Source organism: Pseudorca crassidens, chromosome 8 (genome assembly GCF_039906515.1).
Source record: "Pseudorca crassidens isolate mPseCra1 chromosome 8, mPseCra1.hap1, whole genome shotgun sequence".
Taxonomy (NCBI): Eukaryota; Metazoa; Chordata; class Mammalia; order Artiodactyla; family Delphinidae; genus Pseudorca; species Pseudorca crassidens.
Window position 1 is genome coordinate 86439498 of NC_090303.1, and position 1153433 is coordinate 87592930.

The 1153433-nt window shown below is 45.7% G+C and overlaps 2 protein-coding genes, 3 long non-coding RNA genes, 1 other non-coding gene and 3 pseudogenes across 8 annotated transcripts; 6 read left to right on the plus strand and 3 right to left on the minus strand.

The window, feature by feature from the left end:
• Positions 1-11886: 11886 nt before the first annotated feature.
• LOC137228646 (small ribosomal subunit protein uS2B-like) lies at positions 11887-12837 on the minus strand (annotated as a pseudogene).
• Positions 12838-26177: 13340 nt separating this feature from the next.
• On the plus strand, positions 26178-157777 carry LOC137228647 (uncharacterized). Its single transcript, XR_010945325.1, has 3 exons — positions 26178-26260; positions 84592-84687; positions 157650-157777. It is a non-coding gene; the product is annotated as an uncharacterized lncRNA (long non-coding RNA).
• Positions 157778-167377: 9600 nt separating this feature from the next.
• Positions 167378-776134, minus strand: PLXNA4 (plexin A4). 2 transcript variants are annotated; one of them, XM_067747050.1, is made up of 34 exons: positions 775919-776134; positions 775188-775365; positions 772812-772885; positions 540958-542210; positions 524260-524442; positions 326087-326218; positions 270703-270803; positions 260553-260676; positions 259678-259831; positions 258349-258448; positions 255787-255901; positions 245718-245918; positions 240524-240620; positions 239937-240127; positions 235860-236011; positions 231591-231708; positions 226307-226443; positions 224895-225059; positions 222319-222412; positions 221542-221781; positions 220738-220884; positions 219811-220045; positions 216896-217038; positions 208992-209260; positions 207156-207222; positions 206144-206290; positions 201041-201200; positions 190812-190915; positions 190186-190285; positions 188869-189059; positions 187412-187581; positions 183222-183434; positions 176528-176678; positions 167378-174357 (listed from the first exon to the last, which is right to left on the minus strand). In XM_067747050.1, the coding sequence occupies exons 3-34, from the start codon at positions 772861-772863 to the stop codon at positions 174262-174264; spliced, it is 5802 nt and encodes a 1933-aa protein (XP_067603151.1). In that variant the 5' UTR covers positions 772864-772885; positions 775188-775365; positions 775919-776134; the 3' UTR covers positions 167378-174261. The 2 variants fall into 2 exon arrangements, with proteins under 2 accessions (XP_067603151.1, XP_067603153.1); XM_067747052.1 differs by lacking the exons at positions 772812-772885; positions 775188-775365; positions 775919-776134 and adding an exon at positions 616551-617053.
• Positions 177583-187449, plus strand: LOC137229323 (uncharacterized). The gene is made up of 6 exons (XR_010945632.1): positions 177583-177743; positions 178403-178509; positions 180490-180580; positions 181646-181727; positions 183570-183726; positions 184053-187449. It is a non-coding gene; the product is annotated as an uncharacterized lncRNA (long non-coding RNA).
• On the plus strand, positions 487324-492239 carry LOC137229324 (uncharacterized). Its single transcript, XR_010945633.1, has 3 exons — positions 487324-487437; positions 487526-487616; positions 491436-492239. It is a non-coding gene; the product is annotated as an uncharacterized lncRNA (long non-coding RNA).
• Positions 776135-794474: 18340 nt separating the features above from the next.
• Positions 794475-1082618, minus strand: CHCHD3 (coiled-coil-helix-coiled-coil-helix domain containing 3). Of its 2 annotated transcripts, XM_067747053.1 has the most exons (9): positions 1082372-1082618; positions 1072879-1072966; positions 1024781-1024862; positions 981321-981438; positions 901329-901343; positions 899349-899432; positions 854053-854123; positions 814835-814970; positions 794475-795209 (listed from the first exon to the last, which is right to left on the minus strand). In XM_067747053.1, exons 1-9 carry the CDS (start codon positions 1082450-1082452, stop codon positions 795186-795188), a joined length of 699 nt encoding a protein of 232 aa, XP_067603154.1. In that variant the 5' UTR covers positions 1082453-1082618; the 3' UTR covers positions 794475-795185. The 2 variants fall into 2 exon arrangements, with proteins under 2 accessions (XP_067603154.1, XP_067603155.1); XM_067747054.1 differs by lacking the exon at positions 901329-901343.
• LOC137228650 (heterogeneous nuclear ribonucleoprotein A1-like) lies at positions 884489-885725 on the plus strand (annotated as a pseudogene).
• LOC137228651 (polyadenylate-binding protein-interacting protein 1 pseudogene) lies at positions 982543-983716 on the plus strand (annotated as a pseudogene).
• Positions 993043-993149, plus strand: LOC137229605 (U6 spliceosomal RNA). The gene has a single exon (XR_010945762.1). It is a non-coding gene; the product is annotated as a U6 spliceosomal RNA (small nuclear RNA).
• Positions 1082619-1153433: the final 70815 nt, after the last annotated feature.

The following is a 1153433-nucleotide window of genomic DNA, read 5'->3' on the forward strand; positions in this document are numbered from 1 at the left end:
TGACTCAAAATTAAGCACAGAGAAAAAACACTAAAAAAATAAACAGAGCATCAGTGACCTATGATACAATATTAAGTGGCCTTTTGTATGTTACTGGTGTCACAGAAGGAAAAGAGGAAAGGGTGAGACAGGAAAAATGTTTCAAGAGGTAATAGCCAGTTTCTAAAGTACAATAAAAAATATGAACCCATAGATCCAACAATTTCAACAAGATCAAAGTAGGAGAAATATAAAGAAAATCATACCAAGGCACATCATAATCAAATTGCTAAAAGCCAGAGATAATCAGGAAACCACAAAATCAGCCACAGGAAAAAAGGCATATTATGTATAAAGGGACAAAGATAGAAATGATAGCAGACTTCTTATCATAAACCAAGCAAACCAGAGGTAATGTAGCAACATTTTACACTTATGATAAAATAAACTCTCAACCTAGAAATCTAACCTAAAAAAATATTTTTTAACAGTGAAGGTGAAATGAAGATGTTTTCAGACCAAAAAAAGGTGAGAGAATACATTACAGCAGGATGGAATTTTTAAAAAAATTAGATTCTTCAGGGAGAAGAAATATGAAAACAGATACAAATTTAGACTATACAGGGCTTCCCTGGTGGCACAGTGGTCGAGAGTCCGCCTGCCGATGCAGGGGACACGGGTTCGTGCCCCGGTCCGGGAGGATCCCACATGCCGCGGAGCAGCTGGGTCCGTGAGCCATGGCCGCTGGGCCTGCGCGTCTGGAGCCTGTGCTCCGCAGCGGGAGAGGCAGAGGCCGCAACAGTGAGAGGCCCGCGTACCGCAAAAAAAAAAAAAAAAAAAAAAATTTAGACTATACAGAGGAATGAAGAGTTCTGCAAGTTATAAATATATGAATAGATATAAAATAAATTAGTTCTCATTTTAAAATGTGTTACATAACAATTGTTATAAGCAAAAAAAATGTAATTTATGGTTTATAGCATTAGTTGAAATAAATGTATGCCAATAGCAAAAGAGATGGGAGGGAGAAATGGAAGTATACTATTGTAAAGTTCTTCCTCCGTATGTGGGAGGCATAACGTTATTGCAAAGCAGACTGAGATAAGTTAGCAAACTCCAAAGCAACCACAAAACAAAACAAAAAACTATAGCTAGTATTGGAGATACAGTGGTGTCCTAAAAATAGGATTAGTAAAAAAAAAGACAAAAAACAAGAAAAAGAGAACAGATGGCACAAATAGAAAACAATAGGATGGTAGTTTTAAACTCAATAATATAAATAATTACATATTAACATGTAAATAGTCTAAACATTCCAAATAAATGGATTGTTCAGTTGGATTAATAAAAGCAAAACTCAACTATATGCACCTATAAGAAATCCACGTTAAATATAAAGACAAAGGTAGGTTAAAAGTAAAAGGATGGAAAAAGATGTGCTATGATAACATTGATTGAAAGAAAGCTGGAGTGGTTTTATTATCTAATATCAGACAAATCAGACTTCAGAGTAGGGAAAATTACCAGCAGTGAAGAGGAAGATTACATAATGATGAAAGAGTCAACTCACCAAGAAAACATAACAATCCTCAATGCATAGGCACCTAAAAATACGGCTTCAAAATATCTGAGGCAAAGCTGACAGAAAGGATAAATAGAAAACCCTACAATTACAGTTGGAAACCCCAGTGGTCCTTTCTCAAAAATTTATAGAACAATTAGACAAAAATTCTGTAAGGATCTAGAAGTCCTGAACACTATTAGGTCAAACTTGACCTAATTAATATTTATAAAACATTCTACCCAACAAGAGCAGAGTACATACTCTTTTCAAGTGCACATGGAATATTCACCAAGGCAGACTATGTTCTGAAACATAAAACAAGTCTCAATAAACTTAAGAGGATTAAAATTATAGCAAAGTATCTTTTCTGACCATAACAGGATTAAACTAGAAATCCACAAAAAGTATGTAAAATCCTCACATATTTGGAAATCAATAATGTGCTTTTAAGTAATCCATGGGTCAAGTAAGAAATCACAAGGAAAATTAAAAAATATTTTGAATAAGATGAAAATGAAGATGTGTGAGATACAACCAAAGGAGTGATTACAGAGAAATTTATAGCATTAACTTCTTGTATTAGAAAAGCAGATAGAGTTCATGTAAAAGGTCCCAGCTTCCATCTTAAGAAACTAGAAAAAGAAGAGCAAATTAAACCCAAAGTAAGCAGAAGGAATAATGAAGATAAGTGCAAAAATCAGTGAAACAGAAAACAGAAAAACGACATAGAAAAATCCATGAAAACAAAAGCTATTTTTTCACAAAGATGAATAAAATTCATAAACTTCTAGCCTGACAGATCAAGGAGAAAAGAGAAAAGATACAAATTACCAATAACGGGAATGAGAAATGGGGCATTACTACAGATCTTACAAACACTGAAAGGATAATAAAGAGAAAGAAACAACTGTATACCAGTCAATTTGATAACTTAGATGAAATGGACCAACTCCTGCAAAGACACAAACTACCAAAGCTCACTTAAAAGAAAAAACCTGAGTATCCCAATATTTATTAAGGAAATTTATTCACAGTTTAAGATCTTTCACAAACAAAGCAAAAAACTGTTTCAACAAAGAAAACTCCAGGCCCAGATGGTCTCACTGATTAATTCTATCAATCATTTAAAGAAAAATAATATCAAGTCTACACAAACTCTTCCAGAAAATAGAAGAGAGCACTTCCCAACACGTTTTATGAAGCATTACCTGGATACCAAAACCAAAGACGTAAGAACAGAAAACTATATTCCACATGAACGTAGACACAGTTTCCTTAACAAAATCTTAACAAATCCAAATCCTTCAACATACAAAAACTATATCATGACCACGTGAGGTTATCCCAGCAACACTAGATTGGCTTAACGTTTGAAAATCAATTGTCTAAAGAAGAAAAACTGTAGGATCATCACAATTAATGGAGAACGAATATGATATAATTATGGAAAATTTAACAAAATATGTGCAAGACCTTCACATTGAAAACTATGACACACTGCCAAAAGAAATTAAAGATTTAAATAAATGGAGATATATAACATGTTCATGGATCAGAATCCTTAAAACTTAAGAGGACAAATGCCTTGATAGAAAATAAGCAAAAGATTTAAACAGACACTTAACCAAAGAAGATAGATAAATAGCAAATGAATGCATGAAAAGATGATTAACTTTATTAGTCATTAGGGAAATGCAAATTAATACCACAGTGAGCTACCCGTATCACTAAAACTTAAGGAAATGACAACTTTAAGTTTTGATGAACATGAACCTTGCTGCTGAGAATGCAAATGGTACAGCCACGTTAGAAAGCGGTTTAGCAGTTTCTAATAAAGTTAAACATACTTTTACTCTTCCTTCCAGAAACCCCACTCCTAGTTATCTACCCAAGACAAATGAATACTATATCAACACAAAGACTTACACTCAAATCTTCATTCTTTATTCTTATTGCCCCAAGTTGGACAAAACCCAGATGTCTGTTGGCAGGTAAAAGCATAAACAAATTTTGGCAAATGAATACAATGGAATACTATTCAGCAGTGAAAAGGAATGAGCAACAACATGAAGAATCTCAGAAACATTATGCTATAGGTGAAGAAAGCCGGGCACAAAAGAATACATATTTTATCATTTCATTTCTATCACGTCTGTACAAGGCAGCACTGTGGAGACAAAGCAGATCAGTGGTTGCCAGAGAGGTAGGGGAAGGAGATTGATGACTAAGATGCACAAGGGAATTTTATGGTGACAGAAATATTCTCTATTGTGACTGTGGTGGTTACAGTCTGTGTATATTTGTCAAAACTCACTGAATTATATATGAAATTTGGTGAACTTTCTCATATATAAATTACACTTCATTAAAGCTGATAAAAAAATTAGGTGCTTACTCTGCCTGGTTTAGAAAGTTGAGGGAAGTATAGATGGACTTCCACAGATGGTCTAACCAGCTCTCAATTTCTTGCGCTATAGAATACGGGTATCTGAGGAGTGGTCCTTGTGGGTGGTAGTGAGGTAGAACATCTGGGAGGAGTGTGTATCTCTGCATGAGAAGGATGGTCAAAAACTCATCCTCAGGAATTCCCTGGTGGTCCAGTGGTTAAGATTCGGTGCTTTCACTGCCGTGGGCCCAGGTTCAATCCCTGGTCGGGGAACTAAGATCCCGTAAGTCACACAGCATGGCCAAAAAACCCCCCAAAATAAAAAAACTCATCCTCAGTGCAACTTCATGCTGGGAGGACAGCCAGTGAGTTTAAGGCAAGGAGAAATTCCATACCTTTCTTAAAATCGAGTAACAAAGGGATGGGGCTGGGGGTGGGAAGTGGGATGCACAAAGCAACTCTGCCAGCTGCATTTGAGCTGTGGGAATGCCGATCGTCGCGTCTCTCCTGCTGAAACATTCACAGGTGGTTGGGGTAGGAGGCCCCTAACATAGCCCCTCAATATGTTTTTAGACATCCGAAAAGCTAAAGGATGGCAGAAGGATTTTTAAGGCCAAATTTCAAATGCAGGGGCGCCATGATTGGAGGCTGCAGTCCCAAGACATTCTCTTGTAAAGCTCAAACCCTTTAGCTAGTATTGCGGGTTGAATTGTATGCCCCCGAATTTCATTATGTCGTTGTCCTAACCCCTAGCACCTCAGAATGTGACCTTATTTGGAAATAGGGCAGTTGCAGATGTAATTAGTTAACATGACCTCAGGCTGGAGTACAGTGAGCCCCAATCCAACATGACTGGTGTCCTTAGAAAAAGAGGAACTTTGGACACAGACATGCACACAGGGAGAATGCTATGTGATGATCGGAGTTACGCTGCTATAAGCCAAGGAACTGCTAGGGGCTAGAGAGAGGCCTGGAATAGATCCTTCTTCCCTAGTGCCTTCAGAGGGACTAGGTGCCCTGTGACACCGTGATTTCTGAATTCTCCAGAACTGTGAGACATATTTTTGTTGTTCTAAGTCTCCTAGCTTGTTGCAGCAGCTCTCAAAAACCAACAGGGCTTGGCGCTGGCTCTAGCTCCCTTTCCGCTCCTCCCCTGCAGGAACTCTTTGCCTGAAACCCTGGTACCCAGGAAGTTATCTGTGGAATAACATTTTGTTTTGTTTTCATTTTTGTTTTTGTTTCTTTTGAATAATGTTTTGCATGGTTGTTTACTGGTCAGGCTTCTTATTACAAGGAAGAGACACACAGAGAATCACGAGGATATCTGGGCGCCTGGGGAGGCTGGGAAGACCACCCATTCGGCAGCCCAGTCACCCAGGTCCTAGTTTGTCCCACAATAGGACGTGCGGAGGCTCCACACAAGACCCAGAGTGTGGCCCCTCAGGGAGCGAGCACCCTGAGCTTAAGTGATTTTTCTCCATGGTAGTTTCCAGAAGTAGAGTGTGATGTGCCAGTAGCTTTCACTCAGGGCACACTCATCTACGGGGCTCAGTAAATTAATTAATATTCATAAAGCACTCAGAGCCGGGCTGGCACACCAAGAGTGCTATGTAAGCGTTCCCTCCTGACCCGTCTTAAGGGACAGCTTTCCTTGAGTTCCAGCTTTTAGACGATTGCTTTTGGGTCACACACTGAGCCCTGGTCCAGTTCTCAAGTTTGGTGTTTCCTGTTTAATAAGCGTCCTTTACGAATGCTGGCACAAGAGAACGTCGGAAAACCCACTTGGATTCCTTTTCTTAATCAGAAGTTGTGTATGTGGCTGGCAGTAAAGCCTTGATGGGTGGATGGATGGGTGGATGGATGAGTTTGCCTTCACGTAAGAAGGGAAAGTAAAGGTGAATTGCGTGAAAGTAAAGGAGTGTGCATGTCTGGAGAGGGCAAATTTTGGAGGATGTAAGTATATGCTTGTGTGTCCTTTGGCCCCTCCTCAACTAAGGACTACAAGATAGATGGAGATTTTATAGGTTTAATATTCCCTTGCAACGCCGTGTGCTTTACATCTGGATAAAAGGAGCTGTAAATCTCCCCAGGCTTGGGCTCTGCCTTTCTGTCCTTCTCACTGAGATCTTACTTGGAAATACAGTTGAACAGTCAATGATGAATCATAGTGTCTGTGGAACAGCCCATATAAGGAACAATTTGCATTTTCATGTGAAAATTTGCTCCTCTTGGCGTTTTCAGTTTACCTTTAGAGCCACATTAATTGTTGCCATAAACTACCACTCTGTGCCCAAGTCAGTGGGAGAGGGAGACTCAAGTGGTGGGTCTGCTTGGCTTTGCAGGAGTGGGAAATGCTCCCTTCCTGTGACATGGGGCACATGAGACCAGGCTGGTCCATGGAGAGCGCCTCTTGTAGCAGCTCCCCCGGGAAAGGTTGTAGCTTCAAACCCAGCTCGAATTCTCCTCCTCCATGCCTGTGTGTCACTTGGTTAAAAATAAGCTAAACACACCAGGAAAAATGTTCTTAGCCTTCTGAGTGTTTCTTGAAGAGACCCAACTTCTCTCTGTCTGGACGTGTAGCTGCAGAAGTGTGGGGAGGTATTGAGACTTTAATTAGGAATGACCTTTGGATGAAGGTGACACTGTGGGAGGGCAGGAAAGAAACAGTGCTCTTGAAGACACTGTGGAGTCTCAGTAACACCAGTTGAACCCGTTGAATGAAGGAGTAGATGCAGTCACTACATCTTTTTTAAAAACAAAAAATTAAAAATAAAAATAAGCTAAACATAACTTGCTCCCCTCCCCCTCCCCTCAGTGCAGAGGAGATGCTCCCTTAGGTAGCTGTTTCTCCCTCTCTGTTTCAGGAATTTGTTGCTTTGGTGGCAGCAAGCCTCATGTGGCTCCTACAAATAGGGTCTTTGCTGGAGAATGATAGTCTTGGAGGAGCCCCCCTGAGGGCTGAAGGAGCCCCCAAGCCCTCAGAGGAAACCGTCCTCTGATGGCTTGCCCCAGTGGTCACAGAGCCTTCAAGAGGCACCCTGTGGCCGAGGGGGACCAGTCTGCTCTGGCAGAAGATGAAACAAGTCAAATGAAGACAGAATCAACCCCAGTCTCGCAAAGTGGGGCTCCTCCACTATAATACCCCCAGACAAGGACATTTCACAGTCTGCCGCCCTCTCCTTCCTCAGCTTCTCCTGGCCTTCACAATCCAGGAAGTTCTTAATACTCATCAGAAACCCTTTCTTTCTGCAGTGCAAATCCTTGCCCTGAAGCAGAGAGAGTCAATCTTACACTCTTCTGAGTTTGCACATCCCTGCATTTCTTTTTTTTTTTGCGGTACGTGGACCTCTCACTGCTGTGGCCTCTCCCGTTGCGGAGCACAGGCTCTGGACGCGCAGGCTCAGTGGCCATGGCTCACGGGCCTAACCCCTCCGCGGCATGTGGGATTCTCCCGGACCAGGGCACAAACCCGCGTCCCCTGCATCGGCAGGCGGACTCTCAACCACTGTGCCACCAGGGAAGCCCCCTACATTTATTAAACAGATTCTCAGAATGCTATCAAATAAGTTAATGAGGAGCCTTGTATAAGTGAGAATAATTTCTGTTTCTCTGTCCTAATTTACATTTGTCCATTTCCTGAGGTTCCATCCTATTAAACTTTAATTTGCTCCCCTCTCATCCCAAACCTTTCAGGAGTCTGATATTGGAGTTTTCTTCACACAGTCAGAATCTCTTGGGCTCTAATGGATTACACTTACGGGTAGGCAAGGTATATTTTGTCCCCGAAGTGATTTCCAGATGGGAAGACTGGTCTGAAGGAGAGGGCAAGAGTTTGGGTGATGGGAAAGCAGTGGTGATAGTTCTCTGATGTTGTTTATTTTTGTTTTGGTACTTTTTTCGTCCCATTTTGAAGCAGTTGTGGTTTGAGTGATTTTCTTCTATTACTCTCGCAGTTTCTGTACTTGTGAACTGAGGGGCAGGCGGTTAGGGGCTGGGTGTTTAATCCCACTCTCCTACTTTTATCTTTAAAATATACGAAGAAAGCATGGAAATGGGGAATGCTTTTGGTTCCTTGGAAAGGAGTCCCAGAAAAGAAATATGTTACATTGAATGAACCATATAAAATCACCATTTTTAAAGTCAAAAATGGTTGAATATTGCTGATTTCATATGGTTCAATCCAGTGCAGTCAAACTTCGTTAATTCAGACTAATGCGAGGAAGGTTGGTCTGAATTTGCTGGAGTGCCACAAAAAAGTCTGAATTATGAGATCATTTTAAAGACATGCAACCTTCCTGCACCCCAGCGCTGACAGTAACAGGAAGTAGGTCAAAAAAATACTGTCTCTACAAGTCCATGGAGGGATGTCTGGTTAATAAAGGCAATTTATAATGAGCTACAAATATGTTGGGTAAAGGGTGATTTAATCTAAGGTGTGCTCGAGAATGCTTGAGAAGTTTACTCTTTTAAGGAGCTTTAAATGGTTTCCTTCTGATTTACATACATGATTAGTTTCCTTCCTTCGAAGAGAGCAATTGGATGGCTGAAGTTTACTGTCTGAATTATTTCTTATTCCAAAATGGTGGATTCCAAATTAATGATGCTTGACTACTCTATTCCCAGCCTCAAGGTTGGACATTAGGTTAATGAAAATCAATGGAGACTAGCTCGCAAGGATCAAGGAGGAGGAAATATACTTGACAAAAACATATGCGACATGAAAAGTGAAGCTGGTTTTCTTGAATGCTTCATATACTGACTCTGAAGGCAGTTTCAGAGGCAAAGTTCCAACAGTGTTCAGAGTAATAACAGCAAACTTGAAAGGAATCAGCCGCATCCTACGGAACCGCTTCGAAGAGCAACGTAATGTGAATGGACAGATTCCAACCTTTTATGGTTTTAAAAAATGCTCTCATGTGCTCGTTCTCCTGGGATAATATTTATTCCTTTAAAAATATTCTTAAAGTTTCCTTCTAAATAATAGCAATCTCTAGTGACATTTAAGTTTATCAGCAAGTGATTTTTATCCATCTTCTGCTTCCCTGAAACTCCAAGGGTATGCATGGATAGGTGGGAAGGTGACGGAAATAGAGCCGAGGATTGGTGACCAGCAGAGACAAAGATCGATAGGTTGTTTGATCAAATTGGGATTAGGTACAATCCTAATTTTCAGGAGTGCACCAGTGGTGTATGGCAAAGTCTGTCCTCACAGAGTTCCTTCTCTGGCTTGTGTGCCCTTCCGATTCAAGGGGGATATTCTCGAGGAGAATACTTCTTTCTCAGGATGAGTTGGTGTACATCCCACCTTACTTTTTCCTGTGCTGCCCTCTTTTGCTTTGAAATGTCAAATAGGGCTCAGAGGAGGGGCAGATCAGACTAGGCTACTGGAAGGAACTGACTCAGTTTTCAGTTAACACGTCTCCACTAAAAGGGGATATGAAATAAAAACGGGGCCAGAAAAAAGATGGGTGGTTACTTAAGAAAACGAAACAGATCGGTGAGGGAATGTTTCTGTATCTTCATTGTCGTTACACAATTCTATGCCTTTGTCCAAAACGCGTAAACCTGTACACCAAAAAGAGCAGGTGGACTGGATGTAAATTAAAAGCAACTAAATAAATGTGAAACAAGACCAGTCCTTCCTTGGTAACCTGCAGAGTGGATGCCCGCGTGGTGAGGTCTTCCGGGCACCTCTTCCAGCGCTGCCACTGACCAGTACAGTGGGCCTGCCTCCGGCGCTGTGTCCCTGCCACAGGAGAAGGAGGGCCACAGTCTGGGTGTCCCTCTCGCTCTGCGTGAACTCCGTGGTGAGGAGACTCCATCACAGCGCGTGCCCAGCGGAGCGAGAGCCCCACTGCTGCTCCTTGAATGAACTTGATCTTGCGCACTGCTGTATGAAGTGCAGATGCTCTGATCTTGTCCTTGTCAGAGTCATTCAGTCAGGTGACGCTCACTGGATGTCTACCTTGTGCCGAGGACACAAAGTAGTGCTGGCACTCGGGCAGAAATAGGAGACGCAGCCCCTGGGCTCGAGCTCCTCCCTCCTTCAGTGGGGGAGGCAGCCTGTAAACAAATGATTAGAGCACATTGTAATTAATGCTAATAGAGGAGCATGCATACTGCTCCCGGGGGCACGGGGGAGGGGTGACTCGCTCAGCCTCAAGTCACCACCCTCCAGCTGCTCCAAGAGTTCCTGTGCTTTTGGGCCTGAAAAGAAAGAGGCTTTGCCCAAGAAGGCACTGATGCTTGGTCAGCTCAACGCATCATCACACACACAGACACACCTCACACACATCATTCACAATACAGCACACAGATACAAGACATCACACACAGACACAACACATACAGACACACATCACACACAGACACCTCACACTTCACAGACACACACACCACAATCATACACAAGACACACATCACACACAAACACACATCACGTACACACACACATCACACACACATCACACGTATATCACATACATCACACACATCACGTATTACACAGAGTACATCCTCCCCACACAGACACACACATCACAGATATTACACACACATGATACACACACATCACACAGACATCACAGACACGTCGCAATCATATAGAGACACTCACAGACACGCATCATACACAGCCACACACATCACACAAATATACACAGACACACACATCAGACATCACATACATCACACATATCACACACATCACGTATCACACACACAGACCACCCCCCAAAGACACACACCACAGATACTACACAGTCACACACATTACACACACAGACACATATCACACACACGTGCACACACACACCCCTGAAGACCTCCCCTTCTCCTATAGGGTGATTAATGTCAGCCCTGCCCCCTCCTCCTCGTGCACCACAAGGGAAACGGTCCAGGCACAGCTGGAGTCGGTAACGCCCCTGGTGGGTTGGGTAGTGGTTGTGAGTGAATTCCTGCATCTCACTACGATCCTGATCCTGCCTAAGTGCCTTTTCCTCACCGGCCGCAGCAGTCTAGGCTGCCCGACAGTCACCATGGCAACGGTCTTTCTTGCCATCTTCTATAGTGCAGGGGCTTCCTTGCCGGAAGGAAGGTGCTGGCCCCTGACCAGCACCTAGCCAAGCCGCAGGCTCTGTGCCCGCTTCTCTGGGTTGTTTCAGGCCTTAATTTTTGTGCCAGGTATCAACAGTGGACTGGAGCACGTGGAGCTCTGCTTGTCCAGGCCTGATCCCTCAGCTTCCTGTTCAGTTTCAGGAGCTGCTGACAGTAGCTGCTCTGACACAAGGTGACCGAAGAGGTCCTGAGTGTTCAGACTGTCGGCTGCCAAGGACAAGGTGGCCGCGCCAAAGAGATGAGCTGGGAGCTAGTGCTGGGCAAATGAGAGCACGTTGATTGCAGGGTAACCGGGACGGCAAAGAGACTGATGTGCGGAGTGAACAAAGGAGCCAGTGATGCAGGGGCGCACAGACTGAAGGAGAGAAGTATCATAGGGAACAGCCCCACTGACCAAGTATTGTACAGAAGAGGGAGCAGAAGCAGTCTGTGGGGCGTCTTCAGTATCTCTTGGGCCAAATGATGGGTAGAGAAAAGGCCACAGAAATTGCTTCTCCTTCCTCATGCTTCTGAAAAGTCTCCTAAGCCTTTCGAAGGTGAAGGCGCTGCCTTTGAGGAAGTGAGCTCCTCGTCAGTGCAGATAATCAAGCAGAGGGGCCATTGGGTGGGCATTCAAGTACGGGACGCACCTTAACTGTCTCATCCAAACCTGACTGGTCTTGCCATTGTCCTGCGAGTAGCTGTGACGCCCATGGTGCCCACTTTCTTACCTGTGAAATGAGGGGTGGGACCAGAGCATGACTCGGACCTCTGTATGTTTCACAGCCCTGTGTTCAGATCCCTTTTTTTTTTTTTTTAAGAAACTGTTTATTTTTCATCAACGTATTTCCGTTTTAAGAGTTTGTGGAAGAGCAGCTTAAGACCACTCAGTGGTTGTTCCTACCCACTCGGTGGCCTGAGCAGTGGCAGGCCGAGCACTCCAGTCTTCAGTGGGGAACTGCTGAACAGGCCCAGAGGGCACCTGCACACCTTCGGACCAGTCCGCTGCCTCGGGCTGAGGAGCAGGGAGCTCAGGAGGTGGGGCGGTCCATTCGCCCTGAAGTTCCTCCTTGGTCACAGCCTTCTCAGCTGCCGCCTGCTCTTCCTTTTCAACCTCTTCAGGATCTCTGTAGAAGTAGAGATCAGGCATGACCTCCCATGGGTGTTCACGGAAGATGGTGCCACGCATGCGCAGAACTTCCCGGGCAAGCATCCACCACGTCAGACCCACTGAATGAGCTCCCTTGTTGTTGCATGGGATGGCAATGTCCACATACCGCAGAGGAGAGTCTGTGTTCCACAGAGCAATGGTAGGCAGGTTAACGTAAGAGGCCTCTGGGAGAGGCTGGTGGTCAGCCCTGGGATCAGTAACCACCGACCAGAAGTCTTGGCTCCCAGAAGCCTGCCTGGATCTGGTTAGTGAAGATGCCAGGAGAGAAGCAGCCAGCAATAGGAGTGGCTCCAGTGGCAGCAGCAAACTTCAGCACAGCTCGCTGGCCGGTATCCCTGGAGGATACGACACTGACATCAGCTGGTTTTCAATGGCAACAATGGCACGAGCTGCCAACAGAAGCATCTCCCAGGTTCTCTTCAGATTTATGATGTAGATGCCATCACTTTTCCTTTTGTAGACGTACTGTTCCATTTGGAAGTCAAGGTTGGTGCCACCTAAGTGGGTTCCTGCTGCAAGGAATTTGAGGACATCCTCCTCCTTCATTTGCAGGACGTCAAGGGCTCCGGACATTGTGAAAGTTTCCCTTTAAGTTACGACGGGAATCCAGGACAAAGCCGTATGGACCCCTGTCAGGCGCGGAAAGCAGATCCCGTTTTTTAAACCTGATTCTGACTACATGGCACCTAATTTTATAGGTTTAAAGCACTTCCTATTGTTCTGAGCACTTTCCTGTTCATGATCTTATCATCTCTTCCCCATTGCTCTCTGAAGTACATAGAGCCGGTATGATCACAGAGGCAGGGAAGGTTCTGCCTTCTGAAGGCTACCAGTAAGTTAGCAGTAGAGCCAGTGCAGAGGCCAGGTCTTGGGTGTGCCAGCCCACCGTCCGTTCTTGCCCATGGCACGTTCACTGGGCAGATGAGCCCGTGGAGCGGGGTTATCAACAGTACCGTGAAAATAAAAGTCTGGCTGTCGGTTGCTTTCAACTTTGAGTTTGCTGCTAAACTCCGAGACACAAAGTTGCTAACTATATGTGCGTGAATACATGGGTTATGTAAAAGTGATTTGTGCCCACGGATCTGGGTGGGGTATAAGTTGAATAATAAAAGTGTCTAATAAGCCTGAACTGGTCTCCCTTAAAACTTGTCGTGGCAGTGCTGAGAAGGGAGGGGCTGGCTACTGGGTCTGCTTGGTATTGCATCCAAGCTGAAAATTCAACAGGCGTATGGAAACATCAAATAAGATCTCACTGCTCTAATTCTTTATTCCGGCCCCTGGGGAATAATGCATCCAGTGCAACAACCCATTATCCCTGTGTGCTATTGTAAGTCCCCTTTCTCTACCTTTTTAAAAATCACTGTCTCTTTCTTTTTTTTTTTTTTGTGGTACGCGGGCCTCTCACTGTTGTGGCCTCTCCCGTTGCGGAGCACAGGCTCCGGACGCGCAGGCTCAGCGGCCATGGCTCACAGGCCCAGCCGCTCCGCGGCATGTGAGATCCTCCCGGACCGGGTCACGAACCCGCGTCCCCTGCATTGGCAGGCGGACTCTCAACCACTGCGCCACCAGGGAAGCCTGTCTCTTTCTTTTAATAAATCCAACCAGAGCAGTGAACGCAAATATGAAACCGTACAGTGTATGTGTATCTGCTGGACTCGTCAGTGGGTGATGGCTTTGCGCGTGGGAAACTCTCCGCGCTGACCTAACCTCTGTCTCCAGGTGAACTGGCATAATGATGAATCTTGCAGCACCCTACTCTTTCTTTCCGGGGGCTCCGATGACCTTTCCTCTTCTTCACCAGCTCTTGGTAAAGTGGGAGGAAGGGCACAGCCCTCCGGTTCCGCTTAGGATTTGTAACCTGAAGCCTGAGGCTTGTTCACCTGTGTGATGTAGGGACAGTGACTCAAGGGTCGAAGGAAGAGAAACAGGTGATGGAAGGAGGAGACTCACCAGGCAGGCCAGCCGTCTTGCCTTTGGGAGGGGCCAGAGGTCTTTGGGAACACGTGGGACTATGGTCCAAGCTGGACTCGGGGTGGGGGGGCAGCCTCCGTGGTGGTGGTGGAGAGGCCGCACATCTGGGAGGCCACGGAGTCCCAGACACAATGTTGAGGAGCCGTGAGGTCCTGGTCCTTCCTCAGGATTTGTTGTGTCTACTCACCTTAGATGCTGGAAAAGTTGGGGCGGGTGGCAGAAGGTGAGCTGCTGGGGAGACAGAGGTGCTCTGGCTTGGTGGGACTGTCCTACTGGCCTAAGCAAAGCCCAGGAATGCTGTCTTCACTCTGCTCACTAAAGCTCTGGCTTCTTTTCCTAGTCAGAGCCATACAGGGTAATCTGGTCATCCCTGGAATCATCCTAACATTGACGAGGTCACTGCTGCAGCTCCCCTCCCAGATGGCGTTTCAGTGTCTGCTTGCCCACTTCCAGGATCCCAGCTCACCCAGGGGCCCTGGCCCGCATTGGCTAGATCCAGTATTAGAAAGTCCCTTCCTTATGTGGAGCTGAACTCCACTGCCTTTCATCCTCCACCATTGGTTCTAGGTGTTAAGCTGGAGCTACGTGACATAAATCCAGCCACCCCCATGGGCCACCTCCTCAAACGTTTAAAGACAGATGTCCCATCTCTGCTGGGTCTTCTCTTCTCACGATGTGGTTGTCAGACCCCTCACCACCTGGTCACCCTGTTCTAGGGGTGAATCAGTTAGTAGGTCTTTGCTGTGTTTGCACTGTGGAGCACAGGTGTGAACGCCAGTCTACACTGAAGGAGGCTTCTCATCTTGGCGAGCAGGTCAGACCCCCGAGAGGACCACATCTGCTTTCCAGGATAGGCTTTGGCATAGACACTCCTGCCCAGCCAGCGTTCCGCATGAAAAGGTGGAGGAGGCAAAGCCTCTGAGGGTAGAGTCCTAGAGAGTAGCACCCATGAGGACCAGACCTGGAATCGGAAGCCAGGACACTGCTCCCCTCCCCAAAGACCCAGCGTTCACATCAGCGATAGACTTCCGTCTTCCCAATCTGAGTGGCCTGGATCCTTCCCAAAATCAGTGCAGGGCTCCCGGAGGGCACAGCGTCCACTGATCTCCCCTCAAGCCACTCGTCCACTCAGGATGTTTAAAATGGCAGGCACGACTATGACCTCACCCCGGTGGCGTGAGGCTGACACATGCAGTGTCTCTAAGCCGACTGAGCTCATTGAGAGCACGGCCAGATAATGCTGGCTGCAGGAGACTCAGGTCTGTGGCTGTCATCATTGCTGTAGCTTCTTGAAGGGGTTATTGGAAACAATCTTCAGTTATACCGAATAGCTGCAAGTACAGTGCAAAAAACCTTTTTCTTCCTCAACTATTTCAGCGTATGTTGCTGACATGATGCCCGTCACCCATGAATACTTTAGTTTATATATTCTACAAGCAAGGACGTGCTCTTACGTGACATAACCAATCATCGAAGGCAGGAATCGACCTGATTCATTACTAACATTTAATCCTCAGACCCCAGTCAACCAGCTGCCCCAGTGATGGTCTTTAGAGTGAAAGGACCCAGTCTAGGGTCACACACTGCATTTCGTTGTTGTGTCTCCCTAATCTTCTTCACTCTGGAACAGATTCCCGGTCCTTTCTTAACTTTCCAGACACTGACACTTTTGAAGACTCCAGGCCAACTCTTTTGACTAATGTCCCTCACGTTGGGTTTGTCTGATGTTTCCTCATGATTAGATTCAGGCTGTGCACCTTTGGCAGGAGTTTCATAGAAGTGATGCTGTGCCCTTCTTATTGCACCTTATCAGGCATCCCATGATTCCGATTTGTCCCAGACTTGGTGATATAGACTTTGATTACTTTTGTTTAAGGTGGTGTCACCAGCCTTCTCCACGGCAAAGTTACTCTTTTCCTCTTTGTAAGTAACCATGTGTGGAGATGCTTTGAGATTAGGTGAATATCCCGTTCCTTATCAAACTTCAATTTATTCATTTATCTATATCAGGATGAACTTGTGTTTCATATTTTATTCAGTGGATTGTACCTTATTATTATTATGTCTTTTGATGCTGAAATTGTCTCAGAGTTGCCCGGTGGGAATCCCTCCAATCTAGCTTTAGTGTCCTTTTCACAAGTCCCCATCATTCTCTGAGTGCTTCCTTACTTACGGTAAAGTAAGATATTCCAAATTCGTATTGTACTTTCCCTGCCCCTGTCTGGACTCAGCCCATTTTTCAGGGAGCCCTGATTCCTTTCAGTGGAGAATGGTATTTAGAAACCAAGATCTAAGGGCTAGGTGTGCTCTTTGGTACTGGGGTGGCTCCCAGACCCTCTTGGTGGACAGAGTGGAGAAATATGTGCGTGTATATCTACGCATACAATGGCATGTGTATTTGTATGTTTATCTAACTGAATATTAAAAACCGTCAGTTCACATAGATACCCCAAATTCCAGTCTAACACCTCAGGATTCACTTTAGTTTTCATCCTTTTTGTGCCTGTAGCTTCCGTCTCTAACAGTGGGAAATCTGGCTCCTGTTGATCTTCCTTATTTGATCAATCTCCCCTTATGTAATCTTGCATTGCCACCATCACCCCTTCCTGGCACAGATGCCCTCCTCATCCCTCTTGGCCTCCCAGGCTGTCCCCCTAACCTGGTGAGGAAGACCCTCCCAATCCTCTTAGGTACCCATGCCCCTCGCCTGGCTGCCCCCTCCTGGGACTCCCTCCTTACCCTCTGGAGCTCCAGCACCCCACACCAGGCTCCCCCTGTGGCCCTCGTCCCATGCAGGAACCTCTCACAGTGTTCAGGCTCCAGACCCTGAGCTGAGCTGTCCCTTGGTTGGGTCCTCCTCTCCACACTTGTGCTCCAACACTTGGCTCTGGGCCACTGTGTCTCCCCAGTGCTGTGGCGCAGGTGCCCACTTTTCTAGGACGCCCCCGTCAGCACCCCCGCCGCCACCGCCGTTTGTTTGTGGCCTGAATAGTTCAGGAAGAAAAAGAATAGGAAGAAAGAAGAGAGGTTGCAGCTGGGATTCTTAACTGCTGTCACCAGGGGGTCCTCCCTGCTCTCTTCAAATGAAAAGCTCCGGACAGCTGCCTGGCAAATGCTGGATTTGTAAAGGCCTGTGAGCAGGGCAACCTGCACTTTGGCACATTAAGGTGAAGTGCGGTGGGGACTGAGGCGGCCTTCGGGTAATATGTAGATTATCCCATTCTGAGGCACATTAACGAAGTGCTAATTGTGCTTCTGAATGCAGTTTGGTGCCAGTTGCAGGAATAACTCTGGCACCTGCTTGGACTTTAGACTTGCAGATTAACTCAAATGGAAAGAGTAGCAAAACAGGGAATAATTTGTTCTCTGATAAGCCACTTGGAAGCCAACTCATTTCTACAGTTGGTGTCAGAAAAGTGCAGCCCAGTGATTGGAACAGGAAGCTGTGTATCTGGTGTGCGGGGTTCTGTGTTGTTTGTGCCAACTTGCTGAACAGTCCACCTCACTTTGCATCCATTCGCCTCAGTTTACCTTCCCACTATTAGGGATGAGAAGAATTTTATTTACATAGGACAAATGGGATCCAGAGAGCTCTGTTTTCTGTCCTTGTCACTTGTACTCATGTGGACAGCTCCAATAAATTTGATGAGAAGGCAGAAGGGCAGGAAACGGGTATCTTCATTTCTGGGCGATTCTCTCAGGATGTGATTCTCAAAGTGGGGTCCCTGGACCAGCAGCATTGCCGTCAGCTTGCAGCTGGTTGGAAATGCAAATCCACAGGCCGCCCCTCCCCTCACCCCAGACCTACTGAATCAGAAGCTGGGGATGGGGCCCAGCGGTCTGTGGTTTAGAAAACCTGTGGCGTGATTCTGATGCACACCAAAGTTCGCCATGCGCTGATTGCTCTAGGAAATGTGGCCCAGTTCAGTCACGCAGGGTTTACCAGCATTTACTACTAAGTTACTCAGCATGTGGTTCCTGAGGTCCTACTGTGTGCCAGTAGTGGGGCTGAATTGTGAACAAGGCAGCCATGGTTCCTGCCTTCCCGGGGCATGTTGTCTCATGACTGATGCATTGAACAAGCAAACAGGTGGGCTGCTAGAAGTGAAACCACAGGTGCTTGGTGGGAGAATCGTGGAGGGTTCCTGGTTTAGTTACACAGGGGAGTCAGGGATGGCTACTCTGAGCAAGTGACATCTACACAGCAGCCATGCTCCCTGGGAAGCCATGGAAAGTTGGCTGGAGGGAGGAACAAGGTAGGGAAGTTTGTGAACCCTCCTGTATCCGTGAAGGCAGTCAGAAGAGTGCTGGCTTGAAGCCCAAGATGCAGGAGCCGGAGTGTGGGCTGAGTCTCTCCTTCTTCCTTTCCTCGCCTTTGCTCTGATATGACTTTGGAGGAGGGACTGTGTCTCCCTGGCTCGGTGGGGGGAGGGGGGATGGGGGCGGCGGGGCGGGGGGAGCTCTGTTTATTATCCAGCCGGCGGAGATAGCATCATCATCATTTTCCAGGGGCCAGATATGTGCAATATTAAAAAAGGAATCATGTGATTTGCTGACAGTACTTAATGGGTAATTCAAGGGGCCTTATTATTCCTATACATCATGTCTGGCTTGTGACAGGCAGCAGGGTTTCTGGCACAGAGGGGAAGCTCACGTGCCTTCAGTTTGGGTTTTTCCTTCCTTCCTGAGGTGACACCCGGCATCCAAGTCCCTATTTGAATGGCTGGTCCCTGAAGTGGAGGGGGGGCGGTCTCTGAAGGTAAGGGCTGGCCCACTGCTCTGCTGGTGGTTGAATAAGGTTGATCAGCCCAAGGTCTCTGACAGAGAAAGCTGCCAGAGATGCTGTTCCCAAACCCACTGACTACTGACCATGTGGGCAGAGGACAGTGTGCTTACATTTGTACCAGAGTTGGGTCAGAGGCTCTCTTTTTGTTTTGCGATGAAGGGCACATATGCATCCCCAGCGATATTTCTCACAATGCGTGTATGTGGACGGGGGCTCCTCTCATCCGCTTGGGAGGCACTCTTGACCTCTGCTTCCCCAGCATGGTGCCTGGCAGATGAAAAGACAACCATGGGATGCCTGGATGAATGAACAGGTGGAGCAGAAGAATTGGGACTTGCCCTAAGGGTCAAGGGGCCAGGTCTTTGGAGCAGGGACAGTCTCCTCCCAAAGAGGACAGACATTAGGGCAGCTTTCGTGTGCTTGGTTGCATTATTCTGCCCCTATTATATATGGAGACCCGGTTAACAGGTTCCTGAGCTCTTGGAAGGGTGGTCTGAGTGGCGAAGTGACGTACGCCTAGCACTGTGCCCGGTGCAGTCGGGCTTTCAGAAGCTGTTGCTGAATTAATGCAATCCATCATGTTTTTCTTTGAGGTCAGGGATTATTATTTCTAACACAGTCATCTTCCCGGGACTCCCCCTGGCTGTGTGGATAGGGGGCAAGGCAAACTGCAGAGTGGGGAACCCTTGCTCACTTCCTTCTCTGCAGGGAATGTCACAGGCAGTGTTACAGGGAAAGATGGCCTAGCAGGGACAGAGGACATGAACGCTTTCTGGGCTGCCCCAGTGCTTTCCCGTCATTCCTCACTTCCATACCTTGTGCAGTTTTTGCACCTTGGAAAACAGATATTGCCTTGTCTGTTTGTCTACACCAGCACCTCTTCCCAGGATACTGCCCAGCTGACCATCCTTGAGGCCAGGGGAGCTAGAGAAATTGTGCCTTTTTAACCCCATGATTGGGAAATTCTGACCATGCCTGCCATTCCTCTTACCTCTTGGTCATCCTGAAGGAGGCTAGGAAGGCCCATTTGTATATGGAGATAAGCTGGCGTGAGATAAAAATATATCTGCACAGCATTATTCTCTCTCTCTCTTTTTCTTTACAGTGTGCCAGTATGTTACATGTATTATATTATTTCTTTTTTTTTAAACATCTTTATTGGAGTATAATTGCTTTACAATGGTGTGTTAGTTTCTGCTTTATAACAGAGTGAATCAGTTATACATATACATATATCCCCATATCTTTTCCCTCTTGCATCTTCCTCCCTCCCACCCTCCCTATCCCACCCCTCTAGGTGGTCACAAAGCACCGAGCTGATCTCCCTGTACTATGCGTCTGCTTCCCACTTGCTATCGATTTTGCATTTGGTAGTGTATATATGTCCATGCCAGTCTCTCACTTTGGAAAAAAAGTGGTCATGAAGAACCTAGGGGCAGGCTGGGAATAAAGATGCACAGCGTTATTCTTAATAGCCAGAGGTGGAAGCAACCCAAGTGTCCACTGACAGACGAATGGATGGATGAACAAAATGTGGTCTGTACATACAGTGGAATGTTAATCAGCCATAAAGGGAGGAATTCTGACAAATGCTGTAACATAGATGAACCTTGGAGATATCATGCTAAGTGACGTAAGCCAGACATGAAAGGACAAATACTGTGTGATTCCACTTATATGAGGTCCCCAGAGCAGTCAAATTCATGGAGACAAAAAGTCAAATGGTGGTTTCTGGGGGAGGGGAGAATGGGGAGTCAGTGTTGAATGGGTGCAGGGTTTCAGTTGGGGAAGACAGCAAAGATGGGGGGATGGATGGTGGTGGTGGTTGCACAGCACTGGGAATGTACAGAACGCCACTGATCTGTACCCTTAAAAATGGTTCAAATGATCAATTTAATGTTACGTGTATTTTACCACAATTTTTAAAAGGTCTGCAGAGGGGCAAGTTGGTGCTGCAGGTCGGGCCTTCTAGATGCAGATGCTGGAGTGGAGTTTGGGCTGCAAGGTGACTTTGGGGACCCACACTTCTGAAGGAAGGGGGAGGAGGTAGGTTTGGGAAGAGGAGGACGTTGGACTGAATCTGGGGTGCGGGCCCCAAACCCTGGGGCTCTGGCCTGAGGACTACTCATCAGGCAAAGGGACCTGGCCTTTGATACCCGTACTTCTTCGCTCATCCCCCTGAGGGCTCAGTGCCCTCAGCTGAAGCTGACCTCGACCACAGAAGGGGACCTGTGGCACTTTTCTGTGTCTACCACGATTGGGAAATCAGAGGCCAAAGAGTCATTTGCAGGTTGGTTAAGGCATAACTACCTTCATTTAACAGATTGCTGACACTGATACTCAGTCAGGGGAGGTGAAGTAACTTGTTCTATCAGTGGGCAGGTCTAGAACCATATGCTCCCAACTCTTGGCCCACTCCACGTCCAGCTGCCTCACTGGTCCAGTACTCAGATCCTACCTCTGTCTCGTCTCTGACCAATGGGGTGATCACACCCATTTTACCTACCTTCTAGAATTTCCAGGAAGACATAGGTACCCGAAGCGAATACACTTGAATGAGACACCGTGAATCGGGTATTGATAACACAGCAATAATAACAACTCAGACATGAATGGGTTGGTGCGCTGATTCCACTGGTGGTCACTCACTAGGCGTCTTTGTGCGAATCATGGTTTTCATATTTGTATGCCTTGTGCATTGATTCCCACACATTATTGAGCACCTACTAAGTGCACAGCACTCTGCATGACCCAGTGAAGGACACAGCGTAGTGCCAGCCCTGGAAGATGTGCCCCCCTGGAGGGGCAGGACAAGCTAAAGGACAGGGCCAGGCAGCCGTGGAGAAGTGCCCAGTGAGTGGGGTCGACACGTGTGAAGAAGATGTGGGCCAGGGCACCGGCCTCAGCACTCTGAAAACACTGCTCCCCCACGGGATGCTCGAGGGCCGTGGGATTGTCTACTGAACAAACCCTTCATGAAAAATCACAGTTTAGCCAAAAAGCCAATATCCAGCTCTCTGCCCAAAGTCTCAAAGATTTTGAAACCCTTCAACTCCACGCCAGCATTTGCATCCAGAGGGCCCGGGCTTGTTCCTGTGCGGACCCACTTCTATCTCACTCCGAGCTGGCACTGCCAGCACATGGGCCTTTCTGGTCCCCTTCAGCAGAGTAACAGAGAGCAGACTGTATTATTTCCTAGGGCTGCACACTGGGTGGCTTAAAACAATAGAAATGTATCGTCTCACAGATCCGGAGGCTAAAAGTCTAACATCAAGTGTCGTAGGGCCACACTCCCTCGGAAACCTATAGCGGAGAATCCTTCCCGGCCTCTTGTCGCTTCTGCTGGTTTGCCTGCAGTCCTTGGTGCTCCTTGCTTGCAGCTGCAGCTCTCCAGTCTCTGTCTTCGTCCTTACATCGCATCCTCCCCGTGTCTCTGTGTCTCGCCATGGCCCTTGTGACTTCTTAGAAGGACACCCCAGTCCTATGGACACCGTATCCACCATGACCTCATCTTAACTAATTACATCTGCAGTGACTCTATTTCCAAATGAGGTCACATTCTGAGATACCAGGGATTAGGACTTCAGCATATCTTTTTTTTTTTTTTTTGGAGGAAAGACACAATTCAACTCAGAGCAGAAACCCAGAAAATACATTAGGTATCTCCTGGACACATGGTAGAAAAGGGTGCGTGTGATGTTGGGTGTGTTTTCCATGAGTGTGTGTGGAGGGTTGTTTTGCCTCAAAGTTGATGGGACACCAATATGTGTAAACTTTGACAGACACGCTGGGGTACTATTTACATTTTTATTCTCAAAGCCAATTATTTAAGTAAAAGCATATGCTTTGATTCCGGCCTTAAGTGCATTTGGGGTGCTCTTTCCTAGGATGTTAAGTGTAGCAAACACTTTACTAACACTAACTCTGATCAAGGCCAAAGGCCATAATCATACCGGTTCCATCCTGGAGAACTGAGGTCCAAGCGGGAGCAGACTTAATAGGTTTCCTCCTCCTTTTAGCTGTTGTGGGTATTTGCTGACGGTTAGTTGTTAACAGCATAAGCACCTGCCTATCTCTGCATGTGATTGTGTGTGTGTGTGTGTTGGATTATTCATTCTCGTCTCTCTCCGCACATTGTCGATGTGTGAGGTGTGAAGGGCACACAGAGAAGAAGGATGGCATCTTTGGTTTGAAAACAATCTCCAAAACAATGGAATGTCAAAAACCAGGCAGAGGCCAGAGGGGATTCTGTATGTGAAAAAGGACACACCAGTGGCACTGGGTGTATTCCCTGGCTGCGTTCCTTGACTGAGCAGACCTCTTACCTGGCTGTCTCTTCTCTCTGGGAAACTCCCTCTCTTTTCCCAGGACGTGCCCTGGGTCAAGGGCACTTTCCAGAGTGGAACTTTCTACAGCTTCGTCAGGTTCTTCCCAGCCTGGTTGCTAGGCAATGATGGTGCGCACTAGAGGGGCTGCTCCTGCCTGGGTGGCTGGCTCACCATCCCATCTGCAATTTAAATTCCCTGACAGGCAGAAGCAGCCAAGCTGTTCACTTGAGATTGCAAAAAGTTAGATTGAAATACAAGGAATATCCAGTGCCTGAAGCCCTTCATAAATTTTGTCTTGATAGTAACCGGGAGAGAGACGGGGAGAGACGGGAAAGTGTTCCACTTTAGACCTGCACAGTCGATTTACATTTGATCAACGTGTCCCAGGCCTCCCTCTGCCCCCGGCCTGCTCTCCTGGCCTCCCCGGGGTTCTCCACGTCCCTTTCCACGCATCTCCCTATCCTGTCCTTCGGGTGAGTGAGCCTCTGAGCATCTCTTCTGCCTTTCCATGGATGTCTGGACAAGAAGAAGCAGGGATGTAGCCACTGGCTAGTCAACCGCACCCACAGGTCCCACTGCCACCCCGTTCCTGGGCCCTCCCTCTCCTGGAGTAACCTGCACCCCTCAAAGGCCCGCAATGACAGGTCCCTTGGCAAAGCCCAGAGCAACAGCTGTGTTGACAACAGCTGGATCCTCCAGTCTGCCTGGGCCCTGACTGGCGTCCTTGAGGGGCACCTGAGGCTGTCTCTGGCCTCAGTGGCAGGGGCTGAGGTGGCAGGGAGTTCGACAGCAGAATCTCTGTAATTTTCCAGCTCAGATTCGTGAGGTGAAGAATCAGGTGCAGGGAAGGAGCCGCGGAATCGGCTTCTCTGGAGATTGGATGCTGTGATTAGCTCCCCCTTCAATCTCTCTTCTCCTCTCCCTGCTTTCACTCTTGGGCCCTGCCCTTTCTATCTCAGGCTCGTCCAGCTCTTTCTTATTCTCTTTTCTTTCTTTTTCTCCCGGTTCATCAAAGACTGTCCTTGAGGCCTCTGGCATTCCAGCGTCTGTCAGCGGGAAGGGCGGACACAGCTGGACTCTGGGACTTAAGGGAGAAAGCTGTTTCCTCTGCAGGCCACCCTGGTCACCTCCTAGTGAGACATGAAAGTGAAAATGGTGGTCTTGAGGGAACCATACACAGTTCCTGCCCTCTGTGAGCTTTCCCCTCTTAAACTGGATTATTTATACCTAATGGAATACAAGATTAGGACCATTGTCATACAAAACTACAAGCATCTTGGGCGTTGAGGGGGTTTAAGAGTGAAATTAAACCACTTAACACCTACTAGGATAGTTATGATTAAAAAAACCTTGAAAATAACAAGGTTGGTGGGGATGTGGGGAAATTGGAAGCTTCATGCATTGCTGGTGGGAATGTAAAATGGTTCAGTCACTGGGGCAAATAGTTTGACAATGCCTTAAAAAGTTAAACAGAGAACTACCATGTGACCCAGCAATTCCACTCCTAGGTATATACCCGAGAGAATTCGAAACAGATACTTGTACATCCATGTGTGTGACACGACTGTTGACAATTGCCAAGAGGTAGAAACAACCCAATGTCCATGGACAGATGGGAGGATAAAGAAAATGTGGTATATATCCATAAAATGGAATATTATTCACTCATAAAAAGAAATAAAATTTTGACATGTGCTGCAACATGGATGGACTTTGGAAATATGCTAAATGAAACAAGTCTGACAGAAGGACAAATATTGTATAATTTCACTTATATGAGGCACCTAGAATAGACAGATTTATAGAGATAGAAAGTAGAATAGTGGTTACTTGGGATGAGGGCAGGGGGAATGGGGGGAGTCATTGTTTAATGGAAATAGAGTTTATATTGGGGATGATGACAAAGTTTTGCGTATAAATAGTGACGATAGTATAAAACATTGTGAGTGTACTTAACGCCATCGAATTGTATACTTACAAATAGTTAAAATGATAAATGTGTATGTTTTGTCATAACCAAAGGGTGAAATGAAGCAGCAAGTCTGGGGGGAAGTTCCTAGTATGATGGGGGGAAGGGGAGAAGGAGGTGACCAAGCAGAATCTCTACGCCGAGGGGCACAGGCCTTGCTGGCCCGTGGTGTCGGGAGAGGGGGGCCTAATGAGGACAGTGAGAATGCTGGGTGTGACCTGGGTCCTCGGAGAGCATTGACGACTACTGCCACCATACAGATGACAAAACCAAGGCCCAGAGATCTCCCCAGGGTCTGGAGGGAAAAGAAAAAGGGGGATGAGTGTCTGGCCATCCCATGGGGAGTAAGGTTTAGGCAAGATGACATCCCTCCCAGCCACCCTCCCCGCCCCCCAGTACTGGAAACAGTTGCAAATGTACATCGAGGGAGGCGTGGTGGGAAAGTTGGGAGGACCTACCATGAGGAGGGAGAGGCCTAGGGATAATTAAAAGGCAGCCATAGCCTTGAGGGGACATTCGTGAGGGTCTCAACAGGATTCTGTGCTGCCCATTGGTTTCCACCTCTGGCCACTTCTCAAGTCCAGTCAGGGCATCACCTCACTGCCATGCCCTCCCTGCAACTTGAGCCTTGGAGACTGGCTGCCTTGGGGTCCTCTGTCGCTCTGGATGAGAGAGCAGGGAGAGGAATAGCCTGAAACCGAGGACCAGGCACTCAGCCCAGCTCTGAGGGGCCCAGGAAGTTTTGTGGAGGGCAGGTGGTGCTCTCAGAGCACAGGTGGAGGCAGACAGGACTTCTAGCATCCGTAATGGCACCGGGGGTGGGATTATAACTGGATTCCCTCTCTCTCTTTCTTTCGTGGTGCCCCCGGAGGACGCATGCTCTCCTTGCCTTTGTCTCCTCACCCCCGTCTCTCCTCCCTCCCCACAGGAAGCCCTGGGCAGCGGTATGTGACGCAGGTGGCCATGCCTCAATGCCAGTTGTGTTCAAAGCCAGCGGCCCTGTTTTCTCAGGTAAGCCAGACGAGCTTCCCTCTACCATTTGATCTTCATGTGTCTCGTGGTTACAAATAGCTCAGCCTTCCCGGTGCTGACGGCAGCGCTGGGACATTACAGTAATGTGCACATTCAGATCAAGTGCAGGCAGAGATGCTACAGCAGCTCTTCGCCACGGAACACTCAGCCTTCAATAATAGCATTTGGGGTCCCTCTGGAACCTTCCTCCGCAGAGGCACCTGGGATACCTCTCTCCCTCTCCGCGCTGCAACCCCGGGAGCTGAGGGGGGGCAAAGATGATTCTTGTTTTTGTTGATGAGGAAATGGAAATTCAAATAAGAGAACATCGTGCAGGAAATAAGAGGGCCAGGACTGTTACCACAATGATGATGAGACAATAATAACAACAGCAATACTTCGTGTGCGCCTGCTGGGTGCTGCTTCCTGGGGAAGCAGTTTGCCTGCACTGGGGCAGGTGCTGAGGTCAGTGAAGTCCAGGATCTGTCCCGGGCACAGGGACAGAGGGAGCCCCACCTCACAGCGAGTTCTCACTAATGCTCCTGACCTCTCTGTCAGGTAAAGTCAACTCAGGGCTGGTCCCAGGACAATCCTAAACTCAGAGAAAGCTGTCCTTTCCCTCCCTGCCTCCATGCCCCTATCTTAGGGTCCTCATGCTGTCGCTGGGACCTGACCCCTGCTCTCTCTTGCCTTCCTGAGCAGAGTTCCCCTCCCCCAGTTCTAGATCCTCTGGACCTAGCTGGGAGCAGCCCCTGCTTTCCAGGAGGCTGACTGCTAAGGGGATTGTCTAGTTTTCGGCTACTGTGCTGGCCCACTAACAGCATTTTTATTTATACAACCTTGGCAATGCCTTGCCTTAAGGTGGGAACCCAGTGACATGGTTAAGGGCTAAGATGGAACCACCAGCGACATTTCAAAGTCAAGAGTTCCGGGCAGGGAAGTTGGCCCTGGCTCTGTCCACACCTTCCCACCACAACTGCCCATTTCGTGGGAAAGAAAACAGAGCAAGGTAGCATCAGCACCATTTGCTAACGCTGCTATGTATACCTAAGTGAATTTTCCAGGACACATCTCTGAGTTGGAAGGCAGCGTATTAGAAGGCCCATTTTTCAGGAGAGGAAACTGAGGCACAGAGAGAAAAGCCTTAGTCAACCATAAGTAATAAATGGTAGACATAGAACCAGATCCCAGGCTTCCTAGTCCTGTGCCCTTCTGCTGCTACACTCCGCTTTGGCCCAGGTTCAAAGCTGCCAAAATGGACATTTGTTTTTTAACTTTTAGGCTGGTGGGTGACTGAGTAGAATCTTCGCGGATGCTGTGTCTCCTCTGGGCTCCTTGTGGGGCTGTTCGCTCCATTGGCACAGCTCGGTCTTTGAATAAGTGAGAGGAGCTTCTGGAAATATCAGTACATGGAGAGGACGAAGGGGAGAGGGGCATCTGCCTTTGCCCTAAATCCCAAATAAAAGGCTTCCCTGTCCCAGAGAATTAAGGCAGCCCCCTATTTTTTCTCCTCCCCTATTCCCACATCCTCCCCATCTGAGTCCTCAGAGGATAGACTCAGCTCTGACACCCAGGGAGAGGAAGGCCTTCTGGTTCCATTTCCACTGACCCTGTTCTATAAGCCCTTCCTCTGGCAGGTCGCAGGGCAGTTGCCTGATTTTTCAATGGACAGTCTCTGAGCATGGGCTGGGGCCGTGCAATTCACTGTGCTAACAGCAGAGGGCGCCCCTGACCTTGGAGAACGAATCATACCCGCCCCTTCCTCAGCCTTCGCGTCAGCCTGGCTTCTTGGGGGCCTTGCAGAGGGCGGTGCTCTGGGGGGAGTCCCAGGCACACCTGTGTCCCCGATCTCTGCTTCCTCCCTCCGTGTGCCTCTGTCTTCTGCTCTGTCTCCAGGGAAGCAGAGGAACAATAGGCTGTGGTAGACAGAGGAGAGACAGCTGAGCTGGGCTTGTGGGGACACTATTGCCATGTGGGCACGTTATGTCGAATTAGTGTCCTCATCCGAGGCTTGCCAAGCATTGTCCTCATAGGAGCATCATCAGCACCAGCTCCAAGCGGGAGAATGGATGCGAAGGGTCTGTAAACAGAAGGGTGCTCTAGGGATGCAACCCTGGACCTACCTGAGCGAACTGGGGCAAGTCCTCGGTCCTCGTGTGCAGAGTTCCTGCATAACACGAGGGACTGAACTGGAGGGTCGTCCACCTCTCCAGCCCCTTCCAGGGCTAAAAGCTGGGATTCATGTCAGCACTTTCTCTTTTCTTTCCACGGTTATGCCGGTCGGTGCCAGCACTCTGATGGCCACGTGGCAGAGCTGGGGGTGTGTGGGGACCAACGCGGCACCTGTAAAGTTACACCAAAGGTCTGATGGCAGCAGGGCCATTGCCTCCGTGTCTCAGTGCCCCCTCCTTCCCGTTCACTGGGAAGAGAATCCCTTTGAAGTCCTTACCTCCCGGAAGGAGGTCAGACTTCTTTCCCTTACTGGGGACCTTCCCTGGTCACACTCACTCTATCCCGACGCTCTGACATGGGTGGGGCTTGAGGGGGGCGGCAAAAGAGCCCATGAAATGGTTTTTCTCCTCCAAGGGCAGAGTTGTGGAAGAGGCTGGGAAAATCCGAGCTCTGGTTTTGGCTCTCCCATTACCTCCTTGGGCACTTGGGAGAAATCGCTGCACCTCCGAGTCTCAGTTTGCTTATCCATGAAGTGAGAGTTTGGAGATGGTTTCCCCTGCCTTTCCCATTCCAGTGTCTGTGCTCTCTGGGTCCTTGTCAAGCTTGTGTAACATCTGGCTCTTTGAAGAAGGGAAGTGAAGACGGAGGAGGCTGGGAGGGAAGAGATACCATTAGGAGGAGAGCAGAGAGGCAGGGGTGGAAGGAGAAAAGGAAGGCTGTGCTGGGTTGGTTTATGCCTGCTCAGAAGCGGGCAGCTGACCTTTGAAGACTTGACCCCCCTGGGCTGAAGGTCCTGAGACTATGGGGGGTGGGGTGACGGTCCTGGTCAGCTAGGAAAACACATCTTGGTGGCCGTCTGAGTGCCATCCATCCATCTAGACAGACTCCAGCCTCTCAAGACATTCAGAAACTGAAACTAGAGCACCTACAGCTCTGGGAGCCTGTGTGTGTGTGTGTGTGTGTGTGAGATGCACAGATGCCCATGGGACAGAAATACAAGCACAATGACACTTGTATGGGCAGGTGTCCACGGTAAACATGTATTCAGCCCCCGCACACACAGGGACACACTCATGAGCTCATGTACATACACAAGCCAACGTGCCTCCTGTTAGCAAAAGATCACATTGACCCCTAAGGCAAAGAACTGTTTACTTGAAGAAGCATCTCTTAAAACATATTAATAGAATACTTAGGCAGATTTTAACTTTAAAAACCCTGGAGAAGCAGAGACGAAGGTGAAGAGAAGGCAAGGGGGCTGGGGAGTGGGTAAAGGAGGTCTAATGACAAAGCACTTAGCCTGCATGTCTGGGCTTCGGCGTAAGCACCATATTTAATGATACATTCAACCTGATTTTCCAACTCATTGAAAACACTCGCCAGCTGCTGCGGAGTGACTCCGTTTATTGTGTACATGAGCTTGCTCTAACGGGGACCCCTGGAAGGAAGTCTCCAAGGAGAGCTGCAAATGAAAACTGAGCCAGAGAACTTAGGGCTGGCTGTTTTGATTGGGAGGTGGGGAGAATGCAGAGCTGGGGCACAGCCAGGAGTGTGGGCAAGGTTGGGGGTTCCAGAAACTTCCTCGGGCACATCCTGGAGGGGAACTCTTGTAGTGGGCAGTGTGAACTTCCTTCCTCTTGTGCCGCCCCCTCGGCAGACCCATATGTACAAACACGTGAAATGACGCATGAGGTTTTCTAGCACCTCTCAGGATGGCTCCCTGAGCTGGCTTCTCTTGCAGACGCCTGAACTGTCTGGCCCTGGCATCTGTGAGAAACAGGCGTCACCTTGCAAGGCCCCGTCCCTCCTAAACATCACCTCCCCGGGTTTGTCACGGATCCCTCTCCTCTCTTCTCCCAGCCACTGCGCGCTGGGTCCTTAGTGCTGTAGGCTCCCCCACTGTCCTCTTCTCTGTCCTGTCTGCCTCTGACAAGCTCTTAGAGGGAAGAAGAGGCTTTCCCACTGGCACATGCAGGTGCATAGCCAGGTTTGAGGGCTGCTGGCTTGTTGGAAGGTGGGATGGCGCTCCTCCAAGGAACTGAGACCCTGAGCAGTGAAGTTCTGGTCAGAAAGTGGGGATGTATTTACAAGAAGGTAGAGGCAGTTCTGGGTAAGGGACCTGGTCATCCACGGGTCAATTTGATCCATTCACATTGTAGCCCGTAATCAGCCCTCGGTTTGGGAGGAAAGTTTAGCAAGGCCTCCAAATCTTGCCTTGAGACAAGTGGGACCTGAGAACCCCTACTCCACTATCAGAGACCCCTCGACCTTGGCCTTTAAAGTCCAAAGCCAGGCCCACGTCTGTGAGGGCCGGGAGCGATCCCTTCCCATGGAAATGGATCTCTCCATTTCTGGCCAGGAGATCTGGCCCTGACACGATTCTGTGGGGACCCAGTCATCAGAAGTCGTCTGTATTAACCAGATTACGTGGCTGTGGATCAGCCAGATGGAGCGGAGGAGGCCTGGCTCTCCCGCGGGGCAGCTGCTGTGCCAGGGTGTGATCTGCTGTCAGCATCTCCCGCTTCCAAGCACATCACTTTGTCTCTGGCGTGTCTCCATCAGGTGGGGGCGGGGACGGCCCGTGCTGGGGCAGGACCTTGTACGCACAGTGAGTCAGAGAAGGCTGAGCTTGGACCTCTGCATCCCTGCCCCACGGACCCCCCGGGTGACCTCCCAGCGTGCTCAATTCTGGTGGCTCTGCTGTGAGAGAATTATTATATTAACGTGTCTGTAGCGCTTGCACATTCAGTTGAAATGTTTTGAAATCTTCTAATAAACGACTTTGGAGGACAGTGTCTGTAGAATTGTGCAGATGTGACCCTCCTAACTAGACAGGGCAGCTCACAGGCCAGTTAGATGTTGACATAAAGGCCGACGTCCAGAAGAGAGACCAAAGCCTGGTCATCCCGCTGACTAGCAGCAGAATCATTTCCCATAACATATTCCTTCTAGAAAGTCCCTGCTCTCTGTGGTTCAGTATTTCCCTAGTTTTAATTTTACTTCACTACGTAACCTCAATGCTGATCTCTTTTGTGAAACACAGTCACATGTCCCCACAGCACTGTGCCCGTCTTTGAAGGGCGATTTGAGCGTCGCTGATTGTCTAGACCCTTGGTTGGGGAGGAGGCCAGCTGGACTTAGCAAGACCCTGAACACACCTGGGCCATCTGACCCTAGCGAAGCAGGCCTCCCGGGAAATCAAAAGAGATGGGGAGATTTTTCTGCCCACCTCAGGCCATAGGCTTCCGGGGCAACCACCTGCCATGTACTTGCTGAGAAGTGACTGCGCTCACGGTGTTGAGCAGTTAGTTGCAGACACTTAAAGCAGTAGGACTTGAAGTTAGATCTAAAGAAGGACTTGCAGCTAGCAGTACTGACAGAGTAAGGACTGCTCATAATCTTTACGTATGATATTTTAAAAATTTCGTTTGAAAGCTTGTAGCATAGGGGAAGGGTGGGATCGTTTTGATGTACATTTTAAACAAAGGCTTGGAGTACATGAATATCCTGTTAACATTTTTTTACCAGCCCTTCTTCTGCTTTCCAAGATCGTACCGAAGCACGATTTTTATGTGAAGTCCCCCCATACACACCCCTGCACACACACTGGGAGCCTGGTAGGCCTGGGCGTCGGTAGCGGGAGAAGCTCGGTGACCTTGGGGATTGCCGCTGGGTGCAGGGACCGCGGTTCTGTGAATCCTCACGAAGCCCCTGGTCCCTGTCAGGGCCCCTCGCTGCCACAGCCAGGCAGGTTTCCCAGCGCAAGTAAATTCTGGAGGGGATTGACCTAGTTTCCAGAGTCTAAAGGGCGACAGAGGCCCCAGTCAGAACTCCTGTAAGTGGCCGATAAACAGTGTCTGCTGGAAAAAATAAATAAGTTCTGCAAAGGAGAGCAGACGCCCTGAATCCCTCTCCTCTCAAGGAGACTGCTTTCTCCAGGAGGGGTTCCCTGAGCTTTACACCTCCCTGTAATGCCCACCATGCTGCTGGGCCGCTCTGACAGCTGGCTCCTCTCACACCCCGTGGCAGAGGGGAGACTTCAGGACAGGCCTGGCCAAGCGGAAGGGGGCGGGGGGCTGATGGCCGTGCTTGGCCCTCAGGGTTGAACTTCATTGACTGCCAGCCCTGGGAGGCATAATGTCACACAAGCACACGCACACATACATGCCTGTGACACCTAATTTACATATTAGGGAAACTGAGGCTCAGAGAGGTTCAGTAATTTGAGTTGGCACAGCTATTAAACAGGCAAAGCCAGAAGCAACACCCAGTAGCCTGAGTTGCTCAAATCAAGTTCTCTTTCTCCTGTTCTGGTGCTATTCCAGCTTTTATCACATCACAATCACTTGGGGATCTTGTTAAAATGCAGGTTCTGATTCCCTAGATCTAGGGTGGGCCCAGAGATTCTGTATTTGTAGTAAGTTCCCCGGTAATGCCATTGCTGCCCTCCATGGAACAGAGTTTACATAGAGAGAGTCTACTGCAAATACCCTGAAGAGGCCGACCCTGGGGAGCACTGCCCATGAAATGGGAGGCTGGGATCATTCTGGGAAATGGGGAGACGTAAATACCAAGACTAGCTCAGGCCGTGGCAGAGGCAGAGAGGTCAGGAGTGGGTGGAAAGGGCAGTTGTGCCGTCTGCCCTGCTCCCTCCTTGGGACACTTCTTGGTTTGATTTTTGTGCTGGCCAGGTTTCCTGGGATGGGTACAATTTGTGCTGGTCTCAGTGGATGCCTGGAGCCAGAAATGGCCAGGAGTAGAGGGGTACTACGTCTGCCAAGTTCCATCCCTGGTCCAGGATTCTAACCTGCCAGCTTTTTCATTCATCTAGTGACTCAGACCCCTGGTAGACTGAATTTTCTAAAAATGTCTGTAACAATATCCTCCATCCTACACACTGTTCTTACAGTGGGACTTTCCATCTAGAGGTGGTGGCCTCTATTCCTTACCCGTGAACCTGAGTGGACGTGTGATTACAGCTGAAGTGCAGCTGTGTGTCTCCTGAGGCTAGGCCAACACAGCGTCCACCTGGCTCCCTTGGGACACGTGCTCCTGGGACCCAGCCACCATGCTATGAGGAAGCCCAACAGCCCCATGCAGGGTTCAGGTGTACCAGGTGAGCCCAGCCAAGAGCAGGTCTGTGAGTGAACAGGTCTTCAGATGATTCCAGTGCCCAGTCATGAGTCACTGCAGTCTTTGACTCTTTCCACCTGAGGCCACAGACACCAGGGAGCAAAGAAAGCCATCCTTGCTGGGCTCTTTTTGAATTCCTGACCAACAGAATCCTTGAGCATAAGAAAATGTTTTTTGCTAATGTCAGTGCATTTATGGTTGTACGTACATAGCAATAGTAACCAGTAGCGGCCCCAAAGCAGGGCTGCCTGAGGCCGCGTGGGTGACAAGGCTCAGAAGGGATCTGGGACAGTGAGGATGGAAGTGGCTCAGCCCCTGGGTTCATGAAGCACTTTGTACTTTAAAGGTGCTTTTCCATAGTAATGTCCCATCAACAATTCCCACTTTATAGGCAGGAGAACTCTCTTTTCAGCTGATCTTCAAGCCGAAGCTCGAGGAGATTACCAACTTGCTCAAGGCCACTTGAGGCAGGGCCAGGATCACCCCCTGAAGCAGACTCCAGAAGCAGAACTCTTCCAGTAACACTGCGCTGCCCCGGTCAGCCCTTGACAAATAAAACGTCCCTGCCTGGCGCAAAGCCACGGATGGCTGGAGCCCTCCCCTCGACATGATTAGTTAGAATTTTGCGCCTTTAGTACCCATCATGGGAGAAGAAAAATCTCTCGAACACTGTTAATAAACAGAGTCAGAGGAAGGCACTGGAACAGGGCAGGTGTTATTTATCAAATGTGAGAAATAAGCTAATCAAGAAAATCAATCCCAGGGTGACTGTTTCACGGGAGGGTGAGGGTAAGTGTGGGGAATTAGCTCAGTGGTGCTCCAGGATTTGAAGGCGACTAGGCAGTGAGCGGATTTCGGGGTCTTTGAGTCTATTTGGTAGCAGCTGTTTCTCCCCCTCTTCTCTATATCTGTCATGAGGGCGCCCATGGGAGGGTGCAGGGGCCAATGCTACGTGAAGGGGAGTTTTATCCAGATCCCTCTCCCTGGCAGGAACCTGCTTGTCAAATTCCTGGCAGGATGGAATGAAAGTAGCCGCCCTCCCCTTGAGTCACAGAGAGGGGAATTCTCCGTTTTCATATTCCATCTCTGGATTTCTGGTAAAAAGAGGTGCTTTTGTGTCCCCAGAGCTCTTCTGGCTTTGACAGAGGTTTGTTTTATGTGACAGTTGTATGTCTCGTCTTGATGAGGCTCTAGTACCCAGTTATTTGATAAAACACTCACCAGGACTCTGCTGTGAGGGCATCTTGTACATGCGGCTACATCCGAAATCAGTTGACTTTAATAAAGGATGTTACCCTCAATAATGTGGGTCAGCCTTGTCCAATCAGTTGAAGGCCTTAAGAGTTAAAACGGAGGTTTTCTGGAGAAGAAATTCTGCCTCAGAACCATGTGCCTTGATCTTGGACTTCCCAGATTCTAGAAATGTGAGAAAAAAAAATTGATGTTGTTTATAAGCTTAAAAAAAGAATTGTCCCAGCATCAAATCCTGCCTGAGTTTCCAAAATTTTTCCCCCAGTACTCCCCCAAATACTTCACTGAAACCCAGAGACAGGGAAAGATAATGTGAATGTCCGGGACACCAAGTCTAGGAGTGCCTGTTGACAATATAGGGCCCATTACCAATGCTCGGACCAGCAGTGCTGTCCAGGTGCCCAGGGAACAGATGGGGATGAAGGCCTCCATGACAAAGGCCTTGTAGATGCCGAGGGACATCAGCAGGAGGACTGCTGGCCAGAAAGTGTGGTCCTGGTCATAGCGTGTTACCTTCCAGACCTGGGCAGATGTGATGATGTAATGGACCAGACCGATGTCGCTCATCATTCATACTCATCTGGATGTATTTCATACTTACCAGCCTCACCATCACATGGGCTAATTCCTTTAAAAAACATATATATATATATATAAAAAGAAATGGTCATGAAGAACCTAGGGGTAAGACACAGACCTACTAGAGAACGGACTTGAGGACACGGGGAGGGGGAAGGGTAAGCTGTGACAAAGCGAGAGAGTGGCATGATCGTATATACACTACCAAACGTAAAATAGATAGCTCGTGGGAAGCAGCCGCATAGCACAGGGAGATCAGCTCGGTGGTTTGTGACCACCTAGAGGGGTGGGATAGGGAGGGTGGGAGGGAGGGAGATGCAAGAGGGAAGAGATATGGGGACATATGTATATGTATAACTGATTCACTTTGATATAAAGCAGAAACTAACACACCATTGTAAAGCAATTATACTCCAATAAAGATGTAAAAAACTTGTAAAAAAAACAAAACAAAACAACAAAACATATATATATACACACACGTACACACATACACACATATTTATACACACCTACATGGGTATCTTCTGTTGGCTCGCTTTCTCTGGAGAACACTGCCTGATCAGATGCTATTTTGAGCACATCATGTGGTCCTGATATTTTTTATTCTCCTCGACAGCTCTTTGATCCGAGGGCTCAGCAGGTGTGATGATGATGGTGGTGGAGGTGGGTGGAAGGTGAGGCTGGTGTGCAAACACACGTGCGGTCCGGGAGGATCCACATGCCGTGGAGCGGCTGGGCCCGTGAGCCATGGCTGCTGAGCCTGCACGTCCGGAGCGTGTGTTCCACAATGGGAGAGGCCACAGTAGTGAGAGGCCCGCGTACTGCAAAAAAGAAAAAAAGAAATAAGGAAAAATTGTTCCTATCCTCCAGGGATTTGCAGCCTCAGTTAAGGAGGTCAGATATACTCACATAATGCCAACGGTTTGCTCCCCTAAAACGTAATGAGCTTCAACGTGCAGCATCTCATTGCTGAAGAATTAGCAGCCAGCCTGTGTGCAGGCCCAAGGCAATCTCCCGAGGAACAAACCTGGAGGTGCAAGGGCATTGGGAGACAAGTCCATTTTGGATGGGGTTGAGTTGGGTTAATAAGGGCCAAGTCTGGAGGGGGTGAAATTGGAGAGGGCCTCTGAGGGGGGTGCTGGCCATCCTCTGAGCTCGGGGTACACTTGTAAACTGGGGAAAAGCCCTGCCTGCATCCAGCTAAGATTGAGGTCTCAGATCCTACCCATCTGAAGGTGTCGGGGAACCTCTTTCTTAGAGCACAGTCGGGCAGCACGGTCGGGCAGCACAGTCTCGCATTAATTTGGAGCTCATTGTCAGGTAATGAATTCGATTTGGCTCGCCATATAGAAATCCCTTCTGCTCCCAGCTGAACACCAGTAACTCATCTGCATCACAAATGTTCTCTTCACTGGATGCTCAGCTCGCCCAGGCTCTCCTGCATCCCCACATTCCTTCTTGAAAGCAGCTGGAAGTCATTACACCTCCTTGTCAGAGATGCAAAGCTGAGACCCACCCAAGAAAACTGAGTTTGGGTGAGCATCTTTGAAAGGTCTAGAACAGTGGTTCTCAAAGTGTGGGCCCCTGAACGGCAGCATCAGCATCCTGGTAACTCATTAGACTTGCAAATTTTCAGGCCCTGCTTCCCAAACTAACGGAATCAGAAGCTCTGAGGTGTGGCCCAGCGGTCTGTGGAAGCTCTCCAGGTGATTCTGATACGCAGTCGGGTTTGAAAACCACTGGTCTATCTAGAACATTGACTAGGTCCTCTGGAATGTCAGTGTTAGAATTCTTCTCCATTCACTTTAACTCTCTGCAAGGCTAGCTCCACTGTCTAGGTCTCTGGATCTTTTATTTTTTAATTTATTTTTGGGTGCATTGGGTCTTTGTTGCTGCGCGCGGGCATTCTCTGGTTGTGGCGAGCGGGGGCTACTCTTTGTTGCGGTGTGTGGGCTTCTCATTGTGGTGGCTTCTCTTGTTGCAGAGCATGGGCTCTAGGCACGTGGGCTTCAGTAGTTGTGGCATGCGGGCTCAGTAGTTGTGGCATGCAGGCTTAGTAGTTGTGGCTTGTGGGCTCTAGAGTACAGGCTCAGTAGTTGTGGTGCACGGGCTTAGTTGCTCCGTGGCATGTGGGATCTTCCCGGACCAGGGATCAAACCTGTGTCCCCTGCACTGGCAGGTGGATTCTTAACCACTGCGCCACCAGGGAAGCCCTAGGTCTCTGGATCTTATCAGGGGTGTCTGAATTTATTTCTCTTCTGTTTCTGTATTAGCTAGAATTAGATTCAGTTGGGGGGATAAAGGCCAATTATAAGTGACTTAAACAACATAGAAGTTCTAATGTAAAGAAGTTGGGGGTAGGCAGTCCAAAACTGCCTGCTCTGACATGGTTAGCGTGCCACCTCATGGTCCAGGACATCTGCTCAGGACCAATCATCATATCTGCCCTAGTCAGCAGAGATAGGAGGAGAAAAGGCTATGCTCAATCCTGGAAGTTTCACGCAACACTTCTGTCTTAGATCTCATTGGCCAAAACTTAGTCACTTGGCCATACCTGCCTGCAAAGGAGGCTGGGAAATGTAGTTTTCATTCCAGATGTTCATGTGCCCGGCAAAAAATCAGGAAGTCTGTTTCAAAGGAAGGAGAGGAGCTCAGACATTGGCAGAGACAACTAGTACCAAACAATGGCACACCACAGCTTCTGAGATATATTTCTGCTTTAAAGCCTTCAAGTAAACTTCTCCAACGTTCTTTCACACTTCAGCGCCTGCTTCACAACACTTTTGTTTCAGGAAGCATTCTTCCATCACTTGGAGCGTCTCTTTCTCGATGGCCCCCATGCCTGTAGCCCACTACATTCAATTCCCACGGCCTGTTGATCCACCTAATTTCCATGTAATTGTGATCCATGGTTAGTCTTTAAAAGCCTAGAAGCAAGTGTGAGGGCGGCATCTTTGCTGGTGCAGCCAATGTGAGTATCTTAGTTCCTCCATGACCCCGACTCCTCACCTGTAAAATGAGGGGATTGTAGATGGTCCCTGCAGTGCCTCCCAGCTCTAGTGTGCCCTGGTGCTCTCTTTTTTGTTTCCTTTCTCGACATTTATGACTGTCCTTGGGGTCGGTCATAAGGCAGTGAGCCCTGACCAGCGAACTGCTCGACAAACTTGGGCAGCACTGGCGGGTTATAAATGAAGGCATGGACGGCAAAGCCAGGAAATACGGCTCAGGGCTTGATTTGGAGGATGGCTTTTGAGAAACTGGTTCTGGAAGTGAGAAATGTGATGTGTATAAAAATTAGGGGAAATCTTGTAGAGAATCCTATAAAGTTGGTGCTGATAGAGAGGTCATTTATCTGATATCACCCCTCCTTGCCCCAAGCTCCCCCCCATCTAACTCCACTTCTACCATTTTACAGGTTTAAAAACAAACAAAGAAAGACCCTGAGGTCCACAGAGAGGGGACATAATTTGTCCCAAGTCTTACAGCCAACCCATGAAATGACAGAATTGACGGTGACGTCCTGTGTGACCTGAGGGTCACTAAAAGGCCACTAGTATACACACATGCACACCACATACTCTACGAAATGAGCCCGGCTAGACGTAGTGACTTGAATGAGGCACACTTGACCTCTATAAACATCAGTTTCCTCATCTGTTAAATGGGGGTAATAACCATTTCCATGATTCTTAGGAGGATTAGACCAAAAAATTTACATAAAGTCCTTGACATCTCTGCAGGTGTGCAGTTAATTGTCTCTCCTTTCTGGACATACTTTTTTTTTTTCTTTTTCTATGTTCCCATATTTCTTAAATTGAAGTATAGTTGGTTTACAAAGTTCTGTTAGTGTCCGGTGTACAGCAAAGTGATATATATGTATACGTATATTTATATATTCTTTTTCAGATTCTTTTCCATTATAGGTTATTACAAGATATTGAATATAGTTCCCTGTGCTATCCTTGTCCTTGTTATTTATCTATTTTATATGTAGTAGTGTGTATCTGTTAATCCCAAGCTCCTAATTTATCCCTTCTCCCACCCTTTCCTCTTTGGTAACTATAAATTTACTTTCTACGTCTGTGAGTCTGTTTCTGTTTCATAAATAAGTTCATTTGTATCATATTTTAGATTCCACATGTAAGTGATATCAGGTATTTGTCTTTCTTTGTCTGACTTACTTCACTTTTGTATGATAATCTCTAGGTCTATCCGTGTTGCTGCAAATAGCATTATTTTATTCTTTTTTATAGCTGAGTAATATTCCATTATATATATATGTGTGTGTGTGTGTGTGTGTGTGTGTGTGTGTGTATATATATATACACATACATACATATATATATATATATATGCGCCACATCTTCTTCATCCATTCATCTGTTAGGTTGCTTCCATTCTTGGCTATCATACTGTGAATAGTGCTGCTATGAACATAGAGGTGCATGTATCTTTTTGAATTAGAGTTTTCTCTGGATATATGCCCAGGAGTGGGATTGCTGGATCATATGGCAACTCTATTTTTAGTTTTTTAAGGAACCTCCATACAGTTTTCCATAGTGGCTGTATCAGTTTACATTCCCACCAACAGTGTAGGAGAGGTCCCTTTTCTCCTCTCCAGCATTTGTTATTTGTAGACTTTTCATGATGGCCATTCTGACTGGTGTGAGGTGCTACCCCATTGTAGTTTTGATTTGCATTTCTCTAATAATTAGCGATGTTGAGCATCTTTCCATGTGCCTGTCGGCCATCTGTATCTGGACATACATTTTTAATTGGGTCTTAGGCATTGCAGTCCATAAGCAGACCGACCTCAGTTTACTCGAACAGCTGCGTAGCTGAGAACTCTCTCTCAGGACATCTTGTTCCAGAAACACTGAGCACCAGTCTGAGCTAAACAAGGCTGGGTCCCTGAGCTTCAGGGCTGCCCTCTGAGTAGGGAAGGGCAAAGGACCAATAATGATTGACACTTCCATGTCCTGAGTGTGGCATGGGTTTGTACGGCTTGCATCACATAATTCTGATAATGGCTCATCATCCTGTCCAGAGCACAGTTAGGGCTGGGGTTAGGGTCAGGATTCAGATGAGGGTTGGGTTGGTTATAATCATTTCACAAATGAGGTCATAGAGACCCCGTAATGTAAGCAACTTGCCCAAATCCAGCAGAGGAGATGCGAGTTGTCAACACTAGACCTGTGGGATGGACCTGTGGGATGGAGAAGTAGGAGTTTTGATCTGGGTCAGGGAGGGAGGGAGAGATGGGGGGCTGAGCTGGACGTGAGTGGTGTGAGGGGCTCCAGAGGGCCTGTGAGAGTCTGTGCCCACTTCCCGGTTTTGGTGGGGGGCCAGTCTTGGTATAAAAACTGATGGCCTTCTGTAAAGCTTGCTCTTTGAGATTAGAAAGTAATATCAATTAGAGAGAGAGAAAACTCCTTTCTTGGAGGACAGAATGCTCAGAGACCCTTTTCTGGGTATTCTTCCACAAACCTGTTACTACTCCTGGTAACCCTAAGAGATGGCGTGTTCCTCTGCAAGTCGTGAGTAAATCAAGTATCTGCCAATGAGTGCGTTGCCCTTGTTAATATCCTATAAGCTTCAGGGTAAAGTGAAAACTCTGAGGCGGGACAGGGGAGGCATCTGACCACCGCATCAGCTGGCCACTGCTCTGTTTGCATCCCTGCCCCTGCCTGTGGACGTCCTGCCTTGCTAATTCCTGCTGAGTCCCCTCAGCTGTCACCTCCCTGGGAGGAACATTCTCTTCAAGCTCTGGGGGGTGAGCTGGGTGTTTCCCCTCAGTGCCCACCCCACCGGAGCACTGACCATCGTGTTAGAACTGGCTGTTGGTGTCCCTCCTTTCTCCCCAGGGAGCCGGTGTTTCCGCGTCTGCGAGTCCCCAGTGCCCGGAGCCCAGTAGGTGCTTGTTAAGTATTTTATAATTTCAGACATGATTTATCAGTCAATGGCAAACTGGCTTCTGGGGGTGGGACATAGAAGATGTGGGAACACTCCCCCCTCCTCTGGGAATCCAGTCTCCATGGTAAGGGAGGACTAACCCAGAGAATAGGGACCGACAGTCTGTCGGGTGAATTGTGCTGCCAGGACCGTGGACTCCTGGAGGTTTCATAGACGAGGCAGATTCTTAGCAGCTGGAGCCGTTAGACAAGTAGCATCTCAGAGACTGTTTGGGTTAGGTTAGGAAGCGATGGGGGAGGTGCAGGAGGGATGGTGGCCAATGGGAAGGGCTTGTCAGAATGAGTGAACAGGAAGAGGGGAATGCGAAGGCTTAAGAGCCATGGAAGGAAATAGGGAGCCACGGAAGGTTGTCAAGCAGGGAGAGACAGAATGAAGTGGTGTTTTAGGCATGTGAGTGTGGAGGGAAGTGGTGAGCAGGAAGGTCTGAGACCTGGGAGGAGGGAAAGAGAGAGGCTGGAGGGGCTGGCTTTCCTTTGACCCTTTTCCACATTTGCTCCACGTTTAACCTTGTTCAGGTGCTTCGTAGCTTGCACACAACCCATAAGTGGGCTGTAGGAGCATCTGTCATTTGTTCGCTCATTCTTTCAAGAATTTTTCTGTTGATACCTACTATGTTCCAGTTCTGATGGTGGTGCTAGGACTACAGACCCCTGTCCCCAAGGACGTCTGTGATGAGGATAGACACCGTGTAAATACACCCGATGACCTCTTTCATCTACGCTCTATCATTTAAAGAAATTGTTTCGTTATGTACATAGCTCTAGTCATCTGTCCCCACCTTCGCCCTCTCAGGTCCCCACTCCCATCGATCTGCCAGTTTTCTCGAGGGGGCTACTTATAAACAGTACACGCTGTGCATGGGAGGTGAGGGTGCTATGTGACGTTGTGGGAAGTGGGGTGTCCTTGAAATTAGACAAGTGGAGATCCTTCTCTTGGTCTCCTGTCCCTGGCCTGGATGTCTACTCCACAGTGTGTCCCTCCACTACCCCAGGCCAGGGCTGTGTGCACACTGGGGGCCCTCAGGACAGAGACTTGGCTAAGAAGCCCCTTGAGATCTCAGCCCCCAGAGGCTTGATGCCAACCTCTGGCGGTCCCCAGAGTCCGAGTCTCCTTACCCTCTTCGTCCTTCTCCATTTTTCCTTTAGGCGTCGTGACTGAGACTAAGGAAAAGGGTTGACAGCACAGACAAAGAGGCTCAGGACTTGCTGAGCTCAGTCCCTGCACACCCACCCACCCAGCCAGCAGCTCTCCCCTGGGGTCGAGGCTCTCCAGGGAAGCCAGTGTGAAGCACACCCCTCTCCCTCCAGAGTATCTCCACTTTGTTCAAGTCAGAGCATCGGTCACTGGTCAGAAATCCTCTCTGATAGAACTCGGTGGTCAGGGCAGGGGCAGGCATGGGTACCAGGAATGACTGAGCATATCCTCTGTATAGGCTGTAGCGCGTAACATCATCTCACTCCATCATCACATGATCCAGATATCTGCACGTTATCCAGAGGAATGTTTTAAGTGGGTTAAGGTCAGGATTAAGTTTTTTATGTTAATGACATTCATGAGGTAATGGGGCTCAGAGAGGTGAAGCTGCCTTCCCCACGTTCATGCAAACCTCGGCAGTCTGGGATTGGAACCCCTCATCTCATATTCTGAGCAGCATTGCTGCCCTGCTGAGGGTACTCACATTATTGCAAAAATGCAACCTCGTGATGCCCTGCCAGCCTGGACATGTTTCCCCAGCTCTCCCAGTGTTTACCAGCTTCACCTGTGTTCCCACTGCCTCAGAGCACCCCTCTCTGCGCGTGGCCCACCTGTGTCTCGGGGGCTCGCTAACTGAAGCCCACACTGCTGATGCGCTGGACACGCTTCTATACACAGCAACGGAAAATATTGCAGAGCAAACACGGACCTTTGCAGAGCCATGAAGGAGGCTCATTTAAGTTGACATCAATTTTGCTAACCTCCTGCTGAAATATTTGCCAATCTGGCCAAGGTTCCGAGCTGCCTGGGGCCCAGGAACACCTCTTCTGTTTAACGCCGACCTTGAGTGAGATCCCATTTCTGGAGGTTGCAAGGACTATACTGCGTGGCTTCTGCTCCCTTGACTTTGGGATCCAAGCAAGGTGATCTTCCACGTGTTCCAGCTTTGCTCACTTGATTGTTCCTCTATTCTGTCTTTCAAGCTTGAATTTGCCAGCTGGGTTAAGGTCTGGCTGGGCAGAAATGCTGCCCCCCCAGGGTCCAGGCACTGGGGACCACCACGTCCCTCTTGGTCAGTGTCGTCTCTGGGCTCCCCGATGCTCTTTACAGAGTATGCTGTCTCTCCTGCTACTCATGAGCACCGCGTGCAGACAGCCAGTCCGGGGATAATTATCTTTAGTTTACAGAGGGGAAGTTGAAATTGAGTGAGGCACCCAAGGCCAACTACAGACCCTAACCCAGACCTGTGCACATGGCCGCGCTCTCTCCTCTGTGCCTCCCACAGGGCTCTCCACAGCCTCCTTGCACACGTGACCCGGCCTAGGCGCTATCTACTGACTCCTGTTAAGGAAATCGTGTAGCTCCTGATTCTGAGATCTGGTGGAGACAGGACGCTGGAGCGGACACAGGCTCTCTCAATCCATCTGCTCTGCCTGCTGCCATCCCCTGATCTCGTTTCGTTTCACACGGGCCTTCTCCAGACCACAGAGCTGCCCACGGACCAGCACACTTGCCCTCAGGGGAGCCCTGCCTGGCCACAGTGCCTGTCCCTCCACTGAGAACTTCCCCTCCCCGCTTGCCCTTATCAAATCTCACCTACCCTGTTTCTCTGAACTTTCAGAGTCTGCTGGTGACCAGATAAACGGATCTAAGAATTAGAGGTACATTATCCTGAATCCCTCTTGAGGGTATCGATGGGAGTTTGGGGGGCAGTGAACAGCCCTGGGCTCCTGTATGGTTATTTACCAGCGCAGTGTCTAACTGTTACTACCTCACACCCCGGCAACTTAATCACATCATTTCTCCTACCCTCTCTCTCCATCTCGGTTACCTCTGGCTAAAATTGGCCACTTTTGTAACTGTCACTGCTTGAAGAACATCTTTGTGATGCCCCAAGAGGATGCCTCGGCCTATGGTTGGAAAGCAGAGGGCCTGAGAACTGAGCCCACGTGTGTAGGCCTGTGGGCCGATGTCGCGATGGCGTGTAACAGCTGAGCGTAGACTGTAGATCTAGGATGTCTGGGCTTGAACCCGGGCTCTGCCACTCCGTAAATCTGCAGTCTTGGGCAGTTTCCTCACCCTCTCTGCAGCTGATGGGTTAAATGGGGAAATGCTAGTACCTGCTTCCAAGGGTAGTAGAGAGGGTGTGTGAGTTAATAATGCACGTAAAGCCCTTAGACCAGCACCAGGCATATGATAAATCCTCAAAGCCTCCTAAAAAATGTGAACTATTATAATTCTTATTATGCGGCTATCTTGCTCTTGCCATTCTCAGCCATCTTAGTAACAGTGCATAAGTATGCACAGTGCTTCTCAGTTTAAAAAGCATCCTACCTCCTTCAGCACAAGTGAAGGTTACAGGATATGCCCCAAGGTCACACAGTCGGGGAAGGGGCAGCACCTGGTTTTAAAATTGGTTCCAAGTTCTTTTTTTCTCTTTTCCATATCTTTATATTACTCAATGCCACCTCCCTATAGAATGCGTGGAAAAGCCGTGGCTGACCCAGTAACTCCTAATTACAGGGGAAAGAAAAACGCCCCTGAAGCTATCTCATTTTGAGAATAGCACGTTTGAAAAAAAAAAAAAAATTAGAAACGAAATTCGAAGCCCATCCCAGAGGCATCTGCAATTCTTTGCCAGCCACTGCAGTTCAAAGAGGGAGACTTAAGGAAGGTCTTGAGGAGAATTACTTAATTTGGAGCATTGGAAACCCAACAATTATTTGCTTAAAAATAGAATTTGCTGAAGCAACTTCCAGCTTCTTATTCTTCTCACTGCATAATAAAGTAATTAGTAATTTGTGTCACTCCGGTAATTTGTCTCCTCCTAATCACCAACAGTGACACTGCTCCCATGCTGGGGTTCCAACACACACACTCACACACAGACACACACACCTACTCACTCACTTCTCTCTGATTCCTGGAAGAAGGTGGATGTCAGCGTTTCTGTGGTTGTTTTGTTGGGATGATAAGTTCTGTGACCCCTAAAATTTATCCATTACCATATATATATAAGACAGTCTGGGTGTGGTTGTCATAAGAAGTAGAAAGAAGGTCAGAGAACTGTCAAAATACCCCCAAATATCATGAGAAGCTATACATGGGGAGCACTATATATACGTGCAACTAAATATCAGGACCTTTACCTGACAAAAGGATTTGTTTTGAAGTGTGGGTTGTATTGCTGTGTAATATGATGGGTCTTACAAAGGTTTGAAAAGTAAAAAACATTTATTAATACATTTGCTAGGTTGAAAAAAGTGAAACTATGTAAAAAACAAAGTGGACAGTCCAGGATAATCCGGAGTATAATTATAAGGAGAACTTACACGTGTCTCAATACCTCCTAGGGGCTAGATTTGTAATCAGCTATTATAAATCAAACAAATATTCAACTATTTGAAACAAAGCAATGGTAGTGGAAATTTTATCCCTAAGTTTATCTGACTGAATTTATAAGAGTCTTTAGGTGACTATGAGAAACTAGAGAGATGAAGTTCAAAGGATTGGTTCTTTTCCCTGTTTATCATGTGATAATTTATTATATTCAAATCCCTGTACTGTAACAAATAGTATGATTGCTAACATTTATTGACTGTTCACCATATACTAGGCACTGTGCTAAGAGGTTTACCTTACCTTCATTATATCCTTTAATCCTCACATCAACTTTATAAGTTAGGTATTAATATTACTTCCATTTTATAGTTGAGGAATGTGGCAAAGACTGTATTGCTTACCCACTATCCATTCTTCTCTTTTTTCCCATAATACTAAAACCCAGATTTTATGTGGGGTGGCAGTATGACATGTTAATGGCCTACATTTTCTTCTTGCCCTTGAAGTCAGGCATGGCCACGTGACTAACTTCTGGGCAATGAGATAGCAGGAGAACTGTTATATCGACCACCCAGAAGATGTGCCCAAAGTATCGTACTCCTCTGGGAGGTGCACCCCTTCTTGTCATGTCTCTTGCCTTATGCTCCCTGCAGATGTGATAGCTGACACAGTGCTGTTTCTAGTAGCAGCTGGATTGGCAGTTCAGACCCGTTCCTCTGCTGAGGATGGCTAGAAAAGGTAGACGAGGTCTATCTTTAAAAATCTGTTTAAAAGTATCAGGGAAATTACAAGTCAACGAAGAATTATTGGGCCAAGTTCTGTAACAAGAGGGAAACCCGGCGAGGTGAGCCTGGATTTTCTGGCCGGTTTTCTCCTAAGAGTGTCTGACAATTCCAGAAAATGCGGCTGAAGAGCTAAGATGACAAGCAGAACATTGAACAGCCCTAGGGAGCCAGGAGCCTGTCAAGGATGGGAAGCTCTGAGAAAGCACCATGATTTGGCTTAAGGCCATGAATGGTCCCATCCCTGGGATAAGGTGAACCAGGAATGGTCTGGAAGAGGCTGAAGCCCAGCTTTGAGTCACCTCAGTCTCTGAGTGGGTTCTAGTGATCTGGGATTGGTAGTGCTCATGTGTCCTGCCAGAAGCTAATACAAATTCTCTCTGAAGAGACACATTATCAGTATCCTCAAGTGATCTCAGTCAAACAAAGTGGGGGAAAGGTGGAGAAAATTTTGACTTCCAAAGTGGAAGAGTAAGAACCTCCAAAAATCTGCTTCTCTATGAAAGTGCCAAGAACTCTGGCAAAAAACTATTATGTATTTCAGTTATTGAGTGGGCCAGAGCCTGCAGTAGCACCCTACAGCACCTCGTAGCACCATATGGCCATCACCAATTTAAGGTCTATACTGTATCCTGAAGCACAGCACCCTTTCCTGGTAGGGTAATGTCTCCATGCTGGGCCCCAGCTGAGCATTAAGCAGACCATCTTTCTATCAGGCCCTGCAACTACTGTGAGGTGTAGTTCCTTTCTTCTCTGAGCTCAACCAGCACTTCACTGACAGGGTTGTGTTGTGCCTTGTCTCCAGATATTGGTCTGATGGCCAGAAGGGATATTGGGTGCAAATCCTGAAGGGAGCATGTGCTGTCTTAACAAGAAAGAAGTCTGTGCACCACCTTCAAACTATACTGTGTGTATCCATGGCCTTTAGGAAATGGCATTATGATGAGAAAAGCCACAGGTTTTTACACTAAAGAGGAATATATTCTATGTGGTTTACTTAGCTCCACTTTGGAGAATGGTCTAGTGAAGACATAACAACAACAACAGCAACAAAATGTCATGAAGAGGAAGAATATGGCTCAGGTATAAGAATGCTATATAGAATCCATATAGTCCAGATAGTGTTTTGAGTAGTGCTAACCTGTTTCTTCTGAATTTGGTTGAAGTTATTGTTCTTAACATATATAAAGTGTATATCCCTATTATATCTCTAAGTGCTGTCGCTTGGAAGAAAACTGGATACTCAGGAACCCAGGATGAGGAAAAGTCATATGCTCACTCCCCTGGCCCTCTGTTCAAGGCTTCAGATTGATCTAGGCAGTCCACTGCTCTCTCTGTCCTTTCCTCAGAGAGTTGAGGCCATCTAGAAGTGTGGAATAGATGGGAGACAAGACAACATGGCATTATTTTCATAATAATAATGTAATTCTACCCTAATAACTTAACCCAGGATATTTGAGATGTTTGCTCTTTCACATCTATTCCTGTGCATCTGCTTTCCTTTCTAAGGTGGGCACTGAAGAGGGAATGGGAGTGGAGGGGTAGGGACTTATACTCTGGTGGAAAGGAGCCTTCCTAGCTTTATCCTTGTCTCTAGGGGTGTGCTGAGAACATTTAAAAAATACGTAGCATTAGATCATAAATAAACATCAATAAACTGATAAAAGCATGCACTGTATAGTCCACATTCCTTTACTATAATGAAATAATCTCAGAGATCACATAAATCCTTCAAGCACTTGAAAATTTAAAAATACTAGGTAAAAGAGAAGAGTATTCAAAAATAAAAACACTATCTTAATTTGTGGAATATAGCCAAAGCTGTAATTGAAGGCAAATGCATAGCTTTAAAATGTGTTTTTAAAAATTAAACAAGAAAAAAAAATAAAAGAATTAATAATCTTAAGAAGCTAGAAAATAACAGTAAATAAAGAAATCAGTATTTAGAAATTTATTAAAAAATGAATTCATTTTAAAACAAAAATAGTTTAGACAAATCCAAATGAATTTTTAATTAATAAATCATAAAACAATTTATTGCTAATATTATCATGGCAAAAGAAAATGTAGATATAAAATACACATGTATTTTTACATTACAAAGGAAATGTGTTAACAGATACAATAATTTCAAATAATAATTAAACAAAAGAACTTTATACTAATATATTAAAAAATTTACCTGAAACTAATGACTAATTCAAGAAAAATTAGATAATCTGATTTGATTAATATTTAAGAAGTAAAAGAATTGATATCTAAACATACTTCATTTTTAGATGATTTTGCTTTTAATTTTTAAAGGAGCAAGTAATTTCTATGCCATTTAAACTGTTCTAGAGTAGAGAAAAATATTAAACCTTCCTATTTCACTTTACAAAACAAGTACAATCCTGTAACGGACTTTGAGAAATATGACATAAAGTAGAATACAAACAATTCTCATTATATATACATTCTCACTATATATACATACACACACACACACACACATATATAGACACAAAATTTCTAAATAAAAGTACTGACAAATCAATTTTAGTAGTATATAAGAAAAATAATCCATGATGATTTTATTGGGTTATTCTGTGAATACAAAAATCACTTAATATTATGAAATATGATATTAGTAAGTCTAAATAGAAAATATGCATGATCTCAGTAGATGTCTAGAAGGCACTTCAGAAAAATTCTGTATCAATTCTGAATAAATAAAATTTAGTAAACTAAAAATAGAGGATTTTTTAATGATAAATAATATTTAGATTAAATAATAGCATATATCTTATTTAAAGGAAAACATCAGCTACATTCTGGTAAAATTAGGAATAAGATAAAAATGTCTGGTCTCACTATATTAATTAATATTGTCCTGGATATCCTAACCAATGCAAAAAGATAGGAAACAGAAATTAAGTGGGCTACTGGAAAGGATGTCAAAAGTGCCACTACTTGAAGCTAATATGATATTCTACCCAGAAAACCTAAGAGAATCAATTGATAAACTACTAGAACTAATAAAAGATTAAAAAGATGGCTGAGTATGAATAAATATACAAAATAAGCACTTTCCCAATTTAATATCAATAATCAGCTTAAATACATGATTGGGAAAGTGATCCTACTTAAAACAATTACAGAAGTATAATATGCTAGGAATAATTCAACAATGAATGTTGTCAGTTTCCCCTGAGTATAGAGGAAAACCAGAGTAAGACTTCCAGACCAAAAGACAGCATATTGAAGCGAGGCCCATTCATCCCAGGTTCATTTATAGGATTAATTAATCTCCAGTGAAAACTTCAGTGGGAATTACTTTTACATCTGAAAAAAAAACCTGGAAAAATAATAGATGAAAATAGTCAATAGTATTTTTAAAGAAGAGCATTGATGGGACTATTTTTCTTTCAGAGAGTAAAACATTTTTAAATGTAGTGCGTCTAAATTAGTGTTTTCCTGGAAATTATTTTGGCCATTTATATCAAGCAGCTTTACCCCAGTAATTCTGCCTCTAGTATTTAATCCTAATACACATTTTCAGAGATGCAGATAAAGTTTTATGTATCAGAATGTTCATCATGGACGTGTTTATAATATTGTTTCTAAAATTTGCAAACATTGAAATTTGTTAAATCAATAATGACACATTTTAAAATAGATATTATACAGCCATTACAGTTATGAAGAAGATTCTTTAATAACATATGTAGCACATTGTATTTTCCAAAGATGGCTATAAAAATATCTGCCATCCTACAGGTTCTTCTGCAGTGTGACCTTGAAGCTTCCCTTTGAGGGGTGGAGACCATTTCTCCACTTCCTGGAATGTGGTTGGGCCCTGATCCACAAAATCATGAGCAAAATAAAATTATTGTTTTAAACCACCAGGTTTTCATATAGTTTGTTACACAGCAACAGAGAAGTGGGTAAATATGTAAAGGGGTTTTAGACACATTAAATGAAAACCATGTTACCAAACAATATATACTGTATAATTCAGTTAAAAAATAATGCATATGTATGCATAGAACAAAGATTAGAAGGATTTACAGGGAAATGCTAGCAGTAGTTATTTTGGATGGTAGGATTACTCTGCTTCTCATTTTCTTCTTTAGCTGCCTTATTTCTCAGATTTCTACAATGACTACATATTTTTATTTTTTATTTTTAAAAATATTTGCTTATTTACTTTTCAAATTTTTGGCTGCTTCAGGTCTTAGTTGCAGCACACGGGGTCGTCGTTGCAGCATGGGGGTCTTTCGTTACGGTGCGTGGGCTTCTCTCTAGTTGTGGCGCGTGGGCTCTCTAGTTGTGGCGCACGCGCATGAGCTCCAGAGCACGTGGGCTCTGTAGTTGCGGCACACAGGCTCTCTAGTTGTGGCTTGCGTGCTCAGTAGTTGTGGCACATGGGCTTAGTTGCCCCGCAGCATGTGGGATCTTAGTTTCCCGACCAGAGATCGAACCCGCATCCCCTACATTGGAAGGCGGATTCTTAACCACTGGACCACCAGGGAAGTCCCCCTGTTGTTTCAAAATAAGACCAAAAAGTATAAAATCATGTTTTTGAAGATATTTTGATGACAGATAGATGCTCGCAAATCTGCATTACCTGAAAAGAACAAGATACAAACACTGTCGATGAGGGTTTCCCTATTCCTTGGAACTCATGTTTCTAAGAGGGAACTTTGGCAAGAAAACACTCAGTTTTTCTTTCCAGTTTTTTTCCTCACTTGCTTCTCAGCAAAAGCGAAGGAATGGTTTTCTTAGCTGGTGAGATGATGGGCTCGGACCCCCACTGCCCCTCATCCCTCTTTTAGGGGAGTTTAAATGTACAGTGGCTGCTCCCCAGAAGGGACAGACCGGATGCTGGGAGGATGTCTGCCCCCCCAGGTGGGAAGTGCTCTGCTCCCGCTCCAGGTGTGTGCACAGGAGGTGGGGCCGGGCCTGCCTTCCAAGGTCTGCTGTGCCCCTGCTCTGGGGATCAGAGAGTTCAGAGCAGCAGATCATCCCACTAGCAGCTGACTGGTGAGGTGTCTGCCTTGAGAACCCCATTCTGAAGACTGAGGTGGGAATGGGTTGTGAACTAGAAAGCTTGTTTGGCCACAAGCCCCAGCCATGTTCTCTGAGCTTCCTCTCAGAGGAATCCTTACCTAAAGCCTGTGTTTATTCATCAGAGTGATAATTACCTTAAAAACTGGGGCCAAATGAACCAAAACTGTGGTTCATTATCTGTAAATGAACCCAATTCACTTTCCATATTTAAAAGCATATATATATATGTATCTATATACAGATACGGATTGTTTATGTTATATACCACAAGAATCATGGAGGAAAGTACATCAAAATATTAACAGTGATAGATCTCTGGATATTGGGATTGTGTCTGTTTATACTCTTTGCAGTGTACTACACAAGCATGGATTACCTTTATAATCAGGAAGGAAGTCATTATTAATATTTTAAAATGAAGTTTGATTTTCTGAGATTGCTCTAGCGTCACGTATCTAGGCTCCTTAGATAGCTACCACCTGTGCTGTCTTCCGGCCCAAAGCAGGCTCTGCTTCCCAAGCATCCTTTGGGAAGGCCAATTTTCCAAAATAAAATCCTGGGATAATCAGAAGAGGCATGTAGGTCTGGGCCTTTTGTAGTTTTAGGAAATGAAAATGCTTTACCTTCTAACTATCATGTGAGCCATTTGCATCATTTGGAGAATATTTGTGTTGACTGGTACCTCAGTCAGGAAAACAAACATAATTTAACAGAGAGAATTTAATATAAGGATTTACTTAAACAGGTGTTAGGGAACTGCAAAAGCAAAATGGGAACATTGAGGTAGCACAGAGATAATAACTGCAGGAAACAGCTGCCATCCCTAGGGCTGGGGGAACAGGGGAAGGAGTTGGAAGCTTGGAAGAAGGGACCTGCAGAGCTGGGACCTCAGGCACACAGATGATAGTAAAATGCCAATAATTAGGGAGTAATGAGTTTGGGGTATTAATTACCTTTGTTGGTTTAAAAAGTTTTTTAATTGACATATAGTTGATTTACAATATTGTGTTAGTTTCAGGCGCACAGCAGTGTGATTTGGCTACTTATATGTATTCTTTTTTCCCCAATTCTTTTCCATTATAGTTTATTACAAGATATTGAATGTAGTTCCCTGTGCTGTCCAGTAAATCCTTGTTGTTTATTTTATATCTAGTAGTGTGTATCTGTTAATCCCGAATTCCCGATTTATCCCTCCTCCGCCTTTCCCCTTTGGTAACCGTAAGTTTGTTCTCTGTGTCTGTGCATCCGTCTCTGTTTGTAAATAAGTTCATTTTTGCTATGTTTTAGATCCCGCCTATAAGTGATCTCATGTGATGTTTGTCTTTCTCTGACTTACTTCACTTGGTCTGATAATCTCTAGGTCAGTCAAAACTTCTTTGTTTTGAAATACTTACAGACTTACAAGACGCTGCAGAAGCAGTGCCCCTGTGCCCATCTCTCAGCATCCTCCAACAGCGGCACCTGTACCTCATCCAGGCTGGGTGGTAGATTAGCATGCTACAATTAATTTAATTACAGGCCTGGATCTTACCAGTTTTTACGTTTACTTGTTTTTTATGTCTTCGTGTATAATTCTGTGGCATTTAGTCACATATTTTAGATTTTTATAACCACTACTGCCACAATCTAGATACAAAAGTGTCCCATCACCACAAAGAGACTCCCCCCTGCTGCCTCTTTATTATCTTTATAGCCACACCTTCCTTCTCCTTCCCTAGTCTCTGGCAACCATTGTCTGCTCTCCTCTTTAAAGTTTAAATATAGTTTGCTTATTTGTAAGTATTATAGGTTGAATTGTGTCCCCCCGCCCCCCGCCAAATGCTATGTTGGGTCCTCACCCCTAGTATCTCAGAATGTGACCTTATTAGGAGACAGGGTCTCTACAGAGGTAATCAGGTTGAAATGAGGTCATTAGGGTGGGCCCTAAGCCAATATGACTGGGGTCCTTATAAAAAGGGGAGATTTGGAGGCAGACGTGACCCCTGGGAGGATGCCACGTGAACATGAAGGCAGAGATCCGTGTGATTCTTCTACAAGCCTAGAAATGCCAAAGACTGCCAGCAAACCACCAGGAGCTAGGAGACAGGCACGGAACATAGCATCCCTCACCAGCCCTCGAAAGGAACCACTCCTGCAGACACCTTGATCTTGGACCTTGGAACTGAGACGATAAGTTTCGGTTGTTTAAGGTACTCAGTTTGTGGTGCTCTGTTACCGCAGCCCTAACAAACTAATACAGTAGGTTTGTATAACTTCATTTGTAAGGGTAACCGTGCTTAGCATTAGTTCACAAGATTTCCTGAAGTTCTGTTAAGCAAGCTTGCTTCCACACACCATGGCAAGTAAGGGGGCACAATGAAGCTAGTTCTGGGAGCATGGAAGGAGCTGGAAATTGGAACCAGCTGCCACTTCCTGACTGGAGTAGCATTGCTGGGGTGGCCCTGACAGGGACAGGCGGCAAGCATGAAGGATCAAGTCCCTTCGTTCTCCTCCAGCCACCCAGCCTCCCTCCAGCACCCCCAGTCACCCAGCCTAATGGGATCTAGCTGGCAAAGGTGAAAGGCTGTTCTCAGAGCCCCAGCCCTCCTGTCACAAAGCACAGAAGAGAAGGGTAAGTTTGAGGCTGAGAGACCAAAGCTTAATATTGAAACACTCTGGCTTTTTTTTAGAAGACCCTTCTAGAGACCTTCTGGTCTTTTATTCAGTTCAGCTATCATTCTGGGGTTTCCTCTGGACCATGAAGCTGCTAGCCAAGGAGACAAATGTTTCTGTCTACTTGTGCTCATACTTTGTAACTTATTTTCAGAAACGTACCACTTGTGCTGTATTTTGAGAGTCTTACCGTTTTTTATTTTTATTTAACATCTTTATAGGAGTATAATTGCTTTGCAATGGTGTATTAGTTTCTGCTGTATAACAAAGTGAATCAGCTATACATATACATATATCCCTATATCCCCTCCCTCTTGCGTCTCCCTCCCACCCCTCTAGGTGGTCACAAAGCACTGAGCTGATCTCCCTGTGCTATGCGACTGCTTCCTACTAGCTATCTATTTTACATTTGGTAGTATATATAAGTCCATGCCACTCTCTCACGTCGTCCCAGCTTCCCCTTCCCCCCACCGTGTCCTCAAGTCCATTCTCTACGTCTGTGTCTTTATTCCTGTCCTACCCCTAGGTTCTTCATAAGGCTTACAATTTTTAAAAAAATGCGAGTTACAGAAAGGTGCGCTGCCTTTTGCTTGTGTCATATTTCCAAGAGTGGATTGACTGTATTCTCTCAAGAAGGTTTCTTAACATGATAATAAAAAGGACGGGAAAGTAGGATTTGGTATATGAAAATTTAACGTACCCAAAGCAACTTATCCGGAACATATATGTTCTTTAAATACAGTAAGATTCCCTTGGGATGCCTGGAAATCTACCACTTCCTTTGAAAGAAAAGGAACTTCTTAGAGAGCCTTGAGAGCCAGGAAGGACTAATTCACGCCTTTGTAGGCTGCCTCCCTGTGTGGGTTAATTCTCTCCTTGCTAAGTAGCCTGAGATGAGTGGCATTGCTCTTCCTGGAGCCCCAGGACCAGCCCAATACCTTTCCTGCAAGCTCTGAGTATAGTGCAGTCCCCCGCACGTTTCCTCTAATGATCCAAACTGCTACTGCAGCACCTGCTCTTACATCACACTCACCAGCTAGAAGGCATCCAACCTGGGTGAGGCATTTCTGCTAGAGCCCATGTCTTTCTTGCTGCACACCGACCATTTCATTACCTTCTTGGGCATTATATTTCCAGGTTGTCTTTGAAAAACAAATGAAAATCTAACCGCCCCCCCCCATTATAAATGCAATATATGGTTATTGCAGACATTTTCAGAAATACAGAAAATTACAGAAAATACAATAGAATTTGAGGTTGTGTGGCTTAAGTTTAACAGGAAAAGGAATCAAATGCATATGTTTACACAAAAGGTTGTGTGATTTTTTTTTCATGGAAATGTATATTGGGGAAGAGTAAGCAATATTTGATTTCAATAATCCTTTTTCTCCCTGCCTTGGCCCCTGGGAGAGCCAAGCACTGCCTTCATGGCTCTCTTCTGGGATTCTCCAGAGTCCTGCCGCTGAGGCGTGCCTCTCCTTTGTCCTAGTTTTTCAGTGTCGTGCTCTTTGATAATTTTGAATAGTAGTCTATTCTGAGAAGAATGATCTGGGTGGCTGTCATGCCATGACAAGACCAGTTAGAAGTGGAACGCTTTGCCAGAACAGTCATGACCAAGATCTCAGTTGAGGCTGCAAGCAATAGGTAAATTATTACATGGGTAGCAAATACCAGACATTTAGGGAAATACAATAATGCGGAGCTCATTGGAGGAAGAGACTGTGGAGCATCCTTCCCTCTCAGAGGTTCCAGTGCCAGTTTTCCACCTCTCTCACCTGGGTCCTGAACACAGCATCTGGACCGTGGTCACCTGGACCACAGCGGTGGTCCCTCACTTCCCTCCTCCCTCATCTTTCTTCCCACCTCCCCCTCCCACCAGTGGCAGCATTAGCATTTCAATTGGTTATCTCCAGCCTGGACCTACTATTCATATGCAGATCTTCTCTCCTGTCAAGGCTGGATTGAGACATCACCTTAGAGAAAACTGACTCTGCGGGAATTTCAGTGAGAGAAGGAGATGATAATTACTATGAGTTTTTTTTTTAGTGGGAGTTGTTCCTGTTCTGCTCTTCAGCAAGAAGTTGAGAGGTGATGTAATGGCAGTTAAAGCAAGGACTTTGGATTAGACTGGGTTCCAGTCTCAGTCCTGTCAGTTACTCGCTGTGTGATGTTGGCAGGTTATAACCTTCCCATGCATCAGGTTCTGCAAAACGGGGGTGAAAATACTCTTTTTGCAGTGTTTTCACTGTAAAAGAATACAAGTCGTAATACAGGTGGTACCTAATACAGTGCCCCCAACCAGTGATCACACAGTAAACAGTAAGAAGCACCTAAAATGTGATTCTGGGAAAGGAATGGATGTCAGAATCCACCCACACCCTTGGATGGGGGTGTAGAGGTGGAGCCAGGTGGCCCGGGGTGCAAGCCCAGAAGGCTGGTTGGGTTTAGAGCTGCTGAATTGTCATGTGGGCACATTTTCCTGTCTCTGCGGTGAGTGGTCCCTGCTTCAGCCTTAGACCAACCCTTCCACTTGAGGACTTGCTCTCCTCTCTCTACTGCTCAAGAGCATTTTTACAGCAATTTCCACTGTTCTCTCCTATTCATTTTATTCCTGTACTGTGCTGACCATTCCCATGAGCATTCATGTACGTTGCTATTTCTTCCATTAAAAAAAAAAAAACAAACTAAAATTCATTTTTGGCTTCACTCTCCCTTCCAGCTCCCACCCCACTTATCTTCTTTGCTTTACAACAAAACTCCTAGAAAAGTTGTCTGTGCTTACTGGTTCTGATCTTTCTCCTGCCATTCTCTCCTGAGCCTTTGCCAGACTCAGGAAACTAATCTTTACAAGACCAGCAGTGATGTCCACCTGGCCATTCTAGTGGCCGTTCCTTGGTTCTCCTCTAACTGGACCTACCAGCTGTATTTAATTCAATGGTTCACGCTCTCCTCCTTGAAGCATTTCTTCTCTTGGCTTCGAGAACACCCCCTTCTTCTGGCTCTCCTCCTTCCTCACTGGTCTCTCCCTCTCAGGCTCCTATGTTGGCTTCTCCCATCTTCCTGTCCTCTAAACCTTGGGATATCCCAGGGCGTAGAGCTCAGACTTCTTCTCTCTTTAACCTTGACACATTCTTGTGGTGACCTGGTCCGAACCCATGGACTTTAAGCACCATCTCTGGGCTGATGGCTCAACATTTTCCATCTCCAGCCCTGACTCTTCAAAACTCTTTACTTCAGCAGCCTCTTAACAGCTCTAAAGGTACCTCCAGCTTAACGGGCTAGAACGGAGCTGGTGATCTTCACCCAGAATCTTCCTGCTTCCACAGACTCTCCCATCCCAGCTAAAGGTAAACTCTGTACTTTCAGTTCCTCAGACTCAAAACCATGGAGTTACCCTTAATTATAAGGGCACTAATTCCATTCATGAGGGTTCCACTCTATGAGCTAATTACCTCTCCAAGGCCCCAGTTCCTAATACCATCATATTGGGAGTTAGAATTTCAATACTTGAATTTTGGGGGGATGCAAACATCCAGTTCTTTGCATATACATCAGTGATCCCCTTGGTTAGATCTATGGCTCATACCTCTCTACTGGGTTCCTGACCCAGGCGTACTCTGCCACTGCTTTTCTGAATCCTACTGTATCTCCACTTGCATTTCTCAAAGGCACCTCAAACTCAAGACTAAGACCAAGCTCACGATCCCCCTCCCTCTGGGAGCCCCTGCCTGATTCAGGTCTAATTTTCTGAGTTTGTATTTTAGTTTTTCCTATTTCAGTGAGTGGTACCACAATCCATTCACTTTCTTAAGTCAGAAATCTAGAAGGTTTCCTAGAAATTTCCTTCTCCTTCAATGTCTAGATTTAATCCATCACAAATCCCTATTGATTTGATTTTTAAATATCTTCCCAGTCTGTCCACTTCTCCCTACCTCTATGGCCACCCCTCCAATCCACTCCCATCCTTTCTCCCCAGACTGCCATGAAAGCCTACCGATTGGTCTCCCAGCTCTTCCGTGGCTTTGCCAAACTATTTTCCACACTGTCGTTAGAATGATCTTCTGCAAAACCGGATATGATCATGTGATTCCCAACCTCAAACCCACCTTCTACTTACAACTCTTGAACAGCTTCCTTTTCCTCCTGGGATTAAACCAAGTTCTCTCACATGGTCTACAAGGCCTGGCATGGGGGTCCCCTGATAGCTCCCAGTCACATCATGCTCCACTCCCCACTTCATTCTCTGTGCAGCCGCCACCCTGAGTCTGCTAGCATTTTGCTTCATCTTGCTGAGGATCTTTGCAGATGTTCTTCCTTCTGCCTGGACAGCTACCCTCTTCCCTTTGTCTGGTTAACCCCTAACTAATCCTTCAGATGCCGGCTGGAGCATCACTTTCCTGGGGAAGTCTACCCACACCCCAGTCCACTGCTAGCTTCTTGGTTATATTCCGAAATAGAAGTTTCTTCATAGTACTCATGTCACTTTATATTATACACCCATGGTTGTGATTTTAAAAGAAATTAATGTGTTTTCTCCATTACACTAAAAGCTCTGTGAGACTACAGACGCTGTCAGATTTTGTTCACAGTTGTATCCCCCGGGCCTAGCATAGTGTCTGACATTAAGAAGGTGTAAAGAACTATTTTTAAATGATCGACTGGACACAGATTGTAATCCATGCTCTGAAAGAAATGAACAGAATGCGAAGATAGAAAATACAGCTAATTAGGGTGGTTTTCCTGCTGGTGTAGCACCAGTGGCCACCAACCCCAACTGCAGATGAGCCTCCTGATGTTGACCTTGGTCAGGGCATTTGCAGGTGAGCCAGACCAGGAAGGTCCGACCTGTACACCGTGTGCTTTGACGAGGGCATTGATCTTACCTAACTCTGTCACTGTCATGTCATCGTCATGCGGGGTGAGGGATGAGTGGATGCAGGAGAGAGGGAGACCAGGGCCATGTTGTTGCTGTGGTGAGTGCTGGGCAGTGGCTGCTGGGACCAGTGCTTTCCAACTCAGCCTCCTCTGAAGGACAGAGCACCTCAGTGGCAGCTGAGGAACTGCCTGGGAAGAGGTTGGTCTTGATGAGAGACCCTAGACGAAGACATTTGAAGAGATTTTGGATTATGTTATAGGAACCAAGAAAGAAGTGACAACGAAGTCAAGTGTTGGGAGGCTGCCTCTGGTGTGATGAAACTTGAGGCTTCCTGGAAGGTCTATTTTAAAACCCCTTTGGGTTAAAAAGAGGGAGATTTGTGAAGTAGAGAGAACAAAATCAAGTCAGATGACTTAAATGGGGCTAAGTTAGACTGTGACTCTTCAGTATTTCTGTAATTCGTTAGACTTTAAGCAGTTTTGTTATACACAGATTTTTCTTAGAAGAGTAAAGCAGCAATTCATATGGCCAATAAGCACGTGAAAAGATGCTCGACATCACTAATCATTATGGAAATGCAAATCAAAACCATAATGAGACACCATTTCACACCCATTAGGATGGCTGCTATAAAAAACTGAGAAAATAGCGTTGACGAGGGTGTGGAGAAATCAGAGCCCTTGTGCATCACTGGTGGGAATGTAAAGTGGTGTGGCCACTATGGGAAACAGTACGGCAGCTGCTCAGAGAAAATTAAACATAGCATTATAAATATGATCAAGCAGTTCCGTTCTGGCTATATATCCCAAAGTATTGAAAGCAGAGACTTGAACAGATATTTGTACATCAGTGTTTATAGGACCATCAGTCTCAATAGCCAAAAGGTGGAAACAACCCAAATGTCTATCAGTGGATGAATAGATAAAGGAAATGTGCTATATACATAGAATGGAATTTTATTCATTCCAATATTATTATTATTAATAATATTATTATTCCAATATTATTCTGGAATATTATTAAAAGGAAGAAATTCTGATACATGCTACAACATGGATGAACCTTGAAAACATTATGCTAAGTGAAATAAACGTGACACAAAAGGACCAAGTATTGTATGATTCCACAGATATGAAGTACCTACAGTAGTCAAACTGACAGAGACAGAAAGTAGTACGGCAGTTGCCAGGAGCTGGGGGGAGGTGGGAAAATGGGAGGTATTTAATGGGTACAGAGTTTTAGTTTGGGAGAATGAAAGAGTCTGCAGATGGATAGTGAAGATGGTTGTACAGCAGTTTGTACTTAATGCCACTGTCCTGTACACTTCCAGTTGTCAAAATGGTAAAGCTTATGTATGTTTTACCACTTAGACACAGATACACACACACACACACACACTCTTGCACGCAGCAAACTGCGTGACCCTGCTGGCTGAGAGAGTGCGTTGTGTTGATAGCTCAAAATGGAGAGGATGAACTGGCCAGGGGTTAAGGCCACCGCCCCAGGTACACCTGACTAGGAAACCCTACAGCAAGTCTGTCAAGTACACAAGAAGCAGCGGGGCAGACGGGGGCACCAGGCATTTTGGTCTCGAGTCCAGAGAGGTCACAGGCTGCCTTGTCATGCCCTTCTTGCCTCAGTCAGCGATCCTGACACCAAGGAAAGGACACTGGCCTGTGGCTGCTGTCTCCTCAGGGGTCCCTCATATGACACTGCATATCTGCATGGCTGGCCCGTGTCTGATGACCGTGACTTCACTCCCTGAACTCAGAGCACTGAACAAGCAGGGAATTTCCTTGCCAGCTGCCCTGTAATGGGCCACATTGACCTGAAATGAGCCTGTGATGCTGGTGCCCGGAGATGAGAAGGGTCTCGCTAACACAGAGGGGATCCTGGGAGAACTGGGGTGCAGAGGATAGAGATGTGGAGAGGTGACTTGTGGTTCAGAAAGAAGACTGTAAGTGAGCATGAACTTATTCATTGACTCAACAGGTATTTATTGAAGGCCTGCTCCATACTCAGCCCTGTTTTAGGCACCACCAAGATGCCTGCTGTTAGGGAGCCTGCATTCTCATGGAGATAGACAGGCTACAAGTAGGTAAAAAAAACATAAATACATAACATGTCAGGTGGTAATAAGTGCTCTTCCGATGAATAAAGTACAATAAAGAGATAGGAGGTATTACTTTATGAATTAAATTAATATTGCACACAATAAATATGCATTTTATTAATATTGTACAAAATAAACAGTATGCATTAAATAAATGCATAAGTGGTTTAAGTTTATATGGTGAAAAGTACTGTCTTAGCCTGTTTGGACTACTATAACAAAATATCATCAGTTGGGTGGCTTACAAACAACAGAGACTTATTTCTCTTGGTTCTGGAGGCTAGAAGTCCAAAATCATGGCACCAGCATGGTCAGGTTCTGGTGAAGGCCCTCTTCTGGGCTGTATACTGCTGACTTCTTGCTTTGCCCTCACATGGTGGGAAGGGCAAGGGAACTCTCTGGGGTCTCTTTTATAAGGGCACTAATCCCATTCATGAGGGCTCTATCCTCATGACCTAAGCACTTCCCAAAGGCCCCACCTCCTAATACCACCACATTGGGCATGAGGATTTCAACATATGAATTTGGGGGACACACAAACATTCAGATCATAACGAGTACTATGAAGAAATTAAAGCGGGGAAGGGGGTTGATAGTGCCATTGGGGGGGGGACGTCTATTAGAAATAATGTGGACAAGAAGGACAAAATGGTGACATTTGAGCAGAAATGTAAGTGATATGGAGATCTGTGCAGGCAGCAGGAATATCAAGGAAAAGGCCATGAGGGAGGGTGGGTAATACTGTGTCTGGGAAAAGCACGATAGCCATGGAGGCTGGGTGGAAGTTGGGAGGGCGGAGAGGAGGATGGGAGATGGGACGGGCAGGCGCCATGGAGAGCAGGCTGGCTTTATTCTAATGCGATGGGAGTTTCATGTGGAAGATAAACATGATTTGACCCATGTTGGGAAAGGTGCATTCTCTCTGCTGTCTGCAAGTTCACAAAGGGAGGCAGGAATGAACGTAAGGAGGCTCTTAGAGTAACCTGGCAAGAGATGATGGGGACTTATTCTGAGATATTAATGGTGAAAGTGATGAGAATTGGTTGGAACTAGGCTTGGAGCAACTGCAAGAAAAAAAGTATAGAAGTGAGGTTAGTTAACATTTATTGAGCCCTGCCACATGCCAGTTGCCATCCCAAACCCTTTCCCTGCATGACCTCCTTTAATTCTCCCAATGAGTCTGTAGTGATGGTATTCTTATCCCCAGTTGGAGTTTGGGGAAGTGGAAGCATATGAAGGTAAGTCCTCTGGCCAAGGGTGCACAGTTTGTGATTAGTGCTGTTGTCATGGATCCCCAGGTTGTCTTGACTCTAGAACCTGTGACCTTGGCTTCTGCCTCGCACTGTAGTATCCCTGACTGGTCAGTGTGGATGGAGGTGGGCGGGAGCCACATTAGGCAGAGCAGAAGAGGCGTAGGGGCCAGAGAAGAAGGAGATGGGGATGCAGCAGGCAGCTTGAGTTGGTCTCTCCAGACCCCCAGGCTGGGGTCTGTGCACTGTGGAAAATGGAGGTGTAGACAGGAGTTCTCCCGAAGGACTCTGTGGGGTTGGGGGACTCACAGTCCTACTTGGGTCCCCCGGGGATCCAGAATGGAGCAAAGGGACATTCTCCCCACTTTCACTTCAGTCAAATCCCCATGTGGCTCTGGGACATGGGGTCCCACGTGGATGATGCTTGTGTGTCTGGATTTCCAGAAACATTTGCCTGGAGGCGTTTGATAGGTTTCTGAGCTTCTGAATAAGCTCTAGCCATTGAAATTTGAGTCATTACTGTTACTATGACCTCACAGCCAGAGTACAAAATTCTCAGTTCACATGGCCGGAGTGTTGTATTTGTAATGATAGTTTAAGACATCTAAAACCATAAGGTCAAATTCACACACAAGTGTGCCTGGAAGAAGTTCCAAAATCTTTGTCAGACCCACCTCTATCCTGCAGCATCAGAACAGCAGTTAAGGGAGGTAGATAACGTTCAAGTTTCCTTCACCATCAATAGTCAAAATTGTGGGCAAGGCTAAGACTGTCCAGTGAAAACAGGATGCCACTCATGGCTGAATATAAATACTGATGGAACATTTGGAACGATGGAAAATTAATCAGAGATAGACGACTTACTAATTAAAACAATTGGAAAGACCAAATTTAAAATTGGAAGGTTTGTTTCCTGAAATCTGGAGATGGGGCTCTGACTTGTACCTGTAACACCCCACTCCACCCCCCATGGCTTGGGATGCAGGTCAGGACAGTCAGCCAAGGGGGGCTTCCCAATGGCAAGGCCTCAGGTAGCATGAGCCCTTTCACCTCTTTTCTCCCTCTGTACCCCTTCTGTCCATCTCTTCATCCTAATGTCCCCTCTAGTGGTATGTATTTGGTGTCCTCATGCAGTCATCAGGAGCAACGTCTGTGTCAGGACAACTAGTCTCATGTTTCCCGGTAGTGCCTCAGTTTACAAATTATCCCTCCAAGATCTCCACTTCATCTCCTTCCATGGAAATATCCTATTGGTAAGGGAGAGTTGGTCGCATCTGGCTGTTACAATTATCCAAGGATACTAATTCATACTTCTGTGTGAATGACTGTGCAAAGGTGTTGGACTTCACAGGGACATTCTGCTTTTGAAAAGTGTAGCTTGTTAACCCACAGGGGTAAATATTTACGGAAAAAACTTAAAACAGGATTTTTCCCCCATCTGTCAGGTTTTATGTATTCACTCAGCAAACATTTAAAAATTCCTTCCCTGCGTCAGAAGCTGCAGTAGGTGCTGGGTTTGTAAATACTGTCTCTTTAAAGAAAATCACTGTCGGAGTAGGGCACAGATAAGTAGTCAGTGAAAGTTGATTGAATGAATAAATAAATAAGTAATGGGACAAAGTGAGAGAATGGCGTGGACATATGCACACTACCAAATGTAAAATAGATAGCTAGTGGGAAGCGGCCACATGGCACAGGGAGGTCAGCTTGGTGCTTTGTGACCACCTAGAGGGGTGGGATAGGGAGGGTGGGAGGGAGACGCAAGAGGGAGAGGATATGGGGATATATGTATACGTATAGCTGATTCACTTTGTTATACAGTAGAAACTAACACATCATTGTAAAGCAATTATACTCCAATAAAGATGTTAAAATAAATAAATAAATAAATAAATAAATAAATTGAACAGAGTGGCAAAGTCCCTACCATGGTGAATATGGATGGACGCTAGAGTTCAGTGGGGAGCGAGGACATTCCATGGTCTGATCCAGTCTCCCCTGCTCTAGCGAAAATGGCCCCCCTCTCCCAGAGCATCGGTGTTTTGCTCTCACTTAGATTATTCTCATCAACATATCCTTCCTCTTTCGCCAATGTTCCATTTCTCTCCTTTGTAGAAACCTCTTCAAAAGAATGAAATAATGCCATTTGCAGCAACATGGATAGACCTAGAGATTATCATTCTAAATGAAGTAAGTCAGAGAAAGACAAATATCATATGATATGACTTTTATGTGCAATCTTAAAAAACGATACAAATGAACTTATTTACAAACAGAAATAGACTCACAGACATAGAAAAAAAAAACTTATGGTTACCAAAAGGGAAAGGGGGTGGAAGAGGAGGGATAAATTTGGAATTTGGGATTAACAGATACACAGTATTATATATTAAAAAGATAAACAACACGGACCAACTGTATAGGACAGGAAACTATGTTCAATATCTTGTAATAACCTATAATGGAAAAGAATCTGAAAAAAGAATATATATGTGTAACTGAATCACTTTGCTGTACACCTGAAACTAACACAACACTGTAAATCAGCTGTACTTCAAAAAAAAAAAGAAAAAGAATTAAGCCACTCCTTTTTAAAAATATTTATTATTTATTTAGGCTGTGCCAGGTCTCAGTTGCAGCACACAGGCTCTTTAGTTGCTGCATGTGGGTTTCTTAGTTACGGCATGCATGTGGGATCTAGTTCCCCGACCAGGGATCAAACTCAGGCCCTCAGCATTGGGAGCATGGAATCTTACCCACTGGACCACCAGGGAAGTCCCTGAGCTGGCTCTTGACAGCTACACTCAGTGCTACCACCGCAGTCTGAGCCACTGTCCTTTGTTAAGGATAAACAACGGCAGTAGCCTGCTAAGACATGTCTATTCTCCATAGAGACGCTAAAGCCATTCTCGTAAGACAAGTCAGACTGTGTGGCTCTTCTAATCAGAATCCTGCAGGGGCTCCCTACTGCCCAAGTTAAAACCAAATGGCTAACAGACCTTCCACGATCTGTACTCCGCCCCCAGCCTGTTCCCCCTGTGTCATTCTCCCTGTTCATTAATCCCCCCACTCCTCCACCCCCCACTCCAGCACTGCTGTCTCCTTCCTATTCCTGCTCCTGCCCTGGGCTCTTTGCTCTAACTCAGAAGTTGGTACACTTTTTCTGCCAGGGGCTGTATAGTAAATATTTGAGGCTTTGAGGGTCTCTGTCGCAGCTATTTAACTCTGCGTCGCAGCCTGCAGACAGCCACAGGCAATACATAAATGAATGAGAGTCGCCGTGTTCCAATGCAGCTTTATTTATGGGCACCGAAATTTGAATTTCATGTCATTTTCATGTGTCGTGAGATATTACTCTTCTTTTGATTTTTTCCAACCATTTAAAAATGTAAGAAAGCTTCTTAGTTAGTGGGCCATCTAAAAACAAGTGGCAGGTTGGATTTGAACTAGGGGTCACAGTTGGCAGGGAATGTTCTTCCTACAGAAATCTTCTGGACCATGCCTTCCTCTCTCTAGTCTTCGGTTGAATGTCACCTTCTGCACGAGACTTGTGAAGACCTCCCCACTTAACCCTGCCCCACCCACACTCTTGTTGCCTCAATATTCTCCATCATTTTTACCCTTCTCTGATTTTTTCCTTTTTGCACATGCTTATCAACCGCTAACATATTATATAATTTACTTACTACTGTGTTCATTGTGTACTGATGTCCTGACCAACCCCCCCTGCCCCCCGCCCCTCCCCCCCACCCCTCCACCTCCCTGCCACGTCCCTGCAAGGGCGGGGCTATTTGTCTACTATGTTCATTGGCTGTATTCCAAGTGCAGAGGTCAGTGCCTGGTATGCAGTGGGCCCTCAATACATAGCCGTTGATTGAGTTTTTATGACAAGTGTCTATTTATTAGTGAATGTTTTCAGATTGGTGATTTTTGCTTCTCTATACCTCAGATAATGAATACTAGGAAAACAAGGATACCCTGAATGGACCAGAGGCAGCAGGGCAGGCTTCATAGAGGAGGCGACGTCTGAGCTGGGTCTAAAGGAGTGGAGGAGGAATTCATGGGATGGAGGAGGGCTGAGGGGAGGGCAGTCCAGGCAGAAGAAACTGTGTGTTTCTTGGACGCAGGAACGAGTATGAAGCATGAGGACTGGTATTAGTTGAGTGCAGGTGGGAGGCAGTGTTGGGAGAGAGGCTGGAAGTATCAGTAGCAGTTGGGGATGGCATGCTCTGGAAGAATATAGGTGCCGTTTACAGCCTTCTGCAGATTCAGGAGACAGACTTCTGCAAGAGTGAACCCAGACTTGCTTCTGTCATACGGTGCCAAGGGCTGTTCAGAAAAGTACTGCAGGATTATTCCTCGGGACTTTTCTCAAAACTGCCCCATCATAAAATAAGGGAGTCCTGGGGGGTCTGACCAAGCTGCTCTGGACAGCAGTGCCTCCTAGAGGCCCCTCAGTATGACACACCCCACCACGTGCTCGTCATTCCTAACACCCCGTGCAGATAACAACATGGTGAGATTCAGATCTGCGGAACCCCACCCCAAGCAACGCCAGTGCCCTCCTGAGCCCTGGAGGCCTCCAAGACCCTCCTTCCCTGCACTGCCTGGGTGGACAGCTGAGACCGGGGCACAGAGGGGCATTTACATTTCCCTCTGCCTGTTGTACTCACAGCCTTGTGGGGCCTGAGTAATAATGTGTGTAAGACGTTTCAGGGCCAGGAGGAAAAGGCACAGGCCGATAGAGGTCCTGCACAAAGCAGCCTGTGATAAGACCTTTGAAGAGGGGAGGGAGTCAGGAGGCAAGACTTACCATTTCTGGGTGGAGAAATCAGGGAAGACTTCGTGGAGGTGGTGGCATTTTGTGTTATTCTCAGTGAAAGATGGGAGGAGAAGGGGAAGGAAACTCCACAGCAGGAGTGTGTGGACTTTTGTGTACAGACAGCCTCTAGATTAGCACCAGTCTACTGCTTGCTAAGGCAAGCAGTCTACTAATTGCATAAATAACAATGGCTTCTCAGGCAGCCAGGAAAACCCAACCCTAGCAGATGTTGTCAAATGTATCTGCTTTGTCCTATAATCTTTAAATAATCTTTTCATAAAGTACCATCTGAAGTAAAGACCTAATCCATCTTCCCCCGCTAGGAGGGGAATTATCTTTCTGATGGTGTAAAATAATCCTTTTAGGGGACATGAAACCAGCTCTCAGCCTAAATCCCTCCTTATTCCTCCCCCACAGGTGCCATCATTACCGTTAAGAACTGCATTTAAGAAATAAGCAGAAAGATCGGAAGGGTTATTTTGAGCCTCAAATAGTATTAAGTTGGAACCTGAATATTCTAAAATGACAGCAGGCTTCTGACTGGCTGTGCTGGGAATCTTGCTGTTCCCCATCGGAAGGGAGCCTCCCCGTCTTGGGTGAGGAGCCGGTGGTCGTGGCCCACTCCCCAGAGGCTCGGCTCTTGGGACTGTGAGAGGTTAGGTGTGAAGAGCGATTCCAGACAGCCTGGGGAAGAGAGTATTTGAATTAAAGCATTTCCAGGTGGTGGGAATTTGAGATCATCTACTTACTAAGGCTCTTATTTAAGGGCAAGACAGCCCAGCTGGTTGAGGAGGGCACAGAGTTTACAGAGACTCTGAGCTCAAGCTCTAACTCTGCTGCTTACTAGTTGTGTGGTTTGGGGACATCACTTAATTCTTCTTTTAGAATCTGTAAAATGAGAGCAGCATTAGTAAAGCGCTTTCTTGTAATATACACGTGAGAGGAAACTATGTAAGAAGTAAATGAGAAGGCCTGGGACAGAGAATTTAAGAGCCACAGCTAAAGTCAACCTAACAGTGAGGTCTGGAGCAAAAATGAGTGCACAGGACTCCTTAAATTCCGGGGTCCTCTTCCTGTTGTACCAGGTGAGACTCCATCATGTCAGGTAACTTTATTAGGGCAGAGCTGAGACTGAGAGTTGATTCCACTCTCACTTGCATTATGTTTCCTGGTTCTAGCATGCAAACAAGGGTTCCAGCTTGTAATATACTTAGTCCATCTATTATTCTCTCTCTTTGTAATCAATACCATCTGTTCACTGAAACAAGATTAATTGAGCATATACTATGTGTCCATCAGGCACTGTGTGAAGTGGTGGGGACTCAAGCAAGAAAGGTTGCTTGTTGGGCCTTTAAGGAATACACAAACAAACCTGTACCCAGAAAGCGTAGGATGCCACGCGATGTCTTATAATAGAGGTTTGCACCAAGTGTTAAAGGATGCAAGAGGATGGAGGTCATAATTAAAGCTATTTTCATTTTTACAGGAGGAGGGGAGGGAGGAGCTGGGACAGGCTACACAGAGGAAGTCATAACTGAGGGAACCGGGAGAGCAGCAGAGAAAGCTCTCAGTAGGTGGATGCTGACAGCAGTGCGCGTGTGTGTGAGTGTGTGTGTTTGTGTGTGTGTGTGTGTGTGTTTGGGGGTGGGGGAAGGTTTGATGGGGGAGGGACATTCCAGGGGCGAGAGAGAGAGCAGGAGTGCAGACCCCTGGTGGAGCTGCTGCCCTGGTGCGTCCCTCATGGCTGGATGGGATGAGGGTCTGACAGGGAGTAGTAGGAGAGACCCTGGGCACTGGGCAGGTGCCAGAACCCCAAGGTATCTCATGGCCTCCAAGGAGTTAAGCTTTCCAGTCTTGCAGCTCCTTTGCAATCCTTCTAAACAGGGGAGTGACATTATCAGATTTTAGAAAGATAATTCTGGTGGCAGTGTGTAGCACAGATGGGAGGGGAGAAAACTGGAAACAGGGAACCCTGTTCTGCAAAGATTGTGATAATCCAGGCAACGATGATGAGGGCCTGAGTGAGGGCAGATGCATGGGAATGAGGACGAAGTGGATTAGAGAGACTCAGCCTGGTAACTGATTGGGAGTGGGGCCCGTGAGCGAGAGGGGGAGTGGAAAATACACTGAGGTTTCTGGTTTGGGTGACAGGGTGAATGCTGGTGTCGTTCATCAGGGAATAGAGGGTCATGAGGAGGTTGAAGAGGGGAAGAAAGAGAGGACAGAATTATGAACTCTTTTGAGTTTGAGGATCTCCAGGAAGAGGTGTCCAGTTGGTGGTTGAAAAAGGGTTTAAAGTTGAGGAGAGACGTTCATTTATTCATGACACAAATACTTCCTCGGTGTCTGCTGTGTGTCAGGTGACATTCCGGTGTCTGGAGATGCAGCAGTAACTTGAGGGACAAGGTCTCTGCTTTCACGGAGTGTTCATTCCAAGGAGGGAAAATAAATAATATACTAGTGATCAGATGCAAAGCAAGACAGGATAATGTGATAGAGAGAAACTGGGGGCTACGTTAGGCAGGGGTTCAGGGAAGTCATTCATTGAGAGAGTAACATTCAAACCGAGATATGAATAATGAAGAAGAGACAGCTATGTGAAAACTTCAGGGAAAAGCAATCCAGACAGAGGGAACAGTATATGCAAGGTCTTTGAGGTCAGAATAAGCTTGGCATGTTCAAGGAAGAGAAAGAGGCCCAGAATATTTGGAGTGTAGTGGGAGAGGAGGTGGAAGGGAGGACATGAGATTGGAGAAATGGTCAGAGGTTATCAGATCACGCTGTAGAATGTTATCAGTCAGATTAGCATAAACTGCATGGTGACAAATGACCCTCAAAATCTCAGTAGTATACAATAAAGAAGTTTTTCACTCATGCTCCATACCCATTGTGGATTGGCTGCACATCCTTTTCACTCCAGGACTCAGGTAGATGGGACAGCTCCTATCTGGGACATTCCTGGTCTCCTAGCAGAGGGAAGAGAGAAGGTAGAGGACCATATGATGGCCTTAAAACATCTGCATGGAAGTGGATGTGCCACTTCCATTGGCCAAAGCACATTACATGGCTAAACGTGATGCTGCTGGGGCTGGGCATGTTCAGTCCTTCCACAGAGACGAGCAGCAGATGTTGAGATCAACATTACAACCTACCACATAGGTAGGTTGCCTCATAGGAAGCCACTCGGATTTTTTTTTTAAAACAGAGGGTATTAATATTGGTTGCCAAGGTAGGTTAAAAAGTAGATCAAGAACGAAAACAGGAGATATCAGAAGCAGGGTAATCTAGAAAAGTATGTCCCAGATACTGAGCACATGGTAAAGCTCCATTAGGGTAGAGTCCTGAAAATACTATCAGGACAGGGATCTCTACAGGGGCCATGTGGGGAAATGGTTTGGCATAGCCTGGCCTCCTAGTCTCTCCACTTACAGAGCTATCAGAAACTCTTTGATGGTTTTTGGACAAGGGACCCTGGAATACTGGGATTCTTCCCAAGCCACAACATTCCTCTCTATGAGTCTCCTAAAAAAGATGTATGTGATGAAATCTGTAAGTGGAAACTAAAATAGCACCTCATTGCTAATGAGGGTGGACCCCAACCCCTGGAGAAGGGAGAAGGCTTTTGTAAGTGAGGCTGGAGGAAAAAGAAACAACTGTGGCTTGTGTTTTTTCCCCCTCCCACACAAGCTTTCATAAGAAAAAAATTCTATCCCTGGTCATGAATCTTTTTTCTTTCCTGCATGGAAGGGAGAAAGAGAAGAGGGTAAGATGGTTGGGCTTGCTCGAGAAGGGTGGGTCCCTGGTGCAGTATCCCACTTCTGCCACCAAGCTGAAGAGAAAAGAGAAAGAAGCAAGATGTCCGGGAGCTCCCAGTGCAGTGTAGATCAGATTGCCACCTTCAGCCCACCTTTAGGGCAGAGTGGCTCTACTCACAGGTAGTCCAGTCCAAACTATCAAAATGATGAGTTTAGACGCATCTTCCTCCTCTGTGGTGAGGAGGGGTGAAATGGGAGCTTCCTTTCTCTTAAGTGCCTTCTACTGCTCCCTCATCCCTCCATCCCAGGAGAGAGGATGGAGAAAGCCATACGAAGAGAACTTGACTTTTTAACTTCTCCTGCCAAAGGTCCACCTGGTGGTGCTTCCATTGTGGTTCCTCACTGCATGTTTGAAATATGCCAGAGGGACCCAGAAGTGAGGAGGGACCAACATACTAGCCAGGACAATTGACTTTGCCCACCTGGATATTTTCTTTGAACAACAAATCTTGGCTTTTATTTTATTTAATTTATTTTATTTAATTTTTAAAAATTTCTGTTGGAGTATAGTTGATGTACAATGTTGTGTTAATGTCAGGCTTTTATTTTTATGAGTATGTCACATCTCTTCAACTAAAATTATAAATGCCACAATTTTTACTTCTTTGGGAACTCCCCTGTCCCATACCACACCCCCACACACACAAGTCCAGCACAGGCCAGTCAAAAACAAGTAAAATACCGGTATGAATCAATGAGTGAGTGAACAAATGATTTCCTGGGAGGCTTAGAAACGACACTTGTGATCCATCTCTCCCACTGGCCGCAGTCTCCGTGATGAACCCTGTGTACATATGAGAATGCAGAAAGAGAGAAGGGAATTTAAGATGCTGTCAGAGAGGGAGAGTTTTCTGCTTCTCTTCCTGCCGGCTGGGCCCTGTGGCTTAAAGAATTACAATGCGTCTCTGTTTCCTCCAGGGACCAAGATGGCGCAGGCCATTACCCAGGGAGCTGGCCAGGGAGAGCCTACTTGTCAAACTGACTAGAACGCAGAGAGATAAACTCTTGGTGAGCCTTGCTCTGGCACCCTGGCGCTTTGGTGACAGAGTTATTAATTAAGACACCAGCATCAAAATTAAAGTGGGGAAGAAAAGTCAATTAGTGATTGAATAGCTATGAGGAGACATCTTTTAATAAGGTTCCCTCTAATTTGAGCTGTTCCTTGCCCCTCCTCATTGGGCGTGGTCACGCTATCTTTTTCTAAGTACTGTAGGGGTTCGAAGGACAGAGCGATCAGGAACTTACACCTCTCTCTAATTTATACTCAGGGGCGGATGCGGAGAGAGAGTCCTCTGCTGTCCACAATACGCCAGGGGCCCATAAAGCTATTTATCACCACTCTGAATTCTTTTCAACGGGATGTTCATTTCAGTTTTCAGTCACCTCTTTAGCTCCCCTTCAGCAGGCTTGGCCAGGCTCCTGAGAGAAGGTCTGAGCCGAGAGGGGGGGACACAAGACAGGTGAGGGAGGCTGGAGTTGGGCTCTCCAGGGATGCATCTGCCACCATTCCAGCCTCACAGCCTCCTTTAACTCTATTTGTTTCTACAGGGAGACGGGGAGATTATGATGTTTCGTAGGTGTTCCAAACCCTTGTCATGCTTAATAAAGGTCTGGCAGGAACGGGAGCTAGGATGGCTTAGCAGGCTCTGGTGCTGGAGATTTTGGGGAGGGAAGGTAGGTGTAGCTGTTGCTGCAGCTGCCTGTGTGACAGCAAGGAATCTGAGGACCAAGAGAGACCAGACTGAGGGTTTCTGCTTCCTGCATTTACTCAGCAGGTTTCCTGATCCTGTGGGTGGGGTGAGGACAGTGGGACTGGTAGGAGGAAGGCTAATGGCCAGAATAGGAAGCCCCAGAGCATCAGGTTATTAAGACAAGAGGGTAGCACCGGAAGAGGAAGTTCAAGGTCAAGTGACCAGAAGTGGGTCATGAATAGCAAGATGAAATGCGTGATGGGGAAGCTTTGGCCTAGGGAATTCTGCAATTCCCTGACACTGACTTGGATCAGGATTGGGCCCAGGGCTTGAAATTGGGATTTAAATTTACCATGTCTTTTTATCACAAAATAATACATATTCACTGTAGGAAAAGAAGATAAGGAAAAAGACGTTTAACCTTATCTCACTACCCAGAGACTAACCACTGCTAATATTTTCAAATACTTTCAAATCAATATATTTAATGTTTTATATTAATAACAATAGTTAGCTGTGTATCATGATTCTGTGTGATTAGGCATGAGTATTTGGGTCATTGGAAAGGCCTGTACCAGTTGTTATATTCACAAATTAAAGTTCAGTTAAAAAATTTATTTTCTAGAAATCAGAAACCATCGGGTAAAACTGAGGTCCTTTTATAATGAAGATGTAACCATGGATTTCTTGTGCAATAAAAAACCAATTTAAACTAAGAAAATGACAGCAGGACATAAATGATAACATGAGTAACTGGAGGAAAATATCTTGTTCTTGGATAAAAAGAACAATATTGCAAAAATATCAAGAAAAAAGAAAAACCACGTAAATTGAAAATACGTTTCAAGGAAAGAAAAATATAAAAATTCAGATAACCAAGATGAAAAGAAAAAAAACTCCCACAAGCCCAACACAACAATTTATCATTATGGTTTATTTCCTTCTAGTGTTTTCCCATATGTATATTTTTACAAGAACGTAAAGGATTGTAGCATAAATATGTCTTCAGCTTGTTATGTAGTCATAATAAATATAATTGTTAGTGACTTAAATATATTCTATAAAATATATTTACTGCACTTTGTTTAATTTTTACCCAATGTTGAAATTTGAAGTGCTTCAGATTACACAGTTACACAAATACTATGGTCAACATTTTTGTGCTTTTTACATTTTGTTTTGAATTATTTCTTAAGAGTAGATTTGCATAAATGAATCATTGAATTAAAACGGTTGGACTTTTTAGAATTCTTGACTATTATTGCCACAGTGGTTTCTAAAATCACTGTCCAGTTTATAGGAGTATCAGTCAAAGGTGTTATTATTAAAAATTTTCAGTGGGTATAAGGTATATGAAATGAAATGGCCATATTTTAGAGTTTGGTTGGATGAGGTTTAACAATTACATACACCTTTAAAACCACCACCCAAAATAAGATAATAGAATATTGTTGTCACCCAAGAAATTTTTTTTGCCTGTTCAAATAGATGTAAATAATAGTGCTCTTTTGTCTGGCTTTTGTTGTTGTTCAACACAACATTTTTGAGATCCATCCGTGTTTTTGTACATATCAGTGGTTCTTCATTCCTTCCTATTGCCGAGTAGTTTTCTGTTGACTGACTGTGGCAGTTTGTTTGTCCATTCTTCCGTTGATGAACATTGGAGTTGTTTAAAATTTTGGGCTATCATTCGCAGGACCAGGTGGCTTCACACGTGACTTCTACCAAACATTTAAAGAACAATCAATACCAATCCTTCTTAAATTCCTCCCCCCAAATAAAGAGGGAATACTTCCAAACTCATTTTATGAGGCCACCATTCTCCTGATACCAAAACCAGACAAAGACATCACAAAGAAGAAAACTATAGGCCAAGATCCCTGATGAACATAGCTGCAAAATCCTCAATAAAATATTAGCAAACTGAATTCAACAGCACATTAAAAAGCTAATACACCATGACCAAGTGGGATTTATCCCTGTGATGCAAGGATGGCTCAATATGTGCAAATCAATCAATGTTACACATCACATTAAAAGAATGAAGGATAGGGCTTCCCTGGTGGCGCAGTGGTTGAGAATCTGCCTGCTAATGCAGGGGACAAGGGTTCGAGCCCTGGTCTGGGAGGATCCCACATGCCGTGGAGCAACTAGGCCCGTGAGGCACAACTACTGAGCCTGCGCGTCTGCAGCCTGTGCTCCGCAACAAGAGAGGCCGCGATAGTGAGAGGCCCGCGCACCGCGATGAAGAGTGGCCCCTGCTTGCCACAACTAGAGAAAGCTCTCGCACAGAAACGAAGACCCAACACAGCAAAAATTAATTAATTAATAAACTCCTACCGAAAATAAAAAAGAATGAAGGATAAAAAATCACATGGTAATCTCTATAGATGCAGGAAAAAAAATTGACAAAATTCAACACATTTTCGTGATAAAAACTCTTGACAAATTAGATATAGAAGGAATTTACTCAACACATAAAGATCATTGTATAAAAATCCCACAGCAAACATTATATTCAATGGTGAGAAACTGAAAGCTTTTCCTTTAATATCTGGGATAAAGTAAAGATGACCACTCTTGCCACCTCTATCGAACATAGTCCTGGAAGTCCTAGCCAGAGCAATTAGGCAAGGAAAAGAAATAACAGGCATTCCAATTGGAAAGGAAGAAGTAAAATAATTTCTGTTCGCAGATGACATGATCTTATATGTAGAAAATCCTAACAATTCCCCAAAAAACTGTTAGATCTAATAAATGAATTCAGTAATGTTGCAGGTTACAAAATCAGCATACAAAAATCACTTGTGTTTCTATACACTAACAATGAAATATCCAAAAAGAAAATCAAGAAAACAGTCTCATTTATATTAGCATCAAAAAGAATAATATACTTAGGAGTAAACTTAATCTAACAACTGAAATACTTGTATGGTGAAAACTACAAAACATTGATGAAAAAAAATTTTAAAGACAAATGAGTGGAAAGACATTCCATGTCCACAGATTGGAAGAATTAATATACACAGCTTTTTGTATGTCCATCATTTTATTTTTCAGTTATTCACCCAGAGTGTTCACTGAGAATATAGAGACTGATTTTTATATATTGAGCTTATATCCTGCAACCTTAATAAATTTACTAATTATTTCTTGTAGTATCTCTGTAGATTTTTAAAGGTTTTCTACATACAAGTCATGTCATCTGTGAAAGATAGTTTTACTTTTTCCTTTACAATTTGTGTGAAATTTCTTTCTTTTTCTTATTGCATTGGTTAGGACCCAAGTACAATATTCCATAGTAGTGAAACTGGACATTGTTTTGTTCCTAATCTTATTTAAGTAGGATGTTAATTGTAGGTTTTATAAATGCTTTTCTAAAATTAGATTGAGGAAGACTTGTTATATTCCCAGCTTTAAGAAAAATCCTAGAGATTATATGTTTTTAAAAATTATGCCAGGGTATTGAATTTTAGCAAATGCTTTTTCTGCATCTATTGAGAGAATCATATAGTTTTTCTCTTATACTCTGTTAATTTGGTGAATTATATTGATTATTTTTTGATCGGTAAACAAACCTTGCATTCCTGGGACAAATCTCACTTGGTCATGGTATCTTATTCTTTTTATACATTGCTGTTGGATCTGATTTGCTAATATTCTCTTAAGGATTTTTTTTTTCTTTTGTAAAATATTTTTCAGGATTCAGTATCAGGTTCTGCTTACTTTATGAAATAAAAAAGGGAGTGTTTCGTCCTCCTCAACATTTCTAAAAGTGTGTAAGGTTGGCATTATGATTCCTTAAATGCTTGACATAATTTACTAGTGAAGCCATGTGGCAGTGGAGTTTTCTTTGGTGTGTTTTTTTTAAATCACTAATTCAATTTTTAAAATAGATTTAGAACTATTTAGATTTTCTACTTTTTCTTGTGTCAGTTTTGAAAAATAGTATTTTTTCAAGGGATTATCCCTTTCATATCAGTTGTCAAATTACTGACATTAAAGTGCTCATAATATTCCTATTTTCCTTTTAATTTTTGAAAAGATCCATAATGATAACACTTCTTTCATTCCTGATAATTTGTATCCTCTCTTTTTCCTTTCATCAGATTTGCTAGAGATTCATCAATTTTATTAATCTTGTCAAAGTGTCTAATTATGACTGTTAATTTTCTCTATTGTTTATTCATTTTCTTATTCTTTGATTTTCACTCTTATTTTCATTATTTACTTTTTTCTACTTTGTATTTATTTTGCTCTTCATCAAGCTTCTCAATATGGAAGCTTAAATTATTGGCTTTATATCTTCTTTTCAAATATAGGTATTGAAAGCTGTAAATTTCTATCTAAGCATTGCTTTAACTGCATCCCACAAATTTTGATGTTTTGTGTTTTTATTACCATTCAGTCCAAAATATGTCTAATTTCCCTTTGATATCTTCTCTGTGCATGAGTTAAAACACTTGTGTTTTTAGACTTGTGTTGTTTAACTACAAAATATTTGGAGATCTCCTAAATATCGTAGTGTTATTGATTTTAAACCTATTATTGTGGTCAAATAATATACTTTGTACGATTTCAATCCATAGAAGTATCTTGAGAGTTATTCTGAGAGTTATTTGTGGTCTATTTATGTGTTTATTTCATGTCCATTTGGAAAGAAGCTTTCAAGAAGGTGCCAGTGTTCTATAAATATCAAATTGTTTTTTAAATTTTGTGCATTATTATTAATATTTTGTGTACTCATTCTATAAATTACTGAGATGTTAAAATCCTAAACTATGACTTTGGATTTCTCTATTTCTCCCTTTAGTTCTGTCATTCTGCTTCATGTACATTAATGCTTCATTATTAGGTGTATAGACATTCATGATAGTTACGTTATTTTGTTGAATTTACCTTTTATCATTATGAAGTGGCTGTCTTTATCTTCAATAATAATCTTTGTCTCGAAGACTTTCTCTGTTATTGATATAGCCACATGGTATATGTTTTCCATCCTTTTATTTTTAACCAGTCTATGTCTTTTTGTTTAAAGTGTCTTTTATAAATGGCTGTAGTTAAGTCTTGATTTCTTATAGAGTCTGACAATCTCTGCTTTTAAATTAGAGCAGTTAGTTGACTTACATTTAATACAATTATTGATATGATTGAGTTTAGGTCTAGCATTTTGGTATTTGTTTTCTGTTTGACCCATCTGTCTGTTTTTCCTCTGTTCCCCTTTTCTGTATTCTTTTAGGTGAATTAAATATTTTAATGTATCATTTTAATATCTCCTCTGTTGACTTTTTAAATATACCTATATTTGTAATTTTTAGTGATTTATCTAGAGATTACCCTATGAATCATTTATTTATGAACATACACTTTCAAATAACAATATACTATTTCATGAACAAAGTTAAGAACTCTACAACAATATCATGGCATTTATCTCACCCCCATCCCTCTATACTCCTGTTATCATATATTTTACTGATATGTATGCTGTAAACTCTGTAATTCAATTGTTATAATTTTTGTTTTAAACAATATTAATAGTCTTTTAAAGAGTTAATAACTTTCGCATTTGGATCTTTTTTATAGTTTCCACCTCTCTGCTAATATTCTCCTTTTATTCTGTTTATTTTACAGTCACTATCTAGATATTCTAACATCTGGGCCATCTCTGGGTCTTCTTCTATTTACTCTTCCTCTCTTAACCCTATCACATTTTCTTGCTATCAGTTCTTTCCTTATGTTGGATATTGTGTGTAAAAGATCAGTAGAGACTGAAGTAAATAATATTTACCCACAGAAAAGTTTATGGTCCCTCTAATGTGAGGGTCTGAGACAATTAAAGCTGTATTTGAGCAAGTTATGGGCTTTGTTGCAGCTTCAGTTTGATCCAGTTCACCACCGGCTTCAAATATTTTGAGAAGGTATCAGGATTTCTCCCTTCATCAGGGCTGGGTCTCTGAGCACCCGTGAGACTAAAGAGGTCTGAAAGCCCTGTTGTCAGCTTTCTGAACCATGGAAGGTCTCTCTCTGCTTTGTTGCTAGCTGCCAGCTTTGGGTTTTAGGTCCTGTCCGCAGGTTTCTGCAACTTGGGAAACCAGCCCTGCTCCACGTGGTGGAGGCACGGTGTCCTTGAAGGGATTGCTCTCAGCTCTCTGTCCTGTTCCCAGTCTCCAGTAGGTCTTGCACTTGGGGAAGATCCTGCGTGCCTCAAGGGTATTCTCTCAGCTCTCCTGCTTTGTCCTTAGCCTTTGGTCTATAACTCTGCGTACTTCATGGAGAACTATATGAGAGCTTTGGCAGGTGGGTGGGTATAGACTCGCTCTGTGGCTACGGCTTTTTGGGATTCTAATCTGTCACATTAGCTCACAAACAGCCATTAAATGTTGTTACAAGTTTGGCTGATAGCTCTTCACCCAAGTTTATGGCAGATTCCTCCCCTTGCTGCCACTTTTTCATGGATCGAAGCAGCCATGGATATCTTCGATCCTAGGAAGAGCTGGTCGCTTCTGGAATTTAGTTTATTTAGGTTTCTTTACATACTGAGCTCTCTGATGGTTTTAAAAATCATGATACAAAAGAAAAACAAACAAGAAATCATGGTTTAGCTCATTCTCATTGCTAGGGCAGGCTCCACAGTCACTCGTGACTCTCTACATCCTAACCAGAAACAGAAGCCCCAGAGGTATTATTTTTAAAATTTATGCTAATTTAACAAAGGGAATGGTAACTTGTTGTTTTAATTTATATTCTCTGGGAACTGAACATCTCAAATCATTGTTTTCTAGTTACATGGCATCTTTTGTAAGTACCTTTTGCCCTTCTATCTCTGAGTCTTAATTTTTTTCTGACCAGTACGAGGTCTTAAACACCAAATATAATGCCTCCTTGCTACATTTGCTGCAATATGTTTTGGTTGATGTTTGCTTTTCTGCTTTATACTTTTTGTAGTCCAACTTACAGATCTTACTCTTTTATATTCCTTGTATTGCTTCTAAGCCTATAAAGTTACCTTTCCTCTAGAGGTTGGCAAAATATTCAGTTCTATTTTTCTGAGATTTTGATGTTAAACAAAAACACATTTAACTCTTCCACTCAATTGGAATTTATTTTAGCACATAACATAAAGTGAGGTTCTAAAATTACTGTTTCTCCAAATTGCTGGATAATTGTCCCAACAACATTTATTGGGTAATCCTTTCATCCCCTCATGGAGCTGTAATGAATCTTACATCTTTGTACATAATTGGGTCCATTTCAGTGCCATCTGTTCAATTACAGTGATCTCTCAGTCTGGTCCTGGGCAGATAGAGATGAATGTTTGAAACTGCAAAGCTACAATGTTAACTGTGGACTTGATATGTCCTCGTCAGGGACCAAGAGCCACTTTCTGTCAGAAAGCACCCGGAGACAGTTATATAACTTTCATTTGTTTACTTATTTGCTTGTTTAATTCTTAAATCCCCTCCAAGTTAAAGCTCTTTGAGGACTGTGATTGGCTTAGACAATGTTTAACTTTATCTGAGACTTATTCTCCTGGAAAACAGCAATGGAAATGGTGTACAGCAAAGAATCACCCTCACAAATATGACTTAGATGAGATTCGGGTATGACCCCCTTGTTTTCCTATGACAAGGGCAGACACAGGCCCTCCAAATCCCAGTTCTTTGTCTCATAAAGGATTAGCTGAACTGTTTGTTCCCACTGATGTACCTGGACAAAATACTTGCTGACTTGCTAACTTGTCTTGGCCAATTTATTTAGCACTCCCAACCCCCTGAACTTCGACCCATGCGCAGCCCGAACCAGCACTGGAGGCACTGGGAACTCCTTCACAGCCCTCCTGAAAATAGGCTGACTCCAGGGCTTCCCGGGTGGCACAGTGGTTGAGAGTCCGCCTGCCGATGCAGGGGACATGGGTTCGTGCCCCGGTCTGGGAAGATCCCACATGCCGCGGAGCGGCTGGACCCGTGAGCCATGGCCGCTGGGCCTGCACGTCCGGAGCCTGTGCTCGGCAACGGGAGAGGCCACAGCAGTGAGAGGCCCGTGTACCAAAAAAAAAAAAAAAAAAAAGGCTGACTCCAGAGAAAAGCCATCCCTCAACCACTGTCTGATGCAGCCCCCTGCTTTCCTACTCTGCGACGCCCAGTTCTTTACTCCTCCTATAAAAGTAAAGCCCTTTTCTGCTTGACTTAGAATCTCAAAGATGTTCAGGTCAGAACATTCTTTCTGTTATCATGGTCTCCCTTCACTTATTGCAACATTCTCTTTCACTTCATGTTATTATTTCCTACTTGAGAAGAGAGAATCTAGTTTGACTATCTCTTGACTTGAGATATCAACTCCCCACTGTAGCCCCAGTGTCTAAACAATTCCCGTAGCAGAGGAGGTGATTAATCAGGTTCAACTAATGGTTCAAGCTATTTTTTTTTAATTATAAGAATAATACATAGGGCTTCCCTGGTGGCGCAGTGGTTGAAAGTCCGCCTGATGATGCAGGGGACACAGGTTTGTGCCCCGGTCCGGGAGGATCCCACATGCCGCAGAGCGGCTGGGCCCGTGAGCCATGGCTGCTGAGCCTGCGCATCCGGAGCCTGTGCTCTGTGGCAAGAGAGGCCACAACAGTGGGAGGCCCGCGTACCGCAAAAAAAAAAAAAAAAAAGAATAATACATAATCATCAAAAGAAAAAAATCGAACTGTCAGAATGCTATGAAATAAAATATAAAATCTCCCTTCTCTTCACGTTCTATCCTTTAGAAGTTTCCGCTGTTTATATCTTTCAGGACATTTTCTGTGCTTATGTGAAAAAATATATGTATATATAATAAATGACAGTATTTATATCTAATATTCTTCAACTTTCTGGATTCAGTTAGCATTCAGTACATCAGTATATCTTGGGTGTTTTTTCCGTATCAGTGTATATGGAGTTACATCTTTCTGTCTAACAACAGCATAGTATTCCATTAGAGATGTACCATAATTTATCTATTTTGTTCCAGGTATTTGATATTACAAACAACACTGTTGTAAATACCCTTATATATGCGTAAGGAAAAATTTTAAATTTAAGAATTCAAAATTTTGGTAGATTACCAAATTGTCCTTCAAATTTACATTTCCACCAAAGAAGAATGAGAACATTTTTTTTTTTCTAAATGGGGTTATTATTGGACTTTGCCTAGATTATAGATGAAAAGTTGACTTTTGCTACTAATACAGTTTACATTTCTTTCACTGTGTGAGATTGAATATCTTTTCACATGGTTGTTGGCCTTTCTAAAATTGAGTTTTTCTTTTCTTACTGATTTTAAAGAATTCTTTTTATATCGAGTAATTTAGTTTGTCATATATCTTGCAAGTAATTCACCCATTTGTCTTTTGACATTGTAAATGCTTTTCTTGCCATAGAAAATGTTCCTATTTTTATATAGTCTATTATTATTTTCTTGTTATAGCTTCTGCATCACTTTCAATTCAACGTATACGCCTATCACAGTTTACGTAAAGCCAACATCTATGAACATTTGTTTTCCATTTTTAAATTATTTTAAACAATATTTGCAGATGCATATTTATATTCATTGTTAACTGTTTCCTTTGAGTAAATTCCTAGAAGTGTTATTTTGGAGTCAAAAGGTGTGAACATTTTAAACATTGAATAGGTGTTGCCGAATCGAGGCCACTGATTTTCACCCTCTTTTGGGTTCAGTGATCTGCCCCATCAGGAGAAATGCCTCTTTTCACCCAGAAGAGTTAGAGGCTGGAAATGAAAAGGGATGACGAGCAGGAACACAAGGGTCCAGGATAAAACCACCTTTTAAGAAGACATTCTAAGGAACTTCAGCACATGTGCAAATTCAAGTTAGCATTTTTATCACTTAGCTTTTACTCCTTCTGTCACAGTTTGCTGGAGGGGTTTGTTGGTTTCTCCTGAGCTTTGGGGGTGGGGATGGGGACTCATTAGAACTCTGCCTAATAGTTAGGTTTGCATGCAATGATGGTGACATGTATCAGCAAGCGAGAAGGGACCCCTTTCTCTCCATTTTGCTGCTGCATATGAACTCATGGTCAGTACAGTTGACATATCTCCTCATGCTGCGGAGCAACTATGCCTGTGCGCCACAGCTACTGAGCCTGCACTCTAGAGCCCACGTGTCACAACTCCTGAAGTCCGTGCACCTAGAGCCCGTGCTCTGCCACAGGAGAAGCCACCACAATAAGAAGCCTGCGTGCCGCAACAAAGAGTAGCCGCCGCTCGCCGCAACTACAGAAAGCCTGCGCGCAGCAACGAAGACCCAACGCAGCCAAAAAAGAAAACAACAACAACAAAAAAACTAGATTGGAGCAAGGGGCACGTTTTATGTACTTGTGAATAATGAATTTGGACTAAATTGGATTTCTCTCTTTTAAATGTAAATGAAAGGAGAATTTACAAATTCTGACTGTTGCTGCTAATTCTACCAAAGGTAAATTGCACACTGCCTTGCATACTTACAGACAAGTAGGAAGCTTGAATTTCTCTGTTTTCAAAACTAAAACTGGTTTTGGCGCTTTAGTTAAAATGACAAGATGGCTGATTTGCTTGATGGTTCCTTTCTATGAATTCCAAAGAATTATATATAATCTTACACCCAGGAACTTGGTTTAACGGATCAATCTTCTGCATTAATTTCGCACTTCTATTTATGCCTCTGTCATCTTCGCCACAAGACTGTGAGCTCCCTGAGAGCAGGCGCACCTTGTGATGGAGAATGTGCCCTGCTCAGGCAGGTGCTGGGGAGACCTTTGTCAAATCCCTAAGTGTAGCCACATGTGACTTCCTCTGGAAGTCTTGCAGCTGCTGGTTGTTCAAAGCAGGGAGTTCTGATATGATCTGACATTGCAGAACCTTCTCCCTAAATAAGAACATTCATGTTACAGGAACTTTCTGCAGGGTGATGTAGCAGAGGCCATGAACTTTGTGGGGACAAAATCATTCGCTCTTCATACAGTAAAACCTTGAGGTGGTGACTCCTCTGCTTAGTTCCTGTGTGCTTTGGGGCAAGTTCCTTAACTTTTCAGTGCCCTGAAAAACTCACCACGGATTTTTGTCCTTGGTTTCCCTCAAGTGCGTGGCAGGTTCTCAGTCCCACGTGGGAGCAGTAGGTGCCCCCCTACCCTAGCCCTCCTTTAGGGTTTTGCAAACTTTCTCAACAGAGACATGCCAGTCTTGCTTTTGGAGCCTGTGTGAGGTATGAACGGACTCTTGTCAAGAGAATAGGACAGGAGGCTGATAGGGGTACGGGAGGGGGATCAGGGAAAAGAAAGCCTTAAGGATGAGACAGCTGGGCATAATCAGTATTCTTGGGTCAGCTGGGAAGCGGAAGCATTCCCAGTTAGGCATAAACCATTAGGACACCGCAGGTGGGGGAGGACACGATCTTACCAAAAATGCGGCTTGCTGAGAGCCAGGTTCCGTGCTCATCCGCCTTCCTTACCATTCTCTGTGCCCTCTTTGCTGATGGTCAGAACTTCTAGCTGAAGAGCTGGTGTTTAAGATCCCCGACCTTCCTCGGCATCGAGGCATGGTCTGAGGCTCAGAGGGGAGCGGACTGGGGTTCAGGAATCTCACTTCTGGTTTTCATTCTCAGAGCTGCTCCAGAGCTCCCAAGTGATGTGGCTGACTCCCTTGGCAAGACTGGCCTCAGTTTCCCTGGGATGAGCAAGTCGGAAGGTGAAGACCCAAGGTGAGTCACCATCTGCAAAAGGTCACAGATGGCAGACTTAAAACGTGCATTGAGAGGGAGAGGAAGCCAGAAAGCACAAAATTGGAGTTGGCGCATGAGAGAAAGAGATTAAACAGAAAAAAGTAGAATTGCCAGCAGCTTTGGATTTACCCAGCTGGAGTTTTTCCACTGGGCAAGGAAAGCTTAAGTAATCCAAATTCATTTCCAGTTAAAGGCAGAGCTCAGAGAGCAATCAGACAGGTGACCACAGCTGGTACCACATTTCCCCCGGAGATAAACTACTAACGCTAAACATAAGCCGTGCATGCTGGGAGAGGGGCTGTCTGGGATCAGCCGGCCCCAGGCACAACGCAGAAGCTGGAATGTTTCAATTATTCAGCACACCTACAGTAAATGCCTGCTCTGTGCTAGGCACTGAGCTTCCAGCGTGTGCCTGAGATACGCTCCCTGCCTTAGAGTCCCTCATAGCCTATAGTGGGAGATGCACAAAGAGAGTGTTGCAGGATCACGGGATAAGTAATCTGATGACAGTATCCAAAGTCACCCTGTAAAGAAGGAAGCAGGGAAAGGTGGATGGGGGTCGGGAGTTAGGAAAGACTTCCTGCAGATTGAGTATTGAGTATTGACTGAGTATGGAATGACAAATAGGCATTATCACGCCGACAAGGAGGGGAGGGAAAGGACTTTGGAGGCAGCTGGAATAGCAGGTGTGATGATGTGGTGGCAAGAGAGAGCTTGGGTGTACTCTGAGGAAATGCCAGCAGTCCTGTAAGGCTGCAGTGTGGGGGGCACCTGGGGATGTGCCTGAAGTGAGACCCCTGGGGCAGGATGGGGCCAGGCTATGCTAAGCAGTCTGGATTATATTTTGGAAGATGACGGGGAGTGACTGGAGGGTTTTGAGCAGAGTGTTGTGATCAGATTTCTGTTTTTAGAAGACTGTTCAGACAGCGTCGTGGGGGATTATTTGGGGGGAAGACTGGAGGAAGTGAGATCGTCTGCAAGATGATAGCAGTCGTCTAGGTGAATGTACCGTGGCCTGAACTATGGCTCTGGGTGGGAGGATGGAGAAAAGGAGATGGATTTGGGAGATCCTGAGGATAGAATCCATGGACTTGGTGACTGAGTGACTGTTTCAGTGTGGCTTGTCAAAAGAGTCAGGTTTCTCATACAACTCAAAAGTAAAAAGCAAACAACCCAATCAAAAAAATGGGCAGAAGACATAAACAGACATTTCTCCAAAGAAGACATACAGATGGCCAACAGGCACATGAAAAGATGCTCAGCATCACTAATTATTAGAGAAATGCAAATCAGAACTACAATGAGGTATCACCTCATACCAGTCAAAATGGCCATTATCAAAAAAATCTACAAATAAATGCTGGAGAGGGTGTGGAGAAAAGGAAACCCTCTCGCACTGTTGGTGGGAATGTAAACTGGTACAGCCACTATGGAGAACGGTACGGAGGTTCCTTAAAAAACTAAAAATAGAACTACGATATGATCCAGCAATCCCACTCCTGGGCATATATCCAAAAAAGATGAAAGCTCTAATTTGAAAAGATACATGTACCCCCAATGTTCATAGGGACATTATTTACAATAGCCAAGACATGGAAGCAACCTAAGTGTCCATCAACAGATGAAAGGATAAAGAAGATGTGATATATATCTACCATGGAATATTACTCAGCCATGAAAAAGAATGAAATAATGCCATTTTCAGCAACATGGATAGACCTAGAGATTAGCATACTAAGGGAAGTAAGTCAGAGAAAGACAAATATTATATGATATCACTTATATGTGGAATCTAAAAAATAGTACAAATGAACTTATTTACAAAACAAACAGACTCACAGACATAGAAAACAAATTTAAGGTTACCTAAGAAAAAGCAGGGGAAGGGATAAGTTAGGAGTTTGGGGTTAACAGGTACACACTACTATATATAAAAGAAACAACAAGGATTTATTGTGTAGCACCCAGAACTATATTCAGTATCTTGTAATAAACTGTAATGGAAAAAAAGAGTCCGATTGGCAACAGGGGGTGCCATCCTGGGAGATGGGGAGGAGAGGAGGACAAGGGAGGGGCCTTAGAATGCATAGAGGGGGCAAATCGAGAGGTGCCTGAAGGACATACAAATGTCAGGCAGTTTGGAGCCTCACCCGTTTTTCTTTTGCTGTTAACTCCCACTTTCTGAAGTGGGCACCACTGGGCTCCCACCCTCCTCTGTTCTAAGCAGTAGCACCCTTACAACTGTGTTTAGAGGATGGCCGGGTGGTGGTATTTGCGGATATCAATTTCATGGTGCAAGGGGGCTCACTTCTGCCAGCCTGATCTTTGAGAACTGAGTTGAGCGTCATTTGTGGGGGAGGATCAGGGAGAGGAAGGGAGGGACAAGTGGGGAGAATCCACGGAGGACAAAATGAAGGAGCTTAATGCCGTGCTCACCAGCAGCCGGCGCTGGTCTGGTTCACGGGAAGTCATTGGAGGATGGCGGAGGAATTAATTCTGAGGCTGTATCGGGCTGGGGCAGGGAGAACAGAACTCCTCTAACACACAGGTGGCAAGCTGGAGTCTGCCTGCAAAACCCAGAACACAGATGTGTTTTGTTCGGCTCTGGAATTGTTTTTCTAAATTAGTTGCCAGCATTTAAAAATCAAGAGACTTCACATAAAATTTGGATTTCAGACTTCTCTTGGAAAAATAAAATAAGACCCGCGTACAGGTGTTCCCACCGGGCAAAAATCAGCTGGAGCTGCCTTTCAGGTGGCCGTCCTTTTCTGTGTGCACCAGCCCCACCCTCCTCTTGTCTCCCCTGAGCCCGCTTTTCTCATCGATGGGACCGACCACCTTCCCTTAGCCAAGCAGACCAGGGGCCAGGGGCCCACTCCTTTCTTAACCTTCAAGACTGTTGGCAGTACGAAATGAATGTTTTCTCTCTCCCTCTCTTCGAAAAAGACTTTGGCCTAAACTGAGTGCCTACTCTGGGAACTGTCTCCCTTCTACCATCCTGCCTGTTGCCAGGCGCATGAATATAAAATATATACTCGGCCACTCTGGGTCAGGAGCCGCCCACTGGCCTCTGGACAGTAGACTGTAAAATTGCAACTGTGACGCATGTCACGGGAGAGAAGTATGTTAGAGTTCATGGCATAGTCCAGAAGGAGAGGGCACGTGTCTCTGAGATCTACTGGATGAGAAAGTATTAATGATGAGCACGTGGGAAGAAAGGCTGTTGAGGGTGGAGGGAGCAGCAAGGTGGAGAGATGCTAGGGCGCAAAGACATGGACGGATGAGCCAGGAGGCAACTGTACGAGCCCAGGAGAAAGATGCTAGCTTGGATTAGAGAAATGGCAGGGATATGTTTGAGGGAATTTTAGGAAGGAAATAGATAGCACTGAGGGATGGATTGGTGATAAGGAGAGGGCTGTGAAGTGATGTGTCCTTAGTTTCTGGTTTGTATAACTAGACAGAGAGTGGTGGCATTCACTGAGCTATGGAGCTGCGGGAAAGCATGAGCAAGGGAAGGTCACACGTTCATCCCTTCGGAGATTGAGGTGACTTGGAGACATTGCAGAGGAGCTGACAAATAGACAGTTGGATACACAGGTCTAGAACTCAGAGAAGCTTGGACTCTAAAGAGAGCTATCTGCTACGAATCTACTGGTCTTACGGTTGGCTGCCTACTGACCACTTTGCTTTCTCAGATCTGGACAGTTTCATTGTTCATTCATTCATGAATCCAGTACATGTTTATTAGATCCCTAATGTGTATCCACTCTGATAGGTGCCAGCTACATAGTGGTAAACAAACAGATGCTATTCCTCCCCTCAAGGAACCAAGCTGTGAGCTTTGCAGAAAGTGTGGCCATGATTGGATTCCCTCATCTCTAGTTTTGTTCGCGCCTCCTCACACCATTGGGGTTATTAACGGTGGGCTGGCAGGTCTCTGTATTTCCCTTTCTCTTGGACTGTGATGAACCATTTTGAAATGATTTACTCCTGTTTTAATGCTTCACAGCTACGTTTAGACAAGAGTTTCAAAACTGCCTGCCGTTGTTACTCTGATAGTGGTCTGCATAGTATATTTGTCTCTAGACGTTGGGTCTGAAGCTCTGAATGCTCTGAGGTGGGTCCCCAGACCTTGACTACCTTCCTGCTGATTAGAGCTGATCTCCCAGTCCCCGAAGGAAGTATTTCAGATACTGTGAAACTTGGCCTTTCTCAATACTCAGAGCCAGAAGAGACTGAATTAGTCATGAGCATTGATTTGTTCCTCAGTCTCCTTCTCTAGACTTTCAGTACCTTGAGGGAAGGACCATAGTATTCAACCTTGTATCTCTGGTTTCCAGTCCAGTCCCTGGTGTACCAGAGGCAGTGAATGAATATACATGCTGAGTGAATTAATGAACATAGGGCATCTTTGGATGACTGTCTTGTTCATTTAGTAACTTTTTATTTGACTTAAACTTGTATGTTTTTGCCTCATCTCCTTAACTTAAATTTGAGTTGCTCTCAGTAAGAACTTGGTTGTTCTGTGATGTTGAACCCCAGCAGATGCTCACTACAGATGTGTTGATTGATAGCTTAGAATTAGGAAGAGCTTGGTTCTAATCACTCTCCTTCCCCTGTGATGATCTCATCAGTGGTTTTCTCAATTTTGCCCGGCTTACAAGAGCAAGTCCAAGTTACTTCTTGAATACTTACCACCTCTCAAATTTTGGATGGAAGGACTCTTAAGCAGGGCAACTTTGAAGAGCTCTTTGGCTGCCACAAACTAAATTACTTTCTCTCCATCTCTTCCCGGTGTCTTAGGAGTTGCTATTATTATTATTTCACAATGGGAAGAGGACTGAAGCTCAAGGAAGTTAGTCAACTTGCCCAGAGTTGGGATTTGAATCCAAATGGTTCTGATCCAAAACCCACGCTCTAAGTCAAAGACTGTACCATTTCTGTAAACATCAGAATCACCGGGAGCCTAGGAACATTCCTGGCCTCTGTCACAGACTGTGCTGTGAGTTAGAGTCTGTGTTTTAACAAGCAAAGCACCTAGTGGGATTCTCATGTGGTGGCACTTGGGCACTGTGCCGTCATCCCCATGGGACACAGTCACCCAGGGGCTTAGACTGTGTCTCTGACAGTATCCATCACTGCCCCTTGGGGGCCAAGGGCTATGACATTTTTCTACTCTGTGTTTCCAGAAACCTGTGAGCCTGGAACAAAGCTATGCTGGCCGGCCTCCAATAGGGGCTCTAACATGAGTCCCTCCTATAAACCAGGAGGCGGTTAAGCACTGATAAGCAAGGGCTCCAATCACCCTGCATCAGCCCAATAAAGGAGATGATCTCTTCCTCTCCGTATCACCAGCTTGGAAATACAACAAGTGAGACGCAAAGAGGGCCAGGTAAAGAGAGTACACATCCACCCCCGGCGGGGCAGTGTAGAGGGACCATTCGGCGTGCTGGTAGTGGAGCAGCCCTCCCTAGAGCTCAGGGAAGAGGGAAGGAGGAGAGCCGACTAAGACCTAGTAGAGACCCAGGGTCCTGTCCCAGAGGGAGAACACACAGGGCCTCCTGGAGGGGAAGAGCTCAGATACTAGTGCTAAGCAGAGCTGGGCTCTCCACTTATTGGCTGTATCACTCAGGCCAGCTACTTACCTGTTCTAGCCTCAGTTTCCATATCTGTAAAATGAGAACACTAATCCCTACACTGCTGTGTGGTGCACAGATGAGAGATAACCAAGGACACCTTGCCTGGCACAGTGCCAACCCTCAACGGAAGGTACCCATTAGCAGGGGTCTGAGGTTTTCAAGGGCATGTCTGGGATAGAATCAGATAGAATTCAGCTTTACCCTCATCCTGCACTAAAATTCCTCCTTGGGAAACTCAGGGTGGGGGTGGGGGGTCCTGGCACCAACACGGACTCATCAAGTGGCATAAATATTTACAGAGTCAGGCAACCTCACCAAATGTCTTCCCTGTGCTTTGGCCCTGCACCCTTCTTTTAATCGTTGCTATCTAGAGTGTTCTGCAGAGAGGGGCTCAGCATTTAGAAAGATGAGATAGAGGGATCCAGGAGCTGGGAGCTTGGAAGAAGTTTTTAGCTGATGTGAAAGGTGCAAGACTGAACATGCTTTAGAGCCTGAAATTGAGTGACTGTTGTGATTTGCTTCAGAGCCTTTGATTTGCTGTTGGCATATTTTTAGGAGACCCTGGACTATTAAAGGATGTGCAGGCTGGGCCACCTGCCAAGGAAACCCTGGCTTGGCTCCTTCTGGAGCTTGCCAAGCTTTTGCTGCCCTACGTTGTAGCCTTGAAGCCAGGGGACATTCAAAGGCCCTGGGATATCCCTGGGAAAATAATGCCAAAAGCAGTAGCAACTCATATTTAGAAAGGCACTGTGATAAATGCACTGTTTATCTTTATAGCAGTCCTGTGATTTGAGTATCCCATAATGATTAAACACAGTAACTCTGAGAAGAAGAGTGCAGATGACTGAGTCCTGACTTTGACTCACTGTGTGAAATCACCAAGTTCTTAACCTCTCTAAGCCTCAGTTGGCTCACCTGGAAAATGGGAATAAACATATCTATCTCATAGGGTGATTTTGAGATATTCCAGATAAAGCCAATAGCCAATATCTAGCATATAGTGTAACCATCAACAGATACTAGGTATTGCTGTGTCCATGCTGTAGATGCAAACACCGAGGCCTCAGGACTTGTGTGCTGAATGTCACATAGGCAGGGAGCAGAGGAGCCAGAACTCGGGCTCAAGGATGTTTGACTGTATGCTTTTGTTCTTAATCCCTGGATATCCTGCCTGAGCTGAAAAATTCCTTCAGGAAGTTTTGCTCAACTCAAATGATAGGGAGGGCTGGGGTTCTTGTCACCCTGTACTCTGTAGAGGTGAGGACCTCCAGACAGGCAGACAGAGTCTAGAGGGCCTTGGGGCAGCCATGCCGGGCCAGGAGAGCGCTGCTGCTTAGGACGCCTGCATCCTGACGGTGTTGCATCCCCTTGCCCTGGGCTTCCTGGGTCAGCCCCCCAGAGAGGCCACATCTATGGTGTACTGCCTTCCTTCTGACTCGCTCCACAGCCATCGTCTCAGGAAAGAGAGCCAGAAAGGACGGGATTTATCCCATCCGTTTATTGGAGCGCAGACTTTCCTGTTTCAGGTGGCACCAACTGCCCTGCAAGGACGCACTTCCTCTCCGTCCTCCAGCCTACCCCTCTCCTTCCGCTGTCTCCTGTCTCCCTCTCTCAGGCTCTCACTCTCGCTCACTTTGAGAATTCCTGTGAAAGATCAAATAATTAGCAGCCTGGCGTTTTCGATGCCGTATCGTATTTTGATGCAGCAGTGGATGCAACTAGATCCGTGCTCCTCAAACTATCTGCGACGAAGGAACAGGGTTTTTCTTTGATAATTTCTTGCAGAATGATATTTTAAGACAATATGTATCTTTCTAAAAAAATGTATTCTTTAGAATACATTTCTGGGAAACTGAAACAAAGATAAAAATACAAGTCCCTTTTAAATTATTAGAATAAACACATTAAATTACTCTGCCAGATTGCTATAAAGGTTTCAGATGCTCTCGATTTCTGTACTTACCTCACTATGGACCAGTGACAAAAAATGTGCAGCTTAGTCCCGATACGCACTTTGGGTAGCCCTGGTCTAGATGACCTGCAGCGGGAGTGTGGACCCCCGTCCATAGATTACAGGTCTGTCTCATAGCCGGCAGTTTCAGCAGTGGACATGGCCTGAACTTTCAATGGCTGTCATTGTCAAGTGATGGTGGCCAAGATGATGCACAGGTGTGTGTAAGAGCTACGTCCCGTCCCCTGCAGCATGCAGTCCACACTACTGCGGCAGCTTCCATGGCAGCACCACGTGGAAAGGAGGCCCCAGGCTTGAGGCTGGTTGATAGACACTGCAGAGCTCCCATAAATAATTGTCTGAAGGTTTAGGCTCTGGGAGGAGGACTGAGAGGTAGCTTCTTATCTTTGTCTCTGATTGGCACATTGGAGGGTTATTTGGGGAGGGGAGCAGAGGGAGGCCATGGAACCGCTCCACACAAGCCTGCCTCTCAGGGACCTGAGAAGCATGATAGCATATCAGATCTTCTCTCCCCTTAACCTTGTCAGCCTGCCTTCCAGCTCAGACAGTTCCAGCAGTTGACAAGAGGAAGGGAGGATGATGGGAAATTCCTGCCATTCATATCTGCCAAGACTTTGACTCAAACATGCCCAAGAACAGGTCCCTGTTCATCTGTGAATCCTGCACTCACCTTGGTGCACGAGAGGGAGAGAGGGAGAGAGAGAGAGGGAGAGGGGGAGGGGGAGGGGAGGGGGAGGGGGAGGGGGAGGGGGAGGAGGGGCTTGTGGTGATGGGTAGGTATGTCTGCCTCCTTGGAGGTCATGCAGGCATCTGCTGGTTTGCCTACCTCCTCTTTTTACCTGTTCCATCTCCAAGCCCCAGATCCACTTTGCATAGCCCATTATTTTCCTATCTGAGAAGAGTTTCTAGCTCTCAGTGGATTTATAACATAACTGATGACTGACAGGTCCTAACTCAATTAGGCAAACACAGCTTAAGACTCACTCCTAAAGTGTCCCAGGTAGGGCTATTCAGAGTTCTGTCATTGCCGTTGGGCATTCCAAAATGCCTTAAGCTCTCAGGAACAAAAGACACAGCTCCCACCCAGGGGAAGAAATCTTTTTTTTGCGCTACGTGGGCCTCTCACTGTTGTGGCCTCTCCCGTTGCGGAGCACAGGCTCCGGACGCGCAGGCTCAGCGGCCCTGGCTCACGGGCCCAGCCGGGACACGAACCCGTGTCCCCTGCATCGGAAGGCAGACTCTCAACCACTGTGCCACCAGGGAAGCCCGGAAGAAATCTTTTGTTAGTCAAGGGTAAGGGTGGGATGCAGTAATGCCCTCTTTGCGTTCCAGCCAATGCTGGGAAGGTGGGTGGGCAGCAGGGGAAGAATGACAGGGCTTTTCACACCAAGGGAATGGCTGCCACCAGCCCCACGTAGCCCTGCTCAGAATGCCTTCCCTTTTTCCATCTTTATCCCCAAATAGCATTCCTTGCCATTTTTCCCCGGAAATCAAGAAATGCCAAGGATCAGGCAGGTGGGAGTCAAAGCTCTTGCCTACGGATGGTACAGAAAGAAATACTTTGGCCTTTCAAGTTTTCAAACCTGAAAAGGTCCAGGCCATGAGTATGATGCAGTCATTCCAATTGGGGTCTCCTGGGACGTGGCAGCCAGCTCAGTCTGCAAGCTACAGTTATTCCCAAGATGGTAGACTGGAGCAGTTAAGAGCAGGGCTTTGCCATCTGACAGAATTGGGCCTTGCTGTGTTAAAATACCTCTTTTCCTGGGGGCCTTCAAGTCTTTCTCTGACAGTCCCATTCATTCATCACCAGTAGTCCTGTGGTTTTGGCAAGTCAGCAAATATCACTATCATTTTTATTTTAAGACACGGGAGAGAAGCTTTTTCTTACCCTAGGAGCATCACCCCAAATCACCCCAGTCAAAGGTTAACCCTCCAGAAAACCTCCTCAGAAAGCCATCCCAAAGTGTGCCAAGCCCCAGGAGAGCTGGAGAGTCATCGCAGGTAGCTGGGAAGCCACTGCAGTTCCACAAACACCTTTGACATGTGATGGGAAGGTGCTCTGTGGACGTGGCCATGCAGCACAGATGCTGAATGATAATGACAAAGCCCGCGGGACCGAGCGGGACTCCCCATCTGCCGTGGCTTCCAGCCTAAAAACCGAAACCTGAAGGCTACTTCTGTATCCATTCGTATTGGGGGTGTGGGGTGTTCCGCATCTCTGTGCTCTCGGAACACGTTGTTTACTTGGGGGTTAGATTTGCAGAAAGGAGTGGAGGCCAGTTGAATTGATTTCTGAGTCGCTCCAAACCCACCTTCTCTTTCCTTGGTCCAACAGAAAGGTTATGCCTGTGTTCCTCGGTTTGCTTTTTTTCCCCTTTTATCCCCTCCAGCCCTGCTCTGGCCTGACCTGGAAGGGGCCTAGCCAGGAAATGGCCATACCTACCCTGGACCTTCCCTTATGGTACTGGGGCCAAGGTGGCTCTGCCCTGGGAGATCCCGTGGTCAAGAAAAACGTGAAAACGTTATACAGTGGGGAAACGGGGGCCCCTGTGCAAGTTGGGTCAAAGGGGATAGCAAGGTCCGGTCCAGGGGAAGGGGGGGCGTGTAAAGTGAGGGGGGAGATTGCCCCTTCCTCCCTGGCCCAGTCCCTCCCCTCCTCCCCACCTGGTTTCCCAGTCCCCACCCTTCCCCCATGCTCTCTTCTTTACCTGCCTTCCTGCTGTAAGTGGACTGGGGGTAGGTGGTCAGTGGCACCCACAGCCTCAGGTGAGACCCCTCAGGATGGGCTCACAGGCTGGGGGACCAGCTGCCCTCTGGGTTAGGGAGTTTCTTAGGCTATTTCTGCCCAGGAAGGGCACGGGGCAGGGACACCTTATTGGGAATTTTGCAGGGCACCATTCTCTACCTCCATTTTCTAGAGTGTCTTTACAGATAAAAACAATTCTTGTTCATCTTTATCATCAAAAAATGAATAGCAAGCACATTCACGTTCCCAATGACACCCTCCTTCTGCCTCCTTTTTGAGGAAAAATCGGCAAATGTAGAAAAGCCCAAATAAGGAAACAAAATATCCTGCTATCCCATTACTCAGAAATAACTACGGTTAGCATTTTGATGTAAATTATTTTACTCTTTTTCCCTCTGAAAAAATAGAACTTTTAAAAATTGAAGTATAGTTGATTTACAATGTTGTGTTAGTTTCAGGTGTACAGCAAAGTGATTTAGCTATCCATATATATATATTCTTTTTCAGATTCTTTTCTATTATAAAGTTATTACAAGATACTGAATATAGTCCCCTGTGCTATACAGTGGGTCCTTGTTGTTTATCTATTTTATATACAGTAGTGTGTATCTATTAATCCCGAACTCCTAATTTATCCCTACCCCCTTCTTTAGTAGCCATAAGTTTGTCTTCTATGTCTGTGAGTCTATTTATGTTGAAAAAATATATTTTTAGCAAAAACAGATATCATACAGTAATATGACCTGCTCCTTGCACTTAACAATGCCCATAAACATTTCCCAGCGTATTAGAAAGTTTTCTACGGCATTTTTTTATGTTTGCAATCAATTTCATCATATGGTTATAGCATAATTTATTTAATAATAGCAGCTATTTATAAAATGCTTCCTATGGGCTAAGCTTTGCACGCATCATCTAATTTATTCCTCGCCACAAATCTGTGAGGTAAATACTATTACTGTCTGCCTTTTATAGAGAAGAGACAGGTTTGGAGACGATATTTTGCCCAAGGTCACACAGGGAGCTTGTAGAAGAGCTGGGGTTTGAAGCCCACTGCAGTCTCTCCAGCTCCCGAGTGGACTGGCTTCCGTGATGTGTTGCTACTTCAGCCAAGCATCGTTGCTGGCACTTAGATTGCTTCCGGCTTTTCAACGTTACAAACAGAGCTCTGAAGAGCATCTCTATAGCTGTATGTTTTGCACATGCCATTGTTGTTTGCAAGGATAAGTTTCTAGAAACGAAGCAGTGAGGTCAAAGCGAATACACATTTTTTATGGGGTGAGAAGATTTGCTTTGGGGCAGGAGCAGGCAGCCCACAGAGGCATTGTTGGGGAGGAGACGCCTGCTCTACACCTCCCCCCGCCCCCCCCCACCCTTTCCCCCTGCCCACTGGAAAGGTTACAACAATCTGGATTCCCAGCATCACTTTTATTTTTTGCGTCTTTATTGGAGTATAATTGCTTTACAATATTGTGTTAGTTTCCAGATCCCGTATAAACACCAAGAATTCTCATTTTAAATACACTTGCTACATTGTTAGGTGGAAAAAATGGTATTATTTTTATTTACAGATTTTAAATTGCTAATAAGTCCAAATAAATATTTTAAATTTGTTATTAGGTCATCTCTCTTTTTTGTTGACTGTCCTGTTTATGTCCACCATGATAGGACATGGTTGTGACCTCCAGGAACTCATAGCAGTTGTGTGTTCTTATTGCCATTCCCTACCTGGAATGGGTGGATGGGTGGATGGCTGTCTGGGTGAGCAGCACTGCCTGGTGTGTCTCCTGACAGGTCTGATTTTATTTTATTTTTAAAATTTTATTTAATTTTTAAATTTTATCGACATATAGTTGATTATAATGCTTTTTAAAATTTTTTAAATTTATTTTTTGGCTGCGTTGGGTCTTCATCGCTGCGTGTGGGCTCTCTCTAGTTGCGGCGAGAGGGGGCTACTTTTCATTGCGGTGCGCAGGCTTTTCATTGCGGTGGCTTCTGTTGTTGCGGAGCGTGGATCTAGACGTTAAGGCTTCAGTAGTTGCAGCACACGGGTTCAGTAGTTGTGGCGCACGGGCCTAGTTACTCCGCGGCATGTGGGATCCTCCCGGGCCAGGGGTCGAACCCCTGTCCCCTGCATTGGCAGACGGATTCTTAACCACTGCGCCACAAGGAAGTCCCTTGATTTACAATATTGCGTTAATTTCTGCTGTACGGTAAAGTGACTCAGTTATACATAAGTATTCTTTTTCATAGTCTTTTCCATTATGGTTTATCACAGGATATTGAAAATAGTTCCCTGTGCTATACAATAGGACCTTATTGTTTATCTATCCTATATATAATAGTTTGCATCTGCTAATCCCCAAACTCTCAATCTTCCCTCACCTCCGCCCTGCCCTTGGCAGCCACAAGTCTGTTCTCTATGTCTGTGAGTCTGTTTCTGTTTTGTAGATAAGTTCATTTGTGTCATATTTTAGATTCCACATGTAAGTGATACCATATAGTATGTGTCTTTCTCTTTCTGACTTACTTCGCTTAGTATAATAATCTCTAGGCCCATCCATGTTGTTGCAAATGGCATTATTTCGTTCTTTTTTATGACTGAGTAATATTCCATTGTATATATGTACCACATCCTCTTTATTGATTCCTGACAGGTCTATAACAAGGAAACTGATAGTGACTTTCCCCTCTGCCTTATTGACCTGGCAAGATTTCGTTAACTGAATCCCCATTTTTATTTACTCTGGAATGTAATCCTTGCTAGGTTTGGTCTGTACTACAGCTCTGGCTTAGAAATCATTCTTAGAAGTGATAGTCACAGGCGCTATCTCCATGCTAGTTCCTAGGAGTAATAATACTAGCTGTCATTTATCAAGCACCTGCCAAATGCACGTTGTTTTTGTCCTCACCACAGTCGTGCATGGAATATAGCCTTATCCTCATTTTATAGATGAGGAAAGGGCTTAGAGAGGTTAAGTGACTTGTATCGGATCACACAGCTAACAAATGGCAGGAGAAGAATGCCCTCTGTGTTTCGCTGTCCATCAAAATATAAATTAGTAAGGGGTTTAGGAATTCTGTTTTTTACTCTTCCTCATTAACAATCAGTATTCATTTCGTGACTATCAAAAAATCAAACAGTTGAAACGTAGGAAATTGTTATGGCAGCTTTTATATCGAGAAAGTATTGGAATAATACTTTCTAAAATGTCTTTCAGTTGCTTGCATCTGTGATTCAAATGTACATATTTTGAGAGCCCAAAGAAGCCCATATTGGACTCAGAACCCATCTCTGGCTGGCTGTCCATTGCTGAGCTGGCCAGCCAGATTTGCACACACCTCTTCTTTCCCTGGTGCAGGTGTCTGGGATTGTGTCACGCTGCTCCCGCCTCCTCTTTCTCGCCTGCTTATTGACTGAAGGGTGGAGTCTAGAGCCTCAACGTGGCTGGAGCAGAAGCTTCCTGAGGGGCAGGCAGTGGTGGGAACGGGAGAGCTGTAGAATGGGTGCCGCCCACCCACATGTCTGCTGGGATGACTGTACTGGCCTGCCTATCCCCGAAACAAGCCTCAGACAGAGGGACAAGCGTCACTCCCCTCAGGGAAGCCTTCTGAGCCCCCCTCCCATAGACTTTAGTTCATACCTCTGCTGGGACACCGGGCACCCTCTCCTGAAATGTTCCTGGGTTTCTCCCCACCTGACTGGGAAGCACTTGAGCTTGGGGACTGCTTTATTTATCTTTGAGCACAGCAGATACTCAGTAAATGTTTTGAATGTCTGAGTGACGGGAGTAAAATGCATTAAGACCAAGATATGCTTCTGACGTATATGTGATGGTTTGGTTGGGGAGGACAGAATGATTTCACAAGGCTCCTGGTAAGCTCTCAGATCCCGAATGGAACTAGCTGCTTTGACTTTTCCTTCCAAGTGGAAGGCAATGAAGTCTGTCCTCTGGACGGAGCTTTGTCCATCCACCCCTGCCACCACCACCATCCCCCAAACAGACACACACACTCCAGCCCAGAGCCTCCACGTCCCGTCCCCTGCTGCAGTGGTTTAGAAAGTAAGGACATATGACAAGGACCCAGGAGGCTGCGGGCTGCTCCCCCAACACCCACAAGAGGTCAGGCTTGCAGAAGACTGGGCAGAGCCTCCGTGGGTATCTGCTGGCACTGTGCCTCGCAGCCCAGGTGTGTGCCCAAGGTGGGGAGGGAGCTTGGAGCTGGTGGAGGCTGCTCTCTTACTGGAAAGGCCATGGCTAAGTGAAGAGGGGCAGAATGCAGCAGAAGATTGGTTTCTTCAATCTCACGAAGTCCCCTTCTTTCCTCTCTTACTGCTGAGGTCCACCGTATTCCCAAAGACCTCTGGTGGGACTGGTTGGTGTCAGGTCAGGTGTGACTGTCCAGAGAAGGGCCAGCAGGAGTGGGGAAAAGAGATGGGTCTTTAGAGCGGCTTATGGTGAGAGAAAATAGGGATCCTGAAAGGATTGCTTAGGGCGGGAACAAAAGGAAATTAGAAGGGGTCAGAATCATTCAGCAACTCTTTAGCAGGGATTGGGGGCGGGGCGCGGAAGCGGAGATTTCAGAGCAGGGTAGTCAAAATAGTTCTAAAGCGAGTCTGAAGGGAGAACTTGGTAACTCTCAGTTTCAGGACAGTCCCTATAGGTCCCTGAGCATCTGTGGGTCCCTGTGGTGTCAAAGTGATGCAGGGGCACCTTCGAGGACGTTTGTAAATATGTGGGGACAGCTTTTGATTTCCAGATGACTTAAAGAGTGCATCTGGGTTCCTATAAGAGCACCAGGCTTGTTAGCCCTCCTGTAATATGTAGGACAATCTCGAACAGTAAAGATTTCCCCGGCTTAGATGCCAAGGGAGTCCCGTTGAGAACACTGGATGATGTCTCAAGATGCTTCCAGTTCTAATAATCTAATACTCTATGATTTATCCTGGCTACAACGGTTGTTTTCGTCAATGAAGAAGTGGGGAAAAAATTGATCATCTTAATATATGCAGAGAAAAGGATTTAATAAAACTCAACACGCATTCATGATTAAAAAAAGATCTCAGCAAATTAGGAGTAGCCTCCTAACCTAATACTGGCATCTACTGTTTACAGCAAATATTATAATTAGTTATAAAAGATCATAGATTAAAGGAAAAAGGCAAGAATGTCCATTGTCAATCACCATCAGTGGCAACATTATGCTTAAGGTTCTAACAAATGAAATTAAACAGAAAAATGAGAGGATAAGAATTGGAAATTTAGAGATGTAATTGTTGTTTACACACTATTTGATTGTTTCTACAAAAAAACCCCAGATGTCCTATGGAAAAGTTATCAATTTTTTTTTGTGTGTGTGTTACGCGGGCCTCTCACTGCTGTGGCCTCTCCCGTTGCGGAGCACAGGCTCCGGATGTGCAGGCTCAGCGGCCATGGCTCATGGGCCCAGCCGCTCCGCGGCATGTGGGATCTTCCCGGACCGGGGCACGAACCCGCGTCCCCTGCATCGGCAGGCGGACTCTCAACCACTGCGCCACCAGGGAAGCCCACACACATAGTTTTTTAAAACTAATTATTTAAAAAATTATTATCATTAGATAATGAGAACTATGTTTCCTTGTTATGCATTACCTGCTAGGAAATACAGCTAAATTTCAGGCTCAGCAGTGATAATTAACTCATCTCAAGTGCTTGATAACCCCTATTTACGTGACTTTTGAATGTCTTTTGTTTTTTTTCATTATCTTACTTCATATAGTACCTCATTTCATAAACTGTCTCAAATGAACTTGGGAAATATTCAGAGTACAAACACTTAACTTAAAAATGTAGAGCAACTTTACTCCCTAATTTTACTATTTCTGCAGTACAGTAGTGTAATAGGAGGGCGTCACTGGTAAATCTTGAAAGTTGGGTCCTGGATGCAGTTTTTTGTAAGTGCTCTTAAATTATCTTTGTTCTGTACCTTGGAGCTTGCTTAGGTACTGGGAGTGTGTGGAGTTGGGGGTGGGGAAGCAGTGGGAGGTGGGCGGGGGCTGGCCCTGTACCGTCAGGCCCTATTATGCACTATGGTTTACCAAACAAAGCTCAGAACTAGCCGTCAGGGGGAATTAGCAGAAGCTGCTCCTGGGCCTCATTGCACTGTGGATTTGCTATATGACATTGGTTAACAGATACAACAACGTCCACGGAAAGAGGATGAGCTTTGAGTTCATATATACTTGGCTTGGAATCTGGGTACTGCTGTTACTACCTGTGTGACGGTGGGAAAGTTATCATCTCTGGGTCCTAGTTTCTTGATTTACAGCAAAGTTGACATTTCTCACAAGAAAATGGCGAGGATTAAATGAGTCCATTTGTCCTACACACAGTACCTGGCATTATTGGAGACCAGGTAAACGGTTCCTGTTTTGCCCCTCATTTTTACTACATCTACCAGGTAGCATAGTTATAAGGATGAGATATAACAAGGACATGCAAAAATTGTTTGAAGGGAAGGAAGAAAACAATTTTAAAAGGTGAAATATTGTATACGATGAAACGTTTTTATTCCCAAGGCAAACTTGTCAGCAGTTTAAGTTTATCTGTCTTATAGATGCTGCCACCTTCCTTGACCTAAGGACGGAGCAGAAATATGACCCAACTATGACGGGTCTGTCTGTCAACCTTTTGCAGAAATGTTGAACTTGCCCACCCATAGTGAGCCCAAGCTCTGGCAAATCTATACTCCATTCCAACACATCTCTCCTGGCCCTACCACCATTACTGGACCATGGTACTTGGTCATAACTAGCTGCATTTTCCTTAGTTTAGATTTCGCCTGTTGAGCCATGCATTCTTTCTGTGTGTACTCTGAAGACCATTTTACTACTGGTATGACCACCTGGCAAAAGATTTGTCAAACTGGGTATATTTTTTGCCCAGCAACTAGGAGGAGAACCAAAATAGGATCCATGCACATGTTCCAGGATCCCAGCACATTCTAAGGGCATTTCCATTGGAGGATGTTGAAATGAGGTGCATGAGAAATCTCAGTGCCCCTTCTTGTCTCATTACTGCAAATTGAGGGGAACTAACACGTTTTTATCCCTGTAGGATTATCCCCAAAAGAAAGCCATATAGTCACCCCCCGGGAAAGGTGATGCTCTCTACACAGACAATTCTCAGGTCTACCTGGCAGCATTATATTCTGGGGAGTGGTTTATAGTCAGTGCTGTACTATTATCACTCCATCCCCCCAGTAACAAAGAAATACTCTCTTCCCCCGTACATCACCACCACCACCAAGCTCCTACCAGACTTAAAATCTGACTGGTCACCAGAGCTTATGACTCTGTTCCCCTGGGACTATCTGTAGGTGATATTTACATAGAGTAGGAAGGAATTGTATTAAGGGGAAAAATGGGAAGGATGTGGAGATGGGAAGGAGTTTACAGTGTCTGTTCTCTGGCCTCGCTCCTAGTTTTAGGCTGAACCCTAGAAGGCGTGGACTAGTAAGCAAAACTAAAGGAACTCTGTCTTAGGTTGGACTAACTTGCATTGAGGGGAAAATCTCAGTGGCTTATTATAAAGGTTTATTTCTCGCCAAGTCAGGGTCGGCTGTCTGTCCCCAAGGCTGCTCCTCTCTATAAGTGACTTGGGAATCCGAGTCACTTGTGTCTACTATGCCTTTGGAACATGTAGCACCCACATCCCTGGTGAGGGAACAAAGGGCATGGGGAAATCACAGCCCCTTTTCAGTGATTTGGCCCAGAAGTTGCACATACATCATTGCCCCTTATAAACCAGAACTAGTCACGTGGCCCCAACTTGATTGCAAGAGAAGCTTGGAATGCAGTCACAGGAAAAGAAAGGGACTTGGCGAGAACCGAATATGGTCTCTGTAATGAAGTATTTCCATGAAGGATACAAACAGTGTTACATCAGGGCTCAGGTGACACGGGCAACAGGGTTGAACAGAAGGCCATTCTTGCTTTTCTGTGAACGATGCCTCTGTGAAGGCTGGAGGAGATGTAACACTTTCATGGTTTTGAAGCTGCAGCCCTGTGGGCAGAATAGCCCCTGGTCAGGAAAGTGTGGTCCTCCAGAGTAAACCAGCTGTGACAAGGGACCACTATCAAGTGGTTTGGGGTGTAGGGAGGAACAACACTAACAAAGAGAGAACCTCATAGAAGAACATGAGATCCATGTGTAGACGACAAAGTCTCCCAAATACCTGGTCTGGAATTTGTCAGCACACACAGTAAAATGGGGTATCAGTGTCAATACTATCCCAGCAGAACCCACAGGCTGGTAGAGCCTCGGGGCGTTTGGTTTATACCCCAACTGCTTCTCGGGTAAGAACATGAATCATCTACATGGCTGCATTTTTAGCGTCGAGAAACCATTTCCCATTTAGATTAAGCCCAAACAATTCAGATTCACTCTATTATGAGCTTTTAAATACATGAACTCAGAGGTCCTCAAAGTGTGATCCTAGGACCAGCGTCATCAGCATCACCTGGGGATGGGATAGAAATGCCAATTCTTAGTTCCATCCCAAGCCTAATGAGTCAAAAGTACTGGGAGTAGGACCCAGCAATCTGTGTTTTAATAAGCGTCCCTTCACTGCCCCCCCGCCCCACCGTCTGATTCTGTACAAGGTCAAGTTTGAGAACCGTTCATTAGCTCATTCAATCTTGGTAACAGTCCTTTCCTATTCCAGAATAGGAAACTGAGGCCAAAGAAATTGCAAAGTACCATACTTTGAGTTAAAATGTAATCTCAGGTTTCCTAACTCTAAATCCTGTGCTCAGATCTGGGGTTAGAATCCTTTCCCAAGCAGATATTTGAACCCCAGTATTTTAGGTCATAAGTCTGGGCTGGAAGGGATGCAGAGAAAAATCTCTTAAATTTCTCATTATAAGATGAAGAAAACGAAGCCCAGAGAGGTTAGAACAGATACTTAATGGCAGAGCCAGTTACTGGAACAGTTTCCTGAAGCCTGGGGCAATGAACTTTCCATTAGGGCATGAAGAAACCGTAATTTAATTTTGTTGGAGGCCCATGTTTCTGCTTAACTGATCTGATTAAGTGTCTGAATTGGGACAGGCCACCTGCGTTTTCTGCCTCTCTCCCCCACTCCCTTCCCCTTCTCTGGCTTTGGAGAAGTCTGTAAAACACCATGACTCAGCTGCTGCTCTAGCTGGAGGGATTGTTATGGTCTGATGACAGAGGACCCCCAAAAGTGAATTTCCAGTGTCGCACCAAGCCTCAGCAGTCGGTCCCTGGGAGCACTTGGACTCTTCCCTGACTTGCAAGGTCTCCTTGGTGTTTGGATTTCAGTTTCTAAGCCTGGAGAGGATCTGAATCGAGCTCTCCTCTCCTTGGGTTTTGGGGGCATATAACTTTGCTCTCTATATTGTAAATATTTAGTGAAAACTAGAGCCTAGGATTTGAGTCCAGAAGACTCAGATCATGTGATTCTACTCTCTCACATAATCGCTCAGTGCTTCTGTACCCTTCACTGCAGAAATGAAGAAAGCATCCCTACCTGCACACTGCTAGGAGATTTAAATGGCACAAAACCACGGGAGCGCTCAGAACAGTGCTGAGAAGTGGCGATTACCGCCTCCCTCTTGTTTTGGATTATTTTTAAAAATTCCTCATTTTTGTTGTATTTGCCAATTTAATCAGTACCCTACGGAAAAACTATCTATTTTTTGCCTCCCTTCTTGTTCGGAATTTTTTTATTGAGGTATATAACACATCCAAATGCGTGCATAAATCATAAATGCATAACTCAGTGGATTTTCACAAATTGAGGACATCCAAGTAACCCGTACTTCATTTAAGAAACAGAACATCACTAGCATCCCAGAAGCCCCTGGGTGCCTCCTTCCAGACACTACCATCTCCCCGCCCCAAAGATAACCATCTGACCTTGACTTCATAAATTAGTTTGTTTTGACATGCTTATATAAATGGATTAATATAAAACTTTTGTGTCTGGCTTTTTTTGCTCAACATTATGTTTATGAGGCCCATATACTCCTCTCTTTATATTTTAATGCTTAATTATATCCATCTTAATAGTTTGTAGCATCTTGTATGACTCACCTCTTTTTGCCCATAAAGTATTTTTACTTTAGGCTTTGGTGACCTTGACGGACTGTAGTGCTTTCCCCGTCTACCTATGCCTTTAATGAAGTCAAAACTGTGGGTCTTCACCTAGAGGGGTGGGATAGGGAGGGTGGGAGGGAGACGCAAGAGGGAGGAGATATGGGGATATATGTATGCATATAGCTGATTCACTGTTATAAAGCAGAAACTAACACACCACTGTAAAGCAGTTATACTCCAATAAAGATGTTAAAAAAATCCCCAAACAAACCTGTTGGTCTTCAGAAGATGACAGCCAGGGTACTTAGGTAACTGGACACTTGCTGAGCTCATGTCCTCAGCAGTGAGATCTCCTACACGGGGATGCTTAGCCCCGGAGAGAAGACACCTCTGCTCTCCTGTTCTGGGCTACCGCTTACTTCCAAAGGAAACGGCCCAAAGCGGGCTGCTTCAAAGATCTGCTTCTCTTCTTTGCATGACTGAGACATCTCCTCTCCAAAAGCCATGGGATAAATAATAGATAAAATCGCTGCGTTGGAATAGGACAGCTCCTGGGACCTCAGAATATTTTACTGAGGCATTAAAGGAAGTTTTCTTCCCCACCCCGCATGGAGGTGAGGAGGGGACAGAACAGACTTCTGCTCGGTGCTGTGGTGTCTGTAGAATCAGGATGAAAATGAGATCCCAGGGTTCTGGAGCTACTTTTCTGTTGTTTGGGGACATGGCCCTTTGTACCCCAGGGCATCCTGAGACATGCCTAAAAGTGCAAACGAAAAAGAGGGCTCTGTGGGGACGTAATACATTTCTATTTGCTCTATATCCTGCAGCCCAATCCCAGCCCTGCACACACCACCTCATAGACAAAAAATGAACCACAGCTTCTAAGGTTCTGGAAAACAATGGCTTAGCTGGACTGCCTTAAGGATCCCTTAATGCTCATTCCTCAGAGACTGAGTCTTGATGTCAGTAAAGTTATGCTGTTGGGTTTTTTTTTAGGATAATACGATAGTAGATGCCAGGATTTTAGAGTTTGAATGTCCTTCAGATAGCCCAGCCACTTATTGTTGCAAATGTCCCTTTCATTGCATCCTGGAAAAATGAGTTACCTATTTTTTAACTTTTTCAGTGAAGAGGATCTGACTTCTGTGGCCCCACCCTCCTTTGAGGTGGCCTGTTCTCTTGAAGAACAACGGAAGGTCCCTTGTGGAACCAAAATTTTCCTCTAGTAATTTCCACCCCTTAGCCCTAGTTCTTTCCTCTAGAGCCATCCAGATTTATTCCAATCCATATAACATATCTTTAACTATTTGAAAAATAGTTCTGATGTAACCCCCTTCAGTTACTTACTGAATTCCTGCTTCTGACAGGAATTGAATCCTCTTTTCTCAAAGTTAAACTTTCTTAGTTTTTAAAATATTTTTTATATGCAGTGGTTTTCTAACTCCACTTTTAAGTGCTTTCTGGTTTATTATTGTCATTCTTGAAATGTAACGCCTCATGTCAAAATGTATTATTCAAAGCATCAAAATAGAGGATTGTAATACTGACATAGTAGTAGTTCAACAGATCAGTGGATTTCAGTGAAAACCCAGAAACAGTCACAGATATATTTACCAGATTTTAGTGTGTGATAAGATTTCTGTCTGCATAATTTATCATAATAAATTCCAGATGGATTAAAGATTTAAATGTAAAGTGAACGTCCCAAGAGAAAATATTGATATGGTTATATAATCTAAGGGTGTAGAATGACTTTCTAAGTATAATTCTAAAGGCAGAAACCCTGAAGAAAATGACTAATAAATTTGATGACATAAATGTATTGCATATGTGGAAATATCAACAACAAATAAAGAGGCAAATGATAAAGTGAAAAACATTTTTGTAACATCCATATCAAATAAAGGATGAATATACTTACTGTAAAAAGATCTCTTAAAATTATTATTTTTTTTTTTACGGTACGCGGGCCTCTCACTGCTGTAGCCCCTCCCGTCGTGGAGCACAGGCTCCCGACGCGCAGGCCCAGCGGCCACGGCTCACGGGCCCAGCCGTTCCGCGGCACGTGGGATCTTCCCGGACCGGGGCACGAACCCGTGTCCCCTGCATTGGCAGGCGGACTCTCAACCACTGTGCCACCAGGGAAGCCCTAAAATTAATTTTTAAATAAAAGATGAATCATCTTAATAGAAAAAGCAAAGGAAATAAATAGGCGATTTAAAAAGAGATTTAATACAGCAAATATATGAAAAATGTTCAACTCTACAAGTAAAGAAAGATATTCTCATTAAAGCAAAATATTATTATTCATCAATAAAACTTTTTTAAAGACAGAGGAAAAAACACTCCATTGACTATAGTCAGTGTTAGCAGGCTGTGAGAGAAAGTGTACTGTCATATTCTGCTGCTTTGAAGGTGAATTTGTGTAATCGTTTTGAAGGACTATTGACAATATTGACAAAATGAGTCAAAAACTTCAGAAAAACGTGCACGCGATTTGATTCAGCAATTCCACTTCTCGGTAATTATCTTATGTAGATAATCAGTATTATACTTATATATGTATTTCTGTGTATATGAATATACTATGTATTTATGTGTGTGTGTGTGTGTGTGTGTGTGTGTGTGCGTGTGTGCGTGCATTCATTAAGGAATTATTCGTAACTGTGGGGAAAGAATTTTCCTTCAAAGTAGCTCCTCTACCTCACTTCCCTTGCGATTCCTTTAATACAAGACAAAGCAGGTCTTCCACTACTCGACAATAATGTCCTGAAATGCAAACAGACAGGAGAGCCCTGTGCCACATGAGGATGAGTCGGTGAGGGCTGGATGTCACAGCGGGTATCAAAACCTTCCCTGTTCTGAGGGGGAGGCCAGGAAAAGAGCAGGAGAGTTAGGCTAGAGACTTGGGAGGCAGGTGTCTTTCCATTTGGCCGGGGTTGGGCCTTTCGGACTCAGGGCACTGCACCCAAAGGTCTGCCATGTCCTGGGGACAGCTGCCCACTCCAGCTCCTTATTCTGTAACTGTGCTCCTTATTCAGCAGCTGGGGGTCCAACTTCTGGGCTTGACTCTAAGAAGTCAGTGAGGGGAGAGCTGTGGGTGGCTCGGGGCCCAGGTGGGTGGGAGAAAATGAGCTGGGCAGCACAAGTAGTACTTAAACTAGACAGTGGGACTTAGCCGGGGTTATTGCATATTGCACTGCATTTCCACGATGATTCCTCTGGGCTCTGTGCTCAGGAGAAGGAGAAAGCAGATGCAGAGACATCAGCTGTTGTATGAAAAAGAGGAACTTGAGTCCTTTTCCCTCTACGAAAGGAGACGTGAACGTGCTATGGAGAACACGAGACTTCCTGACACTAGGAAATTGAGATCTGGTAAAAACCAGAGTGGCAAGTGATGGATTTCCGCACTGCTGGAGGGAGACCAGGGACAGCCTGACAAGGGGGGCTCCCGGTCGGGAGGAGGACAGATGAGGCAACTGCCCTTCTGCTGACCTGCTGTGCTCTCTTCTCTGTGGTCTCTGTGGGGGGCTCAGAGTAGGGATGCCCTGTCCAGGGCCTGGACCCGGGGATGGCAGGAATGACTGAGCCTCGTGCGCGACCTTCACCAGCCCCCTCCTCTATGCTGGGAGTCTGTCTCTTGTTTTCAGCCGGTAGAGGTTTCTGAGGGTCAGTTGGCATTATCTGAGAGGCAGGAGGCTGTGCCGTCTCCCTGCTGAGAAAATTAGGGTGAGAACTCAGTCCTAGGGTTCACAGAAGCTTTTCCTTGATACTTAGAAAATAATTGTGTGCTACATGAGGAAAACTCAGGGACTAGGTTTTCGAGAGACCAGGTGATAAGAAGTAGAAAAAAATTGTTCTGGAGAGATTCAGCAAATCTAATTCTGAATCTTTCCTACCCATCAAGGTGTCTTTTCATCCCGTCGTACTTTCAAGCAGATGAATAAATGAAGATATTGTCTTCCTGCCTAATCTCATCCTTCACTAGAATCAAACTGCCCACAGTGTACGGAGGACTTTCTGCTCCTTTCCAGTGCGCGTTCTCGCAGGCACTGTCAAGGGATGAGAGCGGAACAGAGAACAGAAGGAGAGACTTTCTCCCATTGACCTGATTCCGTCTCTGGATTGTCTGCCTGGATCCCACGAATAATTCCAGGTCCCATTCATAGTTTCCCTTCATGGGATACCTTCACAGCCTGACCAGGCAGAGGCCCAGCCAGGGACAGGGCAGCCAGTCCACTCAGCCCTCTGGCCGAGGGGACGAGGACCTCAATTAATGTAGTGCCCAGCCTGGGCTCGGCCAATGAGGTGGCCACCCTGGAGAATTTGTACTAAGAGAAACGGAAGAACTTTCTAGTTGGCGGGTGTTCGTGTTGAAATATCATGAAAACCTAGGGGTTGAGGGAAGCATGCCGAGCCATGGGCGTATCAGCAGGTACGTAAACCTGAAGCTTTCCCAGAACTCTTCTGGAGGTCAGGCTCTGTGGCATCCAGCCCCACCGCCTCTGGTTTCACTTCCTGCCTGTCACCCCAGCTCCCTCTGCCCCAGCTGCCCTTGTGTCCTGGCTCTTCCTCAAACACCCCAGGCACATTCTCACCCAGGACCTTGGCACTTGGAGTCTTTCCTCTGGCCTTTTTTATCATGAAGTTGTCTGGTAAGAGTAACCACCCAGCAACAGGACATACGTGGACACCACCTGCCACTCCCGTACCCAGCCTGACGTCAGACAGGCATGGGTGGAAATCTCACTCTGCCAGTGACCATTTGTGTCACTTTGGACAAGCTGATTAACTTCCCCAAGCCTCAGTTTCCTCATCTGTATAAAGGGTAAAATCAATACTGTAGGATGCTTGTGATGGTCCAATCAAATACCAGACATAAAAGATCAACCCTAGATTCTGCCATATGGTAGGTTCCAGAAACATCAGTCCAGAGATGTGCCTCTCTTTATTATTGGTGTTGCCTTTGTCTATGGTTTAAAATAGCTTCCTAAAATTATTTTAAAAAACCCACATGTGCATCATAAAAACGTGAAGAGTAGGGAAGGGTATGGAGAAAATCACCCATCACCTGCAGGCCACCACTGTTCTCACCCTGGTATACTTCCTTCCATGCTATTTTTAAAGCCACCAAGCGCTCCATTCCGTGTATGTTGATCTGGTTTAAGTTCAGCCACTGGGCCTCCTGAAGCTCAGAAATAATCTAAATGTGAGTGTGAGGGACTTTATCCTCTAGGGAGGGTGAAGACGGGTGTTGATGGTTTTCTGTTGTTTGGGGCTCTGCGATTTGGGAAAAGCAAAAGCTTCCTACAAGAAGAGCGTTTTACTTTTAAAAGAAAATAGATATCACTGTGCAGAGACAGGCGACTGTGTCCCTCTGCCTCCCTTTCCATGCTCCCCCACTGGCTGCCTTCCCTTATTTCTTATCGCTGGAAAGTTCCCTGGTTGAAATTACCAACCCTGTTGCTTAGCAGTTCATCTGCTCCTGCCTGTTCCTCTCCTGTCCCCGGGAACTCGGGGCCATGTGTAGCCTCGGCCCATATCCTGACAACATCTTCCTGTCCAACCTGTGATTAGCTCGGGCACCCGCCAGGGCCACCTGGCTCAGTGTCTGCCCCTCCCTGACTTCCAGAGGCAAGAACTGGGTGTGGGAGGAAAGTGGAGATAGGTAGGGAAAAAATGATTTCTCAGACAAAGGGACTCCAGGGCCTCCGATAGACCTCTTTTCCCCGGTCCTTCCTGTGTGGTCATCACCCCTGCTTTTAATTGATCCCTGCTTGCAGGGTGCTTCAGGGAACTAAAACAGCCAAAAATGGAGCTAGGAAAAGAAGGAATCTGCCACAGGGGGAATCTAAACTACCGATTCCTACATAGCTCGTTAGCCTCCACTGAGCAGGTGGGTGAGGCTGATAACTGGGCCAGGGGTGAGCTCCCAGGGTAGGACCTCAGCACCACCTGGCTTCTTCCTGGGCTATAGGTTTTGCATTCTGCAATCCCACCCTTATCTGTGGGACACCGTACAAATCCTTATGCTGGCTAGCCACTTTACAGTTCTCTATTATTTTAATAACTTACTGTATATATAAGAAATGCTGTCCTGTATCTAGCATAGAGTTATCTGAGTTATCTTCTAATTGGGCAATTGTATGGAGGGTAGGAAGCCATCTTTCTGCAGTCAGGGTATAAAAACACCTCCTGTGACCCAAGCAAGGATGCCTCTACTGGAACTGGAAAAGCTGGTCACTGCAGAAGTTGACTTAGTTTCCCAGAGGAGCACAGAGGGCCCTCTGCATAGGGAAGACAGACACCCCAGTCCCTGCTTCCTGAAATTCAAAGCCAGGGAAACCTGTTAAAGATAGAATAGAGAGCATCCCATCAAGGCCTGGTAGAAGCGGGGAACAATGAGGGTCCAGAAAAAAAACCAAAAAACAACTTGAAGGAAGAAAGAACATGGGCTAATGAGGAAGAGCCCAGGATGGCAGAGGTGTGTGGGTTTGTGCGTAGCTGGTGGCTGCCGTCAGAATCCCTGCTGAAACCCGGCAACCTGGCACAGCACTTGTGGCCCCAGGGAGTATGCGGGGGTGTAACTAAGGTGAAAGTGGGAACTGAAGAGGGACTCCAGGCATGGGGCACCCTTGGATCATCCTCCATGAGGGCTACCACAGGAACATGAGCCAAGGAAGCATTGTGACAAAGGACCAATGGACAGCTGCCAGTCTGGGGAGGCCCCGTGCTCAAGAGCATCCTCCAGTGGCAGGGAGGACTGGGGCCATTTTGATAGGCTCAGAAGGCAGCAACTTCCTGGTGTGGATGTCAAATGGACGTTCCTGTGAGACAGTGTAAACCCACAAATGTTCTGAGGATGAAGGAACTCAAGAGAGCATCTCAGATTTTCTACTTATTTGGCGTTTGGCGTTTTACTACCTTTTAACTTAAATTCTTTTTTTTTTTTTTTTTTTGCGGTATGCGGGCCTCTCACTGTTGCGGCCTCTCCCGATGCGGAGCACAGGCTCCGGATGCGCAGGCCCAGCGGCCATGGCTCATGGCTCCCCAGCCGCTCCGCGGCACGTGGGATCCTCCCGGACCGGGGCACGAACCCGCGTCCCCTGCATCGGCAGGCGGACTCTCAACCACTGCGCCACCAGGGAAGCCCTTACTTAAATTCTTATTTGTCACACTTACTCTATAAGAAATACATGTTAACACTAGGAAATACAAATCAAAAGAAGAAAATAAAAATGGCCCATACTCTCATTGTACAGCGATCGAATAATGCTAACATTTTGGTATATTTTCTTCCAGTCTGTTTTCTATACCATGGGACAGTGCATACTATTTTCTAACCTGTATTTTGCACTTAAAAATGATGTTGATGGGCTTCCCTGGTGGCGCAGTGGTTGAGAATCTGCCTGCTAATGCAGGGGACATGGGTTCAAGCCCTGGTCTGGGAAGATCCCACATGCCGTGGAGCAACTAGGCCCGTGAGCCACAACTACTGAGCCTGCGCGTCTGGAGCCTGTGCTCCGCAGCAAGAGAGGCCGCGATAGTGAGAGGCCCGTGCACCGCGATGAAGAGTGGCCCCTGCTTGCCACAACTAGAGAAAGCCCTCGCACAGAGACGAAGACCCAACACAACCAAAAATAAATTAATAAATAAATTAAAGTACGCTTAATTTTAAAAAAAGTATTAAAAAAATGATGATGACGTTTTCCCATATCACTTAAAATTTTTTTCCATATCTTTTAAAATGGAAAAATTTTTTTCCATATCTTTTAAAATATCTTTATCACACTCTATTACATTGTTGTACCATGGTCCAGTTAACAAAGTCCCTATTGTTAGACCCTGAGGTTCTTACAAACCTCTTTTGAGCTCTGACTTTGAGTATGATTCTAAGCCTGGCTCATATAGGATAGGCACACACAGAAGGGCGAGACAGGGTTTCTGCTCTTAGTCACAATTTAACTGAGGACTTCCAGCCAGTATGATGGACTGAGGAAATATGGAAAGGTGCTCCTTCCAACCACGCATATATAAATCTGCATACAATATAACAGAATAAATTAAATTACACATAGGACTCCAAAGAAAGAGAGAGAACTTTTCCAGTGTCAGTGATGAGGGAGGAGCTCAAAGCCAGAGTGTTGGGTGAAACCTGAAGCCATGTTAGTCCAAGGGGGGTAAAGGCCCAGACATACGCCTTAAGGTTTGAATTTTTTTTTTAATTTTTATTGAAATATAGTTGATTTGCAATGTTGTGTTAGTTTCATGTGTACATCAAAGTGATTCAGTTATACATACATATATAAATATTCTTTTTTTACATTCTCTTCCATTATAGGTCATTACAAGATATTGAGTTTAGTTCTCTGTGCTATACAGTAGATCCTTGTTGGTTATCTATTTTATATATAGTAGTGTGTATATTTTAACATCCATCCAAGGATAGGAGTTAAGGCCTCAAATCTAGGTGAGTTGAGAGGCAGGGATTGAGAACTTCTGGCTTAAATGTAGAACTTCTGAGGGGAGTAGGAAAACTCAGCAGATCTGTTTGGGGGAAGTTTCAACAAAGTTTGCCATCCACCAAGGCCTTGGGTAGAAGAGAGTCAGGTACCAGTAATTGGAAACGCAAGCCCCTAATACTTGTACAAATGTATACCACATAAGTAATGCTTAGAAACTAACATAAATGCTGGTCCCAAACTAGTAAAGCCAGTGGGATGCTAACAGAGGCAAACATACAGTATTATGTAGAGAGATACCACCACCATTGGTATACAGAGGACATGAGATTCCGTAAGGAAACTAATGCCATTGATGAATGAACTCACAATAAAAATTAGAATCTGCGGAAAGCCACAAGCTATCATGAGGGACACTTGGAAGGAGCAGTAAACAGGATAATTAGCATTCCAAGATCTAGGGGAAATAGAACAATCTTACATAGACTCTAATTTAAGTATATTTAAGCTTTTTAAAAACATAAAAGGAGGAATAAAAATTATAAGAACAGGACAGAGCAATACAGAAATAGATTCTAAAAGTAGACAAAGAGTGCTTCTAGAAATAAAAACTACATCATTACAATAAAAATTTTATTAGATGTGTGAAGTCGTATATTAGACACGGCCAAAGAGAGAATTAGTGACCTGGAAGATACATTGAAACTTTGAAATGAATTTGAAATAAAAAATATGAAAGAGGGTTAACAGGTGTGTAGTCAGAATACATCTAGTCAAGTACCAGAAAGAGAGAACAGAGAATATGTGAGGGAGGTAACATTTAAAAAGACATTGGCTGAGAATTTTCCAGAATTTAAATAAACTTAAATTCTTAAATTGAAGAATATCAGGTCCCATGAATAATAAAGAAAAACAAATGCACCTCTAGATACTTCATAGATAATTACAGAAAATAAAACATAAGGAGAAAATCTTAAAAGGGTTTCAGAGATGGAAGATTACACAAAGGAATTACAATTCAACTAAAAGCAGACTTATCACCAGTAAAAATAGATAACATTAGGAAGTATATCTTCAAATCACTGTAGAGCAATAACTAGCACCCTAAAATTCAAATCCTAACTAAACCGTCATTCAAAAATGAAGGGAAAGGAGTTTTTAATACAAACAAAGCCCAAGAGAATTTATGACTCACAGATCCTGGTTGAAAAAACAACTAAAGGGTACAACTAAGTGAGATGGAAGCGAACCCGATGGAAGGAGTAGAAAGCCAGAAGCAATGGTGAGAAAAATAACAACAATAGAAAGATAAGCATTTTGGTCAATCTAAATAAGCACTGACTAGAATAACACCAGTAACAAAGAAGTAGATTAAAAACAGTGTTTTTAATTGTTTTTGGATATTGGATAAAATGTTGGATAACAGTAAGTAGCACAGAAGATGGGGGTGGGGTGGGGAGTGGGGAAATGTACTTACTGTCCTGGATGGCGATAGAGATGTTGATTACCTTTAAACATTGTTAAACTTGAGGAATTTTAAAAAAGTGGTTATTTAGGGGAACCACTAGAAGCAGAATACAATGTACAGTTTTCAAAGCAGTAGAGGCTAAAAAGGAAATAAAGCAGAATCACTCCAATAGGAGGCATGGTAGGAGAAAATAACCGTGGTAATTATTATCAGGTCTGTGAAGTGTCTGGGATTTGATTAATCCTACTTACAAGCTGATAATTTAGCCTGTTACTGTTTCATGGATGCTGTTGGGAGACATGAGACTCGGGGGTCAGAGACAAAGGACTTTATCCTCTCATTCGGCAACCACCATGAGCATCACGTGTGCTTCAGTTCCTCTTGGTCCCTAAGTCCCATGCAAGGTGACACAGAGGGACCTTGATAGATGTTGCAGGTTGGTGCGTCTGTGTTGCAGCTGAGGAACACTGTGCTTGGGGAATCCATCTCTTATCAGGCAGTGAACTTGCTCTGTGTCTTAAAGGGAGACATTAACCTCATGCTACAAGATACCCTGAGAAATGACCCAGGTAATGAGCAGTCCGAGCCTTTCTTTCTTGGCTTACCCAGCAAGACATGGAGAAGCAGGAACAAGACATAGAGTGCTTTCTCCACAGCTACCAAACTCAAAACAAGATGAAAGAAATGAATTAAAACACACCAGCAATCACAATAAACAGAAATTGATTAAATTTGCCTTTTTAATTTTTTTTTTTTTTTTTTTTTTTTGTGGTACGTGGGCCTCTCACTGTTGTGGCCTCTCCCGTTACGGAGCACAGGCTCCGGACGCGCAGGCCCAGCGGCCATGGCTCACAGGCCCAGCCACTCCGCAGCATGTGGGATCCTCCCGGACCGGGGCACGAGCCTGTGTCCCCTGCATCGGCAGGCGGACTCCCAACCACTGCACCACCAGGGAAGCCTAAATTTGCCTTTTTAAAGACAGAATTTCTAAGTTTGGGTCTAAAGAAATATGCAATTCATAAGAAACACCTAAAACATAGCTTGCTTTTTTTTGCCTTGGTCTTTGGCCATACTCTACTTTAGCAGATATCTGGCTGCCTGTATAATATGAGTGTGTATTTGTGTATGTGTGTGAGTGTGTGTGTGTTGGTGGTGATGCTGATATACTAGTGTGTGGGGGGGTTGTGGTTAATTTCTCTTCTTTTCCCCTCTTTCCTCATCTTTTGTCAAATCCATTCACACCTCTGGAAGGCAGATACAGAACATTTGAGAGCAGTAGCAAGCAAGAAAGGCATACTGTGAAATACGAACCAAAACAAAACTGATGCATTAAAATAAATAGCAAGTAAAATATATTTAAGGTAAAGAAACCCTCCACATTAATTCACAATGAAGCACCTCATTGCCTTTTGACAAAGAGAACAGTATAGCTGAGAGGAAACATAAAATGTCACATCCAGTATAAGGCAGCATGAGATGAGTGTCAGGTGAGAAGTTCAAACAGCAAGTGTTGGGAATTCAGACGAGAGGGCAATGGATCTGATGCGAAGTGATCCAGAAATGGGTTCTGGATAAAGGACACACTGCTTTAGGTAGATCCCACAGGAGGGTGGCCCATGAAGCATGAAACAAGTAAAATACTGTTTGAGACACTCAGATATGTATCTTGGACTTTATAAACAAAGGGAGAAAATCAGTACAGCATGGACCCCAGTGATTGGCAGATTAAGAGCTTGGTGTTGGGTGGCTAAGGTCAAAAATCTCGTCTCTATAAAGGCCTGTGTTTTCCTCTTCTCCCCAAATCTGTAACAAATTCCAACTCTGTAGTGACTTGTATGAATAAATGAGCCTCTGTGGCCCTGGGTGTTGTTACAGGTGGTCTGGAACAATCATAGTGCTTTTCCAGAAAAGCATGGACCACTAACAGTTGGGGAGAAGGACACTGCAGTCCAGAGAAATGACGGGTGCCTGGTCTAAGGTCAGCTAGCTCTTGACAGAGCTGGCACCTGAATCCAGACCTTCTTACTCTTTACAGACACTATACACCACACTGAGAATGCTTTGTCCAGCTTCCCCTCTTGGTCTTAGTGTGTTGGCCGTAGTCTACTTTGTACTTTGGCAGATGTCTGGCTGTCTGTGTATGAGTGTGTGTGTGTGTGTGTGTGTGTGTGTGTGTGTGTCTGGTGATAGTGATGAGATATTAGGAGGGTGCGGTTAATTTCTTTCCCTTTTTCCTCTTTCCTCACCCTTTGTCAAATCCATTCACACCTTTGCAAGGCAGATGGGGAAAGAAACTTTGGGTTCGGGGGCGTGGTGGGCTTTAAAACCTGGCTCCCTGGACACAGGGCCTGGGTGACTGATGCCCACGTGACAGTGGCTGCTGGAGAGACTCTGGTGCATCTGGGACATTGTGGACAAGTGTCCTGAGAATACCCCCTCGGAAGCTGAGACAGGGCATTACCCCATCTTGCGAGCCTAAAGTCGTCTCACTCTCCAAAGCCATGTGCTAATAAGCTGTGAACAGAGCCCCAAGAGAGACGTCTTCACGAACAACAGCAACAAAAATTGCCACCCCCTCCATCGGGGCTGCAGACCCTCCCTGCATCTCATTAGGGCCTGGAGGTGGGAGGAGAGTGGCTGGCAGCCACTGTCTCCGCCTAAGTGTCGGACTGACTGATGCCAGTGCGGGCCAGCTGAGGTGGACGGAGTGGGAGGTGCCCCAGAGCTCAGCTTCCAAAAGGCCTTTCAGATGCTGGACTTGTTTATTTGTTCCCTTGTGTGTGAGTTTTTACAAAAAGTATCAGATTCCTGAATCCTTTTGCGCAGGACACTTTTGTTTTAGTCAGATATTCCCCAACCAGCCAGTGCTTGAAGACCTCTTCCACATCTCTGAACCTTGGGGCTTTAATATGCTTTCTTGTACAGCAGAAACTAAGACAGTATTTTAAATCAACTATACTCCGATAAAAATTAAAAAGCAAAACAAAAAGAAATTGTTGTGAAGTATTAAAAAAAAAAGGTGAGCAGCGTCGTGTCTTCTGCTGACCTCAGGGCTTGGACTCGCCGTAGTTGGCCGCTGCTGACTGGAGGTTGGGGGTGCTCTTCACAGACACCCCCGCTCACTGCCACAGTGAGGACACCACTCACCTCCAGAAGGCAAGCCCCATTGTCCACGCCGGCAATTAGACCACCAAATCCTCAGCAATTCACCTCATTTTCTCCCCCACTTATTTCCTCATCCCTTCATGTTTGTACTCTCAAGTTCCCAGCCTTCCAAGAAAGCTCACCTTGGCCTGGAAGTGGGGAGTGAGACGTGACATGGCCACGGTCCCCTCTGTCCTCTCACGAAGGAGCAGCAGCCCCACCTGGCCACCGGTTTTGGAGACACTCTGCCCTCTCACCTTCTCCCAGATTTTCCCTCCCAGTTTGTTCTACCCCAGCGTTAACTAAGGCACCTTATCCTACTCTATTTGCGTCATTTCTCTTTCCAGAAAATAGGGCTGGGGGTGAAGGAGGGACTTTCACAGAGAGAGGGATGACAGCCCACAGGAAAAACAGGAGGTGGCTTCTCTCAAGGACTCTCTTTTTCCCAGCAAAGACAAGCCATGATGCCAGCATTTGCAGCTTGATTTTGGGGTCCTGCCCACCCAGGAAGCAGGGCGAGCTGGGGACCAGCAATGTTGGTATGGCAAATAGTTTATCTTGATAATGACGTTTTTGAGCTAGGTTCCTGGAAATGGCAGTGAACCTTTCAGCAGTCGTCAAGTCATAAAGTGCTTTGTTACCATTTCTTACCGAAGGTGGGGAAATTGCAAAGTTCACAAGGTTCATCCAGATGGGAGTGGGCCCCAGGGAGAGGGTGCAGCGTGGGGTTCAGCACCCTCTCCGGAAGCCCAGGCTGGAGGGAGAGCTTCCCTCTGTACGCCCAACACCTGCTTGACATGTCAGAAGGCGTTCAAGGCTATTGGTCTTCTGGAACGAAATCCTCAGGATATCTTCCCGGCACCAGAGCTGTAGGGCTCCACCTGCCTGGGGCTGGGGGAGAGAAGGAGGGCTGACTGCTCCCCGGAACCACAGCTGCCTCAGCTGGGAGGAAGATAAGGAAGGGGTGCCTCATTCTCGTTCATCCTGCTGGGCCTGCTGGTGATTCAGTGTGACAAGATGCAAGCCATCCCACATCTGTAGATGTGAAGGCAGTTCTGTGAAAACCAAACACAAGTGAATCGCCAGGTAGCTTCTTTCTCTGGGGTAAACTGAACATACTCGGAAGGAAGTGGTCAGCTTGCCTTTGGTGAGGCTCCAGAAAGCTCAGTTTGGGGTCAGGAGCAGGCTTGGCCACGTCATCGCGTTTCAGTGTTTGCTCCCAAGCATCCTTGTGGAGAGGAGCCTGTACCTTCTCTGCGTCCTCCCCCATCTCCTCTGCCAGCTCCTTTATCTCCTGGCACTTTGCCTTCTTCAGTTCTCCGTACAGAACCGGGGAAGGAGAGATGAGTAAGTGCTTCTGTTACGTGGATGCTTCTGACCCATCCATCAGAAATGGCTTCCCTGGGGAAGACTTTCCTGCTGGGTCTGCTTTCTGTCTCCTTCCATCTTTTCACCCTCAACATTCGCCCTCCCCTCCCTGGTCCCTTGCGTCAAAATGAAGTATTGTAGGGGCTTCCCTGGTGGCGCAGTGGTTAAGAATCCGCCTGTCAATGCAGGGGACAGGGGTTCGAGCCCTGGTCCGGCAAGATCCCACATGCCACAGAGCAACTAAGCTCATGCGCCACAACTACTGAGCCTGCGCTCTAGAGCCCGTGAGCCACACCTACTGAGCCCACGAGCCACAATTACTGAAGCCCGCATGCCTAGAGCCCGTGCTCCACGAGAGAAGGCACCACAATGAGAAGCCCATGCACTGCAACGAAGAGTAGCCCCCGCTCGCCGCGACTAGAGAAAGCCCGCGTGCAGCAACAAAGACCCAATGCAGCCAAAAATAAATGATAATAAACAAATATTTTTTTAAAAATGAAGTATTGTATAGATTTCTCCTTTGCTTCTGTTGGCACATCAGTTCCGTGAAGTCAGGGTGAGGATTCACGCTCTGGAGCCTGGAGGTGAGGATTCGAGTCCTGGCTCTGGTACCCACCTGGCGTGGCTTTGAATGGTCACTTCACTTCCCTGAGTCTCTGCTTCCTTGGTCATAAGTTGGGGAAATCATAGAAGCTGCCTCTCAGGGTGACTGTGGGGATCAGCTGAAATAATGCGAGTTGTTTTTGTCAGCAACATGTGGCACATGCGGTGAGCTGGGCACGCTGCTGCTCAGACCTGGATTTGCTCCAGGGTGGAACGGGCAGGCCCGGTGACAAACGGAAGAGGCAGAAGCCAGCCTTGTGTGCCACCGAAGGCCAGCCAGCCCCTGTGTCCCTTCCCTCTGCCCCCCACTTAAGCAAATAGATAAGACCATGTAGCGTCAGCCAGGGGACAGATGTCTTGGTACAGAAGAGCCGGATCTCCCAGTAGCCAGGGGCCAGGCCACACTGGGAGACACAATTGAATTTTCCCCTCTCATCTGACAGCTCAGGACTGGATGTTACTTTCCAAATGGAAGCAGTTCTGGAAGGTCATTGGGAACAGTGAATTGTGTTTATGCTGGTGTATGTTTAATTCCGTCTCATTACAGCTGCTGTTAAGGCTGCATTATAATAATTGCTTTAGTTCTGCTTTGGTATTTTTGGGCTTCTTGAATGTAGCTGTAATCTTTGTCTATATTAAAGCAAGCACATCCAAGGAGCAAGGCAGCGTTATTAAACCAGCTAAACAGATGCTGGTGGGGGGCGTGGAGCAGACAGGCAGGCAGGGAGTGGAGCCATGTCCAGGGGGCCCGGCAGCAGCAGCAGGAGGGGGTTCTGGCCTGAGGCCCAGCGTAGACTCACCCTGTGACTCTGAGCAAGCTGCAGCTACCTGTCTCAGGGCCCCCATCCATTATGTGCGTTGCAAAGTCTATCTTGGAGGTGCTTACAAGTTGTTAGGAGAAAAGCATTGCTGGCAGAGAGCCTGGTGGGAGGATGCCTGCGTGGGTCCATGGAGGAGCCTGTCTGCTGGGAAACCTCCCTTGCAACCCCCAGCAGAGGGCCGTGTGACCTCTAGGGTCAAAGAGATGGTATGCAGACAGTGCCCCAGTCCCCAGGGAACGTTTTGCTCTGGTCTTCCTTTCTTCACTCCCTGATCTGGTTTTTTTTCCTTCAGAATTTAGTTTGTTTGCACCATCTCCACGCTCGGCACAGTCCTTTACATATGATGTCTTAGCCACTTGAGGAGGCTTTCCTCGAACCCCAGATCACTGTGGCCTCTGTCATCCCTTCAAAGGGCAGTGGTGCCGTTTTGGAGGGCAGAGTACCAAGTGCCCTCCTGGACCAGGACACTCATGTAGCGCTTCCTGTATCCCACATTCTGTTCTCAGCATCCACCTGCCGTATGAATTCACGATCCTTACAACAATCCTATGAACTAAGTACGATGTCATCCCCTTTAAAGAGCAGAAGGGGGCTCTGGCCGAGAAATTTGCCCACATAACCAGTGAGTGGCAGAGCCAGAATTTGAATCCAGCCTAGGGTTGGGTTCACCTTTTTGCCCTCTCCATCTGTCTGCTTCCCCCTACCTCTGCCCCTTGCCCCCTCCTCAAGCTGGGTGGGTCGTCCAGGCTGCTAAGTGAAAAGTCGTCAGTAGTTGCTCTCGGGCTGGAGGCCACCTGCCCAGGCAGCCGTGTAGCACAGGTGTGGGTCAAGATGACTGTTAAAGCAGTTGGGGGTCTGAGCACCAACTGAACAAAATACACCTTTTAGTTCCTCACTTCTCCCCCAAGTATGCCTTTGCCTGGGAACTGTGGGCATTGCAGAGGAAGTGAGAGGAGGGAAGAACTCTTGAAGTCGTGTCCCTGCCCGCCTGCAACCCCACCTTGTGCCTGAGCCATGCCACACCTGGCTATTTCCAGAAGGATTCCTGTTTATCCTCCCATTTGTAAAGACTTTCGTAGGAAGAGGGTTTCAAAGGCTTTCCCAGGGCCTTGCCCTATTACTTCCTTATGCAAAATAGTCTTCATTGTATGCAACTGAAATATACAGCCTATTGCAGTTCAAAGTCTACAGACTCATGGAAGCTCAATGCTTAAGGGACCCCAAAGCCAATGCCCCACTGCAGGAATCCCTTCCAAACATCTCTGCCTGAGGCCATGTATAACCTCGCCTCAAATACGCAGGAACATGGGTGCCGCCTCCATCACACGGCAGCCCATTTCATTTCTTGAGCAGTTTTAATCATTAAAAAGTTCTTCCCTGGATCAAAGTCCCCCTGCTGATAACTTCTACTAATCAGTCCTAGTTTGATCTCAAAAATATCAAAAGATCTCAGTTTGTCTCTAGCACAAAGTATACTCATATAAATGCTTCCTGTTCTTCCTTTACCACATTCCAGTCCAAATTTTGGGCAACACCACATATTGCACTGAGAGTTGGAAAATATAAAGAAAATGAGACGTGGTCTTTGTGGTTGTGTAATAGTAGCAGTAACAACTGCGAAGTACCAACTTTGGACAAACTGCCTCCTTCTTCGTATGGATTTGTTTATTGGTGTGGTCAAGTGCACTCATACTTGTGTACAAGCCGTGTCCTCTTTTGAACTATAAGAAGAACTGTGAAACTGGCTTCCCACGAGGCCGACTCACTCGTGTGCCTCCCTTTCTCCCACGTCATCTTCCGGGTCACCCTGCGTTCACTGCAGTTTTAATCTTTATTCTTGGTTTTCCTTAATCAGCCCATCCAAGAACCCTCTCCAATCCTCCCATCCCTCTTTCCCACAGCAACGTGACACTTTCCCCTAAAAACTGTCCTTAATTAGTTAACAGAATTTCCCTCCATGACACAGGCTGCTCTCCCCCAGAAAAACCAGTGACAGATATGAACACCATTTGTTCTAATTAGTTCTGGTATTTCACACACCATATTTGTGAGGTTTTGGGGAGGGAGGGGAGGTAGGCAGGGAAAATGCTTCTAGTAAAAGAACAGCAGGGAGGCTTAGCTGAGGGGAGAGGTGGAGTTTGGGGTCTTCTTTTGTCATTGCCCATAAAACCTTTGTTAAATCGGTGCTACCTGGCCTGAGGACACTTCCTAGCACCGCTATTTGCCTGCGTTGGGCCTCCCAGGGATGAGACCCTTGTCTTTCCTTATTCCAGTGAATTATAAAGTTCCTAACTGAGTGATCTTTTCTCCTTTGTGACAGAAATCTATGCAAGGTGAGGGGGCCCGGCATTGAGACCTGGGAAGTCGAGACATGGTGCTGTCTCTCTGTCCTGCCCTTGGCTTGTTCTGTGATCTTGGAAAGACCATTGAATTCTCCAAGGCCGTTTTGCGGTCTAACGGCTGTGTTTTAGGGAAGGGGAGGGGGAAGAGGGAGATAAGATCATATCTTGAGCTGCTGGAATAGATGTCTCTCAAGATATGGAATATTGGCAATTACAGACTGTATAAATTAGGAGTAGCTCTTGACATAGAAAATCAATCCTCTATTCCTCTGTCCCATTTTCTGTCATCTGTTTATACCCTGCAACGTTTATGTTTATCAGTCCGAAGGGCTGAACATACACTTGGGGTATCCCAAAACTCGGCCACGGTCTCATGAGCTGCGCTAGAAGTCTGCAGCTGAGATTGGAAATCAACGCTGGGCTTTTCACACATTCGGGTGTCACAGTGCCTAACCCAAAGTGGGTGTTCCCTAAAAGTTGGTAGGACCAGATATGGGGCAGAGTTCCAAGCCTCAGCGTGGTATTATGGGAAGAGCACTGGAAGGGGAGTCAGAACCTGTGGGTTCCCTCACTACTTGGCTTTGTCACCTAAGCCAGTGCATTCACATCTCCAGGCCCATTCACTCATCTCTAAAACTGGAGAGTTGAAAAGTTCTCTAAGACTCATAGTAGTTCAAAGTCCATGATTTTATGACCAAGCCTGGAAAAAAGAAATGAGGGTATTTTAACAACCTTGTTGGTATAGGGAATGGGTAAAGCCAACAGGGTGAGCCTGAGCTTCAAGCTTGAGGGATCCCTGAGGGATTTCTCTCCCAAAGGGCTGCCTCTGTGTGATTCTCTTGGGAATAACGGGGCAGACCTGTCCTGGTCCTCAGACTGTCTTGAACCTTATGCCCCGCTATTTGGGGAGCTGGACACATGTACTGGTCCTTATTTATCCTGCCCTTGCCCCTTTGCACCTTCTCTGCTCATCTGAGCATTGCCTGCCGTATTGTGACCTCCACCTACCCCAGCTGTCTACCCAGCCATTCCAGGGAGGCAGATGCACAGCCCTCCCACAAGGCAGGAGGGTAGAGAGCTATAGAGGGTGGTACTTAAGAGCGTGGCCTGTGGGGTCAGCCCAGGTGTGAACGCCAGCTCTGCTGTCACCAGCCCTCTTCCTGCTCTCTCTCAGCCTCGGTTTCCTCATCTGGAAAGTGGTGGTGAGAATCAAATGAAAACAAAACCAGAAACTGTGTAAAGTGCTTAGCACCGTGCCTGGCCTCTGGTAAGCGCTCGATAAATAAATGTTAATTGTAGTTGTGTTGATTTGTTATTTGTGAGAAATCTTCCTGTCCCTTTTCCTCCAATCAGACACTTTCCTTGCCAACCTTCATTAGTGATGGTTTCTTTTTCCTTTTGAGCAACTAGAAAAGTGGCATTTAATCACATCCTTCCCTCTGTGAGCTCTGAATCTTCCAGAAATAGACCAAAAGTCAGATAAAGATGAAACAAATCAGCTTTACTGCTGGTAAAGCTGGATTAGGGAAAGAAAACTGGACCTAAGAACCGCTCTTCCAAATATTTCTCCCCAACCCTAGACCCGGATTTGCTCTGGGGGAGGGTTGCATGGGCAAGGGCAAAGATCCTGCAGGGGGCTCAGAGAGGCCCGAGGTGTGTGCCGTCTTTAACACGTGAACTCTGCTGGGCAGAGAGAAGCAGCTCCCGGGGGTTTGAAGCCTGCCTGTCCAGTCGTACATCACTCTTCTTTCAGAGCAGGCGGGGCTTACTCAAGGGACAGGATGGAGTGGGGTGAAAAGGGTCTTCCTGAGAGCTCAGCAAGGGTACAAGTTCCTAATTCCTGGGGTGAGGCAGAAAGACAGGGAGAGGGAGAGTACAGTTCCCCTTATAACCTACTGGTAAGAATTTCCTTGTTTCCAGACACAATGGCTTCAACTGTGCGGAGATACCAGAAACGCATATAAACTGACTCTTAGAGAAGCTTTCCAGAAGTTATTGTGAAAAATCTTACATGTCTTCCCTATCACATTCTTTAATATAGCTTTTTGTTTTGTTTTGTTTTTTTGCGGTACGCGGGCCTCTCACTGTTGTGGCCTCTCCCGTTGCGGAGCACAGACTCCGGACGTGCAGGCTCAGCGGCCATGGCTCACGGGCCCAGCCGCTCCGCGGCATGTGGGATCTTCCCGGACCGGGGCACAAACCCGTGTCCCCTGCGTCGGCAGGTGGACTCTCAACCGCTGCGCCACCAGGGAAGCCCTAATATATCTTTTTATTATAAAAGTAAGGTAGGATTATTTTAAAACTTAAAGTATGGAAGAAGTATATAACAGGTGAAGGTCCCTTGAACTCTGTGATCAAGTCCCTCACTTCTTTCCCAACAACAAGTGTTGTTAACAAGTGTTACGTTAACACTTGTTAACATTAACAAGTTAATGTTAATTAACTTGGACACAAGTTGACACAGGACATTTTGAAACAATTTATATAAGCAAGGTTTGGGGATCTAGGGATAAGCTGATTAGTCACATGCTCCTGCTTGGTCGATGTGGTATAGGAAAGCCCTTTCCAGGTGCCCTGGGCCGTGTGAGTTGGGAAGAGCATCCCTGCTTAGTTTGTGTCCTCCTATCAGGTCCCAGTGTTGGTGCCTCTCTACTTCCTTCAGTGTCAGGAATGTTTGGCTTGGGCTGGATTTCTGCATCTCCAGGGTGACCTACTCATTTCTAAAATGCAGCTGCTTCCAGGGCATCCCTGGAGACAGGCTTTAGGCTATGACAATGGCTCCATCTTACCCCAGTCAGAATTAGAGCGTCTTGTATACTGAAAAGGAGAGGTCGTGTGGTTGATCGTTGCAGGCTTCTTGGTGTCAGAATCCTTTGTTCTTGCAGCTGTCCATGTAGGTCAGGTCACGAGCCAAAATGTTATTCTCTGTTCGGCAACTTTTTATCTCTATGTGAATGGAAAAGTGTTATACCCATAAAGGTTAGAGCCTTGAGAATGGGCTATCCTGTATATAAAATCAGGCCATAGGTAACATTCTTAGCTCAAAGCAATAGAAAACAAAGCTTAAAGTTAAAGAAACAGATCTGTAACGGAGTCAGATTTGTTCTTCCCTATTATAATGTCAGCCCATGATGAAAATCTGGTAGAAGCTCCGAGACTCAAGGGTTCAATCACTGCATAGTCCCCCTCTATCCCCTCTTCATTCTGCCCTTGCCCCACCACCTGGCAAGGTTTGCAACCATCCTACTGACCTCCCCCACCCCCGCCGGTATCCCTTGTGCTGGATGTGGTCTCCCTGAGAATGGCAGCTTCGTCACCCAAGCCCCACAGTTTGGCCTTCTGTTTGGGTGTCCTGCACCTAGACTCTCTCCCCACTCCTACTTCTTCCTCTCCTCTCTGCATGTCAGGGGGCAGGCTCTACCCCTCTTGACCCCAACATTCTACCCCCCTTTGTTGGTTCCTTGCCCAGGGCTAGCTGCAGTTTCTGGGATTAGTCCTTCCTCCCCACTCAGGTCAATTTCTGAGTCATTGACCCCGGGCTGGGGAGGCCTTGATATGTCCCCATGGCCCCAAGCCCTGGACCTTGCCCTCTGCCCCTGCCTGGACACAGGGCACTGGGCTGCAGGGTGACCCTGCAGTGGACAGTCCACCCTTGCAGCCTGGATCTCTCCTGCCCTGGCTGTCATCACCCCGGGTTGCCCCACTCCCGGCAGGAGCCCCTCATGTTCTGTGCCGTCGAGGCCATGTCATTGGTGATATGTTAAGCTGTCACTGCTATTTCCCGTGAGACATCAACTGTCACTCAAATACTGAGCAGTCTCCCTAGTTTGCTATTCTATTGGGCGATTTATTTATTGTTACTAATACTCCGTCAGAAAAATATTGATGTCCCTTTAATACATGATTTTAACAGGCTTTCTCTAGGGAGTTTCTTGTATTTGGGGGCAGATTTTCTTCCTAGGGGACACAGCCCTAATTTTATCTTGAAATTGAATAAGAAAATAAGATGCATGTCAGGGGAACCTGTTTCATAGGCAACATTCTTAGGCTGCAGAGCACACCTGCACACAAGGGACAGGAATTGGGGGAAACTCGGGCAACCCGTCAGGCACTGGGTGTGTGTTTGGGGTGTCCCCATCACTCACTTCCAGCCTTGCCTACAGAGAAATCCTTGGTTGAGAAATATTTCTGCCTTTTGTTTCAAAACTTGGTTTTCTTGGTTCACATTAGACTCATTTATTTCACTTAACACTTCTATAGCACTCACCACGTGTCAGGCACTGTTCTGAACACTTGCATGTAATAATCTATTAAATTCTTAGACAGCCTAGCAAGACTGTCTTACACTATTATTCTCCCCATTTTGCAGATGGAAAAACTGAGGCAGAGAGAGGTTCATGAAATTGCTCAAAGTTACACATCTAGTAAGCCTAGCAGAACAAGCATTAAAAGTCAGGCCGCCCGGTGCCAGGGTTTGCGTGTCTGCCTGCTGTCCCAGGCTGCCTCCTAGCTACGGGGTTCCTTTTCCTCTGCTGTGGACATCTACTCTGGGGCTCAGGTCCTTGGGAGATCCTTGCCGTGTTCTCACTCCATGGGAAATTGCATGTGTCAGGACTAAACACACATCTTTGCTGCCCGACACGTGGGATTTTTTTCCTTCTGGCATCCATTTCCTTTACCTGGAAGGATGAATCGAAGAGCTGAGTCAATGCTGTGTAAATGCAAGCATCTGATTTGTCCTCAGATGAACTTGTAACAAAAGTCGCCATCATGCCAGTCCACTTGGCTGCTGCACACTGGTTCCAGTTATGGTCAAGGACCTTCACTGCCTATTCCATTCATCTTGTCCTGGATCCATCTCGTGGCTGTTTGTGGTTCCAGGATCAGGGAGCCCATCTATTCCCCTGGCATCTGTGACATTCCTGCCCTTCTCCTTCAGGCACTGGGAATTGCTTGTAGTATACCAGTCCCCACAGTTTGTGTCCTTATTTCTCAATGTGATACGAAAAGGGAAAGTGAGATGGTGGGGCAGGAGGCTGGGGTGAGAACGCTGTGCGCTCTAAGCAAATGTCCTCGCTGCTTCTGACTAAGACGTGGGGGGTTATACCTTGGGTGGTCCGAGAAGATGGCTGCTGGCGATTCTGGGTTCCCTGTGCTTGCAAAACTCGGCTGTAGAGCAGCAGCAGGGCAGGGAGGGCTGGGCTGGGAATTAGGAGAACTGTCCTGGTACCAGCCCCAGTTTCCTCCCCTGGATAACAAAGGGCTCAGGTCAGACGTTCTCTTGGCTTTTCTGGCGCTGAAGTCCAAGGGTCATACATGGCGGGGGGTCAGTGGTATAGCAAGGAGGCCAGGAAGGCACCCCATTCCTAGAATTACACTGCATGGGGCTGATCCGTTTGTTAGAGCCGGACACTGTGCTCAGAGGAAAGGGGAGAGGTACGGGAGCGCTATGGAAGTGAGAATTGGCATTTCAGGTGCCAGCTCTGGCATTCATTAACAGGGCACCTGATTAACAGCATCCGCTCAAATGACCTTCCCAGACTCCCTCCTGCCGCATTCCACTCCATTCGATACCTGGATACCTGCTCCCCAACTTTCTAGGAGCTTCTTAGTCACATTTTTCTCTAACCATGAGTGTGATACAATACCAACATCTACCCCTCCCCAGCTCCCCTCCCTGACCAGGCCACTGTCAGGCTCCCTGCCCATGATGGATTTTTCAGGCTTCACTTAGTGACATAACCGTCCCAGTAAAACATACAAATGGCCCAACCGTGGATCCTAATGTGCAGTAAACGGTTTTTCCCCTCATGTCATTTCTTATGGTAAGAAATTGGCTTTGTGCTTCTCCTGCACTCCCCCCCCCCCCATAGATAGACTCTGCTGGGGGAGGGTTGCCAACACTTCTTCCTTCACCTGCCAGGCTGTCAGCTCAGCTCTGGGCACCGCTTGCTCATAGGGGTGGCGGGATGTGCAGTTCGGCTTTGATTAACTGTCCCTTGCGACGTTAATTTCCAACAAGAGGCTCAATCAGTTGTCTGGCGGGCAAAGGAAGGTGGGGAGGTGGTGGAGGGAGACTGCGAGGCTCTGATTGGTTTCCGTCCTTTATTTATTTGCCTGCTCTGAAGGCCCCACCTTCTGCAGTAATCCCTTCTTCCTTCAGCCTTCCTCCCTGGCTGGATGAGCTCTGCCCTTTACTCGGTCTTCCTGTGTTCTCTTACACGTGAAACAGGAGACTCGATGCTCCTCTCTCTCTGCCATGTGGTAAGGCTGGAGGGGTCTCAGATCTCCGATTAAGGATATGAAGTAAACTCCAAACTGACTAGATGGAGTAATCTCCAAACCCCAGGAGAGAGGGCTCAGTGATGTTAGACTCAGTACCTTCGGACGCAAGCTCAGTTCCTGGACCCCGGCAAGGTCAGTTCACCCATGTCTCTGGACTGACTGTGCCTAGCTAATCCTTAAAACTGTGCTCCTGGTCTCCTTCCGCCCCTCGGTCCATTCCTGCTCAAGCCACTCCTTGAATGGCTTCACTTCTTCCCCTCCACTCTGAACTGGGGCATCTCCTCAGACTCCAGCCTGGGCCATCTACTTTTGTCTATAAACACTCACAGTGGACACTTCTGGAAGTACATGCAAATGATCTGGAGGAGGGTGGGCTATTTGCTGAAAAAGAGTTTGGTGATGACGCAATGTCCTGTCCTTGGCAGTGGGATTGCCCCGTCCTCAGGCAGCAGATTCCTAGCTGCCCTGCCTGTCCTCCTGCCTGCCTTCCTACCAGCTGCCTTCTGCACGCCTAGGAAAGCAGCAGACTCAGCAGGGCTGTGAGGCTACAGCAACTTGCTTCCTCCTTTTGCTGCTACTGCTGGCTTTGCCTCCATGACCAAAGAGGAAGCTGGTCCTCAACGCTGCACCGCGAATAGAGACACAAGAATGTGTCTCTGCTTATGCGTCTTCTCGTCACTGCATGAAGCTGCCCCCGTAGTGTCTTGGATTGCTGAATGCCTCTTTGGTGGCAGCTGGCTTCTCACCTCTCCACCTGGCCAGCACTGGGGCATGCCCGGCACTGAAGGATGCAGGTGCACGTGTATCCAAGCATGCATCTTGCATGCAGAGATTCATTTTGGAGCAATACCTGTGCATGTGGCTCAAAGGCATAGAATAACTATACGTAGTACCTAAGAGGTACTCTGATAGGGAGATGCTGTTTTGAAGACATAATTGTACCTAAACAAAAGGAAAGTCCTTCACAATGTTAAGAAGCTGTATAGAAATGTCGGGGCTGATGATGGTAATGTTCACTCTCCTGGGACTCTGTTACTCACGCTGTTGTCAGACCACACCCCCACGGTGAGCCTGCGAGTGAAGGAGAAAGGGCAAGAAAGCTCCGCTGGTGCTTCCTGCCGCCTTGGACACGGAGATGGGTCCATTCTGGAGCCCGTGTTTCTGGGTGAGTAAAGACAGACCAGCAAGTGCTGGGGTACCGTGGCCAGGGTGGAAGGTGCCTGGGTGCTACAAGCACTGCTCGGGAGCCCTGAGCTTTGGCCTGAGGGGAGATGGTGGCGGTTGACAAAGATCTGGAAGGATTTTCACGTGGAAAAGTAATCAGCCAGCTCCAGGTTGCTCCAGAGGGTGAAACTAGGATGGAGGAAGAATAGGATCAGATGACTGATTTCCTCCCCCAGTTTGACCCTCCCCACAGTCATACAAGTGGCTTCATTCACTCCGGCTGTCGAGAGGGAGAAGGCAGCGCCTGAGACCAGCTGTCAGCTCAGCTGAAGGATTCTTGCATTTGGAGGAAAGTTCAGCGAGAGACTGTGTGAGGGATCTTCCCTTTCAAGAGCCGTGGGTTCTAACCAGTTTTCCTCCAAAGAGGAAATCTGAACCAGGAACCATAGGCATAAGGAGATCAAATAACCTCTAGAAGCTGAGATACCCACCCCCCGAAATCCACATTGCCTTACGTCTTCATGACTTCACGGACCCCGGAAAACCTCACAGCTTCTCATGACAACAATCCAGTTGGAGATTGGGGTTCCAAAGGCAGAAATACGGGGATGAAGAGGACAGTGGCTCTTCGAAGGGCTTTCTAGGGTTCGGAAGAGTTTGGGTGACTCCCTCCTGTCACTTAGCCCCATGCGATATCCTGTCTTTTCTTGCCTCTGCAACCAAACCTGTCAGTGGCCCTGGGAGACGGGACCAAGAAGTGGGTGAGGTACACAGGGCGTGGGGGGGGGGGGTGACTAAACCCCTAATTTAGGAGACAGAAAGCACGACAGTGAAAACAAATCTATCTGGAAGCCTCCAGCAGATTTTAGACACCTTGATTAATCATAACTTGCCACACGTTATTTCCCTATAAACAAACTACAATGTTACTCATATAAACAGCTTTATCTTGACAGCTGCAAAATGTCAGGATTTAATGTCGAATGAGCAGAGATACACCATATGTTACCACTCCAGGCCTGGAACACACAAATTCATAGCATATTGCCTCATCCTGAAGAGGTGATTACAAAAGAGGGGCTAGGTTTTCGCCTTGCCATGACTGTGCATGCCATGTCCAAGTCCCCTGCCCCTTCTCCCTGGCTGAGCTGTAATGACTGAGAAGTGATACAGACGAAGGCTCTGAGGTTGCCAGCAGTGAGCTAGACGGCAACCCAGGAAGTGCAGATGTGGTTGTGTTGCTGTATTTTAAAAAATTGACTCAAATAAATACAGGTGTACCACACTGGGAAACCCATGGTTCCAGTACAATAATAAGGGGGAAGAAAAGGCAATGCATTGCTGGTATCCTGCTGAGGGGGATGGCTGCTACCTTTGCTAGAATAAAAAGCCTACAAAAGATACCAAACAATAGTCAGAAACAAGTTAAATACAAGAGGAAACACAGCTTAATGCTCATGAAAATAAAGTTTGCAAAGGGACTCTTTACCTAGGCGTCGTTTTATCCCCCAAAGAAGAAATTTTCCCAATAGACTGCTCCTAGCTAGAAAACGGCCTAGGACATATTTTCATAGAGGGGACGGTTTCTTATTTTCTTTGCTTCCTTTTCTTTCCCCTTCTGTAGCTCTTTTTCACTTTAATTTAGCGTAAATCAGGGATCGGTACGGTCAAGAGCGCCCACTGCTTCTTTTTATAAATACAGCTCTACAGGAGCACGGGCTCACCCATTCGCGGATGTATTGTCTGTCTGCTTTTATGCTGCACATCAGAGTTGAGTCCATGCAACAGACACCATATGGCCCCACAGTCTGAAAATGTTTACTCTCTGGCCCTTTACAGAAAGGGCTCCAAACTGTAGATGTGTTTATGTCACTCCCCAGTGTAAACACTTTAGGCCTGCTATCCATTAATTTTTGGCCACCCGGGAGTCAGTCCTCTTCTTTGGCTCTAGAACCCTGATTCCCCTTTAAGGAAGAGCCACCCACCTTGCCTGGTGTTGGTGGGACTGTCAATTAAGGATGAGGCATGTGGCCCCAGCTTGGTGTCAGATTCTTGCTGGACTCTGGCTTGCCAGTGGAATGGGGTCCAGTTGATTTGCCCTATTGGTAGCTCCCTGAAGCTCTGGAGTCCCAGAGCAGCCCTGGTTTTTTCAGTCCTTTTCCTAAACTACTGGTTGTGCTTCATGTAGGTGAGCAGCCTTCATACTTCCATTACATGTGTCTCCTTACTTGCGTTAAGTGAGAACTGGTTTCTGTTGCTTATGACCGAATATCCTGTAGTGATGTCAGCAGCCTCTCAGTAGCCTCTCATCATCTGTGGGTTGGGTCCAGAGGGAGACCTGGTATACAGACATCCCTTGGCTTGGTCCTGGCTGACTTTTTACCCACCCCTTCTTCTCTCTGAAGTTCCAATGCTCCGTACCCTGAGGGTATGCTGCACACTCCAGCTACTCTTTCAAAATTACTAGTTTACAGGGCTATATTCCTCCACCTTGCTATGAGCTCCTTGGAGATCAGGAAATGGTCTTGTTTGTCTATATCCCCAGAGTGTGGAAAGGTTGTTGAATGTTAGAAGAATGAACCTCTATGTTCACCACTGGTGCTGTGTTTGCCTGTTAAGTTATAATCTTGGTCTACACCAATAATTCCCCAACCCAACTCAACATCAAGTCACCTGATTTTATTCCCTGGCCCCAGTTGCTGGCCCCTAGTCGTGTCTGTTCAAGCCCTGAATTTGTACTCACTCCTGGGCTGGGGTTCTGGGTTTCTTCCCAGGCTGGTTCCTCTGCCCTCAGTCCCTGGGTTCTGTCTTCCTCATCTCAGTACAGCAGTGGCTGACAGTTCTGTACCAGGGCCTTGTAGTTCATGGCTGCCTGACACCACACGGTACAACTCCCATCCCCTGACACCCTCAAGGGAGGCATGAACCTTCCAGTTGCTTCTCGCCCTCTTGGGTTGCCTTTCCTGCCCTTCTGGGGTCTGCACCTGGATCCTGGCAATGTGTTGCTGACCTCTTGCCAGGCAGCCTCTGGCAGGATGGTGCTTTTGCCCCAGTGGTACAAGCAGCCAGGGCAGAAGTGTGTGCTAAGCACCTCCGTGAGCCTTTTTCTGGAAGGAGAGTCTTTAGTTCTTTTGCAGAGAAGGAAACAGTCCTCTGGGGAGCACACAGCTGACAAGGTTTAGCAGGACAGTTAAGCTGAAACCCCAGTGCTTCTGGTGCAGCTCCTTTCTCCTGGGCCAGATGCATGGGGCCATCTTGGAATTTGGAACTCTTAGTGCCCCAGGTCCACCTACAAGAGATAAGCATAGTGATGTTTGCAGGTTCCTTGGGGAGCGAGACAAATCCCTCTCTCTGACCCATTTCTCTCTTGCTGTCTACTTCATGGTGGGCCAGAGCTCTCTGAGTGTAAGATCCTGTCTGGATGTCAGAATCTTAAACATTAATACTAGTAATTCTCTCTCTCTAGTGTTCTTATGTCACACGGGCTCTTGGAATTTGCAAAGCATCCTAAGTCCCAATCCCGCTGCCCAGGGTCAGGAAGGGCACTTGGTTCCTCGCCAGTTGGTGGAGTCATCCAAAGAAGCAGACTGCCCCACACCCAGCCCTATAAGTCCAAACACAGGAGCCTCATTTTGCCCAAAGAAGGCCTAATTCTCAAGTCTCCTTCTGGGCTTCTGAGCTCACTTCTAAAGGTAACTGGTAGATGCTGTCTCTGTTGCCAGGAACTCCCCCAGGAACCATGAGGTCAAATACAGATGGGGTGAGTGAGGAGTGAATTCGGTGTAGAGGATGAGCAAACATCCTGAAGCGCCCGGGACAGGCCAGCATCGTCAAACAGGCTACTCAGTTGTTTTTACAAACCTTCAGAATATCCCCCAACTTCTGGAATCTGTGGCTCACAAACTGTATCTCCAAGACTGTCTTTCACACTTAGTGTGCACAAAATCTTTGCCTGACCACAGGCCATGTACTTGACTTGGAGCCTGGTCCTGGCGTCTTTTGGAACCCTGAAGGGCAGCTGGACCTCAGCCTCCTGCCCTCTCCTCCTCTGGCCCCAGTTGGCCCAGGACTAGGGCCAGCTCACCTGCCTTGGCCTTGGGAGGCTCCCGTGATGGGGTTAGAAAACGGAGCCGATGAGTTAGGTACTGTCTCCACTCCAGCTCCTGGTTCCCAGCTCCGAGCTACTGGCAGAACCTGGTCATAGCTTGCCTTTTCCATCACTGGCCTTTTTCTTCTGTTTTAAGGACTTGACTCTGGAGCTCAGAAGACATCAGACACCTAAAATAGAAATGTCTACAGGAGCAAAGAGTTAGCATCTAATCATTACCAAGTGAAGTGGTTTCCCCTTCCTGTGGGCCCAGGGCCCAGGGCTGCTATAACACATAGACCTGGATTTCAAGAGAGTAATCCCGTCATTAACATCAGCACTCAACAATGAGGTTAGCCTGGGTTTCTCCACATTTGCAGTGTGTGTGTGTGTGTGTGTGTGTGTGTGTGTGTGTGTGTGTGTGTGTGTGTGTGTGTGTGTGTGTGTGTGTGTGTGTGTGTGTGTGTGTGTGTGTGTGTGTGTGTGTGTGTGTGTGTGTGTGTGTGTGTGTGTGTGTGTGTGTGTAGAGAGAGAGAGAGAGAGAACAAAATCAGTTTCAAAACAAAATATCCCTGGACTCTTGATTAGCTGTTAGCAATTGCTAACTCTAACGTCCCCCGCTCAGAGCACACACACGACTGATTGCAGTCTAGATCAGTCCCGTGGGGGAAAAGCTAGGCTTTGGGTGATGGCTGGGACGTTTGCTTTAAAGGATTTTGTGGATTCCACAGTCCATCGGCACCATGGTTAGTGGTGCCGATGGAGGTGAGCAATCGCACGAGTAATCTGAAGCCAGTGGATAATCCCTAAATGATTACCATGTGTTCTTGAAATGTACCATTTGATCATTCTCGGGAGCTGATTTGCCTTCCTAATCAGGCTCTCTCCTTGGATTAATGTTAAAACTGACATTTCTTTCCAATGAATGATAAAATCAGCTATTAAACATTGTTGAATCCACTACATATGATGGAAAAGACCTTTAAAAAAGAAAACAGGAGGGAAAGAAAGACAAAAAGGCAAAAAAGGTGGTACGGGAGGAGCCTCAGCTTTGCTTCGGTTTGATTTTTCTGGCCACGACTAGCAGAGGAATGAAAAGCGGATTCAGACCTCAGGACCTAAGCCTATTGCACAGTTTCTGCTCAGAGGGGAAAGCTCCTTTTCTATGTATAACGTTCGAGTCTCGGACTCCAGCTTGATACAGCCTAGTTCATGGGGATGATGGTGACGTTGACTCTTACCTGTTTGCCCTGGAGCCCAGGGACTACTTTCACTCCTGGTTCTTGGTCCTATTCAGTATTTCCTGCCACCTTTTATTATTTTAATACTGAATTTGTTCAAATGGGTAATGATTGTATGGAATTCAGAAAGATACAATACAGTGATCATTCAGTCCCCCTTCCTCCGTGTTCCCCCATTTCTCTGCATGTCGCCACTGCAGTGCTTTCTGCGGACCATTCAGGAGACGGTCCCTTCTTGCTGCTCCGTAAGTCAGCTGCGCAGTTTCGGTTTCAAACAGCTCTTCTCATAGTCGCTTGAGCCCTGATATTGTTGCTTGTTTCCTTGGCATCTGAACAACAGCTTGAAGCAAATCTACTCTGTTGGGTCTTCAATGCCAGAGAAAAGTCACGTATTTCTTGTGCTTCCAGCATCCCCAGGCCCTGCTCCCCACTCCCCAGCCATCCGCTTCTCCATTCTTTCTCTCCTCCACCTTCTCCAGTTTGTGTTGAGGGACCCCAAAGGCCCTTTCCTGTTCACCTCTGGTCTCAGCGTAGCATCTGACAATTTTGTCCCCATCTTCCTACTGAAGCCCTCTTACTCCTGACCCTGACACTTACTCCTGACCCTGACTCTTCTGCCCTACTGATTCTTCTGCTGCCTCCCTGAGTGCCTCTTGCTGTCTCTGCAGAGATGTCTTCCTACCTCCACGCATGGTCCAATCATTTCTTCTTCACCTTCTGTCTCTCCCTCTCCATCCTTCACTCTCATCTCTATTATGAAGGTAACTCTCAAATCTGTACTTCTAGACCTGACCCTCTCACTGAACTTCAGATGTTATTTCCAACCCTCTGCTGGACCATCCACCACGACGTCCGCTGGTCAGCTGAAATCCACGCTTGTGTTCTTCCTCTGAAACTATCCCCTCCTTTAACCTTTAGGATTTCTCAAAATAGTTCTGTCATTCTCCCAGTCACTCTTAATTTTCCAGACACCTTCCTCATCCCCAAGACTGGTCAATTCCCCCTTCACGTTTTCTGCCATAATCATCCTTTGATTTCAATTCATACAGCTGCCATTTCATGTCCAAATTTTTCTGGCCCAGCACCTGAAGGATGTCAGTCAACTTCTAACTAATACTCCTTTAGCTCTAAGTCTTCTCCCCAATCTACTCCACATATCACCTTCAGGATAACATCCCCAAATATGATCTTATCCTGTTGTTCTCCTAAACAGAGGTTTTGTTTTGTTTTGTTTTTCTTATATAAGCTGTTATGAAGCAGACCAAATTCTGTGGATCCATACCTGTCCTTTTTTCCTGGTTTCAGTGACCAAAAGGAAATATTAGTATATGCTAATCTTGAAAACTCTGTTGCTGAAAGAGAACAATTTTTTAGCCTGACATCCACGTCAGTCTCAAATGGTCCCCAAATTACCTTTTCTAATTTATCTGCTATCTTCTTTTGGTTTTCTTTTAGAAGCATTCTGCCTAGTTTGGACTTTTCTGCCTAGTTTGTATACCAGATCCTCCAAATACCTATTATGTCACTTCAGGGAAGTTTTTAAAAACACTTCCAAGTTTTAATTTGCACACCTTTTATTAAAAATGGTAGTTACGGTTATGAATGAGTTTTTTGTAGTGTGTCTGGGTACATGTTCAAGAGACTAGGAAAAGTGTTTCTGAACAAAAACTTGACAAATATTTGTAATGAAAAGCAAATTTAAAGATTGCTATAATTGCGCTATAGAAACAATGCAAGTATTAAACAAAACATACAATCAAAAAAATGGTAGTTATGCACCTATATTATAAATTGTTCTGTGTGTCATTTAACCCATGTAATCCATGTAAAATGTTTAGTGATTGCCTGACACCTAATGGTGCCAAATAAATGTTCATTCTTGTTGTTGTTGTTATTTTCCCAAATATGGGCTCTTTGCTTAAGACAAACTGATCAAACCACTACCTCTTTTTTTTCTGAAGCAAGTATTTTTTATTTTAATATTATTGAAGTATAGTTGATTTACAGTGTTGTGTTATTTTCAGGTGAACAGCAAAGTGATTCAGATATATATATATATAATTTATTATTATATATATACACATATATATATTATATATGCTCTTTTTCAGATTCTTTTCCATTATAGATTATTACAAAATACTGAATATAGTTTCCTGTGCTATACAGTAGATACTTACTATTTATCTATTCTGTATATAGTATTGTGTATCTGTTAATCTCAAACTCATTTATCCCTTCTCCCCTTTCCCCTTTGGTAACCATGTTTGTTCTCTATGTCTGTGTGTCTGTTTCTGTTTTGTAAGTAAGTTCATTTGTATCATTTTTTTAGATTCCACTTACAAGTGATGTCATATGATATTTGTCTTTCTCTGTCTGACTTACTTCATTTAGTATGATAACCTCTAGGTCCACCCATGTTGCTGCAAATGGCAATATTTCATTATTTTTTATGGCTGAGCAATATTCCATTGTATGTATACACCACATCTAATGACGACCTCTTGACTAATGCCTTGTGCATTCCCTTTTGGCTTCGCTCAGGGTTCTTGGTCCATCTGAAAATCTTACCTATTTTTAAAAGTCCGACATGCCATTCCTTCTGTGGAACCTTTCCCTGATTCTTGCTCCATTGAAACTATTCTGTACCGTACTGTCATGGTGGGTACATGTAATTATACATGTGTCAAAGTCCATAGAATTGTACAACACAAAGAGTGAACCCTGATGTAAACCATTGACTTTAGTTAATAATAATGTATCAGTATCGGCTCATCAATTGTGACAAATGTACCACACTAATTTTAGATGTTAATAATAAGGTGGGCAAGAGGGGGTATGAAAACTCACTATACTTTTCACTCACTTTTCCTGTAATCCTAAAAAATGCTCTAAAAGTAAGGTCTATTAATTTAAAACAAATCTGACCTGTTTACGTGTGTGAGCTCCTTCAAGGTGCATTTCTTTATCTTCAGCCTAACGTTTGTCTGGCTTGAAGACACAAAGGAGACCCTTCAACACGTCATGTTGTGAATTCTTCTACCTTATGTTAATAATAAAAAAAAAAAATATTCCAGAGTCAAGAGACATTGTTGCTTAAGGAAAAACAAGCATGAGATCAGAAAGGTTTGGGTTTACATCCTGGCTCCTCTTTTAACCCAGTTATGTCACCTCGGACAAGTTATTTAACTTCTTTGAGCCTCCATAGCCTCATCTGTAAAATGGGGATAATAATATTGATCTGTTAGGTTGTCGTGAGGATTACAGTGAGAGATGTACTAAACCACCAGTTGCCATCTCATTATTCTGTGAGATAAAAGCTTTATTTCTTTATTGCCAAGTGAACTGCCAGAGGGACATGTTCTTAATGAGGTTTTATAAAAACAAACAAAAGGTGATGGCTTTTTTGACCAAAAAGTGTGATCAGAATTGGAGAGATTAGATGAGTTAGTGGTGAGGATAGACACAAAGAGCTTTTCACCCTTAGATATATGATCACCCAGAACATGAAAAAAGGTCTACAGATACTAGCTGAATCTGAGCTGCCATAGCACGATTGCGTTAATCAGTAATTAGTGTTTAGTGCAACAAAGATGTTCACTTAGGTCTTCATCTTGCAGATACAACACCTGGCACACCTGGCCTCTGAGGTCACTGTGGTGGAGGTTCAGGCCTAGAAGTGGGTTACATCACCTCTGCTCACATCTCATTGGCCAGAGCTCATTCATGTGGCCCTGGCCTTATTGCAAGGGGCCCTGGGAGACAGAGCCTCCCTGGTGTTTAGAAAGAGGAAACAGCAGTGAGCACAGAGCAAAGTCTCTGCAGAATCATCTTAACCAAAGTTTGTGGGTTCAAAACTGAAGTTTTTCAGTGCCATCCAATGCTGGGCTGGTGAAAATGAAACTAAGTGCTTTTGTTCGAAAATAAAATATCGATTATTTCAATTGATGGTTGAATGAGAAGACTGAGAGAGGATGATCGCTCAGTATTTGAAAGAGAGAAGACCAGTTTCTTCTGCGATAAATTAAAGTAGCACTTCAACGTTTTAATGATGATAAAAGAAAACCATCTCGGTCATGCAGCCAATCCCAATAGAAAATGTTCTCTTAAACTATGGATAAAACTGTCAAAAATGAAGTCCATCTCTGTCTGCAAGTAAAAGCAGAGAGTGGTGTAATTTTGCTGAAGAACCAAGGGCTGACATCACTTTGAAGTCTGGAACCAACGAGTCGCTTCTCTCATTTACAGACCTGCACATCACATCACCCACGCAGATTCACTTCGTTCCTGGGGAGAATTTCATTAAAACAACAGGACTGGGCTTCCCTGGTGGCGCAGTGGTTGAGAGTCCGCCTGCCGATGCAGGGGACACGGGTTCGTGCCCCGGCCTGGGAAGATCCCACATGCCGCGGAGCGGCTGGGCCCGTGAGCCATGGCTGCTGGGACTGCGTGTCCGGAGCCTGTGCTCCGCAACGGGAGAGGCCACAACAGTGAGAGGCCCGCATACCGCAAAAAAAAAAAAAAAAAAAAAAAAAAAAAAAAACAGGACTGACAGAGGACAGGATCAGTGTTCGTCTCCAGCCCACGTGGTCCAAAGTGAATACGTAAATCAGCAAGAACATGTTGAGGAACCAGGCGGGCTGGAATCCTTTGGTTTATTATCATTTCATTTCAATTACTCTTACTATTTGTTTGATTTAGCAAAGGTGGCCTAATTTAATTTGTAATAGTTATGATAATACTGTTTGGGTGCTAGATAACGATCTTGTAGCTCATTAGGTAATTTCCATAATAAATATCCATCGTCAAACATGCTTGATCTCAGCCCGGCTCCTGGAGGGACAGAGGTGACTGGAGCCGAGCCTCCCTGCCCCCACCCTCTGCTCACATGCAGAGTCCAGGCTCAAGGCTGGATGCACCAAACAGCCCACATGCGGTACTTGCCTCCCTCCTTGGGCACCATTTCTTCATTGCCTTCCTCTTGCTAATGGTCGAAAGCACAGCCGTAGCTCCCCTGCTTACAGGCTGTGTCCAGAGAGCTGTGGGAGACCCTTATGACCTGTGAGTGTGGTGTCTGGCTTGTTGTAAATTCTCCGTAAATATTATTATTATTTGCTCCCTCTTTCCTCTCTCATTATGTCTTAGCTTGGTAAAGGGGCTCCTGAGAGCAGTGCCAAGCCTTCCAGTGGCCATTAAAGGAAGAAGAAAGGAAGTGAAGCACCTTCCATGGGCCAGGTCTCATCTGCACATCTGTTTCTGTATTTCCCTTTATCCTCACCGGGAGCCTGAGAGGGGAGGCGTTATCTTCCTTTTACAGATGAAGCTAAAAAGGCTTAAGGAGTTTTGCTACCTTGCCCAAGGTCACAGCAGCTGGTAGGGAGTAGAGCTGGGATTAGAACCCATGACAACCTGGAGTTTCAAGTGCAGTGGTCTGGCTACTTCATTTTACTGCATCCTCTGAGGGCTGGAGGGGAAATGGACGGAACGTCCTTAGGTCCTGAGATCACAGAGGGGAGAGGCGTGCTCATAACCAGCCAGCAGGAACCCACTCCTCTCTTCCATGCTTCATGAGCCCCTTGGGGGCCTTGCCCTTGGCTGGGAGGCCCATCTTCTCCCTTGCCTGGGCCACTAAGATGGGGCTTGTGTTGCCTGCAGTGAGGGGCCGGAGCTGTGCTGACCAGAATGGAGGTCGGTAGCTGCATCCGGAGGAGGCATGCTAAGGACCCTGTCCCCCCGGCTGCATGTCCTCCCCCCGCCACCGGGCCCCTGTGGGCTGGACCCTGGGGAAGAACATAGGGTTCTGTCTTGGGGGACAGGAGGAGGGACTAAGGGGCCCTGCAGGTGAAGGTTCCAGCACAGGGATCCCTTCTTGCTCTCAATTTCCCCCCAGTCCTGGGCACAGGGTTCGAACTCCTGCTGGTGCAAGAGCCTTTCCTAAAGGACCTCGCTTCAGCCTGCTCTTCCTGCTCAGTCTGCCTCTGTGCTCGGGGGGTTTCCTCTCTGTTCATTCTCCGTTTGTGCGGAAGGGTGGAGAGTGGGACAGCGAGTTGGAGGAGTCCAGGCGGAGGCACTGGGGAGAAAAGAGAGATCTGGGCCTTTCCAGTCCTCTGTGTTTTCTTCTGAAGTCCGGCTCGGATTCTGTGGGGTTGTTAGCTGGCCACTTGGCTTTAACCCAGGTAAACCTCCACAGACTCCATCCCTGAGCCCTGTTATCTGCAGTTCAGTCGTGTGGGTGTCTTATCCCAGGGACCTTTCCTTACACAGCAGGATGGCGTGGGGAGGAGCTGCTGATGTAGGGTCAGGAGCCTGGGACTAGGGCATTAGTCACTCAATATCTGCCGCCCTTTTCCTGCCAACAGTCCCTTCCTCTGAAGGACAGGGTTTGATTAGATGATTCCTGAGGTTCCTCCATCCCCAGCATTTCTGGATTTTTGAACTTCTTCAAGATCTGCATCACATCTGCATCTATTTGATTTAAGCCTCATGACTCTCCAAGGCCATTGCCATGTTTTGGGAATCCAACCGACAGCACTTCTAAACTACACATGGGCAAATAGGTATCCTATACATTCCCATCAGCACTTTAAATTGTATTTCCTTTGAACTGACATTGTTGCTCAAGTGGGGCCACTCCGCCCACTACTGATTCAACCTTCTAATCTGTTTCTCTGTCCTTGTCACCTGGCGGAGGGCTGTCTCTCCACCTCCAGGAACTGCTGCCATCATTGGTGTATCCAGGTCTCAGCAAAGCCAGCCACTGTTAGCTAGGCCGGTGCAGCTTGATTCAATATACGTCAGGCTCCTGCGTGTGGAATTCTCTGGATTGGGCCCTGGAGTTATCACAGTGTGTGGTGCCCACCTTGAGGAGCTGACAGTCCAGTGGGGCTCGGATAGTGGCAGTGGCGGTGTGTGGGAGAGAATGGGGCAGATGCACAGGTAACTTCAAGTCTGGGTAGTCAGGGACTCTCTTTTCTACCGTTCTCACGAGTCACACTATGCAGGCTCTGGAAACAGATTTTCTGGGGACCCAGAGGATGTGCAGATGTGACCACCAGGACCCCCTGTCCAGAGGAGAACAGAGAAGCCTATTCACTGTCCTAGGGTTGGAGACATGACTCATCTGCCTTTGCCACTTGTCACCCTGAGGGAGGCTCTGCCACAAGTGTTTTACTAGGAGCAAAACCGTGCACTGTGACGTGTCTGTGGGCTGTGGGGAAAGCAACACCAAGTGTGGCGTGCAGAAGCCAGTCCCGACCCAGCCCTTGTATGCGTAACCTCCATCAAGTCCTAACCCCTTGGGTTCAGGGTCCTCGTCTGGGTGTGGATTGGTTGGAAGAGCATGTTTCTGAGATCTCCCCTAGATCTGCTGCTGTGGTTCCCCGAACTGCACAGCCAGAACCTCCTGTCTTCACAGGCCAGGGGGAAGCCCCCAGCGACCTCCTGGGAAACCCTTCACGGGAGGCTTCTCCTGGTCCTAGGGCAGCTTCCTTCCCACCTCGCAGCACACGTGTGCACTCGCTCGCCTTCCCCCAAACCGCATCCCAAGGGCCACTGTGCACTCAGGGAACTGAAGCCCCTTTTCATATTAAGTATAACATTCTCTGCCAAACCCTGTCCCACCTTTAAGATCCAATCAGTGTGATTTGGGGGATGTTCTTTTTAGGACTGGATCCCCTGTTTGCTTCGTTAGGATCACTGCCGGTGGACCTGCATGGGCACCGAGTCCCCAGCGCAGAGCTCTGTCAGGACCCTTGAGGAGCATCCTCCATAGACAGGTGGCATTGACAAGGACAAGCAAATAGACAAGTTCACTCAGACGTGGTCGCACACTGAGGAATTACAAATAAGTTCTTTTGTAGCTTTTTGTTGGGCAATTGTCTTCTCGTGAACTGTCTCAGGTAGTGAAGTGTGACTGGGGATAACAGTACCTGCTAGGACAGTAGAAACGGGTGCGTGTGTGTGTGTGGTTAGAAAGGTGCCGGTTGGTTAGGGGTTCATATGCCTGGAAGAGGGGGAAGTTTTACCTTAGTCTCCAGGCTTCTAGAAAGGCCCAAGAGAAAACATCAGCTCCCCAAGCAAACCTTCTTTGGAGCCGGCCCCTCAGCATCCCCAGCCGGGGGCCCCTTGTTTTCAGCCCTGGAGGCTCTGCCCTCCTGTGAGTGGCTCTCCGAAGACACAATCTCCCTGGAGACTTAATGGGCAATGCTTCACTGAGCACAGAAACCTGGGATATGACAGTTCTTGCTCTTTAAATTGTCAAGGAAGGCAAGGTGGTTTGAACTGCAGCTGCTGGGAGGGCAGGGAGACCCCACTCAGAGTCACCTCTGCCTCCATGACTGTTCTGGGAGCATGAAATAGGGACAGAGAGACAAACAGGTAGATGGGGCAGGGTGACCAACATGAACTTGACAGGCCGTTTGATGGTCAGGCCATGAGGGCCCGGGGAAGGGAAGCTTGGCCGCATCATCTGGGGCCAGCACTCACTGAGCCGATGCAGCAGACCCTCTGGGGGCACCGGAGGGACCAAGCCCTGCTTAGGCCATTTCCCATGACTCTGTCCCTTGAGGCACGTGGCTGTACCACCTGGCGATCCAAGCATTGCTGACTCTGGGCTCTTGCTGGTTTGGGACTCCACCTGGATAGCTGGACAGCTGGGCTGGAGCTGGGATGGTAGGAAGTCAGGAGGTACCCCTGACTTCTTATGTGGGATAAAAAGAACTGCCTGGGAGGTACCACGTGGGCACTTTTCCAGGCTGTCCCTTTGTGCGGTGAAGAGGTGGCCCAGGAGGAAGGAGAGTCCTGGACCACCTGGGGGAAGGGAAGGAGTGTGATTGGGGACAGATGGGGCCAGCGTAGAGGCAGCGTGAGACTGGGACTTGGGTGAGGAAAGGTGCAAACAGGTGGGTCAATTCTCAAGAAAGTTTTTCTGAAGGGTTTTAAATTTTGATATATATCACGGAATGCTAGGATCAGTTCCTGGCTTTGGCATTTGCTGTTGGAACTTGGAGTAGTCCCTTAGTCCCCAACTCAGATGCCCCATCTGAAAAACCTTTGGTTCATCCAGTTTGTTTCTTAGCCTGACCCTCGATAGTAAGTCCCTTGAGGGTGGTAGCCATGTGTGTTTTATTACATCCAGAGCACAGGAGGCAGGGTAATCTCATTTCTGCTCTCTCCTTCCTTTGCCTTCCTTTTAAAATATTCAGGTCCCTTCTCTTTCCCGCTCTTATGTCAGGGCGGGAGGAGGAAATGAAGCAGGCGAGGAAGTAGAAACGGGGTAAAACTGCTGCCCCTGAGTTAGATCAAGAGCATGAAGGACAAAGGGCTTTCTGGCACAGGGTATAGGGTCATTGTGTATTTGCTGAATGAGGCTTCCAAGGAGGACCACGGCTCAAAATTGGGACTTACAGGCAGGAAGACATAGAAAAAAATATCTTTCTTGCTTTCCCGCTGGCCCTTAGCTTCTAGGTAAAGTTGTGGGTGCTTCCTCAGCTGCCACCTGCTGTGGAGTTGTTTCACTCCCTGGCTGGGTGCGCAGGACTCCGAGCCTCCCCACCCCCTCCTGAGAAGCTGGGGATTTCACAGTCTGGTGCGTGCTTCCCGGACGCATGGTCCTCAAGCTTTAATGTAGACCAAACCATGACACTCCTCAATCCATCCCTGATCATCAGTCGGTCTCTAATTACGTCTTATTTGGTCCAAACCAGAAACTCTGAACCCGTGGACTCTCTCCTTCAGCAGTCTCCATGCCTGCAGCCCCATTAAGGCAGGATGTGGGTGAACATTAGACGAATTCGGAATTAGCCACGCCAGGGAGAGGGGATCTCTCCTCTACTTCCTTCTCCGTCTCCTGCCTCACTGACCATGTGGCCACACGTTTAGTCTTCTCAGGGTTAGCTCTGCACAATTCTGTGGTGAATATCCAGTCTCACCCCCCTTTGAGATACAGGCAGAGGAGGTTCAAAAGAATCCTCACTGTGCAGCCTCATTTTACATCATCGTCACCACCACCACCACCACCACCGTCATCATCATCTATTTCCCGTTTGTGCCGCCCTCGCGTTCAGTACTGGACACGCGGCAGTGCCGTGCTGGCGCTCCAGGCGGTAGTGACCGATGGAAAACCTCCATGTGCCTGGAAGCCGTGTGACTGAGGCTGATAGCCCTCTGCATCCGAGGCAGAGCATCCTGCCCTGAGAACCCGTGAGGGCTTCACACCGCCGTCTGGATGCCCCTTGCCCACTCTTTAATGCTGTCATCGAGGCGGGCTGATGAGTTCCTTCCACTTGGTGGCATCCTACCATCTCTCGCTGCAAAACGAAACAAAACAAAAATGCCCAGAGGACAGGTTGTGCTGATGAGCGCATTTCAGAATTTGGTCTCTTTACTTCCCTCTGCTTCCTATTTTGTGCTGGCGGGTGGTCTTACGCCACAGGCAATGCAGACAGCTCCTTCTTCTGGCTGTTCTCTCTCATAGAGAGCATGAGGAATACAAGACATTTCTCCCTTGTCACAAATTCTGCAGAGCCCTCACAGCTTAGCTCTGATTCCAGGACCGAGAACCCAAGATCGGATGCCTGCAATCCCTTGCGCCAAAGAGATGAAGCAAATCAGACCCAGGCTGGGTTTATAAGAGCCCAAGTGGATTGTACACCCTGATTCCCAGCCTTGGGTACCACTGCAGCCCAAGCAGTCCCGTGAAGCTTCGGGAGATCCAGGCACTAAAGTCTCATGAAACGTTTCCCGCCGATTAGTGAAGGGCTGCGGGAATCCACCACAAGGCTTGTTCAACCTGTAGAGAGTCTGTGTTTTCATGGGCCTCTCCTGTTCCGAACAGTTCTACTAAACCACCTCATTCTACACGCAGTGACCATCCGGCATGAGGACTGATGACCCACAGAACCCTGAAATGAGCAAAGTCCCCATTTTCTAGATCCATGCAAGGAAAAATGCCCAGTTTTCCCCTGCACTGAAGGGAGCTAGAGGTTAGTTTATTTTGCAATTAAAGCGGAAGGGAGTATACAGTATGTTTTCATTTATATGAAGCCCTGGAACAGACTAAGCTAATCTATGGCAGAAAAAAATTGGGACGGTTGTTGCCTTGAGGGGTAGAAGTGAGGGAACTGATGAGAAATGGGCATTAGAGAACATTCTGGGCTGAAGGCAGAGTTCTATACCTTGATATGGATTAGGGTTACAATAGGTGTATTCATTTGTCAAAACTTAGCAAATGTACACTTAAGATTTGTGCGTTTCCTTGTATGTAAATTTTACCTCAAAGTAAAAGAAATCTGTAACAGATCTTGAAATCTAGTTAATGACATCTATGCTGAAGTATTTAGGGAGAATTGCATTGCCGTCTGCAATTTACTCTGAAATGCATCAAAAATAAGAGAAATTAGAGAAGTTATTCTATAGTTGCACATGCAAAATAAGATGTTATCAGGCCTTGTGTTTAAGTCTTTAATCCATTTCGAGTGAATTTTTGTGGGTGGTGTAAGCTAGAGGCCCAGTTTCATTTTTCTGCATATGGTTATCCACGTTTTCCATCACCATTTGTTGAAGAGACTATCCTTTACCCACTGAGTCATTCTTCGTTCTCTTATGCACTGCTGGTGGGAATGCAATTTGTTTCAGCCACTATGGAAAACAGTATGGAGTTTCTTCAAAAAATTAAACATAGAACTACCATATGATCCAGCGATTCTACTTCTATGTATATACCCAAAAGAAATAAAAACAGGGTATCAAATTAGATATCTGTACTCCCATGCTCATTGCAGCATTATTTACACTATGCACGATGCGGAAACAACCAAGGTATCTGTCAGTGCATGAATGGATAATGAAGATATATTGATAGTATACACACACACACACACACACACACACACACACACACACACACAATGGAACGTTATTTAGCCATGAGGAAAGGAAATCCTGTCATTTGCAATAACATGGATAGAACTTGAGGGCACAATGCAAAGTGAGGTAAGTCAGGCAGAGAAAGACAGATAACTGTATGTATCACTTATATGTGGAATCTAAAAAAACCTGATCTCATATAAACATTGAGTAGAATGGAGGTGGGAGCTGGGGGAATTGGGGAGATGTTGTTTAAGGGTACAGACTTGCAACTAGTAGGTAAATAAGTTCTGGAGATGTAATGCATAGCATAGTGATTATAGGCAACGATATTGTATTACACACTTCGACGTTGCTAAGAGACTAGATCTTAAATATTGCAGCCACTAAAAAGAAATGATAATTACGTGATGTGATGGAGATGTTAGCTAATGCTGTGGTGGTAATCGTATTGCAATATATAAAATACTAAATAATATATTGTACACCTTAAACTTACACAAGGTTATATGTCAAATTTTATCTCAATAAAAATAGAAAAGTAGTAAAATAAAAAATAGAGTGTGTTGATGGATGAATACAGGGAGGATAGATGGACAGAAACATAATAATGCAAGTCAGGTAAAATGTTAATGGAAGAAATTAGTGGGGTATATGTATGTTCACTGTAAAATTGTCACCTTTGCATTAGGTATGACTTTTTCATTTAAAAGATGTGGGGATAAAATGGGGCAGGGCAGCTTGAGGTAAAAGAGAAGTCCTTTTGTAGTTTTCTTTTTTTCCATTTTTGTGTATCACGGCTGAAACGGTTTTTAATTCATAATTATCCCAGCTTCACTGGATCCAAAAGGGTCAGATGCCGCAATTTTATTTTAAAGCATCAAATACGAACAATAGACTGAAGACAAAACTGTGTCTTCGTCTCATTAAAGGATAAAGGTGTCCATAACCAAAATAAATCCCAAGACCCCCTGGGGCTATTCGGTACAACCTCGAAGTCAGAAAAATCAAGGAGATGACGGTGAAGCCAGCGTTGCAATTCACAGGAGAACAGAGGGTATGGAACAGGATGTACCAGGTGGCATTATGTGAGAGCACTGAACTAAGATACTTTAAAAAAAAAGAAGAAAAAGAAAAAACCCACAATGAAGCTGAGACATTCATCTTTATTCCAACTTCAATGAATTGACTTTCTTAAGAAACTGGAATCATATTTGCGCAGTAAGAGGACGTCCATGCCTGATCAGTTCAGATTCATTCCGGGCAACTGCTCTGCCCATCGGGTTGGTACCTGACCCACCTGCCCCTCCCCCGTTTCAGGGTGACTCTGGTAGCTGAGTAGGCAGGGAGAAGTTGTGCTCTGTGCTCTTTTTTCAAGTCTAGGATAGTTATTTGAGGTGTAGTTGAATTTTTCATCTTTGATTCAAAATGAGTCCTGATATACAAGCTGAGTAAATCTTGTGGACCCTCATAGCTCTGTCTTTGTATAGAACTGCATTTAAGAGGTACAGGTAGAAACCAGTGAAACGGCAAGGACCTACTGTGTAGCACAGGGAACTATATTCAATACCTTGTAATAATCTATAATGGAAAAGAATCTGAAAAAGATGTATATATTCAGGTATATGTCACTTTGCTGTACACCTGAAACTAACACACCAGTGTAAATCGACTATAGTTCAATTAAACAAAAAGGAAGAAAAAAGAAGCCGGCCAAATGGCAACTGAAAAGGAATTCCAGACCTCACCTGCATCTCTTGAAGAACGTTAAAGAAAGTACAAATCCCATACCCATTGCAACCCTTGAGAGCTCTTCGTCCTCTGTCCCATTATTCTTGTCTATCTCATGCCTCTTTGGAACCTACCCACCAGTCTCCCAAACTCTCTCTCAAGCCATGTTCCTGCAGGCTTTTCTCACTCTCTCTGGCCTTCTCCTCCTTTTCTAGTGTTTTATTTGTGTATAATGTGATCTTAATCTTCTGGGCTAAGCTCTCCTGCTTTCCCCCTGTATCTAATCTCTTTGATTCTAACCACCCAGTCTCCTGATTGCATCAAAAGACCTGAGAATCTTGTTGCAGATTTCTCCTTCCGAGTGTATGTGTGTTCACAGGAGGTGGAGGTGGGGGTAATCAGAGGCAAGTCTGGTTGATCAGAAGGCTGTGAGGAATGAGAGAGGTGGTAAATTAATATATTAATACATTCTGTCCCCGCTCTATGTGTAAATTGCCTTCCAGTACCTTGCACGTGGTAAACACTCAGTTACTGTTCCTTCTCCAAGCTCCTTTCTTTGCTTCCACTTGTTTGAAGGTGAATCTCTCTCCTAGAGTATAGTAACCTCCAGTTTCTAGAGATCCTTTTGCTCTGTGGCTTCCCTGGGACCTTACCATCCATCATAACCCTGAAGCCAGACCAGAAAGACCCCAAGCAGCCAGGGTCTTCTCCTCCTTTTCCTGAGAAACCCCAATCAAGAGCATGGAAATGGCTTTAGGAGAAAAATGTCTCTCTCCACCAGCTGTGAACTGATCAGAGTCAGAGTCAGAGTTGTTGCAAAAAGGGAAGCATTGATTTGGCTGTCACGTAGTGAGTAAGATAAAAAAGCTGCTCATTTGAGAGCTCGCCATTCTTTTGATCAGGACTGAAATCTCCTCCATGGACCTTGACTCCCAGACTCAGCGTTCAGCATCTTCTAGCTGATGAAATAGGAAAGAGGTAGGCGATAGGCAAAGTCTCCCCTTGTTTGTTCTATGAGTTGAATTGTGGGCCTTAGTCTGAGTGACAGTTTTCAATCTTTGGGGGAGAAAATGAAAGCCCCTGGCAGCTTGGAAAACATAAGACATGGAACGGGAATCATCAGAGCCCTGTGTTCATTATATTGTATTTCTTGCTCATTTGCCTCTTGGTGCCAGCCTCCAATCACCCATCTGCAACTCAGAGCCATTTTCCTTTCCTTACAGCAGAGAAGGTTCTAGCAACTGCTAGTTGCTGCAGTGAGATGGCATAGTGCTGGAGAGGCCAAGGTGGTAGAGGGCAAAAATCCTTCCGCCCACTGATCGTTCCTACATCTAGGTAACCTGAGTCTGTATAGAACGAAGCGTCCAAACCGCTTCGGTTTGTGTCGAGAAGACCATCCACACTGAGGAGATAGACTTCGATAGGTCGGCAGTGAATGCTAAAACAGACAGCAGGTGTACTTTACAAAATACAGAGGCATCGAGAACGACAGGCCAGGCTAACTCACATCAAGTCTGTGGCACAGACCAGAGGCATCACCGTTCTGGATCGGACGGGTGAGAAAAGCAAAACTGTGGGTGGGGCAGACTTGGAGTCCAGACAAAGGATTTCTTTTCCTCTAGAAATAGAAGAATTTTGAGAGAGAGGTTCACGGGGGCAGAGGGAAGTAGAAAAGGGAAATTAGGAAGGGGAAACCATAAATGGCAGTAAAATCTAATTTATATGGTAATCCACTCCAAGCTAACGTGGGCACAAGCTAGGGCTGGGACCACTGCTTTATTGGTGTACAGTGCGTGTCCTGACAGCTCCACACCTGCCCTCAAAGGATGTGCTGCCGTCCAGACGGCCACAGCTGGGCTCGGGAACACTTCTGGAGAGGGCCTGGGGAGGGCATTGGGTTTTTTGAGCAGAAAAATGTGCACGAGTGGAATAATTAGAAAGTTATGTTAAACTGCTGAGATGCATGTTGAGGGGTTGCCATGGGTCTGCCCATCCTCGTCCCATCCTTCTGCATGGGGAGGGCATGGCTACTGACGGCCCCGTCCTGCTCTGGCTTCTCTGTTTGGGTATATGAGTCAAGGACCCCTGGGTGTCAAGCAGCTCAGCACCCCATTCCCAGGTATTGAGGTGTCCTCCCTCAGAGCTTTAGAATAGCAGAGTTCATTGGCACCCCGAGTCCTGAGCCCACGATCTCACTTGCGAGTCGGTGGGCGTGGTGAGTGTGAACAAGTTTTGTTTTGTTCTTTACATCAGGGCCCTTTTATTTTTAGTGACTTGTTTCCCCACATGTCTTCCAGAGAAGCCCAGTTCCCTTTCAGGGTCCCTGTCCCTGTCCTGTGTCCCTGTGGGGACTGCAGCTCTTTTGGCCCCCCGCCCTCTGGGCTCCCAGCTACCCCAATAGGACTAGGCTCCCCTGCACCGCTGTGGCCCAGCTCATGCAGGCAGCCCCTGCCTGCCTGCCTCCGCGGCTCTCCTGGAGCTTTCCCTCTACCTCCAGGGATGTGTTGCCCTAGGAGACGGAGGAGAGGAGGGAACAGCCACCAGACGACGGTACTCGCCGAGCCTGGTGGAGCTCGGCTCTTCAATATTTATAAGCGTCAGCTCTAATGGAGGGAGAGGAGGAGACATTAGCAGCGATTTTCTTCTGTGTCTTGGGATTTTTTTTTTCCCCTGAAAATGCGGGGGAACAAGAAGAAAAAAGGAACAGCAAAAGCAGTTTATACCACTTAGCTATGGGCAAGCGAGAAGGTGAGGTACCATCAGATGGCCAAGAGGAACCGGGCGGGAGGACCTCAGATGTTCACACTAGGGCTTTGCTGCAACCCCCGCCTGCCACTGCCTCTCAGGCTACTGCAGGGGGTAGGTGATTGAGCAGAAAGGGCAAGGGGGGGCATTGTTGGGGCCAACGCAGGGAACCGGAAGCTCTGCTACCTGGCCTGCTCCCACTCTTGACCTTGGGCAAGGTCTCGGCTTCTCCCAGATGTGAGGGCCTGACTGTATATGGGTGGGCAGGGAACCAGTTCTCTGAGCTCTGGGGTGACTGCTCTTTTTCTCTGATGTGCCTCAGTGACCTTCCTCTGTGCTGTTTGCCACTCATCCACCCTCCAAGGTGCAACTCAAATCTCAGCTCCCCTCTGCCATCTGCTCCATCCACAGAGCTATGGCAAGTATACTCTTCCTGCTCATTTACCAATTAGTCATGAACTGTCTTGTAGCATTTCTTTCTGCCATCATCAAAGTGTGGTTAAGTCACCTGTTTTACTCTCTTTTATGGTCTATTTAGTTATACTGTAAGCTCTGAAGGGCAAAGGCCAGGCCTTCTATGGTCTTGGATTCTGTGCTATGACCAGAGCCGTGAACACCATCTATTTTGTGTGACGGCACAGCAGATGCTGACTCTGCCTGCGGCGTGGTCTACTCATAGGGACTCTCATTCCAGCCAGGAGGGGAGGTGGGTGCGGGCAAACTTCCTCCCCACCAGTGGAACTGACGACCACCGGAAGTAGAGTGGGAGCAAGGTGGCCTTTCGTGGCTGTCTCTGAGGTCACAGCCTTTGTTAGGAGCATGTCCAGGGCTGGCAGCACATGCAGGACCGGCCTGAATGAGCCCGTATACGTGCTCCTCTTATATCTGGTCCTGCATTCGCACACTTCCCAGGGACAAAACCCAGGGGTGCTGCCTCTCCCCACATGTTCCCCTGCTTTCACATATCCGTGATTGGAAAGGTGGCTTCGTTCTGTATCTCCCTTCCGTCTCCGCCCTGCTCTGTGCAGGCTCTCATCTTGGTCCCGGAAGGCAGGGCTAGCCTCTCAATGAAACTGTGAGGAAGGAGATTCCAGTCTATACAGTAATTATGTTTAAAAAATAAAGAAGAAGAAATTGTCAGGCAAGTCCAAGGTTTCCAGGAGCACAGTGCGAACGAGTAAGGAAGAGCCACTGAAGCAGCAGGGGACGTCCTGGCCTGAGCCGTGGACGCATGGCTTCCACGCGTCACCAGCCAAGTCCAGGTTGATCCCTGGGTACCAGCAGAGGGCTCAGAATCTGGAACCCGGCTGGAGCGCGCTGGGCAGATGGATTGCTTTATTATAGAGCGGCTCTCTCCTCCTTGCATTCCCTCTCTCTTGCCTTATTTATCTCTCTTTTCCCATGGCCCTGTCATTCTTTCCTTTGAAAAAATACCTACCCTCTGCCCCCCCCAAAACCCCCACAAAACCCCTGCTTCTGGAGCTTTGACATGTAGCTAGAGACCCTTTAGATACTCATGCTGTTGTTTACTGAGTTTAAGTCTGTGTTCCCTGCAAACATCCAACTGAATAATTGCATCACAGAGTTCGCATGGGCTGTCTCTGGGAAGGGAAGACATGGACAGAAATGGCGGCTACCCCTGGGGGAGGGAACTAATGCCCGGGGAACATGGGAAGGATGGAGGCTTTTTTGTGTCTCTTGAATTGTACAAGTCTTGTACAAATGTACAAGTCTTGCCTGTTAACAACAACGATAATTAATAACCAGTTACATCACCCCCGAAGTGTGGCATAGATCAGGGCTAAGAGGGAGATGTCGTCCCATCTTAGCAGGAAGGCTGGGCATGGGGGTCTCCTCTTGGGTCATCCCTGGCTCCATCCTGGCCCAAAGTCATCTCATTCCAGTGGGCCTACCAGACTTATATGAGGTAGTCATTTCTGCCTTAGTTGTATATTCAGAGGTTCTGTTTTCCCTTTACTGAGAGAGCCTCTGAGTGCAAGCAAGCAACATTCCATTTGTGAAAACATGAAAACCAACAGCAGTAATACAGCCACCCCAAATTATCTGAGAAGGTTTCTGTTAGAAAACAAATAATATCTTCATGACTTTGGGGATGTACAAAATTTTCTTAGTACAGAGAAATACTAATCATGGAAGAGGAGAGTAATACATTGGACAACATTAAAATAAGAACTTTTTCCATCAAAGTCATCATTTAGAGAGTGAACAGGTAACCCATGGATGAGAAGAAGATATTCACAATACAGGTGAACCTCGTTTTATTGTGCCTTGCTTTACTGTACTTTGCAGATACTGTGATTTTTACAAATTGAAGGTTTGTGGCAGCCCTGCCTCAGGCAAGTCTGTCAGCACCATTTTTTCTAACAGCGTTTGCTCACTTTGTGTCTCTGTGTCGCATTTGGGTAATTTTTGCTGTATTTGAGAATTTTTCATTATTATTATATGTGTTATGAAGATCTGTGATCATTAATGTTTGGTGTTACTCTTGCAAAAAGATTACAACTTGCTGAAGGCTCAGGTGATGGTTAGCATTTTTTAGCAATAAAGTATTTTATTTTATTTATTTATTTATTTTTTTTGTGGTACACGGGCCTCCCAATGCCGTGGCCTCTCCCATTGCGGAGCACAGGCTCTGGACGCGCAGGCTCAGCGGCCATGGCTCATGGGCCCAGCCGCTCCGTGGCATGTGGGATCTTCCCGGACCGGGGCACGAACCCGTGTCCCCTGCACCGGCAGGCGGACCCTCAACCACTGCGCCACCAGGGAAGCCCACAATAAAGTATTTTAAATTAAGGTATTTAGACCTAATCTATTGCATACTTAATAAATGACAGTATAATGTAAACATAACTTTCATATGCCCTGGGAAACCAAACATCCGTGAGACTCACTTTATTGCAGTGGTCTGGAACCAAACCCACAATATCTCCGACATGTGCCTGTACATCTGATTAAAAATCTGATTTTTTAAAAGAGGGTGAAAGAGTTAACATGTACTTTACAAAAGAGGATATCCCGATGGTCAGTGATCATACGAAAAGGTCCTCAACGTCATTATTCATCAGACGGATGCAGATTCGAACCACAATGAGACACCATCATGCACCCACCGGGTAACAGGAAAAGGGTGACAAGACCAAGTCTTGCAGAGATGGTGGAGCAACCTGAATTCTTAGACATTTCTGACAGAAGTATGAATTTGTTCAGTTGCTTTGGAAAACTTTGTGTCTACTTAAAAACCTAAACACATGCCTGCTTTAGGACCCAACAATTACCCTATTAAATATTTATCTGAATGCAATGAAATATATGTGCACAGAAAAGCTGTCCAAGACTGTTCACAGCAACTATGGAACACAATGCAGCAAAAAGAAAGAACCCAGTGATACCAGGCTGCAGCGTGGCTGAATCTCACAGGTGTTATATTGAGTGAAAGAAGTAAAAAACTAGAATATACACTGTTTGACCTCATAAAACTCATCTGTGGTGATAAAAAGTAGAATAGTAGTTACCTCAGGGGGGTGCAGGAAAGTTAGTATTTACTAGCAAGGGACATGAGGGAACCTTTGGGGGAGATGCATGTGTTCTATATCTTGATCTGGTTGGTACACGTGTAAACATTCACAGCTGTACTCTTGATATATGCATAATTTACTGTACAAAACATAGCTCAATTTTTTAAAGGGGAAGGAAGCTCAGATGAATGTCCATCCAGGCCATGCAGTGGGGTTATTCCAGGAGCAAGCAGGGAGACGGTGGTGGGGTTATTTGGTGAATCGCAGGGCAGTCAGATCTCTGAGCGACCCCAGGATTGCGCCATCAGATCCCACGCTAGAATCCAGGGCGATGGAAAACCTCTCATGGCTGCATGAGTAAGCCTCCGTTCCTGGCTTTGGGAGAGCATTTCCTGGCGTGGCAAGTCCTCTGCAGCTGCTTCCCTCACACACATTTGCTCAGGTTCAAGTGCAGACATTTCCGTGGGTTGTCAGTGTTCCCAGTGAAGCCCCACCTTCCACTCTGAGGCACCTTTCGGTACAGGCCCAAGCTGGACAGCAGGGCCAGCAGGGTTGGTCAGAGATGTGTCTGGAAGGGGCGAGACCCTGAATGGCGTTCTGGGCCAGAGCTATTCAAAGCATAGTCTATGACTGAAGCCTGTCCACAAACTGATGCTCACCCACGATGATACAGGATGGAAATTGAGAGTAAGTGTTGAGGAACTTTTATAGCTATTAGAAAGAGTCCTCTTATGACTACTGAATTTACGATTATAAAATTGGGTCTTGTCAGTTGTACTTTTGTTTTTTCTTTTCATTTTTCTCATTTGTTTTCATCGTGTTTTGTAAAAACATGGGACTGCGGTGAAATGAAAATTTTTACAGAGAGAAAGTGGTCTTTCATCTCAGGTAGCTGGAGGAGCATTTTCTTAAATGCTCAGAGGGTGTGTCCTAAAAGAACATATGGAAGAGCCTGAGCAGGGTCTCTGATAAGTCAGGGGCTGTTGCTGCCTGCACTTGGCAATTTTTAGAGACACTGAGCAAAACAGCCTAATTGTAGTTTCCATAGTTACCAGCTACCACCGAGGAGAACATGAGCAGATTTTAAAGGGAAAAGCCAGGCACAGGCGGAAGTCAGGAAGGTGGGGAGGATGCTGGGCCCCAGAGGAATCTGGGCCAGAGGGGGCGGCCACCACTTTACATAGCTGAGGCCTTCAAGTTGTTTTGATCCCAGAGGCAGATGCCCTGGGAACCTAGTGATGGCACACCGCCATTGCAGCTGCCCAGGAAGGACATGAGGCAGGCCGACAAGAGGCCTTCATCACAGCAGCAGGGTGGGTTACCCTTCAGGGGTCCCACTCTCTGGCCCTGTCCCAGTGGCAGGTCCAGAAGAGTCACCCTCTTTTGCCACCATGCAGCCCGCTGTCTATGGACCTCCCCCCAAAGCAAAGTTAGCAGTAGGGAAAGGCGGCAGGAAGGGTCCTGTATCAGCCCCACCGGCCTTCGTGCTCAAGCTTGGGTCTAGGATTTGAGGCCAGCCTCTCTTCCACTGTCATCGATTGGGGTCAGTGCTGTAGCCATCCAGCTGCCTCACGTGTTCAATCATTTGCTCATTCCTTCATTCATGCTTCACTCAACAGACATTTCTAGAGCACTTGCTCGGGGCCAGGCACTGTCCCAGATGCTGGAGATGCAGCAGAGCCCAAGCAGAGAAGGTCCCTGCCTTCACAGAGCTCATATTCTAATGGGAGAGACCGATGATGAAAGCATAAACCACAAGGTGAGGTATTGGTACATTCCGCTGGCCTCGGGGTGGTGCATTGGGCCAGGAGGGGCTGCGGCGATGGCGGAATTTACACAGTCTTTAGTATTTGAAAGGATGTGAAGGACCAAAACACAGGCGCCGAAAGAAGACTCGGCTTGGCAATGTGATTCGTGGGGTCTGTAGGGAGTGCCACATGAGCCGGGGCTCAGTAAATGCTTGTCAACTGAATCTGTGGAGCCTCAGAAATCAGTGCTTTGTAAGTCCCTCTTGGCCCACATCTGCATGACCGTGAACCCTAGAGAGGCCCTTCATACCCACTGGGTTTCAGGCAGGACTCAGGTTTCCAACAAGCTCTGGAAATTCTGCCCAAGAGCCCACCTGGGCCACCAGTCACCAGAGGGCGCTGCTGCTGCTCCTTGGCAAAGAGAAGGCCTGATGTTGTTTTAGGAAAATATTTGAATTATGTGAAATACGAAGCAGTCCCGCCTCAGAATTATAGGCTTGTAAATCATGCTGGGGAGAAAAAGGGCCAGGGGGACGGGGAGATGTGGGATGTGAGTTTATGATCTCTCCAGAAGCCCTTGATGGAATTACAGCGTCGTAACTCACTGGGGCCCACTCTTTCCTCCACCTGGGTTCAGCTCCTCCTCTGGGGCCCCCTGGGGAAGATTGATCAGGGTGCCAACGATGAGAGACTTGCTTGGTAGAGGCCTTAGGCAGGCCCCTCTAGGCTGTCTGGGGAGTGTGAGGGGAGGTGGCCATCATGACTGTTTATGCGTTGGGTGCTGGCAGCTGGCCTCAGTTTTAGCAACTCCGTGGGGCTGTATCCACGTGAGTTCCAAAGGACTGAGACTGAAGAGGCCAGCATGAGCTGCAGGACCCGTTGGAAAGGGCTCTGTGGGCTTCCATGGGGAGGCGGCCACCTTCTGCAAGGTCCCATGGACCCACACAGCAAGGACGCTGCATCTCTCTTTGGATGAGGTAGCGTGTCATGAGGATGCCCTGCCGCCTCTCCCTCGTCTGGGCCATGTCTCCAGTTGACCCTTTAACAAAATGGCCACCACCAGCCTCTTATCAGGGAACGAATACACAGCAGGGCCACAGAAGAGCTCACAGAGTGAGAGCGGACCGTGTGCTGAGGCAGCTGGCACTGACCTTCCTCCAGCTGGGGAGATATGCCCATGGGAGGAGGAGGGAGTGGCTGACAATATGCCTATCATCCCCTGCCTCTGGCTGTGGCCTCTGTCATGTCCAGGGTTTTAAAAAGGGCCATGGAAAGTGTGTTTCCAATGGAAAGTCAGTGACCCACTGTTAAAAATAGCTTTCAGAAACCCTAAAGACTCCACTAAAAAACTATTAGAAATAATGAATGAGGGCTTCCCTGGTGGCACAGTGGTTAAGAATCCGCCTGCCAATGCAGGGGACATGGGTTTGATCCCTGGTGTGGGAAGATCCCACATGCCATGGAGCAACTAAGCCCGTGCGCCACAACTACTGAGCCTGCGCTCTAGAGCCCACGAGCCACAACTACTGAGGCCTGCGTGCCTAGAGCCCATGCTCTGCAACAAGAGCAGCCACGGCAATGAGAAGAGAAGCCTGCACACCACAACGAAGAGTAGCCCCTGCTCACTGCGACTAAAGAAAGCCCTCACACAGCAATGAAGACCCCAAAATAAATAAATTTAAAAAAAAGAAATAATGAATACCGCAAAGTTGCAGGACACCAATCAATATACAAAAATCTGTTGCATTTCTGTATGCTAACAATGAGCTAACAAAAAGAGAAACTGAGAAGACAATCCCATTTACAATCACAATAAAAAGAGTTAAATACCTAGGAATAAATATAACCAAGGAGGCGAAAGACCTGTACACTGAAAACTATATGACATTGTTGAAAGAAATTGGAGAAGACACAAATAAATGGAAAGATACTCCGTGCTCATGGATTGGAAGAATTAGCATTGTCAAAATGTCCATATTACCTAAAGCAATCTACAGATCCAGTGTGATCCCTATCAAAATCTCAAGGACATTTTTCACAGAAAGAGAATAAAACATTCTAAAATGTATACAGAACCATGTAAGGCCTCAAATAGCAAAAGCAGTCCTGAGGAAAAAAGAATAAAGCTGGAGGCATCACATTGCCTGACTTCAGGCTATTTAATAAAGCCATAGTAATCAAAACAGCATGGTATTGGCAGAAAAATAGGTGCATAGATCAATGGAACAGAATTGAGAGCCCATAAATAAACCCATGCATATATGGACAATTAATTTATGACAAAGGAGCAAAGAACGTACAACAGAGAAAAATAGTCTCTTCAATAAACGGCGCTGGGAAAACTGGACAGCTGCATACAAAAAAATGAAACTAGACCACTATCTCCTATCGTACAGAAAAATTAACATAAAATGGATCAAAGACTAGAATGTAAGGCATGGAACCATAAAACTTCTAGGAAAAAACATAGGCAGTATGCTCTTTGACATTGTTCTTAGCAGTATCTTTCTAGATATGTCTCCTCAGGCAATGGAAACCAAACAAATACTGTATGTTATCACTTATATGTGGAATCTAAAAAATGATACCAATGAATGTATATGCAAAACAGAAACAGACTCACAGGTATAGAAAACAAACTAGTGGTTATCAAAGGGAAGAGGGAGTGGGAGGGGCAAATTGAGGATATGGGATTAAGAGATATAAACTACTATGTATAAAATAGAAAAGCTACAAGGATGTATTGTGTAGCACAGGGAATTTTAGCCATTATCTTGTAATAACTTTTAATAGAGTGTAAGCTGTAAAAATACTGAATCACTACGCTGTACACCTGAAACTAAGTAGTAATGTAAATCAACTACAGTTCAAAAACCCAGTAAAAAACAACAACAAAGTAAATGAACAAACCAAACCAAACAGTAACAAACAGCTACAGAAAACAGAGTAGTGGCTCCCAGAGGGGAAGGGGCAGGAGGGAGGATAACAGAAGGAAACTGAATTTTTGGTGGTGAGCACATTGTAGGGTATACAGAAGTAGAAATATAATGCTGTACACGTGAAACGTATAGAAGGTTTTAAATCAATGTTACCTCAATTAAAAAAAATAGCTACCTTTCTTGAGGTACTACATGTCAGACATCGTGTACATAATCACATCTTCTCACAGATTCTCACAATTTTCTCACAAATTATTTCCATTTCCCCGATGAGGGGAGCAAGGCATAGAGATGTAAATCAGTTTGTCTAAGCCACACACAGACAGCTAAGTACGGTGTTGAAGATTAGAACCCAGATCCCTCTGTCACTCTTGGGCATCCCACCAGGGAGCCTGCCAGCATCTCATCCCTGTGAATGTCAGTCCCTAAATCTTTCGGCTGAATTCCCATTCAATTTCTATTCCTCTCTGCCTGCTTTAGTTCACAGTTGCAGTCCAGTGCCTATCCTTTCTCATTTTCTCTGCAATGTCTTTTGCATTTACAATGCTCTGGTGATAACCCACTATTGAGAGAGAGGGAGAGAGAAGCTCTTTGTTTAGAGTTTGTGGTAATATAGCACAATCAAGAGCATAAGCTTTAGAGTCAGAGAAACCTAGGTTCCCGTTCCAGCTCCATCACCTCTATCATTTGCCATTTGTGGGACTGGAGTTGTTATTGCTTTGAGCCTCAATGTACTCATCCATAAAATGGGTGTAGTAGTGACAACTACTGCATAAGGCTGGATCCTGAGAATTGAATGAGGTAATGTATGTAAGTGATACATCAACTCACTATATAAAATCATCTCTCTGAGAAAGTTCTTTGTGGCCTGGGAGCTGGTGACCCTCTGTCACAGGGCATTAAATCAGGGTTACAGTCTTACCCTACACTTGTATTCTCTTCTTCATCTCCTCCCAGTATCTTGTCAACCCTAAGGGACCTAATTTTTTAAAACTGATGGGATGCAAAAGACTAAGGTCATTTAGAAAACCTTGTCTTCAGGATCAGTTTGGTTCATTACCTGATATCCTCTTTGGGTACCTGATCTTGCGGCCCAGTGCTTTCGAGAAAACGGCAGGCATTTATCTTATTACTGTGTGTCCAGCATTGAGTTCAGAATAAAAGAAATGTTAAGACCCGGTCTATTACTGAGTTGAGGAGACAGGACATAAAAAAGAGGTGAAATTATTAAGGAATAAAATTATCATGTACATATCAGCACTGATTCTGTTAAAGTGCTGAGTGGTGTATGAACAGGCAATTAGAGGCTGTAGCCATCCAGGATAAGATGCTAATTGTGTGGTGCAGGAAGGAAAGGCACAGGTGCCCGGGGAGGTTGAGTAGTAACCAGTCCCTCTGAGAAGTCACCTGTGAATGTGATGAGTCACAGAGCCAGTGGGCGCATCCAGCCCTCACCAACATCCAGCTTTTGGTGTCGCTTGATGTCCTTGTCTCACATAATGTCAGTCACAGCTTTCAAGGTGGAATAAAAACTTGGTTTGATGGTGAATAATGGAAAGGAGGATGGCGATGGCAGTAATGGAAAGGTGAAGAGGTAGAAGACGACTGAGGGCTCTTTCCAAGAAAAGACTTTGTGAAATGACTTTGATCTCACTTGTACAGAATTATTAAGGGCTTTAAAGGATTACATATTGCACTGCAGACCTCCCTCGTGCCCTACCTCATACCCTCTTGACCCACATTTCAACCCCAGCTGTTGCCATAGCAACCAGGTGGCATGCATGTAGCCTGACAGCATCTGTTTTCGGGACAGACCGTGCATACCCCTCGCCTCTGCCCCAGGGCACCACTGTGCCTGCCACTGGGGTCCCTGGGGGAGCCACGTAGCCATTGCTGCACACTCGCAAATGTAAAAGTCTGAAGGATTAAGCAGCCACTGGGCAGCCTTCAAGCTCTGGGGGATGGGAGCCAGTGGACACGTTCTGAGGTGCTCTGTTTCTGGAGGGCCCTTTCTAGTGGGTTACCTGCTGCCCACAGTGGAGACCAGCTTGATTAATACACCCTTGAGTTGTCTTGTCTTCACTCCCTTACCCCACTCCTGTTTCTCAGGACCACCTCCCCTGATAAAGCCCTGCTCGCAAGCCCTTGTCTCAGGTTCTGCTTTGGGGGAAAACTCAGGCATTTATCATTTTCCGTTATCCACTTCTGTACTTTATTGGGAAGCTGTATTCTACACTTGCCTGTCAGGGTTTGGGCAGAGATTCTTGCACTGACTTTACTCATTCATGTAACTGACACTCTTAGAGTGACTACTATACGCTGGGTACTGTCCCATGAGCTACTAGGTCCAGAGAGATAACATGTGGGGTTTTTGCCTCAGGCGCCTGTCACTCCATACTAAAGCCACCATCCACTAAAGCTTGTAAGATGTCAGGGCCCACTCTAGGCCCTTTGAAAGCCTTACCTCACTTGATCCTCTCAACAGCTCTGTGAGGAAGGCATTATTATTCCCATCTTTACAGGGGAGGAGACCAAGACTTGGAGACAGGAATTTGCTCCAGGTGGCAGGGCTGGACAGTGATGGGTGGGGTCTCGCCATGACTCTACACAGAGGACGCGTTCAGGCTACAAAAGGAAGATTGAGGTCACAGCTGTCTGGACAGGTGGGGTGCTCACACAGTTCCGAGTAGGGGGCATATGCCCCCTGTGTTGCCCATGGGAATTCATACAGCTGAAGGCAAATCACAGATGAAGAAGGAATGAGAGGAGTACTGAGGGGTCAGGGGCAGTGCAGGCAGGCCCATGGGGAGGGGCGCCATGAGCCAGTCCTTGTAGTTGACGCACTCCTGGTGGATGGGGCCGAGAACGCATCCCTAGTGACCTGCCAGCCTCCCTTCCCTTACCGCTCTGCTTCCTGTACCCCCCAGGCCCTGCCTTTGCATCACTAGAGTTGGACAGGCTTAACCAGGGGTGGTTGGGGAACTTGGCAGGTGGGAAAACAGCAGCCCAGGTCTGTACTCCAAAGTGGAACAGGGACAAGAAGGGCCCCGCTTCTGTTGGGGGCAAGAGTTTCTCCCCTGCCTGTATTTTAGAGGGATCGTCAGGCCCCTATTAGAATCAGGCAGCAATAGGTGCTGCTGAGAGCAGCCAGCCTGTGTGTGTGGACAGGCCTTTCTAGGCATCACGAGGAGCTGTCATTTACGGTCTCCTCGAGGTGGCTGCCGTCTGGAGTGAGGACCTGGGTAGAGAACATGGTCTGTGCCCCAGTAAGAATGAGTTCTTTGCCTTCCTGAGAAGTTGATCATTATTGGAATTTCTAGAAGACTATAGGCTGGGTTTTAAAACGACCTTGGTTGGATTCGTCCCGGGATGATCCCTATAGCCTTTCCCGATGCGAGTGCCGCGACCTCCACCTGGGGCTGAACGCTCTCCACCAGGGCAGGCAGGCTGCGAGAAGACCAGGCAGAAAACCTCCCACACAGAGTTGGCGAAAAGTGCTGTCCTCCCCAAGCCTCTTCCTTCTGATTCCTCTCTCCCAATCCTTCCCACGCCCCCCACCCAAGTTCCTTCCTTCCTTCCTCTTCTTTATGGATTTTTGCCTTCTTTTTCTGTCTTGCCCTTCTTTCCTAATCTGTCCAAAATCCAGCTCAGGAAAATTAGGAACTTCCACAGAATGATTCACATTGAGTGTAAATGGCCAATAATACCTTTAAAAAAATAAAAGAGGTCAAAAGAATAATTCTCTGTAGGTGAAAGGTGAGACTCCACACATCCAGCTGTCAACTAAGGGGCTAACTATCGGTCAGGTTGAATTTCTTGTACCTTGTAATGCACAGGATAGTCTAGGTTATGCTGCAGTAACAGACAGCCCTCACCCCTCAGGGACTTAAAGCAGCAAAGGGTTATTTTTTACCCGTACTACATAACCATCAGGGTCATCTGGTGGCTCTTCTCTGTGAGGTCGTTGTCCTTACTCTGTGGTCCAGGCTGAGGGAGGCTTGCAGGGGACCTACATCACAGGCGTTCAGATTTCATTGGCCCAAAGCAAGTGGCTTGGCCAGCTCACCTTTATTAGGTGGGAAACTGTAATGCTCATTCAGGGAGGGGAAGTGGGAATTGTTGAACAGTGATACAGTCTACCAGCTGTCCCTACGTGTGGGTCCAACCTCATACACCTGCCTTCAGCTTTAGCAGATACTCCCAGCAGCACCGCAGGCTTGGGGTCAGCATTCAAGGTGGGAGTTTTGTTAAAACAAAAGCAGGGCAGGTTTAGAGAAGGTGATGGTGTGGAAGTGACCTGCTCCTATCTCCATTCACCCTGCTCAGCCAGGAGCAGCTCTACCAATCAGGGAGAGGTTTTGATCACAACACCTGCTCGTTTCACCTGCCAGAGACAGCCACCAGCTACAACTCAAGGAATTATTTTCTTAAAGATAAAACATTCATGGCAGGGGGTGTGTGGCCAAGTATGAAAAATAATGGAGAGCATGTCAGTCAAAGCTGTGAAGCTAATCAAGGGCCCAGCTTTGTGGCTGGTCGCTTTCCCCTAGTCTTCCTGCCCTTGTCCCCTCTTTCATCTGTTCTTGATTTACTGTGATGTACTCTGTGCTGGATACTTGGTAAACTTGGGTAATGTTAGTTCAGCTGAGATATGGGCTCTACCTTCAATAATCTCACAGTCTAATGATCAAAAATATACATATTTCATAAGGTGTTAGATATTTAGTCTTTTGCAGTGATAAATAAGGAATCTGTTATGGACTGAATTACGTCCCTCCAAAATTCACATGTTGAAGCTCTAACCCTCAGTGTGACTGAAGTTGGGAGATGGGACCTTTAGGGAGGTAATTAAGGTTAAATGAGGTCATAAGAGTGGGACTCTGTAATCTGATAGGACTTGTGTCCTTATAAGAAGAGACAGCAGAGATCTTTTTCCAAACACACACACAGAAGAAAGATCATGTGAGGACACAGAAGATGGCTGTTTGCAAGCCAGGAAGAGTGGTCTCACCAGAAACCAACCCTGGCAGCTTGAATTTGGACTTCAAGCCTTCAGAACCGTGAGAAAATAAATGTCTTGTTTAAGCCACACAATCTGATCTGTTATGGCAGCCCAAGTTGACTAATACAGTATCCACTCTAAGTTTGTTACTGAGGCCCAGGCCCAATCCACTCTTTTGTTTGTATAATATCATTTTTATGACTATTAATGGTACTCCATGCATGTGTGACCCTTCATAATACCCCAGGTTTTTTGCACTTTAGTTACAGGAATCTGTCCTCCCCACAGTCTCCTGGATTTCATAGTGCAGTTAGACATGTCTGTAGTTTATGGATAAGGAAACAAAATCACAGAGAAATGATCTGCTCAAGGTCACAGTGACTGTGATAAAATATGAGATCACATAGGTAAAGGGGTCTGAGGACAGGGCAGGAACTGGGTCATGTGTGGAATCCCAATCTGAACTTCCCACCGCAGCCTGCTTCACTATTTAGGAGAAGGAAACACATCTCCTTCCTATTCATGAAGTATACTTTCTGTGTGAGTCTTAACCACCAAAACAAACAAACAAACCAACAAAAAACAACCCACAGAACCTCTGGCTGATGTCAGTCCTTTCGGTTCGTGCTAGACCTTGAGGTCACCAATTCCCAGGAGCCTTGGGTTTGGTGGTTGGGGGGCGGGCAGCAGGAGATCAGTCTGTCTTACATCTCCCCACACTCCTCTTTCCTACCTTTCTTCCTTTCTTAATTATCCTTTTTCTGTGTGTTTCTGTCTCTCCTTCCTGATCCTGCTTCCTTTCCGATTCTCTTTTCTCATGGTTTTCACTTTGAATAATAAGAACGTTGGAATTTCATGGCGACATCCAGCCCAGCCTTCTCCATCTGCTGACCTGAGGCTTAGAGAGGAAAGTATCTGCTCAAGGGCAGCCAGTGGAATGAAGAGCAGAGGACACAGTTTTCCTGGGCCCAGCCAGGGACTTACCCTGCACCGTCTGCATCACTTTCCCTTTCCCCTCCCACACCACCTCTAAGCTGTGGAACGGGCCACGATGGACGTGAGCGCGAGCAGATGAGCTGTCTTCTTCCCTTCCCCTTGCCTTTATTGCCACCCTTTCCATTTTCTTCTCCCTATTCTATTTCTACTCCAGAGACAGCACTGGGTTCAGGGTCTCCACCCTCTGTCAAAATTGAGGGAAGAGGACCCATAAAATCATTTACACTTAGGTATAGCTTGCCAAGGAGGCTTGAAGCAGGGATGGTAATCCTAGCGTTATCTCCAGAGTGTGTGACTGGAGGATTGTGTTGACAGATTCAGAGGCAGATCCGACTCTGTGCCAAAGTGATGTCCGCTAACGGCATTGACTGGGAGTAAGTTTGCTTTCCCCAGCTTTGCAGGGTTATCGCCTCCTGCGATGCCTGCTTTGTCGCTGAGGACAGAGCCTTAAGTAAAAGGATGTATCTGATGTGGCTGAGTACACATATCATGTAGCTGGAGAGAGAAGGTACTGTTTCTCTACGTCAGAGAGGCCACCACCGCCTACTTATGGCCCAGCCTCTCCCCCTCCCCCTCCTAGCCGGACACATAAAGAAAGACCCCAAATCCCAAACTGCGTTTTTATTATTTTTTAATAAACTTCATTCCATATTACAAATAGGTTTGTTGCTCTGAGCTGCAAAATAGGAGTGCCTTATATTTACACACACAGGTATACAATTAGTTACAACAAAGGTAGACGCTTGCCTTTACCAAGTTACAGCTGGGCTCCGATTCAAATAGCAGAGGTTTCCTTTTCAAAAACTTTTTTTTAAATCTTTTTTTTTTTTTTAATCTTACTCAGATACTCTTCTTTAAAATCGAAACCAGAAGACCCTCTTCCTCTAATAGATTTCATCCACATATCTTTGAGGCTCATTGTAACACTGTTGTCTAAAGATATGTTTTGCTTTGTTCTAACAAAGGGTCGGTGTTCAAGGTGGGAGCTTTCTGGAAACAGAAGTGGGGCGGGGCTGGGAGTGGGTGACCCAAGCAGGAATGACCGCCCTACCGCCTTCAGCGCCCTGTCTCTGAGACGCAAAGGCCCCTGCCCGTTCCTTAAACCACCCATTCATCCTTTCCTGTTCCTCTTCCTCTCTCTAGTGTTTGAGACTTAACTCTGGGTCATCTGACCAGGCCAGACTCCTCTCCCCCCACCCCTTGGCTCACTGAGCCATTATCTCTTGTGGTACCCTGGAGTTGTTGGTTGCTATGGTAACTTGGCAGGACCCTGCTGAAGGAGATAGGCTGGTCTCTACAAGCTAAAGTGGGGAGGAGGGCGGCTACCTCCAATTCTTCCCTCCCATCTCAGGGCCTGGGGTTCTTGTTCTTGGTCAGTGCAGCCAACTCATGACTAAGCCAGGACCTCTGGCCTCACGGATGCCAGGCCCAGGCAGGGAGTGATGGGGGGGGGGGGAAGTCATCCACCCTAAAACACAAAGTCATGGTTTCCAAATGGAAACAAGATTCTTTGAGGTAAACTAGCTTTTCTTTTTAAAGAACGGAAGGTTTAACAGGCCAAAACAAGCTGACAGGAACATCGGGGAAGGAGAACACACAGGGACACATACACCTTCTAAGTTGTCCACCTGTATTGCGTTCAGTAGTCCTGTTTGGTAAAGTGGTGTCTCCGTTTCTTAAGTGTCCTTTGCATTGCTCTTTAACCGTATCCTCTGTTTGGAGTTCTACTCTTGTAAGGGAGCCCTTCCAAAATGTGCTTGAGTTGTAAGATCAAAGATACCAACAAAAGAAGTTCTAATTCCAGATAAGGAAACTGGTGGAAGATGAGCTGCACAGACCTATTTGCCGTGGGCATCTGCCTTCTTGGGAGAGGGGTCCCTCCACAACCAATCCCTAACAGGGTCTCCCTGCTGTTTGGGGGAAGCTGTAGGATTCAGCAACACCAGGGGCGGCCCAGAGAGACGTGAAAGAGGGTAGAGTGGAGGGAAGGTGGGGCTCGCCTGATCAAGGTCACCGGGCCTTCCCCACCCTGGCCCAGCTCAGTCTCTGCTAGTACAAACAGAAATCTCTTTTTATTCATAGGGATTTTGTTTCATTCTGATTTAGAGTAGTCACCTGCCTACTCAAGGAATTTAATTGGGACTCTAATGAGTATGTATTACTTTTACAACCAAAGCATCCTTTACATTTTATAAAAGCTGGATACTCCCCCTAATAATAATTTTATTGGGGATCAAAGATTTGTAGTTTAAAAAAGCTCTCTCTTGAATGAACTTTTACTGCAGAGATTCCTTTCCGGGTGGGAGGCGGGGTCATTCAGTTTTCCAGAGGCTCCGGAGCGGAGCGTCAGCCTCTCCCGGGAGCTGCCTCTCCGGCGTCCCCTGTGGCTGTCCCTCAGCCTCCCAGTCTGTAAGATGACTCGTTTGCTATGCCTGTGGGGTCGGCGGCAGAGGCAGGAGGGGCAGGGGTAGCGCGGTGGGGCTCCAGCCAGCCAAGGGAAGCACCAGGAATGTTGGCAGCCACGGAGGCTGCTCCCCCTGGCACGGCCACGCCTGGGGATGTCCTGACCCATTTCTTTAACAACAGGGGGAGCCCCCCTGTCCTCCGGTCTCGTTTCTCCTCATCCCCTTGGAAGTCACAGATAAAGAGTTCTGTGTTCCCCCCGCCCCACCCCAGTATTTGGACTTTACATCCACGCCTGGGCTCCCTCCTTAATCTCAAACCCTTAAAATACACAAACAAAAAATAAACAACTACAGACCCCAAATAAACAGCCAACCTACGGCTTAAAGACAAAGGGAAGGGCTGAGGGATGGGAGGGGGGCTTAGTGGTCTATCCTGAGAGCTGACAGGGAAAGTGAGGGGCTGAGAGAAGGTTCTTGAGGACGTGAACTAGAAGCAAGAGGAAGGGCCAGGAAGGAGGTGGGATCTGCCCGGGGCGGGTCTGCTGGGGGCACAGTGGGGACTCTGGTACCTGGACGCTTTTCATTCATGGGATCGCCTCTCAGACGCCCGCGCTGCGGTTCTCATTGGCGGGGCCAGTTCCTGGAAGGGCCGTGGTCCAGGGCCAAAGCTTCTCTCCCTCCACGGCTCTCTGTTTTTGATTAACAGTAATTAACCGTAGCCTTCACTGCGTTCGTTAAGTATTTGACTTCGCACCCTGTGAGGCCAAAGGAAGTGCCCCTTTGTCCTAAGAGCTGAGACGGATGGGATAAGGAGCTTTCCCTTTTAGGTGAGAGCGAGGGGTTGTTTAGGGCTCTGGAAACATCAGCAGGACTTGCCTTGTGGAATGGAGGCCATTTGGGAAATCACTGCTGTGGCTCCTCTGATGGGGGCCCACCGGCCCTGGCTGGGCCAGGGAGCCCCGAGAGCGCTCGCGGGGCGAGGCAGCTTTGGAGGGCTGGATGGGGCTAGGGCGGTCCCAGGGGGCTGGACTGAGGGCGGAGCTGTCCTCCGGGGGCTGAGCAGCTCCTGAACTTAGTGGCTATGGGGTCTTGGGGCAGAGGCTACGCGTGCGTGCGGGAGGTAGGCAAGGGGGGAGGGGGCACTCGGGAGCTAGGCATGCAAAGGGGACAAGAGCACGAGGATCTGGGGTGAGGGGAGGGGGTGTGGTGCTGGGATAGTACGTCGACACTGCTCCCGGCCTGGGAGGTGAGAGCTGGGCCTGCAGGGCCAAGGTCAGAGACCTCGCTCCCGCCGCTGCTTGGGCACGGTCCAGGACAGTCTGCCTCAAACGTCGGGATTTGTTTAAACTGATTTCTGTCTTTCTAGCATCTCTGGTCTCACTCACTGGCCCACGGGCTCACGAGGGAGGCTCTAGGGCTCTGGGTGTGCACATCACGGTTGGCCTATGGGACGCTCAGGTTATCCTGGATCCCTGACTTCCAAACCACCCTGAAAGCAGGAGGCAAGAAAAACATGTTTTCCTGAGGAAGTAACCGATACAACAGCCGACTTCACTTAAAGGTACCATTTGCAGTTAACCAAGAAATGCCAGGGTTTCTCCTGCCAAGGAAGGACAGAGAATGGCAAAGCCCAGACTTGGGGGAGACTTGTGCTCCCGGGAGAGATGACCAGCCTGCAGTTAACTTTCCCAGCCTCTCTCCCCCATTCTTTTAGATTCAGGACGTCGTAAAGTTCTTCCTCCCCCTCGCCATTCCCGGCGCCATCCCATCTCACTTCAACATTCAGACTCCTTACCTCACCTAGGTCAGTTATTTCGACTGTGTGATCTCCTGGTACCATTTTGGACCCTGGTGGTTTCAAGGGGTTGAAAGAGTGAAAGAGATGGGATGAAAGGGAGGTGAGGAGACATGGCCTTTTCTCCCCTGCTCTCTGCCCACAACTCAAGGAGTCAGATAAAGGTCCCACCTTGAACAGAACTGTGACCCTGAACATTAACTGTGACACGGGGCGGGGCCTTGAAGAGACTTCCCTTCCAGAGGACCCAGTCTGCCCAAGGCCCTTCTCTGGCACATACTGACCAGCATGGGGTCTCTGGCCTGCCAGGAGGAGGTTGGGCATTCCAAGGGGGAGGTGTGGAAAGAAGATCTGGGGGGAAGAGAGGCTTTTTGACAACGCTGCCTTGTCTTTACTTTGAAACGTATCACACGTGCGCCAAGAATCCAAACGAAAGAAATGGAAAACAAACAGTAAAAGGAAAAAGAGCTCTTATGGGGAAGATGGGTTGTGACGCTGCGAAATTCGATCCTATTTCTCCATCCCCCCAGCAGGTCACAGAGACTTTGGGCAAACAGAGCGCCAGAAACAACCCACCCCACCAATTAAAACAGAACCCGCCCCAAACCCCTCCCCCAGGAGAGACGCGGAGGGCGTGGAAACTTGTCCGCCCGCCTCCCCTCTTTCTTCCTGACGTTTCTCCCGAGGTGACTGAAGTTTCTCTTACAACAAAGACATGGGGAAAAAAATTTGTACCGACAACGAAACAATAATAATAATCCGGTAAAAAAAAAGAAAAGCTTCAGCAGAACCATGATAACAGTCTTTTTCCTACTTGTTCATTTTTTTTCTCTAACTGTGCAAAACTTAAAAAATAATTCAAAACACACTCATACACACATACTTACACTCAGCTTCCATTCAGCACATCTGTGTTAAATATGTTTGTGTCTTCCTTCTCCCCAACCCCTTCACATGTGCAAAAATATTTTAGCGGCCCAGGTGCCTCCTCAGCCCTCCTCCGGCTTGCTTCCTTCCTGGCCTGCCAGGGCTTGTGGCTTCTGGGGAGGAAATCAAATGATCAAGGGTAGAAATTCCATGCTTCTTCACCTGCCACTTCATTTGCCAAAACCTTTGGTTATGCTTTTCCCCCCTGACATGCATATTTTTTCATTCTCCTCTTCCCGTCCGTTAGGTTACTTGTATTTTGCCCATCATTCGTCCTGCTCGACGCCACATCGTGCCCTGCTCTGTGTCACCACGGCCCGGCCTCCAGTCCTGTCCAGGATCCCCTTGGCCACTGACCACCCTGATTTCCTACGGAGAGGTGACCTCACCCCTCTGCACTCAGCACAGAAAACAAGTGTTGAAATGTCCCGAAGTTGCAGAATGAATGGTGAGCAAGGGCAGGAAGGAAGATGCTTCAAATCCCCCGATAGGACAAGAAAGCTTTCTGAGCTCTCTGCCTACTCCTGGGGCAGACACACACACACACACACACACACACACGTGCATGTGCACATGAGATCACACACACACACGTACTCATATCCAAAGGGGCTAGCATTCTTTAAGCACAGGGTGCTCCACAGATGTTGCTGGAAATGGTGTGGTTCCTTCCTCTTTCCACGTGGGGCCCCTGTGGAGTGGATGGCAGGGGAGGATGTCTGATGCTCGGGGAGTGAAGACGGGACTGTGGAACCTTGTCCCCAACCCCACCTGAGATGCTGCCGCTGCTTGCCTCCCAGAGTGGTGCACAAACTCCACACCAGGGCTGCCGGGCGAGTCTATGGCGGAGACTGGACCACAGACGGAGATGGTGTCTAAGGTCCCTTCAAGGTTATAGGTTTCCACGATCCTCCGTCAGACAGTCTCTCACTATAGCCCCTGCTCACCTAGGACACATGTCTGAGCACACATTCGTCTGGCTGGCTAAAATGATGTACCCGTGGATCGAAGGACAGATGGAGGAACAGACGCCAGAGCCAAGGTCAGCTGTACGTCCCTCCTCCCTTTTCCAGCCAGGTCCTTCCTCTTGATTCTTCGCTCCTTCCCAAACACGACGAACCCGGGACTGAGCTGGGCTGGCATTTTGGCTTGTCTCTGCGAGGCTGTGCTTGAGCGTGTTTCTTTCCATGATGACTGCTAAAGAGCTGAGGGAGGAGAGTGACTAAAGAGACAGCTGAGATGTTGATGAAATAATTCCCAAGGAGGTCTGAACAGTCCAGAGACAAAGTCATCTGCATCTGCAACGGCACCAGGTTCTGCAGGGAGCCAGGGGCGAGGCTGTCTGCCCCAACTTTCTACAGAGTTCTCAGGAAGGGTAGTGGGGATGGGAGCCACCGAGAGAGCTGGAGGTAGAATCTCCCAGGTGCACTCGGCATTTTACCTTGACCCCTGATGAGCGATGACCGAGGAGGATGGAGGTGTGTCCTCCAGACGGCACTCGGGGATCTGCAAGGGATCAGACCCATGACTGTGGTGGTGATTCGCTAGCACGTGGTGGCAAACGGAAAACAGCCAGTTCTGCTTCCAGGGTGGATGCAGCTCTCTCTCTTCTTCTCTCCCTCTACGTGTTACGTTCCTGCCGCTGTGAGCCAGATTGGGAGGTTGGGAGGATCTCCACAGTGGGCTGTAACTGCTCTTCTTTCTCCTGTCTGGTTTTCCACAGGCCGGGAGGAGACTGGGCAGGCAGGGCCCTATGGGCACTTGGAAAGGCTCCAAGAAGATTGGAAGGGAACCAAAAGGCCTCTGGATGCCAACCCAACAAGTGGGAGACAGCCTGCGAGGCACCCCACGACGCGTCACGCTCCCCACTCCAGCCACATGCAGGAGGTGCAGCCTTTCTTCTCACAGTTGCAGAGGGACCATGCCACTGACAGACCCCCTGGAGATGGAAACCTGGGCCAGGAGACGTCTTCCCAGTGAAGGTAATACAGAGTTCACTGCCTCGTCCGCAGGCCAGCGTTCGGCTCAAGGCGGGGCTATCAAAACGTGGAAGGTGAAGTAGCAGTACAGAAACATCCTTCATCCTCATCCATATTTGGGCCCTGCCGCTGATGCATGGGGTCAGCGGGGAAGGAGGGCCCCCTCTGACGTCTTCTGGTCACCAGGTCCCTCACGGCGGGGGGGGCATCCTGGACTAACAGGGTCGGTGGCTTGGCTCAATCATGTTGGTAGAGCAACTGCAAGAGAGGGGATCCAGGAAGGAGAGGGAGACAGAAACAGGCAGAGAGAGAGAGAGATAGCGCTGCTCGGGGGAGGCTGCTGACGGCAGTCGGAACTTGCACTTGGTAAAGATGATAATCTAGACTGAGGCACGGCTTGGTGTGTCCCTCCCTCCAGGGGGTGCCTGGAAGGACGGTTCTCAGCTGTCTAAGCTCATGAGGGTTATGACTTGTTCTAGTTTGTAGGCCAGTTTCTGCTTCCCACACTGGTCATCGTGGTCCAGAGGTCCAAGGATCTGTTGAAAAGCCAAGAACGGGGCGGTCACTAGTTTGCGTGTGTGTGTCTGTGTTCTTAGGGTACAGCAGACAGGGCGTGGTCAGAGGGTCTGGGAGGATGTGTGCAGGTGAAGCGGCCCACACGAGGTGGCAGGGGAGCCACACAGCCTGGGTGACGGTGTGGGGAGGCGCGGGGCAGCCCTCGGGCATAGGGGACAAACGTGTGGGCACCCAGGTGTCAGTGAGCGCAGGATGCCAGCACACGCACCAGCACGTCTGAACACGTGTACATTTCACTGCCCACGGAAGACAGCTGAGAGTGGGCAGACGACACCTGTGCCAGGCTGCTGCAGTTACCTAGAGGTTAGACAGCAAACAGGTCCATGCCCAGTGGAACGTATGGTGCTGTCTCGGGGTGACTATGATTTCACGATACCAAGACATTCCACCACCACCACCCCCGCACCGTGAAAAAGGAACGTCTTCCTCGTCCACAACCCAAGGCCTGAAATTCCACATTTAGCAAGTTATTTGGCTCCCCTTTGCCTGTTAAGAAACCAGTATCCCTCGGAGAGTTATGTCTTAAGCTTTACTGGTCATTGACACCCAACGGACAGTGTCTACACAGCCTTTGCTGAGATGACATGGGTGGCAGAGGACGGTGACAGAGCAATTGTGGACACATGAAGGAATATGTATTCGAAGCTGGGTCAGACTCAGGAGCTGTAGGATTGAACAAGGGCTCTACCAGTTTCTGGCCGGGTGATGTGGGGCAAAACATGTAACCTCTGAGCCCTCATTTCCTCATGTGTACAATGAGATGGGACGTGTGACTCCCTCTCGGGCTGCTCCAGGAGAGGGGATAAAGTCACGTGACACGGGAGCGCCCATCACACAATGCTGGCTCCAGCAGGGGCACGTGACAGCAGGGCTGCTCTCTACGGGTCCTGGGGTCTGAGGGAGCAGCGAGGGGAGAGGAGGCTGAAGGCTTGAAGGGAGGGTCCCAGAGCTTTGGACGTCCTGGCCCAGTTAATAAATTTTTAATTGGGGAGACCAAGCAAGCTGCCAACTTCTTAGCTGGCCGAGGACCACCAGTGACTGGCCCCAACATTTCATAAAGATGGGACGTTTTAATACTAACCGTAGACGAGTGAACTTGCAGACTAAGGGACAGGCCTTTCCAAGATGAGACAGTGGCACTCATATATTGGCCTACTGTACATTGTCCTCACTTGTCACGCAGCCACAGACAGGTGGAAACTGCCCTGGATTAGCACTGGCCCGTAGGCTGGCTTTGGGGTCCCTCCCCTAGAGGACCCACCACTGACTTTCCTTGCACTTGAGGTTCACAGCATTATACTGCTCATGGCCTGTGGACACCAGGCCCTGGGCCCTGCTGGGGCTCCTTCCTTAATCCAGAGTGCCTAGACCCTCCCTCAGGAGTGAGGCTGGGAGGAAGCAGAGAACCCGGGGCCCTGGCTTCGTCTCCTGTTACTACCTTCCACTCACAAGGCAGCTGTGCTGCTGCTCAGACATGGGGAGCCTGGATTCTGAGCCTACCTGGTCTATACCGGTATGACCAAGAAAACCATGGGCACCTCTGTGCTGGCCAGAAAGAAGGCAGTGTCTGCAGGGGCAATGACCCCAGATGAAGTTTCCTTACTAGGGAATGCAGCAACTAAAAATAGACTCCATTCTGCTCTGGTCTGTATCTATTCTGTTCTGATTCTCTCCTACCCTATCATCTTGTTTTCTATTCTATTCTATTCTATTCTATTCTATTCTATTCTATTCTATTCTATCCTATCCTATCGTATTCTTTTCTTTTCTTTTCTTTTCTTTATGACCTGCCCATGGAAGTGGGGAACTACTTGCTTAAAGATAATTAGATCAGAGAGAGAAAGGGAAAAAATCAAGGAGAGGGAACAGCAGGGAATAAAAAATAAAGAGAAAAAAACAAAAGAGATACTTGATCTATATATCTGAAAAGAACAGGGATTAATGTAGAACTGATAGACTGGTATGTTTCTAGCATCCCTGTCTTTAGAGCACAGCCCTCAAGCCCTGGGTGGTAGAGTTTCCCCAGCAGACGTGGGGGAGGGGTGTGTCTGACAGAGGCTGCTCCGGGCAGGGATTTCTGGGTCTCTGCCCCAGTCCTTCCCAGCGGGCCCCGAGCAGGGCAGGGCTCACCTCCTCGCTGTACTTGCCCACGTAGGAGAAGATCTCGGAGAGCGCGCTCATGGTGTTGAACTCGTTCATGTGCATCCGGGACTGCTCAGCCAGGTAGGCATTCATGTCCTGGTCACTGATGGCCGGCATCTTCCCGATGTCCGAGTAATACCTGCCGAGGCACGACAGTGAGGAACCGTGCGTGCGGGGCAGAGGAGAGATGGAAACTCCCAGCGCCGGGTCTGGGGCCAGCGGGTTTGGAGGGTGACCCAGACACTATCAGAGGGTGGACAGGGTGGGCACAGGAGGAAGGAGCGACTATCGCCTGCACTGGCTTTGTTCCCGGCTCCCGGAAGAGTGGTCCAGTCTGCCTTGTGTGTCCTTCTAACTCCCCCTCCCACAGACGCAAGACATCCCCTCCATGGGGCCTGAAGGCTCTTCTAGGCAGTTGCCCTGCCCTGATGCCCCCCCTCTCTGAGGTTAGCCAGGAGAAGGGTGGGGCTGGGGGCCGCTTGCGGGGAGAGGCTGGCAGAAGGCAATCAGTCACTGTCACTTGCAGCTGTGCACTCCTGTCAACTGGTTAATTAGATGCCAACATTTACATTTTTAATTTCTGAAGTTTGACATTTTATGCAGCAACCCCCAACTCTCCCACCAGAGGGGAGTTGTGTCATTTCCTAATGAGGAACTGAAGGGCCCTGGTGCCCCCCAAGACAGGTGCTTTCGGCTGTGGGCTACGGGGAAGAGACCAGGCACCTGCAAAGGCGGGGGAGCATCAGGGCCGTGGGGCAGCACGCCCGGGAGTCCTTGTGGTGTCCCAGCTCAGCCCACGGTGACTGCCCGAGCCTGGGAGCTTAGAACAGAGGAGGGTGGCGGGGACAGTCACCAGGGCGGGGACTAGGGTGAGGCAAGTGAGGCAGCTGGGGAACAAAGTTTTCGGAGAGTCACTCTCACCTGGGAAGGTGCAGGTGACAATGACAGGCCTTGGGTTCCCAGAACTCAAGCCTTGATCAGGTGAGTGGAGGGAGTATTCTCAGAGGCTCTGGTTCATTCTCACCCTGGACCTCAGCCCTGCATCTCTCCCTCTGCATCCCTTACCATGCTGACCATGAACCTCTCAGTCCTGTGCCCACCTTCACCTCTGCCCCTAGGTGCCCAGGAGTTGGGTGGCAGACGATCAGAGGTGGCACTCGTGCGCTACTCCAGCGTCATGCTCAAGGGCCTGCGTGAACGACAGGTCAGTTTGCGCCAGGGCATCCCCAGGCCGGCAAGGATTGGCAAGGGGTGGGCTGGCCGCCCTACTGGAGCCACAGCCCTGCACAGAGGCCGGCCTGCCTCCGGCTCATTTGGACTTCCTTTCTTCACAATGTTATTTCAGTGTGGGGTCCTCTCTTCCCTTGCCCTCCCTCGTCTCCAGAGCCCTTGGGCCCCTCAGCTCCTTGTCCTGTTTCATTTTGGTTCCTCTGTTCCATCCCAGAAGAGCCCACTCTCTTCCAGGCCTGAATCCCACCCCAAAACATCTTTAGGGTCCCCAGGGTTCCAGGTAATGACATCCCAGGTGCTAAAGTTCCAGGGAGAGACTCGATGCATTGCCTCTATTTCTGGAAGGCAAAAAATGCAATGTTCCCTTTGATAGCAGAGAACCAGGGCGTCAGTGGTGGCCCCAACCTCGCCACTCCTAAGGAGATTTGTGCCATCGTCCCCTCGCGACTCCATGCCTAGTGAGCAAATACATTTGTCCGGCAAAGGGTCACGTCCACAGGTCGTATGGGAGGAGGAAATAGGAACAAACGAGCCTCTCACTTCTGTGTCACGGCCAGCGGCCAGACATAGCTCTGGCAACATGGCTGGGCCCAGAGTTTCCTCCAGACAGTTTCACTCTGTCACCACCGACAGCCAGACCTACTGACCGCGAGGAAAACCCCAGGATCCCGATGGGACGTGATCATCATCAGAAGCAAAGACTCCTGCCCTTCCCGTTACCTGCTCCTGAAACCTTACAGGTAGGTGGACGGCTCTGTCAGGCTTTCTGCAAATAGCATGAGGCCTCCTACTGCGACCTTAATGGTTGTGAGGGGCCTCCGAGCCCAGGTTAGGGACCACTGTCTTCACGGGAAACAGCAGTCACCCGGCACTCTGTCCCTTCGCAATGGCCTGCCTTTACCGCACTAAAAGCCCAGTCCTTTGCTCCAAAGAGGATATACAGAAAATGAGTCTGTGTGAGAGAGAGGGAGAGGGTGTGAGGTGGGGTTGAGAGGGGAGTGTGGGAGGGCAGGGGTCTAACTCCTCACCTGCAGTCATGGGGGCAGCCGGCCTGGACGTGCTCTGCGTGATTCCCGCTCATAGTGAGGTCAGGTCTGCACGGGGCAACCCGCCCCTCCTCTGCTGCCTGTGTGCAGAGGGCGCTGGATGGGACCAGTGCACGTCGGTGCCACACACAAGCCTATGAGTGGATCGACCACACGTCCTCACCTTCAGCAAGTTCTAAATGGCTGAGCTGAGTGGCTCTGGGCAGTCTGATGTCCTAGAGGAGTGCGGGGCTTGAGGTCTGCTGACATTCGGCCCATCCTCACCCCAAGCCCTGCCTGGAGCTAAGTGGGCCCATCCCCCCTGCAGGTCTCTGCTGCCCTTGCCTCGACCTCTCCCTGCTCCTCTCCAGGGCTCTGCCCAGCCCCGCTCCCTGGCCAGCACCCCTTGAGCCTGACAGTGGCCCTGCTGCTCTGGCATCGCTGCACGGTGTGCACAGCTGCTTCCTCTCGAGCGCCTGCTGTGCTGGGGCTCTGCGCTGGGCTCTGCCGCTGAGCAGCCTTATTGATTGTGAAGAATGCAATTATGTCCCATTAATGAACTTCACACGAGGGCTCTTATCAGCTAGCTGTGCCGTGAGGAAGGGAAAGGTCAGCCTGGGCTCCTGTGCTTGAACTTGCTCCCTTGGGATGTCCTCCTGCAGGCGAGCCCTTCTCCAGAAGGGAACCAGGTGGGATGCCAGCCCCACTGTGGTCCTGATGGTGGTCCTCAGGAGCTGCAGGGCCCCAGAGAGCTGGATTCTCTGCTGTTGCCCAGTCTGCAGTGTTTTACATTCATGTGCTTCTGTGAGATGCACCCAGTGTGTGATGGTGGGCACCCCATCTCTGCCTTTAGGATGGCCCCAGTGATTGAGAAGGTGGTCTCCAATGCCCTGGACTCTTAGAGAAGAACAAAGTATCCTCATCCCTTCAAACACCTCAAGGATGAAGGTGCAGACGTGAAGGACATTTAGAGCCCAAGGCTCTGATGTACAGATACTTACTTTTCAAGCTCCTGCATAAAAGTCTTTCCCTCTGTGTTCATTCACTGACCTCCCAGGCCCAGGAGAATCAGGACGTTGCTCCCTGAGCCCCCACAGCTGACGGGGCTTGCTGAGGGCCTGTGTGTCCTCCTTGACCATGATGAGGGCCACAAGGGAAGGATCAAGTCTAATCCATCCTGAGCGTCCAGTGCGCCCACGATGGACACCATAAATGACCCATGGATGAGTGAGTAAGTTAATGAGATGTCCATACTTCACCTCCAGTATTGCTCCCGGGGTGAACTGTCACAAGTTTTATATTTGGAATGGATGGCTTCTTTAGGAGGCATTTTTAAATATTTAAGATTCTTAGCCTGTTTCGTGTGTGACACAGGTGAGAGATGGCATCCCAGCGAGTGGCATGCCCCGGTCCAATTCCCAGGGGCCCAACTGTGGCTCCATTCCATTCACTGCTATGTGGAAAACCTGTGCCTGCAGGTGAGGGAGGCTGCCGTTGCCACGGGGTTAATTCCAATTTAAAATGAGAGGCCACCACTCTAACATGAAACTGTTACTGCTGTTGACAGTGAAATAGAAATTTCTGCTGATCATGACACACCAGTCTGGTGACAGCACTGTTGAGTTCTGCTGTCTAAGATGAGGGTAGCAGTTGGTTGCTACCGCGGAACCAAGAGATTCTTCTCCCTTTTACTAGATGTGGCCGTAAGCAAAACCTCTAATACTTGGAATGGAGGCAGCAAAGACTGGGAGTCTGCAGTGAGGCCACCAACCACAAGCATTGCAAGGTATTTGGAGGCGGGAATGGGATGGAGGATGGATGAGAGGACAAGCAGAAGGATGGGAGGGATGTGGAATGGGAGGATGAGTGGGAGAATGGGAGGGGGTGGTGGGGGGATGGGTGGATGAAGAACTTCTAGGAGGTAAAGCCTGCTTAGGTATGATAGAGTGACTTGGGCTGCTCAACCAACAGTTAGTGAGGACTCCTGAAGCCGTATGCTTCCCAACCCCCTATAGAGAGGGCCACCAGAATAAACCCTGTTTCTCAGCTGTGAGGACAGCAGGCCCTCCCCCAGATGTGCGCAGGGCATGCTCTACAGCACTGAGGCAGTGAGCTTGGGCCCTGTGTGCGCTGTCTGCACGCTCACAGCAACTGAACATCGAAATCAGAAGTGGGCAAGCCCTGGCCACAAGAAAAGGGCCTTCTACCATCGTTCTTCTGAACTGGAGGCTGCCCGTGCCCTCGGCAGGCCAGGGTGGGCGAGCAGGCTGGCTGTGGGTCCTGAGCAAGCTCTGTGCTGCCGGACTTCATTTCCCAGCAGCAGACAAGCTCAGAGGCCAGCCTCCTCGGGAAGGGAGACTGGAACTGATCCACTCACCACCGAGGGAAGAAGCACTCTAGGCTTGATCTCCAGACCTAGCTGTGCTATTTCCCAACCCCTCTGTCTTTGTACCCTCATCCCAGAAGGGGAGGAGAAATGATTTGGGACCCCAAGCAAGTGAGAGATGACTTTCCTGAGAGTGCCTTTGGTTGTTAAGAAACGGGCGGGATAAGAAATGGAGACCATCAAGGCACTCCTAAAAATAACCAAATGGACTGGGGTTACTTGTGAGCTATAGCAGCTGTGTGGCACGAATCTCATTTAGCACCACGTGAAAGGGAGACCATTAGCCCTGACTAACCGGGCCATTCTGGGGAAGTATCCTCTACACAGTTGTTTCATAAATGCTCCCAGCCCTTCACATCCTGGCTTTCTCCCTCCCTGCCCGAGGTCCCACTGCAGTGACACTGCACTGGGACAGGGATAACCAGAGCCCAGCTGCTGCCTCTTTCTTCTCTCTCTTCGCTGAAGAGCCAGCTGACCACACAGGAGAGCTTGCTCCTCCTGGCGGCTCTGCTGTCAGAAGAATGAGCCACTGTCGATGCAGGGGGAGGTAAGAGCCTCTTTGGTAACTCAGACATAATCAGATACGAGGACAAAAGAGTGAGCTGTCTCTCTGACAGCCGAGGCTGGAAGTCCACCACATGTACCAGCAGGAAGGGGTGGGGGAGATATCAAAGAACAGAGGGAGGGGGAAAACAAAATGCAATTCTTCCAGCAGAACCGTGTTACTGGGGTGGTCAGGATCCCACCCCACTCTCGGTTATTCCCTCTGTAAAAAGGGAAGGCAATTTTCAACTATAAAGATGGAGACTGTCTCTCTTCCATGGGTGAAACAATATTGTTCATTTTGTCTCAGTCAAGAACAATTTCTGGTCTCTGACTCTTCAAAAAAGCACCAAATCTGAGTTTCCATCCAGGTTTCCTATCTTTAAGCTACTTAGAAGAGAGAGGGACTCTAAAATCAAGACCGCCACGTAGAGGTGTGCAGGTTGTTCACTGCACAAAGGTGCTTGGTTGAGAGGGTGAGCTAGGACTGACGGCTAGCCTGTCACTCAACAAACCAGGCATCCTGGCGTGGGGCCACATCGTCTGGTAGGAAGGGGCACCTGCCTTAATTCACACAGACACCGTATGGGTTGGCAAAAGCCCTGTCTAAAAGGATCATAAATTGTAGAAAAGAGATTTGGGAGTCAGCTGAATTTGGGGATCTGCTTTTCTCTTGGCCACTTAAGTCATCTTGGACTGATTACTCAACCATTCTGTACGTATAGTTCTTCACCTTCATGGGCACAAAATGAGGTTCTAAAGCCTGTCCTCTTATATTCCGGAGCTACTGTGATGAATAAATAGACTTTCAGCTGGTTGTTTAGCTCAGGCGCTTGGCATATGGAGCTGATACAGCCCAGACAAGCCATGAATGTTCTTTACCGTGAGTGAGCTTTGTACCAAGAGGAACCCAGCTGCACAGCGTACAGGTGGCCCTCCCGTCACAGGTGCACGGCTGAGACTGGATTAGGGTAGGGCCACTGTGGCTGGGAAGGCACCGTAAGGGCCCGGGCATCAAGAGTTCATCGTGCTGAGAGTCAGGGGACTGGGACTGTGCGAAGCTGTTCAGTGTGACAAGGACGTCCCCACAGGCCCCTGGAAGAACTGCCAGATGGACAGGGGCAGATGGGGACAGGCCTCCAGCCCGCCTGTGGCAGGATGCTATTCGGTCCCTTGGAGTCTTTCTTTTTTTCTTTTTTCGTTTTTTAGTGGGCATCAGAGCAGGGAACTCCATTTCCTTCCTGGGCCTAGAAAGAGCTGGGCCCTCCATGCAGGGGAGCAGAGCGCAGTGGCAACGTCTAGCCATGTCCCATTCTTGTTTCAGCTGACAGTACTGGGTCCGTGGGCTGTGGGTGTCACCACTGCAGGCTGGGGCTTCGTGCGGGACCAGTCTGCAAGCCCTGCCCATTGCGGAGGGGAAGGAAGGGGTCCCACCTCCACCAAGGAAGTTGCCTGCTGCGGCCCGGGGCCGACCTGGGCTCCCCGGCCCAGCACTCACCTCTCCACCCAGTTCTTGTAGCTGGGGATGTCCTTGGCGTAGAGCAGCTTGTTGGAGGGGGAGTCCTTGCCCAGCCGGTGCTCTGACGTGGAACAGGAGTCCATGAAGGTCTGGGCCACCACCGACAGGCAGGCGTCAGTGATGCTGCTCTTGTGGATGTCAAACACAAACTGGGGGTTCTTGATCATGTTGACCCAAAACCTCAGCGGCAGGCTGTGTGGGGGGAAGAGGCAGATGGTCAAGGGAGCTGGGGGGCAGGGGGCACTGTACATTGACCTAGAGAGTTCCCTGGAGAAAGAGAAAAGGCTGGGAAGCAAGGGTTCTGAGGGGCCTTCTCTATGTCATCAGTTCACTTTCCGGGGACGTGGAGATCAGCAAGCTTGAACAATCTGTTCAGAGATACGGCGTTGATGGGCACTGGAGGGCTCGACGCCCAGCCTGGACCACAGGACTCACCATCTGCCCTGAGAACACAAGGCTTTGGGGTCCGAGGCAGCCATGACAGGTACTAGAAAATGGAATTTCTGACTCTCTGTTCCACTGTCTGCCCCCTGTGCCACAGATGCAAGGCATGTCTGGTTGGCAAACCTTAAACAGCCTGGAACCTGGGCTTTGTATCTTATTCTCTGCCCTCTACTGTATGACTGGAAGAAGCCACGCCCTTCCTGCCTGGTCGTATGGGCTTATTCCTACATGGTGAGAGCCCTGGCACTGAACAGTTCCAAGTGGAGCTAACTGATTCCCACCCCTAAGCGGGCAGGCTGAACAGACCCCACTCCTGGCCTCTCACCTGCCCCGTTGTGTTCCCTCCTTCCCCTCACTTTCTTCCAGTTAGCATCTGCTGTATACCAGGAGCTATGCTAGCAACTGGGGGTCCAGTGTGAATAAGACCCATCCCCTGTCCTGCAGAAGTCTGCCTACCGCTGGGCTCGTGGTGATGTCAGACATGCAATCACGAACTTTGGGTGTTGGACCTGAAGGATGGGTGGGGTCCAGTGTGGGAGCCAGGGAGGTGTGAGCAAGTCTACCCAGAGGGGCATTATCTGGAAAGCCTTCCCAGAGAGGACGACACTTAATGGTCTCAGTGTTAGAGATGCAGATGAAAAGCTGAAGGAAGAGGAGCGGAAGGTACTGCCGAAGGGGAGTGAGCCAAAGACAAAGAGGAGATGGAACCTGCAGCGCCGTCTGCTACCGGAGCCACCTGTCTGTTGCTAGAAAGGGTCCCGAGGCATGGGGCAAAACCTGCCCACCTGCCCCTTTTGACTGTACTCTGCTGGCTCTCAGATTCCGTGGCTTCCGTCCAGCCTGCGGAGACGCAGGTCAGGAAATGGGGTGGCACCCAGCCAGGGACCACGCGTCTCCCTCCCTCTGCCTCCACACCGTCCCCTCCTGCTATGTGCCCTGATGCTCTGCTGTTGCTTGGCTGCCGTCCTCAAGGTTGGTAATAATAGTTACAATGTTTGCGTGTGTTTGGCTTGCCTCTTACAACTTAAATTCTTTTGAATTACATGATTTCAATCCAGCAAGAACAAGATTTCTATATTTGTTGTATCTCCCAGCAGCCAGCACGTACACACAACAAAGGCTAAAATACAGCAGGGCCTCATACTCAAGACTGCCAGTCAGTCAATAAGTATTTATTACGTTCCCACAAAGCGTGCAGTGCGGGCAGCAGCGAGGTCTAACAATGGTAAGATGCACTTGTTTCATCCTGGGAAATCCAGAAGAGGAAATAAAGGGACGGTACAGAAAGTTCTGACACACACTCAGGGGAAAGTCAGGGTCACTGCAGCTGCCCAGGGGAGACCATGAGAGCTGGGCTCAGAGCCCCGGATGAAGGACTCCCGGCTGCCCAGCTGATGAAATCTGCGGTCTACAGCTGCCCGTTTCCGGAAGTCCCACCTGGAAAGGGACTCTGGGAGCCCATATTTGCTGCATGGTTGTTTCTCCCCAACATTCCCCTTCCTTCAGCCAGTTGTGCTGACAGGCAAATCAAACAAACAGGGAAACCACAGCAGCTCCTGCCTAATGAAATTTTTGCATACTATTAACGTTAGCGGTGGCACTAATCTCTGGCTGATTGCAGCCACTCAGGCTAAATGAGTAGGAGGTTTATTTAAAAGAGAAAAGGCAGGGGAATGTGGAGGAAGGTAGTAGGGGAGAGGGTGAGCTAACAACTTTGGCTAGGAATAAAGAAACAATCTCTTTTCAATCAGGGACAATTAACTCTTAAGTCAGTATGCAGACTTCATAATTCCTGGACTAACTTCGTCTTGCCCAGGCGGCCACGATCAGGGTCAGGGGAGTGCATCCTCTGGTGAGAGCTGGTACTGCTGTCTACTGCCTGGGCTTTCCTTCCCTGACACTGGAGCTTGTTACGGTAACACCTGGCACTTGGAAGAGCGGGCAGGAAAGAAGGTTCTGCCCTCCCTCCAAGAACTTTATGATGGCATCTCATCGTTGGAGGTGCCCTTACCTTACCCCAGTGGGAGGTATGAGCTGAAAACAAATGGTTTAGATACCATTTCAGGGGGATGTACTTGTAAAGGGCTACAAGATCAAGGGGGGATGTTTTGGAAATACCAGCTCTCCCAGCACCTGGATAAGGTCTGGGCAGGGCACTCCTTGAATTCTGAAGGCTGCAGACATTCAACTGGGGTGGTAAGTAGGAAGACCTGGTGGCAGAGAGAAGCAGACTGGGTAGATCAGGGGCATGCCCTTGGAACAGCTCTGCAGAGTCATGCTAAGAAGATGGGCAGAACGCAATGCAGTCTTACCTAGAGGCAGGCACTGGGAGGGACAAGGCCTGCAGGCCTTTCAGAGGAGAGAACAGCCTTCACCCAGTGTACTGTGCTAGATGGGGAATCCAGAGTCTGAGAGTCTTATTTCAGAGAGAGTTGCAAGAGCTCCACGGTGCAGGATCCTCTCTCACCCAGAGCTACTGTGGGAGCAAACCCTACTCTGCAGCTCTGTGGCCCAAAGCTCTGTGCCTGCCTGATTTCCCAATTTTAGTAGCGATGCGCTATGCTTCAGGTGAAAGAGAGGAGAAGCCAGAGCATCCTACGTTAAATAACGTTTCAGTGCCACAGGCTGACTCCTGCCTAAATCTAGGTTTTGGTTTGGGGCTTGGGGCTGGTTGTCAGGGCACCTGGCTGAGCCCTGGTACCATGTCAGTCCTAGCAGTTGGTGGGTGCCGGGCAGCAGGCTCGTGCTGCTTTGCAAGAATGTTCTAGGGAAGAGCACCCCAGGACAGGGACCGTGTAAAACTACTGGGAGGAGATTCTGGAACCGAAGGGGTCAAATATAAGGCAGCTTTATCCCAGGTAGAACTCTCAAGAAGAGACCGTCTTGGCCCTGCATCTTCATCAATATTTATCGAGTCCCAGCTTTCTGCAAGGTTCCATCACAAGAGCTGAATACTGATGTCTGACCTTGCAGTCTCAGACTAAAACACAGCTGACACACAAACGAAGGGAAAGGATGATATATATGTTAAAGGAGAGAGGGGACCATGGTGAGACACCTAGAGGGTCATTTAGGACTTAGAGGATCTCCTCCTCTCAAAGACACAGTAGTTATGGGACGGTCCCTTCCCCAAAGGGAGTTTGGGAAGGGGGTTTGTGGAAAGGGAAGACCACTTCTTGAATAGAATGGAAACTCTCCTTGTTCACCTAGGTCACTCCTAGACATGCTTCAAACTCCACTTAAGAGTCGCTGTGAGATGCTGCCCCTCTACAATCCAGCTAGCTGCACACATGCATCCCCTACTGTCGCATGTGCCTCTCTGTCCGAACAGCTGCCCTCCTGTCTCTTACCCGTGACTGTCTGTCAGCCCACGGAGGGCAGAAGCCTCAGGGTCTAACATAGTGTCAGGCACAGGGGAGGGACCTGGATGTGAGAGCCACCTGGCTGCCACATCTGGCATGTTCATTTTTGCTCATTTAGTTGGTTAAATGTTTACTGACTGACTGATAGGAACGAAGGATGATTTGACTAGAGGGAAGGGAGAGGAAGTGAGCACACAAATAATCAGGGAGGAGATGAAGGCCCCAGGAGAGCGCCTGCTTAGAGTCCCTGCTGGGAAGGTGGACCCCAGCCCCTCTCCCCCTCTGCAAGGCCTGAGGCCCGCCTGAGCTCATGGACTCCAGGCTGGCCTCTCCTGATTCATCCTCTGCTCGCCCCTCACTCACCAGTTGCTCTTCCAGGTGTGGCGGACGTGCGGGTCGTGGATGCCGTGTTTGTCCGCCTGTTCATCCAGAAAGTCAAACATGTACTTGATCGCCAGGGGCAGGGCGGAGCCGCGGTGCGCCGTGCTGAAGATGGTCTCGAAGAGGTCGTCCACAAACTTCTGCAGTGTGCCCTGCGGAGGAGGGCCCAAGTTCAGACACAGCTCGCCTGCCCCGTGAGCTCTGAGGCTGGGTTTTTTTTTTTCTTTGCGGTACGCAGGTCTCTCACTGTTGTGGCCGCTCCCGTTGCGGAGCACAGGCTCCGGTCGCGCAGGCTCAGCGGCCACGGCTCACGGGCCCAGCCGCTCCGCGGCACATGGGATCTTCCCGGACCGGGGCACAAACCCGTGTCCCCTGCATCGGCAGGCGGACTCAACCACTGCGCCATCAGGGAAGCCCTGAGGCTGGGTTTTGAGATCGACTGGCCTCCCAGATGGCGGGCGGAAGGGAGGACAGCGCACAGCCACACCTGCTTGGGTGAAATCCTGCAAGTGCCTATGTGCAATCTGCACCCTCCCCCTGCCCGCCTGCATCTGTCTCGAGCAGCTTTACATTTCCCCGGCACGTAGAAAATAGATACAACACCGATAACTGGACCTAAGGAAGCCTTCCTCTGCCAACAACTCGGTTTGGTTTAACACCCTTTGATGGTGTTATTTTAGCACTTTTCACAAATGCTAATGAACAACTCAGTCAGTCAGAGCAGACAAACACAATCTGCCGGTTCTGTTTAGGCATTATTCACGCCGGCTAATGCACAGTTACTCATTTGCCTCTGCAGAGAGCAGAGCCGAGGCCAGTCTCGGGAGTGAGGGACTAACTGGGATGGGACTGCCTCACCTCAGAGAAATGCCACAGCTGGCAAGTCCCTAGCATCTCTGCTGGTGCCCCCTCCTCTCTCATCCACTCACGCACACGCTGCTGGCCAGTGCCGGTCTCTTTCCCAGCACAGAGCCTCAGAATCCTTCTCAACCCACTGCTGCTGCCAACCCCACCCATACTGGATCCGTGAACCAGGATTAGAAACGGTGCCTGGAAAGTCAGTGATGGAGCCCCAATTCCCATCACGACACCCCAGAGAAATAGTCATTCTTCCGTTAGGCGTGGCAGAAGACTATGAATACACGTGCTTAGTGTCTCTCTGTTTGAGCCAGGGCAAGAGAAGGGACGGAATCAAAACTTCTGACGGCATGCCAGCTCGGATGTATGGGTGGGGTTGGCTGCAGCACTGGGTTGAGAAGGATTCTGAGGCTCTGTGCTGGGAAAGAGACCAGCGCTGACCAGCAGCGTGTGCATGAATGGATGAGAGAGGGGGCACCAGCAGAGGTGCTAGGGATTTGCCAACTCTGGCATTTCTGTGAGGTGAGGCAGTCCCATCCCATAACCCACAGGTGCCCCGCACCCTGTCTGAAGTCCCATACCTTAGTGGCCAGCAGTCGTGTCAGATAGATTTCAGACACCATCTTGCTCCCCCGGTCACCCTCCTTCTGGTCCCCGTGCTCGTGGTTCTTCACCAGGTGCCACATCTTGACGCCACTCTCCAGGTCAGGGGTGATCATGGGTGTGCGTGAGCGGAGGCTGTCAGGGCTGCCCGTGTACCGGATCATGTTTTCTGCCAATGCAAGGACCCCACGCGGGTAAGGCCACCCAGCCTTCCGGCCCATCACTCACGACACACCTCGGCTCCAGCCAAGGCCAACTCCGATCCTTCCTGCATTTGCAGGCGCTGTCACCTTGCCTCGCTTCCGTCCATTCCCGAATCTGGGGCGCTCTCCCACCACCTCCGGAAACTCTCTGCGGCTCCTCCACCCACTCGGATTCCCCTCCCTCCTGCACCTGCATCTCCAGCCCTTGTTACTCAATTTGTAAAAATAGAAGCTTGTCCTTTTTTACGCTTTCCTTATGAGAGCTCTCAAGTCTCAGGGTGTGCTCTGTGCAGCCAGCTGAGTACCACGGAAAGAGCAGGGATCCTGTCTCCCCAGACGACAGCTGACCAGCTTAGTGATCGCCCCGTCACTGTGTACCTTCATCCGCCCCTCTCGCCTGGACCAACTCCTCCCACTTAATTGCTGAAACGTGAGGTGTGGTGAGATGAGTGTCGAGCGGGAAAAGAAGAGGCAAGCCCCACTGTGTGCAGGCACCGTTCTGTGTTGTCTTCTATATATTTTCCAGAACCATCCCGTGAAGTTGGTAGTTTTTGCAATCCCCGTTTTGCTGGTAAGAAGGCACTCCAGGCTTCCCGCCCACATCCGGCGCCCTTTTCCCCACCCCGAGGAGCAGAAACCTGGGTCTGTACCTTCCCTCCACTGCTTCATAGCGTGTGACCTTTACACGTCATCTAGCCTCTGTGCATCTGAGTTATAATTTGCTAATCTGCATAAGAGGGGGAAATAATAATTATTTAATCCACTGATTATTATGAACCTGACGTTTGATAAAGAGTTATCACGAGTGTGAAAGCATCTTAGAGACTGTACGATGCTCAGGAAGGTTAGACTTTCTTCTTGTTTTTGAGGATGAAGGTCCTGCGCCTGCATCAGAGCCCCTGCCCGGAACCAGAAGCCTCCTTTCCAGGCCAGAGTTCCTCTCTGGTGGCCAGCCTGCCTGACTCCGCCCCCCCGCCACTCCCCACCCCCGTGCCCCATCCCGGGCATCTGCTGCCTTCCAGCAGTGCTGCCAGCAATGACAACAGCTGCTCAGGGCATCCTCTCCTCCCCAGAATGATTCAGTGAACTCACCGTATTTACTTGCCGAGGTCCTGGAGACGGTGGAGTTGTTCACTGCATTGTAGGCTGTCACCTGCTTGGACACTAAAGCCACCACAGAACCATCCGGCACCTACCGGGAAAAGGCAGGTGAGGGCCTGGACACAGAAACTCTGCCACCCCAGGAAATCAGGACAAGCCAGGATGAACGTGGTCCTCAGGGGCAATCAGTGCCTCACCGAGAACCAGGGGACCAAGGAGGCTGTCAGCTTTCCTTTGACGCAGCACGACAGATCTGAATACAGAATCGTAGTCTATGTTGGGGTTCACTCTTGGAGCAACTCTGGCAAGAGCTTCTCACCAGCACCCTCTGTCTTGGTGCTTCCCTGGGGGAGCACCCAGCCTTAAACTCCGGGTACCACAGGGTCTGTGCCTAAGCCCTGTGGGAAGCATGCACCTGGCAACTATCTCCAAGGAGGTCAGGGTTTCCTGGCTGGGGGCCATGTTTTCGGGTCGCTAAGGGCACGTGCAGTGCTGGTGAAGAAGTGGATTTAGGGCTTGGTAAGAGCCTCAGGGCAGCCCTGCTATTCAAGGACTGAGACTCCCAGGGACCTGGCTGCCCAGTTCGCTAGCCCCTCTCCACTCCACGGTCACCTCACCTGGTAATGCGCCAGGGTGTTCAGTCTCTTCCAGTCGTTCTCAATCTTGGTGGTGACGTCTTCATCCTGCAGGATCATCCTCGCCCCACTTCCTTGTCGCCACTCTGTAGGGAGAGCAGTCGCATCTCAGAGAGGGCCTCAGGGCCTCCCATGGGATCCTGGATGAAGTGCACGTACACGGCACCTTCTCAGGGGTGCATCGCGGACAGACAGGTGCTAGCAGACACTCCCAGAGGAGGGGTGCGGAAGCTCTCAGCACGGGTGCGGGGGGGCCCTGAATTCCAGTTCTGGTTCTCATCCAACAAATTACGTGACAGAAGTAGGAATAACATCACCCCCGTGGCCCACCTGTTCCCAGCAGTGGCTGTAAGGCCAAGTGGCCTGAGGCAGGGGAACACAATCAGATTCACAGGTTGCATCAGAACGAAATTCTCCGGACCACCCAGTTCCAGAAACTGCCCTGGAGACATTCCGGACCACCCAGTTCCAGGAACTGACCTGGGGACTTTGAACCCGGCCCAGCCTTCCCGCCTTTCGAGGGGCGGGACTAACTGTCCCAAGACTGATGCAACCGGCAAGCAGATATTGCCACGATACCCGAAGAGACCCCCAAATAAGGAATACCCTGCGCCCTCCCAGATTCACCACACCCCTTTCCCTTCTTCCCCTATAAAATCTTGCCCAACCCTCGCCCAGGCGCGACTTCTCTGGCCCCTTTCTCTCACACCAGTGAACCTCGCCCGGGAGTGCTCCCTAATAAAGCTCACTTGAAGCTTTCGTCTGTCTCGCGGTGCCGTTTGTTAAGATCCGACCTTACAGTGGCCACATCTGCAAGAAGTCTTTGCTTATTAGCTGAATGAAAAAGGCAGGTGAAGGCACTTAAGAAAGTACTAAGCAAATGCAAGGCGGTGTCATCACCGTCACGTACTCTTTGCTTGATTGTAAGGTCTTGGAGCTAATGAGACCAAGGCTGCAAATTCGGTCACTGTGCTCCCCGTTCCTGTTCTAGGGGTGCATCCCATACCCGAAAGCTGGCAGGTGGGCCACCCTTGGCTGGGAGACTGAGTAAAAGTGTATAGCGGGACCAGCAAAACCTATTCTCATGCCCAAGAACAGCCTCGTCCCCACAAAGCTGATGGGGATAACAGCCTCTTGGTGATGGAGCCAACACCTAATTATCTGATGCCATAGGTATACGCTTACATCCCATGTTCTCCTCATGGGCCCAGACACCTATAACACGCGGGCTTGCTGACGGATCCCACATGGGAAAACAGGAGACTGGTTCTCCTCTACCAAATCCTCATCGCCACACGCGGTACAAATCACACGGAGATGGAGGCACGCACATGCCAGCCCTGAACTGTTTGCACATGGAGACCCAGGTGCATGCCAGACACAGGCCAGCTCTCGTGCACAGGCACGTACACATCTACACATGCACACACGTTCACACGCACACAGCAGAAAGGAAAAATGGCCTTTTCAATCCAAATACAACATGTGTTCCTGCCAGGAAGCCAGGAATCTGGTTTCCAGGCAGCCACTACCCCATTCAACGCCTCACAGATGCTGAAATTCTGAAACAGGCAAGAGCACCGGGTTTTGCAGCATGTGGTTGGGGGCTGGAGTGAGTTACCCGCAGTACTTGTCTAACCCCTGCCTTGGATTTTTCCTACAGCTCGCAGACACACATATTGTCCTCCCTCCCTCTGTTCCCCTCCTGTCAAGGCTGAGCTGGGGGTCCAGGACTGATTCCTTCCTGCCTTGTGCCCTTGGCATGACCAGTGCTACAGATGAAAATCAGACCCCGGAAGGGAGCTGCCTGCCCTTAGGGGGAGCAGAGACGCTCCTAACATCCAGGTCCCTGCCTCCGGCTCCCGGGCTTGTCTGCTGCCTGTTTAGAGCTTCTTGTAGCGTCGGGCTGTCCCAGGAATGGAAACACGAGGGTGCCACGCGTGTCCGCCGGAGCGGAAGAGCCTTGAGCGGTCTCTGGGGGTTGCCCATCATTTAGTGCTGTTGGTGGCACAGCTGGAACGATCATGGAGGTGAGGGCCTCGGGGCAGGTAAGGTGGTAGAGGAAAGGGGAGATGCCTCACGAGGGCAAGGGGTCAGCAGCATTCTGTTTGTTGTTGTCATGTTGTTTGTTTTTGTTTTAAATTTTATGCAGGCAGGTATGGGTGCCTGTTTTCTGAGTGGCTAGGGGAAAATAAGCAGAATGTCTCCCAGCTGGTGAGAGAGCGCATTACGTGGTACAGAGGGACTCTGGTGAAGACCAGCCGGGGCCAAGGATGTGGCAGTGGTATGTTTTGTCCCAGTCGCACAGTGGGTCCTGAAAGATAAAGCCTTGTGGGTCTCCCCGCTTCCCTGGTGAATAGTGCCGGGGCCAGTAAGTCAGAGGCTGCATGGGTGAGGGTACAGCAGGCAGGCAGTGTTCTGCATTCCCCACCTGGGGGCCAGAGGAGGAGCTGGGGCCGAGCTCTGGACACAAAGTCTACTGGGCGGACGCAAGGGAAGAGGAGTCTCCTTCACTGCAGAGGCCGTGGGGGCTTTCTGGTTTATCGGCTGCACTGGCACCCTTGCTGATGGCATTGTAGCGCCTCTCAGGGGGATCTGAACAAGCCACACAGTCTGGGGGACTCAGCAGTGACAGCTGGTGACTAATTCGGGAGCGAGAGACAGGACTTCCTTGTTCCACAACTGGCCTGAAGTTGTCCAGTGCGCAGCCTGCGCAGCCCTACTCAGCAGCCCTGACTCTGAATCATGTCCAGTAATTATGTAAGCAGATGAAGGTCAGTCTGCCATCTCTGTCCCCAGCCGAAAAGGACAGAGTGTGGCCACGCTCCCCCCAGGGCAGTCAAGGAATGATGGCTTTCCTTAGAAGTACAAAAATGCTGCTGCCAGATGTCTACCAGCAGGGCTAGCCCAGCACCTGGGACACAGTAAGTACCTGATGAGTATTTATTACCTGAATAATACATCAGTGAAAGAGTGAATAGACAAAGAAGGGAAAGAGTAAGTGAGCGAGTAACGGCGGCTTATTTTCCAAGCAGTGAAAGGCTTTTCTACCTGTGTGTTGCTGCTCCACGGTGGGCAGACTGTGAGCTACAGTGAGAGGTGAAGTGTGAGCCGCGCTGTTAGAACCTGGGACAAAGGAAGAGCTGAACTCCAGAACCTCAACTGGGCACGTCCACTGCCCGAAGTGAAAGCTCTCTGAAGTGATTATCACTCATTCTTCCGATTTTACGACTGGGAAATTAAAGAAACAGGTTGGGAAGACAGACCCGGAGGTCATCACAACTCGGAGCTCTGTGGCGCGGTGCCAACGACGCGCGTGAGCCACCCAGTGTCGGGAGCGTGGAGGAAGGGCCGTGACGGCCAGACTGGGACCTGGGCTGTGGCCATACTGGGATGCTGGCGGGTAGCTGCCTCCCCTCAAGTGCATACTCTGAGCTCCCTGGGGAGCACGGCGCCTCACCAGCTCTGACCCTTGTGGCGTGTGCATATGCAGCTGGGTGCACGGGCACACACGTGTGCGTACACACACACGCACACACAAGTATAGCATCTCACCCCAGGCTGAGGACACTTAAGGCTCTGCAGCAACAAACCTCTGCCCGCCCCGCCCCCAGTCCAGTCCAGTACATCTCTCCTCAGACCCATCAAAGGAAGCTTTAGGAGGGACTGGCCTGGAGGGATGAGGGGGGAAGGAGGCGCCCACCAGGCTGGTTAGAACTGGCCGAGTCAACCCCGCTGATCCACAAGGAACCAATTTCAGAGCCAGCTGTCTGCCCTCCCACCCCGGGCCACCATTCCTCCCCGTGGGGCGCTGAGCAGAGTCTCACCAGCCTGCACAGGGTCCTCTTGACCTCCCAAACCAGGGTCCCGAGCAGAAGGCTGGAGGAGGAGACACGACTCTACCGCCGCACACCTGTCGGCAGATGAGCCCCAAGGAGACAGACAGCCCAGACACCCTCGGCAACCTGCCGCTCCCAAGTGCGGGAGCGGCATCAGAAAAGAGCTGGGACAGAATCAGCGTCACTGCAAACGGTCGGGAAACTGACTCAGGAATGGGAGGGGGGACCACCTAAATATGGTTTATTTTAAAAAGGTATAGGGCTTCCCTGGTGGTGCAGTGGTTGAGAATCTGCCTGCTAATGCAGGGGACACGGGTTCGAGCCCTGGTCTGGGAGGAGCCCACATGCCGCGGAGCAACTAGGCCCGTGAGCCACAATTACTGAGCCTGCGCGCCTGGAGCCTGTGCTCCGCAACAAGAGAGGCCGCAATAGTGAGAGGCCCGCGCACCGCGATGAAGAGTGGCCACCGCTTGCCACAACTAGAGAAAGCCCTTGCACAGAAACAAAGACCCAACACAGAAAAAATAAATAAATTAATAAACTTCTAAAAAAATAAAAAAGGTATAATTTTATGGTGAGAGCAAGTTCTAAAATACAAAATAATCAAAGTAGGAAACGTGGTGCTTAAAAGAAGAAATTCCTAAATTGAACGGTGCTGTCTGCTTTCAAAGCCTTGGGTCGTTGTAAACTGTGAAGAGCTGTGCACCGGCTAGTTGTCGCTATTCAGGGAAGTCCGGAGAGCTAAAGGGAAAAGCAGACTGTGCTCTGCTACTCGACTTAAGAGAGGTAAGCGAGAGCTTAGTGGATGTTCTTGAATATGGAATAATGTGGAGGAGGCTCTGGTGGCGCTCCAGGGTGGTGTGCCACGCCTGTGCTGTGTCAAAGAAGAGTTCAAGAGGCAGGGGGTGGGCGGTGGGAAGGAAGAAAGGTGACCTAGGTAGGAAAGGTGACCCAGGTATTCATATGCAAGGCATCTAGGGAAAACTGCTGGCTCTGACCTCCCTCGGAAGCTCTGCCCGCAGCCCCACGCCCTGCTCCAGGCTCCAAGCACAAAGCACAGACACACTCACAATCCAATTTGTTACACTTCCACCTTCCAGGGAGAGAGGGAGGTGAAATAAAAAAGAAAAAAACCCCCATTATCTTTATCTGTCCTTCCTATCAGGTGCAGTGGAAAATGCAAACTGGGGTGACAGCTGCTGTGAACTCTTTATATTTCACTCAGAAGATAGTGTATCTTTTTATTGCATACAGGAATTACTTATTTGAAAAAATATACCCTTTCAGACAGAAGGGGTGGCGTAGTTCCGGGGCTATTGATGGGGCATTTGCTTTAAACCAGAGGAATCTCTGGAGGTCACGGCCTGTGGAGGAGCCTGCGTGGAAAGGGAATGGATGTTCTCTCCACCTCCCTGCTGTGTGACCAGGGCCCAGGCTCTGTGCCTCTCTGAGCTGCAGAGTCTTCTGTGCAGTAGAACAGAATGGCATCAGTTATTTCCTCTGGGGAGTGAAGGGAGAAAACAAAGAGTCCCTTGGCTCAGAAAGACAAGTGTCCAGCCTCCTGCTACTGTGCGAAGCAATGAGGAACTCCTAGTCACGTTGGTCCCTCTGTGCCTGGCACAGAGCTTGCCCCAGGGCAGGCTCTTATGATATGTTGGTCGAAGAGTTTGGTGGTGTAAGGGGGTACCTATACCCGATACCTGTGCGTGGAAAGGGGCATCGGGTTACCCGATACCTGTGGGTGGAAAGGGGCATCAGCTTGGTAAGAACAGCCTCACATATAGCAGAGCAGGGAGCCCCTGGCACTGGGCTTTGAAAACTCCCAAGGCCCACGTGCCCCAGCGCAGTCCCTAACTCCTGCCTGGGATATCTTTCCTTCCCTAGATTCCAACAGACTGAAAGAAAGGCAAGTTCTGTGTCCTTCACTTTGGCTCTTACAATGGTTAGTTTTATGTGTGAACTTGTCTGGGCCACAGTGCCCAGACAGGTGGTCAAAAATTATTCTGGATGTTTCCATGAGGGTATTTTTGGATGACATTAATATTTAAATGGATGGGCTTTGAGTAAAGCGAATTGCCCTCCATAATGTAGGTGGACCTCATCTAATTAGGTGAAGGCCTGGGTGGAACAAAAGATTGACCTCCCCTGAGCAAGAGGGAATTCTGCAGCAGCTGCCTTTGGAATTGAACTGCAACGTGGCTCTTCCCTGGGTCTCCAGCCTGCTGGCCTACCCTGTAGATTTTGGACATGCTAGCCTCCATGCTAGACACTGAATGTTTGTGTCACCTCCAAAATTCACATGTTGAATCCTAACCCCCAATGTGATGGCATTTGGAGGTGGGGACCTTTGGAAGGTGATCAGGTCATGAGGGTGGAGCCCTCATGAATGGGATTAGTGCCCTTATAAAAAGGACCCCAGAGAGCTCCCTTGCCCTCTTTCTGCCATGTATGGTCCCAGCAAGAGGACGGCCATCTATGAACCAGAAAGTGGGCTCTCGCCAGACACTGAGTCTGCCGACACCTCGATCTTGGACTTCTCAGCCTACAGAGCTGTGAGAAATAAATTTCTGTTGTTTATAAGCCAGCCAGTCTGTGGTGTTCTGTTACGGCAGCCCAAACAGACTCCTCCTAGTCTATTATTAAGTCCTCCATAACTGCATGAGCCAATTCCTTCAAATAAATCTTTCTCTGTGTAAACATATCCTATTGGTTCTGTTTCTCTGGAGAACCCTGGCTAATACAGTTCCCCATCTTGGCTCCTTAATGCCTGGAAAAGCAGGTGAAGGGGTAGAGGGGGTGGCGTGGGAGAGCTTCAGTCAGAGGAGCAATGAATAGAAGTGTCAGGAAGGAGGGGCTAGGCCAGGCCAGGCACCACTGATGATGAAAGGCAGGGGGAGGGGTTGGGGCTGGATTTACTTGGGGCAATTACAGAGGCAGCTTAAAATGCCTTTGCTTCTTTCTGAGCTGGCCTGGGACAGATGTCCTCACCTTTCCAGGGGCTGGGCATCAGGAGGGGGAAGGCAGTCTTTGCCCAATGCCCTCAGCTACAGGAGGAGGAGGCATGGGGGGGAAGTGAGGTGGAGGGGGGATGCTTGGCTGTCTTGCCTCTGTCAACGCATGTGGCTCAGAGTCTTCTCCGTGCCTATGTGCTATGTGTCCCTTTGGCATAGATTAATTTTTGATTATAATCACACCTTATATTTGTAAACTGCTTTCAAAGCACTTTCACCTACATGATGGGAAAAACTCGCCTTGCCTCTCTCTCTCCTTGGGGGCCATGCAACTGAGTCAAATCAAACCTTGCGGAAGAAGCATTTGGGTCTCGGAGGAGGCCCCATTTTCTTTGTTATCTGGCTTTGGCAGAAAGAAGACCAGAGTTGTGGGAGCAGCTCCAGACCCTGGACTTAATAGAAAAGAAGGAAATTCCTCAGAAGAGCACCCATCATGGGAGGCCTTTGTGAGAAGTTCAGTGTGACTCCCCTTCCCCAGAAGGATGGGGCCCTGAGACTCAAACTGCCTCCTTTCTTTGGCTTCTCCCCTTTACCCTCCATGCTGTGAGGCCTTGTGCCTCCGGGGTGGCCCCTCCATCCTGCCCAGCAGCTCCTATGATGGGAAAGGTAGGTCCTTTGTCCTCTTGGGACCTGGCGAGCACTGTGTCACTGGAGGCCCAGCCCCTGGCCTGAGCAGCCTCTAGCTTGAGAGAGTAACAGCTCTCAGGCGGGTCCTGGTTGCTGCTCAGCCCTCAGGCTTCCTTCACTCATGGTGGACAGCAGGGAGTGGATGGCAGGAGGTGGACGGCAGGAAGTGGACGGCAGAAGGTGGACAGCAGGAAGTGGATGGCAGGAAGTGGACAGCAGGAGGTGGGTGGCAGGAAGTAGACAGCAGGAAGTGGATGGCAGGAAGTGGACAGCAGGAGGTAGATGGCAGGAAGTGGACAGCAGGAGGTGGACAGCAGGAAGTGGACAGCAGGAAGTGGACGGCAGGAGGTAGATGGCAGGAAGTGGACAGCAGGAGGTAGACGGCAGGAAGTGGACAGCAGGAGGTGGATGGCAGGAAGTGGACAGCAGGAGGTAGACGGCAGGAAGTGGACAGCAGGAGGTAGACGGCAGGAAGTGGACAGCAGGAGGTGGATGGCAGGAAGTGGACAGCAGGAGGTAGGTGGCAGGAAGTGGACAGCAGGAGGTAGACGGCAGGAAGTGGACAGCAGGAAGTGGATGGCAGGAGGTGGACGGCAGGAAGTGGACGGCAGGAAGTGGACGGCAGGAAGTAGACAGCAGGAAGTGGCCGTGGCTGCTCTGGATGCTGCTGCCTTCACTCCAGATGCATCACATCCTTTCATTAATGATGCTTTGCTGGGCTAGAACCCAGCAAATGTTCTGAAGTTAAAAAGCAGCCCCTTCCCCTCCCAAGCTCTGGGTGTGTGGCTTCCAGGTGAGGAGGGCTGGTCTTGAGCAGCATCCACCAGCCATGACGTGGTCTCTCTCCCCCATGGGAGGTCACCCCATTCCCAAGCACCAGAAGCGCACAATTCTACATGCACCCGCACCCGTGAGCTCTCCAAACACCTTCGGCATAAAGATACAGGTTCTTATAACAGCTCCTCCTCTTGGCCCCGCTAGGCCAGGGCTCTCCTCCCACCCACCCATTTTGCAGATAATGACTTTGAAAAGCCAAGGGTGGACCCTGCCATGGCTCCCACAGATGAACAAAAGGCATGGTGAGTGCTACCTGGTTACCCTAGTGAATTCAACTCTCCCTGGGAGACCCATTATGCAGTAGCCCACTTAATTGTTTGGGGGTGGGAAACACAGGGGTCTTCCTTCCCAGGAACTGTTTTCTCTTGCACTGGTTCTGTAAGCGAGCCCTTGGCTCCATCAGTCTGTGGGACGTTCATGGCAGCAGAATCACCCGCATACAGACAGAAATGCCCACTCCAACTCTAGGGACCAGTGCCCGGGACACACATGGACACACTCGCCCAACACCCCCCCCCCCCAACTGCAGACTCTCACAGATGCTTCCTCTTGGTCCTAGAAACAACATACACAGAGACACCTCCAAAGTGAACGGGAGCACATGCTCAGCCCATCTCTCTCCCTGGGGCCATGGAGCTCCAGGCACAGGGCCAAACACATCCCGCCAACAGCCAGCCAGGAGGAGATGGGGGAAGGGAAGCAGTAAGAATTGAGGTGAGTGAGCAGAAATTCCTGATCTTGAGTCTTTAGGCATCAGAATTTGGGGGCAGGTGGGGCGAGGCACTGGGAGGGGATCAAATTCCCTGTGGAGTTTAGAAAATAGCACAGACGCCCATCTGTCTTGGATGGCTTAGCTGAAGCCAGCTTAGAGAGGCCAGATGGATGGATTAGGGGCCTCTGGAGGTCCTCCCACCTCTATGTTTCCACCAATCTCCAGACCCAACCACATACACACAAAAACACCTTTTCCTCCAGGCCCAGGACCAACAAACAGACACATACCGTTTCCTTACCACTATTATCTTCACAATCAGTAACAGCAGCAGCCAATACTGAGTACGTACTATGGGCCAGACAGTGCATCAGAGGCTTTTACGTGCATCATCTCCTTTCGTTCTTACAGTGAGGCAGGCACTATTATTAATCTCCATTTTATAGGCAAGGAAACTAAGGCACAGAAAGGTTAAGTAACTAGACCAAGGTCACACAGCTAGGACTTGGTGGAACCAGGACTCAAACCCAGGCATGTTTGGTGCTGATCCACAATGCCGAACTGCCTCTCCTCAGCCCCGGCCTCTCTGGAGCTTGGGGCTCCCCACTAGGATTTCCCCAGGACGATATCTTATTAAACACTCGGGCAAGCCATAACGGGATCCAAGAACAGCTGGCCCTAAGTGGCATGCCCTTGTTTATATAGGCTATGCGATCTATTCGTGGAACATTCAAATAAAATGTCATCCTACTCCCCAGTAGGCTGTCATAGCTTATTTTTCTCTATCCTTTCTCTCCATCCTCCATCACTGACCCAGATCCCTCTTGCCTTCGGTAGTCAGCAAAAATTAGACGCACAGAACAGAGGCGAAGGGAAGGGCCTGGGGGCACGACGCAGGTAGTGGCAAGACCTTGGGCCACACAGATTCAGACTAAATCCTCTTCACTGCCGATGTGACACCTCCACTCCCACCCCTCGGCTACTCAAAAGATCCCAGAGGCAGTCAGATCACCAGCAGACTGTGGTCCCCCCTCTGCTTACTGCTCACTAAGTGGCCATGAAGGTGCACCTCCTGGGCTCCTGGGGGCCGTGCACGCCTGCTCCCTGCACCCTGGCTCCACTGGTCAGTAAGAGGGGCTTCCAAGCAGTCACAGCACAGCCTCCTGGGTGGGCGGCCCTACTCACCCAGGTCCATGTCTGCAGCCTTGGGCCGGTGGGAGCAGGGCACATTCTTGAAGATGGCGTCCAGAATCTTCTCCTTGACCTGAGTAATGGTGTCGCAGTTGAGGATCTTCACTGGGACCTCAGGGCTGTTGGCATTGTCTGGGTTGACACAACTCAGGACCTGCGGGCGGTGGGGAGAGGCGGTGAGTGGGGAGGGCAGCATGGAGAGCCCGGGGAATGCCAGCCGCATCCTGGAGTCCTATCCTGACTGGCTCCGCCTCGGCAGGTTGGACTGGACAGTGGCGGGGCGACCCCAGCCAAGCCCTCTACCCTTCCCGTCCCCACAAGCAGCAGGAAAGCGGTACAGCTTCAGCATCACTGCAGGAGTAGGAGCTGCATATTTCACTCTTCACGAGAGACTCCATTAAAATCCTGATTTATCAAAGGGAACAATGTCCAAGCAGGAGGGGGCAATGAGGGGCAACGTGTCAGAGAATGGACACTACTGCATGTCCCCCTGCCACCACTCTCTCTCTCTCACTCACACACACACACACACACACACACACACACACTCACTAGGCAGCAACTCAGCAGCACACCCAGACCCTCGCCCACCTCTGAAACCCCCAGCCCCCATCCCTGTGTGTCTGTCTGTCTTTCTCATTACTCTGTCCCATACACACACCCCCACTAATGGGAATCTGGCTCCTTTCTCCAAAGATTTCATGTGCTTCGATTTTTGTGAGGGTTCTGGGCTGATCGGAGGTTGGAGAATCTGTAAGAAGCTTAGCGTGTTCTTTAAAAATAAAAAGGTGCCCTTTAGGGCTTCCCTGGTGGCACAGTGGTTGAGAGTCTGCCTGCCGATGCGGGGGACACGGGTTCGTGCCCCGGTCCGGGAAGATCCCACATGCCGCGGAGCGGCTGGGCCCGTGAGCCATGGCCGCTGACCCTGCGCGTCCGGAGCCTGTGCTCCGCAACGGGAGAGGCCACAAGAGTGAGAGGCCCGCGTATCGCAAAAAAAAAAAAAAAAAAGGTGCCCTTTAAAACACTGCAAGTTCAGGCCACCTGACAGCCCTTCCTGGCTCCGAACCTGAAACCTGGTATTAGGGGAAGAGGCCACCCTGGCTCAGGACCTCCATTTCTCTTTTTGGAATTAGTCAGATAAGCTAAGACTCTGCCTAATGCACCAAACTATATTTTTTCCTTTAAAAAGTTCTGGACCAGGGTTTCCCTGGTGGCGCAGTGGTTAAAAATCCGCCTGCCAATGCAGGGGACACGGGTTCCAGCCCTGGTCCGCGAAGATCCCACATGCTGCGGAGCAGCTAAGCCCGTGCACCACAACTACTGAGCCTGCGCTCTAGAGCCCTTGAGCCACAGCTACTGAGCCCCTGTGCCACAACTACTGAAGCCTGTGCTCCGCAACAAGAGAAGCCACCACAATGAGAAGCCTGCGCACCGCAATGAACAGCAGCCCCCGCTCGCCACGACTGAAAAGAAGGCCCACGTGCAGTGGCGAGGACCCAACACAGCCAAAAATAAATAAATAAATAAATTTATTTTAAAAAAAAAGTTCTGGGCCATTTCTAACAGTTTTGCTTCTCTTGCCGTCCTCAGCGTGGGCCCTCTCTCCGTGGTGAGATCGTGGGATCTCTGGGTGGACCAGAGTGGATCCAGGTGGGCGCTGTGGGTCACAGGTGCTGCCAGATGGCCGCGCTGAGCCGGGTTCTGCAGCCCGTCTGACCCTGCTGCCTGCGCCCTCTGTGCGCTCCCTTCTCAGAACCGTCACTGTACCGCCTCCCCCGCCAGCCATTTCCCAACCGTACATCTGGTCTGCAGATCCGGACGACAGCCTTCTGCCCATCCCCACCCGTTCCTGGTCCACGTGGCGGCAGTCAGAACCCTGGCCCCTGGACGCCTGCCTTTCATTAGCGACCAGACTGCTGTGAGCTCCCACGGGAACATGCTCATTCCATTAAGAAGAGAACCTCCTAAATCTATAAAACCGAACTGTCACCCTCAAAATGTTTTAAACCGAAAACAATGCTGGAAGGAACTCTGGACCACGTGCTCCTCCTGTGTGCCCTCTCCCAGCCATTCCGTGCCTCCTAAGAGACTTCCGGGACCCCTCCCAGCCCCCCTCCGTGGCCACGCACAGCCTAGTACTTGCTGCTGCCCTGGGGTCCTGAGCTCTGGGCCAGTGGTGGTGGTGGTGGAGCCTGGCCTCCCCCAGGCAGGGCTGTGAGACCACGAAGCGGGGGCTGCCACCTGAGCATGCCCCCCTGACATTTCTGCTTGCCCCTGGGGTTCGTGGTGGCCCCATGAGAACCACTCTGTGGCTGCTTCAGGGCATCCAGAGAAGCAGCAGTGGCCCCACGGAGGGACGGGGTTCCCTGGCCGCTGGCCAAGCCCCAGCTCCACCTGGAAGTTCCCCTCCCCAGCCCCGCGCCCAGGTCTCTTGGCTTTTTCAGAGCAACTGCCTGGGGTTTGTTCTGCTAGGTCAGTGCTTCTCAAACTTTCCTGTGAATAGAATCACTAAAGGGGTTTTGTGAAAACGCACATTCTGACTCAGGAGATCGAGGATGGGGTCTGAGACTCTGCATTCAGGCAGGATCACAGGTGAGCACCTAGCACTCTAGCAGGCTCCCAGTTTATGCCCTTGGGCACGCCCAGCAGCAGGCCCCTAGGCCATGCTAGTCCAAATTCAATCTAATTAATCACTCTACACGTACGTGGTGCATCTGACTGTCAAGTGATACTGGCTGAGCCTCTCAGCACCTGTCTCATTCTTTGTGGCTACCCTTTCCGCCCAGCACAAGGTTACCATCAGTTGGCCCAAAGTACCCTGGGCTCCTCCAGCCAGTGCTGAATTGCAGGCCACCCTGTCTTTTTCTGACCCCTTCATCTTGGAGTCTCGGGTCAGCCCTGTCTGCTGCTAACACACTTTCTTCCTGGCCCCTCCTCACCACCACCGGGCTGCTCCCCCTTCCACGTGGGGGGGTTCCTTTCACAGGCCTGAGGATGGCTATGAAACCTCCCCACAGCCATTTCTTCTCCAAGCAAGACAACTGTAATTTCCTTCCCCTTTCCTCACGGTGCCTCTTCCCCAACTCTTTCCACCTCAAATGGATGCGCGTCCCTGACCCACTCCAATTTCCTCACATTCTCTTGAAGTCATCTGCAACCAGGCTGGGTGTGCTAACAGTAGTTTGGCCTCTGGAATAAAGGATGCTGCAATTTGGGGACAGAGTGTTATTACAACCGTGTTGGATTCAATACTGGGGAGCCGCTGATGAGATGGGAAAGAGAGGGAGAGACCAGGCAGGAGACATTTCAACAGTAGTTCTAGCTCATTAAGAAATCTATTCTGGTCTCTATTTTTGGAAGGTTTTTTTTTTTTCCTTTCCCATTTATTTATTTATTTGCAGTACGCGGGCCTCTCACTGTTGTGGCCTCTCCCGTTGCGGAGCACAGGCTGTGGACGCGCAGGCTCGGCGGCCATGGCTCACGGGCCCAGCCGCTCCGCGGCATGTGGGATCTTCCCGGACCGGGGCACGAACCCGTGTCCCCTGCATCTGCAGGCAGACTCTCAACCACTGCGCCACCAGGGAAGCCCTTCCTTTCCCCTTTTAATCAGCGCCTCTAACTCTCTCCTCCGGAGCAGACCACGACTGCAAAGAAGCAGGGCCCTCACTCACCCTGCTGCCTCAAAGCCTCGTCAACTGAGCCAATCCCGGCAAATCTGCTGAGATGCCTGCTGGGATTCCCAGGGCCCTCCGAGGATGGAGTGGGACAGGTGCATCACGGTCGCATCACGCCCAGCCAGCAGGACTGGCTTTATTCAGAGTGGCAGGGATGTCTCCCCAGCTGGCCTCGGGGTCTGGGATTCATCCTCGGCTCGCGGCCCCTGCCGGGCTCTGCCATGCCTTGGCCTGTCATGTGTCTCACTTCCCAATGACTGCATTTTAAATCCCATCTATTCTCTGTCCTCTTTAACACCATTGCTGTCTCTTCCACCTCCATTCTTGGGCTCCACCCACGTACCACCCTCCACATTTATCTTTTATCTTGTTTTCTCACTCCTTTCTTCTACCTCCTCTTCTCTTTCCTGGAAAAGATCTGGTGGGAGGTCACAACTCTCTCCAAGAAAAGCCCAAGAGTGAGCTCTCCCGCCTGGAGAGACAGTGGGCACCAGCGGACAGTCATGGCGGGAAAGAGGAAGCAGAGCCCCCGTGAGGCAGCAGTGGGCTGACCTTGGGCTCACAGCTTTGTACACCAGATCCCACTCCATCTTCTGGACACCTTCAGGAGCTACATGCTGTCATTATCCCTCTTTTATTATTATCCCTGTTTTTTTTTTCAGATTAAAAAAACAAAACCCAAACTTGGAGAGATTAAGCCCCGAATCCCCCAGCTGGTCAGGAGGAGTCATAGCTCCAGTCCAGCTCTGCCCCACTCCAAACCCCGCGCTCCAAAATGCTGAGCTTTGCTGCCTCCTAGGATGCCTGTTTCTGGCAGGAAAGGGAGTGTAACCTTCACTGAGGGGGTCCCCCTGTTCCCTGGACAAACACCTGAAACCGCTAGGCCAGCCTGGCCTCCCATCCTACAGCTCGGGTCATGTAGGTGCGACCTTCAGAACCACGAGCAACCATTTCTGGCTTCCCCTCTTTCGTGCTCTACATGCTACCTGCTTGGAACTGGTCTGCGAAGTGTGGGTTCTCCACTGGGAGAACCGCTGAGAAGGAGTTCATTCCCTGGGATCAGTCAGCCAGCTGCCGGCAAGGGGTTACTGCCCCACAATCCAGTGCACCGGCCTGAAAGCACACCGGTCTCCTGCTGTTGCTCAGGTGTGTCTGAGCCACCGGTCCTCAAATCCAGGTGCCCTGGCATGTTAGGACAAGGAAGTCGGGGTGACCGGCTCAGATGGAGTGACTGGCACAGGTGGAACACCAGGCTGGCCCCGTGCAGTGGGCACCCAGAGAGGTGGCTGAGAGCAGTGGTGTTAAAGAGGCGTTAGAGAGGATGGTCATCAGCATTTCCACCATCCCTTCGGCTGGGCCGGGGCTGCGCAGGGCCAGAACCTAGCCACCAGAGCCACGGGGAGGAGCTGGGAGGCTGGCTTACCAGGGTCTTGTAGTCGATCTGCTGGCGGATGAGCTTGTCCTCGCTCAGAGAGTAGCGGGCCTCGCCCGTGATGGCGTCAATGGGCCCCTTCTCCATCTGCTGCTTGATGGCGCAGAACAGGGAGAAGAGGGGCTCGCCGGCGCACTCCTGGACACGGAGGAGAGTCATGCTGTGCGGAGCTCGGCCTCCCCCAGCCTCTGCCTCTCCGAAGGGCTGCTTTCCACTCCTCAGTTATCATTCTCTTCTCCTGCTTCCTCCCACTGCCATTCTTGAGCTCTCTTTTCATCTCCCCGGCCCCCTCTCTGCCCCTCTCCCCGCTCTCACTCCACCCTGCTTTCTCTGCAGCCCCATCAAGAGACAGAGGTCCTAGAGGGGTGGAACAGGGAGGGAGACGCAAGAGGGAGGGGATATGGGGATACATGTATACATATAGCTGATTCAATTTGTTATACAGCAGAAACTAACACACCATTGTAAAGCAATTATACTCCAGTAAAGATATATATATATAAAAAAAAAGAGAGAGAGACAGAGGTCAGTCCTCGGTGGCGTGAACTCCTTAGAAAACAAGTTAGTAATTGGAGGCCGAGCAGCTCTTCCACCCCCCAGGCATGTCCTCGGCTTATCTGCCGCCACACGCGCTCCTGTACCTGCCCAGGACCCTCGTCAGCCTCACTAAGTCTGGGGCCGGAGGGGCAGGAGGAGAGCAAGAGGAAAAAAAGGGAATGCAGGGTCTTCTCAGAAGCTCATCTCCCCTCACCTGTGAGAGAGCGGCCTGTGGGGACCGTGCCTCTCAAGCCAGGCCTGACCGTGGGTCTCTGTCTCCTGAGATGGTCAGGAGCCTGTCCCCTCCATGACAAGGGAAACTACATTTCTTGGCGGGGTTCTAGGAGCTAGGCCCCAGCATCTGTGGACTTGGGGGCCGTGGAGGAAATAGGGGGGATGCTGGTTCATTCCCAGGCTGGTGGGGAAACTGAGGTAGGCCCAGAGATCCCCCAGAATCCAATCATACCTTGAGGAACTTGTAGAGCAGGAAAGTAAACCAATTGGTCAACATCTTCTCAGCCACCGACTCAGTCCTGGCACCAGTCACAGAGGGACCCAGCAGGGCAAGACAAAGACAGAGGCAGCTGGTCAGACCTCAGGGGCTGGGAGGGCAGGGGGATCTGCACGGCTCTTGCTGCTTAAGGCTTTCAGGCCAAATCTTAAGACCCTGAGGGATACCTGAGTTCCTTGGACTCCTAGACACACCATAATGATAAGACAAGCTTTGCCTGCCAAGCGGGGAGATGACCTTCTGTGCGCAGGCTCCCGGGTGAGTTTCTGTGAGAACGTGTTAGGGCAGCCCTGTCCAATTGTCCAAGAGCACTTTCGGGGTGGATGAAATACCCCAGTAGCACTTTGTGTTGTCCAGCATGGTAGCCGCCAGCCACAGATACCTACTGAGCTCCTGAAATGCGGCGAGTGCATCTGAGGAGCTGAACTGTTTATTTTATTTACTTTAAATTAACTTAGAGTTAAATAGTCACGTGTGGCTCATAGCTACCACACTGGTGATAGCCTTAGAGAACTTCATAGGATAGGTGTGTTCCTTGGGCTAAGAAAAGAAAAGAAAATCTGGGAGATACTCATTTGGCAAGGGATAGAAAAGAAGGTGGCAGGGGAAGAGGGTCATGGAGAAAGGCCAGATAGACTAGACTGAGCCCATCGCCTAAGCTAAAGACTCCCAGAGTAGGTGGTAACATGGAGCTGGATACCCAGCTCATTCCAAGAGATGCCCAAATTGTCCTGTTTAAAAGGCTTCCATGCACTTTGGAACTTCTCCTGGGAACCTTTCTAGTGTTTTATTTGCAATGACAGGGAGTTCATTCTTGAGTCTAATTTGCATCTTTCATGCTGCTACGCAAACCCACTTATTCTTTTACTTTGGAAGTGCAAACACCACAGCAGCATTACGAGCCAAAGGACACTTCTGGTTGCTACGGCCTTCAAGTACATGAACAATTTGAATGGCAGCGTAGACAGAGGCAGAGGGTCTCGATTTCATAGAAGGCAAAGCCACGGTATATGGTTATTTCTGCACACGTGACCATGCAGATTTCAACGGTGTCGAGGATGAGGCATCCCACGGTGTTGAGAGGTGGACCCTGGACCCGGGCAGAGCCCATAGCAGGTGCCAGGAAATACTTGCTGGGTTGCATCAGGCAAGTTGCCGCGAAAGACCTTTAATTCAAACACAGGCTGGACCAGTGCTTTTCACACTTCACTACACATTCAGATCCCCTAGGTTTCTCGCTAAAATGCTGATTCTGATCTAGTAGGTGTGGGGTGGCACCTGAGATTCTGCCTTTCCAACAACCTCCCGGGTGATGCTGCTTCTCCTGTTACCAGGCAGCAGTGAGAGCTGCAGGGGCTAAAGTTTCCCAACTTGAGATGGTGAGGTGGGTTCCCAGAGAGGCCCTGAGGTGTCTGTCCTGATTCAGGCTCTGACTTAGATAAGGTGAGGGGATGGAAAGATGACCTCTGAAGAGTGCCCAAGAGAAAACCTCTGATAGAGAGGGTCAAATCAGGGGCGGGTTAGAGCAGAGGGAGGAGAGTGGAAAGTGGATTTAGGGGCAGAAGAAAAACCACGGGGTGAGCAGATGGGCTGTGGTTGAGTCAGAGGCACCAACATGATGGACAGGTTCTTCTAAGAGGGCGTGGGGTGCACCCTGGCCTCTGGCCAGGTCAGTACCTGACCTTGGGGGAGCTTGGCTGCTCCGGGGAGCCCTGCCCTGGTCTCCCTGAGGGCAGGAGGGCCAGGCCGGTGCGCTGGGCTGGGTCGGACACCCCGGGGCCGCACCCCTACCTCCTGAGCAGCAGCTTGGGATGGTTCTTGCTCTCCAGGTTCTTGTCTATGAGGTCAGCCAGCAGCTGCTTCAGCACGTCAGTGGCGTACTCCAGCTTGCTCTGCAGCACCGTCATGATGAGCGAGGCCACGTTGCCGCGGTCACGCATGGAGAAGCTGCGCTGAGACTCCAGCGTGCGAATGAAGGACAGCAGGAATGCCTTGTTGTTGATGAGCTGAGCGAAGAGCTTCAGGCCTTTCTCCACGCGCTCCTGCCGGTAGCCCGGGACCTGCGGGGGAGACCCAGGGGTGCGCGAGTCTTAATTGCCGCCCGAGAGGGGCGAGGCCCCATGGACACCCCACCGGGTGGGCCGTGCACACTGCTGACCCTCCCATCCTCCCATTCACCCACGACAGGCCACCTGGCTGATGCCACCAAGTCCTTATCTAGAGCCAGGCGCCACATGTGGTGTCTACCTAACCTCCATCACAGCCCACGAGGCAGGTCACTGTCTCTAGAGACAGAGAGAACGTCATCATTAGCGTGGCGTTGACAAGGGGACCCCACACCACTGGAGACCACCATCACAGTCCCAGGTAGGGACTCCAGGAGGTCGGGGATGCTGTGAGTGACACCCTTGCTGGGGGTTTACCAAACCTGGGCCTCTGGCTAACATAATGCTGACCTGTCTCTGGCCCTGGGGGTCCTGTTGACAGACCAGTGGGCTCAGAGTCAGGACTTCTGGGTTCCACGTGGGCTCTGACATCCCCACGCCACATAAGCTTGGACAAGTCCCTTTACTTCTCTGGGGGCCCAAGTTCATTCACCTAAAAAAGGGAAAGCTTAAGCCCAAGAGCCTCTCAGGCACTCCCTAACTCTAGCATCTGATGTTTTCCTAGGGATTCCTTTTGAGACCCTGCTCCATGCAGGGAAAGGGAGGGAAGAAGGTTTTATCTTCCTGCCTGCATCTTCTTTTCACTGGGAGGTCCGTGCAAGGGTACAAGGGTGTACCATCCACTCAGCAACATGAGCCAGCGACTGAGCTGTGCACGGAGGATGCGTCTCTGAGATGCACGAGAATAGGTACAGCGGCACCATGCGTCATGCCCCAAATGGGAAACAACCAGAGGTCCAGCAACAATAGGAGGGTTCCAGGAACTGCGGTGCATTCACCCAATGAAATGCTGCACAGCAACAGGGATGAAGGACCCACTGCTACTCACAATAACAGGGATGAATCTTGCAAACATATTGAAAGAAAAAAGCCACGCTCAAAAGAGAGCATACTGGACAATACCATTTAAATCCAGATTTAAGAAAAACAATTAACATTCATCAATGGGAAAAAAAAGGGTTTTCTGGGGGCGGCTGTGACTGGAAAGGGGCACAGGGGGACTTTTGGAGGCTGGTAATGTTCTGCTTCTCGATCTGTGAGCTGGCTTAATGGCTGTGTTCACTCGGGGAAAATGCGCTGAGCTGTGTTCTGATAATTTGTGTATTGCTCTGTCTGTATACTTCCATTAAAACAAAAAGTTCACTTAAAAAATGAAGCACGGCCTCTGCCCTGGAGGGAAGGCCCTCTGAGAACACGGAGCAGGGCATCTGGTGGGAAGTGGCATGCTGGGGGAGGTGGGGCATCCAAAGGAGGTACCATCGAAGCCTCATCTTGAGGGATGTGTCCCCCCTGGCAGGGGCAGGGAGAGTACATGCACCAGGTCCTTGGGAAGGAGTGTCCCGTATGAAGCAGTAAAGAACACAGTTTCAGAGTCCGCTGAGCTTGCATTAACTTCATCACAGTCATTTATGAGCTGCAGGACCCTTAGGAGACTCAGTTCCTTTATCAACAACATGAAGGTACTGCAGTTAATATGTATACAGACCTTACTCTATGCCGAGCACAGTTCCACACGCTTCAGAAATACTGACCCATGTAACCCACCCAACAGCCTACGAGGTAGGTGCCATTATTACCCCAGGGTCCCACAAGGATAAGGAACTTCCCCAGATCCCAAGACAGAGAAGCGTCAGACCGGGCCACGACCTGGGCAGCTGGCACCGTGTCCTGCCCTCTCTTGGGACTCCTGAGAGCACGGAACGAGATGCGTGAAAAGCCTCAGCACCATCACAGTCCAGTTACGGAAGGGCAGCAATTTCAACCGGCTTCACTCTGAAGATTTTAAACTGGGGAGGCCAACAGTCTCAAGGCCCCTTCAGTGGGGGGACCCCTGAACTCTTCAGAGAGACACTCGCATTGAACCAGCAGCTCCCACAGGTCAGGAACATGCATGTTTCCAAAACAGGTCCGTTTGCATTTCCTTTGCCGCTGTGCTGGTACACAGATGTGCTGGTACACGGAAGGCTGGTACCTCTCCAGGCAGTTCTCAGGAGAGAGCAGAGCTCACCAGAGCCAGGGTGGTACCGGCCAGGCCACCGGCGGCTCCGCCAGGCTCTCAGCACAGCCCCTCTTGGAGACCCTCTGGTTCCCCAAGGTCACCAGCCTTGGCTTGCCTCCTGCCTGGCCCCCCTAGTCCCCCACTCCACGGCGGCTCTTGAGGGAAGAGCAGGGAGACATGGTCACCTCACTGTGCCACTGCGCGGGGCCTCAATCTGCCCAGACGTCTGTCTCCTACTGCCCAGCGCCCGACTCCGAGACAGCCCCTCCCACGCAGGCGTACCCGTTTTACCTCCCCTCTCCTTCAGACCTCTCAGAAGACATTTCTCTAATTTGTCCCGATAATAAGAGACAATGCCACTTCCTGGGCTCCCGCCATGGGGAAAGGACAGTCTTGGCACACTGTACACATTGGTCCAATGAAGCCTTCTCGTGATCCTCTTTTAACAGCCTCTCAGGGAAGCTACCGTGGCTTCCCAAGGCCAGCCAGCAGGATCGCCAAACCCCAGCTTGCTTGGCTCCTGAGCGCCCGTCCATCCTGCGCATCCTTGGCCTGTCTGGCCTACCCCTGGGCCTGGGAGGTGACTGAAGGCCAGCTCTGAGTCCCCCCTGCAGCGCCCGTGCAGGGCCTCCTGGAGCTCAGGTGGCCGTCCGTCGAGGGCAGGGGAGCCAAGGGCAGGCTTGGCTTGTGGCGCCTGGAGTGGAGGAGGATGTGCTCTGGACTCCCTGGCCTGGCTGCACGCTCAGGGCAGCAAGGCTCAGGGCCCTGGGAAGGAAGGTTTAGCGAAGCTATCTGCAGGGAAAGAGCATCCCTGTAGCAGCATGGGGTTTGGAATCAGAGAGACTAACAGACTCGTACATGGAGGAAAGCCCTGTCGCCTCCGGGCTCTACTGCCTCATCTATAAAATGAGAATTTGAGTGCCTATGTCATAATGTTTCAAGAACATTAAGTAAGATGATGTATGTAAAGTGCTCGGCACACACAGAGCGCGCTTCAACAGCAGAAGTTTTACTACCTGCCTCTCCTCCATTGGCTGTTTCCACTGATCCCTCTTGCCCCAGAGTTTCCAAGGTGCCTAATGTATTGGCACAGTGTCTGGGTGTGGAAAGTAGGCATTTTCTCCCCCTTTCAGGAAGAGGGGACGGAGGGAAGTGCCTTGGTAGAGAGTATCTAGAACAGTTCCCCTGTGTAACTGGCACCCCTACTCCCTAAGCAGACGGCACCCTGAAACAAGACTTGCTTTATTCACCAGATGGTTCGATAATTTAGTTGAAGTCTGTGAGTATAAAACTGGATAGTAAATTTTCATTGTAACCCAATAGGTTAGAGTTTAGGAGGCAATGGTATAGGTGGAAAATGAGGTGTGTGGTTACTGTTTGCTCTCTGTCTTTGAAGGACCGGTGTGTGATCAGTGCCTGGGCAACCCCTCACCCAAATGCCTGGACTGCACCAGACGGCCACAGAAGAACGGCCTGGTAGCCTAACCTCCAGGGCAGCCTAGAGCCAGAGGACCCCATCTTCTTCACACCTACCATGCCCATCCCAGTGCCTGAAAAGGTACAAACCCTGCTTCAGATTAGTCAATGGCTTCCCTAGGAATGTTTCCAAACCCGGAAAACCAATAGAGAGAAACTATTCCAGTGGCAGGGAGAGGTTGGAAACACGTAAGAAAAGAACCCTCCACACAAGATCTCTGGATCTTACAAAGGAGACTGGATCTCAAACAGCCCCAAGCTAATGTGGAACAGTAAAAGTTGATTTCTGCCTGTAAGAAATTAATTAATGAGTTCAATGGAAATGAAAAAGTCTTATATTCTAGGTATATGCCACAAAAGATGGAAGCAGGAGCTCAAACAGATATTTGTACGCCCATGTTCATAGCTGCATTATCACACTAGCCAAAAGGTGGAAGCGGCCCAAGTATCCACAGACAGATGAACGGATAAATAAAATGTGGTCTCTACACACAATGGGCTTAAAAGGAAAGAAATCCTGTCACGTGGTACAACAAGGATGAACCTTGAAAACATTTTACTAAGTGAAAGAAACCAGTCACAAAGGTCCAAATACTGTATGATTCCACCTATATGAGGCACCCAGATTAGCCAAGTTCATAGACACAGAAAGTAGAATGGTGGTTGCCAGGGGCTGCAGGGGAGGGGGAGTGGGGAGTTACTGTTCAATGGGTACAGAGTTTCAGCTGGGAAAGATGAAAAAGTTCTGGAGACAGACTGTAGTGACGGACAGTAATGTGAGTGAACTGAAGGCCACTGAACTGTACACTTAAGAACAGCTGAAATGGTAAATTTTATGTTATGTATATTTTACCAGAACTTAAAAAAATCTGTGTGACCTGCTTGATTCAGAGCCCACGCCTGACGATTAACCGTCTCGTGGTCTCCAATTCAGGGAAATCGGTGAAGCTGACTGTTAACTCCATCCTGAGCAGAAGGATGGGACGAGAAAGTCTCCCCTTGTGATAAAGGCAAGGACAAGAGAGAAGCCTCAGGTTTGAGGGGAAATTCTAACGTGCCAGATGAGGAATCAGGCCACGGTAGGACGTGCTGTGACTTGTAACGGGGCCCATGGGAACAGTCGCGGGCAGAGGTGAGGTGTCCACCCAGGGAGCATCTGGGGAGTCATACAGGCTGGTCAGGTAATCATCAGAACCCAGTAGCCCCGATTCTCAGAGGCCTTCTTGGGCAGCCCTCCAAGGGCTGAGCTCATCCCACAGCCCCTGACCTATGGGCGGGGCAGGGGAGTCAGGGACTCCTGGTGGTGCAGATCTGCACGTGCCCTGATGAGTGTGTGTCCAGCCTGCGGGGTGGGCGGTGTCCCAGTGAAGTGAAGACACTGTGGGTCTCTGGACCGTACCGAACAAGGGCTCCTGAAGCTTTCTGGGCAGGGGTAGGAGTCTGCTGCGGTTCACTCTGCAGCCCCAGAAGCCTCCGGTGAGGGGCGCCTCAGATGCCTGGGAACAAGGCAGGCAGGGCCAGGGCAGCACACAGTGGAGGAGGGAGCTGGCTTCGAGCAGCGCTCTGAGGGCGCCCAGGGCTTCTGTCTTGTGAGCCCAGCTTGCTGGGCGGACTCCTGGGCTGGGCACCTTGCTGAGGATTAAGCCTAGGAGTTGGGTAGCAGCTTCTCTCAGAAAACTAGCCCTGGAGGAAAGGCCCAGGGAAGTGCGGCTGGGTGGGGATGCCACCAGCTTTCAGCAAGGAGCCTGGCACAGTTCGGAAAGGCAATGAGAGGGAGTCAGGTCTCGGGCAAAGAGGGCTGCTAGAGACAGTGAGGCAGGTCGTGCACTGCACGCGTCCAGGAGTGCTGCATATGGTCGGTGCCGTCTGGAGCGGTGCCGTGTTCAACTTGCACCCTCCCACAGCATCCTGTGGGGGATGAGCCCTGGAGCTCCCCTCCACTGCCCTGGGCAGCCCTTGCGAGTGCACTGCCCTTGGGTGTGTGCTACATCAGTGCCAAGTCAGGCCTGAGAATCTAAACATCTACGGAGATGCAAGGGCAGGTGGGAAAGCCATAAGCTAAACGGGATCAAATGAGAAACAAGACCATACGATAGGACGTGGCATGGTTTACAACATGGGCCATAGGACTGGTTGGGAAAGCAGTGTGGAGTGTGTGTGTGTCCATCAAGAAAACACCTTGTGTGGGAGAAGGCTGTCTCCCAGCCCGCTCCAAAGTATTCGGGCTGCCCTACAGGGATGCCAGCTTGGAAATGGTCTCAGAAAATCTGATTTAAAAGTTAAATGCTTATGGACATATATACACTACCAAATGTAAAACAGACAGCTAGTGGGAAGCAGCTGCATAGCACAGGGAGATCAGCTCGGTGCTTTGTGACCACCTAGAGGGGTGGGATGGGGAGGGTGGGAGGGAGATTCAAGAGGGAGGAGATATGGGGATATATGTGTACGTATAGCTGATTCACTTTGTTACACAGCAGAAACTAACACAACATTGTAAGGCAATTATACTCCAATAAAGATGTTTAAAAAAAAAAGGTTAAATGCTTAAAGCAAATCTACTTGGAATTTTGAGCTAATCAAAAAGAGAAAATAACTTTACATACTCATCCTAGTTGAATTCTTATTTTGAGGGGTGTGGGGACGTTCAAACACAACTTGCCTTCCTAGGACTGCCATTCCCACCCTAATTCAGGCAGACACACAGACATTCATTTATTCAAATCATTCAACACTTCCTGCATGCCTACTATGTGCAAGCACTCTGCTGGAAGCCAGAGTTACAAAGATAAATGAGGTATGCACAGTCTACACAAAAGTCACACGCACACGCACGCACACACACACACACACGCATGCACACACACACACACACACTCTTCATTCCACAATCAAGTTGGAGAAATGTGTGTGGGGGGCCCCAAGGGCCCTGGGGACTTGCTGCATTTCCTGCAGAGGGACACAGCCTCTACGTCCCCTTGGAGAACCCATGCAGACATTCCCAGGGGGTCAGTACCTGCTTCACTGTGCAACTCCGGAGTGGCAGGTCTGTTTCTATGTTACGGACAATATAAATATGGAATCAGTCTCATTTTCCGTGGTGTTCTGGCCAAAGCTTTTTGATCCATCCAAATAAGTCTCCAGAGCCGTAGGGCATGACACGGACACGGCCCCTCAGAAGCCACGTGCACAGGCTTGTCCTTAGGAATACAGACTCTGGAGTCTCCCTGCTGGACTCGGATCCCTGCCCCACTCCCTCCCAGTTGTGTGGCCTTAGTTTTTTCACCTGTGAAATGGGTGTACCTGCTTTGGAGGGCTCTTGGGAGGTTAAATCAATGCACATGTGTAAAGTACTGAAAACTGGCCCAGGATGTTAGTCAACAGTCAACTCAGGGTAATTATTCCTTATGATGATTATTGTGCCCTGGTTTCCTCATTTATATTTTTCGCATTTCTCTGGTATTTATAAGTCATTCCAAATCCCTTTCAGAACAAAGCATAATATGAATATACGCTTAAGCCAGACACTATGCTAGACACTAAGTGGGATAAAATGTTCACAAGATGAGGTCCCTGCTGGTACAAAGGCAGTGATGTTCTTACCACTCACATTCCCACCTTCGTCCTGAGTGCAGCCGTTATCTTTCCCACATTTATTTACTGAGCACCAACTAAGCGGTGAAATCCCTTATATCGTGGTTTCTTAAACAAGGGTCCGTGAACTTCCTACATCGTTTGCCAGATTTCCGGTTTCTGTGTCTATGGACAGTTTTTCTGAGGAGAAGGTCTTCAGCTTCCATCCAATTCTCAAGGGATTTATGACCCCCTAAGACCCAAAGCCCTACTCCCACCTCTGCTCTGAGTTCCCTTTCCTCCCGAGGGACGGGCTGGCAGCAACGGCGGGGCAAGCTGGTACCACCCCTTGGGCAAGTCTCATCCCCTCCCTGGCCTCAGCTGACCCTCCTCTGAATGAGGCGTCTGGACTTGGTCACCATTGTCTCTCTCTGCACTAACACCACAATGGGAAAGGACTTGGCCACAGAACTGCTTCTCACCTCGAGGTCCCGGAGGACAGGGTGGTCTTCAATTCCGGGGAACAACACTCGCATAGTGTAGGTTCTGTAGTCCAGGAAGGGAATCCCAGCTCCGTCCAGGTCACTGGTCAACTCGTGGATGTCCGTCTGCAGCTCGGCAAAGGCTGGCACAAAGACAAGCCCGTGAGACTGCTGGATGGGGCCCAGGAGCTACGCCGCCTCGGAACACTCAGAACCCTCTCCCAGGCCCCCAGAGACCCGCACAGTGGACCCGAGTAGCGCAGGAGTGAGGAGGAGGGGGATGTTTTACGTAGCTGAGGTGAACGATGTAGGTATGGGAGAAAGATGCAGCACAAGGAAGCTTGTCTTGGGCCAAATCCCTTCCAAAACATGAATGGGGGGCAGGCTGTCCACAGATGTGAGCTGCTGCTGGGGCCAGGAGGGCCTCCCCCTCTGAAGATGAGGGCTTTGGCTTGCAAAATATGCTGGGGGTTAGGGGTGATATCGAAGGACAGAGGGAGTGAAGGGGGCAGTTCCAGTGATGGCGAGTCTGTTTCAGATTCTGTGTTTTACAGTGGGTTTCCTTATAGGAGTTAAGAACTATTTCTTCTGAAGTCCCAGTTCTTGGCCACGCAGCTTACCGGAGCCATCAAACCAGCAAATGCAGCCAGATGAAGGCTCTCGCCCCACTGATATATCCCTTCTGGATAAATATGCAGGGTGTCTCTATGTCCTTCCTTTCTCAAGGTCATGCTACTCAATGGTGAATTATGATCTGCATATAGGTACTGCTGTCTGTGGAGACAGCCCAGGCCTCCGGCATGGTCACAAAGCTGCAAGACCACCCCCCGGCCCCCGAGAAAGTTCCACACACGGACCCACTGTTACACAGCCGTGTGATCACTCTCTGTCCTGGGTACAGCCCTCCACCCTGGGAGGTTGTCAGAGGTCATGTGCTCAGCCCTTCCTTCTCCCATTTTTTCCCTTAGCACACGCAAATGCACACGTACACACATGCATGCAAGCACACACACACAAGATGGATTAATACATGCCTGCAAAGAACAGCCAGTGGATATCGACTAAACAATACTTCTTTCTATTTACATAGACAAGAATAAGGAAAAACTACTTTGTGGGCTCAGAAGGAATTCACAAGCCCAGTGTAGCTCCAGGGCCCTCAAAAAGCCAGCCCTGCACCCAGTGGTCTCTGCTGACGACGTGACCACAACGCGGCCGCCCAGCTGCTGCCGGCAGGACCCCACCACACCCTGCGGTGCTGACCTCCTGCCTGGGGACCCTGGGTCTCCGGGCCTTGAGGATACCAGTGGTTCTGGTTTGACAACGGGGATGGCGCCGGGACCCCTGGAGAGGCTGCTGCAGACCCCTCCTGTGCTGCTCTCTTTCTGCATCTCTGCTCACACTGACGCGGGGGGACCTTGTCAAGAAAAGTGACTCCGAAGGTAGAGTAACCCTAACACATCTGAGTGGAACCTACACCAATACGTGTGAAAGGGGAGTCAGTGAGCCTTTCTGGCATGTACCGTCACCAAAATCCCTGATGAGAACTCGTGTGGGCTGAGTGAGAAACACACGTGTGTGTGTTTGTGGGAATGCGTGCATGGGCATGAGTGACCGCCTGAGTGGGCGTCAGTGTCTGTGGGCACGTGTGCACGCATGTGTGTGTGTTTATATATCCAAAGGTCGGGCCTTGGGCGGGGGCCAGGCTGGGCCTCTTCGGGGTCTGTATGTGGCTGACGGCCTGACTCACCGTCAAGGCTTTGGGAAGTCGCCTTCCCTGGACCCAGGCTGCCCTTTCAGCGTTCAAGAGCCAGCTCGGGGCACCTCTGGAAAACACTTTCAAGGCGAATCCTACGTGCCCTTTGCTCTGTCATCTCTCTTCCCACCCACGTGACACAGCCTCTCCCGAGCTAGAAGCCAAGGCCCTCCCCCGGTGTCCCCGAGTCAGGACTCCCTTTGGGACTGCTAATTCCTCCTTCTCCGGAACGTTCCAAGAGGAACCTGGCTTCACACTGCCCCCGCCGCCGCCTCCCAGTTGGGGTGCTCAGCTGGCGGGGAGGAAAAGGAGGGAGCTAGCTTTTTACAGGTCTGCAGCTTTCCTTCAAGTCACTGAGCGTCTCCGACATTCAAGGCCTCACGCCTGGCACATAAAAGAGATTCTAATCACTACACCTAATTAGAGGGAAGAGTACATTACAGAGAAAAAAATTAAGCAGCGTAAATATAATAAAAGGCAGTAATTAACAGTCCCACAAGGCGGATGCTGTGTTGACAGCTGAGGATGTGGAGAGAGGATGGAAGGGACCCGCTTCCCCATTAGAGAGCCACGGCCTCCCTGGTGGGAATGCCAGAGCCCCAGGTACAGGCTGATTACTCCGCGTATAAATCTACAAAAGAATCAGCTCAGACTCTCCCAGGGTGACTCACGAACGGTCTCCTGGGGGTGACAAGGGTCTGACTTCTACACTCCCTCCTTGGATTTAGTGCGGCTGATTTCACTTCATGGTGGTGTTGGTAATTTTTTAAAATACAAGCTGTAAAACGCTCTTGCCTCTAAGTCTCAGATCAGCCCTCCAGCCTCACCTTCCTTCTGAAAGAAGATTGCTTGAGGGCGTCACGGCAGGGCGCCTCCGGGTCCCCCCCAGAGGAGAGGGCAAAACTCACCCGGCCGGGATCCTGGGCTGGACACGGCTCTAGTGGGGTCTGAAATGATCCCGGCCTGACTTGAGGTAGAGAGTCTGGAGGCGGGAGACCCAGGCGCAGACACAGCGCCGCCCGCCGCCCACCTCCGCGGCTGTGTGAGATGCACGCGCTCGCACGCATGCGCACGCACACGCACTCGCACGCACGCACACGCACTCGCACGCACACACGCACTCGCACGCACGCGTGCCCGGCCCCCTGCCACTCCGGACCTTCCTTGCACTCCAGGGCCACGCGGGACTCCAGGTTGTCCATCTGCATCTGCAACCGCTTCAGCGTGAGGTCGCTCTCGCGGGACTTGCGTTTGTAGGCGATGAGAACGGCCACGATGAAGATGATAAGGAGGCCGCCGGCCACGGCGATGCTAACGATGGCGGGCAGGCTGAGCGGGCTATCTGGGGCAATGTACACCATCCCCGGGGAGTACTCCATGCCACCGACTCGGGCCTGGGGGGACACGCGGGGGGAGACGGAGCTGGGTGTGGGCACAGAACATCCTAGGCAAGGGTCCCAAGCCACCCGTGAGCTGGTGACCAGGGTTGCGTGAGGGAAATGGCTCCAGGGAGGAGAGTCATTGCTGGCTGTAAAAGCAGACAGGAGGGCACCTGGGGTGGAGGGAGCGGGGGTGAACAGCTCAGCGCAGGCCACCCCCACAACTGGGAAAGCCACACATTATATTATTAGGGAGTGAACTCGGTTGTCTTCATGAGGAAACAGCACTCAACTGGGATCTAAAAAAGCCTACGTGCCATCAAAGTCCGGATCCCCGAAGACTCATCCCATTGTGAGGACAGATGACAAAGGCACAGGACGTGATATTATGTCCTGCCCGGGTCAACGATGGTCCTCTCCTGGAAGGGTCTCTTGCCTCTAACAGGTGACACAGCACATCACTGAATGCTGTTTCGCATTGCCCTTACTGTAGCACCAGCCAGTATGGAAAGAATGACAATACGGAAGAAAAACGTCTGAAGTGGGACGAGGAGAAGGAACTGGGAGTGTGGGAGAGCCAGGAGGAAAGTTCCAGAAGGCCAGAATCCCCTCCCAGAAAGCCCTGGTGGCCCAGGATGGAGCTGGACCGCTCACCCCACCGCATCCTGAGTGCCTGCCCATCCAGGGTGGAGTCCCGCCAGCCTCACCATCACTTTGTGCCGGCCTATGAGGTTGGGGGACTCGCAGAGCAGCTGCACATCCGACACTGTGACGGTGCACGGCTTCTCCCCGACCAGCACGGTGTAGTTCAGCTTTACATTGCCCCCAGCCACGGGCGGGATCAGGTTCTTGCCCTGCATGGACAGGAAAGCCCAAGTTCCCACCCCAGAGTCAGGAGCACAGCTACTGGCTGGCTGACATGTCCTCCCACCTGGAGGTCCCATCCCTCTGGGGAGCTGGTGGAGAGGCCACCTTCCCTAATAAGTCCAAAAAATTCACAACACCTATACTACTATTCCCCCTTCCTCAGTGGGAAATCAGTAATCAAGGCACTCTTTTCAGCTTGTCCCAAAGGCAGCTTCAGAATCCTTCTCAACACAGAGCTGTAATCAGTCACTACCAGTTGCTTCAAATTGTCACATGAGTTAAAATTAATTTTCTATCCATGCTCCAAAGAAGCCCTATAAGGTGGTTTGCAAAGGGCTGCACGGGAGGAAGCAGTAGGAGCCTTTGACCTCCCAAGTCCTGGACTCAGGGGCCAAAGCTGGGAGTCAGATGGCCAGGGTGGATCCAGCTGCCCTGACCAGGTTTCTGTGGCCCCTAAAGAGAGTGCACCTCTCAATACAAACTCAAAGAGCACATTTACCATAGTCTGGGCTATAACACAACCTCTGCTAGCTAATGACACCTGCCACAAGATCTGGTAGAAGCCCATGACTTGCGGCCTCCTCCTGTGACTTGGAAAGCCTCCTCTTGCATACAGTGGCCTCCTTCCTCCCATCTCACGCTACCTTTAGGATGATGGGTGTGCCGGGCTTGAGCTCCAGGATTCCTGAGGGACCGAAGGCCTCAAACACAGGATTAGGGTAGTAGGTGAAGTTGGTCTTGTTGAGGATTAGCAGGGACTGGACGTTGTCCAGGATGAAGCCAAACTCCTCGGGCCTCTCCGTCAGGTCAGACTGGTGGTCGGGCCCCAGAGCGAGGGCAGGGGCCTGGCAGGTCATCTCAGTAGCGTTCAGAACCTCGCAGAGCTGGGGTGGAGCCGGAGAGGGAGGGCTATGTGGCGTGTCTCCGCACACCTGCAGCCCCAGACACCCGCCGGCTCTCCCTCGGTGCCGCCGTACGGTGTGGTGTTGACACGGGACAGTCATGGGTGGATCCCCACAGCTCCCGTGGAGTCAGGACCACACAACCTGGGCACTCAAGGACAAGCTCTGCAGCTGACACCTACCTCTGCCCTGCCCATGGCAGGCACTAGGGTATCTCTAAGCTAAGGAATGGCACTGGGGGTCAGAGGACGGAAGAATAAAGGTCTTCCATCCCTTATTAAGAATAAGAAACCCCAGAAACCCAGAAGAGATTGCTCCTGCATGCCTGTACCCCAGAGTGTAGAAATGGCCTCATGCCTGCTCCCCCATCCCGCCATCCCAGTGTCCGGGGCGTCACACGCGATGGGTCATCGGTGTCTGGGGTGAGCCTGCCTGAGCCCTCGGAGAGCCCACACCCTTTAGGGCGGCCAGGCGCCGAGTGCACAGCGCCCCCGTGAGCCCCACCAGTCCCGGACTCACATTGATGTGCTCCTTCCCTCCGTGCTTGGCGCGGATCTGGGGGTTCTGTATGAGGTCCAGGTGAGTCCCCCTCACGGCGATGGGTGTGTTCCCACTGGTGGGGAAGAAAGGAGGAGGCGTGTAAACACAGGGACAGGAATAGCAGCAGCGCCTGATGACGATGACGATGACGATGATCTATCAGGCTGCACCCCAGCACTGAAGACGATGATAACCGGCGGGCAGGGTAACATTCACGGGGACAAGATGACACGCTGACTGCATCATAATAAGGACGAGCCCTCAGCAGCCGAGGGGAAGTCAGTGATGACCAGATGTCCGCGGCTGTCCTGCACTGAGCTCGTTCGGAGCGCGGACACTGCACGGAGGCTGGGCCTGCCGCACGGCCCTCTTGGCCCCCCGAGGTCTCCTGACCTGAGCCAGCTGCTTCTCTGCAGTCTCCCAGCGTCCCTTTCCCTGCCCTCCCCAGTCTCAGGGAATTTTCTTCACCCTGGCCTTGGCCTAAGGGAAGCCTCGCTCCAGACGACCCTCCGCCAGACCCTCCGGAGCCTGAGCACAGCCTCCTCCCCCAGGACGATCTCACCACACATTTCCACCTTAGAGGCTTCAGTCGGCTGGGACGCGGGAAAGGCCAAGGCCCAGCCGCTCAGGAACCTCCTGTAAGAATGCAAATCTGAAATGCTCCGGGGCTCTCGCACCCTGGGGAGTCAGCCAAAGCACTGCTAACGCCCAGCGATTAGGAGACTCGTCTTTGGGTAGCTTTTCAATGGAAACCTGGACGCCACTGTCGTATCTTCAGGGCCACTGAGAAGCTGGCATGGGATGGAGGCTAGCTTCCTTGGGGGCTACTCAAAGGAAAGTGATGAATTATGTTATCTGCAATCAGGGGAATATCATTGAGAAGAATCTATTTAAAACAGGTAAGTGGTTATAAGCTTGTGGGTAAAGAGTCCTTGACAGCCCCATTCATCTCTACCCCTCTATCCATCTGCCCCCCTTTACACGCCATTCCTGCCCTCCCTTCCTCTCGCCCTCCACCGGTCCCCACTGAAGCACGTCCCTACCCCACGTATGCACATGCAGGAAGATTTCCTCGAAACCCAGAGAGTCTCTCGGCCCCGGCAGTGCTGGCGAATGAGCTTCTGGTGTCCAGCCAGCTCCCGATCTTCTCGGTCATCAATTCGACACACGTGTATCGAACGCCCCCATCACCCATCGCCACTCATCAGTAACCCAGGCTGCTGCGAGCAGTGTAAAGCCACGTGTTCTGCAGAGCCCCACCCCATCCCAGACTCCGTTAACTGCAGTGAAACCGCTGGAGCCCCGGCCCCTTCAGAACGCACCTCCAGCCTCCCTCTTGATGTGAGAGTGACTGGGGGCGACTGCCGAGTGCCAGGAGGGACAACACCTCTATTTCTGCGCCAGTGACACGAGGAAGAACTGAATTAAACCAGGCTGTGAACGCCTTCGGGAGCCACAGAGTTTGCCTAAGCACAGGGGGCTGTGCCAACTTCCTGGACTCGCCAGGCCCTGGGGGCAAATCCTGGACTAGCTTTTACAGGCTCTCTGCCCCTCTCTGTCTTATATGTACCTGCTTTCAGGTCACGGCTAAAGCTTACAAGGCTTGGGCCTTAGAGACTAACTGCTGAGGACAGCCAAGCTGCATCTCCCAAAGGCTGCCTTTTGGTGTTTGGGTGTAAGGCCCGGTGGCAAACTCTTTCTGTAAAGGGCCAGGCAGTAAATATTTTAGGCTCACTGGGGCCATGTGGTCTGTTGCAGTTACTCAGCTCTGCTGCGGTGGTGAGAAAGCAGTAGAGACAAAACATATTCGGATGAGCATGGCCGTGTTCCAATAAAACTTTATTTATGAAAGCAGACGGACAGCCAGATTTGGCCCCCCAGCTGGAGTTTGCTGACCCTGGTTTACAAGATTGTTCTCTGGACTGGACTCGTCATTGACCCCCCATCTCAGCTTGTGGTAACCACATCTTCATGCTCTGCCCCCTCTCCTGACCCCAGACATCCTCCAGAGCTGAAGCAGACGGTGGGGAGGGCTGAGGACGGGGGGGATGTGGGTAGAGGGGGTGAGGAGGGAGGGGAGACGAGCCAGGCACCGCACTGGGTGTCTGTACCTCACGTAATCCTCTCAGTGTCCCGTGAGGGAGCTGACTGGTGAGAAAGCCTGGATCCGGGGAGGTTAACTAATTGAAGGTCACTTGGCTGCTAAGCAGTGGAGCTGGGCTGCACCCACTCCTTCTGAGCCCAAGTCCACTGCCCCTGAGGCCCCTGATACAGCAGTTTCCCCATGCTCAACAGGGGCCTGGCCATCAGGATGCCCTCTGCAGCACCTTCTGGCCTCCTAGTGTGCCCAGCAATCCTCAAATCGGCCCCCAGGGCCGGGTCCTGCTCAGAGTGCTTTCGGTGGAAGGAGGCAGCCCCGCCAGGAAGGTCTGACCTGGGGGGTGCCCTGAACCACCACCCCCGGTTCATCAGTCCCCACAGCAGGACTGGGCCCCAGAACTCCCCTTGGCTTTGGAGGGTCGAGGAGGGAAGCCCAAGGTCAGGGCAGGCCCTACCTGATGATGCTCCACTCGGGCTCGATCCGCACGATGGTAGGATCCTCCATGTACTGGAAGAACAGGTCCTGGTGGATCTTGGCCCTGTCCACCTGCACCATCACCTTCATTTCCAGCACCTCATCTGAGGACGTGGTGTTGCACACGATGTAGGACGGAGAGCGCCTGCGGGAGCGAGATGGGGAGCTGGGCTCCTGGGTGGTGTTGGGCGGGACACTGTGGTCCTGGGTCGGGGCCCTCCCGTGCCCCTCCCTGTTCATCAGGCTCGTCAGAGGCAGTGGGGGAGCAGCGCCCCGACACAAAGCCCTGAGAACTACTGACGAAGACTCTCTCCTTGACCAGACTGTAGACGGGCTCCTCTGAGCCCCCTTTTTGACTAGGCTTCTTCCTGAGGCCCTGTCTTTGATTTGCCGACCCCCATTTTTAGCAAGAATCCTGCTAACTTAGTTTGGCAAGAACCCCCCCCCCCCCCATATCTGAGTACCCTTGATATCTGATCAAATTCCGCCTCCTTAACCCTTGATGTCTGGTCACCCTGACTGCCTTCAGCAAGAGTCCTGTTAAGTCGGTCTAGCAAGAATCCTCCTAACCTCGTTTCCTCTTAGTAATTTTCCATCCACTGCCTCCCTTGCTCTGCCCCTTGGCTATAAATCCCCAGCTGTCTGCCGTATCTGGAGTCAAGCCCAATCTCTTTCTCCATTGCGACAGTCCTGACACCTATTGCAATAGTCCTGAGCAAGCTCTTCTTTACCATTTTAACAAGTGTCAGAGCCATTTTTTTCTTGAACGCTCAGGCAAGGCCTGGTCTGGCCTGACTTCAGATCTGTCGCAGCCCTCAGCATAGCTCTCTCCCAGGAAAAGCTCTCTCTGCAGAACCTCATGCCAGCGGCGCAGGGAATGTCCCCAACCACACCTCTTCTAGTCCTGCATTAGGGGCACCTCTTGCCTCCCTCCCAACTCTCACCCCCGCCCCAGGTTCCTGGCTCATGGACGGTGTGCTCTCCTGGGACTGGACGGTGGAACCAGGGAAGGGAAAGTCGGCTGCCCCTGGAGGTTCGACCTCAGCCAGCTCTAGGCAGTCCCGGCTGGCTCTGCAGCACCTGGCCAGGAGCTAACCCAGGGGGAAGGGGCCCTAGATTCCAAACTGTGTCCCGTGGAACCCGAGGGTCCTGCACAGTGGGTGGAATGCGGGCACCAAGGCTAACCGGTGGGCAACGGCACGATGGGCCGTTCCAAGGAAGGGGTGCCTGGCAGGTCCCCGGGCTGAGCCACGGCCAAGCATGGCCAAAGCGAACGGCCACCTTCTCAGGGAGGAGCAGGCACCTCCAGAAGGTTAGCCGGAAGTCTGCTGCCTGTCAGCCCCGCCCACCCTCTGGGCTGCGAACCCTGGAGCCTGCCCTGAGGTGAGTTACCTGTGGAAGAGGCAGGGCTGCTTCCCAAACATCACCACCACGTTGCTGCCCGCGTTCAGGTTGGTGCCCGTGATGGTCACCTGTGTGCCTCCGGACATGGGCCCCCGGCTGGGCTTCAGGTCTGAGAGAGTCAGCGTCTGTGCAGGAAAGGATCTGGCCTGAGGATGCTCTTGGGTAGGCCTGAGGCAGCACCCCACTCCCGGATTCCACTTGCCTTCTGGAATCCTTAGTCATGGCGGCCTCCCAGAGAGCAGGCTCAGTTTACCCAGGCCTGTGGGGACTGGCGGGCATGTGCACCTCTACACTAATAACAGTCATAATAATATTAGCTACTACGTAGTGACCTTTTAAGTGACAGGCTTTATATTTTATGTGTATCTATAGTGAGATATACATATTTTTTTTTAAATCGCCCAATCTATTCTACAAGGTAGGCATTATTACCCATCTTAAAGACAAGATTCAGAGATGTTAAGTAAAGTTTCCAAGGTCACAGAGCAAAGAAGCGGCCTGAGAACTGACTCCAGAGCTGGAGTTCTCCACCACCTCTCCAGTCTCCAGCGAGGGTCGCTTTCAGGAAGGTAAGCTGCCCCTTCCACAGGCCTCTCCCGAGAGCTGCCCAAAGCACCCAGCGGCCAGAGCAATGAGATGTGTGAGCCCCAGGGAAACCCAGGAGGAGAAGCAAAGAAGGGTCAGTGGATTGAGTGAAGAGTCAGATTGGGGATGGGGGTGGGGATGGGGGAGGATCTGTGAGCTGAGGATTTGGAGTCTCAGTTTGTTCTTTCATTAGCATTTTAATGGAAAAAAACTTTCCTAAGTCCCAGGTGAGAAGCCTGTATCTGCATTTAAATGAAGATTTCTCTCTTCTCTTACTCCCTTAAAGAATTCTGCACCAAAAGTTGAACCCACTCAGCTCCTGGGAGCGGGCAGGCAACCTCCTCTCCGAGAGGCCTCGATCGATGGATAACACTAGGGGAGGAGAAGAGAAGCCCCAGCGAAGCCTGCAGCCCCAAGGCCTGGCACGTGTGCGCCCGGGTCCCTGCACAGGGCACACGTGTGGGGACACGCAGGGACCCACGGGAACACGGGCGGACCTCTGCGCCCGGCATCCGCTCAGCGCAGGCGCGCTCGCGGGGCCCGCCCACCTGGTCCCTGCAGATCCCAAACCTGGAAGTCCCGTGACACCCACCGAGCCAAGCGAGGAACGGCTGATGCTGGCTCTGGCTCAGCCCGAGACCCGCGCTAGGGTGGGGGATGGGACTGCTGCAAGAGCCTTCGTTCTCAGCTTTGCCTACACCGTGCTGTGTGACTCAGCACAAGTCACTTACCCTTTCTGATTTCAAAGAATCAAAAAGTGGTCCTCTCAGAGGGGCCTGACTGTTTTCTGGTTGTAACTTCCCACAGATGGTGCTTCTGCCCCACTGTCTGTCAAGGGAGAGCTTTCAGACCTGGCTCCTGCTGACCCCCCCGGAGAGGAAAGGGCAAGTGAGGGAGTTGCTTAAGGGGTAAGGGGCAACGTGGAAAGGAGAACAAGCTCCCTGGCAGCCTGGGGGTGAGGGTCCTGGAAGGGGTACAAGTGAGGAACCCTGACGGGTTTGCAGTGGCCCTCCTGTGCGGGGCTGGCTGGGTGCTGAGCTGCTCTGGGGGTGGGGAGAGGATGATATAGAAACATGTTTTAACGTTGGGAGAACCTATTAATTATTCAAGGTTCGCTTCATAACTATTTTCCAGCGGGTCTGCGTGGGAAATCAGATGCGGCGTTATTTGCCATCTCTTCCCTTGGCTCCCTCCCTGGATGGAGGCAAAGGGGCGAAAAGTGTTGCCTCTACAGAGATCTCCAGGGATAGAACTGGCAACAGCCCGAGAGTGCTGATCGGCGGTCTATGGGCCTTGGTGTCAGGGTTTTGGGTGAATAAACCCACACGTCAGAGCCTGGCCCGATTTGTGGAGGGAAACTGAGGCAGACCCAAACCTCGGCACTGGGAGGGGCTCCCCAGCACCCCCAGGCCCTGAGAGGCACCCCTGAAAAGGGGCTCGCCAGGGGCTTCCACGGGGGTCCCAAGAGTGCCACCTGCCAGCTGCCCAGCAGGGCGGGAAGGCAGTGAAGGCTCAGAGGTGTTGTGGGTGGGCGTGTGACAGAGGGGCATTCTGTCCTTCCTGCCTCCCTGGTATGACTCACGGGGGACCTCTGCCCCTCATTCCCACCCTGAACCCCTCGGAGCTCTGTTGTCGGCAGTGAGGGGGGGTTGCTCATTGACCAGGTCCTTAATGCAAACTGGGGTCTGGGAGGAGACTGGGGTCCGTGGCACCATTTCTCCCCCCGCAGCTCTTCCCAAGTGGGTGTGTATTGCCAGGATAGTGCCTCCAATAGAAAAGTGAGCACGAGTCTGAGTCCCAGGGACCCACTGGACCAATGCATTTTCGCCTTGTGGCAACAACTCGCACCTTCCCTGCTCTTCTGCTCCGATTTCCCCTCGTCCCCGTCAACCCCCCGCTCCCCACTCCCTTCTGCTCCCATCTTCTGGTGCCCCTCCACGTCACACCTTATGCCGGGAACAGCCTCCCGCTACTCGATATCCATATGGAAAACTGTATTCTGCCTTAGACAGATCCTGCCTTTCCTTCTGGCTCCTTCCATGAAACCTTCCCTTAATACCTTCCATCCAACCACATCCTGCTCCCAGGGTAGAAGCACTCAGGCAGGCAAGACCTCCCCTGAGAGCAGAAGGGGCTTTTGGTTGTCTACCACATAGATGTGTTACATGAATTAAGCCCAAGAGCAGGTATCACAGAAGAAGGAGCAGCTGAAGAAGGAGACAGAGAAGGGAAGGGAGTCAGGCCACTCGAAGGCTTGAGGAAGGATTGGATAGGCAGGGCAGAACAGACCAAGGAACCTGGACAAGTCGAGAGGCAGTGGGCACCCTGGGCTCTTCTTGAGCTGGGGGCTGACATGATGAAAATGGTATCCCCCAGTGTGGCTGGACTAGAATGGGTTCAGACCAACGGCAGGGATTTAAGGGGGCCACTGCAGTAGCAAAGGGAATGGGAAAAGTAAGACTCCAGGACATGGTGATAGAGGGATTGACATCAGGCATTAGGGGAAGCCGAGCCACAGACCACCAAGATGGTGGGCCCGGTGACAGGCCACTGACAGAAACGGGCAAGGGAGGGGGACGCGCTGTTTACGGGAGCTGACAGCTCGGGTGGGCCATGGGAGGTGATGGCAGGACATCCAGGGGGCGGTGGCCTTTGAATTAGTCACAAAGGTAAGAAGCCTGGCTGGAGACACAGCAGAGACAGCTGAGGCCCAAAGGAAACGTCAGCTTAATGAAGTAGCGGCCGTTCCTGGTAGCGTTCGCTTTGTCACCGCCAAGAGACCACAGGATAAAAACTGTTCCAGGTAACTGACTGGCCAAGGAAGTCCAGTGCTTGCTTTGGCCATGCAGCGGTGTCCTCCCTTTTACCACAGCTGCCAGGTAATTTCAGAGCCAGATTTCACGCCCAATTTTCATACGCCACGCCACACCTCTCAACTGCTTGGGGAGCGCTGTCTGTGTCTCTACCCACCTCAGTCTCTCTCTCCCTCTCGTTATCTCAACTCTGCTGGAATAACAATGTCTGTGTTTATAAATATCTATATGATATACTATATATATATATATATACACACATTTATGTAAATATATATACATTCATCACTAGTTGTCTTAAGGTATATTGGGTTTAACTTGGAAATTCCCTCAAACCCTTTCCGAAGAAGGTGGGAGTACAAATGCTAAACGCATAGGTAAAACTATACACATCCACTAAATCCATGACATGTGTGTGTTCCTCTAAGTGAGCTCCTGTGTGGGTTTAGTGACAGCCATATTTATAAGGTTGGTTAGCTTTCAAAGAGTGGAAGGAGCATTGCAGAGGTCAGGACCCAGGCAGAAAGGGGCATCTGAGGCACATCCCTCCCCGGTTCACTGCCACACCCACCCCCGCCCAGTCACATGGTGTGCAAGTCCTTCATCTCCTCTGTCCTTCTGGACTGTGGGCCTCCTGGGGCAGGGGCTGCATGGGGTCTGACTCATCACTGTCACACCTGCAAGCCAGGCCCATCAAACTATATTATAAAATGCAACCAATTGAGCAAGTATTTATCAAATAACCTAGGGAGAGGTATTGTGCAAGGTGATACGTGGTTGTCAGTTAAGGGGAGGAAGAAGAAAGAGAAGGAAGGCAGATGAAAGAAGAGGGAGGAAGGAAGGAAGGAAGGAGAAAAATGGGCTTCTATGACATATTTCCGGGCATTTGATACCCAGTCATAAAATGCATCATTTCAGGTTTCCAGCTTCCAAAAGCAGCTCAGAATCATGAGGAAATGATCTCATCACATCTGGCATTAACCCGAGAAGTTAACTGGATGGTAAAACAGTTTTGGCAATGATGCGATGTATGTAGCAGGGGATGTGCTCATGTCTCCAGCATCCCTGTCGTCACAAGGCAGGGAGGTTCCCAAGTCCCCCTGCTCACAGAAACCCTCACCAGGGCTGGTCCGGTACCCTTTTCAGGGGCCAGGGAGGGTCCAGGCTGGAGGGAGTGTGAGGGCAGGGGTGAGATCTGCAGAGAGGCCTTGGGGTGGGGAGGGAAATGTGGGGAAGGGTGTTGGGGCGAGAGGGAGTAAGATAGGGATAGGACGATGGTGAGTGAGGAAGGTGGGATGACTGGGGATAATGGGATGGAAGTGGTGGGGTGCTAGCACACAGGGAAAGGGCAGGGCACAGTAGTCATGGTGGCAATCACAGAAATCGTAAAGGCAGTGACACTAGAGGTGATAAATCTATTTTACCTAATTTTCACAGTAATACCGTGGGATAGATGCTTAGTATTATCATCCCCATTTTACAAATGGAGACACTGAGGCACAGAAAATTAAACAAGTAGCCCAAGTCTACCCAGTTAATAAGCGGCAGAGCCAGGGCTCAAATCCCAGGAGTCCCCATGCACAGCCCACACTCTCACCCACCGTGTCACGCTGACACTCGGCCAGAAGGGGACATTGGGGCCTAAGAGCCAAAGCAACTTCCCTGGAGCTGCAGCCCAGCCCAGCCCAGCCCAGCCCAGCCAGGATGTAAATCCAGCTGGTCCCGACTTCCAAGGCTGTGCTCTCAAGCGCTGCAGGACGGGACTCCCACGACTTTGGCCTGGGTTTGCCCACAGAGGTCTAGAAGGGCTCAGCAATCATGGTAAAGAGGTCTGTGGCCTGTGCCTGGCCAGGCCATTGGTGGCCGGGACTCACCATGAAGTAATAGAGCTGCGAGGACCTGGCCATGAACTCGGGCCGACACACGGCCACACAGATCTCCACGAAGCCGGCGTGCTGGCTGGGCTTGGCCTCCCCCATCTCACACACGATCCTGCAGGGTGGAGAGGACAGACTCCCATGGGTCACAGGAGGGTCACAGGCCTCCCTGCCGTGACCCCTGGGCCCTACACCTACCCAGGCCTCCTTCTCTGTAGTAAGATCTCAGGGATGGGCAAGGAAGGAGGAGGTGAGAGATACCTGATTCCTCCCTTCGGGGGCTCCTTCCCTTCGGGGGCATTCCTCCCCCCCTTCGGGGGTTCTCAGGAAATGAGGACGTGTGACCTACAGGGGTCTCCTTAGAGGCTCTCAGTAAAATGTGACTTACCCAAGGGCACACAGCCATCAGACAGGGACCTGGGAGCAGGGACCTAAGGTTTGCAGGTCCTCGCCTAGGAGCTCTTTGCTCCCAAGGCATGGACTGCCTCAGGCAGTGCTTTCTGCTCCCAGCCCCAGCCGGGGGCCTGGCAGGGGAGGGGGTTTTCATGCCGGGGGAGGGGAAAGGGTGGGGGAGAGTCATAAATTCTCCCCTTTAAAAAAATTTTTATTGTTTCACTAACAAAATTGGTTCATACCCTTTGAAAGCAAGACAGTATCAAAATGTGACAGTAAAATAAAGTGTGCCTTTCTTCACTAATCTCTCTCAAAACCTTGGTGTATAAATCCTTGCAGACCTTTCTCTAGACCTATGCAAATATATAATATATATAATCTCCATTTTATAAATGAAGAACTGAGGCATGGAAAAGTTTGGCAACTTGCCCAAATATATAGATTTGCCCATATATCCACACGTGTGTATATATATTTAGGTCTGATATTATGCACACATATAAACATAAATGTGTATATATACACGTACAATTATATACAAACGTGCATATGTAAAGAAACATATACATGATCTTAAAAATAAAAGTGAAACTTAACCACCCATTATTTTTAACCCCTGCCTTTTTACTCAACAAAACAGCATGGACTTTCCCTCAGGCCACAGTACACACAGCCTCATGGTATTTCATAAGCGGCCTGTGTCATCATTTATTTAACCAGCCTCCTACTGTTACACATTTAACTTACCCTGATTTTTCTCCTACTCCAAATAACCCCGCAAAATGAACCAGCCTACACACCTCCTTAAGCATTGCATATTTATTAAAATAGATTTCTGAGAAGGATTATTTGTGCTTTTTTTTTTTTTTGCGGTACGCGGACCTCTCACTGTTGTGGCCTCTCCCGTTTGCGGAGCACAGGCTCCGGACGCGCAGCCTCAGCGGCCATGGCTCACGGGCCCAGCTGCTCCGCGGCATGTGGGATCTTCCCGGACCGGGGCACGAACCCGTGTCCCCTGCATCGGCAGGTGGACTCTCAACCACTGCGCCACCAGGGAAGCCCTTGTACTTTTAATGTTTGATAGTAGTGGGAAATAATGGTCCAGAAGGTCTGTCCCAATTTTTACTTCCATCAATAGCAAGTGAGTGAGATTACTTCACTCTTTGTCCAACACTAGATATTATCAGTCCTTTAAAATTTTTCTAATATAATAGGAAAAAAGAGATCTCAATTTCATTTTTATTCCCCTGATTACTGGTGAGGTTGCATGTATTGTGTGTGTGTGTGTGTGTGTGTGTGTGTGTGCTTAAATCTTAGACAGCCTTCCCTGTGACTTGTCTGATGCCCTCTCTTTATTTCGCAGATGGATTATCTTTTTGTAGGAGCTTCTGAATTAGGAGAATTAACTTTTCTCCATAATAAATATTGAAATTATTTTCTCTCAGTCGATCACTTGTTTTTCAACTTGGTTTATAAAGTCTTTTGCCACTTGAAAGTTTAAAACTATCTGTGTGGTTCAATTGCTCATTCTTTTACTTTATGGCTTCCGGGTTCTGGGTGAGAGTCTAGCAAAAATCTATGCTTTTCTGTTCAGATAACATAATTAATACATGTTCAGTTTTTTTAAAAGTACATAAAAGCACTTGTCATACCTACATTCCACTCCCACCCCAACTGCATCACCCAGAAGTATCCATTGTCAACATACTGGTGTACGTGTTTCCAGTCTTGCCTTCCTTTTACAAAATTTATAAACTCTGTATTCTGCTTGGTAAGCTGTGTTCTCACTTTATATACCTTGAGTATATGCCTGGTCATGATTCTTCTACATATCACATTTAATGGTTGTGTAGTTTACTGTCCTATGTATAGACAATCATTTATTAAATTAATTCATTCCCTATTTTTAGATATACAAATTGCTTCCACATTTTCACTGTTACAAATAAGGCCAAAATAAGCATTCTTGCAAATAAATATTTGTGCATTCTGTTTATTTAGGGAAAGTTCTAGAAGTATTATTCCCAGGCTAAAGATGTTTGACCTGCATTTCCAAACTGCCTTCCAGGAAGGTCGTCCCAATTTACCCTCCCGACATGAATGTATGAATGTGCTATTTCTTATGCCTCTCATCTGCACTGGGTGGGCATTAACTTTGAAAAATTGTTCCCCATTTCATTGGTTACTACTGATGTTAAACATTTTTTTAATATGACTTTAGTTCTTTGTCTGTCCTGTGAATTGCACATTCATGCTCTCTGCTAATTTTGTGATAGCTGCCTTTTACCTATATCTTTTATCTAACCTCTTTAAATGTTAAGAAAAAGCGTACTGTAACAGGCCATAACAATACTCTCAGTTTATCACTCATATTTTTACTTCACACACAGGGTTTCTGGTGCATAAGTTTTGTCTTACGTACTCAAATCTAATCTTTTCCTTTATAATTTTTTCTTTTGCAGTTATACCTGGAACACCTTCCCTTTCTTGAAATCAAATAAATTCTCACCTGCATTTTCTTCTAACCCTTTCACGTGTTCATTTTTTACCCTTAACTCTTTAATCCATCTGGAATTTACCTTGGTGTATGATGGGAAATAAGAATCTGATATGGTACCTTTTACCAGGGGGTGAAACTGTACCACTTATTGAATGAGCTTTGCTTTCCTTGCTGATTTGAAATGTCATCTTTATCACATACTAATAGATTCTTTTTCTGGTGTTCTATCTTATTAAGTATCTTATTAAGTATCACGATATTTAATCATGTGGCTTTATAATATTTTTTACATTTTATATTTATACCTGGCTATACAAGTCCAGAGCAGGGCGTTTTAAAGTTCCCCAAATCACAATATATCCGTAGCAGCCCGCTTTGGTTTTGTTCTAGGAAGGACAAAAAGTTGAAGGAGCCACAGAAAGGTCTTTGGGTAAGTAAGTGATGATGGACCAGGATGGGTCCTACCAAGCCTGGAGCCTTCAATCATCTTATCTACTCTGAGTGTTTTGGGAAGAACCGGACGGAAATCAAGGAGGAATTGAGGATGGCAGAACTGATGGTTCCAGAATCACAAAATCTGGGTAAGACTCAACCAGCACAAGCATAAACGCACTCACCTACCTAAGTGAGACCTTGCAAAGAGTCAATAACTTATGCACACGGGGCCAAGTGGTAAGGTTTCACTCCGGGAGGGGCAGCAAAGAGGGTGGAGAATATAGATTCTATTGCGCTGGTGAATATTTATTTCATGCTTGTGTTTGCTGGGCTGGAAAATTGTATTTACTTATTTACAAGGCAATACATGACTCACAGACCTTCCCTGCCATGTAGGTTAGAGGTCAAGGTCACTCGTTGAATGGCCCTCTCCGTGGACCAGCAGACTTTGCTGGAGAAAAACAATCCAAGTCCCCACAGGCCTGAGAGTGGGTGTGAAGGTTCATTCTCAGCCTCCACAGAGGGGAGCACAGGATTAGCTTCTTCCGTAATTGGGGGAGGACAGGAGTGGGGAGTTAGGGACAGCGGAGGGAGCTAGGGCAAGGAGCTGAACTCACACGTCTGCAGATTTTGCTTTTGCTTTGTCTTGTTCCCACTCAACCTCACACCTCAAGGAGGTAATGATCACTTTCCCCTTTTCTCCCAGCCATCTCCCCTTCCCCTTTCTAGACTTCCCCCAATACGGCAGCTAGCTAGTTCGGGGGCTGGGGAGTTGTAGGAGTCCCCCACACCCTAGCACGTGAGGGACGTTCTCCTTTTCTGTCCATAAGTTCTAAGACCATCTATTGTTGGTCGGGGAAGGTAAGTCAACATCAACCGTCTATTTATATGGACTTCTCTTCCCTGCTCCTCCCATGTCTTGGACGGCCTCCACTTACTGTTCCGCAGGGATGTAGCCATCTACCAAAGGGCTGCACTCCACGCCGGCCACCTTGACATGGGAGGCGATGTCCCGGAATTCCAGGCCCAGGTTCTCCCCTCGGATGGTGACCTTGGTGCCCCCTTCCCGGGGGCCTGTCACTGGGATTATCTAGAAGGAGGAAGCACAGTAATCAGACACCAAGACAGCGCGATCCCCCACTGCTGATGGGGCAAGGGAGAGGCTGCTGGCTCTTTCCTATCTCCATCCCATTCCCTGAGTTGAGTCCAAGTCCACGAAGGCACCCAGGTCTGGGACTGTCAAGGGGCAGGAGCTTCTGGTAGAATAGTCTGTGCCTGTGTATGGTTTTAGGAGCAGGGTTCAAAGCCCCTTGTTCCTCTTCGCATTTCACAGAAGAGAGAGAACGTGATCTGCAGTGTTACTGGGTAATTCACAGAAAATCGGGATTAAAGCCTTCCAGCATATGCTCGTGTTGGTTCCACTCTCAGTGAAAATGAACAAGCCTCCTATCGACCCACACAGCCCTCCACACGATGGCATCCACCCATCTTTCAAGAGCCTTGTCGAAAGTCACTTCCCCATCACCAGATGTTCTCTCTGTTTCTCTCCACTGAGACTTCAGGACACCTTCTTTATGCTCTTTTCACAGTAACGTTTGTGTCGGATTCCCCACCCTGCCGCCCCCCCACCCCACCTCTTCAGATCCTGATTCCCTGAGAGCAGGGATGGTGGTGCCTCCTTTCCCTGTGTGAGCTTTCCAGTGATGGCACCATATTTTATTTCTTGAGTTGTAATTGTACTGAAAACCCCAACGATCCAAGCATCTTCCTGGTGTTAGAAAAGCCTTCCTCGCTGCCCCTCTGCCTTCATTGTTTGGCTTAGTTTGTCTGGGTTTAATTTAGACTTTACCCTCATACACTTGCCCAAAACGACTGGCTTTCCCTCCGAAGACATCACTGTTGATGCTAAAAACCCATGACTGGAATGTTAGGATTCAACCACCAAGGGCCTGCTTTGAGGTGGCGGCTCAAAGTTCACGTGATCTAATTATAACCTCCCACAGCAGTGACCTTAGTGGCAGAAGACATTCCATGCCAGCCTCTCCTGGCATTTCACAGACCAGAGAAGGGCCCATTTCCTGTTCCTGGTGTCTCTGAACATCAGCACCTGGATCTCGGCCAACGTCAATGGGATCACAATAGGAGAAGCCCAGGTAGGCTACCTCTTAATATTTCTAACTCTCTCCATCCCCCCAGGGTCACAAGTGGGCGGTTCCATCCTGGGGGGAGGGCGGAAGGTGGGGAAGGGAGTGACAGCTTTGCCGAGCCTTGTAGGCTATTCACCTACAAAGCTCAAGATACTTCCTGCTTCTCACATACGCAGGTGTGCACATCTGTGAGTGTGAGGGTTCATGAGTGTGTGGGTTTGCACATGCACGTTCCCACTGCAGTGGGAAAAAAAATAGGTTCTTTGGAGACACAGGCTTGTTTCTGTGTGAGGGAGATAGACAGATAGAGGGGGGGTGGGCAGCGGGAGCCCCTGTCCTTCCCAGATGCCTGCCCAACTAGTCCCCAAAGCGCCACTGGCACCTGGCAGCAGCATCTGCATATTTCAGCCCTGGCTTGTCGTCCTGAAAACGAAGTTTTATCTCTGGCCCAGTCCATGGTTCTCCAGGATCCCTGGAGGGCTGCTGCCAGTACGGAGCCAGTAAATAGCGTCCGTCGCAGGGAGGTTTGTTTAATTTGCCATCTCCTCCCTGTGATGTTTTTGGTCTCAGGCCAAGAAGAAAGCCAGTCCCACTGTTTTCACCAGACACACCATTAGCGGTCCTGAGAGGCAGCCCCCTGGGGGATGGCTTCTTGCTACGGGGCTCTGAGGGTGGGGGCCGGCAGGAAAGGAGGGGGGCCCTCGTTCAGATGTGGCGCCAGAGGCATCCACCGGCTCTACTTTTCCAGATAATTCTGTAGGTAAAATACGTAAGTATCCTTCCCCAGTTTGAGAATCACTGTTGAGATTCCTACCCATGCAGGAGACTGAAGTCGGGGCTGAATGAAGCTCTCGGCACCTGGAAAACCAGGCATGTGGAGGGTGAAGGTGCCAAAGCGGGGGCACACCTAGAGGGCCACGCCCGAGAGGCTGCTTTGCCGGAGGAAGCTGCTTACTCAGAGTCAAGCTCCTTCCTGCTTTTACACATCCCCGGTGCGCATGCACCATTTGTGAGGGAGGGTCGAGGGAATGTATGGGAGTGTTTGCCTTTGTGGTGGCGGAGGACGGCAATCCAGTAACCAAGGGACTCGGCCTTCAGGGGCCCTTGATTTACGCTTTGGTCAGAGTAAACCTGAGCATGGGTCTTTTCATGTGGGAAAGGGTGATAATAACCTTGGCCTTGGCAGGCATCATGGGTTGAACCGTGTCTCCCTAAATCCATGTGTTGAAGTCCTAAACCCCAGCACCTCAGAATTGTGACCTTCTTTGGAGAAAGGGTCTTTATAGAGGGAGTCAAGTCAAAATGGGGTCATTCAGGTGGGTCCTAATCCAATAGGACTGATGTCCTCATAAAAAGAGGAAATTTGCAGAGACACACATGGCAGGAAGTCAATATGAAGAGGCACAGGAAGAAGACAGCCACCTACAAGCCAAGGAGAGAGGCCTGGAACGGACCCTTGCCTCACAGCCATTAGAAGGAACCGACCCTGCGACACCTTGATCTCGACTTCCAGCCTCCAGAACGGAGAGACAATACATTTCTGTTGTTTACCGCCCTTCACTGCAGCAGCCCTAGGAAACCACACAGCAGGGTTGTTGTGAGGCCGGATGAAGTGAGGGATATGAGGCTATTTCACAAACTCTGAAGCACCACACAAACGTTTGGCCTGTGATTGTGCCCGCCGTTTTAAGGGTACCAGATACGGGTGTTTGTGAAAGTGCACAGAGCTGGATGCCCAGCGTCCCCTCACTACGGATGGATAGACTGAGCTTCCGTCTCATCTTCCCTTGGTCCCCCCGTGGCATTATTATCAGCAGCAGCAACCATGGCAAAGAGGCACTGAGCACCTACAATGAGCGAAGCACTGGGCCCCAGGTGCAGACGTGTCAGACACCGTCCTGTAGCGGAGACACGCACGTCTTTCCCTTATTTTATGAGCGGAGCAAGGGATTCCAGCCCGGGTGCGGGGGACCTTAGAGGGTCTTCGTGCCGGGAGTGTGGAGGTGAAGACACCAGGGCAGCGATGGGCTTAGACACGGGATTTAAAAATGATTTTAACAGTGTCAGTGATCAACGAGGAGGCGGAGGGTGATGAGACCCCCACGGGCTGGGCACGCAGCCAGGCATCGTGCATGGGTTCGCTCATGGAATCCCTGTCACTCCTGTGAGGTGGACGCTTCGACCCAGGGCACGGGTGAGCAAGCTGAGGCCTGGAGGTGGAGATGAAGTAGTCGCAGGGGACCCAACAATTACTTGGGATTAGCAAATGGAGCTGGGATTCAAACGCTGTTCTCTGTGATCCCCCGTCTGCCCCGCCCCTCACGGCTCCGCGTTCCATGGCCCGCGTTCCACGGCCCGCGTCCCTCTGTCCCCCTGAACTGTGCTCCTGGTCCGTTCCCACCACTTCACAGCTTCGGTCTGCTTCGTGTGAGTCCCGAGGCCTCTCCGCTTTGACCTGCTCCACCTCTCCGGGGCTGGGCTCCACGCCCTTGACCCCAGGCAGCCTCCACCCACAGGCTGACTGCTTAATGAGGCCGCAGCCGACGGAGCTTCATGGCCTTGCCACCAGGACTCTTGGAGACAAGGAAGGGGTGTCGAGGACCGCGAGTCCTCTCGGACGCGGCTCACACGGAGACTCCATAGGACAGTCGAACCCTCTCTGCTCTCGACCTCCCTTGATGAGGGGAGGGCCTCTGAGCCAAGCCTAAAGCTGTTACGGATTTGCAGGGAAATGAGGATGCCTGCAGCCAGCTGGGCGCCTGGTGGACACAGGGGTGACGGATTCCATGCCAGCCATGGCTCCCAGGCCCCGCCCGTGGCAGGACAGGGCTCAGCGGACCACGGCGGGCCCAGCGGACCACGGCTCACCTCTGTGATGCGGGGGTTCGTGCACTTGCTGTTGGTGCCCGACAGCTCCAGCCAGTGGCTCTCGTGGATGGGGCAGTGCTGCCGGAGGGTACACTGGCCCTGGCCCTGGCACCAGCCGCATTCGAAGTCCGGGTCCGCCTTGAGGCACAGCCCGCAGCTCTCACGCATGGCGCCGCACTTGTAGAGGTGAACTGTGGGCAAAGGGCAAGGGGGGCTTGGAGGTGGGGGCAGGGGGCTGGGAGGGGCCCGGGAGTGCAGACCAGGAGGGCAGTGCTGGCCTGGATGATGGGACATGAGGCAGCCTTGTCCCCTCCGCCCTCCGGATGCAGGGAAAGCCTGAGCAGAGGGTCGTGGCTGGGCGGTGGAGCCTCCCTCAGTCTCTGGGGGCCCCCTCCAGCCCGCGCTGCTCCCTCCACTGTACTCCCAGCAGCCGTTGCCCTGCGCCCCCTGCGCCGAGCAGTCACAGAGCAGTGACGGCGCTGGGGAGGCGCGGAGAGCGGGCTTGGCTTGGGTGGGGACGGAATGGCACTGCCCACCGATGGGAGCTGCTCCCCCCTCCCCGGCCTGCCCGGGCCCTCCTTCCGCACCTTTGTTCTGAGCTGGGTTATCAATGTTGAAGTGCCCGTTCCACACGACTGTCAGCTTCACCGGCAGGTTGTTGATCTCCATCCCTTCGTAGGAATACTGCAGCCAGGACCGGAAGGAAAGGAGAAAGCTGGGTCACAGAGATTTCTAGGGGGGGCCCAATGTTCGGCCTGGTGTCCGCAAGAGTGCACGGGGTCAAAGGCAGGCCAAGACTGTGCGTGCATGTGTGTGTAAGCACACATCAGCATGGGTGGGCAGGGTGGGGACGTGCATCTCAGGGGACCAGACCAGGGGGTCAAGAAGCTAAGGCGGGGAGATGCCAGGCCTGGGGGGACACCCATTTGGAATGTGGGTTCACAGAGCAGATTTGAGCAAGTGGCTTGGCCACCTTCTGCGGAGGCCTGTTCCTGCCAGCTGGGCTCTCCCCAGGAAGTTAGTGAGAGAGGGGCCTGCTCCCGCCCTGGCTGCCCAGGGGAACCTGCCAGTCCTCAACGCGATTTGGGAGCTTTAATTTCTAGGACACGTTCAGGGGAGGTGGGTGCTTCACCAGAGACCTGGCCAAGCCTGATCTGCAGGCAGGGAGAGTGGCTGCAGAGGGGAGGCAATGAAGGAGCTGCACTCTTCAGGGGATGAGTGGCTGAGGGTTAACAGAAGAGGACTGCGTGAGAGCTCAGAGGTGAGGTGGGAAATCCTGAGGTCACCCTAGGGCACAAACCTGGGAATCTGGGTCAAGTCCCCAAAGGCTCCAAGACAGAGCAGGGGCCCCAGTTCCACAGCTGCCCATGGTGGGGCGGCAGGGAGCTGCCTCTGGGCCCCGCTTCCCTGCCGGGCTCTCCTCTAATGTTCCACCCAGCTGGGTCCATCCCACGGGGCTGCGGTGCTAAGGCGGGGAGCGGGGGAAGTGGGAGGTACCTCTCAGGCAGCCCCCAGTATGCCCGCCCCCGTCCGCCTTCTGCAGCAGGCATTCTCTATCCCCAGGGAAGGAGGGCAGGCAGCAGGAGCTTGGAACCTGCCCTGGGCAGCTTTTCCAATCCCTACCTGATGATTTTCTCATTATTCCACTAGATTCTGCCCACCACAGGGGGTGGGATGGAGGATCAGAGCTGAGACAGGTTTTCTGCAGAGGAGGGGCTGAGGATGGGCGATATGTTGGAAGAGTTCAGTCCAGGAGACTTGGTCTGAAGTTGTGTTTGCAGAACCGTGGGGATGCTCGTGGCTGTTGTGTCAGGCCACTGATGCCCCCTCCTTCACTGAGGGGAGGGCAGCACAGAAACTCGGGAATGCACCAGCTGTGGAGGGTCTCAGGGCCTCTGCCTCTGTAGCTTATCCGTAGGGCTTCTAAAGGAGATGTTATCATCTTAACCTGGGAACCTGCCCTATATTCCTGAGTGACAGAACGTGCTCCATGATGAGCATGCTGTGACGCTGCCCTCCTACAGAAACGTAAGTAGGGTGTGTGTCCAGCCTCCTTCGGGCTCTAACCTAGCACGCCAGAAGTTTTCACTAACTCCCTGGTGATGACGCCCAAGCCAGGGAGCCACATGTGGTGCCTGTCCCACAATGGCGGTGGTTTGCCTTGTACCATCCACACGCTCGTATAATCTCCCTCGAGACTGATGACATCTGGGCCAAGGCCAGGGTTTGGGCTGAGCCACAGAATAAGCAAACCTCCCTAGCCCTGCAGAAACAACACTGGAGAATTTGTTTTGATCATCCCATAACTCAGCTGGGGACTCAGAAGCTTTTTGCCACGAAGCCCACTAGCCAACTCCCCAGAGTTTTCGCGTCTGGGTGGGTCGTTCCAAGTCGTCGTGAGTTTTCTCAAAAAAAAACCTCTTCCCCTCTCATGGTGGTCTATGGACCACCTTCATCAGAGTCATGGGGGTGGGGCTGGGGATGAGGTCTACTAAATGCAGATTCCAAGGCCCCACCCAGACCTGCCGAACTAGAACCTCTGGAGACAGGAGCATTTCCAGTTAGGTACTCTGAGTCTGGTGCTGTGAAAGTTAGAGAATCGCTGCTCCTTGCCATCTGCTAGCAGCAGGGAGACAGAGGACAGCCAAGGGGGAAGTGTGTAGGGGGGATGGGGGGAGAACCCGTTCCAGACGCCCCTTCCCATTTCCTCCTCTAGCCAAGCTCCACTGCCCCCATCCTTCCCGTCCCCTTCCTCCAAGGCCCCAGTGGGGGAAAGGTGGCAGGGGCCAGTGTCAGGCTGCTCCGACCTCTAGGAGGGATGCTGGTGGTGCCTAAATCGGCATCGAAGCCAGGCTCCTGCCTCTCAGGCCTGGGTCTGTCCAGGACCCAAAGTGGAAGCAGCAGGCAGCAACCAGGGGCGTGTTGGTCGACGATCAAGAGAACCTTCAGGCCCCTCTCAGGAAGGACCTGAGATCCCCCCGAGATCAAGGCAAGACATACTGCCCACGTATGCATGGGAGCATCTGCGTGCATGAACGTCTTTGCATGCGTACATGAATGTCTTCCCACGCGTGCTGAAGTGAGAAGAGGTCTGTGCACATCCGTAGGGTCTATGCATTCAGATGTGCGTGTGCATGTGAGCACACACGGGCACACACGTGTAGTGCCGTGTAGGGGCTCCGCAGTGACCGGCTGTGTGAATGTGGGCCGAGGATCCGAATCTCAGACTCCCCACGTGTAAAGTGGGAATTACACGCGGTGCGTACCTCACGGGATTGTTGGGAGGGTTCAAGATAACCATCCGATGCTCTGGGCACAGTGCCTGCTGCGGAGAATGAGCACCCAAATATTATCGTGTATTTGAATCTATGTGTGTGCACTTGGGGATGCTGTGCAAAAATACACCTGTGTTCCCCGTGTTTCTGTTTATGTGGAATAATAGCAGCAGCACTTATTGAGTGTTTCCGCGCCAGACACTTGGTACACGTGGAGACGGACGCACACGAGAACACTTATGTGCTCAGATGTGCGTGTGTGTGCACACATTTTCTTTCTGAAGGAAAAATAAAAAAGGCTTTAAGGATCAAATATGCTGGGCATTGCTTCCTCTTTCTCCTCATTCCTGAGATCTCAATTCTAAAATATTACAGAAATCATTAACCCCAGTATTGCCCACCAACCCCTTGACCTCCCCCCTCTAGGGAGGTCACGCTCCTTCCTGGAGATGCCCTCTCTCCCCCTTGACCTGCATCCTGCAGGGGGAGGGGCGGACTGCTGGGGACCCTGGACCACTGGCTCGCATCCTCCACCACTCCCCACCTCTGCTCCACTTAGCATTTATATAGCCCTCTATGATCAGTGGGCAGTTGATCCGCACAAAGCCCGGAGCTGGGGGAAGAGTGTTTCAGGCTCCTATGGGCCAGGAGGTTAAGTGTCTCAGTCAAGGTCTGGCTCATCGTGGCCCAGCTCTTGGACGACGTTGCTCATCACCTGGGGAAAGAGTGAACCCCAGTCTCCCTACTTTCTAGAGCAAAGAGAAGACCTCTGTACAATTTGGACGCTCTTCCCTCCAACCATTCCCTTGTCTGAGATTTTTTGCTGCCAAGTTCTATCATTCTATCACCAACGTAAGACACCAGTGTATGCTGTGTCCATCTCCAGGACCCCAGAGGCTCAGCAGACCCATTCCCAGCTGTGTTCCAGTAAAGCGGGAAGGGGGAAAATTAACCCCCTATCGGTCTCCCTGTCCTTGTTTTGCACGCAGTAAACTGGGGCACGACGAGAAACCATGGGGCCACTGCGGGTCGGTGGAAGATGGGCCTAGAGCCCTAGGGCCTCATGGCTGGCACTGTAGCCGGCCAGCTGTCCCCTGCAGCCCACTGACTCCCGTGATTGCCAGTGACTGAGGGGCGGGACTGGGCACTATTATTAGCAGCACTTGACATCTCCTGGAGCCTCTGTCTAAAGGAGGCCACGGATACCCACAGTTGCTTCTAACCCTCCTCCAACTGCTGCCTGTGAGCTGCCCTGTTCTCTGCCAACAGGCCCCCGAGGGCTACAGTGATTGGCCCGGGGCCTGTCCCCAAATAGTGGGCTGGAAGTGACCTGCCTGTCCACCCAGCCCCGTGTCACCCCATGCAGAATGCTCCTGTGTCTCTCTTTTCCTTCTCTGCTCTCCTCTGAGACCCCCCTCTGCCACCAAAAATCAAGGGTGGTGGGGCGGGCTTGATTTCTCACAGGTCGTGAGACCCTGCCACTCACGAACTGTGTGACCTTGGGCGTGTCACTGACCCTCGGGGCAAGAGTGGGTTACCCTGGAAGTCAATGGAGACTCAGGGCCAGCTTCAGGGCCCTGCACTCACCCACATGGCCCTTCCTAAGGCCTGCCTGCGTATCTCATTTGTATTGACGTATTTCATTCTTAAAGAAGGTCCCCCAAAGTATGTAACTCTCAGCCCCACAAATCCAATCCTGCCCCTACTCTGGGCCTCCGGTTTCTCCTCTGCACAGTGAAGAAGAAGGTGGGTTTCACATCGCTTGAAAATGTTACGAGTCTTTAAGTCTGTTAGTCTCTGAGCATCTGGGTGCACAGCAATAGCCCAGAAAGAGAGAATGAGGGAGAGCAGAGCCGGGGCTGGGAAGGCCACGGGGCCGGCGGGGGAGCTGGCAGGCAGGGGCGCACTGTTAGGGCACACTGTGTGGTGACCAGGGACCAGGCGAAGGCTGCTGGCCGCAGGGGGCTGCTGACCCGTTGCTGGTCCAGCATGGACCCAACCTGGATTTCTAAATACTGGGCAGGGTTTGTGCCGATCTACACAGCACAGCCCCGGGGGGCTCCTTCCTGTTCCAAGGCTCCTTTTGCAGGGGCTGGTCTGTCTCAGAAGCCTCGTGTGCTGGGAAGCAGCCTCTGTGAGGCTGTACAGGCCGAGGTGCGCCTTTGTGGGCTCACATGAGGCCCCCAGGTCAGCCCTGGTAGGAAGTCAGGACCCAGGGTTTCCAGAGCGGCTCTCAGGAAGGAGGATGGGCACGCCCTGTAAATACATCTGCCCACAAAGAGCGCTCAGCGGCCCCAAGGCGGGCCCCAAAGCCCCTTGCACCGCAGCCCCTGCTGGGTCACCACGACAGGGCCACACCTACAGGCAGACACTTGGGGGACTGGGCCGGGCTAGCAGGGTTGGAGGAAGCAGTTGTCGGGGGGAGCTGAGCGGTTCTGTGGGGGTTCGGGGCAGTCCTGACCCTAGAAGAGCGCCCGGCGGGTGGGCACACGGGGCGGGCACTCACAGAGGTGTTCTGGCACTGCACGCTGGAGCTGTTGAAGCGCAGGGCGGGCACCCTCTGCTCGCTGCCCTGGATGCTGAGGACGCACTCGTACCCGCGCTGCCCCGACTGCGGCTGGGGGAGGTTCTTGGCCTTGAGGGTGATGGGCTTGATCACCTCCACGGGCACCAGGATCTTGTCCACTCGCAGCAGCTGCGGGCAGTCCTGGGGACAGACAGTGAGGCTCAGGTCGGGCTGTGGGAAGCCCCTGGTATCACCCAGATGTTCTCAGACTCCACCCTCCCCAGGACTCCCCACGCACGGCCCTCGGCGCTGCTGCCCACCCCCGACCACCGTGGAGGAGGCAGTGAGACTGAGCCAGCCGGGTCCCGGCATCCCCACCTTGAGGCCCCGCCTCACAGAGCTCGTCCCCTGCCCTCGTCAGCTTCTTTTTCAATGCGCCCCAGACCCTCTGGTCCAGACTCCCAGCGGTCCCTCCCCTCTCAGCACCCTCCTCCCCTAGCAGACTGACCCTGCTGGCTGGGCGTCCTGTCCCACTTTGAGCTGAAGACCGCTTTGCCTCAGTTCCGGGCTGCCAAGAGCTGGGACAGAGGTGCCCAAGCGAACAGCTACACAGTGACACAAGCCCTGGGCCGAGGCTCTGGAATGTGAGTCTGGAAGGGGTGGGAGGACCTTCCATAAGGCATTTGGGAATGTTCTGCAATGAGCCCCAGAGACCTTTGAAATCCAGAAGCTTCTGACTGAGCTCCGGGGATGGCCGGCCCCCAAGAACATGCCCCTCAGAGCAGGTACACTCTGCGTCCCCTCCAGCTGCTCGTCCCCGAGCCAAGGGGGGCCTCTGAACACATTCGGGCATGGAGGAAATGGATCACTGGGCCCCTTTTCGCTGGGGCAATCAGCTCTGTTCAGGGAGGGCTGGGGGGAGAATGGGGTCAAATAAGGAGCACGGTGCTCTGCCCTGCTGGGAGGTGGGAGCTGGCGTGTGGCTGGATTCACAGGAGCTGCATGGACAGGAGTGAGGCCCCGGGCCAGGCAGGTCCCACCAGCCCCAGATTCCTCCCCCTGTGGCACTGTTTGGGGCATGCCCACCAGACAGACAGCTTCTGGGCAGGTAGACGGACAAAAGCATGGCTCACACATCCTTCATGAGGACGCTGCCCCGTGGGCTCACTGCTGACTCTCAGGGGCCCCCCTGACCTCAGCCCTCTTCCCCAGCAAAGTAAGGCAGAAAGGAGGCCAGGGGAAGGGCAGATGGGAGGGGCCCCAGGCAATCAGGCACCCGGCGGCTGTCCCCCCCCCGGGGTCTGAAAACAAACATGAGCCCCCCCGGTCACTGAAAGCTGGAGGGAGAAGAGCTCTAGGGCCGCTGAGCTTCTGACGAGCTGTGGAACCCTGAGCTCACCACGCATCAATCCCCACTTTGAGACTCAGCTACCTCATCTGTCAATTGGGTGGCATCCAAGGCCCCATTCAGCTCTAACCAGTCCTGAGTCCATGATTTGGGTGGTCTCACCTCTGTTCTTCCCGATTACCCTGTAGCCTTGCTTTAGGGAAGCACCCCAGGCCCATTAAATGAATGACCTCCTCTCCTCCAGGCTATCCACGCCTTTATCCTGAATGGCTAAACGGGGGAGCAGCAGACCCAGCAATTCCACTTCTGAGTTTGCATCCAAAAGAGCTGAAAGCAGGGTCTCGAAGAGATACTTGATGCCCATATGCTCAGGGCAGCAGTACTCACACAGCCAAAAGGTGGAAGCAACGGAGGTGCCCTCGCAGATGAACGGATAAGCGAAATGTGATACATACATGCAATGGAATACGATTCAGCCTCAAAAAGGAATTTAAACACACGCTAAGTCATGGGTGAATCTTGAAAATTCACCCATGGATTCCTCTCATAGGAGGTACCCAGGGTAGTCACATTCATAGAGACAGAAGGTAGAAGAGTGGTTTCTGGAGCACGAGAGAAGGGGGAGTTAGGGTTTAACGGGTGCAGAGTTTCAGTTGGGAAAGATGAATAGAGTTTTGGAGATGGATGGTGGCTATGGCTGTACCACAACGTGAATGTATGTACTTATTGCCACTAAACTGTACACATACAACTGGTTAAGATAGTAAATTTTATGATATGTGTATTTTGGCGCAGTTTAAAATAAATAAAACAAAGAAGAGCAGCAGGGAGGCAGGCCAGCAGGAGGGGGAGGGGACAGAGGACACGGCCTGAACCCTGCCTGTGGCCTTGAGGCTCTAGATCGTGTGGGTCTCCAGGGACCACGAGGTCCCACGTGGAGCGAGAATCTTATGGTTCCATCCCGTGTCCTTGCCTCTGCTGGCATCTCATCCCCCTGCTCCGGCAAGATGAGAACTCGGGACACGTAGAAGAAAAGAGCGATTTTGTGAAAAGGATGAAGCTCGGGCTGGAGAGGGCGATGTGTGATGTTGGGGACTCAGGAGAGAAGACGGATGACAAGTGGCGAGCTGTGAGCCAGAGGGGCCGGGCCAGTCCTGACCCCGCTCTTCCCTCCCGCCGAAGACCTGGCAGCTGTCCCTCTCCTAAAGCATGCACAGCCTGACCTTGCCTCCTGCTACAAGCTGCGTCTAGGGTTGCATTGCGAGTAAGAGCAGAAGAGCTGGGATCTCTCATCCCCAAGTCCCACAGGAAAATACGGCAGCTCAAGAAAGGTACGCTGAGGGTGTCTGAATCTGAGAGTCCTCTGAACCAACCCAAGGGTCCCTTTTACTTTGCAAAGGAGAAACCAAGCCAGGGAGAGGAAAAACATTGGTTCAGTGTCAACAGATGTGCTGGCAGCTGAAGAACTCCCACGCCAACCCACCATATTTCCTCCTCTTAATGAAAGAGGCAAGTTCCTACTGGCAGTAGGACCACCTTAGGATGGGATGGTGGGCCAGGATTTCCCAGAGAGGAGCTGGGGGCCAGGGGGCTTCGAAACCCTCCTGTGGTGAGCTGGAACCTCGCCTAGGGGCTGGACCGATTCTGGTCCAGGATGGAAGCTAAGCCTCTCTCCTTCCCCCTGTAAGATTCTCACTGGGGCTTGTTATGAGTTCTGTAGTGAGTCCTGATTGCCAGTGGCCCCTTAATGGCCTAGTTTGCATATAAAAAGGTTGGCCACTCGGAGACTAAGTTCATTAATAATAATTGGAGAGGCCCAGGGCTGGGCTGGGCCCATTTTCCTCTGGTGGCGCTGCTGACTGACCCCGGTGTCCCTCCTAATTGAAATGTAAAATGGCCATTTTCCCCTAGACAACAAGGCATAAAGGGACCATTGCCACCGTGCTGCCCCCTCCTCTCACCCCATCTCCCCAGACCCTGCCCAGCCTCATGCTGAGATCCCAGGTACAAAAGCACCTATGAGTCTGATGCTCGCAGGAAATTTCAGAGTGACTTCCACGTTTCTCCATGACTCTGAGGCCCTGTTACCCAGCACTTTGGCCGTGGTCCTCACCTTTGCGCTTTCTTAACTAGAAAGAGTGTGGTTTGGGAATCCCATACGTATAAGTGCAAGTCCATCTTCCTCCTGCTAGTTTGAGTCTTGAAAGGACTCTAAACATTGCTCGGCTTCACTACGAACGGGGATTAAAAACTCATCCTCTACAGGGTCATTTGGGGGAAGTCCATGAACTACCATGTATGACGCGTCTGGCACAGAGGGAGCAAGTGCTCAAAAAACGTTTGTTCTTTCCTCGTCCTTCCCCCTTGACTCAGGCTGCACCTGGTCCCTCAGCTACTCCCTTTTCCTACCTCGTTTCCCAAGGATCCGTCTCCCCTGCCCCCGCCTCTGTGTGCTTTTCCATAAACACCCATCAATTCTCATGGTCCAGCCTATCCACCCCTTCGAAGCTTCAGTGCCCAACAATTTCAACAGCTCTGAGTGCCCCAACACAACAGGAATGGCTAGGGAGTTCCCAGTTCTGTTCACTGCTCCTCTAATGGCAGTCCCCTCTTCTGGAAGGTTCCGCGTGCTCTGAGACAGGACCTTCACCAGCCAGCCACGTGGCCTTGGGCACATCCCCAAACCCTCTGAGTCTCCCCATCCATAAAATGAAGAGGCTGGTTTGGAATCCATGAATTTTATGGTCCCAATTCTAATATGAACCCAGTAGGTGACCTGGGGGCACATCCTCATATAACCTTTCTGAGGCTCAGTTTTCCCATCTTTAAAATGGGGGTAAACAATGCCTGCTAAACTAGCTCAAAGCGTCGTATTCAAAATATCGACCCCTGCATGCTGGAGGAGGTGGGGGTCTTTGCAGGGTACGTTGGTCTCCTGGAAGTGCCATTTACCTACCAGGAAGGAAGTATTTTAATAACTGGTATATTGTGACCTGGCATAGTCATACAGGTGGGTATGGCTCTCATAGGTAGTGCATGATACCGTTATCCTAGCTAACACAATGAACACGGTGCAAGGGGTACAAGGTTTCAACGCAGCGCATGTCCCACCATCTCCATCACCTTACACATATTTTGCCACGTGCTATCTTGTTTCATAGCACAACACATATAATCACCACCATGTCCATGAGAAAGAAATTAAGCACACCAGTTATCTCAGTTCCCACAGTGACCGTGAGCAAAACACCCTCACCATCATCTTACTGACTTTTGTCCCCAGATGATGATCTAGCCCCCTTACGGAATTCCTTAAAAACATACTGCCCTTCTCTTTTCGAGGAAGATATTTCTCTGAACAATCATTTGAAAGGGGCAGCTCTTGGAGGGTAGAAAACACCTGCATTTAGCAAGATTATTGGGAGACAAATGCATACAATAAGAACCAGATTCGCTTGGAGTCTGTTTTGCCCGTGGCTATGTTCTGCAGTCCTGAGAATGGGCTGAGGTTGGGGAGAAGGGTGGCTTGAGGTACAAGAAGATCTTTAAACGTCTTGGCTTTCAGAAAGTGGCTCCAGTGGGCTCCAGGTCCATCGTCTAGCCCTGTGCATATTTTGGTTTCCACTGAAATGCACACAGAAGTAAAGACAGCACCGCTAATTGCAGGGGGAGTATCAACATATGAGAGCAAAAAAGATGCCTTTCCATCTACCACGTCCAGCATGTCGGTGGCTGCTTGATACAGAGGTTTCATTGCATATTTAAATAATTGAACACGACATAAAGAATGCTGCCCAGCTGGGAGAGGAAAAGCTGCCTTCAGGGCTGGTGCTTCCTCGGGAGGGGGTGGTGGGCTGTGGATTTACAGTCCCTAGTGTGTTTACAAGATGAGGGCTCTAATTCTCTCAGTTGTTACCGCAAGGCTGGGGGGAGCTGGGTAGGGGCAGCACGGAGGGGCAGCTAAGGGACAAGTAAATTGCAGTTCACCCCTCCCCCCACGTCACCTCAGCCCCCATCAATTCCAAAGACAAGTTAGCACTAGCCGCAACCAACCCCCAAAATTTACACTCACCTTCTCAACCCATGGTGCCCAGTACAAAAATGCAACGCACCATATATTTTCTTTGCTGTTCCCCAAGTTTATGCCATTAACGTGATCTACGATGGGCTGGTTTATGGAGAGAGCAAAGTAATAATACAAAAAGGAAATACCCATAATCTTAAGTGGGGGAAGGGCAGATGAGATTGATGGAAAGTGCAGTTGAGTGCAGAGATGGCAACCCAGTAATGGAATACCTGCGCACAGGGGTTTGGCTTCGTTTTCTCAAAGGAGGGTGAAGGGCATGGCAAGGGTGCTTTTGTTCCCTCTGGTTGGATCCCAGAGGACGGTAAGAAGGGGAGCTGAATCGCTGACAAGGTGGGCTGGCCTGATCTCCTTCAAGTCCAGTTGGGGATAAATGCCCTTGGCCTGCCCTGTCTCTGGGCATGGGGCTCATTTCAGCAGCTGTCCCGGGGCCCGGACTTCCCCTGCTTTGCCAGCGCTTGAGTCCCAGGGAGGACTGACCTTGGGATCAGCAGATTTCCTGATACCCGTCCTGGCAACAGATTCAACTCAGCGGTATCGGGGTGGTAGGGGATTTGGGGAGAAACTTTCAAGCACAGCTTTGGAAATCAAATAGAATTCATTTTGCCTCTTCTGATCTTACAATTGTTCTCTGGAGTAAACACTCTGGTTGAACTTCAAGAAGAGAGGGGCTGCAGGAACTTCCTCTTTGAGCCTGTATTTAATGCGCCAGATGTGCCTCGGCTTCCTCGCGAAGCCCATCCCGCCTGGAGTCCAGAGAATGCAGCTTCAGCCGCAGCTCACTTTGCTTTTCAGGTTAGATGAGAAATAACAGCAAAATAATCCAGCGAGGATAAATTCTTCTCAGTGGATTGGCTTTTCCGTGGAAGTTCGCCTTTGTTCGCCAAGGATCACTGTTATGAAGTGCGTGGGCCTGATGGGGGGCTCAGGTCACCCAGCAGAGGAGCCTGGGGATTCCAAAGCCACTGGGAGACCAGTGGTCCCTCCCGCCTGGTGCAGGTGAGAGCGTGGCCCTGTTCACGGCTGCCCCGGTGAAAGTCCATTCCAGTGGGAAGCCAGGAGTCTCGGCTGATACTGGGAGAACAGGACTGAAAGGACTCTGTGGTCCCACTTCAGCCTTCCCTCGCCTTTCTCTCCCTCTTCTCTTTGGTACCCGGGATCTGGCAGCAGATCTAAAGACCCAGGGCTGTTATCACAATGTCATCATTAGTTGAAACAAAATCATTCTTTGTAACTGGAATCTAGTGCCTATAAACAACATATGTTATTGGGCGTTCTATTTCTAATAATTGTAATTACTCGAGAATACTTGCCATTAATATAATAACAACAGTGATTGACCAGTTCTCTGTTCCAGACCAATAACTTCACCTGAATGCACTCTTTGTTCAGGGGAAAAAAAAGAGGTAATTCAACATGCCTGGTGATAGTCAACAAAGCCAGTGTTGAAACTGGAAGACGCCCGGATGAAAGCCTTCCTAGGGATACAGGATGCTGCTGGGGAGTTGAAGGGCCACCTGGCAGCCTCCCTCTTGGCTAACAAAAGGCCTCTGTCTGCATCCCCACACTCAAAGGTTGAAAGCAAATGAAAACCTAGGGACTTCCAGAGAACCGCTGGGCCTGGGTCTCCCCTTCATTCCCAGGGTGAGTCTGGGTCTGGAAGTCCAGGGGAGCTCCAGGCCTGAGGCTGTGTGAGCCCCCCTATTGGGCAGAACTGGGAGACCTAGGCCACACTTGGACACTCACCCAGTAAGACCACTTCTTGGGCGGGGATTTCTCTTTGGTGCTCTCCAGATTATTTCCACTGATAATTGCAGAACTTCAGCAATCATGTGGACCAATGGTCCCATTTTACACGTCTCTAAATACAGATCTACAGATCTCTTACACACCTTTAAACCTCCCACAATGCCCCGCATATGGGAAATGTTCAAGAAGTGGGTAACGTAGGATGAGAGGTGACCTGTAACAGTGCTACAGAGTATCATGCCATGAATAAGCTCTTCCCCTGGCATGGAGAGGGGACACTTGTGCCTGGGGCTTCTACAAAGTCACCGTTCAGAGGTGTAATTTTCTTCGTTACCCCTTATTCCTGTTACCAGCTCTTCCCAGAAACAAAAATATAGACAACAAAGCAACAACATTAAAAAAAGATCATTATATTTCTGTTAGCAGCCGGGGCTTTTTTTTTTAAGCTCTGAGGACAATATGACCTTCTTCCGCTGACCTGCAATGGCTGGCCTCAGCCAACAGTCCACAAATATTTATTTACTTCTTTTCCCCTTATCTCCAGGAAGACGCTGCTACAACAACCATCACGAGGTGGTCGACTCTGGTCTCTCCTCTGTGTTATAGTCAAAATGGTCCATTATTGAGCTGGGTAGAATGCAGCCTCCAACTGTGGACCAGGAGTACAGCCTTAAGACTTCCTTCTCGGGCCTCCCTGGTGGCACAGTGGTTGAGAGTCCGCCTGCCGATACAGGGGATGCAGGTTCGTGCCCTGGTCCAGGAGGATCCCACATGCCGCGGAGCGGCTGGGCCCGTGAGCCATGGCCGCTGAGCCTGCGCGTCCGGAGCCTGTGCTCCGCAACGGGAGAGGCCACAACAGTGAGGGGCCCGCGTACCGCAAAAAAAAAAAAAAAAAAAAAAAAAGACTTCCTTCTCTTAGAATAAATAAGCATCCAAGAAAAAGAGAAGCCAAAGTTAATTCCATTCAGTGAAGCGATAAGGGAGGCACGGCGATTCCAAGATACCTGTCACTGTGATGGCTCGCCAGGCTCCCGGTAAAAGGGCTCATGTAAAATGGAAAGAGTTGGCGGTGGGGCCACAGCGGTGGGTTTGTCCTTCTTCACATCCCTCCATCCGTCACGTTCCTCCAGACTTCTTCCTCTTCTGGGGACCCTGGCACCACACCCTCTGAGGTTCTGTGAATCCCCAGTGACCTCTGCCACCACCAGGTGCACATGGGTGCTGTACCTGGCTTGCAGTCTGGGCACCTGAAGACATTATTCTTTTATGGAGATCCCTGAATTGCACTGGGAAACGTGGTGGGCTATTGTTTTATTCTTTTCTAGGTTTTTTTCCTCTTTCTGAGCAGCAGATGCCAGCTGCTTTTACATATTTAAAAGAAAGAAAGTTGGGACAAGAGGGGCAAACAGGACAGAAAAGGCAGAAATTTGAAAACCTCCTTCAAGGTCATTAAATGATTAGGGCCCTTTGAGATCCACCAGAGAGCTCGATTGTCTCTGTTTTCATTTTATTCTCGGGCCTCTCCACACAGGAAATCCCTGCCACATACACCAGCCTGGAAAGCTGGAGAGAGCCTGAGAACCTCTTTGTCCCCACTGCCATCAAGTTACTTGTAGGTTTCTGAACAACATAAGAAGAGGTGCTTCCTGGGCTCTTAGCCCCTGGTTGGGTGGGTCAACCAGCCCTTCTTCTGCATCTGACCCTGCACCCCAAGACAAAGGCCCAGGATTGAGGAGAATGGATAGCCTTCTTTTAAATTTCTTTTTTAAAAAATATTTTATTTATTGATTTGTCTGGCTGCGCCAGGTCTTAGTGGGGGCACGCGGGATCTTTCAGTTGCGCACGTGGGCTCTTAGTTGCAGCATGCATGCAGGATCTAGCTCCCCAACCAGGGACTGAGCCCAGGCCCCCTGCACTGGGGGCGTGAAGTCTCAACTGCTGGACCACCAGGGAAGTCCCGAGAATGTACAGCCTTTCATCAGGGTCTTCATGCCAAGGTGTGCCCCTTGGCTGTCAGACCCCTGTCTGTCCTATTAGCTTTAGCTCCACTTTGTCTTAGTTAAAAAAAAAAAAGAAGCAGAGAATTGACACATTAAAAATTAGATTCACATTCCTACTTAAAGCCAAGACATAACCCCTTTTCTCCCTTTTCCTATGAAGGGATAATCTAGGTCTGGGTCTCTTTTTCGGATTACAAATTCAGAGCAGCCATTCCCAGCCATAGACAGACCCCATCGCAGAGGCAGAGGGCCTGTGTCTAGAGACTTCCATAGCCTCTTCTTGTTCTGGTCTGAAACCTACAAGTGACTTGATGGGAGCAGAAAGAAAGAGGTTCTCAGGCTCTCTCCAGCTTTCCAGGCTGGTGTATCTAGCAGGGATTTCCTGTGTGGAGAGGCCCAGGAATAAAAGGAAAGCAGAGACACCTGAGGGATCTGGTGGATTTCAAAGGCTCCTAATCATTTAATTACCTTGAATGAGGTTCTCAAATTTCTGCTTTTTCTGCTCTGTCGACAGTGCTCTGAGGGACCGCTGAGCAGTCTGTACACAGTCCTGCTGTGTACTTATAATTATTTCTAGGACACACACACACACACACACACACCCCTCTCTGGGATTGTTCTGGAACTCACCTGGTGTGTAGAGGGTCCTGCTGGACGGAGTGACCTGGAATGCACCTCTGTCTGGTAACTGAACCCCCAGGACTGACCCAGAGCTCAGAGCTTTGCTTGTTTACTGCTTTCGTGAAGCGATCCCTTAAGAGTCGGGGCTGGGGAGCAAGGGGGTGGTCCTGCGGGATTTGCCTTTGTTTTCTCTTCTTAAGGGAAGAACTGCCTGCGTGTCCCTCGCTCACAGAAAGCAGCACTCACGGCTCTGGCTGCGGGACCTACCTCAGGCAGCCTCACCCGGCCTTCCTGGAAGGAGCAAGTCTTGGGGTCATGGGTGCAGACATGCCGGTATTTACACCAGTGGCAGCGGTATGGGCTCTCCACGCAGGACAGGCACCTGGGCACAGAGGAGGAAGAGGCACACATCAGAGAACCTGCATGAACCAAAAGCAGAAAGCCCAGGACTCTAGGGCCGAGCAAAACACGTTTTCATACTAGTAGAAACCACCTTCAAACACTCAGGAAGAGGAGATCTTGGAAAAATCCATCCCTTTTCTCTCCAAGTCCTCAGGAAGCCAAGAGTCTCTGGCCTCCGCCTTCACTCAGGTAGCTGACAACCCCGACCCCCCAAGAGCCTCATCAGCCACTTCCCTTTTTATAGGATGACGCCCTCCTTTGCTGAATCGGGAAACAATGAAGTCTGGAGTAGAGGGGCTCATCCAGAGAACCCATGAGAGTTAGGACTAACGGTGAAATTGACTTTCAATTCAAATTGACTCCAGCGTCTCTGCTGACAAGGACCCACATGGACACACCTTTGCAGAGGAAGGTCTTGAGGCTACCCCTTCAGTGTGATGGGCAGAGTTGGCAACCCTACGTCTACTCACCATTCCCAGGAAACACAGGCGACTTTATAAAAGCTACTTCCTGTTTAAAACCCAACATGGCTCCCTTCTTCCAAAGGGTCGAACCCAGATGCCTTGCCATGCAGGCCAAGGCCTCTGTGGTGTCTAGATCCACTGTCCCCACGTGTGTCTGGTGCTTCAGCCAAGAACAGGCCATGCTCTCCCCGTGCTGTCCTTCTACCTGGAGTAACATTTCCTCTACCTCATCACCTCCTCTTCCTTCTTTGACCAACGCAGAGTTGGTCTCATTGGGGCCCTCATCCTATTCACCCTCTTGTTTCTGTCTCTGGAACAGTATTGCTCTTGTTGTATTATATTTTACTTATTCATTGTCCTGTTCATCCGCTGGTCCACCAGGCCATGATCCTTGGTGGGTAGAGATCGTGTCTTTGCATCTTATTAATGTTTGATCCTCCTTGTTTAATGAGTAACACACTGCCGTGCATACAGGATGCTTAAAATCATCTTACGGACTGAATGGAAACTTCAAATATGATTTCATCGACCTATTCTACTTTCTTAGAGGGGCAAAAGGGGAGTGAGGGATTCGGTCACCACGTGGTAAAGACATGGCAAGCTCTGTGGGAAGAAGCAGGAAGAGAATTCCAATGTCGAAGCAATTTGGCTGGGAGGACTGGCTGCCTCTTACTTGGGGTGCCCAAGAGAGCCACAGCTCTGGACTCACAGCTGTCATAATCAGACAGAGCCCACCAGCCTAGAGTCCCAAATATCTATGGTTATGTTAACTAGCTTGTCCTATATGGAGAAGAAAACAGAACATTATATTAAAGCAAGCAAAGCTTTCTGAGATCAGATTCTATGGCTTTCAGACTGTGCTCTATGGAACCCTGGGGGTTCCGTGGAGCTTCTTTGGAGACTGTGAGATGCGTGGGGTTCCTAGACAGAGGGGTTCCAGGTCTCCTCGACCCTCAACCATCTCCTGCTTCCATCTATTTTGTATATTGGGCTTTCACACCTAATTTTGGTTGAAGAAAGGTTTCTATGGTGAAAGACAGGTTTGTACCTTCTCAATATTATCCAGGCCCATCACTTTGGAGAGGAAATCATAATATAGTAACAGTAAAATGTACAGTTGCCTAAACAGTCGGCCAGACACGACTCTAAGCGCTCTCTTTGTAATAGCTCTTCTAGCCCTCGCCGCCAGCCTGCGGGCTGAGCAGGGCTGATGAGCAGGCGGCAAGCAGCGATGTCCCAGCCGAGGGGACCGTGCCCTCGCCACGTCAGCTCTTAAATATCTGGGTGACGCCCCAGGAAGAGGACTACTATTTCCTCATTTACAGAGGATACCGGGGCACAGAAGGGTTACTTTTCCTAGCTGGTCTGACTCTAGAGCCCAAGCCTCCGTCGCCCGTGGCTTCCCCTGGGAAGTGGAGGCTTCAGTCAAACAGAGCCAGAGCTGGAGCCGGAGCCAGAGCTAGAAGCCCACCCCAGGCTGAAGCCCGCCTCTGACCGTCGCCAGCCTGAGTCCCGACCCAGCCTGCAGGGGACTGTGCAGAGCGGAGCGTTCCTTCAGGTGACTTGTTGGACCACTGCCTGGACACACGTGGGGCCTTCTCTCCCTCCCCAGACCCCTCTTCTCACCTGGGGTGCTGGTTGCTCTGTTCTCCAGGTAATAAGCAGCCCCCTCCTCAACAGATGGTGGAAAGTGAATCACGTTAGCAGACTTATGCCAGAGAAGATGTAAGGGCTAGGGACTTGGAGTTCCCCAGCCCACAGGTTATCACGCTGCCCGTTCTAGCCTCTTCCCATTAACCCTGTGGGTGCCAGAGAACGGAGTCTCTCTTCTTCTGGGGGTGAAGGAGGTCGCCTTACAGGGCCTCTAGATGGTAAGTCCTTGGGAAAGTGGTGGGATCTTCTATCTTTGGATGAACTTTGACCCCAGACACAGGGAGCTGAGTGAGGCTGGAGGGGCACTTACGAATTGTGGACGCTGCAGTTGTAGAAGACAAAGCTGGTGCTGGCAAAGGTCATGCCTGTCTCCTTCGACTTGAGCTGCAGCTGGACGACATGGTGGTCCCCTGTGGGCGGAGCCAGCCATGAGGTGGAGGTGGGGTGGGGGACGGCCACTGCCCCGTGTCAGGTCCCACTGAGAGTAATGCACCCTGGCAAAGGGGAGCCCCCTCTCCAGGGGGTGTGCTCAGCTCTAACCGGATTCGGATTCAGGACAACCCCGAGAACAGCTGCAGAGGGTGATTCTGGTCTAGTTCTCCTCCCACACTGTATTCCCGGCACCCGCCTCTCATTCGCTCACCAGGTCCTTTCCTGTCTACACGCGCACGCGCACACACACACACACACACACACACACACTCTGACGGGTATTCAAATGTGCATTCACATACATGATGTCCATGCAGCCCGCACAGAATTACAAATACACACACTGATTAGCTACCAGGAGAAACACGCAGACTCTTGGCAACGCTGCCACAAATCACGCCAGAGGTTTTACACGTGGGTGTGTGAGCGCTCACGAGCTCGTTCCCCATCTCTGCAAGGAAAGACCCTGTGCGGACACCCCCTCGTCTGGTGGGCTCCATTCGGGCAGACATCCCTGGAATCCTCAGCTGGCACCACGGAGGAGCTGGGGCCCATGTTTAATTCACAGCCCTGACCCCAGGCCCCTTGTTCTGTGCCTTCCCTGAGAGGCTCATTAATCAATCAGCTCGGAACAAATGTGACAAGCCCAAATGGGAGGGCCAACATGGAATCAGGCTGCCCAGGCAGGCCTGTCCCTCTCAGCGCTGGGCCTCTGTCCACCTCGTCCTTCTCGTGGCAGCCGGCCAGCAACAGGAAGCTCCGGGGAGGCGGGGCGGGGGTGGGAGGGGCAACGGTTCAGGGTCAGAGACCCAGCAGTGCAGGCAGGGGGTAAGGAAGCAGATGACCCCTGCACCCCATCCCTCCTCCCGTGCCCCTCCATGACGGCCCTCTCATGCTCCAGCATGACCTCTGAACTTGACCGGCACACTCTGCCACTGTGCTGGCCTTTCCCTCTCCCGCCCTCTTGGCACCGCTCCCCACCCAGGGTGAGGTTGACTCCTGGACGCTCACCTGGTTTCAATTCCAAAGGCAGCGGAGGGACACTCCATCCCCCTCTTCCTGTGACACCCCTACCAATGCACGCCGCTTCCTCTGACCCTCCCCTCCTGTGCGCTCCCTCGATCCCGCGTGTCTGTCCTGAGTTCTCATCATCCAGGCGGCGGGAGGAAGGACTTGCCACCCCACTTTGCCCCTGGGGACCACTCACCGTTCTCCGTGATGATCTGGGGCACCTCCTTGGCTGCTGGGGAGTGGCACTGGATCTGACTGCCTACCACCAGCCCGTCCATCTCTGACAGGTCCTCGAAGGTGCAGCTGACACCAGCTGACAGCTCTGGGACATTGTACGTCTCCAGGACCAGCTGTGAACAGCCAGGCAGGGGGAGAGATACATGGGAAAAAGAAGGTATGGAATAAAGGAAGAAAGAGGGAGAGCAAGAGAGATCAGAGAGAAAGAGAAGAAAGAAAAGCGTGAGGCAATATTGACAGACAGAAGAGACCCAGTTTACGACAGGAGAGGACAGAGAAGGTGGTGGGATGGTAAGAGACAGAGACAAAAGAAATAAGCATCTGAATGGATTTGGCCCCAGGAAACAGAACGTTTAGGGGATCTGTAGGTGGAGAGAGGCCCTGGGCAGGACTGAGGCCCTGAGGAACTGCCGGTCAGGCTCCCCTCCGTTATCCCCAACTTTGGAAAATGGCAACACCAACCAGCAGGTGCCCAGCAAGAACGTGGGCGCCACCGCCCCCTTTTCTCCCTCTGCACATACATCTTTCCCATCTCAAAGACAAGGATAGGGCTCCCAACACTTTCCCCCTCTTGGTCACACTTCCAGTCATTTCTGGTGTCAGTTTTCCCTGTCTTTCTACCCCTTGCGCGTAAAGCCTCTTCCCCGATAGTCCTGCAAACGTCCCCATCTTCCATCCCTGGGGACACATTCTTTAACACCCCTGCCCTGCTCTGGAGCGGCCTTGCTGGCCAGCTAGGCCCAGCCCTCCTGAGGGGTGTTGGGCTGAGGCCCTTTTGGGCGGCGGGGGGGAAGGCTCTTCCGACGTCTGTGGATCCCGGTCCCACAGCCTTACCAGGACATTGTACTGAGAGACGGAGATGTTGCTGGGATGGACGGTCAGCCGGACGCACTGCTTCATCTCAGAGGCGAACCTGCGGGGCTCTCTGGACCGCTCACAGCGCTCCTTCCGGGTGCACCTGGGAATGACAGAGCGACGGATCAGGGACTCAGGAGGAGACCGCTGGTCCAGCGAGGGGCCGGCGCGGAGGTCAGGCATTGCCAGCGGCTCCTAGGACATGTCCGAACTGAGCATGCCCAGGACTAACCTTCTAGGTTCCTTCCTCCAGCCTGGTCCTCCCCCATCAAGCCCAAACTGGAAGAAGAAGGTAATTCCAATCACTGGTTGTCACATGCGAAACCCTGGGAGTCACCCCGGAGTGCCCTCAGGGCCTCCTCATTCACAGAAAGAGCTGGAAGTCCTGTCTATTCCCCCTCCCCACTCAGCCTCAGCGCCCCCCTTCGCAAACCGAGACCGTTCTCTCCACGTATCTCCTCTTTCCGATTTCCTCGGCTTTGTGCACGCCAGCTCCTCTGTCTGCACTGCCCTCTCGCCACATTTTTCCCCATTCCAACTTCTACCTGTCCCTCTAGACATGGTTCAACTATAATGCATCTGCCGTGAGTCCCTCTTCCCACCAACCCACTCCCACCCCGGGCAACGTTAAGAGCACTTTGGTGTTTCCCACCGTCTAGAACTTCTTAGACTATATGACAATTATTAGGCTAAGCGCAGCCCTCTCCTACCAAGTGTGAACGTCTCAAAAAAAGAAACTATGCCTGACCTACTCTGGAATCCCCTGCATATCTCCTGCCCAGCAGACAGAAGGTAAACATAGGTGGGCAGGAGGGAGGGGAGGAGGGATCAGAGTTGCCGAGGGTAGAAGTTCAGAGCACGCCCTGGAGCCAGGCTGCGTTGGATCCGAATCCCAGCTCCATGGCCCAGCGTCACTGCTGTAGAAGGTTCGCTATTGCCTAGTGTCCGCGTCCTATTATTGTTCAAAGTGTGCCTTGTCATCAGTGGATCACATCCAGGTGACCTGGGATCTTACGGTCGTAACTGATGGAGGCTTGTGAAAGATGCCCGTAAAAGTCAGGGTGGTCACCCAAATGCACACATCACACATAGGGGAAGGCACTTAAGCTCTCAGCCGGGGCCACGGCTTGCCCTGCCTTCCAGTGGGAGTTGACTGCTCGGAGGTATTTGACTTTCAGGAAACAGTATTTAACCCAAGCTGGATAAGCCTGGTGAACACGGAGCTGCTCTGAGTGGCCATGATTTGGAACCTCTGGGCTACTGATTCTGCTGTGGGGTGGCAGTGAGGGAAAGCAGGGTCCTCAGAGGGACATGTTGAGGTAAGATGGGACTGCAGGGAAATCCCTCCTGAGTGCTGATCTCTTTTGGTTAAAGAGGAGAGACTCTGCCGAGAAGGGAGGATGTCAGGGGCTGTTGCAGGAGCGGAGGAAGCACCGGGCAAGGAGCTGAGTAGGGAAGGGAACAGCCAGGGATATGGAAGGGAACCTCTGTCTCAAGAAGCAGAGGGTGAGGGGTAGGGTAAAAGGTGAGGGGAGCGGGGCACCTGGATACCCTAAGCTGCTCTCGGGGTGACTCTCAAGGCACAGAGGAAACCTGCGGGGGCCTCTCCTCCCAGCCACGGGGAAGGAAGTATGCCATCCACATCACCTGGAGTTACCAAATAGAGTCCAGGTAGAAAAGAGGCAACTCCTTCTCCCTTGCAGTGGGTACAAAGGAACTTCGTTGAGGGATCTCAAGACAAGGTCTATCTGCGTGGTTTGCTGCTCCCGGAGTTCATGAGACTGCATCCTGGCCTCGGTGGGAGGGACGGCCTAACAGTGGAGGGTCTGAGAGGAGAATTTAGCTGAGAAATCACTGAAGGCGTGGACTAAAGGAAGAAAGGGGAGATATGGACAGAAAGGATAACCTTGGAGTAAAGTGGATGTGTAATGCAGAAATAAAACACAATTCTGAATAAAATAATCATGGCTACTAGTCATTGAGCTCTTATTGGGCACTGTGATAAGGGGCTTACAGTTTATGTCACTGAGCTCTCCCAGAGATGATGGGAGGTAGGTAACCATTTTAAACCCCACCTTACAGATCAGGAAACTACAGAGGGCAGTTAGTCACTTGGTCAAGGTCATCAGCTAGTCAGAGGGAGCCTGTATGAACGCAGATGGACTCTGGAGCCTCCACTCTCACCCACCGTGCTCTACCTCCCTGAAGCTTCTAGACTAAACCCATTTTCCTTGCCATCCTGATATCCCCTTCTGTGCTTAGGGCAATTTAAAAATGTCCTCTCAATCTTATTCTCTATGCTAATCGCTGTTTTTGCCTGCCACTGGAAACACTTTGAATATTACTGAGACTTGTGAATTCTCCAGGACTTGTCCAGGAATCTCATCCCAAGGGTGAAAGGTCAGATGTGAGTGTGTTTGTCTCCAAGGCACCCCCAGGCTGTTCTAGCAGACCCATGACAACAAGGGCATCTGCCTAAAAGTCTGGGAAGTTAATTTACCAGGCTAGCTCCTCTGCGAGGACTTCATTACCTCCGGCCATTAAGCTAATGTTATGGACTTTTCCAGGGTGTCTGCACTGACATCACTATTAATAGTGTTATTACTCCCATTAACAGCAGACCCAGAGAGCTGGTACAGACTTCAATTACTCACTGACTCCCCAACTTTGAAGTTCCTATTTCCAAGAGCAATCAGTAGATCTGAAAAATGTCTTTGATTAAATTATGCAGAGAGGAAAAATGAAGCTGCTTTCAGCCCAAACATCACCTGAAGTTACCAAATAGAGTCCAGAGAGAAAAGAGGCAACTCCTTCTCTCTTGCAGGAGGTACAAAGGAACTTGGTTGAGGGATCTCAAGACAAGGTCTATCTGCATGGTTTCCTGCTCCCAGAGTTCATGAGGCTGCATCTTTCCATGGCTCCTGAGAGCCCACAACTAAACAGGTATCATCTCCCGCAGATTTAGGTCTTACCAGGGAAGCCACCCGTGGCTTACAATTTTAAACATCCCATCTAACTGTGTAATCTTGGGCAAATTACTTACCCTCTTTGCTGCCTCAGTTTTCTCATCTATAAAATGGGGACAAAATAGTACCTACCTAATAGGGTTATCATGAGGGTTAAAAGATGATGCAAGTAAAGCATTTAGAACAGAGCATAGCTCATACATAATAAGTCCTCCATGAAACCTAGTATTACCCCATCCCTCCTCTGCTTTCCCATCCAACCCCCCGAAACTGCAGCTGATGTAGAAGCACAGATCTCCTCCCAGACTGGACCACAGGGCAAATCAAAGAGGAAAAGACAGCAATGGCTGCAGCACTTTTCCTCTTAATGACGGAGGGGGAGCCCCAGATGGCAGGAGGGAGCAAAGAGGAAAAAAAGAGTAGTCTGAGCTGTAGCTCTGCTTTCTTCCTAGCTGTCAAAGGGTATTGAGAACTCAGCTCTCTTCATGGAAAGTCAAGTTTAAGGTCAGTGTCAGGGGTGTTTTGACATTTCTACTATCCCTCAGGGCCCATGAGGGCGGAAGCTACAAATGTTCAAAAGCACAGACAATTGACCTTCGAAGTGACAGGAAAATGTAGGGGAAGAATGGATTCCTTCTGAGTTCTTAAAGGGTCTGTCAGGGGAATGGCCTCCTGCTCTTCTGGGACTATGATTTTCCATTAGGTCAGGCAAGAGCTAGGGAATGTGCAAAGGGTTAATTCATGACCCCTGGGTCGGGGGGCTTAGATGTTTCCTTCAAAGGGGCTCCAGGTACTTCCAAAAGCACGTCCTTGCAATCCACTGTGGGGACACCTTGGACATGGCGGAAGACCCTGCTTCATCCATTTTCCAGGCAGGACTCAAACAGTGCATGCTATATGGCTTTGAGTTTCCAGACAGTCATCCCTGCCAGCACCATTGCCACCCCCAGGAATCGCAGACCTACAGGTGGCCAGCAGGAAGCAGGCTCCAGGAACACAGCCCGGGTCCCAGAACTGGAGTCTGGCCCCCCTAGGCTCTTCATCCCTCCCCTTCTCCCTCCACTTTCTCTGCAGTTGGTCCTCCAGCTCCAGTTCAGAGGTGCTAAAAGCCCTTGGGGACAAAGATCCTGGCCCCTGGAGGGGTTATTATTCAAGTCAGTGGTTCCAATGAGATTATCTTCTCTAAAGAAGCAGCTACCACCGCCTCCCCTAAGCCTGAACTTTCACTGCTGGAGAATTCACAGCCAAGTGGAAAATTAGAAGGGAGAGGAATGGAGAAAGGAAGGGGGTGAGGGAGAGGGAAAGGAGTGGTGATTAAGTTCTCTAGAAATTAATTCCTAAATACAGTGATGGAAATATTAACTCCCAGCGCTGCTGGCTGGGCAAGCAAATTTCCATTTGGAAGTGGGGCTCTCTGTGAGTCCGGCCTGGGCAAGCCTCCAAACCGCAGTGGAGATGGGGGAAACCACCGCTGGTCCGTCTCTCCAGGCCCTCCAGGTAGTGCAGGTCTACCAGCCTCGGATATCAGAACTGGCTCCTTGCTTCTCCCTGTAGGTGATCCCCCATCCTTAACACTCCACGTTGGTCATGGCCTGTGCTTGAAGTGCAGTATTTGGGGAATCTGTGTTTAGAACATGAGGAGGTTGGAAACAAATGGGGTAGGGCTCCCTAAATGCCCTTCACAGAAAAGGTAAGAGGAACCTTATTCAAGTTGGAGATCACGGGGGCTCTCCGATCACTGTCTCTACATCTGGGAACCCTGACGAGGGAAGAGACTGGGCTTCCTAACATCGTTACCCTTGCCCTCTTCAGGAATGCCCCCAGAAATGGGCAGGTGGCATGTGTAGCCTGGAGGAAGGCAGACTGGATAGTAAAGGGAGGCCTTCTAGGTACATGGTGTGTAAGGGGTTTCTTATATGAAGGGCACGGACCAGGTGAGGCCTTTCAGTACCGTGACTCTAGGATGTGCAACCACAGATACAGAGGGCCAACTAGGGGATCTGACGTTCATGGATTTTGGTACCCGCTGTGGGTCCTGGAACCAATCCCCTGTGGATTGGTTCTGTATCTATTGAGCTGGGGCGAGAAAAATTCAAATACACTAGGATCTCGTCTGGGACCCTTTCCTCTGGACCAGAGGCTGATAAATTTTTCGCAAAGAGTCAGGGAAGGCCACAGCATGGACTGCAAAGAGTTCGCTGGGCAGAAGTGGATCTGAACAATTCCTCACGACTGTGTAGACATCCTGCAAAGAGCCCAAGGAGAGATCATTGACTTAGCGGGTGAGTATTCAGTAGCCCTTGGATACAGGTTAAAAAATTAAAATAAACATAAAACCAGGCTATGGGATATGCTACGAAGCAGCACAAAAGGACTGGCATTTTGGAATCAGTTTGGACTTGATTAAGGGGACATTTAGTGTGACTGTGGAACAAACTTCTCTCTCTGCCCTTTCCCAGGTGGCCGCTGGACAGCCACACCATGGCTGCTGAAGACTGTCTGGGAAGGAAGACTTCCCAGCGGTGGGTTTCTCCCAGCCACCCCATCACAGCCCTCCAGTCCCGGGGAGGACAGCGGCAGGACAGGGACCACGGAGGAGGTCCTGGGTCTGATCCATAGCCTCTGCTTACACAGCCACTGAAGTCAGAGCTAGTCCCCCGGGGGGCTGCCTGCACATCCCTCCCTTAATTTTCAAGGCGTTGCTGTAAGATGGCTCTTCACTGCCATTTTATGGCAGGAAACTGAGCCCAGACTGGGTCGGTCCACAGACAGGTTCTTAGTTTTAACCCATCCCTTCTGTGTAGGTAGCAGCATTTTTCCTCTCCTCTCCTCTCCTTTCCTTCTCTCCATCTTGGCAGAAACTATATAAAGTGAGTCCTGAACAGTGACCCATGCCAAGCCATCCAGGGAGGGCATCCTTCCAAGAGAAGAAATCTGCAAAGAGGAGGGGTCCCGGGGGGGAGGGAAGGACTTTATAAAAGCTGATCTTATCTTCCGCCTGTCAATGTCCTGAGTTACATGAGCCTCCCAGGAGTGACGCTGATGACCCTGCTGAAGAAAGGTAACGTCTGGGCCGATCGATGGGACTAGGTCTGTGGGGGATCCCGTTACCTGCTGCGACTGATGGGCTTCTTGGCCTGGGCACGGGAGGGGAAGAGGGAGAGGGGGCTGGGGCCCTGGGGGTTGGAGGGCTCTTTCCAGGCCCAGGACAGGTGAAAGCTGGGCTTCAGGGCTGTGGGGGCACTGCAGCCTTTCCTTTCTTTCACCAAGTCAGAATAGGCTCAGGCCCAATGGACCTGCAAACAAAGGCTCAAGGTGATGGACAAATAAACAGTTTGTTGAAGCTGTCATTACCATTAGAAGCCAGCAAGCCTGTGGGCTGGGGCCCGGGGCTGAAAGAGAGGGCAACAGGGGTGACCCTCCGTGCTACTGGGTTGGCAAGCCTGTGCTCAGGACAACTGAGGGTGAGTAACAGGAGGGAGGGTTTCAATTACATGAGCATTTCTTAAGCCCCTTCAGTCTGCAACCCACCTGTGCCCTTGCTGGTACAAACAGCCCTTTCAGCCACCTGAGCCACCTGTTGGTTGGGGCCCCATCTTGAGCTGCATGCACGCTCTCTCTCTCCTCCTGTTGCTCTGTCTCTGTTTCTGTCCTCTCTCTGTCCACACACACACACACACACACACACACACACACACACACACACACACAGAGAGCTTCTGCTGTCATTCTCTTCCCACAAAATTCCCCACCCTCTCACTTCTTACAACCATGGGAAAAGTTGGCAGAAGTGACAGAAAATGGATGTATCTTGACACCACAAGGAACCCTGTTTCTGATGCTCTTTTGCACAGTTTTCCTGGGGCAGGCTGGCTGGGCCCTGTAGCACGTAGCACAGGGCCTTGTCCGCGGCGTGGACCTGACAAGCATGCTGATTCTAGCACAGGCTGCAACCCTCACCCCATCCCTGGCCCAGAGGCCTGGTTCCCAAGAACTTGCTTCTGGGCAGAAGGTCTAATGCAGGCCCCTTGTATGCCCTGAGCCTAGCATAGTGCCTGGCACAGGGGGTGTGTGTGGGCATGGTGCTCCTCCAAAGTGATACAATCCCTGCACTTTTCACCTCCCTCCCTTCCTAGTAAACTCAGGCGCCCCAGGGGGAGCATCTGCAGGCTCTCTGGCCCCCCTCATCCTTCCCACACAGCCTCTGCCTGCCCTCCTTCCTGCTGGGCCCACATCCTCAGGCATCAGTCTCAGCCATGAAAGTCCTGTTGGCATCTGTTTCAAATGAAAAGGGGTGCAAACTGGACATATAGGAGGAGCAATGTCTGGCTTTGCCTTGAACTTAAGCAAAAAAGGAAAAGAAAGGCCCATTGGGAAGAATTAGGAAGGGGCATGAGAGTACTTTCTGGATGAAGAAATATTGTACATCTTGATGGGGGTGTGGATTACCTGGGTTTTGCATTTATCAAAACTTTCCAAACTGTACACTGAGCATCAGTTTATCTCCCTCCATATAAATTAAACATTATATCCTGACTACAAGCATCTTAGCAGATCCAGGCATCTACTCTTCTTCACCTGGCCACGTGGGCCAGGGGGTTCTCCTGGCCATTAACTCCGGGAGGGAGGGAGGGAGGGAGGGTGGACGTACAGAGTGTCACGGTGGGCGGGCAGCCCTGGCCTAGGGTGCTCGTGAGCTGAATCCTCCTGGGGGAGTTGGGCTTTACGTCAGCACAGCCCCCAGCACCAGGCCCATCCCACCACCAGGAGGCTCAAGGTCACAGAGAACCACACTTGAGCTGGCAGAGCACCTTGGAGCTGCGGTGCTGGCTCAGGTGGCTGCACAGCTGGGGAATGTGGAATTTGGACTTGGTGGCAGATGCCCAGAGTTCACGTCCATGACTCTTTTCTTTAGGCCACGCTGAGAGTAGAGAGGCTGGCTTCCCAGTGCAGGCTGACGGCTTCCTTTGTGAACCGTCCACACTTCACCTTGACCCCAGTCCACCCCTGTTTTCTGCTGCCTGACAGGAGGCAGGTGTCATGTTACTGAGGGGAAACTGAGGCCACGCAGGAAGTCATCTCTGGTACCTCCTCCTGTCATTCTTGTTTAGCTCAGCTCTGGGGAGGGGAGGTGGGTGTACCCACAGCGCCCCTGCCGCCGTCTCAGAGCCTCGGGGCCCCTGCTTTTCACAGGGCTCAGTGCTATGTGGGGCTGGCCGACATCACCAGGCAGGATCAAAGCTGACACAGAGACCGGCCTTTGGGTCCCGCAGGCATAGAGTGTCAGAGGGGGGCCAGCTTTTCTGATTGCCCTTAAATGATGCCAGGTGTGAGAGCCTCACGCCAGGAGCAGCTGAGCCATCCTTAGCCAAGCTGAAAGCCAGCTGGCCTAAGGCCCCCAAGGAAGCAATGGATCTGGAGCACAGTCCCTTTCTGAGGGCTCACTGTGTGGGACAAAGAAAACGACTTCCCCTCTGCCTCGCAAAGTATCATCCGGGCAACTCCTCTGGGTTGATCAGAGCTGACCTGGATTCTGAATGCAATCTCTTCCATCCTCTTGTATGGCGGCCAGTCTTAGGCGCCACTGCTCTCTGTTACGATACACAGCTTTGGGTACACTGCTGTACCCAGTTTCTGGTCATCTCTAAGTGACTTGCTTTTCAGGGTAGGTTGATGGGTCTCCGTTTTTTCCCATCACAGCATAACCGAGGGATTTCAAACCTTTCCTTAGTGAACTCTAGGTCTCATTATGCCTGAGACTGTCACCTAGAGAGGGGAGGGTGCCCATCCTGGGGCCTTGGAGAGGTTGTGTTAGAATTGAAGAGGGCATGTCTAACTTTCAGAGGCACTCCTGGGGTGGAGTGAGGCAGGAAATGGCTGGGAAATGCCATTGGTCACATACAGTTCAGGCTCTTAGTAAGAAAACTTAAGTCCTTCTTTTTAGTTTGTAATAGTTGTGTCCAACTCACAGCGTGTCAAGTTCCAAGTGTTAACCAGAAGCCTGGGGTTCCCGCAGCCATAGCTTGGCTGGGACCAAACTCCACAGAGTGGGTGGGGCCCAACTACTGTTGGCTTCTCCAGTCAGCAATGCCAAGGGTCTTTGGCTCCCCTAAGAAAGGCTTTCTGTTCCCCCCTCACATCTGGGGGGTTGTCTGCACCCTACTTCTACCCCTCAGTTCATTTATCAGACTACCATTTGTCTCCACTGTCTACCGTTGCCTTCTTCCCACTTCTAGAGAGTAAAACGGAGCCCGCAAGGAAGAGCCACACAGGGGGACCGGCCAACACTTGGACCAGGGTTTCAAACATTGGTCTAGTGACCCCGGGCGCAGGGTGCTCTGACAGCCAGACGAGTGTTAGGGCTGCGGAGGAGGGTTCTTAGGTGCTACACACTTGAACTTACCCCTCAAATACCAGAAGATTCTGGGGGGATACTGAAGTCTGTTAAGTGGCTGTTAAATCACTAACTGGACAGTAGACATCACACACGTGATTCAGTGGCCCATGTGAGCCTGGAGAAAAGAGTCCAGGGATTTCCCTGGTGGTCCAGTGACTAAGACTCTGTGCTCCCAATGCAGGGGCCCCGGGCTTGATCCCTGGTCAGGATCCCATGTGCCACAACTAAGACCCTCCTGTCCAGATAAATAAATACATATTAAAAAAAATTAAAAAAAAAAAGAAAGGAGTCCAATGCCTTTTTCCTGCTGCCTAGCCCTGGAATGTCAGTCTACAGTCTACAGTCAAATTGCAACCAGAAATGTCCAGAGATCTCCCTCCAGACCTCCAGTGTGTAATGATCCAGGGTGATTCCCATATCCTGACCCTTCATCATTCCCATGCTGACATTTCCATATATTTTTATGGGAAGTTGACAATTTAAAGGGAAGTCAGAACAAAAGAAGGGAGATAAGATTGACAAAAGATAAACAAAAGAAGGTAAAGATAAGATAAACAAAAGAAGGGAGATAAGATTTACAAAGGATACATTTACAAAGGATACATAGATTTACAAAGGATATATAGAAGGAAGAGTAAGAAAAGAGAGGGAGAGAAGGGAGAGGTCAAACAGTAGGAGAGTGGTGATAGAGAAGAAGACGAGGACAGAGAGAACTCCCGGGGGAGGGGGAGGGGGAGGCAGGAGGAAGCTGCCCAGCAGTACTCACGTGTTGTGGAGCACACACCAGCCACAGTGGGGATCGCCTGAGCCAAGGCACTCGCCGCAGCTCCGATACTGACCACAGGACTCCACAGGGACTCTGGTGAGCTAGGACAAGACCACACGGGAGATAGTGGTCAAGATTTTGCAGAACACCCAGTAGTTCACCAAGAAGTCATGCCATCCTATCAGGTGTATCGCCTAAAACCGTGTAGAAGCAGGAAGGGGCCTAGAGCCCCAGAACCGAAAGGGATCGTATTTGAGCAAGTGGCCCATAAGCATTGTGGGGAGACAACCAACTGTTACTTTCTTAGAAGTCCCTGGGAAGAGACTCCACAGAATTCATATCACATTGTTATCAGAGATATTTATAACATGTACATTTAAATTTTCCCACCACCCCAACCCCCAACTATCTCTACAAATGTGCCATTCATCACATATTTATCTCTTATCAATGTAATAAACTCAAATGCTGCTTCTTTCTCTGTTCTTGTTTCTCTTTTGCCTTAAAGTGTTTTGCCCCTTCCCAGAACTTCTCCTTCAGGTTTCAATCTTTTTGTGGTTCCAGAGAGTGCTGAACCCGAGTCCAAGACCCTTGTCTCTCTTGTTAACAAGGTGTAATCCACTCGCTCTGTAGGGGACACTTGCTCGCTCTCTCTTTCTCATAATGTCGGCCAACTGGCTCATAAAGTTGTTCACTCTGGTGCTTTCAAAGAGCAGCTGTTGCTATTTCTCTTCCTACCCACACTCTTTTCATGACTAGAGGCTTCCTCTCCAACCCCAAAACTTTATCTTAGCTTTCACCAGCAGCTTGTTAATGTAAAATGTTCCACATGACATTTCTGTTTAGCCCAAATGCTTCTATTTCCTGCATACTCCTAAAGATCTTTTGAATTTCTTTGTTCTCCAATGTAGCTTTTTTTTTTTTTTTTCCTTTCTCTTTCTTCCCTTTGCGGTACGCGGGCCTCTCACTGTTGCGGCCTCGCCCGTTGCGGAGCACAGGCTCCGGACGCGCAGGCTCAGCCGCTCCGCGGCATGTGGGATCCTCCCGGACCGGGGCACGAACCCGTGTCCCCTGCATCAGCAGGCGGACTCCCAACCACTGCGCCACCAGGGAGGCCCCCTCCAACGTAGCTTTGCCCTGATGTCAGTCTTTTGACATGATTTCTCAGGGCCTGAGACGTAGGAGGTACTTAATAACGCTACACAGGATCAAATGGAATTTTAATTTTCTTCCTATAGCCTTGGTCTTTCTTCTCCACTTTTGCCAGTTTCTTCTTCACAAAAGGTTTTGGGTTTTTTTTGTAATCATTCTTTTCCATTCGGGATACCTTTTTATCTCGATGGAGGACTTCTTAGCTAACCTTTCAGCTTGAGCTAAGAGAGTTTGAGCTGGTCGTCCTTTTTAATTTCTTGCCATCAGACAGTAGACACGAAGAAGCATACATCACGCTGACCTGGCCGAGCCTCTGTGCTTCACGAGCAAATGCAGAGGCCGCGTTTTCCCTGCTGCTTCCTGGTCTGCCTCCATCAAATTATGTACCACTTGGCGGAGGCTACGTGTAACTCGTGCACGGGCGAACTGGCACCAGAGTCTGCTCAATTAGTCTCGAAGCTCTCTTTTGGAATTAATTAAGAATTAATTATTATTTTCAAATCCCACATGATTCCTTTATCCTTTCCACCTTAATTTTCTTCTTCCCTTTATATATCTTTTCTGTTTTCTCAAGTGCCCATCGAGTGATCTTAATGACCACCGTGTATTTTTACTTTTTCCAAGGTACCTTTTAGCTTCCTGCTCCTGTTCCTATAACTTTGCCCTTGGCCTTGGTGGCCCTTTCTCCACATTCTCAGATGTCTTTTTGCACATTTGGAATTTTATCTTTCCTTTTATTACTGCTCATGCAATCAGCCTGGGCCATGCCTTGGCTCTGCCGACATACCACCTTCCCGTTTTTGTAACTGGTCCTGACAATCAGACTCTTGCAGATTACCCCCCACCACCACCACCATCGACTCTACACACAGTCAGGAACTGACCCTCCTCCTGTTGCCTCTTTAATTGCCTTCCCTACCCCTTAAATGGGCATAGACACACTGGTCATGTGAGCATATAAATAATGGTGCCCAAAGTAGCTGGACTCCTAGGAATTCATGAGTGGTAACGAGGTCCACAGTTACTTTCAATATTTCCAAAAGCCTAATGAAAATTGGATTGTTGCTGTCTTCTGTTGGTTTGCATACTCTGTGATGTATTTCCCATACTAAAAATAGGACATATATTATTACTTAATAAATACAGTTTGTTTAGTAGGCAAAAATCTTTCAAAACTTGATGCCTAGAGCTGAAAAAAGTAATAAAAGGGGCCAAAGATGATGAAAGTTGGTAACATAAGTACATAATAATGTTTTCATATGTTCCGGCTGCTTGTCTAGCACTCCATATTTTGCACAGGCTTAAAGAGGAAATCATGGCTTGTTCGAGCAAAAGCATTTTCTTGGTCTGAACTTAATATCCTCCCTGGTTTCTCCCAGTGACATGTTCCATAATCTGTCTCCGATGGCCGTGCCATGGGGTTCTGGGGTGCACAACACAAGAAGAGCCAGCTGCTTGCTGAACCTGATCTCCTCCAAAGCCTTTGCATTCAGATTTCCAAAAATATCTTGCAACTGGCATTTAATAATGCCAATACCTGGAACTGTAAAGTCCTTCGTCTCTCGATTTTAAACAAGAGTCATTTTCATTTGGTGGGAAACAGAGTAGGAGCCTGCAGAGCTGGGTGCAAATTCTGACTTCACCATTTACTGGCAATGAGATCCTATTGTCTCTGAGTCCCATTTTTTCTCATCTTTCAACATGGAGATAAAAATCCCCCTTAATTCACAGAGTTTCCCAAAGCACAGATGACCCAAGAGGTTTGAAACAGCCTTGTAAATGGTCAAGCACATTGCAAGTGACAGTTCACTCTTATTGTCATCTTTGTCATTAATACCCATTCCTCCTTGCATTGCCGCTTTACCTCTCCCCCTCGTCATCCCAAACTGCTCTTCCGAGGCCTCGTGAGCTTGGTCAGGAGTTTAACGCCTGGAAGAGCTTTTCTCCCTTATTACCTTGATCACATCATTTCCTCCTTGAACTGGGGTGTCTGCCCCTAAACCATTCACTGCTTCCTCTTGGCCCAGCTTCCTAGACTTATTCAGGGCTTTTACCACCTACAGTTGGTAAAACCTACTTTTCTTTGCTTTTCATCAGGGTGGATCCCTGCTGGACAGGGACATAAGTCCTGGGAAGTTATTATGCTACCCAACTTCCTTTCACCTTTTCTTACAGGCTCTTTCTATCTGTACGTTCAGTCATTTTTTATTACTCTTCTGAAATTTATCTAGGTTTTCTCCATTCTTTTCAAAGCATGGATGCTAAAACCGGGAAACCGCCAGGATTCTGACAGTCCATGTAGAAGGGTTACCATCATTTGAAAGCTGAGTGCCACCCACCCCTTCACCTTTCCAGGACTTTCCCAAAGAAAACCAGGCCCAGGGAAATTTCCAAAGTCCCACCATCAGACAGTATTCTCCAGGACGGCCATGCTCGCCCAGACTGACCCCAAATCTCCCAATGTACATCATTGCTTTGCCTCACTCCCCATCCCGTGTGTAATTCTGGAAAGCATCAGAAATTTGCCTGACACTTTAAATCACTTTTGAAAATTAGATTCAGCCCATCATTTACCTGGGTGCAATTCTTTACCCGAATGGCTCTGCTTACCGTCCACACCTTGCTGGTAAATTGCACAGGTGGCCAGATAGATTCGGAGCCACCTTAGCGCTGTGATTCTCCCTCCCCAGATACCTAGATCCTCCACCCACACCTTACACCAAGCAAAGCGGGCTCCTCTCCTGACCCTGGAACACAAACCACTCCAGATGCAGAGCCACACAATTAACTGAAACCACCCAACGCTGATTAAAGTCTTACGCTACAGTGCCAGGCGTGCTAATTAGCTGAGTGAGGGAATTCCGACCACAGGAAGAGGTGAAAAAAGAAAGTCATGGGGCGGGGGCTTCTGCCTGGAGAACAAATCAGACGGCAATGTGACCTATCTAGAGATGACTGTATCCTAGTGATGGATGGTCTCGGGGACCACAAACAAGTGAGGTCTGTCCCCTTGTGGCCACTGGACTCCAGGAGAGGTGCTGATTGACGCAGCTGCAATAGCTCCCTCACTGCTTCTGGAGACAGGAGCTCCACCACCTCTCAGGACCCCTGTGTGTACTTACACTGTGCTGGGGGAGAATGGGTGGGGGGCTTCGGGTAGGGTAGTCTTCCTGGCACGTTCTGTCGGCGTTACGCAAAAACCTATTGGGCAGTTTGGCAGATCCTCAAGAAGTTACACTTAGAATTTACCGTATGATCTGGTCATTCTACTTCTGGGTAGCTACCCCCAAAGAATGAAAAGCAGGGACTTGAACTTGTACACCAATGTTCACAGCAATATTATTCACAATAGCCCAAAGGTAGAAGCAACCCAAGTGTCCATGGACAGATGAATGGATAAATAAAATGTGGGATATACATACAATTGAATATCATTCAGCCTTAAAAAGGAGGGAAATTCTGACCCAAACTACCACATGGATGAACCTTGAAAACATTACGCTACGTGAAATAAGCCGGTCAGAGAAAGACAAATGTTGCGTGATTCCACTTATACGAGATCTCGAATGGTCAAATTCATAGAGACGGAAAGTAGAAAGGGGTTGCCAGGGGCTGAGGGAAAGGGAATGGAGAGTTGGTGTTTAATGGGTCCGGAGTTTCAGTTTGGGAAGAAGAAAAGCATTCTGGAGAAGGATGGTGGAGACGGTTGCTGTGCAATGAGAATGCACTTAATGCTACTGAACACTTAAATGTCAAGATGGTGAATTCTATGCGATGTGTATCTTACCACAGCAAAAGAAACAATAATAAAAAAACAACTATTGGGTAGACGTAAGAACACCTATTTCCTTCCCAGCAGCCTGGGTCAAGGGGGAGAAGCTTTCTGTTGGTAGACCGATAACAAATTCATGCGTATGAAATATTCTGAGAGCCCTGAGTGAAAAGATAGGCACCGTTTACTCTTTTCAATTTAATCTCAAATGGACAGAAGTGTTCGGGATGAATGTCTCTTGTCGTGTGTTGTCATGTAAGTGGATCTCTCACTCTCAGGCTCTGGACCTCCATCTCCTGATTTGGAAAAAAAATGTCACAGCCTTGTTCTACCCAGAAATGTTCCTCACCTCCCACCCCTTCCAAGAGGCACAGGGGAGGGTCTTGGAATGCACATACTTCCTGTGAGGTCAAATGCCCTTGGTTTTAGCAAATTCTCCTGTGATCGCTCAGCTTCTGCATCAGCATTTCTCATCCCTAATTATGACCAGGAGCATCTGTGTGCCCATCTCCATCCCACGTCTCTCTCCCCTTCCATTGCCTTTCTGGGAATCACAGGGGTTTGCTTTACCCTTTGGCCAGCAAGGTAAACTTCGCTAAATAATATACTGTAGTTCTGTCTGGTTTGGAACTGTGTTCAATAGAATCATCACCTCTACTCCCTCACCTATCCAGCCCCATGACCGAGACCATGAAGTTACAAAACAATGACCTGGGACAGGAAGACAGGGAGTGACTGACAACAGAGCAAAGGAGCCCATAGAGAAGTGCAGCTCATGGCCTTGGCCTTTATAAGCGTTCACTCTGATCAACAGAACCCATTCTCTGCTGGGCCTGGGGCCTGGATGTGTTAAGAAGTTTTGCAGTTGCCTTGAGTTCTGCCCTTACCGTCCAGCCTGTCTGGTTTCCCTGATATTCCGAAAGATGCTTCCCCCTAGCCATAGGGTCCCACTCTGCCTGTTGCTGTTAGCATTCCAAAGGGTACCTGCTGCTCCGCTGATTACATTCAGAAATGTCCCATAGATATAACGTCCAAGTGTCTGTGTGTATCTCTAACTTGTCAAAGCATTTGACGTTCTGGTTGAAATGTGAGTTATTACTCCATCTCTCCTTTTATAACTGTAGCTAATGCTACAGTGGATAGACTAAGCCTGATGGCGGGAGTTAATCTAAATGTCCAAAAGACTTCTAAAGTACCCAATTTCCTTCAAAATTGCCAGAAAAGAAAAGAAAAAGAGGCACGATGACGCGTTAAGAAACTCCAAGAGGCTGCCGCGGAGCTGTCAAGGCTTGCAGATGCTGTGCCTGGTACCCACCGTCCCCTGTGCTGTCCTATCCGTCTCCGGTCCCCAGACACAGGAAGTAGAGTTGGGGAAAGTCAGTCCTTGTCTAGGAAATTATTAACTCAGCAATACGTATGGATCTTAGCATCATGGTCTCAGGGAGCCTCTCAGAGCCCCTCCAGGGGCCTTTCTTTCCTTTGGTGGCCTCTGGTTGCCTCTCCAGGCTTTGTTTCTGCTGACTTGGGGCCAGGCAGGGGTTTGTAGAGCCCCGTCTCCCCACGATGACCTCTAAGCCTCTCACTGCCAGGGCTTGAACTTGTGGTGGCTGGGCACTGGCTTGGGAAGCTGTGTTTATGTCATGTCACTCCAGATGCCTGGGACACATTCTCTCATATGCTCTTTGCTCAGAGGCGGCAGGTATTTCTGAACTTGGCAGACTGGCAAGAGAGGCAGAGGTCGGAAGGCTAGTCATGGGCCATGGCAGACTGTGTCATTTCCCTAAAGTAGCCTCTAGCATCCCCATGCCCGTCCCTGCCCGGCTTTATGGTGAATGGAGAGGTGGAGTGTACTTCCCACCCCTTGACCTTGGGCTTGGCCTCAGGACTGGATCTGGTCCATGGGATGGCAGCAAGCACAGGGAAAAGGTTTGAGATGTGCCTTTGTGCTTGCCCTTGCCCTCTGTGCTTCTGCCACTGCCACGATGACAGCTTCCCCAGGTAGCTGCTTCCTCTTCAGCCAAATGAATCCACGTGGAGCAGACCTGAGCCCAACCCACAGAGACAAGATGAGCTCAGCTGGGGCAGCAGCTTGAAGCAGAACCGCCCAGCTTAGCCTGGATCAGCTGACATGCGATGGATCTGAAGGGCCATGAGAATGAGAATCAATGCTTATTATTGTATGCTACTGAGTTTTGGGGTGGTTTGTTACACAGCATTTTGGGGGCAATAGCTAACCAATACACAGTTCCTGGGCAGAAAGTGACACCCGGGTGCAAAGGTCCTGTGAAGGGGAGAGGGGAGAAGCTGAACGAGGAGGGGTAAGCGTGCTAGTTTCTATCCTGAACACCAGACAGGTCTACATAAACACTCAGGTTATATGTGCCTGGCGCCATGATGGGGAGATGATTAATAACTGCATCTAACATGACAAATGAATCTTCCCGGCATCTCCCACGCTGCCCACACTCGCTGGGACTGTAGGTTTGTAGCTCTCAGGGCGGCCCAGCCCCTGAGCAAAGTACCAGAAAAGACTCCGGACAGAGAACACGGCTCTTCAGATGTTAATAGTATCTTAGTATTAATTAAGATATATTATATCTCTGCTGACTGGAAGCAGAGATGCTCGCAGGACCCTCTGTCCTGACCTCCTGGCTGTCCCTGTGCCAGGAAGTGATTTTATCTACTTGGCAGCAATAAAACTCCTCAAGAATGATTTGCTTTGAACTTTGCAATTTCTCCTGCTTGTGCTCTGGCCAGGGGGCTAATTCAGTAGGGGCCTCACTTGAGAGCAGACTGATGTTCAGGGGCAAGGGGAGTAGCAACGGCTGGCACCGTTGTCCCCACCTGCCTCTAGGCAGGGATTCTGGGGTCAAGCTCGTGGCTACTCAGAACAGCAAGGACGACAGCCCCAGAGCACGAGGTTTGGGGAGCTGAGGTCCTGAGCTCTAATCCATTCTGGGTGTCTGGGTGACCTTGAACAAATCCTCCCCTCTTGTTTTGCCCTCACTGACTCATTTTCAGATAGGAGGCCCCAGCCTCCTCTGCCTTGGAGAATTGGTCACAAAATACTACTAATACAAATGGTCTGGGAAGCTCTTTGCAAATAAAAAGTAGCAGATGTTGCAGAGGGCTGCAATTTGCTGCTATTAATAAGTATAAATGCCTAATAGGAAGCCAGTTTGCTCTGGAAACTCAGACAGCCAAGGAGTGAGCCTGATGCTGGAATCATCAACATATGCTGCTCCTCATTAGCAAATGGCAGTAGCTGGGCCAGGAGCTCTCAGTGCGATTTCTGCAGCCTCTAGAAATCACCCCATCCTCACGCCTCCTGGTGTGGGCCGTGCCACAATGGCCCGTGTTCCATTTAGCCAGACCCCTTGCCAAGCGAGGAGCAATCCCCTTCCCTGCTGCACAGATGGAAAAGCCACAACCCAGAGAGGCTGAGTAGCTTGCCCAAGGTCACACAGCACAGGGCGGTGGCAAAGGTGGAAACTGAAATGAAGCCGGGGCTGCAGCCTGCATCGGGCCAATGCACACTCGACCCTTTGTACACAGGCCAGGGGATTGAGAACCCTCTGGTCCCTCCACTGAACCCAAGTTCCCGGGTTGAAAATTCCACAGCACTGGAGGCTGCTTACTGTAAACCAGGAAGGTTTGGCTGAGTTCAGGAGCTGAGGGGCCCCTTCAGGGGGCAAAGAGGTCCATGACTGAGTAGGAGCCCTAAAGAGAGGTTGACAGCAGGTCTCAGTAAGGCCTCCTCTTCCAGGGAGACCCCTGGCTCCTTTAAGCATGGTTGGGGAGGAAAATGGAGTTTGGAATAGCTTATCTCAGAGCCAAGTAGAAGCAGAGATTTGGGGGCAAGACAGACCTGGATTTGAATCCTGGATCTGCCACTTCCTCTGTGACTTGGACAACTTACTTCACCTCTCTGAGCCTCCTTTCCTTCATCTAAGGATGACAGTAGGCACCCTGAAGGGTTGTTTTGGGGATGCATTGAGATGACACATATGAACGTGTTAGTGCAATGCCAAGAACAACCCTGTCGTTCCAGCATCCTTCTCAGATGAAATGCCCCCATGAGGGGTGGTGCGAAGCCATCTTCATCCCACCACACTTGGTACTCATCTCAGGCACAGCAAATGAGAACTAATGAGCAAGAGAGTGAACGCTTGCATGCGTGCACGAATGAATAAATTTGGTTCCTGTCAAGCTCCTACATAGTCCAAGGACCCCATGGAGAGCACTGATTTGACAGTCTTGGCTTTCCCCCCAAATCTATCATTTCTGGATTATTGCCACAAGTCCACCTCTTAGTGTAAAGGTCAAATGGGGCTCTCACGCTCACATTCGCACAATGGGCTCAAGAAACCTTGCAAGGTGGGCCAGTCCAGTGCATTTAATAGAGGAGATTGGCAGCCACACCCACATCCTGCCCAGAAGGACCCCGCACCCAACATGCAGGTGAGGAGGTGCCCAGGATGGGATGAGTGTTTCACAGGGTTAATAGCAGAAAGGGAAACAATCTAGCTGCCAGTCCCCTCATTTCTCAGGTGAAGCTCAGCTGCTGCAGGGTTTGTTCAAGGCCACATGGCTACTGACACTACTCTTTTGATACCCAATCCCTAGATACAGGCTCCTGCCCAAGACATCCGCTTGTGACCCAGCCCTAGGGACAGGGATGAAGGAGAAGGCGGAGCCCTGGGACTCACGCCCCCCCCGGGGGGAATGTGAACCTCCCTCCCCACCCCCAAGCCCAGCAGGTGGGAAGGAGCCTTTGTCCCGGGGATCAAAGCCCTGCTCCAGGTCCAGCCATCTTTCATCAAGCTCCGCTGACCGACCATGGCCCCATCCAAGCTGGGACTGGGGACCTGCTGGTATGAGTTTCCCAAACTCAGCCTGCTCAAGGGGGGCCTTTGTTCCAGCAGCCAAGAAGCGGGTGGAGGAGGGGCTGGCATGGCGACACCTCTATCCAGGCCCGGCAGCTGAGCCAAGTAAGTTCCGAGGCATATGCCGAGACCCTCTGGCTCGCTGGCACGGCTCTTTGTGGGAAGTGGCAGGGCAGGCCTCCTCCACCCAGCACCCAACCTTCGCTCCGACTGCCTTCTGTCAAGGGCAATGCTGGCAGCATCCCCAGCAATGGTCTGACTGTTCAAACCAAAGAAGGGTTGTGGGCAAATGGCACACTGATGTGAATGAGTGCACAGGGTGTGTGCCCAGGCATGTGTGCCTGGTAATAGGGGTGGTGTGTGCACACATCTATGGGCAGAGGTGCTCTGGACCATAGGAGCAGGTTTGGAAATCAACACGGCTTTTCTTGCAGAATCCCTTTCTGGGTAGGTGGCTCCTTTGTGTAGCAAACAAACATCTTCCTTCAAAAAGGAATTCAACCCTGGGAAAAATCATGGTGTCCAAATGAATGGAAACTGACATCCCTCAGCAGGGAGCCTTCTAGGTCCCTTCTCACGCAGCCGGGTGCTGCCGGCTTAGGAAGGAGACAGAGACCACACTTGCCCCGAAGAAGCCTAAATCCTCTTCCTCCACCCTCAACCCCTGCCTCAAAGCAGCCAACTAACTCTCACAGACCTATGCGAGCTCCCCTCGTGGGGTCAGGGGTCAGCCTGCTGGTGGGCAAAGTGGAGGGGGTCCTCTGATGTCTGAGTCATCCTTGGATGTAGATCATCTTTGCCCACATGGGCAAATATGACCTTTTCATTAAGAGATGCTGCCCTGAGGGTGTTTTCCAGAGTTCTTCAAATATGAAAGCGTTTTAAAAGGTTTTCATGCTTTCTGCACTGTCGGTGGGGGTTTAGACTGGTACAACATTTTTGAGGTGTAATTTTGTAGTTATTACTAAAATCTAAAATGACCCAGGAAGTCCTCCTCTTAGAATCTTTCTTGTAGAAATACTAGCACCTGGGTACAGGTGCATGGCTGTGTTATTATCACTGTGGCTTTGTATGTGATAATGACTATTTGGAAATAACCTAAAATGTTCATCTTAAGGGGAATGGTTAAATAAATCGTGCTACATCCATACTCTGAGATAAAGTATGTCTGCATCATTGACATGGAAAGATATTCATGACCCATCTTTGAGTTTAAAAAAGCAAGTTACATAAACAACAAGGATTTACTGTATAGCACAGGAAATTATATTCGACATCTTATAATAAACTATAATGGAAAAGAATCAAAAAAGGAATATATATATACACACACACACACACACACACACACATATATGTATATATATATGTATAACCGAATCGCTTTGCTTTGCTGTACACCTGAAAGTAACACAATATTATAAATCAACTATACTTCAATTTATAAAAGCAAGTTACAGAAAAAGTATATTAAGACTCAATTTTTTTTTTTTTTTTTTTTTTTTTTTTGCTGTACGCAGGCCTCTCACTGTTGTGGCCTCTCCCGTTGTGCTCCGGACGCACAGGCTCATCGGCCATGGCTCACGGGCCCAGCCGCTCCGCGGCATGTGGGATCCTCCCGGACCGGGGCACGAACCCGTGTCCCCTGCATCGGCAGGCGGACTCTCAACCACTGCGCCACCAGGGAAGCCCCTCAATTTTTATTTTTAAAAGACAACTCTGTAGTTATGTATTTATAATATACAGATATATTCTGGGGCACAGAATAACATCTAGAGTGATAGTAAAACTGCTAACAGTGGTCAACTCTGGGGAGTCTGAATTTTTTACAGACAGGGTATAATTAAAAATTTTTTTTGACTTGGGAAATTAAAGTGATTTTCAAAAGATGCTTTAAGCTTTAGTCTTTTAAACCAAATTAATTAGTCAGCTCCAAATATATTTTAGGGTCAAAGTTTTGAGTTTTCCTTATACCCATTGATTTCTAACATTTGGGAGCTATGAAAAGGATCCACACTGATTGGTCTGTCCCTTTTGGCTGCCTCGTGGTGACCAGCACCCTGGAAGCCTATGGACCCTGAGACACAGAGGAGTTTTCTCCTTGGAAAATTAACCAGCTCATATTGAGTGTAGGGGGCATTTTTGCCTGCGGTCCCCGCATGGGGACCTGGGTCCTAGTCCTAGACCTGCCCCTAACTTGCTGTGGGCAAGAGTTCTTGCTTCTCAGGCTTTCCGTTTTCAGATATAACTTGATCTCTACCGTCCTTTCTAGCTGGAAGAGTCCATCATAGTTAAAGGCTAGAAAAGCCTCCAGGAATTTCATTCCAGGATCTTCCCCTATTTTATTCCATCTGATAACTTTGTATAATAGGGAGGTTCAGGGCTGCCCCTTCCTTAGTTCTTGTGATCTTGAAGAAGTTAGATGACGTCAACCTGAAATATACTTTGCATTACTACCAGAAAGAAAATTACCACAACTTGGGATCACCAACGACAAAGCTACCAGTGCTTATTATTATCAGTTCTATCTATTATTAATATAAACAACTGTGGGGTGAGTAAGGGGCTACAGTGCTCAGGCAAGGTGGCTGCACTGAGCCCAGCCTGACAGTACGAAAAAGCACAGGCTTTCTAACCCTGCCTTAGGTTCAAATTCTGGCTCGGCCAACTGTCAAATGTGTGACTTGGGGACAGTTACTTTACGTCTCTGAGCCTCGGTTTCCTCATGCATAATGGAAATAAACAAGGTATTCTGCTGTTAGGTGATAATTAGATCCCAGCACAGAGTAAGGGTTTCGCATGCTCGCCAGGCTTCACGTATTCCAGGCGGCAGAGCAGAGGAGGTAAGGCAGAGTCCCCCACTTGCATCGGCCAGGAGCTGACCCCGCTGGACTCTAGCCGTGGGTCAGCTTATCTCCATTAGGAGGTTCACTGTCAAGGGGTGAGTGGTGGTGTGTGGGGGTAACTCATTCAATTCACGTTGCCTGCAGCTGGGGAATCTGATCTACATCAGACTAAGACTCAGAGTAGATCTCCCCTTCTGAAATGAGAAGTGGCTGGTCAGGGCTATATTTAGATGGTGACTCAGCGAGGTCAGATATAATTGCTGGTCCGGGATCGGGGTGGAGAGGAGGAGGTGTCTGATCCTGGCCGATGTGTGCCCGTTCTCAGAGGATGTGAGTGGTTTGGCCAGAGGAAGGCCAGGAGCCTCAGCTACCCTCTGTCTCTGTTCACTCAGGTCTCTGTTACAGCAACCAACAGCCCCTAACGTCAAAACGGCATTGCCAACGACAGACAAACTCAGTAGATGGAGAACCTGGGGGAGGAATCTAGGAGTGGAGAGGCCACCGGGGGCAGGGAGGGGTCCCCGGGGAGCTGGCAGTACAGCTCTTAGGACTTGGGCTTTGCAGTCTGAGGGGTTGCCACTCGGACTCTAGCTCTACCACTTAATAGCTTGGTCAGGCACTTAACATTTTCCAGCCTCCCAAAGATTATGCAGAGTAAATAACATAATACATGTAAAACACTCCGCATAGTTCCTAGAGCATCCACACCAAATAAATGGCAGCTATCATTCCAGTGATGACAACCACGGCCGGTTCACCTTTTGGGTTTACTTCTCTTTCTGGACCAGATAACGTTCTCCTAAAGGAAAAATTCAGCTTTAAATTTAAAGTTCAACTTGAAAGGTTTCCAGGTGTGCCCCCGTGATAGCTGAACACTTCTGCCGGTGAACCTGAAACGTTTCCAGATGTGCCCCCGTGATAGCTGAACATTTCTGCCGGTGGTTACTTTATAAGCAGTGTTAGAAAAGGAGTTTGAACTTGAGAGGCACTGTGCTGGGACCTCATGATCTTTCTTATGAGGACCCCCTGTGGTCCCCAGAACTACAGCCCCCTCCCTATTAATAGGGGTTCGGTTCTACAGCCAGCCCAGAACCTTCCAATCAGTTCCTTGCCTCCTACTCTCCCCTCTCCGGCTTTTCTGACAGGCTTTCCTCTGCCTTTGAATAGCAGAGGGCAGGGAGACGAGGGAAAACCCCAGTGAATGAATTTTACTGCCCACAGCACCCAGGAAAGTGAGGTGAAGCTAGGAAGCCCTTCTAACTCTGACATGAAATGAGGTCAGGGTTCTCTGGGAACTCCGTGCATTCAGCTTCTCCCCTGACCTCTGTGCACAGGCATAATCAAAACTTGGCTGTGGGTCTGGGACAGGACATTGGGCTGGCTCCTGGCCAAACACAAGCGGCCGTGCTGTGTGCTGGCATGTGGGTACGCTGGATGGCACGGCGCGTCTGGCAGGCCTGGGTTGGGCTGCGAGGCCCAGCGTGGTGGTGCTGGCACAGACTCCAGCAGACCCTGCTGTGACAGGGACACGAGGATGCGGCCTCCAGACACGATTCAACACAGGGCGTTTGCTGAGTTTGCAAACAAACCTGCAGGACACAGGACTGACACAGCAGCAAGGAAACCGAATGTGACAGTTTAGGGCAGGTAGCATGCCATGAGCGGAATTCACTTACAAAAGCTTTTCTCCTCCATTAAGCCTGCTTGGGATGTTGCTGTGAATGTAGCCTGACCTGGACGAGAGTCTGAGGGGCGCCAGGGGCTGCCTTTGGTTGTACGACTCCTTTGCAAGCGCCCCACGTCACCATTTGCTGAGTGTGGACTGCCCTCCGGAAACCTTACAACTCAAGGGGAGAATCAGGGCATGTAGTAAGTGCTCGGGAGGAGGGGCAGGCAGGGAAGTAGGATCTAGACCAAGTGGCTCAAACCTAGCTGCACATCAGAATCAACTGTAGAGCAATCCCACTCCTGGGCATATATCCGGAGAAAACCATAATTCAAAGATACATGCACCTGTATGTTCACTGCAGCACTATTCACAATAGCCAGGACATGGAAACAACCTAAATGTCCATCGACAGAGGAATGGATACAGAAGATGTGGTCCACATATACAGTGGAATGCTACTCAGCCATAAAAAAAGAATGAAATAATACCATTTGCAGCAACACGGATGGACCTAGAGATCATCATACTAAGTGAAGTAAGTCAAACAGAGAAAGACAAATATCATATGATATCACTTATATGTAGAATCTAAAAAGATGATCCAAATGAACTTTTTTACAAAACAGACTCACAGACTTCAAAAACAGAATCAACTGTAGAGCTTTTAGAAAATGCTGACGCCCAGGCCAAGCTCAGACCAGCAAAATCAGAATTTCCAGGAGCTGAGCATCTGTACTTTCTCAAAGCACTATACTTCTCCCCCCTCATCCCCCACCAATGACCCCGATGATGGGCTGGGTTTGGGACAACTGGCTTTGGCCACAGGAGAAGAGGATCTGGGATCTAAGGATGATGTATTTCTGCCCTGGAGTCTGAGAGACGCAGAAGATCGAAGGCTCCCAGAGCACAGAGACAGGTGGAACGGGCATCACATAATACCAGACCCCTGCACTTGGCTTTGCAATTTATAAAGCAATCCCACAGGTATGACAGTGTGTGACCCCCACCATAACCTGGCAAGGTAGCCAGGTCAGGGATGACAGTCTCCATTTTACAGCTGGGGACGCAGGTTGGAAGAGGTTAAGCGACTTGCTCAAGGTCACATAGCTAGTGAGAGGCAGAGCTGGGCTCTTACGAGTCCATGACCTCCGACTGCTTCAGGGCTGGTCCAGCCTCCCTCCTGCACTGGAATCCCCTCTCTTGCAGGGGCCAAGTGGCCATAACTCCCCCGTGAGGGGCAGCAGCAGCTGCCTGAGCCAGCTCCAAACATCATGGAAGTTGACGAAGGCTGAATTGGGTTGGAAGGGCCTCGTCTGACCATCTCTTAGACTCGTTCTTTGGCCGGCTTGTTTCCATAGCAAGATTTGTGTCAACGTGCATGACTCACATCTCCAAATAAGGCTTCTATAATCTCAGGCTGGGTAAGATGAGAGACCATCTCTCTGTGTGGCACGATGTCACCCTGGCAGGAGCTGGAGGGTATGGTGTGCCTGACTTCACGAGACTTTACCAATTATGGAATTGTTTCACTGGCTGCAGACTTCAGAACTGGCTCATGTCCTAGGGCAGCTGCTCCCAGGGCTCAGCCGTGAATCCACGTCCTGTCCTGGGGCCCAGGGGTGTAGTCTGGGCGTGTGGAGCAGCCTGAGCCCGTGGATCGGCCAATACATCCAGAGAAGCTGAACTTCACGCTGCTGGCAGCATGCTAGGACCAGGTGGGCAGCCTGTTCTGACCCAGAGTCGCTCTCAGTTGCTCAGTTGTAGCCCTGGGGACCTGAGGGAACACTGTGGGCTGGTTTCCCTAGGCTATGCTCTGAGTGATCTTCCCAGCTGTGCCGAGGAATGTCTGACCCTGCAGGCTCTCTGTAGAAGGCGGGGTCTGGGAGGGTCCATCCTGGTCTTCTGTGCTGTTCAGCTGGTCCTGTCAACTCAGCTTCCTCAACAGAGGGCAGATCCAGCAAAACCATGGATACCCACAGGCATCCTTGTCAGCACGGGCTTCATCAATCCACCTCTTTGGGGTGGAGGGTGCAGCTGGAGAGGAGGGCATTTAAGGCAGAAAAGTTGATGAGAAAGCTCCCCCAGGGGGGTCCCGCGTAGTCTCCGCAAGAGCCCCGGCCCTTGAGTCCTGTTCACTTAGATTCAGCAAAGCCTGCAGGGTCTCCCACCCTCACGCTTCTCTGTCCATGGCTCCTTCAAGGAGTGAAGGGAATATGAAAACAGTACAAATCCAAGAGCACCATGTCCAAAAGAGGAAGGCTGGGGGCAGAATGAAGTTTAGGACCAGTAACACCACAGGGGGGAATGGTCAGCTCCTCCTTGCCGGCTCCTCCCACTTCAACATCACCCCGATGCCATGTGATTCTCTCTTTTTCTCCCTTTCACTTTCTCATAAATTGCCTGACAGGATCACTCACTCATCCTTCTGCATGAATGAGCTCTCCCTGGTGGCGGCTGCTGAAGCCCGGGTCCTGGGAGCAGAGTGGGGACAGGAGTGAGAGCCCAGTGTTCCCAATGCCCCCAGGACTGGGGGACTCTGCTGGACCACAGCCTCCGCCTTTGGAACCTACGTTTTCTCCTTTTTCTCTCATCTCCTCTTCCCTGTGCCCTGTGACCAGTGTCCTGGTGACTCTCATGTGCATGACTGTATGAGCTGAAGATGTGACTTCTTGGGATACTTGGCACAAGTACCCATACCCACCCAGAGCACAGCCCCAAGGAAATCCATGGGGAAAAGAGAAAGGTAGCTATAAAAGCATGGCTTGGCTGCTCAAACCTAATACAAGGACTCAAGAATCCCAGCACTGGGTGAGACCTTCAGGCCACCTAATCCTGCCTTCTATTGGATGCAAGCACATAGCCAGTTATTCAATGTATTTGCCGGTTACACCCCATTCGAGGAACGAATGATAAGAGTAGTACACATCATTAAACGTAATCAGACGTGACTCAGGAAAGAGTTTGACTCAGCATTAAACTGTGCTTATCTGTACTGGGGCCCTAATTTGTTACTCGTGTACCATGATAATTTACTCATAATTACAAAAACAAAGGACTGGAAGCATTCCTCACGTTTCTTGGTTACTCAGCCTTTTAAAGCAGCCCTGGGGGTGCCTTCAAGGTGGTGGAGGAATAAGACGTGGAGATCACCTTCCTCCCCACAAACACATCAAAACGAAATCTACATGTGGAACAACTCCTACAGAACACCTACTGAAGGCTGGCAGAGAACTTCAGACTTCCCAAAAAGACGCCCTCCGGCGACCTACACGCAGAGGCGGGGCCAAATCCAAAGCTGAACCCCAGGAGCTGTCAGAACAAAGAAGAGAAAGGGAAATCTCTCCCAGCAGCCTCAGGAGCAGCGGATTAAATCTCCACAATCAACTTGATGTACCCTGCATCTGTGGAATACCTGAATAGACAACGAATCATCCCAAAATTGAGGCGGTGGACTTTGGGAGCAACTGTAGACTTGGGGTTTGCTTTCTGCATCTAATTTGTTTCTGGTTTTATTTTTATCTTAGTTTAGTATTTAGAGCTTATTATCATTGGTAGATTTGTTTATTGATTTGGTTGTTCTCTTCCTTTTTTTTATATAGAGATATATATATATATTTTTCCTTTTTCTCTTTTCGTGAGTGTGTATGTTTATACTTCTTTGTGTGATTTTGCCTGTATAGCTTTGCTTTTGCCATTTGTCCTACGGTTCTGACTGTCCATTTTTTGATTTTTTTTTTTTTTTTTAGTATGCTTTTTAGCGCCTGTTATCCGTAGTGGGTTTGTTTTCTGGTTTGGTTGCTCACTTCTGTCTTTCTCTCTTTCTTTTTTTTTTAATTACTTTTTTATTTTTAATAATTTTTTTCTATTTTAATAACTATTTATTTATTTATTTTTCTCCCTTTGCTTCTGAGCTGGGTAGCTGACAGGGTCTTGTTGCTATGGCTGGGTGTCAGGCCTGAGCCTCTGAGGTGGGAGAGTGAGTTCAGGACATTGGTCCTCCAGAGACTTCCCGGCCCCACATAATATCAAACGGCAAAAGCTCTCCCAGAGATCTCCATCTCAATGCTAAGACTCAGATCCACTCAACGACCAGCAAGCTACAGTGCTGGACACTCTATGCCAAACAACTAGCAAGACAGGAACACAGACCCACCCATTAGCAGTGAGGCTGCTTAAAATCATACTAAGGTCACAGGCAGCCCAAAACACACCACCAGACGTGGTCCTGCCCCCCAGAAAGACAAGATCCAGCCTCATCCACCAGAACACAGGCACTAGTCCCCTCCACCAGGAAGCCTACACAACCCACTGAACCAACCTTACCCACTGGGGGCAGACACAAAAACAACGGGAACTACAAACCTGCAGCCTGCGAAAGGGAGACCCCAAACACAGTAAGTTCAGCAAAATGAGAAGACAGAGAAACACACAACAAATGAAGGAGCAAGGTAAAAACCCACCAGACCAAACAAATGAAGAGCCAATAGGCAGTCTACCTGAAAAAGAATTCAGAATAATGATAGTAAAGACGATCCAAAATCTTGGAAATAGAATGGAGAAAATAAAAGAAACGTTTAACAAGGACCCAGAAGAACTAAACAGCAAGCAAACAATGATGAACCACACGATAAATGAAATTAAAAATTCTCTAGAAGGAACCAATAGCAGAATAACTGAGGCAGAAGAATGGATAAGTGACCAGGAAGATAAAATAGTGGAGATAACTACCGCAGAGCAGAATAAAGAAAAAAGAATGAAAAGAATTGAGGACAATCTTGGAGACCTCTGGGACAACATTAAATGCAGCAACATTCGAATTATATGGGTCTCAGAAAAAGAAGAGAGAAAAAAGGGAACTGAGGAAGTATTTGAAGAGATTATAGTTGAAAACTACCCTAATATGGGGGAGGAAAGAGTCAGTCAAGTCCAGGAAGTTCAGAGAGCCCCATACAGGATAAATCCAAGGAGAAACACGCCAAGACACATATTAATGCAACTATCAAAAATTAAACGCAAAGGAAAAATATTAAAAGCAGCCAGGAAAAAGCAACAAATGACATACAAGGGAATCCCCATACGGTTAACAGCTGATCTTTCAGCAGAAACTCTGCAAGCCAGAAGGGAGTGGCAGGACCTATTTAAAGTGATGAAAGGGAAAAAGCTACAACCAAGATTACTCTACCCAGCAAGGATCTCTTTCAGATTCAATGGAGAAATTAAAATGTTTACAGATAAGCAAAACCTAAGAGAATTCAACACCACCAAACGAGCTCTACAATAAGTGCTAAAGGAACTTCTCTAGGCAGGACACACAAGAGAAGGAAAAGACTTACAATAACAAACCCAAAACAATTAAGAAAATGGTAATAGGAACATACATATCGATAACTAACTTAAATGTAAATGGATTAAATTCTCCAACCAAAAGACAAAGACTGGCTGAATGGATAGAAAAAACAAGACCCTTACGTATGCTGTCTAAAAGAGACCCACTTCAGACCTAGGGACACATACAGACTGAAAGTGAGGGGACTGAAAAAGATATTCCATGCCAACGGAAATCAAAAGAAAGCTGAGTAGCAATTCTTACATTAGACATAATAGACTTTAAAATAAAGACTATTACAAGAGACAAAGAGGGACACTACATAATGATCAAGGGATCAATCCAAGAAGATATAACAATTGTAAATATATATGCACCCAGCATAGGAGCACCTCAATACACAAGGAAAATGCTAACAGCCATAAAAGGGGAAATTGACAGTAACACAATAATAGTAGGGGATTTTAACACCCCACTTTCACCAATGGAGAGATCATCCAGAATGTAAATAAATAAGGAAACACAAGCTTTAAATGATACATTAAACAAGATGAACTTAATTGATATTTATAGGACGTTCCATCCAAAAACAGCAGATTATGCTTTCTTCTCAAGTACTCATGGAACATTCTCCAGGATAGATCATATCTTGGGTCACAAATCAAGCCTTGGTAAATTTAAGAAAATTGAAATCATATTAGATATCTTTTCTGACCACAACGCTTTGACACTAGATATCAATTACAGGAAAAAAATCTGTAAAAATACAAACACGTGGAGGCTAAACAATACACTACTAAATAACAAAGAGATCACTGTAGAAATCAAAGAGGAAATAAAAAAATACCTAGAAACAAATGACAATGAAAACAAGATGGCCCAAAACCTGTGGGATGCAGCAAAAGCAGTTCTAAAAGGGAAGTTTATAGCAATACAATCCTACCTCAAGAAACAAGAAACATCTCAAATAAACCACCCAACCTTACACCTAAAGCAAATAGAGAAAGAAGAACAAAAAAAGCCCAAAGTTAGCAGAAGGAAAGAAATAAAGATCAGATAAGAAATAAATGAAAAATACATGAAGGAAATGATAGCAAAGATCAATAAAACTAAAAGTTGGATCTTTGAGAAGATAAACAAAATTGATAAACCATTAGCCAGACTCATCAAGAAAAAAAGGGGGAAGACTCGTATCAATAAAATTAGAAATGAAAAAGGAGAAGTAACAACTGACACTGCAGATATACAAAAGATCATGAGAGATAACTACAAGCAACTATATGCCAATAAAATGGACAACCTAGAATAAATGGAGAAATTCTTAGAATAACACAACCTTCTGAGACTGATCCAGGAAGAAATAGAAAATATAAACAGACCAATCACAAGCACTGAAATTGAAACTGTGATTAAAAATCTTCCAACAAACAAAAGCCCAGGACCAGATGGCTTCACAGGTGAATTCTATCAAACATTCAGAGAAGAGCAAACACCTATCCTTCTCAAACTCTTCCAAAATATAGCAGAGGGAAGAACACTCCCAAACTCATTCTACAAGGGCACCATCACCCTGATACCAACACCAGACAAAGATGCCACAAAAAAAGAAAACTACAGGCCAGTATCACTGATGAACATAGATGCAAAACTCCTCAACAAAATACTAGCAAACAGAATCCAACAGCACATTAAAAGGATCATGTACCATGATCCACTGGGTATTATCCCAGGAATGCAAGTATTTTTCAATATGCTCAAATCAATCAATGTGATAAACCATATTAACAAATTGAAGGAGAAAACCCATATGATCATCCCAATAGATGCAGAAAAAGCATTCGACAAAATTCAACATGCATTTACGATAAAAACCCTCCAGAAAGTAGGCATAGAGGGAACTTACCTCAATATAATAAAGGCCATATATGACAAACCCACAGCCAATATCGTTCTCAATGGTGAAAAATTGAAACCATTTCCACTATGATCAAGAACAGGAGAAGGTTGCACACTCTCACCACTATTATTCAACATTGTTTTGGAAGTTTTAGCCACAGCAATCAGAGAAGAAAAAGAAATAAAAGGAATCCAAATCGGAAAAGAAGAAGTAAAACTGTCACTGAAGATGACATGATAGTACACACAGAGAATCCTAAAGATGCTACCAGAAAACTACTAGAGCTAATCAGTGAATTTGGTAAAGTAGCAGGATACAAAATTAATGCACAGAAATCTCTGGCATTCCTATACACTAATGATGAAAAATCTGACCGGGAAATTAAGGAAATACTCCCATTTACCACTGCAATAAAAAGAATAAAATACCTAGGAATAAACCTACCTAAGGAGACAAAAGATATGTATGCAGAAAACTGTAAGACACTGATGAAAGAAATTAAAGATGATACAAACAGATGGAAAAATATACCATGTTCTTGGATTGGAAGAATCAACATTGTGAAAATGACTCTACTACCCAAAGCAATCTACAGATTCAGTGCAATCCCTATCAAACTACCAATGGCATTTTTCACAGAAGTGGAACAAAAAATTTCACGATTTGTATGAAAACACAAAAGACCCTGAAGAGCCAAAGCAATCTTGAGAAAGAAAAACAGAGCTGGAGGAATCAGGCTCCCTGAATTCAGACTATACTACAAAGCTACAGTAATCAAGACAGTATGGTACTGGCACAAACACAGAAATATAGATCAATGGAACAGGATAGAAAGCCCAGAGATAAACCCACGCACATATGGTCACCTTATCTTTGATAAAGGAGGCAAGAATATACAATGGAGAAAAGACAGTCTCCTCAATAAATGGTGCTGGGACAACTGGACAGCTATATGTAAAAGAATGAAATTAGAACACTCCCTAACACCATACACAAAAATAAACTCAGAATGGATTAAAGACCTAAATGTAAGATCGGACACTATAAAAACTCTTAGAGGAAAACGTAGGCAGAACACTCCATGACACAAATCACAGCAAGATCCTTTTTGACCCACCTGCTAGAGGAATGTAAATAAAAACAAAAATAAACAAATGGGACCTAATGAAACTTAAAAGTTTTTGCATAGCAAAGGAAACCATAAACAAGACGAAAAGACAACCCTCAGAATGGGAGAAAATATTTGCAAATGAAGCAACTGACAAAGGATTAATCTCCAAAATATACAAGCAGCTCATGCAGCTCAATATCAAAAAAACAAACAACCCAATCCAAAAATGGGCAGAAGACCTAAATAGACATTTCTCCAAAGAAGATATACAGATTGCCAACAAACACATGAAAGGATGCTCAACATCACTAATCATTAGAGAAATGCAAATCAAAACTACAATGAGGTATCACCTCACACCGGTCAGAATGGCCATCATCAAAAAATGTACAAAGAATAAATGCTGGAGAGGGTGTGGAGAAAAGGGAACCCTCTTGCACTGTTGGTGGGAATGTAAATTGATACAGCCACTATGGAGAACAGTATGGAGGTTCCTTAAGAGACTAAAAATAGAACTACCATACGACCCAGCAATCCCACTACTGGGCATATACCCTGAGAGAACCATAATTCAAAAAGAGTCAGGTACTACAATTTCATTGCAGCTCTATTTACAATAGCCAGGACATGGAAGCAACCTAATTGTCCATTGACAGATGAATGGATAAAGAATATGGGCACACATATACAATGGAATATTCCTCAGCCATAAAAAGAAACGAAATTGAGTTATTTGTAGTGAGGTGGATGGACCTAGGGACTGTCATACAGAGTGAAATCAGTCAGAAAGAGAAAAACAAATACCATATGCTAACACATATATATGGAATCTAAAAAAAAAAAAAAAAAAAGGGTTCTGAAGAACCTAGGGCCAGACAGGAATAAAGATGCAGACACAGAGAATGGACTTGAGGACACAGGGAGGGAGAAGTGTAAGCTGGGACAAAGTGAGAGAGTGGCATGGACATATTTACACTACCCAATGTAAAATAGATAGCTAGTGGGAAGCAGCCGCATAGCACAGGGAGATTAGCTCGGTGCTTTGTGTCCACCTAGAGCCATGGGATAGGGAGGGTGGGAGGGAGACTCAAGAGGGAGGAGATATGGGGATGTATGTATATATATAGCTGATTTACTTTGTTGTACAGCAGAAACTAACACACCATTGTAAAGCAATTATTCTCCAATAAAGATGCTAAAAAAAAAAAAAAAAGATGAGAAATGATTGGTTCACATTCAGTTTGAAATCCAAAAGGGACTAAAAGGAAAAACTTGTATTCACAATAAACATAGCATAGGAGTGGAAAAAATAAATAAATAAAGAAGCCCCTCCTCTGTCACTAGCAGACAGATACTGAGCCCCTCCTAAGTGGAGGGTGTGGGCTGGACACCTGTGGGATGAGGTGAGTTCTCCCAAGGTCCTTCTGCCAATCTGGACTCACTGGATTCTTTGCACCTGGGTCTTGGGTCTTCACCCTACAGTGGGTGGTAGTCCAGAAGGGCAGATGAAAACCTAGACCTGCACACGGATGTTTGTAGTAGCTTTGTTTATAAGTGTCAACACTTGGAGGCAACCAAGATGTCCTTCAGTAGGTGAACAGATAAATAAGGTGGGGTAAAGTCCAGACAACGGAATATTATTCAGCGCTAAAAAGAAATGTGCTATCACACCATGAAAAGACACGGAAGAAGCTTAAATGTAATTTTCTAAGTGAAAGAAGTCAATCTGAAAAGTCTACATACTGTACGATTCCAACTGTATAGCTTCTGGAAAAGGCAAAACTACCGCGACACTAAAAAGATGAATAGTTGCCAGGATTCAGTGGGGAGGGAGGGATGAAAGGTGGAACACAGGGGATTTTTAGGGCAGTGAAAATATTCTGTAGGATACTATAATGGTGATTACATGTCATTATACATTTGTCAAAACCCATAGAACCCTAATGTAAACTCTAGACTCTGGGTGATAATGATGTGTTAATGAGGTTCGTTGATTGTAACAAACGCACCACTCTGGTGGGAGATACTGATAGTGGGGGAGGCTCTTTGCAGGGAGGGGAGAGCAGGGGCTATATGGGAACTCTCTGTACTTCTGCTTAATGTTATTGTGAACCTAAAATGGCTCTGAAAAATAAAGTCTATTTTAAAAAACATACCAAACTAGGAAAAGAGGAAATATACTATTCTATCATTTTTAAAAGAGTATGCTCATTATTCATGTATCCTCCCTTGCTCTCTTATACAGCCAAATATGAAATGCCCAAGGGGACACGGGGGCAGGGGGGCAGCAGGAGTTGTGCTGCCACCAGAGCCATCGGGAAGCTGCACTGGCTGAGGGACCTGGTACGAATACGAAGAGCCTGGGAAGGGGAAGGACTCAGAGTCCTGTGACTGATGCTCCGTGATGGGCTGAAACAGAAAACGCTTCCTAAGTGGACTCTGACAATGGACCTGGACTCACCTTCTCTCTCTCAGTGGGCTTCGCTGGACGGGGTGGTCAAGAGCAGTGTGCACAGGCAGTAGTGCTGGCAGCACGAGCCAAGTCTTCCAGAGGCGCCGGTTTGTGTGTTCCCGAATATGCAGGCACACTCACTCCACCTATATGTTAGCTTCTGCCACTCCCAGGGTCACAAATTCCCTGCTGGTGAATCACACTGGGCTGGACACACGGCAGCCTAGCGTGTGTCCACCATCCACTGCAGAGCCCTCAGCTCTTTCAATAAACAGCCCCAACGTAGCCTCTGGGCATTGGACTGTTAGATGAGGATCGAATGCGCACAGGCCCAGAGGACCCAGGCAGCTGCTGGCTGGCAAAAGCTGACCCTGAGAGGAAACAGTCCCAATTGGTACCTCTGAATACATCCTCTGGGTAACAGCAGTCCCTGCCCGAGCACGTGTGACATGGCCAGGTTTCCGTGATTCCATGACAAATACCCTCAGTTATGTGTCCTTGTGCAGTGAACAACCTACACCACAGTACACCGTGGCTCTGTGAGAGCGTGCACAAACAGCCCCAGGGAAGTGAATGTATCTCAGGGATCCAGGCGACCCAGGTGGAATCCCAGCTCTGCCTTATCTCACATCTGAGACGGGCCAAATATTTCAACCTTCCAGGCTGCTGTTTCCTCACCTGTGAAAGGAGAGGTTCCTTCCTGTTCTGACGATCTAAGACATATGGGAAATCGAGAGCACATTTCCCTTCCTTGACCTAGATTGCCCCTCTTTCCCCTCTTGAACTTGACTGGGTCCTTCCAGACCAGGCTAAAACCGAAAATCAATTTTAATTATAAAAATCCGTTTACTGTAACAATAAATCATCCTGGCGCTGGCTCGGTTGTGGGGAGAAGGTTACACCTGGAGCAGGGCTAATAAGTCACTCTCTCCCTCCGCCTCACTGCACCAGGCTGGCCCCCTGCTCCTGCTCCCATATTCATCACCGTCATTAGGCTGTGGGTTATTAATGAGGCCCTGGGCCGAGGGATGGGAGCCGAGATGCTCTGAAACACATGGTATCGGCTGTAACTTGATTTCCAGCCGACCCCTTGATAGGAGACCCTGATGGGCTTTCTCCCCCTTCCCAGTGGTGGTGGGGGGAAGATGCATAATGGGAGGTGGGACTGTCTTTTGACTTAGCTCCATATCCGGGGGTCTGAAAGAGGCAGTGGTATAGATAAACAGGGAGAGACAGTACAGCGCTGTCTATATAGCAGCTTCCTGGGGCTATGAGCCTTTTAAATTAATTAACTGATCAATTATTATTGCAGTGAGGGTTATCCCTTATGTGCTTTAAGCAGAGAAGGACCATCTGCTTCAGATGGCCATTTGGGGGCAAGGGGGAGACCCCGTCCTGACGTGAGCTCTATGACACACATGAAGAGGAAGGTAAAAGTTACTGGGTGTAAAGGGGCGGTCAAAACATCAGGGGGGTGCTGAGCCCTAGAGGTTGCTTGTCACCTGTGACCCCCGCCCCAGGCTAAGGTCAAGGGTTCAAGTCCACCCACCTCTGTGTGACACTGCAACCCGAGGCTTGGATGGAGATGGGGAGGACAGCCAACAAACCAAGGTTGGCTCTTGCAACCAGGTCCTTTCAGCAGTGGGACCCGAGCCTCGCTTCCTTCATGGAGAGGGGCTCATGGCCAGCCCCCAGTCAAGTCTGGGTCCCCGAGACCTCCGTTCACACAGGCTGCTCAAGGGCACTGGTGAAAATGGCCTGTCCAGATGGGAGGGAAGGCCGACCCTCTCCCTGGGGTATCTGGGCTTTTGTGTCCTCCCTGCTATACATCTAGACAGTAGAGATGTGAGACAGGTAGCCTGCGTGGAAGGGAAGTCGTGTGGCTGACCCATCAGCCGCAGGGTAGAGCCACGAGTGGCTTTTATGACGGGACTGCAGGACTGACCGAGGCACATGGGTCCTGGTCACCTAAATTCACTGCTATCCTGGCACAGGTTTACCAGGAAGTGGACACCTACAGCATTTTCAACTGGCCAGGCTGGCAGCCACCCAGCAGATCACAGTGAGCAGGCTGGGGCAGCTCTACCTACGACTTACCAGATCTGTGTTCTTGGGCAAGTTACTTAGTATCTTTGAGCCTTAGTTTCTTCACTATAAAATGGGGATTCTAGTCCTTGCCTTGGTTGTTATGAGAGTATTTCGCACAGTAGGTCTGGTTTGGACTATTTTACTTATCATCAGCGTCTCTTCCTGAAGATGGAAAGGAGATAACACTCAAGACCTATCAAACTGGCCATTTGCCTGCATTGATTTTTGTGGGAGGGAAAATTAAAAGGGACACCCCAAATGAGAATTTAGAATTGTTTACAGAACCACTGCAGAGGCATCGAATTTAATATTTAAAATTGGATTTGAGACTAACTGTGGCACATGTCAGCTGTGTGACTTTTGAGAAGTCATTCAACCTCTCTTGTCTGTTACATAAGATAATGATGGCAACTTCAAAGTATTGCAGGGCAGGTTCAATGAGGTATTGTGTGGAAAGGCACTTGGGAGATGGCAAGTACTAAACAGATCCATGATATCATTTCATTTGCTCCCGCTGTCCCATTAGCAAAGATAATTTAGAGTTCGCCTGTACCAAGCTTTCTAGGGAGCATAAATGATAGTAACTATTCAATTCTTGATTCAATTCTTTCACTACCTTCCATTAAGGCACCAGAAGGGAAATAATTTTTCTTTTTTTCGTCTACTCATCATCATTTCAGATATTCTGCTACACTGAGATGCAAGACTGAGAACATTATAAAAAAGTAAGAACCAAAAAGAAAGAAGAATAAAAAGCAACTAAGCTCAGACATAGATCCCCAAGCTGAAGAACTGGTTTAAGTAAATTGAAAACCCTGGTGCTTGTGGTAATTGTTACTAAGGAATCTATATCCCATCAGAACCCTCTCCCCTGGAGTTTACTCCCTCTGTCTTTCTACTGGGCACTAAAATTGCTTCTATCTTTGGGCAGATGCAGCCACAGAGCCCAGAGATCATTGTGGGGTGACTGTCTAGTGTGGGCCTTGGGTAGCAGCAGCGAACAACTTGGTCCAAACCTGACCTTGTCCTTGAATTTCCCTGACTTGGACACCACTCATTCCTTCTGCAAAAGGGCAACATATGCCCTCTCTTAGGGCTGGTTATCAGGGATGCATAAAGTAGGCAATGCTTGCTTTTGGAGCCCTTCCACTGCTCTGCTGTCTGCAAGTGGGTTGGGTTTCTAACACCACCCAAAGCTCTGGCCCTACTGGGTTCCTGATGTCCCTGAGCCACTGCCACTTGTCTTTTGGGTACCAGTTGGCTATAAGAAATACCTGGGCTGTCTCCCCTTTTGATGCCACTAGAGTAGCTAGATCCCAGAAGTAATACAACAGCAACTTTTAAACCGTGCTTAAAATAACAACAAATATATAACAAGCAATGACTGAGGGCAGCAAGAGACAGTTTGGTACAGTGGAAAGAGCCCTGGAGAGACTTGGGTTTGGTTCCCAACCACACCATTTCCTAGGTTCATAACTTTGAGTGTTGATTCTGAATTTTATATACTTAAAATAATATCCTGCTTTTCAATTAACAAGCGAGATAATTATTTGCTGGGTCTCTATCCCAGGCTAAATTCTGTGCTACAATTGGTCAGGTCAGGCAAGAAGACATCTTTTTTTTTTTTTTTTGCCGTACGCGGGCCTCTCACTGCTATGGCCTCTCCCGTTGCGGAGCACAGGCTCCAGACGCGCAGGCTCAGCGGCCATGGCTCACGGGCCTAGCCTCTCCGCGGCATGTGGGAATCTTCCGGGACTGGTGCATGAACCCGTGTCCCCTGCATCGGCAGGCGGACTCTCAACCACTGTGCCACCAGGGAAGCCCAAGGAGACATCTTAAAAGTCAAAGAGAAGCCTTTGGAACCATTATTCATTCTTAGATGGTCAGCCATCATCATGAATTGAACAATTAAGAATTGGGTGGCAATATACAGGGTGCTATGTAGGTAGGACCACATAGCAGGAAAAGAGCAATAAGCCAGGACTGGGGTCATTTTCAGTTTGAGGCGAAGAAGTGAGCCAGGATAGGGCAGATGCTATCCATGTGGTCCATGTGGTCCTCTCTGGGTAGGTATGGATCTCTGACTCCCACGTAAACATCCTGCATAGTTGCAGCAAATGCACACAGGCCCTGGCAGACAGACACGTGAGCTGGACGGTCCTCGAAGAACAGGACACAGCTGCAGGCGCTGTGCACCGTGACCTTGCCAGGCAACTCACGCGGACGTGAATGTCCTGAGCAACCAGCGAAAGGCAGGGAGCCAGAGCAGGACGGGGGCCCAAAGGGCTTGGGAGATCCATAGATCACATGCTCACACCCTTGATAGCGAACAGCAGGGTACACGGAGATGCAAAGAGGTCCTAACTATAGCACGAAAAGGGATGAAGTGAGAATAAGAAAAAAATTCATTAGAAAGAGAGGAGGTCTTCAATGGTTCAAAGTCCAGAACAACTTGACTCGGTATCAAGTTGAGTCAAGTTTGAGGCTCAGCAGACCTCAAATGCCATGATGAAGCCCTGCTTCCCGAAGTTCACTGGACTGGAACCCAAACTAAATCCAGCTCAAGGGAAAGAGTGAAAAGTGTGTGTGTGTGTGTGTGTGTGTGTGTGTGTGTGTGTGTGTGTGTGAGTGAACAGGGTGGTTAGACTTTTAAATTCCATCACAGCCAATTATCACAACTATGTCCATTTTTCCAGCCTGCCAGACAGTCAAAAACTCTGTGTGCATTTGATGTCTCCAACCTTTGAAAACATTACCCTGAAGTTGAAAGTTTCTGGCATCTTTTGATTAAAACATTGTGTTAAGTAATGACTTTAATTTTTTATTCTTTTTCGCCCCCTTTAAATGACTGATCGTTGTCTGACATTAGGGCCCCATTTGCTCTTATTAAATTAGCAAGCCTACAAAACTCTTAATGAATTGAAACTCATCAAATGTTTGGAAACAAAAGCAATCTTAAGATTCTTTTCCTTCTAATGTATCTCTGTGTGAAACATTTCACTTTCCCATACACTCACTTGGGTTCAAAGAGCAGCATATAGAGATTCTTATCCACCTGAAGCAGCAGGGAGTCAGCCGCCCAGGGAGGCACAAGAACCTGAGTGCTTGGGTGGTTCTTCCAACAGGCAATGTGCTGTCCTTCTGCCTAAGCGTTGACTTTCTGGCTGCACCAAGTGATTCCTACTTTCCTTCCGAGGAGGCCCTGGAACTTCGATGCATTTGAAAAGGCATTGCTAGGATGCAGTCTGTTGTCATCAAACAGACTTAATTCCCTTTTTAGGACAACCTGACGGGTCGGCAAAGGGGTTAAACTTGTATTTGGGCCATGCTGCCTGTTAGCTAATTGTGAGCTGATGGGATGGGGATCCTGGAACCCAGTGTCCCATCTTCTCTGGACTTTTTTTCTTTTCCGATGTCATTCTCATACAGAAGCAGACATTTACAGAGGTTCCTATTGAGATCCTCAGCTTTGTAAAGGGTGCACAGCCCTGAAACCATCACAGGGCTTGGGGTCTGGTGAACAGCATAACCAGCCAGTTAGGGAGCATCCAGGGGCAAACTCCATACTGACTCTTGCCCTACAAGTCAGAAAACATAATCGGGTGACTGGGCAACGCTGCTCAAATTTCAGTCATCGGTTTACCTTGGGAAATGGGGTTGCTAAATGAGTTTCAGGTATGCCTTTAGGAGGAGCCTGAGGAAGGTGACGGCAGGAGGGGCATAGCCCAAGGGAAACACTTTCCTCTCTGGCCACCAACTACTCTCTAGCTAGTCTTGGACCACCATGTAGTCTCAAAGCCAGTTATCCCTGGACAGGTGTGCATGGGGCAAAGAGGTAGGTCTGGCTCACCGAGGCTTTGCCCTGAGAGCTGCTGTGCTCGTGACTTACTGTGCGTCCCAGCTGCTCATGAGTCCAGACACACAACCCAAAACAGCCCTGGTGGAGGCTTTGCAGGTTGGTCTACCTGCTGTTAGGACTATTCGGTGTAGTCTGGAATCACCTGGCAGCCCTTGGGAACATAGCAAGACATTTCGTGCTGCTGTTCCATGAGCAGGTCTGCTTAACATTTAGAGCTCTGCCATTGGCTTGTTATAGGATATAGGGATCTGAGATGTCTAATCCACAGGATGAGAAAAATGGCTCCTTATAGGTACTTGGAAAACAAATATACGTTGTAGAACAAATAACACCTTAATCCAAAAGGAGGCTGCTGTAAATCTTCACCATAACTGGGCAAAGGAAACAACCCTTGGGGTTTCTGCCCATGTCTGAAAGCTGAATCCCGGTCTCCTTACTCCTGCTTACTTCTCAGTAGCATGACCCTGGTCATCAGGAGTTAACTCCATCTGACTCTAAAGCATGGACTACCACCCAGAACGGGGAGCTGGGCAAGGGAGAATCCCGCCAGGACCAGTATTGATTGGCTTGCGTGATTAGTTGGTTAATTGAATATCACTGCTTTCTAATATAATTAAAACAAGATAAATACTGGGGCTCTGTCCCATAAGCAAGTACCATTAGTGATCGTGGTGCACACCTTGATTAAAAATGCAATCGACTGGGAGGATAATTTATGAACTTGCCAACCTCTGGTGCCACTCCATGGTTTGTGGGGCCTTGAGATATGACGTGGCTGGCGTGGAACTTCCTAACCTGTCATGATTGCCTTGGTCTCTTGGTAAAGAAGATTATTACCCAAGGAAATATATGGGATGGTCTCTCCTTGCAGGTAGCACTCCTCTGTGCTTGCCATGAGTGCCTTTGTAAAGTATCAGAGAGGGATGCCTACAGCACCATGGGACCGTCATGACTATTTCCCCCTTTGCCTCACTTCCCTCAATCCCAAATGCAATACTGGCTCCCAGCCCTCTCTCCGTAATCCTTTGTTTTATCCTCATCAGGTTCATTATGAGTTTGAAAATATGGTTGGATCACTGATCTGATGATGAAATACCTATGAAAAATTACTTGAAGCAAAGCAAGTATGGCTAGTGGGAAAGGCACAGGACTTATTTACTCGGGGGCTGAGGGGACCAATCCACAGGTTGCTAAGAGAAGAAGCTAAATGGCTTGGGCTTTTGCCTCATATGCACCATGCAGGTGCCGGTGGAGTAATCCCCTCTCACTGGACATCTCAGATGGTGGGTTCCTCCAGGAGGGGGCAGGCTGCCAGACTCAGTGGAGCAAAGGTTTCAGCCCTCTTCTGTTGGATGTCACCTGCTGCTTCCTCAGCCAACTGAGGCATGTGTGTCAACTGCCAGCCTGGATGGTGCGTGCGTGGTAGAGAAGTGTCATGTCACCTTCCCTCAGTCACTTCCATTGAGGTCTCAGCTGTCCCTGCTTAGAGAGAAGGGAGAAACCCTTCACTGAGAGCTGGTGGGGGTCTCGGTGAGATGCAGTTGGTAAGTACTTGGAGTACATGCAAGGAAGGTGCTATATAAATACAAGGTGTTATTATCCTATTAACTGATGTTCTTAATTTTGGGAATGTGTCTAGATATACTGACTGGTGAGCAAACATTACAGATGGGAAGGAGGTGAAGAACTCTGTGGCTGATGCCCAGAGCAGAATGGAACACCACATCGCCTCGGCCTCAGAACTGTGTAGTGTTCTGATGAGGGGTTAGGTGTGCCTGAAAGAGCCAGTAAGATCTGAAGGTGCAGATGCAGCCCGATTGTAGAAGTAACAAAAAGCTGACCTGGTGATGTGGCTCTGACACTTCTATTTTCTGCCAAAAAAAAAAAGGATTTTTTTGGGGCAACTGTTGCCCTTTCAAAAACATGTCCCTTTAGTGGCTTTATTTTATTTTTATTTATTTTCTGAGAGAGTGGTTTCATCTTGTTGTCCTTTTCTTTTCCCTGAGATGCTGCCAGGTTTGGATGAACAGGGGACACACTGCTGGAACATCTGATATTTCTATAACTAGAGAGGAGAGAAAGGAATGAGGCAAATAGAGTGGCCTGCAGAGGGTAGCAGGAGCTGTCCTTAGCACATAATGGGAAGTCAGGGCTGAGCCCCCCACCTTTAATGGGAATCATAAAGAAATGTGCTTGACGGGGTGACAGGAATAATCTAGAACACCGGCATGCTCAGAAATCCATTCTGTTCACCCTTAGGTTTCCTAAAAGCTGAACTCATCTTCCTAAATGCTTATTTGGAGACAAAATACCACGTGTAAAGAGATATGTATATACAGAGAAATGAGGACATATTTCTACCTACAGTTTTGTTATTACCTTGCCATAAAATAAATGCTTATTAATTTCCATTCCACATATGGAGGGAGCTGCCGCATGTGAATTTCTTTCATCAGTAATTGCTGTGCCTGTGACTCCTTAAGTTATATGTACCACAGAGATGGTTTCCAAATAAGAGCCTGGAGAGAGGGACAGATTCACAGATGATAGCAAAAACGTCTAGAAATTATAGACCGACTGAGGTCAGCAAGAAACAAGTTATTCAATATATCCCCTGGGGGCTAGAGCCAGACTTCTCCCCATGGTTCCAAAATTACCTGGCAGTTTCATTAGGGTGAAAGGTAGTGCAGCTTCACAAGTGCAGAGAGTAGAGGTTGTCACTTAAAATATAGATGGACTTGTCAACCAACACTTAGAGAGGATGGCATTTTGATGGTCTGCTCCTTCCTGCTCCTCAAAGAAGCTGCTCAAATTTGTGGCATAGAGGAATGGGAGTAAGTAACTGCAGGTGTTTGACTGTATGTGTGTCTATTCCTGTATAAAAATTCAGGAAATCGGTACTGCTAAGAAACCTGATACTCAGGCAGAACCCTTTACAATGTGAGGGAGCTGTCCTCAGGTTCCGGTGCTGAAATACAGAATCACCAATTTTATCCTTTGAAGTGTCTCCACAATATGAAGGAATGCTTTTTTGCCTGGCTCTGAGTAGAGCTGCTGCTCAACCAACCATGACCAATGTAAAGCTCAAAGAGTACTTATCCCCTAGCAAGAGGATGAAGCTTTAGGGAATGTTATGGGAAAATATTCTTTGGACCTTCTCAATGCGTTAGAAATAGGCAGTGCTCACTCATATCCGGTTCCTTTTTCCTTCCTAGGCACCCCCAAAACTGAGCTTTCCAGCCTCCTTGCAATTATGTGGCCCCATGTGACTAATTCTGGCTGGTGGGGTATGAGTAGAAGTGATATGTGTAACTGTTGTGCCGAAATGCTTAAGGTGTGTAACCATCCAGCTCCCTCTTTCCTCTGCAGCAACAATGATATAACTGTGCCCGATACAGCAGAGGCAAGATGGAATCAGCCTCTATCCCTAAGCCCCCATTTGGAAAGAATCTTCTCTGGAGAGCTGCTGGGCCCCTAGTAAACTCTGAATAAAAGAGACATAAAATGTCAGGTATTAAGTCTGAAATTTTGAAGCTTATCCTATTCTACCTTTCCCATCTTAATTCATACACTTGGTTAATCATTTTGGTGTCTTACAACCAAGACCACCACAATAAACTTTATGCTGCTACCACAGACATCAAATAAATATACAGGGAAGAAAGGAAGTTTGTTCACTTGGGAAAAAAATGAAATATATTTGACAATGTCCCCACAGTGATGACTTGTATGTTGGTTTGTTTGGGAAAGCTATGGAAAAAAAAATGTTTCCAAAAGGTTGAAGTTTCTGTTTGTCATAGAAGTATATTTTTGAACTTCCTTTTAAAATGGTGAAAGAATCTATGTTGGATTTATGATGATCAGAGTTCTACAATGTATGAAGAAGCCAAGTTAATGTGACACCACTGCCATGGAGTGATGGATGTGACCATCAAGCAGAGGTCAAAGCGGATGAGAACTGAACAGAGACCATGGGATTTGGTCAAGAGGCGGTCACAGGCTACCTTTTTAAGAGAGCAGTCTCATTGGAAAAGCCAGATTGCAAAGGGTTGAGGAAAGAGTCTAAACCAAAAACTCAGAGTATTTGGTGGCAAAGGAAGGAAATGGGGCTGTAGTTAAAAAGAGAAAAGCAAAACTTGAGTTTTACTGAAGATGGAGGTGCAAGAACAAGAGGACAGGAAGAAATAGAAGATTAAAAAATGTAGACAGAAAATCCCTTGTATGTTTGAAGAGGGTAAGATTCAGAGCACAGGTGGAAGACACTCGTGCTTTCACTCTCTTTCCCAAAGAGAGGGAAAACATGAGGGTTTGAAAGGGCTTTCCTCCTGTATTTCTTATTTCTTACCTGAGTCCATGGCATCATCATACAACTAGTTTCTGAGAACTAGTTGGCTGAGAACCCTAGGAATTATCTTAAACTCCTTTATCTCCTTTAGTCTCCCATACATGCTGTTATCACCAAGGCTGTTTAACCACCTAAGCATCCTTTAAAACCTATACCTTTGTATAGCCTTAAATCAGGCCCTTAATTCTATGGAACTATCATAATCACAGCTTACCCCTTACCAGCTGGGTGACCTCAGGTAAATTACAAACCTCTCAATTTCTCATCTGTAAAATAAAAACAAAAATAACTACTTTGAAGCACCGCTGTGAAGATTAAATTAAATAAGTACCTGACATAGTAACAGCAAAAACTTCTTACTTGGTTTCACTAGTTTGGATTTCCCTTCTTTTTTTTTATTTGTTCACTATGTTGCCATCAGAATGATGTGTTTGACTTTCAAGTCTGTCACTGTATCCCCTTGGCTTAAATCATGTCAAGGAATCACTCTTGTTCATGGGGTAAAATCCAAGGGTTTTTGTTTTTGTTTTTAAGTATGTGGAGAGCTCTGTAATTCTAGATTGCACCGAACCAAAGAGATCCCAAATGATCAGAGGCAGGTTCCAGTTAGACGAGGGAAGGGGGCTTTAGCAGGAACTGGATTCCAGGAGTCCCACCTGCAGAACCTCAAGCTGCAGAAGAGGCTGTCTTCTTCCACATCCCCTGCAGGAGTATGTGACACGAGCTGACTTCCTGAACACTTGAGGATATATCTAATTAGGCCTGCCAAACCAGGCTCTATAAAAGCAGGTAAAGGAGACTAAAATAAACCCAGGAAATGGCTATCCTTAGAAAACAGAGTTTCCCTTTTATTTTCTGAAGATGTGGCTGTTATACATGGTTAAAATATTTTAATTAATGAGTGATCATTCTTATGGAGTCCAGAAGGCTGTCAAGGCACATCCTCCACTGATGGATAAATGTTCTGTAGCAGAGTTCTACATGTAAAGGCATCAGGGCCTCTGGCAGATCCCACTGAAAAGATTCCCATTGGCTACTGCAGGGTCACTCTGAAGCTTCCTCAGGGGGGAAGGGCCACCAGGGAGTGGACCTGGTCATGCTGATTATCCAGCTTTGTCTCTACCTAGAACAGCGAGGGTCTACAGAGGCAATACAAGAGAGGGGCTAAGAGTATAGACTGTTGAAGCTGAATCCTATCTTCATCCCTCATGAACTGTGTAATCTTGGGGAGGTTGCTTAACCTCTCTGTGCCTTGGTTTGCTATTCTGTAAGATGGGTCCAAACCTTGCCACAGACTGGGAAAAAATATTTACAAATCGCGTAAATGACAAAGAGTTTGTTTTCATAATACAGAAAAACTCTCAAAACTCAACGATAAGGAAAGAAACATTCTGAATTTTTTAGAAAAGGCAAAAGATTTGAACAGACACTTCACCAATGAAGATATATGCATGGCAAATGAGCAAATGAAAATATGCTTAACATCATCAGTCATTAAGAAAATGCAAATTAAAACTATGATGAGATATCCCTACCTCTGTATGTGAAGGGCAAATAAACAAAAACACCTCCCCCAAAAGACAAACCAATGAACTGCCCCAAAACAGACACTACTAAGTGTTAGTGAGGATGGGAAAAAGGAGCTGTGACTCTCATACTATGCTGGTGCAAATGCAAAATGCAGCCAGCCTGGAAAACAGTTTAGTAGTTTTTTATAAGGTGACCCAGAGATTCCACTCTTGGATATTTACCCAAGAGAAATGAAAACTTAGGCTCATATAAAAACCTGTATGAGAATGTTTATAGGAGCTTTTCCCCAAACTGGAAACAGCCCAGATATCATTTGATAGGTGAGTGGATAAAGTGAGGTACAGCTGAATCATAGAATACTACTTAGCAATAAAAAGGAGCAACAACACGAATGAATATTAAATTATTGTGTTGAGTAAAAAAATGCCAGATACAAGAGACTACTTATTACGTGATTCCATTTATATGAACTATCAGAAAAGGCAAAACTATAGTGACAGAATGAAGATGGATGATTTCAGGGGCTGGTGATGGGGGAGGGGATTGACTGCAAAGGAGCATGAAAGAATGGAAATGTCTATATCAGGACTGTAGTTGTGATTATATTATTGTTTACATTTTTTTCAATTTTAAGAACTATTTATTTTGCACTAACTTTAGATCTACAGAAAAGTCGCACAAATAGTACAAAGATTTCCCATAACCCCTTCACCTAGGTTTCCCTAGTGTTAAAAGCATGCATAACCACGTTACGCCTAAGAAAACCAGGAAATTAACATTGGTAAAATACAACTAATTAAACTCTAGGCCTGATTCTAACTTCACCCGTTCTTCTACTTAATTTCCTATTCCATTCCGGGATCTCACATTCCACGTAGTTATTTTAACTCCTTAGTCACATCTAATTTTTAACAACCTTTCCTTGTCTTCATGACTTGGACACTTTTCATGAATACTAGTCAGTTATTTTGCAGAATGTCTTTCATTTGGGGTTTGTCTGAGGTTTTTGCATATTTAGAATGAGTGTATGCATTTTTGGCAGGAAGAATATCACTTATTTTGGCAAGAATAATATCACTTATTACAGAAGTGATATTATGTCCTTCTCAGTGCATCTTCTCAAGGGGTTCATGATTTTGACATGTCTTGTTACTGATGATGTTAACCTTGATCACTTGGCTAAGGTGGCTTCTCCACTGTCAAGTTACTATTCTTCCCTTTGTAGTTAAAAAATATCTGGAAGAAATACCTTGAGACTTTGCAAATATCCTGTTTCTCTTTCAACTTTTGCCCACTAATTTTTGTATCCAATGGTGGATCTTCTCTGCAAATACAATGATTATTGCAGTGTAATTAAAATTGCTTTTCTCTTTCTTTCTACATTTATAATTTTTGACTTTGCTTTTTAATTCAAACTTTTTTTGAAATAATTTTAGGTTCATGAGACGTTGCAAAGATAGTACAGAAAGCTCCCATGTATCCGTCACCCCATGTCCCCCAATGATTACATCTTACAAAGCTATAATATCAAAACCAAGAAAATGACATTGCTGTAAAGTGTGCAGATATATAGTTCTGTCATTTTATCACACATATAGATTCATGTGACCACCACTGCAATTGGGATACAAACTATTCCATCACTACAATTTAACTGTACATTTAAAAAGGTGATTTTACGTTAATTATTCTTCGATAAAGCAGACAAAACACAAAGCCCCCCCCCCCAAAAAAAAACACACTGCCAGGATAACATTAAGCAGCATGTAACTATTAGCTATCATCACTGTTGCTCTTTTATCAGAGAGCATCTGTCTCCTGTTCTAGATGATGCTCAAGCCAAGGCCAGTCCAGGCAATCAATAAAGGACAGAAGAGGCCTCTTCTTTTTTTGGCACAACTCCCCGATTATTGCTCTACCAGACGAATTAGATCAAAATTAGTCACGGACACCTGGAGCTAGGCTAGTGCTACCCCGGCACTGTTGGAGAGTTCCAAAGATGTCTCCTACACATCGGCGTGGGGATCCATTTGCCCCTGTCTTCTCTCTCCACGGCGACTATCTTTCTCTTACTTGAATATACCAAGTGTATCCTACTTCAGCTCTTCGCACGTGCTGTTCCCTCTGTCTAGACTGTTCTCCTCATATATTCGGTGGCCAGCTCACATGTCATCTATTCAGAAAGAGCTTCCTGGGCCACCGAGCCTACACCTGCCCCCCATTGCTAGTTCCAGCTCCTCTCTATCATGTGACCTTGCTTTATTTCCATTATAGCACTTATCACTAGAAGAAATTATCTTGGTTGCTTATTTACCGACTTGTTCACTGTCTATCGCCATCCCCTCCAGAATGTAAGCTACAGAAATGCACACAGGCATCATCTGTTTTGCCTACTTCTGTACCTTTCCTATCTGCCAAGTGACTGTGGTCATACCCCCAGAAGAGTTTTCCTGCCACCTTCCTTCTCAATCTCTCTCCTTTCTACTTTTTCCTTTAACCCTCTTTATGGCCCCTCCCCATTCCAACACATATCCATTGAGATAAAAACGTACGCGAATACACTGGAGGAATCACCAACAAATCCAACCACCACTTTCTGCAGTCTCTTCTGTGATGACTCCCTCCTTCCCAACCCTGTTCCTTGGTTCTCTGCCTGCCCTTGATGAGAGCTTGCAGGAGGCACACACTGAAAGGAGGACTTTCACTAAGTTGTCTCCAAGCTGTTTATTCACGAACTGCATTTAAGGTAATACGAAAGGTTTCCCAGGAAGTCTGCAGGTTCCTCACCACCTTCACTCTTGTTCTTTGCCCCACTTCAATCTAGTTAGTTCTGTGATTATTATTTCTGTGGAACGGCATATATCTGTGCCATTAATTCTATGTTTTTCTAGGGGAGAAGGGATTGAGAGGAGGGAAAGACTGATTATTTATCAAATAAAAGACATTTCTCCTCCGTCTGGACAGCCAGGTGGATTTTTCTGAACTCATTTCTGTCCTGGAAATGGGGCAGCTGCTTCTGAAATGAGTCCTCTGTGTTGGTGTGGGCTCTGTTTTACAGCCAGTGGGTAATAGCATTTCCTGATTTATGAATTGGCATCTGGGGGAGGTGCTGAGCCCCCGGATGGATTCATCATGGGGAGAACAGCCATATAAATAATCCTGTCACATAAAATTATTGTTCTCATTTTGATGTTTTAAAAAAATTCCTTTTGTGAGGTGGTGGGATTTAGAAGATGTGAGTGAGAAGGCAGAAGAGGAATAAGTCATTTGGCCCCTTTTTTTCTATACAACAAAAAACGTACAAAACGTATTCTCTAGAAACAGGGACTTGCATAGAAGACAATTACCAAAATGGTTGAATTATTTGGGGAACTCTCGGCACTTGGCTTAAAGCCAGTGCCGCGGTCTTAGCCTGAGATGATAGGTAGGGAGTTCCACCTCATGAGTTTGGCCCGGGCTCACCGTGGGATATTTTTTAAATTGGTCAAGAGAAGGTCATTTCACGTATCGATAGGGTTCCCCCACCTTCCTCAAATCAGTGTGGGGTTTCGTCTAAATGTTCCAAATGTTCATTGAACTTCTGCATGGTACAAATCGCCACTCGGGTCCCTGGGGGCTGCGAAGATAAGCAAGCGGGAGCGTGCAGTCCAGAGGTTGTGGGTGAGAATGACTCAAAGGGGAACGCAGGCTCTGAAGCATGCGCATGATTTCCCTGGTGAGAAGTCACAGACATCCCGGACAGACGGTAGGACGGAAGCAGAGGTCCAGGGGTGAGGACAGACACCATGTGGCTGAGCATGGAGAAGATCCTTCTCCCCCATGAACCTGTAAGCTCCCTGAGGAAAGGAGCCACTCCTTTTCTTCCTTGACCTTGAGATTTAGCACGTAGTAGGTCAGGAGAAACCACACTGTTGTCTATAAAAGGCCAGACAGTTTATATTTCAGACTCTGAAGAAGCCATATGGCCTGTCTCAACTACTCAACTTTGCCGTGGTGGTAGAAGCAGCCATAGATGAGATGCCAATGAATGGGCATGACTGGGTTCCAATAAAACTTTATTTACAAAAGCGGTGGCCCATCAGGTTTGAATTGTAGTTTGCCAGTCCCTCTAGCAGGTCAATAATAAGTGCTTGTGGAATTGAGTTGGAAGGAAATGATTTAATAACATGTGTATCTCACTTTTAAAAAACATCAAATACGACCCGACAAAGTAAATGACCGCTGAACGTGTTAAAAGAGTTATTTATGTGGAAAGATTTCCATGGTACTCTTAACATATAATCTGTTATGTAAGCATATTTTAAAGAAGAGTCCCTTACGTAAACCTGGAATTTCTGAATCTTCTCCAGTAAGCAAGATGTTGCACAGACACCATCTCTTTCCATCGCACTGGGCTCAGGAGGGCAAAAAAAGTGGGACAGAAACCTCTTCTCTTCATTCTGATGGTCTAGAGAGAAAGAGTGCCAGGAATCTGGGAGTGAGAACCAAGGGGATGGGAGGCAGGATTCTTTCAATGGATGCGGCCTTGGGGAGGGAACCAGCAGAGGCTGGTGAGCTGCCTCTAACCACTGCGTCTAACCATGGGGGCTCTGTTCATGGCTCTAATTTATTTCTTTGTTTTCATGGCAGAATAAACTCCGAATTCCAGGGGTCAACTAAGCGCCTGCCACCAGCCCATGCGCGGCCAAAAAAAACCTTGGTGTCATCAGTCAATGCCAACTAGTTAATAATAACCAGCTTCCTCGCTAATGGCCCGAGGCAGGAGTCCTTGGGCAACAAAGGCTCTAGCAGAAAGACTTGCAGGCAGCTGCATGGGGAGAACAGTTTGCAAGAAGCATTTCTGCTGGCCACTTTCAAGGGCGTATCCACCCATGCTCAACTCTTTAAGAAGGTAGTAATTAGTTTTATTCCCTTCGGTGCACGTGGTGAATGCGGCAGAATCTGGCATTTGGAGAGCCACTGGAGTCTGTTCCTCTCATCTTGACTTGCTTCAAGTTTATGTCTATAACTAAGAAATATCAAGATTGCAAGGCAGTTCAGGAGTTGTGTTCAGTTCCCACAGAAAGAAAACTTTCAAGCGTCAGGGCCTGGGGCAAAAAGAGGCCACTGCAAATGAAAGCTGATCAGGACTCAGCTGGTGCTGAACCACACAGTGTCTGTTGCAAACTGCAGGTGATGAAGACGACCACTAAAATAGTAAGCTTCTAGACAGCATCGATGTCTTATGCAGCTTTGTATGTTCCCAGCATGGGGACCTACACACAGAGTTGCTTGGCCAAAGATTTCCAGACCTGTTTGTATACTGTGGTCATCTGACAGTGTTTCCCAGCTGGGGACTGGTGGCACGCAGTGATGCTGACGATGGGACACAGGTGTGCTACCATTTTGGTCCTTTTAGCCCTTGGGGCAGCTGGGAAATGCCTGGAGGAGACGTGTCCCCAGAGCCTGGTCCCCCTGCTCACGAGGGGATCTCCATCACCCTAGGGAGCTGTACAAATACATTTTCCATGTGTACCATAACAAAATAACAGGTTGGAAAGCATTGAACTGGTGCACAAATGAGAAAACGGAGACTCAGAAAGTCTAGATTCACAAGAAGCCAAGGCTTGATTCCAGTTAGCCTTACTCTGTGTCCAACGCCTACCCACCACCCCACAGCTGTCACACCAAACTGTCAGCAGAGAGCTGTTGAAGCCAAATTGTTGGAACTGAGAAATCACTTGACTAAAAACTAGTGGAGGGTCAGATGATGTCATTAGCATGGCTTGAAATGTGAGCCGGATGCTCAAAGCTGAAGTCAACTTACTGCCAGTGTATGCAAGACGTTCTCCCTAGGCCAGCGGCGCTCATTCCGACCAGGACTCCCGGCAAGACATATGTTTTACATTGCTACCCAGGGCACACGTATACAGGTACATATGGAGTTTCACAAATAGTACTTACCCTTACTATATTTGATGGACACTGTTCTATTCGATTTTCTTCTGTTCCATTAAAAAAAAAAATCTGGTCATGACCCTTTAAATTGATTTCATGACCCACTAAATTGATTTCTCGACCCACTAATGTGTCACGACCGGCAGTTTGAAAAACAGTGGCCTGACCCCAATTCCAGCTCCACCTCCCTCCCTGGAGAGGGGAACATGGAAGGTGAACATGGAGGAGAGTGAGATAAGAGATTGGGATAAATAAGGAGGATGGTGGGAAGAGTGCCAAAAATAGGATAAAGGAAAGAATGGGGACAGAGTGAGACAAAGGAGAAATGAGTGGGGATCAGAGACTTGATGAGAAAAGGCTCACTCTGGACTGATTGATTTACGTCTGTGTCACGATTCTCAAGTTCCACAGTCATTCTGGCCATTTTGATACAAGAATCTTCCTCACCAGCTTTCACGGCACAGCCGTGGTAATGCTATCTGCTTGTCTGAAGATTTTCTTATCTGTCAGCACCATCTCGCATTCCTTACTGTTGCTCCCACAGGGAATTTTCGATCTGCTGTTCAGGGATCTGGGCCCTAGAAAGATCTAGAAGGCATTGGGTAAATTACCCAGGAATAAAGAAACTGCCCACAATGACTCCACCCACACCAATGCACTGACTCACGCTGGGCTCTACAGGCTTCTGCGCTGGGTCTAAACGACAAATTCTTGAGGCAAAGGAGGTGGTTTTAAAAGGTAACAGGAAAGTGAAAATCAGAGATTGAGATTAGAGTCATTTATGAAGCAGCTGCAGTGTTACACACTCCAATGGCCAGTAGGTCTCTAAAGAGTTTTGACTGCACACCCCATAGTGAAAAGCAATTTTTGAGCATGCACACACAAGGCTCGTGTATTTGTTTACAAAGAATACCCATGTTCTATTTGTTAACAACATTGAGTTATTAAATATACACAAAATTAGGAAATTATGGGGTGACATAAAGGTAAAACACCATCTTAATTTTTATTTTCTATTATTCATGAACGGTACAAACGATATTTTACTATCATCACGAAAATTATTATGACTAATGGTGAGACTCATGTGTTAAGGAATGGCTTCATTGTTTTTGAAAATCCTTGTTTAGCACTTAGTGATATGGGCTTTTGAGGTCCAGGGTTCAATTTATTTCAATACTTTGCTTTAATGGCTGTCATAACAGGAAAAGACACCTCCCGTAGCCACAGAGATGCAAAAAGCACATTGTTGGCTATGCTGACTAAAAAAAGATTTTTTTTTTCAGTTTCCTACACCAATTATGCGAAGATTATTGTTGAAATTCAGCTAGTAGATTTCTGTCTTCTCTGATGTCAATCAGCTGTTCTTTTAACTAATCGGAAGGTGCTGAACTTTTAAATTTTTTAACAAATGGGTCAAAACTCTCAGAAACTCTTTATTTGCAAGACTTTTAGGCAAGTAGAAGATTCTGTTTCCGGGTTTTTAAAGCTTTGAGATAACGAGTTTTTAAAGTGTCACATTTCCTCATTATCAAATCGTATAAAGGTGAAAATATTTCCAAACATCCTTTTTTGCTTCCCAAATGGTGTCTCCATGCCACAAATTCTTTCTGAAAGTAGTTACTTTCTAACTCACTGTTAACACATTACCTTTATACTGAGGGGGCAGATGAAGTGTTTAATTTTTCAAAGTTATCGGCAAAGTGGCATAGTTCTGACAGCTGCTTGTCAGAACTGAAAAGGTCAGCAAATGTGGAATATTTTGGTTCTTTTAAAAGAGAAATCTTTATATTTCCATAACCAGAACATCTCTGTGTTGTACAAAAAAAAAAAAAAAAAGTTTTCATGCTCACTCCCATCTCATTGCAAAATACTGTAAAGATTCTATTTAAAGGACTGTTTTCTACAATATTGATAATATCAGTTGCACATAAATTGCAAATTCGTTGTCATATACTGAAACTGAATCAGCCAGTAAGACCACCAGTGTCTACCGCCCAGAGATGTGGCCCCTCCCATGCACCTCCATGCCTTCCTGACACATAAATGGCTGATGTATAGACCAAGGCAGGAAAACAGTACCCAGTATCCACTGTATAGTAAATATGAGTGAAGCCTAATTTCTTCTTTTAAATAGAAAAATAGATGTTCTAATCACTTCTTCCCTTGCCCCATCAGATCATTCTTAGCGCCATTTAGCATCAAAGTATGCTTTAAGACCGCTATACTAGAGAAGCACAAAAGGGCACCAAATGTTTTAGTTTGGTCTTTGCTGTTCTGAAGCAAAACGATACATAAACGAATTGCCTCCTCTAAATCACTGTGAATTTAGGAGTATTGTGTTATCAGCATTCCTCTAATTTTTGAAGACAGAGTAATAAAGATCTGAGAATGAACAATGGCTCCTACATTAAGAACCATCTGAGAAGATGCAAAGTGGTATAACCCATGAATCCCAGGTGAGAACCGTATACCTCTGAATGGCGAAGGTAGGCGAGAGGCAGAACTTTCATAATTTGAATGAAATTGGTGGCTTTCAGAGAAGAACGATGCATGGAGGATTAAGGCTGGGGGCTAAGTTCAGAGTTGAAGAGGGCTCCATGCACCTAGGATAGAAGAGAGTTGGTCCTGGGAGCACTTGTGAGCAGAGCCAGCCCGGCACGGGGTGGGAGGTGCAGTGAGCTGGAAGGAGAGAACCCTGGCCCCAAAGTCTGGCTGTGACCTTGAGGCTTGGATCAGAAGAACCCTCCTTTCCCAAACTCAGAAGAGTTAAGACCAAGAATTCAGTCTGTGCCTAGGTATGAAACAGTACAGAGGAAGAGAGACTAGGGCCAGGCCTAGAGCCAGGGAGACAAGCTCAAGAGAAGGGAGAGAAACCCGGAAAAGCTGGGAAAGGATAGAAATGAAGTCTTCCCCAGTGAAGGTTCTGCTCTGGGTGCTCCTGGGAAAGTGAATTTCATGGTCAAATGAGTCTGGGAGTCACGACCTCCTAAATTTGCCAGGGCACCTCTAGCTTGGAGCTTTGTAATACTCGATAGCACACTGACATTCTAAGAAATGCTACAGTCAAGATTATCTGCTTAACTCAGATTTTCCCAAAATATTTGACCAAAGAAAGCTTTTGCTTTTATTTTTTGATATCCTGCAAAACTTTGGCTCTGAGAATAAAATTTGGGGAACGCTGGACTAACTAACGTTTAAAGTGGCACTGAGGCAAGGGACAGGTGGGAGACCTCGTGAAAATGTCACACTTCACATATATATTGCTCGTCTCCTGAGACACCCTTGTCTTAACGAGGGCGAGCATTTACTGCCAAGTCCTGTGGACTAAAGGGGGGCCACAAGGGAGTAGGATTTCCCTTGAGGGGTCTCTCCTCCTAACCTGAGGGTACCTGCATGTGTGAGTGGTGACCCCCTTCCAAAAGCGGTATCTCAAGGAAGTGATTTGGGCACAAATGGGCCACCAGAGCAGCCTCAGTGCCCTTGGACTCGGGCTGGGAGGCAGAGCTGACTGCGGAGTGTGGCCCATGCAGGCCACCTTGGTTAGCTCTCTGCCATTTTAGGCACCCCAAAACAGGCCTGATAGGTCCTGGAGGAGACAAGAGTGAGTATATGAATGAAGGAAGTAAAAATCTTAAATAAATAAATAAAATATAGACACCCTTCCAATAGACCAGCATACTGAAAATAATAAAAATGAAAGCTAAGAGTCGTTGACCCCTGTTAAGCACCAGGCACTGCACTAAGAATTGTATGTACATTTTCTACTTTACTCACTGTAACCACCCAGGCAGTGGGCACTAGCCTATCCCCATGTTACTGTTGAGAAAACTGAAGTACCCAGAGGTTCGATAATTTGCTCAAAGTCATACAGGTAGAGAGTGGCAGAGCCAGACCAGAAACCAGGGCATGTGGTTCCAGCTCACGCTCTGAACACCCTCAAGTCACCCAGCAGGTACTGGATGGCCTCCAGCACCAGCACTGAATCCTCTTCCAGGAGGATATACCTACTTCTCCACTCCTTCACTGTTTTGCACAACTTTCTTTAAATATCCAGACAGCTTCTTCCTCAACCATCATACATTCCCTTGAAATGATCGCACTGTCTCTGAGTCAGTTTCAAATTCATGTCTCCATTGTCTACACGTGATATTTGAAAGGCACTTAAAAGACTCAGATTAGATATAATTCTGCCTATAATTAAACCTATATTGTGTTTAGCAAAGTCATGTGACATCACTAATGCCAACTAGTTGTCTTGAACAATGGCACAAATTAACACGCACCTATTTACTTTTGAAAACGTCTCATCAATATTCAAACTGAGGACACAACTTACTTAAGTATCCGGTATTTCTCTTTTTCTGCAGAACTTCAAGCACAAGTCAAATCAGTTCTCTCTGAACTTAACCACTTCCATTCAGACACCATCCCTGGAGGAAGGGGAGAGGGCTGGGATTGCGGGGGGTCAGCTTCCATCCGCAAACACCCTGTGTAAGGGAATGCGGTGCCCACAGAGTTGAGGCTTGTCTTGGGAAACACCCCAAGAGCTCCAGCCTCTAGACCAGAGTCCTCGTGATACCCATTCAAACCCGCAAGGAGAGCGTGCCCTTTGGGCTGACATCCATCTCTACCAGGGCCCCAACTGCACAAGGATGTTGCGGTTCCAGGGCAATCCCCACAGTCGGACCACTTTCTTTCCAACGTCCAGTAGGCTGGAGTTTGCGCCCACCTCACTCCTACAGAACTTCCAGAACATGTCTCGCTCTGCTTTTCTCTATTCTGCATAGTGTCTGGCTCTGTGCTGGGCATACAGTGGGCACTTAAGAAACACACATGGGGAGGGGCCTGAAAGGTGGCAGAGATGCAGCTGCTGGCCCTGTCTGCCCACACTGTGGAGTCTCCACACGTGCTGCTAAGTGGGATGCAAGTGCCGAGACAGATGCCGAATGGAGTTCAGGGTTAGAGAGCTGCCAGGCACTCCCCTAACGACCTGGCGCTTGGATTCCCTCTTTCCTCCCACTCCACCCCTCCCTGCCGACTCCTGCTCTGCCTTTACATACCAGCTCTTCTTCTCTTGTTCGGGGCACAGAACTGTTTTCCCGTCTGCCCTAGCAGTCCTGACAGGTGACAAAGCCAGAGTTATTCAGGTGCCCAGTCTGTGACGACCTCAAGTCCAGTGGGGCTGGACTCAAATTAAACTCCTTCCCCAGAGCAGAAGTAGAATTACAGAGAAACCCCCACCAAGCCCCGTGGAGGGACGCAGCTCTGTTTGATTGGGGTGGGAGACCCCAGGTCCCCCGCCCTTCAGTCTCCTGGATGCAGTGCGAACAGGTGTGAAGGGGCGTTCAGGCTTTCCTGGGGGATTCTGAAGTAGACTGAAGGTACCAGGGAATCCTGGGGAGCTGGTGGCCAGAGCTGAAATGGCCCTTAGCCACCAAACAGTGGTTTGTCTGGGTGTCCATACGCCTGGCAGCACTGTTTCCTAAGAGTATTAGTAATAATGGTAATGATAATGATGATTGTGTAACTAGGCACTTTACGTGTATTACCTTTAGTCCTAAAGATACACTAGGCACTTTACGTATATTCCCTTTAGTCCTAAAAGCCCTGAAAGCAGGTAATTATCATTTGTGTTTTCCGCGTGAAGAAACTGAAGCACAAACTCGGCTTGAGTGACTTCCTCTGGGCGGCAGAGCTGGTGAGCGCTGAGGGCCAGGGTGAAATTCCACGCTCGCGGTCTATTCATGAGCACCCTGCGGTCTCTATCCTGCACACATTTCTGCATCCCGGCCACCCCCATGATCACCTGAGAAACGCCAGGCCGCTCTCATTGTTTCTTCTCCGGGGAGGCTACTGAACCTGACCCTATTCAGATACTGGAGGCTTTCACGCCTCTGGGAGGGACCCTTGAGAGGCATGGCAGTTGGAAAAGGAGTGTGTGTGGGCAGGGTGCTTCACTGCCTACTCCCCTTATGGGGTGTCCTGGCTGTGTCTGGGGCCCTGTGTACCCCCAACGTGTTCTAGAACAGAAGGGGCTTTTGTCCCAACTCGCACTGGGCTGGAACTAAGGATGAATAAACCAAGGGCCCTCCTTCACAGTGGGGTAGTGGGGTGTTTCTGAGTTCTTACATCACCCCCAGTACCGCATTCAGCCCACTCCACCCCCAGCAATCCCTCCGATTTCTAAGGCTTGTTTCAGCAGCTGAGGATTGGGGCACAGAGCAGTCCTGCTGGGAAGACTAGGAAATGAAGAGCATCTCTCCCCCACTGAGAGCTCCTCATTGGAAGAGGGGCCTGGAGCAGACCTTGCAGTAGGAGCTGAGCTGGATTCCAACTTGGCTTCTCCGCCAACCTTCTGTGTGACTCTGGACAAGCCGTTTACCTCTCTGGGCTTCAGTTTGCTCATCCGCTTGTAGGGGAAAAGGCAGCGGGAGATAACTGGACCTGAGAAGCCTAGAGGGCTTTTCCAGCCCTAAGCTTTTATGACACTATGGAGAATTCCAGGCACCAGCACTGGAGTGTAGGACCTGAAGCAGGAAGTCCTCTCCCCTGTCCAGGTCCCTCCCAAGGAGACATTCTACCTTTACTGAGAAGGAAGGGAGAAGTGGAACTTCTTGGTCACGATGCACGGGAACCTTCAGGAACAGCTCCAGACAAACGGGAAGGCTCCTGCCTGAGTGAAACTAGGTGAAACACGGCAACAGTTTTTCTCTTTTTGAGGATGCCCGAGGTGTCTCGTGTGCTGTCCCTCACTCTCAGGCTTGCGCTTCAAGTCCCCTCTCCCAGGAGCTATCAGAAACAGCCCCGTCTGGGTGCTTGGAGCAAATGTCCAAATGGCCTTGTCACAGTGTCAGCCATCCAAATGCAAACTGGAGCGGACAGCTCGGCCCTGCAGGGCTGGGAGGAACACACATGCCGGGGGACCCAGCGTGAAGAGAGGAGAATCATTCTTATAGGAGCCATCGCCTTGGGCCGCAGGAGCTATCTCCACGACTGCACTTGTATGAGAGCGATGTCCATGGACCTCTGAGCTTGTCAGACTTCACACCGGCTAATCTCAGAACATCCCAGGAGGCAGGCAGGGGCAGGGAGCGACACAGAGGAGCAATAATGGTCCCCTCATCACACAGAGTGTCCTCAGCAGAGGCACCACCCAGATAGGGGTCTGAATCCCATGGGGTGCGAGCCTGCCTGTCTTGAACCCCAATACCACCTTTCCCTGAACTGAGCTTCCTTCTGAAACTCACAACATGGTACAAATCACACTCACAGAGCATCCTCTCCCCAGTTCCCTCTCTCCCACTGTGCAGGCTTAACCATCTCTCAATTTCACAACCGCAGGCAGAGAGCTTGAAAAGAAATACAAAGAACAGGGAAGGGGATAGGGACCCTCAACAGGCCCCTCCACTTTGATGCCCTTGCTCTCCGGGAAGCCTTCTCTGGCTGCTCCGTTTAAAATTTCAACCCTTTCACCCTGAGCGGTCTTCCCAGCGCCCACTATCCTGCTCCACGTCACTTACTACCTGCTAAGCTACTAGAGGACTTCTTCAGCAGGTTGCTATCCTGCTCCACGTCACTTACTACCTGCTAAGCTACTAGAGGACTTCTTTAGCAGGCTGCTATCCTGCTCCACGTCACTTATTACCTGCTAAGCTACTAGAGGACTTCTTCAGCAGGTTGCTATCCCGCTCCACGTCACTTACTACCTGCTAAGCTACTAGAGGACTTCTTTAGCAGGTTGCTACCCCACTCCACGTCACTTACTACCTGCTAAGCTACTAGAGGACTCATTTAGCAGGCTGATTCTTCTCGATGCTTCCTCTTGCTGAAAGTCAAGGATACTTATCTGTTTCTTCACTGTTGAATCCCCAGTGCCTGGGCTAGTGTTTGGCACACAGTAGTTGCTTAGTGAATATCTGTTTGGTGAATGAATGAATCAGGCCTGGGTGATTCGTTACAAAGCAAGATGGCCCTCACTACTTCACTGCGGGACTATGCTGGAGCCAAGGAGAGCAGCCCCTGCCTGGCCCTGCTTTCCTAGGTGGGCCCACCTCTGGACCCACCTCCTCAGCCCTTGCAGACATCTGTATCCTGGTTCACAGCTAGGACTGGAGTGCCACTGGCTCATGAGGGCGACAGGCTGTGATGTCCCCAGGCACCTGGAAGCTGACCCACTGTCAACAGGAGTCAGTAAAGCAAAGAACGCCGTGAGAGATAGCTTTGGCCCAGACACAACTGAAAGTGCACCTCAAAAGCAGAAGCATGTGCTTAAGGCCTCTGGCTCTCAGGCGGGGGAGAGGTGGTGTGCTGGATGGCAGGGATGCTGAAATTTACCGAGAAATCTGCCACTTGCTCTGGGGCCTATCAAAGAAGAGCCTCGCCTTGTGGTGGGAACAGCTGCTTCTCCCCCCTGCAGTGGGTTGCTCCAGGGCACCTGAGGACAGCCCCGGCTCTGCTACCTCATCTCCTCGTTTGTCTGCCTTGCTGACATTTCCTCTCACTTCCCTCCCATCAGTTTGGCAGGTTTTTATCACACTGGTTTCAGTGTGTATAGACATTCCCTTGGGAGTATTGCAGTTGTAGTAAATATATACCATATACATACACACAGACATGTACAAAGCAAGGAGACTGATGGAGACACACAGAGACAGACACAGGGGAAGGTGTGTGTGTGTGTGTGTGTCCATATATGCGCGCACGCGCGCGCACGCACACGCACACACACACCCTAGGGAGATACCCAGAGTCACGCAGAAGAAAAGCAAAAAGACAGAAACATAATATGGCACTGCAAGAGACAGGCAGACCCTGACAAAATGACACTGATACCTAGCAGGGCGCACTCAGCCACTCCAAGAAAAAGCGTACTACATAGAAAGGAGCACTTGCTGGACAAGAAATAGAGAGGAACTCACACATCCAAAACAACAGAAACAGTATCCCGGCTATAGAATTATTCAGCCTGCAAATAATTGTAGTGATAGCTCCCATTGCTTTTATCACTCAGGAAATTCCAAGGACTGTGGTAGCTCTGTGCCAGAAATAGGGATGAAGACTGAATACATAGTTCTTATTATAAATCACAATATCACAATTAGGTATATTATATATGACTATCACATCAGATGTATGATATTATTATTTAAGAGATAGTTAAAGTAGGCTATTTAAGTTTAACCAGCAAGTTTATATAAATGAAAACACAAAGCAAAAAATAGCTCAGAACAGAGCAAAAGTCATGGCAGTGATAAACAGATGACTGAAGCCTGGGGGAATGCTTTCTTTATCTAAAGTATAGTCTTTTAATCAGATAAGTTCAAACTTGGGAATTAAGATAAGCAATAAATCATTCATATCAGTTCTTCTCTTTTCTAATTCTGGTTGTGTGAAGACACTGGGAATTCATTCATTCATTCATTCATTCATTCACCTGTACATTCATCAAATAACTATCACAGGCCTATAAGGTGAGATTTAGGCAGACGAAGAAGACATAGAACTGTCCTCCAGCTGCTGTCAGTCTGCTAGGAGAGAAAGACGAGAAAGTCATCACAGCTCAGTCTGAGAAGAGCTACCGTAGAGGTGTAAAGCACGGGTCAGGAGCAGCTCACTGAATGTGTGACAGCAGAGCTAAGTTTTAAGGGAAAAGAAGAAATTAGATGATGAAGTGAAGCGCCTTTCAGGCAGAGCTTACATCAGGGCCGAGCACACCCTCAGCCTGCAGTCCCAGCCCGCCAAGTGTTCTGATCCATCATGGCGGAGACTCACCCACCGGCCGACAGAGGCTGGTAGGCGTTAGTCCTGAAGCCCCGGGGCCTGGTATTTCTCCAGATAGACCTGCCAGGCTGCTCTTGTCCCATCAGAACTGCAGGCTGTGGCTTCTTGATTTGCTCTCCACTGGGCCTGGATCCCTGCTGAGGAGCCTGCCTCGGCCTTGACCTGGACTCCTGTGCTCCACCCCTGATAGATCACCCAGAATCTTAATGCCACCACCTGCCAGACTCCACACACGGCCAGTTCCAGACGCTCCTGGCGCAACATCATAAGAATAGGAGCCTCCGCTTACCAAGCCCTTACGCTGTGCCAGGCTCGCATCGTGCTGACTACATGCATTATGTCACTAGATCCTTGCAACCACACCAGTGAATTTTATCATTACGTCCATGTTCCAGTTGAGGACAACGAATCTTAAAGAGGTTAGGAGCTTACCTGAGATCACACTTAGGAGCTTCCCTGAGATCACACTTAGGAGCTTCCCTGAGATCACACTTGGTAGGACCAAGGTTCGTGCTCAGATACCCTGACACCAAGGTCAGTCTGATTACCCATCTTGCTATATTACCCTCCCCACAGAGAACCTGCAACCCCAGTGGACGCCAGTGTTGGCCCAGATGTCAGGGTCTTGGGACTGGGATTCGGGTGGCAGGCCTATGAGGAGGGCCCCATAGCGGATAACGGCCCAAACTCTACCCACTCCCGCCCTCCTCTCCTTCCCAGCGTGCCCATAATCCAGAGCTCCCAGCATGCCTCACTGTCAAGCCTGAATGGGTACTGACCCCTGACCGTGCTCTTAGGGAAGTGAGACAGGTGAAATCAAGAACCTCAGAACCCCGGGACTTCCCTAGTCGTCCGGGGGTAAAGAATCCGTCTTCCAGTGCAGGGGATGGGGGTTCCATCCTTGGTCGGGGGAACTAAGATCCCACGTGCTGCAGGGCAACTAAGCCAGCGTGCCACAACTACTGAGCCCGTGCGCCTCAATGAGAGAGCCCGCGTGCTGCAAACTGCAGAGCCCAAGGACTCTGGACCCCGTGGGCCACAGCTACAGAGCCGATGCGCCCTGGAGGCTGTGCGCCACAACTAGAGAGAGAAAACCCGCACGCCACAACTAGAGAGAAGCCCGCACACCGCAAAGAAGAGCCCGTGTGCTGCAATTAAGACCTGATGCAGCCAAAAAAAAAAAAAAAAAAGAACCTCAGAATCCCAACTCAGCAATGAGAGGGGGCTCCACACAGCTTTTCGATTCTCCTCTTTGGAAGTCCTTAGATATTTTAAGTCCCAGGTTCAGAAATCCTGGCTTTCAGGTCACATAAGAAATCCTGAAACATTCAATGCCTGTGGAGGTCTTGGGTCTTCTCCAAAGACTTCATTCCACCAGCGAAAGCTGCTTCCCCCTCAGTGTCTAGGGCCTTAGAGGTAGGCAGGGAGGGGGAGCGTGGGGCTCATGGAAAAGGAGTAAGAAATGAAAGCAAAAGAGCAGCTTCATACCAGTCCGGACTCCTGGGATAAAGTGCTCCCCACTCGGCTTCACATCACGGCAGCCTCAGCGAGGGCACCACAAGGGGTCCCAGTGTGGGTGGATGGGGGGGTCCCTCGCCATGAGAAGATGTCATCGAGCTCTTGGGGAGGGTGGAGCTGCTGTGGGCTGCCAAGGCATAACGCACAGGCCCTGTGGGCGGCATAATGCAGTGTTTATCTCCCTCACTTTGCAGAGAGGGAACAGGCAGAACAACAGACTCTGTCAGCAAGGTCCTCTGGGGAGTTCAGGCCTCACTAATGAAGATGAATCAGACGGGGGAATCTGCCTTTGGCGCTCAGAGCTAATGTATACATATTCATGGGCGGGGAGGACAGCTCCCAGAATGACCCATCCTCCAGAGAGGCCACAGGGGCAGAGGCATGGCAGTGCGAAGCCGCACTTGGGGTGGGGTGTGTCTTGTGGGGTGGAACACTGCGGGCTGTGAATTAGGGCGCCCCAGGAAATACCCTGAAATGGATGGAATTCCCAAGGTGAAATTTACTCCTTTGCCCGCTGAAAAGGTATGAGTCTTGGTCTGAGCTCAGGGACCCCTGAAGAACTTAGTTCTCAGCTGAGTTCCAGAAGCAAATCCAACTCTGCTATTTCCTACTGCACATCAGCTAATACCAATCCTCACACCATATCTCTTCTGCCTGGTGTGGCCTCATGGAATCTACTGGAGGTTCCATGTTAGAGTTCCAGGTACACACGAAGCCTCGGGACACATGTTACAGCATCTCATCTCATACACATAGACCCCGTCTTCTGAATCTCCATCTGACTCTTCCATGATGTGCCCTCAACTAAGTGTTTCTGGGCGACAAATCCTTGCCCACCATAGACCTCCAGGGTCCAGGAAGGTGACCTTGGTAGGAGATTATACAGTGTGTAGGGAAATCGGGACCAAAAACTTGGGCATCTGTACCATGTTTCTTCAGGCGAGAGCAAATGTTGGCCCTGCACCTACGCACACCATCACTCTGAAGTCAGTGGATTTGCTCTTGACTCACAGATATTTTGATATGTGGGAGGTTTTATTCCCTGTTTTGGCGCACTCAGCCTCTGTCCCCAGGCAGCATAACGGAAAGGATACACACTGAGTCAAATAAATCAAATCCCCTCCCTGCAGCCGGCCTCCTGCAGGTTTCCACGGAGCCACAGGCTAGTCCTTAGCAGCAAGACAAATGTCTGACAGAGCTCAGCGTGCCTTACCTGCCTTTCCGACATGATGTAGAGCTGCTTGTGGTCCTTGGAGAAGGCCATGTCCCGGAGGACGGGGCCGGGGTCCACCACCTGCACCGTCTCGTACTGGAGGGCATTGCCCCTGGGCCCATCTACCCGGATCTGTGGAGAAGAGGAAGAGGAGAGGTGGTGTGAGTTCCGATCCTGCGTGGCCTGCGGTCCAGCTTCCGCCCGGGGCCCCTCCCACAGGCAAGGGGGAGGAGGTGCGCCCTGCCTCCCAGAGGCCAGGCCTGAAGGCTCAGGAGCGGCACATGCCCACCAGGGGCCTCGCGTTGGGAATGGCAAAGAGAAGGGACGAGGCGGAGACCAAGCCGGGCTGCGCCAAGAACCTGGTGTTCTTCTCTCTGGCTCACTATGCCTTAGGCTCGAGTCTTTGAGGCCTTGCTTGTACATCTTTGGAGAAGAGGACGGGCCTTTCTAGTTACTCAGCATATTACCTTATTGTTAACGTAATAAAAAGGTTCTCTGCAACATCAAAAGTCCTACCTGATATACTGATAGAACAGATGAGGAAGATGAGATGCATTACGTTAAACAACTGGCCTGAGCTATCAAATCTGGTGACAGAATGAGAATCCAGTTTGACCCTGGAGTCCATGCTTTTCCTACCACTCCAGTTACACGAGGGACCCTGTTCCTTGATGGCTTTCATGTTTACTTCCTGGGGGTACCACTAAAGGCAGCGGCCTCCAGCCTGCACAATTCCAGAGGCTTTTGCCAGTCATCCCCAATCCTGAAGCTGAAACACTTGCATTTGGCAAATATTTATTTTAAAAACGAAGAAATAAATGCAGTTCAAACTCTTCTTTGCAGATTTCCCACTAAGCTCAGGAAAACAACAGCAACAGCAATGAAAAGAAACAAACAAACTGGTGAAGGAATTAACAAAAGATATGTTTAGCCCTGAAAACCTAAATGCCTTGGATTCCAGTAGCCCTCCTCCTTCCGTCCCCACTCCCAAGCCACCAGCTGTCTGCCCTGGCCAGGTGCTTCCTTAATCTGAATGAAATGGGAGCTCATGCAAAACCAATTGGGATTACCACCCAAGTCTGACCACGAGGTGATGGCCTTGGCCCCCAGCCCAGCCGGGCTTCATCCCCAGCTGCGAATCACCCCTGGAGAAGCAGCACGAGAGTGATATTGCACGGCTGGCTGGTCTCCAGCCCCTTAAGGCTGCCGGCAGGAGCAAGCGCCCCTCGGGGATGCTAGCAGAATGGAGTCCCACCCGGTGCCCCGTGGTCTGATCCCCGAGGGAAATTGGATTCAGTGCCTGAGTGATCATCTGGCTCCAACTTCCCTGCTCTGTAGGGTGAGCTGATGTGCTGGATGCGGACGTCAGAAGAAACTAGGTGAACTGGGCAGGGACAGAGGGGGGGACCAGGGAGCACCAATGGGGCAAGTTTTCCCAGGCCCAAGGAGGCAGGATGGGGGTATGACCCCCACCCTTGCCCATTCTGCCAGGGCAGGAAATCAGTCATTGGAAAGGTGGTTCCTGGAAATTCCCTGGCAGTCCAGTGGTTGGGACTCAGCACTCTCACTGCCAGGGGGCTCGAGTTTGATCCCTGGTCAGGGAACTGGGATCTTGCAAGCCATGTGGCGCAGCCAAAAAAGTAATAAAAATAAAATAAAATAAAAGACCTTTAAAAAAAGAAAAGGTAGTTCTCCCCTTCACATCACCCCACCCCAATCCACTACTTGTTTCAGAAAACACAGAGGAAAGCATCCATTCACCCATCTGCTGAAAGAGTCTCACACAAGACATGAATAAAACAGTTTACGGTGGATATGCTGAATGACGGGCAATCACAAAACTTAGGTAGGCTGGACCAGCTGCTGGCTCTTGGGCCATTACATGAATAAGAACAAGAACTGCTAGCGATTGAGTGGCTGCTACGCGTCCTGCACGATTCTAGGCATTCTACGTGTATTTACCCTCTTATTTAAACCTCATAACTCCATGAAGCCTTAATATTCCACTAAGCCTTATTCCAATAAGCCTTAAAATCCCACTTACAGGTGAGGCACAGAGAGGTTTAATACCTTGTTCATGGTCACACATTTAGCGATCGGCATGGCCTCAACCCCTGCCAAGGTCCAACCAATTCCAGAGTCCACTCTTCAGTGCACTTAAATACTACACCAACAAAAGCTGAGCCAGGTCCTACTGGTTCTATAAACTGCATCTCTTCTAGGAGTGAAAGTAGTTACTGTTGAACAAGCATCACCCTGGGAGTGCTGGAGGAACCACGTCTATCTACTGCAGTCCTTTAGGGAAAGAATCATGCAAATGAATGAAAAAGATGCTGTTGTAAATTTTCAAAATAATTACCCCTTATACTTTTGTTTTATACCTTGCTGAAAATGTTATTCTTAAATAACAGCGTCTCATTTGATGGTTGTAGAATTTTTATGATGTTGACTGCCAGCATAATCATTCTCGTTTCACCAATGAAAAACTGAGATTGGCGCTGTTCTGTGTCTCTTCCAAAGTTCGGTGATAAACCAAAGACAGTCACGACTAGAACCCAGGTTTCCTGATTCCTAGCTCAGAGATTTCCAATGAGCTATTTAGATCTTCCCAGAGCCTTTGACAAGGTTCCACATGAAAAGGTGTTAAAAAATAATGAGTCTCTGGGCTTCCCTGGTGGCGCGGTGGTTGGCAGTCCACCTGCCGATGCGGGGGACGCGGGCTTGTGCCGGTCCAGGAGGATCCCACATGCCGCGGAGCGGCTGGGCCCGTGAGCCATGGCCGCTAAGCCTGTGCGTCCGGAGCCTGTGCTCCGCGGCGGGGGAGGCCATAACAGTAAGAGGCCCGTGTATCGCAAAAAAAATAAATAAATAAAAATAATGTGTCTCCATGGGATTTTAGGCAGTTTGGCCATGGAGAGAGGACCAACTTAGAGACAGAAAAAGACACATTTCTGCATGGAGAAGTGTGAACTGGGGGACTCCCCACGCACTAGTGTCATGACTGGTCTTATTTAAAACTTTTTTTTTAACATCTTTATTGGAGTATAATTGCTTTACATTGTTGTGTTAGTTGCTACTGTATAACAAAGTGAATCAGCGATACATATACAAACATCCCCATATCCCATCCCTCTTGCGTCTCCTTCCCACCCTCCCTATCCCACCCCTCTAGGTGGTCACAAAGCACCGAGCTGATCTCCCTGTGCCATGCAGCTGCTTCCCACTAGCTAGCTATTTTACGTTTGGTAGTGTATATTTGTCCATGCCATTCTCTCACTTCGTCTCAGCTTACCCTGCCCCATCCCCTGTCCTCAAGTCCATTCTCTACATCTGCGTCTTTATTCCTGTCTGGCGCCAAAGTTCATCAGAACCTTTTTTTTTGTTTTTAGATTCCATATATATGTGTTGGCATACAGTATTTGTTTTTCTCTTTCTGACTTACTTCACTCTGTATGACAGTCTCTAGACCCATTCATCATTACAAATAACTCAATTTTGTTTCTTTTCATGGCTGAGTAAGGTTCCATTGTATACGTGTGCCACACCTTCTTTATCCATTCAACTGTCAATGGACACTTAGGTTGCTTCCACGTCCTTCCATGGCTATTGTAAATAGAGCTGCAATGAACATTGTAGTACCTGACTCCTTGAATTATGGTTTTCTCAGGGTATATGCCCAGTAGTGGGATTGCTCAGTCATATGGTAGTACTATTTTTAGTTTTTTAAGGAACCTCCATACTGTTCTCCATAGTGGCTGTATCAATTTACATTCCCACCAACAGCACAAGAGGGTTCCCTTTTCTCCACACCCTCTCCAGCATTTATTCTTTGTAGATGTTTTGATGATGGCTATTCTGACTGGTGTGAGGTGATACCTCGTTGTAGTTTTGATTTGCATTTCTCTAATGATTAGTGATGTTGAGCGTGCTTTCATGTGTTTGCTGACAATCTGTATATCTTCTTTGGAGAAATGTCTATTTAGGTCTTCTGCCCATTTTTGGATTGGGTTGTTTGTTTTTTTGATATTGAGCTGCACAAGCTGCTTGTGTATTTTGGAGATTAGTTCTCTGTCAGTTGCTTCGTTTGCAAATATTTTCTCCCATTCTGAGGGTTGTCTTTTCATCTTATTTATGGTTTCCTTTGCTGTGCAAAAGCTTTTAAGTTTCATTAGGTCCCATTTGTTTGTTTTTATTTCTGTTTCTCTAGCAGGTGGGTCAAAAAGGATCTTGCTGTGATTTATGTTATAGAGTGTTCTGCCTATGTTTTCCTCTGAGAGTTTTATAGTGTCTGGCCTTACATTTAGGTCTTCAATCCATTTTGAGTTTATTTTTGTGTATGGTGTTAAGGAGTGTCCTAATTTCATTCTTTTACATGTAGCTGTCCAGTTTCCCCAGCACCACTTACTGAAGAGACTGTCTTTTCTCCATTGTATACTCTTGCCTCCTTTATCAAAGATAAGGTGACCATATGTGTGTGGGTTTATCTCTGGGCTTTCTATCCTGTTCCATTGATCTATATTTCTGTTTTTGTGCCAGTATCGTACTGTCTTGATTACTGTAGCTTTGTAGTATAGTCTGAAGTCAGGGAGTCTGATTCCTCCAGATCCGGTTTTCGTTCTCAAGATTGCTTTGGCTCTTCGGGGTCTTTTGTGTTTCCATATAAATTGTGAAATTTTTTGTTCTAGTTCTGTGAAAAATGCCATTGGTAGTTTGATAGGGATTGCATTGAATCTGTAGATTGCTTTGGGTAGTATACTCACATTTTCACAATGTTGATTCTTCCAATCCAAGAACATAGTATATCTATCCATCTGTTTATATCATCTTTCATTTCTTTCACCAGTGTCTTATAGTTTTCTGCATACATATCTTTTGTCTCCTTAGGTAGCTTTATTCCTAGGTATTTTATTCTTTTTGTTGCAATGGTAAATGGGAGTGTTTCCTTAATTTCCTTTCAGATTTTTCATCATTAGTGTATAGGAATGCAAGAGATTTCTGTGCATTAATTTTGTATCCTGCTACTTTACCAAATTCATTGATTAGCTCTAGTAGTTTTCTGGTAGCATCTTTAGGATTCTCTAAGTATAGTATCATGTCATCTGCAAACAGTGACAGTTTTACTTCTTCTTTTCCAATTTGGATTCCTTTTATTTCTTTTTCTTCTCTGATTGCTGTGGCTAAAACTTCCAAAACGATGTTGAATAATAGCGGTGAGAGTGTGCAACCTTCTCCTGTTCTTGATCATAGTGGAAATGGTTTCAGTTTTTCACCATTGAGAACAATGTTGGCTGTCGGTTTGTCATATATGGCCTTTATTATGTTGCGGTAACTTCCCTCTATGTCTACTTTCTGTAGAGTTTTTATCATAACTGGGTGTTGAATTTTGTCGAAAGCTTTCTCTGCATCTATTGAGATGATCATATGGTTTTTATCCTTCAATTTGTTAATATGATTTATCGCATTGATTTGCGTATTTTGAAAAATCCTTGCATTCCTGGAATAAACCCCACTTGATCATGGTGTATGATCCTTTTAATGTGCCGTTAGATTCTGTTTGTTAGTATTTTGTTGAGGATTTTTGCGTCTATGTTCATGAGTAATATTGGCCTGTAGTTTTCTTTTTTTGGTGACATCTTTGTCTGGTTTTGGTATCAGGGTGGTGGTGGCCTTGTAGAATGAGCTTGGGAGTGTTCTTCTCTCTGCTATATTTTGGAAGAGTTTGAGAAGGATAGGTGTTAGCTCTTCTCTAAATGTTTCATAGAATTCACCTGTGAAGCCATCTGGTCCTGGGCTTTTGTTTGTTGGCAGAGTTTTAATCACAGTTTCAATTTCAGTGCTTGTGATTGGTCTGTTTATATTTTCTATTTCTTCCTGGTTCAGTCTCAGAAGGTTGTGCTTTTCTAAGAATTTCTCCATTTCTTCCAGGTTGCCCATTTTATTGGCATGTAGTTGCTTGTAGTAATCTCTCATGACCATTTGTATACCTGCAGTGTCAGTTGTTACTTCTTTTTCATTTCTAGTTCTGTTGATTTGAGACTTCTCCGTTTTTTTCTTGATGAGTCTGGCTAATGGTTTATCAATTGTGTTTATCTTCTCAAAGAACCAGCTTTTAGTTTTATTGATCTTTGCTATCATTTCTTTTTCATTTATTTCTGACCTGATCTTTATGATTTCTTTCCTTCTGCTAACTTTGTTTTTTTTTTAATTCTTCTTTCTCTAATTGCTTTAGGTATAAGGTTAGGTTTTTTATTTGAGATGTTTCTTGTTTCTTGAGGTAGGACTGTATTGCTATAAACTTCCCTTTTAGAACTGCTTTTGCTGCATTCCATAGGTTTTGGGCTGTCATGTTTTCATTGTCATTTGTTTCTAGGTATTGTTTGATTTCTTCAGTGATCTCTTGGTTATTTAGTAGCATATGTTTATCCTCCGTGTGTTTGTATTTTTTACAGTTTTTCTCCTATAATTGATATCTAGTCTCATAGCATTGTGGTCGGAAAAGATACTTGATACGATTTCAATTTTCTTAAAATTTACCAAGTCTTGATTTGAGACCCAAGTTATGATCTATCCTGGAGAATGTTCCATGAGCACTTGAGAAGAAAGTGTATTCTGTTGTTTTTGGATGGAGTGTCCTATAAATATCAATTAAGTCCATCTTGTTTAATGTATCATTTAAAGCTTGTGTTTCCTTATTTATTTTCATTATGGTTGATCTGTCCATTGGTGAAAGTGGGGTCTTAAAGTCCTCTAGTATGACTGTGTTACTGTCGATTTTCCATTTTATGGCTGTTAGCATTTGCCTTGTGTATTGAGGTGCTCCTATGTTGGGTGCATAAATATTTACAGTTGTTATATCTTCTTCTTGGATTGATCCCTTGATCGTTATGTAGTGTCCTTCTTTGCCTCTTGTAATAGTCTTTATTTTAAAGTCTATTTTGTCTGACATGAGAATTGCTACTCCAGCTTTCTTCTGATTTCCATTTGCATGGAATATCTTTTTCCATCCCCTCACTTTCAGTCTGTATGTGTCCCTAGGTCTGAAGTGGGTCTCTTGTAGACAGGATATATACAGCTCTTGTTTTTGTATCCATTCAGCCTGTCTATGTCTTTTAGTGGGAGCATCTAATCCATCTACATTTAAGGTAGTTATCAATATGTATATCCCTATTACCATTTTCTTAATTGTTTGGGGTTTGTTATTGTAGTTCTTTTCCTTCTCTTGTGTTTCCTGCCTAGAGAAGTTCCTTTAGCATTTGTTGTAGAGCTGGTTTGGTGGTGCTGAATTCTCTTAGCTTTTGCTTATCTGTAAAGGTTTTAATTTCTCCATTGAATCTGAATGAGATCCTTGCTGGGTAGAGTAATCTTGGTTGTAGGTTTTTCCCTTTCATCACTTTAAATAGGTCCTGCCACTCCCTTCTGGTTTGCAGAGTTTCTGCTGAAAGATCAGCTGTTAAGCTTATGGGGATTCCATTGTATATTATTTGTTGCTTTTCCCTGGCTGCTTTTAAAATTTTTTCTTTGTGTTTAATTTTTTTTTTTTTTTTTGTGGTATGCAGGCCTCTCACTGTTGTGGCCTCTCCCGTTGTGGAGCACAGGCTCAGGACGGGCAGGCTCAGCAGCCATGGCTCACGGGCCCAGCTGCTCTGAGGCATGTGGGATCTTCCCGGACCTGGGCACGAACCCGTGTCCGCTGCATCGGCAGGTGGACTCTCAACCACTGCGCCACCAGGGAAGCCCTGTATTTAATTTTTGATAGTTGGATTAATATGTGTCTCGGTGTGTTTCTCCTTGGATTTATCCTGTATGGGGCTCTGTGCTTCCTGGACTTGATTGACTCTTTCCTCCCCCATATTAGGGTAGTTTTCAACTATAATCTTTTCAAATACTTCCTCAGTCCACTTTTTTCTCTCTTCTTTTTCTAGGACCCATATAATTCGAATGTTGCTGCATTTAACGTTGTCCCAGAGGTCTCTGAGATTGTCCTCAATTCTTTTCATTCTTTTTTCTTTATTCTGCTCTGCGGTAGTTATTTCCACTATTTTATCTTCCCGGTCTTTTATCCATTCTTCTGCCTCAGTTATTCTGCTATCGGTTCCTTCTAGAGAATTTTAAATTTTATTTACTGTGTTGTTTATCATTGTTTGTTTGCTCTTTAGTTCTTCTAGGTCCTTGTTAAATGTTTCTTGCATTTTGTCTATTCTATTTCCAAGACTTTGGATCACCTTTCCTATCATTATTCTGAATTCTTTTTCAGGTAGACTGCCTATTGCCTCTTCATTTGTTTGGTCTGGTGGGTTTTTACCTTTCTCCTTCATCTGCTGTGTGTTTCTCTGTCTTCTCATTTTGCTTAACCTACTGTGTTTGGGGTCTCCTTTTCGCAGGCTGCAGGTTCGTAGTTCCCATTGTTTTGGTGTCTGCCCCCAGTGGGTAAGGTTGGTTCAGTGGGTTGTGTAGGCTTCCTGGTGGAGGGGACTGGTGCCTGTGTTCTGGTGGATGAGGCTGGATCCTGTCTTTCTGGTGGGCAGGGCCACGTCTGGTGGTGTGCTTTGGGATGTTTGTGAACTTAGTATGATTTTAGGCAGCCTGTCTGCTAATGGGTGGGGTTGTGTTCCTGCCTTTTAGTTGTTTGGCATATGGTGTCCAGCACTGTAGTTTGCTGTTCGTTGAGTGGAGCTGGGTCTTAGCGTTGAGACTGAGATCTCTGGGAGAGCTCTCACCTACTGATATTACATAGGGCCGGGAGGTCTCTCGTGGTCCAGTGTCCTGAACTCGGCTCTCCCACCTCAGACGCTCAGGCCTGACACCTGCCTGGAATACCAAGACCCTGTCAGCCACACGGCCAGGTATATGGGGAGTTTCTTGCCTTTTGGGAAGTTTGAGGTCTTCTGCCAGTGTTCAGTAGGTGTTCTGTAGGAGTTGTTCCACATGTAGATGTATTTTTGATCTATTTGTGGGGAGGAAGGTGACCTCCACGTCTTATTCCTCTGCCATCTTGAAGGTCCTCCTTAATACTTTTTATAAATGGGTCTGGAGCAAGGAGCAAGGGCATTACAGCTGATCCTAAGCTCTTTGGAACAGCAAGAAGGCCAATGATGGAAATGAACTACAGAAAGACGGCACATCCTCTGTGGGGACTGAGGGTCGGGGGATGAGCTGTATTTGGGCAAATAGACCTGGGACTTCAAGTCTCATGTTGGCAGAGACCAAGCCTGTTGTATTCAGTGCTACAGCCCCAATGCCTGGCACAGTACCCAAGACACGGTTGGTGCTCAATAATTAGTTACTGACAAATGTCGGCGAGGGTCTGGAGAAAAGGGAAAGGCTCTACACTCTTGGTGGTGTGTAAATTGGTACAGCCACTAAGGAAAACAGTAGGGTGATTTCTCAAATAACTAAAACTAGAACTGCCATATGATCCAGCAATTCTGCTCCTTGGTATATACCCAAAGGAAACAAAATCAGTATCTCAAAGAGATATCTGCAGTCCCATCTCCATTACAGCATTATTCACAATAGCCAAGACATGGAAACAACCTAAATATCTATCAGTGGATGAATGGATAAAAGAATGTGATTATATGTATATAATTCAGCCTTAAAAAAGAAACAAATCCTGCTATTTTCAACAACATGTATGAATCTGGAGAACATTATGCAACGTGAATTAAGACAAACACAGAAAGACAAATACTACATGATCTCACTTATATGTGGAATCCAAAGTAGTCCAACTCCTAGAAGCAGAGAGTAGAATGGCAATTTCCAGGGGCCAGGGGGAGGGGAAAATGGGGAGATGTTGGTCAAGGGATACAAAGTTTCAGTTATTAGATGAATATGTTCTAGAGACCTAATGTACGGCAATGTGACTATGATGATACAATACTGTATACTTTAAATTTGCTAACAGGGTAGATTCTAAGTGTTCCTGTCACACACACACACACAAAAAGAATGAAAATGGTAACTGTGTGAGGTGATGGATATGTGAATTATCTTGATTGTAGTGATTATTTCACAATATATAATATATCAAAACATCAAGTTGTACACCTTAAATATATACAATTTTTATTTGTCAATTGTACCTCACTACAGATGGGAAAAGTAAGTAGTTACTACATAAATGATCAACTCCCTCTGTCTAAAACACCCCACATTCTACCAATCAGATGATGGACTCTGAGCTGATCAAGGTAAGATCAAGGTAAGAGGCAGGATCAAAAAAGAAGAGCTCAGTTGTCATCATTCACTGCTGCCAATACTCCACGGCAGCCAAAAAAGGCCGACAAAATATCAGGCAGCTTTCAAATGGGATTCCAGGGGCAAAGAGGCAAACAGAAGCCATTCTCCTGGCCAAGTTCACCTGGATACAGAAAATCACAGTCAGTTCTTCCCTGATAAGTTAGAACAATCCAGATGCCTGCGACTCGAGGACAGCCTAGGAAAGATTCCCCCAGGCCACAAAGACCAGTTGAGATGAAAGGAGACACAGTGGCCAGTGGCTGTCGTTCAACCACTATCACAGGGGCCACCCCGAGGCTTGGGAGGTGACAGCTTAGAACAAACAAGATGCATTACCGTACACGTTAAGACAAATACGATTTATTATTTTATACAGCATAGATGATACTTGTGGATCAACTAAGCGGTGAGAAATAGTGAAAATAGACATTGATTTTTTTTTTAAGGTAGAAAATATAAAGAAGCCACTAATGTGAATTTGCGTGTTTAGAAGATGTTATAGTCTGAGGCCGACGCCAAGGAGGAACCCACATCCTCACCTCGTGTGTCCCTTGACAGAGTGACAGTCCACACTCAATTCATCATCTACCGTGCATTTATGTAATGCCCAGGCTAGGCTCCGAGCCAGCCTCTGGAGAAGAACAGTGAGTCTCAGCCCTGCCCTCTGGGAGGCCATTTTCCTGATGGGTTCAGATTTCACACAAATAAAGTCAAACAGCAAATGCTATAGCAGAGACGTGTTCAAAGGCCTCTTTTCCTTCTTCCCGGGAGATCTGGCCAACTGACTGCAGTGTAACCAGGAATCAGCCCAGCCCCGAGCAAGGCTCAAGGGAGTGTGTGTATGTCACAGAATAAAAGAGCTACCTCATGGCACCAGCATCTATGAGTGTCTGACTAATAATACACATAGTGGGTAATGTCAGATTCTTTCAAACACCCCCTTCAGAGACAAAATGTCTTCAGTCAGTAGGAAGACTGATCTTAAGTAGCAACATGAGTGGCAATAACAGATTTTATAAAGATATGCTGGCAGGTGGAGGTAATTGTGAAAATATGAAAAAGGGGGTCAGAGGGGAAAACTTGGTCATCTTCATGGAGCACTGTCCTGAGGAGACAGTACAAATGTGTTCTCTGAGGGCTGAAGGGACGTCTCACCCTTCAGGCCTCACCACAGGCCCAGTGAAATGTTCTTCTAGACAGCACTGGACAGCAGAAATATACGGCCAGACAGAAATGTGGGCCACATGGGCAATTTAAAAATTTCTAGTAGTGGGCTTCCCTGGTTGCACAGTGGTTGAGAGTCTGCCTGTCGATGCAGGGGACACGGGTTCATGCCCCTGGTCCGGGAAGATCCCACATGCCGCGGAGCGGCTGCGCCCATGAGCCATGGCCGCTGAGCCTGCGTGTCCGGAGACTGTGCTCCACAAGGGGAGAGGAGAGGCCCGCGTACCGTAAAAAAAAAAAAAAAAAAAAAAAAAAATTTCTAGTAGTGGTTGGTTACATTAAAAAACAAAGAGGTAAAATTAATTTTGATAATCTGTTTTTACTAACTCAATGTGCCCCCCCAATAGTTTCAATTGAACAGGTGTACAGTATAAAAACTGTTAATGAGATAGTTTACATGTGTTTTTCCCTACTACATCTTGGAAACCTGATGTGTATTTCACACTGACAGCAAAACTCAATTTGGACCAGCCACGTTTCGGGTGCTTAATAGCCATGTGTAGCCAATGGCTACTGTACTGGACAGCACATTTCTAACTTCTAGACTATTCTCATCCCTGTGTTCCAATTCTGCACCCACCAAGTGACCCTGCTGATAATAATAAGTTGGCTTGGTGACTATCCTCCGGTGGGTGCCCTCAGTGGAGATCTTGACCGCTTCCCTCCCCTGCACAATACTCTGAGTCTCCCAGAACCTTCAATTTATAGCGTAACGAGCGTGCCCCATTGTCTTCACTTTTTTGGAGCCCACAGGCTGTAAGCTCCAGCTAGCTGGATGGTCCCCATCGGCCCAAGCAAGCTGTGTGGGCCCAGGCTGCTCTAGGCTAGCCCTCAGCAGGCTCATTTGACACACTCATGCCTACTGTTTCCTCACCCAGGCTACAGGTTCCGGGGGCACACGACTTGTGTGTCAGGAACCCCCTGCATCCTGGGTGATAGTCAAAACATTTAACAGGGCTTCCTTGGTGGCGCAGTGGTTGAGAGTCCGCCTGCTGATACAGGGGGCACGGGTTCGTGCCCCGGTCCGGGAAGATCCCACATGCCGCGGAGCGGCTGGGCCCGTGAGCCATGGCCGCTGAGCCTGCGCGTCCGGAGCCTGTTGCTCCGTAACGGGAGAGGCCACAACAGTGAGAGGCTCTAGTACTGTAAAAAAATAAAAAAATAAAAAAATAAATAAAAACATTTAACAACCGCTAGAGGGAGAGGACCAACAAATCAGAGGAGTTGCTGTGGGGTCCGGTGGTCTTAAAGGCTCCCAGCTGCACCAAGTAATACTGCTGGGGGTGAAGGCGGGACCCAGATGGGAATTATTTCAAGATTTAACAACTGGTGAGTTATTTACAACAGCCAAGACTTGGAAACAACCTAAATGTCTGTTGACGACTGAATGGATAAAGAAAATGTGACTCATATCACATAGAGTATAAGAGGTATATGCTACATCCACATACATAGACGCATACAATGGAATATTATTCAACGTTAGAAAGAGAAGGAAGGGCTTCCCTGGTGGCGCAGTGGTTGAGAGTCCGCCTGCCGATGCAGGGGACACGGGTTTGTGCCCCGGTCTGGGAAGATCCCACATGCCGCGGAGCGGCTGGGCCCGTGAGCCATGGCCGCTGAGCCTGCGCGTCCGGAGCCTGTGCTCCGCAACAGGAGAGGCCACAACAGTGAGAGGCCCGCGTACCGCAAAAAAAAAAAAAAAAAGAGAGAGAAGGAAATCCTGCCATTTGTGACAACATGGATGAACTTGGAGGACATCATGCTGAGTGAACTAAGGCAGACACAAAGACAAATACCGCGTGACCTCACTTATATGGGGGATCTGAAATAGTCATACTCATGGAAACAGAGAGTAGAATGGTGGTTGCAGGAACGGGGGAGGATGGAGTGGGGAGATGCCAACAGGTACAAAGTTTCAGTTATGAAGGATGAACAAGTTCTGGAGATCTAATGTACAGCAATGTTAACAATGTCAAAGATATTCTACTGTATACTTGAAACCTGTTAAGAGGGTAGATCTTAAATATTCTCATCACACACACACACACACACACACACACACAGGAAAGAAAATACTAACTACGTGAGACCATGGATATGTTCATTAGCTTGATTGCGGTGGCTGTCTCACAATGTAGATGTATATCACAACATCAAGTCATATGCCTCAAATATATACAATCGTTATTTGTTAATTATACCTCAACAAAAATGAGAAAAGCAACAACTGTTGAGGCCACGCTAGGACATAACAACCGAGCATCAGTCCTGCCTGGACCACGTGGGCCCCTCCATCACAGCGTGCATCCCCTCCGCACAGCTTCCCTGGAGCAGGCACGTGTGCCCGAGGGCACACACAGGCTCCTTACCTGCCCTCCCCAGCTGCTCTGTCTCCAGCCCAGGATAATCCTAGGCAGTACGGGTCCCCCTTTCCCTCCAGCCTATCCACCAGGCAGCACGGCCACCTCTCCATCCCTGGCACGGTGAGCGTCTGCGCTACCAGGCAGACTGCTATTAAAACATCAGCAGGGTGGCCTCCGCAAAGGTCAGCCATCCGGGGAGCGCCTGGCAGCTGCCTGTTTGTTTATTGGAACATTATCTGGGCTGGGCTGTTTATTTACGTCCATTGAAGGACTGAACAATAAATATCATCTCCCAGTAGCAGGCAGATGCTTGCACTAGAGCGTTCTGGCTGCCGTCTTGCTTGAAATAATCTCCCTAATGAGCAAACAGTGCTATTCATCTTTAAAGATGCAGGCCACCCCCGGCTTCCCCTTTCCTCTCTCCTTTCACATCCTCCCCAAATTCCCTGGTCAAGGTCCACACTGGCCAAATAGCTGGGTAAGGCCCAGAGGGTGGGGTCTCACCCGGCAGGGACTTGAGGGGCAGGGTGAGAGTGGATAAAACCCGGAGACCAGTGTCCCAGGACCCTCTGAATTCTCCACCTGGACCCTCACAGAGGCATGTGAACCAGGGCGTCTGCTTCTCCCCTCAGAAGCCTCAAGACATGACTTCGGCTCTCTTAGGTGTCCCAGCCTTGACCTGTCTCCCGCAGAGGCAGAAATAGAAGAGCCGTGAGGACCCGCGGTGGGAAATGAGTGACCAGGATCTCCTTCTCTGCACATACAGGGCTGTGGGGTCTCTCAGGAGGGAAAAATAACAAAGCTTTTGGTCTTGTTTATGCAGTTGATCCCCAGAGGCTCAAAGTGGTGCAACCCTCGACACTGTCACACATCTTGCCACACAGGCTGGAAAGCAGGTGATAGGAGGAATGAGCACACGGCAGAGCGCCCACATCAGGTGCATAGTAGGTCTAGCTCCTTGGTTGAATGAATGAATGACTTGAGAAGCTCACTCTGGGCCTGAGCTGCCACAGTTGGGACCTTTAGACGTACAGATACACTCACAGGTATAAACATACACATCCTCTCTCTGTCTGTGAAGATGAGGCCACGTCTCCACTCAAACTCGGCCTCTAGAACTTTCCACTTATAATTCCACAACAACGCGATAGATGGGGAGGAATCGGAAGGGTGTGGCGGGCCAGAAGGGAAACAGACCCAAGTACGAGGTGTGAGTATCTTGGCAACTTGCTGGTGGTGGGGTTACTTCTCCTTAGGGCAAGGGGCCCCTTTATAGTCTCCGTGTCCCTGCAGAAGAGGGCGGTGGCTCAGGGCTCACCACCCGGTTCTCAGGATGGTGGCTGGGATGACCTCTGAGTTCCTGCCAGACTCCCAGGGGCTGCAAGTCTATCCCCTGCCAGGGGCAGCTCCTCAGCCCCAAGCGCTCACTTGCTGTCAATATTCCTATAACCCCCAACCAAGGACATCTGAAACAAAACTTCACTCATACAGTCACTTGAATTGTCCCCAGAGCTTTCGGGTTTGTTTGGTTTTTTTTGAGTGGCATGTTGTTTTTTTTTAATTTTTAATTTTATATTAGAGTATAGTTGATTTACAATGTTGTGTTAGTTTCAGGTGTACAGCAAAGTGATTCAGTCACACATATACATAGATCCATTCTTTTTCAGATTCTTTTCCCATGTAGGTTATTACAGAATATTGATAGAGTTCCCTGTGCTGTACAGTAGTGCCCAGTGCTTTCATTTTTTAAATCACGCCTCTCCCTATCCTATGGCTATTCCAATCTCCTTCCCCTGCTCTACTTTCTCTTTTTTGCACAGCACTTGTCACCGTTTCACATACTATATAATTTATTCCTTTATTATGCTTATTATTTATCTCCATTGCTAGAATGTAAACTCCACAAAGCAGAAATCTTTTTTTTTTAACATCTCTATTGGAGTATAATTACTTTACAACGGTGTGTTAGTTTCTGCTCTATAACAAAGGGAATCAGCTATACATATGCATATATCCCCATATCTCCTCCCTCTTGCGACTCCCTCCCACTCTCCCTACCCCACCCCTCTAGGTGGTCACAATAATGAGCTGATCTCTCTGTTCTACGTGGCTGCTTCCCACCAGCTATCTATTTTGTATTTCGTAGTGTATATATGTCCATGCCACTCTCTCACTTTGTCCCAGCTTTCCATTCCCCCTCCCTGTGTCCTCAAGTCCATTCTCTACGTCTGCGTCTTTATTCCTGTCCTGCCCCTAGGTTCTTCAGAACCATTTTTTTATTGGTTTTTTTAGATTCCACGTATGTGTGTTCACATACGGTATTTGTTTTTCTCTTTCTGACTTACTTCTCTCTGTATGACAGTCTCTAAACCCATCCACCTCGCTACAAATAACTCAATTTTGTTTCTTTTTATGGCTGAGTAATATTCCATTGTATATATGGGCCACATCTTATTTATCCATTCATCTGTCGATAGACACTTACGTTGCTTCCATGTCCTGGCTATTGTAAATAGTGCTGCGATGAACATTGTGGTACATGAGTCTTTTTGAATTATGGTTTTCTCACGGTATATGCCCAGTAGTGGGATTGCTGGGTCGTATGGTAGTTCTATTTTTAGTCTCCATACTGTTCTCCATAGTGGCTGTATCAGTTTACATTCCCACCAACAGTGCAAGAGGGTTCCCTTTTCTCCACACCCTCTCCAGCATTTATTCTTTGTACATTTTTCGATGATGGCCATTCTGACCGGTGTGAGGTGATACCTCATTGTAGTTTTGATTTTCATTCTCTAATGATTAGTGATGTTGAGCATTCTTTCATGTGTTTGTTGACAATGTGTGTATCTTCTTTGGAAAAATGTCTATTTAGGTCCTCCGCCCATTTTTGGATTGGGTTGTTTGTTTTTTTGGAATTGAGCTGCATGAGCTGCTTGTATAGTTTAGAGAGTAATCCTTTGTCAGTTGCTTCATCTGCAAATATTTTCTCCCATTCTGAGAGTTGTCTTTTCATCTTATTTATGGTTTCCTTTGCTGTGCAAAAGCTTTTAAGTTTCACTAGGTCCCATTTGTTTGTTTTTATTTCCATTTCTCTAGGAGGTCGGTCAAAAAGGATCTTGCTGTGATTTATGTCATAGAGTGCTCTGCCTATGTTTTCCTCTGAGAGTTTTATACTGTCTGGCCTTACATTAAGGTCTTTAATCCATTTTGAGTCTATTTTTGTGTATGGTGTTAGTGAGTGTCCTAATTTCATTCTTTTACATGTAGCTGTCTAGTTTTCCCAGCACCACTTATTGAAGTGGCTGTCTTTTCTCCATTGTTTATTCTTGCCTCCTTTATCAAAAATAAGGTGACCATATGTGTGTGGGTTTATCTCTGGGCTTTCTATCCTGTTCCATTGATCTGTTTTTCTGTTTTTGTGCCAGTACCATACTGTCTTGATTACTGTAGCTTTGTAGTATAGTCAGAAGTCAGGGAGCCTGATTCCTCCAGATCCAGTTTTCGTTCTCAAGATTGCTTTGGCTCTTCGGGGTCTTCTGTGTTTCCATACAAATTGTGAAATTTTTTGTTCTAGTTCTGTGAAAAATGCCATTGGTAGTTTGATAGGGATTGCATTGAATCTGTAGATTGCTTTGGGTAGTATACTCATTTTCACAATGTTGATTCTTCCAATCCAAGAACATAGTATATCTATCCATCTGTTTATATCATCTTTCATTTCTTTCACCAGTGTCTTATAGTTTTCTGCATACATATCTTTTGTCTCCTTAGGTAGCTTTATTCCTAGGTATTTTATTCTTTTTGTTGCAATGGTAAATGGGAGTGTTTCCTTAATTTCTCTTTCAGATTTTTCATCATTAGTGTATAGGAATGCAAGAGATTTCTATGCATTAATTTTGTATCCTGCTACTTTACCAGATTCATTGATTAGCTTTTGTAGTTTTCTGGTAGCATCTTTAGGATTTTCTATGTATAGTATCATGTCATCTGCAAACAGTGACAGTTTTACTTCTTTTCCGATTTGGGTTCCTTTTATTTCTTTTTCTTCTCTGATTGCTGTGGCTAAAACTTCCAAATGTATGTTGAATAACAGTGGTGAGAGTGGACAACCTTGTATTGTTCCTGAGCTTAGAAGAAATGGTTTCAGTTTTTCACCTTTGAGAATGAAGTGGGCTGTGGGTTTGTCATATATGGCCTTCATTATATTGAGGTAAGTTCCCTCTATGCCTATTTTCTGAAGGGTTTTTATCATAAATGAGTGTTGAATTTTGTCAAAAGCTTTTTTTGCATCTCCTGAGAAGATCATATGGTTTTTATCCTTCAGTTTGTTAATATGATTTATCACATTGATTGATTTGTGTATACTGAAGAATCCTTGCATTCCTGGGATAAACCCAACTTGATCATGGTGTATGATCCTTTTAATGTGCTGTTGGATTCTGTTTGCTAGTATTTTGTTGAGGATTTTTGCTTCTATGTTCATCAGTGATATTGGCCTGCAGTTTTCTCTCTTTGCGACATCTTTGTCTGGTTTTGGTATCAGGGTGATGGTGACCTTGTAGAAGGAGTTTGGGAGTGTTCCTCCCTCTGCTATATTTTGGAAGAGTTTGAGAAGGATAGGTGTTAGCTCTTCTCTAAATGTTTGATAGAATTCGCCTGTGGAGCCATCTGGTCCTGGGCTTTTGTTTGTTGGCAGACTTTTAATCACAGTTTCAATTTCAGTGCTTGTGATTGGTCTGTTTATATTTTCTATTTCTTCCTAGTTCAGTCTCGGAAGGTTGTGTTTTTCTAAGAACTTGTCCATTTCTTCCAGGGTGTCCATTTTATTGGCGTAGAGTTGCTTGTAGTAATCTCTCATGATCCTTTGTATATCTGCAGTGTCAGTTGTTACTTCTCCTTTTTCATTTCTAATTCTGTTGACTTGAGACTTTTCCCTTTTTTTCTTGATGAGTCTGGCTAATGGTTTATCAATTGTGTTTATCTTCTCAAAGAACCAGCTTTTAGTTTTATTGATCTTTGCTATCATTTCTATTTCATTTACTTCTGACCTGATCTTTATGATTTCTTTCCTTCTGCTAACTTTGTTTTTTTTTGTTCTTCTTTCTCTAATTGCTTTAGTTGTTAAGGTTAGGTTGTTTATTTGAGATTTTTCTTGTTTCTTGAGGTAGGCTTGTATTGTTATAAACTTCCCTCTTAGAACTGCTTTTGCTGCATCCCATAGGTTTTGGGTTGTCGTGTTTTCATTGTCACTTGTTTCTAGGTATTTTTTGATTTCTTCAGTGATCTCTTGGTTATTTAGTAGTGTATTGTTTAGCCTCCATGAGTTTGTATTTTTTACAGATTTTTCCCTGTAATTGATATCTACTCTCATAGCGTTGTGGTCAGAAAAGATACTTGATATGATTTCAATTTTCTTAAATTTAGCAAGTCTTGATTTGTGACCCAAGATATGATCTATCCTGGAGAATGTTCCATGAGCACTTGTGAAGAAAGTGTAATATGCTGTTTTTGGATGGAATGTCCTATAAATATCAGTTAAGTCCCTCTTGTTTAATGTATCATTTAAAGCTTGTGCTTCATTTATTTTCATTATGGTTGATCTGTCCATTGGTGAAAGTGGGGTCTTAAAGTCCCCTAATATGACTGTGTTACTGTCGATTTCCCCTTTTTGGCTGTTAGCATTTGCCTTATGTATTGAGGTGCTCTTATGTTGGGTGCTTAAATATTTACAGTTGTTATATCTTCTTCTTGGATCGATTCCTTGATCATTATGTAGTGTCCTTCTTTGTCTCTTGTAATAGTCTTTATTTTAAAGTCTATTTTGTCTGATATGAGAATTGCTACTCCAGCTTTCTTTTGATTTCCATTTGCATGGAATATCTTTTTCCATCCCCTCACTTTCAGTCTGTATGTGTCCCTAGGTCTGAAGTGGGTCTCTTATAGACAGGATATATATGGGTCTTTTTTTGGTATCCATTCAGCCAGTCTATGTCTTTTAGTGGGAGCATTTAATCCATTTACATTTAAGTTAGTTATCGATATGTATGTTCCTATTACCATTTTCTTAATTGTTTGGGGTTTGTTATTGTAGTTCTTTTCCTTCTCTTGTGTTTCCTGCCTAGAGAAGTTCCTTTAGCATTTGTTGTAGAGCTGGTTTGGTGGTGCTGAATTCTCTTAGCTTTTGCTTATCTGTAAAGGTTTTAATTTCTCCATTGAATCTGAATGAGATCCTTGCTGGGTAGAGTAATCTTGGTTGTAGGTTTTTACCTTTCATCACTTTAAACATGTCCTGCCAGTCCCTTCTGGCTTGCAGAGTTTCTGCTGAAAGATCAGCTGTTAACCTTATGGGGATTCCATTGTATATTATTGGTTGTTTTTCCCTTGCTGCTTTTAATATCTTTTCTTTGTATTTATTTTTTGATCATTTGATTAATATGTGTCTTGGCATGTTTCTCCTTGGATTTATCCTGTATGGGACTCTCTGTGCTTGCTGGACTTGATTGACTATTTCCTTCCCCATATTAGGGAAGTTTTCAACTATAATCTCTTCAAATATTTTCTCAGTCCCCTTTTCTCTTTCTTCTTCTTCTGGGACCCCTATAATTTGAATGTTGTTGCATTTAATGTTGTCCCAGAGGTCTCTGAGATTGTCCTCACTTCTTTTCATTCTTTTTTCTTTATTCTGCTCTGTGGTAGTTATTTCTACTACTTTATCTTCCTGGTCACTTATCCATTCTTCTGCCTCAGTTATTCTGATATTGATTCCTTCTAGAGAATTTTAAATTTCATTTACTGTGTTGTTTATCATTGTTTGTTTGCTCTTTAGTTCTTCTAGGCCCTTGTGAAACACTTCGTGTATTTTCTCCATTCTATTTCCATGATTTTGGATCATGTTTCCTATCACATTACTCTGAATTCTTTTTCAGGTAGACTGCCTGTTTCCTCTTCATTTGTTAGGTCTGGTGGGTTTTTACCTTTCTCATTCATCTGCTGTGTGTTTCTCTGTCTTCTCATTTTGCTTAACCTACTGTGTTTGGGGTCTCCATTTTGCAGGCTGCAGGTTCATAGTTCCCATCGTTTTTGGTGTCTGCCCCCAGTGGGTAAGGTTGGTTCAGTGGGTTGTGTAGGCTTCCTGGTGGAGGGGACTGGTGCCTGTGTTCTGGTGGATGAGGCTGGACCTTGTCTTTCTGGTGGGCAGGACCGTGTCCGGTGGTGTGTTTTGGGGTGTCTGTGACCTTACTATGATTTTAGGCAGCCTGTCTGCTAATAGGTGGGGTTGTGTTCCTGCATTTTAGTTGTTTGGCATATGGTGTCCAGCACTGTAGCTTGCTGGTCATTGAGTGGAGCTGGGTCTTAGCGTTGAGATGGAGATCTCTGGGAGAACTTTTGCCATTTGATATTACGTGGAGCTGGGAGGTGTCTACTAGGCTTTCCCCCCCCCCGCCTACCACCCTGTCTCCACCAGCAAAGGGGCTTCCTAGTGTGTGGAAACTTTTCCTCCTTCACAGGTCCCCCCCAGAAGTGCAAGTCCTATCCCTGTTCTTTTGTCTGTTTTTTCTTTTATGTTTTGCCCTACCCAGGTACGTGGGGAGTTTCTTGCATTTTGGGAAGTCTGAGGTCTTCTGCCAGCGTTCAGTAGTGTTCTGTAGGAGTTGTTCCACGTGTAGATGTATTTCTGATGTATCTGTGGGGAGGAAGGTGATCTCCACGTCTTACTCCTCCACCATCTTGAAGGTCTCCCTGAGAAGAAATCTTTATCTCTTGTGTTCACTGATGTCTCCCAAACCCCTGAACCACGCCTCATAGTAGGTTCTCAATAAATACTTGTTGAATAAATGAGTGCATGGAAATGCTCAAACTACTCATCAACGTCTTCATCCATCCCCAGGATGCAGATTTCTTCCTAATCTTATGACAAAGGAACCAAACAGTTGGGGATGTTCTCACTGGAAGGTTCAGCAGCAGGAGAGGAGCTGGAACTGTCTAACCGAGACCTGAGGGGCCCACGGTGCCCATTCCACCAGCAAAGTGGACCCTGCCACACGCCGCAGCCTGGCCTCCCTGCCTTGACTCCCAGGGTTTGGAAGGTGGGCAGAGCCCCTGCTTCTGCGTTCACCCTGCTTAAGCGGCCCCAGAGTAGCATAGTGAGGGCGCTTTGTTTTGATTTCCTGATTCCAGCCAGGAGAAAGAGCTTGCAAAGAGAACTGCAAGAGTGTAAACAGTAATTAATTAGACAGGCCCTGCATGCGCATGAAATCCGCACCATGTTACCAAACACTGTCAGGACAACAGGTCCCTTTGGGTCTCTCGTTACAAGCACAAAACCGAATGATGCTGTCTAGGTAGCCATTAGGACTTCTTGCCGTGTATGGTCCAAAGCAGAGAAGTCAGGGACAATGGCCTCCATCCCTCCCCCACCTGCTTGGGTGGTGACACAAAGAACAGGATACAACTCCAGGAGAAAAATATGCTGATGAAATAAAAAGGAAAGACCGTATGGTTGATATGAAGGCAATACCAGAAAAAGGTTCAAACCAGCATATTTCAAATACAAAATATTTAAAATCGGCTTCTCTCGTGGCATCTTTCCAGTGAGTCTCATTGGAGAGAATTGCACACACAGGTTACTAGTTTGGAAACTTGGTGGGTCGGCCAGATTGTGACCCTAGAGTTGCTGGCACCCCCAAATCTTGGATGGCTTTTACCTATGTGCATCTAGCCACAAAGGAGCTCGGGCAGAATGCTCCCCCTGCTAGAAAAACAAGTACCCTTGAAGAGACAGTTATCTGTGCCTTCCACTCATTGCCACATGCTTGACACACATCTGCTCATTCTGTGTTCCAGAAGACCGGAGTCCCCTGGCCCTTGAGATGCTGTGTGCAGGCAGAGAGTGAGAGGGTAAGCCCATGGGCAGATGGTGTGAATCCCAGCTTGGCACTTGGGAACTGCGTGGCCTTAGGCAACCTACCAAGCTTTTCTGAGTTTGCTTTCCTCAGAAGAAAAACAGAACCAATAATAATACTTGGTTGTTGCTGTGGAAGTCTGATCATGTCCCAAGCGTAAAAAATACTTAGCAGAGTGAGGGGGTAATAGTCATGTTTCACTAAATGTTCAGCAAGTTTCAGTAAGCGCACTGATTGCTATGAAGCCAATTCTAGTCAATCAATCCCCGTGATCTCCACCCCTCCCCAAGGGGAGCAGCAACCTTACGTGCTATAGAAGGAGAGGCTGGAGGACATGGCCCACAGAGGCCTCCCAGATTCTGACAAGGTCATCTAAGGGCTGGAAAGAGAGAAGGAGCCCAAGGGCTCAGCTTGGAACCATCTGAGCAGACTAGAAAACGGGCATCGCCAGACAGAGGAAACCGGGCCGAAAAGGGTTTGTGCCCATGACGGAGCGCTAGGATGGACGTCCCTCCAACGTGGTCCAGAGACCGTCACACGGATGCCTGAAGCTGGAGGAACTGTCCGGAAACCCTGAGCCTGGCTCAACTTGGGCAGGATTCAGAAAGCCGGCAACTTTACAGAGAAAGATGAAAGCAGCTTCCTGCGTATGGTTTGGGCGTGCCACAGGGGGGAAGTGGGGTACCACAGCCTGGCTCACGGCGAGGAAAGACGTCTCTGAGGCCCCATCAAGGGCAGAAGTGGAGTCAGGGCTGGCGGGATGCTGAGGAGAAGCAGGGCCCATTTCCTAAAGATGAGGCAGTGGCCCTACATGGCATGGGGACAGAGTCTCAGACCCCGGATTCCTTGTGCACACTCCCCTACTGCCTCTTCCACGACTTTGAGGAGTCGCTCTTCACCCTGCCACCCGCCATACTCCCTGGGCTCGGTGTGTCCTCCTGCCAAACGTGGGGGAGGCTACGTCCTCTCTTCTGTGTCCTTACAACTGTTGCCGTCACCAATGGGTTAATGAACAGAGGTGTATCATGACTGCAAGGGGCTGATGTTCAGTCAGCATTTCTCTCCTGGAAATTGAGCCTCCTCCGGAGTGGGATCCAGCAGCTGCTCAATGCAGCTGTACTGGAACCAGGAGAAAATCCCTGTCCAGCTGGAGCGCCCAAAGAAACTGGAAGAGGAGTGAAGCCTGGAGACGGATGGACTCTCACGTGAGCTGTTACAGGAGCTTCAGGAGTCCTAACTGGTCAGGTCCTAGCTCAGAGGATGGGGGCTTCTAGCACAGAGCGTCGCCCAGAGTAAAGACTCAGTAATTATGTGCTGACTGAATGAGGAAAGTGGGCTTTGTCTAGGTTTTCTCCTGGGCTCAGAAGCAGCTGCACCTCCCCCACTCCTTCACATCCCAAACTTTACTGGTCACCACATGCCCCATTCCTCCAGTTGCTAAGTCCCAGCCTACCTCTCATCTGTGGACCAAGACCGTGGTCTCCTAGCTACTTTCTCTCCTAACCCCAGTTGCTTCCATCTTCCAACTGTCTGTCCTTTGCATATTGTCACTTTCGCCCTAGAGCGGAGCCAAACTCTGCCCCCCAGGCCTCCTCTCAGCCCCCGCACTGCAGGAACACCTCTTCATCTTCTTCCTCATCACCTAGCAACTACTAGGTCACTGACCACCCAAAGCGCTAGTAGGTGTAGCATCCCTCTCATTCCTCCACACAGCCTTGCATTTCTTGCCAGCCCTGGTGTGCTCCTGTTTCCTCGAAGAATCGAACCGGTCCTTTCTCACAATCCTGTTCACACCATTTCCCTGTTTCCTCTCTGCTTCCTTTCAATCAACCCACGTGCATCCATCCCTCTGAATCTGGTCCAGGACACTCCTCCAAAGGCTTTGTCCACAATACCTGCCCCACTCTGATCGCCTCCTATACGCACGTGTGTAGCCACTTAAGGCTGTCTTGTGCTTTGGCTCATGTGGAAGTCTATCCTTCTTTGTTCTCATGCTTTGAGTGTGTTCCTCTCAGCCGTGAGAGTGTCGACATCTTGAGGGCAGGTCTGCGGCATCGCGTTTAAGCATCGGGCTGTGCAGCCAGCCAAGCTGCCGTCCCGATTCTGCCCATTATTAGCATTTGCAACTTCAGGCAGAATTTTCAAGACCTGCTTAATATCCTCAGCTGAAATATGGGGCTCAGAACTCCGAGCTCGAGGATGCTGTCAGGATTTCATCAGGTGATTATGAGATGCTCTTACTAAAGTGCCTGGTATGTTGGAAGTAAGTAATGCATATGACTGTTAGTTGTGGCTAGTTAGTACTCAGTTGTATTTAGTGAGTTAGTATGAAGATGGAGGTGAAATAATGTGATGATGGTGATATTGTAGCGGAGCATGGCCCCCAGTCTCCAGCAGCTCTGTGAACACCAGAGTTGCTTAATAGATGTTTAGTAAATTAACAAATGAATGCGTGAGTTGCAATAACAATGGGAAAAGATCAAAAGCGTCCCAGGGTCCTCAGAGACTCTCCCAAGCTTACATCTTTTTGATGTCCTGTCTCCAAAGGACCACCAGTCCTCTTTCTAAGACCAAATGCAGCCAGCCCTATATGGTTCCCCCTCGACAGACCCTGTTCTGAGCTGTCTGCAGGAAGCCCCACGAGACTGTGGCTCAGCCCCTAGGTACTGTTCAGCAATTTCCTTGACAAATAAATAGCCCAGGGAGCCTCAGACAAGTGCGTATCACCTCAACATCTGCTCTTTCTGATGAGCTCTGCTCTGGGTTCTTTCCCTGAAGCCTCTTCAGGCTTCTGGGGCACCAGCCCTTCCCCAGGGCACCATCCAAGGACAGCTGTGTGTGTTGTATGAGCTTAAGAACAGCCTGTTTTCTTAGTGCAGAGGACCAAGGTGCCAGCTTCCTCGAGGTGGAGAACACAACTCCTCAAGAAGGACTGGCGTCCCCATCAACCGCTCACCCAATGTACCACGTGGTACCTCCCCTTGGGAAGCACGTGGGTCAGTGGCACCATCTGGCCCCTGGTTGAATGACTGAGGGTTCCTTTCAAATATCAGTGGACTTGAAAAGCCCTGAAATAGGCAGAGATTCAAATTTTGCTCACTTGGGATCTGTACCAGGATTTCAAAGAAGCCCCAACTCCTGAGCCACCTCGGAAATTTTTTGTGGGCAAAATAAGGGTCAGGAGTAGGTGTGTTAACCCAAGACTCAGGCCAGCATCACTCTCTCCAAGAATTCTCCGCACCACCTCCCGGGATAGATTCAATGCCCCGCCTTGAATTCCTTCTGGCTTGCCTGGACCATGGCCCTTGGGGCACCTCACAACCTGGGGTCATTACGCGCACCCATCTTTCCACCTGCCCAGGTGCTCCCTGAGAGCAGTGCTGTGTCTTATTCATCTTACCTAAGGTCACAAAGCCAGTGAGTGGAGCCCCAGACTGGAGTTTAAATTTTCTGGCTTCACATCTGTACTCAGTGACAACTGACATAAAAGTAGGTGGTGTTGGGTGCCACAGTGACAACGTTCATGGTTATCTAGTAACAACTTTCTGGATCTTCTTTGAAGAGTGGACTACAGTCCACTCAGTCCTGCCTCACAGATAACCGAGTACTACTTAGTTCTTCCTCTCTCTATCCCCACACGTCTCCCCCAGCAGCCACTGCCTGCATCCTACATTTTTTTTTTTTTTAACAGCAGCTACTCTGAGAAAGAAACACTTGGAACTCTTTCAAATGAGAACCCAGGAATTCATGAGGCCTGGGTGAGGCACGTGAATGGTTTGCAGTCAGAAAATCTGCTCCCAAAGACACTGTGGGCAACAGCCTTCTCCGGACTTAGAATTCTGGCTGGGAGAAGGGTGTCCCTGTGTGGGTATGACATCAGCAGACAGGGCTGGAATGCACAGATGGGAGAGCTGAGGGGCCCGGGGGCCAGGAGGGAGCTCGGCTGTGATATCACAAAGGGTCTTTTGACCACCCTTCATCCCGCGAAAACCACAGAGACCGTGCTTTAAGCCGCCCCCTCCCTCAGCGGAGGGGCCTAAAGACACTCTCCTCGAATCAGATGGGTGACCATTGATCCCAGTGAGGGAGAGTCTGGAAAAGGCAGGAGGTATCAGAACTAAAGGGCCTCGAAGGAAAAAAAAAAAAAATCAGTGCCTGTATGGGATACTCGTTCTGCCAGAAGCATGTGGAGTTAATTGTAGAGAAATGAATTTTAAAATAAGATATTGGAAAACCATCCTCTTTGTCACTGACCACAGTTATTACAATTATTTATACGACATCACTACAGCCCATGTGTTTCACAGCCATTAAACTATTGATCTTGCAGCTCTGCGGCACCAACCAAAACCCACAGCCACCATTCCCGCCCCTGTGGGAGTTGTCTGTCCCCATGCTCAGACGTGGAAGCTGACACCAAGCAGGAAGTAACCAAGAGTGGAAGAGTTGGCGGTTGGAATATTAAGAATCAATATACTGAGGGACTTCCCTGGCGGTCCAGCGGTTAAGACTTCGCCTTCCAATGCAGGGAGAGCAGGTTCGATCCCTGGTCGGGGAGCTAAGATCCCACATGCCTCGTGGCCAAAAAAAAACCAAGACATAAAACAGAAGCAATATTGCAACAAATTCAATAAAGACTTTAAAAATGGCCCACATTAAAAGAAAAAAGAATCAATAATTGATATGATATGCTAATATTGCATTAGCACAGCAATAGTAATGTGTTCCTCTCTCCATTGGGCCGGCATTTAGTCTGTCATGATGTTATTTTCCAGGCTTGCCCAAGAAATTATATAGTGTAGTGAGTGATTAAGTGCATGGCTTCTAGAGGCCGTGACCATGAGCTCCAAACCCAGCCCCGCCACGAACCAGCTATGCAACCTTTGGGAAATGAGTCAGCTTCTCCAACTCCTAGTGTCCTCTTTCATAAAATGTGAACAATAACAGTACCTATTACATTCAGCTGATGTGAAGAATTCATGAGTTAGCAGATGAAAAGCATTTAGCACACAGGCTGGAACATAACTGGAGCTAAACTCAAGTTTCCCGTTATTGTCACAGCCAGTCACAGCTCATTCACCCAGGACACGTCTCTGTGAACTCATGTGTCACAGTCACATCACGGTGAGGGAGAGAGGGCAGGCTTGGTCTCCCGTGAGTCTCGACACTGAGATTTGTAGTAAGATGAGTGACGCACATTTTTTTTTTTTTTTCCATTTTTTCTGATGGTCTTGAGGCAGGTGCTGGACCTCTTTGTGGCTGCCACCTAGATGTGAGTGGGGATGGTCCTTGGACTGCAATCTCTCCCTCTGCCTACCACGCTCCACCCCAGGAACATGCCCTCGTGGCCCCATCATTTTTCTTCAAGTCCAGAGTTAACATTAAGCTAATAAAGGTTACACAAAGTCTATTCATGTAATGCATTTGATGTATTTTGAAGATACATTAAAGGATAAAATATATGGAATGGTGGGAGTCTGGGAACATACGGAAATAATTCGCCTTTTTGTTACAGGAAGTTGTGTGTTCCTGGACCCAAATCTCTTATACCGGATGGTGTGGATGTGGAGGGACAGAAACAGAGTGATGTTCACTTTGGTCTAGCCTCCAGGCCTTGGGAATCAAGGAGATGGATGACGGTAGGACGTGATGGAGCCTGTAGATCAGTGACAGTTCCGGACTGTCACGCCTGATGACCAAGGGAATGGCAGGACCAAGGGGCAAGTTGGGAGGAAAAACTGGTGTGGGTGGGAAGTGAAGAGTGAGTGTGAGATCTGTGGCATGAAGTCACACGGGCATGGCCAATTGGCCTTGTCTGGTCGCCTTGGAAATTCAGGACGGGTGCTTGTGTCGTTGCTAAGGGTTTGCTTTTGGTTACTGCCATTCTAGAGGTGGACTGTGAAATAATCATGACACAAGACATCTCCCAGAGTCAGAAGTTCAGCCACTATGTCAGGCTGACCGGCTCGCCTTCTTTGAGGGTCACACACTTCGTGGGTTACAGAATATACCAACAGATCAGAAAGTCAGTGGTGAAAGGAAGAACACAAGTCACATTTTCCACTTTCCTTCACGTTGTCCCCAAACAACCACAAAGGGCTCCCTCAGGTGAGAAGTGGAAACACTCTCCTATTTCCCAGGCTGGCCCCTAAAACAGGCTCCATGCCTTAACCTATATAAACTTACAAATAAATAGGCAGGCATTTTGAGGAACACACGAAAGACATGCTATCCTGGCATCTTCTCCATACAGTCACCGCCATCCTTGAATTCCAACGTTGGAGGAACTTTTCTCTGGGTGAAGCATCTTTTATGATATAAAAACTGTGATGAAGGAGGGGAAGCTATCTTTGGTGGGGAGGGTGGGCGGTAAAGTGAAAGGTCCTGGCCTGGAAGGGGTCCAGGAGATGAGTCTGGTCCCATTGGCTGAGTCTCCCAATCCCTTAGGACACCATCAGCAAAGTGGCGAGTTCAGATGTCCAGGTTATACAATCATATAGGCTATATAGATATGTTTTGTTAGCTCCAATTTTTCCATGACAGGAGAGAATGGTGCCCATTGAAAGGTTAACAAGGGGACAACATAAACCTGGATGGCTCATGATGGAGAAGTGGGCAGGGGGCATCTTTGAGGAGCTAAAGAGAAATCTCATTTTGCATCACAATTTTCACAGTTTTGCTTGGGGCTGGTTCAGGAATTTCTTTCCAAAGTTTATGTCATTTTCAAAATCTGAATTTATCTATCATTACAAAGAAAAACTCAGCGTTTATCTTTCGCTCCGAGGTAAGACTGCAAACCAAGTGACGTATTCTGAGGGTTGAGCCCTTTCTCCTCACAGACCCTTTCCTCTGTCGCCTTTGGTCAGCCTCATGCCAGTGCCCACCACCAGGGGTTGCTGGCTCCCTTCTGCTCCTTGGGGACTTTCTGCTTTTGCCCCAATTAGCAGGAAGGGGAAAGAGGCAATGGTGAGAGCAGGGGAAGGGTCAGGGAGCTGAGAGCAGGGAAATCTCAGGAAAGGAGAAGGAGACTGTCCAGGTGTTACTCTTTGGGCTCCAAGAGAGGCTCTAATGACCACCCCTGCCTCTTTAGGCCCTGGGGCCTAGATCAGAAGCTCCTGCATCCTGGGTCTGTAGACTGGAGTCCACTGACTGGACTTCCGGCCGCATCCCTGGGCAGTGAGCTTTATTACCCATCCCTCAAGGTAGACCAGGGAAAAGCAGGACGGGAACATTTCTTTGTTCCTCTCCAGCCAGCAGGACTCTGCCCATGTCAGCTTGCTGTGTTGTTCTAGTAAAAGAGAGACCAGAAGAAGCCAGCGACGAAATGATGTCCACCGCTTAATTTCCTCCCGGATTTCTAAGCAGGTAATTATTTCCTCAGCCTCCAGTGGACTGCAAGCACGCTGGCGAGTTTTTATTACACACACTACATAAACAAAGGTGTCAGATGATTAAGAATAATCTTGTCCCCCACCCTCCCAAGGATTTTCTTTATCCAGCAGAAAACCATGCTCCTGCATAGCTTCCCCCCCTGACTTTCTCATCTGGCACCTAAGATGAGCAGGTCAGAGGATCTGGGAGCAAGTGGGAGCGAGGGAGGTATTTCTGTGACTGAGGCCCAGGAAACGGGACCCCTGGGCTCTCACACTGGCCCACCGTGTGCAACCTCTGGGAGTCTCCAGTTCAAGTCCGCTGTGTAACATCCTGCTCCAGAGGACTCAAAGGGAACCTTGCAAAAGAGTCAAAGGGAATCTGGCAGGTTTCCTCCCTCAAGGGTGTCTTGTCTAAAGCAACTAAGATGCCAAACAGAATTTAGAAAGCAGTTTCACATTTCATTTCTGATTTAATTCACAGCACACGTCGTAGGGGCACAGGAAACACTGGTTGATTTCATAAATGAGCTACAATTCTGATGCGATGAGAAGAGCCGTTATTTTTAGTCACACTTCATGTGTAAATAAACTGACTCGGAGAGGACACACCTAAAGTCATATATAGCTAACAAGTGGTAGCATCAGAATTTTCTACCAGGTCCTCAGCCAACGTGCCCTGCCCCCCCCCCAAACCCCTCCTGAGGGAAGCGCATGCAGATATCAGGCTGTGTGTGGCCACGGAAAGGATGGTCATGTAGAGGAGGGCTCTTCACAAGAGAGTGACGACTGGAGCAGGCTTTTAAAGGAGGAATGGGATTCCAGCGGCAGGCGCTGCGAGGAGGATCGCGTCCTGGGCCAGGCTGGCATGAGGGGTGAGGCAAATGTCAGGTGTGTGCAGTGGGAGGTGCCGGCTATGCCAGGCCACGTGACTGCAGAGGGACACAGTGGGGGGTTGGATGCAGGCACAAGAGACCCTCGAATGCCCTTCAAAGTGCCACGCTTTCATCTGTAGGGAAGGGGGGAGTGTTGTATGTTACAGGGGTGGGAACTGACATAATCTGACTTTAGAAAAATTTAGAGAATTTCCCTTGAAGATGGGCGTTTTCGGTCCTTTAACAAAGATGAGAACCTACTTATTGTCTAAAACAGCTAAGCACAAAACCCTCCTCCACCGCCATGAGGCTGCCTGCTTCGTGTTGGGAGCGGATTGTCTTGAATCATCCACATCGACCCTGTTCTCCTGTGGCCACTTCTGGCGTTTGGGTTAAGGGAACAACACATTTCTTTCCACCGAGCTCGCTAACTGGGGTTTTGGAAAACTTTGATATTCTTAATACAAACTGAATCAATCCATTTTGACTCGTGGAAGATGAGACTTAGTCACAGCATTCTAGCACTTCCCTGATGGAGAAGAGACCTCAACTCTCCCATGCCTCCTGGCCACGATTTTAAAATACAGAGTTCACTTGTCTATGAAGCAGTTACTCAACTAACGATAGCTTCGCGTTCAAACTTTGAAAAGGGATTTTGTGACCATTATTTCAGTGCATCCTACATCAGTGTGGTGAGCCAGGTTGGCAAAGTGTACACTCAGGCTCCCACCCTCCAGCAGATGAGGAATGAATACCCAGGTGTTCCAAGGTACCCAAGGTCACATCACCATTGCAGTTCGGTCAGGTCTCTTCACTCCTAGCCTGCTGCCCTCACCAAGATGCCTTGGTGTTCACTTCCTTTTAACAATCCTTTAAGTAAGGGATGGAGGGATTTTCCTGGCCACAGGGAAATCCCCTGCTTAGCCCCCCACCTCCCCAGTTCCATAAACTGAGAGTGAGATGAGTAAATAGGGTACTGTGAAACTGCCTGTTACCTTAGTTATTTAATTTTATTGTGTTGTGTTGGGTTGGGTTATATTGTGTTGTGTTAGACTGGGTTATGTTGGATTGGGTTGGTTGTATTGTGTTGGATTGTGTTGTGTTGTGTTGGATTGGGTTATATTGTGTTGTGTTGTGTTGGGTTATATTGTGTTGTGTTAGATTGGGTTATGTTGGATTAGGTTGGTTGTATTGGGCTGTGTTTTGTGGGGTTAGGTTATATTGTGTTGTGTTGTGTTAGACTGGGTTATGTTGGATTGGGTTGGTTGTACTGTGTTGTGTTGGATTGGGTTGTGTTGTACTGTGTTGTGGTGTGTTGGATTGGGTTGTGTTGAGTTGTGTTATGTCGGATTGGATTGGATTTACTTGGTCTGTGACTCAGTAGAGCAGGACCCAAAGTTTGCCCTGATGCTCAGGCTCCGTGGTAAGTGCTGTCCCTTCGCTGGCCCTTGCCAAGCCACCGTGGTTTCACAATGACCAAGTCCCAAGTCATGCACGACAGAAGCAAAGTGGGCACCACAAGTCAAAGTCAGCACTCACTGCCTGGACGCCAGCTCCAGGGGCCTCCCAGCCTGTTCCCTCCTCAGTGGCTCAGGTTGCAGTTATCCAGGCAGCTTGAGGAAGGGGGAGGGAAGGAAGCCAAGCGTAGGGGTGGAGGACGAGAGAGCCAGGCAGAGAGAAGGTGGGCAGGGGCAGAGTGTGCAGCCAGAGAGCATTCTCATTCTGGAGGAGCACGAGAATCTGTGGCTCTTGGCAACGGCTGGGATCTGTTGATTTGTTTTCCCTGAAGACCTGATGGAACCTGGTCCATGAAACTCAACCCAACTGGTTTGGACAAGGCAAGGTCAGAAGTTCATCCCTGAACACAAGTGGGCCCACAGGTGGTCAGAGGGGAGCGGAGGTAGGCAGGGCTCAGCCCTCCTCTGAGTGGCTCTGGGGATCTAGAGCCCTCCTAGCCAGACAGGGGATAGCTACTCTTTCCTGCCCTTCCGAGCACTGGAGAAGGTCAGACTCTGGCTGGGTTCTGAAGGCGGGGTACACAAAAGAGGAAACTGAGGCAGAAAAGACCTCAACACTGGCTAGCAGCCCGAGCCTCAGGGAAGGAGGAGTTATCAGCTTGTGCTCACCTGCTCTGGATCCCGGGGAGCCTGGCTGAGGGAGCGCCAGGGCTCACCGCCTCTGGGCTCACACCCTCCCTCCCTGCCCTGTCCTGCCCTTCCTGGGAGCCTTTCCCTCCCCACCCCTGCAGAGTTCACTTGATGACTCTCACTAACATCTTTACCTCCTGTGTTCTGGAAAACAGGAAGGGAGAAGGAAGAGGACGTCTTTTCAGAGCCTCTGGTTATCACTGTGCACTTTCTTTCCTTTTTCCTTCTTCTCTGCCTCCAATGTCATCCATCCCTGAACACAGAAATCGAATGCATCTGTACTTGTGACAACAGGTGAACCAATAGCTGCTGCTGTGGGCTACCCGGGGTCAGAGGGTATGTGTATGTGTGTGTGCTGTGTATGTTTTCTGAAGCTGCTCTTTAAACCAGGGTGAACGTTGTGTTGAATTCTGCACCTCCCTCCACAGCCAGTAGGTGGCAGAGCTGCAACAGGCCGGTGATTCCAGTCCTGCGGCACCCGGCCCCTCAACACTGGTCAAAACTGGTCCAACTGTGGGAGGAAAGCAGTGTCCACAGACACCCCGGGGTGGCCCACACTGAGGTCCTGGACAAGATAATTTGGGGCCGAGCTAGCTAAAAACTGTTCCGAAACCCCCTCCCCTCCCCTCTTCTCTTCCGTTCCTCTATATTTCCCCTAATTTTATCTAGAAAGGGGGGAGCCTATTAACATTTACAAAGCATCTGCAGGAATGCTTTTCAGATTTTGTGGAAATTTGTGAAAATGCAGCTTCCCTGTGCACTCGGATTCTCGCTCAGCATGGCTGAGGGGGAGCCCAGGAACCTGCATTTGGAGTAAGCACCCCTGGTGATTCCCAGGCCGCGGCCCGGGAACCCAAACTGAGCGATGGAAAACTAGGACACCCCCGGGTATCGTGACGAGGGCTTCATACTAAGGTCTGTTCTCAGGTCTCACGTAATTTTTCATCCTCTCTGCTTGTTTCTTACTCTTCAAACATACTGCCGCTGCCCTTCTCCACCATGAAGTTTAAGCTCTACATTCGTTAGGGACCACTTTTCTGTTTTCCTTATGCTAATTTCCTGGTGCTCTAAGATCACTGGACTTCTTGCTCCTTGAGACGGTTTTCTCAGGCTGCCCAGCTCTCATCCTAACCTTTCTTTCATTCTGCCTAAAGTCCTGAAAAGCCTAGCACTCTCCCCTACCTTGACTGTCGGGGAGCTCTGCTGGAATTTGCAGTACAGAGGCCACTCTCCATCCCTCTCCCCCTCTCCATCCCCCTGCCCACCTCCTCCACCCAGCCACCCAACTGGATTGCCCTGGCGCAAGGTTCCACTCCTTTGGTGTCCTCTGAGTGGGGCTCCCAGTCAAGCAACCTGAAGCTCAGACACGGATGTGCTTGGGGAACAGGGCATCTCCCCAAAGTCAGTGGACAGAAGAAACCTCACCCCCACGTGATCAGGCTGGTGCCCCTAAGGCAATGGCAAAATCAAACTCTGAAGACCCCATGGATTCGTTTGCTAGGGCTGCCATAACAAATGACCACAAACTGGTTAGCTGAAAGCAACAAACTTATGCTCTCATAGTTCTGGAGGTTAGACATCTGAGATCAAGGTGTTGGCGGGGCCAAAGGCTCTAGCGAAGAATCCTTCCTTGCTCCATCCTAGCTTCCTGTGGTTGCTGGCAAAGCTTGGCATTCCTGCGCTATGGCAGCAAAAGTCCAGGCTCTGCCTCTGACTTCACATGGCATCCTTCCCTGTGTCTCTCTATCTCTGCATCCAAATCTCCAACTCCTCTCCCTTATAAAGACACTGGGCATTGGATTTAGGGCCCACCCTAACCCAGCATGACTTGGATTACATCTAAATAACTTCATTACGTCCGCAAAGACTATTTCCAAATAAGGCCACATTCACAGGTCCTGGAAGTCAGGACTTCAGTGCTTCTTTTGGGGGGCAGACAATCAACCTACCACATCCCATAAACCAAAGGCGCTCCTTTCATGGCTTATCTTCTGATTGAAAGAGGAGAGCAGGTTTAGGGGTCCAGGGCTTGCTTCCCTGAGCATTTCACATGAATAAAGGTATTTCTTATGGTGGACACAGTAGGACAGCCCAGTTCACACACAGGCCCTTGTGACTTCCTGGATTAGAAGAGTTTAAAGCATGTCAGCTTTTGGGGTTCCCTGGTGCAGTGATTCTCAGAGTGTGGGCCCCTGACCAGCAGCATCTGGGAATTTGTTAGAAATGCAAATTCTTCTGCATCACTGAAGACCTATGGAATCAGAAACCATGAGGTTGAGGCCAGCAGTCTGCATATAACAAGCCCCCTCTCAGTGACCTTGGTGCTCAGTTGAGGTTGGGAATGATTACTCCAGCAGAAGGGGGCACACGGCATCCCCAGGGAGAGCCAGCAACTAGCTATCACATTTGTTGCCCCAAATCCCCCTTTTCTTCTGCCCTCCCATTCCTGGCAACGCCCACTCCCAGTTGCCTGCCCGGTCTCCACCCCTGAGCAGCTGGAGGATTCCAGCACATCAACTCGCTCCACACTCCTTGGTCCGCATTTCTCCCAGTGTTTCCCTCTCGCTGTCTCCCCTCCCAGGCTCTCTCACCACCCCCTCACACACATTCATGATGCCCTCAACTCCTCAACCTTGGCTTTTTCTCTTGACAAAGAGAAGAGCTCGGTAGGGGCTGGTTAAGTTAACTCTGATCACACACAAAACAAATAGTTATTTTTCTATCTGCCAAGCTGCCGAAGACAAGTGTGTCAAACCCAGGATCTGCGTGAACGTCAGATCTACAGTTACCCCAGTGTGTCTCTGTTCCAGGCAAGCTTTTTAATTTTTTTTTTTTTTTTTTTTAAATCATGGTCCAGTTCCCAGAGAGATACTGGTGACAACCTCTCAGATGTTCACTGCACTGGCTATGACAGTCTCCGTACACATTCCCCTACCTGGGGAAGGAGCAACCCCCATAAACAGCAGACGGTGGGTCACCTCTGACATCTGCTCCCCACACTGCTGATCCCCTGGTAGGGCTTGTTCAAAGCGATGCTGAACTGAAGTGTTGGTGCGCCATGTGTGTTTGCTATGTCGGCATGCGCTAGCGACAGACCTGCAGGAAGGCAGATAGACAGGCAGGAGGGAGCCCGGGGGGACGGACATGTGTTGGAGGCTGGTGAGCGTTCAAGACAAGATTTTAAAGATATTTCTGTGGGTTGGGAGTGGGGAGAAGCGGTGAGCATTTTGGCGAGAGCCAGGGTGCAAGTCCAGGGGAGACCTGTGTGTAGGTGACCGACCTCCCAGCACAGTTCTAAGTCCCTGGCGAGACTGCCCAGCAGAGCACCTGGGAGGAAGGGAAGCCAGGTGTGGGGAGGAGGGGAAGGAGGGAGGGGAGGAAGTCCCAGAGCCCCACTGCAAAAGAAGGTGGCAACAAGCAGGGACTGGTGTATTTGCATGTCTAGCCAACTGTGTTGATGTTTGGGCAAATTACCATCCAGTTTCCATGCCTTTTTTTCCCAATTGCCAAACGGGGCACAATTACAGCAGAATCATAGTGAGGAAAAAAAAAAAATCCATGCAATCAAAATGAATACGGTGAGGGAAAGGTTTTGCAAAAGGAACGTGGCAGAGAAATCTGGAAATCTTTGCATGCAGGCACTCTGGTCTGAGACAGGATTTGCATTAATTTTGAAAACTAGATGCACAGAGGCTTGAGTTCAAATTCCCTACAACGGCTGCTTTATTCATCTCCTTTCTTCTAATGGAGCATTAGAATGCAAGAGGCAGTGGTCCCAATCTTTCTATCACACAACAAGGTAGCCTGGCTGAGCATCCGGAACCACAGCTCCCCTCCCCAGCAACTGAGTCTGATGTGATTTCAACCTCTCAGGGCCGTTCCCCAGCCTCAAACACCGAACAGTCCCTGGCCAGTTCGGAGTCCATCACTCTATGACTATTGCTAATTTAGTTTAAAACACTCCTCCCTTGGGGATTCCCCTGTGGTCCAGTGGTTAGAACTCCGCTCTTTCACTGCCAAGGGTGTGAGTTCGATCCTTGGTCTTAGGGAATTAAGATCCCGAGAGCCGCAAAATTAAAAATAAAACACTCCTCCCTTCTTCTTAAGTGTATCATGTCCCATATGCATTTTTAAACTATTGTGACACTGATTTTGCTTTGGGGATTTAGGAGATCATTGGGTCCTCTTCGAAACAACCAGAGATACCCAGGAAGTAAAGGATGTTCCAAACCAGGTTTGGTTATCACTGTCAACTTCCTGTGACTTACAGATCCACTCAGACTTTAAACAGCACAGTTCATTCATCACCTCTCAGGGGTCCCTGTTAGACAATGTAAGCCAGGGGGGGCCTTAAGATCAGAAACACAAGGGTTGGGGCGGGGGGCACATTTATACTGGTGAATTCTCCTCCAGAACCGATGAAATACACTGGGTGACATAATGGAAATTCATGGAGGGAAGAGATCTATGGAAGGAGAGACTCATAACTCAGGTGGCCACTGAGCTGTGATCCCCGTGAGTTCACCTTGTCTGGCCCGTCTCCCCCCGCCCCCACCCACCAACCTGGCTGTAAATCACCTGTGTATGTACTTTGCTGAGAGCTGGTGGGTGATTCATGAAACCCAACAGACAGGTGCCCTGGTGGGAACAGGACGGTGAGGGGTGGAGGAATGCAAGGAGGAGATTCCAGGGTTCTAACACCGTGGTTTCCACGTCACCTAACCGTGTGCCTCCGCGGCACTGGCTTGAGAGCCTGAGGACCCGTCGTCTCCAACTGCTGGCTTCTCAGGCTCCCCAGCTGGGTTAAGGCGGCCAAGACTCCCGCTCCAGCAGAAGGCAGCATGTGTCTCATCCCTCTCGCCATTGTTTTCCTTCACCAGCTAAGGCTCTCATCTCTTCTCCCCTCCTTTCTACTGTCCTAACGTTTCTTCCTCTCTCATCACCCTGCCCCTGTATTAAGGAATTGCCTAGTTTACCTATGCTGGAGGGGAGGAAGAGGGGTTGAGGGTGGAAATAATTCTTAGTTCTTCTTCAGACAAAGTGATGATGGGGTGTGTTGATGTGCAGTAATTATCACCATGATACCATGAGGTCTGCTTAGGTTCCAGCTTTACAAAGTGGACTGCACTTGTCGCGTCTCAGCCAATCCTCCTAGGGGTATGAGGAGTTAGACATCAGTATCCCCAAGGCCTACAAGGAGGGCAGTAAAAGCAAAGCTTTCCACCCAGAGGCCTGACCTGGGTCCACCTGAAATCTCTCAGGACAATTCTAGGCCCCTTTGGAGCCCCTCCCTCCAAAGTAGGTCTACCAGATCCTCCCTCTAGGCAGGGCTCTGCTGGGCAGGGTCATTGGACCAGGGACTCCTCTGGGCGGTGGGTGGATGGGCCCCTACTAGGCCACTACAGCATGGGCCATCCTCAGACTCTGCCCAAAGTTCTGAACCCAGGATGGAGGACTGGTGATCTGTATAGATGCGTCACTTTCGGGAAGACTTGTTGGTTCCATTTTTTTTGCCACTTCGATATCTGCGTGGCTGCAGGAAAGACATGTCACCTTCTGTGCCTCAGCTCTGTCATGTGGAAGTGAGGGCCCCGTATCTCTGGGGTTCCTCCAAGCATAAGATGCTGTGATTCTGTAAGAGGTGCAAACTAATTCAACTGCAAATAATCACAACATACTCCTGGGGATTGAGGTGAAGCTGGGTTGTGCTGAGCCATGCAGGTATGATCAGAGACAGGCAAACGATGTGTCACGAGGGCCCTGGAGAGATTTCTGTACAGTAAGTAGGCTCCCTCTACAAAGTTAGTGGAGAGCAGAGGACAAGGACGTCAACAAAATCGGGACTCTTAAGATCCTTCTAAGAGGAAAGTGAAAGGAGTGGATGGGAAGGGAAGAGGAGGAGAAAACAGAGAAGAGAGAATGGGAGAAAAAAGAGAAAAATTTAGGGCTTCCCTGGTGGCTCAGTGGTTGAGGGTCCGCCTGCCGATGCAGGGGACACGGGTTCGTGCCCCGGTCCGGGAGGATCCCACATGCCGCGGAGCGGCTGGGCCCGTGAGCCATGGCCGCTGAGCCTGCGCGTCCGGAGCCTGTGCTCCGCAACGGGAGAGGCCACAACAGTGAGAGGCCCGCGAACTGCAAAGAGAAAAATTTAAAAGATCTGCCAGGGCTGACACTCACACGAAAATGTCCTCGCAGATTTGCATTTCCTGCTAACAATCATCTGTTTTTATTTATTCCGGCAGGGTTTGCATGTCATGTAATCACTGTTTTAGTTCATTTCCCTCCAATGATAGATTGTGATAAGTCAAGTTGGTTGTTAATAATGCTACAATCTACCTAACAAATTTTGAGCTTGTAGTACAGCTTCATTAGTATGTTTAATTTATCGTTACAATTCCTTCAGGTTAATGGTTTGAGAGTATGTTGGAGTTTAATCTGAGCAGTTATTATAAAGTGCTTGTTTCTCGTTAAAATGTAAAACTGAGATACCCAAGATTTACTTGGGATAAACTGGCCAGAATAAATCTCTTCGCACTGGGAAAGGAATGAACGTTGGCTATTAAAATTGTTCAGAAACGGAGAGCCCTTCTGATAACTTTAGAGTAATTTTGCAGATTAAACTGCCTTTCCCTGGGGCTAATGGAAGAGATGCCTGAATCCGAATTCATTCGGACAGGATGCTGCAGGGTGGCGTGGGCATCAGAAAATAGATAAAAACTGAATTTTGCCCAAAAATAAGCATCATGGATTCCTGGAAAGGTGTCTGAGGGTTGGATGATGGTGACAGGAAACAAGAGTCCAACTTCTCAGCTTTCCTTGGGTCCTCAGGAAAAAGATTAAAATCAAGAACACAAGGCCTCTGTAGAGAACAAAACAGGACGGAAGCCTTCTCTTCTCCGGCTGGAATTTCGCTGGGGTCCTCGGCCTGGAAAACCACCAAATACACTCTTTCGGCAGCTCAGGCACCTGCCCCCACCCACTTTTACTTCCAGGGCTCCTCAGAGGGGTCCATTCTTCCGGGTAGCTTTTAGCTCAGCCCAGGAGAAGGAAGAGACCCTCACTCTGCCTCCAAATTAAGCATCCAACGTCTCAGAGCAACTTCTAGGGTGCCTAAAACTACCCCTGGACCCGGCGTGTGGGCAAAGGTGCTCCAGATGTTTCATAAGATGCTTTGGGGTGTCTGGCCATCTACAGTCAGGGGTTTGTCGGTAACTGAAAGACGGCAGTGGAGTTCTTGCAATTTTACTAATCAGGGCCCCTCTGGACATGTCTCTGGCTCCTCTGGGAAGCTCAAGAAGACAAGTGTTATGAGTTGAATTATGTGCCCCCAAAGATATGTTGCAGTCCTAACCCCCAATATCTGTGGATGTGTTTTTTTGGTTTTTGTTTTTGCGGTACGCGGGCCTCTCACTGCTGTGGCCTCTCCCGTTGCGGAGCACAGGCTCCGGATGCGCAGGCCCAGTGGCCATGGCTCACGGGCCCAGCCGCTCCGCGGCATGTGGGATCTACCCGCGGAGCACGAACCCGCGTCCCCTGCATCGGCAGGCGGACTCTCAACCGCTGCGCCACCAGGGAAGCCCTGTGGATGTTGTTTTATGTGGAAATAGTGGCTGTGCAGATGTACTCAAGATAAGATGAGGTATTTAGGGTGGGCCTTGATCCAGTATTACTGGTGTCCTATGAAAGAGGAGAATGCCATGAGAAGGTGAAGGCAGTGACTGGAGTGATGCAGCTATAAGGCGAGGATGGGTGGCCACTATCAGAAGCTGGAAGAGGAAGGAAGGATTCCACCCAGAGGCTCGGGGAGAGCATGGCCCGGCCCACACCTTGGTTTTAGACTTCAAGCCTCCAGAACTATGAAACAATAACCTTTTGTTATTTCATGCTACCCAGTTTGTGGTACTTCGTTACAGCAGCCCTAGGAAATGAATACAAGAAAGCCCAGTGGGTCATCCTCAGAAGTTAAAGATGGCCACGTGAGAGGCGAGGGGAGGTACGTGGTGTGCAGAGCCCGCAGGGCCTGGAAGGCAGTGGATGCCACAGAAGCTGACTTCCTGGACACAGCAGCCCTTCCTATCACCCCTGTCCAGTCTCTCTTCTCTTCCACAGACCTTGCATTGAGTCACCTTGTGTGACGTTAACTTTGTGTGTCAACTCAACTGGGCCACAGGGTTCCCAGATATTTGGTTAAATATTCTGGGTGTTTCTGGATGAGATCACATTTGAGTTGGTGGACTGAGTAAAGCAGATGGCCCTCCCCAGTGTGGGTGGGCCTCATCCAATCGGTTGAAGGTGTGAATGGAACAAAAAGGCTGTAATAAAAAATTCCCTCTCTCTCTCTCTCCTCTCTCTCTCTCTCTGCCTCACTATCTTTGTGCTGGAATGTCAGTCTTCTCCTGCCTTTGGACTCAGACTCAGACTGAAACTTACACCATCTGCTCTTCTGGTTCTTGGGCCTTTGGACTCAGAGACTGGAGTCTCTAGCTTGCTGACTGCAGACCTTGGGCTTTCTCAGCCTCCATAGTCACATGAGCTAATTCCTTATCACCTATCGTCTATCTATCTATCTATCACCTATCTATCTATCTATCTATCACCTATCTATCATCTATCTATCACCTATCTATCATCTATCTATGTATCTACCTATCTGTCTATCTATGTATCTATCTATGTATCTATCTATCTATCATCCATCTATCTATCTATCACCTATCTATCACCTATTTGCCTGCCTGCCCATCTCTCTCTCTGTCTCCTACTGGTTCTGTTTCTCTGGAAAACCCAGACTAAGACGCTTTGGAATCAGATGCCTGAAGGCCCTTGAACAATGGGTCCCAGGCATTTCCATGACTTATGTGATCTGGGCCTCTCCCTACACGCATCCACCCCACTCTTCTCTTTGCCCATTTCACTCCCATTTCTCTAGCCTTCCTGCTGTGCTTCCAACCTCAGTCTCTGCCTCAGGACTCTTCTGCCCACTGGGATGCTTCCCCAGAGGACTTCACAGGACTGCCCCTCAATTCTTGCAGGTCTCTTACTCAAATGGCATCTCCCCTCAGAGGGGCCTTCCCTGACCCCCTAGTTCCCATGGCTCCCACACCTCTCAGTTGCCTCCATTCCCTCACCCAGCTTTGTCTCTGTAACATAACCTGAACCTACAGCTCTTGATGTATTGCTCGTTTCCCTGCTAGAATTAAGCTCCCTGAAGGCAGGAACTATGTCTGTCTCGTTCCCCACTGTTCCTCCAGCGTCTGTGCCCAGTGGGTGGCAAAGGGTACTCAGTAAGTTTTGTGGCAGGAAGGGAGTGAGGAAGGAATGAAGGAAGGAAGGAGGGAGGGAGGGGAACAGCCTTGCAAGCCCAGGCCGTGAGCCCACCATCCACCATCCAAGGATGGCCCCGGGGTCCACTCATGACCAGAGATCCTGTAGTTTGACACTCCTGAGGGAGGCTGTAGTCTAGGGGTTAGAAGTGCCAAGAGATAGGTCGGTTGTGTCAATAAAAATTACATATATATAATATATAATAAATATGATGTCGTTTTTAAGATAAGCTTTTACATGAAGGTTCAGGGAAGGTTATGATTGCTAACTATTAAATTCTATTTACCTCTCATTCCCACCTCCACCCTCAAATCCTTTGAAGTGGCTAATTCTTCTTCCAGAACAAGATCAATATATACCCTGCTCGCCTGCAAAAGGAGGCCCCTCTGAATGCATTTCAGGGGTCACCCCTGCGACTCCGCAGTCAGCCCTCACTCAGAGATAACAGCCGAGGGCTTGTGACGCTCCAGCTCGCCAGGACACAGGAGGGAGCACGGTGTGTGTGGAAGGTACCGTCTTCACTCTGTGGATTTACTCATCAAATTAGACTAAATTTAAAAGCTTTGGCAATAATGTTCATGTATAAGTTAACGAATCTGTAAAAAATGATCAGAGCCTGCAGTCTGCATATGAAGGAGGGACATGAACTCAGTTCCTGATGGCAGAGAACGTTCCAGCAAGTCCTCTGGTGACCAGACTCCTTGCCCACCTGTTTGATGGAGAGGAGGTCCCCACTCTCCCTGTTGGGCTCTGAAAACAGGGAGACCCGCCCCTGCTGGGGACACAGGTGAGCTCCCTCATCCATCTGGAAGGAAACCAGCAATGGGGGCAGAGAACACCCGGTCCCTGCGGAAGGGACGGGGCGGGGCAGGGGGGCAGATGTCTTCCCAACGAGGCGCCTGGCCCTGCTAGCGGGGATTGGGCTGCCCGTCCCCGCCTCCACGTCAAGTGAAGGGTCACTGGGGTCGGGCAGGCGCTGGCTTCTCTTCCTCCTGACAGATCCGCAATTAGAAGGAGACAGAACATTCAAAGAGAAGTGTTTGGCTCCAGGCACATCCTTGTCAGCCTGTCAAGCAGAAGCCTGTTCTCCATGAGCTATTTTGAGCCACCTTCTCAGCTGCATTTCTGATCCTCTTGGCCCATGACACCCTCCCCCCTCCATCGCCCTCCCCACTGAGTCTCCATCATGACATCACCGAGGCTCGTAGGTCTGGGGGAGGTCTGGACAAAAGGAGCATTTTGTGCAAGATGCTTGAGCACTGACAGCACTGGGGCGGCCACCTAGCCCTGCCCCACACCTCCTTCCTCTGGTCCAGTGAGCTGTGCACAGGACCACTGGGCATGGGGTCTTCACTCTGGGAGAGACTGTTACCAGAAGCTATGAGGGTCCACAGATTCCTGGCCTTGGAGAAAGTAAGGGGTGACAGTTCCTTAGAGAGCATTTCATGGGAGCCAAACCAGAAGAAGAACAAGAGACGGTGTGTTCTCTATCCAGATCTGCCCTGCAGAATTCCTGGGGACAGGAGAGCCAGGCAAACCCAGAAAGACTACACACCGTGCATGAGTCCCCAGCGCCACGCCAGCTGGAAGAACACCCCAGAAAAGAACAGCTCCTCTCCTCAGCCCTGCGGGGAAGGTGCTCTCGGGGAAGCTTTATGAGTCAGCTGGTAGGAGATGGCCACCATGTACCGAGGCATCTGCCACGCAGAGCTCACAAGCACTGGTCCCCATCATACTCCATCCATGTCACGCTCCCCCCAGCCGGCACCTCCATGGCTCGCCCAATACGGACCACATGGCCCCCATAAGGAGGCCCTCAGTGTGCACTCCTGGCACTCTCTGGGCAAGCTGGGGGTGAGAAAGTGGGCTACGCAGGTGTGGGCTGCGGGGACAAGGGAGCATGCTTACAAAGCAGAGAGAGCAGGCGTTAAAAAGTGAAGGCTGGGGCTTCCCTGGTGGCGCAGTGGTTGAGAGCCCACCTGCCGATGCAGGGGACACGGGTTCGTGCCCCGGTCCGGGAAGATCCCACATGCCACAGAGCGGCTGGGCCCGTGAGCCATGGCCGCTGAGCCTGCGCGTCCGGAGCCTGTGCTCCGCAACGGGAGAGGCCACAACAGTGAGAGGCCCGTGTGCTGCAAAAACAAAAACAAAAACAAAAAAAGTGAAGGCTGGATTCTGCGCTACAGGGTATGTCACTGGGCGTCAGCCTCAGTGCACGCTGAACCCACCGCCTGCCGTGAGGGATAAATACAGCACTTCATCCTCTGAGTCGTGCTGCTGGCAGCACCTATTGCGGGAGATGGGCGCTCTTGCTCCCGTTTTCAGTATAATAAAGCCCTTCACTGCTGCGTCCCGCTGAGAAGGAAGGCTCCTACCTCGTGGCTGTGAGTGGACAGCACAGCCTTCAGTGGGCAATGGCTTTTCATCGAGGGGATGCCCCTCCTCTGGGAGGGTCTGCGTAGAGACACACTCACATTCTCTCCTGGGCCACCGACTGCCCATTCTTCTGTGATGGCTGACTCAAGTGAGGAGAGAAGAGCATGGACCAGAACTGGATCTTCTCTGAATACCACACTGACCATCTCGAACTAGCTGTGCAAACTGACACAGGTGACGGTGATTAGAGTTACTACACGCGCTATTTCATGTCACGCTCACGACAACTCTAAGAGGTAGAGACCATTGCAGATGAGGAGAAGTTGTCTTTAATGAAGACCTAACCATGGAGGATGCCACACCTGGCCGGAGATCCTCATGGTCTTGTTTCCAGGGGAAGCTCGGTTTGGTTTCTCCAAGGCCATGGTTCTCAACGGGTGGGCCCAGGACCGGCAGCGTCAGCATCACTTGGTTTGTTCAAAATGCAGATTCTCAGGCCCACTCCGAGACCAGAATCAGGACCTCTTGAGGTGGAGCCAGCAGTGCCTGTTGTAACAAGTCCTCCAGGTGATGCTGAGGCCCACTCAGGTTTGGGACCTTCACTCAAAGGATACCTATTATCAGCCCATATAAGAAACGTCCAGGCAGAGTATAAATGCCCCTGCTCTGCCCCTCACCACAGGTGGAGTCTGTCCCTTGAAGTCAGCTCCAACCTTACCCTTCTAACACTCACCTCAAACCCACTGTGGAGTCTCCCCTGTAATCTTCGGGAAGCCACCGCCATCATTTCCTCGCCCCACGCCTGACACTGACTCTTGGTGTACTTTTAAGTCTTTATTGTGTGTGTTTTCCCTTTTACAAAAGGAAATGGTGAGCTCCTCCTGTTGCCTCCCTACAAAATTCTGCCCAAGGGAGATCAGCCCCATGCCTGCCTGTCCCCCTGCTGTTGGCCCCATGCCCCCGGGATCCAGTGACATCACACACTGCCTTGATGGAAACCAGAGAGAACTGGTCAAGCACAACCCTTAATTGTGGCAGCATTGCCTGAGAGCCCGGAGCCAGTTCCAGCTACTTTGCCTCGTTTGCATCACTGGCCTCCAGCTCCATGGGTTGTTTTTAACTAGCAGAATAATGACAATTCACAGCCCTCTGCACCAGCCATTCTCAAGGGATCGCAGGGCATGTAGATAAAAATGGGTTGGCTCCTGGCCTCTGGATGCTCTCTGGAAATTTGGGGATACTGACAGATGAGTGGGGCCCCGCCCAGGAACCAGAGTTCCCAGGTTCTAGTCCCGCTTTATTCAGTGACCTTGACCCAGTGGCTCTGAGTCCTGTGATGAAGATTTTCTGTTTACAAAATTGGGAGGATTCCATCATTCATTCAACAGATATTTTTTGACCTTACAGGAAGCCGGATGCTGTGCTGGGCACTGGGTACGAATAATGTACATGAGACCTAACTCTTCTCAGGGGTGCTTTGCATTGTGTGTTAAGGGCTACAGCTGAAATCCAGAAAGTGGGTACCCGGAGAGGCAGGCGGATGGGCCACAGAGCAGATGCCCCTGAGCTGATTCTTAAGGAATGAGGGAGTCTTCTGCTGACAGAATAAGAGGGAACAGTCTAGTGTAGAGAACAGCATGTGCAGAAACTAGAGGTGGGAAGGACCTGCGGTGTTTGGGAGACAGTGTAACTGGGCAGAGAACGTTTGGGGGGGTGGTGGAAAGAAAATGAAGCCCGGGGCAGGGAGAGGCCTCAGCAGTGCTGGCCACCTCCCATTGGGGGGCCTCTGGGACGCCAGCAGGAGTTTAATCGATTGTTTCACAGTGGCAGAGTAACCACCAGAATGAAGCTTTCATGCTTTTTCAGTAATCACCACTCAGAGTGAAATATAACCCACTTACCAATGAATGATTCAGAAGGGACAGGAATGGAGAAAGGGGAGAAAAGGCCCACAGTCCTTAAAAATAAAATGTGCCTTCTGCCCTGTGCAGTCCTGAGTCTTCCCTACAGCACAATTCAAAACGCGAAAGTGTTAAGAAGCTGGTAAGTTGGGGAGGCCCACTGGAGACCCTTTCTGTTTCAAATTGTGCCTGTGCATGGCTGTGAGGAGGTGAGTGGCCCAAACTGAGCCCCTTAGTTGAATGATACAGTGGGCTGGGGGCTTAGCTCCTACCGTGAGCTGTGGATCTGATCCGGGTCATGAGTCGACGGGGCTCACAGGGATGGGTATGACCGAGACCACACAGCACCATTAACCCTGGCAGTCACCTTGCCAATGACCCAGTGCACCTTGCCTCCCTGCCCATCACCAGTGCAGTCCAAGACACCTGTCATAGGAGTTGCAGGTGGTACTTAAGTGTATAAGAATTTTTTTTTTTTAAATAAAGGGGAAGGGCAGCCAAGGGCAGTGACAGAACAAAACTGCTCCCTTCACTGCGATTCCCCCGGTCACCTCTGACTTATGAATTGCTGTCTGGGTCTCAGGATCCATCAGTCATTTTCCAGGGTTCAAGGCTCCACGCGTGTCAAGACAGAGCAGAGATGGGGGTGTGACAGCGTGAGGAGGGGGTCAACCCTGGCAGGAGCAGTAACACCCCGGCCATGTTAATGAGAAGCTTTGTTCTGCATCACCTGGCTGTATGATAACAGCCGGAATTAATACAACCACAAATTAATAGCACACAGGAGCAATCGGGAGACAGAGATACATTCCTAATGGACTCAGCTGAGAGCTGAGGGAAGACGGATATGGGAGCCTCTCCTGGCCCCGGGCCCTGAACTGGCTGTGGGGTCACAACCCCCCTGCACACACCTCACCTTTGCCAAGGACAGCGCCTGCCTCTGCTACGAGTTCCGGGGCCTGCAGCCCCGTCCCCTGCCCTCACCCCTCCCGCTCCAAGCCGCGGGCCTGGGAAGGGGAGAAATGCACTGCTCAGCTGCTGGGGGACCTGTCCGTGTCCGGGTCTGGCGCATGTCACTCCCCAGCGGAGGTGAGAGGATTCCTTGCAATCACCTTTCCCAGGTCCTGCGGTTATGGAGAGTTGCCAGGAGAAATTTTCTATTAGGGCCAAGTGAACTGCTCACTCAGCCATTAAATCTAATAATAACAATGATAAAAGTAACCACCTCAAGTTTACAGTGTCTCTCTCATCATAATAGTGTGAGGCCATTGCTCGCAGCCTCTCCTTCCATGCCTCCCTTCAGGGGGCCCAAAGCCCCAGCCCCCCATCTCCCCAGCCCAAGCACCACTGCTGGAAGAGATGACAGCAAAACCAGGAGTTGCCCATGTGCCTCAGACAATGCACGGCAAGGGTCCCACAGGGGCGAGAGCTGGTTCCTATGAGAGAAGAAGCAGTGCCACAAGAGCCAGCAGTGACAGTCAAGGATCCCTGGGACGGTGGAAGGAACTCTTGGGCGTCGAGATCTGGGTTCTGGACTCTGCTCAGCCACAGAATTCGGGCAACCCTGGGGAAGGCACTGAACTTCAAAGGGCAGCAGGTTCATCTTCTATGTAAGCAGACATAGATGGTTCCTAATTTCCCTTCAAGCACTCACATCTTGTTAATAGTAAGTTAACTGTTAATCAAAGGAACATTCCCAAAGCCTCTGGAATCCCTGATTCATCCCTCTGCCTTCATGTACCTGCAAAGGGAGTGGAAGGAAACCGTGTGTCCAGCTCAGGTGTAGAAAAGACGTCACAGTTCTTTGCACATGACTGAGACTCTCAGGCCAGAGAATGGATGTTCTTATTGTTTAAGTTGAAACTGGCTGATGCCTTGCCTGGGACACAGTCTTTTCCTAGTCCTTTCCTGGGGCCTGGTCAGCTCTGAAAGCAGGAAGGAAAGCCAATGGGAAGGGGAAGCATCATCTACGGTAAGTGTGCCCAATTCTTACCTGAGGAGCTGGGATTTCTAAATTCCTCACTGGGAGAATTTAATCAAGGATCATTACATGAAGGGCAGTCAGATTTCTACAACCAAGTGAGAGAAATGGTGTCAACTGGTATTCAGACGGTACAGCACGGAAGAACTTGCTAGAAGTGAGGAGTGTTCATGAAACCAGGACAGGCTTTGCCAACAGAGGTTAGGCATTTCCCTTCTGAGATCTCTGCATCCTGAGTGGCTCCCACTGCTTCAGAGAGCTTGGAGGGAAATGAGAGCAGAAGGGATAGGGCTAGGCTACTATCACCCTTTTTCTTGTTTTCTCTCTCTTTTTTTAAAAAATTAATTAATTTATTTATGGCTGCGTTGGGTCTTCGTCGCTGCGTGCAGGCTTTGTCTAGTTGCGGCGAACAGGGGCTACTCTTTGTTGTGGTGCGCGGGCTTCTCATTGCGGTGGCTTCTCTTGTTGCGGAGCACGGGCTCTAGGCACGCGGGCTTCAGCAGTTGTGGCACTCGGGCTCAGTAGTTGTGGCTCACGGGCTCTAGAGCGCAGGCTCAGTAGTTGCGGTGCACAGGCTTAGTTGCTCCATGGCATGTGGGATCTTCCCGGACCAGGGCTCGAACCCGTGTCCCCTGCACTGGCAGGCAGATTCTTAACCAAGGAGCCACCAGGGAAGTCCCTCTCCAGCTTTTTCTTTAAGACTTACAATCAGAAATACATTTCAGCCCAGGACACACACACTTATAGACAACAGAAGGAAAAGTTCCATTTGTATGTGACATGCATTCCGATATTTTTCCATTTTTAACGGTAAAATGCTGGTTACGACCCACTAAATTGCTTTCATGACACATTAATGGGTACCATTCCACAATTTAAAAGTCATCAGATTTGATGATCTCAAAAGGACATGACTGGTTTCCACTTCTGGGTTCAAAAGCAGGATAGGCAGCCGTCCTCTTCATCTGCTTGTTCCTCCACAACAGCCTTCCCTGGGCATGACTGGCCGGGGGGAGTTTGTGGGGAGGGGTCTCCGGCACCGGCTTGTTAGCGGCATTCCCAGCCTGATGCTCATTAGACAACGTGTGTGTGCAGAGTGATAATGGGCTCCCCCAGCTCCTTCCCATCCTGCACCTGCCCCCAGCCCAGAGCTGCTACTCCCCTGGATGTTCAGCAAGGAGGAAGGAGAGGGAAGCTGGGGAGGCAGGAAGGTAGCACCAAGGTTACCGCAGGGTAACGCAGGCAAGGGCGATGGCCAGGGGCGCCTGTGAAGGGGAGGCTTCAGGCATCCCCCCATCCCCCCAACGCCTCACTGCTCCTGCTACTAACAGCCCCGCTGGGAGGGCAGGTGTGGCTGGAGTGGCCCCGGGCTGTCTAACTGTGCCTGGTACTCATCTGCGGAGGGCCGTGTCCACTGTGGGGATCCGCAAGGAGGTGCCTAGGCTTGGAGGGGGGTCTCCCACGCCAGGGCAGGACTGCTGAGGGGGGAGAGGCGAGGCTTGCGGGGCCCTGGGAGAAAGCACCTCTCTCCCTTGGTAAGCAGGCTCAGCTCAGGGGCCCACTTCCCAGGGGTCCGGTGGGGACTTGCTAGGGAGACACTGTCCCAGGCCTTGCCACTGTCTGTGCCTTGTCCCATAAGCCCTGACGGCAGTGCTTGGCAGGAAAACAGTTGTTGACACAGCGCAAAACTCTGCAACTTCCACCCCTCCGATCCTTCCTACGCAGAGAGAACCTAACTCCCTCTTCAGGGTCCTGGAAGACCTAAGTCTTCCCTGTTTATAAGGTGCTTTGAGCATAGCTGTGTATACGTATTTAGCTACTGTTGTGACACTAAATAAGTGCATTAAATAACTGTGATGATTTTGTAACATCTGTAACTTTCTTTTTTCACACTATGTAGCATCTATTTAACGGAATTCTTGTGGCTCAGTGTGAAATATTTCAGTGGTAGGGAATAGAAGGCATTCCTCCCTCCCTCCCTCCCTCCCTCCCTTCCTTCGTTTCCTCCCTCCCTCCCTCCCTTCCTTCCTTCCTTCCCTCCTCCCTCCCTCCCTCCCTTCCTTCCTTCCCCAAAGAACAAATTCAGTGGTTATATTTTAAAAGAGGTAGATCTTTTGCTAAGAATTGCTCTCTGGTGCTTTACGAGATTCCCGCTTCCTTTAGAAAGTGACACCTCAGGTTCTGTGGCCTGATGGCAAACAGTGAGGACATCTAGATTAAGGTATCACTCATTGTATCAGAGCCAGAATCAGGAGTGGACTTTGTGGGTTAAGCAAGAGGGAATGGGAGCCTTTAGCCCTTCTCCTTCATGTGTATAGACGTTGGGTTAGAGAAGAAACACTGTTCCAGGCATTCCTTCAACCCCTGCTCAGAGACGGCACTACCCAGTGCCTGGGACATTAGGACTGAATGGGAATAGAACAGGTGGCTCTCACTAGAGTCGAATTTTCTCATTGTAAAATAAGCCAGACTACAAAACACCTTAATAAGAAAAATGCAGTCCTGTTTGTTGTTTCTGTTGTTCTGTTTACCAGGTCTTTCTATTAACCAGAATAGCTGCCCATTTACATTGATGGGTTGATGTCTGGGATGATTTCTCTAGCACTGTAAAAATCTTGACTGATTCCAGATAATTTAAAAATATAAATATTCTCTTCAGCAAAGTTTTACTGTAAAGGAAAACTTGTTGCTTCTCTTGAATCGTTTGAACATTTCTCACACCTTGCCCCAGATCTGTGCTTCAGTGACTCATGATATTTCAAAACCTCAACCTTATTCCCAAAGCACAGTCTTCATAAATGAGAAGTTGTCTCCAGCACCCTCCACAGCGACAATGAGCTTTATCAGAAGTGAAGACTGGGGATGATTAACAATAGGAATATTTTCAGTCTGGTGGAAGAACACATACACAGTGTTCCCTTTGCTATATAATAAGGGGCTTGGTTTACTGATTGCTAAAATCGCCAAAATCTCATTATTCTCTCATGCTGTGAGTCAGGAGCTTGCGTTCTCCTGCGGAGGGTGTTCATTCCCAACTCCCGCCCTCCTCGCCCCACTGCCCCAAAGCACTTGAGTTAATTCTCCTTAAATGAGTCAGCCTTGTTGGGTGGTTTTCAAATACTTCCATTCTGGAGCTTCCTGTGCCAAAATAGAAACTTTTTTTTTTTAGCATTAAAGCTCAAGGCCACCCTATATTAAATTTTAAATTGATGAGTTCTGACATAATCCACGAAATGATGAGTTTCAACTCAGGAAACAAAGATCTCGTTGTTTGTTCTTCTTTCATCCAAACCATCAGAGAATATGAATGTGTGGCATCTCAGTGCTCCCAGAGCTCTTCTAAGGGCAGGGAAACTTCCAGAAAATAAGCTCCAAAGGAAAGAGAGGAATCAATAGAGGAATAAAACTGCTGAGGCAAGCCCCTGAATTGGTCAGTCTTTATCTGTGTGGTCTCAAGACCTTTCCCTCCCATTCTAGGAGGCAATCAGGGGCCTGCTGGTGGCATGTTCCACCCAACACATGCCACTTGGCAAGACCAATGGGAGTTGCCGGGCTCCTGACTGCTGAGAACAAAGAAGTCACTAGAAGAGAGATAAACAGCCTCCCAGCCCTGGGAAGAAGTTGCCAGACCTTGGAGGAATGATAGTGCGGCCGACATATTCTTTGTCATCTGCTTGCCCTACCATTGGTGGTGGGATCCAAGGACCCAGCAGAGAAGGATAACAAGGAAAGCCATATCCTTGTGAAAATAGCTTCTGCTCTCCAAGTTTTCTAGTCCACACCAACTCTGTTTCGGATTTAAGATTGAATTAGCTTCGTTAGTAGTATAAATAAGAATGCTAATAGCTTTGCTTCATTCAGAGTGACTGATGGCATAACTCCCAATGAGCTAATGGCTTTCACCATGTTCCACTCTAGGTCCTCAGCGTCTGATCCAGGAGGCACCTATTTTTGTCGTGGATTTTCCAGAATAATCCTTCCAAAGTTCTCAGATTGTATGTCCTGATTTGGGGGTTCAGAAGCATGTGCACTATTACCTGTGTACCCTTTATCCCTTCCCGTTTGGTAATCAGTCTGATTTCAAAACCCCAAGTGCGCTGGCTTTCTCACGCCCCCAGAGAGATTCTGGAACAGAGAGATTTCCCTGGCAAGAAGGGAGAAGAGGAAGGAACACTAAGTAAGCACCTACTATGCTCCAGGAGCTTATCTCCCAGGAACCTCAGAGGGTGGCCATTACTATCCCACTTTACAGATGAAGAAACTGAGGTCAGAGACGCAGGAGCCAATAGCTGGCAAAGCTGGGAATTGAACACAGCACCTTCAGACTGCAAAGCTCTCCTCACCAAAACGTGCTGTTTTTCAGCAAAACAGTTGCTTTCTCACTGTCCTGTGAACGTTCCTTCTGATTCCCTGACCAAAATATACACCCAGTGAGGGCAGCAGCCAAGCCTCTGCTGACCAATTAACTAACTCCTATAAGTTACGAAAGTCAAAAACCAATCAGAGCAGCCACTTTGCTTCTGCGAGGACTTGGTTTCCGACCACTGCTAGCTTCCCGCTCTGACTCCCATCACACCCAGGAAATTTGGGACGTGGCGCCAACAAAAGCTGCCTCTCTCGATACACTCTGCTGTTGTAATAACAAACCATAAAATTAACTAAATTTCACCACGGTGTAATGTGCAGCATAAAAGCGGGAGCAATGTGTCTGCAGGGCAAGGGAACATTCCACTGAAATCAGTTTCTCTTTATTGCATTGCCAACAGTTAACAATTTCTCCCCTCTAAAGGCAGGGAGAGTAGCATGAGCAAACAGAATGCACAGCTGCAAGTGTGCTGCAGCCACCTGCACACGTATGCAGCCACGGGCGATGTGGAAGGAGAAAGTGACGAGGGCCACGTGCACATGTTCACACACACACACACACACACACATGCTTTCCGTGTCCACACATGTCCCCTGGCTGTGGAAGCACATATGACTGTGCAATGAACGCCCAGATGCACATGCAGAAATACACAGCTGAAACAGTACATACACACCTGTGATGTACACATCATACTTGCTCAACGCAGGTGTACAAATGGACAGCCCTATGCAGAGGGATGAGTTTTATTCTCTTTTCGAAAGGTCACCAGTCACCACCTTGGAGAATTCCGCAATTAGCTGCACCCCAGTAGTAGCAAGTTCAGCCCATTTTCCAAGTAACAATGTTTAAAAGCCGGAATGCTCTCTTCCTGACCTATTGCTAAGAAAAGATAGCCAAGGCAGCTTCCACGGTTTCGGCAGGCTTGGCTTGATCCAAAATGACACAACCAGGGCTGTTTAGCAGAGAGCAGAAAACAATGAGCCTCGGGGATACGAGTTCTGCTTAGAACATATTTCCAGGCGGGGTAAACGTGCCTTTGCTCACTGACGGGGCTTCCCTTGCACTTTGCGGGAAAACAGAAAGCTCTGCCAGCAGCCGCTGAGTCTGCGGCTGATAGGATCTGCCTTTGATGAGTTCACAGGGTCAGGAAGTTCTCCTGACTATCTGCCCGAAGTCCTTCCTGGCGCAGTTTAAGTCCATTTCCTCTCGTGGGGAGGGAAAACGTCTGCTCATCACACAGTCTATGTATACACTGTAGAAACCTGTTATTTCTCCACCTCTCAAATGGCTAGGTCTTCTCTGAAACTCACAAACACCTTCAGCCTCCACTCGTCTTACATCCCAGCTGGGCACTGTGGCGAGGGCAAGTTCTTAAAACGTCCCATGTCTGGTCTGCAAGGACCACAGGATTGAAGGCTACTGTGTGCCTTGGGGAAAGAGCGCTGAACTGGGATTCAGGAGAGCTGGCTCCATGCCAGTTGTGCTACCAGCCCAGGAACCTTGACAGATGCAAATTCCTCCCAGCCTCTAAATGAAGCAGAGAGCCTTTAGTGGGTCAGGGAGGCCCCTTCAAACGCTGTGACCCCCAAATATTTTGAAATCCACTGGCAAAAGGCAGATGTCGATCCCCCTTTTCTGGAAAACAGCATAAAAGAAGAGAGAGAGAGAATACCTTCTGATGGTGTCAAAGCCAGCCAGCTATTAAGTCTGGATGAAATGTAACTGTTAAGAACGACTTGCTCCACGCTTTCAGGACAAATTGTCTTAAAAATGCTGCCAGTGCAGTAATTACTCAGATATCTACACAGTGATTAACATCCTCACCTCCAAATCACATGAGGATGTTCTATAGACAGTCAGATATCCTTTTAGTCTAGCTGTGGAATGTCTTATAATGTTCAACATTCAACAAATAATTCCATAGTGACCACACTGTAAATACTGGGGCGTGGGGGACATTCTGGCTCTGGGAACACAACGCTGAACAAGATCTGCTCTTAGATAAAAACTGCGGAAACTGGTGACCCCAGCTACCCACTTCCCTCATCTGGTACTCAGCTCCCATCCTCTGGACAAGAAAATAGTTCTTTTCTTCCCCAAGAAGACACATTTCTGGGCCCCAAACAGCATCCTAAAGTGCCACTTGGATGTTGGGCTGTCCACATGCCAAACGAGGGAGGAAGGATGGCTCACATCACTGTTCTCCGAATGACAGTGACCACGCATCGCTGTTTTCCATTGCCAGGCCACTTCCCGGGGCTGCAATGACTGAAGAGGAGAAATGGAAACCCAGGGATCCTTCCATGATGAGACATGGCTTCTCCCATTTAGAATGTCGAGATGCCCAGGAAAGAGCAGGACCCACACGGGCTCTGTTCTGGTGCAGGTGATTACTCAGCTAGTAAATACAGAGTGAGTGGCATCCTTGCCATGTCATAGACCAGACAAACTGAGACACAGTGAGAGAAAGTGATTAACACCTGGGATCACAGAATGTTAAAGCTGGACTAGAGGCTCGGAATCTCCTACCCACACAATACTTTGTAAGTGTAAATTCTGAGGTCAGAAATATAACTTATTCTCTACTGCCCAATCCCCAATCTGAAGCGTCCTATGTCCAAAAACCATGAACATTTATCTCATGAAATAATTTCTCAGCGTACACTTAATATCAGTTCTCAATCACGTACTCCACGGCTCAACTTTCCATGTTTTGTCCCGTGAAAAGATTTGTTTTACTAAAACCACTGAACTAGAGATTCCTTCCATTCTTCCTTTCACAAACATTTATTGTGTACATACCATATGCAAGGCATTGAAAGAAAAGGGAAAAGTGTTCCATCTTGTGAAAAGCAGCAATTATGAATGTATTTGCTCACATATAAATAAATAAACCTTAATAATATAGCTCTCCTCTCCCTCTCTCTCTCCCCCTTTCTCTCTCCCCTCCACCCCACCCCCACTTTGGATACAATAATTGGAACAGATTAGACCTGAGTTTTCCATCTTTTTAGGTTAGGACAGAACACTCAAGGGCCCCTACACTTGGTCTGGGTGCTGAATTACATTCCATGCCTGCATTCAGGACTTCTTGTGACAGGACTGTAGAAGATTAGACTTTCACTGGAAGCTTCTTTGAAAGCACTGAAAAGCGCCTCCAGTGATTCTTATCTGAAAGGACCTAGCATAGAAGCTGAACCTAATAATGAATACTTTTCACCAAAGACCCTGTAGTGTACAAGCACATCATATATGATAAACAATACGGACCAGAACTGGAAATACTCAGCTTCTCTGCCTGGCTATAGCAGCGGAATGGTGATAGAATGGAATTCCGGACCCTACAGATCCCAGGGGATTCTTTCACTCTCTAGGTCTTGTCCACAACTTCTGCTCTTAACCAACTCCACAGTGAGTCTGTAGTACAGCTAAGATTGAGAACTCAGTGGATTCCATTCAGAGCCTTTAGTGGCCTGGTTGACCTTAAAGGGTTGAGTATCCAAGGAAAGTCACACCACACACTTCCCTCACCTATCTTCACTATATTAATGAATCAAAACTGGAGAAAAATGAATTTCATGGACTGGTCTGAAGGGAAGAAAGAAGAAGGAGAGATGATGCTAAGAAGCCCATATGGAAAGAGCAGAGGGCACTGTTGCTAGGCAACCAAACTGGTCCACCAGAGAAGGGATGTAGAAGAGCCTCAGATAGTTCTGAGCATCGGCTGGTGGGACCTCCAGGTTCTTCTTCACTGTCTATCTCCCTGTCCCTGTCTCCACAACAGGTGACCTACTGATTGACTGTACTCCAAGGACAGCTCTGCTCAGTGAAGAGAGGCAGAAAAGAGGGGCATAAAGAAGCATGGGAGGGATATGCATAAAATGGATAACTAATAAGAACCTGCTGTATAAAAAAATAAATAAAATACAATTCAAAAATTAATAAAAAAAAAAAAAAGAAGCATGGGAGGAGACAGAAGAGATGGGAAGGCACACCAAAGAATCGAGAAATTGAAAGCAATAAAAGATCTCTTCCATAGCATCACCCCTTTGGTCCAGTTTTCTGCCCAGGTTCGTAACTCATTCTGCAGAATCCACGGTAGTTGCACACAGACAGCGAGATCCAGTCTTGGAGGAAGTGGTAGGACATATCAAGGAGCACGAGGATAAGTCCGTGCGAAGGACAAGACAGCAGGTGTCTGAGTGTTATGTGTAAGTTGTCTTTGGAACATATCACACATTTTCTCAGCAGTTTTGCTGCTTCGCCTGCACTTCTTATTTTCCATGTGTGTCTCTTTGAAGAAAGACAGTTCATATTGGGTAGGGACTCAACCCTAGCCAGGGCCCCTCCGCTGAGACAATGGCTGTTAAGTGTTGGTAGAACCCACATCCCTCATCAGCACCGAATTACATCTGAGGACAACTGGGCATTAACTTACCAGCACTGAACAAGTCACTGGAATGGAAAGGAAACAACAGCAACATGAAGCTCTCTCTAATCAGGCCTTGGGTCCTGCAGCCTTTAACATGCCATATATTTCGCTTAATCTGAGGCATCAAGTGTACGGTACACTGTAATTTTATATATTACTAAGAAAGGAAAAAATGCTGGCTATTAATACTAGGACAACACATTGACTGTAAGATGTACTCTGTTCGGAGATGTTAAAACATGATGGAAAATGTGTGTCTTAAAATTGTTAAAATACAGCAAAATCTAAAGCCCTTGAGATGGCATTCAAGCCCTTTGCAGAATGGTCCCAATCCGCCCAGCTTCGCATGTGCCTGGGCCAGTCCTCACACTTTGATTCATTTTCATTATGGCCCTGACGCCATCCCTCACAGCACAGTTCTGGGGGTTCCAGGGTCTCGTCCTTTTTCTGGCTTATGAGCTCCTTGAGGAAGATCAACCAACCACAGTTAACATTTACTGAGTATTTACTACGTGCCAGACAATACAAGCAGTTACTATATACATTTTATACGCAAGTGGGTGCTGTCGTTATCTAATGAGGGAGACAAGATGTAAATGGTAACACTGCCAAATTCACATAAGCTATCGACTAAATATATCACTTTGTCAAAATGGGATTCTTTGAACCCAGGTCTGGGTGACACCATTGCCCCATGGGTAATCATTTGCCTCTTAGTGGCCTGAGCCTCAGCATCATGTAGGCATGAAGGAATCCTCAGGAGATGCATGCGGCATGAATGAATGAATCCATCCGTCATGGATTTGTTCCTCTGGCATCGATGTGGCTTTGAGGAAACCAGCGAGTCTTGCTCTGCCCCTTACTATCCCTCTTCCCCATAACATCAGAAAAATCGTTCCTGCCGTTCAGGAATTTATGATTATAAATAGGACAAAGGCTTTAAGACGTTACTGAAAGCTAAAGAAAAAGGCAACTCGATGAAAATAATAACACGGATCAAGGTACGAATAACGACGCCGATAATAACAATGGAATTCACAAGCCATCGTAATATACTTAGGCAAACAAAGGTTCTGTGAATATAATGAGTTACAAACAGATTCATCTTGGCTACAAAATAAGAAGCTTCTGTGATTGTTGCTGTTATTATAAATTAAGCTGGGCTTTAAAATTTCATGCTATCGACAAGTGTGGGTTTTAATACACTTGAGAGCACAACCAAAGCAAGACTCCCGCTTCCTATTTCTCAGGTTCAGGGATTTGGGGGCACAGATGCAAGGCCAGCATTCCTGCCGGTCACCTCACAGGCCAGAGTGCCTGTGACCTCTGACTTTTGCAACTGGGCTTAAAGAGAGGGAGCCTGGCTGAGGCTGACAGGTCCAGTATGTGTTTTTCCCTGCGATGTTTACGAGAGGACTGAGGGACCCTGGTGTCTGGCAGAGGTCTCCTGGGAAAGGGGAGGAAGGACAGGATTCAAAGTTCTAGTGTTGAGGATCCGCTGAAAAGAGTAAGATTTTTTTTTAAGGCTAGAAAAAATCATACTATAAAAAGAAGAGAGGAGGCTCTGATAAAGAATAGTCGGGATGAGCTTTTGATGGAAAGTCCTCTTTCAAAATTTTTTGATTGTGGTAAAATCCACAAAACATACCATCTTCATCATTTTTTAAGTGTCCAGTTTGGTCCATTCCCATAGTTGTGCAACCATCACCTCCATCCATCCGCAGGACGCTTCATCTTGCAAAACAAACGCTGGACCCATTAAACCACTTCCCGTTCCTCCCTCCCCGTGGCCCCAGGCACCACCCTTCTCCTTTCTGTCCAGAATGTTCTTCTTCAGTGGACCATTTCACAATCACGATTGCACTGTTCTTCCTGGGAGCCTTCAGTCCTTCTGAAACTTTCGTCCTTTGAAAAGGGAAGGGTCATCCTTCCAGAGTCGCCTGGCTTAAAGAGACACTGGGAAGAGAGCAAGTGGGAAACTGGGGCTTGCCTGAGAGCCCATGGAGAAGAGGTTACGTGCAAAAGCAGGTGCCACCTCTCTGATAACAAACACTGAGCCACACAGTGGTCGCCCTCCCTCACTCCCACTGGAAACCCCCATAACCCCCAACGCCAACCTGACCGCCGTGCCTTATCAGACGCCACAAGGGCAGCTGTGAGGAATAGACCGCATGCCTTCTGGAGAAGTCACCTGAAATGAGCACGTCCCCACGGGGAAGGGGCCACAGGCGTGTCCAGACATGGCTTTTCCTCTCAGCTCTCGGGGAGGCAGCCTCGGTGTGCCCCACAGGAACGATCGCTTCCCGTGGGTGGCACGATGTGATAAAGAACTTTTGAAGTGTGCATCTTCAACAAAAAATTCAGAACTCTGAGCTCTTGGGGGTGGGGAGGTGGGGTGGGGAGACCAGTGCAATAGAGGACGATTTAGAGTCTCAGCTCCTGGAGAGCAAGGACTGTGCTGTGCCTACTTCCTGTACCAGAAATAGTCAGCACAGGCCCCGACAAGTGAGGGTCAGGGTCCAGCCCCCTGGTGCGCTCTCTCAGTGACAGACTTTAGCTTCCTCCTCCCTCTTCCCTCCTTCACGCTGTTCCGTCATCTATATGATTGGATGCAGAGTCCCAACAGCTGTTTATTGGAATGTCTTGTATTTCCACCGCTGTCCTAAAAGTATTGTCACTTTCTATATTGCAATTTACTTATGTTTCAAGGAAGGGTGGAGTTGAGAAGAATTCCCTTTTCAGTGGAACTAGGGGAGAAGAATTTCTCCAAGGCATGTAGGGATCCTGTGTCTAAACACAAAACACTACAGGAGGACCCTTCTCCTAATAAGAGAAATGAGGGGCGCCGTGGATTGGATGTACCCTCTAGGACACAGGACCTCAGCTGTCTCACTGGATCTTTGTCTATAATAAATATTTCCCCCAACAGAATAGGTACCGGCGATCGATAAATGTTGGTGAAATGAACACATGGAGATGCATACATGTATCTGAATAGATCTTAGATCTTTAAAATAACTCCTTTTGGAAATGGGTGTACGTGTGAGAGTGGGAAATCCCATGGATGAGCAGAATGTTTTAACTGGTAATCAACAAAGCAGGCATTAAAGTCCAGACTCTTAACACATTAAGACTGGTTATTCTAATTTTAGAGTTCTAAGGGCGCATACAAACATATGGCATTGGTTAACTATTCTGCTAATTTGACACCTCAAAAATCATCATTTATCTCAGCAATGAACGACTCCAAAAAGTTATTTGGACAGTGGCAAACTATAATAATTTATACATTCCTGGGTACTTGTTACGGATAATGGTAAACTGGTACTAATTTGTACATCCATGGGGGCTTGTTATACAAGCACTGAAGATGAATACTTTGCTCTTGTTTGTCTCTTGAGGGCAAGAAAGCTCAAATTTACCCAGTATGTTGAGCTCTCCTGTAGAAAGACATGTTATATCTCATCTACAATTATAACAACTACCTAGCTTGCCGCTGAATCAATGAATGCATGAGTCAACAGGAGCGTCTGTCAAAACCCCTGGGTAAGGAAATGATATAATCCATGGTTCTGAGCCACTTGAGTGCGGGTCAGTTGGTTGCTCTGGAAACTCCATAGAGTCGTGTCCTCTAAATCTTCTGGGCTCTGCCAGCCAACTCACTCCATCTGGGAACCTCCCTCCAACAGCCATGACTACATTATGCTCCTGGCAGGGCCCCAGGGCTCCAGTGTCTCACCCCAAGAGTAACTCTTCGGGCAGTGCCAGAACAGCCCCGGCCTCGCGAAAGAGCCGAGCTGGACCATAAATTGTAGAGACAAAGATAAAGACGCACATTTTCTCCGGTCTCAAAGGCCTTCAGCATAGCACGTTACCCTCCCCTCTTCCAGGCCAGCACAGGAGTTCACATGGCTTCCTCCACTTTTTCTCCTTTCCACGCTGTCCCTTTCTCCTCTTTCCCCACCTGCTGCAGGAGCCATAAGACTCCCCTAATTCCTCATCACGGAGCTGCATGTCATTCCAGAGCTGATACAGTGGGCTGTTTGTTGGGATGACCTTGAAATGACCCTTTCTCTGGGGCTGAGTCTCAACGCTGGGTTAACCTTGTTCCCACAGACAGCTGTGGGCTGTCAAAAGGCCCTCAAGTTGAAGTCAGCCGATCCTGGTCCAGACACTGCTGCTTGCTACCTGGGCGACTCTGGGCAAGTTGTCTGATCTCTCTGATCCTTAGACAATAATGCCAGCCTCACAGGATGGTGGTGAGCATCAAAGGAGATGTCTTGTAGCTTTAATTAAACGTAGCATTTCTAGCATGCCTTGAAGGTTACAAAGTATCTTCACATCTTTGGATCTCTTAGAGGGAGGCAGGTAGGTATTTTAACTCAGTTTTTTAGGAAAAAAGAAATGTTAAAAACCAGAGTCCAAAAATATTATGTGATTCAGCCAAGTCAGTAATGGAGAAGGCAGGATTAAACCCAGGTCATCGGGTTCCCCAGCCAGTGCTAATCCAACCCCCTCTCTCTGCAAAGCAAGTCTTGTGGCTAGAATTTTTGCGGTAGGCTTGTTTTCCAAATATGCCCGAAAGGTCACAGGACAACTGGGAAACCTAGACTGTTTTCCCTTTGTGGTCACTAGATGTCAACCTGGTTTATTTCCTGGACTCTCTGAAAAGGCACGCCATCCCTCACTTACAGTTTGTAAGTCAGTTTCCCTCTTCTACTGAAAGGGATTAGTTTATATTGAATATAAGACACTGGCTAGAGTCCTTTGAGATGCTTAGAGATCAGTTCTGGATAAATTACACACACACATATTTTACTAGAAATCTGGACCAATCTAAGCTCCTGGAGGAAGTGCCCTTGCAGAGGTGAAGGTAGATACTATTGATGAGCTGTCTATTCAGAGCCTTGAATGAGAAGGTAGGTATTTTTGATGGTGATATCAATAGGCAGTAAGGTCTGCTCAGTAGTAAGAAGATGACATTAAAGGAAGGGTCAGAGAAGAAAAGAAAACTGCATCCCTCTGCTGACCTTTTGCCAAAGATGATAAAATATAAATAACATGGACGTTACCCTGATTCCATTTTGTTTTTTTCTCTTTTCTCTGATCACCCCTTGGGATAATCAGCTGATACAACAAGGCAAACAGAAAACCTCCTGGGTTTGTTGCCAGCCATTGCCCTCTCCCTGGTGGAGAGAGTCAGATTAGGTAGCATCAAAGCACTCTCAGCTGAATCTCCTCCCTGCAAAGAAGGAGAAACAAGAGGGGAATGCCAGATCTTTCTTTTCTAGCCCAGAAAGGTTGCCGGGAAGAGCTTGAGGGCCGATGTGGGGTGGGAAGCTGGGATGAGTCTCCATGGCAACCACCCAGGCCCAAGGCCAGTTTCATCACCTGGAAACGAAACAAGATGCAGACAGAGGGAGTATCCATCAGGAAGTTTGGATTCTCCTAAGCATGAGCCCGTTTGTACGCGCGCGTGCGTGTGTGTGTGTGTGTGTGTGTGTGTGTGTGAGTGTTTGTGCTGGGAAAGGGGAAGGAGAACAAAAGATTCAAGAAGGGACTGGGGAAAAAAATCAATGCCAGCCCAGCAAAGAGGTATTTCTGGAGAAGAGTTTTGATGCCCAAGATGGCCAAGCAGAAAATGCTGGGTGGGTCACAGAAGCGGAGGCCATCTGAGGGCCTAGTGTTGAGCAGGTCACCCAGGGGGACAGGGGGTTTTGTGCTCCTAGGAGAGTCTGCAAACCATATCCGAGTTCCAGGAGGGAAGGCAGCTGCCTAGGGTCACACAGCGAGTGGCAGAGCCCAGACCCCACGCCAAGCTTCCAACTCTTGTGCCTGGGCCATCCTTGTTTCTTCTACTGGCTTCACCCTCTCCTTCTCCCCTTTTACAGTCTTTCCAGGCAGCATTTGACCTTCAGAGGCACTTCAATGCCACCAGTGTGTTCATCTGAACCAGATTTCCCCTGCACAGAAGCACGGACACAGGAGAGCCAGACACTATGATTTGGATGCCTTACCAGGCGTGGCTCTTCTGGGACAGACATGGGAGAAAGCATGACAGGGAAGGAGGTGGAAGCTTTATTTGCTTTGTGGTTTTTCCTTTAGTTGGTGCTGGAGGAGTGATTTCTGGGGTAGGAGGTGTCAGCTGTAAACCCGCCCTCTCTCTCCCACCTGCCTATCAGTCAGCTGGCCCTGACACTCTAACTGAGTCACCTTGCCCAGGTAGCCTCTTTGCCTCAGTTTTCACATCTTTAACACAATAACAAGACCCACGTAGGCCTAAGATGTTTCTAGCGGCCCTCCAGCCTCCCCTTGAGCGAAGCTCAGTCCGAGGACACAGCTGTAAAGAATCCGAGTACGGGAGGGAAGGGATGAAGGAATTCCCGTCATCCCTTCTCATCCAAACCTCTTCTCTTTGGCTCAGTTTCCCAACCTTTTCACATCACGACGCCTGCATTAAAGTCATATTTGTAGAAAATGAGGTAAACTGGAGGGTTGCTCACAGGGCGGGAAGATGGTCCCAGGGGTTCTGGCTACCCCAGGCCCCTCCTGATGGCTCCCGGGATTGTGGGGAGCTGTATCTAGGTGCACTGCAGCCAACAGAAGGGCAAAGAAAGCATAGCCCAAAATATGGGGGTGGAGGGGTGGAGGCGGGTAGGGGGAAGCCCGAACCTCTGGGGCCAGGGAAATTCTGGGCACTTACTGGTTTAGGATTATCTGGACCGAACTCTGCGAGACAAGGCAGGAAGGATCACCCTGATTAGCTCAGGCCAGTGGGAGTCCACCTGTGACCCCGGGGGTGGAGACAATCCTCCTTACACTTCCTGGTCACTGTACTATACGGGAGGAAGGTTGGACGACCGTGGTGGAAGCTACAACTGTGCCCACCGAGAAGACACAGTGCAGGATTCCTAATGGGAGCAGCACCCAATTCGGAGATGTTCCATCTGTGGTCCTAATGCTACACCTTCCCCAGCATGTACTTTGATCTGCTCATCCATGAAACAGAAGTCACCAGCCAAATACCCAAACTCCAAAGGTATGCCCAGGACAATAACGGCCACAGCGAGCCATCAATTAAAGGACCAAACATTTGAGCTTGTCTTGAAAGTCTGTGTGCGTGTGTGTGTTTTAAATAAAAGGGCTATTTAGCTCTTTTTCTCCCTCTCCCTTCAAAGCACCTTTCAACCCAGGAGCTGCCAAAGAAGTTATAAGCCGGGGCTATGTATAGAAACCACATCACTCACTACTGAGACAGGGCAAGCAGCAAGTCCCCCACAGTTTAGGGTAAGGAGAGAGCAGGCGGATCCAGCCCAAACTGGGGGGAGGTGGGGCGGGAGATGGGGTGAAGGGTGGGAGGGATGTGGTGGGGGAACGGAGGGGTCACCACAACGCTACCCAGTGCATATGGGGGGTTGTACAGGGAGGGCTACCAAGGGTGGGCACAGCCGGGGATTGCAACGTTTGTGTGATGGAAGGACCTGCCTCGGGGCATCTCATTCATGCTCCTGGATGCAGTTTACCATAGTTGGAGAGGCCTTCAGGGACAGGAAAAGTGATAAGTTCCCATTCCAATGTTTCATGACCCTGACAGCAAAGGAGCTCTTCCTAATAACTAAGCTACAGGCTACTTCTCACAGTTTAAATGCATTTTTTCTTCTGATGTCCTTAGTGGAGATGGGGAACAGCTGGTCACCATCCCACATAATAACCTCGCTTATATTGAAGATGGTTATTATATCACTCCTCACCTTTTGATTCTCCTTGTTAAAAAAAAAAAACTTCAATTTCTTTATCTTGGCATCAAACGCTATTTTTCTTTGTCCCAACTCAATCCGTCATCACCCCTTTTTCTCTTTTTAAAGTTATATTCTTCCTCCTGACCTTGTTGTAAAATTGGTGGAGCATGTATAAATATCATTCCTATTGTACCAGCGTGAAAATGGAGGTAGAAGTACCAGGAGTGGGGGAAGGGAAGGAAGGTGTATTGCGTGCCTACCCTTTGCGAGTTGGTTGCTTCCCCTACATTCTCTGTTAGTCCTCACGACCTGAGGAGGTATCTCAACCTCCAATTCACAGATCTGGAAACTGAGATTCAGAGAAACTGTTACCTGTTCAAGATTATCTGGTTAATAATCACCACAGCTGAGGTTTGGATTCATCACTCACAGAACAGTTGAGACCAAGAGTCCATTAAATCCGTTCAGGAAAATTCAAATCAAAACTACAATGAGGGCTTCCCTGGTGGCGCAGTGGCTGAGAGTCCGCCTGCCGATGCAGGGGACACGGGTTCATGCCCCGGTCCGGGAAGATCCCACATGCCACAGAGCGGCTGGGCCCGTGAGCCATGGCCGCTGAGCCTGCGCGTCCGGAGCCTGTGCTCCGCAACGGGAGAGACCACAACAGTGAGAGGCCCGCGTACAGCAAAAAAAAAAAAAAAAAAAAAAAAAAAAAAAACTACAATGAGATACCACTTCGCACCCGCTGGGGTGGCTGTAATAAAAGACAATAACAAGTATTGGTGAGGACGTGGAGAAATTGGAACCCTCACACATTGCTGGTGGGAAGGTAAATGATACAGCCACTGTGGAAAACAATCTGACAGTTCCTTAAATGGTTTGGGACATAGATTTACCATATTATCCCAAAATTCCAATTCTAGGTATATATCTAAGACAAGTGAAAACATATATCCTTGCAAAAACCTGTACACAAATGTTCATAGCAGTATTATTACCAAAGAGTGAAAGAACTCAAAAGTTCATCAAATGAGGAATGGATAAATAAATTGTGCTATCTTCATATAACAGAATATAATTCAGCAATAAAAAAGGATGAAGTACTGACACATGCTACAACACGGATGAACCTTGAAAACACTATGTTGCATGAAAGAAATCAGTCACAAAGGACCGCATATTGGATGATTCCACTTAGATGAAACGTCTAGAATAGGCAAATCTGTAGAGATGAAGATTAGTGGTTTTCTAAGACTGAAAGGCATGGGAGGGTGATGGCTAAGGGCTGTGGAGTTTCTTTTCAGAATAATAAAAATGTTCCAAAATTGATTGTGGTGATGGTTGCTGAACTCTGTAATTATACTAAAAGCCACTGAATTGTACTTTTTAAATGGGTGAATTGTATGGAATGTGAATTATATCTCAGTAAAGCTGTAAAAAAAAAAAGTGTACACTAAAACTCTGCCTTTTAAATGTTTGGGGATCCTTTGCTCTCCCAAGAATTGGACCACGGGTCTATAAAGCAGGTCCTTGAATCAATTTCTAGACCGTGTTCACGAGACTTGCCCATAGTTATCCATCCCATCAGCCCCAGCGGTGGGCGTGTGAGACTGGCCACAGGCTGTACTGTCCTGGGAGTGAAGACCCAGGCCTCGGAAGAGGGAGTGACGAGGCCCCTCTGGTCGCCTTGAGAAACCCCACTTCCATCTCCCTCACTGCCAGTGGAAGGTGGCGAAGCAAACAGCGAGCACCTGTCCAGGGGTGGAATGAGTCAAGTGTGTAGGATGGAGGCCCGAGTCCCCGCCAGGCGCCAGGACCGCCTTCCCTCAGGGAGCAGGGCCAGGAGCCTGCCAGCCGGAAGCTCTGAGGGGAAGGACCCCCCCGGGCTCCTGCCTCACTGTCAGTCCACGGAGCTCCAGAGGAAGAGAGAGTGGAGGCCAGGAAAGAAGGGGAGAAGGGAGCATGCAGGGACCAGCTGGAAAATAAAAGGGGGCCAGTTCCCTCTTCTTAAGCCTGTTACTAGGCTGCGAATCAAATTAAACCACAGGGCTTTCCACTTACAGAGTGCTATTTTAAGGCTTATTAGACTATATTAGGATTGGCATACATTTCCAGCGACATGATATCGGCCTTTAATTGGATTTAGGGGTGAGAAGGCTGCTTTTAGCTGGAGTAGGGCCCCCGCAAGGAGGAACCTCGTATTCTCCTCCCAGCACTGCCACTTCCCCTGCCGGCGGCCATCCGGGGGCCCGTAACCCACCCAGACCCCAGACACAGCTGTCCGCCGCCTCCTCTTCCTCCGCCCTCGGCCGCTCCCTTGATAAACTGCCCAGAGGCCACCGCAGGCCCCTTGGGTGAGTCTGCGTGCCCATCACTGAGTGGGCTCTTGGGTCTCAGAGCGGCGGGAGCCCCCTGAGGCTGGGGAGACAACAGCTGACGCTGAGACAGGGCCCCAGGGAGGGAGGCGGCCTCACCTTTCGAGACTCCAGGCAGCTGTGGACATGAAGGCTGACCTGACCTTCAGTGGGAGGTGCTGGGGTTTTCCGTGGGTGCTGAGGGACCGGGGGATTGGGGGCTGGACGCCCTGTTGGCCTCGGCCTTCGAATCTCCTCCCATCCCCTCCCCAATGGCTAGACTCTGGGAAATGACTCCCCCTGGTCAATCCTGGACCGCCCCTCTGGGCAGCGGCAGAGTCTGAACGGGGAAGAAGCGTGGGAAGGAGTCCACACACTGGATGGGGAGAGGAATGTTCACGAATATTCACTGAGCAGGTGGTGGGTCCCACCGGAATCACCTCCTTTTCTCCTCGCAAAGCGAAGAGTAGGAGTGTGAGGCAGCGAAGGGTCACGGTTAAGCCCTTGGCTTCTGGAATCAGACCTATCTCTGCCATCTGGCCGTGTGATCAACCTCTCAGAGCTGCCGTTTCCTCCTCTGTAAAAGGAGAAATGGAACCCGTTCCTTCCAATCATGATTGCTTTGAGAATTAGTTGAGGCAATGCAGGTAAATGGTGAGTAAAAGGCTTAACACCATGAGTGTCTTCTCCCCTTCCATGAGCTTTAAAAATTTTCAAATACTTCTACTAAAAGGCATCATAACGGAAACAGACCTCACCAGTCGAGTACATTACAAAATAATGTTGCGAAGAGAAATATCTTGGTACAGGGACAAGCATGTATGAAATACCACTTCCCAAAATATTGCTCAAACATGAAAAAAAAAAAACCAAATTCCTTAAGATTTTCCGCTCCTATATGTGAACATCTCCTACTCCCACTTGCCAAGATGCTTCTTGGCTTTACTTTGATGTCTTCAATCTCCACACTTGTTTTCAGCTCTTCTGCCAGAGCCATGTGCTTGTTTATTTTTACTACATTTTTATGACGTTTCTGCTATAGCAATAAGTTTTGCATTATTAGTTTTATCAAATAACAGAATGTCTGGTTGGCTGGCAGAGATGACTGGCCTGGTTTTCATGGCTCCATCCCAGAATACTTTTGGTGATTACTTTCTAAGTTGTTCTTAGATCCATTCTTAAATATGTGTTTACGCCCTTATTAACTCACGCTTAAGGGCTAATTGTTACGCTATAAACTTAGCATCAGTGTGATGCCAATTGCTGTAATCTTATTGTTGTTACTTAATCACGTTTGTGTACTCAATTCCGTGCAACGGCTGTATGTAGGAAAAGTTGCTTGTAAATGTAATATTTACAAACCAAATTTCTTTTTATATTCATTAGGAATATCCCCCCTCTGAGACATAGTATTACACCTTAAAATATCTGTTTGGCAAGTTCAATGTATATGGGATATTGAATTTCCTGAAACTGGAGGGAAACCTTATTACAAAACAAAGAGAAGCAGACAAGGATGATCTTATCTCTGCAACGTGTAGCTTCCTCTACTGTTCTTATCTGACTGAATAAGTCTACGAATGACTTGGTTCTATCTTTGAGAGGCACAGAAAGCATGTACTCCCTCCATTGATCAAGGGGGGAAACTGAGGCAGAAGCACAGGGAGTATCTTGCCCTGCCCTGCCCTGCCCTGCCGTGGGGTCCCAGATGTCCTGTTCTCTGCAGAGAAGGCCCTCTTGTCTGGCATTAACCAAGTCTGTTGGGCCTCTTGAAGGCTTTGTACCTCCTGAATGCCTGTGCTCTTTTCATGGCAGATCTGTTTCCCTTATGGAGGCCAAACTCAGGTTTTTTTTTTTCTCTTCCCCACCTCAACAAACGTCCTCATTGCTCACTGGCCCCCAGAGAGTTCCACATCCGTAAGAGAGGGGACCTCCTGCAATGTTCCCCCAAGGGAACATCAAAGGAGCAACTGTCCTGGTGGGATTGGATTAATGGCATCTGAATTATTACAGCCAGAACTGTGCATGCCTGTGAGCTGGGGGCACCGGCAGGTTGCTTGTGCGTGTCTGTGTATATGTGTGCGTGCATGAGCGTACACTGAGCATGTGCTCAACAAGAAGTTTAAATCAGGGATGAGCTGAAATTCACAAACATGAATTATCACTGTAGACTCATGGTCTTCAGAATTAAGGCAGAAAGAGTTTTTATTTGAAACCCACTAGGGCCTCAAATCTTTTTAGGGCTTGGTTATCTGGAGTAGAAGTGCTTTATATTCACATTTTTTACTGTTGTGTCATTACAGCTCTTCTTTTCTCATCAGGGAATAGAATATTCAGAGGGTGGAGGGCGGTAGGCTAGTATCTTTCATAAAAGTAACTTTTAATCAGAAAGCACTGTCATTACCCTCAGTGTTGTTTAGCACTAATATGTGTAGGTAACTGACGTAGGGACAGGCTGCTTCACGCACGGCTCCATGGGTGTGTTTGTTTGTACACATATGTGTGTGTCCCTAATGCACCCCTGCTCTGCAGATGGTTCTAATTAGTCTGGGTGAGGAAGCTCTTGGAGAGGGATTCTCCTCCTTCAAAAAGGAAGATGTTCTAGCTCCTCCCTCTGCTAGCGTCCAGCATGTACAGATGCGGCAAAGGCAGAGAATTAGAGAAACGGTCTGAAGTTCCACAAAGGCCTCCTGGGAGGCAACTTGCTGACAGCCCCAGGGAAATGTGGAGAAGATGCCCGAGCTCCTTTTCAGCACTGGTGTGGTTCTAGGGTAAATGAGTCTTTGAGTAGCTTTGAAACAATGATCGGTAAACGATCAGGCAAATGCATGCCTTCCTCTACTAGACTTATTCGGGGGGTAGTCCAAGATCCAAACACCCCCTCCTTTGGAGAAACTCTCCTTTAAGGGAGGTCTTGGTGGCAGGCAGGGCCAAGTGCCCTTAGTTTGGAAGCAGAAAGAACCAGATACCCTCTTCTCCTGCCTCTGGCAGTTAGGGCCCTGGGCTGGTCAATGGAGTCTTGCTTCCAAGACTCTGGATCTCCAGCAGGCAATGCACAAGAAGGATGGTAGAAATTGTTCAGGATGGCAGTGGTGAGTCACAGCAGGGACAGCACATCCAGCAGACTGTTCTTGCTAAAAGATGACTGTCACACTTGCAGCTGCCAGGGTGCCCAGATTCCTGTACTTCATCCAAGCCTGCTCCTCCAGCTACCCATCAATCTGGGAGGCCCTGATACCCTTCCCCATAAATTCTCTTTTTGATTAAGATAACCCGAGTCGGTCTCCATTAGTTGCAACTGAAACATCCTAACTGATAAATCTCCAAGACAGCTGACGTCAGATTTCATTAGCTGAAGGGCAAGTCCCACTGGCTATGAGCAAGAAACGTACCCAATAGCAATCTCCATTTCCATATAACATCCAGACAAATGAAACCATCAGGAGCTCAGCAGACTCCTTCCTTCATTCATTCAATTACCATTTATCTAGTACTAACCATGTGCCTGGCACTGTTCTAGGTATAAGAGATACGGTGATGAAAAAGAGAAAATCTCTGTTCTCATGTGGCTTGTATCCTGATGGCAGGGAGACAAGCAGTCATAAACATATAAATACCTCCTATGTCAGATGTTTCTAAGTGCTGTGAAAAAGAATAAGCCTGGGAATAAGCCTGGGAAAGGCGGGTAGAGAGTGCCAGAGATGGGGGTATGACTGCTTTACACAGCAGGGTAAAGCGACAGTGGGACTTGAAAGAAGGAAGGGAGTTAGTTATATGGACACATGGGGGAAAGGAATTCCAGGAGGAAGGAATTGAAGATGCAGAGACTCTGTGGCAGGGGTCTTTGGGGCGTGCTGAAGAAATAGCCAAGAGGCCAAACGTGTCTGGAGACTACTGAGCAAGGGAGTGAGTGTGGAGAGAGAGCAGGAGGCCAGCTGGTGAAGGACCTCAAGGACCACCGTAAGAACCGTGGATTTTACTCTGAGTGAGAAGGGAAACCACTGGAAGATTTTGAGTACAGGAGTGACACAAACCCACTGATGTTTTAAAAGGTCTCCTCTGGTTGCCACACTGAGAATAGACTTTGGGATGGGGGGATGAGAAGAAGCAAGGAAACCATTAAGGAAGCTATTGCCACAGTCCAGGAAAGAGAATACTGTGAGTTGGGTTAAAGTGACAGTGGTAGAGATGTGAGACATGGTTAGAGCCTGCATGTATCTGGAAGACAGATCCAGCAGGTTTTATAGCCAATTGAACACACAGTGGGAGAGAAAGAGAGGAGTCAAGGATAACTCCAAAGTATGGCCTAAGCAACAAGAGTGGAATTGCCATTAACTTACTGGAAAAGACTGGGAGTGGGGCAGGATTTTACAGAGAAATCAAGGGTTTAATGTTGGGCATGTTAAGTCTGAAATCTTTATTAGACTTCCAAGTATAGATATTGAGCAGGCATGTGGGTATTTATATGAGTGTGGAACTCAGGAGAAAGATATGGGACTGGAGATGTGATTTTATAAATCACCAATGTCTAGATGGTGTTTGAAGACAAGGAACTAAATGAGACTCCCCTAGATAGTGAGTTAGAGAAAAGAAGAGGTGCAAGGATAATGGGCCAAGACATTCTAACAAAGGGGTATGAGAAGGAGCCACAGCAAGGTAGACAGGGAGAAAGGAGGGGAGGGAGAGGGAGAGAAAGGAAAACACAGAAAAAGAGAGAGGAGCGGTGGGGGAGGGGGAGGGGAGAGGCAAGAGAGATAGACAGAGAGATAGAAAAAGAGATCCTCTACGGCCAAGAGAAAAGAGTGTTTGAGAAGGATGGGGTAAGATCTCAGAAACACAGCTAACCTTACATCTCAAGGAACTAGAAAAAGAATAAACCAAGCCCAAAGTCAGAAGAAGAAAGGAAATGACAAAGACTAAAGCAAAAAAAAAACAAAATAGAGAATAGAACAACAATAGGAAAAAATGAAACTAAGAGCTGGTTATTTGAAAAGGTCAACAAAATTGACAAATCCTTAGCTAGACTAAGAAAAAAAGAGAGAAGACTCAAATAAAATCAGAAATGAAAGGGGAGACATTACAACTGCTGCTATAGAAATAAGGATTATAAGTGACTACTTTGAACAATTACATGCCAACAAATTGGATAATCTAGAAGAAATGGATAAATTCCTAGAAACAGACAACCTACCATGACAAATTCATGAAGAAACAGAAAATCTGAACAGACCTATAACTAGTGAGGAGATTGAATAAAAAAATCAAAAACCTTCCAACAAAGAAAAGTCCAGGAACAGATAGTTTCACTGGAGATTTCTACCAAACATTTAAAGAAGAATTAATGTCACTCCTTGTCAAACTCTCCCAAATAACTGAAGAGGAGGGAACACTTCCAAACTCATGAGGCCAGTATTACACTGATACCAAAGCCAGACAAAGACATTACAAGAAAACTATAGCTCAACATTCCTGGACAAATATAGATGCAAAAATCCTCAACAAAATACTAGCAAACCAATTCAACATCACATTAAAGAGACCATACAACATGACCAAGTGGAATTTAATCCCTGGGATGCAAGGATGGTTCAACATACAAAAGTCAATCAATATGACACATCACATTAATATAATGAAGGATAAAAATCTCATGTCATCTCAATAGATGCAGAAAAAGTATTTGACAAAATTCAACATCTTATCACAATAAAAGCATTCAACAAACAAGAAATAGAAGGAAATTGCTTCAATAGGATAGGGGCCAATATATGAAAAGCCCTCAGCTAACATCATATTCAACAGTGAAAAACTGAAAGCTTTTCTGATAAGATCAGGAATGAGGCAAGGATGCCCACTCTTGCCACTTCTACTCAACATAGTACTAGAAGCCCTAGCTAGAGCAATCAGGCAAGAAAAAGAAATAAAAGGCATCCGAATTAGAAAGAATGTTAGCCAAGATGACATTATCTTATATGTAGAAAACCCTGAAGATGCCAAAAAAAAGGTTAAAATTAATAAGCAAATTCAGCAAAGCTGTAGGATACAAATCAATATACAAAAATCACTTGTATTTCTACACACTAATAACAAACAATCTGAAAAGGAATTTAAGAAAACAATCCCATTTACAATAGCATCAAAAAGAATAAAATACTTTAGAATAAATGTAACCAAGGAGGTGAAAGACTTGCATACTGAAAACCATAAAACAATGTTGAAAGAAATTACAGTAGACCCAAATAGATAGCAAGACATCCATGTTCATGGACTGGAAAATTTAATATTGCTAAATGTCCATACTACCCAAAGTGATCTACAAATTCAATGCAATCCCTATCAAAATCCAAATGGCATTTTTTGAAGAAATAGAAAAATCAATCCTAAAATTCACATGCAAACACAAGGAACCCCAAAGAGCCAATCTTAAGAAAAAAGAACAAAGCTGGAGGTATTACACTTCCTGACTTTTTTTTCTATTACAAAACAACAGTAACCAAAACAACATGTTACTAGCATATAGACAGACATACAGACCAATGGAACAAAATACAGAGCTCAGAAATAAACTCTTGCATATATGTAGATGATTAAATAATCTTTGACAATGGTGGCAAGACAATTCAGTGGGAAAAGGACAGTCTCTTCATCAAACAGTGTTGGGAACGCTGGATCTCCACAAGCAAAAGAATGAAATTGGACCCTTATCTTACACCATACACAAAAATCAACTGAAGGGACTTCCTTAGTGGCTCAGTGGTTGGGAATCCATCTGCCAACGCAGGGACATGGGTTCGATCCCTGGTCCGGGAAGATCCCACATGCCATGGAGCAAATAAGCCCGTGCACCATAACTATGGAGCCTGCGCTCTAGAGCCCACACACAACTACTGAAGCCCGCGCGCCTAGAGCCCGTGCTCTGCAACAAGAGAAGCCACTGCAATGAGAAGCCCGTGCACCGCAACGAAGAGCAGCCCCCGCTTTCCGCAACTAGAGAAAGCCCGCACGCAGCAACAAAGACCCAAGGCAGCCAAAAATAAATAAAAATAAATAAAAAATTTAAAAATAATCAGCTGAAAATGGATTAAAGACCTAAATGTTAACCTGAAATTATAAAACACTCGAAGAAAACATAAGGGAAAAACTTCATATCATTGGTCCTGGCAATGACTTCCTGATATGACACCAAAGCACAGGAAACAAAAGCAAAAATAGACAAGTAGGACTATATCAAGCTAAAAGCTTCTGTGCAGTGAAGGAAACAATAAAGTGAAAAGGCAATCTAAAGTATGACAAAAATATTTGCAAACCACATATCTGATAAGGGGTTAATATATAAGGAACTAATCCAAAATACATAAGGAACTCAGTAACCAAAAAACCCCCCAAATAACCCAATTTAAAAATGGGCAAAGGACTTGAACATACATTTCTCAAAAAAGACATACAAATGGTCAACCAGCACATGAAAAGATGCTCAACGTCACTAATCATCAGGGAAATGCAAATCAAAATCACAATGAGAAAGTCACCTCATACCTGATAGGGTGGCCATTATAAAACAAAACAGAACAAAACAAAAAAACAGAAAATAGGGAGTTCCCTGGTGGCCTAGTGGTTAGGATACTGGGATATCACTGCTGTGGTTCGGGTTTAATCTCAGGTCAGGGTAACTGAGATCCCGCAAGCTGCGTGGTGCAGCCAAAAAAGAAAAAAAACAAAACAAAAACATAAAATAACAAGTGTTGGTGATGATGTGGAGGAGAGCCCTTGTGCTGTGTTGGTTGGACTGTAAACCGGTGCAGCCACTGCTGAAAACAGTACGGAGGTCAAAAATTAAAAACAGAGCTACCCTATGAGCCTGCAATCCATCTTCTGGGGATTTATCCAAATGAATTAAAAACAATATCTTGAAGAGATATTTTCACTCCTATGTTCATTGCAGCATTATTCACAATTTAGGTAGAAACAATCTAAATGTCCATCAGTGTATGAATGGATAAAGGAAATGTGGTATATACATAGAATGGAATATTATTCAGCTGTAAAAAGGCAGGAAAACCTATCATATGCTACAACATGGGGGAACCCTGAGGACATTCTGCTCAGTGAAATAAATCAGTCACAGGACAAATGCTGCATGAGTCTGCTCATACGACATAGTCAAACTCATAAAAGCAGAAAGTAGAATGGTGGTTGCCAGAAGCAGCGGGGAGGGGGAAATGGGGAGTTGCTGTTCAGTGGGTATAGAACTGCAATTATGCAAGACGAGAAAGTTCTAGAGACCTGCTGGTAACATTGTGCTTGTAGTTAACAATGTACTATACACAAGAATTTCTTAATAGGGTAGATCTCATCTCGTGTTTCTTTACCGCGATAAAGAATTAAATTTAGAAAAAGGGGGGCAGGTATTCATCTTGTTAAGTGGTAGAATCGCAGACAGGTAAAGACTGAGAAATGACCACAACACAGCAGCAGATAACTGATGGGAGGTTTGAAGGGAGGAGGAAGGAGAGACTCGGGGACAGGAGGGCAAGAAGGGGGATATCTGACATCCCTTCATAAAGCGCTCTCACAGAATCAGGATGTCCCGTTCTCAAAAGAACTGTTTTAGAAAGTGAAAACACTTTACTAATAGTGAGTGAAGATGTTTGGAACTGGATCTTCTTAGAAGCTCTGACAGGTAGGTAACAAACTGGGGTTCCTTTTTCTTCCCGACTGCGCCTGCCAGCGGGCCTGTATTCTTGCCCCCGTGCTCCAGTGTGAACATTGGCAGCTCAGATGCAGCTGTTTGTATAAATGGTGAAGTTAGGTTTATAGCAATTTAATCAGCAGCATTAATAATGTCACCTAGGCTTAATGATACCAATTATAACCACGGCAAACATTGCCGCACAGCTTATAAACAGTGATATTAAAGATGAACTTCCTGTGTTTGGTCAATGCTGTTTTTAGAAAACAAAAGTAGAGGGGTTCATGTTTTAAATAGTCCTATATTCTCACTTCTACTCTGAACCAAGAACAACACAGAATGGCAGACTCTCGCAAGGGAGCAGCCCTGTTCTTTTCTTTATCACCCGTAGCTGTTTTGGCTGTTTGGCTAGGACAGATCTAAGTCCACTGCTGTTGGCTACCATAACGGAAGTGAGACCCAGGTGGCGGTATCATAGAACCAATCATCCAGGAACAAGGACATGGCTGGAAAATTATTCTGGCTCAGGAAATATTGGGTTCCACATCCTCAGCAAGTCCTGAGAAGTCCAGAGGCAAGCAAAGGGGATTTCTAAAGGTCAAACAGAGAACGTATCAAAGCTTTAACCCAAACAAAAAATTGGAGGCCGGATCAAATTAGGACTGTTCCTTTATGTGTGGGGCTCTCATAGGAATGATAGTAACCAACCTTCTTCTTCCTTCAAACATGTGTTAGAGAGTGAAAAATGCTCCTGGAGGGATTCACATTCAAGAACAAAGAAGACAGGGACATAGGGAAGGAGGATTCCCAAGCAGAGGTTGTGAATCCACCTGTTTCCAAGGGCTTCAACATTATAGCAACATCCCTGCTTACACAGGCGGCAGCATCCAAATGGACAGACTGGTAGCAGGGAAGGGATGTTTCTCAGCCAGAAGTCTCTTCCAGACATAAGAGCCTTGAAATTTTACTTGCGTCCAGAGACACCTCCATCTAAACCCAGCAGAACTCCCCAACATTTTTAAATGCATCCACAGGAAATGATGATCTTTGCAGAGCCCACAGGGGTAAACAGAGGAGGCGGCTGGTAAGTCAGATCTGCTCAGCCAAGGTGTGGCCCACCACACTGTGCTGAGTGCAAAGCTCTGTGCCCTGTGTTTCCCTGTCCTCCTCTGCTCCACATCCTCTCACCTTTGTGATCCTCCTCTGCAAGGGGCTTCCTTCACCTTCCTCTGGTGGTCGGGAGTGTGCGACTCAAGAAAAGCTGCTCAGAGCCAGGATTCCAGCCAAATGGGAGTCCCCCCAAGGCTACCATGTGGCATAGCTCTTAGGGACACAAATCATACGTTCTTTGTAAATGATGCCCCCAGGAGTTGTGCAATAGGTAGGCTCTGAATCCATGTCCACCTTGGGGAATCGTAAGATACCAAGACACCAAAATTCATTTGTTGTCTCTCTACCCAGTTTGCCATGATCAGCCAGAGCCTCTGACGTTTCATCTCAGGCAGGTGGGGGGCTGAGAACGTTTCCCAAGAAAGAATCAAGGGCTTCACATCTCCCTCTTCATTCAATTCGTAGAAAGCCGGCCTTCTCTTCACCTCCAACACAAACCTTTTTAGTCTAAGATCCCCAGTGACGGCGGACTCTTCGGGGGGAGTTTACTGCACTGTTTGGAAATTGCATCGTGTGTTTTTATAGATTTGTGCGTAGGCCCGGTGGTCTTCGAACTCTGCAGGCAACGCTAATAAATAAATAACAGTGCTGGGCTGAGCCCACGTTAGAGTGAAGGATTTTGTTAGGCCAAAGGTAGAGAGAGGAATTACAGGGAGACCCCTGCCAGAAAGCAGGTGGTTGGACACAGAGCAGTCCACTCAGAGGGAAGGACAACTCTATATATATTTATTCTCCGAGGCAACGCACCTCAATGGACATGAAGATTTGTGAACAAGATTCAAATTCCACTACCGCCCCTAGCTTATTTTTCAGACTGTGAAACAAAGTCTTTCTGTGGCTCCATCTATGTGGCATCAACCGTCTGGAAGGGAACTGAGAAGTTTATTTAATTATCCAGATACTTTGAAATATATGAAACCTTTTAACCCAGATGTTTGTCATCTGTAGAGAGCGTCTACGACTCAGGTTTCTCATCTGAAAACCAGGGGGGCTTCAAGCCCACTGTCTCAAAGGAATGTCCTTTATACGAAAAACTGATCCTGGAGCAATGCACCCTCATGCTTCAGGAAGAAAAAAACTCGAAGAATAGGTACTGTTGGTCTAACTGGATAGCGGCAGGGTCTCTAAATATAGCAGAAATTGGCCAAAGAATTTGGAGGAAGAGTGCTGGTGGAGAAGAAAAACGGAGTGAGGAAATGATTGTGTTTTATTAAATTTTCTGGAAGTAATCAGCTCTACAGGATCTTCAGAGACAGTGATTTCAGAGGTTCCCGGCCATTATTTATTCACAGTTAATTCCTTAACGCACAAGTTCATTCAACAAATATTAATTCGACGCTTGCTATATGACAGCAACTCTGGCAGGTGCTAGAGATAAAGGGGTGAAACACGCTTTTTTTTTCTCTCTCTTTTTTTTTTAACTTTTGCAAATGAGTTGTTACAATTGTGGCAACTTCTGTGAAGAAAACGTGAAAGGGGTACTGAAGTCTTGTTCTCATCGGTGTTGCTCCCGGGGAAGGGGCGGGGTTCTTCCAGGACAGAGCAGGTACGGGGCAACTCAAGGGGGAAGAGGCGCAGGACCAGCAAGGCAGGCCTGGGAGCAGCCGGGACCCCGCAGGCCACATACGCTGCATTTAGTTTTATCATGAATGCAATTAGAATCCACTGGAGGGTAGAGCATCGTGTAGAGGAAAAAATACCAGAATCAGAAGACTTGGGGCTCTGTACTCAGGTTGACATCTTAAAGAGCCAGGTGGCCCTGGGACGGTCATTTGACCTCCCCAGACTCCGTCCTCTCATCTGTGAAAGGACAATATGAATAGGCTCAAGACCAGAGCTGGAGGGCACCTGAGAGATTTGTTTTATTTTGTTTGGTTTTAGTCCAGCCCCCTCCTAATTCAGAAGAAAAAAAAAAAAAATCAAGGTTTCTAAAGAAACCTTGCAGTGATCAAAAGAAACAATGCATGTAAATACATTTTGTAAAACGAAGTGTAACACCTAAGGTATTATTATATTAGTTCTGATCTCTTCCACCCTGGCCACAGATTCACACATCTCAGTGTCCCTAAGTGTTAAGGCAGAGACAGAAAAATGGAGCTGTACCTGCATACGTATATGTCTATGTCTGTGTCTGTGCATCTGTATCTTTATCTCGTTATCTAGATCTAGAAAGAAAGGAGGAAAGAGAGCTGGGAGACGGCTGCCATTCCAGGACATTATTTACAGGGAGGGAGGCAATCCTGCAAACTGCCGTATCCCCTTGAGAGCAGTGACCTAATCAAAATGTATAATTATCTGCCTCATCTAAATGAAAGCATCATTTGAGAAACAGTAATGGGCTTCGGTGTGGCTTCAATTGCTATATAGTTCACAATTGCTATTGAGTTCTCATTTGCCATGGAATTCAGTTGCTGAAGGGTAATTATAATGTTTAACAAATATATTCCCTTTAGGGACCTGCTGTTAAAGACACAACATCCCTTTTCTCATTTTACCGAATTACCCAGCTTTCAGGACCATGGCTACACACCCCAGAAGCATGGGCACGTTCTCCTCCTAAGCTCACCTTTCTGCCAGTTCAGCTGCTCAGAACCGCACAGTCTGCCCCTCACCTCCAAATAGCCTTGAGAGCTCCCACTGCCCCTCAGGCCCCCCTAATGAACTCCAAAACAGCTTGGGAGAATGTGCTTTGTCAATTATTTATTCCCCCCCACCACCACCGCCCCAGGTCCCAGGCACCAACCCTTCCCCACTACACCAAGATAGACGACTATGAAGATCAGAGCAAAGGAGGGGCTTGCCCTTAAAATACAGATCAAAGATACTCAGCAACTCTGCAGACTAGGGGACTACGAGAAATACGGGCTCTGAGATTTCCTTTCTTTAGCAGGCGTACTGGGTATTTTTTACAGGCTTAGCCCTCAGAGCTCAATGAGGCGTCCCTCAACCAAACACACACACAGAGACACACAAACGCACGCGCGCGCACGCGCACACACACACACACACACACACACTCACACAGATCTGGAAGAGGAAGCCCAAACCCAGGACTGTTGCAGAGAGGCCAGTGCCTCTGTCCACACTGGAGCTTAGACTATGGCACAGAGGTCTGCTTGAAGAAGTAGCTGGTGGGTGTTGCCCTCCTCATTGGCTGATTGAATATGCACAGTCCTGGACACCCAACCTTGTCTAGCCCCTGCCCCTCTATATCAGCCTACTGAATGCATACGACTTGAAGACACGGGCCACAACTGCCATATGCACCTTTTATCCCTGGTGGCTGGCCCTGTTCTTAACCCTGCAGAGATGCTCAGTAAATTTCTGCAGAATGCTAAATGGCGCACAGAGACAGTAAAATGTATTGTATTACTGCAAGCTGCCTGCCAGCCTGTTCCAAGATGCTGGCCTTGATACGGATGGTCCTCAATGCCATCCCCTCTCCCCAAGGAGTCAGCCGTAATGAGCCCGAGGGGCAGGCTGCTGCTGCATGCTAGATGTGAACTCACAGAGCACCTTCCAGGGAAAACTGGGAGGAGCTGGGAGAGAGAGGTGTCCCAAGAGGGCACAAGGCAGAGATGGCAACCATGGGGGCCATTCACTGTGCCATCCAGTGACAGAAGCCAACATCTCCAAAGGGTCCCATGGCCCTGAGATGCCTGGTGTCAGACTCACCGCTGTGAGAACAGAAACCCACTGTGTGGCCACTGTAGGTGCCTCATGAGCTCAGAGAAAAAGATGGATTGATTGATTTGTTTATTGGGCCTTTTATTTATTTTGCCCAGAGTGATGGATGAATTCAGCAAAGAGAGAAGGAGAGAAGGGACAATCGAGTTTGCAGGATGATCTGTCAGCTGCAGAGTGGCTGAGCCAGCATCCCGTTATTAGCTTGGAAAATAACATTTCTCTCCAGGCCTCACCTAATCCTTCGTTGGGAGACTATTTTTTCCAACCCACATTAATAAAAAACCATAACAAAAAATGTGAAAGGAGGAAGGGTTAGAGTAGGAAGCCCGAGTGAGGCAAGGAATTTGTTTAACGGAATCATTTCTGTGCCCCTTAAACACTTTGATTAAAGCCATGGGACCTAAATCAAAGCCACTGAAAGGAAAATAAAAAGATGTCTGAGAACAATTCCACTTGCTGGAATTTTCCCTCCTGTATTATATTATGATGGGGGGTGGTGGTAAAAAAAAGTTCTCTTTGACCCTCCTTTGATCTTTCAAAGTAAAGAAGAACATTTGAAAAAGAAAAAGAATAGAAATTGATACCAATCTTGTTTCCTTTCTTTTCTTTACTTGCATCAATAACTCAACTAGATTTGAAGTGAGGTATGACCAGCTATTGAGCCCAGGACACCCACAAATAAAAACCAGGAGTATGTAACTAGAGGGAGTTCAAAAGGCCACTAGGTCACCAGGGACCCACTCCCAGTCACAGATCCTCTACCCTCATAAGGCCTGAGACAATTTAGAGGACTTGGTAGCTTGGTCAAGTAGACCAAGATGGGAGGGAAGCGACGAGAGGCCTTCAATTCATATTTCCATTGTGAGTGGATTTTCTGCAGATCCACCTGCAGTAAGGGGTTCCCTCCATGAGACAGGGCTGCTACACCAACCTCAGAGAGGTGGCAGAGGGCAGCAATATTCAAATAAGACAAGTCTGCAAGCACTTGACTCATTTCTAGGCCGGGAATCTGTGTAACTAGGCTCACTGCTCCCCAAAGAGGGTCATGCCCTTTCTACACCAGTCTCATGAATCTTTGAAATTTCACGAGGAAATAGTGGTAAATCAGGGGCACCTAAACTAAAAAACTGATGCCAATGCTAGAAGTGCAGAGATGGGAAGTGACCTGCACCTGGTATGTAATTCTGGCTGACTGACAGCGACTACCTGTGTTGAGAATGATTCTGAGAGGGTTTCCCTGGAGACGTACTGGTTAATAATCCACCTGCCAATGCGGGGGACACGGGTTCGAGCCCTGGTCCGGGAAGATCCCACATGCCGCGGAGCAACTAGGCCCGTGTGCCACAACTACTGAGCCTGCACTCTAGAGCCCACGAGCCACAACTACTGAGCCCATGCTCCACAACAAGAGAAGCCACCGCAATGAGAAGCCCACGCACTGCAAGAAAGAGTAGCCCCCGCTTGCTGCAACTAGAGAAAGCACACGTGCAGCAATGAAGACCCAACACAGCCCCCCACCAAAAAAAAAAAAAAAAAATATATATATATATATATATATATAAAAGAATGATTCCGAGGATATGCTTGAATTTCATCAGAAAAAGCGTAATGCTCAATTGACTGATGTCTGCTATAGGGGTAGAAGAAAGCACTAGTACCATATGTCATGTATATGCCATCCCTGGTAACTGAAAAGAGCACTGGATATGAAGTCAAAACACCATGATCTATGACCTTAGAAAAGACCAACCTCTCTGAGTCACGGGTGCTCTATCATTAGGACTAACACTAATGACAGGAAAATTGATATACCTAAATGGACTCTGCAATTTGTGAAACACGTTTATACATGTTATTCCTTTTCTAACATTGTGGTAAAATATATATATAACGTAAAATCGACCATTTTAACAAAACTTTAAGGGTACAGTTCAGTGACATTAAGTACATTCACATTGCTGTGCAATCATCACCACCATTCATCTCCAGAACTTTTTCATCTTCCCAAACTGAAATTCTACATCCATTAAACAGTAACTCCCCGTTCTCCCCTCCTCCGGTCCCTGGCAACCACCACTGCACTTTCTGCGTCTATGAATTTGACTACTCTAGGACCTTATAAAAGTGGAATCACACGGTATTTACTCTTGTAAATATTTCACTTAGCGTGTCTCCAAGGTTCATCCGTGTCATCCATGTTGTAGCATGTATAAGAATCTTCTTCTTCTTTAAGGCTGAACACTATTCCATCGTACGTATAGACCACATTTTGTTTATCCATTCATCTGTCAATGGACACTTGGGCTGTTTTCAACTTTTGGCTAGCGTGAATAATGCTGCTATAAACCTTAGTGGGCAGATATCTGTTCAAGTTCCTGCTTTAAATTCTTTTGGGTATATACCCCAGAAGAGGAATTGCTGAATCATGACAATTCTCTTTAATTTTTTGAGGAACCACTGTACTGTTACCATCTCTTAAAATTTCGATTAGTAATGCCTGTTTGGAATACTTCCTGGAGAAGTTAAAGGATCACAAAGAGATCAAGGTTGATGCAACTCAAATTGAAGTCAGCCTGGGCCTGGCCAAGAGGAGGTGATGAATTCCCATCCCTCCTCTGCTGCTTCCCAGGCTGCAGTGGCCGCCATCTTGCTCCAGCAGGGCACCAGGCCGGAGGAGCGACAGCTTGAGCCTGTCTGCTCTGCCACCTGCTGATGTGCAAGGAGCACATGGTCCCTGGGCCAGAACCAGCTCTCTAGTGGGAAAGAACATCCGCTCAGGGGCAGCAATGTTTCCCTTGGCAGGGCGATGGCTCAGATGCTGCCTCCTGGAATGCAGATCCCTCCATGGGAAGGGGGAGGGGGAGGGAACGATGGAGAAGGATGGATGGCCATGGAGGGAGGAAGCCATTAGCATTTTGGTTGTGACATATTTATGCTCAGGCTTTGTCATGTGTTTCAAATAACAGGATATTCTGATAGAGACTCAGCTTTCAAATAACAGGCTGAAAAGAAAGACTGCACTGCCCTTCTTTGTTCCACAAAGGCCTGGCAGCTGGCAAGGCCAGGGCTAGCCTGCCAGAATACGAAGCGTTAGAGTGCTTGTCCTCCCGATGATGGGGCAGTGGGCTAATGCCAGCTCACAGCCATTAAGTGGCTGAGCTCCCTGGACGCCTCCCATGCCAGGGCACCACTGGCATCTGGGAGTGGCAACTAGCCCAGGGGGCTCTTTCTCCATAAAGCTGTCTCCAAGTCACTGGACTTAAGAGGACCTGCGGGGCTTCCCTGGTGGCGCAGTGGTTGAGAGTCCGCCTGCCGAGGCAGGGGACGCGGGTTCGTGCCCCGGTCCGGGAAGATCCCACATGCTGCGGAGCGGACGGGCCCGTGAGCCATGGCCGCTGAGCCTGCGCGTCCAGAGCCTGTGCTCCGCAACGGGAGAGGCCACAACAGTGAGAGGCCCGCGTACCGCAAAAAAAAAAAAAAAAAAAAAAAGGGCCTGCGGAGGGTCATTCAGCCCATACTCCTGCCTAGAGTGGACACTAGCAAAACCATTCCAAACCAGCAGGAATTTTTCTTACTACCAAAATTCTCATTCTGTGGCCTTGCTCTGGGGATGTGGAGAATGATGGTCCCTTTTCCACACCATCAACAGTCTAACGCTGTTGGTGAGCAGGTAGGCTCTGGGACGTGACACTCAGGCTGCCCCCCCCCCCCCGGCACACATTTACTAGTCTGTGAATTTAGGGAAACTACTCCAGTTACTACATTGCTTAATCCTCACATTCTTCATCTGTAAACTGGAGATAAACAAGAACGCCTACCTTATCTCATTGGGGATACAGGGTGCCTGGCACCTAAGAGCACAATGTAAGCTATCAGGGTTACATCTCTACCAGTGGAGGCATCCTCCTTGGGGTATATGCCCAAAGCCCCTTTGACAGATGTCCACCTGGGTGGATGCCCTCCCCACAGCGCTCCCAAGAGCTGGATTTGGGCATTTGCAGGATGGCAATGGCTTCTCACCAAACTTGAAGGTCTAGGAATCAAACCAGAAGCTTCATCTCATCCAGGTTTGCACCTGGCTTGTTTAATTGCTCCATCGATAAGCTGAGAGCACTCAGTAGTGAGTTAATAAAAATGCTAACTTACGATGGCCCCTGGGTGCATAGGGGAAGGAAGGCCTCCTTCCAAGTGTTTCCATGTCCTGCCCCTTATCTTTCCAGGGGGCCCTTAGGGGGCTGATGGATTCTGGGCACACCTCTGTCTAGAGGAAGCCACCCCACTTTGAGGCTCAGTTTCCTCATCTCTGAAACAAGGGCTTGCACAAATTCATTTCTAGAATGTTTATACTTTAATGGATCCATGATTCTGGGACTGTGGCTGATGGATAGGAATATAAGGAAAGGAAAGGAAAGGAAAGGAAGAGGAAGGGATAGGAATGGTAGGGAAGGGAAGGGAAGGGAAGGGAAGGGATGGGAAGGGAAGGGAAGGGAAGGCTACTTACGTGAGGCAGAAGGTAAAGGTGGTCCCAAACCCAGGACTCCTGATACTCAGGCCACAGAGGAGAAGGAGATTCAAAGAGAGAACAGGCATCAGCAAGGAAATAATTACTCTGCCCAGTCCTCCAGACAGAAACCTGTATCCCTAAGGACATTGTGGAAGCTCAGTTCCTCTAAGAACTAAAAACTGAGCTAGCAGAGCACGCTGCAAGGAAGAAAGCTGGGTGGCCCTGCCCCCTCCTTTCACATCACTAACCACAGGACATGGGACGCTGTCACCTCCCAGTCCTCTGGGTACCTCCCCATCTCTCAAGGAGCTTGGTAACTCCTGTCGAGCAGCAGTGAGATTAGCTAAGAGGTGTAAACTTGTCTCTAATATGACTGGTTACAGGGAGCTGTGCACTGAGAAAAACTGGAAGAAATATGTAATCCGGGAGTGACCCTGGAGGCAATGGCGGGTCTGACCCCTCGACACTCGCTCACTGGGAAGATGAGAAGACATCGTTCAGTACCTGAGGAAGGAAGGGTGGGGATCAGTAATGACCCCCCATCTTCAGGCAATATCACAAATGACTCGGTCCAGATGAAGAACCCATGTGGCTGGGCCAGATGAACACATATGGAGGCAGCTTGTCCATGGAGAACAAATGTCCACGGAACAGCAGAAAGAGGGGAGGATGGAACCAGCAAAGGGCATTGGCAGGAGCTGAATGGCCACTGGGAGCCAGGAATAGACTTGAGTGCTCACAACAGACGGGCAGTACGGGTCTGCAGTAGGTAAGAAAGCTGAGAGCTGGAAGGCTGAGTAGCTGGGAAGTGGCCCCCCAGCAGTGAGCGGTAGATCTGCAATCCCCACCCGGGTCCACTGGCCAAAGCCTGCTCTTTCCACCGGCTTACTTTTCTCTTAATGCTCCAGGCTTGATGGAAGCCAGAGACCACAAAAGGGGTGCAGCAAGGAGTTTTCTGTGATAACGTAGAAAACATGCACACAGACTAAGGAGGATGGGCAAGCGGAGGATGACTTGGAAAATGGGCTGTAGAGAGGGATGATGATTGAGCCAAAGTAAATCCTGAGAGCACGATCAAAGGTGGGGCGGGGTCGCCTTGGGAGGAGGGGAGTAAAATGGGAGCATTTTGGGCTATTCTATGCTAGTTAGGCAAAAACTATTGATCAATTATTAAGATCTGAGAGAAAAGAGCAGCAAGGAGAGAACACTGTAGGGTGGAAAGAGCAGAGGGGAGGGGAGGACGGAGAGAAGAGGCTGGGGCCACACAGCCTTCGCTCCCCTGTCACTCTCCTTCCCGCCAGCAGCTCCGTGGGCCTGTCGGGCATCCAGAGGAGTGTCTGTATGAGCCCAAGTCCAACTGGTGGGATGCCCCACTGACCTGGGGACCAGAGAGGAGCCAGGGTCCTGCTCTCTCCTGTCACCCCTGCCCCTGCACCAGTTGGCATGTGGAGGGGGCCAGGACTGGGCCCTCAGCAGCTCCTGCCCGGCCATGAGGGCCCAGACACCTGTGCACAGGTGTGGCTCATCCTGCCTGGCTCAATGACACCTCACTCCGCTCTGGGCACTGTACCCAGCTGCAGACAAGGCCCGGGCTGAGGGAAGCTGACACACAGGCATCTGCTGAGGAGCCGGGCACAGCCCTAAAAGATCTTGGCCCAGGACCCCAAATGGCATGGTCTCCAGAGTGGAATTCGCAAGTCGCCAGCCTCGAGCCACATGGTGACCCCGGACTTCAAGCACTGACCTTGGGCCCTACCGCCTATCTGCAGCGGGGTCTGCTTCCACCTCACACGTACCCTGTGAATGTCTGCAGCTCACAGCACCACCCGAGGGGCAGTCCCTTCCCCAGCCCTAATTCAGATCATTCCGATTATCCACGTCGAGGACCCGGCTCTTAATCTGGGTGACCTGCTTAGATCTGCCAGGGCCTGATGAGCCTGGAGGCTCAGGGGAGCCTGGAGCCTCCCCCAGCCCTTTAACGTGAGACAAGATCCCCAGCGCCTCTGCCACTGGACCAAGACAGCCGCTTTCAATTGTCTTCCCCTCGGGCAAAATCAGCAGCAAAGACGGCGCAAAGCTGAGTGCCCTCAGCCCCTTCCTTTGATTCTCAGGCCCCAGGGGCCACCCAGGCACCAGCAACCAGCTAAGACGCAGCCACCAGACCCTTTGCTGGTATCATACGCGGTTTTCCCCCTTCTCAGAGAAACTGACAGGACATGGCTTCCAGCCCGGAGGGGGGCAGAGAGCTCCCTGAGCCCGGCGAGGACACAGAAACGGGTGGATAGCTCCTACTTCTCAGCCGTCATCCCGAGGAGCCTGCCGAGGGGGTCAGGCTAATGAGTCCACTGGCTCTGCTACTGGGAGAAGTCCTGGTGGGTGCAACATTCACCACCAAGACAGAGCACCGCCACTGGTGTCAACAGGGAAAAGCGTTCCACCGAAGCCTCAGCTGAAAAGCAGGCACTTCGTGTCTGCCCCCAACCATCACCTGGAACAACGAGCTCATCAAAGGAAGGGGATTTTTATAGACTCTCTGTTGATTCTGATGCCTAATATGTCCATTACAGGCCTCCTGAGAAGTAGGTACAAAGAGGTGACTGCAGTGTGGCCCGGAAGCTAGTTTGTGGCGTGGCTCCCTTGCAGGAGAGCCCAAGCTTTTCATACTGAAGCGACAAGGGTCAGCTTGGGTGTCCTTGCTTCCCAACCTCAACCCTGTTTGGGGAAAATCCAGACATGTTCTGCCCAAAGTGCTCTTTTGGTGGGTGGGTTCAGAGAGACCCCATATCTTTCTGTCACAGGCTGTGCCCTGGTGTGAGACTCCAGGGACAGCCAGCTGGGGGGGGGGGGTCACCCCAGTACCCACAGGCCTCCTCAGAGGCCGGAGACACCGTGGGTTCTCAGCTTGGACGCACCTCTCAAATACTGAAGGACGTCCAGCCCACGGCCTTCAGTGATGCTCCCCGGCCTTAAGTAACTTTTATAAAATCATCCATTTGTTTGAAAAAAAAAAAAGTCTGTATTTAGATAATAAAACTTGTGTTGCTCTGCCTCTCTTTGGCAGTGCCAACTGTCCTGGACTCGTGTGTGTGTGTGTGTGTGTGTGTGTTGCCCATTTCTATTCCTCTCATAACACTAATACAAGAGAACATAAATAAATGCCTGCAGGAAGCAAATTCACTCAGTGGAGCCGTGAGCAGATGCCTTCCTCGGGTTCTGATGACTCATTTTTAGAGCCTTTCTCCCTACCCGCCCCAGCCCCTGGGTGCTATGACTGAGCTAAGCCACCCCCTGCATTTAGGGAGAAGCACATTCCCAAAAGAACGTAACTGTCCAGGGAGCTGACAGCTCACTTTTGCCCTGAGGGTCCCCAGTGAGGATGCACCATGCCCGTGGCAGGTAGTGAGAGCTGCTGGCTGGTTTGCAGGGGCCCCCTAATGAGTGTCGGCTACGTGTGGACACCGGTGGGCAGAGGGAGGCGTGGGAGTGGATCAGGAGGGTGGAGAGGAAATCCCAGGGGAGGAGAACACGGGGTGGGGGAGGGCATGCCTTGGGCTTAGGATTCGGCTGCAAAGGAATGTGCCTCTGGGGTCGGGGCAGAGAGGCAGGCTGGGGTAGAGAGGGAACGGGGGGCTGGGGGACAGGGAACGATGAACCAGGTCATATGTTCCTTGGCTGCATGCTATGTCTACAGTAGGCACAAAGATGAGGGAAGGAAGGGATGCAGGGAAGACAAGAGAAGGAAAGGATGAAGTTAAGACAAGGGCCATCTGAATGGATGAGAAAAACAAATGTACTGAAACCTGCCCCAGGAGCCCCTCAGGGATGGCCCGGGACCCTCAAAGGAAAAGGGGGCCATCATCATCAGCTGCCGGTTACTAAGCTGTGGGGTCTTGAATCACTTCTTGGGACATTTCTCTCTGAAGACCTCAGCACCTCTCAGATGGGACAGCCTATTTGTGTTGGGATGGGGAGTTAGTCCTCCTTGAGGATTTCACAAAACCAAAGCACTGAGAGCTCTGAAGGCCGGAACCAAAGTGGCGGTGAGGGGAGCGGAGCAGACCCCCGGGAGGGAGCCTCAGATCGGGGTGGGGTGGGGGGGGTGAGGGATTGTCACAGAGGTCCTTGAAATGGAGGAGTCAAGAGCAGGCACCAGGACAGTGAGCCCTGATCACAGCCCATGGTTGCGGCCTCCTGATCTGCTCCCTCCAACACCCCCCCACGCCCTGACCCCTGCTCGCACAAGGTCTGGGACACACTCAGCCACTGAAGAGTGCTTGAGTCCATGTAAACAGCCTGAGGAATAACCCTGGGGAGACACGATCGGGAAGGTGAAAAGTTCAACCTGGAGCAATTCCAGCAATTCCTTGTGCATTCCGGAGCCAAAAAAGACACCATCTTTTGATTATCCGTGTCACCACTCTGTTTAATTAATGTGGATCGTTGCCGCTAGATTAACACTCATATTATTTTTGCCCCGGCCTGGTTCTTACCTCCTATCCATCAACTCACCGTGAGCCCATGTGACCAGACACAGGCAAACGCTTTGGAAAAAGCCTACATCCATGGGCCATGACGCGTGGCACCGCGTTAGGGGCTGCAGGGCCAGGAGTTGAGCAAGCACACAGTTCCTGCCAGCCAAGAGCTTAACTTTTCCAGTCCAAAAGAAGCAGAACGGAATGGCTAAGCTGGGTCAGAGATGATCACCTTGAGCGGTTCTGCCATTCTGAGCTGTATGCTTCCCCGTAACAAATGGCATTCAGCATCACCACACTGATCACACAGGTACAGTCTGTGTTTGTGTCTGCAAGCAGTTTCTTCCTCACTGAAGGGGTCTCTTGACACCTGTGCGGCTCCTTTTCCGTGAGCACGTGTAGACGCTGCTCTTCTGAAAGAGGTGAGACGGGCCCATGGCAGATCCCTCCTCCCAATGACATCAGCTCAGCCACTCCACCCCCGCCTTCAGCGGGCGTAGAAGCTCCTAAGCCTACCTCCGTGTCTTCTCTATCTTTAAATACTTCCTAGGTCGGGAGATGTTACTCATCACCTCCCAGAGCTCACAGACCAGCCTGATGAGTAGGAAAGATGGAGGCTTTTAGAATCAAACCCACAAAGGCTCAAGTCCAAGATCCTACAAGAGTCTCTGACACACAGCAGGCTCTTGATAAATATCTGATAAATGAAATTCTGGCTCTGCTACTCACCAGCGGTACATCTTGTATAAGTTCTTGAAGGCCTGTCTTTCTTATCTATAAATAGGGGAAGTTGGGAGGCTTAAAGAAAATAATCTATGTCTGTGGGCTCAGTAGAGGGCTTGGCATGGAGAGGAGGAAAGTGCTAAGGAAACTGACATTTCATAAGCGTCTACTCATACAATGCTTTGATGCAATGCCATTATAAAATACTAAACACTTACTGAGTACTTACTATTGCTGGGCACTTTTCTACTGGCTCAGCATCCATTATCCCTTTTAATCTTCCACACGCTATGCGGGTGGGTAAGTATCATCATCCCCATTTTAAACGGGCAACAGCAATTCCAAGTTTTGAAAGCAGCTGGGGCATGACGTGCCCTGACAGTGGAAGCAATGAAAAGCCTGTAGGGCAGGTGGACCAGCCCTGGCTACCCGCGAGTCCTGCTGAACTTCACTGCCAACTTCATCCCCAGACCCAGCAACCGGTGACCCAGCCATTGGCCATGCTCAGTCTTATAATGTCCTCCCCAAGGTCTGGAGGAGAAGTCTAGAGGATGGGAAAGAAAAGGCAACCATTCCTTACACACTAGGATTCTACGATTGGAGCCAGGCCACCGAGTTCTAGATGCACTCAGAGTGAGTCGCTGAGACCACGGTGGCAGTTTTGCCGTGTCTGGGTCACGGACACCTCCAGGAGCAAGAGCTCCAGAGGCACACACACCTTTCTGGCTTGTCTTATTTTTCCCTGGAAATCCTGATCACCTTATCGCTCTGAAACTCAGGAGCCTTTTGAAGTCATTGTGTTCAGACTATAAACCACGTACACACAAAACCGCTGGCCTTCACCAGGGGGAGAAAAAGGGTTTGCTGGATGGTTTGGTTACTAACTGCTGTTTGGCATTTTAGCCATGGCTTTAAATAATGAGGCACCCATGGAAATGCAGGGTCGGGGAGAGGCCACACAGCAGCAACAAACGGGAGGAATCTGGGAAAATGGGAAACTTTTCATCTGCGATAAGAAACCCTTACGGCTCTTATTAGGCTTTCGGCTCAGTCAGGGAGGTCCCCTGGCTTTAATAAAATCTCATTTTCCCCTTAAACTCTCCCATGTGGTAGGGGCCCAGAGTTTAATGGGGATATAAGAGATGATTCCAACCTGAGGCTCAGGTGGCTGGGGCCACCCTCCAGCCCAGCAGCTGGGATTGATTGCAGAGCTGCTGGTCCAGCCACATGCGAGCCGCTGCACATCAGACAATAATCACGGGCCATTTGATGCTGACCTGGGCCAAACGAAGATGGCAGCCTGGCTCCTGTGCATTCCTGCTTTGAGGAGGGAGAAGCTCATGCCGGTCTTTATTAAGAAGGGACCCAAAGAGTAAGTCGACCAGTTCCAACATGTGATTCATTAGGGGGCATCTGCATTTGAAAGGCTCCGTGGCTTTAATCTATGCCTGATTCCTTAAGGTTCCCATCAGCGCTGGGTGACTGTGTTCATTCGGACCTGTGCGTGGTGGTGAATTCATCTCTCCTGTCACGTGCAATTCCATCGGGGGGGGGGGGTGTCTCACCCTCGGTTCTGAGGGGCTGATCCATGACGCCTAATACCACCCGACAGACTCCTTCACAAGACAAGCAGGATGCCAACGGTGAAGCTGTTGGGAGATGCCAGGCCTGAGCCAGCAGAGGCTGGAGGGAGGGGAAGCGTGAGCAGCTGGTAATTAGAAGTCACCGGTGGGTATCAGAACGCATCCATCAGAAATCCGCAGAGACGAACACGCCCAGCGTCTCTGTGAGTGATGGGAGCTGCTGTTGGTTCTGGGTTTTTATTCCACTATTGCAAAAGGAGCACTGCTTGTTAAGCACTTGAACCCTAGCCCCAAGACGAACAGAAATATCATGCCTAGCAACACGGTTTCCACTCCTAGACAAATCTGTATGAAGCACTTGCACCAACAGGGAGTATATCACTTCCATCTAGCAATTTTATTATATCCATTCAAATAGGCACGCTTGCTCTTAAATCCACAAAAGTGCTCCGGCTTTCTCCAGGGAAAAAACACATGAGGTGGCAAGGCACCAAGAGTCAGTTCCGGCCATTACCTGACGAGTTAATTTCTGCCCAGAACGAACTCTCTGTCCTTTTCAAGGTATCAGAGAAACACTCCAGAAGCTAACACAACATTGTAAAGCAATTATACTCCAAAAAAAAAAAAGAGTTCACGGGAAAAGACCGACAGAGGCAGACCTGCTCCCTGCCCTCCCCATTTCCTTCCTGGACAGCACAAGCTCCCTTTAGCAAGGCCTCTGATGTCGATGCCCCCATCCTGTCTGTGTTCCTTATTCCAAAGCAGAGAGTGTAGCTGGGATTTTGAGTCCTGGTGGAGGCCTGGGTGGGGCCATGGTAGGAAAGGCGCCTGGTCAGGCAGAGACTTCTCTAGGCAGGTGCTGACTAGACTCACTCATCTAGATCCACGTCATCTTGGTCGTTGCCTTTGAGCATCCTCCAGGGACTCAAACACTCCCCAGCTCTGACCTGGCCCAGCCCTAAGAAGGATTTAGGACAACATCACCGGACTTCCCTGGTGGTGCAGTGGTTAAGAATCCACCTGCCAATGCAGGGGCCATGGGTTCGATCCCTGGTCTGGGAAGATCCCACATGCCACGGAGCAACTAAGCCCGTGCGCCACAAGTACTGAGCATGCGCTCTAGGGCCCGCGAGCCACAACTACTGAGCCCCCGTGCCACAACTACTGAAGCTCACGCGCCTAGAGCCCGTGCTCCGCAACGAGAGAAGCCACCGCAATGAGAGGCCCCTGCACCACAATGAAGAGTAGCCCCCGCTCGCCGCAACTAGAGAAAGCCCACATGCAGCAACAAAGACCCAACGCCATTAAAAATTAAAAAAAATAAATAAATTTATAGAACAACATCATTAAACTCACAGAGACATCTTCCTGAGGGTTCAGAAGTCTGGTGGTCCCCCAGGAAGTGGTGAAGTCTCTGGAGGCTCGAGAAAAATGCCATGTGGACAGGGCTCCCCAGCCCTCAACTCCATTCACCAAAAACAAATGCTGTGTGCACTCCTGTTGTGTGCACTGGGGACCACACAGGTGTCAATGCCCCTGCCTGACAGCATCTCACACAGGGCCCAGGAAGAAAAGCAGACAGACACTTGATCAAATGACCGTAACAAGGTGAGCTATGAAAACCTGGGAATATTGAGGAGCCCAGCAGCAGTCCATGAAACGGGGTGATTTGTCCTGCTCCAGGGCGACGCGGGAGGGAGGGGCAGATCAGAGAAGGCTTCAGAGAGGAGGCGACATCTGAGCTGCGAAGGAGCTCCCAGAACAGTCAAAAGGGTGGGAAAGATGCTGAAGACAGAAAAGACAAGATGTACTTAGCAGGGAGGCAGGGAAACAGAGCAAAACACAACTAGAATTGCTGGAATATACGTGTATGCAGTGGGGGGGGACCTTGCATGCAGTTTAGAAAAGAAAAAGGTTAACAGGAACCAAGGGAGGCAGGGAGCGATATTTCCTTCCAGTTCATGTGGTAGAAAGGCGTGGATAGCAGGTCTGCGGGCATGACCTCAGACAAGTGCCTGACACTTACAGAACCTCAGCCCAGGGATTGTTCAAAGTCCCTGCAAAAGCCCTTGGGGTTTACAGCCGGGGTCGGGGGGGAAAGGATCCACTGCACCACAAGGCAGAGCACAAGCAAAGGCGGACACAGGGAGGGGAGGGAGGAGGGCATCCCAGGCTCTGCGGCTGCTCTGCGCAGGGCCCTGCCGCGGAGTCCCACGCCCACCGCATCCCAACTTAGTGGCTGTTTCTCCTCATTTACACTCGACCCTGCTCTCCCAAATACCTTCCCGTACGGTACTTTTTTTGAAGGCCCTTCAAACTCCATGACTATCAACAGTGATGTTAGGCAAGGCGCTCTCAGCAAGAAGCAACCATAAGGAAACGAAATTACAGCTGTGAGATCTCCGCCCCCAGGAAGCGATTTGCTCAGCGATAACCATTTGTGAGGAGCCCGGATCAGTCTCTGTGCCGGCGTCCAGCCCCCTAACATCTCCATCCTGCGGTGGAGACAGCACCCCTCGCCTCGGATCTCCCCCACTGGTCCCCACCCGTGACTCGGGTCTGGGTTTGGGATCAGAAGACATTGTCCCTGTGGCTATCCTAGAAAGAACACAGGCTGACCGTCACCCCAGCCAGGCCCCACCTGCACCCCAGCTTCCTTGCGCCTCTGTTCCCCCAGGTCAACCTTTGGCTTTCGGGTGTGAAGCAGGGTTAATCACCTCCCTGCTTTCCGTGGGGGGAGCTGAATCCCGCCCTGAGCAATGTTTGCTTATGGAGAAACTTATCTTGCCTGCACTGCTCTCTCTTCACCAAACATGAATGCCAGCAAAAACTCCACTCCCGGCCTCATGAATTTTGTAAAAAAAACAAAACACAGGAAAGAAATTCTACACAGTATTCCCCAGATGCTCTGTATGAGACAATGAGAGAATACCTCTCTCTCTCTCCCCTGGCTAGGAGAGGCCATTTAGGAAGAGCTGGTGAATATGACATGCTTATGTTATTAAACAGCACCCAGTAGCCTTGCTTACTGGGACCCACTTGGAAAAGAGCCAGGTCCAAAAATACATAAGTTCTCTCCTCTTCTTACCGAAATCGTTTCAAAAACTTTCAGTCCTAAAGATCATTTTTTCCCAAGCTGAACGCCCTCTGCTTCCTGTTTATAGACTCTCATAGGATGGCACTTAAAGAATGCGTTTCTCTGATAAGCACAGAGCTTTTCCAGACACAGGATCGGTCCTGCCCTGCGTGGGGAGGAAAACTGAGGCACAAGATGTGACTTCTTCCCCACCTGTGGTACCCACACAGCACATGAGACAGCGGCGCCACGCATCTCACCCAAGGCCCAGCACTCCATCCTCATGGCATCCGCAGAGCCAGCCTCTGCGCTCTTTCTGCCCATCACACCCCCCCTCCTCGCCTCAGCGCTTCGCTGCTTGGAGAGACCATTTGATTTACTCATGCCCCTCACGGCCACCAGCACAGAACCAGCAGAGTACGTTCTGCTTTCTGCTTGAAAATCACTCCTCGCTTTCCAGGAGACATCTGTGAGCGGGCTGGTGGTAATGATTAGAATGCGAGAGACCCGGGCCAAGTAGATGGAAGGGCCGAGGTGACTGGCGTGCCAAAGCACTGTTTCTCCCAACACTGTCTGGGAAGACAGAAAAGAAAGGGGAAACACTCAGGCTTCAGGACTGCATGTTGGGTACTGAGAGGAGGGAGCTGAGACCCTGTGAGGGGCTCACGGGGCCTTCAGAGCAATCCACCAACTTTTGCCAACACAGCCCTGCTTGTCTGCATGGCAGGCTGGAAGGTCGGGGCAACACCCAGGTGACTCCATCCCTGGCCCCAACACCATGTGCTCCCGGTACAACCATCTATGCCATGCCTAAAGTTCTCCAATTATCTTGTTTCTGTCAGAAGCACCTAAGTTATTCTCAGGAGTCACGACAGTCTCTGCGTGTAGGCACTAATTGTCAGAGCTCAGCGTCATCTTACCTCGCAGAAGTGATTTTTCTCTTACGTGTCAGAGGTCGAACGCTCTCAAGTCAGGGGAATGGTTATTCTTCCCATGTAGGATTGGAGATGTGCTTTAGAGCCAAGAGGAGGAGTACTTAATTCGGAGTTCCAGCTTCTTACCACTTGTGGCATATGGCTGGGGTGTGGCATGTTCTGGGTGATAAGTTCTGACTTCCTGGTTAACGCAAACCCTCTCTAATATAGCGCAACCACTGGACATCAGGTGGTCTGAAGAGAAGGCATGAAGCATGCAGCGCTGTCGGGCTATCCTGACTCCCCTACACTGGCGGATTGCTGTAGACTCTGCCCATCCCCGACTACCAGCGGCCAGAGCAGTGCCCTTACAAGTTCCCCATTCCCTGAGAAACTACCAGACATTCCAAGAAGTTCCATGAATAGCAACCACGACAAACTGCAATCGTGGGCCAGTCATTTCTCTTCTCTTGGCCCCAGATCTCTCATTTGTAAAATGGGGTTTAAGGAAAGAGAGAATGAGAATGACTTAGAATATTCAAAATTCCCTCCCACCTCTGATTTTCTTGGAGCCACTGAAATTTGGAATTCCACTCAAGGGTATCAGGATATACCTCTAGGTGGATTGAGTCTCCTTTAAACCAACATGGCAGCCGACACAATTCTGAAATGGGTATCTGTCCTCTTGTTTAAAAGTTCTGACATGGCCATTAGTTCTGTTGTTAGTAACAGATGTCCATAAAATTTGGTGCAGATCTTCAAATGTAGCCTGGACAGAAACCTGGCTGAGTGGTTGTGTGTGGGCAAGGAAGGGGGTATATTGCAGGAGGAGGTATGGAAGCATCCAAAGGTGGTTAAACTAGGCAATTTTTCATCTCCCTTCTCACGCTGGGAGCCTGTGATACACAAGACAGAACTTGGACTCCACTGACGAGACCTGGCTTTTATAAAATCACTGGAGGAGGAACTTCCCTGGCGGTCCAGTGGCTAGGACTCTGCGCTCCCACTGCAGGCGGTATGGGTTCAATCCTTGGTTGGGGAACTAAGATCCCACATGTCGCTTGGTGTGGCCAAAAAACAAAAAAAATCACTGGAGGAGAGGAAGAAATGGAGGGAGCATCTCAAAGCTTTGTCAGAGAAGCATTCCTCTCTCCAAAAGCACCCATGGCTCTGTCCTCCAGCTTCCCACTGGACTTTGCGAGTACCTCCGTGGAAGCCCTGGCTCTGTATCCCTCCTCAGACCGTGGGCTACTTTTGAAAAGGGATGTACTTTACTCTTTGATGTATCCCCAGGCGACCAGCATAGTGCAAAGAACACAATTAGTGTTAATCCAATGTTGAAGGAACAAATAAAAGAATGAATGAAGAAACAATCTTGCCCAAGGTCACAAACCATCAGTGACAAAGTCAACATTAGAACCCAGGCTTCCTGAAACCTAGGGTATATAGCTCTTCATATTAACTCTGAGAATTTCCCAAGCAATGCAAGATAGCCTCCAGTAGATCGTCCTTCTTAGCCTACACACTGGATCTCAAGGCTTTGGGTTGGAGCCCAGTTTTTAAATTAATTCTTGCCTGACCTTTGCTACTTGCACACATGATCCTGGAGCCAGCCACCACTATCTCCTCTATATACGTACCCCCGAGGCAGGCTCACCACATAATATAAGGTGTTGACTTACTTATGGCTTGAGAATTGGTTGAGAGTTGCTGAAACTGGCCCCATATGGGATTCCAGGAGTAGAAGCAGCCCCTCCCCTTGGGGCTTCTGGGAACGACAGACAACTTTTTTAATGAACAAAAATGCCCAAGAAATAACCCTCTGGACAGTTGTCATCTAGTGCCCAGCTCCCCGCAGACAGCAGCCTGTGGAATTTGCAGCGACGTAGTCACGTGCACAGGGCAGCACCAGGCCCCACAGTAATGACCGGGAGGCACACTCAGCTAGCACTTCTCCCCCGAGAGCTTGTTCTTCCTCCGCTGCAACACTGCGGCCCTCTTGGCTCAACCCACCCAGTCCCTGGCAGGAACGCAGCACTTAGAAGCAAGATGGGTGGATCTGAGGACCTGCCCAGAGATGCGGAGGGAGGCGTAGAAGGAGCAGATGAGGTGATGTGGCCCTGCATCCCTTAGTCTGTTGCCTAAGCATAGAGGGTTGCGAGCCTTGAAGAATTTCATAAGCTTGACTTTCAGAAACCTGCCAACGTTCCAAGAACCCGGGAAATAGACAGCTGTCCTTTGTGGGGAGGAGATAGGACATAGGGAGATAGGACAGATTTAAAGCATCAGGAGAAGGGCCATGTGGGAGGGAACTCTGAGAGTTCTTGATTAAGTCAATAGAGACAATCCTTTAAGGCAGTGTTTTTCAAAGCTTAGCAAGCATCAGCATCACCTGGAGAGCTTCCTAAAACCCCATGACTGGTCCTCAACTCCGGAGTCCCTGACTCTGTAAATCTGAGTCTGGGATGTATATGTCTAACAAGTTCCCAGGTGATGCTAACGCTGCTGGCATGGGAGCCGCTGACACGGGGAAATGGCTTTAATTCCAACTAGCATGAACTAGGCAAGATACCGGGAAGAACTTCCCACAGTGAAGGTTTGGAATAAGGCGGGAGATCAGGTTACTGGGGACAGTGCAGAAGTCTCTTGAGCTGGATACTCATGTTTCCACAACAGATCTGGATCAGCTCTGCTTAGCTACAAGGTAATTTTACCTACCACCAGCTATATTTATATTCAGTTCCGTTACTAGATTACAGAGCATCTCCTACACTCCGAGCACGGTAACAGCACCTATTTTATGTACTGTATGTATATACAGAAAATAGTACATGAAACTGGGGGCTTGGTTGGTTTTTATCCCTGTTTTAGATGGGGCAACTGAGGCTCAGAGACTCCCGCCAAGCCTCTCAGCTGGTATGAGGCAGAAACAGGATTCAAACGCACAACTCTAGTCCCACCATGTCTCTTAGCAATGAGGTGAGGGCAGAGCTGCACCTACCAGTATTTTCCTAAACTGTATACTACGGGTCAGTGCCTTACAGGATGGTTAAAAAAAAAAAGAGCGACCCAAAATGTGATCAAGGTCAAATAAGTCTGGAGAAAGCAAATGCAGACAAAGAATGTACTGCCAGACTTCTAGGGTGTTTGAATATACTTACATATATAGTGAATCTCAGAGAGAAGGCTAGAGGGCATTTCCCCAATTTGACCAGAGAATCTTTTTTTTTTCTTTTTTTTGCGGTACGCGGGCCCCTCACTGTTGTGGCCTCTCCCGTTGCGGAGCACAGGCTCCGAACGCGCAGACTCAGCGGCCATGACTCACGGGCCCAGCTGCTCCGCGGCATGTGGGATCTTCCCGGACCGGGGCTCGAACCCATGTCCCCTGCATCGGCAGGCGGACTCTCAACCACTTGCGCCACCAGGGAAGCCCCGACCAGAGAACCTTTTATTCAAAAACAACTATTGAAATTTCAAGTGATATTACAGTTGTGTAGAACACAGTCTGGTAACATCTGGCGTCAATATTAATAAGGCAAAGAATTTACAGCACTAGCCCATATTCTACTTTGCACACACTCACATATTGGAGTAAACACGTAGACCACGCCTGGTGTGATCCAAATCAGATTAGCACAGAGAAGAACTTACCGCGATCCTGCACCTTCCACCCAGTGCACAGGCCTCTATTTGAGGACCCAGACCCAGCCAGGCGGTCACAGGCTCCAGGCGCCCCCTTGCAGCGCCTCCAGGGCAGGAGACAGAGGGGCCTGCTTGTCATTCAGATCACCTCCCCTTGCACCTCCCCAGGCTTCCTGAGAGAGAGGTTCTAACCAGAACTGTTAGTCACTGCAGCTTCTCTCAATCAATTATTCACACTTCTATCTGTTGGCTTGCTTTGAGGGAGAAAAAAGAAAAAAGTCACGGGGATTTGAAAAGCCGACGGAGAAGGGGAAAAGGACGCCGGGGTTTCTTTCCTGTGCAGGGTGTAGGGGGAGGACCCCTAGATGCACCTTCTAAGGAGCTGCCTGCATTTGTCCTCTCGGACTGAGCAAACAGGCTGGAGGTTCCTTCATTCCCTAAAGCCCCAAGAAGAGGAAGCAGGAGAGCTCAGACCATGGCCGGATTTCAGGGGTCAGAACAATGCTGTCCTCGGCTTGAGCGAGAGCCTCTCGGCGGTTGTTTGCCTGGGTGATATTTGACCAGCTGAGAAGCACAGCATAGAAGCAAAATTCATGTTGCTGCTGGTTCCCGTCTGTCACACAGCCTGCTCCCTGCTCTGGGCCTTCCCCGGGAACCCAAAGAGGGCTGTTCCAACGCACCTGGAGGAACCCAGGTGAGAACCAAACATGAGACACCTGTGTCAGGGTCTCCTAAGCCCACCACGAGCTTTTCACCCTAAGCGTGCCTAGTCAGTTTTGGCAAAATGATCAAGATTTTTAAATTGCTATGCGTGGCATTTTGCAAATGCAGATCGCTACAGCATCCGCTCATGAGTAAGAGAGAAGATGGGCATGGTCTGGAATCATTGTCATTGCCACTGAAATGATCTGCAATGATATGCCGTCCTTTGTATTCAGAGACAATGCTACTAACACGGTACAGTAAGTGCTTATTTTCCACCACACAAGTACCATATATTGTCCGAGCTACCAATATATTTGAGACAGAGTGGTATGTAGGTGTGTGTGAATGTGCATATGTGGGTGTATATTTATATATACACATATACACACACACAAATATATACACAAGCAAATGTAGTTATATGTACATAATATATAATGTAGTATATGTATATAAATGTAGTTACATTCATGAACTGTTTCATGTGTATATGTCTGAGTAGTGTTTTATCCCTAGATAAGAATGCAAGTTCTTTGGGGCAACTTTTTTCTTTTGCACTTCTGTATCATCCTTAGTTCAAAACAGGGTACATCCTTCGTAAGAAGCTCTTAATAATTTCTGGTTTATCCCAGCAGTGAGGGAAGGCTCATGCTGGTCGGTCCCTCCACTCACACGCCATCTCTCTGAGGCCCACTCACAGCATGTGTCATGAAATGGTCCAGCCACCAAGCAAACCCATTAACACACTCGGAGAAAGACCCCCTCACTGCTGAGTTAATTGGTTGGCTGGCTGAAGACCTTGGGGTTGACTACTGGTATTCTCTCTCTGTTCTCTGACCTCAGTGCTATCTAAACAATTCTCTGGGGTTCTTTCTATTTTCAAAAGTTTATTTTTTCCACTATAAAAGCAATGAATGCTCATTTAAAAAAATTAGAAAAAGGTAGCTAAATAGAAAAATAAATAAATCGCATCTAGTCCCTTTTTCCAAGTATGGCTATTATTAGCCTTTTGGTGGATTTCTTTTTTTATGCATTGTAAAAAGTTTCAACGGTATCATGCTTTTTCACTTAATGTTACTATACAAGAATTGGTTAGAATATTGGCCTTTATAAACTAAATTTTATTTTATTATTATTATTTTTTAATTAATTTATTTATTTTGGCTGCCTTGGGTCTTCGTTGCTGTGCGTGGGCTTTCTCTAGTTGCGACGAGTGGGGGCTACACTTTGTTGCGGTGCGCGGGCTTCTCATGCCGGTGGCTTCTCTTGTTGCGGAGCACGGGCTCTAGGCGTGCGGGCTTCAGTAGTTGTGGGTCATGGGCTCTAGAGCGCAGGCTCAGTAGTTGTGGCACATGGGCTTAGTTGCTCCGCGGCATGTGGGATCTTCCCGGACCAGGGCTCGAACCTGTGTCCACTGCACTGGCAGGCGGATTCTTAACCACTGCGCCACCAGGGAAGTCCCATATAAACTAAATTTTAAATGGCTGCATAATATGCCAAATTTATCTCCCTATCCCTCTGCAAATGGGTATTTAAATTAATTCCACTTCAGCTAAATAATGCTGAAATATATAACTTGGTGATTAGCATCATTTTTTGAACTTTGAATTGATTCCTATAAAAAAATTATCTCTAGTTCAAAGGACCTGAATCTTTTAAAGGTTCTTGCTAAATAGTTACAAATTGTCTTCCCAAAGTGTTGTACTAGTTAGAATTCCCAGCAGCCACGCTTCAAATGCAAACAGAGCCAGCTTCATAGCACACTCCTGGGACTCATTTCTGAAGAACTATTTACAATGCATTTCGACTCTTTCAGAGTCCTTGTTTACCTGTCCCTGTGCAGCTCAGATGGCCCATTACGGACCGCCACCCCGCCCCACCCCCGCCAGATATAGACAGTCTGGCACAGAGCGGGTAGTCCCTCCAATAAAATCTCCAGTTTGGGAACTAATTTCCAGCCCCGACTCTGGAGCAACCACCCAGACCAAGGTTCATAAGCACCCCCTGGCCCATCACCTCTCATGGGACAGAAACCTACAGACCACCTTAACAAGAACTGCACTGATGCACATCCCACAGGAATCATCTGAGGGGTCGTAGGTGCAACAGAATGAATACGGAGCATTTTCACTTGTCTTCAGATAATCAGGTCACTACATCAGTCTCGAACCTTACGCTCTGCCTTCATGCATTCTTTACCACATTTTATTTCCTAGTGAACTAGTAAAAAATATGGGAGCACATGAGGCCAAGTGTTCTCAACTCCTACCCTGCTACCTTCCTCCTCTCAGGCTTTCCTGTTGAGCATTATGGAATTGGACCAGATACTGGTCATGCAGGAGACACAGCCGCCATGCCCAGCCATCGCCCCTTGTGTTAAGGAAAGAAGGGGGGACAACACTGACTCTTCCTGGAGGGCCTTCCTGCTCAGATGCTAACAGGGCTTTAGCACATATGATCGGCCACAGTGAGCACTTCCAGCTTCCCCTTTCTTTCCTACCGCAGATGCTGCTGTGGTTCTGAGCAGTGAGTTAATTACGTGAGGTTACAATAAGGTGTCCTCTCTGTCCTGTGTACACACACACACACACACACACACACACAGTGTCCAGGTGACTCAAGCTGCAAAAGTGGACAAATGAGAATTAAATTATCCTACCCTATCAGGGAAGATATGAACCAGGTCTAAGAGACAGCTGTGCTCTGACCGCAGAGTCAATTTTGCTAAACTTCACAAGTGATAACACAATAAGAGTGGACAGGAGTGGATTTCCCTGAAATCCAGTGTCCAGGGGTGCCCACAGGGTGCCTGGGGAAGGGGAAAAAGACCAACTACCCAACGAAGCTAAGCGGGGAGACATTCTCGGAAGTCTTTTTTCCCTAGGGACTTGGGGTGGCAAGCTCTGAGCTGTGATGTCCGGCTGCGTCACACTGAGTAGATGCCGGCTCCTCTGTTTCTGTTTTCCAATATCCGAGGCAGACTATACACTAAACAGGTCCCTGCCGCTCTGAAATTTATCTCAGTTTGGCTGTAGCTAGAAAGCAGGACTTGCAGAGTAATTGTGGTTCTAGGCAATCTGGGGGGCCATCTGTGGCTGGTGGGTAGGGAAGAGGCTAGTACCAGGCATCTAATCAAGGTGAATCCTTTTAGTGTCTTAATAGACTTGGACCATGGTACACAGATGTAGCCACAAAAGACCTTCTTTTCCTTCCCATTGTCAGTAAACACCTGTACTCAAGTTCAGTTTCACGAAATGTGTCAAGAGGCCCAACAGCTATGGAACAGGGCTAACAAGGTCAGTCAGGGATCCAAATGCTGGATTGACCAAATAGCTTTGCTTTGGTTCCTTGGCCACGGACACCACCCCCAGCCCCAGACACCTGTCTCGGGAAGGTGTGCGGTGGCCTCTGTCTTAGACAGCAAGGGAGAACAACCAGGGCAGGTTGGCTCATCTCCATCCCTAGAAGAACAACTCCAAAGTCCCGCCTGATCAAGCAGCCCCTTTTACACAAAGGTGAGCACGCACACACTTAGATACATTCTCAATCACAAGTCCTCCTGCAGCCAAACTAGAACCTCGTTAACGAATTACCCCAGTTGAAAGGTAAAGCGGCTTCAGGTCATCCAGTAAATCACAGGCACAAATCAAAATCTAACCACTCAATTAAATCCGGCTTAGCTGAAATCATATCCTTTTTGAACACTGGAGTGGCTGATTTCCAAAGGATGTATGAAGATCGTTTAACACACGGTTACTCAATATCAAGCCCTTTTCTCTGTGATTTTTCCAACCTAATTAGCATTTAGTATAGATGACGAGGTGTTCTATAGAGCTTCTATCATTAAGGGAATACCTCTAGCTCAGAACAGGGGACATTTACAATCAACCTGTGAAAAGGCATTGATGGAAGGGGACCCACAGCTGCCCAGGGTTGGACCAGGCACCAAGGGCAGGGGGTAGAAGAAAGAAGGCAAGATTTGAAATGGGTCCTGCCACTCTGCATGCCCAGGGTCATCCCCACCAGCCCTGTCCAGCATGTGTGACAGCCCTCCGGGGGCCAAGAACAACAGAGACCGCCACTGCAGGGGGAAGGCTGGACTTGTTTTCATCTCTGACCACTCCCCCAGCAGTCTGGGTCCTGCCAAACTACTGTGGGTCAAACGTGGGCGGGCTCCAGCTGGCCCCATTCCTGTTGTGACTGCACTTGGTTCATTATCACCCAGCCCTCCCCCGTGGGGCACGCGAGGCAGGAAGCCTTCTCACTGGCCTGTTTTGCAGCCTGGCTTATTCCTTCTCAGCAGTGGGACAGGTGGCTGCCTCAGTGGAGTCAAATCCTGCTCAGGGACCAGGGACGGAGGGAGACGGCTGCCTAAACCCAGTGTGGATGCCTTCGAGGCTGTGCGCTCAAAGGCTCTCCATCTGGCAATCTCTCTTGTTAGCTGGCACTTCCTGGCATCAGCAGAGGCTGAACTCCCCCTGATACGTTCAACCTTTGCCTGAAATACCCAGAATGCTGCCTGGGAAAGAAACACTGCGCTGAGCTTGGAAAACAGGCGACATGAGGAAATGCCAAGGACCTGGCCGGGGATCCTCCGCAGGGATCACGTGCCACACCACCAGGGTCTGTCCTCCACGGACAGGACACCTCTGTACATGAGTTTCAGAGAATCAGAGAATCTCAGAGCCTGCAAAGCATGCCGCAAGTCACCTAGTCTCTCGCTGCTCACTCTATCCGTGGGGAAGAGCCATTTTGTAAAAGTTCCAGTCCGTTGTAGATGGACGCTTTTGTCAAATACCATAAAAACAAATTACCAGAAAAGTGAAATTTAAAAACACAAAATGCAAATTCACCAACCAGGCTCTGCGATGTTGCAGCAATGTCAAATTACTATCCAAATTTCTAAAAGCTCATTCTCGGTGTCTGTACGACGTATCTTGTTGCAGACGGTTAACAAACAATTCACAGACCACATTTTGAACAGCAGTGACCTAGACCTTGCTACTCAAATTACGGTTCAAGGACCAAGAGTATCAGCCTCACCTGGAGACTCATTAGAAACGCGGGGTATCGAGCCCCTCCCCAGACCTCTTGAATTGCAACCTGCATTTGCATAAAATCCTCAAACGATTTGTGCGCACGTTCAAGTTTGAGAAGCGCTGGGACCGACCAGACTCGCACGTTAACAGATCACAAATGTTTTCTCCTTATTCAACCCTTACAATGCCTCTGAATAAAGCAGATACTCAATGTTGAAGCGTCTCGACCATGCAGGAGAGTGGGAGGGGGATGAAACACTCAACAGTCTTCAGGCTGAAATACTTCATGGGAGCGGAGCCGCCCATCTGTGGCTGGGTAGCTCTCGATGGCTCAGGAGCCACCTAAGGAGGACGGCACGCGTTCGCCAGATCTAAAACGAGCCCAGAGTGAGCACAGAGGAGGAGAGAGGTTTGTGCATCTGCTGTCGGGAGATCTGGCACTTCACCAGGGTCAAGCAGGGAGTCCAAGGTCAGGATGTCAGAGCAGACAACCTGATTCCACCACCGACAGGGGGGCCCGCCCGACTGGAGACAGAAGCGTGTTTATTTAGATCTTGTCTGCTTAGCTGCTTGAGTGGCTGCAAGGAGTTTATCATTCTCCAGGGCTCCGTGCCCTCAGCCGGAACCGTGTTCCTAATCTGCGTGACCATTAAGGGCTCTCTGTGCCCTGCTCTGTCTGCCGCAGAGTGCCAGAGAGGCTGGCAGCCTCTGCTCCCTGTACCCCTCCTCCAGCGTGGCTATGCCTCTATCTGGGGCTGCAGACCCCTTTCCATCAATTCTCACTGAGAAGCAGCCTGGGTCCTTAATTAAAACAGCGAACCTGCACACGAGGGCGGGAGAAGCCACAGCCCTATTAGTCCAGCCCAAGGAAATCGCAAGGGATATGCACTGACTCACCGGGGACCCCATCTCTGGGCGCAGACTGGGTTTCCTTTCCTGAGTGCCACCCTACCCCTCTGTGGCCCACCTGCACTGTGACTCTCCTTCTATCTGACCCTCATAAGTTTTCTCCTCCTCCAGCAAAAATCATCAACACATGGAGCTGGGAGACCCTCGAAACCGAGGTCCCAAGTGGCTAAGTGTCTTGCCCAGAGTTACCCAGCTAGTTTGTGTTGCTGCCTAAGATAATGTAAGAAAACTGGTGATCTGTGAGTCAATCACTCATATTAATCCCAGCCCCCAGATATTCCACCACAGTGACAATTTTTGTACTCAATATTATGTCATAATAATCCACCCCAACCTTCAATTTGCGTGCAGAAAAAAATGGTATCCTTATTCACGTATCTCCTCTGGTCCTGACCATTTATTTTTCACCTACCCAACTAAAGGGTACAGCCATCCAACCCTTTGGAGAATATCTCACGAGGAGTTTCACCCAATTACTCCTCTAAGGGGCTCCCCAGAGGCCTCAGGGCCCAAGCTGGCGCCACGCTGGCTTTAAGGGCGGCCAAAGCAGGAACGGTGTGGAGCTCTGGGCTGTGGGATTTAGGACCCGCTCCAGCCAGATCACTCCCCCTTCTCTCATCCCTTCCAGTTCTGCGAGATTCTAGGGAGCATCAGCCTTATTATTACATGCTTCAAAGCCAGGTTTCTTCCTGTCAAGTCTTATAAGAGGAACCAGAGTCACAGAAGCAGTGACAAGCAGCTCGGAGCAGAGGTAATGGCTTTCCCCGAGCTCGGGCTGCAAGTGGCAGTATTTGCAGAAGGAAAGGGCAGCTGTAAATGCGGCTATCGCTAACTTTTCCCTTCGATAGAGTGCACTCCAGGACATGCCGCAGCTCAACCCCAGCGTTTTGCCCCATGCGGTCTCACCCCCTTTCTCGCCAGCAACACGCCATCCTCAGTGTCTTCTGAGAAATGCCTGTCCACACCCAGCATGTCAGCACGTGCCTGGGATTCCTCGAAAGTTGAGTTCAGCTTTTACTCCCTCACATTGGTTGGGCACTGGCAAAGCCTCGCTCTTTCTCCTTCTGTGCTTTGAATCTTGGAAAACGATGCTTATAATAAGAAGGGAGATTCTTTTCTGATGACTTAAAAGCCAGGGAAAAGAGAAGGCCTTGGAGTGGGAAGGAACGTGGAGAGTGGGGCTGAGTCGTTTGTTCCAAGAATCACTGGTCAGCCTTAGGTGACCGGTTTCCCTTTTGCCCTAGCCTTCTTCTGACCCAAGCAAGGGGATGACAGGTCTTGTTTCTGCTCCCATTCAAAACAGAGTCAGCATCCCAGAAAGGTGAGTCTGTCCGCAGCCAGGAACATGAGAGGACTCTCTCTCTCTTCCACCCCAGTCTCCTTCCTCTGGTCCTTACTGTCCAAATTACAACCGGAAGTCAGAGGCAAAGGAGCCACGGAGGTATCCCTACAGTTCATAGAGGATGCAGGGGATGGAGCATGAACAAAAGACAGGGGACAGGGACACACCACAGGACACGGGGGAACTACGTTCTTACATTTCTGTCTTCCTTTTAGACCCCAGGTTCCTTGAGGGCAGGGTCTATGTGCCCAGGGCACGATGAACACTCAGTAAATATTTATTACACTAACAAGTAGATGTATGAGGGCAGGAAGGAATGGCACCAAGGGTGGAAACAAACCGGACCAGCCCTCATACCGTACCTAAATGTGAACCTGGTTGTCATTAGGGTACAACCTCTCCCGTACATGGATGAAGCTGTTTCTCCTGGCCTTTCTTGAGACTCCTCCCAGGGAAAACACTCCCTGAGCCTCCCAGGTCTCTCGCAGAGCAGAGTTATGATACTCCAAGCTGGAAAGAGCCTCACCTGGGAAGCCGACGCGCCGGACAGGCGGCAGGTGCCCCAGAGGCCCTGGCAGCCACTGTCCGGCCTCAGCACCCTTCTGCGGGGAGGTGGGGAGCCAGGCGGCGCGTGTTGCCATGTGCCCTGCTCGGCAGTTACTGTGGCCACAGCCAGCACTCAGCCTCCTCTAGACTGTCCCACGGAGGGAGCCCTGCTGGCAGAGGCTGCGGTGATCCTGTAAACCAGGGTCGTAGGACCTCACCTACGGCAGAGGTCCAGGTGCCTCAAACCAGGGCGTGGACCCAGACGCTAGCCTCCCGCTGAGCCCGGATTGGTCAGCAGGCGAGACACAGTCATTCCCCAAACCCTACAGCCCGGGGACACGCTGCCTCTCTGCATCTGTCTGAGCACCCAGCCCAGCGGTCCGGTCCGGGGAAGGTGCTCCTGCTGGGCTGGCACGGAGCCACTTCACAAGGCCCTCTCCAGCCAGGCCCTGAGACCCATCCCTCCTGAGCCCACACGCCAGCCAAATAAAGCCATTAGAGCTCCCCGCACAGGCTGTCCCTTTACTCTCCTACTTGCCTTGGGCTGCTCCCCGCCCGTCCCCCACTTTTCATTTGGAAAGTTTCACTTACCCTTCCGGGTCTGGATCACGGCCCCCCTTCTCTCTCAGCACCCCTTTCCATCACCACTGACCCCAGAGCCTCACGCAGCGCCCCCTCCCCAGAAAAAGCTTCATTCCCCATTCCAGGCGCCCACAGCAGGTGGTGAGTCCCTCCATTGTAGCTTTGTGGTTTCTGTGCTGTACTCCCCACTAGACTGTGATCCCCTCAAGGTCAGGAAAAACATCTTTTTCATCTCATTATCAGCCCAGCACCTGAGACGGCACCTGGCACTTAGGAGTTTATTGGATGGGTTTTAGCCTCAGGGGCCCACAGGTCAGAGGTGGTGTATTTGTTTTTTTTTTTTTTTAAACATCTTTATTGGAGTATAATTGCTTTACAGTGGTGTGTTAGTTTCTGCTGTGTAACAAAGTGAATCAACTATACGTACACATATATCCCCATAACCCCTCCCTCTTGGGTCTCCCTCCCACTCTCCCTATCCCATCCCTCTAGGTGGTCACAAAGCACCGAGCCGATCTCCCTGTGCTATGCGGCTGCTTCGAGGTGGTGTATTTGCCTCTGCCCCGGATGTCAGCCCAACATGTGGAGAGCACACAGTACCACATATCAGCTGGGACAGGGCTGCTTGCTGCTGGAGGCCCCAACTAGCTCATCTCTCAGGACCGGGTCTTGTTAGCTAGACACTCACTCATCCATCCAGCTGAGAAATGTTTATTGAGCATCTGCTATGTGTGCTCAGCGCGAGGAGTTCAGAGGGGAACAAGGTACAGCCTTGATCCTCTGAGACCCTGAGACCAGGGGGAGAGACGGAAAAGGAAACAGACGTGGTAGGGGAAGCAGAGGGGCTGTCAGATCCACAGAAGAGGCACCTGGCTGCCTGTGGGAGCAGAGAGCGCCTGGAGGCAGTAGAGGCTACAGCAAGCTCAGTACGGATAAATCTGGGAGGGCGGGTGGAAGCTGAGCCATGCTGTCTTCAGCGTGCGTGAGGCAGCACAGACAGGCTCGCGTCGGAAGGAGGGCTGCGTTAGGAACCAGAGTCCCCAGCCAACGTGTGGGGAGGCCTGTTACAGATTCCAGGCACAGAGCTGTTGAGACACAGGCCACTAATTTACACCCACCCTTTTTTTTCTTTTCCTTCATGCTAACTGGCATCCCTGTCTGACCTTCCCCAGTCCCCTGACAACCTGGGTGTCTGCCTGGCTAGCCGCCATCCAGAATTTATTTTTTTCCAAGTCCTGGCTGACACCCACAACACATGGGGGCGGGGCAGGGGAGGAGGGGGACCGAGCAGTTTGTGCTTGTGCAAAGCCGATTCTTCCATTCAATCCCTGTGCCGGGATGGGGACGGCTTCCCTCTGAAGTGTTGCCCAGGCACCAGGGCTGCCTCTGTCCTAGTCCCTTGAGACACCCAGGCCGATTTCTGTGCAGATGGTACCAGCAGATGCCAGTCCCTGGGAGAACCTCTCCTCCCTAGCTAATGAGGGGAGCAGGCGAAGAGACCGGAGAAAGTGATCAGGGGTGGGAAGTGGAACAAACACTAGATTAAGAATTAGGAACCCTGGGTTCTAGTCCTAACTCTGCCACTAATGAGCTGTGTGACACTGGGCAAGTCGCTTCACCTCTCTGAGCCTCGGTGTTCCTGTTGTCTGAATCCGAGATTCTAGCCATCAGGACGGCGGCATATGCTGTTCTGAAAGAAAAGAGAACTGGGTCCTCATTCCTCCTCCACCGTTAACCTACCGTATGATGTTGGGTAAATTCCCTCATTTCTCTGTGCTCAAGACAGCCATGAGCCACATGGCATACAGCATGGGATTAAAACTGAGCTGGCATAAAGCAAGGGTCCCACTGAACCCAGGAAGAGACCATCCGGATCCGTGAAGTGCTTTTCCCCACCTTCTGCCACCGCCCCTGCCCTGGGCTTCCAGTCACAAGGAAGGAGCTGGTCCACCTGCCGCGTTTTCGGTCCTGCTCTGAACCCCCGCCCTTCCTCGCCACTTACACATCTCCCTCCACTTAGCCAGCAACCTCTGTGGCCATCTGTGGCTCAGATGTGCCGGCCCAGGGAGCTCTGGGACCAGCTCTGGGAAGTCTCACCTTCAGGGACCCGAGTTCTCACCCCGTGCAAAGAGGGTCCCGCCTTTGAGGGGCAGGCGGAGCTGGCTGCACACTCGGTAGAGGTGAAGCTGGGCCTGTCCCCAGCCCCACAACACATGGATAACAGCCACAGGGGCTTAGAAGCATCCACGAGGGCTAATGATCAGATGACCCCACTTTTCACTCACGGAAAGAGCAGAGAAACAGCAATTAGGCATTCAGGTCTGGACTTGAGGTCAGGCTGGCCACAGCAGCCCCTCCAGCCTCTTAGCAAATGCACAGGTGTGTCTGCTGCCAGAGGACTGGGCAGTGGGGTCCGTGGAGGCTAGTGGGCATGGCTGAGAACTGGGGCTGGTGGGTGGCCATCCAGGCAGAGGGGGATATGGGGTGAGGGGCAAGATGGATGGGAAGTTTCTTCAGACTCTGAGGCCCTATGAAAGGGGGGAATAAATAAAAACCTTGGAAGAGAAGACCCCAGAGAGAGTCCCGCTGATGAAGTGGGTGGGCCATGAGAAATCTGAGGAACGCAGCAGTGGGCTGGGGCACGGGGTCGTTTACACAGTACTGCAGGCGGCTAGGCATTTCCAACCTATACAGTTCATGTCTGGTTGTGCGGCCCCTGCTGTGCTCCTGGGGCAGCAGAGTGCCTTGAAATTTGGAGATCCCATAAAGGAATGGGGAGACCCAGGGGTTCCCTAGATATCCATGGAAGTTTCTGGAATAATAATGATAACCAACGTTTACGTAGCACTCACGTGCATTAACTCTAGTTTTCGCAACAGCACTGTAAGATAAGCACTATTATTTTCCACACTTTATAGATAAGGGAAGGAAGGCACAGAGAGGTTAAGTAACATGTTCAAGGGCAAACAGCTGATTAGTGCCAGAGCCAGACTTTGAATCACGGAAGTCTCCTTCCAAAGCCTGTGTTCTTAACTGCTACGCAGCACAGCCTCTCCACAGAGAAGTAGGCTGCTGCCTTCTTCAGGGCAGGGGCCTGCCTCTGTCGGGGTGAACCTGCTAGAAAGACTAGGGACTCCAGGGCTAGCCCTGGCCCACACCCGCCTGGGGCCTGGGGGAATCAACCCCAAGACCCAGCACCTGCCACTCAGACAGCTGGCCAGGGCTGGGGGCTGGGATCTCACACCACCACGTTCTCCACAGGGCTACGCAGCCATCAGTTTTTGGCTGAAACTCCCATCTGTAGCCCAGTCTTCCTGAAAATTTTACAAATACTGGAAGATAAAAGCACAGGGACCGTCATGAATGGAGTGGGTTTTTAAGAGACACTGCATCACATCCAGATCCCTCTGATGTGAGTAATTTGAATGCGGACGCGTTTCTGGATTGTTTGCTGAATTATGCATCAGCATCTTCTGGTGCCGTAAAAAAAAAACAAAAAAAAAATGAAAAAAACAAAACAACCCACCGTCACACAGCTGCTCTGAAACCTGCAGCAATGGAGACAGTTGGGTTCACAGTCTGGAAACTGAGATCCGTCTTTGATGATCGTGAACCAGCAGAACAAGAGAGAGGCCAGGAGAAGGGAGACAAGGTAGCAGGAAGAACTGGGGGGACAGGAGTGAGATAAGACGCCTTCCATCCAACACGCTCAGGAAAGCCACTCCCAGAGGGAGAGACCCAGAGGGAAGGTGGGCACACGGGAGCTTCCTGGAAGCCTGGCCACATCACAGCACTCGGAAGAGAAGGAAGACAGATGGGGGGATTTGCCCAGGGGAAGGATGAGACAGCATTACCACGGAAGTGCGCTGCCCTGCTCCAAGTAGGGGTTCCCGATGGTGGGGCCCTTCCTGCTGGGCCAAGGATGGTTACTGCTGCCATTATTAACTTCTTTTCCAAGTGTTTTCACATGTATTGCACCCTGGGATCTTTATTTAAAAACAACAAATAATGACAGCGTGCCTGACGGCACTGAGCAGAGAGATAACACACCTAAGTCACACGGTAGCTGAGTGGCTGGAGTGAAGGTGGCATCCCAGTTTCCTGACTCCCAGCCACCTTCCCTTCCATCGGCCCAGGCTTCGCATCTCATGGCGGAGGCTCCCAGCATCTCTGACACCCATCAGACCCATTGCTTAGGCTTAGGTGGCAATGCCAAGTCCTGTGCCAAGTCCTGTGCAACAGAAGGCAGAGGCACCAAATCCCTGAGCCAGGCCACCTGGTCCAGAGCTGAGCTCGGCCTCTTCTAAGGGGTGTCCTTGAGCAGGTTATTTAACCTTCTGTGCTTCAGTTTCCTCATCTGCAAAATAGGCCTGATAACGGTTCTTACACCTCATTGAATGAGACAGTACATTTGAAGCCTTTCGCTCAAGGCTAAGGAGATAGTAGGCAGTCAATACATATCACGTGATGTTTTCATTATCGTTATTTTCCTGCAAAACTCATGTGAGTTCAGAAGGCTGATCCCAAAGTTGGCCTGTGAAGACCCTGACGAGTGTCCTGCCCTCCTGAGGGGACCAGGGCAGGTTCTGTTAAGTTTCCCAAACAAGGACCCTCAAACCAGGAGGCCCCAGGGTGTGCTGGAATCTGCTCTGCTGGTCTGGCAGGACCCTGTCTTGGTCCTTTGCCTGAAACCAATGAGCACAAACCACCCTCCTGGACTGGCCCAGCTTGGGAGCTTGGGCTCCAGGGACGCAGGGGGCCCTCAGCCCAATTATAAATCAGTCTAGCAGCCCTCGTCAAGCCCATTGTCATAAATGGCTCTAAAAGCTCAGCCGTGTCCACCCTCCAGGCTCGGGGCTCCAGGATTAATGAGCATCAGCTGCAGGCAGGCCGATGGGGACAGATGCCGACCTAACGGGCAGGGTGGCCCAGCCCTAGCAGACTCCAGGTGAGCGGGGCTGATGAGCAGGTGTCATTGTCATGCTGCCCCTTTGCTGAGTGTCATTTTGAAAGGCAGGACTGTTGTCATCAAGTGGCATCTCATTACCCCACCCTGGGGTGCCATGGGAGACTCAAGTGACCATCCACAAAGAGCAGGTACTCTGAGGCCACACCCTCTGCCCCTGGGCTGTGTTGGGGACCTGGCTTTTTTTTTTTTTTCAAGGTTTCTCAACCTTGGAGCTGGAGAGAGGTTTGAGAATCCTGGCATGCCCTCCCTCCCCACACCACCTGGTTGGTGCTGCATCTAAGTGTAGAAGTCTGCTAGAAAGTTCCTCAGTCACGTCTCTGGTATAGTCAGATTTCCCAAATACATGGGCTTGGAGTTTGCCCAGAGTTCACATACATCTGTGCAGGTTTCAATGAGCACGAGCGCCCAGCATCGTGCTGACCACCCAGGAGGCACAGTCCAGCCCCTGCAGGACTTGTCTGTCACTCAGGAGCACAGGCCCTAGGGAGATGGTTCAGAAGCATAAAATATAACAACAACAACAACAGTAATGGTGATCATTTATTGAGAACCTATTATGTGCCAGGCACTGTTCTAAGCTCCTTAAATGTACTAACTTAGTAACTAAAAATGAAAGACACTGAGTAATCAATGTCGAATTACATTAAGGCAGTCAATGCAGGTGAAACAGAAATGGGAAAGATCACTTAAACTGGCTGGAGAGATGGAGAAAGGCTTCATGGAGGAGGCAGGACCAACCTGGCCCTGCTGGAGTGTGGGAGGAATGTTCCAGAAGCAGCAGCAGGCACACCTGGGCCGAGGTAGAGTGAGTCCCCTGAAGAGCGCGTGTCTGCGCTTCAGCGGGCAGAGGTTGGGGCCACGATGTGCAGTGGACTCCTGCCTCTGAAAATGTTATTAGGGTGACATTTCAAAAGCAGGGTTTTATTCCTCATGAAAGTTGTCTTCTCTTAACTGTGGCTTCACTGCTTCCTTTCCATTTCTTTCTAGAATGTGATTTTTTTTTGATTTTTTTAAGGTAAAATTTACACACAGGGAAATGTATAGGTCTTAAGTGTACACTTTGATAAGCTTTTTTAAAAAAAAATAAATGTATTTATTTATTTTTGGCTGCATTGGGTCTTCGTTGCTGTGCGTGGGCTACTCTTCGTTGTGGTGCACGGACTTCTCGTTGCAGTGGCTTCTCTTGTTGCAGAGCATGGGCTCTAGGCACACAAGCTCAGTAGTTGTGGCTTGTGGGCTTACTTGTTCCGTGGCATGTGGGATCTTCCTGGACCAGGGCTCGAACCTGTGTCCCCTGCACTGGCAGGAGGATTCTTAACCACTGTGCCACCAGGGAAGCCCCTCGATGAGCTTTTGACAAATGCATTCACTGGTGTAACTAACATCCTAATCAAGATCTGGACACTTCCATGGGGCCTGAAGAATAAGGAATTTAACATTTAAATTGTTCTGTTCCTACATCTTCTGGGCATTTGTGGATGGGAAGAACTCAAAATGATCAACTTCCTCTCATGCCCAACTCTGATCCACTCTCCCATCCCAGGAGAAAAAATAAAATTAAACCATATCTAGAGAGACAAATGCCTAGTGAGGGTTTGTGTTACTCATCTTCATGTCCCCAGAACCAAGCCTGTTACATGGCGCAGAGCAGATGTCCATTCGTGTTTCTTAAATTAGGGAAAGAACGAACACACTCAGACTAATGTTTCATGGAAATGATGAACTCCGCTTTCCCTAAGCTCCCATATGACACTGACAATCATGAAAACTTCCTGTCCCCTCTCTTGGGACTGGAGGGGAGGCCCCAGCAAAATGCAAAAGAGCATTTTCCTGTTATCCACCCCCAGCCCTGAACTCAACTGCGTTTTCCACAGCCAGGCCATCGCAGGCTTCAAATTCCAGGGTCTTGAGAAAAGCAGACTTGGGGCACAAAGAATGCCCATCTGTCCCCTAAGCTATTCAGGCGACAACGTCTGAGACAAAATGTGCTCCCACCTCAGACACCCTCACGCTTTTTCCCCAGATCCTTCCCCGTGTGGAAGAGCCAGGCCACTCCTTAATAGCTTTCAGGCAAAAGCGTAACAAGGCTTCCAGGGCAAAGAGAAGCTTCAGGAAGGACCATCCATATGCATGTGGCCCATTTACTTCCTGGCCTAATCAGCACCTGGACGGGGCCCGGAGCTGACTACTCGCCAATACGCTCACCGTCAGGGTCCCTGGGAAAGCTCCCTCTGCACAGCTTGCTGGAGACTGCGGGCTTCGAAACAGCATAAGCCAGCATTCCAATCAGATTATTTCTTACTTGAAGTATTGCACAAAAGAGAAAAAAATAATGCTGAACATTCTGTTCATGGGAGAAAAAATAGCAGCAGAAAACTGTCACATTGTTTGCTCTATTTTCAATTTCATTCCCGAGCCCTGGAAATAGCTATCCACGCGAGGAGGCCAGAGGAGGACTCTGGCAACCTGACACACGGATCCCAGCTCGGGGTCTGGGTGCAGAGGTAAAGGGTGCAGTTGGGAGGGTGGGAGCAGCCTGACGGGCCACAGAGGGTCGGGTGAGTCCGCTGAGGAGAAGAAACACCGAATCAAAAATGATGGAGAGCGTCAGCTGCTGGGCACTGTCGGATGCAGACGGGGTGTAGCTCACAGAGCCGTGGTTCTCAACCTCGGTCACACACTGAGATCATCACCTGGGAGTTTTGAAACATAATGCTATCAAAAGGTAGTTACACGCATCTACGCGTGGATAAAATTGCGTAGAACTGAGTATGTGCGCACACATAAACACACACACGAGTATACACAGCGGCCGGCAAAATCCGAATGGGGAATTCTGGTGGATGGCACCTTGTGTCGATTTCCTGCTTGTGATGTTGTACCACAGTTACCTAAAAATGTTATTGTGGGGGGAAACTGAATGGAGGGTACAAGGGACCTCTGTATAATTTCTTGCAAGTGCGTGCATATTCACAATTATTTCAAAATAGAAAGTTTTTAGAACGTGCTGCTGGGGTCTGATTTAATGAGTCTAGGGTGCAGCCTCTGCTCCAGAGTTCTCAAAGCTCTCCAGGCGATTCCGTGTGCCGCCAAGGTTGAGAACCGCTGCTCCAGAAGTGGAGATGCTGACTGGGAAGGTAAGACGAACACGTGAAATTGGGAAACCATCCACATGTGCTTCTGTACCGAAGCCTTCACGGATACCTGCTGAATAAATAAATGAACTGCTCAACAGCTGCGTAAAGTGTTACAGGCGTTCAGAGAAAGAGCGAGGTGCAGTATGAGGGAAGGCTTTGCGGAGCCGTGGGATTCAACCAGGATTTGACAGAGGTGGAGAATTCAGATGGAGGACCCGGGCAAGGGCACTGCGGGTGGGCAAGGAAAGGTTTGGAGATGGCGTGAGGGGAGGGGGAGGCAGAGGAAGAGGGGGAGGGGGATTGAATCTGGCACAGGGAGGAGTGAGGGTGGATGAAGGTGGTAATAATAAGCTGGCTCTCTCCCTGCCTTCGGACAGGTGGCTCTCTCGACCACTTGAACCAGCTTTAAGTCCTTGCAAATTGCCAAGAGCAACTGTCAGCAGAGACAATTCTCCAGAAGACACACAGCCTCTCTTGGGTAACCGCAACGTAGAGAACCTGGAGGGGCTTCGGAATGTAGTACCAATGGATGGAAACGTAAGCAGTCCTCATCGTGGCTCAAAACACCTTATCTACCTGCCCTTCAGCTGGCCTTAGATATCCCCAGCACAGAACACAGCCGAGTGCCAGAAAATACCAGAGATGGCCTGAGAGTGGCTAAAATAAACACCTCAGTGCCTACACACCAAAGCTAATGCGCTTGACACAGCAGGTCCCTGGAGTACTCACTCAGTGCCTTTTTATTCTTATTTTGCAAACAAGTCTAAATTTGATGATCTCTTTCCAAGTGCACAGAAAATTTCAAAACAAAATGAAACGGGTAACACATGAGCAATCACTGGCAACTGTGACAAGTGATAAGTGACAGACACCCCAACAGCAGAGGGGAGACAGAAATTTAGATAAAGTAACCTGAGGCGCTCATCTGACAGAGGAAGGCCACCTCAGCAAGGCTGAGGGGCTCTGTTTGTAGAGGTAAAGAAAGAGCTTTAAGATGCTCAAGCCCAAGTTCTAAAAGCCCTGTAGAGCCTCTCCTTGCTTTTTCCTTGTGCCCGTTATTCATCTGTCCAGTGTATATACAAAGGTGACTGGCTGTGCCCTGCTTGCAGGATGCCAGTTGGTGAGGGGCAGCTGGCTAGCCTTCCTGATTCTAGAGAACGCCCTCTGCCCAAAATACTAGTGCCCACCCTGAAGCTTGTTTTCTTCCCTGGAGCACCCACCGCTGCCCTCCCAGGGCACGCAGAGCAAAGGGCAGGCTGCTCTCAAACTGTTCAGTCTATTAGGTCAATTGGGCTCAACAGGAAGGCAGCAGAGGGCCAGGAGGAGCCCCTCTCACATCATGACTGGGGAACCATCCCTTTGCATGAGATGGTCTGGCTGTGAACTCCAACGCCGGCTTGGTCGGAAACACTGTGTCCTAGCTGCTTCCTTTCTTGTGCTGCACACTGCCACCCACTGACCCACCATCCGGGGACTAGTATAGACGAGCTTGTTAGCAAAACACAAACCACTTGGTTGACCCAGTGCCACCACGCCAACGTGCAGATGTGTAACCAGCACTCTCCTCCCCTCGGTGCTGATGCTGAGTATCTCCTAGGTTAGCGGCATCACCTTTGCTCTTCGTGTGAGGCAAGGCAGGCTGGGCAGTGCCCCCTTCACATCCCCATCCCAGAAAGTAGCACTCAGAGTGGAGACAGAAGAGAAGACGGGTCTTTCCTGCCAAACTGCCTTGGACTGCGAGGCCTGGACGCAAGCACATAGCCCCAGGGGTGGCAGGGAAGGGGTACGGAGGCTCCAGACGCAGGCATCCTGACGTGTAGCCACGCACTGTCCTCCTCCAGAGCCCAGCCCCCAGTCACGTGCTCTCTCAGGATGCCATGTCCTGCTTTCATCCAAAGGTGCAAGTTGAGAAAGAGAAATTAGGTGGGGACGAGAGGCTTTTAGAAGCCCCGTGCACACAGGAGTAGGCGAAAATATTAGCCTAAAACCAGGCAGCGGCTAAGGCGAGGGGGCCCAGGCACAGTCTGCAGCTCTAATTGCTGCTAAAGATCGCCAGGCAGCCTGGGTGACACCTGGAAGTCTTCCGTGGATCCTCAGGCGCAAACATAAATCATCTCCCCTCACTTGTTACTAATCTTGCTCTCCTGCTGTGTCAGCCGGATTCCCGCACTGGCCCGGGGTTAAACGGGGACTTCGGTTCCCTCCTAGGTTTTTCTCTTCTTTCTCTCCGACCTCCTCCCCCACCCTCATCCCTACCGAAAGCGATGACAGAGGAGAGCAAACTCCAAAAGATAGGTTTCTAGCTTCACTCTGCAGGCGGGGGGCGGGTGTGTGCAGAGAGAAAAGGAAGAGGGTGTTTGGGCGCCGATGGAGGGGGACAGAAGCTGAGTGACCAGGAGGGAGAAGGTGGCCACCTGGACCCACCCTGCAGACTCTCACTGGCCAGTGTCCCTTCCAAGGCAAACCCCCTCTCAGTTCCCGGGGCGGCCAAGTGAGTGTGCTTCAGAGACACTTCCTTTCCCGCGGGGCTGGCCTCAAGCAGCGCGATGGGGAGAACAGATCTCACGCCCCCGATAAGCTGGCAGAGGGGCCCGGAGTCATCCCTGTCACTCCTTGGGGCAAGGATGGCCCGGGCTCTGAGGGCGGCTGGGAGAGAAGATCTTTCACTTCTTTTGTGTCCACGGGTCCCCAAGCACCTCTGTGACGCAGTATGGGTCAGATCTCCTTGGGGAATTCACCTGGGGGCCTGACCCTAAATAGTTCCCCAGGAAGCCATGCCTTACGTAACCCTCCCGCAGGCTGACGGATGCTGCATGTGATGTCCTGCTACAGAAAACCCCAGGTAACGTCCCTGAAACCCTTCTGAAAGTTCTCCCTTGAGCCATGAGACAGGCATCCCAGTGACCTCGCCACTGAACCCCTGGGGGACGAGGTGCTGGCCCCCCAGCCTCCTGGCGCAGAGGAAGAGGCTGGATGGGAGCAGTGCGCTTGCATCCAATCCACTCCCCGTTTGCTGCAAACCCACTCTCACAGGCCTCCAAGCCAGGGAGGCACTGGGCAGGTGTCACTGGCCGGGTGACAGAACTAGGATGCTGCCTGGCCAGCGTGGCTTGTGCGCGGTTTCAGCTGAGGCCGCTTAGGCCCTGTCACGCTGCATCCGGCGTGAACCTGGCAACAGGGAGGCCACATGATATAGGGCAATGGCTACGGATGGGGCTGCAGAGCCAGTCCGCTGGGTTGGGATCCAACGAGCTGTGTGACAGCGACTTCTTTAACGTCCCTGTGCCCTGTTTCGTCTACTGTTCAAAGGGTGAGCGCCACATCATAGAGGTACAAGATTAATTGATATAATTCACGTAAAGTGCTTGGAACGGCGCCAAGCCTGGGGAGTGCCTGGTGCAGGCTATGATTACTATTCCGATCGCCACAATTGTTGTTGTTATTCATTATCATTATTATTATCCTCTCTTGTGTCTGAGACTAGAAGCTTGGAGGCATGGGATGATGGGGCTCCAGAGGCTGTGTGAGGGAGCAATGCACGTGGAGGGATGCTAGAGGCCTTCCTGTCACCCTCGCTCTCCCCCACTGGCTACCCCGGTGCTGGGCCCCTCCTTGTTGGGGTGGGAGCTCATTCTGCTCTGAGAACCTCAGAAGATAGATGTTTCTGGAGAAGGTAAGAGTAGGGCAGCTGGAGGTGCACGTGCGTGTGTGTGGGGGGGGGGGTGGTGTTACATTCCCCTCCGAGGGGTGTATGTTTCACCCCAAAGCTCTCAGAAGCCATTTGCAAAAATGTGGGCTTTCCAGCCAGGATGAGGACAGCACACAGAGGGGACAGAGTGTGAGCTTTGCTGATTGAAAACCCGGGTTTTAAACTGCCTACTACACGTTGCTTGCCCACAGCTTCATTGAGTATCAGGTTCCTTTGCAAAAGGATGGGCAGAACCAGGCTGTTTCTGCGGCTCCTTCCTGCCACATTTGACTCACCGTGAGATGCCCGGCTCACTCCTTTTTCTCTCTGACTTTACTCCTGCTTCATTCAACCTCCTTAGTCTTGAAAGCAGCCAGAGGAGCAGGGACAAAGGGAGATGGAGAGCTCCCTGCCCGCCTGAAAGGACTGGTGACAGGTGTTTGTCCTTCCGGGAGAGGAGGCAGGTCTCCAGGGTCCAGAGCCCAGGCCACAAAGCCAGGAGCCAATGGGCTGAGTGGAGGCACCCAGGCGGCACACAGCCCATCCCTAGCACGGCCCGGGTGCGATTCTGGACTCTAGCCACACATGCCCACTTGGCATGAAATATACACTATGAGGATGTACAGAGAGCCTCTGAATTCCTTATTCCTCAGATTCCCCATTCTTTAGAGCAGTTTTACCGGTTTTGATTGAGACCTACTCAGGAGATCTCACTCACATCGAAACCCAGGATCAAACAATACTTTTCTGGAAAACAAGTCTTACTCTTGCTTCCCGCAATGCACTCTGATATTTTCTAATCCCATTCCGTTTTTAAGAATATCAGTCCCAGCCCACGGAATTGACTTAATGGCCCACTAAGAGGTTGTGACCCTGGTTGGAAAGCACCGTTTGAGAGGCAGGAACGTGATTCCGCATGGCCGCAGTGTAGGCCACCAAGACCCCATTTTTTTGGAAGCACAGAATGCCTGACAAATTCAGTGACTGAAGAGCCCCAGGGCTAAACTGCAGGGTGACAAGGACTTTCCGGAGGCCTGGGCCACTTTGGAGAAGGACTTCCGTATCACCCCAATGACTAGCTCTCAGCACAGACCTCAGCTGGCTCATTCGGAAAGGACGGCACACTCCTCCTGCCATGGGACTCCACGCGCTGTCCTTGTGGGCCGTGAAGGAAGCTGCGTTAGGTAAGTCACGCGCTCTCCAAGAACTTCTTAGAAATTGCAGTTACTAAGCTACTCCACCTGAGACTTTCCCTTGTTTCTGAGACTTTCAGGAATGCAGTATCTCAGGCCCTTTCTAATTCACCCGCTGTTCACCTTTAATTCTTCTTTCTGCCTTTTGATGTTAAAGGACCCCCAGGAGCCACCTGACCACATGAGATGGGGCAAAGGACTGCTCCTCTGGCCTCTTCGATTCACAGCTGCTGCTTCCTTCTTGCCAAGATGTCACTTATTTAGGCACACTCGATTTTTTATCATACGACAAACTCATGAAACTTTCCAAAAGGCCCAGACTCCTATTTTCAGGCGAGAAGGGCGTGACGCAGAGAAGGTGGTGACCTGCCTGGAGTCACATGGATGACTGGAGTCAGGGCTAGAGTTCAGATGACCTGTCCCCCGGCCCCAGCACCCCACACAGCTCTCCACGAACGGAAGTAAGAAGGGCCAAGTCTCCGATACTCCTGGGTTTACCCTCTGCTGTATTAGCAGAGAGGGCTGAGGGCGTCTCAAGAGAACTGAAATGGAGTGGGTGATGATTTGCGGGGGAAACCCAACCTTCCAGGCCTCATTTCCCCCTTTTCTAAAGAGAAGGAAAGCACGCCCAAGTGGGATATCTGCTTCTGTAAGGACCAATCAGCTCAGCATCCTTATGTTTCATGTGAAGTTGGGGGGCTGGGCGCTCTAGCCATACCCGCGCTAACAGACCTGGGTTTGTGGATCTAGAGAGACAGATATTGACACTCTCGTTTGTTCTGAGTGGTCCCTCCCCGTCAGACCTCCCTGCGATGAGCAGGGGCTCATTATCTCAGCTGGCCTTCCCCTCCCCGAGCCTGGCTGAGGTGGCCTGACCCTTGCTGGGATACCCCACCCCCAGGACTGGGCCGTTCTCTGAACAGCAGGGCTGAGATGGACTGGCGTGGATCACAGCCGCCCTGGTGATTTCCACAGGACAGTGCATCAATCCAGTTTTCTATTGTGAGACATGTTTACGAGTCCGTTGATCCAGCTCTCTGGTTTCTTTCAGGAATGGAGATGCTTCTTGGTGGTGCACACGCACACACACACTCACACGCATGCACACAGGCACACGGACTGTTCAGGTCCTATGTTCCAGCATGTCTCCTAGGGACCAATCTACTTTAAAAAAAATTCCTGGGGCTATATCAATACCTCTCTCCTGGTCTGAGGTGCAGGCCTCTGTTTGTGGGGCAGGTCATAGCCAACTGAGCTAAGTGGGGCCAATTCTTTGCTTTCTAGGGTGGATCCAGGGCTTTGTTGAATTTTCAAAAATGCTCAATGAAACAGTTTATTCATATCACAATCCCTGGCTGTCTCACAGCCACCCTTAAACTTAGAACACTGAGATTTTTCACATCGGAAATGAGGACTGTCTACCACATTAGCAAAGACTTAATAAATTTCATAGCTTTCTAGTGAGAACATAAATTGGAACAATACTTTTAGAAAACAATTTAGTAATAGATAGCCAAACTTGAACGTGTTTATACCTCTGACCTAGAAACACCACTTCTGGGAATCTAGCCAAAGGAAATAGCCTGAAATACAGAGATTAAAAAAAAGCAAGGCAAAACCTTTATGCACAATCATTTTCATATTAGCATTATTTATCACTTGAAAATGAGAAATAACTTAAATTTTATAAACAGTAAGGGAGTGGGTAAGTAAATTATGATATATGCATGTAATAGAATATTAAGCACATGTTTAAAATTACGTTTATGAAGGGTTTACAAGTGGGGAAATTACTAGAGTTACAAGGTTTCATGTATATATCTATATATGATTTCCTTTCCAGCCCATTCAGTGAATATATATATATATATATATAGACATATATACATAAGAACCTTAATTATGGAAAATAATTGACATAAAAATGGGAAGGAAATATCAATATTAACCATGGCTATGGAGGTAGCACTCTGGGTATGTATTTCCTTTTATCTTTCTTATCCATTTCTGTATTTTCCAAAGAAAACTAAAACTTTTCATTTTAAATTCATTCTTTTTAAAACTTTGAACAGAAAAGTACGTTATAGAGGGAAAAGACCAGTCACATCTCTGCCACCACATGTGCAGGTGACCTCAGGGAAGTTACGTGACCTTTTTGCCTCCCTCCCTCCCCCACCCATCACCCCTCCCTCCAATCTCTGTAATGAGTGTGTAGGATCACATGATCTCTAGAATCCATCCTGCTCTCACATTCTGTGTCTCAAAATATCATCCCCCTGTGTTTGAGAGTGGAATCTCAAAAAGGGGCCCAAGAGGCGTAACCAGCTTACGAGTAAAATACTATAATCATCCTAACGAGCGATGGACTTGGAAGGGTCTTCTAGAAGATGCAGCTGTTCTTTTACAGTCAGCAGAGAAACATGCTGACACGATGTCCTTGGGTTTGGACATCTGGAGCCAAACACCCGAAAGAAGGGGTTTGCTGGCAGCTGTGCTGTGAAGCCAGGAATGGCGGTTGGGGGAGCTGGAGCCTCAGCCCCGAGTCTCCATCCACCAGCCCGGCTATAGCTAATCTCCTGGGCCCAGGGCAGACGGCATGATGACGCATGCTGGGACAGCAGGACAAATCTCACATCCTACAACCTCCTCTGGTGGCTCCAGCCCCCAGCATCCCCCCTTGACCAAACACCAGGGATGTTTTTGTCTGTTTTGAGCACGGGGCACCTCCTCACAGTGTGTGACTGTCTCATGTCTCTGAGTCCCAGTTCCTCAGTGGTCTTATCTGGCATCCCTTGAGGTCTGCCCCTCTCTTGATAATCCCACTTCACCTGGATGGTTCACAGGGGAGGAGAAATGAGGAGAATCCACATACTAAACTAGCCTCCTACCCTGGACAAGAGGATGAATGAATCTCTCAGGTCTCTTCCAAGGTGCAATTCCACAATTGGATAATTTCATGTGATTGTACAGTCATCCCCTGGGATTTGCAAGGGGTTGGTTCCAGGACCCCCATAGGTACCAAAATCCATGGACGCTCAAGTCCCTTATATACAATGGCATAGTACAGTGGACCTCCTGTATCCACAGGTCCACATCCACAGATACAGAGGGCCGGGAGACTGCATCTCTCCTCTGGACCTTGGCCATCTTCCTCACAGTTCAAAGAAAATAAGGACCTGCTTCTAGACCTGATACCTGACCAGTATGTACCAGGAAGGGTGGAAGATAAAATAGTGAAATATTTCCACACTGGTTGTTAAGTAGCCACTGCCTTCTGACACTCCCTGTTGCCCCAGAAGCCCAGCCTCTTCTCCTAGGATACTGCTCAAGGACCTCCCTAAGGAGGCCTGCCTGGCCCTGCAGGGGACCTCTGGGATCTTGACCCAGCAGTAAGCTTTATGCCCTTGGTGGTGAAATGTTTTGAGTCTCGCCTCTCCAGCTCCCTCTTCCTGAATTGAGTCTATTGGGTTGAGAGAAGCTAAGACTGTAAGTCCTTGAGGGGAGAGTTGTATGTGATAACCGGGATGGTTTAAAAGTAGTAAGGACAAGTTTTGGTTTGGATCGCCTAGCTGTCCCTACTGCTTGTGGGAGCTGGGGAAGGGGGCACAGTGGTAGGCAAACAGGTGAGGGAACGTGGGCTGTGTTCATCTGCCCCGCGCTCCTGCTTGCTTTGTAGGGCTCACATTTCCTCCTTACAGACAGGGTTGAAGGTCCTACTGAGTGAGGAGACACTGTAGTATCACATGGGCATCACGGTCCTCCCTCCTGGGCTCTTCAGGCAGCTACTGAGCAGTCCCTGCCTTTCCCACCTGGCACCTTGAGAAGGCAGAAGGAAGCAGAGATGCTTTTCCTGGCTCTAAGGGGAGGGGAAGCATGGAGATGCTGAGCAGGTGGCCTCAGGTCACCTCGTCTATCATACGGACAGTTGGGAACAGACCCAGCCTAGCCCTTTCCCCTCCACAGGAGGATCGTGGGATTACCACCTCCATTCCGATCGGCAGAGGAGATCTCTGGTGGGACTGCATTCTGTTCTCTATAAGTGGGAGATGTGGTTACGAGATGGAGGCCAGAGGGACTGGTTTCATGGAGGGAGGAGGGGCCAAAGTGCTGCCTTTTGATAATAAAGCCTTTGTCTTTCTGGGCTGCCCTCCCCCAGCACTCACCCCACCCCCAGGTCCTGGTGGGAAAGGCCACCATCATGTTATACTTTCACAGAATCTCCACTGGGAGATGTAGAAGATGCCAGGGACCTCTCTGAACTGCAGGTATTGCCCTTTCTGCCCGTCCGTCCATCCCCTCACTGCAGGTTAGCATCCCTCCTGGGCAGGGATGCCACTGACAGCCAAAACCTCAGATGTGAGCCCCAGGAGATAACAGCCCCGAGGCAAACCCCAGTCCTCAGCAGTGTCTTGTAGAAGAAGTTCTGGTGTCTTGGCCGTCATCCCAATTATGTTCGCCCCATGCTATGATCTGGCTGTCAAGGATGAAAGGAACTTGGGGGGGTTTAATGCAAGGAAATGTTTAGAAACAGAGAGAATGAAAGGAACAAGCTTGCGCTCATATGTTTTCACTTGAATGTATTGCGATCTGGCAGAGGAAGAGGGACGTTTAACTTCTAATTAATGAGCTGCTCCATTTGTCCAAACAGCTCTCCCTTCTCTCCCCTCCCCGCAGATGAAGGCCCTGTCACCTCGAGCGGGTGATGCTCTGCACAGGTTCTATTTCCCTGGTCTCCGTTAGGCAACTCCCACCAATCGAATCGTGTGCGGTCGTCTCCCTGCCCTGCTTGAGCCTCAGCCCTGAAATCCCTCATCAACAACTAGTTCTGATGCTTAACTGACAAGACCAGAACCTGTGAAGGGTATTTTACAGGCTTTGCCTCTTGCCACCAAATCTTTCTCAAACTGGAACTGCTTTCAAGTTACTGACACCAAAGGGCCCGGAAGGTAAGAACGGGCTGTTACTGCCATTGTTACATTCATAGGTATTTTTGGAAATTTGGGTCTTGTCAACTCATCACAAGGCTTTAGCAAGGCCCTGCTTTCAAGTTCTGTTCCAATCTAAGCAAGAGCCACGTGAGTCCAGACGTGCTGTTTAGAGTTACATGATCTTTATAAACACAGAGGAACGGAAGACACAGGCAAACAATGTGTCCATTGAAGTGTGAGCAGAAAAGGAGACCCAGAAGTTCTGGCATCCAACCCACTGCCGAGCAGCACCCCTTGTTCAAAGCACACCCCTCACCACCTCCACTTCTCAGTTGCACACCCCAGACTTCCCAGGGCCCTCTTCTCTAGATCATGTAGGTCCTTATGCTTAGAGTGTGAGGGATTCCAAATTCCTCCACCAGTCACATCCCTGAGTGTCTTGACCACCCCAGACATTTCTGAAATGGTCTAGCTCCTCCTGACCTCCCCAAATCCAATAAACAACTTCTTTTACAAAGTTCTATCCTCAGGGGGCCTCTCCCAAGCCTTCAGAGTTGCTCAGCTTTCCCCCCACCTAATACCCCCAATAGAGCTGCTCCGGCTGCTTAGAAAGCGCTTCCCTCTGCTCTGCTCATGGCTGGCTCCTTGTCATCCTGTAGATCTCAGGGTGGGTGTTTCTTCCTGTCATTCAGAGTAGAGCCCCCCACCTGATTATCCTCTATTTCAACACCCTATTTGTTTCTCTCAAAGCCCTTATTACTTATTATTTTATTGTTTGTTTTTTGTCTTGTCTCCCTCTCTAGACCTTGGCTCCAACTGTTGAATGAACAAATGAATGAATGAATTGGATGGATGGATGAAACTGCACGCCTGCCACATGCCAGGCACTCTTCCTACACTGGTGATGCAGCATTCAACGAGACAGATGCCCTCATGGAGCTTATCATCTTGCACACAGAGGCCCTGTGGGAAACTGAAATTGTGGGAGGCTTATGCAAAAACGAAGAGGCTTAGAGGCAGAAGGAAGGGAATGGCATCTCGTAAGCTGAAAGCTAAATCCAGTCTAAATATCACAGAAAATCTATTAGTGCTGCCAGCTTGGAGGGCAATTGCTTTCTAATATAATAAGATCTTCCTTGGAGGCGATTATGAGGCCCTGATAGGGATCAGGTGACATGTTGAGGTTTTGCAGATGGATTAATTTCTGTTTACATCTAGTTGCTTGTGGCATGGAGTTCTTGGTTTTCAGGGAGAAGGTGGGAGAGAGGGCCTCTGGAGAAAGCAGCCCGGACAGAATCCTTTAGGTGATATTCTAGGGAGCACATCACCTGCTGTTGGTCATAGGGTGAGCCAGAAAGAAAACCAGGGGCACTGGGGAGGGACCTCCACTTGGGAAACACTGGCCCAAATTTGGGTGGAGCTCCCCTCTCCTTCCCTCCCAAACCTCAAGGGTGCCGTTGCTGAGGTGGAGAAACTCCCTGGAACAAAACTCTGGGGTTTTAGAGGCAAAGTCACCTGACACACAAAAGAATCGCAGGGCTGAGGGGTAGGGAAAGAAGGAAGGAGGGAAACAGAGAAGGGTGTTTTTCTCTTACACAGCTCGTCTTAAACGCTGTCTCAAACATCAGTACTCTTGTTAATAGATATTCTTCTTCCCTGAGTTTCACACGGAGATAAACTGAGGCCCAGGCACAGTCAAGGACAGACCCAACCACAATAGAGCAGAGTCTGGTTCCTGGCTCACAGCACCGTGACCCAGGGCACACACGGCAAACCCCCAGATCATGACTCTGAAGAGTCCCCGGACAGGGGCTGGTTCACTTTCTCCCAGAGCAGTGAGGTTGCAGCTCACAGGCTCACCGGCCGTGCTTTCCATGTCGAGTGAATCAGGGGTCCTAGAGTGTGTGCCAAAGTCCGTCAGGTATCAAGACCTGGGCACCCCACCAGGACATCTGTGAAACAGGAGCAGTGAGCCTGGGAAGGGTCCAGGGGGCTGTTTTTCCCACCATACGGCAGAAATCAGGGCAGATGCCACCAAGAGGCAACCCTCTGCCCATGCCTCTAAGTTCTAACTTGGCCAGACTCAGCCTCAGCATAAACTCACCCTCAATGTAAACTCAAACACAATGGAAAAAAACATCTAAGCCAGTCAATGGTGGCTTATAAGTGGAGTTCCCACACGTCTCTGGTAGCCTGGAACAACCCTGGTTTACGTGAGTCGTCTAGGCAAAATATTAATAATGCCCCCTTTTACTTTAAAACTCTTTTCATTTGGACAACAAATTCTAGGGTCTTCCTACTTGTAATGCACCTGGAAACCCAAATGTTATGGAATCCCCATAGAGATGATGCTATTTTAGAGTATATACACCCACTACTGTTAAAATGCCTCATTCCCACCCCCATATTGACGAGCCACCACACAGAACTCTCGCTACCCCATACACAACATGCAACCATTAACCTGCCACGGTTGCATTATACAAACACATAAATATTACGCACACATAAGAGTATGCACCAGCCACCAGCTATGCTCTTATACTCCTAACTCACCACCTGAGTCTCCCAATCACAGCAAATGGAGCTTCCTCCCCTCCACTGTTCGGGCTTAGACACAACCACACGTATCTTAAAATTTGGGGGAGCACCAGGACAAATGCACACACTCGGATATCCATCCCAGTCAACTAAGCCTTCAGGGATTTGAAACCAAAAGGCCCTGGTTGCTATAATGGCTACAACCTTGTAAGGACATGGGTCCAAGTTCGTTAAGAAGCTCTGTGCAGATGAGCCCTGTTGCCTTTGTGATTAATAATCATAATAGACAGTCAGCTGGAGGGCTTCCCAGCTGTGCCTCCCGGGACCGGTTCTGGGATCCCCTCTCTATCCACCAGTGAGTAATGCTTTGGTTTATTGGAGACTCTCCTTTCATTTTTTATGGCTTCAATTAAGTGATGGGGAGAATCCATCATGTAACCTTCTTGCCGCACTGCTAAAGACTTCCGGAGGGGAAAATATTTATCGAACCCCAAACCATCAGAGGAGAGTCTGTGGTAAACCTAACAGGAAGCTGGGGTAGCAGGGAGGTGACCAAGGTGGTGGGAAGAGTGGAAGAGAATATCCACACAGAGGTTTCCTGCCTGGACAAGAGCCGCACTGACTAAAATATCTGCTCAGTTCACAAACATCAGGCTGCTCTCCCCTCGTCGCATCGAATCCCACACCCCCAGGAAGCCTTCCACCGAATAACCCAGTCACGTGGACTCCTGGAGCCCAACAGGTTCAAGGTGGCCACAAGGACACAGATCCTGGCGAGAGGTGGTCCTCGACGTGAGGGGCACCGGATGCTCATCCAATGGGCAGTCCCTGGCCTTATAATACCCACGGAAACATGGCACCCAGCTGAAAACTGCCCACACTCGTGAAACCCACAATCGCTGGGTTGATAAGAAGGCCAAAGGACCCATTTTCTGGTTGTAACTACAAATTCCTCCCAACGCCAACGACAAGAAATCCTCTCCCAGGTCAATTCATTAGAATCCACAACCTCCTATCCTTGGCCCAGAGATGGCCCTTTCCCTCTCCCTGACCTCTGCCCAGGCAGCCCCGTTGGTAAATGGAGCTGGCTCTTATTCTGCCCTTTAAATTATTCACACTCCAATCTTGGCCACTGGCATTAATCTTTCATTTGCTATTTAGACATCTGATTCCTGGGGCAGGACTGAGAGCTGTCACTTGGGAGATCAAGTTGGCCAGAGGGAAGGTCTGAAGGGGGTTGGGGACCTGCAGAGCGACAAGGGCCTGCCTGGAATTAATGGGTTTATCACCCTGTTCCCCATCGCCCAGAGGAGAGGAGCGAGGCACAGGAGACACATATGTGTCTGAAGGAATGAAATCCTAGGTCCACCTGCTTTCTGAGAAGTTTGAGTGTGTGTGCACATGCATGCATGTGTGAGGACAGGGTGACAGTCACTCAGCTCACATCAGGGTGGGCACTGTAGTAGGCTTGTATCTGCCCTGGTGCAGAGCACAGAGGTACCTGGGCATCTACCCAGGAGAGCTGGTAGCTGAGCAAAGAGAATGGGAATCAAATAAAAAGGACACCTATGTGAGCCCCAGGAGACAGTATGGTCTCCATATGCTAATTGGTAATAAATAAAGGTTATGCTGTCTTGGTCCCCAAGACTTCACTCTAACAGAAGAGAAAAGATGAAATATATCCCTTCTCCTCCCCCTTCTCCTCCATGCTCTACGTTCATTATCCTGGTTAATACCCACAACGATCCCAGCAGGTAGGATTATTAGTATCAATACGTTCATTTTACAGGTGAGGAAACTGACGCTTGGAAAGGTTAAGTAAGTTGCCCAAGGTCCCGCGGCTAATGAGAGGTCATACAGGGCTCAAGCTAAGGAAGTGTGACTACAGATACAGAGCTCTCAACCAGTGACTTCAGAAGAAATAAATAGATAAACACAATAACTACCAAAGAGCATTGGGAAACGAGGTTAGAGCTGTGCTGTGTGTACTAGATACATGTATCAAAATTAAATAAAATTTGAGGTCCAGGTCACACCAGCCACATTTCGAGCCCTCATCGTCAATGTGGCTTGTGGATACTGTGATGGCCAGTGCAGATATGACTACGGCCACCATGACTGGAAGTTCTACTGGACAATAGAGGGTGAGAGGGTAATTCAAGATGTTGGTGGAATGGAATGCCCTGCAGGAAAAACATCTGGAGAAAGGATTACATCGACTTGTGAGCTGGTCAGATCCAGAAAGGACAAGAAACAGGGCAACAGGAAAGAAGAGAGCAGAGGGAGTGAGACACAGATCAACAGACTTCATTCAACATCACAGAAGGAAGGGATCTCGAGGATTCACATGCCCAACCCCTTCCCATTACAAATAAGCCCAGTGACCACTCGGGAAGCCACTCCCCTGGGGCACACAGTCTATTAAGTCCAGGGCTCTTCCCATCCCACCCAGCCTGTTACCCCGGGTCCTTTCCATCGTCCTCATTCTTGATCCCTCTGGAGACATGTACACAAGAGGCGATTTTCATAACGATCTCACACTATTCTGACTCCCAACAGGTAAGTTTTGTTTTTTTGGTTTTTTTTGCGGTACGTGGGCCTCTCACTGTTGTGGCCTCTCCCATTGCGGAGCACAGGCTCCGGACGCGCAGGCTCAGCAGCCATGGCTCACGGGCCCAGCCGCTCCACGGCACGTGGGATCTTCCCGGACCGGGGCACGAACCCGTGTCCCCTGCATCGGCAGGCGGACTCTCAACCACTGCGCCACCAGGGAAGCCCCCAACAGGTCAGTTTTGTTTGGGAGCAATAACTGCCATTATCCCTATGGCTGCACCTTCCCTTCCTGTGATGACACAGGGCTGTTCAAGAATGAAAAAGTTGGGCCTTTGTAAAAGGGAAGCCATTGGAAAGATAAACGGCAAACCTGGAGCTTGGGGAGCTGCCAAGCAGGACTCTGTTCTCTGCTCTGTCCCTAGGGTGTGGGTCAGGGCGCATTGGGAGAAGTCAGTGAACACTTCTCAAGCAAACCAGTGGCTGGCGGGGTGGGTGGATGAATGGATGGACGACACCTGTGTAAAAGTCCTTTGGCCACTTTATAGGCCGGCGCCATAGCCCCCCCCACCGCACCCCACCGCTATTCATCCAAGCACGGGTCCTTCTCCACAAGCCTCAGAACGTAGAACAAATGCAACTGCAACGCCGAGCCCAATATTAAACAGTGGGTGTAATCCTACTGATGATATCAGGACAAAGAAGGGGTTTATGTCTCTGCAAAGGAATGCTGCCGGATGCCGTTTTGCCTGCACTAGGAATCCACAGACTCTCTCCAGGCTAAGTGCATGACCACTCTACGGGGACCCCTGCTTCCCTTCCGGCCTCGAAGATCATTACCTATCTCACTGTGGGAGGCCAATCCATCCTCCTGACACCTCACTTACCGACCAGGTCTGTCGGGGAGCCTCTGACAGCCAGAGATGAAGTGGCAGAAGGGGCCCCTCGCCTGAAGGCTCTTGGGCACTGTTTTCTCCACTCCTCAGAGAACCGCATTTGATCCCCTCTTCACAGGGCCTGCGCTCGGGATCAGGGCTGCCTCCTTTGTCTCTCCAGACCCACGTTCCATGGTGTTCCCTCAAACTACATATTCAGCCATTTAAATGAGTAAACTGTTTTGAAACAAAATGAGAAATCTCAGGATACAGACTCTGTCTGGTAGATAAGGAATGAGGTAATGCTTTAGCTCACAAATTCCTTGAGGGCAGAGATTTTATTTCTGTATCTTTTAAATCTGCATTCCCAACATGCAGGAAAATGCTTGGCATATAATAAACCACCAATATAATGGATGAATGAATAAATGAGAGACAGGGAGAGAGGCTGAGAGAGACCCCAGTCAGCACTGACCCTGGTCCTCTGGCTGGTACCCGGTCAGCTACTGTTCCATCCCCAGCAAGGCTAGCCTGCTCCTTGGTCGTTGTCTCTTGCTGGGTCCCCTATCTACCTCCTTCAGTTCTGTGGTGAAGCTGCTTTCTCTGTAACTGCCTGATTCTCATCCTCTAAAGTCTCTCTTCCTAGGTCATTTTGGTTTACTGGGATCAAATTCCCCTAATCCAGTGTCCCTTGTGTTTAAGACTTTTTGAGCTGATTTATGAGAGATTCTGGGCACTGAAAGGGTCTTGGTGATCATCCATCATCAAGCACCCAGCCAACTCTGCCCTCTGGTTGGCTGGTCCTCCTGGACTCCTCTGCAGCCCCGTCACCCATACAGAACCATCCTGCTGCCGTCGGTTTTCTTTTATTATTTTTATTTTACTTTATTTTACTATCTTATTTTATTTTATGATCACACCTGTTCTCAGGTCCTAAAGTGACTTGAACCTAAGAAAGGTTCTCCTCACAGTCTATCAAGGTTCGTTCATCCTGCCCCAGGGTTCTCCATCCTAGGTGTCTACCCCAGTCCCTTGGACTGCAAAGGCATATTCACCTCAAATTCTTGGAATCCTTAACTAGGAACTGCTCTTCCTTACAGGATCGTGCAATCTGTTCTCTACTATGATGTGAGGGTCAAAGCTTCCTGCTGAACATGCCCCCTTGACCTTCCCAAAGTTCCAGAACCAAGATGGACAAAACTCAGCTTAGCCCTTAACACCTGGAATAGTCTGCTTCCAACAAGGCACATTGTACCGTAATGGCTTTTCTTTTTTTTTTTTTTTTTGCAGTACGCGGGCCTCTCACTGTTGTGGCCTCTCCCGTTGCGGAGCACAGGTTCCGGACGCGCAGGCTCAGCGGCCATGGCTCACGGGCCCAGCCGCTCCGCGGCATGTGGGATCTTCCCGGACCGGGGCACGAACCCGCGTCCCCTGCATCGGCAGGCGGACTCTCAACCACTGTGCCACCAGGGAAGCCCAGAACCTCTTTTTTGAGATGCCAAGTGAGTTGCTACAAAAAGTACCACAGTCGGAGCCTGGGACTCAGATGTCAAATACGCCACTGCTTTCCTGTGACCTGGGCAAGCCATCGTCTTTCTATCCCCCAGCCTCCTTCTCTGTGAAGTTTAACAAATAAAGCCTCTAAAATCTTGCTCACAATGAGGCAATGTCTTCAAAGGGCTCTGAGCTTTTCCTAGGGAGGTCATTGTCAAATGTATACCTGTGGTTACAACAGATGCTAATACTTTGGGAACTAATTCACCCAGTTGGTCCCTGAATGCTTTGAGTCTTCACTCTATGCCACGACCCATCCAAGGGGCTGGGAAACAAGGATGAACTAGTGACCCCAGTACCCGTCGACATGCATGGCTGTGCACGTGTGTGATCCAGAGACTGTGACTTATGTAGAACAACGGGTGCCTTATCCAGACCAAACTGATCACCCACCTCAGAGAGGAGGAAGGGGAGAAAGTTAACATCTCTTGGGGATCTGTTGTGTTCTACCAGGTATTCTACACCCACAATGACAATTTAATCCTTCTCATCTACGAGCACATAGAAAGAAGCACAGTGAGGATATGCAATTAGCCCAAATTCACACATCTGGTATCTCGTAAAGCTGAGATCAGAAACAGGTTTGTCTGCCTCCAAAAGCTATGAAGTTTCCACTCTTCCAAGCAGCCATTCTAATGAGAACCAATCCTAAATGTCCATCATAAATCCATCCAGAGATGGATTCACACTGGTGCTATCTAATGGCCTGGCTCTTGTTCCCTTTCTGTCTCCTTTATGGCTCAAGCTAATTAGTGATGTGCTCAGTCCAACATCCAGTGGCCAATTTATGGGCCACTGGGTTCGCAGAGGGAAGGGAAGTAGCATTCATTGAGTGCTTTCCAAGACCCCGGCCCTGTTCCAGGAACTCCTGGCCACACATTAGCTCTCTTAATCTTCATAATAACCCTGTAAAGTGGGTAATTACCCCACTGGACAGAGGGTCAGAAAGGTTAAGTAACTCTAGACAACCCAGAAGGGGGACGGACAGACAAGGTGGTCCAGCACCGCGGGAAATCTCTGAAGGTGAGACCCTCAGGCAAACCCTCCCATAGCCGAGGGCACCAAGCCTGCCTGCCTCGTCAGCCTCGGAGACCCAGGGAAAAGGAAAGTGGGTCATTTATCATTCCTGTCCCTCCAGCCCCTTGAGGGGGCTCGGATTGGTTACACGAGGCCTGAGCTGCGCTCATCCTCTCTCGCCTCCCAAGTGGGCATGACGGAATTATCCAAGAAGGGTAAGTCAGATGGTAGAAGCTGCCCTCCAGAGGGCTGCACGTTTCCAGCACTGTACTAGATACTTTGCATCCATGATCTCAATTGTTTTTTTTTGGGTTTTTTTGCGGTACGCGGGCCTCTCACTGTTGTGGCCTCTCCCGCTGCGGAGCACAGGCTCTGGACGCGCAGGCTCAGCGGCCATGGCTCACGGGCCCAGCCACTCTGCGGCATGTGGGATCCTCCCGGACCGGGGCACGAACCCGTGTCCCCTTCATCGGCAGGCGGACTCTCAACCACTGCACCACCAGGGAATCATTTTTATAGCAGTAATACCAAGTCTTTATTTCCACTTTGCACAATTTGTGTATTATTTCATTTGATTGCTGCCAACAGACCAAAGCTTATAAAGCGATCCTCCCAAGCTCACCCAGTTGGGAAGTGTAAAGCCAGGATTCAGACCCTGCTCACCCACCCTATCCAATCTGTCCTCTGCCACAAACATACTGCAGGGGCAGCCCCACCTTCCATTTGACTGATGGGTAAAACTGAGTCCATCAGCAGAGCAGGGCAGTGGTTGCAGACTCGGGGCTGGACAGTCCCAGTCACACTTCTATCTGGCTTTCCTAGAGATGGTAATGGAGCCAAAGAGAGGAGGTGAGCTGGGAGAAAGCCTTGATAAAAGCTAATGTTGAAAAATAAAACTGAGTAATCTATTTAATTGTTCATCACTCCTCCCTTCTGCAATAGCACAGCATTTTAAACAATTCTACTCCTCCCTGAAATGATCCAGTAACAAAATATCTGATTGTGACGGGTCCCCCCTCCCGCCTTCTCGGCTGCTGGATGTTTTCTGTTTATCCCGGTTCTGTGTCTTCGTAATTGTGTTATTCACATAGCAACGCACGGGGATGGAAGGACTAGAGCCAGCAGCGCCTGCACCAAGGGGATAACGGGACGTCCCTCCAGGAGGGTGCACCGCTCTCCCCTGGACCCCCCAGGCCACGGGGAGCAACATCCATGGCGACCCCCTGGGCTGCACTGCCCCGGACCGTCTCCTGAGCACGCCCTTTAGCCAAGGAGCCAAGCGTTTGTGAGGACACCACACGCCTGGGCTCTGCCCCCTTTGGGTTCAACTTGGAATTGTTCTTGGAATAAACAGCCTACCCGCAAATGGCGCATTCTGCCAGCGTGTGGTTGCCAAGCTCTGTGCTGGGGCTGTGGCCTGGCCCGGGTGCGAGTCCTGCTCGGGGTTAGCCCTCCACGTACCCGCCCCACCCAGCCATCCTCCTTGGAAGCCACTGTGAAGGCATCTCTCAGGCCCACCTTAGGGCCCGGTGTCTTGCACCAGGTGAGTGAACCACTACGGCCCCTGCCCTTCCCTGGCCACCCTCTCCAGACGCACTGTGCCACATCCCCTTCCCAAGGGAGCCGTCCGGAACACAGAAAACCTTTCTCCCTGACTCCCCCGCCCCTTGCTGCCAAACCCATAAAAGGGCCGGCGCCGGGCCCCTGTCCTTGTAGGCTGCGCACACGCTCGGGTTGTGTTGGTCTCTTCTGTGCCTCCCCAGTGCCAAGAAAATAAAGTGGGAGAGTTCTTCTCCTCCTTCCAAAGTGCAGACCAATTCGCATTTTTTAAAATTACCATTGGAGAACTACACCTAATTAGCCACTTTAAAGGAAAGCTTTTTTAAAAAAAAAAAGTCATAAATTTCTAACTGGCCACGGCTTGGAGCCATACTTTTAAAGCTAATTGTGTGTTTCTGGTACTAACAGGGGAACTGGTAAGTTAGAAGCGGATTTTATGACCTGGGTGGGAAAGAGGAGGGACACAGATGTCTGACCCGGGCCGGGAGGGTTAATTTCTATTTATTGGAATGCGTGGGTCTCTCTTCATTCCCCCTCTCCCTCCTCCTCAACATCCCCACCTCAACTCCTGCCTTGGTCAGGGGTACCTGCCTTTCAGCTGAATGAGAGGCAGGCCAGCAGGCGGACACCCAGCCAGGCATGGATACAAGGAGGTACAAAGGGAAGAGAAAAAGGGAGAGGAGAGGGATGCTGGAAGGAACAGAAAAGACAGGAGCCACGGGCAGGTTCCAGGAGCCTGTTTCTCACTTGCGCCCTCCCATTAAACACCGCGTCGTGTGCCGGGTGGGACCCGGGCAGCACGTGAACGTGGTGACCTGCTCAGCCTGTTCCAAACTGGAGGCCGATGGGGCTTCTGCAGCCCTTTGGCTCCCTGCAGGCAAATCCTGCCCGGTGGCCCCCAACTGCCTGGCCCTGAATCTGAGAACACACTTCATAACATGCAGGCGAGAGGTTCTGAGGTGCCTCTTTCAGGGGGAAGGCAGGACAATGGGGTTCTGGTTCCTGGGGGAGGGGCAAGAAGGCCTCCCCACCAGAGGGGAGGCCATGTACAAACGGGGTTGAAGAAAGAAGGGAGGCCAAGGAGAAGAGTGACCCCCCCCCAGTGTCCCCAATTCTCCTGCAGCGCCACCCGCCAGCGCCAGCCCATCGCCAGCCTTCCGCTGTCCCGCAGTGATACCCAGGAGAGCTGCCAGCCAAGGGGGTGAGAGCGGGGCCCCCCTCGCCCGGGGCACCGCTCCTCGGGCTGGGCCGTGGGGCAGAAGCTAAGGGAAGAATGGGGCTCCCCGACCCCTGACCCCATGGTGAGGTCCACACGTGTGGCCAGTGTCATGTGTGCCTGACCCTGGGTGTGACCTCCTCACTGGTGGAGCAGAAGCAGGTGTCTGAGTTTTATTAATGGAAAAAGTGAGGCTCGGACATGAGAAACCATTTGCTCCAGTGGCAGATCCGTAGGTCTGCCTCAGTCCTTGAAACGCTATTCTTCCCTCGTGAGCACCCTTGCTTCTATATGTTAAAGGAGATCACAGAGAAATGACACCCAGCTTGGAACTGTGTTCTGCAAAGCCTACAGCATGCGTTCTCAAGGGGGCAAGAGCGTCCCCAGGAGGGTGAAAATGGAGGGCAAACAACCCTCTTGGATATCACAACCGTCTGTGGCCCTCCGAAGCGCAAATTCTCACACCTTAGTATACCTTCGCATTTGGAAGAATTTTAAATTAGTTTACTTTTTCTCCTAGTGGAGGAAGGTGATAAGGAGAAAAAGGTTGAGAAATGCTGGCCTAGGCAGGGGCCACCCAGGCTGGATCCACCGATGCCCACCCAGCCCCCCGGGGATCAACCTCAGCTGGCTGAACGAGAAACGGGGCACAGGAGCGGGCTCTGCTCGGAGACACATCAGGGAACCCTAGATGTCCCGACAAAGGCAATCCCAAGCTTTAGAGGTGCGAGCAGTCTTAGGGATTGAAGCAGTACCAGGTGGGCCAACTGTGGGAGATGCCGCAACGCTACGTGTTCTGCCAGGTCAGAGGAAAGAGCTTCCAGAACACAGAACACCCTGGGGCCTCTTCCCACCCCTTGCCCCAGACCTTAAGCCTTAAGAGAGATGGGGTAGTAGCTGGACTGGCCAGGTGGCCTGCTGGGGCAGGAATGGAGCGTGGGGCTAAGAGGATTCGGGGCCTTGAACATGGCCAGTGGAGCCTAGGTGCTCGGGGTGAAGGACCGAGGGGGAGGGAAGGACTTTGGGTTCCCAGCACTCCATGGGCACCCCTCACACACACCCTTTCCCCTCTCTCTGGCTCCAGAGGCTGGAAAAGAAGGGGGGGGAGAGAGAGAGAGAGAGAGTGTCAGCCAAAGGAAGGACACCTGTGCCTCCCCCCCACCCCACACGCACCAGTGATGGTTCCTTGGGTCCCAACCCCACCCAAAGTGACCCTGGGCTGAATCCTCCAAGCAAGTGGTACAGCTTCCGCCTGACCGGTCTCCGCCTCAGTGGGCAGCTTCGGTCTGGTGGGAAGAGCTTGGAATCAGACATACATGGCTTCAAGCATGGTGTTGACATCATGGCACCTGGAAAGTCAGGGTCCCGGGGATGGGCTCTACCTGTCTCCATCTTCTGTGCCCAATGCCTCCTCTATTACCTGTCACACATGGGTGCTTCGACCGCTTGTGACATCATTTACTCCTTCTTTTCCCAATAGGAAAAGGGGCATCGCGGTCTCCCCTCGCTCAGAGGGGCTCTGTGAACGTTAACAGACATGGCGCTGATGACCTGCCAGGGCGGGCGTCTCTTCAAGCACCAGGCAGGGCAGGCGGCTCTGCCGCATCCAGCTCATCTGCCCTTTCTAGAAACTCAGCGCTTTTACTGGAAGCAGTCTCATTCTGTTTCTGCAGGCAGGTGAGGAGAGGAATCGGGGAGGGGAGGAGGTCACGGTCGCAGACTGGGTCGCACACCTTAAGGAAGACCGGGGGGCGGAGAGATGGCCCAGATGCTCCCCCACCAATATGTGCTGTCCTCTGCCTGGTCCCACAAGGCACTGTGCCCCCGGGGAACACATTCTTAACAGCAGGTCCTGCAGGAAGCATTTATTTGGGTCCCTTTCCTGGAGTTCTGGCCCAAAGAAGGGGGCACCCCGGCTGCTCCCCCCCAGGAGACACTACCAAGAGCCCCAACTCACCCACCCGGGCCCAAATCAGCAGGAAGCCCCCCATTCTCCCTCCACAGGCCCTCGCTGGCTTTCTGGGGGTGATGGATGGCTCAAGTTGCTTTTTTTTTTTTTTTGTCAATAAAGCACAAACAATTCGAAGCCGCAAGGGAAGGGCCCTGCTCCCTGCTGACTGGCAGAATCCCCAGGGAGCCCTACCAGCATCACAGAGGCAGCCGAGAAAGGGCAAACAGCCGGTCTGTGGAGCCGGGAGCAGCAGGGAGGGTTGTCATTTGTGAATGATTAAACCAAAGCTCCCAGCCCCTCAGCGAACGCTTCTTCTTGCCATTCCCACCCCCAGACACAGGGGCCCGTGAGGGGCGGCCCTCTCTGCCCCCACCCTGGGCCCACCCCTTCAGATGAGGCCTCCAGCGCAGAGCCTGGCCCCGGCCGGCCGCCAGCTCCTTGCCTGCTTCCCCACACCATTCCGGTCTGCAATTGTTTCCAGCCAGTTTAGGAAACGGCTTCAGAGAACAATTAGAAAAGATAACGAGGATGAATTACATAATTACAGTCCGCCTAGATCTCGGATGCTTCATAAAAAGGCTACACTGAGTCCAAACAGGGATCAATGTGAGGAAAAAGATGGTGGTCCTGGTGAGCGGTGGGCGCGCAAGGACTGGGACCCTGGGCGGGGGAGCAGCCAGGGAGCTCCTGTGTCCGCCTGCTAGCCAAGCTGGGGCCCTTATGGCTCCCCAGGCTAAAGCCTCAGAAGACAAGTCTGGGAGGCTCAGAGCCACCCTCATGCAGTGCAGACAGAAAAGGGCCCGTAGACCAAAGAAGTGTAGCCACCTGTGAGGACGATGGGCCCTCAGAGAACATGCAGCCCAAACTTTTTTTTTTTTTTAACACATGTTTATGGGAGTATAATCGCTTTACAATGTTGTGTTAATTTCTGCTGTATAACAAAGTGAATCAGCTATATGCATATGTATATCCCCATATCCCCTCCCTCTTGTGTCTCCCTCCCACCCTCGCTACCCCACCCCTCTAGGTGGGCACAAAGCACGGAGCTGATCTCCTTGTGCTATGCGGCTGCTTCCCACTAGCTAGCTATTTTACATTTGGTAGTGTATATATGTCCATGCCACTCTCTCACTTTGTCCCAGCTTACCCTTCCCCCTCCCCATGTCCTCAAGTCCATTCTCTACGTCTGTGTCTTTATTCCCATCCTGCCCCTAGGTTCATCAGAACCTTTTAAGATTCCATATATATATGTGTGTTAGCGTACGGTATTTGTTTTTCTCTTTCTGACTTACTTCACTCTGTATGACAGACTCTAGGTCCATCCACCTCACTACAAATAACTCAATTTCGTTTCTTTTTACGCCTGAGTAATATTCCATTGTATATATGTGCCACATCTTCTGTATCCATTCATCTGTCGACGGGCACTTAGGTTGCTTCCGTGTCCTGGCTATTGTAAATAGTGCTGCAGCGAACATTGTGGTACATGGGTCTTTTTGAATTACGATTTTCTCAGGGTATATGCCCAGTAGTGGGATTGCTAGGTCTTATGGTAGCTCTATTTTTAGCTTTTTAAGGAACCTCCCTACTGTTCTTCATAGTGCCATGCAGCCCAAACTTATGAGGACCAAAGACCTAGAGAAGAAAAGGTCTCACCCCCAAGAACTCAAGATACCAAACCCCAATCCAAGGCTTTGTCCATCTGCAGGACCCTGAACACCTGCCTTTGATCCCCAGGCCAGCAGTTGACTGGCCCTGCAGACCGGGAAGTCCTTTATTCTTAACCAAAGAGGATGGGTATAGAAAGAACTTCATCCTCTAGCATAAGGCTCATAAACTTATCCTGTAAAGGGCCAGAGAATAAATATTTAGGCTTTGTGGGCGAAGTCATCTCTGTTGTAACTCCTCGACTCTGCCGTTACAGCACATAAGCAACCACAGACAAGATATAAACAAATGAGCAGGGCTGTGTTCCAGCAAAACTTTATTTATGGACACGGCAATTTGAATTTCATATCATTTTCACATGGCATGAAATATTATTCTTCTTTTGATATTTTTCCCCAACCATTTAAAAATGGAAGAACCATTCTTCGCTTGAGGCCTATACAAAAACAGGTGGCCGGCCAGATCGTGGACTGGAGTTTGCTGACCCCTGCTCCAAAACATTGCCAGAAAAGTTGGTATTGCTCTAATTGCTCCACACCCAGAGCCTAAACATGACTCTGTGGACTCAGCACGGCGTCTGGAAGGTCATGGTGGTCAGTCTTTGTTGGGTCACACTGACATGTTAACCACAGGAAGCCCTCAGGAAATCACCCTACTAGTCTTGGTCAAGACATCCCTGCCATCTGTGAACACCCGGTCCCCAGGAGTAAGCTGGGCAAGCGGAGGAGAGGTTTCCCTTGCCAGACAAGCAGTTCCTCCTCAGAAGAGGACCGAAGAGGGGCTGTGTTCCAATGTGCCCCTCTCTAGATAAGACAGAGAAGGTCTCCTGGCATATAAGATCTTTAAGGACCAACCTCCTGGCTTTCTGTGCAGCACATCCCAACCTAACACTGTGTCCTCCTGCCGCCTCTCCCTTTAGCATCAGAGAATATCAAGCACCTTCATTCATTCAAAGCAATTGTGTTGAATGTCCTCCACGGTACTATGCCAGGTGAAAATCGGGCACAGGATGTCAGGCACACACTGGTACCAAGTCTCCATGCAGTTAGTACCTGAAGGGCTGGGACCTATTATTCCTCTTTCATCCCCAGCACCCAGCACTGCATGGGAGAGGCTCAGAAAAAGCTGAACGAATGAGTAAATGAATGGATGCGCAAGAGGGAAATGGTGAGTGGCGTAAGACACGTCGAACCCTATGCCCGTTGAGAGGAGGGAGAATTTGTGCCCGGCTGAGGAAATCAAGAAAGGCCCAATGACAATGGAGGCAGCTGAGCTAAGCCTGACAAGATGGGTGAGATCTGGGTGTGTACAGTTGGGGTCTAGAGAGAGAGGAGAGAAGAAATTCCAGCCAGAAGGAATAACCAGCAAGGGCCTCAGGCGTGCTGGCATCTAAGAGTCCCAACAGTTCAGCCTGCTGATTCCTGCATGCAGCGAGAGGAATGACAATGAGGGTTAGGAGCCCAGAGGTGAGCTTTCTTTAGATCGCCCGAGGCCCCAGAATGGCAGGCAAAGGAGCTTAAACTTGTACAGGTGTTGAGTCTTCCAAACAGAGGTGCCTGGGTGGCAGTGAGATTAGGAAAATTAATATGGCAGCCAAGTACATAAGGACGGGAATAAACAAGGGAGACAGAAGAAGCAGGCGGGTTGCGCCACTCGTGGGAGGAGCAGAAGAGTGGCCTGGGATGACGGCGGGGGGGGGGGGGGGGGGCGGTGCTCGTAACGTGATTAGTGGTTACGAGTACACACCCCGGAGTCAGAGAAGCTGGGCTCAAGTCCAGCCCCAGCGCTGACTCACTGTAAATGGTCAGTCCTCACTGGGACCCAGCTTCCGCATCTGTAAAATGGAATAAATGTAAGAAAATGGAGCAGTCACCTCGTAGGATCGTTGTGGCGTGGAGATGAAGTTACACATGTGAAGTGCTTACATACGCTCAGTACACATTAGCTGCCTGCTACTTTTACACCAGAATGACTCCACAACGCTAGGTAAATTCATAACCCATAAACACGCTCTCTGAGGGCGGTGATATACACTACATACTCCTATGTGACCCGCGGTCAAATTGTGTCCATTGCTCAGGAGTCACATTTGGACCAGGGCAGCTTCTTTTCAGCAGAGGGGCGGGTAGCCGAGAGCGTTCTACAGTCCCCACTGCTTCTCTCTCACCCTCCAAACCCTGGACCGTGGGGCTCTCACCACACCCTCAGGAAGCTGACATACCTCCCTGGTCACCCCCCAGAGTCAGCTAGTGGCAGCCAGCAGCCAGAAAGGTACGGCCCCTCACAGGACTTGGGTCAGGAAAGTCGTGCTCGACAGAAAGCTCCCAGACCCCACCACTGGGGGAGGGAGGGAGTCTTGACCCACAGGCCACAGGCCTTTTGTCTTAGAACACAGAGGCGTCACAAAGGGATTCGAGCCAAAGCCTCTGGCTAGCAGGCGCGTCTAGGGGCTCTCTAATATGCCAGGCCTGTCTTTCGCATGCCTCAAGATTAGTGACCAGCTACTTGTTAGGCTCCGAGCTGCTGGGAAAATGACCGGCATCATGGCAGACAGAGCACAGGTGTGCACAACGCTGGCGGCCGCAGCCGGGATCTGGATGTCACCACTCCCTGCCGTGTAAACTATATAAACAAGGGCAGCCGTTAAGTGAGGGTCCATGAGGTGATACGCGTTCAGCACACACTGTAGTGCAGCACTGGGACCTCTGGCGTAAAGGCAGAGGAGTCTGGAATTCAGGGCCGAGACTGAGGATTTGCTCGGCACCCGAGATGGGGATGAGGCCTCTCCTCCCTCAGTGAACACATGCCTCAGACCAAGCCTCCCCGCACCGTACCCAACCCAGGGCCTCAGTTGTGGGTTCCACCCCACCCACTCTCAGATGGCCCCTTATCCTCCTGGGGGCTCTGTGTTTCTGCACATGGTCCAGCCTCTTCTCTGCCCTGGTCCAATTTCTGTCCACCCCCTCCCTTCCAACTAGCTGGATCTCCCATCTCTGCATCTGAAGGAAACGTAACTCTGACGGAAGACTCGCCTGCCAGCCACTCGTGAGCCGTTCCCAGAGACGCCCGGAGTCAGCCCCCTTTGCCACTCCCTTCAAATCCCATTGATGACTGACCACGTCTCCTAAGACCAGGAATGCCAGACCAAGGCAGGAGGAATGGGGATTTTTAAAAAAGAGAAGAAAAAAAACATCCTTCAGTTCCCAGGGCACCTCTCCACACAGCCCAGCTCGGCAGCATTGCCAGCCGGTTGCCACTGGCAACCAGGCAATCCTACTTTTCTGGTCCCAGATATAATCATCGTAATCAATACAGAGTATTTATCCCACTCTTTGGTTTCAAGGAACTCAAAGCTTTTCACATCTATTATTCTTTCTTCACTAACATGGGGGAGACGTGGGGAGGAAGTGTGCATGCAGGGGGAGGGGTGGGCAAGGACTAAACTGCTGCCTCTATTTAACAGATGGAAAAACTGAGGGAAGGCATAAGAAGCGGCAGGCTGTAAAGTACTGCCCATGAGCAAAGAGGATTGTCAACAGTGATTGGCAGGTGATGGTGCTTTCACGTATCTGCTGCATCTACTTCTCACACCATCCATCCCTGGGAGGCAGGCTCATTTCATCCTCTTACAGATGAGGCCGGGAAGATTAAACGATTTGTCCAAAGTCATACAGCTAGAAATGGCATTGCTGAAACTCGAATTGGGGCTTTTGAGTTCCGTGTCAGTGTTTTGGTTTTTTTTTTCCCCCATAACATCTCTGCAAAGAATTATAATACGCTCTTAAGAGTTATCATGTCTCTTCTACGTGTTGCCATCATACCACTGTAAATGCTAATCGTTCTACTTGCTCTTATGTAGGTAATTCTCTCGAGCTCTGGTTGATACCAGTACTCGATCGGCAACAGGGACAAAACGACAAGGTTAAAGTATTCGACTGGCTTGACAAATTTAGGAGCTACATTTCTCACTGAGAGAAACACTGGGGATCCAGATCCCTAGGGATTGACAACGGCCCATGCCAATGAATCAACGAAGGTTCGGCACCTGTTAGTGCAATGACGGTAACTGCCATTAACCCCAGCTGGCCGCCCACCTCACGGCCCCTCCCGACTCCAGGACACTGTCTGCCTTTGGTCTCTCCTCGCCTTGTTCCCACGTTTCCTCGGCTCCTGACGTTGTGCCCTTGTCTCCCGGTCCTCAACCCCAGCCCCCTCACTGGCACCAGACCTGGCACTTCCAGCGTCGAATTTCAATGCTCCCTTTGGCCACAGTGTGCACCCAACCCCTAGCTGCACGGTTTTCTGGCACAGTTGGGTGCCCACCTCACTTGTAGCTGGGGCCCAGCCCACATTAACCAGCCTGGTGGCTTCCCTGCCATGCCCATGCCTGCTGCCCACGGTGGGGAGGCAAAGAGGGAGGACAGGTGGGTGAACGTGCTGTAGGCACTATGCAGTGTCTCTCCCAGAAATTTAGCAAAACTCAAACTTAGACATGCAGGTTCTCCAAGACAAAGGCCAGCCTGGGGCTCTCGGTTAAGTCCTGTGGTTCCAAGTCCATCTCACGGTAAATTCCCGACAACGATGACTTCTTTACTTTGTATAAGACTTGTTCCTCTCCCAAGAGCTTGCCCTCTGCTGTCTGTTTTTAGAGTGATACCATCCTTGGATGGATGCGGTCAGGCCTAAGGACGTGACCCTCATTTTGCTGTCTGGAGACACTGAGGCACACAGGTTTGAATGATGATGTGCTGAGTCAGAATGTCACACTTTGCTCCGCTCTCACCACCCTTGGCTCCGCGAGCGTGACCCTGGGTGGGTGTAGGTGTGGAGGAGTTAGAGGATGAGCCCCCCGTGCAGGCGGAACACTTGAGCCACGCCTGAATTCTGGCCCGCGTGATAACCCAAGTCCACACTCTGGTTTTTCACCTGCAACGTGCACCCCATGCCCGCCTCCTCCTCCCAGCTTCTCTGCTCTGGGGCCACACTGCGGGGCAGGTGGAGCTAGGGTCCACCTTCCCAGCCCTCCCCACCTCTCCCCCGCCCCTCTCCACGCACAGAGGGCACATCTCAGGGCCTCAGACTCTGCTTCTGGCATCCGAATACGCCAGCTGTATCTTCAGGATCACAGCAGGAAGTACGTGGGCCCTGCCTCAGGCTTCCTGGCCACGCAGGGCCACGTCCCCATTTAGAAGGGCAGCTTTGTGGCAGAGGCTGGCTGACATCCGAGGTCCTCATCCGAGGAGGCTGTGGGCCCACAAACTCCTGCCAAACATGTAGCCATAGCCTTGCGGTAAAAACCAAGGTGGGGAGAGGAGAGAGATTCTGAAATCTGGACAACATCAAGAGCTGGTTTCCATGACAACGCTCCATCTTACCGCAGCCTGTTCTAATCAGTGCTCTTGATGGAGCCGTCAATCCCATCCGTGGTGGCCCCCACTCGGGCCGGCTCTTCCCCCGCAAGAGGACCACTAACACCCTCCCATTACCCCAAATCCTATAAGGGAAGGGAGGCTGGAGCTTACAGGGTGAGGTTTGTTGTTGGGGGAAGGAAGATGAGGGGCATCCAAGAAAGTGGAAAGTGGCAGGAAGACTTAAGAGTCACAGTCTGACAGAAGTGTGGGAGTCATCTGTGTCCGAGTATGTGCTGGGACTGCCTGTGTCGGGAATGCTTATCTGGGATCTGGTCACCCAACCCCCGGGCGCCCGCGGGACACGTGAGGGCACTGGCCAGTGTACCAGCGTGGCTGCCTGTGGGCACGTCAGCTGAGCCTGCGCACACCCCCCTCCCCCTTTCCGGTGCCCTGGGATATTCTCTTCTCTCTTCTCTCTCGTCTCTCGCAAAGCCCCGAAGTCCAGGGATAACTCCTGTGACGCAGAGGCGAGGGTTGGGTCGGTGCCCAGCAGGAAACAGGCACTGCAGCCTCCAACCCTAGCTCCATGGTGTTGGGGATGGAAACAGCAGTGGCCCCAACGTTCTCCAGAGTTACACTGCAGTGAAGTGTTTATGGCTTAGGGACTCCGCACAGACTCCAGGCTCCTCAAGTTCCCAGAAAATGACCGGTGACTTACAGGTTTCCCTCTGATCCACAGATGGGGCCTCAGAGGCAAACAGCTCGCTGAAGTCACCCACTGGGCCTGGTGCCCCAGAAAAACTGAATTCCCTTCCCTCTGCACGCTCCGAGCCGCCCTCTCCCTCCCCCGTGCCCATCTGGCATCATCACCCAAACACGCTGCAAATCAGAGGACATATGACACACTGCACTCCGTCCCGCTCTGAAGGGAGTCGGACTCGGGGGACAAGGGATCTGGTTTATATTTTAAGCAGCTAGAGGGAAAAACAGGGGACTGATGAGGTAAGGCCATGGCAATGAACACGGTGCAGCTGTCCAAGATAATTATGCCGCCTTGCCGTCCTGGAGCCGGGGGAGAGGGACACAGGGAAAGGCCTGTCCCATAGATTATGAGCAATGGGGACAAAGCCAGTCGCTCCAGGAGTGCCAGCTCTCCACCTGCACCTTAGCTGCAAGGGCTGCCACCACCACTGGAAACACAGCAGAAGGAGCCAGAGGGGTGGAAGGTCCCAGTCAAAGCAAGGCTGTCTTCCCCTAAATTTCCAATCCTAGGAGAGTCCCAGAGAAAAGTTCCCATTCCAACCTTCTCCAAGTTGCTACAAGGAGAATCGGGGCACTGAATTTTAGTTGATGGCTGACCATCCAAAGACATTGGGAGATCTGAAATCAGTACAAGGACAGAAATTAGTGAGAAGGTCACTGAACAGGAGAGAGAAGGGAGAGGCTAAAGGGTGTCTGCCACACACTAGGAATGACTGTTGAAATCCCGCGCCCCCCCCCCCGCAAGCTGGGATGGGGTCCACGCAGTGGCTCCCCAGCCGCCATACTCCACCGAAGGAGACAGGCATTTCAGGGCTGAGGACACTCGGACTCCACCACTGCAGGTGCTGTGCGGGGCCACCTGGCTTGGATTTGACTGGGCTTCCTGGCTCCAGTGCCCCAGGGACGTTCCACGTCACACAAGCATGACTTGTTCTTGACTTTGGATCTGACGTTATGGGTACCGAAGACCAAGCTTGGGGAATTCCATTCTAGGTCCCCTTCCTGGGTTCCCTGAATCCTCAGATGAGGAAGGCTACTAGCTGACTCTGTGGAGGAGAGAATCCAATCCAGGGGACCCACTAGCTAGCACTGGGTGTCTGTTTCACTCTCAAAAGAGCCTCTCCAGAAACACAACGGTCAGGACACAGAGCATCCAAAGTCAGGTCCTGAAACATCCAGGTCTTTGCCAACTGTCAGAAGGCGGCCCCCTGCCCCTCCCCTTCACGGTCCGGAGCTGAAGTTGTTAAAGGCCCTGATGAAACTGGATCTCGAGGGGCAGAAGTCTAGCAGGGAGAGATGTGGCCACAGTGCGTGTGTGTGCGAACACAGACGCACACTTTCTTACAAATGAAGCCGCAAAAATTGGTGGTGTGTGGGTGTCAGAGTTGTGACCGTGCATAGCTCAGGACCAGGAATGAGAGGAGAGCTGCACCTGATGCAAAACAAAGCTGCCGGATCTGAACCACGAGATCCTTTGCCCCCTGCGCCCTGATTGATTCTTCCAGCTCCTCCCTCTGTTGGCTCACCCAGTGCAAAGTAAGCAGAGATCTCCCTCATTTCTCCCTCCCCAGGTTGACGCAAACCACTAAGTGCCCATAACCTGAAAACACAGGAAGACCCAGAGGTAGGGACCACGATGATGAGGGTGCACACCGTCACCCAAGCAGTGTCAGCAGGCTGAGGACAGGAGGTGAAGGGCAGGGTGGGAGTGAGAAGTGGCAGGAGCCGCATTCAGCACGTGGCTGTAGTGGTAGGAGGATGGCTCCCATCTCTTTGACAAAGAGTCCGTCCTGACTCTGGCGGAAACTGGCCGTGGCTTTGAGAAGCTTGTCTTGGGTACACTCCCTGCGGGAAAGTCTCAGCATAACTTATGGATATGAAAGCACGTAAACGGGTTTGCACACAATACGCCAAAAGCACATGGTGGTAACGTGAGGTTAAAGGGTGAGACTCTGGTTGAAATGCGACCACTTGGAGCTTCAATTTCCTCATCTATGAGACGTAGATAATATTAAGTGATGGTCGGTTGCTTTTATCACATAATCCACGGATAAAGCACTGGGCACAGTGCCTGGCATGTCGTAGGCACTCAATAAACATTCATCTCTTTTATTGCTACTTTCTAGGCTTCCATTGTCAAAGGTCCAAAATGACACAGCAAAAATAAAGGGGTGTTAGATGCATAATGGTGTTATTTGCAGCACAGCTACTGTTCACGTTACCCACATGGAACGGCTCACCTCCTAACCACACAGTGAATATTAGCCTAAGATGATAATTCTAGCCAGATAATCTCAGTATTAGCCTAACACATTTAAAGGTGTCATATAGCATCATGGTAAAGCAAGGACTCTGATAGGAGACTGTGGTAGTATCCCATATTTACCACTTGCTAGCAATTGGCCTGGCTTAGCCCATTTTCCAGCACCTACTAAGAGCCCAATAGATTTTTTTTTTTTTGGTACGCGGGCCTCTCACTGTTGTGGCCTCTCCCGTTGCGGAGCACAGGCTCCGGACGTGCAGGCTCAGCGGCCATGGCTCACGGGCCCAGCCGCTCCGTGGCATGTGGGATCTTCCCGGACTGGGGCACGAGCCTGTGTCCCCTGCATCGGCAGGCGGACTCTCAACCACTGCGCCACCAGGGAAGCCCCCAATAGATGTTTTAAAAAACTATAATTTCGCATGGTTTTAAATGTGTTTTATATTGACAATTCTCTTCTTGACCTCATGGTTGTTTTTTTTTTCAATCTCCTTTATGACTGTCAGCATATCAAGACAAAAAGTTTTGTTCAAATCAACTGGTTATTGCTGGAAAATAAGTTGTTAAAAGGCTTTTACATGATGGTGTCGAAGGTTTAACAGGCCATGACTCTATGAAGCACGTGGATGTATTAATTCTTCAACCAGCATTGAGACAAACTGTCATGCCCCTTTTAAACCTTCTATCCCAGGCAGCAAGTATCAACTCACTGTTGTTACCACGTATAATGTATAACGTGCTATACTATCAGCCAGAACGTTAAACGTCCCTGGTTCATTCAGAAACCGCACTTCTTGCTTTATCTCTGGCCTGGAGGGAACTGAGAAGCAGAAAATAGTCTCTGCCAGATCCAGCTGCCCTGACACTTGCACCTCAGCTGGCAGATGCCGGGGCTTCAGACACATGGACCACAGATGCTGCAGCCCACCTCGCCCGGGCTCGGCAGTCATGGAGGCCAGCCCTGGAGAAAGAAATCATCTCTGGGAGCCTCACAAAATGCTCCAGGCTGTCTGCAGACAGGTACCCCAGAAGGGGTGACCATCTGCACTTGAGAATACATGAATAAGTGGGTATCCATATAATATGTGTATACACACACACACATATACACGTCCAAACACATACATACACATATGAACATAATACATACATATATAATACGTATACATACATATGCATAAATCCATGCATATGCATATATCAGTGCATAACTACACTTCCTATTCACCTCAGGTGACACAGTTGCCAGGGATGTTTGTGGGAGAAGGAAAGGCATTTTCTGCAGCTCAAGCAGCTTCTGGAACCAAAACATTTGCAAACCACTGGTTAAGGGGGCAAGCCCTGAACTCAGATCAGGTGATAGATGATCGACCAAAGTCCGTGGTAGTAATTCTTTCTGCTCTCTCCTCCCTTCCCTTTCCCTAAAGCCACTAGCAAATGTTTTAATACAGTTGCCTTTTTTACCTATGATCCTAGAGGCCCTGCTGGCCGGGGGATTACCAGGGTGAAAAGCATCTGGTTCCTGACCCCAGAAAATGTCCTAACATTAAGTAAACAGTACGTACTTTCTGAAGCTTTATGGGATTAGGATAACACGCTCTGGCTAGCTACTTGGAAAACCTTATTTTGTGTGTGTGTGTGTGTGTGTGTGCGCGCGTGCCCGCGCACGCATGCAGGTGTGCATGGGTCTGTGTGGGGTTGTGCATTGCTGCCATAGAACACACTTTTATTTTTACAGGAGTCAGTTAGTTTACATCCTCCCATTTCCCCACAACAAGGCCACTCTAAAAGTTTTAAGCTTCAAACTACAGGAAAATGCCAGGATCCCTATGTTTAAAAAAGGGAGCCTTGGTTTACCTTCTCCACTGCCTTCCACAGATGTAAGGTGCGCAAACAGCTGGCAGGCAGTTCGCAAGTCTTTGAGGTTCTGCCTCTCACGTGCAGCTGTCACATCACACCAGATCAACACGACACAGCAAATAACACTATGACACGCAACCGGCAACTTTTGAAAGTAAGCTCTCCCCACCCCGAGCCCCGCCTGCCTTCCCCGGCATGTGCTGCTGTCTTCAAACTAACCATCCTGAAACTACTTAAAAGAGCCTGACAGGTAATTTATTCTGTGGCAGAGGATAGCAATTTCACTGTCCAGAGGCAAGATACCCAACTGCATCAGAAAATCCATCCACTCATGGAACACAGGTTTAATATGTAACAATTCCAGGGGTGTGTGGTCATAATGCTCTCTGCTCCTTCCTCCCTGTCCCTGAAGCTCCTAGTAAATTTTATTACACAATTTCCTCTTCGAAAGGCCCTCCAGTGAACCTCCATCGAATAAATCAAATATTTCACCATGAAGGGTGATTATCAGGAACTTGTTTGTAGAAAGAGCCAACTCTGCATAGGTTAGGGCCCAGATGCTGCTAAGGGATTTTTGCCCATAAGTAGAAAGTTTTTAAAAATTGTATCTGACTCTCTTTGCTGCAACCGTGCTGGGCAGGGTTTCACTGGGGCACCTGGTAGAAAAGGGAAAGAAGAGCAAAGAAGGTTGCCTAGCAGGATGACGCTTGCTTCTAGAGGCAGAATCCAGATGCCTTACGGACCTCTTATTTTTCAAATATATTCTGACAGCTGTTTTCACATTTTATTTCCTAAAACCCATGTAAGGTAGCATGGAAGGTAAGTATCCCATTATTATTTCTATTTTATACAGTATACAGAAAAATCTAAGGCTTGGAGCAGTAAAGACTCACTCAGCCTCCTTAAACATATCCTAGGAATAGTGGACCCTGGGTTCCTTCCAACGTAAATCACAACACTGTGGCTTGTCTACAATCACATGGTGAGTTTCCATCAGGGACAGAGCTCCTGACTTGGTCCCAGACGCTCTCCCCGGCTAGCTTCTGCCCCGTGAGACTGCATCTCGCCTGAATTGCAACAAAATGCAAATTCCAGAAGTGATTTCTAAACTTGGCTGTCATTGAACTTGATAGGAGATCTTGGACAAAATGCTTCCTTTTACAGCATTTTGGAAGACTGAGCTGTAAGTGGGGCTGGGAGCTCCTCAGGCCACGGTTAATTCTTTCAGGGTCTGCAGTACCCTGCACAGTGCCTGGGCTAGACTGCATCCTCCATACCTACTCACTGAACTGAATTGAGAACAGTAGAATTTGCTTATCTCCCACTGATGTCTCCAAGCACGGGACACTGCCCGCGGATCCCAAGACTATAAAACGACAGTGTGTCCATATGCTTATTCTACTAAGCTCTACCTTTCTAGGTAGTAATGAATGGAATTACTTTTTAAGCTCTCTCTCTCTCTATATATATATAAAGATAAAGATATCCTGAATCTACCACATTTAAACAACCTATTCAGTCATATAATAATACTATTGCTAGGCCACCAGTTGGGAAAATGAAGGTCTCTCAAAGAATGATTTATTTGCCCCAGGCCCGCAAAGGTTGAATGTCAGAGGTGGGAGATCCCAAAGGTAGACCCAGCTTAATGAGGCTAGAGGTTTAACGGGGCTGTGTTTGGAAAGGGGACCTTCAGGGCAAGGAGGGCCAATCATTTTGCAAAGTAGCACGTCTCCAAAACTCTCGGTGAAAATCGCACACAAGAATGACATTCCTGGCCTCAAGTCACTACTGCGTCAGCTGAAAGGAGGCCCCAGATCTGCCGAGGCTCGGGGACCATCAGCTCATCCTGTCTGGGGAGGAGCTTCAGCCCTGAATGGTCACACTTGCCTTCGGGGCTGGCCTGGGAGACCCAGGGGCAAAAGCAAGGGCACGTCCAAGACACATCTGAAGAGGTGGAGAAAAGTTATCGGTCGGGAGCAAAGAGTTGGTGATGGAAGGAACATGTTTGGTGTCACCAGCCTGGATCTTAGGGCCACAGAGGTCCCAGATGCCAGCAGCTGGGGTGAGCCTGCAGGTTGTACGTAAGATTGCAGGTAAGTAAGCAGAGAAACAGGAAACAAAGGGGAAAAAACCTGGAAAGATTGAAACGAAGCATCCTCCCAGCACCCAACCCATATTCAGAAGTTCTAGCAGATGTCCTTCCCGCCCCCTCTCTCTTGGGAATGCCTCAAGACCTTACTTCTCCCCAGTGGGCAGCTTTCCCCACTACCTACGCTTGCTTTCTGGATTCCACCCTGCTGCTTCTCCAGAGGACTCGTCCTGCTGTTTTCCATTTTTCTTTTAGATGCTGAACTTTGTCCTCCCCAAGTTGTCACTCAGAGAAGCTCGCCCTCTGCAGACTCATTTCATGCACTTAATTAGCACTTATGAAGCACACACTGTGCCCCAGGCCCTGGGCTAAGCAGCAAGTGTGCGTGGAAGAGTGGCTAAGACAAAAAATGGTCCCAGGCTTCCTGGAGCTTACAATTTAGTATGAAAGAGGGTATTAAGCAAGGAATCAGGTTGTCCCCAAAAGCAATGCCTTCTGCCTCCTGACTTTCTGTATGGCTTCTTCTTGGAGTCCCTTTGCCTCCCCTTGCCCTGGTCTGACAGACATAAGGTTATGGGTTGTTGGGACTGGCATGGCTCTAAGAAGTCAAACCCCTACGTGAGCCCAAGGCTGGCAACACCGAGCGGGGTGGCACTAGTAGGGTCAGATGGGCTGTTTGCAAGCAGTGTTGGTTCTGACTGGCAGGGTCTATGCTGTCCCAGCTGTGCACCTGACTGCCGACCTGGGCTTCATCACACAGGAGGCCGAGGTCCCGAGGGAAGCGGGCCTCTCCACTGCATTTCACACGCCTGGCGCCCCCCGAGGCCCAGCGCCCTCAAGTTCTGTGCAGGAACCGGACGTTTTGCCCAACTGGAAGATAGTCCTTCACTGATGCTCAGAGCCTCTCCCTTCTCTGTAGCTTTCTTCCTACGGCAAAGGCAAATCCCATCAGTGGCATCATCCTTTTTTTACACCCTGTTCTCTTTGGAGGGAGTCTTCCGTCTTCTGGGCTGCTCGCAATTGCATCTTCAAGTCCCAAGACTTAGCAAAGAGGAGTCGTGCTCCCTGGAGGTAAAGTCAACCAAGGCGTTTTCTTTCCAGGACGCAGTTCTGCTGACACCCTGCATACTGTTTCTTCCCTCTGAACGATGATAAGAGAAACTGGTGGTTTCATGACCATGCTTCCAGGCCCTCTCACCCTGCACATTTCTAGAGTCAATGAGCAGCTGCCAGTGGGCCCTCGGTCTGTCTCCATGCACGTCCCGAGTCGATAGGGATCAAGGGCAGTGACGACGATGCCGCGGGTGGTCACGGCCGCGTTCCCCCTGGATTGCTCTGCACTCAGCTCTCCTTTAGATACACCCCTCTTAATTAACCTCATGTCTGTATCCTTTCTTTGTTACATGGAAGGGAAAATATGGTCACAGAAGGACTCAGCGGAGAAAACTTCCCAAGACCGGTATCTCCAGGGTTCCCCTACATTTTCTAAACTGGCCCTTCTCTCAAATTAAAACGTCTCTGGCATGGCTTCTTTTTAAAAATGTGGGCTTCCAATCCAGGAAACACGATAATAGGTCGATCCTATCAATAAGCAGAGAGGACCAGGGAACCGATCGGCTTCAGTATAGGTCAGCGTACTAAATCAGTTGCCAACGGGGCCACGCACCGCTCTGTGACCTTGGGGGTACTTTGTTCTTCCTCTCCAAACACCCCGCTTATACGCTGAGCCAGACCTAAAACATTCAGATGACCTTAAGAGCATCATCTTGCTAAATTTAAGCCTTACTATTCATTTTTTTTTTTAGCCTTACTATTCTTAATAGTCCTTTCTAGAATCTGACAGTTTTGTTTTGAAATCCTCTCCCCCATTTACTTCTCTCCTTCAAATTAGGCAACCAAACCAAACACACCCCTTCTCACCCCCTTAACCATGCCTTTTCCTCCAGTGTCGTCATCAGGAATCACCTCCCTTCTGGACACAGCGGACCACGTTCTATGCTTGGAGTATGCTGACGAGCGGTGGCAACTACAGGGCTGTAAGTTCCAGCCCCGCCCCCACCAACGGGCAGCCTGGTGCACAGCTGTGCTGAGGTGGGTGTTGGTGTGGGGTGGGAGGGACTGGGCGGTCTGAGGGTGTGCCTATCCAGGGGTGTGCAGCCCCCAGCCACATACATCGAGGACTCCGCCGACCACACCTGCAGCGCACACACGCTACATCATTTTTCTGGAAGTGCAGAAGCAGCTGACAGTGGCCATTCCCACTCCCACAGGGCGAACAGCAGCTCCACTGGGCCCTTCCAGAAGTATCTCCTTAAGCTGGGTTCCCATTAACTTCCTGATCTGGCCAGAAAAACCACCTCCCCACTGCCACCCTTACACCGGCAGCCACTCTCCCACACCTGCCACCTGTTCCTTCTTCCACATCATCTACGAAGCAGAAGAGCAGAGTTTTGTCTCAGGTAACTCCCATCCGTAGCAGCCTGATGTCTTCACAGCCTTCTCACTGGAGCTGGGTGGGCGTGCCTGGTGGGGTGTCCACTCATTCAACCCTTGTCGGTGCCACTGTGGGGTCGTGCCCACAGACCGCATGTCACAGACACACAGACGCACCCAGCTGCCTAGGGGGATGGTGCACGAGCGACTATCTCCTTGGTGCAGACCAGAAATTATTGCATTATCTTCGTCCTCTGGGTTGCAGTGACAGAATACCACAGACTGGCTGGCTTGTAGACAACAGCAATTTATTTCTCACAGCCCTGGAGGCCGAGAAGTCCAAAATCAAGGTGCCGGCAGATTCCGTGTCTGGTGAGAGCCCTCTTCCTGGTTCACAGACGGCCGTCTTCTCACTGTGTCCTCACATGGCAGAAGAGGAGAGGGAACTCTCTGGGGTCTCTTTTATAAGGACACTAATCCCATTCATGGGGGCTCCACCCTAGTGACCTAAGTACCTCCCAAAGGCCCCACCTCCTAATACCATCACACTGGGGATTAGGTTTCAACATATGAATTTAGGGGGACACCCACATTCAGTCTATAGCACACGGTCACCCCTGCACGATTATGACACTCACTTCTGAATAGATAATGGCATTTTTCACACCCACGTTTTTCACAGCCTCTCGGGCTCACATGACAGATGGTAAAATCAAGGCCATAGTTAAAGGGTAAAACTCACAAGTTCTTGATGAAGGGGATCATTAGCCCCACTCCAAAAGCTGAGCTGACGTCTCCCTGACAGGTCCAGCTCAGCTCTGCATCATGTTAGCGAGAGCTCAGATGGAGGCAGGGAGGCCAGTGGGCTGAGGCCGAGGTAGCCAGGTGTGGTCTTGGGCATAATCAGTCAGACGGACTTCCCCTCTCCCTAAGCCGTAAATGAATAACAGGACTAGGTGCTTACAGCTGTTTGTGGTTAAATGAGATACTACATGTAGCATCCTTAGACCAGAGACTGCGCTTCATGCTCAGAAGTAAAGGTGAGGTAAGAACAACCAACATCCCCTGCATTTCAGCCTCACAGCAGCCCAGACAGCTGGGCACTGTAACCGTCACTTTACACATGAGGAAGGGCAGACCCCGTGCCATTAAAATCTGCCCCACGTTGCACAGCTAGAAAAAGATTTGAAAGCAGAATTAGGGAAGAGTGGGATTTGCCAGTTCCACCAGAGGGGCCCAGGCAGGAAACCTGGTGAAGGCCTTCAAACTGCCTCCAGAAGGGAAAGGAAATTAACTTTATGCCCAGTCACTATAATATGTGTTTTAAATAAGAAAAAAATGTGTTTTAAAAACAGAAAAAAGCTGTTTCCATAAAGCAGGGATCAGCTATCCTGGTTATCTCCTTTCATCCTCACAAAACCCCTACATGGTCTGTGTTTTATAGAAATGGAGGACCAAGAAGGTGAGGTACCGGGCCCAAGGCCACACAATGAATAAGTGGCAGACTTAGGATTCCAGCCCAAGGCTAGCTGGTCTGGGCACCCTTGCCCTTGGCAGCAGGACTGCCATGGTCACAATACCTTTGAATTCCTCAGCAGGCCCCGTGCCTGGACTTTCCATCCCTCTCTTCCTGTCTCTGCCTGCCCACATCCACCATGTGCATTTTCATTAGGCATCTTTGCCCAGTGATCTGTTGATTTGTTATATTAGAATTGCAAACAAATGCTCTCATTCTGTCCTCTCGTCCCCCCTCTCCTGCCCTCCTGGCATCTGGAATTCAGCATTGATTTTTCTAGCCCCGCTCCACTGCCTGACTGACATTTCTGGTTGATTTCGCCTTAGAGACCTTCAGCTGGCTCGCCAGGTTCCCACGGGAGCCTGGATGGAACGGCACATCACCTGGAGAAGCTGACGTGAACCTCCTCTCCCCCCACCCACTTCCCTGCTCACAGGCACCAAGACTCAGCGCCGCCTGGACTCTGTTCCCATCGTTCCTAGTGGATGGGCACACACTCCTCTCAGACCCCATTAGGGATCCCATCAGGGATCTCAACGTGGAGGGGAGGCGGGGGGAAACTGTAGGAAGTGCACATCCCTGAGATGTAGGACCAGGTAAGCCTTGACCTCTTAAGTACTGATGTTTTCAACCAGACCTGGGTAATCTGACATCTTGTCGATGATGAAGGGGATTACCCTGGAGCAAAATGGATCAGAAGGTATGAGGAAGATGGGCTCAGTGAAAAGGGTGCAAAGGTGACGGGATACCATCTTGAAAACAGAGGGGGTCCTGGGCTTCCCTGGTGGCTCAGTGGTTGAGAGTCTGCCTGCCGATGCAGGGGACACGGGTTCGTGTCCCGGTCCGGGAGGATCCCACATGCCACGGAGCGGCTGGGCTCGTGAGCCATGGCCGCTGAGCCTGCACATCCGGAGCCTGTGCTCCGCAACGGGAGAGGCCACAACAGTGAGAGGCCCGCATACCGCAAAAACCAACCAACCAACCAAACACACACACACACAAAACAGAGGGGTCCTGATCCCTAACCCATCAGAAGGCTTCATGTAAGTTTTCTACAAATGGATTTAATAATCTTCAGAGGTCATCTAAGTCAGTCTTCCTTCCAGGCCACACAGCATAGCTCAGAAAGATGAGCTTCTCTCCTAAGTTTAAGAACTCCAACAGCCACAAAGACTCCCTCTCTCTCTCTCTCTCTCTCTCTCTCTCTCAACTTTCAGTTTCTATCTCTGATCATTCTGTTGGGATACTAGGTACTAAATGGAGCTACATTTTCTTTCTTGAAATTCCCATCCCCAGGGGATGCTACCCAGTGGGTACCCAACCTGGTATTTTATGGAAGCCACCACTCTGCCAATAAGATCTGGACCCAGTGCTCTGTGAAGTGGTCAGTGGTGACCAGCTCAACAGGGAGGGGACTCGCAGTGGTGCACAAGCTCAGGACAGCCGACTGTTAAATTTTAGGGATTCTGTGTTCTGGTTGTTAAACCATTGGTGGCTTGAGCTCATTATGGTGGGAACAGTTACATCACAGAAATTGGCATATGCTATAAATCAGGGCATTTTTCCCCCTGAAGAACTAGGAGTTTATTGAAGAGAGTGCCCAGTCATGTGGTCAGCTTACACAGAGGCCGAAGTCAAAGAAAGGGTGAGTAGGATGGAAGGGATGGAGGCAAGTCAAGGAATCCATACTCCCTCTTGGAAAGAACAACCTTTAATCTAACAATCATCCCTCCTTCTCATCTCCTAACCAGGTACAAGCTCATTCCCTCTGCATCGATGTTACTTCTTCCCAGGAAAACTATCACTGGTCAAGCTCTCAGACCTAAAATGGGAAAAGCGGAAGAGACAGATGAGACCCTGGATTCTATCATTTCTCAAAAGCCACGAGCTGGAGATACAAGAACCAGCAAACAGCACTTGACCAGAGACGGAATTCTAGATGCACGTTTATACGAAGCCTAGCCGTGGTTCTCTCCAGCTCTTCTTGTATAAATGTTTATTCTACCCAGCGAACTGATGAGCTCATCGAAAGCAGAGACTGTGTCTTTTATTTCTTACATGTCCTTGACGGTGCCTGGTAAGGTACTAAAGACACAACAGGTAACTCACAAATATTTGGTTTATTAACTGAATTGCTTTGAATTGAACTGAGTTCGTGACAAACCACTCACTGGCTTATTATCGGAGCCCTTTTTTCTAATGAGGTGAAAATTAGCTGCTGGCTAGACAGACAGACACTAGGTCATACATGATCTTGAACTTGGAGCTTCACTTGAGCCCATGCCTGGGGCTCCACCTCATTTCCATTTTCCCAGTTGACTGTCTTCCTTCTTCACCATTTCCTGGGCTTCTGGTCTCTTGTTAAGAGCCATTCAGTTTGAGGTTGTGGTTCTCAGTAAGCTACCACCTTGGTCCCTGATAATATTCAACTAGGTACCGGGAACATCCCCAGATAAGAGCAACCCAAAGTCCAGTCAGGCCAAGGGAACAAAGGTCCACATCCAAAGTGGTTCAGAAGCTAGAGAAGCCATTTCCCGAAAACGTCCTGCTTGATCAGTGTTTTTCCCACAGTTGATGCATTTCAGGGAAATGAGTACCCAGGGATCTGAAGGGACATATCCTGGTCTCCAAGCCCCAGCTCTGTACCCACAAAGGGTGTGGATGCACCTCGCTGGGAATCTGTCCTTCTCTGACTCCCCTGTCACACCTGAGGGCCTCCACTTCTCATGCTTCTCTGCCTTTCCCAAACTTCACCCAGAATCAGGAGCAAGGTGAACCTCGGTCCCCAGGACAAGGGGCTAAGTTGCTGATCAAGACGCTGCCTCTAAGGGGAGGCCCATCCCTCCCACCTAGTGGCTGCTGCCACCCACAGCTGCCAGTGGGTGTTCACCCTGTGGGTGCCAAGAGTGCTCTGAGAATCTTCTCAAAGGCTCTGATAAGTGCTCACTCACTCACTGTGCTCACAGATGACTTCAGAGGGTGCATAAGCCTCCAGAAGCTCGGCTGGGGGCCCCAGGCCAGTGACTGCAGGTTGAGGACACCAGGTGAAATGGCTCTCCTACTCACATCGTCCATTTCCTTCCTGGACACCAGCTCCTCTTTTTCATCTCTCAAATCCCTTGCCCCCTCCAGGAAGGAAGAGGACTGTTTCATGAGATCCCTCCAAATTACAGATGAACATGTTGACATCATAGAGGCTACGGAAGAGGCCCGGGCTCACACCGTAAGTTACTAAGAGGGATGGGACTGGGACGCAGGTCCGAGAGGCTCTCCCTGGTGCTCAAAGCAGCTACATGATGCTGTTATGTAATACAGTGTCCGTAGATCTCAGAAACAACCACATCAAAACCCGGGCCTTCTGTATACTTCTCCTTATCTAGGAGTTCCCACCAAAGGGTTTCAAAAAGGAAGGAAGTGCCCCTCCTGGGGAGCAGGTAGGTCTCCGCACAGATTAGGCGGGACAAGAGAGCAGCTCTGTCCGTCGTGGGCTGACATCTAGAGGACTGAAACCGGACACACCGCCGATGCCAGCATCAATGGGGGAGCAATAAGAGCCCATTAATTTCAGTCCTGCTCCATCAGCAACAAGTGGACACGTTCACCTCACTCCCCCTCCCCAACTCTTCCAACCACTTGGCTCCTGAGGAGGGCTGTTCCCCACCAGCAGCTGCAGGGATGGGAGTCGACTGGGGAGGCCAGAAAGGCTAGGACCCTTCCCGCCCCTCCAGAGTACTCTCGCACGTCCATGAGTAAGGACTCTGTTCCATTCTGACCTGGAGCTGCTCTGGGCAATTTGGAGGTCCAAAGAGGCCCAAGTGGGTAAATGTGTCCCTGGGCCTCTTGTTTCATGGCTCAGGACCCCAGCAGGAGCCAAATCTTAGAGGCCTCAGACAGAAGATGATTCAAGCCTGAGGACTATTCCTGGATTACACTCTCTTCTGTATCCATCCCTCCAAATAGGGATTGTACAAACTCAAAGGTCCTGGTTGCTAATTTAGGGCAGGCCCTTATTAGCAAGACCCATCCCCTTCCTTTTTTTTTTTTTTTTTTTTTTTTTGCGTTATACGGGCCTCTCACTGTTGTGGCCTCTCCCATTGCGGAGCACAGGCTCCGGACGCGCAGGCTCAGCAGCCATGGCTCACGGGCCCAGCCGCTCTGCGGCATGTGGGAACTTCCTAGACCGGGGCACAAACCCGTGTCCCCTGCATTGGCAGGCCGACTCTCAACCACGGCGCCACCAGGGAAGCCCCCACCCCCTTCCTTTTAAATGGTGATTGGCTCCTATACCTACAGGAGACCATGTACAGAAGGAAAGTGACAGGCCAGGTGGAGGAAGCCCAGACCACAGGGAATCAGGGCTGACCCTTCACAGCCAGCGCCTTGCCCACACTGGCCCGGAAGTGCTCGCCTGGTGAGCAGCGAGGAGGACAGCTGTCTCCTACCTCCGCGTCCTTCGGCTGAGGTCTGCTTGGGCTCCTTGTGTCCCCACCCTGAGGTTTCCGGGGGTTTCCACAGGGAGGGAGTTGGATGCAGTGGCAGTGCTTTCCCCGTCAGCATCACCTCCACCAACCTGAACTGACGTGCTAAACAGCTCAGGAGGTGGCTGAAGTGGAGAGTCTAAAAAGGCAGACCGTTCCGGTCCTCCGACAGGTGGGGGATCTACCGACACATGGGAGTAGACATTAAACACAAACATTAAGCCACAGAGAAGCCTACCCCCAAGCAAAAATTTTTAAAGAGGGCTCTCTTGCACTGATCTCCAGCAAGTAAAGGACGTTCCTTTTTTGGGCCCCCTTGCATTTTGTTGTTAACTGTGCCTGATGTGTCCAGCGGGGAAAGGGCAGTGGGCTGTGAGCTGTCAAGAACACATCTTTGCCCGTGGAGAGCTTTCTAGGAGGAGAAGGAGCTGAGAGCTCGATTCCTGGGCCCAATGGGATGCCAGGAAGGGAAGGCCATGCCAGGCCCACTCAGAGAGAGCAATCTTGCACCCCTCAGCTGCCTCAGTGGCCCGGAACTGACCAGGCATACCAGGCTGGGGTCCACACAGGCACGGGGGTAGAACGTGTGGGCTGTGCAAGTTTACTGCAGCAATGACCTTCCTAGAGATGACGGCCAATGAGCCTCTTTTTCTTAAATCAGTAAAATTTCTGCTTCCCTCAGGGTTAGACTGGACCTTCTTCCAAAATGAGGCTCCAGGCATCAGACACCAAAACATTACATAACATTGACTGCCCTCTTTCTTCCCCAGTAGTTCCCCCCACTGCCATTCCAAAAAAGGCACGCTGGAAGGACACACAAGTGATTCTTGGCCTTTCTCTTGGAGTCGTCATGGGTTTATTTTTGTCTCAAATCTGGTTAAGCTTTAGGAATCAGCGTAAAGGCAAGAAAATGTTTTCTTCCCCTGCTTTGACCAGGGGGAATGTTTCCAAAAGAAGTCAAAAGCAGTTATCTGTCATCATCTCCCCCAACAAAGCACCCAGGCACCATGCATTTAAGACAAAGGGAAATCAGTGTGGATCGAGAGATGGAAGAGGCACGAGCGAAAGGTAAGGCTTCTGCCTCCCATGTTAGGGTCCCACCCACCGTGACACATTCCAAGTCCTTCAGGCCTTCTCAACCCAGGGCAGCTCACCCAGGCCCATCCACAGCAAGCACGAATTAGTAAGGCTCCAGACACAAGCGGAAAATGTCATCAGATGGTCTAACGCTGGAAAAGCAATGGTGGCCATGTGGTGCTGAGGAGTCCAAAAAGATGCGGCACAGAGCAAGTTTCTGGGCTCAGATCCCTCCCAGAAACGGTCATGAAAGAGCACGCACACACTATGAGGTGTCGCGTGAGAGGCTGTGCTCCCAGCCCCCGGGAAGAGGATGTTCTGCCCTCTCCCTCCGTGCGAGGGAGGACACAATGGAAGGCAACACCCGCCATCTGCACATGAGCAACTCTATTCCAACCCAAGCTCTCTGGCCTCAGGAGGGGAAGGGTCGGGAGGATACAAGCACCAGCGCAGGGGACCAGAGGAACAAGTATCAGCTGGGAGACAGCTCCCAAGACGGTCGGAAATGAAGGCCTTAATTACATTCCTCCATTGGCTATGACCTGGGGTCACCACACACCAGCAATTATTTACTCTGGCAAAGTGATTAGGGAATTGGGGCCAGGGAATTGGTGTGCTGGGGTAGGGGCACACGGGGGTACAGAAGATGAGGAATGGCAATGGGAATGATGCTCTTTTTGCATCTGACTCCTCCTAACTGAGGTCAGCACAGGCATCACTGAGGGAGCTGTGCCCCGGGTCAGGTCTACTCTTTGGTCATGATGACGTACCTGGAGGCCCAAATACAAAAAAAGAGGAAAAAAGAGAAGAAGGCCAAAGAAACAGTTGCCCACTAACAGGTGAAAAGCCTATGTAAATCAGAGGATGGAGCAGTTTCAACGAACCTGCCCTATGCCCAGGATAAGAGCAGGAAAATCAGATCAGGCAGATAGGACGTCAGCAAAGACAGGACAGGCTGGAGGGAAAAAGGTGATACAGACCTTAACAGGGACTAATGCTGTGGGGTACTGCTCCTCTGCGTGCAGTCCCCAGACCAGCAGCGTCAGCATTTCCTGGACACTTGCTAGAAATTCAACTTCTCAGGCCCTACTCTGGGTCTACTGAATCAGAAACTGGGGCCCGGCAAGCTGTGTGTTGACCAGCCTCCCGGGTGATTCTGAATTACATTCAAGTTTAAGAACCACTCTGGGCTTCCCTGGTGGCGCAGTGGTTGAGAGTCTGCCTGCCAATGCAGGGGACACGGGTTCGTGCCCCAGTCCAGGAAGATCCCACATGCCGTGGAGCGGCTGGGCCCATGAGCCATGGCCGCTGAGCCTGCGTGTTTTTGGGTTCCATCCTTTGCCCCCAGTGAGTTTTTTCAGAGTTTGTGTTCAAACCACCCCTTGAGGCTGGACATTGCTTTCAATGAAAATATAACCACTTTACGTACAGAGATTTTTGTCTTTGACCACATCCGCAGAAATGACATTCGACTGTGGTTTTTTCAGAAGCAGCGGAATTTGGTTTGCCCCGAGCACTCAGCAGACCCTTGTCCCAGCTCCTCTGTGTGAACAGCAGGTATGTGACAAGTAGCCCACGGGGTGCAGGGTGTCTGTCATCACCACACTGTCCTGTCTGCAGCGTGGCAGTGGCATCAGTACTGAAACTGAAAGTGAAGGAAGGTGTTGAGCACCTACTGTGTGCCTGGGCATGTCACACACGGGATCCTACTTCATCCTCACACAGCCCCGTGGTGTGGATGGGAAAACAGGCACAGAGGGGCGAAGGTATTTGATCGAGGCCACACGACTACCGTCTCCTCCCAAAGTTCCTGTTCGTGCCACTACGTTGCACTGCCTTCTCCTCCTCCAAAATTATTAAAAGCATAGCCCCCCCCAAACCCTCCATTTTCTCTGCAATGAATTTGCAAGCCACAAAACCAAAAGCCGTCTCAGCTGCCACGCAAGAGAAAGAGCTCGGGTTCTGTGAAGGGCATGTCCTGGCTCTAGTCAGAGCCGCTGGGAAACGGCCCTACAGAGATCAGGCAGAGAGGACCTTGTTATGGGCTGAACGGTGTCCCCTAAAATTCGTATGTTGACGTCCTCACCACAGCACCTCAGGCTGTATTTGGAGATAAGGTCTTTAGAAGGTAATTAAATTAAAATGAGGTCATTAGGGTGGGCCTTAATCCAGTATGGCTGACATCCCTATAAGAAGAGGAAATATGGTCACAGACAGGTGCGTAGGGAAGGCCATGAGAAGACAGACAGAGATCCACCTGCCAAGGAGACAAGTCTCAGAAGGATCCAACCCTGCCGACCCCTTAACCTTGGACTTCCAGCCTCCAGAATCACGCGACAATAAACCTCTGTTGTGGAAGCCATGGAGTTTATAGTCCTGTGTTATGGCCCCCCCTTCTGTCCCCACCGTGAGCTGTCTGCCTTCCCACAGTGCCTGCCGCGGCCCTGCTGGGCCTGATGCTGGCCGGCAGAGAGGGGGCCCCGCACCCTGGCCCTGGGCGGGGGCTGGAGGCTGCAGGGGTGCCACCTCCCAACCACGGAGGGGCCACGACCGCAGGGGGACGGGGGGCTCCGAGGGGCAGCACCGCCTCCAGCCTCCGGCCTCGCCTGGGCTCCCCGTGCCTGCGCGTCCGGGACCTACTCCGGTCGTTCTGGTGTTTACCTCCTGCCCGGCAGGTGCCCGAAGAGAGAGCACGAAGCCCTGACGGCTGAGGAAGGAGACATCCAGAGATAAAGGGAGACTCACAGAGAACAGGGTCGCGTCAGGAGCCGGGAGGGGCAGCTGGCTCCCAGGATGGCGCAGAGGGAGCGGAAGGGAGGCAGGTGGCAGCTGTGCGGCAAAGCAGAGCTGGAGAGAAGGGAGAAAGGGCCAGCGCAGAGCCAAGCGTGCCGGTGTGTACACCACACACACACACACACACAGCTGAGGGGGGTGGCCGTTTGTATGGACACTTAGAGTCGCGGCAAATCCCAGCGCACTCCCGCAGACACCTGCACACCCGCACCAGTCACAGTCTGTACAGCTTTGGGGGGCACCGCAAGCTAGCTGCTGAGTGAAGGTGCGCCTCAGAGGAGCCCCCCTTTGCATTCTCCACATACTCTCTCTTTCTGGGCTTCCGGGCTGTGCATCAAGCACGCAGCTGTGGAGAGAGTTATACAGTCACAGGAGCCTGCTAGGACACTCCGCGCAGCCTGGCGGAGGGGGCGGGGGTGTGGCCCAGACAGTCCACAGCCAGTGTGCACGCAGCTGTGCAGAGAGTTATACAGTCACAGGAGCCCCTGCTAGGACACTCCGCGGAGCCTGGCGGAGGGGGCGGGGGTGTGGCCCAGACAGTCCACAGCCAGTGTGCACGCAGCTGTGCAGAGAGTTATACAGTCACAGGAGCCCCTGCTAGGACACTCCGCGGAGCCTCGCGGAGGGGACGGGGGTGTGGCCCAGACAGTCCACAGCCAGTGTGCACGCAGCTGTGGAGAGAGTTATACAGTCACAGGAGCCTGCTAGGACACTCCGCGCAGCCTGGCGGAGGGGGCGGGGGTGTGGCCCAGACAGTCCACAGCCAGTGTGGGGTGTGGTGGCGTGGCTCCCAGGAAGCGGACTAGAAGCTTCCGCCTCCGCCCCGCCTCATCATCCCCTCTCCCCATCTCAGGAGACGGAGGACGAGTGCGGGCAGCACGCGGAGCGGTCAGGAGCGCGGAGGCGAGGCCAGTCTGCAGCTTCCGGCACCACGAGAGAAGGCAGCCCCTCTCCCGCTTCTGGCCCTGGCGGCCTGAAGTAGGGCTGACCGGGTGGCAGGAGCGGGGCTGAGCCATTTGCATCTAATTATTGTAGAAGTAGTTGGTGGCCCTGGTTTGCTTCTTCTCTGTTCTCTTTTTATAGGGCCAAGAGCTCTCTCTGAACTCCTCTCTCTGCCAGCTTCCTCGGAAGAGGCTGGAGGTGCAGAGCAAAGCCAAAACAACCAGAGGGGCTAATCAACCGGGTCTGGACAGTGATGGGATTACAGTCAGTGACAAATTTTATTAGGAAGCTCTAACCGTGCCCAGATAAGTGTGTGACGGCAAGATAACAACTCAGCTGTGAGGCGGCTGGCCACTGGGGAGCCCTTAGACTGAGCTCGTGATGGGGCCAGGAAGAGAGGGGAGAAGGGCCGGGGGGAGGGCCGAGAGGAGCTGATGAATCAATCAGAGACCGAGGGCAGGACTTCCTCTCCATTCACACCCGAGGACCACCCTCAGCCCCGCTCTCCCAGGGAGCCCTGGGTGGGACTGGAGATGACCCATATGCTCCCACCAGAATAACAAACGCATCTTATTCGTCGCACACCCCGCCAATCTCCATTTACACTTAAATGGTTATATATGTTTTAAACTTCATCACTACTGTTTGGATCTCTACATTCATTCCGCCAACAATGGCCCCTGGCTCTCATGTCACATAAACAGATGGAATCTGGAGCTTTTCCACTGGTACCTGAGTGCCCCCCATTTCTTTTTTTTAACTTTCTACTTTGAAGTCATTCTAGATTTACAGAAGAGCTGTAAAGATCATGCAGAGAGTTCCTGTATATCCTTCACCTTGCTTCCCCTAACGTTAATATCTTACAGAACCACGGCACAATTCCTTAGACAAAATTGGCTAAACTATAGGCTTATATTTGGATTTCACCAGTTTTTCTACGAATGTGCATTTTCTGTTCCAGGACCCGATCCAAGATCCCACATTGCACTTCGGGTGTCTTGTATTTTGATAGTTTCCTTCCTATCCGTTTGACAGTCTTTGTTACCACTGGAGATAAATTAACAATCTGATGAAACAAATCATCATCTATCCTTTAAATACACTTCTCTGGTCCCATCCAGTGATCTTTTCCCACAACACAACAAGAATCACAGAGAGCAGCAGAACAATTCGGCAACCCTGTGAGGTAGGGTGACGATGCTTTATGAAGGTGGGGGTTATGGATGACATGGTGAAAATCAAGAGACAAGGCTGAGTCACGGCTCCCAGAAACATCCAGGCCCTTATCCCTAGAACCTGGGACTTACCTTACATAGCAGAAGAGACTTTGCAGATGTGATTAAGTTAAGGATCTTGAGATGGGGAGACTCTCCTGGGTTATGTGGGTGGGTGGGTCCTAAATGCAATACCAAGTGTCCTTATAAGAGGCTGGTGGAGGGAGCTTTGGCTACAGAGAGGAGCAGGCAATGTGAAGACAGAACAGAGATTTAAAGCTGCTACACTGCTGGCCTTGAAGGTGGAAGGAGGAGCTGTGAGCCAAGAAATGCAGCTCTAGAACCCGGAAAAGGCAAGGAGATGGAAATGGACTCTCCTTTAGAGCCTCTGGAGGGAGCACAGTCTTGCTGACACCTTGATTTCTACTCACTGAGACCCATTTTGGACTTCTGACCTCCAGAACTGCAAGAGAATAAGTCTGTGTTGTTTTAAGCACCAACTTTGCGGTAACTTGTTACAGCAGCCCTCGGAAACTAATACAGACTGTCACTTAACACAGTGGACACTCAATGTTGAACTGATATACCCAGGTCTATCTCCCTCCAAAACCACTACACTGTGCCGTCTGAAAAAGCAAAGCTACCTCCTTTCTGCCATTCTCTGGTGAGGATGTTAACCAGCCTCCCACAACTGAAAAGCCCTTTAAAAATATCTAGTCTATCTTTGGCATTTTCTACTAAAGCTGAATTCATACAGGCAATGGCCCAGCAATTTCCCTCCCAGGTACATCAGCAGAAGTGTGGATGTATGGTTTCCAGAAGACATACACAAGAGCTTTAAGAACAGCACTCTTCATAAAAGGCAAAAATGGGAAACCATTCAAATGCTCATCAATGATAAAACAGAAAAATAAATTTTAGTATAGTCCCACAAAGGAATGTTACACAAACACAAAAATGAACAAACTGCAACTGCATGCAGTGATAGGGATCAATGTCATAAACATGAAAGAGAGCAAAATGAACAGACACGAGACAGTGGGTGCCGCGTGATTCCATTTGTATAAAGTACAAAACCAGAGAAGCTAATCTGCGCTGTGAGAGGTTCAGCGGGTAGCTGCCCTCGAGAGGGTAGGGGTGGTGACCGGAATGGGGTTACGGGGTTATGGGAAATGGGGACTGTTTTGTTTCTTGATTTGGGTACATGGAGGAGTCCTGTGAGTGAAAGCTCATCGAGGCATACACTTAGGAGGTTCGCCCTTTCCTGTATGAATATGACAGTTCAGTAAAAAGTCACCCAAGAAACCCAAGTTGGGAAATGGTTCCCCCACCAAGCCCCTCCACTCCCCAGGCTGCTGCAGCAGAGAGCTGGGTTAAATGCCGAACAGGACACACAGCCAACAAGGTCTGCTTATTACCATAATTACATCTCTGCAACGTGCAAAGCCCTCATTTTCCCTTCATGTCCATATATTGTGGGGACATGGGATGCACTTACAGCCCCGAAACATGCAGCTTAGTAAGCATGAACGCATACGTCTCCGTGGGCCTGGGGGAGGCAGGTCCACTCACACGGTATAACCAAGCCAGAGCACAGCCCAGCTTCTACCTGCCTCCTGCCATCCAGCCACGAGGCTCTTGGACCCTTTGGGCTGTTCATCTGAACAAAGATAGTGACTTTGGGAGCAAATTCCCAGCCTTCTGGGACAGAATCCCGAATTTAAACATTGCATGGAAAAGCACAGGGCAAGAATTTAAGTTAAGATCTTGTTTTTAACACCAATATGACTTTTTGTTTAGGAAGAGATTCCCCACCTTCTTTTCCTATTTGAAATTCAACCTCCTTGGTTATAATCTATCATTCAAGAGACACTAGGGGCTTCCCTGGTGGCGCAGTGGTTGAGAGTCCACCTACCGATGCAGGGGACGCGGGTTCGTGCCCCAGTCCGGGAGGATCCCACATGCCACGGAGTGGCTGGGCCCGTGAGCCATGGCCGCTGAGCCTACACGCCCGGAGCCTGTGCTCCACAATGGGAGAGGCCACAACAGTGAGAGGCCCATGTACCGCAAAAAAAAAAAAAAAAAAAGAGAGAGACACTGGAAACAAACTGAAGGGCAGCAAATGTGAAGTGGACCAATCATATTTCCTTGGCAGTACGGAGAGGAAAGCCAGGGACAGAGTGAAGAGCAGTAAGTGGGCTATAGTAAATTTGATTTTGTAAGATTCTTTCAGGTGAGGCCCAAGAGGGTGTTAGTGATGCCACGGGAAGAAGATGGATGGGGGTCCAGTCCCGAGGTTTTGTGTGGCCTTATTCCCCTTGGCAATTTTCAATTCATAGTTCCACTCCCCCCAGACATTCGGGCCAATGGTCAGCGTGTTGGAAAATCTGGGCTTGTTTTACCACCAGCCCAAGCTAGCACAGAGCAGAGGGTAGACCCGTGGGAGTAGGGTGGTGGGGAGCCTGACGTGACGTGGGAGGCTCCTCCACAGTTAATATAAACTATCCCAGAACAAAGTGGGAATCATTTTTCAATTATTTGCTGGCTGCAGTTATCCGCATCACGTCTCCCTTCCAGAAGTACAGAGAATTAGAGTTGACTAAATTGCAAATATGCCTGGTTTTCAAACTCACGTTTGTACAAAGAAGTGCGCCCACACCCTGCCCCTTCTCTGCCCCCTTCCCCCTCTGAGGGTCACACACGCACGCAATACAGTCACTCTGCCAGCCTCTGAGGATACGCACGGTGGAGGGGTACCACTCTCACACAATATTTTATGTTAGTTAGCAAATATACCCAGCTTTGTGCAGGTAAACATTCTCACCTTCTGCTTCTGAAAGTCCAGGTGTGGGACTTCCAAGATGGCAGCCAATGGCAAGAATACTTATGACTATGTACAGTTCATGTACAACATAAAAAGAATTCAAATCGTGAATTGGCCAAATATTTTCAAAAATAGCTGCATGGCCACCCCGCCCTCCTGGGTCTCCATCAAGTCCACCCCTGGCATGACAGCTTTGTAGCCTTTGAGAGCTTCAGGTGTCAAAGGGCCCTGGGTGAGGTTTCACCAAGGTGGAGCCAAATGAAGTCAGGACACCTGGAGGTGGGCTGCCACCTTAGCAGTAGATTGGGGGCTTCAAAGCAAGAAGGCAGTGTTTAAACTCAAAATTGTATATATCTTGTCAAAGCTTCCCTGTGCCTGGGTTTCTCTCTTTCCTTCCTTTACTGCATAAAATGGGAAGAATGAATCCTACCCTCTGCTAATCTCACATATCACTCACTATGAGGGTGAATTTGGTTTTTCAGCGAAAAACAAACACAGAGAGAGAGAGATTGAGAAAGAGAGAGAGAGAGGTATTGGAAACCTAAACATTTCAGAACAAAGCCTACATCGCTCTCCTGTAGACCCATCATACCTGCCCACACAACCTCCCTTTGTAAGGCTGGACAAACAGAAAAAATACACAGAAAGGATATAAAATCAAAATAAAAATAAAAAACAATGACTGATAAGAAATATCTTCCTATGAGAGAGATTTGCTATGAGAGAAAAGAGAGAAAGAGAATGCTTGGGAAATTTTCTTATTTGATTTTCAGGAAGATTCAAGAGGACTTTGGTCTGAAAAAAATCAAAGTAAGTAGTATCTAGAGCAGGGGTCAGCAAACTTTTCCTTTAAAGGACCAGAGAGTAAATAGTGATGGCTTTGAGGGCCACACGGTCTCCTTGGCAACCATCCAACTTCCGCAACTACTCAAGCTGACTCCCAAAACCAGTAGACAATATGCAGGGCACAGATCTAGACTTCAGCTGTACTTTGTCCTCCACTTCTGGTCTAGAAGGGAAGAGCTCAGGTCAGGCAAGTTTAGATGCAGGGCCCAAGTTAAAACCTCACTGAAAGCAGCAGAAGGCATATTGCAAACAATCAAGTTAAAGAAGTAGAGACACACTTGAAAAGCTTTCCCGGAACCTGGATGATAGTAAGGGGAAAAAAATGAGACCTGGACAACACAACCAGGAGACCTAACATATATATGCAGACAATTATCATTACCAACTTTCCTGAGCTGAAAATTTAAGGCTGCAAGTTGAAAGAGTATATTGAAATATAAGGCAAAAGAAATCAGATCAACATGTATACACATCCTGAAACACTTCTTTGGTATCTAGAGAACATTCTATAAACCTTTAGACAAGTAAAAGGAAAAAACCTACAAAGCAATCAAAATCCAATTGGCCTTGGGCTTCTCTCCTGTGTTCATTGCTCAGAGACAATGAAGTAATTTCAACAACTTTGAGGAAAGAAAAATACTCAACCAAGTTGCCATTTACACGTAAGGTCAACAGAATGACACTCTCAGACATTCAAGGGCTTAAAAATCACATTACCAGTATTTCCTTCATGAAAAAAAAACATGTCTTAAAGGCTAATGCTGATCTACCAAAAGACCTATCAAAATTAAGAACCCATAGGTGGGGAATTTGCAGGGTGACACACCCTTGAGCAATGAATAGCTGTTCAAGTTATCTAAATACTTAGTGTAATTTCAATGATTCAATAGTGGAAATGCCAAAAACAATGTTTGAAAGGGATGAATGAATACTGAAATGATCATAATGTAAAAATATTAGTATGAGTCTCAAAACCTAGGTCATATTAGTGAAAACTGGAAAGTTGGGGGAGGGGAAGGACATAAAACCATACTGTTTAATTCTTAACTTTGATGCTTATGGGCTTTAAATACGCTTTCAAAAGCCTAAGGGTAATCGCTATTAAGTTCAAATAGGGTGAATATTTTCCAAATCACCAGAGGGAAGGAAGGCGGAGAAAATCCAATCCACAGAGCAAAAATTAACAGATAAAAAGGAAACAGGAAATAAATGCATTAAAAAGGAAGCCAGAAAGCCTAAAGATACAGAACAGAAGAGCAAAGACTGCATTACAAAATATTAGGCTGTCATTAAAAATCACGTTTGAAAGATATTTAATCACCTGGGGATATCTTCACAATGAAAAGTGGGGAAAAAGCACGATATAAAAATGTGTATGTATTATATATGTTATGTTATCTCAACTATGCGTATATTTAAGGTACATGTTTACAGAAAAAAACACACAAGAATCCACTCTTGTGTCAGTAGTCATTTTCTGAAGGTGGTAAGATTTCAGGTGATTTTTCATTTTTCTTGTTTATTCTTTTTCTACATTTTCCACAAACAATATAGACTGCTGTAATAATTTTTAAAAAGCAATGAGGACTATAAAAAGTAAGTTTTAGGGTACCATGAAATCAAACTGATTATTCTTCCCACCGCAGAGAAGGGGGGGGCCAAGAGGAGTTGGAAGATATTATCCACGTGGGTGGGTTTGAGCAATCAGCGGACACCACTGGGCTCGAATCTGGGTTTTCCATCTCCCACGGCCTTCCTGCACTCTTAGCCCTCAGGAGTTTCAGGGCACCTGAGAAAAAAATTCACCATGAAAGCTTTACTTTTCAGAGTCCTTACTATGTGTTTTGTGCCATGTGCTTTAATCCCACAGCAGCCCAGCGGGGCACACTTCACTAGCGCCCCCCCCCCTCTTTTACAGATGAGAAAACTGAGGCCAGAAAGGAGGAGAGACTCGCTTGAGGATATATGGCTGGGAAGGAAAGCTGTCAGGGTTTGAACCCTGGCAGCCAGCGGACAGCCTGTTTTTTGAATGCCCTTTCTTTCCTTTCTTCTGGAAGCTGAGCAAAACTTGTCTGACTTCATTGCCATTCTTTTCTAATCGGTTCCTTCTTCGCTTTGGCTTAGGAGGACACAACTTACATTCAGCTGGACCTCGAATACAAATGTCCCGGATTCTTGCCCCCAGACCCTGCAAGCCACACCCCATGAGAGCTTCCTGAGCAGACAGACTATCCCTCCAGTCTAGTTTCGGGGGACAAAACAGAACCAAATTCATCACAACTCCACCCACCCTCGAGTCCTTCCCGCATAAACTAACCACACCGCGGAGGCCCGGCAGCCTGGCCGATAGATGCCAGAGTCCTGAATCCGTCCCCACACAAGCTCAGCAGCAGCTACAGAAACCATGCTGGCTGTTAGCCAAATGAATAAAATCCCCTATCTTTGCCCAAAAGGCAGGGGAGGGGAGGGGAGAGCTTACCTCTGAATTGCGATGTTACTAGGACACAGTTTGCTGTAATAGTACCAATTAACATTTCTCCCCCACTCGATAGTTTCTAGTACAGGATAAAAATAGCAATACACGTGGTGTGAGATGCGGAAAATAACAATGGGGATGTGCTTGGGAAGAGCCCAGGTCCGTCTCACCTAGGAAGGAGGGGGAGGCAGGCAGGAATATGAGGGGAGATGTTGGAGGGGATTGCAGAGAACCTGCTAGAATTCCTTAATTCATCTCGCCTTTCTGCACCTTGCTCCTCTTCTGACCTGAGCCGCCAGGTGTGCCCACTGAAGGCACGTGTGGAAGAGTGAAAATGGCATTGGACTCGGAATCGGAGATGTGATGGTTGAGTCCCCACCCTGCCGCTAACAGGTATGTGTGCACCACTTAAATGTGGTAACATATGAAAGGGCTTTGCAAATTATAACACGGGACACAAATTTTAGAGGAGGTCCCTAAGTATCTGGTGGTGGTAGTGATGCAGGTGACACTTGCCAACACAACTCTTACTGCTTAACAAAATGAAAATTGCCCCGAGTTAGCCCCACCGTTCTCAACAGGGTTAAAAGAACACTAGTAGCTCAGATACTCTGTCGCACAAGCTCAGCAGACACCATTCCTGACCTGGCATGCGGGCCAGCACCTGTCTTCAAGGACGTTTCTCAGATGGAAACATCTCATCCTCAAGACAAAGGTGGCCTGGCCAACAGCCATTGTCCTCATAACCCTGAGGTATGCAGCTGAGAGAGACGATGCCCAATCACATTCAAGACATTTCTCGAGGGCTGGCTTCCCTGTAAGTCACTCAGAGCCTGATGCAGCCCCAGGGAGCCCAGGTACCATCTACTGTGAGGGTGTGACAGTGAATCAGTGGAAGTTCTCCTCCCTCTTTTCATCCCCTCGCACACATGCCTCCCCCATTCTCCGGAGGTCCACCCAGGGGACACAGGACACAGCCCAGACACCAGGACAATTTCATCATTCAGTCCAGACCACCCACAAGGCAACTGTGTAGGATGGGGGTGCCCTGTTGTACTCCGTAGGGCTTCCTGCAATCCATGAGGTATCCTAGGAGTCTTGGGGGCCAGTGGGAAGACAAAGAGGCAAGCTCTGAATGCATGTCCCCCTTCCCCTCACCTACCCTGCCAACTTCAACCTGACCTGACTTTTATATTTTATGTTTGACTTCCTTATGAGGTTTTATTCAAAGAAAAAGTTCTGGGCTTCCCTGGTGGTGCAGTGGTTGGGAGTCCGCCTGCCGATGAAGGGGACACGGGTTCGTGTCCCGGTCTGGGAGGATCCCACATGCCGTGCAGCGGCTGGGCCCGTGAGCCATGGCCGCTGAGCCTGCGCGTCCGGAGCCTGTGCTCCACAACGGGAGGGGCCCCAACAGTGAGAGGCCTGCGTACCGCAAAAAAACAAACAACAACAGAAAAAGTTCTCTAAAATGCTTCAAAACCTTTGCTCTAAAGTCTCGTAAGGAGTCTAGGAAAGAGGATCTTGGTGCTTGGACTGGAGCAAAGTCACCTAAGGGCCTCTTCCCCCACCCAAATAATGACAATGTTTTCTAAGTGAGAAAACGTAGTCCAACAGTAACACCATCCAGAATTTCCCTGGACCTGTGGCTACTGAGCCTGAGGACAAGGAATTGTCTCATTCACAGAAAAAGCCCTTCTTCCTCTCTCCTGTGCTGTGGTACCAGGACCATGGCCACCGGGGGTGTCAGCTCAGGCCAATGAGCCCAAATGAGCAAAGTGCTCTCACAGACTTGAAAGGGACATGGGCAGAAGGTTTGGGGGAAGGAAAGAAAGCAGAAGAACCAGGAGGAGAAAACTCCCTGTGGAGCTGGAGGAGAGAGGGGCTGGAAGAGCCCCCGTAAGCCCATCTGCTTCCTTAGAAATGCACATTTTTGGAAAAAGAGGAGGCTCGGGAAGCAAAGATGCCAGCTTAGAGCCAGAGAGCATCCCTTTCAAAGGGAGTAGAAAGCACACGAGCAATGACAGGCCACCGTCCCGGGTGCCCCCACGGCCGGGGGCTGGGCTTCAACTTGGGAAACATCAGGAGGTCAGCCAGTGGGAGCCACGTGGCTCCGCCTCTCTCCCTGGGACATGGAAATACTGAAGCCATCAACCAGATAGGCAGGGAGAAGTCATCCATCACTGCTTAGCTACCAAAGATCTCAGGGCAAGGAGGATGCAAGAGAGAGGGCCTGTTTCAGTCTGAGGGACAGATACGAAGCAGAGGGTACCATCTGATGTTTCTGGGAGGCTGCAGGCAGCATGGATGACCACGGTGTGCTCAGCCTGAGATCAATAAGCGTGATGGGCACGAGCATGGGCTCTGAGGAGTCTGCATTGGGATCCTGCCTCCACGGCTTTAATCGCGTTGTCTTGGGTTAGCCACTGAGCCTCTCTGGGCCTCAGTTTCCTCATGTCCTTGGCAATAACAAGCATGTCTGCTCTGTAGGGCAGTCCTGAGGACTGAATTAATGAATAGGTGCACGTTACCAGAGCAATGTCCACGCTTAGCAAGCACGCACTAAATGTTGGCCAGACGATAAATCCCCCCTGTGCTGGGTTCAGCCCCACTAACTGAGGAGCATGGGGTGCGTAACTCAGGCTCCCAGCATGGCAGCAGGATGTGAACAGCACCTGAACGGCAATCTTCTCTAGGCGCAACGCCCTCCTGTGGGGCATTCACCCCACTGCCATCTCTTCCATCTTTTCCTTTCCCCGACCCCTCCATTTCCCTCCTTCAGTAGTTTCGTAAACATTTTCTGTACTCTTTTCATAAAGTCAAACTGCCAAGCCAATTCTCAAGAAGCCTAAGAGTATGGTCCTGGATGCCGTCATCTGCTCACAAATTCTCAGTTTTCTGAGTAGGAGACTTCCGGGGAGGGCGGGGATGTCACCTGCCTGGAATGCGTTGTAGCCTCTTAGAGAAACTTGCACTGTCACCCCCGGCCTCCTGAGCTGGCCATAGTAGCCATTAGCAACTCCCTAAAGAGCCCCATCAGGTAATACCACCTACCACGTTTCACACATGGGAAAGCTGCAAGACAGCCCGAGAAGTTCCTGGTGGGGGAAGATCCTCGTGGGGAAAGGGTCGGGGTCCCACAGGCCCTGATTCTCCTGCCTGCTCGCTTGTCTCCTGATTCATAAGTAACCACACAAGAGAAGGAGCTCCCAGCCTCACTCCCTGGAGCCGTTCCCCTAGCTTTGCAGAGTGGCTGGTCTTGGGCCAAAAGAGGTGTGAGGCTCACGGCCTACAATGGGGAGGGCATGGGGCTTGCATTATTTTTCCAGAGCTGCATCAGTCACACACTTTTGTGGTCAAGGTGACCCATTAGGCAAGAGCTCAGGGTTCTGCCTGAGGCCACCAGCCAGAGTTGTTTGCTGTCCCCCTGTAGGGGGGCACGTGAAAGACCTTGGCCTCATTACTACCCTGCTTTGGCCAACCTGGCCCACCAATCCTGGGCTCGGAAAACTGGTCCACTCCCAGGCTGCTCTCATCGAGGGCTTCCTCAAAGGTCTGCTTCACTCGCTCGTTTTCTGGCTTTCAAAAGACACTGGGGAAATTAACACACACGGAGGCCAAGGTTACTGCCCAAGATCACAGAATGTCAAAGCGGTGAACCAGGGACCAGACTTCCAGTCTATTCCCGTGACGGCCCACAGGAGCATTCATAAGTGGTGGGGGCGTATATTGTTTCCGAGTCTTTCTAATATTTTAAATAAGCTCATCATCTAGGACAGTGGTGTCCAAGTGGCCAAATATGCCATCCCTGGATGACAGCGCTGCTGAGAAACACAGCTTCTTGGCAGTGGGATCCTTGCTAGCTCACTTTGGAATGCCAGCATCCCACCACGGTAGGGTTAAAATGTTCCAAATCTCTCAAACTTAATGAAACACCTGTCCCCTCTAACGCCATCAGAGGTAATTACACACGGCTCTCACATGCTCATATACACCCAGCCTCCAACTGGCTCTCTGGCTGCCTCCCTGGGTATACCTGGGTGTGCTCCCCAATCAACCCTGGCGGGACTGAGTTGGAAGAGCCCCTCCTTCTAAATTCTCTGGAAGGACTGGCACAAAACTCTGTAGTCTGGTATCAACCGGGCTTAGATAAGTTTGAAGTAATTACGACGGAGTTAGGAAAGTTTTTACTTTCAAACTGTAAAGCTTTATTTATTTATTTTAAATTTTATTGGAGTATAGTTGCTTTATAATGTTGTGTGAGTTTCTACCGTACAGCAAAGTGAATCAGCTATACCTATACATATATCCCCTCTCTTTTGGATTTCTCTCCCATTTAGGTCACCACAGAGCATCAAACTGTAAGGCTTTAAATGACTGATACACACACCCATACACAGGGTATTGTTGAAAACTTATAATTCACATTAACAAGACTCTATTTAGAAACAGTCCCCATTAATCATTTTGTAAATGAATGTTTATGCATACTCCCCACATACTCTACACAAATAATTTTTCCTAACAGTGTTATTAGTGGGCATACTCAGTCCCAGTGAACTGTGAAGGGAAAAAAAGCCTCATTTCTGGAACCCAAAGAGCAGAGGTCAGACAGGAAAGTCCTGGCCTCGTGGTGAGAAAGTAGAAGTGGCAGTCACAGGCCCACACAATGTTCCAGGGTCCCTTTCTATGCCTGCTGTCCTATTACTTCTCTCCCTCTTCCTGCAGGACTAGGTGAAGCAGAATGATAAGTAAGGCCGAGCCAAGCTTTAGAATAAATCATCAAAAATGGCAAACAGGTCCTCTTCCTCTTTTCCAGGAACACACACACACACTATATTTATGTACGTACTGTTACACACACATATGAAGAGAAAAGGAATTATATAACACATCAGCTGTTCATTTTCACAAACCCAGTTGAGATCAATCCTGCAATATAGAAGCCTGTGGTGAGAGTCCAGGGACTTCTACAGGCAGTGAGAGAAAAGGCCCACTCTCTCTGAGGCTCAGAACTCACGCCCTGGAATGCCTAGAAGCTTCCAGCATGGAGAGCTACCCGGAAATGTTAGTACCAAGTGTTATTTTCTGGAGCCTCAAACTCCCCACATGCCCCCGCCTCACCCCTACACAGAACTGGATACTTGACGGGGAAGCCAAATTGAGCTCTAAAATGCACACAGGCAAAAGGAACAAAAAAAGTCATTTATATCCATAAAGGCGGAGATAACAATGTATTATAAGGGCATGGGTTTGGGAGTCTGTGTGCCGACAAGCACCCTACCTTTCTGAATACGAGTTTCTTCATGGGTAAAATTGCAGCAAAAATCCCCACCATGCAGGGTTGCTGTGAGAGCCCTAGACGTTCACTGTAAGGTATGGGTAGCAAAGGACACAGCACACAGTAGCTGCTCACTTTTTTCTCATCTTCCAGCCTCTGTCTTCCCTCCCCAACCCTGACTGATGAAGCAGTGGTTTCCACCTTCGAAGCAGAACCAGCTTTCACCGACGATTCACCCAGTGGCTGGAAGTTAGTTCTATTTTGTACACACAAGATTGAAGACGAACTTCACTCTGTTCTAACGAATCCATTAGCCCACTCTAACTTGCTCTGCCCACCTAAAATCACCAAGGACATAAAGGCCCTTTTCTTCTCTTGTTTGATCATCTCATAATGCCAAAATCATATCTTGTTCAACAATAAACCTTAGTAGAAGCTGGCCGTGGTGCTGGGAAATTACAGGAAGGACACAAAAACAGACACACAAACATGGGCCTGGCCAATCACGGTTTCCCAACCAGTAAATAATCAAGGTCGATGGTGACTCCCCCTGGGGGCGGGGACGCTGTTCGCAGCTGTTACAACTGGCCCTGCGTGCTGACAGGTTTCGTTCCAGATCTTCCCACTGGGCTTTGGTAGCTGCTGCACATGCTGCAGGAGACAAAGGCTTCTTTACCTCGTACAGTTAAGACACAGATGAGCTTTCCAGAAGCTTCCTTTTTTTTTTTTTCTTCCAAAAGCTCTTCTGAAACCAAGGGAAAGCAAACCTACACATAATGAGACCCCAAATAAAGTCACTGAAACTGATAAGTTCACAGAGGGCCCCTCTCATTCCAATGTCCAAGAGGGAAAGCCCAAAGCTGTCTTGACCAGTGGGGCTTCCTGGGCTCAGGAACATGGAGGACTGTCCTCACCCCATCTGGCTGGGATGGGAGAAGCTGAAGTACTCTGCCTGGGAGCCATGGCAAAGTCTGATGGGATTTTCAATCTTTTTAAATACTTTCCCTATCTTCTCTTTGGATATGGGCCTCCCATTGGTCCTATCTGGTCCCAGTATGCTTCCCTAACTTTTCAACCTCACACTTCTTTCCCCAACAATCTTGCAGATGTGTTAGAGCTATCTCTACTGTGGTAGACAGAATCATAGCCCCTCCAAAGACGTCCACATCTTAATCTCCAGGATTAGAGACTATGTTACTTCTCATGGAAAAGGGGATTTGGCAGGTCTCATGAAGTTAAGGACCTGGGGAGATTATCCGGGAGTATCCACACGGACCCAATCCAATCACACGGATTCTTAAGAGTAGAGACCCTTTCCCAGCTGTGGTCAGTAGGAGATGCACTAGAGGAAAGGTCAGAGAGATGCCACATTGCTGACTTTGAACATGGAGGAAGGGGGCCGTGAGCCAAGGAATATGGGCAGCCGCTGGAAGCTGGAAAGGGTGAGGGAACTGCTTCTCCCCTAGAACTTCCAGAAAGGAGCAAAGCCCTGCTGGCATCATGATTTTAGCCCAGTGAGTGTGGGACTTCTGAGCTACAGAATTGTAAGACAATAAGTCTGTGTTGTTTCTAATACCTGGTGACGTATCTGCTGCTCCCTCCCCTACATTCCCCCAGGGCTTGATTCCTCTGAAGGTGCTGCTGAGTCCTCCCAGCAGGGAAGCTTGTGTGTCTCCTGTTACTTCTGTGGAGCTCTGGCCCAGACTCCTCGCCAGGAGAGCAGTAGTCTGTCCTCTCCTCCAATTTCAGATGGGCCTGCTTCCTTAACGGGACTCCCAAGCCTTGTTTCTAAACAATAGTCCCTGGAACCCTTCGAGTTCCAAGCTCATTTGTCAGAACGATAGATCACAGACGTGCGGGAGGGTGAGGATGCTCTGGGACCCAATTCAGCTCACGTCCCCAGAGGTGGACTTGGAAAACTTCAACCATCAGTGCTTGCGATGCAAGACAACTGTCCACACACGAGGACAAACGAGGAAGCGGCATGCCATCTCTCCTGAGTCTGGGCACACTCTCTAAGCTGGTTTTTATGCAGAATCTTTCAGCTCAGGACAAAGGTGGGGTCATACGCACAAAAGCAAATCTTTAGAACAGGGAATCCGGAAAAGCAGAGGTGAGAACTGTCAGAGGAGAAGGAAGCACCTCTCACCAGACAGAGGTGGTGGCGGGAGCCGGGGCACATGTGGGACTCGCCCGCAGCCGACTACCTCCCAAGCCTGCCAGGGGCCCTAGAACCAGGTTCTGGGCTGTCAGCAAAGACAGATTTAGCACCAATGATCTCATCTTGCAGAACACCCCCAGGGCCTCCAAGTGCTCTGGGAAACATCACTTTGACAAGCTGGAAAGTGGACGTCACTGCTGGTCCCATAACGTAGGTGGAGGGCACAAGGGTCCCTCCCTCGGCTCACCCAAGAGGAGCAGGAGCAGATGACGCCAGGGCGTGGGAGCAGAGGGCAGGCTGGGTGAGGCCTAGAGCACTGCCACCCTGCTCCACCCCAGCCTGGACAGCCCAGGTGCTGTGAGCTGGTGCTTTACGGTGAGTCCACAAATACCAGGCGCCTTGTGGTGAGCAGCGAGCAGTAAGAGACATCCTGACTGTAAGCCGGTGGCTCACATCCCTGCAAACCTCCACTCGTGCTTATACCAGGACATGCTGTGATAGGGGATTTATAAATGCAGCAGCGGCAGAAGGTGGGGGAGGGCTGGAGCTCATTCCCTCTGTTGTTTGCTGCAAATAAGACCAAAGCCCTGCAAAGGGCCAGGTGGGGCAGGGGGTGCAGGGATGACTGTCCCGTGTCCCTCGAAGTGAGCCAGCAGCAGAAGGATGAGAATCTGTCACTGAGGGCAAACCCAAATTTCTCCCTCTCTGTGGTCCCCCAGTTGGTTTCCTAGCTTATCTTAGCTGGGGACTTCCGCTGGTCCGTTCTCCTGAGGTTTTTCAGTGTGTTTCTCAGGCAGATTCTCCCTCAAGAGCAGAGAAGCCACAGTGGCTCCTCTCCAATGCTGCCCCAAAAGTCCCAGGAGGGCAGTGGTGGGCAGGCCCTTTGTCTGGGATGAGGACCCCTGGCTCCTGCTTCTGCAGCCACGGGACAGGGCTCCATGGTCCTTCCTGATGAAGGGAGGTATGAAAATTCTAAGAGAATGGTCTGGATACCTCGCAAATAGAAAGAAATACATTTCTAAATATCAAATAAACGTTGGTACTTCTAGAAGGTAGGACACACAGAAGACAGTGGTCCCTCTCACACTGCTAAAGGTGATGGATAGTGACAGAAAATAAAAGTTGTCAGATAAGAAAGGCCAGGTTTATATCCAAACCCACCAGAGGTGAGTTCCATGTCGGATTTAGTCATATTAGAGACCATCAACTCCCAGAGAAGAAGGGCTGTGAGTCTGATAAATTCCATATTGGGAAGTGCCAATGGGATGTAATGAGGGTCTGTCAGAGAAATAAATCAAAACATACTGAGAATTCGGGGTGACCACCAAAACAAAATTCCTTCTGCCAAACACAGCATAGACAACCATTGTGGCTGAAGGAAGGAAAGTTCTACAAGCAATTTAAAATGGAACTGACAGCATCTCTTCAAGTAAAGACGTCAGAAAAAGCTGCAAAGAGAAACTGTGATACAGGGCAAGAAGCCGGCGTTGGGGCTACATAGCAAGACCCAGAGGGTAGAGGCAGGGTCCGCCGCAGGAGCAAAGAATCCTTAGAGAGGGTCTGACCCAGAGCACCGCGCCAGCATCCCATCACACACACGTATGCACACACACACACATAGGCACACGTCCCTACAGCACTGGGGCGTTCGGAGAAGAAACAAAATTAGTTCAGACTGTGAACCATTTATCCTGTAGAGGAAAAATGAGATTTTTTTCCTGCTGTTCTTTTAATTAAAAGTTAGCTCATAAATCAAATACCTTGTTTCCAGGCTGCAGGAGGTGGTAGGAGGAATCCCAAGCTTTTCAGATCTGAGCATGCCCTGTGCCCCCTTCCCTCACCCACATTAGGCACCCCGCCCGTTACAGCACTTCAGTGTAGTAGCAGCCCAGGGAGGAGCCAGGGGTGGCTTCCTGAAGTTCTTCCAAAGAGATCTTGAGCGTATATGTGCACACACACACCAGACACACACACACACACACACACAATTAAATCCCACAAGGACTGGTTAGTGCATCTATTTGGAGCCTCCGAGGTTCCCCTGGAGATCTTCTACCCTCTGCTCTTCTACCACGCCTGGGTTCACATGAGTGACATCCATGGAGTTTGAAGACTCTCCTTAGAAGTTTACCAAGCACAGAAAATCATTTGATCCTCACCATCTTTTCTACTTGTTTTTTCATCCTACTGAATCAAGGAATGCTCTCCAGATGTGAAGTACTATTATCCTCAGCTCATTCATACGAGAGATGGAGGGTGCATACATTAATATGCTAGTTGCTCAAAAGGTGAAATATGTGTAGGCAAACAATTTGTCCAAAACCAGGAGTGCAGCCAGCAACAAAGTCGAGATTTCCCAGCTGTCACTTCCAACTCTTCATGTGACATGCCGGTCTGGTTTTAGCAGTTAAGAGGCATGGACAACCCCTGATACAGACCTGGGCAGATGCTTGGGCACAAAGCCTGTGGGGATGCCTGGGAGCGAACGAGGGAAGCAGTAGGGTAGCATCCAATGGCACCTTTTGCCGCTTCTTGCCTTCCTCTGGCTTAAGAGGATGGCTGCCATGACCACGGAGGGAGTTTATCACTTTTTCATTTTCAAGCTACTCCTCACCAAAGCATCTTAAAGCATTTGTGCACCCTCACTCACATGCCTTCATATTCTGGGGAGAAATGAGGACAAAGAAAGGGGACCCCTTATAAGAAAGGGAATGAAGAGAGAGTTTTGTTTTAGCTTCCCTTCTAGAATCTACCCACAATGCCATGAGCCTCTCTCTCCCTGTGTCCCCTCACCCAACCCAGCTATTTCCCTCTGATCCTGCCCTGGTCAGAGAAAGAGTCCAGACAAAAACAAAGGTCAAACAAGGAGCAAAGTTCCCCTTTCCCCTGTCCTCAGACCCAAGTCCCTCAAAAACAATCAGATTTAAAGCATGGAGATTAAATTATCACTAAGCTAATTATGGGAATCACACTTAGGCTGGGGCTGGCTGCCGGGAAGCGAGGTCAGCAGGCAAGAGGCATTAAAATTAAAGGCAGATGCATGAAGCACTTCAAAAAGCAACTGGGAGACTCATTACCCACCCATCTCCCAAACACACACACACACACACACACACACACACACACACACACACACACACACACACACACACACACACACACACGGGGGAGAATGAAACCACTCTGATATTTGAGGCGCTGTCCATCTGGGCGATAGTCACAGCATTTGATAGCTAAATAGCTCCACTCTGTCATCATCTCGAAGCCAAAGTGGGCGAGTCAGAGGTAAACTGATTAGATGGCGTGCTGCTAATTTCCCAGAGAGAACGTGAGGGAGGTGGGTGGGGCTCAGTCCAAGAGAGCAGATCCCAGGGAGGACCAGCCCCGGGCTTGAGCGCAAAGAGAAGGGTCTGGAATCTGAACTATGGCACAGAGGAAAGTACCTACAAAACAAAAACAGACTCACAGACATAGAGACTTGCGGTTGCCAGGTGGGTGGGCCGGGGGGTTAGGGAGTGGGATGGACTGGGAGTTTGGGGTTAGTCGATGCAAAGTATTACATTTAGAATCGATAAACAATAAGGTCCTACTGTGTAGTACAGGGAACTGTAGCCAATCTCCTGGGATAGACCATAATGGAAAAAAATATAAGAAAAAGAACGTATATATGTGTATAACTGAGTCACTGTGCTGTACAGCAGAAATTAGCACAACACTGTAAATCAACTGTAATTCAATAAAAATTTTTTTTTTAAAAGAGAAGGGTCTGGATCCTAAGTGTGTGCACACATCAGCATGCATGGGATTAAGTACATGTGCATGTTTATGACATGAATGTATATGCACATGTGGGAGAGGGCTCACAGTCACGCATATGTGGGTATATCTCTTACCCACCTGAAAATAGAAGGTGACGAGCTTGGAAAGGATCAGAGGGCTCCTCCTAGCATAGCTGCAGCAGGGCAACTGCTTTCTGTGATTGCCAAGGCCCTTCCAATCGCTGTCACTAGCTCAGCCAGGAAAATACATATCATTTTACCCAGTTATGGATGCTCAATGACTCCTCAGACATCATCAATGTGATGTAAATTTAAGACATGTCAGCCAAAAAACTGGCAATCTACAGAATGAGGTTGAGGGCTAAAAATCAATGTTTTTCAAACCAATCTGCAGGACGGCTTCCTCCATTCAGGATTCCAGCTCTGCACTTCTGCCTTTTCCAGAGAGGAGCAGATGGCGGGGAACCCTGACAAGGAGGTCTGTGAGCTGGTCCTGAGTCAGTAGTCAGCTTTGGAACCGGAATTCCCAGATTGGGTTTCTTGCCTGGAGGATGAATTTCAAGGGCCAGGGGTCCTGCCTATGTCCAGGGTGAATGTTTTGGAATTCACAGTCAGAAAAGCAGAATTCAGAGGGGAAGTAGGAGAATTTTGGGGGGTTAAATTAATTTGGAAGAAATGGGGAAAATTCATTTGGAAGGCTCCATTTAATTGTAGTTAAGAGAAATGATGTAACAAATTTGGATAATTTAATTATCCCAAGAGACATCTGCTGAACACAATCTAATCTTTGTATTTAAGTAGAAAAGTACCCTCACTCTGTAGGAAAACTGGATGCAGGGAAACACAAACATCCAGAGCCTAACAAATGGAACGATCTGAACAATTCTAATTTCAGTTTCAGAAGAAAAAGCAAATCACAGGAAAACAAGCTGATAGAGGATTTCATTTTTTAAAAAATCTCCAACACTATGTCTGGGCTTGATGACATAAAATCAGCCATATCCTGTATTTTTCATACCTCTTCTCCAATATTAAGTAAGAAGACACCATGTGCTCATTAACTCAAGAAACACCTAACACATTATGGATGGGCCAAGTCGATATGTCTGGATTCAGTGCGATGTTCACAATAAGAATCCTTAGAGTAGACTGTATTATTGACAAAATATTCTCTGCCCCTCCCTCCCACCTCCCTACACATATACGCACCAGGCCTCTTCCTGTGGCGAGGATACACTCTCCACACCATTCCCTTTGGCTTAGCCAATAAAATGTGAGGGACAATGACATGTGCCACTTCCAAGCAGCAGCATTAACAGCCATCTCTCTTTTCCTTCTGCCAGGAAGGAGATTGGCATGTCTTCAGCGTCTGTCCCAAATAAATGACATAGAGCATAGCTGCTGCCAAACCAGAGTGGACATGGACATGAGCTGGAAACGAGCTCATGCTGTTGCTGTAGCCACTTAAATCTGGGGGTCATTTGTTACTGCAGCATGACTTAGCCTAAGCTAGCTGATACACCTACACTTACACACACACACACACACACACACACACACGTACTATAAGACCCTTAGACCCAAGAGTCAATCTTCAAATACATTTTTTACTTAGCGTTTGTTACCTTCAGGAAAGCGCTGTGCTGGGCACCTATCCCTAACTGGAAAAGGCTTAGACACGCTGGGGGAAAGATCCAGATGTGTTAATAAATGTATTTTTTATGTGAAGAAAATGAACAAATTCCTCTCAGGAAGAAGTCTCAGATTTTGAAACCTTCTATTGCCTATGATTTCTGGGTAATCAAAATGTGACTGAATAAAAACTCAAGTTGGTAAAATAGATACATTCGGAGGCTATTAATTTTAGAAAAGGATTCTTCAGTTTAGAAAAGGATTTATTGGTTCCTTTGATGAACTCGTATCTCTTAAGCCCGTGACCTTTCCATCGGGTTAAGAAGCCCACAACCTAGTTGAGGCAATGAAGCAGTCAGTCTACCTGCATCAAGGTGGCCTTGACCCTGCCCAGCTCATGGAGGAGTCTAGCACCCCAGCTGCCACAGCGGCACTTGAGGCCAACAGCGTGCAAGTTCAGGTCCATACAGGGCCTCAGCTGATCTTGCCTGATTAAACCTCATGGGATCTAAGAAAGATGGATTCTGTGAATGAGGTTTAAAATGTTAATTTCCTCTCCCGAGCCTGGTATGTCTGGGGGAAGACCCAGAAGAGCTTTAATCATAAAGATTATATAAGACATTCTATGCATGCTCATCTAAAGCATTTAAAATATGGTTATAAGTACATACAACTTCTCAAAAGCCTGTGCACCCATCATGGAAAATATCTGTAAAGGGATCCTGTATCTGGTAGAAAAGCATGGATAAATGCTGTGCTCTTTTGGGGAAGGTAGGACGAAAGGGAAGGAGCTGAGTGAACACTGCGGGGAATGCTGGCAAGTTAGCAGAAGGACCAAGTTAAAGAATTTATCCACTCACAGATCTTTAAGAATGAACCAAACATCTCTAACCACCTTCACTGTTATCAGAAACCACCAAGCCTGTAAGATACCCATGTGATCTTAGGTATAATCCTGCCTGAAACAACACTTGGCAACTGAGATTCCCACTGGGAAGACCTGGAAAGCAGCAAGATTTGGTGTAGCTTGTGGATGCAGTGATGAGAGCGGGTCATAAGGTGGCTTCAGCATCGTTCTGGTCTCTCAAGTCCAACCATTCATTGAGGGCACTCTCAAGTTCGGCTCCCCCAGCCCCGGCACACTCTCAATCTGGTGGGAGAAGTGAGTGGTTAAGCAGAAAGACAGTCCATCTCCCTGGCGAGAGCGGAATGGGGGAGCCTCTTCCTGTATGTCTTCCCTTCCACCCTGCTTGCTTCCAAGGCCTCTGGAGCCTTGGGGGAGAGGGGGGAGGAACCTTCTGGAAGGGGACTCAAAGGAGGTCCCAGCAGAAAAACTAGGATGAGGGAGGCACTGGGGATGCCAGAGAGTGGTCCTAAGGAAGGGAGAGCCTGTGGAGGGGGGAGGACCCCTGAGCCAACACCCACTGCTCATGGATCCACTCGTTGGCCCACTTTTCCTAATGAGACTCACACGGGCACCAACAGGGCAAAGCAGGTCAACAGAGTAAACCAACTGATCACAGTGTCCCTCAAGCCACCAAATCTATAAAGAAATCACGGAGCCAGAGCTGCCTCGTGACTTACTACCCCACAGTCATCCGGGGTAATTGGTCAAGATAACATCTGAGAGTGGACCTGCCTGTGTTAAGAGTCCAATGCTGCACAGCGACAGGCAGCAAAGGTTAAGAGCTGAGAGAGTAAATGTGGGGTGAGTAGGTCCAGGACAGAGAAAAGCCAGGAGGCTCGGGTGGAGGAGACCAGCATTTAGAAAGAAAAGGAAGGTTGGAGGGGCTGGTGGAGGTAGGTGCTAAAATGACCAGGGGTCCAAGGAGATGGTATAGTTAGGTCCTCAGCTGCAGAGGACTTGCTAAGCAGTTATGGGATATGACTCAGTTTGCAGCTGTCTAGCAAATGAGAAAAGACAGGGATGTTGGCCGAGCAGCAACAGGAAAAGGAATCAAGAACCACTACACACAGTCCCACAGGCTGTTCGGAGAGAGAATTCTAGTGAGAACCCCAAAGACAAACACCCCAAATGAGTCCTGGGTGGCAGGTCAGTGGTAAGTGGAAAAGCACAGCTTGTTTCCCGGAAAACTTCGGGCCCTTCCCCAAGGCCACTGCCCGCTCTGCTGCGGGATGGGCTCCAGCATAATTGCCCCTTCGGAGGGAAGTTGTCCTTGGAGGGAGGTTGGTGATGCGAGAGCTGCTGTGTAGATGGGAACTCCACAGTCTCTCAGGTGGGAGCCTCTTCCTTAGTATTTCAATTTAGCCGGGACCCTTGTGACTCAAAATGTGAGGGGCGGGACTTCCTTGGTGGCGCAGTAGTTAAGAATCCACCTGCCAATGCAGGGGACATGGGTTTGATCCCTGGTCTGGGAAGATCCCACATGCTGCGGAGCAACTAAGCCCATGTGCCACAGCTACTGAGCCTGTGCTCTAGAGCCCGTGAGCCACAACTACTGAGCCCACGTGCCACAACTACAAAGACTGCACTCTAGAGCCCGCGAGCCACAACTACTGAAGCCCACGTGCCTAGAGCCCGTGCTCTGCAACAAGAGAAGAGTTCCCTTCTCATCGTCTTTCCTGCCAGCTCTAATTCACAGGAAAATGACCCTTTCCTAAATAGGTGATCCTTCAAAGAGATCAGTCAGGAGGCATGGATTCTCCACGCACACAGAGCTCTCATCAGTTCCCGACTTGAAACGTAAGTCTCTCTCATCCACCCTTATAAACCACCACTGTTTCCATAAGATCAGCAGAGCCCCCAGGACGGTCCCCGCGTGCTCCCAGACCTCCTGCTGAGGATGGTGCGGCGCCCTCTCTGGCCCTGTGGGAGTGGCAGGCCACTTCGCTCCTTCCTGCTCATCCTCTGGGTTCTCTACTATGTCAACCAAAACGTCTGGGAGCCAGCAGTCAGGATTCAGTGCTGGGGCCACTTTGGCTCCTGAGCAGAGCTGTGCCCCTTCCTATATCACTAAAACTCAACTTGAACTTTAAAAATATTGGTTCCGGTATCCCTGATGGTCCAGAAACAAAGCCCTCGTGTGGCAGGCAGCCTCTAAGATGACCTCAATGACCCCTGCCTCCTGGTATTCCTGCTTTGTGGACGCCCCTCCCCTGAGTGTGGGCTGGACCATGTGACTAGCTTCTAGTGAACAGGATGATGCAAAAGTGATAGGATGACACTTCTGAAATTAGCAAGAAGACTGGCTGTCATCATGCTCGCCGTCTCTTGGTTCTCTCTATGTCAGCTGCCATGTGGTGCGAGCGGCCGTCACGACGGAGAGGCCCACATGGCAAGGGACTGATGTCTCCAGTGAGGACCTGAGGCCTTGTACTGCCACGTGCTTGATCTTGGAAGAGGATCCTCTCCCAGTCCGTCCTTGAGCCTGGAGATGGTGGCTGCCCCAGCCAACACCTTGACTATAGTCTGTGCGCAACCCTGAGCCAGAGGACCTAGCTAAGCCGGGCCTGGAATCCTGCCCCACAGACCCTGTGAGGTAAGTGTTGTTTTAAGCCTCTAGGTTTCAGAGTCATCTGTGACACATCAATCCATAACCAATACATTTGTGTCCCCTGGGGACAGGATAGAAGGCATGGAGTGAATGCAGGAGACTCGAGGAGCTCTTTTAGAAGTCACTGTGAACGTCTCTATGAGAAACCAAAGCTGCCGGAAAGAGCACCAGGACACCACCAGGAAGTAAGCCCAGTGGCCACATTCACAGGAAGTCACTTGAGAACAAGTAGGAACTATAAGAAGACCCCTAATCAGAGCTTCAGCTGGTGGGCTCTGAGTCAATCTGGCTACCACTGCCTTCCCCATCTGTGGTCCTGTCCTTGCTGAGAGCTGCCACTGGTATCACCATCTGGATTCTATTCTCTTCCCATCCAGAGTCTATCAGCTATGAGCCCAACAGTGAGGGGACCATTTACAGCTGGGGGCCCACCTCCTCCTCTTGCTTTCTGCTTCCTCCCTCTTCCTCTGGTACATCATGTCTTTTATCCTTTCCCATATTTGTTGTCTTGGTTACATGGCCAGACTCCTGATATGCCGCTAGTTTTCATTTTAATGATACGTTCTTGTAAAGCACAATATTTTACTTCAGTCGCATGTGTGACTGGATGAATTCCTCCAGCGCGTCTGGCATTTGAGCATCAGCTGACTGAGTGCGCTCTATGATTTGGGGTGTTCCTGCAGCACCTTCTTCAATTTTCATGTCTGCGTTTTAATTTATGATCAGGATCATTCTACACAAATGTATATATATATATACACACGCACATATGATTCAAAAAAAATGGCACACATGTATCAATTAATCTTGAACTGGCAAAGCTCACCTAAAACCATCTCCTTAAATCATGTGCAGTAGCAATGATCGTTTGGAAAATAGGATGACAAATGTTCCCAGGGTAGCATTTTCTGGGGATCTCAAAGTGTGTCTCAAGAGGACACCAGGAGGAGAATGAGTCTAAGCCCCAGCTCTTGGCATCGAACTGCCTTGGGAGGGTCTGCAGCAGATGTGGAATTGGGAGGACACCACCCCAACCCCACTCAGGTCAGCACTGGTGACCACTTAGGATCCCTACCAGGGACCTGCAGGGACAGTGGGTGAGCCTCAGGGCCAAGTAGTGAAAAGTAGGATAGGATAAGAAAATAGTGCCAGTGAGGACACATTTACGCAAAAAGGATGGTTGAGTGAGGGCTTGACATTGTTCAAGAATATAAGATATACCCAAGAGGATACTGTCAAGCTTAGCTGGTTTCCGTATCTCCTGGGTACAACACGGACAAAAAGGCCTACGACCTAGCGGAGGAGATTGAAACGAGGTGGGAGGAGGACCGTGAGATGTGGACGGGTAGGCACAAGGTGAAGCTGGTCTGAAGGCCAGTCCCAGGATCCCCAGGCTTGAAGGACTGAGGACCCAACAGCTGTCTCTCTGTCCCTGCTCAGATGTGAAGTCAGAGGAAGGAGGGGGGCCCCCTGGAACATCTGCTGTGCTCTTCTGTCTACGACACCCTCAGCCTCAGCTGAGGCTTAACTCACTTAACTCACAGGTTAAGATCTATACAGGCTTACTACTTGCAAAACCAGGGGTGGGAAATGCAAAAACAGAACACGATGAAAATAATCAAAAAAAAAAAAAAGAAAAGAAAAAGAAGCTTTGATGGACTCCTCCCATAATGGAAATTGTTCAGCATTGATTCTTCCATATTTCTCTTCTGCTTGGGTATCTAAACACATGCAAACTGGCCAGCAGCTCTGGTTTGAGAAACTCCTAACATGTCAGAGCAAACTGACCAAACCCTACACCAGGTACACTCGGCCTCTGCTCTGATGGCAGGGCCCTGGGCAAGCTGGAGTTCCAGCTGTATCTCTATTGGATTTTGTGATGCCTCCAGCCATCTGGAGAGCCTTATGGGGCATGAATTTCTTTTTAGTTAAAGTTGATTTAAATTTCCAGGTGAATGTTAAGGAGAATTCTCAGATACACTGAGGACGTTGCAGGGCAGGGGCCACGCATCTCTGATCTGGTATTGCTCTGTGACTCAAGCATTACGGAGACACATACACACAGCACCCATTCCTGAGAACTTATGTTCAGAACGACACAGCTTCAGGTGGGTCTCCCTCCACCTCTGGCTGGTTGCCTTTCTGGACCCACAGTCAGGGCCTACAGAACATGAGCAGATCCATTTCAAACAGGCTCAGACAGAGAAAGACAAATATCATATGTATCACTTATGTGTGGAATCTTTTAAAAATAGGATACAAATGAACTTATATACAAAACAGAAATAGACCCACAGACATAGACAACTTATTATTACCAAAGGGGAAAGGCGGGGGAGGAATAAATTAAGAGTTTGAGATTAGTGTATACATACGTCTATATATAAAATAGATAACCAATAAGGAGCTACTTACTGGCATAGCACAGGGAACTACGCTCAATATTTTGTAATAATCTGTAAGGGAAAAGAATCTGAAAAAAGAAAAGATAGATATGTATAACTGAATCACTTTGCTGTACACCTGAAGCTAACACAACACTGTAAATCCACTATATTTAAATAAAATAAAATAAAACAAAACGTAAAAATAATTCAAAGAGGCTCAAGAGAAAAAAATTAGGAAGACTGAATTAATCTGCATGACAAGTCCCAAGAAGAATGACTTTGTGTCATCTACTGCTGTTGACCCTCCATGCTGACACACACCCAATTCCTATCCAGAGGGGCTGGTATGGCATGGTTTGCCCATGTGTGTGCTCACATGTGCACACACGCGCATCCTACGACAAGCCACTAGCAGGGCCAGCCAGGGTTCCGCTTAACCAACATCCATCAAGTGTTCTGCCCCTTCGTGTGAGCAGTTCAACCTAACCAAACACCCAGGAAAGACGCAATCACAAAATGAAAGGAGCAAGCACACCTCAAGTAGAAGTTTATGATGTTTTGGTTCACAATGAACATTACTCTCCCCCTAACGTCAGGCAGTAATTCACTGCTGAACAGCAGCCATAAAATATGATCACTCAGTGGTAAAAATGTAACAGAGACAGAGAAAGCAGGGTGGACTTCTGGCTGGAATATTCAAGCAAAGAGGTCTCGTCCTTCTGAGGCAACACTGACCTCGTTAGCCCAAGCCGGTTCAAAGTTTTCCAGATTTAAACGGACATCTTAAAGCAAATCAGGATGGTGTTTGCCTTAAGAGTTTTCCCTATAGTTGAAATTGCAATAGTCTGTGACTTATTCCTAACTTCCTAGGCACCTCCTGATGACTGGAGCATTTATGTGCCACATTTCTTAACAGCCCATGGAAAAGGATGCCAATGCCAGCTGCGGCACACACACATCAGAAAAAATAAGACGTCCAAATTGGTACTTTCCTCACCTCCTTTCCCCCTGCCTCATGTGATGTGTGCACTAAAGGAGTGAAATTATGGTCATCAGAGACAAGGTCGCAAACGATGGGGACCCACACCTTTCAAACAAAATGAAAAGGCAGTAATTTTGAAGGCAGCCCATGGATAGCTACAGTCTAGCTCCTGGACCCCTGAAACTCACAGTAAACTCCCTTACTCTTAGCAAACCTCCCAACCCCCTCCCACCCAGCCTTCCCACCTTGAGTCCCTTGTCATTTTGCAGAGAACTTCCGCGAGGCCCTTGATACACACGGGAGATTATTACAGGGCTCAGAGAAACCAGCTCTGTAATTACGGCGACAGTGTGATTTCCATTATTCTCGCCCCCTGGTTGCAGCAGCTCACAAAACTTCCTGCTAAGTCCTCCTGCAGTCCCAGAGCTTTTCATGGCTGGGCCTCTGCCCAAAAGGTGAATGGGGTCCTGATAACCTCTTGGAAAAGCAAGGCAGAGTTATTACAAGGAAAGGGGAGTGGTGCTCAGCGAGCAAGGGTGCTGGGAAATTCTATTGTTTAGAAAAAATAAATAAACTGGCCAGTTTCGCTTTTTATTATTTCAAACAACAGACTCGGCGGCCCGGCTTTCCTTTACCAACTCAGACTGTCCCCCTGGGCCAGCTGTGCTGAGTCTGCAGGAGGGTAGCTGAGCTTCAGCTAAACTATTAAAAAGGCTCCCGCTCAGAGCTCGTGGAGCAGAAAGTTTGGCTGCCCTGATGGCCTGGCTTTCCCCGGGAGGGCCACTGGCTCATTCCGCCCCCACGTGACCCTCTGGTCTTACCTCTCAAATGTTTATGCTTCACCAGTCCCACTATAGTTCTGGAAATTAAATGTAATGTCCCAGGTGGCTGAAACAGAACTGTTCTTATATAAGCCCTCCCACCCCCGCAAAGTAAAAGATGAGAAAGGCCAGCCCACGGTTTATAAAGTCCCAAGGCTCCCGCTCAGGGGTTGCCTGTCATTGCTGGCCTGGCTGACCTCTGGGGACACTTCAAGGCAAGGCTTTGCCCACAGCCTGCCCCATGAGGGATGTCTGTGTGCACTTGGCCTGCCCAAGCTCCCGGAGGTGTCCTCAGGCCACACTCATGGAGATGGGCTGCACTCTCACCTCCCATCAGGAGGCCGGCTTCCACAGGGGAGAGGGAGCCAGCCCCCATGAGCCTCTGTCCACTCTCTGACCAAGAGCACACATTTGCCAGTCGACCGTCTTGGGTTTACGATGCAGCCACGGCCAAGAAACATCTTCCCCCCCGTCGCCAAGAGAAAACAACTTTCTGTTCTGTTGTGTGCACTGAATTTTCAAAGTTTATTTCACTGACACCATATACCAACCTGCTCAGACAATAGCAGGGAAAAAAAAAAAAACCTACAGGGTCTACTCGGTCTGGCCAGAAAGTGAAGGATCCTCTGCACCTGGTAGGAAGTTTAGGGGGTGGGCATGTTTCAGCACATTGCAGGAAGTCACCTCTCCCTTGCACTGAGATTGGGCTCCGTAGAGACAAGAGCTAAAGCACCCCAAATTTCCTTCTTACGTATTTACCCTCAACAGGACTTATTCACCCATCAGGGCAAGCAAAGCAGGTCAAGACATTTCACTGTGTGAACTGCATGTGGGAAGGCTTTCGGTATTCAGACTTCGCTTTGCCAGCAAATCAAATTCCTTGACTCTTAGTGAAGAATGAAGTCATCTGAGCAGCTAACGGAAACGTCCCCGCGGTCCCTGCTCTACAGCCCGTGGACTTCCCTCCTCGATTTATACTGAGGCTTATCAGACACAATTTCAGCAAGCTTGGTTATCTGATTTCCTAGCTCACTGAAAGCTGGAAGCCGCAGACTGAGGGAGGAAGAAAGGCGCTGATGTGGACCAGTACTTCCTGGCAGCATCTGGAAGTGCTGAGTGACACGGTACACTAGAAGAAGAGCCGGGAAGGCTACAGCGATCAAACACAACACACCTACACCTCCCAGCATCTTCCCCGGGCGTCCGCGAACCCCGTTCAACATGTGAGTAATAATCTAAACGAGAAGATCAAGGCGGCAAGAAAACATTCAATTGTGTTTAATATATTCTTCACAGAAGGCAGACCATAAAATGTAATTCTTAAAGCTATGTGGATGATGGTTAAATTGTTTGTTAACTTGACACAGAAGGCAGCACACTACGATGAGGTGGGCAATCCCAGACACGTGGCATGTTGCCTGCATCACCCTTGCAGCGTGCCACGGCGTTTCCCCAACACATGTTTCTTCTTCCAGCTGCTATGCATGTAACTGTTCCACGCACATTCCCAACCCCCACACCCTCTGCTCCCCACCTCTCCCCATCCAGCCCCACTGCCTGTTCCACAGAGACGTACACTCTAAAGAAAAAAACAAGTGCTGAAATGGGCTGTCACACAGTAGGATGGGAGAACAGGCACAGTCCCTAGATTTGCAGAGAGCACTTCCCCTTGACCATCCAGCGAACACCCACAAATACAGCAAAGAGAAGAGCAGCCATCAAACTTCAGCCTCAGATCAGGCAGCGCCACTTTATCCATGTGAATCACACAATGTCCAGTGAATTCCAAGGGAAGCCCAATTAAAACAAGCAGGACCTCCACACGGAGTCATCAATATTTCCCAGGGAAAAGACTCAAGTATGATTATCAGCCAACAGAAAACAGGACCTACTGCCTAGAGTCTTGGAAAGGCTTTTATTCCAACAAGGAGGGCACCCTATGGGGCCAGCACCAACTCACTGAGACGAGAACCCAAGCAGAGGTGGGCGAGAAAATAGTTCTGGATAGATAGGGGCCCCCAACACGGCGGACGGGCCAAGGCCACCCAGTGCCCCTGAAGCCAGCAAGCTTCTGGAGAACGAGGAGGAAAACTCACGTCCCCAGATCACACGGTTCTACTCCCCCTAGGGCAGTTCTGTGCCCCCAAAACACCCAGGGTTTCCCCTCCCGTGACTTGGCTCTTAGCCCTAACAGCGACTCCAGCAGGTACGACACTTTCCTCTGTCGGCTTCCCTGAAGGGATTCCAGATGGAGCACCAGCCAGAAAGGCTGAAGCAGGAGGAACAGGCATATCCCTTGCCCCTGTCCATCCTCCACAACCACCCAGGCCTCATAAAGCTATTGCCTTGGGGCATGAGCCCAAGTTGGACAGAATACACCATATTTAGAATGGCCTGGCAACCTGGAGACGCGCACCTCTCAGGAGCACACCAGCCCAACGCAAGAGATGGGTCCACACACTCACCCGCTGTGAGTCCCACAACAACCCTGCACGTGAAGGACAAGAGTAGCACTGACGACCTCAACAGCAACACAGCCCTTAGCTCAAACCTGTATCATTGCCAACCAGGCCCAAGGTAGTAAAAGAATGCAAGAGAACATCCATCCTGGTGGGGACAGGCTGTCTCCACAAGAACCAAAATGACTACACCTTGTCCTACCTTCTTCAGCTTGCCACTCTTGGTGCCCACGAAGGCCAGAGAATGATTCTTGTAGACGTATGCGATGACAGAAGTCATGCGGTCCCTGTCCTCCGTGAAGACGGGGATGCCACGCACCATCTCAGACACACCCAGGGGGGCATTCATATCCAGGCCACAGAAGTTGTCATCAATGGTTAGGAGCTGAAAATGAAGGAGGAGAAAAATTAGAAGCGAGCACCAGGGCAATGGGTGGAGGTACTGAGTCAGAGAACTCTGGAGCTAGAAGAATCCTTACAGATGGATCACCTGTTATAAATCCCTCCTTTATTACATGAGAAACTCAGCTCCAGAGAAACTAGGTAACCTGTCAACAGTCATCTAAGTAGGTTGCAGGACCATGGCAAAAAGTCACAGATCCCTGGAGTCTCTTTACACCATGCGCCGTGGTCTCTCTGCCCCTCCTCCAACCCCTCCAGGCACCATCTTGGTAGTTTAGATGGCCCATCATCACCATCCCTTGGGAAAGCACTGGGCCAGCACCCATGAGCATGGGCTCCAGACAGCCTTGCTGGGGAGTGAGAGGGGCGAGGTCTTCACATCCACACACTTACTGTTGAGCAGACACACAGACGAGGACTCGAACGTGTGGAACAGAGAACTAGAAATGTTAACACATGTGCGACAACACCATGGCAGAGACACGTACAGACAATCGGTTGGGGAAAGGAGGAGTGGAAGGTTTGTGGATGAACTCAGCAGGCCGCAGGTGCCTCACTGTGTCCCATTTCAGGCTCTCTGCTTCTTTTAGAACACGGCAAAGGAGGGCAGGCAGCCTGACCTTGTCATACCTTCACTAGCATTTCCCAAAGTGTCTTCCACCGGAACCCCAGTCCCACAAGATATTCTACCATAAACGGGCTCTTTGGGCAAATAACTTTGGGAGACGTAGTGAAACGCAGTGCATTCTAACACCATGTAAGACATTCCTAATTGTTACAAGAAGGGTCTGTAAAGTCTTCTTAGGAAGAAATGTGTTTAAAGTTCTCTCAGCATTTTATTCCCTAAACCACTTTTTTGACCGGAACACCTCTTAGCATCCCTTAAAGAGACTGTTTTCCCAGGTACCCTGTGGGACACACTGACCCAACTCTTGCTTCTGACTCTGGGACAATTTCAGCAGTCAGGGAAGAAACAAGAAAAACCTCTGGCCCATTTCCCTGCCCACCCCCACCCCCCAGTGTTTTAGCTGAAATTCTCCCTGTTTTATTCCAGGCTCCCGGACCCCCATGTAAGCAGAGGGTCACAGCTAGGGAGTCCTACTGGGGAGTGTAGAAGACCTTGACAATGGCTGGGGAGGGGCCTCCAGAGCCCTCCACTGAGCAGCTTTGGGTGGGCACAGATCTCCCCGAGGTGCTAGGATCCTGCACTGGGTTTCCCCTTTTTTCTCAGAAGAACTGTGTGCTCTTAGAAGACTCATTCCATCTCCCTGGGCTTTTATTTTCCACTCTATAAAGATGAAGGAAACAACCTCTGCCTTTTGATGAGCTTCCATAAAGCCTATAGAGCTCATGCCTGTAAACATCTTAGGACTTTGCAGAGAAAGGAGTGAAATAAAATACAAGGTGTCATTTTTTAAAGGCTTCAATCCAGCCAAAGGAAGAGGCATCTGGAGAACCAGCAGGCAGGCTCTTGCCAGTGGAGCTGCGTGAAACCGGCCAACTCTGCGCTTTCCAGGGATGCGGGGGTTCCCTCAGCTCTCTCCCAGCAGTGCTGTCCATCTCAGGGAAGACAATGTGCTGAGCACCGACACCCTCCCTCTTATCGTGGTGGGAGCAGCCAGGGCAGGGAGGGAGAGAGCATGGGCGGGCTCGTGCAGGCCACGTGCAGAGCAGACGACTGCGCCACGGCTGGCACTGCCTCTGGCCTCTATTGCAGGGTCTGGCCCCATAACCCGGACCAAACGCACCCCACCCCTTCAAAAACAACTATAGGAGTCAAAGGTGGGAGGAAACTTTCAAGGTCTAGTCTGATCTTTACGGTTCTTTCCTAAAATGAGGAAATGGGGCTAGGGGGAGACAGAGTGGAGAGAGAAAGAGATGGACAGAAGAGAGGAAGGAAAAATCCAGATCAAGGGCAGACAGTGTTTTCTCCCTGCTGGACGTAACTGCCGTGACCTGCCAAGCATTCAGACGGCAGCTGAGGAATCTTCATGGCCTTGCATGTTCCTGCCTCTGGTTCAGAAGAAGTCCTCATCCTGGACTTTCTGGGCCCTAAACTGTGCTGCTGGGACTTCTGCCATTAGCAAAAGGACCTCACCCATTACAACCCATTTTCCAAGTAGGTGAGACCGAATGATTGTTTGCTCCGCACAAGGGGATACTGAGGCAGGGAGCGAGGCACAAATACACGCCTCATTGACCTGATAAGGCTCAGGCCGCTCAGCCCCCCGAAACTACATTTCTGAGTGGTCAGTTTCCAAATACCATTCTTCTTCACTGAGCAGAACACGAGATAAAAAACAACTACGTACAAAAAGAGAGTGTGCATTCAGCCAGTTGCCACATTAAATCCCTGCTTGCTCAGAGGCAGAAAGTCAGGGACTTGCAAGTCTCTGCCACTGCGGCATCTTGCATGTCAAGGGGCCAAGTAAGGAATGTTTTCATCGTTAGGAAGTGAGGACAGCTCAGCCTGGTGGCCTGGCAGCTAGGGCTCGGCTGGTTTCAGCTCATGACAGCTCCCTGCGAGGCCCCATCAGGAGGCAGGTCTCGGGTTCCTCACCTGTACCTGACAGGTACACCCCGCATTGCCTACCTCGTGGTATTGTCATCAGGCTCAGATGAGGCAAAGGGGACAACTGGGGCTCCTACCATGGGGCCGAGATTCCAGGGACGATGGCTTCTCGCCCAGCCTCATCTGTACCTCATTTTCTCCCTCTGAGCGGGGCCCCAGGTGATGAAAGCGTGATGGAGGCCTTTGACCAGGAGCAGCCCGGGTCTGCGTGGATGCTGAGGTCCCCTGGCTATGGCCTGGGGTGGGAAGGGGCTTACTCCTCGTTTCCTCAAAGCGGGGGTCATAGGGGAGGGAGTTTTAACATTGAAGTCGGGGAAAGCACAGGTCTCGCGTTCACAGGCAGCTGAGCTGCTTCCCAGCCGCACATCTTGGCACAAGCTGCTCCTGTCCTCTGGGCCTCACCTTCCTTGACGGTAAAATAGCAAGACGGGCCCATCCCGAGGCCTAGGTGAGATATCAGGTGTGAAGACACCGGCTGAACCGGAGAGCCCTTCATTAAGGTAAGGTGGGATTTCATGTTAATTTTTTTAATGGAAATCCTGCCCAGAACAGAAGTAGGATGGCGGCAGGGAGTGGCCCTTGCACACCCCCCCGGCCAGAGCCCAGCTCTCTAAGGACACCACCCGCTGAGTTTGAGCTGAAGCCACAGAGTAATAACCGCACTGGGAGCAGAGGAGAGAGGAGGGAGAGTCCCGCAGGGCCCGCAGACCTCGGGGGCTGGGGTGTAGGGAGCAGATGCCAGGCCCCTGGAAGGGAAGGCTAATGGACGAAAGCCTTCCACGGGTAAGGGTTGGTGCAGATTCCTGACCACCCTGGGCAACGGGGGAGTCTGGCCCTGGCCGAGCCCTCCCCTGGGCCCCTTAACGGCAAGATTAGAGCGGCAGCCAGAGGAGCCAGGAGCTGCTCCGCTGTAAGCAGGGGCCCACCAGGCCCACAGGCCCAGATTGCACCTCTCCCCTGCCACTCCACAAATACCCACGGATGAGCTATGGCCACTGCTACAGTGCTTACTCATTAGACAGCAGCTTCATTCTTACCAAGGAAAGAAATTAGGGTCTGCTGCATGGGAATATATGTGGTAGGCAACCCTGTGAATAGACCTCAAGGCCTTAGACAGGGCCACACCCTCTGGGGTCCCTTCTGCCCCATCGAGAAGATCCCAAATCTGCTTTCCATAAATGTCCTCATGGGGAACCTGGCTCATAAATTAAGATTGGTGATCCACTGGATTCCAGGGACCATAAGCTCAAGGATGGGACTATGTTTTACCCATGTCTGAATCCTTAGCTTGGTTCCTGGTTCACAGTAGGTTAAGACATACACGTTAAATGGATAATGGATGGATGGATGGATGGATGGATGACTAAATAAAGGCTTGAGTCCCACAGTGGCTAGCACTGTGGAACTAGAGTCAGAATGCCTAGGTTGGAATTCCAGCTCCACCATTTAATGCTGTGTGACCTTGGGCAAGGTATTTAACTTCTCTGTGCCCCAGTTTATCATGGGTAGTATAGGGATAATAATAATAGCATATACTTCCTGGTGCTGTGGCGAGGAGCAAATGACTAATACATGTAGAACAATGTCTAGCACTTGGTAAGTGCTAAGAGAGTGTTAGCTCTTATTACTGTCGGTCACATCCTTAGACAATTCAGATAACTTTTGTGAGTCTTAGCGTCTTTGGGGAAATTCATGATATCCACCTCGTAGAGGTGTGATCAAGATTAAAGGGGCTAATGTTACCAAGATGAAATAGCAAAGGTGGTACTTCCTAGAGATCTATCAGGCCAATGAGGCTGAATGAAGGAGCAGAGAAATACTCTTAAGATCCAGAAGAGTTGCGCTACTCATCAGAAATGCGAATTCTCGGGCCCCGCCCCAGATCTACTGGATCAGAAACTCTGGATGTGGGGCTCAGAGATCTGTACCTTAACCCCTTCCCAGCGCTTTAGTAAGAAGCACCCTCCTAGATCACCACAGGCGTCCCTTCCTTGCTGAGGGTGCCACAGACCGGCCCAGGAGAGAACGGCACGTGACAAGCGTAACCACTGGAGCAGGACCCACTGGATCTGGGGGGAGGAGCCCACGGCAGCCCCCCGAGCCGAGCAGTCGTGGTGGAGGTGGCGTGGGGAGCCGGAGCTGACACCCCGGATTACGATCTCACAGCTCACCGTGCTTCCCTCGCGGCAAAGGTTACCATGCAATTACGTGTCGCTACATTCAAATGACAGAGCAGTTACGGTTACTTTACCAATTACAGGGAAATTGCTCCCACTCTGCAGAGAGACTGGCACTCTGAAAAACTCTATCATCTCCACGGAAAGGGGATTTTAAATGCTGCCAGCATCCTTCCTCCGCAGTCTCCACGGGCTCCAGGGCAGAGCTGCAAAGCAGCCACCCGAGGGCCCCCGCAGTGTCTGGTGGTCTCTGTGGAGACCCTCTGAGAAGGGCTGAAGAAGGGGGCAGACCTGGGAGACAATGAGGGCACCACCCTCCGACCCTGTGCCAACCCATCCTGTAGGCCTTGGGTGATGAGGTGGGGCAGGAAACTGATTCTGAGATTACTCCTCCTCCCATCTAGCGTGGCCCCCAGCCTGGTTCCTGATGCACCCGCCGTGCCAGGTGGAGCTGTTGTAGCCCTGCCCTTCATTGCCCCACCTTTGCAGAAACCCCACATGGAGTCCTTATTATGGAAAGATCAGAACTTGGCCAGGCTCAGTGGTCCAAGAGCAGCGCTAATGAGGTAAAGGTCACCAGGTCCATCCCCCTGTGGGCCAATTAGCTCAGCTCCGGGACCCGGTCTCTTCCATAGCCACAGGCTGCCCCTCTCACCCACGGCATCCACTGTTTGCAAATATCCCAAACTGATCCAAAGGAGGCTAACCAGATGAGCCTGCAGGGATGGACAAGTGCAGCCGACTCCTCCAACAGGGGTTGCAGCCGCCGACTGCTCTGGGCCGGCAGCTGCAGCCTCTGAGCCCAGGATGGAAAATACGAAGTCAGACCTGGTCCTCCCACTGCTCATGGGCAGCTCCTGAAGAGAGAGGAGTCCTTCCATCAGGGAGCAAACAGGCTCTCCAGCCCTCCCTGAAGGCAAAAGTGGCATCCAGCCTCATGCAGAGGATCCTGAGCACCCCTGCGCCCACCCCTGAAGCTGGGAGGTCATACCATTATGGGGGGAGAAGGCATCAGAGACCTTCCGAGCTCACCCACTGTGGGGCCTTCAGTTGGGCCTTTTTCCATCAAACTTTTGGTCTCTTAGGCTACTGGAACTCCCTGCTTCCATCAGGGGAAACTGAAGCACTAAATGAAGACAACGCTACTTACTGTTCTTCATTTATTACTTCGCTTAAGAATGTTTAGAAGGACCTACTAGGTACCAAGCACCAGGTGAGAACCCAACAGTATAAAGATGAAAACATCTCCGTTTCTGTCCCTTTCTCAGTGGGGGAGACAGACCGGGTCCATGACGAGACGAGGCCGTGTATGCCCAGCTTCAGTTATGCACCTGGCGCTGTGGGGACAGAGGGCAGGGCCACAACTGCAGAGGGGAGCAGCAGGGTTTCGAGGAAGAAGTGACACTGGGGCTCAATTCTGGGTTCTCTGTCCAGGACAGTGCATGGCCAAGCTTTCACACATTGTGCTATTTCAGAGGAAAATGACTTAAGATCTTAGAATTCAACAGCCCCATTTTACAGAAGAGAAAAATTGAGGCTTAGAGAGTAAAATGACCCCTCATGACCTATCACATTCCCAGACTAGATGGAAAAACTGGCATTACATGGAGGCTTCCTCCAAGTTGCTAGAGGGTGGCCCCAAAGGAACCAATTCCAGGATCAGGGAACCTACTGTCAGGATGAGAGGCTGCTCTGGGACAGTGCCTGCTTCCTTTTCTTCTGTCCAGGATAAGCCCTCCACCCTTCTGTGATCTCTGGGAGGAACTACCTCTCCCATCCCGAGGAGGCCCTTGGCTAGTCATCAGAGTGGGATTCCTCCTTTCCTGGGCTGACCTATCCCAAAGCAAAGTGAGAGCTGAAGTTTAGAAAAGAAATACAAGCTAGGTGAAAAAGAAGGTGGAAGCCCATGAGGTGCCTGCTGACGTGGAAAAGAAAATGTCTTTAGATTCATGCTCAGCAGTCCTTAGATTCATGTCCCAAACATCTTCCCACTAATTAATTACACACACACACACACACACACACACACACACACACACACACACACACACACACACACACACACACACACACACACACACACACACACACACACACACACACACACACACACACACACACACACACCCCGGGAGCTGACCAGAGCAGACCTCCGCAGTGAATTTCACATGTGGGATTTCTTTATAAAGGGAGATATTGATCAGGTAAGTGTAGTAGCTCATGTCTACATACAGACCCCAGATGTAAATCTCTGCGGTACAGGAAGATAATGATCTCCCACTTATTGGGGCCAGATGTCAAATAGAACCGCTGACCCCAAGGTGTTCATCAACGCACCAGGGTCTGATGCCCACTGTGTATGGCTCTGTGTGCCGTCTGACGGCAGGGCAGGAGGGAAGCAGAGAGAGCCTTCAGGGAGGGAGGAACCCCGTGGGGAGGCCCTGGTTGGCTTGAGGTTACTCTCATCAGAAAGCCTGTTACTCCATAAAATAGTCCCACGTGCCTGAGTGCTCGTTTCTGTAACAGAGAAAGAGATCCCAAAACTTGGACGGTACCACCCTCTGACTGCTTCACTGTCCTGCATAAACTTTCCTCCCGCTCTTATGATTTCTAACCCTCCCCGAAGCTCTGCCCATGGCCCGTGCTGACCCCAGGTGGTTAAACTCTCTTCAAAGATGGAGAAGCCCCGACAGAGGTGAAGGTCGGCCCTACACCTCGGCTGTGAGCCCAGACGTCAGGAAATGAGCGGGAAGGAGGCCTCCTCCACTTAATCACTAATGCATTATCTCAGAACGGTTCTTTATTGTGTCTTTTTCAATGAGATTGTAGGGGGAATGAGTGTGCAGAGACAGAGAGGGGAAGCCAGCAGACCACAGCCACAGTAACCTAGTTAGACCAACATGTTATTGAAGGGGCTTCATGAAAATTGCCTCGGGGTTGGAGAAAGAACGCGACAAATCGCACCCAAGATTCCCAAGAGCCACGCGCCCTGTTTCTAAGCAACTCAAAAGGGTGGGTACCAAAATACAGGTCATCTACGTGGTCACTCACTCATCATGATAACAACCTATCCTTCTAATAGGAAACTAATGCCACTAATTTGAGCTGTTTTCCCAAGAGACGGGCATTAAGCCCAGCACCCTCTCTGCAGTCCAGAGTGTAACCAGTAGCGAGCCGTAGCCATGCACCGCTCCTAGGAGATGCTGAGCATAGCGGGCACAGGATCCCAGGGACTGAACCCCTGACCTGCTCCTCATTAGCTCAGCTGCCGAGAGCCCTGCGTTCCTCCCTCTGGTGAGGACTGAGGGCCACGACACCATGACTGGAGATACAGGCAGGCCAAGCAAAAGAAACAGGAATGAAAATTCCCTAGCCCAGTTCTGCAGGTGACCTCCGTGATGGGACTAGTCCAGAAGCCAAAGCTGGGCCCCTGGAAAAGACCAGGGAAGGCCTTGGAATGGTTCCAAGCAAAACCCACTCGGGTGCTGTCCCTTTCCTTTTGTACCTTAAGCTTCAGAGGTCCCCAGTGGCTGCCTGTCAAGGGCAAAGAAATCCCACCCAGCCCATCAATCCCACGTTCCCACTTCTCTCCCTGTCTACTGCAGACAAACTCAGCTGCCACCAGGACTGTAATTGGAGCAGGGCACACCACAATGATTAAGTCTGTGTGTTTTCTAGCGGGCACTGGGAAACAGTGGTCCCGATGGCCAGGCTGAATTATGGGGTAGGTCATTCCCTTGTTAGCAGGAATAAATTTTATTAGCCCCACTCTCGTTGCTGTGCATCTTCCCCTCTTTGCTCCTCAGGCCCGAGTGTGGGTCTGGATAATGTTGCCTGCACGCAGGATAAATCAACTGAACAAATCCCATTATATTTTGGAACGCTGACAGAGACACAGTAATGACACCGAGACTGGGAAAAGATGTGGGCTTTCTTCTCCCCCGCTGATCCCGTTTCAAACACATGGACAGCATGCGGGGCCCCATCCACCAGGAAAAAAATGTAAATTGAGAGGCCGAGTGGAGAACTCCGCGAGTTGTCTTTTTTCCTGCTCTCCACTAACTCTGTTAATGAAATGAAGCAAGCGCCGTGTGCCAACGTGTAGTCATTCCCTTCTGTCTCACAAAAACTAAGGGGCACGTGAAGGTGACAGCAGGGAGGATCTGGCTGGAGATGTATCCTCTCCTTCAAAGGCCTTAACTTAGCATTCATAACACGTGCTGGATGGCAGAGAAGGCGGATGGGGCACGCTCCAGGCCTGGGATTCTGAACATAACATCTGGGTTAGGTACAGCCCAAATCTCTCAAAAGCAGGTATTGGTGAAGAAAAAATATCAGTATGAAATCACAGCAATATTATTAAGTCTCTTTCTGTCTCATCAGGTGGTTACTGTAACCAAAGGAGACCACATTGATGATGCTATGAGATGTTTCAGTGTTCTACAAATATAAGGTGCTCTGTGACAATCATCATTTATTAATGTCTCTGCATTTCTCTTTCCCTAGGAGTCTCAGCAGACTTTATTAAAGGGATATTGTTTTATCACCTCCTTCTAGAAGGTGAAATGTATAATTTAAAGCAAAAAGGAAACCGCTCACCAGCTCAGTGATCTCTCACGAGCTGGACCTGGCTGAGACTCAGAGGCCCAAGCTCCCAGGCCAGCATCCCAGCCAAGACGCCACCCTGTGAGGATGACGGGAATTAAAGGAAAGGCCCAGAAATGAAGATCTGGATGGATAAGTCAGGCCAGTCTGTGTGCTGACTGAATGAGAGGCCTGGCTGCCAATCTGGGCTGGGCTGTCGCACACCATCTGGGGCGGGGGGGGGGGGGGCGGGGGCGGGGTGTGTGTGTGTGTGCGCGAGCGTGTGTGTACACGGGAGAGAAATCTCGCTGTGTTAGCTGCTGTGTGTAGTGAGGGAGGATAAATCACAGAAAGAGGGAGCCTCAGGGATGACTGTGCACAGAGTGTGAGTGTAAGTGAGAGAGTGAAACACAGCAGAGAGAGCGACAGACAGACAGAAATGACAGGGAACAGACACCATGAGAAAGTGATTCATATATCCAGAGCAGAGAGGATGCGTGTGCACACGTGGGTGCGTGTATAGGGGTGCACGCCTCTGTGCAGGGCTTCATGAAGTTGTTCTCTCGGTGTTAGGACACGGCATCACCGGCCTCACATCCTAAGCGCTGCTTGGTAAACCCCGCTCTGAGGTCGTGGCAGCTGTCTGTGTTAATGGTCTGCAGATGTGATTCCTGGGTCTCATCACCCTCCCTGCTGGCCCAGTGGGCTCCAGGGTGGTGTCCTGGGAGGTCACGCCCAGCCTAGGAGGCCAGCCTCAAGCCCTTCCTCTCATCAGGCCCAGCACATCACCCAGGGCTCAGCCACCATCCTGGACCCCAAAGCACCACGTGTGGCTGAGATGCAACTTTAATCGCAAATTCTGCGGGCCAAAGAGAAAGAGGTGGGTGTCCTTTCCACCTGAATACCTGGAACAGGAGCCATCTCAAGGGGAGGGGGGAACTTGAATAAAGACAGGGTCTGTGATACGGCAGCACCTCCCAACCCACCGCTAAAACACAAGTCTGGAGTGTGGGGTCAATGGGCTGTGAGGGGTGAGGGCTTGGGCTGATGTGGAAGGAGATTTGTGATGTGTGCTGTCACTGGGACTTGAGTGTGGTGTATGCGGTGCATGTTTAATGGCCGCCGTGTGTGTGTGTGTGTGTGTGTGTGTGTGTGCGCGCGCGTGTGTGCGTGGTGTGTGAAGTGAACTGGAGTTGAGGAAGGAGGGATGGGGGAGACAGGAGCAGAAGTTCCTGGTCCGAGAGAGGACTGCCGCTGAGCAGAAAGAGAAAGGCCTGCCTCGCGCCACAAACAACAGGACATACCCATCCAGTCAGAGCTGCACTTCCTGCTGACAGGAAAAGAAAACAGCCCGAGCAGATGGGCAGAAACCGGCACCCGGAGCCTGGGGTGGCTGCCTGGCCATTCCGGATACGCACTCTGGTGGAGTTTCAGGATCCCAGGCGCCAGACCGAACGGCGTGACCATCCAGGCTGGGCTGGGAGGCCAGCCCGCGTCCAGGGGGTGACCCTGTCTCCTCCCAGGGCTGCCCTGCCGGAGAGCCATGGGTATGAGTCACAGCAACAGCACACACAAACGGGGTTCTCCTTTCCCACTCCCCGACAAAAAGCTCGGTCCCGGGTGCCTCTGTGAACCCTGCGAGACTGAGCAGGGCCGGTGAGTAAACCCTGAACTCAGGCAGGCCCCTGGCCTGGCAATGGCTCTCCGTCAGGGGCTTCTGGAAATGTGAGGGGTTTCCTAGTTCCCGCAGTGACTGCGGAGCCCAGTGCCGCTGGTACTTCGTGCTGCAGGGCCCAGCAAGGCAAACGCCCTGCAATGCCAGACGGCCCCGCGCCGTGAGTCATCCCAGCCCAGGTGCCACCGCTGCGTCATGCAGAAACACCAGCGGGAAGAGCACCTGGCTGAGAATTAGGATGCAGAGAAGGCTCTAGTCCACCAACTACATGACCTTCAGTGAAATACCTGACTTTTCCGTCTCTCCACCTCCTCAACTGGACAGGATGTCTGCCTTTCCTATTACCCTGAGAGCTGCTGAGAGAAGAGGAGGCAATGAAGCCCTTTGTCAACTGTCAGGCACCACACGGACTGCCCAGGGGGACTGTGGGGCGGCTCGGAGGCCACCACCCTCTGTCCCCGCTACCGAGGCTGGACAGGGGTGAGGCGGTCACTCAGGTGACAGTCTCCGTCCCACGGACCGACATCTTCTAAGTTCCAAGTTCGAGTCTTGAGGGGGCGATTAAGCAGCTGATTTTTGCTCATCCAGGCTTCTCAGCGCTAAAGCTGATGCTGCCTGACTCCTACATCCGTTTCTCAACTGGTTCCAAACTTAGGGAAGACTTAAGTGGCGTGAGTGACAGCCACTCTCATGGCCACAGCCCTCGTTCCCGTCACACAGGCTGTAATGACCCACTTGGATGCGTCCCTCTCCTGGACTCCTAGGCTCCTGGAGACTGATGTCATGTCATGATTCTTGGCACCAACCAGGAGAGGGTACATTGCCAAGGGCCTAATGAGAGTTTCATCCATTCATTAACTCATTTGGAGGCAGAAGGGCTAGTGTCCTGTGAGGTGACCCCAAAGGCTGAAGAAAGGGTGAGGAGATATAGATAGCCATGCCCGGGGGCCTCCAGGACACCGGGCCTCTCAGCCCGCATAGAACACAAGAGCCTTGGGCCTCAACAGCACAGCCTCCAGCCCAGCAGTCCCACTGCAGGTCAGGAGTGTCGGGGCTCCCAGAAAAGGGCTGAGAGCTGTCGCCCTGGCCTGCTCAGGGCCGTGGCACACGACAAGAGCCTCAGGCTGTGAGCTCCTTGTCTCAATTGTCACTGCTCTGCAGACAGAGGGTTTGGGGACCCCGGATAGCAGCCTTCCAAGGCACCAAAGATAGAGACCATCTCAGGGTTGAGCAGCAGAAACAAAGAAATTACATCATTATTCTTATGCCCACCCTGGATGCTCACCAGCAAAAGGCCTTAGGTTGATCTACAGTCTCCCAAGTCCTAAGACACACTTGGAGGAGCCCTGGCTGATCCCTCTAGGACCCTCCTTCTGCACAGGCCCTCCTGAGGTCCTTAGAGTAATTTTCAGACGCCAGCCCATTTGTTCTTGGATACCTCTTTCCATCCAAGCTGGGAAAAAACAGAACACAAGAAAGAATGGTAGGGCTTCCCTGGTGGCGCAGTGGTTGAGAGTCCACCTGCAGGTGCAGGGAACACGGGTTCGTGCCCTGGTCCGGGAAGATCCCACATGCCGCGGAGTGGCTGGGCCCGTGAGCCATGGCTGCTGAGCCTGCGCGTCCGGAGCCTGCGCTCCGCGACGGCAGAGGCCCAGAAGGCAAAACTAGAAGTTGCTTCCATCCCCCCCTCCCCCAAGAACCAGCAAACACCTGGGCTGCTTCCCCAGCCTCTACACCCAACGCCCACTCCAGGATTTTCCTTTGCAACATGCGCTGATGTTCACAGGGACACAGTCCCAAGAGGAAGACACTCCTGGCCGGCTGGCCCTTATCTGTGATAGGGGCTCAGCCAGCCTCTCTGGTTCTCCTGGAATAAAGACAACAGGTTGCTCCCTGGGGGCCTGCAGATCGAGGCTCCAGGTTCCCAGCCCAAAGCTTCTCCCCGCAGCTGGTCACCAGGCTGTGGGCCACCACGTGGCTCCACCAACGCCCCATGCATGGCAGGCTCCGACCCCATTTTCCCTGAACACAGCCAAACACAGCTGGGACCTGGTGAGGGGGTGGAGCCTCAGGGCTCATACTACTACCTGCTCGGAGTCCTGGAGGCATGAGTTCAGGGGAAGGAATGTGAATCCCAGGAAATGAAGAGACCAGAAAGGCCTGAAGAGCACCATGGAACAAGCATTCTAGCTTAGGGAACTAGGACAACAGGAGCACAATAAAAATGAGTCACTGGGCAAAAGGTACAAAATACCGGATACAAAATAAGTCCTGGAGATGTAATGTACAGCATGGTGACATAGTTGATAGTACTGTATTGTATATTTGAAAGTTGCTAAGGGAGTAGATCTCGAAAGTTCCGATCATAAGCAAAAGAATGTGTTACTATGTATGGTGATGGATGTTAACTACAGGCTCTTCTGGTGATCATTTTGCAATATATACAAATATTGAACCATTATGCCGTACACCTGAAACTAATATAGTGTTACATGTCAATTATATCTCAGTTTTAAAACGAACCACTTTTCAAGCTCTTTGGGTTGTAACTATGACAAAACCCACAAGGGACACCCAACCCTACAAAAAACAAGTCCTAAAGTCAGCCTCCTGGGCCTCATGCTCCCCTCCCCCACTCTCCTGCAGCTGAAACGCCGCAGGACAGAGGCCACCTGAGAATCGGTTCCCCTTCCCAGGCCTCAAGGGAATCCTGGACTCAGGGGCAGAAAAGAACTCTAGAATTCATCTCACCCCTCCCTGCCTCAAGGTAAGAAGGCAAGAAGGAAAGGAAACCAACGGTCTTGTGAATGAATGAGTGCAGGAAAAGCTGGGTTTGCAAACACTGTGCCTGTGAGGGCTCCTCAACGGGGACACCCAGGAGCCTGGCCTGCGTGGTCTGAGCTGAGGCCAAAAGAACCGTAGCCGAGCCCCAGAGCAAACTAACTCGAGTGTGGGCTGAATCAAAGGAAACTGATACTGTGCATTAAAAGCTGGTGTGGCCTTTTAGACTGGCTGGGGAGACAGCCCCAGCCCTGTGCGGAGTTTCTGGCCTCCTCCTTTCTGCTCTCAGCCCTGAACTTGCCTCGAACTTGAAAAGGCTAATTAAAGCCCAAAGAAAAATCAAAAGCTTGTTATCTGGCTCCATTACTCCCAGTCCTGGCATTAGCCTGTCTTGCAAAGCTGCCTTCCCTCTGTTCTCTCCAAGGCCGCCAGGCGGATGTTAGGACCTGCAGCTCTGCAGACTCCCGTGATGAACTTTGCTTTTTGTACTGTGGCAGGGAGCAAATGCTTGCCCATGGGCAGCCAGGCTGATCTCCGCAGCTGATTTTACTCCCAAAAGCATTGCCCGAAAAGACAGGATTGGAGCAAGTTTTCTGCAGCAAAAATAGCCAATCTCTCTGGTCTCAAAAGAACTAGCTGTTTAGTAAGCACACAGCATCAACTTGCTATTTTCTAACACAGGTGTATATGTGAGTGCTTGTGAGGGTATTTCTTGTGTACGTGCACATGCATGTGTGTAGGAGTGTGTATGTATGTGCATGTGTGCAAGCGTGGTGGTGAGAGGCAAGGGGGGTGGTGGTTCTCTTCAAATGCGGTCTCTGCTCTTCACTCACAAATTCTATGACCTGGGGCAACTCATTCAAGTTGTTGGGCCTCAGAATGAAGGTAAAGACCAAGGGATCTCTGGGCACCTTCCCCATGCCAACACTCTTAGGGCATCTCCCCAGGGACCTACGTCTGAGTGTGTAATATACATACACAAAGCACAGCACCTGGCCTGTCATTCACTGCCTTCATGTGGGAGCAGTGCATGACCCCCAAGTTCATAAACTAGTCTCACAGACTCTCCTGAGTGGATCACCTACTGCCCAAACCAAAGCCTCCAAAAGATATGTCACCTGCTAGGGCTCAGCAGAATCAGGGGACTCCCCTCAATTCCCTGGCCTGGAAATGATGGTCAACGTGTTGCTTCCTTCTTTGGCGCCGGGTGCCTCTCCCATTTCCTTTGTGACACTAGGGGTCTCCTGGCTTTCCAGAACCCCCAAGAAGAAATGGCATCTTTTAGTATCAGCCCAGGTAACTGGAAAACTCATCACTAGAAAACAGCCTGAGCCTAAATGCTAGGGCACCAAAGAGAAACCTTGGGGCACAAGTGAGTTCCTTCTTTCTCCTCCCTCTCCCCTCCCCCAAATCCCACTGCCCGGAGGAATGGCCTCACCGCGTGCTGGAGGTGTGGGTGCCAGTGCCCTCTGAGGTCTGCTTGGCATGAAAAGAAACTTGCACTTCTTAAATCAATCCAAGTACATTTTCCTAATATGGAATTCCACCAAAGTTTGACTAGGAGTCAAGAATCACATCCATGCACGTGCATACCTCTACCTGATGACTGAATTATCCTTTCTTCTCCCTACATTGAGACTATAGGATAGATTTTCTCCAACTAGGTTCATAATTTTTCAACTGGACAATAAAAAAGAAAAAGGGAAAGGAAAGTGACACAGGGCATAGAAGATGCCAAGAGCTGAACCTTCCAAGTCACGTTAAGAATGGTTGAGAAAAAAACAATGAAGATGAACAGAAGTCAAGCCACAGAAAGGCAGGTGCTTTTCACATTGGGTCACAAGTGAGTTATGTTGGGAGAGGCAGGAGGCTGTGTCTCCCGTGGCACTGGTGGTTGCCCAGCAGTTCTGAGGTCCGGTCTGTCCCTCAGGGCTCACGGGCCCTGGGCAGGCCTCCTAAACCAACCCTTCATTCTCCCCGCCCCCTGGTTTCCTTCAGCCCTCTGTCACCCAGCACTGCTCCATGGCTGCTCTGGACACGTTTCTTCCATGAGACTGTGCACACAGAAGATACTTGATAAATAGTTTTCTAAGCAAGCTTAGAAAACTGTTTTCCCCTCTCTGTTCACTGGACTCTCACCCTACTTCTTCTGATCTTATTTTCCCATTACCTAAGGATACGCAAGGGGCCAGAAACGTACCTCTCCTGAAGTTCTACATCTACCCCAAGTGTAAAATGACTGCCTCCCTACTCCCAGTACTGGTTTTACTCTAAGCTCTGCCTCCACCACCTATTGTTTTTATCCTAAGCTCCCAGGAGAGCGATTTGCAGCATGGTTGGTAAGAAGGTGGGTACGCCTCTCAAGTCACCGCATACGACAGCGCAGCCTTCAAGAACGGCTGGTGCACGTGGCATCTATGGCACACAGTTCCGCCTATTCCAGCCCCTCCTCTTACAGCCAGTGAGCCAACCAGAAGAGAGGAAAGTGCCGACAGGAAATCTACATTTAGCTCCAGCTCTGACTCTTATAAGCTCAGTGCCATGGTCACAGCATGCTTGAGCTGGTGATCATCCGAGTCCAGTGAGACCCAGAGGTGGGATATACTTGTCTCATCTACAAAATGGGACAGTTGATTCACACCCCATGGAGGCCACAGCCTAGGTCTCGACACCGTGCCACCCCGGCCCACAGGCCCTCCCCGGACTCACCGCGCTGCTGCAGGGAATGTCCTTCACCTTGAGCCAGGCCAGGTCCAGCGTGCCCTCGCCCCGATAGCAGGACTGCAGCCGTTCCTTAATGCGGTCATTGATCTGCTTCAGGACGAAGATGCACAGGGCCGACTCGTCCAGGGATTTCATTTTCCGCTTCTGGCCTTTGGAGAAGACGGTGAAGAGGAGGTCGTCCTCTGGGCGAACCCCGAGGGTCCGGGCGAGCACGGCCCCAGCTTTGGACAGGTAGGCGGCCTGCAGCAGGCGGTACTCCACCCCGCCATGCTCACAGCCAATGGGGACCTCCACGTAGGAGTTGAAGGCCGTGTCCTCCTTACAAAGCCTCACGAGCTTGGACGTATAAACCTGCTCCTTTGTGGTGGAGCCAGGGGGAGACACCATCTCAGGCTGAAGCGTCAAAAAGTAGACAAAGTTGCCGCTGCTGAAGCCGTAGACGTAGTAGATATCAAAGTCGGGGATGACGGTGAAAGTGTCCGAAGGAATCTTGATCATCGAGGCCACAAACTCATCGTGGAAGACATATGCGAACATGCCATCCGCCTCTGAGTTCTTGGTCAGTTTCCGGCTGGAGATGGTGGGGAAATACTCCGGCTTCCCGTCCACAGCCGTGGCAATGAAGAGCTTGTCATCCAGGTTGTTGTAGGAGACGATCACCCCAAAGACAGAGCCACTCTCGTTGACCCCCGACAGGTAGTGCTCCTTCTTGTGAAAAGGCTCCCCCAGCTTGAAGAGGTCCTCCAGCCTGAGGAGCTTGCAGATGCCTTGGTACAGGCTCCCGCAAGCAATCAGCCTGTTCTCCTTGTAGTCTATCAGGAGCATCTTGTTGACATTGTTGGTGGTGGTCAGGGGCTCGTTGCACGTCTGGACAATGCGGGGAGGGTAGCACTTGGGGTTGTCCTCGTCCGGCCCAGTCTGGTGGGTCACCAGGACCTTCAAGTCGCTGGAGAGCTTGTAGATCCGATTGACGGCCCCCACATAAATGTGCCCTGTCCTCTCGTCCACCACCAGGTGGTTGAAGCTCTCGGCGGGCTCCCCGCGGAACGTGACAAAAGACCGCTTCTGGGGCAGCAGGGGTGGCTGCTGGGGGAGTAGAGTGGAGGAGCCCATCCCCACCATTAGGAGGTGGGAGAGCAGGCAGGTCCAATTCCAAGGCATGGCTTTCATTTCAGAGATGTGTCCTCGGGTCACAGTCACACTCAGCACAGCAGTGTCGAGGGAGGAGTACAGGCTCCCTACGGGGGGGGGGAAGGAAAGACGTGATGCTGGTTGACAAAGGCAGAGGCTTAGTTTCACCCCACAGCTTGTCTAGCTGGGCCCTCAAAGCATCCTGCATACGCTGAAACAGACCTGCAATGGGGGACGCTGGGGCCAAGGGAGCCAGTCCCCAGTGTGTGGGTATGAGTGCCCAAGCTGGGGGGCAGCAGGAGGGCACTTCAGTAATAGTACTAGTAATAATATTAGCAACAGTAACGACAATGGTAACGGTGATGATGATGATGATGCCCCCAGAATGGCTGACTTTGCATCAGCCGCTGTCCAGCACCTCCCAGAGACCCTCATTTCATCTCAACAAACCCTTCAGTGCGGGGCATCTTCCACCTGCCCCTCCAGATCTGCTCTCCACCCTTCTCCATGCCCAGGAGGCTGACCTGTAGGGACTATACCTCTGCAGGCTCCTTGCCCTGGGGCCTGGTTAGGTGCAGCCAGTGGGGAGAATCAGCCGAAGCCCAGTGGGACCGGGAGAGGCTAGGAGGAGGGGAGGGGGGCTGCAGGTCCTGTGAACCACCTCCTGCCTGCCTCCCTTTGGTCCTAGGGGAGGGAACGGGCCTCAACGTTCTCGCCCCCAAACACTGCCCTGCCTCTAAGGAGGCACGTGTCAAGACCCCCTCTATTAACCTTTGCGCAAATGACCTGATTTGTATGTACAATGCTTCCTGCTGGGACCCTGACTAGCAGCCTCGTGATATAAGTACTACTGACACTCCCACCTTCCAGCTGAGGGGAGTAATCCAGTTTGCACAGCTAAAAGCCCTAGAGACCAACTGAAACCAGGACCAGGACTGTCCAAGTCCATGGCAGACTCTCATGCCGTCCTGCTAAAACATCTCAGTTTACCCCAGCCAGGCACAGACGGGGACGTCCACCAGTGACTGTTTACGCACAGAAGACTAGTTCAAACAACCCTTTTTTGGGGGCTGTCCATTACAGCCCTGGCCCTCTGGGTCTGCACCTACTGCAGGGGAAGCTTCTCCTTTGCACCTCCCCGCTGCTGGACGGCGCATGAGGCCAAATTAACAACCCACATCCCGGATCCCTTTACTCGGAGGCAGCCACCAGGTCCTCTGGGTGCACTGCCCAGGTCTGAGCCCTGATGTCATTTTGGGTTTTTTTGTTTTGTTTTGTTTGTTTGTTTTGTTTTGTTTTCCAGTACGCGGGCCTCTCACTGTTGTGGCCTCTCCCATTGCGGAGCACAGGCTCCGGACGCGCAGGCTCAGAGGCCATGGCTCACGGGCCCAGCTGCTCCGCGGCATGTGGGATCTTCCCGGACTGGGGCACGAACCCGTGTCCCCTGCATCGGCAGGCGGACTCCCAACCACTGCGCCACCAGGGAAGCCCCATTTTGTTTTTTTTCATTTTTTTAAAGTCTTTATTGAATTTATTACAATATTGCTCTTGGTTTTTTTTATGTTTTGGTTTTTTGGCTGTGAGGCATGTGGGATCTTAGTTCCCCGACCAGGGATCAAACCCGCACCCCCCGCATCGGAAGGCAAATTCTTAACCACTGGACCACCAGGGAAGTCCCCCGACATCATTTGAATGAGGCAGGTCTTGGCCGCTGCCCAGGGTGAGGCCTCCTCTGAGAGGTTTTCATTAAAGGCAAAGAACAAATGCTTTAAGAAAAGTGGTCAAGTAAATAAATACATAAATAAATAACTCCCCGTGGAACAAAATAGCTTTCCATCCTAATGGTCTCATTCATTTCTATGCAAGATGCTTTTCTGCGTGTGTTTCCAGAGGATGGCTTCATATTTCTTCCAGTTTGGGAGAAATCTGGGCAGGAATGGCCTACATCTTATTCGGAGACATCTCAGCTCTGTGGAATTTCTCTCATTTCCCCCTCCCAAACAACTCAGAAACAAGGTGATGGAAAGAGGCAGATGGCTGAGTCAAAGAAACCTATCTGCCCCTCCCACAAGCAGAGAGAGTACAAAGTTAGATGGAAACCAAGAGAAGAAAGAAGGAAAGCAAAACAAACACTTGACATTGTCAGCTAACAATGACATTGACATTGACATTGACGTTTTCATTCCCAATGAAAACCACAAACGTTCTCAAGAAGACATCAGAGGAGGGAAACTGGCACACCCACGGACCGACAGCAGTCTTGTGAGTGGAGGGCCTTCATCTCTTCCCCGACATGGCAAACGTAGGCTTAGGGCACATTCCAAATGAGCAACACACCATGGATCCAAGGATGGCCGAGGCTGGACCAGGCCCTTGAAAAACCCAGAGTCAGGGGGGCAGACACTGCCAGAACCTAATTACTCAGACGGTGAAACGTTACATGACGGCCTTTGAGAGCTCGGGTGAAGACAGCTGACCTCTAACCCCGGGCTAGGGAGCAAGGAGAAGGCTGTGGGAGGCCTTGGAGAGGCGATGGCACTTGGGCTGAGCCGTGAACTTCGAGAGGACCCGCAGAGCTGGAAAGGAAGGGCAGGGGTCCATGGAGCCACGGCAAGGGCATTTCAACCAGGGTGCACGCCAGGAAGACTCTGTCTGGAAAGCAGGAGGAGATAGGGCTGGAGAGGGAGCCAGGACCTCGTCAGGGTGCCCCTGGGAGGTCGAGACTAAAATGCACAGTGCTGAGGGAAGAAACTTAAAGGCAAAGAGCTCAGCCCCCGCTCCCAGGGAGGAGCCTCCGCGCTCCTGTCGATTTAGCCTTTGCCTAAAGAGCTGAGTTTGGAGCTGAGGCCTGTGAGCTCCGTGGGGGTAGTGGCGGGGGGGGCTGCCTTGCCTGCTAGTGTGTCCACAGTGCTAGACCCACACCTGACATGGAGGAGAGACTCAAGAACTCTTTCCTGAGTGGCAGGAAGAGGGGCTGGAGGCGAGGAGAAGCATCAGCACCTGTGCATCACTCAGGGGACCCCGGGCCCCAAGGCAAATGCTGGCACACCCATTACCTCACTCCTCAGACAACTGTTCGCTGGGGTCAGGAGTGTCTGACCTGCTTTTCAGGTGAGGAAACTAGCTCTGCAAGAGCATATGGCTCGTAAGTGGCAGAGCTGGGGTTGAAACCCAGCTTTGTATCATTGCAAAGCCCGTCCTATTTCTAGGAAAGCACAATTCCAGAGCCCTCAGAAGTCCAGTTTAACCCATGTAAGTTCCCACACACACAGAAATCCCGGGACATCACCCGGCAATACCAGCTCTACAGGAGGACAGCAAAGCCCCTGGGGACTCCCAGGGCATAACCTCACAGGTCATGCCCATCACAACGGGCACAACTATTTCCCTCTGAAAGCATAAAGGGCTGGAAAGTGCCTGGCACAGGGCTTCTCCTGGCCTGAAGTAAGTGCTTCTTAAGTGAGAGTTGTTGGTGTTGACAAGAGTGAAAGAAGATGAAAGGATTAGGATCAAAAAATGCCCGATGGGGCTTCCCTGGTGGCGCAGTGGTTGAGAGTCCGCCTGCCGATGCAGGGGACACGGGTTCTTGCCCCGGTCTGGGAAGTTCCCACATGCCGCGGAGCGGCTGGGCCCGTGAGCCATGGCCACTGAGCCTGTGCGTCCGGAGCCTGTGCTCCACAACGGGAGAGGCCACAACAGTGAGAGGCCCGCGTACCGCAAAAAAAAAAAAAAGAAATGCCCGATGGCATCATCTCCATTAGAGTTATGAGGGGTCAGGAGGTCGGGCTGGTTCATCATGAATTGCCTGTGCAAATCTAAATATCAGAGAAGAATCTAGAAGTTTTTGAGCTGAAAGAGATGGTCCAGTTTGATGATTCCCAGTCCCTGATTTTAGTGACGAGGGAGCTGTGATCCACAGAAGTTAAAGGACTTGCAGGAGGTCGCAGAGTGAGTTCATGGTGGGGATGGGATTAAGCTCAGGTCCCTGGACTCCTAATCCCGGGCTCTTCCCATGTCTCCTGACTTTACCTGAACCCGCTTCAGCACCTGCTCCCTGGCCTTCGTCGGGAGGAGCCCACTCTTTGGGTGCCATATTCTCTGCTGCCTAACACAGCTCTCAGAACACCACTGCCAGCAACCGCACTCCAGCAGGGCTGGTCATCCTCACTCCAGACAGGCAGGTGCGCGTCAGGCCTCAGCCACCGACCCTCTGGAGGGAACTTACGGCCGTCCCTGTACTGGAACCTGCCGAGCCCCGGGAAAGTGTGCCTGCCACACCCCGCCTCACTGTACACACTCACGGACCCACAAGCCAATCAACAGCTCTCTGCTTTGCAAGAGGCGAGACGAGGAAGCCTGTAATTATAAATTTACTGAGCAGAAAGGTGCCAGGCCTCATTCTCCATCCTGTACTAGGCACTGAAAGGAGACACAGTTATGCATCTCAAACACTCGTCACCCTCATCTGGGGACGGCGAAATTACTGTGCCTGGAGGGGGGGAGCCCACAGAAAACGATGACGTGTGATAGGAATAACCAGCCTCTCATTCTACACACCACGAGAGAGACGGATTAGCAAACAAACAAGACAAATGGAAGAGAAGGGGGAGCTAGCAGGGATGTGGGATTCAGCTTGCCTCACCAGAGACCCCACCGGGCACTGCCACAATGGTGAGCCAGCTGCAGCCCTCCTACCCCAGCACGGGACCCACAGGTGAGCAGAGCTGCCTGCCCCTGCCCTCCAGGGCGGCCTGAGGCTCTCCGTCCTGGCAAAGCTGGACTTCTCCAGTGGTGTCCGTTCCATCTATCCATGTAAGTGATGACTCAACCTAGGAAACCCTCACTGAGATTCCAGATGCCATCCACCATCTCTCTCTCAGGTCATCATTCAGCTGTTTTTGTGTTTTGTTTTTTTTTTTTTAAGATTTTTTTGATGTGGACTATTTTTAAAGTCCTTATCGAATTTGTTACAATACTGCTTCTGTTTTATGTTTTGGTATTTTGGCCGCGAGGCATGTGGGATCTTAACCCGCCGACCAGGGATCGAACCCGCACACCCTGCCCTGGAAGACAAAGTCTTAACCACTGTACCGCCAGGGAAGTCCCTCATCTGGTTTTAAAACAAAAGTATCAGAGGTAGCATTCAGCCCAATTCTGACTCTTCAAGGCACGTAATGTAACCGAGTCACCCCAAGAGGGCCCGGAAGGACTCACTGAACTAGGTAGGGTGGGAAAGGGACGGCAAGACAGAACTGAAAGTCTCTGAATCAAACCCAAACCCTCTTTGAAATCAAATTTTAATTCTGAATCATCTCAGGGGACATGGGACTCATTTTTAGAAGCTGATCATCATTTTGATTAGAGAAATTGGGGCTTTGTTTTGTGTGGCAAGTGGTGAAGAGCTCAAACTAATTTTCGTGAAATAGCATCATCTTCTCAGACTCCTGAGTGGCAGAGAAGAAAGTTATTATACAGTAGTTTAAAAATAGCAATGACCTCACGAAATTACTTTAGAGTTTACAAAGTGTTTTCATATATATTATCTCATTCTGACTGTACTGTACGTGGCAATGCTGTTAGGTAGAAGAGGCATTTGTAAGTATACGGCCTCTACCGATAAGGAAACGGAGGCATGAGCAGGGACAGGTCCTGGCTGGGGTCACATCCAGTGAGAGCGTGACTTGGCAATCTGTTCGGGTCTCCCTCGGTGGCACACGGTACCTTCCCTGACCCTCTGGACAGAATCCTGTTTTCCTCAGGACGTTTGCCATGGGATAACAGAACACCCAGAAAATGTCTTCTAGGATGATGTTTCAAAAGATAAGTCATAATCCAGCATCAGTCTAGTAACCTGCGCAGGTTACAGGTACTTTTTTAATGAAATAAAATAGAAGAGAAAAATGAGAGTAGGTCACATTTAGGAAGGATGAGACTTTTGTGAGGCTTTTGTTTCAGCCACGTATGTGTATGCACGAGTGTGATGTCAGTGTACTTCTTACTGTCGGTCACTGTGATGGTGAATTTGATGTGTCCACTTGGCTGGGCCATCGTGCCCAGATATGTGGTCAAATATTATTCTGGATGTTTCTGTGAGTGTGTTTTTGGATGAGATTAACATTTAAATCAGTGGACTTTGAGTGAAGCAGACTCTCCCCTAAAATATAAGTGTGTGGCTACCAGATCAGGTGAAGACTGCATAGAACAAAAGCCTGACCTCCCCAAGGGAGAGGGAATTCTGTAGCAGAAGCCCTTGGACTTGAACTATGACATGGGATCTCCTCTGAGTCTCAAGTCTGCGGTCCTACTCTGATTTTGGACTTGGAGCCTCCATAATTGCATGACCTAATTCCTTAAAATCAATCTCTCTCTCTCTCTCTCTCTCTCAATATATATGTGTAGTTTCTGCTTCTCTGGAAAACTCTAATACAGTCATGATTTAAAAAAAAAAAAATGGGGGCTTCCCTGGTGGCGCAGTGGTTGAGAGTCCGCCTGCCGATGCAGGGGATACGGGTTTGTGCCCCGGGCTGGGAAGATCCCACAAGCCGCGGAGCGGCTGGGCCCGTGAGCCATGGCCGCTGAGCCTGCGCGTCTGGAGCCTGTGCTCCACAACAGGAGAGGCCACAACAGTGAGAGGCCCGCGCACCGCAAAAAAAAAAAATTTTTTTTTTAAAAAGGAAGACACTGTTAGAGATAGTAGACACCTGTTGTTTTTGATGTTGTTTTTGCTACCATTCATTTATCCTCTGGGAATCCACCCTTTCACCCCCTTTCAGCCCAAAAGCGTCTGGGGAAATTGACTCCACCCCTGGTTCAAGGGAGGACACATGACCTGGGCCCAAACCAATCAGCACAGAGCAAGTGCAGGTCACAGTGACTAGTTTAGGGATGGGTACCTGGTTGGATCAGAATCTCTGGGAGGCAACAGACTTTGGATGAGTGCTGAGGAAAAAGTCTTAGGTCTCCCATTGGCTGTGGCCTTGGAGAGGGGTGGGCTTAAGAACTGCGGACACCGTCTTGTAACCAGGGGAGTGGGAGTGGGGGAGGGGAGCCTGAAGAGAAGGAAGTTAAGTACGAAGAGAGCAGAGCTGAGCCAGGGCATAGAAAGTCCTGAGTCCCAGGTCCTGGTGACATCACACAGATGTCTAGATCACGTGCACTGAAGCCACCTCTCTGCTTATACTTCCTGGCTACGTGAGCCAAAAATTCCCCTTTTGCATAAGCCAGTGAGGGCTCTGGCATGTGTTAATGAAAGAATCCTGACCCATACACAGAAAAATCCAGCCTTCCAGCCAAAAGAGTAAGGTGTCTCTCACCACATCCTCCCTAATAGACTGTTCTTTCACAAGAAGAAGCATGCCAAAGAGATCTCAGTGTCCCACTGCCCCAGAGATAAACTAGAATTTTGCAAATAGTGCAGCTTTTTCCAGGTGAGTTTGGGTGTGTGTGCGTGCGTGCGCGCGTGTGCGTGTGTGTGCGTGTGTGTGCTGACTTTCATAATCCATCACGATGCTCCCCTGTCTGCTGGGCCTTTGCCTCGAGGGCTGTGCTGCCAAGTCTCCTGGGATGCTCTCCACCTGGCCATGCCTCCGTGTCCTCGGCACAGGTGGTTTCCCCTGCCCACGATGACCACCCCACTCCCTCACCTAGGGCCTCACCCTTCCAATGAAGCATGTCTGACCCTGGCCCTGGTCTAGGACAGCCCCCACTGCGTGTCAGTCCAGGAACTCGAGTTAGTCTCACATTCTACAACCACAAGCGTCTCACATTCCACAAACGCTGCTATATTTGCCCACTGATGCTCCCTGCCATCTAAAAAAATGTGAGCTTCTGGAGGTCAGAAATTACTATGTATTTTTCACCACTATTCTCTTCAGTTCCAAGCCCAGAGCTTGATATATGGTCGGTATGTTGGGAATACGTGAAGGAACGGATGGATGAATTATGAATGAATGAATGAATGAATGAAGAATGACTAAACGAGGAACGGATGACGACCTCACAGAAGAGTGGATGAGGTGGCAGCTGGGATCACCCACAGCTGAAGTACCAAGTAAACCTTGGTGCTGAGCCACTGAGCCCAAGCACACAATGCTGATTTTACCCTGCTCTAATCAGGGCTTGTAGCTACTTAAAATAGCCACTTTTGCCCATTAAAAGCATGACTTCAAAGGCAACTGGGAAACTACATCTTTCAGACACAATTTACAATGAGAACTGCCGGTCCTCCAGCTGGAATAGCATAACAGGTTGCCTTGCATCCACAAATTAGACTTGAGAACCACGGCCCTACTCAGCAGAGCACATCAGCGCAGCCTACGTTGAGGAGAAGAAGGTGGGCCTGGAAACAAAACTGCAGCAAGGAAAACAGCGCAGGAGACCCAGTTGCTGGAAGTCAGGATGCATTTGTTCATCCGGCCAATGAGTGTTGATGGATCACGTACCACGAGAGGGGTTCTCAGCTGGGTGCAAGGGCTACAGACACTCCAAAGCAGAGGACAGTAGCCCTGCCCTCCAATGGCTGAGGTCTCTTACTGGGTCCTGTAGCTTCCCCTCTGAGGTCAGCCATAGTCACTGGCAAGCTCTTCCGAGCTCCACCTCCCAACCCCTCCTGGTTTCCTAGAAACCAGGAGCCTCATTCCCCTTAGTCCCCCTGACTGGGCTGCACTAGAGGTAATTCATTTCTTACGCAGGTGAGGCCAGGGGACAGGAAGCTAGCTATCCACCAAAACTGTGTGCTTCCCCACCCATGCAGCTGCTGGTGTAAAGATGTTGATAAGAGATGGCTACCAGCTATGGCCTACGCTTCTCAGCCTCTCCGTTTCCACACAGTCTCCAGGTGTGACCGCATGATTGGTGAAGGAGTGTCATGGTGACGCTTCCATCCCAAAGCAGGTAAGAAATAGATATGTCTTCTCTACAGATCCTTTTACCAGCTGGATAAACAGAATTCTGAGGCCCTGCAAGATGGTGGAGCCTCAAGATGGAAGGACCCACCCACTAACCACAGACATCCAGGTCAGACAAGAAATAAACCAGTTCTGGGACAAGGCTCTGAAATGGTGAACTTGTGTGTCCCAGCAGTTGGCACCACCCTAACGAACACAGGCAGAAACGCAGCCAGCACGCCGCCTATCAGAGCCGGATTCTAACCCGAGGCCGGGCACAGTGGGGCTCCACTCCTGCAATGCCTCAGGCTGACCCCAGGGAAAGTCCTCTTCAGGCGTCAGTAGCTCCCTCCTTGTTCCCAAAGCCAGACCGCAAGTTGCCAAGCCCAGAGAGGTGGGAGGTGGCCATGCCGATGTCTGCAGGGGAGAAATATCTTCATGTTCCTCCGAAGGGGTCCTTCTGAAGTTTGGAACCAGGGAGGCACTGTGTGTGTGCAGCTAAGGGCAGTGAGGGGACTGGGGACACAGCCCAGGTCTCCTTTCTATTTCATCCAGGAAACGCCAGCCAGCTATTGATCCAAGCCGGCAAAATGGAGAGAGGCCTCTGCGGGCTCCCCACTCCAATGGGAAACCTACGTATTCAGAAGAGCACCCTCCGCAAGTAACCAGTATTTCTTCTTGTCTGCATTTCTCACTTGAAACTCTTGGTTTCTAGAAGTAAGAGCCATGAATTGTGACTTTCTTTCTTTTCCTGGAGGATTATATTTACACGGAACATCTGTGCCTGCCTTCTGAAGCCACGACGGGCATGCAGCCCCACGTGTGCTTCACTACCTAGTCCTGGCCTTGGCTGCCACCCTCCTCCCTGTTGAGGTCTCAGAAATGACTGCCACATTCATAAGAGGAAAAGTGCCCCAGGGTGTGGGTGTCACAGTGCCACCCATCACTACCACTAGGGGAAACATCAAGTCAAAGTAACTGTCCTCCCAAGAGGAGGCCACAGCACTGTGACTGGACAGTCTTACGTGCAGGAGCGGGGACCCAGAAGGGTCAGCCTGGCCGTAACCCAGCACAAAAGCAGAAGGTGGCCACAGCCGGGGCAGGTCCATAAGCCCAGGAGTCAATCCCTCCAGTCTGCTTTCCCTCTGCTTCTGCTCTTTGGAGCAATGAGAAATGTGACATTGGTGGTCGGAGGAAGGGCTGGAGAAGGGCATAAAGGATGGGGAAAAGGGAGCCGTGGGGAGCCGGGCACAGGCTTAGCGTCCAGCCGCCAGGCAACCAGCCTGGGCCCTGGGAAACTCAGCACCAAGCTCAGCTACTTAATCCTTACCTTCCAGTTTATTGGAGAGGGCTGGGGGGACGTGATTACCACGGACAGAGCTTTTGCAATCAGCCTGGAAGGAGCTTCTGCAGGAGGGTGAGTCAGTGAGCCACTGCCATTCAGAGATTAGGTCCACGCCGGACCCCTGAGGCCCCCATCTATGGTTTCCCCTCCCCCAGGCCTCCCTACCCTTGGCCTTGAGGGAGCCCCCCAGGGTGCAGAACCACCTTTCCCTGGCCAAGTCTGCTGTTCCCAGCAGAGACCGAGTGGGAGCCCCAGCGAGCCCAGGAAGCCCAGGAAGGAACTCTATTATTACACTGCGGCAGCCCTTTATACTCCAGGCACTGTGCTCGGGCAGGGGAGTCGCTAAGCCTCCAAGTCTGGCTGTGAGGCTTTGAAAACACAACGCTCTCAATAGCAGCCTGGGCTGGGAGGACAGAATCGTCAGCTTCCTTCCAGCGTCTCATTTAAAGAAACCAGCCAGCCAGGAACCGGGGGGCAGATGTACCAGCCGTCTTGGCGTCAGTGTGGTCACTCTCTTCCACCCTAGCCCTTGGCCCGGCCGGTGAGAAATGCCCTATCCAGGGGATTGGCTCCCAGTATCTTCTGAGGGTCCCCACTGGCCTCTGCAGGTGCAGAAATGGAGGCACATCATGGGAAGACGCTCAAGACACCCCAAAGCTGTGGCAAAGGCAGCATCTGTTGTCACTTTTGCTGCCCCAAGACCTGGGTGGACATTCGCGTCACAGAGAAGGGGCTTGGGGTCCACCGTGTGCTGGGACAGTCATCTATCCGTGCAGCCCCGTCTCAGGTGTATGGCCCAGGGTGAAGTGGATGGAAGACTTGCTTTGCTAACTGATCTTCATATGGAAAGGAGGCCCTCTGCCGCTCTCCCAGCCACCCAATCCACCACTCCCCTGGGCCTTTCCATCTTCTCTCCCTGGACTCCCAGCATGGCACCAGAAAGCAAAGCCACGTCACGTGGGCTTCAGGCTAATGAGCTCCTCTCTCTCGAGGCCCTTCTCTCCTGCCACGGTCGTGGGAAGAGTGAGGATATCCTTCGTGCACAGTGGTTAACGTGTCGGCCGCAGGCACCCATAAGAGCCTCCCCTCTCTGAATCACAGCAGCAAGGATGCTACGGGTATCAGGAAGGGTCCTGCTTGCTTGATGCCTCAGTTTCCCCATCTGTAAAATGGCATTTCTGGAAATAGGGTGATGAGTCAAGGGAGATCATTATGTTTCTTTTTGGGCTTAAATCTAGGAGGAGTGAGAGTGAAGCATTTCAGGCTTCATGGAGCACAGGCTGACGCTGGTGTGGGGAGGGTTCCACTAATGGCCTTTGCCATGAAATGGTGAGGATGACAACACCCGGGGAGGGTGTGTTCACTGCAAAACACAAGGCTGGTGCTGAAGCCTCTCTTTCCAGTCTCTTTGCATCCTCCCCTCAACTGGCTTTGTAGCGGCTGAAATCTAAGTTGTGAAGAGCCTCGGGAGAGCCCACTGCGGTCTAGTTCCACGACCTGCCCCCAGAGAACGTGGGGCATGCAGCTGTTAAGCGAGCCTCCACCACACTCCTTGGACCTGTTTTCTCTCTCTCAGCAAGGACTGCTGGAGCACGACACACTTGGTCCGCTCAGGCGTTGGCCCATTCACTGAGTCAGAGCCTGGGGAGCAAGTTAACCTTTCAAGGAGGGGCCCTCGCTGCTTCCGGCCTCTGAGGCCCCCAACACTCGACAGTTGAGTGAAGAATCAGCAGGAGGCCTCCAAGCTCTGAAGCCATCCCACCCACTGAAGGGCTTAACTGATAACCCATGATAAGGTGATCCTGCCTATTCCACCTCCTATCTTTAGCAGGAGAAGGAATTTTAAAAGGAATGGAAATTCCCTTCTTTAGATTGGTAGAAATCTCTAAGTAAACTTTTCTGACTAAAAAAGGTCAACAGGTTTGGAAAGGATGCTAGAAGCAGGTTGATAGGCGGACCCAGCTGGGAGCCCACTGCACTCAGATCCTTGCACTCAGCATCTCTCCCGGGTACCACTCTGCTCCCAAAATGCCTCCCCACCCCAGGCCATCACTGCCACCCCCAGCAGAGCAGACCTGCTTCCCACAGCCCGGCCTCCTGCCTTCCAGCCCACAGGGTCTTCCTGAGGGAAGCTGGTGATGCCACCAAATGGCAACACCATGAGGGAACAGGCTATCTGGGGCACGTCTGGGCCAAATAATCGCACTTCTGCTGTCATCTGATGTGCGGTGGGAAGGCTCTTCCTCTCCCCTGTCCCCTACTTGTCCTCTACCCCCTCCCTTTCGTTTTCAATTCCTGGGAAAATCAGGAAGTGAACAGTTGTCTCCCTTGCTGGTCTATATTCATGCAATTAGTGCTATTTAATTCCATGATGAGCCAAAGCTCAGAAAATACAAAACATATTTCAGCTGCATGCCGCGAATCTTGGCAGAAATCTTCCCTGCAGCCGGAAGCAGAACAGAGCTATATTCACTCCTTTAAAAAAAAGGTTCAGAATCGACTGCAACAAAGTTTGGGGGCCAGGCACTACTACCTGGAAATATGCAAGGAGCTAGCAGAATAGGGTATTTTATATCTTAAAGTTTGGAAATAATCTCCATCACCGTGGCAACACTGAATTTTAAAAACACTTAGTATTGATCAAGTAACACTAGTATAACGCGTCATTCCTCCTAAGGAGGTGGTTCTAGGCTCCCCATCCCCTCCTTATTCCCATGGGCTTTAAGTGTTTGGGTCCCTACCAGTGGGGACCTGTGCCACCCTGTCATCCTACCTTTCCCACTTGCTGGGCACACACCTATGAATCAAAGGACCAAGGAGACGTGTGGTTTCTGGCAATGAATCTCAATTAACTAACACATTCCAATCTCCCAACTCCTTTGCCCCTGCCCAACCCACTCCATTCTGCTGAGACCTCACTCTATTTCCGTATTTGTGCCAGCAACATACGAGCAGGGAGCAGGAAATCTTAACCCCCATCCTGCCACCATTTCTCAAGTGAGGCACAGAATGGTGAAGGCCCTCCAAGACCATTCTCCAAGGTGCCCGTCACTGTAAAGAGACCACACAGCACAGTCCTCAACAAGACAACCTCTGCCCCACATCAATGCCGGGGCCTCTCGCCAGCACTCCTGCCGGGACTAAGTCCCTCCTATAGCAACCCTATGAATTGGCCATGCCGTCCTCCTTCTCCAGGTGACAAGAATACAGAGCCGGTGCTAATGCTGGAGGGCCCGGGGCAAGGCCAGGCAGAGGAAGGAATCCTGTTGGACGCTGCTGACACCTCCTTTCAGGACCTGCTCAGAAGCTGTGTCACTGGGGGCACAAGAGTCCAAGAGATGAATCTCAGGCGTGACAGAGTGTCGAATCCATTGCGAGACCCAGGAGACGTTGAAGTAGACTCTGCAGCTCTTATGAGTCTGCTCTGCACATTACTCAGTGGACGGAAACACGCAATGCTCCACACAGAGGGGAAAACACCTGCCAACTCTGGCCACCTCAGCCTCTTACACGGCCTGAAATTCCACCACCACCACCTCTTGTTTGTGGGTTATATCTTGCCTTCCACGTGCTCCTTCATATGCAGTCAACACTCATGACTCCAAAAATATATCTATCCCCATCCAACCCATTATTATTACTGTTCAGATCGGGACACCAAGACTCAAGAGAATTTCATTAAGTTGTCCAAAGCTCTGCTCTTCATATGTCCACAACTCAGGTCTTCTGATGAACCCAACACTTTCTTGTAAACCACAAGGCCACCCATCGGAGTCATCACTGAAGATCGTATGTCAAAGCGGGATGGGGGGATAAGTCTAGAAGACCCCATGACCAATGCAGTGGTTAACTGGGAGGAAAGGAAGGCCTCCTAGCCTATTACAGTATAAAAACTAAACAATTTTGGACTGTCATCACCTCCATTTACCTTGATGTTTTGCATGTGTTGGGAGAGGACCCTTTCCTTCAGCCCAAGGAGGTGGCACAACTGGACAAGTTCTCGGTGGCCAAGGGATGACATAAGGGGCAAAGTAGCAAGCGGGGAGGGTGACCCAAGTTCATCCCTTCATTCGTTCAACAGCACGTGTTCAGCTCCTACAATATCAGGAACCCATGTTCCAAGGGTGCACAGTGACTAAGACAAAAAGATTTTGATGTCACAGAGCTTACATTTAATAGGGAGAAGACAGACAGTAAACAGGAAAAAGTTATTTTCAGATAGGGTAAGTCCTTTTAAAAAAAAAAAAAAGGATATTCATTTCATACAGAGTAACTGCGGGGACAGGGCACTCCCTAGCTGTAGTGGCCAGTAGAGGTGTCTTGAGGCTCGCAGGGAGGCTAAACAAGGAGGAAGCCAACTACGCAGCGATTTGGGGAAAGAGCATTCTAGGGCAAAGGCAGAGTGAGTGCAGAAACTCTGAGGAGGGGGCAGACTTGGCACGGAAAAGGCAGAAGGCTGAGCAGCCGGAAGACACTGGGCGAGCAGGGAAGTGTGAATAATGGGGTCTGAGGGAAAGGTGGGGGGTAGATGACAGAGGGCGTTCAAATCCAGGGGAAGGAACGGGAATTTCATTCCAAACGGTATGGGAAGCCATGAAAAGGTTTTAAGCAAGGAAGTAACACGATCAGTTTATCATTGACAAACTCAGTGTGGTTCCAGGTGGAGAATGATTTGTGGGTGGAACAGGAGACCTGCAGGAGTTCCTTGAGGGGTGATGGCGGCCTGGCTCACGTGACGCAGGTGAAAACAGGTCATCACTGCTCTAGTAGGGCTTGCTGGTGAATATGGAAATGAGAGGAACATTCATAACACCTCCTTGATTTTGGCTTGAGCACCTGGGTGGATGGTCGTGTCATTTTACTGATATGGGGGAGGCTAGGGAGGAACAGGGCAGGGGAACAAAGAAGTCAAGAGTCCAGTTTGGGACATCAAGGGCAGGGCTGTCTGCAGAGTCTGCCAGGGTTGGTACGGGAGGGAATCATGGAGGGAAGTGGCTTACAGAGAAGCTAGCTGTGTGGTCTGCAGAAAGCATCTCGTTTAAATGCTCCAAGAGGATGCTGATGGTATCCTTACTTTCTAGATGAGAAACTGATTCTCAGTACCTAACATGAAGTGAAGCTAAGATCTGAACCTAAGCCTGCAGAAAGCCCCAGAGGCATCAGGGCCCTCTGCTTGTGCCAGCCCTCGGGAGAGGCAGAGGCTGCACCAGGGGACCTTGGCTGGAAGAAGGGGACGCCAACTAAAATATTTTCCTAAGGGACCCAGCATTTTACACTTATTTTTTGCGAAAGCAAAACTATCACATCAAAGTTTCAATTTTACTAAAGGGAAATTGCAAATGCTTATGAAGTACAGGCTAGTTTGTAAACCTCATAAATGTAGAGCCAAAATTAATAATACTAAAAGAGCGGAAATGGCAAAGGATATTCAGCATCAGTTATTTAGTTCTCAGCAAGGAGCCCTCTCTTCACTCAGGTTACAAAGAGAATCTTGGGCACCCAGTTATGCAAACCAGTGAAGGTCTAAAAGTAGGCGTCTGAAAGAAATTAGACCAAAATCAAAAGAACTCAGGCTAAGGACAAGACTTTTTAATATTAACTTTTAAGAAAATTGTGGTAAAATCTATATAAGGTAAAAATTTACCATCTTAACCATTTTTCTTCTTTTTTAATTGAACTATAGTTGATTTACAATATTATGTTAGATTTAGGTGTACAGCAAAGTGATTCATTTTTTTATATATACATATATATATACATACATACATACATATGTATATTCTTTTTCATATTCTTTTCCATTATAGGTTATTACAAGATATTGAATATAGTTCCCTGTGCTGTTCAGTAAACCCTTGTTGTTTATCTATTTTACATATAGTAGTTTGTATCTGTTAATCCCAAACTCCTAATCTATCCCTACCACTTCCCTTTTGGTAACCATAAATTTGTTTTCTATGTCTGGGAGTCTGTTTCTGTTTTGTAAACAAGTTCATTTGCATCATTTTTTGGGTTCCACATATAAGTGATATAACCATTTTAACCATTTTTAAGTGTCCAGTTCAACACCACTAAGCACACATTTGTATCGTTGTACAGCCGTCACTGTCATCCATCACCAGAACTCTTCCATCATCCCAAACTGAAACACTAATTCCCCAAACCTCTCTCCCCCCAGGTCCCTGGCCACTAACACTCTACTCTCTGTCTCTATGAATTTGACTAGGGACCTCATATAGGTGGAATCATACAGTACTTGTCCTTGTGGGTCCAGCTTATCTCACTTAGCATGATGTCTCTAAGGTTCATCCATGCTGTAGAATGTAGAGTAAGACAGTATTTAATTTTGAAAAGTGGACTCCCTCCCCCACAAACTGTTCTGGATTCTGAGGAACTCCTGCTCACAGTTGCCATGGCATGGACGCTGGTGAGAAGGGGAAGAAATGTTGAAATGAGAAAAGGTGATGGACAGATGCCTATCAAAGCTTACTGAATGAAAGCACACCCCTTTCTACCACCTGCAACTTCAACCCACACAATTATAACGTCAGAGCACCGAGAAGAACATCAGTGCCTCCCAAAGCTGTGTCCGAAAAGGGTTCCTGATGAAGCAAGTTTGGGAAACACCAGTCACCCTCCTGGACAGCCAAGATGCACATTAGCTTATTATTAAAAGTCCTGGAACTTCCCTGGTGGCGCAGTGGTTAAGAATCCACCTGCCAACGAAGGGGTCACAGGTTCGAGCCCTGGTCCGGGAAGATCCCACATGCCATGGAGCAACTAAGCCTGTGCACTGCAACTACTGAGCCTGCACTCTAGAACCTGTGCGCCGCAACTACTGAGCCTGCGCTCTAGAGCCTGTGCACCGCAACTACTGAGCCTGCGTGCCACTACTACTGAAGCCCACACGTCTAGAGCCCGTGCTCCACAACAAGAGAAGCCACCTCAATAAGAAGCCTGCGCACCGCAACGAAGGGTGGCCCCCGCTCACCGCAACTAGAGAAAGCCTGCTCACAGCAACAAAGACCCAATGCAGCCAAAAATAAATAAATTAAAAAAAAATAAAAAATGGAAGTCCAGAGAATTCTTTTGATAAAGACACCTGTTGAAGGATTATTAACAAGGGTTTCTCAAACATGTTTGACTAAAGAACCCTTCCACTGCTTAACACCTATTAATATCTCTAGGAACACTGTTCCATGATACACACTTTGGGAAATGTTGGTATGCTGGCTTTCATTCCTCAAAATTCTTTTACATCTATTTTCTCACTTAGTCTTTATAAAAATTCTGTCAAGTAGATTGAGAAATTTAAGGTAATTTGCTTCACTTACTAAAACAAACAAACAAACAAACAAAAAACCCCAAAGCTATCAAGATTTATGTCTGGAAGGAGAATCTCCAGGTGAGAGAAGCATCTGCAACAAGTGGTCTAAACTTTGTCCCCCTGATGTCCTCTTTCTGCTAAAGGCCCACTCACGTAACACATTTTGTCCACCATCGCCACAGCCCCAGAACACACAGCATCCCTCCTTTTAACCTCCTGGCAGAAGACTGCCCGCCTGTTGTAACCCCCTTCTCCTGCTTCCTCTTACCATAGCTGAGAGAGGCTGCAATTTTCTCTATGATTATATGAAATCTGACGGGAAAACTGAATAAACATAGACAAAGGAAGATGCATAAAATGTGCCTCTCTGAACAAACAGGGGTTTCTGCTTCATCCACTCCTAACTCAATCCCAGGCTCAAAGGCCCCTCCACCCTCACACCCAAAGAGCGGGTTCAACTTCAAGGCACCTTGCCCGGCTGTCTCATTTCCTCACTGTCTGTAATGCAGGTGTTTCTGGTGCCCCGTGGGAGCTGCTGCTTTACTGAGGGATAATGAGCCTCCGTCCTGGTCTACGGTGTAAGGCTATGCTCACAAAGGGGTGACCATCATTGCGTCAGTCATCTGGGTAACAGGTGGCCCCCCAAACAGGTCGACAGATGACACAATTTCACAGGTGGGAGGAGGGACTCCCATCACTCTCTGGGCCTCAGTCTTTATGCCTAAACTTTAAAGGGTCTCTAGAGTCTAGCCAGGGGTCAAAAAAGGACAGTGGTCCTGGCAGCACAGCTGGTGTTAAACTGGAGCTTCATCTATCGATGAAGTGAAATAAACTATAACTTGGACATCACACTGACTTGTTATAGTAACTCTATTTATTTTCCTTTTATGACCTCCAGGCCCCAGGCAAAGTCCTACTAAAATGTCCAGCTTTGTCTCAACTGTGCTATTAGATATTAATGGGCAGTTGTAAACGCACTCTCGGACTGAGGTTCTAAGGAAGATGCATTCCGTCCTCGGGAGCCAATGTGGCCGAAGCTGCAGTTATTAGCAGGAGAAATCCCAATCTCTGGGTGAGGGTTGAGGCTGCAGGATCTCAGCGCCCCTCCTCAAGTGGAGGGTCTTCCTCCAGTGCCAAGTCTGAGCAAGGCCATCGTTCCCTGACCAAGCAAACCCTGCCATCACCTCTCAGGAGCTACTCTCCCGGACACCCACATGCCTGCCTCCCCGACTTCTAGATGCTTTGGGCAAGAATTATCATCTCCATTTAGCAGATGAGGAAACAGGTTCAGAGAGGTTAAAGGCCTTTCCCAAGGTCACAGAGATTGTTCCAGGAAAGGGGTGATCAGCAGCCACATCGAGGAAGGATAACGCAATGTGGTAAAGTGTCAAACGGGCACAGAAAAATGAATTGAAAAGAAATGAAGCAATCTCTAAGTGAACAATGAACAAGATTCAGTCTACAGTGAAAAATCAATGAGGCAAAATGCTCAGCCTGTAAAGATCGATGAAGCAACCGACCAGTGACCCGTATTCCCACCTGAATTGACACCCGACCACATCACAGTCATGTCTGTATTTGCCCAAACCAACCCCCATGCCACCTGCCAGCGTATTGCCTGGGTACCAGATTTAACCTCCACCTAGGCACCTCCCCTGCACTGATCTGAACAGCATCTTCAAACAGCCCTTGAATGGTAGCTGATGGAGTCTGCACACACAGGCTACAGAAAGAAGCCCCTGAAACAAGGAAGTAAGGTCACCTTCTGAGAGTTAATTTAGTACCAATCAAGACATCCTCACGGAAGCACCAGATATCTGCAGAAGCCACCTTACAAGGGCAAAGTGTCCCCAAATCACTACTGAAAGAGCAGGGAACCAAAGCCTACTCAGGGTGACATGGTTTCTTCCACTAGACGAGAATGTAAGTCAAGAAGGCTGTAATCTAAACAGTCTGAATAAAAAAGGCATTAGCCAACTCGGGGTGGTTGGCCTGGAGCAAAACGGCAGCAACAGCTGAGTCTTAATCTCACCCCAACCAGGGAGACAGAGAGCACGGTGGTGGCTGCCAGACATGAGTATGCGGCTCGCCCACCAGGAGGCGTGCTCAGAGGAGGGACAGCAGTTGGTCACCAGGCTTCTCCACGGCACAGATGACGTGGTTCTCAAAACCACCAGACTCTCGGTTGCAATTCCACGTTCCCCCAGTGAGCCAGCTGACACCCCCTCCGATTCTTTCTTGCTGGGATATCCCCCAACTTTATTCAGGAGGACACCCTCCATATGCAGCCCCACCTCAGAAGGGGGCCAATCACAACTGGAATAAGCCAGTGAATCCCAGCCCCAGTGGGTAATCATGATTGGATTAAGCCAATCATGGGGGTCTCCTTCCCCCTGCCAGTGGTAAGTTTTGGAACAGCCATGAGACTCAAGCCTGGCCCACTGGACCAAATGGGAAGCCTGCTGGGGACTTCATGTGGAGGAGTACCACTCTGCCTCACTTGCCCACTACCCTTCATGTCATCAACTGTTGCAGGCTCCTCCTGACCATGAGGGGAGACATTACCAACACAGCCACCACGGCTGAGCAGAGAGAAGAAGGCCCCTGGGGGATGAGGATGCTGTTGAGTGACTGAACGATCCAATCCTGGAGGCACCAACCTGTGGTCTTCTCATGTGAGATGACCATTCACTTATTCACATTATTCTTGGGTTCTGTAACAGCAGCTGAAGGCATCTCATTGACTCACCCAGTAAACCTTCAGGTTACAAAGGTGATCTCCAGATACCCTGCTACCATGAAGCCAAGAAGGGTGTCTAGGAGAGCAAGCACCATTCTTCCATTAACTAGATAGGAACAGACTCCACTACAATCAATAAATGGCGTTTTACATTCAATATCAATATCCCAGAGAATTAGAGTGAGTTAGTCCTGAGAATCTGTCCATCTCTGGATACACAGGCAAGGCAGACCCTGGTCCATGGTAACCCCACCCAGGGAGACCCCACCTGGAAGCCATTGGCTGCCTGCATGTTGGTGTCACCTTGTTTAATGGCAATTGAAGGGAATGATGGGAAACACATGCTTCCTTCCAGCCCCACCTACCTCACATCCACTCAAGTCCTTTATCCACTCGATGTATTTGTGTCCTTGTCTTTCAACAAGCTACATCTTACCTACCTCACGGTGTTTTTGAGAGTAAAATGAAATCAATATGAAAACAAAGTGATATATAAACCATGGTACTTTGGATAAGAAGGCTGTGTGGGAAATCAGCTCAACTTCCTGTATATCAGAATCACTAGGGGAGATTTTTATAAAGCACAGACACCAGGATCCCACCTCCAGAAACTATCATCCAAAAGATGTGGGATAAGGCTTCCGGGAAGATGGCGGAGGAGTAGGACGTGGAGATCGCCTTCCTCCCCACAGATACACCAGAAATACATCTACACGTGGAGCAACTCCTGCAGAACACCTACCGAACGCTCGCAGAAGACCTCAGACCTCCCTAAAGGCAAGAAACCCCCCACGTACCTGGGTAGGGCAAAAGAAAAAAGAATAAAAAGAGACAAAAGGATAGGGACGGGACCTGCACTTCTAGGAGGGAGCTGTGAAGGAGGAAAGATTTCCACACACTAGGAAGCCCCTTCGCGGGCGGAGACTGCAGGTGGCTGAGGGGGAAAGCTTCGGAGCCGCGGAGGAAAGCACAGCAACAGGGGTGCAGAGGGAAAAGCGGAGAGATTCCCGCACAGAGGATCAGGGTCGACCAGCACTCACCAGGCTGAGAGGCTTGTCTGCTCACCTGCCGGGCCGGGCGGGGCTGGGAGCTGAGGCTCGGGATTCGGTCGGAGGCAGGGAGAGGACTGGGGTTGGCGGCGTGAACACAGCCTGAACGGGGTTAGTGCACCACGGCTAGCCGGGAGGGAGTCCTGGGAAAAGTCTGGACCTGCCGAAGAGGCAGGAGACATTTTCTTCCCTCTTTGTTTCCTGGTGCGCGAGGAGACGGGATTAAGAACGCTGCTTAAAGGAGCTCCAGAAACGGGCGTGAGCCGCGGCTAACAGCGCGGACCCCACAGACGGGCATGAGACGCTAAGGCTGCTGCTGCCGCCACCAAGGAGCCTGTGTGCGAGCACAGGTCACTCTCCACACCTCCCTTCCGGGGAGCCTGTGCAGGCCGCCACTGCCAGGGTCCCGGGATCCAGGAACAGCTTCCCCGGGAAAACGCACGGCGCGCCTCAGGCGGGTGCAACGTCACGCCTGCGTCTGCCGCCGCAGGCCCGCCCCGCGCTCCGTGCCCCTCCCCCCCCCCCCCCCCCCCCGCCTGAGTGCGCCAGAGCCCCCGAATCAGCTGCTCCTTTAACCCCGTCCTGTCTGAGCGAAAAACAGACGCCCTCCAGCGACCTACACGCAGAGGCGGGGCCAAATCCAAAGCTGAGCCCCTGGGAGCTGTGAGAACAAAGAAGAGAAAGGGAAACACCTCCCAGCAGCCTCAGGAGCAGCGGATTAAAGCTCCACAATCAACTTGATATATCCTGCATCTGTGGAATACCTGAATCGACAACGAATTATCCCAAATTGAGGAAGTGGACTTGGAGAGCAAGATTTATGATTTTTTCCCCTGTTCCTCTTTTTGTGAGTGTGTATGTGTATGCTTCTGTGTGAGATTTTGACTGTATAGCTTTGCTTCCACCATTTGTCCGAGGGTTCTATCCGTCCGTTTTTGTTTTTTTTTAAATTTTTCTTAATAATTACTTTTTATTTTAATAACTTTATTTTATTTTACTTTATCTTCGTTCTTCCTTTCCTTCCTTCCCTTCTTTAGACAACGAATCATCCCAAATTGAGGAGGTGGCCTTTGAGAGCAAGATTTATGATTTTTTTTCCCCATTTCCTCTTTTTGTGAGTATGTATGCTTCTGTGTGAGATTTTGTCTGTATAGCTTTGCTTCCACCATTTGTCCTAGGGTTCCATCTGTCCATTTTTTTCTCTTAATAATTATTTTTATATTTTAATAACTTTATTATATTTTATCTTAATTTATTTTACTTTATCTTCTTTCTTTCTTTTTTCCTTCCTTCCCTCCTTCCTTCGTTCCTTCCTCCCTCCCTCCCTCCCTCCATCCCTTCCTTCTTTCTTTCTTTCTACTTCTACTAATTCTTTCTTTCTACTTTTGCTCCCTTTTATTCTGAGCCGTGTGGATGGAAGGCTCTTGGTGCTGCAGCCAGGAGTCAGTGCTGTGCCTCTGAGGTGGGAGAGCCAACTTCAGGACACTGGTCCACAAGAGACCTCCCAGCTCCACATAATATCAAATGGCGAAAATCTCCAAGAGATCTCCATCTCAACACCAGCACCCAGCTTCACTCAACGACCAGCAAGCTACAGTGCTGGACATCCTATGCCAAACAACTAGCAAGACAGGAACACAACCCCACCCATTAGCAGAGAGGCTGCCTAAAATCATAATAAGTCCAAAGACACCCCAAAACACACCACCAGACGTGAACCTGCCCACCAGAAAGACAAGATCCAGCCTCATCCACCTGAACACAGGCACTAGTCCCCTCCACCAGGAAGCCTACAGAACCCACTGAACCAACCTTAGCCACTGGGGACAGACACCAAAAACAACGGGAACTACGAACCTGCAGCCTGCAAAAAGGAGACCCCAAACACAGTAAGATAAGCAAAATGAGAAGACAAAAAAACACACAGCAGATGAAGGAGCAAGATAAAAAGCCACCAGACCTAAAAAATGGAGAGGAAATAGGCAGTCTACCTGCAAAAGAATTTAGAATAATGACAGTAAAGATGATCCAAAATCTTGGAAATAGAATAGACAAAATGCAAGAAACATTTAACAAGGACCTAGAAGAACTAAAGATGAAACAAGCAACGATGAACACCACAATAAATGAAATTAAAAATACTCTAGATGGGATCAATAGCAGAATAACTGAGGCAGAAGAACGGATAAGTGACCTGGAAGATAAAATAGTGGAAATAACTACTGCAGAGCAGAATAAAGAAAAAAGAATGAAAAGAACTGAGGACAGTCTCAGAGACCTCTGGGACAACATTAAATGCACCAACATTCGAATTATAGGGGTTCCAGAAGAAGAGAAAAAGAAAGGGACTGAGAAAATATTTGAAGAGATTATAGTTGAAAACTTCCCTAATATGGGCAATGAAATAGTTAATCAAGTCCAGGAAACACAGAGAGTCCCATACAGGATAAATCCGAGGAGAAATACGCCAAGACACATATTAATCAAACTGTCAAAAATTAAATACAAAGAAAACATATTAAAAGCAGCAAGGGAAAAACAACACACAAGGGAATCCCCATAAGGTTAACAGCTGATCTTTCAGCAGAAACTCTGCAAGCCAGAAGGGACTGGCAGGACATATTTAAACTGATGAAGGAGAAAAACCTGCAACCAAGATTACTCTACCCAGCAAGGATCTCATTCAGATTTGATGCAGAAATTAAAACCTTTAAAGACAAGCAAAAGCTGAGAGAGTTCAGCACCACCAAACCAGCTCTACAACAACTGCTAAAGGAACTTTTCTAGGCAGGAAACACAAGAGAAGGAAAAGAACTACAATAACAAACCCCAAACAATTAAGAAAATGGTAATAGGGATATACATATTGATAACTACCTTAAATGTAGATGGATTAGATGCTCCCACTAAAAGACACAGACAGGCTGAATGGATACAAAAACAAGAGCTGTATATATCCTGTCTACAAGAGACCCACTTCAGACCTAGGGACACATACAGACTGAAAGTGAGGGGATGGAAAAAGATATTCCATGCAAATGGAAATCAAAAGAAAGCTGGAGTAGCAATTCTCATGTCAGACAAAATAGACTTTAAAATAAAGACTATTACAAGAGGCAAAGAAGGACACTACATAATGATCAAGGGATCGATCCAAGAAGAAGATATAACAATTGTAAATATTTATGCACCCAACATAGGAGCACCTCAATATATAAGGCAAATACTAACAGCCATAAAAGGAAAAATCGACAGTAACACATTCATAGTAGGGGACTTTAACACCCCACTTTCACCAATGGACAGATCATCCAAAATGAAAATAAATAAGGAAACACAAGCTTTAAATGATACATTAAACAAGATGGACTTAATTGACATTTATAGGACATTCCATCCAAAAACAACAGAATACATATTTTTCTAAAGTGCTCATGGAACATTCTCCAGGAGAGATCATATCTTGGGTCACAAATCAAGCCTTGGTAAATTTAAGAAAATTGAAATAGTATCAAGTATCTTTTCTGATCACAATGCTATGAGACTAGATATCAATTACAGGAAAAGATCTGTAAAAATTACAAACACATGGAGGCTAAACAATACACTACTTAATAACGAAGTGATCACTGAAGAAATCAAAGAAGAAATCAAAAAATACCTAGAAACAAATGACAATGGAGACACGACAACCCAAAATCTATGGGATTCAGCAAAAGCAGTTCTAAGAGGGACGTTTATAGCAATACAATCCTACCTTAAGAAACAGGAAACATCTTGAATAAACCACCTAACCTTGCACCTAAAGCAATTAGAGAAAGAAGAACAAAAAAAACCCAAAGTTAGCAGAAGGAAAGAAATCATAAAAATCAGATCAGAAATAAATGGAAAAGAAATGAAGGAAACGATAGCAAAGTTCAATAAAACTAAAAGCTGGTTTTTTGAGAAGATAAATAAAATTGATAAACCATTAGCCAGACTCATCAAGAAAAAAAGGGAGAAGACTCAAATCAATAGAATTAGAAATGAAAAAGGAGAAGTAACAACTGACACTGCAGAAATACAAAAGATCATGAGAGATTACTACAGGCAACTGTATGCCAATAAAATGGACAACCTGGAAGAAATGGACAAATTCTTAGAAATGCACAACCTGCCAAGACTGAATCAGGAAGAAATAGAAAATATGAACAGGCCAATCACAAGCACTGAAATTGAAACTGTGATTAAACATCTTCCAACAAAGAAAATCCCAGGACCAGATGGCTTCACAGGCGAATTCTATGAAACATTTAGAGAACGGCTAACACCTATCCTTCTCAAACTCTTCCAAAATATAGCAGAGGGCAGAATACTCCCAAACTCATTCTACGAGGCCACCATCACCTTGATACCAAAACCAGACAAGGATGTCACAAAGAAAGAAAACTACAGGCCAATATCACTGATGAACATAGATGCAAAAATCCTCAACAAAATACTAGCAAACAGAATCCAACAGCACATTAAACGGATCATACACCATGATCAAGTGGGGTTTATTCCAGGAATGCAAGAATTCTTCAATATATGCAAATCAATCAACGTGATACACCATATTAACAAATTGAAGGAGAAAAACCATACGATCATATCAATAGATGCAGAGAAAGCTTTCGACAAAATTCAACACACATTTATGATAAAAACCCTGCAGAAAGTAGGCATAGAGGGAACTTTCCTCAACATAATAAAGGCCATATATGACAAACCTACAGCCAACATCGTCCTCAATGGTGAAAAACTGAAAGCATTTCCACTAAGATCAGGAAAAAGACAAGGTTGCCCGCTCTCACCACTCTTATTCAACATAGTTTTGGAAGTTTTAGCCACAGCAATCAGAGAAGAAAAGGAAGTAAAAGGAATCCAAATTGGAAAAGAAGAAGTAAAGCTGTCACTGTTTGCAGATGACATCATACTATACATAGAGAATCCTAAAGATGCTACCAGAAAACTACTAGAGCTAATCAATGAATTTGGTAAAGTAGTAGTATACAAAATTAATGCACAGAAATCTCTGGCATTCCTATACACTAATAATGAAAATTCTGACAGTGAAATCAAGAAAACATTCCCATTTACCAATGCAACAAAAAGAATAAAATATCTAGGAATAAACCTACCTAAGGAGACAAAAGACCTGTATGCAGAAAATTGTAAGACACTGATGAAAGAAATTAAAGATGATACAAGTAGATGGAGGGATATACCATGTTCTTGGATTGGAAGAATCAACACTGTGAAAATGACTATACTACCCAAAGCAATCTACAGATTCAATGCAATGCCTATCAAACTACCAGTGGCATTTTTCACAGAACTAGAACAAAAAATTTCACAATTTGTATGGAAACACAAAAGACCCCGAATAGCCAAAGCAATCTTGAGAACGAAAACCGGAGCTGGAGGAATCAGGCTCCCTGACTTCAGACTATACTACAAAGCTACAGTAATCAAGACAGTATGGTACTGGCACAAAAACAGAAAGATAGATCAATGGAACAGGATAGAAAGCCCAGAGATAAACCCACGCACATATGGTCACCTTATATTTGATAAAGGAACCAGGAATGTACAGTAGAGAAAAGACAGCCTCTTCAATAAGTGGTGCTGGGAAAACTGGACAGGTACATGTAAAAGTATGAGATTAGATCACTCCCTAACACCATACACAAAAATAAGCTCAAAATGGATTAAAGACCTAAATGTAAGGCCAGAAACTATCAAACTCTTAGAGGAAAACACAGGGAGGACACTCTATGACATAAATCACAGCAAGATCCTTTTTGACCCACCTCCTAGAGAAATGGAAATAAAAACAAAAATAAACAAATGGGACCCAATGAAACGTCAAAGCTTTTGCACAGCAAAGGAAACCATAAACAAGATAAAAAGACAACCCTCAGAATGGGACAAAATATTTGCAAATGAAGCAACTGACAAAGGATTAATCTCCAAAATTTATAAGCAGCTCATTCAGCTTAATAACAAACAGCCCAATCCAAAAATGGGCAGAAGACCTAAATAGACATTTCTCCAAAGAAGATATACAGACTGCCAACAAACACATGAAAGAATACTCAACATCACTAATCATTAGAGAAATGCAAATCAAAACTACAATGAGATATCATCTCACACCAGTCAGAATGGCCATCATCAAAAAATCTAGAAACAATAAATGCTGGAGAGGGTGTGGAGAAAAGGGAACCCTCTTGCACTGTTGGTGGGAATGTAAATTGATACAGCCACTGTGGAGAACAGTATGGAGGTTCCTTAAAAAACTACAAATTGAACTACCATATGACCCAGCAATCCCACTACTGGGCATATACCCTGAGAAAACCATAATTCAAAAAGAGTCATGTACCAAAATGTTCATTGCAGCTCTATTTACAATAGCCCGGAGATGGAAACAACCTAAGTGTCCATCATCAGATGAATGGATAAAGAAGATGTGGCACATATATACAAAGGAATATTACTCAGCCATAAAAAGAAACGAAATTGAGCTATTTGTAATGATGCTGATAGACCTAGAGTGTGTCATACAGAGTGAAGTAAGTCAGAAGGAGAGAGACAAATACCGTATGCTAACACATATATATGGAATTTAAGGAAAAAAAAAAAACTGTCATGAAGAACCTAGGGGTAAGACAGGAATAAAGACTGTGTCCTACTAGACCTACTAGAGAATGGACTTGAGGATATGGGGAGGGGGAAGGGTAAGGTGTGACAAAGCGAGAGAGAGGCATGGACATATATACACTACCAAACGTAAGGTAGATAGCTAGTGGGAAGCAGCCGCATAGCACAGGGAGATCAGCTCGGTGCTTTGTGACCGCCTGGTGGGGTGGGATAGGGAGGGTGGGAGGGAGGGAGACACAATAGGGAAGAGATATGGGAACATATGTATAACTGATTCACTTTGTTATAAAGCAGAAACTAACACACCATTGTAAAGCAATTATACTCCAATAAAGATGTTAAAAAAAAAAAAAAAGAAACAAAAGATGCGGGATAGACATCGGTATTTTTTAAATAGCAACAATTATTTAAAATTAATTATAAAATTATTATTAAAATATTGTTTTTTTTATAAAAGCAATAATCACTTGCTTCCTAAGTGATTATTTTAATATGCAGCCAGAATGGATGAGAACTGCTGACAGCTGATCCTGTGCAGGTGAGGAAGCAAGCCCAAGGAATGGAACGGGCCACTGGACATCACCGTCCACCACCCACAGAGCCAGAACACAAGCAGTTTGGACTCCTGAATCCCAGATTAGGTATCTTCCCATTATGCTTCAGTGTCAACAGCAGGGTATTTAGAGCACTATTATTAACAGAGAAAGCAAAGGCAGGAAGAAGGAATTATAAAGGTCATTAGGAAACTTTTGGGGGTGATAGGTATGTTTATTATTGAATATATTGTTTGTGAATATATGGTTTCACAGGTGTTTACCTATGTCAAAACTCATTACATTGTATACTTTAAATATGCAGTTTATGCTATAGCAATTATACCTCAATGAACTGAATTTTTAAACAAATAGACTAAAAAAGACAACCTACAATGTGGGAGAAAATATTTGCAATTATCATACTTCTGGTAAGTCTAGAAAATATCGAGAAGTTCGACAACTCAACAACAAAAAGACAAACCACCCAATTTAAAAAATGGACAAATGACTTGCTGAGACATGTCTCCAAAGAAGATATACAGATTACCAAGAAGCCCATGAAAAGACGTCATGAGGGAAATGCAAATCAAAACCACAATGCGTTACCACTTCACACCTACTGGGATGGCTAAAATCAAATGTAAAATAACAAGTGTTATCAATAGTGTGAAAAAACTGGAATCCTTGAATACTGTTGGTAAGAATGTAAAATGGTGTAGCTGCTGTGGAAAACGGGTGGGTCCTCAAAAAGCTAAAAATAGAATTACCATGCAATCCGGCAATTCCACTCCTAGGTATATACCCAAAAGAACTGAAAACAGGGACCCGAGCAGATATACATACACCAATGTTCATTTTAGCCAGTGTTCAAGGGCCAAAAGGTGGGAACAGCCCAAGTGAAACTTGACTCCACATCACAGGATCCCCTGGAGAAGACACGCCGAGCTTCTGATTGGGTGGGTCTGGGGCAGGGCTCAGTAACATGCATTTCTAACAAGTTCCCAGGTGACAATGCAGCTGCTGCCTGGAGACCACACTTTGAGGACCACCGATACACAGACTCTGGTTTCCCTCACCACCATCTCATGTTTCTCACTTGCTTCGGTATTATAATCCCCATCTTGCAGCTACAGAAACTCAACATCAAAGATCACACATCCTAGAACCACACAAGGAGTTACTGGCTGGACCTAGAACCTGAGTTCAGTGCTCTTTGCAGTCACCTACCACCTCCCTCAAAGTCAATAAGTGTCTGAAGGCATAAAAGATGTTTGGATTCATTCCAATAAAATGGTGTAAGGGGGATCTAGAAAATAACTGGCACTGGTATCAAAGAAATCCAGTAAGGAGACAGAAAGAGGATGGAGCAGTAATGACTAGAGTCTAGTTTGGGGGTCAAGGTAATAGGCACAAATGTGTAGATGGAGTTGGAAAGAACTGAAATACGGACCATTTTTCCTTCATTCTTATGAAATGAATTACCTCTTAACAAAATGAAAAGAAATGTTCTCTCCTTGCATTGTCCAAAGTAATATGCCTCTGGGCACAGTGAATCACCTGTCACACGTTCTATAAGAGTCACTGCTTAATGCTCTACACATCTGATTCTCTTCTTTCCTAAAAGCTTATCTGCTCTGACGATGACACTCTCCTACTCAGGAAATTTCAGTGGCTCCCTATTGACTACAGAAAGGATAGACTCAGCTTTGTATTCAAAGACCTCCTCCATCTGGCTTTCATCATTTCCACTCAAATAGAACTCCTCTTCACTGCCCATACGTGTCCTGTGCTTTCCTGCTTTCATGTCTTCATCAAGTTGTTCCCTTTGCCTGAGATTCCCCTCTCCTCCTCCCTCCTCTAGCACTACACTTAACAAATTCGACCTTGGACAAATTACTTATTCCCTTTAGGCTTCAGTTTCCTCAACCATAAAATGGGGATGAGAGTAGGACCTGCCTTCTAGGTTGTGGTGAGGAAGCAACGAAGCAGTCTGTGTAACTGGTTAGAACCATCACAAACCTCTCTTAACCTCCAAGCCAAAGGAATCTCTCGCCTTCCCTGAATTTCCAAAACAATGGGTGCAAATATCAGAACTTATCACTTTCTACTTTGCATTTGCCGCTATGTTTATCCTGTATTCACCCGGCAGCTAAATAAGCCCTATTGAGGTGAAGATATGCTTCTTATGTATAGTTCAACGCACAGGGCTCAGCACTCAGCCCAGTGCAAGTGCCCTCAGGAGTTGGAAGGACATACGATCAGTTTCATGAGACCTTAAATGGACCCTAGAATGCCCCTCCCAGTGCTCTCAGCCCCATCAGAGGTAGTCAAATCCTTGGGCAGGACATAACTTCAGGAATCAAATGGGTGCAAGGCCTCCAACATGAAAAGATTTAACTTGTCCTGTGAACCAGTCGCTGAGCTTTGGAGAAGAGTCTCCAGACACCCCTGTTCAAAGAGTTCCCCCAACTCCACAGAGGCCAGCCTCAGCCCAGTTTTCTACCCCCAAAGCATCTTCCAATAATTCAAAGATTCCCTTCCACATCAGGAGTCCCTCGTGCTTACTTAACACAAAAAACCCTTGGCTTCACAAGAAAACCATTGTTCTCTCATTTGATGCTCCTCGGCCTCTGTTCTCCCTGTGCTCTGCTAGTCTATGAAGCTGTAGTTGCCCTGCCCACCTAGGGGGGTTCAGACTCAGTGGAGTCTGCGAGCTTCCTCTGCACACAGGTGGCAGGCCCAGCAGGCTCCCTTCCCCGCCCGCTGTCAGTACCTCGCCTCTCCTCCGCTCGCTGCCTGCCTCACAGCCCTGGTAGCAACACCCCAGAGCAACCAGCTCCTTGAACAAAGCCACATCATCTTGGGACCCCAGAACTCTGATTTGGTCCCACTGCCTGCAGAACCAAACCCCTGTGGGGTTGTTCTAAAGGACAGATTGAGGGGACCTGTTTGTTTTGGCAACTCACCAAACAACAGAAGCAATGAGACTGAAGGACATTCCTTTGCTGGGGGAGGGGAAAGGTTGAGGAAAGGGAGCCTGGGAAACAAAATGGCCACTCAGTGGTGACTCCCAGGGCTGAGCTGACTCAGAAGACATGGCCGGTAAAGAGGAAGCCACAGCTTGATGTGTGTTTTGGGGGGGTGGGCGGTGTGAAAAGGAAAGGGGAGCAGGCACTCACGATGAAATGGATAACTGGGCAGCATAAACAAAGAAAGGAGGCAATACTTCCCTCTGCTTGGCTGGAACAGGGACACCTAGCGAGATCCATCAGCAAGCTTAGTCCTCCCTGACCCTAACCTAGGGCTCCTCAGCTGACCTGCCACAGGGTCACCTGTCCTACTGATTCCTCCCACCATTAGACTCACTCCTGCTGTAGGGGTCCCAGTAAGGAAGGAGCATCTCATCTTCCAGGACAGTCAGGAGTCAGAGCAAATGGGACAGATACCGGGTTGGCTGGCGTGGGAGGTCTTTTATTTTAGTGGTCTCTAAAATAAGGAGATATGGGAAGAAAATACTAGAATTTCTATTTAAATATATTTTTATCTCAAAAGAATGAAAGTTAAGGGCTCTACTAATATTCGATATATAGAACTGGCATGCCCCTGGGGTTGATATATCAACAGGCCTATGTCCTGCAGGGGACAGCAGGTGTCCTGAGGGCAGAGTAGGTCTCTCATAATGCCAAAGGACTGAGGTGGTCCCGTCACACCTTAATTTGCCAGCAGTATGTGCAAGATGCTGCCGCTTATCTGTGCTAACTAAGGGGTTTTATGATGTACTGCATTATTTCTTTTTAACCACCCAGTGTTTTTTAAAATGGGCAAGTGACTTTAAAAGATTCCTATAAGAAGAATATAGCTAGAAAATAATGCAAATAATGCAAGCGCTAGCAAGCAATAAGAGAATGAAGAGATGATCCTTCTACTCCCAGCACCAACCCTTCGTCATCCACATTATAAGCCACAGGGTCAACTAACCAGACTGGAAGTCATTCTCTTCTCAAAAAAAAAAAAAAAAAAAAAAAAAAAATCAAAATTATTAGGAAGACTATTTTGATACCTGGGTTTATATTCACCGTCATGAAGGCATCATGAATGCTAACCCTCCCCATAAGTGCTGATTTACTTTGAGATACTGCATTATGGATGGCAACGTGCGCCGAAACATGGCAGACCATAGTCCATGCCCCGCTCTGCAGAGGGGGGCCCTGGGTGGGCCAGGGCAGGGAGGGCCCGTGATCTGGCTGGTGGGCTTCAGTGGGAGAACGAGGAAGGAGTGGGGCTACACTCTCATGGATCTCAAGAGCCAGCTCTTTGTAAAGGCCTTTGGGCTGAGACCAACCAGTTGACTCACTTCTCCTCCCACCCTCTTCCTCATATCATCCGCAGAGCTGGGGCCGTGAAGGAAAAGGGAAGGGGTCCCTTCCTATTCAAGCACTTCATTCATCTCATTTACCTTAAGGGCAGCTACCCTGTGGCCCACACCCCACTGTGCCAGCGGTTCACCCAAGAGAGCCAGACAAAGTGTGATGTTGAGAATGAGGACCCAGGTCCCTTTGCTCCCTGCCTCTGCTTTATTACTTGATGGAAGCCTCTCTGAAGGCCTCACAGCCAGGAGATTTTCTCTGTGATTGAAAATCAAAGCATCTTCCCCTTCATATTAAGAGAAAATTACCGAGCCCTCGCCATATGCCCAGCACTGGGCTGTATGCTTGACCCTGTCACCTCTGGTAGGCCTCACCACAGCCCCTCGAGGTAGGTCTTACTCTTGCCCTTTGACAAGGGGAGAAACTGGGGTTCACAGAAGACAGGCAGTTTTCAGCACTGGAGCCCAGACTCCACCCCAGGCTCGGAACCTCTGCTCCCCACCTGTCCCTGCTTCTCAAGATCAGGAGTGCCAAGCCTGGAGAAAAACTTGCATCTGTCTTGTGACCTTGGACAAGTCGCTCTCTGAACCTCAGGCTCCCATGTATAGAATGGGGTCCTAATAGCACATACCACATGGGGCTTTTGTGAGGATTAAATGAGTGAATAGGTATAAATGCCTTGAAAAGTGCTGGGCACACACAGCTGTCGTATCCGTGTTCACCATTTTTACTGCCACAATTCTTGGGTTATATTGCTCTCCCAGGAAGCTCAGTCCCTCCTCTTTTCATTCCCAATGAGAAACTAATCCTTAGCATTTTATCCCACTCCTGACTCTTGCGCCAGGCCTGAGGAGCAGCTGCAGATCACAGAGGGGAAAGACCAAACCACCACTCTCCCCTCCTACCTTCACCCCTCACACACCCCCTGCCACAGCCAGGTCTTGACCAAAGGAACCAGGATGTGGACAGAGCAGAAGAAAGGAGAGGGCTTCTGGACCAGGCCTCCTTCAGCCCCTGCAGGGTCCCCACCTGGCACGGCCAGCCTTCTCCTCCGAGAAAGTCCACCCAATACAGGCTGCTGCACCGGGGCTCTAGCCACCAGGAGACTAATTAGGCAGCCAGTCCTTGGGCAAATCAGCCCAGAGGACCCAACATGAGGCAGATGCTGAAAGATGCTGGAAGGCTGCAATCCCAGAGCCTTTCCAAGGAGTGGCCTCGTCCAGCAGCTGTGGCGGCAGCACCAGGACTCATAAGCCATCCCCGAAATGAGGAGAAGCTGCCCTACGGAGATGGGGGACTTTGACGAGCCGGAGGTCCTAGTTCCAAGAAGTTAGCCAGGGAGGCAGGGGGCTGGGGGTGGAAGATACTCATGAGAGGAGTGTTTCTGAAGAAAAGCACATTTTTTGAGAATGAACTGCGGAGTTCCCACTCTGTGTCTCAGACACTGCTTCTTGCAAAGGTGAGTTACTAAGTTGACTGTACTCTCAGAGGTATCAGGCTGCTTAAAAAGATGAAAAGGAAAACAAGCAGCTACAGAGGACCAGGAAGTCTTGAAGGGACTGGGGATGTTTAAGCTGAACTTGGGGGCTGCCACTGGGAGGAGAGAGTGAGCTTTCAGGATGACTCCAAAGGGCAGAAATAGGACCTTGGGAGCAGAGGTCGTAAGGCAGAGAGAGATTTCGATCCTCTCTGAGTCCAAGGGACCAGTCCAGCAATGGACTGGCCACCCAGACATGCTCAGGCAGAAGCCAGGTGTCCATTTGGCAGGGATGTTGTGCACAGAGGCAGAAGGCTGGACGAAGTGATGCTGAAACAAGCACTTAGCAGCATCCAGCACCTGCTAAGCACTCAGCCTAGGAGAGCTTTTATAGTAATTGTGAATCCAGTGATAAGATATTATGGTTCTTTTCGGCCAAAACTAAAAAAATCAGCCTTTCTGGAAGGGATCTTAATCCTTCAAGTCCACTATTGCCCTGAATGAGACCATTTTCAGCACCCAAAGTACTACTTCAAGAAAGTTAAGACCCTTTTTAAGGATTTTCACTGAGATTCCCCAGTTTGGGACAGACGGCTTGGAAGAGAATGCCAGGGTACCCAAGGACCAAGGGGCACGTGTGGGAGGGGCAGGCACATTGGGGAAGAAAGAAACAAGGGCCCAAGGCCCTCAGAGAGTGAGGCGTCAAGTCCACAATGACAGGAAAACCTCTGGAAAGAATGATAGCTTAAAAAAAAAAAAAGAGTCTTTATCTTGATCAAGCCAGGAGCTTCTGTTGTCAATTTCATGGGGAGGTGCACGGGCAGTGGGGGCCACCACGACCCACATGTTCGGCCTGGACACCCAGCCCTGGATCATTTATCAAATCAGCAGAGGGGAAAATCCCCCAGCACAGAGCAACTCCTCTGCGGGATCCCGCCCTGACCCTGGACCTGCTTGCATTTCAATTCCTCCTAGAAAAGACATCAGACAGTCTCGTCCCCTCTCACTTCCCTTCTCCAGCTCTCCCAGTGCGATTGTCACACGGAGAAGCAGGCAATGTGTGGGAGGCTGGTGGCCACGAGGAGTGGCAGCCGGAGCCCCCTGGGACAGACAGCCCCTGCACAGCTGTGCATGGAGGACACCGCCACCACCTCTCCTCCCAGCAGCCCGGACGTATCAGCCATCCATCCAGCAGCCCCACGAGAGAGGAGAGGGGCCCTTCCGCTCACACAGGGGAGACACTCAGGCCAGTGAGGTTGTAGGACCAGCTCAGGTTCACAGGCAGGACCTGGTCTGAAGCCCGAGGCATCACCAACTCCACAAGACTTACGGAGTACGTGCTTCTGGGTAAGGTGAGTGGAATAGAAGCGTCCCTGCAGTGAGGGAAGTCTTCCCTAATTCAGACAAAGCAAGTGCCGGGTTTTTTTTTTTTTTTTTTTTTTGCGGTACGTGAGCCTCTCACTGCTGTGGCCTCTCCCGTCGCGGAGCACAGGCTCCGGACGCGCAGGCCCAGCGACCACGGCTCACGGGCCCAGCCGCTCCGCGGCATGTGGGATCTTCCCGGACCGGGGCACGAACCCGTGTCCCCTGCATTGGCAGGCGGACTCCCAACCACTGCGCCACCGGGGAAGCCCCCGGGGTTTTAACTGAGCATCGGTGTGAAGGGGTTAAGGGCATGGGCTTTACCTCAGGTAGCCCTGGGCCCCAGGTCTTACTCTGCTTCTTGCTCATTACGCGAACCTAAGCACACTTCTGAATCTGCAAACTTACTTTCTTTATCCACACAATGAAGTCGAAAATAGGATCCAACCCCACAACTATTATAAAGTGCTCAGCATAAGCTCTGGCACACAGTAAACAGTCAGCAACGATGAGTGGTGTTATAATATTATTATTGGAAGGACCCCAGATAGGGAGGGCAAGCCTGGATGCTGCTGGCAGCTGCCCCGCCAGTGTCCGCCTCTCTTCGGGTTTCCCTCGCTTTGCCACCATCATGACAGGCCACGGGGAGATGCTGCTCCCCTCCTAACACCCTGGCCTAAGGGTGGAGGAAAGAAAATCGCTTTCCTTGTTTTCTCTGTGCACAGGTTGACATTGTGAGGAGAGGAGAATAAAGATCAAATAGTCAGGACTTCCCTGGTGGCGCAGTGGTTAAGAATCTGCCTGCCAATGCAGGGGACACAGGTTCGAGCCCTGGTCAAGGAAGATCCCACATACCACGGACCAACTAACCCCGTGTGCCATACTACTGAGAGCCACAACTACTGAAGCCCACGCGCCTAGAGCCCGTGACCGCAACAAAGAGTAGCCCCCGCTCGCCGCAAGTAGAGAAAGCCCACGTGCAGCAACGAAGACCCAACGTGGCCAAAAATAAAAATTAAAAAAAAAATAAATTTATTTTAAAAATAAATAAATAAAAAGAACACTCCCTCTTTCTAATCTTTAAAAAAAAAAAAAAAAAAAAACACAACCCAAGAGTCACAGAAAACACAATAGAAATAATTAATGTTCCTGAGCACAGGTCTCAGAATCTGCAGTGACACATCCTAGAGGGCTTCCCAAGCTCCTAGCCCCTGCCTGTCTCCGCTGCCACCCCATCACCCACTTTCCCCTTCTCTCTCCTACTGCAAGGCTCAAGGACCCCATTACAGCCTTCTTAGGACCCTGCCTCTCCATCCAGGGCTCAGGGACACGGGGAGCCTCAGTATGTTGACAGTGAAGACACAACCCAAGTAAGATTCTGTCTCCTGCCCTAGGGACTGAGCCCTTCCAAGGCTGCATGGAACATACAAAATCCCTTGATGTGTGGATGGGTGTTCTGTGTGTGTAGAGGGGTAGGGGACATACTCTCCACCCGCCTTCTCAGAGCTTACAATACACTGCAAATTATTGGGAGTTATAAACTGGAAGACTTAAGTCAGTGGTTCTCAGCATGTGGTCCCCGGAGCAGTAGAACCAGCAGTTCCTCAGGCCCATCCCAGACCTACTGAATCAGAAACTCTGGTGGTAGGTCCCCAGCATCTGTGATTTTCACAAGCGCTCCAAGAGATTCTGAAGCACGCTGAGGTTTCAGAACCACTGGCCGAAGTTATAGTCTATCTAGCTGCATAATCTTGAGTCTTTGCATCTCTAAGGTGGGACTAAAGACAGTTTCATCATCTGTAAAATGGGAATACTAAGGGTACCACTTCATTGGGCTGTTGGTTACAAAGATTAGATGGGATCCTGTATGTAACATACTTAGCAAATTGCCTAGCACATTGTAAGCACCCCTAAATGTTCATTAATATTGATTTTCCTCCCAAATCTAAGAGGTGGGTTCTGCTACAATCACTCTCTGGGGTCTCAGAGAGTTTCTGAAGTGATGTGCTCAAGGTCCCTCAGCTGTCAGATATCTTAAGAGACCGTCTCCCGGGCAAGAGGCACAGGTGTCAAGGGCAGGTACGGTATGAACCACGCACGCTCTTCTTCCTCTCAGACTTGCAGAAGTTCTCAGTCTGGAGCGGCGCCCCCTCCCCAGGGGCATCCAGAAATACATAGAGGCTTTTTTGGCTGACTGAGTGCTCCCGGCTTGTAGCACCCAGAGGGACAGGGACGCAAACCCTGCATTTAGCAAGATGGTTGTCCATAACGAAGAACCGTCCTGACCAAAGGCCCGTCAGCACCTCCATCAGGAAACATCGGCTGCCCCAGGGGTTCACAGCTACACAGAGCAGGACTCAGTGTCAGAGGCTGCCTGGAGAACCCAGCGACGAAATCCCAGTCATTGCAGTGAAGGGCTGGAAGGTTCAGGGGACGTGACTCCTGCTGGAGCCCCCAGGACTCCCACCTCGGGTGTGGTGAGAGCTCGGTTTTACTCTCTGACATTTTGTTCTCACTTTGACACGCAATAATCAAAGCCTCCCACCGAACCTCCGTGAGCCTCCACCTCCAGGACCCAGGCAGACACTGTCCAGCGCTGGGGTACTGCAGATTCTCCAGAAGCTCGTACCGGAAACAGATGTTGAGTCCAGAGACTAGATGGTATGGGGGGGACTTGTCTTAAAAACTTTGTGCTGTTTACTATTTGCCGCAAAGGAAGGGAGAAGGAGGAGAGAAAGGGAGTAGAATGTCTGTAAAAACTCCTGGCTGTCAGAAATGCAAGCAGTGGATTTAATCAGTAGAATCAATCAAGGTTTATTTTAAAGGATGCCCAGTGAACAGGTGCTCAGACAGAGGGCGGGGGAGGGAAAGGGTAGCAGCAGCAGCGCGCACAAATCACTGGTTTGCCTGAAGCAGGAACAGTGTGTGACTCTCATGAAGTGGGCCGCTGCCCCTAACTTAACACCGCTTTTCCCCTACACCGCCCCCTTCCTTGAGAGGCTTCACCCAGTGCTTTCACCAGTTACCCCTCCCCCCAAGGGGCAGAGACTGATTGTACTAAAACGTTTCTTCTCCCGCAAACCATTAAGCTGTCAAGCCAGGTGGCGAGCAAATCCAGAGAGAACTAGAGCTGGAATGCTAAGAGCAAACACTGCAATTTCTCTTCCTGCTCTGGACAATTCCTGCTTCAACTTTAGTGGCCCCAGGTCACATTTTGTGATCTCTGGATGCTGACGGAAGAGACATGACTTGATGTAGAAAATAACCAGGGAGATGCTGTCTTGATAGAGATGAAGGTAACAAGTAGAAGAGTTTGGGGGCTTTTTTTCATTATTTTCCTTTTGACATCCACATAGATATCCTATCCTATAATGGCTTCTGGTTACAAACCCTCCTCCCTATACAAAGGAAAAACAACCTCTCCATAAATACCTTGCCCACGTCAGTGAAATAGCTGTGTTACACACTTGAGTACCATTTTTGAGGACACTTTAAATAGAACATCGGTCGCTGCTTTCAATTTAACATGTGAACGGCAGCCGCTGAGGCAGGCAGAGATGATAAGGTGTGGGGACAGGCTCGCAGCTTCCATTGGTGCATCTGCTCAGACTTCTAACAAATCTACAGGCACTTAAGGCATTTCCGGGACAAGCCAAATGCAAGACTCATTCAACGAGTAAATGGGCACTTGCTATGCACGTGCAAAGCTAGGTGCTAGGCACGGTGGGAGACACAAAAAGAAGAGGAGAATCCTCCCCTAGATGAGATGGGCTTTGCATAGAAATTACAGTAGTTCAAGGAAAAATGGTATAGGTAAAATGCTATCGGTTCAGAGGAGGGCTGGGTGGCCTCAGTTTTTTCTTGTGTAGAAACCCCTGGTGAGTTTTAGGAGGATTAAATGAGCTCGTGTATGATGGGCACCAAGAACAGTGCCTGGAACAGTGCCATAATGACAGCAGTCGTCAAGAAAGTAGAAGTGACATTGCTGACATTAAATAATTTTTTATAATTTTAATCTGTTGGGTGGTAAGAAAAGGAGGATTATCAGATAAAGCTTGATAAATAATAGGTAACATGTGGACAGACAAAGATGAAGGAGTAGGGAACAGTATGTAAAATAAGGTACAGGTACAAGAAAGTTGGAGACTTGCTTGGGAAATCATAAATAAAACAATGTGTCTTCAATATTTTGCACATATGTTATGACATGTCTGTATGTACATTTCTTTTTATTCATCCTGATTGGAGTTTGTAGGTCTCCTTGAATCTGTGTTTTCCCATTCTATCTCTTTCTTTGTAGAAATCCAATTAAATAGGTAAGACCTTCTCATTGTATCCACTATGTCTCTTACCCCCTTTTCTGTACTTTTTATCTTTCATTTTGGATAGTTTCTTTTTCCCCGTCCCCTACTTCATAAATTATCTCTTCAGCTGTGTCTAAGTTCTTTTAAAACCCATCCGTTGAGTTCTTAATTTCAGTTGCTGTATTTTGCAGCTCTGGAATATCTTTTTGGTTCTTGTTTCAAATCTACTATATATGCTTTATAGTTTTTAGCTTGCTGCCAGGTTTTTTAATCTTGTCTTATTTCTACTTGAAAATAGTAAGCAAGGTTATTTTAAAGCTAGCGCCTGATAATTGCAGTATCCAGAAAACCTGTAAGTCTACCGTTTCTGCTGGCTCTTGTTCATGTTTACACATTTCCTTGTGTGCTAGCTTATCTTTGATTGTATGCTGAACATTGTACTCAAAGATTTGTTTGTAGGCATAATTTGATAACTAGGATAATGTTATCTTCCTTGAGACAGTATTCTAATGCTTTGCCAGGTGACTATCTTGCAATACAGTATAACATTAATCCCATTTCCGGAACTGAGATTCTTCTCAGCTACTCAAGTGGTTCAAAGCTGGACTTCAGAACTTGCAAGAGCTGGTTTACTTATAGTCTCAACCCCAAATACTCCCACCTTGATAGGCCTTAAACTCCAGCTTTTGTCCCCTAATCCCATGAGGCTATGAAATAAAATTTTTAGACCCCCAGCTGCCTCTCTAGAAACCAGCAAAAAGTATTACCCCTGCTGGTAACTCACCTCCTGATTTCCATCTTCTTCTAAAATTTGACCCTGTAAAATTCATCACTGTGTTAGCTTTTGTATGTCTTCAAGGATACTTTTGAAAATATCTTTCCTACTTTGTAAATTTTCCTCAGTAGGTGGGTCAGTGTGCATTGCCTAGTCTGCCATTACTAGAAGCAAAGTTCCCATAAATAGTACGTGATTTGGCTAGAACATTGGATTTATGTTAGGATGGAAGTAAAAGATACAGCCAAATCATAGGCTGATTCCAAAACACGGATAACCCTGAGTGCTAGGTTTAAGAGGAAAAATACTCAATACTAAGGAGCCACTGAAGATTCTTGAGCAGAGGAGGGGGAACCTGAAAGCTATACTTGAAGAAGATAGATTGGGCACTTAAGTGCCAAACAGATCGGAGGGAATGAGACCAAAATCAGGAAAGAAAGTGAACGGGCTTTATCAAACTCGTAGAGAAGAGGTAAACATATCTGCACAGGGTTGAGGTGGTGAGACTTGGAAGAGAGGGCAGGTGGAAAGCCCGTGTGAGTGGGGCACACCGACCAGAAGCCACAGATAGGAATTAGAATATGCAGAACACATCAGATGAAAGAAATTAGGAGGAACATAGAATATGATTAGTCATTAACTGAGACTGGGGTTAAAGGAGAAGGAAGAACCAAAGATGCCACTGGGGTTTTGAACACAAGAACTCAAATATAATGGAATAGTTAAACTGGTACAGCCACTATGGAGAACAGTATGGAGGTTCCTTAAGAAAACTAAGAATAGAACTACCATATGACCCAGCAATCCTACTCCTGGGCATATACCCAGAGGAAAGCATAATTCGAAAAGATACATGCACCCCAACGTTCACAGCAGCACTATTTACAATAGCCAGGACATGGAAGCAGCCTAATTGTCCATCAACAGAGGAATGCATAAAGAAGATGTGGCATATATACAATGGAGTATTACTCGGCCATAAAAAAGAACAAAATAATGCCATTCGCAGCAACATGGCTGGACCTAGAGACTGTTATACTGAGTGAAGTAAGTCAGACACAGAAAGACAAATATCATATGATATCACTTATATGCGGAATCTAAAAAAAAAAAGGTACAAATGAACTTATTTACAAAACAGAGTCATGGATTTAGAAAACAAACTTATGGTTACCAGAGGATAAGGGGAGGAGGGATAAATTGGGAGACTGAGATTGACATATACACACTACTGTATATAAAATAGGTAACTGATAAGAACCTGCTGTATAGCACAGGGAACTCGACCCCATACTCTGTAATGGCCTATATGGGGAAAGAATCTTAAAAAAAAAAAAAAAAAAAAGAGTGGCTATATGTATATGTATAACTGATTCACTTTGCTATACACCTGAAACTAATACAACATCGTACATCAACTCTACTCCAATAAAAATTTTAAAAGAAAACAAATATAGAGGAATAGAGAATAGGGGATCTAAGCCACAACTCTCCCATCCTCCCTGTAGTCCTGAGACAGCTCCAAGAAAGATTTTTGAAGTTAGTGACGGTGGCCACCCTCCAACCCAGAAAACTCCCAGAGGAGAGAGAACTTCAGGTGAGACTACAGAACCTGCCACTGGAATACATCCACTCAGGGCAGCATGTGATCAGGCAGGGGGGACAAGCTCGTGGCAAGAGGGAGGTCAGCCCATTTTGTGATTTCAGAGATTCTCTAAGTGATGTTAGATGACAGCACAATTCTTGTTTGGAGCAAGGAGAAAGCTCTCAGGGCCCTTTGTTAACAGGAACATCGGAACACAAGCCAGGAAGTTCCATAGTAAATAAACAGCACAGAAATGGATTTAAGTGTGCAGAGGGTGAGAGGTGCAGACCTATCACTATGTGACAGGTGGTCCTCAGAGACTCCTAGGACTGTCATCATGGTTCCACTGAGTGATAAAAAGTGCCCACTAGGGTTAACTTCCCAGGTTCCCAGGTAGAGACTGAATCCAATGGAAATGTTAACCTTTAAACTATCATCATGTCTTTCTTGGCCTACATGTCTGCCACGTACTACAGATACTTTTCCTCATCTTCCCTTCCATTTATATGAATGAGTGTCAAAAAGGTAGCCATCTGTGAGGAAATAACTTCTGCTTCCACTGTGGGGATCTGGGAGATAAAATAAAAATAAAATGTTACTTCAGGAAGGGCTATATAATTTCATAAATAAGTGACCGAGCTTGGCATCCATCTAAGCTGAACTTGTGCTACAGATGGAGGAGAGCAGGACAGCCACATAGGCAAAGCTCACCACGCATACGTAACCTGTCTGTTCCTGCCTTTTTTATTAATTGTCTGCATCAAATCAATGAGACCTGCAGAAAGCAAATGTACTTTCCTCTTCCTGTCCTGGCCCAGGATTCCTTTCCCTCTTCAGATCTGGGAGTTAAGAGCATGCTGATCTCTCTCCCAATATCCTCTGGGCTCAAAAAATTCCCACTAATTCTCCCAAAAGGACCCCACCTCCTGCAATCACAACTTTGGCTCCTGTGGGCAGCTTTAACTTAACCCAGTGAAAGTCAGAATGTAGGTGTGCTAGAGTGTTGGAAAACCGATTGAGGCAGAGTGAGGCCTGAGCAAAGATGCCCCAGGGATGGATCATAAGCTCCCCGAGGTTGGGGCCGTATTTGCTGACTCGCCACTGAACCCCAGCCCCTGGCACCATACCTGGCTTATAAGGAGACGCTCAATAAATACCAGAATTGTTGAACTGAGATTGCTGGGATGAGGAAAGCAAGCCAGGCATCACTTCTCTTCAAATAATTCTTGAATATTTTGCCAACTGAGAGCAAGGCAATGGATTGACGCAATGTTTTTCTAACTCCTTCGTTACATAGTTCCAAGGAGGGTCTCCCTCCCCCTGCAAATGTGTTCTTTTTCCTCTCAAAGGTCTCATTCCATTAGAAAGCAAAAAAGCAGTTGGATTTCCAGACTCCTGAGAAAGGGAGGGTTACGTGACTTTCCTGTGTTTTTTTGCAGGAAAGGAAAGAAGGTGAGGATAAGATTAAGTTGGGATGAAGGTGCTAAGAAGTGTAACAGGACAGACTAGGCTAAGAAAAGTCAAGAGTGTGGCTGCGGTGGGGAAACGCTGGCTGAGTGGCTGACACCATCCACCACAAAGCTATCAGCACTTGTGGGTAAGGACCCAGCAGGAGGTAGCTGGGTATATTCCTGCTAACTGATGGAATAACTTTGCCTATTCAGAGCTAAGGTGGGAGACATGGGAAGGAGGCCACCAGTAATCCAGCAACCCTGGAAACTGAATAGTGTTGAGTGGCCAATCATCTCTAATAACCCCAGTCATCACTAGCTAGTCCAACGGTGGCTTTAACAACTGTCCCCAGTAGACAAGGCCCTCCAGAAGGGTTCACCTGGCTGAGCCAGAACTATGTCCAGTTTCCCTGTGATGTTCTGGCCACCATCCAAGGACCGGGGTGCCTGTTCTCTATAGCTACAACTCTAGGACTAGTACCTTGCCTACTTCCAAAGCTGATCTTTGGAATAAAAAGCAATGGTGGCACAGCAAAGAAAAGGTTTGAAGGCAGATATGTGGAAACGGATGCTTCCAGGACCACAAAAATTATAGCATCCAGGAGCGCGTAAGCATTAGAGAGCCCCATAGTACGGTTTATTCTCTCAGCTCCTCCCACCTCTGGGCCCTGAAATTCTCTCTGTTTTCATCCGTCTACCCCAGACAGAGTTTAGGATTTCCTCTGGAAGTTCCTGGCCAATGAAGGAAGCAGTGAATCTCTATGTGTTGTTCAACCCTCCATTGCTTGCTTCTGGTCCAAGCTGGACTACATTCCGGATTCACCTCTCGGATTCTTCAGAAATCACTCTCCAGCTGTCTGGGAAGCTGGGCTTCCATTTTGAACAGTTAGTGGGGAATGAGTGGCTGTTCTGTTTCTCCTAGAAGCCTCAGTGAGGCAAGTTCTGTTTACTAAGCAGAGCCACAAAGAAGGCAGCTGTCTCAAGCCCACACCTACAGGTGCAAAAACAGAACTCAGCTGTGTGACAGATGCTCCATCCCCACCCAAGACCCCTGGGATCCAGGGGAGAAAAAGGAATGAAATGCCTTTGCATCTGCTTCTAACTTTGAATAGATGGGGAGATTTGAGGCCACCTTCCTTGGTGGGATTTGCCTGGATTTCTCTGTGGTCACCACTCAGCCTCATGGGAAATTGTGCCTTGAACTCTAGGCCAATGTTTCTCCAAGTGTAGTTTCCTGCAGCAGAATCACACCCATGGAATCAGAACCTCCGAGGGTGCAGGGAACCAGAAATGTACATCATAGATCTTTAGGTGGTTCTTAAGGCACTGGCGGGGCTCCCAAACTCAAGCGACAACCTGAGCCCCAGGAAAGTGAGGCAAATAACACAAAGACTATAGTGAGCTGGGTGGAGAGCTCGCAGCTCTGCAAGCTGGAGAGTGTGTCCTCTAGGAAGCAGCCTCTAGCCACCTCCCATGGTTGCCATGTGGGAAGAGAGGCTCTGTGTTCTCAGATATGCCTGTATTTCTACAGACGCGTAAAAACTATATTTTACGTGAAATCTCTCGATCTTTAAATGTTGGCCACAGCAAAATATTCCATGCACCTAAATGGAACACAAATGTGCTTTGGCTCACGGGTTTCCGGGTAACAGCCACAGTTGAGAACCACTGGTCTAGAACCAATCTGAGAATCACTAAACTTTAGGACGTTTCTCACCCATGCCTAGAAAGACCTTCCGCTTCCTATCTTAATCGACCCTCAGATGCAGAAGGAGCTGGTGGCCATCTAGTCCGCTAGAGTGTATCCTCTGGTCCCTTCCAGGGAGGAGGAAGAAGATCCCCATTTCCAAGACCCTTCAAGGGCACGCAGTCTCACTTTCCCACCGTCAGGCCTGGGGCAGGTTCACAGCTCCCATCACAGGAGGCATACCTCCTGGCTCAGAGCACTCACTGCCTCGTTGAGGTCCTCTCTGTTCTGCCAGAGGCCATCAGATCCTTGGAAATTCACAGATTTCAGGCTCCTAGATCCCTCCCTTGAGCTCCCAGACTCTATAAGAGGAATAAAACTGACGTGATTCTGAAATATGGTCCCTCACAACACCTAAAACCTATCCTTGAGAAGCAGGAAAGGTAATAGGAACAAAATAACCCAGTGTATTTCCTAGAGTTCATCCTCCCTGCAGCGGCTCTGAGAGGCATCAGTGAAACCCTCCAGAAGCGTCTTCCTGGGAGGATCAGCTGAGAGCAATTGCTCTGGCTTTAGCGGGAGACCTGGGCACCAGGGCCCGAGCAGAACAATGAAGAGAAGCGAGGAAGGGTCAAGGTGGGACACCCACACCCGCACCCAATCTCGTGCTTTTCTTCCTCTTCCCCTCACACCTCCCCGGGGCCACAGCTGGGGAGGGTCCTTACAAGGAGGTCTGAAGACAAGAGAGAGGGAGGGAAGAGGAAACAGGACATCACACTGACATGGATTTGCTTGAGGTGGTCTTAATCTTTCATCTCCCTCTGTCAGCCCGAGTGGGTTCACCACACAACGCTGCTGGGTGTAGGAACAGAAAGAGAAAGGAATCCAACACGTAGGTCAGATTCAAATGCCCAAATGAAAGCCCAACGCCAGTGGAAGCCGTTTGTAAGCTTATCTCCAGAATTTGGTATCACTGTCACCCAAAAGGGCAAATGTTGATTCAGGGCCAGTCACTCACCTAGATCAGGAACAGAAGCAGGCAGACACTGATAACCCCTTGAGTGCTGAGCTGTCTAAGGAGACACTGGAGAGCAGGGGGGAGACAGAACCCCGTCGAAGGGAATGGCTACAGCACATCCCCCTCCAGTGCCCTGCACTCCAGGGACAGTGAGCTCACCTTGGGCCTCCTAAACTGACTGATCATCAGGTCCTTCTCGAAACCCTTTCCAGAAGGTTCTCCATCCTCACCCTCTCGCTCCCAACACGCTTGGATGCTCTGATTCAATCAGCCTGGGATTAGGCCAGGGAATCTATAATCTTTCAAAACTCCTTAGGTGAATGCTAGGATAAGCAGGGCTTGGGAACCAAGGGGTCAACCCATGAGATTCACAAAATGAAAATGTGCAGCTCAACTACCAAACCAGCCATCTGGTTCTACTATTCAAGGAAAGGGATTCCCCAACTTGCCAACTCGTTACAAGGGGCCTGAAAAATACTTTTTTTTTTTTTTTTTTTTTTGTGGTACGCGGGCCTCTCACTGTTGTGGCCTCTCCCGTTGTGGAGCACAGGCTCCGGACGCGCAGGCTCAGCGGCCATGGCTCACGGGCCCAGCCGCTCCTCGGCATGTGGGATCTTCCCAGACCAGGGCACGAACCCGTGTCCCCTGCATCGGCAGGCGGACTCTCAACCACTGCGCCACCAGGGAAGCCCCAGGCCACGTTCTTTGGCATTGCTTGCTCTGGGACAGGCATTGGTGCTGAGCACTTTACATGCATCACCTCACTTAACCCTGTAAGGAAATGATCATGACCCCATTTTACAGATGAAGACGTGGCCTCAGAGAGGCTTAAGTAACTTGCCCAAGCTAGGAAGTGGGAAGACTGAATTGTACCTATATCTGACCCCAGAGCCTTTACCTTTAAGTCTGCAAGCTGTTCCTTCCTTCATCCTTCCCACATCTACATCTCTGCTTGTTCCTAGATCTTTGAACGTCACTTAACAAACATCCCCTCCACGCCAATACAGTTCCTTCAGTCGCTTTGTCAGGGCCCTCCTGAAGGCAGGCCGTCACGGTTGCAGGCGCAGCGGGTGACAGAGGTCAAGAGGAGAGTCTGGGAGCTATATATAGGGCTCCTCCTGGGATTGCTTGATGAGCTGTTTCGGGGATTCTGACTCATGTGTCTACCCTGCAGAAGAACCAAAGGACAGGCATTCTTGAACCACAGAGGAGACAGGGAAGGGGTAAAAGCCATCAGGACCCTACAGACACCCACCAGGAGCATCAAATCAGAGGTGAAGATAACAAGAGAGTCTGTTGGTCGCCTGGATTTCTATTCTTTGGGCTGCTCTGTATCTCAGCCTATGCAGTGGCTTGCAAATGAGCCCTGGGGATGACAAGAAACTGGAGAGCGCCTCTCTCTGTAGCCACAAGTACAGATCCCAAGATCGCCATGACCAAATGAGGACAGAAAGCCGTCACTGACGCACACAGGGGCCCCAGGGAGTCTGAGCGTGAACACATCTAATGCTGTCGAACAAAACGTGAAACCGAAGAAAACACCCAGCCAAACAGAGCCCTTTGAATTGGTGGCTTCGCTCCAGAATCGTGGATGGGAAGAGCGTGAAGACAAAGCCTCGCTTTGGAAAGGCTCAGAAGAGTTTCTAGGAATGCCACGTCCCAAATCCGGTGGGGTTTACGAGGGGTTTGGAGAGCCCCGGGCGTTGAACAGCACTTCGTTGTCAGAGTAGAAAGTGGAGTTCTAGGCTCGCCTGGCCCTCGTCTTTCATCAAATTAAAGTCTAATGCAAAATTAACTCAGGGTAGAGTGTAATTCTAACTTCAAGATGACTGAGAAAGGATTTTTTGATAAGCTGATGAGCCTAGGGCCATGTCAAGGGCATGGGAGGTTCTTATTTATTTGTTTTTGTAATGTCCCATCATTTTGTATACCTTTGGGGGTTTTGCTTAACGGGGAGAGTCCAGAAGAGGGGGGACAGCCTGGAAATAGACAACATTGCCAACAGTGGGCGAGCCTGAAGGGGAACGGACGCTGGGCGGTCTGGGCTCTGTTCCCACCACCCATCCCAGAAACGCCTATTCTGACTCAGCGTTGGGCGTGCTCTCGCCAAACACCAAGACCAAGAATTCTACAGTGCTTTCCAATAAATACCCAACCTAGCTTTGTTCCAAGCTAGATATGGGGCGCAAAACCACCCATCTGTTTCTCCCTAATTTGCGTGAGTAAAATGCACCCTCCTCACTACCACACCCAGGAAAAGTGGAATCTCAGAAAACCTAATCTTCCCTTTCACAGACTATTTAGTAACTACTTACTCCCTCCGTCTCAGGCAGAGCAGAACTCTAAACTTGCATGCACATGAGAATCACCTGGGGAACTTTAAAACACGGGATGCCTGGGTCCCAGCCCCAGTGACTCTGGTACATTTGGTCCCTCCTAAGATTTGGAAACCTGGAACCACAGACTCTTAAAAAACCTTAAAAGTGAGTGACCCTGGGGGCCGATTTCCTTGATTCTGGGAGGAATTTGCCTGAACCAATACCCCCTTCGGCGTTCTGGAAAATGGTAAAGGACGTTAACTGCAGGAAGGTGTCCTGAGCAGGCACGTAAACTGCAATTTGGGTTGAGTCCCTGCTACATCTCTAACATACCCTGGTTTTCTGTTTGTTTGTTTGTTGAGCAGCATGGGGGCTGGGATTTTCTTCCTAAAATGATTTTTGAACGCTCGGCTCATTTTCGTGGCAAAGCATGTGAGTTACAGCTTAAGCGTTAGGCGGAGAAAGGAGGAGCAAGGGAAGACAGAACAGGTAGGCAGCTGAGTCCGGATCCAGGTGCAGCTTGAAGCACTGACCCAGACTCTGGGAACCAGACCGATGCTAGACAACCTTGCTCTTCTCTTGTGGCCCTGTTGGTGCTTTTAGGCCACACCCCACCCCTGTACCCAAGGGGGTGTCCCCTGAAGGGAGTGCACATTCCCTAGAATGTGAGGGTGGGTCTTCCACTGGCGCTCCGAGTACCCGATCCCACAGCATAAGGAGACCCTGCCCTTCTTTTGGCGGCGGGGGCAGGGCGGGGTGGGTGTCAGGCTGCCCGGGAATGAGGCCTGAGGCACCTCGTAAGTAAGGGGTCCACCCTTCCACTGAGAAACAGTGTAAGTTCCTCTCTGTGTTACTTTCCTGTTCCCATCATTAACCTTGACCCATCAGACAGGTTTCACTCAGAGTTCCGGCCTCATCTCTCCTCCCGGGAGGGGCTGGGGGACGGGCCTCGTCCGGGCCTGATTCACGGGGCGCACAGCAATGAGAAATCAGCTGGCATTTCCTGAGCTGCAGGAGGCAACCAGTGGACACTTAAAGGAGACCTGAGTGCAGCTGACTAGTTTCAAAAACATCATAGTTTGGGTTTTATCCAGAATGTGACTTTATTTTGTATCGAAAGGCACCGAGTTCTGCTGTGCACAATTACTTCCTCCTGCCCCCAGTGTTTCTGTCTGAGACTCACTGAGAGGAGGAAGGAGATGGGACCCCAGCAATCCACCTCGGCCCAAGGCTCAAATTCACACACTCCTGCTGGGCGGCAAGGACCACATCTTTGACCCCAGCCCCTCATCCCATCTCTCATCTGGACCTCAGTCCTCTTCCCCACTGGCCTCCAGGTCACCTGCACACCACATCACCTGCACACCACATCCTGTACGTCTCCATTCAGTGTGTCACAGGCACCTCAAACTCAGCTCATCAAGAGCCAGCCCCTTCGTTTCTTCTAAACCTACTCCTTCTCCTGCCTTTGAGGGAGGAGTGCCACCCAGGTGGTCCTCCAAGCCCCTCAGCTGCCTCATCCAATGACCATCAAGGCCTGCTCATTAACCTCTGACCCACTTCTGCCCCCCCCACCCTCCCATTGACCCTCAGCCCAGTGCCCTCATCACCTCTTCCCCAGAAGGCAGGAATAGCCCCTAACTGACTCCCCGATTCCAGATTCATCCACCTCCAGGCCACCCGCCATACCCCTAAGACGGACCTTTCTAAAAAAAATTGAATTAGGCTTCTTCCCTGTCCAACCCCTTCCATAGCTATCCACATCCTAGAGCAAGAAAGAAGTCGAAACTCCTATTTTATTTTGGCTTCCCCCTTCCCCTTTCCCCCACTTCTCCCACCTCCCTTCTCCAGGAGAATGCTAACATCCAAGTATTCATCCATGAGTTTCTCCACACTCATAGAATCAAACACACTCTCGGAGCTATATTACACATGCTTTTCTCCCTCCCTTGGAAACGCTCCAAGTCACCTGGTTTAGCTGTGATTTAATTTTGGGACGGCTGTTATTCCATGGTGTGGAGGTACCATAATTTATTCAGCCATTCTCCTATCAATGGGCATTCTCTAGCCCTTCCCCCCGCTTTTGGCACAAAGATTGATGCCATTATAAACATCCTTGTACATACGTCTTTACATATTAGTACTGTTATTTCCAAGAGGTATATTCTCAGAAGCAGGAATTGATTTTGTTTTATTAGATGTTGGCAGATCACAGTGTGCATTTTTGTAGCCTTCTTCATGGAAGTCCAGTTGACTCCCAGCACGATTAGTGCCACCTTCCTAAGTGGCCTTAACCCTTGACAGTGGTCCAGTAGGTATGCCCTCTTACTAAGGGAGGCTATCAGAGGCAGCCCGGGTGTATATGGCATGTATGACCTGGGAGTGAGACAGAGGACGCCAGAACTATATACTGAGTTGCCACGGGCTATGGAGAAAAGTAGAAGGACGAGGTCACTGGAGAAAAGCAGAAGGGAGGGCCCCCATGCCATAAAAATGGTGCCCTTGGCCAAGCCTCAGTCCTTAACATCAGGGGCATGAAAAATGAATAATGCTGAATCTTCTCAAAATTCCTCTCTTTCCAAACCAATCCATCCCATAATAACGAGCTTTCCCAGCAGCTCCCAGCATCCCATATGCATCACTCTGCTTTCCTCTCTGTAACATAAAGACACCATTTAGCCTCAGTGCAAGAAGCCCAGCACCTGCCAACCAAAGGGAAAAATGTCTCCCCAGAGGCTTCTGAAACACAGGTCAGCTCCCTTTGGGAATCTCATGAACTTCTCTTCGGCTTGCTTTCTTTTTTCCTTTTTTCAATTTCCAACTCCTTTTTGTTGTCCACCCAGTTTAGAAAAGATTTCTTAAGAAAAGTCCATCTTGATCTAAAGTACGTCACATTGCACACGCTCTCTCTTGGATGGGCAGTGTCCTGAGGCTTTCTTAGCCCTGCTTTGTTTCTGGGCTGGTCTGCTTGGCTCCTGTACATAGAGAGATGCTCTCAGTGCCAGTCCCAGTACTGCTGGGCTTGAAGACCGTAGCCCGGGTGCCTCTGGGTTCCCGTACCAGCTCGGTGACTTCCTCTTTCCTCCTCTCCTCAGCAGAAGTGCCAGGGGGAACTGAGAAGCCCTAGGGATGGTGGAGCCACAAGATGGTAGGAACCTGGGTCTCTGAATGACTGCACAGAGCAAAATCCCCCCCACGTACAAACAAATGTTGGACTGCCATGTGTAAACCCATTGATCTTTGGGGTTGTTTGTTACAGAAATCACCGACCCTGACTAATATACCATTCACGAGCAACTCAGGAACAAACAGAACAAGCCTACAATAGAAAAGCAATGTCCATCCGTTCATCACCTCGAATTACAAAACTCCTGACAGCCCTACAGGCAGAGCAGTGGGTGTGACTCACCCTTGTGCATGAGGATGTGCCAGCCATCCTCATACACAATCAGAGCCTCCTGTGAAAGACTGTGCACAGCCAGCCCCGCACCCTCACGGCCACCCTCGAGTTTCCCTACCCAAGTAGTGGAGAGAGCCTGTGATCACCTAAGGCAAGTGCAATATGATTCTAGGTGTCACCTTTCAAAGACTGTCAGCAAAAGTGATTTAAGCCCTGGAAAAACCTCCGTGTCCTTTTAACATCCAAAACTAATCCTCTTCACACCAGACATCAATGTTAAATAAACAGAAATTTCCATTAACCTGCACCTCTGTACATTTATTTTTAAAAAGCGGTGTCACTCTCCCTTAAATGAACATACTAATTAGTGTATTAATAAATAGCTGAATGGAATCAATGAGACATGTAATCAAGGTCTGACCAGGAGTTGGGCCAGGTTGAAAGGGGTTGGAGGGAGGGAGAGGGAGGGAAAGGAATCTTATTAGCAGGTTTGCTGAGGAGGGGAACGTGTAAAATCAATGTCCCACATGCAACTGAGATGCAGCCCAAGTGGCCGGTGTGCGTAAAGCTAAGTGCTTGCCCACCTCCCCGCTTTGACAAGAAAGCTCCTGGTGAGAGTTAATGGGACTAGCAAGGTGGACGTTAATTGGAGCTGGAAAAGCCATTCAGAGATCATGTCCAGATCACAGCTGGCAAAGTTACCCAGAACCTCAGGGAGGGAGATCTGACTCTTAGACCCTTATTTAAAATACTGAAAAATAACAAGCTAGAAGGGTTGATTTTGTCTCAGCAAACACTTGCTCTAAAAAAGAAGCCATGATGGGAGTTATCTTGCTCCCCTTCCAAATTCCTGGTCCATAAGGAGGAGCTAGAAGTACCTCTGCCCCTGGAGATGGGCACTGGGAGGCCAAGGGTCTGGAGGGCTCGAGACAGCCTTGGGGGTGGAATGGGGCAGACCCTGCCCCTTCGTCAGCCCTCAATTTCCTGGAGCACACCTCATAGCAGGAAGGCTCAGGAAGGTGAGAAGGGAAAATTCTTTCACAGGTATGAGGTTTCCAGCTGACGTGGTGATCTGATTACCTACAAACCCCACCCCACCTCGTTGGAGCTCCAGTTAGCACCGATACCCTAGTTGCATTCCCTCCATCTGCAGACACACGTCTTTGGGCCCCCAAACTCTGAAATAAAGAAACCCAGGTTTTCATTTCCGTGGAGGTTAATAACAGGAGTCAGACCCTTCTGTACAAAATCACTTCAGCGCCTGAAGCTCCTTCCCCAACACCGACTAAGGGATACTAGGCGAAGCGGAAATTGTGTTCAGATGAAAGAGACTCAAAAAGAAGAAATCTTGCCTTGGGTCTGGCGTGGCCCACGACAAGCCCCTCTAGAGGTGGTGACAGGAGTTGGGGGTCGGCTTGTTAGCCCCGGATGGAGTGCGTGGCCCAGGATTCCGGGGCGCCACAGGGCCCCCCCATGCCGTGAAGATGAGGAGCCCCCTGATTGTGGTTCCTGAAGAAGCCCATCCCTCTGAGCTACCTCACAGGCAGAAATCCTGCGGCTCTGAACACCTATCTCTAGCACCCACATCCACACCGGACGATCTAGAGGCAGAGGCTACATCCTGAGGTCTGTTTCTGCCAGCCCCAGGTGTGGCCCGTGACCTGCTCACCCTGAGGTCAGCACTTCCTGGAGTGACAGAGAGGAGACAGATAAAAAGGAAGTGTGGGGACATGCGGGGAGGCAGCTCGCAGCCGTTCTTAAGCTATTTTCCACATGACTACTCACGGTGTTTCGTCCCAGGAGGCTCATAACACTGCTGGAAGGATCTCCTCCCCAGACCCATCAGAAAAGCCAAAGGGTGACAGCCATCAGCTCAGGGGCAGCGCTTCCCGACAGGGCCATGAAAATGCAGAAGGAGGGGCCAGAGACAACTGTCCCCAGGCCCGATCTCAAACACAGACACCTAAAGCTGGTGGTCAGGGGCCTCTCTGTCTGGTATGAGAGGTTCTAGAAAGGTTCCCCTGTGCCAGCCAGCATCTTACCCCCTCCACTGAAATGCCTGTAATGCCGCCATTGGAACTTTGTTTCTTTGGGTCAAGCACTACATTCTCTCTTCCAACAATCCACTCCTTACCGTGGCTCCTCCGTCATCTCCCTTTCCCTGTGGCCAAGGGGACTCAGGACTAGGCAGAAGAGGGGAGTGGAGAGGGTTCACACAGCAGGGTCCCACTGGTCTATAAGGCTACTTGGTGAGAATGAGGGAAAGCATCCTCTCTGGTCAGCCCCAGCTTGGTGGGCAGATGGCATCTTGGTGGAAGAAAAAGACAAGTCTTTCCTGAGCAAGGAGATGCAACAAAGCTTGGCCAGTGGGACATGGGCAAAATGGCAGCTCTCACTCCCCCCTGAGTCATGGACACACTAGAGCCCCAGAGGCCCTGTCTGAAGAAAGAGAAGGAGAGGCAGAAAGGAAGCAGCTTCACTCGGACTGGAGTTCTTAGGGAAAAGTGCAATTACTTCCCAGTTTTGTCCAAGGATACCCTTCGGAGATATAGGGATAGACAAATAGACATATGTATATGTGTGTGTGTGTGTGTGTGTGTGTGTGTGTGTGTGCACATACAGATATATCCATATCCCATACCTATATCTGTCTCTGTATCTATATCTATATCTACATACTGACTATTTTCAAACCAAAAATACCAGGACACAAGCTCTGGCAATGGTATAGAATACCTGAAGTGAAGTCTGTTTCTAGTAAATCTGGGGCCCGTGGTCACTACTGATAGGCTAAAGAGTGGAGCATGGCTGTGACAAGGTTCCTGGGGTGACACTGTGCCAGTGGGTGCCTCCTTTCCTTCAGGGACACAGGAGAAGTGGCAGGACTTTCCGTGGTGTGTGTGCAGTAGAAGGACTGTCTCATTCAGAGCTGGCCTCTGTTCACAGAGGCCCCACATCTTTCAAATCCACCAACACACTGAAAGTTACCAGACTCCCCAAGCGTCTGTTCCCTCTCCACAGTGGCTAATCACCTTTCTCCACAGTCAACCAGTGGCTCCTTCCTCCCTCAGCTAGAGTGTTGCTGGGAATAATGCAATGTTTCAAGCTTAATAGTTCGTCAACACGCAGAGGTTCTACTGCTCTCAGAGCTGAGGGGCCGGGAGGAATTGGGTGTGCTCTGGCAACCAGGGTGTCACAGGGCAATGGATTCTGACTGGATCATTGGACACACGCAGTGAAAACCATGCAGGAAAATCCCAGAGGCCCTTACTGTCTAGTTTAAGGCTATCTTACCAGGAAATCAGGGCCTGGAACTGAAGACAACTGAGATGGGCTGTTTCCGTAAGTATCTCCCATTGGACACAGGTGAATATATCCAGGTATGTCAATTCCATGTACACTGGACCCACCTCTCTGGTCTCCAATGGACCATGTCAGCTTTATGACTTTGTAGCAGGCAGACGTTAGCAGATGCCCCATCCTGCAGTGCTTGACGTAATTATCAGGTAGGCTCCAGGCAATAATTACCCATTAACGGTTAGTCACTGCCTTGAGTTAAAGCCAAGAGTCTCCTACTTGCTCTCCCTTAAACCAAATCTAGGGGCCTGGGTGGTAAACCTGAAAAAAGAGCAACCATCGCCACCGCCTGGCAAGAAAAGCACATTATCTAAGATACCACTGAAGGTAAAACATACATAAAAACAACGTATGTTTACAGGTGTGCATTGGCAAAACGGATGGCTGAACTGAGCACAGATTGAATATATAAACATGGGTGTTAAATTTAAACTCCAGGCAAATGCTGGATCTTCCAAAAACGAAGGAATCCCTACATATGCTTTTAAATCTTTTTTTAAGAGGCCATACTTAGAAGGAGAGCCAGGATCCATGGGACCAGCCACCCGCCCCTCTGTTCTTCCCATGTGCATGCGGAACCTCAAGGCGGCAGGCACACTGGAGCCCAGTGTTAGAAACAGACGTGACTATCTATAAACCAAGAAAATTGAAGTGCTTTAACCCAGCAGAGTAGCAAGAAGCATAACTAACAAGTTTTAGGTATCTGAAGAGGAGGCAATAATTTTCAGCAACATTGTGAGCATTTAATATGTGCTGAGCAGTGTGTATTATGTCACTTGATTGTCCCAGTAATCCTGTCATGTATTACTTTACCTGTTTAATGATAAGAAACCTGAACATCAGAAAGGATAGGTAACATGCCCAATGTCACATAGCCAAGGAGCCAGGCTTTGATGACGCCTGTAACTTACTTTAAATAAAACAGTAAACAGTGTGGTATAATGTACGGAAGTTAGTTTTAATCTACGCCCAAGGATGGTTAGTCAACATCTGAAGTACTGACATGAAAAATGCATACACTCTCCAGGGCTGCTGACTTGGCTTTTGAAAGACTCACATCAGAGTCTACCCTGAGTCTTTCAACTACACTATCTTGATCAGCACCATTGGGTTTGTTAAAAAGCATAAGAGATGTTAGAAACAATTTTGCAGTGGGAAATTAAGCAGTGTCAAAGACAGACGACTGGATAGAATACTGTCCAGGCACCTCCGCCCTATGGTACAAGAATCTGGCAAGCCCAGAGCATTTGCGTCTTGGCTCAGGGCTCCCATTTTGTTTCATCTTTCAAAAGATTCTGTCCTCTGATCCCACTAGAAGGTGAGCTGAAACCTGTAACCAAAACATTGTTGCATCTGCCTCAAGTAAACCTTCCTTTAAATAAACCTCTCAGAGTCATGTTAGGGACTAAATGTTTGTGTCCTCCCAAAACTCCTATGTTGAGATCCTAATCCCCAATGTGATGGTATTAGGAGGTGGGGCCTTTACAAGGTAATTAGGTCATGAGGGTGGAGCCCTCCTGAGTAGGATTAGAAGAGAACAAGTGCCCCCCCGCCCCCCCCACCCCACCCCCCACCCCCCGCTCTTTCTCTCATACAAGGAGAAGACAGTCATCTGTACACCAGAAAGAAAATCTTCACCAAGAACTGAACCATACTGGCACCCTAATCTTGGACTTCCAGTCCCAGAACTGTGAGAAATGTCTGCTGCTTCAGCTACCCTGTCTATGGTATGGTGTTACAGCAGCCTAAACTGACCAAGACAGTCACTAAGTCAGCGTTTCCCAAACTTTCTCACTTCCTGACACACACACAGCAAATGATAATATTTGTACTACAGCCTGGAGCTAGAGAGGCTGGCTTGGGTGCTCTGCCAGCTGCACACTCCATGCATCCGCCAGCAGGGCTGAAGGAACTCGCCATCCCTGGCATACTAGCTGGGAAGAATGCAGGGTCTTCCCTGCGCTTCAAGAACAGGTGACTGCTTTTGTGTCTCCTCACCAACAAAGATGGGCACGTGTGGTGGAATCCAGTCTGATACCTGCTTTGTTGGGAGGTTGTAGGGGGAGGAGGCCTATAGCTCTCATCTATTTGTAATCGTTGGAAACTGAACCCCCAAATAATCTGTTCATTGGGAATGGCCAAGTTGGCGTAAGCCGGGTTGCAACGCCAGGTCTGTCTGCTTCCAAAGTCTTTGCTGGGTGCTCGTGGCTCCATTGTTTCTCGGGCCCAAAGAAGCTTAATCAATGGTTATTTGTCAAACCTACAAGGGGAGCTCTCCAGGGAACGCCATGCCAAAGGGTTCTGTCCTTGGTGCTCTGCAGTTTCACATTTTTATAAGTAATTTGAATGAAGACACTTATCAGATTTGCAGATGACAAACTCTAGGACTTGTGAAGGTCAAATGAGATACTACGGGAGAAGTCATGTGGTCCCTATTGGTGATAATGACACACAATTCAAAACTATCTTATCAGGCTGGAACAGGGTCCAAACTGGACTCCGAAATGAAATGGAATGTGATAACCATAACCATTTCAAAAAAATATGCCTGGATGAAGTACCAGATGGCAGAATTTGACATAAAATACGAGTGTGGGAGGCGTATACAGATCCACCGGTTATGGACCAGCAGTGGGATGGAGCTGCCCCTAGATTGTAAGGAAGCCTTTGGCAAACAACCCTGCCACCGGGGAGTCCTGACACTGGGATCTGGCGCCCCGCCTCCCAGACTCCCACCTTCTCCACACATCAGTCTCAAAGTCAGACGTGGAGTCAGACCTAACCACGCATGGCGGCAATGAGCTCTCAATCTGCCTGGCAAGGTCATTAGAAGAGAAAGAACCCATTGTGTGCCACCAAAACGGGGTTGCTTGCATCCCCCGCAAAGACGCCCAACTTGCCAGCACAGCCTAGATGTGTGGCTCAGAGAAAAGAGTGGAAGGAGAGTTGATAAGAGCCTGGAATTTAAGATCTTCTTCACACAAGATGGAAGGAATAGGGGGAAAGGGGGAACATAAAAGCAGGCAATTAACTACCAAGGGGCAATCATTTGTCCCCTGAATAAAAATCTCTTTATTTCCTTGAATTTCACTTTGATGTCATCTTTTTTCTTTTTTCACTTTTGTGAAACCTCAGAACCTTCTGGCCTAAGACCACAGGAAGGCAGCCAAGTTTAATGGGGTCTTCATTTCAGAAAGGAAGTAACAGCAGTTCCTATGTCCTCCCAGGCAATACAGTAAGTCTGTGATCAAGACTCCAACTCAGTAGATGCTTTATTCACAATCACTGAGCAATGACGATTAAATAGAAGACTACACACCAGCACACAGCCACCACTGCGTGCTGACTTTCCTGTGACGCTACTTCCCACTTCCTGTGGACTCGCAGTTGTTTCATTACGTGTGATGCCCTCTACCGTCTGACCATTCTAGCACCCCTCTTTTTAAGCTCAGGATATCAAGAAAGAAACTAAGCCACCCTATTATTGGAGGCCAACAGAACTGCAAATAGGTATGAGACAGTTGCCTGCTTTCAAGAAGCTTTCAATTAAGGGGAAATATGAGAGGTAAATGCTAAAAATACAAGTCAATAGATTGTATATTACAAATAAATTCTTGGCAGCTTGAATCTGCAGAGAGTTTCTGGCTATACGGCTGCTATCTTGACACAAAAGTTCCTGGGGCTGGCTCACGTCTGGAACGCAGACAAGGCTACGTGCAAAATTTGTTAGCTGGGAAAAACTCTTCCAGGCCTAAAGATTTTTTAAAATTTGCAAATATAAATGCCATTCTTTCAAAACAATATGTGCTGGGGAAATGTTGCTTGATATTTTTAGGAGTTGCTTTTCTCTCTCTGGCCACATGATATTCCTCAAGCTTTACACTCAAGCTCTCTGGAACACTCCAAACATGGGCATCTTCAAATTAAAGCAAGAGAACTTCTATTGCATCCCCAATCCTAGAGGCCAAGAATATACCATTTCGCCTAATAAGGGCAGCCACACATATAATTACAGGTTTTAAAAAATACTTAATTCATCTGTTTTGAAGTATTTGCCACGAAGCATTGGGTCTTGCTAGTATCGAGTCCTAAAAGAAGGAATGAGGAGGTTACAATGAACAGCAGCAACGTCCTCGTGAAATCGGGCCTGGGTTTAGCAAAGCTTGCTCTCCCCCACTGCCCCCAGCACCCAGCCCAGGGCCCAGCCACAGCCAGACCCGCTGTCCAATTCGACACTGCACACAGTTGGCAGCTCAAGTATGTGCACCTTTCTTGGATCTTCTCATCTGACCACAGAACCAGAAGCCGCTTTGACATCTGATAAGCACAGGTCAGTGGGAAGTCTCTACAGTGACACTTAGGGGGCAGCGAGGTAGAAAGGCAGGAGCAGTGGGGATTCCCTGCCTCTATCCCAGACTCAGAGGCAGCCTTGGAGAGGAATGGGCTCAGCAAGCCGCCCCCCACCCCATCTCCCAGCATGCAGAGTCAGGCGTAGAGGATGCCACCAGCACAGCCCCGGGCGACGTCAACTGGTCTATTTTGGTCCTAACCACACATCACTGTGGTTAAATTACTTCCCTTCTTAGGACCCCGGGCCCTGCCCTCTGCCCCCTACTAGGGAAACAAGTTGCCACCAGATAAACTGGGAAAACTACTGAGCTCCCTGAGACCAGCAGCACAGCTACATAAATACATTATGTACTGAGTGCAGCTGATAACATGTACAAGGGCTGGGTACAGAGGCGTGGCGCGGGAAGAGCAGAAACCCTGTCATCTCTGTACGGCTCTGAGAAGGTTAGAGCTCAAAAATACCTACCCTGGGGGATTCCCTGGTGGCGCAGTGGTTGAGAATCTGCCTGCCAATGCGGGGGACATGGGTTCATGCCCTGGTCTGGGAGGATCCCACATGCCACAGAGCAGCTGGGCCCGTGAGCCACAACTGCTGAGCCTGCGTGTCCGGAGCCTGCGCTCCGCAACGGGAGAGGCCACGACAGTGAGAGGCCCGCGCAAAATAAATAAATAAATAAATAAAAAATAAATAAAGAATACCTACCCTGCCCACTGTTCCCCCTCCACAAGAGAGACCACAGTACAAGCCATTTTGATTAGCTGCTCTGAGACACCCAGGAGCAACCCAGAGAAGAGAGTAGCCCCATTGTTTCCCTTGAAATTGAACTGCAATTTTGCAGCTGAAGAGACCCTTTGGGGCTGAACTACCAGAATCCCTCATTCGAGAGGGCCGCTGTGAGCTGCGTCCATGCCAGCTGGATACCTCGACCCGTCGGCAGACCCCCAGCCCCACGTGAGCCTGGTGACCTTCCACAGCAGCACAGCGGGGCTGGGGGTGGACTTGAAGGAGTTAGATATTTTTCTCTCCAAACTCTGCTCAAGACAAATGGCCTATTTTCTAAAGTTCCCACAGTATAAGCACAAGAGGCTACAAGTTTTGCCACCAGCCACTTCTACATCTCCTGGGCTTAACGGGGACCACCACATGACAAAAGCGTCCCTGCAGAATGCAAAGCACTGGACACTGAGATGCTGACTCATTTTTTCCCCACATATTGCAAAGAGGCGGGAAGGAACCCTGCTTGAGTAGCTACTAGGTGCTAGGCTGCTCGTATTTTAATTCAAATACTTTCACCATAAATGTGTGAAGCAAAGTGTGACTACAGCGAATGGAACCTGCGGCCCCCTGGAGACGGACCGTCCCACCGCGTCCCATCGTGGGAATCATACAGATTTTTCTTGAAGGCTCTCTGGACCAAGCAAAACCTCCCAAGTGGCCAGATCCTACCTGCAGGCCTGGATTGCACAGACTGGTCCCTACTCCAGGACACAAAATTAGACAAACGAGATGTTACATTTCTAAAGGGTGGGATCAAAATGTTAATCCCCATCTCTCAGCTCAGGGTGGAGCTCATTTCCCCAAACCACACTGTTTTGAGTGTGTCCACATTGAAAATGGGGTGAACACACCAAGAAAGGGAACAAGCTAATGCCCAGAACAGACCTGGTCATTCTCCTTTGCTGAATTCTATTCTGCCTTTATTCCGGTCTTACTCCGTAATCGTCTGTGAATGACTCAACCTTCCGGAACCATGCTTTTTCCATTGGAAAATAACAGAGATCTCCTAAGGCAAGGTGAATGTCTGGATGTTTTCAGAATAATCTCAAGCAAAATGTTCAAGATAGTATGTTTAATTCAAAACATGAAGCACTTGAAAAATGTAAAATCTATATGTGGGTTTTCTTGCTTCTTTACCAAGCTTCTGCCAGATCCCAAAAGGAGCTCCTCTGTCTACCAACGGGGCCAGAAGTAAACAGCAGAGTACAAGCACAGAGAGGCTGCTGCCAACAGCACAAGCGCCCCACACGCGCTGGCCTCACCTCCACCCACACATCATCCCACGTGCACCTCAATTCACCACGTCCAGAAAGACCACATCCCCGCCCCTCAACCCAGTCTCGGTCTAGAAATCTATAGCTCAGTGAAGGGTGTCGCCTTCCACCAGCTGCCCAAGCTGGACACCTGCAAGACATCCCCAAGTCCCCCGCCCCTCCCTCCTACCACCTTCCCCACCATATCCACCATCTGTCAGCTCTAACTCCCAGGGACCTGTCAAATCTGTCCCTTTCTCTGCTTTGCGACCACTTTGGGCAGCCCTCGTCCATGTCTCCTGGATTACCATAATAGCCTCACTTCTGATTCTTCCTCCACAATGCAAAGCTGGTCTCGTTGATTCCTCATTTGGAGATCCCCAGGCCTCGCCACTGCCTGCCGAATGAAACGCTTATCTGGACGCTTCTCCTGGTCCTGGTCCTGGCCCAGCCCCCAGGGGTGTTTGCGCCTGGTCCCACTTCCCACCTCTGCTGTGGGCGCTCACCTCTCCATGCCTTGCCTATGCCGCTTCCTCCCCCAGGCACCTCTTCCCCATGTGTTCACAAGGCCAGTCCCACTCACCCTTCAAAACACCCTTCAAACCTCCGAGTGATGGCCCCTCCTCCAGAAGAAGAACTTCGCCACATCCTGCCTTTCGTATCTGGACAGGCGCCCCTTCTTACACCTTCTCAGGAGGCCCTCTGCCTGCACAGAGCCCACGTCTTACCACCCCGTGTTTAATTATCTATAAACGTGTGCGCTGTGGCCACACCAAGCTGTGGGCTCTCCCATGGCAGGAACTGGGGCTTTCATCCCTGTACAGCCAAACTCTTGCATCGTGCCTAGCACATAGTAGGCCCTCAATAACTATTGACTAATTGATGGATCGATCAATTCATTGGCTAAATATTCCTTAGCTCACATCTACCTAACTAAACTATGTAAAATATATGTATGGAGCAAAGTGAATGGTAGATACGGAAGGAAATCAAGACCTTTTTCCTTTCCCCGCAGGCCCCCATTAACCTACTACTGCCAGGATCGGGACTCCCCCTCCTGCCCCGGCCTCTGGACTCCTGCACTCACCATTTCCTCCAACGGTTTCCTGCTATCCCATGTGCATTCTCCCTTCTGACCCTCCGCAAGCTGCTTTTATCACTTACAGCTCTTCACCAGATCAGCAAACACAGGAGCTGGTAAAGGTGCAATGGTGAGAGGCCTAAGCTGAAACATTATTCTCTCTTACTTGATTTTCTCTAACCTTGCGTGTAAATAGAACCTTCCTTCTGACGCTCACCTGGTCCTTTAATATGCATAGCTACGTTCATCCTCACCTCCTGAGCTTCAGGTCAGGAACAGCAAGGGCTTATTCTGACTTGAAAGAAAGAGAAATTGAGGCCTAGCCCAGAGAAGGAACTTGGCTGAAAGAGATTCAGCAAACCTAGGATTAGAAGCTGGGTCTCCTGATTCCCTGGCCAGCACATAATACTTCTTCAATTGCTCCGAAAATGAAAACCTCAGGATTATTTTGCAGGAGAGAAAAAAATAAGCCTCAAGAAGCTGTTGCCACATTTCTGACAAGCTCCACTCAGAGGGCACCATAACTTACATAAATGATTTCCTATTACACCGCCATTGTCACTGCAACATGACAGTGCTGCAGCCTTCTTGAAGTGTTCTCTTTGTTGTTTTTCTGTACAGATCCCCCGGAAAGAAGAATCAAATATGGTCCGATAGGAAAACAAACCACACGGCACCTGCAGACCCAGATTCCCCTTCTGCATGACTCCTCCTGAGAAGGACCAAAGAAAAGGCTCTGAATGGTCCCCCCTGGGCCTGAGCCCTCTCCCACCTGCCCTGTTCCCAGAGTTCTGCTGTGTCCCCGCAAATAGGATTCTTTTTTTTTTTTTTAATGAAAGCCAACAGTTTATGAAGAAGAAATGAAGTGGCAATTTCCCAGCATGCCTAGGAACCATACAAGCTGTCGTCAGGGCCTTCCTTTCAAAGGGTGACCGCTACACTCCACCAGAGTCAAGAGTGACAGAGCTCCAGTGCTTGACTTACAACTGCTTCATCAGAGCAAGATATTTTAAATTTAAAACTCACTGCAGTTGGGTTCAAACTCAGCCGGGACTTGATTTACTGCTAATTCATGTCTCCGATTCCTATAATTCTAAACTCAGTCGCCAAACAGTTTAATGCTGCTAGAATCACCAGTGCTATGCTTTATGAATGGGCGTCAGGGGAACTTTCTTAGTAAGTGTGTATTAGCAACTGTTATTCACTTTGGAAAAGGAACGCAGGGCTTGGGCAAAGCATGGTGAGGCGATATAATTAGGCACGTGGGTCCCCAGGTGATCCAAATCCAAGTGCTATGGGGGTGATATCCCACCCCAGCTCACACACACACACACACACACACACAGATGTGCATGCCCACACACATCATTACCTAGGCAGGAGGAACACCGGGCAGTGAAAAGCTTCCCATGGGAAATGCCTAGCTCTGCTCTCTGGATCACTACCCAACGGTAGAAACCATGAATTTACAGTCTAATTAGAAACGTTTGACCTCTCTAGGGTAGCAAAGTTTCTTCCCTGAGAGAAAATTTGTTTAAACCATCCAACATTTGGGGAGCTGTATCTTAATAACTCACGCCTTTTTTGTTAATTCAGAACATTTATCTTTGCCAGTTACACTGAAGTCTCTTATTCAGTAAGTGTAGCTGAAAAAATATATTGAGAAGGTGAATGTCATTACTCACGTATCTTGCAAACATCCATCTCGATCTATTACGTGCGACCGAAAAGTGCTATACTTGTTGGAAACGTTTCCACAAACCTGTCAGAACTGCAATCACACTCCTTAAAATGGTCCCTTTAGAAAATACACATCTGAAGGCACCAGGGTCGCCAACATCTCATAGCAATTCACAGCCATTTCTGAGATTCTCTAAAGCAAATGACAAGGACAAGAGGAAGCTGAGCTCCTCTGGAAGCTGCACCTCACCAGTCCCTATTTTAAGAGCACAGTACATTTGTTCTCCTGTTTTCTTCTCCTCCAAACTACATTCAAACCTGAAAGCTTCCAGATGAAGGCCAGCATCTCCTAAAATGCTTTCTGGGGAACACTTGTTCCAAGAAATGTCAACAGGTTTAAATACACCCACGCAAAGGGATCCCTCCACTGAAAAAAATGGTTTGCTAAAAATAATTAACCAGAATTCTCTGTAGCCAAACTTCTTTGCCTTTAATGTGCATCTTGAATCTCCAAAGGAGGACACGGCATAAAGTGTTTGCAAGATTTACTTAGCCACAAACGCCTTTTCTGGGGGGGGGGGGGCTCATCTTTGGGATCCTCTGGGAAATGCAGTTTGGTCATCCCTCCCAATCTATCGGCATCTAAACCCATAGTGAGCTTTACATGAAGAGCAAGAATTCATTTCCGTGTGCATCAGCATGAAGAGACCACGGCCCCTACCTGCCCCCCAACCACCATCACCCAGGACACTCTAGGGTGATTGATGGGTTCAGCCTGCGCTTGTCTTGGTTCATCTTAATCTTCTGAAACAGCCACAGCCTTGATGTGGTTCGAAGCCAGCCCCTGCCAGACAGCTGGTTCACTCTTTCCTAGTTCTCTCCTTTACAGACTGTTCATCTCCTCTCCTTCTCCTCCACTCATTCATTCTTTTTACTCAGCACATATTTACTGATTGCTTCCAGTAAGACAGGCCCTACGCTGGGTACCAAGGATACAAGAGAAGGAAGAAACGGTCCCTGTCGTCTAAAGGCATAAATAAATAAGTAATTTCAATGCTATTGGCATCATGGCCAGCAGCAGCTTCTTTAGCACCATTAAAAAGTATGAATTAAGTTCCTGATTACACAATAGACTGCTTCAAGCAGGGGCTGGTCCCTGACCCTCTGGGAGCAGGAAACCTTAGGCAGCCCTGCTAATGCAGACACGTCTCAAAGTCAGTGAGTGGCTGGCAACAATCACCAGTTAAGGGCAAGTGCATTTAGGGGAAGAAGACAGGGGTCAGTATCTAATGACAAAGAGAGCAGGGAAAGGGGTCACAAGCAGAGTGGGACCATCAGTCCTTTGCCCCACCTGACCCTAGAGGAGCTTCAAAGTACAAGAGTTGTTTAAAAAAAAAAAACAAAAAAAGGAGGGGTGCTGACTCCAGGCAATGACCTATGGAAAATTTTTATGCAGAAATGTCCCCTGTTGCCTTGTATTTCAACGCTTACAATAATTTTTTAAAACTGAAAGGGGGCAAAGGTCATTTGCATCTGTCCCCAGCTTCCCAGCAGCTGTGCCCCTCTGCCATCACAAACAGAAGTGTCTGAGATGTTCACATACCACCACGTGGAAGGCATGCCTTTAGTCAATGAGCCCTACAAGATAGGAAACCTGGCTGGAACGCATGCTTCACCTGGTTCCTCTGGGGTTTAAACTGGGCGATCCATAGTGTAGTTGGCTATTTTGGCCAGAGTCGTGAATGCTGGGGGCTGAAGGAGGCCTTACTGGAGCATCCTGCTGTGGTTCGCTGACTCTGTTCTGAAGAACCATATCTTCCTTATATGGAACCCATTATCACAGACCCTCAATTTACGTACCTGCCCAGATCGCTCAACCCCACCAAACATCCCACCCCACCCCCAATTCTGGGCTTCAACCCCCTGCCCTGCTCCCAGCTGGAGCGGCCCCTGGGACACCGCACCCCATTCACTCCTCTGCTCCTAAAGTTCCTGCTCCCTTTCTTCCCTCAGGGGCAAAGGTCAGGGTCCTGCAGGTGCAACACCTTCAGGCCCACTCGGGGGGAGCCCCACGGAAGCCCCAGCCCCCGGGCCTGACCCCATAGGCTCTAGTTTGACCTGGCATCACGACCCCAAGGGGCGGGGGAGTTTCTGCCTCGTGGGGTAAAAGGTGCCCAGGGAGCTGCAGCAGGAAGAACCCAGCAGGAGGATGGATGCCGGCCATACCCATCCTCCAGACTTTTCTGAGACCGTGTTCCCATCAGGCTTCTCCCGGTACGTCCTGAGCACCTGAGCGACCAGCTGTGTTTCCTCGGGAAGCTGTGGCTAGCTTGGTGATACGTCATTCTTTGTGCATTCCTTCCCTCCCTCTCCTCCCTCCTTCCTGCAGTCTTGCTGCCCTGGGATTCCACCCCTCAGCAAAGTGCTACCACATCAGCTTTTGCCTTGGGCTCTGCTTTCTAGGAAACCCAGGCCAAGACTGGGGGTGAGGGGACAGGCAAGGGTGTCAGGCCCTGGGCTCCTCCATCACTTTCACCAGAACAGTCCATCTTGCCTCTGTTCTGTGTATTAGAATTCCACGTAAAATTGAATTTGAATAGAGAATTCCACTGCATAAATATTTTTTAAATCACTCATCTTGACCAATCCCCTCATTTTATAAATGGTAATACTGAAACATAAGGTGATTTTTTTCCCAAGACCCCTTTGCTGGTAAGTGACAGAGCTGGAATCATCTACATCTGTCCCCAAAAGCTAGCTTTTCCCACAACACCAGTGCTGTTTCACCAGGGGGACATACCAGCATCATGTAGGAACCTGAGAAAATATACACCTCCTGGATCTCATTCCTGTCTGAGAACCTCTCGGCTGCCTTGGAAGGACAAGGGGCAAACACTGAATGTGGAGTTGAACTGTCTACCCACCTGGCAAAATTCTTCTTGGAACGCCAGTATCTATATAATCACCAGAACCTAGTACTTAGTGTGAAAATTCAACTGAAACTTTTATTATAGACTCCACCCCTTCACTCACAGTCGGGAGCAGGCAAATGAAAGTGCTTGTTTTAGTCCAGCATTTCTTGGGGGGTTCCCAGGGCCACTGCACAGTATATCTAATTCTTGTAGTTTTAACCAATCCACATTCTAGTGCTTAAAGGCTCTGAGAAGTCCTGCAACAAAGAACCTCTTTCTCTCTGGTTTACACTCAGGATTTCTCAAACTTCTTTTTTTTTTTTTTTTTTTTTTTTGTGGTATGAGGGCCTCTCACTGTTGTGGCCTCTCCCGTTGCGGAGCACAGGCTCCGGATGCGCAGGCTCAGCCGCCATGGCTCACGGGCCCAGCCGCTCCGCAGCATGTGGGATCTTCCCGGACCGGAGCACGAACCCGCGCCCCCCGTATCGGCAGGCGGACTCTCAACCACTGCGCCACCAGGGAAGCCCTCTCAAACTTCTCTGACCGTGAAAACTGTGTATATGTACCACCTATTCACAGAATATGCTCTGTGAAATTCTGCTCTACTGTAGGTATCACCTTCGGGCAGCAGGACTGAGATGGAGAGGAAGAAAATCCACGCTAACCTTCTCTGCAAAGTTAGCTGACGTTCCACGCAGGCTGGTTCAATCACACATCCCAGGGGCTGCCGCCCTGCCAGGCCCTCCTCTCATTGTCTATTCCCTCCACGAGAGGAGAAGCGATCGTCCAGCTCTCCTCGGCTTCCTGTCCCTCCTCTTGACCTCTGGGCCAAAGCCAAAGAATGGTTTGTTCACGCCCTGGTGCCCGACCCCACTCTACCCAGAAGGAAATCCATGAGTTGGGCTCGTAGCAGACAAGTTCAATGAGGATGTGAAGTGGGAACCCGATCCTGAGTGAAGACCAGGAAAGCCTTTGACCAGCTCCGGTTTTCCTTTCCTCTGGTTCCACTGACCTCTTCCTCCACAGCTCCTCTCCTCATGGTTCCTAATGAAAATCCTTGTCCCTGGAAGACCTTGGGAATTGATTCGGCTAGTCTGAGTTCAGCACATCGACTGCAGAGACGATATCCTCTTAGCTAGTGATCTGTTTTGTGTTGGATTGACAAAACATTCCAAAATCCAATTTGCTGTTGCGAATCCTGGTTCACGGAGAACGCGCCGTGGAGAGGGCGGGGGGTAGCCAAGCTTAGCTGGCAAAGAGAGGATGCCTGAGGTCTCGCACACACCTGTTGGCACGAGTCTGAGCAGGCCAACGGTGGCAGCCGTTCCTGCTGCTGCCCAGAGGGGTGGTGATGAAATCCGAGTGCACCCTTCCAGCCACCTCAAGTTTGGCAGAAGCTTCATTCACTTCAGCGTAGAGGAGAAGCCAAATAAATAACGTGCAGAATAAAAGGTTGTGGTCCAGAGGGAAAAACCAAACTAACTGCAGCACCTGCCGATGCTCCCTGACGTGTTCAGGCCAGAGAGGTCAGGTCAGGCAGCTCAGTAGGCCCGACGTTCAGGTGGGACAGCACCCATCCAGGCGCACGGGCTCCAGCAGGGCCTCACTGCCCATACCTCTCAGAATCGGGATGTCATTCCTAACTAAGCGCTACGCTTGCACTAAGTGTGCACAAAGACCTTCCTCACCCACAGCCCGTTTCCACCGATTTCCAGTGAATCTCTGCTCCAACACCATATGGTCCAGGCAACCAGCACAGCATGACATCCACAGACAAAGATTCCTTCCCTGCCTCTGTCTTCCAAAATCTGGAACCCTAGGGCTAATCAATGAATGAGCCAGCAATTATTGAGCACCTACTCTGAGCATCTTTCCCCAAGAACGAAGAGACTAGGTACCGCGTAGCAGCCCGGGGCATTCATTCCATCTTAGTTCCCAGACCAGCAAAATGAGAATAAACAATCCCCACCTTACAGGGTGATTTGAAGGATTAAGTGAGAGAGTGCCGTTTCTACAGCGCCAGCAAATTGGAAGTAGCCACTGGGAGAACTAGACTCCTACCAGCACAAGACTCAGAGCCTCACAGGATGAAAAGCAGAGAGCGGGACACACTCATTCACTCCTCCTCCGTTTTTTCCCAGGATGAAACAGGAGCTGACAAATGAGGTGAGAGTCACCCTCAGAAACCGAGCACTCTGCCAGAATGATCCTCGCAATTTCACAACCAACGACAGTCAAGGATAAGGCTCGGCCCCATGTGATGAAGGGGGAAGTCGAGGTTCAAAACATGAATAGATTTGCCTGGCGTCACAGAGGCGGTCCAAGGGAGAAACCAGATCTTCTAAACTTCACCCCAGCCCACTCTCCCACAAACCTCCCCAGGGTTTGCTAAGGATGCAAACTGCATAGTAACAAGGAGGGAGGTCCGTCTGCCTAGGCTGAGACCTGGCTCCACCCGCTACCAGCTGTGTGACCTTGGACAATATCCTCACCTACCCCCCACCTCCCCCCATCTCAGTTTCCTCGCCAGGAAATGGGGATAGTAACAGTGAGCGCCTCTCTGGGCTGTTACAAGGAAGACGTGGGGCCAACCTGTGCAAACCCTTAAATGATGCCTCCCCCAAGTAAGCGCTCAATAAATACTAGCCAGCGTCGTCATCATTAATTATTATTATTTTCCACTCTGTTGTTTTCACAAGGACAAATACCAACGTCCTCACCACCTCTTCCCTGGGGAGGCTGATGCCACCTGACCATAAGCACGGGGATCCTGGGGCTCACGCAGACTCACCCTGGGCCTCGGGAAGCTTTTCTTCCAAGCTGCTTCATACCAAGCAGGGAAGCAGCCTCCTCCTTCTGGAACAAGGCCTCTGTTCTGGGAATTAGGACCCCTTGCCTTTCTCCACTTTCAAGATCCATCTCTTACCACTTCGCAGCAGAGCCCCCTTCCGTCTCCCTGCTGACTCCACGTTCCTGCCACAACTAAAAGGCTCCAGTCTGGACAGTAAGGAGGGAAGAAGGAAGAGGGGGTCAAGTCCAGACCGAGGGAGGGGATCAGGTGGCGGTGCATGGTAGGGAGCAGTGGGACTCACAGCCACTAAAGAGGAAGCTAGTGTCCGCAGGGCTGCACGTGGACCCAGCCTCGATCAACAGAACCTATCGGGCAATTACCCTAATCACGTGCATCTCCCCAACAGTCGTTTGATTTATTAGTGCGCCATCTTCTTTAAATGCCGCTCTTAAATATAAATAACACTTAATCATCCAGCTGTCGTTAAATTCATGTTATATTGATTTCTTGGAGTGCCACAAATTTGAGGGCGAATGGGCCAGTGGATGTATGCACAAAGCCACGAGGTGGATTAGCAAGGGGGTGGAGGAGGGATGGGAGGAAAGGGAGGTGGGAAGGAGGAGGGGATGTCAAGGGAGAGAAATGAGCCCTGCTCAACTGCCGGAGGGTCTGAGCCAGTTTCACATTGGGCAGCGCTGGACACAAGTAAGAAGAGGAGAAGAGAGCCCAGAAGGACTGGCGCATCTGTTGCACAGACTCATCACAGCCTAGAGCGCGGGTCGGTTTTCTGTTGTCACAGCCCATTGCTGAAGCCACCGCAACAGGTCTCCGAGGTGGCATTGTCTGTGCAGTGGTTTCTCCGGGTGAGCAGGGGGGAGAAACAACTGAAAAAATGCCCCCTCGCTGGCTAGGAGGAGAGAGATCGGCAGCCGTTTCTTTGCATCAAAGCTTGGTGATAACTAGGAGTTAAGCGGGGGTGATTTCCCCACCCCCTTAGCTCTCTCTCCACTTCAGGACTGCTGCCTCCCTAGAAAGCCCCCACTTAATTCCCAGCAGCCCTCATTGTGATTAAAAGGATCCGAGGCCAGGTGTAGGCAGACTCTGCCCTGCAGATTTCCCTGTCTGCGGGGAGCAGCGGCTGCGGCAGAAGCAGCGGGCGAGGGAGAGGTGCAGAGAAGCAAAAAGGAAACAAGTTGGTGGCCTCAGATTCCTCCGGAAACGTTTGCAGAGCGCGTCGGTGGGCATCCAGAATGAAGTGCTGGGAGGACAGAGGAGAGCACGGGAGTACCAAATAGGGCAAAAAGAACGGCTCGTGGGCAACCCAGCCCGCGCTCTCACAGCAGAGGCGCCTGGAGCACAGCCCGGCAGCAGGGAGGGTCTGCTGAAAAGAAGCTTTCGCGGTTTGGGTTTTTCCAGTTTGATTCCCTTCCGAGCAGTGAGGAAGACCCCAGAGAACTTAAAAGGAAGGTCACAGAGGAGTGGTGGAGAGGGAGAGTGGCAACGTGACATGCTCCGGGGCTGGGCCAGAGAACCCGGAAAAAATGAGATGTACAGCCAGCTTTACATAGATGTTAATTAACGCCTGCTTTGTCCTAGAAACCAAACTGGTACCTAACACTAAGTTCGGAAAGTGTGGGGATTTTTTGACCCACGCTAAAAAACGTTCAGCTTATCACCGGCATAATGACTGCTGGCTTAGCGTGAATGTGATGGGTCCTGAGCCTGCAAACATCCGAGAAAGGAAAGAAGGTAGGGGAAGGAAGCAGAGAAAGGGGCAGAGGTCTACGAGGAAGACGCACAGCCATTTCAGGCCGCTCTGGACCGCACCTTTTTGCCCCTTCAAGGTCCCGTGAGGAAACGTCTACCTGGGAGCCACCCACTGTCGCTGGAGTTCCCTATTTCTGTAGAAAACCGTGTGCTGCCCCACGCGTATGTGGAATCTCCCTGGCCACTCACCCAAAGGGCATGCGAGCAAAGTGTTCCGGTTCTTCCACAGCCCGAAAGACAGAGCTGGGTCCTGTTGTCACATGTGGATGGACGAGCTGACCACATACAGCAAGGCTCTTTGAGAAGGCGTGTGCATATCTGGGTATGTGTACACACAACCACCATTCTTAAAAAGAAAATAATGTCTGTTCCCCTGACTGGGTTCTCCCCATTGTGAGAGCTTTGCTTTATTCCATCTACCCTTTTTCAATCAATCAAAGGGCAGCTCACACAGCGCACAGCGGGGAACACAATCTCCCTCCCGGGGACGTCTGGTTCTTTCCTCCCCAGCCTAGCCGAAGACCTTTTCAGGAGCTGAAAAAAGTTTGGAAATAGCAGAGATGCGGGTACGAAGAGGGCCCTTTAGTTCAGCACCCATCTTCAGGATTTACAGAATTAACCAAATCCTGTGCCCAGCACTGAGGCCCACTTGTTCAAAAGAATGTTGCCTCCTTTCTCCTCATGTTCTGGAAAACTCCCAACATATTTTTCCCACTGGTGGGTTTGTAGGACACTCTGAACACATGATCTTGTATAGAGAGCACAAGCTGATTCCATTTCTTGCCAAGCTGCCCAACAAGCTACGCCAAAAGGGACAGCTATAGAAACGCAGAACTTGGCTATATCTATATTCAACTCCAAAATAATGTTGTACCTGGGTCTCACATTCTCCTCCCTACAATTGAGCCCTGAATGAACTGGCCTTTGGCCACCCCCCCGCAAAGTGGGAACTATGAAAAACCCCTTTTGGAACCCCACCCCCTCCCACCTCCTACAGAAAAAGTTTGAAAATGAGCAGCCTGTGAAACTCCAGCCGGGGAGAAAAAGAAAGGACGAGCTTTAGGGAAATAGAACCTTGAACCACAGGCTTCTGGAGAGTGATTCTCCACGTCAAGAGCAGCCTGGCTCTGGGAGATGCTGCCAGACCCAGGAATGCCTGGCCTTCTTGTAGGGTGGACACTGCTGAGGTGGTCATGAGAGGGGGGAACCCTCCTCCCTTCCTGCACTGCACCCCCCTCCATCCCCCTTCTAGTTCTATTTCTCAGACACACCGCTCGCTCGGAAAGGCATGTGGCAGGTGTTAGGCGCGGGCACAGGGGAAGCAGCCCCACGCTTCCCTGCACAGTGCAGAGAGGCTAGGGACACCCAAGTGCGTGTAAGATTGCTGCTGTCCACAGACTGGAGACGTGAGTAGGTTAGACGTTTTACGGAGGATCCGACCCCACACACTCTCCCTAGACAAACAACACACCCAAAGCCATGCTTAAGCCCCTTCCTGCCTGAAATCCAGGCGCATTGCCGGGAAAGCAGTGCCTCGCTTCAGAAAGGCGTTTGTGCTGCCTCTTACTGGGGAAACGCAGTGTCTGTTCCATATGCACCGCCCTACAGAACTGCCGCCCCATCCGCCTCTGTGGCCTCCTCCCCGCGCGCTGGGCCACCACGCTCTCCAAAGATCTGTCTGAGTATCTGTCGGTCTGTCTCGCGTTAAAATCCCACGGTGCGCAAAGGCCACGGAGCAGAGATTACATTGGGCGGGTCTCCCAAGACCATTACTTCTCCTGTTTTTTAAACCAGCCAGGGATGCCAGCGGCTGGGAACTGAAAAAAATCGCTCCCTCAACCTAGCCAGGTGGGAGGGAGAGGCAGTAATACACAGAATCCCACCCCGAAAGTCCTGGTTAGAGAAGTCTGAGTTCGGGAGCGTCAGAGGAGAAAGAACGTGGGAAATACCTGATCCGGCCGCGCGGCACCTACGTGGGTGTCCAGGTGGGACGTGGGCAGGTGCGTGTGCATGGCGTGTGCCCGTGTGTATATGTGTGTGCGCCCGTGTGTGTGTGCGTGCGTGCAGGGGGCTGGCTCCGGGGCATTCGAGGACTCCGGACCGAGCCGGCATCTCCTCCCGCGCTGCCCTCGTCCGCCCGCCTGGCCGCCCGGCCGGCTCCTTACCTGCAAGCGCCGCTTTGCCTGCTTCAGCGGGAGCGCCGCATTGACACTGCAGATGGTGCCGGTGCCGCTGCCTCTCGCCCTCCTCTGAACGTGTGCGTGTGCGCGCGTGTGGCTGCCTCCTCCAGCCCCAGCCCCGAACCAACGAACGCGAATACTCCACCGAGGCACGGGGAACCCGGGGGGAGGCCAGGGAAACGGAGGGCGAAATCAGAGCCTACGGGGCTTGACAGCTCCTCTGGCGGCGTCCAAGGTGGGCAGAATGTCCAACAAAAAGGTCGGGAAATGCGGCTCGCTTCCAAGCACCCCTTTCCCCACCCACCCAGCCCTGGAGCCCGAGCAGTAGCGGCGGCTCTCGGGGGCTGCGGTGGCGACGCGGGGCCGCCCCCTTCGTCCCCACCCCCGCGGGCTGAATGTCCTTGATGCCAAGCGGGCACGGCGGCGTCACTCCGCGCCGCCCATGCTCGCCAGGTCGGGCCGCTGCCCGGGCGAGGCGAGTGCGCGGGGGACCCGCCGGGGAGCGCTGTTGGCGCCTCGGCGCGCCTCCCTGGGTAGCGGCGGCCGCCCCCCGGCCACACGCGGCCGGCCGCGCCGCAGCTGCCCCCGCCTCCACCCGGGGCCGGGCCGGGCCGGGCCGAGGGGCCGGAGCTGGGGGGCCGCTGGAGCCGCTGGCTGCTCCCCGGGGAGGCGCGGGGCGGCGGCGGCCGCCGGCGCTGCGGCAGCGGAGAGCGCGGCCGCGGGCCGAGCCGGGCCTCCCGGGCGCGTCCCCCGGCCCCCCGGGCGGGCTGCTTGCAAAGTTTGCAGGGGGCAGGGAGCGGGGCCGCCGCTGGCTCGGCCGCCGCCGGAGCTCCCGGGCTGCCTGCTGCCGCCGCGGCTCGCTGCTGCTGTGCATTGAAGCCCGGCCAAGCGCTGCAAAAACTCCAGCTGCCTGGCGCTCTCTGGGTCCTCCTCTCCTCCCTCCCGCCCTCCCCGCTTCCCAGCCTCCCTCCCTCCCTCGCCTCGCCCCCGCCCCTCCCCGCCGCCCGCCGCCCGCCAACCGCCGCCGCTCTCTCCCTGGCTCGTGCTGGCTGGCTTGGAGCTCGGCTGACAGCTAGACCGCCCGAGAGCTGCCGGCAGAGGGGGCAGGGGGCAGGGGACGCCTCCCCGCACCCCGCGCCCGCCGCCGCCCGCCTAGCCCCCGCTCTCCGCTCCCACGTTTGCGGACACCCGCCGGGCGACCCTGCCTGCGGCTGTGTGGGGCAGAGGGGCCCGTACGGGGGATGAGGCACACAGCCGCCTCGGAAGGTCCGGATGTGGGCGCCGACGGTCGGAGGGACCCGCAGGTGCTCAGAGCCGACACCGACACAGGCACCCATGCCGAATCAGAACCCCGCCCCAGAACCCTCACACAGGACCTGAGGACGGGGAGGCTGGGTGAGACAGCATGGGTGGCCAAGGGCGCTAGAGCTCGCTGGGTAACCTGACTCGTCTAGTCCTGTTTCTACTAAGAGGCCGACCGGCTCCTCTCTTCTCCAAAACCCTAGATCCTAGGCAGCACTGTGCCCCATCCTCCAAGAGAAACTGAAGGGATTCCCACACTTATTTAGCCCCAGACTTCCACGGATTCCTCACTCATCCCCGCAACACCACAACCCCCCAAAATGGCACCATCAACTGTGCCCACCCCATGGGCAACCACCAAGGATGACCCTCGAAAGGAGCCCATGGTTTCTGGCTTCCTCCCTCGTGGCTGTCCACTTTCCTTTTTCCCCACAGCCAGCAACTTCCTGTCCATTCCTGTCCTCCCATCAAGACACCTTAAGGGAATCTTATTAGGTGGAAATGACTGACAACAGCATACATTTCTATGCCTTCCTGTAGGGCTTCTATTTTCAGAGATCAGAGTTGTAAACCAGGGAGACTGAAACCAGCTGTGTGCTGACAGGGTATACAAGCCCCAAGGTGGACGGCACACTCGGGTCAGGCCGGGCCCACCTAGACAGGCCTTGCTGAAGCTTTGCTTTGGAGAGGTGGCTGCCTGGATGAGAAGGAGAGAGCCAAGCCAGACTGAGGATGAAACCAGACGTTGGGTTGTTTGGCGGAAGGGTATTCCAGGAGACAGAGTGGAGCCTTGAGAGCCTCTGGTCCTCTGCTGAGTATCGCAGGGCACAGAAAGAAGCAAGGAGTGATCTTATTAGCTTGCGTTAATACATTGATCCGGCTCCTCTCTTCTCAGAAACCCCAGATGCCAGACTCTAGATAAGGCATGCGATATCAGGTTAGTTTCAGAAGTCCAGAGAAACATAACGAAATAACTCGATGCTGCTGCTTCTTGGACCTCCATCCGGAGTTGAGGAAGCCCAGGGCCAAATGTTTCTCCAGGCAGGACTGAGACTAGGGACAGACAAGCCAGGCGCCCAGGAGGCACTCACACTCAGGGCTCCTTCTTGTCAGGCTGTCCTCACCCTGGTCGTGGTCCCACTTCGAGGTATCTTCTGTAAAATTGCTACACGGGACCATCTCAGGCCTTTCTCAGAGGTGACAGCCCAGACAGCCCCATGAAAAACCCTAATGGGTTACTTATGGAATACAGTTCCATAAAAGTGGGAGGGAGGGGGGGATCCTTTCAAATGTCTGTTTGCCACTCAGCTTTCAGGGCATGCCATAAAAATGCTGGAAGAGGGGGAGAGGGAGTGAGAAAAACAGCTCTGCTTCCATTCTCAGCCATCTAGCATGTATTTTTAATACAACTTGATTTTTTCACTTGTAGCTTGTGTGTGTGTGTGTGTGTGTGTGTGTGTGTGTGACTATTGCTGGTAAGACACAGGTCCATTTTCTGATGGATGGATGGGAAGTCAAAGATCTTTTTTTTTAGCGGTAGCAGATAAAATGTATTTATTATTCTTTATCTCCTGCCTAGTGTGTGGCGTCATTTATTTTCATTCAGAGAAATGAATGCCATGTGGTGCCTGGCATAGCCAAATGACAGAGAAGAAGTGAGGCGAAGAGTTGGCCCGACAGTGGGCAGGTGAGGGGCGCCAGTGGGGCTGAATGGCCAACGGTCTTTTCCTTCCTTCCCCTTCCACTTAACAACCAGGTGAAAGGTGTGCTGAATGGGGCAGTTATAATGTCTCCGTAAGGAAGAACAGAGCAGTCAAATTAGCAACAGTGTGGGACCTGATTTTTTTTAATTAATGATGGCCCCTTGGATTTGCTCTCTCAAGGCTGGGGAGATGGGAGATGGGTTGGGATGAGTAGTGCTCTAGACCGGAAGTTAGAAGACCTGGGTCCTTGAGCTGGCTCTGACATCCGCCAACTCCATAATTTGGGGGTAGATCAGACTTTCTCAGTGACACTCTATCTTCTCACCTGCCCCATTTACCCCTTGGAGATAGTGACATTCAAGGGAGACACTATCTATTCATGCGCTTGGAAACTCTAAGGTAAGTGCGATACACACGTAAGGGATCAGCATTGCTTTTCAAAGACCACGTCTTTTTTAAATAGCACCACACAGTGAGGGCTGGAAGGTCCTCTGTCATCTTGACCATTCTCGGTGGTCAGACACACTAGGAAAGGCAGCCTCCATACTGGTTCAAAGCAGGTTTCTGCAGTAGGTACAAACCCTCCTAGCTCCCACACGTCCCCCAATCCCACCGGCTGTGGAGCGGCAAAGAGAGACACGAGCTTTTCTCCTGCTGACAGTGGGTCTGTAAGTCACCCACTCCCCCCCCCCCCCCGACGCTGAGTAGGTCGTTGGCTGGCTTACGGCCACAAGAGGGAGAAGCTAAATGGCGCATTGCTTCATAAAGTCCTGTGTTCTAAGGAGGCTACTTTTGTGGCAATTTGGTGGTAGTTTATTGAGGGGTTTGAGGAGTAGAGTTTTGGCTCATCTTTCAGGCTGAATAAAAGGCCAGATTTAATAGGAGAGAGAAGAAATCCTTACGTTTTCCTTCACTTAGCCACCACTGTTTGATTAGTCTAGGAACAGAACTTCTATTTAAGTTGATTAAAAGCCAGATTTGCTCATTAAATAAATCACCAGAGCCTGGTGGTACTATAGAGAATTCCCCCCCCCCCCCCCAATAGCTGGCCCCATGGCTGGGTTTCAGACGGAGCACCCGGTGCTGGATGAAAAACGACAGGCAGTCCGCGGCTTAAAAACCTAAATTGTGGCGCCACCTGCAGGAGAGTAGAAATATCAACATTATCCCAACTCAGCAGAGACTGGGAGGAAAGAGCCTTCCTCCACGACCCTGCGCTGGAAACAGAAGGCCAGGGTTCCAGACAGCGAGAAGGGCCCAACTCCCCACTGACCCCTGATTTCCAGGTGTGTCACCAGATGTCCACCACACACTCCAGCGGGCTGCAGCCTTCTGAAAGCTGCCATTTCGTGGTACGCGCAGCTGCTCTCAAGATTCTCAGTCTATTGAAACAAACTTATTCTTTCCTGTTTCCTAAGGGGTTAAGTCAGCCTCTAACCCAAGCGTTCTATTTCCAAGACTCCAGGCCATAAAATAGTAAAAACAGGACGGAGAAACGACTGCCCTTGGAGGAGGGTGGAGGAGGAGCGTCCCTATGTCACCCCACTTCCTGATTGTACTTGACCTTGGTGGCTGGGTATTGTTAGTAGACCCAAACCATCTCAGGCTTCTCCAGCCTGTGGGTGCTAGCGAGGACACAGTGATGGTCGCATCTGAATCTCACCTCTCAGCCTTCTCCTGCTCATGCAGACTTGGCCTCCACTGATAGCCCCCTCCCTGTCTCCTCCCATGTGACAGAGACCCCCAAGGGTGGCTGTGCTGAGCGGCAAGTGTGATCATGTTATTCTTCACAGGCCTCGTCATGGAAGTCCACTGCCACAAGCCACGTGATGGAAGGACACCTCTGCATCACCTCTGCCCACCTATACCGCTGGGCAAGGCCAGCCCCGCCGCTCTGCTGTGGCTTCCCAGGCCACACCAGGGGTCTGGTGCCAAGGTTGGGGGGGGATGCTCGCTCCCTTCCCCCACTCACACACCGTGTGGATCTTGGTCATCTGGGCCCCGAAGCAGCTCCCACACCTCCCGGGGTCTAAGTCTTAATCCCCTTCCTCCCCAGACGCCTTCACCTACCACCTCTCTCCAGCATTCTTCCTTCTCCTCCAACTAATGAGCAAACTTGTCTTTTCAACTGCAGGAATCAGAAATGGGAGGATGCAAGGGGTGGGGTAGGCATGTGACCTAACTCAACTGGCCAGAAACAGCAGAGTCCCAGCTCTGGCCAACTCCATATCTGGCTACAACAAGAAAATGTAAACACTTCCGTGTGACCCTTTTTGGGGGTTCAGTCCCAGGAGGCGTGAGGTCCTATAGCACGCCTGAACTCCAAGAACCAGATGCCATTCATGGCCTCCACGTGAAGGCTCCGTCTTGCCTCTGCCCCACTCACCTGCCAAGCAGCTTAAGCTAGTCACTTGGCCTCTATGACTGGGGTACAAAGAGCACAAAGGCCTCAGTTGTTTTCCTTGTACTGAAGATGGATTTGTGCTAATGGGTTAAAAGCCTTATCTGGTAGCACACATTTCCAAGATGATTGCCAGGTTGTCTGAGTATAATCTGCTAAGAGACTGTGATAACCAGGATCCAAAATAAACCTAGTGATCCTTGCCAACCGGTATTCATGCCGTCCTGCAGTCCCCGCCCACAGAATCAGAGCTGACTCGGCCGAGACAGGGTGTGACTTCCAAGGCCAGGTCATCCAAGACGTGTCAGCTCCCAGCTTGGTCTCTTAGATCACTCGCTCTGGGGTATTCGGCCATGTGGTGAGGACCCTCAGGCAGCCTTGAGGAGAGGAACTGAGGCTTCTCACCAAGAGCTGGCACAACTTGGCATCCCACGGGGGAGCCGCCTTGGAAGTGGGTCCTCCAGGCCCAGTCAAATCTTCAGATGATTCCAGCTTTGGGTGTTTTTAACTGAGGTCCCAGACATTGTGGAGCAGAGACAAGATGTTGCTGGAGGTGACTGGTTACACAGCCAGAGATAATTTAAAATACAGTGACTTACAGAGGGAATCGTTCCCCTGACCTTGGCCTCAGTAGCCTCTAACTCTTATTCTTTGAGCCCACTTGGCTTTAGAATAAGAAGGACAGAGGGGGGCATGCTGGATGCATGATACTGACTATACTGGGCAGGAATGGGCACCAGGATGTGCCCTGCCAGGAACTCCCTACAGAGCCCCTTAGCATATCTCAATACGTGAAGTGAAAATGAGAAAACCCAGCCGGGGGCTGGAAGGCACAACACACAGAATGTAGAGTCGTGCTCACCTGAAGCGGATGTGCGCAGTTCTGGCGTGTCAGCCTCAGGAACACCCCACACGGAGGCGCAGAGCAGGGCTGGAGCTTGTTCGTTTTAACGAGCTGCCTGGCACCTGCCCTCACGGGGAGCCCGCTGGAGGTCAGACTGAGTGGACCTGATAAAGTGGTGCTGTGGTGCTGATAAAGTTCCGTCCTCCTGAACCTGACCCTCCCCACGCTGCAGGGCAGGGGGGAGGTCCCAGGACTCAAGAGAAGGCACAGCAAGAAGAGACCGGAAACAGGAGGCCACTGTTTCCCCGCTGCTCAGTGTCCTGTGAGGACTACCTTCCATCCCCCTGGCACCAGCTTCGAGAAATCTCCTCAGCCCTCAGCAGCTTCTGCAGACCCAAGCAGTGCCTAAGGGTCGTCAGGGGGGCCAAGGTACCCACAATGGGTAGAAGGAAAGTGAGGGAGGAAAGAAGCCACGAGGAAGAGTAAGAAGGGAAGAGGTGCCTGTACTGAGTCGGCGCAGAAGGAGCCACAGACCACGCCTCTGGGAGTTTCCGGGGACCATGCAGAGACCCAAGGTGACTTCTCTCCTCCTTAACATCTCCCCCCTATTCTCCTTCCTCAGGCTTGAAAGGGCTTCCTCCCAAAGCACTCCTGTCTGCAGGCTTTGCAAACGCTGGGTGTCCCTTGTGGACCCCCCATGGTCACAGCCCCAAGGCCACAGTGGTGCTTGATAGTTAAGAGCCAGGGAGATGGGTTTCCCTGGTGGCACAGTGGTAGAGAATCCGTCTGCCAAAGCAGGGGACAGGGGTTCGAGCCCTGCTCCAGGAAGACCCCACATGCCGCAGAGCAACCAAGCCTGTGTGCCACAGCTGCTGAGCCCGTGCACCACAACTACTGAAGCCCATGTGCCTAGAGCCCATGCTCCGCAACAAGAGAAGCCACCGCAATGAGAAGCCCGCGCACTGCAACAAAGAGTAGCCCCCGCTCGCCACAACTAGAGAAAGCCGGCGCGCAGCAAGGAAGACCCAGTGCAGCCATAAATAAATAAATAAACAAGATTTTAAAAAAAGCCAGAAAGACCCCACTGTGTGCATCTGTCCCCAACCCTGCATTCAGTGACACTATGCTGATAGCTGGAAACCAGCCATGGTGGAAATATTTACACCAGGGGGATCAGCATACACTGCAAACCAGGGCTCTTATCTTTGTGGAGAGCCAGTTCTTAAACCTTTCCCAACACAGCACTGGGCAGGGCTAGCGACGGGCCAAGATAAAGCAGGTGAGTGCAGACAAGGCCTGCTGATCTGCTCAGATGACTGTTCATGGGTGCCCAGCAAACGCAGCACCCACATCAGCGCAATTCAGTGTCGCTCTGGGCAGAGAGGGTTCCCTTCCGCCCATGCCCCACCCCTAGATCGTGAGAAAATGTTACTACATACCTTTTCTAGTAGTTGTTTTTCCCAAGTCCTGTGTCTAAGGAGCCTTGTCTCATATTTTTTGACACTAGAATCAAGAAAGAAAGTGATGTCCTTTCCCTGCTAGGCAAACTGAGGCAAGGGATGTTGAAGTGACACATCTCAGGTTACACAGGAATCTGAAATGTAAACCTGTGCACCGGTCAGTTACTCTCTCCACTTCAAACTTAAGATGAATACCTTGGGTTTGGCAACAATTCTATTTTCATTCCCTCAAAGCACTGCTGTTAAAATTACGTTACACCCATGCAATAGAACACAGTATAGATCTCAAGCAAATGAAGTAAATCTATGTAATCGATGCTCTGAAAAAAAATGCAGAAAGGTATTTGTGTATATGTTTGCATATTTTTGAATGTAGAGAATAGTGCATACATATCTATATAGTTTTATATATACACAGAACATTTTGGAAGGATACAAAAAACACTTACCAGCAGAAACCTCAGAGTGGGAGCCAGGGTGACATATATTTTATTGTTTCATTGTATATCTTTTGTTCTTTTTGACATTTTACCCTGTGCAAGTATTACATTCTCCATTTTTTAAAAAAGCTAGTTTAAAAGGAACAAAAAAATACTGCCGCTAAAAGCATCTTCATCATACCACTCTCTCTCCTCGAATCCAGCCAACCACTCCTCCATCCCATCTGTATCATATCCAAGCTTGCTTTTTGTTCTACTTTCCAACTATCTGCTCCATCTTGCTCCAGGCCCCACGCTTCTCTGGGCTGCCATGAAGGTACAGAGCAGCCTGTCTGCCCAGCACGATGGGGTAAACATCCCAGAGAAGTTCTCATCTCTCATTTCCTAAAGACCAGCCAGCGTTCTACTTGGCCTGAGGACTTCTGTTTGGCACTAGCTGATTAGAAGGAGATTCCAGGAATGATGCAGAACATCCTTTCCATGCTAAAGCAAGTAACTTTAGAGCAAGTCAAAGGCAGTTTTCTTCTCCACCGTGGTCAGTAAACTCATGGACACTAATACCCAGAAATGGTACAGGCTGAACATATGATGGTGCCAGGAGGCGTTTAGATATTCACAGGTAAAAAGCTCCACACTGAGTTGTTAATCTCAGCAGGAACAGTGTAGGGGCAGGTAAAGGACTAGAGACAGGCAAACCTCATTCTACTTTGGAAAGGGTGAGAATAATGTATTGATAAGTTCTGAAAACTACAAACAAATGAGCTGGGTCCAGATATTGACCACTGGCTCAGTAAAGGGCAGACATATGATTATTTAGAAAATGATATGGTGAGCACTAAGAAAAGGCCTGGCATTGCCAAGAACAAACCCTACCAGGTTGGTCTTGTTTTCTAATTCAACGAAGTGGTGATGCTTTCACATCAAGGAAGTATAAGAGAGAATATCTGAATTGCATCAAGGACTCTTTAATAAGACCCTTGTAGCGCATGGGGTTATGTGGGCTGGAAGGATTAGCTGATTGAATGGTGAGACCCCAAAGAGGGTCCTCAACGCATCAAGACAGCGTGGAGGAAGGTTTTCTTGGGATCTGTATCAGAGCTCTGTTCTCAAACTAATCCTGTTCTACAAATGTACTAATAACTTGGATAAAGATGGAAGAGACACAATCATCAAATTTGCCTATGACTGCAATGAAAAAACAATAAATATAAGTATTTACAATCCTCCCCTGGCTAAGGAGAAAGAAACCTTTGCTTAACACTGGGCGTTTTTGGTGTTAATAAGGCATTTTGATGTTGACCTGGGGGCACCATGCTGAGGAATGAAAAAGTGAGAGAAGCTGAACTGACCTACATTTGAAAATATATGGAGCTCTCCAGAAAGAAAAAGGATGTGGCCAGGGGGAAAGAATGGAGCAGCACCCTGGGGGGGAAGGGGGCATGAGGATGGGTGGCAAGAAGGTGGGAGGAAGGCTGTGAGCACGGGGACCCCGGAGGGACGTGAGCATCGGTCACAGAAAGGGGTTTTTAGGAAGCCTTTCAGAGTACATGATGTAATTCCTTCTTTTGATGCCTCCTCAAGAGACTATCAGTAGAAAACTCTGCAATTTGTCAATGCTTTGAAAAGGTTGATTTTGCATTTCTTTTGGATATATCGTCAAGTTGGGATGGATCTTAAGGCAGAATCAAGAAGACCCCGTTTTATTCAGGCTACAAGTGCATGATCAAAGCCCCTCAGCATAAAATAGACTTTCTGAATTCGAAGATAATTTTGCATGCTGAAATTATGGGGCAATTTTTAACAAAATGAAATGTAATATAGATACGACCGAGGTTCTATATGTGCGCATAGGAAACAACTCTGCAAATACAGGATCAGGGAGATGGGACCACATTTTTTTTTAAAGTATAAGCTAACGTCGACAATAAGCTCTCTATGCGACTCAACAGTGAGAGGCTGCCAAAGTCGATGGAATCACAAGCTATATTATTAGAGAATGGAGTTCCAAAGGGGACGGTGACAGCCCTGCTCTGCTTTGAGACAGTTAGACCACACCTGAATTACTGCTCCAGGCCCCACGCTTCAAGAGTGGTCAAGCCCGGGCTTCCCTGGTGGCGCAGTGGTTGAGAGTCTGCCTGCCGATGCAGGGGACATGGTTTCGTGCCCCGGTCCAGGAAGATCCCACATGCCGCGAAGCAGCTAAAAGAGTGGTCAAGCCCAAAAGGGACTTAAAATCCTATTATATTGGGAACAATCAAAGATGCTGGTGATGTCCAGCTTCAAGAAAGTAAGGATCAAGGAAACATGACAGATTCAAATATTTGGGAAGGGTTGCTGAATTAGCTCTATAACTTCAAGATATTGAAGTAGGATCAATGAATAGAATTTATCTTATGTAGAGATATTTTGGCCCAATATAAGGAATGCCTTTCTAATAGAGCTCTCTAAAGACAGAACAGATTTTCTTGGGTGGTAGTGAGTTCTCCATCACTGGATGTATTCAGACAGGAAGAAGGGGCTGCTTAGGTGAAGACTGGAGTTTGGATGAAATAACCTCTGATGTCTCTAAGGGTCTGAGGTTTTAGTTGTTTTGTGTTTATTGTTGTATCCTCCACAGTGCCACGGGCTTTGCTTTGACTCAGTAAATGTTTACTGAATTAAACTGCAATGATTTGAGGGTAACATCTAGGGAAGATAACCAAATCCAGCTCCAACCATCACCGAGGAGAGGAATCAAGGGTGAAGTCGGTCAGAGAGTGAGATGAAGGGCATGAGTAGACACACAGCTACGTTAAACCCTGCCTCTTCCTCGCTCTGCAGCTGTACACCTCATTCACCAGGTAGACCGTCTTTTGCCCGGTACAGGCCTGTATGGAACCATTTTCCATCATTCACTCACTGAACACTCATAAAATCCAGAGTTCTGAATTTTTATTTTTTTCCTTTGGCTTTCAAACTACCCCCCACTCCATTCCTTCCTCCCCAGGTCCCCAGTCTTTCTTTTTGGGCGCCCACATTGCTTTTCTCCCCCTTTCCCTTAGTTTCTTCCTACTCCAGTGGGGGATTCTTATCATTCTTCTATTCCTACCCCTTTAACCTCAGAAGCTTTCTATGGCTACCAAGGGCCTGACTACCAGCCCAGGGATCCTAGTGTCTCAGAGAAGTCACAGGTAATGGGCTCAGGGTCAGCTTGTGTCATCTGGTCGCAGGGACTGTAACCTGAGGACTGGACAGGTTTTTGTCCTACATCTGACTACACTGTGGACGTTCAACAGCCTGTAATGACTGCTCCTTCATCCTCTAGTTTGTCTTAAATGATCCGAACAATGGCATTCTCATCACCGCCCCCGACCCCCAGGGGGAAATTATTCCACTGTCGAAAGCGCCTCTCTGTAAAGGAGTGTTGTGGGCTTCTTCTGCAGGAGTTCCAAACCTTCAGTCTGTTCCCTTTGTCATTCCTAATTACGCTTCCTCCCATACTAACAGGATTATTGACACCTCATCGTTTTGTTCTGTAAATAAAACTAAAGCATCCTATCGCTTCTGCTCCAGTGATTTCATCAGCGCCTTTCGGGCCTGGTCATAATTTCCCTTCCTGATTCGTCATGCTTAATCAGGCATAAAGCTACAGTAAGAGAGACTATATCTTAAGAAAGAAAGAAGGAGTGAGTGATAATGATGGTGACAATGATAAGGATTTCGTCCAAAGACCAAAGCCAGATATCACAGGTTTTCATGAGACTGTAAAGGTTCTGTAAGATTTCATGTTGACTGTAGAGTGAAATAGGCCAAGGGGATACTCTGCAGCTCATATCATGTTTAGGATCATCCATTCAATAAACATTTATGAAGTGCCTGCCATATGTCACTGCACTACGGATCAAAGCTGCTTCAGGCATAGTCCCTACCTTAGGGGTTTTCAGGTGAATGGGAGACAACATAGTAAGCAAATCAGTGCAGCAATATGTTATCGATGCTAAGATAGAAGTATTCGCCAAGTAACAGGGGAATTAGGAAGAGAGTGTCAATTCAGAAAGCAATTCTTCTTGATTCTGATCATAACACCACATTGAAATTATAACTATTCATTTTCTTATTAATAGTGCCTCTGCTGTTATAATATTTTTAAAATAAGGCTCATCTCAGTGAGAAATAATAACAACATTAATATACGTTCTAATCAGAAGGATTTGGAGTAAGAAGCTACATTTGAGGCGTGGGCAGGGGGAGGGTAGGAATGAACAATAAGGGTCAGCAAGCAAGACGGGTTGCAAAGGATGCAGGTGAAAGAAAAAATAAGTGTATGTTCTTCAATGTCAGAATTTTAAATTATAGACATTTGATGATGGTACAATATTTACCTAGCACTTGCATAGACGTGCTGATCACCTTACCTTTTAATATCCCTGTTTCATAAATACTGAACAATTCCCCCAGGGAATAAAACCAAGGACTCACATGGGCAGGTAGTTCATATCCATTCATTTTTTTTTTTTAATGTTGAAGATCTTATTGGCTTTATTCAGTGATTTATGAATCAGACAGCACCCAATTTAACAGATAAAAAGGAGCTCCCTATACATTCTTTCTCTGATTCATTTCTTATATGAATATATTCCTAGTTCCTCCTAGGTGCCAAGTTCTAGTGCTGGGAATAAGATAGAGCCCAGGACAGTAGGTCCCTGATCTTGTACAGTGTGCACTGCGGAAGAAGGCAAGAATGAACCAGTTAAATGAATGAACAGGGTAATTTCAGGTAGTGGTTTGTTCTATGAATAATAAGAGAATATGGTGCTGTGAGGTGAGGAAAGGTTTCTCTCAGGTGGTAACCTCTGAGCTGAGGCTTGAAAGACAAGAAGCAACCAGCCAGGGGAAGACGTGGGGAGAGGAAGGAGTCAGTACAGGGGCCCTGAGGTGGAATGTAGAGGAAGAATAATCCTCACTTCCAAAGAAGGCAAGCTTTGGGAACCACGCGAGAGTCAGTGTGGGCAGAACTTTGCAAGGGAAAGAAATGGAGCAAAAGCCCTTAGAAACACACGAGCAAACAGAACAGCATACGCATCCAGCTGCTTAAAAGACATTTAATATCTCACATGAGTAGCCTGGAGTTAGGTGGTTCCTGGTCTAGTGCAGGGACCCCCTGAGGTTACCAAGGATCCAGCCTCTTTCTATTTCATCTGTGTCTCATCCTTGGCAAGTCGCATTTTTGCCCTTAGACTTAACTTAAGCCCCAAAGAAAGGCAAAGAAGCAGTGCCAGAAAGCTCTTCTGGTGTTGCTCTCCCTTCTAACAGCAAGTAGAGCATTTCAGAATGCTTCCATATACCTGACTGGCAAGAACTGGGTCACATAGCCACTCCAAGCTGCAAGGGAGGTTGTGAAATGAGTGTCTGGCAAAGAACAGGATTACTAACACTGATTTGGACTAATCGAGATCCCAAGAGTCACCCCCTGCAGATTGGATCAACGTGGAGAGCCTTGGAACAGACGAAGGAGGGAATAGCGGGTCATAGGAACGCAGGGCTATTCACTGGGGTCCCTTGTCAGGGTAAGAGGGGAGAAGGAGGGAGTATAGAGTAATGGAAAGACCCCAAGATCTGGAATCAGAAGACATGGGTTACAATCCCCGCTCTGGGAATATTACCCAAACCAATTTCAGCCAGAGTTCCTTCATCTATAAAATGGAAGTGACAACAGCACCTACCTGTCAGGCAGGCTGTGAGGAACAGAAATTGTCAGAGTGGGTTGTTAAGTACTTAGCGTGTTCCCAAGACTCTATGGGGATGCAGGGAGAAAGTATTAGAGTAATTTCCATTTCTATTTATTCTTCTCAGCCCTTAAGCATATCAATATATACTGTTATATATTATATAATAGTACATAATATATAAATATCATACTATATAAATAATATATCATAATATATGCATATAATATACATACTACACTACAATAAATGTACATATGTTGGGACCACTCAAAAAACTCACTGATAAGCCTCCAATGTTTTAAAATAAACAGTTTGGAAACACTTCTTTAAAGTACACAATGCGTATAAGGTACTTAGCACAGGACTGGGCATGTATGGAGCCTTCAGAGAAGGCTGGTGGCCAAGCTGCCTTTCAGAGGTAGTGGGATTGCGATTTTTACTGGCACGAGCAGGCATCTGTGACAGTCCCTCCCAACTCCGCTCTCAAAATGCTGCACATCATGTATTCTTCTGCCACCTCAAATCCCTCTCCCAGAAAACAGGATTACAAGCCACGCACCACGCCAGTGGCTCCCAGGAGCCATTATCGTGTAGCTTCCCCAACCCCTGGCATCTTCTCTTTGGCCAGGTGGGCACTTCTGTGAAGGGGTGAACAAAGGCAAGGAGGAGGGGAAGCCAAGCCAGCCAGGGGATGAGACCTGCCGGCAGGGGAAGGAAAAGGAAAAGGCCCCTGTGGGAGGGGACAATTAACACTCAAATGGGGTTTGCGAATATTCTGTGCAATTCCTCTCTCCCTGTGAACCCTGCCTCCCATTAGCATGGACGAATGAGAAATGCCCGTATCTCCTTTTCATCCACCCTCATCTTTCTTTGCAGGGACTCCGGGCACTTTAGGAAGAACATCTCTTTCCTGCCCTGAACATCACCTCTGCGGTGGGCATGGGTAGAGAAATAAAGTCACAAGGTCACTGAGTGGTTCAGCTAGAATACACCCAGGAGTCGTGACAGCCGATTGAAATCACTTTTCTCATTAAAAGTACAAAGATAAAGCCTCCTTTATAAATACGAGGTCCTTAAATATTATCTGTGGCCATCAGTTCTGCTGGCAGTGCAGGCATTGTTTGTTTATTTAATTTAACCTTTTCTTCCCCTCTAAGCTTCTGGGTTTGCCTTTAAAAACCCACGCTAAGCTCTCACTTAACGATTTGACCAGCTCCCCTTTAGCTCCCTTTAAACGAGCTGCCGATAAAGGAATAAACTTGCTGAAGAAATAAGCAGTAAGCCCCCTGAACACTGTAGTCCTTTATGCTGCCGCTGTCCAGGCTGAAGGCCCTCTCAAATGAATGGAGAGATAATGCTAATGGAATTACACATTGTGACTGGATCAGGGGCTGCCACGGGAAGATAAATACCAAAGCAAGGCTAAGGCATTTAATCAAAAATAAACCCCCTGCATGTCCCCTTTTTTTCCTTCAGAGTTAAAAAAACAAAAACAAAACAAAACACAAAAACCCAAGGCCTTGATTTGCCACATATAGTACTTCACTCCCTTTCTGCTATTATTCCAAATTATTTGGTTTAGGGGAGGTCCCACATACACACACATTTGGAAGCAAATTAAATTAGTAAGAGCCACCCACCCAACATGTGTTTACAGTGACGTAAATGACACCGTGGCAAACCTCTCAGAAGATAAACTGTATGTGGATTAATTCCTGGAGATGATATGGCGCTTATCTGTTTTGTTTAGGCTCAATTTTAAATAAGATAAAATTGTTGGGCCCTGTGATCTGCCTGGTGAAGCTGTTTACCACGTAACTGACATGCAACGGGGGCTGTTACGAATATAGATTAGCAAGTGGCAGCGGCTGGTGGTCGCCTCCTTCCTGCTCACCCCTGCTCCCCTCGAGTGGCATTAGTGACGCTCACAGAGCATGGGTCTGACGTCCCAGCTCGGACCTGGGTCCAAAAAACAAATAACTCCATATAATGGTAATCTGTCCTCTTTGGGGTCTCATGATGTGTCCTGATTCATTCTAAGATTAAAATGAATTTAGCGACACCTCTCTAAGGAACCCGTGACATCCAGAGCTTATTTTTGTAAGTAACAGAAGTGGATTCTGCTTCTCTTACACAAACAGGGGGCTTACAGGAAGAATATCAGGGACTCATAGGAGTGGGATGCCAGGGGCTTCTGGAGGATGACCAGGAAGAGGCCCGGAGAGGCCAGTCTACAGAAACAGGCTAGTTTGAGTGTTGCTGCGGCCTCTGCGTCATGGCATCACTTACTCAGGGGACAAGGCCCAGGAGAATGGGTCTGACGGGCTGAGTCTAAGGCGTGTGTCTATCTGGCTACCTGGAGATAGAAGGAGGGTCTGCCCTTTCAGATCGGAGAATGGGATACACATACTATCTTCCAAGGAAGTACCACACAATAGGAAACTCTCCAAGAGGGAGATCAGGTGCTCATGAAAAGAGGTGGAATGATGGGCACCCCCAAACTGGCAAGTGACTCCTTTACTAGGGCTGAGAAAAACATGCTTGGGACCCCTTGTTTAGTCTGACGTCAAGTAGGAGACAGCTTGCAGTAATGAAAAGAGCTCTTAAGGATGAATTAGAGTCCCAGACCTAGCCTTGGGTGCTAAGACAGATCTGTTTGAGCTGAGGCAAGTCCACTTCCCTCTAGCTCACTCTTATGGGTTGAATTATGCCCCTGCCAAAATACGTAAGTTAAAATCCTAACCACCCGTACCTCAGAATTGATCTTAATTGAAAATACGGTCATTGCAGGTGTAATTCATTAAAATGAGATCACACTGGAGTAGAGTGGGCCCCTAATGCATAATAATTTATACAAAGGGGAAATTTGGACACAGACACATGGGGAAAATGCCATGCTCTCCATAACTGGAGTTATGTTGCCACAAGCCAAGGAACTACTAGAAGCTAAGAGAGAAGCCTGGAATAGATCTTTCTCTAGTGCCTTCAGAGGGAGCCTGGCCCTGCCGACACCTTGATCTCAGACTTCTAGCCTCCAGAACTGTGAGACAATGAATCTCTGTTAAGCCACACAGTTTGTGGCTTAACTTTGTTACAGCAGCCCTAGGAAGCTAATGCACTCAGTTTCTGTAAGGGGAGTGGGTTGGATCTGGTTTGTGACTTTCAAACTGAGTCTTGACTTGAGTTTGAACTTCCTCAGAGTCCTAGGAGTTCTTGGCAGCATCCTTTGAAAACTAAGAGGCCAGGTGATCTCCAAACCCCCTCCAGCGCTCTCTAAATTAAAGCCCTTTTAAGTTTGGACAAAGCAGTGTTCAAATTTTTGGAAAGGATGTTCCAGGGGCATTTTTTTTCTCTAGCTGTGTGGATAAGCTAGTGCCTTAATTGGCCCCATGCCAGTCTCCATTCCACACACACCCGCCCTGCTTTATCAGCCACTGAGCCCTAGGAAAATGAGGCGACTTCATCCAGTTTGCAGATTTCTTGGTCTAGTCCAGTGACATGTCCACTCAGACACATACATCTTTGCTGGGCTTGGATCCTGGAGACTCCATCCCATTCTAGACCCTGATCCAGCCAGTCGGCAGGTTCTGTGACCTACCACTCCCTCTTCTCCCTACATCAATCCCCAGAGGCCATGTCCCACGCCTCATAGAACAATATATACCCCTTTGAGATGTATGTGATGTCTTTGTTTCTATCTTTAAACAGAGGAAGAAAGATCATGATGTCACAAATATTTGGGGGTACCAGGCACCATGCCAGACCTGATCGCACACACGTTAGAAGGCTCTACGTGACGTCATGATGCTGTGGGGACTGACCGACTATCTGTCTCCCAGGCTAGACTGAAAGCTCCATGCAAATGGGAGCCACTGTGCCACTTGGGTTTGAATCCTCAGATCCAGGTAGACAAACCGTTAAGTGCCACAGCTGAAGATCCAAAGAGCTATCTCCTTCCTGAAGCCTATGGTATTTTAAAACCTGGGAAAAAGGGGTGCATTCACAACATCCAGACTCCACGTCACAGCAGAGAGGAAGACTTGCCCAGCTCCGCTCGCCCAACCTGACTCTGCTCCTGCATCAGTAGATCTGTGACTCCTACGCAGAGGGAAATCTCCAAGAGACAAAGAAACAGAGGCTGCCGTTCTTTCTTCCTGCAAGTTTTGTCACAAAATTGTTTCATACATACATGAACAGTTTAAAAATTACTGAAGTGAACACACAGATACCCTCCACTCTCTGCCCAATGGTCATTATCCCTCAGGCACATTCGTAGGCATCGTGAAATGTCACTTCTAGATACTTAGCGTATCTCTCTTGGGAATAAAACGGTATCTTACTTAACTGCCATACCATTATCACACGTAATAAAATTAATAATAATTCCATAATATTATCAAATATCAAGTCTACATTCAATTTTTTCCATCACCCTAAGGAATGTCTTTCACAGTTTTGTTGGTTTCTAATCAGGATCCAATCAGAGTTCACACGCTGCATTTGCTTGCTGTGTCTTTTGAGCCTCCTTTAATTCAGCAGAGTCCTCTAATTCCTTTCTTTCATGACACTGACTTTTTTTTTTTTTTTTTCCCCAGTACGCGGGCCTCTCACTGTCGTGGCCTCTCCCGTTGCGGAGCACAGGCTCCGGACGTGCAGGCTCAGCGGCCATGGCTCACGGGCCCAGCCGCTCCGCGGCATGTGGGATCCTCCCAGACCGGGGCACGAACCAGTGTCCCCTGCATCAGCAGGCGGACTCTCAACCACTGCGCCACCAGGGAAGCCGACACTGACTTTTTGAGGATGCTGGGCTCAAAAATGAAATGTTTTCCGTTCTCACACTGTCTGTTTCCTCCTGGTGTTGTGTGACTTGTCCCTCTATCCCCTAGAGGCGGCCGCCATCTTGACCTACCAAAAACTCTGATTGTGAATTTAAGCTAAGATGGAAACAAGGCTGGATGGTCCTGTTCTACAGTCCCCTGATCTCTCTTTCCACCAAGGGCAGGCTCCACACCAGCATCTCCACCATGGCACTGCCACGGAATGCTCAGTCCTGCCAAGCCACTGCTCCAGGACCACTGCACAGCAGTGCTCTCCCTTCTCCACACCCTATTGCCTCGGAGGTCCCTGGACACAGCTGGAAACAAACAAGCAGTGCCACAAAAGATTACAAAGATTTAAAGGTTTCTCGGTGATTTATGTCTCTTTAATTAAGGGCTTTTAAGCTTTTTAATTAAAAAGTTACAGAAGTTGTCTTTACTTCTGAAAAAAAAAAAAAAAGTGTCCATGGTTGACTGCCTGCCTGAATCTGATGCCTAAACAGCATCAGATCCCCAGGCTGGCTCCATGCTAGACCCCTAGAGCTCATTTTCAGGGTAGGGGGAAGGAGGTCAGTGAGAAATACCATTAAGAAGAGAGGCTGTGACAACTTTCATTACTTTTTGATGATCATGCAATAATTTTCCATGATAAATCATCCTATTGCATCTGCAAATTTAGAGGCAGAATCTAAATGCCAAAAAAAAAAAAAAAAAAAGCACTGGGACCTGGTTTAAAGGGATTTACTTCGTAGTTGAGGAAGCAGAGTCAGAGTTGATGTTTTATTACTAATTGTTTGATAGGTTCTCAGGTCACACTAATTATGTGTGGTATATGATTGTGCAGAGTTTTAATCTGGGCTCCATGCAGAGTCTGGAGCCAACATAAGAATCCGCTTCTGAAGCTAGATGCAACCCTAGACTGGCAGACTGCCTGAGTCATTTGCACAGTTCTGTGGGCTCAGCTCAGGTATCAAGACACCTTCTTCTATTCCTTATACAGGATTATCACCCCTTGCCTTTGCATTCCCCTTGGATTTATTTTTAACATTCACTTTTAATTTTTCCTCCATTATTCTTTGAATTACATTATTTATGCCATGCCTGTCTCTTCCTCTGGTGTGCCATTTAGCTGCTACAATCTCACCTCCCCAGCTCCCACCCAGGTAGAAGTTACAACACCATGATTTGTATCCCCACTCTACCATGAGCAGAATTGTTCCAAAATATCTTAATCACTTTATTCCACTTTTCAAATGAAATATGTCTATCTCCTTCTACTCAACTGTAAGCCCTAATGACCAGAATTTATCATCTTTTTTCTTTTCTATTCTACTAGATCTTAGGTCAGAGAATTGAATCAACCATACTCCTAGCTCATGACACATTCATTCCTGTATGGCCTCTCTCCATTCATTCATTCATTCTTGTACTTACGTATTCCCTTAATTCCCCTTTCCCAATGCTGTTACCTTGATCATTGACTACCATTCTAGTGAAGTTAATGAAGTTCTTTTGTTTTTATGCATTCTTATAAAATTTGTATATTTTTATGTACATGGAATTTTTATTTACATAAATATGTAATGTCATAGGCTTCATGTTGTTTTCTAGAATAATATACATATATATATTCATCTGTGTGGTAGAAATTCACTGTTCTTTATAAGTTTGATGGGATGAAACTTTAAAACTATCTGAGCCTGGATTTTGAGGGGATAAGAGGTCTTTGGTTATCATTCCAATTTTTTTAATACTTATGTTCTAAGTAGGTTCTCTAATTTTTTTCTTGTACCAATTTTGGCATTTATAGCTCCTAAAAATGTATCCATTACATTATTACATCTATTCATAATTTGCTTATTATTCTAATCTCTGCTTTGTCTGTAGTTATTTGTCTTTTCATTCCACATTTTATTTATTTGTATTTTCTCTCTTTTGTCTTGATCAGTCCTTTCAGAGGTCTAACTATTGAACTAATGATGTCAAAGAATTGGCTTTTGATTTTGTTAATCTTTTCTATTTTTTTGTTCTCAATTTCTAACTTCTTCTTTTATATTTATTATTTCATTTATTCTTGTTTCTTTGGGTTAGTGGCTTACTGCTTTTTTGCTTTACATCTCCAGAGGTGAGCACATACTTAGTACACAGAAGCTTTTTATCAAATGTTTACTGAATAACTGAATGAACTGTAAATACCTTGAGATCAGATAATATGTCTTATCCATCTTCACAGTCCTGAAAGCACCTACGACATCACCTAGCACATGGGAGGCCTCAGTAAGTATTGAGAGAATATCTACTGAGGGAATTGTTAATATAAAGAAATATACTCCTCCCTAAAGGAACCTCTGGAGGTCATCTAACTGAGTTTTCTAATTTAAAAAAAGAAAAGACAACCATTAGTGACTTTAGTGATCCTCTATTCTTTTCTTCTTTAGTGATAGAACCCCTAATTTTAGCTAAGCACAGAACCATCTGGAATAAAGACCAAGTGATTACATTCTGGCCGATGGGATATAAGTGAAAATGGCGGGTACAACTTGAGGAAGTGTACTTCAAGGGAGGAGATGTATCTTTCTCTTTCCCTGTGCTTTCTGGAACATGGATACAATGGCTGCCGTTCAAGGAGCTATAATGGATCAGGAGGTGACCTTGGGAACAGAAGCCCACAAGACAGAGGAACAAGATAAAGTGTCTGGCCTCCTCATACCAGGAAGCTTCTGTGGCGGCCCCAGATGAATGCTTTTGGACTCCTTTACAAGAGAGAGAACTCCTATCTTGTTTAAGACGCTGTTTGGGGCCTTTTCTTGGGGGAGGGGGGAGGGGGAGTTCTGTCACATGTAGCTGAACGTATTAACTAATTAGAACAGAATTAGATTAGTAACTGATTCAGTGGGTACATGTCAGTCCTTTTCTAAAGCACGTCTCTCCTCACGCAACGAAGACCTCAGAAAGACGGTGATGATAAAATCCCCATTTCCCACCTGGGAAAAGCAATGGGGGAGCTGAGAATTAGACTCACCTCTCATTCTTACTCAGATCTCAATTTTCTGGTGAAATGTACTCTTCTAAACTAAATCAATTAGAAGAGGGCTGGTTCCAAAGGTCCTAATCACAGAAGAATCTAGGGTTTCTCACATGAACTCCCAATAATTTTCTGCCCTAGTGATTCCCTGGGTAAACTCCAGTTAAACCTCCATTTCTCAGACTCTGGTATGATTTTTCTCAGGCTTGACTCCCTGGCTTACTAGGTAATCAGGTTCCCAGTCCCCTTCAGGAAGGTTAAACACAACTAAATCAAAATATGAAAGCCTTGTCCCCTCTACATGGCGAATGACCTTGACTCTCAGAGTGCTGCTCTGTGTGTTTCTCCATGAGTTGTGGTTTGGGGTGCACACTCAGCATGGCTTTGCACACTCCAGAGCAAGCTTCATGGGTGACACCTACATGCTCTGTAATCTATAAAATCAAATGGCCATGTCGCCTCTGTCTCACTGCCAACTTCGTTATGTCTATATGGTCTCCTTGTGGTGACGAGGGGATTCTTGGAGGGTTCTCTCTTAAGTGGCATCATTATCAATGGCCACCGTCAACATCAGCCCTGGATCGATCCCAGAATTCTACAGAAAAGAAACAGACGGCTCTAGGTTCAGAGAAGGGGTTATAGCTCCTGGACACCATGGCCTGGGTATGTAGGGCAAAGAATCCAAAGTCTTAGCTCAACTCTGCCCTTGGGGATTGACGGGGAAGAGGGAAGTTCAAAAGACTTAGGATGGCTTCATGCTCTCAAAAGTGAGCTGGATGGAGGGCAGCCTCTGACCCACACATCTCACCAGCAAAGAGGAAAAGAAGACATATTATTTACTAAGAGTGCTCTCTATGTGCCAGGCACTGTAGCAGGTACTTTCACATACATCTCTCACTGAATCTCTTGTTCAGGTAAAAGGCAATATAGTGCAATGGTTAAGCATAATTAGTAGCTATGTGATCTTGCGTGAGTGACTAACTTCTCTGGGATTCAGGCAAAAGGGAGGTAAAGTAGTTCTTACCTCATAAGGTTGATATAATCAAGGTATTTAGAACAGTGCCCATCACATAATAAGCTCTCAATAACAGCTTCTAGGCTATTATTGTTAATCATCACCATGACACTTCGAAATGGGCTTTATTATGCCCCCTAATAAAGTTATGGAACAAAGTTACAGAATATTAGAGTCAGAGACTTAAAATAGCTTTCCCCAATTCAACTGCTAATAAGTGGAGGAACCAGGATTCAAATCCAGGTTCATCTAACTCCAACCTCCTTGCTCTTTGCCCCAGACATTTTCCAGAAAGCCGACCCTTCCCTAGCTGATTGTTCTAGACACAATTTAGCACTCCTCATGAAAAGAGTACTTACCATCTGGGTCACTGATATGGTTAGTAGTTAGGGCACTGACTGTGAGTGGACTATTGTCCTTTAAGGACGTGACCACTTGATCATAACCCTCTCTCCTCTGCCTTCATAATCAGCTGAGATATAGAGTGAAACAGGAGTTAAATAGGAATAAAAATATTGGGGGTTTTCTACTGGCAAAAGTAGAGGACACGGTTTAGACCCAAGACAAAGACAAGTTTCCTACCCTTTCTTCCCAAGCCCCAACCTTGGCGTGCACACTAGGCAGGGGGGAGGGGGCGCTGAGGAGGCAGAATAGGCAGAGGAGACATGTACCCAGCACCAGGATGGTTATCATGAAAGACAGTGGAAGAGAGTCCAAGAGAGACCAGAGACATGGGAATCAGTCTCTGATACAGATCCTGCCCCATGGGGACACGTGGACAAAAAATGTCAGACTCTCACCATCTCACCTGTCAGTGGCATCTCCCTCCACCCTTGGAGGAGTTGGTGAGAGGTAGATAGAAGCTTCTTCCTGATACTATCAGGGAGTGTTGGTACAATTCTACAAACCAAAAGAAACATGGAGAAAGTAAGAGAATCTCTCCCTTTACCGTAACCCCAAATTCCTGATACATAAGCCCATCAACCACTTAGAGTCAATCAGTCAAAACTAGAAAAAAAAAATCCCACAACTACCCAGAAAAGAGCTGTTAGCCTTGAAATAAAATTTTATTTTTTTCCTTTCTTTTTATGCCATGTTTTTATTCTTCTCATAGCCAGTTTTCTGGTTTCACTCTTCTTTCAAGTAGTTCCCACACCAATGCAATTGGTGCTTTAAATGTCTCAAAGAAACAGCACAGACCACTGGGATCTGTATTCTCTTTCTTGAAAAACCAAAATTCAAATGGACTGCAGTGAGTTAGGTGGAATTAATTCCACCCTGGGAAGAGAGAAGCCAAGCAGTTTCAGTCTCTTGGTTTATAAGGTCACCAGAATCCCTTGTCGGGAATTATTCCTCTGTAAATCACTTCTGCCCAGCTACTCTTCAGCCTTGAGTTGCAGACAATCCAGACAGTGATTGTGTCTGGTCTCTGAGCAGAAGCTTCACTGACCTCCCCTAAGAGGATTCTGGTACCAGCTTTGGCTGCAGGAAGAAGTGGGGGAGCCCAGCCCCAATACACACCAGCTCCGTGACCACCTGCGAGCCAGGATTCAACCTTGTAGGTAAACATCTTGGGTAGGGAAGTCCCTGCTGAAAGCATAGCGTCTGCTCCAGGAGAGGCCCCACACCCTAGGGCCCAGCTCCTACAGCATGTAGGAGGGCAGAGCCCACACTAGGACTTGGGAGATGGGGTAGCCAACTGGCATCAAGTTCACTAGACTCCCAGCTGCGAGGCTGGTGTCTGTACGTTTCCCTTGGGTTGGGTTTTGTATTTTTTAGACTATATGACACCACTGAGTTCATCTTTGGCTACCAACTAATTCTGGCCTTGGGCAGATCACTTACTTTTGAGCCTTAGTTTCACACAGATCTAAATTAAAACCCTGCATCCATTACATATTATTGATGACTTTGAGCAAATTACATGATCACTCCGAGCCTCAGTTTCTACACCAGTATATTGGGAGCGTTAATGCATAGTTTGCAAGGTTGTGATGAGGATTTAAAAGATAACACATATAGGGGCTTCCCTGGTGGCGCAGTGGTTGAGAATCTGCCTGCCAATGCAGGGAACACGGGTCCGAGCCCTGGTCTGGGAGGATCCCATACGCCATGGAGCAACTAGGCCTGTGAGCCACAACTACTGAGCCTGTGCGTCTGGAGTCTGCGCTCCACAACAAGAGAGGCCGCGATAATGAGAGGCCCGCGCACCGCGATGAAGAGTGCCCCACTTGCCACAACTAGAGAAAGCCCTCGTACAGAAACAAAGAGGCAACACAGCAAAAATAAATTAATTAATTAATAAAATCCTACCCCCAGCAACACAGCAAAAATAAATTAATTAATTAATAAACTCCTACCCCCCAACAACAACAACAAAAAATACTGTAAAAGATAACACACATAAAGTGCACAGGAGACTATCTGGTTGTATTAGGCTCTGTGTGGGTTACTTGCACAGCTGTGTCCGTCACTGTGCACCGCCCTCTTTGGAGAAATCCCCCTGTGTCTCCAGTCGGCACAGTCCCAGGGACGGGTGTTAGGATACCTCACTCCACTGCCACTCTGTGGTCCAGGGTGGGCACCTAACCCAAGGCAGCTCAATACAAGCCCCTCCCCCCAAATGTGGCATTGGATAGGTACTGAGACAGACAGAGGAATACAAGCACCCACGAGCTCAGGAGCTGATGGGGAGCTGGTGCTCTGCCAGGCAGCCTGGAACAGCCAGAGAAGCTCGTCTTCAAATGGAAACAGAGACGATGGACACATACACAGAGCGGAGAAAAAAGACGAAATGCAGGCAACGCTCCATTCCCAGCCTCTAGCTCATCTCTGCCCTTGGGCTCCATGAAACACACACCTCTGCAACCTCATGATAAAATTCTTTTCTTATTAAGTTAGCTTGGCTGGTTTTTGTTACCTGCAATAGAGTCTTAACAATCTGGTAAACAGTTGTTATCCAATAAGCAGTAAATACCAACTTATAGAAAATGACAGAATTGGCCAAATGATGCCACAGTTTCTCCCCCATGCTCCCACTCTCTGCCTTGAAATAATTATTTACTGGGAGCCCCACCCTATTTATATCTCTTTCTATAACAACTTTGACCCACACTTATCATTATTCAATAATCTGTCCATTTGCTAAGCTGTTTCTCCATACAAGGGCAGGGACCATGACCTGCCTCTGTGTCCGTGTGCAGATGGCCACATCTCTCATTCCTGTCCCCTGAGCATGACCTTGTTCACATCAGACTCTGCCCACTCCCACCTGCACCCTGCCTGGCCATGGCGACTTCCCGGGGCCCAGCCCGTGTGGTCCCGTACTTCCCTCCTGTCCCAGCCTTTGACGGCCCTTCCTTTGTTGACAGCAGCCCAGCCTCAGCACCCGGCGAGAAAGAGGCATTTTTCAAAGGCAAGCTTCCCCGTGCTCACGATAAAAAGAGCTAATGTGAGGTCCTCACACTGAGCAGTCCACAGGAATCATCTCATCTAACTCCCACAACAACCCATGAGATTGGCACTGTTATTATCCACATTTTAATGACAAAGAAGTTGAGGCACAGAGAGGGGGAGTAATTTATTCCAGGTCACACAGTTAGGAAGTGGCAGAGCTAAATTCAAATCTACACTGTGTCCCCAAGGTCTGTGCACTGTACCTCTTAACTGCACTAGACTAGAACTTTCAAGCTAGCCTTTGATTTTTTTTTTTTTTAATGTACTACAGATAATGTTATGTTTGAACGATGGCTGCAAGAATTCAGAGAAGGAATTCAGTGTGGGCTGATACGGTGACAGAATCATCAAAGAGGGTCTGGGGATAAGGCACTACACTTTGACCCTGGAGAATGGGTAGGGGACATGATAGATGGTGGAAAGGTCAAAGGCCCAGAGGTGTGACTGTGTATGGTGGGCTTCTTAGGAAGTAGGCAGGTGACGTTGGTAGATCTGGGTCAATTCTGGTGACACAGGAAGCCAGGCAGAGAGTTAGGATTTGGTTTGGTCATTGTTCATAAGTTGAATTGTAGCCCCCCCAAAAGATATCTCCAATTCCTAACTCCCAGCACTTGTGAATGTTTGACCTTATTTGGAAATAGGATCTTTTCAGATATACTCAAGTTAAGATGAGGTCATACTTGACTAGGGTGGGCCCTAATCCAATATGACTGGCGTCCTTATAAGAGGAGGGACATTGGAACACAGAGAGACACATAGGAAGAATGCCACGTGAAGACGGAGGCAGGGACTGGAAAGATGCAGCTGCAAAAAGCCAAGGAACACCAGGGACTGCTGGCCACCACCAGACAGTGGGAAGACGCAGGGAGGATCCTCCTCTAAAGCCTTCAGGGGCAGCATGGCCCTGCTCACACCTTCATTTCTGACTTCTGTCCTCCAGAACTGTGAGACAATAAATTTCTGTAGTTTTAAGCCACCTCATTTGTGAAGCTTTGTTATATCAGCCTATGAAATGATAGAAACATATATGTTGATCTCTAGCCCTGGTTCCTGGCACAGAGCTCTTAAAACCCTTGTCATTTCCTAACTTACAGGAATACTGGGAGCATCTTATGTTCTAATGTTTAGTTTTTTGTTCTTTGTTTTTTTGTGGTACGCGGGCCTCTCACTGTTGGGGCCCCTCCCGTTGCCGAGCACAGGCTCCGGACGCGCAGGCTCAGCGGCCATGGCTCACGGGCCCAGCCGCTCCGCGGCATGTGGGATCTTCCCAGACCGGGGCACGAACCCGTGTCCCCTGCATTGGCAGGCGGACTCTCAACCACTGCGCCACCAGGGAAGCCCCTAATGTTTAGTTTTTAACCCCACTTCCTGACACAGAGCTCCTAAATCTGTTGGAATTTCCTAGGTGATAAGAGTGTCTTTTGTTCTAATGAAGGTGGGCTCCTGGGTAGCATGAGGATGTGGGGCTGGTCACCAGAAAGACCAAATCATGATTAGAAGCTTGGAACTTTCAGCCTGACTCCCCATCCCTCAGGAAGGGGAGAGGGGCTGGAGACTGAGTTCATAACCCATGCTGCCTGCATGATGAAGCCTCCATAAGAATCCCAATGGGATGGGGTATAGAGAGCTTTCGGATTGCTGAACACGCAGAGGTGCTGGGGCAATGGCACACCCAAGGAGCGTATAGAAGCTTTGTGTCCCTTCCCCGTACCTCACCCAGCTGCTCATCTGTATCTTTTATTTTGTCCTTTATAATAAACTGGTAGGTGTGTTTCACTGAGCCCTGTGAGCCATTCTAGCAAATTACTGAAGCCCGGGAGGGGGGTCATAGGAACCCCGATTTACAGTGGGTTGGTCAGAAGTATAAGTGACAGCTGGGACTTGCGATTGGCATCTGAAGTGGGGTCACTTGTGGGACTGAGCCCTTAACTTGCAGGATCTGATGCTAACTCCCGGTAGACAGTGTCAGACCTGAACTGAATTGTGGGACACCCAGCCGGTGTCAGAGAATTGCCTGATGTGTGGAAAACCCACACATCTGGTGTCAGAAGTGAACAGTGAGAGTCAAGAAAAATGCACTGAGTTTTTCCCAGACACAGTCCTAGGAAACTAACACAGGCATCATCAGAGAAACCTCCCAGGTCCTTGAACAAGACTTGGGTAACACGAGGAAGCCATGTTTCAGGAAGATCAAGCTTAAACAGTGGAAACTGCTCCAAGGCAGAGAAAGAAAATAGACTTTGAAGTAAAATTAGACCCAGCCCAGTCCTCTCTGGACTTTCTACCTCTACCTGTAGACCAGGAATACATTCCACCCTCTCCTCCCTCTCCTCAACTCCCCACTGTCCTATTGAAGGCTCAGAGCCACTTGGCCATTCTTTCTCTATTAGCTCAGTTTCTTCACCTGTAGGATGAAGATGGCAGTGCTGCTGTGCCACCTCAGATGTCCCTTCTGTTCCCCCTGCCCCGAATACTTCTCCTCGCACTCTTTCTCCATAGCACTCACCACCCCACGGCCAAGGGTATGTTGGTTTGTTGGCTTACTGTCTATGGCTCTCCACTACAAGTTCAGCCCCTGGAGGGCAGCAATGGGTTCTGTCCACTGATACAACCCCATGGCCGGATTAGCACCCAATACGTGGCAGGGGTTCAATATGGAAACAGGGTGGTATGAAGATTAAATGAGATGATGTACATAGTGCGTCTATTCCATAGGAAAGCCTCAGTGTGTGCCAGTTCTGCTCCTTGTATGTCCCTGAACACTTCTTTCATTTCACAAAGTAATTTCATGTGTAATTCTATAACTGGGAGGACATGTGTTCTATACTTTGGATACCATGAAAGTAACGTTGAAGTGATACCACCTTATAGATCTATGTTTCAGTTTTGCTCAGTTTTCCATTTCTGTAAACTGGAAGATATCCTCAACCTTTTAGATATGTTCCTTGTAAGTTATGTATCTTTGGTGAGCAAAGGAAGTGGCCTGTGGTAAGGAGATCAAATATTACTCACATATCTAATAAGGTCCCTCCTCTCCAAGATGAACACTATCTTCCTTTCCCAGCTGGTTAGAGTGAAGCTCAGAGCCCCCCAGTTACAGCTGGGTTTGCTATAATGTAACATATGCGAAACCACCACAATGTGCAAAATTGCTCGATAAAAACCACAGGGCTTACGGAAAAAATAAGGCGAGAGGCCGAACACTCAAATACTTCATCAAGGACACATGAAAAAAAAAGGAAGAGGAATCTAATAAAAATGGTAGCACAGTTTGACAAGTGTAAAATGGTTAAGAACTCTACAAATACTACAATAATTATGATACTTTACCCCGAAAAAGTTCTGATGTCTGCTTACGGAAATGGGCACCAGAAAGCTTACAGCTTGTGAGTTATTATAACATGAAGTCAACAGAGAGTTGTAACAACAGATGTGGATGGCGTGCCTTCCAAGATGCTAAGATGCGGTGAACTGAGGTGGCCAGTAGATGTTCGGGGCATGTGTGTGCACTCCATACATTCTTATGCTGTCCAGTTCAGCTGTGTGCAGTTTTCTGGATCCGCCTAGTGTTTCTCGCAGGCTGAATGGCACACGGGTAAATGTGAAATTTGTGTCATGCTCAAACTGTTCCCTAAGACATCAACTGCGTTGGAACAAATTTGCATTTCCAAAACAAGCATCATAGCAGAACTCACTGTATATCCAAACTCCCATAGGGAGTTAACAATAGGGCCGGACACAATTTATACTAAATTCTCCTGACTTGGCAGGGACACATCTCACTTTTAGCCTGAGAAAAAAAATAGGGAGTCTCTGACACGTGGTAAAACTTTCATTAACCAGAAAGCAACAAGTGGCATGGACATATATACACTACCAAACGTAAAATAGATAGCTAGTGGGAAGCAGCTGCATAGCACAGGGAGATCAGCTAGGTGGTTTGTGACCACCTAGAGGGGTGGGATAGGGAGGGTGGGAGGGAGGGAGACGCAAGAGGGAAGAGATATGGGGATATATGTGTATGTATAGCTGATTCACTCTGTTACAAAGCAGAAACTAACACACCATCGTAAAGCAATTATACTCCAATAAAGATGTTAAACAAAAAGATAGAAAGCAACTGGAACCCTCATACATTTAGAATTATCTGTCTTCCCAATCGCAAGAAACAAACTGATGTCTGGAAGTTAGCCAAGTAAAATCCAGAATGCGTCCCAGAATGAGATTCACCCAGTCCCTGAGCCTCCCACACTCATGGTTACACGTAATAAAAATTGGCATTTCAGCGCAGGGATTCTGAATACTGATCCTGAGTGTGTTCTGAATCACGAAATCAAGAGTAAACAGTGTGCCGTGCTCAAACAGCTTAAGGAAGGAAAATGGACCGAAGTCTCTGAAAAAGAGTTTAAGAAGGCTAACCAAAACAGGATTTTTTATAATCCTCAGTTAACCAGAAAAGCTGTGCTCCAAGCATGCCAGTTCGCAGAGGTTGACCTGCGCATGCCCACAGGAGACGTGCCCTTCGAGCTTATAAGATGTATCACAGCTTAAAATGCTGGGGATATTGCTCAGGTGGTTCCAGTTGTCTAGGGTGAAGCGGCCTCTCTCCACCTTTCCCTCCTCCACCAAGCCTTCATCTCTTCCTGCTTCACCTGGGAGCTCCCCTACCCAGCCAGCAGCAGCACAGAGCGCAGCAGAGCAGCAGCTGCAAATCTATATTGAGCAGATAAGGAATCAAGGGAAAATGTTATAGATGGAGAGGTGGATAGTTCCGAAGTGTGATAACCAGGCTAGGGGGTTGGAGTTTTATCTTCCTTTCATAGAAGAGCCTTAACGGGACCCCTTGCAAGCTAAGAGAGCAGTGATCACTCTATAATGGAAATGTCCCCTGAGCCTGTGGTTTCTTCCAGCCACGAGGTTCCAATCAGGACACTTCGCTCACATGATTAATTAGGCCTCCTGCGTTTCCCAGGGAAGCTCGGAAGCATTGTGTCTGGAAAGGGGAAGGTGAGCAAAATGGCGTCATCACCATCATCATCCCACGGGGTATGACAGGCATCTGTGAGACCCCAGGCCGGGAGCTGTAATAAGCCAGTTTGGCACATGCTCTCCCCCACAGAGGTGTGCAGTACAAGGCAGAGTGAAGAGGTCATTCATTCATTCATCCATTCATTCATTCAGCAGCATTGGGCTTCTATTCCATATTAGCATGAGGGGTACAGTTGGAATGAACAGGAAAATGTCTGCACTCAAGGAACACCCAGTCGAAGGGCAAAGGAGAAAAATAAATGCAAGCATTATAAGTTAAGTGTCATAGAGAAAGTTGGCCCCAAATTCTAATTACCCAAGAAAACAATAGGGAATCATTCTCAGCCTCCCGTCACTCATCCCCCACGTCCAACTCAGCACTAAGGCCGCCAGTCTCTCTCCTCCCAGTCCCTCTGCCGCTGCCTTGGCTCTGGCCCTCCAGGCTCCTGCAATAATCCCCAAACTAGCCTCCCTGCCTCCACTCTTGCTCTCACGGTCCACCCTCCCCAGCCCAGGCAAACTCATCTTCCAAAGGCAAACCCGAAGGTGTCACTTACTCCACTGACTAAAGACCCCCCGCCCCCCGCCTTATCTCAGGCCCATGTTCAGGGTGGGATGGGGCCTCACTCAGCAGCTCACATCCAACACCCTGGGGTGGCCTGGCACTTATCACCCTGCAGGGCTCACTGCTCCCCAGGAGAGCCAGGCACAGCCACAGCCCAAAGCCTTGCTCACATGTTGTCCCTTCTGCCCCCTTGGTTACCTGACGAAAGCCCCAGCCTTCCAATGGTCTGGCTCCGTGTCCACATGAGTGTCCTCTCCTGACACCTTCCTCCTCATGCCAGGTAGGATTCATCCCACTTAGATTATAGCATTTTTAAAGTTCTATCATCATTATTTGCTTGAATACTTCTCTTCCCTCCTAGACTCTGAATTCCTTGAGGGCAGGGTCAGTCTCCCCGGTGCCAGGTCAGGGCATGTGGTTTGTGGGTGTGTCTTGGAGTGAGAGGGAATCTACTCTGGTCCAGACACACTTCTTGGTCCCCTCGGCCACTAGCCTTGTGTCCATTGTCATATATAGGTGAAGACTAGCTGGGGTCGGAGTGTGGTTGGAGGCCATCACTAACGGGCTATGACTATAGAAGGCCTACTCTGCACTGCTCATTTTACTTTCATTTACTTAATTGAATTAATAGGTATTATTCTTATTTTATAGGTGAGCAAACAACAGCCTCTCTGGGGTTAAGCTGCCCAAGGCCACACTAGCTATGGTAAGTACCAGAGCTGGGATTTGAACCCATGGCTGTCTGACTCCACAGTCTGAGTTCTTTCCATCACTCTGGGCTGCCTCCCACTCACAGTGGAAGTGAGGAACTCGCGGCTGATAGAGGGGCAGCTTGGGTAACACTGCCTCTGCATCCTGTAGCACCAACACTCTGTGAGCACTGGCTTTTATTTACCTTATATGGTGAAAAGAGAGATGCCCATTTTTTTCCCCATTTCTGCAGACTAACAGACGGGTGCTAATTTGGTAAAGTGCAAATTGTCTGGCTTCGGTTCTATCCACCATCTGCCTGCTTGAACTAGTGAAACCCGGGTGACTTGTAATTATGCCCAGTTCTCTTCACAAGGTCCTTCCATCCCTTCAGATGAGCTTATCCTTTTCCTATTTTAAGAAAGAGCTTCACATGGCAGAGCATTTATGGAACACATCCAAGTACCACAGAAGAAAGTGATATTATGAAGCCGAAGCAATCACACAAACAAAACCCTTAGATTAGATGCCAGGGGACCCGGGCCGGCCCTGCTCCTCCCAGGGAATTGCTGGGCACTTGGAGACCAGCCACTGCAACTCTCTGGGCCTCAGTTTCTCCTCCAGGACACGGGCATCTGGAGCCCTCAGGAAGAGGAAGAAGTGCTTTGCTGTTTGTGTGGCAGGCCTGCCCCTGCTGCTGCTACTTCTGGTGCTTCGGGTGGGCGTTTGGAGGGACTGTCCCAACCTTCTCATTCTCATCCTCCAGAAGCAGCTCTTCAATCCCCGCATCAAAGATTCCCCCTGCCTCGCCACCCCCGCTAAAAATAAAAGGCTGCGTTTCATCGTATTCATGCCATGGCTAGGATAGATCCAGCTGCTCGAGGCTCCACTTCCCTGCTCTCTGCAACCGCCTCTCCCAACATCCAGCCCCCACCATGTCTTAAAAACTAAAGTGGGCAGAAATGATGAGGGTCGCAAGCTAAGGGAAGCAAGTTACCCAGCCCAAAGCACACCATTTAAACCCCGGCATCATTCATTCTCCTCCGAAGCAATACTTTCCATGCATTTACCCAAGGCTGTCTTCTCCTGCCACTTTCTCCCTCCCTTTTGGATCTTTTGGGAGATAACCACCCACATGGCAAAGGGGAGGTTTTCCCCTTCAGTGTGATGATACCACCTCTTGGAAGAGCAGAGGTTTGCCACTTGAGAGGCAGGCGAGCAAGGGTACGCATGGCCCATGGGAGCGGTTCCCTGCCCGCCCCACAAGGGCACGAGGCATCTCTGTGCGTCCAGGCACCTCCCTCACCCTCACCTCCTCCTGTTGCTTCTCCCCCCGCCCCAGTCACACGGTCACCTCATCCCCCATCTTGGAGACTGCCAAATGAGCCTCTCTCCGCCAGCAGCCAAGTTCACTTTAAAAAGTCTCTTTGACAAAACGAAGAGGGAAAGTTGGCTGTTTAATTTGGTGGTTTTCTTTAGCAACACTGAAATGTCTAACATCTGAATGTGTGGTGTTTGCGAACTTAAATACGTCGCCTCTGGACCAGCCATTCCTCAAGGAACATCTGCTCTCCAGAAGATCCAAAGTGAGAAACCACAAAGTTGCATCACTTATCATCTTTCCCTAAAGAAATGAAAGGTGTTTTTCTCCCCCTCAAAGTAACATCTATTTCTCCACCCCACATCAAAACTCCAGCCTTTGGCAAGCATGTCTCAGCACTTCCAAATCCAAACTTTGGCACAGAACTGCAGACTTCAAAAGTGACAACGTAGGGCCGGCCCCATGCCCATCCCTCAGTCCCTGCTCACTAACTACTTCTGAGCATCTCATGTGAGGGATCAGAGGACAAGAAGGGCTACTGCACTGAGCCCACAGGATAACATACACTCAAATGTGGAGAACTCCTTAAACAACCCAGGGTGCCACCCTGGAGGAGGTGGTTTTTCCTGAAGGGAAAAACCTTCCTGGAGGGAGAAACAGCTTGAATAATGGCCACACCTAACTTCATGGGACACTGGGAAATAGTGCCCTTTAGCTGGGTGCATTGTGATCTTGGAAAAAATGGGCTTCTTCTGCTAAGGACAGAGGGAACACTGAATATGAGGTGGCAACTGGCAGCCTCGGCCATAGACTCAGCTGTCCCTCTCTCAAAAGAATATGTCTATCTTGCCTATATTTACATTAGAATATCTCAGCCTCAGCATTCTTGACATTTTGAGCCAGAAACTCTTTGTTATGGGAGGCGTCCTGTGTATTAAAAGATGTTGGCAGCATCCCTGTCCTCTACTCACTAGATGCCAACAGCACCACCGCCACCCTCAGCAGTCATGATAACCAAAAATGTCTCCAAAACATCACTAGATTCCCCAGGGGGACAAACTCACCCCTGGGTGAGAACCACCGAAGTATATCAAAAGGGCATTAAACTCTGTCTTCAACAAAGAGAGAAATAAGGAATATGTGCATCATTCAATGCACCTGACAAGATTAAAGATTATGTTGTTTCAAGCTTAAAAAAAAAAGGGAGGGGCATTAAAATGAGATGATAGGCATGACTTCCATACAGAAAGAGTATGAATTTGAACCCTGTTCACCTAGGGGTAACACTATGAGAAGAAATGGAATTAACCTTTATGCTTTGTTGAAAAGCTTGAGAGATTTTAAGAGTCAAGTGCACCCTATGAAGCTCACAGTGCTCTAAAGAGTAAACTCAGAACACAGAGAGGAAACCGACCTACCAGTGATTCCTCTTGCCATCCAGAGCTTGGAACTGTGGAGGTGATGTCCCTTGTCCAGAGCTTGGAACTGTGGAGGTGATGTCCCTTGTCCAGAGCTTGGAACTGTGGAGGTATTGTCCCTTGGCCTCAGGCAGCTCTCTCCTCTGACCCTGAGTCTGCCGCCACCACATTCCCTCTGCCTGGGCTCCCTCCCCATCCTGCTGCTCTGGGCACAGCTGACTCCTCTGCTTAAACGTCATTGCCTTAAACTGACCACAAATCAAAGTCAACCTGCCCTCCCCACTGCCTGGTTCCTCTTCTGAATCCCCCATATCACAGCTCATAAGTGCATTCTTGTTCACTTTTATCACTCTCCCATTAGACTGGAACTTCCATTAAGGCAGGGACCATGTCTCTTTATTCACCTGTGCTTACCAGCACCTGGCGCAGTAAAGTGCCATTAAATATGTGATGAATAAACGAGCGACTGAATGAAGATGGTAACGGAGGTGCCTTAGGGAGTGGGGGAGGGAGTGATGGGGAGAAATGGAACACAGACCAGGACCAAAGCCTCACCTGAGCTCACAATAACCGATCTGTAGCAAGAGTGATTTTCTTTCACAGACTTCGTATTTCCAGTCAGTTACAGGCATTTGTTGAGTGTGTATACCTGGAATAGACAAATAAATGAAGCATGGCCACAAGGACCTACAACAGAATATAGGAGATAAGGCACACAGACTAATGATTATAATGGAAGTTAAATGTGCCCAAAGTGTATTTTAAAATACAAAAAAGTAAAACTAAAAGAAAGAAAAAGTTCAACAGTTCTGAAGGTAAATAGCTACAGATAGAAGTATCTGTAGACATGGAGCTTCACAGGGCAGCACTGGAGGAAGGTTTTGCAGGATGGGTAGGAGCTGGGTAGTGGAAGATGGAAAAACCTTCCTGGAGGGAGAAACAACTTGAATAAAGGCAGCGAGTGAGAAAGCCCAGGCCTTTCCCGAGACTGTGATTTAGCCCAGCGCTGTCCAGCAGAAATGACATGTGAGTCACATAGGTAATATTAAATTTTCTAGTAACCATATTTAAAAAGTGAAAAGAAACAGGTGACATTAATTTTAATATTATATTTTATCTAACTCAGTATATCCAAAATATTACCGTTCTGAGATATGATCAATATGAATGATTATTGATGAGATATTTCACATTACTTTTTTCCTTAGTAAGTGTCTTTGACATTTACTGCACATCTCAATTTGGACTGGCCGCATTTCAAGTGCTCAGTAGTGATGGGTAGCCAGAGGCCACAGTATCGGACAGGTCTAGTGCACTCAGGTGGGGCAGGCTTGGGCAGACACACCCAGGGAAGATAACAGGATGTGGCAGACAGAGTGTGAAGTTCGAACGGGAATATTTAATACTAGGGTTTTCATAACGTGAGTTACCAAGATAAGCCTGAAAGTGGGAGGTAGAGAAGACTGCGGGAACATGGTCAAAGGCAGAGGTTATAAATGTGAGACCCACAGGGACAGCACCAAGGCGAGACTGGAGGTCACAGGTATGGCCCTGTGACTGTACAGGTATGCAGCCACGACTGTACATAATGACCCGTCTGCCTGGCCACACTTATGGGACAGAGGCAACTGGCCCGACTTGGCTAATAAGAAATTTCCAAGGGAATCTGAGACTAGTTAGTTCATTCTGACCTCTTGAATGGAGGAGATGTAAACACTGGGGAGATGCGGGCAGGTACCTCCCACCACAAGCTGAGCAGCAGAGAAAAGCAAGCTGCAGAGAGAAGAGAGAAGCAGATGTGCAGGGAGAGACTGAGTCAAGCGGCTATGAGAAGGGCGCCTGGGTCCCACTGGCTTTCAGGTTCTAGCTTCAAGACTCTTCTGAGACTCCCCTGAAATCCTGCCCTCAGCGTGTCCCTTACTCCCAAACTAAAATCTCTCTCTTCCTCTCCCTTCCTTCTCCTGTAGAATGCTGGTTTCTGTTCCATGCAACTAAAGCTTTAGAAGTCCTGAGAAATACTATTAGTACAGAGTTTTAGAACATGTAATGTTTTGCGGTTTTTTTTTTCCCCTCCTGACCTGGGGAGAAGGCACAGGGGGGAAGTGAAGGGGATCCACGTGGGAGGTGAAATTGCCAGGATCGACAACAGATTGAATGAGAAGTGGGTGTTGGGGAGCCGGCTGAGGGTTTGACCTTGGACGATTGGAAAATTGCTGGTGTCCTTCCCACAGGTGGGAGGGGGATGGGAGGGGAAGCAGTTATCCAAGGGGAAGTGATGCAACATTATGCACAGACACCAAGTTCTCAGCCTCCCTGCCCCTGCTGGGCATGTGGAGACATGGGACAGCCTGTGCCCCCGGCTGTGTGAGACTCAGGGGCTGGGGCTGCTCCTGTCCACCGGCAGGCTGCCAGGGATACCCTGATCTCAAAAGTCTCCTGAGGCGTCCGGATTACAGGCTTTCATCTCCTGGTCTGCTGCCAGCTTTGGCTGTAACAGATAGTCATTTCTGCTGTTTACTTTCAGATCTGTCTTCTGACGCTTTCTCTCCACACCTCTCCCACTGGCACCTGCCCCTTATTCCCTGTGCCAATCTCGCCCACCGTGGTCTTTCTTCCTTCTTTTCATGTCCCAGAGCTGGGGTACCCTATTTTAACCAGAGGAAGAAAAACTGACAGATATATAAACACGCACACGTGAGCAAACACACACACACACACAGAACACACATGCACACATGTACACACACATGCGCACACATACAAACGCACACACATACATGCATTTATTTTCTCTCTTTCGCTCTCTCTCTGTCTCCATCAGCCAGACTTATCCAGTAACACTTTCCCCCTAGAGTGAGCCTCTCAAAGATTTTCAGCCTCTCCAGGGAAAGCGATGGCAGCTAACGTGTGGAGTCCCCTGGAATTTTTTTCCCCGGCTCTCCCGACGTAGGCAGCACTCTCTACCCGACACCAATCACCACCACACACCCAGCGCGCCCACCTCAGGCACTGTGCACCCCGCTCGTCATGAATGCACACTGCCTCTCTGCAGTCCTTCTGCAAAGCACTGCGGCTGTTTTTGCATTTGCTGGCTACCGGCAAGAGAGGTGAAAAGGTATTCAATCTAATTCTACCCTGCCTCAGCCTCTGTTCTTTAAGGACCTTTTGGGTATCAATCCTAGAAGCTTCTGAAAAGATAATCATAATTGAACTGTCACAGCCAAGGAAACCGAGTCACTTTGGGGTTAAGGGCTCCAGGCCCCATTTTCCAAGAGCCTCTGGTACTCACAGCCTAAGGGTCTTTGGGTCCTATCTTCTAGTCCAGTAGTCGCCGAATGTTTTCGATTGCTCGCCCATCCATAAAGCATTTCTGAGCACCCACCTCCAGTGTACGCATCGTTATTTAGTCATAAATTATAATCACGTACCACCACATATACATCATGCACCTTATAAATAGACATACTCGTTCTAAGAGGTATAACAGACATACTCAACAAACAGACATTTAAAAAGGAGAGCATAAAGGATAAATATAACTGGAAGCTCCACTATGTTCTTCCTTCACCCAGTGGATCATCGTGTGCACCTCCTAGGGTGCACGCCCACTTTGCAGACTCCCTGTTCACCCATCAGCCTTCTCATAGTGTGATGTCTGTGGTGGGCATTGCTGCTGCTCACCAATATTTCCAGTTCCCCTTCACACACACACAGGAGGATGGCAGCCCCCCAGCCCTTGAAGGTAGGAGTGGCTATGTGACTTGTGTATCCAAAAAATGGCTCACTTCTGCTTGGGAGCATCAGGAGCTATGATTCTCCATGTCCTCCCTTCTCTTGCCCCCCAAAAGCCTGAGGCCTCATGTTGAAATGTGGTGTCATGGATGGTCATCCAGGAACCCTCAACTGGTTAAATTACAGACACTGCTGAGCCATGTTGGATTTGAGATTTGGGAGTTTGTTTGTTACTGCAGCACAACCTAACTTATCTTGACTGATACTCTCTGTAAAGAACCAGATGCCATCATGGTCCTGAGTTTCTCTCTAAGGGCTGGTGTCTCCCAACTTGCACTGCTGAGAGGGTTCTCCTTGGTAGTGACAGCCAGACATAGGGCCGTGGAGGAAGGAAGAATAGGGAACTGGACTAAGAAGGGGTCAAGACACAAGAAATGGCCCAGAGTGTGACAAGCACACCTGGAGACCAACAAGGTGCCATCTGGGCAGACTGCGCAGGAATTGAGGGGCAGTCTCCCCTCTAACCCAAAATCCCTCCCTGAACTCTGGCCTGAAGACCTCCAAGCCAGGCAGTGAAAATGACTCTGTGTTCCTGGTTTCTGCACGTCCTGTGTCTTCCTAATAAAAGGAGTTCAGTTTGGGGCCAAATACATAAATCCTCCTTGAAGTAACTCTTTCAGCTCCTAAGGCAGTGGATCTTTGTCTTTAAGAAAATTTCTGGGGAATTAAATTGGAAAAGTACTTATATCACTGAAGCTGCCTCTCCATTGGATCTAAACAGCCCATTTCCCAAATGTCTCCCAGATTGGCTGATGCAAGGACTGCTCTTGAATTACACCATGGGATCCCAAGTGGTTAAGAAGAGGAGATTAGGAATTTGGAACTCTTTCAAACCTTTAAACCTTTTAAACTTTTAAACCTGATATATGGCTTAATATATTGGTCCAGCTGTCCTAACAGAGACTAAATAACAGTAACTTACACCAGATATATTTTTTTAATTCTTTCCCACATAGTAGTCTACAGGTCTTGGGCTGGTAGGGCAACTCTGCTGCCCAACATTGTTTCCGGTTCATTTTACTTTTCTCCTCCACCACCTTCACCATTGAGCTTCCATCTCATGGTCTAAGATGGCTGTTCCAGTTACCACCACTTTTCAGACAATAGGAATACAAGGAGGAAGCCACACCCTTCATCTTAGGGGCATAAACCAGAAGTTGCACACATCACTGCTGCTCGGATCTCATGACCCGAATTTAGTCACATGGCTGAACTTAGCTGCAAGGAACCCTGGGAAAGGTAGTCTCTAGCTGGGCAGGCATCGACCAGCTAAATAGCATGCTTTCAGACGTGCTTTTATCAAAGGAAGAGGAGGAAAATGAATATTAGTGGACAACTAGCAGCCCCAGGCTTCTTGCTGTGCTATGTGGGAAGCTTTTCCTCCCACCTCTGCCCTAGCCCATGAGCTCCCATACCACCCTGCACTGCTGGCCACAGCACTCATCCCAGTGTGCTGCAGATGCCCAGGTTCTCTTCTCTGTGTCCCACTAGGCACAGCTTCATGAAAGCAGAGGCTGCATTCCTCCGGTTTACCCTCATATCCCCACATCCTGGCACTTAGTGCTCAGTAAGTATTGATCAAGTAAATAAACAGATGATCATACGATAGGACAGTAATTATTAAGCTACTACTGTTCTCTACCTTTCCCTCCCTACTGCCCTTCTAGTTCTGCCTACCTCTGCCTGCCTCCTGGTCTCTGCTTCCTCTCCTCTAGGCCCGGCTCACTCTGGCAAGACCAGTGCTTTGAGCTTTTGTGATGCTCCGTTGTGAGGAATGGAGGAGGAAGAAAAGAAGCAGAAGCCTGAGGTTGGGAGGACAGTTTTTGAGTAACTGTCTTGCATGAGCAAAGTGGCCAGGAAAGAAAAGTAGATTTAAGGAGTATCACTGCGGGCATCATGGCATTAAGAAATGCAAGGACAGGACAGAATCCATTTGGAACATTTTTAAATTTGTTAGACTGTGTTTCTATGACCCAGACACTGCCTGGTGACTAGGAAAGCTGTGGCTCAGAAGCAAATGACTCAGAACAACAGGAAAATGTCAGGGAAGTGTAAATCCCAGAAAGCCTCCTTCACAATGATTTCTGCCTGCTTTGGATCCTGAGGAAACATAAACAACTCTACAAAAGACCCAAGCGTATATCAGTGGTCTTCAAACATTTTCAGGTAGTACCAAGCCTAGAAATTATGATGCTCTCTGTATAGGCCCGTAAGATACTTATATTTTTAATTCTATTTTACAAATCAACAATTTTAGTAGGAGACAATGTGATGTACAGCCTGTGTATGAAATATAATATCACATCCAGGTATACATGTCCAAAAAGATTAGTTGCCAAATTAAACATTAAAAACCTGTTTCTGAATTTCCCCGTTAATACTCATTTGCTACTGGCTCATCCTTACTGCGATTGTCTGTGCTTGCTGGTTACATTAGCAATATCAAAAATCAAAGGGAAAGTTTACGGGAGCAAAACTGAACATGGAGAAAATTCTATGCCTTAATGTTTTCTGTAATTTAGGAGGATATCTCTAGACCATAAACTCCATAGGGGAAGTGTCAATGACTGTCTGATTTTTGTTCTGTTTCAGTTCCTAGGACAGTATCTGACATCTTCTAGAAATGAAACAAATATGTGTGACCAGCTCTTTCATCTTAACCACGGAACCTCTCACTCCAACTGGAGCTAATTTGACAACTGCTGGATAACTGCAATGCTCCTTGTCACCAGGTTTCCTTGATAAGCTCTTTTTTGTTGGGAAATGTGTTCAAGGCTCCAGGGCCACGCCACTCCTGCTGGTCCTGAAAAACTGAATGACACACTCGGTATGCACGAGGTCCTAATCCCAAGAACTCCTGTGATTTTGGAAGTGACCCCGGATAAGTGGCCTGATTCTGAGTAGGATTCGTGAGAGGATTCTTGTTCTTTTGTTTAGTTTTTGTTTCTTTGTTCAAGACCTTAAAACATTATAATAACAATGAAAAATATAATAAATGACATTGTTATTTATATTTGCGAAGTCCAATATACTTAGGTTTTTAAATTTGTTTTCTTAGTTTATGTATTCATTTCCTTATTTTTATTAATTTATTGTTAATTACGTAAGTAGTATATGAATGATGCTTTACAGTGCTTAAAATCCCACCAATAAAAACCATAATCCCCTTGATTACCACCTCAAACCCAATCCTCTCCTGCAAGGCAAAAACTTTTCCCTGGTTTGTATCCTTCCAGATCTTTTTCTATACTTTTACATATAAATGTATATGTACCTAGAGACATTGATAGTTTTATCTTGTCTTTATTTCTATAAATGGTACAATTTGTTACTTGTGCTCTGTGACTTACTTTTTTCTTTTGGAATATGTCTTAAAGCCCTTTCCGTGTCTGTCCATATAAATCTACCTTATATTTTTAACCATTCATAGTATTCCATAACACAAATATACCATAGCTTACTCACCTAGTCCCCTACTGCTGGATACTGACATGGTTTTAATCTTTTGGTTTATGTACATCGCTGGCAATCAGCATCTTATTTATGCTTCACTGTACACTTATGAGAGTCCTACTCTAGAGAAGACAGTGAGAAATCGAATTGCTGGGCCAAAGAGTATGAACACTTAAATTTTCACAAACACTGACCAATAACTCTCCGAAGTGGTTTCACCAATTTACTCTCCCACAAGTACTGTATGAGAGAACCAGCTTCTGTACAACGCTGCCATCACCAAACTTTAAAATGACTGCTGACAAGACGCGTGAAAATAATTTCCTACTGTTGTTTTATTTTGCCCTATAGTGTTTTGAATGTGGAAGGTCAACCACGTTGCTGCTGTTTAAGACAGGTTTTCCTCGCTCTGCTTTATTTCTTGCCTCCCCAGTAAAGAGAGACATAACCTCAGCAGATGGCAGTGGCAGGGACTGCTAGCTATCCACCAAATCTCTCTGTCTGGGCACACAGTTAGACTACATTTCCCAGACTGCTTTGCAGTCAGGTAGTGCCTTATTACTGGGTTTTAGCCTTGAAAACATAAGTGGAGGGATATGTACCACTTCCCAGACTGGCCTATAAAAACTTTCTACCCACTATCTTCCAGGCTCTCTTCCCCTCCACTGGCTGGATGCAAATAAGCCTGGTGAGCCTAGCAGTCTCATGTTGACAATGGCAGAACCACAGGAGGAAAGATGCCTGGGTCCTTGAATAAACTGCTTGGAGAAGAGGCAACTACCAATGCAAGCCTGTTTTGGATTTAGTGTGAACAAGAAACACATTTCTAGCATATTTGAGCATTTGGGGGTTTATCACAGCAGCCATCAGTATGCTAATACAACGTAGCAAGAACTGACTCATTAAAGCAATCGTGGGTGCTAAAAATCAGGGAACAGTTTCCTAAGCATTTGGGGCAATTTCCCAGGGCAGAACATTCCATCTTGGAAAATCTCTAAATAATTAGGAGCTATCTGAAGGCAAAAACAAACAAACAAACACCAAAAAACAAACAAAACCCCTCAAAACTCTCTGGAATATTGCGCAGTTTGGCTAGCAAAAGGATTTCATCCATTTTCTGGCTCCCACTGTAGCCTGAGAAGGACCACTTACTGGGGAAACTCTGGCTGTTGGTCAGCACTTGGCCTGGGGGGCTCTGCGCCCTTAAAATGTCCTGTCAGCTCTCAGGGTCGATCACCGCAGAGAGCCTAGACACTGCAGAATTGTTTCGTCCAAGGTCAAAGACGACTCAGAATGCCATTTGCTGTTAGAACGCTGCCCATGAGCTAGGCGCCAGGGGTGAAGCCACCCCATGATTACCAGGTTACCTGTTGAGGATCCCTGTCTGTGGAGAAGAGAAATTGCCTTAGGTAGAGTCAGACCCAGCAGTTCTCGTGAAGCACGGCAGTCCCAGCTGGATGGCCGTCCCAGTTGCTGTGCTGTGGCTATGAAAGGAAGCCTCCCCACCCCTCCAGGTGACTTATCACCCACCCAGCCCCTTTCCCATTCTATATAAGTATTTAGATTAAAGTCATCCTATCCTGGTTCCATCCCAATAATGGCAACCAGCCATCTCTGCCTCTGCTACCACTGGGAAAAGAAAGACTTGGAAAGAGGCTCACCCATGAGTCAGATGTAAAAGTTAGAAGAGATCCAGGAGCCAGGCTTCCAGCTTCTTCCACCAAAGGAGCAGTCTTCAAACAATGAAATACGCCAGGAAAAGAGGAACAAACCTGGCTGAAGGCAGCGAGGAAGGCTCAGGGTGCCCCCTGCTTGCTCTGCCCCTCCCCCGTGTGATTTCTCCCTGGGGCCCTTGGGCTCCCAGAGCATAGTTTGAAAAGCTCCTCTCTGAAGGCCCTTCCACATGGTCCACCCATCCAAAGGTCTCGTAGGAAGCAAGTCTCAGGGTGTGCAACAGCACGTCCAAAGGTGGGAGACCAGCATTTCTGGATGTGGGAATCCTAACTTTGGGCCATAAGGACATGAGGTTGGAGACTACGTAGCTTTTTGCCTGTTGTCTTCCCAGTACCTGGCTTAGCATCAGACACATAGCAGAGAATGTGTTAATATCCAGAGAATGAGAGAATAAGGAAGCTCCGTCTTTGCACTGCAATCAGCAGCCATTAAAGCATATTGGCCACATAGCAATTTACAGTTTACAAAGCACTTTCCCTTATACTGTCTCATCCAATCCTCAGAACCCACTGTGATGTAATCAAGACTGATTCCCATTCTTTCAATAAAAACTGAATTTCAGAGAAGTCAGGTGACATGCTCAAGGTCACACAGCTAGTCAAGGGCAGTTGCAGGATTAGACCCACATCTTCAGGCTCCAAGTGCCAATGCTCTTTCTACTACCTCACTGCTGAGATTCTTAGATGCTCCCACCATAATGGCAGTAACCATTGGTGGTGATGCTGGTGGAGTAGTCATTAGGATCACAGCAGTATGCAAAAGCATGTGAAGATTCCAGTCCCTGACCATAAGCAAAGCCTGCTGATTAGCTCACATGGCTGCAGCTTCTGTCTCTTTACACTGAGAAAGGCGATTCTTGCCCCACGAGCACAGATCACAGACCCCACACCAAATAGTCGTCCTAAATGTTCATACCAGGGCTCTCCAGGGGCATGAAGGACATGGGATACAGATTTGGTTGCATGACCTGGAAACCAATTCAAACTCCAAGCCCTACTTCACATGGCAAGTCGCATCTGATAGTTATTCAATCTTGGTAAAGGAAGCATGAGACTGGAAGCTGCAATTCTTATGTCCTGGTATAAGTCATGAACGTGGGCCAGATAACTGACAGGTTGCCGATCTGGTGTTTAGTGATGTAAAGATTAAACACCAGTCCCCACCAGCAAATCGTCGAGGGCTGCTCTACTGAAGCTCTCCACAGCCTGTCCACTACTCTTAGAATCACCTTCACCGTAAACCCTGAGATGTTCACCTACCTCTAAGTCACTCCACGAGCAAGCATGAGCAGTAAGCACGCATACTGAGGGGTCCGAGTAGGAGAGGAACAAACTGCCCAAGCCAGGGGACCTTCTTCTACTTCTAGGTCACTCAGTTTATTCTCCTTGTATGAAACAGGTAAAATAACTCCTTCCCAAGAATGGCCAATGCTATGAATGCATTTTAACCTGCAGAAAACTGAGGTCTGACCATAAAGCAGTGTTTTTGGCCTTTAAGATCCTTCCTTCTTTTGTTCTTCAGGTTCCTTCTCTATTGACTTTTTCCGTCTCACAAGTGAGGGCTAGGCAACTTGCAAGAACTTAAACCTCCCTGATGGGGTACAGACCAATGACTGACGCCCGGGAGAAGCGGAGGGCGCTTAATCAAGCTTCCCTGGGTTGAGGGTTATACGACCACATAATAAAAGACCTCCCCTTCTGCCTTCCCACCATCCCAGCACAAGACTAAAGCTTGAAGAAGCAGAGTTATGGTGATCAGGGGGTCCAACTCTACCTTTCCAATTTTTGTGGCCCTAAAAAAACCACCTCCCTGTCCTGCTAATGCACACAATCTGAGCTCATCTCCAACAAAACCGGCTAACTCTACAATATTTTAAATGGATTTTCTCCCCTCTCTGGACACCATCTTTTCATGCCATTCACATGGATCCTGCAGAGCATCTGTTATGTCCAAGCACCAGAGAGAACATCACAAAAGGTGGGAACAGGTTGGGAGGCAGAGTGGGGGGTGTGGAGTCCTAAACAGAGACCTGAGACCCCCTGGCTGCTCATCAATCAGTTGCATTTGGCATGTGTGTTCTTGGGGCCCAGCACTACGCTGGGTGCTGTGGGGTGTATAGAAGTTAAATAATTTGTGATGTTAGGCAGCAAAAGACTTGAACTCTCATTGAGATGGCCAGACACAAAGAGGCAATCATAGGAACAGTACACTGGATCAACAGCAAATATCTATATGTGTTGCATACTCAATACCAGGGTCTGCTCTAGGTACTGGGATATAGACAAAAATACAAAAATACCTTTGTATTAGACGGTTGACCTTCTAGTAGGAAATATAATTCAGGGTTTGATTGTGGAGGTCAGAAAATAAAAGTCATCTGTAATTAAGAGAAGAGATCTGGGTGAGCTGATGCAGAAGCTTCAAGGAGGCCTTCTCCCCCACAGGCCTCCTAATCAGCTTATCCCAAACTGAATGTATCATCTTTTCTCTTACATAAGAGGCCCTGTCTCTGTGAATCCAGTCACCATCACAATCCACCCAGCAAGAAACCTGGTGGTATACCAGATGGTCTTAATTCACTTCTCCTTCGTTTCACTCACCATAGCCAATCTATCCACATGTCACGTAGGTTTTGTCTCCTAATTACCTCTGAAATCTGTTCCCTCCTCCATATTTCCACTGCCACAACCTAGCTGAGCCTTCGTCATTGCTTATCTCCAGTAGCAACGTAAGGAGTGGACATTGTCATGCACAGTCTAGATTCTCTTTCTGTGAAGGTCTTTCAGCCCCAGCTCTGGGAAATGCTGGTGGTGCCCAGCCCACAGGAGGTGCTTCAGCTGCAGAGAGCTGTCTTATCCAAGGCTCACCTATCAGACCCCAACCCAGGACAGATCTGAAGAGCTATTCTAGCTCCAGAGCTCCCCACATGGTCAGCTGAGGCTGTTGTTGGGCCTGCATCGCAGAAGGACATTTTCCTCTGCCCATTCCCACTTCTGGCCCCTCCCTTCCACAGGTGCTGATCCCAAGGGTCCTCCTCAATAAACGCCCTGCATGCTCAGGTAATTGCACTGGCTCCTGACTACCTTCTCTGCTTCCACTTAATCCTTCACCAATCTCATCTCCGAATATCTACAAAAGTGATATTTCTTTTTTTTTTTTAACATCTTTATTGGAGTATAATTGCTTCACAATGGTGTGTTAGTTTCTTCTGTATAACAAATTAAATCAGCTACACATATACATATATCCCCACATCTCCTCCCTCTTGTGTCTCCCTCTAACCCTCCCTATCCCACCCCTCCAGGTGGTCACAAAGCACCGAGCTGATCTCCCTGTGCTATGCGGCTGCTTCCCACTAGCTATCTATTTTACGTTTGGTAGTGTATATATGTCCATACCACTCTCTTACTTCGTCCCAGCTTACCCTTCCCCCTCCCCTTGTCCTCAAGTCCATTCTCTATGTCTGTGTCTTTATTCCTGTCCTGCCCCTAGGTTCTTCAGAACCATTTTTTGATTTTTAGATGTGTTAGAATACGGTATTTGTTTTTCACTTTCTTACTTCACTCTGTATGACAGACTCTAGGTCCATCCACCTCACTACAAATAACTCAATTTCGTTTCTTTTTATGGATGAGTAATATTCCGTTGTATATATGTGCCACATCTTCTTTATCCATTCATCTGATGATGGACACTTAGGATGCTTCCATGGCATGGCTACTGTAAATAGTGCTGCAATGAACATTGTGGTACATGACTCTTTTTGAATTATGGTTTTCTCAGGGTATATGCCAGTAGTGGGATTGCTGGGTCGTATGGTAGTTCTACTTTTAGTTTTTTAAGGAATCTCCATACTGTTTTCCATAGTGGCTGTATCAATTTACATTCCCACTAACAGTGCAAGAGGGTCCCCTTTTCTCCACACCCTTTCCAGCATTTATTGTTTCTAGATTTTTTGATGATGGCCATTCTGACTGGTGTGAGGTGATACCTCATTGTAGTTTTGATTTGAATTTCTCTAATGATTAGTGACGTTGAGCATTCTTTTCATGTGTTTGTTGGCAATCTGTATATCTTCTTTGGAGAAATGTCTAGGTCTTCTGCCCATTTTTGGACTGGGTTGTTTCTTTTTCTGATATTGAGCTGCTTGTAAATTTTGGAGATTAATCCTTTGTCAGCTGCTTCATTTGCAAATATTTTCTCCCATTCTGAGGGTTGTCTTTTCATCTTGTTTATGGTTTCCTTTGCTGTGCAAAAGCTTTTAAGTTTCATTAGGTCCCATTTGTTTATTTTTGTTTTCATTTCTGTTTCTTAGAACGGCATTTTTCACAGAAGTAGAACAAAAAATTTCACAATTTGTATGGAAACACAAAAGACCCCGAATAGCCAAAGCAATCTTGAGAAAGAAAAACGGAGCTGGAGGAATCAGGCTCCCTGACTTCAGACTATACTACAAAGCTACAGTAATCAAGACAGTATGGTACTGGCACAAAAACAGAAAAACAGATCAATGGAACAGGATAGAAAGCCCAGAGATAAACCCACACTCATATGGTCACTTTATTTTTGATAAAGAAGGCAAGAATATACAATGGAGAAAAGACAGGCTCTTCAATAAGTGGTGCTGGGAAAACTGGACAGCTACATGTAAAAGAATGAAATTAGAACACTCCCTAACACCATACACAAAAATAAGCTCAAAATGGAATAAAGACCTAAATGTATGGTCAGACAGTATACAACTCTTAGAGGAAACATAGGCAGAACACTCTATGACATAAATCACAGCAAGATCCTTTTTGACCCACCTCCTAGAGAAGTGGTATTTCTGACTTTTTAAATTTAACTTTAATTTTATCAAAGCACTACAAAGTTTACAAAATCAAATGTTACTCAAGGCTTATAATGAAGAATGATATTCCCTTTCCCCACCCAGCACCATCACCTTCTGGTATTTACATTTTTTAAAAAATAATTAATTAATTAATTAAGTTTTGGCTGCATTGGGTCTTCATTGCTGGGCGCGGGCTTTCTCTAGTTGTGGAGAGCAGGTGCTACTCTTCGTTGCAGTGTGTGGGCTTCTCATTGCGGTGGCTTCTCTTGTTGCGGAGCACGGGTTCTAGGCACGTGGGCTTCAGTAGCTGTGGCACGCAGGCTCAGTAGTTGTGGCTCACAGGCTCTACAGTGCAGGCTCAGTAGTTGTGGCACACGGGCTTGGTTGCTCTGTGGCATGTAGGATCTTCCTGGACCAGAGCTCTAACCCGTGTCCCCTGCATTGGCAGGCAGGGAGGTCCCTACTTTTATACTCTAGATAACCTGCTTATGCTTCTATTTGTTGATGATTTTGACTTTTAGATATTTACTGACTTCCTACCATGGAAGATGAGGGTTTAGGTCTTTTATGCATGCACGCGTGCACGCGCACACACACACACATATTTCACGCACACACTTTTCCAGTCTTCATTCTCCCAAGATTGTTATATCACAATTTTCATTGCTTTTGTTGTTTTTACACTATAATATTATTCAAAACTGATCCATGTAGTATACTATGATTACATTTATTTTCCTGTACAGGTTTTTTGTTTTTCCTTGAATAAGTAATTGCCATGTCTTCTTGTTTGCTTAGTTTTTTATGTGTCCCTCACTAATTTCTCTCCAAACTCTCTACCAGAATATCTCTTCTGGATATCTTTAAAGATATCTGATAATCAATCCATTTAGTATTTTTCTTCTAGGAGATTTCCCTCTTGAAATTCTCCCTCCTCTTTTTCTAATATGGACTGAAACTCTGTAATCCTGTTCAATTACCCCTCATCTTTATGGAATACTTTTTCTAACAGCTTCCTGATAAAGGGTACACATGAGATAATTTTCTAAGACTTGCATTTCTAAAAATTTATTCTATCTTATATTACTCAGGGTTCTCCAGAGAAACAGAACCAATAGGATATATATACAAACACACACATACATATTTTATATATATATATATATATATATATATATATATAATGAAAGATTGACTTGCATGATTATGGCAGCTGAGAAATCCCATGATCTGCTATCTGCAAGCTGGGGCCCAAGGAAGCTGGTGGTGTAATTCCAGTCCAAACCTGAAAGCCCAAGAACCAGAAATGCTGGTGTCTGAGGGCAGGAATAGATGTATGTTCCAGCTCAAGAAAGAGAGCAAATTCACCCTTCCTTTACCTTGCCCAATGGATGGGACAATGCCCACCTGCATTGGTGATGGCAATCTTCTTTACTCAGTTTACGGATTCAAATTCTAATCTCTTCTGGAAACACCCTCACATACACACCCAGAAGCAATGCTTTACCAACTATCTAGGCACCCTTAGCTCAGTCAAGTTAACACATAAAATTAACCATCACATGTCCTCATACTAGAGGTAGTTTGGCTATGTATAGAATTCTTGTTTCAAAAACAATTTCCCTCAGAACTCTGAAGTCACCGGCCTATGGTCTTCTAACTTTTTATATTGTCAATGAGAAGACCCCACCATGTTGACTCCTGCTCTTTTATATTCTCTCCTCTCTCCCTCCCTCTCCTCTTACTCTCTGTCTCTCTCAGCTTTTAGGCTGTTTTTCTATGGCATTTTGAAAATTCATGATGTGCCTCAGTGTGTGTTAGTCAGCTCAGGTTGCCATAACAGACTGGGTGGTGTAAACAATAGAAATATATTTTCTGACAGTTCTGAAGGCTGGAAGTCCCAGATCATGGTTCTTGGTGAAACCTCACTTCCTGGCTTGCACATGGCTGCCTTCTCATTGTGTCTCCTAACATGGCCTTTCTTCTGGGTGCCTGAGGAAGCCAGGGATGGGAATGGAGGGAGGGTGGGGAGAATGTGAACTCTGTGATGGGAGGGAGTAGAAATAAATGCAAGTGTCTGATCTGTAAGTATACCTCTCATTCCTTGAAAGTGACATTTCTAAACTGCAACATTTGCCATATGATACAGCAATCCTACTCCTGGGCATATATCCAGAGGAAAGTCTAATTCAAAAAGATACATGCACTGCAATGTTCATTGCAGCACTATCTACAATAGTCAAGACGTAGAAGTAACCTAAATGTCCATCGACAAATGAATAGATAAAGAAGATGTGGTATATATATACCATGGAATACTACCCAGACATAAAGAAGAATGAAATACTGCCATTTGCATCAACATGGATGGACCTAGAGATTATCATACTAAGTGAAGTAAGTCAGGAAGAGAAAGACAAATACAATATCATATCACTTATATTTGGAATCTAAAATATGACACAAATGAACTTATTTACAAAGCAGAAACAGACTCACAGATATAGAATACAAATTTACAGTTACTCCTAATCCCAAATTAGGAGTTTGGGATTAGCAGATACAAACTACTATATATAAAATAGATAAACAACAAGGTCCTACTGTATAGCACAGGGAACTATATTCAATATCCTGTAATAGACCATAATGGAAAAGAATATGAAAAAGAGTATATGTATATTATAAATATATATATATATTATATATATATATAACTGAATCACTTTGCTGTACACCAGAAACTAACACAACATTGTAAATCAACTGTACTTCAATAAAAAATAAAGTAAAATAACCTGCAATCTTTATTTTGACTCTTCCATAAAACCCTTCAATCTCTCCCCATGACATGCAGTAAGGAATTTGAAACTTTTCAGTCAATGCATTCATAGTGGCAGAAGAGAATTAACATGTGAACTCCCAAGTTTCTGGGATGTGGTCCAAAGAAGTCAATCACTTACATGCAATTACTTTGAAATCTCATTTTATTTTTTAAATATATGCAAAATTTGCCCCTGTTCCATAATAGATCTGTTTGTTTTAATATAATAATTTTTTTTAAAGTATTGGCATTTAAATGGCTTTACTTTACTTTCCCCAGTCTTCAAGTAAAACTGATGCTTTGGGAAGACATCACATTTACCTCATGGCTTTGTGTATCCATGAGACACAGACCTCAATTTCAGAGGCCCAGCCCTTATTCTTACTGTGTCCCCAGTACCCAGCACAGTAGCACAGTATCTGGCTCTTAGAAGGTACTTGACAAGCGTTTGATGAATGAACTGAACTGAATGATCTTGAAGGAAGAGTATCATTTGGACGGGGAGAAGGGCATATGGCATATGAAGAAGACCATTTAGCTCAGCAAAATTCTAGAGGGAGAAATGAACACAGTCTAGTGTGTATGCTCTGGGTGGTACCCCAGGCTGGGAGCTTTTCCAAATGTTCTTATATCTGATATCGTGCCCTGAGGTCTCAGGGTAGCTGTGTCCCTGGATGAGCCGTGTCAGTGAGGTATCTTTACTCTGACATATAACTCCACCGAACCTCTCCCTGTCCCATGCTCTCAGCTGCTCCTCACTCACCCCTCCTCATAGCTCCTGGCAAGATTAAATCTATGCAACATGGCCGAGCCAATGCCAGAAGCTATATTCTGGGAAGCAGGGCTGGTCTTCCACTGAGGGACATGGACAGACCCTTCAACTTTTAAGCACGGCAGGGATAGTTTGCTCACTTAAGCAATCTCCTGCGAAGTCAGAAATTCTTCCCCTGCATCCCTGTCCTCTCACCACACAAAGGGCCCTGGGAGGGGTGCCACAAGGGGTCTGTAACATACTAGAATGACTAGATGTACAAGCAGCTACCTATATTCTAGGAGCAACAAGAGACATTAGAGGTCACTGAGGGGGGAAGAATTCATGCTGGAGTTAATAGAGACGTTTTCAACTCTGCAATACAGCCAAGAGTCAGGTCTGGGGGTACCAAAAAAAAGGGTGCTAAACAGCTTCTAGGAAGAGAAAGCAGCTATTTCCTCTCCTTTTGGTTCTCCTTTCTGAGTCTTTTATTTTGGTCCCATAACTTTATTTTTTTATTTTATTTTTAATAGTGTTTTGGTATTATTTTAAGTGTCATATATGCACATGGTAAAAAATCAAATAAAATGAAAAATAAAAACAGTGGAAAGTAAGATTCCTGCATTTGGTTCTCCCAAATTCCTTCTTTTTCGCCAGAGGCAGCGAGTAATACCAGTTTCTTGGGAATCCTTCCAGAGATAGTTTTTGCATGGACAAGAATATATGTATATACTTTCCCATAAAAGACAAAAGGAACTGTCAGCACACAAATCATCCTCTTCTTATCCTGTTTCCTTTCCTTTTATTTTCTAACTTAATTACCTCGGAGACTGTTCCATATCACCATACAGATATGCCTCATTACTGTTAAGTTGCAGGACTTCATACCACATCGATGTCCAATATTTTAATGAGAACTTTTGATGGACATTCGTTTCCAGTATTTTGCTACTGTAAAAAAAAAAAATGATTCAGGGCTTCCCTGGTGGCGCAGTGGTTGGGAGTCCGCTTGCCGATGCGGGGAACACGGGTTCGTGCCCCGGTCCAGGAAGACCCCACATGCCGCGAAGCGGCTGGGCCCGTGAGCCATGGCCCCTGAGCCTGCGCGTCCGGGGCCTGTGCTCCGCAACAGGGGGGGCCGCAGCGGTGAGGGGCCCGCGTACGGCAAAAAAAAAAAAAAGATTCAATAAGTGTACTTGTTCGTATATCTTTAAGCATATGTGTAAGTTTATCCATAGGATAATTTCCAAGATGTGAATTGCTGGGTGAAATGGGAAGAAAATGGTTTTGATTGATATCACCAAACTGTCTTTCAAAGAGGTTTTTCTGTTGGCCCCATAACTTTAAGTCCATGCAAATAGCTCCAGATCACCCTCTCGCCTTTTTCTCCTTTCCATCTCTTTTTCTTTTCACCCCTTCCTTTCATCAAAGCCCTAAATGGCAAAGGAGTATGAGAGAGATTGGATTAATCAGCTGGGGAAAAACGTTCCAAGTCTCCTGAGTAGAATTTCTGGAATTAAAGTCCTTGGTGGACAAGGAAATCATATCTTTAATGGAAACCTATAGAAGTAATAATAACAGAGAACATATGAATTCATTTAATCCGTACGACCTGATAAGGTAGGTACTATATGACTCCCATTTCACAGATCAGGAACTTAAAGCCCAGAGGTCACATAGCTAGTAAATGCAGGAGCCTTGTGTGAGCCTAGACTGTCTGGTTCCAGAGTTAGGTGTGTAGGGGAGAAAAAATCTCCCTCTCTCCTCTACCCAACCCAGGATCATAACTGGGTCTCTGTAACAAGACAGATGAACAAGAGAAATGCATATAAGTATATTTAATATAAATGTTACATGACATGGGAAACGTCATAGGGAAATAAAGCCCCAAAGAAGTGGTTAAGCCTCAGTGTTTTCACGCTAGGTTTGATGAAGAGAAGAAAGTCATGGGAAGATGTGATAGGATAAAGGGTGTGAGCTGAGAGTAGGAAACCGGGGGAGACTCAGCGAGGCCTGCTCATTCGGGTTCTTCTTGGCATCCCTCTGTCTTTGGAGATAAGGATGCTCCTTGTCCTACAGATATAGGGAGGGCACCTCTTACATGAGGGTTTATGACCTGCTTCGGGGGAGGACATAAAGTCCTTCCTGCACCTGTTGTTTCTCAAATTCCTTCAGCTTGAAATGTTCACTGTGCCACGGTGCCGAACTGGGGATGGAGTACCCCAAGCCCCGTCAGGCTCTTACCCACTATACTAGCTCCGAAAGGAGCGACGTAGCATCTGTCTCCTCAGCTCCCAGACTCTGGCTTTTCACGTGCCAAGAAAATTTCAAGATAATTTGGGGGAGGGTAGACCAACACAAGATTGCCAACTTCATATTTTGCCAAATAAGCACATTAAAAATAAATCCTATTATCACTATCATTTCATTTTTAAATACCATAAAATGGGAAGAACATAATCACAGGATAAAAGCAAAAATCTAAACCAAATAAAATTAGACTTATAAAAAATGCCACATCCCCCTTGCTGTCTCCATTTTTGAGGAAGACCGGGGGAAACTACCAGGGACCGCAGCGACCCTTCTACAGCACGTGGAGCCCAGGACCAGCTCACTGGGACTCCACTGCCTCAGGACCCCGAGCCGAGTGTCCAGGCCCACCTGGTGCGGGGCCTTGATGGGGGACACAGACCCTCAGCTTCAAGCCTGGGAACATTACAGGAAGGAAAGCCTGTCCCTGGTCCAGTTCAAGGCTCCCTCCATCCTACACAGACTTTCCACGCTCCCTTCAAGCCCAAGCGCCCCTGGGCCAAGAAAAGCCAGTGTGCTGGGGAGGTGGGCGAGGATATGGAGAGAGAGGAACCAAATCAAGGCAGCCAGTGTTCTGAGTGGACGGCAGGGGCAGCTAATCGTCCCAAACAGAGGAGGACAAACACGATATGCTCATGGTGGTTGAGAAACAGCGGGCCTGGATGTCCTCATCCTGTGCGTATTATTCCCTCCTCGGCTCGAGACTGCCATCAACAAGTACTCATTCTGTAACCGAGTCACTAAAGGTGAGGTTCTGGTCCTACTAATTTCACCCGGTAAGTATTTTTCACATTTTTCCAGAGGCTTCCCTGGCTCAAGCTCATCATTTCTTTGGTCACCCATGGCAACTGCCTTTCCCAGTATCCCCACCTGTCTTCCTCCAGACCAGGCTTTCCGAAATGCAAAACTGACCGCAGCATTGCCTGTCTTCATCCCTCCCTTCAATATCTTCTCATTTGCCACCAACAGAATCAAGTCGGAACTTCCGAGAATAGCACACACAGCAATTCCATCCCCACACAGCAACAGGGCCCCAACACACAGACACACTCACACAGACACACCAACTCATCCATGCCATCCTACGCCGCTTCCTAACTCATACTCAGTACTTCAGGCACACAGACTTCCCTCTAGATTGCCAGACAAGTCAGTCGAGCCTTTGTTCAGGATGTTCTAGCTGGATTGCCTAGCCAGACTGCCCCCAAATTCCTATTCGCCCTCTACGACCTCACCGACGTCTCAGCTTCTCAAGGGATCCTCCCTGGCCATCACCTCGTGCTTAGTCTGGGCCCCGTGGATGTGTGTGCATGGCTCCATCATGGGGGTCACTCTGCTTCTCAGAAATCACGTCTGCCCTTTGGGGATGGAGGTCATGTCATACCTACCTTTGCACCCTTGATGCCAACACAGTGCAGGTGCGGAACAGGAAGTTAAAATAGGCTTTTTGAACCATATATTCGTGTACATAGAACTAGATGGTCCCTGTGTCAGAAGCTGGTAAATTAGCTGGAGAGACGCCCCACCCCAGGCATGAAGCATCATAAGACAAGATAGAGTGCTGGATTCGAGACAACCAAGAGCTAGAACACATGGTGCAGTGTGTTCCCAGCACCTGGAAAGAGACGAAAACAACATGTGTTGACATTGCTAAGAAAGCATGCATGGAGGATCGAGGAAGAAGGGATGCCTAGACCATTCCTCAGGACTGGCTCTTTCTGACCCCCCTGAGCTGCACCTCGCCCCAGGATGGCCCCAAATCCTCCACCAGCTCAGGAAGCCGCAACACCAAACCACAGCAACAGCATCCGTAGCCTGCAGCACTTCCATCTGACAGCACAAGAATTTTCTGAGTGCCAGGTTATTGAACTTGAAATAGGTAAATGAAGAGTCGTTGAATGCCTGTTTCTGGCAACTTTTTTTTTTTTTTTAACATCTTTATTGGGGTATAATTGCTTTACAATGGTGTGTTATTTTCTTCTTTATAACAAAGTGAATCAGTTATACATATACATATGTTCCCATATCTCCTCCCTCTTGCGTCTCCCTCCCTCCCACCCTCCCTATCCCACCCCTCCAGGCGGTCACAAAGCACGGAGCCGATATCCCTGTGCCATGCAGCTGCTTCCCACTAGCTATCTACCTTACTACGTTTGTTAGTGTGTATATGTCCATGACTCTCTCTCGCCCTGTCACAGCTGAGAAGAATGGCATGTATTCATCTGCAGGCCGCGAGGATGGAATGCAACTCTGCCAGGAGCCTGGGGGAGGGAGAAGGGGGCTCCAAGGTTCTGTCTGGAGCAGCCTTTTCACCAGAACTCAGGGTGCAGAGCTCTGATGAGCAAAGGTCAGGGGGTGTGGGGAGGAGAAGCAGCCACCATCTCTGCGATAAGGATGGGAAATGAGGGCGGCAAACCCCTCTAGCTCAGAGCCTTAGATCTAAGGCCCAGGTTGGCTCAGCTTTGCACAAGAACTCTAAACACACTGGGCTTCAGAGCCGGAAAGCCGGGGAGCTCTTCTGAAAGGTTCCCCTGGAGCTGTAAGCCGAGAGTCTTCTGTGAGGGCAGGGGCCTGGGAACTGGGGGCCCAGGAGAAACAGGGCTGGGGCAGAGGAGAGAAGGCGCCACCTGAAGTTGGGGAGGGGAGCTGAAGTGCTGGCAGCCTGGACTCCTGGCTTCATGGGTTGGGGGAGGTCCCCCTAGAGTCTGGTGTTCTAGACGTGGAGCCTCTGGGGAATGACTTTTCCAGGAACCTGTGAGCTTTAGTGACCCTACCAAACAATCACAGAACTCTGCAGCCAGTGGTCCCACACCCTTGCTTCCAACCCACAGTCGCTGTGCAAATGTCCAAGCACGCTGGTGCACCTGGGCTCCAACGCAAGGCTATCGCAGCGCAGGAAGCAGCAGCAGCTCACCTGCCAGATTCCTGCTCTGCCTGCTGCCCTCCTGGATGACTTCAAGCCTGAAAGGGTCAGATTTCCCACAGCTGCCACCCACGTCCATCCCCCACTGCACCCCGGTGAGGTGGCCTTCTCTGAGCAGAGAACAGACTTCTCAGCCTAGTCGCATCTTGTGACTCAGTCTCTTCCTAAAATGCAACTGGCCTTGGGTGTTGAATCATTCAGGTCTCCCTTGGGGGCAGCCAAGCCAGCCCTCACCTCTGGTATTTGAAGAAGGTTACAAAAACCATAGCCAGCTGAACCCAAAGTATGGCGCTGGTGGTGAGGTGGGAAGAATTCCGCTCCGTTCAGCAGCCCCAACGCGGACTTCCACCCTCCCAGGAAGCAGTCGCCCCAAGCCTTCTTGGTACTGTCTGATGCACAAACAGTCCTTTGTGGAAATGCCCAGAATGACAGGGATGAACAAGAGAGAATACAGAGATAGATGTTCGACAAGTCCCTGCCCTAAGAGCCTTTTTTTTTTTTTTTTTTTTTTTTTTTTTTGCAGTATGCGGGCCTCTCACTGTTGTGGCCTCTCCCGTTGCGGAGCACAGGCTCCGGACGCGCAGGCTCAGCGGCCATGGCTCACGGGCCCAGCCGCTCCGCGGCATGTGGGATCTTCCCAGACCGGGGCACAAACCCGTGTCCCCTGCATCGGCAGGCGGACTCTCAACCACTGCGCCACCAGGGAAGCCCCCTAAGAGCCCTTTGATCATTCCCCTGACTCTTAGTTTCCCTGTTGTTTCCTCTCTCTTCTCTCTCTCTCCTTTCTGTCCTCTTTCTCCATCCTCTCCCTCCCTCTTTTCTCCCCTGCTCTCAGGTCAAGGCCACACTCTGTATGCACTATCCTCCCTCAGCCTGCAGGTGTGTAAAAAGGATGAATTACCTCCTGATCTCCACGTGATGGCCCCTGTCCAAGCACCCCTCACCTGCTGAGTACATAATTGAAGTGTGGGCTCTGAGGCTGCAGTTGTCACGGAGGAACTGACAAAGAGACGTGAACAGGGCCTCACACAAACCATGCCCTCCTCGGCCGCCTTGAGCACACGAGAATGCAATTTTCCACACCGTGCACAAGGGGAAGGCCACACAGAGTTCTGAGACCCTGGAAGTGCCCCTTAACTGGGAGGAGAAAATTAGCAGAGGTGCCCCCAGACGTGCTTCAGCTGCCTCTCACCCTCCACTCCTGCTTCTGCCTAAGAAGATTCTGGAAGGCCGACAAACAGAGGCCAGGCTTATCTTCCAAGTCTGTGAGAAACCCTTGGCAGAATTAGCACCGGCCTGGCCTGTACCTCAGTTTCCCTACCCCTGCTATGTTGTGATTACTCTAGCCGCAAATACCTAAGCAAGCAAATACACAGAAATAGAAAAGGACTCCCCAAAACCATGAGCGCCAGGCCTGCCCTCACTTCCCCTGCCTCTGTCTTCCCCTCTCCTATAGGCTGAGTACAGGGGCTCCCCCCACTACCCCCTACCCAGATCCCAAGCCAATCCCTGGAAGCTTACAGTGCCTCTGTCTTGTTTCTTTCACTATAGTTTCTACGTTGGTCCCTACTCCTCAATCCCAGACTGGATACGAAGCAGGGGTTCCCCTGGCCTCCTTTGGTCCTGGAGTCTGCCCAGAGCCCCCATGGCCAGCTGGGCTCCGCTGTCATCCACGGCAGTGCTGCCTGAGTGACGGGCCCCAAACTTGGTAGAGACTGCATCTCGGTTCCCCCATGTCTGGCCCTCGATCGGGGGGAGCTCTCATGCCAGGCACAGCCCTGGCCCCCTTCCTGCCTGCCCCATGGTGTCACAAGCAGATCACACTCATCATAGCAAGTCTAGGTCTGGGACAGTTGGAGATTAACTAAAACAATCTGGGTAAAAATCATACAAAAGAAGAATGATGTGAGGGAAGCATTTTGAGCTAAGAGGGAACAAGAGATGCTCTGGTGTCTGTAACTGGAATATCTCAGCCCAGGCGGACAAATGCTCATTGACATTCAGTGCACAAACAGCAGTCTGAGCCCCGCCTGCTTAACAAGCAGGTCATCTCATCTCTCCCAAGTTGCCAGGCATCCTAAGGTCCTCAGGAATCGCATCTCTGCGTCCTGTCCTTCCAGGTTCTGCTGAGAACCCCTCCCGCGTGTTCTATGGGGTTGGCCTCCCCGGCAGCAACCTTGCTGCATCCAGGTCCACATCAAAGTTCACCTCCAGGGATGGTGAGATCAGAACTGAGGGCAGCACGTGGCCCTGTCCTGGGGACCCCGGACGTTACCCTGACGTCGGTAAACCCAGAATAGAGCCTCTATGCTGAGACCCAACCTCCAATCCTGGGGGCCCAGAGCAGTCTCCCCCTTCTGAACTGGCAGTGACCGGTCTTCTGCTCCTGAGGCCTGTTGTGTCCATTTTCTATAGAAGGGTAGCCTGTGCCTCAGTTTCCATTTCCAACCCGAGGTGAAGCTCAAACCTCATGCCCCTGAGTCTTCTCCTCTCTGTTGCATTTTCCTGAAAACAAGCCTCAACTCCCCTACCTCCTCACCATCACAACTACACAGACTCTAACACCATTTACTTGTACAAGAAAACACAAGAACTCAGGTAAAGTACAATAAAATGTTGCCCTTCAGCCTCCCCTCTCAGCAGCTGCTGCCCCTCGAACCCTACACCCCAATCACCAACAGTAAAATGTTCCTAAAAATGAACATTTATTGGGACTTCCCTGGCGGTCCAGTGGTTAAGACTCCACCTTCCAATGCAGGGGGTGCGGGTTCGATCCCTGGTCGGGGAGCTAAGATCCCAGTGCAGGGGGTGCGGGTTCGATCTCTGGTCAGGGAGCTAAGATCCCACATGCCTCGGGGCCAAAAATCCAAAAACATAAAACAGAAGCACTATTGTAACAAATTCAATAAAGGCTTTAAAAAACGATCCATATCCAAACAAAAAATCTTTAAAAAAAAAAAAAAAAAAGAACATTTATCTTTTAAGGCTTTATATCTGCATTAAGTCAACACTGCCTCCAACCCCCCCCCCACCCCCTGCCCAGTTTCCCCAGCATGGGTGGGTGATGCTCCACATAACCAAAGGAGCCACTCATGGGGTCTTGCGGAACAAAAGACTAATCTTCCCGAATATTATATTAAAGTTTTCATCTTCAGCTAAAAAAAAAGTGAGAAAACTGCATGCAATTTTCCAATGACAAATTCCCTGGCTCCCACACATCAAACTGCAACAGTCTTAGGGCCAAGGGACCCAGTTTCATAGGACATTTGTGAATTTTTAGGCTGATGACCAGAGTCAGGAGGTGGAAAGGGCATTGCAGAGGAGTCCTGAGCTCCCACCCTGCCCAGCCTCTAACTAGCTTTGGGTAAGGATTTTGCTCAGTTTCCTCACCTGTGATTTGAGAGGATTTGGCTCAATTTCTAAGGCTGCCAAGCTCTGATGTTCTAGTGCTCACTGTAATTCACGATTAGCAATGACGACCCACAGGAGCTGGTCTTGACACCAGTGTCTGAAGCATGTATGGGAGACCTCTGGTCTTCTTTCCCAAAGCAGAAACATGCCCAGTTCTTAGAGAGGATCACAGAAAGTTTTCAGTGAGGCCACAAACATTCACGGGGCATTTACTGAGTGTCAGACTATGTGCCAGATGCTGGGGGTACAATGGTGATCAAAGAAAAAGATCTATCTGAATGTCACCATGGAACTAACAAGCAAAGAAGATCTTTTGATTGGCAGGAGAGACTTGCACTAAATAAATACATATCACCACGTGTTATGGACTGAGTTGTGTTCCCCAAAATTCATATGTTGAATTCTTAACCCCAAATGTTTGGAGATAGGGCCTTGGAAGAGGTAAGTATGGTTAAATGAAGTCATAAGGGTGGGGCCCTAAGCTGCAACTTTGTAAGAAGAGGAAGAGAGAGTTTTTCTTCCCTGCTCGGGCACAGAGGAAAGGCCACGTGAAGACACAGTAAGAAGGACCAGAAACTAAATTTCCTGCGACCTTGATCATAGACTTCTAGCCTCCAGAACTGTGAAAAAAGAAATCTCTTGTTGTTTAAGCCACCCAGTCTGTGGCATTTTGTTATGGCAGTCCGAGCAAACTAATACAGCATATTTCCTCAAATCCAGGATGTCACAGACTTTGTGACACTCCAATATTTCATGTACCACTAGGGGGAAAAAAAAAAATCACTGCCAATTAAATATAACCCTTTAGTATCACTTGGAACATTTAGACTTACTGGAAGACTTTTAGAATCATTCAGATAGATTTTTGTTGTTGTTGCTCTTATGCAGACAAAAAGGGAAATATAATCAAGATAAATTGTTACAATGTTCCTAAAACTTCTTATTCAGAATCCAACTCTTCTGAATCACTTTTCAACTCAGAGTTGAAAATGGCCCCATGGATGGATGACGGATGAGACAGCATTTCTTAAAAAGTGTGCTCCACTATTGTCTGCAGGGCTCTTTTAGATCATTGACACCCCTTACGCAAAACGGATGTTGGATGCTTTCGTGCTTGCCCTGTGATAGACAATACTTCCACACTCATGTCAGTAACAAAATGTAACATAGCTTCATCTACCTGTGAGAGTCTTTCTTACTTAGGTCCTTGTATTACTTTGCTAGGGCTGCCATAACAAAATACGACTTAAACAATAGAAATTTGTTTTCTCACAGTTCTGGAGGCTGGAAGTCCAAGGTCAAGCTTCTAGCAGGGCTGGTTTCTCCTGAGGCCTCTCTCTCTCCTTGGCTTGCCGATGACCATCTTCTTCCTGTGTCTTCACATGGCCTTTTCTCTATGCATGTGTGTCCGTGGTATATCCTCCTCTTCTCATGAGGCTGCTGTTCATATTGGATTAGGGCCCTACCCTTATGACCTCATTTAACCTAAGTTACCTCTTTAAAGGCCCTATTTCCAAATACAGTCACATTGGAGGGCTTCGACATATGAATTTTGGAGGGAATCAGTTCGGCCCATTACAGTCTTGTAAAGCATTTAGTTGTTACACTGCAAGAATATATTAAATTAATATTATCTTTCCAATGATAAAAAGTTGCCTTGCTAATATAAAATTGACAACCTGCTGTTCTGTTTCCTTGCCTCTCTGCATAAACTGCTTGCTTCAGTCCCAAAGCAGAGTGTGATCTTTTCGAAGATATTTTAAATATAAATTAAAGCCAAGACGTATAGTATCAATAATACATCTAACTCAACTGAAGTGAGGGCAGTATGAACAATCATGACCAAGTCTGTGCTTGCTCAGACAATGATAACAGCACCAACAGCTGCCCGGTCCACAACACTGCAAGACAGTATTAACCGTAAGGCATATTCCAATTTCAGAAATGTTAAATGTGGACAAAAGCGCATATATGTGAGACGAAGTACGGTAAAACAAATTTAATTAGGATATCCATAAAGCTCTAGTGCAGCTTGAGTTTTTAACAAATTCACTTGTATATAATATGTAAACAATTTACAAAATGCAACAGAGAAGGAACTTACTCAAGATTTCCATTAACATTTTAATGATTCATTTGTTCTCATTTCTTTCTCTAATTTTCCAGGTAATAAACCCTCTACTATAAGGAACGGCTATATCCAAATGAATATGCTGAAAGCCAACCTTTCTGTAATTAATGTAGTTAATGATGATTACATTCCCTCTCTGCTTTATCTTGAGGATTGTTTATATCACATATAGAAGTGAATTTATTAAAATTCCAACCTGTGTAAGGACTTTAGGGCCATTCTGTACAGTATCAAGTGATTGATTACACAGTGTTTTGAGGATGAGCAGAGCTGCCCTGAGAAAGTATTTCTCAAACTGACCCAAGAGGTGAATTGCATGTTGGCAGGGGAGAAGGGAGTACATATTCCAAGAAGAGCAGCATGCAGGGGCCTAGAGGCTGGAGAGAACAATCGAGAGGGTGGCTGATAGACTTGCAGTTGAGAGAGCAAACAAGGGAGGGAGTGGCAGGATGCAAGGGTGGAGATGTAGGTAGAGGTCCTGTGGGTCCCATGTCGTTAGACCATGTCTAGACACATAACCAAGTGGAAGGAGGCCATTCATTGCCTCCGTATTCGTCATGGCAAAAGGTTAGAAACAATCTCCATGTTTCATCAATTAGGGACTGGTTAAATAATTGATGGTCCACCCAAAGAAGAATTTCTAGACAGTTGCAAAAAAAAGTAGATGGAACTCTTTATCAATTGATATGCAGTGATCTCCAAGATATACTGAGTGCTAGATGCAAGACAGTGAGTATAATATAATATAAATTGTGTTTTTAAAAAAGAAAAATTAATTTACACTTGCTTATAGGTACGAGACTATTTCCGGGAGGACACACAAGAAACTAGCAAAGTTGGTTGCCTACAGATAGGGCATTAGGTGGCTAATGACAGGGATGGAATGGAGAACTATAACGGCCTGCCCTTTGGACTCTCTGAAGTCTTGAATCTTACAAATGTAGTGTCTATTAAGAAGGAGGAGGAGGGAATTCCCTGGCGGTCCAGTGGTTAGGACTCCACGTTCTCACTGCCGGGGCCCCAGGTGCGATCCCTGGTCGGGGAACTAAGGTCCCGCAAGCTGCGCGGCCACTGCCAAAAAAAAAAAAAAAAAAAAAAGATGGGGGTAGGAGGAGAGGGAAGATGATAAAGGAGAAGTAAGATGTTTTAAGTGTAAGGGCAGCTCACGTGGGTCTGCGGCTCTGGTTTTGGAAAGGCTTGGGTGAGGACAAATAATGGTGGAGGGCCTTCGTGTTCCTTCAGATTCCTTCAGGATTCTGTCTGGTATTTTTCTTCAGTCATTTCACATGGGGATTTTCCTTGAGGAAGACTATAAACTTCCAGGAACCTGGACATGCAGGTTCCGAATCTCCACAGAGCCTAACCCCGTGCTGGATACACCAAAGAGGCTCTTAATTCTAGCCACCAGATTTGCTGGTTCACCCCCTCCCCTCATAATGGCCTCTGGAGTCTCCCCAACACAAATGCGGCAGAAGCAAGCTGAGGAGCCGCTCTTCTCCTAGTTGTGCCAGACTGCCCTCAGGGTCAGAGAAGCACGCCTTTAGGAGAAGTGCTCTTTGTGGTTAAAATCACTGTCACAGGCGCCCAGAGGAGGCATCTACAAACTGAGGATTCACAATCCATCAGTGAGTTGTGAAATCAATTTAGTGGGTCCAACTAGCCTTAAAAAAAAAAAAAAAAAAGAACAATTTTTAAAAACTCAGAATGCATCACACACTAGTAAGGGTAAGTATTGCATTGTGCAAATGTTTAATTTCAAATATGTATATGCACAGTGGGTCATGCGGTGGAATGTATTTCTTACTGCAGGTTGCAGCCCAAAGCGTTTGAAAACCAGTGGTCTAGAGAAGTAAGTGAGCACAAGGACCGCGGAGTCAAGCAAAGAGTGGTTCAACCTGACCTCTACAAGTTCCAGTCCCCTGCATGCTCACCCCACTGTCTCTCATGGGTAAAACGTGGAGAGTGGCAATGCATCATGGGATTGCTGTAAGGTGCTTAGTGCAGTGGTCAACATTTAGAAATTACTATCATTTGAGAATATTACTATCGCCACCAAGAAATAGTCCCTTCATCTTGTCAAGCCTCCTGGCCCACCAGCAGACCATGGACTTGGCTGCCCTCAGAGGGCTCCTGACCAGCAACTTCTCCTCAGCTTACCCGCTCAGGCCACCCAGGCAGCAGCTGGGTCCACAGCTCCCAGCTTCTTGACCATCAGAGGAGCCAGGTGATGGGAAAGGCACATCTCAATTCAGCAGAGAACATTACTTTGCTCTAATGGGGACATTTGTTATCTTGGCCCCCTTTCGGCCTTGGTGCCAGGGAAATAGATGGTCCCCAGCCACTATAATTCCTTCCTGGGAGATTTAAAGAGGAAGACGATGAAGAGAAAGACGGCAGTTGATTTGTGGTTTGAAAGAATATATGATATGCATGTCCCCGTCCAAAATTAAGGATGATGAATCAATGTCTGAGAGTGAAAGAAAGTGCTGTATACCAGGGCCTTTGAAGAAAAGACTTTCCTTCTACTGGTTCCCAGTTTCAGCCTTTGAACAGTGCGGAGGGTTTGTTCTGAGTCCCTCCTTCTGGTGAAAATCCCAAAGCCTACTTCCTTCCTTCTCTCACACTTCCCAAACCAGCTGCCAACTCTGCGTGCCCACCCAGGGCACAGGGAAGGAGAGGGCGTTGTAGCAGCCAAGAGCCTGAGGATGTGGGGAAACCACCAGATGCTCCCTGTTGAATCAGGACCTCGCCCAATGCCTGTGGACCAGGGAGGACCCAAATGCCCTCTCAGTTATGGGTGGCTTAGCTGGCAGAGCTGAATGTGGCCCATAAGGATGTCCATAACGGTCCACACCGTGACCAGGTACCACATTATACTCACTGCCTTGTATCTAGCACTCACAGAGCTTGAAGATGACTGCACATCCATAAATAAAGAGTTCCACCTTCTTTTCTTGTAACTCTCTAGAAATTGTTTGCGTGGACCATCATTTATTTAGCCAGTCCCTTACTGATGAAACATTGCTTCCTTTGCTCCTGTTTCACATTCCCAGCCTCGGCAGGAATACTGGGGGAGGGGCGCAGAGCACAAAAAAGAGAATCCCCACGTGCCCAGGTCTCATGAGTAGAACAGACTCTGGATGGAGAGGAGCTCCTTAGCGATATCTTCACGTGACTCAGCCCTAGAGAGTCCCTAGTTCTTCCAGGGAGAAAAGCTCCAAGGGGCTGACAGAGGGGAGATGACTGTGTTCTATGAAGCTTGTCACCTTAACGGCCTGATGAGAGGTGGGTGACAGAGATAGATCAGGAGATCGTAGATTACCTACTGGATTGCCCTTATCATTAACAGCCTTAATAAGTCTATAATATACTGTACCTCGGCAGCAAGCGCCGCTGTTAGACATGGAAATCGGGCCAGCAATTAGGAAGACAGACAGCAGGTCAGATCCACACAGAACACTTCTGACTTTGGAACTCAAGGTACTGGCTCAAGTACAAAATTTAGACTTGAGTTTTTAATCAAGCTTGTGTTTCTAGATCCTCATTCCCTTTTCGGTCCCTGTTCTCTCTTCCTCAGCTCTCTGACCAAGAACTGCCGGCTCCTCCTTTCATCTTCCTTGATGGTAATACCATCCTTCACGTGCATGTCACTTTACATCTTCCCTAAGCATGTTTATGTGTATTTCTTCTTCAGAGTAACTCTGCGGAGTTGGTAGGGGCAGGTATTCTCATCCTCATCTTATGGGTAGAAGAAGTTGAGACGTAGAGTTATTAAACACAATGAAACTAGGACTAGCATCCAGGCAAGGCCGAGGACCAAATCTCAATCCTTATTTCCAACCCATTTCCAGTTCCACAATCACACACACACACACACACACACTCACACACACACTCACACACACACACACACACACTCACACACACATTTACACTGACACACATCATACACATTCACAAATATACTCACACTCTCTCACACTTAACACACTCTCACACACTATTACACACACACCATGACTGTCCTTCTGATCAGACTTTCCAACAGTATTAATTCCTAATTATTGAGGTGAGGAACTCAAAGATCCTTCTCCTTATCCCCAACTTTTCAGTGATAAAAAATATAGAACCTAGCTGTTTCTCATGGGGCCTTGGCCGAGGTCTCAGGGACTTTACTAAGAGCTGCTTCTCAGGCTTCCCTCTGTCTTCACACTCTTTTTTTTTTTTTTTTGCGGTACGCGGGCCTCTCACTGTTGTGGCCTCTCCCATTGCGGAGCACAGGCTCCAGACACGCAGGTTCAGCGGCCACGGCTCACGGGCCCAGCCGCTCTGCGGCACGTGGGATCCTCCCGGACCGGGGCACGAACCCGCGTCCCCGGCACCAGCAGGCGGACTCTCAACCACTGCACCACCAGGGAAGCCCTGTCTTCACACTCTTGACAGTAACACTGCTCAATGCTCCCAGTGATTCTTGATGAGGAGCTTCCTCCACACAATCCTTTTCCTATCTTTTGGGTGGAATAAAAACAGAAGCAAGTTTTGGGCCTCTGTGGTTCCCTGCTCCTCAATCCTGCTCAAGAAGAGGAAATACTAATCTGGCTACTCGTGGGAAAGACCCCGGTGCATGAAAATAGTCGGCCCAGGCGGTCTGCCTCCCCCAATCCCACAACCTCAGTCTAATCATGAGCAAGCATCAGACAGACCCAAACTCAGGGAGATTCTACAAACTATGTGACCAGTACTCTTCTAAAGTGTCATGGTCATGAAAAACAAGGAAGGTCTGAAAAGGTATCACAGAGCCGAGCAGCCTAAAGAGACAGGACAACCCAGCGCCATGTGGGATCCTCGCTTGGCTCCTGGAGCAGGAAAGGACAGCAGGGGAAGAACTGGTGAAATCTGAATCGAGTCTGTAATTCAGCTCATAGCCCTGTACCAATGCTCATTTCCCCGTTCTGACAAGGGTACTATGCGTATGTAAGAGGATCATGTTAGGGGAAGCTGGGCGAAGGGTATATGGGAATTCTCTGTAGTATCATGGGAAGTTTTCTGTAAATCTAAAAGTATTCCAAAATAAAACGTTTGTTAAATAAAAGGCAGGCCCTGCCTAGGTTACCACAAAGCAGAGTGTTGTATGTTCACTCAGGCTCGTACAGCTGATGGTTACATGTGACAGGAGCATGCCTAGAGCCCATGCGTCTGAGCCTCGCCTGGTGGGTAACTGCTCATGGAGGGATGGAGGGTATGTGCTTCAGTGATATACTTGCTGGTACTATTTATTGGGGGCACACATGCCAAGGCCTGAATTTTAAATAAATCAGTGCAGAGTTACAACCTTCCAAACCAATGACATGTTAAAAAAAAGTGTGTGTGTGTATATATACATATGCATATACATACATACACACACACACACACACACGCTGATGGCAGAAAAAGCTCTATTCTAATGTCTGTGCAATATGAGTTAGTCTAGCAAAACAAATTAACATGTTGGTTTTTAATATGTTGCTATTTGGCATATAACCCATTGGGGTTATGTTTTTCTGTTACAGCTATAAAAATAGTTTTTGAATAAAATTCAAACTGCTTCTGCAGAGAGAGACCTGGGTCCCCACAGAACAGTTTGAGAATCACTGAGGCGATTGTTTGATTTTATAGGTGTGTGTCCTGACAGGCTTAACCAAGGCCAACCAACAAGCTGGAATGGGAGCCCAGGTCTCCTGGTTTCCTGTCCTGGGCTCTCTGTACCACGGACAGCTCAAGGGCAGGCCCAGTGATGGAGCCCTGAGTCCACTGACAGCCTGGACCATGAGTCTGGAAGGATACAGTGGGCAGCTCTGAAGAGGGAGTGTTGGGAAGACAGTTTCCTAAGCGGGCCACCACAGTCAGCAGGAAGGTATCAGATGGTGGGGGACAGGTTGTGATGTCCCTGGTGAATGACGGCCCACCTGTGAGAGTGCGGAAGACAACTCCAGCCCTCCCCGGGGCAAGGGGCCAGAGGTGCTGACAGCTGAGCCCAGCTGCCCCACTGATGAGCCCTTGTTGAAGGACTGAGTTATCAGCTATGATATTACCTCCACAGAGAAAGGGGAAAACATGGAGGCTGGATTTTCAGGGAGCATCAGAGGCCATGGGAGGATGGCCCTGACACTGTAAGAGGATGTTCAGGGACAGGCAGACAAGGGGGAACCACACTCCAAATTCTATTAAAAGAATTGAACAATTCCTAGATAAATACTCCAATTGAGCCAAGCAAACCCTCTGTAAGAGCTAAGTATGACATAATACACGCAGGCATTCAAAGTCCATATCCATCTAAGCTTTAGCGGTTCTGTTCCTACAGCCCCAAGCCCCTCCTGGCAGACGACTCAGCAAACCTCAGAGCTTCCTGCTCTGAGCCTCCAGTCAGAGAGCCAGATCACCAGCCAGGGAATGATGCTGGATGCAGCACGTGGGCGCTGAAAGATTGCTGGGCCTGGGGGGCCCTGCTCTGGGGTCTCTGCTGCTTTTTAGCCGAGTACCTCGGTTCAGTCTTTCACAGTCCCCACATACCTGTATCCTCATCTTTTGAAGGAGGACATCACTTTCCAATTCTAAGCCAGAACGCATCACTTCCCTATAAACCTTCTAGTGGTTTCCCCTTCAATTAAAATAAAACCCAAGCTCCTGCCCCTGGCCTGCATGTCCCCAAAGGATCTGGCTGTTTCCTACCTTCTTCACCTCATTTTTATACTGCTTCCTCCCTCTATTCATCCTCCAGCCTCACAGGTCTTCTTCAAGTCCCCAGACAGCACCTCCAGGCTGTTCACTAGCTGGTCTGCGACTAGAGCATGAGCCCCCCTCCCCCAGATCTTCCCACGGCTGCTCCTTCCTGCTGTTCATACTTCCACGGAGAAGCCTTCTCTCAGTACCGTGCAGTTTTCATTTCTAGATGAACGTTATCCATGTCGAAGATTATCACGTTTACTTATTTGTATTATCTGCCTCCCCGTCTTAGAATGTCAGCCCCTTACCTGTCCTGTTCAGGGCTGTATCTCCAGTGCCTAGAACAGGGCCTGGAATACAGTAGCTGCCCAATAAATAGTTTCTGTATGGATTCTTCCCTCACCTGACATGTCTCTGCCCTTGGATTTTTCCACATCAGAGATGTTCCCTAGATGAATCTTAGAGTCTGTTTGTCAAGAAGCAGAGGCTTTGATTTAAAAAATGCTTTGCTGCGTGTATCTTAGGCAGGGTGTTTCTGCTCCATTTTCTCCCCCTAATGCGTGATAGCACAAACCACAGTCTACAACCCACCCTGAGACCACGCAGCTTCCCACCTGGGACTTTCACATCCACTGCACCTGGTTTACAAGCCAAACGCTGAGATTTTTCTTGTCCTTGGGTAAACTCTAACATTCATGTCAGATTGTTCTTCTGTCTTAGGAATTTCGGACTTAGAAGGATATTGAAAGGACAGCCCAAGGCTAAAAGAGATTCAGAATTTCCTACCTTGAACAGGGAACCTCAGCATCACAGACAGATGTTTTTGGCTTAGTCTGCTCAGTGCAGCCCTCATAAGCAGGCTTCACACACAAATTGTTGAGTTCCAAGTCCCTAGTATTTATGACCTAGGGCATGGACACTGGCACTGCCACCTTTGCTCAGATCAGTAAGAATGAGAGAAAGACATTCCTTAAGAAGAATAAAGTAGAGGGAGTTGCCTTACCAGATTTCAAGATTTATTATGCCGACCCATATCCTTGATACAGAAGTGGCATTTCAGGTCACTGGAAAAAGGATGAATGTACAATAAATGTTGTTTAGTCAAGTGACAATCCAAGGTAAGGAAAGGGAGGAGGAGGGAAAGATATGAATTCCTACTCAATCCAAAATAAAAAGCAATCCCAAGTGGATCAAAGACTTAAATATGAAAGACAAACAGTAAAACATTTAGAAGATAAAATAGGTGAGTATCTTTATAAGCTCAAGATAAGAAGGATTTCTTGAGAAACAAGAATAAAAGATTGATAAATGTCAGCAACTCTAAAGTCAAGACCGGGCTTCCCTGATGGCACAGTGGTTAAGAATCTGCCTGCCAATCTAGGGGACACGGGTTCGAGCCCTGGTCTGGGAAGATCTCACATACCATGGAGCAACTAAATCCGTGTGCCACAGCCTGCTCTCTAGAGCCCGCGAGCCACAACTACTGAGTCTGTGTGCCACAACTACCGAAGCCCGCATGCCTAGAGCCTGTGCTCTGCAACAAGAGAAGCCACTGCAATGAGAAGCCTGCGCACCGCAATGAAGAGTAGCCCCCGCTCGCCGCAACTAGAGAAAGCCCGTGCGCAGCCAAAAATAAATAAAATAAATAAATTTTTAAAAATAATAAAATAAAATCAAGACCTTCTGTTCAAAAATTTAAAAATTTTTGAGTTATCAAAAGATATCATTAAATAAGTAAGTACTATCTGGGAGAAAACATTTGAAAGATATTTAATCAGCCAAGGATTAGTGTCCAGAACACAGAAATAAGTCTTACAAGTTTATTTAGAAAAAGACAATAACCCAAAAGAGAAAGAACAAGGACATGAATGTCACTAAAGGGGAAATATGAAAAAACAAAACACATATGACAAAACAATCCACGTCATTAATGATCAGGAGAATGTAAATGAGGAGCACAATGAGAAGCCATACAATACTCACCAGATTAGCAAAAATTAAGAAACCTGAGGATAACAGGTGTTGGGGAGGATGTGGAGCAATGGGAAAGCTGTTGTGGGAAGTAAACACTAATGCAATCATTTTGGGAAACAATATGGAAACATCTTGAAAGTTAAAACTGTACCCACCATCAGCGAGTGATTCTCCTCCAGGTATACACCCTAGAGAAATTCTTGCATGTGTACAAGGTGTTTGCAACCGTAATATTATAATCAAAAGCCTGAAACAACCCAAATGTCCATTAGCAAGAAAGTGAATACATAAATTCTGGTATATTCACACAAATGGGATATTAAGTAGCAGTGAAAAATGAATGCCATACGTCTACTCATAGCCATGAGGATAATCTTAGAAACATATTGAATAAAGGGCAAGTCATAGAGGACTATAATCAATATATTTTTAAACTCAAAAGCAAACAATGAAACATATTGTTTAATAAGTCACGAAGATGAGGGGGTAAAACGATATTTTTAAAAATCCAGGGAATGGAAACATAAAATTGAAAATAGTTGTTATCTGGGACTTCCCTGGTGGTCCAGTGGTTAAGACTCCATGTTCCCAATGCAGGGGATCCCAGGTTCGATTCCTGGTCAGGGAACTAGATCCCGCATGCCACAACTAACAGCCCGCATGTCGCAACTAAAGATCCCACATGCCACAACTAAAGATCCTGCATGCCGCAACTAAAGATCCCACATGCCACAACTAAGACTCAGCACAGCCAAATAAATAAATATTAAAAAAAAAAAAGAAAATAGTGGTTATCTTTGTGGGACAGCAGGGGCCATGCACTCTTAGGGGGGAGTGCATCCATGGTATTGGTAAAACATTGGTTCTTAATTTTGCTGGTGGCTTCACCGGTGTGCGTTTCATTGCCATGCTTTATTTACTGCTTTATTACATAGACACTACACATATTTTTGTATATATTAAATATTATATAATAAAAAATTAAAATATTAAGAAAGAAGGCTAGGAAAAGCCATCTGTGGTCCGAAATCTCATAATCTCCTGTAAAATACATGTATTTGTCCTTTGGGAGCAGATTGAGACTGATTAAGGCCACATGGACTTGGGTGGCAAAATCACGGCTGCTCATTCATTCAACAGATATTAGGGAGGCTTCCCCGTGTCTGCACTGGAGACTCATCACTGGGCGAGACAAACGTGGTCCTTGCTCTTGTTCTTCTGGACTTGAAATTCTAGCAGCTGCTCAGAGGCCTGCAGAGGTGAGATGCCTCATTTTCTTCCTCACTGAGCTAATGTCTTCTGAGAAGAGGCAGTGGACAGTGAGGGGGGCCAGTCTTGAAACGGGTCTTTAACACAATCTCTTCTGGGGTCTAGAATCCGCCTCCCAGACAGTGTGTAATAAGACTTTCCTTGGCTACCAGGCTGTCCTCCAAAGTAATTAAAGCCTGTAGGCCTTTCTATACAGCCGCCTGATGTCATTTGCTTGGAATTCAGATGCTGCTGCTACTGCTGAAACGTGAATGTAAATGGCTGGGAGCTGTGTTTTTCAGAAGAGTTGGTGTGCGTCTTGTGTGCCCAGCCCTATTCCTCTCAACTACCTGGTGTCTTTAGGCAGCTCACCCCTAAACACCTGGTCTCCCTTGATGCACTGGGTCTCTCAGTCCCTGTTTGCCTGCCACTCACTGTCGGAGTCCGATGACTTAGAGCTAGTCCTACAGGAAGGGGAGGGATGGCTGAGGACTTCGCTCCACCCCAAGCCCTGCTGTCAGATATGCCCCAGATGCACTGACAGGACAGTCCCTCCTCTGTGCTGAGGAGAAAGGGTCCAGCCAACTCTCTAAGGACCATTACTTCCTCTTCAACCAGGAGTCTCCATTTTCTTCCTGAGTCTCAAGATTTCCAGGAGTAGCGCTAGAAAAGCTTACTTGTGTGTTTATCATTCTGGTCTCTGGATAAATTCCCACTCACCTAGAGAGAAAAAGAACCTGCTCTAAGCTCCACCTTTGCCTGAAAAGATGAGTTATTAATCAGACTAGGAGAAGGCTGAAGTATGGGAGTGCCCAAGAAGAGGGTGGGAGAGGATCCATGCTCTGAGGAGAGGGGCTCGAAAGGGGTGGCAAACTCAGGGAGACCCCACGACAAGGAAGCCAGGCGTGAAGGGCCTGGGGTGATCTTTCCTCTAGTGCTGTCCTAGAGGCCTTTCTGTGACCACGGAAATGTTCTGTATCTTTACCGTCCAATACGGTAGCCATGAGCCCCTTGTGTCTCTGGAGCACTTGAAATGTAGCTGCTGTGACCAAGAAACTAAGTTTCTGATTTTATTTGATTTTAATTAATTTAAATTTGAAGAGCCACATCTAGTTAGTGGCTATGTATCAATGCATTAGACAACAAGGCTCTAAAAACTAAACTAAAAAAAAATTTTTTTTTTAATTTAAGAAGATGAGGTGTCTTGGAGGGAGACCAGCACCACTGGGGGCTTCCAGCAAGTTCTGAGCCAAGTTCAGGGACTCTGTATGAGCAGAGCTTCAGCAGGCTATGATAATGGGAGTTTCTCCCTGATGCTAAGGGAAAAACCCAGATCCACCTCCAAAAAACCAATCTCCTTTTCTAGGTACCAAGAGACAGGAGGTTAAAGACAGATAAAAAGAAAGCCATCGTTGTGTTGTTTCTAATACCAACACATTGGAAATAATAGCAGATCAACTGAATAAAGACTGATGGACACATAGAATGGAATATTATACAAACATTAAAAATCATGATTTAAGATAATTTTCATAATGTAAGTGAAAAAAGCAGAACATAAAAAAGTATACACACTTCATGACTGAAATTTTATGGAGGAAAATACATTGTGTGTGTGTGTGTGTGTGTGTGTCTATATATATGCATAGAAAAAAGCTTAGAATGAAATATACTAAAATATCCAGAGGAGTCATTTTCTGGGTGGTGAAATTATTAGTATTTTTACTTCCTTTTTTATACTTTTTGTATTTTTCCAAATTTTATTTATTTTATTATTTATTTGTTTATTTATTATTTAATACCAAAAAAGCTCTTTTTCAAAGCAGCTCTAAAGAGCTTTTACTAATGTGGAAAATGCACTTTATAGATAAGCAAAAGAAAAGCAGGATATCATATAGGACATGTAGTTCTACTTAAACTATATAAACCAGGTGTACAGACCAGATTGGAATGGTTACAGCACTCTGGTGAAAATATGCACTTTTATATTATATTACTCTTCTCTGTGGCCATGTCTTCTGCAATTATATGTGTATTATTTTCTAAAATAGGGGGGAAAACTCTCAATCATCTAGATGAGGTTCCAGCCCCGAACACTGAAACAAGCATCATAGGGCCCTTCCTCCCAACCCTGGGTAGACTTGAGTGATCCTCTCTTATGTCCCCTGCAGGACACAGTGGGTAGGCTCCAGCCCAGCGACCTCAGTGGCCTCGTGGCACTCCCATGCCACAGAGGATGGCCACTCACTCACCCTCAGAGGCCAAGCCTTTCTCCTCCGTCCCCGTCCCACCCCATGATCACAGAGGTTCATTGAAGGCGATCAATAAATATGAAGAACAATTGATTTTCTTCTCCCCTCCCCCACTCTTTCTCTGAATGATCCTGTCTGCCATGCTTAACGGGAATCTCACAGGAAAGGAAGTGCTGCAGTTTCCCTACTGGGACACTGGGTTCCCTCTCCTCTCCACCCCCTCCTTCTGTACTTCCAGCGATTTCAGGATTGGCGGCAACCCTCTTTATCAGCTTCGCAGATGCTGCTGCCTCGTCTGCTTGGCTCACATGTATCCTGTGCTGGGCTCCCCCTGTCTGCTGCATCCCCCCTGCTAGGATCCCGAAGCCAGCATCCCTCCTAGAGCCAGCCAAAGCTCCGCTGCAGCTGCACTGACCTGTCCCAGGAGGGCAGGAAAGCATAGCAGCTGGCTTACCAGTCTCCACGGTGCACCCCAGAGCCTTAAGAGAGGAGAATTCTCAGATAGATTCCCATCTTCGTGAAGAATCTCCTTCCCTTCATCTCAAAACAGAGCAGTCCAGAGCTTTAAACGGACCTGAGTCTAGCGGGAACCCCACCAGAGCACTCCCCAGGAAAGACTACTTCCATACTGTAGACACAACCTTGGCATTTACACATTGAACATTCACTATTTTGACCCAGGAAGTCCATCATCCAATGTGACTTGCAATTTTATTAAGGTGTGAATTTGAATTGTTTGTGCTATATGCTTAATATGGCCAAAGTAAAACTGAAATAAAAAATTGAATATTCATTTGGGAGGGAAACTGAGGCACCAAGTGAGGAAGGTATTAGTACAACAAGCCCTTAAAGGGTCTGATTTCAGAATCATAGAGGAGTGCTCAGCATGGTTGGAACAGAGCCGACCTGGATTTATAAAAATGTCACAGTTTCTTGATATAGCAGGCTCTCTCAACAATTTGGAAAACACACACACACACACACACACACACACACACACACACACACACACACACAGAGAGAGTTTATTCATACCCTTAAACTACACTGCTTGCCCTTAAAGCTCTCCAGTCAGCATCACTGCCTTCTGTGGAATTCAAATTATTCCCATTGGATCCTAATCACCTGCTCTCAGATCACGAAAATGGGGACCCACTAGGTGAGCCTGCCTCTGGTGGACATCTAACCACTGTAGCCAGGTGGATCTCTCCTCATCCTGTTAACTCTCCTCTCTTTCTTCTTATTCCCATCCACTTCAATCTAGCCCCATACTGCCCTTCTTAACCCTTTTTTCCTAAAATTTCCTATTGTGCCCTGTGTCTGTCTGTGACACTGATGAGCACTAATTACATCTCAAGGAGGAAGGACATACGTCACATTGGGTCCAAAGCACAATGCACTTATTCCAGGAGCAAGCCCAGTCGGGGTCCGGAGGGGGAACCCCTCACATTCTGCATGAACGGTACATACCGGCTTTTGAATGGAGCGAACACTCCTTCTGTGTGTGTGCTTGGGACTAGACCCCTTAATGCTTGGCTCACCAACCAGGTAGTGGCAGGGAGGAAACTGAACAGATGGACAAGTCATGCCCAGGTGTATGGAGGAGGGTTGAGTCAAGAGTAGGGAAAGGACAGACGTGTGGGGAAGAAGCAGGAAGAGCCCAGTGAGAGTCGTTCTGTGAGACTCATTTCAGGGCACCAATCCTCTGGCTGATGGTCTTAAACCCATCACTACACAGTCGGTCCTGCGGGCAAGGTTTAAATCTGTTAAGTCACAAGGGTCTTGGTGACACCTTAAGAGAGGTCAGTGTTTTACTCAGCTACGAAAGTGTCTCCACTTCCGGGAGGCTGTTTTTGATCTAGAACAGGAAAACAGTGGGCACCCTGGGCAAGGAGAAGGGCCGAAAAGCACAATGGAAGAGAAAGGTCCAGCACTGAGGAAGGTAGCCCAGAACCCACCGTGCACCAGCCTCTTTCTCCCCAGGATCAACCTCAACCGCTTCCTCTTCCTCTTTGATTTGTTTTGATTTCTTTTTTTCCCTCCTCACCTCTCCTGCTCTGCATCTTTTCCATTTTCCATGGATTAGTCTCTACTTCAGTCATGGTGGCTACAGGTTTCCCAACTTGTCTGCCTCATCCATTCACCTGGACATGTGTCCCAAGGACTTCATTGGACCATTTTCAAATTATGCTTCTTTCATAGCCTCCATGCAGCATCTTGACTTCCTTCCTCCCTCCCTCCCTCCCTCCCTTCCTTCCTTCTTCTCCAGCATCCCTCCCTCCATTCTTCTCTCCTTCTGTATTTATTAGGCACCTGTTTATATGCTAGGCACTGGGACAATAAAGATAAATAACATGCAAACTAATAACACAGAGCTTCCCTCCCACCTTTCTCCTCTCAAACTACACTTCAAAAGCTAAGCCCACACTTTTTTAACTGAAGTATAGCTGATTTACAATACTGTGTTAGTTTTAGGTATATAGCAAAGTGATTCTGTTTTACTTACGTATAAATATTCTTTCCCATTATAGGTTAGTATGAGGTATTGAATATAGTTCCCTGTGCTATACAGTAGGTCCTTGTTGTTTATCTATTTTATATATAGTAGTTTGTATCTGCAAATCCCAAACTCCTAATTTATCCCTCCCCCGCCTTCCCCTTTGGTAACCATAAGATTGTTTTCTATGTCTGAGAGTCTGTTTCTGTTTTGTAAATAAGTTCACTTGTATCATTTTTTTAGATTCCACATATAAGTGATATCATATGATATCTGAAAATCCTTTTTTTCTCTTCACAACCTTGAAGAGAAGCACATTCATTTGTCTATAGTGCAATGATTTGCATCCCTATAGGAACGCATAGAAAACGAAGTGGTATTATTAAAGACGCCAGTGAAAGATATTTCAAAATTCAGAGAATGTGTTTCTATTTTCTATATTAATGCTTTGGTAAATCTGCCCTAGAGATTGCATTATAATAATATCTCAGTTTAAAGTAAACTGAATCCATTATTCTACTTTAACGTAATAGAGTATTCAGATATATGTGTGATTTTTTTGTTTTCTCTAACTCACAATTTGAAAAAGAGCGTTCAGGAAGGATTCCCCCCCAAAAGTTGCTATTTTTCCTAGAACTTCTATTGTCTAATAATTATTGTATTACTCAAAAGCATGAGTTACATCAAGGATGCATATTATTTTTTGAGTTGTAGCACGTTGTACAAGAAAGAGCATTAGAATCAAGTCCCGAGACCAAAGTTCAATGCCAGCATCGCTATTTACTAATCCTGTGTCTCTTTCAGTCAAAGTTCTGTCAGTTGCCAGCACAGAAATCAAATATAAATGATCTTTATATTTTTTAGAAAGAATTCATTGGAAGGACATTGGGGTATTTCATGAAACGGAAGGAAGGATTGAACAAGACACATGAAGAAAAGGCACAAGAGGGGCCCCAGGCAGACAGCACCAGGAGAGTGTGGGATTCCTTCCAATTGTGCTGCCCTTCATGGACTTAATCTCAAGAACCCCTCAGGCTCTGTTTCAAATATCTGACTTTGAAGAAAGAGACTGATAAGCTCAGCTTTAGACCAGGATTGAGAGGTAGCTGTTTCGAGGCCTAACCCAGGAGGGACCCACCAGAATAGGATAGCAAGCCAGACGTGGTCCTGCAGGCCTCCCCCTATACTACAGCCATTCCCAGAAAAAGAGGGACATCAGTAGAGCTAGGAGTCATTCCCAGAGGCCTCTGCCAGAGTCTTTGGGCAAGTGACCCAACTCCTGGGTCTCCATTCCTTCTGTAAATTCAGAAGTTGGACTCTATTACTCCTAGGATCCCTTCTGCTTCTTTATCCTGTAGTTAACGGTGGTGATTCCTAGTGCTTCTAGAAAACAGTAATGGGAAGCTTTAGACTATTTTCAATATTTCCAAAAATGGAGCAGAAATTGTTTGTTGGAGATAAGTCTGCCCAGGCCCCCTAAAAAATCATGTTTCAATTTATAACCTAGAATTATTTCAGCAAGTGGGATAGCCATAGCCATATACAGATCAGAAGCTCTGATTGGCAGTTAATTTTAATTAACATGAGACTGGGAAATGATCATCCTTTAATCAATGTAAAGCCTGACTGAGAAAATGTCTTGTGAGTGAAAAGCATCGGCACCCTTAATCTATGCTGTAAGAGGAAACAATTTATTTGTGGGAAGTTGCAATAAATTTTCTCATCCACATCTACAGATACCTACAAGAGAACTTTGGAAAATAGAGAACTTATGGCTGCCCCTGCCTTGCCCCTAGAAGAAAAGCCATTGGTGTCAACATCCAAAGTAAGGAAGACGATGAACTTAGCAGGTCTCTGAAAGAAGAACTTGATGTTTCATCTCATGAAGGTGGTCATAAATGCACTTACCCTCTTTTAAGGAACTCAGAAGGAGAACTTGAAAGCTAATGGACTTGTAACTACTTCTCGGCGTGGACATTAACAATTAAAACATGTTAAGATAACAGACAATCATAACATATTCTTATGTCTTAGATGTTTTGGATTAATGTTGGTCTAAAAAAATTACAGCTTCCTTTGAGAAACTAAACAACAGAAAAGAAGTTGATCTCTGCCTAGCACCAAATTGGATGTGGGGAGACCTGGCTTCTAGTTAGTCCTACTCTGCCTATAACTAGTTCACCTCTCCCTCTGAGCTTCAGTTTCCTCCTCTGTAGACTGAGATGTTCAATATAAGCCTCTCTGAGATTCTTTCTAGCTCCATTTTCTGTGTTATTAAAATAGCACATGCTGCTTGAGCTCCTTCTATTAATATGTATTATGTCCTTTAATCCCCAACAACATACCATTTTCATTCCAGTTTTATTAAAGAGGAAACTGACACATAGGGAGGTCAAGCTAGGGAGGAGCAGGGTCAGAGGTCTGTATCCAGAAAGACGCTCATAGCCTTACTCACGCAGACATGGGAAATTTCCCCACATCCCCTTCCTCCAATTTCTGCAACACAATCTGAGTAGACGCTTGCATGTGCAGTTCTTTTCATCTTTCCCCCGACATCACCCCTAATCACCTAAGTAATTTGTCTCTAAATTGCCTGCAATTTGTCTTCATCTCTCAAGAACCAAAGAGATGACGGCAATATGTCTTCCAGGTGCATTTTCCTTGGAGCCCCCCAAACGAGGAAGTAAACTTCTTGCGTGGAAGTCCCTAGGAAGTCCCCTACAGAAGAGTATCAGCTCTGTCTGCCCTGGAAGGTGGGAAAACACAGAACTCAAAGAGAGCCAGAGCCCTAAAGGGGATAACTGTCTAACAGCTGAAGAGGTTGGGAGACAGAACCCAGACCAAAAGGTTAAAGAAACTGGAATTTGCTCACCTAAATGTAATAATACTGATAAACATTGGAAAACAATTCTCCACGGGGCTCCCACAATTTTGCATGTCTTGCAAGCAGTGTACAGACTGTTCTTTGTCCCAGACCACCTTTGCAAGAATGTTTGCATAGCAAACAGACCTGGAAGATACAGGGTCTCAGTCCAGAACAAAGGGCCAGCATGTTTACTGCCTATTATAAAAGATTTGGGTTCCCTAGGCTCAGGGTTCCTCTCCTACAGTGGAACTCCCTGTGTGTACCAGTGTCATCTGACCATCTTCATTCCCACCCTGTGGGAATCAGGGTTCAGGGAGCCAACAAACATATGCTAACAATGTGGCTACTGCCTTTACTGTGAGTAATAAAGTCTTTCATCTCTGATCCAGGAATCTCATGTCTTCTGTCAACTTGAAACAAAAACAGGCTAACTTATTATGTTGCCAGTAGAGTAAAATCTCAGCCCCTCCACAATATTTGACATTAATATACTTGAGAACAAGTTTCAATAAAAAGAATGGTGTGTCTTCAAAGAGAGAGGTCAACAAACTTTATTTTTCCCTTCCTGAGAACCAAAGAATATTCTCTTAAATTGAAGGAAAGAGAACATGGATCCAGGCTTTTAGATTGTTAAATTTGCTAATACTTATATGGCTTGCTTAGGGCAATTTTGGACTGTCCTCTCCCAGAAGATCTTGAAGAATAGTCTAGATATCTATCCATGTGATATATGTCAGGCCAAGACACACGTGAATGCCAAGGCACAGGCAGGCACCAGCATGGCCTTCATAATGCTAGTAATGGCTTAAAAAGCAACTCTGTCCATGCACAGACTCTCAGCCTGGTTCTTCTTCCATATGAAATATCCACAACATGTGAAGCCTTCTCCAGTGAATTAGCTCAGAGTTGGTCAACCCTAGCACAAAGTCCCCATGACTCCCATTACTCAGTTAGGACCCATGACCCGGTTTTCAGGAACCAGTTCTTAAACAAGTGCATCCTCCCTGGGGCAGGCTGGGGAGGCTGCTGGTGAACTCAGAAGATTGCCAGGGTAGGGAGGTGACCTCCAGGAACCAGAAGTTTGGATGGCTCTTATAATCTTCACTTTACTCTATTTTCCTCACTTCTGTCTTCCCCAAAATGCCTCCATGGGGATGGCTTGAAGAATAATTAGATAAGGGATTGGGCAGTCCTGATGATTCATTGTTTCCCAGATGCTGCTGGATAATGAAAAGGATGATAATGAGAGCACGGAGCCCTGAGCACCATAGAAGGTCTAACATGCTCACTTCCTTGCTAAACACAGAGCTTCCAATGACCACAGCCTTATACACATCCTTTCTGATGAAGAACTCAAACATTTCATGTGAAATTTCCTACCCATGTCCACACCATTAGCACTACCTGACTTTTGAGACTTCTCTTTCAAAGCACTGTTATCTCATGTGATTCAAACGAAACCCTACTGTCATGGCAAATATTATTAAACCCATCTTACAGATGAAGAAATTGAAGGTTATAGAGGTTGAAAGTGTTGCTTGAGGTCACAAGGTGGTTCTGGGGCAGAGCTGAAACTGGAGCCCAGCTGCCTGACACTGGGTCCATGATCTTTTCTGCTCTGTCATGCAGGGAGGGGATGGAGGCAGCAGCCAGGGGTGAGATGTTGTTCTCATTTTACAGAAAGACAAGAATCTAGTGACTTGTCCAAGGTCACACATCATGGGAGTTGCAGTGGAACCGGAATTAGATACAAGGTCTCCAGAACCTGTGGTCCAGGTCTTTCCCAGTGACCACCTGGCCTTGCCAGGATAGATGGGAACTCATCTTCAAAGGGAAAGTCATCTTAGAGAAGCTGAACATGTACATCAGTGAGGGCCCCAAGTCTGGATACCAGGGATCTTCGGGGGGATATTGGGCCTTGGTCTCTTGCAGTGTAGGTTCCCACCTTTGCTATACTGTGGAGGCAAAGACATGGGCTTTGGAGTCAGACCAAATGGAGTTTCAGTCCTAGCTCTGCTATATGCTCTCTGTGAGAACTGGGACAAATGACAAGTTTCCTGGTCTTCAGCATCCTCTTCTGTAAGGCGGGAAATTAACAACGACCATCTCAAAGAGATACCATGAAGAAAGCAATCATGTACGCAGGGCGGTAAGTAAGTTGGAGCTGGTACTATCAACCGTGAGGCGAGGAGCTGGCAGACAGCAAGAGGTTCCAAGAGAAGAGGAGAGGGAAGGCAAGTACGACTGAGGACAGAGACAGAGAAGCTTTCCCTAGGAGTCCTGAGTGCCAATGCCCAGAGCATTCTATTTAGAGCAGGGAACAGGAATGCCACCTCAGCCCTTTGGCCAGCCCTTGCTCCTGACTTACCAGGCAGATCTGGCTCAGCTGGGAGGAACCAGCCATGAGTCAACCTGGTCTCTCCCCTGCCTTTGCCCGTGGGGTAGGTTTCAGATTTGCAGCACCGCCCGGCACTATCTGGTAAGCTGCAGGGCTCTGAGCCCGCTCTAGCCTCCATGACTAGAAGAAAGGTGCCTTTCTCTGTTAGCTGGAAGCAGTGGGCTGATCCCAAGAGAGGCAGAAAGATGAGCCCACTGCAGTGGACACTCTTCTCACCAGGGTCCAAGACATGAAAGCATCCAACCATGTCAAAGAAGACTAGGGGAAAGTGGTTTTACACACACAGAAAACACGGTGTTGATCCTTCTTCAAATCACTCCAGCTCCTGCATCTAATGCACCATTTCTATGCCATTAGGAGCAAAAAAGCAGCAGAAAATACGGTTTGGGGATCCTTCTGTTAGAAAAGGCTGCCTTAGAGCTGACCAGGTTTTACCATCTATCAGCAAGAGGAACACAGTCCTTAGGTTTCATCTCCTGCTGGCTGACCAGATGGAGAAGAACCCTGCAAAACACAGGGGTATCCAGATCGTCTGGACAGCCTTGAGCAACCTCCTTCTAACGCAGGCTGCTGGCACAGGAGGGTCACCTTTTGGAGGTCAGTGCCGTGAACAGCACTGTGGAAGTGGACTGCACCTTCTAGAAGAACAAAGAGGAGATTTACACTAACCCAGCACATGTGGGCCTGACCAGCCTGCACGCACATCACACAGCAGCCTCCCAAATCGACAGCGCCTCTCCTAGCTTTCCCCATCATCACTGTGTCTCAGTTGTCTCACTGGAGCCCCATCTGTCCACGTTCCCTCAGTAGCACTGTCCCGGATCACCAGCGTCCTCTACCCCACATCATTCATCAGCCGGTCCACGTCCTGCTCTCTGAGCCTTCCTCTACGAGTCTCTTCACTCACAAAAGCCAGAACTAGAGAGCACCTCAGGATTTGTTTGCTCTGATTTCCTCATATTATAGACAGAGAGGTAAAGTGACTTGTCCGTGGTTACCCAGCTAGACTGGAGAGAATCAGACCTAGAACCAAGCATGCTGGATACAAACAGTATTCTTTCCACCACAGCCCCACCTCCTCTGCGAAGCCCTCCTTCATAACACGAAAATGGGGACACTGGCTTCTGACAACCCATACTTCCACCAAAGCCATCCCCTCTGCCCTGTCCTTAAGAAAAAGTGAAGGATGGTGAATATTTGCCCATCCTACGATTCTAGAAGGAAAGCTTGAGAGAACAAGAAGCCCTCTTTAAAGTATTCAGCTCAGTGCCCAGAACTGATGGGCCATTGGAAATAGAAGCTCACCACCCACATTTTTAAAGTCTTTCTGAGAAACTGGACAGGATCTCAAGGAAGTCACTCATATGCGTAAGGGCAATAAAGTCAAGCTGAGGAGAGTTGAGTAAAGGAAAGACTTCTGGCTCTTAAGTTTCATGATTCTATGACTCTTGGATCGGGATGACTTGGCCTGGAGAACAGAGGTCAAGGGAGGTGAAATAAGACTTTCCTAACTGACCTCAAGATTATGAAGAGTTATAGACAGAGATGGCCAGGTGAAGATGAACCAAAAGGAAATAGGCTTCTCTTATATAAGGAAGATTCAGATCAGACATCCCTGAGAACTTCCAGACAGTACAAGCAGTAAGGCAGGAAGTCAAGGAAGGACACAGGGCGGGGAAATCAGTTGCCTTGACCTCAAAGGTCAAGGGCGCCAAGATGAGTTGGTCCTATGAGGACAGTGCTGATGGTAAGAAGGGGAAAGTGATGAATGTTTGAGGGTCATCATGCAGTTGACTCTACAGTCCTGCTCAGATGACCACACCGGGACCATGTCTCCCCTGAACAAGGTCCTCCAGCTCCGCCCTGAAGAGATAAAACAACCGTCAGACAGAGCATCTGCTCTTTCCAGCGTGACTTTACTGGAGGGAAGCACAGGTTTAGCGTTCTTTCCCATGATGGACTCATTAAGTCATAACTTTAACAGGGCTGAGTGGTCTATACCAATAAGATCCAGGGCCTCAGTGGAAGATTCAGGCACCTGGAGTGGCCTGTTTCCTGCACTGGCGGGGAGGGGGACTGTGTGCAGAGGAGCTGGGGAGTACAGTAGGGGGCGAGAAACAAAGGAAACTCTGGCCATAAAGTCTTCTCTTTTCCTCTTTTCTCTCCCTCTCTCCCTGCTCGGCGTCCACGCTAATGAAAATAAGCCTGCACAGCTTCTTCTGAGCCCAAGAATTCGTTCAGAGCAATCTGGAGTCAATTGAAGGAAAACGAATAAACGAGCAGATACTGCACTTTAGGGCCAGCTGCTCTGAGGCCCCAGGCAGTGATTAGAGGCCCATGGTCCTTTTTATGACCACAGCAAGAAGTCAGGTGAAATTTGGTCCAGTTAAGAGCTCTAAACGGAGGTGAGGTGGGGAGGAACAGGACAGGTAATTATACTCTGGGTTAAAACCAGCGAGGTGGCCATGCCACCCAGACCTGAGAAATAATTAAATGATTGAGTAAAAGACTAAAACAGTGAGAGGCAGTGATTGCTTTGTTAGGCCTATGGATACACAGGGATGGGAGGGAAAGCTGATTGCTACTCCTGGGAGACCTTGTCTGCTGTTGGACTCTGTTCTAACACTGATTCGTTCTCCTTAAGCAGCAGGGAAAACAAGTGTGTCACACAGACACACACACACTTCCCTGAAATGGCATTTACCCTCTGTTCCCCTTCCTCTGCCACCATAGCTGGGAAGGAGACAGTGACACTGAGGGCATCTCTGGAGTTTGATGTGTTTCCTCTAAAACCCAGACCAAGCCCACACTTTTCACTGCTTTGTAGTAGGGGCACTGAAGCTATGCAAGTGCGTACGATGTGGTTCCTCACCTCAAGAACTTCAAGTCTTATAATAGAGATGGCATGTAGACAGCATGTCGGAGGAAGGTATGGGGTGTTACACAGACAAAGAAGAGGGGCACCTAATTCAGCCGCAGGACAAGTAGGGGCTGAATTGTGTAATGGGAGTTAAGTCTTGAAAGACAAGGTCCAGGAATTAGCCCACAAAAGAACACGGCTGCACTGATTGTTCTGGGCAGAGAAAACGACACAAGCAAAAGCATGGAGGTGGGAAATTCTGTGGCTCATCTGGAGAATAACTGTTGGCCCAGGATTATTAGGGTATAAGGTACAGGGCAGATACATTCAATAGGTGAAGTCAACAGTTTCCAGACACCAGGCTAGAAAACACACACTTTATCCAATAAATAATGAGTACCACTCAAGCATTTCAAACCGGGGGGAGGGGGGAGGCAGTAAGAGGTGGGATGTAGCCAGTTTTAAATTTTTGGAGAATGGATTTGAGGGAGAAAGACCAGACGCAAAGAGACCAGTTACAAAGCTATGGCAAAATTCCCGTCTGGATGAGATGTGATGGAGATCTGACCCCAAGGAGCCGGCTCTAGGGTAGAGAGAAGGAGAAGGATTGGGGAAATCCTCAGGAGAGTAAGCTGGTGCTTGATTGGATGCAGGTCATGACAGTCACAAAAACAAGGATGGCTACCAGATTTCTGTCCTGGGTGAGACTAGGTGGGGATGACCGGGAGGAAGAAAAGACCTGGGAAAGAACATGGGTTCCATTTGGCCCCATGAAGTCCAAGGGCTTGGGGGGGTGTCCTCGTGGAGAAGTGTCCAGGAAACATTAGGTCCAAGTCCCAGTTCTCCATCACCACGTTGTTGGTCACTTAGGGGAAGGCATTTAACCTCTTTGTGCCTCAGTTTCTCTATATGTAAACCGGAATACTCACTTTCTACAACACACCTTCTGGAAATAGATTGTGAAAGCCAAATAGGAACATGTAATTCAGGCACTTTGGAAATAAAGCTGCTATATAAATATAAAGGATTTAAACAATCTCTGCACTGGGCATTCTAATGTTTCCTATGGCTACAAAATGATTTCAAACGACGAAACCATTTTGTGATAAGTCTGCTCTTTGTGACTTTTAAAATGTGTTTGAAATATATACAAGTCGACAAGTGTGATTTGCTTGCCTTTAACTCTTTTCCCCTTTGGTGCCGTCAAGGGGCAGGGCGGCACATCGTAGCGTGTGTGCACTTGAAGGGACCTCAGAGGCCACGTGGTCCACTGCCCTCATTTTACAGATGAGGACACCAGGGCCAGGGAGAGAAAGGGATCCACTAGAAGAACACAGGTGGTGAGCAGCAAAGCTAGGATCTGAGATCATCCAACCTTCACGGGCGCCCTCTGAAACCACGGCGGAGCCCTGCTCGGTGGTAACGCCACAGCCAAGGCCACCCACCTCAGCCCACTGGGCTCTTCTAACTGAAGAAAGAGCCATCGGGATCAGGGTTGCCAAGCTCTCTAAAGTTCCAGTGAGTTAGAAATAAATACAGAAAGCCCATATTAATGAGTCTCTTCATTTCAAGCCCAGAACATTTTCTAGATTTAAATAATGCAAGACTGAATATGGATGGAATGGGTGGCTGGGAGCAGCGCAGGTGGGGGATGGAGAACCGGGAATATTCAGAGCACTCCGGCCAGGGTAGGGGGAGAAAGGGAACAGGGGGAGCACAGAAGACCAGATAAAGAGGTTTCAGGTGGGAAGGGCTGGGGCTGGGTGCCAGGAAGACGAGGCTGACCTGGGAGAGGCAGAGCCCACAGCCCCCCGCGGTGTGCGCCACAGGACTGCCAGAGGGCACCTGGCAATGTAGGTGGAGGGACTCTCATTCTCTGGGGCCGGGACTCAACGTGAGGGCGTGGACCCTTCCATCCTCTCAGTGGAGCCCCACGGCACGTGGGGGTTCCCCACGAGCAAGCCATAAACCCAGCTCCCGGGAGAGGATTCTCCCGAAAGTGACTGCACGTGACACCAGTGTGGGAAGCAGCACGTACCACAAGGGCCACTTGGAGATCCACGTGCACACTTGTATTTTAGGATCTGAGAAGCCCCGCTGTAGACAGACCTGTTTAAGTTGGCTCATACAGTGTCTCGAAGCCGCCTGACCACGGAGCCCCTTCCCTACAGACCTGACCCAGCCCTGGAACTCCCCCATCCCCCATCCTCAGTGGCCTCCTTCCTGAAATGACATGACATCTGCCTTTTCTGCACTGGCTCTGAGCACTGGGGTTCCAGGGCACTTAATAAGGAGTTACATTGTTTCGACCTGTTTTGTCAAATCATACGCCACCCTGATGACTCAAAGTGAAAAGTCTGGATTTCTGGTGAGGGTTCAGATCAGAACTGAGTTTAATTCAGTGCAGCAAGTACCTCCTGAAGACTAAGCTCTCAGCACTGCGTGGACACACGGCAATTACAAGAGCAGAGCCTCTGATGGACCACAGTCTAGGGCAGCAGACCAGGCTCCAAACCCAAATCAGCAGCTTCGATGTCCGTGGGTGGTTGAAGCAGTAGGTGCAAACGTTGGGCATCCAGGGCAAGCTCTGTAGGCGCTCAGAGGACAGAGGAGACAGGAGGCCTTCTTGCGGAGGCCAGAGGTGAGGTTTACAAGGGCCAAGAAGAGAGGGGGACAGTCCAGATGTGGAGAGGAATGGTGGGGGGTAGGGAAGCTGGAGGGCTCGGTGCGGGTTCCACGTGGGGTGAGCAGACGCAGGGAGCTTGTGCACAGGCATGCGATGGTGTCCACAAGAGCCTGGACCCGCTGGCACCTGGAGGTGGTGGAGTCCCTTGGCCTCAGGGACTACAGCCCGACAAGGATACCCGTTCCTTTGGATTACGCCAAAAAGCAACTACGTGTGAATGGAGGAAGAGACCTCCCTCCTGCTCTTGGGAATCCTTGAGTCTAAGGCAGGTTCTAGAAGGAGAATTGCTCAAGTGAAATCACTCACAACACGTTTATAAGAGAAGACAGAGTGACCCAGTATCCAGGGCCATCCCCTGCAAACAGAACGGCTTCTCAAACCTGCGCCTTGAAGGCAGTCACCTCTGCTTGTTAACAAAATCACACAAGCATCAAGGCTCGGTTTCTTCCCCACAGAGCCTTCGCCCAGAGAGGATCTGGAAGTTTGTCACCGTACAGAGGGGACCAGCTGCTCCCACAGTGAAGGCATTTCAGATGCAACTTGACCGTGAGTCCGGCTGACCACGCCCCACCAACCCAGGTCACGTGATCCAACGGCTTTTCTCCATCTTCCCTCAGGGGACTGCATCTCCTGGCCCACCCCGCCGGGCTGTGTCTCATCTCCCACTTCTTACCACTGAACACTGGTTCCCTCATTAGTTGGCCTCCTCCCAATCCACAGGCCTTTATTACAGTAACTATGGAGTCAGCCTTCTGACAAGAAGGAAATGAGCAATTAGAGGCTTTTGTCTCTGCTGGGCACCCTGGCTGACGTCATCCTGCATTCCCCCGTGGACCAGCTCATGGTTAACCCCCTTCTCTCTCTGCTGCCAGTCAGGAAGTCAGAAAGCCAAGCCAGGATCACACAGATGAACAGAGTAATAGGAGGTGCAGCTCCCACGTCCAGAGAGGTCGGGGCTCAGGGCACACTTCAAGGCAGAGGAAGTGCGCCGGACAGCCCAGAATCTACAGAGAGGCCCGGAGAATCGCTGAGGTCACTGGGGTAGCTCACTACCCATCCTCTGCCAGGCCCGGCTCCACGGCCACCACCTCGCCTGGATTCTAGCACCAGGGAGTAGACTGCCGGGCTGCAGCCAGCGGCCGCTGCTGCTCTCTGCTACCCCGTTCCCACAGCACAACGCACCCGGAACCCACCCGACCCAGCGCGAGGCCTGCTTAGTGCTGAGAAGACAGACGCAAGATGGAAAACCAAATGGCTGCTGGCTGTTGCCATGGCTCCAGAATCATCACCAGATCTTAGAAGATGTCATAAATGCTATTATGGAGTCCCTACTGTGCGCTGGGCAGTGGGGACAGAACAGAACACAGGACAGACCCTGTCCCTGTCCCGGCCCCTGTCCTCAGGGAGCCTCCGGTTACCAAGGAGGACTGACAGTGGAGCAGCCAGCACAAGGGTGCTCAGTGCTCCCATGGAGAGGGTAGGGGGCCGGGAGACGCTCTAGTAGGGGCACCTACTCCAGTGTCAAGCACCAGAGACAGCTTCCTGCAGAAAGTGAGGTTTGGGTTAAAATCAGAAAGATGGGCAAAAGTTAGCTACGGAAAGTGGGTGATGGGGTTGATGTGTGTAAAGGCCCCAGACTGGGAAGGAAGATGGCCTGTTAGAGGAACTGCCAGGGCCCAGTGAGGCGAGAATGTAGCAGATGAGGCCAGAGACGAAGGCACAGAAGCTGTGCTACCCAACCTCCCTTCCCCTGCCCTGCCCACCTCAAAGGCACCCACGGAGAAGCCCCTTGTGGGGCATCCCAGGAGACTGTCATCCAGCTTCTGCTAAAACACTCCCGGTGAGGGAAGTACACTGTGGTCCACTTACGTAGAGCTGAAGTTGGTGGAAACTTCTTCCTTAAATTAAGGTTCAGTCTGCATCATGGCGGTGAATAGGAAAGAACACTGGGCTTTGAATTCAGACAGATGAGATTCACATCCTATCTTAGCCACTTGCCAGCATTATGAGCACATCCAAGTTACAGTAACCTCTCCAAGCTTTTGTTTCCTCATCTGTGAAATGGTGAAATACTGTTTACCTTATAGAGCTGTTGGGAGGATTACATGAAAGAGTGAGTGTACAGTGCCTCGCCCAGAGCTCCACAAGCATCAAACATCTTTTCTTAGCCATTGGTCTTCCCTCTCCCTCTGAAATACGTAGCAATCATTCGAGGGGATGACCCTTCATATTTTTTAAGCTTTCTTAAATCCCATCATTCCTAGTTCCTTGGACCATTCCCCACATCACACGGTGTCTAAAGCCTTTACCATTTGGTTGCCTATAGGAGGTGAAGGAAGAGGGTGTCAGAGCTAATTAGAACAGAGCTCAGGATAATTACATCCCTAAATGTCAGCTGCATGAGGGTAGGGTTTGTCTGTCTTGTTCATTGCTCTCTCCCCAGCAATGTCCAGCACACAGTAAGCACTCAATATATACTTGCTGAGTTAATGACTGAAGTCTGGGCATAAATCTTCTATCAATGCAACCTAAGGTGTTCTGCATTTCAAAAGAATCTGTGCCATTCTCTTGACTCATATCAGGCTAACAGACAATGAGAACCCCAGGACGTTCACACGTAAGCTGCTATTACATTGAGCCTCCCTCATCCTGCCCTCCTTTAGTTCATTTTTGAACTAAAGGCAGGACTTTGATTTATCCCTCCTACTTTTTATCTTGTTAGGTTCAGTCCATTGTTCTGGCCTGCCCAGACTCTTTTTTAATCTCCTCTGTCTTCCAACATATTAGCTCTCCCATCTAGCTTTCTCCATCTATCAATTTGTTAATCATGTCTCTTATGTCTTCATGTATCTAAGGATAAAATGTCAAAGAAGACAGACACATTGTATGGTTCTTTAGGGAAATGGACAAGCCTCCCATGACCCAGCCCTGGGGACTTCCCAGTTGACATGGGTTCATCAATCAACACATCTTGGAGACAACCGTTCAACCAGTGAGGAAGCCGCCGTTCAGCCCACATTACTCTATTTTGTTCACAATGACACTACAAGAGGCATTGTCAAATCCCTGGCCCTAATAAAACCCTTGGTATATCAGTAACTATCACAGTGGGGGGGCTACCTAGTGCCATGTCTACTGCAAGCTATCTCATTTAACCCTCACAACAACGCCACAAGGCAGTGTTGTGCAGGGCAGGGTAGTGGCTAAGCAAGCCAGGCTGTCCGGGTTTGAGTCCTGACTCTGCACCTGCTGGCCAGGCAATCTCAGACAGTGGATTAGTCAGGGTGGGTCATCTGCTACAATGAATTACTCCAAAATCTCAATGGCTTAACACCATAAAGGCTTTTTTCTTTTTTAAAAAATATTTATTTATTTTGGCTGTGCCGGGTCTTAGTTGCGGCATGCATGTGGGATCTAGTTCCCCGACCAGGGATCGAACCTGGGCCCCCTACATTGGGAGCTGGACCACCAGGGAAGTCCCAAAGGTTTATTTCTTGCTCACATTGCAGTCCAATCCTATAGGTGGCCTTCCATGGGGTCGTGTGGGGTCCAGGCTCCTGGTGTCTAGGGGTCCTCCTCAGAGGCCTCCACGGGGTCTTCTCCATTCAGCCAACGAAAGCACAAAGAGAGGGTGGGGAATTCCAAAGCAGGTACAGTTCTGACATATGTCACTCTGCCCACACTCTAGTCACATGACCAATCTCAATACACAGGAGACAGGGAAATATCAAGGAGCATGTTACAGGTGGAAAATGGTCTGTCCCCCTTACTCATCTGTGTCATTGACATTATAACATCTCCTGCAGTAGTCAGGGTTCTTGAGAAACAGAACCAATAGGAGATGATATAGATGGTTAATTATAGATAGAGACAGAGATGTAGGCGATTGATAGATAGATAGATAGATAGACAGACAGACAGACAGACAGACAGGTACTTTAAGGAATTGCTCATGTGATTATAGGCAAGTCTTATTCTGCAGGGCTGGCTGGCAAGTTGGAAATTCCGGCCGGAGTTGACGTTGCAGACTTGAGTCCGAGGGCAGCCTGGAGGCACAGGCCCTTCCTCTTCAGGGATCTCAGTCTTTCCTCTTAACTGACTGGATGAGGCCCACCCATGTCATGGAGGGTAATCTGCTTTATGCAAAGTCTACTGATTTAAATGTTCATCTTATCTAAAAAACACCTTCACAGCAACGTCTAGACTGGAGTCTGACCAAACAGCTAAGCACCACAGCCTAGCCAAGCTGACACATAAAATGAACCATTACAATGGTACTGGGAGAATTAAATAAGCTAGTCCTGTAAACTACATTAACTTCAGTTAGGCCAGCTCCTGATATGTAATAACAAGCACTCAGCAAACACGTGCGATTATTATTGCCCTATTATACAGACGAGGAAATCAGGGCTCATACAAGTAAAGTGACTTGCCGAAGACCACCGCTGCCAGGCTCCAGAGCCAATTTCCCCTTCCTTCCTCCCCACAGCTCCTTGGGATTAGTTAGTCATGAGCAGCTGCAGCCTCTGGACAGGGGTGAGGACAGAGGGTAAGTCTGGGGAGCAAGACAGCTGGAGGGCAGGACACACGCAGGCAGGGCGCCCAACACGCGAGCGTGCTGCGAGGGCTGGCTCATGAATACATGCAAACTAAAATATAAGTGCACCTGGGGCAAGACAGTGCAGATGTGGTAGCAGAGACAGAGCTGGCTCCTTGCTGGAGGAGATGCCCGGAGTAACGAAGTGCTTTCCTGTGAACACACATACCTCCAGTTCACTCGTATAAGTCTATATCAGTGCATTCTGACCTGGAAGGTTCCTAGTGGTGAGGCTGGACCTGCTCAGGATGTCCACTCTGCCATGGGAGGAGGCTGTCCTTCGAGCAGTGACCAAGAGTCAGCTGGTTGGAGGACGGGAAAGGTTAGCCTGAGGCTCCAGGTTCAGTTCCTAGGCCAGTCACAACACAAGCCCACAGACACTCAGCTGGCCAGTGGCCCACAAACGCATGTGGGTGATTGTAGGATGAGGACCCAGCAGCACAGTGTGACTGGGGGTACGCCAACCTTCTCTGCAAGGCAGCAACCGAACCCCCGTCTTGGGGCAGAGGGCCAGAAGCCCAGGAAGCAGAGAACTGCAATGGGAGTTCGAGGCTTACGCTGTTCCCTGCTCCCTGCTCCCTACTGAGCTCTCATCCAAGCTAAGCCATCGTCACCATCTCTGGATGCTCCCTCCAGCTGCAATGAGCCCTGGACCACAAATGAAAAGTCCTGGATCCTGGTCATGACACAGGGCAAATCACTGACTCATCTTGAGCCCCAGTTTTTCCCTCTGTGATATGGGTCTAATTTCTACTAGTCCAACCAGCTACCCACTACCCAGTTTCAACGTCTTTGAAAATGCTTTGAAACCCATAAACACCGTACAAATGTACAGCATTATCACTGGCTTACTAGTTCGAGGAAACAGCTCAAGATAACTCCCATCCAACAGGCCTCTCCCTCCATCCCAGCTGGTACAGACCTTGGCAGTGGCGCTCACAGATACGGTTTCCACAGTGCTGTCTGCCCGTGGCCATGGCACCCAAGGCTGTGAGTGCAGATTGCATCTGGTTCCATCCTGTCACCAGGCATGTCAGCCAAATGAAAGGAAGCTGAAGAGCAACGCTTCAATTTATGCATATTCTGTGGTGGGCAAAAGGATGTCCTCCTCCCAAAGACGCCCACATGCTACCAGAACTGGAGAACATGTCGCCTCACATGGCAAAAGGGACTTTGCAGATGTAATTCAGGTTAAGGCCCTTGGGATGGGGACTGTAACCTAGATCACCCAGGTGGACCCAGTCTAACCATCCAAGCCCTTAAAAGTAGAGAACCTTCCCTGGCTGTGGTCAGACGGAGATGTGACCATATAATAAGGGTCAGCGAGATGCAATGACATCAGCTTTGAAGATGGAGGAAGGGGGCCAAGAGTAAAGCAATGGGGGTGCCTCTCAAGCTGGAGAAAGCAAGGAGGTAGATTCCCCCACCTAGAGCCTCCAGAAAGGAATGCAGCCCTGCCCACACCTTGAACTTAGTCTGGGGAGACCCATGTCAGACTTGTGGCTTAAAACTGTAAGACAATAAATGTGTATAGTTGTAAGCCCCTAAGTGTGCAGTAATTTGTTACAGCAGCAACAGGAAACTAGTACACATGCCAAGAGGAAGATGGAAGAAGCGGCTCATGTGACCTGGAGTAAAGGTTGAGAAGTGAATAGAAATGAGAGTCCCAGACAAACCCTTAGCCTGCCTCTTCTATCCTTCCTCCTTTCTTTAAGTCATCACTATCCAATCTTGAAGAATTCAGGAAGGTGGGGGCGGAGGGCAGGGAGTGATGGGAAAGTAGGTTCCAGGTCAGAATTTAGAATTTATATCCACATCTGGGCTGGACCTACCTTCATGATCTCAATGTGTTTCTGGGTTTTTGTGTGTAAACTTGAAAGGGGACTATGAATGTCTATCAATACATCCATCCTTATTCTAGGAATGGAGAGCCTTCCTTCTTGGCCTCCTCCCTCCTTCCAGCATCCACCCAGGGACAGTCCCACCACCACGGCCTCTCCCCACTGCTTCCTTCCCAGCCCAGCCAGAGCCAGCAGCCACCCATCCTCAGCTCTCAGTCATCTCCGTACTGCAACGAACGCCATCATTAGGGGCCTTTCATTACCAGCGGCTTGCACACAGCTGATGTTGATTTGATAGAATCCAATTTAGCATCCACTCTGGGCCCGGCTCCATACGCATTTGGGTTTAGCATGTAGAGGCAGTTTGATGCTGTCTTGATGGCCTTTTAAGTGGCTGAGAAAATTGCTGGCATGGCAATTTGGTGGCAGGCAGGCTCCTGGCGGGTGGGGCTGGAGGAAGCGGGGAAGGAGCAAAAGACCAAGGGGGCATTTCAGCCCGTGTCTGTAAAAGGCAGGTAAGTGTTTGGGAATCCTGCATTTAAAGTGAAGAGGAACAGACAAAACCACCAGGGTGTCTGAGGGACTCCACTGGGTGAGATTTCACCATGGTGCCTCCTTCTGATGGGCACAGCGCTGCCCTCAACATCAGTCACAGGGCTTCCCTGGTGGCGCAGTGGTTGAGAGTCCGCCTGCCGATGCAGGGGACACGGGTTCGTGCCCCGGTCCGGGAAGATCCCACATGCCGCGGAGCGGCTGGGCCCGTGAGCCATGGCCGCTGAGCCTGCGCGTCCGGAGCCTGTGCTCCGCAACGGGAGAGGCCACAGCAATGAGAGGCCCGCGTACCGCAAAAAAAAACCCAAAAAAATCTCAGTCACAATGCTCATCGCCCTGTGCTCACGACGGCACGTCACCATTCATAGAATGCTTTCCTGCGTCATCTCGGTTTTACATTGAGCCCCCAAAGAACTCTCAGGCTGACTCCTGAGGATGCTATCACCCCTGTCCTGCAGACACAAAACCAAGGCTGAGGAGCAGATGCCTGAGATGGGAACGGAAGTGCTGATGGCCAAGAGAGGGCAGGGTTCAAGATACAGTGGAAATTATTGCAAAAATGCAAGAGTGGGCAGCAGCTTCCTTGACTCCATTCCTTGGTTCCCCCCAGTGACTCACTGAGTCTCACCTCTCTGCCCTTGACTCAAAGGGGAGCTCTTTCCCCACTTCCTTCCTTAGGGACCACCTGAGGGTGAATGGGAGGTCAGGTGCTGCCGGATCCCTGCAGAATAGATAAGTTCCTAGAGAGCAGTAGTGTGCTGGTACATGCTTACCCTCTGGCTCTCCAAAGAAAAAAGCCCTGGTTCACACCATCTGCCCTTCCACCTGGTGTCAATACTCGCACCATGCCAATTTCAAGACATCAGCAAATGCAGACATGGGAAGGGGTGTCCGCCATGGACTCTGTGGGTGTGGATGGGCTCAACCACACCAGTGCTAGTGACTCGTGATGTTATTCTGAATTTGCGCCCGTTTTACAACTGAACACACTGAGGCCCGTTAGTTCTGAAACTAACACCTTGCCCCCCTCATCGGGTCACGGAATGCCAAGGATGCAACGCCTCTCTCATGTGGAAAGTCATGCTGGAAAGTCCAAGAGTCCAGCACAGGCCAGATTCAGGAACTTGACAGACAGGCAGCCCTAGCCTCTTCCCTGCCCGTGGCCCACAGGCCACGTTTCAAGCGCCTTCTCCCGGGGCAGGGCCAGGTGCAGGGGAGGACGGCGGAGAGTCCTCCCAGCGCAGTCTGATTCTCTTTCAGGACGCTGACTGCCTGGGAAGGCTTTCTCTTTTCCCTTCTACCTGGCTCTTTTCTCTCTCCTCCTAGTTTGAGACCTCAGAAAATCACTGCCTTGAAATCTTCCTCCTGAGGTGTTGCGTGTGTCTCAGAGCCAGGCTCTTCTCTCCTCTGATGGGTGCTAGGCGTTTCGCCCCGAGGCCACAGGGGGGATGCCGCAGCAGCCCAGGCCCCACGTCACATGCTTGGCCTGCCTCGGATTTCAGCGCCTGCAGCAGTGGAGAGTTCAGGGTGAGCTCAGACTCACCCCACACTGACCTGTCCTACCTCAGGACAACGGTCCAGCTGGCCTCTTTCTGCCCCCAGGGCCTTGATCAGAAGCGGCAGCAGCCTGAAGCCCAGGGGAGTTTATGTCCCCGGGGTAACTCTCAACCAATGGGACAGGCTCTGGGGAAAATGCCCCAGCCTCCCAGTCCTCAGGCACACAGCTCCGGAGTGTGTAAGAAGCTGCTCAGGGGGCCCCAGCAGCACAGAACACCAGGGCCTCCCTTCTCTCTGCTGCCTCCTGCTTCCGGGGATCACCTTCCAAAGAAACCACTTGCGTCCAACTCCTGTCCTAAGCACTGTTTTTTGCAAAGAGAAACACTAACCCTCTGAGGTGGGTACCACTTACACCCCCATTTTGCAGATGAGGAAACTGAGGTTGTGTCTGCCTGACTTGGGCTAGACAAGTTCAAGAGTGATTGTCTACCTATCAAGACTGCCCGTAAGAATGGTTGTTCTTGGAGATACAGCTCACGTTCACTGAGACGGCCGGGCCAGCATCATGCCTGCAAGCTGGAATGTCAACTGGCCCAAAAAGAGGCACCTTGGACACAGAGAACACCCCATGGGCAATGGTTCTCTCTGTTTATCCTTGAACTATTTTCTTTGGAAAGAAAACCTCTCAATGTTTGACCTCATTTCTGTTTTGCTTTTGTGTATATCTATATATGTGTGTGTGTGTATATATATATATATATATATATATGGATATAAATATATATGTAAATATGTGTGTATAAATATATTAACAAACATAGGTATATACATATATGTGTGTGTGTGTGTGTGTGTGTGTGTGTGTATATATCTATAATATATATACACACAGTCAAAAGGTTGGAAAGAAATTCACCAAAATCAGTAGTTATTCCTGGATAGTAGCAGATGACATTTCTATTTTGTGTGTGCTTTTCTGTCTTTTCTAATTTTTTCCACAATGAAATATTGTACAAAGAGGCAAAGGCATTTTTTTTTTTTAAAAAAGATCAAACCTCTTTGAAGGAACTTACTGTTAACTTGAAACACTGACTGATAGCAAGGCCCCAGGAGGCATGGTAAACTCCATTTCTAGCAACAAGTTTCGTCACTTCCCAGAAACCCACACAGTGCAGAGGGACAAGGACAGAGAAAACACACAAGGTAAAAGTGGAGGAAGGGAGGATTTAAAAGCCAGACAAAGCGCCTTCCCTGGGGCACAGAGATGCCCTGGGGTGGGGAAGGGGGCTTGAAGAAGAGATAGGAACCCCACTTACTGTCCGTAGTAGGGGCAGTGTCCACCAGTTGTGCAACGATGATTTGAGGATAGAAAGGATTTGAATAAGATGCCGATGAAGGGCTCTGGAGGGAATGGGCAAGATCTTAGCCTTCACACGCAACAGTAAATACATTAGACAACATCCATCACCACCCCATTTTGGGGGGATTGTCATTTACCTTGGAATACTGAGAAAAGCAGCATTTGTCCCAAGTCAGCTAACTCGCCTTTGCTCATTCACTCCACAAATCTGGACTGAGCGCCCCTGTTCCCCCCATCACGCTGTAAGCTCCATGAGTTCAGGGACCACGATGCCTCACTTGGCACCCTCCCCCCACCAGCTGTTAGCACAGGGACTGGCAGGCACCCCCAAAATGGACTGAATGACCAAGGAAGTCCAACTACCATCCCACCTCACCCCAGAAGAGACTTTTGGGTTAGATGCAAAGAAAATTAGTCACAAGACCTGAGTTTTTGTCCCTGCCCTTCCAGCAACCCACCTCATGACCTTTGGGAGGTCGCTGTTTACTTTGTGATTCCATTTCCCCCAAACTGGAAGATCTGACCCTAAAAGAAAATCCAGAGATAAATAACACAACCTCTATTATATACTTTCTGTTCCTTAGGATAAAGACCTGGCAGAGTGGAGGGCATGAATCAGTCCTGTCCTCAATCCTAGAGACACAGGCAGGGTAAAGGGGTCAGTCATGGGGTCCACGAGGACCCTCCTCAGACTGCAAGGACCAAGGCGGTGGTGCTGGGGGCTGGGAAGATGCTCGGGGTGGGCGTGGAGCTTTCGGCTCTCTTCAACGGCCTCTCCTCTGGGATCTTGCCGTCCTAATGGAGGCTCCATTAGCTAATCTAGTGATTCAATTAGTTCTAAATGCTCCTGGCCTAAGAAGAGGGATGGCAAGGTGGGGATTTGTTGACTCCTATTTGCCGGAAAGGGTTTCCCAAGACAATGAAGCTGCAATTTGAATTCCCAAGTCTCTCACTTCCCTCTCCATTCATGGGCCTGGGGTCATCAACCCAAATGAGACCATGCAAGTGAAAGCACTCTGTAAACTATTTTTATTACTCATTCCCTCTTGGGAGAAGGGCCCCCCCACTGCCTTCTCCAGCCATCCTCTGTCCCAGAGGTAGGGGGGCTGCCCTGGGACGGAGGGACCAGGAAGTTTTCAAGGGCACGCCCCAGGCCTAACTCTGAGGAACCCCAGGCAGGTGGTTTTTCAGAGTTCGCAGAATGCAAATGACATTTAGGTCCTTTGCAGGGAAGATCTATTCTTTCTCTAGTGACAGTCCTCCTCAGTCCTGGGCCACTCTGCTCATATGGGGACTCTGCATGTCTCACGTGGGGACGCACTGCCCCTCCTGTCTTCTTGTCTCCCCAGAGACACATAACTTGGGGACAACCACATCTTAGGTGTCAGTTACTAGGGAGCACAGCTCAGTCCCCGGCAGGAAGGGGCAGAAAAAGGGAAATATGGGAGAAGAGAGGACAGCCCAAAAAAAGGACAAAAATGGCACAGAAGTGAGTCTCTACCATCTGGAGGTCCCTTTTCATTCCAGAGGAAGCGGTGCTTTTTCTAAAGTCCAGGAATTGCTACCAACCCCCTGGACGCTGTTAGAATTGGGAAAGTCACTTTACCTCTTTAATCTCAATTCATCCTGTGTAAAATGGGAGCACTGGATGGGGATAGTGATTCTAACTTTGGCTGCACGTTGGAAGCAGCCTGGGAAGCTTGAAAAAGCTTTGAGCCTTGGCTCCAAACACAAAGATTCTAGTCTCATTGGTCTGGATGTGCAGTCTGGACTTGCGACTACCTTCCTTTCTCTAGGCAGTGGCTTGCTGCTACACCAGCTCTCGGGAGAAAAAAGTTCTGATTTGTGGCGTTTTCCAATTTTCCAATGGTGTAAATGCTCTCAGCATGGCCTGCTTCAAGCAACCAGTAGACAGCTGGCTCAGCACACCACTGTCTCCGGTGATTCTAAGGTGCCTCTAAAGCGGATCCACTACAGCGGCCCCCCAGAGGCAAGGCGTTTACAGAGCCAGGGAGCTCCAGGTCCCCAGAGCAGAGGTGAGAGCAAGGGTCTGGTCGCAACTCACACAGAGACAGCCCCACCGGCCCGCCTTTCTCCACCAGCTCTGGAGCCCATCTTCTCATCCCATTCTCCCCACCAAAGGCTCTTGACAGGAAGATAAAGGACAAAGAAGGAAAGTTCCAGCGGCTTCCAAAGGCTGTCAGAGCCCCTTTCAGGATGAAACTTCTCAGTCATTCACCTCCTTCTTTTCCATCAGGAAAATGTCCTCAACACTGAAAGCAGTCAGCCAGGTGTCTGAGGGGTCCATTTTCAGCACATTCTCCACTTTCACTGACAGTGAGACCTAGGACTGTTTCCCCAGAAGACACCCAGAACAACTGTTGGAGCCAAGACGGGAGGAAGATGGGGAGAAAACAGGGGTGATGGGAAGAAGGAAGACACCTGCTTCTCCTGGGCCCCGGGCGGGTTGGTCAGGGCCACGTCGAGGCCGTCCTTCCTCCTTTCCTCTGAGGATGATCACCTTGCATTCAACTAAACCCAAGTGCATTTAAGCACATTCAGGAATTCAACTCTGTACTCAACATTTTGAGAATTTGGCTTTTCAAGTGGAAAAGCCTGTGTTTCAAGGCCCTTAACCAATAGGAGAGTCAAGATTCAAGGAAGAAACAGGCTTAGGAACTCTAAGTCATGTGGAAACTAGCATAACAGCTGGGTACAGGCTCTAGATGTGAGTGCTTGTCGAGGTGAGAGTATGTTTTTATAAGAGTATTTTTTTCAATATCCCACCAATTTCCAAAAAGGGATATAAAAGCCTGTGACCCCGAAAAGGGCAAAGGCCAAGGCCGGCATAAACTGGAAGTCCTCATGGCAGGGAGGCTGGACATGATACATAGAGCCATCTGGCGGTCCCCTGGGTAAGGGCAAGCCCAGGTCTACTGGACCTCTGGGAAGTAAGAAGACTCAGCCTTCTCAGCAGTGACAAAATGGCGATGGTCCCTGGCTTGGGCAGGCCTCCTGGGCAGGGCCATCACGGAGATTTGTCATGAACGATGGAAGGGGCTGCATCTATTCGGAGGGGACGCCTTTTCTAATTTGCTCAAAAACAGCCAATTGGCCAGCAAGAGCCCCAGAATGGGTCCATTCTGCCAGCACCACAGGGCCAAGCTTTGCCTCACCAGCATTCAGTCTGACCTGCCTGAGGCCTGAGTTCCAGTCCCTGCTCTAATGAACAAGCTGAGTGAGCCTGGACGTGCTGCTCTACTTCTAAGATTCAAGGGAGACCTAAAGGGAGCAAGGAGCACACACTTGGGACATAAACAAAAGAATCAATAAACACTTAGCATCTGGGTCTTTGGTCATTCCTGTCTTGGACTTCTCTTAGGTTCAGGCCAATAATTTACATCCTCTAAGCCCACACTGACCTGGTGGTGATTAGATACCTGGGGGAGTCACCGTGAGGTATGAAATTAGATACGAAGACTTTCTAGGTAGATGGTTCTGAGTTGATTATTTTCCCATGAATTAAAATAGAGTGAACATGTGACATCAGCCCAGTCCCCCAAACCATAGAATTGACTAATATTAAAGCTACAGGGGGGCTTAGACATGATCGGATTATCTAATTTTACAGATGATGAGACCAGGACCTCTGAAGTAAAGTGGCTGGGTGGGTCACACATCTTTTAGAGATGGACCTTCGTCCTGGTGTGTCTGAGGGAGAGGGCCCGGCATGGGCAGTCACCCCCATTCACAGGCCCAGCGCTGTGCCTGAAAGGATACAACGGGAAGAAAAGGCTGAATTAAAAAGAAATATAGAAACAGACAGTGATGCTGATGCAATTCAGTGGCAGGGTGCAGGTGGGGAGAGGAAAAAATAGATTTTAGAATTAGGAGAGGGCCAGATCAGTCAAGGGTGAAGAGAGAATTCTGAATGAAAGACGAATGGGGCACAGAACCACAGAGGAAGATGAAATAAGTGAAGTATGAAATCAACCCTCCTTGGGCTGTACACCGCCGGGCAGCCTTTAAATATGCCTGTCACTTGCAGGTGGAGGGGAGGTAAGGTTGGCGGTGAGTTGGGTGGCATGGGGATGGGGTCCTGTGTGTGGCCAGCATGCAGCAGAGGGTCTGCAGGGGATGAGGGCTTTCTGGAAGAAGTGGGGCTCCTGGGGACTAAGGGGTGAAACTCAGCTAAGTGCACGAGCCAGAGTCTCTTCTCCACCAGCCAGGATGGGACAGTGTCTACCCTTCTTCATTCTCTGCTGAGCCTTTTTCAGCCACACCCTGTTTCCTTCCTCTGACATAGTTCTTGCCTCCCTGAGTCCTGGGTTTGAGGGCCAGATCAAGAAACAAGGGCAAAAGCCACCTCCTCCTCAACTGTGTTTTTTTTTTTTTAACCATTTTAACCATTTAAAAAATTTTATTTATTTATTTATTATTTGTGGCTGCCTTGGGTCTTAGTTGCAGCACACGGGATCTTCACTGTGGCGTGTGGCCCTCTCTCTAGTTGTGGTGTGCGGGTTTTCTCTCTCTGGTTGCGGCATGCGGGCTCCAGAGTACGTGGGCTTTGTAGTTTGTGGCGCTCACGCTCTCTAGTTGAGATGCCCAGGCTCAGTAGTTGTGGCTCTCAGGCTTAGTTGCCCTGTGGCATGCGGGATCTTAGTTACCTGACCAGGGATCAAACCTGCATCCCCTGCATTGGAAGGCAGTTTCTTTACCACTGGAACACTGGGGAAGTTCCCCCAGCTGTGTTCTGATCCCACACAGAGGTGTGGTCACGTCACCCTGGCCTGAGGATCCAATGCCTTGGAGTGAGGTCCTGGTGATCCTTCAGTAGTGCAAACCTCCCTCCTCACCCCTCCCCGCCCCTGCACTGCCTGGGCCTGAGAACAGACCCTCCTTTATGCTGAATCTTACTCCGAGGAAGCAGGATACACCGCACTGGGAGTCGAGGTGTCCACTTTGGGGCAGACACTTTTCAGAAAGTGAAAATCTCACCCAGCCCTGCCTCCCGGATGGGGGACTTCTGACCCGCAAAGGGTGCCCTCAAGCCACACAGCCACACACAGCTTCGCCGTTAGAAGAAAGGTACAGACTTGATGAAAGCAGCATCACAGCCCAGGAAGCCTGACAGACAAAACCAGCTGGGCCTCGCTCGAGGGATCGCATCCCTCTTCTGACTGCGGGGCCGAGGCTCAGAGACACAGAGAGCTCCGGGCACGCGGCGACGGCACACAGCAAGCCTGAGGAGGCACTGGGCCCTGTCAGTGCTCTCCAAGTCAGCACGCCAGCCCCCAGGAAGAGGCTTAGCGAACCTCTAAAAGGGGAGAGCCGGGGGGCTGACAGGCTTCTGATTTGTCGAACTGAAGGAAAAGGAGGAGGTCAGGGGATCATTACCTCCGTGGCTGGGGAGCCAGGCCCGGCCTCCTGCAGAAAGCAGACACGTGAACACAAACACCCACACACTCCCTTCAGCCCTTCTTCCCCGAGTCCCAGAGAAGAGAAGCGGGGCTCTGTGAGTGAGTGGAGAGAACAGCACATGCACAGGTATGAGAATCACCAGGAGCAAGCTACAAGGCAGGTGCCTGGGCTCACCCCTGCCCCCAGCCAATTCTGGATGGGGAGGTCTAGGTCCAGCAACCCCCCGTCCCGTCATCTCTGATGAGGCTGGCCCCTCACTTTGAAGCACCCTGGCAAAAGTATTATTTAAGGGAATCTCGAAGGCAAACTTGTTGGAAAGAAAGAGGAAGCTGTGAGATAAAATGCAATCATCTCTCCCAGCGCCTGCATTACTTCATTTTAATAACAATGACGCTTCTGCTTCCAAGCCACTGTGCAACTGCGCTGACTGGATCTCCCAGGGATTTCGCCCAGATGGACGCTAACCATCGTGGTCCTTCAAAGAGGAAACTGAGGCTCTGAAAGAAGTCAAGTGGTTGCCTGGGCCACATATTTAGCTAAAGGGCGGCGGGATTCAAAACCAAGACCAACCCATCTCTCTGCTGACTTCACTAGGGCCCCCCATGATGGTCAAGTGGGTACTCAGACACACATGGAGGCAAAGTTATGAAGGACAGTATCCCGTTTGTTCTCAGAGGCCACAACCAGCATCATCCCTGACACCCCTTGGGCATGAGGTGCTGTCCCTCCAGGCACGCTAAGTTGCCCCTGCCCTCTGGCTTCTGCCTTGACACCATGCCACCCTGCCCGCCCCCCTCTAGAGGACCCAGGTTAGTGTCAGAGTCACCAAGGGGTGTGGGGGAAGGGAAGAGTTGCATGTGAAAGGAGTATCTACGTTTAAATGCATCTCGCTGCAACTTAACCCCTGCGTGAACTTCACCATGGATTTAACCTCTTCCAGCCTCTCTTTCTCCATCAGCTCAATGCGGATTATAACACAGACCTCTCAGGTTTATTCCGAGGGGGTAAATGTGACAGTGAAAACCCTACACACAGAGGTAAACATTACATCCCTCCCCTCCTCTTAATTCTTCCAAAAAGACACAATGGAGGATGCCTTGGTGTTTCCCTAAAGCAGGGACTGCTGCTGCCCGACAGGGCAGAGCCAGGGAGCCGCTGTGCTGGACGCTGCTGACTCCCAAAGGGGGCTCCAGCTCAGGAAAGCCTCCTCCCAACTTACCCCCGATTCTTGCCTCCCCCCAACACCCAACAGGATAATTGGGATTCTGTGCCACGAGGTGCTGGCTCAGCAGAGGCCCCATATATAAAAATTATTCTTGATGGCTTGGATGGAGTTTGCACAGTCCAGGCCAAAATGAAATATGAAGGGGCTTCCCTGGTGGCACGGTGGTTGAGGGTCCGCCTGCCGATGCAGGGGACACGGGTTCGTGCCCTGGTCCGGGAAGATCCCACATGCCGCGGAGCGGCTGAGCCCGTGAGCCATGGCCGCTGAGCCTGCGCGTCCGGAGCCTGTGCTCCGCAACGGGAGAGGCCACAACAGTGAGAGGCCCACGTACCACAAAAAAAAAAAAAAAAAAAAAATGAAATATGAAGACTGGGCGCTGGAGGGTGACTGGGTGATGCCGGGGAGCAGTGACTGAGTACAGCCCATGAGCTACATTCAATACTTATTGAAGCTTAAGGATGAGGATATGTACCGACGGGTTATTCCTCCTCAGGTGTTCCAGATACTGTCTCTCGCGTCACCTTATGTGCTGCCCATTCTCTCTGCCCACTCTCTGCCTCTCTGGGACTGGAACAAGCTTGAAGCTTCCGGATGAATAAGAATCTCCTTATAGCTCTTGGTCCCTGTCAGAGTGATCCTCCTGAACAAGAACATATTGCCGGGAAAGGGTGGAGGCTGGAATGGGCTTGGGTGGGGAGGCAGGAGATCTGGGTCTCCCTGCCCATCCCCTGCCTGGCTCTGGGACCCCAGGCAAGCCATTGAGCCTGAGACCTCAGTTTTTCTCATCTACAAAATAAGAACACTGACTATTGGTTTCAGTGAAGTCCCAGAAATTAACAGGTAAAAGTTTCTCAATTCAGCTGATGGAGCAAAAGTTTCCTGAGACACCTGGAAAAACTAACTGGTCCCACAATGGTTAATTTGGTGGCTCTGAAAAGAGGCAAACATAATGACAGGGGCAAGGCCTAGTAGGAGTTTCCAAAAGGGAGCCCCTATTTACCCAGGGCACTGTGGAAATGTTCAAAAGAAAAGGAACCCTTTGCCATCCCTGCCCAGTGACAGATCAGAGGTGAAGATCATGAATTTTGGAGGCTTTGTTTGTTCAAAAATGAGAAGCCTTTTGCCTAATGAAGAACTCTTAATAGGTGATGTTTTTCCTAAATTATCATATTAACCACAGATAATTAACAAGCATATCCTTAATGCCGCAGGATACTGACAAACCCACTGCATGCATCCCTCTGCCTATAAATCATCCAGCCATCCTTCAAGGCAGCTGTTTAATTACTCCCGCTTTTGGGAGGAGCAATGTTGAGGCTCTCTCTAAATTTGGTTGCCAGTGAAAACAAAGCCAGCAACATTTCAGCTCTTTATCATCATTGTACCATCTTAAGATGTTGCTGCCAGCCCTGTTTCAAATGGCAAAAAACTGGGAACCACCCAAATGTCCAGCGATAGGGGAATAGCTTGGCTAAACAAATTAAAGGGTATCACTTTAACGGGGTGTCATACAGCTACCAACATCCAAGACTGAAACTATGTCAATACACAGAAAACATGCATTTTAAATCATGTTAAGTGGGAAAGCAACATAAAACACTCTGTACACAGTGATTACAACTATATAAAAAGGTATATAATTATCGACAAATCATGGACGAGAACTGAGAGGGATATAAAGCGGTGTGTTTAATGCTTGTTTTCTATCCTGAAGTGGATTAAGTTCATTTTTTAAAAACAAATGAAGCACTGCTGGGTGGCAGTTAGCCCGGGCTGTTCCAACTCTATAGCCAGTCCTGCTGCAGCTCCTGTCACCTGGGAGAAGGGCGGCTCGGCCCTGACCGTCCCCGCCCACACCCACAATGCGGGCCCCCGTCTCTGAAACGTGCCAGATCTTTGCAGCATCCACGATGTCTGACTGGCATTCTCAGGGTAGAAATCAGCTGAACGTGTTTTTCATGCCGCCACAGACTAGAAGCAGCCAGGCCCTCAGCAGTAACATCTCGTGTACCCTCTTTTGCCAGAACCCTTCTCAGGAGCTCCGCTGTGGGCTCGAAACGCTCAGCTCTGAAGCCCAGCAGAGGCCTCAGCCTGAGGTCTAGCTCCGAGTGGCACGGAGAAGTGGGGAGCAAGGGGGGAAAGAGGGGCACCCGGTGCTCGCCCCCCCAAAACAGCCAGCAAAGAAGCATGAGCTGCCGTGGGTTGGAGGGCAGGGTAGTCCTTGCTCAGCCCCTGAATCTGGTGGAGTCCTTCCTTCCCAAAGTTTACAGGAACCAAGTCTGTCCTTTAAAAGTACTATTCACTGCGACTTGGGGTTTTTTCCCCCCCACTATCCTGGGGTGGCAGGAAGTCACACTTTGGTTAAAATCCGGGCACTGGGTGGCAGAGGATCAGCTAGTCGGCCAGCTTTGCCTCTCGGCTGGTTCTTTCTCCACATCCATGTGCCGCCTTTTTGGATATCCAGGTCAGGCCACCGAAACGCACAAGGGGAAAAGAAAGAGAGACAGAACCCAACCCAGGTGTCCCGGTCCCCAAGCTGTGGTGCTCTGGTCCCCTCTTCCTGCAGCGTCTAACTGCACAAGGAGGAAGGAAGCTCAACCACCGGCCCAGCGAGGCCTGGACTGATGCTTGGCATGTCGCCGGCACACGTGCCACATGCAGGGCAGATGGAGAGGTGGAGAACGGCACCTTCTCCCTCCCACCACCCCTGGTGCTCGGGAGAGGTCTGAGTCTCATCTCCCACTCACATCTGCTTGCAGTCCATTATTTCACTGGCCCTGGGCACTGCTTGCCACCTCCTACTTCTAGCTTTGAAATTTTATTTCTGGTTCTCATTAACATATTTAAGCAGAGTTGGGGATGGAGTCCTGAAGTGACCTGAATCACTGCGTTGTGTTCACTTCTGTCCCTTATGGTGCCTGCAGGAAGCATTTTAAACCAAAGCACTGTGATGAGCTCCTTCAACTGGGCATACCCATAAGCCCAGTTACACAGAGGAAGGCCCGTCACGATCTCACGCTGCCTGAGTCTGAACAGTGACGCTGACAGGAGAGGACGGTGGGAAACCAAGTCGCTGGACACTCCCTTTGAGTATGAACTGAAGCTGTGAAAAATAAAGGCATGCTCACAGCACCCGTGTGATACGGGAACATTCGTATCCTCATCTTACAGATGAAGAAACAGGTGCTCAGAGAAGTCAAATAACTTTTCCAAGATCACACAGCTGGTAGGTAATGAAGCCAGGTGGATTCCAGTCCCCAAGATCTCACAGAGTGATGCGTTCTGCCATATTGATGACCGTATGGGAAGGAGTAAAGGGTGAAGGAAGGACATGTAAGAAGGAACAATTTAAATAAATTCAAAGACTAGTCGGGGAATACTGAAGCATCAAAACATTAAAACTCCCCTGAGCAGAGAATCTAGGAAATTATTTTCTAACACCTTTTGCTCTGTTTCTGTGTCCATAAAGCAAGCTTCTGAGTTACCGTTTGGTTTTTGGAAAGGACCTATTTACTAGGGAAGATGTGCCCAGAGAAAATCACCCAGCAGCTTCTCAGGCCAGGATCGTTTATCCACTTCATTTCCTGGCTGGCAATGCAGCCTCCTGGGGCTTTGCGGGGAGCAAGGCGTGTACCCCGCTTCTGACCATCTCAGGCGGAACCAGGTAACCAACGGGGCATCTGCCCAACAGAACAGGCGCCAGGACTCGCCGAGGTGCAGGTGGGCACGCAGCCCGCTCACGGGGGCAGAGATGGGATGAGGTAGCACTGTGCTCAGGAGGACGGGAGGCTGCTCTGCTCTTCACAGAGTCCTCACCCTCGCCTTTTCCTGTCTGCCTCCCTGTCTCCAACTTCACCCACATCTTCACTCGAAACTCCATCAAGAACTTTTTCTACATCATCCCCATGTTTCACCTCCAGCCAGAGAACTGCCAGGTCACTCTTTCCCACCACACAAACAGTCCCCCAGTTCCGTCCCCAGGGGAGCCGTGCAAAGGAATGTGATGTGGACGACGTGAAGGATGATGCGTGTCTACAGTTACCAACAAGGAGTAGTTCTGCAAATGAAAAATAGGATGCAAAAGAGAGAGGAGAGAGAAAATGAAAAGAAAGCGTGTTCGGCATAATGGGATCCCATTTGTGTGAAACTTCTAATTAGACGTGAATATATGCCCAGAAGGAGGTCTGGAACTGTGGTTGCCTGGGGAGGGGGTGTAGGCATTTCAGAGTGATTTTTCTTTCTTCTTATACTTCTCTGCATCATTTGAATTTCTATAATGAACATGTATTACTTCTCTAAACAGAAAATATGTAAGAAGCCACACGTTTAAACTAAAACCTCCCCTCCTTGACATAGCCTTCCCAGACTGGCCCAGGGAGGACCAACAACTTGCAAAGATTGCTGGGAAACAAGTATTTCCCATCCCACGGAGGCTATTTCTCTTACACTCCCCTCCCACACACCATTTTTCACTCTTGTAAATCTAAGTGGGTCAAGGCCAGCTGGGAGGAGAATTGCCTCTCCCTGGACCAGCCTGCACTGCTTCTCCAGGGGCTCCCTGGGGCTGGCCTTATTTAGAGTTGCTTGAATCTGATGTGCAGACTTTCGTCAGGCTGCTAACTGACTCAAAGGAGGAAAATAACACAGATGTGTTTTCTAGAAGTTTGTCAATTTTAATTACGCTACTAGCACATGTTTTAATTCCCCTCCCTCTTAGCAGCCTCACAAATGCTCATAGGGCCTGTTCTTCCCCATCAGCTCTACAGAAGAAAGGCAATAACCTTCTTAACCTGTCCCTGCTATGCCCTAACAATGACATTTCTCTTCACCAAGGCTGAGCCTCACCAGAGCTCTGAGCTCTTGTCTCTCTTCTCTGGGGCCCGTGTCTCTGAACTGGACTCCTCAAAAGGTACATACTTATATCTCTGTACCTACTGGTCACTTCAGATTTCCTCACTCAAAAGCCCTCCATTCCGGCACATGGTTCCTCTGCCTTCCACTCAACTTCCAAAAGGATATAAAAATCAGAGATATCTTCAGGTAAAAGTAAGAGCAAACTTGACCTAGAATGGTTTAAACAAATGAGGTTTTATTTTTCCCCAGCAACAAAAAGTCTGAAGGTAGGTGGCTGATGACATTGACTCAGCAGCTTAGTGATGTCAGAGCAAGTGGTCTCTGTAATTCTATTGACTGTTGCTTTCATGGGCCCAAAATGGCTGCCCCAGCTCCAGACTGCACATCCGTAAGTTGAGGCAGGAAGATGGGGAACTGGGGCGCTCAACCATGCCATTGCTTGTATTAGGAAAGCAGAAGCTTTCCCAGAACACTCAGAGTAAACACTCAAAGTAAACACTCAGGTAAACTCATATGGCCATTCCTGGATGCAAGGGTGATTGAGAAAGCAAATATTTCGCTTTTCCAGTCTCAAAGTAGCACACTGGGAAGACGCATAGGGTTAGTAAATTAGCAATCTCTGTCACAGAGGCCAAACCCCTTTCCTTGAGAAGCTTAGCAAACAGAATAACAACTGCAAACTTTTACTGAGCACTTATGCTGCCCCAAGCCCTCTGCTAAGTACTTCCTTTACATCTGCTGTCTGGAGAAATCCTCCTAACAGCTCCGTGATGCAAGCGTTACTTGTATCTCCATTTTATAGAGGAGAAACCTATGGTTTACGAAGGCTGGGGAACTGGCCCAAGGTCACCCAGTCTGTAAGTGTTAGAGCCAGGATTTAAATCCCGCTTAGCCAGGGGTCAACAAACTCCTTTCTGTGAAAGGGCCAGATAATAAATAGTTTAGGGTTGGTGGGTCACATAGTCTCTGTGGCTACTACTTAACTCTGCTATCGTAGTGCAGAAACAGCTGCAGCCAGTATGTAGAGAAACCCTCTGTGTTCCGATTAAACTTCAGTTACGGACACTAAAATTTGACTTTCATATCATTTTCACCTACCACAAAATATTCTTCTTCTTTTGACTTTTTTCCTGACTCTTTAAGAAAGAGACAGGGGCCGTGCAACAACAGGCCTCACGTCAGATTTGGCCCCGGGGGCCCGTAACCTGCCAATGCCTGCTGTTAGCCAGTGCTGCAAACATTCTGGGTTCTAAGTGTATGGAGGTTTTAATGTGCGTGCTTGTGCCCCCTGCTTGCCACACGCTCCTGCTTTGGCTTAGGACTTGACATTCTACTGCCTTCTGCCCTGCACCCTTGTGTCTGGATCTATGAGGGCAACAAAACAGGCGTCGTCCCTCCACCACGTTTCACCAGAGCCTCAGTATAGGCCCTTGGCTGTTGGTGTTGACACACGGCGGTGACTTTGATCACAAGAGAGCATTGGCACTGCCAGAAACCTGGCCTGCCAGACTTAGGGCAAGACCCAGAGCGATGATGGGGTGGTTGGTTCTGTCTTTTTTGAGAGCTCTGGGTGGTATTTCTCTCCCCCTAACAGCAGGTACTTCACAAGCTCTCAGGAAAGAAAAAAAGCAGGAATGAAAGCCCAGATTGCTTTTCTTTGATTGTCTAAGTAATATTAGATCTCTTTTTAACCGGATACTTAAGGACGTGTAGAGGGAGAGAGGAGAACAGCGTGGCCTCTAATCGCTCTGGTTCCTCCTGCCTCTCAGGCACTGACGCCCTGTGCACATAGCCTGCCTATGTCACCTCGCAGAAGCACCCGGGAATTTCCTCTGGATTTTATAGTTACACCTCCAAAGACGGTGCATTTGTCCACAAAAGCTGCAGCTGCTTTGAACTGCGCAGAAAATGCTTCCCTTCTCTCTGGCTCCTCTGCCAATGGCAGCGATGGGCCTGCTCATTGAAGACTTCCAGAAGGTTCCAACGGCCAAGAAGATCATAAATGTTGGGAACAGCTTCCCTGGATGTAGGTGCCTCCTCCTCTCCTACCGCTAAAGGCATTGGTAATTCCCTTGGCATTGTTAAAGAAGGAATTATCCAAGATACTTGTTAAAGAAATTAAGGCCAACTATCAAGATACGCTATGTGTAGGGTCCACTGCAGTGGGGTTTTGCAGTATGGGGAGAGACTGGGCTCAATTCCCAATCAACAAGGAAAAGTGGGAATGTATAGCCAAGAAGCAGAGGGGGGGGGTCAGTGAATGGACAATTACTAAGAGGAAACAGCAGGGTAAGGGGAAAATTCTGACTAGACTGACTTAACAGGATTCTTGCTGAAGGCAGGCTGGGTGATCTGACATCCCCTGGGGGATGGTAGAGGATGAGGAACCTGATGAGATTTTGGGGGTGATCAGATATCAAGGGAGGGGTGGGTTCTGCCTCAATGGACGTATCAGGATTCTTCCTAAAATTGAACAATGCAGAGATAAGCACAAAAGCTCAAAAGTCAGGGCCTAGTTGAGAAGAGAGTTCAGAGGAGCCTGATTAGAGCTTGTCCAGGGAGAAACTCTGTCAGGGTGATTCCCAGAATAGTGTTGTGTTTTTTGTTTGTTTGCTTTTTCTTTTTTTAAATTATTTATTTATTTATTTATGTTTGGCTACGTCGGGTCTTCATTGCTGCGCGCGGGCTTTCTCTAGCTGTGGCGAGTTGGGGCTACTCTTTGTTGCGGTGCGCAGGCTTCTCATTGCAGTGGCTTCTCTTGTTGCCGAGCATGGGCTCTAGGCGTGGGGGCTTCAGTAGTTGTGGCACACGGGCTCAGTAGTTGTGGCACACAGGCTCAGTAGTTGTGGCTTGAGGGCTCTAGAGCACAGGCTCAGTAGTTGTGGTACATGGGCTTAGCTGTTCCATGGCATGTGGGATCTTCCCAGACCAGGAATCAAACCCATGTCCCCTGCATTGGCAGGTGGATTCTTAACCACTGGACCACCAGGGAAGTACCAGTGTTTTGGTTTTTTAAAAAAATTTAACACCCACCTTGAGCAGTCAGTGACCATTTTAAGGCTCCCCCGAGAGATTCTGTGTCGTGTTTAATCTCCTCTGTAAAACTGACGGTGATCAGATCTGCTCCACAGGACGACTGCGAGGAATAAATGAGTCTATGCCTGTGACGGCATCTGATGCAGCCAGAGCGCCGAGCAGGTGCGCCATCAGTGGACACTCCCTCCTGCTCTAACGCCTGCGACTGGGTAATCAAGATAACTCTTGAGACTCTGTCCGATGCCCCCACGAGCACTTCAGATTGGTTCCTGTCCATGGCTCCCTGCCCTCCAGCCATGAGGGGGGCTGGGCGAGAGTGTAGACCAACCAGTGTCATCAGTCTCTCTACAAGATAAAGAGCTCAGTGAGCGTAGGCGGCCCACTGACGGTCACCTTGGCTGTGACAGGGAAAAATGGCAGCTTTAGTCAAAGGCTTTGGGGAACGTTGCTTAACTGGCCCTGGGCTCATGATTGGCTCCAACTTAGCTCATATCCCTACCTGACGGGGCAGGTCTCCTCTAAAAAAAAAGAGCAAAGACTTCAAGGGTCCTGACCCCCTTTGCAGAAGGTGTTGGTCTCAGGCCTGGAGGCTGTTCCGTAGCACAGTTATGAATAGGAGGAAAATGGAAATGAGAGAGTTGAAGAGGGCAAACCAAGGAACCTCCCACTTCCTCTGGGCAGACAGAGTCTTGCGGCTGAGGAAGAGCATGAATCACCCAGTGCGTTTCTTAGATCTCGGCCCTTCCCAGCCACGTCTCACCCACACTATCAGGAGGCACGAGCACTCGCCGAGCTTCCAGTGGCACCTCTGCTCCCTGAAGTGGGCCAAGCCCAGCTCCGCAGCTCTGAAGAGCAGCTCTAGACAGATTCCCCGAGAAAGGCTCTGTCCCCTCGGCCTCAGAGACAAGAAAGGGCAGGGGCAGAGTTATCTTGCAGCCTAGACAGCTTGGGTGTCACAGCTCATTCATTCCAGCCAGACTGCGGGTGGATGGGGCTGTCTGCCTGGCAGGGGCGCCCAGTTTCCAGTGCCCTGTGGTCTGTGGGGCGTGCTCATTCTTTGGGGTGATCAGATTCCTTCTCACAAAGGACACAGCCTCACAACAAGCCAGGGCAGAGGTAAACAGGGCAGATGTCCTTGTCTCCACTCTCCCTAAGGCCTTGGCTGTGAATGAATGCTGGCCTTTGACAGGAGTTTCCAGCCTCCACGTTTAACCCCTCCATGCCCAGCTGTGGGCTCCCACACGCTTCCCAGAACAGCTTCCTGCTATCCCAACGGCTGTGCGGTGCTAAAACTTCTTTAAGAGCACCCAGGCGTGTGTGTGTGTGTGTGTGTGTGTGTGTGTGTGCGCGCGCGTGTGTGCGTGCGCGCGCACACACGCATGCATGTGAGGGGAGAGGGGTTAGAACAAGTCCAAGTAGGTGTTTATGGCTCTTCTGAGTGTTAAAACGACCCAGTGTTTATCACTCCCTGAAAGCGGCTTCCTCACAAACATTAGCAGAGTCTAAAAGAAGTTTATGGCGTTGCTGTGGATTGAACTGTGTCCCTCCAAAATTCACAGGTAGAAGGCTTTGCCTCCAGCCCCTCAGAACATGACCTTATTTGGAAGGAGGGTGGTTGCAGATGTCATTAGTTAAGGAGAGTTCATGCAGGAGGAGGGTGGGCCCTAAACCCAGTGACTGGTGGAATCATAAAAATGAATGCCTTGTGGAGAGACAGAGACATGCAGAAGAGGACAGATGCAGAGAGACATGGGAAGAAGACAGTCATCTACAAGCTGAGGAACGTCTGAGGCTCCCAGAACCTAGGAGAGAGGCCTGGAACAGATCCTTCCCCAGCGCCTACAGAGAGAACACGGCCCTGCTGACAGCTTAATTTTGGACTGCCTCCAGAACTGCAAGACAACGTATTTCAGTTGTTCTAAGTCACCCAGCTCGTGGGACTTTGCTACAGCGGCCCTAAGAAACTAACACACGGGTCAGTAGATAAAGGTGGCCGTGGGCAATACGAAAGGACAGAATGGCCTCCCCTGGGCAGCCCTGGGACGGGGATGATGTTTCACAGCGTCAGGCTCAAGTGTTAAAGTCATTCCTATATTAGCCCAGGAGGCCCTTGGCATTCAAGGGCTCAGCATTCGTGGTTTTAACTATTCATGAATGATCCCATAACTTATGACACGTGATGAGTCATGAGTCATGCTGCCAAGGCACAGACCTGAATCATGCACTCTGGGCCTGGCGCACACACAGGGCACTCGGCTGGGGACTTTGTTCTCCTCTGCTTGTCATCTGCAGGCAGGACCACGTGGGAGGTGATGACGCCTGTGGGGCTTTGTGGGAAACTGGGTCTCAAAAGAAAGGCAGCAGCGAGCATGGGGGAGGAGAGAGAGGACGTCTAAGCATGTGATGGTCCAGGCCAAAAGGTAGCTTTATAAATGACCTGAGTCCACTATTTCTGGAATCATCATGGATCTGAAAGAGGCACCAGATTTTTCAATTATACTTTGTTACCTTGTGAGGGTAGGAATTCTACGACTTAATGTCATTCTCAAATTTAGTAATTCACTAAGATGTGAGGACATATCCTTTAAGAATGTCAAGGGTCTAGTATATAGCAACAAGACTCCACTGTATTTTCCAAACCTCCCTTTTCCTTCAGGTACCAGGCTCTCTGCAGACTATAATTGCTGCTATATCCTTAAAGTAAAGGTCACCTGTGTGGTGTAATTTGGAGAGAGTCTGAAGAGCCTTGCACTAGATCACCCGATCCTCAGGGCCTTCCCTGCCACAGCAGACACCTGAGGCCTGAAATCCTGCCATTATGTGACTCACTCCCTTGGGTGAGGGCATTGCCTCGACTTTAAAAAGCACCCATAGCTGGGAGAGGGCAACCGTAAATTACTGATAATCACACACTCCTCAGGATGAATGGTTTAGCAGTGTCTTTCCAAGTAGCCTGACCACAGCTGTTGAGAGAGGAGTTGGGAGGAACACATAACCTCGGCATCCTGGCAGAAGGGTGCCAGGGAGTCTTCTGGACATTGCCAAGGTCAGCCCTGGTGGTACCCTCGTGAGTCAGGACAGGGTGAACAAAGGCTCAGATGCCAACTGGAAGTCTGATTCTCTCCGGGAAACTGATGTGGTGCAAGGAACATCAGAAGAAGGAACTTCTCCAGTGACATCCAATCATTAGAGCTGTGAGTTTGGTTTTCTCTTTTTTTTTTTTTTCTCAAATAAACACTTACAACCACACAAATCATCTGTAATGTAACCATCCATTGTGGAGAAAAAAACAAAAACCAAAACAAAACATCAGCTATCTGTAAGTCTTGACTTCCCAGAAAAGGCTCGTGTGTAATGACAGGTTTCTAGAGTTCTTACTTCGATGCCCCTTGTTTTCCTCTCTTCTTTTAGAGTCCCTTCCTTCCCTACCATCTCTGCAAAGCTTTTAAGATAACTCTAAAATAACGAAGCAATGTAAGCAAGGGCCACTGCACTGTTTGCTAAGCAGACAACCACATTGCTCTTTCCCGAGACAGCTACAAAGACTGTTTTTGAAACATTCTTGGGTTTGTGAAAATAAGATGGATTATGTTCAACACAAAATAGACAGCCAGGGTGTACAACGTGAGCAATGCCGCTGAGCTGGCTGGTCCAGCACACCGGAGGCAGCGCACCCTCAGATTCAGGGGTTCTTGTCTGTCTGCATATTCAAAGAGGTTTTCTTTCATTACGCATTTGTGATTGACTCCAGAAACTACACCCTCTTCCAGAATCACCATCAAAACTCTGTAGACGCGGGGGGCTTCCCTGGTGGTGCAGTGGTTGAGAGTCCGCCTGCCGATGCAGGGGACACAGGCTCGTGCCCCAGTCCGGGAAGATCCCACATGCCGCGGAGCGGCTGGGCCCGTGAGCCATGGCCGCTGAGCCTGCGCGTCCGGAGCCTGTGCTCCGCAACGGGAGAGGCCACAACAGTGAGAGGCCCGCGTACCGCAAAAAAAAAAAAAAAACTCTGTAGACTTATCCTACAATAGGGGACTCTTTGACCAACTGACATCGCATCATCATCATCATCATCATCGTGCATATTATAGCAGCTGACATTGATCAAGGACTTAACCACAGGCCAAGTACTAGGCTAAGGAAGCAGGTACCATTATTATCTCCACTTTACAGCCGAGAAAACTGAAGTTGAAAGAGGACAGGGGAACGAAGGTAAGTGGCGGAGCTTCTGTAGAACATAGTTTTGTTGAACTTCAGAACACAGTCCAACATATACGGAAGCCACTAAGAAGACTGTCTCAAAAGGAGCTGCAGCAGGAGTGGGATAGAGACATTACTGTGTGGCTAAGGTGTGCTGAGAAGGTGTAAAACCTTGAAAGCTGAGTTGATATGGCTTGTGGCCCAAATGAGGGTATTAACATAGGTTTTCTGGAATAAGAGTGATAGGACAACTCTGCTGTTGAGGAGGGTTTGTTCGGTTGTAACCTATGGACAGAGGTCTGGAAAAGTTCTCTCTTTACGTTCTAGGGCTCTTCTCTTTTTTTCCACCTGGAGATCACATCGGTTTGGAAAGAGAATACTCCCTGGAACAAATCCTCCCCCATCACATCTTTATATAGATTCCTCTTAGCAGGGCCTGGTGGCCCCCATTCTTCCTAAAGAAACCCACAACAACATTCTTGAAGGTCAGTAGTTCCTGGGCTCTCAGGGGTCCCATGGTTATCTGTCCCTCCTCTTGGCTCCCCTCTGACAGGCAGGCAGGATCCCGAAGGGGCAGAGCCATGTAGACTTGGCCACAGTTCAAGTGCAAAGTTGAACTGACCTAGGCAGGGGGAGTACAGCACCATTGGTTTCCTTACCTAAACTTATATCGGTGTGTCTTTTTCCACTAAGTTGTGTTCCAAAAGTATAAACTTGAATATAAGGAGAGTTAATGAGAATTTAGGAGATGAGGGACCCCAAAAGTCTCCATGAGGTCGATGACTTATCAAGCTGCACCCAAGTCTACTGGGTCCAAGGTTCCCTAAGAGGACGAGCTAGTTGTCACAGCTCCCTCCACTTAGGGACTCCAGGCACAAAGTATCCAAACGGACCAGGGCCCCAAACACTAAAAACATTGTAAGTGTCCCCTCGTGTGTAATTCAAAATCAAGATACTGCTAAGCCATAAGGGTAAGAAAATCCAACCTCGTTCAGACTTTCCCCAGGATAACTACTTTATACCAACAAATATCTACATCTTTTGTAAGAGTGTGTGTGTGCGCGCGCGCGCACGTGGCCACGCACACACTTAGTCAGCCTTGTGGATTTCCCAGCACTGAAAGCTGTTTCCCCACTGGCCGAGGCTTGGTTGTGAGGTTGTGTGCTCTATCCCAGAGCTCCCGGGAAGGCCATGGCAGACTGCTGTGACGCTTTGGGAAAAAGTCCATTTTGTCAAGAGAGAAAAACTCCCCATTTGCAGCTGTTCCCTTCAACCCACGGAAGTCAGAGAAATCCTCTGTGAACATCCTCAGCTCTTGAAGACCCAGAGCAGTAGCTGAAGACTCAGACACAGCCGTCTTCAGGGGCCAGGTGGCGAAAGCCGGTCCTGCTCTGGGCTAACACTCACAAGCCCGCCACCCTACCCCACTCCAGCCCTCTGTCAACATAGAGGGGCAGTTCCACGCAGTCAACTTGACTCAAGGTGATTAACCCACCAATAACTTGCCTTGGAAGGAGACAGTCTCCCAGGACTTTTCGAGCTACCTTAGCTGTTGAGTGAAGGAGGCCCTCCCCCGAGATTGCTAGAAGGCATGCTTTGAGAGAGTCTGAGAGTCCTGCACTCAGCCACCCCCGTCCTCAGCCTCCGCCTGCAGGGCACATTCCAGATGCCTGGACTTCCACACTGCAGATGCTCCTACCCTCCCTCCCTCTTTTAAAGAAGACATATTGCCTCTGACAAGAGCCCTTTTGTCTTACTCCTTAAGCCCTGAAGGCCTTGTTCTACTACATCCTTTCCATGCCTTTCCCTATTAGCATCTAATTTCCACTGCAACCCGAGGAGGGTCCCAGGAGAGATGCTTGGTTTTGCACGTGAGCGCTGGAACTCCATCAACCAACATTAATGAAACTACCCATCTTCCTCAGTCAGAAATCTCCACACACACATGCACACTCACACATTCTCTCTCTCCCCCTCTCTCTCCCTCTCTCACACAGACACACACACACACACACACTCTATACCCCATTCCAGAGGGAGCATTCATTTTCCCTATAATGCTCTCCCATCTTGAGTGGTGATGGGCAATAGAGATGATGTAATAATAATTTTATCGGATCAATATATCATTTAGAAAATAAAAGCTCTCCCCTTCGTCGGGTGATGACCAAGAGGGGAAATGCCTGAGTCTGGTCAGTAATTTATGTCTGCCAAGCATAATGGATGAGATATCCAGCTGGAAGCGCTGTGTCTTTGTGTTTTACTGTATCCCCTATGTTTTCAGCAGTGCCCATAAAACATCCCCCTAAAACGTTCTCCTCTGCGCAGGAAGCAGCTTCCTCCCCCAAGGGTTACACCTCAGTCCGGAGGGGAGCCAGCTTTGCCATGGCTTTTAGTTTCTCTGTGTAGTGGATGATGAGGTAAGTTTCATTGGCTAGTGTTTACCAGAATACTTCTTTGCCTTCCTCAGTAAGCAATTAGGAGCCCCATTTTACAGATGAGGAAAACAGAGGACCAAGAGGGTAAATCTTTTCCTTCAGCCCATAAGGACCAAAAAAAAAGTGTTCCTCTTCAACGGTAATAAAGAACTACCCATAGCCTTTCCACAACTTTGTGGGTGGGATCAGGGCAGGAGAACATGGGCAAGGAACTATGTCACTTTATGGTGATAACTGCATGCAAGTCAGGAGGATGGAGCAGCGTGGCTCTCCTCTCTCCCTTCCCCAAGGCCTTTCTGATCTTGCTGCCTCATCTTGACCCATGACCTGCCCTGCCTCTAGCCCCTCTTCTCTATGACGACTAGGGACCAGGTCTCATTGGTGACAGAAACTTTGGAGCCGGCCACAAGTAACCCTCAAACACCTGTGCCCTATTCCTGGGTCTGAGTAAGTGTGTTCTTTGCTTTGGTTCAAGCCAGCTCCCTACAGAATAAAATTAGAACGCTGGGGGTGGGGAGGGATAAATGATAATATGCAGTGAAACATCTGATCAATCTGTGTCTTACTGAAAAAACAGAAAGAAAAAATGAGAGTAGGAAGAAAACCATCATTCAATGTGTGTTGAGCACTACCACATTAGACCATTAAAATACAGAAACAAGAAGCCCAAAGGAAATTAATTTTGTTGAAGTGGTACTGACAGTAAAATGGATGCTGCCCTTCTCTTAATACGGGTATTGCAACTCTGTCCTCTGAATGTGCTGGAGTAGTTGTGCTCACAGTGCAGAAGGGTTTGGGCTAAAACTTCTACCTTCTCACGGCAAACGCTCACTTCTGAACATGGGCATCCATTCGCCCATCCATTCAATCACTCAGCTTTAGGGGGGAAAGACAGGGGAAGGGATGGAGCACATATTTTACATGTTCAGGACCAAATTATATGTCTGAGACATAAAATTCTCAGTGGATTATTCGTTGGCACCTTTTATTTTAGCATATAGTGCAAATTACTTTTTTTATTTAACAATAATTTTTTGAGCACTAACTATGTACTCTGTCCCAAGTACAAGGGGTTGAAGGATCAGTAAGATTGAGCCCTTGCCCTCCAGGGATCTAATACCCAGACACAGAACACAGGGGCTGAATTCTTCACCTTGGCCCCACTGGCCCCAAATGACTCAGCTTTTCTGGAATGAAAATGGTAGGGATGGCGTGTGTTTGTTTTGCTTTTGGTTTTGTTTTGAAAAATGTATTCAAGCTTAAAAGGATAGCAAGCCACTCACATAAAAAAGGCGAAGCCAAATCCTGTCCGCATCATCTTGTGTATCCCTCCCGCAATAGGAAACCTGAACCCAGACACACATCATCAACTTAAATCTCTCTGATTACTACAGGTCTATGGCCATTTTCAGGACTTCTTCAAGGTTTGTCAAAGATGTACACAAACGGAAAGTCTGGTCACTTTAGAAGCCCTCACCCTGGGACCTTAGCAAAGAACTCCTACCACAGGAAGGCAAAGGTTGGTGAGGGGGGAAAACGGGAGGATGCTTGAGTTGTGAGAAAATCACCGATTTCCTCTGGTAAGTGGTATAGTTAAGCTCCATGAAACACAGATCTTACATCGTCAGTCATTCAGAATGAATTTTACCTCCAATTATTTGTTTACCTTCCTATCCTCAGTACCCAGGATCATGCCTGTCATACAATAGAAAATCAATAAATTTTTTTTACAGTTTTAATTTTTCTCAAAAGAATACGCATACATAATTGGCTAGTGCCAGGTGGTGTAAATATAATATAGGGATTACAAGGGAGCATTTGTAAGTCAGAGCAGTAGCAGAGCACATGGTCCCCTGGGCTCCCATCACCCCCAAAGAGGTGGCTGAAGCCGGGCCTGGCTGGACTGGACGTTCCTGAGGGCAGGAAATGAGCCCCAGCGCCATCCTCATTGGTTGCTTTGGATGACCTGACCCCTCCACTTTTCCTCATCTCCCTTCCCAGAGGCAATTTCTAAAACTGACCCATTCTCAGTTCTTTTGATGGCTATTACCTTTTTTGTTTTCTTTTAATGCTATCAAACTTTAATAAGAGCAATTGTAGCATCAGTTAAGTAACAGCAGCTAAGCTAAGAAGAGATAAATCAAAATTAACAGGGAGAAAACATAGGCGAACGTCTTGCTGCGGTCAGCTGTTGTCAAAGTTGAATGGGACCTGAGACCCCAGACCCCTGAGGCCCCACAGCTTCACCCTCCTCTCTCCTGGGGGGGTCTGAAGACCCAGGGGATCTCCTGACCCTCTCAGGCCCCGTGGGATGAGTGGGGGACATCATGAGGGAAAGAGCCACTTGGGAAAGGCTGGATCTTAAATTTGACGTTAGCCAATATTATCTCAGCTCAATTCATCAATCTCAGCTCCTTAAGCTTTCTCTCTGCCAAGAGAGCCACCATCCAACTTCCTCAAGCACTTCCTCATAGAAGAGAATCTGGTTTGGATCAAAGGAAGTGATTCTTCCCAATTCTTTGTCCACGTCTTCGGTCATCTTCCTACAGAGGTGACCCTCCTGATGTGTGTAGTTCGTGTTTCTATGCACTTCGGGACGTTTCTTCTCTATTTTCAAGCGGTACATTTCCTTTCTGATGGATTTCCTCTGAATCTGCGTGACATGCTCTTGATCTGCTTCAAGATTCAGCCGAAGCTCCTGAATCTCACTTTCAAGCTGTGGGTTTTCAGGCTGCAAAGGGACCTGCTCAGTTTGAAGACTTTTCTTTCGTCCTGTGAGCTCTTCATTCATCTGATTTTCTTCACATAAGTTTTCTGGATATGTTTTGCTTTTCTCCAAGTCTTTTAAAGGACACTTTTAAATTCACACAGCTCAAGGAGTCTTCAAATCATCTCTGACTGAGATACTAGGTGGTCTCCAACTGCTGCTTCACTCTTTTCCTCTAATTCCAAGTTGCCAACATCCACGTGATCTCCTCTAAGGAGAGCAGGCAAGCCTACCATCTTCAGCAGTTTCAGCCAGAGATTTTAACTAGCTGTCTTTCTCATCCACGACATGTTCCATTCATGCATTTGGTTTTCAAGTGTTTTTTCCTGATCCTTTGGTTCCCGCACTCTTTGCTTTTCTTGGGCAAGCAGTTCTTAGACTTCCCTGAAGATGAGTGTTTTCATTCAAACTGTCCATTATTTTCTTCTGAAGTTCTCCTCCATTGTCCTGAGATGCTTTTAAGGTGTTTTGTCATTGCTTCAGTCACTTGGGATTGAAGGAATTTTGATGATCTTCAAGGGACCGTGTCCATCTTTGAAGGTGAAACATCCTCAGTCCATGAAGTGAAAGTTTAGAGGGCTTACTTTTTCTGAGAAAGTCTACTGTGTCCTCCAGTGAAGACCTGCTCTGGTTTTTATTACGTGGTGCCAAATGCAGCATCTGTAACTGCAGAGAACTGGTCCCCAGCCCAGGTGACAGGAGCACTTCACATTGTCATTAGCCCCATCTTCTCACTGATTCTTCAAAACACTTTAACCGGGGCAGTGCAATTTAGTTCTTTCCCCTCCTTAAAGTATGCCGTCTCTTTACTATAAGAGCCATGGTAGCAGTAGAAAGCAGGATCTCCCAGGGAAACCCACAGAGACCTGGGCCCATCTCAAGCGCTAGACATCACCAGCAGAGCAGCACGCAGTGGCTCCTGAATCAGCTGGGAAGACATTTTTGGGGCACTCAGCAAGCCCTCCCTGGCTCCAAAGGGCACCACAGCTCTGCTTCTCATCACCAGTGTCCCGTAGGCCACAACCGACCGCATGGAGCCCTGTGGAGTATTCCATCTCCAATGCAAACTCACACCTAGCAACCAGGACAGACTGCGAACTGAGATGGGAAAGGACAAGTCCTGTCCTGTAGGTTCATAAAACAGTGCTCCCTAACTTCACTCTGCTGAGTGCACAGACAGAAAGTGATGTGACTCATACAGTGCACTAGGGGACACAGAAAGGGCTGACTGGGTCCCAGAGCTGCCTGGAGCTCGACCACCCTAAGCCCCACCTGCCCCTACAGCAGACCCAGAGGATCAAACCAGTGCCTGCTGGTGGCTATCATCTTCATCTAACTGGTGTTTATAACCCCACTTCTTGGCTTATCAACGCTAAACAATATCCACTGACTCCTCTCTGTAAAATATAAGGATTTAAACTCACGCTGCCCTCCTTTAAGATCTAGCTCAATGTTGGTGGTTTCACATTATTTTTTATAGATATATTTGGTTACCTCCATAACATTACATAATATCCATTTATTGTTCCAACAACTTCAGTCAGTACTTTGATATTCCTTGTAAGATGAGAATATTTATGCCCCTACCCTTCCTTCTCCCTTCCGTCTTCAACCTCCCTCAGGTGAGTGATCACGTTAAATTGACACGGTTAACGTTTACATTCTGCAACGACAACCCCACTTTTTAAGCTTCCACAGCTTTACTCTGAATGTTGTTGGTTTTTTTTAACACTGTTTACATTCTTATCACCCTATACTGGTTGCTCACAGCCCAACCAAGTAGGGCCATGGTATCAATTCTTCCTCTATAAGCCCAAGATTTCAGTCTCTTGGCCACTCACCGAAGAATGGTGCCAGCAGCATAAAGTGCAGTGAATTCCCTTTCTTAGACTCCAGCAATTGCTTAAAGTCATGATACATTTTCTTGCTATTTGGAATAATGACTTTCCGGTACAGCTTCTTGTTTCTCCAGGAGTTTCTGAATATGTGATTTTTTTCCTTGAATAATGGGCATTTTATTTTTCTTAGTTGTGGCATGTGAACTCTTAGTTGCTGCATGTGGGATCTAGTTCCCTGACCAGGGATCGAACCCAGGCCCCCTGCATTGGGAGCGTGGAGTCTTAGCCACTGGACCACCAGGGAAGTAAGTCCCTTGGGCATTTTTCAAACCTGAGGATTTTCCATCCTCTCAATGATATTACCTACCACAAGGAGTTGCCTTTTCTCTAGGACACTCTCCCCAGCAGAGCAGTCCCCTCTTCTCCACTCTGGGCTGGTCATCCTCCAGAGCTGGTTCTGCTTCAGACTTGCCACCTTGCTGTTACTTGGGATCCCTGAATTGTTCTCATGGATTGAGCTGCCCTCCTGTCTCCTGGACTCCACATCTTTCTCTTAGTTACTTCCCCATGCTGCTGGGATACAGCCTCAGATAACTTCCTAAAAAGGGTATATGGTAATTAAATGCCCTTATTTTGCCCTGATGTTTATTTGACAGTTGGGCTGGGTAAAAACAAAAAAGAAATTTTTTTAAGTCTTATTCCCTCATTATAATAATAATATTTCCTTATTATTGTATTGTCTCATAGCACTGAGGGCTGCAGATGAAAAGTCAGTTGTGAGTTTGAATTCAGTTCCTTTAAGGTAACCTATTTGATCTTTCTGGGAGATTTTAGGATCTACAAATTATCCTTGGTGCTCTAGAAGTTTACAGAAAAGTGTCTAAGCATTGGGGTGCTTTGTTGTTGCTTCCATTTATTTTGCTGGATATCCTGGGCCCTTCAAAATTCAGCCGTTCAGCCCTGAGAAATTTTCTTCTACTGTTTCTTTGCTAATTTTCATTTTCTCTTTCTGTGATCCTTTTCCCTTTATGTTTGACCTCAGAATGCATTCTCATGCTTTAATATTTTTCTCCAATACTTCTCTTCTCTATATTTCTTTTCTACATTCTGAGAGATTTCCTTGACTTTATGTTTCAAGACTGTTTTGAATTTTTTATTCTGATAATCAAAAATGTTTAATCTCTAAGAACTGTCTCTTGTTCTCTTTCTGCTCCTTGTCTATTACCTCTTATCTTGTTTTATGGATATAATATACTCTCGAAGAATCTGAGTGTATAAAGATTTTTTTTTTTTTTTCTGAATGAACCCAGATTTCCACTGGGATAAGTCTATTTATCTTGGTCTGTCTCTTTGGGGTTCTAGTTCTTCTCGAATTTTTGCGACCTTTGGTTGTCATTCTGCAGTTGTAAGAGACTAGGCAGCCAATGTGGATTTTTCTGCATTGCACTGGCACCAAAGAGGTCTATTTTTTCACCAGGTCTCTACCCTGGAACTCTGATTAGGAGCTCTCTGTGGGGTGTGAAATGTTGCCTGCTTGCACGCTGGCTGGAAGGTTCGGCCTCATGGCGAGTGGATAAGGAAACTGACAATCAAGCCATGGCCTCCCCAAATGCCAGAAAGTGGAGGCTCTATTCTAGAGAATCAGAATCTGCACTAGATGCCTTCGCCTTCTCTAGAGGGCTGGTTTAAACTTAAAGATATACCTTCATATGTTTTCCTGGAGCAGACACCAGATTAACCTGTACCAAAGCATGGCAGGTGGACCACACCAACTCAACCATCCCTTCTCTGTGAACCCCATTTCTTACTCCTGCCTCCCCTTGTGCCTGCAAACTCTGAGTCCAGCACCCTTTTGGTTTCTACCAGATTTATTGGTTCCCATGTCCACTGCAGCTGCCTTCTTTTCCAGGTGATGCCTTTTTGACTGTTGCATGCATCACAAATCCCATTCCTTCTATCTTCCAGGAAAATGGTGAACTTTCTTGCTTGGTGACAATTTTCCTCCCCAGTCTCTTTGCCATGACAGACATTATTTATCTTTTTCTTCTAGTGAAATCTAAGAAGTGACAAAGATGAAAGCGTGTGTTCAAGCTACCACCTCGAACCAGAAGTTCTCATCAAAAACTTGTCTGAATTCTGCTATGCTGGAACTATGGATGCTGGTCTACTCTGTGCCAAACACTGTGTTTGTCTCTAATAGGCTGCCAGTGTGAGACGTGTTCAACTCAAGATTACATTTGAGTCCGTTTTTATTAAAAAGTTACAAAAGGAAATTCAAGATGGATTTGAGAGAAATGTTTCAAAGCGTTCAAGCGCAGAAAGGCCAGGGTTGGAAGCTTCTGGCATTTCCCCCGACTGCAGCTGCCGTGGTGCTCAAGGTTTGGAGGCCACTCCAGCTCCCGCCAGGAGGACACAGTGGCTGTCAGTCAAGAGCGAGAGGCCACACACTGGGGCCCTGATCCCGGGCTCCTCACCAACAACTTCTTCTCTGCATCAGATCAGCTTCCAATCTTTGTGCACACCTGTTTCCCTGGGCAGGGCCAGGACAGACTCACCAGCTCAGGGAAAGGACGGAGGGAAGGCCGGATCTCTTGACTAAGCTTTGATGTGCTGGTCCACCACTGATCTGTGAGTAGCGGGAGGTACGGAGCTTCTCCAGAGTATTTCTGGGACTCTAGCTGCCAAAACTAGAGACGTATCTGAGCTTGCTTGAGCAAAAAAAAAGATTTTATCACAAGGGTCTGGAAGAAACTAATGAATCCCAGTAGCCTCAGGAAGGAGACAGAACTGAGGTCCCAGAGGCTATTGTGATTTGCCCTCTTCTTCTCATTCCCCATCTCCAGGCCTCTCTGCTTCCAGCTTCTCTGGATGGAGAATATTTTCAGCTCTGTGGCCATACAGTCTCGGGCACAAGTACTCAACTCTACCATTGTCGGTGAAAGAAGCCCCAGACTATACTACAGTAAATGAATGGGCACCTGGCCACATTTCAATAACATTTTATTTACAAAAACAGGCAGGCAATAGGCAGGATTTGGCTAATTGACTGACCCCTGCCTTAGACACAAACCCAAATTTTTAGAAGGATCTGAATGGCTTCAGTGTTGGTCAGTAGTGAATCCTTTAGTCAGGAACCAGGCAGGTGGGGAGACACAGTAGAAACACGCCTGCTGGGAGCCAAAGCCCAGAGGAGGGGGCATGAGTTCCCCGGGAAGGGAGTCTGAGAAGATACCCCAGCCCAGGTGCACTCCACCACATCTCATCAGATGTGGGAATATTAGTCCTTGCATCTTCTGACTTCAAGGTACTATCCTGGAACTAAGTAGCAAAACAGTCCTTGCAGTCTCTGGAGAGCCTCAGAAAAAAAGTTCTGTATAGAACGAGGCACTCTGACACTTCTCGTCATAACAAAAAGGAAGTGAATAAAGGACGTGAGGCAATTAGCCCTATACAATGTACAGTATACATAACCTGTAACTTGAAAAGCTTATTTAAAACGTCTATTGTTTCTTAAATGGACATTTAGGGGAGATTTTTATCTTTAAACCCAAGGCTCTGAAACCGAACCAAAGTAACTTTGAGCTACAGTCGGCTGACGGATTCCACCATGCCCTGCCCCGCCCACCCCAGGGCTCCCGGGCTGCGCTGTGTGTGGCTGAGGGTGAGACTACGTGCCCAGCGTGGCTGTAAGTCAGTCTGCGTCCCTGAGTTACAGCCCTATGGTGGCCCTGTGGCTTACAGTCACGTTGTAAAATGACTGCGGTGGCTATCGGTGGGAGCGTAAAATGGTGCAGCCGCTGTGGAAAGCAGCATGGTGGTTCCTCAAAAAATTAAAAGTAGAATTACCATATGATCCAGCAATTTGACTTCTGGGTAAATACTCAAAAGAACTGATAGCAGGGTCTCCAGGAGATACTTGTACAGTCATGTTCACAGCAGCATTATTCACAGTAGCCAACAGATGGAAGCAACCCATGTGTCCATCAACAGACAAATAGATAAATCAATTGTGGTGTATACATACAATGGAATATTATTCAGCCTTAAAATGGAAGGAAATTCTGATATCTACTACATGGATGAACCTTGAGGATATTCTGCTAAGTGAAATAAGCCAGTCACAAAAAGACAAACACTGTGGGCTTCCCTGGTGGTGCAGTGGTTGAGAATCCACCTGCCAATGCAGGGGACATGGGTTCAAGCCCTGGTCCGGGAAGATCCCACATGCTGCAGAGCAACTAAGCCTGTGCGCCACAACTACTGAGCCAGTACTCTAGAGCCCGCGAGCCACAACTACTGAGCCCGTGAGCCACAACTACTGAAGCCCACACGTCTAGAGCCTGTGCTCCTCAACGAGAGAAGCCACCGCAATGAGAAGCCCACGCACTGCAACAAAGAGTATCCCCCACTTGCTGCAACTAGAGAAAGCCCGCACGCAGCAACGAAGACCCAACACAGCCAAAAATAAATAAATGAAATCAATAAACTTATTAAAAAAAAATAAAGACAAACACTGTGTGGTTCCACTTATAAAAGGTACCTAGAGCAGTCAAACTCACGGAGACAGAAAGTAGAAGGGGGAGTCCGGGAGCTGGAGAAAGGGGAAATGGGGACTTACTATCTCATGGGCACAGAGTCTCAGTTCTGCAAGATGAAAAGAATTCTGGAAATTAGTTGCACAACGATGTGAATGGACCTAACACTACTGAACTGTACACTGAGAAATGGTAAAGATGGAAAATTTTGTGTGATGTATATTTTGCTACAATTAAAAAAGAAAAAACTAGTGGTGGGACAGGCCTGGGCCTCCCGGGGCCGCACCGGGTAAACATTGTGCCACTGCCCCCAAAGGCTCTCCTGGGATGAGCTCCAGCCTCTGCCTTCTGTGCGCCGATGAAAATCAGAGCTTTGGGTTTTTTCTTTCTGTCCACAGAAACCAGGGAGCAGGTATTCGGAAAAGCCCTGCTGCTCGCTGCTCTGTGAACCATTCCAGGGGCTTCTCCTCTGAAAGGAACCTGGAATTCTCTGGCCTTCCCAGCAGCTGCCAGGGCCCAGATGCTGGAATAACTGGGGCACCCAGACAGCAGCAGGAGGGCAGATGTGGACTTTCACCTGGTCGCTGTTTGACAGGTGACCAGACGCCGTGTGATCTGCCGCAGGAGCCCTCCTTCAGGCAACCCCCCTCCACCTCGCACACCCAGCCCTGCAGCTCCTCTGAGATCAGGGCCTCTGACGGGGAGGAGTAGCCCACGCAACCCTAGCCCCACAGGAGAGCCAAAGTTCCTGCTTCTGGTGCAGGGGGACGCTGCCCCAGCCGCCTAGGGCCCTCCTTGCCTCGGGTCTTGCCCTACCAAGCCCTCCTGCATACAGCTTCCTACTGACCTTGGAACACATCTAAGTAGGCTGCTGCTGTACATTGACCCTCACTGGCTCCCCACTGCCCAAACGACAAAACTCCCCGGTGTGACGCTCAGCCTCATGCCCTGATCCCTGCCTTTCTCTCCATGCTCTCCACAGCTCCCCATCTTCGTGCTTCCCATCCCCATGCATCCCTGCATTTTCCCAAGTGCACCTCTTTGAAATCCCAATCAATAAGTCCCTCTTCCACAGAATACAGACTGCTGGACTGTTCTCCACGTGGCGTGGTGGCCGATCCAGGCCACGTGCTGCTCCCTTTTCTCGGGGGGCCTCCAGTTTGTCCACATCCTCTGTACGGCTGGACACCCAGGAATGACCATACATTTCAGAGGTGATCCAAACGGGCACAGAGAACAGCCCATAGTTTCAGGGAATGACTTCACAGGTCTGAGACATCATAACACAACATGGACCAACCAAAGACTATGGATCAAAGTTACAGAAGGAGGGATTGAGAATGAACTCCTAAGCGAGGGCTTTGAAAATCACTAGGATAAGCTCCAGAGGAAGGCCATCTCCTTTCCTTCCCTGGAAATGCCTGAGCGTAGGTCGGGAGCACACCTGGCTGGGATGGTGTGGACACAGCCTCGAGGTGGGGGGGATGGGTGACACACCCTTTAGGAGCTCTCTGCTCCTGTGAGTTATATAGCCCCTTTGCTGGGAGCTCTCCAATCCTTCCTCCTTATTCTGATGGCTGGACACAGGATTATTCTTTCAGTTTTGAGTCATGGGGAGAAAATTCTTAAAAAGTAACCATCTTTTACTCTGGCCAAATTCCTGACCTATTAAGGTTCCGGGGCCGATGCCTGTGCCTGCTGTCACCACTGCCGCATGGCCAGCACACCAAGGTGAGGTCAGAAACCATAACAATAGGCACAAAGGATGCAGTTGCTAACCCTTCCCCAGAGCCTCGTGGAAGCTGGGATGAATACAGTCTCCTTGCCAGAGGCCAGCTTCTGCAATCAAGGGTTTGAGAAATGTAACACAACTACAATTCCACATTTTTACCAGGTTTTCCCTTCCGGCAGCCTGGTCACAGTGCTTAGCCTCTCTGAGCTTCAGCTCCTCTTCTGTCAAATGGAGATGAAACTACCAACCATGTACATGAAAGGACTTTGCAAGCTGCAAGGTCTGCTATAAATATAAGTTACGCTTATTCACTTCCTATACCATTTAAGAAATTTCTAGATTAAATAAGGTTGATACAAAGTTAAGACCTTGATTTCAATGGAAGAAACGGTCCAAGGTAGACTGTGTAATTATTCAGAGAATGAAGAAAGAAGTGAGTCACCCCAGATGGGGAGAGGGTAGGAGGAACAGGGCTGGGGTGAGAGCTGAGGAACACCCCACGTTCACTGCAGCATTACTGACAATAGCCCAAACATGGAAAAGACCTAAGTGTCCATCGACAGATGAATGCATAAAGAAACTGTGGTACATACATACAATGGAATGGTGTTCAGCTGTTAAAAAAGAGAGAGAGAGAGAGAGAGAGAAAGAGAGGTCCTGCCACTTTGACAACATGGATGAACCTGGAGGACGTTATACTGAGTGAAATAAGCCAGGCACAGAAAGACACATCCTGTGTGCTCTATCTTACTTATATGTGAAATCCGAAAAAGTCGAATACCTAGAAGCAGAGAATAGAATGGTGGTTGCCGGGGGCAGGGAGACAGTGGTCAAAGGGTACAAAGTGGCTGTTATGTAGGATAAGTAAGTCTAGAGATCTCACGTCAGTGTAGTGACTGTAGTTAACAATATTCTACTGAATACTGGACGTTTGCTGAGAGAGTAGATTTCAGGTGCTCTCACCACACACACACACACACACACACACACACAGTAACTATGTGAGGTGACCCATATGCTAATTAGCTTGGCTGTAGTCATCATTTCACCATGTATATGTATACCAAGATGTTTTACACCTTAAATATATATAACTTGTATTAAAAATAAAGACACATATGTGAGAAATGAAGTGTGAGCTGTCACAAGTCCCCAGGCTGCTGGGCCCTTAGTCACCCTGAGTTGAGACCGACTCTTCGGCATCATCACCAGCACAAGGCCTGGAGCTACCACTCACCTCAGGGCCCCTTTTACAATGGCCACCCCAAAGGGGGTCCCTCTGTGAGTGGCCAGTAGGGGAACAAAGAGACAGGGGCTGCAGCTCTCCCTGTCCAGCATGGATGCATGGCCAGGGCCGGGAACTCTTTCCCATTTACCCTCTTCAAGCCATACTGGGGTCCATGCTCAGGAGGGAGATGCTGAATCAGACTGTCAGTTCCCAGAGACTGAGTCTCCTTCCCCAGGGCCTCGGGGGCTCAGGCAACTGCCAAAGTCCACGGCCCCCTCCCCCTAAGTGTGATGGATGCGCTGAGTTTTCCTGGTGGTTTAAACACTTTGCATTGATTTGTGTATTAGTTTTGTACGGTTTTGAGAGACCAATTTCAAGACAAGCTTTGCCTGTCGTCCATCAAAGCTCACCGGTGCTTCATCTTCATTCTGAGTTGGCTGCTCATCAGACTCCAGGCAGGCTGCTGCCAAAAGATCCTGCTGCCGGGGACCTCCATCCATCACAGTTCGGGCATCACTCTGCCTCAGGTGTATTAAAACGCAGGTGGAGGGCTTCCCTGGTGGCACAGTGGTTGAGAGTCCGCCTGCCGATGCAGGGGACACGGGTTCGTGCCCCGGTCCGGGAAGATCTCACATGCCGCGGAGCGGCTGGGCCCGTGAGCCATGGCCGCTGGGCCTGCGCGTCCGGAGCCTGTGCTCCGCAATGGGAGAGACCACAACAGTGAGAGGCCCGCGTACCGCAAAAAAAAAAAAAAAAAACCTCAGGTGGAGACACTGGCCACTGCGGGACAACATACTTGGCTCCCTGGAGAAGATCTGAGCAACTAGTCTTTGGGACTCAAGATTCCCAGAGATGAAAATGTTACAGGAACTTTCACAAGCAACTCACAGATGTGGAAACCGAGTCAAGAACCATAGAACTGAAACAGGTATAAACCACAGCTGCCTCTTAACAGTGTTTTTAAATGGACAGAGTGGAAACAACCCTTGAGAGTGGGGCACTTTTACTTGCCAGGCATCTGTGCTTACGGCTGCAATTGGGCACAGCTTTGGGGCAGGGACATGGGTATTGAACGTGAGGCTAATCACCCTTCCGGCAGCATCTTGCTCCCTCGAGGGGACTGGCTCCTGCCCTTCATCCATGCCCTAGAAGGAGTAGATGTGTGACATCTTGGGTGGGTGGGTAGGTCCCTTCGCAGGGACAGCCCACTCTCCCAGCCCTGGAGGCTAGGACTGCTTCCTACACTCTGCCAGAAAGAGGCAAAACCTCCAAGCTCCCCAACCCAGAACCATGCTTCTCCTGATGCCTGTCGGCAGCCCCACATCCCGGAATGAGGGGCCCCTGGACAGAAATGGATCTGTACCAACAAGGGCTGACAGCAATTACCAGTCCCTGGGACGCATGACCAACTTTCTCTCCTTCCCACTGTTTCAAGGACAGGAGTCTCATGGATTATTCTTTTCCTTTCTTGGATATGCACAAGGTCCCGGCCCCCAAGGACAGCTTCGCCCTCACTGTCAACAGTAAGGTAGAGATAGGAGATGGTGAGGCCAGAGGCCAGGGCTCGCCTCGCTCTGGAATTCCGATTGTCCAAAGGGCATCGGAACACAGTGATCAGCAAAACACAGGTGCCAGGCTCTCACAGCTGGGCCTTCGCAGGGTCACTTCACCTTGCCCAGAAACCTTGTCTGGAAGGATCTGCCAGGCACCTGAGATGTCCTAACAACAGGAGTGCGACTCACTAACTCAGAGGCTCACGATGGACCTGGGGGTGGGCAGCAGATGAGGAAAACGGGGTTGACTCTAAGAAAAGTGTGTGTGAAACAACGCAGTGACCTTCAGCCCATCTCTGACCCTTCATGTCCCCATCTGCGGGACCCATCAGCTCCTCCTCTCGCCTTTCCTGAGGAGCTCCAAGTTCTGGCCCTTCCATTCTCCTTCCCTCAAAACTTATCTATGCAAAATAGAGATGGCTCTCCAATATATGCAAAGATGCTCAGCCTCATTCAGAATAAAATACAAATTAAAACTACTCCGAGATTCCATGTATCACCATCGAGGTGGCAAAAGGCCAAAGGCTCAACAACAGCCTGGGCTGCAAGGCTCTGGGGACGTAGGCACTCTGCCGGGAGGGGTGGGGATGTACGGACGTATTAGGGTATTTTGACTACCTTTGTGTAATTTAATAAAAAACATGTTTGGTCTTTGTCCCTGGTTTCTGGCTCCTAAAACACTTGGGATTTTCTAAGTGATAGGAGGGTCTTTAGTTATTCCTAAGGAGTCCGGTCAACCAGCCAGGTTTATGCTAATGCGGTGACTTGGGGTGGGGTCCCTGGATAGCTTCAGGACAGGGCTACTAAGATCCTGCCTTTCCAGGGAACTAAGATCCTGCCTGCCGTGCAGTGCAGCAAAGTAAAATAAAAAAGCCAGTAATACTAGTAGTAAAGCACTTTACTGAGTTCTGTGAGTCATTCTAGTGAATTATCAAATGGAGGTCGAGGGGGGTGTCCTGGGAGCCCCTGAACTTGTATTGTAGTTGGTAGGCACACCATTTGTGGCTGTACCTGAAGTGGTGGGTAGTCTTGGGGGACTGAGACCTTAACCCTATGGAATGTGACAATAAAATCAGGTAAACAGTGTCAGAATTGAGTTGAACTGTCAGAGAATCAGAGAATGGGTGCTGGAAAGGATACCATACATTTGGTGTCAGAAAAAAAGACATCACACTTGTAAAATCACCAATGTGTACATCTTTGACCCACACAGAAACTCCGCTTCTAGGAATTATCTTACTGATAATACTTGCCAGCTTGCAAAAGGATGTAAATACAACCTTACACATGTTGGCATTGTTTGAAAAAGCAGAAGAATGGAAGCGGCCAAATTGCCATCTATACGGGCACTGCTTAAATTGCTGAACATGCATACAATGTAGCTATTAAAGAAAAACATTAAAGATCTTTCTGTATTGACACAGAAAGATCTCCAAGATATCTTGTTAATTGGGGAAAAGCAAGGTGCAGAACAGTGTTGATGGCATGCTATATCCTTTGCTAAATTAAAGAGGGATAGGGCTTCCCTGGTGGCGCAGTGGTTGAGAGTCCGCCTGCCGATGCGGGGGACACGGGTTCGTGCCCCGGTCCGGGAGGATCCCACATGCCGCGGAGCGGCTGGGCCCGTGAGCCACAGCCGCTGAGCCTGCGCATCCGGAGCCTGTGCTCCGCAACGGGAGAGGCCACAACAGTGAGAGGCCCGCGTACCGCAAAAAAAAAAAAAAAAAAAAAAAAAAAATTAAAGAGGGATAAAGAAGATAGACTTGTATGGACTTAGTACAGACACTTTTTAAGATCTCCGAAAGGATAAGCAACGAACTAACAGCAACGGTGACCTGCTTGAGTAGGAAGACAGAACTGGGCACGTGAGGCACAAGAAAGGGAGAAAAGGACTTCCTGCTGATGGCTGAACCAGGTGAATGTAATACCCATTCCACTCATAGCAGGCCTGACCCCGATGCTCCTCCACCATCTCCCCATTTTACAGCTGATGATGTGGACACTGTGGCCCAAAGGGGCTCCCTGGTTCACCCAGCTCTCAGATCTGGTAGACGGCTGGTACAAGAATCCAAGGCCCTCAGCCCCAGTCCAGGCCTCTTTCAGAGACACCACGTGACTCTGTGCCCATCCGGGGGACAGCACAGCAGGGCACGGACCGTATATTTCAGTCACTGGAACCTAACAGAGCGTTGGCACACGCTCACTATTTATTAAAAGTTTTCTGAATGAATGAATGTTGTGCTGTACTTCCTGTGAGCCCAGCCCAAATCTCTGGCTGAACTGATTAATTCATTAATCATGGCCTGAGAGTGACAACAATTTACATCACCCAGCCATGAGTTACATTTTCTCAGGGGCCGTCAATGGTGGGACTTTGGGTACCTCGGCAGAGGAAACATGTCTGGCGAGGGGGATCCTTTACCCCCCTCATTTCACCCCTCAAGTGAAATGCCGTAAGTAACTGCCCATATTGTAACTTCTTGCAGGATCGACTTATGTACAGAATAAGCAAAGAAAGAAAATGATTAAATAAACATAGCAAACGTTTAGTATACGTCACATAGCACCCAGGAGAAGAGGAATGATTTATTTGCACCAGATCGTCCAACAAAACCAATGCCCATGGGACATGTCCTCTGAATTGTGTAGGCTGGAGTGGTGATTTGGTGGATTGCATCCTGCACACCCTCCTTCTAGACCAAACTTATGAATTAAACTCCAAACACTGTTGCAAGGCAGATGGCAGCTGTGCCTTTATTCAAAACCTGTGGTATGAAGCTTGTTAGCCTCATCCTCTGACTACGACCCCACCAGACAGACATGGCACTCCCACTAACCAGGGGTGAGAACCCAGAACCCTCCAGAACATAACATCCATAATGTGTGACAAACACAAGCTGTACCTAAACAGGCTGGGAGGGTTCCGAGGGAGCTAAGCGAAGTAAGGTGATGAACACCTTGGGAAAGCAGACCGAGTAAGGCCATGGATGAGGGATGAATGTTGGGTAAATCAAAGAGATCTGGGGCTTATGAGGAGACAGCCCTGTTGGAGAGCTTCTGGTTACAAATTAGAGGCATGTTGGCTCCTGAGACTCAGCTGGGCTGGCTGCTGCATAGGCAGCAAGTCTATCAAAGGTGCCAGAGGGAGAACGGGTGGGTGGGATGAATGGAGATCAAATCCCATTATAGCCAAGTCCATTACAAAGAAAATTTCACCTTCACAAAAGTATAGCCAAGCCCCAGGCATCGGCCCGTAATAATCATATATTGTTCAAATAACCCACTGTGAAGCATGCTGTTCTGCAGGCCTTCTAGGTAATAGTCTCTAGTTACAACAACACCCTGGCACATCCCCACTTACCACATGATGAACTATTTGTGGTACGTGACAATACATGAATTCCTTCCCAACCATCTGACTGTGGGAGGTGACTTTTGAGATGCGCTATTGGAAGTTGATGTTTTGAAAAACTGCAAGAGATTGGTCTTAAGAATCTTTACCTCACCTCTTAGTTTCCCATCAAACCAGCCACCTGGGTCTAATATCACTAGGAAGATTATTTAAAATGTTAGATGATCACCTCTGAATATGCACAACAAAAATATATGATAAAACTCAACATCCATTCATGGTTTAAAATCATAGTAAAATAAGGCTAGTAACTTCCTCAATCTAATAACTAACATCTGTCAAGAATAGATAGTAAATATCCTACTTAACACTGAGAACATTTAAATCATTCCCTTAAACATCTGGAATCAGATTAAATGCTCACTATGTCAGAGATTGCAAAAGCTAAAAGGTCTGGAAAATACTGTGTGCAGACAAGGAGGTGGAAAAATAAGAACTCTCCTATGGTGCTGATAGGAGTATATATTAGCATGACCCCTTTAAGAGTATGTTGGCAATAGTAAGTGAAGTTGAAGGTATACATATGCTTTAATTAATGCTTTAATTCCGCAACTCCATGGGTTCAAGGAGACATGCATAAAAATGTGTTTTGTTGCTTTGCTTTTAATAGAAAAAGGATTAGAAACAACATATATGTCCATCAACAGATATATAAATAGTGATATATTCTTACAATGGAGAAGTACATAGTAGTTTAAATGAGTCAACTAGAGCTACGTGTATCAACATGGATCCATGGCAGAAAAAAAAAAAAAGCAAGTTTCAGAAAGATACATGCATGATACCTTTATATAAAGTTTTTTAATATAAATTTATTTATTTTATTTATTTATTTATGGCTGCGTTGGGTCTTCGTTGCTGCACGCGGGCTTTCTCTAGTTGCAGCGAGCGGGGCCTACTCTTCGTGGTGCACGGGCTTCTCATTGCGTGGCTTCTCTTGTTGCGGAGCACGGGCTCTAGGCATGCAGGCTCAGTAGTTGTGGCGCACGGGCTTAGTTGCTCTGCGACATGTGGGATCTTCCCAGACCAGGGATCGAACCTGTGTCCCCTGCACTGGGAGGCCGATTCTTAACCACCACACCACCATGGAAGTCCCTATATAAAGTTTTAAAAGCATGCAAGGAGTAGCGCTCAGCACCAGAGGTCCAAGGTTAGTATATTCAACCTCTACAAACAGACAGAAACCCCATAGACACTTGTCCTTGAACCTGAGTGATTTGGGGCATCACTCCAGCCCTGAATTGGGGCTGAAGCAGGTTCACATTCTGTGCCTTGGATGACATCAGTGTCTTCGTTGGCTCAAACTGCTATAACAAATACCACTGACTGGGCGGGCTTAAGTAACAAACACTTCTTTCTCATAGTTCTGGAGGCTGGCTGGGGGCCAGTATGGTTGGGTTCTTGGTGGAGGCAACTCTTCCTGGTTTACGGATGGTCATCTTCTCGTTTTATCCTCAAAGGGCAGGGTAAGAAACGGCCAGCTCTCTTCTTATAAAGATATTAATCCCATCGTGGGGGCTTTATTCTCATGACTCAATCCCTTCCCCAAAGCCACACCTCCAAATACCATCGCTTTAGGGGCTTCAACATTAGAATCTGGGGGGGAACAGAAGCATTCAGTCCACAGCAATCAGCATCCACCCTTGACTCCTTGGGAATGATCAGAAATCTACTACTGGACCAGAAAAACTGCAGTGTAAAGGGAAACACAAGGACATCTTCCTTTTCCTCTTTTTTTCTCATTTGTACCTTCCAGTCTCTGACCTCCTTTTATCATCCGTTACATATGTATCTTGTAGATATCCAGAAAGCTCTCCCAGAATAGTCCCCCTCTCCCTACGATCAACAGAAATACTAGGAGAGCAAGGAAAATTTGTAAAGTCCTTGATGAGTGGTCACGTTATTTCACAGCCCTCAGCAGAACCTTGGAGTCTAAAGAAATTAACTTTAAGATGACCCAGTTCAACCTGCTTCCTCTCTGAGGTCCAGAGGGGTGACATGGCTTGCCCAAGGTCTCACAACTAGTTACTGAAAGAGCAAGACCCCAATTTAGGTCTTCTGTCATCAAGAATGGTATTTCTACTGCACCACAGAACTCTACGATGTATGTTCATTATATAAAACCCAGAAAACATCAGCTTGAGTCCCCTCATCCCTGCTGGGGTTCCAAAAATATGAGGTCATGGTTTATGCCACTTTCGTGCTCATGGAGGATCATTTTCAGAATGCCCCCCCCCCCCGGGGTCAAAGTCACGCGGGCTGGGATGGCACCCAAGCACACACTGTTGTGCATGCAGAATGCCAGCCTCCGCATTTAGACAATGACTCACCATTTTGAACGTCACTGGGCTTGGAACAACTTGAAAGGGAGGGAGGGAAGGAAGGGAAGGAGGGAGGGAGGAAGGAAGGATAGTGATGTTGAAATCTCGGTGGAGTGTGTTGATGAAGACATGATGCTGCTAATGAAAGGCAAAAATGTATGTTTCCATTTCTGCCCACATTGGCTGATATCCAATTATCTGTAAGACTCTGGTAGCCAAGAATTGTTTTAACAAGGGAAGGACTGAACTATAAATGTAGGAAAATATCTACAAACACCCCCAACTTGATTGCTTTCTGGGTGATTTTGATTTGTGAAGATCAGTGAGGAATACAAATCAGATATAAAAAGAAGTTAGCAGCCCATATCAATGGGTAAAACTTTCACATTGATCAGTGCTGCAAAGCTGGGAGAAATCTCCAGTCCCTAAGCCCCCAACCCTTACAATCTAATGCAGATTCAGATTCAAGATTTGGGACAAATTTTAAGACATCCATAGAGAAACATACAAGTAAATGGTACTTAAAGAGAACACCATATTCTGGCACTGCAGAAAAGCAAAAAGGATGATACAAGTGAGATGGGGTTAATCCAGAAGGACTTCCTGAAGAAATCTGAGGTCTGAGCCATGAGATATGGAAGGAAGGAAAGGCCTGATGGTGAGAAGGCAAGGAGGCAGACGTCCAAGGCAGGTGAACGGCTCTGCATATGCCCAGTGCAGCAGATATGGTGGCGGTTAAGTCTACATCAGCAAGATAAGGTGTTTACATTCACTCATTTCTCTATAAACAGTGATCTCAGGAAAGAGTAAGGCAGGGACCCTCCATTCTACAGAGGGGGAGACAGGCTTAGTAGACTAAGTGGTGTGCCCCAGGGCTCACAACCAACAAGTGGTAGAGCTCAGTCTTGAACTGAGGACTTTGGACTCCAACCAGAGAGCATCTGAAGTCTCCTTTAATGACCCTGATAGCCAGAAATAGAAACAAAGTGATAGTTTTTAAAAGAGCCCAGTCAGGTGCAGGCATAGGGTGAGGGAATGCGCTATATCCTTCCAGAGGACTCAAGGGTTATGAATTTGACCTATCTGATTTGTTGGTCAAGAGTCATGGAAAATGGATTAATGAGATCAAGGTCACAGTGTCAATGTCTCAGGAAGCAGGGCTGAGAACACAGCTGCAAGCCACTGTTCACTCAGGTACATCAGTTTGCAAAAGTTTGGGGAGAGGGGCTAACAAATGGTTGGATCCGCACAGATGGAAAAACACCTCCAACACCTACTTACCAATGGATTGTCCCAAGATCTTTTTGCACACGAAGATCAGCACATTGTTAGTGTTAATCTGACGTTAGACTGGACACTTAGTCTTTTTTCCCTGACAGCCTGACTTCAGGAGCTTCCCACTGGAATCCAGCCACATCTCTGCACAGAGTCTTCTATACGTAAAGAGTGTCGGGTTCAGATTTGCTTAAATTTTACCCCTAATTAAAAAGACCAGGGCTTCCCTGGTGGCACAGTGGTTGAGAGTCCTCCTGCCGATGCAGGGTACGCGGGTTCGTGCCCCGGTCCGGGAGGATGTCACATGCCATGGAGCGGCTGGGCCCGTGAGCCATGGCCGCTGAGCCTGCGCGTCCGGAGCCTGTGCTCCGCCACGGGAGAGGCCACAGCAGTGAGAGGCCCGCGTACCGCAAAAAAAAAAAAAAAAAAAAAAAAAAAAAGGCCAGGGGAACAGTGGGTAAATACTTTGGGTCTAATTAAGTCTGACTGCATTATGAAATGGAATCAGTGTATTCAACTTTTTACATTTTGAAATTCCAAAGTGATCCTATGTTCTTCATCAGCCACAGAGGATGACCCTTTGCATGTGGAGCGTACAAACTGCTCTCAGCTCACCAGCTTGTCAACCACAAAATAAACCAATTCTCAGGCACTGCGAAAGAAGCTGTGTCTTATGCCTTAACTTTCTCCCTCTGCAGCACCATCATCCTCTACCCTCGCGTACACGCAGGGGTCGTGGGCTCCCTTCTTTTCCCTTCTTGCATTTTCTCCCTCGTCAGTGGTTTTCAATCTTCGGTTCTCATTGAAATCACTGGGGAACTTTAAAAATCCCAATGGTTGGGTGCCATGTCCAGATATGTTGATTTAGTTGACTTGGAGAATGGCCTGGTGTCAATTTTTCAAGCTTCCCAGATGATTCTAATGGGCAGCTAAGGTTGCGAATAACTGCAACTAAGTGATCTCATCCAGTGCCTATGTTTTAGATCTCATCTATAGGTTATGACTTGCAAATTTAATCTCCTGTCTTGGGCTCTCTCCCAAGCTCCAGAATCATTCATTCAAACTTCTTACTGATACATCCACTTGGATATCTAAAAGGCTTTGCAACTTCTGCACATGTTGAAAGAAGAACTCTTGATTTCTCCTCACTTTTCTTCCAATTGTAGTAAAGTAACTAAAACCAAAAGCCTGGAAGCCATCCTTATTTTCTTCCCTTTCCTCACATCAAATTCATCATTTGGTTTGTTCTACAGCCAAAGTAGATCTCATATGCATTATGGTAGGCAGCTTCCAAGATGGTCCCCAATGATTCCCACTTCCTGATATTCATACCCTTGTGTAGTCCTCTCCCATACTGTCTCAGGTTGGTTTGTACAACCAATAGCATATGGCAGAGTTGATGATATGTTACTTCAGAGATTAGGATATAAAAAGACTATGACTTCCATCTTGTTCTCCCACCAGCACCCCGACTCTGAGGGAAGCTAGCTGCAAACTGCCATGTTGTGAATAGCCCTTGGAGAGGTCCATATGGTAGGGAACAGAAGCCTCTGGCCATCAGGCAGCAAGGGATTGAGCCTTCCAGCAACCACATGAGTGAGCTTGAATGTGGATTCCCCCGCCCAGTCAAGCCTTGAGATGGCCTTGAGGCGGCCTTGAGGCAGCCCCAGATGTAAGCTTGACTATTGACCCTGAGCCAGAGCCACTCAGACAAGTTGTTCCTAGACTCCTAGCACTCAGAAACTGGGTGATACAAGTGCTGATTGTTTTAAGTTGCTACATTTTGGAGTAATTAGTTACATAACAATAGATACTATACTTATACACATTTTTGTGTCTCCTGGCTACCGTGCTACTCCAAGCCACCTCCATTTCTTATCTGGACTAATGAAAGTCTCCCAGCAGGTCTCCATTTTTCCACTTCTGCCCTCCAACAATTTGTCATCCTCGTTTATAGTCTTCAAATAGACTTAGTTCAGATCCCTATCCTGTTTAACACCTTTAATGATTTCCTATTTGACTTAGAAAAAACCCAGTTCCCCACAATACTTCTTCATGATCTGATTCCAATCTGTATCTCCAACTTATTCTCATGCCTCTCTTCCCATTTCTTATTGTGTTGCAGCCACACTGGCTCTTCATTTTACACAAAGACCTTTGCTTTTCTTTTATGGTTAGATGATCTTGGGGGAAAGAGGGACATTTTTAATATTAAGAGAACAGGATTCTGGTAACATCACTCAAAACAGAAATGACTTTTTGCTACATCTCTGATAAGTGTTCGTCAAGCTTTGAGGCCAAGTAATGTAGCGTGGAAAAAGAATAGGTGCTTCTGCTTCTGGCAATATGTCGGGATAAACAAGGAGAGAATACCTTCCCAGTACAGAACAACTAAGAATTCTGGATAAAACATAAAACATATCTTAAAGTGTGGCCGAGCTAGCAGGAGAACAAGGAGTACAATCAGGGGAAATAAAGATAAGGTAGTACAATTCAATGGGGATAACTAAGCTACAAGGTCATTTTCCTTGTGGGAATCTCTGAATTTCCTGTTGGTCTAGGGCCATACATATAAGAGACTAGAGGAAAAAATCCTAGATCCCAAGCAAAATGGGACGTTTATTAACTGGGAAGCCTACAGGGTGATACCTTAGTTGCCCCATCAAAGATTTATCTGGCTCAGACTTGACCCTTAGAATAGGAAAGTGGCAGGAAAAAAAAACATTCCCCTAATTTTTCCTACCACAAACTAATATTGATGAGGATTTAGGGCTGGAATTCACACCAAAAATAGAGGGTGCCAAACTTAGTTTAAAGTTGTCCTCGATTGGACAGTGCTCCAAACACCTGGCAGAAGAAACACAAATTCTCTCCAAGAAAATTCTCTCTGAAAATTCAACTCAGGCCTCTTGTTATTTTCAGAAATGAACAGCAAAATCACTAAATACATGGAGTACAAGCCAATATTAGTAAGAGTCAACAGAAACAATAAATTGCAGAATCAGACTCATAGAGCCTGCAGGTATTAAATGATTAGAGAAAAAATTTTAATAAGTAGGTTTAACATGGTTAAAGAAATGAGGGAAATTATAGTAATCCAAAGGAGCAAAAGATTAGCAAAGCTGAACAAACCTATTTTAAAGAACCAAATACAACTTCACGAAATAAACACTACGAGAAATGAAATTTAAAACACATTGGATGACTTAAACAGCAGGTTAGACACAGGAAGAAAAATGTACCTATTAGACTGGGGGAAACAGCTAAAGAATTATCCAGGATGCATCAGCCAAAAAGGTGAAAAATATAAATAAGATGTTAAGATACATGAATGAGAGAATGAAAAGATGCAACTTATGTATAATTGAGGTTCCAGAAGATGTAAATAGGGAGAAAAGAACGAAGAAATATTTGAAAAGAAGATGGCTTAGAATTTTCCATAGTTGACACCACTTCTCAGTTTCAGGGAATCTAACCTATTCCAAGCAGTACGCATCATAATGAAGCTATAGAAAACCAAAGAAAGAAGATCTTAAAAATAGCCGGTGGCGGGGCGGGAGTGGGGGGGTGAGGGGGTGGGGTGGGGGGGTGGGGGGGTGGGGGGTGAGGGGGTGAGGGGGTGGGGGGTGGAGTGGGGAAACACTATTAAGGAACAGTGATTAGGCTGACAGCTGACCTCAACAGCAACAACGAAAGCCAGAAGTCAACAGAATATCTTCAAAATGCTGAGAGAAAATCGCTGTCAACTCAGAACTGTACTAAATACAAGCACTGAAACTATATTTCAAGAACAACAGGAAATACAGCATTTCCAGACATACGAAATCAGAGTTCATTCAGTACAATAGACCCTGATTAAAGGAATATCTGAACTAAAGGATATACATTAAGAAGAAGGAAAATGATATCGAAAAAAGGACAAAAAGAAAGAAGGACTGGTGAGCAATAAGAAAGAGTAAACTTGTATGTAAATAAAAATAAATATGACTATGAAACATAAGTATCTGATGTGTGGGATTAAAATAAAATCAAGCTAAAAAAAGAGAAAAAGAAAAATATTGCATTCATGGAGTTTAGTTTCTAATGGGGAGAAACTGAAGACCAGCAATCAGCAAAGTTTAAAGAAAAACAAAACAAAACAAAACAGATCATCCGAACAGTGACAAGTGCCACACAAAGAATTTAAATAGGATGATATGCGAGCCTAAGACGTGGGGCCACTTCAGACTTGGTGATGAGGGAAGGTGACATTTAAGCTGAGACCTGAATGACAGGAAGGAGCCAGACACATAAAGTCACAGGAAACAGAATTCCAGGCAGAGGGAAGAGTTAATGCAAAAGTGCCACATCTATCTGACTCAATTTCTCTGAGCTTCAATTTCTTCACCTATAAAATGGGGATAATATTTTCCTCATATTTGTTGTGAGGCTTGAATGAGCTTTTTAAAGTACTTTAAAATATCTGAATTATCATACATGATAATTTTATTGAGGCAGCCTAATTTCCTGTGAAGAATACAGATTTTAGACTAGCCAGACCAAGACTTAAATTCTTGGCCTGACAATGCCTGTGTGAACACTCTGAGATCCAGTGTCCTTAGATGGGAATGGTGTACTTGCCACAAGGATTAAAGGGTGAAACATTCACACAGAGCCTAGTACTGTGCCTGGCTCAGAGAAGAACTCCATAACTATTAGTTTCCTTCCTTTCTCTCTGCTAAAATGTTACCTTTTCTGTAAAGGCTCCAATGGCCTCCTCATCCTCCACTCCCCGACTCCAGCCAGAAGTTCTCTCTCTTCTCTGCTTTCCCACTGTTCTTTATCTGTAAGTATCTCTCAGTGACTCCAATTTTTTTGTTTTTCCATTTCTCCCAGGGGTCTGTAAAAGTCATTCCACAGACTTTATTCTATCCATCTTTTACCCCTCACAGTACCTAACCTAGGATCTTGCATATCATAGGTATTTAATAAAATGTTTAAATGAGTGGAAGAATAAACATATGAATTAGAGTTGGAACATCACCACCACCAGGGAGCAGCTATTTCATAAAGCAGCTAATTGCATGGCTATTGCTGTTTAAAACTTTTCTCTCCATAGTGGCTGTATCAATTCACATTCCCACCAACAGTGCAAGAGGGTTCCCTTTTCTCCACACCCTCTCCAGCATTTATTGTTTGTCGATTTTTTGATGATGGCCATTCTGACCATGTGAGGTGATACCTCACTGTAGTTTTGATTTGCATTTCTTTAATGATTAGTGATGTTGAGTATCCTTTCATGTGTTAGTTGGCAATCTGCATATCTTCTTTGGAGAAATGTCTATTTAGGTCTTCTGCCCAGAAACTAACACAACACTGTAAAGCAATTATACTCCAATAAAGATGTTAAAAAAAAAAAAAAAAAACCCAAAAAACCTTCTCTCTCATATCAAGTCAAAATCTGCCAGTGGTAGATTTTCATACAAAAGGCCCCCAACAAATCACATCTCTGGTATCCATATATTGATACTGTCTCCTCCCACCTTGACCTTGGGCTTGGCCATATGACTCACTTTGGTCAATGGGACAAATATGGTGCAAGCAGAGGCTTGGTAAGTCATTGTACCTTGGGCTTGCCCTCTTGGATCACTGCCATCAACATGCAAGGAAGTCCAATTTTGCCTCCTTGAAGATGAAAAACCATATGGTCTGAAGGACCCAGCTAAACCCAGGGCCTTGTCAATTCACAAGAGGACTGTAGTCATATCAGCCCAGGCAAAACCAAAAGAAGAACCAACCAACCGATCCATAAAATTATGAGAAATAATAAATCATTGGATTAAACCAGTACATTCTGAGGGTGATTTGTTATACAGAAATAGATACAGAAACACTTGCCCTCCTGGCAGTGCACCTCTCGGACAGAACCCAGTCCCATTAGTCTAGATGCTCTGCTTCCATCTATGCAGCAAAGTCAGTTCCATGTGGTTTTTTTGACATCTCCATCACTTGGTAGTTTGTATGGCACTCAGCATCATAAATCCCACCAGGCTTTTTCTCAGAAACTGTTGTTAACCCACATCTTCCAAATCCTACACATGAAACTTGATACATTTGAACCTATGTGTGGTTTCCTATTAAAATGATCATGATAGTTTTGGCCTATTGGGGGCTATCTAAAACTGAATTCTACATAGCAATGGACCTCTTATTGTTAAATTCAATGGTCAAGTCTTAGTCTTCATCTTATTGATGTATCAGCAGCATCTGACCTAGTTGATCTCTCCTTCTGGGGATGCTTTCTTTCCTTGGCCTCATGGGAATCCCTCTCTCTCGGTTCTCATTCTATCCCCTTGGATGCTCCTCCATCATTGCTGGGTCCTTGGATTTCTTCCCTTTTTTATATACCCTCACTCCCTAAAGCCATCTGTAGGCTGAACCACTCCCAACACTATTTCTCCAGTCCTAATTTCTCCCTGACTTTCAGATGCCTGTATCCAACTGCCTACTGAATATCTCTAATTACAGAATGTGTGTCTTATTTTTTTTTTTTTGCGGTACACAGGCCTCTCACTGTTGTGGCCTCTCCCGTTGCGGAGCACAGGCTCCGGACGCACAGGCTCAGCGGCCATGGCTCACGGGCCCAGCTGCTCCACGGCATATGGGATCCTCCCGGACCGGGGCATGAACCCGTGTGCCCTGCATCGGCAGGCGGACTCTCAACCACTGTGCCACCAGGGAAGCCCATGTGTCTTAAATTTAATCGATCCAAAATAGAACCCTTAGCTTTTCCCAAACTCCTCCCCACGTCCATAAATAGTGACTCTAGTCTCAATGTTCCTGACTGCTCAGTCCAAAATCTTTGGAATCATTGACTCTCCTCCCACATTCCATGTCTGATTGATCAGAAGATCCTTACAACCCTACCTTCAAATGTCTACAGAATCCTACCATTTTCACTACCTCCATCATGCACACCCTAGTCTAAACCACCACTGTCCCTAACCTAGACTATTAGAATAACTTCTTGTCTGGTCTCCCAGCTTCCACCCTTGACTCCCCACAGTAGCCTGTTCTGCATATGGTAACCAGAGTAACTGTGTAATTCCTAAGTCAATCATACCTCTCAACTGCTCAAAATCTTCCAGTGGCTTCCCATGTCACTGGAGTAAAATCCAAAGTCATGACCATAGCCAGAATGCCCTATGAGATCTGGCCTTAGCTACCTCTCTGACCTCACCTCCTACAATTCTCACCTCCACTCTCTCCACCACCACCACAAGTGGCCTTCTTGCTGTCGTACAAACGCTCCAAGCATACAAGACAGTCTTTGCATTGCTCTTCCCACGGCCTGAAAACACCATTCTCCTCAATCTTAGCTGGTGCTCTCTTCTGCTCAAAGTGCACCTTATCAGGGAGGCTCCTCTCTGAGATCAGTGATTACTCCCATCCCAAGCCACTTGGTATCTCTTCTTACCCCACCCGACACTTTGGTCCATTTCCCTCACTAGCATGCAAGCTCCACAGAGCAGATGCTTTGTTTCGTCCTTGCTGTATCCTCAGTGCTAGAACCAAACCCAGCCCAGCCTAGGTGTTCAGTATGAATAAATGAATTCACTATCTCTTCTAGCTTTGGACCATCGCAAATTATATATTTGTCCAAGAAATTTATATTTTTACGTAGTCAAAAGGATACAACCAGAAAACAAGCTCTGTGGTACAAGCAGTGGAGGTCATAGTCTTAAAGATGAATAACACTAAGTCTAGATTATGGAAGACCTTGCATGACCATCCAGAACCTGGAGTGTTCACCACAGGAAATGGGATGCCATTAGAGGTTTTTAAGATTTTTAAGTGTAAACTGATAGAATCTGTCTTATAAATAACTTTTATTGCAGACATTTAAAAAATCCTACTCAGATCAATTTGGAAGCAACTTGACACTTTCCTTTTTTATTAACTGGATTTTAGAACGTGTTGACAAGTATCGTTCATTTTGAACAGTCCTAAGTAATTCTCTGGATCAGGGCAGGGACCGGCGGGTCATCTGCGAACAGATGCCTGCGGCTGTGAACAAATAGATTTTTGCATCTGGGTCTTCTGACCACATTTTACACTTATAACACATGTACTTCTTATCTAACACCTGTGCACAACTATATATAGCATACGAGGGATGGTGTTTTCATATCATACATGTAGGTTCTTGCCAGAGCTATCTTCCGAGCCAGGGAGTCTGAGAAAAAAGCTGAGGGAACAGAGTGGAAGTTGTACCACGCACACCAGACTCCAATGAGCTCACACGTGTTAACCAATATACCACCCGACAGCTGCCTGCTTTGACAGCTGCAGGGGAGCAGCCGAGACAGCAGGAGGCTTTGCCGTGTGGACAGGCTCATGGTTGAGAAGGGAGCAGTTGAGGCCACGCCCAGCATTTGTTCATTAACTTCCTCAAAGTCAAGTGGAAAACAACGGTGGCTGGAGCAGAGGCCCTGAGACACTGTCATCGTGCCTCTGGCCACAGCGGCCAGCACCCCCGGGGCTGGCGGGCGGCGCTCCGGGGCTGGGAAGGGCCTGCGGGAGGGAAAGGCAGAAGTGGCCCTTCCTTACTGCTGCTCCCAGAGAAGGCCTTCAGCATCCACCCACCCTGCAGGCCCTGGTGCTCAGGAGCTGGAACCAGAATCGGTTCCCTAATGTAACTAGGAGTGTTATTTACAGTTAGTTTCCCCCTAATTGAATTGTACCTGCCCTTGCTTCTAGTTTTCTCACCTCTCTTCCAGTACAGCATCGAATCCTTCATCCCTCGACACGCACTCACTCTCCTTCTCTCTCCCGTGCCCCCTCCCCCTCTCTCTCCCTGCCCTTTGGTCCTCTCCCCACCCTCCTCCCCTGCCCCTCCCCTCTCCTCTCCTTCTACTGCCCGGCTTCTCTGGGTGAGTCCCTCTCTGAGATCCCCTGCCCTTGCTTATTTATTCCTTACACCTGAGCCCAGATCTCTGGCCACACCAGCACTTCCTGTGTTACTGGTGCAAGGTTATGTATGTGGCTGATGACAGAAACAATTCATCCTAAGGCTAACTATTCTGTTGATGTGCAGCCTTTAGCAGCTGAGAAACCTTAAGAAGACTTACATACACGATACACCGACACACATGCTGAAGGAATTCAGAGAAGGGAGAGAGCTATGGCGGGTAATCTCCAACGGCCCCTCAGAGCAGGTGGGCTTTGAGTATTGAAGGAAGACTGAGTGGCCTGAGGAAGCTGGTTCTGGGACGCAGCGAGCTTAGAGTGCTGTGCGCTATCTTGGTGCTGGGCCCCTCCTCTGTGAATCGTGTTCAGGCTGGGGGCTGCGGAATGGTTTGCGGGAATTTGCTCAACTCCCCAGGTCACTCCCAATATTTGTCCCCTCCCATCAGAAAAGACACGAGGCCAGAGAGGGAGAAATCAACAGGTCTGGAGCAGCACACAGTTCCGGGTTGCCATGGCAACCCCCTTTCCACACAGCCCCCTGCCTCCTCACCAAATGTTTATCCCAGAGACACTCAGGAGACATGGAATAAGCCCTTAGACCCTGCCCGGCCCCAGGAATACCGCCTCCCTTCCCTGCCCACGCGGGTCTAGCCATAGCCAGGGGCTGTGGAGGGGAGGGAGGGCACAAAGCTTCGTTTCAAGGAAAAGCTGGAGATGACCTTTCAGCTACAATTTCCCCAGTTTTCCTCACCTGAACAGCTGAGTGGTACAGGGCTGGGGAGCTGTGATTTCAGGAAGTTGGAAAGAACAGGAAGCCATAAAACCCATATATATTAAAACCTACACATTTTACAGATTAAGAAAACTGAGGCCCAGAGAGAAGTAGGGGCAGAATATGAACCGAAACCATATTTATCTTATAGCTTATTTTCATTCTTAACTATTAAGTAATTTTTTTTAAAGGCTCAGTTAAAGACATTCTTTCATTACAGGGAAGAAGACGTAACTAGCTTTTTGGATGGTACCAGGAGTGTGAACTCTAAAATAGTTACCAAAAAGATGGCTGAATAAGACTGTCCTTGACCTTCATATGCGAAAACCTAGGCTTCTGGGGCCCATTTGGGTTCTTTCTCTATTCCAAGTCACTTTTACCTCAGAGCCTACATGGATTGGTAAAACTGATTTTTCTCTCCATCAGGATAGCTTTAAAAGTCACTGGTCAAGGAACAGTACTGCTCTTCATTGGTAAGATTCATATTTTATTATTTACTTATTACGTTTCACAGTAGTCCTAACATAGTTCTATTTACAACCCTGAGGCCAAGTGTAGCACACCCGAGAGCAATGACGCATCCGTGACATCACAGGTAAATGGACAACAAAAGTCTGTCCCTGTGCCTCTCCAATCATGGGAACTTACCTAGTTAACTCATTGTCCTTAGAAGAGGGTATTTTTCCCAAATGGAAGGCAAGTCATTTAGGCAGGAGAAGAGTTTTTAAGTTCACTGATGTAACATTCCTTCTGTTGTGTTCTCCATTAATGAAAGTTTTTCTTTTTTTTTTTTATATTGGAGCATAGTTGATTCACAATGTTGTTAGTTTCAGGTATACAGCAAAGTGATTCAGTTATACATATACATGTATCTATTCTTTTTCAAGTTCTTTTCCCATTTAGGTTATTACAGAATATTGAGCAGAGTTCCCTGTGCTAAACAGTAGGTCCTTGTTGGTTATCTATTTTAAATATAGCAGTGTGTACACGTCAGTCCCAAACTCCCAATCTCTCCCTTCCCCCGGTAACCGTAAGTTCATTCTCTAAGTCTGTGAGTCTGTCTGTTTTGTAAATAAGTTCATTTGTATCATTTTTTTTTTAGATTCCACATATAAGCGATATCATATGATATCTGCTTTTGTCTGACTTACTTCACTTAGTATGATAATCTCCAGGTCCACGCATGTTGATGCAAATGGCATTATTTCATTCTTTTTATCCATTAATGAAAGTTTAATTATTAACATCTGGCATTTGAAGAAATCAGTCCTGCATAATGGCACTCTTCATTTCCATTCATTCTTTCCTCTCTTTGGGGAAGCTCACTGTCGAGCTTCAGCTTAGATCTTTCATTAGCATTTCTTATGAGGTTCTGGAGATTTTACAAGCGAAACTGATACCTTCTTAAACTTTTATGCAAATAAGTACTCAGAATGCTTGCCATGTTCAGTCACTACCATGCTGACAATTAAATCAACTCCACCATTTTCATAGGGTCACGGGAAGTCTGGACATTCAGTGACCGCAGTGAGCGCGCAGAAACTTAGAGCCAGCATTTTACAACACCAAAAGCACTTTCCAAACATTTGCTCATCTTATGATAATCTCCTCCAGATCAGCTACACTGAGAGATACAAACAGGTCTGTGTCTTGGCTATATTCCAGCCCTGGTCCTTATCATAATGCCTGGTATGTCGGAAAGGTTTTGTCAGTTTGGCTGAATGAACGGATGCCTTCCCTGAACCATTCAGTAGGTAGCTGGTAAGTATCACAGTCTGGACATAAGGACAAACCTTTGGCTACCAATAAGCTTTCCAGGCTCCTAGTAGACCATTACCTTGTTAGAAAAAAAAAAAGGGGTGGGGGGGTGTTAGCACCAGCAGCCCTTTTTGGGGGAGGGAACAGTAGGAAAAATGGAGTCTGTTGTTTGGTTTACAAAGAGTGTAAATGTCCCAGCTGGCAGATCTTAGGGATTATTTACCAGATACAACATGGTAACACGTGAAGATGGAGCCAGAAACATGTTAGGCCCAGGCCCAGCACTGTTCTTGCTGCCTACTTTGCACTGTTGCTGTGAGCATTAAATGTGCTGATGGTTAATTTTACGTATTGCCTTGGCTAGGCTGTGGTGCCCAGTTGCTTGGGTGAACATCAGTCTAGATGTTGCTGGAAAGCTATTTTTCAGGTGTGATTGATATTTAACTCAGTAGACTCTGGGTAAAGCAGATCACCCGCCATATGTGGGTGGGTCTCATCCAATCAGCTGAAGGCCTTGAGAGCAAAGACTAGATTTTCTGAAGTTCTCCTCAAGACTGCAACACACAACATGTGCCTGCGTTTTCTAGTCTGTTAAGGAATTCAGACTCAAGACTGCAGCATCAACCCTTCCCTGAGTTTCCAGCCTGCTGGCCTTCCCTACACATTTCAGACTTGCCAGCCCCTGCAATCATATGAGCCAGTTTCTTAAAATCTCTCTCTCTCTAGATAGATACAGATATAGCTATAGCTATACATATATATAGATAAATGGTATGCACGTGTGTGTGTGTGTGTGTGTGTGTACTACTGGTTCTGTTTCTATGAAGATCCCTGATTAATATAGTAAGTCAAGCCCCAACCCAGCCCCTGACAGAGAAAGTACACAAATGTACATTCTCTTTCATTACCTTCCCTGAATCTAGCTCCATCTTCCTATCAAACATAGGAATGCCTGCCTGCAAGATGCCAAATGGGGCAAAGATCCAGCGACATCAGTGACCTTCCCAAAGTCGTGACCAGCCCATAACAATGTTAGGATCCAAATCTCCATCTTCTGACTCTTCATCTGTTTCTTCCTCTCCTTCCTGTTACCAACCCACCTTTCCATCCCTAATCCACCCAGATGCTATGCTCATTTAACCCTAGAAATCAGAGGTCCCCTCTGGCAGGAATGGAGCACAGTCACTGGGGTCCACAATTACACTTTAACCTTGGGTACTGACTTGGGATTTCTCTTCATCCTGGCACCAGAAAGCATTTCAGTGAGAGCTCAGCTATCTCAGTTTGTATCCACACTTGAAGCCCGTCACACAGTGAGCTGGGCCCATAGCCAAGTATCACTGCTGTGACATCCGCCTCTAAGAGCCTGTGTCTCTAGCACTTTTTTCTTGATTTTTTTTTTATGTTCAACCTGTCTGTCTGTGGTCAGTTAGCTCAGTCACATAGCCAGTGTTAAAAAAGACTCATATAGTGAAGGATTCTACTCTACTGTATAATTACCAACTGCAAAGTCTGGGGGCACGGGTGTCCCAAGACCACCCTGAGGTTCAATAATTTACTAGAAGAACTCACTGAAAGCTGTCATACTCAGAGTTATGGTTTATTACAGCTGAAGAATGCAGGTTAAAATCAGCCAAGGGAAAAGGTGCATAGCGCCGAGTCGAGGAAAGTTCCAAAGCAGAGCTTCCACGGCGCTGTGAATAGCGTTAACTGCTCCCAACAACGGTGTGTCCATACGCACAGAGCACTGCCCACCAGGGATGCCCACCTGAGCCTTGGCGTGCAGAGTTTCCACTGGGCTCCACGGCTAACTGCCATCATGGCTGACCCCTCTGGAGGCAGACTGGATACCACATGGCCCAAAGCCCTCATCGTAAACCACATTGTCCTGGGAGGCTCAAGGTCCCCAGGTAAAAGAAAGACACTCTTATCAAGTGCGACATTCTAAGGGCCTCGTGGTCACTTCCCAGTAGCCGAGGGCAAAGTTTAGACCCTTCTTTGGGCAAGCTTCCTTTCTTCACTATACACCCCCTTTCCCCGGCACCCATGGTGCGTCGGGGGTGCCACTCAACTCTGGAGTAGTCTACAGCCACCTACCACATTCCTAAGTCTGACTTGTCCTTTGGAAAGGAATGTTTCTTGTCTCAGGGGACCAGGAAAGGGACTGGGGATGACTCCATGCTGGCCATCCCTACTGTGGACATTTAATGGGATGGCAGGTCACTGTGAGGTCCACCAGGGGGTGCTGTGGCTTGTCCCTTGGCCTTCTTCACGGGAACACTCAGACGGGGGTTAGCCCAGAATCCTTCCTGTCCCAGTGAACTAACCAACTCATTCCTTTCTGCCTGTTATAACCCCAGCTCAACAGACAATGGCATCCTCACTCATTTAAAAATGCCTCTTCTTTCAACTGCCTAGCTTTCCACATTTCTTATGTCAGAAGTAATCCACCAATATGGAAAATCTACACATTACTGACATGAAGTGGCAAAACCACTTAAGTTTTACAGGTGAAGACCCCAGAACACCTTGGGGGCTCAACACAGGCACCCCTTTTCCCACGTGTAAGGGAGAGAATCCAGACTAAGAAGAAGACAGCTGCAGGGAGGAGGATTTTAGTCACATGAGAAAAGCCAGAGCTGATGGCAACTGAGACAGGTGAGGCAAGGGAGGCCGGTGGGTGAGCCATGTGCGTGGGTTCTGCCCTACAGGCCACACGCAAGCAGGTACAAACACCCCAAGGGTGGACGCTGGGCATTACTGGCAAAGTGTGTGGGCTCCTGCAGCCCCACCTAAGCACTGCCGGGCATCCTCAAGCGAACTTCCCCTCTACCTCAGGAACGGGCACCCAGGTGAGGTCACCTTCCTGGTGCCCTCCCTCCGTCTCACAACTCACGAAAACAGGACCTGCCCCAAGTCCCACCCTCCAGGGCCCTGGAAGGGAAGCAGCAAATCCACTTTGCTAACTGGAACTAAGGTGTTACAACCAATAAGATCAGCAAGCAACATCGTCCCTTTACCAAGGGCCCCAGTGCCTTCACTCAAAAGAGACCAGTGGCAGAAGAGACGTTCTCACTTTCATAAGTGGCTTCCTTGGCCTAGCACCAGTGCTGCTCACAGAAGCAAAGAGACTCAAAGCAGCTGACCAGCACAATACCTTTATGCCATCTCATGATCCTCCAAGAATCATGAAGACATAAAATACATTAAAGAGATTCTGTAAGGAACCTGGACTTGCCATGTTTCAGATGTAGCAGAACCTGATTCTAGAAGCCTGGAGAGGCCAGCTTACCCCTGCCTTACCCCAGCTGTGTCCCTCTGCGGCAAATTGGGTCTCTCCTCCCTCTGTGTTCCCACAGAACCCCACTTGAGCAGACCCAGCCCTTGTGTCCCTCTGCCTGGCATTATCCTGTGAATTCTGGGACAGGGAGGGGACCTTGTCTTTTTCACCTCTGAGTCCTCTAGGGCTTAACAGGTCAAAATGGAATTGCCAGCGCCCTCCCTGGGCCGCCCCAGCCCTGATTCTGATTCCCAAGCTATAGGAAAGAGGGCTGCCATGTTCTCACCTCCTGACTAGGTCAGGCCCACCTCCACTCACTTCTAGAGTGGGGAGAGCATGTGGGTGACCTAGGCAAAGGCCAGGTGCACAGCCCCCAGAAATAAAATGCAAACCGTGACAATCTGTGAAGACCGGATCTTCAGGATTGAAATCTCATCTTCCCAAATAGTGAAGGGGCCAGCTGATCAGAGACACCTGTCCCCAGGGGCGCCCTGACAGCTGAGTTCAACACTGTCTCCCCCCTATTACCATGGAGGTAGCAACAGTTAATATCCAGGGGTCAGGAGGACCTGGCACAAGATTGAAATGTACTTTACACAGATGATTACCTTTCAGATGGTCCTATTCATCATCATAACAAAAACAAGCAGTTGACTGGAGTTCCATTCCCGGTTCTTGTGTCCCAGGGGCTGTGGACTCAGTCTTCCTCTGCCCCACCTCCAGGGACCAAGAACCAAAGCTAGACCTGGCTGCTGCTGAGACATGCCATCCACACTTTCATCTCTACTCTGTCATCGATTATCTGTGACTTGGAGCTGACTACCCTCTTCCCCTCCGATTACTTCTCTCTAAAATGGTAGTAAACCAACTCCCCAGAGGCGTCCTCTGGAGGAGCAAGGTGACACATGCCAGGAAGAGCCAGGCACACCTGCAGACGCAGCACGCACTATTTTTATGTCTTACCTGAAACCGACAGTCTCTCCACGGAGTCTGCTGTGTTGGCTTTTCTGCCCATAATATTTGTGGTCGGATCATGTCTGTATTTAAACCAAACACAATATTTAAGCCACCAGAAATAAGAAAACAAAGAGGGGAAAATTCCATCACATACGTTTTTGGGTTTTTTTTTAAGTCTATTCATCCAGATGGTGGTCATTAACAGGACCGCCTGTCTGCACCTGTTACTGTTTACGTAACAGACCCCACCTATAGGCATGCGCTCCGCACGTTCTGGATGAGCCTAACAAGTGATGCTACAGGAACAGACACAACCTATAGCTCTGGGAATCACCATTTATTTCTTTGGTAGAGATAAGAATAGAGCTCTTGGTGCTACAGGGACCTGCAGAGTCAATGACAGCTTGGCCTGAAAGCCTCAGGCCCTCACATCCCTCCCTTTGATAAAGCTGCTTCCCACCCTGAACATATGTCCCTGCTTATAGTGAAATCAGCCCCATCAGCCAGTTGGTGTTTCCTAAAAATCCCCATGCCAGGGCCCCACTCGAGACCTACCAATCTGAATTCTTTGGAGAAGTACCTGGAAAAACATCTATTGGGCTGGCCAAAAGGTTCATTCGGTTTCCTCCGTAAGATGGCTCTAGTAATACTTAGTTGTCTTTAACTTCATCCGAAACAATTTTGTTAGATTGTATGTGACAGCTGTCATATCAATGTGCATTTTAAAAGAGACTTATCAAAATTAGTGAATTTTGGGGGAGCCATTTTAAGATTGAAGATGGAAGGAAAAAAGCAACATTTTCAGCATATTATGCTTTATTATTTCAAGGAAGGTAAAAATGCAACTGAAACTCAAAAAATGATTCGTGCAGTGTATGGAGAAGGTGCTGTGACTGATCAAACACATCAAAAGCGGTTTGCGAAGTTTCGTGCTGGAGGCTCCTTGCTGGAAGATGCTCCGTGGTCGGGTAGACCAGTTGAAGCAGAGAGCGATCAAATCGAGATGTTAATTGAGAACAATCAATGTTACACCACGCTCAGCAGGCATGGCTCACGGGCCCAACCGCTCCGCGGCATGTGGGATCTTCCCGGACCGGGGCACGAACCCGTGTCCCCTGTATCGGCAGGCGGACTCTCAACCACTGCGCCACCAGGGAAGCCCCCGCATGTTTCTCTGATGACCAGGCAAAAACAGGTACAGCTTGGCTGGGAAGTTCTGATTCATCCGCCATATTCACCAGCCATTGCACGTTTGATTTCCATTTATTTCGGTCTTTACAAAATTCTCTTAATGGAAAAAATTTCAATTCCCTGGAAGACTGTAAAAGGCACCTGGAACAGTTCTTTGCTCAAAAAGATAAAAAGTTTGGGGAAGATGGAATTATGAAGTTGCCTGAAAAATGGCAGAATGTAGTGGAATAAAAGGATGAATACATTGTTCAATAAAGTTCTTGGTGAAAATGAAAAATGTGTCTTTTATTTTTACTTAAAACACGAAGGCACTTTTTGGCCAGCCCAATGTTTTAAACACCCATGTGATTCTGACACTGGGTTGAGCTTTGGGTCTTCTGGACTGAAAGAAGCTCAAGGCTTTGAGTGGAGACCTTGGTTCTGTTCCAGGCTTGGCGATAACTTCCTGTCCTTCCTGTATAACTCTGGGCAAGCCACTGTCCTCTGGGCCTGACGGTCTCTCAAATAAGGATATTGGACTAGAATAAGTGATTCCTGCTTGTGTTCCAGGAGCCCTAGGGTTTCCTTGGAGGCTCCAGAAGTTTCTAAATGGAAAGTGGTAGAAATAGAGTAGTTTGGGCTCTGGGTTCCCTGCCTCAAGAGTTAATCATGGGGCTGCTAAAAATCTATTGACAACGGTCTGACATTAAGCAAGAGCAAGTGGGAACATCTGCCTGGGATACAGGAAATACACAGCCCTGGATGTGTTCAAGGTGGCTTAAATGAGCATGATTATTCCAGAAATCACATTTTTAAAAATGTGAATCTCTGAGGGAGTCAGGATTTGGACTGTGGGACCTTGAGAGTAGTTAGCACTTCATTTTTGGGAGCCGTGATTTCCTCATCCTTCAAAGGAAGGGGTAAAACTGGACTCCATTTAGGGGGTCTCACATTTTGCCATTCCAGCGGTGAACATGGTCTGCATTGCATCCACCCCCCTACACCGTGAGCAGACCCAGGTAGGACCTGTGCCTAGAACCAGGGTGAGTCAGCTGACCCCCCTGGGAACCCAGTGCACAGCCTTGACCTCATTACCATTTGCTCTGGAATGAACTGTCTTCCCAAGTGCATAAGCTGAAGCCCTAACCCCAAAAGGTGATTGTATTTGGAGGTAATTAAGGGTAAATGAGGTCATAAGGGTAGGGTTCTAACCTGATAGGATTGGTGGCCTTGGAAGAAGAGATACCAGCGAGCTCTCTCTCCACACATGCATGCACCCAGGAAAGGCCATGTGAGGACACAGTGAGAAGGTGGCCATCTGCAAGCCAGGAAGGGAGTCCTCACCAGAACTCGTCCATGCTGGCACCTGATCTCTGATTTCCAGCCTCCACTGTGAGAAAGTGCAGAAACTGTGAGAAAGTAAATGTCTGTAGTTTAAGCACCCCTGGTCTGTGGTATTTTGTTATGGCCGCCCCAGCTGAGACACCATCACACCATGACCAGTTGAGTTCTTCGGCCACGGTCACTTGAAGCAGCCCACAGCTGTGTGTGCGTGGCTCCTTCTGCCTCATGGCAGCTACTTCATCATAAGAAAGTCACTTGCTCTCATTTAGAGTGTCTGTCTTTTCTCCCACACTAATATGCAAGCTCCCTGGGGGCTAGGGGCTTGACATCCTTTTTCTTTCTTATCTGCAAAACTCTCACAAGGTCGGCCTGCCAGATATTTTACCAGAAGAAGAAAGAGACCCTCCGAAGTTGGTGGCTCATGCCGGGTCCCACCGCATGGAGAGAGGACCCTTGGCAGGTGGTGCGCCTCCAATTTCTAGCTCTGGGTGTTTGCTATTGTGCTCTTTTCCTTTGGGGCCTCAGCTCAGTGAGGACCTGTTGATGGAGTGGCAGTGGGGAGGGAAGCAATGGCTTCCTGGTGCCTGACAGCTTCTTACCCTCCAGGACAGGCGGAGCTTAGTTCTCAGGACCCAGGAGTTGGGCATCCTTGTGCAGTAGGACTTGCAACACAAAAGGAGTGGATCCCCACGGTGGGCTGGGGAGGGGCTGGGCAGAGCAGAGCAGGTGCTTCTGTGTGTCTCTCCAGGAGGTCTTGTAGAGCGAGGATGCTGTCTGCCAAGTAAGAGAGGCCTGTGGGTTCTGGAGCACCAGGCATGAGCCAAGTTGATAAAACACAGTATTAATAAGGTTACAATTTTTGGGTTGGTTCCTATACTAATAAACACCTTAAAATTACTTGTCTACAGCATTTACATTTAACTAAGCTCTTTCAGAAACAATGTCATTTATTATTTACAACAACCCTGAGAGGCAGATCTTATCCCCGGTTTGCAGGCAAGCAAACAACCTCAGCTGTGATTAACCAAATTCACATGGTTTTTGAGTGGCAACACCAAGACATAAAGCCCTGTGTTCTATTCCATGTCCAGTGTTCTATTTCATCCTAGGTTCGCTTCACACAGAAATCAGGGTTAGCTACAAGCTACTTCTCAACTCAGTCCATGCCTTGGAATCTGTGCTATTGGCTTCAGGGTGTGAAGTAAGCCAGGTGAAAACCTGGATGGCTTGATGTAACGAGGTGCTTCCAAAATGGGGTTCCAGGGAACCCTAACTCCTAGCAAGATGTTAAAACATCCTTTTTATTTTAAGTGTGGGGCTGTTCTACAAGTCAAGTTTGGGGAATGCTACATACAGTCTTTCCTTCCTAGGAAATTATGTTAGCACTTAAAGGCTCTGAAAAGTCCTGCAATAAAGAAGCTGGCATGCATTTAATTCAGCATTTGACAACACAACTAATTTTTCAGTCAGTGAAAAACGTTTTCATTTGACAGCACAACTAATAGCAGCATCTTGGTCTAGAGAGAAGGCGATGCAGGGTGTAGAAATGTCAGTGGCTAAGAGAACAGGGGAGAGAACAATATGCCAGACATAAAGGATTACTGAATTGAAAGGAATTAAATGTACAGTCATTGTCAAATAAGCACGTTTAAATCCTCTCTTAAAACTTGTCACTAAAAATACTTCAGCTAAGTCTCTTTAAAGTATTAACTCATGTCATTGTTTACGTGTAAGTGTATTTTCACTTACAGGATTAGTAAACCAAACATCGATTGCTTTTTGTTTTTATTTTCTCTCATATTTTCTGTACTTTCTGAGTTTACAGATAAGAATCATTTATAAAGCAATTCAAAACAAGTAATTTAAAATAATCTGCCATCCAACAGCTAAAGATTTAGGAAAAAGGGTGGACGCTGGAGCACCCAGGGAACAGAGGGGGAAAGGTCAACGTGTGGTCCACCAGGACCAGACAGAACTCAATAGGAGGTTTTTTAAAACCGAGAGTGACTGTGTAGGCATGGGAATGTAGGTCTTAGAAATGCAGATTTCTGGATAGAGCAGCGCTGAGACCCCAGGTCTGACCTCTGTGCGTCCCTGGGCAGACTAGAGACCCAGAAGAAGGGCAAAGACCAGAGAACCCAGGGGAGGCAGAACGAAGAGCAGGACCTAGTTCACAAAGAGGGAAGCGGGGAGCAGGGCAGCAGCAGGATTCGACTCTGTGGCCCTTCCATGGTAGATGGGGAGAGAGGTGTGTCGGACTAGCCGGAAACACACAGGAGCCTGGTAGTGGTGATGGGAGCCCAGGCTCAACCTTTGCCCTGTGCCAGGCACTGTTTAAAGAGCTCTGTGATTGATTCGTTCATCCTCACAACAACCCTATGAGGGAAGTTCTACATCCCCATCATAGATGGGGAAACAGGCAACATGGGCTAAACAGCTTGGCTGAATTCACAGAGCTAGTGAATGGCAGGCCCAGCATCTGTCTCCCCTGAGAGATATCCAAGGGCCTGTCTGCCTGGGAGGGCAGCCCCTCACGCCCCGCAAAGGGAGGAAGAAAGACACAGACATCCCCTGAGGGGTGAGAAGCCCAGCGTGGAGCCCAGTGCAGGCAAAGAAGGGGAGGGAAGTCACCTCCCAGGGCACTCAGGTGGTTCGCACGTCAGCAGGGCTGTGGCCCTCACGTCCTGGCCCCTCACTCAGGGCTCTTTCTATTTCTTGTGCCGCCTGTCAACTCGAGGTTGGGGCAGATCCATGATGAAGGCGGAGAGTGAGGTCTGGGGCACATGGGGAAGGTTCCCTGCTCTGCGGCGGGGCCCATCTGGGGGTCACAAGTGACGTGCTGAGACAGAAAGGCCACTGTGGGTTGGAGCAACAAGGAAGATAAACCCCTTCCCTGCCATGTCCTTCCCTTCTCTCTCCCCGAGCCAGTGACGGACTGGGCCCTGACACTGGCTCCTTCAGTGTTAAAGCATTTTGAAGCCTGATAAACCAAAATGCAAATAAATCATCTGGTGTGGGTAACCCAGAGCTGAAGTTCAGATGGTCTGATTAGCTCTTCAGTGACTCTGGGGGGCCTTGCTGGAGGACTGGAGCACAGCAGGGTAGCTGTGCACAGCACGAGGCCCACCCTGGGCAGGAGCAGCTCAGAGCAGCAGAGACATAGGGGCACCAGGAGGAAGGGGGGGACCAGAGACAACATGAGGACGACATCAAGACGTCCCCCCCAACGCACGCACACACACAGCCTTTGGGCAGCCCTGGCAGAGAAGGTGCCTCCTTGAGCCCAGGTGTGCGTGGGCAACCTGCTGATGCTGCGTGGGGGAGGAGCAGGGCAGGTGCAGCGCTCCCCTGTATCTTTTCTTCCACCTCCACTTTGCCCTAAGATGCTCCTTTACCCCACATGCCACCTTCTCCCTCTGATGGACTCCCTTCCCTGTTCCTGCTCCCCCTGGCTCCCCATTCCTCCCCTGCTGTCCCTACCCTCTGCCCTTTCAGGGAGGAGCCAGCAGAACAGGGCTGGCATTGATGCCCACAGCCAAGGGCTCGTAAAGCCGTGCTCACAGGTTCACTCACTGGCGTGAACACAGGTAAAACACCCAGAACGGTGTCTAGGCTTGGTAAGCACTGGGCCTTCTTTCTTTCCTCCAGGGCTCTGCCAAGGGCAGGAACACGAAGACACTTAACATTCGGCACTTTACAAAGGCTGAGGTGTCCCCCAGTGTCGTGTTGCTCCCAATTTAACAACCAGGAGAGCAGTGGGCAGCTGCAAAAGAGATGCTGCCAGTTCAAATCCGAAGTGGGTTCCACGGTCTGTTGGTTCTTTAGCTTCAAGGAAAGCTTCATGCTTTCCATGCTCATCTTTTCCAAAATGGCATCCTAGGCACCACTTCCTTCATCCCCAGGTGCCCTGGGAGGTAGGTATGGGCAGGGCATGGGTTGCAGCCTTACAGCACAAGGCTAGAAAGTGGGTCTGAGTTATTTTCCACTGTTCCAAAAAAAGATTACACCTGTCAAAGAATGAAATTAGACTTCCTCACCCCGTACACAAAAATTAACTTAAAATGGACCCTAGACCTAAATGTAAAAGCTAAAACGATAAAACTCTTAGAAGAAAACATAGGAGTAAATTTTCATGACCTTGATTTAGGCGATGGTTTCTTAGATCTGACTCCCAAGCCACAAGCAACAAAAGAAAAAAATAATGATTTAGAAATGCATTGGACCTCCTAAAAATTAAGAAAGGGTTTGTGCTACAAATGACATATCGAGTAAGTGAGAAGACAATCCACAGAATGGGAGAAAATATGGGCAAACCACGCATCTCATAAGGGATTTGTTTCCAGAATATATAAAGAAGTCTTACAACAAAAAGACAAGCAAGCCAATTTTTTAAATGGACAAAGGACCTGAAAAGATATATCTCCAAAGAAGATATAAAACTGGCTGATAAGCACACAAAAAGATCCTGTTGGTCAACAAGAAAATGTAAATGTATCACCTCACACTCACTAGGATGGATGTGCTCAAAAAGATGGACAGTAAGTATTGATGAGGATACGGAAAAATTAGAACCCTTATGTACTGCTGGTGGGAGCGTAAAATGGCCCAGCCACTCTGGGAAGCAGTTTGCCAGTTCCCCCAAATCTTAGGTACCCTATGACCTAGCAGTTCCACTCCTAATTATACACCCAAGAGAAGTGGAAATGAAAGTCTGCACAAAAGCTTACACACCAATGCTCATAGCAGTATTTTTCGTAACAGCCAAAAAATGGAGACCACCCGAATCTTCATCAATAAAATGTGGTACATTCATATAATGGAATGTTGTTTGATAACAAAAAAGAATGAAGTTCTGACACATGCTACAACATGGGTGAACCTTGAAAACATAGTGCTGAAAGAAGCCAGTCACAAAAGATGATTCCATTTACATGAAACTTCCAGAATAAGCAAACCTAAAGAGAAAGAAAGTAGATTAGTGGTTTCCTGGGGCTGAGGATTTGGGGGGCGGGCAGTGTGGATAGGGAGTGATTGCTAATGGCCATAGGGTTTCTTTTTGGGGTGTTGAAAATGCACTAAAATTAGATTGTGGTGATGGTTGAATGACCCTGTGAATATACTAAAGACACTGAAATGTACATTTGCGAGGGGTGAACTGTGTGGTATGTGAATTATATTTCAACAAAGCTGTGTTTTATTTTTTTTTTAATTAATGAAATTGGTGTAACCCCATTTTGAAACTGAATAGGCCAACTGAAATGTCAAGTCTTGCTTTTGACTGGAATCCCTCAGTTTGGCAATAATGATAGTTTCATACTGACTACTAGTTGGTTAATAGAACTACTTTTCACTTAATACTTGAGTATTTACATTCTGCCAGGCCCTGTGATAACATCAGTGAAATAAAGTATCAATAATAAAGAAATGGATTAGGATGTAAGTGGTTGGTTAGACAATCCCTCGGACCATGATGAAGACATAACAGGTTGAGAAAGGTCTTAGCTGGGTAGGAGCCTCTGGACCAAGAAGACAACCAGGCCATGTGGCCTCTCGCCTCACCTCTAGGAACAAGGGGTGTTTTGAATTCACAGATGATACTCATTTGGGAGGTGAAGGAAACACCAGCTCTAGGAGAGAAAGCAAACAATCTGTGGAGGGAGAGGTTAGAAACCCAGGCAAGCGATCATCCAGCCAGGCATGTTAGAAAACGATGCCTGTGAACAAACACCACTGGCAGAGAGAAGGAGCAGAGCCCTAGGAGATTCAAGTGTTGACGTTGGCTCATGGCGATAATCTACAGCAGATGAGATGGGGGTGTGCCAGTGGAAAAGGCTGTGCAATTTGGAGCCGTTAGCTCAGCCCGTCAAAGCAGAGCATGCCGACTCTTCTAACAGAGACCTTGGTCCTACCATGATGGGAGCAAAAACCTGCTTTTTCAAAGATATTTCTGTGTCTGCTGGCATTCTCCTGGGTGACATTCACAGGAGTTTTGAGAACATAAAGATTTGTCAGGACTGACACGAGGCTCTACAAATGTTGCCTACTGTGGCTTCATAGCTGACGATGTGGGTCAGCTGAGCAGCTGGTCAACAGCAACAGATCCCATAATATGAAGAAAAGCTGGCCAAAGCTGTGGGGAGTAGTGTGGAGTCAAGGATACTCACAGGAGGACGAGTGGGCAGAAGCAGAAAGATCTCTGGCAGGTGTAGCTGATGGGGGGGGTTGGAAGCATCAGATACTTGCTGGTGAGCTGGGGCTGGGTGAAAAATGCCAGGTGCTATGGACTGAATTACATCCCCTCCAAATTCATATGTTGAAGCCCTAACCCCCAATGTGACCTTTGGAAGGTTAGATGAGGGCAGGATGGTGGGGCCCTTATAATGGGATTAGTGGCTTTTAAGGAAGGGACACAGTTGTGAGGACACAGCAAGAAAGCAGCTGTCTTCCAGCCGGTAAAATTTCTCACTAGGAACTGAATCAGTCAGCGCCTTGGTCTTGGACTTCCCAGTCTCCAGAGCTGTGAGAAATAAATAACTGTTGTTTAAGCCATGCAGTCTATGATATTTTGTTATAGCAGCCAGGCTGACTAAGACACCAGGTGTCTGCAATCAGGCAAACGGTCTTGCTCATATTATGGCAAGGGACTCAGGGAACATTAACTCACAATAATTATTGAAAAGCCCTGGATCTCTACAAATATGTAAGAACCACTACCCTCCAGACACTGATAACACAGCATGGAGCCAAAAATGTAGCCTTACTCTCATGGGGTTTATGTGCTATGGACTTCACCCTATGGCTAGCAGTTCAATAAAGGTATTTCTCAGTGCCCTTGAGCTAATGCTCTTCCAATGTAGTGTTTTCCTAAGATTTCAACTGATATAAGGATGGACTTCAGAACAGATCAACTCCATGCCACTCAGAGAAAAGCTTATTAGGTGCCAGACACCGTAATGAAGCACCACAGATTCTTTACACTTGTTATTACAACAGCCCCATGGAAGTTATATTTTTATCCCCATTTTACAAATTATAAAACAGACTTGAAGAGGTTTAAGTAACTTTCCAGAGTTCACACGGCTTTCAGGTTAACAGAGCCAGGACTCAAGATAAGGTATGTCTGACTGTAAAACTCTGCCATAACTGTATATTCATCATGCACTGTGTTATGGTTATGTATGAAACTCTCAGCATCCTTTATGCAAATAAACATCTTCCACTAGTTGGGAACCATTATTCTGGAGGCCAGAATGCTCCACTGATCTCTTGGTTGCCCAACTTTAGCATCTCTGGGGAGCTATGCATTCCAAGAAGACGGTACAATCTGTAATTCTCAGGTGATGCCAGGGAGTCTATAATTTAAACACCCCAAGTGATCGTTTTTAGATGCACATAAATCAGATTTACTATTATTCTATAGAGAAATTGTTTTTGCCTATACCCTTACCTTTTTAAAGATATTTATTTATTTATTTATTTATGGCCATGTCAGGTCTTCATTGCGGTGAGCAGGCTTCTCATTGTGGTGGCTCTCTTACTGCGGAGCACGGGCTCTAGGCACGCAGGATCAGTAGTTGTGGCTCGCGGGCTTAGTTGCTCCGTGGCATGTGGGATCTTCCTGGACCAGGGCTCGAACCCTTGTCCCCTCCATTGGCAGGTGGATTCTTAACCACTGTGCCACCAGGGAAGCCCTGGATTTCTTTTTAAAACATCTTTATTGAGATATAATTCACATATCATAAAATTCACCCATTTAAAGCGTACAGTTCGATGGCTGTTAGTATATTCAGAGTTGCACAACTATTACCACAATCTAATTTTTGAATGTTTTCTTCATACCTTTTAGCAGTCACGCCTCATCTTCCCTAACACCTGGACCCCGACAACCTCTAATCCACTTTCTGTCTCTCTGGATTTGCCTGTTCTGGTCATTTCATATAACTGGAATCACACAATATGTCTTTTTTGTGTGACTGGCTCCTTTCACTTTGATTAATATTTTTCAGGCTCATCCACATGGTAGCAAGCATCAGAACGTCATTCCTTTTTATTATCAAATAATAATCCATTATATGGCTAGGCCACATTTTGCTGTTGTTGTTGTTTATTCATTCATCAGTTGATGGGCACTTGGGTTGTTCCTCCTTTTTGGCTATTATGAATACTGTTGCTATGAACATTCATGTACAAGTGTTTATAGGGGGCCTATGTTTTCATTTCTCTTGGGTATATTCCTAGGGGTGGAGTTGCTGGGTCATATAGCAATTCTATGTTTAACCATTTGAGGAACTTCCAGACTCTTCCAAAGCAGCTGCACCATTTCACTCTGACCAGCAGTGTATGAGAATTCTAATTACTTCACATCCTCACCAATACTTGTTTATATCATTCTTTTTGATCACAGCCTTCCTAGTGGGTATGAAGTGATATCTCACTATGGTTTTGACTGGTGTTTCCCTAACAATTAGCGATGCTGTCTTTTCATTCGTTTATTGGCCATTTGTATATTTTCTTTGGAGAAAGGTCAATTAAGAGACTTTGGCTACTTTCCATTTGATTTTGATGGACCTGACTGGGGACTTCATTTAACACTGTTCTATTCCATGACCAGAGATTCAAAGTCTAACCTTCACCAAGCATTTGGTGAGGAGACTCAGGTGACAGATTATAAGGATTTCATTAAAATCCCAACCCCTCCTAAGAAGAAAGCTAGCCTGAAATTGGTGCCTTAATGATGGAAGGAGAACAGGGAGTGGAAGAGAAGACTGCATCTTTATCAAACGTAGAGGGATCAGTTAGGAGGTTCTCAGCTTCAAGTAACAGCAAACCCAATTCAACCACATAAGTGAAATGCATAAATATACCACCTCTTGTAACAGGAAGTCCAATGATAGAGCAGTTCAGCTGATGCCTGGCCTCTACTCATGTTTTGCCTCTGCTACCCCCATGTCTTGGTTTCTGCCCTCAGGCCCGTCACTCCATGACCATAATGTAGGCACCAAAACTCCAGGCCTCATATACTCACAAAACACCATCAAAGGCCATCAGGGGAAATATGACCCAGCCTCACTAGTGTTGCTTTTTAAGTTTCCCAGAAGCACCCAGGAAACTTCCCTCACACTCCATTGGCCAGAATTATGTCACATGTCCATTCCTAAACCAATCACTGTCAAGGAAAGTGACTGCCTTAAGTTAATCAAGATTCATCCCTGGGGCTGGGTAGGAAAGGCTAGTTTCCCCTGAAAGGCTGATACTTGCACAAACTCAAGGTTCTATCAGTGAAGAAGGGTATTCATGCTTAGGTAGGTCACAGCAAACATCATTTATTACAAGCTAGAGGGAGAAATTATGGGAAAAAGACCCGGAACAGACTTTGACCCTCTTACATCACCCTCTACAGATTTATAGAGATTCTCCTGACAGACATTATAGACCACATGTAACCTTTTTAGTGCCTAGTAATCCTCACTCTAAGGACATTATTTATGTGGCTTCAAGTTGTCTATAAAACAAAGGATTGGCCCAAGTTCTCCTGGCTCTAAAAGACTGTCAGGTCCAAATGGACGGTACTCATGGGTGGGTGTGGGTGGGCAAAGGTGGGTGAGGAAGGAGTCCAGGGACCCCTAGACTTCAGTTCCTGGTGATGGGAGCACAAGGTGGGTATGTGGGTAGGTGTCAAAAGCCAAGAGGAGGAGCCAGTTTGGGAGAGGTGAGGGGTGGGTGGGGAAATTGTAAATAATTAGCTGTTTTGGACAGCTTGATATCGTGGTCAAAATCATCCAGGAAAATATGTGTAGAGTTCTCAAATTTTGATTTCCTCTTTTGTTGTTGTTGTTGATTTTTAATCTTCTAAAACCAGGAAAAGAGCACACAGGGAAGGCAGGTGGCAAAGGCTGAGCTGGTGATATTTCCTGGAGGCCCACGCAGCTGCTTTGTACACAACTGCATTAGCGAGCAGCTCCAGCTTCAAAGCCAGTGACAAACCGCCACTGAACAGGGCCTGAAAGTTCCAGATCAACAGTTACTTTCCTTCCCAAGTCTTTTTTGCCTCAGAAGACCTTGGGAAACCAGCAGCGACATGGGACTGGGAGTTTTATTTAGAATGGCTGGGCTCTGCGCCCTGCACCCTCCTGGCCCACCTGGGGCCTGTGGAAGGGCTGCACCTGGAACCCCCTCCGGAGGCGGAAGCAGCGGGTGGGCACACAGCCCGGCTGCGTCTCCATCTCCGCCTCCTGAGTGGCAGGCCGTGGAGGAACACGATGTAGTGAGACAGATGTCTTGGAGCTCAGGGAAAGTAAAAAAGGAAGTAGGGAATTTGTCTGACAGACCCCGGTGAGTAAAACTAGCATCAGCCACAAGCAGGAGGCTTTCCTGTTATTTTTCCTCTGCCTGAAACCTCAGGAACTTCGCCCAGGCAAGAAAACCTTGTGCTACCACACCCAGTACATGAGAGGAAGTGGATGAGAAGAATGGGGCTTTTATTCATTATTCACTCAACGTTTATTGAAAGCTTATACTGTACAATGGCACTGGGACAGATGCCGTGCGGGATTTGGAGGTTGCCCTAAAGATGTAGCAGCAGGATGATGCATGTGTGGAGAGAACACGCAGCAGTTAAGAGCCAGGCTTCCGGGCAGGACAGGGGTGGGCTGCCATTTAGTAGCCGTGTGACCCTTGGCAAGTTACCTCACCCATCCAAGCCTCAGTTTCCTTATCTGTAAAATGGGGATAATAAAAGTAGCTAACTTATAGGATTATTGCAATCAGAGATAATGTATATAAAATACTTAATACAGCTCCTGGCTCAGAATACCCCTCAACAAATGTCAGTTACTAGTAATTATCAAGGGAGAGGAAATGACTTTGTCACAGGGATAAGCTTGAACCTGTTTAAGTTCATCTTAAATCCTTTTTATTGTGAAGTATAAGATACACAGTGAAGAACACAAAACAGATGTACAGCTCAATGAATTATCATAAATTAAGGGCTTCCCTGGTGGCGCAGTGGTTAAGAATCCACCTGCCAATGCAGGGGACACAGGTTTGAGCCCTGATCCAGGAAGATCCCACATGCTGCGGGGCACCTAAGTCCATGCATCACAGCTACTCAGCCTGCAAGTCACAACTACTGAGCCCATGAGCCTAGAGCCCATGCTCCGCAACAAGAGAAGCCACCGCAATGAGAAACGTGCGCACTGCAATGAAGAGTAGCCCCCGATCGCCACAACTAGAGAAAGCCCGCGTGCAGCAAGACTCAACACAGCCAAAACTAAATAAATAAAATAAGTAGATTTTATCTACTTCACCAGTACCCTTGAAGACCCATTTGTGTCCCTTCTTATCAGTACCCACTCTGACACCCAGAAATGTAACTGCTATCCATTTATAACTCTTGCTTATTTTTCTGTATAGTTTTATCACATAAACATCCAGCCGTAAACACTATCATTCATCTCGCCATTTTAAGAAGTTTATAGAAATGGAATTATAAAACGTGTTTTTTTTTAGTCCTTGACTTCTTTTGCTCAACAGTTTGTGAGAATCATCCATTTTTACATGTAACCGTAACTCACTCATCTGTATTACTGCATAATATTTCATATGCCTCAATATATTCAGTTTTCATTACGATGCACATTTGGTTGTTTCTACTCTGTAGCTATTATGAATGCTATTGAACATTCTCTAGGTATGTACCTAGGAATGGTATTGCTGGGTCATCAGGTATGGATTTGTGCTATAGACTGAATGTTTACGTCCCCCCAAAATTCATATGTTGAAACCCAACCTCCAATGTGATGGTATGTGGAGGTGGAGACTTTGGGAGTGATTAGGTCACGAGGGTAGATCTGTCATGACCGGGATTGGTGCCCTTATAAGAGAGACCCCTTATAAGAGAGACCCCAGAAGAGCTCCCTCACCTCACCTGTCATGTGAGGGTATAGGGAGAAGATGGCCAACTATAAACCAGAAGCAGGCCCATACCAGACACCAAATCTGCCAGCAAGCACCTTGATCTTGACTTCCCAGCCTCCAGAACTATAAGAAATAAGTTTCTGTTGTTCTTAAGCCACCCAGTCATCTAGAGTAATTCTGTTAAAACTAAGACAACATGTTCAGCTTTAATAGATAATGCCAGATCATTTCCCAAATTGGTTGTACCAATTTGCACTCTTACCAGCAATGTTTTAGAAACTAGTTGCTTCACATCCTGTCAACACTCACTATTTTCCATCTTTTTAGTTTTTGCCATTCTGGTGGATAAATGGGGGCATCTCATTGTGAATTTAATTTGCATTTCCCTAATTAGTAATGCTGTTGAGTACATTTCATATGTTTATTGGCCATTTAGATATTTATTTCCTGTGAAGTTCTTATTTCAGTCTCTTGCTCATTCTTCTGTTCAGTTGCCTTTTCTTACTGATTTGTAGTTCTTTATATAGCCTGGATGTGAGCCCTTTGTTGGCTTATGCTTCACAAATATCTTAAGATTTGCCTTTTCACTCTCTTGGTGTCTTGATGAACAGAAATTCTTAAAGTAATCTAACTTATCAACTTTTTCCCTTATGGTTACTGTTTTTGTATCCTGTTTAAGAAATATCTCCTTATGCTGAAGTCATGAAGCTATTCTATATTGTGAAGAATACCTATATTCTATATTCTTCTTCTAGAAGCATTAGTGTTCTACTTACTCATTTAAAGGATATTCCAATTAAAATTGACTTCTGAGTAAGGAATGAGGTACAGTCCAGTTTCCCTTTTGTTGCATGTGTATATCCAATTGATCCACCACCATATATATATATATTTTTAATTGAGATGTAATTGATATGTAACATTATATTAGTTTCAGGTGTACTTGATTCAATATTTGTATATATTATGAAATAATCACCACAATAAGTCTAGTTAACATCCATCACCATACATAGTTACAAAATTTTTTTCTTGTCATGAGAACTTTTAAGATCTCTCTCAGCAACTTTCAAGTATTCAATACAGTATTATTAATGATAGTCACCATGCTGGACATTACACCCCTTATTACTTATTTTATGGCTTATTTGTTTTATTTATTCTATATTTATTTAATAGCTGGGACAAAAAAGTCCTAAGGAATTCCCCGGTGGTCCAGTGACTAGGACTCTGCGCTTCCACTGCAGGGAGCATGGGTTCCATCCCTGGTTGGGGAACTAAAATCCTGTAAGCCCCGGGGCGCGACCTAAGGAAAAAAAAAGTCCTATGTGTCCTGCCTGCCTCTCTGAACCCATCTCCCACCACTATTTGCCTTTTTCGCTCCACTCAAGCCCCCAGGACCTCCTTGCTGCTCACTCCCCTAACACACCAAACTTGTTCCTGTCTCAGGACCTTTGTGCTTACTGTTCCCCCAGCCTGGAGTGCACCTCCCCAGATCTTCATATGAATGGTGCCCTCAGTATATGCAACAATCTGCCAAACGTCACTCCCTTCAGCTGTCTTCAGTGCCCTCTAACATAGCACGTCTCCCGTGAAGCCCTACTCCCGCTCCCTGAACTACTCCTTTGCTCTGCTGTAGCATTCTGCAGGACATCCACTACTTCCTGACATTAACGTTCAAGCCTCCTCCCCTCTCAGGAACAGAAGCTCCATGAGGTCCGGACCTTGTCCATCATGTTGGCCACCATTTCCCTGACTCCAGGAACAGTGCCTGGGGGCACAGAGTAGACTCTGCCGATTCGGTGAGTCAGTGTACGAATGACTCCTGCTGACGTGGTCCTATGGCAGACAACCTCTCCCAGGTACTAGAAAACGCGGAAGTGGTGAGCTAACTAGCAAGGGTTGACCCATAAGGTGACGACGAATAAGCCACTCCTACACTGAAGAGAGTTGAAAGTGGTTATAAAAACTCGGGACAGTAACTTCTGATGTTCCTGAAAGAACAGTATCTTAACGGTGATTCATAACCCCTCTAGACTGCTTCTATACAATAACATCTAACTCCACTGATGAAGTCATCTCCAGTAGGAGAAGAGCAACTTCCGCCTTAGTTACTAAGATTTCCAAGTTCTGTGTTAAGCACCTGAGGGTAAGGTGTGTGGACTTTACATTTTGGATTCACATTTAAAACGCAGCTGCTGCAAAGGTATTTTAAGAACACCTAGGAAAGTAGAACTCCCAACAGCAGGTGAGCTGACACCCTATTCACCCTCTGTTAAAAGCAGAGCTACCAGCCCCTGCTCTGCAGCCGGCCTTCCAAGCTAGAAATAAGATGACATTGCCACTTCAACTCTGTTGAATAATATTTTCAATGACTCTGTGGTCATGCTTCTGAGACCAGGGTGCACGTTACCTTACAGAGATGCAAAGCAAAGCTAAAATTTGCAGGTTGCCATGGCGTTTCTGGTTTCATGCTGAGAAACCTGGCCTGTGGCTATGAAATGAAGAAAATGTTTTTTACCCATGTCTCTTGAACTGCACAGGCAGCAGATAAGCAGCAACTGGCCTCAGTCATCTGGCCCTGAACCTTATTGTATATATTCTCCAGTGAGGAATGAGTGAGTACAGGCTTTCAACCTATGCTGTGGACATGATGAGGGCCCAGCAGCAGCCTGGCCAGTAGGCGGACCCGACAGAGAAGGGCACTGCAGGCGGCTCCCCAAACATGGGCCACTTGGAGTCCAGCCCAGGCAGGCCACTCCCGGGACAAAGTCTAGGTAGGAAAGGCATAGCTGGAGCAGAGTGGTACCCTGCAACGTGGCCACTAACCTCTGGCTTCCACATTTGCATTTAAAAACCATTGTGGAAATGTAATTTACTTTGAAGGGTGCTATTCAAAGCAGACTGCCCTCTCAGCAAAGTGACAATGGCCACAGCCCAGTAAGGATCCTCGCAGGAGAGGCAGAGACATGTAGTGGGACAGAGAGGTGAGGGAAGTCAAGTTTTTCGGCACGGGAAAATCTTTGAAGTGTGTGGAGACCTCACCTTATCAAACTCACTTCAAGGTTTGAAGCATTTCATTAAATTGAAGCACAGCTGTTTTCCATTTAGAGTTGACTTGGTTTGAAGGAGTTTCAGGGACTGAACTTGACAGTTTCAATTTTCAGTTTCCAACTTCCTTAACTGAAAGTCATAAATATGGCGGCCACATTTCCTGAATCCAAATTGGGTTTAACACTGGGCCGTCCCCTAAAATACAGGGCATGCTTTCATGGTCTGGAGAAGGCTGAGGGTCTGTTTGGAAGGTTCAAGACAACTGGTAGGAAAAGCGGAAGACACTTTTGATTTGGATGATGACTTTTGCTTTCTCCTCTACAGCAATTCAACTCTTTTTATAGAGGCTCTGCCAGCAAAACTGAGGCTGGAGGCACCAGGAGACCACAAGATGAATATTTCATCATCTTCATTCAAACATCAGCCTGGAGCTAGGAGAATGAATTAGATGGTTGGTCGTTTTTCTCCCAGTGACTGTTTTTTGGGTTTCTTTGAATGGAATTGAAAGTTCCTTAAGCTATCTGGTACTCTGGCCAAAATTCTTAGTGTAAGGGACCTTGTCAGATGAGTGAGGTGATCTCACTCCAGGTATAGGAGAACAAGTTCCCTTTGTCTCTGGTGCATATCAAGTCAATCCACCATCCTTCACCAAGGAGTGCTCTCCAAGGTACATCGGGGCAGGAGTCAACCTCCTTGGGATACAAGGGTGGCCTCAAAGTTTCCTATTCCACCGAGCCTGGAAAATCACTGACTACTCCCATCTCACGTAGGGTACAGGGATGACAGTAAGATGGATATAGCTGCAGATCATCTAAATTGAAATAACTAAAAATGACTTCTCTCTTCGCATTATTGTGGACTCTGAATGACAGAAGCTGGAGAATGAAAAGGAGTTTATGGGGGTAATGCCCAGTCCTTCTCTCCACACAGCTTGGAGCGCCAAGAGCCAGCATTCCATCTTACGAATAGTATGTCCTTATCCTCTCCCTTTAATTCCCTTTACATGGTTTTAGTCACTGTTGGCACCTCCGACACCCAGTAGGTCAAGGGAAGGAGAGAGTGAAAACTGAAAACGATAACGTTCTGAAGTCTTTCAAGGACTCAGCAAGACAAGAGGCTCAAACAAATGTCTAGCATACATTTTAAAATAAATTGTGGATGTGAATTAACCAGCCCACGTGTTGTTCAGACTAACGCAGGTATCAGCACCAGCATCAAGGTCTCCTGTTCTGGGGGCGGTTTGGATTGTGTCTCACTGGCACAAACAGGGTCCAAGTCCTAAGGCAACATTTCAGAAGGGACACAGCCCACCCACTCAGTAAATCCCCTGGGGCAAGTAATGGGAAACCATTTCTCTAATGAGGATCATAAACTATAGGAAAAATACAATCAAAGGCCACAGAGAACTAAATACAAATTTACGTCTTTTCCCAGAGAATTTAGAAGTTCCATTTACCGGGTTTAAAAATTAAGAACTACAAACATAGAAAATGACCAAATGATAAGACGTTCTAAATATATAACTAGTTTAAGAACTAGGAGTTTGGGGAAGAAAAGGAAGTATCAAAAATCTCTTGTTATAATGGAGAAGAACCAGAGCCGGCCACTGGGCAGAGAGAAACCTGAGGGGAAGGGACTTGTTCCAAGAGGCAACAGCACAGAACTCAGAGCAAGAGCCCAGGATTCTGCACCCAAGACGATGCCATATGTCTCAGGAGGTGGGCCTGGAAGGCCAAGAAGGGTGAGAAAAGTTTAAATACACAGAAGAGTCTAGAGGAGGCAATAAAGATGGAGCGACTGAGGGGGGGAAGCTGAGAAATGGATGAAAACTTGGGGAAGCCGTGACAGACAAAGAAAACAAATATACATTAATTCACTCATTCAAAGTATTAGCTTGTCAAGAATTGTAACTCAAAGCAGAATCATCACAGTAAGTTATTGCTACTCTTTCAACTGTTCAACTGCTCTAGTTCTTAAATCTTGAAAGGGTCAACTCCTACAGCTCACAGAAACGGGGAAGAGGATTATCCTGTGGGTTTCTGATGAAAGCAATTATACCTGTGGGCTGAAAGATGTCAAGCTAAGAACCACAGGTTCACAACTCCTAAGCCAGACAAGGTGAGGACACCTGGCCACTTGTTTAGTTCGAAGCAAAACACTGGCAGCCTAGAGCTGCTGTAGAGAGCTCTCACTGGTTGACCAGCAGGCCACAAGCACCTGGCTTTTAGCATTCCACGTCTGCTATTAATAATGATCAGTCCGTTAACTTCTAAAATTGTTGCATGTTGGCACGTCTTCTGTAATAAGTTATTGGCTTTCCAAAGGGAGGACTTTGTGCTGATTTCGACCCCACTGTCTTCTGGAAGTTCACCAGACGTTAGTTTAGCGTTATAACATCTGACCTGCTTTCAGGATACCTTATTCTTCCTGGCTTCATGAGCTAAACTGTTGTGGTTCAAGGCGTGTTCTACTTAATGGATATGCTAACTGACTGGAATATGTTACTCCCATGAGCTTCACACAGATCACAACATTCTCCCCAAGCAGTTGTCCTGAGGTTAACAGTGACCTGGGCTAAGTTGTGATGCAATTAACAGGGAGATCTCCGAGGTGCAGGAAAAGGCATCATTTCACCCTTTTATTTCTCCTAAAGTGTGGTCTTTCCCGCTTGTGCCCATCATGTTCATCAGAATGAGACGTTAATAACAGGTGCTGGGAGAGAGAGGTCCTGACAAACCACCTCCCGTTTTCATGGATTTAACCAGCTTTAAATGCCTGACTCTTCAGTGCTTTATTTCTCTGCCAGCAACAAGACTGGCAGCCTGGGATGTGCCAAGTTCTTGGCTCTAAATTGCAAAACAAAGCAGTATAGGAGGGAATCTGTGAGTTCGCTGATTTGCAAACACTACAGCCAGTCGCCATGTACACATTTGTTTTCGTGTACCTATTAGTACTCCCAGGCAGTTACCTGGATGCCTTCCTGACAGTGCCAGACTGTGCTGCTGCTCAAGCTACCAGCGCTTCCATCACTCACACTTAGATGAATGCAGCTTATTCTGCATCATTTAAACAAACAAACAAAACAACGCTTTCATTAAACAGAAAAACAGAGCCTTTCAGTAATTATCTGAGAAGCGTCCCCAAGGTCATTCAGAATCAACATCAGGTTTACAGGTGTGCCCACAAGTGTCCACGAAGATGCATTCAAATGGAGCCGACTCGGGAATCAGATGCATGAGAAGCCACAATGACATGTAAGGGGGCTGGTTGAAATTTTCCTGACACAAGTTACATTCATCCCAACGTTCTCTAAGTAAAAGACATGTGGATGTTCTTTCCATGCCCCCAGCTCCAAACACCAGTTTATTATAGTCACATATCCAACGACAATGGACTCGACCAAATGTATGTGGAAAGCATCTTGACTCTTCACCATAAGCCTACAAAGCAGGTTCTTGCATTTCCCCTCAATTTACAGTTGAGGAATCTGAGGCTTAGTATGGTGGGGTGACGTAATTAGGTCCCCCAGGTGGTAGGTAGCAGAGTCACAATTTGAACACAGATGCATCTTACTCCAGAGCCTGTTATCTTAATTATTTTGCTAAATTATCTCCTTCTGTAACAAAATAAAAATGAAATAAAAATTCTACATGACAAAAGGTATTCAGATGACATCACAGATCACTGGCATTCTCTTTTTCATCTATTTCCCAGAAAGATCTCTCCATTTGGTGTGAATGCTCATTTCCAACTTCCAGTGTCGAAGCACCAATCCTCTGGTAGAAAAGTGAGAGTTATAATCAGGAAGTATTTCTTCTCTTTCCAATTTCATCAAGTCTCAGGGTCAATTTTTTTTTTCCTTTTAACATTTTCCTAGTATTGCAGGGTCAGGAGTTCCTAACCAAGGTTATCTAATCTAGTGCTTGCCCCAGGCAGGATGATTTTGGTCATCCCAAAGAAAGGAAGGTTCATGCAATTTGTAAAGATCTTACTGAATGTTACGTACCTGAGAGGCAAATTATAAACATCTCTTGCCTGTCTGAGGATCTGCAAAGTGTGTTGGAGCTTTTTAGAGTAAAGGCACCACACAAATACAAATTAATAACAATATAAATCAACTCAATTCCCATAAGTATAACCATCTAACCTGGAAAAAACAAAAACACGCGAGGCCGCAGACTACAATGACAGTCTTCATCAGAAAATATATTTATTATTGATAGTGAGTGAAGTAAAGATGTCAGTATTCATGATAGACGAGAGGTTGCAGAAGCCAAGGTTGCCTTCATGTTGATAGAAAATGCCTTATGTCACTCATAATCAGAAACATTATTCCAGTAAAAGAGGTACATTTTCTCTCCTTTTTGTCTTCTTACATGATCACCGTAATAAGTTAAAATAAAGTAGCTCTTATATAGTTAAGGGAGAAAAGAAAGAGAGAGAAACCCAACATGTCACAGCCTAGCCAATTCTGCCCAGCACTGCTGGCCCGAGATGGAGGGGTTTGGCCTTCTCTTCTCCCCACCCCAGTGACCTCAGCCCTCGATCCCAACTCCCAGCTTTGTGGGAGGGCAGGTTCATCCAATGATGGAGCTTGGTTAGAAGAGGAAGTTGAATAGAAAGTACAGAAGGTGGAGAGGACTGCCCTTCTTTTTAATCATCGTAAGTGGATTTATTAACACTGTAGCAAGCCCTTGATGGCTGATCCCTGATCTAGGCCTTGGCTTTTCAAACTGTTGCTGATCAAACTGTGATATGCTTCTGTTGAATCTGCTCTCTGATGCTTCTCTTTAATGGTCTTCTCTTTAAATGAGTTGCTTTCTTACTAGGAAAAAAAAAAATGTTCCACCTCTGGAATTAACGCTGAAGGAATTCTGCTTGTTCTAAAAGTTGATTTTATCCTCCCTTCTCAAGCATGCTCTGAAAGAGAAATAGAAAAATAAGATTTACCACCAGAAGGAGGGGACCAAAAATGGGCAGTAGCTATTTAGTACTGTTTGTGTTGCTTTTCAAAGATCTACCTCAAAAACACATATAGCAAGGCCTATGCTCCCTGGTCTTGAAATATGACTACCTTTAATGAACATCATTGCTTAATCATGTATCATCTCCAAATGACCCCTCCCCCCACCATATCAAACTGAGCCCTAAGGGTGAACATGCCCTGGACTGTGAGAGTGGGGGGCATAGTGGGGAGTGTGCGTGCCGTCTCACTACCCTGGACATTTGGGGATGTGTGGGAGCATTTCTAGTGGCTGCAGAGACTGGGGGAAAGCTACTGCTAAGGGGGCAGGGGTGGAGTGGGGCGGAAAGGGAACCTCTCAATTGAAGACAAGATGCTCCCCCTGAAACCCCTGCTCACACTAGGCAGAATGCAGATGTTCCTGAACTCATAATGCTGGGTGGAGCTACACAGATCTAAGTATGTATTCCCAAATTACAAAAATGGCCCCTACATTCTATTTAGTTATTTGTGTGGGTGTGGGTGAGGAACAGTAGACAGGAAGAATTTTTTTTTCCAGTTTTATTGAGAATTAATTACATATATCACTGTAAAAGGTTTAAAGTGTTCAGCATGACGGTTTGATTTAAATATGTTCTGAAACAATTGTCACAATAGGTTTAGTTAACATCCATCATCTCATTTAGATACAAAAAAAGAAAAGACAAAAATTATCACTGTATCAAGAGCGCTTAGGATCCACTCTCTTAACAACTTTGCTATATCATAATGCAGTGCTAACTATAGTCGTCATGTTGTACATTACGTCCATAGTACTTATTTATCTTACAACTGGAAGTTTGTACCTTTGACCACCTTCTTCCAATTCCTTCCTCCTACACCTCTCCCCCAGCCCCCTGCCGCCTCTTGTACCACAAATCTTATGTCTTTGTCTATAAGCTTGATGTTTTGTTTTTTGTACATAGATTTGACATGTGAGATCATACAGTATTTGTCTTTCTCTGTCAGATTTATTTCAGTTAGCAAAATGCCTTCAATGTCCACCCATGTTGTAGCAAATGGTAGGATTTCCTTGGGTTTTTTTTAATGGCTGAATAATATTCCACTGTCTATATATATACCACAGCTTTTTTTTTATCCATTCATCTATTGATAAGCACAGGTTGTTTCCATGTTTTGGCTATTGTAAATAATGCTGCTATGAACATGGGAGTGCAGATGTATTCTCAAGTTAGTGTTTTTGTTTCCTTTGGATATATTCCCAGAAGTAGAATTGCTGGATCATATGGTAGTTTTATATTTAATTTTTTTAGGATCCTCCATACTGTTTTCCATAGTTGCTATACCAATTTATAATCCCACCAACAGTGCACAAGGGTTGCCTTTTCTCCACATCTATGCCAGCATTTGTTGTCTCTTTGATGATGGCCATTCAGCCATGAGGTGATACCTCATTGTGGTTTTAATCTGCATTTCCCTAATGGCTAGTGATGTTGAGCATCTTTTCATACACCTGTTGGCCATTCACACATCTTTGAAGAAAAATGTCTATTCAGATCCTTTGCCCATTTTTTAATTGGATTTTTTTTGTTTTTGCTATTGAGTTGTATGAGTTCTTTATACATTTTGGATATTAACCCCTTATCAGAAACGTGGTTTGCAAATATTTTTTTCCCATTCTGTAGGTTGTTTTTTCACTTTGTTGGTTTCTTTTGCTGTACACAAGCTTTTCAGTTTGATGTAGTCCCACTTGTTTATTTTTGATTTTGTCGCTTGTACTTTACATATGATTTCCAAAAAGTAATCACCAATACCCAGGTCACGGAGCTTTGATCCTATGTTTTCTTCTAAGAGCTTCATGGTTTCTTACAGTTAAGTCTTTAATCAATTTTGAATTAATTTTTGTGTGTGGTACATGATAGGGGTCTAGTTTTATTCTTTGACATGTGAATATCCAATTTTCCCAGTACCATTTATTGAAGAGACTTTCTCCATTGAGTATTCTTGTCTCCCTTGTCAAATATTAGTTGACTGTACATCCTTGGGTTTATTTCTGGGCTCTCGATTCTGTTCCTGAGGTCTATGTGTCTGTTTTAATGCCAGTACCATACTGTTTTAATTACTATAGCTCTACAGTATAGTTTGAGATCAGAAAGTGTGATGCCTCCTGCTTTGTTGTTCTTTCTCAGGATTTCTTTGGCTATTCAGGGTCTTTCGTGGTTCCAAATAAATTTTAGGAGTGTTTTTTCCTATTTCCATATAAAAAAATACCATTGGCATCTTGATAGGGATTGCATTGAATCTACAGATGGCATTTGGTAGTATTGCCATTTTTACAGTATTAATTCTTCTAATCCATGAACATGGAATACCTTTCCATTTATTTGTATCTTCTTTGATCCCTTTCATCAATGTCTCGTAGCTTTCAGAGTAGAGATCTTTGATCTCCTTGGTTAAATATATTGTAAGCATTTTATTGTTTTTGATGATACTATAAATGGGATCAATTTCTTTTTCAGAACATTCATTGTTAGTGTATAGAAACACTACTCATTTTTGTATGTTAATTTTGTATTTTACAACTTCACTGAATTTGCTGATCAATTCTAACAGTGTTTTCTTGGTTGAGTTTCTAGGATTTTCTATATATAAAATCCTAGACAGAAAAAATTCTTAAGTATCAGATTAAAACTCTAACTAGCCAGGGAAGGAGATAAACTGTCTCCATTCTTAGGAAACTATAAGAAGGCAAAAGTGATCCTTTCCCCTTCAGTTTTGAAATTACTCAGGAAGAAGAGCTAGGTCAGGCCCAAGACTGCCTCTTATTTGTTCTTGCCTTCTTCCTTCCATCCCTCACCCTTCCAGCCACTTATTCACTCAGCTTCTTAACTGAGCTCCTACTAGGTACTCATTGTACTGAGTTAGGTGATATGGGGAAACCAATACACATGTTCATGGAAAATTAGCGCATAATACAGAGTAATAACTTGCTATTTCTAAAAATACATTTGCTAAATATATGTTAAAATTTTATTTTACTAAATAAGTACTACATGCACACAGTATAAAATTCAAGAAGAACAAAAGAATATATAGGACAAAGTAATTTTTTGTCTTTCTCCTATTTCCCAATTATTTGTGTACTCTTACAGAGAAGGTATTAGTTCAAAAGCAGAGTGGTGCTGCCTATTTCAGAAGAGGATAACTCTCTGCAGCTGGAGTGATCAGGGAAGGATCCTCAGATGACCTTTCACTATGGATAGAATATAGACAGAAGGTAGAGAGGGATGAGGGGGACAAGCACTGGTAAAGATTCAGAGGAGGGAAAAAGCCCAGTATGTATGGGATGAAGAATGCAGGAGAGAGACAGGCCTAGCAAGAGGAAAGGGTAGGCACTCAGCACGTTCCAAGGAAAAGAGTATAAAAAGGGCCCACTGTGAATGTCAGGCTGAGATACCTCCTTTTTGGCCACTGAAAAAACCTAGGAATCCAATGAATGTCTTTAACAGGAAAATGTCATTTAGGAAGGTTACCCAGACTTCCTTAGCACAATGGATCCAACGGAGGAGAGTCTGGAGGTGGGAAACCGGGGAGGAGACAGATTAGAAACGAAGCTATGGAGCAAGAAATAGAGTCATAGAAAGACAAGGGAAGATAAAAAAGCAGTGATGAGACCTTAGGTATGGTGGCACCTCTGACAGGGAGAAAGGTGGTGTGACCAAGAGAAACAGGGAAGTCAGTGGGAGGAGTCATCTTGGGAATGAGGAAGATAAATTTGGGGTTTGGGAGTCTGGGAAGATGACGAGACATCTCGGAAGGAAATGTCTAGAGGGAAGTTGCAGGCTTGGGAAACAGGTCAAAGGTCTTTAGAGCTAAAGATTTAAGGTCAGAGATGAAGAAAACAGATTGAAATAAAGGGGCAGAAAAGGAAAAGGAGAAAGACAGATAAGCATATTGGGTCACAGAAACACAGGATGAATAGCTTATCCTAAAGGTTATCCTAAGGTATTCATGATCTTACAGGCTTCTAAGAAGGCTACGTCCATAGTGCACAAAAGAAGAACAGATATAAAAGCAGACAAAGTAGTTTGTAGAGGACGCATATAGAAATGGTCAGAAAAGACAATGATGCAGTCAAGGAGGAAGGATTGAATGAATTAGAAAAGCTAGGTGCACCTACAGAAAACCGGAAAGACAAAGCAGATTAAGTGGAAGACTCCACTCAGCAGAGAGTCATCTTGTAGAACACCAGAATGTGAGGCTCCTCTCAAACTCATCTGTATTTGTTGGAAAACTTAAAAATCGAGCACTTACCATGTAAGTGTCAGACCAGGCAACGTCACAGTATCATTTATCCTCAGACCCTTGTGACTTGACCTGTGAGAGTCCAACTATGCAGACGGGAAGCTCTATAAACTCCAGATATATAGACAACCTCGCCACAACATTATTTATTAATACAAAACGGAAGTCAGTATAAAGCAGCTCTCTACACTGGGGCCACGTGAGGCCACTTCATTACTCAAGAAAATGATCACTTTGTGAGTGATGCCACTTTGTGGGTTATACACTCGCTACTTACTTCAACATACCAATGGGAACTATAAGCTGTTACCTGCCTGGTCAAAACCAAATGGCTGTGCCTCATTCCACAATTTAGGTCTCATGGCTATAGTGACACCCGTGTGACAACACACCTCTTTTCAAATGTTGCAGAATGATCCACAGTGACCACACATAATTAAAAGCAGCAGTTAAAGTGTTCACAAGGGTCTAGGAAATCTTTTCACTTTTCTCCTCCCTGCCACCCCAACCAAATATGGAAGGGTCATTTTCAGCCAGGCCATATAATGCTAAGAATGTCAGACTCTCATAAGAGAGAGGAGCTGGACCCTGGCTGCTGTGAAGATCGTGGGCCAGTCTACCATGAAGACACTAGAAGAAAATTTTTGAACAAATATAAAACACAGAGAAGTAACCACATTCACAAAATACCTTGCTATGATTATTAAAAATCACATCCTCAAAGAGAGCATGGCAGTTCACCTGATTCCTGGGTGACTCCCTGAAGACACGGGGGCAAAGCTGTGTCTCCCAGGGCTGGTCTATACACATGTTGTCAAACTGCACTCAGCTGCTCCCAATGGGGGCCAGAGGCGGTACAAAACCACCTCATTTCTGTCAGAGATATTAACAAACGTCACGTTGAAAAACTTTTTAGATGAATTAATTGGTAAAACATTCTGTGTTTTTACTGTATCACAACTATGCAATAAAACCTGCCCAAATCCAGGCCTAAGGAACTTTGGCTGGAGGGATCCTGAGGCCTGGCAGGGTCTGTATCAGTCAGTTTCTACCTACAGGTTCTCTTACCATCTCTGTATCGGTTCTGTAAGTCGCTGTTGTTGGGCTGAATTTCAACACTGCATAAATTTAATGCTGCATAAATTAGCATAGGAAATTCCCCAAAGAATGAGGGAGAAGATTTACAAAATTGCTTCCTTCATTTGAGGAACTGCTAACACTCACTGTGGAGAAAGAAATTCCTAGCGTTTGCTCATCGTTCACGTACTGGGGCCTGCAGGAACACCTTTCATAAACGGCTGGGTAAATTAATAAAAGGAGAGAATGGTTCAGGCACCCACACTGCTCTTTTCCCAAGTCTCTCTCTCTGATTCCAGCCACTGAGGAAGGAAGGACCTGCAGCCCGCCGTGTCAGACAGGAGCAGATCCCCTGGGGACCAGAGGCTGTGTGTCACTTCCATTGATTAAGACGATCTTAATTGTTTTCCTCTAATATTTTTGTTATACAGTAATCTCATCAACTTTTTTGAATTACAGCTTTCTTGGAGGGGCGACTATCGTAGCAGTGTGTCAGCTACTTGTTCTCTCAATATATTTAAGAGGAATTAGGGCAACCCTGGATTGCTCGCAACCATCATGACAATAAAAATTGGTCTTTTTTAAAAAGGATATCGTTCAGAGTGTTTGTCTCTGTCTGAGCTTACCCAGCATCTTACCAAGATTTCAAAGACCTAGTAAAGTTTGGTACGGAAGAAGGAACGCTTACAGGGGTAAGGTTTACGGGGAGAAAACTAAAATGGAAATACGTCCTGACATACCTGAGTTTTCACTAAGGAGGGACAGGAAAAGTGGGGAGTGGAAGAGAATGGAGCCTCCCAGGAGGAACAGGGAGTGAGAGAGACAGAAGGAGAAGATTGTAAGTGAGAAAGAAGGGAAAGTAATCAATAAATTCAATTTATGAGAAGCACAACGCATGTTTGCCTGTGCGCCAAGTACTACTCCTGGCCACCTGAAAATTTGATTAGCTAACTTATTTTGTTTTCAGTATCTGTCTCCTCCCCCCACCAAGTGCTGTTCTTTATTCTTTCCACTTTGAAGGAAACGCAGCTTAACGTTTTTAGGCCTGGGTCTACTTTCATCTTTTCTTATAACACATGCTCTGTGTGATATTCAAATTAAGTTACAAGTAATTAACTGTTTATACAACTTGCTGTAATAACAGACAAAACACAAACATACTGCACTTCTAACTCCTGAAGCATAAGTACTAGAAAAGAAGTGCCTATTAAGAAAAATGAAAGTCTATTACCATGGTAATACTTCTTCTATTGAACCCAGATTAAAAAAAAAAAAGAAAATGCCATAAAGCAAGTATTACCCGCAGAAAGCAGTTTAGAAAAGGATTCCTATGATGCAAGAGGCTGGGGTAAGAAATCTAAACTTTGGAATTTAGTTTGCGTTGATGTGACTCCGAATGCGAAGGGCAGCCCCACGGAAGGATGGGAAAGCTCTTCTGGACCGCTCACGCGTCCTCCTGGGGATAAGCAGCCCAGCTGGGCGATTAATAAATGTCATTAGGTGGTGATGATAAAGAAGCCTTCAGACACAATAGAAGCACACTCCCGTGAGCCTTCCCAGAAAGTGAACCTTCTTGATTTATCTTGGCGCTCCCTGAAGGTGGGCATCTGTGTCCTCCGGAAGCAATGTGCTTAAGGAGGCGGGCCTCTGATGTGGGTCCAGGGGTGGGGGAGCAGGGTGACTGGAAGCAGCAGAGCCAAGGAAGGGTCCAGTCACAGTTGTGAGCTGGTCAGCGGACTGTTTCCTCGGCTGGTGCCTCTCTCCTCCCAGGCCGGTGCTTTTCTCCCAGGAAAACCGGGTGTGGTCCCTCATCTGCGAGCACCTACAGTTTCAGTGGGGGCAAGAGGACGGGAGAAGAGAACTTCTTTTTCAGAGACTCCTGCCCTCCGTCCAAGACATCTTCTGATTTGTTCCCGAGGTTGAGAAAGGAACTAGTGAGTCTGATCAGACCTCTGCAGGTGGCTCAGACCCGGTAGGCAGTGACCAGCAGCTCCGTATCTCCCGAAAGCGGGGAGCCTTGGCAGGACCTCTGAGAGGTTGAAGACCTCTCATGCAGTTCAGGCCAATGGGCTCCAGAGCTGTGGTTCTCAGACTCCGTGGACAGAGGTACCTGGGGAATTTGTTGGAAGTTCAGATGTTCAGGTCCCATCTCAGACCTGAATCCGATTCTTGGGGATGGACCAGGCATGTGCATTTTAAATAAACTCCCCAGGTGATTCGGATCACCCATGTCTGCGATCTGATGTTATAGGGAACAGCGTACTGCGTCTGGCATCACATTATCCTGGTCTGGACTCTGCCGCATCTACAGATCACTGAAATTCTCTCGCTGTTAATTTTTCCAAGTGAAAAGATGTGTTTAGGTTACAAGATTTTGATGTCCTTCTAACTCTAACAGTTTCTGAGTCTATGAAACCACTTACATGGAATTTATAGCTCATCTGAAAACAATAATAAAGTACAGCTTGCTCTGGCACTAGGTTTTTCTTTCAAGAATTCTGGTTTCTAAAGTGACAGCTCCTAATATGTTTCCAGGTGCTCTTCATACTCAAAGAACAGGGATGTACTTGAACCCTGGTCTAGCATAAATACGAGTACAAGGGGTCAGAAAATGCACTGTCCTCAAGAACGCTGACACGTTCTGCCAGGGCAAATTCCTCTACAGGGACTGATCCTGAGGTATTCTATTTTGGAGGAAACCACAGACTGGAGGTGTCGTTTACATTTTTGAAATGAAGAGTTAGGTACACTAATCTTGGAATGGAATAACTTCATGTTAGGATCCGGCCTCATTTATCAAGGTCTTGACCCCAAGCTCCCCGTTACAGTCGAGTAACTTTTTGTTCTCCTCAAAGAGGAGCAGGAAGCACACAGACCTAAGTGGAGGTGATTCACTTATAAGATGTCCTCATTTCGGTCCTTCCTTTAGCTGAGCTGCTTGCCCCACTGCCCACCTGCTGATTTCACCCTCGGCTACGGTTTATCAGAGCCCACCTGGCCTCCATCATCTGACTACAGCCTCCACACTCACCTCTGTCCCTTGGGAGTCTCCTGGGTCTGGCCCTCACTTTTAGTCCTGGTCTTTCCTTGGCTCTTCTGATCCGGCTTCCTGCTCCATCTCCACAATCCCTTACCACCAAGGGTCCGTGGCCCACGGGGTGGAAGCCAGCACAGTACAGGGTAGCCTAGGGCTGGCTGAGGGACGCAGCCTGCTTTCTCTAATGCAGTTTATCAGCCGGCGGGCTCCATTCTACCAGGCAGAACTGAGATAGCCATTTTTCACTCCAAAGACTTCGGAGAAACTGAGAGACTGTTTTCACCCACTCCCAGTTCATTCTGCCACCCCGGCTTCCTCAGGGCTGTCGGGAGTACGAGCTTCAAGGAAAGACTAGGCAACATGCAGAGCAATCAGAAGTGCAGCTGTCTTTCTGGAGGGGAAGCTTAAGGCTGACAGCAAACTCTAAGAAGCAGAGGCACAGGCGCGGCTAACAGCGTGGACCCCAGAGACGGGCATGAGACGCTAAGGCTGCTGCTGCCGCCACCAAGAAGCCTGTGTGCGAACACAGGTCACTATCCACATCTCCCCTCCTGGGAGCCTGTGCAGCCCGCCACTGCCAGGGTCCCGTGATCCAGGGACAACTTCCCTGGGAGAACGCACGGCGCACCTCAGGCTGGTGCAACGTCCCGCTGGCCTCTGCCGCCGCAGACTCGCCCCACATCTGCACCCCTTCCCCCTCCGGCCTGAGTGAGCCAGAGCCCCCGAGTCAGTTGCTCCTATGCTGAGCCCCGGGAGCTGTGAGAACAAAGAAGAGAAAGGGAAATCTCTCCCAGCAGCCTCAGGAGCAGCAGATTAAATATCCACAATCAACTTGATGTACCCTGCATCTGTGGAATACGTGAGTACACAACGAATCATCCCAAATTGAGGAGGTGGACTTTGGGAGCAAGATTTATTATTTTTTCCCCTTTTCCTCTTTCTGTGAGTGTGTACGTGTATTCTTCTGTGTGAGATTTTGTCTGTATAGCTTTGCTTTCACCATTTGTCCTAGGGTTCTATCCGTCCGTTTTTTTTAATAAAAAAATTTTTTTTCTAAATAATTATTTTTTATTTTAATAGCTTTATTTTATTTTATCTTACTTTATTTTACTTTATCCTTCCTTCCTCCCTTCCTTCCTCCCTTCCTTCCTTCCTTCCCTTCCTTCCTTCCTTCCTCCCTCCCTCCCTCCTTCCCTCCCTCCCTCCCTCCTTCCCTCCCTTTCTTTCTTTCTTTCTTTCTACTTTTTCTCCCTTTTATTCTAAGCCATGTGGATAAAAGGCTCTTGGTGCTGCAGCCAGGAGTTAGTGCTGTGCCTCTGAGGTGGGAGAGCCAACTTCAGGACACTGGTCCATAAGAGACCTCCCAGCTCCACATAATATCAAATGGCGAAAATCTCCAAGAGATCTCCATCTCAACACCAGCACCCAGCTTCACTCAAAGACCAGCAAGCCACAGTGCCGGACACCCTATGCCAAATAACTAGCAAGACAGGAACAGAACCCCACCCATTAGCAGAGAGGCTTCCTAAAAGCATAATAAGTCCACAGATACCCCAAAACACACCACCAGACGTGGACCTGCCCACCAGAAAGACAAGATCCAGCCTCATCCACCAGAACACAGGCACTAGTCCCCTCCACCAGGAAGCCTTCACAACCCATTGAAACAACTTTAGCCACTGGGGACAGACACCAAAAACAATGGGAACTACGAACCTGCAGCCTGCAAAAAGAAGACCCCAAACAAAGTAAGATAAGCAAAATGAGAAGACAGAAAAACACACAGCCGATGAAGGAGCAATATAAAAACCACCAGACCTAACAAATGAAGAAGAAATAGGCAGTCTACCTGAAAAAGAATTCAGAATAGTGATAGTAAAGATGATCCAAAATTCTGGAAATAGAATAGACAAAATGCAAGAAACATTTAACAAGGACCTAGAAGAACTAAAGATGAAACAAGCAACGATGAACACACAATAAATGAAATTAAAAATACTCTAGATGGGATCAATAGCAGAATAACTGAGGCAGAAGAACGTATAAGTGACCTGGAAGATAATATAGTGGAAATAACTACTGCAGAGCAGAATAAAGAAAAAATAATGAAAAGAACTGAGGACTGTCTCAGAGACCTCTGGGACAACATTAAACACACCAACATTTGAATTATAGGGGTCCCAGAAGAAGAAGAGAAAAAGAAAGGGACTGAGAAAATATGTCAAGAGATTATAGTTGAAACCTTTCCCTAATACGAGAAAGGAAATAGTTAATCAAGTCCAGGAAGCACGCAGAGTCCCATACAGGATAAATCCAAGGAGAAACACACCAAGACACAATTTAATCAAACTGTCAAAAATTAAATACAAAGAAAACATATTAAAAGGAGCAAGGGAAAAACAACAAATAACACACAGGGTAATCCCCATAAGGTTAACAGCTGATCTTTCCCCAGAAACTCTGCAAGCCAGAAGGGACTGGCAGGACATATTTAAAGTGATGAAGAAGAAAAACCTACAACCAAGATTACTCTACCCAGCAAGGATCTCATTCAGATTTGATGCACAAATTAAAACCTTTACAGACAAGCAAAACCTGAGAGAGATCAGCACCACCAAACCAGCTTTACAACAACTGCTAAAGGAACTTCTCTAGGCAAGAAACACAAGAGGAGGAAAAGACCTACAATAACAAACCCAAAACAATTAAGAAAATGGGAAAAGGAACATACATATCGATAACTACCTTAAATGTAAATGGATTAAATGCTCCCACAAAAAGACACAGACTGGCTGAATAGATACAAAAACAAAACCCATATATATGCTGTCTACAAGAGACCCACTTCAGACCTACACACACATACAAACTGAAAGTAAGGGGATGGAAAAAGATATTCCATGAAAATGGAAACCAAAAGAAAGCTGGAGTAGCAATTCTCATATCACACAAAATAGACTTTAAAATAAAGACTATTAGAAGAGACAAAGAAGGACACTACATAATGATCAAGGGATCGATCCAAGAAGAAGATATAACAATTGTAAATATTTATGCACCCGACATAGGAGCACCTCAATACATAAGGCAAATACTAACAGCCATAAAAGGGGAAATCCACAGTAACACATTCATAGTAGGGGACTTTAACACCCCACTTTCACCAATGGACAGATCATCCAAATTGAAAATAAATAAGGAAACACAAGCTTTAAATGGCACATTAAACAAGATGGACTTAATTGATATTTATAGGACATTCCATCCAAAAACAACAGAATACATATTTTTCTAAAGTGCTCATGGAACATTCTCCAGGAGAGATCATATCTTGGGTCACAAATCAAGCCTTGGTAAATTTAAGAAAATTGAAATTGTATCAAGTATCTTTTCTGACCACAATGCTATGAGACTAGATATCAATTACAGGAAAAGATCTGTAAAAATTACAAACACATGGAGGCTAAACAATACACTACTTAATAACGAAGTGATCACTGAAGAAATCAAAGAGGAAATCAAAAAATACCTAGAAACAAATGACAATGGAGACACGACGACCAAAAACCTATGGGATGCAGCAAAAGCAGTTCTAAGGGGGAAGTTTATAGCAATACAATCCTACCTTAAGAAAGAGGAAACATCTAGAATAAACAACCTAACCTTTCACCTAAAGCAAAAAAACCCCAAAGTTAGCAGAAGGAAAGATATCATAAAGATCAGATCAGAAATAAATGAAAAAGAAATGAAGGAAATGATAGCAAAGATCAATAAAACTAAAAGCTGGTTCTTTGAGAAGATAAACAAAATTGATAAACCATTAGCCAGACTCAACAAGAAAAAAAGGGAGAAGACTCAAATCAATAGAATTAGAAATGAAAAAGGAGAAATAACAACTGACACTGCAGAAATACAAAAGATCACAAGAGATAACTACAAGCAACTCTATGCCAACAAAATGGACAACCTGGAAGAAATGGACAACTTCTTAGAAATGCACAACCTGCCAAGACTGAATCAGGAAGAAATAGAAAATATGAACAGACCAATCACAAGCACTGAAATTGAAACTGTGATTAAAAATCTTCCAACAGGGCTTCCCTGGTGGCGCAGTGGTTGAGAGTCTGCCTGCCGATGCAGGAGACACAGGTTCGTGCCCCGGTCCAGGAAGATCCCACATGCCACGGAGCGGCTAGGCCCATGAGCCATGGCTGCTGAGCCTATGCATCCGGAGCCTGTGCTCCGCAATGGGAGAGGCCACAACAGTGAGAGGCCCGTGTATCGCAAAAAAAAAAAAAAAAAAAAAAATCTTCCAACAAACAAAAGCCCAGGACCAGATGGCTTCACAGGCGAATTCTAACAAATATTAAAGAAGAGCTAACACCTATCCTTCTCAAACTCTTCCAAAATATAGCAGAGGGAGGAACACTCCCAAACTCATTCTACAAGGCCACCATCACCCTGATACCAAAACCAGACAAGGATGTCACAAAGAAAGAAAATTACAGGGCAATATCACTGATGAATATAGATGCAAAACTCCTCAACAAAATACTAGCAAACAGAATCCAACAGCACATTAAAAGGATCATACACCATGATCAAGTGGGGTTTATTCCAGGAATGCAAGGATTCTTCAATATACGCAAATCAATCAACGTGATACACCATATTAACAAACTGAAGGAGAAAAACCATATGATCATCTCAATAGATGCAGAGAAAGCTTTTGACAAAATTCAACACGCATTTAGGATAAAAACCCTGAAGAAAGTAGGCACAGAGGGAACTTTCCTCAACATAATAAAGGCCATATATGACAAACCCACAGCCCACATCGTCCTCAATGGTGAAAAACTGAAAGCATTTCCACTAAGATCAGGAACAAGACAAGGTTGCCCACTCTCACCTCTCTTATTCAACATAGTTTTGGAAGTTTTAGCCACAGCAATCAGAGAAGAAAAGGAAGTAAAAGGAATCCAAATCGGAAAAGAAGAAGTAAAGCTGTCACTGTTTGCAGATGACATCATACTATACATAGAGAATCCTAAAGATGCTACCAGAAAACTACCAGAGCCAATCAATGAATTTGGTAAAGTAGCAGAGTACAAAATTAATGCACAGAAATCTTTGGCATTCCTATACACTAATGATGAAAAATCTGACAGTGAAATCAAGAAAACACTCCCATTTACCACTGCAACAAAAAGAATAAAATATCTAGGAATAAACCTACCTAAGGAGACAAAAGACCTGTATGCAGAAAATTATAAGACACTGATGAAAGAAATTAAAGCTGATACAAATAGATGGAGAGATATACCATGTTCTTGGACTGCAAGAATCAACATTGTGAAAGTGACTCTACTACCCAAAGCAATCTACAGATTCAATGCAATCCCTATCAAGCTACCACTGGCATTTTTCACAGAACTAGAACAAAAAATTTCACAATTTGTATGGAAACACAAAAGACCCCGAATAGCCAAAGCAATCTTGAGAACTGAAAACGGAAATGGAGGAATCAGGCTCCCTGACTTCAGACTATAGTACAAAGCTACAGTAAGCAAGACAGTACGGTACTGGCACAAAAACAGAAATATAGATCAGTGGAACAGGATAGAAAGCCCAGAGATAAACACAAGCACATATGGTCACCTTATCTTTGATAAAGGAGGCAGGAATGTACAATGGAGAACAGACAGCCTCTTCAATAGGTGGTGCTGGGAAAACTGGACAGGTACATGTAGAAGTATGAGATTAGAACACTCCCTAACACCATACACAAAAATAAGCTCAAAATGGATTAAAGACCTAAATGTAAGGCCAGAAACTATCAAACTCTTAGAGGAAAACACAGGCAGAACACTCTATGACATAAATCACAGTAAGATCCTTTTTGACCCATCTCCTAGAGAAATGGAAAGAAAAACAAAAATAAACAAATGCAACCTAATGAAACTTAAAAGCTTTTGCACAGCAAAGGAAACCATAAACAAGATGAAAAGACAACCCTCAAAATGGGAGAAAATATTTTCAAATGAAGCAACTGATAAAGGATTAATCTCCAAAATTTACAAGCAGCTCTTGAAGCTCAATAACAAAAAAACAAACAACCTAATCCAAAAATGGGCAGAAGACCTAAATAAACATTTCTCCAAAGAAGATAAACAGATGGCCAAGAAACACATGAAAGAATGCTCAACATCATTAATCATTAGAGAAGTGCAAATCAAAACGACAATGAGATATCATCTCACACTGGTCAGAATGGCCATCATCAAAAAATCTAGAAACAATAAATGCTGGAGAGGGTGTGGAGAAAAGGGAACACTCTTGCACTGCTAGTGGGAATGTGAATTGGTACAGCCACTATGGAGAACAGTATGGAGGTTCCTTAAAAAACTACCAATAGAACTACCATATGACCCAGCAATCCCACTACTGGGCATCTACCCTGAGAAAACCGTAATTCAAAAAGAGTCATGTATCAAAATGTTTTTTGCAGCTTTATTTACAATAGCCAGGGGATGGAAACAACCTAAGTGTCCATCATCGGATGAATGGATAAAGAAGATGTGGCACATATATACAATGGAATATTACTCAGCCATGAAAGGAAACGAAATTAAGTTATTTGTAGTGAGGTGGATGGACCTAGAGTCTGTCATACAGAGTGAAGTAAGTCAGAAAGAGAAAGACAAATACCGTACGCTAACACATATGTATGGAATCTAACAAAAAAAAAATGTCATGAAGAACCTAGGGGTAAGACAGGAATAAAGACACAGACCTACTAGAGAATGGACTTGAGGATATGGGGAGGGGGAAGGGTAAGCTATGACAAAGTGAGAGAGTGGCATGGACATATATACACTACCAAACGTAAAATAGCTAGTGGGAAGCAGCCGCATAGCACAGGGAGATCAGCTCAGTGCTTTGTGACCACCTGGATGGGTGGGATGGGGAGGGTGGGAGGGAGGGAGATGCAAGAGGGAGGAGATATGGGAACATATGTATATGTATAACTGATCCACTTTGTTATAAAGCAGAAACTAACACACCATTGTAAAGCAATTATACTCCAATAAAGATGTTAAAAAAAAAAAAAAGAAGCAGAGGCAGAAATGCTGGACGCCACCAGAGCAGAGATGCTGCTCGGGCCAAACAGCCCACGTCTCTTAACTTGAATGTGCTCAGGAACCTGGGTGCTCGTGGGGCCTGCGGCCTGCTCTCAGACATAGAAGTACAATCAGCCATAAATAACAGCTGTGAGGCCCTTGTGGATCACCTAGTTCAAACCCTTAATTTACCAAAAAAGAAAATGAAGCCCAGGTCACCATGACTAGGTTAGAACGTTCCAGCATTCCCCACAAACTCTCGCCTTTGGCGAGCACAGAATGTTCAAGAGCCCAGTCAGTTTCCGAACCTTTCTGTCAATAGCAGCAGGGCTGGCGAAAGAGCTGGAATGCTTAGAATTGTTACCCCTAAGCAGCTGGATTCTGCAAGTAAATGAGGGGCAGTGGGGTGTCCCAGGGAGCAGAGGCAATGCAGATCTGGGAGCAAGCCCTTTGTACACACCCCCCTTTTATAAGCCTTGGGCACATTTTGGTCCACTAGTGGGCCAGTACTACTGGCTTCCCATTGCTCCCTCCCTTCCAGTCTCCTGTCACGTACGTGAAGCAAGACTGAATGGGAATCAGGTTTTGATGGTAAGAACAGGTAATTCAATCTTGGGGAGTTTATAGAAAGCTATGAGGCTAAGCAGATATGAGAAATAAAAGGCACAGAAGTTTATCAATCAATGTCCTCCTATATTTTTAAGTGCTGTATCTCATATAGCTATCCAGTAGTTTTTAAGTCTGAGAAGTAATAATTACAGCAACTGAATATCTCTTTACCATTATGAAGAACACATAACTTAATACACTGGAAGTAACAGTCTAAATGTCTCATGTTGACCCGTGAGGACTGTCTAAGACTAGCTGAAGAAAGGTTGATGTGAATAAGTGGATGAATAAGAGACGAGAAGTAAGGCTAAGGAATATCCGGAAATTTCCTATCAGTAAAATCTATCAGTGTAGAGAACAGTGCCCCAAGGGAACCAGTGAAAGCCCGATTTTATGAGTCACTTAAGAAAGTGGAATGGATTTGGCTACTGGAATTATTCCAAAGGGAAAACTCTTGCACTATGCCGGAAATGGACAACATGACCTAATGGGCTGTTGTGTTTAGCATCTCAGCCTTTCCAGCTTGTTCTTTAGATTTTACAAGGAAACTCAAGAAGGGGTTGTGGACCAGTCAGGAACTGTAACAACAAATGATTAGGATCACGTATCCTGCCAAAGTTCCTTTTAACAACAGGGGCGGAGCTAGAGTCACAAGGTTAGACCAGCTTCACACACACACACACACACACACACACACACACACACACACACGGAAAACGTGGTGTTAGTGGAAAAGTGACTACTCATGAAATACTGACATAACCTCCGCTGGCCATCTTGGTTTGGTCCTAAAATGGGGCAGCACCAAGCTACACCTTCGCTCATGGCCTTTATAATCCCACCCTCCTTTCTGTTACTTTCAGTCTCAATGACTACTTCATTTGATCTTCAGGTTTTTTTCCCTTCACTTCATGATTATCGTTCACATCTTCCCTCACTGCCTTATTTCTGTATTAGTGGATACTGGATGTCCCTTCACACACACAACTGAAAAGCCAAACATTATGTATTTTTAAATTTGTTTTTATGGCAAGGTCTATCTTGGTCTAGTTGTTAAATTTACCATCATGACTTCCCTGGGTTTCAATTCTCTCAACTGTAAAATGGTGAAAATAAAACCATCTCTATTTACATCTCAGGTTGTCATAAAAAACAAGTAAGAGAATGGATGTGAAATGACCTTGAAATCTAAACCTACAGACATACAAGGTGTTACTCTTTCTTGGTTACTTCCCATTTCAATGCTGCCTATCGTAGGTTTAAAATGAGGTCTTGTGGACATATCTTTTTCATATCAGCTGCTGTTATATACTCTAATATTTGAATGTAACAGTTGTAAAAACAATAGTCACCTGAAACATACTCATTGAAAATATTAAATTATGCTGCAGATGGGCAGGGGGGTCGGGTGGGGAGGGGAGGACGGGAGGTCCCCTTTGGAATCACTAGTAATAATTTGACGCTCTTGGCCGATTTGTTTAAGCTGGTTTCAGCACAGAATAAGGCAAGTGAGGAAAGAAGGAAAAAAATTTAGACTTATTGAATACTTTATAGAAATGGAATCCTCACAACACTGCAAATTACATTACCTCACTTAACAGATGAGAAAAATCAAGGCCCAAGGTTACAGAGCCAATAAAAGAGCTTGGATACAAACTCAGATTTGCCCAATTCAAACTCTGTTGCACCATGTAGCATGCTTGATTTTGTCACAAGTTAAATAACTCTTGTTTTGCTCTGTAAATGTATGCTATTGGTCTCATGGGGCTGTGTGTAGACAGTTCAACACAACCCAGACCATCAGGATGAAGTCAATACTCCAGACACCCTTGCAGGTGCTACTTCAGTAACGGTACAAATCACTGTGGACACAGGCACCTATGTTACAAGACACCAGTGTCAAAACACGCACTTTGTCTCCGCCATTATGTGCACTACCACCCCCGCCTTAATACAGAACTAACATCAGCTAGAAAAACCCATGAGCCCAACTTACAGGTTCCACCTGCTTCAGTCAGTATTAAAATTGAAGGTTGGAGATTGTTAAGAACATATCAGAAGCTGTTTTTAACAAATAAAATGTACTAACTTAACATCAGTAACACTACTTCTACCAAAGATCTTAAAAGAAAGGTATCCCTGGCACACTACTAAGAGTTAGGCAAGTGCCGTATAAACAAGAAAAAGAAATAAGCCTTTTGTGACGACCTAGAGGGGTGGGATAGGTAGGGTGCAAGGGAGACACAAGGGGGAGGGGATATATGTATATGTACAGCTGATTCACTTTGTTATACAGCAGAAACTAACACACCATTTTAAACATCCAATAAAGATGTTAAAAAATAGAAAAAATAAAAGATAAATGCTAAGGAGGGAAAAAAAAAAAAAGAAAAAAGCCTTGAGCCACACGGCTTTTAAAGACAACACAGGCTTTTAATAAATCTTGGTTCTATGTTTTCTGCTAGTGTTGTTATTTTCCAGATATCCAGACAATACTACCCTCCCATCAGATATTCACAGAGTGTTAGAAATTTATACTAACTGGGATTATTATAACTACAGCAAATTAGACTGCAGGAAGGCATGCTGTGTAATTCAAACACTAGATTTAGTTGGGTTAGAAGGTCAAGTCTAGGGAATTTGTCAGCAGAAAGAACCAAGGTTTCCAACAATTTCCATCTCTCAGAACAATCTATACCCAACAAAATCAGTTAAATGATAGGCAATTACGTGACCTGCCAGAATTGATAATTTACTTCAGCGTTTATCATTAGCTTTCTAAAGTACACAAATTAGAGAAAACACACGTCCCGTGATCATCATATTATTCTGATATGAAGGGTCATGAGAAGAGTATGGCTATGGTACACAGAAGCGATGGAAATTGCTTCCTAGATCCATGTCTGGCCTGTCTTTCCCTGCCCAATTGACTGGACTCTACCAACTGGCAGAAGATTGAATGGTGCTTCCATGGTGGGTTTTTATTTTAGTTTTGTGTTTGCCTTTCGTTTTTTTAAACCAGACTCTCTGCATGACTACTTGCTGTTTATGGACTTGAAGCTGTTGGCCCCTTAACATGTATCCTTCCTCTTTGCTGGCTTTGAGTACTGGCCCAGAAATATGGGGCAATGACCTTGAGGACACAATTATAAAGTAGAGGACAAAAGTTCAAAGCAACTAGAAAAGGTATTCTTTACGTAAAACCTTTTTTTTCTGCAAGTGGAACACAAGGAGACAACGGACTCTTCCTTCAGCCACCTGGATGAAAGGTGATTAAAACTTAACCAACTCATGACAGCAATTCTTGATGACGGCTAGTTTGGTTTAAAAAGCTTTTTCATACACATTAGCCTACTGAGTCCTTCCCAGTGCCCATGACGTTGGGCTTTTTATTCCTCTGCTGCCCTAGTTCGCTCCTGGTTTGTACACCCACCTGTTTGGCCTGATTGACGCACTGCTTGTACTGACTGGCCAGAGCGGAGCAGCTGAGGGTCTGCTGGGTGTTCTGGCGGTAACACTGGAGAATTTGGGCCTGCAGATCGGCACAGATGGGATGACACTCATACCGCCTGGAAACAAAAACAGGGACCACTGAGACAAATGGTCTTCAACCGGAATAAAGAACAAGGCTAAAAAAATATATAAAACATCAACTAAGATATAAGTGTTACAACGCCCCTCCCAAAAAGTTGTTCTTAAACAAAAAAGTTTAAGAACAATAATTTTCTTTGACCTTTAAAGAAAGATATCACACAAGATTAAGTGATTTCTTGTTATACAGCAGAAACTAACACAACATTGTAAAGCAGTTATACTCCAATAAAGATGTTAAAAAAAAAAAGATAAGTGATTTCTATGAAATTAGTTCTATTAATTGACACCACTGCGAGCCTCTCTGGACAGGGCAGCATTCCCACCCTACCTCAAATGTGACCATGTGAGTGGGGCCAATTACTCTTCAGCCCAGCCAGCTAACTCAGGAACCTGGGAGCCCCAATGTTCTCTTCCGTTCCCACCTCCAGTTGGTCACAAAGCTTGATATCCTGCAGTCCAGTCCTTTCTCCATACTCACTGTCATTACATTAATTCCTAATCATTTATATCCTGGATTCAAGCAATGACCTTCACGGGTCTCTCTGTCTCTTAACGTTCACCCTCCACTCCTACCTCCCAGAAGGTTCTTTCTAGTAGTAAGTCTAGACAATATCTGCTTTCCAAATAAAATACATGGTCAACAGGCAGGTCCTTTTGGATCAGGTTCCTGCCTAGTCTTTTGCCTCAACCAGACCATGTACAGGGTTTGGTTCTTACACGTCCCTTCACGTCTTGTCTCCACTGCTCTTGATTTTGGAAATGCTCTGCACCCAAGCCTCACCCAGTTCTATGTATCTGGAAAATACCTACCCATCTTTCAATACTTGAGCTAAGTATTGAAGTGCAACCTCCTCTATACGGCTTTCACTAGAGCTCTCTCCAACCACAGCAGAGTCTATCATTCCCCTTATGGTGACCCCCTAACCTGTATTAACTTCCTTTACCATGCACTACACTACAGTCTACTGCAATTTACTGGCATGCAAATCCCAAGTAAGGACTGCACCTTATTTCCTTTGTTATCTCAGCTATCGACATGGATCCCTCTTATAGAAGTCATGCAATAAATTGTTGAGAATACAAATGCGTGGAGAGAAAATTTAATTCCTTGAGCTAAAATTTTACTAGTTATACTTACAAATCTCAAGATTTTAGTTAGAGTGCTTTCACTGAATATGCACTACTAAACATAAATGCTTCCAAAAAGCTCATAATATACACTTGAAAAATGATAATAATAAAATAAACCAAATGGATTATGCAAAGAAAAATGAAATATTCTTGTTACAATGGTAGAGGAACTTGGAATATAAGGACTAAATACACAGAAAAACATATATATTACTATCACTTTAATCTAGGGATTCATTTATTTTCAAATTAGTTTTGCTTAATACAAAAGGTTCCAGCCTCTTATCGGTTCTTCTCTTGGAATTTAAATTTGTTATTTCCATAGTAATCATGAAATAGCATTATTTTAAATTGATGAGTTCTGAAAAACCCCTAGAGAACACAGGAGAAATATTTCTCATCAATAAGGAAACCCCTGGCTGACAATCTGTCTCCTCATTGCTTTTATCCAACACACTAAGCTAGTATACATATTTTGCTAGAATAGAAAACTGAAATGCAAGCCACGTTACTGGCCGCTAAGGGAATTTACTTCCTACTACCCTCTAAAAAAGTAGACACAGAGATAACATTGCTTGTACTCTTTCATTCATTACCTTACTGTTTGGCCAAACACCTAAGAACAGAATTTAAATCCAATCCCAGGAGTTTCAACTCGCTTTAAGGTTTTGAAGTTCAGATGTCTGTGAATGTCTCTGGACACAGACTTCCCTGATCCCCTACCATGAACATCAGTATCTAAAAAGAGTCAGCTGTGTTTCGAAGGGTAGAAGCACAGCTACGACTAACTGACTATAGCAAGACACACTCCTGGACTAAATAACATAAGATCAAGCATCAGGTTAGCTGAACCCAGCAAATATATGATGAATGCCTTTTAACAGTTCATGAGAAAGCAGGGTCACATGCTATCCTAGTGTGGAGGACCATCGTCCCTCCAATATACCTTAGATTTAAAGCAGGGGGAAAGAAGATGGGAGAGAAGGCTAGAAGCAACCCGACCAGATATGCAGCCCCTCCCCATTAACACACAGCAAAAGACCATAAAGAATGAGCTCCCACACAGTGCTCATCACAAGGAAGATGCTGTGGTTGTTTTTCCTTCTAAAAAGTCTCTTCACAATGGGATTCATTCATCTAATACTATGGACTCCTTAGAAAGAGGTAATTTAAGTTATATGTAAGCATTTACCCTGGGTTGAGCTATTTAGTCATGCAAGTTAAAGTCCATGAGTTATTCATAATTTGAAAGGTGTCAAAATATACTTTTACCACCACAAATCAATACTACTCACTTCCAGGGCCCTTTATTTTCTGTATGGTAGTCTGTTCTGTGTGAGTGAGAGTGCGTGTGTGCACGCAAACGCAGACATTTTCAGAAATCCTTTTTGTACACATTTCAACCTGTATTGATGATTAGATGGTAGAATGGAGGAAAGAGGGGTGGAAATCAACATAATTGTCTTCCAGTTCCTGGACTAGACTCTGGTACATTCTGCTTGGATTAATCCGTAAGGGCAAAGCTCTGTCTCTGTATTGATCTGCAATGCTGTTATGCTGCCCTAATGCACTGTTTTCACTTTGGGAAAATGCTAAATGAGATTACTGTCTAACATTAGGAGGCCATAAAACCCAAGCATGGCACCTTCCATTCAGGAAAAGGGATTCAAAGACATTTCCAATATGCATTATGGTCAACCCTCCATATAGTCATTGAGTCAACAATTGATTTTTGTTGACTGCTTTCATTCCTGCTGATGGAAAAAGCCACCATTAGGTAAAAATAACAAAAGGCAGAATTTCAAGATACCCAAGAAGGAAAATTAAATCTCAGCAGCAAGAGACATTTAAACAATTTACTATCTTTGTATGAAAAGATTAAAAAAAAGAAATGGTGAATGACAAACGTTAAGAGAAAGATGAAATATCTGGGGAACTTAAAACCATAATAAAGAAGTGAGAGATAGAATAGTTGTCCAAAAACATACTTACCAAAAAGGAACGGGTGGAATAAAGTTGATACACGGAAATATATATTGCTCAAAAATAAGAAAAAATCCAGTTTAGTGGACTTGAAATTATTGGGGACTTTTGATGGATCCCACCACTTGTCTCCTCCCGTTGCTTTTCCTTTCTGTACTCTATACGTGGCTCCCTGTCTCTTCCCTCCTCCCACCAGCACTAGAAGCTGGCCCTCTGCCCTTCCCGCCCTACCCCACCTCATCCCACAGTGGTACTTCGGGCCAAGGAGGTCGTTGACGGTATTCAATGGCAGAACTGGAGACCAAAGATCTGGACAGAGAACAACACCCAAAGAAGCATTCCTGGTAGGTATTCTGTAGCCAGTAAAACAATTTTTTTGCCAATGTTTAATGCTAATATTCACTTAAAAGGCAGCTAATAAAATACATCCAAGTATTCTTCTCATAACACTGACAGATCAATGTAGAAACTTCGGGGGAAAAAAATAACAGAAAAGAATAAAGATACATATTTAGGCTGTTTCTAATTTTTAAGTGCTTAAAACACCATGGTGATGGACAAAAATTATCACTACGATGATTTCCTTTGTAGAGTTTCCTATAAGTTGAATTAATTGGTCAAAGAGAAATGAAGATGTTTTGGTAAAAATGACGCTGAGATAAATAAGCAGTATTCAGAACTCTCTTCTTAAGATTCTAGTATTGGGTTTCCCTGGTGGCGCAGTGGTTAAGAATCCGCCTGCCAATGCTGGGGACACAGGTTTGAGCCCTGGTCCGGGAAGATCCCACATGCCATGGAGCAACTGAGCCTGTGCACCACAACTACTGAGCCTGCTCTCTAGAGCCCACGAGCCGTAACTACTGAGCCCGTGCTCCGCAAAAGAGAAGCCACCGCAATGAGAAGCCCACGCACCACAACAAAGAGTAGCCCCCGCTCGCCGCAGTTAGAGAAAGCCCGCGCGCAGCAACGAAGACCCAATGCAGCCAAAAAGAAAAGAAAAAAGACTCTAGTATAATACATTTCCACTTAGTTATCTGTTTTAGAGCTATCTGTTGGTTTTGCTGCTGCCTCTCCTACTTTCATGTCTTAGAAACTTCTTTGAGGTGGGTCTGAGCTTTATATTTCGAGAAAACTACTTACCCATCATTTTAGTTCTAATATAAACAAAAAGGATAATGAGGTAATTTCAGAGAAGGGAGAAAAGTGTGGAGATAGCCCTCCTCATACCACTCGGAAGGCTCAAGAAGTCATGTAATGACCATCAGTGAGCAGCCACAATTCCTAACGCTCTCGGACACAAAAATCATTCGTTGAGTGCAGGGTGGATACGAGAATGGTTGGCGCTACAAGGGGAATTCTCATTTTTTCGGGGGGTTGGGGAGGAGATTCTGATCTTTTAACAGGTTGCAACAATGCATCTTTCACGGGAACCGGTGACTTTAGAAAAAGGAATCAGTATCACAACTCAGTCCTCTGAATCCACAGGAGGCGGGTGATATGCAAGGAGGGAGGGGAAAGCATTATCAGTCTTCCCCCAGGTTTTAGGATCCTGAGTAAAAGTCCTAAAACCAGGACAATCCCAAAGATGGGACCTCTGGTCACCTATCCAAGATGATATGAACAAATACAGTGCTCTACGCACACAGGTACACTGTTCTTAAACCAACAGGCCTCCCATGCCCTAAGTATATGAGCAACACGCCAGGATATAAGGTGAATGAAAAACTTTCCAATTTTGCAATATATTTTTCTTCCTTATTCAGTAATATTGGGTACCCGGAAATGATGGGGGCATTAGGAAAAACCTAGCAAGAGAGTGGGAACCTAGTAACGCGTGACCACATGAAACTGGTGGGGGCTGGATGACTCTGCCTTCTTGCTTAGTGGACAATACACCTCAGCACTACAGGACTCCCCAGTGCCTGGTTTCCTTTCCTGAGGAGGCAGCTCTTGCCCCGCTCTTCTTAGAGAACCCTCATGGTATCTTGCCAATTTCACCATACCCTGCGTGGGATTCTGCTACATGGGCTCGTCCCACCAAGGGTCTAAACTTAGAAAAATGGGGCCATCTTCTGCTGCATCTCCAAAGAACAAGGGCCCCAACTGTTTTGTTTTGTAAATACACTTTCTTAAAATCTCGTGACCTCGAGAGGTTGGCTAACTTTCATCTTCCACTATATCATGGTACCCTTGCCATATCTGGGCTATGTGCAGCAAGGTTTATATCTCTAAAAAGGGAGATAAAATAACTGTTACTGGGACTTCCCTGGCGGTCCAGTGGTTAAGACTCCACGCTTCCACTGCAAGGGGTACTGGTTTGATCCCTGGTTGGGGAACTAAGATCCCACATGCCACATGGCCAAAAAATAAAAAAATAAAATTATTACTTACACAAAGGATATCTGGGATAAGCAGCAATAACTATATAGAGTTTGGGGACACAGAACATAATTGATGTCAACATTAACTCAGGGGCTTCCCTGGTGGTACAGTGGTTGAGAGTCTGCCTGCCGATGCAGGGGACACGGGTTCGTGCCCCGGTCCAGGAAGATCCCACATGCCGTGGAGCGCCTGCGCCCGTGAGCCATGGCCACTGAGCCTGCGCATCCAGAGCCTGTTGCTCCGCAATGGGAGAGGCCATAACAGTGAGAGGCCCGCGTACCGCAAAAACAAACAAACAAACAAACAAAAAAAACATTAACTCAACCTGGAAGAACTCGAAATCAACTTCCCATCACACTTACTTTAGGACAAAACCAAATACTCAAGAGATGTTATTTTCTCAAGCTCACACAAAGTCCTCTCGTTAGGTAAAATTCTACACCTAACATACTGCACTTTAGTCTGGGTGACCCTTAATTTAGAGAAGTATAAGCCATCCTTCCCTCTCCCTTTCTTCTTTAACAATGCCTGGTGTGCTGTTATTGCTTAATAAATGTCAAGTAATAACACTATAATAAAAATGGGCACTAGTAAGTTAACAATGCAGCTCTTTGCTTTAAAGGTGCCTGAGAGCAGCAGTTTATACAAAGTATCTGGAGCATAAACGTCACCTCCTGCCACGCACATAGTAGGAACAAAATTAAATCACAGCTCACAGAAGTGGGCCTTGGTTATAAGAACTGAAATACTGGGAGTGTTTTCTCTGTCCCATCAAAAGACCTACAAGCCACGAATGAAGACATGTCTAGGGCCAAACATTAAATTTGAATCTCCAAAGGCTGTATCAGTGTGTGAATGAGACCAAGTCATCTTAATACACACCAAATTATTTTTACTTGAAATATCTCAATAAGACTTCAAGGCCAGGAAAAGCATCATCATCATCATCACCATCATTATTATTATTAAAGAAAAGCATGACAAATCTCTGACTTTGTAAAGTCACTTTAATTAGACAACTTAGAAAATGTTAATCTTGAGCATACACAATGCATCACCCTTGGATTTCTTTTCCTTTAAATATATGTATCTATATAATACATTGAACTCATGCCAACACAAATTAAAAGTTACATTATTTTACCTATGAGGCTTTGGGAGTTATTTCCATTTCCCCTATCCTGCTACTTTAGAATGTTCACTAAAATTGGTCTAAGGATAGAAAATATGAGAGCTGGTTCATTCATTCTTTCATCTACGCAGCTACTCCGACAACAGATATTATTAAGTCACAGACATTTATCAAGCACTCATTACATGGCATCACTACGGTAGGTGCTGAATGAGATGTGATCCTTGCCTTCTGCTGGCTCCCACTCTAGTAGGGAGAGACAGAGGTGTACACGAAGTCTTATAATGAGAATGCTGAGCTATAAACAAAGTGCTAAACAGAGCTCTCGTTTTGAATGGAACAGGAACTGAACATACAGTGTTCCAGACAAGAGGACATTCATCACCAGTGAACAGGAGGGGAAGACTGGCCTTAGGATTCGCTTGAAGTAACTTTCAAGCCAGCAGGAAGATCTGTTCATTGTATCTAAACTATAGAGACACACTCCAAGATGGAGAGGAGAGACCTCTTGAGACCTTGGGTATATGAATACACCCGCAACCTGGTTACTCCAAGCCTTCTAGATGCCTCTGCTTTCTCTCAGAGCAAAGTTTAGTGCTTGTGTTCATGACATTTGCCAACACAAGCTTGGTTTGGCGGGGTGGGAGTAGTTGCGTATGGTAAGAGTCTACAAACTCTTTGAGTTAAGTAGGGAATCCCTAGAAAATAATCAGAGGCCAGATGCCCACTTGCAGACCTGTCAACAATAAACGAATGTTGAGACAGGTTTCTGGTTGCTCTGTCTTGGTAGGAGGGCTATGGTGCCGACTTTCAGCTGGTGCCAACATTACTCTTCAGCCTTCATCACTTTCCTACTTAGGGGCTGCCTTCGCTAAGTAACCACGCTACTGTTTCCTACTTCATATGGCCAAGAAGGCGAAAACTGGATAATTTGGCCTTAGATCAATGCCCAGTTTCGGAGGCAGGAGGGAGACAGTAGGAACTGGAGTAAGACGGGGAAGGTAGAAAGATACTGGGAAGCTGAAGAACCTACCAGAATTCTAGGGGACTCCTGGACAAGAAAGGGAAGCGTTATGGGCCAGATCAGTCCAGATGCAGAGAGAGCAGAGGGACTGGCTGAGCAGCTAAACAACACCTGAGGAAGGACAAGGGAAAGGGGAGACTGCAGGCTCCAGGCTACGGGGCTGCAGCAAACTGTGGCATTGGTTTCCAAATTCTGGAAGGGCCTTTACCCCCTTCATCACCCATTCTTCCTGCTCAAGTCCTCAGGCTCAGAAGAGGAAGATCTGGATACAGCCAACATGGTTGTCTCCCATACAGCCAAGGGGAGGGCACCAGTCCTGGCAATCTAGCAGGTTTTTACTGAGAGAGGACACTTGTAATGAACCTAAGACACTCTGACCAAATTTTAACGGAACGCTGGAGACAACCTCCCAGAGATAATCCTTCCGTATTTGGAGCAATATTTATTTCATAAGCCTTATTATATCATTTTCATCAATGCAATCTGACTACTGCAGTAGCACAGAATCACAGCATCTTCAGGTTGAGTAGTATGGTACCAGCAGCCTGTGGAGAAATATGGTCAAGCACACACTTTCATGTTAGGTCCCTATTTTTAGGCGCTTCTAATTTTTCAAAAAGAATCACGCTCTGGGATGAATTGTCTATGCTCCTTCTCAGCTGAGGAGTGACTTAGGGATGAGATGTTTGGTGAAATTCCATCTGAGTCACCCAAGCATAGACATACATTCTGGTACCCTTACCTCTTCCCTGCAGTGATCAAATTTGAAAGAGTGCTTTTAATACTAAGATAAGGACAGCTTAGTTTAAAACATTTCAAAACTGCCATGTATCTCGAGAACTGTGACACATTCACAGTTAAAAACTGGGTTAAGATAAAATTTTAAGTCTGTAGTGAGAGAGTGTGTTATAGTACATTAGGTGATACTCTTTTTTCCACTACATTTTGAAAGCAAGATCCAAATACTAGATACACCCAGGAAGGAATGTGCCTGGCTCTCTTAACTGAAAGAACTGCAAATGTATTACTGCAGTGACAAGTAAAGGAAAAAAATTATCCATACTGATCTGCCCTTAAGTGTCAGAGTACTAATAATGAGGAATGGAAAGAGGGCTAGAGCTGGGCCTCTTGTCTGTTTCCCATCCCTTCGATGAGCTGAAAGGGAGGAGGCTTAGGCTCTACCCCTGCCAACAGGAAATCCCCAAATGGGTGCACTACGCCATGCCCTAGTGACTAGGCCATGCCCGCAAACTCCAGGAACTGTCAGGCAGAAAAATGCCACCTGGACATCACAGGGGTGTACATACTGTGGAGGAGGAGGTAAAGGTGTGTACAAACACAAGGGAGAAAAACTCATACCTGTAAAAGAAACACCCTCGTAAAGGTCACAGGTTAAGACAAGGCGGTGTGACGGGTGTAAGGGAAAGAGTACAGTGGTAAGCGCCACAACTGTTCTGAGGAGGGAGCTGGGGGAGGTCTAGGGAGAGTCCACGGAGGAGAAGAGATGGGTTGTGAAAGCCTTACCCCGAATGCAGGGTAAGACTGTAAGAGGCAGAGAGGACACGTAAGAAGGTCTATGTGAGCCAAGGCCCAGGCTCAGTCATGCTGGGCGCGTCCAGGGGCCTCAGGTTGTAGGGAGGGTGGCAGAGGTGAGAGGCGGCACTGAAAAGGGAGGCACTGGGATCTGGACGGTCTTCTAATAAGACAGAAGATGCTTAGACTCTGTTCTGCAGGTGGAGACAAACCACCAACCTCTCCAAATGAGACAGCAAAGCCATCAAGGTGCCTAAGCTGATCGGATGTGAACAAATCAGATAGATGGAAGTGGGAACCATCTAGGCTGGGAGCCCAGTGGAGCTGTGTCCAGCTATAAAAACAGGCAAGAATGGAGGCACTAGAAAGCAAGTATGGAAGGATGCAGTAACTGACAGATGTGGATATCAAGAAGACGAAAGACTGGGCAATACACATGTGGCTTAGGCCTGGGGATTTAAAGAATGCAAGTGCTTGAGCAATGTTCCCAAGTGGAAACGACCTACCAAAATCTAGAGTGTGGACCTGGAGCTCAGCACTGGGCTGAGCACAATCATGGACTGAGCATCCCCTGAAAGACACAGCGGGGAGCGCAGAGACAGAGGGCAGGAGGGACAGTTGAGCCCTGGGGAGCAGCCCCATTGGGGGTAAGGTGACAGGGAAGGAAGACGGAGCGGTCAGAGAACTGGGAGTGGAAAGAAGAAGCAGTATGACAGCATCACGAGGCTGGGAAACCAGAGCTTCATGAAAGAGAAGAAAGTTGAAAAGAATACAGATTGATAAAAGGCCGTGGAATTCAATCCCCAGCAATTTAGAGAAATAATTTCAATATAGTACGTAAGGCAGAAGCCAGACAGCAGGAAATTGGTAAATAAGAAAATGGGCAGTAAAGAGATGAAGGCAGTGGGATTAGGTCAGTTCAATATCCTTTACGGAGCGCTTGTTCTATACCAGGCACTGTGTGTGCGTGCGTACGTGCGTGCGTGCGTGTGTGTAGGAGAGAAAGACACACCTATTTTATAAGAGCTGCTTCTATGGGGCACATCTGGGAACACTAAAAATATGAAAGGGGAGGAGTACATCTGGCTGGAGATGACCAGAAAAGGTCTTAGATGAGATGCAAGAATTTCAGTAGTCTTAAAGAACAGGAAGGGCTTAGGCAGTTAGATAGGAGAGAAAGGCACTCTAGACAGAAAAGTAGAAGAAGCAAAGGCTGTGGAAGAAGAGAAGAAAGTTTGCAGGCAGAGGCAGTGACATCACTAACAGACTTTTTTTTTTTTAAAGATTCATATGGAAATTTACATGCAAATCAGAAAGCCAAAACACTCTGAGCAAGGACATGCTCTACAAGTGATAAAGGAATTTCCAGAAAGTACAGTAATGAGCAGAGGTGAGCTTAGAAGTTGGGTAAAGAGGGAAGGTTGTGTGAAAAAAGGAGAGTTTTGATTCAACAGTCTTTAAAAAGAAAGACAAGAAGGGCAGGAAGGAGGGCAGACATGGTGTGATTAAAGAGAAACATGGTGTGATTAAGGAGGACCACGGTTCTCTTGGTTAAAGCGTAAGTCCACAGTGAGGAATATTAAAAGAGAGATTGGTGAGACATAGGAGGGGCGGAAGGAAATCTTTCGGTGGGAAACCTCAAAAGCTAGATGAATCATCTGACAGTAATGGGAATTCACGTGAGTAAGAATGGGAACAATCCACGAGAAGAGGGATTCTCCTCCTAAAGGCGTCAGCAAGTAGCTGCTGTTTCCCTACTTAATACCCCATAAATGAGGGATACCTCAAAAGAATTTCATAACTAATAAAAGCGAAGAGTTTATATGGGATGTATAATAACAGTGAACTACACGAGCATCGATGGAACATCCGCACAATTACTCTTCAGTTTAAAAATTCGAACATTTCTTTTTACGGTTCTGATTAAAGTACTCGGTACTGATGCCGTAACACATCATACAATCTCAACCCCTTGTGTTACGTAAACAGATTTAAGCATGTTTCAGAGGACAGGCAAGATTTAGCAAACTGGCAGCTGCTGAGACTGAAATTGACAAGACTAACCATGAAAGTAGAGGAAACAACAACCTCCTGCACACAAATTCTTCAAATGATTATGATGAGCCTCACACACGAGTATTTCTGAGGCGGAATCACAATGATTCCTATGTAAAGGGATAATGATGTATTACTGCAGGACCAGACAATGCATTTCTCAATTCATGTCCTGGATTGGATTCATCATGCTGAGCCCCATTAGTTTTACATCTCCCTAAGGGTTCCAATTCAGCAGTATTAATCTAAGCCCTCACACGCAGCTCCAGTCGCTGAACGCCTGCCATATGACTGTCCTTTAATACAGCTCTCCAGTTGAGTGTTTCTGGAGGAAAATCATATAACCAGGGTAAATCCATAGGCAGACACTAAATTCTGCCTACCATGTTTTTACATTTCTGTGGTAAATTCATTCTTGCCCTCTTTCCCATGATTATTTCATTACATCTCCATTCTCCTCTCACTCTTGGCCATTTTTCTAATTTCATTGACAAAACCAGAACCCAGATAGCTCCCTCACTGTCCCATCACAAAATCTGGATCTGCAACTTTTCTACTGTTACTTTGGAGGAAGAGTGCCTCTCTCCTAACAATTCCTTTCCCTACTAGATCATTTTTAAGAGCTCTCCCACGAAGAGTGCTATCCGAGAGAACTCCCTGCAGTGATGGAAACGGTCATGTCTATGCAGCCCAACACACTGGTCAAGGCCACGTGTTGCTACTGAGCACCTGAAATGTGACTAAAGCAACAAAGGTAAAATTTTATATTTTATTTAATTTTAATAAATTTAAATCTAAACAGTCACCCATGGCTAGTGGCTATCATATTGTTGAAAGCACAGCTCTAGCAAATACTATTCTTGTGACAGCCACCTCCACTTCCTACCTTCCATCCATTCTCTTCTATCCACATCCAAGTGGCCAAATCCAACCAAACTTGGTAGACGTCTTATAGGACCAATCAGCATGGACTTAAGTAAATTACTCCCCTCTCCTGAAAGGGGCTTCTTGGCTTCTACAAACACTGCACTTCCTCCCTTGCTTCTCCTCCAGCTCATCTTCTTCTAACTGATCTCTTGATGTGGGAGATCCTCAGGGCCATATCCTGCTCTTCTCTCTATATAGTCTCTCCACCAGGATCTCAACCATTCATGTGGCTTTCACTTGTGTGCTGACAGCTATCAAATCTGTACCTCTAGCCCTGCCTTCTTACAGGTGTCTGCCTCCTGCTATTCACACTGAAGGTTTTACAGGTGCTACATGTTTAAAATCGAACACTTAATTCCTTCCTCTACCCGCAATTTGTTCTTTCTTCCCCATCTCAGTAAATGGACCTTCCAAAATCAGGGAATTCCCCCTTGACACCGCCTCTTCTCTCATTCCCAATATCCAATCTGTCACCAAGTCTTATCAATTAAACTTCAAAAACAGATCCAGAATCAACCTATTTCTCTCCATCTCCATTGTCATTATTCCAGATCAAGTCGCTACCACCACCACCTGGAATATTTCAAAAATCTCCTAAGCAGTCTCCTGGTTTCCATTCTGAGTCCTCCAGCCTCATCTTTACAGCAATTCATTATCAACACAACAACTGGAACGCCTCCTTTTAAATGGACCTTATAACTTCCAGGTTACAACCCTAATCCTTCAAACACTCCTTACTGCTCTTAGGATAAAATTCGAAATACTAATTATGGCCTAGTAGGACGTGGCCCCCCGCTCCATCTCAGGCCTCATCTCTCTCCACTCTGCTTTCCTGCATGCTTCCTTTCAGAGCCCCAAAGGAGCTGAGCTCCTTCCTCGGGGCCTTAACACTTGCTGATCTAGCTGCTTAAATGACCTTCCATTACGCTCCCCCAACACCTACTATTTCAGCCTAAAGAGAGGTCGTCTCTGATCCCTCACAGGGGATTCCCATGTCACATGATCTTATAGCATTTGACAGCACTTAGCACAACTATAACTGTTGAGTTTATCTGGGCGACTAGTCATTTCTCTGATTAGTCTGTAAGCTCCAAGAGGGCAGGGCTCATGTCTGTTCCATCTACACAGTATTCCCAGCGCCTGGAACAGCATCTGGCAAACACCAGGGGCTGCTCAGACCCCTCACTACAGAGCTACTAGGGCACTCCACTTCTCCTCGCCACTATGTTGGCCTGAGTGTATGTGCGCGCATAAGGTGGATGGAAGTGTGTCCAAAGTACTACACTGGGGGAACAAATGTTCCTAATATCCCAACTGGAATCGAGATGAGTTTTCTTCTAATAAAGTAGTACGAGCAAAGTTAGTTAGCTTCCATAATATAGTCACTGCTTATACTTGCGCCATTTACCCTGATGGTTAACATAGGATCTGGCATCTAAAACACCTACGTCCAAATCTGGGCTCCGCCTTTCTCTTGCTATGGAAGCTGGCGCAAACTGCTTAATCTTTGTAAGGTGCAACTTTTTCATGGGTTCCTACTGTTTTGCTGTAAAGATTATTAAGATAATGCGTAAGCCCTCAGCACAATGCCCGGCACACAGTAAGCTTTTAACAAACAGTAGCTGCTGTTATTACTATTATTCTTATTATCTCAACTAATAAATTTCAGTAGGTTGTTCTAGGAACCTATTAGTTACCACCTTATTTCTAAAGGAAAATGGGTTTCCACTTTCACACTGCCAACTTAAAAACCAAGTTTTAGAATACAATTCACGTGAGGGTTGGTGACTGTTCACGTAAGCTGAAGGTGTCCACGAAGTGTTCAGGTGGCAGCAAAGAAGGTTCCTGCATGTGTTTTTGATAAAGGGATTAAAAAGCTGCAGTCATGTTAAAATCAAACCTCCAGCATGGGGTATATAATTAACATAAACCTATACATCTTTTCTTCTCTCAACTACGTTCTCACAGAGAGCAACAGTCTTCCCTATGAATAAATGGAATTGTACCTGAAGTAATTACACTTGGCACAGATTTGCCCACTGCTGGTGGCAGGGCTGCTACTTGTGACTAGGCACTGAGGAGGAACTCAACGGAATTGATGGCAAACTACTTTAATTTTCTTTAATAGTAGCAAAATCCTGTCTAAAACAAGCTGGACATTTCAAGAATAATCAACACCACACAATTAACGTTCTATTACCATTAAACCAGTATTCAAACAGGCCAGAAACTGGTTTTCAGCCTCTTTCCATGAGTTTCTGTATCTTTAGTGTCATAAATGTCATTCTGTAAAGTCAAGCTGGCAGTCCTCAGCAGGAGGCCCAGAAGTGCCAGCGTTACTTAAATATGTCGGATAACTTTTCAGTTCATTCACGCTGTGAGATCTGTTCCCCGTACCCCACCCTCAAAAAACGTTAACCACCAAAGGGCATTCAGGAACAGGGAGAAACATGAGAGGACCAATGGTGATTTCATTTTCAAATGGTTTAAATAGGCAATGACAGCACTGACTGCGATGGCCCTGTAGCCCAGGCCACAGCAGGGACCGGGGGGAAGCTTGGGATCGAAGGATTCTCTTTTCAATAATACTGATAAGAAATTAAAGACGGTCTCCCCTGTGCCTGATGAGTAGCCCTTGTGAAGGATATATGAGAACCTAGGATCTTGCACATAATAAAACCACGACAGATATCTGTGGATTCATTACTGCTCAGAAGTTAACTGCACATGACTAAGATGATGCAGAAAGCTTAGAAACTTGGAGTTTTGCTATACATATCATTTCACATCATGGTAAGAAGTATATAATGGCTGTGGCTATACATATTATGAAGTAGACATTTCAGACTTATTTGCCTAATTTGACCAATGTAAACCGTCCACAACTGGCTGCTAATGGCCAGCAACTCGTTTGGGTTAGGAATGAAGAGTCTTGAGAGAAGATCTTCAAGTGCTGCTCAGGACTGTAACTTCAGTTTAAGGTCTGAATAACTGGTTTGATTATCCAAATTGGATGAATTAATGAGACAAAAAAACCCACAAGCACACAGAATAAAATAAAGCACTGAGGGCTTTTCATTAAAACTTTTCAAAACAATGGTAAGTTAATTATAGTATTAATTTCTACCAAATACCATTAATTTTTACCACTTTCTGATCTCCAAGATTAGTTATTATTGCCAATATTTATACTGAAGAAGAACCGTTTAACAGATGGAGTTTTACTACTTCTGGTATTTAGGAAAGAGGTCATTTGACTGCAGTCTTATTTCCCTGCTTGTAAACTAAAGCTTCTGCCCATGAGACACTATTTCAGATGCACTGAAGGTTAATATCTTTGCATGTATTACAAATGCTAATCAAAGCGCAATGTTAATATATTCTCTTATTCATTACAAAGAAAATGGCACATATGACTGCACATTAAGGACATTTTGCCAACAGTATCTTCTATCCTGAGTGATTTTTAAGTCCCTGCAAATGCCAGTCACAGTCCCACTGGTACTGTGGTGGCCCGAAGTGAGGAAAAAGAAATTGGCTTTCCTACCAGGAGCCATATCAGGACAAGAGGTAACAAAATATAAAGTCCTGTTTTGTGGTTATTTCATTTCCCCAAACCTGCTGGTAGGTGAAAGGTGAAAAGAGAACAGAAAAAAAGATATTAAAATCGCACCACACAGCCTTTCTTCCTTCCTTCTTTCTTTCTCTCTTCATCCTTCCTATTTCTGCTTAGGCACTATCAATTAAGGGAGGTAAACAGAGATTTTTATATTTGCTTCTAAAGCAGGGGTAGCAAATCAAAGGAAAAATGCCAACTCTCTCAACACTCATGCCAACGGCAGACATCACTAATCAACCATGGCACTCCAGATTCCTCAGCCTTCTCTTGTTTCCGTGGTGTTCTAGCCTTAGCCTTGGGTTTGACTCTCCCAGTTCTGCACTTTCCTGTGGTCCTGCCATTAAGGCTGAGTATTTCATGACGCTGAAATTCAGAGGCCTGGCTATCTTCCAACAAGCACTTTGTGGTACAAAATCCAAGGTTTCTGAAAGTAAGGAAGAGACCAGACAATACACCTTTCTGACTCACTCCACATCCCTCCAAAAGGCAAGTAAAGCCAGGAAAAGTTATCTGGGCTGAACAGTCTATTTCTTTACTTCCTGGAGAAAAAGAGTGGGGAGCAAAAGAGTAGGCCCCTATTAATGTTTACACCTTGATCTTAACTATGTCTGTTTTTAAAGCTGATGTGTGGTTCAGATTCACCATTCGCCCTTTCAAAACGTATGTGTTTAAAAGAAAGTTTCACGACAGTCACTAGGGGCTGCGTAAGCATTTTAGGAGCACCTTCCCTATATATAAACACAGGCGTTCATTTGGTTTCGAATTTAATTGCTCTCTTTCCAGAAAGCCCTTAGTGACACCATCTCGCATCCAGCCTTCACATCTGGCTCCGCGACCTCAGAGAGCGGGATTCCTGAGCACTGCCTGCCTGCCGTGGTAGCCAAATGAGACTCTCCCCTGCTGCGCGTCCTGCTTTATGACAGGGGCCTGCCTGATCACCCCGAACCATTCCAGGCACAGAGCCTTCCAGGCAACAAGAAGCTACTAGATGCAACCTGCTTGGACCAGGGCCACCTTCAGTTCCCAAGGATCACTTCTCTACACGTCCACCGGCGTGCTTTCTTTCTACTGCTCAGGAGAGGCCCGTCTCCACACTTGCACAAAGGATCTCCCCGGATAAAGAAGTTAACAGAAAATCAGAGAATGGCCAAACCTTGCATAATTTAATTTGATAAATGGCACATAAAAGTCTCAAAATAATCTGGAACATCAAAATGGAGGTAGGTTCAACTATGATTAGAAATGTGGCTGCCCCGAGCTTCCCTGGTGGCGCAGTAGTTGAGAGTCTGCCTGCCGATGCGGGGCACACGGGTTCGTGTCCCGGTCCGGGAAGATCTCACATGCCGCGGAGCGGCTGGGACCGTGAGCCATGGCCGCTGAGCCTGCGCGTCTGGAGCTTGTGCTCTGCAACGGGAGAGGCCACAACAGTGAGAGGCCCGCGTACCGGGGATAAAAAAAAAAAAAAAAGAAAGAAATGTGGCTGCCTGAAAAACAGACACAGACCAGAAGAGCTATCTGGGGCACCTCTGTCTATCCTTGGGAGCTGAATGAAAGGTGGAAGTTTCTCCTGTGCATGTGTTTGTCCCCAACTCCCCACAGCTGCTGGCTCTCAAGAAAATGCTGCTTGCAGGCGGTGACCACATAAAGGGCAGCACTCCTCCGCTTCATAGAGAGTTGAAAAGATTTACATAATTTTTCTGGGGTCCCAAGATTTTTTCTTTTTTCGTTTTTTTGGCATCACCCATAATGTATTTGTCCACGGGATAAACAGAGACGCCTTCCCCTACAATTATATTTGCTTAAAGGAAAACACAGCTGCCTTTCTTGCATATTAAGACGCAACTGGAACTAGAGAGACCGAACAAAGATTTCAAAGGGAAGGGAAGTTTTTATAGCATAAAAGACACTCCACCAAACCGACGTGCATTGAAACTAAAAAACAGAGGCAAAGTAACGACTATTCTCCGTGGGGACAAAAGTCCTATTGAGCAAGAAGCTATAGGTGCCATTTTCCAGAAGAGCCACCTGCTACTACTTGGGGCTACTGCAGATATTCAAGAGCCAGAATTTCTGAGTCCTTCCATCTACTGGGCTGTGTGGGAGAGAGTGCACCCACGGGTGCCCTGAGGCAAAAACAATAGGTCATAACTTGATGCTGTCGCTGTGGGATGAGGGAACCATCAAGTTGACTACTTAACAATCCTCTCTTAGACAGGCAGCATCTCACTGCTAGCTACTGCTTAGAGGAAACCTTTGGAGAAACACACTAACCCAGGAGAAAGCAAGTGAGGGACCCATTCCTTTGGGAAGGGGAAGGTACTGTACTGCTAAGAGGACCTGCCCATCCCAAGTACCAAATTAGCAAGAGAGGATAATGAACCTAATTAGAGTTAGTTATTATTTCCTATACTTACAATTGCATCTAATAATACTGCTGCCAGCAGAGCTGTTTTATGTGATGTCTTCTTCACGTGGCAACCTTTTCATAAATCAAAACAAAAGCCAATACCAGACAGATTCTTGTACAGCCTGCCTGACAATAAAGGTTAACGCTGAACCTTCGCTGTTATCAATCTTTATAAATGTGTCCATGATGTGGCAAGACCGCTCTGCACTACAGTTGGCTGCCGCTAATTCATACAAGGTAGTGACCCACTAGGTTAATGGGACTGGATAATCAGTACACTTTTAACTGAGCCAGAAAAAGAAATGGCTCTATTATCCTTGCCTTAAAGTATATAGGAGTTTTCTCCTCTCTGCCTTGGTTCCACGGCTGCCTTGCTCAGAAAGTGCCTACAATCAAAGCAGGTAAGTCAGCTTTCGTAAGAAGGTAACTTGTTACGAAGTATTTCATTGGCTTTTGTGGTAGAGAGCTCCCTGACTTGAAGATGTCATGTTTCTGAATTCAAGGAGAAAATGTTAGTGAGACGTACTTTGGTTTTGGAAAATATATGAATCTGTCTACATTAACAGAAGTGAAAAATAGACTTCAGAAACAGCAAAGGTCAAGGAGTTTTCACATATCAATAATCCTTCCTTAACAAAAATTCACATTATACAGAAATCTGAACTGAAGGAATTCCCAATTAATGACAAACCTTAACCTAATAAACAATACTCCACTATATTCTGAATTCTGCCGTCTTCTTAAGTTCCCTACTGATACTGTGAAGAGGAGAGCTCGCCTTCTCTAGGGCATGTATTGGAGATGAACTCTGGCAATTAGCTAACGTCCAACAAAAATCAGCCCGGTATGAAATTCTGTAAGTGAAGACCTTCAACAGCTAGATAAATCAAACCATCAAGCTAGGCACAGAGATGTCACATAGCCACAGTCCCATAATTTGCTGAGTGAATGCATTTCAGCCTGTATTTACTGAGTGCAGAATATGTGCAAGGTGCTGGGGGAGATCAATAAACAAAATAAAATACACTTCCTGCCCTCAGGAAGGTTTCATTTCAACTGGGAATGATATTCACACACTGTAACCTGATATACAACCTTGGTAATGGGCCCTTCCCAAGAGCCTGTAATTCTCACTTAGCTTTTTAGACAACAGTTTCCTCTACTGTAAATTCAAAGTCCCTTCTAGAGGAAAACATTCTGAGGACAGAAACTGAAAAGCAGGAAAAAGTTTTATAAGAGTTTAATTCAATCTAGTAAATAACAGTATTGATAGTAATTGAACACGCTTAGGAGTATTACTGCTACAAAGATGTCTATGCTGCAGCTCGTGCCTTCAGGGGCTCTTGTTTTAGAAGGGAGGTAGGTGTAAAGGCAACTACCATGCAAACTGGGCTGTAATAAGGGCTCGAGTTACCTGAACACACAGAGGGAGCAACCGTATCCTTCTTTTGGGAGCCCGAAGTGGGAAGGGACATGTCAAGGAAGACTACAGAGACACTGACATGTGAGGCGAGTCTTGGCAAGTGGACAGCTGACATGGAGGAAATGAAGGTGTGCTGTGTTACAAAGCTGCAGAAGCACAGGTGGAAGGCATGCTCTCGCCTTAACGCAGTGAACTCTGGGGTCCATGAAAGAGTTCGCAAAGATGAGGCTGAGGAGATGTCAAAGGTTATTTTCACAGTACGCTTCAATATTGTTAAGTTTGGGGTGCCTGTCCCAACTTCTAAATAATGATTTATTAGAAACTGTCCATTATTCAGCTTTGAAGCAGAAACTTATTCCGTTTTTAGTCATATGGATCAGATTGATGGACGAGTATCTTAAGATTGCAAGGCAAGCTGTTAAAACAAAAACTATTATCAGTAGCCACTACTTATCACTGCAAATCAGGATTATCACAACACTGCAACCAAGTAAACGAATGTGGGTGCTGAGACTGACAGAGGACTGCAGCCACCATTCTTAGCTCCTAATATTTAAATGTTGGATTCACGAAAATAAGTGTCACTGCTTTCTTGATAATAAGCAAAAGTTATAAGTACGCTTATTAACTACAGTGACATTAATAACATAGCATACTATCAGTGTTAGGATTCCACACAAGATTTCATTTGAAAACAGGTCCACTGACTGTTTTAAAAAAAAACAAAGAAAGTTGGAAACTCTTGGAGGGACTGGGAGACGGGGAGGGAGTTGTTCTTTCCAAGGCTTGTGTTTTCCCTTTTCACCCTCTACAGGGATCTACACTTTTTCAGAGAAACAAGGTTATATCTGTGATTAGGTTAGCTTTTAAAACCCAGAATGTAGTTTAAACACACACACACACACACACACACACACACACACACACACAGAGGCAAGTGCACTCTTTTTCTTTGTGTTTCTTCTTTCTGACCCCAAACCTCCACCCTTTCATTCTTCACTGCAAACACACAAGGGTTAAATAGGCTTTTGAGGAGTAAACTAGACACTTAACCAGAAGTGTCACTTTTATTTCTGGGAAAAATTAGGGTCCAAATGCCAAGCAAGTGACTTCAGAACCAACTTTATGGAGAATTTTGTTTATTTATCATCGACTGTCAACCTATAATTGCCTACAACCTCAAATTGATGGAAATATTCTAAAGGTATGACGAGTGATGAGATGAGGACGGTACCATACACTAACAATAGCTGCACTTCTCCTGGCACAGACTCCCATGTGCATTTCTAACTAAGTTACGTATTTCCTAGCCTGTTAAAATATAATTATTATTTTGAGTACTGTTGTTAACCGTTGGTTAATGATTTGACAGAAAACATGTGTCTTTAAACACATTTTTTTAGAGGCGTGGTACAGTCTCAATTGCAATTTTACAGGTTTGGGGATTATCCCTTAGGGGGAAAAAATATATATATAGGATTATATGATGGGCATAAATTTTAAAACACACACAAAATTCACTCAACAGAAACTTGAACTATCGATGACTATAATCATTAGCTAACTACTGATTGCTTGGAGTGTGCCAAGAACATGAATGGCCCTCCTTTAATATTCCTATGTAACAACTCTGTGATGATCACCTTTCACAGATGTAGAAAACTGAGGCGGGGGTGAGGAAGGAAAAGGAACTTGCTAGAGCCAGTCCACTGCACTACGTGAAGGATATCTATCAAAGTTACTCCCAGTAAAAATTTTGCTCATGCGGATATTTACTACTTCATTATAGCTCCACTGACTCTGTAGGATAGAAAAATTAAGAGAAGTTCTAATAAGTTAAAAAAGAAATCAGGAAGACCAAGAACCACAAACAAGAGAAAATGAGCACATTTTCTTGGTAGTTGCTATAGTAAAATCTGTAGCATAGTAAACATTCCTTTTTTTTTTTTAACATCTTTATTGGAGTATAATTGCTTTACAATGTTGTTAGCTTCTGCTGTATAAAAAAGTGAATCAGCTATACGTATACATATATCCCCATATCCCCTGCCTCTTGCGTTCCCCTCCCACGCTCCCTAACCCACCCCTCTAGGTGGTCACAAAGCACCGAGATGATCTCCCTGTGCTATGCGGCTGCTTCCCACTAGCTATTTCACACTTGGTAGTGCATATATGTCAATGTCACTCTCAACACTTTGTCCCAGCTTACCCTTCCCCCTCCCTGTGTCCTCAAGTCCATTCCCTACATCTGTGTCTTTATTCCTGTCCTGCTCCTAGGTACTTCAGAACTTCTTTTTTTTAGATTCCATATATATGTGCTAGCATACGGTATTTGTCTTTCTCTTTCTGACTTACTTCACTCTGTATGACAGACTCTAGGTCCAACCACCTCACTACAAATAACTCAATTTCATTCCTTTTCATGGCTGAGTAATATTCCATTGTATATATGTGCCACATCTTCTTCATCCATTCATCTGCCAATGGACACCCAGGTTGCTTCCCCATCCTGGGTACTGTAAATAAGAGCTGCAATGAACACTGTGGTACATGACTCTTTTTGAATTATGGTTTTCTCAGGGTATATGCCCAGTAGTGGGACTGCTTGGGTCATATGGTAGTTCTATTTTTAGTTTTTCAAGGAACCTGCATACTGTTCTCCACTGTGGCTGTATCAGTTTACATTCCCACCAACAGTGCAAGAGGTTCCCTTTTCTCCACACCCCCTCCAGCATTTATTGTTTCTAGATGTTTTGATGATGGCCATTCTGACTGGTGTGAGGTGATATCTCATTGTAGTTTTGATTTGCATTTCTCTAATGGTTAGTGATGTTGAGCATTCTTTCATGTGTTTGTTGGCAATTCGTTTATCTTCTTTGGAGAAATGTCTATTTAGGTCTTCTGCCCATTTTTGGATTGGGTTGTTTGCTTTTTTGATATTGAGCTGCATGAGCTGCTTGTATATTTTGGAGATTAATCCTCTGTCAGTTCCTTCATTGGCAAGTATTTTCTCCCATTCTGAGGGTTGTCTTTTCACCTTGTTTATGGTTTCCTTTGCTGTGCAAAAGCTCTCAAGTTTCATTAGGTCCCATTTGTTTATTTTTGTTTTTATTTCCATTCCTCTAGGAGGTGGGTCCAAAAGGATCTTGCTGTGATTTCTGTCCTAGTGTTCTGCCTATCATTCCTTTTTTCTTAAACCTACTTCCTAGATACCATATCATAAAAAAGAGGAATTTTATGGCATGAAGTACCAATAGATATAACATTAATAAGAATGGATCAGCTTCCTGAAGAACGTGGCCAAGAGCTTAGCACTCAAATCTTTTAAAGATTCAGCCTTAATGTACTCTCTGGAACAACGATCCTAATTTCTTTGCATCATCAAGTTCTGAGAGTATATTTTTCATTTGTCTTGTCATCAGTTAGAAAAAGTGAAGATGTGTATACATTTTGGTTTTCAATTCTCCTATTAAATCAGCTTCTCAGCGCTTTGGTTTCCAAATGCTCCAAAAGAGGTATGGATTGACATTTTTGCCAAAGGACAATTTTTTTGCTCTGTAGTTTTTTTCTTCTTATATAAATTTATTTTATTATATTTATTATTTTGGGCTGTGTGGGTCTTTGTTGCTGCGCACAGGCTTTCTCTAGTTGCAGCGAGCAGGGGCTACTCTTCGTTGGGGTGCTTCTCATTGTGGTCGCTTCTTGTTGCGGAGCATAGGCTCTGGAGCAGGCGGGCTTCAGCAGACACAGTGCACGGGGTCAGTAGTTCTGGCTCGTGGGCTCTAGAGCGCAGGCTCAGTAGTTGTGGTGCACAGGCTTAGCTGCTCCGCAGCATGTGGGATCTTCCCGGACCAGGGCTCGAACCCGTGTCCCCAGCACTGGCAGGCAGATTCTTAACCACTGCGCCACCAGGGAAGCCCCGCTCTGTAGTTTTTCCCAGAGTTAATGGAAAAAGTCCTGCCACTAATCTCAATTCACCTCTAGGGAATTATAGACTAGCAGGAAAAACTGCAAGGATTGTGCCAAAATGTAGTATTTTCAAATTGCACAAGTCAAAAGCTGAAAATTTTCACAAAGTGGGCTTTCCTTTTCTTTTTTAAAAAAAAAAAGAGAGACAGACAAACAGACAGGCTCAGGAGGCCAGCTGTAGATTCACTACAATAAACCTTCTGAAGTTAAGTAACCTGGGCCCTGCCAACTCTAAGCCCACTCGGTCTCTGCAGGTACCACCCCGTATAGGGTTCAATGTCCAGCACGCCACCCACATAACTTACCACACCTTATAACAACCCCATAAGGTCTTATATATACATTTCCTCCATCATCCAAAAGAAGCCCAAGAGGTTAGGTAGCCCAATGCCACATATCAGAAGGACTGGTCACAATTCAAACCCCATCCATGTCATAGAAACAGAAGTACCAGTTCCTGGGATTTCCCTGGTGGTCCAGTGGTTAGAACTCCACACTTCCACTGCATGGGGCACGGGTTCGATCCCTGGTTGGGGAACTAAGATCTCGCAAGCTGCATGGCCAAAAAAAAAAAAAAAAAAAGTACCAGTTCCTAAGGGTTTATGTCCAAATTTGTCCCACTGCAGCCTTTTGGGGAAAAAAAAAAAAAAAACGGCCAAAAAAAAAAAATCTTTTGAAACACAATCTGAGTGCCTGTCAGTAGCAGATGGGCTCAATGAATCATGGTAGAACAATGCCATGGAACACTATGCAGGTTCTGAGAAGAATGAGTTAGATTTACACGTGTTGACCAAAGGAGATATACCCATAATAAATATAAGTTAAAGAAATATATATGGTATAATCTCAATATATAAGGTAAAAATAACACAACATCTATGTTTATTAATGTTTCTATGGACAGAGATAAAGGAAGGATGACTATCAAACTACAACTTCACACACTTTACTTTTAAGGGGTTGACTGAGAAGGAAAGAGGAAAAAATTACATTTGCCATGCTAAGAAAAAAGGGGGGGTAGTATACTGATAATTTTAAAAGTCCAATAGCGTTTATTAATTTCATATGCTTTTCACTACACTAAGCATCCAGGAAGGATATCAAAAGGCAAAAGTTGATCACAAAACGAAATGGGAAGGAGAAAGAATTCTTAAAAGGTTCATTTAATAATACTAGAATCTTCAAGGGAACTAGCAATCTATGAGCTAATTTTATATATACTGGGTGCGTATAATCACAGTTACAGACATAAACCACATACAATTTGCCTATAAAACATTCTTTTCAAAAACATGCAGAATTTGGTACCAAGTGAATTCTTAGGACACCACGGACAAAGAGATCGTGGCTAAGAGTATTTTTTTTAAGTTCATCATTATACCATTTCAATTAAAAGATGATCTCATGTTGTGGACTGCAGGGAGTGCTAAAATGTGGAACCAGTGTATTGGCTTTTGGTGACCCTCTATCTCCTAAAACTTCTTCTCTGCAAAGTTGCCCTAAGATTTCCCCAGAGAGCATCCCATGAACCAAACCTTTCCTGAACTCTTTCCTCTCCACTTTTTCAATCAAAACTACTTTTTCCTATGTCTCATTCTCTCAAAGCCCTGAACTTTGCTAAGAAACAATACGGTAAGCTAAAACTTGCTTATTTTTAATGCATATTAACATGCTTATATGATAATAGTAATTAACATGAAATAGCAAATCGTGATTATTATAACATACACATATGTATGCACCAAATATCATATCTGTATATTTGACAGACTCCTAGAAAAAACTACCAACTCAAAAGCTTAATTCTCATGGTGTGAATTATGGGTACCAGGGATAGGTGATTTAAAAAAATATTCCCAAGTAGGCAAAACTTTTGGTCGAATTCTCACATCCTATTAACTCTGCCTTTCAAAACATAGCATTTAAAGTCCTTCGGCGTCTGACCCTAATCTTCCTTTTTGGCCTCCTATTCCATCACACCTCCCCCTGCATTCATTGTAACCGTTTCTAGCATATGATTCCCTCTTCATGGAAAGCCATTCTCCCTCTTCTTACCTTGAGAAAATCTCAAAGTGAGCAGAGCCAGCCTGCACACTAGGCACCTCTTCTCGCAGTCTACATCCTGCTCGTCATCCCTACACTGTCTTGTCTGTGCCTTCGTATTAGCATTTACCACACTATAGCCGCTGTTGTATCAATCTGTCTCCCCATGTGTACTGCAAGTGTCCGGAGGGCAAGCATCATGCCTTCTTCATCTCTGTATTTCCAAGTTTATAAAAACCACCTGGAATGTATGAGATACTCGACAATTCTTCTTGAACAAATGTTGAAGTTATAATTCCTGTATCAGGTTTTGACACCTTTACAGTAGAGCTAGTAATTTCAACAAGTATCAGACCTCTGAGGGCAGGGACTTAAACTTATATTTCTGTATTTCCAGGGCCCATAGAGCACAGAGCATCAAAGACACCCCGATGGATGGCTGTGTTGTTGATACTGATGATGAGCTGTCACCTTACTACCCTTCAAAATACATGTACGTCATTGAGCTCTTCACTGGGGGAAGAAACCAAACAGACGAAAACAATGTATCAGAATCCACTCATTGAAAAGAACTCCCAGGACAGCGGAGTTGATGAAATTGGTCTCCTGGAAAAATCCGGTATCTCAAATTCCAAGACCTCAAAAATACCTCCAAACCAACACGCCACTAACCACACCAAAAACACAAATGACAAAGTAGTGACAAAACATCTGATCCCTGCTTCTTGTCAACTAACCAGGATGTCTGAAAGATGCACCCTACACCCAGCGATGTTATTTTCTTTACATTAAGGTCTTTTGTATTGGAGAAACTGTATCAGGGAAAGAAAACTGGTTAATTGTGAATAGTACCAAATGAGCTGTAATGGAGGTGCTATGAATGTAAATCAGCGAAGCCTGATGCAGAACACAGCAGCAACTGGGCGTGCAGCTTGCAAAGTAATGAGACTGTGATGATAAGCTGGCACCCAGCTTTGATCACTTCATCTTGCTCAAGAGCTCTGCTGGGGAAACAGAGGTGAGAGGCACTGACCTCCCTCCCACCACTCCGCAGGAGCACAGAAAACCACAACGGATCGGACTGATCCCCTTCTCTCTTCTCCTCCTTGCAAACACACCCCTTTTTCAGAACTGACGGTTTCATAGAGGGGAGCCCAGCATAAAACAGGCCGAGAAAGCTTCTACCGTATGAAGTGCCATGTCTGAACACGTCGACAGTAATTGGCAATTCATTTTTCATCCTAAAAGCAGAAACAGGCGTACGCTACCTTCAAACTCCCAATCATAAACCGCGCTGAATGTGCCTTGTACACAGACAGCTTTGCTGAGATCTACACCAGTGGCAGGCTGGTGGACTTCAGAGTCTCCACAGATGGGTCTGTCTCACAAATAAATAGGTATTTGTGTAATCTCAGAAGCACAAGAGAACAAAATGAAGAGAGAATGGCAGCACATTAAAAAAAAAAAAAAAATCCCACCACACAACAGCAGCCCTTAGCCTTTCTTGTGTTAATATTGTAATTGGCATATAGCTGACTTCTTTGTGCTTGTAAGGTCCCTACAAGTGTGTTTAACATACTGAAAAAGGAGCTTTTTAGTTCTTGAAAAGGAGTATAAAGCCAGATGTATCCCTGCACAGTATTTCTTGCCAGCCTCATCCAGAAAAGGGAGCTGAAGTGTCTTGTGTGAAGGGAGCCAAGAGTGAGAACTCCCTTTAATGAGCACATCTATCAGTTTTCAAGGGACGCAGATGATTACCAGCATTTAGACATACACACTCACAAAAGGAACATGGCAATTTAACTGCTGGCTGGTGCATGAGAAAGCACGTAAGACAGCTGAAGGCAGCCATGTGAGCAAGTTGGGGATGCTTGGCGACACTTTTACATGGGAACATGTGTGCTTTCATTTCAACATGTAGGGAAGGGCCAAGATGCAAGCTTTCACAAGTTTTCAAGCATTTTGCCAGGACTCGGTACATAGTATGAACAAATTGCTGCCTAAGATTATAATATTAAAAAGTACCAGTGTTACTCTATAAATGTTTCACGTACAGATACTGCCTATAAAACCCCTTTATCAAAATTTACTTTCAAAACTTAACCAGGCCTGGGACTTCCCTGGGCGAAGTGGTTAAGAATGCGCCTGCCAATGCAGGGGACACGGGTTCGATCTCTGGTCTGGGAAGATCCCACATACCGCGGAGCAACAAAGCCTGTGCGCCACAACTACTGAACCTGCTCTCTAGAGCCCGCGAGCCCCTGCACCACATCAAACAGTTGCCCCCGCTTGCCGCAACTAGAGGGAGCCCGTGAGCAGCGACAAAGACCCAACGCAGCCAAAGATAAATAAATAAAAATAAATCTATAAAAAACAATTATAAAAAAAAACTTAACCAGGCCTATCTACAAGACTCTAGGCCAACAAGGAGACGAGTATAATAGGCAAACATAATTTAATGGGGAGCGGGGGAGACTTATTCTTAAGAAAATAAATAAAATAAAGCGAGGTTTACTCCTGTATCTGTAGAGATCAAGCACACTGAATGAACAGCCCTGACTCAGAGATGAAGTTTTCAAATTCTAGTAAGAAAATATGATTATGGATAGGATTAGAAATCACAGGTTTCTTAAGACTATGATTAAATTGAAGAAACTTATTTTACCTGGGACAAATTACAGTTAAAAGTTGGGTATTCCCAATATTTCGGACATTTTTTTCCCTAATTAAAATTAGGAAATTAGGGTATTTTAAGATTAACATTTTAAAAATGTACTGATCTTAGGTGTTCACACTGTAGTAAAATTGTATATATACCTGGCTAACTATTACCCAGAAAAACAAATATTCTCAATACCTCAGAAAGTTCACATGTGTCCATTTTCAATTAAGTCCCCCTCTATCCCCATCAACTACTTTCTGATTTCTATCAATATAGACTAATTTTTCCTGTTTTTGAACTCCACAGAAATGGAATCACACAATGGGTACTGTTTTGTGTCTGGCTTCTTTTTGCTTAACATAATGTTTCTGAGATTCAGCCATGTTGTTGCATGAATAGTTTATTTTTTTAAAACTGCTAAACTCATCGATGACCATATGGGTAGTTTCTTTTTGACTACTATGAATAAACCTGATATGAACATGTGTACAAATCTTTCTGTGGATGTATATTTTCTTTGCTCTTGGGTAAATACCCAGATCTGGAATTCCTGGGTCATAGAATAAATGTATGCTTAAATTTATGACACCACCAAACTTCTTCCAAAGTGACTTTGCTCTTTTATACCCCCCAATAGCAAAGCAGGAGAATTCTGGTTTCTTCACATCCTTGCAAACAATTAGTATTGTCAGTCTTTTTAATTTTCATCATTCCAGTGGTTTTAATTTGCAATTCCCTGATAGCTAATGATGTTATTAGCACTTTTCATGTGCTAAGTGGCCATTCTTATATCTTCCTTTGAAGTGTCTGTTCAAGTCTTTTGCCCATTTTTTTTAAACATCTTTATTGGAGTATAATTGCTTTACAGTGTTGTGTTAGTTTCTGCTGTATAACAAAGTGAATCAGCTATATGCATACGTATATCCCCATATCCCCTCCCTCTTGCATCTCCCTCCCACCCACCCTATCCCACCCCTCTAGGCAGCCTCAAGCTGATCTCCCTGTGCCATGCAGCTGCTTCCCACTAGCTGCCCATTTTTTAAATTTTCTAAATGGTGTCTTAAGATGAGAGAAACTTTTAATCATGATAAGGTCCAAATTTATCAATTTTTGTATTTTGTTTGCTTACATCTTAAGAAAAATAAAAAGAGCCAGAAATAGGAATCCATGATAGACTGACACCATGAGAGATGATGTGGAAATTATACATTCAAATGAGCAATGGGAAGACACATTCAAGTACGATTATCCTGAAAGTTTTGGTTTCAATTTTAGTACCATGGTTTTACCCCAGAAATAGTGGCAACCCTAAGTTAATTATCTGGTTGAGAGCAGGGAGGGTTGATAACATTTGGAATAGGCTTCCCAAACCACAGAGTGATGAAACAAGTAGGTATCACCATATGGCGGAGCCTATACAACTTCCCAGAGACTATCCTGAGAGCTATCACTTTTATGCATAGATAACTTCTTTGATATAATTTTTACCATACTTAAGGCTCTAGATGGTTAAACTCTGCAAATCTGACACAAGGAAAGAATTAAAAATCTACATCCTACAAGTCTTCCTGGACATTTTAAGAAGTGGCAGGTCAGTCAGATGGTAATTAACTCTAATTGGCCCCCCTACAAGCTTCGATGCTTTCTATCTGTAGCTGAGTGGCACTCAAAAAGCAAAATAACTTTTTCTCATCTATGAAAACATCAAAGGAAAATTTTTAAAAATTATTTCCAACTGGATCCTTTAAAAAGTAAATGAACTCTTGCTGGAATCAGCAAGAGGAAAAAACTTAGTAATCCCAGTTAGAAGTATCTTTGGGGAACTATGAGCTGTGTAGATAATTACTCAAATAAGCAAGGATCAATAAATTCTAAAATACCATGCACCCTAGAACTCAAAATGTTCTTGTTTTAAATATTATGATACAAAGAAAGAAACAAGCTATCATTTTGGCAGAAACTTCATTTATCTAACTAATAGTGTGCAATTAATATTTCATATAACCATGTAGGGTAATGCTGGATTCTTAATGGATTGTATTGATTAAGGAAGAAAGTTCAATGCTAATGTTCCTGTAGGGGAAAACAGAACGATTTGTTATCCCACGCAGAACAAATCATGAATTCAGGAGTTTATGGCCACTAACCTAAGGGCTGCAACAAGACTGATTTTGATAATTTACATGAAACACATAAATAGATTATATTAAAGGAAAGAATATGCCCAGAGCAACCCAAACAAACGCCAGCTGCCACCGCTGAGACAGGGAAGAGAATTCCAGGTCATGGATTTAAGGCAGGATGTGGCCAATCTGGCCTCAGTGGCTAGGTTCCTTCACATACTGTGTTGAAGTGATAAGGAAGTTTCCACTGTGACCCTCTTGACCTTGAGACCAACTGCACATGTTCATGCAACAGCAGCAGTTTGTGTTCTATTTTGTGGAACAGATAATACTGTCGTATGGCTTACATCCCTGTCCTGCCCTCTTAGTCCTATATTCCAATCAACTTTGCCATCCTGCCCTGCCCCCTTCTACAGACACCTCTGGACTGAGTGGAATCCTGCGAGCAACAGTCGACAGTCAACAGTCCATGCTGTTTTACAAGGTGGCTGCACCAGTCTGCATTCCCACCAGCAGAGAGAGAGAGTGTGTGTGAGTGGTGGTGGTGGGGGGGGGGGGGGGGGAGTGTCCCTTTCTCCTCCGTACTCTCCAGAATTTGTTACTTGTGGACTTTTTGATGATGTCCATTCTGGCCGGCTTGGGCGGCTTTGATCTGCATTTCTCTTGATGGTTGGCAATGCTGAGCATCTTTTCACGTGCCTGTTGGCTGTCTTCTTCGGAGAGGGGTCTGTTTGGGTCTTCTGCCCATTTTTTGATTGGGTTGTTTTCTTGTTGTTGGGCTGTATGAGCTGTTTGTGTGTTTTAGAGATGGAGCCCTTGTTGGTCGCATCATTTTTGAGTGTTTTCTCCCAGTCCGAGGGTTGTCTTTTCATTTTGTTTGTGGTTTCCTTGGCTGTACAGGGGCTTGTGAGTTTGACTGGGTTCCATTTGTTTGTTTTTGCTTTTGTTTCTATTGCTTTGGGAGACTGACCTAGGAAAGTGTTGCTACGATTTATGTCGTAGGCTGTTCTGCCTGTGTTCTCTTCTAGGAGTGTTATGGTGTCATGTCTTAACATAATATAAACAACAAACAACCCTACACTTCTAAATAGGTAATTATAACCAAGTGTATGCAGAAATGATACAGGTGGAAACCTAACTCGCAAGTGGTGTTAATGTTTCTTGGCATTTACTTCTGTTACCTTAGAGAATAAGTATGTAGACTAAGGCTAGAGCTCCAACTTAAAGAAATAAGAAGAAACTAACTAACTAGACAGATCTGATTAGGAGGGCTCTAATTTTAAGGGGGGGAAGGCACTGATCGCCTAAGGTTTCCTTACAAATCTAACCAATTCTACACGCCCATGGTAAGAAATACTGTCAAACAGTGGTGTGTTCCAAAGCAGGTCTCACTTGCCTCGGAACTAATTTGTTGCTTTGGGGGGTGTGGGGGAAGAGAATGACACACACAGCTTCTTAGTTTGAGAGGCGGCAGGCTGCTCTCCACATATCCCCTGATGAAGTACAAAAGGGGCTGCCATACCACACACAACATAACTAAAAGGTCAGCTGGTGTCTTACAACTAAATAAAACTACTTAGGTCCATTTTTTAGATGAAGATCAATGACAACTTTTTTTTTTCTTTTTCAACTTTTAAACCTTCTGAGCTTGAATGCCCTAAAGAGAATGGCAGTTAAAATTTACATTTTACAGATGGAAGAGACAAGTCAAAGGTGGAATAAATAACCTGCCTGAGGAACTGGGTGTTCTAAATAACTGAGACTTTGTTTCAGCCAAATGGGTATTTGCTATTGGACAAACTCTAGTGGGTACATGAAATACTGTGGAAGTTGACACAGGTGAGTTGATGTTTAAAAAAAAAAACAACAAACAACCCTATACTGCTAACTAGGCAATTATAACCAAGTGTATGCAGAAGGAGCACAGGTATATTTACTTTTTCTAGAATTTAGCCTCTTCAATTGCTAAGCCTCTTACTGAATAATCAAGATGTTGCTTGGCTCTAAGGACCGTAGGGAATAAAATGTCACCACTGCAGCTGCTATATTTCCTGCTCACAGCCCTTCAAATTAAAAAAAGGGGGAAAAAGGCCCAATACAAATGCAGAATTTAATTAGTTAGTAAAAGCCCCAATCCTTGCTCGAAGCCCTGTTCTTCCTGTAATATCGCATTCTTTTCTTCTTATGTAAACTTTTCATTAGGGAGAAGACATCTTTATAATACAATAACTCGAGTTATACTGTAACTGCTGGTAACATAACTCCTGCATTAGAAAAGCCAGCATGTTCAAGTAATGTTGTTTTAATACAATTTGTGTTCAGCAGAAACCAAGTCAACTTGGTCACTGAGAATTTGATCAATGTGAATTAGTGTCTTACTGAGATAAACCATTTGATCATTTAGAAATTGATCAACGAGAATCAGAGATAAAACATTTATCATGTACATTTGGTATATCAGAGCCATTCACGCAGCACTAAAGTAGGTTATAAGCAGACATCGATAAGTGTTAGAGACAATGTGCAGGGAAACTGTCAGCTGCAGATACAAGTAAATATCTGAAAGTATATAATTTTAATCCTTTTGATAGGGCAAGTTACTCAATGAGGCAGCTGGAGTCACTGAAAAATTATAGGAGCTCAGCTTTGGAAAACCTGGAAAGAAGCACAGCAATGCTGAAACACTGCAAACTTTGGAAATATGTTTTAATTAAAAGTTTAAGCAGAATGGTAAGTAACATAAATTTACTTGGCTAAACTTCTATAAGAGTTTTAAGACTATTAATCAGAGTAAACTTTGTACCTGCAGGACAATTAGTTCTATTAATCTAATATTTCCAAATTGAAGTCACATTGACATTCAAGCGCACTGGCTTATGCATCTAACAGAATTATAAATTTGCCAGTCAAAACCTTATTTAATTATTTTACAGCCAATTAAGCAGGATCTTTAAACACTGTTGCTTAAAACTGTCCATAATCCACATGTGTAATTACAGAGAACATGAGAAACACCTGCTGATACCACTGGCGTGTTATCCTGAGCTTCACTAACTCATTCGTAGTGTAGCTATTAAAATCACACACCCTAAAGAGAAACTAAACAGCACTGCCAGTCAAAGTGAAACCCTAATAAAACCAAGAACATTTTAAAGACAAAGAATTTTACACTGAAGCAAACCTTTGACTATATAGTGATATTTAAAAAAGCCATTTTATCTGTAAGAGTTTTGCATAGCATTCCACAGATACTCTACAATCACCTAAACTCCTTCCACAGGGTAACTAATCTTTTAATACATTGCAAGGATAACCCAGGCTTCTTCCGTGAGCCTAAATTTGTAAGTCAGGTTTCAACAACTTCGTTCAAGGATAAAAGTGAGGGGCTTCCCTGGTGGCGCAGTGGTTGAGAGTCTGTCTGCTGACGCAGGAGACACGGGTTCGTGCCCCGGTCCGGGAAGATCCCACATGCCACGGAGCGGCTGGGCCCGTGAGCCATGGCCACTGAGCCTGCGCGTCCGGAGCCTGTGCTCCACAGAGGGAGAGGCCACAACAGTGAGAGGCCCACGTACCGCAAAAAAAAAAAAAAAAAAAAAAGTGAAAACCCCTCCTAACATCTGGCACACAAAGGAGCATTACCAGTATTCACATCCAATTGCACAGAACCATACTCCTTTACGAGTGCTTCATCTTTCAAAGATACTGAAGCCAAGTTGAAAAGTTATACCTCTAATAAAATCAGTCCAAAATATTTTTGAGAGATCTATGTCACTTCCCATATATATTTTTAGGGAAGGTAGAACTGGCCACTGAATTATCTAAAGGAAAACATGGGAGTGAAAGATCAATCGTCTTTGAAATGCTTTTGTTTGATATTACATTGTCTTCACAAGGTTTACACTGCCTTTTGCTTTACATTTGCTTGATGTTTGTTTTTATATTTTGAAAACAATTTGTGTGTACATAACACTATGGTAACATTTCCTTTATGTGGGTGTGGTATATTGACCCCAATCCACTGAGGCAACTGGATTCTGATGCTGACTAACAAACAGAGCCCCTGTGGCACTCTGTCCATACACCCCTTATTCTGTCTGTACATCCTGACAGCTCTGACACACATCCCTTTTGGGGCTGTCCTGTCATGAGAGCTTTATATGCTGTCTCCTGGCTGGACTGTGAGCTCCCCAAGGGTAAGAACTCTCCCTAATGTTCTCTGGGGAAGTTTTAACATCATCTAGATTTCGTTTGGAACCAGATACAGAAATCTCCCCTATGGTGCATAGTTTCATAACATGAGTTGGACATGATAATAAAATAATAATATCATAATAATAATACATAATAAAAAAAGTCTAATATTTATTGAGCATTTACTTTGTGCTAGACCTGTGCTAAGCGCTATCAATGTAACATTTAATATAACATTTCGCTTAATTACCTACAAGTTAGAATATAAGGATTAATACTGAACATAATTTTCAGTAGCTTAGTTATAACATGGTACTACCGCCATGTAACTAACTCAGAACTAACACCATAACTTGCTCTATTTAACAGCTAATAACAAAGGGTGATAAAGGTGATATGAAGTGCTTATAATGACTGTTTCAGTTGAGCTGGGAAAAGAAAAGGTATATCTCTTGAATAAAAGCTAGATGTAAAAAATACATGTATCACTGGGTTTACCCAGTGATTTGGGTTTTATAGCCAAAATTTTAAAGCTATTTTGGGGAAAAAGTTATTGCAGGAAAATAAACAGCACACATTCTTGATCCCAAATTACTTAATTTCCATTGAAAAAAGAAATAGTAAGTTTTAATAATTTGATATTTATTAGGGATACAATTATCTCATCACAGTGGAACCAACTGTGGATTTTTAAAAAGCTTTGGTTTATTAAATCTGTCTTATTCTTGCCCTCCTCTGACGAGCTCTAAGCTCCACGCTGATAAGACCCCACCTATCTCCTTCATGGCTGTATATTCAGAATGCAGGGGAGGGCATGTTGCATAGAAGCACTATGAATGAATGATGTGTTGATAAAATAGGGGGGAAAATTCCAATAAATCTAAAGTGTTTTACTGGTTTACCACCAAACTATAAAGTGAGGGACTGAAGTGTGAGTTAATATTTAAGCCTCCCTAAAATAATTCCATTAGCTATCCTGCAGGATGCCCCAATGTAACTGCTGTTCATCACACGTGGCCTCAAATGCTCGGAGCATTCTTTATTCTTTCTCTTTACAGTGATTTTATGTGACCACCCTATCAGGTGCATAATAGTGCCCTTGAAATTGCAATTTAAAAAGCTTCCATCTCCTGTAACCAAGATGTATCCAAATGAATCCTTCCATCACATAAAATTAACTAAGTCCTCCTCAAAGTCCTTCAGAGTTTGCTGTCCAAGAGGAACTGCTGAGTTCAGCTCTGCCAGGCAATAGAAAGAATACAGTACTCTGCCTTGTGAAAGACTGAAGATGTCATGATTATATGAGGTGCTCAAGTTTCTAAGGAGAAACAAAATTCCGTTGAGGAACCTCTGTGTCTTCAAAGATGGTAAACATCTCTTACATCCAAAGCACTATCACTTCCTTGGTGTGACACTAATGAACTCAATGCAAATCAAAATACGATATTCTAGGAAGCTCAGGCTAGCAGGTAGTAGCTGAAAAAAATGATATAATGAAAGTCACTTTCTGAAAAACCTAGCTTTGAAATTCCTGGGTTTTTGTTTGCACTGGAGTTAGCCAAACTGCAAAGTCTGAGGGCAGAGTCCCCAAGACTGTCCTCACTTCTAGTATCATCTGCAAGTTCAAGGGGTTCCCAAACCACCCTAAGCTTTGATAATTCAATAAAAGGACTCACGGAACTCACTAAAGCTATTAAACTCAGAGTGATGGCTTATTATGGGAAATGATACAGAGAATCAGCCAAAAGGAAAAGAAACCAAAGTCTGAGGGGTTTCCAGATGCAATGTTCCCACTGTCCTCAGGATGCGTTTCCCTCCTGGTATCGCTGTGTAACAAATGCAGAGTAGTATCAACGAGAGACGCTCACCCAGACTTTAGTGTCCTGAGCTTCACTGGAGCCTCATCACACATTCTTGCCTGCCTGACTGCCCCGTGGCTGAATTCAGTGTTTGGCACCGGGCTGATACCACACGTCATAAGGGGCCCATCATAAATAATAAGACATTTCTTTCACTTGGGAAATTCCAAGGGTTTAGAGGTTTGTCCCAGGAGCTAGGTACAAGGGCCAGAGCTCACTGTGGGAAAGGCCAAACTGTTTACTACACCAGATTGGAGAAGGACCTAATAAAGAATAATACCTTCTAAAGATAAAAGAGAATGATGCTGCTGAGGCTCTGCTTAAACCTAAGTCCAAACTACAGGTCCATGCTGTCTTGCAGAAGGTAAGTCATGATGACTTTTCCATTTGTGCTACATGCAGCCTCCCATTCTGCAGTAGGCTAGCCCAGGCTGAATGACTTGGCAGCTGGGCATGGCTTCAGAAGAGAAGCCAATTCTTTTCATCTAAAATCAGACTTCTCTCTCTATGAAATTCAGCTTCCACCAATTTTCCAATAAACTAAGCTTATATTTCGGTTTCTCCTTTATCCTTTCTATCCAAGTGTTATGGGCTGAACTGTGTCTCCCCCAAAATTCTTATGTTGAAGTCCTAATGCCTGGTACTTCAGAAAACAAATTTGGACAGAGGATTTTTAAAGAGGTAAGTAAGTTAAAATGAAGTCATCAGGATGGGCCCTAATCCAATGTGATTTATATGAGAAGGAGATTAGGACACAGATGCAGAGAGGAAGGCCATGTAAAGACAGCCATCTGCAAGCAAAGGAGAAAGGCCCCCGGAGAAACCAACCCTGCTTCCACCTTGATCCTGAACTTCCAGCCTCCAGAATTGTGAGAAAACAAACTTCTGTTGTTTAAGCCAGTCAGTCTGTGGCAGCCCTAGCAAACCAGTACACCAATTCATCACTAATTCATGTCTAATCTCTCAGTGACTTTTGCATCCATCCCCTCCTTTTCTCTTTCACTTATAGAGATATCTCATCTGGTATCTCTGGCTTTTTTTCCCCCCCCGCACACCTCCAATCAAACCTCACATCAACTATCAGACTAATTCCTAAAGGGCAACAGAAATTGGGGTACTCACCTGGTTAAACACCTTCCAATGCCTTCTGGCTAAATGAAGACCAACTTCTTAGCCCAGCAGCTAATGAATGACCCTACCAACCTTTCCAGCTGTATCTCGCACCAGTCTCTGTGAATCAAACCACTGCTCTTAACTAGTTTGTCACCCAACTACTGAAGATGTTTTCGTTTTGAATACCTTTCCTTCCTCATTATTCAATACTCCTCTTCAAGCCTCAACTAAAATACCATCTTCTTTATAATGACTTCATAGATCATTCTAGTTAGAATTGATCTCCTTTAACTTAAATTTTAGTTATTTGTATAGTTATCATCTTACAAGGAAGAAAGACCCAGGGTGCCAAGTCAAAGGTTCTCAAGGTACAGAGACCAAAGGTTTAAAAAACATTGCTTTAACATTAATGGGAAGGATAAAAACCTAACTTTGAGAATACATATGTAGAGTGCCTTTTAAAATCAAGTCTATCCAATACCATATCTAAATTCTAAAGATAGCATATTAACCTTTAAGAGTGAGATTTATGGCTCATTTTTAGAAGGCCTTTCCCAACTGCCCCTAAAGAGATAATTCACTAAGGAAGACTAAAGGTTTTTGTCTATTTAAAGATACCTCAAACCATCTTTTTAAAAAGTCTTTTTTTAAATCAACATTAAAATAACACCAACATCCATTACCACACAAACTGCACTATAGCAGAAAGTAACAACATTCTGCCTTAGGGTTTAATCATTTTATCAAATGTTTATAAACATGCCAAGGAAGGAGGTCAGAGCCCAATGCACTCTTTCAACTAAACCTGTCACAGCACCTTTCTGTGCTTCACTAATTTGCACAAGTGCGGCTAACAGAGGTTACACAACAGAACTATTTATACACTCAGGAAAATTCTGAATGATGTTTTCTGACCTAATGTGAGCACTGGAAGCAAAGGGAAAGTACAGGGCTATGGGTCGCAGACACTTTGATCCATCAATTACAGAACATTCATTTAAACATTCCAAGGATTAACACAGGTAGCAATTTAACATCACCCTCATAATCAAGGGCAAGGTAAAGTCTGTGATTTAAATGCTGTCAAGGTACATGTGAAGAAATGAAAAAAGCTTAAATGGGAGAAAGGCAGATACCCGTTGGACATGCCCACCATTTTATGATACACAAGTGAATGATTTCTGTGTTTCTATTAATAGAGATAGAAATTTAACATCACCTTTATAATCAATGGTATCCTATCTTATATAATATTCCAAATGAAAATTCTATCACCATTGCTTTCAATTTCCCCTGAGTTCATAAAATTGAGTTGCAACACAGTCACCAAATGCCCATTCCTTGCATTTGAATTCCACTAGAGCAACATTGATCCAAACACATTTCCAAGTATTCCAGAGGGCTAACATATCAAAGAGCAATAAAGGTGTATTTTCATCTTGTCAAGAGGGTAAATAATGATAATACTATTAAAAACTTACTTGAACTTTGCTTCCACCTCCTCAGCAGCTTTCTGGTATTGCTCAGTGGTGACTTTGTAGAACTCTGAGCTCTGCGGATAAAGATCGATAGCAGAGTTTTCAGTATCCAAGAGGACAAAATGTGTGCAAGACCTATGATTTCAAAAAAATACATAAAATCTTGTGTCGGCCACTCAAGCAGTAGGAGAAAGATTTCTTGCATGGTAGCATGAATACTTACAAAAATACATGTAAAGCTACCCATTTAATAACAGTATAGTTGTCGGTATACAGGCTGTAATTAAAGAGTAAATGTTCACATTTGTAATTCATCATTATTTGATCCTTCTGAGAAAATTCCTAACACATTTTTGAAAGATTATTTTGATCTCCCTTATTTGGAATCCACCACTGCAAGATCAAAAGACACTTTGATTGAATATGATATTCACACACTATACTTGCCTATTATTCCAGTGTTCCACCTAGGATATGAAAGGATCATTTCTTTTTACACAGTACATTTATCCTCAAGATGGATTCTTTATGGAGTAGAGTTTGTTCTATCATCTCCATATGACCACAGAGCATCAACATTTATAACAAATTAATCAGTAAGAACAGGGGTGCAGATTTAGGTAATTTTTATTAAAAAATGTTTCAATATTACATGAATGAACACATAAGCAACATAAATCAAGTTGTAAGAGCAAAGTAATGCCTTTCCTGGGGCAGCAAAATTAAAAATGATCCATTCTGGCTAGCTACTGTGAAACCTGTCTTACTGCAGAGGGTGGCCTAAATGACCCTATGAGTCTTCAGACTCCATGAAATACCCTGCAAAATGCATCACAGTGCAAAGGAACAAAATGCAGTAGACCCCAAAATGCAGTCTACTGTGCCCCTTCATTCCCTAATCACTCAGGTTTCACATGCATGACTTAGGGTAGTTTATTTTTTAATAAATCATTGTTGGTTGGTAAGAAAATGAAAATGAAATCCTCTTCACACCAGTGACCCCTTTGCATTTAACAATCTGGGTTGCCCAATGACAGTCACATCCAGGTTTGTTGGATGTAGATAAAATCAATAGGTATGTGATTAGACAGCAGACTCAGGATGGCTGGAGCAATGGACAGGTCACCATTTGAGATGATGAATGGCTTTCTATCAACCTAGAGTCCCCTACGATGCTAACATTTACTATAATCTTATTTGGGCTGCGATTTATCTTTCTTGCACCTGATCAATAAAGATGAACAGAACAGTTGTAAGGATCGATTGTAATTTTTTATCATTTTCAAACACAAAGGTGTATTTCTGACATGAAGACAATATTTACGTGTACTGCTTCTGCATTTTTTAGATTGCAACGTGAGTGATGAACTGCACCAGTCCATATGCCGAGAAGTTTTAATTCATTGGTAGGTCTCGAGCTATCAAAAAGCCATTTGTCTCCTCCGATATTTTAACTTTAGGTTGTGTCACTCCTTCGTATCAGTTCCACTTATGAGGTTTTTCTTTCCTTTAAAATACACACCAGTCATGACACGCTCTTTTGCAATGTTTGGTTTCAGCTTTTCTTCGAACGCTTCTAACAAAGAGGGCAGCAAAAAGGCAGTTATAATGGACCACTAACAATGATGAGAAACTCCACACATTACTATGATGAACTGTCAAACAGGCATTATGTTACTGAATCATCTATTAAAATGCCAGCAAAACAAAATATTTTTGCTCATTTTAAACACTGAAACTGTAACGTCTGGGACCAGACTGAAAGATCTGGTCTCTGGTTCTGTTCAGTGACCCTGAGCAAACAAACCTCCCCCAGCTTCAGTTCCAGTGTTCCTAATCTGTAAAATATGGGTGATACTAGCCCTGCTTATCTCTGCCAAAACTGTTGTAGAAATCAAATAAGATAGGCAAGAGAGCTAAGAAACCTGCTCAGTGTTTTTGCAGGGTAAGATTAACATCCAAATAAAAGAATTTTGGAAGAAAAGAACTAATTTGGGCAATTCCATTCTGGGTACAAATTCAAAATTATCAATATAGAATGATACACAAAAGCAAGACTTCTGCCATAATATAGAGAGCTCCCTTCTGCTCTGTAATGCCAAATGTAGATTAAATTGCTAACTTTGTCAAACTTTCTCCTTCAATGTTAAACACACCAAAAAAAACCCTGTACCTGTGATGGCTGCAAACCTAGAATATAATTTCTTAAAGTTTTAGGCTTATTTATGCTCCATATTTCTAGCTCAGTGACCAGTTTCTGACACTGCATAAATGTAACAAAGAAAAGTCCCCAAGAGGCAACACCATATAACTAAGAAAATAAACACAAATATGCCCAACATCTATATGTAGACAGTGTTTAATTCACTAAGTATTTACTTATTCATCCAACAAAATTAAATCCTTATTATCCCAATAAGTCCATCTTGGAGAACTAGATCCTCAAAGAGCTTTCCATCTGCTACAGGAGAAAAGAAAAATAATTATAATAAAAGGTCACAGCGCTTCTCTGGTGGCGCAGTGGTTGAGAATCTGCCTGCTAATGCAGGGGACACGGGTTTGAGCCCTGGTCTGGGAAGATCCCACATGCCACGGAGCAACTAGGCCCGTGAGCCACAACTACTGAGCCTGCGCGTCTGGAGCCTGTGCTCCGCAACAAGAGAGGCCACGATAGTAAGAGGCCTGCGCACTGTGATGAAGAGTGGCCCCCGCTTGCCACAACTAGAGAAAGCCCTCGCACAGAAACGAAGACCCAACACAGCCCAAGAATAAATAAATAAACAAATGTGGGGTTTAAAAAAAAAAAAAGTTAAAAAAAAAATAAATAAATAAAAGGTCACAAATATTAAGCTAAAAGTGGTACACAATGTTAATGGAGTTCAGAAAAAGTAGAGATCTCTTTTGACCTGAGAAAATACTTTAAAAAATGAACAACTATGCAAAAAGCAAAACAAAACCCCAAACCAAAAACATTCCCAATACGTCTGCCAGCAGGAGAAAGGATAAATATATATTGGGTATTCATAAAATGGATACCTATCTATATATAGTGATGAAAAAGAATGAATCAGACATACATGTGGGGCAAAAAAAGAAAGTTGTAGATATGATACAGTACAATGCAATTTATGTTACTTTGGATGAAAAAGGGCAAATAATGAAACAGGATCAGTAAAGAGCAAATTCTATGGATTATCTCTAAGTGGTGGCAGTTATGTGTGGGTGGTAAAAGAGGATGAGAGGGGCAGAGTGCCATAAAGGAAGGGAACAGGGGGACTTCACTGCACTGTCACATTTTCAAAAATAAGGTGTGGTACCTATCCAGTTGTTACACTGGTCGTAAATACTTTGTGATACATACAAAAATTGTGTTACTCCCTCTCACTCCCCAAAGGTGCTAACAACAACAAATGCTTTAGTAGAACTAGAACATAAAAGTACGTGTGGGGAATACATGCTGAAGAGGAGGTTAGCTGAGTGGAGATAGATTCTTAAATGCTAAGCTATTGCAGAGTGTTTACACATTACTAAACAAAAGTACCTTTTCCTCAACTTTGTCTTTTGTAATCATTTTAGACTTACAGAAAGGGGGCAAAAATAGAAGAAGGATCCTGTATATACTTCACTCAGCTTCCCTTCATGCCAACACCTTAGATGATCATAGTACAATTATCAAAACTAATAAACTAACAATGTCACAATACTAGAGACTAGCAGCAACTAAATTACAGACTTTATTTGTATTTTTCCAAATTTCCTTCTTTTTCTAGTCCAGGATCTAGTCCCGGGCCCTGTGTGGCATTCAGTTCTCATGGCTTTCTTGTCTCCTCTCGTCTGTGACAGCACCTCAGTCTTGCCTTCTCTTTTATGACCTCAACACTCCCGAAGAACACTGGTCAGATGTTTCGTAGAATGATGTGCAATTTGGGCCTGTTAGATGTTTTCTCATAATTAGACTAACACTATTGTGGTTATAGGGAAGGATACCACAGAAGTGACGTGCCCTTCTCCACACATTGCATCCCGGGCTACATTACATTACATCAATAGATCGTTTTACTGGTGCTGTTGATCTTGACCACTTGATTAAAGTGGTGCCTAAGGGTTTCTCCATAGCAAAGTTACTATTTTTCCTGTTGTAATCAATATTTTACAGGAGATTCTTTGAGATTATGCAAATACACTGTTTCACCTTAAACTTTTGCCATCAGTTTTTTTGCATCCATTGTTTGCAGCAAGGATTTCTGTGGTGTTCTAACGATGCATTAATTTTTATTTATTTTATTTATTTTTTATTGTTTTTTTTTTTTTTTTTGCGGTACGTGGGCCTCTCTCACTGTTGTGGCCTCTCCCGTTGTGGAGCACAGGCTCCCGACGCGCAGGCTCAGTAGCCATGGCTCACGGGCCCAGCCACTCTGAGGCATGTGGGATCCTCCCGGACCGGGGCACGAACCCGTGTCCCCTGCATCGGCAGGCGGACTCTCAACCACTGAGCCACCAGGGAAGCCCCATTAATTTTTAAATGACATTATTGCATATTTAGACCTTACTGATATAATGACAATCTTCATTGACTCTCTTGCTCAATAATGAAAACAGTAGCCTCAGAGGAAAAGCCTTCAAACACAAAAATCTTCAAAGAGTGGGTAGCTATTCTTAGAAAAGTGTAAATTCCCTACAGCCTGATTAAGAAATATGGAAAAGGAGGTAAACATGGAGCTATAGAAGGGCAGACCTGAGTCAGGCAAAGCACGCGCGCCTCCCCTATTCACTGTCAATAACTGAGAGAGCCTAGGTTTGCACTGTGCGAACCTCCCTCCAGCTACACAGGTCAAGCTTTATCACCGTAAAGACCTAACTGTCCACTGTCGGGAGGAAGAGGCAGACGGGCTATTGCAAGGACTGGGAAAAAGGGGGAAGGGGTGAGTGGTTTCAGATGCCCCTTCAGGGGCTGCCTGAGCTCCAGATCCAGGTTTTCAGGAAGTTGCCCCAACTCCTGCCCTTCTATTTTGTGAGCCCTTGGTAAAAGGAATGGGGACCATCCACTTCAGAACCATCTGCAGAGCTTGTGAAACTGCAGACTCCTGGGCCACACCCTGAACCTCTGAGGATGAGGCCCAGAAGCTGCAAGCTCAGAAGCATCTCAATGACTCTGAACACACACTAAGTTTGGACACTACTGGGTTTCTAGAACAATGAAAGGATAATAAAAATTACTGTTTAGCATACCATTCAAAGTGAAAAATCAGTGTTTTTGAAGAATTATGGCAAAACTATTTTCCACAACTGAATATAGCTATAATTTTTACAAAGATGCTCCAAATTAGGGAGTCTACTGGTACTGTCCACAAGTCACTGATGGACCCAAAACTGCCCAAGAGCTCTGACTCTTGCCTTCCACTGCTGCAATGTTCTTCCTCTGAACTGGTACTCACAGGCAGCAGACGTACCGTAATTTTCAGAAGCATTGCTTTCGTTATCTGTGTTGTCTTGAGATGGCCATAGGTTGTACATGCTGCTATTTTTGTTTACTAATTGTAAATTATTGTTACTTTAATGTCATCCTTATAACTAAATTTGTGGTTATTTGGTTAACCAACCCTACAGTTTGTAGTAGTACATACTTACATTAATTGTATTTTTGTCTGATCATTTTCTATAATAGTCAAACTTTAAGACCTGTGTGGTCAGTGTTTCTAATAAGTAACATCCACACTGCTATTTCAAAGAAGATGGAGATATATATACGGACACATACACACACACCCTCCAAACACTGTTGCATTGTAGACAAGTGATATGAGAGAAACAACCTGGTGAGATGACCTTAAATAAGGAGACTCAAAAAGAAGAGGTAGAGGAAGGTGCCCGTGATCTGACAGGGGGGCCTTTCAATGAATGATCACTGCTTTGGACATGGCCACATTATTTCTATGCCAGTGAGGTCCTTTACAACCTAAAATTCAAAAATTCTTCATTCATATTCATTCTGCATAGTTTCCTGCTCCATCAATGGCAAGAAAAATACTTGACATGTTTTGTCCAGCAGTAATATGAACTTGTGGCAGGTAAATGTGATTTAAATCAAATATTAAAAGTCTAATTCATTAGTTGCTTCCTTTAAAACATGAATTCTTATTTGATACAAGCATAAAACATGTTTTCCACCAAGATTCTCTTTGAGAAGGTAGATCTTATAAATTCAAAGTAGAATGACAGTATCTTTCAGTATTTTAGCACTATCAAAAATTTGATTAAAGGCTTATCTATTTTTTTCTCAAAGATAAGTGAAAGGAGTTGTAGGAGGTGAACTATCTGCAAAATAACATCATTCTAGATCTGGGAGATGTTTCTGTCACCTATATTAGAGGACAATGCATCACTGGAAACAACAGGCATTTTCATTTTCTGTATCAAAATATCTTCCATCTAAGGCACAAGGAACCAGTTACTAAATACACAGGCAACAAACTGAGTTAGGGTGAATGAATGCTCCATTGATAACTTTTAAAACGTTTCATTTAAAACACATGAATATGCTGTCCACGACACTCTGCACTTAGGTGAGTGATTCTTAGCAGAACAGCGAGGTGGTAAAGAGCATGCACTTTGGAGCCAGACTGACAAGTCACAGCTCCACCCTTGTAGAATGCAACACAAGAGCTGTCTACCATCTGCGAAAAGGGCAGGGTAACACTAAAGACCAACAAGACTCTTTGGGGGATTAAATATGATAATTCGTATAAAGCTCTTCGAATACTCTGCAACAACCTAAATGGACAAAGAATTTGAAAAAGAATAGATACAAGTATATGCATAACTGAATCACTTCACTGTACACCTGAAACTAACACATTATTGTCAATCAACTCTACTCCAATATAAAAGAAAAAGAAAGAAACAGTTCAGGCAGTGAGAGAATGAGCTTCTGTAAGCGGCCTTGACATTCCTCCTCAAAACCCTTTAAAAAAAGAGCAAAACCTAGCAAAAAATAAATATATAAATCCCCCCAAAAAAGTCTACAAATAATAAATGCTGGAGAGAGTGTGAAGAAAAAGGAACCCTCCTACACTGTTGGCGGGAATGTAAATTTGTACAGCCACTATGGAGAAGAGTACGGAGGTTCCTTAAAAAACTAAAAATACAGTTACCATATGACCTTGCATCCCATTCATGGGCATATATCTGGAGAAAATGCTAACTCCAAAAGACACATTCACGCCTATGTTCATAGCAGCACTATGTACAACAGCCAAGACATGGAATCAACCTAAATGTCCATCAACAGATGAATGCATAAAGAAGATGTGGTACACATCTACAATGGAATATTACTCAGCCATAAAAAGGAGTGAAATAATGCCAGTTGCAGCAACATGGATGGACCTAGAGATTATCATATTAAGTAAAGTAAGTCAGACAGAGAAAGACAAATATCACATATCACTCACATATGGAATCTGAAAAAATGATACAAATGAACTTATTTCCAAAGCAGAAATAGACTCACAGAAAACAAACTTATGGTTACCAAAGGGGATAGTGGGGGCGGGGGGGGGGGGGGAGAGATAAATTAGGAGTTTGGGATTAACATACACACACTACTATATATAAAAGAGGTAATCAACAAAAACCTACTATATAGCACAGGGAACTCTACTCAATATTTTGGAATAACCTAATAGAAAAGAATCTGAAAAAGAACATAAATATATATATGTATACCAAATCACCTTGTGGTACACCTGAAACTAACACAACATTGTAAATTAACAATACTTCAATTTAAAAAAAACATGTTTTTATTATGATGACCTGATATGCATTAAAACTTTACTCAGAGCAATTAAAAAAACAACACAATAAGGACCAACAGGACTCTTTGGGGAATCAAATACAATAACTCATAAAAAGCTCTTTGAGGCTTCCCTGGTGGCGCAGTGGTTAAGAATCCACCTGCCAATGCAGGGCGCACGGGTTTGAGCCCTGGTCCAGGAAGATCCCACATGCCACAGAGCAACTAAGCCCGTGCACCAAAACTACTGAGCCTGTGCTCTAGAGCCTGAGAGCCAAAACTACGAAGCTACGTGCCACAGCTACTGAAGCCCACATGCCTAGAGCCCATGCTCTGCAACAAGAGAAGCCACCGCAATGAGAAGCCTGCACACCGCAAGGAAGAGTAGCCCCTGCTCGCCACAACTAGAGAGAAAGCCCGTGCACAGCAACGAAGACCCAACGCAGCCAAAAATAAATTAATTAATTAAATAATTTTTTTAAAAAAGCTCTTTGAATAGTACCTGGGATAACATATGGTGAGCATTACAGGAATGCTACCCATTATTAAAATTTATTTGAACATTATTTAAACAGTAAAAAAAAAAGTACACGGTGTTTGGTAAATTTTTCAAAACCATTTAAAAAAAAACCCATTTTAACAAAAATTTAAATCTTTTAAAAACAAAAATCTTTTCTTCCATTAAATCAAACATTACTGAATTTTTATTACATTGCTCATCTGTTCTGTTTTTCTGTTCCTTAAGTTAAATGGGAACTGTAAAGACAATAGCTGGGCAGTGTTGGGAATGTTACTGGCTATGTAAAAAATAAAAAAAAAAAGTGTGTGTGTGTGTGTGTGTGTGTGTGTGCATACATACACACATATGGTGACACTAACTAGCCCATATAAAAATCAAACCAATAACTTTTGACCTTATCCCAATGAAATCCAATTAACTAAATTAAATAGCAAAGTGCTTTAATGTCAGGACTTCCCAGGGCCTTTTTACTATGCACTGTAAACCTCCAATATGAGAAATACCGTTCATGAGGACTCCCAAACTGATTTCCTAATGGAACCTTTTTATCATGGATCATCTTGAGGGAACAAAATCACCTTAAATGGTCCATGTGCAATGCTGATTTAAAGAAAAGTCCAAACACTATTTCAATCCTGCACTTCTTGATGTGCAACTTTTCCCATCTCAGAGCAACATTTTTTTATGGGTCATTTTTGTATGTATTCTTTTTTTTTTTTTTTTTTTGCAGTATGCGGGCCTCTCACTGTTGTGGCCTCTCCCGTTGCAGAGCACAGGCTCCGGATGCACAGGCTCAGCAGCCATGGCTCACGGGCCCAGCCGCTCCGCGGCATGTGGGATCTTCCCGGACCGGGGCACGAACCCGGGTCCCCTGCATTGGCAGGCGGACTCTCAACCACTGCGCCACCAGGGAAGCCCAGGCAGGCGGATTCTTAACCATCGTGCCACCAGGGAAGTCTCTGGTCAGAATTCTTTACTCTTTTCTATATTCATGTCCTTTGGTGACACTTTATAGCTTCCCTCATCATGAAAGGGTGAAGTCTATTTCCCCACCCCTTCAATCCAGGCTGTGCTTGTGACCTGCTCTGGCCAACAGACTGTGACAGACGCGATGAAGTGCCAGTTCTAAACCCAGGAGTCTCTCTTGGAACCCTACCCAGGTGCCACATCAATAAGCCCAAGCTAGCCTGCTGGAGAAGGAGAGACTACAAGTCTTCCCGGCTGAGGCCATCCTAGATCAGCCAAACCTCAGCCAACTCAGCAAGAGTGAGCCCAGCCAAGCCCAGAAGAACTGCCCAGCTGACAGCAGCCCAAATTGGTGACACACCTGCAGAATCATGAGGTAAATAAACGGTGACTGTTTGAAGCCACTAAGTTGGGGGTGGTTTCCTATACAGTAAAATTGAACTGATTCGTGCCCTTTCTCTGTACTCTCACAGCACCACAGACTTGTATCAAAGCACTTGCCACACTGTACCAGCAATGCTTGTTCACCTGTTCTCTCTCCAGCTAGCCCGTAAGTTCCCCCAAAGCAGGTATCTTGTCCCATTAATCATTATACTTAGAGCACTTAGTCTACATGACACACAAAACTTACTGAAATAATGTTAGAGTGACCTATGCATCTTAAACTGCATTCCAACTTTTGCTCTTATTTAAAACAGGACGGGATAGAGACAACATGGAAAAGGTGCACTACTACATTTATTATGTGTTTCCTACCAAATGGCAAACACTTCAGTCTGCTTTGCTACATAAAAAGGAAGTGGATATTGCTGAGGATTGTGTTCAATTGCAGGAACAGTACAGTAATAGTTTAAGCTACAAACAGTAGCATAAGTGAGTAAGGGAGTTGTTTTTCTCATGTAATAAGAAATCCAGACATTAGAAACCACGGCTGATACAGGTGCTAAGGACATCATGAAATAACTAGGCCCTTTTCTGTATTCCTTTCTCAGCCACCCTTAGCACTGTCCCCATGGTCTCAAGATAGCTGTCACACCTCCAGTTATCATGCCCATGTTCTGAAGAAGGTAAATAAGGGAAGAGAAGGCCTCTCCAGAGATTTCCACTCACATCTCTTTAGCCAGAATTATATATCATGCACAAGCCTGGCTGCAAAAGAGTCTGGGAAATTGAGTAGTTCTGTTTTCTCACTGCTAGAGTAAAGAAAGAGAAGGACAGCGTCTGCAATTGGTGTTTATTGAGCCAATTTATCATACCTGCCACAGACAGCTGAAGAGACAGCACAAAATCATGCACAAAACAGTGTGGCAGATTTCTACATGCAAGTATTCTAATATTTCTTTCCAATCTCCCTTAAAGTTCTAATTTGGGGGGTGGGGGGATTTACCCATCTGGTATTCTGATATCCAAGGACAAAGATTTTAGACAGTATAGGAAGGAAACGGGAATCAAGAAGAACAGGTATCGTTCCCAAGTTTCTATGGGCTGGCTGTGGCCCAAGTTTTTGAATGCGTGGTCTACTGCCATTTTCCATTTTCAAAGTCTCTCTTTAAAAGTGTATTTTAAAATGCACGCGCACAGACACACATCATTGCTAGATTCAAAAAGCATCTTTTCAAGCTCCAAATTAGATCAAAAGAAAACATGCACACATTATTCTTCCAATATTTTCTCACGTTCGGAATCTTATTTCTGTTCTATTATAACTAATATGATCACACCTGTTATCATATGAGAAAAGAACAAATCAAAATGGTCACAAGGAAAATTTGTTAACTAGCCCTTATCAGTTCTTTTATAAAATGCTACACAACACAGCATACTGAGGTACAATTCTGGTGGCCTGACACTATTTCTCGGAGGAGACTGATACTCCTACGCACTGTCCATTCAGATGGTGGTGACTCTGCTTATGTTAGAAGAGTGAATGGGAGAAGCAACGAGTCTGACCTTGGATATGAGCAGACTGACCGAAGGTGTGCATCTCCTCTCTCTAAGCTGATGTATAATTACCACCACCAACTGTCAGTCTCCATCCCTCCTATACCCAGCCAAACACAAGCGTTACTCTATCTGGCTAGTTATTTCAAACAAAGGTCTAATGTGTACAAACACCAATAAAAGCATTCCTATTGTCAATGTCAATAAGAGCATTCCCACTGTTAAGTAGAGAGATTCAGAACTGACTTATTTACACTTTTTGTTATAACACTCGCCCAGGAACTATGTTATAATCTGTAATCAGCTGGGTGCAGGTAAGTATGCTTCCCCCAATATGAAAGCTAAGCATCTGAGGACACGATTTAATGTTGCAAATGCAGCGTGGATATAATTCCAGGTCCAGAAGCCCTGAAACAGACATTTACTGTATGCCATCAGGAGGCCAAAAGGAGTTCATGCTTCCACAACCTTCCTGTCTTCTTACAGAATTACACAGAATCAGAGAGCCTCACTTTTCTCTACCACAACAATTTTAAGAGCTATAGAAATTTTTTTTTAAATCACTAACTATATGCTATCTACAGGAGACCTACTTCAGACCTAGGGACACATGCAGACCGAAAGTGAGGGGATGGAAAAAGATATTCCATGCAAATGGAAATCAAAAGAAAGCTGGAGGAGCAATACTCGTATCACATAAAATAGACTTTAAAATAAAGAATGTTACAAGAGACAAGGAAGGACACTACATAATGATCAAGGGATCATTCCAAGAAGAAGATATAACAATTATAAATATATATGCACCCAACATAGGAGCACTTCAATACATAAGGCAACTGCTAACAGCTATAAAATAGGAAATCGACAGTAACACAATAGTAGTGGGGAACTCACTTCCACCAATGGACAGATCATCCAAAATGAAAATAAACAAGGAAACAGAAGCTTTAAATGACACGATAGACCAGATAGATTTAATTTATATTTATAGGACATTCCATCCAAAAACAGCAGATTACACTTTCTTCTCAAGTGTGCACGGAACATTATCCAGGATAGGTCACATCTTGGGTCACAAATCAAGCCTCAATAAATTTAAGAAAATTGAAATCATATCAAGCATCTTTTCTGACCACAACGTTATATGATTAGAAATGAATCACAGGGGAAAAAACGTAAAAAACACAAACACATGGAGGCTAAACAATACGTTACTAAATAACCAAGAGATCACCAAAGAAATCAAAGAGGAAATCAAAACATACCTAGAGACAAATGACAATGAAAACACGACGATCCAAAACCTATGGGATGCAGCAAAAGCAGTTCTAAGAGGGAAGTTTATAGCTATACAAGCCTACCTCAAGAAACAAGAAAAATCTCAAATAAACAATCTAACTTACACATAACGGAACTAGAGAAAGAAGAACAAACAAAAACCAAAGTTAGCAGGAGGAAAGAAATCATAAAGACCAGAGCAGAAATAAATTAAATAGAAACAAAGAAAACAATAGCACAGATCAATAAAACTAAAAGCTGCTTCTTTGAGAAGATAAACAAAATTGATACACCATTAGCCAGACTCATCAAGAAAAAAGAGGGAGAGGACTCAAATCAATAAAATTAGAAATGAAAAAGGAGAAGTTACAACAGACACTGAAGAAATACAAAACAACCTAAGAGACTACTACAAGCAACTCTATGCCAATAAAATAAAATGGACAACCTGGAAGAAATGGACAAATTCTTACAAAGGCAGAACCCTCCAAGTCTGAACCAGGAAAAAATAGAAAATATGAACAGAACAATCACAAGTAATGAAATTGAGACTGTGATTAAAAATCTTCCAACAAACAAAAGTCCAGGACCAGATGGCTTCACACATGAATTCTATCAAACATTTAGAGAAGAGCTAACACCCATCCTTCTCAAACTCTTCCAAAATATTGCAGAGGAAGGAACACTCCCAAACTCCTTCTATGAGGCCACCATCACCCTGATACCAAAACCACACAAAGATACTACAAAAAAAGAAAATTACAGACCAATATCACTGATGAATATAGATGCAAAAATCCTCAACAAAATACTAGCAAACAGAATCCAACAGCACAGTAAAAGGATCAGACACCATGATCAAGTGGGGTTTATCTCAGGGATGTAAAGATTCTTCAATATATGCAAATCAATCAATGTGATACACCATATTAACAAATTGAAAAATAAAAACCATATGGTCATCTCAATACATGCAGAAAGAGCTTTTGACAAAATTCAACACCCATTTATGATAAAATCGCTCCAGAAAGTGGGCATAGAGGGAACCTACCTCAACAAAATAAAGGCCACATATGACAAACCCACAGCAAACATCATTCTCAATGGTGAAAAACTGAAAGCATTTCCTCTAAGATCAGGAACAAGACAAGGATGTCCACTCTCACCACTAGTATTCAACATAGTTTTGGAAGTCCTAGCCATGGCAAGCAGAGAAGAAAAAGAAATAAAAGGAATACAAATCAGAAAAGAAGAAGTAAAGCTGTCACTGTTTGCAGATGACATGATACTATACATAGAGAATCCTACAGATGCCACCAGAAAACTACTAGAGCTAATCAATGAATTTGGTAAAGTTGCAGGATACAAAATTAATGCACAGAAATCTCTTGCATTCCTATACACTAATGATGAAAAATCTGAAAGAGAGATTAAGGAAACACTCCCATTTACCACTGCAACAAAAAGAATAAAATACCTAGGAATAAACCTACCTAGGGAGACAAAAGATCCGTATGCAGAGAACTGTAAGACACTGATGAAAGAAATTAAAGATGATACCAACAGATGGAGAGATATACCATGTCCCTGGATTGGAAGAATCCATATTGTGAAAATGACTATACCACCCAAAGCAAATTACAGATTCAATGCAAACCCTATCAAAGTACCAATGGCATTTTTTACAGAACTAGAACAAAAAAATCTTAAAATCTGTATGGAGACACAAAAGACCCTGAAGAGCCAAAGCAGTCCAGTCTTGAGGGAAAAAAACAGAGCTGGAGGAATCAAACTCCCTGACTTCAGACTATACTACAAATCTACAGTAATCAAGACAATATGGTACTGGCACAAAAATGGAAACATAGAGCAATGGAACAAGACAGAAAGCCCAGAGATAAACCCACACACTTATGGTCAACTAATCTATGACAAAGGAGGCAAGGATATACAATGGAGAAAAGACAGTCTCTTCATTAAGTGGTGCTGGGAAAACTGGACAGCTACATGTAGAAGAATGAAATTAGAACACTCCCTAACACCATACACAAAAATAAACTCAAAATGGATTTGAAACCTAAGTGTAAGACCAGACACTATAAAACTCAGAGGAAAACATAGGAAGAACACTCTTTGACATAAATCACAGCAAGATCTTTTTTGATCCACCTCCTAGAGTAACAGAAATAAAAGCAAAAATAAACAATGGGACCTAATGAAACTTCAAAGCTTTTGCACAGCAAAGGAAACAATGAACAAGACGAAAAGACAACCCTCAGAATGGGAGAAAATATTTGCAAACGAATCAACGGACAAAGGATTAATCTCCAAAATATATAAACAGCTCATGAAGCTCAATATTAAATAAACAAACAACCCAATCCAAAAATGGGCAGAAGACCTAAATAGACATTTCTCCAAAGAAGACATACAGATGGCCAAGAAGCATATGAAAAGCTGCTCAACATCACTAATTATTAGAGAAATGCAAATCAAAACTACAATGAGGTATCACCTCACACCAGTCAGAATGGGCATCATCAGAAAATCTACAAACAACAAATGCTGGAGAGGGTGTGGAGAAAAGGAAACCCTCTTGCACTGTTGGTGGGAATGTAAATCGTTACAACCACTATGGAGAACAGTATGGAGGTTTCTTAAAACCTAAAAATAGAATTACCATATGATCCGGCAATTCCACTACTGGGCATATACCTAGAGAAAACCATAATTCAAAAGGACACATGTACCCTAATGTTCATTGCAGCACTATTTACAATAGCCAGGTCACAGAAGCAACCTAAATGCCCATCAACAGACGAATGGATAAAGAAGATGTGGTACATATATACAATGGAATGTTACTCAGCCATGAAAAGGAACGAAATTGGGTCATTTGTTGAGACGTGGATGGATCTAGAGACTGTCATAGAGAGTGAAGGAAGTCAGAAAGAGAAAAACAAGTATCGTATATTAACGCATATATGTGGAACGTAGAAAAATGGTACAGATGAACCGGTTTGCAGGGCAGAAATTGAGACACAGATGTAAAGAACAAACGTATGGACACCAAAGGGGGAAAGCAGTGGCAGGGGAACCGGTTTGGGGTGGTGGTGGTGTGCTGAATTGGGCGATTGGGATTGACATGTATACACTGATGTGTATAAAACTGATGACTAATAAGAACCTGCTGTATAAAAAAATAAATAAAATTAAATTAAAAACATAAGAAATCACTAATCATCTAAGTTCATTTGATCAAGTGATTTCAGTATTTCTCCTGGCAAACCTTCTAACAGTGAGCCTACTGGCAGGTTTGAGTTCTGCCTTCCCTGCGTTCCTGTACACGCAGAAGTCTGTTACAGATGGGCAGGAGCAGGGGAAGGGATTTGATAATTCTCAGTGAGAAAAGTGGCTTTTGAATAGAGAGTAGTTGGCATCTTGAAGAACCTTCCATTATTGGCACTCCTCAGACCCATGCCCTTGATTCCACTGTTCCTGGACTCTCTCCTTTCATCCCTTTCCCTCCCCCTACTCCCCTGGGGCTCAGGAGAATTCTGTCTACAAGACAGGAAAATCAAAGCTAATATTTAAATAGCTTGCAAATTGCCAACACTGGCTCAGATGCACAGTATATCAGATTCAGGATTCTGTTTCTTAAAGGCACACCAAGGAATGGTTTGGGTTATTTAAACTAAGTCTCACTTTTTAACACACAAAATGAGGGTCTTATCTTTCAGGGTGATTGCATCAACGGGACAATGGAAGGTCAGTTCTTGGCAGACAGCCTGGCTTCTCCCTGTGGAAGACAGTGGTTCTCCATCACAATACTACTGCCAACAGCCCCTGGCTCCTTGGCCAATCCATCAGAGCCTGGGTCCCCATTAATTTACCTAAGCAACTACGCATGAACCTGAAGAATGACCATCAAGTAGGTGGATTCAAACTTCATCTCCATTTTTCTAACACTGAGTAATGTTTTGTTTTGTGAAAGTAATAAACTTACAAGACTATGTATTTATGCTGAGCATCCCTAAATATCTGCTTATAACCATTTGTGTACATCTATAAGTGTATCTTACTTTTTCTCAGCCCTACTTTTTCAAGTCCATATCACTGGGGATCAATAATAAATTACTAATTTAGCAGTTTCTAATGAATCAAAAACCCTACTAGGTTCCACAGTAAAGACAAATGAAGATTCCCTGTGGAAAAGACTATCAGCACTAGCTTATCCCAGAATCTCTCCTTCCTCCTTAGATAACTCCATTTTAAGCTGGATATATAGTCAACTAAACTAAAATCCCCAGCTCGCTTCTATTTAGGCTGAGCCATAAGCAGAACTGTTGTGTGGGACTTCCAGGTAGGCTGCTTAAAGACAGCTGACCTCACCTGGCAGGGAATCTTTTCAGCCATTTTGCCTTTTTCCTTTCTCCTAATCTGCAATGTAGATACAATGGCCAGAGCTCCAGCAGCCATCGTGGAATATGAGTCCACCTTAAAGAGGGAAACCCTGTACGAGGACACAGGAGTGAAATGGTTAAGTGCCTGGGGCTCTAATGACACTGAAGCCACCGTGCCAGCCCTGGACTGCTCACTTCTAGACTTTCATTAAATAAAGAAAAACAAAACCCAAACCAAAAACTTTCCTAATTTAAGCTATTCCATTTTTATGATATCGAGAGTCAAATAAATGAGGAACAGACCTTCCTTATGCCTTGATATGTTTGCTTTTTGTACACCTCATGAATAATTTAATAAAGTCAAATGCAATGACCCAGTAGGAGCATCTTTCTCCTTTCCTTTGTGGAATCCTCTGCTTCTACATATCAGAAATTTGTTTCCTTCTGCCTCTCTCCTTTTCTGACACAGAACAGAAAGAATTAAAAAATTTAAAGCTATGCTTACCTCTAGCATCAAATCTTACCATCTCTAAGAAGCCACATTTCATGAAAACCCCACTGTCTCCTGGGTACCTTGGCAAAACTAATAAACTGCTTTTGTAATTACACTTTCATTCCATCGTTACTATTTCTCATATAAAGAAACAGCTATTCAGAGCTTCTTCTGGCATTTCTAGTTTTATTGCCGGCACTTTAGAAACTTCACTAATTAGAGTCTGAAGGGTTTTTTTTCTTGATTTAGTTTTCTAATCAGAATAGGAATTCTACATTCATTGACAGCCCTGCAGTAATACACAAGCTGTATTAGTTATATTACCTCACGCCTCAGTTTCTTCATCTGAGCAATTTAAATAAACACCTGCACCAAACACTCATTTGGCAGTCTAAGTTTCCTATTATCTGTTCATTTCTTCATTCTACAAATACTGAAGGTCTGTGCCAGACACTAGGCCAGGAATTTGGAATGGGACGGTGAACAAACAAGATACTTGGCCCTACTTTTATGGAGCTTGTGGCATACTGGAGAAGACAGACATAAATTTAAAAATCACACAAATAAGTGTATAATTAAAAAATCATAGTGCTATAGGACCACATATAGTGTGATCTTTTATTTATTTCTAGGAAGTAGTTTTTCTAATGAGTCTCTAAAGCCCTGTATTTCTCTCAAGTACCTAACTACCCTTCATATTCAGTTCTTAAGTAGGTTGTGGTTTTATTTCCTTTTAATTTCTCTAGGTTTTTTGTCAGAATTCAAGCTTCTTATCAGAATTCTCTCCACTTGCAAAACTTTATTCTAACCCCTTTAGAAATAAGAGAGATCTACTACTTGTATTGATATGGATGGAAAGAGATCCAAGTAGTATGAAAAACAAAGTTGTAAGACAATTCGGACAGTGTATTTTATAAAATGATGGGTATATGATGTATATGTACGCACACACCCTGAAATATTCTGCAAGGAATATGTGTTACCCCTGGAAAGGGGACCTGAGGAGGAGATACTTTTCCTTCTTATTTAATAGCCTTCTATAACAATTTAAGTTTTCATCGTGGGCTTGTATCATTTTTATAAGAAAATTATGCCTCAATTTCCAACAGGTATTATGCGCAAATTGGTATCATGAAAGAAAGGTTACTTACCTAGAAACTACTGGGAAAGTGACTGCCTGACCCTCTCCCACCCACAGCTCCCATTAACCTCGCTTAAATGGAGGTTTCCCACTTATCCTAATTATAAGGTATTCATTTTTCTCACTTTTTCTTTTATATAATAATGTCAGTAAGAGGTCTCAAATCTTCCTATTGTTTGTAGCTCTTCTAGCTGAAATAAAACAGTATCCACCCTTCTACACTCACCTTTCAGTCTTCTCTATTACACACCTAAGGCCTTTCTGCTCTTGACACAGTTGTGCATCTCACTACCCTTCTACAACCATGAGACAGCAAATTCAGTCATCGGAAGGGTTATCACATGATGTCTTGCAAGACCCATATAGAAACTCTGAAATCACTGCATGTTACCAGTGCAGGAAGCTCTCGCTGAGGAATGTAACACAGTCATTCTCAAGGTCATCAGTCTTAACTTGTGCAGGGCTCAACAAGGTGCTACCACGTGCACATTTAAGAGCACACGCACTGCATGGCTCTATCCAGACAGCATCGCGTATGTATTGCCAGCTGAGCTCAGGCTTGCACTACACCTCACCCTAGTGGGTCTCCTGTCTCCCACAGAAGGGAACTCTATAAATCTAACATGCAAACTCTCCTGCACTTGCTCAGCATGTGCATGGGCGTGCATTCACGCACATGGTGTTCTCTTGAAAACCGTGGGCTAAAAGGAAAGCTGTTAACAGTAATCCTTACTGTAGAGGAGCAGACGGACACAAGCTGCTTTTATCATCAACTCTGTTTAGTTCTTCCTTCACACACAATGTTATACTAAGAATCGGTGCTCCCCTGGATGCTCTTTCTTACCCATTTCACCTTCTTTTCCAGTCCTCAAATTCATTCATTCAGAAGAGCTCACTGAAGAACTAACACGGGCCAGGCCCAGGGGTGGGAGGGTGAAGACGTCTTTAAAGGCCAGTGGGGAGAGAAATACAAGCAGTGAATCCATTGCAGTAGCAAACAGAACTGCCTTCAGCTTCGCAGTCCTCTGTGCCTCCAAGAGCCCCCTGTTACAGTGCAAACGCACGGGGGCAGCAGGTTCTGTCGCCCAGCCTAGTGTTCCTCAAACATGTGGGGCGGTCCTACCGACTGAAAATATGATTACATTAACTACAGAAATAACCACAGGAATCACAGAACAGAAAACAGACTTTAAAGATTCTCACAGAGATTTGAAGACCTTCTGAGATTGTTTCCTCAGAATTCAGGTTGAGAAACTCAAGGCTAATCCATTTATTACCCCTTTAGCTTACGGTCAGTTAACTTCTTAATAGGGACTCACAAGCAAACAGGTGGGGTGAACAGGACTAACACTTCCGAAAGCAGAAGTAACCAGTGTAGAGCAGAGCAGAGTAACCGGTGACTCCCTGAGAGGAAGGGGAAGTGTCAGGGAAGGAAGGGGTCCTGACGGAAGTGAATGGAGAGGCCCAGACAAAGTCCTGTAAGTTGGTACAATTTACAGCAACATGTCTCAAATGCCTTCGACTCAGCTTCATTTCTAGAAATGTCTGAAATATTCACAAGTGTGCATAAAGATTTAGGGAAAAAATTTTTCATCACAGAGTTTATAATATTGAAAAATGAAAAGCAACTTAAATACTCAAGTTGTCACAGAGGACAGCTAAAATAAGCAACAGATGACCCATACAACAGAGAGATGGAAGTTGGTTTTAGGCTATGTTTTTTTCTCTGGACGAAGGAAAAGAAGAGAAGAAATATTTAAATTCCTTTAAGGTTTAGTTCTTGGTGAACAGATTCAAGAATAAGGACAGTTACACAACCATTTTCTCATAATGTTCCAAACTGTACCAGCTCTCCTCCAAAACAAAGAAATAGAAACAAAATCCTGGCATTTTCACAAGCTACAGGTGCATCCACCCACAAGGCCAATACAGATGAGATAATATGTATTAATTTTTTAAAGAGGAGGGAAAAACTTTTAAATTATGAATGTTAAAACCCTACTTATTCTTGGTGTCTCTGAAATTCTTCTGCCATTTGTTAAGCGAGTCAATGTTCATTTTTTTATTCACTCAAATATTTACTGACAGCCATCTCCTAAGACAAGGTACTAGTAGCTGAGGGAAATACTTAAAAAGAAATTTAAGTAGTTATATGATTCCAGTCCTCATAATCCAGAGGGATGTGATAGTCATATGAAAAAAGTCCCTAGGGGGCTTCCCTAGTGGCGCAGTGGTTGGGACTCTGCCTGCCGATGCAGGGGACACGGGTTCGTGCCCCGGTCCGGGAGGATCCCACATGCCGCGGAGTGGCTGGGCCCATGAGCCATGGCTGCTGAGCCTGCGCGTCTGGAGCCTGTGCTCCGCAACGGGAGAGGCCACAACAGCGAGAGGCCCGCGTACAGCAAAAAAAAAGTCCCTAGAAGAGCAGAGGCTCTACGGATTCCACGTTTACAGAAGAACACAATTCCATCAAAGCAAGAGTTAAAACCATTGCGAGGCTAGTGGAGACTTGGACTCCTCAACAGCAAATACGACTAGGAAGCAATGATTTATATCAATTGATTATACAATAAAAACCAGTCAAGGAGGACGTAAAGTTAGAGGCTACTGTCTTCATTTTACCTATAAGGAATGGTATGCTTAACCAACATTATACATTTGCTTATTGTCCCACAGGTAGTAAGCGCTATAACCAAATCAGCCCAGGTCTCATGCTCCAAATCCAGGGCTGTAAGGCCTTAGGTCTTGAGATTTTAAAATACTGTAGTGTTTTCAATACTAAGCAATAGATGGTACCTCTGTAAGTACTTGATAAATTCATGGTTTTCTTTGACCATGGAGGTATCATATTTATTTAAGTCACCTAACAATGAACTGCAATACTCAAGCAAAAATAAGATCCAATGCAGATGGAATACCTATCTCAAGTTTTAATTTCCTTTCATCGATTTTGTACCCAAACTCAGATGTTAATAATAACTGTGACAATGGTTCTCTCAAGTGCTGGCAATGCGTACAAAGCTACTCAGGTGAACAGAAAAGTCATTCTTAATTTAGGTGTTAAAAAATCTCAGATATGAAATGGAGAAAGATTTCAAAAGTGGCAGAGATCACCTATCCATTTCAAAGACATGTTTATCTTTTTGTATTTCAAAGGAAAGGCCTTTTGAAAGAGCTGGCATAGAAATATGCATGTGAATAGAAGCACATTGAAAAGTCTTAGCTTTCAGGTATAATGGCTCTCCCTTAGAAAATACTGTGCAGGATTCCTGAATATCTAAGGCACATTTCATATGCTGCCAAGTACACCAAGGGCCCTGCAGTATCATGTATGTCCAGCTTTATTTGATGACTCATTTTAACATTTTTCTGCATTATGCCCCTAAACCCTACGACTACTTAAAAGTTTCACTCCTCAACTGCAGAAATGCATTCATTCGTGTGGTACTAAAAAATACCAGAATTTTTTTTTTTAAATACAAATAAGACAAAGTGCAGGGGCGGGGGAGGTGGAATGGGGAAGAAAAGATAATTATGGAATACCCAGTAAAGGCAATTTGATAGTCTTCTTTTAGAAATACTCATGAAAATCTGTGCCTGGAAACTGCTGGTATTTGGTAGCCAATCTTTTCCCCATGACTCTCCTGAGAAATGTTCTTAGAAAGATCCCACAAAGGGGTGATGACAAAATGCATTTCATCAAATGACTTCTTGGTCCGGCATGGAGTCTCTCTCTCATCTTCAGTGTGGATCGCAACTCCTTTTCTTCCAAAGCCTATCTCATTTACTCCGTCTTAATCACACTGTGCCTTCTGCCTAGTGTAAGTCCTTCCAAACTAGACCCGTAAGCAAGAGTGCAGCCATCCACGAGGGACAAAGCATACAGTATTCTGCTGGTTTCCATAAAGGCAGACCCTGGAGATTTAGAGAGCTGAGGTACACAAAAGCATTATAAAGAACAGCATATTCACCCCACAGGAAAGAAGTTCTTGTGAAACCCCTGTGATCTGAACATACCTCGAGGGAAAGAGACTGGATCTCTACTTCTAAAAAAGGTCTTTGCTGAAAAGACAAATGTGAAACATAAGTGTAATCTGGGGTAAGAAATGTGAATTAGGCCCTGAAATGAATCCTCTTCCCAGCACACATTCATAGAAATTACAGAGCAAAGAAAGCCAGCCATAACCAGGCTGAGTTTGAATTGCAGCTTATTGCTCAGTGTGACCCAAATGGAACCAGGCTAAATAAATCCATCAGCGGCCAGATGTAAATGGCCGTGTGCTAGGCTTATTTCCAACAGGCATTCTCTCTGCCTGGTGAAAGCCCTCTCTCCAACTGGAGGACAAGTTATTAAGAAACTGTTTGTCATCTTAGATCAGATGGATCATTTGCTTCCCTCAATTCGTTTTCTCATCATTTACTCATTACACGCCTCCTCCTGATGGAAGGAGACATTTATTAGCTTCTGCATTTATTGCATTGGCAAACAGAAACATTCTGCTGCATTTCCTGGGGGGTTCACTCATTTATCTATTGGATAAGAGACTGAGGTTTTCTACAGGGCAGAAAAATTAAAATATCAGTCAGGTTGACAGCTGGGAAAATGAGGGGCTCTCTGCTTTCTTGAGCTTTTGGTTTAGTGAGAAGCCACAATGTTATTTCACCAAACTACCACTTCACATGTAACTAAATAAACTCATATTCCCAACGAATCCTACACATGGTAAAATACACCATTGAAAGTACCTGCGATGCAAGGCTAATTGTTATTTTAAATAGAAAATGTAACAAAATGCTTTCCAAGATCCATTTCTATAAGGAGTTAAGGAGCTAGGGGGAGAACACTGTCTTACTAAACCAATGAAAACAGAGCTAGAATCACAGAATTTAAAGTTGTAAGGGACCTTACAGGTCATGGAATCCTTTTGCAAGAATCTTCTTTGCAACATCCCTGACAAGCAATCACTCTCATTCTGCCTAAAGCACTGATGGTGACAGGGAGACTGGCATACCCCACAAGGCAGCTTATTTAGAACTGAAGGCTTCTGCTTGACAGTGGTCACTTTCCAAGGGTGACCTGACTGCTTGTGACCTTGGGCAAGCCACTCAACTTCTCTGGGTCTCAGGGTCCTTGTTTCAAAAATTAGGATACTCTGATGTTTAAAGAATTAGAGTTGGAGGAGGGGAAGGTCATCTAGAGGCTAGACTACCTCAACTCAGCCAAAAGACGATTTGGTCCAGCGGTCCTGGGATACCTCACTGTCTTCTGAGGTGGCCACTCCATGGCAGAGCTGCCACCCTGTCTACAATTCTCTATGCTGAGACGCAGGTTATTCCAATCTGGATACTGGAGCTCGTTTAGACTACAGCTGTCTTCAGTTTCTTTTCAGTTCTTCCTTCAATTCTTTTCTCCTCCTTCCTCTTTGGCTTCACTCCCCTTGAACCAACATTTGTTATACACCTTTCATTCGTGACAAAGCAGAAGCAATACTGCAAAGGAGCATTCTGTTGAGGCTGCCAGCCACTGACACAACTCCTCAAGCAGCTGGCCTATGCCAGCCCTGCCCTCATCTTCTGATTCTCTCATACCAACTTTCTGGGATTTAGCTCTCAGTTCAACAAAGCACGAACAGCCTAGTATTGTGCAAGCGCTAATTATACAAAGAAAAATCGATATTGAGTCTTTTGCACACTTAGAGTTTGTATTATCAGAGAACTCCAGCTTTCCTGATATAATATTACTCGAGTCCCACTGAATCATCCTGGGGATAAGAAAGAGTACAAACACTAGCAAGAATATCACTTTTACAATCAGGAACGTCTCTTAGCTAAGTGTTCATAAAGCCATTTTTTTTCTAAATAGCTCTTAAATCTGATCTGAGAGCACCCTGGGCAGCCATACTGTTCTGTACATGGACATTTAGTTCAACAACGATCAGAGTTCAGCCGCTGCCCTGGAGCCTCAGTTTACCACCTAGAAGAGATCCTCATTCGTTACCATGAGTGTCTTAGTCACAGTTGGCGAACTCAATGGAAGTGATGCAGCGATGTACTTGATAACTTCACTAAAAGCCCCTTAAATGTTCAACCAGAGCTTAGAAACCAGTGAAACATAGCAATATAACTTTCCAATGATTAATTCATGTGCTCCCTCCCAGTATAGTTAATGTCAACCTAAAGCCAGAGGACAAGTCATTAAAAAATAAAAATTGTACCTCAGTTATAATGACCTAGCTGCTACAGTTTCCCCTTCATTTGTCTTATCTTCTATGTAACCAGCTTAGATAAAAAGCAATATAGAGGTGATTCACAGGTTAACAATTCCTACAGATTCTATTACACAACATGGGATGATAAATAAGATTTTTCAATTTGGTTTCATCACTTACTTTATCCAAGTGAAAGTCTTTCTGAAGACACCCTTATCTCAAAAAGATAAATTCTTTTGAACGCTTCACTGTATGTAAGAAACTAGAGGAGAGGGAAATAATCCTTGCATTTACGTATCTGTTATAGTCTACTGGCTCCTTAAGAAAAGGGAACCATGTCCATGAATCTTGGCACCTAGAACTCAACATGTGTTGACTAAAGTGGGGAGGTGGGGAACAGCAGCAATGTGTCGCAAGTTGAAACAAAGACAAAGCTTATTTTCTCTTGATTCTGGTACTATCTGACCGTACTGAAAAAGATACCAATTTCAAAAGATGAGTGGCAATGTGATAAACCTCAATTTCAAACTACAGTAATGACTCGATAACTGAAAGATTTTAAAAATAACGGAAAAAGTTCTGAAAACTCTCATATTATCCTGCAGCTCATCCTGTTCAGAACACTGTTTTCAAATACAATGTCAGCAATATCTCTATTAATTACAAGGATGTATTCAACCATATACCTCTGTTATTAAAACTGCATTTTCTATAATCAGAAATGTTAAGACAGACAGCTAAAATGAACTGTAATTTATCAGATAAAGAGGGTTATGGTACAAAGATACTCTTAAAATTATGCCAAATGTATTGGAAAGCAAATCATATAACTGAGTGTCCTGAGAAACATTTACAGGGAGGGTAAAAAAGAGAGTGATAACCCGTGCTAAGAATGAGAAATGAACATGTGTCCCAAAGCTCCAGAATAGTCACTTTAACATTTACAGTCATGCCCAACCGCTGCAGCTTCAGCTGACTGTCCACAGTAGAGAAAACTTCGGGGACTCCAACCTTTTTCTGTTTTAATGATGGGGAGGAAGTGAGAGGGCAGTGGGGTGCCAGGAACATAAAAGTGGGGAGGGAAAGGTGAGAGAAGGAGAAAAAGAAAAAACAACCCCAAAGTGGAGACTCGGTACAAAGACAACAGGTGCAAAGAGTAGCTATTAGGCCTTTTATGTTTGGCTCAGTGAAAACAGGGAAGGGAACATGGAGGTGGTGAAAACAGATCTGTCCACCCTGTGCACAGGCTAAATGTGGTTAGAGGAGGACTTTTTGCCCAACTAATATTATAAACAGGTGTCGAGTCAAGCAGCCTATTTAGCCTCTTTGCGTCTAATGCAATCCCATCCCAAGTCCAACCTCCCAGGAGTCCATGCAGGACAAAGGGTGAGATTGCGGGCTTAGCTTCCAGGGATCAAATCCTGGCTCTCCCCCTTACTCTCTCTGTGACCTGGGATAAAGTACACACCATTACTCTGCCTCACTCTCGTCTATAAAATGAGGATAACCGTCCTGAACAGCTAGAAAGGTTAAATGAAGTAAGGCATGTAAAGTGCATGGCAGAGGACTGGCAAATGGTAGGCTCACGATAAATGTGGCCATTCTACCTTTCAAAGAGCTAAGTAGGATTATTCATGCTGACTTGGAATGCAAGCTCGGGGGAGGTCTAAGGAGAAAAGTACAAGGTCACAGGGAGACTCAGGCACATTTTCACTTGACACGGAATTTTGTAAAAGTACTTCAATATTCATCTACCCGATCCACAGCGCCTATTTACTATTCCTCTAGAACAAGGATTAGAATCACTCTTGAAATCAGAGTGCCATTTGAACTCAACATAGAACTGATCTGCTAACAAAATACAGACCAAAATAAGCACTGTCTGCCAGACTTGGCAAGACAGATACTGTAGTACTTGAAAAGCAAACCTGGCACTTTCTGAAAAGATAGTGAAGGATACACTAGAGCAATAAACGGCATGGAATCAAGGCAAGAGATTTGGGCAACTGGTGCTCAACAGTACCTGCCAGAGGGCTCTTCCCCATACATGGCGCAGCCTGGCGCTCGGTGCCTGCTCAAGTGGCACTTGATCAGAGCCCTTCCTACGTAAAACAGCATCTCCACCCCCCCACACGCTATCATTTTCTCTCCCCTTATTATGAGTTATTTTTCTTCATATAACTCACCACTACTTGACATGAAATATATTCGTTATTCAGTGTTATATTAACAGAGTGCTAACTTTATGAAAACAGGATTTTTTTTCCTGTTTTCCGCTGTTAAATCTGCAGAGTCTAAAATGGAGCCTTCCACATAGTTCACTCTAAATAAATATCAAATGAATGACTGAGCCTGGTAAACAGCTCGTGGTGACAAAGAAGAGAAAACGTTCAAGCAAAAATTCTCAATTGTTATTAAGAAGGGTACTAAATTGCTTGTTTTAAAAAAATAATGAGAACTATACAGCATAAAGAATATCCACCAACACATTCCTTTTGTATGTGGATAAACTTTTAAGAGCTGTAATTTTCTCAAAAGAAAAATGTTTTTTTCTGTATAATGGGATGATCCAGAAGGTATATTATATAAAATAGGCTACGGGAAATTTTTTTAACTGCCCTATGGGTGTTCAAGGTGGTGAGTTAGCAGGTATTTTACCATATTTTGTACCACAGAGAAAAAGAGAAAGAAAAAACAATTAACAATGGATACTTATACCTTTATCTTTAAACTGTCGCATATTCAAATAAAAAGACATTCATCCACAACTGAGAAACTAGGTTTAATCCTTATAATGCCCATAATTTATAACAACTGGATACTTTAGTCATTAAAATATACAATGATTCAAGGGACTAAAAATATAAGAACTACATATATAAAAGATAATTTAAGGGGACTAACCAATATTAGTTGGTTGTTTTTGTTTGTTTGTTTGTTTTTTGCGGTATGTGGGCCTCTCACTGTTGTGGCCTCTCCCGTTGCGGAGCACAGGCTCCGGACGCGCAGGCTCAGCAGCCATGGCTCACAGGCCCAGCCGCTCCGCGGCATGTGGGAGCTTCCTGGACCAGGGCACAAACCGGTGTCCCCTGCATTGGCAGGCGGACTCTCAACCACTGTGCCACCAGGGAAGCCCTAGTTGGGTTTTATGGGTTGTTTTTTGAGACAGAAACAGTAAACAGAACAGGAAGTTGTGGGAAATATATGAAAATGAATTTACATGAGAAACATATTAGAGTTTCATACATATAAATCTTTTTGAAAGGTTACTGGCTTGGTAATTTTGTGTTTTAGACTTAAGTCTTTAAGTTTTATGAAAATTCTCAGATTGCCTTTTGAGGAGTCTAGTCAAAAAAGGTACACTTTTAAAGAAGATAACACAGTCTACTGTGATTGTCTTCTGAGCTGGCCGACAATATGGTGAGACTCTTCGTTTTACAATTAAAAGGACTTCAGTGATTTTGCTCTTTGGTGAGTACTTTTAATAGATCCTTGCATAAACCGCACAAAATGATGAGACAGGCCAGAATTAAGCCTGACCTAGTACATTTTTCTGTAGAAATGAAACCTACAATATTGATATCAACACCCCCTATCACCTTCCTGCAGCCATGACCCCACCAGTGATGGTTTCTGCCACTCATGAATACAATCCAAAGTTAAACTCGTTTTTCAAGAAAAGACCCTTCTAATCAGGAATGTTATTCCCCGTGAAATCCACCATTAGACGAGGGTGTCTGTCAAGGAAACGCCCTCTGTGATTCCTCGCTGCATGTCTCCTTGCTCTTGCCCCATCACGACCCTGTGACCTGTCCTCACTCATGTTTTCATGCTCTCTCCTCCTTGTCATCCATTCCATTTTATGGGTAATAGGCAGAGGGTTTAAAAAAAAAACCCAAAACCCCCCCACTAGTTCTGTACTTCTTATTAAATAAAAAACTCTGCAAGACTGACCCTAAAATCACAATGCAGAAATAAATCCTTGTTCTACATTAATATCCTAAGTCAGAGGCTTCCAATAGAAGATTAAAATGAAAAGCCAACACTAAAAAACAACAACAAGAACCAACCTAGACATGAGCTGTATAGAATTTCCTCCAGATTCTACAGCCTCCCCTGGACCTATGCTCCCCATCCCCCAGCAACTTCCTTAAAGCTGCTACCCCCAAACTTCACCACCAGTCTCTGGAATCTGATTTCTTTGCCTTTGTGTGCCCAGTCTTGAGGAGCTGGACTCCAACATTATAATATCACAGGGTTTAATAAATAAGCCATTTTTAACCTGGAAAAGTGAAAGTTCAACCAGCTTTGGGTTTCTGTTGCTGCTTTAATTTCCCTCCCATCAGCTGGGCTTATATTCATTCAACTCAATGGACAAAGATTCACCCCAGCCTCTCTCAAGAGATGGAGGATGACAGAAAAACATAAGTGCACAAGTGCGCGAAAGTATCCAGATGACTATCTACTATCTGATACATGTAGGTTGCCAAATTTGAATGGAAATACATACAAGAGAAATCCCTTTTTACCAGATAAAATGAAGTACATTAAAGAGCTCTGAAAATCGAAAAGATAATGTAGACCCAAATTGTAGCTTTTTAAAAAATTATGTCTATTTTACAAAACTGACCTACAATTGAGCCAGTGATTCTATTTCTTCCGGCAAAATTCAATATAACATTTCAACATGACAAAATAATAGATATTTTTTCTAGGGTTTTTTTTTCCCCAACAAGTTACCTCAAACAGGGTATAATTATCAATCTCCTAGACGCTGGAGACTAATGATGATGATACCTGATGTTATCCTAATTTAATATCCATGTAAATTCACATATAATATTTTATTTCCTCTCCACACCCTCAGGAAACATGTTTTGAAAGCCAATTTACAGATGAGGGCTCTGAGGGTCAAACAGGTTACTTGGTATTTCCAAGGACAAAGAACTGGTACGTAGGAGGTCTAACATTTGAATCCATATCCACTTGTCTTTAATGCCATTATATTTACCTTGAGGTCCTTTGGTGGAGGGGTCCCAAGGCTTTGATGCATTCCAGAATCATCTAAGCTCATCTCCCTAACATTCTGAGGTCTGGGGTTATTCTTAAATATCGCAGGTAATGACCAGAAGACAAGCATTTGTGGGTATATGAAAATGAGCAACTGGAACAAACTAGCAACTTAGCTGTCCTTTCCTCTGAAAGAACAATCAGGTGAGTTCTACTGAAAATTTCTTCCATTCGGTATAGCAATTAATGTTAAGACTACTGCATGCCTGCTTTGTACCATGATATCAACAAAGCTAGTGAAATTTTATTGCTTGTTTGATTAAGTTTCATAAAGCCTAAGGAATGGTTCCCAAGTATTCATTATATTTCAGTCACCTCTGCAATAGCTGGGATGGCCACCCCAACACAAATCACTTCTAGGAACCTAAATAAACAAATACTCATTCACTAACTTAGAACCTATTTGATGAGACAATTACAAGGACTAGGTAGACAATGCCACCACTCCCTTCCCCAACTACATAAAACCAATTTTTAAACCTCCAGGTTTCTGTTTCCTCATCTGAAAAAGTACACTTCTGTGCTAGATGAATATTAAAGTTCCAAGAAGCACTTTCTGCTCGTGGACGCCGCCGAGTAAGCATCGTTGACGTCTCCCCCACCCACCCTCCACTGTCGTCATGTCTAAGTCAGAGTCACCCAAAGAGCCCGAACAGCTGCGGAAGCTCTTCATCAGAGGTTTGAGCTCCGAAACAACCGATGAGAGCCTGAGAGCCATTGTGAGCAGCCGGGAGCGTGCACAGACTGTGTGGTGATGAGGGATCCAAACGCCAAACGCTCCAGAGGCTTCGGGTTTGTCACATATGCCACTGTGGAGGAGGTGGATGCGGCCATGAAGGCAAGGCCACACAAGGTGGATGGAAGAGTTGGGGAACCAAAGAGGGCTGTCTCAAGAGAAGATTCTCAAAGGCCTGGTGCCCACTCAACTGTGAAAAAGATTTTTGTTGGTGGCATTAAAGAAGACACTGAAGAACATCATCTAAGAGATTACTTTGAACAGTAGGGGAAAATTGAAGTGATTGAAATCGTGACTGACCCAGGCAGTGGCAAAAAGAGAGGCTTTGCTTTCGTAACCTTTGATGACCATGACTCTGTAGACAAGATTGTCATTCAGAAATACCACACTGTGAATGGCTACAACTGTGACGTAAGGAAAGCCCTACCTCAGCAAGAGATGGCTAGTGCCTCATCCAGCCAAAGAGGTCGAAGTGGTTCTGGAAACTTTGGTGGTGGTCGTGGAGGTAGTTTTGGTGGGAATGACAACTTTGGTCGTGGAGGAAACTTCAGTGGTCGAGGTGGCTTTGGTGGCAGCTGCGGTGGTGGTGGATATGGTGGCAGTGGGGATGGCTATAATGGATTTGGTAACGATGGAAGCAATTTTGGAGGTGGTGGAAGCTACAATGATTTTGGCAGTTACAACAATCAATCTTCAAATTTTGGACCCATGAAAGGAGGAAACTTTGGAGGCAGAAGTTCTGGTGGTGGAGGTCAATACTCTGCCAAACCCCGAAACCAAGGTGGCTATGGTGGTTCCAGCAGCAGCAGTAGCTGTGGCAGTGGCAGAAGGTTTTGATTACTGCCAGGAAACAAAGCTTCGCAGGAGACGAGAGCCAGAGAAGTGACAGGGAAGCTACAGGTTACAACAGATCTGTGAACTCAGCCAAGCACAGCGCTGGCAGGGCCTGGCTGCTACAAAGAAGACATGTTTTAGACAATACTCATGTGTATGGGCAAAAAAAACTCGAGGACTGTATTTGTGACTAATTGTATAACAGGTTATTTTAGTTTCTGTTCTGTGGAAAGTGTAAAGCATTCCAACAAACGGTTTTAATGTAGACTTTTTTGCACCCATGCTGTTGATTGCTAAATGTAATAGTCTGATCATGACGCTGAATAAATGTGTCTTAAAAAAAAAAAAAGTTCCAAGAAGCAGTAAACTTCTATGTGTCTATAAAATATTCCATTTCACTAACATAGCATCCAGGTATTAATACTGGTTTTAATCGTCAGTCAACACAGGCTTTAAAACATCAGCAATCTTGTCCTGCTGCCTGGCAAGGCTTAAAACCCAGGATTTCATCAGAATCACTGTTTCCATCTGGCAACATGTAGAGTAACATTCATTCAGAAACTATCTTTTGCATAATTACTCTTAAATAGCTAGGGTATAACTGACAGTTCTGTAAATGTAGTTACTTTATGTAACTTGTGCCTCTATTTAGCACAATATACTTATCCTTTTGTCTTTCTGGCATTATTCTTTTGGGAACTGAGCTCACGGTCAAATCCAAATGATATAATATAATTTTTTAATGTACCCACCAGAGAAATGGCAGTCTCTGCCTTTAATTACATGCTATTGAATTTTAACAAACAGTTCTAGGAATGTCTGCCAAATTTCTACAATCTAGAGCAACTACATCATGAGAGAAAAGACGGTTTACAATTTATTATGTATTATTTTTCTGGAACTACAGAAATATTCACTGTAGTTCTAGTTAAAATTTCATTTTAACAATAGCTAGATAAACAGAAACACAGACCTTCTCAGCACATGGACTGCCTACCCAAGGATCTTAACTCTCAGCCTTGAACTACTCTTCTCTCACTTCTATTTTCACTCTCCACCTCACATCACTTACAGTCTGTCTAGGCAAGGTAGAGACTACATTATGATTAAATTCTAGAAATACTAATATTAAGAAGAAATGACAGGCAAGGAGGAGGGATGAGATAGCAGAGGTAAACCGTGCCTGCGTTAGTCACTCCATGGATCACAGGACCTACTGTGCACAATACCGGGGCACGGAGTACGTGCTCAATATCCCCTAAACAGGGGATGTCTAACACGGGGCAGAGCAATGTACAGAGAGACAGCAAGCTTGGGGATTTCCTAGAGAATAACACTGAAGCAGTAGAGGGAAAACCATCATGGAGGTTAAATGCAGGAATGGCTTAAGGGTAGCTGACTGAGTGTTAACTTTCTGAGATTTAATTACTTGGGTTAATTCAGAGGCAGAGCCTAGGGAAGCCCCTGAATTGAAGTTCAAATAGCTGTAAGATAGGAGCAACACCTCTGGCCTTAAACTAGAGAAAGGAAATTGACAGTAAACTCATATTTGTGTGACAATAACCTAAATTTGCAGGAAGTTTATGCTCCAAGATTCCATATGTACGCAATCTGAACAGCAGGCTAAGTAGGCTGGACTGCTGTGGACACAGGAGTTCAAGGGCTACGTTGGAGATCTATTAGAAAGAAATGATTTTGCAAAGTAGGCCATGGCAAAGGAAGACGGTGAGGGCAAAGGTGCCCAAGTGGCAATGGGAGCTACAAGAAGATCATTCTTGGACCCTCCACCCGCTTCTCTCGCTATCATCCCACTAAGCCTCTTCACCATCACCATGGCTGATCTAGCCTGGCTTTAATTTTGATTTCTGGTTATTTCTCCCCCTGGTATTTCCAGGACCATCATCTTTTCCCTCCATCCTCTCAGAGGCTAAGGCCCAACCTACAGATCCTTTACTGTTTCCTTACTGTCAGCATCTCTCCTATCCGTTTAGTCTAGGTACTAAAGCCATACTAATTGTATCCATCATCTGATCATGAAACAGGTTTAATATCACTTCACTGCAGAATATGATCCACTGTTAAGTAAGACTGCTGGTGCTTAGTTTATGTAAGAAGCCAAGTACAAATGCTGCTAAGGGAAACATGGCTGAGAATCTGTTACTTGACTCTACTGGCTCTAAACAAAAAGTGTCATGCCCACTTCCACCAAAATTCTTCCTAAAATCTGGGCAAGGGGAGTGGAATTGCATAATAATTGTAATGTCAGAAAGCCTCAAGGGAGTATTGTAGTCTACCACTGGTCACACAGAAGGAGAGGCTGTCAGTGAGGAGACAGAGGCCTGGCTACACTGGCTGGGAAACTTTAGGGCAAGTTACTTGATGTCTCTGAGTCTGAAGAACAAAGTCAGTAACTGGTTAGGTGGTGAAGGAAGAAAATACCTTCCCCTAGAGGTCTGTCCAGGGGTTAAAATGATTGTGTTAAATAATTTTGTGTACTGCCAGGCTTATAATAGTCCCTCAATAGATGGTGGCTGTTTTAATATGATGCTGATGATGATAATACTGTATTTCTTGGCCAGCAGCCTTGGAACAGCAAGGATGTCCACAGTGCAAAGTACCCAGGAACATTTTCACCAAAAGCCAAGTTTGGGGATAACTCATGAAGTTCGGATTCTATTTAGGACAGGGTTTGTGGACAAAACTGATTACCCCTGCCTCAAGTCACATAAACGTAACGGATAAGAACATCACTTAGGCAATATGATTTAATTTACTTCAAAGGTTTGCGCCCAAATAGTAGCATCTGCACTGACTATTTCATTTTATGTAAATAAGATATGCAGCTGCATTACTATCAGTAGCTGGCATGGCTGGAGCAGAAGGACCCTCACCTGAATCTCTAGGAAACTTGCAGGGTAAGGTGTAACTTGAGGTGAGGTGCACCTGGAAGATGCATATCTAAGGTACCTGGGCCACTTCTGGGATTAAAGCCTTTCACCTGCTGAAAACTCCTTTATTCATTTACTCAACAAAGATCTGTCAGGCACCTACTATGTGCCAGGCTCTGTTGCAGGGGCTAGGGACAGAGCAGTGAACAGACAGGGTTCCCACCCTCATAGATCTCATGTGAAACTACAAGTCGTGAGCGGGCAGTGCTGTGGCCACACTGTCCTCCCTGGACTCTTGAGCTTAACCGTCTCTGAAGCTGAATGAGATTACAGAGGAGGATTGTTGACCTTCATTCAACTTCCTAGGATACAAAGACTGCACTACTTTCTGACCTAGGCAAGCAAACCTTACTGCTTCCAAACCTCTTTCTGAACGGTCACAGAAAACTCGAGACTCTGAAGGAGTGGAAGATATTGATACATCTTTTGCTTGTTCCTCCAGCTCTAGATCTTGGTAAACACTTTTGGGTTAAAGACCCACAGTGGTAATTAAATATTTATCAAATCTGATTACCCTCCTACTTCATTCCATGAAAAAGAAGGGAAATCCTACTGCGAGCCTGGATCCTTGGTGGCATTCTGTGTGCCCAATTCTTCACATGAGGATGTATGACTCTTGGGTTAATGGGCGTGATTCTGTGTCCTGTGGTGGGAGGGCCCTGATGAAACTGAGCTACCATGGGTACAGCTTTCTCAAAGACTCTTAGATAGGCCAGAGATTATGAAGACAGTTTAGAGTCAGAACACAGCCCTCCAGAGGAACTTTAGAATCCCTAGGCCTCTTCCTCTTCTGTCCACCCTTCTGCAACACCGTACAAAGGCAGGCAATTCCAGGACGGCTGCAGGTCCTCAGAAGCCCTCAAATTAGGAACTCTATCAACAAACTTCTATGGCTGCCCGACCTCTACATTCTAGGATGCAGATAAGGAAGGACTCAAAAAAAATGTAAGTCCTGGCATTATGCAGGGCACAGAAAATCTCAGATGGTGTACTGGGATAAGTTAATGAGTGTTTCTTGAAAAAAAAGACTCTATGGTTTAATGCTGAAACATGGCATGCAGTATCCTCATCTTGGAAGCTCAGAATGTATACAAACTCTGAGAAGGCCTACAGTAAAGAAATCTGTTCTGCTTAGTTAAGCTTAGCACTCTTCAAAATTATTTGGCCAAGGCACCCATCCCACCTCCTGACTAACACATTAATTTTAAAAGTTATCTAGTGCCTATTATGTGCCAGGCACTATCATGGTGATCAAAAAGTGGAAAGAGTTCTGGTCTTCATGGAACTTACATAATTAGCATTTATTTTCAAATATAGCTATTTAACACAACCAGTTCACTGGGTCTGTCTACCTATCTATCTATCTATTTATTGGCTGCGTTGGGTCTTCGTTGCTGTGAGCAGGCTTTCTCTAGTTGTGGTGAGCGGGGGCTACTCTTCGTTGCAGCGTGCGGGCTTCTCATCGCGGTGGCTTCTCTTGCTGCGGAGCACGGGCTCTAGGCACGGGGGTTTCAGTAGTTGTGGTGTGCAGGCTCTGGAGTTGTGGCTCATGGGCTCTAGAGCACAGGTTCAGTAGTTGCGGCACACGGGCTTAGTTGCTCCGCAGCACGTGGGTTCCCGGACCAGGGCTCGAACCCGTGTCCCCTGCATTGGCAGGCGGATTCTCAACCACTGCGCCACCAGAGAAGTCCCAGTTCACTGGGTCTTTACCTGAGCATTTAACCTGACGAATCTCTTCAACCCACTAAATTCCACTTTAAATCCCATGATCTTTAGACCTTTAAGGGACAAAAAGTAGCAGCTACTCCTCACAAAGTATTTCTGCTCTGGAAAACAGTCTGGCAAAGCCTCCACGGATCCACTGTGGCAATTAAAAGCTCTGTACCAGATGCCAACAGGTGTTTGTACCATTTGTGTTCATCACTATATCTACGTACAGTGCCTGGCTCACTGGAGGAACTTAACAAATGTGTGTTTGAATGAATGGTGAATGCCAATGACCCCCTCTAGCGCCCTCCACCCCAAATTCTGATAAGAATGACCAAGGTCAAACTCCTATGTTAGTCTCCATGGCCAGCCTGGATTTAGATTCCCTTCATTAAATGCTGACCTTACCGTGCCAACCTGCTTTTCTATGCCAAGTTCAGATATGGGCACTTCTTACTTGATGATGTTAAGAGATAACACTATTTGCAAATGTTTTAATGACCAAATATATCTTTCTTAATGAAGCTAATGTGTTGAAACATAATCCCTTATAGAGGCACAGCTGGCTCATGGTCTGAACATAAAACTGGGATTCAAGTGCATCTTCTAACGCCAGCCCTGCAATTTCCTTTAAAAAAATTAATATTCATGTATTTTAATTTTTTAGTCAGTAAAATAGGGAAATAAGCACTAGCTGGTCTGCCTAAATGGAGTACACTTGAAATATATAAATAAACAAGATACCAAGAAGCAAAACAATCACTAATTATGAAATTGGATGCAAAGAAAATTTAAGAGATTTAGCTCATTTTCAATCAAATACACAGGAAATACACAGGAAATGCAGAATGACTTCCTGGGTGCAATATTCTTATCAATAACAAGAAAAGATTCCAAAGAAAGGAAAGAGGATATTAACTGCTTTTCAAATAAGACAGCCTACTGAGCCCCCCAGACAAAATGAACAGAATCTTTAAAAGTGGAATTAATATTCCCTGGATTTCATAACACTTTATTTCTTACCTTGTCTTTACACATTCAAGTGGCATACCATTTTAAAAACTGTCATGGTAAACAGAATCTATTTTACTGTAGAGTCTTTCACAAGGTAAAGGAAACGTGAAGAGCTGAGAAAGTAAGCAACCCATACTGTTGGCATCTTAGCACTTATGATCATGACAAGTACTCAAAAAAGGCAATACTGGGCTTTAAAGCTGGAGCCCTGGGGCTATCGCTGCAAAGCACAGTGGTCCATTCTAAGATCTGAATAGAGAAAAGGAAGAGATCATTAAATTATAATTTCCACGCACAATTGGTACAAGTATTTCCTACCAACAGGATTGATATGAAAGCAAGATCCCAGAATAAAGCTGCTCAGCAGAGAGGATGGCAGTATAGTGTCCTGTAAATTTGATTTCACTGAAAGCCCTGACACATCATAATAGTGAAATCCTATTTACTGTAGCAAGCAGGGTGGATAATGCTATTTAATACCTGGTATACTCTGTGCCATCAGCCCATAGCTTTGTACTCCACATTCTCATCTTACCTTAAGGTTAATACTTCTTGACAGCCTACATGGTAAATAGAGCCCCAAATTAAGTGCTGATACCATGATTTACAAATCTTTCCTCTAAAGTTAGGCATAGAAAAACTGGCTCCAGTTAAAGGGATCATTTTTACGGGATGCACTTTTAACTGTTCATCCTGGAAAAAATTTAAGTCTCGTATCCCTAAAGCCAGATTAAGAAAGCATTTCAAGGTTACCCAAGGTTACCACATTTCCCATTAGAAAATTCAGAGAGGTTAACAGAAAAGCCAATGTGTTTGGAGGACTTGTTGAATAATGAATTAAGGATAAGACCCCCATATTCACTCTACTGTATCAATTTTCTTGCCCCTAGAGAACAAAAATAGAAGAAAAAAAAAAAGTCCACCCTGCTTGCTGCTTTTGGAGTATCTGCAATAATAAACTTCCCTTAGGGAGCCCGGTAAGAGTGCAAAAGGGTTCAGTCTCTGAATCTAAGTTAAAAATAACTGTTTCAATTACATTAACAAAGGATATGGTGATATTGGGCCTTATTAATTTCTCTACCTAACAATTAACATCTAAGTGCATTTATTTGAACTATCATTACTTGTTAATGATAAAAAAAAAAAATCTCAGAGCAACTGAAGGTACATGCTGAAAACCACTTTGCTGAAACCTCTGCCGTTTTTAATGGTATTATGATTAAAAGTGACATTGGCTTCTATGCCTTCAACATCCAAACTCCTGGACCAGAGAGGCTTATCTTTCTGCAACCCTCGGTAACTACAGAAACCACAGAGAAACTGCCTTGATTTCAAGATGAATGAGGAGGCCAGTACAAAATTTCCAAGTGTCGAAGGAATAATCTCTCTCTCTAGGCCGACAAATGCAAACTAGCATAACCTACGGAGGCATATCTACCACAAAGTTATGCTTTTAACTACTGTGTTAAATTTGCTATATCACAGTGCATGGCCAAAACATACACATTATTTAGTGTATATATCAGCTACCCATATGACCTAGAATCACTGACAACTGTTTAGAAAGCACCTCAGGGGGAAAACATCGAAGGGGTTTTTTTATCCCATAAATTGAGTTTAAGCAGTTATCGCCCTACCCCAAAATAGACTGTTTATGTTTTAGGATCTCAGATGTCAGTGGTCTGTGATTCTACCCTGTATTAATCCCTTGAAATGGCTGACCCAGCTCTGCTCAATGAAATATTTTTACAGTGACAGACTTCATCTGGTAGTAAAAATGCATAATAATTTCTTCGCATAAGGAACACACTGGGCTGGCAATAATCTGTTCTGTTGTCATTTCTCTTTATTATCATTCTTGGCATTATTTTTCCCCCAAGCTTTGCAAAGAGGAACACAGAAATGAAGGTACTAATGACAAAGAAGTCGTCAAGCAATCATAAAAGCCAATTAATCATACAGATGAGCCCAACACTGTGATGCAACAGAAGATATGCCACCCACTACAAGTAAAAAGGCTTTTAAAAATTGCTCATTTGATGTAAGCATGACCTTAGAATTTAATTAGCAACTCTCTCCACAGGTGATGAACTAGTAAAGTACTTTTCTTCTTAATGACAATTTATTTTTCACCATTCTCTTTGCCCTGCTCTCTTCTGCTCAGCTTGTATAATTCCCTCTCCTCCCTAACTGTATGCGGTTGACTGCAATGTGTATGTAAATAGCTGCTGAAATCCAGAGGAGCCTGTAGCCTGAAAGCAATACATACCCCACTACCCTGTTGATCCGAACACTGTAACAGTACCCAACTAAGCTCTCTGCTCTCCCTCAGCTCCTCAAGCCACCAGGCCTTTTACAGCTCTCTTCATGCTGTGCCAAACCCCACCATTCTCATGAACGCCAAAAGCAAAGTGCATTCAGTAGAGCAAATCAATTCAATTCATAATTGAGAAGTCAGACATGCAAGATACACTGATCATCAAAGAACTCATATCTCTAGATGTCCTGGGGAGCGAGGGGTCCTTCATCCTAGAAGATGCTGGGAGAATCTGGATTCTGCCCTGTTATAATACGGCCTTGGTCCTGCCTCTCAATTTCCTTCCAGAGTGCTAACAGACTACGAGAAAAATACACACTTTCCTGAAGAATATCCAGGCAATGGATGTTCCGGGAGCAGGCAATCCAGGCTCTAATTAGATAACCATCAAAACAGTTGATAAAACAGTTACAGAAAGTTTGTTTTCTTTCTAGAGATGGAATGAGATGACTATCCTGTAGTAACACTGTGAGCATATGAATGAATGAATCTCAAAGACATTTCTAAACTGCTTGAATGACTATGAATTTCTTACTTCAAAGTAAAAGCAGCACAACTAGATATTACAGTAACTCTTGGGGGTATCATGTTGCAGTCGCTAAGTAATAAGACCCTGTTTATTCCCTTTTGGTCCAATTTTCCCAGGAAATGCCAAATCCTGGGGAGAAAATTAGGCATTTTGAATGCTTAACATTTTCAGATTATGAGGTGGCACTGATCAAGTTTTAACATCAGGACCTAAAAAGTTGTATTAGAAGCCAGAAGGAGTTAATTTACTACCCAAAGAATTAACAAAGCAATCAGCAGGATTTAACTTCTTAAGTGCACAACTGACAAACATTACAGATGGTACTGGACAATGGCTAAAAGCTCAGGTGTTGGACCTGGCTCAAATCCAGATCACATTTTGTCTGTATATTCTTCGGCAAGTTACTTGAAGCCTTAGGACATTCATCTAAACAACAGGGTTGACAGCCTCATAGGGTTGTTTATGATAATAAAATGACATAATCCATGCAAAGTGCCCAGCACAACATAAATACTCAAAAAATGTTACTGTTAGCTACTAGGACGATGAGGATGCTATAAATATCCAGATATTCAAAGTTAAACTTGATTTTCTCACAGGATAGATTTAGATTATTAATTTAAATAACTAATGAAGATACTAAATATTTTGTGAATACTTAAGAACTGTACACTAATAGCTTGGACCTAACTTTATGGCATAAGCTTAGTAAATGTAGGATTCGTTCACTGCACGCCTACTACGTGAGTTGTGGGAAATAAGAAAATGACCTTTATCCTCAAGGAGTTTACAAAATAAACACAGATAACTAATCATAATTGTCATAAATGTGGCACATTAAGGGAGGTACACAAAGCATTATGGAGAATTCCCTGAGGGACTGGCAAAGGCTTCTTAGAAACATCTAAGAACCTTTTCTTCGAAAGCTGCCCTGGGCTTTCTTTCATCAAATCTCCCAACAGGAATTAATACTCTCAAGCCTCTTACCTCAACCACCAGGAATTGATACTCAAGCCTCTCTTATTTAGGGCATACCTACATGCAACGCCTCTCACATTCTTTTTTTTTTTCCCCTTTTAATTAATTTATTTATTTTTGGTTGCCTTGGGTTTTCGTTGCTGCACGCAGGCTTTCTCTAGTTGCGGTGAGCGGGGGCTACTCTTCATTGTGGTGCCTGGGCTTCTCATTGCAGTGGCTTCTCTTGTTGCGGAGCATGGGCACTAGGCACACGGGCTTCAGTAGTGGTGGCGCGCGGGCTTAGTTGCTCCTCGGCACGTGGGATCTTCTCAGACCAGGGCTTGAACCCGTGTCCCCTGCATTGGCAGGCGGCTTCTTAACCACTGCGCCACCAGGGAAGTCCACGTTCTTAAAATACAAAAGTTTATCTCACGTCCACGTCAACGTTGTTTGATGAAGCTGGCAACATTTGCAATGAAACAAGGACTCAAAAAACTTTTAAATGGCTTTGACCTTCTTTCTCAGTGAAGAGTTGTTGCTTTTGCATACTGGTTCCGAGAAGCGTGAAATTGGTGTCCAATTAAATTGCACTTATTACTCCTCCCGAGTTAGTGAAAGGAGAAAGTTATCTCAGACTCCTGGTGAACCAGCCAATATAAATACCTGGGACGAGAAAGCTCCATTCACACAAGGGAATGTCTAACTGATAAGGAGTTTACTGAAATAGAACCAAGAGGCACACCAAGCTGTATTATAGAACTGAATGTGCTTCAAATGCTCAACAAACTTGGGTACATAATTCTCAAATGACCATGAATTTCTCACTTCAAAGTAAAAGAAGCACAATGAGATATTAAGATAACTCTTAGGGGTATCATGCTGTAGGTGCATCACGAAATTTGCCTCAAGTCAATGAAAATGAATAGCTGAGTAACAAGACTGAGTCATAAAAAAGTGATTATGTATACAATTACTGTGTTTGCTAATCTAGCTGATGGGCAGATGGTACGGTGGTCTTAGAAATCATCCCTGTAATGACTCTGTAAAAGACTCAGTGTCCCCTCCTCTCCATTAATATACCACCTAGTATTCAGTGTATGGTTTCTTAAGTTCACTTGGTTAAAATAGAGAAAGATATGTACTTATATCCACTTTTAAACTTGAATTTTAAACAGGAACCTGGGATTTCATTGTAAGTTAATGATTCTGCAAGTTATAATACCACAATCATTTTTTTTCTTACATTATCCACTATTGGATTGGGCATTTTACATCTTTTAACACAAAGTGTGTAGAATTTCTAACAGAAATGGTTAGATGTTGTACTTTTCACTGTCATCACAAGAAAAACCCTCTTTACAATCTTTCGCATTAAGGCTAGAAAATGCTTCGTCTCTGGACACCTAAATGTCTCTCAAATGTTCCTAGATGAAATCCAATTGGACAAAATTCACCTTAGGTACTTTAGGAATGGCAGTAATAAACAAAAACAAGATATTATAAAATGGGCAGAAGACACCAGAAAGCTGAATAACACTAAAGTAATTTTATGATTTTTAATATCTTGCACACAATGGAAAGGAAATATTCTTTAATGGCAACAGCTTGAATTTGCTAAGCTCTTTCCAGTTTTCAAGGGGCTTTTAAATGTATCATTTTAAAGAACCAGAGACCACGAGAGATTAGGTGAATTGTCAAATAACTAGATGAAAAAGCCATGCCTTCTGACTCCTAGTCCAGCATTCTTTCCACCACATGTTCTTAAATATGGAGTTATTAAGTATTAACTAATAATAATGTGATTATTCCTCCTCGGCATTCTTCTAAGTTCACTCAGCTTCTCAGCTTTCAGTTAAAATTCCTAAATAACTTCTTTCCAGCCTCATCTTCAAAAAAGAAAAGATGTCTGTTTGTGTGTTATAAGAAGACGTTTGTGGCAATGATTTGGTATCAGCACACCATGTCCACCTGACCTTCCCCACCTTGTTCTAACCTGAGACCACAAACAATTAACTGTTAAGCAGACCCCTTTAATCGGCCGAGAGCAAATCCTCTCAGTGCCTCATACCCATCACTGAATATCTCTATCAAATTGGTGGATTTATGAGAAATGGGTAAATATTTATCAGTGCCCTTTCTTATACCTAACAGTAATCGATGAGGACTTCAAAAGGTATCTAGCATAGTAATACTTGAAAGCAAAGAAAACTATCACTGAATGGGGAAAAAGCAGGTCCTGGTTAATCACCTCAAAAACTTTTACTCAATCATTTTATTCCGCTAACATTTACTCATTATATCAGGGACAGTGCTCTGGATAGACAGAAGTAAAAAGAAGAGCTACCACTGACTGAATGGTTACCCTGTCCTGGACACTATTATAGGTGATTTGTGAGAATTATCTCATTTAACAAATTAATGAGGTAAGTACTATTATACCATCATTTTATAGCTGAGGAAACTGGAAGTTTACGTTAGATGCTCCATGAGATGCAGCAGGTAAATGTCAGTTCAGGGATTTGAATCCAAGCCACCTGATGTCAGAACCTGTGCACTAAACCAGGCTTCTGCAAACCACAACTCATGGGGCAAATCCAGCCCGCCACCTGTTTTACTACAGCCCTAAGAATGGTGTTACGTTTTTAAATGGTTGGGGGAAAAAAATCAGAAGAGTATTTCATGACATTTGAAAATTACATGAAATTCTAACTTCAGTGTCCACATATTAGAACAGTCACACTTGTTCACTGACATACTGGCTATGGCTGCTTTCACATTACAATGGCAGAGTCGAGTAGTTGCAACAGAAACCATACATGGCCTGCAAAGCCTGCAATATTTACTATCTGGCTCTTTACAGAAAGATGTGCTGACTTCTGTGCTAAGCATTTCCACTTTATGCTTATTTAACATCTCTACTTGGATGTCTTAAGTAGCATCCCAAACTTACCATATCCAAAATCGAACTGATTTCCTCCACTACCCACATCCAGATCCATATTTTAATAGCCTTGGCCTTGGAAAATCCATCCTTCTAGCTGTAAAAGCTATATACCTAGAATATCTCTGAGTTCTTTCTTTCACTCATGTTCAAAACCACCAGCACATCTGGTCAGCTCTGCCTGTGAAACATCCAACCACATCTCATTCCTCCACTGCTAGCACCCTGGCCCAAGCCATCACCACCCCTTTTCTGAATTGCCACTATTACCTCCAAGTCCCTCTTGCTTCAGTTCTTACCCAAGACAGCAGCCAGAATACTCTTCCACTCAAAAGCCCTCTTGGTGCTGGCCTGCTTCCCATTGCTGCAGACCTCTTCCCAGATACCATCCCATTAGACAGGCCCTCCCTCTCCACCCAACCCCACACCTGCACTCTTAGGCCCTGGGACTCCTTTTCCCCCCACTTTACTGTCTGCCATATTATCACAATCTGCCATTCAACATGTTGACGAGGTTTTAATTGAATTTAAGCTCCACGAGGGCAGAAGTTTAGTTTACTTTCTTTATTAGCATATCTCTGGCACTACCAGAGCCTGGCATATATTAGGTAGATATCTGCTGAATCAGTGAGAAAATGGTCCCTACACTCAAGAAGCACTCAGTTCAGTGACATACAGAGACAGGTGAAGATGATCAACACACAAATATTTGTACTGAATGGGGCTTAATAGTTTCTTTCTTACTTTATCTAGTTTCTTATGAAACAACCTATTCTAAATCAATCAACTTTGGGGGTCTCAATCAAAGCAAAGAGAAAGCTAGCTTTGTAACCTCATGGTCTATGTATGAACTTATCCTAGACAACAAATACACTTCACTGAACAGGGGCACTGATTGGGTCCTCAAGCTCCCATTCTTAAACCCACTGCTTCCTTTTGTTCCAGCCTTAATTTCCTTCTTTGCGTCTCTGTCAAATTCCAGGGTCAGGTCAACCAGAGGTACTTCCTCCACTCCTCATCCTAACTCTTCTCCTGAGTCCTACTATTTAGCTCCTGTCCACCAGTTTTGAAGAAGACATTCATTTCTTGGCCACAAGTGCAGTGAAACAGCTTTCACAAAGACAATTTATCCTTTAAAACACTACCATTTCTAAGAACGTGCTCAAGTTTAGTCAATGTTTGGGAAAGCCAACAGTAGCATTCTACTGTTTGACCTGGAGACAATGCAGTTTCTAAACATACAGGGAAAAATATTTGGAAGGAGTTCCTTAGTAGTAAAACGCATCAATGAACAAACAACACAACAATACGCAAAACTACCGAAGTAAAAATGACATTATCTTCAAGAACGATCTGCACACTTGGCATCTTCATTTCCTGGCCACTTTTTAATGAGACAAAGCAGTTACAGTGCTAATGTACTGATTTTTAAATATATACATGGGAACACCGCAAATGTGGTAAAAGAAGAGAATCACTGACAAGAAATAGTCATACCCTCTCCTCCAGTCTAGCCAGCTGCTCTTTGTAGAATGCATCCTGCTTCTTTATCACTCGATCTTTCTCTTCCAGCTGCTTAGCCTAAAAAAAGAAATGAAGAATATACTATATGAAGAAAAAGCAGTAACAGCAAAGCAGAAGTATAAATTGCATTAGAAATAAGTATTCAAAGATGAAGATTTTTGCAATCTATTAGGTCTCTGCCATAGAAAAAACATTAATAAGATGAGGACTGCTGCATCTAAATGTAAAGAATGAGTCTGCATTGCACTTGTTGTTAACTGTAACAGCTGTGTCCTACTTTGTCCAAGTGTTTTTGATAATGTCAGAATACAGCACAGACAGTTTTATTTAACTTCTCTTTCGAAGAGTAATTTCAAGGATTAATATTTTGCACAATAAGACTTTGATTTTATTCCAGGTATAATACACGTGGTTATTAACCATCTTTCTGGAGCGATAACCACAAGAAAACGCCTATATAAGATTTTGTACATCAACCTTAACGTTTGAGAACCCTTAAACTACCCAGTACAACCAGCATATAAACACATGTATTGGTCTACCTCCTTTTTAATGAAGTAGCTATCTTTGGCGAAAAGGGCAAAAACTATTGTATTTGTCTATTTGAATAATTTTAAATAATTAATAAAATAATAAAAGTAATTTTTAAACTCTTAGTTATCCCACTTCTAATTTATAAGATTTTCTTTTTACAAAATTAAAAATCAAGTAATAAAATATTTATTCTTGAAAAAAATAATGATAAAGATGCTTACTTTTGAATGTTTTTCAAGCTAAATTTAAAAATGCATTTCTTTGAAATCTTGCCATTTGGAACAACATGGATGTACCTAGAGGGTATTATGCTAAGTAAAATAAGGCACACAGAAGAAGAGAAATATTGTATGATTTCACTTATATGTGGAATCTAAAAAACAAAACAGTGAACAAACATAGCCAAACAGAAGCAGAGTCATAGATACAGAGAAGAAACAGACTGTCAGAGGGGAGGGGTGTGGGGAGGAGAGAAATAGGTGAGGGAGATTAAGAGGCAAACTTTCAGTTACAAAATAAATGATTCACAAATGTGAAATGTACCGTGTGGGGAATGTAGTCTATAATTAGTTAATATCTTTGTATGGTGACAGATGGCAACTAGACTTATTATGGTGATCATTTTGTAATGTACAGAAATATCGAATCACTATGGTGTGCACCAGGAACTAACAGTGTTGTATGTCAATTATACTTCAAAAACAAACGAACAAAAAGACTCATAGAAAAAGAGATCATATTTGTGACTACCAGAGATGAAGGGAGGGGGGAGGGGGAATTAGACGAAGGTAGTAAAGAGGTACAAATTTCCAGTTGTAAGATAAATTAATATTAGGAATGTAATGTCCAACATGATAAGATAATTAATACTGCTCTACCTTATAAATGAAAGTTCGTAAGAGGGTAAATCCTATGAGTTCACAAGGAAAAGCTTTTTTTTTTCTATTTCTTTAATGTTGTATCTATATGAGATGATGGATGTTCACTAAACTTATTGTGGTCATGATGATGTAAGTCAATCATTATGCTGTACACCTTAACCTTATACAGTGCTGTATGTCAATTATATCTCAATAAAACTAGAGGAGAATGAAAAAATACATTTCTTAAACTGTTGTTTCTATTTTTATTATGTTTAAGTACCTTTATCTCGAGGAGAAGAGAACTCCCTACAATACCCCATGTTAGAAAAGTTTTTAACATATTTTTTGTTCAATGAATGTTGAATACATGCCTGACTAGTAGCTTTAAGAAATAACAGAAGTATATATTTTGGCATTCCCATTTTTGTGCCATATTTTCTTTGCAACATGATCAAGGGTCACCTGGCTCAACCGGTGTAAGGGTGACTGTCATTATATGCTTAATTTAGGTGAACCCATTGGTTCGTTTGTTGTAGGTCATTGTTTTGCTACTTACTTTGACTTCAATATCCTGCAGCATGTTAAAAACAAAAAAACAGTTATTTAACAATGTAAGTACTTATTTTTTCCCCTAATGTCAACCAAGAAATCTGATAGATAGTATCTAATACGCCCATCAAAGACAGCAATGAGGGGCTTCCCTGATGGCGCAGCGGTTGAGACTCTGCCTGCCAATGCAGGGGACACGGGTTTGAGCCCTGGTCTGGGAAGATCCCACATGCCGCGGAGCGGCTAGGCCCGTGAGCCATGGCCGCTGAGCCTGCGCGTCTGGAGCCTGTGCTCCGCGACAAGAGAGGCCGCGATAGTGAGAGGCCTGCGCACCGCGATGAAGAGTGGCCCCGCTTGCCACAACTAGAGAAAGCCCTCGCACAGAAACGAAGACCCAACACAGCAAAAAATAAATAAATAAATAAATAAATAAACTGGGGGGGGGAGACAGCAATGGGGAAAAAAATAAGAGGACTTGTTTAAACTTGGCACACACTTAAATGTGACTGTGCTATTACAGTGTGAATAGAAGATTTCAATGAAAAGTTCATGGTGCTTGGAATAATTAAAAAACAAAATATTGAGGTTAGATAAAAATACATGTATATGCAAGTACATAATCTATGACTCCCTGATACAGCACAGTAAAAACCTCACTAGTCTGTCAGGAATATAAAAGAAAAAGTAAATGGAGAAAGAATTTTTGATAAAGTTACGCGTGAAGAAAATATGCATGACTATATGATCTAAAGAGAAAAGATCTTTCTAAATTCAACACAAATCAACACAAATCTAAATCTAAATTCAAGACAAATCTTTCTAAATTCAACTCCAAAATATAAAGGAAATGCAAAAGAATGGATTTATGAGAACTTCCATTAAATAAAAAACATTAAATAAAATGAATAAGCAAATGACAAAGAAATACCAGCCTCTAACTGTGAAATTAGTGTTACTAACGTATAGAGCACTTAAAAAATAAGCCCTCCAGCCCACCCCGCTCCCCAGAAGAGCCAAGAGAGAAACATGCAAATGACATAGACTGGCAAGTCACACAAAACGGTAAATAATAAACACATTAAAAAAAAAACCAACCCCACAAGAAATCAAAAAATGAAAATAACAAAATTCCATAATTCATCTATAAAATTTAAAAATATAAAAATAAGATTGCCCAGGATACAGGAAAAACATGCTCTTCAAGACACTGTGTGTCAGAATGTAAACTGGCACAAGTATTTTAAAAATCCATTTGACAAAATGTAAATAAGTTTGAAAACTGTACATATGCACTGAGATCTAAACACTCCACTTTTAGGACTTGAGTAATTATGGCAACATGCAAAGATATTCATGGTAAGTTTATTTAGAATTGCAAAGAAACAAAAACAAAAACCAATCTAGGGACTTCCCTGGTGGCACAGTGGTTAAGAATCCACCTGCCAATGCAGGGAACACGGGTTTGATCCCTGGTCTGGGAAGATCCCACGTGCCGCAGAGCAAAGCCCATGTGCCAAAACTACTGAGCCCGTGCGCTCTAGGGCTCGTGTGCATCAACTACTGAAGCCCACGCACCTAGAGCCCGTGCTCCACAACAAGAGAAGCCACCGCAATGAGAAGGCTGGGCACCTCAACCAAGAGCAGCTGATGCTCTCCACAACTAGAGAAAGCCCGCATGCAGCAACAAAGACCCAACGCAGCCAAAAAGAAGACAAAAAAAAACACAAAAAAACCAATCTAACAGTTAAATTAAAATATACTCAAAATATACTAAGTAAGAAAAAGACTATAAACAGAAAGGACAGTATGATGTCTTTTTTTGTAGGGAAGAAGAAAAAAACAAAGACCAGAAGGATATTCAACAGAAGTTATAGCAGGGTGGTAAGCTTATGGATAGTTTCCAATTATTTTTCTTTATATTTTCCATATTAAAAATAAACACACTTTGTAGTCAAAAGACAAAGGAGGTAATTTTTTGAGGTGAGGGAACTATTCTGCTTCTTGATCATGGTGGTTGTTAGATAAGTGCATACATTTGTCAAAACTCAAACAACTGTATATCACAAAGAATGAATTTAACTGTATAAAAATTTTAAGTCGATCCAAATAAGGCATATTAAAATTTATAAAAACAACTATATAAATATATGGACGTGTGTGTGTATATCTCTACTACTGTTAATTTGCTTATCAGTTAGCCAATTTCACTTCTAGGCATTTAATCCTAGGAAATATTAAGAAAAGCACACAAACATAGCTAAGAAAATGCAGCCAACGTTATTTAAAGCAACAAAAAAGTGGGAACAACAGAGGTCTGTGTAAATAAGATATGGTCCAACAACAGGATATTTATTATAAAGATTTCAGTCTAGCCATAATGATTAAACATTGAGAGCCATTAAAAAATGTTTTAATAGAGTAATTGATTTTTTAACTCAAAATATTAAAGGGGGGGGAGAATGGTCACAAATTACCATGTACACTGAGTTCCTAATTTTGGTTAATAAACAGGGGTAGGGGACAGAAGGGAAGGACAGGGCAAGTTGAGCATCCAGTTATGTAGACATAGAAAAAGTGCAATGTATGCTAAGATGTTAACAGTGGATACGATACGCATAGTGGGATAGTTTTCTTACTTAGACCATTCTCTATTTTCCAAAATTTCTATAACAAAGTTATACTTCTTTAATCAAAAAAGTATTTTTTAAACATATCACATACATTTACCCTTGACTATCAGATGGAAACATAACATGGTACAAAAGCTGTAAGAGTGAGTGATTCAGCGATTATATTAACAACCAAAAAAATTTAACAACTTGAACAGTTATTTATAGCATGGAAATTTTACTTACTAAATGCTTAATGTGTTAGCACTTGATTCTCTCCCCCATTAAATGCATGACATTGCCCACCATGGTTCTTAGAACATTTTCACTAAATAATGTTGCTTTTGTTCACATATAGTTGCACAGTGAGATTTCTTTTTTTAAGCAAAGAAAACGTAACAGATATTCTATTACAGCTATTTAGAAAACACTAAGAATCCAACACCACAAGTATACTGCTTCAGCCTAATATGGACTACACCAACCACCAAATTTAATTTTGAGAGGCTGATTACAATCTAAATAAAGGATATGCAGAAATATCCATATTCACTTTTCTAAGACATAAATCCTTGGAATTTTTTTTAAAGCAACATGCCAAAAGGTCAGATATGCATACTGAAGAGGAAATACATCCAAAGCCCTGAAAACACCCAACCACAGGCTAACAACACAAATCTCTCCCTAGACTGTCAACAGAATCAATAGTCTGAGATCTATTGGGGACAATAACAGAGCAAGAAAGATGGCCACACCACCTCAGTGGCACATTGCTTTGAAACAGTTAATGTGAGGCTGGGAGGGAAAGTCACACAAATGAATCCTGAAAGTTACATAAGCCTGGGATACACTGACTAAGCTAATAGCTGCGGAGGATGGAGAGTCACACGCAACTTAAGAAAAAGCGGTAAACCAACTGCAAGGAATAAAACCTCCATGTATAACTCTAACAGACATGGAATCACTGTACATGAACAAATGAAAACAAAGAGGATTAAAACATTATTCACTGTTGTAGCAGAATCGTTTCTTAGGGGAAAAAATGGATATAAAAAGTTTCCACCCGCCTCCTGTTTGCTATTCCTCCTAGGGAGGCAATGTATACTCATTAGTTTTCAGATCCTGTTAGATTTGGGATAACGTGATTGGGCTTGAAAACATGACAGAAAATGCCTAAGTGGATCATTATGGAAAACAAGAGCATCCCATATACAAGAGAAGGAAAATAAGGAAATTAAGTTCTAAGAAACGCAACACATAAACATTTTGATGTTTTCATTCAGTGTTGGTAGCAGATTCAAACTGAAGTACACAACACGTATTTATTTCCTTAAAGATTTGCCTCTTTTCAGAAGAGACCTGAAGGTGTTTACAACAAAGGACATAATGAGGGCAAGAGAAGTAAAAAGTGGGATTACGTCTACGACAATAAAGGTAGCTTTCCAGGTACCCTTCCACGTACGTTCCTAGAGAAGTCTTCATAGCAACAACTTTTTGGCATGTTAACTCAGCCCTCTTATGCCTGGCTGCTCCTGGGGACTGAGATATGGTACAGGGTGCACAGCACTGCTCAGAGGCAGTACTGTTACTTCGCACATCAAGTACAAAGCACGTAAGGGAAGATTCTGTGCTACAGGAAAGCTTGTACATTTTAAATGACAAAGTTTCTTGAAGTGCCAGTGCTCAATTTTAATAGCTCAAGGTAGAATAAAAAGCAGGTATCAGCTCAATTTTCCATGGGATGATGTTATGAAGCCAGAAATTACTAGGATTGAGAAAAGGTAACAACTCTAAATCAATCTAAATAGGAAATCCCTATAACTACACTTCCTATAGTTCTAAAGCTTATAACAAATCTGAAACACACATATAATGAACTGGGAAAGAGTTACTCTTTCACAATCATATGGATAATCTGTGGTAGGCGAAAATCAACCTATCTATCAACTCAAACAGGCAAGTAAGAGCAGGGAAAAGAGCTTTATTCTGTGTCCGAACTACATATAAACCACAACACAAACGAAGTAAAATTATATGCTGACATGTAACAGAGAGAAAGAATGGAAATATCCAAAGGGGTTGAACCATAAACTTATACGGTAATACTACATTTAGAAGGAACAGACATGATCACTGTGAATATCAATTAGTGTAACAAAATAACTAAAGTGGCCATGTATTCAATTAGCTGAATACTAGAGTTTTGTTACAAATTAGAAATTACATAGGGTTCACTGAGCCTTTATCAAGTGGCATTAATAAACAAAGACTTATACTCAAAGCACTGTTTTCCAAACTACACCAGAAGGTGACCTTCAAAAGGGTAACTCATCTACGTGAACCTGAACGATGCCCATCCTATTATCAACTTTAGCATAATTTTCAATGACTACTTAGAGGCATTAAGCACAAGCTATGAGCAAACCCCAGCCTGAAATATTATGTCCACTAACACAGTAAGACCTGATGGAAGTTGAATACAGGCCAAAAGATGAAAGATAAACACCATTCTTCCAAAAGACTTCTTGATCCGAAGTCTGAAAGTCACATCCAAACCCCCAGGATTTGATCAAGTCCATTTGTTTTGGCTTATTTTGTCTTCCCATAAAGAGCTTCAAGACCCTGGTCCATATGTCAGCTTTTTCATACTGATAACTTACTGGAAACAGCCTATCGAATATGTCCCCTGCAATTTGGGGGCATATCTGCCTATTCCCTTGAAAAGAGAGCAGAGGCAAAGACAGGTGGTTTTTCAAATTAAAAAAGTAGGACTTGGGCTTCCCCGGTGGCGCAGTGGTTGAGAGTCCGCCTGCCGATGCAGGGGACGTGGGTTCGTGCCCCGGTCTGGGAAGATCCCACATGCTGTGGAGCGGCTGGGCCCGTGAGCCATGGCCGCTGAGCCTGCGCGTTTGGAGCCTGTGTTCTGCAACGGGAGAGGTCACAACAGTGAGAGGCCCGCGTATCGCAAAAAAAAAAGAAAAAAAAAAAAAAAAAGTAGGACTTGCCTGTTGGCACAGTGTGCCAAGGCAGGGGACACAGCTTCGATCCCTGGTCTGGGAAGATCCCACATGCCGCGGAGCAACTAAGCCCATGTGCCACAACTACTGAGCGTGTGCTCTAGAGCCCGCAAGACACAACTACTGAGCCCGCATGCCACAACTACTAAAGCCCGCACACCTAGAGCCCATGCTCCGCAACAAGAGAAGCCACCACAATGAGAAGCCCATGCACCGCAATGAAGAGTAGCCCCCACTTGCCACAACTAGAGAAAACCCACAAGCAGCAACGAAGACCCAACACAGCCAAAAATCAATCAATAAATAAATGTTCCTTTTAGAAAAAAGTAAACCAACAATGAAGTGAGGAGGTTGTCAGGTACATAAATTAGAACAGAAAGCGACGTAGTGGTAACTTTGCTTGAAATTTTTCCAGTAGTTCTCTCATAACATTTGTGCACATTGTGCTACTTGACAAAAGCAGCAAAACCAAGTGCTAGATGAAATCAGAAACAATTTTACAAGCTTTCTTCTATAGCTTTAGAAAGAAAAAAACATTTTTAAACTATATATTTACTTCTCCAGCTTTCCAGTGTAATTCAGAACTTACTAGCACTATGACATACTCGGAAATCCACTTGGTGGGGAGTCAGGAGACCTGGATACCCATTTTAGCACTGCTACGTCACCAGGTGACCATGCACTGACCCAGTCCAGACCCCTACCCAAGCTCCAAAACTCCTTTTGAATGTTCTTCCTTCATGTGGTTTTTGCCATGTCATACCCTGCTGCCTCTCACACTTTTACACCTAATAAAACTTTTCCACATATCTCTTGGGGTATCTGTTTTTGACTTTGTTTTGTATTATACATGTTTACTTACCCACTGTTCCTGTCCTCAACTTTAGACTCTCGAGGATAAGAAAAGAGATTTACTCCTCTCTCTTCCACAAAGGAAACACTCAGGACAGGGTAGCCAAAAGGAAATTAAGTGCATCGAGGGGAAGAGATTGTAGGAGAGGTAAGTAGACAGTTTCTGGGAAACAAATCTGTCACAGGATGTGAGATTTACTTCAAAGTACTACAGCATACTCAGTGTGATAGTATGCGTATACATTACTTAGATTAAGCTCTGGAATAGGTGCTGCCAGCATATTAGTCAAGAATGCACAATCCAGAAGCAATCAGCAAGTATTCTTATCGGAAATTCAAATTTGGAAGCTCAAAAAGTAGGGGTTGCTACAACTAGGGCTTCACTCATCCATGTCTTGATCAACAACAATGTTTTGCCAGTTAGCACAGTGACTGTTGGAAATAAGATTTTATTAGCGAAAATGGTTCGTTAACTAGCATGATAAATGTTAGATGTTCTATCAGTAAAATGAAAACTATGGAAAAGATATAAGGGTTAGCTAACATATTATAAAGATACTCCTACACCTGCTGTGTGAAGAAGTTATGAGAATATTCAAGGCGATGAGAACAAGGCCTATAGCTTCAACTATAGGGAGGGTGCCTCAGGCTTGATCTCTCAACAGTCTTGTGTGCAGCCTTTGGTTTACGGCAGAGATTCTCACCTTTGGCACCACTGCTACTTTGGGCCAGATCACTCCTTACTGGGGAGAGCTGTCCTGTGCATCAGAACGTTTAGCAGCGTACCTGGCCTCTATGATGCCTGTAGGACTGCCCCCACAAGCTATGAAAACCAAAAATGCTTCCAGACTTTACCAAAAGTCCCCCAGGAGGCAAAATTCCCCCTGCTGAGAACCACTGGTCTAAGAGGGCTGCTGGCTGTCTAAGGCCAACTAGAAACAGCCTCCTCTGCCTCAGGTGACCCTTCCCTGCAAAGAGCACTTAAAAGAAGAGACAACTGGGACTTCACTGAGTTTTACAGGACAGGTTATATGAGCCATTTTGTACCTGCTTGCAAATAAATTTTTGTTGAGTAAATGTCTGCATGTACTGTAGAACAGGGCTGGAGACTTGCTGACGTTATAACCTGGTTGTAGGGCTGCCTGCAAAGGTATAATGTAGATAAAGCAATGAGAGTGGCTCACATGTATGTAAGGTAGTTAATCATATCCCAGTGAGAAGAAATTGGAAGTCTTAATTCATTCTTTTTGAACTAAGTAAGAAAAACACAAAACAGGTACATAGGTCCTGGCTTTTGTATGGCTCTCTAAAAAGAGAATCAATGCCCATATAACATAAGATTATGAATCCATGTAACCGACGTTCAGTTCAGGCAGAACTGACAAGCACTGGCACTGGTTGTTTCACATTTGCTCTGCCTGGGCAGTGACAATGCCAGACCTTTTGTTAAATATTTTATAGAACATTCCTAAGAACAGGCATGTTATGATTCCATTAAAATTTACAAGTTTCACATTACAAAGCAACGTGATATTTCAACATGAAATTTCAACATGAAAGGTGCTGAAACATATCACCTCATCAGCTCAGTGTCATATTCTATGCTCCTCTCCCAACAGCCATTTAAAAAAAGAACACCCATCACGATACTCAGCACCTAAGAACAGTAAATAAGTGCTGAGGCAAAAGTGAAATGAACTGCTAGGGATTCAGACTTCTCAAATATGCAGTTTTTATCTTCTCTAATGAGACTAGCTTTAGCTCCTAAATGTCTATGGAATGCAAACAGGCATCAAGTCTTAAAGACCATGTGTAATTAAATTCAGCAACTGCATAGAAATCAAAGTTCCAGAAGCCCAAGTTCTATAAAGTAAACAAATAAGGACTCTGTATCAGATACAGTAAGCTCAGAAACTTTAAGGATAAGAATTATAATTGAAAGGGGAAAACATGGTAAGAAGGGCCATATTCAATAAAACTACTGTGTGATTATAAGGACTGAGAGCAGGAAGGGGCTTTTATTATCAAATTCAGTTGCAGAACAGATTGGTGTTATAAGCCATTGAATGTTACCAATTCAAAAAGGTAAGATGGACAGTGAAATGGGCCACTTTCTAAAACAAGTTCAATTCACTGCTGCTAAACCAAATCCCACTAGCTCTCATTTTCAAGAAATGACTATGTTCACAATACTGGGGACTTCCCTGGTGGTCCAGTGGTTAAGAATCCACCTGCCACACTGTGGTTAAGAATCTGCCTGCCAATGCAGGGGACATGGGTTTGAGCCCTGGTCCAGGAAGATCCCACATGCCGCGGAGCAACTAAGTCCGTGTGCCACAACTACTGAGTCCGCGTGCCACAACTACTGAAGCCCACGCACCTAGAGCCCAAGCTCCGCAACAAGTGAAACCACCACAATGAGAAGCCCGCGCATCGCAGCAAAGAGTAGCCCCCGCTCACTGCAAATAGAGAAAAGCCCACGTGCAGCAACAAAGAACCAACGCAGCCAAAAATAAATAATTTAAAAAAAAAAAAGAATCCGCCTGCCAATGCAGGGGACACAGGTTCGAGCCTGGTCCAGGAAGATCCCACATCCCGCGGAGCACCTAATCCCATGTGCCACAACTACTGAGCCTGCACTCTAGAGCCCGCGAGCCACAACTACTGAGCCCACGCTCCGCGACAAGAGAAGCCACCGCAATGAGAAGCCTGCGCACAGCAACGAAGAGTAGCCCCACTCACCACAACTAGAGAATGCCCACACACAGCAACGAAGACCCAACGCAGCCAAAAATAAAAAATAAACTAATAAAAATAAATTTAAAAAAAAGAAAAGGATATTGGACATCCTCATCTCATTTATGGTGCTTTAAAGAAGACAGTACAGTGGAACTACATCACATGCACACTTAGCTTATGCAACTCCAACTACTCAGGTTAAAGAGGCGAGCGAAAAAAGTTCAAGTAGTGTGCAGGATCTTACCCATCCCACAAGCCTGGGCCAGCTCTACTCTCGGCCTGTCTCATGTACTGCATGCCCCAACAACTCTTCCCAGTGAATGAAATGCTAGCGGTTCAAGGTAGTTGTCATTTGCAAAATCCTTAACTGAAAGCCAACACTTCATCTAGTGCTTAACCAAAGAAACCTACCGACCCGATAATGGGAGAAAGATAGCAATGCTGGACTCTTAAGAGTAAATGTTAACAAAGGGAATCTTTGCTTCACATGTGGATTTTTTTTTAGCCTTATTAAGATATAACTGGCAAATAAAATTCACATGCTGATGTTAAAACTAAATCCTTAAATATGATGTAACGCCACTGTACACCAAGGGAAAACTGTAACTGGAAAAGTATTAGAAGGATAAAAATTGTATTTTAAAATATCCTCAGCAATGGGCACTGGTAATGAAAGTATGAAGGAGTGCTTGGCCCTTCAAGACATCCCATTTTCCCCCAAACCTGATAATGAGGGGATTTTTTAAAATCTTTAGCCTCTATATGAACTTCTATATGAAGTTGACAGATGAATGGATAAAGAAGACGCAGTGTATATATACAATGGAATACTACTCAGCCATGAAAAAAGGAATGAAATCATGTCATTTGCAACAACATGGATGGACCTAGAGTATCATACTAAGTGAAGTCAGACAGGAAATGACAAATATCATATGATATCACTTACATGTGGAATCTAAAAGGAAAAAAAAAAGACATAAATGAACTTATTTCCAAAACAGAAAATGAACTTATTTCCAAAACAGAAAGAGACTCACAGACACATAAAACAAAGTCATGGTTACCATGGAAAGTGGGGTGGGGGGAGAGATAAATTAGGAGGCTGAGATTAACATGTATACACTACTATGTATAAACAGATAACCAACAAGGTCCTACTGTATAGTACAGGGAACTATACTCAATATTATGTAATAACCTATAAGGGGAAAGAATCTTTAAAAAATTTATATATACGTATAAATGAATCACTGTCCTGTACACCTGAAACTTACACGCTATTGTAAATCAACTATGCTTCAATATACATATACGCATCCATACATAAAATCTTTAGCCTCTGTATGAAGTCTCCAGTTTAACTGACCAAGGAAATGAGCTTGAGAGATGAGACTGTGGGAATAACTACTGATAAACTCAAGCTTGCACAAAGCAAGAAGGAAAAGAAGTCCTAGAGGGGAATGGAAAGAAGAGAATGAACCCAAACCATGAACCATCCATCTGGAAAGCAGAGGAGTACACAGAAGAGGATGTAAATAATCCACTTCGGTTCCTGGAGCTGGCTGCAGAAGTAGGAACAAACCGCCATTACTGCCCAGCACAGGGGCCATGCTGAATCAGACCTCTTTCTGACTCATTCATCAAGCCTAGCTAGCTCAGACTCAGCTTTGTTCTCATCCTTATTTGTATACTGGTGTGGAAGGACCATATGAAGCAGAGAACTCTGGAAACACAAATTCCAGAATTCCTTGGCACACTGGGGAGTACCTTTCACCAGAGGTCTGCTAACAAGAAACTCAAAAACAGACATAACCAAAATGTCAATGTATAATTTTTAACATCCTGTATCACTTTTAAAGACCTAAAACTACATAATCACATTAGAAAAGCCTCACAAACACAGCAATGAAATCACATTATAAAGCCTCACTACACCCACTTTGTTTATTAATATGCTTACTTATCCATTTATTCTTATAGTTTAGGAAACAGCTGCAGACAAGAGACTTCCCTGAATTCTGTAACCGGAAGAGTTGTGTCATGAAACAGTTTCTGACCCTTCCCACTAGAGCTCATTAAGCAGACCCCACCTGTAGGTCTGGACCCAAGAAATAAAAAGCAACCTTGTAACTTTGATTTGGTTTTGCCTGCTGGGAAGTCAGAACGTTATTAACTATTTGACATGATATCCAGCCTGCTTTACGGTTATGGCTATCATTTTAATTATATATTATCTTTCTGGCTTAACAATCATCCTCCTGTGAGTATAATTTTCATTCATCCATCATTTGATCAGATGCTAGAAAGCTCCTAGCAACAGTTCAGACTGAGAAGTTAAGTGATCAGACTGCAGCTCAGAGGAAAGTGACCCCCATTCTCAAAGCCACTAAAACCAAGTACTCGAAAAATGATGATCTTAATGACGAACCGTGAAAGACATTTGATGCCATATTTACCAGTTACCAAAAACACTCAGACAAAAGGAGAAAGAATCATATACATTTGAAGCAGGAATATACCTTACGAACAAACTAAGGTCCTCAGATGTTAAAGATCTAATTCTGGGACAGGTCTACTCTCATGAGATCATAAAGCTACTTAGTCATGAGTTAAGAAGAGAATATAGGTTATCCTGACTCACATTTAACACTGGCATACTAAACAGTATCTCAGATGCTCTTAAATACCTGCCTGTGAATAAGAAAAATGAATCCCAAAATAAAAATTATTATTATTCCAAACCTAACATCACTGACGCCCCCCCCCAAAAAAAATCCATATATGTTTAAAAGCTACATTTGCATAGGTGATCATCTACAGAGCTTCTAAGATGCAATTCCTTTCCAGGGGCATTTACTATCTGAAATGAGCACTGCAGAAGTGGACAAAGATACTACAGACCACAAATCAAAACAGCTGCATGAAAATATATTCACTAAAATTAATAGACATATATGTTAAACATAAATACCAAGAAGTGTAAGTTATTTAGAATGGTAAATATTTTGCTGAAAGCTCAGCATTGGTCCTTTAAAAATTTACAATATTGGCCAGCTTTTCTATTTTTTAAAGTGTTCTGTGATCCTTGCCATTTGTCACCTTGAACAGACTATTCCAGGCTACAGTAAAGAATTAGTGCTTTTTTCTAACTGAACTAAAAAGACACCCCATTTGCTTTGAAAAAATGGCTACCACCTGCTATTAATCTGAAACTGAAAACAAGCAGTGTAATGAAATTTAGCAAGTTAACAACCCCCTCCACCACTTTTCTGAAAGAAGAGCATAAATGACATTTCATAATCTTCCCCAAAAATATAAGAGTTCTAAGAAATAGGTTTATATTTTACTAATAATAACCTCCAAACGGCATATGAGATTATTAAAAACCAGACACTGTGCCGTTGACAAGCCTGGTTTGAGCTCTGAAGGAATTCCCTCCCAAGTCCCCCCATCTTTTTCCTTTATTCTTTTAGTCTGGTGTCAGATGAATACAAGCAGTAATGATAGACACGATCAAGGAAGAACTGGCTGAATGTGTGTAAAAAGACTGCTTAGCTGGTCTTTGCAAACAGCTATCTTTTGTCCTGTTGGAGCTTTCTGTCACCTGAGGTAACCTGCATCTTCAAGAGATGAAATGCAACGTAAAACCTTTTTTTTTATTGGAGTAAAATTGCTTTACAATGTTGTGTTAGTTTCTGCTGTACAATGAAGTGAATCAGCTATACTTATACACATATCCCCTCCCTCTTGGACCTCCCTCCTACCCCCTCCACCCCACCCATCTAGGTCCTCAGAGAGCACCGAGCTGAGCTCCCTGTGCTATACAGCAGGTTCCCGCTAGCTATCTATTTTACTCATGGTAGTGTATTTATGTGAAACCTAATCTCCCAATTCGTCCCACCCTTCCCTTCTCCCCATGTCCACATGTCCATTCTCTATGTCTACGTCTCTATTCATGCCCTACAAATGGGTTCATCTATACCATTTTTCTAGATTCCACATACATGCATTAATATACGATACTTGTTTTTCTCTTTCTGTCTTACTTCACTCTGTATGACAGACTCTAGGTCCATCCACATCTCTACAAATGACCCAATTTCATTTCTTTGTACAGCTGAGTAATATCCCATTGTATATATGTACCATGTCTTCTTTATCCATTCATCTATCTTTGGACATTCAGGTTGTTTCCATGTCCTGGCTATTGTAAATAGTGCTGCAATGAACACTGGGGCACATGTGTCCTGAATTACGGTTTTCTCAGGGTATATGCCCAGTAGTGGGATTGCTGGGTCATATGGTAGTTCTATTTTTAGCTTTTTAAGGGACCTCCATACTGTTCTCCATAGTGGCTGTATCAATTTACATTCCCACCAACAGTGCAAGAGGGTTCCCTTTTCTCCAAGCCCTCTCCAGCATTTATTGTTTGTAGATTTTTTTTAACATCTCTATTGGAGTATAATTGCTTTACAATGTTGTGTGAGTTTCTGCTTTATAACAAAGTGAATCAGCTATACATATACATGTATCCCCATATCTCTTGCATCTCCCTCCCTCCCACCCTCCCTATCCCACCCCTCTAGGTGGTCACAAAGCACCAAGCTGATCTCCCTGTGGTATGCAGCTGCTTCCCACTAGCTATCTATTTTATATTTGGTAGTGCATATATGTCAATGTCACTCTCTCACTTCGTCCCAGCTTACCCTTCCCCCTCCCCATGTCTTCAAGTCCATTCTCAACGTCTGTGTCTTTATTCCTGTCCTGCCCCTAGGTTCTTCAGAACCTTTTTTTTTTCTTTAGATTCCATATATATGTGTTAGCATACGGTATTTGTTTTTCACTTTCTGACTTACTTCACTCTATGACAGGCTCTAGGTCCATCCACCTCAGTACAAATAACTCAATTTTGTTTCTTTTTATGGAGTAATATTCCACTGTATATACGTGCCACATCTTCTTTATCCATTCATCTGTCGATGGACACTTAGGTTGCTTCCGTGTCCTGGCTATTGTAAACAGAGCTGCAATGAACATTGTGGTATGTGACTCTTTTTGAGTTATGGTTTTCTCAGGGTATATGCCCAGTAGTGGGACTGTTGGATCGTATGGTAGTTCTATTTTTAGCTTTTTAAGGAACCTCCATACTGTTCTCCATAGTGGCTGTATCAATTTACATTCCCACCAACAGTGCAAGAGAGTTCCCTTTTCTCCACGCCCTCTCCAGCACTTACTGTTTGTAGATTTTTTGATGACCATTCTGACCAGTGTGAGGTGATACCTCACGGTAGTTTTGATTTCCATTTCTCTAATAACTAGTGATGTTGAGCAGCTTTTCATGTGCCTCTTGGCCATGTGTATGTCTTCTTTGGTGAAATGTCTATTTAGGTCTTCTGCCCATTTTTTAATTGGGTTGTTTTTCTGATATTGAGCTTCATGAGCTGTTTGTATATTTTGGAGATTAATCCTTTGTCAGTTGCTTCATTTGCAAATATTTTCTCCCATTCTGAGGGTTGTCTTTTCACCTTGTTTATGGTTTCCTTTGCTGTGCAAAAGCTTTTCAGTTTCATTAGGTCCCATTTGTTTATTTTTGTTTTTATTTTCATTACTCTAGGAGGTGGGTCAAAAGGGATCTTGCTGTGATTTATGTCAAAGAGGGTTCTTCCTATGTTTTCCTCTAAGAGTTTTATAGTGTCCGGTCTTACATTTAGGTCTTTAATCCATTTTGAGTATATTTTTGTATATGGTGTTAGGGAGTGTTCTAATTTCATCCTTTTACACGTAAAAGCTGTCCAGTTTTCCCAGCACCACTTATTGGAGAGGCTGTCTTTTCTCTACTGTATGTTCTTCCTCCTTTTTCATAAATTAGGTGATCATATGTGGGTGGGTTTATCTCTGGGCTTTCTATCCTGTACCATAGACCTATATTTCTGTTTCTGTGCCAGCACCATCCTGTGTTGATTACTGTAGCTTTGTAATATAGTTTAAAGTCAGGGAGCCTGATTGTTAATTGGTCTATTCTCCAAAGAGTTCCTGGAACACTTTGGAAACTGTTCCAATTTGTTTGATAGAAAGACCTGGCCACCAACTTAGTCAGCTCTAACTAAGCATACAGCATGACCCAAGCAGACTACTCACATTTCACGACCATCCATAAATGACCCTGGAGCATTCTGAATAAAGCAAATCCTATATACATGCTAACATGTTCAGTTAAATGCTAAAATAATTCACTTATCTGAAGAACAAAATAAACTTAATGTATCTATTCATTTATTTGACAGCACTCAATGAAACCTATTTTATGAAGATCATCCAACTACCCTACTAGCCACAGCAGAATACAATGAATAACCGGCATCTCACTCAATGACCATAAATCACAATCCTAAAGCTCCAGTTTACATATGGAGCTATAAAACTAGCAACAATCCATCCCTGTCTACAAATGCTGTTTTTCAAGAATTTACAAAGTGGGGTGGAGGGCGGCACACAGGTTGTATAAACAAACAACCATACTAAAAGATAATATATGATAAGGACAGTGAATGCTGCAAGGGAAATAAAAGATCTGATCAGCTGGACTGGAACTTGAAGACTGGATGAGTAGGATGTAGATGGGCAGAGACTGAGTCAAAGGCCACTGTAAGAAAGGGGACAATAAACAGAGGTCCAGAGGAGGGAAGACAGGAGGCCTCGGCAAGCCTATTAGTTGAAGAGGGAATTACAGTATGAGGGCCAGAGAGTAAGTGGGAACTGGGCTGCAGGAAGACTTAACTGTCTGCCTAAGAGGTCTGGACTTCATCCTGTAGGCCATCGGGGTGCCTCTAAAGGTTTCTGAGTGCAATGAAAACAGCATTTTAGTAAGATCAATCTTGGTGTATAGGACGGATTAGAAAGAGGGGTGAACGCCAGTGGGGAAACCATTAAGGGGGCGATTGAAAGGATCCAGGTGTGAATAATAGAGGCCTACATGTGCTGAATGGCAGTTATGTTTCCACCAGCACTTTCTAAATACTGTCTAAAGTAAATGTACAGGGACTTCCCTGATGGTCCAGTGGTAAAGAATTCGCCTCACAATGCAGGGGACTTGGGTTTGATCCCTGGTCAGGGAACTAAGATCCCACATGCCACGGGGCAACTAAGCCCATGTGCCACAACTACTGAGCTCGCGCGCCTCAACTAGAGAGCCTGCGTGCTGCAAACTACAGAGCCTGTGCACTCTGGAACCTGTGAGCCACAACTACAGAGCCCACAGACCCTTGAGCCCACATGCCACAACTAGAGAGAAGCCTGCACGCCACAACAAAGAGCCTGCTCACCACAAGGAAAGATCCCACGTGTCGCAACTAAGACCCGATGCAGCCAAAAATGAAATAAAATGAATAAATAAATAATAAAGTAAATGCAGAAATTCTAGTGAGAGAACAGCGAACTACAAAACTAAAAGAACAAACCATGCTCTACAACACAGGGGAACATGCAAGAATTAACACAATGCATACTGTTAGCCATGCAAGGAAAATCTCTGAGAAGAAATAACCACTGAAACCATGTAATGTGGAAATACATGTAAGATGTCAAACACTCTAAAATAAAGAGGAAAATATAATTAATGAAAGAGGAGGACAATTGGGTACATAATGAGGTATTAGTAATTATTTTCTTTTTTTATTGAGGTACAATTGACATATTATAATGTTTCAGGTACAAAACATAATGATTGCAATGATCACAATAAGTCTAGTTAAAATACTTCGCTACACAAAAGTTTTTTTCCTTGTGATAAGAACTTTTAAGATCTACTCTCTTAGCAACTTTCAAATATACAATACGATATTATTAACTACAGTCACCACAGGAATTATTTTCTTTAACCACCAGTGGCAGTCTATGGTTGAAAATCTGGTATTTGAGAGAATTATGCTGCCATCACGTGGGAAAATATAACAGAGAGTTTTCCTTATGGCCAGTACCAATGTCTTTCCATCAAAAAGTTCAAATTTGCTACAGTCTGACACTAAGTTTAAGTCCTTTACCCTAAACAAGACTACTATATAAAATCCCCAACCTTAGGGAAAAAATATAAGTCTTACATATATATGTTAATTTTAATATTTGTTCAGATATTTCACTGAGATGTTGTTTAGTATGCCACCTTTAAAATGTGAATCAAGGTAACCTGTATTCCATTTTTAACTTATGATTTAACTAGCCTTCTGATCTTAAAAGAATCCTTTAACATGTAAGGACTTTGGTTTCTAAGGCATGGCTGAAAAGTTAAAATTCTAGACTCTCCTAAAATGAAGAGATCAATCTTTTCAACAGATGGCTTAGATGCCCCAAGAAATGGGTCAGAAGCTTAAGCCCTTGTCCTGGGTGCTGGGTCCAGGCCAGGTTGGCTCCTTTTGGTTCTGGAGACAATTCAACAAAATGGAAGACAGATCAAAGGGATAGATCTCTGAACTCAGGAGTCTGGGGAAAGCTGCTTCAAATAACAAAGATTAATAAGAACTAATAATTGTATAGCACTTAAAAAGTTTATAAATATTTCACATTAATATCACTTAATTCCCAAAACAATACCAGGACTAAATTAAATTCTCAAAGCTATGCCTAGAATACTGCATAGCACAGACAGAAATAGTAAAATAGGCAAACCCTGTCAAAATTATCACCCCCATTTTACAGTAGAACACACAAAGGGTCATAGAGGTGAAATGAATTGGCCTAATCACATGGCCAATAAATGGGCAAGATGGTCTTTTATCAACCACTCCCTCATTATTACACAACTACCTTTATCACCTTCTCTACACATCCATGCCAGGCTCTACTGACCATTCCCTTTTATAAACTCTCATGGCTCCAGCAGCCTACAGCACACAATTCATTCAGCAATAGCTATGGAGAAACTCCCACGTATGAGGCATTGTACAGAATGCTGTTGGTTAAGGGTGTGTTAGGTTTCTCCAGACAAACAGAACCAATAGGATATATAGATATCAAAGAGGAGATCTGTTACTGGAATTGGCTCACACAGTTACGAAAGCTGAGAAGCCCTACAATCTGCCGTCTGCAAACTGGAGGACTGGGAAAGTCAGTGGGGTAGGCCTGAGAAGCAGCGAAGCTGACAGTGTAACTCTCGGCCTGAGGCTAACGGTATAAGAACACAAGGAGGGGCACTGGTGTAGGTCCTGGAGGCTGAAGGCCCAAGAACCAGGAGCTTCAATGTTCAAGCACAAGAGAAATGGACATCCCAGTTCAAGAAGAAAGACAATTCGCCCTTCCTTCGCCTTTCTGTTCCATTCAGGACCCCAACTGATTGGACAATGCCCGCCCACATAGGTGGGGGCAGACCTCTTTCCTCAGTGTACTGAACAAACGTGCTGACCCGTTCCGGGATGCTCATCCCTTCCCCTCACAGACACATGCAGAAGTAACCTTTTACTAGCTACCTGGGTATCCTTTAGCCCAGTCAAGCGGACACATAAAATTAACCATCACAGGGCAGGAGCAAGAATGAGAAGATGATCAGATACAGGTTAACCTGTAAAAAAAACTTGTATCAAGAAATAACACAAGCCGGAGTTGGGGGGGCGGGGCGGTGGGTGGGATGAATTGGGAGATGGGGATTGACATATATACACTAATATGTATAAAATGGATAACTAATAAGAACCTGCTGTATAAAAAAATAAATAAAATTCTAAAATAAAAAAAAAGCAAGAAATAACACAAGCATATAAATAACTATAAAAATGAAAGTAAAATGTGTAGACTGAACTCCTTGGGGGTGGGACATATATCTTCTGACCGTCGTATGGCCAGAGCCTGGCAAGTATGTAACAGACATTCCATATAGGTTTGGCGGATGGATGGATGGATGGATGAGTGCTAAGATTTCCTCTGCCTCCTACACTGTCTATGTGGTTCAGGTTCCTGACAGACACAGGGAGGTTTGACTAAGGCATGCTCTTTATTCCTCGACCTTCTATTCTTATGAATTATTGGTATTTCAAGGACTGGATTTTTGACAGAGAAAGGTAAGAAAAGCGTATTTCTGAAATCCCCCTTTGTAGTTCTGTCTCCTCATTTAATATTACACATGTCTGTGTCATTTTCTCCATCTCTCTTGTTCCAAGAAACGCATCGAAGCAGGTAGCTTACTATTTCCATTTCTCTTGATCCAACCTGACCCCCTCTGCTTTAGCACACTGAACGTAACAGTGTATTCTAGATCAGCGAAGGCTAGCAATTACGTGTGTCCAGGACACTTCTATAGGATGGCAGACAGATGCAAGTGTGTCACCATCCCTGACTCCCATGCCCATGGCAGAGGTCACTCAGCCATCAATGCCTTGACTCACGGAGTCTGAATGGGGCTACACAGTCCTCCCCAACACAGTGTTCTAGAGGCAGGCACTGCCAATCAATTGGAGTTGGCTGACAGTTTTCTAGACTATCCTGGCTGTCAAAACGTGCTATGGGTGAAAGAAGAGTGATTCAAACAGAAGAAAAAATAAACAGAAAACTAAGAGAAGTAAAGGAAAATAACTAAGGGGCTGCAATGTGATCACAGATTAGGCCCCAAAAACAGCATAGATATTCTGAGCCATAAAGAAACAAGAGTTAAAAGGGCATGGAGAAAATGGACAGGAAAGCTGGAGGATATGGGAGCTCCACAAACACAGAGCAGTGCCTCAGCAGTCCCAAGAGGCATGCCCAGTGTCTACACAAACACATCAAAGTTGAAGCCGGTAGAAAGAAAGCAGGCCACACTCTGGGAATCAGGTACTGACAGGGACAATATCAGGGAAGGGCTATCAGCCCAGGAAGTGGCCAGTAGCAACTTGCCACCTGATCCAAACAGAACCAGGGGCTACCCCAGAGCATCACTGGAGTGCTGGTCAAGTTCACCCTCAGGCACAGCTCAGCAAAGACTAGTCTCAGAAATCACATGGGTAGAAAGGACAAGGCTATCTACATGGTGTCCTATTGTGCCCAGCAACCATCAGAATGAAGATGGATCAAGGGACCGATAAGAAGGCCATGGTATCCAAGGGTGGAGCAGCCCAAATTGTTTCATTATTTTCATTGCCCTCCTCCCCTCTGATTCAGTGCCTTGGGACCAACTTCATGGGGCTGTTTTTTGGCTCTGCATGACCCTTCTTTTCTAAACTGCCCCTATACCCACTGGCCCAAGCAGGTTAAGAGTTTAAAACTTTAAACTGCCCAGCAGAACACTTTTGGAATGAGTGAGTTTACTCATAAACCCAATCTGACCAAAGTAATTGAACATACACGCAAATGTGAGTAAATTAATAATGAAACATTAATTTAATTCCCTCTTTTAGTTCCCTCCCCTCCCCTCAGTTGCTCCTGACTTTATCATCTTCAGCTCCTCTATATTAGATAATAGAATAAATGTCAATTACATCAGCCAAACTAGAAACCTGGCCTATCCGTAACTCTTCCGCATCCTCTCTCTATATGCAACTCATCACCACTCCCTATCAATTCGAATTTCATGCTTCACCTTCAGGATTTTTGTTATGTTAGTTTCCCAGCACTGAAGACCTCCTGCAATTTACCTGATATTTTTCCTTAAATCAGCTCCCTTTTAAAAGTTGAATAATTAAAAGACAAAACTTTATATAACTACCATAATTGGAAAACCAGATTCAACTCTCAGAAATAGAAGATAATGGGGAAAATACAAGGAAAACTATTTCTGGTTGGAAACTGTTGCCTGACCCAAGGCTCTGAGCTGAAAAATGCCCCACTTCTCTTTGTTAAAAAGGTAGATGGGGCTTCCCTGGTGGTCAGTGGTTGAGAGTCCGCCTGCCGATGCAGGGGACACGGGTTCGTGCCCCGGTCTGGGAAGATTCCACATGCCGCGGAGTGGTTAGGCCCGTGAGCCATGGCCGCTGAGCCTGCGCGTCCAGAGCCTGTGCTCCGCAACGGGAGAGGCCACAACAGTGAGAGGCCCACATACCGCAAAAAAAAAAAAAAAAAAAAGGTAGATGAGGGGCTTCCCTGGTGGCGCAGTGGTTAAGAATCCACCTGCCAATGCAGGAGACAAGGGTTCGAGCCCTGGTCCAGGAAGATCCCACATGCCATGGAGCAACTAAGCCTGTGTGCCACAACTATTGGGCCTGTGCTCTAGAGCCCATGAGCCACAACTACTGAACCCACATGCCACAACTACTGAAGCCCACATGCCTACAGCCCATGCTCCGCAACAAGAGAAGCCATCGCAATGAGAAGCCCACGCACTGCAACAAAGAGTAGCCCCACTAAAAACAGAACTACCATATAACCCAGCAATCCTACTACTAGGCATACACCCTGAGAAAACCATAATTCAAAAAGAGTCATGTACCACAATGTTCACTGCAGCTCTATTTACAATAGCCAGGACATGGAAGCAACCTAAGAGTCCTTCGACAGATGAATGGATAAAGACGTGGCACATATATACAATGGAATATTACTCAGCCATAAAAAAAAAAACGAAATTGAGTTATTTGTAGTGAGGTGGATGGACCTACAGTCTGTCATATGGAGTGAAGTAAGTCAGAAAGAGAAAAACAAATACCGTATGCTAACACATATATATGGAATCTAAGAAAAAAAAAGGTTCTGAAGAACCTAGGGGCAGGACAGGAATAAAGATGCAGACGTAGAGAATGGCGCTGAGGACACAGGGAGGGGGAAGGGTAAGCTGGGAAGAAGTGAGAGAGTGGCATGGACTTATATATACTACCAAATGTAAAATAGATAGCTAGTGGGAAGCAGCCACATAATACAGGGAGATCAGCTCGGTGACTTGTGTCCACCTAGAGGGGTGGGATAGGGAGGGTGGGAGGGAGACGCAAGAGGGAGGAGATATGGGGATATAGGTATATGTATAGCTGATTCACTTTGTTATACAGAAGAAACTAACACAACATTGTAAAGCAATTATACTCCAATAAAGATGTTAAAAAACAAAATTTAAAAAAAATGGAGTAGCCCCCACTCACCACAACTAGAGAAAGCCCGTGCGCAGCAACAAAAGACCCAACACAGCCAAAATAAATAAATAATAAAATAAGTAAAGTTATTTTTAAAAAAAAGTAGATTAACAATGCTGGTGGTTAAAGACTAAAAAACATCCCCAACAATGTTGGCAGTCAAGTGCAGGGGTTCATTACATGTCACCCATAGCTGGAACTCTCAGCTTGGCACTTTAGCTCCTCTACCAACTATCTCTGTAATACTGGCAAGTTACTTCAACCTCTCTGTGCATTCATTTCCTCATCCATAAAATGGGAGTATTAACAGTACCTCCTGTGTTATGAGATTACATGGGTTGATAGTTGCAGAACGCATAAGTCTTTATACGTATACACATTCTTTTTTTAATAAAGAATGTAACAACTACGATGACAACACTAGGTCCTGAAGAGCATAAGACAGTAGCAACTCGATATCACAACAGATGACACTGTCCACTGTGATGAAAATTCCAGAACGCTGATAAATCAAGACCACATGTCATGGACACATGACAAAGGAGAGCAATGAATGAAAATGTTGAGCTCCCAACCAAAAGGAAGGAGGGAATGCACCCTGCAATTCCTCTGCTTTGACTCTGCCAGAGATTTGGCCACTCCCCAAGTGCCACAACCTTTGGTAACTATACTCAGTATGTCAGTGACGACAAAACCCTGCTTCAAGGATCTAGAAATCTAACGAGGAACAAACAGGTAATTTTAAAAATCACACTACAATGAAAAAGGTGGCATGGACCTTCAGAAAAAGGGGAAATGATGCTTATGGAGTCAGAAAAAGCTTTCCCAGGGGAGGTCAACTTTGCAAGGGGTCCTAGACGGGGAGTAGCTATCCATCCATCGGACAAGAGCAAGCGCACCCCAGGCTCCAGGAGAGAATACGAAGCCCTAAAGGTGGGAGAGCAGGGAGCAGTCAAGGAAGGGCTGGCAACACACAGGAGTACCAATCCCCAAATATGGTTTATGTGTTGTGATAGACATGTCCTAAATTTCAATGAAATATAAAAACACTTTCCTTTTCTAGACAACAGCCTTCAACCACTAAGCCTCAAAGTAAGAGAAAGGGGTACAGCTATGTCAAGTCCACTACACCCTACTTGACAGAGATGCATGAGTGTGTGCTGGGGTCGGGGGACCAGGGGCTCTAAAATGAACATAATCAGATTATTTAAATACATCAGTTTAGAAACAATGGGGAGGAAAGCTTCCTTGACATAGCTAAAATTGAGAAGAGAAAGAAAGTTCCACAAGAGATGATGTAAAGTCCTGTAGTAGGTATCTCACAGGCTTTTGGGGGCATCCATTTGGAGAGAGCAACAGGAACCACAGCTAAGGTGAGGACAAGTGGACTTCAGGTAAGACAGAGGTGGGCAATCAAGGTGCTGGGAAACACAGGGTTGGAAAAGGACAATTCTAACAAACTTTCAAGCAGGGGGAGCCACGTCACAGGGCAGAAGCACGGCAAGGAAGCCTACAGAACTGGCACGTTGAGGGCAGATGCGGACAACTTCTATGGCTCCTTCATTCTTTCTCCTCTGGTGTTTTCTTTTGGAGTTTTTGCCATACTCTTTCCCTCTCTTATCTTTCCACTTATCAGGAATTTCTTCCGTCTCTCTTGTCCTCTTTGTTCATATCCTCTTCTTCATTTTTACTTCTTCACTTTTTATTCTTGTCCTTAGCTAAAAATGTATGTGATGCATTAGAGGGGCGTTTTGTTTTGTTTTGAAATTCAAAAGAGGTCGAGTTGTATTTCATATTTCTGACTCTAAAAATCCCTAAGCATTAGTCTCATCCCTACCACCTTACTGGTGGTTCGATTCCTTTTTGTTCCCTCCAGATAATTAGTAGCACTTTAGAGAAAAAATTCCTTATTGCTGGTTTAGCAAATGCACTCTTAGTTCTTTTAATAGTTGCTCACATTGCTGCCTCACCAATTTTTAAAATTAATTCTCTAATTTTTGATTTTGTGAGGATGGAGAACAAAAAGTACTAAGGACACAGTATAGTTGACACACGTAAAATTGTGATGCTTTGTGGTGAGATTTAAAAAACTAATTTTTCCCAGAAAGCAAAATGTTCTCTGGTAAGCCAAAATTAGCATTGCCATTCTGGAATCTCACACTGCAGAACTGACACATATGGGTAACAGTCCGGTGAATTCCTGAGCCTCCCCCTGAAAGGAGATTTCTAAGTCTCTTGTCTGATTATCTATTTTTCTAATTATTTCCCAATGATCTAGTGAAACCTTACTTCTTATCCCTGAATTTCACATCATTCTAACCTTTAAATCCGTTATCTCCTTCCTCTTCCACTCTTCATCCTAATGAGTTTTCTGCTGTCTGGGGTCTACCATTAAAGTGTCCTTTTGGAGAATTAGGAATAATAACTAAATCACTCAGTGGGAAAGGATATAAACTGATAGAAGTGAAACTCTGTTGAAAAGCCTCTGTCTGCCTAAATATTGTTTCCTACCACCATTCTTCATTTTCCCTATAGAATGAAAAGAACATGGTAGGAAATTATTTACAATAAAGTCTAAGTATATAATTTATTTTGAGTGCATTCCACTGCTACAGGCTGCATCCAAGTTTATGATCCCACTGTTGTTAAAAAAAAAAGCATAAAATCAATATACATAACTGTAGAACTTTGCACTTGGTTGGCTAGTTTATTATTCTAAATCTGGACAGAATCTAAAACTGTTTTATATAATCCCACAGAGAAGATTAACCAACAGACTTTCCTTCTACCAGAACTAGTTCCTGTCTTTCAACTAAATCCCTCCTGCTGAAATTGAATCCTTTAAAAAAAAAAAAAAAGAAAAAGAAATTAATCCCATACTCAGATGTAGCTAGAAAAGAACCAGGAGTAATAATCCTCCATATCATACTTCTACACATACTAGAAGAAGGTAATCCCCTCAACCTTCTCCTCTTTTAACTAAATATCTGTATTACACAGGAAAATATCTCTTTATCCAACTTTTCAACTGCAATGTGGATCTTTTCTTTATGTTATTCAAACTCTACATCCTGCTTGCTTTACTTAAATTCTATGAACCTCAGTGTCATCATCTAAAAAAATGCAGCTAGTAATACCTGCCCTATTACATCTCTTTTTAAGAATCAAATTAAATCATATACCTAACAGCACTTTAAGAGGCAAAAACAATATAGTGAGCAAACAGACAAGAGGACCGGAACGCAGAAAAGACATAAGGACAATATAGTTAAGTTTTGCCTATATTTCCAGCAGTAACTAAAGCTAATTCACCCTGTGACAGCCTCCAAACTTGATTCTCATAAAGACCGGCTTAGCAATTCATAGCAAGTTAAGATCTTACCAACTACCCTATTCAAAAAAAAAAAAAAAATCCTATTGCATTAAAAAAATCTTGAGTTGGCTGCAGGCAGGGAGATGGTATAATGAGGAAGACAAGGACTAGCTCAGGAACCATGGGAAAGTTACATCAGCTATCTAAGCTGTAGATTCCCCATCACAAAACGAAGATAATAATTGGGCCCTCCTCAAACGGTCTGTGGTGAGGATAAATAAGACTTTATGCAAAGCTCTGGCACATTTGGGAAGCACTCAGACACAATCAAGACCAGTAAAAGATGCATTTAAACACAAAGTGAAAAATAAAAGATACACATGTACATTATACATTAAGGTGTAACAAAATATTAAACACAAATTACTTGCCAATTGTCTGATACAAGAATGAGCTGGCTCTGTTGAGTTCCTGTAACCTTCGTACTACATTATCTACAATTTCAACTGGTTTCTTTAAAGGTGAGTGAGAACTTTAAAGATCCTTATAGAGCAATCAGAGAGTGGGATCCTCAATTTCTCCCCCCATTTCTCCCACAGTTCTCCCACCCATATCCACACCTAAATCAAAAAACAAGTTTTTAGTAACTTGTGAGTCGTTCTAAAGCATTCAACTTATTTTTCATACAAAGAGGAACAAATGACATTTAATTAAATTATGTAATAACAATAACAACTGACCTAAATAGGTTTACAAGCAAATACAACTGACTCCTGGTAAACATTTGACTTAGTTGATCAGGTAAGAAATGCCAGAAGTCTAGTAGCAATGAGCACCAATAAGGCATGGACATCGCAGATCAAGTTTCATGAGGGAATGGACGCTGTTTCATCTACCAAATGGATTCTGTGCAGGCCAGATAAGAGTTACACTGTATCTGAATCATCATCAACACCACCTTTAGTTTCACTCTAATCATCTATTTGGGTCTGTTCCTGCAAGAGCTCACATAAATTGTTTACCCTTCCTTGACTATATAATACCCCAAGACAAGTTGATCTCTAACCACCTCCCAGAAAGCTGTAAAAGAAACTTTCAAGTTGGCTAAATCCAGTCCCGTGTATTCAGAATTAGTCTGCAGCAATTCTAGCTTACAGGAGGCAGAGACAGGGAAAGGGCTAGGAAAATTAAACAGAAGGCATATGACTGTTGGGCTCACCTTCCCCACTTACCTCTATGAACAACAAAGGAGAGCATTTTGTCCACACTTAGCTCTGCGGGGTCCATGTGGACACCAATGATGAGCAGAGATGTCTTGCTTCAGCTTTGAAAAAATGTGTTCTATGAGACTCCAACTGTTAACTCCAAAGAACTGGCCTTCTCGAACTGGGCTTCTCAAACTGGCATTCTCAACGATGAATGGCTGTAGCCTGGTGTGTCACACAGCTCTGAGGAGTATGTATGACAAGTAATCTGATACTACTGCTAAACAAAGTACTGAAGATTTTGACTCATTTACTCATTACACTAATCAGAGAAGATTCAAGGTTATCCCTGTGATAAGCTGCACTCATTCCTCAGATTTCTGGGATGTTTTCTTAAGTGAGAAACGGGTAGAGCTACAGTGAGCACACTGGAAATGCCCATAATCATCACCCCTTTATCCCTTTATTTATACTATGGGTAATCCATGGAACAGTGTTGTGTATATGAATACATGGAGAGCAGGAAATGTCACTCTATCACTGGGGACAGTAAACTATGGCCCAAGCACCAATCTTGCCCACCACCTGTTTTGGAAATAAAGTTTTACTGGAACACAGCCCCATCCATTCCTCTACGTTATAGTCCAAAGCTGCTTTCATGGAACAAGGGCAGAGTTAAGTAGTTGCAAGAGAAATCGTATGGCCTGTAAAGCCTAAAATATTTACATCCGGCCCTTTACAGAAAAAGTCTGCTGACCCTTACTCTAACCGAAAATGTGGTGACTTCACCAAAAGACGGAGAAAATCTAATCCTCCCAACGCTCTGGGAAAGAAAATGAAGAGCTATACAAAGAAACTGCTTATTTGACATGCAAGTCCTCTAAAAAAGCAGAGGAACAGATGATTTAAACGCAGGAGTACTAGTGTTCTGAATGACTGAACACACAAGGAAGAGCAACACGTTCTCTCAACTTATTGTTCCCATTAAATACAAGAAATAGAGTCAGAAATAGAGAGGATGTTGTTTCCTAACTTGTGCTTTATTTATTTGTGTTTACTTGTTTGTTGTCATGAAAAAAGAGAAGCAAATATAGTTATAGAGTTCCAGGATGCTGACAGAATGCTCTTGCATGTTTCAGAGGCAAGCTGCTTTTGTGCCCAATATGGCTGCCCAACAAATGGCCCAGCCACTCCAAGATCAAGTGGTTGGCACTTTAATCAGAACAGTAGGCTTGCTATGTCCCCAAATGAGATACAATCATTGTTCACGTAATTGTTTCACTGTTTTACATACCAGTATTTTTTAAATATTCTTGGTTTTAGAAAGTCATTCATAGATTACCTTTTTAAAAATCTGGCCCAGTAATTTATAATGAAAACAGCTTTTCAAACCATACTTCCCATTACAGCTCAGCTTCTCTTTTGAATGCTTACAGTAAAAATAATTCTAAACATCATTTCTTTTATGCTTTCTTACCCACATTTACTGGCTGGGGAAGAAACACAGTAACAGGCACTGCTTGGGCTGAAACAGCAAAAACATCCTCCTCTGGGCTCCCCTAGATACAGGCTGCTTCCCAGCTATTACTTCCAGTTTCTCACGACAAATCACCACCACGGAGAAGCAAAACCCATGGAACATCATTAAATGTAGAACAAGGGGAGGGAAATAGTCATATATATAAACTGAACAATATTTTAGCCATTATATTTGAGTAAATTATGACTCCAATTTTTAAAAGATTTGAGGGTCCATATATACACAAGCAAAAAGCTAGACTCTGCTCATAACGATACTCTGATTTTAAAAAATTCTTTTCTACCAAAGAATTCAAGCCAATTATATATTCCTGAAATATACTAACAACACTACTTTCCTCCCAGCTCTGAAATTTCATTTATGAAATGTAATAAAAACAAATAAATTCCAAGTACTAGGGCAAGTTTCAGTATTCACCCTTCGAAACAGTTCTTTGCCAAAGTAATAAGATTAATAATCTAACATATCTCTGCATATTAGACTCATCCTGAAAGTAAACAGTAAAGAAACTCAATAGTTGCTTGAAGGAGGTGTCAAGAATCTCAATTTATAGATAAATAAACTGAAATTAAGAAGAGCTGGAGACTTCTACAAACAAAAAAGAAAAATAAGACACACACACAAACAAAAAGCACAAAAAACGTTTATCTAAGTTATCTTCCAAACACTACCTTCTAAGGCAGTTGTTTGGAATTCTGAATGTATTCTTCCTTTCGAAAATGGTCTTCAGGCAGTGGCAAAAGCTAAAAGGGACTTATCACCAAGTCTCAGAGGCTGATGACACTGGGTTAGTGAGAGGTCTAATTTCCCCACAGACCATACAACTTTCAGGCACAGAATTTTACAGCTTCCAAGGACTTGAGAAACTCCTCCTTTTAAGCCACATCTCTGTTCAGAGGAGGAAATAAAGGTCCAGCAGGAGTAAACGACTGCCCGAGGACACCCAGCCGGGAAGAGCACTTATACGGAAAGGGCTAAGAAATGCTGCCTCTCTCCTGCATCTCCTCCTTGATGTGTAATGACTGAGAGGGACTGGATCGGCTACCGTAAGCTGACAAAGAGAATGTACAAAGTAAAGGGGAAAGCCTGATCTCAACTTGGTAGACGAGGGTTGGGACAGCAGAACAGGAGGAAACTGCTTAAGGTGAGGGCGGGTGGGCACGTGAAGCTGCCTGAGACAGTACAAGTGCTGTACCTTTCAGAAGGCAGGAGCGGTTGGCAAAACTCTCCTGACTCAAAAATCTGTTCACAGGCATTACATGTGACCTCTCCCAAGAAAAACTATTAATATTACCATAAGCGCCTCTGCTCACTTATCATCAGTATTCGGTTCACCTCCTCCAGAGCCCAAATACCAAGGAGAAGGCCACAGAGTTTTAGAAAACTGCCCATATCCCACTCACAGACTTGAGTCCTTGCCAGATCTCACATAATCCACATTCTGCTCACTCCCTGAAAAAGGACTTGACACTGCAGCCCTGCTTCTCTCCCTCTCAATACAAAATAAAATAAAAACAAACAAACAGACAAAAAAAACCCAGCAGGTACTACTGATACATTTGAACTTTGTTCAAATGTCTGTTAGGACTTTGAAATGTGTAAGTTGTATTTTTCCCTTAAGCATGAAATTATTCTGATTGAGATCTGGTTCTCATTATTTGAGTCCAAGTGGCCTGACCAATTTTTACAGAGTTGTATTCACTTTGGGGGTTTTAGCCACGACTGAGACTCCCAACATTTAACTTCCGCCTACTTATAAATAGCTCCTCTGTATTTTACGTATGGGGTGATCTATCCACAAAGCAACTACTTCTTAGTTTTCTATATCATATCTGTTGGCCAATGAGGAAATATCATTCCAAATGGTCTTGCTTCATCAAACCTACACCATCTATGGTTGTCCTGAGTGTTCCTGAATAAACATACTAAAGTATATCTTAAACAGAATTTACATATAAACCTCCATGTGAAAACGGATTCATTTCCACACAAGGCAGAATCTCAAAATGGTCAAGAAGGAAAACCAAAATGAAAGAGCCATTTAGAATATGAATTCAAGATAATCAGAATGTCTTGCTCAAATGAGAACAAAGCATATATTTTTCAAACATGTCATAACAGACATTGTCACAACATCATAACAAACATTCAAAGATCAAATGCATCAATAGAATCTTCTAATACGTTTGTTGTTTTGATTAGTTACCAAAAAATTACATTAATAACCCTTTTTCAAAAGTTCAGTTGAGGGCTTCCCTGGTGGCGCAGTGGTTGAGAGTCCGCCTGTCGATGCAGGGGACACGGGTTCGTGCCCCGGTCTGGGAAAATCCCACATGCCGTGGAGTGGCTGGGCCCGTGGGCCATGGCCGCTGAGCCTGCGCTCCGCAACGGGAGAGGCCACAACAGTGAGAGGCCCGCATACCGCAAAAAAAAAAAAAAAAAAAAAAAAACAGTTCAGTTGATACTTTAGTTCGTTTTAAATGTCTGTGTGTTTCAACACAGTTGGACAGAGTGTGGCTATCCATTTATAGACAGATTTATGTGTGACTGGACACTCTAAACCCACTTTTTCCATATGGACAGAACAGATAAGATTAGAAGACATAAACAGAAATAAATGTAATATATTCACAGAAAGAAAAACATTTTTTTCATTATTCCATTTATACAATGGCCAGATTTCTGTTAAGTGCAACCAGCTAGAATACAGTACTGACTTTGAATAAGATTTTTTTTTTTTTTAATTCTTAGCAACAGGGATCTCAGGGTCTGTAAACCTGACTCTACATAGGGTTTTATGTACCTTCAGATCCTCATCCATAAAACTGCATGTAAAATAAGATAAAAATCACAGCCCATGTTCTACATCCCAATCAACATACTTTTTCAAATAGTCCTCGTCAACGGGAAACAGACTAGAAGATAGAGCCCACTCAGCAACCAGAAACGATTTTGACCTTTAGTTCCTGAAATTTTATTTACATGCTTTTGCCACCCAAAGATAAAAAAGAAGTAGATATATGGGAAGTTCAATTTGATTTAGGGAAGGACAGGAATAATTAAGCACGAAGTACATAGATGCACTGTTTAAGTATTTATTAGTTCTATGCAATAAATGAATGGGTATTAGACTTCTGAAGAATGAATACTGCAATCCTTAGCAGACAACACTGATAAACTATGCAATTCATCAGAACCATAAAATTACATTTGGCTTATAAATCTTAGAGTAAATATTCAATGAAACTGCAAGGAGAATGGGACTTTGACCACAGAGGATAAGATCAGGTGACAATGATGAGACTGGGAGAAAGAGGCCTGGTTTCAGTGAAGAATGGAATACATCATATGGAAATTTTGAAGACTAAGAATGATCAGACAGTAAGCCTACTGAGTGATAAGGTTTTGGTTTAACATTACCCAATAATGATCTTACGGTAACATCCAAACATAAATACATGAATCACAGAATAAGGTGCAAAGCAGGGTGTTCAAAAATAGCTCAACTGCTTTTATATAAATCTGTCAACATTTCACAGTTATCTGAGTACGATTCACTGTCCTGGTTTTAAACATAAGTAAGGACTGATCTCTCCTCCTCTCACCCCACCTATACTCCAAATTGAGACAACAAACTGATTCATCATTTAAAAGCATCATACTGCTTCTGGTCATACTAAGGAATAAAATTTTTTTAAAAACCTTAAAAAAAAAAAAAAAAGCCAAGCAAGTACAGAACACTGAAAATTCATATGACATCAGAGTTCAAACTGTGGAATGAATATTTTTAAATAGGGATCTTTAAAGGACTCCCAACTTGGTTTAAGTAGAAACAAGTACTCTTTCAACACAAACACATTCCTTTGAGATTTCTATCTTTGGGATATGCATTGCAAAGCATATGAGATAACAAAGTTCCAGCTTTCTCATTTTCTTAAAATATAGACACAGACACACACACACACACACACACACACAGCATGCAGTAACAGCCAGCCGTCTGAGTGCCACATGCCTGAGAGAGATCTAAAGCTGCTACAAATTAAACTAGATCCTATTTCTTTAAGGTCCAGAACTGAAAAGAACTGCTGAACACTAGTGGCGAGCCTATATTCCTTTGATCTCCATTGTAACGAAAAGCAAGATGACATGCTCAAATGAAAAATCATTTATAATGAATGAAAGAAGGGCTATTCTTTCTTTGAATTTATCTGTTCGAAAGGGAAAAGAATGGGGAAGTTTCAGGGAGAAAAATTCTGAAAACAAAAAACAAACTGACGAGATAATAACATCAATAATGGAGTGTGGCAGGAGGGAGCAGAGTAGAAAAAAATGGATGTGGGAAAAATTATTTCAGTCTCCATGAGAAAATGAAGAGATTCTAATCTTCTCAAAAATGGGTAAGAGACAATTTCTCATTTAAGTGAGACTAATTTTAAAAGAACCTGATTAGACTGCAAAGTGGCAAGTACAAACCATGGCACCTCGTGAATTAACCCTGCATTACTGTGACTCTGGATTTCATTTCAAAATGACTGAATTTCATTACTGCTTTCCAGCTACAATTTAGTACTTTGTAAGATATAAATATTGGGAGTAATTAATTTGTCCAGGTATTGCCTTTTAACATTGAATTTGAACTTAATTAAGCATTATTCACAGGGGACACGGTTCCCCTGGCTACACCCTCAGGACAGTAATGTGAAGTTTTTATTGAGTTTGTGTTATTTATAGAAATTTTTGAAAAGATCTGTGGCTGATTTTTTTCACCTATGGCACAGTCTACCAGCACCCAGCCACACTAACAAGCTATTTTAACATCAGTACCACCCCCCCTTTTTTTTAGGGTATCTCAGCTAAGACCAAAGGTTTGGTTAGTTATCATGACTTACTTTTTTAAAAATCAGCATATACAAAAGCAGAATAGAAGAACTTTGGACCTGGGGTTAATTTTAGTTGATTCTAGCCCTGTAATCCTGAACAAGTCATTTAGTTATTTAAAATGTGAGTAGACTCAGACCTGTGAAATGTTCTGCAAAGGTTTGTGTCCCAGATATGATACAAGGGGCTGGAGAAACATATGAAGGCCACACTGCCCTTGTCTTCTAAGACTTCTCCATCCACTGGGGAAGTGGAGCAGGAACAGAGAGGAAGGATAACAAGCTCCACAGTTGATGGAAAATGTTAACAAGTGTTTCCAAAAGATGGGGCTCAAGAAAGAGGTGGAAAAGATGTAGATGGATATTCACGGCGTAAGGCATTAAAACACGGAGGGATGGCAGCACGGAAGAGTAACCTGCCAATGGTTCAGGGCAGCAGAGTCTAAGATGCACTTAGAAATACGGTCAGAGATAAGGCAGCAGAAGCAAGCACAGGCAGAGGATGAAGACAGGACTTTGGTGCTGTACTGAAACTCCCGCTTTACCAGAAGATTGTGGCAGGCCACTGCAGGACTTCCTGCATGGGAGTGACACATCAGAGTTTCCTTGGAGATAAACCACTCCAGAGGCAATGTGGAACACAGAGACAATCAGGGATATGCTTGAAGAATTACAGGCTGAATGTCAGGAAGGCTAGGACAAGGTCTGTGGCAGCAGGTTTGAATGCTATGAGGAACTGGAATCAGCAGGGTTTGGAAAAGGGGCAAGGGATGGCAAGGAGTACAGTTGGATTTCTGATGGGGATGGTGGTCTCGCCCACTGAGAAAGAGAACACCAAGTTCTCATGAAGTTGGCAAGTGCTAAGAGAAGAACTGGTTAAATGTTACATGCTAAAAACTACAGCCTTGACTAGATTCTAGAGTTGTTGGTTTACAGCTAATAGCTAGAGTCATGGGTGTGGACGAGACCATCTGTGGACAGCAGAGAGGCTGAAAAGGAAGTGTGCCTATTTCAGAGGACCCTGTGACAAGCAAATGAGATGTATGTGAATGTATTCTGTAAGCTGCACCTTTGATACACAGGTATTTTTGTTTTAATAAGACACCAGTATCCAATCTGCTTTATCAAGAATTCTACTGATTTGTCTATATGAGCAGCGCTATGTATTACAGGATATGGGTGCAATGATCAGATTCCAAAACATGACAGAACTTTAGGGAATACAAGTTACTGAAACATGTCTTCAAAAGATTACACATAAACCTATAACCCCTGTATTAGAACCATGTAAGAGCACACTATAACCAAGCCTATGAAACAGATGTTAGTTCATTCCCTAAAAGGCAGTATCAACAGCAGTTTCACGGAAAACCATAAATTTTCTGTAAACTACTGATGCTTCTGGTCCCTTCCTCATCTGCCTTCATTAAGAAAAATGAAGTGAAATGGGAGATCTTTGCTTTGAATACACACACACCAAGTTTCTGGAACCTTTGTATTCATTTCTAACGTCTCGCCAGCCATCAACCAGCTGTGCTCCTAATCCAGATAGGTAGATATGAAACGATCTATACACGTCTGTAAAACACAGGAAAAACTGGGGATTTGATAAAATTCATAACAAACTTTACACCCTCCAAGTTTACAACACTGAACCTTGCCCAGGCCATTTAGAATAGTCTAAGAGTTGTTGCCAAGTTACATGGAAGAAGTTGGTTTAAAACAGCTTGAATTTCTAAAACAAGTGTTATTTTTCAAAAAATGAAAGACACTGTTAAAATACAGCTATCAATTATGTATCTATTAAACTGTTTAAAATTGACGATCTTTAATTTAAGGCTACTCTTGCAACTGGATGTCCATTTCTACTATCAGAAAGTCAGAATAGATTTCAGAAGCACTGGAAGAACTCAACCTTAAGTGAGACTCAAAAGTATGCTTCAGTGAGAAAAACTAATCTGATGGAAAACAAATCTGCCAGACATCTTTAAGACTTCATTCTACTTTTTTTAAAAAGGTCCCATCTTTCCCAAGAAGTATCTTAATCTACCTCATATCCTGAAGGATCCCCACATCCTGAAGGATCCTCTAACGTATTCATGTATTCATATAACAAATACATGGACTGATCCAGTCGAAAGAGGAGCCCAAAAGGCAACCTCAGTCTCGTTCGCTCTTAGCAGCGTAGAACCCAGTCAGGTTCCACAAGAGGCCTCACAAGTCCCAACGGAAGACTAGGCTGGGGTCTTTAGTTGGAGGCCTGCTAAGGAAGGAGGGCAGGTCAGGCAAGAAGGAAGACCTGTAACATGAAAAACTGAAAGAAGTCCCACCGAGTTGTGTGAAAGCTGAAGTTGGGACAGACGTGCCAGGAAGGGGGCAGTCAGGTCAGGTAAGAGATGTCAACTTCTGATTAGCAGGAGGCTGCACCTGCTCAGGACACTGGACTGGGAACTCCATTGCATCTGTGTTATCTGACCTTATTCACCTTGGGGTACCCCGGTCACCTACCCTAAAGAATAGACTGACTCAGCATTTACACAGAAGCACGCAGAGTCTCAGTAAATCCTATGGCTGAGAAAACGGAGGCCATTAGGAAACTTCCCTCCCTCCCTCCCACTTAAATTTCCTCAATCATCCCTCCTTTTCTCCCTCTCTCCCTCTGAAGAGAAAGGGCTCCCCCCACAGCTTCCAAAGACCCTCATTTCTACCCTTGAAAGTACCCCCTTCCAAAATTCTGACGTTTTGCTCTACCAAATTCTTACCACTTCTTTCTTGCGTTTTAATCCTTCTCTTGCCATGGGATTCATGCCCTCAGCTCTCATACACGTTAATCTCTCTAAAGAAAACCTCCTACAACACTGTTGCTTCTTCAAGGTATCAATACATATTCTTTATCACCTTTCTTTCAAAGATTAAAATCGTTTTTTTTTGTTTGTTTTTTTTTTTGCGGTACGTGGGCCTCACTGTTGTGGCCTCTCCCATTGCGGAGCACAGGCTCCAGACGCGCAGGCTCAGCGGCCATGGCTCACGGGCCCAGCCGCTCCGCGGCATGTGGGATCTTCCCGGAGCGGGGCACGAACCCGTGTCCCCTGCATCGGCAGGCGGACTCTCAACCACTGCGCCACCAGGGAAGCTCAAAGATTAAAATCTTGAAACAATAATAACTGCCTCAGCTTTTCCCTTTTTTCCCTCTTCTTTAACCATCTGAAATCTGGGTTCTGAGTCCAGTGCACTTTTTGACTATATGCACATGATGTAAGTAAGGCAGCTATCGATCAATAATCACTGATTCAACGGCCTCCCATCCGTGCTCCTCCACCGGCCCCCTCTGGAAATGCTTCCTCTGACCGACCACCTCGCTTCCTGAAACTCTCTTCTGGTGGCTGCCAGGTGCTCATTCTCACCTCTCCCTGCTGACCACTCCTGTGGGGCCTCCTATACAACTCCACCTGCCGCCTCTTAGGTGGGGATTTGCCAAAATCCTGCCTCTGCCCTCTTTTCACTTCCCTTCACATTCTATTCCTTGGAAATCTAACCCCTTCCCAGATCTTCATCTCTTGGAGAAGGATTCCCAGAACTCTCTCCACCCTTGTTCACCCTCCCCAGTTCCAGACCTATGTTGCCAATTTACTGAATGGACAGATTCACATGGATGCCTGGGAGGTCCTTCAAATGTAGCAACCTGAAACACAACTTGTCAGTAACCCAATCTAAAGCTGCCACTCATCTTCATACGGCAGTAACCTTTTACTCCCTGGCACGGGTCAGGGCCCAGTGAGACAGTAAGAAATGGAGCACAAGATCAGGCACAGGAAGGCTTTCTTCTTGTCCCATCATGTAGACACCTGAGGGCTGAGCGGGCGCCTTCCTCAGCTTCCTATAGGAAAGTCAGAGAAGCTCTGGTTCTGACTGCCACTAGCATGGCAGATTATTTCCCCCATGACGGATATAATGACAGAACCTTGGGTTTGCTCTGTGAAGAACTAACAAGGCAAGAGGAAGCCTCACCCAGTTACTTGGGCCCTTAACTCATTGTATACTCTTCGAATTGTTGGTTTGCTGGTTCAGTAATAAACCAAAGTTTATTAAATTGAAATGTGATTCTTACCAGTCCTCAAAGGTGGAGGAATCTTTATGGTGTGGCCTAGCTCATTTCTCCTTTCCCACCTTCTACTTCTGATCTTCCTCTAACCTCAGGAATGTCTACCAAATATAATCTCTCCCTTTGAATGCCAATGAACAATTCCCTAATTCAAACTGCTTCCCCTCATTGGGAAGGCTGCACCACATTCCTAACAGATGTCACCCTTTTTCTCTCCTAGTCTTTGATCTGTCCTCAGCGTGGTCAAAGAGTGGCAGTTTGGCTGCTCTCTGCCTTCCATGTCTGCCAACCATTATTAGCGCTTTCTTACCCAGCACCCTAAGTTTTCATCACATTCATTTACTCAACATCCTGAAACAGAGCCTACATTCTTCTCCCATCTCTGTACCTTTTTGTTCCAGCTGCTCTCTTACTTGGGATGCCAAACACCCTTCAAATTCCTATGCCCCTCCCTTGTGAAAGCTGCAGCTCAGATACTATTTTAAGAAACCATGGCCGCTTCCCTCCTTGTCACCCCTACAGCCCAACACCATCTCCAGAGCCTGAATTACTCCTTCAGCCCTTCAGCACTCTGTGTTTCTCTCTGTGCATGTGTCAATCTTCCAAACTAGAATTTAAGACCAAGAAAGCCAGAGTCATCTTTGTAACCCCCAAAACATTAAAATTCTGCACACAGAGGGCAGTATGTTACTCTGGGAAAACAACAGACCTGGAGTCACAAGGACTGGTGCATGTCATGAGTCAGTCACATGTGTGGCAGCAGTGATTTCCATCAAGTTACTTAACTTGTTGACTCTCAGCCCCCTCAACCATAAAATGTAAAATAATAATTCTTAATTTCAGGATACCCAAAGGACCAAGTGAGATTATACATATGAAAGTTCTTTGGAAAACCAGTATAATGCAAACAAATGTAAGACAGTATTATTATTATAACATCCTACACAATGTGTGTTGGTAATGAACAACTCACACTTCTCTTTCTACAAAAGAAATGTTGCTTTAGGACTTCGTACTGGCTACAGGAATTAGATGAGACAAAAACATCACAGAACTCTGCTCACTGGTAATATTTGATCTCTTTAAGATCACTACATTGTTTTATTATACTGGAATATAATATGCTAATTGAAGTATTAAAACTAGTTTTTAAAATGCGGCATTTTGTAGCCTTCTGTAACTTCAGCATTAATTTGGGTAAATGGTCATTATATTACACTCGAATGCCTAAATGCTCAGTTATATCTTCAACATAAGTGTTAATTCAATGAAATAGCTTTTGAAAAAGAACTTGTATCACTTTGTTCTTAGGATCCACTTTCAACATAACAATATATTCCCACTGACCAATGTAGATAAAGGAGGTTGTGGGGAGGGGGAAGGGTAAGCTGGGACAAAGTGAGAGAGTGGCGTGGACATATATACACTACCAAACGTAAAATAGATAGCTAGTGGGAAGCAGCCGCATAGCACAGGGAGATCAGCTCGGTGCTTTGTGACCACCTAGAGGGGTGGGAGGGAGACGCAAGAGGGAGGAGATATGGGGATATATGTATATGTATAGCTGATTCACTGTGTTATAAAGCAGAAACTAACACACCATTGTAAAGCAATTATACTCCAATAAAGATGTTAATAAATAAATAAATAAAAATTGAAAAAATGAGCTTGTAAATTTCAAGTTGTGTAAGAAGAATGTCTTCAATGCCACCCCCATCCCCACCCCAAACACACACATTTAACACCATGTCTGCATTACTTCTAAAAAGAAGAAACCCACTGTGCAGCAGGCAGTGTGAAAGATAATGCAGCTTTACACCACATTATGAAAGCAGGAAAACAGCCAGCTGTGAGTTAGAAAGAGAACAAAATTTTGAGTTGCAAACCCAAGGACCTTCAGGTTCAATGTTACCTTCAGGTAACATTGAAAGTACTCCTTAATGATGAAGAGCTGATTTTATTTCAGACCCACTATGAACACTGTAGGATATATTTAACATTTTAATTTTTAGTTTCAAAAGTAACAAACCTGTTGGTCAGACAGAAGCTTGACAGTCACAGCAGCCAATCTATCAATCAATCCAGCATGGCTGGGCTCCACCAGCTGCCCCTGACACCAATTAGGAAACGGAAAGAGCAGGCTGCTGCTACCAGGTTACCATTTTGCCAATTAGAGCACATCCTGGGTGAGAGGGACCAATGAACAATGGAACCCAGGGTCAGGAAAGAGAGGTAAAAAGCACCTCATGTAATGTGACATGAAAAAGAAAGATTGCAGGAGGGACACAGCAAAGAAGCAAGATAGTCTGGAATCAAACGGTACATTTTATTGTTCGCTTGTCAAAGACATGCAGACACTAAGACGAAGCACAAGCGAGGCGCTCCCCTTGGTCTCTACCTTGGAAGGAACTGCTTATTGGCCCATGCAACTTGGGAGCCAATCGCTGTCACACACAACCACTGAACCTCCCACCTCCAGCTGTTCCCTTTTAGTCAGGATTCGGAGGTTAAGCCAGCTCATACAGTGTCTGAACATCAAAGACAGACCACTGATAGACACGTATCAAAGTGCGGGGAGGACAATATTTCACATCAGCCTCAGAATTAGCACACAAACCTTTTCTGCTAAAATCTCTCTTCCATCCTACAAAATTTTAGGGACCTCCTTTCAATTTTTCCACCTGGGTTTCTCTTCCAAACCATAGCTTACGGCCCTGGTATATCAAACTCTGTAAAATCTAAGGGCCTCAAGATCTTTCCCTTTGAGTCCCTTCCTCTAATCATTGTTTCCTGCCTCAGGATACCCTCTCTAATTCCATTCACTCTTCTGGCTTTGAAGGACTCGCAGCTGATTCTTGCTGCTCTGTGTCATCTGGAAAAGCTATAGGCAAAAGCAAAGTAGACAAAAAATCTTCCAAAGTGTGGAAGTTTGGGACTATAGGTGTCACTTTCAGAATCAGATGTACACCTAGGTCTTGATCAGTTTCATAAATGTTAAGCAGGTCTGAGTTAGATGACAATGACAGGCAAAAATGTCCTAAACTTTAAAAGGAATTGTTCTTTTTCAAATGCAAAAATGTTATTATTCATTTACCAACTGAGAGACATTTGTTGCAACATATTTCCCACAAGATCTGATGTCAATCTCATTGTGGTGACTCAAATTCAACTCTGGTAACTCTGTTCTGTTGCTGTCAGTCCTGCCATAGTTTTATAAGAACGGGACCAAGCAATTCTAAAGGTGTAATCAGCATGCTACACACGTACACATCTGCACAAGAAGGGTATATGTCAATGATGGACATTTAAAACATCAGAATTTATCATAAGTAGCTTCTATAATATTCTAGGGCCCTAACAACATAAAGGATATTTTTCCTAGAGTGGAGGTTGTCAATATTGGCTGCCCTTTGGAATTACCTGGGAGCTTTAAAAAATGCTGTGGCCTAAAAAATGCTAGGTAGAGATGCTGATTTCATTGGTTTGGAGTTATGTCTGAAAATTGAGACTCCCCCCCCCCTTTTTCTTTTTTTAATAGGGCTCTAGTTTGACTCGGTCCACACCTGGGTCTCCAGGTCCCTCTCTCAAAAATTCCTGGAGGTAAAAACACAGCACAGCTGAGCCAGTGATCACAAGCAATCCAAAGGTTTATTACGCATCCAGGCACAGGCATGACAAGGGGAGTCCCTGGCATGGGGGTCACAGTCTAAAGGGGTCTCATGTCCAGGTGGAAGGAAACAGAAGAGGCCTGGTGCTGGGGATATACATGCAAGGACTGGAGCATACCAGCACCATTTCTGATTAATGCTGGGAGAGGACTAACCTCAGGTGGTCCATTCTGGGGAGGGGAGAGTCGGGGAGAGAAGCGTCAAAAGGGCAGGACAGGTCAAAAGGGCAGCAAAGCTGGGTCATATGACGATTTCCTCCCTGGAAATGCTTGAAGGTTTGACCAAATGTCACTTCACTGGGAGTGACTCATCCTGTCCAACTCTGGTAGTCAAGTCGAAAGCCACTAATCTAGCAGTACTTCTCACACTTTACTTTGCAGAAGGATTCACCCCGAGACCTTGTTCAAACGCAGATTCTGCTTCAGCAGGGCCAAGCTGGACCAGAGAGGATGCACTTTTAACAAATTTCATAGTAACGTCGATGTCACTACGAACCGCACTGGACCTGTTTCTCGCAACATTCTCCTCTTGAGTTACAGGCCTCTCACAATTGAAGACCCTATGACGGCCTTGGCTCACACTGTCTGGATCTCTTCAGAGGCTCTGCAGGTCCTGAGGAAACTAATAACCCTGGGTGTGGGGCCCAGATAAGCGAAGAAATACTGCAGCCACAGCTCTCTAACATCTTACTCTGCATCACTGTTCCTCAGACACCAACTACATTTAGAAAATAAACATATAGTTATATATCTATTTACTATTGGGTTGGCTAAATAATAAAGTTCTTGATGAAAATGAAAAAATGTCTTATTTTTACTTAAAACCTAATGAACTTTTTGGCCAAGTCAATATTTATTGCCTGCCTTCCCTGCCAGCACAGAGCAGGCACTCCAATTTGCTGGCTACAGAAGGGACAGGACGAGACAGCATGGACACCTCATCACGTCCAGAGGGTGCTTGGCGGCCCCAGTCCTGTGCTACCAGCTGGTCCTGGACATAGACAAGTGGCGCAACAACCTCAGTCCAGCCTGCTGGGCAATACTTAGGTAGGTCTGCCTGACAAAGGGTGCAAGACGATGAAGGCAAGAGACAGTCTGCATCTTCTCAACTCTCTCTCAAACACATCCAGCATACTGTGTCCCGCACGTGACAAAAACGGAAGAGATAACTGGGGAGAGAACATTTTTCTACTTCAGTTTCCTTCAGTTGCCGTAATGAACTTGCCTGCACAGAAGCACTACAGAAAGAAGGGGAGGCAGCCTCTGGAAAGTCAAACTCTGAGTAAAACCCTATAGTCTAAACTCCACAGGACCCCTAAAGGACCATGATAAAATGGCAAAGGAGAAACTCTCTGAGCCTCAGAAAGGTATTAATCCACCCATAGAACTCAATCATTCACAAATGCCTACTGGCGAAAACTACTCAAGGTCTCACAAAATTAGAAAAGTAACAAAATTAGAAGTGTAAGTACCTGAGGCAGCATCTTAACAAGAGTCAAACCAGCAGAACACATATTCCACTGACCAGCATGAACCCCGCAAGGCCAGAAATGATTCTCAATGGTTTTCAAACTGTAGGTTGCTACCTATTAGTGGACTGTGAAATCATCTTAGTGGGTCACAACCAGCATTATAAAAAATGAGTAAAAAAAATGAAAACAGTAAAAGAGAAAATACAAAAACAGAAAATAGTAGAATGAACCACAAGTAGCATTATTTCTTACATTTCAATTAATATATGTGTGTGCACTGGGTCATAATGCAAAATATATTCATGTGGGTTATCATTTAAATAAAACTTTTAAAATACCCATCTACACCAAGAAAGAGCATATTTCAGACAGTGTGTCAGCTGAATAAGTAATGCTCACACTTAAAGTAAGAGTTCATGTTTATACTAAAGAGGTGGTATGGCACAGTAGCCTAGAGCGTCGGTCTGGAGCCAAACTGTCTACCTAGTGACTCTGGGTAAATTATTTAATTTCTCTAAGCCTCGGTTATTCCTATCATAGGGATAATAATATTACCACCACCATTGCTGTAACAATTTAATAAAATGTATGCGGAATTCTTGGCTTAGTGCCTGGCAAGTAAGCACCCAATAAGACACTGGGCACTATCACCACTGATTAAACGCAGTCTGACCTGTTTCTTTTCCATTATTTCAGTGGTGAAATACCAAAGAACAGTGTTAAGATAATTCTCATGTGAGCAAAAGATTGTGGCTGCTACATAAATAAAAACTGAGGAACTCATCTAATTCTGGAAAAATCCATCTGAAATAAAGACCATGCCATCGCAAAAGGGCACGATGGAACAGCAGTATACTCATGGAAATGCCATGACGTTAAGACACAGTGAAGAAAGCAGCACAGGTCAATAAAGGCACAAATTAAACTTTCCCACAAGGACACCTGGATCTCTGCCTACAACTTGCTCTTCTTTTAAAGTGCCACCAGGAGTTCTGACTCTGGCCCATAAAAGCATGGAGGACCTTGAGCTTGCCCTGTTTCCCAGTTTTATTCAAACACATGCTGTGTTATTAAGAACGAATTATTAATTAGATGCTCTGGAAAGCTGGACAGTGCTCATTATTGCATCCAATATCAAAAAGGGATGTGGATAATTACTATATTTGCTTCTCCAACTGGTCCTGATGAAACATGCTCAAGTTATTGACACAAGTGTCACCACTGGTAAAGCACTCGATTTGCTGCCATTTCATCAATGGCACGCTTGAAATTCCTATTGCTGGATGTTAAACTAACAGTTTATAATAAGGCTAAACACAGTTTGGTAGCCATTGTCAAGAAAATTGGAGTTGCTCAGGCATGGCAGCAGTTACTGATGTTATTTGTTTGGAAGCCTTGTGATTTAGTGAATCACTAGCAATTGTTAAGCAAGTAATTAAACTATAAAGCCAAGACCTGTGATTTTCTGTCTTTTCAAAGCAATAATCATCAAAATTCCAAGTACCATTTAACTGATTCCCTTCTAAACATGCTGGCAACATTTATGTTGCTGTCATTCATCTGGTTGTATAGTTTAGAAAAACTAGATTATGGCCTTCATAGAAATCATATGCTGCTCAACTACTTTGCTAAATATAAGAGGCTTAAAGGAAAAATTCACAAAAATTATTTAATGAGAACTGGACATAGAAAGATTCGGATTTGTTCAGTGTATGGCTATCTTAGGCTTAATAACAATTCAAAGAGTTCTATTTTTAGGATTGAAATACTAAAATAACTGGACTATCATTCTTACAACCTTTTCCAAATATAAGGATGCATTATATGAATTTCACAATTCCTTTAAGTGCCTTTAAAAATTACAAGCAATTTAGTCTCTGATTCATGTACCATACTGACTACATGCAATTTTTTTTTCTTCTCATTTCAATTATATCATAATATTATGGGGGCTGAAATGCATTAAATAAATCATATTTCAGACTCCTGGTAAAGTAATGCTTATATGCATTTCAGAAGAAATTGGGCTGCATTATAAATATATTCATAATTTCATTACCTGCCTTTCCACACTGACTGAAATATTAGGCAGCAGTGCCTACTTCAAGCTATTGATGAAAGCTTTTAGCAAACCTTATTTTGTGGATGGCAACATGCTGTGTTAGTTAATAAAATCCAACATTTACAAACAACAATTTGCCCAATATATAAACCAGCTCTTGTAATTAGTGAACACTGTTACTGATTTAAGATTTAATATGGTGGCTGATTATTTCTGTACTGTGTTACATACATAAAGAGACTGACTGACCTTTCATCTGTCAAAGGACATTGCCTTAACAAAGTACTTAAGTTTTACTTACAAACATACTGCCATTAAGAAAATTAATTCATTAAAAATCTGTATTACTTAACAATAATACATCAATGATGTTATAAGATGGCAGAAGTAAAAAAAATCCTAGCAAATCCCTTCAACAACTTAAAATGTATATTTTAGAGACCTGCAAAATACAGCTATTTTCTGTATTTCCAATTATTAAATATTAAATAATTCTATCTTTTGTTTACATCCCTTCCTAACAACTTAAAGACACTTGTATGTACATTATCTCATAAAACGTTCCTGATCATTCTGTGAAATATCTATTCATGGTTATTTATCACCTCCATTTAACAGGCGGAAATATTTGGGCTCATGCCTAAGAATATAAAACCAATAAGAACAAGGATTCACTCTCGTTTCTTGATTCTAACATTAATATTCTTTCCTCTCTGCTACATTGCAGACTTGATCCAGCTATTTCCAGAACCTGAGTAAACAATTTGAGTCAGAAATATGGACAGTATACAATTTGGAAATGGGCTGCTCCCAAAGGTCATTTGGAATTTGGTTTTGGGAAATCAATGTATTGATTAAGTCCCAAAGCAGTCTAGACGAGTTCTTATTGAATCCATAATACAGGTGAACTATGCTGTCATGAAAATGTCCATGAAATGGTCCTAGGTAACCTAACCACTCTTTATAACACTGTCTCTAAGGAAACGTGCACGTCGACTGGAAATAGGAATGCCAGGAAGCTATGCCCACAGGCCGGAGTGACAGGGCTCCTCCACCGTCTTCTCACACATGTGTCTTCAATGAGTCCCCTGGAGAAGGCTCTCCAGGCAGAAAGTTCCAATCTCTGTGCCCTTAGGAGAAGACAGAAGGATTCCCAAAGAGGAGCTGGAGCTGTGAGGACCGCATGGCCACCGTTCCACAGGGTGTGTGAGGGGGGCAATGAGAGTGAATGAGAGAAGCGGGGGAGGGGGGAGTGTGTGTGTGCACGCGTGTGTGTTGGGGAGCTTCGAGAAGCCAGGTAGCACACAACCACTGTTCCTACTGGGTGTGGAGTTGGGGGGAGGGGGATACATTGTAAATGCGTGTGTGTGTGAGTATGCGTGTGTGTGTATGTGTGTAAAGAGAGTGTGTCAAGGGAGCTGCAGACGCCGGGGAGCAGCAAACAGTCCCTGAGCAGATCCCATTCTGGATATCTCACAAAAAAAGAAGAAAAAAACAAAACCAAACAGAACACCAGAGTATTTGCTAAGGGGGTTGGAGAGAATACAATAATCAAACACACCAGCCCTTAATGAGATGAGTATTCACAAAAAGAAGATGGTTTTAAATACTAGGAACTGTTCAGTCACTCTTTTGAACATTAAGGAGTCCTCTGAACAACCAGGAGGATGTAGAGAAGAGGAATAAAGAGGGGCTATTAAGCATCAAAGCCAAGACTCTGGGGAAAAAGCTTGAAATCTCATAATAAATAAGAGGGGGGAAAAAAGCCTGAAAGATCTATAGGAACAAATGCATGTGTGATATTCTCATTTATACTAATTGCCATCATAATTTCTTCTATGGTTCAAATTGATTAATTCAAACTTCTTTTCCCCAGAGCCCATCAACTAAAATAGTCCCTATGGAAATATTCTCTTTTGAGGAAACTATTAAACACACAGCTCCATAAATGTATCACATGGAAAATTACCTCCTCTAAGGAGCTAGCTACGTAAAAGGTGTAATAGGCGAAAACATAGTACATTTGTCACTCCCGTTAGCAATATTAGTGCTAATGGGAAAGTACATGAACAAGAACACACACCTCTTAATTTGAATGTGTTACAAATAAAGACTAGATTAGTCACAGCTACTCAGATTAGATTTTAGCACTTAACGCTGAAATACTACATGAGGCAATGCTTATAGTGACTTTGCAGCACAATTTCAGCTATTTAATTACAGTTTTCAAACCATTTAATACCTCTTAGCACACTGAAATTAGACACGTATGCACATGTGTTACACAGGTCAAGATTTTAGGTGTAACTCAATTATCTGCGTCCCTGGGAAATAAAGTGCTCCATTTAAGTGAATTTTCTATATAACTGAGGCTTACCCCTTCATGCATTCTAAATCTCTGATTACATGTGTGGTCATCTGTAAGGAAAATCTTTCTTCAAAGTATTTCATTTCCCTGTTTCCTTTATAAGCAACTGGGTGGAAAGTATAGTGAAGTGATTTTGAGTTTTGTTTTAGGGATGAATCAAGACCATCATTAAGAATACTCATCACTGGAGTACTTTAATACAGTTCCTACTTTTTACATTTTGTCCGCTCCTTCAATGTCAGGCTTTTTAGCAGTCATTTCTCCCACGATTACTGTGACACCTCTAAGAGTCACAGATCTCATTATTTACTTCAGTTTAAGAGTCTGTTGCATCCTCCATGGACCATTGGGAGATGGTGGAATAACCAAACTTGTTAAGAAATATATTCAATGGGTGTCAATAAGGCTAGGAATGGTGGCATGAGGAGAAAAGCAAATGGTACTAGTATTCTTATTATTACTCAGAAATGGAACGACTAAGGTATTGCTGCATTCACCCTGTCAGTTTCCATTTCTAGTAGAAGAGAGCAGGGGAAATCTTCAACCCCAGACTCCACACCCGAGATTCAAGTTCCAATGTAACCAAAGAAGCCACTTTCTCAATGGCCAAGGTTTCCTCAAATTACTTTAAAGCTGATGGTTCCCAATCTTACAGGTGCCTGACTTTAAGGCATACTTGTTTTCATTCATTCTTACATGATTCTAACTGCTCAGGCATTATGATCTGTGTGTTCAAATATACCAAAAAGGTTATGGTAGGGCAGCAGTTCTTTGAATTCTGTCATCAAATTTGTGACTACATCCAACAGAAGCAGTGGCCATGGTCACTGCTTATGAAAACAATTCTTAGATTCATAGTCATTCTTGAAGACTATACTTATAACAAGGCACTGTACTTCTTACAGCTTCATAATGCAAGGCTAGTTCCCTGCACAGCTGCAGCTTCTGCCTAGGCAGCCACATCTACGCTCCATTCCCGAGGTCATCCCCAGCTATGCTCCACTGAGACTCTCCCTGCTGCCCAGCATGAGTACACTTCAGTTCTCAACCAGGGCCTTTCTTGTCCTCTTCAAAACACCCCCTCTAAGACCATCAGCCCCTCACCGTTAGAGGTACTCCTAGGCTGCAGGACTGCAGGCTACGCTCCACTACACAGACTTGAACTTGACATCCCATTTCTTCAACCACAACCTCCTTACCTCCTATCTTCTATCCTCCTTAACAACCTATATAATCCTCAAACCTTCCACCTTTACCAATCAATTCCCATTTCCTGGTGATGCTGGGTTCCCTATATTGCTAGAGACACCAAAACTGAGGAACTCGATCCTCTACTTCTCAATGCCATCATTTCCCCTGCTCTTCCAACTGCTCTTCTGCCAAACACTTGGGATAGGTGTGCGATCAGAGAGGGCAGCAATCTAGTCGGGAGGCATGTTTATAACAAGTACAGGACAAGGTGAGAGACAGCTTACGACAGCTCCTGACTCCCCACATCCAACTGTGGAATTTGTACAGGATCTGCCAATCCTCGTTAAATTGTCAAAAATAACTTTAGTATAGTTAACTACAGGGATTTAATATGAGTATAGTAATCACAGTTTACAAAGCACTTTCACATATCTCTGAATTCTCAAAAAAAACCCCTCTGAGGTGCCTATGTTTGGTTGAAAGATGGGGAAACTGAGATTCAGAAAGACTGGATTGTGGCCAAAGTTATATATTTAGTGAGCAGGGGAGCTAAGGAGACAAATCACCCTGAGTCACCTGACTTCCTGAAATGTCCTAAGTGGATCCCTATCACAATTCTAGCCCTGGCTGGGACCACTCAGGAGGTATACACTTCTTTCTAATGAGCAAGAGAGACTGGGAGAAAGAAAAGGCAGGAGAAGAAGAAATACTATTACATTCATTTAAAAAAATCCTTACAGTGACTAGTTTATCATCCTTGATATAGATGGGAACAAGGCTGATATAAATTATTTATGATGTGTAACAGTTTAATGGAGTATAAAATAGATTCCTTTTTTCACAGTTAGTAAAAGCTGCAGGGCTCTTAATGTTGTCATATCCAGACTGAGCCTGGATCCTACTCATCTAGACTTTTTTTTTTTTTTTTTTGCGGTACGTGGGCCTCTCACTGTTGTGGCCTCTCCCGCTGCGGAGCACAGGCTCTGGACACGCAGGCTCAGCGGCCATGGCTCACGGGCCCAGCCGCTCTGCGGCATGTGGGATCCTCCTGGACCGGGGCACAAACCCGTGTCCCCCACATCGGCAGGCAGACTCTCAACCACTGTGCCACCAGGGAAGCCCTCATCTAGACTTTTGACAGAAGCATCAATTTTCTAAATTGTTCTCTACCAACTACAAGTTAAGAAAAAGGAAAATGACTCACAGTGTTAATAATTGCGATTCTCTGAAGATACTAAAGAACCCACTATAATTTCACATCACTGAATTCTGTGGCTTTATACATCACAAGAATTTTCAGACAGTTTCTCCTGTGTGTTTTTTCTTATTAAAAGAAGATATACTGAAGAACTAAAAATGATATGATGGGATCTAGACCAGTATTATAGACTTGAAAATGCTGTATGACAACATCCATAAAACATGAAGAGAGAAAAATATATGACATAAATGTCCTCTGAAAAAGCAAACAAGTCATTCTCTTTATTCACAATGAAAACAGGAAGAGTAATCTAAATGAAGTTCACAGGTGAACTTCAATAAAAAAACTCATGTTATTTATTAATAGCAAAATCCACATTACATGTGCTATCTACCACTGGGCACCTGATTGGCTGCAAGGGTTACAAAGCATCAAACCATGCAAGAGTAATAAAGGATCTGAGAGCAAATAGAGAGAAGGGACTCAAGCAAACAATGAGAAAAGGAGACAGGATAAGGAATAAGCATGAATAGATGCTTTAAAGAACAAACTACCTGGTATCTAAAGTAATATTAAAGCACAAAAATTTCTATTTACACATACATTCCAAATACTGTATAATGGTAGTGCAATGCACAAAGAATAACCAAAGGGCTTGAGTGTTAAAATGCTTAATGAAAAGAGACTAATGTTCATTTTGAAGAACAGATGTATAATATCAATAAAGAAATTTTGAAAATTAATGGTAATCACTGGGGAACTGACTTAAACATTTTTTAAAGTGTAAATCTATTGATACAATAATTTAAATGGTGTGGTATTGGTTCAAGAATTGGTAAATATACCAAATGAACAGAATTCAAGTACCAGAAACAGCTTTTATTCTACAACAGAACGTAGTATAAAAAAAACCCAAAGTACCTCAAAGGAGAATGGGTAAATTATTTATTTAAAAAACCAATACTGCAAAACTTTCTAGAAAAACCTAGTGTGATACCATATGCCAAAATAAATACAAGACTGAATAAAAATCTCATTGTTAAGAAGTTGAAAACACAAAAAGTAGAAATAAAACTTTTAAAATAAATCTTACAAACCTCTCTAGCATATAATTACTCTAAAAAGAAAAGACTGATAGATTTGTAGATTTGACAATCTACAAATTAAAACATAAAAATATTTTAAAATACCAGAAAATGAAAAAAGGTGAATGAAAATGAAAGAGCAATTCAAATTAACAGTGTGTCTGTCTCTCTGTCTCTCTGTCTCTCTCTGTCCCCCCTCCCATATCTAAGAACAACAAATAAAAATGAGATCCTCTGTTTCATTTTTAAGTTGATAAATGATCGAAGAAATTATAATGCTGGTTAGTGGGCAGGAAATTAGGCTACTATGAGTATGAATTGGTACAAACCTTCTGGAGAGAAATTGAGTTTGTGTGTTTAAGACAAAAACATTAAAACACACCCTTACATCAAACACACTTGCTTCTAGAAATTTACTGAAAAAACAGAAAATATATCATGGATCTCAGCAAAGATTTAGCCAAGAGGAATATTCTTCTTTATAGCTTTGTTGATAATATTGGAAAAACAAAATAGAAACAATATAAATACCCAAAAATAGGGACGTGGTTAAATATCCAAACGATACTATACCCACAAGACTGCTATAGAAGAGTAGTAATAATACAGAAAAAATATTCACAACATATTGTTTCATTAAAGGTTTTAAATTAGTAGTGCAAAATGAGCCCAAACTTGTACACCTCTACCCTACCTATAAAAATCCCAGAAAGTGTGTGCGCGCACATATGTGTGTACATCTGTAAATATAATGGTAAAAAAAATGAGACTCATACATAAAATATTAACAGTAGTCATCAGGAGTGGTAGGATTATAGATGTTTTATTTTTTCAATACTACTAGTATACATTTTTCTACAACAATCGTGGTTTTCTTTTATTTTTAATATAATTGTCTATATGAAACATAACTTTTTCCAAGATGGAAACCTACTCTAGACTTCTTCGTTGCTCTCATCCCTTATCAGTGCATAAAGAACTTCTTCAGTGACTTTATAGGCAGTCACCATAACTGAATTCTCTTAGCTTGTAACAATTTGCCAGTTGATTATCTTGGTTTACCAGGTACGCAGTCTGCAAATAATGGAAATTTTACCTCCTCCTTTCCATGTTTTTCCCTCCATTTTTTTCTCTTATCTAATAGTCTTGGTTAAAACCTCCAGAATGATAAAAATAATGGACATCCTCTGTTCTGACGTTAATAGAAATGCTTCTTTTAAATTACCATTAAGAATCAAGATTGCTTTGTGGGTTTTCTTTTTTCTTTTTTTAATCTACTTTTAAAAAGACTCATCCTGGGACTTCCCTGGTGGCGCAGTGGTTAAGAATCTGCCTGCCAATGCAGGGGACACAGGTTCGAGCCCTGGTCTGGGAAGATCCCACATGAAACTACCGAGCCTGCACTCTAGAGCCCGCATGCCACAACTACTGTGCCAGCGCACCACAACTAGTAAAGCCCACACACCTAGAGCCTGTTTTCCGCAACAAGAGAAGCCACAGCAACAAGAAACCCGCACACCACAACGAAGAGTAGCCCCCGCTCGCCACAACTAGAGAAAGCCCGCGTGTAGCAACAAAGACCCAACACAGCCAACAATAAATAAAATTAAATCTTTAAAAATAAAAATTAAAGGGGCTTCCCTGGTGGCGCAGGGGTTGAGAGTCTGCCTGCCGATGCAGGGGACACGGGTTCGTGCCCCGGTCCGGGAGGATCCCACATGCCGCGGAGCGGCTGGGCCCGTGAGCCATGGCCGCTGAGCCTGCGCGTCCGGAGCCTGTGCTCCGCAACGGGAGAAGCCACAGCAGTGAAAGGCCCGCGTACGCAAAAAAATAAATAAATAAAAATTAAAAATAAAAATAAATAAATAAAAAGACTCATCTTAAGATGGTGCTGCCTAAAGCTAAAAGGATTAAATATATGCAAAATGTAAAAATAATCTGAAATATTACTCTTCAAATAAGGCTTGGTACTCCAGAACTCTATTTTTTGCGGTAAAGGAATATAACCCAATAGATTAAATCTCTTCAGCACTGTGTGTATATTTATACATATACATACACATCTCTACACACACCCCCCTTCCAATGGATTGCCAAGCATCAAAATTAATTTCTATTCTCTACTAAAAAGTTAAAATAATTTCTATGTGATTAAATGATCCCAAACTACTTTACTTTTAAAAGTGATACATAGGAAGAAAAGGGGAAAGACCAAAAGAAAACACATGCAAAAGCAAGCTGGAAAGATAACATTAACATAAAGAGTAAGCAATCATTTGTGTAATTCTCACTTAAGCAAACTCAACTTGCATTAATAAAATTTTGTTTTAAAAGAAGTTTTAAAAAAGACAGTCTACTGAAATAAATACTGAAGATCAACTAAAATGTAGACCACTGGCATGAGGCACACGAAAAGTACACATAAGATTTTCTGAATTGTTTGAAAACACCACCACGATCTGCACCAAGAAACACTAGTTAGCAATTATACTAATAAACACTGACATAATCTTCAGAGGGCAGATTTACAAAGGTTATATAAACATTTTTACAGAAAATGATAAACAGAACCATCTGCATGCACACACTGCCCAAACATCCACTTAATATATATAAACTGGATCAAAAACTAGATACGTTATTATTATATCCAACATTTTTAAAAAATCAGGTTGATGATTACTGTATTTGGTCTTGATAGGAAATGCTCAGTTAACCACAGGGGAATAATTTAACTAAAATCTTAAATTGGCCTTTTTTTTTTTTTGGAAGAGAACAGTGAGAAATTCAAGAGCATCTCAATACCTTTGAAAGTACCTGATTTGGTGAAAAACAGTGCCTGCACAGAGCAGGCACTCATTAAATACCTGTAAATAAAAATCGGTCCATTTTAGAGCCCTATGTCTGGAACATCACTTAGAACTCTTCTTGTTACTATACTCAGTATGGCTGAGAGGATAAACTGTGTTGACACTGGACTCTCGTGTCATTTGGGCCTTCATTCAATTGGGAATGACAAATATTCTATCTTTTTTTGTTACTGGTCATTGAGAGTTAACTTCAGGAATTTTTTTTTCAAAAATGATTAGTCTTATATTCTTATTTTATAAATATAAATGCAGAGTGACAACTGGCATATATCAGAGTTCCAAAGTGATAGAATGCTATTTTTATGCAAACTTCCATCTCTGTTACTGACTACAGCCTGATACATACACATTTTAACAAATGAATGGATGAATGAATAAATTCCCATTATAATGTCTTTAATGAGAATATCCAAATTTTATATTTTCTTTTATTTTTTGTTTTTTAATGTTCAAATCCACAGTAACTTTTACACCATCCTAAAACTTCTGCTAAGCCACTGAGTTTTATCAGTCTGTTCTACCAAAAAAAAGTTCATGAATCAGCATTCTCTTTTGCTAAACAAGCATTACTTTTACTCCTTCTCAAGACATGAACTAATGAGTATTTATTTATAAGACAGACCATTCTGTTAAAATACTAGAAAATCTAACGAAGATTGTTGCTTTTATATAAAATAAAAATGCTTTTTTAAAGTAAGTAGACAAAAGGATACCCTAGCAAAATTTATTTCTTATATGTATGGCTAATCACTACAATGAGTGCTTTAAATTTACTATGTCTTATAACAGTCAAAGGCATAATTTTATTCATCAAAAATTAAATAAAATAAACCATGTAGCACAAATAACCAGAAACAAAAGGTACTTTATCTTAATATGTAAGCACACCTTCTTGGCTTTTGTATTAATTTATTTTCTTTCCTTCCTTCTTGCCTGCCTGTCTTCCAAAGCAAATTCAACAGCACTTCACTTTCTTTTAAAACTTTACACAAGAAGTTCGGGGAAAGAAAACAAAAACTCTAATGGCAGTAAGAATGCAAAATAGAAGTTTCCTAAACTATAGCCTTAAAAAATGAGATACTGCTCAAGTTTAAAAGAAATACAGAAATGAGAACCACAGATTTTTTTAGTTTAATAGATATCATTGTTTTATATTTAACTGATATAGAAAGACTCAAATGTTTAGTGTAATTGTTGAACACCTCAATTTATTTTTGAAAGTTATACCTTTCAAGCAATATAAGTTGAGAGCGCACTAAATATACCACTTATTTCATGATATTATAATAATATCATTGCATTCGAAAACCGCATGGATCTACATGGATGATGTTTAAGCATAAAAACCTTGCTGCCAATTTTCAAATGTTAAACTCCAAAAGAAAAAAGTATCAGGTAGCCAATTTATATAATTAAACATTGAGTAAAGTTTGATTTCCCCCTGTATGTCAGTTTTATTACTATATTTCAAATATGATATATAGATAGAAGTAAAGACTCCAAAAGGAATATCACCATAAAATAAAAATGTGACAACAATCCCTCAGGCAGACACAAAACACAGCCATTGTGAAAAAGAGATAGGGGCAAATACAAAAATAAGTGACTAAATAAATAATACACAAATTTTGTAATGTCATTATCAAACAATACGACTCATTTTTTTAACCAACGTACACACCAGACTGAGAGTTCCTATTTTGGAACTTCCTTCTTAGTCAGCCTTCCAAAAATTCAAGAAAATCGGTCTCATTAGTTTATAGTCACTCGTTGTGTCTAAGCGAAAACGTTATTCCAGTTTCATCACCCACCAGCCTTGACTCCAAATGATTTCTGGCTGCTCCCAAAAATTAAATCTATTCTCAGCTGATGAAGATTTATCACCTTGGAGGATATGCAAAGAAATGTGCTTTTTAAGGTAAGTCTTGAAAGAAAGAAAAGAAAAAGAGGGGAGGAAAGAGAGAGAGGAAGAAGGAGAGGGAGAGACAGAGGCAGAGAGACTTGGAGAAAGGGCAGTTCTAGGAGAATAAACACGGCTTCCCAAGGAGAGTCCTTTAGAAGGAAGAACTTCATGCATGATCTTGGTTTATTTTTGAACAGTTCTCATTATAGTCATACTTCTACAGGCATGAGTAGGTTGACAGTGGAGACTCTTTTGTGTTTATGTGACCAACAATGATAACAAATTCAAGAAGAAAAATTTTCTATAGAAAATCAGTCACTAATGTTCAAATAACCTATGTGTCTACTCAACATAATATACAAATGGCTTTTTAGTGTAAGATTTTTTCCTCCATTACACAACTGACAATTGACTTTCTCACAGCTAAAGCTTTAAAATGGCAAAACAGATTTTGAAGACATCTTCTGTAATTAAAAACGGCTGCTTAGATGCTGAGAGAAAATTTCTTAAGGATAACACTGCTTTTCACTTTTCTCTTAAAAGATTCAAATGAAAGAGAAATGTGTTGAAATCAAATAATTAGAATTCCATTTGGTCCATCACCCCTTTTCAAAATTTATTTAAAGATTCTAGATTTTACTGACAACTTTTTTTTTTAAACATCTTTATTGGAGTATAATTGCTTTACAATGGTGTGTTAGTTTCTGCTTTATAACAAAGTGAATCAGTTATTTATATAATCACCACAATATCAGGAAAAGAACAGCATTTGGTGTTTTTTCAAATGAATGTATGTAATCAAAAAGTCAATATGATTTATAATTGCAAAGGAGTTGTCAAGATATGTTAAATATCTAAATGCTTTCTAAATTGGCTTTGCATCAGAAAGCTCAAATATCACTTCTGAAGACCATGTAATTTTGGCAGATTGATAACCCCTCATAATATCCATCTCACCTTTATCTGTAATAAGGGCTCTGATGTTTAGCAGGGCTCATTATCATCCTAGAGGGAGGAAAAAGACATTTCCTAGCTTCCCTTGATGCTGGGTGTGGACAGGTAACTAAGGTGTGATGAAGAGAATGTGAGGGTAGGTGGTAAGTGTACCTTCCAGGACTCATTCTAAAAGAGAGGGGAATACAGCCCTACTTCTCCTCTTTCCCCCACTCTGTTCTGTTGTCTGAAACAAGGATGTGAAAATAAGCTTTCTTGTACCCCATGGATGAGGACTAACCATAAGAAAATACTAATATAAAGTTTAAAATTGCAACTTTTATCTTTTAACCAGCCTGCATTTATTTGTTTTAGTATAAACAGTTAATTGTTACAGAATGCAAAAATATATGAAGCATCCTCCAGAAATGAATACCCTTCCCCAATTCATCAACTGACTCTAAATTTTAAATAGTCCAATTTAAAAATAATTGATAACAATGAATAAATGACCTCATACAGTGTCAAGATTTCAAATAAATTAAAGAAAAAAAACTCTCAGATCCTAGAGTTAATCAGATATGTCTTAAGACCTTTAAAAATCAAACTATTTGATTCCTAAGCACCAAGAAAAGTATACTGAAAAAACAGGGTCTCTCCCAAAAAGGTGACAGAAGTGTTGTGTAAAAATTTTAATATTGGTGAAGTTACAAAAATCATTCCAGAGGAGCACAGATTAACTAAAACAACATTCAAGAAAAGAGGTTAAAGGACACACACAAGTCAGAAGCCCTGGCCATTGCCACTGTCAGCTGTATAAACTGGACTGTATCCAGTTTCCTCTTAGTTCTCAATTTGGTTTTGGAAAATGGGGTAATATGCCCCCTGTGACTTAACAGTACTGTTGTAGACATTTAAGTATGAAAAAATTCTTTTAAAAAAAGAATGAAAAAAGGTATGAAAAAACATCTAAAAAAAGCAGATGCTTTACAAATATAAGGAACTAGTATTCACAAAGCTATGTACACATGCTAAAATACAGGTTGGCTTTCATGTTGAAAAAGTAGAGAAAGTAATTTTGCTTTTTTTAATATGTCTTTATAAATGCATTCATATTTAAAAATCTAATAAAGATCTCTTCTCACCTGCCCTTGACATTTCAGGAAAAAGATGGCTTAATTTGCTTCTCTGAAGATTTTCCCCTCACAACTAAATAAATAAGCAAGCCTAGTATTTACCAGTATTATGTTAAAATGACTTATACCTGACAAAACATTTTTCATCTTATAAAATGAGAAAAACACTGATTCCATGATTGATCATAAAACAGAGTACGAAAGACCACCAGTGGACAGTCCAAACACACACCAGAAGAAGGCCTTTGGTGGGGTCAACGGTGCTAAGAAACTCTATAGTTTTTTCAATTAAGATTTTATTAAGTGAGTTTTTTTAATTAACTGTTTTAAAATGTCTGAAAAAATAATTCCCAGCTAGTACATTAAGCACTGTCAATTGTGTTAGACTGTACACAGTATGTTGCTATGTGGTTTCTCTATTTTGCCAAAATTACATCTGAGAGAATGAAAACCATTTGTCTACATTTAAAATTCCTCATCTCTACAACTCAATATTTTTCCTTGATGCATTTTAAATGCCCTAGTAGAAATTATTTGAAAAGAAACCATTAAAGGTATGCTAATGACTCTGAATTGTGACAGATGCTGTGGAAACAGGCCTGTTGGCTGAGGCACAGCACCATTAGCTATCCATCATAAAGTCCTCTGGACTTGTTCATTTATTACTGCTGTGTTGCTCAAGGGGGGAGAAAAACAGCAAGAGTTTCTCTTTCTGAGGCAAAAATCATAAGCCACTCACTTATTCTAATGTCACAATCCCCACTGTTTATCTGCATGATAATTAGGAAAAGCAGAAGTAGTGAAATATTGTTTCAACAACGTGATTGGAATTAAACCACTGAAAAGGCCAAGGAGAAAGTTCCACATGCTTACTGACTGGTGGGTCTCCAACATGAGACACTAACTGCAGGGGAAACAAGTCCTGTTTCCCAGAATGAATCAAGGGGTGGAATTCCCAGCCTCACAGGATGGTGCAGAGGGCAGAAGAGAAGAATTTAGAAAGAGGTGATGGAAATGCATCATTAACTCTGAGAATCTTCTGTCTACAACCTGTTAGGATTATTTGTTGATGACCCATTTTGAGGAAAAACACTGATCCAGCCACTGTGGGAATCAAAAACTACAGCATTACATTCTTCCAAAGGGCCTGCGTACACACTAGCTCACTGGATCCTACCAAGAAACCCATAAGGAAAATATCATGTTGATTTTGGAAGTGAGGAAACTGAAATCCAGACAAAAGTGAGGTGACTAGCTGAATAGCAAAAGCTCACGAGCTCAGGAGTCCAGAACTCAGGTCTTCTATCTCTAAAGCCAGTGCTCTTTTCCCAAAGACCAAACAAGAATGAAGTGGCATTAAGGGGGAAGAGACAAGAAAGAAGGGTAGGGAGAGTTTCTTTGAATCCCAACAAAAATATGAAGATTAGGACTGCATAACATGTTTAATACAGATTTTATAATCATATAACATGGAGGAAGCGTGAAAATGTGTACAGGCACTGAGGCCTTGGCACACCAATGAACAGCCTTACTATCATTGGGCTTACACCAAAGCTGCTCCAACTCAGCCATAGAAAGAAATGAAATTGAGTTATTTGTAGTGAGGTGGATGGACCTAGAGTCTGTCATACAGAGTGAAGTCAGAAGGAGAAAAACAAATAACTGTGTGCTAACACATATATATGGAATGTAAAAAAAAAAAAAATGGTTCTGATGAACCTAGTGACAGGACAGGAATAAAGATGCAGACGTAGAGAACGGACTTGAGGACACGGGGAGGGGGAAGGGTAAGCTGGGACAAATAGATAGCTAGTGGGAAGCAGCTGAATAGCACAGGGCGATCAGCTAGAGGGGTAGGATATGAAGGGTGGGAGGGAGACGCAAGAGGGAGGGGATATGGGGATATATGTATGCATATAGCTGATTCACTCTGTTATATAGCAGAAACTAACACAACTTTGTAAAGCAATTATACTCCAATAAAGATGCAAAAAAAAAAAAAGAGGAGGAGGATGCCTTGCTTTTCTCATATCCTCCATCAGTTGTTCACAATGAGGGCTGAGCAACAGATTCATGTATTTTAAAAACACACACGCCCAGGTCCCACCCTGTAAGTTTGAGTCCACCTGGGTATCTGTATTGACAGGGGACTCTGGTGGCCAGCCAACCTTGGGAACCTCCATCCTACGATCACAGCTCTTCCTTTTGCACCTGTACTCACAGTTGATAGAGAAAAGGAGGTTGGTGCCAAATTCCCAGCTTTAAAAGTCATCTACAGGGCTTCCCTGGTGGCGCAGTGGTTAAGAATCTGCCTGCCAATGGAGGGGACATGGGTTCGAGGCCTGGTCCGAGAAGATCCCACGTGCCGCGGAGCAACTGAGCCCGAGCGCCACAACTACTGAAGCCCACGCGCCTAGAGCCCATGCTCAGCAACAAGAGAAGCCACCGCAATGAGACGCCCGTGCACCGTGGTGAAGAGTAGCCCCTGCTCGCTGCAACTAGAGAAAGACCACGTGCAGCAATGAAGACCCAATGCAGCCAAAAATAAATAAATAAAATAAATTTATAAAAAAAAAAGTCATCTACAGATTTTACAAGAGCAAGTGAAGGACAGGAAATGCAGCAAAGAATTAAACAATAAACAATCCTGTCCAGGAAAGTAATATCAAGCCTAAGGGATTTTTAACTACAGAAAGGAAAGCACTCAAGACAGCCCTAAATGGATGAATGAGAAGTTCACTTTCATAGAAAATATAATAAACTCATGCCATATAGAGTTTGCTGAGCATAGGTGTCTGACAAAAAGTGTTAATACCCTAGGCTCAAGTGTTTGTACTAACAATTTGCCACTGAAGTCTAAATTATAGATTGTAGTAAAACCAAATGCTCATTACGCACAAAAAGATTCTAAGTACCCACCTTTTCAATGGGAGCTGGCCCCTAGGCACTAAGGAATAAAGATAATAGGGGAGGCGGCAGTAAAATATGTACTACACCTTTAAAGAGACCTGTGAAGTGTTCTAAAGAGGTTTCTTATAGCCATCTGTAAAGTCAATGTATCGATTATTTATTTATTTTAGAACCATGTGGTAATAAACTCAGTATTATATCAAGTTCTTCACTTTATTAAACCAATTAGCTGCCTACTCTCACCAGTGAAAAGGACTGTTTAAATGACAAGTGCTTCGTTTATATGTATAAGTCCTCCCGACTCCATCAAGGAAATTGGTCAGGGACACCTAGTCTTATAAAAGAACCTTATAGAGACCTCTACTCTACAGAACTTCACGAAGTGATTACAACCTTCTCAAACGCTTTCAGTTGAATACACTGCCAGGAGGCAGTCAGGTTTAATGAAGACTCTGAAGACACCAACCACAGCATGTAGGAACAGGGCCCTGTCACCTGCCTGTCTCAGCTGCGTTCCTCTGTCCACTCAGACGGATTGCCCAGGAACCACAGCTCTACCACCTTCCTGATTGCTCCTGGGGGCCTCCCCATGGTCAATGCTCCACCTAACAGAACAGCCTTGCCATATGGTTGATCAGAGCAGCCCCGAATGAATCCAAGTTGCCATTATACCAAGATCTGGACTACTGGACAATCCAAAGGGGCCCCTTCACAGCCAAGTCTCCCTGGCCTCACATCTGCCGATTCATACTGATCGTCTTCTGACAGTTATACAGGAGGTTCCAGCAGGCCTGCTCAACTTCTGACATCTCTTGTGAACAGCATAGGAATGGAACATTCAGTAAGCATTACTGAGCTCCTACTGAGTGTAAATAAAGCCCTGTGTGAAAATACAAGTATAAATGACATGGCTCTTTTCTGCCTCTCTCACCCGTACAATGGAATTCACATTCTAAAATGCGAGATGAACACACACTTGACCAGAACATACTTTACTGAAACAGGGTATTAAGGTCATAACTAGGGTGACCATATGTCCTGGCTTCCGGGGAATGTCCAGGTTTATGTGTGCTGTCCTGATGTAATTAATGAATAGTGCCTCCTTTCACCTTCTCTGTTTGGATGATAAATTATAGGGTCACCCTAGTCATAAAAGAGTTATGAACAAAAGGTTTTAGAAATATGGAAAGGTTGTTGATCATTTATGAATTAGAAAACCAGGAAGGCTTTATAAAGACAATATTTATGCTGGGCTTTGAAATGAAGGGCAAAATTTAAATGAGGGGCTAAGAGGTGGTGGAGAAGTAAAAGATGACATTCAGGCAAGAGGACCAGCATGAGGAGAGGAAAAGCAGCAGGGCATGGGGGCTTGTCAGCCTAACTAGCTTATTTTGTAAGTGGTAGTCTATATTATGGCCACTGTAAGTTTTTTGAGAGCAAGGACTATGTTCGATCTTGTGTTTTCCTGGCTCCTGACACAGCACCCAGCACAGAGGATGTGCACAAAACCTACAGGTGATAAGAAAACCATAATTCAAAAAGAGACATGTACCACAATGCTCACTGCAGCACTACTTACAATAGCCAGGACATGGAAGCAACCTAAGTGTCCATCGACAGATGAATGGATAAAAAAGATGTGGCACGTGTATACAATGGAATATTATTCAGCCATAAAAAGAAACGAAATTGAGTTATTTGCAGTGAGATGGATGGACCTAGAGTCTGTCATACAGAGTGAAGTAAGTCAGAAAGAGAAAAACAAATACCGTATGCTAACACATATATATGGAATCTAAAAAAAAAAATGGTTCTGAAAAACCTAGGGGCAGGACAGGAATAAAGACGCAGACGTAGAGAAGCTGGGACAAAGTGAGAGTAGCACTGATATATATACACTACCAAATGCAAAACAGATAGCTAGTGGGAAGCAGCCGCATACCACAGGGAGATCAGCTCGGTGCTTTGTGACTGCCTAGAGGGGTGGGTTAGGGAGGGTGGGAGGGAGGCTCAAGAGGGAGGGGATATGCAGATATATGTATATGTATAGCTGATTCACTTTGCTATAAAGCAGAAACTAGCACACCATTGTAAAGCAATTATACTCCAATAAAGATGTTATTAAAAAATTAAAAATAATAACCTATAGGTTAATAATCATGTGTTGCTATTCAGCTGATGAATCAAGGTAAGCAACATTATTCCACTTTGTCACATTACACAGCTCTGCTGTTTCAAGAGGAAGACTATGGCCACAATACTAGCAATTTTCACTGGCCCCAGAGTTTCAGAGCATGTACAGGAAACGACTAGAGCTGGTAGAACCCAAATCGCTGCAGTTACAGGGTCAGAGGTTAGGGTGAGACAATCACCCAGAGACAAATATTATTGAGAAGTGGTTGAGAGGTGAGAGCAAGTGACAGTGCCAACACGTGCCACTTTAGCCCTCCCCGTGCTACCTCTGGCATCTCAACAAAAACGATGCTATCATGCTTAGAGACCAGAGGGACCCACAGCTGTGGACCCAACTGCTCATAGGACAGAGCTCCAACATGCTACAAAGTCCTGCACAGAAAAGCCACGAGAGCAGCAGCAGTTCTTAAGGGACTGAGGTCCCCCCAGAGAGGAAGGATTTCTGCCTCCAGATTGTCACATCTACTCCTCTCTGGGTTGACTTGCCAGCCCTCACAATCACACGAGCCCACTCCCTAAAATAAATCCATCTTTACATATGTGTGTGTGTACGTGTATATAATATACACATGTACACACATGCGCACACACACCCGACTGGTTCTGTTTCTCTGGAGAACCCTAATACAGATTTACCGAATATTAAGCCTAATATTTGTATAGTGTTATGCAGTTTTAAAGAATGTTTTCAAAAACTTTGTCATCTCACCCAATTATCAAAATTTTTCAAACTCAAATATAAAAGTTCAAATGCCCTGAATAGTTATAAAGCAATCTATAGGTATAAGGTAGCACGCACACATACCAAAAAAAAAAAAGATCAAGAGGTTGAATTAGGGCATTAAATATTGAGTTAACTATTTTTATTCCCTTAGGGTTAACTCCCTTTCTTCCTAATCTGTAACTATTTCAGACATAGTTTCAGACAATTCCTCCTAATAAATGTAAACTCCATTAGGGCAGGGTTTTTTGTTGTTATTGAGGTTTTTTTGATGTATCCCCAGCATACAGATCACAGTGCCGAGCATATAGTAGATTCTAAATGAATAATTCCTAAATACAAATGCAAATGAAATACATACATACACAAACACACACACAGGTATATACATATGAGGGAAAAGCAAGAAGAGAAAGTTCACTCTTGCTAAATTAATGGGCACTAGTTATGATGGGCAAGCTATGTTTTAAATTACTGTAAGAGCTTTGCTATAATTCCACATAAGTACAATATAATCTCGTAATCATACAATGAGGTCTATCAATGATCATTATTCACTGTATTCGATGACCATATTGCTGCCTCTTTGTTTCAAGGTAAGAGCAGAGAGAAGTCAGGGACATTGACTCACTACCTCAGTACTCATAATAGTGGCCTTGAAGATAACTGACTAATAATATGGGCCTTTCCCCCAGTATTTAAGAGAAATTATGGCATAGGCACCGGTATCACTGTCTAGGAAGTTATAACATTAATCTTTTCCCAGATACTTAAGGCTCCTAGGTGAGGAGACAGATAAGTGGTAGAACAAGCAGCTGAGAAAACTGCGATATATAAAGGAGAGACAGAAGAGCTGGTTAGCCAAAGACAAACATGCACCCACATCACTCTCCTGAAGAGCTATCTACCCCAAATGCCCCATCCTCAGTGAGGCTTCTCATCTCAAGCCAGTCCAAGCTTGTAGAATGATCCCTGACCTTTCTGTTCTCTGGCCTGCAATCCTTGGAGCATATCTGGAAACCATGACTGAAGATGAAGAAAAACTTCCTAGAGAAAGATTTAAGTCACTCTGTCACTCTATCCCTAAGAGCCCTGGGCCTCTCTCTTCACAAACAGAAGAAGAGGAGGTTAGGCAGGGCGATTTCTACTGTCTCCTCAAGTTATACCAAGAAGCACAGTGAGCATGCAAGATGATTTTGCCTCCATCTACACCAAGGCTGACTGGCCTCTGAGAAAGGAGAGAGAAAGGAGCTCGAACCCAAACAGCAGGCTCTGAGCAAAACTAAGAAACGGCCACAGCACTCTGACTGTGAGGCTCTCGTGTCAAGGGGCATGTCCTCCAGAGCACACGCTTTTCAATTCCCTTTATTCAACGACATTGGGAGAAGAGAGGCCCAACCCGGCACACAGCACAGGGGCTATCACTGAAAACGGCTTCGGGCCACCTGTCAAAAGGCCCCAGTGAAGAAGTAATTATTTTGGTGAACTTGGTACTGCACATTTAGAAGCCTAGTTTGCTAACGGCCTAGAAGTTTACAGAGACTTACAAATCAACTAAAAGGCCAAATTATCACTTTAAAATAAGAACCACACCTGCCAAGAACAGGCATGTGGGACGTCCAGCCAAGACATGTGCTTTCTACAGGTCATCTACGTGGAAAGCCAAATCGTAACTGGAAGGTTATTCGATGAGCTTTATGACCTGAAAATGTGCTGGCGTGAAACTAAGACAGCTTGCATTAAGGATCTGCACAAGAGGCAGGCATCCATCAGGACCACACAATTGTTAAACCAGGGCTGGGGTGGGATGGACTCAAGAATTGCTTATCTTTTTGAATCTTTTCTTTCCTTCTCTATATAAAACTCTAACGTAATAAGTAATGACTGAAGATATCTATTTTTTTTTGCTATATATAAGTAAATTAATACTTATTCAATTCAGAGAATCAGGTAAACACAGAAATTGTTTAAAAAATATAAGGAAAAAAAGAAAGAAAAAAAAACCCACAATCCTATACCAAGCTTTCTGTCTGGGCAGATACACAAATATTAAAGAGCATGTTGGCTTTTATTCTACTAAACATCATATTGCAAACTAGTCCCATGATATTAAATAATCTTTTTAAAACTTTAACGACTGAAAAAAAATCAAGATCGACATACTGTTTCTTTGGACGTGTTAATATGGTCAATCAATGACAGGCAAGTCTTGTTCTGAAGTCAGAGTATGTTCTGAACTTTATCTAAGATGACTTTTTCTCCCTTGTTTTTAAGTTACTGAAAGGAGACTCTTCCTGCGCTCCACAAGCTCAGATCAGACCTCCCAAAACGAAAGTGCCCTGTCTGGTTAGAACCTTTAGGCCTTATAATAAAACCTCCACAGTGACACGGTGGCAATGTGACACACTAATACCTCATCATGGTAACTGGGAGAGGAGGAAAAGGTGTGTCCCCCTTCCCCAAATACCAACTAGCATCTTTTGTGCCCAGGTAACAGATGTGTCTATCAAAAGCGGTCAAACTGAACACTCAGCACTTTTCCCCCTTAATGAGAGAGAGGGAAATAAGAATTCCAGATCAAACTGAGATGAGTGTGAGGCAATGCCAGATCAGTAAAAAGGATACTTTGGGGGAGGCATAACCTAACAATAGTGTCAAATCACATCACTACTCTGCCCACATGCAGGACGAGCTCTAAGCCCCCAAACTAGGTTATGCTCACGTGACAAACTTTTTTCAACTTCCAACAATGTCTATACTACAAACCTGGGAAACAGCTCCCAAAACCTTGTATCAAACTGCGGACACTTTAACAACAACCCCTTAATACACAAGCAGCCTATTACACTTGCTTGTGTCCTGTCTTCAATGACATGGGGACAGGAATATCTTTTGTACAGCTTCTCTAGGATGACAGGCATTAACAGAAATGCATGGATGGATTTACGGCTGGCATGGATCAATTTCCAGTTATTTTACAATTATTGATTAGCAAAGTCAAACAGGCTTTGCTACTTGCCAGACAAAAAGCTAAATCTACCCTCACCCCTTCATAAATCCTGAGAAAAAGCCAAAGAAACATGAAAACTGATGTATTTGGAAACAAAGCATGCCAATACAAGATTATAACCAACTCAAAGCTGAGAATCAAGTAACAAATGTATCTCCAGAACAGAGCTTGAGAAACTGGCAGTCTTGGCAAGTCACCCTCACAGGCAGCAGCATAACCTTTGCTGTGATCAGAATTGAAGGGAGGCTTTTTCGCTTCAAGTAAAAGATTTCTGTCAGGGTGAACATATTTTAATCCACCACATGCATTTGTCCCATGTCATTTACAAGGACAAAACCTGACTACTTCAAGAGTCTGCTTTTGCTGTGTCACTGTACAGGCCTGTGTACATGTTCCCAAGGCTTGCCGAAAACATTAAAAACTCAGAGGAGGGAGGAGAAGAAGAGTGGGGAAGCAATGTTATACACGCAGAGCATATGCAAAGCTAAAGATATACCTTGGAAATGGTGATCTCCAAGATGGAGGAGATACATGGTGAAAATATGCTGCAGGAGGGTTGTTGTTTAGAACTTGCTCTTTTTGGTGCCTTCAGGGTTAGAACTGAGCCAGTTTCTTTAAAATATATTAAGTTCTTCAAGGAGTTAAAAGAAAAAGTTTGAAGCACCAATACATCCTCCGACCCCCATGCATGGCAGGAACATTCCAAAAATGTCACTGTCCATGGGTCGCAAATTTAACACGGGGGTTGATGTTAGGAAAGGAAGAAAAATTATGTCAGGAATGGGCAAGGTAGAGATACAATGGTCATATTAAAAATTAACAAATGATTTTTAATGAGTTAAAGAAACAAATGGGAAATAAATGGAAAATGAAGTAAGCATTTGAAAAGACGAATCTTTGAACTTATAGGTGGTTTACTATAACCCAGAAATTTAAGGCATTTAACACAGAAAGGTACTTAACAGTCATTTTTTAAAGTTATAAAGTAGATCAATTTCTGTGTCTCTTAATTTGATTGTATATATATATATTTTTTAATGATATCAATTTAAGTCTATTTTCCTAACAACGGTCTGAGTTTTCATTCTAAGCCAATAAACACATATTAGCAAAAAATCCCATCTTCTTATATCCAAGAAAAGGACCCCTCTCATTTTGACCCTTTCAATATACAGTGACTGCTAACAGCATTTATACTGTGACTATGATTAAATCACTTCTACTAATCAGAATAAGTTTTCAATAACAAAAATCCAATTTAACCAAGGAAATACAGGCTTTCAACTTTTTCTTTTTTTAAATGGACTGTTTTTAATAACTAAAGAAAATTAAAATAGATGTGACTCTTGGAATTGGTAACCTATTCATAAAACAAAATTACTTTATGAAAAGTCAATTTATAAGTATATAGAACTTTGCATTCTCTAAGAACTCCTGTATTTATATATTTATTCATCGAGGTAACAGACTTGAAAGAAAAGTACATTCACAACCTTGTCCTCATTTTAAGCAAATGGAAACAAAAGGCATAAAGAAGAAAAACAATTTGCCTAAAATTACATGGAGTAATAACTGGGCGTGTGGGGCAAGGGAGGTGCGGAGGGAAGGATATTTCAGATAAAATTACTGTTCAAAAAACTCTGGAGAAAAATAGTAGAACAGTTTACTCTCTAATAATTTTTAATGATACAACTTGGATGCCTGCTACATTTCAAGGACACGGAATCTACACAGATGTTGGCAAAAGCATTTAAGTTGTTTTAGTTTTGGTTCATATAAAGAAAATATCCAAAACAATTATTCCTTCACCCACAATATAGAATATTAATCTATATGTCTGAATGAAACTCTTCACCTCTTTGCGTCCATCCTTCTTTCATCTTTCTAAAACTCTAGCAATGACAGCAAGAATTCATTAATTGAAGTTAACACAGTACCTGTCTTGATCCTACTGTTTGCAAATCATGTTTAAAATGTTTTAAGACATGACAACTACATAAATGCAATATATGACCCTAGAATATACCCTGCTCCTGGAAGAAAATTTGCTATAAGGAACATTATTGGAATCTTGGTTAAAAATTAAAATATTGAATCAATGTTAAATTTCTTGACTTTGACAACTATACTTGGTAATGTAAGAAACACACACTAATTTTTTACGGGTAGAAATACTAAGGGGGCTAATTGGCATGATGTCTGCAACCCACGCTCCAATGATTCAGAAAAACGTGTGTATGTGTGCGCACACACATATGCATGTGTGTAGACTTTACAAGAAAAACCTGTGGAATATCATCACTCTGAATTTTCCCAAAGTTCAATGAAAACACAAACCACAAAACTGACTGAATCCACTGCATGAGTGAAGTAGACATTGTTAACATATATTACAGTTACTCTTAAAAATAATCTACTGCAGCAAGGGACTTCCCTGGTGGCACAGTGGTTAAGAATCTGCCTGCCAATTCAGGGGACACGAGTTCAAGCCCTGGTCCAGGAAGTCCCACGTGCCGCAGAGCAACTAAGCCTGTGTGCCACAACTACTGAGCCTGTGCTCGAGCCCGCAAGCCACAACTACTGAAGCCCAGGCGCCTAGAGCCCGTGCTCCTCAACAAGAGAAGCCACCGCAATGAGAAGCCCGTGCACCTCAATGAAGAGTAGCCCCTGCTCTCCGCAACTAGAAAAAGCCCACGCGTAGCAACGAAGACCCAACGCAGCCAAAAATCAATTAATTAATTAATTAATTTAAAAACAATTATAATCTACTGCAGCAAGCCTATCTCTATTCCCCTCAACAAGCATCCTGCCAGACTAGTGTACCTTTATTATCCAAAGTAGAAAATAACCTAATCATCTCTCACCTCCCCTGAAAATAAAAAGTTTATATTGCACATAAAAAAAGGAGGGCAAGGGAATGAATAACTGCAATAAACCAGGTCCTTTTGTATCTCTATCAACCTCTCCCAAAATAGAACAGACCATAACAAACTTTTTTTTAATAAGTCCACTCAAAATAGACTTTATAAAAGTATACAGTTAACACTTCATTATTCTTTGCAATGTAGAGATTCACACGAGAGAATTTTTTTGGAATACTGAAATTTACCTGAAGTGCCAGAAGCTTTTTCAATTCACAACAGTTTAGATGGAAGCGTTAGTTCTAATATGTATTACTACATTCCTTGCTTTTAAACAGGTTATTCTTAGCCCCTGATAGTGTTATGATTATGAATGCATTATTTCACTAGGCAGTAACACACAAGGCCTATGAGTGGCCAGGGCTGCCTGCCTCTACGTTGAGTAGGCCCATCACGCTATGATGTTTTGTAGCCCTGTGTGTGCTCATCATATGTGTGATTTTTGGATGCCTGTTTTTGTTCATGTCTGTGGTAATTTCTGTTTTGTCCATGTGCCTAGGCCTAAAAGCCCCTCACCCTTTCTAATACAGTGGGCCCAATCCACTATAGGCTAAAAACTTAATAATAACTGAATTTGCTAAATTGTGTGCCAAATAACATCACCTAGGCAGTAGGGATCCAATTTGTAGCTCTGGCTCTATCTTTGTGCAACCTTTGGGTTTACAATCTTTTTGAAACAGAAATAATAGATGTCCTACCCATATCAAACATTTATTAACACCAAGTAAGCTGCTGGACTTGAAAGCTCTTAGTTAAATGAGGAATACCAGAAACAAGTACCAACTGTTTTTGTTGTGATGCTGGTTATTAATATAGGCCATGAGCATTATGGCACTACCTAGAAACACTCTGTGACTCATTTCGATTTCGGAGTTATGATTCCAGGCCATCAACCAGCTGTGTTCCTGAGATCAGATAGGCTAAGGAAACTGTAAAAGGATCAACATTTAACGTCTAAGCAGAAAATGTATACAAATAGGTTTATAATAAACTCCAATAAAACTGGCCCTGTGACACTGATTGGTGTTCTTTCTTATCAAGAGAATATTCAACACAACTCTGGAATTAAATTTACAGTCAGTGTTTTAAGCAGGCAGAGGAAATTTAAACACACAGCTAAGTACAGAACCTTGCAGCCACTTGTCGTAAAAGATGGACGAACGGGGAGAAGTTTGCTAGAAAACTCCTCTAAACTTTTAATCTCATCAACAAATTTCTATGACAATGAAGACATCTGGTAAGTTTACCACAAGTAATCATAAATTATTGGTGCTGATCATTCCATTTTATTTTTTTGAAAACAGCTTGGTGGCTGAGTAAATCATATTCTGCCTGGGGCTATGTAGCTTACCTCGCATTATTTCAGAATCATCTAAAATGACTCATTTTTCTATTAAAATGATGAATGAGGTATGTAATAAATACTGCAGGTTTGTAAACAGATTCCTGCTCTCTGGAGAATGGAGGCCTTACTTCATTTGGTAATTCTGCCCCTTGGTATTTTCAGAAGAAGTCATCCTTAAAATATAGTTAGTAAAGAAAATCGTGGAGAGAGTCACATTGGAACAAAATGTTGAAATGTCTTTATGGTGAAGGGAATAACCCCAGGCTACATGACAATAATCCCTCCCACCCCCCCAAAGCAGGGCACAGTTCAAAACATCAAGAAACACAGAAAGAACATAACTCAATCCCATTTAGGAATCATATCTAAGCAACAAAAGCCGGGATACATAAAAGAAATAAATACAGAGCTGCTCAAGGATGTTCTTCAGCATTGTGAAGAATTTACTGTCCAATAAACAAAAGTGAAGCAGACCTCACTGCACATGGTATGTCACCTAGTAAACATTACTGCTCTTCAATTTACTACTGAATTCACTAAACTAGAGGTCCACACACCACAGGCTGAAAGCAATTCTCCAAGGCTATATCAAAACTGACAGTTCTGGGACCTCCCCGGTGGCGCAGTGGTTGAGAATCTGCCCACCAATGCAGGGGACACGGGTTCCAGCCCTGGTCCAGGAAGATCCCACATGCCGTGGAGCAACTAAGCCCGTGCGCCACAACTACTTAGCCTGCGCTCTACAGCCCGTGAGCCACAACTACTGAGCCCGCGTGCCTAGAGCCCGTGTTCTGCAACGGGAGAGCCACTGCAATGAGAAACCCATGCCACGAAGAGAAGCCCCCGCTCACCACAACTAGAGAAAGCCCGTGCACAGCAACAAAGACCCAACACAGCCAAAAATAAATAAAATTAAAAAAAAAAACTGACAGTTCTGAGACTTGCCAGGGAGACAAACTGGAAAGATTGCTGTTGAACAAAAAAGGAGCACGTTTGCCTTAGAGTCTCATTCAAAACATAATGTACAAAACTCTTCTTTGGGATTTGGAAGGATTGATAGACTTCATTATGCTTCTGTTAAACTTTTAATCTGTTAAAGGTTAAAGCAAACACTGAGGGCCATAATTCTTAGCCTCTTCAGTAGGAGATGAGATTATGATGACAGTTCAATAAAATTCCAAGGCCCTAATGACAGTTCATCGCAGACCAGGCAGTGAAGCAAATAAGTTAACAATAAATGCCAGGGCATTGTAAACAGATGGAATTATAACCAGCCCTTTGCACCTTAGCTACCTATGGATTTTTATTCAATGCTCTCCATACCTCACCTTGACACCCATAATGACCCAACTGATGGGATGCCAATAAGCTATTTATGGCAGGGATACAACATATGACACCACTCAACAGGTGTTGCCCTGAGCCAACTAGTTTGCAAGAAATTTGATGATTTTTTTTTTTTTTTTTTTTTTTTGCGGTACGCGCACCTCTCACTGTTGTGGCCTCTCCCGTTGTGGAGCACAGGCTCCAGACACGCAGGCTCAGCGGCCATGGCTCACGGGCCCAGCCGCTCCGCGGCACGTGGGATCTTCCCCGACCGGGGCATGAACCCGTGTCCCCTGCATCGGCAGGCGGACTCTCAACCACTGCGCCACCAGGGAAGCCCGTGATGAATTTTTAAAGTGCATTCAGAATGACAACAGACAGCACACTCTAAGCGGAGTTGCTCCTCATAGCTATCTTTAAATACAACTACTTGTTGGCAAGAACATCAACAGCATTATACTCAACTCTTCTCTAATCACTTTGTCAACAGGTCTCACAGACTGAGATAGTTCCTTCAAAAAAAGCAACACCAGCAAATTGCAGTCACCTCTACATTGTGTTCACTGGACAGACTCACCAACCTCAACAGTGAGATTTAATCTCCACTCTGAAAAGAACGCTCAGCCATTCTCTCCTCTAGGCCCTTCAATATCTGTTTAGCATGACATCAGGTTTCCCTAAGGCTATTTGGTAATGTTAAGATCCTAGGTATTCCTGCAAATCTTGATGAGGAAGGGGTCTGACTACATACATTTGAGAAATACATTCATCTGGTTAAGATTTCGTTATACAAGCAATACTGAAATCTGCAACAGCAGTCCTATTCTTTCTGGGCTCTTAACGTAAAGACGAGGTTGGCATACTGAGACAAAACTTGTTTCTCTTTTTCTACTACTGTGGCAAACAAACATACCAGAAGGTGCCCTGCCACTCCATGGAATATTTGACTAACAGTATCTTCACAGGGCTGTATGCATTCCAGCTGACAACAGTAATGCTGCTTTAACATGCACAGGAGGTAAAGAGCACACAAGATAACAAAGTACATAAAGGGAGAAGATGGGATACGGATGCTTTGTCCTGGAAACTATAATGGCCTGCTGAATCCAAACATTTACACAGGAGGCAAAATGATGCTGTATGCCTCTGCCCCCACCTGTCTTGAGGGCCGCTGCCCTTTACATTTCCTGGTAAGATAGGAACTGAGCAAGAGACAGGAAGAATGCACTTGCAGATGGATCCTAGGTCCCATTCTCACCAATAACATTGAGGAAAATACCTTATGCCTAAATGGCTTAAATCTCTGACATAAAGCAGAAATTCTATATTTAAATCGTCCTCGAAAGTGAAAGCTCAAAATCATTAATTTCATTTTTGGCATTCAAAGCAAATTAATATGCCATGCATGTCAGAACAACTGGGGATTTGTGTCTATAGCAAGAAAACCAGCCCAGGGCATATATAACCAGAGGGAGTGCATTAATAGAGATTATAACTGAACTACTAAATTGCACCCAAAAAATATAGCAATGTTTTTCTTTCTTTTTTTTTTTTTTTTTAAAATGGCTGCATTGGGCCTTCGTTGCTGTGTGCAGGCTTTCGCTAGTTGCAGCGAGCGGGGGCTACTCTTCGTTGTGGTGTGCAGGCTTCTCATTGCTGTGGCTTCTCTTGTTGCGGAGCACGGGCTCTAGGCATGCAGGCTTCAGGAGTTGTGGCACGTGGGCTCTAGAGCGCAAGCTCAGTAGTTGTGGCACACGGGCTTAGCTGCTCTGCGGCATGTGGGATCTTCCCGGACCAGGGATCAAACCCATGTCCCCTGCATTGGCAGCTGGATTCTTAATCACTGCACCACCAGGGAAGTCCAAAATAGCAAACATTTTTAAAAAGAATTTTTAAGTGCCCAACAAAAGAACCCAGGATAACCAGTGCTACACTGCAACTTCATTTACCTGGTTAATTTTAATGATACTAAAAGCCCCAAGTGATCGCCCTTACCTTTCTTCAACACAGAACTTTTGAGCATGAACTATGTTGATCATTTCAAAATTACAACCCCAAGTGTATTCTCTGCCCTTGGGCAGAACCTCACTTATACTTGGGCAGCAGTGGTATTCTTATCTATTTCCTTTAATTTAGTCATTTTCCTCCAGAACCCAAATTCAAAACCTTTTTCTCTTTACCATGAAATTTCAACTGTCACAGTTTGAAGCACAAACAAAACACAGAACTGAAAAGCACACAGCACAAAATTAATCCATTCTTCTTCTTGACTGCTTCACTTGAGCATTTCAGACAAAAGGGAAACTGAGGATGAAAAGTGACATTTTGGTGAAACAGCAGCTTAAATTTGCAAAAACTGAATTTATGCATCCAATTACCCTAATTTTTTTGTGTTATTTTTTCTAAACACTATGAGGTATTACAAATTCAAAAATTGTAACTTAAGTAGAAAAAAAAATCCAAGTTACAAATGACCTTCCCCACACACCCTATACTTGACTGGAGACGGAGATTTAGGAAAAGCAACCAAATCTAATTCATCTTTGCATCCCCAGCAACTGACATCATGTAGCACATAGTAGGTGTCTTATAAATTTGTGATGAAGGGGAACACAGAAGAGGATGATCTCTGTGTCCATTCATTCCCTTTTCTATTCCATCCTTCACACTTCACTAAAGAGAGCTATCAAAATGCCCGCATTTGCCACTGCATTTCAAACCTTTGCGTGTATGTAGTCCATGGTTCTTTGGGTTGCATACAAGCTCCTCATGACCTTAGCCCTGCTAACTTCTTCTGCCTCATCCCTCAACACTCCTTACCCTGTACTTCCCACTCAGCAACTCCTTGTCGTATCCCAGTGTCCCCAGGCTTCCATGCTTCTACCTGCAATACTGTAGGTTGGACCATCCCTACTCCTCAACCATACAGGCAATTCCTACTTGTATTTCAAGATTCCACTAGGGCACCACTTCCCTAGGAAATCTTTTCTTGTCTTCCCCACTTCCTCTCCTCCCATTTCTACGACCTGAGTAAATTCAATTCTTCATTTATTAAATCAGCAAGCATTTATTGACTCTTTACTCTTTACCAGGCACCGGTATACATTAGGCTCTCAAATGTGTTAATGAAAGAATGCAGACAGCAATGGGTTAAATGAAAGTAAATCCCTGCTTTCACTTAAGTGAGGATTCTCACAAGGATATAAGTAGCATGGCTCTATCACAGACTTAGCACATTTTTTAAAAAAAAAGATTCTTTTTTTTTTTTAATGTGGACCATTTTTAAAGTCTTTATTGAATTTGTTACAATATTGCTTCCGTTTTATGTTTTGTTTTTTTGGCCTGGCTTGAAGCCACACCCCCCCACATTAGAAGGCGAAGTCTTAACCACTGGACCTTCACAGGGAAATCCCAGACTCAGCGCTTCTCAACATTATTTTTCGTGTATCTGTCTCCCACATTGCACTAATTCCTTATGGATTTTGTCTTTTTCGTTTATACATCCTTAGTATCCAGCACCGTGTTTTTCATACAGTAAGCACTCAATAAAACATCGGTCCAAAAAGTGAGGGAGGGCTTCCCTGGATTTCACATTTAGTTTTATAAGCTCCAGAATATTTAAGTAAATACTTCCTTAAGTAAGTAAATTGTGGCTTCAAGTCTATATTAAAAAAGAAAAAAATACTACAGAGTTCTGTGGTTATAACAAGAAATGACTAATGTTAAACCAGCATTGTTTAGTAAGACAGAAAAGAGTGAGTCAAAATTTTAATTGACATTTTAAAAAGAAATCAAATATAACTGCAAAGTCAAATAAACACAACCCCCTACTCTTTAATTTTAAAAAAAATCTAATGACACAGCAAATATTAGATTTAGATGTAGGAGCTCTCAAAGATAGACAAATGTCAAGTCACATTAACTTTACAGGTTTCCTGGCTCTGTCCTTTTAATTAGTCTTCATTCTTTACAGAGTTGCTTTCTTGCTCCTAAGCCACAATCCTTTCATGTGAATTTTAGTTAACATTTTCATGTGGATACAGTTATCAGTAAACTGCCTCTCCAAAACCTCTGGGTAGAAACAGCTGATGAAAATATTGGTACCAGTCAGTGAGAGGTACAGTGTGGGACTGGTATACTCTTCTTGAATCAAGAGCAGGACGTAACGGCTTCTCCAGCTAACGCAATTCTTCCAAAGTGCCAAGTTTTCATCTGATCCTATTTTAAAACTTCAGCAACAGGGCCATCATGACTTTGCCCTTCAAAGAGCTTCAACAAAGCTAGCTGCTACAACAACTGTGGGGGAAAAAAGCCTGGACTCACATCTAAGGAGACAGCAATCTAAATGTCAACTGTTCGTGGGCGGAGAATGGGAAGGGGGAGGAGAAGTTTTATCTCACAGCACTAACATTATATCAGTTTTTTTCCCCCTAGTTCTACTGAAAGACAGCCTTCCAATTCCTTCAAATGTGTGAAATCCAACCTTTACTTTCTTGCTGGCTGCAATATTTGGGTACTAAATAAAGAGGAACAAATCAATGTTTGGCCATCACTCAAAAGAGTCCCACATATTAGGGTTAAGAATGGCAGCCATGGGGGTCCAGCACTCAGAGCAGAACAGTTCTTAGGGTGACACTCACAAGAGTCATGGGTTCTGAGGATGCCCACTCCCACAGCTGGGGATCAAGGCACTAACAGACAAAACAGACTTGAAGTCATGTTCCACAGCACATGTTATACAGGATAGTGGGATGAAGAATCTGAATCCTGGACTATTTACGTGGCAGGCGGGGGCGGAGTAGCAGAAAGAATCTTATGCTCCCTAAACATTAACTATACGTGCAACAATGCTATTTCCTTAGTAATTTTTTCTAAGGTTTAATTATAGTAAAATACACATGATATAAAATTTACCATTGTAACCATGTAGAAGTGTTAAGTTCCAGAGTGTAAAGTACATTCACACTGGTACACAACCAATCTCCACAACTCTTCTCATCTTGCAAAACTGAGATTCCATACCCATTAAAAAGATCCAGGTGGCTCTGCAGCGCAACGGATAGCGCACTGGACTTCTAGTGATGACAAAGCTCTCCATTCCTCCCTCTGCTCAGCCCCTTGCAACCACCCTGCCGTCTTCCATCTCTGAATCTGAATACTCTAGATGCCTCATATAAGGACAGTAATACAGTATTTATCTTTTTGTGACTGGCTTATTTCACTTAGTATAATGTCCCCAGGGTTCATCTATGTTGCATTATGTGTTCGAATTTCCTTCCTTTTTAAGGCTGAATGACACTCCACTGTATGTATATAACACATTTTTCTTTATGCATTCATCTGTGGATGGACATTTGGACTGCTTCCACCTTTTGGCTATTACGAATAATACTGCAATGGACAAGGGTGTACAAATATCTCTTTGAGGTCCTGCTTTTAATTCTTTTGGATAAAAACCCAGAAGAGTGGATTGCTGAATCATAGGGTGATTCTAGTTTTAATCTTTTTGAGGAACCACCATACTATTTTCCAAAGTGGCTGTACCGTTTTACATTCCCAGAACATCCTTGCCAATACTTTTTATTGTCTGTTTTTTTTAAAATAGTAGCCATCCTAATGGATATGAGGTGGTTCCTTAGTGACTTTTACATTTTCTAAATTTTCTATAATATCCCTGTATTATGTTAATAATTAGAGGAAAATTCAGTGCAATACATTCAACCATTAAATGTGATCATGCAAATACATACTTAGTGGTATAGAAAAACCTTTATCATATAGTCTAAATTTTTTTAATCTGAAGGTTACTGTAAGAGTTACATAAAACTATATATACTACTATCTATGTTTGGAGAAATACAAATACACATATTAATATAAATACTTTATACAGACTCAGTAATATGAAAAGGAATATAAAACAATAAACCAGAATGTTAACAGTAATTATCGCTGGATAATGGTAATCTAACTCATCTTATTATTTCTGTATTTATTTTCTGATCTTTACCCAATGAATATGCATGTCTTCTACAATAATGATAACAACAATAAAGGGGGTAATTTGGTAAATAAGTTGGGAGTCACCAGGTACCTACATTGCTGTAGGCAGCCATGTTGCTGTGGCCATGAACTATCACTTAAATGTCTGAGAATGCTCAAGCCAGGACGGGAACCTCTGAATCAGCTATAATACTATTACATAAATTCTACTTTTAGTCTCAACATGCTTTGAGGGCTCTGTTTAGCCAATATCATGATAGATGCTGAAATTCAGGAGTTCTGAGTACAGTAATTTGCCACCCATACCCTACAACCCCTGAAGCAGTAAAGAAGAGACCTACAAAACAGAATATACAATGCCAGCTTCTTATGCTTAACCTGAAAACAAAAAAACAGACAAGGAAATAGAGAGGATTTATAAGGTACGAGGAAAAAATGTGAAGACATACTGCTCCAACCCAACTACATTACATAATATTCTATTTACTGTTAGTTAAGAAATTTTTTTATACTTTCACATTTCTTGTGAATACTCTCCTTTTTTATGCCATCTCAAGTGCCTGTGTGTGCATTTAATGAGCTTTTTGAAAAATCCCAATCTGCTTATCTCTCTGAACTAAAAGAACAAGGCAATATATTCAAATTTAGGCCGAGAAAAGTAGAGAAAAGAGTGCTTCAAAGAGAAGAGGCAAAAGCTGGGGCACAAAGAAAAATGCCAACCAAGGAGTCTTCCGCCCACTAGAAACCGAGAAGCTTGCTCCCCAACCATCCTCCACCATAAGCACTGTTAACACTCTCCACTCCATCCCTGGCCTTCAAATTGGGAGGCTGTAAAATACGTGGGAATGACCCTTCAACACACTGGCCTGATACGTTTTCAACTTCCTCAAAACAATCCTCAAACTTGGGAGCACAGCAGATGTCATGACTGAATTACTCAACACCTAACAACTTTAATCCTGAAATTATCCCCCATTCACAATGAATGACTTTCCTTCCACATCTCTTGGCCTCAGTTCCACTCAATGTGTGTGTCCTCGTGATGGCACCAACCGGTCCCTTGACTTTCCTTTCTTAGTCCATCACCTCTGCTCTGGCTTCACTGCCTACCCATTCAGCCTGGATCCTGGATTAGTCACTGAAGAAACGGATTCATTACATATCAGCTTACTTGTATATCTTCTCTATTGGCGTCTGGTCATAAGTTTGCCTCTCAAAGAAAGGACCAAGGGAAAAGAACAGGAGAGAAACTGACTCTTCTTATATTGTTAATGATCCCCAGCTGCCTGAACTAGGGACATCCCCCTGAGTCTTGCATCGCAAGTTCTCCACTATATAGTTACATTTTATCTTTCCAATGAGTTCCCAACCATATTCCAATGAGCACTAAAGCTTCTGAGAAGTTGGAGAAGTGATATGAGGGTTTCTAGGAAGGCTAAAGTGAGGGATGAGTAGTCAGGACCCCAGGCTTCACCCAGAACGGCTGCACTTTTATTTAACAATGGGAAGTTGTTAAATCAATCATGTTGCATGCAGAAAACACTATTGTTCAGCCATTAAAAACTACATTTCAGTTATATACAGAAAATGTTCATGATGCTAAACACTATGTACAGCACTATTCAAAGTCCTCAATAGGTAACAGACCCAGGAATAAGAATTGTCTAGAGGGAAACACCCCGGTGTAAACCGTGGTTACGTGAGAATGATAGATTTATGGGTGCCTCTTAAATTTTCTTCTACTAATAATCATTTTTAAACATGTTTATGTAATCTTTTTTTAAAATTAAATTTTTAAAAAATATTTTCTTTGAAAAAATTATCTCCTTTCTTATAAAAAATGGCTCCCCTTTCTGAAGCCCAGAAAGTGACTGATCAAACCTTACTCACCTTTGGGACTTCCCTGGCGGTCCAGTGGTTAAGACTCCACGCTTCCAATGCAGGGGGTGCGGGTTCAATCCCTAGTTGGGGAACTAAGATCCCACATGTCACGTGGTATGGCCAAAAAAAACCCAATCACTTTACTCACCTTTGCTGGAGTCTTCCCAGGCTAACATCTGGTGGTTGCCAGGAAGGAGAGAAACAAGCTAGGCTGCTCACCCCAGAGGTTTCAAATACAAAGAAACCAAAAGCAAGGGGGGTGGGAGCAAGCAAACAATTCCCTTCAGGCAAGATGCCTGTGTCTCAGTGTTGATCTTTTCTTCAATAATTCTCATTACACCTGCCTTAAAGTCTTTGATGGTTAATCTTAGCAAATTGTCAGCCACTTGTAAAAGGCAAAAATAAAGAAAATCTAAGCAAAGAGAACATGAATATCATCCACACTGAAAGTTGGCAAGCTTTTCCCAAACATCAGAAGTTTCCTTGTAGACAAGACCTTTCCACTAAATCTTTAAAACTCACCAGGTGCTTTGCCTTAGCACGTTCCTCCTCATTTGATATCCTCTCACGAAGAATAGCTCTGGTCAACTGCTCATTGGCAAAAGCCTTCTCTGAGTCCAGTTCTTTGCTTTGCTTTAGTCTGAAAAGACAACAAAGGTCTAACTTAGAGGAAAAGAAAGAAAGATTTTGGTAGTTGACATCATTTTTTTAATGAAATACATTTAAGCCACAGATTTAGTAGACGAAATCATCTTGGCCTAAAATTTATCCAAAGCAGGTATATTTTCTAGTAAATCCTCAAGCAGCCTCTACCCAAGCATTTAAAATAACAGAATTCAAATACATCAACAGGCTAATCAATCTGACTGCTGAATTCGTTTTACAAAGATCTTCTTATGTCAGCTTGAAATCTGCCCACCTAAATATTTGATCCCTGGTGCCTCCATCTGCCCTCTGGAGATAGCAGGAATACATCTAATTAAAAAGCCATCCACAAGACAAACATTTGAAGGTAAGCATCATCTTCCCATCAACACTGACTCAACTGTTTACTGAATACACGCCAGGCAATGGGCAAGGCACTGATGTCACAGTACTGCCAAGGACCAGTCACTGCCCTCATGGACCTGACGTTACGGCAGAAACTAAAAACACGGTTAAGAGATCCTTCCTCCCAGCGAATGTTCCAACAATCTTTATCTGCAAAATGGCCAGACCCTTCAATAGCAGGGCTCCTCACTTGTGGGATGACTCCAATTTGTCCCTTAGCTCCAAACTAAATGCAACACGGCAGACACGGTCCAGCAAAGTAAGACAACAGAACCTCACCTCCCAAGATTCCCACACAACACTAATTCTACTAATGAAGCATCTGATTGCATTAGGTCTATCAGTAACCTCATCACACAATTAGTTCACGCTAAGTTACAATCCACTAAAACCCCTCCACACTGTGCATGACAAGGATAAATTACTTTGGCACCCATCTTCACCACAGTGTCCGGCACATAAAGGTATTCAGCAGTCACTGAATGAGAGTACATTTTAGTCTAATCTCATGGACGAAGATTTTCTGATTGCCTTTTCTTCTTTGTGAGAATAACCCCTCTATACCATCATATCCCAAAGGTATAAGCAATGCTTTAAAAAGAAAAAGTAAGGACTTCTCTCCAGAGAACCTCATGTAGGCCGGGCCGCCAGGGAACAAACAAGGCCCCTGAGAGCTCCACCTAGTTCTCAGGATAATATCCCACAGCAGGATCTGGAGTCAACAATGGCTAAACCCCAGGTGGTTGTAGCTCCTGTATTAATGTCTAAGCTGTCTGTAAACGCCCCTCAATTTTACCCATCAAGTTATTCTTCTAATTATACAGAATCCTATGAGGATGGTTGTGAGGATTATCCCACTTTGTCAGAATATGTTCAGGATTTTTTAAATCATCTTTCAGAGCAGCCTGGCAGTTTTGAAACTGAAATTGAACAGTTTGCGGAGACCCTGAATGGCTGGGTTACAACAGATGATGCTTTGCAAGAACTTGTGGATCTCACCTATCAACAGGCCACACCTATCCCAAATTTCTCTTCCATGGGAGCTCGCCTCTGTAATTACCTGTCCCATCATCTGACAATTAGCCCACAGAGTGGCAACTTCCGCCAGCTGCTACTTCAAAGATGTCGGACTGAATATGAAATTAAAGATCAAGCTGCAAAAGGGGATAAAGTGACTCGAAAACGATTCCACGCATTTGTACTCTTTCTGGGAGAACTTTATCTTAACCTGGAGATCAAAGGAACAAATGGACAGGTTACAAGGGCAGACATTCTTCAGGTCAGTCTTCGGGAGCTGCTGAATGCCCTCTTTTCTGATCCTATGGATGACAACTTAATTTGTGCAGTAAAATTACTGAAGTTGACAGGGTGAGTTTTAGAAGATGCCTGGAAGGAAAAAGGAAAGACTGATATGGAAGAAATTATTCAGAAAAGTGAAAATGTTGTCCTAGATGCAAACTGCAGCAGAGATGTAAAACAGATGCTCCTGAAGCTTGTAGAACTCCGGTCAAGTAACTGGGGTAGAGTCCATGCAACTTCAACATACAGGGAAGCAACACCTGAAAATGATCCTAATTATTTTATGAATGAGCCAACATTTTATACATCTGACGGTGTTCCTTTCACTGCAGCTGATCAGATTACCAAGAGAAATATAAAAGTTACTTGAAAGAGAAGACTTTTTTCCAGATTATGAAGAAAATGGAACAGATTTATCTGGGGGTGGTCATACTTGGATGATACTGATGATAAGATGGACCCAGAGATAGAAGAAGATTATGAAAAGTCCTGTTTGGTATCAGAGCATAAGCGAAAACAGTAAAATTAAATTTCAGCGTATCAATTTTATAAAGCAGTTTAAGTTACGCTGATTTTTTATTTTTATTTTTTTATAAATTTATTTATTATTTATTTTTCACTGTGTTGGGTCTTCGTTGCCGCACGCGGGCTTTCTCTAGTTGCGGTGAGCAGGGGCTACTCTTCGTTCTGGTGCATGGGCTTCTCATTGCCGTGGCTTCTCTTGTTGCAGCACACAGGCTCTAGGTGCAAGGGCTTCAGTAGTTGTGGCACATGGGCTCAGTAGTTGTGGCTCGTGGGCTCTAGAGCACAGGCACATGGGCTGAGTTGCTCCACAGCACGTGGGATCTTCCCAGACCAGGGATCGAACCCGCGTCCCCTGCATTGGCAAGTGGATTCTTAACCACTGCGCCACCAGGGAAGTCCCAGTTCTGCTTTATTTTTATGATCAAGGACCCCTAAAATGTAAATTGACTATAATGACTCTAGCAGCCCCATCCTTGCACATGCTCCTTTCTTTCTTTCCCACTTGCCTCTAAGCTCCACAAGGGCGAAGACCTGGTCTGGGTTTTTTTCACTGCTATATCCCTAAGTGCTTAAAACAGTGCCTGCCCCACACAGTAAGTGCTCAAAAAATACCTGAGTAAACGCATGAATGAATGAGTGGCATATTTCCAACCACAGACAAAAATGGAAAACAAGTTACAGAAAACAGAAGACTGTGGAATTTACAAAACCAGACACAAACTGAGCCCTACAAAGGCCGAGCCACCATGACGTTAAGTGTCACAAGTGCGATGATCCAAGACCACACTAACCTAAAACAGAAGGGCGTTTTACATTCCACAACATTTCAGAGCCTCTGAAATACCTAACTCTGTGTGTGTGTGTGTCACACACACACACACACACACACACACACACAGAGTTATCAATAAACATTAGTGCAAGGCTTTGGAAGGTCCCTGAAAAATCACCTTTGCAATTTTAGAAAAAATATTTAGAAAATTTTAGAAGAAAGTTTTGCTTTCTTTCAATACCTAAGACATCTAACTATGCTTGACTCTTGGCTGAAGAGAGATTGCAAGGGGCACAAATTGATCAAAAAGGAATTTTCCTTTCTTAATTCTTACAGTTACTTTCATTTATCCTTACAAATAGACCTGTACAAATTCTCAGATAGTTAGTTCTAAAGGAATAGCTGAAAATAAAACGAAAAGAAGAAAGGTCTGTGTATGACTGTTTATGAAACAGAATTTTGTATCTTTCAGTCTGACAGCAGGGCCCGGAACAAGTTATCATTACCTATCAGCAACTCAGTGGTACAATCTAATAAACCTCAGTTTTCTCAGCCCTAAAATTTGAAGGCTGAGCTTTACAGTCTAAGGTCCCTTGCAGTTAAAAGTTCTACAAACATCATATATTAAATATATTACTCTCCATTTCAAAATTTCTTAAGAAATGTAGAGTCAGGGGATAAATGAAACGAAGGAGTAATATCTCCAAATTTTCTAATTTTCACTCAATGAGCACTTATATTTCTAGTCTCACCCTTAGAGTCTCCAACTACTTGATTAAAAACTGTACACTAGATAGAAGTAAACGGGATTCACAAATTCATGCAGTATATAATTACTGGTGACAGGCACTATTCTGATTACTGAGAATAAGATGGTGAGCAAAAGAGACACCTACCCTCATGAAGCTTCAACTCTGACAAATTCATTATTTTTAAAAAGTGAGGTTGCCATAAAACTATATGGGTAGGAGCTGATATCTAAACTGAAATCTAAGAAACATAAAATGAGCAACATCAGGAAGGAAAAACTGTCTTAGAGAAAACCTCAGTCAGTTCCAGAGGCACTGAGCAATTATTTTCTGTAGTTAAAGTTCTGTCCTGCCTTCTCAGATACCAAAGGCTGGGTCACCTAGACACTGAGAGCTCTCTTCAAACACACACACACACCAATAAACATTAGTGCGAGGTTTTGGAAGGGTCCCTGAAGCTTAAAATCACCTTTGCAATTTTAGAAAAAAAAAATTTAGAAAATTTTAGAAGAAAGTTCCGCTTTCTTTCAAATTATTTTGGAGGGCAGAGTTTCAGAAAAAATGGTATAACTAATAGAGCTTTGTCCAGTGCCTTCAGAAATAAAAGCAATAGACTAGAAATGTCTAAATTGCACTATTCCTCATTTCCCCACCTCTCCCCCCTCCACATAAAGCATTTATAGCAATATTTTCTTCGAATAAGCTTCCTCTTTTATGGATTCATTGAGATCATTTAACAACTTACAACTACTTTGCAATGAAAATGTGCTTGTATTCTCAGAAGCTCCCAATTCTTTTCAGAGCTTCCTCTCAGTGCCCTTGCTTCTATATTCCATCAGGCTTTTCTATTCAATGGCCATCTATGAAAGATAGTGGCTGTGTGATCAACCAATTTTTCTCTTATTTTGAGCCCAATGTGATGACTCTCTTTTCTGGGCCTCTCTGAGTGCTACCGGCCTCCTTGAGTATAGATCCAAAGCCAAGTTGTTTTGCAAACACTCCCCAAGGGAAAGAGGGGTGAAGCCCTCTTTGACAATGGAACCGCTACTTTTAAGGTCCGTGTGACGTGTAAAGAAAAAAAAAAAAGGTATGAGATAAAGTAAGTCTTTCATTATTGGGTTTCCAAAGATTTAAGAATTATCTCAAAATAAAACTAAACATGCCAAGTATCTTGGAGAATACATTCTCTTTTTTATTTACTGGCATTTCCCACTTATTATTTCAGATCTGCTGGTCTAATATTATTCTACATTAAGCCCCTGATTTAAGTTTCATTTAAATTTCCTTCTTTTAAATACATATCTCCCCTCATTTAAATTCTCTAGAGTTTTAAGCAAAGAAGTAGGAGTTTAGTGTAAACTTTTCTTATTTGCATTAAGTAATTGGATAGCTTGCCTAAGCTTAATGAAACAAATACCAGTCAGCTCTGCCCTTATACCTCAAGCCCTAGCAACCTAGTTCTTGTTCTCAGTATATTCTCAATCAGGTAAGAGATTTAAGATACACCAGCAAAATGAATTTCTAAAAACCAGCCAAATCTCCTACAATGAATATTATATTACAACATGTCCTTTAAATGGAAATAATAATAATAAATTACTCAAATATATTCAGTTCTCATAGATATCTGGTAATATTAATAATACCGATATTAATTATTTTATTGAAAGAACCTAAAGGTTTTAAGAAAATGGGAAGGGTATTTTAAAGATAACTTTAGCTAGGCATTTTTTATATATTCAACTTTGTTGTCCTCGAGGAAGGAGGTATTACTATCTTCCTTTAACATGAGAAAAACTGAGATGTGGAAAAGCACACAGGAGACCTGAAATGACCTGATCTGATTTCCAAGGCCATGGTTCTTAAACCTCCTGAAGAATGACACCACCACCACTCCAACGGGAATCAGTTTCCATTACATTACTCACCTTTGTGGTCATATAAGGACAGTTTTTAAAAATCATATTACTCATAATTATTTTAAAAGAAGCTCACTTTTTATTTGTTTTCATTATGTCAAGTCAGAGTTTGCCAGAGTCAAACCGGCCCTTTCCCAAAGTGGTTTGGCTTTCAGTGGCCCTAAATGTTTCTCTGAACCTGGCCATTCACAAACACTCAGATTTATCTTCATGTAGGCTGACACAAAGGTAATGCTATACAATTCTAGCTTAGAAAATTACTTAATAATTTAATATATAAGGCCATTATATTACTGAGGGAAAGTTGATAAGAACCTCAGATAATGGGTGAGAATAAATGGGAAACTGAGATGGTTCTAGATAAAGTGATTTGAGGAAATGATTTATCTAAAATTGAACTATGACCATTACACACAGACAATATCTGCATACTATTGCAATGTACTTGACTCAGACTGTTTCAAACACTGGAAGAGAAAAATGAGCGACTACAACCTCAAAGGTCATTTTTAATGCTAATGATGAATTTTATTTTAATGCATCATACTTTGTCAGGACATGCTGAACCAGCATTCAAAATACTGTTTACTACTCATTTTTTAAACGGAAAAGCTGAGCCAGTAATCCAACAAACTAATTATTATACTATTAAAAATAATGACAAAACAAGTATACAGCTTTCTATTAATAAGACTTTACCAAAATAAAAGTACAAGGCAAGCTTAATAAAATTTCTCAGCTCAAATTATTTCAAATCCTGGAAGGAAATGTACATGCATTGAGATCCCCAAATAAACACATAAAGATGAATGTACATTAATATAACCATATTACATTCACATATAATATGTATCTATATGTAACATCTATATATGTATATAGAGATGTAATATCTATATGTATAACAGATAAAGAGTTAGCATTTATTAATGCTTACTTTGTACCAGGTACAGTTCTAAGCACTCGACAGGTGTAATTCATTTAATCCTCACAAAAACCCTATCAAATTACTGTATTTCAGATGAGGAAGCTGAGGCACACAGAAGTTAGGTAAAGCTAAGGCTTACAGAACTTGTAAGTAATTTGCCCGAGGTCACAAAGCCAGTGAGAGGTGTAGCCAGGCAGGCTGACTTCGGAGCCTGCATTCTTACAGAAGATAAACCCATGAACAAACACACACAAACACATAATATATATATATACTACTAGAATGTAAGCCGGAGGGTAAGAACTTTGTCTTAGGCACCACTGTAACCGAGACACTAAATAGTGCCTGGCTCTTGGCAGGCATTCAATAAATATTTTTGAAAGAAATGAATAGAGTTTAATATGATGGAACACAGGTACCCTTGATATAATGGTAATTTAGAAAGAAATGGCACTGTCTTGGAATGCTGAATGACTGAAATCTAGCAAACCTACAGTGTATCAGTATTATTTAACCAGCATTAAGACTTGGTTCTGAATACAACCAAGAGGACATTTATTTTGCTCATCTATGTTTCTACATAAATATCATTTAAAATGTCATTCAGAATTTAACAATCAATGTTTCCTTCCTTTCCACAAGAATACTTATAAAAAGTGATTAAAGCACACTAAAATTTACTCACGATCTGGGGGCATTTTCCTGCATGGCTTCAAAATGATGCCTAAGGGAAAAAACTCAGCCCATAACCGGAAGCCTACAACTATTATGAGGGATTACCCATAGCTGTAATCTTAAATGGTTCTCATCTCCCCCTTCCAGACGATCACCTCTCCTTTACACATTGCATATTACTTTGTACCTCGAGTCCCTATTTCAAGTCTCACTTGAGAACAAGTTCTACCTGTCCTGGATTTTCTCGGACCATTTTCTTATCAAATACATTCTCTTACTGCACTGAAAAAATAGATCTATATTTGAAAAGAATTCTGGTTTTAGTTCACAAGTTAACGTCACCATATCCTTGGCCCACACACCTCCCTCCCTCAGGAATACACAATTAAACTCCCCAGGAGGAAGTTACACGACACCCCAAAGCACCCTTGTCTTGCATCTAACTAGAAGGACCCATGGCCTCTTTTTTATCTGTCTTAAACTGAATATTTAGAGGCATCCTAAACTACAATAATCATCTTTTTATCTTAAAGTATACATCAATTGTCAAAACATTCAAAATACAACTGAACAATGATGGGAGCAGGGAGGCAGAGACACACACCACTGAACTGTGCCATATCAGCAGGGCTTGAAAATAAACTGTTTTATAGAAGTAGTGGAAGGAAATGCCCATGCATGACCTGTTACTACTGAAGACGTGTTTTGAAAATACCTACATCCCTCTCCCTTGTGAACATACACTGGATGGGTGCTGCAGTTGTTTATTTACTGAGATGCTGGAGGAAGACCACAGAGTTCTCGGAGGAAAAACGAACCAGAGGTCAAATGCAGGTATCTCTGGGGCAAATCCCTTTCATCAGCCCAGCGGGGCAAGACAGCAACTTAAGCACTGGCCTCACCCCGTTGGGCCTGAGCCAGGGACAGATGACAACATGAGATGGCTGCCTCCTGAAGACAGGAAACCAGGACAACATTCCCTGGTTCAGGGCCCTGGTCTCTGAAGAAATGACAGCATCCTAGTATACTAACGAATACAAAAGATACATCAAGCCTTTTACAGTGTTTTGCACTTATGTTTCTTTTTGTTAAAAGACACATTTTTGCCAGGACACATATTTTGAAACTGTCCTTGTTCAGTTGGTAAGTCTTGGCAAACTTTTGACCAGAGAGAGAGAAGATATTACCATTCTCCTTTCTAAGATTTGTAGGGCAAAGAATCAATACTTTTCTTCTTTTCTATTTCAAAGGACTTTCAAGCTTGAACCAAACTGCAACCTCTCACCCTCCACCTGCATTATGCCTCTCAAACATACACAGATACACATACCATCTAACTCACTCCAGTGTTTTTTATGGTAGATGTTTGAATGTTAAAGCTTAGCAGACTACTCCATCAATCCTAGAGTAAACATTTTTAAAGAAAGAATAATTATACAAAGTCCTTTATTGTTTTTTAAATCAAGTAGTCTTTGAATTTTTAATCATTTTTGATTCCCATATTGAGCTGCTAATTTGACTGATGCATAAAGGTTAATGACTGCTGTCTTTATAAACTTTGGTTGTTATCATTACATAATTGTGCTTTTTTAATTGTTTAGCGCTTACAACCTTCATTTGTACCTTTTCTCATATTTTTGTTTGGTACAGCTTTGCCAATCCATTAATTTTTTAACTTTTATTAAGATTAAAACAAATTAAGTGTATGTCACATAAATAATACATAGCTCTTGCTCTGTGTGTGTGTGTGTGTGTGTGTGTGTGTGTGTGTGTGTGTGTGTGAATATAATCTGGCAGCCTTGATCTTTAAATGGATAATTGTGGCCAGGCACAATTATTAACAGTAAGAAACTGATAAACCTAATTTTCTTTCCTTTTATATTACATTTACTATTAATCTTACTTTGCTGTTATTTCTTTTTACCCTTTCCTTATTTTCCCAGTTATATCAAGTTACTACACATTCTCTTCCCCTCTCAGAAAGATCTTTGGTACTTTTCTGTGAGATTTGTGGTCATCCTCTTCCTGAACATTCACAAACGCTTTTTTCCCTACTACTGTTTAAAAACAAAATTCCTACTACTTTCTCAACCACCACCCTCTGCAAACTCAGTAAGATGAAATCACTTGAATACTTTGACTGCCCACCCCCAACTCTTAGCTAAGAGTTCAGAGCTTTTAAATTCATACAATTCCTAGTTTTCAATTAAGAATTACTCTTCATTTTCAAGAATCCTTATTAGCAGCTTTGTTAGATGTTCCCCGTCTATCATCCATGTATACAGTACAAAGGTTGATTCTCATGGGTGCTGCTTCTCCTCTCTACCTTTCCCTATTTAAGATCTCTGCTATAATTAATTTGTAATTTGGTTCGAATTCTTTAAGAATCTTCCTAAGATGGACCACCGTGTCAGATACTTAGCCGTGACTCGGCTTCACACCCCTCTTTATCGTCTGCTTTGTGAAGTGGCAGCGGGAGTCTCTAAATCCCATTCTGGTTTGCAGCTGGGTTCCTGTTAGGCTCTGCCAATAGAGGGCGACAGAGGGAGACCGCAGGCTGGAGGAGGGAAAAGGAACTCTCCAGTTTGCAGTCCACGCCTTGCAGCATTGCTCTGGCCTCACTGCTTCAGGCTAGCAGCAGCACTTGTTCCTACAGCAGCAGTCCAATCCAGTTTGCAGTCTGCTCAAACCTGCAACCTAACTGCACCTCACTCTGGAAACACCAGCCCTGCCTCCCGGTAGGCTCCTCAAATATCTTGAGTCCCAGACCCACTGGCCTCCCCTCCTCTAGACTACAGTTCCACAGCGCCCTCCTTCAAGCATCAATGTTTTCAATCCTGCTGCTTCCTGCCACTGCTACCTCTGGGATAGCTTAGAGCTGCAGTGGCCAATACAGTCAACATCAGCCACACGTGGCTGTCAAGCCCAAATTTGATTTGTCCAAACTGAGACGTGCTGTTAGTATAAAATACATACTGGATTTTTAATACTGAGTATGAAAATAAGAATGTAGTAGGACTAATATGTTTTATAGTGATTATATGTTAAAATATAATATTTTGAATATACTGGGGAAAATAAAATCTTAGAATTTGTTTTGATGTGGCTACTAGAAAAATTTTAATTACATAGATGGCTCACATTACATCTCTACTGAACAGCCCTGCCTTTGAGTTGTGTTGTTGTTGTTCTGCATTAACAATTCTTGCATTAAATTCTCTCTGTAAAAATAACTGATGAGTTTTGTCTCCTTAGTGGATTCTGGCTGCTGTTCACATTAATAAGTTCTCCAAATCCTAGCATATCTGTGAGTCTCTCTTTCACCCTGACAGGCATATGAGAGCTCAACAAAGAATTGGGGGGTTTCAGTCCTTTCTCAGGAATCCCTAGATGTCACTCTGCCTTCTAGCTTCCAGTTTGGCAAAGAAAAGCCTAAACCAGACTGACCTCCTTTTCCTTTACAAATCAGTGGTTCTTTCTGTCAGGAAGCTTGTAAGGTTTTCTCTTCATCCTTAGAGTTCAGAAATTCTAGCAGTCTATGACTAGGTGTGCATCTTTTCTCATCAATCCCCCTGGAATAAAGAGAGGCCTCTCAATTTGCAGACTACAGTCTTTCTTCAGCTCAGTGAAATGTTTTTATATCATTTAATTATCACTGCTCCTCTCTCTCTTCCCTTTATTTCCACCTAGAATTTAGTCTATTTCATCAAATATACAGGGTTATTTCACCCTCATCCTTCAATATGAAATCAAGATGCCTCTTAAAATCAATGTGTCTTACCACCAACAACCAAGTGGCAACAGTTGCCAGTGCTACAAACATCAAAAGCACCATTCAAATATTTCAACAGTTCTTGCTAGAAGCACCTTTTTTGAGTGTCCTTCTCCCTGGCTGCTACTGCTTTTCATCTCCTACTCACCAGGGCTCAGGCCCAGCTGTCCGGTTATGTTAAGCAGAGATGCCCGCTGAATGGTGGGAGATGAAGCAGTCTCCACCCTGTGGCCCAGTGGTATACCACAGGCTGAGACCTTGTCAGCCCCCTGTCAAGGGAACCAAGAGAAAGTCTCTCTGTTCCCGTCTCCCACCCTCTACCCACCCAGACAACAGAGACAGAGAAATCAAAAGCTTCTCTCAGGAACATTCAAATACACTGGGGCCAACTTGTGCTGTGCCGAAACTAACCTACTGGCTCTCACCCATCCATCAGATGCTCTACTAAGAAAAAGCACCTGGGAATTAGACTGAAATTGCAATGAGAGGACAATGGAGATGCTTTCAAGCCTCCAACTCCATAGAATCCTTTCCACCTTTAAAATTTCTACTAAAGTGCTTGCTTCGGCAGCACGTATACTAAAATTGGAACGATACAGAGAAGATTAGCATGGCCCCTCCGCAAGGATGACATGCAAATTCGTGAAGCGTTCCGTATTTTTTCAGCTCAGGGCTTTGTGACCACCTAGAGGGGTGGGGTAGGGAGGGTGGGAGGAAGGGAGACGCAAGAGGAAAGAGATATAGGGACATGTGTATATGTATAACTGATTCACTTTGTTATACAGCAGAAACTAACACACCGTTGTAAAACAATTATACTCCAATAAAGATGTTCAAAAAAATTTTTATTATACCTTTTTTTCCCCACATTAAAGAGTTACAGAAAGTTCTCTACATATGAACCTAAGTTGCAAACTTTCAAAGATGCAAACGTGCATTCCATCAACGTCAGGCATGAGTTGAAATTGCAGCTTGCCCTCCGTCTCCTATTGCTGACGATCCTTCAGCTCTGCCATATCCCCCCTCCTCTTCCTCCTCCAGTAACTCTCCTTGCCTGTTCACTCGATGCCAGCCCGTGTGCCAGCTGTTGTACTATACTACTGTACTTTTCAAGGTACTGTACCATAAGATTAAAAATATTTTGTTTTTTGTTTTTTATGTATTACTTGTGTGAAAAGTATTATAAACCTATGACAGTACAGTACTATATAGCCGATTGTGTTAGTTGGGTACCTAGGCTAACTTTGTCGGACTTATGAACAAACTGGACTTATGAACACGCTCTTGGAATGGAACTCGTTCGTATGTAGGGGACTTACTGTACTTACAGCATTTTAGGGCAGAGTTAAGAGATTAAACGTGCTGGATGGGGCAATCTCGGGCACTGTACATTAATTCTTATGGAAACCATTTTCCTATTTTCGTCTCTACACTCTAAGCTGCATTTTCCTAAAAAGAAGCATAGCCCCCCCACCCCATACTGCAAGGACTATGAAGTCTTTCTAGATATATACAGGGTGAAAACTACTAATACCAGAACACAGTCAAATAAGAGCAATTTTTACATGGGGACAGAACAACATGGTCCGGTTCTGCAGCTCACAGATCATCATCAGGCATAACTGAGGGACAGGCCTTGGGGAATCAACGGATAGAAGACACCCTATATCGCAGAGCTCTGCTTTTAGTATCACACGGTAGTAAGTTCAAGATTAAACTCCACAGCAAGCACCTGTTCTATAATGCTGGTGAAATGCTCAGCCAATTGCTGTAAAGTCCAGTCTAGCTGAGAGAAGAGGGCACCCTCTTCGGAAAACTGAAGAGAAAATGAAGTTGTACGTGAAACAGAGGGACAACCCGCCTCCAGCAATTTTGTGCCCAAAACACTATTTGAAACCCACTCCAACAAAAGGATAGTCAAATTTTGTATCACTGAGCACAGTCACAACTGTTATTATTAGCTAGTTAGACACAAGCTTGAGAAAAGAATCTCCGTCAGTCGCACTTCTGAATAAAGACGGCCCTATATTTTTTACTTCAACTACCCTGTAACCTCAAAAGAAATATCAAGAGTGGAAGGGGCCTTCTCCGTGAGACCAGGCTCATCTTTCTGTTTTAAGTCACCTTGGTCCACACAGGAAGCACAACAGACAGCCTCAGCACCCACCACGCCCACCCCACGCTGCACTCTCCCTAGGTAACAACGATCCATGCTCATGCCTCTCTGACACTATTCACCAGCTAAAAATCCATTCCTTGGCAGACGTTTTATTTCTAGCCTTCCCTATGAAATCATGCTAAAGAAAAAACAAACTCTAATAAAAACACATTGATCTGAAAGCCACATTAAGCAAGTATACTGGATTTCACTTCTTTTTTGTGTGTGTGGTACGCGGGCCTCTCACTACTGTGGCCTCTCCCGTTGCGGAGCACAGGCTCCGGACGCGCAGGCTCAGCGGCCATGGCTCACCGGCCCAGCCGCTCCGCGGCATGTGGGATCCTCCCGGACCGGGGCACGAACCCGTGTCCCCTGCATCGGCAGGAGGACTCTCAACCACTGCGCCACCAGGGAAGCCCGATTTCACTTCATTTTAATTTTCACCTTAAACATAAAATGAGATGGCAGAAACACATATCAAAAGAGCAAATGATATGAAATTCGGTATGATTTTACCTACTGTCACTTTATGGTAACTCCTATTCATTCCCTTGATATTTCCCATCTCTTACAAGTTAAATCACAGACATACTTTAAGAAGTAAAAATTATCATTCAGAACTCACATCAATGGCAAAAATAAACAAAATGGAGGTGCAAAATGAAAAAGCATTAAAAAGTACTTATCAGGAATTTACTATGCACACCATAGTGTGAGGACAAGGAATCAGGCCAGAAGACAGAGCAGAACAGCGAGGCCTTGCTCTTGAGAAGTCTGCTGGAACACAGTTCCAACTATTCCAACAAGAGCATTCAGGCCCATGTGGTCCTCTCACTCTCTATTCCATTTAATTTGTTATTATTAGTATTGAAGACTTTAACATATAACTTATGTCATCCAAATGAAAAAATGCATAACATCAACTAATTATAACTATTTATGGAGTACCTCCTTATGCCAGGTATTTTATTTCATTTAATCCTCACAAAAATCCCAGAGTAGTTGTTATTCACCTTTCAGAGCTGAAGAAACCAAAGCTGAGAGAAGTTAAACTGCTCAAAATCAAGTAGGAAAATATGTGGTGGCATCTGTATTCTACACTTGCGACTCCAGAAACCATGCGCAAGTCACTACACTACATGGTCTTGATTGTGTGAACTAAAACACTCAGCCAAAGCCCCCCAAAGTAAAATGTTCCACGTTCTGGTTCAAATATTAATACACGCGTCTAGGTTTTCCTCCCTCCCTTAACAAAGCCCTTCCTTCTTCAATCCATTTATGCAGGACACAACTCAACTGGCCCTAATGCAGTTGCAAACACAAACACAGGTACTGATATCACATGGCAATGAGTGGCTGGCTGACAGGCGATCCAGAATGTGCTTCCACGCTTTTCTTTTTCCACTCACAGACTCCTGAGGTCGAGAAATACTGCTACAGTGCTATTCCAAAGGTACAAATCTGTGCGTAAAATTACATTAAGTGAAGAAGGATAAACTAAAGATTATAGTCACACTGAGTATGACTACAAAACACCGTGTATAACATTGTACAAAAATTCAAAGAGGCTTGTGTTAGGTCTTTCTCCCTTTAGAGTTACTACAGCTGAGAAGGTAATAAATTATTGTTTAAGTGGCTTTGCAAAGGTACAAACGCCTATGATGAGCCCCAAAGTTAGCAGTTACAGAGGTGGCGACCCTCCCAAACCCCTTCACTAATCCGCAACGTAATTCTCAGTGAGGAGGAAAAGGAACTGAGAAGTTGGAGTGAGGAGGACGTGCGCTCACCAGGCTTTTGAAATGGACCGTTTACGATGGGGCAGTCTTTCCAGAAAAGCACAATGGCGTGGAAGCAGATCAAGAGAAAGGAACTGCAACATTAACTACAGCTAAGCACATCCTGGGCAAACTGCCTCCGCCTTACACCCATGTTTAACAACACAAGAACTTCGAAATGGCTAGGTAAACCACACCTACCTACACAAAGAAAACTATTTCCACAATGTTAACAACCATTTCTAAATTTCAATTATATTACAGGCCTGAGGAACTGAGGCTTTTAAATTATGCAATATTAGTCAGTGACATAGTGCTCCAATCCCACGCAGCACGAACCATGTTAGCTAAACCAACAAAATGAATAATTTAACTCCCAACCAGCAGGAATTCACTATGCCACCTTCATTATTTACCTCACAACACCCATTCCTCTCATTTTTGAAATAACAGCTGTAGGTGTTCAAGATGACCCCACCGGCTACTTACATAGATTCTGATCCACATATCATAGGAAAATTAATCCATCCTCTGTTCAAGGTAATCAAGGATGAAACATCAACCTTCGCTCTTACTGGTCTTCCTCATTAAATTCTAACCCATCAAATGTCAATAATCACTAATGCATAATATAATCAATAAAACCATACTTCAGATAAAGCTCATATGCTTTGTTATCTCCACTGCACAAAAAAAACCAATGTATCTCCTCAGCAATTGTGTATTTTCACACCTTTTGCTATCTGAATTTTCCTTCTTGCACCAGAAAAGGGATTTATTTTCTTTTTTTAAAAAAGGAACAATTTTGGACACAAAAACGCTTCTATCATTTTCCTCCCTGGGAAGAATTTTATGGCTTCTCACTGTAACTAACAGGGTTGTGAAAAGCAGCAAGAAACCAGATGTGTTCATGGCAATCCAGAACAAATTTTGTCACAGAGACCAAGACTTGAACTCAATCACTCTTTTACACTCAGCCGAATATCAAAGGTTTCCCAGTTAATCCACAGTTCACAGGAGGCCTATCTAGCTTCGATTTTGCAGCGATGATAGCCATCATGGAGATGTGAAAAACAGTCCCTGAATCAGATACTGCAGTTTTATAAGCAGCCAGAATTGTACTAACTCATATTCAACTCCTAGTTAAAATAATTTTGAGATAAATAAATACTGTCAAGGAAGAAAAATTTCAGGGATAACTATAAATTTCATTAAGATATATAGCAGATGTTACATGGAAGATGAATATTCATTATTCCATCTGGCTTCTACTGCAATCCATTTTATCTTTACAGTGATTTCCAAATATCCCAACTTAAAATGCTTACACTGTACAAAAATTCAACGACAACACGTTTGTGGTGCAAACAGTTTGTCATTTTTTGCTTAGTTAGACATGACTAAGTTTGTTAATGTATTTTGACAGACTTGCATAATATCCTAAAATGTTTTGAACAATGAAGTTTAGGCCGCAATGCAATATTAATGAGTGAATAATGTTCTTGAATATAAGGTTTAATATTTAATGATTCAGAGTGCTGCCTGGATTTGATGTAGGAGAAAAATGTGGTTTGGAATCACTGCATTTATCAGGGGACCTGTGCAAAAGACTATGGACTCCAGGCAAACCTTTAACCTAAACTTTGAGCTGGGGTCTCAAGGTGTGAAATTGATGCTTCGCCAGCTGAATCTCTAGCGCCTATCAGTATTCACAATATCACACCATTTATCAAGTGTCATTCACCAGAATTTTAAAATTACTAGGAACTCACAGGTCTGTGTCAAGAAGTGAAAAAAAAAGGAGAATTAGTGTAAAAATAACATTGTGTGGTCTACATTCAAATACATTTAGGAATCACATCTGCCAGCTGCATCAACATGTCAATTTGATTGTTCAGTAGCAAGTTCAGATCAAATAATGACTTATCTCCATATCTTCTATAAAGAGAAGTTCCTGATCTAAAAAATTTCACAGAGAAATTGGTTCAATGTGTCCATCTAATCCAATGAATGGATAATCTGCACCCATTATAGGACTTGCCTCATTTGCAAACAATACTATGTCTCAAAAATAAGCATAAAAAGAGCAACAAGAGCAGGATTTACTGAAATCAGTTAAATAATACTCAAAACCACAGAGCTATGAAGAAAGGACTGTAAAGCCCTCCTAACTGGAATGTTAACATTACTGTGGTTTTAGAACACCAGTCAAAGGATGAAAATAATGCCCAATTTCCAACATTCATCTGCATTTACAGTTCACAACAGCCATGTCAATAATCACTAAAAATCTAGGTTTAGACTTGACTCTGCCACATACTGAATTTCTCAATATAACCTCTCTAAGCTGCTGGTTTTCTCATAGGAAGATGGGCATAGTAACACCCTATATCACACGATTGTTATAGAATCAAATTAAATAATATTGGTAAGCACTAGGTCAAACAAAAAGCATTAATACCAATGTGAGTAAACAAAGAAAATCCTGGGTAACATTTACCGAGCACCTGCAATGCTCTTGGGAAGGGCCTGCACAGAACACATCACTGACATGATCACCATGGTGGTTAGAACACAAAGAACAGGCAATGGCAATCTCTGTTGCCTCATTTAGTTCCTACAGTAAAGGTGGAAAATAAGCACAAAATAATAGAAGAATCTACACAAATATACGGGTGAAATATTTTCTCACCTAAACTTCTATTTAATGTCATATTTCGATAGTTTACAAAGTATCTTCATTTGGAAAAAAGACAAAGTAACAGTGATACTCAATGCTCTATTAATCAATTTGATATAACATGTTTTAATCACTGATTAAAGTATTTATTGAGCATTTATTATGTGCTTAGTGTACAAAGCATTGTTTTAAAAATAAAATCAGTGATTCCACCATCAACCACAGTTAACATCCCTTCCTTTATATCATGACATTTAAATAATGCTATTAAGTTCACTCTATTCCATTTTTACCAGATCAGCAATTGTATCACCAATTATTTCAAAAAGAAATAAAACTGCTTTCAAATACATACTGTAGAAAACCTGAAAAGTTTGCCAATGATAGATAATAGTCTTAGTTCACTATAAGATCTTAATTACCACCACTGTCAGGGAAGAGTCCCTTTTTTCTGTTAAACCATTTAAAAGAATTGATGCTACAAATTCAATGAAAACTAATTAATATCTCCTAAGCACCGGTCCTGATGCTCCTGCAGGTAATGATGGTGTCTCTTTAAGGGAACACAGATTCAGTAATTAGACTTTTCTCAAGTATGAATAACAGACAAAAAGGCAGGTACTCACTTAGTATTTTTTTACACACCCCAATCCAAAAATATATATTAAGTTACATCAGCTTTTATGATTATTCTCTAGTTTACAATGTACTTAAGGGCAGAACAGAATGCTTAGTAAAATGACAGGAAGAATACACAACAAACTGTTAATGATGCTTACCACTGGGGAGCAAGATGGGGTACTGGGCTTATTTTTTTCCAGTTTTGCGATGCTGACATTTTTACGCAAATACGTTACGTTTGAATAAAATATGTTAGAGCAGCACTGACTATTAGAAATATAATGCAAACTAAAAACATAGTTTTAAATTTTCTAAAAGCCACATCAAAAAAAGTAAGAAAGAACAAAGTCAAATTAATTTTAACAACATGTAATATTTTATTTAGCCCAATATATCCAAAATATTGTCATTGCCTCATGTAATCAATACAAATTATTAAAGAGATATTTTATATTTTTTTCATATTGAGTTTTTGCAACCTGGTGGGTATTTTACACTTAGAGCAGATACCAATTTGGACCAATGACACTTCAAGTGCTTAACAGTACAGGGCTACAAAAAGTTTCAAAGGCATATCTAGGCATAAGTTAGGTATTTTTCTTCCTAAATTGCAAAGCAGTATGGAGGTGCTCATTAAAAGCTTCTCTCGTATCAGTTCTCAGCTCATGGCATGCTACTCTCTCACTGTTGATTTCTCAGATCTTTATCCAACCCATGCATGTTATTTACCTTCTTGGTACATAAATAAGAATTCATAAAATTACATATTTCATGTGCAATGCCACTGACTGTTTTCATTTCAGGGCTTTAACTACATGAGTAGAAGTGGCTACTGCTAATCACTTGGATCTCTTTTCAGAATATCTTTAAAAAGCCAAACACAATTACATCCCTTTCCCACATACATAACACTGCAATATTCCAGCAGTGGAGACCCATGGACTTTACAGAGGGTCTCCCAGCCCTTGAAAATGATTCTCTCAGCAAGCAAAAATAAATAAATAAATAAGTGAAGGCACCAATACATAAGGACAACCATCAATTTTAGAACTTATATTACCTAAAAGGAATATTTTTCAAATTAAAAGCTATGTTACCTTTTTAAAATCACTTGTTACTCTAAAAAGAAAAAAAAAAGTTCTCATTTCTCCCATTTAGCACTTTAGGAACTAGACCTGGGCACACCCTTGGAAAAATACAAACAATGGCTCATGCAAAAGAGAACAAGTTCATCTAGCTTCCTTTAGCTTATTTTTCCTGTATTTTCACCAGTATAAAGATTTTCTATACTCCTTAGAAAGGATAAAGGCAAGAAGAAATGAGAAAGGGCATTTGAAGAAAACACAGTATAACCAGAGAATACCTAATTCTCTGAAATGGATGGATGGATGGATAGATGGATGGACGGATGGATGGATAAGACAAACAAATTTATGCAGCATTTACTATGATTCTGTGTGAGTCACTGAGCTAACAACTTTACATGGAATAGCCCATTTAATCCTCAAAATAACCCTGAAAATAACCCATGGTGGGTGTTATTACTGTCCTCCATCTAACAGATGAGTAAACTGACCCTTGAAGAAGTTAAGTAATTACTAATGTGGTCTCCAAGCCAGTAACCCTTAAAGCTGGAATTCAAACCCAAGCAGTCTGATCTCTGAGACCACACTCTTAACCAACATACTCTACTGCTCTTCAGTTCAAAGAGAGAAAGGAGTTCTCTGTAAGAATAAGCATTTTGTATTGAAAGTTTAATGTGTGCCAGGTACTCTATACACATTATCTTATTTAATCTTCATTTAAAAACAATCTCATCAGGTAAGTATTCCTATTAACCCAATTTCATAACTAAGGAGACTGAGGTGTAGAAGGATGAGTGACCTACACAGGATCACAGATCATTAAGAGGCAAAGCCGGGCTTCCCTGGTGGCGCAGTGGTTGAGAGTCCGCCTGCCGATGCAGGGGACACGGGTTTGTGCCTTGGTCCGGGAAGATCCCACATGCCGCGGAGTGGCTGGGCCCGTGAGCCATGGCCGCTGAGCCTGCGCGTCCGGAGCCTGTGCTCCGCAACGGGAAAGGCCACAGCAGTGAGAGGCCCACATACCGCAAAAAAAAAAAAAAAAAAAAAAAGGCAAAGCCAGCATTTGGATCAGATCTCTACTCCAAAGACAATGAATGTTTGGTCCTTATTTTTTTCCCCTCATAATTTAGGTGGGTTTGTAATTAGTATAATGGTAGAAATCCATGATGATTAGGCTTTCCTAATACTGAATAATTTTATTTGTAGTACCTAACAATTCACAAAAAGCATGCTTTATATAGAGATACCCTGGATGAAGGTAAGCACTACCAAAGAAAGACCACTCATATAAGACTACCAGAGGATACAACACTAATTTCTAAATCATTTTTAGCTTACTTTAATAGAATTAACTCAGAATGGGAGTACTATTTAAATAGGGATACATTTACAAATTTTTTCTTTTCAACTATCTACAGAACCCTCATTAAAACTGCTCTTCCATTTAATGTCAAATAAAGATGCCTCTGGAACTCTTTGTATACAACACACTCACACTGGCAGTAAATGTTGCAATGATATTACCTTAACGTTCATTTAAATAGTGATTGCACAAGAATGAAAATGAAAATGAGTGACACTGCTATAAGTTTCATTATGGTTTCCAAGATGAAATGACTAAGTCACTGAAAAATAAAACACATATTTGAATTTCTAGGAGTTGCAGTATGTTCCTATGCCTGGGAATGGGGTGACAAAAGAAGTAACCAATGAGATCAATTCAGATAGTTTTTGAAAAAATCAATTCTAAAAGCATTAAGCATCTATGTATTAAAATTAATCACGATAATCCTCAGAAAGCAGATTCTCAACTAAGATAAATCTTCATAGACAATATACAACATGATTTGCAGAACACAGAACTTGAAACTCCCATTATTGCCAATTCTTAAAAATTCCTTTAAGACCCACGTTTACAGGGCTAAAGGAGTACAGAATTGGCAAACATGCTCCTAAAATAGCCAGAGACCTGTTTGCTTTTAAAGAAAAATGGGCTTCAAATGGTAAATTAACCTCTCTGAGTCTGGGTCATTCCAATGGGAAGACAAAATAAAGCATTATTTTTTAAAAGCAAAGTTACGAATAACAAATACCACCACAGAGGTTTTTTTTTTTTTTAATCTGTGTGAGATACATAAAACTAGTTAAATAACTCACATAGCTCAAGAATTTAACAATTGAGGGAATGATCATTTTGTCAGTGTCCTGTATATATGACAGTGAAGAGGTACCATGTGGCTGTAAAGACCAAGTTCACTTCCTTCCTTACCATGAGAAGGCACTATAATCTGAGTTCCTTGTCACGTTCAAATGTAGTCTTCTGTTTTATACCTGCGGAGGCTCAGTGCTTCAACTCAAGATCTTGCCCATAGTAATCTGCCACCTTTAAGTGGCTACTCTTTGGCCCATTTGTTTTACTATTACAAATGTACCTACTTAGCTAAAAATAGATGAATAGGGACATATGACATTATTTTTACAAATCAATTAAATCCTAGCCTTAACCCTTTTTATACTTCAAGCCACAATCATTGAAGAATCCTGATGAAAATAACTTCCATCAGAAAATCAACATTTAGAATTTTGGACCTAGAAGATACTTTAAAGATTTAATAGGAGAATTCATTTACTGCTGCGGAAAAACTATAAAACACCACCATACCCATCAATTTACAGAGATATATCTATCAATCAGTCTATTCATCTATTATGGATTGAATTGTGTCCCTCCCAAAATTCATACGTTGAAGCCCTAACCCCTATCACCTTAGAAGGTACCCTAGTACCTTAGAAGGTTATTGATAATAATCCAAAATGATCTGACAAGTATTTACTCGGTGCCTAAACTCTCATGGCACTCACTCAGTAAAAAAAAGACTACACAGTCCATCCTACTAACCACTGCTAAAACTAATGAAAATACTAGCTAAATAAACAGACATAATAAGGCATGGTCATCTGGGCATAATGCAACTCAGCACTGGTTTTATTACTGTAGTCCCAAAATTTGCAACAATGAGACAAAAGCAGAGACTCATACTGGTAGTGAGTTAACTAGCACAATTTCTTGAAGGTAATTTGGCAACAATAATATTCTGTATAACCTTTGACCTAGTAATTTCACTTATAAAAATCTACCCTAAGGAAATAATACTGGGTATGTATAAATTTAATAAATATGTATAAATTTAATAACAAGGATATTCAAAGCAGTGTGTTCATAATAGTGACACATTTTGAACCATTTATTTGGAAGCCTCAAGGTCTTATATAAAAGTGAACTACCATGAAATTACCTATTAACAAAACATGTCCATGATACAGCTTAATAATAAAAATAAAGCAGCTCAGAAAAATAGGGACAATATGACACCACTTCTATTATTTTCCCCCTTCATATGTATGCCTGTGTACCAAAATATTTACAACAATTCTGTGTGAATTAGTAGGATTATGGCCATTTTCATCTTCTTTATTTTGTTTAGCTGCTTATCTCTAATTTTCTATACAGTGTATGTTATCTTTGTAATTAGAAGAAACACTTCTTGTTACAATACTATCATGTGCCTTATGATTTTTGCTCTTATCCATAGATATTCTTAGTTACTAAGAAAATACTATGGATGAGGTTATGTTAGAACACAGAAAAGCAGGCCAGGCTGCAATAAAAAATCAACTATGGGACAAGGTAAGAGAAAAAAGCAGAAACATTCTAGAAGTAGTCAGGGCAGGGTCGGTGCTCAGAAACAATTCCCCTTATGGAGTGCCTGAGAGCCACAAGAAGGTGGCTGTCCCACAGCTGCTAACTCCAGACCCCTGCAGCATTTAAAGACTCAAAGATAGGGGAAACCTGTAACTCTCTGGACCTCCTTAGGGACCCCGAGCTGTACCTCTGTTGAGCCCTCTCTGTGCAATGCTACAATACATATCTCCCAATGTTCTGATTCTTTTAGTTTCTTGATTAATTTATTTGCCCTTTCGAAATGTCCTCTAATTCATTACAGCCTTCTCGGAATTGCTGTCTGGCTTCTCAACATGTGATATCAGATGTCCCATAAACAACAGGACTATTATATTAAAGCCGTGAATTAGATCCAAGCATCCTATTTCTCCCCAAGCCTATTAACTTGATGTTCTACAGGCAGAATCTCACTTAATTTGCCATTTACAGGATAACCTTTCCAGGTGTATCTTTCAAATCCTTCCTGCTGTTCTGGATACCTCTTAATATCTGTATGTTGGGAAAAATCATTTGAATGAGGTAAGAAAATTAATCCTGTTTTTTTCCTAATGGAAGAAAACTAGAGGAGATGAGCACACAGTGCCATCAATTCATGACTGGACAAAACTCTTAAGAGGACTGCCTTCCTAAGGGAAGTACAAAGGGCCCCTCACTGTGAAAAGCAATGAATATTTCTGTCTTTGAAATGACCAGATTGGGTGGTCAGAAGGGTCAGGTACGGAAATTACCTTTTCTTCGACATTTTGCATTAGTTATACAGTAAAAGACAACTGTCTTCAGGCACAGAACTGTCACCAAACGTTCCCAGATGCGGCAGTTTAGACTACTGATGGTTTGCAGGATTAGGGGGAAAAAATCAAAATGAAGACTCTTCTGTCTTCTACACATGTGCAGAAAAGCAAGAAATTCTAATTCGGGGGGTGGAGGGGCACACACATATGTAACAGCAAGGCTAAGCATATTTTCAATGAAAGGAGATTTAAAAATCACTTTCCCACCTTTATAACATCTCTCAGTATCATACTGAGAAAGAATGATGTACGTTAAATACATAAACATAACACTAGTCAGACATAAAAAATGCCCAAGACAAATTTAAATGACCATCATAATAAAGAATCTGTTCTTTTCTTTTTGTATTCCCCCTAGGATTCTGTCAGTAAACTAGAATAAACATGTTATTAAAAGAGAATCAATAGAAGGCTTTAAAATATACACTACCACAAAAGGTCAAGCCCTGGGATCGATTTTAATATAACATTTTTGTGCAGCTTCCCAAAGGGTTCTTTTCTAATATTGTTCTTCATTTTTCTCTCACTTTGTTCCCTGACTGGTGAATGTGTTGTTCTTGTCTGCAAAAGGCTGTCTAAGGCTGAGTTTGCTGAGTGTGTGTCATTCCTATGAAAAGCTGCTAGAAAATGGAAAAAAAAAACACCTCAAAAAACATTTAAACGTAGTGGAAGGATAGATACAAGAGAGGATGAAGCACAAGGCAATGTTCAACTCACGAACTGTACAGAAACACTGAAACTCAGAACAATCTGCCATCACAGGCCGCCCTGGGCTTTTGCCTCCCCTGGTACCTTGGGCGAGCACTGACCCCTGGGAGGCAGGAGGGTCAAAGAAAGTGGAATAAGTTCAGGTTTCAACCAAAAACTCTCACCACACCAGGTGATGATGTGGTGAGAGTTTGCAGATGCAGATTTTCAATATACAAATCCATGTGACTCCTGGTTCCTCTTGAACTTAAAGGACCAAATGTTCAAAGGAAAAGTGGATGCCATCGACAGGATTCATGGGAACTAATCAGAGGTACAGGCTTCCTGACTTCTGTCCCAACTTTCAAGGCTCAAAGACAGATAAATCACATTCTGGTCCGATCTCATATAAATATGAACGCACGGGTTTCCCTGGTGGCATAGTGGTTAAGAAGCCGCCCGCCAATGCAGGGGACACGGGTCCAAGCCCTGGTCCGGGAAGATCCCACATGCCATGGAGCCAACTAAGCCCATGTGCCACAACTACTGACCCTGCGCTCTAGAGCCCACGAGCCACAACTACTGAGCCCGCGTGCCACAACTACTAAAGCCCATGAGCCCAAAGCCTGTGTTGCGCAACGAGAAGCCACCGCAGTGAGAAGCCCACACACCGCAATGAAGAGTAGCCCCCGCTCGCCGCAGCTGGAGAAAACCCACACACAGCAACAAAGACCCAACGCAGCATGAATGAATGAATGAATGAATGAATGAACGAATGAATAAATAAATAAATAAGAATGCAGGGACTTCCGTGGTGGTCCAGTGGGTAAGACTCCGTGCTCCCAATGCAGGGGGCCGGGGTTCAATCCCTGGTCAGGGAACTAGATCCCGCATGCCTCAACAAAGATCCTGCGTGCCGCAACTAAGACCTGATGCAGCCAAAATAAATAAATATTTTTTAAATAAATAAGTAAGTAAATATGAATGCATGACACAGTATATATTTTACATGTTCCTAGTTACAAATTCTATGTTTTTGGTTGCCAATAAAAACAGTCCAAAGCCCCGATTATAGTCTCATAATGTCAGTTTTTTACTTTCAGACAACACTAAGCAACCGTCTCAGGACAAGACAGAAAAATAGATTATTTCTGCCTAAGTCATCAGAAACCAGAGAAATTGTTGCCTCTGGAGTTAAAAATGCAGCCCCCCAATCAAAAAATGGATGCCAACTAAGCCTGCTAGAAGGGAAGATGTGAACTGCAGCTGCTCCCTAAGAACCAAGAAAGCTTGAAGTGCTGGGAAAGAGGCGTGGGCTTGGAGTAAAGGAGAACTGGGCTTAAATCCTGAGGCTGGCTTTGGTCAGCAGCACAGCCTTGGGCCAGGGATTTAGCCTCTCCCAGTGGCATTCTATTGTAAAATAAACCCACAAAGAACAGAGCTACCACAGCCACTTCTCCTCAGTTGCGAGGGTGTGTGGGGGGCGGGTATTTTGCGTCTGGGGGAATGTAATGTGAGGGGCATCATCCTGCAGGCTACCACCTAGGCTAAGGCAGGCCTCGTCAGAAGGCTCTTGGCAAGTTCGGAGCTAGTGTATGCAAATGTACCAGCACAGCACCTGGTAAACAGTAGGCAATCATTCAATGATAGCTGCTGTAGTCATATGATGCTCCTGCCTCTTTTTCCTTTTGGACAAAGTCTATCCCATTTTAATCTATTTACCACAACCATAAAGTACTGTTGTAATTTAGTGATGCATTCTTGTTGGCACTTACTATATGACAACGAGTTTTGCCCTCGGAGACCTTTATATTCCAGTTGGAGGAGACAGTCAATAAACAGATAAAGGGCTAAAGAAACAAGGCAGAGAAAGGACAGCTACAGTGAGAGGACAGGAAAGAGAATGACTAAACAAAGCAATCAGGGAAAGCCTCTCTGCGGGGTTGAGAAGAACCCTAAATAGTAAGAGGGAGTCAGCCATGCAAAATATGAAATACAAGTATTCTAGGCAAAGAACTATGCAGGCACAAACAGGTTTGGCAGCTGCTACAGCTGAAATGTAAAATGGGAGGGTGGTAAGAGATGAGGCCCAAGTGCATAAACATAAAGGGCAGCAGAGGACCAGAAGATCAAGGGCAAGATCTGGATTTTATGCTAGATCTAATGAAATGCCGCTAAAGGATTTTAAGCAAATAAACTGCCATGATTCCAAATGCATTTTTTAAAGCACACTAACACTGCTTTGTGGAGAGCAGGATCTGGGGGACAGGACTGGCTCCGTGCATGGAAACTTTACAGTAGCTCAAGTGAGAAATGATAATGACTGGGCATATACCCTGAGAAAACCATAATTCAAAAAGAGTCATGTAACAAAATGTTCATTGCAGCTCTATTTACAATAGCCTGGAGATGGAAACAACCTAAGTGTCCATCATCGGATGAATGGATAAAGAAGATGTGGCACATATATACAATGGAATATTACTCAGCCATAAAAAGAGACGAAATTGAGCTATTTGTAATGAGGTGGATAGACCTAGAGTCTGTCATACAGAGTGAAGTAAGTCAGAAAGACAAATACCGTATGCTAACACATATATATGGAATTTAAGGGAAAAAAAATGTCATGAAGAACCTAGGGGTAAGACAGGAATAAAGACACAGACCTACTAGAGAATGGACTTGAGGATATGGGGAGGGGGGAAGTGTAAGTTGTGAAAAAGCGAGAGAGAGGCATGGACATATATACACTACCAAAAGTAAAACAGAGAGCTAGTGGGAAGCAGCCGCATAGCACAGGGAGATCAGCTAGGTGCTTTGTGACCGCCTGGAGGAGTGGGATAGGGAGGGTGGGAGGGAGGGAGACGTAAGAGGGAAGAGATATGGGAACATATGTATATGTATAACTGATTCACTTCGTTATAAAGCAGAAACTAACACACCATTGTAAAGCAATTATACTCCAATAAAGATGAAAAAAAAAGTAATAATTATGAAATCTTAGAATAAAAAAAAAAAAAGAAATGATAATGACTTAGACCAGGGTTTCTCATCCACGGCACTACTGACATTTGGACCAAACAATTCTTTGCTGTGCGGGGCTGCCCTGTGTTGGAGGATGTTTAATAGCATCCCTGGCCTCTACCCACTAGACAGATGCCAGAAGCATCCTCCAAGTGGTGACAACCTTAAAGGTCTCCAGATGTGGCCAAATGACCCGTGGAGGTGGCACTGGGGAGAGGCGGCAAAATCCCCCTCAAATGAGAACCAGTTTGCTTAGACTAAGTAAGGAAAGAAATGCGTGAGAGTCATGAATTTGCAATATATTTTAAAAGCAGAAACATAAAGGCACGAAGGAGGGAGCAAGAATAATCAATAATCAAAGTTCTGATGTTACTCTCAATTTGTTAGACTAAGTTTTCAATAGTTTGAGGAAAGTGCTTTCTAAGTCAAATCTACCTGGGGCTGTACAAACAAGTTAAGTTACATAAACTCACTTGGACAATAGTTTGGGCTCCTTTTCTTTAAGTCTATAAAAACTGAATTGTACAGCTGACAGGTATATTCATAAAGAAATACACAATTTCCAACATATTAGAGCAAAATCCACAGAAATATTAACTTTCACCCACTATCTGACAGTATTTTGACAGTTTTATTTCAAAATATAGTCATGTGAATTAAAAAAACAAAAATACCCCAAAAATCCCTTCATTGTGAATTCTTTTCAAAACTAAATTCCTTATTTAGTGAGCTCCACAATCAAGGCAAAATTGTACTAAAACCTGAAAAACATAAATATTCAGTAAAACACACCAAAAGAGCCTTAGATACAGCATTCATACTAACATATAATAGGTGGCCTCCCTGTTGGACCAGAAAACAATTTAGCCTCTGACATACAGTCTAGCAGAGTGATGATGAGTGTGGCTTCAGGTTCCAGACTGCCTGGGTTCAAATCCCAACTCCTCTATTTTCTGGGTATGTGACTAGAAGCAAGTATGAACCTGTGTTTCAGCCACCTCATCTATGAAGTGAGGGTACCAACAGATCAGAACCTGCCTCACAGGGTTGCTGTGAGGATTAAATGATCATTACGTGCAAAGTGCTTGGACCAGTGCCTGGGACAAAGAAAGTGTTCAAAAACTGTTAGCTATTACTACTACTTATTGCTTATTATTAAATGTTATTGCTATTAGTATTACTTCTTAGGTAAAGTCTTCTTAAATAGTGTATATCATCAGATTTTAAGTGTACTCGAGATCTGCTTATTCTGCACATAGGGGGAGGACCACACTATATGATTGGGTGGGGGAAATAAAACAAGCTATACAACATTATTACTTCAATCTCATTTTGTTTAAGAAACAAACTATACGAAACACTGTTAAGAATACATTTCCCTTAGGGTAAAATATGTGAATGATTTTAAGGGGGAAGAGCAGGGTAATGGAGGAGAAGGGATAAGATGACTTTTTATGCTTGTATATTATCTGAATTTCTTTGAAATATATTTCTTTTGTAATTTTTTAAAATAAATCAACATTATCCATGTTTTCAATAGTTTGCGGAATGCCCTTTCTAGATCAAACCTACCACATTCTGTAGCAATAATGAAAATTGCAGAAACTGTTGGGTGATGGTTTTTAAATTAATAGACATTTCCCATATTAAATTAGTGGTTTCAAGTGACTTTTTTGGTTGTTTTGATTTGGTTTGGTTTTAATCCATCAACCTATCAGGAAAGCAAAACTGTAATCTACGGATTTTTTTAAGGGATTTTTGTTTCATTCTAATAATCATTCACAAAATGGCACCAGGAAATGAAGAATTTAAGAGATCTATTCTAAGAAGTTGTGAAGGAGCTCAAATTTAAATCATTAACTGAAACATTTACAGGATTAACCTCTATTTTTATACTTGATGCCAAAAATCACACTAAAATCATTTTAATTGAATAAATTGAAAAAATTTCCAAATGACTGGTTTAAGCCTGGAGGAGCTACATAGTGTATGTGTAAGGAAACAACTGTAAATAGTATATAACTAATAAACTGCCCCTGTGCTAGCTGCACATTACTCAGTGAAGGAATTCCATATTTGAGTTCCAAAATCACACTGTCCCAGCAGCTAGATTTTTTCATTGATTTAAAAACATGTCAGTTTGTGGACTAAATGTGACAACATCAAAATACTCTATCACATAAAAGGCAAACAAATAGTAATAAATACTACAAACCAAACCCAACAAGTGAAGCAACACAACCAATACAAAATAAGAAAATGAGTCTAAGTTTCTTTAAAAAAAAAAAAAAAGGCTAAGGATGAATACAGAAGGAGAAATCCAAAATGATTTCCAGTTCACGATCGTCTATTAAAGTAAGTGCTGTGCCTCTTTATTGCTTCCCACAGAGCGGAAGGGCCCGATTGCTCCAGAGAACTCTGCAGAGCACTACTGGGCACGTGTGTGCCTCACTGACTGGAGGCAGCACTCGCCTCTAAAGTTCACAAGGCAGGGCCCCATCTGCTTCCACACAGCCCGCCCTGCTGTGCTATTAAGAAAAATGTCCCCATCTTAAGCTAACAAGAAATTCAAACTGCCACCACCACTGAAAACGTGGACACCAACGACATTTAATAATAAGTTATAGCCAACCTGAATAAAGAATATTAACTTTAAACACAAATTCTCAAAAGATTTTGGTACTAAGATAAAGGAAGTTTTAAAAATATCACCCAGAGCAGTTGCACAGATCTAATAACCAGGAGCACACAATCGAGATCATTTCTAAAAGATCTTTTATTTACTAATGGTTTAGAGGTGAAAGCCCAAGCAAATGTTTGTTACCTCTTCTCACAACTGTAAATGAAAAACTTTAAAGAGAGCATTCCCTATACACAGAGAAAGGTAATACTACAGGATGGTGAAGTGCATGAACTTGACAGAGACTTCAGTTCAAACCCCAGGCTCTCCACTTACCAGATATGACTTTGGGTAAGTTTCTTCTTTACCTCTCACTTTCCTCACTTATAAAGTGCGGACAATAGAGGTGTTGTGAGGATGAAGTGAGTTAAATATATAAAGTGCTCAGAAAATACAAGAATCCAACACCTATTATTTTTTTAATGTTTTCATTTCAGTTGGGCACATGGGTCCTGTACTCCGAAATGGTTTTCATAACATAATATGACCCCAGTGTGTGTATTCTATGTGTATGCCATCTATGAACTGTGAAGAAAGTTTTCATCAAAAACAAATGACAGCTGCTCTGGATAAGAATGGGATGCAAAAGAATATGGGTTCTCTCAAAAAAATATTTATCAGAAACTTAAGATGAGCTACTCGTTTTTAAGGGTTTTCTGCAACCAGGAAAGGGAGCGGGAGGTTTACTTAAACATGAAAATGTGCCAATGTTTAGAAATATTATAATGCTGAGATAAAATTTACATCTGAATTATAACTATGTCACCCGCACTCCTTTACAGCTAGAGGCTCTACTGGCTAACCTGTTGAGGTCAGAAGAGGAAGAGGAGAACCCTGTGTATTTCTCCCCAGTTGCAGAGCAAACTGCCAAAGGAGGGTCTCATCCTGCTACCCTCCTCCTAACAAGGCATTCATCACCAGCAGAATCAGCAGATGGCTCCCAGAAGGCCCAGGACTGAGGGCTCAGCAGGGTAAGGCCCAGCCTACACGGACCACTGTCCGTAAGTACAGACTTCTGGACACAAGGAAATGGACATGAGGCCACTGCCCACTCACCTTCTAAAATGGAAACTGAACTGAGTCTCTCCAGCAAATGCTGTTTGGAAAAGAAAAGTTTACTCCTCACAAATGAAGTGTCCCAATGTGAGAGAAAATTAGTCTAGCCAGAAGTTTCTCAAACTAAGCCCTATGCTTCCCAGGTTTCTAGGAAGGGAAAAGGTGGGGGAAATGGCTGACAGAGCTCTAAATCCCTAGTCCTAGCTATAACCAGATGGCACTTGAAGCAGTTTTGTATCAGAGTTCTGTCAGGTTTCCTTTGAATAAATGTTTACAGGGTGATGGGACACAATATGATTCTATCACCTCAGCAACAGAGTACAGGGCTCTGGGGCAGGCAGCCCAATTCAAGTCCTGCTTCCACTGCTGACTGAAAACTTTACATATGTCTACTTGAGTCATCTGTTTTTATAAAACAGTGATAACACTGACAAAAAAAACATTAATAGTTCATGTGAAGAATAATAAATGATTTACAGAGTATATTACAATGTCCGCTCCCCCTGAGATTGTTCTGGGTAATGGAGAAACTTCAACAAGAACTATAACAACTATAGGACACTCAGAAACCAACTCCTAGAAACTTCCAAATGCAGAAACCAACTCTGGCACAAATTACTTCAAACACTTGCTTCATGAGAGAAAACACTGTAATTACTGTCAAAAGAAACATCTGAACAAGAAGTGGTTGAACATCACAGCTGCTATTACAACCAATAAAAAAGTTACAGATTTCTACAGCATGCTTGATTGATTCTGGTTTTCCAGGTTTAATATTCCTACATGTAAAAATAGCTTCTCGAACAGAATTCAGGGTAGGAGTCTACAACAGCATAACATCAATAGGAAAGAAAACTGGATTTGGAAAAAGTAGAGAGATGTGAATAAAACACAGACTGGATAATCCAACCTTCTGTAATTGTTGGTTATAGAAAGCACTTGTCTCTATTAAAAATAGAAAAGTGCCACTTGAAGAAAAAAGATGAAAGTAGCAGATGGCTAAAGATTCCAATACTTAGTACATACATAGCACTTCCAGTCATTTCCCAGTGAAAAGTACTGGGTGGTAAGGATGTGATCTATTACATTCCGAACGAGTTAGGGCTTTACTTTTAAGCAGAATGGAACAGAAAAGTTAAAGGAATGAAACCACAGAAACACAATATGCATTTAAAAAAAAAACAGCTTTAATGAGGTTAATAAAATAATTAATCTAATATATTGGGATTTTTATACTACAGAAGGATCTCTTAAATGTCAGAGCACATAAATATTTTCCAGATAATGCCAATCAACCATCCATTGCGCCTACTGGAGCCAGACCCTGGGGAATCTGCTCACAACACAGCAGGGTACAAACTTCTGTAATCACCTTCTTTGCAAATATTTGTAAATTAGAAGTGAGATTCATTGCCTGTGACAGTTGTGAGGACCATGAGAAAATACTGACTGCTAACTGATCTTTAACGTCACTTAAAAACTACATTTTTATGATTAAAGCCACTGATAAATATTAGTGGATCAACAGAACTTGTTCCCTGAAAGTTGGTATTTTTTTTTAATTACTATATACCTAGAGATGACTTGCAGGTTGAAGGGATGTAATTTCATAACAACTGTGTAATATGTGTCGATGACTAGAAAACAACGTTTAACACTACACTAATTTGAAACAAAGATTTATAACAAGTCTCTAGTACCTATAGTCCTTGGTTAATGTCTGATTTTCAAAAGCACAGTTTTTTTGTTTTTAACATAATGTGAAATGTATATGCATATGTATACAGAGTAGACTGCCCTTCCCAGGAGAATGTCAAGATTTTCCAGTACGAATGATTCATTCAATCATTCAACTGAACAAATATTTGTGAGAGTTTACCATGTGAAAGATGCCACACTAGGTAGATGATTTCTTACATTATGTATTTTCAATGTGACACTAGGCCACCCAAACACTGTTTTTCTATATTGGATTCTTTCCTCCTTCCTTTTTCAGCTTTTTCCTCCAAAGGCAAATAATATCAAAAAATAAAATTAAAATGAATTATTATATATAGTGGATTTAAACAGAAGACACCAGCCCTATGAATTTCACCTTTACTATGAGAAACTAAGAAGTATTGATACAAACAAGTTTTAAGCCTTTATTTGATGATATAAGTTCTTATTTGATGTGATAAATGGAAAAATAAATGGACTGTGCTATACTCTAACTTAACCACACAGCTGATAAAATTTATGACTAATTGATTAAACCAAATTATTTTGCGTCTCACAAATCTAATGTAATTGTTCAAGTAATTAAAAATGGGGTAAAATCTCAACTAACATCCACCTAAAAACAGCAAGCAAGTAATCTTGGTTGATGTACAGCTAGTTACAACATCAAGTAACTATTCCCTTTCTTCTTGGCTTCCTGAAAAAGGTTATTAAAATGGAGGCAACTTTCACTTGCCTTTATAGCTACAGAGGTGAAATTCAAATGCCAAAGGTCAGAGGTCAGAAGTAGTCACATTTTTCTTGCTATCAGAGACTGACTTTTGGAGGTAGGGCACAGGAGAGAAGTAAATCACATTTTAAAAGTCTATACTCAAACTGTAGCATATTACATCCTTGCTATACTGGCCAGCTAAAATTGTAACACATTATGGTCAGCTATAATCCAAAACACACAACAGAGTATCACAGCAAAAACAGACTGCTAACACGAGCATTTAGTTTGCTCTTGACTCTCAATACACCAAACAACTATTCCATCCATTATATGTTGTGATAAGCAAACCTACGATTCCAAATTAGATCCAACAATTTTAGTGTGTGTACTAACTTTATGTCAGTGATTCTGGAAGGCATCAAATCACTCAAGATTCTCATAAAACAGAATAAGATCTAAGATAAATTGAATTGAGATTCCATGTGTAAATGTTTTTTAGAAATGAGAATATAACATATATAGCCATAGTGCTTAAAATTAACTACGGCATCGCTGTGGCCCTGGTAGAAACCTCCTCCTCGAAAGCAACTTTTATTAGGCCACATCTGCGTATTAGTTTTAAAGAAGTGGAAACTTGGATACACAACAACGTCCTACTATACAGCACAGGGAACTATATTCAATATCCTGTGATAAACCATAATGGAAAATAATATAAAAAAGAATGTTTATATGTATAACTGAATCACTTTGCTGTACAGCATAAATTAAGACAACATTGTAAATCAACTATACTTCAATTTAAAAAATAAATGAAAAATAAAGAAGTGGAAACTTAAAGGAGTTCAGGTAAATTCTAAATGGCCTAATAAAGTATCTTCAGTTTAAATGATTTCTGAATGGGTTCTAATGTGTGTGGCATGACCAGTCAGAGATGCCATAAAAGGATTTCTCAATTAGGTAGGCGATGAGGCAGACACTCAAGAAATCATTTCCAGATAATTACCCTAAATGTGACTGGATTAAATACTCCAACCAAAAGACAATGACTGGCTGAATGGATACAAAAACAAGACCCATATATATGCTGTCTACAAGAGACCAACTTCAGACCAAGGGACACATACAGACTGAAAGTGAGGGGATGGAAAAAGATATTCCATGCAAATGGGAATCAAAAGAAAGCTGGAGTAGCAATACTCATATCAGATAAAATAGACTTTAAAATAAAGACTGTTACAAGAGATAAGGAAGGACACTACATAATGATCGAGGGATCAATCCAAGAAGAAAACATAACAATTGAAAATATTTATGCACCCAACATAGGAGCACCTCAATACATAAGGCAAATGCTAACAGCCATAAACGGGGAAATTGACAGTAACACAATAATACTGGGGGACTTTAACACCCCACTTACAACAATGGACAGATTATCCAGAGAAAATAAATAAGGAAACACAAGCTTTAAATGACACAATAGACCAAACAGATTTAATTTTTATTTACAGGACATTCCACCTGAAAGTGGAAGAATACACTTACTTCTCAAGTGCACATGGACCATTCTCCAGGACAGATCTCATCTCAGGTCACAAATCAAACCTTGGTAAACTTAAGAAAACTGAAATCATATCAAGCATCTTTTCCGACCACAATGTTATGAGATTAGAAATCAATTACAGGAAAAAAATTGTAAAAAACAAACACATGGAGGCTAAACAATATGCTACTAAATAACCAAGAGATCACTGAAGAAATCAAAGGGGAAATCAAAAAATACCTAGAGACAAATGACGATGAAAACACAATGACCCAAAACCTATGGGATGCAGCTAAAGCAGTTCTAAGAAGGAAGTTTAAACCAATACAATCCTACCTCAAGAAGCAAGAAAAATCTCAAATGAACAATCTAACCTTACACCTAAAGGACTTAGAGAAAGAAACAAAAAAAACCCAAAGTTAGTAGAAAGAAAGAAATCATAAATATCAGAGCAGAAATAAATGAAATAGAAACAAAGAAAACAAGAGCAAAGATCAATAAAACTAAAAGCTGTTTCTTTGAGAAGATAAACAAAATTGATAAACCTTTAGCCAGACTCATCAAGAAAAAGAGGGAGAGGACTCAAATCAATAAAATTAGAAATGAAAAAAGAGAAGTTACAACAGACACTGCAGAGATACAAAGGATCATGAGAGACTACTACAAGAAACTCTATGCCAATAAAATGAAGAACACGGAAGAAATGGACAAATTCTTAGAAAGACAGAACCTTCTAACACTGAACCAGGAAGAAATAGAAAATATGAACAGACCAATCACAAGTAATGAAATTGAAACTGTGATTAAAAATCTTCCAACAAACAAAAGCCCAGGACCAGATGGCTTCACAGGTGAATTCTATCAAACATTTAGAGAAGAGCTAACACGCATCCTTCTCAAACTCTTCCCAAAAACTGCAGAGAAAGGAACACTCCCAAACTCATTCTATGAGGCCACCATCACCCTGATACCAAAACCAGACAAAAACACTACAAAAAAAGAAAATTACAGACCAACATCCCTGATGAATACAGACGCAAAAATCCTCAACAAAATACTAGCAAACAGAATCCAACAGCACATTAAAAGGATCAGACACCATGATCAAGTGGGATTTATCCCAGGGATGCAAAGATTCTTCAATATATGCAAATCAATCAATGTGATATACCATATTAAACTGAAGAAATAAAAACCACATGATCATCTCAACAGATGCAGAAAAAGCTTTTGACAGAATTCAACACCCATTTATGATAAAAACTATCCAGAAAGTGGGCACAGAAGGAAGCTACCTCAACATAATAAAAGCGGTATATGACAAACCCACAGCAAACATCATTCTCAATGGTGAAAAACTGAAAGAATTTCCTCTAAGATCAGGAATAAGACAAGGATGTTCACTCTTGCCACTATTATTCAACATACTTTTGCAAGTCCTATTGCAAGTCCTAGCCACAGCAATCAGAGAAGAAAAAGAAATAAAAGGGTACTTCCCTGGTGGTGCAGTGGTTAAGAATTAGCCTGCCAATGCAGGGGACACAGGTTTGAGCTCTAGTCCGGAAAGATTCCACATGCCGCGGAGCAACTAAGCCCGTGCGCCACAACTACTGAGCCTGTGCTCTAGAGCCCGCAAGCCACAACTACTGAAGCCCGCACACCTAGAGCCTGTGCTCTGCAACAAGAAAAGCAACCACAATGAGAAGCCCGCACACCACAACAAAGAGTAGCCCCCACTCGCCACAACCAGAGAAGGCCTGCGTGCAGCAACGTAGACCCAATGCAGCCAAAAATAAATAAATAAAAATAAATTTATTTTTTAAAAAAAAAGAAATAAAAGGAATACAAACTGTAAAAGAAGTAAAACTGTCACTGTTTGCAGATGACATGATACTATACATAGAAAATCCTAATGATGCCACCAGAACACTACTAGAGCTAATTGATGAATTTGGTAAAGTTGCAGGATACAAAATTAATGCACAGAAATCACCTGCACTCCGATACACTAACAATGAAAGATCAGAAAGAGAAATTAAGGAAATAATCTTATTCACCATTGCAACAAAAAGAATAAAATACCTAGGAATAAACCTACCTAAGGAGGTAAAAGACCTGTACTCAGAAAACTGTAAGACACTGATGAAAGGAATCAAAGATGACACAAACAGATGGAAGGATATACCATGTTCTTGAACTGGAAGAATCAATATTGTGAAAATGACTATACTACCCAATGCAACCTACAGATTCAATGCAATTCCTATCAAATTACCAATGGCATTTTTCACAGAACTAGTACAAAAAATCTTAAAATTTGTATGGAGACACAGAAGACCCTGAAGAGCCAAAGAAATCTTGCAGGGGAAAAAAAAAAACGGAGCTGGAGGAATCAGACTCCCTGACTTCAGACTATACTACAAAGCTACAGTAATCAAGACAGTATGGTACTGGCACAAAAACAGAAATATATATCAGTGGAACAGAATAGAAAGCCCAGAGATAAACCCACGCACCTATGATCAACTAATCTATGACAAAGGAGGCAAAGATATACAATGGAGAAAGGACAGTCTCTTCAATAAGTGGAGCTGGGAAAACCAGACAGCTAGATGTAAAAGAATGAAATTAGAACACTCCCTAACACCATACACAGAAATAAACTCAAAATGAATTAAAGATCTAAATGTAAGGCCAGACACTATAAAACTCTTAGAGGAAAACATAGGAAGAACACTCTGACATAAATCACAACAAGATCCTTTTTGACCCACCTGCTAGAGTAATGGAAATAAAAACAAAAGGAAACAAATGGGACCTAATGAAAATTAAAAGCTTCTGCACAGCAAAGGAAACCATAAACAAGACAAAAAGACAACCCTCAGAATAGGAGAAAATATTTGCAAATGAATCAACAGACAAAGGATTAATCTCCAAAATATACAAACAGCTCATGCAGCTCAATATTACAAAAAAAAAATAAATAAATACAAAAAAAAAAAACCCAATCAAAAAATGGGCAGGGGCTCCCCTGGTGGTGCAGTGGTTGAGAGTCCGTCTGCCGATGCAGGGGACGCGGGTTCGTGCCCCAGTCCAGGAAGATCCCACATGCCGCGGAGCGGCTGGGCCCGTGAGCCATGGTCGCTGAGCTTGTGCGCCCGGAGCCTGTGCTCCGCAACGGGAGAGGCCACAACAGTGAGAGGCCTGTGTACAGCAAAAAAAAAAAAAAAAAAAAAGGGCAGAAGACCTAAATGGACATTTCTCCAAAGAAGACATCCAGATGGCCAAGAGGCATATGAAAAGCTGCTCAACATCACTAATTATTAGAGAAATGCAAATCAAAACTACAATGAGGTATCACCTCACACTGATCAGAATGGCCATCATTGAAAAATCTACAAACAATAAATGCTGGAGAGGATGTGGAGAAAAGGAAACCCTCCTGCACTATTGGTGGAAATGTAAATTGATAGAGCCACTATGGAGAACAGTATAGAGGTTCCTTAAAAAACTAAAAATAGAATTACCGTAAGATCCAGCAATCCTACTGGGCATATACCCAGAGAAAAACATAACTCAAAAGACACATGCACCCCAACGTTCACTGCAGCACTACTTACAATAGCCAGGTCGGGGAAGCAACCTAAATGTCCATCAACAGACAAATGGATAAAGAAGATGTGGTACATATATACAACGGAATATTACTCAACCATAAAAATATTACTCAACCATAAAAACCATAAAAAATATTACTCAACCTAAATGTCCATCAACAGACAAATGGATAAAGAAGATGTGGTACATATATACAACGGAATATTACTCAACCATAAAAAGGAATATTACTCAACCAAAAAAATATTACTCAACCATAAAAAGGAAAAAGAATATTACTCAACCATAAAATATTACTCAACCATAAACCATGAAATTGGGTCATCTGCAGAGACATGGATGAACCTAGAGACTGTCATACAGAGCGAAGTCAGAAGGAGAAAAACAAATATTGTATATTAACACATATATGTGGAATCTAGAAAAATGGTACAGATGAACCGGTATGCAAGGCAGAAACAGAGACACAGACATAGAGAACAAATGTATGGACACCAAAGGAGGAAGTGGGGGTGGGATGAATTGGAAGATTGGGATTGACATATATACACTAACTAGTATGTATAAAATAGATAACTAATGAGAACCTGCTGTATAGCACAGGGAACTCCACTTTGCTGTACAGCAGAAACTAATACAACGTTGTAAAACAACTATACCCCAATTTAAAAAAAAAAAATCATTTCCAACCTAACAGAGGTTATGGTCTAGAGTATGTACAGACTGTACTGACAAAATACAGTTCTAGGATCCTATCTGCCCACGTTTCCACATGCCTGAAAGCACCTCACACTTGCAGTCTGCCAGCCTGATCCTGAATAGTTGGCATAGCCTGCACATAAGCATCAAAATTTGCAAAACTTTTTCCAGTCAGCAGTTTGGAAAAATCCCAGGTACAACAGCAGAATGCTGTGTCATCAAGGTTTTGATGGCACAGAATATGATACCATGTGGAAAAACAAACACATCAAGACCCTGAGTCACAGAACAATTTAGAAGAATTAGAACCAACATGAACAGGTTTTGAGTCCCTTAACCTTGGGTTTCTCACTATCATCACTACTGACATTCTGGCCCAGATAATTCTTTGTTTTTTTGTAAGGTTTGTCTTTTTTGGGGGGTGGGGGGTATCCTGTGCATTACAGAATGTTTAGCAGTATCCCTGGCCTCTACCCACTAGATGCCAGTAAGACCTAACTAGTTGTGACAGCCAAAAAACGTCTCCAGACATTTTCATGTGTCCCCTGGAAACCAAAATCTCCCCTAGCTGACATGCCTTAACCTATTTATTTCACTTACATTTTCCTTTTTATGAACATACAAGTGATAGGTTTTTAGAAATTCAAAGTCAGTCTTAATGAGCTCTTTCAATAAAAAAAATTCTAAGATATAAACTACTGGGTTATTATCTGCAGCAATTTTTTTCTTAGTGGTACGTCAAATACAATGCTTCTTAGAAATCGATGGCATCTTCAATTCAATGAAATTCAGCCACCCACCATCCTTTCCCCTTTATCATGGAACCGTCATCCTGGAGAATTACTTCTTCCTCACTGTGTAAAGTTTTAAGTACTACCCAGTTCTTCCCTACCTAGTGGTTCTCTAGTCTTCCTTTTGAGTCCTTTCAACTATCTAATATTCTTCTAAAAATTTCCTTGCTTCCCAAGTCGGCCAGAGTTAAGTTCCAGTCTTTCAACCAAAAAAACCTAACTGAAACAAGGTCCTTATTAAGCTAGCCTGACAGAAAATATTTCAGAGTATTTCCCTGCCATGAAATTCACCAGCCTATTAAAAATGTTGGTGCTTCTCCTTTACCATTCACCATATAGGTGGAGTGAATGGGGTACAGATGAAACAAGAATTGTTGTAACAGTGTCATGGGGATTCACTGTACCCTTCTGTTTTTGAAGGTGTTTTAAAGTGTCCATAATAAAAAGGTTAAAAATTATAACTATCCTATAAAGAAAAATATCACAATGGAAATAATTTCCAAAGTCCTTTCTGCATACGTTGGATCCCTTACACTTTCATGTGCCTATGCCCCAATCTTAAGGGCTTAGGAACTCAACTACAGTTATGGGTACATCTGGGGTGAAAAGAGAAGACTTGGAAAGCCAGGCATATACCACTGACAGTCCAGGACACAAGGAACCATCTTCTAAAACTGCTTCCAAGGCTTTACTCAATTAAGGCAACAGATACAATTATCTATAAATGCTTTGTTTCTCCAAAAAGTTGCTTTTAAAAGACGGCACAGAAAACCTTTTTAATGCTTTTTCTGAAGTTTCTTCTCTGGTTGAAAAAAGAAAAAACATAGCTATTGATTCTTCTAAGAACTATCATACAGATAAACACACACTTTTTGCCAAGATTTGACAGCTGGAAGTTTGCATGAAGAAGGCTTCAAACAAAACATTTTTTTAAAAGAGAAAACAATAAAAAAAGGCTGTACCACCCTCTGCTCCCCTTAAAAGTGACAGAAAATAAATTCTTTATCAGTAGTCATTTGTCCCAGGTTACAGCTAGGCTGCCAACCCCAGTCCACATGAGAGATGAAATCAGCCCTCACTGGCACCTTGTATCCATCTCATCTGCCCTTTACCTTTCATAGAACAGGAGAACAAATGCGAGCTAAGTCATGGAGGGGGAAAAAAAACCCCCACCACAGTGAGAATTACTGTAACAAAAGCCTGTACCATAGGGGAAGAAAGGAAGACAAAAAATTCCTATGTGAAATATAATAAGCAAAGTAAATATGAAGGTCTAACCAAAAACTCCTTATTAAAATAAAATTCAATTAAAAGTAATAAAATTTCAAAGACAAGGAATTCTACCATAACACATTGATTTTCTCTGCTTCTTAATGAAAATGGTCTCAGTTTTTTTGAATATTTTAACTTCACTATCTAATTATATACTCCATCAACCTAACCCCAATTAAATAATTATGAAGTGCTGCGTGGGAAACTATTGAAATATGCGTAGACACTTTTAGCAGTACTAACTACATCTTGATTTTTAAAACCCTAAGCCATGAGCCTTCTCTCTTTCCTGAGAAAAATGGTGGTCTTAATGTACAGTAAAACTCATGTCCTGTTCTACACGTTTCAGGCAAATCGGACCTAGCTTATTTAGCACTTCGTCAAAGAGAAGAAATGTTAGAGAACATTTCATAAACCCTCACTTTAGAGATGAAATATTTAAGGCCCAAAGAGGTTAAATTATACACTGAAGCCCCTATAGCCAAGTGAAGATGAGACTCCAATTCAAATATTCCTTACATTAGCTCTCTCAAGCAAACTAGTGAAGCAGCCCAAAACACACACACACACACACACACACACACACACACACACACGCACACAATCTTACAAACCATCTACTGGTAGTGGTCATTGTGCATGTGAAAGATATTTGCATAATCATGTAATAATAATGCTTTTTGCTATACAGAAATTTCAGAAATAGCACAGATGGGAAGCACTTGACTCTATCTTGGATTAAAATGTATCCACATATTTCTATGAGTAAGTATATACTTTAAGTCTTTAAAAAGTAGTACTTTTACCAAAAAAAAATTAACTATTTTGTTTTGAATATTGCTTTCTTTTCAGTTTACAGCCTTTCAACATCTTTTTGAATCAGCACATAAGATCTACTTGACTGTCTAATATTCCACTGTAATAAAATTCCGTGTACCATAATTCACTCATGCAGCCCTCCATGATGGGCATCTGGATTGCTTCCAGTTTTCTATTACAGAAACATTTCAGTGAACATTCTTTTAGCAGCTGTTGTTAGAAGTAGTAATAATGACAACAATAATATAGATGTATACAAAAAAATCTAGAGGAATGAAATGTTCAAGAGTGGTTATCTCTGTAGGATGAAATTACAGAGGATTTTGTTTTTTCAACCTTACACTTATCTGTAACATCTTTGACTTTTTTAAGTGAGCATACTACTAATCAGTGCTACTTATTAACATGGGTACTATCTATAACATATAACATTCATTATTAGCTACAATATTGTTAACCTTAATACCCATAGTAGACGACGTAATTTTCAATCATAAATTATATTCATTAAAAGAACCTAGCCTGAGAAGTGCCAGGAGAATCCTCAAGAACTACTTCTCACATATTGAAAAAACAGGACTCAATTATTCATGCAACTAAGAAGTACACAAGAAATAAAATGGTCATTTACAATTGAGTTTGGGAAGGGGATAACCTAGGGCTTTAACAAGCACAATCCAAAACCAAAACCAGCCACGTTCATACATGTTCAGCCAAATACAAATGACGAGTCTTATTATAATCATTCCTCTCCAGAAATATTTCATAAATATGACAAGTCTGCCAAAATCTGTCTCAAACACCATGAAGCTCACCGTTTCTGATTTTCAGATTCTTTCTTGGCCTCCTCCAGTGCCAGCTCCTCAGCCACTCTTCTTTTCAATTCTTCATCAGAAACTAAAATCAATAAAGAGGGGAAGGAGATAAAATAAGTGACTTCTTTAAACAAAAGCATCAGAATACTCAGGAAGACAAAGCTGAGACTAGATCTTAATAGGCAAAGTTTTGCCAGCTGGTCAGTGTCTCCTTGGAACCACCTAAGCAGGGTGGAAAAGACCAATTAGTGCACTTCAGGAGTAATTTAATCAAGAGTTCCCTGGTGACCTAGAAATCTCCACACCTGCCAGAAGTTATAATAAACTCAAGGAGCTGCTTACTGCCCAGTGGGACTGAGCCATTAAGTACAAATTCTTTAAAATGATGTCCTACCATTAAAGTCTGACAACTGCATAGAGGGGGAGGAGAGGGTGTAAGGAAGGGACTTCAGAGAGGAAAATGACACCAAAACATTCCTACTTTGATAATTAAACATTTTAAGAAATCACTTATTAGAGAAAGAAGATCATTTGTAGTTACATTCATTTTTCCATGATTTACAAAAAAGGGAATTTATGACTCATATTTAAACCCATATTTTTTGGAAAACGTCATTCAAATTCAAGTGCCAACAATTGGAGAGAGAGACAGAACAGTGCTGAGAACACGGCTGGAGCTTTCTAAATAACTAATGACTTGATCTGAAACATCTGGTCTTTCCAATTAGAAGATTTTGTACAATATGTTTTGTAAGATTCTTACAGCTATGATAGCAAATAAAATAGACAAATTTTACATACTCTTTTAAGAGCTTTCCATAAGAAATAAGCAAGGACTCTTTCCTCTTCAGTACCCAAAACCCACTACCCAAAATTATGACCAAGAAAGCACCAGAAACACTTAAGATCTAGGAATACACACAGGACCTAACAAGTATTTCAACTGGTTGAGCCTACTAGATGGAAACTAGACAGTACTCTCTGCTCTTCAATGACATTTTATTTGATAATCTTGCATTATAAGCACCTTGCCTTATGGAATATGCAAAAAATTAATTACAACAAGATATGCAAAAACTTTAAAATTTAGCTGACACTGGGCAATAACAAAGAAGATATATGAAAGGTCTAAGGATGTCTTCTCTTATTTGTGGACTATCAGAAAACAACATCATCAAAGGACATTATCAAGAAGGTGAAAAGACAACCCACAGAATGGGAGAAAATACTGGCAAATCATATAGCTGACAAGTGGCTTGTATCCGGAATATACAAAGAATTCTTACAACAGAACAACTGAACAGAACAATAAAATGACAACAAAATTAAAAATGGGCAAAGGACATAAATAGGCATTTCCCTAAAGAAGATATTCAAATGGCCAATAACTGCATGAAAAGTCACTCAACAGCATTCATCATTAGGGAAATGCAAACCAAAACCACAATGACTTACCAATTCAAACCCACTATAATCCAAAGGACAATAACAAGTGCTGGTGAGAATGTGGAGAAATTGAAACCTTCATGCATTGCTAGTGGGAATGTAAAATGATGCAGTCACTATAAAAATGGTGAGGCAGTTTCTCAAAATGCTGAACATAGTTACCAAATTATCCAGCAATTCCACTGTTACGTACTGTATACATCCAAGAGAACTGAAAATATGTCTACACAGAAACTTGTACATGAATATTATCACAGCATTATTCACAATATCCCAACAGTGGAGACAACCTAAATGCTAATCAACTGATGAAGGGATAAACAAAATGTAGTATATCCATTCAGTGTGATATTATTCAGCCATAAATAGTTATGAAGTACTAATACATGCTACAACATGGATGAATCTTGAAAACATTGTGCTAAGTGAAAGAAGCCAGACACAAAAGGTCACATATTGTATGTGCCCACTGATATGAAATGTCTAGAAAGGGCAAATCTGTAGACAAAGAAAGTAGATTAGTGGTCACACAAAATTAATGAATTAAAACTAGAACAGGGAATTGTTTGATTCAGGCAAATCTTAAGACTTTTTTTTTTCAGCATTAAACGTTCAAAATAATACAAATCCCACTAGAGAAATTACAGACAGTAAGAGCTCAGCAAGGAGTCTGGATATGGATAGTCTTTGTTTTTCTATTAGCTAGACTTTAGATAAATCAGTTAACCTATCTGACTTTTGATTTCCTCATCCAAGAACAAAACTGGGTAGGTTACATAGGTGTCAGCTGGCTATGAAGTTCTCAGCTATGCACTCTATAAGGTGATGATTTTCACATTTTCATCTCCTTCTTATAAACAAGCAAAACAACGTGACACATTTTTTCAAGTTGTTCACAGCGGGTAGCTCTATTAGTAGCAAAAACTGAGACAAATATTTCACCCAATTAGTACTACCTGATCAAACTATACTCTGAGGTGTACATACCAGTTAGGATCAACACACAGTCAGACCATGTGTAAAATCACACAAATTCCCGATTGCTTCAAATTATTGCAGCAAAATTTTTCTCATGCAAAATTCGATCAAATTCTCAATCACAATTCAACTGAATTTCACTCAATTAAAACTAGGCTTCGGTAAGACCTTGGTATACCAGGTCTAAGCATGAAGCAGTGAGATCCGTTTTCTAAGTGAGCTGATACAACATATCTTAGTAGTGCACTGTATGCCTCTTACATAAGGGCTTGCTACCAGGGGAAGAGCCAAAATCAGCAGTGAGCTTTTCATGATGATGTGATAAACCTGGAAGGGAACGGTAAGGACTCCATTACCACATGGCGACCAGCTGGGTGGCTGGGAAGGCAGCCATGCAAGAGAGACTGCAGAGAAGGAAACGCAGCTTCAAGGCTTGTCTTCCTTCTCTATATAAACTCCTGCCTCTCATGCCTGCCAAGGCACCTGCCGTGGGGTGAGGTGGTAAATACTGATAGATGGAGATAATGGTGGTATCACCTAGGGAGGCCAAGAGAGGAGGGAGAAAGATGGGAAGAGGAAGCACAAGAGATGCAAAGGTCAGGGAAGCTCCAGAAGCCACTGAAGAAGACATGCCCAAGGGACCGGCTACCTCACATCACTTCTGGTCAGTCAAGGGACTAAAGCATAGCTGTCTCTCTAATGCCCTAGCTATTTCTGGAAAAGAAACACACACACACACAAACACACAAAACTTTTGGGTCTCACGTCCAAGGTCACAGCTGAAAAAGTAATTACCTTAGCTATAATGGAGAATTTAAAATAACAAAAGATAAAACATGACCAAGCATAAAGAGTTTAAAATCTAAAATAGCAATTCAAAGCCCAGGCAGGAAAATAAACCAGCGTGGTAATGGGTTTTGAGCAAATCTAAGTTTCAAGTTATTTGTTTTTCAATCAATAGAATACAGAAAGCAACAACATATTTCTTCTGATAGGTCTGGTCCAAAGTGCATAAGGGAAAAAGATATACCATTTGGAGACCAATATTCAAAATGGCTTTTCTGAAAACACTCTTTTCAGCTTCAGGATCTGAACATTCTCTCAAATAAAACTGTTATTAAACTAAAAGGTCAGTGTTTCAGGATGGACTACTTTAAAAGAAGCACAGAAAGGCCAACTTTGCCTATTAGCACAGTGAGTTTCCCGTAGATCTTTGAGGACTGGCAGAGTTTGTGAAATGAGAAAAAGTAAAAATGAGAAACTTTCAAGCCATATAAATCAGACTGGCCACGGAAACCTGCAAAACAAGTTCCGGCTCAGTAACTAGGGTTCTAAAACTTTCACATAACATACACACTTCCCTTTTAAAATGTATTAAGACAAAAGGATGCTTTCTTCACACACTTGTACTCTGTACTTGCTAAAACGTTCTCAGAAGCGATTTTTTTTCTCAATGAACACAAAGACTGGCATTTTGTCAGTTAGTTATAGGTGATACAACACTAACCATAAAACACATGAGAAAAAAATCAAGCATTACAATGGCCTGGTTAGAGCAAGTCGGCCCTAAACCCTTTATTTGAAACTACTATTGAAAATAAGAAATATTTGTATTAAAAGCAGCTCAAATTTTTGTTCGTTTTTAGTAAACAACATTCTAAACAAATGTTTTGGTTAGTCCAAAGGCAGCTTTACTGACTGCCTAGCAATCTTTTGCTCCCCTTAGCCACATTCTAAATTTTTAAGTTAAATTCTTAAGAAATTCTAAGAATCTCTAATTTCTAATTTCAGGATCAAATAAAAAACTCCTAACCTTATACTACATGATTCTTAGTATTCTTAGGAACTGTGAATACCATGGTCTTAATTCTCAGAGAAAGTGTAGCATACATTTATTACACCTCACCTGTGTTCTATGTTACCTGACAGTGTCCTAATTCTGTTTTCAGAAACTGGTTAAACGAGGGGTAGAGAGGGAAGGGGTGGAGAAGATGGGACACTATATTTAAGACAGTTCCTTGAATGGTGGACAGAAATGACTCCAAAAGACGAAATGACTTTATGAATGGCTCATCATCTATGAAAAAAACAAAGACCGAAAATACAACCATGATTGGAGACTTACACGGATTCCCTGGACCTCAAGGGACATACCAATTTCCTTTGTAACTTTTTCCGCTATGACTTTCCCTTTCTTTCATTTTCCTAGCATAATCCTTACAGTATAATTCCCTCCCCAATTACAGTATTTCTGAAACAATCTCCGCAAGTTACTTAATAAAAATTATGGCTTGCCTATTAGAAAAATGTCAGGTCCTTTGGGATTTTTCCTTTATTCCATTTCTTTCTGGTTTTACCATTTACTGATACATACCATGTCCAATTTTATAAGCCCTATTATTTTCATGTGCTAGTTTGAAAACACCAAAGAGAACTATGAAAATCTACTCTCAGAAGAAAATAAATGTATGTAATTGCATAGCACCAGCAGCAGATTTTAGATAAACACTGGACTCTGCCAGGATTGAGACAGCTGAGCCAAAGCTTATACCGTAAGATACAGCCAAATTAAATTTTCAGCTCCATAGAAATATCCATTAATCTTATAATTTCAATAAATTCATTAATACAAAAAAAGCACTGATTGTTTAAAAAATAATAATGGAAGCATCCATGCAATCAATGAAATACAACACACAGTTTATCAGAAGTAAATGACTCACAGCATGTGGGTTGCAGGATAAATCTTGTCTTGCTCCTTATCTTATAAAAGGTACAGAGTTTGATTAGAAGAGTCAAAAGATGGCTAGAATAAATCTCAGGGGTCAGAAAGAAACATGTAACAGTTTGCCATTATCCATTTGTGGCACCATCTAGTTAGCAGACAAACCTGAGTTAAACACACACACAGAGTGTGTTAAGTATGATGATATTCAGCTGACAATAACATTTACTATCACCTTAAGGATAACGTACCCTAAGACTGCCTTCAAAAAAGTGCCATTTGTCTAGATACCTGGCAGGGTAACTGAGGCCACTTATACATTAAAGCTAATGACAATGTTGGAATGAAAATCCTTAACTGCAGTTTCAAAACCATAAATATCAAATGAGAAGGCACCGTGTTACAGTTTGGCAACCTAAACATTAACTGTATCAGGTTAATGGCTTATTTTGTAGTATTATTGCTCCATCAGGATTTATATACCTTCATAAATGTCTAATTTGAATGGCATAATATGCAAATAATGTCCATTTGATTGTTTGCTTCACAACAAGCACTCGTGGAAACCAGCTCCACAATACATTCTATGTGAAAACAAAGATCAATACCAGACTGCAGATGCTGTATAGCAACAGACAAGCTCATCACTCATATTCTACAGTTTCCACATTTTTAAGTAGACAATTCATAAAACCAGTATTGAGAATCAGATACACCTAGTATTTCATGTCTTAATATCCTGAATAATATAGTTGCAAGACCTCACAAAGCCTCTAGGAAAATAAGATCTATAATTTAAATTAAAAAATAATAATTACCTCTGGATATTGCTTTTTGATGCATAGCTTAATTTTTTTGTTTGTTTCACAAATGGACGTATTTTGTTCACTGGAGATAAAACTATCAATTCAACAGCGTTAAATCTCCAACCCCAAATGAAGTACCAAAACCACCCAAACCTGTTTCTTTCTTTCCAACAGTCCTGAGTGTGGCTGCATTCAAAGGCTTCTCCATAAAGACTCATGACATTCAAAGAGGACCAAGCTGGAAATAAAGGCGGTTCTCATCTAGCCCTGGTTTTGCCACAATTCGTTTTTGTGATTTTGCTCAAAAACACATCATTGCTTTAGGCCGAAGCTGTCTCCTCTATAAAATGAGAACCCAAACTAGAAAATCTCCAACAGCCGTCCCCTTACACAGCAGTGTTAAATGGGACTGAATTCATGCTTGAGCCTCCACTTCCCCTAAAAGCCCGATAACATGAAGGTGAAAGAATGAAAGGGTCTATCGTTGATAACATATAATGCCAATTGTTCCTCTGAAGTGACACTCAACTCATTTGGAAAAACTGTCTGTCAAATACCCTGCAAACTAACAAAAACATCCTCTAGGCTTTACAGACAAAGCAAAAATAAAGAGGGAAGGAAGGACAGGGTGGGAGAGGGAGGAATATTGTGCAGGCTCTTCTAGGCATACAGCAGATGTTCAATAAAAATGTGGTAATCGTTTGATCTGTGGAGTCAAACATCAGTCATTAGGTGAAATGAGTCACCAACTTTTTGGGTAGCTTAGGGACGATTTAGAAAAAACATAGCACACACTCTGCAAAATCGCATATAATCTAAGTGAAAAATGTGGACTGCCATTCAAAATAGAAATTCAAGACAAATAAGCACCTTCTCCCCAACTCTCCACGCCACTGCCGCCACCACCAACCACCACCAGGTTTCTGTTCCTGTGGACCCTCCTGTACAGAAAATTGAGCCACCACTACCAACAGTATATTTTTTATAAAGGAGAGAAGGATGGGTATTCATTATAAGCTTACTGTACTAGCTATAAGGTTTATTTTAATGCTTAAGCTCAGGTTTCTATTCTATGGTCAACTATATGAAGTTATTTTTGTTTGTTTAATTATTTTCTCCCAAATCAAGTGACCTCAAGGAATACACAAACTAGGGAAATCAATCAATTCACTAGGCAGTAAATCCACATTGACTTAATCCTATGCTAGGCTTTATAAGAGACGGAGACATATGGTCCCTACCATTAAGGAGATAAGAGTCTGAGTTATTAAAATTGTACTTTGAGGGTTTAGTATTAATGACACTTACAAAGGCGGGCTGTAGTCATGGAGTATTTCATGAAGGAGGAGGGACACAAGCAAGGACGTACGTTAGACAGATGGAAAGGAAATCAAACAAAGCTTGTTTGTAAGAAAAAAAAAATTGAAGGGTAAATTATGCTCAATTGTGAGGAGGCTTGAAAACTAGGCCGGGGTTTGGGTAAGAAATATTAAGAAATAGGGCATCATGGACAGTTGTTTAAAAATGAAAATAATGAACATTTTGGTACATGACTCTTTTTGAATTATGGTTTTCTCAGGGTATATGCCCAGTAGTGGGATTGCTAGGTCGTATGGTAGTTCTATTTGTAGTTTTTTAAGGAAGCTCCCTACTGTTCTCCATAGTGGCTGTATCAATTTACATTCCCACCAACAGTGCAAGAGGGTTCCCTTTTCTCCACACCCTCTCCAGCATTTATTGTTTGTAGATTTTTTGATGATGGCCATTCTGACCGGTGTGAGAATGCAGTTTTGATTTGCATTTCTCTAATGATTAATTATGTTGAGCATTCTTTCATGTGTTTGTTGGCAATCTGTGTATCTTCTTTGGAGAAATGTCTATTTAGGTCTTCTGCTCATTTTTGGATTGGGTTGTTTTTTTGTTATTGAGCTGCATGTAAATTTTGGAAATTAATCCTTCATCAGTTGCTTCATTTGCAAATATTTTCTCCCATTCTGAGGGTTGTCTTTTCGTCTTGTTTATGGTTTCCTTTGCTGTGCAAAAGCTTTTAAGTTTCATTAGGTCCCATTTGTTTATTTTTGGTTTTATTTCCATTTCTCTAGGAGGTGGGTCAAAAAGGATCACTGCAGCTCTATTTACAATAGCCAGGACATGGAAGCAACCTAAGTGTCCATCAACAGATGAATGGGTAAAGAAGATGTGGCACATATATACAATGGAATATTACTCAGCCATAAAAAGAAACGAAATTGAGTTATTTGTAGTGAGGTGGATGGACCTAGAGTCTGTCATAGAGTGAAGTAAGTCAGAAAGAGAAAAACAAATACCGTATGCTAACACATATATATGGAATCTAAGAAAAAAAAAAAGGTCATGAGGAACCTAGGGGTAAGACAGGAATAAGGATGCAGACCTGCTAGAGAATGGACTTGGGGATATGGGGAGGGGGAGGGGGAGGCTGTGACGGGGTGGGGGAGGGGCATGGACATATATACACTACCAAGCGTGGGATGGATAGCTAGTGGGAAGCAGCCGCATGGCAAAGGGAGATCAGCTCGGTGGTTTGTGACCGCCTTAGAGGGGTGGAATGGGGAGGGTGGGAGGAAGGGAGACGCAAGAGGGAAGAGATACGGGAACTCATGTATAACTGATTCACTTTGTTGTAAAGCATAAACTAACACACCATTGTAAAGCAATTATACTCCAATAAAGATGTTAAAAAAAAAGAAAATAATGCAGTGAAATGGGGCATTACAAGAAGTCTAATCTGGCAAGGATATGCAGATTAACTGGATGGGGAAATAGTAAAGCAATGAGTGGTTCTCAAAGTACAGCCTCATTTTCTCTGCCCACCCCCCCCCACCCCCCATCCCCCAGCAGCATCACTTGGAACTTGTTAGAAATGCAAATGTTTCAGACTCACCCCAGAACTATACATCAGAAACCCTGGGGGGAGGGGCCCAGCAATCTGTGTGCTAACAAGCCCACCAGATTTCAGATGCTTGCTCAAGTTTGAGAGACACGGGCATAAGGTGATGAGGATACTGGCCATAAAGATGGAGTCTAAGATGCACGGGCTTTCATGGGAAAAACTGGTCATCTGTTACTGACCGAGAGATGAAAGAGAAAGAAGTCAAAGGTGCACCCAGATGCCAGAAAATTAATACCCATGATGGTCAATTAAGGAAAGAAGGAGAGGCTGTTTGGGGAAGAAAGATAATGAGTTCAGTTTCAGACACATTCAATTGAAAGTAATGGTAGAATCACCACATGGAATTGTACGCAATTAGATATTTGAACCTGAAATTCAGATTTGATTTAAGACTTGGCTGGAAATGCTGATTTGGGAATGACTGTTACAGATCTCAGCTCAGTGAATTCTCTTGGAAAAAAATAAAATGTATACAGAGAAAAGAGTAGAAGGCTAGGAACAGGCCTTAAGAATTCATCAGATGAAGGAGAGGAGAGAAAGAAGAACATCATTAGAGACAAAGAAGGAATGGAATGGAAGAAATGAACCAAGGTACCATGTGCAGAAATGATAAACAGATTTCATCTCATGTGCCAATTCCGATCAACTGGCAGCAGCGGCCTGGGGTGCTGTGTGTAGGACTCCAAGGCCTAGTCCAGGTTCAGGAAGGAGGAAGATCTGGCAGCATGGCTTACAATTACCTATCATCCCAGGGAGTGCATGGAAATCAGATGGTTTGGGCATCAGGAATCAGTGGGAGGAGGACAACGGAAGGCAGCAATTATAGCCCTCTCTTCAAGTTTAGAAATGAAACAAAAAGGAATGAGGTGGAAAAATTATAAATAAAAGATGATTCTCACAATTGGTGGAGATCTGTGCATGCTTGAAGGGCAGTCATAATCAGTAATCTGCAACTAAATTATAAAACACTGATGAATGCCAGTGATTGTTGCTCAAAAGTAACTTAGAGTAAAATGTATACATTATTCAATACCTGGTTGTACAGTAACACAGACCAATTCACATTGACATATCATATTCCAGTCCACCTTCCTAATTATCACACTGATGCAAGCAAGGTTCATAGCACATTTTTTAAAACGTATATTTTATAACAGTAAAACAGTGGACAAGCCTACTTCCATGTGCTAAAAAGCTTTAACCAAGACTAATGTCCTTACCTAAGTAACTTGCTTTGGTAAATAGAAAGTCAAAACCATTCCAATACTTAGAGTCATAAATCATTCTTCCTTCTTCCTATTGTTATGAACTAGTGTGTCCTTTTTAGCAATAAAAACTGTATTTTATCCAAAAAATCCATTAACTGCTAACAAAATTCCTAAATTCAACTAAAATATTTAGTACTTCAAACTCTGACCAACACTATTTTCTAAGGGAGACTTTAAATGTATCTTTGCACGTAATCAAAGCCCGAGGAAATCAAAAGACTCAAAAGTCTGAAAATAAAATCTATCTTCTAATCCACCTACAGCCCTGGGAAATGTCAACTAACTCCAATCTCATGACTTTTCTTCTTTTAAATGAAAATAAAAGTTCTGACCCAATTACGGCCCTTTTTATAAGGGGGAAAAAAAAAACAGAGTCCTATTTCTAGATACTGGCCCACTACTAGGCAGCAGAAATAGCTGGAAGATCACATATAGTCAGACCTCTGGGCTTCAGTGGCTTCATTTACAGCCCATTAGGGTGCGATGCCAAAAAGGACCTATTTAACCCACAAGCTAACCGCTGCAGAACAACGGCCTTTCCTGGGAAGTTTTAAATAAAGCAGATTTTACACCCATGCTTGATTCATATGTTATTTATGGTAGTTCAAATATATTAAAACTGTGAGACAGCATAATACATATTGGTATAACACTTCTCATTAAACTATTGTGCAATACCCTGTGCTTTGTATTTTTTATTTAATTGACACTGTGATAATTAGGTCAGCCTCTCTTTTACCTATAACCCTGTTATTTTTTCCTTCATCTAACGAATATCCACCTACTGTTCAGAAAACACTATTTCAATGTAGTCGTAAGTGGTCATAATCTCTAATAAAACAAAAATAATTCTCTGTGAAGCATTGTGGAAGCTCTGTGAATTCACTGATCACAGACGACTTCACCATCTTTAAGACACAAGACTGTGCACAAGAATTTCAAGAACAAAGGCCCTGTCCTATCTTTAAATGCAAGAACGTACTTAACCTTTTTTTCTAAAAGTAAAATAAATTATCCACAGTCAAGTTAGACTGAACAGAATAGTAAAAACATTTATTATGATTATATCCCTAATGATCCACAAATTTCCTTCATACCAGTGTTATATAGAGAAAGGAGGTGGAACACTTTGTCTTTCAGAAGTGGTTCATTTGTGTAACTTACACCATGAGCTATGTAAGACTCCAGGATGTAAATCCTTCAGAACACCTGGGATGACACAAAAGGTCCTTGTTCAGACCGTGGTCTTCTCCCTCATCAGCCCCTATGCTGCCTTTCTGTAGCAAATATTTTGTAATACTCCCTTTACTATGCTGAAAATAAATGGATAATACAGACACGAGAGTTTTAATCAATATAATACCCTAAGTGTAACATTAAAAAAAGAAAAAGAAACTAATTTATAACGAATAATGGCATTTTACTATGTAAATGCTCAAATCTACAGTAGATAAAATAAAAGAGTCTGACTCTTGAGCTTATAAGTTAAGCCACCACAAATGCAATAGCTACAGTTATTGCAACAGAGCAGTTGCATTCCCAGAAAATTCAGTGTATCTTAAAACCACGGAAAACATACTTTCTGTTGACACATAAAACACTTAAGTTCTGGGCTGGGTAAGTGGGTTTTCAGCTATGTGAATTTCTGATGGGACATTCTGAAATCGAGGGCACAGGACAATCGTTCAAGGGGGCAGAACTATCCGAGTCACTGCAAGATGTCTAGATCCCTGCCCACCCCACTAAACACCAGCAGCTCCCCCACACATTTCCCAAATGCCTCCCTGGAAGCAGTACTGCCCCACCACTGAGCACCACTGTCTTAGACCAGGCTAAAATACTCACCCTGATAAAAAAAAAGATAACCAGGAGAAACCTAGCTACTTTAAGGTTTGTATGACAACTGACAGTCCCAAATAATGCAATTACAGTAATGCACTTTTCAAACACAGATAAATATTTGGAGATGACAGCAAAGTGCCTTCCTCCCATGGGATCTCTGCCTCGAGGTGCCCAAGTATTACCAGCTTCCTCTCTCTCCATACTCGCCAAAGTCACATTTGCCCGGTCCCACTCATACAGATCATCTCGATTTTCCTTCTGGTATCCAACATCACTTTGTGCTAATCATCATACTATTTTTTCCCTCTCCTGATGCCTCAAAAAATGTCACCCAAGGACAAAGACTTCATTATGAATCCAATGGAAATGGAAAGTGGGTACAAATTACAGCCTAAAGACCCCAGCTCACTGTTATAATATCACAAGAATGCACAGATACAGGTTGATACCCATCTATCCGAACTATTCAAATGTATTAAGCATTCACAGACATTTTCAGATTAATGCCTTTATGAGAACAACTTCCCAAGCACAGATTTATTTCAAGCTGCCACACTTTCCATCCAAACTACCTACATCGGATAGCTCTTAGACAACTAAAACTATATGTTTCATAGGTGACAATATCAGAATTAATATTGAACAAACAGTTCAAAAAGGCCATATCATTTTTATATTCAAAGAAAATGAGAAAAGGATTTAAAGTTATTAGCTCTAAATTAACTTATAATTCACAAAGATTCCATTTTAAAATTAAGGAAGTGAACGGTTTAATAAGGAATAATTTCTCTATAAAAACCAAAAATAAATTAGCTTTCACTATAGCATATAATATGAAACTATCTAGAATAAATGGTAGGAAGGCCGCAAGAATAAGTACAATCTAAACACATGATACTTTAAAAGAAATGAATTTATGTTATTTTAAACTTTTAAAAAGTGTTACAGGTAGAGGTCCCTAGGAACTACTTTAATGAAACTCAGAATACCAACTTATTCTCTGTAAATAGTAATGTCCAATGTACGTGATGATTACATAAAATAATTTGCTAACTAATTTGAGATTTCCCCTTGGAATTTTCTTACTAAACCCTCCCTCACTTCTACCCCCATCACCCACCCCCACCTTGTTTTGTATGAGTAAACATAAATCTTCTCTAATTTCATGACAAACTGTAAATTAAATGAATCCAAACTAATAAGATTTTGCTCTGTGCTTTAACACTTATAAATGGCTTTAACATATTTGATCTCAGTTATATAATTTATAGAGAATTTAACAGTAAGAAATTAATCTAAGACATTATTCATATATAATATAAAAATATCTTTAAAAGGATAGTATAAAATGTTCAGATTTAAGTTGATATGCATCTGAAACATGGCCATAAAATAATTTAATGGTATAACATGCCACACATGAAAGACCTTCATTTTATAATCGCAACCATGGGTGTGTGTGTGCGTGTGTGTGTGTGTGTGTGTGTGTGTGTACGCAATAGGATTGTGAAATACAGAAGCATGTCATATTTGATTTCTTTTAAATGGACATAAAAACAGAGCTCAATGAGCAGAACAAAATTTTAATTAAAGAATCAGGTTTAAAGAGACCTGCGTTCTCTTCCTGAGTCTACCCGTAAATTACCAATGACGTTTCTCTTGAAGATGATATGAAGTGAAATGAAGAGGTATTTTAAGTCCAAAAATGAACTCATTACAAAAACAGGAAATCCCTTCCACTGAAGAACCACGAGCAAAAATCCTGACTGATGCTGTGTAACATTTCATTGAGTCAATACTATAGTTTGCAAGAGGCTATTTTAAGCTGTATATCCTTCAGAATGTCAACATGCTAGGATTTACAATTTCTTCAACCTACAGAAAAGATTATGTAACAAAAGAATTTGTGGTGCATCTTTCAAGAGAATTTAGGATCTGGCTTGATGTCCAGGTCCAATTACATAAAAGTATTTTAGCTTCCGATCTCCAAGGTCCACATATTTATTGTAAATGAATTTGATCTGACAGTAACAAGACAATCTGAATCTCTTTCATTGTCTTTGAACACTGCTAAGGTCACAGATTATGACAAATGATGAGAAGACTAAAGGGTAAAGTAAAACTGATGTTGATCAAGTGTTGTCTAAAAATTAATTTTCATGGCCAGTTTAAATGACTATTAAATCTTCCTCTTAGAAACATGAAGGCTGGTGGCAATGAGAAAGACAATGAGGAAGAGCAATATATATTTTATACATAAAACGATGAAAACCTGGAAGCAAATTAAATATCGAAAAACAGGAAAATGGTCAAATAGTAAAATACAACAGCCATATAATAAAATATTAAGCTAATATTAAGAAACAGTTATTAAAGAATATTAATCCCAGGAAAATATTCTCACAAGTAAGTGAAAAGGACTAGATACTAAACTGAAAATACTGTTGCTCTTCATTTTGTTTTATATACGTCCAGCTCTGAAAAAAGCACAAGAAATACATACACATATGTGGCCTGGAATGATATATACAAAAATGATAATGATTATCTTTGAATTTTTCTTTCTCTCTATATACTTACCAGTATTTTTTACCAAAAACACATTTTTACATTCATAATCATTTTAAGAAAAATTCCAGTTTTTACAGAAACGCTGTATCAATTCAATCATGAACATCAAATGTACAAATTATATCAGTTTAGCTAACAGAAGTTCAAACCACACTTACACCAAAAGAGAGCTGGCTGGGATTAGTGTCCCCAAAATGAGCACCACAAGATTCAAGAAAACAAAACTGGTTTTCATTTTTTCCTTTTACCCCACAGCCATCCTGCCTACACCGCATTAAAAAAGACTATGTATTCTTCTTTTTTTAAGGTTCTTATTTTTTATTATTTATTTTTTATACAGCAGATTCTTATTAGTTATCTATTTTATACATATTAGTGTATATATGTCAATCCCAATCTCCCAATTCATCCCACCACCATCACCCCCACCCCTGCTTTCCCCCAAAACAGACTATGTATTCTTAAAAGGCAAATTACTCAAGGAAAAAACAATAACACACCATTACTATAATAAAGTCTGGGGGAGCATTATTTCTAGCACACAGTTTCTTATTACACTGTCTGGAGGCATACCACACAACAAGGGCTATTTGACAAAGAGTTCTTATGGAATGAAAATGATGAAATTCAAAGTGTCAGAAAAAAGATATTCGGTGGCCATATTAAATATAGGTAGAAAATGGGGGGAATCTTAGCCAAAATACTCTCTTTTCACTTGTTTTTCAAGTAGCATTTAATTTTTTGTCTTCCATTTAGATTTTTCAATTGATAACACCAGTAGCCCTAGTAAGATGAATGATATGTTACCAAGGACAGCTGATGAAAAATTCTTAGTCACTGACTTAAGCAATCAGCTGAGGTTAAGCTAAGACAGATAAAAGGAATCAAAGATAACCACTGATAGGATTTTCTACATCAGCAACAAATATTCACAACATAACGATGGTGAAGCTCCATGGAGATACACTTCCCACATGCAGCAGTCACTGCTACACAGTGTCACTATATTTTGGGGTGTTCTAGAAAATCACTCTATAAAATGTCCATTTGGGCTGTGAAACAGACAATAGAGACCTATTTATTTTATTCCACACAGGCATAGGCTAAAAGAAAACATAACATCAACTATAAACTTTAACTATTATATCTATCATTACACTCTTGTTACCACTAGCAAAATAAAACATTCAATGTTCTTTGCTTGCTGACTAGAGTTATACTTAGTAGGAAGTATGTATCAAAATTTAGCTTTGTTTCCTTAAAATGGAATATGACAACTTCTCACTGGGCCTGAAGCATTTCTAGTAAAAGCTATTATTCAATGTACCAAATTTTCATTTTTTTAAGTTGCTTAGTGCATGCACACACTGCAATCACTGGCTAAGATGAAAAGGTTTTAAATACCTATTTGTGGGAATTGTACCTCAACAACAAATATCAAAACCATCACTTTTCACAAAGCTTTCAAGATAGGGTAGCAATGACAAATGACGGGACACTATAACAGATACAGCTTTATCTTGACTTTCATCTTATTTATTTGGGTTTAAAGGAAAATCAAACTAAATTATTCACTCCTTGCAGTATTACAGGAATCCTCAGATGCTGTTTATGCAGTTTGGATATAAACTGAAAATATCAAGTCTTTTCAATGTTTCATCCACGCTGATAAATCAGGAGTAACTAAAATCCAAACAGGAATTCAGACATGTGAGAAAAGTGAAGTGTTTGTAACCAAAATATTCCAACATAACTCAGCTTTATTTCGACAAGAACTTGTGTCTCAGGGTTACCAACATTTTCAGCACTCAGAATCTTGGCTCTACCTTTTTCCACTCTCACCTGGGAATCCAAAGAAAATTATGAATGACTATCATAGCACAGACTGCCATAAAGGCAATCCATGCTTGGGCACAGAGCTGATCAGAATAAAGACAACAGTCTCCAGCCTGGCTTGCAGTCACGTAGCCTCATGACTACATTCTGACTAATAATATGTGAGTGGACGTGGCACGTGCGGCTTCTAAGCTATTCCCCATGGCATGGGCTAGAGGACAGCTGGGAGCCATTGTGGACCATATGGATAAGGGAAACACCTTAGAGATGCAGAGCAATAAGACAGAAGGAGCCTGGGTGCCCAAATTAAGGAATCATCAAATTACCCAAAATGTTATATAAGAGAAAAGTAAAATTCTAACTTTTCAAGTCACTGTTACTTGGGGTCTCCATTAGATAGTGGAACCTATCTTCTACCCCATATACCCTGATAAAACATGGCAAAAATCTGAAATTCTAATTTACCTTTTCTCAGACCTAGAAGAATCAAAGACAGCCTCAAAAACATGCACACGTAAGAGAAGAAGCTAAAAAATTAGCTACGTTGAGTATACTTGAAAGAGGTGGAAGAAACTTGAGGGCAGAAGTCTATATACATGCCCTAGGAAAGTCTCCTCATCCAGATATGCCTAATAGGAGGAAACTGGAAAATCAATGAGGTGCTTTGTCCAAACCAGGGTAAGTCATTTAAGCAAGTTATTCAACCTCTTTAGAAGAGAATGTCAGCTCTAGAATGTCAGCTCTAGAATCATGATCTGATTCATAGAATCAGACTGCCTAGATCTAAAAGCCTGCTCTGCCATTTGTTATATTCGCATCTTTAGTCATTAGCTTTCCTGTGACTCAGTCTTCTCACCTGTAAAGTGGGTATAATAAAAGTAACCATGTAATAAAAATGTTGTGAGAATCACATCACCTTCTGACATATACCAATACCACATCAGATTACACTTCCACTCCCATAAACCTACTTTACCCAAAACCCCATACAAACAGTCCTCAAATTTCAAATAACCTGAGATTTATTGACTACTCATTTTCTACCCTGGCAATTCTTCAAGGTTCCATCCCACCATCTACTGCCTGTTTAATATCAATCTAACATAATAACACTACCTACAGACTAGCAATTCACTAACTTTCCACCACCTATCCGGCAAGCTAAACCTTTGTGAGAAAATGTTCCAGCTATCTCAAAGTTTGTTGAGAATCTGACTCGTTGAAGCAACGCTCTTACATTTTTTCCTTCTCTCTTCTCATGCAGCATTCTACATAACAGCAGCAAGGATACAACACAAATCCTACTAAATCTTACCCCCCCCTTTTTTTTTTTTTTTTACAGATTTTCTTTTATTGCAAATTCACTAAGCAGCATTCGAAACAAAAGGATTAAATCACAAGTTCACTCTTCCCACCTCCACCCCTCCCAAACATCTGTACGAAACTCGAATGTGAGCATCCTGTCCTGGGTGTTCCACCTAGGAACCCCACTTCCACTACTCTACATTCTGCTGTTAAACTTCAGAAATTCCTAAATCCCAAAACAAACAACTGCACTACTTCAATACTCCCTTTGATATGTTAATGGTCCCTAAGAGAACTTCAACAACTAACAGCTGAAAAGTAAACATTAGTTTAGGTCTAAAACAGTCTGCTTGGGCATAAGTTAGGTGAAATATTAATACATTAGAGCTTCTGGTAATGTTTTTAGCATTAGTGTTAAAATTCCGCAAGAAGATAATTATTTTAAGCATGCCATGACAGATTTGCTGCATTCTTAAGAAATGCAAATTATATCCAGGGGCCCTTTTTTTTCCAATATAGCATGTCCAATTTTATAAAAGATGTAAATAGAGAATTATAATCCACTTAAACATATTCACTTAATAGCAAGCTTGGTTGAAACACATCTTTTATTTTTTTAAGTGAGCAATACTTGTGCTTTTATAATCTTAAAATGCTTCTCTTACTCACACTGCAGTAATATTTCTTCATTTTCCTAAGATTCTCTCAAATAATCTTAGGTTGCCCTTTGAGTATCCACAATTACTGTAACTTTAAACATCCTTGCAGCACAGGACAGACCTTCAAAGGCTTAACATCAAGAGAACACCCTTGAAGGGAGTCTTACAGTATGGCAAGCTCTTTTACTCAAATCATCCTTATCCTAGCAAGAAGTAGGGATCTTGGCATCCCTGTTACGTGATAGTCATTACAATCAAATATGCAATAACATAGGGAACCAAGCCCTATAATAACATAGGGCCAATATACTGCTAAAGTCATTTAAAGCTGGCCAGTGTGTACATGTTCCCATACACTCTCCTCATTGCAGAAACTGGGAAGATGTATCATTTCCTTTCCCAAAGCTTTTCTCCCCGCTACACATTCCAATGGACAACTGCATTTCGAAACACTACTAGAAGTGCAAATCTTCTCACAATAGTACAATCTTAAAAGAAACCCATGGTAATTTTTTTTGAAATAATTTGTAATTTGTATGTCACATGATAAAGAGATTTTAAATTTAAAACATTTACTCATAAATTACTATTAAGATCATGACAAGGTTTATTATAATATCTTCTTATAGCATTTATAATATATCAAGGTAAAATTCAACTTGTTTCAATCTTTCGTTATGCAAAAATAAAAATTTCAAAACTGACATATTATGTTTGGTTTGGGGACCAACAGTATTTTTAAATATAATATCAAAAATAAACAAAAACTGCTTTCATGATCTAATGTTCAGAACTCTTACATTTTGTACTTAAGTAAACTAAGGGGTTTAATTTTAGACCTGTGTTTTATTTCTAAATGACAAGAGAGAAGATTTCAGAGCGCTATTTGTAAATGCGAATACATTGCGGGGAGGATAGTTTTTATTCCCAAAAAATTAAAAGCAAAACTGAAAAATCACCATATTTTTCTCTTTTTAACATTAAGCATTAAAATATAGGCACACCTCAATGTGCTATATGAGAATTTTCATCAAATGAATACGGTTTACTAATGTAGTGAAAAGCACCCTAAAGCTAATTTTCAGAACCATCATCATTTTTATGATGTTCATTAACGTGCTTTTTCATCATCAGAGTCCCATATGTTTCTAGACTTTAACCAATAATCCATTATAGGCATAAATTAAATACTACATGACTATGAATAAAAATTTTAAACTACATAAATGTCTAATCACCATGGCAGGTAGGAATATACCTATGTGTGATAAAGCAAATCAGGGACTGAAGCCCTTTTGCCTGATCTCCACTGACAATAACAAAACTCCTTAGACATGCAAATAAAATATTTAAATAATTGTCTTATTGCTGGATTTGTTAAGAGAATTTTAAATATCCTCCATTAGAGCTTTCAGCAGCAATGTGCTCTCCAGAACACTGTCATTCAAGTCCCCAGTTGAGAAATACTGCTTTAGAATGGTACAAAATACCAACCTAAGCAGACATGGATTCTTTCAAACTTTCCTGATAATTGGTTAAATGCCTATGTTTTTAGGTTTCAGGAGTTTCCTACTGGGATGCAGAAAAATAACATTAATGGGGGAAGGAGGACAGTTATACAAAAAATGTCATTATAAAAAGAAGTACTTACTAAAAGAAAAAAATGTACTATTCAACTTATATGCCAAATTTAAAATGATTTGTTCTCAGATAATCAGGAGTTAATAGTATTCTCCAGCCCCACTGTAAGCAAAAGTCTTATAAATATTCAGGCCAAAAGCTTTTGCAAACTACTTGCATCAAGTACAAAAAGCTAGACTCTAAGTGTTGGTAATGATTAGGGAAAAAAAACAAACTGGAGGTTGGGAAGAGTGGAAGGAAAGAATGCATATGGCAGAAGAGAAGTTCAGTAGATGTTCCTGCAGGGCCGACTTGGGAGAGAGAATCAAGGAAGCTGAGTGAAGCGCATACTTGTCTGGAAGCATCCTCCTTGGGAGGAGATGGGACTGAGGAGCTGGAGTGTGTCAGAGCGTCCCCCAGGTTTACTGCTCTGAATCACGAAGCTGGCCTGGGGACAGCTAAGTGACATACTGGAGGGCTACAACTCCACTGATGGTAAATATGCTAAAGGGGATTCCCCCAGTACCTAAAGCTTTTCCTGTCAACACACCATCCAAGTCACTCAGGATCTCTGGAGCTACACACTGAGTCCACCTAAGGGAGGAAATAAAATGTTTTTAAGTGGTTACCTCCTATTTAACTAACAAAAGAACTAGTAGAATTAGATTTTACATAAGGACAAAAGCAACGACAATACACTTAAGCTGTCACGTCTGACAACTGATGAAGAGGTTCAGACTCACCAGGAAAAAAAAAACAATAAAATAAAACTTTTCAAGGAGAACCATGCCCATTTCAATGCTCTTGAACATTCTACTTCAGGCCCCGCCTGTGCCCTGCGCAACAGTCATCACTAAAGGAGAACTAACAGAAACTCTCCATGACAGTCAGTCTCCCTCATTAAAACAAACTGCCCAGAAGGAGCTGAAATACAGAAGGCTAAAGCTTTTTAATGAAGAAAATACCATAATCCCTTTTTTACCTTTAGGGGAAAGGGAGACAAAGAACTGACTAGAATCCTAAGGAACAAAATATTAACAATTATAGGTTCTAACCATTTCAAATTAAAGTGAACTTTAATTCTTACCCTCAAGAGGCTCACAACATACGGAAGTCTTCATTATTCTTCCTTTTTTTTATAAGGCCTTATATCGTTAGCATGTATTCTAGGTCCTGCAAATTGTTTTTTCAACCTTTATTAAGTGCTAATATGTGCCCAGGCCAGCAGGTAACATAATGTACAACTGGCATGAAAAACTGTATGGTCCAATGCAGTTCTTAGCTTGGCAATGCAAGAAGTTCGTAAACTTGGATAAGAAAAGAAAAAAGCATCTTTATTTTTACTGACTTCTAAGTGAAAGTAAGCACTTCCTCCAATTATGAATGACGGCCTAAGATCAAGTAGTATTAGCCACAGTACCTGTGACTTTGTCATCAAAAGATATCATCTATTTTCATAACATATAATAGTTTCAGACACCTCAAAATATAATATACCCAACACCAGATCTTTTTATTTAATGCACTAATAAGTAAACATATTACCATGTTACAAATTTGGGTTTCTGTTGTATAACTGGCTTCCTTTGTAATGCTATATATTTTACGTATTTAAAAAATTATTCTGAGAATAAACCCATAGGCTTCACCAAAATGCCAACTACGGCACAAAAATGGTTAAGAGCTTCTAATCCAGTAGAGTGCATAGATTTGCAGTGAAGACCGAAGCTTAAATCCAGGTGTTGGTACCTGTGGCCTAAAGTAAGTCATTTAACCTCTCAGAGGTTAACCTCTCTATTCCTCCATTTGTGCATACTTTTAAGGGTAGCTGGGATGTGATAGAGTGTGAAAAAGCATAAATCAAATTTTACATGATGCCAGACTATGATAAAGATGCCAGAGTTAGTAGTACATCTAGGTCAATACAATTTCTGCAAAGGATTTAACCAACAAAAATTTCAGAGTAAAAACAAAGGTCAAAGGGGACATTTTACAGGTTTTAATCCAAACCTTATAAACATCTTGTCCTCAGGTAATTTTTGAAAGACAATCCAGAAAAATCAAAATGACAATTAAGATAAGAACCAAACTCAAAGAGCCACAGCTCATTATTTCACATAATCATCTAAATTTTTGTCACTCAAGAAAAGTTACTTTACTTGAGTTAAATCAACAAGAGAAATATTACGAGTTATATTTAAGATGCAAATGTGGTTTATCCTCAAGCAAAAATCAGTCTTATCATTTTATCTTTACCACAGAGTATAACACATTTATAAAATATATTGGAATTCTTTTTTGTTCAAATATGTTTTACACATTTTAACAATCACAGATCTAATTACAGGTTTAAAACATTCCGTATATTTGTGATGTCAGAATTTAAAATAGCAAATGAATTGGCTAAATTATGAAAATACTATCTCAACTAATGCAGGCAAACAACAAAATCTTTAACCCTTAGAGATTGGAAGTTACAAGGAAGAGAGGAGAGATGCAGACAGATAATCCCAAAAGTCAAACAGTGAAGCTTTAGTTTTGGATCCAGTAAGAGATACCCACTCAGATAGAATCAATTAGTGAACAACCACCTTATCAGGACAGCAGCCATGAGCTGTGGAGATAAATTCAGAGGAAAAAAAGAAAGCAATCTGTATCTCCCAGTATTCTGACATTGGGCAGGAAAAACAGTATGTTCATATATATTTAAATGACCACAAAGCAACAATAATTTTAATCCATCACTGAGACAATATAAAACAGTAAAATAACTAAGTGTAGTACATGCTGATTAAGAAGTGATTAGCGTTCAATGGGGATTATCAGGGAAGACTTCATGGAAGAGGCAGGATTTTACTGATTTTAAAGACAAATCTGGCCTATTTTGGGGGGTTGGGGGGGTTAGTGACAAGTAAGGGAAGGGTTAAGAGGCAGGAGGACAGCAAGAATCACAACGGCTAGTTTAGAAAGTTAACAAGATCATCAGAATAATTACTCATAGATCACTGAGAATTCACTATCAAAGAATAAGTGTAGGGCTTCCCTGGTGGCGCAGTGGTTGAGAGTCCGCCTGCGGATGCAGGGGACACGGGTTCGTGCCCTGGTCTGGGAAGATCCCACATGCCGTGGAGCGGCTGGGCCCGTGAGCCACAGCCGCTGAGCCTGCGCATCCGGAGCCTGTGCTCCGCAACGGGAGAGGCCACAACAGTGAGAGGCCCGCGTACCGCAAAAAAAAAAAAAAAAAAAAAAAGAATAAGTGTATAAAACTGTCCCCCCCCCCAAAATCATCTAAAACCTCTCAGACACAATACTGACAGAGTACTTAGATAACAGCAACAATATAGAAACCTATGCTTAAATGTTTCCAAGCTGGCCTCAAAATATTTACATATATATATAAAAATTCACAAAGTGACAGAGCAATTCAAGATGTCTGAAAGCAGGAAACAAGAGTAAGGACATTTTGCAAGTTTCTGCCAAGACAGTGGAGTTTTTTTTAATAAATATGCATATATCTGCCCTAAATAAACACATAAAATAAATATGTTGATTTAAAGTATTGGACACCTGATATTTTAGCAATAGCTTTTCAATTTCGTTATTTTTTTAAAAAATCATTTCAAACTTAAAAGAGTTGCAAGAATACTACAAAGAATTCACATATACCCTTAGCCCATATTTCACAACTGACATTTTACCAGATATATTTGAACATTTTCTCTCCCCCGCCACCACACAGACACACACACAATTTTTTTCTGAAACATGCGACAGTACATTGCAGACATGATACCTCTTATCCCTAAATATTCCAGGGAGATTTCTAAAACACAAGAACAATCTGTTATATAACTACAGTACAATGATCAAAATTAAGAAATTAACGGTCATACATAAAATACTATAATCTATAGGTCTTATTCTTTTTTTTAATAGGTCTTATTCTATTCACCAATTATCCATACATCTTTCAAAGAAAACAAAAAAATATATGATTCAAATACAATCCAGGATCATACACATTCCATATTTCTTTAGACATATCATTTTTTAATTTATGTAAGGCAAACTTAAACTTAAGAAATCCAGGAAAAATAGTGCCCAGCAATTTTATCGCACTTAATTTTTTCCATTCTATTTACATGCTGTATTACGATAGTCTTCCATGTTTTAAGAAAAAAAAAACTGAAGAGGCTTATACTTAAGTATATGAAGCTCAGTAAATGCTTTGTCACCCACAACAAGACCCACAAGGCTCTGCTGTACTCTTGCCAGTTTATTCCCATTTCCCATTTAATCATCAATACCTTGAGAGCAACAAGCCTTGCTCATCTTTGTATCCCTCATAATTTACACAAAGCTATGAATGTTTGAAGGGCAAAGTAAGCTTGATGTTTGAAAGATGCTTCAACAGGACAGAGAAAACAGGTCTATCTTTTCAGGTTAAGGTTAAGATTAATCTCCATTAGGATTCTCCATGAAAGAGAAAAGGGAACTGTATGTTAAAATGATTAGAGAATGAGTATCTTCACCTGTTAATCATTTAGAATAAAGAAAAATGCCCCATCTTCCTCCCCTCCACTGTCAACACTGACTCCTTGGTCCAAGTCCCTTCCATAGCTAAGGCAGTGCTGTCATTTTCCATTGATTCTAAGAAGCACAATTATTCACATTTCAACAGCTCTGATATCGATGGCATCTTACTGCTGCCATGGGCCAAGTGGCAGTCATAACACAGTTCATGACACTGTCTATGTAAGATCAAGAAAGCAATAGCATCAAAACATGCAGAATGAGTGTCAGCTTGGGAGAAAACTCCAGAGTAGATAGTAAAGCGCTCTTGTAAGAAATGCTACATCACTAGCACTCTTAAAAGCATAGAGGAAGAGACTGTGTGGAAATACACCGACATGACAACTTGGGGTCAGAAAGTCCCTCAAAAACTTGGACTCTGAACGTGAATAAAATTCAGGAATATCATAACTAAGTCATTTCACTTCACTTTTCCTTTTTAATCTATGTTCTTCCAATAAATGTAAAATGAACATTCTGAAGGATAGGAAAGCATTTTATCATAGCTTAATTGTCAGGGTTATTTCTCAGAGGAACATAAAATAATGGTGTATCTTATAATTAACGGCATCTCAAATTCAAGAGAACACAGTATTTCCAGCACAGAGAGAGCGGCACTCCATTCTTGAAGAGCTCCTTCAGAAAATGACCACAGCCAAACCAGAAAGCCAGAGTCTGCCAGCTTTCAATTGCTTCAGACACTGACAAGGTTCTTGCAGGCCAGGCTCCTAACACAGCCAGCAAACCACAGAGGGAGACAGCATGACACACATACCCCTACAAACCAAAACACAGCTGGGATGCTAAATTCAGACCTATCAACCTTGACAGTACCCTTTTAATTACTATTTTTCCCTAATTCTCTAGAGTGATTTTTTTTTTAAAAACCTGGAAGCTGCCAACAGCATTTTTTGTTATTGGCCAAGTTATTCTGAGTATCGTATCCAAATAATGAAACATAGATAAATTATTTTAAAGCAAAAGACCTTTAAGAATGCATACTCTTGCACCTTGTTCATGTTAATGTATTTTTACCTAATTTTAAATTTTTATACTTTAGGGAATTCCCTGGTGGTCCAGTGGCTAAGACTCTGTGCTCCCAGTGCAGGGGGCCTGGGTTCGATCCCTGGTCAGGTAACTAGATCCCACATGCTGCAGGCAACTAAGAGTTGGCACACCACAACTAAAGATGCCCCACGCCGCAACTAAAAAAAAAGATCCCACATGATGCAACGAAGACCCGACAGAGCCAAATAAATAAATATTTTTTTAAGTATTTAAAAAAAATTTTTTATACTTTAGAGCTAAGCATACACATAAATACATTTATATATGAATGAACTTTTAGAGATAAAAGTATATTTCAGATTGCTTGGGGACAAACTTCAAAAAACGACAATTTCCACTTATGAATGTACATAGACAATTATAATTACATATACCATATAACTATGACTTGAGTCAGCAGAATATACAAAGCTGCAAACTCAATCATTAATCACAAAATGTTTTGCCCAGGTAACAGTGTTGCTCTACAAAGATGAATGAAAATGGTTCTTATTTAAAAATCTCACAATCTATCCAAGGAATCCAGGAGGTAAGAGTCCATTCCACCATTTGCCAGACAAGAACACTAAGGCTCAGAGACATAAACTTGTCCAAGGTAAAATGGCTAGTTGCCGATAGAAGCCAGATCTCATTTCCAATCAGCAATCCAATAACACACGAATTTAAATAGATTCTACTTATTAAGCAATGTTCTAGGCATCAGGATACCCCTCAGGTAATTAGTACCCAATTCTATAGATGAGGAAACCATTGTGACTGGCCCATGGTGATTCAGGACTGACAGGTCCCAAAGCATGAGCCCCCATCACTGCACCACATTGCCTCTAACTGACTCCACAACAACGGACATTTGCAGGCTCTGACCCTCCCTCAAAAACGGCCTGACACAGCACGAAATTAGTGCTGTAAAGCTGTGCTAAATTCTCCCTCCTACTTAGAATTTAATGGGGAGAAATGCAAGAGTTATTACCTTGCAATAGAGAAAAACAAAAACAAAAAGCCTCCATTATCACACCTGGAAAAACAGATAAAAAGCCAACCAAAATTATACAAACTATTATAAAAGTAAATTGTAACAACCCCTTCACTTCACTGTCCAGCCCCACCAGCCTTGGGCACAACAGCAGACAGAACAAAGCCTCTGACATTAGTTTATGTTTACTGCAAAGACTCTTCAGTGACTTCTAATTAAACTGTTAAAATGTCTATACTAATGTCGCTGTGGTTAACACGTTATTTGCACACACACACATTTGTGTGTATATGTGTATACAAATATTTGCTTGTTTGCTGCCCGTTTGAACCAGGACTACAATAGAGATAATATCAGAATCCAAAGGGAGGCATTTCAAGCCCATTCTCAAGGCATAGAGAAACCCTGACTGCAAGCTGTGGGAAGGTGCCAACACCTTAGTGGTGGCAAAGCTCATTGTAAATTCATCATTAAAAAGTGAAGTGGCATTCAGGTTTCCAAGTTAACCCAAAAATCCTTTATAAGCCTGAAGAATTATTATAAAAACATTATTTTCAGCTGCACCCATTCTTTCTTTGGGAAAACGCATTTTGAGTTCCTTTGCCCAACAATCAGGAACTGCCCAAGAAAGGGCAGGTGACTACAGCACGTAACCCCTGTCACTCTTGGGCATCACAAACTAGGGAAAGCTGAGGTTCAACACATTGCCTCAGGTCACACACATAGTAAGGGACAGAGCTGAACAGGAGAAAGGAACAGTCACACCTCAGGACTTCGAGGTCTATCAATATCCATGCTCCTTCCACCAAACCACAGTCCTAGGCATTTATTTAATACGTGTCTGAGCAACCTCTTGGGTGATGCAAAGGAGGGACAGGGGGCCTATTTGAAACAATAGGAATATCTATCACCAAATCATGGGGCTTCTGGCTCTCTCAGATCTAGTAAGCCCCCCCATTCATACCTGGAAAGATCTACTGATCCAGCACCAGGCTGAAGCACTGGGTAACACTCTGCTAGTTGCAGGCTAAGTGAAAAGAAATCAAATGTAATGCTTTTGCTTTAGAGAGGCGCTGAAGAAACCCTAGTAACAATCAGATCCGTGGTGAAGAACCACCCACTGCCACTACTCAAGTGAAATCAAGGTCAAGTAAATCACATCAGCCTCCCCAAAACAGTAATCTGAATCATTCCATTTTTAAAGATAGTTGGCAATCATATGAAAAAGAAAAATGTACACATAATAATGGTAAATGTCCTAAATTACATTTGGTGATATAGTGTCAGGAAATAACTTTTATTTAAGTTATTTGATGATGATTTCATTCAAGATTTCTTGTGGATAGACTGCATGATGAATACCTTTCGGTTACAATCTTTGTTCATTTTCAAGAGGGCTACATTTTGCATGAATGAACACACCAGAATAGGTGCTCCCTGCTGTTTCATCAACGCAGAAACTACTAGTTCCGAGAGCGTGGGAGAAAAAAGAAAACCACATTACACAATTTATCTAAGGGCACGTGTTTTATTAATACATATGGCTTCATAAATGCTTTAGTATAAAATAGCCTTTTAAAATGAAGTACCTGTTAATGAGAAATACAAGATCAACAGGCTGAAAAACCAACTATATCTGCCTCTCTTATTCTGAAGATGACAGAAAAATAGCACCATTCCTTCTACTTCAGCGAATGCGGCATGTCTTTTCACTAAGACAAAGCAGTGCATAATTCCCTAAAGACAAAGTTTTTCAAAACCTTATAAAAGAAAAAGACACTGTTCAAATATATCCAACAATGCCACCCTGCTGATACTAAAATAACTGACCGCTGAGCTCCTCTGACAGAGAACGAGGTCACTCTGCATAGGCTCATCACAAGTTCCCACTCACACTCCCAAGCATCTCTGAAAGGGGTACGAATTCCCAAAGCTCTACTTCACCTAGATTCTACTGAGCCAACTCAAAATTTTAAAAGAGAATAATAAATATCATCATGTAAATCCCTAAGTGTATGCTGCAAACATAGGAAAAGAAAATATACATTTGGAGATGCTTTTTAAAAATGTGACAAGAGTTCAAGAGCATTTTAACAGCTTTACTGAGATAAAATTTATATACTCTAAAATTCACCCATATAGACTGTACCGTTCAATGCATTTTAATATATCAATACTTGCAGGTGTACGGCCATCAACAGTTACTCCTAGCCCCCAACCCGCACCACCAACACCCTCAGCCCTAGGCAACCACTGATCTACCTCCTGCCTCTACAGATTTGCTTGTACTGGACATTTCATAAAAATGGAATCATACACTACGTGGTCTTTTGTGACTGGCTTCTTTCATTGAACACAATGGTTTTGAGGTCAAAAGCATTTTGAAGAAGCTGGGATGCTGATGCTCATGGTGCCTTCCACTCACTCATTCCATCATCAAGGGTTTCTTGAGCACCTTCCACAGGTGAGACAGACGCCACACGGGTCACAATGGGACCTGAAGGCTTTCCAGTATGAATTCTGCCCTCAAGGAGCTTACAGCAGGATAAAGATGCTAACACAGCTATAAAAAACTTTTTTTTTTAATGTAGAAAACAGTGACTGCCAAGAGAAAAATATAGACAAAATACCATGTGAGTTCAGATGAAAGCAAGGTAAATAAGATCAAGAAAAGTTCTGATAAGACAACCTTTGAGTTGATCACACACACACATATACAAATAGTTAAAATCAAGTATAACAACACAGGGATGGAGGCACTTCCCACAGAAGCAAACCCACACTCCTTAGCTCTGTTCCATCCATATTTACTCCTGTACTCTGATCTCCCACACAGTTCCTGCATTCCAAATAACTATAACTAGTGATAAGTCCCAGGAATCACTAAGCCCTTTATGATCCTAACTGCTCCACCCACCATTTCTTCTCCCAAGAAATGCCCTTCCTCCTTTCCATCATCCCCCACAATCAACCCCATCATGTCTGATTGGTGAACTCCTATTCATCCTTCAATATTCAGCTGAAATATTACCACCTCTTTCACGAAGTCTACCCTGACCTCCCCAGTTAGAGTTAGTCCTTATTCAATTCTTTATGATACATGTGTATCTCTATTCCAGCTAATCTGCATTGTTCTGCTCTGTTCAGCTATGAAATCTCAGCACTTAGTATAGTGTCAGGCACATAGCCAGTACTAAATAAATGTTTGTTGGAACAAGGGCACAGAACACCAAGTGAAAGGCAAAGAGGGTAGACAAAAAGGTTGGCAGAGTCAACCCGAAGTGTGTGAAAGGGGGCAGTAAAGTAAGAGCCCTGGACACTATGTTAAACAAGGAAAAAAAGAAAGGGACATTTATTGATTACCTGCTATATTTCAGCACTGGTACATTATCTCATTTACTCTCTATGACAACCATATGAAATTAGTCTCTCCATCTTATCCTGGAGGAATCTGAAATAACTTATACAAAATGACACAACTATTAAGTGGCAAAAGCTCTTTGAACACTAAACATACGCTCTGTGTGTGTGTGTGTGTGTATGTATGTATGTGTGTGTGTGTGTGCGCGCGTACACTTCTACTCACAGGTAATTCAGCTACAGCCTTTCCATTTCATATCTGAAGAAACTGGGGTTCATTTCCTTTGGAACTCTGTTACTGAAAGCACACGGTTACATTACATCACTGCCAGCAAAGGAAAGGTGATGTTTCGGTCCGCCTTTGCAGCCTCCACCCTGGGTCTGGCTAGTCCAGTACAAATCATGCCTCCTGAGGCACAGCAGAAATAACATCGCAAGCTTGAGTACTACAGAAGCCTCAGTACTGTTCAACTAAATGAATTTCACTTGGATGAAGAGAAGGTAGTTCTCAATCAAAGTATATAACATGGCCTTTAAAAGTTTCAGGTCAAAGTCCTATAAGCAACAATAAGAAAAAAAAAAAGCAATGTTAAAAATTATTGTTTTTTAAAGTTTCACTTTGCCATTTTTGCAAATATCATTTTGCAAAAAGATGAACCTGGGTTATGAAACAATGGTTTAATCAGTAGAGGTATAATGTTTAACAGCACAAGAAACAAAAAATCAGAGGAAGCACTTTATCATTTGTATGTTTATCAGGCTTGATAAAAAATTATTTTTTAATTATACAGTCTATGTTTTTCTTAAAGATTTTTTATTAAAAAACTAATAAAATATGTCAAAGGTCAAAGAATAATCATGAGAAGAGGATTATAACCTCCCATAAACTTATAATAATTAATCTAAAATGTTTCTGAGAAAGAATATTAAAGCAACCTTTTTAGAAAAGTTGTATAAAGGTGTCACAAAAGTAGTTTATGGGCTCGATCTCATGAAATTCCCAGAGAAGTCAACATGTTATTTAGAAAAGTTAAAGAAACACATTATGCCCAGTAGGTATCTATATTAACCCACAAAATTAAACAGAAGCTGCTCGGCCATACCAGAGAAGAAGAAAGAGTTGACTGGCCTTCAATGTCTGCAAGAATGCATACTGCACACAAGCGTTAAAGCCATCTCTTTCTTGCTAAAAGCACAAGTTTCAAGAAGGAAAATGAACTGAGGGCTGTTGGAGGTATTTCGTTAAAATAATTACATTTTGTTAAATTAATTTCTTCAAATAATTATAAGGACAATATTCAGAATCCATAACCTAGCTGGTTGCATTAGTGAAACAATAGAAGTGTTTTGGGTGAACTGTCAATCTCAAATACTGCTTTAATATTTTTATTTAAAACAAATCTATCCTGATTATAGCAACTGATTTTCATATCATTCCTCAGGTTCATCTTCAAAAATGACAGCGAGTAATCAATATTTTATCTTATTTTTTAAAGTCATGAGATGACCATTATGTCAACAGCAAGACTAACTGCATCTGAAGGATTTAGTGTAACCACCAAATAAGATGGAAAGCAAATCTAATATAGTTGAATGAATTATTATCACTGTGGCACATGGTGATAAGGAGAAAATAGGATGTATTCGGTAAATGCCCATATGAGCTGAGCCAAATCCTTACTTTTTCTTTTATCATTGTTAGTGCTTAGCTATTTATGCGTTTGAGCCAGCTCCCTGGTCTCCCAGGCCTCCCCTACCAGCCTAATGGGGTGCAGGCGGTGGGTTTTCCTTCCAATCCTCAACCAGAAGCCAAACCAATCAACATTCCTGAGTTTCCAGACACCAAACCAGCAGGCTTCAAAGAGCTGGTCCCGGTGCCTTGAGGAAGTGAAGGAGAGCAGAGATCATCCTTTCAGTTTTGCTAGATGATAGCTGAGATGCAGCCAAATGGAAGAAGAGACGGTCAAGGGTAGACTTTCTTTTATTCCACACTGCCTAAACATCTCACCTCAACAAGTCAATGTTTACCTATAGCAAAGACTGGCATATAACTGCTTTTCACCTTAGCAAGGAGAGGTCAACACCAAGGCAAGGCGAAATGCAGAAAAAAGTATCATAAAAGGAGGTCCTGAGAGGACAAATGAGTAAATGAAAGCTGCGGGATCTAAGGGAGAGTCAGTAAATCGCAATCACAGCACCATGGGATAAGTGCTATGAAAGGAAAGGTACATACAGGGTGCTGTGCAACCCCTCAGGAGGTGCATCTAACCCAGACCTGGAGTCAGAAAAAACTTCTAAGTAAGTGATTTCTAGGCAGGGATGTGAACAGTGAGGAAGAGTTAGCCAGATAAAAGACAGCGGGGAGGTGAGGTGGGCTGGGGTGGGGTAGACAGTTGGAGGAACAGTGGTGAGACAGAAGAGACAACACAGAAAAACACCAAAAGATAAGCTCAAGGACTCAAGAACTGCTAGACAGAAAGTTCAACATGACACACGGGCGTCTGGGAAATGATGCAGGACACTACAGCAGAGATGGGTTCTGCAGGACCTTGCTGGCTACGTAAAAGAAACTTACACCTCACCTAAGAGGAAGGGGGAGCCTCTCAAGAGGAATGACATGATTGGTTTTACACTTTGGAAAGACTACTAGGGCTGCAGTGGGAACAGACTGGGGAATGTGAGACTGAAGGCCGGGACCCCAAGCAAGAGATGGTTAGAACAAGGCAGGAGAGAGGCCTGTGGGTGTTCCCTGAAGGATAACAGCAACAACAGGGTGAACCAGCAAAAAAAAATAAAAGTAAGTCCCGCCAACAATGTCAATACACAGGGGCTTTCAGCAGCCACCTAGCTCCCCACCATACAATCTGCGAGATGTTCTAACCCCATCAGGCCTTTAAGTAAAGAAACAGCTATTGTTACTACCCTGTAATTTCAAACTGTAATCATTTGATGCTGGCTAATTAAAACCCATATTTCAATTAACCACTCAGTCAGGGGAACCAGGGCATGCACAACCAGAATACTGTCTTCAGCATGCCATAGCAATTCCAGGAAAAATTCTGAAGAGCCTTACCATAATGATTCACGTGGGTTCCCAACACTTTTCAAGAAACACTCAAGTACAGTGACAGCTGTCAACCAAGTGTCAAGTAGCCCTGGGGGCAGAACAGGTTTAAAAAGAGGACTTAAAAGCATTTATTGTTACCTGGTAGCACGGACTTGGCCTAATACAGAGCACTGGACAGGTAAATCTTAATAAAGCAGGGAGACAGGAAAGGGTAAACGGAAGAAATGAAATGCTGGGTCAGACTTTATTTTTTTAAATGTTTTTTTACAAGGAAAAACATCATCAACAACAATAACCTACTATTTGGTTGACAGGTGGAAGGGTCAGTGGACTAACTTTGAATACCTCTGCTTGAAGTATGAAAATATTTCAAATTCTCTTGGGCAATTTATTTGAAGAGATCTGGGCCATCCAGATCATACCCTCAAAGTCTATCAAATTCCAAGAAAGGCAAAAATATTGTTAATCGAGTGTTTATTTTACAACTGGCATATTAAATTTAAATCAACAATAGTGTTTTTACATATTGTATGCCCTATACTTTAAAGTCCACTAGAGCTGCTTATATAACCAATGTGATATTTTGTTTTATAAACCTTGAAGCATGATTACAAAACATACTTTATAGTCATTTTCTCTTTGTGGTTTATGACATATTATGAGTGAGATCCATGATTTACTTGATTGTTACACCCAATAACACTTGTTCTTTCAGAAAATACAATCCACTATCCCTTTTGTGTCCAAAACCCACTGCAGCCAAAAAAGGGGGAGGTTCTTTAAAACAGCTTCTCTCTTTTTCCCCTGGTCACTGAAGTTACTTCCCTCCAGCTCATGAGTACTGTGACTCCACGGCAGAACTACATTTCTAATCTACAGTATGCAACGCACATAAAAAAAGAGCTGCTTATTTCTAGTCACTTGGGAACAGGTAGGGAATTTCTGGCCCACTTGATCTCATACCACTTGGAAACACTAATGAAAAGTAAATTATGCTACAGTAGTCGCCGAGTAGGGGGCTCTGAAGATTTAATAAAAGGCAGCTGAGGCACCAGTGGTCAATCAGTTAACTAAGAAATCAAAGGGCAGAAGTTCCAAGTCACAGAAAATTCTGGAAGATGTGACTCACTGATATTTCAGGACCTACTCAGCTTCTCTCCCTGTAATTCCTTTCCTCTTCTGCTGCAGCTTTTGCTTTTCTGTGTGACTCCCCTTTCAACCATCCCAAAATACCATGGAATATACACTATACTGTCAATGATCTGCTCCATTTTTTTTTAAGTTTTCTATGCTCTCTTCTCAATTTCAAAATAGAGTTTAAATTTGTGCTGGTTTCTTAAATACGACACAAAGAGTGATGAATCAAGTGGCACAGGGGAAAGCGCCCTAGACTAGGGGAAAAAAGACAGAAGTGTGAGTCTGCCACTAATCAGCCATGTGGCCTCAGTCACCAACTCTACCCAAATCCTCCCCTAACTTTGCCACTTCTTCCTCGACCGTGTCTCAGCTGCCTTCCCTGTCTGGATTTCCAACTAAATGCTGTACGTTATCCACTTGTACCATTTCACCTCCCCTGCTCACAAAGCTTCTGTTTTACCCTCCACAGCCTCAAGAAGCTAAAGATAACTTTTTTTTTGGGCTATAGGGCCAGTTAAGGACAAATAAAAATGCTTATGAGGCTGCTTATTTTTTCAAGAAAATGAAAATGGCTTCATTTAGTGCTATGGTGGAAAACACATATTCTTACCATTTAGATTTGTTCGTTAAATATAAAAATATCAATGAGGAAATCAACACTGCATTTTTAGCCACAAAATGTTATTAATAACTGAGTATATCTGAAAAGTATCAACTAATGCAACTTTCTAAACTTGCACCCTAAATTTAAATGAAACTGCTCAGTAGCCACTAGGCCCAAAGGATAAGATTAAACTCCTTGGGCTTCCCTGGTGGCGCAGTGATTGAGAGTCCGCCTGCCAATGCAAGGGACACGGGTTCGTTCTCCGGTCCGGGATGATCCCACATGCCGCAGAGCAGCTGGGCCCGTGAGCCATGGCCGCTGAGCCTGCGCGTCCGGAGCCTGTGCTCCGCAATGAGAGAGGCCACAACAGTGAGAGGCCCGCGTACCGCAAAAAAAAAAAAAAAAAAAAAAAAAAGATTAAACTCCTTAACTTCCCCAACCTTCCCACCCATGAGAACCCCACTAGAACCCTTTATCTGATCTGTGCAGTGACTCTGCCAGGAAAACCTTCAACACCAATGCCCCCACCCCTCTTATGCTCAAGGTCTGGCTCAAGTCCACTTCCCCTGATGGCCTGCCTGCCCAAGTTCTTGAACTTCTTTCTCTGAAGTCCTAAAGCACTTTCTAGACCTCTTATATATTCTATCTCACTTACATATTCATTTACCTACTCCAAAATCCTAACTGAGCCGGTGAAGAGTACTACGTTAGTACTTATTCACTACACTATAATGTTAAACATGATTTGACCAAACTAATAAATAGTTCCTTAAAGTCAAAGATCACTTCCATGCTAATATTTGTTGACTGATAAAGGGTTCAACCATCCATTAAATGTAGATTGTTTATGGATTTCTTTTTAAGAACAGAATATACTGACAAGAGAATTTGATCTAAATCATACCTTTAAATCAATAGTGTATACATTTCTTCCTTTCAGGAAGTGTTACTGCACATGCAAAAAAAAGGGCAGTGTCAAGACACTGGCATCAACAAACTGTCACATATTAAAAGTTGGAAACCAAGATACTGCAACTCCCTTCAGTTCTTGTAACTCAAGTCAAAGAAACAAGCACAGCTTGTTACTGTGAACTCTCCCTACAATGTTAGGTCTAAATGAGCCTTAAAGAGCTATCTAAAAATAAACAGGAGGGCCAGATTCTGGGAGAAAAATACATAGAACATATAGACAAATCTGCTTCCTTAAACTGGCTGTTTAGTTTGGGCTATGCTATTTCCTGCTTAAATTGGTTTCCTGCAATTTGTTAAGGATGCCAAATACTTGGTGATCTCAGTGATATACTTAAAAAAAAAAATCAGCAAATCTTTCTTATTTTTCCCAATGACAAGAAATGTACAGAGAAAGGTGCACATTGAGGATAAAAATAAAAGTGAGTTCATTTCTCTTTTTACCCAGATTCATCATTTTCATCTGGTTGTTAGCGGTTTAGGTAACCAACAAATAGCCTCCTAATAACATTCCTGCCTGATTTTTCATATTGACTTGGGGACACAGTTTCTTCAGCAATAAGCAGGATCAAACATGAGAGGTCTGACCTCACTATAAGCCAGAAAAACTAAAGGATCAAAGTGGAAAAGAAAAAAAAATCAATATCCAACACTGATTTTTAAAATCAAAAAATGCAAGATGTTAATGAAAAGGTAAGTTTATAACTGCACAAGGTATCCCTTTATGTCAGCCTAATAAAAAAAAAAAATTCCCTGCTATAAAAGCAAACCAGCTACATCAGCGTCCACGTGGTAGGAGCTCCCAAGAATTGCTACCACCAGTGCCTGTGTCCCCAGCATGAACCGCAGTCACCCCCCGCCCCCACCTCTCCAGGACACCCTCCAAGACCAGCAGACCCAACCAACTCCATGAAGATGAGCTAAAAGACCTTAATGAAGACAGCAGCCAACATTTAAAACATTAATTATCATTTTTTTGGTGTTTTTCTCCCCAGATCAATCATAAGCTCCAGGAGAAATTGTGCCTGTCTTGATCATCACTGTATATCCTCAGCAGTAGTAGAGGGTTGAGCGCATATTAAATGCTTATATTAAGAAATAACACAGACAGCAACAGTCAGCGCTACCCACCACCAGTCCCTCCCATCAGGAAACTTGCACAAGCCTCTTAGATAGCCTCATCCACCAGAGGGCAGACAGCAGAAGCAAGAAGAACTACAATCCTGCAGCCTGTGGAACAAAAACCACATTCACAGAAAGATAGACAAGATGAAAAGGCAGAGGGCTATGTACCAGATGAAGGAACAAGATAAAACCCCAGAAAAACAACTAAATGAAGTGGAATAGGCAACCTCCCAGAAAAACAATTCAGAATAATGATAGTGAAGATGATCCAGGACCTCGGAAAAAGAATGGAGGCAAAGATCGAGAATATGCAAGAAATGTTTAACAAAGACCTAGAAGAATTAAAGAACAAACAAACAGAGATGAACAATACAATAACTGAAATGAAAAATACACTAGAAGGAATCAACAGCAGAATAACTGAGGCAGAGAAAGGATAAGTGACCTGGAAGACAGAATGGTGGAATTCACTGCTGCTGAACAGAATAAAGAAAAAAGAATGAAAACAAATGAAGACAGCCTAAGAGACCTCTGGGACAACATTAAACGCAACAACATTCGCATTATAGGGGTCCCAGAAGGAGAAGAGAGAGAGAACGGACCAGAGAAAATATTTGAAGAGATTACAGTCGAAACCTTCCCTAACACGGGAAAGGAAATAGCCACCCAAGTCCAGGAAGTGCAGAGAGTCCCATACAGGATAAACCCAAGGAGAAACACGCCGAAACACATAGTAATCAAATCGGCAAAAATTAAAGACAAAGAAAAATTATTGAAAGCAGCAAGGGAAAAACGACAAATAACATACAAGGGAACTTCCATAAGGTTAACGGCTGATTTCTCAGCAGAAACTCTACAAGCCAGAAGGGAGCGGCATGATATATTTAAAGTGATGTAAAGGAAGAACCTACAACTAAGATTACTCTACCAAGCAAGGATCTCATTCAGATTCAATGCAGAAATCAAAAGCTTTACAGACACGCAAAAGCTAAGAGAATTCAGCACCACCAAACCAGCTTTACAACAAATGCTAAAGGAACTTCTCTAAGTGGGAAACACAAGAGATGAAAAGGACCTACAAAAACAAACCCAAAACAATTAAGAAAATGGTCACAGGAACATACATATCAATAATTACCTTGAACGTGAATGGATTAAATGCTCCAACCAAAAGACACAGACTTGCTGAATGGATACAAAAACAGGACCCATATATATGCTTTCTACAAGAAACCCACTCCAGACCTAGGGACACATACAGACTGAAAGTGAGGGGATGGAAAAAGATATTCCATGCAAATGGAAATCAAAAGAAAGCTGGAGTAGCTATACTCATATCACATAAAATAGACTTTAAAATAAAGAATGTTACAAGAGACAAGGAAGGACACTACATAATGATCAAGGGATCAATCCAAGAAGAAGATATAACAATTCTAAATATATATACACCCAACATAGGAGCACCTCAATACATAAGGCAACTGCTAACAGCTAAAAAAGAGGAAGTCGACAGTAACACAATAGTAGTGGGGGACTTTAACACCTCACTTACACCAATGGACAGATCATCCAAAATGAAAATAAATAAGGAAACAGAAGTTTTAAATGACACAATAGATCACATAGATTTAATTGATATTTATAGGACATTCCATCCAAAAACAGCAGATTACACTTTCTTCTCAAGTGCGCATGGAACATTCTCCAGGATAGATCACATCTTGGGTCACAAATCAAGCCTCAGTAAATTTAAGAGAACTGAAATCATATCAAGCATCTTTTCTGACCACAACGCTATGAGACTACAAATGAATTACAGGGAAAAATACGTAAAAAACACAAACACACGGAGGCTAAACGATACGTTACTAAATACCCAAGAGATCACTGAAGAAATCAAAGAGGAAATCAAAAAATACTTAGAGGGCTTCCCTGGTGGCTCAGTGGTTGAGGGTCCGCCTGCCGATGCAGGGGATGCGGGTTCGTGCCCCGGTCCGGGAGGATCCCACATGCTGCAGAGCAGCTGGGCCCGTGAGCCATGGCTGCCGAGCCTGCGCATCCAGAGCCAGTGCTCCACAACGGGAGAGGCCACAACAGTGAAAGGCCCGCGTACCGCAAAAAAAAATAATAATAAAATACTTAGAGACAAATGACAATGAAAACACGATGATCCAAAACCTATGGGATGCAGCAAAAGCAGTTCTAAGAGGGAAGTTTATAGCTATACCAGCCTACCTCAAGAAACAAGAAAAAATCTCAAATAAACAATCTAACCTTACATCTAAAGGAACTACAGAAAGAACAAAAAAAATCCAAAGTTAGCAGCAGGAAAGAAATCATAAAGATCAGAGCAGAAATAAATGAAATAGAAACAAAGAAAGCAACAGCAAAGATCAATAAAACTAAAAGCTGCTTCTTTGAGAAGATAAACAAAATTGATAAACCATTAGCCAGACTCATCAAGAAAAACAGGGAGAGGACTCAAATCAATAAAATTAGAAATGAAAAAGGAAAAGTTACAGCAGACTCCGAAAAAATACAAAGCATCCTAAGAGACTACTACAAGCAACTCTGTGCCAATAAAATGGACAACCTAGAAGAAATGGACAAATTCTTATAAAGCTATAACCTTCCAAGACTGAACCATGAAGAAATAGAAAATATGAACAGACCAATCACAAGTAATGAAATTGAAACTGTGATTAAAAATCTTCCAACAAACAGAAGCCCAGGACCAGATGGATTCACAGGCGAATTCTATCAAACATTTAGAAAAGAGCTAACACCTATCCCTCTCAAACTCTTCCAAAAAACTGCAGAGGGAGGAACACTCCCAAACTCATTCTACGAGGCCACCATTACCCTGGTACCAAAACCAGACAAAGATACTACAAAAGAGGAAAATTACAGACCAATATCACCAATGAACATAGATGCAAAAATCCTCCACAAAACACTAGCAAACAGAATCCAACAGCACATTAAAAGGATCACACACCATAATAAAGTGGGGTTTATTCCAGGAATGCAAGGATTCTTCAATATATGCAAATCAATTAATGTGACACAAAATATTAACAAACTGAAGGATAAAAACCATATGATAATCTCAATAGATGCAGAAAAAGCTTTTGACAAAATTCAACACCAATTTATGGTAAAAACCCTCCAGTAGTAAGCATGAAGAGAACTTACCTCAACATAATAAAGGCCATATATGACAAACCCACAGCCCACATCGTTTTCAATGGTGAAAAACTGAAATCGTTTCCACTAAGATCAGGAACAAGACAAGGTTGCCCACTCTCAACACTGTTATTCAACATAGTTTTGGAACTTTTAGCCACAGCAATCAGAGAAGAAAAAGAAAAGGAATCAAAATCAGAAAGGTAAAACTGTCACTGCATACAGATGACATAATACTATACATAGAGAATCCTAAAGATGCTACCAGAAAACCACTAGAGCTAATCAATGAATTTCGTAAATCTGTAGGATACAAAATTAATGCACAGAAATCTCTTGCATTCCTACACACTAATGATGAAAAATCTGAAAGAGAAATTAAGGAAACACCCCCATTTACCATTGTAACAAAGAGAATAAAATACCTAGGAATAAACCTACCTAGGGAGACAAAAGACCTGTATGCAGAAAACTATAAGACACTGATGAAAGAAATTAATGATACCAACAGATGGAGAGATATACCATGTTCTTGGATTGGCAGAATCAATACTGCGAAAATGGCTATACTACCCAAAGCAATCTACAGATTCAATGCAATCCCTATCAAATTACCAATGGCATTTTTTATGGAACTAGAACAAAAAATCTTAAAATTTGTATGGAGACACAAAAGACCCCGAATAGCCAAAGCAATCTTGAGGGAAAAAGACAGAGCTGCAGGAATGAGACTCCCTGACTTCAGACTATACTACAAAGCTACAGTAATCAAGACAACATGGTACTGACACAAAAACAGAATCATAGATCAATGGAACAAGACAGAAAGCTCAGAGATTAACCCACACACCTATGGTCAACTAATCTATGACAAAGGAGGCAAGGGTATACAATGGAGAAAAGACAGTCTCTTCAATAAGTGGTGCTGGGAAAACTGGACAGCTACATGTAAAAGAATGAAATTAGAACACTCCTTAACACCATACACAAAAATAAACTCAAAATGGATTAGAGACCTAAATGTAAGATCACACACTATAAAACTGTTAGAGGAAAACATAGGAAGAACACTCTTTGACATAAACCACAGCAAGATCTTTTTTGATTCAACTCCTAGAGTAATGGAAATAAAAACAAAAATAAACAAATGGGACCTAATGCAACTTCGAAGCTTTTGCACAGCAAAGGAAACCATAAATACTACGAAAAGACAACCCTCAGAATGGGAGAAAATATTTGCAAATGAATCAACGGAAAAAGGATTAATCTCCAAAATATATAAACAGCTCATGCAGCTCAATATTAAAAAAACAAACACCCTAATCCAAAAATGGGCAGAAGACCTAAATAGACATTTCTCCAAAGAAGACATACAGATGGCCAAGAAGCATATGAAAAGCTGCTCAACATCACTAATTTTTAGAGAAATGCAAATCAAAACTACAATGAGGTATCACCTCACACCAGTCAGAATGGGCATCATCAGAAAATCTACAAACAACAAATGCTGGAGAGGGTGTGGAGAAAAGGCAACCCTCCTGCACTGTTGGTGGGAATGTAAATTGTTACAGCCACTATGGAGAACAGGACGGAGGTTCCTTAAAAAACTAAAAATAGAACTACCACATGATCCAGCAATCCCACTACTGGGCATATACCCAGAGAAAACCACAATTCAAAAAGACACATGCACCCCAATGTTCATTGCAGCACTATTTACAATAGCCAGGGCATGGAAGCAACCTAAATGCCCATCGACAGACGAATGGATAAAGAAGATGTGGTACATATATACAATGGAATATTACTCAGCCATAAAAAGGAACAAAGTTGGGTCATTTGTTGAGACGTGTATGGATCTAGAGACTGTCATACAGAGTGAAGTAAGTCAGAAAGAGAAAATCAAGTATCGTATATTAGCGCATATATGTGGAATCTAGAAAAATGGTACAGATGAACCAGTTTGCAGGGCAGAAATTGAAACACAGGTGTAGAGAACAAACGTATGGACACCAAGGGGGGAAAGCCGTGGGGAGATGGGGGTGGTGGTGTGATGAATTGGGCGATTGGGATGGACATGTATACACTGATGTGTATAAAACTGATAACTAATAAGAACCTGCAGTATAAAAAAAACAAACAAATAAATAAGAAAAACAACTAATACTAAACTTTCTTTGGGTTATTTATATGGAAGTATGTTAATATAAATGTTTCAGACATTACATGAAATTTCTAAAAATCTTATAAGTTCTGGTATAATATTATAAGTCATAATTCTAGTTATTTCTTTAAAATGTATATCTCAGAAATAACTAAATTTCCTTGTCAATTGCATTATTATGAACTTTCATCAAATCTTTAACTGTCGTCATTTTTAAGTCTTTCGTCATTTACAGACAGTTCTGGGTGCACTCTGATGCTTTCGCAAAAATGTTCCTATAAAAGGCTTTCATCTTCAAGGAATTCATGGAAAAGACTCTGACAAGTACAGGTTTCTGGTAACTGACTATACTGCTGAACTGAATAAATAAGCATTTTCAGAACTCTAATGGAAAACTGATGAATTCATTAAAGTGCTAACAAAAGATCAAGATAAAAAAAATTAATTACATGGGACTGAGTGAACTGATGAGGATGATTATAATTTTTGTGACTTTCTGTTTGAATAAAAAAAAAAATCCCACAAGGACTCAGAGGCAAAAAATATACAAATCAATTTTCACTGCAAAGTAAAGGAGCTGTTACAGTGGAGGATTACTGGACTGAATGTCAATATTATGACACAGTATGAGTGTGTTTCATGTTTGGTAATTGCAATCATTGTTGTTTTTGTGTGGTCATCCATTTACAATGCTTGGTGTCAGTTTATTTATCTCTTGTAAAAATAAAAATATATTTTTTAAAAAAAGCAAACCAATGTAGTTGAGATAGCACATAACACATCAAAGAATTTGAGGCAGCAAGGATACAATTAAGTTCTTTAGAGCGCATTCATTTATTAAAGTGGCATTACAATATGCTGTGTGTCACACAGTATATTATTTTGCCTAAACAGCTTTACATGCAAATACTTACTGCAGTGAGTCACTGATCTGGTTCAAGGTTGGGCAAAAAATAGTTTCAGTAAAGTCTTTAAAGGAAATCACTTTCTTACAGCATAAATTATGGTCTCGAAACTATATATATGACAAAACTTAGTTCTTATACACAGAAATCCTAGTGCTCTCAGTCCATCAACTCTGCCCTGTATTCACACATATGAATAGCCTAGTGGGCTGGTATGAATTAGAGTCCTGCAAGAAAGAGAGCATTTTAACAAATATTAAAAATTCAACTCACATTTAATATATCATTTACCTGACACTGAAAAATGTAGAAAAGGCTGGTGACATTTTTATCCATATTAGTTTTGTAGACTTGAAAAATTATTTCATAACACATCTAAATTATAAATCTTAAGAAATCTATTATTGGGGCTTCCCTGGTGGCGCAGTGGTTGAGAGTCCGCCTGCCGATGCAGGGGACACGGGTTCGTGTCCCGGTGCTGCAGAGCGGCTGGGCCCGTGAGCCATGGCCGCTGAGCCTGCGCGTCCGGAGCCGGTGCTCCACAACGAGAGAGGCCACAACAGTGAGAGGCCCGCGTACCGAAAAAAAAAAAGAAATCTATTATTGGATACTACTAAAACCCCAAACGCAGAAGGGAACATTAACTTTGAGGCTGTGTACTTTTAGAAACATATTCTTTAAATTTTAAGAAGAATAAATCTGTTAATTTGCACAATCATTGCCTAACTGCATTCTGAACCTAAAGGCAAGATCACTTCAAAATAGTATGTCAGATATTAATTCTTTTCTTAGGTTGGGCTGGAATGGGTAATGGAAATATTCTCAAAGAGCCTGAGCTATTAGCCTTGTTGAGCTTTTTTCACATCAAAGTGCAGACAGAAAAAGCAAGTATTTGTATGCCATATGAGGGTACACATGTGTTCACCAGCTACCCTGAATCTAAGAAATCAATTCCTCCAATACACTCATAACACACAGGTTAGGAAGCTGTGCTGAAGACTGAGGTGAAGACAGTAGTCCTCAGGGAAATATTTCCTGGCATCCATTTACCCACAATCCTGGGGGAGCTGGGATGTGGAAAAGGCAGGAAGCTAGATTCACAAACACACAGAGCCGTCTAGCTCCACAACCTCAGTCACATCATTAAAATCACCTGATGAAGCTCACAAGGCCAAGCATTGATAAAATCTAGACTAAAGCTGTGCAAGAGAACTTTCTGCAATGATGAAAATGTCCTATACTGCACTGTCCAATATGGCAGCCACTAGCCACAGGTGGTTACTGAGCACTGAAGGGTGACTAGTGTGACACAAGAGACAAATTTTTTATTTTATTTCATTTTAATTAATTTTAATTTAAATATTAATAGCCACATGTGACTAATGGCTACCATTTAGAGAGTGTACTTCTAGCCTGACCAAGAAAACACAAGGTGGCATTCAAAGAGTTTTCAGTGCCCAGGCTAGTCATGGACCAAAGAGTTCATCAGTCATGTCAAATCGAGAAATGGGAAGGGATGGATCCCTCAGCATAGGCAGAACTTATCTCAACGTCAGTGTCACAGTCTGCAGGCCACACCATGAGCATTTATAGAAAGCCTCCCCACCCACACCCACTCTTTCAAAGTACCCTTTTAAGAAACCAACCCAAGAAGAAAAACACTTCCTCTCCTTCAACTCACTGTTGTATAAGAGCAAATATGGGAGAAAGCTAGAAGAACCAACAATCACTTACAGAAAGGTGCTTTCCTAAATTCTAGCAGAACATCACTAAAAAGCAGCTCTTTCCCTACAACTAGTTTCTGTCACATCCTTTCTACAAATGAAGCAAGATGTCATTCAAATGATAATAAAACAGAGTGGTTTACTGCATTTGCTCTGGAGTCAAACAGACTTGAATTCAAGTATCACATCCACTGCTCACCAGCTGTGTGACTTTGGGCAAGATAATTAATCACTTCAAGTCTCAATTTTCTTCCATGTAAAATGGCTTAATACAGTATCTTCTTCACAAGATTATACAGATTACACAAACTAGACATAAAGGATTTAACAGAGTACCTGGCACATAATAAACATTACTTAAATGTTATTTATTACTATTCCATCATTAGTTCACCATCACCATCCTATCTCCTTAACATAGTAGGTAGAAAAGAAATCTACCTAGGGACTTCCCTGGTGGTCCAGTGGTAAGGAATCCACCTTCCAACGCAGGGGATGCAGGTTCAATCCCTGGTCGAACCCATTGAGATCCCACATGTCGTGGGAGAACTAAGCCCACAAGCCACAACTACTGAGCCTGCATGCCTCAACTAGAGAGGCTGCATGCCACAAACTACAGAGCCCACACACTCTGAAGCCAGCGTGCCACAACTAGAGAGAAGCCCGTGCACCACAACGAAAGATCCCGCATGCCTCAATGAAGAGCCCACATGCTGCAACTAAGACCCGACGCAGCAAGAATACAATAAATATTTTTTTTAAAAAAAAGGAAAAGAAGAAATCTACCTAGAACAAAGCATATTTTAGATCAAATTCCAATTTTTAAAATATCCATATATCAAAAGATAATGTTGGAAAAGCAAAAAGGGACAAGTCATGGTGTACCTCAGAAGCCAAGAAAAGCAATTCAAATTATATTCTAAGTACCATGGAGATCTACCACTAGGATATGATATGAGCTGATGTATTTTTTTAAAGATTGCTGAGGCCTCTCTGTGCTTGGCAGAGCATAGAGGGAGGACAAGAATGGAAGTAGGGAGCCAGTTAAGAGGCTTCAGCAAAAGACAAGGTAAGAGATGGTGGTTACCTCGACTGGAGCTGCAGCAGAAAAGATAGACAAGCAAGGAATATATCCAAACATATTTTGGAGATGGAGCTGACAAGACTAGCTAATGGTCTAATATGAGAATTAAGAAAGGGACTTTCCTGGTGGTGCAGTGGTTAAGAATCCACCTGCCAATGCAGGGGACACGGGTTCGAGCCCTGGCCTGGGAAGATCCCACGTGCCGCGAGCAACTAAGCCCACATGCCACAACTACTGAGCCTGTGCTCTAGAGCCTGTAAGCCACAACTACTGAGCCGACATGCCACTACTACTGAAGCGCATGCCTAGAGCCCCTGCTCCGTGACAAGAGAAGCCACCACAATGAGAAGCCCATGCACCACAATGAAGAGTAGTCCCCTCTCGCCGCAACTAGAGAAAGCCCACACGCAGCAACGAAGACCCAACGCAGCCAAAAACAAAAAATAAATAAAATTTTTAAAAGATCTGTAATCCCGATTATAAAAAAATAAAATAAAATAATTTTTTTAAAAAATTAAGAAAAAAAGAGGAAACAAGGATGAATCCCAGTGCCATTTACCGGGAAAGATAAAGAGGAGAAGCAACTCTGAAGAAGAATGAAAAGCTTTGTCTTGGATCTGCTAAGCTGAAGAATTTTAATTAGAGATGTGAAGTAGACAATTGTCGGAGTCAAGTTTCAAGGAGAGGTCAGGGCTAGAGATACAATTTTGGGAGTCACAGGCATCTACACAATGATTCAAAAGGCATACAATTTGATGACATTAGTGGAAATCAGCAAAGAAGACTAGACTGAGGATGCAAGTAAGGTAGAAGGAAAACCAGGAGTGTGGCCCAGAAGCCAAAAAAAGGGTTTCCAGCAGAGGGGGTGGTCACTTTCTATCTAACCTTAATGAACGATGAACACTTCTTAATGCTAAACAAAAAGTTTGCAAAGGACAAGAACTATTTCTTATTCATCTTGGCACCTTCTGCTCTACACACATCAGAAGTTCAACTCATGGTTACTGACTTAATGATTAGTAAGAGGGTCACAAATGCCCCCAAGTGAATGGCATTTGGGCAACATCTCATCTTTCTCAAGGTATTTCAGTCTGTAGCCAGATTTACCACACAATACCCCTTTCTAATAAATAATGAAAATTCTCGTTTAGTCCAAGTTTAATCATCTCAACTATTTTCTCATTGCCATTTCACCAAAAAACAGCATGTCCATCCATCAAATTTAGCAGCAATAAGAACAGTGCCAGACACATAGCAGGTGCTCAATAAATATTAGTTGGATGAATAAACGGACAGGGTAAGAGAGAGAAAAGGAAAGAGAAACAGTCTCTTATCCTACAGGATAAGAGAGATAAAATGATACAATAATTCTCTATGGATTTCATTTAACATCATATTTTCCTCAATAATTAAGACTATGAAGGAATAAACTTAATAAACTTAAAGAAATCTATTAAGATAGTAAAATCATCAGAGATTTCCATCTGGAAACAATAAATCAGTATTTTCTAAGTTCAATTTTTTTTTAAGTAAATATTTACTCCCAAACCTCTCATATCCCTATAAGTAATTCATTTTACACAAAAAGATATGAAATAACCTTCCAAAGCCTAACAGAGGATTCAGGAGCTGGAAGAGAAAAAACATTCCCAAAGACTGTTTGAAAGTAGATTCATTCCACTTTTAGTTCAAAGAATTTTAAAAGAAACCCTGGTACTAACCAATACAGTCGGCCTTCCATATCTGCAGGTTCCGCATCCACAGATTCCACCAACCACAGGTTGAAAATATTCAGGAAAAAAAAAAATTCCAGAAAATCCCAAAAAGCAAAACTTGAATTTGCCATGCAGGCAATTATTTACTTGGCATTTACAGTGTTATTAGGTATCATAAATAATCGAGAGATGATTTAAAGTATATGGGAGGATGTGCATAGGTTATAAGCAAGTACTACCCATTTTACATAAAGGACTTGCACATCCATGGATTTTGGTATCCAAGAGGGTCCTGGAACCAATACCCATGGATACCAAAGGAAGACTATTCCCCGAAAAAAAGTCGAACATCCAAAAAACAAAAGACAGAAGTGCAGAAGAACTTGACTATTGAGTGAACTTTACCACTTATAATTTTTCTGCTAAGAACTCAGAAATTAAAATTCTGAAATACCTGAGGCACCGTAAGCATCAGAATACCACTGAGACTTCGGACCAGATGGAGAGGTTTCCTTCATACGATCAATCACATTTTCCGAAAGCTGAAAAAGCAACGTCAAAATAAAATCAATTATAAAAGAACAAGAAAGAAAACAGTACAGTAGCATCCAAGTAATTCAGCCATCCATATCAGTATGTATAACAAATGCCCTGAAGAAATTAGACTAAATCTAATAGCTATAACACTAAAAGCAAGTAAGAACAATTTTAAGATTTCAAGATGCACCCCACAGCACTATTTCATTTCTTCTAATGCACTGCTAATTGCTCATTATAAATAACTCTTTTCCTCATTTTATACTGTGCACTAAATTGTAATCTCTGAGAAAATGTAAGCCATCAGAACTCCTTCGACTTTCCTCCCCTGTCCTACAAATTAAGCTTGCAGCAGGCCTTAGCTCCTTCTTTCCCTCCAGCCCCAAATGAAATGGTGTCCCTCCCTCCCTCCCGTTCAAGGCTAACCACAAACAATCCCTCTTTCAACAGATTTCATTATGCACCAACTGTGTGCCAGCCAACTATGGGTGGCTGAAGTCATCAAGGTGCTTAAAGTCAAGAAGAAACAGACAATCATCATGCATTTAAATATACTGTGAAGGATGTTACTTAATGCAGTTGGCCTGTAATGGAAGAGCTGAGAGCACAATGGGCAGATGGGCAGGGCATCTAGACAGGCTGTGGGAGTGGGGTTGAGCCGGGGGCTGAGAAGGATGAAGAGTACTTAGAAAGAGGAGGAGTAGGATAAGAGTACTCTAAGAAGAGAGTACTGCATGAAGCTATAGTTAAGCAGCAGGGCTTATCAGCATAGCAAGGGGAAATATCAAGCAGGCAGTTGGCAACAGGGCAGGGGCTCTGAGGAACACTCAGGCTAGGAGATTTGAGAGTCATCAGCCCACAACACCCCCCACCCCGCAACTTATCAGATCATCCTTTTTTATTTTCTTCACAGCACTTACCACTATCTGATTCTTTCTTGTTTATTGCCTGCCTTTCTCACTAGAAAGAAAGCTCCAGGAAAGCATGGATTTGGCTGTCCTGTCTAGTATTATATCCCCAGAGCCTCAATAAGCCTGGTTAAATGAGTGAATGGTTAAATAAATGAAACTATATGAATGAATAAAAGAATGGCTGAAGCAGAAAGCTGAGGAGGGGGCTTAGTGAAAGGGAAGGTGAAGAGGGAAATAAGATTCTAGATTTTGAAGACTCCTAGTAAATCCTTCAAGTTAGGGAGTTGAACTAGATCCTGAGGACGGCTGGGCACTACTGAAGGATTTTAAGCAGGGTAATGACACAATCAGACTTGCATTTTAGAAAGATCACTCTAGCTACAGTGTGGAGAACAGACTGGAGGGGGACAAGAAAAGAAGAGGACCCCTGAAGGACGCTAAAGGACCAATTAAGAAGCTATTAAGCATATGTCCACACAAAGATTTGCCTGGGAATGTGCAGAGCAGCATTACTCATAATAGCAAACAAATACCCATATTCCAGTGAATGGATAAACAAAACATATATCCATACAATGGACTACAATTCATCAATAAAAAGAACTGAAGTTCTGATAGATGCTTCTATATGGATAGACCCAAAAAACAACTAAGTAAAGGAAGCCAGACACAGAAGGCCACATATTGTATAATCCTATTTACATGAAATGCCCAGAAAAGGTAACTCTATACAGACAGAAAATAGATAAGTGGTTGCCTAAGGCTAGGATAAGAATGGAGATTAACTAGAAATGGACATGGAGATTTTATTGGGATGATGAAAATGTTCTAGAACTGGACTGTGGTGATGGTTGCACAATTTTGCAAATTTATTAGAAAGCGTTGTACACAGAAAACAGGTGAATTTTATATGTAAATTACACCACAATAAAGTTGTTTTTAGAAAATAAAAAACACGTTCCAGGGAGAACACATTCAAAAGATATTTAGGATTCAGGGCTTCCCTGGTGGCGCAGTGGTTGGGAGTCCGCCTGCCGATGCAGGGGACGTGGGTTCGTGTCCCGGTCTGGGAGGATCCCGCGTGCCGCGGAGCGGCTGGGCCCGTGAGCCATGGCTGCTGAGCCTGCGCGTCCGGAACCTGTGCTCCGCAACGGGAGAGGCCACAGCAGTGAGAGGCCCGCGTACCGCAAAAAAAAAAACACAACAACAACAAAAAAAAAGATATTTAGGATTCAAAATGGCTAACCTTCACTGAGTGCTTATTATGTGCCAGGCACCTACACTAAACTAAGCACTTGACCCACTTAATCCTTCACAACCCTGAGATACTTTTATTACCTCCATTGTATAGGTGAGGAAACTGAAGCAAAGCCAGATTAAATAATTTGCACTGGACCTTACAAGTTGTCAGCAATGCAGCCAGGATTCAAACCCAGGAAGTCTGAGTGTCAAGGTCACAGTCAGCTGTCTCCTTCACTGCCAGATTCATTGTCTGACTAGATGAGGGCGAAGCAGAAATCATCAAGAAGGTTTCCAGGTCAAGTAATGGGGTGATCCACCTCCCACATCCTTAAGAACCTTCTTCCAGTTTCCACTTCCTTAACACACCACTATCTGGCTTGTAACCCAATACAGCAGAGAAAGTGTTCCAGTAAAAGTCACCACTGATCAAATAAATAACCTTCTATATTTATGTTTATATAAATAAATCTTTTTTATTTATACTTATAAAGCACCTAATTTATATGACTTCCCTTTGCTCACTCCCCTCTTCTGAAAACCCCTCCCCTGCTTTTCCAACATCCCTTCCTGCTTGTCCTAGGACTCTGGCTGAGTGTTCTCTCTTCTGCAGGCCTCCCCTCCCCTTGAATGCTAGAGGTCCCCACATTCTGTTCCTTGCCTTGATTTTCTTCTCACTCTACATGCTCTTGTTGGTACTCTCATTCACTCCCTTGATTTTTTAACTGCTGTTGATTAATGAATGAATTCTAAACCATTATCTCCAGCCCAAGAGCTGTATCCCAAAAGCCAGACCTAAACACTTAATTGCCTAATGGACACCTCCCCTGGGACAGACCACAAGCGCCTCAAACCCAACACGTCGCAAGCTGGATTCACGTTTGCCAAAAATCCCTTCTTCCTCTTGCTTTCCTTATCTCATTAATGACACCACCTCCATCCAGCTTCTAAATCAAAACATAGGACTTCTTGACTCTTCTCTCTCTTATTCTCTTAGCCATGACTTCCTCAACTCCTGAAAGTTTAACGAATTCATCATCTCTTCTCGCATCCCATTTCCCCTGCCCTAATTCATGGCACCATTAATATTCCTCCTAAAATGCAAATCTGAATATGGTAATCCCCGTTTCAAATCCTTCAATAGCTACCTCTGTTGACAAGAAAGTCCTGATTCTTCTGTGTGGCGTTCAAGACTTCCTCTTCATTTGGTTATGGCCTAACTCTCCAACCTCAGCTTCCATAGCTTTTCCCCCAAGACCTCATACCCTGTTCTCCACCCACACTGGCTACTTGTTGCCATCTCTTTGCCTTTATACATGGCTACATTGCCTTCTCCCTGGGCCCCTTGGGAGAGAACTGCCTTTCAAAATTCAGTTCAAACATCCTAAAGCCATTTCATTCCAATTCTGCTTACCCAACGCTACCCTTCTTGTGCCCCACAGGTACCTTGCACAAATTTCCAGTGCAGTGCTCCAGTGACAGAACAAGCAACTGCCTTTCTGCAAAACTGTGAGCTCCTGTATTAGTCATTCAACAAGGTTTACTAGGCCAAGCACTAATTGAGGCCCTTGTGAGACATCAGTGAACAAAACAGTTTGTACCTGAACTGTTACTTACATCTCATGACCCAAACCAGAATGGAGGTGAGACAGTAAAGGGAAAGTCCACAGCTCAAAAGTTGTGACCTTTTAAGGAAAAACCATGACTCCTTTCTTGGAAGAGAAGTGGAAGTTTGGAAGGAGAGTGCCAAGGGACTTTGCTTTTCTAACAACTGACAGCCACTGAGACTGTTGCTGCAACTCATCTACAAAGCTGAGCTACATCTTAGGAAGAACCCCTCGAGACTGACTCCAATCCTCTCAATTCACAAGTGAGAAAAAAGAGGTCCTGAGTAACATCCAGCTACTGGCAGCATCAGGACAGCAACCAGTAACCCCCATTCTCTAGTCCAGTGCCTTCTCCACTATTAAATAATACACTCCTTAATCACACACAATAAAGTAAAAATGTATCACTTCCTCTTAAAGAAATAAAATGAGCCTTATTAAGTTTTAGAATCTTAAATCTATTTTAACTGATATATAATTTATATAAAGTTTACTCAATATATAAGGTAATATACTGCATAATATACATTTAATGTACCATGTTAACATAGTATGCTGTAATGTAAATATGTATATTTTATATTACATATGATATATACTATGTATTATATCATATAATACATATGTTATAAATGTAATAATAATTTACGTGTTTAAAGCTAATATATATAAAGCTAATTTGACATATATAATTTCATATGTTACAAGAAGCTGGCCCAGAATAGAGGAAGAAGCACTGGTCACCTACTAGCTATATAACCCTCAGTGGGCCTCACTTTCCTCATCTGAAAACAGTGAAAATAACACCTACCACTGCAGTTACAGCGGAAGGATTCCAAGATGCACTGCAGACTACAACATGCTACACAAATACCTGGCAGAGTTATTACTAACACAACTCCAGCCATTAGGACTTCAACAGGTCATTCATCTCGGTTCACGTTCGTCAGCTCCGCCCAAGTTTGTAATGAGCTCCTTCTCTATGTGGTGTATGAAGACAAGGCCTACAGCTATTGCCAGAAGCAGCTGCATTAAGTCCTGGTCCGAGTATATACGGTGCCCGTTTATCCCTCTCTACGCTCTTTGCATAGTAAAAGTACAAGTCTCTTTCAATATAAACATTAATTATTTCTTATTTCATTGTTAACTTTTTATTTGTCTGGCTTATCTGATGCTTCAAAACTTGTACTTAATGTCAATCAATTCAAAACATTTCCCAATAAGGTCTTTAGTTATACCTCAGTAAATTGATAAGCATGTCATCCAAGGAACACAACTCATTTTTTAAGTTGATAAACACGTTGCAGAGTTGCCTTGAGAGTCAACCTCTCTTTTTTGTCCTTAGAATCGTTCACACATGTATCCTCAGGCCCTCCCAAAGGAGCACCCATGGAAGCCTGCAGTTGCATCTCTGCCTACTCAAGCAATCTACCCTCTCCCCAGTCCAGTCACAACTATGCTGACAGAAGGCAATAGCTGGGCTATACTTTGTATCTCAAGCTGATACTCACTGAACTGACCTCCCAGCTGCAGTAATAAGTTCAGGCCTGCACTCTCACCTGATCTCCTCTGTGAACTGGGGGACTCGCTTGTGAAGCAGCTGACAAGATTTAGGGATGCTGGCCTGGGTTATACACACAATATGCAGCTGGAGAACAACTCTTCTTTGTGATGCAACCTGACCCCAAAAGGGGTCAAAGGTAAAACATAAGCTTCTGCAAGAGCTGGACAAGCAGCCTCTGTATCAGCAGCAACTTCTTTAGGAAACATCTTTCCTTAAACAGGGTACGTCTTTCAGAAAATCTTTTTTCCTATTTAAAGATCTATACCTACTATACCTGGTTTCCAGACATCTCTGGAATCTCCACCAAGGCAAATACCAAGTGCAATTTACAGAAATTATTTGTAGCAAAGAAACACACACATTAATGCTAGAATTATGCCCTGGGGTCCATGGATTCTGGAGTCTATGGATTAATTCCTCAATGGTATGCAAAATTTTCTGCTTATTGCATTATTCTGGGTAGAGTCCATAGCCTACAGATTTACAATAGTCTGTGAACTAAAAGTTAAGAACCACTGTTCTAATATAAGGGAGAACGAAAAGAAGAGGGCCTGCCAGCAGAGCTGAATTCAGTTCACTGACTTTGATTATCCACCCTATTCTCTACTGCTCCTGAAGACAAATTTAAGTAAATGGGACTTGCCAATTTCCAGTCTGTACTACACCCCATACCAACACGTGCCCCAGAGAAGAGGAAAAGGTTGTGTCATCTTCTATAGTCTTCCCAACCACCTTGGTTGGTCTTATCTAAAATCAGCACAAGTACACCACTCAACAACCCAGAATCTAGTATTTTCTCAGAAACAAGAGACTGCGTGAGATGGACAATGATAAAGTATTTCTACTTCCAAGGAACAGAGTAAAAGGAGGAAGAGAACTCCTTTTTAAGTTGCCCCTCTCCAAGAGGCTGAGATAGGAACCGCATGAGACAGAAACAAATCAGACCCTCACCTCCATGATAGGGTGCCTTCAACTTCTTCCAGGTGTTTCTTATCAAACTGATTGAAGGACTCAGACCCACTTTTCTCACTTGGTCCTCTTTCCATGTAACACAGGTCATTTTCTTTTCACTACCATTTCAACACAAAGGCTTCAAAAACTGCCACTATTATTTGGAAGACATTACTCCCTAATACTTACTTAAGGGGGACTATTCTATACTATCATATACACATGTATAATTTTTAGCTTATGTCTGTAGATTATCACTTGTGTTCTTTGCATTTGTTATTAGTGGAAAACATGAACTTCTACCGTCTATATGAAAATCCTAGAAAGCTTATCATGGTAAATATATACGCAAGAGATTCATGGAACCTAAAGTGGAAAGGGACCAGTCAACTACTCCAACAACGTTCCTCAGGAGTCCCAACTGACTGGATTTGTAGCCTCTGTTAATGGACCCTCTCCAGGATCCTCAACCAAATCCCACATGAAATAACTTAGGGGCTCTCAACTGCTAATACTTCCCAAAGCACAGCTTGTGTTCCACCTCAGTATCCTTGCTACCATAACTGGCTCCTGTGAATTTCAGCTTGCAACTTCATGGCCAGTTGAAGAGATTAGTTTATGCCTGGAAAGCATGATAAATATTACTTTGAAAATGATATTCATCGAAGTTGACATTTGCTCTGGAAGAGTTCACTCACAGCTTTGATGTTTCAGATAAACTTGTGAAAGACTGATTGGAAGGCACACTTCCTAAGCAGGCACAGCAGGTGCTCAGAAACGTCCTATTAAGCACATGTAATATGAGTAATCAAAATGCTTGGTCTTTCCATCACAATAAATTTATTTTAGGCTTGGGAGAGGAGGGCAAGGCAAGAGGGTGGCCTTTCATCCAACCCATGAGTTCAAAGTTGGAATCAGGTGTAAGAATACAGGTTATTTTATGGAAGGGGGGAGGGGGAACTGTTGACTGCTGAGGATAAGCGGAAAGAGAAAACCAGGACCCAATAAACAACATGAAAATAACACCTGGTGAGAAGAAACTTTAAACTTAACATTGTAAGTCCTTTAATTGCTAACTGCTGAGGATCTCAGCAAGAAAAATCTGGAAAAATGTGATCTATTAATAAATGCAGCCTAGTTACTGAAAACCTTATGTTGTTTACTCAATATTACCCCTTGTATATTAAGATAAATGAAGATGAAATTACTACCCTTATCAGTGGAACCCAAAATTGGTTTTCCATCAGCGACTGAGTCTGCTGCATTGTTGGCACACTCTTTTTTTTTTAAATTAAAGCTTTATTGTTATGAAAAAAGGTAACCACAGGTGATATGGTCACAGTGGTCCAAAAGGAAATGCTCTAAACATAGAAGCAGGAGGCCTGGAAAAGTGGTGTACACAGAAGTAAGGGAAAAGTATAAAAGAAACAGGAGTTATTCTCTTCATGAGAAACTAACAAAAGGGGTCCAAAGAGGGCAAATTTGGTAAAGCCAAAAACCACCAGAGAGAAACACATGTAGTGTGTTTAGGTGTTACTGTTAAGGTGAACACATTTTCTTTTAATTTTTATTGTACTTGATTTATAATATTGTGTTAATTTCTGCTGTACAGCAAAGTGAATCAGTTACACATAAACATATATCCACTCTTTTTTTTTTAGATTCTTTTCCCATATAGGCCATTACAGAGTATGAGTAGAGTTCCCTGTGCTATAAGCAGGTTCTTATTAGTTATCTATTTTATATATAGTAGTGTGTATATGTGGCACACTCTTATTCTTACGAGTGATGGCATAAATGTTAGAACACTGGGCATATCTGGAATGTCTTCCTCAGCCAAGCTGAACTAACCTATTTGCAATTCAACCCTGAAGTGTGGGCTTCATCAGCACTATGCTTCAATTAACTGAGCTAAAGACACTGGCTCACTCATGACACTGAGACTTCCCCTCAGGAGAAACAAAAGGACTGTTTCAAGCTGAGAAAAATATAAAGATCAGCTTAAAAACATCTAGGGCTTCCCTGGTGGCACAGTGGTTGAGAGTCTGCCTGCTGATGCAGGGGACACGGGTTCGTGCCCCGGTCCAGGAAGATCCCACATGCCGCGGAGCGGCTGGGCCCGTGAGCCATGGCCGCTGGGCCTGCGCGTCCGGAGCCTGTGCTCCGCAACGGGAGAGGCCACAGCAGTGAGAGGCCCGAGTACCGCAAAAAAAAAAAAAAAAAAAAAAACTTCCTGAGGTCAAACTGCTTTATTTACTAGGATCAGGCATCATACTTCCAAAAATGTGAGGCTCCAAATTCAGGTTCAGCAGAGAGTGTGTTATTGAAACTAGTGCTGGTATGCTGACACCCTAGAGAAAAATCAAGTTTTCAGTTAATGTATCAAGCATATTCAGGGAGCATTTAAAAATTCTCTCCAATGTCTTGGACAGAACAAAGTGTACTACTCCTAGTGGTACAAAAACTTGCAATCCTATCTCAAGGTCTATCAGGCTGGCAGACCCTAGTCTTGAAGCCACTGGGCCTAGTCCAAAACTCAGGCACAGCAGGCCACAGAGAAGGGGCCTGGAAAAGACAAGATGTCAAGTGAAAGAAAAGTGAAGGAGGGAGAACGAGAAGTCACCCGAGGCAGGGCCGAAAAGTGTGTGTGTGTCGGGGGAATGGGTGCTGTCAGTGGGAGAGTACTAAACAACAGAGTAGATAAAGGGTTCCTTAAAAGGCCAGTTCATCCTGAGAGAGGCCTTGTGGGCAGTGCAAAAGCAGGCTTTGGATCCTGAACCCAGGAGAAGACAGACAAGCCCCATTTCACAGATGGGTACAGTGAGGAAGGGGTTTCAAATAAAGTCCCACAACTACTGAGCAATACAGTCTACACTGGACTGTGAGCCCTTGGAGGATCTAAAGCAACCTGGCATCCGCCAGCCGCCCCAGCACAGTGCTCAGCACTTGGCCCACGACCAGCAAATATCTCTGAATGGATGTCCCACGTCTTGAAAAACTTCAAACTTCTTTGCAAAGAACTCAGCTTCAGGCCGGACAACACTGGGGGGCCGGACGGAGGAAACCAGGCTGAGCGGAACCCGGAAAGGCCAGGTCCGAGTCCGAATACTGGCCCTCCGCCCGCCCACTGTCACTCACCCGGATGCCCTTCACCACGGTAATGTTCTCATTCTCGTCCGCCTCGAAAGTGACCCGGCGGGTGCTGGCCGTCCCGCCCATGGTTTCTGTTTCTGCGCCCGCAGACACCTAGCGCGGACCCACAAGCACCACAGGCCCCGCGCGCACACAAGCGCGTGGACAGGCCCGGACTCCAGCTTTCCACAGGAGGAGCAAGGCCACGACCCCAAGAAGCAAGGAGAAGCCGCCGGTCGTGAGCTCCCGCCTCCTCCGGTCACGCGCCACAACAAATATGCCTCCGATTGGTCGAGGATACGAATGGCCCGCCTCTCTTCGGGAGGGGCGCTAAGATTGGTTGGCGCGGACCCGGATGCTATGGCAACAAGTGGTTCCTGACAAGGTTCCCGGAGCCCACTGGGTGTATTGGGAATTGTAGTCTTGATCTGGTACGATGGGTGCTGGTACTTTCTCGTCCTTATACCGTGAGCGCCAGAGGAGCATCGCCTTGTGGGAGTTGTGCTTTTGACTGCAGAAACGGCATCTAACTGGGCAACTTTCAAGGAAGTTCATTCATCTGACAAAGCACGCTGTGAGGATAGTATTCTAGAAGTTTAGGCCAGCGAGTTAAAAGATGTAATCTCTTTCCTAAAGGAACTCACCGTTTAATGAGGGAGATGCACTCTCCCAATAGAGCCATTCCTAGATTCCTGTAAACAAATCCCCGAGGCAAAACGTAGCCTTTATTTTAGTCTTAGCCAGTAAAAATTACAAAAAAAAAAAAAAAAAAACCACCACTGCATTTGGCCTGTGGCTTTATTTCATGAACTATGTACTTTTTCTTTTTTGTAAAGTAAAATTTTAAATATGGTTTTCAAATCTGCATGTGAGAAAACAGAGAAAATTATTTATTAGCACCAAGCATGCAGAGCATTCACTTTTGTGTGTCTCCTTCCACCTCAGTTACATAAGCTAGTTAAACCATAATAAGAAGAGGCAGAGAAAAGTGATTGCCAGAGATGGTGTAAATTCGTGGAGGAATTAAAACTGCATCAGAAAAAGTTGAGTTTTATTTTGGAAAGTGTCTAGGTAGTATGTCACCTCTACAAGATACATAAATAATGTTTCAGTTGTCTACATGCACATTTAGAAATTATTTTTTGCTAAATATTCTGTGACATGTATAAATTTACCCATATGACCTTAGTCTTACAGAGGCATATGTAGTCTCTTTAGAAATAAGGTTAGTGATGGTATTATCTTCAGGTAGTCCATTTCAACATTAAAGGCAGCCAGCCACAACACAGCATGCATCCTCTTATTACAAAGGTATACACGAAAATGCAGTCACATTTTTGAGCTCCAGTTATGTGCTGATTTATTACTATAGAAATCTTTAGGGCAGAGACTATGTCTTTTTCACCTCTGTATCCCCGGTCAGTGGCAGAGTATTGAGTTTATTACATGTCGTCATTTTGTTCTTTTCAACATATACATATCCAAATTGTACGATGCTACTTTGCAGTTTTGAGACTACATGTTACTTTGTACCTGTTCTCAAGTTGTATAATATGTTTCAACCTTCTTTCTATAGGAAACTAAAAATCCCAGGAATTATGTTTTTTATTTCTTTGGGACCTCCCCTCCACAAATATACCCTCCTAATTATACCCCAATATATAGCATGTATTGGAGGTTCTACATAAAACAGATGCACAATAAATTCTTACCAAAATAACGAATTACAAAGAAAGAGTTCCTTGGAGGGAGTAGAGAGGTGAAGGAACAGCTAGTTACCTTGAATATACTTATCTCCTTAAAATATTAAATGAGTTCTTTCAACCAAATAAAGATGATGTAGGCTAACCATGAGAAGGTAGTGATGAGAAGGTAGTACATAATACAGGAACATGTAAGTGGTCTTATCAGGCAATCTAAAAATACTTTAGATATACAATAAAGTATTTTTAACTGTAGTGGATTTTGAAAGTCCTCATCACAAGAAAAAAAAGGTGTAACTATGTATGGGGAACAGAACTTAGCTAGACTTACTGTGCTGATCATTTCACAATATAGACAAATATTATGTTGTACCCCTCAAAATAATATAATGTTGCATGTCAGTTATACCTCAATTTTTAAATTTTAAAGATTAAAATACTAGAATTCATAATCCATTCCAATCAACATTACAAAGAAACCCTCTGAATTTAAAAAAAAATCTTATCTTGGATAAACGCCTACTATAACCATAGTATTCTATCCATATTAATTACAAAGCCAGGCCATTCCTACAGCCCCTTCTAAAGAAAACTTCTTGAGGTACCCAGAACCTGTGGTCTCCCTTTCTCTCTGGTCACAGCTTATTAGTGATCATCTAACCCAAAGGCAGCGTATATTAGCCAGAGAATTATGAGCTAGAATGTGAAGCTTTGCCCAAACAAAAATCATAGCTAACACTTGAGACAATCAGATTCTCTGTATCTTTTTTCTTTCTTGCCTCTATTTAAACTTGAAAATTCAGAGCACAGAAAAAAATAGCAAAGAGAGAAGCTGTGATACTGAGTAAGACCATGAGGCAAACTAAAGATAGGTGGAAACAGAAATTGTAAGGAGAATTAAAGGTATCCATATTGGAAAATAAGTACAACTATCTCTATTTACAGATAATGACATTGTAAATAGAAAAGTCCCAAGAAATCCACTAAAGTCTATTGGAACTAATTTTTTAAAAGTTCAGCAAGGGGCTTCCCTGGTGGCGCAGTGGTTGAGAGTCCGCCTGCCGATGCAGGGGACACGGGTTCATGCCCTGGTCCGGGAAGATCCCACATGCCGTGGAGCGGCTAGGCCCATGAGACATGGCCGCTGGGGCTGCACGTCCGGAGCCTGTGCTCTGCAACGGGAGAGGCCACAACACTGAGAGGCCCACGTACCGCAAAAAAAAAAAAAAGGTTCAGCAAGATTGTAGGATAGAGGGGCAACATACAAGAATCAACTGTATTTCTATATACTAGCAATTAACAAGTCAAAATTAAGAAAACAATTTCATTTATACTAGCATAAAAAAACATCTCAAATGTTCATTAACTAATGACTGGATAAAGGAAATATAGTGTATCCAGACAACAGAATATTATACAGCAATAAAAAGGACTGAAGTACTGGCATATGCTACAATATGCATGAACCTTAACAACATTATGCCAAGTGAAAGGACAGACACAAAAGACCACATACTGTATGATTCCATTTAAATGAACTGTCCAGAATAGGCAAATCTATAGAAAATGAAACCGATTGGACTTGTCAAAGGCAGGGAAGGGGTGAGATGGGGAGTGACTTCTGGTTGGTGCAAAGTTTCTTTTTTGGGGGGTGATAAAAATGTCCTTAGATTTTAGTGATGACTGTACAAATCCATAAATATAGTAACATTCATTAAATTGCACACTTAAAATGGATGAACTTTATAATATGTGAATTACGTTATCAATAAAGCTGTTAAAGAATGTATAGCTATCCAAATGTGATAGAAATGTATTTATTATTCAACAAAGTCCAAAATGGGGGTGGAGGTTAAAGAAAAAGAAAGAGACTGTGGGAAGCTTCAAGGTGTTGAAAAATAAGCCAATCAAAAGAGAGACTAGAATAAAACAGACCTTCAAGGGACCTCCCTGGCCGTCCAGTGTTTAAGACTCCAGCTTCCACTGCAGGGGTGTGGGTTTGATCTCTGGCCAGATAACTAAGATCCCACACGCCACTGGGTGTGACCAAAACGAACAAACAAGCAAAAAGAATTAGCTTAATGTCCTACAAGTAACAGAGTACTGTAGTGAAGACCCACAAGTCCAGAAGCTTCTAGGATTGCCTGGAATTCAGACAGGCCTTCCAACTGCAGTTTTTGTAATGGCTGGCTCAATCAAAACACCTAGTCTTCTTCAGGCCCAGCTGTTCCATGTTTCATAGGTTCTGGGGCATCTTACCAAGGAATCTTCCTAATCACATGAGCACTACTCAAATATCTATAATAATACAACATATTTTCTTCAGTCTCGGGCCATGAAACCAGCACTCTAAGTAAAAACATTGGACGTACACAGTTTACTTGGATGCCATGTGGAGAACTAGTTTGATTCTTCATCAATCTTAGTTTGACCATCAAGTAATATTACCTTCATCCTGAGCGATTTCTTACTTTTCCACCATGCTGAACCTTTGGAATTAATGCTGCAGATAAACAGAAAACAAACAAACAAATAAATGCTTTTGCTGTCAAAATTCCAATCATCCCTAATGGCCCCCCTCCCCTGAAAACAAATCCACCCAGTCTTCCAAATCACTATCACAAACAAAACTCCAGAAGGAAGAAGGTTTGTACTACATACTTTTCAATCCCAACTTTAAACAAAAAGTTGCAGAAGGAGAAATCCTGGTGTACAGGATTGTATGTATTGACTGTAGTACAATCAATATAAGGACATTCCGAAAATATGGACTAAAACTTATCTCACAAGCCATAACAGGACATCAGCCTTAAAGCCTTCCCAACCAAATATTGTATGTAGAATCATATAAAAAACAGTGAAATCCTAAAATAGTGGTTCTCAACGTACGTGGAAGCTGGGGCACAAGTGTGCTTACGTGACATATTTTGAGTGCAAGAATTTAGGGCAGCACACTTGAAAAGATTATAAAACCCAAAATAGCATGAAACAAGTCAGCATTACAATTACAAGGCATTCACAGGTACAGTATAACAATGTTTCTCTGTATCTCTGAAAGTATCCACAGTAATGGCACAAATCACGTGGTCTCCATTTAGTATCCCATCACTGTTGAAGTAAAACCTATTACTGCACTACCCATGCATCTAGTAAAATCGTGAGTCTTAATAGTACCCTTTGCCACTAATTTCTTGTTCACAATAAATTGTATACGCTGTGCCACATTGTGTCATAGGGTAGACTCTGGTGAGCAACCTGCTTAACAGATACATATATAGTTAAAATAAATTTTACACATGGACTGTAACTTGGCAATGCACCAAGGTTTCCTGGTACCTTTGGCATAGAGATTATTCTAGAATAAATTCTCAACAAATTTATAGCAGTTTTCTAAAAGGCCGTTCTCTGTCATTTCCTGGACAGTCTTCCGTTATACTGTTTTCATTTTCATGTTTTTTCTCCTCATCCTACGTTCATCAGAATATAGTGGCTAAGATACTGAGGGTTGCTATCTGGGCATTGGAGGAGAAATGCCCAGGGAGTGAGAGACCAACCCATCCTAGCTCCTGTCTTGTCTACTCTCAAGCCCGGCAAGTGTCCCAGGGCCCTTTATTTCCTTTGTGTTGGATTTGGAGTGATCATCTCTGACAAGCAGAGCCCAAGTCAGAAGAGGCTCATTTCTCATCTCTAATCCTTAAATAGACACAAATATCCCATCTGTCATCTCTCCCGAATGGCTCCTCTGGCCTTGATGAATTTTCAAACCATTTTTATTTGAGAGCACAGGGACATTCTCCTAACCTTTTAACAATACCTACCTGTCATGGATCTTGAGAGATTTCTGAAATGCAGGCTGTTAGTCTCTTTACTTCCAAATAAAAAATGCTTGAAATGCATCAAGGTTACATGAGCACTTCTGCTGTGATGTTGGACAGGCAGAGAAATGCCTGTTTATTGAAGCTAATGGTATAGAAATGTCCCTAAGTACACATTCTACAAAGTGGTCCTCACCCGCAAGTGTTGTCTTCTTTGGTTCCACTTTTGCCCCGGCTCAGAGAGGCATCCAAGGAGGGCACTTCAAGAGCACCTCAACTCCAGTGAAACTCTGTTCTACTCACATCTTCCAAAGCACAGGGTATCCCACCCTCAGGCTGGAACAAGAGTCTGGACAATGCAATTCATTTATTAGGAATCACAGGATTTTCAAGTGGAAGTGGCCTGGACAACCATCTAATCTTCCTCTTTGTTTCTCAGAGAGGCTGAATTGCTCAAGACCACACAGCCTCCTTACATCAGAGCCTGAGAGTATTCCAGATCTCTAGTCATTCAGTTTAGTACTTTGCCACCACTTCGTGCTTCTCTCCCATGAGAAAGTACCCTCACGAGCCTCACATGCTAGGCTCTGATGCCCAGTACGAGATATTGCAGTGGATGCTGGAACCATGGCAACCGAGATTATTAAGCAGAGATGGGGAGAGACAGTGCACAGCTGTGAGATGGTGATGCAGGTGTCCAACACAGAGGTGGCTTAAGCCTAGCATGAATAATTATAGCTTCCCAGTGTAAATATTAGAGGCTTCATCCTTTCATTTGCTAATCATGCACTAGCTAATGACCCAGCAAATCCACTCCTATGAATATACACAACAGACATGAATGTTTATGTCTCCCAAAAGACACAAACAGAAATATTCATTGCAGCTTTATTCACAAGAGCCCTAAATGTCCATCAGCTTTAGAATGGATAAATAAATTGTGGTATATTCATTCAATGGAATGCTATACTACAATGAAAAACCACAAACTATTGCTTCCTTGTATCTTGTAGGTGGGGATTGTGTCTTATTCAACTTCCTATTGCACCTATCTGGAGTCCGTTGCCTCTGATGTATGTTTGTTAAATGATTAATTAACATAAACCAAGCACATTCTCCTTTATAGAGAGCCAGTATAATGCAGTGGAGTCAGAAACCTTAGGCTCTCACCCCAACTTTGTGATTTGTAAAGGGACACCTAAAGTGGGACCTTGGATCGAACTTTTAATTTCTCTAATTCTTGGTTTTCTCATCTCTAAAAATGAATAATACCTCCATAATCTCAATTAATGGTAATATACAAATAACCTTACAGGTTATGAAGATTTCAGGAGAATTTTTAAATTAAGTGTAAAAGTAGTTTGGAAAACTTCATAGAATTAAAAAAAAATGGGACTTCCCTGGTGGTCCAGTGGTTAAGACTCCATGCTTCTACTGAAGGGGTGCAGGTTCAATCCTTGGTTGGGGAACTAAGATCCCACATGCTGTGGGGCGTGGTCAAAAAAAAAGAATTTAAAAAAGTGACTAAGATGTGAGGATACATGTCCTCTTCTCCTCACTCTTGCCCAATAAGATACATACATGCTTGTCCTCTCTCAGTTCCCTCTTTCCTTTTTCTCCATCCCCACCCCTGGGCAGAAAGGGCTTCTCACGGGAGGCAGAGGCATGAAGACGGTGGATCTGGACCAGAAGTGCCTGAGTGGACTACAAGAGAGACCAGCAGAAGAGGGAGAGGGAGAGAAGGGAAGAGAGGAAGAGCGAGCAGTGTTATAGAGGAAAGCTGTGGAGACTATAGAAATGGACATAGACACAGACACACGTAGATACAGACACAGATACGTACATGCTTGTTTGTGTGTATGTGTATATATACACTGCAGAGAGGGTTCCAGGGGTTAGCTACAGAGTATGAGTGATTAGGAATTGGAGAATCAAGTGACAAGGGAGGTAAGGAAAGTCAATATATGTTTCTGTGACTATGAATTGGCTCCACTTTATTGCCTTTCACTAGATGCCAGTTGCAGTCAGCGTTTTCCAGAGAAACATAAATAGTAGGAGATTGGATGGATGGATGGATAGATAGATGATAGATGATAGATAGATAGATAGATAGATAGATAGATGTTTATTTCAAGGAATTGGCTTACGGAGGCGGGGGGCTGGCAAGTCTGAAATCTGAAGGATGGGCTGGCAGCCTGCGAACTCTGGGGCAGAAGCTGATGCTGTAGTTTTGAGGCAGAAATCCTTCTTCCTCAAGGAAGCCTCAGTTTTACAATTAAGGCCTTTCAACTGATCAAGTGAGACCCACCCACAATATCGAGGATCATTTCCTGTGCTTAAAGCCAACTGATTGTAGATGTTAGTCAATTCTACAAAATACTTCCACATGGACACCTTGATTAGTGTATGATTGAACAAATGGTACGTAACCAAGTTGACACATCAAACAGACCATCACGTTGGTATGGATTGGATCTGCTTACATTTTTGTCTCTGGACTGTTTCTTGGCTGTCCTGTCCCTGAACCACATGGTGCAATGGGATTTACTGCTGTTGATGATTATAAAGTCTCGCACATACAAACAGAGGGACCAGTGCCATTCCACGGATTAAGCCGGTGCTGCGCAAAGCATTTTTGATGATTAAAATTGTGGGGTGAAAAAGAAAAAAAAATTGGGCAGGTGGGCATTCCGGCTCTGCCCTTAGAGGAATCCTGGGAAAGGGCCTTCTCTCTGAGGGTGGGCAAGCTGCATGTAGACATCCCAGGGGGAAGAGCTGGCCTAAAGGAAGGCTGGTTTCTTGAGAGAGAGCAGTCTGACGCTTGATGTGCTGATTCGCATCCACGGTAACTTACTCAGTGCATGTGTCTGCCAGTCCAAAGGCGTTATCTGTATGTAAACAGAAACACCTCCTAAGAAGAAAGAGGGGGCCAGGAGGGACATGGGGAAGCAACCTTATTGGAGCAATGGAAAAAAGGAAAATATGCCAAAGGCTTCTGGAGCAGCCTGGTCAACTGAGGCAGAACTCTCCTGCACGCAGCATTAGCTCCGCCCTCTGGGGCGCGGAATGTAGGTTGTGTTCCCAAGGCTGCCTTCACGGTGCAGTCTGCCAGGAGGGAAGAGAGACAGCAAGCTCCACTTCCTCTCACTCAAGCCCTGCATCATCAAGCACCAATGGACTGTTGAAGCCCTCTTTGACTTCCCGGAATAGAAGTTTTCCTGGATGGGGAAGCAGTCCTCCAGATACCCCTTCACAAGTTACATGTTGTAAACTGAATCCTGAGCATGGAAAATACAAGCCTGGCCAGCCCACAGATCCCTTTTACTGATCCCTGAAAGAAACCTCCAGTAAACCTCAGGCAGCGATCTGCAAGTCTGAAGGCACAGCTACAAAAACACAAGGTGAGGAAGGTGACATACAAAGGCTCATTTCACTCAGGCAGCATCTCTCTTTCTTTCTTTCATGGATCATTATGTTTGCCTCTTTGTCTGCTGTGAAGTGGAGATGTGTCTTACATCAACCCATTAGGAATTTATAGTTAATCTCGAGCTGTGTGATGAACCTTATCAGTCTCGTATAGGTACCATCTTCAGGACTGTGCTGCCTGTGTGTTCCCAGAGAGGGATTCAATTAGAAACACAATCCATGCAGGAGATGCCAGGCTTCTCCTATCACAATATTAAATAGTTATTGAACAGCAGAAGGAAGAATTCTTGTCAACTTCCCCCTTCCTCTTTTACTTCATTTCTTCTGCTCTGCCTTTCAAAGCTGGGATGGGGTGCTGACACCTAGTTCTCACCATCTGCCATCCCCAGTCTCTGTCTCCTCCCAGGTTAAAGTGGACTCCAGTACCAGAGCCCTTCTGACTGGAAGAGGAAGTGTGCCAACTGCCTCAGCCCTGATTTTATACTGCGACTGTCACAGACTGAATTTTCCAAAAACAGCCACAGCAATATTTCCGATATTTATATTCCCACGTGCTTTTTTTCCCCAGAGTTTTAACACTCTCTATTAAGAAGGGAGATCTACTTCCTCTCCCCTTGAACCTGGTTGGGACTTTGCAATGAATGAATAGAACAGAACAGCCTCAGTGAACAGGATGCAGCAGAGGAGGTGCTATAGGACTTCTGAGGCTAGGTCATCAAAAGCACCATAGCCTCTGCTTGGCCCTCTCTTTCTTGAGATGTTGATCCATGGAGCCCGGCCGCCATGCGGTGCAGACGCCCAGGTCTCATGGAGAGGCCACGTAAGCTTGTTCCAACTGACGGTACCAACTAAGTTCCCAGCTTCCAGCTAGCATCACTCTCCAGACATGGGAGTGAGTGACTTCAGACAAGCCCGGCTTATGCTGAATGGAACAGAGGTGAGCTTCCACTCCTGAGCCCTGCCCAAACTACAGATCAGTGAGCAAAATGAACATTGTATGGCTTTTAGACTCCTCTCTCACTGAGTCAGTCTCCTCCAGGCCAATCGAAGTCTCGGTTCCCCTAAGGCTGCTTCCTGTGACTGTTAAGGCCTCCCCACAATGGCTTAGTCTAAAGGCTGGGCTCTTGTACCCTTCCATCCTTCTCCCGTCTAATCACTTACCCTGCTGAGTAACTCAGCCTCCCTGAGGACTGGAGCTTGCCCCTGGACTCTGCCTGGTACCAAGGAACTTAGCTTGCTTGCTTTGTTCTGACCCGTTTGCTTTGGGATGGAGACTTGCCTCTGTGCAGTCCAGCCCTGCATCACAGCCACCTCATCACATTGTGTGACCACAGCCCTGGTGCCCACCTGACCACTCACTGACCCTGGCAAGCCTGGCTTTCTCAGAAGCCCTTGTGACAACAGTAGCCTGAGCAGGACTGGGTATATCATGCCCGAGAATGTTTCTTGCCAGGTGAGAACGCCTCAGGACTGGGCTTTGAAGATGGGCCAACTCCCCAGGTCATGGGGTTATTCTCTTATCAGGTCCCCAGGGACTCCTCCTTTCCAGACGCAGATTGTCTCAAGTATTTAGATCACCTTTCAATAACTGCTAGTATATAAGTAGAGGGTGATTTGGGGGAAATACGAGTAAACAAGTTCACGTTCCACTAGAAGTTCTGATCAAAGCAAAAGTTCTCAGAGGGACAGAAATTTGAAATTATTATCTAATCTTTCAATTCTAAAGTAGGATTTGGAGGCTCAAGTATAGTTAACAAGATGAAAAAATATATATTCTTTCAGCTGCTGGTAGCAAATTTATCTCCGTGGAAAAAAACACTTTGGTTGGAAAAATCCCACCACTTGATGTACACAAATTCCACAGGCATTCACATTGGCTGAAGCCAAGGTTTCAGAGAAGGCTGAAAAACTACTTTGTGTAAGACAAGGACAGACATTTTTGCTCCCGAATGGAGCAAAAGAAACACCCTTTTAAGTCCTGTCAATCCATTCATTTCTTTTATCCTTTGAAACTTGAGGTAGGGTTTTCCTGATCAAATAGTACTTTCTCTTTAAAAATACTATCTTCATGCTAAGCATTTCTTGCTCTCTTTCTACAGAGTGATCGCATTATGATGAATACATCACAATTGCATTGCTCATTTCTTTATCTGTCCCTACAAAACCTTAGCTCTCCAAAGCAGCCTTAAAATGTAAGTGGCTATGAAGTGCCAGGTACTGTTGGGTGCCAGAGAGAGAGTTCTACCTAGTCTGGTGGCTTTCTGTTTCGCTAAGCATTAATGTGCACCAGAATCACCTGGATACTTCTTAAACGTGTAAATATCTGGCTCCCCCCCACCTCCCCAGAGACAGTGATTCATGTTAGGTTTGGGGTGGGTCCCCAGGCATCTGCCTTTTTTTATAAGCATCCCTAGTGATTCTGATACCGTGCTCTAAGACCCACGCTGCTGCTCCAATGTTAATATCTCCGTGGTGGGCTCTCTGCCTTCCATTGCTGGAAACCGTCATCTTGTAGAGTTTGACATTTCCCCATCACTTTGCTTTTCAGTATTAACTATTTCCCCAATGTACGTAATGACTTAAGACTCAATTTTTACTTTTTCCTATATGTCCACAAGGTCCGACCTTGAGCTAGGGATAGGTTTGGAGGTGCAAGATGTTAGGCCGGCTGGTGTTTAAAGTCTAAATCAGAATCTAATTTTATGCAAGGTGTAATGTTCGTTTACTAAAAGCAGCTTAGAGATTCTGAGCTGTGAAATATCATGTGAAGGGGAAATATAAAATCCATCGTGGAAGGAGTGAATTAATGTGTTCTTTTCTTAAACGTCTCCCTCTATTTCATTAAAGCATAGTTTTAATGCTGAAGAAAAAGAGGCATGAGGCCTGTTTAGCTAAACAGTCATTGCTAAAAGCATCACGCTGGGATGTTTCATCCGCAACCCCTCGCCTCCCCACCTCCGGCTCCTCTCAACTCATGTGAATAAGCAGGTTGGCAGAGACGCACCTTCAAGACTGAAAAGGTCGTAATATCCTGATTCAAGACCTCATAGCTACGGAATTTATTGTCTTACCACTGGGTCAAAAAAAGTGTGGTTTTTTTCCCCCTTCTAGTTTGACCTTCCACGAGCCCTCTACTCCTCTCAGACCTCCTGGCATAGAGCAGAAGTGAGAGGAACTAACTGGAGTCACCAATTTCACTTCACATCCGTCCCTGGGCTTCTTAAAGATGGCGGCTAAGGTTAGAAGGGTTGGCTGTACCCTTGAACTGGAGTGAATAAAGGAGTGCAATCCCCTCCCCCTCTGATAGTAAGGTTCTGGCCACAGGAGAATGAGAAGAATTAGGAATGGATGGCCATGGACTGCCATTGGGTTTTTGCATACCTAACAGCCCTTTCTCCTTCTGGTAACAGAATTCCTCTTTTCCATGGGAAAATTCCTCCTTCACATGTGGTTGGGATAGAGTTGCCCCTGTGCCTCACCACGGAGTACCTTTCTCCTTCCCACCTGAGGCCTGAAGTGGTTGGCTCAGGGAGAGGCATACAACCTCAGGGGCTCAATCAGCAACCTCCCTGGTACTTTTCTGCCAGAGCTGCAAGAAACCTTGTTCTTCCACTGGAATTGCTAAGCCAGCTGGATGGGAACCCTGGGCTGTGGAATATCATGATTATCATCACACTGAAAGAGCCTATATGAGAGAGGGAGAGATGTATGGAGCCCTGGTGATGTTCTTTGAGTGAGCCCTGGATGCAGCCAAGTCTGATATTGAGTCAATAAAACCCTTCCCCTGCCTTGTTTTCCCTTAGGTTAGTTGGGGGCAGCTTTCCGTCACTTGCAACCCAAAAATCCCTGACTACTCAAATTGTACATTTATCCTTGGGATTTATGCCGTGGTAGAGAAAACACTGTTGACGCCCCACCCAGAGGTGCACCTTTCCAGCTAGCGTACCCATTCCCCAGCTGCCATGGAGTTATGCTAATGACATGCGTATTCCCTCGGTTGACAAAGAACCTTCACCCTGAGATACCTAAGAAGTCACAACCCACCCAGGGGTCAGTCACTGACCAACTGATACAGTCCTCCTGTCTCAAGGTGGGACCACTCTGCAGAGCAACTTATGACCCAGGGCTTTCCATGGATCCACCAAGGCTAGACTAGCTGAGGACCCTTCCTGGCTAAGCTCCGCCCCCTCCTTACCCTGCTGCACCTGCTTCCGTTCAGGATTTTCCTGAGGAGCTCAATAAATCCTAGGCACCTGAGTCCCTGTCAGCCTTTGCTTTCAGGGAATACAACCTAAGAGACACACAGTCATTTTAAACAAATTAGTTTGTGGGAATTCCCTGGAGGTCCAGTGGTTAGGACTCTGTGCTTTCACTGCAGCGGCCCCGGGGTTCAAGCCCTGGTTGGGGAATTAAGATCCTGTAAGCCGTGTGGCATGGCCAAAAAAAAAAAAAATTAGTTTGTATTTTAATCAAAGAAATATATTACATGATTAAAAGTATAAAGGTATATGGGACTTCCCTGGCAGTCCAGTGGTTAAGACTTCTCCCAATGCAGGGGGTGCAGGTTCGATCCCTGGTCAGGGAGCTAAGATCCCACATGCCTGGCAGCCAAAAACAACCAAAACATAAAACAGAAGTAATATTGTCACAAATTCAATTAAGACTTTAAAAATGGTCCACATCAAAAAAAAAAAAAAAAAAAAAAACGTAAAAAGGTATGAAAAGGATTTTGCTGGTTACCAGCAGTCCCCTGCCCAATCCTTCTCCACCCCAGTCAGAGAGGCAATCACTCTTGATTCTAATTCCCTGAGTGTTTATCTCATTGTTTTAAATAACATGCATATCCTGTTATTCCCATTTTAAACATTATCTATTGACTTCCCACAATAACAAAGGAGAATTTAGCTCATTTACACCGCTTCTGCTATCCTTCACCAGCCCCCCATGACACACCAACATCGTATATCAGAACTTTTGGTTAAATCAACAGTCGTTTTTTATATTATAGTGTCTATTATGACCTATAACCATTTTTCATCAAATTTAAGATGTCATCAGTTGTAAGACATACTATTATTTTGTATGCTACTCACAAGAAAAATTTAAGCATGACATACCATCAATTATATACTGCATCCCAGTTTCAGAAATAACATGGGGTGAAAAAAAAATGTTTTGTCAGTCTACCTCCCCAAACTAGAAGATCAGATCCATAAAAGCAAGCGCTCGGTCTGTTTCATTCACTGCTGCAAGCACAGTAGCTGGCACACAGTGGATGTCCAAGAGGCACTTTTGGTTGAAGATGCCCATAGTGCCAGAAAGGGCACACATCACTTTCATGCACAACTCAGCGGTCAGAAGAAATCACACGGCCCTGCCCAACGGCAAGGGGACAGGAAGTGCAGGCTTCCAGGGGCCTGGAAGGAGAGCAGAGGCAGGTATTGACGAGCACTGGTGATGTCTATCCTGACTACCCACTGAACATCTCCATCGTTGTGGTCCACAGGCACCCCACATTCAACAAGTCTGAAACGGAATGGGTCTTCTATCCAACCCACCTTACCTGAGCCTGAACTGTGTATTTTTTCTCTCAGCGATACAGAACCACCATTCATCCAGTTTGCCCAAGCCTGAAACTTGGTGGCTATCCTCTCCCTTTCTCTTTAAATAGAACTGGTCATAAAATCTTTTTGATTCTGTTACCTTAGGATATTTTGATTTGGATCTCCCTCTCCATCTCTAATATCATATTCGTTTCAGCCTGTCTTGCTTTTTAAAAGAGGCTTATTTTAAGCAGAGGGTTGAGTGGTGGTTACCAGGGACTGGGGTGGGGAGGGATGAAGAAAATGGGGAGATGTTGGTCCAAGGGTACAAACTTCCAGTTATAAGATGAAGAAGCTCCCGAAATCTCATGTACAACACGGTGACTATAGTTAACAATAATACTGTACTATATACTTGAAACTTGCTAAGAGAATGTATCTTAAATTTTTTCACCACAGAAAAGAAATGGTCATTATGTGACGTGATGGAGGTGTTAGCTAATCTATAGTGGTCACCATTTTGCAATATATAAGTGTATCCCATCAACACATTGTACACCTTAAACTTACACAATGTTCTGTGTCAACTATATCTCAGCAAACCTGGGGAAAAAGGCTTCTCTTGATCCCTTCAGTCTTCATGCTGCAACCCGTTCTCTCTGCAGCTGTCAGAAGTAACCTCTAAAATTCAAATAGCGAATGTCACTCCAGTGCTGTCTTGAGGCTATGGTTCAAGCTCCTTGGGGTTGTAAAGATGTTTGTCATTCGTTCCATAAGTGAGAGATTAACCTCCTCTACTGTGAACCCTCCCAAAGCTCCGCATTTCACAGTTAAGATCCAATATCCATCCTTCCAGGGTCCCACAGGAACTAACACAGTCTGCCCCCACCAAACACCCCTCTCTCTGTCCTCACCTCCTTACCTGCCCCTTGCTTACCTGTTCCAGCCATGCTGGCCTTCTCACCGTCCCTCATATACTGCATTGGACCTTGCATTGGCTGGACCATCTACTTAGAATCCTCTTTCCCCAGCTATCTGTGTGATTAACTCCCTCATTTCCTTCAAACTTTTGCTCAGAAATCACCTTCTCAGCTCTTCTCACCCCATCCTCTCCCCACTTCTGATCCTATTTACTCTCCTTTTATCTTATTTTATCTTCCTCAATTTTATCTTCCTACAATACCTTCTGACATACAATTTATCTTCTTATTTTTCCTTGTTATTATTTACACTGTCTTCTCCCTACTAATCTCCATGAAGGTAGGAGACAATTGTCCATTTTGTTCACTGATGTGTCCCAAGCCCTTAAAGAGGACTAGCACATAGTAGGTGCTAAATGAATACATGAAAGATTGAAAGAACAAATCTCTATTACATTACCTTGCATGGAATACTATAATTATCAGTTGGCTTTTCTGCTGCTCCCACTCAAGTATGGATCATTTTATTTCTATAACCCCCTATGACGCCTGATACGTACATGCTCAATACCTATTTGGTGAATCTATAATGTAGGGTAAAACTGTCACTCTATTAATAAGGATACTGAGGCCCACAGGGCTTGCTCCATGTCACACAGGGAATAAACGTTGGGGCCGAAACTAGACTTTAGGACTTCCATATCTCTGGGCTGAATCTCTCCACTACACAGCCCAACTCTACTAAAAGTATTTTAAGGTACATCTTCTCTTCCATCTATGGTGTAATTTCTTGAGACGGGGCAAGGTACCAAGCTGCTTTGAAGCTCCAATAGTGCTAGGTAGACATAATACTTATTCAATAAATATTTGTGATTTGAGTGCTCGATAAAAATATTATTATGGTTAGCATTGTTTCCACTTTTAACGACAGAAATGATAATAACCTCCCAGCAGTCTGCTTTAAATAGGTTCAAGACACTGAAATACAATTTTAACAGGGTCTTCCATCAGCTTGCTCCCCGGAGAGATGAAATGAGTTCATAATGAGATTCCTGCAATGAGTCCAAAAGCAGAGGGAATGAATACGGGATTTTTCTGCAGTAGACACAGATGTTTCACTGGCATGTGGCCACCCATTTTTTTCTCTGCTACTCAGGCCATGGGGGGAGGGGCAGTAGGGTGAGTCCCATGCCATTGCTGAGCACCATCCTCTCTCCGGGGCATCACCTCTTCTGGTCTGGTTCAGCTGTGGTTCAGGACTGGTATAAAGAACTGATTTTTACTCCTAATAAACGTAGTGTGCTACCAGCCAATGGAACATATAGGCGTCTCAGAATCCCACACGGAATAGCAAATTGGTTAATTGCCAGAAACCACAAAAGGTTATTTTCTCAGTAAGAGATTTGTGCAAAGACTTATTGCAAGCTTCTGTTGCTAATATGTTTGACTTGCTTGATTTTAAAGTACAGGTTAATACCATCTGGTATCTTTAAGCTTTGGTGATCAAAGTGTGAGTTCAGTAGATTCTGGGCCAGAGGTGGGGGGCAAATTGAATGGGTAGGGGCAAGGTTTCATCATTTCCCTTTATGTAATTAACATATCATCAGGAAAAGCAATAGAGAAAATAGGGAAAGTTAGCCTGGGTTGGAAGAGCTCTTGATAAGTTATTCTTATTATTTTTTTTTGATGTGGACCACTTTTAAAGTCTTTACTGAATTTGTTACAATATTGCTTCTCTTTTATGTTTTAGTTTTTTGGCCGCGAGGCACACTGGGATCTTAGATCCCCAAGGCTGGGATTGAACCCGCATCCCCTGCATTGGAAGGCGACGTCTTAACCACTGGACCACCAGGGAAGTCCCAGCTATTCTGTTCTTGATACACTGTTCTCCATCTAGGGTCAGTCGGGAGAAGACATCCCAATGACAAACCTCCAGAATGCTGTGCTATTTATTCCTACTCCTGAGCTAGAGTATCCAAGGGTGTTCTTCACCCTAAATGACTCTCTAAAATAAAGAAACGAATGCCCTTATTTCCTGAGCACATCTATGACTCTGCAGCATCATTTCTGACCCTGTCTAATGTGTCAAGCCACTGAGTTGCTCTAGTTCTGGTCAGGGTGACCGAGGGCGATCTCCTCTGTGTGGGCAGTATCCACACTCATTCTCAGTGCTCCACTGGGGTCACCTCAGCACTTTACCGCATCCTCTGCATCCCCCGAATAGCACGACAAACAAACAAGCCCATGTAAAAGAGCTCAAACTCCGAAAGCACTGGGCGGTTGCATACATTTTGACAGATTTGTGATAAGACAGAGGAGAGAGCTATATTACAGTTCACTCAGCAAAATTTTATCAAGATCCTTCTAATTTCCCCTTAAGACCCAGGGGTTTGCCCTTCCCACTAAGCCGACTCTCAGCTACTTGGAGTTCAGCCTCACTGTCTCCTCACCTCCCTTTTTCCCATGGAAAAATTTAGAGCTTCTCTTATGTCCTTCCATTTTCATCCTCACAAAAGAACTTCCTTGGCATCCATCTTTCTTAGAAGAGGGGGGATTGAAAAATGTCATTTGGGGGGTCAAAAGGCACAAACTTTTAGTTTAAAATAAATAAGTCATGGGGATGTGATGTACAACATGGTGACTATAGTTGATGATACCGTGTCGCGTATTTGCAAGTTGCTGAGAGTAGATCTTGAAAGTTCTCATCACAAGAAAAAACAAAAGTTTTGTAACTGTGTAGGATAACAGATGTTAACTAGACTTATGGCGATTGTTTTGCAATATATACAAATAGCAAATCATTAGATTGTACATCTTAAACTAATATAATGTTATATATCTATTGCACCTCAATGAGAAAAAAGGAAAAAGAGCCCAATAATAATTGGATAGTGGCATTAGACTTGTACCTAAGTTTTCTGACCTAAGTCAAATGCTATTTCTATTGAATTGTGCATTTTGTCTAAAACAACATTAAAATCTATTTGGGGAAAAAAAGAAAATGACATTTTTTCCTTTGTAACATTATGTGAAGGGGGTTGTTTAATGGGTGTTAAGTGCTGAGACATGGGTTACTTAGGCACTGAATGACACATGATTCAGCTCTGGTTAGGATCATGTTCTAGTGAGGACTTCCGGGTCCAGGGATAAGATACTGGCTGGGAATTCAGATATGTGAAGGAAGTCTCTTTACCCCTTTCCTCCTAGATAAAGTAGGGTTAATAACACCTTCCCTGCCTCCTCTGCAAGGTGGGATTCTACATGAGAAAGTGTGAGAGAGAATAATTAACAGACCCTGTGAAATTGCATCATCCTGGCTAGTATCTGGGATTCCCTTCCCACTCTCACAGCTTCTAGTGGTTTCTATCTGTAATTGTTGTCTCCTTTCCCCATAGTGGCCTAAGGAAAGCCAGATACAACCTCCAAACATCTGAGCTGCTGGGACTATTAGCACATCCACATCCATCTAGTGCGGTGCTTTCCTTATTACCCCTTTCTCCCTACCATTCTTATTGCTAAGAGATACATTGCATTGAAACTAACAATCATTCCCTTTCTATTCCTGGTATTATTTCTCTTCACTGAGAGTGTATTTGCCAAGGTTTCTAAGGAAAACGCAGGGAATTATAGTCATAATTGTAAGACTAATTACATTCTAGTGGAACGGGGATGACTCTCAAGTTAAAAAAAAATGGTAGTAATGTATGAGATATCTTTTATTATTCTCAGCAAAAGTGTTTCTTAAAGGAGATTTCACCAAATAATTTTTCTATTAACTTGACACCCGGTTTAGCCACACAGGCACAAAAAAATGGCAAAGCAGAGGCGGGATTGAAAGTCTAATTAGATTTGGAGGATTTTGTTTCTCTTCCTCTTTTTCTCTCCCTGTTTTGCTCTGATTTATTGTGGTCATGGTGGGAAGGAGATGATCTTCCATCCGGGCATTTGTTGCCACTAAGAAAGAAAAAAACAAGAGTGGGTGGAACTTATCTTCGATGCCAAATGCTTTTGCAAAGCCTTTCAAAGGACATTGGTCTACTTGGTTTCATTTTCAGAAAATTCAACTCAAAAAAGTTCAAAGCTCTTAGCACTGCCTTGACAATATCCCTAAATCTCCTGGGCTTCTGTCTGAGTTCTGACTTTCTGAAACCCCTTTCTTGTCTGTCTCTTTCATACATGATGGACCTGTTGATTCCACAGCATGACAGCACACGATTCCATCTGTCACGATGGCATGGTGCTCTTGCTGCAGGATGACATGCCAATAGCCACCAGCCCAGTGCCAGCCAAAGTGGCATTAGCAACAATGCCCTGCGTGACACAGTAAACTGTATACCATTCAGCAAGAAGGTCTTCCCAGCCAGGGAAGGCACAAGCTGACGAATGAGGAACACGTTTCTCACTATGGCAAGTCACGCGTGGCCCATTTCAGTGTAGACCCTGTCCCCTTGGTGATATTGGCTCTGTCTGCAGGAGCTACTGTGATGGCAGCACCTCCATACTAACAGGGCACACCCTGCCATGGAGAACTAGCGATCACCGGAACACCCGTAGGGTAACCAACTGTCCTGATGTGCCAGGGGCTGAGGGGTTTCCTGGGATGCAGGACTTCAGTGCTAAAAACAAGTCTCAAGCCAACGGGGATGAGTTGGTCACCCTCTCTGTGTCGGCATCACTGGCCCCACCAGGTAAATTCTTCCTGGTCCTGTCTGTGTCTCCATCCAACCTTGTCTCCATTTCCATTTTATAGTAGGTGTCCTCTGAGATGGCTCCAGCGATCTCCACCTTCTATTTCTCACGCTTTTGGTAATTCCCTCCCACTGAGCATGAGCTGGATGTATTCTCTCCCTTCTAATGAGAAGAGGGCAGAGGTGAAAGGATGTTACTCCTGAGGTTAATTTCAAAAAAAGCCTGTGGCTTCCACCTTGGGTACTCCCTCCCCTCTTTCCTCCTCCTCCCTCGCTCTCAGCCCCCCCACTTCCTCTCTCCCTCTGAAGATAACCAGCTGCCTGGTTTCCAGCAGCCCTATGGAGAAGCCCACTTGGCAAGGAATCCCTGTCTCTACCCCAGCCAGCAAGGGTCTAAGACCTGCCAACAGCCACCTGATTGAGTTTGGACACAGATCCTCCCTCTGTCCAGCCTTGAGCTAATTGCAGCCCCTGATGACACCTTGCCTGTCACCTTGTGAGAGAGCCTCAGCTAAGCATGCTGGGGTTCCCAGCACACAAACACGGAGACAATGCATGTTTGTTTTTTAAGCCACTAAGTTTTGCGGTATCTTGTTACATGGGAATAGATAACTATTCAACTTTAAAATATGAGGGAGCCAGGCTGTTCAGAAACTCACTGGACTCAGAGTATCACACCATTTAGCATTTACAGGTAGGACCCGAGAGCTCAACCATTTGGACCAATTCATTAGGAAGGTGAAGAGTCTGAGCTCAAAGGAGGCCAGGGGACTTTTTAGGAAGCAAATAGAGACAGCTGGCCCAGGTCTTCTGATTCCCGCTCTGGTGCTGGTTCTGGTCAGTGGGGCCACCCAGCTCCTGCAACCTCTGATTTGGTTCACAAAAGGAGACTGCCCCTCCGAGATTTACAGGGAGAGACTTTATCTCCAGCTTTGTCACAGGGTTGATAGACTTAATAAAATCTTTTATACATGATCTAGAAACACTGCAGATTTTTCCTGGCTCTGACAATCAAGAAGCCTCTTATCCTCTTTAGATCAGATCTCTCCAGAGGGAATAAACTATCATCTCAATTTAATTCAGCAAGTATTCCTAGAGCACCTATACCATCGTCTGTTCTAGAAGGGCTGGAACAGAAGAAGGAAGGATTGGAAAAAATATATGACATGATTATTATCCTCAAGGAGCATTTCTGGGTGGAAAGCATAATCATAGTCATAATAACATTTCGCACTATGTTTATCTATGTTTATCTATAATGCATTATTTCTTTTATTTAAAAATATCTGAAAAATGGTGAAATGTTAACAGTTGTTAATTCTGAGTGGTGAGCACATCGTTGTTATATTATTTTCTTTTTAAAAATAGACACTATGTTTTTTAATAATATATGTTATCGTGTATATTAAAACATACATTATATTTTTAAAATATATATATTATAATGTATATAAGTATACATTATATTTTCTGTATGTATTTTTTCAAATTAAAAGTATCTGATATTTAATGAGGATTTACTATCTCCAAGGCACTCTAACAAGCACTTTAACATAGGATTTCTCATTGAATCTTTCCACCAATCCTGGGAGGAAAGTACTGTTCTTACCTTGTCCCAGTTCAGAAAGGTTGAGTAATTTATTCAAAGTCACACAGCTGATTAATGGAATTAAAATTTAGTTCTGTCTTGTTCCAAAACCAGTGATCTCAATCACCAAGCTTAAATTCTTACCAACAAGAAGTATGTCTAGTTGGGGAAATAAGAGATACATGTGTAAAATAAGTTCAGACAACTTTAGTAAGCTGCCACACTAGATATAACCGAAAGGGCACACACGAGGTACTGAGTTAACAGTCAGGAAAGTGAGAAATCAATGCCCGCTAACCAAATAAGAGAAGGCCTCATGAAATAGATTCATTCATTCATTCAACTACTATTTCTTGAGCACCTGTTCTATGCCAAGCACAGGTGCTGGGGGATTAAATGTTGAACAAGACAAGCACTGATCCAGTGGCGTTCACACTTAGTGGGGAGGGGTAGACAATCAATAAATACACGAATAAGGTAATTTCAAATTCAGATAAATGCTATGGAAAAAATAAAATGGAATGAAAGAGTCACAGAAGCGTAGGCTCTTAGATTAATTGGTTTGGAAGACCCTGTTGATTAAAGTTTGAAATCAGTTTCCCTTTCTGCCTCATTCCTCTGAAATGGAGACCTTCATAGGACCAGGGGACCCAAAATTGTAACGGATGAGGCTTCTGGAGAGGGGACCAACATGTGAAGATTGACTATGTCAAGTTAGAGCACAAGATTCTTGTACACATATAATCTCATTTAGTGATATTTGGGTATGTTAGCACTAGGTAGGAATGGAATAGGAAGAACATGAGAGAAAGAAAAGTGAGAGAAAGAAAAGCATCCTGAGTCTGGGCAACAGACCAGATAAGGGAGGGCACAGGATACACATTGGGAGTTAGGGTATTTCAGACAGATAAAGGAGGATTGGGAACTTCTCTGGCGGTCCAGTGGTTAAGCCTCTGTGCTTCCACTGCAGGGAGCATGGGTTTGATCCCTGGTTGAGGAGCTAAGATCCCGCATGCTGCACAGCATGGCCAAAAAAAAAAATTGGTCTAATTAAAAAAAAAGAAGGATAGAACTTTGAAAGTCAGGGTGTGGCCTTGGATAAAAAAAATGATAGCCAGAGTAGGTACTGCACAAGAGAATAAAATGGTGAAAGTGGGGGCTTCCCTGGCGCAGTGGTTGAGAGTCCGCCTGCCGATGAAGGGGACATGGGTTCGTGCCCCGGTCCGGGAGGATCCCACATGCCGGGGAGCGGCTGGGCCCATGAGCCATGGCTGCTGAGCCTGCGCGTCCGGAGCCTGTGCTCCACAACGGGAGAGGCCACAACAGTGAGAGGCCAGCGTACCGCAAAAAAAAAAAAAAAAAAAAAAGATGAAAGTGGTATCTTAAGTGGCTTATCCTGGCCACAGATCACGCAGGGTAGATAGCAGTGGGAGGCAAGAAAATCTTCCCAGAGACTGTAGTTCAGATAAGCCATACAGAATCCTCATCTAAGAAGGCAGGCACAGGGAATGGAGGGATGTATCTGAGAGAACCTGCAGAAAGTTAACTGCCCAACGCCAAGGGGTAGGGCTGGGAGACCTTCGAAAGTAAGTGAGCTCTCAGTTGGAGGTGGCAGCATTACTTTTGCCCAACAATTCTGGAGGATGGGGTTGTTCTGGTCTGCTGATGTCTGAACAGATTGTGAAAATGATCTCTCCAACTTTTTGGTTTTGGACTTGAGATGGAAATTTTCTCTGAACTACTTACATGGGTAAGTGGGAGGATGACACGTAGGACTTCAGCTTCCGGGGGGCAAGAGAGCTGCTGCACAGATGGATGTCTTACAGAATACAGACTACAATCAACTCCAGCCTTTAGAAGATTTCCTTTCTCACAAAAACTTGTTTCACCCTTTGAGAAATAACAAAAGAACTTGGGCCATATGCTTCAAATATCACTAACGCTCCAGTACTTTCCAAAGATATTTAAACTCCTATTCCCTCTCCTATAATTAACACCATACTCACCAACATATATAGGCTTTAATAAGATTCTGGGTTCCAAAGAGATTTGCCCAAGTTACCTCAAGGGAAGGGTGAAGCATTGTAAGGATTTGTAATAGGATGTAAATGTGGGACTCTTCCTGTCTCAGAATTTTGGATCAGGCTCCCCAGCTTATGATTATAGGTGCAAAATACCTTTGCATTCTAAACTGCGTTGCTAGCCCATTGACATAGGCCATGCAAAAAGGGGTGATAAAAAACATTTTGGCCGGCACTGGCGTGTCACCCATCTTCAGGCGATATAAGAGAAGGCAAATTTATTAAGGGGAATAGAGGTCAAGATTTGGGATATCTTTGGAAAGGGCCTTTGGCATGTTATTTACCCACTCTCCTCAACCCACCCCTTTTCCAACTGTGGTTGGTGCTCTGCCCCACCCCCTTGCCTTTACCGCTTCAGTGGGCACTGATCCCACCTCCTACTGCCCGCCCTGTGTTTCTTTGCCTGAGTGCTTTCTCTGGCTCTCACAACCCAGATCGTAAGTGTTGGAAATCAATACCTCCCCACCCTCAAACCCAGGGAGCAGCCTCCAACCAGTGACTGCTAGGAGTTGGTATTTAAGTACCCCAGCCCCCTTGCCCTTTGGGTAGAGTATGCTTCTGGAGAACCCAACATGCAACACTGTTCTATGTGATTTCAGTACTCAGAAATGCGAGGAGATTTCTTCTTTTTCCTAGCACATGGTCAGTTTTATAAATTTTCCATAGGCTCTTAAAAAGCATAATCATGCTAAATACTGTGTTGCTGGGTGCTATTAGGCAAAGTTTGTAAGTTAAATTGTTAACGATTCTAGTCTTCCATATTTTTACTGAAAGTAAGTTTTATGAACCTGACAATAGCTACAAGATTCAGAATAAGTATAGCTCAGAATCCAGGTGTCATAATGAAATCACAACAGGCCTCTGAAAAGAGAATTTAAGGAATGAGAAGTATCCAGCATGGCTACTGAGTAAAAAATTAATTAATAAAGGGAGGGAAGATAGCTGAAAAAAAAATAACTCGTTATTACAACAAAAGATCCTAGTGGAAGCAATAAAATGGCGATTGCTACTATAGTTTTAATTATGTTTGCCTGCCTTATGGGGCCAAGCCAGCAAATGAATTTTTAAGAAAAGTATCCCAGAGATGATATAGGAGGTAGTGGTATAATAATCTAAGCTTCCTGCACCTTGCTCTTTCCCTAAATAAAAGGTCTATTCCTCAGGGAAATGATAATAATTATAATGACAGTAATGACAGCGTAGCTAACAGTTTTTGAGCACTTAAGTATGTAATGTGCAATGCAGCGTCACATGGTTTTCTCATTTAATCCTCCCAATAATCCTTTGACATGGATCTGACTGTATAGGACTCTCCCTATATACCACTTCAAATCCTCTGAGCCTCACTTATCGGATAATCTAGCCAATGTTCAGTGACCAGTCCTGCACAGGGTCCAACCAGCTTCATACAGATGTACCCTGGTGATATCTGCCCTCAGTCACATGCTTTCTGCCCTGGAGCCTCTCTTCCTATGCTCAGCATGGGTTGCTATGAGAAAGTCCCTGAATGTGTCATTGGGATGGATATTGTCAGAAGTTGGAAGAATCCCGTTGTTAGTTCTCTGACCTCTAGAATAAAAGCCTGCTATGATAGGAATGATAGGAAAGACAGTGTGGAGGCCCTTGTCACTGTCTTCCTCCCTCAGTTTTCTGGCTAAGACAGTAAAACAATCATAGATGTCAGAGGGAATTGTGAGATTAGTGCTACCATCAGAGGTTTAAAAGATGCAGGGGTAGCGGTTCCTGTAATCGTCACATTCAGTTCCTCTATCTGGATGCTGTAAAACAAAAAAGAAAACAGAAAATCCAAGATAGATCCTGGTGGATGACAGCCATAAACCTTAATCAGGTGGTAGCCTCAAATAGCGGCTGCTGCGCCAGCTGTGGTTGCCTTACTAAAGCAGATCAACCCAGCCCCTAATTCTTGATATGTGGCTATTGATCTGGCAAATGCCTTCTTCCCCATCCAGATCAGTATGGGGAGGATCAGAATCAGTTTGGTTTTACGTGAGAGGGACAGATGCGCATTCACTGCCTTGCCCCAGGGCTGTGCTAACTTTTCTAGTCTCTGCCCTAATAGAGTCTGCAAGGACTTGATTGTTCTGACATTCCCCCAGGACATTAGTACCATCATACTAAGGGGATCTGGTGAGAATGGGATGGCAAATGTCCCAGATGCCCTTGTAAGTGAGCCAGTGCATGGAGATAAATTCTACAAAGACTCAGGTTGAAGCACTACCAATGTAATTACTTACTAATGATTTTTAAAAATTTAAATTAAAAAAAATTTAAACTTCTATCATAGACAATTGCACACATATACAAAATTAATCAGAGTAATATAACAAATCACCACGTATCCTTAACCTAACTTCAACAATTATCATCTCACTGACAATTTTTTTCATCTGTAACTTCATTCATTTTCCACCTCCCCTATTATTTTGAAACAAATCCCAGACGTTATATACTTTCACTCATAAATATTCCAAATATACTTCTAAAAGACAAGACTTTTTTTGAACATAATTACAGTACTATGTTCACATCTAAAAATACTTAGTAATTCCTTAATATCATCAAATATTCAGTCATTTTTCAAATTTCCAGTTGTTTCATAAATGTCACAAAAGAGTTTTAAGTTGGTTGTTTGAATAAAGATAAAAATAAAACCTACACATTGCAATTAGTTAATGTGTTTTTAAAGTCTCTTCTAATTTATCAGTTCCCCTTGCATCTGCCTGGTTTTTTCCCTTGCAATGTATTTGCTAAAGAAACTCGGTCATTTTTCCTGCAGGTTGAATTTTGTTAATGGCATCCCTGTGGTGTCTTTTGGCACGTTCCTCCTGGGATGTCCCTGGATATCCGTTCTGAGGTAGAGGACAAGTTTTTGTACCTTATACCTCCTATCATTAAAAAGGAGGCACAATGTTTCATGAACCTTTTTGGATATTGGAAGCAGCATGCCCTGCACTTGAAAATACTATTCTGACCAATTTGTCAAGTGACCAGAAAGGTTTCCATTTTCAAGTGGGATCTGGAACACAAAAACAATTCAGCAACAAGTCTGGACTGTGGGGCAAATTGCCCTGTTGCTTGGGCCACATGACCAGCAGATTGAACAGTGCTAGGGAGATCCCTGGTGGGTAAGAGTGCTATGGGAAGGACTTCCCTGGTGGCGCAGTGGTTAAGAATCTGCCTGCCAATGCAGGGGACACGGGTTTGAGCCCTGGTCCGGGAAGATCCCACAAGCCGCGGAGCAACTAAGCCCGTGCACCACAACTACTGAGCTTGCGCTCTAGAGCCCACGAGCCACAACTACTGAGCCCGTGTGCTACAACTACTGAAGCCCACGTGCCTAGAGCCTGTGCTCCGCAACAAGAGAAGCCACCGCAATGAGAAACCCGCGCACCGCAATGAAGAGTAGCCCGTGCTTGCTGCAACTAGAGATAGCCCGTGCGCAGCAACGAAGACCCAACACAGCCTAAAGTAAATATAAATAAATAAATAAATAAATTTTAAAAAGAAAAAAAAAGTATGCTATGTGAAGAGTGGGGCAAACCCTGACATGAGGATTATAGCAGGTTTCTGGAGCAAGACTGTACCGTCTGAATCAGAGAATCGCTCTCCTTTTTAGTAATAGTTCCTGGTGTGCTCATGGGACCTCGTAGAGATCTAACATCCGGGATGCCAAATGGCTATGAAATCCAAACTAACCGTTCTAAGCTCACCACTACCAGAACCATCAAATCATAAAGTCAGTTTGCATAACGAACAGTACATTTGGGATCCTATCAGCAGGTTCGGAATGCACAAGCAAATTTCGTGATTAGGTGGCCTGGCTCCATTGTCCCCATGTTTCACCAGCATTTGTGCCTCGGCTCACACTGATGACTTCATGGAGTGGGAGGAGGGTGTCCCTACACCCAAATAATAGAGGAAGATAGAATTTGCATCACAGATGGGTTGGCACTATATGTCAGTGCTGGATTTTATCCCAAAGTGGATTTTTTAAGTACAGTGGTAAAGGGAAATTTTCTCTTTCTCTGGAAAGAGAAGTAGCCTGAGGTATGGCCAAACACAGATTCCTGGGGAGTGGTGAAAGCTTTGGATGGTTGGTCAGGGACTTGAAAGGAATGAGACTGGAAGATATAAGACAGAGAAGTCTGGGGAAAAGACATGTGGATGGAGCTCTAGGGGTAAATAGAAAGTGTGTAGATCTTTGTGTCTCACACTGATGCCCAACAGAGAGCATCCCTTGCAGAGGAGGCTTTCAACAGTCAGGTGGGTAGACAGGATGACTCACCCCGTGGATGTCAGCCAGTCTCCTCCTAAGCCATTCCAGGGGTGGACAGTGACTCTAGAAGCAGTAACCATGGTGGCAGGGATGGAGATTGTGTGTGGGTCCCTCCAACAAGGCTGAACATTAAATGTCCAATCTGCAAACAATGACCCTGAGCCCTTGATACGGCACCATTCCTCAAGGACTCCACCCAGACATATGGTGGCAGGTTGATTCTATCAGATCCTTCTGCCCTAGAGGGAGCAGAAATTTGCCCTTAACAGAACTGACCCTTGCTCCATATAGGTGTTTGCCTTTCCAGCCCACAGTGCCTCCACTAGAGCCACTGTTATCGATCTACAGAATGTTGAATCTATTAACATAATATACAGTACAACATTGCCTTAGTAGGAAAGGTGCTTTGTTATGGAAGACAGGTGCAACAATGGATACAGGACCACAGGATCCTCTGGTGTCTGTCTATGTATCCCATTATTCAGAAGCAACCAGTCTAAAAGAATACTATATTGAGGAGTGTCATCCCCAGTTAGGCTCCATCTCAGGGCTAACACCCTGTTGGTTTGTGACATTTTGCTCCAGGCTATAGTGTACGCATTGAGCCAAAAGAAGATACACGGAACTGTCTCCCCAATATCTAGACTACATGGTGAAGGGGGGTGCTTGTGCCAGGGGATTCAGTCATTGAACTTGCACCTGATCGCTTTGAGATCCTCATGCTGAAGGACAAGGAGACTAAGAAAGGCACTATTATACTGGCAAGGGTGATGGACCCTGATTGCCACAAGGAGCTACTGCTATACAGCTCAAGTAGGAAAGACCAAGTCTGCAACCCCAGGGATTCAATGAGGGCATCTTAGTGATGATGAGTGAGGATTGCAGTGATCACTGCCTGGCAAGGACAAGACAACCAAAGCTTAGACTGTTCAGAGATGAGTATCTGAATCACCCCCCAACAAAGGAAGCAAAGGGGGTAGGAACCAATAGATAAATGTTTCCCATCCCTCACTACTCCCCAGACAAGTGAATCCGAGTTGCACATCATACATTTCTTTTCAGGAAGTCTCGCAGAATCAAGTAGCTAGTTGCTTATTGCCGAGGCCCGCTCAAACGTACATCCGCAATGGGCTCTCCCGCCTTTCCGTCTTCACTTACCCATTTACCCCATCCTTTACTCTTGTTCTCTGCAATGACATTCCCCAGTAAAGTAGTTGCACATAGGCCTCTGTCTTAGGCTTTGTTTTCTGGGAACCCTGGCTGAGGCCGATACTATTGTTATTTCCATTTTACAGATGTCAGTTGATTAGTTGTCCATGGTTACACAACCACTGAACAGTGTACTAGGATTGAGCCCTAGTCTGCCTGACACCAAAGGCTGTGCTCTAAACCATTGCTATCCAGTAGAACTTTCTATAATCAGGAAAATGTTCTCTAATTGCCCTATCCAATGTGATAGCCACGAGCCACACGTGACATTGAGACTTGACATGTAGTTAGTACAATTCAGGAACTGAATTTTTAATTTTATTTAATTTGAAGTTATTTAAAATTAGTCACACGCAGCTAGTGACTATCACGTTGGATGGTCCCTGATTATCCAAACCAAACAGCTCAGAAATCATTTTTCTCAATTGCCACCTAGGAAAGATTGAGGGTAAGTTATGAGGCACCACTGATTACATATTCATAAAACAATCTGCAAGCATAGTAGCTAAAACCAATAAAGGTGCATTTGATTACTCTTGCTGAGATCTAATTGCCAAAAGAGCCTCATGTCATAGGTTAGAAATTTATCTGACACATTCAGCACAAATTAGGAAGCAGACATTGTGCTAGACAGCAGAGTGACAGTGGTAAATGAGAGAGCTGTGATCCTTGCCCCTCTCATGGATAAAATCAAGTGCAGATATTGCAGAAATGTTATCACTTTTTTGCCTTCCCTCATCACCAAACAATCCATCTGTGTAGGATATCATTTTTCTCACCTACTTCCTTGATCTATGATACTTTCATTGTTGTGTTATCCTCCGACCCAACTTCTTCTGAAGCACTACATGTGAAAGAAGCATGGGCCCTGGAGTCAGATATATCTGGATTTAAATCAAATTCACCTTTGAAAGAGTTGCCCTATCTTATGTAGTTACTTACCACTCTGAGACTTAGTTTTTCTCATCTGTAAAATGGGGTTGTAAGAATTCAACCAAGTCATATAGTCCCATAGAAATGTTACCTCTCTTTTCTAGATTCTGACCTTTAGGAATTTCCTGTCCTAGTTCTCTTTAAACATTTATAAGAACTTTTCACAAAACAGTCAGGAGGCTGTTGGCAGTGACAGGTGAGCTACAAAATAATAGAAACAATTTACAAAGGGAGATAAAGTTATAGTTCTGGTAATCACATAGCTTTTTCAAAAGGAAGAGAAAGTTTCAGACCCATAATCACATAGTCCTGCCACATTCACCATGGAAACGGGTTCAGGTTACTAACCAGAGGCATATAAACACAAGATAATAAAAAATAAAGACAGGCTGCTGTCCTCCCCAGTACACACGACGAATCTGCGATGGGAGAATAGGGGAGGAGGCATGGTACAGAAGACACCAAGGATGAAGCCTTCATTGGTAAAGGTTTAATCTGGAGAATGTCATCACAATTGGACTTTGTCCTAAAGGCATGCTGGGTTCTCAGCTGCAGGACAAGATGAGAGGGAAGAAGTCACAAATAAGTAGGGCTGGGATTGAGGTGTTAACTTTGCTGTCTGAGTGGTCCTCAAGGGAGGGTAGCCAGTGGTCTTAGCCCCAGTGAGGAAGGAAGGAAGGAAGGAAGGAAGGAAAGAAGGAAGAATGGAAGGAAGGAAGGAAGGAAGGGAGGAAGGAAGGAAGAATGGAAGGAAGGAAGGGAATGAGGCAATTCCCAAGCCCAAAGGGCTAGAGCAAGTTCAGACTTAGTCTGGGATGGCATAAATAAGTGGGGGGTCTAGCCCACTGGGTGAGGCATGTCAGCAGAAGTTTCTATGATGCTGAGTTGCTTGAAGTATAAAAATGGCATTACCGAGATTCAGAAGAGTCCATACTCATCAAAGCTCAACACTAGGTAGGAGAGTGTCACAGGTACCAGATAGGATATCAAGGCCCCAGTCAAAAAGCCTAAGGTTCAGAGCATGGCTCTTGCCGCAGCGAAAACACTAGAGATCACAGCAAATAGTCAAGGTCATTTGGGCTTGACCCTGGTCCCTGATTAGCCTTTCTACTCTACCCTAACCCTGCCCCATCCAATACTATGGTTGACATGATTCCAGGAAATACTACTGTAAACCCCACCATAATGTCTTCAAGGGAAGGGTCCATTTATTAATTAGCCCTTTTGTATCTGCAGTTTCAAATGCAATGCCTAGTCTAGAGTGGGTCCACAAAGATGTCTGTTGAAAAAATGAGTGGGAAGGTTCTCTACAGGGATATTATATAGGAACTTACCTACTGAACCCAAGATAGTCCAAGCAGATCAGGCCTATGGCTGGGCTCAGTTGCAACAATGTACTTGACTCTCTATTTACTCACGATTTGAAAGGTCATCATGGAAAACAGTAAGTCAGCCTCCAGACTTGATTTAATTTGGACCTTCTTCAACGATAACCATCCTACCTGGAGCTCTGTGAGACCAGAGCTTCATTCCCATCCCCAGGTCTCCTCATATAGACCAGGCTTCAAATGCTGGATTGAAGAACCAGGAAAAGATAGCCACAACCTAGGGGTGATAAGACTGTCTCTTTGTGCATCTGGTCATCCCATTTCATGAACATCTGCTACATTGCTACTGGAATCTGGGCTCCAGTCACTGAGCAGAAGGCTCTCAGAGCAGCTAGCTCAAGAACCTCAAGTGGCCCTGACTGTGACAGTCACGAGGCGGGTGGTGCCCCAGCACTGCTCAACTCATAACTGAAATCTTGTTGAAGTTGCACTTTGCTGCTTACTACACTCCAGGGTAGCTTTGAGTTCTACCAGTCTGAATTCTGCAAGCACAGGTTCTTGAGAGACAGCAAGGACATCTTACTCTGAATCAAGTCCTGCCCATGTAGAATTAACAGTTGAAGCTGTGTCTGGAATCCCGATGGCTTGTGGGCACCTCTTTGTTTCAGGCTTAGGGGCTGTGTAGCCACCAGCAATAAGATTTGAGCTTCCATCTCTCAGCTTACATTTTGCATCTTCCAGAGCCTGTTGAATGAGTGTAACAAGCTTCCCGCCAAAGCACTGTCTAGAGGGGCTAGAGGAAGTAGGGATTCTGAGACTGCTGGCTTCTCCTTCCTCATGTAATTTCTATTCTTCTCTGGGAATCATCAGTGTTTGTCTGAAGAGCCCTATGACGGATGCTGCAATCTACCCAGATCCCCCAGTGAATGCGTTTTCCTAGTTTACTATTCTTTTCTGGTTTATTACAGTCTGGGCGGCCCAGGATTGGACTGTGCATGTTAGTTAGTCAGCCTGTCTAGAAGGAGTTCCAGTTATAATTCCAAATGTTGACCTCTTCACTGACTTTCATAAGACCACAAGAAAAGTCATTCACCATTTCTCTGTCTTAGGGCCTTTATCTATTAAGGAGAAAGAAGGATATCAGACTGACTTTTGTGATTGGGGAGAAACATATTTGTTAGGTTGTCAAGTTCTCAAACATAGGGAGCATGAAAGAAATGCGAAGCAATTGACATGACACATGTTGCTTACTGCAAATTCCAAATACAGCAATGGTGGGAAAATCTTTTCTATGACAGATGGGTAACCGTGGGCTTAACTCTTGCCTTTGATTTATCTTGTCTTTAAGAACAGTGAGCTTTTCTGCCCTTCAGTGTTTAAAACAAGAGGGAAGTTTAAGAGATTGACTCCGGAGTTTGAGAGTTTCAACCTTAAAAAAAAAAATTCTTTCCCCAAACAGCAGAACCTCAGAACTACTGCTCATAATTACCTTGGAGAAGGAAATGCCATTAGAGGTAAAGGGATGAACTGGCAAAGGAAGGGCAGCAAGGGACCCCAGGGGACCAGGCTGTTTCGAGCCAGAGCTGGCCCAGGGAACGGATGTTTCTGGATTCCCTCTCCAGCCCCTCTGTCATAGAACACGAGGTACTCACTTCCTGTATCTGCAAAATGGGATTGGTTACACCTGGTGCCTCTCTCAGCTGTTGTGAAAATGAATGGATTTAAGCGGAATAGATCTTTTCATAACAGCTTCACCTAGACTGAACCAAGATGTGATGAGGGGTGAATTCCAGATGTTGACGATCCCCTTCTGCTATCATTTCTCTCTGTGCCTGCCTCTTCTTTGACAGCCCAGGGTATGGATGGCATCCTGAGATGCCTCACTGCTCTCTCCATCTCTCCCTCTCCTCTCCTCCCCTCCCTGCTTATTTCTCCCTTTGATGAAAACTGCCTTCTACCAAGGTGAGATACTTTGCATATATTTAAGAGTAACAGGATATTTTTTTCTCCCCAGATATTGCACAAGTAGCAAACACAATCAAAGATCAAGTGCTTGGAAATATGAAAAGTGTCTTTCCAATGGTCCCAGGAAAGCGAGACCCCTATAACGTGAAGAGGTTTACCATCTACCACCTAAACATAGTCTTTTTTTTTTTCCAAGAAACAAAGTGAGCTGGGGCTCAGGAAGGTCCCACAGCTTCTTTCTTTCTTTATTTTTTATTTCAAAGAAAAGTCCTGGTCAAAGCTTGGTCTGTTTGTCAGAGACAGGAACCTGCCTACAGTTTTTCATGGTTGCTTACAATTCCTTAGTGCTTGGAAGCTGGAAGCTTTGATCAACAAAGAGGTAAGAAAATGTCAGTGTATCCAGTGGGTAATAAGACACCTCGTGGGGCCAAGAGAACCCATCTTCTCCACAGAGGCAGACTTCCCCCCGCTGGGAAGATAAATAGCTCACCAGGTCAGTCAGAAACTGATGGTTAATTGTATGTGTCAACCTGACTGGATCACAGGGTGCTGAGAAACTTGGCTAAACATCATTTCTGGGTGTGTCTGTGAGGGTATTTCTGGATAAAATTAGCATTTGAATCAATGGACTCAATAAAGCAGTTTGCCCTCCCAAACTCAGGTGGGCATCATTCAACCCACTGAGGGCCTGAAGAAGAAAAAAGAAGAGGAAGGAAGAATTTGACCCTCGCTGCCTGATGGCTTGAGCTGGGACATCGATCTTCTGCCTCCCGGTTCTCCAGGTTCTCAGGCCTCAGGGCCAGGCTGAAATCTACACCACATGCTCCCTGGTTCTCGGGCCTCAGAGTAAGACTGAATTACACCATTGGCCTCTTTGGGCCTCCAGCTCGCAGACAGCAGATCGTGGCGCTTCTCAGCCTCCATAATTGGATGAGCCAATTCCTTATAATAAATCTGTTCCTCTGTGTGTGTGTATCTCTGATTCTATTTCTATGGAGAACCTTGACTAATAGAGGGACCAAGACAGGTAGGCCCAGATGGAACCAAGGCCTTCCGACCCCCAGAGCTGTATAGCTTTCTGGCCCATGTGGCACAGGCTCCTCCAGGAGCTGTGAGGCCAGCCAGGGGATCTGAGTAACCAGCAGCAAGAGATGTGAGTCCAGCCGAATGCATCATAGCCGAGGGCCAAAGCTTCATTCTACTCCTCCTCAGCTGCGTGGACATCTCTGCAGGAGATGTTCATGGTACGTGCTGCCCACATCTCCTCGGTCACTTGATTTCAGCACAGCCTTGGTAGACAGAGCCATGCGTGTTGCAGCACCCCACTCCAAGCACGCGGTCTATACCTTGCTGACCCAGGGCCTTCCGCAAGATTCAGACACTCAGCAGCCATGAGTAGGTGCAGCCTGTTAGCGCAGAGGCGATGATGCAAGCTTAATGAGTAAAGGATCAGAGCATAATCACCTCGCACCCCCATCCTATGGTGGGCGGGGCACTTCTGAGGCTTGTTCTGCACGGTTCCTCAGAGTGTTCCCAGAAGCACTGAGCCCCAGGTGCCCCCAGCAGTAACCAAACATACCTTTTCCTCTTCTTCTCTATTTCACTCCCTCCATCTTCTCCCTCCTGTTTCTTGATATAATCTCCCAAATAAAGTCCTTAGACTCAAGTTCTTATCTCAGGCTCTGCTCTCAAAAAGCCCCCCAACCAAGTCAGTCCCCTTCCTTAATCCACTCACCAGCATCTCTCACTAGGTTGATGTCCTCTCACTTATCGTATTATCAATCCCCATCAGCCAGCCCCAACTTCTCTTTATTTTAAACACTCTCTCATTGCTAAGTCAGCTCTTTGTAACAGCAATAACCCCTACTAACGACCAATTCAATATCTTGGCTGTCCTGGAGTCGTAAAGGCACTACACCCTCTAGCACTTATCACATTGTGAGGTGGCTTCCTCTTACTTATCTGTGTCCCCTAGTCGTGGTTGGCAAACGTTTTCTTTAAAGGGTCAGATAATAAGCATTTCGGACTTTGCAAGCCATGAGGTCTCTGTCCCAAATACTCGACTCTGCTATGGTAGTGAGAAAGTAGCCACAGACAATATATAAATGTATGAGCAGGGCTATATCCAACAAAACTTTACGTGTGGACACTGAAATTTGCATTTCATGTCATTTCACACGTCATGAAACAGTCTTTTTTTTCCAACCGTTAAAAAAATGTAAAGAACGAGTTACCATATGACCCAGCAACCCCACTCCTGGGCATATATCAATAGCCGGAAAAGATGAAAACTCTAGTTCGAAAAGATACATGCACCCCAATGTTCATAGCAGCACTATTTACAATAGCCAAGACATGGAAACAACCTAAATGTCCATCAACAGATGAATGGATAAAGAAGATGCGGCATATCTATACAATGGAATATTACTCAGCCATAAAAAAAGAATGAAATAATGCCATTTTCAGCAACATGGATGGACCTAGAGATTATCATACCAAGGGAAGTAAGACAAAGATAAATATCACAGGATATCGCTTGTATGTAGGATCTAAAAAAATGACACAAATGAACTTATTTATAAAACAGAAATATACTCACAAACAGAGAAAACAAATTTATGGTTACCAAAGGGGAAGGAGGTGTAAGCATAGATTAGGAGTATGGGATTAACAGATACACACTACTATATATAAAATAGATAAACAACAAGGATTTATTATATAGCACAGGGAACTATATTCAATATCTTGTAATAACCTATAAGAGAAAAGAATCTGAAAATATATATATAACTGAATCACTTTGCTGAAACAAATCCAATATTGTAAATCTGCTATAGTTCAATTTTTTTAAGCGTGAAGACCATGCTTAGTCCTTGGGCTGGACGAAAACAAGCAGGGGCAGACTTGGCTGACACTGCCCTAGATCCTAAGCTCCTAGGCTCCTTGAGAGAGGAAATGATTGTCCAAGCAGCCTCTCCTCTGTATTTTACACAGTTCCTGACACATAGAATGTGCTCAGCACTTACCTACTGGGTAAATAAATCAATGGGGCAAATACCAGTCCTTACACTGCTTCCTAAAAAACATTCACTGGCTTAACCTCATGTCCCATCTGCCATGAAGTCTCCCAAAAGGCAAGATGTTCCCCTAATTTAATGCCCCTCAGGCTGTTAGGATGCTTTCCTTAGCACCAAAGGCTGTCTGAGAAGCACTTACATCATATGGGCTTGTATTAATTTCCAGCATCATGAAACCTCCTTCCCCAGTCTTGTTCCCCCCAAATTTCCCAGAAACACTTTGGCCCAGTAAGCTGGTGAATTTGGGTGTTGAAAGCAGGAAGGGACATAGGTAACAGGTGTTTCTGCTGCTCTCGCCAGGAGACGTGGAAAATTTCAACCATGTCAAAAGCTTTGATATTGAAATGACACACAGACCAGGGGGAAATCATGATTCCAATCTGATCAAGCAGCATTACCAGCCTGCTATCATATAAGCCCATTCCTTAAACGACTTCCCTCATGGATTTTATCCTCAGTCAGGATAACCACGTGTAGGCTCAGCCTAAAGGATTCATCACCTCCTGGTTCTGCACCTACAACAAGTGCCCACCATCGATAACATCAGGAGGCTGATTTAACAAACTGAACTTTAATATGATTTTCCTAAGAAAATGTATCATCCTCGGTTCCCCCCTGGCTTGTGGAAACCATCCCCACAGGAGATAATGAGATAAGAAGTCCCCAAACCACCCAGCCTTTGGACTCAGCACTGCCCTGATTCTTGGAGCTTGTGCGGCCGCGCGCCCACATCCGAGAGTTCCCGGAGAAACGTGGTGAGGTCGGGAAGAGCCTGTTTTCCTAAAGGTGCCAAAGCCCCTGCAGTCTTCAGCCAGGGACCCTGGGCCGACCCCAGGCAAAGACGCGTTGCGAACAACAGCCCAGACCTCTGATCTCCCCACCTGAATCTTCCTCTAATTGACACGTCCACATATAACCCTCTTCCCCAAATCCAGGCCCTCTGCCACCCTCTCATCGATCAAAAGCTGCTCTCAGAAAGACCACGTGATGAACTTATTCATACTGAAATACTGAGCTCCCTAGAATAATTATTTATAACTAATTATTTGTAGTCTGTCTCTTTCTACTGGAATATAAGCTCTAAGAGGTCAGTGTGAGCTATGTCCCTGACTGAACAGGTGTTCAGTAAATCTTTCTTGAAAGAATTAATGAACACGTGGTGTGTAGTTGGCTGCACAAATGCTGTCTCACTGACCCCAAGAGAAAAAGAGGGGGCTGAGAGAGAACAGGTATGCCTGCTGCTTTAAAAAGGGTCAGAGACTCCTAAGCCTACGTATAACCAAGTGATTATATTTGTAAATTGGTATGTTTGTAACAAATGTAATAGCTGTAAAGGGCTTAGAACAGTGCCTGGCTCATAGGAAACAATATGTGGGATTCTTCAACAAACATAAATAAAATGAAGACAAAGCTGGCAAACCTTCCCCCATCGCTGAGAGAAACTAGAAAAGACAGCCTCTCCTAACATCCCCCATCACCTCTCTTTTTCAACTTTCACCCCCATTTCCCTCCTCTCTCTTACTCACACCAAATTCCCTTTTTTCCCTTCAATGTAAGATTACTGCTACTGTTTGTTCTTACCAGGTTTCACAGGTCTGAGAGTGTAGGGATGGGAAGTGTCCCAGGCCCCATACCCTTAGGGAGCAGTCCTTTTAAAAGCTCAGTAATCCATGAGCACCTATATTACCCTTGTTGCATTATCCTCAGACTAAAGAAATACATCTCTGAAAGTGTAAATTTGGGGATAGCGAATGGGCCCAATTTGGCCCCTTCCCCCCTACTCTCAGGTCTCACTTAATATGTAAAAACCCCATTTTTAAAATGTAGTGAAAAACAGACCGGGGGGGGGGGGGTTGTCTCTTCAGTGTTGATTTCCTTTCCTAAAATGATGAATGCTGTTGTTGATGATAAAGTTATACAGATGATGATGATGAAGATGAAGACAGCAGCTGTAATGCACTGCGCTGGCCATGGGCTCGTCATGGCAATGAATCCTTTTTTCATGAATTACCCTGTTTAACCCTAGTAAATAGTTATCATTTGTAGCTCCCTGTTTCACAGACTTAGATGGTAGCTAACTTTCCCAAGGTCTAATAGCGGGTAACTGGCAAGGCCAGGTATTCCAACCCAGGTCTGTCCTTACTCATAAATGCTCTGCATGAGGCACTATGCCACAGGCCATGCGTCTATTACACCTAATTCTTGACATAATCCTGCTAGGGAGGTATTAGTGTTCCTCTTTTATAGCTGTGGCAAATGAGGCTCAGAGGAGCTTAGTGACTTATGCAAAGTTACAGACAAAATGATGGAGCCAGTATTTGAACTGAGGATTCTCATGTGCTTTCAACATGCCAGCATTGTGGGTCATTTTTATTTTCTTCTTTAAATTTTAAAAATAGTTTTCAAATTTTTGAAAATAAGCATATATTACTTTTATTTTTATCTTTTTATAGTCTTCTAATTACCATAGTAATGCATGCAGACATGCTTACTGTAAAAAATTAACACTATAGAAGTTATATTACTTTTTTTTTTTACATCTTTATTGGAGTGTAATTGCTTTACAATGGTGTGTTAGTTTCTGCTTTATAACAAAGTGAATCAGTTATACATATACATATGTTCCCATATCTCTTCCCTCTTGCGTCTCCCTCCCTCCCACCCTCCCTATCCCACCCATCCAGGTGGTCACAAAGCACCGAGATGATCTCCCTGTGCTATGCGGCTGCTTCCCACTAGCTATCTATTTTACGTTTGGTAGTGTAGATATGTCCATGCCACTCTCTCGCTTTGTCACAGCTTATCCTTCCCCCTCCCCATATCCTCAAGTCCATTCTCTAGTAGGTCTGTGTCTTTATTCCTGTCTTATCCCTAGGTTCTTCATGACATTTTATTTTTTTCTTAAATTCAAATAGAATTGGCGCTCACCAGCCCGAGCAGTTAGGGAGGGCTTCAGAGTGCTAGAGGATAAAGTTTCTCATGTTCTCATGTGGGTTACAGGCTGGTGGGGCTGCAGGGTGTCAGGGAGTGGATCAAGCACATAAGGGAGCATTGCTGGTAATCAGGACCCTGAGGCCCATCAGTAGGATCAGGGCAGGACACAGGTGGCCCATTCAAGTGGGGAAATTGGGACGAATTTAATGAAGGGGCTACTTACAAAGATATGGGCAGGGTTAAAAGAAACCAGTAAGTGATGGTGAAATATCTGGATATCAATAGAGTCAGTTACCAGCCTAGCCCTGAAGGAGCAAGAGAGGAAATGGTTAGGGAAACAGCGAGAGAGCTGTTGAGAGACACACGCAACAGACATCTGGCCTTAGATGGCACAGCACAGTTACCGCCAGCCCACAGCCAGGCCACCGGGGGAATAAATGCCCCAGCACCTCACTCCTTCCACTTTTTGATCTCCTGCCCATGACTTCCATTTGCAGAACCCAACAGAAGTCAGAGGGCAGGGGAGCCCAGTTGGTGCAATTCATAGTGGGCAACTTCTGGAGACATAGAGAGAGGGTGATGAGTGGATATGGAGAGGCAAAGAGTAAACCCACCCTCGCCCTGCCATCCTATCCAAAGGTAAAGGAGGGCAAAGCAGAGGGGCTGTAAGCTTCCCAGAGAGTGGAAGCGAAAGAAAAAAGGACAAGGATGGTAGCCCTGATGACCACAGAGCCTGTTCCTCCTTAATAATAGACTGTTTTTTAGCACCTTTTTGGAGTTAGAGAACAATGGAAAAGATAATACAGCGTTTCTGTATATCCTGCACCCAGTTTCCCCGTGATGAACACCTTAAATTACTGTGATTCGTCTGTTATGATTAATGGACCCTTACTGATACATAAATACTATTAACTAAGGTCGATAGTATTTTCAGATTTCCTTCGTTTTTCTCTAATGCCTTTTTCTGACCCGGAGTCCCATTCAGGGTATCACATTACATGCAGTCATCATGTTTCCTTAGGCTCATTATAGCCATGGCAGGTTCTCAGACTTTGTTTTTGATGACCTTGACATTTCTGAGGGCTTCTGGTCAGGTATTTTGTAGGATGTCACTCTACTGGAATTGGATGTTTTTCTCAGGATGAGACTGGGGTTATAGGTTATGAGGAGCAAAACCACAGAAGTAAGTACCATTTTTATCACATCATATCAAGAGTATATACTATCAACATGATTTATGACAATTATGATGAGCTTGATCACCTGGCTGAGGTAGTGTTTTTGTTAGTTTTCTACACTGTAGAGTTATTTTCCCCCCTTTCCGCACTGTTCTCTTTGGAAGGAAGTTACCATGTTTGACACCTAAAAATAGGGGAAGTATGCTCCCTTTCCTAGAAGGTGAAGTATCTATATAAATTATTTGGAATTCTTTTGCATGGGAGAGTTCCCCTTTCCCACCCATTTATTTTATACAATCATGTATTATATCAGTATGAATCATGGATACTTATTTTCTACTTTGGGTTATAATCCAATACAGCTTTATCTATCTCGTTGCTCAAACTGTCCCAGCTTTGGCCATTGGGAGCTTTTCAGTTGAGTTTTGTTCCCCTTTGACACAGTTCCATGAATGTGCTCTGTTTTAGTTTGTGTGTGTGTGTGCATTTTCTTACTTTCTGGCACTATAAGATGCTCCAGGCTTATCTTGTGTATTTCCTGTTAAAAGAAAAACTATTTCCTCTACCCACAGAAAATTTCTGATGCCAAATGCTTAGGGTTTTCCATTATATTAAGCAATTCAGACACTCACTACCTGGATTTAGCAAACACCCCACGGGGTTAATGGCTCAGTCCCACAAGACCACCCCCCACTTCAGATGCCAGGCGTAAGCAGTGGGTCTCCAGGTCGTTGGTACTCCTGTCTGACTTGACTACAAATAGGAGGTTCCCACAACTCTCTTCTCGGTTCCATAATTTACCTTAACGGCTTTAGAACTCACAGAAACACTGTACTTACTTTACTAGTTTATTATAAAGGTTACAACTCAGGAACATCCAAAGGGGAGAGATGCACAGGGCAAGGTAGGAGGAAGAACTGTGGAGCTTCGAGGCCCTCTCTGGGTACCAGCCTCCCAGCACCTCGATGTGTTCACCAACCTGGAAGCCCTCCAAACTCCGTGGTTTAGGGGTTTTATGAAGGTTCCATTACATAGGCATTATTGATTAAATCATTGGCCACTGGTGATTAACTCCATCTTTAGCCCCTCTTCCTTCTCTGGAAGGAGGGAGGAGGGCAGGTAGGGCTGAAAGTTCCAACTCGCTAATCACATAGTTGGTTCCTCTGGCAACCTGCCCCCCATCCTCCAAGAATGACCTTGTGAGCATAAACTCAGGCACGGTCGAATGGGGCATATTATAAATAAGAAAAGAGGTCCCTCACTTCCCTGGTGGTCCAGTTGTACAGAATCCACCTTCCAATGCAGGGGACGCAGGTTCGATCCCTGGTCGGGGAACTAAGATCCCACATGCTGTGGGGCAACGAACTACTGAGCCTCCATGCTCTGGAGCCTGAGTGCCACACCTAGAGAGAAGCCCATGCGCCACAACGAAGAGCCTGTGCGCCGCAACTAGGACTCGAAGCAGCTAAATCAATCAATCAATCAATCAATCTTTTAAAAAAAGAAAAAAAGGGCTTCCTTGGTGGTACAGTGGTTGAGAGTCCGCCTGCCGATGCAGGGGACGCGGGTTCGTGCCCCGGTCCGGGAATGATCCCACATGCCGCGGAGCAGCTGGGCCCGTGAGCCATGGCCGCTGAGCCTGCGCGTCCGGAGCCTGTGCTCCGCAATGGGAGAGGCCACAACAGTGAGAGGCCCGCGTACCGCAAAAAAAATAAATAAATAAAAAGAAAAAGAAAAGAAAAGAGGTCCCTCTCACTCTATCTTCTAGGAAATTCCGAGAGTTTTAGGAGTTCTGTGCCAGGTATTGGGATGGAGACCAAATGTGGAGACCAAAGACCGTATTTCTTATTATGTTGGAGAAAACAGTGCCTATTTGCAGTGCCTTTCTTCTTTAGTTGTACAGACTCCACCAATCCCCAAAGTTACTCAGGTCAGCACCGTTTCTCCTGCCCCCTTCAGTGAGATTGTTTCATACATTTAGGTTCTCTTGCCATAATCTGCATTTCTTCCTGGGACCCTTCAATCCCCTAAATAGTTTTGGTTTTTTTTTTAATTTACATACATGAAGCTTCACTCTTTGCGCTATACAAAGTTCTACGGGTTTTGACAAATGCATAATGTCATGTGTCTATTACAGGAACTTAGAGAATAATTTCACTGCCTTAAAAATCCCCTGTGCTTCATCTGTCAATCCCTCCCACCCCTCTTTCACCTGAGCTCCTGGAAACCACTGATCCTTTTACTGGCTGTATTGTTTAGCCTTTTCCAGAACTGTACAAAAACGAATTCATACGAGGTGTGGCCTTCTAGGCTGGCTTCTTTCACCTAGGAGCTTTAAGATCTTTTGTGCATTTTGGCAGCTTGATAGATTATTCCTTTTCCTCACTGAATGCTACTCCAAAATATGGATGTACCACAGTTTATCCATTCACCTATGGAAGGACATCTTAGTTCCTTCCAGTTTTTGACAATTATGAATAAAGCAGCTCTAAACATTCATGTGCAGGTTTTTTGTGAACGCACCTTTTCAAATCAAGTGGGTAAATACCCACGAGCATGATTCCTAGATTGTATGGAAGGACTATGTTTAGCTTTGCAAGAAACTGTCAACTGTCTTCCAAAGTGCCTGTATCACTTTGCATTCCCACCAGCAATGAATGAGGGTCCCTGTTGCTCTAAGCCTGCCCTTTTAGTTCAAACCATGTCACACACAACGTGAAGAAAAACTCCTAGCCAGTCTCCACTGCTCTAGAAGGCAGGGTTTCAGTAAGAAGAGGTGTTGACTGGGGCACAAGTCCTCAGAATCCACCATGCCATGGCTCTTGGGGCCACCAGTTCCCAAAGGGCACCTAGACAAGCAATATTTTTACAGTATAAGGAAGTGATGATTCCCTGGATGAAATAAAAGAACATGTTGAGGATACTGGAGATGCTAGGAATTCCCACTATACAGCCAAAGAGTAGTTCTATGAGATCCAAAAGGAGCTCCACTCACCAGACCCTCAAGATGCATGTGTGTTACCTTGGGTCCAAAGATTTCCTCATGTACACTGCAGTCAGGACAAGTTTACCAGTAGGAGTCTTCGAAGTGGAAAGATGTGACATAGAAAAATTAAGAACTTGCCAGGTTTTTCATTTGCCAGCACTTCACCACAATGATGCATGGAGCCTATGCTACAGGCCAGTCACTGCACTAGGTGCTACAGCCCAGAACTCCTAGTACAATGGAGGAGACTAACATGTCCACAGATCATCGCAACTCAATGCAACACACAGAATAACAGAGGGACACACATTGATTTTGGACCTGATGACACAAGCCTGGTTAGTAAACAGGAACAAATGAAGGGGCAATTTCAACAACAGCTTCCGCATCCAAGGAGCCAAGCCGGGCCACCTAAGGGGCCATCATCACTTTTTCAGGCTTATGCTAAATTACTGCAACTAGCTTTCTGTAGATGGATTTGAAAAAGGGGATGAATTCCTTTGTGTTTTTGAGGCTATTGCTGAGGAAAAGATGGCAGGAGGTAAAGGAAGAAGCCCAGCGGTGGAGCAGCCCTGGGCAGAGAGAGGCAGAGACATTTATTACAGGAGCAGCTGCACCCCACACGCACCAGCTTCCAAAGCTTCCCTGTCATTTGGAGAGAAGACAGAGGACAATATAAGGACACAGTGGAATGCGAGCGATTGATGGGTCAACACGGCTGGCTGGGCTGGTGATTTTGTAATTACGAAGCAGATTTTTTAGACAGAATGGTTACCCCAATTGTGTAATTAAGAGGATCATTAAGGAGTGTTGCTAGGCTGTGCATCACCCTGGGGCTAGAGCTACCACATGGTTACAATAGAAAAATGCAGTCAGGCCTCGTCATAAGGCCATCGCTAATTAATTGAAACAAATATTTGTAATAATAATTCCTATATATGATATATTTGCAACAGTTGACTGCTAAGAGAATCTTAATAGAGGGGTTTGATCAGAGGTGACAATAAGAGAAAAACAGGTGTTAGGATCCAGGTTAGAGAAAAACCAATGGGCCAGTTGAAATTGGATGGCCTTGAGGTAGTTTTGGTGGAATCCAGCTCTGTAGCTAGGATTGGGACCTTATTTTGTCCAGCATATTTACCCCAGAGTGGGCCTGGGTAAATTAGAGGAGTTCCAGAAACAAATAGGAGTGATTCGAGTGAGAAAATACCACCTGGGGGGAAGGTGAAAAAAAAAAAGAGATGATTTCGCCTGGGTGGTAAATCTGCATAATATATGAATAAAGACTTTTAAAACTCTGAGAAGTTTTTAATTTTTTGCAAGGATGGAAATTCAGCATTTCCATTTCTTCTGAGCACAAAGAAGAAATAAGCCTCAACCACAGAATGGGGAATTTGAGCTACACACAAATTTTTTTATGTTTTAGATTCTAAAACAGGAAGCTACACAGATACTTGATCTAATTCCTTCAAAGTCTTTAGAACTGCAGAGAGGCCACAAATCCCAGTAAGACCCCCTCCATGCTCTGCACAAATTTTCACTTTTCTTCATATTATTCTGAACATCTTCTTTGTTGGAAATCATTAAGCAGCCTTTGTTAGATGAAAGCATTACCTTGGAAAAAATATAGACCAAAGCATTAACAAAAGACCTGATCTCATGCATGGAAAGAGGGGTCAGTCTGTAGCTTAAAACTGAAGCCACTTAAGCCTTAGGTGTGCATTATATATCCTTTGGAGGTAGCTTCTAATCTTAGGATTCTAAAAATTAATGATCATTTGCCTTGTGTTTTCATTGCCTGCTACTATGCCCAAAATATAGTAGGTGCTCAGCAAATATTGTTAAGGGACCACATGCAATATAATTACTCAAGGCTCTTTTTATCAGGAAATTTACATGTTTAATAACCTCTCCAAGTGATTTTGAAAACCCCTGGCCTAGGACTAATGAATCTCAGCAACTGGCCTTGAGGTGATCTCTCTGAGAACAGCATCCTAGTACAGAATGCTAGTGATCAGACAGGGAGTCCGTTATCTGGTCAACCAGTTCAATCTGCGTCTACTCAGCTGGCCAGGTTGTCACAGCATAGTTAAAAAATGAGTAAGACCTTCTGAAATAACCCTACTTGTTCCCCGTGAGGCACAGTATCTCACTGGGTCGGGAGGTGTGGAGAAGTTCTGTGAGAGATGGGCACGGGCGTCACTCTCAGAGCCTAATTACAAATCACTTTGCTGTGCAGCCCCTCCTCTTCTGGAAGGCAGGAAGGCTCACCACTGGTGACAAGCAAAGGGGAGCCACACTCTGAGTGCCCCCAAAGCTCTGTTCCTCCAGGCATTATGCTAAGTGAAATAAGTCAGACAGAGAAAGACAAATACTGTATGATATCACTTATAAGTGGAATCTAAAAAATACAACAAACTAGTGAATACAACAAAAAAGAAGCAGACTCACAGATATAGAGAACTAACTAGTGGTTACCAGTGGAGGGGCGGGGAGAGGCAATATAAGGAGTGGGGAGTCAGAGGTACAAACTATTGGGTGTAGGATATGCTCGAGGAGGTATCGTACAACACAGGCCAATATTTTGTAATAACTATAAATGGGAAGTAAGCTTTAAAATTTGTATAAATTTTTTTTTAATTTTTAATAAAATAAAAATATCACCATCAGAAAAAAAAGAGCTGAGCTCCTCCAGCTGCAATATGCAAAACCACAGGATAAATCAAATGCCTTTCTGGTTTGTCAATTGTATTCAGTGGGTTTAAAATCATTTTTTCACATTAAAGCAAATGTGTGTGTTTTATATTATAGAATGAAAACTTCACCTGAGCTTTTAAAAGAAAATGAGAGTCTTTAAAGAAATTTCTCCCTGATAAAGTGCTGGCAGAGGCGCCAGAATCCCAGGGATATGCACTTACCCTCCTCGAAGAATTGTTTATAGCAGCACCGTCCATAAAACTTTCTAGGATCACAGAAATGTTCTATACAGACAAGTGTGCTATTAAGCACTTGAAATGTGGCTAGAGAGACTGAGGAACTGATATTTTCTTGTATTCCATCTTAATTTGTTTAATTGATTTAAATTTAAATAGCCACATGTGGCTAGCGGCTACTGCATTGAACAGGTTTGATGAAAAAGTTTATGTTTTATTCCCAACTTCTCCTGTGAAAAGTCTTTGGGAACTGAGGAAGACTTTAGGAAATGGACCAGAGCACAAGGCCTGTGGAACATTTTCCCCCTGTTGCTCAGCCCTCACTCCTCCTCTTGACCCTCCACTCACCAACCTCCTTCCCCAATCTGTACAACAGACTGAATGTATGAAAAAGCCTGCTTCTGGGGAAAGCCAAGAATGGTGGAAAGTAAGTGTGAGGAAGTCTGGGAGCCCATTCTGGGTGTCTGGCGATCCGCTCAACGAGATCTTAGGAGTTCTGGGGTTAGTCTTTTTTTTTTTTTTTTTTGAGAATCCGCCTGCAATTGCAGGGGACACGGGTTCGAGCCCTGGTCCGGTTAGTCATTTTTAAGCTCATGTCATCAAAGTAGAAACAGAGCCTTGGGGTGTGGACATATTTATTGTTCCAGTGACTCAGTGGATGAGGTGGAAGCAGCCCTCTCAGCCTATAGCCACTGTGGGCTGCTTCCAGTAATGAACCTGGGCCCTTCTCAGAGGAAGGGGGTTGGATTGTTCTTCACTGGCCAGCGAGGTCAGCAAGGTTGTTAAGATTTCAAAGCCAGACAATATTCTTGTAATTTGACCCCATGTATTGCATGATTTACAAATGTCCCTCTTATCTAGTAATTCCTGTGCTAGTAATTTATGCAAAGTAAATCATGGGGAAACGTTAATAACGTTAAATTAAGTGGAAAAAAGAAGGGTGCAAATTATATATATATATATATTTATATACAATAATATATATCTGTTATACATTATATAATTATAATACATAATCATTATATAATTATATATAACAATATGTATTTTATATATATCAGCTGAAGAATTTTTTTTAATGCACCTGTGTGTCTATAATAAAAATTGGGAGAAAATACACCAAAACATTAATTGTTGTTAGCTCTGAGCGGTAGGATTATGGATGATTTTCATTTTCTACTTTATACTTTTTATACTTTTCTATTTTTCTTTAATGGACATTACTTTCATAATTAAGAAAGCCAATTATTTCTAAACACCAACACCTCATTAATTAATCATGACTTGCATTCAGCGAGAGCCCGCAAACTTCTCTTCACCGGGGTGAACTATACTGTCATGCTTTGGTCCTGCCCTCAGGAGGCGAGTGTTCTGAACAGCTTGTGATTTTAAACATCTCCTTCACTTGCCATGTAAGTTTTCTCTGAAGCGGGCCCTGCCTGGAACTAGGCATGTTCAAGAGGCAATGCCAATGGGCAAGACACAAGGGTAGCCTGACTGAGGAAGTCTTCCGGGGTGAGACTGGCTAGAGATCCTCTCCAGTGACCAAGAACTGAGGCTCGCTCTGATAGCAAGCGGCTATTGTTAGAACGTGCGGCCCATTATTTAGGCACCTGGCAGAAAAAGCGGTACCTTTTTCTAATGTACAAAATGGAGACCTCTAGGCTAACAGTAGCCTGGTGTGCACACTTAGATATCAGTGACTTGATCATATTCAGAGTGAAATGTTGACCTGGCCAACACCTCAGAGGCTATCTGGGAAGTTGCCCTCACATGTTGAGGCAAAGGCCAAGATCTCCAGCGCGCCTAGTTTCTAACCACAGATGTGCAACCCCAGGCTCATCCCTTCCCTGAGGTGGCTTTAGGTTGAGGCTGATGGGCTTTGCTTTCTGAAAGCATTTGCTGATCGAACTGGGTAAAATGCAACTTCAAACTGGTTTCTACGGTGTTGAGAGAGTCCATTACCCCCAGCGAGCCAGCTCCCTCCCAGCCCACTGACAGATGGAGGATTAGTGGAGAGCAGGGCTTTCTGTTGTGATGTGCTGCTCCCACTGAGAACACACTGTTTTGCAGGCGGGACACGTAACATTGCACTATACATCACCCAGCTTGCCACAGCCTGTTATGTTGCAACCCATCAGCCTAAGCCATGATGGAGGCAAACACAACCTGGGGTGACATGTAGCACTTTGTAATGCATTGTAGCATTTAAATCTACATCCGTCAAGTTGCACACATTGGCTTGGACACTAGATGCTCGTTATTCAAAGGATGCAATCTAATGTGCGCAAAGTGCTGGCTGAGGGTACAAAATGCATCAAGGGAGAGCATCTGTGTCTCATTCCATCTGAGAGCCGAAGTTCATCCACTACACTGAATTATCAGTTCTCCACTGGAAACTCCACACCGCTGGGTCCTTATTAGAGAGGATCAGACAAAAAAAAATACTCCAAGCTTTTGGTAAGAGGATGGTGCCTACAATCTACTGTGGGATGGGTCATGCCCTGTGAGGAGATTTTCAAATATTTATGCTGATGAATAATTGGATGCAATGGATGCTGATATATATATTAATAGCAGGCAATTTAGAAAGCATATGACTAGATTAACAGCTGTTACCTTGAACCAGAATAATGCTAAGTGCCTTAGTTGAAGTTTAAACTTAAGATCTTGTTATCATTACTCTTCTAACCAATCGATTAATTACATGTGACTTTTCAGGAAAACTATGATGACGGATGATTAACGAATGAACGACCTGGGTCCCTAAAGCCAATGCTTCATTATAAAGATTTGACACCAGAATTCTATCGTCTCTTCTTCCTCCAGTTGCTGCCTGAAAGACTGAGACTGGGTAGTCATGGAAACCCTATGTTCTCCAAACTCAACTCAAGAAGCAGTATGAGAGCTTGGGAGGGAACACACAGACCTCAAAGACTGGGAAGCACTGGAGTATGGATCACACTGTCAGTTTCACAGCAGGATGGGAATCCTCACCAGGTTCCTTGTAAGAAAGGAGTCATCACTGCCATTTCAGGAGGGCTTCAAGAAGCTGTCTTTTCTTTTTTCATTCAACAAATATTCGTTGAGCTTTTACTGTGTGCCAGGTGTTGTGGATAGTGAATGGTGAACAAAATAGTCAGAAATTTTATATTAGAGTGAGGAAGACAAACAGTGAACTAAGTAAATGAGTGAAATGCATAGTATGATTGAAAATAATAGGTGCTAAAGAGAAAATAATAAAGCAGAGAAAGGGCCAGGATTGGGAGGAATGAGAGTAGTTATACTTTAAAAAAATTTTTCATTTTCGGGGCTTCCCTGGTGGCGCAGTGGTTGAGAGTCCGCCTGCCGATGCGGGGCACATGGGTTCGTGTCCCGGTCCGGGAAGATCTCACATGCCGCGGAGCAGCTGGGCCTGTGAGCCATGGCCGCTGAGCCTGCGCGTCGGGAGCCTGTGCTCCACAACGGGAGAGGCCACAACAGTGAGAGGCCCACGTACCACAAAAAAAAAAAAAAAAAAAAAAAAAAAAAAAAAATTTCATTTTCTATTGCAGTAGAATTGATTAACAATGTTGTGCCAGTTTCAGCAAAGTGATTCAGTTATACATATACATGTATATACATGTGTATCTATTCTTTTTCAAGTTCTTTTCCCACTTAGGTTATTACAGAGTATTGAGCAGAGTTCCCTGTGCTCTACAGTAGGTCTCTGTTGGTTATCCATTTTATATACAGCAGCGCGCACGTGTCAATCCCAAACTCCCAATCCATTCCTCCCCGCTTCACTTCCCCCACCCCGCCCCCTCTGGCAGCCATTAATTCACTCCCTAAGTCCGTGAGTCCGTTTTTGTCCCGTAAATAAGTTCATTTGTATTATCTTCTTTCTAGATTCTGCACATAATGGACACCACACAATACCTGTCCCTCTCTGTCTGAGTCACCCCACCCAGCACAGCAATCTCCAGGTCCATCAATGTTGCTGCAAATCGCATCACCTCATTCTCTTCAATGCATAGCTGCCTTTAGATTACAGATGCTTCCTACTATATCCTTTTTAAAAATTCCGTGCTCTGAGGTTTTCTTGGCCCAGTCAGAGAGGAAGGAAAGCACCTGTGAAGAGGGGTCAGAGCTATATTTCTCAGTAGACATTCTTATTAAGTAGCATTGGAACCCTCCAGTGGATAAGCAGTCTATCCAGTGAGTTGCTGATAAGTAGCAGGCCCAGGGGCATGGCCATGTCAGGTAATCCTTTAGCTTCCATACCTCCATCAGTCTTCCCTTGACGTGACTAAATTCTTACCTTCCTGCCTTCTTCAAGACTATTTGGTCGGCAGTAAAAGAAACCCACTCAAACTAGCTCAATTAGAAAAAGTGCAGCTAGAACTTTCCAGAACGAGAACTAAAAACCCATCTGGCTCAAAGCAGCTCCTCTTCCACCTCACTCAGTCCCTTTCTCTCTCTGGAGCCAGCTGGCCTCTCACCTTCACTTTCCTCACATAATTTCTCTCTCTTTACCACCCTCTCCTCCATCTCTCTCCCCATCTCTGTCTTCTTGGTCTGTCTCTTTTACTCAGCTTTCTTTGCCTCGCCATGTGCACATGGACAAATACGGCTACCTTGGCCCATTTTTAACTCTCCTCAGTTCAAGTGGCTGTCTGAAAAAAGTACTAGCATTTTGTAGCTCCGATAATAATTCCCAGAAGATTTAGGCTCTTGTTTGCTCTACTCCAGTCCAGTCAGTATTGTTCATTGATTGTCCACCTAATCCGTTCGGTATGACCTGGATGGCAGGACCATGTAGTACATCCATAGCTATCATCATCCATCCATTCCTCGGACTATAGGAAGTTCTCAGGAGTGGGAACTGTGGGCTGGACATGCACCTCAAAAGGCATCCTTGTCCCTTCTGTTTTCTAATCATATCCTCCATCTTCTCTTCTAACTAAAACTTCAAACCAATCATGGTATACTGAGAGAGAATAGGTTTGGGAGTCAGACAGACTTGGGTTCAAATACTGGCTCTCTAGTGACCAGCAATATGACCTTGGTTAAGAAACAAACTTCAATTTCTCCATAGAGGAAATAGCGTCTATCCCAAGAGGTGATTTCGAGGAACAATGACTTGTTTTGGAAAGAGTCACCTAAACACGGAATCTTCACTTTTTCACTTCTCATTCACTCTAAACACAGTAATTTCCGGCTTCTGCTTCTACTACTCCCTTGAAATTGTTTTCATTAAGGTCAACTATGACTTTCCTGTTGCTAATGTTTGTCTCTTAATATTTTTCATTTTCTTTTTAGAATTGGCACTGTTGACCATTCTCTCCTCTTTAAAAAAGTTCTTTCTATGGCTTCTATAGCAATATATTCTATGTTTTTACAAATCCATATTGGTTTCTTTAAAATTGTTTTAATAGAAATGAACAAAGAGAAATCAATCTTTTGTATCATCACCAAAAGTTAACTACTACTAACATGTTTCTCTTTTCTATTATTTTTCTTTATGAAAATCATTCCATTTTGTAAAAACTTACTTGTACATGATATAAATGAAATTAATATGGATATTTTAAAAGGATTAGAAATTTACAGAGAACTCAAATCCCTTCACTTTGAAATTCTATTCAACCAAACACTTTGTGACCCACAGCACCTTTTAAAAATGCAAATATGAACTAGAAAAATAGAATTTAAAAAAATGAGCTCATACTATATAGATGCTACTTTAAAAAGAATTAAACCTAATTTTACTTTATTTTAGTAGATGTAAAACAGAATTGTTGAACTTCAAATAAATATTTCCTTCAGTACAATAGAAGCAATTGTCTAAAAGATCCCTCCTAAGCTAAAAAGAGAATATGAAAAATATTAGGAGGTTAAAGTCATTACAGTTTTCTATTTTAGACATCAGCACTCACAGTTTCTTCTAACGCTCTTCACCCACTTTTTGGTTTGTGTTAGTTGTGTTCCTATATTATCCACACTTGTAGCTTTCACTCTAATTTCTGTGCATAATTCCCATAGTTGTTTGGAATCCACTTCTGGTTCTAGATTTGACCCTATATTCAAATGTATTTAATACTCACTACACTTTTATCACGGAATGTCTGTTCCTGAGTTCTTTATTTTGATTTACCTCAATGTGAAATTGTTATCTGCAGTTTTTTCAGGAGGGCTCATGGGTCTGTATTCTTTGAATTATTTCATGTGTAGCTTTTTATTGATGCTTCTTGGATAATGAAATGTTCACAGGTCACGTTCTGTTAGAACTCTGATGATGTTCTTCCTTTACATTTCGTCTGGCACTGAAACCTCTTGTAGAAAAGTCAGGGACCAGCCTTTTTTTTTTTTTTTTTTTTTACTGTTCCTTACTGGATGCATGAGAAAAATTTCTATCTGTGTTCATATAATTTAACTAGGTTTGGTTAGTTAGCATTTAACTAGACTCTATCTTGAAGTTCAGTAGTCTGAGTGATTGAGATACTGCATATGAAGTGCTCAGCATAGAGTCTAGTACAGGGCTAACCAACTATGGCCCACCAGCTATGGCTCATAGACCAAATTGACCTACAACCTGTTTTTGTAAACAGGGTTTTATTGGAACACAGCCATGCCCATTCATTTTTGCCTATGGCTGCTTTCCTGCTATGATGGCAGACTTGAGTATTTGTGATAGAGACCATATGGTCTGCAAATCTAAAATATTTACTACCTATCCCTTTACAGAAAATGTTTACCAATCCCTGACCCAGACATAATCTTTTCCCCCAATATACACACTCAGCCTCTCTCCTATAGAATCAGAAAATGTGGCCACTGAAAGAAACTTTACATGACACGTTCTAGTCTAACACCTTGTTTTCTGCAAGAAAAGTTTCCATAAAATCCAGACATGTATCTCCAAAGAAGAGAAGTTCACCTCCATTCCATAATTTCCAAATTACTTGGCATTACCTTTCAAACATGAATTGACATCTATGTCCAGAAACCCATCACTGAAGCAGAATGATGCTTCAATTTAAAACTAGCTACATTCAGAAATTTACCATATTACCTTCATAGGATCAGACAGGCCATGCCCATTTGTAAATAACAAATTGAGATCAACCACAGCATGAGGTCTAATGAAAGCGGGAAAAGAAGTAAAACTGCTCTGACTTGAGTAAAGCCCCCCCAAATTAAATAAGTCTATTAAAAGTGATTTTGAAATGGTCCAGATTTTAAAAGGGTTTTACTCTGATGACTTGGAAATGCACTTGGCCAGGACTCATCTGGTCCTTCCTCTTGGAGAAAGGGCAGCTTTCTGCATAAGGAATACCTGTAGAGATCATTTCCGGCTCTGAACTGCCATCTACATTCACTATCTCTTATGTACCAATTTGTGGAGAGTGATGAGGGTGGTGAGATAGGGGAAAGGATTAATAGTCTGCTTTCTAAAGTCTCGGAATGTTGAGAATAGATATTTAGCATAGGGTGAGATAAGGAATCTCCATGCTTTATGTGTGTTTGTACAAGGAAGGTATTATCAAAATATCAGCCTTTTAGATATCTACTTGCCTGAGGTCAGTAAAAATTAGATGCAGAAATTTTATTTAACTCTGTTAACTACTCTTTGCAACTTGAAGTAGAGGTAGGCTGATTAACACAGTATCTTTATATATAAAAGGCTGAAATACAGCTTATTTCTGTTTCCTCTCCCATGAGCAATGGGGTAAGCATCTATAAACCTGAGAAGGATTATGAGCATACACCTAAGAATCAACAGACCTAGGAAGTGTGGCCTTGGGCAAGTTTCTTAACCTGCTCTGCCCTGGTTTCTTGATCCTTAAGATGGAGAAATAATAACTAACCTTAATCAAGTACTTTGTGCTCGATATGATTCTAAGTGCTTCCCACGAATTATCTCATTCAATTCTCACAACTCTTTAAGGTACATACTATTATCCCCTCTTGCATGAGGAAACTGAAGGAGAGAGAGGTTCAAGCCGTTAGTAAGTGGGATTTGAACTTGGCAGTCTGGCTCCAAAGAGTATTTTGCCTCCTATTAACAGGGAAATTGTTAAAAATATAGAAAGAGAAAAAATTCAAGTAAATTTCTTATTATGTGCCTTGTATATAGTAAGCGTACAACAAATGGTAGTGATGTAAAATTATGATGATGATTGTGATGAAAAGAATAAAAAACCAAAGTGATTTAGAAAAGGTGTGATTACAATCCATGAAAAAGCTGCTGGTCCTAAGCAAACTATCCCCCTTACCAGAGAGACGGCTTTCTTTACCTGAGCTTGGATCCCACTTGGGACAAAGATTGTTTCCTCCTGCCGGCGGCGCTGTTGGGGTCCAAAGCTGCTGAGGTCATTATCGTGGTTCCGGCTTTTGATGACTGGGCTTGTGCTCAGCCTTTATCTTCAGCCAGTCTCAAAATCAGGGATGATCTTCACGTATTCATGATGGCTGCTGGGTAGAAATCAGGGATTATACCTTTTAGCTGTGGAAGGCTTGGGACTGGGACCCGCCTAGGCTATTGGGCATCAGTGAGAAAAATGGGAGTATCCCTCCTCCGCGAGTCCAGCCCTGGGCTAATGCCTCTTCCATTGAAGGCTGATGGTGAAAGGGAGGATTAGAGAGAAACTGGAATCTGTGAGCTGAAGAAGGGGACGCAGGGAGGGCAGATAAAGAGAAGGGGTGCACTCCAGGTAGTCGCAGTGAAAGGCATTGGCAGGAACTGAATCACAGGCAGATGAAAGTTGGGGCTGAGTCGCATGGTGAATGAGATGAGCAGTGCATCTAAAGAGTAGGCAAAGACCAAAGGAAATGAAAGCAGGGACTCAAACAGGTATCTGTACACCCACGTTCACAGTAGCATTATTCACAATAGCCAACTTAAAATAGAATGTTATAACTATAAGATGTATTATGTAAACTTCATGGTAACAAAGAAAAAAACTCTAGTAGATACAGAAAAGAGAAAGAGAAAGGAATCAAAGCATACCACTATACACAATTACAATAGCCAGGAGGCAGGAAACAACTCACATGTCCATTGACAAATGAACGGGTAAACAAAATATGGCCTATTCAAACAATTGTTACCGATCAAGGGCTTGCTGGCCGACACGCATAGAAGCCAATACTACAGCACCGACTTTTGAGAAAAGAAAGAGCTTTATTGCAAGGTCAACTACCAAGGACACAGGACTCAAATCCGTCTCCTCGATCCAGGGTTCGGGGTGAAATTTAAGGGATTAGGGGAATTTCAAACTTGGAAGCTGATTGGCTAGTCTTGAATGAGTCCACATAAACTACTTGTGTTGCTGGAAGCCAGCTTTTCCGCATTGAACGACTTCTCGCTGCGTAAAGAGCTCTGGTGGCAACATTTCTATTCCTTAAATTCCGTAGACTGAAGATTCTTGGTTCCAGGGTCACTTTGGAGACATGGGTTCCCATCTTGCACTTGCACAGTGCTGTGTCTGTAAAATAACTCAAGGTTTGATTAATCAACAACCTATTTAAGGAGACAAAACCAGTTGAAGCTGGTGCTGTTTCAATTTGATGAATCAACAACCTATTTAAGGAGGCAAAACCAGTTGAAGCTGGTCAATGTCTTACATGCTGTTTCACAGTGGAATATTATACAGCCTTTAAAAGGAACGAAAATTTGATATATGCTACAGCATGGGCAAAACTTGAAGATAGTGTGCTAAATAAAAGAAAACAGACACAAAAGGGTAGATACTGTATGATTCCAGTTACACAGGGTACCTAGAGTGGTCAAATTCATAGAGAGAAGTAGGCTGGTGGTTGTCAGGGGCTGGGGAAGGGGGAAATGCAGAATTACTGTCGAATGGGTGCAGAGTTTCAGTTTGTGAAGAAAAGTTCTGGAGATGGATGGTGGTGATGGCTGTACAACAGTGTGAGTGGACTTCATGTCACTGAACACTTACAAATGATTAAAACGGTAAATTTTATGTTACATATACTTTACCATAGTAAAAATAATTTAATTAAAAAATAAATGTCACAAATAGTGTGCAAATATCAATGCTGTGAATTACAGTAGTTGCCTTCTAATGCACATCTATTATATAGATTCATGCTTCTGTTTAGTGGTGGTGACAGCTGGGGTGAAGAGGAGACTGGGTAAATGTGTATAATTTCCATTTTTGCCATTCTGAATCCATTGGTCAGAAATGAGGCCTATAATTTTTTTCCAGGTAGCTGTCACAAAATTTGGGCACTCCTGCCCTCCCGCCAACTTCTCTCCTGAAAGGCCCATGGTGCCGAAGGGGGGCCTGATGGAGGGTGTCATCACCAGGATTCCTGATGACTAGAGCTGACAAGAGTAGATCAACGGGAAAGTAAGTCAATGAAGGAGCCACTTGCCAGCTTCTGGAGACTTCATCCGAGGAGCAGAAGAGCAGGCTGTGCTGCCGGCTGTGATTCAGGGCACAAGCGCCTCCTTATACACAGATGGGTAAAGGTTGCTAATGTCACGAGGTTGCAAAAAGCCCTCTAGAAGCCAAACAGCAAGACTCTCAGAGACTCTGGCAGGCTCCCCAGTGCTGGCAAATCAGGGTATCACAGGACTCTAGTCTCTCTACAATTAAACAGATAATTAAGAAGTAAGAACATGTTTTTCCAACATAAATTGATAGGCGCTGCTTGGTAATGTTAGCATCAGGAATAAATTGAGCAGTAATCTGCAAAGGATGTTATTGCTATTATAAAAATAAAGATCTGTCTCCACAACCAATCAATTCAGCAGATATATACCAACAATCAAATTGTTAAAAATGACTTCTATAAATTACCCAGTGTTCTGTCTAATGGTGCCAGAAGCAGCTGTGATACAATTTAGGGCTGATATAACCGTACATCGAGAGTGCTTTTTCATTCTGATGTTTTTTGGTTCCCTTCTAAGCAGTTGCAGTCGAGCCCACAGCTTCGTTGAATGCCCCCCTGTGAAACAAAGTGTATTTCACTCCATGGGTTACCAAAGTCATCTTGGCAGAAATACTCGGGAATATATGCATTTAATATGGGAAGAATAATTCAATTTTCTTTCTATTATTTCAGCTACAAGATTGCAATATCCTTAATTCTGCATTAAACCTTCTGGCTTGCGAGGAGGTTGCAGTTCTTTATGAGCTGCCATTCCTCTTTCAAACGAGTATAGAAAAGACCCACAAAGGGATAGTTACAATCATATATTTTTCAGTCTTGTCTAACAGCCATTTCAACGAGCTCAGAACAATTTAAGAGCTTTTCTTAATACCTGCAGCACTTGAAGACTCGTTATGTCCGGACTTTGATTGGTAATGCCTAATCACCAAACCACCCTGTGATTTGTCAGTGGTCTTTTTTTCCTTTGCATATTCACGTCAGCTGACAAAGCAGTTAAGTACTGGCTGAACTGAAAGCAATTTTCCCAGTTGGGAGCCCTGACACAACAGGCGTCCATCTTTAATATAATACTTCCAAACTTAGTTCTTCCATTGAAATTTGTCTAGTAAGCTTAGATGGTGCCCAAGCTGAGACATGGTTGACTCCAGACACAATTAACAGTGAGAGCAAAAACAGCAACAGCAGCCACTGGTCTCCTACTGTTAAGTTCTTTTCTTGGAAAATGGGACACCAGGAGACATATCAACACAAATAAACATGGGCTCTGCCCTCAAATAATATCGTGAGGAAATGACTAAAAAACGGAAAGGTTTGGGAATAACTAAGGTCATACAAACTAGGGTGAGTCCCACGGAATAGGCCTGCTTTAGGAGAGAAAGTTACCAGTTCTCCCCAAGATGGAGGTAGACAAGCTCAACACAGGACATTATGGAGGGTAAAAAGGAGCCACATCCTTGTCCTGAGTTCAATGATCTAATGGTCTAGTTGAGGAAGAAACTTAAAGTGATAGCTCATATAATAAGGTGAGAGAAATAGAGGAGTTCAAGGTCAGGGGACAGAGAGAATAGTCGAACAGGATTGCAGTTAGGGACAGGTTTGGAGAGGCATGAATGAGACATACTAAGTTTGACACAGAAATCATAGCCAGCAATCAACCCAAATCTGAGTCTGGAACTCAGGAGAAAAGTCAAGAATAAAGATAAAGATTCAGAAGACCTGTTTTGTGGGCTACTAGTCAAGTAGATAGACTGTAGAATGTCTTAGAAGTCCTGTTTTTGACCCTCAAAACTATTTAATTTCTTCCCCAACCAGTACTTATCCTACAACTCCCAGTGTACACTCTCCATCTTTGTATGGTCAGGCCACTCAAGATGGCTGTTCTCTTGCTCTCTGTACATCCCCAGCTGGATCAATACCTGCTGCACCTACACCCTATTGGCATGACTGACCTTCCTATATACGGGCCCCAGGCCCCAGCTGGTGATTGTTTTTATCAAAAGGGTGGTGAGGGGCGTGGCACTTTGCTGATTTCCCTGGTAACTAATGAGCCAACCTGAGGTCAATTACTCCTATAACTGGCAATTTCTCCATCCCCCAACCCTGGAGAGCGTGGACTGCTGTGATGTCCTGCGTGCTACAGCAGCACGTGGTGGAGTGTTGCTCCAGGACCTTGCTTCAGACAAATAACCCCACCCCCACCATCCACTAAATCATTTGTGTCTCTGTTGCTGACTCTGGGCTTCTTCTTTGGTCTTAAAGCTGGGCAAGGGACTTCCCTGGTGTTCCAATGGTAAAGAATCTGCCTTCCAATGCAGGGGATGTGGGTTCGAATCCCTGGTCAGGGAACTAAGATTCCACATGCTGTGGGGCAACTAAGCCCACGCCACAACTACCGAGCTTGCAGGCCTCGACTAGAGAGAAGACTGAGCGCCGCAATGAAAGATCCTGCATGCTGCAACCAAGACCCAACGCAGCCATAAAAAAAAAAGAAGAAGCTTGGCAAGTACAGGGCTTGCAGGCCTGCAGGGTGCAGCCCAACAATATTATATTCTAATTTTTTAATACAAAAATTTTGATAAGTCGTAATTCGTCTTTATACTAGAGATTTTCTGAATGTACATTCAGATTCTCTCCATCCTGCTCATTTCTGTGGACTGCATCACCTTGCCCTCTGGCTGCTTAATGGTTGGGCCAGTGGAAGACCCAGAGAAACAATGTCAGGAGGAAAGTAAGACCAAGGTGTCTTTATGTCATGGATCTCTCTTTGTCTGGCCATGAGGAATTGGCTGCCTCTCTCTGTGCAGTTACTTGCCTTAGGTTCTGATAACCACTCCCCCTTCTTGCCAGTCCGGCCTAGAGGTGGTGACAGTTTCTTGATGTTAGCCTGTGGGGTATAACACCATTCTTTGTTAGCTTCCCTAAATCATGCCTATACTTTTGTAAATAGTGCCTTTATTAAGAATCATTAACTTTATCAGACTTTGTTAAACTCTTCCCAATTACCTAGTTTGAACGCACTACTTCCTGACACTACTCTGATAAGAGTCCTCTGCAAATATTGATTGGTTGACCGATTGGTTGATTGATATTATCCAGTCTTGGTTCTGATATATCTTCCTTTAAAAATTTCTGTAACGTAGTAATGGCATTTGGGCTGATTTCTTTTCATGAAAGAAAATACTTAAGATACTTTTCCCCAAACTAAATATTCATCAATAAGAAAAATGGTTGAATAAATCATAGTCCATTTCTACATATGATACAGAAATAGAAAAAAATAAGACAGTCTTACAGATATGGACATGGAAGTATCTCCAAGACATATCAAGTGAAAAAAATCAAGTGACAGAAAAATAGGCTCAGTATAACCCTACTTATGAAAACAATATTAAACAAAATAAAACTAAACATTTCATATGAACTCTTGGCCCTTCAAACTGTAGTCCCAAACTTTTCCTTTGCCTCATCACCTACTATATTCCTGCCTCAACCTCACACTTCAACTACATTATACAGTAGCTAAGCTAGAGTAGGCATTCAATGCTTGTTGGATGAATGAATGAATTACAATTTTCAAAAGTGTCCTGCACTTTCTTCCCCCCTTCTTTATTGATGTATAATTGACAAATAAAAATTGTATCTATTTAAGATATATAACTTTATGTTTTTATTTTTATTTTTTTATTTATTTTTTTGCGTTACGCGGACCTCTCACTGTTGTGACCTCTCCCGCTGTGGAGCACATGCTCTGGTGGCGCAGGCTCAGCGGCCATGGCTTACGGACCCAGCCGCTCCGTGGCATGTGGGATCTTCCCGGACCGGGGCAAGAACCCATATCCCCTGCCTCGGCAGGCGGACTCTCAACCACTGCGCCACCAGGGAAGCCCACAACTTGATGTTTTGATATGCCCATACTTCGTGAAATAATAGCTACAATTAAACTAATTAACATATCCATCACCTCACCATTTTGCTTTCTTCCCTTTCCTTTCCTTTTTGTTTTTTTTTTGCGGGTGGTAAAAATACTTGAGATCTACCCTCTTAGCAAATTTCAAGTACATAGTACTGTGTTGTTAACTATATGTGTCCTCTACTTTCAAAACTCCATCCTAGTGTTTGTTCATACTGTTCCATCTGCTCAGAATGCTATTAAACCTTCCTTCACCTATTGTGATTAGATCAGTCCTCCAACACCCACTCCAAATGCTCCCTTATCTGTGAAGTCTTCCCAAACATCTCAAGCTAGAATTTCCTGTCCCTCTTCTGCCATTTGATAGCAATTTGAAACTTCATCTGAGCCCTTAGGACATCTTGCTTTGTATTCAGATCCAGCTTGTCCACAAGAGTCTAAGATCCTTGGGAGAGCTTTGGCAATTTTGTATTCCTAATAAATAGCCTAGCATCTCACACACAGTAGGCACTCCATTGCTAATTGGTATATTGTTTTGAATGAAATCTAATTGATTGTTAGGGTTTAGCAGACCAGGTCTTGCTGCCTGTTGTAGATCATTAATTGAATGTCTCCCAAACAAAATAAATGGATGAATTTAATTATGAAATTGAGTGTCACCATATTTTAAATAATTTACTCTATAACTTCAGATTATTTATTTATTTATTTTTATAAATTTATTTATTTTGGGCTGTGTTGGGTCTTTGTTGCTACATTCAGGCTTTCTCTAGTTGTGGCGAGCGGGGGCTACTCAACACTGTGCTGTGTGGGCTCCTTATTGTGGTGGTTTGTCTTGTTGTGGACATGGGCTGCAGGCCTGCGGGCTCAGTAATTGTGCCACACGGGTTCAGTAGTTATGGCAGGCAGGCTCTAGAGCACAGGCTCAGTAGTTGTGGCACACGGGCTTAATTGCTCCACGGCACGTGGGACCTTCCTGGACCAGGAATTGAACCCGTGTCCCCTGCATTGTCAGGTGGATTCTCAACCACTGTGCCACCAGGGAAGTCCTTCAGGTAATTTAAGTCTAAGATGAAGAGCAGATGGAGAGAGTGAGAGATTAAGTAGGACAAATGTTTTTTTGCTGGATATCAAAGTCAACTCAGAGAAGGTAAGAGCCTCAAGCAAAGACCTGACCTGGCCAGAGTGGGAATAGGCAAGACAGTTGGCACATACTTGAGTAACCTCCTCTCCCTTCTCCCCAGGGGAAGGAGCAGATTTTCCTCTTCCCTTTAGCTGCAGTTACCCCGTGTGGATTTCCCAATGAAGCAGAAGCCGCCTCTGCACAGACCCCTAATCCACAGTTTGTAAGTAATTCTCAAATCTAATTTGTTAAAAACTCATTTATTTTCAACAACACCAGATTTCTGATTAATTCCCAGCACCATGGGTTATTTAATGCTGTGGGTTTCATTGTCATTTCTGATTTCCCAAAGTGCTTGATAGAAGCTATTGTGGCCTTAGTCTGTCAACGTATTGTTCCCTTGTCAAGTGACAACAAAAGAAACCCTTATTGATGAAATTGCTGGGTGTCTCTTAAATAAGGTAGAAATACAGTATGACACTGGAGACCCACAGGTGTTAGGCATTCACTAGGGAAACTAAAAATCATGCTTAGAAACTTCACTGAAATGTAAGGCAGACATCCCTGTCTATATCCCACCTAGAAAAGCCTGGCAGAATGTCTGGTTGTGTCTTCTCATCTAATTCTGAAGAAGACAGAGGTTTATTCCCATTTTGCCTTTTTATAAGGGTGATGAAATGCAGTGAAGTGGATTCAGAACAATAACTCACCTTTAAATGAAACCAACCTTATCGTTTGCTTGTTTTTAAAAAATTTTTCAGAACATTAAAGACCCATTTAAATCTTTGAGGAGAGTAAACCTTAGAAGACAAGTCAGTAAGGCTCATACAAAACAGAACAAAAAATTTAAAAAGTAAGAGATGATGTCATGATGTTTGTGTTGGTAGCCTGCCGCACTCAACAGGAACCCTCTTTATCTACTCCCTTAACCCCTCCCCTGGACTGAGATTACTTCCCCACCATAGCTGCAGATACGAGCTAGGGATTGGGAATTAGGTATAAAAGTTGCCATATTTTCATTACTCCAGGAGGTGGGTCAAAAAATATCTTGCGGGCTTCCCTGGTGGCGCAGTGGTTGGGAGTCCGCCTGCCGATGCAGGGGACACGGGTTCATGCCCCGGTCTGGGAAGATCCCACATGTCGCGGAGCGGCTGGGCCCGTGAGCCATGGCCGCTGAGCCTGCGCGTCCGGAGCCTGTGCTCTGCAACGGGAGAGGCCACAGCAGTGAGAGGCCCGCGTACCGCAAAAGGAAAAGAAAAAAATATATATCTTGCTGTGATTTATATCAAAGAATGTTCTTCCTATGTTTTCCTCTAAGAGTTTTATATTGTCCAGTCTTACATTTAGGTCTTTAATCCATTTTCAGTTTATTTTTGTGTATGGTGTTAGGGAGTGTTCTAATTTCATTCTTTTACATGTAGCTGTCCAGTTTTCCCAGCACCACTTATTGAAGAGACTGTCTTTTCTCCATTGTATATCCTTGCCTCCTTTGTCATAGATTAGGTGACCATAGGCACATCGGTTTATCTCTGGGCTTTCTATCCTGTTCCATTGATCTATATTTCTGTTTTTGTGCCAGTACCATAGTGTCTTGATTACTGTAGCTTTGTAGTATAGTCTGAAGTCAGGGAGCCTGACTCCTCCAGCTTGAAAAATGGTACAGATGAACCTATTTTCAGGGCAGGAACAGAGACGCAGATGTAGAGAGCAGACGTGTGGACACGCAGGGGAAGGGGGTGGGATGAATTGGGAGATTGGGATTGACATATATATACTACCATGTGTAAAACAGATAGCTAGTGGGAACCTGTTGTATAGCACAGGGAACTCAGCACAGTGCTCTGTGGTGACCTAGATGGGTAGGATTGGGGGGGGTGGGGGAGGTCCAAGAGGGAGGGGATATGGGGATATATGTATACGTATAGCTGATTCACTTCGTTGTACAGCTGAAACTAACACAACATTGTAAAGCAAATATACCCCAATAAAAAAAAAGTTGCCATAAAATGTCAATAAAGGGGAAAGAAGCAGGTCTTCCACATACTGGCAAAGTGCTTTCACAATTTGGTGTACTCATTTTGCTACAATGTGGCAAATCTTTCTGATATACCTTACATTAGTGTCTTTATGATTTTATCTCTACATTTCTAGATAGACAAGGACCCTCACTGGCCACTAAACAGAAAATCCCATCCCCTCTCATTTCTCAGACATGAAGATAGATAACTTCCTAGTCAGATCTTTCTCTTCTAAGCAGCACCTTCCACCACCCTAGGTGATGGCAGTCCAGAGATTTGGATTAGCTTCTGTGCCAAATTTTTCCCTTTAGCCTAGTGTCTAACAGCTGGGCTATTGCGCCATTTATGAAATGTTCCCTGTCAAAGAGATTCTATACCACCTTGAACAGCTTAGAGGACACATACTGTGTAAAACTAAGAGCTAAGAAGGCAGAAGCCTGAAAAGAAAGCATAATGCAGGAAAAATCTCCCACTTCTCCATCACCTCTACTTGCCTCCCTGGAGGAAACTCCAAGAAGGCAAACGAGGGAATAATGGCACAGGATCCAGAGTTAAGATTCCACATCCCTGGGCCCTTTATTATATATGAATAAGCCCACTCATGTGCAAATTCTCATATATAAATATAACTCTCCTGACACTGACAGTAGACACCCTACTGGCTTTCTACTGTCAGAAAAGTGAGCTTTGAGATATTTTCTAAAGAGGGGTTTATAGTAATTTATCTACAAACATCTGTATGCAAGGACATGTATTTACTGAATGACTATATTTAGAATGAATGAGGTCTCAGTGCCCTTTACCAAATATATTGTTAAAATTGTGCCACCTCCATTTTTTCACTAAGATTGACTAAGATTAAAAAACTAATATATTAAGATGGTGAAGATATGGGGAAGGGACACTTTTATATAGTTTATATATAAATTGGTACAAACTGTATGGAGGGTGATTTGAGAATATCTATCAAAACGAAAATGTGCTATCAGAGATTTCCAATTTTAAGATGGCAGAACAAAGTTTTTTCTGCCCCCCCTTTTTCCTCAGCTATCACCCACAACCAACAAGGATGATGAGAAACAAAACGCAAACTCCACAGTCCATGAAATCAGGAAGTATTTATAACTTCAAACTATAATATATGAAAATGAATGAAGGAGTTTAAATGATGTAGCAGAGTGGAGGAAGCCTAGATAGTTGGTTAATGATAGGATTTTTAAGATACTTAATACGGGGACTTCCCTGGTGGTCCAGTGGGTAGGGCTCTGCGCTCTCAATGCAGGGGACCTCAGTTCGATCCCTGGTCAGAGAACTAGATCCCACACATATGCCGCAACTAAACATCCTGCATGCCACAACTAAGACCCGGCACAGCCAAAATAAATAAATAAATAATTTTAAAAAGACACAATACCACAGAAAGTAGGAATGAGGGGAGGGGCTAAAATGGGGCAATTTATTAAAAGTCTATGTAAGGAGCAGAGGGAGCCCCTCAAAGCCTCATCCCATGAACAGCCAGCTGACTATCTCTCACATACCCTGGACCAAGAAGAAATTGAAACAGAGTACCTTCAAACTCAGGGACACCAGCCCAGTTGAAGGTCTGGAATAGGCACTAGTCTAAAAAAGAAGTTAAACACACAGTGAAACCCTCACCTCCTACCCCACACTCAGCTGCAGGGACACTGGGAACCAGCCTTATTGCCATAGTCTCCTCCTTTCTCCACCACCTTCTACCCAAACAATGTAAACTGTAGAATTCTTCTCTGGAATAACTGAGTGTCCCAGAAAATAATACCTAGATATACAGATAGTGGTGAATTCCACCAATGAAAATCTAGCAGCTTACTACTCCACCAACCTACAACGAGGCTGGCAAGCTCAGTTCTACAGATGGAATTTCCAAACAGCTCTTTAATAGCTCCTTTTTAAATATAAACTGACAACCAAGGATCTCTTGACATTTGAAGAAATCCTTCAATATGAAAGCCCCTAAATAAAACACACACACACACACACACACACACACACACACACGGGTAAAAAAGGAAACCAAGGGCTTCCCTGGTGGTGCAATGGTTGAGACTCCACCCGCCAATGCAGGGGACACGGGTTTGTGCCCTGGTCTGGGAAGATCCCACATGCCGCGGAGTGGCTGGGCCCGTGAGCCATGGCTGCTGAGCCTGCATGTCCAGAGCCTGTGCTCCACAGTGGGAGAGGCCACAACAGTGAGAGGCCCGTGTACTGCAAAAAAAAAAAAAGGAAACCAAGAAGACATAGAGACAAGTTAGGTAGCAAAAAATTATTTTCAAAAAATAACTATAACTGATAATATTAGAAACAGTGGAAATAATACATCCATGGGAAAAGAACAGGGACAATGAAAGAAATAATCAGAGAAAAGGAGCTCTTAAAATTGAAATATTACAACAAAAAATTTTTTAATTTTTTAAATAAGAGGGTAGAAGAAAGAGTTTGGGAAATCTCTCAGAGAGTAACAAAAAGAGAAGGTGATAAATATAGGAGAAACAATTAGAAATTAGAGGCTCAAACTAAGAGATCCAACATCTGGGTGTAACAGAAAGACAGAACAAAGAAAGTCGTGGGGAGGGAATTATCAAAGAAATAATACAAGAAAATTGCAGGACATGAGTCTCCAGATTGAAAGAGCCCCAAAATATCACTACAAAAAATAAAAAAAGACCCACACCAAAGGATATCATTGTAAAATTTCAATACATCAGGAATAAAGAGACTAAGACTTTTAGAGATTCGTTTTTAAGTCACATACAAAAGACCAGGAACCAGAATGGCATTGGATTTCTTAACAGCATTGTTGGAAATTAGGAGATAATGGGGAAATGTCTTAAAAATTTGAAGGAAAATTATTTTCCACCTGTATCCAGCCAAACTATCAACTGTGAGGGTAAAATAAAGACATTTTCAGGTGTAAAATGACCTAAATTTTTTTCCCTCTCATTAATCATTCTCAGGAAACTACTAAAAAATGTACTCCACGAAAAGGATTACAACAAGCATAAGAAAATATGGGAAACAGGTGTTTGGGGATCCAGCACAAGAGAGAGATAAAGTGAATTCTTAGAATTAAAGCAGCAAGTCCAGGGAGCAACCAACCAGTCAAGACTGGAGCAGAAGAAGAGAAAGTTCCAGGAAAAAGAAGTAATTGATAGATCATCTGATGAGTATGTCAGCATGGAAAATTGTATTGAGAGGTTGTTGGATGAAAAATTAGATATTTACAAAGAAAACAGGAAATGAAAAATATGAAGCATTAACATCAGGGAAAAAAATATCCAAGAAAGGAATGAATCATAGTACAGTAGGTGGTATAGTCATAATAATGGAATGTAAATACACAAGTCAATTGAACATTTAATTGTGATGTAACTACATTACAAGTCTGGATGGAGGGGAAAGAAAGTATGTAAGATACCTAAATCTTCTCCTAACATAATATGAAATCAATAGAAAATGTCAGAAAGGATAATTTAAACATTATTAGTATAAGCAAATGATTTAGAAATACGAAGGTTAAAACCAGAAGAAACAAATAAGAGGATTGAAAGTGGAGGAGTTGACATACAGGGCGTCAGGAAATGGTGGGGCAGGGGATTGTGGTTTTTAGTTATGTCGTTTAACACTAACACTAATTGATTTTAAAAAATTATCCACCTGTGATAATTTAATAAAAAGTAAATAATTATTTAAAAATAATAACTAGGTTGTATTAGGTGATCTTTAAAATTATACCTTGTTTTAAAAGGCACTTAATAAAAACTTCAAAGTAAAGAAACCACTTGGTGGAGAAAACTATGAAAATGGCATGTTAAAGGGCAAGGCAAAGACTTTTTTCTGCATGGGCTTTTTGTTTCTGCTCTTATGCTAATTCCATTGGCTTTAGAGTAGTAAAGAACAAGTTTGTATGTTTAGAACCTACCTCTGAACTTGGCCTGAGTTAATTTCCTGAAGACTACTATTCAGTAATAAAAGAGAACAAACTTCGGATACGTGCTACAACATGGATAAATCTTAATGGAATTATGCTAAGGAAAAGAGGCCAGAACCACAAGATTAGATCATGTATGATTCTATTTTATGCGATGTTCTGGAAAAGGTAAAACTGTGGGGACAGGAAAGAGATCAGGGGTTCCCAGGAGCTGAAGGTAGAGTGTGCAGTTGACTAAAGGTGCTCAGGGAGATTTTTTTTTAAAACATCTTTATTGGAGTATAATTGCTTTACAATGGTGTGTTAGTTTCTGCTGTATAACAAAGTGAATCAGCTATACATATACATATATCCCCATATCTCCTCCCTCTTGCATCTCCCTCCCACCCTCCCTATCCCACCCCTCTAGGTGGACACAAAGCACCAAGCTGATCTTCAGGGAGATTTTGTTGAGATGATGGAATAAGTCTATATCTTAATTGTGCTGGGGCTTGAACAACTGTATGCACTTGTCAAAACTCATAGAGGTGCATACTAACAAGGGTGAAATTTATTACATATACATTGTATCTCAATGTGAGATAGAGAGAGAGAGAAAATAAAGGATATGGACAATGGTTCCAAAATAGTTTTAGCTTCACATACTGTCAAATGAGACTAAAAATAATCCCACACACTTGGGTCTCTCCTCACTGCACTGGGTAGGTCATTAAGGTCCCATAAGGTGTGAAGTTCAACATAATTCTCTCTCAGATGTACCAGTGGGGATAGAGAAAGCCAAAGTGTCATGCATATGTTAGTTTCATGATCAACGCAGTTTTTCTCAGAACTTTCTAAAAGCAGAATATTAAAAATTAAAAACATCTCTATGGTAGATTGTTTGCAAAAATGGCCACAGTTATTCCTCTCCCTGAGTCCACATTACTTTGTAATGTGCCTTTTCAGGTCCTTCCATCAAGAGGACTTGTCTACTTCTCCACCCCTTGAGTCTGGGCTGACCTTGTGAATTGCATTACCAATAGAATATAGCAGAGGTGACTTGTGCCAGTTCTGAGCATGGGCCTCAAGAGGGCTTGTGGCCTTTCACTAGTTCTCTTACCCACTTACCATGTGAGCAAGCCTGGGCTTGTTCCGGCCCAGTCACCATCATCACCCCAGGCAATAGCTTGCTAACCTCCTAACACGTGAGTGAGGCCATCCTAGACAAGTGAACCTCCAGATAATCTATTGGCTGACCAGACACATAAGCAATCCCAGTCAAGATCAGCCTCACCTGGCCCAGATGAGCTGAATCATCCAGCTGAACTACAGAATGAGGAACTATAACAAATGGTTGTTGTTTTAAGTCGCTAAGCTTTGGGGTAGTTTGTTAGGCAGCAAACCTAACTGATACAATATTTAAAATACATATAATTTTCCACAGCAAGATCTTTTTTGACCCACCTCCTAGAGTAACGGAAATAAAAACAAAAATAAACAAATGGAACCTAATGAAACTTAAAAGCTTTTGCACAGCAAAGGAAACTATAAGCTAGATGAAAAGACAACCCTCAGAATGGGAGAAAATATTTGCAAACAAATCAATGGACAAAGGATTAATCTCCAAAATATATAACTAGCTCATGTAGCTCAATATTAAAAAACAAACAAACAACACAATCAAAAAATGGGCAGAAGACCTAAATAGACATTTCTCCAAAGAAGACATACAGATGGCCAAGAGGCACGTGAATAGCAGCTCAACATCACTAATTTTTAGAGAAATGCAAACCAAAACTACAATGAGGCATCACCTCACACCAGTTAAAATGGCCATCGTCAGAAAATCTACAAACAACAAATGCTGGAGAGGTGTGGAGGAGAGGGGACCCTCTTGCACTGTTGGTGGGAATGTAAATCGTTACAGCCACTATGGGGAACAGTATGGAGCTTTCTTAAAAAACTAAAAATAGAGCTACCATATGACCCAGCAATCCCACTACTGGGCATATACCCTGAGAAAACCATAAGTCAAAAAGAGTCATGTACCACAATGTTCATCGCAGCTCTATTTACAATAGCCAGATCATGGAAGCAACCTAAGTGTCCATCTACAGATGAATGGATAAAGAAGATGTGGTACATATATACAATGGAATATTACTCAGCAATAAAAAGGAATGAAATTGGGTCATTTGTAGAGACATGGATGGACCTGGAGAGTGTCATACAGAGTGAAGTAAGTCAGAAAGAGAAAAATAAATATCATATACTAACTCATATATGTGGAATCTAGAAAAATGGTACAGATGAACCTGTTTGCAAGGCAGAAATAGAGACACAGATGTAGAGAACAAACATATGGACACCAAGTGGGGGAAAGTGGGGTGGGGTTGGGAGTGGTGGTGGGATGAATTGGGCAATTGGGATTAACATATATACACTAATATGTATAAAATTGATAAGTAATAAGAACTGCTGTATAAAAAAAATAAAATTTTTTTTAAAAAATTCAAAAAATATATATATATAATCTTGTTTAAAAAGGGGAAAACAACACATTTATGTGTCCTTGTAATACTGAAATGCTAGGTATCTTAGACTAAAAATGAGTCATTAGAGAACTGAAATAAATGACTTCTTAAATTTTTTAAAATAGTACTTTACACTTTAAAAAATCAATTTTACCTATAGGAATTTATTCTCTAGGTATACTCATACTAGTGTGCATTAACACCATTAACCAAGTGAGCCCTCATTAGTCTAAATACAGCTTTATTAGAATATAACCTCATCCATTCATTTATATATTCTCTATGGCTGCTTTACAATGGCAGACTTGAATAATCTAGATAGAGATTGTGTGTATTCCAAAGCCTAAAATATTTATTACCTGGTCCTTTAAGGAAAAAATTTGCTAACCCCTGGTCCAAGCCAGTGGCTCTTGAACTTGAGTGTGCATCAGAATTACCTGAAGGACCTATTAAAATAGATTGCTTTGTCCACCCCAGAGTTTCTCATTCTGTAGGTTTGGATAGGACCTAAAAATTTGCATTT

Coding starts and splice junctions, on each gene's coding strand:
- PLXNA4 (XM_067747050.1), bottom strand. CDS start 772,863: ATGGGCAGAAAAGCCAACACAGCAGACTCCGTGGAGAGACTGTCGGTT. Junction 201,201..206,143: donor AGATCGACTACAAGACCCTG/GTAAGCCAGCCT, acceptor CACCGCCCGCAG/GTCCTGAGTTGTGTCAACCC. Junction 187,582..188,868: donor CACGACTGCTGGCCACTAAG/GTATGGGACTTC, acceptor CCTCCTCCGCAG/GGCACACTGCAGAAGTTTGT.
- CHCHD3 (XM_067747053.1), bottom strand. CDS start 1,082,452: ATGGGCGGGACGGCCAGCACCCGCCGGGTCACTTTCGAGGCGGACGAG. Junction 981,439..1,024,780: donor GAATCTGAAAATCAGAAACG/GTGAGCTTCATG, acceptor TTGTCTTTTCAG/ACTAAAGCAAAGCAAAGAAC. Junction 854,124..899,348: donor TGGCTAGACTGGAGGAGAGG/GTATGACTATTT, acceptor CTTTATCCGCAG/AGCTCAGAGTTCTACAAAGT.